General features: G+C 40.3%; 3 protein-coding genes, 2 long non-coding RNA genes and 1 pseudogene across 16 annotated transcripts; 2 read left to right on the forward strand and 4 right to left on the reverse strand.

Annotated features, from left to right (window-relative positions):
* Positions 1-16,294: 16,294 nt before the first annotated feature.
* LOC115655245 lies at positions 16,295-36,788 on the reverse strand (annotated as a pseudogene).
* On the forward strand, positions 29,967-858,366 carry CACNA2D3 (calcium voltage-gated channel auxiliary subunit alpha2delta 3). 7 transcript variants are annotated; one of them, XM_030569375.1, is made up of 41 exons: positions 29,967-29,994; positions 43,934-44,015; positions 47,452-47,527; positions 73,812-73,859; positions 162,529-162,610; positions 310,007-310,123; positions 373,246-373,305; positions 431,038-431,200; positions 458,865-458,996; positions 462,737-462,797; positions 462,883-463,033; positions 475,666-475,740; positions 502,918-503,007; positions 516,940-517,053; positions 609,855-609,933; positions 619,835-619,968; positions 654,045-654,062; positions 672,019-672,090; positions 672,917-672,997; positions 679,511-679,585; positions 697,315-697,398; positions 704,764-704,835; positions 705,086-705,147; positions 706,539-706,606; positions 708,737-708,782; positions 708,939-709,036; positions 710,298-710,391; positions 712,970-713,065; positions 716,891-717,012; positions 717,386-717,466; positions 788,695-788,756; positions 790,153-790,197; positions 798,560-798,622; positions 803,935-804,005; positions 822,314-822,416; positions 826,810-826,862; positions 828,509-828,564; positions 833,713-833,824; positions 856,320-856,432; positions 857,005-857,087; positions 857,987-858,366. In XM_030569375.1, the coding sequence occupies exons 4-41, from the start codon at positions 73,837-73,839 to the stop codon at positions 858,077-858,079; spliced, it is 3,204 nt and encodes a 1,067-aa protein (XP_030425235.1). In that variant the 5' UTR covers positions 29,967-29,994; positions 43,934-44,015; positions 47,452-47,527; positions 73,812-73,836; the 3' UTR covers positions 858,080-858,366. The 7 variants fall into 7 exon arrangements, 6 of the variants coding, with proteins under 6 accessions (XP_030425235.1, XP_030425233.1, XP_030425234.1 ...); XM_030569373.1 differs by lacking the exons at positions 29,967-29,994; positions 43,934-44,015; positions 47,452-47,527; positions 73,812-73,859 and adding an exon at positions 159,139-161,894 and having other exon boundaries at positions 822,341-822,416; XM_030569374.1 differs by lacking the exons at positions 29,967-29,994; positions 43,934-44,015; positions 47,452-47,527; positions 73,812-73,859; positions 654,045-654,062 and adding an exon at positions 159,139-161,894 and having other exon boundaries at positions 822,341-822,416.
* LOC115654705 lies at positions 280,233-283,736 on the reverse strand. Of its 2 annotated transcripts, none has more exons than XR_004001244.1 (3): positions 283,724-283,736; positions 280,367-280,371; positions 280,233-280,321 (listed from the first exon to the last, which is right to left on the reverse strand). It is a non-coding gene; the product is annotated as an uncharacterized LOC115654705 (long non-coding RNA). The 2 variants fall into 2 exon arrangements; XR_004001245.1 differs by having other exon boundaries at positions 283,720-283,733.
* On the reverse strand, positions 743,098-753,459 carry LRTM1 (leucine rich repeats and transmembrane domains 1). Its single transcript, XM_030569379.1, has 3 exons — positions 752,859-753,459; positions 750,809-751,405; positions 743,098-743,664 (listed from the first exon to the last, which is right to left on the reverse strand). Exons 1-3 carry the CDS (start codon positions 752,863-752,865, stop codon positions 743,231-743,233), a joined length of 1,038 nt encoding a protein of 345 aa, XP_030425239.1. The 5' UTR covers positions 752,866-753,459; the 3' UTR covers positions 743,098-743,230.
* A 34,861-nt stretch (positions 858,367-893,227) lies between the features above and the next one.
* Positions 893,228-965,950, forward strand: LOC115655400. 5 transcript variants are annotated; one of them, XR_004001380.1, is made up of 9 exons: positions 893,228-893,395; positions 906,272-906,422; positions 912,849-912,986; positions 943,172-943,245; positions 950,877-950,930; positions 955,861-956,603; positions 958,030-958,090; positions 962,399-963,335; positions 964,578-965,950. It is a non-coding gene; the product is annotated as an uncharacterized LOC115655400 (long non-coding RNA). The 5 variants fall into 5 exon arrangements; XR_004001376.1 differs by having other exon boundaries at positions 962,399-965,950; XR_004001378.1 differs by having other exon boundaries at positions 956,447-956,603; positions 962,399-965,950.
* A 130,230-nt stretch (positions 965,951-1,096,180) lies between these two features.
* On the reverse strand, positions 1,096,181-1,111,810 carry WNT5A (Wnt family member 5A). The gene is made up of 5 exons (XM_030570792.1): positions 1,110,874-1,111,810; positions 1,105,255-1,105,388; positions 1,103,929-1,104,194; positions 1,098,521-1,098,813; positions 1,096,181-1,096,868 (listed from the first exon to the last, which is right to left on the reverse strand). The coding sequence occupies exons 1-5, from the start codon at positions 1,110,877-1,110,879 to the stop codon at positions 1,096,410-1,096,412; spliced, it is 1,158 nt and encodes a 385-aa protein (XP_030426652.1). The 5' UTR covers positions 1,110,880-1,111,810; the 3' UTR covers positions 1,096,181-1,096,409.
* Between the last annotated feature and the right edge of the window lie 17,107 nt (positions 1,111,811-1,128,917).

Genomic DNA, 1,128,917 nt, shown 5'->3' on the forward strand with positions numbered 1-1,128,917 from the left:
GGGAGAGATGCAAACAGAAAGCTCAGATAGTAAAGAAAAGCTTTTTAGGTAGGGAGATCAGGAAAATACCTTACCCAAACAGAGAAGAGAGTAGGAAAAACTCTGGAGGTAGGGAACCCTGGGAGAGATCCTGGTTAAGCAGGGACCCTGATGAAAACAACACAAGCTGGGTAGGAAGTGGCCCAGGGACAATTACAGCCTAAAGGAACAGAATTATCTGTTTGGCATGGGGCCCTGGGTTAGAATGCAGGGTAGATGGTGGAACTACTCCTAACTCCAAGGAAGGAGCATACAAGTTCACCCTAAAAATTAGTGCCCCTAACAAGGGGGTTGTGGGCTGAATTGATAACTCTCTGAGGAGGAGTCCCTGAGAGGGGCAAAGGATTTTTGTTTAAGTACATTTTTGGGACTTTCAGTTTAGACAGTTGTGATCCCAGAAGGAGTGGATTTAAGATAGTGACTCTGTTGGTGGGCTAAGTCACTGGAAGAAGAAGAGTGACCATGGGTAGTGAGATAAGTGCTTTGCCAGGCTGGACATGAGTGGGCACCTAGTGGTGAGTGGACTTGGTTACAGAAACTATGTTCTTACTTGAATTTTCTCCCAATGGTAAACTTGTGGGGGAAGGGAGTGTAACTGTGTAAAATTAGGCACTTGAGTTTGTTTTTATTTAAATTTTTTTTTGTGGATAAAGACCTTATTTTACAAGCTGATTCTACAACCAGTGTTACTTCTACCAAAGAAACTCTATGCCTTGAATGTTACTACCTACTGCAACCACTGTGCATTTAGTTTTCCAGTTAACATGTACCTTTGTTTTCCCTTTTTTTTAAAAAAAAAAACGGATTTTTAACCAATTACCTCATCCTGCAAACTCTTAAGCATATGCTGCTTCACTTGCAAGCTTGAAAAAAGTTATAGTAATGTTTATTTAAAGATTATAGTCTGTAATGTTTAAAGGCACTTGTAATAGAATGCAGTACTGGATAATAAATCGTTGTAATTAAAAATGAAAGTATTTATATATTAGTGACATCTTTTAATATCTCATTAATGCATAGAGTAAATGTGAATTGAGCTCTGGTGTGCAAAGGAAACAAAACAAAAGCTTCTTGAAGATTTGGCTGTCTTTTTTATACTTATAGTTTCAGCATAAAGGCATTTTGGATATATTTGATTTAAAAAAAACACTTGTTTAAACAGGAATAAAACCAGCGCATAACTGTGCATGAGTATGTTAACATTCAGTACTGACCTCAAAAGGACTCCTCATTTTCTCAGAGTTAGGCCATGTTTAGCAAAATACTTAATCACATGCATGCAGTAGAGTATGAAATTGTATGTAATACAGGGCATCACATATCTCACATGCCTGTGACATGTAGTATGGGTGTGCCATAATATGCAAGTGTATCTATGACAGTTTTAGAGAGAGTGACAAGATGGGTGAGGTAATATCTTCTATTGGATCAACTTTTGTTGGTGGAAGACACAAATACCTATGTTCTCTGTGCCTTTGTTATCCTCAGATGTGAGATTAGCTGAAATCACAACTGCCTATAGAAAGCAGTGCCAGTATTCAATGCCATTGCTGTATACTATTAGAATCATGTTTAACCTGTCGGCCAGGTGGAGTTGGCAGCAACCAGGGCTGGGTTTAAGATCTAGGGGTTTCTCTTAACAATACAAAACATACCTGGCTTGAGCCTCCACCTAGTAATTTGGGACAATTTAACACCACTTCTGGGTAAGAGACATTTTCCCCATTCACAAGTACTAAGTCATCTTGTATTTGAGAGAACTTTCAATAAAAGGGAGCCAACCATTAATTTGGGAAAACACCATAATCACCTTCAAAAGCATGCAACTATAAGCAAATCCAACCCACAGTGTGCTGGGCAGTGTCTTTTGCCTCAGTTTCTCACATTTCTCAGAGAGTCTGAATGTCCATTTAACACATCACTTCACCCACAATTGGCTGTCTCTGGTTAGCAAAAACCCAGAGTTCAGAGGTTTGTTTGCAAGGGTTCACTATGATGGGTTTTCTCCCCCAGGATGAGGTCTGGGAGCTGTGGAAATGGCTGTGCTCCTGTAACCACCCAGCTGGACTGGCCCTGCCCACACTGCTTGGCTGATGATTTAGCCTCTCCAGGCCTTGTTCCCACTCAACACAACAGCAGGTGGCATGCCACCCCCAAATTGAGCTACTGGAGTGCTGTACCTAAAGCATTCCAGGATATACAGCCAGTTTCCCAGCTCCCTGCATTGCACCCTTGCTGGAGTATAAACCCAGAATTTTACTGCCTTACACTGGGCAGGGATCTGTAGAAGGGAAGCTCATTAATTAGGTTCACCTTCCCTTCAATGTGGGAAGGATATGTAACAAGCCAGTGCTAACCGAGCTCAGATTTTTTTCCCCAGACACTTCACTCAAAAGGCATGCTGGTTTAAATAAAGCAAAAAACAAGTTTATTAACTAAAGATAAAGTGATTAACAAATCAAAGCAGATTACCTAGCAAATAAACAAAATGCAAACTAAACCTAATGTACTAGATTGGATATGAATTAGCAGTTTTTCACCTTAACTGATTAAACAAGCAGTCCACCAAGTTTCCATACACAGACTAGAAATCCCTTTAGCCTGGGACTAGCACTTTTCCCCAGTTTAGTCTTTGTTTCTAGGAGTTCTCTTGTGTGGGGAATGAGGCCTGAGGAGTCACACCCCACATTATACAGCTGTATCAGATGGCAGGAACCCTTTCCTCCAAACTTCATTCCCAGCCCAGTTTATCAAAAAATACAGGTACCAAAATGGAGTTCAGTATCATATGATCTAGTCCCATGCTCTTGCTGAGTCATAGCAGCTGTTACTTACAGGTTGGCTGAAACATTTACAGGAAAGCTAAGGTCTTGCATAGGCCCTTGTCTTTGATGGACCATTGGCATTGTTTAGTTTCTTCATTGTTATACCTGAAAGGCTAGCTGTGGGTGTTTTCTAGAATAAGCATATTTGGACTACAGATACATAGTCAATATTCATACCTTCAGATACAAAAATGATACATGTGTACAATAGGATTATATTCAGCAAATCATAACTTTTCCATACACACCTGACAAGACATACCCATACCCCATGAGGAATATGGGGTGCAGTGTCACATTCACTTCCTACACCAGAGAGAGGTGTATATCAAGCAATGCCTTTGCAACTGGCTGCTTTTCTCTGCTGCTGGTGGTCAGTTGTTGCCACTGTTGGATGCTCACTGCCTCATCTGCAATCCCTGGTTCTGAGGTTTCACTACTTAGAAATTCAGAAGTCTTTAGATTTCAGTTCCTAGTGACTTCACTGGATAGCAGGGGACTTCACTGCCAGTACCGCTTCTGCATTCTTTCACTCTGTTTCTAGACCAGGTCTAAGGCATAGCCCTTAGACATACTTATCAGTGATGTCAGCTCTAGTAATCACTGTACAGAAACAATGACTCTCAACTGAGTCTAATAAGCTCTGTCTTTTAAATACTGGAGAGGGGAAGGTCAAAGGGCATCTAGGACTCTTTAGGCAGAGTCCATGCTACCGCAAGGAAACGCCTGTCCTCATCCACTCATCTCCACTGGAATTTGGCATCCTTACTCCTTGCTTAGCAAGGTTCATTTTAGGGTGACAGCCTGTGACTGGGTGCCTGGATGGGCTACACTGAGGAATGTTAAACTCGGAGCAGGCTGCATGGAATAGGGCAGACAATCCCCGAAACTGGTGGCTTAATCTATAATTAGATTCACCAAGCCAGTAACAGAACCTCTTCTGTACCACACTGGCCACCAAGAAGCCAAATACAGTCCCCTTTAAGTATTCCAGCACTTGACTTGTTTCCAGACAGCCAAATCTAATATAGCGAGGGGTTACTGAAAACCTGATTCACCATATGTGACTGAACACTGATCCCTGAGTCAATAGGAGTTTCAGATCTTAGCCAATAATCACACTGCTGCCAATCCTTTAGTAAATAAAAGTGAAGGTTTTAATAATAAAAGGAAAACTGTTGCAAAAGGTTGAGAGATCAATATACATAAAAGGTGTAAGTCTTTAGATCTTGGCAAGGGATCATACCCTGATAGAGATGATGTCGCCACTTGTTATTAAAGTCCATGACAGAAGCTGGCTCCTACCACTTGAAAAGAGCCCTTAAGAAGCATGCAGCTCCCAAACCAAGATGCATACATTTGCAGTAACTGCCAAAGATCATGACTAGATTGGACTAGTCAGTCACATGAGACATTGCAAACCATCTACATCATAGGCTGCAATTCCTTCCATCTCTCGCAGATGGAAAGATGCCAACACCATTAGCTCAGGTATGAAACTGTCATGAGGAAGCTGATTTGTGAAAGTCTTTCTGGAATGAATTTAAAAGGTTATAGTCTAATAGGTAGGTCAGGTGTAGAGTCTGTTTTAGCTCTTCCATCAGAATTCCAAGGTGATCCAGAGTGAACCTGGAGACCTCAGTCTTATGGTTTAGACCTTCCCTGTTGAAGTTTAAGTAGACCTGAGATGTCAGGATCAGGACGGGGGCTTTCCTTTATAGTTCTCTAGCAAGCTAAGTCTCTTGACACAGCAGGACCTCACCCATGGAAGAATATTCAGTGCAGATTGTTCTTTGAAGCTAAGCTTGTATTTCCCATGCATACACAGGTAAACTAGTTGCATTCACTCACATAAGGTAATTAGCCATTCAAATTATCAAGACAGTTCACAGGTGGTTTACTATATGGAATTACAAGTTTTGAGAAGAGATTAGGACAACATTATTACACCACAAATCCCATCTAAATGATGATACAGTAGAAACTCAGTATGAACACTAGAGTTAGAAACTGACGGGTCAGCCACACTGGAACCAGAAGTATACAATCAGGTAGCTGCAGAGACCAAAAAAGAAGCAAATACAGTACTGTGTTCAATGTAAACTACTTAAAAAAAAAGTTTTGATGAGATAAGGAAATGGTTTGTGCTTGTTTCTTTTAAATTAAGATGGTTAAAGTAGCATTTTCCTTCTGCCTAGTAAAGTTTCAAAGTTGTATTAAGTCAATGTTAAGTTGTGAGCTTTTGAAAGAACAGTAATGTTTTGTTCAGAGTTACAAACAACCTTCTTCCCTGAGGTGTTCATAACTGAGGTTCTACTGTGTTCCTCTTTGATCTCCAAGTCAATAGAATACAGTAATGAAGCATTATAAGACAAGAACAGGATTTGTGATCTATAAGCTAATTAGATCACATTAGATTTCTAATAGGATGCAGATAAGCATAGACATATTTATCAATTATATTCTCTAATGATACAGGGAAACAGGTTAAAGATCATAGTCTACTTAACATGGCTTTGATAACTATCTACAAAGAATGGCCTTGTTTATCGTTGCAATACCCTTTGATATGTCCTTAAAGGGTTGCTTGCAGGTCGCCTAGCTTGCTGATTGTTTAATCTTTGCTGGTTCAGCATTATACCCTCTCAGTCAGGGCAGACTAAGTACAATTCTGCTGCCCTTCACTCATACAATAAGGATTACATTTCATTACCCCTGCACTCAGTATTAGTGATTTGTAACCAACACCAGACATGTGATCACTTTGGCAAAGCAGCTCCATCTGCTGTGCACCTAGGCAGTGTATGGGTGTTTGTGCAAACAGTTGCTTCCTGAAGTCTTTCCCCCCCATCTCATCACTAGATGTCAGGGAAGAGCTCATTCAGATCTTGCTTACACATGCAATTCCTCCCTCATTTTCCCCACCCCCTTGCAGGCCATACTCACCATGGCTAGTGCAGTGACTGGCACCGTGCACAAGCTATCCCAAGCTGAAGTAAGAATGTTGAGCTTAAAACTTTAGGGAAGTAAGGGGAGTGAGGTCAGCATCTTAAGTGTCACTTTCTGTAGTGCTTATGCTGACAATGGTACCTCTGTTTTATCATCCACTGCTGTCACTGTGTCTTCAGGGTCTTTCCCCCCCAGAACACTTGAGCCAGATGAGGAGGAGAAAGAATAAGGCTTGGGATGACATGATCCTGCATGCCAGTGCTCCATTGGACAATGAGCACCCAGCCTGGAGGATGAATAAGTAGAGGAGAGAGTCCCCAGGATGTAATGGGGCTTCTCAAGCAGCAAACACAGATGCTGCGGACTTTGGTGGACCTGACAGATTTGACAGCCCTTGGCTTACCTACCTCTGCAGCCCACTGTGCCCTGTGCGAACCCAAAATCCTATGCAGAGCTGAAGTCCCGAGTCCTGTACCCCAAGTGGGGCTGAATCCCAGAGCCCTCATCCCTGATTCTATATTTGAAAACATAGAACACTCCAAAACTATTTAAATGGTATTTTAATTGTTTAACAATGCGATTAAAACTACAATTAATCGCGACCAATTTTTGTTAATCTCTCTCAACAGCCCTAATTCCTACATGTACAGCCATTGCTTCATAGTTCCCACCCAGCCACAAGAGAGCTGGATCAGATAAAGCACACTCCAACAACACATGCGACTCTGGCTCACTATTAAAATGGTCTTTCAAAGTCTCTGTCAGCTGAATAGCTCACATGGAGTTCTTCTAATAGCCCTTGTATCTGGCTGTTCAAATTCAGCGGACAGCTGCTCCATCTCTGCCATCTACCTCCGTGGAAACTATTTCCCCTTTGCTTTACTTACATTATGCAGACCACAGCAGATGGCTGCAACCGTGGAGATATTTTTCTCATTGAGATCCAGTCTTTTGAAAGGCAACTGGCATTGTTTACTCAAATGACCAAAAGCCCATTCAGCTACCATTCTGCAGCTGCTGAGCAGACAGTTGAATCATTCCTTGGTGCCATCAAGGTGGTAGGTATATGGCTTCCTGAGCAAGGGATAGGCTGGGTCCTCCAGGATCACGATAGGTATTTCAACATTCTCAATGGTAATCTGCTTGTTGGGAAAGGAGGTCCCAGCTTGTAGCATTCTGATCAGTCCTGTGTTCCTAAAGATGTAACCATCATGCACTTCTCTGAACAGCCCACACTGATATCTGTGAAGTGTCCTCTGGTGCTTCACAATGCTTGTATAATCATAGAAAAGTAGCTCTGTCTGTTGAGGTACTCAGTGGCAACATGGTCTGAGCCAAAACAGGGATGTGTGTGGTGGATCTATTGCTCCACCACAATTCGGGAACCTCATTGCTGCAAATCTGTCCATCATGTCCTGCACAGTGCCTGGAATCAAAGCGTGGTGTAGTAGGAAGCGACTAATGGCCTTACACACATGCATGACAATGGCCCTTTTGGTGGATCTCCCAACTCCAAATTGATTCCCAACTGATTGGTAGGAATCTGGCACTGCAAATTCCCAGAGTGAGATTGTCACTCTCTTCTCCACTGTCAGTGCTTCTCTCATTTCTGTGTCCATGTGTTGGAGGGCTAGGGTGATCTCAATGCACAATCCAGGAATGTGGCCTTGTGCATCAGAAAGTTCTGTAGCCACCTGCTCATCATCCCAAACCTATATTACAATGTGATCCCTCCCATCAATCAGTGCTTGTTTCTCAGGGCCAGAAGTGACACTCCATCTGCAACTGCTTTGAGAGTGACACCAACAGCTTTGAGTTGGTTATGTTCCACAGCAGTCTGTTCTCCAAGGAATCATCATGTTCCCTACTCATTCAGTGGTTCTTGTAGCTTTGCAAATACTCCTGAATATAATGCTCATGAAAATAGTGAAGATCCGTCAGAGATTGATGAACAGCATGGAGGGCTGTGCAGGTTTGCAGGATTTTGGGGGGAAGGGAAACAGCCCAAATTATGGAACAGACTGTTACAAACTGGGAAATTGACCCCCATGCTCCCAGTCACCCAGTGTGACTCTTTTCAGCCCCTTGTGCAGTGCCAAAACTTTCCTAAAGACAGTGTGCTGGCTGGTGGTGAGTTGCACAGTGGGAAACCTATCCATGGTGCACTGCACTCTGCATTGATAGAAGCACTCCTAGTGAGTACACGCACTGCTGACACAAGGAACCAAGTATGCATGGGCACAAGTAAAATACTACCTGCAGTGGCTGTATGCTGACTATCTTCAGTCAGCATAAGCTTGTAGTGTAGATATGGCCTGAGTACCTTTCCTGGTCCCAGACCAGAAGAAGACTTCTGTGTAAGCTCAAACCTTGTCTCTTCTACCAACAGAGGTTAGTCCAATAAAAGGTATAACCTCGTCTGCCTTGTCTCTCTCATAACCTGGGCCTAACATGGCTACAACATTGCAGACAGTTTTATATGTGAACATGAGCCCATTGTAACACACATTTCAAAAAGAAACAAAGCATTAATAATCACTGAGAGCAACAGTGAGAGACGCTTTAAGCACATTTATGAAGTGAAATATTTTACTGTCCTTGTAAATATCAGATGCTCTTCCAACAAACCAGAAAACCCAGAGTAGGAAAACAAAATATTTGCAACACAAGAGACAACAGGATGCTCACAACTGTAGGCAACTCATTTTAAAAAGTATTCAATGTCAAATTTTGATTAAGTATATATAATTAGTAGTCAGGATTGTCAATAGCTGGATTAAGTGATGAGAAAGTTTGGTGAGGTAGGAAATTTGGATAGGAAGTGGTTTCTGATACTTACTGCACCTCTTGTTTCTGTTTTCCCCAGCACCCTATCTCTCTGCCTTGTGTAGCAGCTCCCACCCTCCCTCACAAAGGAAAGCAGTCACTGGGGAGATGCCATTGGCAGAGCACTCCCAGTATGTGTTGTGTCACCAAGCTGATGTCATTCCCATGACTCCCAACCCTATGGATTTTTCAGTCTGTTTCCTCAATGAGGAATATGCAAAGATCCAAAGCTGGAGGGCACCTGGTGTAGTGACATGATACAACAGTGGGAAGAAGTTTTGAAAGTAGGCACATGAGGAATGATTTGGCCAGGCAGTCATCTTGCCTGGAGGTAGATAAGGCCTGAAGTGGCTCAGGTAGCATTTTGAAATTCATTAGCTGTGCTGTGGTCATCTTGGCTGCGGGCTAACGGGAGATCTGTGATGCCAGTGAGAGCTGTGCAGGCAATAGATCAGTTCTGTGGTAACTTAGAGAAGGCCCTAGAGACTGAGGCTTTTCCTGGTGGCTTTGTGATTTTTATATCTATATAAAAATAACGTAAAGTCCCAAGCCATCGTGAGACTTTTCCTTCTTACTCTGTCTTACAAATCCTTGTACAGAATGAATCATTCAGTTCCATATCAAATCATCACTTGGACATCAGCATGTGGCAATCATGTCTAGGTGGTGAACTGATTTACTGTAACTTTAGCGTCTTTAAAAGTTACTAAGTAACTAAACACAACTTTTTCTGAGATTTTACACACATCATAAAATGGACCTTCTACAAAGGTTTAGTAAGGACAGACCGTAACATTACACATGGTAATGCTGCACTGCTATTGGGGCCTTACTATAAGCTATCATACGTAAATTGAAACTACACAGCTTTCCAATCAAATATAATTCTCCAATATGGTCTACACTGGAGCTGCTTTGCCATGTCTTGAACAGGAACTGAAAGCCATTGTAGATATTTAAACATCAGACACATCTCCTTTTCACAGAGCTATGGATTTGTCCCATATAGAAGAGATGTCATTTCAGTCCCGTGACTCTCATGCCAACATACTCAGTTGAGTCTGGGTCTTGAATGCACTCAAAGGAAAAATTGTTAGAATAAGTGTCAATATATGCCTCTTACGTACACACATTTTATATGTAGCATTTGGAGAAGGCCTTCTAAATCCCTGTGAAAATAATCAAAATGACAGAGGTTGGAATTTTTGTTAGCTCAACTTAATTAACTTTTTTTTTTAAAGTCAGTCTCAGTTTTGTTCAGTAAGTCCCACGGCTGATTCTCTGTAGCCCAGTACAGGAATATTCTCACATGCACTGTATAGTATAGGGATATTGGAGAAGATAGGAGTCTTTTGACTAAAAACAATTTTGTTAAGACAACAGCTCTGGTCATTGCCTAGTATTAGGATGAAAGTGCTTTTTGCTCTGTTTTATTTTCTCATTTTTTTCTGAGTGGCAGAGAGGCCCTGTGTCAAAATCTGTCACTGATTCTTATGTCTTTAAGACCATTTGTTAATGTGTAGACTGCGGCCTAAATGCAGGATGGCAGACGGAATAGGGACTCTGATACTGCTAATAATTCAGTAGTGTAATACCGATTTAATATGCAATATAACCTGGGAAGGGAGGTGCAGAGGGACTGTATCTTCTGCTTATAGGGGATAGACTTCTATATCTAATGTCTATATTGACATAGTAGCTTTAAGTTTGTTTTTTTATTTCTGTTGGTATGAAAAATTTCTTGTAAGAAATGAAATATCCTTCTGGAAAGAAAGGGTTAGATTTGCAAAAGGAATTGGGTGTTGTAATGCTGAGCATCTCAATGCCTAACCTAGGCATTAGAAGATCACAGAAACAGCACTGTAATTCACAAAGCTTGAGTTAGGTCCCTGGGCTCCCTGTACAATGAATGGGGGGAGAGAGGTGCCAGTGATATAACCCAGGATACAATCTGAACTGTTGAACAGCTGTGTTCCCTCAATTCTTCAACTTGGGGTGCCTTTTACACTGCTTCACTGCGAGAGCAACCGTGTCTGGTCTGCTTCCGCACAGCCTCCAGCATGTAAATCACCCCAGCTATACTGTATGAATGCTATAGCTGACCACCCACGCACCCATGAATTATCTTACAGAGCAACACCGGCAAATTCCCAGTCCCAGAGTAATGTGCGTCTTGTATTGTCTAGGAAGGTACAGGGCAGTACAAGCTCATAGAAAGTCCGCCATTTCATTAACAGGAAATTATGTGCACAGATCTTGTTATCCCAAATGAAGTTCCCAAACACATTAGATAAAACAGTAGAACAAGTTAATTAACTACAGAAAGATTTGACGTGATTACAAGTAATGAGGCATAAAAGTCATAATTGATTACAAAGAAATAAAAGGTAGAATGTAAACTAATATCTAACTTAACAAGCTAAGTGAACTTAAACAAAATGTCTGTCTCACCACATGATTTGCAGTCTTAGTAGTTGGATGCCTTTCAGCCAGGACCTCTCCCACAGTCCAATACTTCTTCCTTGTCCTGCAGGCATTGTGGATGTTGTGGACAGAGAGAAAGGAAGGAGGGATGATTTGTATCCTCTGTTCTCGCTGCTTATGGTTATTTTCCTCTTTGAAAATCATCTCCAGCTGAGGTTCAGGAGACAGAAAGTCTATTTGCACGAGAATCTCCAACTATTCCTTTGCCAAGATGTAAATTTCTTGCTCACACCCTTCTTCCTGCCAAAAAATGGCCACTTAATTAGATGATAGTCCTGGCTGAGATGTTGGCTTGCCTTTTGTCTCTGGGGGACTGGTTTGAAGCTTTTCCCCCAGACTTGGAATATGCTTTATACAGTAGAATTTTATAACTTTACATAGGAGGTTGCCACACATTTTACCAGGATAATCATCAGCAAATTATAGGTTTTAAATGATACTTCAGAAGGTACACTTTGTACAAAATATATCATGGTCTTTTAAAAGTGGTGAACGTGGGGATAGGGAGTGTGTCACTGCCTTAAACTGCAATTCATAAAAGCCAGCATGCAAGCTGGGGAGCTACCAAACTAGCCAACCCTCTCTTGGAAATAGGTCTCTATGTCCAGGCTGCAGGGATCTCTGAAAGTGGTTCACAGCTGGGAGTTCATCTCTTGGGGCTTGGCTACACTGGAGAGTTGCATCGCTGGTGGTGGGTTTACAGCACTGCAACTTAGTAACTGTCCACACCTGCAAGGCTGCAGCGCTGGCTGTACATCTCGTCTGCTTGGGGTGTAACGATTGCAGCGCTGATGATGCAGTGCTGCTCATCAAGTGTGGCCACCAAAAGCGCTGTTATTGGCCTCCAGGGTATTAGGAGGTATCCCAGAATGCCTGCTCACAACAAACCGGAAGAATGGCTGAACTCCGAGCTCCCCCAGACTGCTTATTTAAAAAACAAACACAGCTCCTGTTTGCTGAGCGAGCGGAGGCAGGCAGGGAAATTGCTTTGGAATGTTCACAGCTGTTTGCTTGAAGAGAGAAACGGCACGCTCACACGGCAGAGGGGGAGGGGGAAGTCCGTGTTGAGCAGCTGCTTATGTGGTCTAAAGGCTATTTAGGAGTGCATAATTTGCATTTAGTGAATAAGAGAGGGGTGGAGGAAGAGGTCAAAATTTTTAAAATGATTCAAGGTAGGTGCTGTGTATCTTCCAGTCCTTAGAACTTGCAAGGCAGGGAGCTGAGAACAGTGTCAGCTCCAAAAATCCACTCTCTCTGTCTCCCCCACGCTCCCTGTCACACTCCACCCCACCCCCCTGTTTTGAAAAGCACGTTGCAGCCACTTGAACGCTGGGATAGCTGCCCACAATGCACCACTCCCAACAGCGCTGCAAATGCTGCAAATGTGGCCACCGTGCAGCGCTGGTAGCTGTCAGTGTGGCCACACTGCCATGCTTTCCCTACACAACTGTATGAAGACAGCTGTAACTCCCAGCGCTGTACAACTGTAAGTGTAGCCATACCCTTGAAGTCAGGCAACTTAAGTGCTTCAGGCATTTCTTATGAGAATGAATAGGAGTCCTGCCTCCCTATACACAAAATGGCTGGGGGAGGAAGTGCCACTTGACTTAGTTTTTTATCTCAATGGTTGGAGCATTCACATAGGATATTGGAGATCTGGGTTCAATTCGCCCCATCTCCCCTTTTTTTTCTGCCAGAGGGGAAGAAAAGAGTTGAACAGGGAGGTCTCCTGTGTCTCAGGAGAGTGCTTAAACCCTGGCCAATGAGAGACTCTGATTTGGGGCTTCCTCAGTGTCTCCCACTTGAAACTAGGGTGACCCAGATGTCCCGATTTGTTGGGTCTTTTTCTTAATAGGCTCCTATTGCCCCTCACCCCTCCAACCACTGTCCCAATTTTTCACACTTGCTGTCTGGTCACCCTACTTGAAACTGTTCCACTGTGTATAAATACTTCAGTTCACCTGCTCCTGTGACTGTACCTTGGATCTCCCACCTCCCAGATGAGTGCCCGTACACCCAGGCCACACAGTCATTCTCTTTCTCTCCCTGGCCCAGTGACTCTAACTATTTATACATAGTGGAGAAGCTTCAAGAGGACAGATTGAGGGAACCCCACATGCGATTACATAGCTCAGTGGTTAGAGCAGTCTTGAGAGAAGTGAGTGCCCTGTTCAAATCCTTTCTCCCCTGCAGGCACAAGGGGAATTGAAGCTGAGTCTCCCACATTCCAGGTGAGTTCTCTAACCACTAAGCTAAAAGTTATAAGGTAAGTGGCCTCCTCATCTATCCAGATTTTGAATGGGACCTAATCTGGTAGATGGCCTCTGAGCATAGCAACTAGATCAAGCCCTGCACACAAGATAGGCATTTGCCTGCCTATTTTCCCCCAGCTTGTGAATCACTCGGGGACATAGACAGGAGTAAGCATCCTGATGGTTAGAGTGAGGCAGCAATGTATATGTCCAACAGAAGAAACTTTGCTATGGAACTCTTACTCTGAAAAATTAGGTGCTGAGTGAGTTTAGGACCCTATAGGGTTGGGTGGGAGCTTTGTGAATCAGTGGAGTCTAGAGTTAGGACTTAGGTGCCTCAACCCAAACTTAGGTACCTAAGTACCTTTGTGAATCCACCCTAAATGATTTTTTGGGGGCTTGTATATTTTTATAAGGATAATGGACTTCTACCTTTAGCAGGGGAAATTCCTCATAAATTATGCATTCCAAATAATTCCAGTATAAGATATTTTTTGTAACTCCTATGTGCAGTGTAAAATAGTTTATGGTGTTTAAACTGAATTTTGTCTCTATCCAGTGTAATAATTAGAAATAGCATAGTCTCTAGTGAGACAATATCTGAAGAAAGTAGACAGGTGTCCAAGCTTCAGAAAGTTAAAAATTATACTTATGGTACTTTGATCAGCCACCAGGTGGCAGCGTAAGTATGGAAAAAATACAATATGCTACAGCAGGGGTCGCAACCTTTCAGAAGTGTTGTGCCGAGTCTTCATTTATTCACTCTAATTTAAGGTTTCACGTGCCAGTAATACATTTTAATGTTTTTAGAAGGTCTCTTTTCTATAAGGTCTATAATATATAACTAAACTATTGTTGTATGTAAAGTAAATAAGGTTTTTTAAATGTTTAAGAAGCTTCATTTAAAGTTAAATTAAAATGCAGAGCCCCCCGGACCGATGGCCAGGACCTGGGCAGTCAGAGTGCCACTGAAAATCAGCTCACGTGCCGCAGGTTGCCTACACCTGTGCTACAGTCTATTTACCCTGCAAACTTATTATCAACAGGACAACCTTAGTTTTTTTGATGGATTGTTTATGAAAATCCTTTGACTTTACTGTGTCGCTTGTATTTTCTGGTATCTTTGTCTTGTTGTGCAATTAAAAAAAAATTCTTAAACTTACAAGGCTTGGTGAATCTGAAACAAAAAATAGTATTAGGAAGCTGGATAGGCCATAATGTACTCATACAAATACTTGGGTGACTGCTATTTGTTGGAGAAGAAACTGTGGCATAACTAGCATACTTTGCATATGAACTGAGGGTGTAGACAGGGAGCAATAGCTGCTGGCTCTAGAAATGCTTTCTCAGTTGACATCTTGTACACTGGGATATTTGCCGCTCAAAAATTCCAAACTGCTCCCCAAATAGTTAGCTGCCAATTTATGGAAAAACTTGTGGTTTAACTTTGTCATTGGTGCAGCTGGTGATCCTGCAATACGGGAAAGGACTGGAGGGGGGAGAGTCCAACCAGAATATAGGCTGTCACAACCTATATTGACAAAAAAACAAGAGGCAACATTTGAAATAAGTGGTCTCCAATGTTAACATATGCATGTGAATAGCTGTGCTTTATAATATTTTATTTGATGCTAAAAATTACTTAACTTTTTAAGAAAAGCCAACATTTATAGAAATTAAAAGGAATAGTTAGACATCCGTAGGAATTGTAACTATAAAGAACAGTTGAAGGATGTGATGTGGATGTTTCTCTTGTGCCCCAAATGCACTGCCAACAAATCAGAACTGTGCCCCAGCTGTAGATGATAATGTGATTGGAAAGGATTTAATGATACTTCAACTATGGATTTAGTCTAATATGCACATTTTCATATTGCTTAGGTTCTGGCAATTAAATATAGTGATAATTAAGCAGGTATCAGTACCTAAAGACTGTAAAAATGTAAACATACCAAAGGAGAATAGGTGGCAAAATGACTGAAGTGCTCTCACCAGTTGAAATACTAATCATTAGCTAAATGGATCTGTCTTTTAAAAGATTGGCAAAGTCTCTCCCTCTTGGAATGAATGTGTTCATTATGGGCCTTATTGGGAAGATTGTGTATGCAGCTATCTATTAAAGGGCCACAAAGCCTTTTGTGTGGGACAGGCTTTCCTCTATAGGAGATAAGCTGGTTGTGTGTAATTGGAGGGAGAGGGGACAAAGAACCATCTACTCCATACTGAGGAGCTGTAGAACTGCTTGGTGGGGGAAACAGGGTAGCTTCTATAAGTCCTGAGTAGGGGCCAGCTGAGTAAATCTGAATCTGGTGCATGAGAGGAACAGCTGGAAGCAGGGGTATTGCAACAGCATGCTACATTTTGTTATTTACCTTTGTTTTGCTGTCTGAATTGAGTGCAGTGCAAAACATAGTCAATGAAAGGACTTAAGTTGACTTCAGTGGGCTTTAGGTCAGTGTGAACAGTGCATTCTGGGATAGCTGGGACAGGTATATAAGGCCGTAGTAGAGCAGGAGGTTTTGTTTCTAGTAGGAGACAGATCTGGGAATGCCTGGTCTGAGGTATGTATGGAAGAATAAAATTTAAGGGTTGCTTTAAATTGCAACAGTATCTTCTATTTCATTTTGACTAAGTTTATTCTTATTTTTGTTGTTAAATCTGGCTGCAGTTTGATTGCTGTCTTGTATGCTTCCATAAATGGTTTAATGCAGATGCTTGTGAGCCTCACCCTGCCCAATGTGGAACTGTCTCTTCAGTTGTGATGTCCTGGAGGTTCATGAAGCCTCTGCAGGTTGGGTGAAATGTCATTCCTCTGTCACGTAGAAAAATATATTTTATAATTTAAGTTTAGTCTTTCAATATAACAAACACTCCACTAAGGAACAATAGCAAATTCTTCTTAAATCTCTATCCCCAATACTACATAAATAATTCAAAACTCAGCTGTTTCCTTATTAAAATGTAGCTAACTCGGTTCTAGACAGTGCTAGGTTTTCTCAAGTACCTAGGGATAGCTATAACAGGATTAATGTAAACTTGAGGATTAGCCATTGCTGCCATTGCAAAGGCTGCAAGAGGAAGCCAGCAGTGCAAAAAAGCCATAATCATTACTAGGACCATCTGTGACATCTGGGCTTCAGCTTTAGTTGTTGAACATCCTTTAGCTACTCCTAGCTTAGCAACCTAGTTCAAAAATAGCGTACAGGATATCTGTTAAAAATCAATGCATCAGGTCAATTGCATTTCACTTTTGGTGAGCAAAATAGTAATGAGACAACTGGATCATTCTGATGAGTTTATTAAAAACTCATGAATAAGTTGGTACAGTCTCTGGAAAAGTCATTATTTTAATCAAATTAGTTAATGTAGCTGAGACACAACTGTTGCATTTGACTTATGCTTTTTGAAGGGCATACTTCTGATCATAATCAACATTGTTATGTAAGAATTTGAAATCGTCATGCCATTTGCATGATAATCTGTAACATTCATAAATGGGCAGGGGGAAAAATGTAATTTGTATGTGCAGTTGTAATTGTATGCATAGATGGCATATCTGTGCATGCGAACTGTACACACACACTTTTACACAAGAAATTTCATGCATGTATTCATGGGGGGTGGGGAGGGAGAGATCTGGTTTTAGATGTGTGGATATAGCTACCAGTTATAAGCACTTCACAAACAAATAAATGCAATAGATGACTCCCAGGGAAGTCACTTAACTTTTCTGGTGGGATTTGCAAAAGCTTTCGCCAGGGCCGGCTCTAGGTTTTTTGCTACTCCAAGCCAAAAAAAAAAGATGTCTGGAATGCCGCCCCTGAAATTGTGCTGCCCCAGGCACGTGGTTGGTTTGCTGGTGCCTAGAGCCGGCCCTGGCTTTCGCCTAGCTGTGTTCTTGCTGAAATTCATGGATGTTTTTATCATTGATTTCAGTGGGAAATTGGTTTATTTCCACACCAGGCTTTTGATAATCTCACTCTCTGTTATCCCCAAATTTTTGCATGGAGACTTGCTTTTCTTAGTTTGCTATGTAACTATAAAGTACTGAAATCAGTCAATGGCAGTAGTAGGAATGAGAACTAAAGGCTAGAGCCTCAAAAGGATGTAGGTGTCTAACTGCCACTTTAGGTGCATAATTCATCCTGGATGAATAACCTCACCACCAGGCTATTGAGCAAATCTCACTCTGGCCTAATGGTTATTCAATGAAGAAGCACTATGATGAGGCGAGAATAGCAAATAGTCATTATGAGTGACTGAGGCGCCACTATGAATGACACTCTACCCTAGTGGTTAGGGTACTCACTTATGAACTTGAGTCTTCCACATTACGTCCCTGCTCCAGTGACTATTTAATTTACAAAAGATGGAATAGCTTCATCAGCAGAAATTGAGAGAGATCTACACCAGACTATCTCATAGCCCTGTAGTTTCAGCATGCTTCTGAGAAATGGGAGGTCTGTATTTAAATTCATTCCCTACGTCTCACATGAATACCCTAACCACTGAGATAAAAGTTAGAGGGAAGGCTACATCTCTTTGTAGCGAGGGGGCCCTGCTCTCCCGCGCTCCTGAGGAGAACAGGCCAGAAATGGTGCAGCCATGGGCAGAGCCCCCGCCACCTGTCCCGGACCCCCCGGAAGTCAAGGGGTGGGACAGGAAGTCCAAGGACACCGCTGCCTGTCCCCGCCCCCCGGAAGTCAAGGGGCAGGACAGGAAGTACAAAAGCCCGGCCCCAGCGCTCAGTTAGGAGGAGGCTGCCAGAGAAGGCAGATGCTAGGGCCCAAGCTCCCGCTGGGCCCGGCCTACCCCATGCCCGGTACCCAGAGGGGTACTGGCCTGACCTCCCCTGGGGCCAGTACTCAGAGAAGCCGACTGAGCGGTCCGACGCTCAGCCTGTGGAGGAGCTGCCTGGACCTCCCGACGCCTGGTACCCTGAGGAGTAGATTGGACCACATGACGCCCAATACCCCGAGGAGTGGACCGGACCTCCCGACCCCCGATACCCCGACGAGTAGATGGGACCTCCTGACACCGGACACCCTGAGGAACCCATGGTCTGGGACCCCCCAGACGACGCTGGCAGAGGGCAGGTACCCAGTGAGGGGGAGGTTGGAAGTGGCCCGGGGGCAGCCGACCCCAATCAGGCTGCAGGCTCGCCTGAGCCAATGGCAGTGTGTTTTGGTCAGGATTCCCCACTGACCATCGGCAGCGTTAACCGCTGCTAGGGCCCCGGGCTGGAACACAGTGGAGTGGGAGGGCCTGCGTTCCCCCTGCCACCTCTTCAAAGGTGGCAGACTCCCCCTCCCCTGACCTGTGGAGGCTATATGCTGGTCCCCTGTGCTCAGCCCTGCTGATGAGGCCTGAGCCTAGACTGTGTGTGTTGCCCCGCCCTGCCCAAGGGCCTGGGCGTACTTATCTACTGCCACCTTGTCGCCCAGCCCCTTCTGAAAGGCCTGAGCATAGGCTGTGTGTTTTGCCCCGCCCTGCATCAGGGCCTGGGCCACTTGCTAACTGTTGTGGGTTCACTACGTCCCGCAGCAAGGGACGGGCCCCGAGTCGACGACGCGCGGTGGGCCGGTGTGGCTCCCCTCTGCCCACAAGGAGAGTTGAGCCCCGGCACTGCTCTACTACACTCTTTCACCCCCTGACACTTTGTGAATCTAGGCCTTTAAAATGAATAAAAAATCCACTTGGGCCAAATGAAAACACTTTCTATTTTATTTTTTAATGCAATTTTTGAGTTGTTTGATTCAAAATGAGTAGTTCACAGGCATTTTTGTGAAAGGCAAGAGACTAAACAAAACCATCAGTTATCCACCCTGCTCTCACTGTGAGCAGCAGCATGAGAATAAAAGCAAATAGCAATACTGTTAATTTCTTCCTCAAATTCAGGTGGGTCAGAAGGGGCAGAATGCAACAGGGATAACGGGAGCCTTGTCTCTGCCCCATAGGGTAGGTTTGCTACATGCTATGTGTGCTGCTGTTCCAGGTACAGACCTGGCATCATTAACACTATCCCTGGAGCACTGGGGTTACTGGGAAGGTGATTCTGACTATCTTTGTCTGTTACAGATGCAGCCCCAAAACACTCTGCCTACTTCTTTCTCAGGGCAGATTATTATCTCATGATTTAACTGCAGGTTTGTATGCTTCAATGCAAACAGTTCAGGCCCCAAAAGTTTGGGGGATGTAAAATCTTGCCAGAAGGTGATTTGGCGTAATATTTTTAGGAAAAAAATATGCACCAGTTTTTCCCAGCTATAATTAAGTCTCTAGGTGCTCAGATACCAAGGTGGTGAGCATGCTATAGAAATACTTGCATAAAAATAGATCCATTATACTAAATCAAAACTTGTGAATTAAAAATACAGGACCAAATTCTCAGCTGGCATAAATCAGCATAACTCCACTGAACTTAATGAAACAATACTAGTTTAGAGCTGCTGAGAATCTAGCTTTTTTTCCTCTTTTGAGACATTAAACTGTTTTAAAGCTAACTTTTAGGAATCCAGTATGTTAAGAAAAATGGAATGTTGTTACGCAGCATAGAGTCCACACTATATATCCACGGGAAATCAAGATACTTTTCCTTCTGCTTTGGAATTCCAATTAAAAGATCATGTAGGAAACATGAACTGGGTCACTGTTGTACCAGTCTGCAACCTAGGAGGACTTAATACTTTCTAGCTTTAAAGTGGCGGTGTAGTTCAAACATCTGGGACATCACCAGTCCTACTAAGAGCCACCTTTGTGGAGAAAGCAAGTGTTCCCTTGGGCTTGGACACTGCTTTTACATCATCCACAGCTATCACTGCAATGCACAAAGTTGTAATATCTGCAACAGTATTTCTGTCACAGAATCACATTTTCATAGTTTAAAAAACCCCAAATAATAAAAATCCTCAAACAAGTTAATGAAATAAAAATTTCAACTTCTAAACCAGAACATAGAACCATCTATTATACTGTTTTGTACAGTATCTTCTTAAATACAGTAAGCAACCTGCAAATAGTTACCTTTCTCCATTCTAGCTTTCTGCGAACATCCTACCCTCATGCAGGGTTTGGGTGTCTGCCAAACTGTTTCTGAGAAGCAACTTTCACAAAGATATGTATATAGTGATGCAGGCTCCAATAAAGAATACTTTTCCTTACTCAGTAGACGGACTGTTTTAATATCTTATTGTCCTGAGAGCATTAATTCTCTTCTACTCACAGAAAGAGATTTTTTTTGCTAACTACTACATCTCATCTAACATACTAGAAGTTGTTGATTACTGATTACTCTCGCCCCTTGCTCCACCGATATGGCCACCAGGTGCCCGTTATCTACCGGGTAATGAGCGTTGGGGTAGGGCGGAGGTTCGATCACTGGATGCCCTGGGGGGGGTGTCAAGTGCCCACAGGTAGCGACGGAGAGCACGCAAGCAATCACTCTTAGTGTTTAAGAGAATAAGGGTTTATTAAATGAATCACAGATAAGGATAAGGGATAACACGATTGGTTACAGCTGGGGCTTACAATACACTACCAAAGCAAATAATACAAATACTGCAATTACAAATAAAAGCTGGCCCTGGTATTTTTCCAAGTCCCAATAGTTATTTAGGTCGTTCCAGGGGTTAGTAGAAGTGATATTGGTGCTATTAGTAATCATAAATGCAGCAACTAATTTCCCTAAATAAATTGTGAGGCTCAACTGATCCCCCTTGCTTTCAAGAGTTCCTGGTCAACGGGTTTCCCCTAGCAGGAATCTTGGGGCGGCTGGAATCAGTCTTTGCCTCTTATCTATCAGTACAGAATACTTAACAGCTAATTATACTTACACATACAAACCACAACAGTTTCATTACGGCCGGCAAGCGCTTAGGCTTCAGGAAACGCGTGAGCCGAGAGAGTCCTCAGGGTGATCAGGCCTGGATACGGTTTCGACAGGAATTCGGGGTCTCTCCGCCCGTCCCCGGGAGGGGACCGGCAATATATAGTAAATTTGTCGTCATAGTTTGTGATAAGCCAATTGGGGGGTCGCGAGTGGCAAATGCCCATACAAGGGAGGCAGACGGGCCCCAACATCTCTACCCAGGAAGCAACCGTCGCGAGGGGAACTGTGTCCCTCCAGGCTGGCTGACCACAAGGCTGCTTTTCCTGTTGCAAGTTCTGCTTTCTGAGCAGCTACGTGACCAGTGGCAGTTCTGAGGGCTGGGGGAAAAATCCGTTGGGGGGTGGAGGCCGGAGCACCCGTAGTCTGGCCCTGGGGCCCCACTTGGGGGTCTAACAGAAGTGAAATTCAACCTTGTGCAAAGAACAAGGCCTATACATCACATTAATCCTGTCTGAACTGTCAAAATAAAGTAAGTGGTACACAGACCTTTTTCTGGCTCTCTGCATAGAGCTGAATTTAACCCTAAAACTACATAAGGACTTGGCTTTCAATCCCAGCTCTACCCCCAAGTCTCTGTGGCCTTGGGGCATGTCACTTAATTCTGTCTTTATTCCCCGATCTGTAAAATGGGCATAGTAATTGAATAATGCTTACCTATTTGCCTCACAGAAGTTCTGAGAAAAAACATTAATTAGCTTTTTATAAATATTAACTATACTCCTCTTCTGGAGGTCTCTAGTTCTTATATAAAGTGGAGAGTCATGGGAAAGCAAACTCCAAATCCTACAGATCTCTGGTATCAGTCTGTAGCATCAAGGGTCCAAGGCTTTGTGCTGGTAGCATGGATCTCTACGTTGTATTGCCGTTGGCTTCCATTGTGCTCTGTTTTCATTTGGGGGTGGGGTGGAACCACACAGCAGGGACACTGAGGTATTTCAAAATGAGTTTTCCATAGCACAGAATATGTTGATCATAAGTTGGCAAGAGCAAATGGGACAAACACCCAGTTTTGCCAACAAACGGGATGTCTAGGACAGCACTTAAAAAGGGGACTGTCCCAGCCAAAACAGGACATATGATCACCCTAGGAAGGTGCAATTTTGGGGTTCCTTGCCTAAAGCTTTATTCCTGTAACACTTAAAAGGAAAAGATCTTCCTTTTTGCTGAGCTCTTGGAAATAACAAATCTGTCAGATTTTCAGAAGTGCCTAATTTCAGAGGTTAGGTACAATCCAAGTTTGTACATGTAAATCCAATCATTAGATTAGGGGATATACGTGTAGGCTCTTCATGTATTAATGAAAGCACACAGTTCAGGGATACCAATCTATTGAATCTTTTCTGAAAATCTGTCTTAAGGTCAGACTCAGTACCCACTTCTTACTACTGATTATCCACAAAAACGGAAGGTATTTTTCCCCCCGGGTAGAATTCTTAAGTACTTCAATTCCCTTCTCTCAAATAAGTTAATGCTGAACACATTGAGTAAACTGCTTTGTTTCAATAGATTTTGACTTATCTTCTGAGAGACTCACGTTCAGTTCTGCATTCTGTAAGGTGATTAATTCCATTTTATCCTCCAGTGAGGATATAGACTTCGGTACAACCAGCATTGTTGTAGATTACTGGATTCCATGAATATAATACTTCAAGGACCTCAAATCCTCTTGTCTTGAAGATGTAGTAAAAGTTGAGAGGTTTTGAAGGCTTGTGTTTTGCTTAAGTCACTTATCTTAGTCAGACCATGTAGATTCCAAGATCAGACATTTAAAGGGAATTAACGTGCAGATAGGCACCTTGGCACTTTTGAAGCTTGCACTAATGTCATTGAAATCAAAGGGAGTTGCTGCTGCTGTTGAAGTCCAATCCTGCTTCCTGTAAGACAAAACAACACTAACTCCCACGAAAGTGGGAGGAAAAAGGACAGCAAAGAGAGAAAATGTAGCTTGTCTCCAGTGTTGATTCTCACTTGCAACCTCACTGATTTAAAAAAAGAAAAAACCAACCACAGGCCCAGCACACAGTCTCATCAGCCACTCTGAGACTTGGCAAACTCATACCAGCATTAGGCTATTTAGGACGTCGTTTTTAGCTGTCTCCCTCATCAAATGAGAAGCAGAGTGAAGAGAACCCAGAGGGGTGGTGTTTTGGATTTAGCTGACTTGGTAAAAGTGATTATGTCATCTGTCTCCCTCTTTCTGGCCTGATCAGGACACTTCTCCCTACTCCCCCCCAAGGATCAGACAAGAGGTCTAGGGATGAAGGAGATGGTGGGGGTTTGCTCCAGTTTCCAATTTTTTTTTCTCATAACCTCTTCCCACTGGGACCCCAAAAGGGGAGTAATGGGCAGAATAGTCCCTCTCCTTGTTATTTTGTCAACCACTCACGCCTAATAAGACAGATACATTTTGGTTCACTGATTTTTTTTTCCTCTCAGTTCTTGTTTACCACAGATGATCTTAACACTGTCTTAGAATTAATTGGCTAGATAGGTCTTTTAGTTTGGAATAATTCAATCTTTCTCCCTTTTTATACCTTTCCTCGTCAGCATTTGTTGTTATAAATTACTGTGACGTTTTATGAATTTACGCTCACTTCTTACAATTGAGCTTACAATTAAGTCAAATTGGTAGGCCCAGTTATTAATGGCTGTGTTAGAAAAGTAGAGTGGTTGGTTTAATGTGTGAATATTTCTTGTTAACCTGAATATAATATGGAAAATATAGACTGTACATTTGCCAAGGTTCTAAGGTTAAATATGTTCTTGGATAAATTTCTTACCACTTTGGAAAATTATCAGGAGAGAATAGATGAAATGTGAATTTGAAGAAGAAAAAAGCAGCAGAAGTTGCTATGTTTCTCATAAATACAATATTATAGAACCTTTTCTCTTAACAGGATTATTCTTGCATCAGGCATAAGACAGCTAACATTATTCAAAGCTATGTGAACAGCTACATGCTGGTTTGCTGCTTTCACTTTGAGACGCAACACAGTGTGGAGGGCCAGATCCAACTCCGATTGAAATCCATGTGTGTCTTTCCATTGACTTCAATAGATGTTGGATCAGGCCCAAAGAGAGCAATTAAGCGACAGAACATGAGTATCTTAGAGAAATCCATCTTTGATTCAGACCATATGTTGCAATAATAAAAATCAGATACAGGTGTCTAAAGTTTGCTGCTACAATCCAGAGGTTTTTAAAATTTTAACAAGGTTGCCTTACTGGGCATCTGGCCTCCCTCTTCTTAAATGTAAAAAATAAAATATGACAATGACACTCTCCTATTTGAAGAGCAATGCTGTCAACTATATGGTCACACAGACTTCCAAAATACACTTCACAAGGACTGTCAATAGCATCTTGCTCTGGAATGTTCTAATGTGATTTATGAGCTAATAGGTAAGTATTGCATTCGGGGTCAGCCTTACTACTTACAGTTTCCAAACTGTCAAAGATGATAGAGCCTAGGTCAGTTCTCTTTTGCAGTCAGTGAAGAAAAGATTGAATCTAGTGGAGAGTTTCATCCCATTTTTAAAAGGGAAGAGTGAAACTGGCAAACAGTTACCCTGCTTGGTGCTAATTATTTAAGTGGGGTGGAGGAGAGATGACTTGACCTGGTGTACTGCTAAATCTAGGCAGGAGCACATGGCCTGAAGCATTCCTGGATCATACCCATTTGATAGGCGAAGAGACTAAAACTTGCCTACTGGAGTTACACTAAGTATCAATGGCAGAGTCAGAAATGGACCCAGTTTCCAGCTTCACTACTCTAACTGTTAAACATGCTAATGTAGATTTATTTTGATAAAAATACAAGATTTAGAAATAGTTTGTATTCTAAAGTGTGAACATACATAAAGTTACTGTGATATGGAAAAGTTAACCCACATAAATGCAAAACTGAATTTAGGACCAAATGCCAGATATAAGCAATAGCTCTGCTTTTCATTATATGCAACAAATTCACTTGGATATGTAGTACTTGCCCTCCCCCCCCAAAATGCCACTGCAAAGCCTTCAATGAAAAAACAGCTCTACCCAGGTTAAAATACTCAACATCATTTGTTTCTACAGCCAAATCTACTCCAAGATCAACTATAGCTGAATTTACTAGGGAATAGTTGTTGACTGTCAACTATAGACAACTTTGTTAGCTAACAATAACTGTTGTATATGGGATCATTGGTAGGGTGCAACATATTGCTATAACTGCCAACATGGTGTAGCCAATGCTGGACTACTCCAGCATGTTTTCCTCTCAAGTAATACTCTGCAGAAATGCTTATGTGCCAATGATTTGTTTGTTAGAAGCATGAACTAAAGAGAGACCAGGAAGATCTGTTTCTCTTGAATCTTTCACTTAATGTTATATTTCTGCCTATCTTTTGCTAATGTTTTTCCTCTTGATGGCTTTGAATCACCTCTTCTCACTTAATATTTCCACAGGAACAAGAAGTGATATTACAGAGATTATACAACATTTAAAGTAAATCCTTTAGATCTGGATTTCTCTGATCACAATGCCCCTTTCTCATTAATTTTCTAATTAAGCTAACATTGAACTCCTCAGTTGTTATCAGTTGGATATGTTCATGCAACTGAAGCTACTTCTTTTAAAATAAAAATAAAATATCTGCCTTGCACAGAAAGTTGTACTTTTCCTACAGCTGCACAGCATATAATTCATATTATGGGTAACCTGGGTAACTAAATGCTTTTGGCAAAAGCAGTTTCCTTAATAAGACTAATCAATTACATTTTCGTTTCTGCCACATAGTCAGAGATGGAGAGCATATCTTTCCACCTGGATTCCTCATGTCATCTGAAAAGCCAGAATGAAAAGAGACAGGATGGGATTACACACCTCTGTTTCCTCCCATAAACCCTTCTTGTCTCTGCAGATGGTACCTGGGACAATGTAACTCTCTAAATAAGCTCAATCATTACTACTGTCAGAACAGAAACTTAACATTACAATGTAGTTTTGTCTTAGACAGCGACTTGGTAATAATGAGATTGTCGGCCTCCAGAGTTACTGTCTAACTGATTCCATATCAAATGTGCTTCCATTTGTAAATGTGTATTTAAAAAAAAAAAAAGAGTCTTGCTGGCCCTAGTAGCACTCCCTGTGCTCTACAGCCAAGCTGGGTTCTTCCCCTGACAATATACCATCACTAGAGCTGGGAAAACTTGTTTCAGTGAAACATGCAGATTCAATGATACCAAAACATTTTGCAAAATGTTCATGTCAATTTTGCCAAATTACTTTTTTTAAATCTAAACAAATAAAATTGAAACCTTTTGTTTCAATGGTCTTCAAACAATGTTTTGAATTCTGATGGGAGAGGGTTCAAAAATTCTTCTGCTACTTTGAAAACAATCAAACATTTTAAAAATGCTTGAAATCTAACCAAAATATTTTGTTTTGGGGTCAAACAAAATGTTTTTTGTTAATTCAAAACATTTTTTAAAAAATAAATATTTGGTTTAGCTGAAAATTTTGTTTGCTTGGAACAATTTTTTTTCTTAATTCTTGGAACAGCAAGACAACATATCAGTTTGTCTGCACAACTCTAATCATCACTGGGAAATAGAGGTTCTGCAAATTAGCCCTTAGTTACACCTCTGCAAGCTCACTGCCTTCAGACTTGTCAGTGACATCTGTGTAAAACTACTTAAACTGTGTATACACATTGTCAGAAATAAAATGAGTGAGAAAGAGAGAAATAGTACAGGGTGAAACAAGAGGAAGGAGAAAAGCGAGGAATGAACTGTTTTTTTTTCTCTGCAAATGGTTATTTACGTCTAATAGGCTTAGGCTACCTCTGTCCTGCTAATGCTGTAGTTAGCTTGAAGGTATCATGTTTATGCTAAATCATTTTATTCTGGGTCACCAGAGGTCAACAAACTTTTTTTTGTTTGTTTTGTTTTTGTTTTGAGATAAAAAGGTCTGGGCATATGGACTCTCAGTTGATAGAACTGTAGCTGTAAGAGTAAGCAACTGCAAACAAAGAGTAACTATTAATGGAATGATGTCCGATTGGAAGGAGGTCTCAAGTGGGATTTCACAGGGATCTGTTCTGGGTCTGGTGGTGGTTATCATCTTTATTAATGACCTGGATCAAATCTGCAGATGACACAAAGCTGGGGGGGTTTCTAGCACTTTGGAGGACAGAGCTAAAATTCAGAGGGATCTTGATAAATTGGAGGCCAGGGATATAGACAACAAAGACAAATGTAAGGTGCTACACTTAGTGAAGAAAAAACAAATGCACAAATACAAAATTGTGGATAACTGGCTTGACAGCAGCACTGCTGAGAAGGACCTGGGAGTAGTGGTGGATCACAACCTCAACATCAGTCAGCAATGAGATGCTGTTGCAAAAAAAAAAAAACAGTGTAATTTTAGGTTGTATTAACCAAGACATGCAAGTCACAGGAGGTGATAGTACTGCTCTACTCAGCGCTGGTTAGGCCTCAGATGGAGTAATGTCTCCAATTTTGGTCACCGATGTAGAGAAACCGGAAAGGGTCCAGAGGCGAGCAACAAAAGATGATCAAAAGGGATGGAATGCAAGCCATATGAGCAAAGGCTGAAGGAACTGCATATGTTTAGTTTGGAAAAGAGGAGGTTAAGGGTTCAAACGATAGCATAGCAGATTTAGATTGAAATTTCAGGGAAAACTTCCTAACTGTAAGAACAGTAGGACAATGGAACAGACTGCCTAGGGGGGTTGTGGAAGCTCCTTCGATGGATGTTTACAAAAGGATGCTGGATAGCCATCTGTCTTGGATGGTTTAGATAAAACAAATTCTGCATCTTGGCAGGGGGTTAGACTAGCTAATCTTTGCGGTTCCTTCTAACCCTATGACTCTAAGCAGTGGTCAATGTATGCCATTTTCTCTGGCAGGGAGGAAAATGTAGTCAGATAATGCACCTGTTTGGACTAAGAACATAGCTAAGAGTATTGCACTTCACTGATATTCTTAGTCCAAACTGACTGCAGGCCCATATGCCCACAGACATTTATCCCCATGGCCTGTCTAAATTAAAAATCACATGCTCACTAATGAAACAGATAATGTAATTAACATTACAACATACTTCTGAGAATAAAGATGATATTCAATTCAAACCTTCCTAATCAATTTAGGTTTCCCCGGAAGACAGACCTGTGAATCTTTTACTTTCATTTACCAGTTTAGCAGTAGATGCAGCAGCATATACTAATATGAAAAGGTAAAATGTCTGAATGTGAGCAAAATTTCTCATACTACACAATTTATATTCTAAAATGACTTAAAATAACCTGTATTTATATTTTAAAGGTTTTATGAGAGTCCAGTTTTCCTGTGTCCAGTTAAAGGTACTCACCCTCCAACAGCCAACAGGGATGTCTATGCTGCAGGAGGAGGTATGATTGCCGCATAGTATATTTGCAGTAGCTTTAATCTAGTTAGCATGGATATAAATAGTAAGACAAATGTGATTACACCAGCATCAGTGCAAGCTGTAGAAGCCACTGGGGGTCCTAAGAACATACCTGTGTTATTAGCCCATGCTGAAACCCATGCCTTCGCTGCTATTTTTAACCATGCTATCTAGATTAATGCTATGCCAGCCCCTGCTGCAATCAGACCTCCACAGCATAGCCATACCCCAAGACACACAAAGAAGGCTTTGCAGGCTGGGCTTCACATCCAAGGTCACAAGACTGAGCTGGATCCTAAGGCAGGGACTTGGTTTTCTTTTTCTGCTTATGCAGTCTCTTGAGCAAGAGTTTGCTGTCAGCAACTATTCTCTGCTGAGTCATTCCATCAGTTTACAAAGACAATTCAAAATATAGAAACGAATTACTGCAAACATTTATAACAGAATACTTATGTAATCTCCTAGATTTTGTGAGAGGGGTGTGTGTGTGTGTGTGTGTGTGTGTGTGTGTGTGTGTGTGTGTGTGTGTGTGTGTGTGTGTGTGTATATATATTTAGCCCTGCAAAATGATTATCTGCAAGCAGCATGAGTTCCACAAGGTCAGGGCATGCCTAGAGATCGGGGAACCCTGTAATACTTCTAAACTAGGCACTGACTGAAACTCATGAGCTCTGGTGAGACCCTGACAGAAGACCACACAGGGGGAATGTCAGCTAGATTTTCTTTGAGAATTTGTGAGTGCAAGAATTAAAATTGAATTTATAATGAAAGATAGTTATAACCTAAACTATTGAAACTGTCTCTAAATAATTTGAGTTTTAATGTTGTGTTGCATGATGTTAAAGCACCCTCGGGAACTTTCAATGCACACCAGCAGGGACTACACAGACCAGTTAACCCACAACACATTAGTGCACCCTAGAAATCACACCCCAGTAGTGCATTACCCTGTCATGTAGACTAGGGTTGCCAGGTGTCCACTTTTTGACTGGAATGCCCAGTTGAAATGGGACCCTTCTGACCGGGTTGTTAAAAGTCTGGTCGGTGGCACAGCACAGCTAAGGAAACAGTAGTATGCCCCCCCTCCGGCTCCTACCCATAGGGACAGCTAGGGGGCTCTGCATTCTTTCTCTGCCCCAACCACCAGCTCTGCAGCTCGCACTGGCCAGAAAGTGCAGCCAATGGGAGCTGTGGGGGTGGTGCCTGTGGATGGGGCAGCACACAGCGCCACCTGGCCACTCCTCCATGTAGGAGCTGGAGGGGGGAACATGCCACTGCTTGTGGGAGCTGCCTGAGGTAAGCACTGCCCGGAGTCTGCACTCCTGACCCCCTCCCTTAGTGCAGTCCCTTGCCCCAGTCCTGATCCCCCTCCTGCCTTCCAAACCCCTCAGTCCCAGCCTGAAGCACCCTGCTACAAATTCCTCATCCCCAGAGTCTGCACCTCCAGCCAGAGCCCTCACCCACTCTCACACCGCAACCCCCTGAGCCAGTCTGGTGAAAATGAGTGAGTGAGGGTGGGGAGAGCAAGCAACAGAGGGAGTGGGGGATGGAGTGAGCAAGGGACAGGTCCTCAGAGGAGGGGCAGGGGGTGGGGCCAGGGTGTTAGGGTTGCCAATTTTCTACTTGGGAAAAACCCAATGTAGACAAGCCCTCAAATGCGGTTTCTTGTGTGTGCCTTCAAGATGGATTTAATAGATTTTTGGATTGCAGTCTGAGCTATACTTGTGACATTTATTTCCTATTGTATGTGTTAGAGGACATTTCAGTTTGTCATGACCTTCAGTTACTATACAACAGATTGTAAAGTTCAGTCCTTCAGCTCTTTGTTTGACCCAATATCCATAAACTTCAAGAAACTGTTGCCTGTACTGAGGTGAAATCTCTGTGTAGAAGTAGTTCTTGTTTGAATGGCATTGCTTTTCTAGTTTAAAAATAAACTGTTGGGCATTTTCAGTTAGCAGGATACAGAACTGGAAAATGTTTAAGATTTGAGACCATGAATGTAATGGCTCTGCCTTTCAATTTAGCTGAAAACAAATCAGTGTAAGTGGCAATATTCAGGGGTTAAAGTTCCTTTTTAATAAGCTTATCAGATCCCTGGTTTACTCAGTAATATCCTACAAATATCTCAACAGTTTCCTAATCTCAGAACTTTCAAAAATGCTTTCTTTTATGTGTTCCAATTAGTAGGTGCTCAACTTTAGACATCATGGGCTGAACATTCATGACACCTGCTGAAGTTAACGAGAACTGCATGTGCTTAGCATCTGACTATGAGGCCCAAAACACCTTAAGTTGGGCACCCAAAACCAAGTGGCACTGAATATCAGTTACCACTTTTGAAAACTCTGGTCAAAGTGTGTAAGTCTCCTTGAGCAATCTGTTAGTTTAGATTCAGATAATCATACAGCAGCTGGCTTTTCTCGGAGGCATTTCTAAACAGGGTGAGGAAATCTGCTTTCATGTTCAATGAGGACCTGGAAGTACCCCACAGATCCTCTAATTCTGTGCAGGCCTTGCTGAATTTTTGTGTGTGATGAAAATGATCCTGCTGTGCTACTCTCTCCTTTGAACCCTCAAAATTCTTCTTATGAAGAGACATCAGAGAAAGTGATTCTGTCTGCATCCACAATTGCACAGGCAGATCACTTCCCTTGCTACTCTCCTTCCTGTTCCATTGACCTACACCTTGTGTGCTCAGTGAATCTCTGATCAGCAAGTAGAACTTAAAGGACAGTCTGATAAACTTGAATAGTTAACATAATACACCTACAATTTTAATAGATGCATTGCCTGCATTTTAATAGATGCATATCCATACTTAAAAATCATTTTGGTTAAGACTGTCATGAGATTTTTAAAGTTAGTGCTGACAGTCCTGGTCCACGTACTTGGTAGTTGGCCCAGCTATTTTTTTTTAAGTCAGTGATATCCTGCTAATACAGGCAACTAGCTATCTGGCCAACAATTTCTTTCCTGCTCTTGCTGGGTCAGCTGTTACTCTGGGCTCTCCTGGTAAGTGAGAATCTAGAGTGGAGCAAAACCAGGGGAAACACATCAGACCCCTTACCCTACAGGCAGTACATCCAGCACTTTGTTCATATCTTCCTGACAATATCAAGAATTAGCATCAATATTATCACCCACATAGCTGCCAAATCTTATGCAATTTAGTGCACACATCCCCACGCTACAAGCTATTTTATGAGGACAAAGTCTCTCAAGACATTATTTTCTATACGAAATACATGTCTGTTACACAAGAAACAGACACCCAACCGATCTATCTTAATGCTGCCCTGAGGGGGAATGATGGTGACCCACTGATCCCAGGTCCTTGAGAATACAGAATTCCTATTCTCTACTCCAGGGAGACAGGAAGAGGGAGAAAACTCAGATTCGAATGAAGGGAAACCGGGCCTACCGTCTTTCTCTAAAGATGCGAAAGTGGGGGGAAACAAGCATACTGGATGCCGTCTGTTTTATGAGAGTATCCGTTCACTTTTGTCTTCATCCCAAAGAGGCTGTTGCAGGTATAGTGGGAATCTTTTGGGCTTGGTGATGTTGTGTGGAGGGAGAAGATCGTGAGGCTTCAGAGTATGGTGGTCTCCATAGGTTTGACTAAGTATTTTGCTGCTGCATAGCTATCCAACCACAAACCATATAAGTCTTCAATAATCAAACTGAAAAATATTAAAACTCACCAGAGCAAAAACAGAGCCCTTCTGTGGAGAGAAAACGCAAGGCCCCAGACCCCAGCTCTTGTGGAAAACTGTCTAGGAAAATATTGACATCTTAGCAACTTGCAAAGGACAAAAAACATGTTGGTAATGGAATATCTTTAGGTTCTAGTTTCCAAGAGATTATTATGAAGAGATCAATAAGAAAAAGAGGTCTGTAACTTCTGACTAATTCCTTGACCATGTCTTGTTACTCATGCTTTGTTCAACTGAGTGATACTTGTAACACAGGTTTCAGTGATAGCCTGTATCAGCGGAAAAAAACCAAAAAACTAGGAATCCTTGTGGCACGTTAGAGACTAACACATTAATTTGGGCATAAGCTTTTATGGGCTTGGGGAATGTTTTGTTAAACGCTAACACTTTGGGACAGCAGTCAGCTTGGTTGAAGACATCCACTATAATATTACTAAGGTCACTGCGGCATGACAAAGGGTTTGTGGGAGTCTCCTGGCTGATGTTCTAATGCTAACTCATTACTGATGCATTTGTTTCACTCATTGAACAAACACTAACAACCTCATCAACACCACCGTGCATCAAATAAATTGTTCTCTGCCTCAGAGTTTTTAAAAATACTTTAATTAATACTCAGCCTCTGTAATACTTCATTTTTCTTGGTGTAAAAATGACCATTGCATCCATGAAGTGTGACACTAATAAGCCAAAATCTGAACTTTACAGAGTGAAGTGACTTGTGCTTCAGTTCCTGTTTCTATGCATTGCTTTTTGTCAGCTTCTTAAACAGAAGGAATTGTTGCCAGCTATATTCCGATTAATGTGAAAGTAATTTATATCCAGAATAGGGCAGTCATAAGGTTTGAAATTAATAAAAACCAAAGTAACGCATACTCTGAAAAGTGACTTATAGTGTACCAAAATACCCATCATTACGTAGGGTTCCATGTTTGCATGTCAATTAATTCCTCTCAGTGGGTTCTCTCCATAGTGAATGTAAAGCTCTTCTTATTGCCAACATACCTACAGTCTGAAAGTCAAAATGCATAGTTTCACGTATTTTCTGATTTGTGTGCGATCATCCAAAATCAAAATTCTGTGGCTGATATTGTGAGAGTGCTCTACACAGTAGATCATTTGCCAGGATAGGGTGCTCACACATGCGGTGTTGTACATCAATTTTTGTAGGACCAGTACAAGGCGGCGTGCATTGTGACATGCTTTATGTCAGCTCTTAACAGGGCGTGCAAAGTAAAATAATTTTTGCAATCTTTAATTCTTTGTGATGGACTGTAGGCACCTAGATACTTCAGCAGTGGTTGTGGGCAACACTGCACTCCTTGCTGTGATACAAATATAGTGGAAACCTGTGGAAAAATAGAGCTGCTTCAGGGCTTCATGGACAAACTATAAGTAGCTTCAAGAGTGGGTAATGAAAGCAGGATGATCAGAGTGGCCATACTGAATATCACAATGAGTAAGGATTGCTTCCTAATTTGCCATCAGTTAGAGTTAGTGAGGGTGGGGGAGGAAGAGGACTATTTTGTGCCTAAAATAAGTGAAGTATATTTTCAATATATCTGATCAAACTGAAGATGTAGACCAATAGGCCACTAGCATCAGCCAGATAGCCTCTTTATGCAAATTTTGCTCACTTACAAACAAACTCGGTAGAGAATTGTATCATTTCAGGCACCAAAGATGATAAACCCAGTGCTGTATCTTCAATAAATCCCTAGCTAATACAACACATGAAACATCTGTGCAACAATGGAGTAAACTAGGTAAGGACCCAAGTATATTAGGAAATCAAGTATATCTTCTGATGGCTGATAGGGATCTATTTCTCAATAATCAGAATACTTTTTATGCAACAGCAGCAGCCTCTGTCACTGAATGTTGCAAAATTTGGTTTGATCTGCATGGAAATCCAGCAACTGTGATTACATATAATAGACCTCAGTTTGCCTGTTTGGGAATTTTGCACAGTTGACATCAGCAGAATTTGCATGTGTCATTCTCTCAGCACCACAGTTAGCCTATTGGCAGAAACAGTTTATCAAGATTGTCAAAATAAGAACAGCCATGCTGGGTCAGACCAAAGCTCTATCTAGCCTAGTATCCTGTCTTCTGAGAGTGGAGTCAAGAAATTGTTAACAAGGCATACCAGGATAATTAGATCAATGTACAATAAAGTTGGACTAGAGAACTACACCAACAGAAGGCTTGGGCAGCAGCCCTGTATGGTGCTGCATGTCCTGTCACACACAGACTCTACTCTCATCAACAAATTTTTGAAGCCAGAAGTAGTAGCAAAGATGTCAGAACAAATCAAACAGCAGTGACAGCAAGCCAAATACCACTAGGATAGAGGTAGTAAAGAAGTTCCTGAACTCAGATAGAACAGCCAGTAAATGTACAACAAGCGCCTAATGACAGACAAGACAGCAAGAACATATATGCCATGTAGCACCAAAATTGTACATGATGGTAGTACAAGGACAGCTGTACTGCTGTAAAGGTGGTTTCTTAAGACCAAAGGAACCAAAGAACAGTGATGCTGAAGGGAGAACCCAAATTAGTCACATCACAGAACTTCAGGTACAGGTGAAACAAATTTCAGTGGATGCAGGGTCAGGCCTCTTATTCTTGGTTTTATCAAGTTAAATACATTCCAAAAACCGTTTCATGTGAAAAACCTGTTTGAACCAGAGACCAGCTACATTTCAGCCTAGGGCAAAAATTTTTTATGGTTTGGTTATACATTCCTGTTAGAGGCGTTTTAATGGAAATGCTGACAGACCTTTTAACTGTGGAAACACAAATATAGCATTTAATAAACCTTGATTAAAGAGAGAGTTACCTACAAAGTCTCCTTTGCCATGGAACATACATTTGACACTAGAAATGAGTTTGCTGTGGCCACAAATATACTACCAACAATTGAAAATTTGCTCCTCAGATTGAATCAAATATAAATACATATATAAGTTAATGCTTTTTGCCCCCCCTCTAGGTAAGAATAAACTTCTGTAAAAATTCAAGTAACCATAGGTTCAAATTCCTTGCCAAGAAAGTCAAAATAATCCCAAATGTTGATCAAAATAAAGCCAGATGCATTCAAATTTTGTGAATGACTCACTGGCAAGGACACTGAATGAAGGCATTCATTTTAAACGTGTTCTGTCAAAGCAATCCTATCCTCCTACTACAAGTAAATGTGTTCTGAAGGAAGCTATAGTATACCTCAACTAATATGTCAACCTTTTTATCTTTTTCAATAGCAGATAGTTTGTATTTTTACTTACAAAGTAGCATTGTCTACCCACAATTCTGCATATTGCTAAGGAAAATTCTACTGTCCACAGCAGAATTCAGAAAGGCTTATTGAAGTCTAAATTTCCTCTTAGAATGCAAAGGGTGAAAAAAGAGATGTGCTGATAACTTTTAATCTTAAAACAAAAAAATCAGAATGGGTGGTTTCCACTTTCAGAAGTGTTGCTGGAAATACCATGTAGAAATCCATAGTAATATTTAGAACGTTCATTTAAACATGAATATGGTGGAATGCATGGTCTGAAATGCTTTCTGATAACTGGATGAATGACTATAGCTCTATCTTTTGCTTGCATCGGGCTTATTGGCCTTCAGTGACCATATCTGTCTTGCTGCAGGGCCGCCCAGAGGATTCAGGAGGCCTGGCGTCTTCGGCAGTGGGGAGGCCCTTGCTTCGGTGGTAATTCAGCGGTGGGGGGGGTCCTTCCGCTCCAGGACCCGCTGCCGAAGTGCCCAAAGACCTGCGGCGGGGGCCCCCTGCTGCTGAATTACCGCCGAAAACCCAGTTCTTCGGCGGCGGGTCCTGGGACCGAAGGAGACCCCTGCTGCGGGACTTCAGGGCACTTTGGCGGCAGGTCCCGGTGTGGAAGGACCTCCCCGCTGCTGAATTACCACCAAAGACCTGGAGCGGAAGAAGCTCCGGGAGCCCGGGCCCCGCGAGGGTTTTCCAGGGCCCCCAAAGTGAGTGAAAGACCCCGCTCCAGGGGCCCTGAAAAACTCTTGTGGGGGCCCCTGTGGGGTTTGGGGCCTGGGGCAAATTGCCACACTTCTCCCCCTCCCCCAGACACCCTGTCTTGCTGAGTTCCCTCTCACAGGCTTTGAGGAGTGCACCTAGCATCTGAGTAATGGTTTGGATCACACAGGTAGAAAAGTCCTATGAACTTCTAAATACTGTTGAGCAGATGTATTCAGGGAAGTGCTTTTAGTAATAAGGGGAGGGATAAAATTAATGCCTTACATTTGAAAACTTTTGAGGAAGAATGACTCAGATTCTCAGTTCTGGCCAAGCTCTACTCTGACTTACCTGCCATCAGACCCAATAAGTTTTTTGGCCATACCCCTCTTGTCATATCTACCCAATCTACTGTGGAGTAGAGTTGCTATAAGCTGGACCTTGATCTCTGCCCAAAAGTGAATATTCATTTTCCAAAAAACTTAAATTCCTGGTTTTGAGTTGGGGAAAAATATACTTATCGCAATGTAAACAAAATAAACGTAAAAAGTTGCAGCCATTTTTTCTCCCCAAATGATCTCCCAAAAATAATGGCTGAAATATAGCTGACATTTGGTATGGGCAAAAGGCTATGGTCCCAGTTGAGTAAAGCACTTAAACAAATGCCTAACTTTACACATGTAAATAATTCTATCCCTATTGAAAGCATTTATGTCTTGATTCAGGAAAGTATCCCTGTTCAGGAAGGACTCTTAAACACACGCCTAACCTGAATCAGGTGCTTAAGTCCATTGACTGAGCTGAACAGTAGTGGTTAAGCTTAGTTATCTGTCATGTTGTCAGAAAAGTTTAGTTGAGCCTGTGTGTGGACAGGACTGAGCTAGACTTAAGTTAAACAAAATGAGCTGTATCTAAATAGGGTAGAGAGATTTTTTTTTTAATAATTTTGCTATTTATTATTTTTAGTGCTGGTTATAACATGGTGTGGCTGCATGCACAGAAATTAGACTAAACCCATTTGTGATTGATCAGCAATCACATTTAAACTTCTTACACAATTCTTTTTATAGTGCAGAGAAGACCAAAATTAGTTGAAGAACTTTTTGCTGAAATTTAAACCAACTGCTGGAGTCTTCGTACAGAGACCAAGCATACAATGTTTCAAGCTAAAGGTGAAAACCTGAGTGAAAACAGCATATAATAAATGAGAGATGTTTTGTAACTTTAACTATAGTGTGCTGCCATTTGCCCATTGTTTTAAACTTGAATGTTCAGATTTTGAGCAAGTCTTTAAAGTTGTAATAAAAAAGTCCCCATGAAAAAATTAATTTTGGCCAAACTACTGTCTTGAAAAATATAAAGCATTGAGAAATTTTATAGAAGTCAGTTTTGTGGCTTGTGACATCAGGATTTCCATAAATCCCCCTTGAAAGGATTAGTTTCCATTTTCAGCCTACAAAAATGTGAAATAATAGGGGTTTTAAAAAATATTTCTCTGTTTACCCTCTGCAGCCTAAATTCCAAGCTATGAACACAAATCTTTCTTTCCTCTTAGTTTCTGTCTGCTAGCTAAAATGAATTCCATGATGTGACACTGTCAGCTAGTTTTGCACTTTCATGTATTTGCTCAAAAGGCAGCACACTTTTTGATGTTGTTCTACTTCTGTCTCATCAAAGGTTTTGTAGCAGCTGCATTTCATGGTTCTCTGCAAAACCACCTGCAAAACATCCATCGTCTGAAAGTGATATTCTTAAGAGTGTCTCGCAGACACTGATTTGCAGGTTGGTGAATGCTGCTAAATTGAAAACAGTCTTATTTGAAAGGAAATGGATGCCGTCAATCCTTTAAGAATATCAAAAGCTACAGTACAAACAGCTCACAAAATATAATGGGTGTCTAGAGAACCAGCTGTAAAGCTGCAGTGCTAGTGTAATCTGCTGAATTTTAGTCATGCACAATAAGATTTTGCATATTTCCTGTAAAATGATTTTATTCTGAATGCCTATTTCAGTGTTTTACTGTATATGTGATTACCTGCACTGACTGAAGGAGAGAGGACCAGTTTTTCATGGGATATTGATAAAATACTCCTCTTAAATCCTTTGTTCTGTCAGGCCACCAATGAGAAAAATGGATACATTAGGATTTAAATCTGTCTGGCTTTTTCAGACTTACACAAATTAAAATTTATACACCTGAAACCTTTTGGTGCTTTTAAGTAGAGCTCAGCAAATTCAGGAAGCCCTATATTTTTTAAAGATTGCTCCCTTATAGAATGTATTTGAGTGTATTGGACTAGGTCCCTCAGCTGATGTAAATCAGTATTTGAAATCAATGCATCTATGCCAATTCATAGAGACCTGTGAAATTCCTATTTATAACTTCATTTCATTTTTCAGGAATTTCTTGTTTTGTTTTATGGATTTCCTCTCCATAGATTGGTTCCTGCCCTTGGAAGGTGGGTGGAGTTGCAGAGAGAGAGTCTCCCCTGCACTTGCCCCATGTCAGCGAGTCCTGTCCAGTTCCCTGCTCCAGGGATTGTGATCTGACACAATGAGCAGCATTGTGACCCTGGTTTGCCAAGGCCACCCTTCTGTGTCATGATGATGGGGGTGCGGAGGGGCTGCCAGGGCCAAATTTGAGTGAATGGTCCTGCATCTCCATGTGACAAGTCACAAACCCTGAACTAGGAAGCCAGATTTAGTCCTGCAGGACAGGAGCAGGTGTTCCTGTGGAGTGAGTGAGGTTTTATTTTATTTTTATTTTATGTTTTAATCTTAATAATAATGATGTGTGTTCTATTGTATGGTATTTTGTATTTACGAAAATGTGAGGCTGTACTAAGTGACTTTAGTGGAGCAGCGCTGAGTTACACCAGCTCAGGTTCTAGCCCTACTCCTCCTCACTGTCGTGTGCATGACCCATCCATGAAAGGTTACTTGAGAAATGGTACAATAGGTGGCATTAACTAATCTATTGTATCCTTGTGATGGCGCCCAGCACAAAACAGAACACCTATGCACCTCTTCAGTCCCTCTGCACAAAGATTAATTTTACTCCCATTTGGCATTACCTATGAAATAATGTGTTAAACTTGAGCAACCACAGGGCAGTCTGTGTATTTTTATTTAGTTTAATGGCACCCATTGTTAGAAGATTTTGAATGGTGCCAGGCCATTGCCAGAGGCTGGGATCACACACTGTATTTAGCTAGATGAGTCCTCTTGACAGTTTGCTGGAGATCATTTGAGATGGAGTTTGGTTCCTCTCCTACAGGTAATGCAGTTCAGTTAATCTCTTATTAACTATTATTAAGCTTCTAACTTGCTTCTGGATTCCAAACATACAACTATGATCTTCTGCCAGGAAGTGATCCGTTGTCAGATCTTAGTACCAGCATCTTAAGAAGTCTGCTGAAAACAACAATTCGGAGGTATTTCTGTTAGCAATTTACTATTTTAAAAAATGGATCATGAAATACTTTCAATTTTGCAAATTTTCAGGGCTATCGAAGAAACCTAACTGTTGAATGATGTCTCTCACTGTATTAAATAGTGGTAAAAATCTTGTAAAGAGCTAATAGTATTTACAGTATTTTAGACCTCCCTTAATGAGTCCTCTGACGTTTCACCTTTGTATGGTTGAGGAAGCAAAAGAGAACTATGGAAATATCTCAAGTTTAGAAGCAGTCCTATTTCTGATTCTCTCTTGGAGACTGAATTGAAATGATCAGGCCAAGGAAATAAAGCATGTGTAGCTGGTTAGTTCACTTGTCCCTCCCTTACCATAGACAGCACGTTTTGTTTTTAGGTCAACCATTTTAACTTCTCACTGAATGGACCTCCCAAAATGGGAACAATTTGATAGTCGACCCTTCAGTTGTTTAAAGTAGTAGTTGTGTGAATGGAGTTGCACAGATAATGATTCCAACCTGCTTTTCAAACATCTCCACAAGATCAGATGGTGACAATGAACTGTTTGTCTGGAACTTTCCTTCAGGGCTGCCCGGGGGGGCGGGAGGGGCGGCAAGTGGGGCAATTTGCCCCAGGCCCCGTAGGAGCCCCCATGAGAGTTTTTCGGGGCCCCTGGAGCGGGGTCCTTCACTCGCTCTGGAAAACTCCCACGAGGCCCGGGCCCCCGGAGCTTATTCCACTCCGAGTCTTCAGCGGTGGGGAGGTCTTTCCATCCCGGAGCGGAAGGACCCTCCCGCAGCCGAAGACCCCAGGCCCCCTGAATCTTCTGGGCGGCCCTGCTTTCCTTTTGTGCTTAGGCACTCACTTTTTTTTTGAGCTGTAGGATGACATTTTACTTAAGTGTACAGAGAGGGTCTTCCTTAAATAGCAAGTATTGCAATAGTCAGGAAAATAGTTAAGTAAAATGTAGTTTCAAGTTCATATGTTAATCTTCCTTATGTTCCCTAAAAAGTTACTAGGTTAATTAGGTCACTAGCAGCCCGACCTAGGCTCACGACAACGGAAAAAGTAAACTAATATGAGCCTACGAGTTGGTTAGGTAACACTTACCATATGTGACAGAAGCACAGAACCAATAACTGCATTTTCAACCTGGCCCACTATAAAGGGTAGAATCTGCAAGAATTTCCATTGCTATTGCTGGGTATAGGGATTTTCAGATTATGCACAAGTATCTTTAAGAATTAAAAAAAAGCCCTATGTATTCAAGAAGGGGGGCAGAGGAACTGCAAATGGAAACGAGGAGGTTTAGAAAACCACTGTGAAGACCAAGGCGTTTACTGTGGTAAAAAAATGTTACTGTCAAAATGTCTTTTTGACCAAAACTAACTTTCTGGCAGGAAATGTTGATTTTAGTTGAAATGCGTCACTTTTCACCAAAACTTGAAAAATTTCACTTTGCCAAGGGGGAAAACACTATTCCCCTCCATCCTTTTTCTAGTGATTTGGTAAAAAAGTTAAGCAGACAGTTTTTTCCCAGTGAAACAAAATAACACTTTTTATGGAAAACCTCGAATTAATTTAGTTGTTTTTTGAGAGAAATACTTTTTCAGCCAGCAACTTGTACATGCCCATCGATCATTTCCAAAGGCACTCACTTTACCTCACTTACCTTGTCTCTCTCTCAAATTAAATCTTTTATTGGACCAACTTAATTTTGTGATTAAGACCATGAATTTATTCTAATAATTACATATTGTCATAAACAGATAAGTAAGAGTTAATAGAACAAAAGTGCTTCATATCTCTTTTGCCTGGAAAGGGTTAACAAGAACAGTGAGCCTGGCTGTCACCTGACCAGAGGACCAATCAGAGGACAGGATACTTTCAAATCTTGAGGGAGGGAAGTTTTTGTGTGTGCTGTTAGATTTTGGTTGTTGTTCACTCTAGGGGCTCAGAGGGACCAGATATGCAACCAGGTTTCTCCCCAATCTCCCTGATACAGGTTCTTATAAGTTCAGAATAGTAAGTACTAGGTAGATAAAACGAGTTAGGCTTATGGTTGTTTTCTTTATTTTCAAATGTGTATATGGCTGGGAGGAGTTCAAATGTGTATTTGGCTGGAAGGAGTTCAAATTTATATTTTGCTGAAAGGATTTTAATTTGTACTTGAATACTTAGGCTGGGAGGGTATTCCCAGTGTCTATAGTTGAAAGACCCTGTACCTATTCCATTTTAAATTTACAAAGATAATTTTTACTGTTTTTCTCTCTTTAGTTAAAAGTTTCTTGTTTAAGAACCTGACTGGTTTTTTTTTAATTCTGGTGTGAGATCCCAGGGGACGGGGTCTGGATTCACCAGGGAATTGGTGGGGAGAAAGGAGGGAAGGGGGAGAGAAAGGTTACTTTCTCTCTGTGTTAGGATTACTATGTCTTTCAGGGAGAATCTGGGAGGGAAGAGAGAAGGGGGGGAAGGGGGGAAGGTGCATTTTCCTCTCTGTTTTAAGATTCAGGGAGTTTGAATCACAGTGATCTTCCAGGGTTACCCCGGGAGGGGAAGCCTGGGAGAGGCAACGGTGAGGGAAAGAGTTTACTTTCCTTGTGTTAAGATCCAGAGGGTCTGGGTCTTGGGGGTCCCCGGGCAAGGTTTTGGGGGGACCAGAGTGTACCAGGCACTGAATTCCTGGTTGGTGGCAGCGCTACAGGTTCTAAGCTGGTAATTGAGCTTAGAGGAATTCATGCTGGTACCCCATCTGTTGGACGCTAAGGTTTAGAGTGGGGAATTATACCATGACACACGTTACAAGTAGCCATTATCTACCACCTTCTGGGGTATCAGTGTCTTTTAATATTTACTAAGTAACAGATTATCACTTCTGATCTGGCTCTTTTGTATTGTTCAAGTGGTGCAAAGGAGCCAGATTCACAGGCCATCAGAGAATTCCCCTCATGGTGGGGAGGCAGAACAGGTTCCTACCCTGGACACTTCTTCTGCCCTCACATGAGGGGTAAGGCACAGCTCTGCCCCACTGATTTTCAGCTGGTATATGTTCCTATATGTCTATGCGGTACCACGCCAAGGCTAGGGTTGGTGGGGTCATAACCAGCTCCCTCATGGTGTACCTTCCCTGGGCTGAGCAGACCTCAGAAGCAGGAGAGCGTGTAGCACAGGAAAACTTGGGTTGTAATTCTCACCTCATTTTTTGTGAATAGCAATTGTTCATTTAGAAACAAATGCTTGTAATTGTGTAAAGTCTCTTTGTGGAGACATGCAGATTTAAACATGTTTCTTACCGTGGTTTGTGTGTGTGTTTTTTTTGGGGGGGAGGTTGTATTTTATTTGTGCATCTGTACAAATATTTTCATTCAGGATGCCATCATTCGCTGGATATATTTATGTCATTAACAACTGCCATGAAAGATGTTTGGAAAGAAACTCTGATTTAAATTTTTTTTTTTAAATTTTAAAATAAATATGCCTTCTCTCTCCTCATCCCTTTTTAAACCAAGCCTATGACTTTTGTACCTGTTCAATACTTTTTCTCTTAAAATGCCCCTCCCTCTAGTCCCTCAGGTTATAGTATACACATTTTTCTAGTTAAATCATTTTTCTCTACAATACTGTAGATATTAAAGAAAGCAGGATAAAAGCAGAACTGACAATCTAATTCAAAATGCTGCCTTTATCTCAAAATGTAGAACTGTTAAGAGATGTGAAGATTAAAAATACCAGAAGGTAGAATCATATGTCAAGTTTAAATGTTATTCAGTTGAATATGGTCTTTTGTCTATTTTTAGAGTAATAAAACATGAGAAAGGTAGTGTGGTAAAGAAATTGCTTTGGAGAGGTTTAAATAGCAAGTCTTTAACCAGGGACTCCAGCTTTTTTTAAAGCATTAGTTGTAAAGATTGTCAAACAAGACTTTCTCAATCCCACAACCAGTAACTAGGGAGAAATTAAATTCAGTGGTGCTCTACGCTGGCTGAGATAAGGAGCAATGGCAACACTAATGAAGATTTATATAATTCCTCTTACTAAAAGTTTGAGCTATCTTACGTTACCTTGAGTAAATTAGTTCCCAGCTTTTGTTCTACTTTATTTTTTTTTCCACTAGGTGTCTCCACACTACATAGCACAGGAAAGAAGATTTTTTTCAGAAAATGCATGTGGAAGCATATTGAATGAGGAGGGAATGTGTGCGTATATTACACTTCTGAATGCTATTTAGTACTAAATTATACATAATGCACTCATCTAATAAAACCTGGCTTAAAGATCTGAGATCTTAGGAAACTTGATTGAGTTATCTCTATCCATTTTCTAGTTGGATTGTGGTGAGCTTAGAATTATTTACATCAAGTCCAGGATGATATATTTATCTTTGAGGCATTCCTACTCCTGTGTTGTGTCAAAGCAGAAGTAGACACACTATGGAGTGACAAATTTGAAAAGTCCCACTGTCTTTTCCCCCTCAGTACCTCAACTACAGAGCCCTGATCCAGAGATCCTATAACTTTGCTCAATCAATATTCCTAGAAGAAAATGTCATTTTCATCTTAGCATATTTATCATTCTTCCCATAGAGCACCCAGTATGTGCTTTAAACATCTACTGACAGACACAAGAGACAGCAGTCAATGCACAATTGGTGATGCCATTAGGGCTCCGTGGGAAACTTCAATGACTGGATCACAAAACATTGTTTTCTCTACATGCCATGAATAGGCATGTGAGAGCATAATTGTTAGTTCTTAGTATAATCTGCACCTGTGCCCTTTATATGAGAGACGCTGTAGTGTCTAACTGCTGTATAGATATATCCATATTGAGCTATGACCTACTGGGCATAACATTTAGCACAAACATCATGTCTGCTTCCTTGTTGTTCCACTGCTGTGCCTTTCCAGTTCAATTTTTAAAGGTGATGGACACCACACTGTGCATATCTACCTGCAGATGACAAACCTCCCTCTTTTAATTCTTTATATTTTAAATTATGCCTAACATTTGGAACAGCTGAAATGGCTCAGTATTTAAAAATGTTTAAAACAGATGGGCTTCACTCAGTGTGTAGTCTCCCTGCAAACTCTCTCACATCTCATTATCATTGCTTCAGATGTACCTTTATATCATTTTTTTATTAATCTGTCTCACACACTTTTGTGCAGGACATGAGCAGAAACAAATGGACAGCTGAATGAATTAACAAGAAAACAAAAACCTGCCATTCAGACAGTCACTCAGTTAGGATTTCTGGCAATATATGTATATATTTGCATTCGCAATACAAATACTGTCCTAGGCATACACACCCTCTTCTCCCAACCCCCGAATTCATTTGGGTTTCTTCTGAAGCAGAGTTTTTGAAAGTCAGCCATAGTTTGAAGAAACATAGCCGTGAATACATGGGCAGCACAAAATTTAGCACTTTTGAAGTATTTTCCCATATTAGAAGCACTATTTTTAAAAATAAATTTAGTTATTTATATAACACCTCTTGCTCAAGAACCTTTGGTGACATGATTTTTGTAAGACTTATAAGACAGAGTTGTTACAAATTTCATTCTCATTTTAAAGATGGGTAAATGAGTCACAAAGCAATGAAATGATTTGCTCACAGTGAATCAGGGGAAGAACCAGAAATAGATAACAGGAATCCAGACTAAATGCTAAATGCTTATCCGCACTAGCTCCCAGCTGAAGTTTTGACATTTAATATAATGAAATCGGAGAGAGAAGTTTGGATTTATTCATTTCCAAAACTTATTCTGATAAGTTAGAAAACATCAATAATATATGGACCCCCTCCTGTAGTTAGAGAATCTTCATAATCTGTCCTTTTGTTTCAATTCAAATATTAGACTAATTTACTGAATATGAATATCAGTATAAAGACGGAGTTCTTAGATGTGCTTTTAAATTATACATCATTTAACAAACATAAGTAAACATTCCATTTAAAAAATGGACAACCAGTTTTGCGAGGGGATGATTTTTTTTTCATCACTGATCATGTTTTTGGGTCAGTATAAAACACAGAATACAATGTCTCTGGCCTTGAGGGGCTCACAGTCTAAGAGACTGATTTGGACAACACACAAGGAACTTTGTGATCATAAAATGTATCATGTTGTTGTTGTAAGAGAGGGTTTTATATTTTTTCCTCCATATACTATTGAATAAAGTTTCTGATAGCATACCAACATTGTATTCAGAAAGTATTCTCTTGACTTTTGGAATATAATGTTCATGGAACTTTGTAGCTCAGCTGTCATAGAAACCAATCCTGAATCAGTGAGAGAAATTTCCCTTTCCTTACTTGCTTCTGTAGCTTCATGTACTTCTGAGTACTGCAGAAGGAGAGGAGATTTTTTTCACTTTAATGTTCTGCATCTCTAATGCCAAACATCTAAAAGGTGGCTAACAAAAATGATTACAAGACTGAAATGATATTCACATCAGAAGACAAGCTCTCAGAAATACGCGTGACTTTATCTAAGGCCAGATCTACACTACAGACTTGTATCAGTATAACCACATTGTTCAGAGGTGTGAAAAATCCACCCCACTGAGCAACATAGTTATACCAATGGAACCCCCGGGGTAGACAGCACTATTTCAATGGGAGAGCTACTCCCGTCGACATAGGTACTACCTCTTACAGAGATGGATTAACTGCACCAATAGAAGAAGCTCTTCTGTCAACATAGTGGCATCTTCACTCAGGTGCTATAGCAGCTCTGTAGGTGAAGACAAGCCCCAAATTTTGCTTTCATCTCAAGACAAATATATAATCTGGGTTTGAATTCCACCACCATGACTCTGTTGAGCTTCATGAATTCACTTGTTTATATTGTCTTCCTTGGTCTTTGCTTATACCTAGGATCCTGTACCTAGCAAAAGTATTTATGTAGCATGTAAAGAACATAAGCAGATGTTACCGAACACATTAAGTCAAATTGACTTTAATCTTCTCTCCTTTAAAACTGAGCCAAATGATTTTTTTAAAATGTAAACAAGCACTTGCCACAAAAAAGGTGTGGAATCAAGGGTTGGTGTGATCCTTGAGTGGTGCAAACTGGCTTAACTCCATGCACTGGCTCTGGCCCAGACTCTGGTAGTCAAGAGGGCAGGTGGGCCATGAGAAGGCATTAGTCATTCAAAGTAGGTTCCAAAATTTGAAAAGCTTCAGAAATCTAGAATGTGTTAAAAGTATGTTATAAAGCAAACTTCTGCAACTTGATTTCACTGAATGCATCATTGACATTGACACAACTTTCTGAAATAACTGCAGCTGATGTAGAGCCTAAACTTATTTCTAATGAGGCCACATATAAAAAAATCATAAAGTACTGTAAAATACGTGTACTGCAAGTAGCTAGGCTTGTTCAAAATATTAGCTTGCAAAAAGGGCTTTGGATTTTATTACTATTTGAGTGGCTTTTCCCCTAGATGTGTTTAATGTACAGTACTTCCAAATTCTTGCTGTTCCAATAGTGGTCTTGTTGTAAGAAATTGTGGTAGCAGATAGCGTGGTTTGTTTGTTTTTTTAATGTGTTGATTTCTGAAAGCAGAGCAAATTTGGCTGCCAGTTTTTACTTATCTCCATTTGTTTCTTCCTCAATGTTTCAGCTTCATCAGCTTGCAGTATAAATTGTTGAGGAAGGTTGGATTGCAACAGCAGCAAGTTCCTGTACAATCGCTGCAGGTTAGTCAGCATTTTTATTCATGGATGTCATTGCATAGCAGTAAAAGTGCTACACTATTCATAATGTCCTACATATTGAATAATTGCACAAAATTTACATGGAAGGTATACACTGTAACTTCTTCTAAAAAGAAGACTTTTTGATACCTCTTTATATATTGCTTAATACTTGGAAAAAGCCTACATGCCCATTTTATCTTAGGAACTTCTATTGTCAACTCAATAGCAAAATGGGTTCTACCCCTGCCTTTGAATGTAGCTGCTAGTAGATGTAGGTGAGAGTGCTCTATTAACTTCTTTCATTGTGGGAACATTATTTTGTAGTTGGCTTTTGGTTGGCTGGTTTTTTGCATTGGACTCTGAAAGTGATCAGACTGAAGCGCATTCTGATTTTTTCCAGTAGGGTGTTCAGAGCATTGGGACCATCACTGAAAATACCTTGGCCCTCACCTACACTGTAGTCTGTCTGCACCATGCCGTCAGTGAAAAGTGACTCTAAAACCAGTCTAATTGGCCACAGGAGAATCACTCCAGCATTGACAGGTCCTCTGGAGGTACAGATCCTCTGAAGGGCTATAACCATTATAGAGGTTTTACACATGGGTTATCCCTGGCTACAGGTGGTACTGCTGGCAGTCCTCATGGTGATCTGATTTATGCTGGGAGACCAGCCAAGTGCACAGTCTGTCCACAGACCTGCCAAATTTCACACGCTAGGTAGGAATATTCAGAGTATGCACATACAATACACTAATTGGTTCAGGGCCTATGAAGACTGTTGTATGTGCACTTACGTAGTGGGAGGTGGAGGGAGGAAGAGGAGGTACTGAGACTTGGTGGGGTGGATGGGACAGCCAGCTCCAGGCTGAAAAGGGAGGTCTTGGAAATTCCTGCTGGATCCTGGGCCCTGTGGTGACTGCTCTATCTCTTCATGTGTGTAAAAGTTCAAATTGGGGCAGACCCCCCACAATATTTCCATTGCAGTGGCGCTAGACCTGGCTGCCACTCCAGTTCCACTGTCCCTGGCACTTATACTGTGCACAATATCTTCATAGATTCCAAGGCCAGAAGGGACCATTGTGATCATCTAGTCCAGGCTCTATAACATAGGCCATAGGACTTCCCTAAATTCCTTTTAAATTAAATTTAAGAGTTCAATATTGATTTAAAAATTACCAGTAATAAAGAATCCAGTGCAACCTTGGGTAAGTTTTTCCAATAGTGAATTACCCTTACTGCTATAAATTTATGCCTTTATACATTGTTTTCAGTCAACATGTTAGGAAAAAATATATTTATTGGCATGTTCTTGTTCCTCTACTTAATTTTGTATAGCTCTTCACCAATCAAATTGAACAGTTTTCACTGACCTAAAAATTGCCAAGTATTAACTTCAGTCATCTGTTTTTTTGAAGTAAAATACACCCTAATATGGACTGTTCCTCATTCCACTAGAAAGGATTGAGAGGGGATGGAGAACAACAGATATAAAGTAAAGATTTTGGCATGAAATTGGTAGGAGAGTTATAAAATTTAAGTTATGGGAAATGTTTGATAAATTATTCATTTTTAAATAACATCATAAACTTGAACACAGCTGAGAGTTACTGGGCTTTATAGCATACCATGGGTTTTACACTTACTGAGGAATAAATATCCTTTCAAACTCTTAGGCTTGATTCATTCACTGCTCCAATGAGGGGAAGACAGATTCAACTAAAGCAAAAAAAAAAAAAAAGTGGCAGTCAGTGCAATGAATATTGTGTAGGAATAGGAGGTTTTGTTTACAGCCTTTTAAACTTAAAAGATCTTATTTTTCAAAATTATTTTCGCTGATGGTTTAGGGCAGGAGTTCTCAACCTTTTTCTTTTGAGGCCCACCAACATGCTATAAAAACTCCACTGCCCACTTGTACCACAACTGCATAACCAGTAGATTAAAAGCCAGGACTGGCACTAAGGGGTAGCAAGCGGGGCAATTGCCTGGGGGCCCCACGAAGCTAAGTTGCTTGGACTTCGGCTTCAGATAGTGGCGGGATTTGGAGGCTCGAGTTACAGCGTCAGCCCTGGGCAGTGGGGTCAGGCTTTGACTTCAGCCACGGGCCGCAGAGCTCAGGCTTCAGCTTTCTGCCCTGGGCCCCAGCGAGTCTTAACGCCAGCTCTCCTCTCTGGTTTATTTTGGCAGACCGCTGAAACCTGCTCACGGCCTCCCATGGGGCTCCAGACCACTGATTTAGGATGTGTGTGTGTGTGTGTGTGTGTGTGTGTGTGTGTGTGTATATGTATATTAGACTGCTAACATTGCTTTTTATTGATAATTCAGTACCTTATTGCCCCTCTTTATGAGAAGAAAATGTTTGCTTTTCTAATTTACTTTGCCTCCAATCCTATCAATAACTAATTCTTTCACAATTTGTTAAATGTACATTGTATGCTATACTTTATTTATTTTGCAATATTACGTGTTAATAGTGTACAATGTTAGTACAGAAGTAATGCTGTATGGATGTGTAAGAATTATTCTATGTATCTGAAAAACAAACACACATTGATTTGGACTGGAGTGTTTATTAGTGTCTACTTAGATGTTAATCTTAGTGATACCACAATTTATAATATGAAGAGCAGGATGTGTGCTGTCATCTAGTTGTAAGATGTGTTCAAAATCTGGGATCAAATGTGTCCGTAAGAAGTAGGTTATACCAACGGACAGCAAACAAACCAGCTTTTTCAAACTATACCTTCGGAGAATGTGGCAGGGAAAGTGGGGGGATATGACAGAGAGTATCTCCTGGGAAAAGTATAAAGATACACGTTCTCTAAATACACCACTTTATCCTTTTTACTGTACAACCTATCTCTGCTGACCCACAATTATAACAAAAAATATATAGACAACTTATTGTAATAGAATTTCAAATAGTATCAAAAGATCTACAGGTTTATTGTCAAAACTTTATAAAGCCTTAAGGAGATCCAATTTTACAAAAGAAAGAAGGCTACATGGAAAAAAAAGATGTTGGGTGTGTTTTAGGGTTGGAACAATAGATGAAATAGCAGAAAAGAATGGATTGCTAGTTCTGCTGCTGTGTGCCAAATTAATAGAAAATTTAATAAGTAAAATGGAGATAGAGCTTGTCGCTACTTAGCTGTTCAGACTCTAGCCCAGGGTAAATACCTGTTTACTAGACTATCATATAAGAAGTGAGTTGGTGGTTTCAGCCCTTCTCTTAGGAGGCAGGTGTCCAAACTGTCTACATTGCCAAGTCCCCTTCAGAATGGGCACAGTGACTGGGTCACCTTAGCAGAGACACTAGGGACTAATTCGGCATGGAGATTGAATTACCCTACGATAGACACATCTAGATGAGGACTAAGGCATGCTGGCAAAGTAATGTGGAAGCTTGCACTGTGGCATATCTGTGTATTGTACTGGTTTTGTGATGGAAAAGAACTTTATCCTTGCCATGAACTGCAACTGTGTTGCTTTGATTTGCATATTTTATTTTGAGTTTTCCTTTAAAAACAATCCGTTGTAAGTAGTTGTACAAAGTAGTTGTAAATCTCATAGACAAAGTAGTATGGTCTGTGTACAGGTCTGTCTTATCTTACGCTGGGGTTATGTTCCGCAGCCAGCACCTAAAGCGAAAAAAGCATATAGTCAAAATTACATTGAGTGTAATGGTGGTCGGAATCACCCGCACTACAGAAACAGTATTTAAATTATTTTTCTCTTTTTTGTTTGTTTTTTTCTTGTTTTTGCCGACCGCGTAAAGCTGAAATCGTGCACGTTAAATGCGCCTAAGATGCGACAGACCTGTATATGCAAAGGTACTAGCCCAAATGGAAGTGCATGGAAATAGGTAAAAAGTCAGTCCACCTGACCTACATTTGCTAACCCTACAGAGAAATCAACATTTATTTATTAAAAATAATATAGGAGATGATGATTTCAACAATAGTGGCTAGACCAGATGGAAGGATAGAGAGGCCCAGTGCTAAATGGGTTGAGGGAGGAAGGTAAGGTTTTGCTAATTAAATATTTATTTCCAGGCTCACAAAGCAGTATGATGCAATAATTTGCTTTGTCATTTTAAGACATCGGTCAAGAACTTTTGTTTCTGGATCATCATCACAGCTTTATGTCCTAGGTGTGTGGTCGTTAAAATTTTGTTCTGAGTGATGCACTTTTTGGGAGGGGATGGGGGGGAAGAGGAGGGAAGCTTTTATTGCATGTATGGCAGCACAACCCTGTGCAGAATACCTTTGCATTACTTTGTATTTGCCACCATGTTTATTGCAAACCAGGTTTCTACTTACTCTTGCATTTATGCCTTCGTGTGTATTTTTAAATAGAGGCCTTTCAGTTCTCTTGTTACTTGTTAACAGTGAGAGATGGGTTTATCCTGCAAATATCAACTGACCATCCTTTGCAAAAGATCTGCTTCTGACCCTGTTAGACTGCAAATAATTTCGTCTCTAATTAGTCTATCTGTTGAAATTCACGTGACTTAGCTTTAATACATAATGATCAGTGGCCTTACCCGGCAACTAATTTAAGTTATTTTCTTGGGAGAAAAAAATTCTCAAGTGACAATATAGTATGGTTTGCAGCATCATTGCATTTTTTAAAATGAATCTAGCAGTTTGCAGTTCTCTTCACCCTCCTTCTAGAATGTATTCTTGAGTGCCTTTGAGCCTGCCACATGTAGCCTTGTGGAGGACTTCACCATCGGGCTTTTCTTCCTCCAGTAAAACTGAAAGGACCTTAATTTCACAGCTAAATATAGTTGACTATATTCACTTCTGATGGGTTGGCAATTCCATTGATGGCTGTGGAGTTGTACTCTACTGAACCAGCAGTGAATATTTCCCAATATGTTTGACTTTATTACTTGAAAACTTTGACATTAATTTAAAACCAGCAAGGATCAGATTTCTATACCTAGCCTGAATAGTTAAAATATCCCTCCATTTAAACAGACCAAGGGGCCCAATTTCAAGCTTTTCTCCACAACCCAGAGGGCTAGAAATGGAGGCTATGACCACTGTAAACTCTTGCGTGTAGCCGCTCTAAGCTGAAGGTAGAGAGCTCTCCTTTTGGCTTAACTACTCCAGACCCAATGAGTGGCGGGAGAAGCTCTCCTGCTGACATACTGCTGTCCACACAGGCGCTTAAGTGGGCATAAGTTATCTCACTCGGGTGGCTAATTCACACCCCTGTGTGACATAGCCTTACTCTTTTTTCTTTTAAAAATGAAAGCTGAGATCTCATGTAACTCATGTCTCCAAGAAGGTGGGGCTTAAACCCTTTCCCTCACCCCCAAAACCTAAGTATAACATGATTTTATGATGAACCTTGAGAAACGGCAACACTGAAGAGTCTCAAGACCCTTGTAGTTATGGGGATAGGAGGAGTCCTGGGAAATCTGAAACCCTAATTGGAGTCCCTCTCAGACTGGGTATGTCTACATTGCAGTCAGACACACATAGCTGGCCCGTGCCAGCTGACTCAGGCTAAGGATCTGTTTAATTGTGGTGTAGATTTTCGGGCTCCAGCTGCAGCCTGAGCTAAGGGACCTTCCCACCTTGTAGGGTCCCAGAGCCCAGCCTGAGCTTGAACATCTACACTGCAATTAAATAGCCCTTAGCCCCAGCCCCATGAGCCTGAGTCAGCTGCCATGGACCAACTGCGGGTGTCAAACAGCAGTGTAGACATACCCTACATTATTTATCTATTTGTACATACTTGCGAGCATTAGAAAAATAGCATTAATTATTTGACTGAGAAGTTTGGCTAGATAGAAACTTTAACAGTGTTCATAGCATGTTTACATAGTTTTTTATTTTGCTGCAAGTTTACATGGAAAAGATTTTTCTTCTGTGTGTTTAAAACTAATATATTTACATTTTGTGGTACAGGTAGCTGTGAAACTGAGATGCCTTTAATAAGGTAAAGTTTGCTCCCCCAGTGCAGTCAGCATGCCCTGTAAAGTGACCAGGGCCTGTCCTCACTGTTTCCTTTAGATTGCTAGATGCCACTGGGAGTGCAGCAAGGAAGCAGCCTCTGGCAGGCCCTTGAACAAGAGAGGAGGAGAGGGTCCTTGCTCATTCTCCCACCCCTCATCCAACGTGTGTGTAAGGGACATGCTCTCTGGCCTTGTAAATGGTGCTGTTTGTGTCTGGAAACACAACATTTGTGGCTAGAGGTGTAAAAAAATATGCTTAAAAATATGCTTAAATAATATACTCAAAATACTTTTCAGAGGAGCAGCCGTATTAGTCTGTATCTGCAAAAAGAACAGGAGTACTTCTGGCACCTTAGAGACTTACAAATTTGTTTGAGCATAAGCTTTTGTGGACTATGCCCCACTTCATCAGATGCACAGACTGGAACATACAGCAAGAAGATATTTATACATACAGAGAACATGAAAAGGTGGAAGTAGACATGCCAACTGTAAGAGGCCAATCAATTGAGATGAACTATCATCAGCAGGAGGAAAAAAAACTTTTGAAGTGATAATCAAGATGACCCATAGAAGGTGTGAGGATAAATTTGTAAGCCTCTAAGGTGCCACAAGTACTCCTGTTGTTTTTTCCAAAATACTTTGTTTCTGTCTGTGGAAAATATAGTGTATTCTGCCACTTTACTTCAGTTTCATCACACTGCCAAACACAATCAGTGTTACAGATGTAATTCTGGCTATATCCAGGTCACAATGTACATGTCTGAGTCTGCCCTGTTCTGATGGTCGAATCCAGCAAAAAATCATATCGGTTTATCTACTGGACATATATAGACCACTGTAGCAATGGTAAACTAGTACTATGCAAGGGGGGAAAAATACAGCAGCAAACAATCCCCTGTTAAAACACAGCTTCTGAACAGCTTGGCCAACATTTGTCCTCTAATCTCAAATGCTAATTATGACTTTTTAAATTGCAAAAGTACTATAGCCCAGCAGCACAGTCTAATGTGACTTGAAAAATTTGCATTGCAACATTTCACATTAGGGGTTGCATATCTGCATGGCATATGAAATGAAAGGCATGTCACACATTGGCATATCAGTACATTTTCATGAAAATCAGTGAATTGTCATGCCAGCTAGACCAGGGGTTCTCAAACTTCATTGCACTGTGACCCCCTTCGGACAACAAAGTTACTACATGACCACAGGAGGAGGGCCCAAACCCTGCTGTCCCGGGGTGCGGGGAGAGGAGGCCAAAGCCCAAGTCCCACTGCCCCGGTTGGGGGTGGAGCTCGGGCTTCAGCTTCAGCCCTGGGTCTCAACCCTGGTGACCCCATTAAAATGGGGTTGCAGCCCACTTTGCGGTCTCGACCCACAGTTTGAGAACCCCTGATTGTAGCATAGCAGAGCCTAGGTGGCATGCCACAACTGAAAGTCCTGCATGTGAAAAGCCCTGTACTTCACTGAGGAACATGCCAGATGCCAGGAAACACTGCAGTCCCTTCTCATATTTTGTATAAGCAGTTTCCATGCTGTTGTGCTCTGTTAAATGAGATATTTTGAAACAGTTAGGCAAAATGATGATTGCCCCTATTATTTTTATGCTTCCTGGCTAAAAACCAAAAAAACTCTACATTTGCGAATCATTATAATCTAACCATTGCTTTCAGGACCATACATTTTCCAAGGAATGTCAGAAATCCACATGATGTCCCGAGTGCCAGATTTTGTATTTGGATCTCTGATTTAGATGGATAATGGGCAAAAGTTCATGAGGTGTGAAACTGCATATAGATAGCTCCTCACTGGTTATGCACATGAGGAATGTAAATGATTCCTTCCAAGGTCAGTTCAAATTATGTTCTCTAAATATGCTCTCAGATGTCACTATGTTTAGTGACTAAGCATTTTCTTAATCTTAATTTACTGCAAAATCATGCCCACTTTTGAAGAACCTTCATTAAAATGCAGGGGATGTGAAGATTCATGCTACTTGAAAGATAGTATAATATTAGATTAATTTGAAAATGACTACTAGCTATCATGATAGTCTTAATCTCCTGCACATTTAGGAGTTATGTAGTAGGTATTTAAGGATATAATTAAGGATATAATTTGGCTCTAAAACTACTTACAATAAAGTCATAGATGTCTAAGGTATATACCAATGTAGATTTTTTTTTCAGTTCTCATAAATTTACCAGCCCAGGTATTAATTTTTCTCACCTTCCTATTAATATAACAAATATAATGAAAAAAGTATATTTTATTCACCTGTCAAAAAAAATTACTTGCCCTGGATGAATTGGCAAGTTGAATTTTGCAAGGCTGCACTAAAGAAACTGGAATAATTTTATTGTCAGTCTTTAAAACTCTGAATAGTAGATGCCTGTAGATATTGCAAACACCACAAATAGCTAAGTTTAAGCTTAAACTCAAAATCTTACTGAAAATATTAGATCAAATTGATCTGGATGAAAACCTTGGCACCCAGATCAGAACTGCCTGAAGGAACATAAAGTGGACTTGTGATGAGATACAATATCTCAAGATCGAGAGAGTGTATCCATTGGAGTGTTGCTGAATAGGTGAGCCTCTTTATTTTTTAGGCTATATGATCACTAAATATATTATATTTCTTCTATAATTTACTGGTTCAAATCTAGTTCAGTCTGGTAGTTACTAAAAATTATTCTCACATTTTTCAGTGGTGTGGCCTGTGTGACAGAAGTCTCAGTTCAATGCCCAGTGGACAGATGTTCACATCAGAATACCAACTTCCACACATGAGTATTAGACCCTTACTGGTGATCGCTATAGACAGGACAAGGATTAAAAAGGGATGAAAGAAACATGACTTCCCTCTTGCGCCTAGCATGCTCTTTCCTGAATAAGGATTAGACACTGTGCCAGGGCAGTGTGGGGAAGCTTTATGTATGTAACCTATCTGGGTATATATTTCACTATATTTGAATGCTACCAGAATTTTTTAAACATACAGTTAGTTTGTAGGCTATGTTCTTTTCTTTGCCTGGTGGTAGGTTGAGAAAGTGGATGTGGGTTTTTGATGTTTAGGAATCTTTCAGCTATCTTTGTGAAGTTTTAGTGTTAAGAATGGGTCTTAAATTGTGATCTGGAGGTTGGAAATCCATTGTTAAAGTAACAGCTTGCAGATGAGTTCCATAGTTGAGCCTACTGCTGAAAATCCCCTGCTCATACATATTTCACCTTTGGCACTGTCAAATCTGGAGTGCCCAAGCAGTGCACTATTGTCAGGTCACAGCCCCAGAGAGGCAGGCTCTTGGATAATTGAAACTCATCCTGTTTAGGGACTTGAAGATGAAGGTTAAGAATAAGAATTTGGATTGGTCCAGCATTACACCAGTAACCAGTGTAATGCATAGAATTGAAAAATGAGGTATTTTCTATGCCTCATGTTGTCTCAATGATGAGCGGCTGCATGTCGTGCCATCTGGAATTTCTTCAAGGCCATCACTTCCATTCCTAGGTAGAGCACATTACACTAAGTTGAGCATGAAGGTGGTGAACATTGTCTGACCTTGTATTAGTCAGATATGCATCTGCTAGCCTGTGCCTGCTTCTGAGTTTGTACAGTCCCCAGCATAAAAGGATGATGATGATGAATGCAACCTCTTGGCACTACCATATGATAAATATTTTATAATAAAGGGGTGCAGCTTTTTGGCTATCCAAACAGGGCAGAAGATATTTCTGGCTGCCTATGCCATCTGGGTGTCCAGGAGGGGATACAGAAGGACCTCCAACCCCAGATTGCATACATTATTGATTATTAGAGGACAAATTCCTTCAATTGATGAGCTATGATTTTTCACAGCGCTTCAAAATACTCTCCTCCAGAATCCCCACCAAAGACCTTACCTTCTTTGTCCTTGCCTAATTTTATCAGTTCTGGGACTAAACAGAGGACTAGATTAATAAGTGTTATTGATCTGGCTTATTTCATGAGCACTAAACTCACTCAATGAAAACCTAAAACTCCTATATACTCATCCTGAATTTTCAGAAGCGCCTAAGTCCTATTTTCAAAAGCCACTTATACACTTAAGTCAATGAGACTTAGACTCTTAAATCAATTAGCTGCTTTAGAAAATTTTACCTTTAATCTTTTTTTCACTCTCCTCTCTATAAATGGGGATGTAATGCTATTTACCTACTTCAAAAGTGTTGTGAAGCTAAATTCAAAATTGTTTGTAAAGTATGTTATAGACATTTGGTAAATAGACCTAAATAAATATTTAGGTGATAATGGACTGGAAAACTAATGTTTGCAGTTCTAGACAGTGGCAAAAAACAAACTCCAAAACCCACTTGCAGAATCAGTTATGAAACTCTGGACAAGGGGCTGATAGAAAAGAACCTAAAGCATTGTTGAGAATCCTCCCTGCCTGCAGACAGCAAAATCAGATCCACCCTGGCTTAGCTGTGAAAAATCTCAGGTAGGGGTGACATGCCCCAGCTGCTGTAGCTAATGAGGGTGAGCCCAAGTACAAAAAGGGACAAACAGGAAGGAAGACTGCAATAGAGCTTGGGATTTAAGGAAAAAACATTCTGCCATGTCTCAAAGCAACTTAGTGCCTGCCGGAGTATAGGGAAGGAATATGTTTATTAACTCTGCTTTTTGTTGATTTTAATTTAAGCACCACTGTCCAGGTCAAGGACTGACTCAGGCCATTTGAACTAGGATTTTGCCCACAGTGGTAACCTTGGCCATTGAGACAACTATACAGTATACTGAACGTGAAAAGAAAGCATATGGTTCAGGTTATCTTATTTGTAAAATCACTGTATATTTTGTACAAATCTTATATGATGACAGTCAGAACTTTATCTTTTACCAGCTACTGAATCTGTTGAAAGTGGTGTTGTATAATGAGCATCATATGCACATATCCATTGTTTGTGGTAGCTTGTATTTATTTTATGCAACTACTTGGCTGTTTCTTGTAACTACAAGTCCACAATTTGATTAGTTTAAAGAGCCAATAAACACATTCAAAAGACTGACATGCATGGAATACTCCATAAATATTCCAAATACTAAGGAATCAAGATAACTAATTCATTCTACATACATGTGGTAATTTGAAAGCAATACTAGTCTTGTGGCTAATTGCAGGTTTACATATACTTTAATATAAATCACTCAGTTGTGTCTGAAGTATTAATAGATTAGGCACTAATATACACATTCACAGTGACTAGTTTAAGCATTTCTAAAGCACTGATCCCTGTAGTATTGATGTTTATGCTACTTAGAACCTTGGTCTGCATTCTGCTCTCAGATAATCTTGTTGATTTCAGTGTGGTGCTATATATGTAACTGAGAGCAGAATATGGACTCATAACTGGAAGCAGCACTTTGTTTTTCTGAGAATGTTTTGACTTTCCAGGCATAACATACAATATTTTTGACCATGTGGTTTGAAATATAAATACATATATCCTGAAACTTGATGCACAGGGGCATGTAACTTTATGGAGGGTTCTACTGAGGCATAAGAACAAAATGAAATGATTGGAGTATAGCTAGCAATGCAGGGAGAGATTATTCCTGCTTACAATAGGCATTTTTAATAAAATCTCCCCTTAATTTAAAGTCTGCAAATCACTCTACGAGACTCGGAAATACTGGTTTCCAATAAAGGTGAAAACATCTAATACTAGAATTACTCATTAAAACTCTCTATTCAATATGTGCTGTTGGTAAACAACAAACTAGAGAGTATTCATTGCAAATGAAATATCTACTCATTATTCCTCTGAATATAGAAACCATGAATCTATAAAGTATAACTGATTGAAAAAACAGTATCTTCAAATTATTGTATAAAACTAGAAAAAGCATATCAAATTTACTAGATTCATCTTGCATTTTGTTCAGGAAATAATTTCTGGCATTATAGAATAAGGTGTTTATGCTCTGTGTGGTACAATCATTTATAATGTATTCTCTGTATTAAATTTATAAACTATTAGAATTTTCTTAAAAGAGATTGTATAGTTATTCAGCCTCCTCTGACTATCTGAATAATACTTCAGTTATATTTCCTGTTATCCATATATAAACTTTTTCTGTTTGCCTTTTCAACCCTCTCAAATTATACAAGAGGAAGCATCGCATGGCTAATGGAGAACAGCTCAAAAGATTAGGAACAAAGCATTTTTGTAGAACTAACATGAACTTCAGATATGTGAGTGCAGAGACTGCTGCTTAGCCACAAATAGGTTCTGTCAGTTTCAGCTTTTATCTTGGATATTATGAAGGAATCTGGATTTATATAATGAGACTGTTTATGAGCTATCTCATAATTTTAGAAATTTTTGGAGCTGAATAATATACTCTGCTTTATTTTCAAACTGCACTACTTACACATATTTTACGTAATGAAATATTTTTGCTACATATGAAGCTTTATTTGTATTCATTTTCCTATATGTCAGTTTGTGTTTTCAGTAGAATTTGAAAAGAGGAATAAGACACAATCACGATGAAACTCTGAGCATCATTATATCATGCAAAGTATCAGGCAACTGCAGCTTCCCTTAATATCTTCTAAAGTCCCTTCTAATTGGACACACATGAAGGGATGAGCATTGCACAGCACTAAATTCTAAGTAATTGCAAATAACTCAAGATTAACCCAGACTTGAAAATAAAATAAAACCTCATTTGGATTGCACGGTGGAACTAGCTGGAGTTACAAGTCACCTTTAAAACATGTTTGAAATTCAGAAGTACATATATTTTTCTTTACCAGTTACACAAGTCTTAAAGAATGAAAAGTGAGCAAAATCAGCTGGATGACCATGAAGACTTCTGAAATGTAAAATGTGTGTAATAAAACAATATAATTTGTAAGGGCTTTGCTTAAATACGTTTTTCCTTCTGCCCTCTTCCAAAAAAAAAAAAAAGTTTAATGCAGCAGATCAGCTCCATCAGAAGAGCTGTGATTTAACACCTCTAAGGCAGTTGTCTATTTCAGTTAAATTCTTGCAAAGTAAGGGCCAGCTTTTACTCATGCCCCTCCCTTTCCTGGTGAGCTTATGTCCGATATCCTCTTTTTTTTTCTTCTTCTTCCTACTCTAACAACTTTCCTTTATCTCTCCAAGGAGAGTGGCCTGTGCAGAATTTTGTGCATGCTGGATCACTTAGGTAACTTTCTAGAAAGTGGGAAGGAGGAATATTTTTCAAGCCCCATCCCATTCACCACCACCCTGATATTGGAAACCATTCTGTTAACATGATCTTATTTTGGAGAAGGCCTCTCCTTAAAGCTTGTCATTCATGTTACTAATCCTTGCCTGAGAAATAGAACTACTGGTCCTCCTCCTTCTCTTGCCTAAACTTAAAACTCAGACTTTCTTCCTTTAGATGCCAGTAGAAAATTGATAGAAACCACACAAATAACTTGTCCGTGTTGGTCTAAAAAAATTTCAGAGGCATTTAGAAAAAAAATTAACCTCTTTCCCTTCTTGACTTGCTTTATGTATTTCACACCAGAGAACATTTTAAATGGAAAGTCACAACCTCTGAAAATAGGGAGATTTTATAGTGGAAGTACTGACATGAACTTTAATTATTGCATTGCTGAGATGATGGTATAATTACAGTATTCTCAAACTATTTACTTAAATTGTACAGATTTCTACATTCCTATATGAAGAAGAGAGCCATTTCCTGACATGTTGGTGAACTATTTTTGTCAGACTTGTGTTTTTTAAAAAAAAAAATCTAATTCCTGGTCTACACCTAAAATTTAGGTCAACCTAGCTACTTTACTCAGGGCTGTGAAAAATTTCTTCCATCAACCTACCTCGCCTACTGTCTTTTGGGGGTAGATTTACAACCATGACAGAAAACCCCCTTTTGTCACTGTAGCAAGTGTCTGTACTAATGCAGCATAGCTGCAGCTGTGCTGCTGTAGCACTTGCAGTGTAGACGCTCCCTATGTAAGTCTGTAAAGAGAGGCAACTTTTCATGTGTGTTTTTTCTTTCATTAATCTGCTTCATATAACAGGAGCTCTTCAGAATGGAGTACTTTTAAAGTATCAGGAGTAAATTAAGCTGACAACTCAGGTATTATATAATACACTTAACATAAGTAATAAAGAAACTAAATGTCTAAATTATACAGATCTTTATCAAAAGAGTAAATGAATCTCCAAAACTTCTGAGTTGCTCTCATAATCCATTCAAGACCTGAGGCAGAAAAGAGAGAGTGCACTCCCTGGAGGTGGCATGAAGGACAAACTGAGGATGGGAGCATGGAAAAACTTCAGTTGTTCTCCAGTTTCACTGTATTTTAAAAATAACAAAGTTAAGTCTTTAGCTGTTACAGTTGAAGAGAGAACCTTGAACATGCGACCATGACTAGGGTAACCAGTGCAGTGATGTCTGCTTGAGTCTGTCAAGAGCGTGAAACAATAGCTCTGAGAGATGAACTGTCCCATTTATTTAAAAAAGTGCTAAGATGCCAGTGATTTTTAATACAATACTTAATATCCATATGGTTATCTATTTAACTGGTTGTAATATGTCCCTTCCTTTCCTCTCTGCATAGATCTTAATCAAAGGAGCAATCTATTCTGAATGATGAGTCATTTTGTGCAGGCCTTTAACAACACACTGCAAAGTTGAAAAGGGATTCAATTGTCTCATTTTCCTGAGAGGAGGCCTCTGCTCTCAAAAGTTGCAGAAACACTGCTCAAATGTGATGCATCCTCTCATTTGCTAGTACCACTCAGTGTGTTCCCTGTTTTTCTGTTAGTTTGTTTTTATTTTTAAAGAAGTTCAGATTCTGTTTTCACAAAGGGGGGGGGTAACCAGGTTTTTTACTTGGTATGAGCAAGTTATCCAATCTTGATGTAATGTTAGTAATAATTTTCTCTGTAATTGAGAAGATTGGAATGTGCAGTACAGCGAGGCATTGGAGTGGGAATAGAAAATTTGCATATTTCAGACCCTAATCCATACTTCAATTCTGTGTTCTTTCAAGTTTACTAAAACCCCAGTTAGTGTCATGTGCTTTCTTACTTGGGGTGGTTTTTTTGGTTGTCCTGCTGTGCAGCCTGCACCCCTGCCACATAAATTGTTCATTCCAATGGCTCTTCTTCATGACTGTAGTTTTGTACTAGTTCTTTTTTCCCCCAAGTATGCAGTAGCAGCATGCACTTTCTCTCTATAGATACTACTAAGTACTACTGAGGTAGTTACAATTTGGGTAACCCACTATTTAAAGGATGAGTATTGTACAGCATCAGATCCTCAAAATATAGTTTTCTTCAACTGACAACAAAATGCATAAATAGCTGGCAAAACCAGCAGAGTATTACTAGTACTACCGCACTAGTTTCAAGTTTGATCAAGTCCTGATGTTTGTAGTAAAATGTTTATACTCATGAATATTCATATTGTTTGCTCTGATTTTTATTTTAGGATTGTATTAGTCTAATAGTCCACTGAGGAATCTATGCTATGCAAATATATTTTGATCATGTCAGTATTCTACTATGCTGAGACATTTATATTTGAAATATGGTGTCTTACTTGCAAGTTTTTGGCTGATGAGGGAAATGGAATTGCCTATCTTCAGAAAGACTCAGCATATAGTCTTTATTGCCTGCTTTGCTTCCATCTGCTGCTGTTGTATACGAGGATAGCAGATTTTTTTTATCTGTGGATTTATAGGTGTTCTCATAACTACCAGAAGTTGCATACTCTAAAAGAGATAAAGAAGTGCTTAGAACGTGTACATGGTTAATTCCAAAAGGGAAGTCATTGTCCTGCTATCTATAGAACACATTCATCATGGCTCTATGTGAGAATTTTATGTATTTGTAGAATATTTAAAATACATGCAACATTGAGGTTTAAACTTAAGCTAGTTTTTTTTAAGTGCTAAAAATATCTGTTGGGTTTCAGTAAATATCTGGGCCAAGACTTTCAAAGGTGGATGCATAAAGTCAAACTTCCAAATCCCATGTTTAAGTACCTAAATATAAGTGGCCTGACTTTCAGAAGTTCTGAACACCCATAAATCATACTGAAACAATGGGTCCTGCAGGTGTTCAGCACATTTGAAAACCAGGCTTCTTATATTTAGGTGCCTAATAGGGATGTAGAAGTTTGACTTTAGGCACCCAGGCTTGGAAAATCTTGGTCCTTGTCCTTAAGTCCAACAACATATGCCAGCATCCCTTCCCCTCAATATGGGCATACCCGCAGCCATATCTTTTATAGAACTGCAGACCCAGACTGATTTTTTTTCTTAAAAAGACATTCAGAAGGAACAGCTGCTTAATTGTATGTACCTGTTTGCTGAATATTTAGGGGGCACACAAAGTTAAACTGAGCAAAGTTACATAAAGGATATGTCAACTTGAGGTAACACTGAACATTGTAGTTCATTTTCGACAGCAAACATTTATGTGATGGAGGCTTTAACTGTGGAAAAACATAAGGTAAATTTTTCAGAAGTGCTTAATGACTTAGAAGCCTAAGTCTCATTAACTTTAACTATTGTTATTAGAATGTCTAAAGTGTTTGTCATTGTGGTGGCTCAGTGGTTTAGTTACAGAAATAAACTAACATTAAGTACTAGCTTGAGGATAGACCTTGACAGATTTGGAAGTGAATGCTGGAATAGAACTTTGGGAGTTTAGTGAGTGTTCTATGAATAAGCATTTTTAAAAATGACAATTGCAGTGGTAATTTTGGCCCTCAACTTTAATGGATTTGTCACCCATGAATTTATCTAATTCTTATTTTTGTAACCAGTTATACTTTTGGCCTTCACAGCATCCCCAGCAACAAGTTCCACAGGTTGGCTGTGCCTTATGAGAAAAAGTACTTCCTTATATTTGTTTGTTTTTTAAATCTGCTGCCTATTAATTTCATTGAGTGACCCCTAGTTCTTGTGTTATGGGAAGGGGTAAATTAACACTTCCTTATTCACTTTCTCCACACCAGTCATGATTTTATAGACCTCTATCCTATCTCCCCTTAGTCGTCTCTTTTCCAAGTTAATTAGATCTAATCTTTTTAATCTCTCTTGATGTGGAAGCTGTTCCATACCTCTAATCACTTTTGTTGCACTTTGTACGTTTTCCAATTCTAATATCTTTTTTATTTTTTGAGGTGGAGCTACCAGAACTGCACATGGTATTCGAGAAGTTTTGTGTACTATGGATTTATATGGTGACATTATATTTTCTGTTTTACTGTCTATCCCTTTCCTAATGGTTCCTATGATTATTAACTTTTTTGACTGCTGCTTCACATTGAGCAGACGTTTTCAGAGAGCTATCCACGATGACTCCAAGAAGTCTCCTTGAGTGATAAGAACTAATTTAAACCATATCATTTTGTATGTATAGCTGGGGTTATGTTTTCCGCTGTGCCTTACTTTGCACTTATGAACACTGAATTTTTATCTGTCATTTTTATTGCCCAGCCACCCAGTTTAGTGAGATCTCTTTGCAACTCTTCACAGTCCTCTTTGGACTTTGCGGCTGTGAGGAATTTTGTATCATCTGCAATTTTGCCTCCTCACTGTTTGCCCTTTTTATCAAATCATTTGCGAATGAATTGAGCAGCAGAGGTCCCAGTACAAATCCTTGGGGTGCCCTTGCTTTTTACGTCTTTCTGTTGTGAAAACTGACCATTTATTTCCACCCTTTGTTTTCTATCTTTTAATCAGCTGTTGAGGAGGACTTTCCCTCTTATCCTATGACTGCTTATCAGCCATAATTATTTCCTTAACTAGTGAGTTTCAGTACCACTATTTAAGGAGGTTCTTTTAACCGGGCGCATGACGTTGAGGGCCACATTGTGAACTTCCTACTTCCACTGGTGAACAGTTATTTGCATAAGTAGTCCTGTTATCTTCACTCTCTTCGCTATTCATGTGAGTATTTGCATACCAGGGCAAGAAAGGGATTCACAATCTGGTCCTCAGCAGGCATTTCTTAATCAAAGTACATGATTCTACAGTGATACTCATCTCCTGGGCATATACAGGAGACTCAATTAGAAGTAGAAACAGAATGAATTCTTGCTGGAAGGAAACCTCTCTTCACTTTCATATGTCAAACTATTTTTGGAGGCCCTGTGAAGATAGAGGTGTAAATTAATGAATCTTTTGAAAGGTGTACCCAAGAAAGGAATATTTTCCTGTGTGCATCTCTGAAATGCTTTAATATTCTATTAATCCATCATACTTCAGAAGTATGCAGCCATTTATTGTTTGTAATTATAAAATACAGCACAGGCAGTGAAATCTTGCCAAGTGGCATAGAGAACTTGTTAGCAAATGGAGGTCCTTCACATAAATAACATATGTAGATGAATGTATTATGAAAATTAATTGTATGTGAGGCAGTTTCCTTTTGCTGGGTACTTATTTCTTTCTGTAAACCTACAGTATATGGTAAAGTTTCTTTTGCTTTTTCACTAGCTATTTTATTATTCTAATAATCTTTGTGGGTTTTTTTTATTGGAGATATTTTTTCTTAAAATGTTGCAGTGCCTTAAAATATTCCAAGTTTTGTAAGGGGAGTTCACTTGTTCTGATGCCTCCTGATCTAACGGGTTGAAAAACTGTAGATGCAGCATTGTACAGATTTAAAGAAAGAATGGCCAGCTGCATGGAGAAAAGTGTCTGGGAGAGGGAAGAAGAGTCAGTGGCAATTTTGCTTTACTGTTGTTGAGGCTAATTTTAAAGTTGTGGCAAAAATTATCCTTTCTGGATAAGCCCAGAATACAAATCAGGAAAAAAAGTCAAAAGATTGTTTGTTTGAAAAATAATTGGGAAACCAAGTATATAAGGTCTCAAATTCCTGATATATTCACAATATTGAAATTACTCTAATACAGTATTAACACTGATGGACTTGTCAAAAGTCAGTTATGCAAGACCAATTTCATTGCCTCTTTTGACACAGTTCCTGGCCTAGTAGACTGGGGGGGGGGGTACCCCAGGACTCTTTGCTGCTTTAGTAGATGTGATATATCTTGATTTTAGTAAAGCTTTTGACCAGGGGTGGGCAAACTATCTGGCCAGTGGGATTGCCACTCCACGGGGCTAAGGCAGGCTCCCTGACTGCCCTGGCCCCATGCCGCTCCCAGAAATGGCCAGCAGCATGTCCCTGCGGTCCCTGTCGGGGGAGCTCCATGCGTTGCCCTTGCCTGCAGACACCGCTCCCTGCTGCTCCCATTGGCTGGGAATGGGGAACCGTGAGCCTACCTTAGTCCCACTGCACGCTGCTGCCACCCCAGAGCCGCTCAAGGTAAGCGGAGCCTACACTTCCAACCTCATGCCCTGAGCCCCCTCCTGCACCTCAACCCTCTGCCTTGAGCCCCCTCGTAAACCCCGCACCCCTCCTGGGCCCCACCGCTTGCCCTGTGCCCCTTCCTGAACACTGCACCCCCTCCCATGCTCCCTCCTGCACTCCAATCCCTTGCTCCCAGCCCTACATTCATGGCTTTGCGTGCAATTTCCTCACCCAGATGTGGACCTTGGGCCAAAAAGTTAGTCCACCTCTGCTTTTGACAGTGTCCCACATGACATTTTCCTAGGATAGATAAACTAGACAAATGTGGTCTAGATGAAATTACTATAAAATGGGTGCACAACTGGTTGAAAAATCATAATCAAAGAGTAGTTAGCAATTGTTTGCTGTGAAACTGGGAGGGCATATTTAACGGGGTCTCGCAGTGGTCAGATTTGGGTCTGGTGCTAGTCAATATTTTCATTAATTACTTGGATAATGGAGTGGACAGTATACTTATAAAATTTGTGGATGACACCTAGCTGGGTGGGATAAAGAAAATCACTTGGGCAGAGAGAATTAGTTCTAGGTACCACACTTTAGGAAAGATGTGGACTAATGTGAGAGAGTCCAGAGGAGAGCAACAAAAGTAATAAAAGAGTTAGAAAACATGATCTACGAGGAAAGATTTAAAAAGAATAGAGCATGTTTAGTCTTGAGAAAGACTTGGCAGGGGAGAAACTGATAAGTCTTCAAATATGTTATGGGCTGTTACAAAGAGGACACACAGCAATTGTCCTCCGAGGTTCCCCTGGAGGTAGCACAAGAAGTAATGGCCTTAATCTGCAGCAAGGGACATTTTAGAATTTTTTTCCTAATATCTAACTTAACAATAAAGGTAGTTTAAAGTCTGAAATAGGCTTCCAAAAGAGGTTGTTAGAGATGGTCTAGGTTTATTGGTTCTACCTCAGCACAGAGGGCTGGACTTGATGATGACCTCTCAGGGTCCCTTTCAGCCCTACATTTCTATGATTCTGTGATATTTTGTAGTATCAACTCCTGGAATCTGCAAATCACTGTTGGAAATGTTCATTCTGAAGTGTGAATCCCAACATCCTCCACCACATTCTGCTTCTCCTCTCTTGTCACTCATACATAGATAAGGAAAATTGGGAGAATGTCAAACACCTCCATCTGTCCCAGTAACCCCATCCTTTCTCATCTTATGACCTCCCTCACTTTCATTCACACCTAGAACTGACCAGGAGAACAATAATTCTATTTTGCAACACTTTCAAAACTTGTTTTCATTTTGCACTGGAATGAAAACAAAACTTTCTGAACATTTTTGCAAAAATGGAATTGTGTGACAATATCTGTGATTTCATATTGAAACCTTAAATATTTGATTTGGGAAGGTGGGTAGATAAGTAAGTAGTTTGGTGCTTAAAGCCTGGCCTGAGATATGGAGGCACACGTTGAAGTATATTTCTATCAAGTCTTAATCTGTTATCTTTTTGGCTTTGAGTTGACCCTCTTTTGACTCACTTCCAGGTAAATGCTGCTGCTTCTTCAACACCACCTCCAGTATCGAACACTTACTGTCTGCCCATGCTGCCAAAACTCTTGTCCAATCCGTGATCATTTTATGCTTTGACTACTGTGATCTCCTCTTCTCTGGCCTTGATGCCTGCATGCCCACTCTGCTCAAAGCCATTCAAATGCTGCTGCTAGAATAAATATTCTGGCTTGACACACTGTTATGCACAAACATTTTGGATCATATCTTCAGTGGGTGTAAATGGGTGTAGCTCCATTGACTTTACTGACTTACACCAGCTTTTTGTCCTTTGTCCTTGCTTTCAAAGTTCTTCCAAAAGCTAGTCCAGTCTACCTGTGTTGTGAGCAAGACACGAGAAGTCATTCTTCCACTCTACGCTGCACTGGTTAGGCCTCAGCTGGAGTATTGTGTCCAGTTCTGGGCACCACATTTCAAGAAAGATGTGGAGAAATTGGAGAGGTCTAGAGAACATGACCTATGAAGGAAGGCTGAAAGAATTGGGTTTGTTTAGTTTGGAAAAGAGAAGACTGAGAGGGGACATGATAGCAGTTTTCAGGTATCTAAGAGGGTGTCATAAGGAGGAGGGAGAAAACTTGTTCATTTTAGCCTCTACGGATAGGACAAGAAACAATGGGCTTAAACTGCAGCAAGGAAGGTTTAGGTTGGACATTAGGAAAAAGTTCCTAACTGTCAGGGTGGTTAAACATTGAAAGAAATTGCCTAGAGAGGTTGTGGAATCTCCATCTCTGGAGATATTTAAGAGTAGGTTAGATAAATGTCTATCAGGGATGGTCTAGACAGAATTTGGCCCTGCCATGAGGGCAGGAGACTGGACTCGATGACCTCTCGAGGTCCCTTCCAGTCCTGGAATCTATGAATCTATTAATCTAATGTTATCACATGGTTGGCTCTCACCTCCACACTGTCAATGATGCCAGGCTGATTGTCTGATTCTCTGCTTCACAGACAAGCATTCTCTCATGATCCCCTTTGAGTGAGGAGAATTCCTAGTCAAAATCCATAAAGCCACCAACCTGTCCTCATTCCAGTCCCTCTTCAAAACTCACATCTCCCATAGTGTCAACAGTGAATTACAGCCTGATAATAGGTAGGCAGGTGGAGAATTATGATTACTGCACCTGTTTTGTCTTGTCTTCTAGACTGCAAGTTTTTTGTGACAGGGACTGTCATTTTTTATGTCTTCACAGTGTCCAGCACAATGGGGCCCAAGCTTGTTGAGGCATCGAGGCACTACTGCAAAATAAACGTTTAAGTAATTGTGAAAATTCCTTCATGATGGAGTTGCATCAAAATTAATCCTATTCAAAGACTCCCTCATCCACAGTGAAAACTGCAGAGTAATACATTTATAGTTCAATGCTCTATGGTTTCCCTCCATGGGAAATTAAAATATTAAAGTAGAGTAATGTTTTATAGGTTTAATTCTCTGGAAATTATCACTGCTAATATTTTAGCAATGCTTGCTTTGATAAATCTTGCATATGAATATTTAACATTAGACATACCTTTGGGAAGATATTTAATGTGAGTAAACTGGCATATAGAAAAAATTACATGACATCTCAGGGACTGGACAGCTCAAAATAGATGTCTGAAGCCTTTCATGTCTATATTGTTGCTTCAAATTCACTTTATCAATACAGGTTCATAGTAGCTGCTGCTTATTCTTCAGTACAAGAACAAAGAGCAGCAGGGAGCTGCTGGAGCCTTTCCCTGCTTCCAGAGTCTTTCACTGAAGCAGGGAAAGGGTCCGGCAGCAGAGAGAGAGCCAGATACTACACTGCTAAAAATAGCAGTGTAGACAGGGGAGGCACTGCTTGGGCCCACAGAGCATCATGTAGGGTATGTACCCGAAGGGTTCAGGCATGTCTCACATCTATACCCATGCTAGGGGAGCGTGCAGAGTATGTATCCTACATGCCGCTATAAGGAATGAGCAGTTAGGGCCCACAAAACACCATGTAGGGTATGTAACCGAATGGTTCAGGCTTGTCTCACATCTAGACACATGCTAGGGGAGCATGCAGGGTATATATCCCACAAGCCGCCATAAGGAATGAGCAGTTAGGGTGACTAGATGTCCTGACTTTATAGGGACAGTCCTGATTTTTGGGCCTTCTTCCTATATAGGGTCCTCTTACCCCCCGCCCTCGTCCTGATTTTTCACACTTGCTGTCTGGTCACCCTATGTGCAGTGCAAACATACCTTTAGTGTGTGTGTGTGTGTACTGCAGTAGCAGCAGTGTGTGCTGTTAGAAATGGCTGAATTCCTTCTACATATTCCAAGCTGTTTTGCCTGGGTCTCTTGGCATAGACTTGTGTCTTGCTGCCTAGCAATGTCTTCGATAGTATGGATTTCCATTCTCAACTTTTTTTTTTTTGCCTTATCTTTTTGCAAAGATTCATCTGCTACCCCTCTGTCCTTATACAGTGCAGCTGCCACACCGCAACCATTCCTTCCATTCCTCAGGGTGCATTGGTGGGGATGATAGAACTCTCTCTTTAAAAAGCTCCACCATATGGCTCCTTGACTGAAATTTTGGGGATTGTGCTCCACTTTGTACCCAGGAGGATATTTGGGTATCTGAACTTTTAGACACTTATCCGTGCAGACCTGAACTTCCCAAGCCCTTTGAGGTTTACATTTCATTAATTAGAAATGTTTTCTTTATATTTAGTCTAAGTATACTATATCATTCTTTACAGCCCAGATAACATAGACAATTGACATTTCATAGTAAGATCTAACTGCCATTTCACATAACGGTACCCCTATGTGATGGGGCATGCAGGCCCCACACTGGCAGAGAGGGCATTAACAAGGGCCTGTGGATGCAATTGGCCCCACCCTGATACACCTGCAGTTGTTGTTAGAAGTGGAGGGAGGAAGAGGCCTTAAAAGGAAGAGACCCAGCTCAGTTAGGGCTTGACCAGAAAGGAGGACAGAGTTCTTTGTCTTTCTTGAGAGGGAAGTCTGATTCCTGCCAAGAGCCTGAGACACTTTGCTACCTGGACAAGCTTCCTGGTGGATGGGGTGACTGGAACCAGAAAGACTAACAAAAGGCAGTGGCTGTACAGAAAGAAACCCTGAGCAGAAGGGTGGGGTTCTGCTGATGAACCTTTTTGGTTTTGAGTTAACTGGTTCCCTTTTATTATGGACCCTAATACCTTGGAGGGGTGGGACTCAAGTGTGCCATAGCTGAAGAGCTAAAGCATCATGGCACTGCACTTGTGAGGGGTTGCACCTGACCATCGGGGACCTGCAGCTGGGTGAGTTGTGTCCTAATGCAACACAAAAGGATGCCTAAGCAATCTGGTTACATACTGTCACTCTGCCTTAGGCTATGAAGGGTGAAAAATGGGTAAATAACAATTCTGTGCATAGACTTTGGTGCAGTATAAAGTGTCTGGGTTATAAAATGTGAATACTGAATGCAGAGGATCAAATTTAACTGAGTATCTGTGAGAGATGATGCAGAGTGTGATACCAATAGATAGGGTTGCCTGATACTTTCTCAGTAGCTTGTAACTTTAGCAAACTTGAAAGATTCAGGCATGAAATTTTCTATGCTGATTGTTTGCCTCAGGCTAATGTTTTGTTGGGTGGGGTGGGAGAGTTTTTCAGCTGAAATAGCTCAGTTGTTTCTGAGAATAAGGTGAGAAAAATGTTTTATCCATGTTAAGAAATCTTACAACTGTTGTGCTGAAAAACTTTAGTGCTGTCTTGCTTTGGAGCAGGGGCTTGAAATTTGGTAGGAAGGTAGCTTTTGTATCAGGGATTTGCTTTAGCTGTTTCTGTGGTGTATGTTGTTTGTTTGTTTGTTTGTTTTTAAAGGTCTAAATCTGGCCAAGTTATAAGCCTCTGAAAAATCGCAGTTCACACATGCTCAGTAGAGACTTGATAGAGTCTGGCAGCTAAATTCTCAGAAGAATCCCTCTGCCTTGAGCATGCTCCATCCTCGAGGTGCGCGAACAGCAGAGGCTTTCCTGCAATTGGCTGCTCCCAGCTCCAGGTGGCTGCTGAGTCAACAAGTATGGGAACGGAAAATAGGGAGACTGTCTTACGGTCTCAGTGCTGCTGCTGGCATCTAGTCAGCAGGTGTGAGGAAGACTGTTGACTTGAATGCAGAGGGAACAAGAACTGGACCTCGGGGGTAGCAGCAGAGGGAGTAGATTGGGACAAAATGCCTGCAGATGAAGGGATGACTGGGAATGAGAGCTGAGAGGAGAGATAAGGGGGAAATACTGGGAGTTGAGCGGTGGGAGAGAGACTGGCTGGGGAAGGGGATTAGGAGCTGCAGGTAGGAAAACAGGGTTGAATGGGAAGGCAAGACAGGACTAGGACAGGGACAGGCTGGAGGGGGCTGGAAGCAGTGCCAGGTTTGGAGGGAATAGGGTGGTAGCACAGCACTGGGGATTCCCTAAGTTGTGCCACTTGATATAACAACTCCTGTCGTGCTTTGCTAGTTTGCAGAACTGCTACAAATCACAGTTATATGATTTTTTTCTAGTTCTAGAGCACAGTTTTTTCACATGGCACTTCCCCCCCCCCCCACTCTCAGAAGCAGCTGGACCATTTATTTTGCTGAAACTGTGTGGCGGGAGGGGAGAGGGGGGCATTGGCTCGAGCCAGGCACCTGGTATGTGAAACTTCAGCCTGAGCTACAAAATTTTGGCAAAGTTATAAGCAACTGAAAACAGGGTCTGATAATGGGGAATGTCAGGCATCCTTAAGTACAGGCTTCAATATATTTTTCCAAGTCAGGGAAACAGCTTGCATTGCTCCAATCATTCCTCTTGTCTACAGAGCTAACCCAGATTATCTGACATCACAGCAAGGGTACTCATGCACTCCTCTTCCAGCTTGTATATCCCCGTTCTGCTCCCTGACTGACATCTCTCCTGTGGGAAGATGTATTTTAAAAATTGAGTGGCCCATTTGGGGGTCTTCCTTTTTCAAACTCATCTTCCAGAATAGGAAAGGAAAGAACAGAAGGTGAGAGAAGGCAAATGCTGGAATAGGGTTTGCTGTGCTTTCTGTCAGAACTGTACTCACTCAGGTTGGAAAAGAAAGTAAAGGGAGGAAGAGATGTTCTTTGGGGTGGAGGGCATTTCAAACTCTTCTATTCACAACCCCATATATGATAATACCTTTTAGGGAGTACAGACTGTTTTGAGATCACTTCCTATCAAGTTCAAATGCTTTTACTTCACCCCCGTGAAGAGGCCATAATGAGAAGACCAAAAGTTAGGAAAAATCTGATGTACTGACCTTTTTTTTTCCCCCTTCAATAGCAGCCTTCTGCTTCCCCTATCCATTAAAGAAAAACATTATAGGAAATAACTATGGTGAATAATAACATGGAAAGGTAGAAAGCTGATTTTAGCAGTAATGTACTTTCTGCTTCCCTTTGCAGGTAATATCTGTGCAGTTCAGACAAGATGGAAAAAAAATTAATAAAAATGTAAGTGCTGGATATGAGTCTGAAGCAAAATGTGTGATTAAAAATATATTGATTGGCAACATGGAAAGACATTAATGGATGTTTTAAGCCTATCGGACACTGGTGGGATTTATGTACTATAACTCAGAGATTTGGGAAAAATCAGACTGACTTAACTTTTATCATTTGAAACAAATAACATTTTGAATGTGATCAAAGAGAAAAACAGACGTCAGGGTAGCCACTGGTTGTATACACTGTCTGCAAGGGATTAAAAATACTTTCTCCAAAATGCGTCTCAAATATGAGCAATGAAGTGTGTTGAATATAGAATCAGAAATTAAGCAGATGAACCCATAGTTTCATATTCTACATTTTTATAAAGATTTGTAATCACTCTGCTGAGCTTGTGCTGTAGATCTTAATTAAGCTACATCTTGTAAAGACTAATATAAGGGTTGATGCAAAATTAGTTATGGGGGCACCACATCTGACTAAACATTACAATTAAATGATCTTTTGACTGGAAACCGATTCTGTTTAAATATGCTTATGTTCTGGTAATGAAGACTAGATGCACTTTCCCCTCACTGTTTTGGAAGGGTCTGGGTCTTGAGTTGATTGACTGCACTGGGAATAGAAAGATAACTATAACAACAAACCACATAGGAAAAATTATTGAGATTCTTAAAAGCAATCCTATTGGCTGATAGTTTTTCCTAATTACACTGTTTTTGACCAGGGTTTACAGTTACAGCTGCAATCTCTGTATAATATGCCCTATGTGCTGCTAGTGTTTTTCAAAGGACTCTAAACAAGGAAAAGAAATGACTATCCCGGTAGTCAGCACTACACTGGATGTGAAGGCATCTGATGTCTATGTATTGGTAGTGTTTCAGTTTCCAGATGGTACACACTGAATAAATCTGATTGTGAATTAAGCAAAGAGCTCAACATGAAACTCTGCATTCTAATCTGAAAGTATGATATAAATGCCACGTGATCCAAAATTGTCTGAAACAGGAATGAGTTGTCGTTTTAAAACATTATTGCCATCGCAACATATCTGATTAGAATATTTGATGTAAACAGTTAATTAACTTCATTTGTCATATGGATAAATGAACTTTTAATTAGGTATCTGTAGAGTAGTACAAGAGGTTGCTATAGTAACCAAATATTTTTTCCTGAATTATAGAATGAATAAATGCATATGTCCATAGAAATATGGATCAAAGGTAAATGTGAGTTTGATCTTCACTTCCAAGCCGCAGTTTGACACAGTTCAGAATGAACAGAAGCCTGTCTAGTAAGGAGATCCATAATTAGGATAGCAGGAGTCACTGCCCAGAATGAAGACACTTTAGATGAGAGATGGGGACCAGAATTGGAATTGTTGGAAATCTTACAGGTCAAGCTTGATGTGCATTGGCAAGGCTACCTGGCAGAAATTTGCACACTTTTTGCTTATGCTAGGACAGATTTAGGCAGCAGTACAGGTATCTTGTGTGTCCTTTATTAAGGTGCTGCTAGGACCAGTTGGGCCTGTCTTTGCAAGGCAAAGCAGCCTTGAGGATTTCCTACACTATGCCACTTCTGTAATAGCCCTTATGGAGCTTTGCAGGGGCACAGAATTGCTTGAAATCGCAAATATGATTTTTCTTGAGAGTTCCACCTCATTGTCTCAAAGGAGCAACTCCAGAAATATCATGGTATTATATAGATACCAGACTAAAACTAAGTTAAGAGTAGGGTGACCAGATGTCTCAATTTTTATAGGGACAGTCCCGATTTTGGGGGCTTTTTCTTATATAGGCACCTATTACCCCCCCACCCTGTCCCTATTTATTTATTTATTTATTTATTCAGTTGGTATCTGGTCACCCTAGTTAAGAGAATGTTAAGGTTGCATACTTACCGAGGATCCACAGGTAGAAAATGATCAACGTAAGCATTAGCATCTGTTTTCTTCATAGGAGTAGTAAGTCAGTTTCTCAGAACTCCTCCTAAGAACAGAGCTTGTGATGACAAAACTGCTAAAAATAGATGTAAACTCAACAAATACGTTAGATCTTTCCAGTAGGTTTGCTCTCATAATACTGATTTACAGGACAGTTAGCCAAATCCTGCTTGCCTTATTGGATTAAAAACATTATGCTTTGCTATCTAAGAGATAAGTAGTAGTAGTAGTAGTATCTCCAAAAGAAATGCTCCATTGTAGTCAAGGAAAGCAAGATTTGACTGGAAGTGTAAGTTCATATCAGAGTCAAAGTTCTGACTTTTTTTGAAAGCTGAACTAACACACTATAAACGTTAATCTAAACATTTTGCAATGCTGATACAAAATGCGTTCTCAGGCCTTGCTTCTGAAGTTGAAGTCAGTGGGACTCACATGAGTGCAATGGTCTGCAGTAGTTTAGATATCTGTCATTTGATGTTGAAGACCCATAGTGACACATTAATGTAAATATCAGTTACTTCATGAATGTGACTGTAATCAAATACAAGATAATTCTGGGCTTTAGTTCTCACTTTTGAGAGTCTAGTAAAGTAAATTGTTAGATCTCCATTCTGTTTCTTTGTTACAAAACAAGTTACTTTTTTGAAGTCCCAGTAAACACGAATAGTTGTAGGATGTCCGGAACTGTTTGTCTGATGGACTTCAAATTGTTGAGACTTTACTTTGGACACAGCACTAAGCTATCAATGTTAAGGTCAGTATGTTTTTCTTTCTTCAGGGAGGGTGGTTAGTATCAGTTGGTAAGTGAAACTTGGTTCCAACTTTGTAGAAATACACTGTGGGATGGTTGTAGTCTAAGGCCATCAAGTTTGGTGAAATGTGTGCAGCTTTAGTTACTAGTTAAAAATTTTTTGTACATGAGATCATAACAGATTACATAATTACATTTAGGAACACTTTTAAACTGTGGTTTTTTTTTCAAATTCTACAAAAGAGAAGTTTTTGAAGATAAGCCTGTTTGTCTAACCAGTCAGGCAAAAAAATGTGTCTTGTTTTTTAAATGGGATTATTATTTGACTAAGGAACATGGGCGTGAGCATGGTATTTGAAACTCATTTGCTATTTTCTCCTGTCCTCTAATGGTTTTGCAAAGGGCATGTTGACTTCAGTCTTTCTTTTATTTTTTGATTTTTTTTCAGTCCAGAGAGGAAACACTCACCTATTTGCAGTGAAATAGAACAAGGTCAATTTAAATAAGGAAATCAGTCTTTTAACAGTCAAACGAGAGGCTCTGGGTGTTGGCAGGACTTCAGATACCTTTTTCAGGGAAGGTTCAATAACTCCATAAGCCTAAATTTAGAAGTATGTACTACTTTGAGAAATTAGCAGCAAAGAAACTAGGCAGTCTTGCTGAGTGCTCTAACAAAACTATAGTACAGTGCTTTCTCAAGGTCAAATGTCTTCTTTTATTGCTGCCTAACTTGAAATACTTCTAAAATCCTGTTCATGGAAGCTGTGTGCAATCACTTCAGTCCTACAGGGACCATCCTGCAGTGAAATTGAGAAAGATAAATCAGTGGGCAAAAACCTCAAAGAATATCTATAGATCCTTATAATGGCTTTTTAAATCTGGTTCAGCTAATAATTATCAGGACTAGATAAGACAGGAACTTGAAAATTGCAAACATTTATTGACAAGCGGGGTTTTTTAATAGCCCCACTTGCTACCAGTTTTCTGATAACTTCAAAAGGCCTTCTGCCGTGGGATGTGCTGATGCAGCACTCACTGACTTCAGTGGTGGTAGTTTATGCATTTAAATACAGAACTTAGACAAATGGCTGGCATCCACATTCAGTCTTTAGATCAGGTCCATGTCTTTCTTTTGTGTTTGTACGACATCTAGTAAATTGGGAATTGGATCTTGATTGGGCCTCTGGGTTCTACTGTAATACAAAAATTAAATAGTTAACATAATTTTTTACTTCTTGCATAGTATTTTTCTCCCAAGGACCTGAAAGTACTTAATAATTAAACTAAATAACGCTCATGGCAGTTCTAGGAGGTAGGTTGTTATATCCACTTTACAGATATGTAAAGATAGGCATGAAGGTCTCAGGAGCCTGAGTTTTCAGAAGGAATCACCTGTTTTCCCCATTGATTTCATTTGAGGTTATAAGTGCTCAGCAAAATCAGGCTGCATGTGAAAATAACTCAAAAATGTGTTCTCCCCTGCATCTGCTGAACACTTACCTTCCCCTACTTGTGAATTGCTCTGGGGCTCGGGTGGGAGATGGGCACCAGATGCCTAGAACGAGGCTGCAGCATGCATGCCTGAGAGGCAAAAACTTAGTCACTGAATGAATTTAGGTGCATGGCTCGCCCCCTAAGTGAGTTGCCTAAGGATCCAAACCCCAATCACTTTACTCACTTGAGTAATCCCATTTTAATCAGACATAATAAGGCAGACAGGATTTGACTCAGTCAGTGACACAGCTGGAAACAGAACCTAGCATCCCCAGCCCTCAAGACCCAGGTCAAACCACTAATCATCGCTTTCTCCCAATACTTGTTAAGATCAGAATTCTTTTAAAGCATTGGATTTAAATTGCAATTCCTGATATTGCAGGTTGCCTGTGTTTAATAAGCAGACCAGACTAATTGCTGTTCAATCAGATTTTTTTCCTTGCTAGCATGCTAGGTTGCAGAAAGATACTGTGTAGTCTCTTCTTCTTGCCTTCAGGAATTCAGCAAAAATGGATATACATATTCACATACACGGTATCAACTGCCTTTTCCAATATATACTAAGGGTGTTTTGGAGAAAATATACAAATGATTGTGTTGTGAGTAGAGTAGATATGGGTTCAGTAGTGTTAAACCACCGTGCGCGCGCGCACACACACACACACACATAATTCATTCTTGCTCTTACAAACTTACCATTTTCTACAACCATATGGATAGTTTTCTAAGCCCAGCTGACACATCATAATAAACAATAATAATGCTTTGCACTTTTGTAGCAGCTTCCTTTTAAGGATATCAAAATATTTCACAAACATCAATTAATTTAACCTCATGGCACTCTGTGATGAAGACATACACAGAAGCCAAAGATGGAAAACGCTAACCCAAAATGAAAAGCTTGTACAAATTTGGAAAATACCAACACCTTATTCAGAAAAAGGCTGAAACAGAACTAAAATAACATAAATTAAACAACCCCTGGAAGCTTCTAAACTGGAAAAGGCATCACTGGTAGATTTCTGGCCTCTTCCCCACACACACTAATTTGTTCAAAAGTGATGTGAGAGAGACAAGGTAGGTATCTTCTATGGGACCAACTTCTGTTGGTAGAAGGTATAAGCTATTGAGCTTTTGAAGGTAAAGCTTGAATCTTCCACCAACAGAAGTTGGTCCCATAAAAGATATTCCCTCACCTACCTTGTCTCTCTCATATCCAGAGCTATAACAACACTGCAAATAAAGTGATATTTGCTTTTTTGTAAACTATATTAGCAATTATTACATAAGTCACACAAAAAGAAAAACAAAGGTGTGCTGAGCTTTGTAGGGAAGAAGGGTCATGTTGACTAAGGTCCAGCTTTCTCCCATTCAAGTCAGTGGTAAAACTCCTATTAACCCAAATGGGAGAAAAATCAAACCCTAATTATCTGTCCTCTCTGAACAGGCTGTTAGGGCGTTCTTCCATGAAGAGGAATATAGCTGACATTAGTTGGAGGGAATTATTATGTCCTTAGGAGCAATTGAAGCCAATTGGAATTGAAGGTCCTATAAGAGGAGTGCAGACTCTTAAGATTGATCTATTGTAGGACTTAAACCTGGGGGTAAATGGCAGTCTTAATTGTGAGAAAATCCAGGATATGCGAGTATCTTTATTTCAACTTTGGGTGAGAATGCCCCATTGATTTTTCTCTTTACAGGAATGATATCTGCATGAAGTCCTTTTGCTTTAGCATTGTGGACTCCAGATCCTAGTTTTCTTAGGACCTTGGATCACATGATCTGTCAGAGGTCAGTAATGGAATATAAAACTACTCCCCTTCATATAACTTGAGAAAAGAGGACTATACACAAAAACATTTAGTTTGCACTTTAGTTACAGGTATCGGGCCAAGTTCAACTCTAATGTAGACCCAGTGACTTGAGTGGAGTTGGCCACTTTGAAGAATGGGTTCCTCTTCTGTGCGTGTGTTTGTTAATCAAAGGGAGAATAATGGGTTGAATAATGACTTCAGGTATCATGATCACTTTCTAGTGTCTGAACGTCCTAAAAGAAATGCTAGAGCCTGTGTACCCAAAAAGAAACCGCCTGTCACACACTTCTCCACATGGAGCCACCTAGGTTCCTTTGTCCATGGCACCATCTGCTGCTACTAGAATGAACTGCCCTGTGACCACTCACACTTAGGTACAGGGCAGTAGTCCTTTGAATAGCCAAATCAACAAGGAATTTGCTAGTATCTCTTTAAGAGTAGTATCTAAGGCTTGAGCCCCAAGTCCACTGGAAATGACTGCATTTCTGTTGATATCAGTTAACTTTGGATCAGACCTCTTAAGAATAACTGACTATTTCAGGAAAAAGAACAACCTGAAAAAAAAAAACAAATAAAAAAGCCCCCTAACCCCTCACACTCACAAAATTAAATTAGGACAAGGGTCTTGAATTTTCAATTATAAAAATGTATTTAAAGTGCACTACATTTCTTGTATGCATATTGTGACAGGTTGCCCCTCTTAGGATGCCACCTGATGTGCTGAGATACCACTGAGCCTATCTATTATGCCAGCCTGGGTACCCTGTCTTCCTGAGCCAAGCAATTCTATTAAGCCGCCTCCAGCACACACACAGGCAGGGCCACACCAAACTGCAGAATGAAACAGACACTGAGATCAGTTCTGTGAGGGCTCAGCTTAAAGGACTTACCCCCAGCACTCAGGTGTCCACCTCCCTTGGAGTGCAGACCCAAAAATATATTATGAAATCTGCCTCCTTCCTCAATGTGGAGGAAGGTATGCACAACTTCTTTCCCCCCTGCAATTGTGAATTGTACAACCAGGGTTATATTATAAACAAAAAATACATTTATTAACTACAAAAGGTGAATTTTAAGTGAATATAAGAGGTAACAGACAGAGCAAAGAAGATTACTGAGCAAATAAAATGAAATAGGCAAGCTAAGCTCAATATACTTAAACATACTACAAAATGTAAATTCTCACCCTAAATATTGTCACAGGTAGATTACAAAAAGTCTTTAAAGGCAGCTGCACTGGCCTGCCGCTGGAGATTTCCAGTATTTCCGCACACAGACTGGATACCCTCCCAGCCTGGAATCAACCCTTCTCCTCTCAGTTCAGTTCTTGCCCCCAGGTGTTTTTCAGTGTCTCTCTGCCTCCCTACCCAGAGGAGAACCACAATGATGTCACTTCCCCACCTTGTATAGCTCTTGTGTATGGCTGGAACCCTTTGTCTCCTGGTGGAAGAACACTGGCATTCCAAGGCGTGGGTCCAGTACCAGGTGACTCAGACCCATGTCTCTGCAGGGCTTTGGCAGCCATTGCTTGTAGACTGTCTGGAGCATCCACAGGAAGACGAAGCTCTTTTACAGTCCATTGTCTCTGCTAATGGTCTATTAGTCCTGTCTGGCTTTTCCATTGTTGTACCTGAAGGGCTGGTTGGGGTGACACCCAAAGTAACATATTTGAAATACAGATGCATAGCTAATATTCCTAACTTCAGATAGCAAAATGATATAGGCATACAAATTGGATAATCACATTCAGTAAAATCATAACCTTTCCAATGATATCTTACATGAGCCATCTTGCATAAAGTATGTTAAATCATCCATATCATAAGCATAGTTTCATAAAGAATATGGCGTGAAAAATACACATTTATATGTGTGTGTGTAATATATTTGTGAAACATACGTGAAATGTGGTATTTCTTATATACATAAAGAAATGTAATAAAAATGGCAACATTAGGCACACAGCAAGATGGCAACTGGGAGAAGCGACATAGCATTCAAATGGACATTAGATTCAGTCTCATCTCCTCAGTCACTGCCCAGTTGCTCAGTCAAAAGCAGTCTTCAAAACAAATCTTCTGTTTCACAGCTGTTGAGTTCAGAGGATGTCTTTTTACCATGGTCAGTTTTCAGAGTAGAACTACATTGTAAGCATTTGAGTACATAAAGCTTTGTACAGAAGGAGCTTTGGGTCTGATTCAAATTCAAGTTGACTTCAGTAGACTTTGAATCAAGCCTTTACTGCACTGAAATCAGAACTTCAGAAAATATCCCACCTTTGGCCAAGAGACTTCTGGTTAACTGAGGTTTCTCTGTAGTTACTTCCATGTTTTGGATATAGCACTTTGCTTGCTTACATAATGAGTTCTTTTTATTAAAAAAATGTTTAATTTAGTGCTGGTGAAAATACTGTAAAGCCCACAGAGCACAATCAATGACAATACAAGTTTCCCACAAACTGTGTCATGATTTATGCCACAGCTTAAAGGGACCACTTTGCTATGTGGTCTCTTTGCTGAGGATGCCTACAAGGTTCCTAATGAGTATCAAATGTAGTGGAAGTCTTTATGGTGTGGACACTTACCTCGAGGACTTGGACTGAGTTGCTGCATAGGCTACCGAAAAACCACCAGATGGGGAAAACATTGAGTCACTGCTAATCTGGGTTTGGTTTGAACCACAGTCCTATTACTAATCCTCTTAACTGTTTGGACCAACTTCATGGAATTTTTTTTGGTATATTTTATGTGGTATCTGAAGATAGAAATAACTAAAGTAGCCTTTAATTCCAACTGCCTAACCATGTCATTAATTCTTCAAACTAGTTGTTTTAGACTTTTTCCTCTGTATTTTACCAACATATAAACTGTAAAAGAATAAAATATATTTTAAAGTGGGTTCTAGCATAATTAGCATAATTAAATTAGCCATAGCAAGTGCTGGCAAAAATGTCATTTCATTTTTATTTGGAGGTGGGGGGAATCTTAGGATAAAGTAACTCTGAGTATAATAACTGTATAATAATGAGTTACTAATAACGTCTGATGTTTCAAGCCTTGTTTTAATGATTCTAGAAGCTGTGCATGGGAGATTGAATTTTGTTTTCAGTGGGGGTCAAGGCAATAGCTGTGAATAGAGGCTTGCTTTGTCTGTCTTTCCTGCAAGGCTTATGTCTTGCTAGATCTAAAACAAAAAATTCGAGTTACCCTTTACATTTCTTTCATATCAAAACCTCAGAATATGATCAAAAGTTTCTGCTATAACGAAAACATTTTCTATTACACTAAGAAAAGATTATTTTAATGCAGTAGTAATAAGAATCGAATCACAAAGACTTTAGGCCAAAAGTTAGGCACTTTATCAGATGTCTAAATACAGATTTAAGTGGCCTCACTTGCTGATTTTTGTTGAGCATCGAAACTTTTTATTTCAGTTAATGGTAGATGAGAGCACTCAGCACCTCTGAAATTCAAGTGTTTAAATATGGAATTCAATACCCAAACTCAGGTACCCTATCTAGAAAATTTTAGCCTAAAGACCTTCTATTTACGTCTGTTACTTATTAGTTTATAAGACACCGATCCATACATTTTTTAAGCACCCTGGAGACAATTTAAAAATGCACCCTACTTTCCGCAGTACTGTTTATGATAACCCACCATGAGTCAGCTTAACTCAGATTAATAATGTTTATTACATCAGTGCCTAGGGACCAGCCACGATAAGTGCCCCATTGTGCTAGGCACTGTACAAAGACAGTAATAGTCAGTCTGTATCCTGAAGAGCTTTCAGTTTAGATACACAAGACAGATACAAGATAGAGGAAAAGGATGTAACATACAAGCAAAAGTGAACACCATGATGGCAGCAAACATATTAGTTTGACGTTTTTTGGCGGGCGGGGGGAGATTAACTGAATTGCCTAAATGGAAAGTGAAGGCACATTGATGGAAGGGGGTGGGAGGACAGGCAGGGCAGAAAGGAGGAGGGTAGGAGAGGCTGAAAATTTGGTACACCAGTGTGGTATGAGGCTGAAATGGAGAGGCTTAGGTAGGAGGTGGGAGTGGGTCAGAGCAAAGAGCCAATCAACAGAGCGGGGAGAATGTCCAGGCAAAACCACAGAAAATGCTCTGACATCAGTATTCCAAGGATTCTGGTAAGCCATGTCTGCAGCTCTTACCACCAGCTTGAATTCTGGCTGACTACTCCATGCAGTTTTTTCTCAAGGCCACATGACAGCAGGGAGTCCTAATGGTACCAAAGGTCAGGGTCGTAGTGCTGCTAAAGGTCAGGTCTCATCTATAAAGTTGAGAGAGCTTGTAGGTGGGGGAGGGTAAGGAGTGACCTTGGCTGAGACCTGTTTTACCCCCTTCTTCCCCAGAGGAGCAGGCCCTGCCTAAATCATCAGATCCCTCTCCCACTCAAACAATCTCCACCCTTTTTCAAAATGCCTGTTGGGGAAAAATAGCTTTGCAATATTCCCTGAAGCATATCAGACTGAGGGTGGGGGGGAGGAGGAGCAAATTCCAAAATTGGGACACTTTCACAGATAAAAGCCTGCCAGCAGCTTTGTCTTCCTTATGTCAACAGAGCTTGCATACCTCCACTGATCTTAACGCTGGTAGTATGGTGCTATGAAAGAGGCAGTGTCTCAGGTATTTGGATTGTAAGCCATTTAGGTCTTTACAGGTCAAAACAAAAACTTTAACTTCAGTCAAAAATCCCCAGGCAGGTAGTGCAGATCCTGAAGTACTGATTTAGTGTGCTAGTGGCAAGATACTCTAAACCAGTGGTTCTCAAACTTTTGTACTGGTCACCCCTTTCACAGAGCAAGCCTCTGAGTGCATTCCCCCTCCCCTTAAATTAAAAACATTTTTTAAATGTATTTAACACCATTATCAATGCTAGAGGCAAAGTGGGGTTCAAGGTGGAGACTGGCAGATCGTGACCCCCCATGTAAGAACCTTGTGACCCCCTGAGGGGTCCCAACCCTCAGTTTGAGAATCCCTGCTCTAAACAGACTATCATATTCTACACTAGCTACAGTTTCTGGGTGGTTTTAAAGTGAATAGACTGAGTACCATCTTTATAAATTTAAAGGGGCCATGAAATGGGTATGCCTGTACAGTATGCAGTATGAAGGCAAGAATTATCTCCATTTTATAAATGGGAAACAGAAGTTGTGACTTGCATACCCAGTACAGTACTACTATTACCTAGTACATTGGTAAAGGCAGGTGAACCAGGAGGCCTGGCTTCTAAAACCTACCAAGTATTTGTGAAGTGAGACATACTGTAAGTGCAAAGTATTACAGTGTGAATCCGTGGCAGGAGTTGTAACAGAATAGGTTTGCTCCTGATTTGTAGCCTTATGTTGACATCTGCATGCTTTCCTCCTGGTCCCTCTAAAATAGACATCAAGATAGCAGAAAATATTTTGTGCAAAAATTAATCAAAAGCTTTTGCAAATGTGAAAAACACTGCTAAAATGCTTGTCTCCAAACTCAAACAGGGAACTGTTAATGGAAAAACCTTCTGAATTAATATTTAACCCAACTGTAATCAGGTTTTTGGCAATGGGAAAGCAACAGTTGCCCAAAACATAATGCATTTGCACAGTTATTGTCTTCTTTTAAATAAGAGTGAATGGTTTCAAATTTTGTACCTTGAAGAAACTTCAAAACTTTGGTACAATAGATATTAAACACTAACTTTCTATTTGCTAAACTAAAACGTCTATTTTAGGAACATTGCTGGGATTCTTGGATGCAGGAGGCAGTCAGGGAAAGATTTGTAAGAAAAAGAAAGCAGAGGAACCTCTCAAAAGAAATTATATAAAAATCCCCCTCACTTCCTTGTTCTCTGTTTCCATTCTGTTTACTCCACTTTTTGTCCTTTCCTTTCCCTTATCTCTTTTGAAATTCATTTTTGAAAATTTTTCATAGTTTAATTAATTTTCATCTTGTTTTTAGTAGTGTTTTTTTTAAAAGATAGTTTAATATTCTTTGGGTTTATCATTGCTCACAGAACAAGGGCAGGCACGTTCCTGAGAACTTGGTTTTGCTTCATATACCATTTTAAAAAAAACAAACAACCTCTTATAAAAACAACAAATATCCATGTTGTAATTTCTTCTGGATACCCATCCATCCACTGTATGTGGGTTTTTTTCCTTTGTTTGGTTTGTTTCAAATTCTGTCCAGGATAAAGTCTCCAATAACAATCAGTAATCTGACATGTGACATAAGCTACGATTATGACACTTTTTGGGTCAAGTCCTGATTGCCTTTAGTGTAAAGGACAGCGCATAACCTCTTTTCACATGTCCCTTCTGTAATTCCTTTGGGTCCCAAGAGGAATATTGCATTTTCTTCTTCTATGCCAAATGATATCAGGAGATAATGGGTTTTTTTTAATTAGATTTCAATATTCTGGTTTTGGAGATACTAGCAGAAATATAACTATTGTGCTGCAAACCTTGTATTTTATGCCTCTTTTTCAGGTATTAAAACTCTTGGAATATCCTTTCACGCTTGGCAGTTTTCAGTAAAAAGGATTGTTAATCAATGCTATTTGGAGTGGGCTACTGCTGTATCAAACACCTTGTCTAATAGAAGCAGCCTTCTCTGTTTACTATCTAGTACCAGAACAATATGCAGTGTAGACATGTTTTTTCATGAAGCTATGTGCAAAATGAGATGCATTTTGGCTCTGCCATTATCTCGCACAGCAGAAATCCCTCAGGTCCCTGTAGTCCATTCATTAGATTTAAGACTACTCATCACCCAACACTGTGCAGTCAGTGCACACAATGGCAATGCACATTAGGATAACATGTGATTTGTATTATTCCTTATTTTTAAAAAGTACAACAGTGTTTTACAGTAAAGGTTCCAAACTCTGCAGTATGGCTATTCCATGATGTACTCCTTGGAACATTTGTTGTGATTTTTAAAAACAAATAAAAGGAACGTGTAAAGTATTTTGATACTTCTCTCCAAATTGGACCAAACAGGAATTTTTTTTTTGTTTTAGTAAGTTTAAAATGTTGCATGATGCCTCTGCATGTCATGGTTTCATCCAGATCCAGCCAGGAAGGTGTTTTCTTGGCATTGCTAACTTGGAGAGAAACTGGAGGACTAGAATACTTGCAAGAATCATAGAAGATTAGGGTTGGAAGAGACCTCTGGAGGTCGTCTAGTCCAACCCCCTGCTCAAAGCAGAACGAATCCAAACTAAATCATCCCAGCCAGGACTTTGTCAACTGGGCCATAAAAACCTCTAAGGATGGAGATTCCACCAGCTCCCTAGGTAACCCATTCTAGTGCTTCACCACCCTCCTAGTGAAAAAGTTTTTCCTAATATCCAATCTAGATCTCCCCCACTGCAACTTGAGACAATTATTCCTTGTTCTGTCATTTGCCACCACTGAGAACAACCTACCTCCATCCTCTTTGGAACCCCACTTTGGGTAGTTGAAGGCTGCTATCAAATCCCCCCTCACTCTTCTCTTCTGCAGACTAAATAAGCCCAGTTCTCTCAGCCTCTCTGCGTAAGTAATGTGCCCCATCCCCATAATCATTTTTGTTGCCCTCTACTGGACTCTCTCCAATTTATCCACATCCCTTCTGTAGTGGAGAAACCAAAACTGGACACAGTACTCCAGATGTGGCCTCACCAGTACCGAAGAGACAGGATTAATCACTTCCCTCGATCTGCTAGCAATGCTCCTTCTTTTGCAGCCCAATATGCCGTTAGCCTTCTTGGCAACAAGGGCACACTGCTGACTCCTGTCCAGCTTTTCATCCACTGTAATCCCCAGGTCATTTTCTGCTGCACTGCCATTTAGCCAGTCAGTCCCCAGCCTATAGCAGTACATGGGATTCTTCTGTCCTAAGTGCAGGACTCTGCACTTGTCCTTCTTGAACCTCATCAGATTTCTTTTGGCCCAATCCTCCAATTTGTCTAGGTCACTCTGGATCCTATCCCTACCCTCCAGCATATCTACTTCTCCCCTCAGCTTAGTGTCATCCGCGAAATTGCTGAGGGTGTAATCCATCCCATCATCCAGATCATTAATAAAGATATTGAACAAAACCAACCCCTGGGGCACTCCACTTGATACTGGCTGCCAACTAGACATCAAACCGTTGATCACTACCCATTGACCCGGGCCTGCCCTCTCCACTGGGTCCCGACCCAGGGCTCTCCTAGTGGCAGGGTTCCCCTTGCCCTTGGCTCGGCAGGGATCCACCCATAACATGCCAAGTGTCAGTGCTGCTTTAACGCGGCTTGTCCCTAAAGTTTCCCTGGATCACTTCCTATCCTCAATGCCATATTCTCCACTCTGGGGGAGGGAGGTCCTCTGGTCTGTTCCCCTCTGTCAGGTCCTCCATCTGGGATTCAGGGTGCGTGCCAGATAGACTGACTCCTGGAGCGTTGTCTGTCCCTCCTTGGGAGCTGGCTGTGTGCTTCCTTCTCCTCCGGTGGTCAGCCCAGACTGAGCAGTTTTGCAGGCTTTTATACCTAGTCTCCAGGTGGAGCATGCCCAGCAGGGCTTCTGGGGTGGGGCTTCCTCTGCCAGGAAGGAAGGGCTAACTCCTGATGTGCCAGTGTGGGCCCCTGTGCCCCATCACACCACCTTATCGTCCAGTCATCCAATCCATACTTTTTTAACTTGCTGGCAAGAATACTGTCAGAGAATGTATCAAAAACTTTGCTAAAGTCAAGATATATCACGTCCACCGCTTTTCCCCATATCCCAGAGCCAGTTATCTCGTCATAGAAGGCAATCAGGTTGGTCAGGCATGACTTGCCCTTGGTGAATCTATGCAGATGTTTCCTGATCACCTTCCTCTCCTTCAAGTGCAACAAAACGGATTCCTTGACGACCTGTTCCTTGATTTTTCCAAGGATTGAGGTGAGGCAGACCAGTCCGTAGTTCCCCAGATTCTTCTTCTTCCTTCTTTTTTTTAAAGATGGGCACTATATTTGCCTTTTTCCAATCGTCCAGGACTTCCCCGATCACCATGAGTTTTCAGAGATAATGGCCAATGGCTCTGCAATCACATCAATCAAGTCCCTCAGCACCCTCGGATGCATTCGATCCAGACCCATGGACTGGTGCATGTCTAACTTTTCTAAATAGTTCTTAATCTGTTCTTTCACCACTGAGGGCTGCTCACCTCCTCGCTATACTGTGCTGCCTAGTGCAGCAGTCTGGGAGCTGAACTTGTCTGTGAAGACTGAGGCAAAAAAAGCATTGAATACTTCAGTTTTTTCCACATCATCTGTCACTAGTTTGCCTCCCCCATTCAGTAAGGGTCCCACACTTTCCCTGACCACCTTCTTGTTGCAAACATACCTGTAGAAACCCTTCTTGTTATCCTTCACATCCCTAGCTAGCTGCAATTCCAGTTATGCTTTGGCCTTCCTGATTACACCCCTGCATACTCAAGCAATATTTTTATACTCTTCCCTAGCCATCTGTCCAAGTTTCCCCTTCTTTTGAGCTTCCTTTTTCTGTTTAAGATCACCAAAGATTTCTCTGTTAAGCCAAGCTGGTTGCCTGCCATATTTGTTATTCTTTCTGCACATTGAGATGGTTTGTTCCTGCGCCCTCAATAAGGCTTCTTTAAAATACAGCCAGCTCTCCTGGACTCCTTTCCTCCTCATATTAGCCTCCCAGGGGATCCTGCCCATCAGTTCCCCGAGGGAGTCAAAGTCTGCTTTTCTGAAGTCCAGGGTCTGTAATCTGCTGCTCTCCCTTCTTCCTTTTGTCAGGATCCTGAACTGGACCATCTCATGGTCACTGCTGCCCAGGTTGCCACCCACTTCTACTTCCCCAGCCAATTCTTCCCTGTTTGTGAGCAGTAGGTCAAGAGGTGCACAGCCTCTAGTTGGTTCCTCCAGCACTTGCACCAGGAAGTTGTCCTCAATGCTTTCCAAAAACATCCTGGATTGTCTGTGCATTGCTATATTGCTCTCCCAGCAGATGTCAGGATGATTGAAGTCCCCCAGGAGAACCAGGGCCTGTGATCTGGAAACTTCTGTTAGTTGTCTGAAGAAAGTCTCATCTATCTCATCCTCCTGATCTGGTGATCTATAGCAGAGGCCCACCATGACATCATCCTTATTGATCTCGCCTCTAAACTTAACCCAAAGACTCTCAACAGGTTTTTCTCCAGTTTCATACTGGAGCTCTGAGCAGTCATACTACTCTCTTACAAACAGTGCAACTCCTCCACCTTTTCTCCCCAACCTGTCCTTCCTGAACAGTTTATACGCATCCATGACAGTGCTCCAGTCATGTGAGTTAGCTCACCAAGTTTCTGTTATTCCAATCACATCATAGTTCTTTGACTGAGCCAGGACTTCTAATTCTTCCTGCTTGTTTCCCAGGCTTCTTGCATTTGTGTATAGGCACATAAGATGACCAGCTGATTGCCCTACTTTCTCAATATGAATCAAGAGGCCTTCCCTGTTGCACCATCCTCCTTGTGTTTTCTCCCAATATCACACTTCCCCACTTACCTCTGGGCTTAGTTCAGAAGTCTTTGCTTTCTCCTGAAATTGCAAATCTGATTTTTTTCCCCCTTTTGTTTGTGCAGCAGCATCTCACCTTATCAAAAGTCAAGCAAAGGGAATATTGTTCACTAGGAACTGTGTAGTTTCCAGGAGCTGCTTACAATGATAATACTTTGCATGTGAAAATGGAAGGTTATAAATAAAATATTCAGCCTTCACTATGGGGGTGCTACTTGCACCTCTTACAATAGAGAAATAATTATTTCTCTAATTCACTCTGGTCTATAATCTCTGAATACTCTACAAGGGCCAACCATCACCTGTCTTTACGCATAGCACGATTTACCCTCAGAGATGTCCCTTGAGATGTAGCAATTATTGTCTATATCATGTGCTACAATACTCTGAAAGGTATTTTTTTATTCTGCCAAATGGACCATACTTGATCACCAGTAAGATATTTTGAAATCTTTTGACTATTATCAAAGAAGTCTGTGAAGAGAGAGCATAATTTAAAGTATGTTCTTGTTCATTCTGGACAAGTCCAGACCACAGCCCAGCTCTGCATTTCAGTAGAGGTGGATCAGAATTAATTTATGACCCAATCCCATTTTTCTTTCTACACGTATGGCATCTTAATAGGGCATATTAACTTTTTGTTATTTTAATACCCAAAAATCTTTGAAGAAAAAATAGGATCAGCTTGAGGTTGGAATTCAAATAACACTTCTGAACTTTCAGAGGGTCATTGATGACTAATTTTTATTAGATTATCACAAAAAGGAGCCTTCACAACTTCATGTGGTAGCTGCCTCTGGTACCAGCAATGTGTAGGAAGCCTACAGCCATGTTTGCATTCTCCATTTCTTATGTAGTCTTGAGAAAATTAATGTGCAGGCCAGCTCTTTTCAGTATACCTTCTGTTCATTAGTTGTGACACCGATTGCTACGTAAGTCTAAACATAACAGTTTCTGGTCTCTCAAATGACTCTTGCATGAATGTAAAGTTGCTTTTGGGAGCCAGTTTTCTACCAGTCAAGTGACACTTCATTCCTCTTATGTTTGAAAAGAAGTTCTCTGTAGCTTGTCTTGTTATGGTTGAGGGCCTTGTATTTCTTTTTCTTTTAGCAAAGGGAAGAATGAGTGTTCCTTTTTTGTATGATTGTTTTATACCCTCTCATTTTTGTTTCTCTTCTGCAATCTGATGCATAACTCAATCTTCCTATAATAAGCACCCCCTTGTACTGATAAAATGGTAATATATCCTTAGGCATACGCTGTTTACTTTCATAATGGGTTTGAATCACACTTCTTCCTGTTTTCTTTTGTTGCACCATACATGTTGAACATACTAATCCCTTAATGATACAGACCTCCTTTGTAAAGCACTTTGAGATCTACTGATGAAAAGTGCTGTCTGATATCTAGGTATTATTATCAATGCTATTTTGTGGCTCCTCTGTTACTGCATTTGTTTTTATTTGCTGTAATTGATAAACACTCATAACTTTAAATTGACTTTGACTATTTAATCTGTCTTCGTTTTTACCTAATTAAAGTTTTAAACCATTTTTCTATAAAATTACATAATTAACCTTACAACTTGCATGAATGCTGCATGGGATAATCAGGGTGCTATATGTGACTAATGGGGCCTTGGATTATGGATATCATTAAAACTCCGTGAAGCTCAGTAAGATTCTAATCTTAGTATCACATTAAGAATTTTTGAATATATTTTAGTCTCTCTAAGGTTTTTTAAACTATAATTATGTTGCATTATCACAATTACAAGTACTTGGTTTAAGAAGTAGAACTAATTGGTAGTCGGGTAACAGTTTATTTAGAGCTTTGTCTTGAGTTAACTCTTCCATGCTGGGCATTAATGGTGCTTGCACATCTGATCCAAAATGATAAATATTACTGAGTATTCAGCCTCCAAAATACTGATGAATATTCATCAACTATCTACCAGGACATAGGTATAGTTATTAATGTTCTTCTAAAATTATTCTGCCAATCAAAATGGGTACAATGGTTCAGAATTAACTTGCTAGCAATATCAAAACATTAAAAGATTCAGAAATCTGGATAAGCACAGAAGTTTGGATACAAATCAATTTGAAAATTTTACAAGAGCTGGACAACTTTTTAAATTTCATATAGCTCCTTGTTGAATCTGGCTGAAATTATCAATACAACAGACTCTCTTGTATTTTTGTATTTAATGATTTTGCTTCTAGTTTTGGCTCAGATCAAGAAGCAAATTTATAGAAGAAACAAAAGTGAAGTAAATACTTTTTGAAACATAGAGGTTTTCCAGTTTTGTTTTGGTTCAGCTGGAAATTCAGGTTGGCTTATCTTACCTGTCTGGAGCATTTATGAATGTGGATTTGCTCTCTTGTTAAAGGGAAAAAAATGGGAAATAAACTTACATCAACTGCCTGGGAGTGGACAGTGGCTAACTGGGTATAACTTTTAAGCAGACTACAGTAACAACAGCAGAAGGCTTTGAGCAAAGGAACATGCTTTGAGCAGGAGGCTGGACTAGGTGACCTCCTGAGGTCTCCTCCAACCCTAATCTTCTATGATTCTATGCTCTGAAACATTAACATTCCTCAGCTTCAGAAGTCATTTAATTAGGGAACTAATACAACTACAGCATCAAGATTATCCACTGGGGTGATACCAATACCCTGGACATATACATGGAAAACTTTTGCTGCAGTCAGGTTTCTAGGGGAAGGGAGGACATGGATCCTGATCCCTGTAGTACACTTCCCAAAATACAGTGATCCCAAACTAATTATTAAAATGCACATTCCTGTTCAGGTGGTTTGGCTGGTGAGTGCCTCACTGACTCTCATCTCCTTTTAATTTCTATCCTTCTGTTTTCATGCTTTTCTTCTGCAGCTGTCAAAACTGTTTAGTTTTCATTTTAACTTTTAGTATTAATTTATTTCATTGCTAAGAAAGGGGATAAAAGGATCTAAGATTAAAAATCAGGTTCATGAGTCTGTTGAAAAGCCCACACAAATGAGTATGCCTGTGCAAAATATTTCCAAGAAATAGAAATTCCCTTTTAATTAAGGATTGGTTTGAAGAAGCTGTTCAGTATTGTATTAGTGAACATAAACTGTATTTAGAGAGTGAAAGTCCAGACTTTTTGATCTACTTTGTTTCCCCCTTCTTCAGCATTGCAATATTTTCAACCATGTAGCGAGGCGCCCTGGCTCCCAGCTGCACCACTGCAGCTGCCAACGTGGGCGGAGCCACCACCGCCCATTCCCGCCCCCCGGAAGTCAAGGGGCAGGACAGGAAGTATAAAAGCCCAGCCCCGGCGCTCACTTGGAGGCCGGTCGCCGAAGAGAACAGACGCGGGTGACCGAGCTCCCGCCTGGCCCGAGCTTCCCCGCGCCCGGTATCCTGAGGAGCTGCCTGAGCTTCCCTGTGCCCAGTATACTGAGGAATCCATGGTCTGGGACCCACTGGAAGACGCCGGCAAGAGACAGGTACCCAGAGAGGGGGAGGTCGGAAGTGGCCCAGGGGTAACCGACCCTGGTTTGGCTCCCGGAGAGCCAGTGTGGTCAGTGTGTTGCGGCCGGGATCCCCACTGACAGAAGCGAGTCTTGGCTGCTTCTAGGGCCCCGGGCTGGAACGCAGTGGAGTGGGAGGGCCTGCGTCCCCCCTGCTACCCTTCCAAGGGTGGCAGACTCCCCCTCTCGCTGGCCTGAGGAGGCCTTTCTACAGGGCTTATAGACTATTTGTTTGCTCAACCCCTGCTGAAGGGTCTGAGCTCTGAACTGTTTATTGCCTCGCCCTGACCCAGGGCCTGGGCTTATAGACTATTTGCTCAACCCCTGCTGAAGGATCTGAACCCTGACCTATTTGCCGTCGGCAGCGAGGTGCCCTGACTCCCAGCTGCACCTGAGAGGGCCGAGCCCCAGCGCCAGATGTCTACAAACCATAAAAAGAAAATGGATCTGTCTTTCCATTTCGTAGCCTCATGGATATTACAGATGGAAAAGACCTGTTCCAATATTTACTTTGTCTCTGGTAATCCAGACTGGTTCCTTTTAATCAGATATTCGCCAAAGCTTTGTTCAGTCCACTTGCAAATGGACTCAAAGGGAGGTCTACTTCCTTTCTGGGTGATTAATCTTCCATTTATTACATCTCACATTGAGGAAATATTTACTGATGATTACCCTAATTTTTCTTTTGATTAATTTCATCTCATTAATGCTATTTATGCTTGTGTCATGATCAAAGGACCTGGAGTCAGAAGGTCCATGTTCCCTGCAAGATCTGTTACAGAGGAGATACAATTCTCAATGGGCAGCAGGTTTAAAATTAATGGGCAGCAGGTTTAAAATAAATAAAAGGAAGTTCTTCTTCACACAGCGCACAGTCCACTTGTGGAACTCCTTGCCTGAGGAGGTTGTGAAGGCTAGGACCATAACATCATTTAAAAGAGAACTGGATAAATTCATGGAGATTAAGTCCGTTAATGGATATTACCAGAATGGGTAAGGAAGGGTATCCTTAGCCTCTGTTGGTCAGAGAGTGGAGATGGATGGCCAGAGAGAAATCACTTGGTTGTTGCCCATTGGGTTCACTCCCTCTGGGGCACCTGGCATCAGTCACTGTCAGAAGACCGGATACTGGGCTAGATGGACCTTTGGTCTGACCCAATATGGCCATTTTTATGCTCTAACGAGAAATGTGAAGAATTGAGCTGGAAGCAACTCAGCCACATGGACAGAGTGGCCCATAAGGTTTATTAATGTTCTACTTGTTCAACTTAACCTGCGTTCAGCTTCACTCCTTGCTAAGGAAACGTGGCAGTATCTGAGCTGTAAATTCTCTGAAGTGTAATAGCTGGCAGACAGAACTATGGAATTTGGTCTGAAGTCCCTTGGAGTTCTGGATTTTGCAGACACAAAACTAGCCCAGTGATGGACTGGTGGAAGGAGGAGTTTGCGCTGTTAAAAAAGCAAATGCGATTTTGGGATGCATCAGGCGGGGTATTTCCTGCAAGGATAAGGAGGTGTTAGTACCGTTATATAAGGCGTTGGTGAGACCCCATCTGGAATACTGTGTGCAGTTCTGGTGTCCCATGTTCAAGAAAGATGAATTCACACTGGAACAGGTTCAGAGACGGGCTACAAGGTGATCCGAGGAATGGAAAAACTGCCTTATGAAAGGAGACTCAAAGAGCTTGGCTTGTTTAGCCTGGCCAAAATAAGGCTGCGGGGGGATATGCTTGCTCTATATAAATATATCAGGGGGGTTAACGTTAGGGAGGGAGAGGAATTATTTAAGTTTAGTACTAATGTAGGCACGAGGACGAATGGGTATAAATTGGATATTAGGAAGTTTAGACTTGAAATTAGATGAAGGTTTCTAACCATTAGGGGAGTGAAGTTCTGGAACAGCCTTCCGAGGGAAGTAGTAGGGGCAAAAGACTATTCTGGCTTTAAGACAAAGCTTGATAAGTATATGGAGGGGATGTTATGATAGGATCGTTAATTTGGGCAACTGATCTTGGATTACCACCAGATAGGTCTGCTCAATGGTCTACGGGGAGATGTTGGATGGGATGGGAACTGAGTTACTGCAGAGAATTCCTTCTTGGGTGCTGGCTGGTGAGTCTTGCCCACATGCTCAGGGTTTAGCTGATCGCCATATTTGGGGTCGGGAAGGAATTTTCCTCCAGGGCGGATTGGCAGGGGCCCTGGAGGTTTTTCGCCTTCCCCTGCAGCATGGGGCATGGGTCGCTTGCTGGTGGATTCTCTGCAGCTTGAGGTCTTCAAACCAATTTTGAGGATTTCAATAACTCGGTCCTGGGTTAGGGGTTGTTATAAAATTGGATGGGTGGGGTTCTGTGGCCTGCCTTGTGCAGGAGGTCAGACTAGATGATCATATTGGTCCCTTCTGACCTATGAGTCTATGAGCACGTAATGGAGAAGTGCCCCACGTTGGGATATCATTGCAAAGAATGTGGCAAGTTGAATCATTTTAGTAGTGCATACAAGAGTAGAAGCTGCTCTCAGGAAAATTCAATCAAACTTTTACAAGAGGAGGATGGCATGTCAGACAGCAGTGATGACATCCTGACACTCTCCTTGAGTCTGAGAGCATATCAAGTTCAGGCCCAGTTGGGACAGGAAAGCAACCAGGAACAATACCAACCTCTGTGCATGCAACAATAGTATTAGGGAAATACCATGTGTTTTGAGCTGGATTGCAGGGCCTCCTACAGTGTGATTCCTCAGGTTGAATTGGACTTGAACACACCTATTATAAAAAGCAGCTGCAATCTAATAATATACAATGAGACCATAATGCAGCCTGTAAGGAAATGTGACCTCATAGTAACTAATCCAGAAAAGAACAGATATACTAATCAGGGGTGAAATTAACATTGCTCTTACTGGTATGGAGGCTGACTCCACTCTGCCTCTTATAAGGGGCGGGACCTCGGGTGGAAAGGGCGGGGCCAGGAGTCAGTGTTCCCCAGCCCATCCACACTGCCTGGTCTGCGCCACCTGGAGCTCCAGTGGTGATTTAAAGGACCCTGGACTCCGGCCACTACTGCCCCAGTCCTGTTAAAACTCCGGCCCCGGGGAAGCTGCTCCGTTTGTCCCCCTCCCCTGTCAGTGACCCGGGATCAGGGGGAAGGGCAAAAGGGCCAACGATATTAAAGCACTGACGTGGCAGTGCTTTAAAGTCAGCGGTACGGGCTGGTACCAGTGGCCACTTTTTACCAGTACGCCATACCGCCTTACTTTCACCCCTGGCACTAATTGAAGTTTGGGGTCATACAAGCCAAGGAGCTGGTCAGGGTGCCAGATCAGAATTTTATAGCTGCAATGCAAGAAGCTAAAGGAGGAGCCCCAGGAACAAGAGAGACAATTTTAATAGCATATGGGGATGTTTTCAAAAGCAATGGTTCCTCAAAAGAAAGCTGTGACTGGAAGTAGACCTCACAGTGGAACCTATGTGCTTATCACCAAGGAAAATTCCAGTGGCATTATGTAATCCAATATACAAGGAGCTCAGAGCAGGGGTATAAATAGCACATGAAGAGGCTCCTACAACTTGGGTGAGTAGCACAGCAGTGGCAAAGAGGCCATCAGACAAATTGCATATCTGCATAGACTCAAAACCTCTGAACCAGACATTGAGAGGATGCCACTATCCACTGCTCACAATTGTGACATCCTGCCAGAACTCTTCAAAGCCAGAATCTTTGCAGTCTGTGATGTGAGGAATGGGTGATGTGAGGAATCCCCACTGCTTCCATCCCCTGTGGGCGGCAGAAGGAACATTGGCAGCTCCTAACCGCTGTGGGTGGCCGGGGAGAGTCACACAGCTTGGCGCCGCCAGCGGATGGGGACCCTGGAACCCCAAGCCCCCTGAAGCTGCCCAGGCTACCCATTTTGTCATGGGTATTTCTCCATCTTTTCTCCCGTACATTACACTGGAGTATCAGAGGCTTTCCTAGCTGGTAGTACTTCAGGACAAGGGCATCCATTAGGATCTGTTTCAGCATGTCAAACACTCACTGTTAGGGACCTGTCCAGTCACACTCCACATCCTGCCTTAGGAGCTGTCAAGGTTTTTTCCCCCACTTTGAACTTCAGAGTACAAATGTGGGGGATCTGTATGGATCCTTCTAAGCTTAATTACTAGCTTAGATCTGGTAACACTGCCACCACCCAGAAATTTCAGTGTCTGGGGCACTCCCTGTCCCCCCAAAACTTTTCCCTCCCTGGGGTGCCTTGAGGGACTTCACCAATTCCCTGGGGAACACAGATCCAAACCCCTTGGATCTTAAAACAAGGAGAAATCAATCAGGTTCTTAAAAAGAAAGCTTTTAATTAAAGAAAGAAAGGTAAAAATTATCTCTGTAAAATCAGAATGGAGAATGCTTTACAGGGTACTCAGATTCATATAGCCCAGAGGAAACCCCCTCTAGCCTTAGGTTCAAAGTTACAGCAAACAGAGGTAAAATCCTTCCAGCAAAAAGAAACATTTACAAGTTGAGAAAAACAAACATAAGACTAACACGCCTTGCCTGGCTAAATTACTTACAAGTTTGAAATATGAGAGACTGATTCAGAAAGATTTGGAGAGCCTGGATTGATATTCCGTCCCTCTCAGTCCCGAGAGCGGACAACGAAAAAAAACAAAAAGCACAAACAAAGACTTCCCTCCACCAAGATTTGAAAGTATCTTGTCCCCCTGTTGGTCCTCTGGTCAGGTGTCAGCCAGGTTTACTGAGCTTCTTAACCCTTTATAGGTAAAAGAGACATTAACCCTTAACTATCTATCTGTTTATGACAGGAGCTGATATAGGGGTTCTGCGATTGAAGCAAGGCATGGACAGAACTTGGACTGAAAATTTATTATTACTATGAAGTGTTGAGTCCCTTTTATATCTCCAGGAGATAGCATATCTCTGACTGCCTTGATCTTATTGAGGTCTGCTTTCAGGCCCTCTGCTGCAAACAGATGTCCAGCATATATCACCTCATTCTGTGGAATCACAGTTTTCCTGGGATGAGTTTTATGTTCTTCTTCCTGCAATGCTGTAGAAAAACTTGTGGTTTTCTGTTATGGTTTCCATTCAGCTTATGTTTCATTCCTTCCTTCACCTACAGTGAGGATACCTGGCATTATTTGTACCCTAGGCAGTCCTTCCAGCATTTGCCATTCATTTGATCACCACCAGCAGAATGAGACTCTTACCACATAAGCTGCCTATCGGACTACAAGAAAAGATGGAAGCAGACTTATTTACCTTAATGGCAAAGCAGTACTTGATTACAGTGGACGACTCTTCAAATTTCTGGGAGACCAGTGCCCTGCCTGATGCAAGAAGCAAGTCAGTGATTGGCAAACCAAAGGCCCACTTTGCCAGATTTGGCATTCCAAACACTGTTTACAGACCAATGCACCCCAGTTTGCCTTGGAAGAATTAAAGGAATTGGCTCACAAATGGGATATTGTCCTCCAGATCCACAGAGTAATGGTAAGAGGAATCAGCTGCGAAAACAACTAAGAAGCTGTTGCACAAGGCTATTTCTTGTCGTTCACACCCCTTGTTAGCATATTTGGCACAAAGAAGTACTGCATCACAGGAGTGCCAAAATAGTCCAGTGCAGGCACTGATGGGTTGGGGAGAACCAAAACCCTCATATCACTGAGAGGAAGATCTGTTTCAGCCAGAAGGATGGAGATACCACTGAGAGAAGATGGCCAACAATTAGTGAAAGCGGTCATTCGAGTACAGAAGGCCAACCAAGAACCTACTAGCAAGCTGACTTTTCAAATGATACCTCACAAGGCATGCCTTATGCAAAGATTATTACAGTAATGTGTGAATACAGGGGGGCGTGCCACTCCAAAAGAGTCTGGTGGTCAATTGTTCTCCATATCCACAAAAGGTAGGACAAGAAATAATTGACTTGGTTTGCCACAAGTGAGACTCAAATTAAATATTAGGAAGTTTTTTTTCCTAATTATGTAGACCATACCAGTGCTTAACTATCTTTATGAGGAGGTTGTGAAATCCCCATAATTGAAGGTTTTTAAGAACAGGTTGGATGAACACCTGACAGGGTATTTTAGGTATTTTTAATCCTGCCTCAGTGTGGGAGGATGTGCTAGACAATCTTTTGAGGTCCCTTCCAGCCCTATATTTCTATGATTCCATTCATGTTTATTCAAAAACACTTGGTTGATTGCAGATGTCTAAAAATGTCTGACGTGGTCACATCTTTTGTAGAGCATAACTATTTATTTCTGGAGTTAGACTTTACTGTATATTTCAGACTCCCAGATGCTTTTTTGACAAACTCCCTGAAACATTTATCAGGTTCTCTTTTCTAAGGACTAACACCAGTGCCCATGATTCTGGAAATGCTAGTATACCCCAGGTGTTACTGAAATGGCAATTATGAAACAGTGACATGCTTTGGGGCTTGAATAGCTGCCTGTTTGAAGAAATATAATGAACCATGTTCTTACGGAAAGAATTTCCTATTTAAAAAAAATTAAGGAACTCTGAATAGTGTGTTCTAACTTTTCAGACATTACCCAATATTTTTTTCAAACACTACAGTAATGGTACCATTTCCTGGGCTTTTTCCTACAGCATTTAATGTAATGGAGAAGGATAATGCTTTTCCAGGTGCAAAAACTACCTGCTTGCTTTATTCCATCACTTCCCATTTTCTGCTGCCTATAACGCATCCCTAAATCTTTTAAGTGATTGTTTCTGGCTGTTCATTAAGCACAGCTAAAAGAGATTTTTTTTTTTCAAAAGAGCCAGGAAAATAAAAGGGGGCAAAAAGGAAAGTGTTAGGCCATAATGTTTCTGGAAAAAGAAGGCAGATGAAAATAGGTTACAAAATGTCTTTTTTTTTTTAAATTGACGTGCCTGCAGATTAAGCTGTGACTGTGAATTATATGGAAAGCCGTGTTTTAGTCTGGCAAACTACATTATAAAATCATCTGGTTATCACAATCATAGTCATTTGGTTTTGTTTTTCCACACAGTAATTAATGTCCTGGAGAATTTAGACATCATTAGTTTTCCATTTATTTACACTGCATCCATATGTCTCTCTAAAAGAAGTTGTTCCTTTGCCAAATTATTGATGGCTTCAGAAGCTTTAAAAGGCTTCTAAAAGAATTTTGAGCCACAATATACCAGTTTTGTTTTCTTAAATATATGCACAGGGAAACATTTTTAACAGGAGTGGTTCAAAAAAAAAACAACACCCTGAGATTACATAAAGTGTGAATTCAAAACATTCTGAACAAACTTGATGTGCTCAAGTTCTAGCAAATATGTTATCTCTAAGACTGAGGGCTTGGCTACACTGGAGAGTTGCAGCGCTGTAAACCCACCACCGGCGCTGCAACTTACTCACTGTCCACACTTGCAGAGCATATACAGCGCTGCATCTCCCTGGCTGCAGCGCTGGCTGTACATCTGCTCTGCAGCGCTGGTGATGCAGCTCTGCTCCGCAAGTGTGGCCACCAAAAGCGCTGTAATTGGCCTCCAGGGTATTAGGAGGAATCCCAGAATGCCTGTTCAGCCACTCTGCTCATCAGTTCACACTCTACTGCCCTGCCCTCAGGTGATCCGCCCTTTAAATGCCCCAGGAATTTTAAAAATCCCCTTCCTGTTTGCTCAGCCACGTGTGGAGTGCAATCAATCAGTGAATCTTTCCAGGTGACCATGCCTCCATGCGCCAAACGAGCCCCAGCGTGGAGCAATGGCAAGTTGCTGGACCTCATCAGTGCTTTTGGTGAAGAAGTTGTGCAGTCACAGCTGCACTCCAGCCGTAGGAATTACGATACCTATGGGCAGATCTCAAGGGCCGTGCTGGAAAGGGGCCATGACTGGGACACGGTGCAGTGCAGGGCAGGGTTAAAGTAAAGGAGCTGCAGAGTGCCTATTGCAAAGCCCACGAGGGAAACCGCCGCTCAGGTGCTGCCCCCACGACCTGCCATTTTTACAAGTAGCTGGATGCGATACTGGGGGGTGACCCCACTGCCAATCTGACGACCACAATGGACAGTTCAGAGCGGGGAGAGGAAGGAGAGGTGGGGGGGGGGAGGAAACCGAGAGTGAGGGTACTGAGGTGGGGGGAGACACCCAGAGTCCCAGGAGGCATGCAGCCAGGAGCTCTTCTCAAGCCAGGAGGAAGGTAGCCAGTCGCAGCAGCTGGAACTTGTTGGTGAAGAAGAAGCAGAGGAGCGTGTTCCCGATAAGCAGCTTTTATTTTCAGGAAGGAAATGTTTTGGGAAAGGAGGGGGGAGTTGGGGCTGCATGCATGCATGCCTAGATGTGGAATAGCCCATTGATGTGGTCTATCACATCGCGGTAAACTCTTCAAAAGTTTCTGCCAGAGCTTAGGCAATGCGCTTGCGTAAGTTTATAGGGAGAGCCACTGTGGTCCTTGTCCCAGTCAGGCTAACACGTCCGCGCCACTGTGCCGCGAGGGGTGGGGGGACCATTGCTGCACACAGGCAAGCTGCATAGGGGCCAGGGCAGAATCCACATTGCTGTAGAAGACCCTCCCTTGCTTCCCAGGTAACCAGCAGCAGTGAGATATCTTCCAGGATTAACTCCTGTGGAAAATGTAGGGATAGTGTTCAGTCTAGGTCCCCCTGCAGCTCTTTGCTTTCCCCAATGCACAGAAACCCCAGTACAGCCCTGAACCAATCAGTCCTGCACTCATTCCCCTTACTCACCGTGTCTTCGCTGCTGTTGGTTCTCTGTGCTCTGTTTGGTATATGGAAAGTGTGCTACAGTGAGACTGTAAACTCCTTCACTGTGATTATACACAATGCTGCCTCTCTGTTAAATGTTTCAATTTTTGTCGGACTCTGAATCTAAGGCCTTGTCTTCACTCCTCGGACTCCTCACTGTCACTTTGGAGCTGAAGGAATAGCTCAACTGCCAAACGTGATGTGCTGGCAACACTCATCAGCAAAGTCCTCAGCAGCTCGGGCTCCATTTGCCACAGAAATCGCGCTGCACAGAGACTCACAATGGTGCCAAATGTGGACAGAGAAACAGTGACTGCTGGGATATGAAGCGATGCACCACGGGGCGTTGGGACAGGAAGCGGAATGACCCACACTCTTCCATCCCCTTCCCACAACCCACGGCACCAAAATGGGACGAGGTGCTCTGTGGGATAGCTGCCCACAATGCACCACTCCCAACAGCGCTGCAAATGCTGCAAATGTGGCCACACTGCAGCGCTGGTAGCTGTCAATGTGGCCACACTGCAGCGCTTTCCCTACACAGCTGTAACTCCCAGCGCTGCACATCTGCAAGTGTAGCCAAGGCCTGACTGAAGGTAGGAATGGGGAAAAGCATTTGAAAAGTAGATGTGCCAGCTGGCTACCCAAATGCTGTTGAATTGAGACTGTTGAGTTGCTGGACCAATATAAAGAGCGAAGATGTAGGATGCAAGCTGATATTAGTACAGCTGAGAGCCAGCAATAGTGGCTGTGCTGCAGAGAGTCAAGTGGAGAAGCAGCTTGATTTACTATGATTGGAGTTACGGGCCAGAAAGTGAATACTAAGTGTTTTCAGCCAGCTGAAGCATTTTGGTCACAAAAAAAGGATGTGGTGTAACCCCCTGAATTGACTCCTTCACCCAGAGGCACCCAGGAGAAGACTTACTTTCTTAGAACTACTTCAGTGAAAACAAGTCTCATGTATTTGATAAGAGTTCAGACAATCTTAGTCATTAAGGCAGAACAATATGGTTTGAATTAAAAATCAAGGTACGTCTCCAAATGCATGTTGGAATTCTTAGAAGGAAAATAGTAGAGTGTAAGAATAATTTTAAAATAAAAAAGATGGCTTTCATAAATTCTGCGAGGCTCAGCTATTCATAGCAATGCAGTGTGGATATTTCCCTTATACGGCGGTGTTACTTTACCCATGTCCCACGGACAAGAGCAGAAGGAGATGCAATTAATTGACCTGCCTAGAGTTTTGCAAAGTTTCTTGTCATTGGTTAATGTTAGAAAATACGCCAAATCTCCATGTGCTCCATGAGTGCACAGCTAAAGGAAGAAAGCTCTTCAAAAATTGTTTACCATATGAGATTAAATAAGGAGACTGAAACTAGAGGCTAGAGATGCTAAAGAACCAGTATAAGAACCGAGTATTGAAATGATGGCAATGCAAATAAGCTATCCAACTTTGCAGATGTTCCTGAATTGGAAGGAACAACAAATACTGAGCAGTGCAGATAGACACAGGGGAATTTTTAGTTCATAAGTACCATGTGTGAAGTGGACTGCTCATTTGGCACAAACACAATAGCAGCTGTTGAAAATGTCTGTTGTACTATGGCATCATCACAATTTACCCATAGTTTTTCTACTTGACATATGAAACTGTGATTTGCATTAACAAATTATAACCATAATTTACATAATTACTAGGTATTACAATACACAACCCCCAGATTAATGCAATACCCATACATTATTTTAGTTTTGCTGATATTACCCTGCAGTAGTACTGCTTGAACTCTTACAGTAGAACAGTGAAACTCTTATTGTGGTTTTGGAAGGGACACTGTTCTCCTCAGGCTGAATTGCAATGTTTTAATTTGGGAGGGGAGGATAATTCTTCATATTTTTGTGAACAGCAAATACATAGGCAAAGAATTGTAGAAGAAATATCATCTGTTACGTTTTCTAATTTGCATCTCTACCCTTTTCAGCTCCTTGAAGTATCATTCAGCTTTCTGAATCTCCCACTCCTTAAAATGACAGAATGGCCAGTTAAAAGTAGAATGTTGCTGAAACATCCTGTATCAAGCTTATGAGAGATTGCTGCTGCTACGAATAAAGTTGGATCATTTGAGGCCTTTGCTTTTTTTTGCCAGTAACTTATAGGATAAATGGATTTAAACATTGCCACTATTTATTTCCCAGTTATGTCATTGCAAATTTTGGTGCCACTATAGCTGCAGTGCAATGTAGTTGTAATGCTGAGATGACAAAATAATTTGGGTCAAATTCTCCTTTCAGTTATAATGGTCGGACTAAGGTAATGGAACAAATTTTCACCCTTTGAGTTGAATGTTAGGGCAGCTCTTTTATGATTCAATTTCTTGACAAGATTGCATAGAAATTGCTGTACTTAATCAGAACAGAGTTCTAACTAATTCAGTACCTTACCTGTGACAATGCCTGAACACCAGATCTTTCAGAGGAACATGCAAGGAACTTTATGGACAATCATGTAATAACATCTCCCTATGAAATGTGTTTTCCTATCACGGACAATTAGCAGCTGGCTTATGACTTGAGGCATGAGGATTTTATCCCCTTATCCTATGTAATTGTCCAGGTTCCTATTATTTATGTATGTCTAATTATAGTGACATTAAACATATGTAGATTTCCTTGACAGATAAAGAGCATAATTTAGGTTCCTTAAGTGTGCCTGGAAGAAGAAATATTTAAACCTTTTTAAAATAGTTTTATGTACAGTAATGCTTCCACAAAGTTTTAAAGCAATAGCCAATATATCCATTTAGCCCAAGCCAAGGGCATTTCTACTTGGAAGACTTGGATAGCCTCTGTTTTCACTGAAATAAGGTGTTCAGTTTCCTACAAATATGGTGGATCCTTAGGATTCTAAAATGTAAGATTAAAAGGACATACTTGTTTATCTAATCTTTCCCCTGCCAATGGAAAAATGTTCCCAAAGCACCTTGTGTAAATCCACTTGAGTTATTCAAATTATGGAAATTTTACCACTTCCTTTAGGGACCTATTCCGCAGTCCCTTCTCTGCCCTTTACAGCAATTATTCTGATAATCAACCTAAATTTTCCTTTGCTTAATTTCTTCCCATTGTTCCTAGTAATACCCACTGGAACACCTTTTGCCCCGTTTAATATTTACACTCTTCAAATATCTGTAAGTGGCTCATATTTCCCCTTAGTCGTCATTTGGCAATTCTGAGTACGTTCACTACTTTTGATCTTGCCTCATAAATCAGTCCCTCCAATTCCTTTAATCACTTTCCTCAGCCTCTGAATTTCTTCCAGTTTTCTCATTTATTTCTGATACTGAGGTACCCTGAACTGAATCCTGTAAACTATGTGCAGAGTAACTGGTGCTGTCTTGCAAGGGATTATCTCCTCCCTGCCCCATTGTGTGATTGTTCTGCCTGTGCGGTTTAATCACCATATTGCACTGCAAACTCTTACCTAATTTGTGCTCTACCATCAACTCCTAGATCTCTTTCAAAATTACTATTTTTAAAATTCTTCACTTTCAGGGCCGGCTCTAGCAATTTTGCCATCCCAAGCATGGCGGCATGCCGCGGGGGGGCTCTGCCACTCGCCGGTCCCGCGGCTCCGGTGGACCTCCCGCAGGCGTGCCTGCGGATGCTTCACCGGAGCCGCGGGACCAGCGGACTCTCTGCAGGGACACCTGCGGGAGGTCCACCGGAGCCGCCTCCCGCCCTCCCGACAACCGACAGAGCGCCCCCCGCGGTGTGCCGCCCCAAGCACGCGCTGGCGCTCTGTGGCCTGGAGCCGGCCCTGTTCACTTCTATTAAATAATTGCACTTTTTAGATGTTGTTCCTCAGCTGAAGTATCTTGTGTTTTCCCAAGTTATCACTTTGTCTTGCCCATATTTATTTCTGACTTTTCTAGGTTCCTTTGTATTTCCATGTCCTCGCTGGTGTATCCAATTCACTGTCCTGTGCAATTTTAGAGTATGGTTTTATTCTGAAAAGTGCTTATACAAAAATGGTACCTTCTTACTCTTCAGATCAACCTCTGTAAATATCCTGTCACTTGTTAAGTTAAGTAATTGCCCTTTCAAATTTAGACAGTAACCATGAAAGCCATCAACCTGGTCTGACAATATAAACATAGAAATTACCATATTGGGTCAGACAAGTGGTCAGTGCAGAGGAAAGTGCAAGACTACAGTATTTGATTATGGGAAACAAATAATTTTTAGTGGAAGTTATTCCAAACTCCTCATTCATTAGCAGTTTATGCAGCGAAGCATAAAGATACTAGTTCTTTGTTTTCGGTTGTAATCCTTATTTTTGTAACTCTGGATGTTCTCCCGAGCTACATAAATGTCCAAGACACTCTTACCTTACCTTTAAGGCATCTAAATTCACTGCTTCACCTCAGAGATGAGACTGTACAACTAATCACTGTGTCTTATCCATACATTGCTTCTCTTTACCCAAGGGACAGATGACCATGATTTTGAAAAATTAAACTTAATCTATCCATTGTGTTGGAGACATCCAGGGTGAAATCCTGCAAAATTGCCATTGGCTTTACTGGGGCCAGATTTCACCCCCAGCTTTTTACTGAACACACGGGGCTATGGAGATACAGCAGATAAATTTGGCTCATTGTATATACAGAAAGTGAAGAATGAAGAATTGGATGCCTGCCTGGATTTTTTGTGGTAACTGTTTCCAATTTTCCTACTCCCCTTCCTTTATCTGTCTGAAAATAAACTCTGCAAACTAGAAAAGAAGACTTCTCCAGGATGCAATGCGACTGAACTCTGAATTTGGTTTTCTTTCCTGTACAACAAGAGGATTATACTAATGGGGATTTTGGTTAGTGCCCTCTTCTTAATTTGAACACCAAATTGACTGCACAATGGGATCCTGGTCCACATTGTTAGGTGCTACTCTAATACAAACAATACATAATAAACCATGATGCACAGCCTTATAAATCTGGCAGCTAGAACAATATGGAAACATTTGTTTGAATTTTCTCAGTTTTTCATTCTTAAATAGATTAGAAATTAAAGATTTTTTTTTGCTGCAAATAAAGCAAAAGTTTCATATGTGACTTGAAGTGTTTATAAAAATCACTACTTTCATCGTATCGTTTTTGTGTTATCCTTTGTCCAATACTGAAATATTACATAAAAGAAATCTGCACTGAAAAAGGCATAGTAACAGTACAGTCATGACTCACTTAGCTTTTCCAAATAGTATGGCTTGTTAGTGATTATTGAGCTTCCCCGTGCCTACTGCTTTAGCTAGTGCCTGCTTTCTTTGCATTACCAGAGGTCGGAGGGAGGTGGAGGAAGAATTTGGGGTAGGTGTAGTGGGGATGTTTTATTGCCCAATAATGCACTGTGTGTTTTCTTATTCGAACCATTTTATACATTTATTCACCCCTTTTAGACACTATTTTGAATTCCCAGTAGAGACAAGAACCATAGTAACAAGCATTTAGCTTCACAGTGCTTCTGAGGTTATCATTAATGGAGTTATTTTGATCTATTTCTTTTCATGACAGCCTTAAGAAGTAACCACAAATGCCTTTTCAAAGTTTCCTGATTTTTCTACTTGAACTCTTGTTGTAGTTTTCCTATATTTTTGATGAGTAGATGTTGCCTTTTGAGTTTCTAAACGTATCCTGGGCACATTAAAACATATTCAGTGCAGTTTTTCAAGTGGGGGTGGGGAAAGTGAAGCTCATAAGCAAGCCTCAAGAGCATTGCTTTCTGAGTCATATACCTGGTGTGGGATTAGAATTATGGAATCTTTGAATGTCAATCTGTATTTAGACTCTTTGTTAAGAAGAGGAGGAAAAATCACATCAAAGGGCTCCTTGCCTGATTGAGCTGCGGGAGGGGGGAGAGATGACTTAATACTTTGTTTTATTTGCTAGAAGGATCAACATGAAAAGGGGGGAAATACATGTGGGTTTGTAGAGTAACATCATAGTTGCAGTGAGTATCATTAAAATGTGTATTGGCACCAATAAGCTATATCACAATATACAACCACTGAACAAGATTTACTCATATTCCACAAAACCTTCAGTGAAGATGTTAATAAATTAATAATGTTATTTATTTAACACTTATACCAGGTAAATAACTGCTTCCCTATTTAACTTTATTTTGCAAAGAACAAAGGCTATGTCTACTATACCACAATTTAGAGTTCGGTGAAGTATTTTTTAACTCTACAAACAAAGAAATGTTCAGATGTATGTCCTACTAAAAATCTGAATTTTTTCAGGGAAGCATTGCTGGGTCTGCACAGCTTTTCCGAAGTTTTCATGATGAATATTTAAAATTCTTACTGCTATTGGTTATCTACATAACTGTCATGGCAGTGTTTCTACTCTCTAGCTGGATGATTTGGGTCACTGTGGGTTAGATAGATTATTGAATTGCTTATTTGAGTGTACAATTTGCAATTGATCTTTCAGAATTCAAATTGTTGGTTTATGACCATTCAGAATTTCCTTTCAGGTAATACTTTACCATATGAGCTTCAATTTTGTCTCTGAGCATTCATATTACTAAAGATTTTCCGCTTGAATATTTCTCCACGCTAACAGAAAAGGTGGAACACCAGTGGGAGCAAGTGCATTTAAAAATCCAAATTAGTAATTATGGAAAATTTATTTCCAGTGTTCATGCAGCTCTAGTTACATTTTAACTGTATTTTCTTTATTGTAAACCTGTAGTAAATAATTTAGCTAGCTGCACCACTACTCTGCAAGTATGTCTAATCCAGAAACAGCTGCTGACTAGCAAATTTGATTTCTGAATTTAATTGGTTCCATTGTGTGACCAAATAAAATCATGGTCATGGGAACTGTCCTGTTGGGTGCAGACCAGTGATCCATCTGGTCTACCTCCTGGCCAGTGTCAGCTGCTTCAGAGGACAGTGCTTAAAAAAAATCCCATAGTAGTCTCTTGCGGACTAATCTGCATATCCAGAAGTGTTCTTCCTAGAGCATGTAATGATGGGGTAAGAAATTACTGCTTCCCTATTCCTAGGATACTCTCCTTGAGAGTTTGGAGTGAAATCTGTCTCACCAGACCTAAGCTTTTCCCTGCTTATTGCATTCACCATTGAAGGAGGAGTGGGGCTTTGTTTCTAAGATGAAATAATGGAATTTGTAAGGTATACACTTTTCCACTTACAATAAATACTTCCTTTTGTCATGGTGCAGGCTATTTTTAAATGCTTGCCATTGCATAATCAGTAAAATTCAGATGAAAGATAACATATGAGATCAAGAGCCAGATCATTAAGAGGACCTTAGAGGAAGGTTGTATTAACATTTAGCTGTGATTCACTGTAATTGATGTTTTACTTTTCATTGGAATTCAGTCCACACATTGTGCAGCTGATTAATATAAGGATCTTTGTACACAATTCAACAGCTAACTCATTTTATTGAAATCAATTGTATATTTATGTACTCAAAAGCCACTGATCATTGGGACATAGATGTCACTTAGAGTTTAATATGTAACATAATTTGTTTGAATGTATATTGCTGCCATTTAAAACTCTGCTTCAGGTGCACAGTGGTATTAGTGAAGGCAATTTGTATGATTTTGGAAGCAAAATTGATTTTAGTGCATCTTACTGTTCTTATGTAACGTGTTGCTATGGTGGATTGGATAGTGCTATATCTATTCAGTGGAAGATACTGACTGGTGTCTTTCTCGTGAACAAACTCACAGTGATTTCTCATTGACTAACTCGTTGATGAGTTAGGTGCCTAATCTTCCCACTAGGTGCCAATCTTTAGGCACCTAAATACATTTGAAAATGTGTCCCAAGAAAGCTAGATAAACTGAAGGCATCATCCCATTTGCCCAGACTAATGTGAATGCAGGTCATATTGCATAACACTGCTTGATCATGCAGTTCATTTTCTGGGGCTGTTGCGAGGACTTCACAGGGTTTATAGCATGTTACAGCTTTAAGTTGCCTCTTTTTTTTTTCCATCATCACAATTATCAAAAATTTGGTTTCAGCATGAGCAGCCATTCTCTTTCACATTTATTAATCGCCTACCAAAAGTAACTCTCCCATTGCCTATTACTTATGTTGTTCAAAACTTGTGACCTTTCGGACCACCTAAAACTTGCTCCTCATTGGCCTTGATCATTTCACTGTGTGTTACCCACCTGAAGCATCTGCAATACATTTCCCTGATTGAACACCCAATCTTTGTGCTTCGGACCATGACAAGAGTTGGTGCCATAGGGCTTGTCTTCACTACTGGGGTAAGTCAACCTAAGTTACACTACTCTAGCTATGTGAATAATGTAGCTGGAATCAACATAGCTAAGGTCGACTTACCCTGGTGTTTTCACTGTGCTGCGTTGATGGGAGACACTTTCCGGTCGACTTACCTTACTCTTCTCAGAGAGGTGGAGTACCAGGGTTGACCAGAGAGTGCTCTGCTGTTGATTTAGCAGGTCTTTGCTAGACCTGCTAAATCAACCCCTGCTGCATCGATTGTAGCAGCATCGATCTCCCCATAGTGAAGACAAGGCCTTAGATTCAGAGGTCTCTTTACCCTGCAGTACTCCTGTGACGGGTTCAGTCAGAGCAACCCCCTTGGGACTGTCACCTGATATGGTGAAACTACCTCCAAGCCCAATTTCTTCGCTAGTTTGGGGCTTCAGAACCCTGTCTTGTTGAGCCAGACACACTAGCCTACTGCAACACAGACCCAGGGTCTGAGCCATGGCCCCAAAGCTGCAGACTTAACTGAAAACAGCTCAACAAGTACTCCTCTCTTCAGCACCCAGACACCCAGCTCCCAATGGGATTCAAACCCCAAATAAATCCATTTTACTCTGTATAAAGCTTACACAGGGTAAACTCATAAATTCTCCCTCCTCTATAAGACTTGCTCCCCCAGGTATTAATCACTTACTTTGGGTTAATTAAGAAACAAGTGATTTTAAGTATAAAAAGTAGGATTTAAGTGGTTTCAAGTAATAAGACAGAAAAAAGTAAGTTACCAAGCCAAAAAAAAAAAACACGCAAGTCTAAGCCTAATACATTAAGAAACTGCATATAGGTAAATCTCACCCTTAGAGATGTTCCAATAAGCTTCTTTCATAGACTAGACTTCTTCCTAGCCTGGGCCCAATCCTTTCCACTGGTACAGTCCTTGTTAGTTCCAGCTCAGGTGGTAACTAGGGGATTTATCATGACTGGCCTCCTTTGTTCTGTTCCACCCCCTTGTATAGCTTTGGCACAAGGCCGGAATCCTTGTCTCTCTCTGGGTTCCCACCCCTCCTCCTAAATGGAAATGCACCAGGTTAAAGATGGATTCCAATATCATGTGACATGTCCTGTGGACCAACCCCCTCCATTCTTCCAGGACTGGCCCGCACATATGCAGTGGAGGTTTGCTGATAAACAGAGCCATCTACAGTCAATTGTCCTAGTCAATGGCAGCCATCAAGATTTCGAGCCACCATTAATAGCTCACATTTTGCATAATTACAATAGGACTTCCGAGTTATACTTCGTATTTCTAGTTTTAGATACAAGAATGATACATACATACAAATAGGATGAACACACTTAATAGATTATAAGCTTTGTAATAATACCTTACAAAAGACCTTTTGCATAAAGCATATTCCAGTTACATTATATTCACACTCTTAGCATATTTCCATAAACAGGTGGAGTGCAATGTCACTACTCCTCTGTGAGGTTACCTGTGTGCATTTCTCTTCAGAGATGGAAGATTGGGGTGAAAAATCTTTCTATATATACAGCAGATCTTAATAATACAAGTTTTATTTGAAATCAGAGAGAGAGAAAGTTTAAACAAAAATAAAAAATAATTTCGCTAGATCTAAATTTTACACTTGCTGCAAGCTAACTGTAGACAGGCTATTTTAGACAGATTAGCTTTCTGACTCTGTGGGTCCTTGTTCCAGAGAGCGCATGATTGATTGTCTGACTCTCAACCACCCCGCAGCACTTTCCCTCCTGTGGATTTGTCTTCACTTCAATATTAACTTGTTATAAGTTGAGTGATGTCCTTAACTCAAGGGTTTGTGTATGTGGATAAGATTAACTTGAGTGTGGTGGTGTTTTTAACTTAAGTTGAGTGGCCCATTAGAGGTGATAGGCTAAAACTCAAGTTTGCACAACTCATCAGCTGCTAATGTGATCATGTTGGACTGTGGACTCGAGCAAGCTGTGTTTAAGTGCCAGCAGTCCTCCAATGCCTTCTCACAATTACCTCTGCCTGGAAAGAACAGACAAGTTCTCCTATAATTAACAGAGAAAGAATTCATTGAGCAGCTCAGTTTATTGTAGATCAAAGAACCATGGGATATGCCCCCAGAACACTTATTGCCACACGAGTGAGTGCAGTACCAGACCAGTGTGGCTAGAGCAGCTCAAGTGTTGTTTCACTGTGTGGCTGCACTAACTCAAGAGGAATAATTAGAGAATAGAAAACTTGAGTTACTTCTGCAGTGAAGATATCCCTGTGTTGAGTGTTCCCCTCTGTCACATACTGAAGAGCATCATCTTTGGCCTGGTCTACATCTAAAACTTAAGTGAACCTAGCTATGTTGTTCAGAGGTGTGAAAAAGTCACACCCCTGAGAGATGTACTTAAGTTGCCCTAAGCCCAAATGTATGCACCTCTAGGGCAACAGAAGACTCTACTGCCGACCTAGCTATCACCTCTCAAGGGGGTGGATTTACTGTTGTGACAGGAAAAACCCTTTCTGTTGCTGTAGCAAGGGTCTACACTAATGTGCTACAAAGGCATAGTACAGTTCCACATCTGTGCTGCTTTAGTGCTTGTAGCATAGACATACTCTTTGTCTCTGCCTCTGTCCCTCTTTAAAAAGAATGCTCCTTCCAAATAGCATCAGGTAAGAATCTATTAGCCCACAAAAACTTTGTGAATGTTATGTAGTTCTTTCCTGAAATAACATCTACCCCCTCAGAGCCCCTCTTAACATGTTGCATCTTAATGGCCGCACACGTCTATATTGCTGATTCCATCATATGGTCTGGGTAGATTTTGTTAGTTAATATGTCTAACTCCTTGTGATGGAGTAGACTAGGCTCAGAGGCCCCCTGCTGGAGACCCCAGGTCCTATCACATCTTGTCCCAGACAGGAGCAAAAGAGAAGTCCTCCAAGTGGCCTACAGTGACTTTGGGGAAGCAGCCATCAGGACTCAGTAGACTCACATAAAAGGAGCTGCAGGGCCAGACTCAGTCAGTCTGTTGCCTGGAGCCAGAGGAGTGAGAACTATGTTCCTGGCTGGCTGAAGGAGGAGCAGGACCACAGACAGATCAGTTGCTGGCAGGGACTGGGGGAGGAAGCGAGACCTCCTGGCTGGCTGCTGTTGCTGAGTAAGGACTGAGCCCAAGGAGGGCTGCAGGAAGACAGCCTCTCCAGGGAAGAAGCTCTATGTGTGCAACCCTATACCAGGGCTGGGACTATTTAAAGACTGAGGCTGGGGAGGGGTACAGAGATACCAATGAAGGGGTACTGGGACAGGCCCTTGGTGGACTGTAGACTGCAGATGGGGTCTGTTCTGTTTCACATACAGACTGTGTGAGAGACTCATCCAGAGGGCTGAGTCAGTGAAAACCCACCTGACAAACCACCAACAAGGGTCACCACAAAGAGAGAGAGTGTAGGTACTGTGACAAAGTTCCTTCTCTACCTTGGTGGGTGCTGCACTTATTTGGCAGGTTTGCTCACCTCAGTGATCTTCCCCACAGTCTGGGTCAACTTTTCCTGTGTCTGATCAGGAGTTGGGAGGTCTGGAAGGAACCCGGGCCCACTCTCTATTCCAGGTTCCAGACCAGGGCCCTGTGGATTGCAGCTGTCTATACTGCCTCCTGTAACAGCTGCATGATAGCTACAACTCCCTGGGCTACTTCCCCATGGCCTCCTCCAAACACTTTCTTTATCCTCACCACAGGACCTTCCTCCTGGTGTCTGATAACACTTGTACTCCTTAGTCCTCCAGCAGTTCACCCTCACCCTCACCCTCACCCTCACCTCCTTGTACCTCTTGCTCCCAGCTCCTCACACACACTTCCTCTCCCTGACTGGAATGAGCTCCTTTTTAAACCCAGGTGCCCTGATTAGCCTGCCTTGATTGGCTGCAGGTGTTCTAATCAGCCTGTCTGCCTTAACTGGTTCTAGCACGTTCCTGGTTATTCTAGTGCAGCTCCTGCTCTGGTCACTCAGGGACCAGAAAACTACTCATCCAGTGACCAGTATATTTGTCCTTTACTAGACTCCTGTATCCCACTGGCCTGGGTTTGTCAGAGTACATGCACCTGACCAGGGGATGCTCATGAGAGGTGGGTGTCATCCGTTATACTCCTTTACTTTGGTTTGTAGGCAGCAGGAAAATAGGCTCTGGAATGAGGGTTAGAAAGATATCTGACTCATACATCCAAAACTTGATCTGAAGAAATGGTTACATCTTTGGGGTTTGTCACAAAAGGCAACCATGTCCTTTAAGTCATTTTAGTTAATTTATTACCCTTGTATCTATTGAAATAATCTTTAAAGACAAAATTCTCTTGAATTGCATCAAATATTTTGTTGGAGGAAAAAGGGTCAGTTTTAGGTTGTAGCTCAGATTCTGTTAGTCTGATCCTGTTTCTTCTTTATGTAAAGAGATAGGGGAATTGAGTTTGGCTGGTGCAGTTCAGTTTCTAGAAGGCTACAGGCACAGCACAAAGCCCATTTTCACTATCCTTGCAAATTAGCTGGCTCTGGAAACTGTTTAGCTAAATTGCTCTGATTTTCCTCTGTACAGTTCATGGGAAGCAAATCTTTCATGAAAGCCTGGGTTGCCCATCATCACTTTCAGCTTGTCAAACTATTTACAACAGTGGAGGAAGGTTAGATTTTGTTCAGGTCAGCTAAGCCTAGAGAGAAGGGAAAAAGAGACCTATGTCAGAGGTAGGCACAAAAAAGTGTCAGCTTGAAATTGACACAGTAGGTGGCAAGAATAGAAGAGACCTTATATTACCACCTCCAGGTTTTGCTTGGCGCACAGCCATGGTAATATTTGCCTGGTTCCTTCTCCATATCTGCCTTGGTCAGAATATCTTTCAGGACTGGAAGAGTCCAAATGTGTGATGGTAAATATGATGAGTGTGATCATAATGTGGTGTGTGCATGCAGCTGCTCACAGCTCTCTATTAAGCTAAGTAATTTGCCAAGTGCACTCCCCAAAAAGAAATGTCTTAAGGGATAGCAACCTTGTCCAATCAGAGCACCTTCTAATACTCCATATATGGATGCTCCCTCTCATCTCAAAATTAATATGGTTTGTGTATATATAACAATTCTATAAATCACTGAAGGCTCAAAAATCCCTAATATACAATTTCTTTACTCCAAAACAAACTTAGTTCATGATATTTCTTTGAATTCATTCTAATCTCTTTCCTTCTGCCTTTTGCTCACATTGGACTGTTTAAGACTTCAGTCAAGGGAAGAGTAAAATGCAATAGAGTTATAGCCTCATATCATGGCCATACAATGGTTCTCTGATGTTTTTGAAGGAGTACACTTAAATAATGACACAGACTTATTGCTGGTTTGAAATAGGTGTCGCAACTTCAATACCAGGACAGTGAAACTAAATGCTTCAGCAGAAAGCCCAGGCAGCTCTAAAAAGGAGACCATTCATCATTTGCTTCTATCAAGTTATCTTCCTGCCACTGATGCACCTTTTGGTAAAATCCACCAGGATAATCTCTAACCAGGAGGGATTAGGTTGATTCCTGGAGAGGACTTATGCCCCCTAACTGATAGGGATGCCTTTTTGCACTAGTTCTTCCAGGACCGCTATCCCCAAACCTGAAACTTGCAGTTTATTAAAACAAGGAGTGGATGGGAGTGTGAAACCCACACACATAGGAAATAATCACCTGAGCATAAAAGGCATATGTTAAATTGCACACCTGTGCTGAGTCGGAGCGAGCTATAACTACCAACATCTGAAACAAAAATAGAGTAAATTAACACATGCAGATAAAAACATGACAACATAGTTTATATTTACACTGTCGCCAGCTTAGGCCTCTAAATGGCCATTAGTGAGGTGTCTTTTTTTGTTTCTTTTAAATTCTTTGGCTGAGACAGGAAGAGGAAAAATCCCCAATCAAGCTAGACTTACAAATTAAGTAGCTGTTGGGGGATAATGCTTCTGGGGGGCTGCCATTAACCATCTGCTACCATCTTGTAGCATTCATTATCAGTTGTTCAATTGTTTTCCACTTATTTTTGGTAGCTCTCCAGCTATTATACTGTCACCCTTTTTATTTTGCTTTAAAAAAATAGTAGAAATAAAGTTGACCTGATGTAAATGTTGTATTTTAATTAATGAAATTGAAGCAATAGCCACTTACTAGAGGAACAAAGCTATGGTGAAAACAGTAAAAATGCCTTAAAAATTAGCCAATTCCAAGTTTTAAAATGTGCTATTAATCCTTCAAAAATATTTCATCTACTTTGTAAGTAGAATTGTTATCAAGATAAATACTTTTTATTTTTCATATTTATTTTATTTATATATGACAACAGGGATCTGAAATAATTATGTGTATAGGTTTTGTTTAAAAGTGGAATATGAGAATGGAAATAGTCCTTAATTTGTGTCAGACTATAGTTCTCAATTGCAGTGCTACGATATACCATTAGTAATACCTCATGCCGTGATAATGAAACACTGGGCTCCCAAAAGAGGCTGGTGGACTAAAGAAGTGAATGCTTGCGCCTCGCAGGAATCTGCAGGCTGGAAAGTGTAACAATTTTATATATTGGGGCTTTAGAAAGGGAAATTGGTCTTAATCAGCATAATATTTTATGCTAGCACAAAAGCAGCAGTATGTAATTATATGATCTGATGAGGTATACGCACTATGGATTTTTGCACATCTCCATTATGTTGTCTATCACCAGCTTATAATAGCCTTACTTTATGCCACTTGCTAGATTTTTTCCCATGTCTGTAAAATTTTCAACAAAAGCAGAGTCTGTTTTTTGTTGGAGGGGGAGAGGTAAGAGGAGTGGGGTAGGTGCTTTGTGTTTTACTAGCAAATATTCTAATAGTACATTGACAATAGAAGAAATTGAAGGGTCACTGTATTGGTTGACGGGGCAAGGATTAGTGTTATTGAGAGGGTATCCACGTTTTCATACTCTAATAAAGTGAGAATTTTGAGTTAGGACAAGAACTCTTTTCCATTGTTTTTTTTTTTAAATAGGTTTGCTATGTACAATATTAAACACAGATATGGTAATTTTGAGGATGATAGCTTTGCATGCAAAGAAAATCACTCTTGGTCACACGATGAAGGTCCATGTTGTGGGCTCACCTTTAAACATTAGACTTAGAACTCGATCATTCAGAGAGCCCCTGGGGAGTAAGTATAAATAAAACATGTCCTTTTCACACAGGGCAAAGCTATAATTTGCCAAGTACATTGTAATTATTTCTTGTTAATTATCTCTGTGCAGTGGTTTGCGCACCAAAGGTAGACCACTTTACATTCACAATTGTAGAAAAAAATAAGACTAATCTGTTAGCTGATACTAATTTCAAAGTTGAGATGTTGACAGGTGCTAACCTGCTGCCCTTTTTTGATTCATAAAAATGGCACCTAGAGGTGGACTGACAATTACATTACACAAAGTTCTGTGGTGCCAGGTCTAAAAAAGCCCCATTTGAACTACTTAGAAAGCACTTTGTTTCAATATTTAAAAAAAGATCCTCTATTAAAAGTCGTGCAGTTTCTCATTGCTTTTCACTTTTTTTAGTTCTATTTCCTGTGGGTTTCTGTGTTTTATGCAGACTTGAATGGTATGCAATAGGTGCTGTGTAACAGTTAAGCTGCATCTGAATTGTGTGAACTTAATACAGTGGAGGTAATTTAGCCCTGGTGTATCCATGAAGTCAATGAATTTATGCTTTCTTGCACCAACACTGCATTTGGAACAGAAATGAAGCTTTCCTATAAATACGTTAGGAAGGTGATGAGAATGGTTAGTCTGTGGGGGGGGGGGGGGGGCGGAGGATTATGGGATATTGTGTATGTCATAGACACAGGTCCTTTTTTGAGCAGAGTACCTTTTGACTGGTGCTTGCCAGTGTTTTGGAGGGGGCAGTTTCTACTCTGTAGTTTTTAATAGAATCCACAGGACTTGTTTCCCCCTCTTTATGGCTTAGAAAAGAGGTTAAACCTTTTCTTCATGATTTTTTTTAATAAAAAAGGTACCACTTTTGGAACAGGCAAAGTGTGTATGGAGAACTACAGTGACAAGCTCCTGATTTTATTTTATTTAAAAGAAATCCCCTCTGTTTGGGGGAAATGGTGTATTCTTTGGGTGTTTTCTGCACGCCTCATATGAAATCATAATACCCCATTAGTTTGAAAATCCAGAGGGAAAGTTTTTTGTATCAGTAGTTACAATAGGTGAATAAATTAAACCAGGGTGGGGTGAGGGACAGCTCACAAACAATAATAGAGAATTTAGAGAGACGCTCAAAAGTGTTTTAAAAAATGTGAGACAGCTCTGAAAAGCGTAGCTCAGTTTAGCAGAAGAAAGACAAATCTGTAGAATCAATACATCAGGAATAATGAACTGGGGTAAAAGTGAAGCAGCTAGATTGCAGATTAAATGATGAAGAATTTAAGCAGTGTGCAGGAAAGGAACAAAGGAATTTCAGGCTAAAAGAACAATTTGGGGATCAAAGGGTAAAATAACCTAGTTCTGCAAAAGTGGTGACTATAGAGGCAGTCAGAAAGGATCATCAGAACAAAGAGGTAAGAATAGTATGCACTGTATTAGGTGGAGTATGTAAAGAAATGAATGGGAGGGAAAGGACTGAGTGAAAAGACAGAGATAAACAAAAAATAATACAGAAAACTAGGGGCTTAGAACAGTAAATTTGTCCTTGTTTACCATTGCTATTCTGGCTCTTATAAGCTTCCTAGAAATCTCATGCAGATGGAGCTCCAGTTTTAGGCATTGTTCATCCATGCATACAGGGCTCACCATTTTTATTTGTGGTAAATGCACCTTGCTACCTTTGTCTTGCCACCATGTTCCGATATACCCAGTGTCAGCTTTTCCCCATTTGTAGTCATTTTGAAATGGTCACCGATAGTAAAGTATTTTAAAATTTCTTATGAAAAAAATTACCAAAGGACCTAATCCTGCAATGTGTTGAGAGCATCCTGCTAGTTTACTAACCGAATTAATGCCACACTGTTAGACCAGCCTAACAGGACTTTTTCCATTGATATTCAGCATGGATCTGAGAGAGCCTGGGCTGCGAGGTCTAATTTAGATTGTATCTTCCTTGAGGAGAGGAGCTATCGGTGGTGTTTTTCTGTAAAGTTCCATACATGCTTTTGGTGTTGTATAATCCATAATAAGGAGGCAAGGAAAGGGTGGCAGTTTACCACGGGGTGGGAGGGCAGAAATCCAAACAGATGAATATTTTAAAAGCATGAATGGACAAAACTGAGTTTAACAGTAATAGTAAATATTGGGCAGGGTTTGCTAGAAGCAAAACTCGAAAACTCTTTTTTTTTTTTCACTGTAAACCAGGTGCTGTCCTCACAAAAGACGACACAGTACCTGTCATGAAAATGTCAGTCTGAGAAGACAAGCAGCAAATGGGGTGGGAGGGATAAAACAGGCAACAGTGGGGGGAGGGAGAGGAGAGAAAATATACTAAGCATTTTTTTTAAGTAAAATATCTGTGTTTAGAATGGCGGATAGGAATACATTCCCATGGCCAGTTTATCCTCGATTTATATTGGTTGACTTAGTGGACTTCTTTCTTGTAGGCATGACAGAAGAAATAGGTCTTGATGAAGGGGTTGAAGGAGGAGAGAGTAGTGATTTTACTGATTGCAGGTGGGGGATGCCAAGCATGGATGAAGACACAGAAACAATTATACAAGAAGAAGGCTAATAGGAGGTGAAGGCGGGAGGAGGGCGGGAAGGGTGATGAGGTTGAAAAAATCACTGTAAATCAGAGGAGGAAGAACCTAGTAGCTTTGTTTTTGTTGCATGCACTGGTACTATGTTCTTGCAGGTTTCCCCAGGAGTGAATGTTTCTTCAATTTAAAGCTTAGAGACAGGAAAACTTTAATTTAATATTTTCTCTTAATCTGCCCCATTGTTGCAGTTATTCACTGAAACAGTAAGTGTAAACACTACCTTTGTGTAAATCTGGTGCTCTTTCTTTCCACCCTCCCAGGCCCCTCTTCCTGGTTTGGCTGTTCTCTGGTTGAAGGTAGTAGGTTGTTTTTTTAGGTTAATTTCATTCTAGAATTCCCTTGATTGCCAGGCTAGAAGCATACTACATACTTGCCACCAATTTAAGTAATAGGTTTTTGTCAAAATGAAGGTTTTTCAGCCTGCTCCTCAGAGAGACACATTTGATTCACCACCCCAGGCATACGATCATTACTAGTATTACTGTTTTCCACTTTACAATTTAATTAACAGAGAGTCACCAAGCTTTTTTTAACTAGCCTAGCGCTTCAGCTTGGAAGAAACATGCTAAATATGCTCTCCCAATGCCACCTGCTGATGCTGAGACTACATATCCACCTGTAATTTCATTTTATGTGAGGTTTACATGCAATCATGTGTCCACTCAGAAAGAATAACTTTTCATGTGCCCTCTCTTCTTCATGTGGTGGGCAGTAGTGACTATGTGGCAGAAGTGTTAAAGTATACAATATGACCCTTATGGAAAAGATTTATGGAATTTAATAGCTATGAAACCAACTAGGTTCTATAGAATTTACTCTTTAACAGAATTTAATAGAGAATGATATTGTTTGTAAACATTTCTTGAATCATTCTGTAGAAGTCAAAAGCTGGGATGTAATTCTTCATTAAATTACATGGGAATTTTCTATAAGGGACATTTCTGTATCAGTTATCTTCTTCATAGAGGTACGGGACACTAACATTATCCGGACAGCTTGCGAAGATCTGAGTATTGTTATTTACTGATCAATTTAAATTGCCTTTATGTAAATATGTAGTAATAGGGGCAGATAGGTGAATGAAGGCATCAGCACAATGATTGTTGGCATTCTTCCAGGGCTGTCTTTACAGTTTGTTAATCTCCTCAGAATAATGTAACTGAGGTGACTGAACTGGCATTTCTGGAAGCTCTTCCTCCTCAAATCTGTCTGTCCATTATGATTAAATACAGCAAAGTCACTGAGTAATGGGATGGGGCACAGTGTTCTTGCAGTGAGGCTCATGGGGAGAGGTGAGATGAGGCCCAGGCAGTAACTGACCATACTAGTTGGGAGCAGAAGTTGCTAAATATATACCATTTTGCTGGCTTTGTTCTCCACATTGTAATAAATAAGACAGACATTGTGATGTCTAGTGGATGGGTTCGTTGCCAAGAATGTCAGTGTTCTGATCCTGGCTCTATATGCTGTACGTTTTTTAGGACAAGTCACCTAATTTCTGTGTCTGTGCCCACATCTGTAAAATGGGGATAATACTCGCATCAAAGGATGTTTTGTGGGTTTTAATTATATACATGACTTTCTTGAAAAAGTAAACTGCCTGAAGGGCAAAGTACTATTTTTATTTTACTAGGTGACTATCCCATTGTTTGAAGGTAATAATACCTTTACTTTTCAATAGTGCTTACATCCAAGGTTTATTAATATATTCTAAAATACTGGGTAAAAATTATCAGTGTGTGGAGTATGTGGAAGTAGTACAAAAAGAGAATAGGAAGTTTTACAAAAGCTATTACAATGACAACTTGTACTTTCCTTTCTGATGTGACATGACATTAATGTATATGTGCTGTGTTGTACAATTTTGCAGTAACCAGTAACTGAAAGATGTTATTCATGGTGTTGAAGACAGTAATGGCAATGAGGATCCATTATCCTTCATTTTTATGGGGGTGGCTTTATATTTTCTCATGTGAATGTGGAAGCTGTTAAATGGATTATGTGAGACTTTCATTTTGCTTTAAGATATATTAATGTTGTAAGTGGTTTTTTACTAAATAGAAGCAAGATATTTTGTTTGGATACAATGCATGGTGTCGCTCTCTTTGTTTCACATGTTGGCTGAGAGTTTAGAGCTCATCTCTACTTAGTCTTCACCCCACAGAATCACACCACTGCTGCCAGGATAGCCTGGTGCTTGGCTGAGATGAAAACAGTGGTTGAAGTTCAGCCTGACAGAGCTCATGCTGGTGTGAAGAGGAAAGCACTTTGAAGAGTTTTAACTGATTGTTCTTCTTCGAGTGATTGCTCATATCCATTCCAGTTAGGTGTACGCGCCGCGCGTGCACATTCGTCGGAAAACTTTTACCCTAGCAACTCAGTGGGCTGGCAGGTCGCCCCCTAGAGTGGCGCCACCATGGCGCTCCATATATACTCCTGCCGGCCCACCCGCTCCTCAGTTCCTTCTTACCGCCCGTGTCGGTCGTTGGAACAGTGGAGCGCGGCTTAGCTGACCTCCACTTCCCTAGCTACTCGTTTTCTCGTATATAATTATGCAGTTATAACACTTTTATATATATATTTGTATGGTTATACGTGTTTCTTTGCTAACATGGTTAGTCTAGTTAGCGGGGTTCAGGAAGTAGCCCCTTCCATGAGCCCAGTGCCGGAGCCATGCATGGCTCACCGGGTTTTAAAAGGGGCCCGGCTTGCCAGAAGCCGCGGCCGAAGAGAGATCTACATGACTCCTGTTTGAAGTCACACTTGACAGATAAGTGCCCCATTTGCAAGGCTTTTAAGCCGAGAACAAAAAGGTGCGGGACTTTCACTTACCCCTCCACCTTGGGCGCCGAGCGATGTTCAAGCGGCGGGCAGAAGCGCCTCCTCGGCACCGGACCCCGCCGGTACCACCAAGGCCTTTCGGCACCGACCGTCGCCGGCACCGATGTCGACTCGGCACCGCTCCCTTCTTCCGAGGTCGAGAGAGTCTACGATTCCTGCTGGTGCCTGGCGGCTCCCCGGCACGCGCCGTGGTTGAGCCCCCTGCTCCCGCTACTTCCGTGCCACCTGCATCGCAGCCAGAGAGCTCGCCTAAGTTGTGTTATCCGGCACCGTCACCTGCAGAGGCACCGATGACTTCGGCTCCGTCGATTCCAGTCCCCCAGGACCATGGAATCCGGTGCCTGGCAGCTCCCCGGCTTGCGCCGTGGTAGAGCTTACTGCTCCTGCTGCTTCTGTGCCAGCTGCACCACAGCTAGACAGCTCGTCTAAGATGGCTCGCCCGGCACCGACGACGTCGGCACCGTCGATCCCGGTCCCACGAGGGCCGTAGAATCCGGTGCCTGACGGCTCCCCGGCACGCGCCGTGGTTGAGCGTATTGCTCCTGCTGCTTCCGTGCCAGCGGCACCGCAGCCAGAGAGCTCGTCTAAGTCGGATCGCCCGGCGCCGACACCTGCTACGGCACCGATGACGTCGTCACCGTCGATCCCGGTCCCACAAGGGCCGTAGAATCCGGTGCCTGACGGCTCCCCGGCACGCGCCGTGGTTGAGCGTATTGCTCCTGCTGCTTCCGTGCCAGCGGCACCGCAGCCAGAGAGCTCATCTAAGTCGGATCGCCCGGCGCCGACACCTGCTACGGCACCGATGACGTCGTCACCGTCGATCCCGGTCCCACAGGGCCGTAGAATCCGGTGCCTGACGGCTCCCCGGCACGCGCCGTGGTTGAGCGTATTGCTCCTGCTGCTTCCGTGCCAGCGGCACCGCAGCCAGAGGGCTCGTCTAAGTCGGATCGCCCGGCACCGGCACCTGCTGCGGCACCAATGACGTCGGCTCCGTCGATTCCGGTCCCACAAGGGCCGTAGAATCCGGTGCCTGACGGCTCCCCGGCGCGCGCCGTGGTTGAGCTACTGCTCCTGCTGCTTCCGTGCCAACGGCACCGCAGCCAGAGAGCTCGTCTACGTCGGATCGCCCGGCACCGACACCTGTTGCGGCACCGATGACGTCGGCACCGTCGATCCCCGGTCCCGCAAGGGCCGTAGGATCCGGTGCCTGGCGGCTCCCCGGCACGCGCCGTGGTCGAGCTAAGGCTCCGGCTGCTTCCGTGCCAACGGCACCGCAGCCAGAGGGCTAGTCTAAGTCGGAGCGCCCGGCACCGACACCTGCTGCGGCACCGATGACGTCGGCACCGTCGATCCCGGTCCCGCAAGGGCCATAGAATCCGGTGCCTGACGGCTCCCCGGCACGCGCCGTGGTTGAGCTCCTGCTCCGGCTGCTTCCATGCCAATGGCACCGCAGCCAGAGGGCTAGTCTATGTCGGATTGCCCGGCACCGAAGCCTCTGAGGCACCGACAACATCGGCACCGTCGATTCCAGTCCCTCAAGGGCTATCGAATCCGGTGCCCGACGGCTCCCCGGCACGCGCCGTGGTTGAGCGTATTGCTCCCGCTGCTTCAGTGCTGACGGCACCGCAGCCAGACAGCTTATCTAACTCGATTCGCCCAGCACCGGCACCTACCGAAGCTCTGATGACCTCGGTACCGTGGATCCCGGTCCCACGAGGGCCGTCGAATCCGGTGCCTGACAGCTCCCCAGTACGCACTGTGGTTGAGCCTGCTGTTCCCTTCACGCCGGAGATGTTACCAACGGCGAGGGCTCTCAGTGCCATGACAGAGTCAGTGCTGCCTGACCCGGGCACCGCCGGTACGGGTAATACAGTCTCTTCAGGGGACTGTCCCCTGTCAGTACAGCAGAGCGGCACCGTTCATGATCACGGTCCCGCAGACACTCCAAGTCCTGTCGGCACGCCGGACACCACTGGCAGTCCCGGTGCTGTTTTCCTCGGTACTGGTCACACTCGCTGCACCGGTCGGTATCCCGTTCGCCGACCCGCTATCGGCACCGTTCCGACATCTGGCACCGGGGCAGGTACCTTGACTCCTGTAGCTCTTCTCCGAGCCTCGAGATCTCGGTCGACCTCCCGACACCGTTCTGGTTGCGGGTCTGGATCTCGTTCCAGGTACCGATACGCCTCCTGATGCCGGTCCCCGGTGCCGAGTTGGGCAAGGTCCGAGTGAGTCAGAGACTCGGCCCGTGCCTTCTTTTAGTACCTCCATGGCCGTCCGGACACGCATCCGTGTCATCCCATATGCGCAGATTTTATGCTCAGGACCACGATCCTGATATGATGGCCAGCGGGCGCCAGCCCCGAAGCAGAAAGAGCCTTGGCGAATGCAAGGTGTACTCTGCAGGGGCCCTGCAGCTCTGGGTAGCAAAGCAACAAGCCTTGCTTAGCTGCGATAATTATAGCACCTGGGTGAAGGAGTTTCTCCCTCAAAACTCCCACCTGGAGTTCGCTGCCGTCTTGGAGGACGGGGGAAAGAATTTACCCTTTGTTGGTAAAGGCATCTTCGCGGCAGAGACAGCCCCAGACTGCGAAGCCTGCTGGACAATAGGGTCCTAATGCGTCTCAGCATGTATACGCCAGCGACCAAACGCAGGCCTTTATGGCCCCAGCCGCCATACTCTGTGCCTAGCCAGAGGCAGAACTCTGGAAAACGGCAAGGCCAAGGTGGTCGCAGACAAACGTCAGGCCCCCTAAAAAGCCAAAGTCAAGGTCCCTCGCAATTACCACTGGGACCAAAGACGGACCTTCCAAGGTTCGCCGGAGGGCGGTGTACCAGTCGCAGGACGGGATCCCGATCCCGCTTTCTCCTGGCATGGCCCCAGTTACTTTTAGATCGCTGGGTCCTGCGCACGATGGAGCATAGGTACCACCTTTAAATTGCTCCAGCCCTGTCCCCCTTCAGCGGACGAAAGGGGCAAAGGGTTTTACTCCCGTTATGCCCTAGTCCCCAACTCGAACACAGGTCTCAGACCTCCCTGGTCCTGCATGGACTCAACCGGTTTGGGATAAGGTTGAAGTTCTGCATGGTATCCCTGGGAACCATTGTTCCATCCTTGCCTCCTGGGGGCTACTATGCCGCCCTGGATATGAAGGACGCGTACTTTCGCAATGCCATCGTCCCCCCGCACGGGAGATGCCTCCGCTTTATAGCCAGCGGTGAATACTCCCGGTTTACGGCCATAGTCGCCGCCTACCGTCGCTGATGTCGGATATGCGTTTTTCCGTATTTGGACGATTCGCTTATCCGAGGAGACTCTGAGACACAAACCACTCAGCCCGTGGGCATCGTCACGGTCTTATTCACAGGTCAAGGCCTGCTGTTTATTATAGAGCAATCCACTCTGGTTCCCACGCAGAGGTTGGGCGTCCTAGGGGCTATCTTGGTCTCCTACCTAGCCGGAGCCTGCTTATCACAACTGCGGTTTTAGGCGATGGCAACAATCATCTGAGGTCTGAAGGCTTTCCCAACGACCTCAGCTCGTTCTTGTCTCAGTCTCCTGGGTCCATGGTTGCCCGCAAGTTTGTAACCAAACACGCCAAGCTCCGCCTCCGTCCTTTCCAAGTCCGGCCCACCTCGGTGTACCGCTTGGACAGGGAGCCAATGGTCATGGTAGTCACCGTTCCCTCGAACGCCTTAGGCTCCCTAGAGTGGTGGCTAACTCCCTCCTTGGTGTGGACAGGGATGCGGTTTCATCCGCCCCAGCCCTCACTGCCCCTGACGGCGGACGCATCATCTCTCTGCTCGAGTGCTCATGGTCACCTCCGAGCTTAAGGCCTTCGGTCTTCTAGGGAGCTGGCATTCCTCATTAATGCCCCAAAAATGAGAGTAGTCCGCCTGGCATGCCAGGGGTTCCAGCGGCAGCTGCGAGGCCGTTGTATCTCGGTGTTTACAGCCAACACAATGGCCAGGTGCTTCATAAGTATTCAGGGGGGACATAGTCCTCCCCCCTTTTTGTCAGGAGGCCATCCATTTCCGGGTCTTTTGCATGGCCCACTCGATGGAGCTGGCGACGTCCTTTCTCCCAGGCGTTCGGAACGTCTTAACTCTTTGACTCAGCAGGTCTTTCCTGTCTTACGAGTGATCACTCTGCCCCATGTGAGGCGTCCCGCTTTCCGGAAGTGGAGATGGTTCCTCACACAGACCTGTTCGCTCACCGCGAGAGCAGGAAATGCCAGGTGTTCTGCTCCTTCCAAGGTCTCTCCTCGGAATCGATCTTGGACGCATTCCTGATGCCGTGGAGCGGCCAACTGCATTATGCCTTCCCACTGTTCCCACTGGTTCGTTAGGTCCTGCTCAAACTCCGCAGGGGCAGAGCGCGCATCATCATGATCACTCCAGAGTGGTCCAGGCAGCACTGACATACCACGTTGCTCGGCCTGTCAGCCCAGACCTCATCACTCAGGGCAATGACAGGCTTCGTCACTCGGACCTGCAGCCTCTTCGCCTCACGGTGGCTCCTGCGTACCTGAGTCGGGGTGACAGGCAGCCTTCCACCTGGTCAACGTACCGGGCCAGGTGGAAGCGTTTCCTTTACAGCTGCAGTACGCTCGATCTTGCTCCTGCTGAGGTCTCGATCCCCTCTATTTGGCCTGCCTCTGGCCTTCAGCGGCAGGATCTGGCGGTATCATCGAGGAGGATACTCTCAGCAGCCATCCCTACCTTCCAGCAGGCTAAGATGGACGTTCAGTGTCCCACGCTCTATGGGTTCGAGGTCCCTCAAGGGCTTGGAGCGCTTGTACCCTCGGGTGCGCCGCCCAGCCCCGCCCTGGGACCTCAACCTAGTCTTGGCCAGACGGGTCTCTGAGATCAGAACTCTTACGAAGGTTCCACAAAGACAAGGTGCAGTTATGACCGCACCCGGCTTTCCTCCCTAAGGTGTTTTGGCCTTTCATGTTACCCACAGCTCAACGCAATGGGCATAACCGTTGCACTCCTTGGACATCTGTGGAGTGCTCGCATTATATTGTGCTGACAGAATCATTTCCTAAGGTGCCCCAGCTCTGCCCCGGTAGCGGGCCAAAGGGAGGGCTTGCTTGTTTTCCTCTCAGAGGATATCATCTTGGGTGATGGCGGACATCCCCACTTGTTATGATTTGGCTCATATTTCCCCAAGCCACATCACCGTGCATTCTACCAGGGCTCAGGCTTCATCTGCCGCCTTGCTGACTCGTGTTTCTACCCACGAGATCTGTCGCGAAGCTCCATTGGTCCTCGGTCCTTACCTTTGCTTCGCAGTATGCCCTGGTTCAGCAGTCAAGAGAGGCTGTAGCCTCTGGCTCAGCAGTTTTATTCTGCCACATTTCACTCCGACCCCACCGCCTTTGTAAGGCTTGGGATTCACCTAACTGGAATGGATATGAGCAATCACTCGAAGAAGAAAAGACGGTTACTCACCTTTGTAACTGTTGTTCTTCGAGATGTGTTGCTCATATCCATTCCGCACCCGCCCTCCTTCCCCACTGTCGGAGTAGCCGGCAAGAAGGAACTGAGGAGCGGGTGGGCCGGCAGGAGTATATATGGAGCGCCATGGTGGCGCCACTCTAGGGGGCGACCTGCCAGCCCACTGAGTTGCTAGGGTAAAAGTTTTCCGACGAATGTGCACGCGCGGCGCGTACACCTAACTGGAATGGATATGAGCAACACATCTCGAAGAACAACAGTTACAAAGGTGAGTAACCGTCTTTTCAGTATTTGCACAATTAAACTAGTCAAAAAGAACTTAATTTGACTGCTCCTGAATTCCCCAGTGTTCACATAGCATTAGTCACGGGTGCTACTATTTCCAGGTGATTAGGAGCCTTCGTCTCATCCTGATGGACAGTGGCCTGGCCTCAGTTATACCGAACCTTTTGTCTCTTCCCATCTGGATTGTAGCAATGCAATATTCCTGATACTAATGCAGAATGCTGCAGCATGTCTTCTCATTAACAAGGGTTACCGTGGGTGTGTCAAACTTGTCCTTCACTTGCTACACTGGTTTTCCATAGAATACTGAGGCAAGTTCAAAGTCTGGGTCCATATCTTCAAAGTGCTCAATTGCCTGGACCCAGCATATCTAAAAGAGTGGCTAAAGCTGCAGGATGAAAACTAACTCTGCTCCTCAGGGTCAATGTAACTTTCTGTCATAAGGGTAAAGCACATGTGTTCAGGAGGCAGAGCTTTCTGGGGGACAGACTGAGGCTATGGAACAAATGCCCTCAGGAACTAAGGACCATCACAAATCTAACCATCTTACACTATAAATGCACGGTCCATTTCTTCAGCCTTGCCATCCCTAACATACACACATAGCAACATGTACATTTAATAAAAAAACCCAAACCAAAGACTACATTGCATACCCAGTTTTCTCTCTGAGAAGAGGATGAGAGAGAGAGAGAATGAACCACAGATCTAATTTATTAAGTAATAGAGCCAACTGGAAAGTGCACAGATACGACAGTGATAAGTGTGATACAAGACCATGAAGAGAATAAAATAGGATTCTGCAGTGGTTTTAAAACACATCATCAGTTTTATGATAAGACAAACTCACAGCTAACCCCTAAAGAGTGCTAATGGTCTAAATGAGATTGTGCTCCAATGTGTGTGTTTGGGGTAAGGAATTTGATGGCTATTCCATTTCCACAATCATTCTTACTTTCCTCTGATTTTGAGCACGGAAATTAGCTATATTTCCAATTTTTTTTGAAGATGCCTCTGTTTCTATTAGTGTTAATTTCAAACACATAAAATATATCTGAAAAGTCTTATAAAACAATACAAACCACCTAGACAAGTACCAAGCTGCTGTGCATATGTGTTCATTTGTAAAGGATGAAGATGAATGTGACTTGTCCTAGCAGGCTTTGAAAATACTCATTCTAACCCTTGTACGCAAACAGGTGAAGTATTTTTGCAGTTGCAAGGTACAGTTGTGTTGCACAGACATGTTCTTTGAACTTCACAGTAAATGAACAGAAAATATGCATACAGAAGTTTAGGGTTTTTACTCATAATGCTAATATGTAAAAAGCTGTTCTAGGTGGTAAATCTTGAAGAACTATTCTTCTATCGAACTGTATATAAACTTTATACTTACATCCATGTTTGCATGCAAACCCCCGCTCCCTAAGAGGAGCATTTCCTTCTAATTACCACTTGTGAGCAGGAGGGTATTAGTTTTACGTGTGTACTAGTCCCAACTTTCAGATGTGGAGACCTCAATACGATGCCAAAATTCCAATAGGGATTTCATGAGTACAATCGGATGCACACACCCAATCCACATCAAGGTACATTTTACTTGCCCAAGTGTCAATTTACATACCAAAATATTGATTATTATGTCCTAGTTGCTTATTACACTATTCACTTTGGTAGCAACATTGAATACATTAAAGTCTAGTAACCAGATTATCCTCAGGGATTTTATGGTGGTTTATACCTGTCTGAAGGTGCCACAACCCCTCAGTTCAGCTCTTAGGTGATCAGCAAAGCCCCCAAGTTTGTGGAAATAGCTAGAAAAGTAGCTTGGCTGGAGGATTGTGATGGGGCAGAACAGATCTGCAGGCCCCCTGCTGGAGGCCTCGGGGCCCTGCCTCAACTCATCCCAGAAAAGAGCAGACAGAAGTCCTCCAGGCAGCCTAGAGGGGCTGTAAGGGGGCAGCCAATCAAAGGAGCTCTTGAAGCAGCCAATCAAGGGTCAGAAGGGCCATATAAAAAGAAGCAATAGAGGCAGAACAGTCAGTTGCTCCCTGGAGCTGGAAGAGGGAGAACTAGGTGCCTGGTTGGCTGGAAGAGCAGCAGGACTGTGGGCAGCTCACCTCTGGACTCAGTCTTGCCTGCAAAGGCTGCTGAAGAGCCATGTGCCTGGCTGGCTGGAAGAGCAGCAGGACCATGGACAGGTCAGTGTAGGCAGGCTGAGCCCAGAACCTAGTCAGACCGTGTGAGGGTACTGTGATGGGCCCCGCTGGTCTGGTTGAAGACTGAGCCTAGGCAAGGGCTGCTGAAGGGACACCAACCAAGGGTGAAATGGGCCTCTGTTGGGCTGTTAAAAAAGATAGTGCCTCCACAGAGGAAGCCTTGGTGCTATGACCCCATACTAGGGCTGTGAGCAAAAACTAGAGACTGTATGCCCTGGAAGGAGGGACAGTACAGGAGACTCAGCCAGAGGACTGAGTTGCTGCAGACCTGCCAAAAGAGAGAGATCAGTTGCGGGGGTGGAGGGGGTGTGCTTGCGAGAAGCAAGTGCCACACCATTGTAAGAACTGAAAGAAAAGGTGCACACCTAACCAGAAAGGGGTTGCCTGTGAGAAGTAGGTGCCACCCCATTCAAAACTGAACAACTGCAGGTGCATATCAGCCAGAGAGGGGCGCTCACAAAAGTCAGGTGCCGATGCCATTACAAGGATCTGACAAGCTTCTCTGGAACCAGCTTTAAATTAAAGTTCTTCTCCATGTCTCCTGGGGGACAGTGGTAGTATCACCACTGCCTGCCCGCACTTGACATGAATCCATTGTGGGGCCCAGGCCGAAATGGAGTCAGCTCTTGTGAATCTGCTCTTAAAGATACTTATAAAATGAGACCCTGAATCCCACTTAGTTTGAATTTTGGAGCATTCTGAGCAGAAGCTGTATTTTATGATGACAATCAAGACTCTGGAGTAGTGTGCTTACAAATGTATACTTTCTGTGGCCAGTTTCTGTAGGAATGGTCTGTCTTTTCCATATGAACCATACAGGGATGGTGTGATGAAGTGAGGGGACATGAACATGAGCTCAGGCAGGCTAGCTACTAAAATAACTATTAATACTCTAGCAGTAAAAACAATGAAGAGAAAACAGCACACTGCCAATCCAGTGATTTTTTTTCTTTTACTGTAAAAGGAAAAAAATCAACTTTAAAAGGGTGCATGCATTCAGCAAATGGTGATATTGAAAGAGTCTCAGGTCACCACACTCTATTCTCTTCATAAGAGAAGATGGATCCAGCATAAACCTTAGCAGACAGTAGTTAAATTCTTGCCTTATGTAGCTGGATGCCCTTGCATCAGTTGGTATAGTTGGAAAGGAAAGGAAAGCCATGTGAAACCTGGGCTGCTGCAATCCAGCAGCCAGCCTAAATAAAATATCTGTGATGGGAATGATAATGAGCTTAATTGTAATTGGCAGCAAGCATCTGGTTCACCAATGGTAGGGTGAGTTTAAACTAGCAGAGAAAAGGAGCAAGAAGTAGGAGCTGGGACTAGATGACAGGGATGGATCACTCAATAAATTGCCCATTTCTGCTAATTTCTTCTGAAGCATCTGGCACTGTTGGCAGACAGGATACTGGGCTATACTGACCATTGGTCTGACCCAGTATAGCCGTTCTTATGTAGTTTTTAACAAAGGGCTGGAGGCTCCTCTCCATTCCTCTGTCTGTGCCCCCATTTCTCCTGGTTCCTGGAAACCCTCCCCAATCCATTCTAAGACTGGGTAACATAGGTTGGAATAGATAAGGTGGCACTAAGCTATTTGATGATCAGTCCTATCTAAGTTCCTACTCAGGTAAAGGCCTGGGTAACTCAAGCTCTGGTGGTACAGTAAGGGGAGCAAGATCCAAAGCTGCTTTGTCTGAGAAAAGCCTTGCCTTTTGATTTGGGGACTATCATACCTGAGTTGAAAAAGGCCTTGTCTACTTCAGAAATGTCTGAAGATTGAAAGTCTGGCCTTATTCTTTTTCTGGTTTGGAAATAGACAAAAATGTGCTGTCCTAGGTGCTTGTAATAAAACATTCCACAGTGACCAGCCAATAAATTCCCTGTAAAGGGAATTTTTAACCTAAAGCACATCCATAAACAGTACAGTAAGTCCAGAGAGTGTTACACTAAACTGTGCAGTTGTGCATGAAGCCACTGTGAGCTCACAAGCATTGTGTGGTCACTTGGAGTGCTGTGATTTAGCAGCTTCCATTTTTGTTTTCCATTCACTAACTGAATGGGGAGGACCGTGAACTGAAGAAATGTCCTCTACTTACCCTCCTAGTAAACACCATCTGCACTGGTAAAAGAGGTTAAGGAAGGACCTATCATTCTGCCCATTTTAGAAGAGAAAGTGAGCCAAAGTCTGCTGACTTCCATCCTGTGCAATGCCAGTGACACAGCGGGGATTACATGCAGTGTAGATTATGGAAGAATTTGGCCTACTTTGTGTACACCACACACACCGGTGGGCCTGATACTCTACTGCTTTGCTCTTTTCTGTGGTGATTTTCTTCTGAGCAAAGTGGGTATCAAAACACTTGTATGGGTGTGAGGAGGAGATTCTGATTTGATGGGGTCTTACACCTATGCAGAGTGAATGCAGATGATGACATAAGGTAGGAAGCAGCAGAGAATTAGGCTCTGTGTATCTGGTACTAGCACCAACTCTGCTGCATCTCTGCATACCTGACAGACCTATCCGAAAAAGCAGCCTCTGATCTTGGTATCTGAAAATGTTCTGCCTTCCACTTCCCCCTGGTCTGTTACACCTACTTGTCTCAAGTAACCAGCAACTTACTCTTCGCTATTAAGATTAAAGGTAGAGTAACCCAACCAGGGCATCTGTCTCACTTCTCAATATTTAATTGCAAAACTTCACTGGCATTTTCATTGATCTCCCTTAAATGCTGAGCTTCACACTCAGTTCTTCAATTCACTGAATCCACATCTTCTGCCCATCAGTTAGTCCCAACAGCCTGTATTGGAACACTAAAAAGCCCCACATTGCATTTCTTTATTCCAATCTGGTTTTTCTCACCTTTCACTGGTGCTGTCATACCAACAAATCTGCAGATGGACAAAAATAACACTCATTTCCATTTGCACCATTAAAGAAGAAAACATTCGTGTGTCTAGCTCCTCTTAGTGGATGTCTGGCCACACATTATCTGTCTGCCCTTGGGTGCTGTGGCTCAGCCTGGCCCTAAAGCACACTTATTTTTTCAGTGCATGAATCCTACCCTGTTTCCAGCAGTGGTGTTTTCTTTCTGTTCTGCAATATGCTATTGCATCTGCTTTTTTTTCATCTTTCCTGTCCTGAATGCATATTTTACCAAATTTTATGGTTAAAGCCCAGAACTTAGAAGTTGGACTCTGGGTTCAAGTCCTGCCTTGGCACAAAATCCTGTGTCAAATCACCCTCTCAGTGCCTCAATTTTGTTATGTGTAAAATGGGGATGATGAGGCACATTTCACAGGGATGTTGTGAGGCTTGTTATATTGTGCATGAAGTGCTTTGAGATCTTACAAAGAAAGCACAAAGTATCAATCCGTAACAGTAAAATATAGTATATGGGCCATCCTTGTTACTACTGCTATGAAATCAGCAACTGTATGACTTAACATTTCAGAGGGAAAAACAACGGAAATTATTTCATTCAATGCTGATATGTGTTACGTGTATTAAAATGCAGTAAACTAACACTTATTTAGGGGCAAGTAATTATTTATCTATAAGCTAATTTGAAAGTTGGATTTGGATGTGGTTGCATTTTCTTTTCCTGAAGGTTCAAGTGCATTAGGCCAATGGTTCTCAACCAGGGGTGTATGTACGCTTTGGGGTATGCAGAGGTCTGCCAGGGGGTACATCAACTCATTTAAATATTTGCCTCATTTTACAATAGGCTACATAAAATGCACTAGCGAAGTCAGTATAAACTAAAATTTAATACAAACGGGACTTGTTTATACTGCTCTATATACTATACACTTAAATATAAGTACAATATTTAAATTTCATTTTATTTATTTGATATGATAAAAATGAGAAAGTAAGCCATTTTTCAGTAATAGTGTGCTGTGACACTTGTATTTTTATGTCCGATTTTGTAAGAAAGTAGTTTTTAGTGAGGTGAAACCTGGGGGGTACGGAAGACAAATCAGACCCCTGAGAAGTGGTACAGGAGTCTAAAAAGGTTGAAAGCTACTGCATTAAGTGTTTAAATAAGTTTTCCCATGTTCAGATCTCTCAAACCTACAGACAAAGTCTAGCTTGATACTGATTTGCCAGTATTAGAAGTGGGACTAGTGGCCATACTGGAAAATGTGTGGAGGGTCTCTAGGTAGTTTAACAGAGAAGACATGATCATAGCGAGAAGACAAAAAAGTTTTTTAAAAAATGAAAGAAATTTTCCCAGAGAAAAAGAATGGTCATGTTGTGAAAACACACAACTGGGGTAAGGACATCTGTCCTTGACTTCTTGTGTGACCTTCAGTAAGTCACATATTCATTCAGCACCCAAGTAGATTCATTGGTAATTTGGGCATTATTCTTAACTATCACATACGGATGTTGTTATGCTAATTAAATAAAAGGTTTTAGAAGTGTTGAGATTCTCAAATGAAGGGAACTGAAATGGTGCAAAACATATGTAACTGCAGAGTAGGGCAGGTGGAGTAATACTTTAAAATGCAGTTTCTGCCCTTGCTAAGTGCCAGGGTGGATTGCAGTTGTATCCAGGAACCTATTTCTGCAGAAGGGCCTCTACTTTGTGGCAGTGATGACAAATCTTAAGAGCACAGGTCCAGCAAAAACAGTTGGGACTATGTTGAAGTATATTACAGGGTGGAAAAATGGTTGACTTAAAAAGGAGAAGGCGACTGCAGCAATGGCATTGCAGTACAAAGACAATACAGCTGCTGTGAAGATGTGTGCATGCAGCCACAGCAGCATCTGGTTCCAGAGGTAGATTGTGCCTGGGTACTTTAAGACTTAAAAACACTGACTGAGCATGGCAGGTTGAGGAGAGAAGGGGTTGTTCTGAAGAAGCAAGAGAAGGCTGTGGAGAGAGAGAGAGAGTTCATGTGTCTGCAGAGTTGCTACACCACACACATACAGTCAGAGTAATGTTGTCATTTTAAAAGAATGAAAAATAATAGATATAATGATGTTAAATAGCACACTTAGTTTCCAGTAAATGATGGAATTAAGAAAATGTTAGGAGGGGGTCCACATCTGACCCCCTGATCTCAGCACTCCTGAGCTTTGCAGCTCAGTCCCATCTCTAAACTGCACTGGCTATTTCATTTTTCCTGAGGGCGGGGGTGGGGAGTGTTCCTCTGGCTGGATCAAAATGCTCTGCTAAACACAGCCATATTGTGAGACGCCAAGTGAAATGGCTTCTGCTGAGCATCCAGTCCCTGTCTGTGTTGCTGAGTTTACCCCTCCCCCAAGTCAGGGACGCTGGAGAAATCTCATCTCATCTGCCCCATGTAGCCTTCCCAATGAACTCTGCTTGAACTCTGCATGCACTAGCAGTGATCCCAAATAGAGCAAAAATGTGCATATCCAGCTTTGCAGACACAAACAAAAATCTGAGCAAACTGACCTCTGTTTGTGAACTAGCAGTAAACTTGCAGGCTGATTTTTGGGTGTTCTTTGAAGTTTGAGTTGAGCATTGGCGCTATCCTAATAAAAGGTTAACACAGCTTTACTAAAACTGTACATTTTGACCTGAATAAGATGAGCAGATTTTTTCAGCTGTCAAGTTTTCATTAAAATTTAAAATACATATGCAGGTTTGTGCTGTCAGCAAGAACATAAATGTTTCCCCAAGTGGGATTCAAACTCAGGACCCGGTGATCTGAGATGGCAGCCCACTACCATCTAGCACTGGGATCCTTCTTACATAACACAATGCCTATGATAGTTAAAAGTACTGCTGAAATGGAAGGACATTTATGGTGCATGTGTGATGAAGTGGGAACTTTCTATAATACTTTTATGATGCCTAAGCATGCCTCAGTTGCCCTCTGCACATGACATTGCTTACAAGTGGGTGCCCAAGGGTTAACACTGCTCCTGGAACAGCGCAGGAGACAGACAGCAGGGTGTTGCATGCCTTCTGATGGGGAATGAATAGGATCTTTAAAGAACTGGCTGATGCTGGCCCAAATCTACAGGTGACCCAGCAAGACAGAGATGCCTCAATGGCCTAAATATTAAGACCTGACAGCAGGAACTCCCACCAGGCAGGACTTGTGAACCAAGCTGAAGAACAAGGTGTCAGGTGACTAAAAAAGGGGTTCCTTTTTAGAAGGACTCAGGGGCCTGGAGGAGGGGTGGAGAAGGGGGAAAGAGCAAGAGATGGAGTCCATCATAGTTTGGTTGGCCCATCAGGGCTCTGGTTTGGGCAGGATAGCCTATAGTGTAACTTGTTTTAACTTAAGGACTCGAAGATTCTGTAGCCTGGTGACTAATAAATGGTTACTTTATTTTACAAAATGTGCCTATGTCACTGTGACTACTCACTCAGAGCATTGCACCCTGAAGGGGCACAGTATAAACCTCCCGTAGGGGCAGAGATGAACTGCCAAAATCTTAACAACTGGTTCCCTATAAAAAGTTCTGATTTAAGGGATGTGCAACAGTATGTATTTTTTGTACCAGTAGGGTTACCATATGTCCGTCATTTGCTGGACATACTGAAAAATTCCTCCTGGACAGCTATTTAAGAACCAAAAAGCCTGACATGTCTGGGAAAATACGGATGTATGTTAACCCCACCTAAAGTTCTTTTTAAAAAAGATGGGCCTGAACTAGAAATGAGCTCTGTTTCACATGTGTGGGTCCCTGCCACTCTCTGGGGGTGTGCTAGGGTGACCAGATGTCCCTATTTTATAGGGACAGTCCTGATTTTTGGGTCTTTTTCTTATATAGGTCCTATTACCCGCCACACCCTGTCCCGATTTTTCACACTTGCTGTCTGATCACCCTAGGGTGTGCACATGTATAGGTCCCGGCTGCTCCCTGCCCCCCTCATTGAAGCAGTGTGCAGGGTTACTACCCTGGGAACTGCAGGGCACCAGTGGACGTGGGGTCGGCTGCAGACAGGGATGTGGGGCAGGGCTAGATGGAGGCAGAGGGTGCAGGGCTGGCTTGGGCAGGGCAAGGGGGTGCAGAGCTGGCTGGAGACGGGGCAGGGGCTGAATGGAGGTAGGGGCTGGCTGCAGGCAGGTCGGGGGGATGGAGACAGGGTGTGTGGGGCTGGCTGGCTTTAGTCAGGGTATGTGTGGCAGGGGTTGGCTGGAGACGGGCTGGCTGCAGGCAGGGCAGCAGGTGCAGCAGGGGCTGGGTGCGGGGCTGGCTGGAGATGGGGGCTGGCTGCGGGCAGGATGGCGGGTATTCGTGAGGAGAGTGGCTTGGAGCAGCCTGAGCAGCAGGACACAGCCCAGGCCTAGCCGAGCAGCTGCCGACCCACCAGGCAGCAGTGGGAGCCCCGGGGCTAGGGGAGCAGCAGCACCAACTGGGCCCATGCCCAAGGCCAGGAGGTGGCCCACATGGCTCCTGCAGCGCCAGAGTCCATCAAAGCCACAGCACCCCCGTACAGGGAAGCGGGTTAACAACGGGTTCTAAAACTGCTTCAAAATTTAACTGGTTCATGTGAACCGGCTCCAGCTCACCACTGCGTAGAGGTTTGGCTTGGCTGGACTGGGTTCACTGCAGGGAGCCACGGACATAGACGGGAAATGCTGATGCAAATGACTTGGGGGCCAGAGGCTGCCTCTGTGGAACTAGGTGGGTCTTTGGGGCCCAGCACACTAAAGGGATCCCTCCCAGGAGACTGATGACAGGCTGGAGCATAGACTGGACCCTGTGACTCCATGACAGCACACATCATGTGTCCAACATACAGTGATCATTGTCATTGCATTTTTAATAATCAAAGGTCTCCCTGCCCACAACAAATCTCTCCCTAACATCTTGCTGCACGTTGGCAGTTCTGGCAGAATTGTAGGTTCTGCAGCTGCTTTTCTTTAATGAACTGGAAATGTCATTATATGGGGACAGGTTTAGTGCTAACATGTGATTGATTGGGTTATTTCACTAGGTGACTTACTGTGTGTGTATTAGTGCAGACCAGATAGGTTTCACTATACAACAATAGTCTTATTCTTCACTAGGTAAATCTCATATGAGTAATTGCAATTTATTATATGCTGCGGTATGTTAATACCTCAGTATGAGGATTTCACTTAGTGTTAATACACTTTGCAGAATATAGTTTTCTCCTAAGTAGCACATTATTTTTAATCTATGCAAAAGAGGATATTTCTGGAAGTGGGCTTTGGAATCTGGAATGTAGAACTTTTTGTTGTAGCTAAGATTATTTGTTATGCTCTTCCCTGGACTAGGGAGAACATTCCCAAATTTTCAAGAGCTTTGTCACTTAATATTTGCGGGGGAAATCCCCTCTTCAATAGCTCCTCCTATTTTACTCACGCAGCTCAGCGCTGCAGTAAAAAAACTTATGAGTCATTGAAAGGAATTGGTGCACACAGAAATGCTGATTCAATAGTGGTGATACACCAAAGGATGAAATGCTGAAGTATTTGATATGACAGATATTGTATTTAAAAAAATACCAGAAAGAGAGAGGAGAATCAAAATAAGGCAAAAATATAATCTAGACAGAAGGAATCAAGCTAAAAGGAAACAGGGGAAAGTTGAGGAGATGAGATGGACAAGGGGAAAATAACAAAAGACCTTAGGCACAGCAACTATAGTAATACCAGAGAATGTCTGTCTGAAACCTAGGAGGCCTCCTATTATATCTTCAAGTCTAGGGACTCTAATTCAGTTTTTGTTGTACTCTGCTACCCCTGTGTATTTTATAAATTCTTAGCACCCTTACAGAGATCTAAAGTAGTAACTACAACAATAGAAGTGCACTGAGATGTGTCAAATATTTCAAGATGGTCCTATGTGGATAGAAAATTCTTAACATGGAAACACCGGAGAATCAGAAAAGATATTACTGCTAAAGCCTAGATTTTTTTTTTTGGACTGGCACTATGTTTTTAAATATAAACTTCTCATATGTAATTATTGCTTTTTGAATTCTCCATGCCAAAAATTAAAAAAAAAATTGCATATCCTAGAGTTGTCTCATCAGACTGCAGTCTTTTCATAAAGTGTTTACACTGTTATCCTGGTTAAATCACACTCTCTCACTGGGCACTAAAAAAATGCATGAGAATGGGTTTTCATTACTCCTGGCTTTTTCTGCTGTACAGATATAGGGTAGTGTCTTTGTTCCTTATGTTATCTGATAATGCCAAGTTGCACAAAAAAATGCTGAAATCATGTTTGTGAGTCCAGTGAAAAGGAAGGTTACTTGACATCTGCAAAGTCAGATTTTCTGTGGGGTTATCATGAATTCTACTTAATGCGAATGCAAAGAGGTTTATTTTTCTATCTTTTTTTTTTCTTTTTCAAACTGAGTGTAAAATATTGTCATGTAAAGAAAGGAAGCCTTTGTGTTTACTGCTAAAGCTAAGTTCATGAAACAGCATGTTGGAGAAAAGGAAAGCTGTAATGAGAACAATATTGAGAACAAAGTTAAAAAAAGGATTCAAGTCTATTAATGAATGAGAGGAAAAGCCAAATAACACAGCTGCTTTATGTAATGGCCGGCCTGTCTTCAAACAACTCGGCTGTGAAACGATGCAAGCCTTGAGATTATTACCCTTCCCCGATGGCAATTCGTATTCTAGAAGAGTGAGAGTTTGCTACTGTATCTCAGACTCGGGGGGGGGGAGGGCATTGTGGGTGATTGTGAACTATGACAGTGTGCTAAATGTTCCTTTTAAATATAAGTTTAGTCACTATGGCATTTTTAAAAAATCCCTGTGCACTTCATCAACCATTTTTTAAAATGTAAAATACCAGTTACCTTGGTAATACAAGTGAGGTGAGATGGCCAGAAAGATAAGTGTTGTCTTCAAATACTGTAGTTCCCTGATCTTGTTTCTTGATGCACCGACTGCTGCTCTGAGAATTGCTGCTGAGAAGGGTTTGCTGGTGTGGAATGCTGCTATTCCTTGACATAGTGTTCTGTTAGTGGACAGAGCTCGGCATAATATGAAAGATATGTGCAGTTTACAGACACAAGTGGATTGTATTGACTATATCCATTAGTAGTTATATGCTGGATATATGTTGACTTCATCCACTACTGGTTTAAATGCTGTCTCACTTATTACATTGTTAATGGCTTTTTGTTCCCCATGCTATTGGAACACAAAAGTAATTTTTCTTTGAGCTAGGACAGTTCAGTGATGCCCTATGCCAAAATACCCAAATACACATTTCATAAGATGGACATTGTATTTTAGCTATCAAGTGCTAGCTTGTCCCTGACCTGTACAGTTATACAAAAGAGGCAGCAGAAGGGCCAAGGATGTATACAGTCCATGAAGTCCAATCCTTTGCTGAGCTTTGTACTGATCCCTCGTCAGGACTGTGGCTAGATGACATGACCTAGCCCTAATTAGTTAAACATTATATTAATGTATTAGCCCTACGTATTGTTGTTGTTACCAAGTTAACAGGGAGCACCTCAATTATAATTATTTGTATTGAAATGTGGTTTTCATCCTATGCTTTGATTGGCAACTATAAACCCCTCTGCTCTGATTGGCTGTTGCCCTCAGAACTCCTGACCTATATGCCCACAATACACATGACCCTCTCAACTTTTGAATTCTTACCCACATCCTTACCCCATTTAACCGCAATTCTATTCAATGTTTAGTCCTCTGCCCCTCTTCACCCGTGGAGGAACATTTATTTCCACATCTTCCCAGTAAGTACAGTTCTTTTGGAAAAAAATGAAGTTGAATTTAGTGTCTAGAGTAGGTATTGTTAGGAGGAGAGAGGGTCAGAAGTTAAGGTTTTCCATGTTTGTGGGGTAGGTATTTGACTGTGGTATTATGAGTGTTATAATGCAGGGATTTGTTTAATCTCTGCTGTTGAGAAATAATAGTACATTGATTATGCATAAGAGCCCCTAAACCAATCCGAGTGGAGGTATCTGTATACCTGAGCATTAACTATAGTTAGAGATCAGTAGCTGTAAAGACTCCCTGCATGTTGACTAGGTGTGACAGTTGTGGATAAAGTGAGGCAGAGATATGAGATGACTTGCCAAGACCACATAACAAGTGGGGCAGAGATGAAAATAGAAACAGAGTGGACTGGTACCCAGTCCTCTCCTCTAGCAAATGTAGCTCCTCCCCTGAGGTGTGGCTTATGCTGGTTCCTCCCTTTACTCTGAGATGTTTGGTGTCACCATGTCACAGGCCAGCTGGCTCTTAAAGAGAGTCAGGCTCAGTCTTCCCTGTGACCAAGCAGTTAATCCTCCACTGATCATGAGCTGGACTCAGTTACAATTAATGACCCCAGCTGTGGAAAGGTATGGAAAACCTACATAGAGAGGGAGGAGAACTTAGTGATGTGGGGAGCATGGGCAGTCTCTAGGGAGAGCCTGAAGAAGGAAGGCTGGAGAGAACCAGAGGGAGAAGGTCAGGCTTCTGTGGGAAACATTGAGATAGGATATGTAAGAAGCATGATGGTCCATGGGAAATGCTCCAGAGTCCCTGGGATGGAGAGGCAGTGGGGAGCCCTGCTACAAAGAAGAGTATCCCAGGGGAAGGCCTTGAGAAGCAGTGCTCAGCTGATGGAGAAAAAAGAAACTTTGCAATCTCCGGAAGCAGGGATGAAGAGCAGTGAACTTCACTGTTGCCCACTAGGGGCAGAAGCACCATTTGTTTAGATGATTTGTTTGGCTAGTTATTTGGATTTTCATTACCCAGGAAGGGGACTGAACTGAAAGATGACCTGGCTTGGGGGATAGGCTATGGATGACCAACTGAGATGAGCCATAACAGGGCCAAAGACATAGTCTACGTGGGGTGCTAGAAATGACCCCCCTGCAGAACCATGCTCTGACAGTAGAGGGCACTACAATGGTGAGTGCAGCTTGCTCACACACCAGTATTTGGAGCAGCTTCTCCTTTCTCCTCACGTGAGTTGGGGCCTGGATTCTTGGTGCTTGGTATTTCCACTTAAAGTGACTCTTCGCTGTGTCCCATACACAGAAATGCTATCTCTTGAGAAATCAATGATACTGCTGCAAGCTGAAAAGGACCGTAGAACCCAATACGCAGGGCAATAAAGTAAATAAACCCTAGCCAAGTAATGATGCACCAAAAATTATTGCGTAATAGAGGAGGGATCTTTATTGGGAACAGGAAAATAGGATCTGAGGAAGGAGGGGTTGAGGTTAACTAATAAGTAACTAACATTTAAAAATAAACCAGTTCCCCGCTTCCAAACACTCAAACTTTTCCAGTACCAGCTGCCTCCTTGCAGCTTCTTGAGGTGGATGGCATGGCTGATACTGTGTTTCCTAAGATGGAGTGTTGCATTTCTGTGGGGTTGGCTGGCAATGAATAGGAGTCTGGAGACCTGGGTGCTAGTTTTGTTCTACTATGCGGTCTTGGGCATATCAGTTCATCTCTATACCTCTTTACTCTCCTACCTCTAGTCTGTCCTGCCTGTTTAGATTATAAATTATTTGGGGGCAGGGACTGCTTCTCATCATGTGTCTGTAAGGGACTATCCCAATGGGATACAAATCTCGGTTGGAGCCTCTAGACACTCCTGTAATACAAATAATAATTGTCAATGCTTGTTTAAATAAATAATTGTGTTGATTGCACCGTTGCACACCTCAATAAATATGTTTTTAAAATTGGTTTACATTTTACCCAGTAGCACCAGACCCCCCCCAGTCATGGACCAGGATCCCATTGTGCTAGGTGCTGTACAAACACAGACCAAAAAGACAGTCCCTGCCCCCAAAGAGCTAACAATAACTATTAATGTTTGTTAACCTGGAATTCAGTTTACTTTAATTATTACTGTGACTTCTTTGATTGTCTTGGCCTAAAATACTGGCAGCTAGGGTGACCAGATGTCCCGATTTTATAGAGACTGTCCTGATTTTTGGGTCTTTTTTCTTCTATTGGTTCCTATTACCCTCCCACCCCCTGTCCCGATTTTTCACACCTGCTGTCTGGTCACCCTACTGGCGGCTGAAGCTATATTTGTAGGTAAATACTAGTCTAGTACTTCACTAATGTTCTGCAGTTTGTTTGTAGAGGGACTGCTTTCTGAGGGGTCACACTGTGCATCATGTTTTATGTTTAATATTGGATTTCTTTTATGCTGAAAAGTCCTGTAAGTGTAGTGGTGGTGATGAAGTAATTCTTGACAACCATTCTCATCCATTTCACTGTATGACCTTTTAAATCCTCTTGATGGACTTTTTTAAAACAGTAATTTAGTTTGGTTAACAATACAGATGCATCTCCAAGTATTCATAGATTAAGACCAGAAGGGACCATCAGATCATCTATTCTGAATTCCTCATCAGATTTTACCCACGCACCCTATATTAAGCCCAATACCTTGTTTTACTAAAGTATATCTTCAAGAAAGGCATCCATTCTTGACATTACCTTTTCTATCCTTTTATATTCATGGTACTGTGTATAAAACAAGCATACCAAACAAACATACATCCCACACACAGCTCTCTGTGGCATCTAATATTCAAACACCTATATGCATCTTCATAGATCATGATTTTCCTTGCTTTTTTTATTAGTAGGCTTTCTTTTTGTAAATCTAAAATGTTTACTAAAGGAATAAAACAGCCAAATTACTAGTTACTAAGTTAATAAGAATATCAGTCTACTTAAGCAAATGAATTCCTGTAAAGTTGACTTATCTAACAGAAGTAGGGATGTTCTATTAAGTTTCTCATAGAAATTACTGTGACACTGGCAGACCAGGTGCCAGCTCTTGCCAAGGTTCTAGGCCTCAGCTGAGCACTGTATGTTAGGCCAGCTCATCTGTATGTTAGTATTGTTCGAGATAGGTGTTGGACTTGTGAGAATGTGTTTAGACTAAATAAAATGCTTGTAAGTTGCAGCATGCATTAATCTTTCTTGTAACGTCTATATCCCAGAGCATAAACTGATATGTAAGTTTTGAGGGTTTTTTTATAACTGTAAAAATGCCTGCTCTGAACTTTTGAGCCCAGGCAGGAGGAGTGGCTCCCCCAAGGAGGACTATCAAAACTAAATAGGCCATTGTGGAACATCATGATACAAAGACTTTGTCTGTATGGAGGCAATTAGCAATGTGCAAAAGGGCTTGTCCAATCAGTTTGAATTCTGGAAGGAGGAAATAAAAATAGCTGACGAGAAAATTTTTCCTTTCCTTGTTGTTTGGACTGTCTCAGGGCTGGAGTTAGGCAATGAAAGCAAAGATCCCCAGCGTCGACCTAGGTTAGCCCTAAAAGATGTTCAGTGCTGAAAGAGTACAACTCTGTCACCTTTTGGAACCATAGACTAACTCGTGTGTGTGTACATATATATTTATTTAACCTGTAAATAACTCTAATTCTTTTCTCGTAGTTAATAAATCCTTAGTTAGTTTACTGTAGGATTGTCTACAAGCACTGTCTTTGGTGTGAGACTGAGGTACAGATTGACCTGGGAAATGTGATTGGTCTCTTGGAACTGGAAGCAACCTGAATCTTGGTGATCTTTGGTGTCTCACAACTAACTTCCTTGGGTGTCAAGAAAGACTACAATGCTCCTAGGGTCTGTCTGTGACTCCATGGTAGGACTGTTATAGCGCTTCAGGAGTTCTCATTTGTTACTGGGTTGGTGAAATCTAAACAGTCTGCTCTTCTTTTTGACAGTCTGTCCTGAGGCTGGCACCCATGGTTGTGAACCATTCAGTATCCGTGACGATACCATCTACCTTCTGTGTCAGATTACTGCCACAAATTTGTTAACATGAAGTTTTAATGAGGGCACTAGCTTTTTGAAATCATCGTACTCCAAAGTGATACTTAATTTTTAACCATTTTTCTTATTTAAACTAGAAGTAACGCTGTGTTGAGCTGGCAATTTAAAGGATCAGTTTTTAGACCTTAAATTTCTTGAAAGAAAGCAGGTAGCTTCCTAGAGTTCTGATTAGGAGGAGAATTTAAAACAGTGTAACTAGAATGAGAGTCCTTAGAATGGCAGCAACTTGGATAGAAATAAACCCAAAGGGATTAGTGTTGAGCTGATGAGCAGATCAATGGCTGGTGTTAATGTGTACTCTGCTTGGTGACCTTGCAGCTTTGCCACTGGAGTACTACTAGTGAGTATCACATATGGGCGTCTTCGCAGTCAATATAAGAGAGGCCATTGTAAACCTGTGATGTTTCCCATTCTGGAATCTGACTGGTTTCCAGAATAAAGAAACAAGAATAAAATGTGTTTTTAGGTGAGTGCATGTGTCATCTGAACTCAGTTGCTTCTCTTGCAGCAGCTGTTTCGCAAACCAGTTTAAAAAGGATACACAGCTTTCATCCAGATAACTTTTCCCAGTATTCTCCCGGCTTCTGTGGGTAGGATATGGTGAGGATAGGACACTTCCTCCAGACAGTTCTCTTGTCTAGGTGCATATTTCCAGCCTTGTGGAGGGCTTATAGAGTCTGTCAATGGGAATGTGATATTGCTGGGCTGCTGAACCTTCTTCCATGTGACCCTACTAGGAATCTCCTATTTGTCATCCCTTCCCATGTATATAAGACTGTAGCAATGTTTTCTTAATTGTCCAAAGCAGGGATTAGCAAGCATCCTGGGGTTTTAATTTTCATTTTTATTATGATCCATTTTCTATTGTCTTAACTATGCAGTGCAATTCTAGTCTAGTACCTTTCATATTTAAAGAAAAATAAGTAACTGAGGGTGGTGTTCATGGAGAGTGGGATTGCAGAGATGTGACTGAGGGTAGCATCTGACTTGCAGCATATTAAAATATTAGTGATGCATGTACAAGCCAAAACAAACTCAACTTGACTCTGATTCCAGGCTGAGTTTACAGGGTTGGGACTAGGCCTCGTCTACATGCAACCTGAGCCCAGATTTAACTAAATTGGTTTAGAAACCAGTTTAGTTAAATCAGTGCAAACTCCTTTTGTGAAGATTCTTTCTAATTAACTGTGCTCTATCTTGATTCAGCCTGTCAGTATTTGACTTAAGGGGTTGCACTGTTTTAACTAAACTGGTTTCTAATTTAGTAAAATTGATGCAACTTTTGTGTGTAATCAAACCCTTTGGAAAAAAAATCTTATTTGTAAAGTAAGGGAGAAGGTGAGTGAGGTAATATCTTTTATTGGACCAGTTGCTGTTGGTGGGAGGCACAAGCTTTTGAGCTTCACAGAGCTCTGCAGAAGATTATTTGTAAATCAAAAAAGTTTGATGCGCCAATATTGTATTTTTCTAACCCCAAACATTCCAAAATCATGAGTCAGACCTCAAAAAAATTATGAACTTGGCTTAAAAATCATAAGCAAAGCCCTGCAAATCCACAGATATCCACTTTATATCATCAGACATCCACATATGTGGATATCTGTGGACCATTTTTGCGGCTTACAGATGGATGCGGATCCAAATTTTATATGTAAAGCCCTGCACATCTGGATATCTGATTTATATCTGTGTATTAGTTTTGCAGATTGGATGCAGATATAAATTTTATATTGGCACAGGGCTCTAATCATAAGCTTAAAAAGTACACTTTGGGTTCGGGTGGTGGTAGTGTTTTTATTTGACATCTTGTTTTTGAGCCTGAGGCATAGTCACTTCACATTTTTGAGCCTTTCTCCACAATCACGAGGGCTAGAAACTTTCACTTAAAAATGAAAACTGAGATCCTCTTGCAATCTCTTGATTCCAGTAGCTGGCGCTTCAAGAAACATACTAAATATTGTGAAACTCATTATAAAATCACAAGAGTGAGCAACGCTGAGAATAGAGACAAAGTATATATGGAACCCTGAAATACCATTCTTACAAAGCCTTTTCCCAGAGAAGAACAGCTATTAGAATAGAGCAAAAACTGAGTTATTGCTAAGGGAGAAGAGATGTTTTCTGCTGAGATCTGAAAGTACTGTACATGGAGTGCTGGTGAAGTAGAGGACAGGTGTTCCCTGTGATGGAATGTAAAACAGAAGGCTTTCAGGTGAACGGTGGTGAGATTATGGGCACTGATAAAGAATTAGGCCAGTGCTAGATGAGGAGAAGGGAGGTGTGAGGATATTTGGAGTCTCTAGGTTTGAAATGGGCTGGAGTGTCTCTATAAACAAGGAGGGCAATTTGGAACTGGATCCTGAAATGAAAGGAAGGCAATAGGATTGTTTGTGGAGTCTTGATGCAACTGTGCTTTGCGTGAGAAGATGGGGAGCAGCATTCTACCCATACTGGACTCTGATGACCTGTGGCTCAGAGAGGGAGGGAGTTAGAGGCACAGATGAAGGATTCATTAAAAAGATGGATTTTCCAATACACCTCTACCTTGATATAACACTGTCCTTGGGAGCCAAAAAATCGTACTGCGTTATAGGTGAAACAACATTATATTGAACTTGCTTTCATTTGCCGAAGCGTGCAGCCTCACCACCCCAGAGCGCTGCTTTACCATATTATATCTGAATTCTTGTTATGTCTGGGTAGAGGTGTACTTAAAACCTAATTTTGGAGATTATCAGATTGTTTCTTTATGCTTAGAATTCGGAGATGTGTGGTATCTGTTTTAACTGTTAGCAAATATTAACGTTTAATGCCTTGTAGTAAAAAGTTGAGTTAGTGACAAATTAAACAAAATGTTTAGGGACTGATGGTGACAGATTTTTAGACATGGAAGAAGCCGTTGGAAGAATAAAAGTCAGTGTTATGATTATGGACAACAGGGAAAGTGGGAAATCTGATTGAAGCAGGTTTGGGTTGTGTTTCAGCAAGAACATTCTTGCCCAAGAAGACCCACTTCTGTCTTTGATGCATTTTCTTTTAAACTTTATTGTGCAACATTGACAGGATGCCCCTTTGAGCTCTTTGTACTGTCATATGAACAAGTTCCAAACTGCTAATTGGGAATACCTTTAGAACTTAATTTTCTCCATTTCTATGGAGGGTGATCTCAATGTATCCTACTGGTCTGAGGCCTGAGAATTTTAGTTTTTAATGTGAATGTAAGACTTGACTTGACTTGTAATGCATGTGGTATTTTTTTAACAGAGCTTCTATCATAACCTAGTCCCAGATTTGGACCTTAGCGTCCAAAATATGGGGGTTAGCATGAAAACCTCCAAGCTTAGTTATCAGCTTGGACCTGGTAAAGCTGCCACCACCCAAAAAATTAGAGTGTTTTGGGGCACTCTGGTCCCCCCAAACCTTCCCTGGGGACCCCAAGACCCAAATCCCTTGAGTCTCACAACAAAGGGAAATAAACCTTTTCCCTTCCCCCCTCCAGATGTTTCTGGAAAGACACACAGAAGCAAGCTCCGTGAATCTAAACAGAGGGATTCCACCCTCCCCGTTTCCAGCCTTGGAAAACAGAAGTACCGAGAGCTAATCTCTCTTTCCCCCTCACCCAGAGGGAATGCAAAGTCAGGCTAGTAAATCTAACACACACAGATTTCCCCCTGACTTCTTCCTCCCACCAATTCCCTGGTGAGCACAGACTCAATTCCCTGGAGTTCCCCACTAAAGAAAAACTCCAACAGGTCTTAAAAAGAAAGAAAAATACATAAAAATGGTCTCTCTGTATCAAGGTGACAAATACAGGGTCAATTGCTTAAAAGAAATATGAATAAACAGCCTTATTCAAAAAGAATACAATTCAAAACACTCCAGCAACTATACCCAGGTAAATACAAAAGAAAACAATAGAAACCTTACTGCCTTACTATATTGGTACTTACAACTTGGAAACAGAAGATTAGAAAGCAGGAAACAGAAATCCTCTCATAGCCGAGAGAGAGAGACAGACAGAAGACCAAGAACAAAGGACTCTCACACAAACTTCCCTCCACCCAGATCTGAAAAAGTCTGGTTTCCTGATTGGTCCTCTGGTCAGGTGTTTCAGGTACTTCTTTCCAGGTGTAAGAGACATTAACCCTTAGCTATCTGTTTATGACAGCTTCATATTGATTTATGAAGTCATACCACCTTACATGAGTCATAACACCAGCATTTCATGTCTTATTCTAAAATACAATCATTTGGCTCACATACCATATTGTACCTACCTTCCAAACGTAAAGTATTAGCACCCTGTTTTTGGACTGATTGGAGATGGAATGAAAGTGTTTCCTGGGATTCTTGATGAAACAGGCATTATGATGGGTGTTTCCTGTACGATTCAGATGGTGACAGGGGGTGGTAACCTGAAAATGCTTCATCCCTGGTTCTTTTTTATATTTACCATCGATCACCACTGTAGGTTGCCTGTAACTAGACTTAACACAGATGACATTCATAATACCCTGGTGGTTTCAGAACCCTAGTAAGATGACTATTAGGGCCTGAATTTGTTAGCCTGCTTATTTAAAATGGAGAGATCCATTAAAAAGTAATGGGCATAGTGGTCTGACAGATGTTTCCTGCAACTTTAGTGTCACTGGGGTGGTTAATAGTGTATAACTTAGAAGTGAATGCTTTGACAAATATTTTACATAAGCATAAATACCCTTCAATGGTATTTTTCTTTTTTTTTAATGTTTCTTTAAGCAAGCTTTATTTTCACACTCAGAATCTTGTATGCCAATCCCCAATAAGCAAACCATGAGGGTTTTACAATTCCATGTCATGCAAGCTGCCATTTATTGTGCAGGTTGTAGGGAACCGGATGTATGGAATAATGGTATTATATGCAACAATCAGAATACTAAACTCCTTGTTGTGACTGTTTTTTCTAGTAGTTCCATTGTCAAGTTGCCCAATAATTTTGAGCAAATAAATCTTCAGCCAAGATTATTACTCTAGGGCCTCGCCATGTGAGATGCTGAATCCATCACTACCTCTGACCCAAAGAATGTTCTGTCTGAGGGGGTAAAAGATCAGTTCCTGCCTTTTAGGCAATAGGTTTCTTTACTGAACCAGAACAAGTGGTGATCTAAGACTGCAAACTTTGCACAAACAACCCCTGATGATGGGCTGGTAGGAAAGGAAATTTGCTGGTTTGCATGAGGCAAAATAATAATCTTGCTTGAGAAAGATTTTTAAATAAAGTTTTTATTTATAATAGCCTTTCAAGACGTGCAATCAATTTGTCAACCCACCTATATTCAAGATAGAAGCCAAGTAAATTCTATAGGCTGGATTTGCAAGATTCCATAATGTATCTAGTATTTCCTAACATTATTAGAAATCGTGTATGGACCTGTTTGCCATCCTTTGACTGACTAGTTTCACAGGCAAATGATGGCTTATGACTGAACATCACACAATTGTTTCCAGTAGTGATACTGTAATGGTTTTGGGTATTACTATGTGATACTGTAGTTTTTCATTAGGTTGACATTGGACACCACTATGACCAAATACTTGAGACAATCTAATATCCTGAATTTAAAACACTGGCTTTGGTTTTTTTTCTCAAGCTATAATAATTTAGTAGAAAACATTACTCTTCTTTGCTTGTTTCTTTATATCCATCTTTTCCTTATGTAATTCTGAGATAATTTCTCTGTGGCTTTTAGGATCAGTCACTGTTCATGATTAGGGCTGCTGGTTTGTCACAGTGTAGAAAAAGCCCCAGAATTGTGATTTCTTGGTTTTATCCACAACTTCTGTTTGCTGTGACATCCTCCAGGAAGGCTCTAGGTAGGATGCCCCGCCAGACTAGTGCAGAGGAAAGGCCTGGAGTGGGGGTTGGAGAGCAAGCCTGCCCCACACGCCACAGCTTGGCTTCTGTGTCCTGCGAGCTGGGCCTGGCTCCTTGCTCTGGGCATTGTGACCTGGTGCACAGGACTGCAGTGCCACTCACTCAAATCTGCCCTGGTGGTCCTCCCGTCAAGAGAGCACTGTCAGTTCCAAACCTGAGTGCTGCTGCGACCCCATACTCTAGTTCACAATGTCTGGAGAGGCAACCCAGGCTTAGCCCTGCAGGACACAGGAGCTACTGCTGCCTATGGCCAGGGAGAGTGTGGGGCCAGGCTTGCTGTCTGCCCCTCCCTTCCCCCAGCCTTCCATGCTGGGCCAGGATTAGGGTTGTGGTGCTATGGCAGATGGATGGTGCCCTCACTTGCAGTCAATGGGCTTTTTTGATTGTTGTCAATGAGGCTTCCCCGCACTGAGGTTGCTTAGTACCATTTTTTGCCTATGACTCAGTTCAGATTTGTAGTTGACCACAACCCCCATCGCTGATTTACCATGTGTCATAAACAGATAGCTAAGGGTTAACGTCTCTTTCACCTGGAAAAAAGTATCTGAAGCACCTGACCAGAGGACCAATCAGGAAACAGGATTTTTTCAACTCTGGGTGGAGGGAAGTTTGTGTGTGAGTCCTTTGTTCTTGGGTCTTCTGCCTGTATGCTCTCTCGGCTATGAGAAGTGATTTCTGTTTCCTGCTTTCTAATCTTCTGTTTCCAAGTTGTGAGTACAATATAGTAAGACAGTAAGGTTTCCATTGTTTTTCTTTTTGTATTTACATGTCTATAGGTGCTGAAGTGCTTTGAATTGTATTCTTTTTGAATAAGGCTGTTTATTCATATTTCTTTTAAGCAAATGACCCTGTATGTGTCATCTTAATACAGAGAGACCATTTTTATGTATTTTTCTTTCTTTTTATATAAAGCTTTCTTTTTAAGACCTGTTGGAGTTTTTCTTTAGTGGGGAACTCCAGGGAATTGAGTCTGTACTCACCAGGGAATTGGTGGGAGGAAGAAGTCAGGGGGAAATCTGTGTGTGTTAGATTTACTAGCCTGACTTTGCATTCCCTCTGGGTGAGGGTGGAAGAGAGATTAGCTCTTGGTAATTTTGTTCTCCAGGACTGGGAACGGGGAGGGTGGAGTCCCTCTGTTCAGATTCACGGAGCTTGCTTCTGTGTCTCTCTCCAGGCACACCTGGAGGGGGGAAGGGAAAAGGTTCATTTCCCTTTGTTGTGAGACTCAAGGGAGTTGGGTCTTGGGGTCCCCAGGGAAGGTTTGGGGGGACCAGAGTGCCCCAAAACACTCTAATTTTTTGGGTGGTGGCAGCTTTACCAGGTCCAAGCTGGTAACTAAGCTTGGAGGTTTTTCATGCTAAACCCCATATTTTGGACGCTAAGGTCCAAATCTGGGACTAGGTTTATGACACCATGTGCTTGGTATCACAAATATTTTGTTGTAATGCATCCCCAAATCTGAAATAATTCAAATAATCTTTTAAACTCATATCTTGGAGAACAGTCATTCAAAGGGAGCTAAATTAGAGGAGTTTGCATCATTCAGATTAGGGTGGCCAGACAGCAAATGTGAAAAATCAGGACAGGGGATGGGGGGTAATAGGAGTCTATATAAGAAAAAGACCCAAAAATTGGGACTGTCCCTATAAAATTGGGACATCTGGTCACCCTAATTCAGATTCATCATCTGAAACAAATTATGCAAGGTTAGTGATTTAGTTTTTGTAATCTAAAGATAAATCTTAGATTAATCACTTAAACGCTTTATCACTTTTGCTCTTTATTTTTTATCATCAGTATCTCATTGTAGCTTTTTTATTTGTTGTCACAATATTCTGTCCATTGTGTTATATTTCTCAGTTATGATTTCTCATTTTAGTCACTAGCTTCTGTGTTCAAATATTTTGAACGCAATGAAAACATGACCGTGTATGACGTAACAGTAGCCTTAGGTGTAAAAGATAATTCATTTGCTGCTGGAAGAGTTCATTTTCCAGCCTGACACTCAAAAGAAACAAAAATCAGTCTTTTCAATAGCAATAGTTGAAAATTTAAAATAAATTAAGCCTTTGTGAAATGGAACTAACAGACCAGAGTGGACTGCTTAAATTGGATTTGGTTAGCTATAAACATCATTATCTTAAAGCATTCTAGCCTGCCCATGCAGCATGAGCTCTCATAGGCTGGGATGTGATAATGCTCTGTTCTTTTACATTTTAACTCCATGCAGTGATGCTAAAGCCAGCTGAACACAGTCTTTGTGCAAGCTAAATTAACTATGCATTCCTTGTGGTTTTAAGGCACACCGTGAGGTTTATTTTGGGTTGAAATATGCCAAAGATAATGTGTAGTCAAAATATTGATCTGACAATATATTTTGAGGGGTTTGTGCTTTTCTATACAGCTTTTTTTATTTTAATGCCATTGTTCTCCAGCAATAGTTATAAGTGTAGCTTGTATTCTATCATATGAATACTCTTGTGAATTAAAATTTTAATATCTTATCTATAGTGATTCACAAACAATAAATTATATATGGAAAAGTAACATTACCTAGCTTTAGACATAACATGGTGCATTTTTATAATTGAATTCTCTATAATATGCTATAAATTCTATTTTTTTTTTAAAGTCTGAAAGGCACTAACTCACGCACATTATGTGGTATTGTATTCACTAAATCCTATGAGTAGCGTTACTTGACCTCAGTCTTTGTCCTAAGTGGGTTGGGATCAGTCAATAATTAGCATTCCCGTACCAATAAAACACTTAGTCTCATACACTAGGGACCTTCATAAAATTCCAACAATACATGTGCATATGTTAGGTCTGCCACCGAAGAGTCTAATAAGTGGACATATACACACATGCACTTAGACATCCAGTTCACTTGAAACAAATAAAAGCTGTGTTCTTATGCCAGATAAAACCAAGCCAAAGATGTTTAAAGCATTATTTTATCAATCCTTTTACCATTGGTGTGTTTCCAAATAATAATACTAAGCATTTACATTGTGCCTTTCATGTGAGGGTCTTAAAGTGCTTTGCAAGGCTTACATATGATCATTATCGTATCCCTCTCATTCACTTCTTTCCGTTTTACACGTGTAAACGTGAAAGAAGAGAGAATGGAGAAATGAAAGTCACATGCAAGTTAAAGGCAAGAAAGATCTTTCAACACAGTGCACCAAATTATGTTTTATTGTATACAGCAACCATATCCCCTCATGTTCTTCTGCTTCTCCCTTCTTTCCTCCCATTTCTTATTTGAGGGGTTGCTTCGGGGCTAGATATATTTCAGAGAAAAAAAATCATGGTATCATTTATTTTATAAAATGAAAGGATCATTACACAAAACACACCTATTTCAGAATTACAATCTCTGTGCCTTCAGCTTTCCAGAAGTATGCCACAAAGTGTGACTGTTAGCAGCTGTGCAATCCAACTAGGACATCTTTCTATTGCTTTGCAGTATATGCATCTTCTAACTCTATGAAATATAGGCAAATAAAATGAACTCTTGTGGTTTTTTGTTTGTTTTTTTTTAAATTTCACATAGCTGTAGCTTGCATTTTTTTGCAAAGGTTCCTTTGGCCACTTTTTAGCTTTTTGCATTTATTTTCTTATCTGGGTAGGACTCACTGAGAGGATGTGTCAAAAAATACAATAAACATTTGTATTAATTACTTCACTTCTTCCTACTCCCCACCCGTTCCATGTTTCCTTAGTGCCTCTCTGAATTGCTTTCTTTAAGTTCAAAACCGAGTCTTTCATCAAAGATCTTAAAGAATGTTGCAAAGCTGAGAATGACCCTTTTCTTTTCTCCCCACCTCACTCTTTTACACGTGCAAATATATTTGAAAGGAGAGAGGGAAGGGCATTGGAATTGCTCCAATGGTTCCTTACTCCACCTGTTTACCAAAATGGACCTTTAGTCTCCATTTTCTGTTCTGGGCTACTATCATCTCTCCCACCACCCTTCTCCCTTGAACTATCTTTGATTTCTTGCTCACCATGTAAACTTCCTCAGTTCCTTCCTCAAAATGCTGTTCTTTTGTGAAGGCTTCTAACGTTCATCTCCTCTCTGAACCTTGGAACAGCTATCTGGACTATCATATACACCTCTACCTCGATATAACGCCGTCCTTGGGAGCCAAAACAGGTTACCACGTTATAAGTGAAACCGTGTTATATTGAACTTGCTTTGAGCCACCGGAGTGCGCCCCCCCCCCCCACGGAGCACTGCTTTACTGCGTTATATCTAAATTCATGTTGTATCGGATGGTGTTATATCGAGGTAGTGGTGTACTTTAGTTTTCAATCTCTGAGAGGTGGGGTAGGAACTCTTTCACGTGTTTGTAAAGCACTGTGTTCTCTTTTGCTTGATCATCTATGAATGAGAAAAAGATGAGATGACTTTACATCCTTGGAAAAGGAGGGGGGAAAACCCAAGTTATTAGACAATGTTAAGGTTACCAGATAGCAACTGTGGGAAAAAATGAGACGGGAGGTGTGTGTGTGTATATAATAGGTGCATATATAAGAAAAGTCCCAAAAAATGGACTATCCCTTTAAAAATGGGACATCCGGTCACCCTAGACAACGTTTAGCTCAGCGTGGGGAATCATACTCCTTGAGACTACCATTTAGTGAGAGCAGAGTGGCTTCAAGGATCCATTGAGATAGGGTCTTAATTCTTATAGGCAACAATGTACTAGTATTTGCTTCTGAGACTCCAAGGTAGTTACAGAATACAAATATGATACAAGTTTTGTCACCTTGCATCACTGCTTAACATTTTTGTCTGTATGCATATTTTCTAGAGGCATATAGCACTTCTGAAGGCTTTTCTCAGATTCAGCAGTGATAAAGGCATGAGTGAGACATTTTGGGGTTCACCCAGGCCAGTAAGAGGTTCGGTCACTATCTACCAGGGTGTCTTGTGACTGTACAGCTATGACCCCAACAGCATGTCACAAGCATCACCCTGAGTTTGCCCAACCTGGTTTCTCCTTGCAGGATGACCTTAAAACACTTCTTGCCCCGAATTCACCTCAAAATCATGCTACTTGCAGGGATCAGTCCCTCTCACGAGACTCTCACAGAGGAAGTGTTAGGTTCACTGCCTTTGCAGAGACAGGTTTCAGAGTAGCAGCCGTGTTAGTCTGTATCCGCAAAAAGAACAGAAGTACTTGTGGCACCTTAGAGACCACCTTAGACAAGTACTCCTGTTCTTTTTGCAGAGACAGTAAAACACCGTAACCTGTTTGCTTTTTAGAAGCACACACTTTACTGAACTTACACAGCAGTGAATATTTATAGTAAAAGTAAAACAAGTTTATTAACAAAAGAACATGGATTAAGTGATACCGAGTGGAAAGGATAAAGGTAGAAATGGCTAAAGCAAATAAAAGTGAAAACATATCTCAAAGACTAAAACTTAATCTGCAACATACTGTCTTTTTGTTCAAGATGGTTTCTCTCACCTACGGTCTCATTTTCAGCTTTCACTGAGCAGCCTGGCCAGGACCCATCACAGAGATCAACTCATTTGGTTCCTTTGTCTCCTAAGGTGAAGGATAAAGATGGAGTCTCTTTCTGTTCCTTATTATCCCCCAAGGGATGTCTGTTTTACAAGTCAAGAAGGCCTCCTGGGGATTCAATCTCCTGTGTGTCATGGGGAGCAGGGGTCCTGTTAAATCATTCTCTCTCTCTCCCTGGTATATATTCAGGATAACCCCTGCCGGTTTAGCTCGATGGCTGTGTTGACCACTAAAATGTAAAGTGAGGTAAACCCACATTCCTTTGTCTGGGGCGGATCTCTTTATCACCTTTACCTAGACTAGATTGTCTAATCTTAAACATGTCCTAGTAACATCATACAGAGGGAATTCAAAACTTCACATATGTTAACACATGCATTTTAGAATAATATTAACGAGCATGTTATTAGCTTTCATATGGTACCTCACAAAGCATATTTTGTACAAATACTATTCCAGTAGTATGTGTAGTGTGTGAATACAGGGGTGCCTCGGGTCACTGTGAGTAAATCAGTATAACTACAGAATGATTTCAGAAGTTAAAAGTTGATAACTATGCATCTTTTTAAATTTCAGGTGACATCATCCCCTGTCTCACTCCAGATTATCACTAGGTTATGCTAAATTGTGAACCACAACGTAATGTCATCCATTTATGGATATTTCCACCTCAGGATTTTTTTAAATGACTTGGTTAACATAAAACTGGAATAAGATTCTTCATTTCCATTTACCACCTACAGCTTTCATTTTACCTACAACAATCAATGTAAATAATTTAAAAACAAATCAACACCCCACAATACCTTTCAGTAGACAACTTATCTTCCCTCTTCTCCCCGCCCTCCATGATCATTATGAGCCCTCAATTTAGAAAAAAGTATTTCTGCTTTGTGACACTTCCATTGCCATTATAACTTCCACATCATGGTATTATAATGTTGAAGCTGGATGTGTTGATTGCAGTGATCTCCATGCCTTGAATAGGAGGAGTAATCAGGCTAGGATACTACATCCGCATGTCCGTTTGTGTAATATGTATTTACAGTGGCTTATGATAACGATGCGTGTGTTACACCATGATTCCAACACAGAATAATATGAGTTTACAGTAGATTTAGTGCATGGCAAAAAAGTTCCAAAAAGCTTCATGAACATTCTAGAGTACATAAGTGAATAAGATATTGAAAATATTTTACAGTGTAGTAATGGAACATGGACATCTGGTGACAAAAACAAACTGGCCATTGCGATATTGTTTAATAAGTCTTTATTGTGTGTGGGGAGGGGGCAAAGTAAGTTTTTCCTGTATTATGACAGTACAAATATTTAGTTATGCACCCCATAAACACTATTAATTGTGAATAAGACCTTGTATAAAATATATAAGAAATGTTAAATGAAAATACATTGAGTTAAGACTTAAGTAATTCAGTGATATTGTAAGCCTCTATCATATTAGCTGGTGGTGATTTTTTTCATGTATATTTTATGTTGCAATTTTAGAAAAATCTGTCTAACATCCTGCAAATACATTATATACTTGTTTTGAAGGCTACAGCTGTTTTGAAGAACCAAGCCAGATAATATTTAAACCACATTTGTAAACAGTGTACTTTATATTGGACTGAGCTACAAAAAAACAGTTTTCACATAAAAATGTTTATATTCTAGGAGTTAAAGCCTTACAAACTACTTTGCTGACATAAAATTTAAAATTTGCATAACAAACATGTACAGGGGAAGCATCTGTGCAGGTCTACAGTCTGATATTGTACTGAAAAGGTCTTATTATTTATAGGACATGTTCAAAAGGGTGTATAATTTATTATACATGGTTAGTCATCCATATATGGTTTTTACATTTTGCCTGTAGGTAGGCTGAGCACCTGGTGATATGACAGTATATTTAAACCATTTCTTACCAAATGTTCATTGGCTCACAGAGATTTTAACATTTGCAGACTATGCGGATCGTCAATGCACAGTCATATGGGTAGCCCAAACCCATAACATAAAAACTTGCATTTCCCCTCCAACCAAGGTAAGACTAAAGATGAAGATGTGGGTAATCTACTTCACATGGGGGAATGAGCAGTGGGTAACAAATGCTAAATGCCAAGCTCTTCCAATAACTGTACAAATTTGCCTTAGAACCTTTTATCTTTTTTTTTCCTCTTAAATCTTCAGTTTTTCCTGAGATTTGGTTATCTTGTTAATCAGCAGTTACATTTCAGCCAGGACACACGTTCTAGGGCAACCAGGTAGTGGAAGCAGCAAAGAATCCTGTGGCACCTTATAGACTATCCAGACTAAAACGGCTACCCCTCTGATACCAGATAGTGGAAGGGGATGGTAATATTTACAGCAAGCTGTTCAGCACACTTATAAAAGTTAATGTGAAAGCAAAGTACCGGTACTGTGTACCAAACCTCAAGGGAGGGAAGGCTAACCAAGGGAAGTACACCGTGTACAAAGGAATATGGTCTAATTAGAACTAGAATTCTCGATACTGTGCTCTAGTGTCTCAATAGCTGAGCTCTCGAGCACAGTGTGAGGATGACTCAGCCCATGCTCAGATCATCTTTAATGCCTGCTATGCTTATTTACGTTAAAGTTCACATGCTATTTTAAGTCTTCAGTGTTTGGAGGTAGAGGGTTACAAGCAAAGCGGGCGGGGGGTGGAGGGAGAGATAGAAGAGGAACCAGGGGAGGGGAGGTTAAAACACACCAAAACACCTGGATCAATCCTTCCTGCTCCCCAGCTGCTCTCTCTGGAATAGCTTGTGCTCCTCTGCCCACTTCACTAAGGGGATTCCTCCACAAGCACCAATTAATAATTCATTCATAGGCTCCAGTCCCTTACCCTGCATTGATTTACTTATGCTGCATTTCCTTTCATTCATAAGCCTTTCCCCGTCCTGATCTCTCGGAGAGCGATTCGCTGCAGCGCTCAGCCTGGGAAGACGCTGCAAACGTGCCTTCGTGCCCAAGGACATGCAACATATGGCTCAGTTCAGTGTGCGAAGCTGACCTAAGCCCGGGGCCTGGGAATCCGCCGCTCCTGCGTCTCAGCATGTCCCTTCGCCACGGATCCGCTCTGTCGTCTTTTCATCCCGTCCTCTTCCCCCTCGCGGCGACTCTGCGGCCGGGATGCTTCGCTGGTTGCGGCGCGAGGGGCTGAGCTCCAGCCATCCTTCTCCTCTGTAGGGCTGGGTGACAGATGCTTGTCCTGCAGCAGTGCACGGTCTGAATTGGTTAGGGCTCCGGGGGGGGGGGTGCACGCTGCCCCCCTCCCGCTCCTGCCAGCCCTGCTGAGCTCCTAGGGCAATGTGCACTGCTCCCTTCAGCTTCCACTCGGGAAGGGCTGAGTCGCACTCTGAGCTCCTCCAGACTTTGCCTGGCACTTGGCCCCTGGTCCCTCTCCTCCGGCGCCTGCTTTGCGCTCTCCGGCTCTCCCACTAAAAAGGCTGCTCCACTGAACCAGTGCATTGGCTGACTTGATCTGGGATGAAGGCTGGAGCTTACCGGCGAGGGAAAGGAGACCTGCAGGCAGCTTTCCATCTGTAAAGTGAGCAGTAATTGCAGGGAGGCAGCCTCCCCGCTTGGAATCAATAGAGGCTGCTTGCTCACTGCTAAGGGCACTTTGGAGCAGCAGCAGGGCACGGAAGTAACTCCAGCACACTGCTGACTGCGGAGTTGTAAAGAACTACATGCAAAGTGGCTGCAGCAGTGCTGGAAAACGCTTCGCTGTTACCAAGGACACAATAGTTTTTTCAAGTCATTAGAGCTTTTTTCTCTGGTCCTCTCCTTCCATTATCCAGAGAGGGCCATTCCTGGGAGAGATGAGATTGGAGCTGTGATTTTTTTTTTTTTCCTCCCCAGCGCTGCTTTGGAGGGGGTTGGGGGCGAGAGGCTTTAAGCAAGCAGCTCTGCTGCTGAGATCAGCTCTGCTCGAATTTCCCCAAGTCGTCTCAGCCTCTGAGAGAAATCATGATTTTAAACCTACTCCGGGCTTTTTGGGGGGTCTTTTTTATTTTCTGGACAGCTTTTAACACAGCCCTAGTGGATGTGGTCGGACCGGAGCAGCAGATCCCCTTGTCGGTGTAAGTGTTTTAATGTTTTCGCTCTCATGCTCCAGGGGTGAAAACTTGGAACCCCGGTGCCCAAGTTTTGTTTTTGTTGTTGTTCGTTGCAGATGTTTGACTGTTCAGAGCATTTTATTCCCTTGCCGGTTCTGTTTGCAGTCCAGTACCAATGATGCTTGGATTTTATTTTAGGAGTGGATGGTAAACTGGTATAGAAACTAAAGTTAAAAGCCTTTCTGTGTTGGAGGTGATGCATTTACTCACTCTACATGCTGATTTCTCAGCTTCCAGTGCTATCCCGCTATTTCATCTTCCTTCTTGCAGCCAGTTAGCATGTTAGAGATTATGCCAAAAAAATCTGTGTCTTTACAAATTAGTTTATCTATTTTTAAGTGCAGTTTAAGCCGCTTGAAATCCAAAGCCTTACCTTGGTGTATGATGTGAACTATATGTATCTTGGGGCTTGCACTTGTGAATAGCTCCTCTGTTCTTTTCATCTGATGTTATTTCCTAACTGTGCTTTTTAAGGCAACATTGCTTAGATTCTTCAGAGTGCAGTTGAGGCTGTAGTTCTGTGTGTGTGTGTGTGTTGCCTACTGTAACATGTGTATTACATTTCTTCCTCTCTTTTCTTCCCCCCTGATCCCCACAGTGTAAAGCTCTGGGCCTCTGCTTTTGGTGGGGAGATCAAATCCATCGCAGCTAAATACTCGGGTTCCCAGCTTCTGCAAAAGGTAAGAATCTCTCCAGTTGTAATAAGCAATGGTTTTAAGCACAGAAAATGGAGGCAGATTTAGTTTTCTAAACCGACGGGAGAGCAGCACATCCTTTGGTCAGAGGGCTTTTTTTGTTCTGCATACAGTTCCTAGGCCCTGCTGTCTCCTTGCAGTGCACTGGCTGGAGTCTTCCAGTTTATCTGGTGATTTCAGTTCCAGACAAAACTATTTACTTGTGAAGTGCACAGTGAAGCCTAGAACATAGCTATTTTGTCTTCTTGTTACTGTGTGATGATGTAGTTGTTTCATCATGGAAACAGCTGCTTCTCTGTGAAAAATGCTAACTTCATTCAGGGAGTAGAATTAGTGCATATTTTATCATTCTTTGCATCCTGTGTTGTAAGCATGCAGTCCGCTGCATTAGGGAAAAAAGACTACCATTGTTTATCATCTCTGCTGTTTTTGCAATCTCATTATTTCCCAATCATCTCTACCCAGTGCTGGGATGTATTACATCATTACAGATAAGAGGAATGAATGTGGTTATCTTCGTGCTCAGCTGCACAGCTGGGTAATAACCTAGTGAAGTAATGCAAAAACTTGAGACATTGGTTTATGTCTACATAATTCTGAAGAGTAATGAGAACACAATTGATTATAAGACTTTATATTAAAAGTTGCACAGTTAAATTAGAATAGATGCATCTTCTGATAAAAGTTCCATATTGAGAACTTGTTTTTATAGTGGTTAATTAATTAAAAATTGAGAGAGAGGTTAGAAGACTTCAGTATTGCCGTTGTGCAGCATTTAATATATGATCCTCTAAGCATGATATTGAAATCCAATAATTTCCAGTATATGAATGCCAATGATTCAGTTTATCAGGAAACTTTTTTTTTTTCCAAACAGGACTTTAGTCCAAAGTAACAAGTTTTGGAGACATGTGACATGTATTTTGAAAGTATTTATATCCTTTGGAAGTTATGCAACAGACAGTATGTCTTACATTGGCAGTTCAAAAAGTTTATGTTAAAAATTTAAAATTGCAGCAATATCTTACTGATTATTGAGGATACACAAGAGTACTTACTGTATAAGGAATTGATGCTTTCAATATTGTGGTTCCCAGTATTGCAAAAATTGAGCTTCATGAACTTAAAAATATATAGCTCTTAAGAACAAAAGTATTTGGCATCTTAGTGCTTGTCAAGGCCATTACATTGTCTGAATGTAGCATTTTTGGATATACAGTTATTTTAATCTAACCTTTTGAGACACTCTCTGCATTCATTGTAGTCCTACTTCATATTTTATACTTACTTTAAACACTTCTTTGTATAGTTTGTGCCATTATGCTTCCTGCATAAACAGTTTTGTAATCAGAAAACACGTTACCGTTTTGAACTGCTGACCAGTATCTAATCAAAACATATATTTTATGCTTTGGAAATTATCTAATATTGTTCAAATATGTTAATTTTTAATTGAGCATTGCCAGATATGTCATTTTAGTCAATATGGTCTTATTTAACTTTGTCCACTACTGTAAACCTTTGCGCGCACACACAACATGATTTTAAAAGTTTGTCTACTGAAGGTAAACTGTCCTATGTTCAAAATTCAGAACAGTTTTGATTCTCAAAGCTGTTAAGACCATAGTCAGTATATATCCTTAATCATTCTTCTCTTCTTCACTTAGATACTGATATGACCACGTCTGTAATAATGTATTTTCCTTTGTTTTTCTCCCCTAAAGTAGTAAGATTTTTTTTCTGTTGGTTGTTATGCTGTAGGTGACTGGAAGTTATCTCAATGCTCATTTTACCTTTGCATCAGAATCCTTTCTAATTCACCAGCAAATCTGTTTCTTTTTGTTTTACAGCTTGACCATTGTGGGTTTATTCCTTGATATTTGTTTTTAATTTCTTGCCTTTTTGCCTTTATTCTGCTATTTCATAATATGATAGATATTTAGGGCTGTATTGCAGACAGTAGGATTTTATTTCCCACCAGCATCTTGATGGCCATAATTGCGTTTTTAATTTTATTTTAAATTCCAGTTGGGACCTGTTCTCTAAAACTTTGCATTTCTCCACATTGATGGTAGTGGATGAGCCTGGATGGTATAATGCTTTTACAAATATTCTTCTGTAAAGTTTTATACTTCAGCTTTCTTAAGTTTATTTGTGCAAATGAACACACATCAAGCTTGAAGATTTAAAAGTATAAATGCAAATAATTTTCAGCGCACGTAAGTCAGTGGTGGAATAAATCACAACATTTGACTAAGTGTTAAATACATCAGCATCCCAAACATGAACATTTTTTCCTGTGTCCAACAATTTAAGGATCCATTTAGAATTTATTCTGACAGAATTGGATTTCTAGAGTTAGTCCATTTTAAAATAATGTTGTGAGTTTACTTTAATTGTTGTTTATCATATTATCTCTGAATGAAACAATACTTTCTGATTAGGAATATAAAATATTAGCAGATGGAGTTATAAAACATTTGTAAAGGCAGTATATGTGATTGGTATAAATTTCTAAGTTGCAAAGTATTCTGAAGTCTTTCTAAATGAAAATTTAATATGAACAGTTATTCAGTTCATTTTGTCTTACTGTGGAATAAGCAAAGTTATTTCACAGGAATACATTTGAAATTGAGAGTATATTTAGACATAGTGCTTCTTGACTATTTTTTATATATTGAGGATCATATGACAACTTGCTAAATTAAATTTTAATATGAAAGTTAAATAGGTTAATCTCTAAGGCCAAACTTCACAAAGATATTACAATTAATAGTAATTATTCTAAAGTATTGTTACTTTAAGCATTACTGTTTTGAATATTTGGTAGCAACTTGCGTTGTTCATCATTCTGAGGCAATCTCTATGTAAATATACATTTGTGCTTACAGCTGTATAACTAAGTTGAAATATCTGTAGACAGAGCATTTCAGCATTCTGTTATATTACTACTTCTGTAGTCTGGCTATATTGTTATGCCCTTATAAAAATATGGGGCATATGATGGTGGTGATGATTTCCTCCAGATTCTTCTCTAGATGATATTCAGACTGTTCATATATGTTTAACTTGCAGAATTCAAGACTAGCTGCTTTTTAAACCAATTAACCTTTTATGAATATAATTGATTTTTATATTGCATTATTTATCTTTAAAGGAAATGAACATATTGGGTACTCAGAACATACAACAGAGAAAACAAAAACATCTAAGCAACAATATTGTTCTAACTTAGAGAGGTTTTACATTTTATCATTTAGTTTTGGTATAATAAAATAAAGTGCCTGCATGCTGCTGTAGAGACACGTATACTCTTCAACTAGTTAGCAGATACTGCTGGTTCCTAGGATTCGGTTCAGATTAATTAACTGTCCTGTGTGATATGTGCTATTGTTTCCCTTATACTTTCAGAAAGCCTTAGCTTCACTTTTCATCGTGACATGCTTTTAAGAGCCATATCTCTATAATATTGTGATTATGGCTAATTAGAACTGCAACAGATATGCTAGCATAGTCTGCTGGAATAGCCAGAATTTTTACATGCAGGATTCAAATCAGGATTTAAATGCAGTGGAGATGCTTATTTAACCTGCTGTAATAAGAATTCTGGAAGAGCTTTGTGTGGAAACTCTGCTGTTCGCATTCTAAAGTTCATAGTAATAAAGGTTTCCAATTTAATACTGTTGCAGCAGAATGGTGGTAATGAAACACAGGTGATGCACCTTCCTTTAATGTTAAAAATAATTGGGGTTTATGCAGTAAAGCTCTTCAAGCTCCTGTAGAGTGGCTGGTTCTTTAGCCTGGTTTACGCTTTCTCAGGTTTCTATTGGGGAGTCATTTTTTCATACACAGCGCACTGACATTCCTTTCTTGAGGCCAGAATTGGCAATATTCCATTTAATCAGTTGATATAGGGGCAATATAAAAACAGCCATTTATTTATCAACACATGCTGTTTAGGTTTCTTGCTAAATGCGAGTTTATCCAAAGCTTTGTTTTTCTTATGGAAGGTCTTAAATTGAACCTTCACTGTTACTTAACTGCCTATTATCTTAAATTCTAACACCGTGTATTGTATGACTATGTCAACTGCTTACTTCTAGTACTTCTGTATAACGGAGCCTCCCAAATGATTGCATTTTCTCAAAGCATTTTTCCAGTCAACGTAACATTCTCATTTTTAAAGTTTTAAAATTGCATTTTATTTTCCTGAATAGATTTGGTGCTGTATCTTCTTAACTTCTTACAACTGTGGAAATATCAGTACAACCTTATTATAACAGGGTGATTTAGATCAATTAGTATTCAGCTGGTGCATCTGACTCATGCAGTACATCTATCTTTAGTTTTAAAACACATAATGGTGGAAAAAATTCACTTTATATTGATTCACAGAAATTTAGTCCAATTATCTTGACATTTATTGCATTTCTTACCCCCCTCATGCGGCCCACCTTTTTAAAATCTTGATTTATTATTATTTTAAATTCGAGGTAATATGAATACTATTGTCTATATTGGGATAAGGGTCAGTAATATTTTGATAGTGCAAATTAAAGCAAAGGCATAAATGATTGTCTTGTTGGACATTAGCTTTAAATGTTATGCCAGTTTTGATTATTAATTTTGATCTTGCAAAGAAGCAATATTGAGTCCTCTTAGTAAGAACTGAATAATATAAAAAATGTTAGGAGTAAATATGCTTGTGATTTAAAAAAAAGGTAAATGTTATTAATCATATAGTACCAACATCACATTAAGTAAATTATAATTATATAGCTTCAAGTTTGTGCTCAGCAAAACATCTGGGTGTCTCATATAACTAAATAAAAATTGTCATTACAAAATGATAGATGCATGCAAGGATATAAAAAACAATTTAATCTTAGATTTTTGGTTGAGTTATTTTAAGAAATTGCTCTTTTTTTTGTTTTTTTTGGTATGCATCACTTGATATTCCATCTCCTTTTAATCTGTGCATTTATTTGAGCCACATACCCCAGAAAGCTACTCTCCACACCAAACTGATTACCAAGCATTTAATGAGCTTGGATATTACACAGAGACATAAAAGTGAATTTCCTTGGAAGGATGCTTTTTGTTTCCCTTTCCTCAAGAAAAAAACGAAACACAGAGATGCTTATGTGGTACCAATATGCAGTCTACTGCACAGAAGAAGCTGTAGCACACCGTAAAATTTTTTGGAAAAGGTCCTTATTTAATATCAGTTATGGATCTAGCTGGAATATATGGATATACTCTCTCAGTTTCCATAGCTCGATGTTTTCTCAGTCAGAGGATTCTCTCTTCCCTTTTGGGGGTGAAAACCTGATTCCATTGAAGTAAATGGCAAAACTATCGTTACCTTCAGCAGAGCCTCAATTACACCCTTAGTGTCTCGCCTCCCTAACCGACAGCACTGGAATGTGAACCATAGTTTAATGATCTACCATATAGTCTATTTTTGCCTGAGTCTCAATAGTGATTTTTAACATCTTTTTTTTTAACTAAAAGAAAATTGTCATTTCAAGCCATACTGCAATTTGCTACTTATTCACATCAGTGCTACCCACATTTGTATAGGTTTTGCAAGCACAGAATGATCCCATTCCTTTTATTATTGAAGGTGAAAGTGTTCTGCTGTTGATATACTGGTGAAAATATGAGATGGTTTCACTAAGTTTATAGTATATGCATTTTACTTTGAATGGTGTCTTTTAATATGGAAATTTTTGAGTGGACAATCCAACTGGAAAACATTAGCTCTTGAAAGGAAATGAATGCTAATTTCCCCACTTAATGCATTTATGGTTGGTTGTTTTCACATCCTGTATTGGAAAATGCTAACATTTCAAGGTTAAAAGAGCCAGTCTCCACGCAAATTACTTTAACAGTGACGACAGGTAGAGCCATGAACAGATGCCACATTGTAATAGTGATTCACTTTTAAGCAACTGCTAATCAATATTCTACACTTGCAAATGTCATTACCATTCTATAGGGTATGACACTTCAGAATAATAAATGGTTAACATATTGTAGAACACAGACATTATGTGCTGATAGGAAGAACTATACTCTAGGTTGCTATAGAAATTCACCAAAAGGCCTGCATAAAATGTTATGATTGCTACTACATGCACTTACAAGGCCCCATCACCACAGTAGCTGTGAGCACTTTACGTAGTTTAGATTTTATATATAATATTTTTACAAAATAGTGGCTATTTTCTGTGACCCACTTTGGCACCTAGCCACCTACTCTGGAAATACCAAGTACAGTGAATTTCAGTCTAAATGCCAAGTCTGTAGTTGGTAGAAAGCCTGAGCAAAAAGATGCATCTTACTTTGTTCTAAGAGCACCGGGGACCCAGATCGATTTTCCAGAAGGAATGGACTTAGACAAGAGCCCCTCTGCAAACAGCCAGCCCCCAGATCTCAGTGACCCATCTTCAGTGCATTGCTTCTAAGTGCAAGTGTCATGACACTGCATGAGGAAAGAGATACTTATTTAGGATAGCCGGGGCCTACATCTAGACGACATAGGATTGTATTGGTAGCAATTAGCATCTCAGATTTGCAGCCAGTTCAGTGAATTGACAGCCAGTGCAGGCTCTGGCTCTATAGAACACAAATGTGGTATGATCTCCTAAATCTATCCTGCATAAGAGGCAGGTAACTGCATGCTGTACTAGGTGGAGCTCCTGCCTGGCTTTCAGTGGTAGCGCCAGAGAGAGCACAGTGTGGGAAGTCTACGCTTGACGTGACCAAAGGAATTGGTAATCATGGCATGGTCCACATCTGAGAGGAAAATTATGTAATCTCTTAGCTGGCCAAAAGGAAACTACTATAAAGTTGTTCATAAGAGATTCCCTCTTCCCCTTTTTTAATCATACTGTTTCTATTTGGGAATGCAGGAGCACAGATGAGCTTACAGTATGGTCACATGACTGAAAATGACTGTGACCCAAGAACCTCTTAATGCCTTCTGGCAAGGGAGTGCAGAGGGGTTACAGGAAGCATCTGAGTCTGGTGTACACATTCTAGTTCACCAAAGAGTGTCATGTGAGGTCTCCCCCGCAGGGCTGGCCCACAACATTTTGGCACCTGAGGTGGGGAGCTCAAATAACGCCCCCATACCCCCTCGCTTGGGCCAAAACTTTGAAAGGTCTCAGTTTTGCCTTCTTCCTGTTCTACTTCTCTCATGGTATTGCTCTTCTACCTACCCCTATAAAGGAGAACTAACACCTTAAAATGCTTTGTACAAAACATTTAAGTAACTTTCAAACACCTGAACAGCAAACGTAACTTTTCTTGTCTGCATAGTAAACACTGGCGTTTTTATCTGTTTGAATAATCAAAGTGGTGCTTTCCGTGCCTTCTTGGTTGCAAAGATTTGAACTGCTTCCTGAAGGTCTACAGTCTGGGCCAGCTCATGCTTTATTGAGATGGTTGCAAGGCTGACCAGCCTCTCCTCTGTCATTGTGGAGCGTAGATGTGTTTTTATTAGCTTCAGCTTGGAGAAGCTGCCTTCTCCATTGGCAACTGTTGCAGGAAGTGTTAGAAATATGCACAGAGCAACAAAAGCATTTGGAAAGAGGGTGGTCATCTTATTTGTGCACATATATTCCAGAACAGCCTTTGGCGTTGATCCTGCTGAAATGCATCTTGAAAGGGCTTTCAGTTCATCGCCTAAATCACTCGGATCAATATCGTGCATGTCCTCATGTGTCAACACTGTGTAGTGCCCTGCATTGCTGGTGTAGGTCTTCTTCGGGTATAGTGAGGAGTTTTGGAATATCATACAACATCCCAAATATATTGCTGTGTTCCTTGAGCTGCATGAAAAGTTCTTCAACTGACTGTGTTTCACAATCTATTACCTGGTTAAAGAATTCAACTTTGAATTGTTGTTTGGGGTCTCTTATGGGATTATCCTGTGCCTCCTGATCAAAATGTCGTCTTTGGTGACTCTTTTGTATTCTTGAAGGGTGGGAAAATAGCTTCAGTGTGAAGTTCCTCTGACAACTTCTGTACACTCTTCAGAACGTCTTGAAATCCCTCATCTGACCAGTAAGACTGTAGGTATGACTTTGTTTTTCCAGTTGTTCCATTGCTCCAGATATATCAAGGTCAGCACCTTGGAGTCACTTGCTTACAACATTTATTTCAAACAGTATGTCATGCCACAACACTAGGCCATACAGAAATTTGAAGTTATGTATGTTTCTGGTGATTCCATTCCCCTCTGCCATTATTCTCCCACAAACAGTTCCTGTCATAGCATTATCCTCCATAATGGCAACTATGGTATTATCTATCTTCCCAATTTGGTGTTTGAAAGGCTTTATCGCCTCCACTCGACTTTCCCATCGTGGCACTCAGTGGTTTCAGTGGCAGACAGGGTGTTCCCAGATGTTGCTTCAAAATTTGCCATCGATGAGTTGATGCAGAGAAAAATACACAGGCCATGGCTACATTGGCACTTTACAGCGCTGCAACTTTCGCACTCAGGGGTGTGAAAAAACACCCCCCTGAGCGCTGCAAGATACAGCGCTGTAAAGCCTCAGTGTAATCAGTGCTGCAACGCTGGGAGCGCGGCTCCCAGTGCTGCAAGCTACACCCGTAAGGGATGTGGTTTACGTGCAGCACTGGGAGAGCTCTCTCCCAGCGCTGCCGCTCCGACTACACTCACACTTCGCTTTGAAATTTCAAGTGTAGCCATACCCGTAGCCTCACTAGAAGCTGATGCTGCATCACTGACCACCAAGCTCAATGAATGAGAACTGCATGGGACAAAAAAAGCTTGAGGGTTTAACTCCTAGATCCGTGTCTGCACTCCTCTGTTCTTTCCTCTCATGTTGGCACCATTATCGTAGCCCTGACCTCTCATGTCAGCTTTTGTAATTCCCGTATCTTCCAGCTTTTTAAGAAGCACATTTGTCATACCAGCTTCTGTAGTATCATCAATGTCAGTAAATTCTAGAAAATGCTCTCTGACAGTCACCATTGCGGGGACGTTTTCACTAGGTTCTGTTGTTGTTACAAAACACACCATTAAAGTCATTTGTTCCATATGGCTGATGTCAGGTGTGCAGTCCAGAATAACAGAGTAATATCTCGCTGACTTCAGATCTGCCACAATCTTCTGTTTGACTTTTGCCAGTAACTGTATGATCTCATTTTGAATTTTTTCCAAGGTAGTGGTGTGTGTACATTTCTTGGGTGGTGACTCTTCTTAGATGCTCCTGGAGTACAGCATCAAACTCAGCCATCAGCTCCACAATTTGAAGGACGTTTCCATTGTTTGGCATATACAGCTGATCTGAAGTGCCATGCAGTGCTAGGTTTCGGTAACAAGCATTCTCACAATGGCAATGAGCCTTTTCAGAACATTTTGTCAGTAAAGAGACTCTGATGCAATCTTCTCTTGATGTTGATCATCGCTGATGGCCTTTAACCTTAGTCTCATCTCAAGCTCTTTACACTTATAGAATGCTCTCTGGTGATTTGCTGCCTTCTCATGGCATGCCAGATTTCTAGCCAGATTTTTCCAGTCCTTTGTTCCCGTAGAACCCAATGTGGCTGGAATGTTAGACTGGAAGAGTTTGCAACAGAAAACAGTAGGCAGCATTCTGGGTTTTTGGGTACATGAGCCATGGCCCCTCCACTTTGTCACCATTGGGGATTTCATGCCAGTAATGTCTTGGATAGAAACTTATATTTTCATTGTCTTTGGGGAACATGAAGTTTTTTCACTTGCTGTGGCCCATGCAGTACAAGAAAGTCCCTTAGGCTACTGCTCAAGTGGTTCCACAGTCTTGGATCATTTAGACTTAAGGAGCTAAACTTGGCATCAGCTATTTCTTGTGCCTCCACCACACTCTTCTCTGATCTACACTTCTTCAGGTATGTGCATGGTTACATCCATTTGAGATGGAGATATGGATGCTGCATTAGCTTCCAGGTTACCTGCACTCTGACTAACTGGAAGACAGGCATCTCTTCACCACTCACATCCTCACTGGGGCCGGAAGGCTCACCGTGAACATTTGTGTCTGTCTCTCAGGAGAGCGCCTTCCTGCTTAGATAGAAAAGCTTCCTTTGCTTGCTTTCTTTTTCTGACTGTTGCCCCAGAGGGGGGTTTTCTTCTTTCACTCATGACTGGTGTTCTGTGCCAGCTATAGTGGCTCTCAACACTCAATTGAAGGGGACAAATAAGCAGGCTGGTAGCAGGGCCTGAGTGAGGGAAAATATCAGCGTCTTAAGGGCCTAACTGGCTCCTACTACTTCAGTTGACTACCTGTTCTCCTCAAGTGGGTTCAGGGAAGCAGCAGGAAACAGGAAGCTCCCTGAGAAGCTGATGTTAATCAGTTCAGGCTCCTGGGGGTGATAGAGACATACATAAGAGGCTCCTCCTCTCTCTCCCTGCAGCTCCTGCTGCTTTCTGTTATTCCCTCTCACCTTTTCTCCTGCCTGCCTGTTATGTCTCTTGTGCCCTCCTTCCTCCAGCAGAGCACTCCACCATCTCTGTGCATCTAGAGCAGGGAGAATATATATGCACCAACAGTAGACACAGTCCCTTCACACAGTCTGGCACCTGAGGCAGATGCCTCAGTTCGCCTCCTGGTAAGGCCAGTCCTGCCCCCTTGCCCCCTCTGCCCAAGCCAGTTTTACAGTGGCCATCAGCGTCACCGTGAAATGCATGTACAGATCTTGTGTAAGGAGTTGTGTATGTACACTGAAAAGGTTTTTAAAATCTGTCTGGGGGTGTTGGTCATCAGCAAAGATGAAAAACTGGTTTTCTGTCAGACAACGGGTCTTTATCCATCTATCTGTTTATATGTAAATTGAGTATTGTCTAGTTCACAGTGGGACTCCTGTCATCAGTCTGAATTGAAATGCAACTGAAGGATTGTAAACATTTCAGGAAGAAGCTAATAGGAAGAGAACAGCAGCTGGGGGAGAGAAACTTATCTTGAGGTGGGCTTCAGAGGGTTTACTTTACTATATTTTGGGGGCAGAGAAGATACCTGAGCATCCCTGACCTAGGAAGTAAATGGACAGTGGATTTCACAAAAGTGGGATCTCAACCTGGCTTGAAAATGCTGGAAGAAAGAAGTGTTTTTAGACAGGAATTTTACCTCTTAGTGAAGCTGCTTATCTAGCCAACATGTTATGATTTTTTTTATATGTACCCATTTGTTTCCAATATTTTTACTCACTATCACTTGATAGTAAACTTAGTCTTGTTTTCACCATAAATATATCTAAGAGTTGTGCTGGTAGCAAAGTGATGGTCCTGAGTTGAATCTTACAAGTTGGTGCATACTGTTCCTTTGGAAACAGCAGGCATGGTAATTCTGTGAGCATTCAGTGAGTGTAAGGGGCTGGACAGTGCAAGGAATGCTCTGAGTATTCAAGGGTTAGTGTATGCCTATTGTATTCTCTGTACAGGTAACAAGGCCTACAATGGCCTGGAAGGTAGTGCTTGTGCTGCCAGAGGCTTGTGGCTTCAAGGAGCTGATCCACAGCTGGCACAGACAAGACTGTTGTATGCTAAGGGCAGGTGGTAATGAAGTGCCTGACAATCCTGGTACCCCTGGGGAGTGTCGCAACCACCCTTTGTGTGTATATTAGCAGAGGCCTTTAGTCAAGAAGGTAGTAGTCATAGTTTTAGGGCTGCTTGTACTGCTGTCACCCTCTTTGGTCTCTGAGCGCACCCTGAACCTCCTGCCGCAGGTCAGGACCCCCTCCTGCACCCAAACTCCCTCCTAGAGCCCACACCCTGCACTCCCTCCTGCACCCCAATCCTCTACCCCAGCCCTGAGCCCCCTCCTGCACTCCAAACCCCTCATTTCTGGCCCCAGCCTGGAGCCTGCACCCCCAGGTGTAGCCCTTGCCCCTCCTGCATCCCTACCCAAGCCCACTGAAAGTGAGTGAGTGTGGGGGAGAGCAAGTGATGGGGGAGGGGTGGGGAGAGGGGCCTTAGTTGGGGCAGGGGGCAGGACAATGGTGTTTGGTTTTGTGCAATTAGAAAGTTGGCAGCCCTATTTATAGGGTTCTGGTGTGTCTCTACTTTCCTTGCTTTAGTCGTGCCTCATCACCTACGCTCCTCTTTTATATCTGTGCTAGCTGGGCATGCAGCGTCTGTGCCGAATCTGGCCTGTTTAATATTTCTGTCGGCCTACCAGGCTCTTTGGCTGCCCTCTTGTGATCTCTAAAAGTCTCGCGGCACAGCGGGATGCTCAGGCAGGCTGCCTGCCTGTCATGGCCCCATGCCGCTCCTGGAAGTGGCCAGCTGCTGCTGGCATGTCTTTGCGCATCCCTGGAGGGGTGGGGGGGAGGTGGTTCCATGCACTGCCCCCTGTACTGGTCAATGGGAGTTATGGGGACAGTGCTTGTGCTTGCAGGCGAGGGCAGCGCATGGAGACCCCTCCCCAAAGGCATGCAGAGACATGCCAGGAACAGCTGGCTGCAGCTGCTTCTGGGAGAGCGTTGGGCCACAGCATGCAGGCTGCCTGCCTGAGCCCAGCTGCGCCGCCAGCTGGTAGCTGCCTACAGTAAGAGCCTCCCGGCCATAGCCTGCACTTTGCACCCCTCTCACACCCCAGCCCCCTGGCCCAGGTCAGAACCTCATCCTGCACCCAAACACCCAGAGCCCACACCCCTCACCCTCTCCTGCACCCCAACACTCTGTACCAGCCCTAGAGCCCTCTCCTGCACCAAACTCCCTCCCAAACCCCACACCTCCTCCATTAATATAGTAGAAATGTGTGGCCGTGGTGACTTACTAAATTCATGGAGTGGTCCCCCTTTGAAAAGTATTGCCCACCCCTGCTCTGCATGCTGCTGCAAGTGTAGACCTACTCCGAAGTCCCACTATCTCATGTTGGTAACTTAGGCAGCTCTAGCTTCTCCAGGCATCTCAAGCAGGTTCCCGTTTCCCCCTTAGTTCTCCCTCCAGCTGAAAGAGTGCTCTTTTTAAACCCTATCAGGGATTTTTATTCTCTGGTATTTGGTGGCTCCAGGCTGTTTCTAGTCAAACCAGTTTTGTAGCTGGCAAGAATCATCAAACCGAATCGCCTGCATTGTCCCTTACCATCTCATAAGTGATTGCTGATAGTTGACTCTCTTGAACCATTCTTCTTCTTCTTCCCATGTTAAATTGAACCAATATATTCATACAGTGAACGCTATCCCAATAATCAGACCAACGCATAGTATTGTTGAAAATTGAGATGTCCTAGAGGCACTTAGAAAGAGAGTGAGTAGTCATCACCTTATTCTTTGGACGAGATTAATGACCACTCTGTGATGCATCTTACTTCAGTAAAAGGCATAAGGATAGGCTATTCCTGTGTCTCACAGAAGAGCACACAACACTGTTACTAATCTAATGAGCTAGCCTGGGCATATGATTTTGAAAAAGTCGGTGTGGATAATTCCATCTTTCTACATGTGATGGCCCTACTGCACTCTGAACCATATTATCTGCTCTTTGTGTTTTATCTCAGAGGTGAACATGCTTATACATATGGTTGTAAAAGATGTTTTTCCTTTTGAATAAATTCTTAGTAGTTTCCTTTTGGTAGAAGTTTTCTTAAAACCACTCATGAAAAGGGTTTCCCTTTATGGAGCTCTGGGAAGGTGAGCTTGGCAGACTCCTCTGAAGCGCATGTATGTAGAGGAGTCAACACCATATTAGTACTATTCTTCTGGAATGTCTAAGAAACTCCTACTCTTATTGTTTGTCAGATTATCCCGATGAATATGAAAACTGATTAGAATCTAAGTCATAATCAGGAATTGTGTGTGCTTTCAGTTAGGGTGGACTTGACTTAAATCACTAGTCAGGAAGACTATATTTAATCCTGGATTTCTACATAAAAGTGCATTCTTGTTGCTTGCTATAACCTTAATACATATTCTTCACAATTCAGTGATAGATGTAGGTTTCATTTTTAGAAACACTATACATTTTTAAACAGTGATTTATTTTCAAAACTTTTCAGATTAGTTTTGTAGCTATATCAGAAAATGAATGATTGGTTATTTCATTTACCAAAGGTAATTGAAGCAGATAGTTTACCTCCCAATGACTTCATAAATATCTCCAGTTCAACAGGTTAATCATTAATATTTTTCGGAGGATTTTCTTGCCATGCTGTATTAGGAGGAGAACATCACCAGACAGATATTTAAATTGTTTTATTTAACTAAAACAGCAATGTTACGTATTCTGGATTTTTTTCTTCAACAGCAAACACACAATATTTGAACAAAACAAGCATATGAATTTTTGAATTCAGTTAAACATTAAAGTTTTTTAAAATCAGGTTTGTTTTTGTGAAAATTAACTAAAATAGTTAAATGAAATGTTTAAAAAAACAAAAATTAAATCGACTATGTCAACCGGGTCAACATGAGAAACTGAAAATATTGGCTTCTGCAGCTAACTCAGTTGTTTTCACCTTTATGAACAAACAGGAAAATGATCTGGAAAAGAAAAATGAGCTTTCTTGCTTTTTCAGGTCCCAAACGTTTTCTGAATTTGGAATGAATTAATCCAAAGGAAGAAAATATTCTTTTTACTCTGGCAGAGGAAGTGACTGCTGTTAAAAGTGAGATTATCAGGTCAACAGTCTCTGAATCCCAGTGCTTAAATTCACTGGTGTGACTTTCTTTAAAACATCATCAGCAAACATATAATTCTTGAATGGTTCTTATTCCCAAACTGGGTCTCTTCTGCGACCTGCTGCCATTATTGGTTTTTCCTTCTAGTGAGAGAATAGTACGGTAGATCTTAAATCAATGAAGGCTACACTCAGAAAGACCTCAAGACTTCTGGCATATGCTGCTCAAAGAGTTTCACTTTGGTTTCTACTGCCTGTCCCTCCCTTCTCATATTTATCTCCAGACTTCTTCTCCTTGTCCAGATCTATTTGGCCCCCAACCATCTTCTATTTATTGAACTTTTCAAAACTTTGCACTTTTAGAGAGAGGAAAGGGATTGATTCTGTGTACACACATTTGCAGAGGGACAATAGGGTTGAGGTCTCTTATTTCTCACCTCTATATTTTTTTATCATAAACATTTTTACTGTTAACAAGTATGCTATCTCTGGAGACACAAATTCAGAGTTTGAGAACTGCAAAACTAAGCGTCTCTGATGGTATCTTCTAGACTGAGCACTGAGTCCCATTGGGTAAATAGAAAGATTAACCTAAATCTATACAGAAGCCCCTGGAACCTCATAATATTGGGTTCCTAATCCATGAACTATTGGAACTCATTTACAAAACTTTTCTTATACATTACATGAATATATTGTTTTATACTATAGAATTAGAAATTATAATCCCTACTCCCTGATGAGATATCTTCTAGCTATAATGTATCTTAATTAAAACTATCTTTAGCTAGGTTTTTTTCCTCCAAAAGCATATTATAAAAAATACCTGATTTATTTAAAAAAAAAAGATTGATTTTTATCCACCCTGCTTTCATTACTAACACATAGGCAACCTTGTTCTGAAAAAGTTGCGTCTCGTGCCTAACTCCACTGATTCACTTTCATAACAAAACTCTGACTGAACCTTTTTTAAGATTTACAAACCTTTAGATGGTTATTTTTTTACTTCTGTTTTATAGCTGGAATTAGAACTGGAATTTCTGAAAAGTTACAAGAAAGCTTTTCTGGTGATATTTCTGTTACGTTGCAAGGATGACCATACGTAGTTTCTCATTATATTTTAGACAGATCCAATTTGATTACACTTAGGAAAAGCATCCAAAATAAATCTGAAATTCCAGTTTCTCAGCATTTTTCTACTCAACATCTTAACCTTTTGGCAAAATTTTTGAAGTCAGCTTTTTGTGGCATTTGTACCTCTAAATATAGAAAACTTGATGGTCTTTACTAATTTTGTTTTGTCCTTTAACTTGTATTAAGCTCTGTGAACAGACATTTAATTTTTGAATACATTTGTCAAAGTATTAGCCAAATTGTAAATAAATTAAAAAGAAAACACACAGATGCTGATTCAATTGCACATTAATATATTCTGCAGTCATGTTGAGGCACAAAGGAAAATGAGAACTCTTTCTTCTGCCATTCTGCTGCTTTTCCCTTGATAGGTTCAGTCCTTGTTTACCTTGCTACCTTTGTGTGTGCCTGCTGTCTTTAATCATTTTTTAACAGTTTGGGTTAGCTTTCTGATGCTCACTGCCCCATGCATGTTGTCTTGTTTTGTTAGAGCGGTGCTGTAAACCCATTTTCCCATCAGGTCCACTGCTTTTTTGAATGGTAACCGAGATAGTTTCAGTAGATTACTTTAGAAATCATTATGGGGTTGTAAAGATGGTGGTGAAAACCTCATGTTTTTACAATTTCAGAATGATTGTACAGATTTCTGGAATACGGAGCACGCCCTACCTTTCCATCACCGATACTGTACTATATCAGGCATTTAATTGGTTCCAGGGCGGGTGTGACAGGGCTCCTACTATATTTCCTGTAACTCGGTCGAGGCGATCTTCAGCCTACCCCTCAGGACTGCAGCTCACTCTGAGTCCTATCACCCCTGTGAAGGGGGATGGACGTCGCAGAAGAGCGGGGACCTCGCAGGAGCCTAAAGCCTATCAGCAAAATCCCAGGTATTTTACCTCTTGTCAAGGTTTTTTCCCCCACTTTGAACTTTAGGGTACAAAAAGTGGGGACCTGCATGAACACTTTTAAGCTTAATTACTAGCTTAAATCTGGTATGCTGCCACCAGCCAGAATTGAGTGTCTGGCACACTTTCTGTTCCCCTAAAACCTTCCCTGATGAACCCAGACCCAAACCCCTTGGCTCTTAAAACAAGGAGAAATTAACCATCCCCCCCTTCTCCCCCCAGACTTTCCCTTCCCTGGGTTGCCTTGAGAGGCTTCACACTGATCCAAACTCCTTGGATCTTAAAACAAGGAGGAATTAACCATCCCCTCTCCTTTCCCTCCACCAGTCCCTGGTGAGTTCAGACGCAATCCCTTGGATTTTAAAACAAGGAAAAATCAATCAGGTTCTTAAAAAGAGAGCTTTTAATTAAAGAAAGAAAAAAAGTAAAAGTTATCTCTGTAAAATCAGGATGGAAAATGCTTTACAGGGTACTCAGATTCATATAGACCAGAGGGACCCCCCACCCCCAGTCTTAAATTCAAAGTTACAGCAGAGGTAAAAATCCTTCCAGCAAAAAGACACATTTGCAAGTTGAGAAAACAAACATAAGACTAATCCGCCTTGCCTGGTTACTACTTACAATTTTGAAACATGAAAAACTGATTCAGAAAGATTTGGAGAAACTGGAATGATGTCCCGTCCCTCTCAGTCCCAAGAGCGAACAACGAACAAAACAAAATGCACAAACAAAGACTTCCCTCCACCAAGATTTGAAAGTATCTTGTCCCCCTATTGTTCCTCTGGTCAGGTGTCAGCCGGGTTTACTGAGCCTCTTAACCCTTTACAGGTAAAAGAGACATTAACCCTTAACCATCTGTTTATGACACTTCTAACTGTTCATTTTATCCTTTTAATCACACTGGCCACTGGCCACATGGTGGATTTGTTTATTAGTTGCAACAAGTTACCTCTGTTAGTGGTACAAAGTGCATTTGTATTTAACCCACTGTGGCTTGAAGGTGCTATGAGGAAGGGGAAGAATTCCCTTGTCCTCTGCCAGTTGGCCCATGGGAGAGAGAAGTTCCTTCCTGTCCTTCAAATGGCTGATCAGCTAGACACGCAACATCTGTCAGGCTGGATTCCTGTTCCTAGTTCAGAGTGGGCAGGGTGGGGCTGCTGGGATGAAGTGGAAAGAGGCTCCATGTGGCCTCTGTTCTGGGTGAAATCCTGGGAGCTAGGGAATACTGGCCAATCATTCCCTCTCCCACTAAACTGGCCAAGGGGTTCACCATTACTTACTTTGATATTAATTTCAACTTATTTTATGCTGTTGCCAGTTTTCGATATGCAAAGGCTTTCTGCATCAACAATATATAATTCCACTATAAAAGTTGTAACTCAGCTGGAGGTTGGGGCATTTGGCACCTATTGAGGAGTGAGTTGCGGTGCGATAAACGTAAGCTGGATGTGTCTACTAAGGTGTTAAGAAGTAAAACAAAATGTTGACACCTACGTTATCTTTAGGTTTCAGAGTAAACAACCAATTGAGGTGAATGAGGAAGTTAATACCTCTCAGAACTATTATTTCAGGCAGTCTATAGACTCCAGACAAAAACAATGCATCTGTTTATATGTGACTGACATTTTCAATGTTGTTTTACAACTCTGAATGCTAACAGTCCAAAATTTTCAAAGTTGGTACCCACAATCCATATTTAGGTACCTGAGTAAGTGGTCTGAGTTTCAGAATAGCTGACCTCTTCGGACAGTCACACTTATATGAATTAAGGAGCCTAACTTTAAGCACCTTAGGACATTTTGGGCTATGATTTTTCTTCAATCATTCTTTAATGAAAGTTTAGATGCTGGAGCACAATTCTGTGGTGAAATGTGGAATGAACAGGGGTGGGGTGCGGATTCCTAGACAACTTCTGTAGGGTTGCAATCATTTTATTATTTTTACCAGTTTTTGTATAAAATATACTTAGGAAGTGAAATCCTCTTGAGGATTAATGTGTATTTTTCTGTCCTGTTTTTGTACAGAGGATTCAGGGAGATGCCATAACTCACCTATACTTGTATTTTAAAATTGTACTGTAATTCGTAAAGCTCGATGGAAGTTTGAAATGTGGAGTGAGTACTCAGGCTCTTTGTTACAGTGACGTCTATATAACATATCTCTTGTATTGTGCTTTGCTGAAGCAGAGGCTGGAAATATTGTAAAAGGCACAATATGGGTAGGAGGTAATAAATCTGTTGGATGCAGATAGTCCATGACTGCAAGTCATAACATAAAGTTTGTCTTATCCTTCTCCTAGTTTCCATTATCAGTGGAAATGTCTATTAATGTAATACGATAGCATCATGTACAAACAGTGATCCTAGATTTTGCACAGCTGTCGTAAAATGATAGTCATTTGGGTTCAAGGATGGTACAGCTGAAGTTTGACTATTCTTGCTTTAGATCGATGGTGCCTGGTAGCTATAAAAGATCTAATCTGTTGCAAACGTGAGCAGAGTGATCCACTACAAGCCAGGCTTTCATTCACATAGAATGTAGACTTTCTCTTTAAGAAAACTAGTCACTAATTAAACCATATTAAGTGGCTTGACATGCAGTCTAGCAGTGTATTCAATGACCCAATATGAGGCAGTAGGGGAGGACATTCACACTGTAAGATCCTGACTAAAGTTTGAGAATATCTTTGAATGCCACTGTAAAAGGTACTTTCAGGTAGCAGACTGGAGATGTAATTAGCATATAGTTCTATTCCTCTGCTTTAGGAGAGCAGACTGGATGTTTTGTCTTCCTTGTAGCAGTATATGTAAACCTAGGTAGAAGCTCATTGCCAGTTTGTCTAGACACTTTAAACTGACCAGAGCATGGAACAGCAGAGTGAGAGAGCCAACCCACAAATCATAACTGTACAGCACTGAAGTTACTTAAACATTGCAGTTAACAAAGAAAATAAAATATATACTTAGGGTGAAATGAATGGAAAACAATAGGGGCATAGAAAAGACAGATGAACTGCAAGGCAGAGAAAGGACCCCCACATTCCCAAGACACAAATTGAAAGGTGTTTTGTAGTACAGGAAACCAACATGCTGCTCTTGAGACTTGATAACTCCTGCTGAGAAAACCATTTCTTTAGGGGAAAATCTGTATTGAAGCAACAAGTATGGGAGGCTTTGTTTGACTGAAAGCCTGTACTGTAAATAAGGAATTACTATTTTGGGGAAGCAAGTCTGTATCAGTGCAGGAAACAGTGAAAAGTAATATGGCAACTAGAATGATGGCATAATATAAACTAGGGTGTGAGAGAGATGGCTTGATCCCTGAGAAAGTATTAGGAGAAATGAAGAGAGAGTGGTGCTGAACCAATGAAATCCAGACGACCAGAAGAAAGAGCAGTTGTGTTGGCAGTGGATATGGAAACCTAGAGATTGCCAAATCCTAGAGCAGAGGCTGTCTACTGACCACACAGTAAACTTCCAACCCAAGTTGGAGATTAAAACACTGTTGCAACTTGTAACACCAAAGCCTATAAGACACCAAAAAAGCCTTGCTGACTTCAGAGGTCTAAGTTTACTTTTATCTAGATGGATGCAGTTCCCAGGGAAATCAATGCCTTGTTTTTTGCAAAAGCATACATACAGCTTAAAAGACTAAATAGCAAGGAATGTTTTTTTCTGTTTATATGCAACTGTTTCTTATAGTTTTGCACAAGGTACTGAAATATTTGGGAGGTAAACTGGTGAGTGATAGGGCCTCAGAGGGAAAGAGTATCTGATGAATGTAGTCTTTTTGTCAACTGAAAATGATTTCTGAACAAATGTAGATTTTTAATGTATTTATGTATTTGTCCATATAAAATAATTTGTGAGAAAACTTTAGCCTAGGGAATGTTCACAAAAAGTTAAATTCAGCTAATAATTTATTTGTTGTTCATTATTTATTAGTGGTATGATGGTCACCTGAGATGCATTCTATTGTTTCTCTTTCTGTTCCTTGATTGGGATGTCTAAAGTAGGAGAATACCAAATAATTACCCCCAAACACTTGTTTTTGAGGTGAATACAGCTATTTCCCAAACATTCATGCAAAAAAAAATTGTATGAATGCTCATGAACATATAATGAAAGGGGCACAAAGTGTACAACTTTTTGGAACCTGAACAAAGCGTTGCAAATGCCATTTTGCAACATCCGCCTAACTTGAGTAATTCACTGTCACCTAAAAATCAGTGCTGTTTCCTTTAATTCACCCATATGCTTTCTGAATCATTAGTTTATTACACATGGTATTAGGTTTGAAAGTTGTTATACATTTTGGTGTGTTCTTTAAAATGGCTTTTTTTTTAAAAGAGGTAGTCTTCTAATTTATATGCCGGATGTAAATGAAATTGTAGTCTCTCCTGACATCTAAAATTTAAAGGCTAAGATGGGTTTGTCAGGAAGTCCTTTATTCTTTAAAACTCCAGTGAACAAGCCTGGGGATTAGCTGCAACCATAATTTATGCTGTATTCCTGGCCAATCTACAAAATTAACTAGAGGTTATGCTGTGTCAGTAGTTGGATAGGAAAATTCCAAGGAATATGTAGTTAGTTAATGAATACACATTACTACTTCAAGAGATTCTCTTCTCTGAGTTGGTATTCAAATGATTCAGAATGGTGATGGGGTAACTGTCTCGGTGAAGAGAGGGTCATCCTTTGGATAAGGTGTAAAACTGAGGTTTCTGACCACTTAGCAAAGATTTCTTTATAGTCCTTTTTCATAAGAATAGATGTGTTAACCACAGTGTCCTGAAACATTTCCAGATCACTTAGCTACATTTATTGTATCTGAATTTCCTCTGCAGTTTTTATAGGATGCAGTATTAGTCTTGACTTCCCACACTCTTCATTGTTGTGTTGTGTGTTGAGAAACAGCTACTGCATTATTCTCCAAAATTGGAATGTGTGTCCATGGAAGGTGCAGATATAGCTATTTGTAGGAGCCAGCAATGCAATGTCATACAGGCAAAACTCCCACAGTGCTAGCGAGTGTCGTGGAAGTTTAGCCTGAGCAAAAAATGCAGCAGTAGGCCCTAAAAGACCAGGCCTGCACATACATACACATGTGAGTAGCCTAAGTGAGTTCCATGTAACTGCTTCTCTGTGTAAAATTACTTATGTTTAACAATTTGATTGGCATATATATATAGTTTTCAGTTTGTGTATGTATATATGTGTATATATATATGTATGTGTATGTATATATGTATATATATATGTATGTGTATATATATATGTATATATATGTATGTGTATATATATATATATATAAAAAAATAAAATCAGTTTTTAAACACTGAAAACTCTAGGAACTCCATTGTACATTAATAAGCTAATGCAGCACCCTCCAATAGCTTCCAATAAAACACATCTCAACAATACCCTTTAGAACTGAAAAATTACCACTCCACATGCAAAGCCTCAGCTCTTACCTGATGCTTCCTTCCTCAAAAGCATAGGTAATAAGATAAGCCTTGTAGTGTGCCAGAAGGCCAGCAAAGCAAGGCTATTTTGGATTGGACTAAGAACTGGTTTTATCGCTGATGGTCCCTCCCAGAGTACTGTTTCACAGTCTGGCAAGACATTTAAAATTGTGGGAAGACTATGGATCACAACTGGGCTTGTATGGTACACGACACAGGCTCTCCCTCAGTTAGGCAGATCCCAAGCTATTTAGGAATTTACAGATAGGCTTGAAAAGATAAATTTTATGTTAGTAAATGTGTGTCCAGTGAACCCAAATATTCCCATTGATGATCGAAGTTTACTGATAGGCAACATAAAAAATGCTGCTTGAGAACTTACAAGAGTTCGATTTAAGGATATTTACTTTGAATATTTTCATGTCATGTTGACAGCTTGTGCTTTAACAGTTATACATTTTTAACTGTTTTGAATCTTAATGTCTGCTGTCATTAAATAAATGTCTGACAGCATCCATTTTCTGACTCACCCATAATTTCCCACAGTTGTGAAAATGTCAATAGATAAAAATAGAAGAAAATGCTTAGCAAGAAACATTAATATCTGTTGGAATTATTAAATTAAAAATCAAGTTCTGCCACATCAATTTACACATCAAATGCAACACCTTACACTTGCGCAGTAAGTAGTAGCCCAAGATCCCAGAAATTTAAAGTTTTTTTGGATAGTTTTAATTTTAGTGCATTCTACTAATGCAGTCTTGAGGGGACAAAGGCATGGTACATGCTTGTGAGGGCTGCATCTAAATGAAATCCAGCAGCAGCTGGGATCCAATAGAACCCTTAGATTATGTACCCAAATAACAAATGGCAGGCAAACCATACAGTAGATTTGGGATTACAAGTACTATAGGCCAGATGATGAAGCCCTTATTCCCACTGGTGAGCTGCTCCCCCAGTGCAAGAATGGACTTCACAATACGTCACTATCTAAATGCAGGGTATTATTAATGTGCTGTTTCAAATAATACACATTCTGAAAAGGTTATGATCTACTTGCATTCTTTTAAAATGTATATTATACGCAAATGATGTCTTGTTTTTCCCCGTTAGAATTCCATACCATTATTATTCTTTCTTGTGTCTGAGATGTAAACAAGTAAGAATAATAAAAGCATGGAATTCTAATGGGGAAAACCAAGACATTATTTATATTATGCAAATATATAATTTTAAGTATTTATTTGATTGAGCGGTGGGTCAAGTTCTTAATGAACCAGTGTCCACATCACAAAACACATCATTGTAACTGGCAGTTACTGGCTTCCCATTTGGTGAGAGTCTTGCCATAGAAGCCAAGAATTGAATAGGTCCCAAATCTGAACAATGTGTCTTCAGTCTCCAAAAGGTTAGAAATTTGAATTAAAGTTTTGACAAAAGTGGGAAAATTCAGAATTATTACCACCACCACTTCATCCTTATTAAGGACAAATTAGTTAACTCAACATTTGAAGTCTCATGATTACAGAAGAAATTGGGCCAGATGCTGATCTCAGTTAAGCTGGAGTAAATCTGCAACACTTCAGATTTAATAATTTATCGGAAGTACTGAGACATTTTTGGTCAAATATCTACGTTTTTTTCAGTCACAAGTATTTACTGATATAAACTGTTAAATGCAGATTTTTAAAGTTTTGTTTACCAATTTGAATATTATAAAAATAGCTGATTGTAGGAGTCAAGATTAGTTCTACATCACCAGCCGAAGGGTAAGGCCATGACTGTTAACATTAACAATAGGATGTAAAAGGAAGTGGAAATATTATTCTACAGGAAAGTAAGAGATTGCTGAAATGATAGCAGGTATTTTACATTCAAATAAAAATTGCTTGCAGATACATTAAGGATATGTGAATAGATCTGCTGCTGTGTGCAGTATGACTTCCATGCCTGTTTATAGATGTTAAATCAGTATGTATTCAACACCCTGGTAATTATATAAATTACAAAAAGAATGGAGATATATATATGTACTTTAATGTACGCAATAAACATACACAGTAATGAGACTTATCTTTAGTGAGGGCTCACTTCTTTAGAAAAATTGGTGGCGTGTTAGAGGATGCAGCATTCCTTAAGATGGAAAAATGATCAAATGCTATTGCTTATATACCAAAAGTAATTATAAATTTATTTGCATGCTGCACATTAAATCAAAATGTAATTTATTTTACAAGTACAAATGCATTCACTATGGATGATTTGACTCTTTCTTTTTAGATCAGTGAGAAATCATCAGAATTGGAAGACAAGTTTTTGTTCTATTTAATCACTTTCCTCACTTAGTGATTTCGACATGTCTGCCTAATTTCTTCTGCTCCCTCACCTCCAAAGGAGCTGGCAATCTTTACTTCATTTGTGATATGATGAGCTAAGCCTGACCTACACTTATGTTCTAGATCAACCTAGCTACCTCTCTTGGACGTAAAAAACAAATCACACCTCAGAGTGCCATAGTTAAGCTGACCTACTCCTTGGCGTAGACATGGCTACGTCGATGGAAGAATTTTTCAGTCGATGTAGCTACTGCTCATCAGGGAGGTGGATTACCTATGTTAATGAGAAAACCCTTTCCATTGATTTAGGAAGTCTACACTATGGCACTACAACAGCGTAGCTATGGTGTTGCAACTGTGTCACTGTAGCGCTCAAAGTGTACACAGCCTCAATCTTGAAAAGCTACTGAGAGGCAAAGTTATAGTGCTCCAGTTTGCCACTCTCGTAATTTTTCCAAAGTTGGAGACATTTTGACAAATTCAGGAAATATGGGGGGGGAGGGGGGGGGAAAGAGAAGTGTATGTGAGAGGTTGGGTGCGGATGGGAGAAAACCACACACATTCTAATCCCACCCCTGCAGAATCATTGTTCTGTTGATTTCAGCAACCAAAAAAAAAATAATCAAAATCAAATTCAAACTTTGTCTTCACCATTGAGGTGCTTCACCAAGTATCTGCTCTTTTGTCTTACCACATTTCTGTCAATGATGCCAGCTTTGATCGCTCACTTGTCTACTTCTCCATCAAACATGTTTCTGCTTTTTTGCTGAATGGAATCCTCACCCTAAACCAACCTGTAAGGCTATAACCCTGTACTTAAAGTTCCTTCTTAAGACCCACTTCTCTGTGAGACCTCCAGTACCTTGCTAGTTAATAGTGACTCAAAAGTTAGCCAGCAAGAATTAATGAATTCATCATATGTAGTCTATGTAATTATGTATGCTTATTGATTTACCTACATCCTCCCTTTCCTCTGTTTTACACCTACTTGCTAAGTCTAGTCCATTCCGTTTTTATGAAACTTCTTACTCTTTAGTAATTGTCCATGTACTGTACATCACTGAATCAGCTCATTCTCATACTTTGATCTTTACTAATCATGACTATTATAAGAACACAATGTGCTGCTACATATAGGCCTATGTACCAAGACGTGCAATCTCATCATTCCACCTTCAAATTACTCTACTTCTTTCAGGAGCAAGCTCAAAATATTATAAGAACATAAAAACGGCCATACCGGATCAGACCAAAGGTCCATCTAGCCCAGTATCCTGTCTACCGACAGTGGCCAGTGCCAGGTGCCCCAGAGGGAGTGAACCTAACAGGCAATGATCAAGTGATCTCTCTCCTGCCATCCATCTCCATCCTCTGACAAACAGAGGCTAGGGACAGCATTCCTTACACATCCTGGCTAATAGCCATTAAAGGACTTAACCTCCATGAATTTATCTAGTTCTCTTTTAAACTCTATTATAATCCTAGCCTTCACAACCTCCTTAGGCAAGGAGTTCCACAGGTTGACTGTGTGCTGTGTGAAGAGGAACTTCCTTGTATTTGTTTTAAACCTGCTGTCATTAAATGTTCCTGATTTATGTTTAAAATTCTTGATGGCCTTGACCCCCAGCCTTCATGGATCTTGTCTTGCTTTACTTCTCTTCCTGATCTCTCTGCTTATTTATGTATCAATCCTGCTAACAAACCCATGCTTGACTTTAAGCCTATTTACAGAAGTAGAACTACTCATAGAAATAAAATTAAACACAAGTGTTTGCAGGATTGAGATTGATGATTGCCTTTTTTCTGTTCCTTCCCATAATCACACTATTTTTTAAAAAGCTTTCTCCTTTTCAGCTCCATCTAGAGTTCTGTGACATTTGGGGTTGAGTGAAACCTTGTTGAAGCTGATGAGTGCAACAGCTGCCTTTCATTCATGATAAATAAATAAAGGTAACGAAGCTCCTTTATGAAATAAATAATAGGAGTTACTGTCCACAACACAGGCTATATGCAAGGCAGTCAGGTATCTGAGCTATGAGCACAAAGAGTTTTTACTGAGGCAAAATGGAAAATCTAGGAGGCTGTGTATTATTTAATGGAGCAGGGTGTGAGTGCAACAGTGAAGCAGACAGAAAAGGCCCCACCAGAGAAGATGGCGAAGCATTTGTATGATCTTGAGGAAAAAGCTGAAAGCTTTCGAGTAGAGTATTGGCTGGAAAAATCCCTAGAATTTTGAGCAAAGAAACTGGCTCCTTATGTTTGATTCCTGCTGTGTTCAGGGAATCAGGACTTTCTGTATCAAAGAAATACCCACTCCACTAACAATTTCTCCTCTGAAAGGAAGCAATTTTCAAGACCCTGAATTTTGGATAACCACTTGGGTCAAAAAGGGTATCAACACCCATTATATACCTCCATGTCTCAGCTTCCGCTCCATCTTTAACATCACATTTTAAAACCTCTTTAACCCTGTGACAAGGTGGGAAAGCCAGGAATGGGTTAAGGACTCCTTGCCTGTATCATGAGTCAGCAGGGCTTTAATGGAAGGCCAATGTCCCTTTTCGGGGGGTAGAGAAAAGGCAAAGGAAGAAGCCTCTGGGCCCCTACAGCGTGTTTTGCTCTCGGAAATAGATTTTTTTTGTTTTTATTTGAATTAATACTTTGTGCCGTGAGGGTATGGCCTGAATTTTTCCTGGGCTGCTTAGTGCGCCTATTAGTGTACAAACCCTTGCCTATGTCTCTTAGAGTTTGTCTGCGCTAGGAAGAAAAAAATAAAAACAACCGGTGGCAGCAAGTCTGCTGGGTCAGCTGAATTAGGCTTTTACTATAGGACTAAAAATAGCATTGTAGATGTTTCCACTTGGGCTGGAGCCCTGGTTCTGAAGCCTCTTGGGAGGGGAGGGTCTCAGAACGGAGGCACCAGCCTGAGCGGGAAGGTCTACGCTGCTATCTTTAGCCCTGTAGCTCAAACCTGAGTCAATTGACCCAGGCTCCAAGACTCTGCCATATTGTTGGTTTTTCTTCAGTGTGGACATATCCTTAAATTCTCTCACCCTGTTACTGGCCTTTTGACTAAATGCTGTAATGTATTCATTGTGCAATGTCCTTGCACCACAATTTTGTGGCAATTTATACTATATAGTATTCATTGCCCTGTATAAGGTAATGGTATAAAATGTTTTGTGATATTGTTTGTTTATAGTACCATCTTAATAGGATGAATTAACCAAAATGATGAATGAACTCACCTTATTGTATCTCTGAGAACGTGCACTTTATCACTGTGGTAAGTTAAGGGACCTGGCTGTGTATAAACATATAAATTTGGTTTGAGATTGTGAATTTTGTATATATCTATATACAACTCTGTTTTGTTTTGTAAGCACCATTTTGATTATAAGAATATTCTGTGCCTTCATCTTGGCTCTGTAGACTCCATATTGATTTGGAACACCTAGGAAGTGTCAAGAGAACTTCTTGCTCCTGGCAGAAGGTTAACCAGTTGAGTGTTCTTATACCTTGATCGTCATTCATTCAAATGGAAGCACTCTTGGACGAAGAACTGGCTTCTGTCCAGGGCAAAACAGGACTTCTGGTGGGTGGTAACCAAGCAACAGAGCACCAGCCAGAGGGATAAGGGGTTGAGGCAGACCAGGGAATCACCTAACAAAGGGGACCGAAAGTCTGTAAAAGTAAGGTTCTCTCAATGGCCATTCTAGAGAAGAAAAGACCAGAAACAACAAGGCAAAACTTACAGGAGAATAAGGGGGCTGGGAGGAAAGATCCCAAACTGCATCAGTTTGCTTCAACTGCCACATGACCCTGAAAGCTTAAAGTATAAACCAGAGTGTCCCCAAGGATGGAGCTCTGGGAAGGGTATGTTTAAGCTACTGGGTGTGTTGACGTGCAGAGTGGTTGGGCCGCAGGGTTCCGCTTTCAGAAGGGGTATCAGATAGTGTCTATGCCTAGAAAGTATGCCAGAGAGGCAGGAGACAGAGATGGTGGCTGGAGCCAACCTAGTGACTAAGTGGAGCTTAAAAGCATGTAAGCTCAGCATGTGGGTCCAAGCATATCAGGCTGGTTAGAGTCCAGCTGGGTGAGGTTGACCTGGGCTGTGACAATCACTAATACAGGTTCCTGATAAGTGATTACTTTGGCTGTGTTTTTACTTTACCACGATAGCCAACAGACTCTCACTGCAGTTGGATTTTTCTAATACTTTAATTTTAGAAGATGTCAGTAGTACACATTTTTGTGGCTTATTTATTTTTGTAAATTGCATAGCCATATTTATTAAAGATTAGATAGCAGAAACCCAGGGAGTTGTTCACACTATTTTTTTTCTGTGTATTCCTTGTATAAATTAAACAAATGCTGCAGCGCTCCAGTGAAAACATTATTTAAGAGGTTGTAATGCAGGCATTGCCCATCTGGGCATGAAGAGTTTCTCTGCTGCTATTCTCATCTTTCTAGAACTTGGGAAAGAAAGAGCTGCTCTGCTGTGCTATACAAATATTTATTTATGATACTTTGTTATGGAACTTAACAGCAAACTAAATTCAAACAGTAGCTGAAGTTGGATGTCAGGACTCACTGTAACAGTTACCTGTAACATATTTGTTTCTTAAAAGCGATTTAAATTTCTATAATAAGGAAAAGCTTTGTCTGGCAGGCGACAGAGCTTTCTCAGGGACCAGCCCAAAACTGTGGAATGAACTTATGCAGGAACTACTGACCATCACAAAGCTCACCACCTTCTGCTGTAATTGCAAGAGGTGTATCTTTGATTTTGCTTTGCACACACTTCTGCCCCGGGGGAGAAGATGAGAAGGCAAACGTGTGACAGATGGGTAGTCACATTGCTTAATGCACTTGCATACTACAGTGATGAATGTGGTATAAGAACTTATATAGAACAGCCTTGGAAAACAACTCCGTACTTAAAAATGACTTTAAAATAAGAAAATTTCACATTTAAACAGCAAATAAAATAATAGATTAGAACAAGAGGATTTAATGGATCTTCTGTAGTCTAGTCTGTGGTTTGGTCCTTAACTCTAGTGTCACAATTTTTTGATCTCTCTTTAAACTTCTTGAAGAAAAGCACCATTTCACATTAAATTTTGCAGGTGTAACTCCCTTTCCAAACTCAGAAAAGTGATATCCCACATTTTGCAACTTGTTCTTGTCAACTCAGGCCATTTTTCAGTCATAATATGAAAACTTTTGGTTTGTCTTGGATACTAAACCTCAGTCAGAACTTAAACACAGTAACGTTTTTAGTTGCCTCCAGTTTTAGTTACCTAAATAAAAATTTAAATGTATTAAGTTTTGATGCAAATCAGCCAACATATGGAAATTTCACAAAAAGCAAAAATTCTGGGTCATGAAATGGCACAGAATAAACTGCAAGTATTTTTCATTAGATGTATTTTTCCATCAGCTGTGAAAACATTTAGACTACATGAATAAATACATAAATAAAATTCCAAATATTATTGTTGCAAAGCTGTCATTCGAAATATAAACTAACTGCCAAGGCCCTGATCCTACAATTGGATCTTGTTGCAGGATTGGAGTTCAGATTTGTGAATTTGTCTTGGTGATTTTTCCTGATCATGGGTCATTTAGCTTTGCTTTCTCTAAAGAGTCCCATTAGGGACAGCATAGAGTGGGTGAACCAAGGCCTAGGACCTAGGTCTGAGCTGCTTCTTCCATCTCCTATCAAGATTTCTATCCTAATATGGGCTTAAAAACTAAAGAGAGATGAAAAATAGTAGAATATGTGACTTTTATGATCACAATGATACATGGATTTTCCTATTGATTAGAAAAGAGTAAGTATTTTGAAGTTTACAGTGTTCTAGCATGCCTGTAATTGAATATGTAGAAGATGGTAGAAGCACATAATACCCAGCAAAGGCTTTATGCCTTCATCTTCCTTCAAGACAGGAAAGGTATGTTGGTTGAATTCTTCGCATTTGCACAAGGCCTGTCCAGTCATATATAAACTTTTATATAAACTTAAAGTTAAAACCTGGCTAAGTGAACCATATTAAATCATCGAAAATTGCAAATGCTTCCTGGGGGAGCATTTCTCCTGAGCATGCATTGGAGTGGTTCCTTTGTTGTTTTTATTTTTATCAGTTACTAGAGCGTTGCTTGCAGTAGAAGCTAGGTGCTTAAAATAGAACACCGCAAAGCCATTATTATGACATCAAATAGCATCTAGGAGCACTTAGTTGTCATGTATAAGAATGTAATACTCATATTAGTATTACATATTACCATATTAGTATTGGTAAACCATTTAGAAAGTCATACTAAAATTCAAAAATGAAAACAAAAGCTGACCCAAGCAAATATCTTTCATTGGGCCATGGAACTAGTGAGTCTTGGGCTGTGGCAGACCTCAAGGGAAGCAATTTCTGAAGGAGGCAACAACTATGAATATAAAGTGAAGAGTTGTTAAATTTCAGTGATTGCATTATAGCTAGATGTCAGGACAGACAGCATCATGGATATCAACGTCGCTGTCTTCACAACCTACTTGGACAGTTTCAGAAGAGTCTTATTGTACCTCTCACCACCCTGTGGTTACCAAATCTAAGTTTAGGTAAATGCTATAAGGTAAAAAAGAGGCTTGGGGTTTTTTGTTTTTCAGTTAGACTTGTATACCAATTACTGACTTAATTCTGACTCTCTCATTGGACAATTTGCTGTAGTTTCCCTATTGTTATATCCAAACTCCAGGTGAACATTTTTGTAATGTTTTTGAAATGTTTGGGTATTCTTTTTCTTCTAGTTTCTGTCTGGAATGCTGTGGTATAGGCCAATCTTATAATATTTATGCCATGGATTGGGACTGCAGTGTGATGAGTCTCATGGAAATGTCACGAGAAAAGACTCTCCCCACCTAATTCATGGTTTGGATTGTTTGTTTGAATCAAATCAGATCAATACAAATCTTTGGCCACATCTAAACTTAACCCAAAGTCCGCAACTTTTGAGATTCATCCATCACTAGATGATGTTCTATGACACCCTGGAAGCTGACTTGTTACAGTGGTCTGAAAATGTGTAAAAAGATACAATGTAATGTTTGATTTTTAACCTCCTGAAGTATACGGGTTCAGTTCTCAAGTCTATATATAATAGCCACCTTTCCAGTAGTAGATACGAAATATTCCAGTCGCAGCAGGCCTGTGCCTCAAGATCTGCTTCCAGTGTCAGAATATTGTAAACAAAAATGACTACAAAATGAAGAAAAAGACTAGCCAAAAAAACTGACCAAACCAAACCCTTTCAGACCTTTCTGCAGCTCAGCACTTTTCAGAGGAGTGAAAACCAGGACACATGTAAATTTCAAATTCAGAGGAATTAAAGAGGTATCAATAGTTCATGAAAATATGCTGTAAAATATTCTAGTGATCAGTTGAGCAAAGGAAAAAGAATGCTAGTAGCTTGAACTTTCCTTTGATATCGTCCCCAGTCAAATGCTTGTCAATATCAACATATATATGCATACCCAAATGAAAAAAATGTATCTTGCTTGACCAGCTTTCATTGTATATTTGAAATTATGGTCTGTGGAACAAATTCCAAATATAGAAAAGTTCTTTCTCTTCCTGTACATGTCTGTCTATAAATGTCTGTTTTATGCATGTGTCTGGCTGTGTCTGTGTGCTTTGCTTCTTCCAGAAGAAAACATGTTTATACTGCTGATTACTGCATGTATCCTATTTAGCTAATACTACAAGGTAGATTGTTGAAGTGCCAGAGTCTGAGAGCATAGGGCCCGATTGGGAACCCCTTACTTGAATGGACATCATCAAGACTAATTGCCTGGGCAACTGCTCATCGGTGTAAGAGGTTCTCAATCAGGCCTATAGTGAATTTGTAACTGTGAAGATTTCCTTTTGCCAATGTCTTTATAACAAAGCCCATGCACTGTGGAGTCAAAACTTGCCTTCTTCAAGGGCTTTAATTTGTTAACGAAGACATTAACAATAATGCGACTTAAAGTTCAGCTCAAGTTATCTCTCTGGGATCGGCTGCTGCTAAGGCTCCTATTTCTAGATTGCACAACCCATGTGCCAGATTCTTTCTCATGCCCACCTATATGGGAGTAAGTGGTAGAGATGGTTACAAAATGGTGTTTTTTGTTTTTTTACAAACTGACCAATATTTCAGCCAGTTCTCCTACAACAAGCCACCTCTCTTGGTGAATCAGCAGAACCCACTTAACCTTTCCTGAGCAGGAGGAAAACCTGCTAAATGGGTGGGAATTTAAAACAAACACTGCCAGCCTGCTACATGACCTCTTCCTTACTAGAGCCAGGCACAGAGCATTCCCCCTAGTTTCCTTTCTCCTGTACAATCCCTTTTAAGATTCAAATCTCAATGAGCCCTGTATTTGGCTGAACACATGTTCCCAGGCTTTTATTACTGTAATGAGCAGGGCAACACATGGGCTGTCCGTGGAGGTGCATCACTCTCTGGGCTCGTCATGACATCAGTCTTTCTTCTTAATGAATGGCAGAGATTGTGTCATCATCAAGCTGTAGTGACACCCTCCCTCACACCCCAAACTGCTGAATGTACTTTTTCTGTGTTATCTCCATCTAGCCAAGGAAGTCAGGTTTGATGGCTTTATGGTAAGTAGAAGAGTATGATGGGAAGCTTTTTTGTCTCGTCATAAAAAGAATTAAATGGACAGCCCAGGAGAAGTCTTCCAACTGAAGAACAGTGGTTTACTGGTTGAAGGTAACCTCTGGATCGTCATCCAGTCCTGTTCTAGACTGAGAAGCACTGTGCAGAGATGAAAACTCTTCCCCTTCCTGTGCTTTGGCTTTATTAACAAAGGAATAGAAAAATAAGATAAAATTCAATACAAACTTTGACTTGAGCTTGGCTGCTCAATCCACCCCCTAGATTCTCTCTACAGCACCACTTCTACCCGTCTTATGTCAACATAGGGTATGGAGTAACCTGCCTCAGTGAGTCTGCGGAAGCCTCTTAACTTTTTTCCAGCAAAGCCTTTCTTTTTTTCTTCCCACGCCCTTAGGTGAATTGGGTGTCCACCTGTTTCTGCCATTTATTTCAGTCTTGTGCTGGTCTGTTCTGAGTGTCATGTTGATGGATTTGGCTTCTTTCTCTATTTTGTGTAATATTTATTCTCTTTTTTTCTCATTCTATGTGGTGTCCATATTATTTCTTGTCATGGAAGTGTGTTGGTAGTCCTTTAAACATGTCCTAAATATGTTCATTATCATCGTTCTACCATATTTGATGCTTTAGATTGATTTTGATCTATTTTGAATTTCTGATGTTGCAAGCAACTCTTTGCAATGGCCTCTGAAGATCTTCTACAGGCATTTACTTTGGAATGAATTGATCTTCTTACCAATTTATTCTGTAGATTTCCATGACTCTCCTCCATAAAGGAGGACAGACACGAGGTGGGTGTTAAAAATTCATATTTTTATGTCAGCGCTAATCATGCTACTTTTCCAAATCTTTTCTAGTTTGACAGTTATTTGCTGCTTTTGATACTTGTTGTTTGACATTTTGCATGGTGTCATCATTATTGCACATCTCATTTCTTAGATAAAATAACTTACTTCATCTAGTGTTTCTTCATTAACGCTGGTTACTTTCTGGACATTGATATCCATATATTTTGACTTCCTCTTGTTAATGAACAAACCAGCTTGTTTTGCTGTTTCTGCCAAAAGCTAGGCTTTTTCTTCCTATTATGTGATGCATTGAATTAAGCAGGACAATGACATCAGCAAAAATGAGGTAATCAGTTGTACTTTTGTAATTTGTCTATAAAATTCGTTGGTTGCCTTCTGTGGTTACTTTCCTCATGGCATAGTCAGTGCCCAGTGTCCCCACTATTGTTTACATCATACATCTTTGTCTTACTCTTGTTGTCACTACCGACCAACCCAGCAGGGTTCACACTTGTTAACAGGGTGGGTGTTTCAGGAAAATACTACCAGTCCATTATAATAATAATGTCTCAGAAAAAAAACCTCATTGGATCCATAGTAGACTTCTATTAGCTTGACACATTTCCTATTCTGTCTTCATCATTATTTAAGCTCCTTCATAGAAGTTACGAGAAGTCCAAGCTTAACATTAATTAATACACTGTAATCTGTGTAAAACTACATTGCTCTTTAATTTTTGTGAATTTTATTTTGAATAAGATTTATTCTAGTTTTTTTTTCTTCTGTGCTTCACAAGACTAAGGGATTTCTATAGTATTTTGTAGTTTATGGTCTGGCTGTGTGATGGGATTTTATTCTTGCATTTACCATTTTTTGTCACATGATGGCAGCATGAGTAAGACGCTAAGAAAGAACCTGGCATCTTTGTTGACATGTTCTAAAGATTTTTGCAGTGATAGCTTGTTGTGCTTTCTGATGAGGGATCAGACAGACTTTTATATACTGAAGGCTGTGATTTTTATGTTTCCAAGACACTTACATTGCTTATGGAATGGTGAAAGTCGTGATGGAAACAAGTGGAAAAACCTCCTCCTTTCAACTGAAAGATTGAGTTCTCGTCCATTCTGGATTTGTAGGCAGTGTAAGTCCAGTTTTCATATGCTGATCTTTTATTTCCCAGATTTGAATAGTCACACAGGTGTTCATTTTGAGCATAGACTCATAGACTTTAAAAGTCAGAAAGGACCATTATGATCATCTAGTCTGACCTCCTGCACAATGCAGGCCACAGAATCTCACCCACCCACTCCTGTAACAAACCCCTAACCTATGTCTGAGTTACTGAAGTCCTCAAATTGTGGTTTGAAGACCTCAAGCTGCAGAGAATCCTCCAACAAGTGACCTGTGCCCAATGCTTCAGAGGAAGGCGAAAAACCTCCAGTTTTTGGAGGAAAACAGTTTTTGGAGGAAAATTCCTTCCTGATCCCAAATATGGCGATCAGTTAAACCCTGAGCATGCAGTCCATTAAAGGCAGAAGGAATTAATCTCGTTTTCTCCTCACCAGATGTTCCCATTTAGAACTTTAAAGTGTCAGGCACACTGGTGTTGCACTGGCAATGAACCCCACATTTCAGTAGAAGGGCACTCAGTGCCTGAATCCAACATTAGAAGCCTTAAAGGGATCCTGACTTTACACAGGGATGACACACCCTTTTTAAGAGCTAGAGAAGCTGAAGAGGCGGAGACTGCTCCCAACTGAAAGTGTTTAAGTTTATAATGTTTAACTGTTAGTAAGATCTTTGGCCTAGGAAGCCAGCAACAGCCAGGTTTCAATGCTGCCTTACAAAACAGTGTTTATAGTTAGTCACATTTTTTGCATTTAGGGTGGATTGCAAATAAGGTTGTGTGTCTTTCACAAAATTTATAGAAAAGCCTGGATCTCAACATCCCTGAATATTCGGAAAGCTTAGGTCCAGATTAGAACCTACCTCTCAGATTGGAATGTGAGCTTGTTGTCTGGGTCATATATTGCAGACTTTACTAAGGGAGAATTTTCAGAAAGATCAGGGTCAGAACTGTAGGATTGGTCCCTCTGTAAGGAACTTGTAGCTTACTAAGGGCAGATGCAGTGACTGCACCTGTGAAATGCCCTTGTTGGGGGGGAAAAACAACCACCATTTATTGTCAGTAAATGGCACCTGACTGGAAAAAGCACTGTTTGCTGGCATAAATTGCTTGTTTGCAGATGTAAATACATGTTTTGGTTGGTGCAAAGGTAGTAGATTTATTTTGCTGGAAGATGAGACCCATCTGTTACTCTCACCTTTGAAAACATAAAATACAAAAAGGCTAGGGAATAAGATCAGGAAGTAGATGACTCAGAAGCCTTTTCCATCTCATCAGCTATTACTCTCAGTAATGTTAAGGCAGTTATTGACTAGAGATACTGTTCCCTTTTAAGCTTAACAGCCATCCTTCCATCTGAACTATATTCTCTTCTGTGGCAACATTCTACCTACCTGATACTTTTAGAAACTACTGCTGAAATCTTCTGCAGCAGGAAAGCATTTTTATGCAAAAGACTGCTGGGGAAATTGGTGCTTATGAATCTCCTGTTAGCAGCAAACTCCACACTTCTCCTGGATCAGGGATTCTTCCAAGATACCATTCCAATGTTAGGGAAGGTGTGAAGGAAATAATTTTCTTTATCTCCTCACTTCTGAGAAAAATCAGTACAGCCTGCAGGGAATTTAACTTCTCCTTCCTTCCTCCCTGCCCCACAAAGCTCTTCAAAAGAAGAGTCCAGATATCCAATGAATGGAAAAGAAGTTATCTATCTGCTCCTAGCAGGAATCTCACCATTAGGTCTTTCAAGTGAAAAAAAAGGAAGAAAACAGGCTTATGTTTTCTTTCCGGAGTCAGAGACATCTTTGAGAGAGTGGCTGTTCCCTATTACCTCTTTACAAGCAACTGCTGCTATAAAGAAGGTCATTAAAGAGAAGGTTTGGGTAACATACTCTGCCATAAAAAATAAACCACACAGCCACTGATGTCTTCGATCAGTTTCATGCCTCTGACCTATTTAACTTTTGGAGATTTTTCTGGGCCCTTCTAGAAGCACCAGCGTTCTTCTATTTTTCTCTCCAACCCTGCAGCAAACCCAACCTCATGCTGAAGAGTAAGCTGGAGAAGTCACTGAAGAGCAATAGGACACTGTTCTTGTCACCATTAAGGATCTGAGCATACTTCCTCTGCTGTGCTTCCAGCTGCCAGTAATTTTTAGAGGATTTAACTACATTTACATTTACAGACTCTATTACTTTGCCCATTTTATTCTTTGAGTGGTTCATGTCCTTCTGTTCATTTTCTGTGTATTGAATGTTATTTCAGCTCTAATTAGTTTGATGTTCTGGGTTGTAGTATATTTGTATTCACAAAAAACATGGGAACAATTTCATCTATTGATGCTCTACAATATGTCTATTGGATGTACAAGTAGCATTTGAATATATCTGCCAACCATTGTTAGGCCTCTTCAAATGATGAGGTGGCCATCTTATTCTGTAAGCCTTTAGACAGCATGAAAATGAAGCTAAGAACTTCAGAGACCTGTTCTTTACACTAGCAGCAACCAGAATAAAAAATCGTTATTACAGCTTTGAACATTTGATGCCAGGAAGCATAGGCTCTGACTCCTGGGTGCTCCAGGACTGGAGCACCCATGGGAAAAAAATGGTGCTCAGCACCCACCAGCAGCCCCTCTGATCAGCTTTTCTCCCTCCCCCCAGTGCCTCCTGCCTGCTGGCAGGCCCCATCGATCAGCTCGTCCCCTTCCCTCCCAGTGCCTCCCGCCTGCTGTGGATCAGCTGTTCAGCAGTGTGCAAGAGGCGCTGTGTGGGAAGGAGGAGGAGTGAGGGCAGGCAGGCTCGGGGGAGGGGATGGAGCAGGGGCAGTAAGAGGCAATTTAGAAAGACGGCGCCTCAGCCAGGAAGCCTCTACATTGTAAGAGCAGCAGATAATAAAAATGTGTGCACCTACAGTTTTCAGTAGCATTAATTCTGGATTAAAAGATTGGAAACTACAGTTTGCCAGATGGTACTGGGAAACTCATTCCATCTCCAGTGACAGTGCAGTGGGGGAAAGCAGAGAGACATACTACGTGATTGAGAGTGGTGTAAAAATGCCATTAAGCACTTATTTCATGGACTGGATTTAGGTGACCGTATCTCTCCTCCAACAGCAGCTGGCAGGGCTATTGGAAAGGTGCTACAGGGGAAACAAGGAGCTAGTGGTAATGGTTGGGCTAGTATTATATACCAATTAATAACATTGTTTAAAGACTCCAAAATACTTGAAATCACAATTAGTTTTTATATTTAAAAATGTCCTTTTTATACCAATAAGATTGTTCAGAAATAAGGAAGTGATTTAGCAGTGGGGGAGGGAGTCCCACCAGCTCAGCCTAACCTGTTGTACTCCTCTGCTAGGCCAGAGCAGCGTGGTAGCTGAGTTTAAGTGCCTTGATGATGTTTTTATCACTCTTTGCTTGCGTTCTACTGCAAGAATGGAGCTCCCTTTTGGCCTGATTCTCTTTTCACTTATTGCTTCTCTTGCATTTATGTAGTTTCTTATAGTTGTTGAGCAGGTGACTGATATATTGAGAGTATGGTCTGCTTTTCAAAGATGTCACCAAGTTCCACTTAAAAAAAAAAATAGACTGTCAGAAGTGAAGAGACTTCAACATTGGCTTATGATATTGATAGAAATAGCAAAAATGCCTTAAAATTCATAAAAGGGGACAACATTACCAGAAATGCAATGTTTAGAGTACAATATCATTTGCTGGCATGTTTAATCTGGCACTATTTAAAGGAAATAAATACATGGGAAATTCTGTAATGCAGAGCTCTTGAAATGATTGTCAGTAAGGATTTAGGACCAATAAGATCCATTTGAATATTACAGAAATCTTTTTTACTTTATAAAATGGAGCCAAAAGGAATTAGCATATAAATACAAAATAGGAGAGGTAGACTTTGTATGAAACAAAGTGGATAAGTACTGAATCTTGTCACACAGCTTTTGATACAGGTGAAAAGTCAAACTGCTCTTGTCTAACTTTTATTTATATATATTGCATTTCACTATTCAGATAGCTGATGGCTGTGAAACTTGTTGCTCGAGTTGGTTAGTTTTTCAGTTACAGCGGGTGTTCAGTCATATCACAGCTTTGATGAAAACAGCAGTGTTCTACTTGAAAACAAACAAACAACCTTCGTCTTTCAGCCACCTGCTACTGGCAATTTCTGTTACGTACACACAGAGACATTGTAAAGTTTGTTGGGTAGAACATGTAATTTTAAAAGTAACAACACAATTCCAAAGAAAATTACCAGCTTAAAACTGGGAGTGCAGCATTTTCATGTTGATGGATGTGGTGAATACTGTCCCTTTTCTTGTCTTCTCTATAATTTTGTGGCATCTGAGGAAAGTGTTGTTGCAGCCTTAGTGTATACAGACTGCAGTGCTTGGATTCTAGGTTAGCAATGTAATTCTCTGGCTGGAGCACACCAGATCTGAATTATCTGGTGTGACTTGGCTTGCTGCTTCTATGGTCTTTTACTTACCTCTGCTATCATGTGCTTTGTGTGTCCTTGCAAAGTCAGCTCTCAGATTACACATGCCAGAGGGTACTTCATTTTCATCTTTTTTTGTGAGAAACTTGCTCCTGGCTTATTTGAAATCCTATTATATTAATTCTTCTCACAAGCATAATGAAAAATGCACTGACAGTAAGAGGGTTCTTGGTGAACCTGAGTAAAAATATGTCTCGGCAATACATCAACAGGCAAGGCGGGGCCTGATCCTCTGCCACGAAGCCCTCAGGCTGTGGGACTTTTGTATAGCCCACGATATCTGCCTACAGGCCTTCCATCTACCTGGTGCCCGGAACTCGCGGGCGGATCACTTGAGCAGGGACTTCTCCTCTGAGCACAAGTGGTCTCTCCACCCAGAGGTGGTGCGCAGACTTTTCTAAGTGTGGGGAACTCCCCAGGTGGACCTGTTTGCGACTCGGCAGAACCATCGCTATCTCCGGTTCTGCTCTGAGAGGACGGCGGGGCTGGGACAGGGCGCTATCTCCGATGCCTTCCTCCTATCCTGGTCAGGCCAGTTTCTCTATGCCTTTCCCCCGGTCCTGCTGATCAGCAAGGTCCTGGAAAAGATAAAGATGGACAAGGCCCGGGTCCTTCTGATTGCCCTGACATGGCCAAGGCAGCATTGGTATGGTACCCTCACAGGCCTGGCAGTTGCCCCGCCATGGCCATTGCCATCCAGCTAGGACCTACTCTCCCAGGGCCAGAACTGCCTCCTCCACCCCAACCTAGTGGCACCCCACCTCACGGCGTGGCTGCTCAATGGTTAGGCCAGGAGGAAAGCACATGCTCAGAAGGGGTTCAGCGTGTCCTCTTCAAAAGCAGGCAACCCTCCATGTGCCAAGCCTACTTGGCAAAGTTGTCTCGGTTTTCCAGATGGGCGGACGAGCGGGGCATTTCCCAGTGGTCGCCCCAATCCAGTTGATTCTGGACTACCTTCTGCACCTTAGAGCCCAGGGTCTGGTGCCCTTGTCAGTGTACCATATCGGCGTGTATGGTGTACTATATCGGCCTTCTGTTCTCTGGTGCAGGGCCACGTGGTATTCTCCTATGCTATGACTGGCCGATTCCTTAGGAGTTGGATTGTCTCTTCCTGTATGTTAGGCCCCCAGTCTCGCAGTGGGACCTAAACCTAGTTTTGGCCCATCTCACGGGGCCCTCGTTTGAGTCGCTAGCTACATGCTCCTGGTCACACCTCTCATGGAAGGTGGCCTTCCTGGTTGCAATCATGTTTGCTAGGCGGGTCTCAGAACTCAAGGCCCTGACCTCCAACCCCCTGTATATGGTGCTTCATAAGGATAAGGTCCAGCTCTGCCCACACCCTTTGTTCCTCCTGAAGGTGGTCTTCGCCTGTCACGTGGGTCAGGACATTTTTCTGCTGGTCCTCTCCCCCTAAGCCCCATGCATCCAGTGAGGAGTGCCACCTCCACACACTGGATATGAGACTTTAAGATGCCACCAGACTCCTTGTTGGTTTTTGTGGATACAGTCTAATTGGCCTACCCCTCTGATTTTTGATCAAAGACTGTTTTCACTGAAAACAATGTAAACTCTCTGAGAGAAAGAGAGAGAGACACTTTCTGCTGTTGTGCCAAAAAGTATGCATATAGAAAAATATTAGAGGTTCAAAATCAGTCAAAATGGGTAAAATTTCCATATAAAATTCTATTGAGAATGAGATGTTGAATTTTACTATTCTAATTGTAAGCAAATGTGGAAATTATTATCACAAGGTATTACTGATGTTTAGTGATGTGCCTGTATTCTCAAATAGGGGTTGATGGAAGAAAATAGTTCTATATTTCATTTTTTTTTTTGGTGTAATATCTGTTTTAAGATAGTCGTTACTATCTGGCGTTTTTGTTTTGGTCTTCTGTATAATACTGGATTTTGGATCAATGTATTAAACTTTAACTTACCATAACATAAACAATACTGGAAGAAGATAGGGATTTATATGTAGCAGAAGATAGTGTCCAACACAAAGCAGATGAATGCAGACACTAGGTCTAACACTCATGACAGATATTTTGGACTTTTGTTTATAAAATGAGTTAGTGTATTTGAATGTTAATGTTCACCTACAATTTTAAAAAATAAAATCCTACTATAAGAGAGAATTCCTGCCTGAGATTATCTTCTTGTAATCACAGAAATGGCTAACAAATTCTGTTAATCTTTCCCATGATATGAAAAACCATTTTAATAAATTTAGAAATGGAGAATCAGAATTCAATTGATTCAGCTGAAAAACCAAAATATCATTTTTTGATATATATTTGTTTAAATGAATGGAAAATTATCGCTTAGCAACATCAAAAAGAAAGATCATCAATGTTTTCATCCATGCAAATTCTATTTTCTGTATTTTTTTTTTACATCTAGTCTGCATGTACAGCTAACTTCCTAAAATCAAATAACAGCATACCTGTGCAATCTTTGTTTCATGTGACTAGGGTGCTGATATTGTTTTGGGATTTCCAGAAAAGATTAGTAGCTATTTTTAATTATTTTCTTTAATACTAAGAAGGTAAGTTCCTTTCTAGACCTCACTATGCACCAGCCAGCAGAACGGGTTGGATGTGCAAGGGGTACTATGCTGCCCCTTTAAGGGCTGTACCAATTTATTTTCCCTCTCTCCACCCACAAAGCACAGTAGGGGGGCACTGGAGGCATTGTGCCTCAGAGCAGTGCTCTGCAAAGTGGGATGCGCAAGAGGATCCTTTGGGGTGCCCGGTAGTGGGAGTGCCGCTTCAGCAGTTTGGGCGGCCTTTTTATTTATTTGTTTGCTTTGGCAGTTGGGGCAGCAAAAATGGTAGAGCCAGCCCTGCAGGGGTGTTGGGGGTCGGCCGGCATGCTCAATTTTTTTACTGATAGGGGTATGCCATCAAAAAGGTTTGGAGACTACTGCTTTTAGAGATTCAGTGCTGCTTGTTATTGCCCGTAGGTGAATGTGCCTTCACCAGAATCCCATACTCGGGCTGTGCTTTAAGACATAATTTGTAGCACAACCTGCATGAAGAGGGAAACTTTTTGCTCCTAGAGATTTTCTCTCCAGGTGCAGTTTGAGACACACATGTAGGGCATTGTTGGACTGACAAGTACCACATTTGCCAACTGCTAGATACATGGGTTGCTATGCAGAAGGAAATGCAAATTCTATGAATAAATACATGCAGTTCTGAACATCTTTTATTTCATACTGTCACTATATTTCAAAGGGCAAGTGCAAGGTTGAAAACGTCACTTCTTTGTTCGGTGTATGCCTGGTGGTCTTGAAGACCTTTGCCAGGATTCTTTTATTATGTTCATTCATCCATGCGTCCTGCTAAAGATGACAGTACTAAATTATAGTACCCCACACTGAAAACCATTAATCTTGAGCAAGTAACTTATTACAGGTTATTAGCTGTTCACCTTGAAACCTGTGAATGGAAACCAAAATTATCCTAATGTCCAGCACTGTATATTAATCAGGAAAAAAGCAGTTGCTAAATTCAGAAAGTGTCATATTTTTTCAGTTGTTTTAGATGTTACTTGTTTGGTAACCCAGTTCAACAGTATACTGGTATTTTGTAGAAGTGATTTTGAGGAAAGATGTTCTTGCTTTCTCTTTATCCATTCCTGTTATCCTCCAGTGCTCCAATTCACACTATTTATTGGGGTAGCGGGGGGATTTGTCAGCTTCATTGCAATACTGTGTATTGAAATCTGGAGTCTGAGAAGCTTACTGAATTTCTCAGACTATTTTATGGAAAAAGATAGTCGTCTGTGCATTGCTTTAGGATGTCTACAAGAAGAATTCAACATTATTTTTGATCTGCAAAAATATTAAATACTGTTATCTGCAGTTGGATAAATAAATTGGGTTGATGATGTACATCAACATGCTTCTGTTAATCCAAGGCATTAGGAGGGTGTTCTTGATGAACATGGACATTTATTAGTAGATGGAGCTCACCACAGGGGAACTGGCTTTCAAACAGGGCCTAATGCATCTTTCCACTGGAATAACTGCATAAGAGAGTAACAACTGTGCATCTGCAGTTTGGATTCTGATTCTTCCATTGGGTAAGGGAGGCAGGATTTGCTTCTAGGCTTGGGGGTCACTGAAGGTAACAGGCTTCCCCCTACAGCCTTTGCACCACTGCTGTCCCCCTTCCTTGATTCCTTGCTCTGGCAGAGTAATCATCTGTGAGGCAGAGGAACTGAAAAACAGGTCTACTTGGCTCTGGTGTAACAGCAGCCACTGAAGTTTGTGTGTGCTGACTCCTGCCATATGACAAGTATATAACCTTTTGTAACAATGACCTAAATTATGTCATGGGGGTCAGGAAATAAAGATACTTAAAATATTACTAAACAGTTGTTAAATGTTCACGTTATTGAACACTTGTATAAGAGGCTCATGTGGTTGGATGTATAAAGGCAGAGGAGGGTCTTTGTTAAATCTTCTGCTGGAGATTAGGATATCTCTTGCACATTCCCTGCTCTGCAACAGTCTGGGTCACTTTGGGCAAGCCATGTGAGACTGAATTTTCAAAAGAGCTCAGGGCTGGAGTTTCAGGTCCATGGCTGGAGTAGATTTTCAAAGTTTTATGCTCTTGTTTTGGAACATAACAAAAGACTAGATTTTTCAATAGTGCTCAGCGCCCAAGGTAGTGAGTTTTTTTGAAAAGCTGGCCTCTTTAACCTTCTGAATGGGAGCAGAACTCTTGAAAATCTTGCCTTTCATCTCTGTGTGCTTTGATTTCTGCATCTGTAAAACTGGGGTATTTATCTATGGGATGTTGTGGAAAACACTTTTAGAGTCTTGCGTGGAAGATGTTATAGAAGTGCCAAGTATTGTTATCCTTATACACACTGTATCTTAGAATCAGAAAGGGATTCAGTTTAAAAATAGTCGGTCAGAGCCAGTTGCTGCTACTGAGACAGCAACATAAAGCTTCTGTTAATCCATTGTGGTTTTCACAATTGGAAAATAGGTTTTTGACTTGCTTTTAGCTGTTAGAGCCAGAGGCAGTCTTATTAGTTTGTTTTTTTTAGAGATCTGGTGGAATAAAGAACACAACTTTCTTTCATGTTATAAAATGTATATGCTCGTTTTGTATTTAGGAGTTCTCATAAGTATCTGTGATCACTATCACCCCACCTAACCTCAACCTGTGCAATGGGGACCCTCCCTCATTTCCCTAAAGCAAAAGTTCTCATTTTGGAGGTCGCAAACTATCCTGCCCTTTCACATTGCTAAATAGGAGGCAGGTTCTGGTTAGATCTGGTGAAGATGGGATGGGTGTCCTGGGGTTTTCCTGATATGGAAACGCTTAAGAGCCACTGCCCTAAATCAATGAGCTAGGTAATTCAGAAATTTGACCCACTGTGTTCTGGCATGAGATTACTGCTACTGGTAATTCTTAATTTTTATAGAACCACACTTGCCTACAATCTATATCTCAGAGATCACTTTTACTTTGCTATCTGGCCACTAGAAAGCAGGTAGGACTGTGGCATTACAATGAATGTTGCTTTAAGGAATATCTTCTCATACTCTCATCTGTAGGGCAATGTATGCTATTGTGTGTGTTTGTGTTCCAGCATCTGGGGTATTCTAAAGAAAAAACACACACATCTTGCAGAATTTCTATAGAAAACAGGTGTAGAGAAGAATTGCTGCATGCTTCTGCTGAGTATATAATAGGTTAGTACCTGCTGAATATGAAGATTTCATTTTCTAATCTGTTGCTAGAACAGTTCTAGACTAATTGCATTTAAAACATTTTCTTGAAAATTCAGCCCAGTTTTAGAGATTGAGAAAATAATGAAGATAAGTCCAGTGTCCAATGACCTGCTTGTATGGGCAGATTTATATTTCATCAGTGCCGTCATTTATTTTACCTTGTGGTTTAACCATATCACAGTATTTTAAGACATTTATACAGGACGTGTCTAGATCATTTACTTCCATAATGCAGGATAAATTGAGTATTTTATTTTAAATCTTTGTTTCTCCATTATTGGTTTATTTCTAAGTATCATTTCTGAGCTTTGTAAATGATTTGAAAGACTAAATTTGAGGAGTTGAGAGATAAATATTGTAAATATAAAGTGTTTTTTAAATAAGTAACAGTTGGAATATACTTAGGATTTTTGAGGTTCAGTGTTCAAAACCAATATATCCTGTATAAAACTCAGAGCTTAAATATTCTCACATGAACCAAATATCAGTTTTTGATATTTTTTTTTCTACTGCCTGCTGAACATCACAGCAGCTGCATTTGACATTAACCTCAAAAGTGACTTGTCTCTATCTTTCTGTAGCTTTAGTGATATTTGGTTATATTTTTCCAGATTTTCTGGCTTTTACAGTTGAGAAAATGCTCTTTTAAAACAAGTTCTCTTTAGTATTTGGATTTATTAAACTTCTGTCTGATTTTTGCTTCGCTGGTGCTTCCAGTAAGGATGCCCCAGATGAGTTGTACTGTACAGAAAAATGATCCCTGGCTCATGATGTAATGTTTCTTCAGTTTTTGAAAGTATTATATAATAAGCAATATATAATATGTATGTCTGTGAGAAATGAATATTTCTCTTTCTGAGAGGTGTAGCTCTTATGATTTGGAAATGACTTTTTCAGGGCCAGTACTTCTGTCTCTGTGTGATTTGAAGAGCAACACAGTGATAAAAAAAAAAACTGGACAGAGAGAGTGATTCTACATTGGGAAAACCTGAACCTGCAATTCTTTTGTAGTGGAAGCTGTAGTATAGAAAAGGCAGAAGAGTTTTAAATGTCAGGAAAGTACCTGTGTCCTGTCTGCATTACAGCGTTCACCTTTGCTGTCTTCGTTGGAATTTTATGGGTCTGAATTTTCAATGCACTCTCCCAGAGAGCATAAAATCAAGGAAAGTATCATCTCTACAGCATATCGGCCCCTAGCACAGTAATGAAGCCTGGCTGGGAGTCAGAAGTGAGGTTGCCCAGAGCAGGATCCAACAGAGGAGCAGCTATTACATATGATGTGTTCTCTTGTTATCTCATTGAAAACACTGATGCTAAATCCATCAGAAATAAATGTTTCTCATCTTATCATTAACTGCTTCTTTGCACTCCACTGTCCACAGGGGGTGACATAGGATGCAGGCATGGTAGGACCAACAGAATGGCTCCTGAGCAAGCCACGAGTCTAGGGATAGATAAAGAAGGAAGGGGAGGTGCTCAGGAATTAGCCATGGAATGAGGATGGACTCCCTATGCAGATGCCCCTAGATCTGCTGGATTGGTTTCCTGCAGGAATCCAGGTTTCTCTGAGCTCCTTTGCCTATATAGGGTTTGCAGACAGAGCCCCAGCCCTCTGCCTCTCTCCACATACCCACAAACTTTCCCCTTTTGGGAGAATACAGTGGTAACTTTGAGTTAAAACTCAGAATTCTTGGTGTTTCTTCTCTTCTGGCATTTCTGCAGGGGGGTTAGAGTCTGATTCATAAATATCAGGGGATCATCATCTGTCACCTTAAGGAATTAGGAATGGCATAAATAGAATTCTTTCTCAGGTGAATGTCTATGTCTGGTCATTCTTGCCCACCAGCTTAGGGTCTAATTGATTGCCATGTTTGGTGTCAGGAAGAAATTTTCCCCCAGGTCAGGTTGGCAGAGACCCTGGAGTTTTTGCACCTTCCTCTGCCATGTGGGACACAGGTCACTTGCTGTGAATTAGAGTAAATGGTGAGTTCTCTGTAACTTGATGTCTTTTAAATCAAGATTTGAGGACTTCAGTAACTCAGCCAGAGTATATGGGGCCTGCTACAGGAACGGGTAGTTGAGGTTCTGTGGCCTGTGATGTGCTCGAGGTCGTATTTGATGATCTCTTCTGTCCTGAATGTCTATGAGAACATACGTTTCCTGGATAAGAAAAATATTTTGTACGTCAATTTCCATTGATCAGGAAGGCTGGCAACTTAAGGGCCATATATTACAAGAAGGACACGTATTTGTTTAGATGAGTGCTTGGATTCTCTTTGTCGGCCACCAGATGTGGACTTTTGCCCAATAGTTATGCTTTTAGTCTGTGCAGCTGTGCTCTGTCTTAGAAACTGTTCTGATCTTTGCACATTTTAACTTGGAATCTAAATAAAACCTGAAGGAAACATTTTCCTCCTCATGTACAGCCATCAATGTATAAATCCCAGTGAAGACTCTGCATGGGTGCTGCTGCTTTTGCAAATAAGCAGAATGTTAGGAAGAGACTATGTTGGGACTCTATCCAAAAAAACCAGAGCACCTGCAATGTGTTGTCCACGGTGTTTATTAGGAAAGTTAGAAATGAAAAGGGCACTTTGTCTTTTGGAAAACATAGATAAAAATGTTAAGACAATATGAGATATAAAAGTCATTAGAGGGTCACGGTTTGACAACATTTTCCAGGGTTATCTTCTATTTTAGGAAAACATGCAGCTTTAAATAGCTGCCATTCCTTTACTTTTTAAACAGGGGCACTGGAACAATTTGGGGGTGCTGAGAGCAATTGAATCAAACTTTAGACCCTGTATATGATGTAAACCATTTCAAGCCAGGGGGTGCAGCAGCACCCCTAGTCCAAGCACCTGTGTTTTTAAATCAACCTGCCAATGAAATGTTTCCCCTTCTTTGTCCCATAAATGTGGAGTTTCCGTTCCCTGAAAAGAACTGCGGGTTAAGGCATATATTGAACAATTTTTAATTTTGCACCAGTATAAGTTTCTGTTGACTTACGGAGGTTTGCTGTTGGTGAAGGGAGATTCTCAGTTTCCCAGTGGCCCAGAACTCTTAGTCCCTGAAAGGTCCAAAATATCTGACTTCAAAGTGAACACACTTTTGAATTTAAAAGTGATATTTCAGTTCATTTTTAGAGGGTTTAAAATGTATTAGTTGTATTTTTTCTGTCCTCCTGACCCCCACACTTGTGGGACTCATAGTAACTAAGGAGCCTGGCTTTACAGGCAGATATGCAAAAATAGTCCCAATGAAAATTTAAAAACTCTTTAATACATCCCCAAAATAGTAATGTTTTTAATGTATAGAATAGGGTAGCCTGATATAAATTTTTTATCAGTATGAGTTTGGAATGACCTGCATAACTGACTCATGCATCCTCTTTTTAGCCATGTGACAAGCCAAAACTTCTGTAAATATTTACCCATAAGGCTGCTTATATGATTTGTAAAGTATTAGGCATGTGTTTAACTTTTAATCATGTGAGTAAAGTTAAGTGTGTGCCCAAGTATTGTCAGAATGGAGGTCTTAGATATTATACATTAAAAATATCTTTCAGGGCCCTAGAATTCCTATTTTATGTTTCCATCCATTTTTTGGTGTGTGTGGAGTATGTGCTTATGGGGGATTGTGTATATTTGGGAATGTCTGCACTTTATTTTTTGAGGCAATAAAATATGTTTTTATTAAGTTGTATGTGTGCACTGAGATGTGTGGTGATGGTACTTTCTATAAATCTCAATGAGGTATAAATTCATATATTATCTGTATTGATTTCTGATTGTTTTTGAAAATAACAGCAATAAGCAGCATTTTGGTACGTAATTTCTCTGTTTTATGTTTAAAACAAACAGAAGAGTGAGGCATATTAGTGTGGATTCCATTGTGCAAGCAACCAAACGCTCAGATGCTTATTAATGTTCAGGACTGGGCTCTGCATACATACAGAAAAAGTGAAAATCGGTATAAGTGGAGGCAGGAGGGTTCTACTATTAGGGCCAGGTCCTCATCTGGAGTATATTGTCATACAAGTGGCCTTGTCTACACTTATAGCAGAGCGTAGGGCACGTGTAACTACACACTGCAGTGAGAAGCAGGCCACCTCCACACTGCGACATGTAGCTGCAACTGGCAGTGAAAGGCTGTGGTTGGGGGAGGCAGTAGAGAAAGGGTCTTGCAGCTGGGAAGTGCCAGCGCTTTTCGCTGCAAAAGGCTCTGGCAGCAGAACACTACACCGCAGTCTAGTGAGGGAGGCACTGTAGAGAGCGGTGTAGGGTATATACCCGAAGTGTCTGGCATGTCTGTATTCTACTTGCCTAAGCAGTGTCTCATCGTCTATGCTGCTATTTGTACAGGTGGTAGCTGGGCATGGAGTGTCTACTCTACACGCCACCATAAATGGCAACATAGCCAACGAATAACTTCAAATAGATGTATCAATATAGTGCTCTTCTGTTGATAGCAAGTGGTGGCCTCAGCTGAGTACCTTTTAAGTTTGCTTGATTACCGCCTCCCCTCTTTGGTATATGAGTGAAAAGTACACTCAGCAAATGTCCATTTGACCTTTGTCATGTGATTTCACTAGCTTGTTGGTACATGGGTGAAGTGTGGTCATACCCAATGATCTGATGTTTTCAAACTATCTGATTTATTCTGAGATTGGAAATACGACACATATTCCAATGATTTGTTTATCTGCATACACTTCAAAGCTCAAAGTACCATTTTATGTGCATAAAATATACTGCTTCTGGGGGGAGATAAATTATTATTTAATGCAGTTCTGATGAATTTAGACTTTGATAATATCCTTCTAGATGAATAGGTCTTTGTGTTTATCAAGAGTGAAAAGTTCAGTAGTTTATAGGAGTCTTGCATTTTGTTGCTGTTTGAATAAATTATTTAGAGGTAAGGAAGGTTTTTTGGGTTTTGAGTATGCAGAATTACAGTTTCTAAGTGCTTCTGTGTACTAACGTATCAAAAGCAGGCATCTGGAAATATAAATGAATGGTTAGTTAATGCTCAGAAGCATGCAAGCATTTGTCTATTCAACTCTTTTCAGTAGCCAGGAGTCAAGCAGGAAGAAAAAATGTATTTCATATTTTGTTTAGCTAAGATGATAATTAATACTTTACAATAAATAGCCATCCTATTCAAAGAATATAGTTGAGAGACGGGGGAGAGAGAGAAAAATTATCACACATCACTTTGTACTGAACTCTCCAGATCATGCCCCAGACTTGTCAGGAAAAGTAAGGATTAATTTGCAGGATTCCCGTTACCCTAGTGGGGTCCTTTATGTTACATTTGGATGCAGAAGATCTTTCTGTCACCCTTTTGCTCTCTTCACAAATGCCCTAAGCTAAGGTTTGCCCTCTCAGATCCATTGCCTGTCTCTTTTTCAGAGTGATAAATTTACTAGTGACGGCATTCCCGTGGCCATTATGAATTTGTATCGCTTAGCAATACACTTAACAATGTTTACCTTGCATTTTGCAATTTTCATTTGGTGGTTTATTTAAAGTAATACCTGTACTTTCACAATTTTTCCAATCTATGGTATATGCATTTACTCTGATTTGAGTCCTGCATTCTCATAATAGAATTACATTATAGAATGCAGAACATAGTTCTTACCCTTACCCTTACCTTTCAGTGCAGAACCCAAGGAAATTAAACTGAAGCTATTGGTAATACAGAGGAATATTTAAAAAATATTATGATATAAAATTTGAAATCATAAGTCAAAATACAGTATATTAGAATTTATTGTCATTTGTCAGTGTTCTATGATATGCCAATGAAATGGTAGGTTGGGAATGGGAGGATGCTTTCCAGGCGGATAGATACAGTGCATATGCATACACATTTCCATAAGTGAGCTATGATTCAATGCCAAGTTGTTATGGCAACTGAAATAGGCTCAGACATCTGAGGGATAGTGTGCTTGTAATAATTAGAGATCACGGTTGAGCAAACTTCAGTGGAAACAATCTTTTGTAAAGTACAGGTAATTTAGTCCGATGTGGCATAGTGTTTTAGAAATCTTATTTCCGCATGCCAAAGATGTTTGAAGATGGAAGAAGCCTGAGAGGTTCGTCTTATGTAGAGCTTGTTCCTTCCTAACTGTTACCTTATACTTAAGTTTTTTTCCCCTCCAAATATTAGTCTGTTTTTAAATTCTATTTACACTAATTTCTCCTATCGCTGCTCAGAGTGTCGTTTTTCATATACTGACAGAGCTTTCAGGGTCTAGCTAAAAATAATGGAGCTTCACCAAAGCAAACATCTATGAAGAGATTTTTATTAAACACACTCTTAGAACATACCAAATTTGCGATTTTTTTTTTTAAGGATTGTAAATTGCTTTCAGGTGGGGCAGCAGATCCTAACTATTTCTTAGGGGTGCTATGAGCTCATCTTTGTGACAACTTCTTTATAGAGTTCCAAAATAAAATAAAAATGGATATTAAGCTGATTTAAAAAACTGACTTTAAATAAATAGTGAAAGAAATACTGTGTAGAACTGGTGAACTAGCCTCCATTTTCTCCTCAAAACTCCAACAAAACTGAACTTTCTGTTCAAGAAGTTTGGTTAATTTTTCTGTTCTGACTTCATTTTTTTTCTATTATATCTTCACTTTCTGATTTAAGTTTCAAGAAAACGAAGGGAATATACATATGCTAGAATATTTCCAATATAGTCTAAAGTAGGACATACCAATCTGTTCTTACAAAACTTTCCACTTATTTCATGATGTCTGTAACCTTTAGTTGAAGGTAAATGCTTCAACTTTTGCTCAGAACCCTAGAACCTGGACTGTAGTAAAATCTAGGAGTCAGAATACGCATACTAGGCTGTTTATGCACACAGGTATTCTTTACCCCACTATCTCTCACTGTCCTTCCTCCTCCTCCTCCTCCTCCTGTTCTGATCATGGGTTATGTTCTTCTCTTTTATGCTGTTATATTTCTTTGCCCTTGTCTACACCACAAGTGAGAATTCATTCAATTGCTGGCTACTAGTATTTAAAACAAAACAAAAACCTACTGCCACCAAAAAATTTTTTCTGAGTTAATGTTTTCAAACCCTTATTGCCTTTGCACATATCCTACATATTTCCGCATGGAAATAGAAAAAGGAACTAATCGCTGACTTGGAATCAGGTGCCGGGATTTGCTTTACATCAGTTCCACAAATTAGTGAATATAAGAGATTAAATTTTTCAAATGTTAGCCTAAAAAAGTCACCTGACTTTATTTCTGTCATCTTTAGGGGAATTCTGGCAAGTTCATTCTGTTACATCATAACTGATGCAAAAAGGAGAACTTGCTGTCTCAGTCTCCTTGTCCATTCCCACCCCCCACCATGCTTCTGTTACTTATTATCTATGTCAAACTGCATGGAGAGAGTCCCTGGATTAATCTAATGAAAAAAAATGCAACGTGCATCATCACATCTTATATTTAAAACATGATGGTTTAATTTTCATTTTCGTAAGATGTTCTTTAATGCAAAAGTTATTTGAGTTGCATGTCTCCTGCATTGCGTAGTAGGTTATACTGACACACACATTCTGGTGTGCATTGTATAGGACTAGCGCACACCTGATTTTGAGGGATGACTTACTTTTATGCTGCTTCTTTCTTGTTGACGTTTATACAGTGTAAATGGAAAAGGAAATAAAAAGGGAATTGAACTTTCACTACAAATTACACTGGATTATTTATTTCTAATAGTTATGTTCTCAAGTAATTTTCCACAGATTTGTGGATTACTTTTACATTATTTGAATTAGGTTTGCATTTCACAATAAAACAATTTGCTAGAGTCTACCTATTTGGAAAGGTGGAGGAAAAATAATTTATTAACAGAGAAATCCATTTACACATGACTCAAACTTACAAAACTGGAAATGCAGGTTAGGACTGAAACTCCTGGTGTCTGAAGAATGGGTGCTGTCATCCACTATGTGTACTGAAGTATTGTATGTGGACACAATGTGTTGAGTTCTGAATGAAGTATAATTTACTTTCCATGAGGTCCTTGCTCATTATTTATCATTTTGAGTTCTTTTGTTTTGTTTATAAACAAAGAAAACTTCATATAAATGTGTGAGTTGACATGATGAGGCTTTGAAGTGCTTGCTCATTTGTTACACTGCATCCTTCATATACCAGTGGTGGCACTTGGGTTGAAACTATCCTCTTCCATTCCCCTCTGTCATTTGCTGCTATTTCCTTCTGCTCTAAGGTGTTGAGATTGACTGAGTGACTGACTGACTGTTGTGCCCTACTTGAGAAGGGTACTTCTTAAGGTTTCTCTTGGGCACTCTCGTTTCCTAACACCACGTGGTTTCCACTTGCTTCATGTTGGAGTCTTGTGGTGGCATCAGGTGTACGTGTTCTAAATTTATTGGCACTTCCTTTCAATTCTGGTTGAAACAAACTGCTAGTTGATTTCTCTGATCTCTTCAATGGTGAATGAAGCCTTTCAAATCAATCCCCAGAATCTTTCATAGACACTTATTTTTGAAGGGTCTAGTTTTCTGTAGATCTCCAGCAGTCGCAGTTGTATAGCTGTATTCTCAGTGCTGTATAGCTTTGATTTTCGCATGTTGAGTTTTTAGTAAATGCCGTGGGTGCCTTTCATATCCTTGATGTGTTTGGACTGTTAGTCTAATTTACAGTATGTTTTGTAAATATGGTTCTATACAATGTTTAAAAGGTTATTTACCTAATTAGACTTGAGTTGCTTCTTCAGATTTTTCACCTGACCTGCAACTAGAATGGCAAAGCTGGGCACTGTTGTAATAATAATTTAAAAAACTCTAATCGACACAGTTTTCCACATTTTTTTCTTTATTAATTGTGAACAGAACTAAATCGACATGAAACTGGGCAGAACAACTGACATTTATAATACTTACACCATACTTATTATGTGAGAGACTCTAACTGTAGTATCATTAATCAAGCAGTCTGGTACAACATGAAAGTCCTATTTTTTTACATAAAGAGGAACTTTGTAAAGAAATGGAACCCCTGTGATGAATAGACCTTGGACACCAATTATTCTGATGCTATTAATCATTATATCCATATTTAACAGGGACTGGGGGACCGTAAAGTTAAATAAACTTCTGTGGAAAGAAATGTACACACTTTATTCACTTCCACACACACTTCACAAAGTTGTTTACAAATCCCATAGGTTTTTATAAAAACAAATTGTTAAAAAGACTGCAATCAATGAGCCTTGCAAAGTTAATTTAAGCGGAAACGTTTATAACAGATTATTGTAATCTGCTTGATAGTATTGATTTTGATTCAGTCCTAGCACTGAATTCCCAAATATATCCTATAGCAGAGAATAAAGGACTTCAACTGCTGGAAGAGGGCCTCATCCTCCCTGATTGAACTAACCTCGTTATCTCTAGCCTGCTTCTTGCTTGCGTGTATATATATATATATACCTGCCCCTGGAAATTTCCACTACATGCATCCGATGAAGCGGGTATTCACCCACGAAAGCTCATGCTCCAATACGTTTGTTAGTCTGTAAGGTGCCACAGGACTCTCTTGCTGCTTTTCCAGACTATAAGACGCACATTCCTCTTCCTACATTCTTTGAAACTTTCCTGTCTTTTCTGGTTTGTGTTAGATGAAGGAAAAGAGTATAGGTGAGAGATGGGATACGTGTTAGCTGAGAAATTATCTATCTACACAAACCTTGGGCATATACATAGTGATGATTTTGTCACTAATATCCTTTTGTTGTTAAAACTCAATAAATATTCTATTTTTGAAAAGTTTTTAGTATATGGTATATACCAAGCAGATTTCCCCTTTGTAAAATTGTCTCCTGTTTTAGTGTGGGATATTTAGGATACATTTAATAGAGATTTGCAAACAATTCTATTTTTCTGGTTTGGAAGTTAGTGTTGTTGGTTGTGTCGGGGATCTCTCTTATCCCAGACAGCTCAGGTTTCGTTGTCCGACCGCAAAGAGACAGGCAATGACCAGCAAGAATCCCACTATCAAATTCTTGATTGCAGCATGCCATACAACAGAGAACTGCCCATCTCACTCCATACAGAACCAGCCCCCTTCATAAATTCAAACTGTTTTTTATTAGCTGTTCCGTCGCTTCATCACTGTACCTTCCCAGCATTTGTTCCCAGCATACAAAACAAAGAACAACTGTTACTTCTTGATAACTTCATGCTTAGTACAAAAAAGAATACATGTTACTTTAAAAAGTGTCTGTAAGCATTTTTCTTTCCCAGCCTCTACAAGTATTCTTTTATCTAGCAAGGTCACACAGATGTCTGAGCTGGCCTGTCTACCCCAGCCAGTAAATTAACCAGTAGGCCTTGCTGTGTAATTGCTAAGCTGAACTGGGGTGCTAAGCAGAACTAGGCCAGAACCACACTCAATTGCAATTGCCTACCTTAATTAGATATTTATTGAAAACTTGCATGCAGTAGATCTGTGTTGGTACAATTTTTATTCTTGTGTTCATGCTTTTTAAAATAATGCCTATAATTTTCAGTTTGAAATTACATATGTCTGAACAGTTTAAAAATGTTACATGTATATTCGTCTCAAATGATCCCAGAATACTTTACAGATAGCACCACTGCAATGCAGTCACTCTTATAGAAAGAAGGTGGCAGCTAACCTAAACATAATAATAGAATCACAGAACTGTAGGGCTGGAAGGGACCTCAAGATGTTATTTAGCCCCTCCCCCCATGCTGAGGCAGAGCCAAGTATACCTAGACCATCCCAGATATATATTTGTCTAACCTGTTCTTAAAAGCCTCTAGTGACGGGCTTTTCACAACTTCCCTTTTACCTATTCTAGTACTTAAGTCTTCTTATATTTAAAAAGTTTTTCCTACCATCTAACCTGAAACTTCCTTGCTGCAAACTAAGTCAATTACTACTTGTCCTACCCTCAGTGGAGAAAAATAGAGCAGCATCCTCTTTACAACAACCTATTACATAATTGAAGACTATCATGTCCTCTCTCATTCATCTTTTCCCAAGACTAGATATATCATTTTTTTTAAACTTTTCCTCATAGATCAGGTTTTCTAAATCTTTGATAACTTTTTTGTGGATCTTCTCTGGACTCCTCTCCAGTTTGTCCAAACCTTTTTTTTTAAAGTATTGTTCCCAAAACGGGAAGCAGTACTCCAGCTGAGGCCTCACCAGTGCCAAGAAGAGTGGAATAATTACCTCCCTTGTCGTACATACACCCCAGAATATTAGCTTTTTTTACAAGTGGATCGCATTGTTGACTCTCTCGTTCAATTTGTGATCCACTATAATCCCCAGATCTCATCCTGCAGTAGTGCTGCCTAGCCAGCTATTCCTCATTTTGTATTTGTGCATTTGATTTTTCCTTCCTAAGTATAATACTTTGTACTTGTCTTTATTGAATTTCATCTTGTCGATTTCAGACCAGTTCTCCAGTTTGTCAAGGTCATTTTGAATTCTGATCTTGTCCTGAAAAGTGCTTGCAACCCCTTCCAGCTTAGTGTTATCCACAGATTTTATAATCATATTCTCTACTCCAGTTATAATGAAAATGCTGAATAGTACTGGATCCAGGATGGACCCCTGTGGGACACCATTAGATATATCTTCCCAGTCTGACAGCAAACTGTTGATAAGCTGTCTTTGAGTGCAGTTCTTCAACCAGTTGTGCACCCCTTTCATAATAACTTCATCTAGATCACATTGCACAAGTTTGCTTATGAGAATGTCATGTAGGACAGTGTCAAAAGCTTTACTAAAATTAAGATTAATGCCCACTGCTTCCCAATATTCAGTAGGCAAGTAAGCTTGCCAAAGAAGGAAATTAGGTTGGTTGGGCATAATATTATCTTGACAAATGTTGGCTATTACTTATCACCTTGCCTGTTATCCTCTAGGTACTTACAAATTGATTATTTAATAATTTGTTCCAGTTTCTTTCCAGGTATCTGAATTAGGCTAAATAGTGTATATTTCCCAGGTCCTCTTGTTCCACTTTTAAATATACGTACACTGTTTGCTCTTCTCCTGTCCTCTGGGACCTCACCCACCTTCCATGAGTTCTCAAAGATAATTGCTAATCGTTCCAAAATTGCTTCAGTTAAGCACCTTCCTTAAGTACCCTTGGGTGAATTTTGAATATTTGAATACATCTAACTTACCTAAATATTTTAACCTGCTCTTTCCTTTTTCCAGCTTGTGTTCCTTTCCCCTTGTTAATATTAATCGTCTTAAGCACCCAATCACGGTTCTCTTTTTTAGAGAAGACAGCAGCAAAATCGGTACAAAAATAACTCCACCTTCTTGATGTCCTATGTTATTAGTTCTTTCCTTCCTAAGTAATGGACCAATGCTTGCCTTCATTTTCTCCGCTCCTAATGTATTTATAAAACCTCTTACAGCATTTTATATCCTTTGTTAGGTGTAACTCGCTTTGTACCTTAGCCTTTCTGATTTGATCCCTATGTGTCTGTTGTTCTTGTGTACTCATCCTTAGCAATTTGCCTCTGTTTCCACTTTTTGTAAGACTCCTTTTTTTGCTTTTCAGGTAATTAAAGAGCTCCTGATGCAGCCATTTTGATGTCTTACTATTCTGCCTTTCTTTCCATTGTTTTGGGATAGTTTGCTGTTGTGTCTTTAATATTGTCACTTTCAGAAACTACCAGCTCTCCTGAACTTTTTTCCTTTAGTTTTTCTTCCCATCAGACCTTACCTACTAGTCCCGAGTTTACTAAAGTCTGTATTTTTAGAGTCCCATTGTCCTTATTCTGCTGCTCTCACTCCTTCCTTTCCTTAAAAATCGTGATGCCTATTTGTTCATGATTACTTTCAAACATCTGATTTTTCCACCTTCAAATTCGCAACTAATTCACCCTGTTACTCAGAATCAAATCTAAAACAGGTGCATCCCTGGGAACATCCTTCACTTTTTGAAAGCAGAAGTAGTCCATAACACATGCCAAAAACCTGCTGATCATTTTGTGTTTTGCAGTATTGGTTGCCCAACAGATATCTGGGTAAGTTAAAGTCCCCCAGTACTGGTATTTGTTCTAGAAATGCCTCATCCACTACCTCCTCAGGGTTTAGTACCCTAACATGATATTTCCCCTGTTTACTCCCCTTTTGTCTTCACCCAGAAACTCTCAATTAGTGTGCCTCTCGCTTCCTGGACCTCAGAACAAGTGTATATATTCTTGATGTATAATACAACACCACCTCCCTTTTCCCCACTGCCTGCCCTTCCTGAGCAAGATATACCCCTCTATAGTGTGACAGACCCAGGCCAGTGGGGTACAGGAGTCTGGTAGAGGGCAAATATACTGGATGAATAGTTTGCTGTTCCCTGAGTGATCAGAGCAGGGGCTGTACTAGAGTAATCAGGAACCTGCTAGAACCAATTAAGGCAGACAGGCTGATTAGAACACCTGCAGCCAATCAAGGCAGGCTAATCAGGGCACCTGGGTTTAAAAAGGAGCTCACTCCAGTCAGGGAGGGGGGATCCAGAGGAGAGGGAGTGCATATGAGGAGCTGGGAGCAAGGAGCTGAGAGTGAGAGGGTGTGCTGCTGGAGGACTAAGGAGTACAAGCATTATCAGACACCAGGAGGAAGGTCTTGTGGTGAGGATAAAGGAGGTGTTTGGAGGAGGCCATGGGGAAGTAGCCCAGGGAGTTGTAGCTATCATGCAGCTGTTACAGGAGGTACTATAAACAGCTGCAATCCACAGGGCCCTGGGCTGGAACCCGGAGTAGAGGACGGGCCTGGGTTCCCCCCAAACCTCCTAACTCCTGATCAGACACAGGAAGAGTTGATCCAGACTGTGGGGAAGATCACTGAGGTGAGCAAATCTGCCAATAAGCGCAGGACCCACCAAGGTAGAGGAGGAACTTTGTCACAATAGCAATATTCTAGTAATGAGATTTATCCCATCACGTCTCTGTCCATTCTTCCTGTTTTATCCACCATACTCCTTGCATTTGTGTATAGATATCTAATATGTTAAGGTGATTCTCCCAGAGTCTTCCCTTTTGTTACTCCTATGAATCTTTTAATTTTCCATTCGCCACCGCCACCTTCCAACTCGCTGCTTTCATCTGTTATATTTTTCCAATGGGTTTTTGTCACCTGCACTTTTTGAACCTTGTTTAAAGCCCTCCTCACTAGGTTGGTGAGTCAGTGTCTCAAGATGTTCTTCCCGGTAGTCCTCCTTCATGGAACGGTATCCCATGATCGAGGAAGCCAGAGCCTTCCCCGTTGACACCATCTGCACAGCAATGGCATCAGCTCCAGGATGCCTCTGTCCCTGAGCAGTCCCTTATTCTCAACTGGGAGGATGGATGAGAAAACCACTTGCACCCCTGGCCACATGCTCCCAGGGTTCTGTGGCTACTATTGATCTTTCAGAGTCCTACCTGGCAGTATCATTAGTGCCCACACGGATAAACAACATTGGATAATGGTCAGAGGTCCTGATGAACTTTGGCAGCCTTTCAGTCATGTCTCAGATATGGGCTCTAGGCAGGCAGCACACCTCCTGGAATGTCAGCTCAGGTTGGCAGATGGATGCCTCTATCCCCCTGAGAAAGGTGTCCCCAACTACACCATACTTTGTCTCCTGACGATGGGGTGGAGGATGGCTATGAACCTCCCAGCGTTGGGAGCAGATGGCTCCTCTTCCCCAGCAATGGGTTCTGCTCCTCTCCTCTTGTTGCCAGTACTGCATACCTGTTCTTGGCCTCGAAGCTTGTGGAATTGGATGGGGGAGGTGGAGAACTGCCTGCTGTTTTGAGGTGGTCAGCAGCAAGTCTCTTCCTTGCATAGTAGCCAGTTCTCCTTCCACCTCTGGTGCTGCTTAGTCTTTTTTAGTTAGCAGCACAATCTGCAGTACATTAGGAATGGAAAGAGAACTTTGGCTAATGGACACCAGGGCAACTCCATTTCTCTCAGAAAGTGCCATGGCTGCAACACCATGGGATACAACATGGAATCCTTACAGGCTGTCAGTTTGGAAGTAGGTCTGTACAAAACATTTTTAGATCTTGTACCCACTTGAAATAAGATTTACTTGAGGCTCTCATGTGACCATAAATTCAACGTCCAAAATAATTCATTAACTTGTGTTAGCCCAGTGCCACCCCGACCCACACAAACCAAATCTAAACAGTAAAAAAAATGGGGAAATTTAAGTTCACTTCTGTTAATCTAATCCATCTCAGATTTCTTTTTATTATAATAGTGTATGTATTTGATTCAGCATAGGCCTGTATTGCAACTCCCTTTAGCTTTGCTAATTAGCTCTTCTATGTTCTTGCAGAGAGAGGACTCTGTTCTGGGTCTGAAACTCCAAGGTTTAATTATACTCCGATTAACAGTGAACTATAGTCAGATATCTCTTATTTATCCTCTGCTCAGTGCTTTTGCTGGTGCTTTACAAATTATCACTTAAATCTTCAGGAGTTCTCAGGAGTTATTTTCCTTTCTTGTGCTGCAGTAAGCAAATGTTACCATCTGAATGTTAGTCTGCAGAGAAGAAACCAATCGCAAGAGGCTGCTTTCCAACCAATCATCCACAGAACATTCAGCTACTGCTGAGCAAACCCCAGTCAAAATTAATTGCTAAAATTATATAATTACAGCTGCTCTGACTGAGACTAGACCACAGCATCTGTTCCAGCCTCAATTGCCTCTATTCCTGCTTTGAAAAGAAAATAATTTAAAATAACCCATCTTCAGCACTAGTACCTAAGAGCAGTGATTCTTATCCAGGTATATGTAGGGTCAACAAGCCCACAAATAGTATTACCAGCCCCAAGCATTTAAAAATCATGAGTCAGGCTCTCCAATATGATATTGGATTAAAAATCATGAGATTTAATACATAATTAAATTTGGGATTCTCTCTTTGCTATCTGTTTTGAGTCTGTAGGGTTAACATTTTTCAAAGTTTACTCTGCAACCACGAAGGCTAGATATTTAGGTATGTATGTATTTTTGAAATGAAAGCTGAAATTTTCTTGTAATAAGATGACTCCCAGGACTGGGCCTTTAAAAAAAACTTCAAATATTGCAAGACTTGCAGTAAAACGATGAGAGCTGGCAGCACTGCTCTCCTCTGGTGACTCCAGTGATTTCAGGCATAGCAGCTACTAAACCTAATTTATTGTCCAACAACACTTCATAAAACTCAGATACAGCAAACTCATAAACACTCTGCTGATTGGGAAAAGTTAAATGTTCCAAACTACAAGGTATCTGATCTATATATATTTCACAAGCTTTTCTTTCCTAAGTTTCATTTTCTATAATTGTTCTTTTTCTAGCATGTTCTAGTAATTCTGTCTAAAGCTCTAGTTACCCAACTTGCTACTGTAACAGTACCACTGCATATGAATGAATCTTGAATCTTTGTAGCTCTTGGATTCACAAACTTAATAAAAACATGCAATAATTCCCAAAGCCTGAATTAAGTACTGCCTTCCCCTAAAAAAGCCAGAAAGAATGCAGGAGGTTCTCACTGAGTGCAAAATATCAACTTGGACTCAGCATGTGATGTATAATTTCATTTACTGCTCTGTGCTGTTGAAGAAACTCTTTGTTATATTTTCTTTTAAATTTATAATATGTTGACAATATTTATAGCCCTTCCCTCCCTTTGCATTGTGTGGAACAAAGATAAAATTAGATTTCAGAATAAGTGCAATCAAACAAAATCTCATTTAATACAGTTAGACTTCTCCACAGTGTCAGTCTTCAGAGTTGTTGAATGCCAATGTTATACCACATGAATAAGGTATTTTTACTGATTTAATCATAAATGGACTTTTTTTCAGCAGTTTTGCAAATGAGTGAAAATATGTTGCAGATATTACTTCTGATGATTTTTATGCACTCATAATTTTTTATAAAATGAAGCTAAATCTTAACAAATTTTCTTGCTTATGGTATCTTTTAAGAAGACTGTGCTTACTCAGCTGTTTAACTTCTATCTCTACAGTAAGTTGTACCACATCACATTAATTACAGCTAAGACCAGTCTCCTAACTTACATATTGTTAGCCTTTTTCAATTAAAAAAAGCCAGAAAAATACTAAATACTTTTAATATTTTTTTTTGTATATAAAAAAAAAAAAAGAAGCACTCCCTGTTCTCAAGTGAACAAAGTGTTATCTGGTCTGCCCCTCTCTTTGCACAGATGTTCAGGAGCAAGAAATGCACTAGGTTGCTTTAATCTGATGTCTCAAGATACTGCCTCAGGTTTTCAGTGGGTCACTCTAATTCTTGCTGTAAAATTTGTGGGAACATGCATTTGTATGCATAGAACCCCATAAGATGCATGGTGGCTAAGAGACAAATAAGACTCTGTTCTTGTGCAGAAAAGCTTTGAAACTAAGGGTGCAAAGCAGCAAATGCTTTCTGACTATAACACTTATTATCATCAGTTGACTTGAATTTTTGTAATCTTCGTGTTTGCATTACCAGACAAGCAATCACTTGTTTCTTTTTCTTACCTCATTTAAATGGCCCCTCAGCCAGAACCCTGTGAGCCTGAGTCAGCGGGCATGGACCAGTCCTGGCTGTCTAACTGCAGTGTAGACATAGCCTTAGTGACTATATTATCAGTACTCTGCAGATCAGGTCCTAAAACGTAACTTGGCATGTAATGATAAGAGACATTAGGGCCAAGGGAAGAAAGGTTGGAAATGCAAGTGTCAAAACTGTTCCAAAGGTGTGTGTGTATATGTGTGTTTGTGTAACATGGTTTCTTCGAGGGGAAGTCTTGTTCATATTTACAAAACATTGCTTTTATAGCCCTCTATAAATTTGGACCATTAAGCTGGAATATATTTACCCACCTTTTAGCAGCAACTATTTACAGTAAAGTATTCAAATTACTCCTGGAAGATTTGGAGAGAATTTTTTAACAGATGCTGAAGATAGTTTTAAAGCAAGTGAAGACAGCTAGGGGAATGGGCTGGGGGTTCTGTGCAGGGAGGAAATAAGGGAATTAGACATGCTGTTGCTGGAGGAGTTGACTTGGGAGAAGGAAGCTGTGGGATCACTGGAGTAGCCCATAGATATGTTAAAAATTTTGTTTGTCCTGTGAATATGTCTGGTTGTGGCTTTGTGTGGATTTGAGATGTGTGCCGCTTGCTGAGGGAAGCTAGACCGCTGTGAATTATGCTGAAAGGAATGTGTGGTGTATGTATGAGGCTCAAAGGCAACCAAATGGGTTAGTTGGAGAGTAATGGGGATGAAATGTAATAACTGAAGCTGTGTGGTTTTGTCCATATGTATTGTATGTAATAGGACACACAGAAATTTTTCATATCTTACAGAATTTTAAGATAATTTTTGAAGTAATTTCTCTTCATATTGCCTGGTTACTATAGTTGTATCCCTGGTTTTTAAAATAATGGATCTTTCTCTTTTTGAACGTACATTTTGGCTGTATTTGGATCTATAGTTACTGTTAACTCCTTGTCATTTTTTAAATATACAATTATTAAATAAACACAAAGATTAAGATGTACAGAGCAGAAAAGAAAAATTTATAAACTGGTTCTTGGCTTTTCTTTCTTTTTTTTATTGTATGAGAAACTGGATTCAGTGGTGTTTCTGCTTCAGAGTTGCTTTTTCCTGCAGGATCAGAATTTCCTCCTGAAATTATAAGTGATAGAATTCAATTTAAATTTTTGAAGAAAAAAAGTACTTAACAAATAAATGAAATGTAATGTAGGGATACATGGTCCCTGTATGATATGAGGAAGTTATTACTGTATATGTATTTAGACTGTGTCAATGTCCTAGTGCCTGGACCAGGATCAAGGTCCCACAGTTGTGGGAGCTTTGCAGTCCAAGGCCTTAATCTTGCAATTATCTCCAACTAAGTGCAGGAGTCCACCCATGTGGAGATCATTTCAAGATCAGGCCCCGGATTGAGACAGAATGCCACAAGTGAATGTGACAAACAGGCAACAGGTGGGTTAATGCAGATTCTGTTACTGGGCGTAGGTTAGCTATCGCATAACTTGATGGTTCCAAATCTTCTGAAGCTTTTTTTAATTGCTCTGAAGATTGTAATACTGTCTAAATCCTGTATACTTCTGTATGCACACTCAAGTGTTTGAACCTTATATGGCACATTGAAGTTGCATGAACCTTATATGACCAGGTATACTACCATCTGGGCTGTGTGTTTCTTGAAAGCTTTTGCCACCCTTTCTTACTGTCTGACTTAAGTTTTTCTGCCAGGCCCGTCCTTCATATATTCTGTTATATGATAACCACGTGTACAGTTTCATCACTTCCTCTTTTTAAAGCTTGCATTTGCCATTTTGCCCGTTCTGTTCCTCTGCAGAGTTGTATGGCTTTCTTTGCAGCTGGACACCAAATCTTTGCATAACAAAGACTCGACACAGTCAGACTGCTTTAATATGCATTGGGAAGCTAACCAGTTGCTGAGCCATCTGAGGATTCCGGGGGCTGGAGGGCATGTCACAAAGTTAGCCTAAAACTGTTGCGTAATCATCAGACATCAGGCCATATGAGAGATGAGAGTTAATAACAGGCTGTTTGCTGCCTTGGGTTTTACTGGCTGAAGACCACAGGGATGGAATGTCTGTTAGTGGAGTCCCCTCTAACCATCTTCATGGCTTGCTCAGATGCAACAGTTAATGGTCACAATTTGGATATTTATTACTAACTCTGGATTACTTCCATATTATCATCAGTCTCTACGGTGTGAAGTTTTTGTGGAGAAGTTTAACACTTGCTGTGCTGCTTTGCTTCGGGGAGGGGGGACAAAGCAAATCATTAATGAAGAATGCTACTGCTGTCTCCCACAGTAGGAACAGAGCAGGCAGGCGGGGGTGGATATGTTTGTGTGACAGAGGCTCTCTGTGCTGTGCAGAGCCAGGGAGGGAAGCAGGGGCTGAAGTTGGGGTTTCCCCCTTCCCCTGCCCCTGCCTCAGGACTGGACAGCATGCCGACACACTCATTCTCCCCCCCGACACACCCTTTCTGACTCCCCCCTCCCCACATCATACACACGCTCCCTATCACATACACTCCCTCCACACTTCAGTTGAAAAGCTTCTGGCAATCTATGATGTCCATGGAGCTTTTGGATTGAGAAACCTGCATCATGTGATGCTGTACCTGCCCCATGAGGCATTGCAAACCCTTCCCAAAGCACCCTGCGGCCACTTGCATAGTGGGATAGCTACCAGAATGCACTGCTGTCTTTGTCGTTGCAAGAGCTACTAGTATGGATGTGCTCCAGCAACACAAGGAACTAGTGTGGACATGCAACAGGGGTTTTAATTAAAATGCTTTAATAAAGTGGTATAACTTTTGGTGCAAAAACTTGCCAGTGTATATTTTGCTGTACTGGTCTTCTACTGTAAAATGGGTTTGACAGGACTTAGAACAGTGTTTTCTATAAGTATTTCACTGTAGCATAAATATATTCTAAACAATTCCTTCATAGGTAGGTTAAATTGAAGTTGATGCTGTAGCCATTCTCTACATAGAACTTCAACAAAAACAAGCTCTGGGTGATGTTACTTACCTATGAATAGTATATAGGACATACAGTTAACTTTAAACTAATGGTGACCTTAACTAATGCTGAATTAATGTACTGGCCAAGAAATGTTTCCCACAGTTGTGAGTGAATTTAACTCAGGTTTGGTCAATATGAAGCACAACTTATATTTTTTGGATATATGTGGAATCCAAAACTCATGGATGGCCAGCAGGAAGCCTTCTCCTATCCATTCTTTTGGGGGCCTCAAGGAGTTGAAGCTAGGAGGGTCTTACTGAGCTGCTATCTGGGTCATTGTTGCTCCTATCTTTTTAATGAGTAGCAGGGTCAAGCAGCCCTCCTCTGGCCCTGGTTTTACCAGCCCTTTACTGTTCTGGGGCTGAATTGCCTTAAAACACTCTGGAAACATTGTTCTCTCATGACCCTTCAAGAATCTCACAGGAGGTATAAAACCATGTATTTTTCATAATTTTTTTTAGTTTTGTTTAGGCATTTTCTTACAGCCCCTAATACAGATGCTAGAAATATCGACACAGATCTCCAAAAATATAAGAAAATATGCTTTTAAAAATTTAAACTTCTGTCCATTGGAATTTTAAACTATCCTCAATTATTTACTGAAGGGAAATATTGGGAGAGAAACAAATGTTCATATTAAATTGTCCTGAGGTGAAATTGTGTTTATTGAACTACAGCTCCCAAAATACCTTGCACATTCATGAATTGTTAATCACAAGCTGGCTACAGATAATTTTTTAGGAGATCTTGGGGAAAGTGATATAGATGTTGCCATGTAGGTGACAGGGCTCGACAAAAGGAACATGTGAACATAGAATATAGATGGATTTGATAATTGAATTAGTTTAACTACTAGTTAGAATTAAACCTCTTCTGAATGAAGAATGTATTGTAAGCCTGGGAGGCAATTGTACAGATCTATGCCTAATACATGCAGGCATGTCTAGTGTTACATTAGCCATAAAGAATAGAGAAGGAATCTAAACAAGCTAAAACAAGTATATTGTAAAAAATAATGTAAATAAAATTCTATTGAACCTGGTACAATTGCATCCTTCAGTCTACTCCATGGTATAGTGAACATAATTCTCTCTGGAGCGCTCAAGGACAGCTTTTCATAATTTGTGTGAATTTCTATTAGACCATTTAAATCAAGTAATGTAAAGTGAAATTATACAGGAAACCATGCTCTTGGTTTGACATAGTTAATTAAGTCCCAAGCAGACAGCGAAGAGCTACAAAAGGATCTCACAAAACTGGGTGACTGGGCAACAAAATGGCAGATGAAATTCAATGTTGATAAATGCAAAGTAATGCACATTGGAAACCAGAATCCCAATTATACGTATAAAATGATGGAATCTAAATTAGTTCTTACAACTCAAGAAAGAGATCTTAGAGTCATTGTGGATAGTTCTCTGAAAACATGAGCAGCAGCAGTCAAAGAACATTGCGAATCCTTAAGAAAGGGATAGTTAATAATATTGCCTCTATATAAATCCATGATACGCCCACATCTTGAATACTACGTGCATATGTGATTGCCCCTTCTCAAAAAATATATGTTGGAATTGCAAAAGGTTCAGAAACGGGCAACAGAAATTATTAGAGGTATGGAATGGCTTCCATATGAGGAAAAATTAATAAGACTGGGACTTTTCAGCTTGGAAAAGAGATGACTAAGGGGGGGATATGATAGGTTTCTATAAAATCATGACTGGTATGGGGAAAGTAAATAAGGAAGTGTTATTTACTCCTCCTCATAACCCAAGAGCTAGGGATCACCAAATGAAATTAATAAGCAGTAGGTTTAAAACAAACAAATGAAAGTATTTTTTCACATAACCCATGGTCAACTTCTGGAACTTCTTGCCAGAGGATGTTATGAAGGCCAAGACTATAACAGGGTTCAAAAAAGAACTAGATAAATTCATGGAGGATAGGACCATCAATGGCTATTAGCTAGGATGGGCAGGGATTGTGTCCTTAGCCTAGGTTTGCCAGAACCTGGGAACGGGCAACAGGTGATGGATCATTTGATGATTACATGTTCTGTTCATTCCCTCTGGGCATCTGTCACTGTTGGAAGATGCTGGACTAGATGGTCCTTTGGTCTGACCCAGTATGGCTGTTTTTATGTAAAATGTTACATATTATATTTGTTTCAGAAAATATTAACCAAGTGTTATGCAAGTACACACACATTTATAGCATTAAAATGCATTTTCACCACTAAAATTCATATATAAAGATAAAGTAAATGGACTTCTAGAGGGCTCTGCTTAAGCTATTTTGATTATCAATCTGAAAGATTAGATACGGTATCAAAAGCATTTTTGATAACTGTGAGGTTAGCTTTTCTTAGTAAGGTAATCCTTTTTCTCACACACAGAACAAATTTTCTGTTCTGGGATCTTACTAATGAGTCAGACGAGAGGATCCCTCTGGTATGAGAAGACTTATCTGCAGTAAGTTTGAACAGTCTATTGTTGGAAAATCTGTAAATTATAACGACACTAGGCAAGCTCCACGCTTAAAAAAATTAAAACACCTTCTCTTTGGCTGTGTTACAATAGCATTTTTTGGCAATAACAGTGGGAGCACTAGTGTAGATGGATTTATATGAAACAGTGATTGTAAAACCATCTGAGCCTGGGCTAGGCTAGCACTTCCACTGTTGCTACAATCAGTGAAGCTGCACTGGTCGTACTGCCATGGTGGGTGATTTCTTGAAAAATGCTAGTAAAGACAAGTCTTTTGAAATGTTAATTTTCACTTATGCAAATTCACCTGTCAGTGGCACATTGAATGTGGAAGACCCAACTCTTTTCATAGAGTGGTTCCTATGGTTTCGGAGGTATGCTTTGTCGGTTTGCAAGTTATGAATATTTATGCTATTCAAAATCCTCATCTGTGTTGCACTTTATATAATTTTTACTTAATTTCACATTAAAAGATGTCATTTCCATCCATGGCCTAGGTAATGTCTTCACTGGCAATCATTTTATGCATGCACAGAAGAGCTGTCCTGATTTACAAAACCATAAACACAGATGGGTTCTGGATGCTCTTTAGTAGTTACTGTAGAAAATAGCGTGCAGTATATGCCTAATACATTATTTACTGACAATAAATACCAGGCATGCTTATGGTAAATGAGACCTTTAGAATTATTTATGAGAACCAGTGCTAAATGTTTTTTTTTCTTTGCGTTAATATAAAAGCTATTGTACAATTGTTGGTAAACATTTTTTTTTTAAATCAAGATATATAAAATAAATTGTCTGGCTAAGTGGATCTGTTATTCACTTAAAACATCTAGTCTTCAGAATGCACTTCTGCATGTTTTTACTTTCAGTCTTTTGAAGTCATTGTAGTAGTATTTTGTCAAGTAGCAGTCCCTGTGATTGTCTTGCCATCAGGTGAACTGTGTGTGTGTAAAGGGGACAGGAACAGACTTACTTTTTATTTTTATTTTTTTTACAGTGTACGTTTTTTTTCTGATATTTTTCTCTGTGGCAATGCTACAAAAGGTGGAGAAGGATGCTGTAGCCAGGTGCTTAACTTGTGGCCTAAGATATATGGTGTCTAACATTTTTATGAAGTGAGAAGTCCTTTCAACTTGCATTAAGTAATTAGAAGATGAAGGGAAACTCAGTATGGTGCAAGTAATTAGAAGATGAAGGGAAACTCAGTATGGTGCAGGATTGGACCTGAAGTGAACGTATCCAATTCCTATTCACTAGTCACTTCACTAGTTTTCTGTTACTATGTTTCTTCTTCCTTCCTCTCTTTTAATGGCTTTCATTTTGTGTGTGTTCCTGTTTGTATTTTGAGACTAGTGAGTTCTAAGGTGCCTCCATTGCAAAACATGAAATGAACAGAATCTGTTAGAGGATAAACTGACTTTTTCAATAACGAGCATGCTGACCATTTGGACTTAGAAACACTTGGCATTTTTTTTATCATTTTAACACAATTATTTTTAAAATTGTGAGTGTGGTTAATGTGCTACTTTGTGATAAAAATATTTAATGTTTTCATTGCCTTTTTTTACTGAAAACAGAGCCATTTACGTAATAAAACTAAAAGCATTTTAAAAATCTGATTCTGTATTCATCTTCATGTTTTCTTTGTTTCCATTTGAGTCAGGCTGGACAGTGAAACTAGACTGGGCTGTTTGTAGTCAGTTGGATCTAACTTTTAGAATCTGGTGTGAATCCTTGCAATGTCTACTTCAATATTTGCTTAAAATATATGCTGTTTGAGGAAAATCCATTTAAGTAAGCCTGTTTGCTAGAATATTCATGTAAAGCTTATACAAGAGTTGTGAACATAGTTAAAGTAACCTATTCAAAAAGTTATGCACAAATATTTATGGAATCTTGTAGTGTGTGTCCAGTTTTAATATGCAATTAGCACTTTTGGATGAACACTCTCATTACATGCTTTTGCTCTTTATATCAAGAATCCATTTTGTTTAAAAAAAAAAAAGTTTAGTTAGTAAATTCTCAGCATATTGTATTACTGCCGCAGATCCTTAAGATTTAATTTCTCTTATTAAACTAAGCACAAAGACAGCTTTCTTTTGCACTGGATTTTTCTGAATGCCTGCTTTTTCTTTCAAAGTACTTGGTGTTCTCTTGTTCTCTCTCTCTCTCTCTCTCTGCTTCCCTCGTGCCCCCCCCCCCCCCGACAACAGCAAGGTGTAAAGTAATGCCTGGTCTACACTACGAGTTTATGTTGAATTTAGCAGCATTAAATCTAATTAATCCTGCACCTGTCCACACAATGAAGCCCTTTACTTCAATACAAAGGGTCCTTAAAATCAATTTCTGTACTCCCTGACAAGGGGAGTAGTGCTGAAATCGACATTGCCATTTCAAATTAGGGTTAGTGTGGCTGGAATTCAACACTATTGACCTCTGGGAGCTATCCCACAGTACACCATTGTTACTACTCTGGACAGCAATCTGAACTCGGATGCACTGGCCAGGTAGACAGGAAAAGTTTTTTGCGAACTTTTGAATTTTATTTCCTGTTTGGCCAGCGTGGAGCACTGATCAGCACAGGTGACCATGCAGTCCCAGAATCAAAAAAGAGCTCCCACATGGACTGTACGGGAAATACTGAATCTGATCTCTGTATGGGGAGATGAATCTGTTCTATCAGAACTCCGTTCCAATAGACTAAATGCCAAAAAATTTGAAAAAATCTCCAAGACTCTGGACAGAGGCCACAACAGGGACTCAACACAGTGCTGCCTGAAACTTAAGGAGCTGAGACAAGCATACCAGAAAGCCAAAGAATCAAATGGATGCTCACGGAGGGAGGGGCGACTGACGACTGTAGCTATCCCACAGTTCCCGCACTCTCCGAAAACCATTTGAATTCTTGGCTGAGCTCCCAAAACCTGAAGGGTCAAAAACACTGTCGTGGGTGGTTCAGGGTATATGTCGTCAGCCCTCACCCTACCTGTGAAAGCAGAAAAAAAATCATTTCTCGCCTTTTTTCAGTGTCATCGTATGTCTACTGGATGCTGCTGGCAGACGTGCTACAGCGCTACACAGCAGCATCCCCTTGCCTTATCTTGCGGACGGCAGACGATACAGTATGACTGGTATCCGTGATTGTCACCCTGTGGGTGCTCCTGGCTGGCTTTGGTGAGGTCGAGTGGGGGCACCTGGGTAAAAATGGGAATGACTTCAGGTCATTCTTTTCTTTAAGGTTTGTCTAATGGAGATTCAGTCCTGTCTGGAATATCATGCCAGCTGGAGGCTTCTGCCTCAGGCTGCTCTCCCAGTTAGCAGCACTGCGCAGTTGCGCTTACCCCTTGCTACCAGGGCTCACAATCAGATACCCAGACCTCTACGTTTTGCTGCAAATAAAAAAATTAAGCTGCCGTTTAGAATTGTCCCCCAACATACATATCCTGGGACATTTTGTATGTTACCAGTGTCAACCAAAGGCCCACACACAAATGGAGATTCAGTCCTGCCCGTGCTTCTATCTTAGTGCTTATCACAGATTCCTGTTTTCAGCTATTGGCTGAGCAAGTGCAGAATGGTGGTTCACTCTACTTCACTGTAAGACAACCGTCCTCCCCTCCCCCCTTTGATCTCCACTTGCAGAGGAAATAAAGGCAGTGCTGTTTCTTATTCATGCATTCTTTATTACTTTGTCACACAAATGGGGGGATAACTGCCACGGTAGCCCAGGAGGGGTGGGGGAAGAGGGAAGCAATGGGTGAGGTTGTTGCAGGGGTACCCCCTAGAATGGCATGCAGCTCATCATTTCTGTGGGATGTCTGGGGCTGACCCAGAACGGCCGTTTGCCTCTCTGGTTCTTCAGTAGGCTTGCCTGATATTCTAGGTAGGACTGTCTCTCCATTAGACAAAGCTTAAAGAAGAAAATGACCTGGGGAGTCATTCCCATTTTTGTCCATGCGCCCCCGACCGACCTCACCGAGGCCGGCCAGGAGCACCCATGACAGCAGCAGATGGTACAGTATGACTGGAAACCATCTTTGCTAACTTGCAAAGGCAAGAGGATGTGTAGCACTGCAGTACCGCGTCTGTCAGCAGCAACCAGTAGACATACGGTGACCGTGAAAAAAGGCTGAATGGGCTCCATGGTTGCTGTGCTAGGGCTTCTGCCCAGGCAATCCAGGGAAAAGAATGCAAAATGATTGTCTGCTGTTTCTTTAATGGAGGGAGGATTGACTGATGACATTTACCCATAACCACCCATGACAAATTTTTGGCCTCATCAGGCATTGAGATCTCAATTCTAATTGGCGGGGGAGACTGCAGGAACTATGGGATAGCTACCCACAGTGCAATGCTCTGGAAGTCGACGCTAGCCTCGGTACATGGACGCACACCGCCAAATTAATGTGCTTACTGTGGTTGCGTGCACTCGACTTTATACAATCTGTTTCCAAAAATCAGTATCTGGAAAATAGGAATAATCCCGTAGTGTAGACATACCCTAAGAGTTAAAAAATATTCTTGCACATACTTGCAATTTTGAAGTGTTTTCACACATGCTAATGAGCCGATATACATTTTTTTTCAGGGGTTGAGGCTTTTACAGTCCTGTGATATGCACAGAATTTACAGAGGAGTATTTGCATATGTTGGGTTTGGAAAGATTAAAGAATAGTGCCTCTTCGCTGTTTTATCAGGGAACAATTTCCCTTCACAATGTAGTGGATACACAAAGGGAGAGGTCTTAATTTTGGGACAAATCTTAACTATATAATTACTTCTGAAGGGCTTCTGTAAATGATCTTCGTGTTTTGAAATTCATTCTAGTAAGGTAGTCAAGAGTTACATTTTGATCATTTGCATCTGTATTTACGAACAAAATGGCTAATGAGGATAAAAATATACCTCTTTCCATCCTTGAAATTGAAACTAAAAAATGTAGTGATCCTTCCAATATGGGAATGAAACACCTTTGTCTCCATGACACTGTAGTTGCCCAGTTTCTTCGTGTGCACTTGTTCAAACGGCACTCTTCTGTTACTCCAAATCTGATGCAAGAAGAGCTGTTATATTTCCCTGTCAGCAGTTTCTTAGTTGATTTTATACTCTGGCACTAGGTGAAATGGAAAAGAGTGGACATTGACTCATCCATGTGTATTCACATCACTTGGCTAGTCAGATTTGTTCACACTATGTCATCTTTCCATAAACTAGAAATTGGAAGCACTTGAACTTCAGCAGTTACCAAAGAGATCGGTTATGAAACCTGAACACATCTAAAATGGAGATGCCCGCTAGCTGCTCCTAGAAAGCATTTTTCATTGAGTGAGCTAAAAATGAATTCTCCCATTGTCATGTTTTCACTACTCTGTTGAAAAACATTGCATTTCACTACTTTATTTGCAGTCACATGAAATTGGCAGTCTGTGGTGGTAGATATATTGAAATTTTAATCTCAAATAGAATAGGCTCATAGACTCATAGGTCAGAAGGGACCAATATGATCATCTAGTCTGACCTCCTGCACAAGGCAGGCCACAGAACCCCACCCATCCAATTTTATAACAACCCCTAACCCAGGACCGAGTTATTGAAATCCTCAAAATTGGTTTGAAGACCTCAAGCTGCAGAGAATCCACCAGAATGGTGCAGTATCATTCATTTATGCCATTTGTTCAGCTGCTTGAGTATGAAGAGTTTGTGTGAAACTTTAGTTTCTACTTTGTATTAATGCAACTATTTGTAGGCTGATTATTGAGCATTCAGCTGAGAAGGACTGTTGGTGGGGTTTTTGTTTTTTTGGGGATTTATTAACGACCTCTACCACTGGCTAATTTTTATAATCATGTGCAGTGCTGTTCGCATAGTTCCCTAAGCAAAGCACAGATGCATTGAGCAGCTCTGCCCGCATGATTCTAAAAAGATGCTACCTGTATATGCATTTCAACTGCTGCTTCTGAAATAGACTTAGTAAAATGTTTTATATTCTGACAACTGTGTAAAAATGACATTGATGCTTCCTGTGTTTCACGACTTCCACGTCAAATGTGCTCAATTTAAAATAAAAGATTATTTTTCTCACTTGCCAGCCTTTCCTGGAGTCTGAGGTCAGGCTGGGCCCTTTCTGGTTCATGCGTCATTACCACTAATGAAGACTCTTCAGCTGCAATTTCATTAACAGTTCTGTTAATGATACATGAATCTGCGTGGAATCCAAATGTTTCTTCCATAACTAACTGAAAATAAAAAGCAGTCATCACTTTCTTTTGTAAATGAATGATCAAATATGACTCTGAATGTACTGAGGGTTAGGTTAGAAGCAGTTATGTAGATGTGGTAAATTTTGTGACAACCACATTTTATGGGGATAGTCCAACTACTTACACTTCTTTATACTATTGGCATGCTGTCTGGAAAACATTTAAAAAAAAAACAAACCAAGAAATTGCTGTGTTTGGATCCTGGGGTTCAAAACCCTAAATCTACTAAAGGCATAGGTAACTACAAGTCTCTTTAGATTTTCTTGTAAACTGTCAAATCACAGTAAATGTTCATCGTCTGCAGATCCTGTGACAGACTGCAGCTTTCTGATAGATAATTAGGATAATAATTTATCCAGAAAAAAACATTACAATATTAAAAATGTACCTTAGCTGGAAAATTGTTTGAATTAACTGATGAAGTAATGGACCCAAAAGGCATGGTGGTTTAAAAAACAACCACCTAGTAGTGAGTCAATTACTGTAGCTTTTGTAAACTAAACAGCCACCAATATCTCTGGTTCTAGACAAACAGTAATTTATCCTGCATGCTTAATTTGCACTTCAACAGCAGCATAGTGACAAAGGACAAAAAGCAAAATGAATGTGCCATTTGTTTGAGATCCTCAGGACAAATGACAGTTGCTGCAGAGGGAAAAGTCTACGTGCAGTGTGGTATTTCTGCTGTTGATAAAAACAAAGTTAATCATTGGTTGGTTTGTCTGCATCCTTGTTTTTCCACTTTGAATAGGAGCTGCATCCTGAAAGATACTAAGTATCTCTTGCACAATGCTGAGCACTTTCAACTCCTGTTTAATTGGGAGTTAAAGGCACACAACACAATATAGGATTGGCCCCTAATAAAGAGAGCATGCAGTATTAGTGGATTGAGCTAGGAATATTAATATCTTTATGAAAAATACCATACATTAGTGACATGCCTATTCATGTAACATTTACATTGATATTTGCTAGCATGGGTTAAAGCTTTTCTTCACCACTACATCAATAATGCAGTTAAAATTCAGTAATTTTATCCTTGGTAGCAGTTTACTGTGCTTTAATGGATGTGTTGATAAGAGTCTGTCTGGAGAAGATAACATACTATTTCCTGTTCTGTTCCCATGGCCATAATCACATATGTGCTTGTTTACTTGCATTGCTTAAGGAATCTTTGCTGAATTAAGGAGATGACTGTGGCATGCTTCTAAAACTAAGAAGCATATTTTGTCTGTGTGCTGAATTTAGGGATTTGGCTATTTAACTAGCAGTCATATTCTTTGTAACTCTACAAATGCAGAAAATGACACTAAATTGTTAGTATTCCCCAATGAAGGAAGAGGAAAGGCCTAATAACATTAGAACAGAAATAATAAGACTGTATTTATTTACTTTTGAAAACTTCCGCAGGGTCCCTTTAGGGTTATCCATGTTTACGTTTACATTTACTAGAAGTCAGTGTAAAATTAAGGTTATGGGAGAAATTGCATTATTTCTCCATTGAATAATTTTAGACCCTTCCGAGCAACTTGGTTTGATCCATTTTGTAGGAGGCAGGTGTAGTTCTCACAATGGTCATCATATTACCTGACATCTTTCAGTCCCCTTCCTAGCTGCTGTTGTGACGGGCACTCTATCTATATAATAAAATTCCACTCATTGTAGGCTTCAGTGTGACACACAGTCTGTAAAGTCACTGTGAAGCAATGGAAGCTACAAACATGGTTGGCAAGCACTTTTTGTTCAGAATACTGTCTCCTCTTCTGATGAATACGAGTTTCCTGGAAGACAGGCTTAACTTCTAAGTTTTCCACCGTTTCAGCAGTGATGGCATCCTCAAATCTGTTGTCTCTGTAAGCCGCAATGAAATCAAGGCAGATTCTTTTCAAAGTAGTAGCAGTCATGATGTCTATCGACTGGGTTTGTAATGCCTTGCTTATGTTTACTTGAAACAAGATATCATGCCAAACCACAACTGAGACCAGAAATTTGAAGTCAGTGAGATGGTTTGCCAGGACTTGCGCCTTGTGTTGAATTCTCCCCTTGGCTTTATTCAGTTGTGCCAGTTCTTTCAGGGTGATGTAAACCTCAGTCACTTGGAACCTCATTGGCCTTATGCTGTCAATGCAGCTCTCTCAGTGAGTGTCACTTAGTGGCTTCATGGTGAGATTTGTTACATTGTCTGTGAGGATTTTCCACCTCATAGTTAATCCTGAAAACAGGACATATACCCTTTACAGTACTCCGAAGAGAGCTACTGAATCAAAAGAAGATGATGCTGCATCTGACGCAACCAGGTTAAGGGAATGGAAGCCACAAGGCATGAAGAAAGCTCTTGGATTCAGCATAAGGATTCTTGCCTGACACCACTATTTTTTCCCTACATGTTCATGCCATTGTCATAGCCTTGATTGCAGCAGTCCTGAAGCTTTATTTTATTCTCTTTCAAAATGTTCATTAACAGTTCCGTTAGGCCTTTTCCAGTAGAGTCATTCACGGACTGGAAACAGATAATGTTCCTTTACTTAGATGCCATCCTCCTCATCAACAAATCTTACTATAAATGACATCTTTTCACCATGACTAATGTCGGGAGTGCAGTCCATTATTGCATAGTACGCATCAAGCCGCATCAATATGTTATCAAGCATCTTCCTTGCCATAAGGTCAGTCAAATCATTTTGAATTGTTTTGCTGCAGTAATGGTCTATAGCTTCTTTATGAACTAATCGATGTAGGTGCTTATGCATGACATCATCGTATTTCCCAAGGAGTTCTACCAAACTGTTATATTCTGTGTACAACTTATCCGACGAGACCCAGAAAGCCAAATTATTCTTTGCAAGGAAGAGGATAATTGAGATCAACGCTTGATCATGTTCCTCCAATGTTGGGTTTCTACATTAATAATACACAGATTTTCTGCATCTATGCATTTATTCAGTTTAAACCTGGACTCAATCTCCATCCATTTGGAGTAGGCCGTAAAATGACCAGGTGACTCTTAATTTTGCTTCAGAGCATCAGCTAAGGGATGTCAGTAATTGTACCTGGAAAGCGCAAGCAACAATTTGCTATTGTCAAATATTTTGCAACAAAAACAGAACACTTTGTCAGTTGATTTTTGAGAAAACTAGTCAGTGCTGATTCAGTTTTTCACCATTCTCAAGCACTCTTTTGCAGTGTTACTTTGAGAAATGTCACTTCTGCTCATTTATTGGAAACATATCTTTGATTTTGCCAGGCCCATTCAAAATTGTGCGATCAGTATCGGCAGAGTTTAGGATCGTCGGCCATAAAGCAAGATCTAATGCATTAATTTGTGGTATGCAATTTTTTTTTTACTGCTGTTTGTCATCATGCAAGACTGATTCTTGTTTATCGTTTCTCTCCTTTTCATGTAAACCAGGTTTTTCTTTGTCATTACTCTTTTTCATGCGAGCCACATTCTTCTTTATCATCGCTCTCCTTTATAACTGGGCAATTCTCCATCACTTTCCTCACATTTCCATTCTTTATGTTGATTTAAATCTGCAAAAGTGTATGTTCCATAGTCTTAGAAAGTCATCAAAATCACGTGTTAAGCGTGGCAAAAGATGTTTTTTATATTGTTGCATAGTTAGGGGTTCAATAGATATCTCTGGCACCTCATTAAATATGTCCTTTATTAGTCATTATTACACTCTTCAAATCTTAAAACATATGTACAGTTTCACAATTACATAATAAAACAAGGTTCACAATATTGCACCTGGGCTTTCACATCACTTCGTTCTTATCTCACTGACTGACTGGCGACACCGTGCACCGTAGATACCCACAAGGTCATGGTTGACAACATTCTAGGAGGTTCAAGGAAAATGTAATTCTCAAAAAGTCTGGAAGGTTCCATGAGAATCTACAAAGACTCCAGAGCAGTGTAGGAGGATAGTGAAAATAGAGTCTGGAATACCTGAAACATTTTACTTCTGACATTCTATTAACTTTTTTATCGCTAACAACAAAAACAGCATCCTAAGCCCGGTGCCCCCCAATCCCAGCATGCCCAGCAGTCATCTGGGTCACCCCTAAATCCAGCATTTTAAATATAGACCTGCCGTCAGTCACATGTGTAGCCTCTTTGAATTAGTGGATTAATCTCATTAGTTCTGTGATTGGTTGTGATTGTGGTTGGTTCTGTGATTTGGAAACAAATGGCCTGCTCCTGCTTTCATTGAAGTTAGTAGTAGAAAACTGTCTTGATCTAAAAGGGGAGATGAATTAGCTGTTTATGTATGTGTATGCATTCAAATCCCATTGACTTTAGAGGGTAAGATTTGGTCCTAAATGTTGACTCATAGTTTTGGAAAACTCAAAATAACCTATGAATCAACAATTATAAATTAGTGCTACTGAGTCATCTGGTGGTATTCATATCATTCTTATAAGTACTGTATTTTCCACATCCATCTTACTTAGTGTTGCTGAGGCAACAATTTGTTTTAATGCAATGGTCTGGCAACATGTAATCATGACTTAACTCTCTGCTTTGTGCATTGTAAAAGTCATCTTGCCTCTGTCCCATGCAGATGATCAATTTCAGAGCCACAGAATTAGCACTAGAACGGCAAGCATTTATTTCCAAAGCTCGCTCAATGCTGACATTGGGTCAGATGTTGCTCCTACTGTATTCAATGAGGACAGTCTTTGATTTCAATAGTTCAAATATGAGTTTTTATAATGAAAGTGAGGAAGTCAGTGTTTTGTCTAAGAAGTGACCCTTGAAGTGTAACAGTCCAGGAAAATTAAAAAAATATATACTTTTCCATTTTCTAATGTACATGCTATTCAGTGAGTTCTTGTTTTTCATCAAAATAGTATTACAATGGCTAGTGAGTTGGACAGTCTATAATTAATTTTGATAATTGTGTTAGAGTAATTCCAATATTTTACATTGTTTGAAATCTGTTTATTTAACATGCAGTTGAGATTCAACCATTTTTATTTAAAATAAAGGATGTGGGGCTAGACTTTCAAAATTAAATGCTGCCCTTTGGAATAATGTCAACAATTGAACTTAATTTAGTAAGCAAAAGGGATTTAGGATGAAACATAATAGATTTCTTCTTTATCCAACAGACCTGCAACACTGTAGTTGCCTCGTTTAAAATACCTTTATCTTTTGTGATGCATCTGAGCAAATATGTAGGGAATGAAAGAATGCTGAATAAGATGCACTAGTTCTATGCATTGGATAGGAATAACTGCCAGAGATACCTGTCAACCACACCCACCCACTAGAGGGCAGGAGGAAGATGAGGGAGGAAAACTTCTTAAATCCTAGATTATGAGTACGTCTACGCTACCTGCTGGATCAGCAGGTAGTGATTGATCTATCTGGGATCGATTTTATTGTGTAGTGTAGACATGATAAATCAATCCCTGATGGCTCTGCCATCGACTCCTGTACTCCACCACGGCACGAGGCAGAAGCAGAGTTGACAGGGGAATGGTGGTAGTTGACCCCGCACTGTGAGAACGTGAGGTAAGTCAAACTAAGATACGTCGAGTCCAGCTATGCTATTCTCGTAGCTGAAGTTGAGTATTTTAGGTCGATCCTTAAGTTCAAGCACGGTTGACTGACTGAAAAAGAGTAGCCCAGCACCCCAGGCTGACAATCAGCAAACAGATTCCAATAGACAACAAGAGGGAGTGAGTTCCACAGCTGAGGAAACTTCATGAGAAGGATCTGTGTCCAGTTCTGAAGAGTTCACATCTTGGGAACTTTCATCAGGAACACTTCAGCTGATTCCAACCACTGTAATTACGTTGCATGTGGTGCGCTTTGTATCCTTTTCTTTAGATGCTGACCCTTTGTCCTTACTCTCTAACTGGAATGGACAACACTAAATGGTGGCTTTGTACCATGCAACTGTACTCTTATATTCATAGCTGTCTTTATTATTTCAGTGCGACAGATCCTGCAGAATTATGCAGGCACAGAGTGGGTGTTACTCTTAGAATGATAGAATAGTATGCATTTACAATGTATATGCTTGTTAAAAAAAATTACTGTAATTGAAGGCAGGATAAAACCACACTGTAATCAAAACCTTCATCCCCAGTTATTATAATCCCAGTTTTTTTGTAGGAACAGTCTGATGTGTAGCAGAGTAGCACACTGATGGAAACACTGAAACAACCACAAGAGAGGCCTTTTATTTTCAATCAAATCAATTAGTACAACCTACTTCCTGAAAAAAAAACAACCCCTCAAATAGTGAAAGTAGTTATAATTTGAATTTGAAGGAGCAAACTGTCATAGAGGCAAAGATATGAATATGGCCATTTCAGTGTTTAAATCTACTAAAACCCTATTATATACTACTGTTTTTGCCTGCATATTGCGTCCATGGTTCCAAAAAGAACCAAAGAACCCTGCTAAATTTCACATAGACAATGGATTCCAGCTGCCCTGAGAAAAATATTTGAGAATTTCTAAAATGTTAAAGAACTGATGAGTTTGGCACTTACTTTGTTTTACAGAAAGAATGAACCAGAAGAGTTAGAGGAAAAAAATATTTTTAAGGCAGATTGCATGCTGAGAAGTTTCTGTCTTTCCAAGAATGCTGGGATGGTTACATACTTTTTGCTACATTTAGGCAATTGAAAAGGGTTAGAATTTAATCCGAAATACTATTCCCCCCCTAAATTTATCTCCTTTGGAAAGAAGACTGAATGGGTTGCTGTTTGCTTATTGTAAAGCTGCCACATGGATTCATACATGACAGATCAAAACCCAGTAATTTAAAAATCCAACCTGGCCCATGTCACATGAAATAATGGTCTTCCCTTAGCACAATACTGTGTACATTTGAAATGATCATTTTTGAAGACAGTCAGTCCTGTGGTTGGTGATCTGGTTCTGGTAAAGATTAGTTTTATAGACGTTTAAATAATTTCGTAGCCATGGCATTCCAGGAGGACTTTAAAACCTCTTCCCGTCTGACTGCGTGAAAGCAGTTGCAAATGTTTAGCCTCATTAAGCTTGTTTTTCTTAGAATACAGGAAACACAATAAAAGTGTTAGATACACGTGTGAGAGATTAACCTGGCATCACATTGCCTCAATATAATTCCCCTCTGAAATAAAGGGAGGAGTTCTGGTTTAGGAATGTGTATTTAAATAATTTTACTTGTAAACATTTGTAATAAGGTGTGTTAATTAGAATTCCTGTGTGGAATAATTTATTTGTAAACTGCTTCATAGAAGGACTCATGATAAATTAAATGATGTAACTTGCCATCCTTTTTAAATCATAAATTGAATCAGTTGCTAGAGTCCTGTAAAACATAATAGATGATGACGACGAGGACCCATAATGAGTTGGACAGTCTGTTTTAGTGTTGTACATACATCTATATTACCAATAATTAATAAAATTTGTTCAATATTTATTCACATGGAAAGCATAAATGTTGGAAAGGAATTATGAAGGTCTGGAAGGAATTAAGAATCAGTTAATTGTAGTTCACTAGAAAACCCAATGTGAATCTGAAGCTGTATAAATTGACTATTTTCAGAAAAGAGAACGAATTGTCAAACCAACCCTGAGAGACCGACCCACTAACATGCAAACAAACTTCACACCTTGGTCAGCATATGCAAAGAGGGCTCTGCTAATTTCCTATATTCTATAGGGCTGACACCTATATAGGATCAAAGGAACTTTTATATTATTGGAGGGAGGGGAGAATAGTTAGTTTCAGGGAAAATAAGGGATTTCATTAAACAAGATATAGGGTAAAATTTTCAGAAGACCTTACTTCCCCCTCCCCCACTGCTTTAATTGCATTGTTTTGAAATGATAGAGTTGAAATACTACAACATTCTAGTGTGGCTGTAGTTACATTGCTTATATTAGATATATTACAGGACTAAGCTATACTGGTATAAGGCACCATTATAACTGTATAACTGCATCCATGCTAGGGGCTTGTCTATATGGGCAATTTACAGCTCTGCAACTTTCTCACTCAGGGGTGTGAAAAAACATCCCCCTGAGCACAGCAAGTTTCAGTGCTGTAAAGCGCTAGTGTAGCCAGTGCACCAGCGCTGGAAGCAATGCCCCTCGTTGAGGTGTTTTTTTTAGAGTGCCACATTAAAGCGTTGCCGATGTAGACTAGCCCAAGTAGTTGCACCACTTTAACTATATCAGTAAAAAGAACCAATAAAATCACAACCCTAAAAAATAGTTTAAATCAGCTCAAAATTACTTATTTAGGCTCTGAAGTTCCATAGAAAGTAAATTATACTTTGGTGCCTAAATCACTTACATGCTTTAAAAATGGGAATTAGATTCGTAAATCATTTAGGCACTCCTAAAATATCCATATTGTACAATGACTCTTATTACTGGGAAAGGGAAATAACCAGAAGTGGGTTATTGATTGAAAGGTTGACTTCTGAGGAGACAATGTGTAGACAGACCTAGAATTACGCAACTGCAGTAGTGAACTAGATACTTGTAGTTCTCTACAGAATTGTTTAGTAAACCTTCCAGGTTAGTTTAAGAAATACTAAGATTATTCCTTGTATTATTGCCCAAAATAAAGTAAAAGGCCAGATCCTCTTCCACACAGGCAAGCCTTCAGGGACAGGCAGAAACTTTGATCGATGAACACAAAGACAGAGGCTCTAAAATTTAATTCACACTGGTCTCTGCATACAGTGCCAAAACAGACTGCTGCTGGAGATGTAGGTCTCCTGGAGCCACAATGGCTCACGTGCTTTGGGACTGTCTCAGGATACAATCCTTTTGGCTAGAGGAGGATTAATATGATGATGGATACCTCCTTAAAATTTTTTTTCCAGAATAGTTTTGGGATATAGCCCATCATCTTGGAAACTCTCCCTCTCACGGAAAGCTTTGATTCTCTAGAGCGGCACTTGTAGCCAAATGACTCATGTTGTTTAGTTGGAAGAGCAGATGGCTCCAGGGATAGAAGCTTGCCTCAGTGACTTGGCAACTAAAGAGCAGGTAACGTTTGGGAGAAGAGGGTCAGTGGACAAATCTGAAAAGATTTGGTCTAGCGTTTTAGAAACCTTTTATTAATTACTAGTGGATGGAAACGAAGCTGTTGCACTCCTTTCCCTGGCCTGTCGCCCCTTCCTCCTCTCCTTTCCCATCCCCTTACTTTTTTGTTGCTTTGTCTTTTTTTTTTTCCTCGTCTCCCCTTATTTTGTGGGGGAGAAACAGAACTAAATAAAATGATGGAGTGTTACTTGTCTGGTTTATCTTACCAAATGTGAAGGTTTTGATCTAATTAGGAAAGTCTGTGTGCAGACTTAGACCTAGGTCTATGTTTGTTGTACTGTAGATTTATTTAAGATAATTTTGTTCTTAATATGTCCTGGCATAATTCACTGTGGTCCATTCTCAGACATAGGATCTAATTTTGACTCTGTGGTCTTGGGCAAGTCATTTCGCCTATTTATGCCTCTCCTTCCCTGGCTGTTAAAAGGGGATAATGAAACTTAATTGCTTTGATATTTATGAATGAAAATTGTTTTCTGAGAGCAAAATAAGAAGTGGTATTTATAGTTAAAGAAAGTAAAGGGGTTAAGGCCATTAGTTTACTACTGAGAAACATGAGGAGGTGTTAAAGATGTTTGTTAGATAAAGGTTGAGGCAGTAGATAAAGGGCGAACCGGCATTCCCTGCTTTGATACAAAAGTTCTTGACGAAGTGATTCCACAGCATGAATTTCGCCAGTATCACTGAAAAAACTTTAGACTGTTAGTATAAAATGTCAAGTGACTCTCTGAGATGGACTCATTTGATTGTGTGCTTAGATCAAGAAGGTATTTTTCTAATCTGTGGGCTAATATTTTGGTGGACAGAAATTGCAATACATATTAAAGAGGGAGATACAGAATGAAGGAGGAGACAAGCCACAGTTTGAAAGATATATTTTAATTTTTGAGTATCACAAAATTGAATCTTGATGGAGACTATCAGGAAGAGGCCACTTGGAGAGAGGATATTCAAAATTAGTATTTGGCTAAGCTATTTAAATGGAACAGAAAGTCAATCTACACCTCAGACTACACTAAAGACAGTAATCTAACATATTATATATGCTTTCTAATGTTTGTTGGGCATTTGATTTACATCTAAGAATTAGAAAAATGAAAGTTTATAAAATGGTGTTTTTTCTTCTCAAATACTATCCAACGAACCCTAGTTTTCAAAGCAATACACAGAATGATGATGATATGAAGAGGTTGTAGGTATGTGTATTTTTTTTCCCTTAAAGAATATCTTAGGTCGCTGTGTTTTGTGCTTGTTCCCCTTGTCATACAAGAAGTGATTCAATATGTATAATGTAAAAGTTTGCTGAATAATGTATCTGAATAGTATTCAACCACAATAGCTTGTTGACTGTTTTGGATTTAAAGTATTATTTGACTAACATTGCTACCGTATTATATTATATAGCGAAAGTAGAGGTATTTAATATACCAAACAGTAAAAACATAAGAAGGAACAAAAAGTCATTTGAATTATAATGAAGTGGTGAATAATTCACAGTACATTAGTTTTTAGCCATGGGATCATATAATGAGTATTTTACAAGGCTAAAAGTTAATGTTGTGAGCAACTCCTCAAGTGCTTTGTGATTTGCATATTCTTTCTCCATATTAACTGTCTTGGAGTTTGACCCTGAGTACCCAAGTATCTCTCTTTTAAGAGGGGACTTTTGCCTTGGTCACTATCGTGAGACTTTTTCTTTCACTTATTTTCTGTGCAGTTGTACCCCTTTCAGTTTGTAATTTTGGTGATCAGCTGCATACTTCTAGTCCTGTGCAGAACTGTGTAGAAAGCATCCATATTTGTTTAAGAAGTGGAATTATTTTCTGTGCTAATTCCCATTATAAAATAAGGCCAGATTCTCATCTATATAAGGGCAGCTTTTTGTGGTTCAACCAGTGCAAAGGTATCAGAAGTCAGATTTGGGGCTTACAAGTGAATTTGCACAAGGCATAGGGCCAAGATAGAGGCTGCTGATAGCTGCACAATTAGATCAGCCCTCAAGCTGCACAGTGACCACAGGACTGTAGTGGAACAAAGCCACCTTTAAGTCACCTTTGCATGATCTTGAGTTTTGCCAAGCACCGCATGTCTGGAGCCAAGGACTGAGCCTCTGAAGTCTAGTAATGGGAACAGTTAGCAACATACAGGTTGATTCTTTGCATACATAATTCCCAAAGACACACAATTCCCATAGGAGTTATATGGAATAGTTAGGATCAGGGCCATAAGAAATATTTATTATGCAAAACAAATAAACAAGGATGAGGCTTCCTGGAGCAATTTAATAGGGACTGCATATTTCCATTTGTTGGGGGTTAGGGTCTGTCTTCCTGAGGATTTTTAATGCCCTAGGGTGCTATTTATAGGGCTGTAAAAATATCGTGATGTTGGTATGGCCTCATAACCGACTCCCTGAGACACTGTAGCAACATGAAAACATTAATATAAGTACAGATTACATGTAAAAATCCCATTACAAGCACATTTAGATTGCAAAATCAGGCACTCGAAAGTTAGGAAATGCTTGATTTACAGTAGCCAGTGCAATGCTAATTGGGTCTCCTTGTATGCCCATCCTGTGTACTGAAGGATGCAGGGATCCTGTGGCAAAACTAGTATGTGTTTATATAGTTAAAGACCATATCATATGACATACGTATAAAGGCCAAAATAAACGTGCAACTGTCAGTGTGGCTCTTCCTGGCATTTGAATGCTTGACTTCGCAACCTAAATAATGGTCTTTAATGTAGTTACTTGTATCTTATTTCTTAGTTATGGTTAAAGGAAAAAAGTAAACACAAATTCTATCATAGAAAATTATGTATATGCCTAACGATCAGTGGGGTTTTAACCCTGCCCCTTCAGCACAGACTGCTAGCACTTGAGCTACAGAGCTAACATTAGCTGCTAGCAAGAGAAGGGACTTATCCTGGAGCAGGGGTATGGACTGCTTGGTCCAGGTCATGGTACGGGGTAGTTGGAGAGGGGAAAGGAGAATAGGGAGGAAGCATCTGGCCAGCCGTCTCCCCTCCCCACTGTGGAGTTGGGGGAGCTCCCACCCCATATGGTACCCCCAAGGAGGGGTGGGCTGCTGATGTCATTTGCTGGGTCTGAGGAATGGTTGGGTGGGGGAGGCAGTACGTTTCTTTCCTCCCCCCAGTGCTGAAAGTTGAGAATATTCTGTTCCATGTGCTGCCCACAGTGGCGGGTGAGGAATCGGTTGCTGTGGCCAGGTGCTTGAACTGGTGCTTTATTGGGTGAATGGAGCCCACCCAGGTTTGTTCTGTGCTCTCCTTTCTGAAGATTCCTGTCTCATGTGGTGTCCCCAAAAGGGGACGTAGGCCACTGACATCATGGACTGGGTCCAGCAAGAAGAACTGAGGCTGGCTGTCTTCCTGCTTCTGACCCTGCTCCAGCTGTGCTGGCAGCTCCCAGCTGTTCCCAGCCCAATGTGTGGTGCGGTGGTGTTAATGTCAGCTCAGCTTTAGGATTTTCATGTTATTGTTTTGTCAGGCTGCCAAAATGTTTCTGACAAATGCAAGTGAGAGGAGGGAAATTGTTTAAAAGAAGAAAAAAAATTCACTGTATGTATCTAAACAAAAGCTGAACAGAATTTCATGGGACAAAGAAAAAGCACTTTTATAGTCTGAGGGCACCCCCCTGCCAAACATCAAAGGCCTATTTCAAACAACAGAGGTGTGAGAGGTTCTCGGAGAAAAAGGTCAGAATCTTTTACAAGGGAAGGTGTTAGGCAGTCTACATATAGGGATTGCTACCTGCTCCTATGATAGAAACACCACTACTAGAAACAAAAATTTAAAAGCAGCAACTGTTAGGATCAAAAGTTAGTAATTTTGACCAATGTCCAATGCTGTTAAGATGATTATTTAATATTTGTGTATTGTGGTATCCCCTAGAGTTGCCAATCAGAGATTAGCACCCCATTATGCAAGGCACTGTACACACATACAACAGAAAGACAAATGCTGTCCCAAAAAGCTTGCAATCTAAGTATACGATGAGAGAAAACATCTGGATACCACAAAGAGGCATGGGAGCACTAGATAGCAATGAAACTATTATGATTAGCGTAATAAGCAGTGGTCACAGCACACCAGCTCCTGAGCTAATATGAAGCAAAGTTTGGAGTGGATTAGGTATTCATGAGTTTAGCATCTTGGATTTGCTGTCCTACGGCTTACAAGTCAATTTATTACATTTTTAGCTGGATAAATTAGAATTTGTTGGCTGAAGTGACATTGAATGTATCTTGGAAACTCACTAGAGAAGACTGAGTTTAGGTTGGTGAGAATAAACCAAATTGCTTTTACATTCATTCATTTTAAAATAGTGGAATTCTGTGCACTAGTAGATTTAATCTGCTAGTGTTTTCTGGGGGGTTGTTTTGGGGGGGGGGTTGGATGGTAAGGAGAATGGTTTAGAATAGAACTAGAGTAACTTATTATTGAAATGTGGACTTAAATGTAATGAAACCGCCTATTCAAAAATAGGTTCTACATATTGAAGGGAGGCCAGAAAATTAATTTATTGTTAATGAGCTTGGCTTTTGCTAAGTGGCTAGAGTGATTCTTGCAAATGCCTGTTGAGTAAATACATGGTTGGTCAAATCTCACACCCCTGGTTTAAGTAAAACTCGCATTTGCCTGAATCAGGAGTGCTTGTGCCCAAACTGATTTAACCCCCAATGTGCAGACATCCATATACAAGCTCTTGCAAAAACTTTATGAAAAGTGTAATTCAAATATTGATTATAGGTATATGAAGGTATATAATTCTGTCTCACTATGGACTACTGTTTGGTTGTAAACTCCTTGCATTATGGACTCTGATATCCCCTGTTTGCAGAACAGCAAGCATAGTAGCTAAACTTTAAAACAGTGGTCCCCAAACCTTTTCTGTCTTGCCCACCCCCAGTAATGAAATCTGCCTTTACCCTGCCCGTGGGGCCGCGGTTTGGGGGACCACTGCTCTAAAACAATAGCAGTGATGGTTAGTGAGTATATTGAGTATATCCAGATGATTTTAAATGCAGAAGTTGATAGTTTGCTAAGAACCTACAGGCCAAAATATTTTACATGGCTTCATTGGGCCTGCTTGCATTAGAAAGTGTTTGCAGCAGACAGCCCATAGCGTGTAAACTTGTTGGGGCAGGGTTTGTGTGATCTTCTATTTCCACAAATAGCCATCCATCTAATACATTCCTTTTTAGAATTGTGACAAAGTTCCTCCTCTACCTTGGTGGTTCCTGCACTTATTGGCAGATTTGCACACCTCAGTGATCTTCCCCTCTGGTGGAACCCACCGTCTGGGTCAACTCCTCCTGCGTCTGATCAGGAGTTGGGAGGTTTGAGGGGAACCTGGGCCCGCCCTCTACTCCGGGTTCCAGCCCAGGACCTGTGGATTGCAGCTGTCTATAGTGCCTCCTGTAACAGCTGCATTACAGCTACAACTCCCTAGGCTACTTCCCCATGGCCTCTTCCAAACACCTTCTTTATCCTCACCACAGGACCTTCCTCCTGGTGTCTGATAACGCTTGTATTCCTTAGTCCTCCAGCAGCACACCCTCTCACTCTCAGCTCCTTACGCCTCTTGCTCCGCACGTACACACACCACAAACTGAAGTGGGCTTGTTTTTAAACCCAGGTGCCCTGATTAGCCTGCCTTGATTGACTGCAGGTGATCTAATCAGCCTGTCTGCCTTAATTGGTTCTAGCAGGTTCCTGATTACTCTAGTGCAGTCCCTGCTCTGGTCACTCAGGAAACAGAAAACTACTCATCCAGTGACCAGTATATTTGCCCTCTACCAGACTCCTGGTCTGGGTCTGTCACAGGATTTATACATAATAATTATTCTTGCCTTTGTTTTATCTATGATACACAGATGAAAAAGGTTATTACAATCAGTTTTTTTCACCATCTGATAAAATTTAGCTTAACTCAAGCTGCAGCAACCTCAAGTTATCCTTTGAATGTGTGTGTGAATGATAGCTCCCTAACATGAAGTACACCTCTACCTCGATAGAACGCTGTCCTCAGGAGCCAAAAAAATCTTAGTGTTATAGGTGAAATCGCGTTATATCAAACTTGCTTTGATCTGCCGGAGCGCCCCCCTGGAGCGCTGCTTTACCGTGTTATGTCTGAATTCGTGTTATATCGGGCCGTGTTATATGGGGTAGAGGTCTCTGTGCTGGAATTTCATACTGAAAGAAGTGTCAAAAGTAATATCAAAATATTTGTTATATTTTTTTAAAAAGTGAATCTGCTAACAACATAGGTAGTATTTATAATTTCACATTTAATTTTAAACAATCTAAATGTTGATATACATATTGTTTATTTTATGCCCTGATTTAGCGTCTTTTTGTGTTAACAAATTAAATATGAACATTTTTATTTTTATTTGTTTATAATTGCTCAAAATGAACATACTTATGAATTGTTCACCAACTATGCACTGAGACTGTCTTTGACGATTTGTATTTACCATCATATTAGGACTGAGCATCAGTCAGCTTTATTCTCATCCAAGGCCTGAATTCAGGAAAGCACTTAGGCATGTGGTTAACTCTAAGCACATTCTTTACTGAATAGGAGTGCGTTCCTTAATGAGGTCCAAGTTCTTATACGAGCCAGGTTCTCAGAAAGGCAACACACACCCTTGCCTGGTACTCATAAAAAGGTGAGCTAGAGTTGGCTGTCATTCACACCCATCTTCCCCAATAGCCTTGCATGCACCTAAAACTGCTGATCAATAGAATGTGCTTAAGTCCACCCCTACTCAGGACTGCACTTTAAGCACTTTAAGTTGTCCTGAATCAGGGATGTGTTCCTGAATTTGGGCTTCAGAACCAAATGGAGCCTCTGTCACCTGCTAAGGCCTAGAAATGAAGCTGAGAGTGACTAAGTTGATCAGAGGACTCCTGTGAACATCAGTTTTCCCACAATTATCTTCCCCCAAAAAGTGAAAAGTGGTTCTGGTTAATTTTCCATAATTTCATAAATGGTATCTTCATAAAGAGAGATTTTACCCCTGGATGTAAGGAAGTCCAGGGCAATGTGCTAGTGAAGTAAGAATTTTGCTACTGCCACTCTCAGATCTAAAATGTGGTGCATACCGATGGGTTGGAAGAATAAAGAAAAAGAGGTTTATTTTGCCTTAGTTTTATGTAGGTATGCAGTGCCGTTGTAGCCATGTCAGTCCCTGGATATTAGAGTCAAGGGTGGGTGAGATAATATCTTTTAATATCAAGCTCCAGTATGGTAGACTTACATGAATGCAGCTGCAGCCCAGATATATGCATATATGTAAATATATCCACATGCATGCAGGGTGGGGCTGTTGAAAATGTCTAACCTTACCACCAGCATCTTTTTTTAAATGCAGAAAACCTGCTATCATAATTGAGATGTCCATTGGAGAACACTGTCTTTGTATTTTATGTCATTTGTACTTACTATGGTATATCTTGGTTTTAATGATAGCTACACTGAAATATCCCAGTTGCCTTTCATGTTAGAATTTGTTGGTATTTGGATAACATGTGAGTAGTTCTAATATTAAGGTGTTCATCTTTTTTTCCTAAGCTGGCCTCCTGAAAATATCCATTTTTCCATTCTGAGTTTTTCTCGTTTCTGGTCTGCCGTAGTGTAAGACATTTGAAACAAGAGCAGGAAAAATATTCTTACACGTTTGACAGTTTGATAGCCTGCTGTGCTAAATCTTTAACCTTTTATCACTCCTCACCCCCACAAGTGCTACTAGTCCGTGCCCAGCTTACAGTACAGTAATTTGCTCTGCTTATTTGCAGAAGAGTGCAATCAGGTCTCCCTGAGTGTTGGCAGTTGCAGTGCCAGCAGGTTTCTCACCCCTCAGTATTACTTATTGTAGGCCTCAGTAGGAACGTGTCAAGTTTAACTCTTGCTGTTATGCTGTAAGGATGTAGCAGTTTTTTTACACTCAGAAATGTGTTGTCCGTGTGGAGCACCAGAGAATCATATACTTCTAGTGATTTGTAGTCTTACAATATTGTATAGATTTCTTCTGTAGGTCATATGTTGTCCATTGGTCAACATTACATCCAAATTGGCATGTGGCATAAATGGACATGACTCTGTTTGCTTTAGTATAATTGCCCCCTATTTAAATAACATTGAATTAGATCAATTATGAATTAGATCAACTATGAGAGGAGAAAAAACAGAAAAATATGGTCTGAATGTGACAATACAGGGTTATTTGCAGTGTTGTTGTAGCCATGTTTATTCCAAGATATGAGAGAGACCAGATGGACCAACTTCTATTGGTGGAAAGTACAAGCACTTTACAGAGCTCTTCAGGTCTGGAGAAAGAAACTCAATGTGTCTTGGCTAAATACAAGACACATCTCTACTGCTATGATGATCAATACTCCCATAAGACACCTTTCAAAATTTCTGGGTCCCACATGTACCTATCACAATTGTGGTGCATCTTATCCAGTGCATCAAATGTCCCAACAACTATGTGGGTGAAACCAATCAGTGCACTCTTGAATGAACTCTCACAGAAAAAGACAACGATAACCCTATATCCTCTGTGAGCAAACGTGTTTTGCAAAGTGATCACTCCATATTTGATTTCTCCATTCTCGTCCTCACAGGAAACCTGTACAACACGTTCAAAAGACAAGCACGGGAGCTTAAATTCACCATGGTTTCAACAGAAACAGTACAACAACTTGTAATACACCCTACTGCCTGCTAACCCTTAATTGCCCACTTCACTTTAAGTGATCTCCCACAATATGTTAACCCCTTATGCTTAACAATATGTCCTAAGATGTATTTAACTTAGACACTCTGGTTTCTTTCCCCAGACCTGAAGATGAGGCTCTGTGAAACTCAAAAGCTTTTACTTTCCATCAACCGAAGTTGGTCCAAGATATTACCCCACCTCTCTTGTCTCTCCTATACAGGGTTAGACAAGAACCCTCTGATGTTCAGCAATGTTTTTATTTCCTTTTTGGTGACATAGAATCATAGAAATGTAAGACTAAAAGGAACCTAAGTAAGTTATCTAGTCCAGTCCCCTGCACTGAAGAAGGACTAAGTATTATCTAGACCATCCGTGGAGGGTGATTGTCATGCTGTTCTTAAAAACCTCCAGTGACATAGATTCCCTATGTAATTTGTTCCAATGCTTAAACATCCTTATAGTTAGGAAGTTTTTCCTAATGTCTAACCTAAAATCTCTTTTGCTGCAACTTAAACCTATTACTTCTTGTCCTAGTCTCTGTGGATAAAAAGAACAATTTATCCTCATCCTCTTTATAACAATCTTTTACATACTTGAAAATTATCGAGTCCCTCATTAGTCTTCTCTTCCCCAGACTAAACCCATCCAGTTTTTTCAATCTTTCCTCATAGGTCGTGTATTCTAGACCTCTAAATTTTCCTTACTGGTCAATAGCCATATTGCAGAGCTGCTACCAAACTCCAGTCCTGGGAAGGGGATGCCACTTGACCTCCTCTTGTCTTTTCATCTGTCAGTCAAGCAGAGAGACCTCTGCATACAGAGTAGAGAGCTTAGGGGAGATGCAACAGAGCCCCATAGATGGCAGTGAGAGTGTAGCCTCAGAATGCACCTCCAGTGAAGGGATGGATCAGGGGTTGGTGGCCACAAAGCAATTATATTTTTGCTCCTGAAGTGGAAGATGGGTGGGGGAATTTGATGATCAAGATTTGACTATTGCACCAAGGCCTGGAGCAGACAGTCTGTGGAGCTGTGGCCACTCTCGCCCACCCATCTCTGCTAAGCAGCGAGTCAGAGATTGGAAATGAAGTGGATGTTTTTGTGCTATTCCTATCACATCAAGAACATGCTGTACCTATTGACTTTTGTCAAATCACCTCCTGAGAGAATTAATTGAAGCTGCAGATGCAAATTGTGAAGTTTGTGTTGTATGAATAGGCAAATAGGCAGAGATATCTGTGAGCAACTATTTGTTTGCAAAATCATGATTTCTTTGTGCATAGCTAGAGTATGCATATAGCTTGCATGTAGTTTGTAAACCTCAGACCCTCCCAAAGTATTTGTTGCAAAATTTAATAAAGTGAAACATAGTGACATTGAGATCTGTTAACATTCATTAGGTACAAGGAATTCTTTGTATTTGGAATAGACAGAAATTAACAAAAAAGTGGTTGCTGGAGGAGCTCATTTGGCTTAATTCAGTGGATTCAAATGTTTGTCTCTGAAGAGTGACTCCCTCTGCCACTTTTATTTGTTAACGGCCATGAGCTGATGCCACAGTAAAAGCTCATGGTAATTAATATAAAAAAAGGCTTCAACTTGGTTAAAAACCTATAGTTCATCCACCTAAAATCTCCCCAGGATTTTAGTAGAAAATAAATGTGACTTCCTAGATATTAGTTTTTTAAAACAGTTTTTAAAAAATACATTTTATTACATTTTCTTTTCAAATGGTATAGTATGGAAGCAACACAGGGTAAATTTCTCAGGCTTGCCAGGCAAACAGCATTTCTTATGTTTCATATTGAAATAAAGTAAATATTCATCAAGCATCCTTACCCCCTCCTTCAAATACCTCCCTCCAAAATGCACTTTTCCTGCCAATTACTCTCCATTTTTGCTTTTTATTGTTCAGCATCCACACCGTGCTATGTACTTGAAAGACAGGAATTCAAATGTCCCCTTCCAGAGAGTTTATAAATGTAATAAGCAACATACAAGTGAGGGATAGGGAATGGCGTATTTGTTAAGTTCTGATGTTTCCTGGGGTACCCAAGATTGTGAGGCATCTCACCACCTCCAGCCCCTTAGTATGAGGAAGCCTTGTCTGTGCTGGCTGTGGATCAGCTGCCTGAAGCCACCATCCTCTGGCAACACAAGCACTACCTTCTAGGCCTCCACAGGCATTGCTTTCTCTGTCCAGGTTAACCACAGGCACACACCAACCTCTGAGTGTTCCCTGTAGTGTACCGCCCCTTATCTAGTGAATGTTCAGAGAATTACTATGTCACTATTCCCAAAGTAACAGTATACTGCCGCATATTACCAGCCCCAGCAGCCCGAAGTCCTGGCGTCAGGCCGGCCCACCCTGGCCTGGGCCATGGAAGAGCGGAAACTGGAAGCAGGCGGGAAGGGGTCTGGCAATGGAGTGTGGCCAGGGTCACACCGGACAGTTTGGGGAGGCAGTTCTGCTAAGAGTATAGTGTAAAAATCATGCAAAGCGGGAGTTTGGCAATTTGCCGAAGGCTATGGTTAAATTATATTGATAATGTACTATATTAACCAAAAGCTTCCCCAGGATGTCTTTGTCCATCTGTGAAGGGGTTTACCAGACCCTATGGTCTTACTACACCCTGCTCCAGAAAAAGGCAGTAGAGTGGGGTCCTCCAAGCGACCTAGAGAAGCTGCAGGGGAGACAGCCAGGGCCCAGCAGGCTTGTATAAAAAGAACTGCAGGGCCAAAGTGAGTTCAGTTCCTTGCTGGAGCTGGAGCCTGGCTGCTGAGGGAGCTACAGGACCTTGGACAGAGCAATGCTGGCAGAGGCTGGGGAAGCGAGAAGGAGCTCCTGCCTTGGTGCTGGGACTCAGCCAGGACGGGACCATAAGGTAAGGATGAAGAATGTGCTGGGGCCACAGGGAAGTGACCCAGGGAATCGTAGAAGTGGCATAGTGTAGCTAACGGTAACTGGTGGACAGCTGTCATCTATGGGGTCCGTGGGCGGGCCCGGGTCCCACCCGTTGGCCATTGGGAAGTGACTGGGACTTAGATATACCCCAGAAGGGGAACTGAACTCTCTTTTAATGGCCCAGCAGGAGAGCAGGGGGCAGAAAGGCCTAGAGAGGGTAAGAACGTTGCCTCCTGGAGGACGGCTCGATACTATGGTCAAGACCATTTAAAGACTCCCAGACTAATTAATGATATGAGCCCAAGGAGGGCTACAGAAGCTGAAAGGCCAGGCACATACACTCTACCAAGGGGAGCTCTTGAGAGTGTGCCTTCCCTCTATACCATCTTTCACTTTTATATCGGTGGATGGTAAGTGCACGTGCGGGATTACATTAACTGTATGTGTAGACTTTCAAGAATAACAGAAAGTACCTGATTAAAAAACCTAAATGTGTTCTAAAATCATTCTTGGGAGCAATCAGTAAGTATTAAAATGGTCCCCTTCTTTGAAGACTTTTGCCTTCAGAGGCTCCCAAACAAATACTCTTTTTAAATTTTTCTTGGTGAATCTGATGCTAAAATTGTTTCCGATAGTTAAGTTTAACTTTTATAGGGTTTTTGTAGTTTTGTCATAAGTACATTTTCATCGAAAGTGTCCTGCTGGATTGTATGTCCTTTTTCATTCTTGCAAGTTTTTTTCCCATTTCTGTAATGTTTTCTGCAGATTCTAAATGCCTATCACATATAACCAGGCTTAGGAGAATTCAATTAAAAAAAATTTAAATGGATAATATCAACTTTTTTTGAATGCATTTAATTTTTTTCACATTTCCACAAAATTAGGGGTTTTAAGCACTTTTATTTTAGCTATATAAATTTCACAGTTGCAGAAAGTTATAGGGGGAGGATCAGACAATTATTTAATGACAGTAGGTGCTGCGATTCAGCAAGTTAAAGTTTTATAACTGTTAATGTACAAAAGTAAGTATCCTTAAATGAAACTCTAAGTTCTCAAGAAGCATTTTTCTTACTTTGTCTATCTGTAATTTTTGATTATGATCAATGAAAAACTATCTCTTCATCAGTTTTTTTGTATAGAGTGAAATTGACATTTACTGACAAAAATCTAATCTTTCCAGCCTTCTCCTAGCTGCCTGTTTCATAAATATTGTTTAGTGACATATTTTTGATGCTATTTTGTCATAGGATTTTGACTGTTTCTTCACAGTAATACATTTTGTCACTAAAATAAGTCATTGTCGTTTAGTATTGTCACTAAAATAAAATCTGATAGTGACCATTAAAAAGTCAATATTTATCAACAGTTGCTACTGAGCAGTATCTGAAATACCACTATTTATTGCCTAATTTAAATACTTGTTAGTTACAATGATGTTGACAGTGATCTCTCTCGCTTATATACATGGTATTTCTAGCTTTTTAACATATAGTGGTTGCCATACTCTTCTAATAGGTAAAATTAGCAAATAACAGTGGCATCTCAGTTACTACTATTTGGTATGTGTTGGCAGATATTAACTTCCTAATGGTGACTACTTTATATCATAGGATGGGAAATACACCTCTACCCTGATATGACTCGCCGCATTATAGATGAGACCGTGTTATATCGAACTTGCTTTGGCCCCCCCCCCATTTCTTGGGGCTGGGGCCGGGGCGAGGGAAGTGGAGCGGGCTGCTCTTGCTAATCCCCTGCTAATCCCCCGGGCCACTCAGGGACTGTGGGCCCCCAAAATTGCCCCCCCTTAGCTCCTGCTTCCTAGACCCTGGTGGGGAGGAGCCCCTGACTGCCACCGAGACCATCTGCCCCTTATCCAACTCCTCAGCCCTGGCCCAGCTCGGCACCCTTAACACGCTGCCCAGAGCAGCATGTCAGAGCTTTATTGCATTGTATGCGAACCCATGTTATATTGGGTCGCGTTATATTGGGGTAGAGGTTTACAATACCTCTGAGAGAGTGAGGGTATCGTTAGTAACGTAGGTTTAACTGGTACATAGAATCGTAGAACTGGAAGGGATGGGACATAACAGTTTTATCTATGTGGCTCTAATTGAGTAGTGTAAATATCCAAGAAAAATTTTACATTACAATTTATACTGGTAGCATAATTTCTGATCCAAAGCTGATTAGAAGTCCAGTGGAAAGACTCCTGTTGTCTTCCATGGGCTTTAGAACATGTCCTCTATTAGCTAATTCAAACTCGCCATTTCCACCAGTGGTAGAACAGATGGGAGCTGTCATTTAAGACAGAATTCATAGTAGTTACTTTGTTCGCTTTGCAAAATTTCTTTTGTTTGACCTTAATCTTCCAATACAGCTGCAAAATCTTGAACATGGATAATTGAGGAAGTTTTTAAAATTTCATCAGTCCCAAAATACACCTTTCTGGGGGCAAGTAAATAGAGGAACAGCTAGTTTTATTAAAACAGACCACACAGAAACCAGAATTCACCTATGCAATTTACAGTGGATACCTTTTTAAATTTAACATTTTTGATCTATTTAACTATCAAGGCATACATGCCTCACTCATCAACAAAGTATCAAAGATTAAGTATCTTTGTGGTATTTCTTATTTCTTCTACTTATTCTTGGGAATGCTGCAAATGTTGAATTAAACTTCTCTGTTTATCTAAGGCAAAACTGGCACATTTTAAGGTCAACCACTGAACAGGGTTCTGGGAAATCTATTATAAAGAGAACATTTAATGCTCCAGTAAACATCAAATTAATTACATCGATGGTACATGAATACCAAAAGAAAGTGAGCATAATTAATGCTACTTCAGCAAATACCAAAGGAAATATTGATGATTGTGCTAATGTATTATGCAAAAGTTTCTTTATGTAAAACAATATAATAGCATCTCTCACTTGAGCTTGTGTAGTTTAATTTGTACTTTAATATAAATATACACTTAAATTGCTGATAAAAAACATATCAGATGTGTGTTTTCCAAGTAAAATATGAAAACATGGTCTGAATTAGTTGTAGTTCAATATTATAATTTAGGTCAGAAGAAAGGTAGAGCTCAGGAAGACACCATGAAGATGTCTTCTAGAGTTTACAATGAAGCATCAAGAGCTGGAGCTGTCTCATCATGATCAGTAATCTGGTGAATGACAATTACATGAAAATGTCACATTAGTGACATTATGCTTTCTCTTGTTTACAGTCTCAACCTTAATGCATTCCACCCTGCCTGTCACAGAATACCGTAAGAGCAGCCACGGTAAAATGAGCTGTCTACTCCCAGAATGCATTTTCTCACCCAGAAACAATGTAATAAGAAATATAATTAGATTTCTCTGATTTTAGTTGAGCATAATAATAAAATTATGTAAGGAGTTTTTCACATTTTTTGCAGATGTTAGCACTTTAGAAATTTGCATTGGAATCTTACTTCAGCCACTAAGACTGACTTTCAAGCAACAATAAGCAGGGTATAGTTAACTACTGAAGCAGAAATCTAGAGTCAATGAGTAATTAAGAGCTTTCCAGAATATTAGCTGTTTCAGTTTCTGCAGTGATGGAATAGTTCATTAGACATTCCTGTTTCTGGCAACTCCTGAGAATTGATTCTGATACGAAACAGCCAGCTATTTTGATCAATACTGTAATTACTCTTATTGATGGATTGTTTTACAATGATAGTCATCACAGCAATATGTCTGCTCAGGAGGTATCAAGAATGTCCACTGCGTGCAGTAATGCACCACAAATATCTGATTCAAATCAACACATTATTGAGGCTGGAATGACAAGCGTGAAATTAATTGTTCCACTTCATGTAAGACCTGCATTCTCCTTTTGAGAGAGTAATTTGTTGCTGTGTAGCTTGAGAACAGTACAGCCTCAGTGCTGTGTTAGGTGTGTGGTTTAGGGATTTGTTTTAGGGGTTTTTTTGTCTTTGTCTTATTCTTCACCACCAACTATTCTTTCTTTCTCCTAGGAATCAAAAAGATTTTTTTTTTTGTTTTTAGATGATTCAGAAAGATTCCATACTTTTTTCTTCTTGGGGAATGGCACGGAGGGAAATGTCTGTCTCAACAGGAAAAAATTATGATGCCAAGCAAATAAAAAGTTTAAAAATTCCAGATGGATTAAAAAATATTGGGCAAAATACTGAGGCAAGAAAATCCAAAATTCTAATATATACACACACAACAGCAGGGTACCCACTGTCTGGAAGCAGAAGTGTAGTCCCAGCATCACTTGTAGTATAGAAATGTGTGTTTCATGGATGTTTATACTAAAACTTGTAATCTGTAAATTGCTTGGTACTGAAAGCAACTTTATGACTTATTCCAGTTAAAATATTTTTTTTCAGGAGCATAGATATTGGCATCTCAGACTGCACCATTGGCCTGTTGATTGTTGGAAGCGAGGTCATGTCATGAATTGATATTGTAGTGATAACTATTGTAGGTTGCACAAAATCACATTATTCCCTCACTTCTTTCTTTTGTGTTTTTAGGTCAAACTCCCTTTCATACTTCAGATCCAGTCAAATAATACGGAGGTTGTTCCAAATACTAAGCAGGCTATATTTGAATTCAAAGGATTTAAACTTACCAGTTCTTTTATGTAATCATCTGCCGAATGTCTACTTTATCAGAGCCTCTAGCTATAAAGTGGGCGGACTACTTAGATTTATTTATAGAGTCTTTAGTAGTATGCTTAAAGCACCATTGTGAAAATAAAAATGGTGCTGTCAAGGTCTTTCCCACTTTGAACTTTAGCGTCCAGAAAGTGAGGACCTGCATGTACCCCTCTAAACTTAATTCCTAGCTTAGATCTGATAACGCTGCCACCAACAAAAGTATAGTGTTTGGTACACTTTCTGTACCCCAAAAATCTTCCCTGGGGAACCCAAGACCCAAATCCCTTGGGTCTTAAAACAAAGAGAAATAAACCATTTCCCCTCCTTCCTTTCTCCCCACCTAGCCCTGGTGAGTTTACTGTGATTCAAACTCCTTGAATCTTAAAACAGAGAGGAATTCATCTTCCACGCTCCTCCTTTCCCCCACCAATCTCTGGTGAGTTCAGACCCAATCCCCTTGGGTCTTACACAAGGAAAAAATCAATTAGGTTCTTAAAAAGAAAAGCTTTTAATTAAAGAAAGAAAAAGTAAAAATTATCTCGGGAAAATCAAGATGGAAAATGTTTATAGAGTCTCAGCTTTACATAGACCAGAGGGACTCCCTCCCCACCTAGCCTAAGTATAAGTTACAGCAAACAGAGGTAAAATATCCTTCCAGCAAAATACACATTTGCAAATAAAGAAAACAAACAAAAAGACTATTCTGCCTTCTAGCTATTACTTACTATTTTGAACATGAGAGACTGTTTCAGAAAGATTGGAGAAAACTGGTTGCACGTCTGGCTCCTCTTAATCCCAAGAGAACAAAGAACAACCCAAAAAGCACAAACAAAGGCCTTGTCTACACTACAAAGTTGCAGCGCTGGTGAGGGGGTTACAGCGCTGCAACTTAGGATGTGTACACACCTGCAGGGCATTACCAGCGCTGCAACTCCCTGTTTGCAGCGCTGGCCGTACACCCGGTCGTGCCTCGGGTGTAGAGGATCCAGCGCTGGATCACCAGCGCTGGTCATCAGGTGTAGACACTCACCAGCGTTTTTGTTGACCTCCGTGGAATAAGCAGGTATCCCAGCATACCTGAGGAAGCCTCTCTGGTAATTAAGCAAACTCCACTGCCCTCCAAGCAGGTCTCCTTCCCCGCGGTGTGCTCTGGCGTTCCCCGACCCCCCCTCCAAGCAGGTCTCCTTCCCTGCGGTGTGCTCTGGCGTTCCCCGACCCCCCCTCCAAGCAGGTCTCCTTCCCCGTGGTTTGCTCTGGCGTTCCCCGACCCCCCCTCCAAGCAGGTCTCCTTCCCCGCGGTTTGCTCTGGCGTTCTCCGACCCCCCCTCCAAGCAGGTATCCAGCCCCGCGGTGTGCTCTGGCGTTCCCCGACCCCCCCTCCAAGCAGGTATCCAGCCCCGTGGTGTGCTCTGGCGTTCCCCGACCCCCCCTCCAAGCAGGTCTCCTTCCCCGCAGTGTGCAACAGCGCTGCAGCGTGGCCACATCTAACACCACTTACAGCGCTGGTTGCTGTAAGTGTGGCCACTCTGCAGCGCTGGCCCTATACAGTTGTACTAATACAGCTGTAACAACCTGCGCTGCAAAATTGTAGATGTAGACATATCCAAAGACTTCCCTCCACCAAGATTTGAAAGTATCTTGTCCCCCGATTTGGTCCTTTGGTCAGGTGTCAGCCAGGTTCACTGAGCTTGTTAACCCTTTACAGGTAAAAGAGACATTAACCCTTAACTATCTGTTTATGACAGGTGCCTTTCTATTTTTGTTCCTGCTGCCTTCAGGAAACCTCAAGGCAGAAACTTCAATAGCCTGCGAAGTTTTTATAAATGATACACTCCACGTTTTTTTTTTTTTAAAGAAGATGGTGTCACAAAAATAACCAGGTATGAGTGACCTTGTGTGAACGTTGCAAGAACCAATTTGAAGCATCAGACTAACTCAAAACAAACAAATTGCCATAGCAGATGAGACTAGTAGTCCAGTATCCTGGCTCTGATGCTGGCCAATACCAGGTGCTAAAATCACCATACTGGTCAAAAACTATGGAAAACCCTTACTATAAAGAGAGCTTCTTCCTACTAAGTTGGTAGGCCTATGCTCTTGACGCATGAAGGTTTATCTCCCTTCTAATTTTTAAAAATCCTATCTAAAGTAACTCTGTTCTCATCATATTTTCAAATACTGCTGAGCCCTTGGCCTCAATGAGTTCCATAGTTTAGAGATGTGTTTAAAATATTTGTAAATCAAAATGTTTTTCTGTTTCCAAGAATTTTATTCCTTTTATTGCACCGACAGAGTATGAATGGGGCGCCTGATTTGCTTTCTGTCATATGTATACGTAACAGACACACATATAGTACAATAATTAATTGTACACGCCTTTCATGTACTCTCCAAGCTAAGCAGTCCTAATTTTTTCAGTCTTTCCTCATACTGACGTCTTCAGAGGTCTCGGAATTTTTTTAAAAACCAATCTCTGAACCTCCTCTACTTCCACATTATCCTGTTTGAAATAAGGTGACTATAACTGAGTAGAATATTCTAAGTGAAGGCATCCCATTAATTTAATAATGAAAATATTGTAATGTTAAAAAATTAGAAATGTTAGGAAAAAAATTCTCTCATTTCTTCTACAGCCTAGCAGTATACTTTTTTGACATAATATTGAGGAGAACTTTCAGTGAGCTGCTCAGTGACTTCCCGGTCTTTTTTTCCAGCATGGGTACATTAAAGTCTCAGTCTATCAGCTCACCCCTCCCATGCCACCAAGTCAATGCCTCCGTCCACACAGAGCCAGCTAAGGCATTGGAGCCTTAATTTAGTGCCCAACAATATGCACAAGTAGTTGACATTACAGTATGCATTACTTTGTCAAGATTGAATTGCATCTGCCATTGTGTTGCCCATTGACCTATGTTATGTCCCTCTGCAGTTCTCTGTCCTTGCTAGTCCCGATTAACACAAATTATTGTGATCTGCAGGTACACATAACTTTTTAGAACTCACTTTCCAATATCTGTAATACTTTGTCCTGGCTTTACTAGAAGAATAGGTACAAGATACCAAAAAGGAGGTTGTTGGAGGCAGGAGCTGTCTTTTGTATTTTGTTTTTGTACTGTGTTTGAACAACTTTTGGCAAAACGGATCTTGATCCATTACTGGGGCTTCCAGGCTTTACTGCAGTAGAAATAATATATTTTGTTTTTTCCCTGTTATTTTTCTGTCTGATAAGAAAAACCAAAACCGTTCTCATGAGATTTGCAGACTCAAGATGTTTGGCTAAGATTTTGGATAAATGGCTAAATTTTGGTTGCTTAGCTACATCTCAGATTTTTGAAATTCACTTATGTTTTAATAACTGACCACAGCTTAAACACCTTGTGATAGTGGCAATCATGCTCTGTTTCTCCTTTTTTACAGCCTTATATAACTAAAGCAGACGACAGCTAGACAGTGCCTTTTAACCTTGCATTCAGAGAGGTGGGAAGTGTCTAAGATTTGTTTCCTACTATTTGCATAACATATCCATATTAAGTTGGACTTTCCAGTGATTGTTCAGTGCTTTTTTTCTGTGTATCAAGGATTGATGCAAGAAAAATGATCTAACAAAGTGACTGGAAAAGCTGATACTTATAACTGACAATACCTCCATTAGTACTGAAAAGACTTTCTGCCCAGCTGAGAAAGTGTTTGCAAAATATTGACTGAACACTTGCCTAATACCCTAGATGATACCCTTGGTAGTTTATAATAAATCATGTGTGAAAAAGATGAACTGGAGTGAAAGTGCATTGATGCGGTATGTATCATTGTAAAATGTATTGAATGTAAGGCGAGATTTTTCTCTAGCCTTCGCTGGGTGCAGCTGCAATGACTAGTCTAAACTGGTTAGCTTTGTGATGAATTTACTGAAAGACATTTTGGGCCAAATATCAAGTTCACAGTGGTTGTTATGGCTGCAATTGAGAGCAGAATTTCGGCCTTTTTGTTTCAAGAAAATTCCACCTTCTTTGCTGCCACAGCTCTCAGCCTTTGCAGTGGTAAGCAAAGCTATTGAAATATATCTCATTTGCATGGGTCCCATGGCACTAACAGTAATCTGTTCACAACAATAATAATCACTCAACAGAAGAGCTTTTTAAAGTGATTTTATGATGAGCATAATAAGCATACATCATAAAAGTGATGTGTAAGAAACATGCATAATTAAAATTCCATTTAATTAAAACAAATTATTTCACTTTATTTTTGGAACTGCACTGAATTTTTTTTTAAGACAAGAATTTTTCAAGTAACAGGAGCTATTCAGATCAAACACATTCTTCCAACCACTATTAAAATTCCTTATGCAAAGGCTTTAAATTGTTGAGCATGTCAGCAGATTGTGGGAATAATGCAAAAATTGGAAGTATTTAAGACTGGATGAAATAGTTTTTTTAAATGAGTGCTCTCATCCAGAAATATGAAGGAGATTGTGTTGTGTGAAATAATTGAAATAACCCCCCAAACCCATGTGTAACTTGCTTACTTAAAACTCAACCTATGTTAATTGAAAGTTTTTGCTGAGTCGGTTTATTGTTCTGACATGATAACGTGACAAGGCTGACTGACCTTTCTTTTGAGGTATGTTGGAAACTCGAAATGTAATACAAATGTGAATCAAAACCAAGCAAAGTAGTTCCACAAACATCTGTAAAATAAAACCCTGCAGAGTTTTGTAAAATTCAAGGGACATTCAGTTATGGCCTCTACCCCATCTCCAGGGGTCCCGGTGGATAATTGTTTGAATGAAACCTTTTGAGTTTCACCCATCATTTAAACGTGTGTGAAGTGAATGAGTAGCCCATATAACAAAAGCCACCATCATGATGGCCGCTAATTGCCATCTTTGTTATTGGCATACTCAGGCGAGAGAGAGAGAGGCCACAGTTTCAGTGTCCATGGAAATGCAACTAGCTACTAACCCCTACTTTTATTAAAACATGCATGGATACCCTCCATGTTCTGTACTTGTTTCTATAAATAAACAGGACTTCAGTGTGTAAGCCTCTTAGCCTGGCATCTGACACAACACTAAATGTGCTTATAGTTATTTTTCAGTCAAAATCTACAGCATGTTTGCAGTTGCTGAATATTGCTTATGTCTGTCAGTGTTAAAAGCATGGTATTAATTAAACTGAAGAGTTTTCATGTAATTTCTAACATCAATTTTAACAGAAGTGGAGTGAAGCTTACTATTAAACTTGCCAATATTTTACAACACTGAATGCTGTTCCTGGGAGCCAGGGATTTTGACTGCCATAATGAGGTGACTCAGAGGAAGGTATTAAATAGTATTAAGAAATAGTAAAATTTTGTTTTTTTGTGTAAAAATAGAGATGTTTATCATACAAATTCATATATTCCTCCCACCCCTGTTATTGTATGTAATAATTTGCTGTTATTTTTCCTGGGGGAAAGGGAAGCTCCTGTTTTTCTCCGTTATTTCATGCCTGCCTATGACCAGTTCCTTCTCATGGTACATTGCAATGAATTCAGTATGACTCATTACCTGATATTTATTTTGAATTCATCAGTGGACAACAGACACAAACAAGTTTTTTTTTCCGTATAGATCATACCAAAGGTAACAGAAAATGATCAAACTGTCTTTTGCTCAGGTAATATACTGTACCACTATTTGCTGACTATCCTAAATATAGCAGATTTTCTATTGATCTGTCTACATCTTTATTACCATAATCTTATCCACTTTGTTGCTGTTACAGTATATGATCTGTGATCACACAGGTTTTATTTATCTGCTACATCAGAAGTAGTGCACCCTCGGTCATTTACAGTTCTAAGATTGTTTCTACATTTTATTTATTTATTTATTTATTTAAAAAAAAATGTAAAGCTTGCTTTATGGAATTCTAAGGAGTGGAAATTCAAAGGTTTGCTTATTTGATAAATGTTTTACAACTCCGGCATCTCACAGTAAGGAAAATCACAAAGTACATGGGTTTTTTTTTCTTTAGAAATCATTGCAGCCCGGTTTAAAGGGCAGAATAAAAGGAATGTTGAACTTATGCTACATATGTTGTCGTTGCACTGCAGATACAGATTATGGGCACTTATGTAGCCAGCTTTATCACAGGCAAAATTTTTCTAAGTGGAGAACAAATACCCACTCCTTTAATTTTAGTGAAACCCTTTCCGTTTCTAAATAGCTAAAATAAAGTGTTAGCTTATGGAAGGAAATTCTCGTTACTTGAAATTCCTTGGAAATGGTGTGGTTCGTGGACTTCCTATTGACTGGGAACTGTTGAGTAAACATTTTTCAAAACAAAATGTTTTTATTTTTTTCAACCCAGGGACTCTAGCAGTGGCCATTTTCAGTTCAGTTTTATATGCATCAGTGTCAGTTAGGGTGGCAGGAGAATACAGGACTGGTGCACAGACAAACCAAATGAAAAGGAATGAATATTCCTTCCCCAACCCCCCCCGGACTAGGATGGACGGTTGGAGTGAGTGTGGGAAAGGGGAGATAGAAGGCGCTCTCCACTCCATGTTAGAAATAGGAGGCTCTTGAATATTTTGCAGTGATGGCAGGGCAGCCCAGTATGGGCTGATTCTGGAGAACAATAAGGAGACCTAAGGTAGTGTCTATCTTCAGCAATGTCTTTCTGCTCTTCCCCAGCCATGATCATGTGATCTTCCACCAGGCTGCTGCTGGTCTCCTGCCGCAGGATGCATTCCTGGAGAAGCAATGATCTATTTATGTGGATAAATAATAGCCTCTCCACATTCTCTGAGCCTGTTAGAGACTCTATTACCAGCTGTTTACACTAAAAAAGTGGTCTGAGTAGATGCTTGATGGGTAGGAGAGGAGGGGGACAGCCAGTTGTTGCAGTGCTTGGCCACACATCCCTCTTCAGCTGCTAGTAATGAAGAAGATCTGAGTTAGTGGACACTTACATGGATATGTCCAGAATCCCTTGCAACCTTCTCTCTGTTGCTGCTGCTCTCTTCCTTGAGGGGTGAAGAGGAGATGTGAACGAGTCCTTCAGGCTATCCCTAAAAGGAATTATTGCTCTCTCCCTGAGTGCATATGGCGATACTCCCTTCCTGCTGTAGAATCTACCTTCAGTTGCCTTATCTCTGTTTATTTTTCAAATGGAGCAGGCTTGCCTCATTCCCATGAAACACTTAGACTTTGAAACACTATTTTCCAACTGAAAAGTGTTCTCTTGGAAAGCTATTGACCAGTTCTAATTGTGAGACTTGAATGCAAGGAAAGCTGATTTTATCTGGAGTCCTTTTTTACTGGTGGACCTTGAGGAAAAGAGTGAAAGTTTGATCACTGACTGACTGTGGTTGAACTTCGATGGACTATGTAAAGATCTTATATTGATACCCTAAATTAAGTCTCTCTGAATCTCTGTCAAGGATCCAATTAATTATGTGTTGTATCTCCCCACTTCCTAGCTAGAACAATAACTAGGGGGCATATGGAGATCTATTTTATGCCTCCCTGCAGCAGTTTCTCCCTGCAGCGGCTTCTCCAGCTATCATCCAGAGATCTGCGTATAATAGGCATTTGAATTCATTGAGTGCCTCTGTAGTTACTCTGGTTCATACCTACAGCTATCTGCCTTGATGCTGCATTGCTTCTTCTTATCTACAGTATTTCTTCACTGTTGCAATATAGTCTCTTGGCAGCAACTAGTCCCTGCCAATAACAGTTGGTATCTAGGAGAGGTAGGTGCCTTCTAATTTGGAGTACATAGTTGGAGGGTATAATTCCATTATAAATTTCAGGTTATGGTTCAAACATGTGCAGGAATGGTGAGCATACCTATGTATTGCTCCAGTTCTTGTTTTTGAATATGCCACTTTAGGAGTATTTGTACCCTAAAAAGGTGGTGATCTGGGTTAGTGTTCTCACAGTATCTAGGGGAGTGGTACCAAAATTTACGACAGTTATTCCATTTAAGGAATTATCTGCTAATTTACTAGACAAACGGGGTAAATATATAGACCAGGAGTTGTTTTTAGACCTGGGCTTCTCTGTGCTCTTATCTTCCCTATAACAAAATCTAAAGTAAAAGAGCTCACCTGTCCAACTCAGTCTTTTTTAGATTACCAATAATACTTCAAAAAAACTCTAAAGTATTCCAGTTCATTAAAAAAATCCTAATTAGCTCACATTTGCCTTCTGCAACAATTTGGCCACATAGCTATTGTACTACATTATCCAAAAGCCATCCAAATTCACAGTACCCTCCTGGATATTGGATGCTCAAGCTTTTGAAGGTGTCTCCAATGTAGAGAGTTCCAAATGCAAGTAGTAACTTTCCATTTAACTGGACATCATAATTGCAGAAACCTACAATTCACAAACAAGATAAGGTACCTTTAAACAATAAATGGATCATTATATTATACATCAGTCCTCTGTGAATGACATTAATTTTATGATCACATTTATTTATTCTCCCTAAGGAAAAATAATGAATGCTCATGCCTCCTAAGCTCAAACACACCTCTTAAAGATCCAAAGTTATTTAAACATCCTTTTCGCACAATGAACCCCCTGTCCCATATATCCTCCTATGTTCCAAGATTATTTCAGGGCCTACCAAAAAGCAAAAGCCTGCTAATTAACAAAGTTAATTCATTCATATTTGCACAGCACACATACTGACAAAGATCTGCATTTTGTGTCACATGCATTTCCTACCCCTTACCTAGGAAATCCTAGGCTCCTGGGAGGACAGTGGGAGTTATGCCATTAACTTCAATGGATCCCGGACTACACCCAGTATTTTTAAAGTAACTAACTCTGACCATTGAACTAATAAGGGTTATCTTGAGCAGGTGTAAGTTATAATAGCTCTGTTGACTTGGGTGGAGTTATGGCAACTTACACCAGCTGATGATCTGCCCTGTAATAACTAACTGATTAGAGGCTTCCATGCCTCACAGTAAGTAGGTTGTGCCCTTATTTATCCCAAAACATCTATTTATTGTTGGCAATATGTCTTTGGCGGCTGCATTTTGTACCCAGTTCTGCTCTCGGTTACATGGGTGCAGCTCGTGAGAGTACTAGCTAGTACAGCAACTACTAGTTTAGAATTTTTGCATAGCAAATTTCATACCATATACAGTGTGCCTTTCTATAAAACAATTCTGCCTTTTATTACATATCTGGATACATCTCTCATGAGCTGCAGCAACCACTGAATAGAAGGTGCCATTTTTACTGTCACTTTTGTGACCATACCCACTCTTAAAAAGTGTTTTTTCCCAACATGGATATCTTACATGAATGTATGTTCTCTAACAAAGGACTTGGTGTAGCTATGAAAGCAAAAATGTATCTAATACGGTGGCCTGTCCCTTTAAAGTTTGAGCACTCTCCCTCATCCCCATGAAAAGCCTCACTTCTGATTTGGTTTCAGTTTTGCTGTCAAAAGAACAATAAAATCTTCACAGCAGACAGCTGTGTTTCTAGCTCCTTCTCTGCTGGGTCCCAATATAATACCTAATGCTGCCTTTAAAAATGCTAATTTGTCTCCTGTCAGACATTGCAGGAAATCGCTGTATGGGTCACACCTACATCTTCAAGCAACATATTTGAAGCTACATGAATGTCTTGTGTAACTGCTTTTTTCAGATGTTGCAATTTGATTTGAATTTTCTTAGCCACTTCTCGACTTAGCTCCTTTTTTGTGCTTTTTAATATTGTAATTTTTCCTTAAATATGCTTTAAGCCAGGGAACATAGAAAATCTGAATGCTACAAAAGCAGGTGTTTTAATGGGTGATTGTATGGTGATTAAATAGACGCTATTAATTAGACAAATTATATCATTCACTCTAGTTAAAGATCTGAGGCCAAATTCTACCCTCATTTATGCATTTGAATCACAGCCTCACCATGTAATTGGCCCACAGGACCACCAGGAAATCTCCTGGAATATCCACAAAATGGTCATTGTCAGTTGAAAGTTGCCTATCTCTTTAAATTTATTTAGCCTAGAGACAGGATTTTTTTCAAGGCTTTTTCTTTCTTTCTTTCTTTCTTTCTTTCTTTCTTTCTTTCTTTCTTTCTTTCTTTCTTTCTTTCTTTCTTTCGTCAGTTCTTTTGCCTTTTTTCCTCAGAGTTTTGGAATAGACTGTTAGCCCCCTAACTTTAAAGAGCAGGCATGCTGGAGTGCATCCTAATACACAAAACAGTGACACTACTATAAAAGCAGTTAGCCACCAGCCCAGTGGTCTCCAACCTTTTTACGCACAAGATGGTTTTTTTAATTGAAGTGCAACCCAGGATCTGCCTCATCCCTTCCATGAGGGCCCCGCCCCCCTCTCTCCATTCCCCATCCCTCCGTCACTCACTTTCCCTGGGCTGGGGCAGGGAATTTAGGTGCAGGAGGAGTGCGGGCTCTGGGTTGGGGCCGAGGGGTTTGGATTGTGGAAGGGAGTTTGGGTGCAGGAGGGGGCTCCAGGCTGGAGCAGAGTGTTGGGATTTAGGAGGGGGTATGGGGTGCTGGCTCTGGGAGGTGGCTCAGAGCTGGGGCGGGGCTTGGGGTGCAGCAGGAGGTACAGGGTGTTGGCTCTGGGAGGGGTTAGGAGGTTGGGGTGTGGGCTCCCACCAGGTGACACTTACCTTGGGCAGCTCCCAGTTGGTGGTGCAGCAGGGATAAGGCAGGCTCCCTGTTCATTCCAAGCCCATGCCGATCCCAGAAGCAGCCTGCACGCCCCTGGTGGGGCAGAGGTCTCCGTGCACTGCCCCTTCCTGCAAGCACTGCCTGCTACAGTTCCCCGTTCCTAGCCAGTGGGAGCTGAGGAGGTGGTTCCTGCATGCAGGGCAGTGCACGGCGACCCTTGCCCTCCCCCTCTGCAGGGGCCGCAGGCCAGGGGCATGCGGTGCGCTTCCGGGAGCGGTGCGGGGCCAGCACAGGCAGAGAGCCTGCCTTAGCCCCACTGTGCCGCTGGACTTTTAGCACCCAGAGATTGCAATTGACTATCAGTGGCTTCAGGATTGACCAGTTGTTCGCGATCTGCCAGTTGGTGACCACTGCACTAGTCTGAAGACATTTGAGAGCGGACAGAGAGAGATTTCTGTGAGCGAATGAGTGATGCAGCTTGTAGCAGGCTCCCCCTAGTATCTTGTCCTAGTGAGAAGATGAGTCCATTGAGCTGGGAAAGTTGCTGATGCAGCCACAGGTGCAAGAAACTGTTCTTTAAAAAAAAAAAAAAAAAAAAAAAAAGGTAGGGGGGAAGCCAAGTCAGCTGCAAACAGAGTTAAGTGTGATGAAAGGCTGTGTAAGTTATGTGCTTGTGGAATCTATCTCTCATCTCTCACAAGGCTCTTTCTAACAAAGTTTGGCACTAAATTCCATTGACTTTGGTGTGGTGCATATGTATAACTGAAGGAAGATTTTGGTCCATTAGTCTTTATCTGAGAACTAAAAAGGTTTAATGAGCTTTTGATTTAGGCATATTAATGATCTCTGAGCTAAAATAATGGCAGAAGAAGTCTCAGCATAGCAACAGACACTTCAGGTTGCTTTTTATAATATTTAAAAATAACCATTTTGGATCATTTTTAGCTAAATGAACAAAACCTCCCTCCCCCAACCGCTTTGTCCTTTTGTAGTAGAAAATGTAGAGTCCTAATCCATGTTCTGGACAATTACATTTGGAAATATGAGAAACATAAAAATACCATGTAGAAATGAGCTTGGTTATTTTGTTTTGAAAAGTGGTCACCATTCATGTGCAATAACGTTGATTCCAACAAAAAAATTTCCTAGTGTATATTTATGGAGTGAGCATGAGAGCCAAATTGGCATGGTAAAATGTAATGGCTTCTCTCGGTCTATTGATGATGATTCACATGTCAAATATAGAGTAAACAATTGGCAACTGTGAATCATGCGGCTAGAATTACATTGGGGGGTGTCCATATCCTCTAAGAGTTAGTGGGAGAGTGACCCTGAAAAAAATCTAGCTCTGTAGTCCTCACTCAGGCAAAACTCCCTGTGGTAACAACAGGAGATTTGCCTGAATGAGGATTGCAGGATGAAGCCCTGAACTGGAACATCTTGTTCACTAGTGATTTCTGTGATGGGGATTCAGTATGCTAAAAGGAAAAATAACACTTCCAAAAAGGTAGGTTTAATATTGTCTTATGAATCAGCAATGTATAGCAGCAGTATCAGAAACACTGCATCATTCAGTTGAGTTCAGAACCGCTTAGGGCTGGTAATTAGGTGCAAGCTGCATATTTTAAAACATCTTGTGTTCAATATTTGCAGTAAATGAAAATTTGAAATATTGTTAATGCACAAGAAATCAGTTCAATCTCTCAGTAAAGTATTAGAATACAGTGTTACTGTAGCAAGACAGTGCACATCTGAATATTTTCAATCTTCACTTTAGCCAAAGGAATGCTGAGAAGAGGTCTAAAACACTGTTATGAACTTTCCATAATTTTATGTAAAGCTGTTACATGCTGTTTTGTGAATTCTTGATTTTTATCATCCAAATTATATTTACCATCCAAATTATATTTACAGTATTTTGAAATATTTATTTCATGCTACCTACACATGCTCAGCAGTTTAAAAGACCATTCCTGAGTTTTTATTTATGTGAAAAATCTTTACCTATGTAGGAGTCCCAGTGATGTCAGTATGACAACTCAGGTGGGGAAAGGGTTACAGGATTGGGCTCTGTGTTGTTACACTCTGTTTTTGTTTGCGTGTGGAACAATGTGAAAGTGATTTATTGTACACATATATACCAGATTATACCAGTCTCGTAAAACATCTACTCAACCATGCACCTCCGATAAGTAATTTTTTTCTGGCTGATTATTTAATCTTTTTTATTATTAGCATCACAACAAAGGGTGAGATTTTGTGCCTGGGCTGGTAAATTTTTGTGACACCTTTTCAAGGCAACTGAATGCAACATGTTAATACTTACTGTATACTTTTAATAATACAACACACACTGCTGTACTTTACTTTGACATTTTGGTTAATATAGGAGATTCTTTACCCACCTGCTAATATTTATGGCATATGTGCAGCTTGTTTATGTATCTATCCTGGGTTTAGTTTAGTTTTTTGACTTCCAAAAAAATTGATAAAGTCAGGTGTATGTTTCTAGGAGATCTTTTAGGAGTGCATAGAGTTTGTTTAGACTTCTTTCCATATTATTTTTGGATTGGAAGAATCTGGCACACAAGAAAATTGCTTTTGCAGTTAGATTTTGTTATGTCCCATTAGGATGGATTCCACACTTGGCTCTTGAAGGAAAACTGATGCTGGCACATAAAGGTCCATGGCTAATGCGTATGTGAGTACGTGCTATGTACAGATGAAATGCAGGCAACCATAATACATAGACTAAATAGAGGCAATGGTGAATTACAGACGCATAATTTCACCATTGACATAAACCTCAAGAATGAAATTTGTGATGTGCTGTCACCAGGAATCTGGAAGTAGAATTACAGTTCCACAATTCCAAATTGTGTGATTTTTTTTTTCTAAATGTTGTTAAACATGTGGATCTCATCTCCTTTTTCACATCAAACTAGCCCATTCCTTTCCTCCATCTTCATTCCCTTTTCTTTTCCAGATGTCTCTTTCCGTATACTAGTAATCCCTTTTGTTTCCAGTGTTCAAACTATTGCGGGAGAAACTCAAGATCAGAGAAACTGCTGTAACTGAGGCTTCTTAATAGTGTGTTTTTGAAAATCAAGAGTGTGATGTGTCACCAATCAGTGCACTGACATAATTAATGAGCTTGATGTCACTTACAAATTAGGAGGCTTTTTAAGGCATGGCTTGCTTCATTCAGTGGAATCCAGGTAAAGAGATGAGGGAGTCTTGTCTGACCCTCATTGTAAGTATTAATTGAACATTTGAAGGTTTTGTGGTTTTATATTACAGTGTAATAAAGTAAAAGTTTGAAAATACTGTAGTGTTAACTGTCCATCCTTTGGAGTTCTGTGCCTGTCTTATTGGGGCATTGACTTAGTTGTCTAAAACTAATACTGCTTCATTTGAAGACATTCCGTTTTTTGATTCTTGAGTTTCATTGATCAAAATGGCATTAAGATGCATAGGATTTTTTTTCTGAAGTGGTCCCAAAGATATATTATGATAGTGAAATAGCTTTGACTGAGTTTTAAGATAGGTAGTTACTATATATTTGGGAAGTGGATAGCTATTTTTTACAACAGCGTAATAGATTGTGTACACACATTTCGTGGTAGATGAGCACAAAAAGGATTGTTTAATTTGTCTAACTATATCAAGGTCAGGGTGGATATAAATCAATGATATATTTTTAAAAAAATTAAAAAATCTGATTTTTTGATAAAATGCTTTTTGAGGGAAAACCTATCTAAAGAGAGTTTTAATTAAGATATATTATAGCTCATAGATACCTCATCATGGAATAGAGATTATAAATTCTAATTCTATAGTATGAGACAATATATTCGTGTAATGTTTAAGAAAAGTTTTGTAAATTAGTTGCAATAGTGCATGGATTAGAGACCCAGTTTTATACCGGTTAATCTTTCTATTTACCCAGTGGGATTCAGTGCTCAGTCTAGAAGGTACCATCAGAGATATTTAGTTTTGCGGTTCTCAAACTGTGTATTTGTGTCTCCAGAGGTAACATGCTTGTTAACAGCAAAAAAGTTTTAAAATAAATAATATCTAGAGGTGAGAAATAACAGACCTCAACCCTATTGTCCCTCTGCGAATGTGTGTACACAGAGTCAATCCCTTACCTCTCTCTAAAAGTGCAAAGTTTCAAAAAGTTCAATTAACAGAAGATTGTTGGGGGTGGAATAGATCTGGACAAAGAGAAGAAGTCTGGAGATAAATGTGAGAAGTGAGGGACCTATGCTTGTTTTGTTAAAATATTATATGTTTGCTGTGGAAGAAAAAAATCCAGGCTACTTAACGTTGTTGTTTTAGTTAACTAAAACAATTTAAATGTCTGTCTGGTGATATTCTCCTAATACAACATGGCAAGAAAATCCTCTAAATGTTAATGATTAACCTGTTGAATTGGAAATAGTTCACCTCCCAGTGACCTTCATAAATATCTGCTTCAGTTACCTTTGGTAAAGGAAATAACCAAACAATCATTTATTTTCTGATATAGCTGTAAAACTAATCTGAAAAGTTTTGAAAAATAAATCACTGTTTAAAAATGTATAGTGTGTACTTCCTACATCTTTCTCTGAGTTATGAAGAATATGTATTAAGGCTATAACAACAAACAAGAATGCACTTTTATGTAGAAAACCATGATTAAATCGAGTCTTCCTGACGAGTGTTTTAAATCAAATCCACCCTGAACGAGGTATCCTGAAATCACTGTCATCCTATTTTCTCTGCTGCTACAAATCTTCATTGTGTGCTGCATTTGCAAACTATGAACATTATCTTTTATTCTATACATGTGACATTTTACTTGGAATTCTTTCTAGTTTCAAGGAAAAAGTTGAGCCTGAAAGGACACAGTATTTTTAAATAAAGAAATATAAATATTTCCGTCACGTTTTCAGTTTTTAAATGAGGCTTACACCATTTGCTCGCCAAATTGTTGAACACCTGAAATGTTAGCCAGTGTTCTTTCTACATGTAGAATATATGTGATGTACATATTGCAGAGGGAGAAGTAGTTAGATTTGCTATTAGGTTGGATTTGCTATTATGATTTACTGTTTGTATTACAGTACTGCCTATAGTCCCTAACTGAAATTGGGGTCCTATTGTACGAGGTACTTCACAGACACATAAGACATAGTAAAAGGTGGTCACTTTCCAAAGATCTTGCAGTCTAAGGCCCTAGTTCTGCAGCTGATAGCATGTGGACAGACTGCTGTGACACACAGAACCCCACTGAAGCAGTTGCAGAGTTAATAGGGAAGAAGGAACAAGGGGGAGGAGAGGGGGCTGAGACTGACTGCCCCTCAACATCCCTTAGGTGTTTGTGTGATACATCAATTGACTTGAAAGGGTATTTGAAGGTGGCATCACCAATGACCCGTTGCCCTCCAGCTCCGCTCTGCTGAAAACTGGCTCTGCTAATGCTCTGAAATCATAGGGCTTTGCACAGTTATTGTTGTCTGTCTGTGTAGCTGCAGAGTAGGAGTCTACATAGGCAAAACAGTAGAAGGTTAGGAGGAAGTAGTAGTCTCAATTTATAGATGGGGAAGATGAGGCGATGGGAGATTATCTGACTTGTCTGAGGTCAGACACTAGAAGTATATGGCAAAGCTGGGAATAGAGCTGAAATATCCTGAGTCCGAGTCCAGTGTCTTAACACCATTTTTCTTCTCCAAAATGCAGCTTTTATTTTAAACCTCAGTGTTGGTTATGCTAACTTTCCTAACTAAAAATATTTTAAGAATGAATTTTTTCATGTTTGTTCTCAGCTTAGAGGTGTCTTAAATGGCTTCTGTAAACTTATTGCCAAATGTGAATTCTGCAGAACTCAACACACAATGTAACTTGTAAGTATCCTGAAAGTTGATGGAGAAACCATTTGCATTAAACTTGGTTTGTTTTGTAGATCTCATTGCAGAGACTTTAGTCCAGGGGTGGACAAACTACAGCCCGTGGGCTGGATCCAGCCCCTGAGAGCTTTGGCTCCAGCCTGTGGGATTGCCCCCCCCCATGATGCCACGAGCCCGGTGCCGCTCTCAAAAGTAACCCCCGGGTGGGGGGGTCAAAGGGCTCCACCTTCGTTGCCCTTGCCTCCAGGCACCGCCTTCCGTAGCTCCCATTGGCCAGGAATGGGGAACCGCGGCTAACTGGAGCTTCGGGAGAGGTACTTGGTTGGAGGTGCAGCAAGGGCAGCATACCCAGAGCTCTCTGCCTTCCCATCCCCAGGGGCCACAACACTTCCTGGAGCGGCCCTGGCCCCGGTGTGCACCGCTGCCATCCCAGAGCCGCTTCAGATAAGTGGTGCCGGGCCGGAGCTCGAACTCCTCCTGCGCTCCCCCCCCCCAACTCCCTGCCCTAAACGCCCTGCCTGCACCTTTCACCCCTTCTGCACCCCAGCCCCCTCCCACAATCTGCACCCTTGCCCTGAGCCCTCTCCTGCACCCTGGACCCCTCCTGCACCCCAGCCCCCTCCCACAATCTGCACCCTTGCCCTGAGCCCTCTCATATACCCTGCACCCCTCCTCTGCCCCAATCCCTTGCCCTGAGCCCCATCCTGCGCACCGCACCCCCTCCCACATTCTGAACTCCTTGCCTCACACCAACTCCCTGCCCGAGCCCTGCATACAATTTTCCCACCCAGATGTGGCCGTTGGCCCAAAAAGTTTGCCCACCCTTGCTTTTGTCTCACATAGAGACTTAAAAATCAAGCCTAATACATATGTGTTAGCTATGCAGTAACAGCATATCCTGGAGCAGAATGGTGATTTGTCACTTTCCATACAACTGGTGAAATGATACCTGAAATAATATGCAAAAAGAACAGGAGTCCTTGTGGCACCTTAGAGACTAACACATTTATTTGAGCATAAACTTTTGTGGGCTACAGCGCACTTCATTGGATGCAGAGACTGAAGTTTATGCTCAAATAAATGTGTTAGTCTCTAAGGTGCCACAAGGACTCCTGTTCTTTTTGCGAATACAGACTAACAGGGCTGCTACTCTGAAACCTGAAATATGATGTTCATTTCTAGGCACTTTAATACTAGAATGTGTAGGCAAACTGGAGACAAAGAGGAACACAGTAATGAGGGGTCTGGAAGTATTAATTTATATATTTAAAAAAAAAGATTGAGAAGAAATAAAGTATTTTCTAACACACGCGCACACACACGATAAGCAACAACTGGGAATACATGATGAGTATTTACAAATATATGAAGGCTGCAAACACAAAGGAAAGAAAATTAATGATTGGACAAGATGGCATATACCCAGATGCAATAGGAAAAACCTAAGTTAAAATATCAGGGACTAAGAGTGAGAGCTGCTATACTGTGGAATAATCTCCTAAAGGGGGAGAGAGAAGTCCCATTACTTGAGGTACACAAAATTAATTTTGAAAAGCAGTAAAGAAGATTCTGTTGGAGACAACTTTGTTGCTCTAGATGTCCTAATACAAATTATATTTGGAAAAATTCCTGAGATTTAATAAGAAAATGGAAGCTGTATGATCTTGTGTTTCATGTAGGATGATTGGAGTCAAGATCTGGACTGTTACTGTACCACTGATTCACTATGTGGGTGTGATCAAATAACTTAACTTCCTGTCTGTTTCAGTTTTCCTATCTGTAAAACGGGTCACTGTTTCTAGTGTAAGGTGTTTTGAGGTTATTAGAATTAATGTGCTATGTGCAAAGTATTCATATGTATACATTTTAATCCCCTCTCCACAAAAAAATCTGACTTCATTCACTAAAATATTTCAGGGAAGCTAGATTGGAAGGAGCAGCATCAAAAGAATGGGAATGCCGTTTCCCAAAGAGGTTCAAATTGAGGTGGAAATATGTTAATGTTACTCTTCACACATTCCTTTTGTCCAAAGATCTCTAAGCATGATTTGATTTAATCTTCAAAACAGTCCTATGAGATGAAGAGTTATTGTATCCATTGTTATGAGTGCAGAAAGGAGGGTATAGACAAGTTAAATGAATTCAGTCACACAGTAAGTCTGTGGCTGGGAAGAGAACTTACATCTTCTGGTCTTCCTAGTCAAATTTCCCTCTTTTGGCACTTTCTCATTATACTTCCGAAAGGAGAAGAACCACAGAAGGAAAAACGTCTTAAAATAGAGGAACCTGAACTTCTGAAGAAGAATACCAACATTGTGTATGTGTATTATACAGAAGAGCTTTGAATGGAAAACAGCTTTGATACTGTTATAAAAATACTTGAACCAAAGAGTTGTCTTAAATGAATTCACTGACAACTTCAAAACCTCATGTCCCCTCTGCCCAAATGTGATATCCTGCAATATGTTAATATTATGTAGAAAGTTAGACTGGGGAGAGGATTCTAAAGAAAGCCAAAGACGACCAAAATTTGTCTGCTTGTTAAGGTTTTTCTCAGGGCAGGATTATAGCTGCAATGTGCTAATTAAAGGAATAAAAAGATGGGGATTACAGAAGATATAACAGTAAAATATCCAGGAGCAGTCACATATGGACATTAGATTTCTGTAAATTGTACTGTTTGGTTTGGCACATCTCTTCTTGTCATCCTGCAGTAATAAGAGGCTTTCCTGAGGGCAACACTTGAGCATGCCACATGCTGTCCCTGTGGTTTTCCTTTTACAGGAAGTGATCTTACCCATTGGATCACCTGAGCCGGACAGGAAGGAGAAAGTAGCCTATCCCTGGGCTCCTTCGTGGGATGTTAATGGAGCTCTAAAATGATAGAGCATAGGTGACATCTTTAGTCGCTAATTATGTAATAAACAGTTTATTTCTGAAAGGTGACTAATTTCAAATGTATACAGGGTGTGTAGACTCAGTCTTTTTTTGGCAGAAGATTATAACTGGTGAGATCATCAGCCCAGATATCAGAAGAATTGAACGATTCCAAAATTGATAACTAGTGAACACATACTTAATGGAATACTTTAGTATGCTGTAGAAAAGTTACCTTACTACAGCAATTTTAAATATTGAGGACCAGAATCTGAAAACAGAACCCTGACCTTCTGCACTGTCCTTAATTTTTTTGCACCTGTATTCTTTTTTGGTACTAATTCAGTAACAAACTATAAGCATGTTGGCATGTTATAGTGGCATGTACTCTTCAATATCATATAGGTGGATGCAAGCACCAGCTGTCAGTTGAAACAGTCCAGTGAAAGTGGGTTTATTCAATTATCCGAACATGGGTAACGTCAGGTATGAACAGCGCTTTTGTTGTAACACTACCACTACTAACACTATCACTAGAAGCTCCTTTCTACAAGAAAAATGTAAATATGATGCAGTGTGATTAGGATACCTTCATGTTTATCCCATAAGGATTTTTAAATGCAGTATTGACAGCGAGCTGCAGTGCTGGCAGGAATCGAATTAGCATTCTTTAATGTACATTGTTATTGCAAAGTGATTTAATTGGCTGCTATAAATGATCTCTCGTAAATATATAATTTTACGTTTCTGACTTGCAAGGAACTAATGGTGAGATTGGCAGCATCTTCGGACTTGGGCTCTTCAAATCTTCAGTTGTAACAGCAAAATATGAGCCAAGTGCTGATTGCTGATTTAGAATAATTTAAAATGCTTTAAAAAAAACAAAACCAACCCCCAAAACAAACCCCTATAAATGTTCCAGATTGAATTGAGGCTCCTCAGTGCAGGCCTGTGGACAGTATTCCACAAATGTTACATGGCAACTTTAGTACCTTTTAAGTTGGTGGTTTTCAACCTTTTTTCATTTACGGACCTCTAAAAAAATTTTTGAATGGCGGTGTTGGATGCCTTTGGAAATATTAGGTAGTCTGCAGACCCACAGATTTCCATTGTATGCAAAGGGGGAGTAAGAGACTGTGATGCATCCTATTTTTCGCCTGCTTGGACTACCTGGGTAGCAATGCAAGGAGAGACACAGTCTCCGAACAACTGCTGCATACCTTTTTCTGTGCATATGTATGCAGGCTCCAGTCCCCCAACATGCCAGTACTCCTGTTCTTTTTATGGCTACACGCTAACATGGCTGCTACTCTGAAATCTGCAAGGTCTGTTCCCAGTGTCACATACCTAAGATGTATGCTACACCAGGAACAGACCTTGCAGATTTCAGAGCAGTAGCCATAAAAAGAACAGGAGTACTTGTGGCACCTTAGAGACTAACAAATTTATTTGGGCATAAGCTTTCGTGGGCTACACCTCACTTCATTGAATGCATGCAGTGGAAAATACAGTAGGAAAGTGTGTGTGTGTGTGTGTGTGTGTGTGTGTGTGTATATACACACACACACACACACACACACACACACACACAGAACATGAAACAATGAGTGTTACCATACACATTCTAACGAGAGTGATCTGTTAAGACCTTAAGTTGAGACAAACAGTTGAATGTGCCAATGGAAATTATCTTCAATATGGAATAAAATCTGAAATTTAAAAATAGTACTGAATCAAAAAATCCCACCATAGTACGCTTCGTATATAATAAAAAATATACACTGTTTTAGAATCAGCAATTCCAACACAAACATTAAAGGATTAACTCATTTAAATGTTCGAATAGTCTTATAATAGAGAATACAATGATAGCATAAATAGATTTTCAGTTTGGGGTGGAAAATGTATTTAGAGCAAGCTACACATGAAAGATTTGTGAATTGTTTTTTCATTTTGCTGTTTTTTTTTTTTTTTAAAAAAAGGATGCTCCTCTTTGGAAGCCTTGAAGATATCTTGTATCTTTCAGTATTGGCTATTATGCATTCAGGCACCTCAGGAACAAAGAAATGACAGAGTAATAGATGGCCTGGGTTTAAGTAAGTAGGTGATGGTACAGATGAGGCCTGATAAGCTTAACACTTCATCTCTGTGCTGCCACTGTGGGTTGCAAGGAGATTAGAACTGTCTTACTGTGAGGAGGGCAAACTCCACAAATTCACTCATACATGGCAGTTCTGTAATGAGGTGATACTTCATTCCTTAAACTACTGAACTAGAACTGCACAAACAGATGTATGCCTCTGGCAGTCCTGTGTGTGCTGCACATACTCTGCAGTGCCTCCAAATGCAAACAGAATATCTGGTTGCCACAATTACATTTTATTGAGGTACACGGTTCTCGCAGATCTGCCTTAATAAGAAACAGATTATATTTTGTGGAATGAAAGCAAGCTTCCAAATGAAGCCCAGGATGTTTACATTGCAAGTGGGAATTTGGAAGAACTTACAGATACTAATTTTCCTTCGGGTTAAAATGACCAGTCTAGTATTGGCACTGATTGTGTCTCGCCATTGTCTTGTGCACTGTTTACAGTCACACTGACTGATTGACAAAAGCCCCACATAATAAAGATTTGACTCCAGATTTCAAATCTTTAATGCAGCCTCTGGAGAAGCACTGAAGCTCAAGCTCAGTCTCCAAGTCGTTAAATTTGTTGAGCTTGATGGCGTTAGGGTTGGCAACATTAAAGCACATATTTGTCAGAAGTAACAGCAGAGGCCCTCATTCACAGAGTACTTAACTTACATGCTTGGTTATGTAAGTTCCTATGTTGTTTACCACAGTGGGGCTACTCACAAGCTTAAGTGTCTTCCTGATTTGAGGCCTGGAGTTCAGTTCAGCTAAAACTGCTTTGTGTTCAGCAGAGAGGAGTTAAGGATAGATTGATCGGCAGTAAACAGTGCCTTGGTGTGGGTTTTTTGTTCTATGTTCAGAGCTGATTAGCAAAATGGAGGTAGATATCTCAAAAGTGTCTTCATATAAATGTTTCTGAACAAAGAAAAATAGTCACTTGTTTGCTATACATTATATGGGGAAAATGCACATATTAAAATATAATTTATAGAGCTACTCACTGAATATCATTATTGCAATGATATACTATTAATTGTAGCAACTTCAATTCTTAAGCTTGCTGTTTGCAGAAATTAATCTTGAAGAGTTCAAAAACAGTGAATATTAACAGATTCTGTTCTTAAAAAGTAATGGCTTTCTCTCTTGGAACCAGAAAATCATCTGGCATGTAGATAACCTGTCATTTTGCCTAGTTGCTTGTACATACAGGTTCCAGCCCTGCAAGGTACTGAGCACCTTCTAGGAGATCTCAGGGCCATCAACTCATTAATTTCAGAAGGAAACGGGGGTGCCTTAATCCAATCCACTATAATTAAGCCTAAATCTTTCTACTCAGTATTATAAAATGTTTCATTAACTGCTGTATATTTAAAAAATCAACACAGGAATATCATTTTTATTATGCAACATCGAAATATATACAGCAAATGTATGATAATATTTATCTATGTCTCCCTATACTCAGTTTTAAAACAGGGATAGTTGTGTTGCAAAAGTGTGCTGCAGAAATTTTACTAACTGGGTGAAGATGAAACAGAGTATTTTCTAAAAGCAAGAAAAATTCCAAATGGTTATAATTCAAATATTGCTGAGAATCTTTTGTTTCCATTTAGGTAGCTCATGGCACACATTTCTGCTCTGAGTACATGTGGTGTTTTGTGTATGTGTGTGTGCAATCTTGATGATATTTTTTTTAAAGTGCCATAAACAAACCAAGAAGTGTACTATAACTACTTATCCAAATATATTCTCTTTCTAATTAAAGATCTTTTAGGTGATTAAACCATTCTTTCTCTAGATTCTTCTGGTATAAGGAGAAAAAAAGGAAATTAATTACTGTTAGCCTGAAAGAGAGCAAACTGCTCTCTTTAGGACTTTATAGTATTGATTTGACTATTATTAGTGGGTTCTCTTCTCTCTTTATGCAGACTGATTCATCTTTAATTCATAGTTACATTATCATTAGTAGTGGTTTATTGACTAAGCAAAACAAAGCTGTTTTGGGTACTTTACAGTGCTAAGGCTCCATAATTTTTTTTTGAGAAATACACCGCTGTATAACTTCTCTTCATGTTTGTGAGTGCTACAGACTGAAATGAAATGGAATAGTTTGTTTCTGTACTGTACGCTGGCATTCTAGCATGTTACTATGTTTTGCCGTTTATTTTTTGGTGAGGTGAAGTCTGGTGATCCTGGTGTAATCAGTTCTTGAGTTTCAAAAATAATTCCTAGGTCTGTGGGAACAAAACAAAAGCTGTTTAAGGGCCTTCATATTTGTATAAATAAGCTATACCGAAGTGTGTCTCTAAATGTGTTAGAGATAAATAATGTGGCTTACATTGTAGAACATAAAGCCAAATTTGATTTACATTTAATTTAAAAGAAAAGTCCTGGATAAAGGTTGTTTCAGTTAACAAAAGCCTTCCCAGCGTGGGCTGTACAGTACTCAGCTGCTGAAATGTTTGAAGTGTAACCACATACCTACAAACAAACACAAAGGCAATTATGCCCCAGTCCTGCAGTCAAATAATTTATTTATTGGGCCCTTTTGTTGAGAGAAAAGCGAGGAAGAACTGGTGCTACAAAAATGGGCAGAACCAGGGGATCTGTCTCCTAGTCTGCAGTTGACACATTTGCAAGTCCCTGTGGCATGAGTGGAGAGCTATATGCACTCAGCAAGGAGAGATTAATCTCCTTGGACTGTTGTTTCCCATTAACAGATTTAGTTGCATGTGTTGTAAGTCTGAGAAACAAGGTTGGGAAGAAGATTTTTCCCAACTGCTAAGTTTTTGCCAAACAATGTGTTCACTGTTTATGTTGATGGATTGTAATACCCGCTGATAATATAGTGTGTATGTGTTGTGGTACAAAGGCCATCATGCTGTAGATTATTCATCAGATTTCCCCAGAAAACTAGCAAGAGCTACAACTTGAATAACGAGCTCTGGCTGTTTTCTTTGTGCATAGGTCATTTCCTTAATGAGGTTTCAAGCTTCATCTCCTTCATTTTTAACTAAAAGGGAGAGAGAGAAAAAATAGTGTTGACGGGGAAAAATGTGTTGAGACTCAACAATGGGCAAATACCACGCTAACAAAAAGACCATATAGCTAAGTGGTCCAAACAGAAATCTTTAATTGGATGTGTGATCTAACATTAACTAGTATCTCGCTCTTTAAAGGCATTTATTAAATATTGGCTTGACTATAGCATTGCCAGTTGGGTGACCTGGTTTCTGTTCTTGACATGGCTAGCAGTTTGTGACTTTGGACACAAACTTTTATCCGGGGTGGGGGGAGGAGAAGGGCGCAATTATGTAGCAGTACAGAAAGGTGGGCAATACTATATCCTTAAGAAGTAAGCAGTGAAATAAGACTAACCGAAGAGTGAGTGAGTGAAGGTCTGCACTATGTAGAGAGTGAAAATTCAGAAGAATATTATTCAAGCAGACAAATGTAAGTTATAGTAAATACTACAGTTGTGAACATGATATGAATTGATAGGCACTGCTTCTGATGGATAGTTACAGTTAACTATTATAAACTTGTGACTTTGACCCCTACCTTAATAAGAAGTTTTCGATGAGTGAATATTTGCCTTTGGAATGCTTCTGATTATAAATATATGTAGTGTTATAGTTAATGGCAATCTTTATCCACAAAGAATACTCCTGAGTCTGTCTGGCCTTGCCCCCCCTACCCCCAGTGCCCCAGTTTCTTTATATTACTCAGTTTATTTTATTATTGGTTCTGACAGAGTTTTGAAATGTAGGAAGGTAGTTTTGGCTGCTCCAATTAGGTGGTAATGAAAATAGGTATTGTGTGATAATACTATACTGAAATACTGAGTCTCAGTACAATAGGCAGATGTAAAACAGAACAGTTTGGCAGAGAGCTGGAACAATAGTGAGGCAGACATAATGATAAGAAGGAGGGTAATGCGATAGACATAACAAAGAAAAGCTGATTGAAAGAATTAGTCTGTGGATGTACCCCATGACCTTACAGCCCACAGCAAGTTATCACTTCTGGTCTTCATTGTTTCCCATTGACATAATGGTGTCTAGTTAGAGTAGGCAGATGTGATTTGGCATGGAAAATAAAACACTGCAGTACCTCACTCCAGCTGAGGAATTAATGAAAAAATAACTGTTCAGTTTCCTACTTATGACTCTCCTATGCAAAGGGAAAAACAGCATTCCAGGGAGGGGAAGAGCAAGCCATCTTGCAGACTTCTGTGGGGATTAAGTTGGACCTGCTACTCCTTGAAAATGATGGAAGCTCCTAACATACATCCTGTCCTTTGGAAATACCATTTACTAATGATGTTGCTGAACAAAATACCCTTACATACCCTTCTGCAGTTCTCCAAGAGCACCCCCTTTCAAGTGAGATCTTGCAATCCAACCACTCTGCCTAGGGCTCTGCAGTACATCCCCCTTGGCTGCCAGTGCTGTTCCCTAGCAAGTCCAGCTGGGCTTGGACCTGGACAGAATTCTTTTTCAGGGGGTTGTGACTGGTTGTAATATGCAGTGGCACAGAAGCAGTATCTCCAAAACCAGATACAATTTATTGCTCAGATGGGCAGAGGTTTATGACCTTTTCTTAAACATACTAGGGAAATATAACCTAGGTGGAGCTACTGTTGAATGGGCGCATAACTGGTTGGAAAACTGTTCCCAGAGAATAATTATCAATAGTTCATGGTCAAGCTGGATGGGCATATCAAGGGATTGGTTCTGGTCCAGTTCTGTTCTATATCTTCTCCAATGATCTAGATAATGGCATAAAGCAGGGATCGGCAACCTTTCAGAAGTAGTGTGCCGAATCTTCATTTATTCACTCTAATTTAAGGTTTCGCATGCCAGTAATACATGTTAACATTTTTAGAAGGTCTCTTTCTATAATATATAACTAAACTACTGTTGTGTGTAAAGTAAATAAGGCTTTTAAAATGTTTAAGAAGCTTCATTTAAAATTAAATTAAAATGCAGAGCCCCCCCAGACCAGTGGCCAGGAGTGAGTGCCACTGAAAATCAGCTCGTGTGCCGCCTTCGGAACCCGTGCGATAGGTTGCCTACCGTTGGCATAGAGAATACACTTACAAAGTTGGGGATGATACCTACCTGAGGGGAGAGGGTTGTAAGTGCTTTGGAGGATAGGATTAAAATTCAAAATGATCTGGAGAAATGGTCTGAAGTACATAGGATGAAATCTATTAAGGACAAATGTAAAGTACTCCACTTGGAAAGGAACAATGAATTGCACACGTGCAAAATGAGAAGTGACTGCCTAGGAAGGAGTACTGCAGAAAGGGATCTGGGGGTCATAGAGGATCACCAGCTACATTATGAGCCAACTTGTAACACTGTTGGAAAAAAAAAAAAAAGCAAACATCATTCTGGGCTGCATTGGTAGGAGTGTTGTAAGCAAGTCATGAGAAGTAATTCTTCTGCTCTACTCTGTGCTGATCAGACCTCAACTGGATACCCTTTATGGGTACCACATTTCAGGAAAGATGTGAACAAATTGGAGAAAGTCCAGAGAAGAGCCAGAAAAATGAACTTAATTTCTGCCTCTCAGGGAGGTGGATTACCTACTTCAACGGGAGACCCCTTGCTGTTGACTCAGGTAGTGTCTACACTAAAGCAGTACAACAGTGCAGTGGGCACATGTGTTCACGTCCCGCTGGGATCGGATCCTGAAGTACAACCATTCTCTCACTGGATCTCTGCATTACAATCTCCCTGGCTGTCCATGGTGTTCCCTAGCAAGTCCATCAGTAGTGATTTAAATGTAGACAAGCCCTAGGTCTCTGTCAGCTTCCAGCTGAGCTGACCACTTTCCCCTTCCCTTTCTGTCAGGGGCACCACTTTAACTCCTCAGTATCCTTGGATCTCAGCCCTTGGGCTGGTCTACACTGCGAGGAGGATCCATCAAAGTTATGCAGCTTCAGCTACATGAATAACATAACTAAAGTCGACGTACTTAGATCTATTTACTGCGGTGTCTTCACTGCTGTGTGTCAACAGGAGATGCTTTCCTTTCAAGTCCCTTCATGCTTTTCATTGAGGTGGAGTACCGGAGTCCACGCTAGAGCAATCCGTGGTTGATTTATCACATCTATACCAGACACGATAAATCAGCGCCTGCTGGATCGATTGCTGCCCATCGATTTGGCCAGTAGTGTAGGCCAGTCCCTAGCCTTGGGAAGAGAAAAACATCCTAATTGGTGGTGCCAGCCAAATAGCTTCATCTCCCAATTGGTGGCCTAGCCATTGTTATCTTCAAAGGAGTTAAGTGTCATGGTTTACCCTTCCTGTGTTCCTTACAGAAACCTTTGATTTAACTCCGTGCATTCTGTCAGGTAGCACTATAAAATTGAGCAGAGAAATCAAATTGTACCTAATATTCCTAAGAAATAATACAGACATTTCCTCAGTTTGTCACAGTCCTACTCATACATTTTGTTCAATAAGTACTTTGTGTGAAATACTGTAGTAAGTTTGCAAGAATAATAGCTATTTCTTCATAGAAGGAACAGTTTCTAAGGTAGTGCAAGCTCGGTGTTTGATCGTGCTAAATGGCAATTTAAAATTATTTTTTAAATGTAAGCAGAGCAAAATTGATATTGGCATGTATTTAAATATGTTTTTAAAAATCTTTTCCTAACAGTTTTGGGTAATTAACCTTTACAGAGCCACTGCCAGCATCTTGTAAACATCTGATACGCCAAGCAGCTGTCGATTTGTTATATTGTTTCCTTGCTTTCACCTCTGTTTTTTTTTAAATATAATTGAATTTATTATTGGTAGAAGGTGCCAGGCTGACAACTTCAGAAAGCAAAGTGCTCTATTTATCTGCAGTGCAGGGACTTCATTGTCAGTTGCAGTGTAAGTTTCCTCCTATATTCTTGTCATTGTGTTTCAACTCTGACCTGGAGTGACCGTGTTAAGTGGTGTGAAGGGTATCCTTTGGGAGTGATCCTTTGCTTCCCTTCTTTGACTGCCAAGCTGCTTATGGTAGTTTTGTGATATGATCCCCTGGGAGTGAAATGAGCCTCTTCCCCACTTTTTTCTTATAGAACTATGGGGTCAACCATACTTTTGAAGTGGTACAGTCCTTTATGTATTTTGCAATGCATTTGTAAATATCCATGATCTTTTATCAAACTGAAGCAAGATTCTGCATACCTTCCAGAATAAATATCCGTTCCCAAGAATAATCCCATGGTTTGTATCTCAGCAAGGAAGGATGGATAAATCCAAATTTGAAATTTCTGGGCCACGCTATTGTGAGGTCTGAATGGACAAAAACCTTCATAAGACTTTTTCATACATGATTTACACCAAATTTGTTTATATTGGTATCTTGGAAGCAGCTGCCCTGATTCATCTCAAAATTTGAATGGGGAAAAAAATCTGGTCCTAAACCACACTTGCCAAATTTGAGGTGGAAAAGACTTTATGAAGAAGTTAAAGGACTGTATGTCCAAACCAGAACTGAAATGAAACTCTTCACAGCCTTAGAGAGAGGTAGCTGTCTCCTTATGTTGAAAATTTGCAGCAACAGATAAATATAAAGTCTGAATGCCAAGGAAAAAGAGGAGTAATAAAAGTGATGCTATTGAATGTGAGAAAAGTAAATTAACAAATCATTGAGCTGGACATAAGGTTTAGAAACACAAGATTTATTTAGAAGATAGATACTGGCATTGAAATTTGTGTTTTGTTAAAGCAGTCCAGTTGTGGAGTATGATGCTCTAATGGGCTATGTACAACACAGAGCGTTTGTGGTAATTTATAAAAAACAAGCAGAATGCACTTCATATTTCAGTCTCTGAACACTGTTAGTCTCAGATGCTGCCCTTTTTCAGTATTCATTGGTCAAATAGGGTATACATTTTTACATTCATAAATTAAAGTGTTAAAACAGTAGGATTGATCTGAAATTGAGAATGAAAAGATAAAAGTTTTATAGCCAATGTTCCTTTAAAAAGTTACTCCTATTAGATTTAGGTATGTACTAGAAGGTTTACCTAATTCTTTCTTTATACTCTGATTATGAAGTGATTCTTCATTTAATAGAATGATGTTGCTTTTCTTTTTTGTCCACATGGTTGAAAACTGTGTCTTGTGTCTTCACTACTGACTTTATTCTGAAAAAGTAGAATAACTATGCCATCAAATTTAAACTCTGGCTCTGGTTTCCAAAAGGGTCTCAGCTGAGTTTCTTGGTTTTTCTTTGTCCACATTTTTGCTTTTGCGGGTAATTACAGCAACAATTTTGTGAGTAATACTGAGCTTTAAATAGACTTGATCAGGTTATTAGGTCTAAGTACTATAAAATGTATCTGAAGATGTTTGTTTGCACAATGATGTGCAAGCCCAAACTCTGAGGCCATCTCTGGAAACCAGAAGTCCATGATTACATTAAAATGACTGACTAATTCAGTTTGGCTTACAGCCTGAGGAGCAATCATTTACCAAATACCAAAACCTGGCAATACATTAAGAGTGTGTGCATTATTCACTTGTTGGGAGATCTGTGAGAATGTGAAAAAAACCCAGCTTTGTGAACTAGCTTTCTTTTTCTGCAGAAAGGATCTTAGATTCTAATGGCAACAAACATATTGTTGTTGGTAAGGTATCATGTTTAAGAAAATTATCACCTCACATTTCTTGCCCCCTCTTAGCAACAGGATACATACCACCCTACTTAAGAACTGAATCTAACATTTGCCATATCCATTTGGACAGATCTAGTCTTGTATACTGCCTCTCTGTCGGCTATCACTGATGCTTCTGAGAAAGGGGAATGTACTCCTAATGCCACATACAAAGTTTTAGATGGTCCTTTCAGACATGGAGTGATCATCAGACATCCCAAAGCATAATTACCCTTATCTTAGCTTGTAGATTAATTGAGTTATTTTAAAACACAGTTCCTCTTTAGTTGTCCATATGCAGAAGCCCATCTCAATCTTATTCTTCAATCAATCAGAAAGAAGTAAAAACTGAAGTGAGATCATAAGCTTAGAGGGCCTTGTTTAGTATCTGATTGTCGCTCTTTGCATATCTAGTCAAAATACAGTATAACACCTGACAAATCATCTAGCAGGCTGACAGTTAGGAGTGGATTGGCTTCCTTCCCTCCCTCTTCACTAGTGAAACTTCCATTGTTCAATGATCAGTTTCCTACTATTTCCAGTTGGGAGCAAAGGGCCTTACTCCTACTGTGTAGTTCCTCACATTAAATCAGTTGTAAAGAGAAGTACTGTGGAAACCTAAGTTTTAGAACAGAGCAATTGGACTACTGAACTACTCATTCCAGGGTGCCTAAATGAAATCAAGACACCAGTTAAAAAAATGGAGACCAGGTGAAGGATTCTAATGGAAACTATTAAAATTTTGCTAGGACTTGTCTTCCTCCTGCAGAACCCATGAATTCCTGCCCTTTTTGAGACAGAATGGGATGCTTGTAAGCGCCACAGACACAGGCTGAGAATGAGGTTAGATGGTATTCTGCCAGAGCACTTTTCTCCTATGAGTCTGAAATTGTAAACTCTGAGCAGGCAAGTGGATTTGTTGAGAGTTGTAGTATAACCAAACTCTGTTAAGCGCTAAAACCCTAGCAACCAACTGGGGATTGGGGGAGAGGGGTGGAAAGCAAGGGAGGCTACCAGCAAAATGTAATGATAAGTAGCAGCCCAGATTGCTAGCTCCTTTGTGGAAAGAGGAATCAAAATATACTGCCCCTCCTTTTTTATTTATTTATTTTCGGGGGGGGGCAGCCTTATTTAGTAGCTGAAATATAGAAATAATGTAAAAAGGAGGACAAGTTTCTGAGGCCTGTGAACACCTCGCATAATTCCTATTTGATTGTGTGGTGACTCAGGTATTCACAATATGGACCCTGGCTTCCCCCTTACTGTAGATGGGAAGTAATCAGTGCCACCTGGGGCAGGTTACACCCCTTTCCACACTAACTCAGCTGCTCTGGTTCTAGGTCTGAATAAAGATTGTCCCTATTCTGAAACTCTTGATATGGCAGCCTGTGCAGAGGGCTAAAGGGAGGCACCTCCTGTGAACAGGGACTATAGGTCACAGCTGTGTGCTGAGAGAAGTACCATGTGCTCTGGTACTACAGTGATGAGTGCAGTATTATTACCTATACAGAACAGAGTACCAAAATGTTAGCTTTTTGTTTCAGTCCCTTGATTGAAATTGTGAGTAAAGATAATGCTTTATTGACTTAGTTTCGTAGCACTTAGATCATAGAAAATGAGAAGACTCGGTCAGATAAAAATATCTTTGAAGAGTTTAAATGCATTGGGGATACAATGCACAAAAAGACAGAGACTGTAAAATACTTAAATTATATGCAAATATTTTAGAAGAAGAAGAACTATTTTGCCTCAGTCCACTCAGAAAGGTGTAGCTTCCAGGGATATCTGGTCTTTGCCTGCAGAGTGCCAGGTAAAGCTATGCATAATTAATAATATAATGAACAACAAATACATCACTGTTCTGCATTCTAAAGGCAGATGCCTCTTCTGAGACAACTAAATGAGTAGGCTAGGAAGTAACTGTGGTATCTCAGATACCCGTATCTAGTAACAGTTGAACATGAAAAGCTAGCATAGAGAGTCCTGATGTCATTTGATAAAACAAATAAAATAACTCCTCTGAGGATAGGAAACAAGTGTACTATCAAACTGGTCCGTATTGGTGGATTTCACCAACACCAGGAAACCCAGCAAAGGCTAATAGGAATGTGTAAGGTGCTATAACACGAGTGCTCAGTTATGAAGGAGGTTTTAATGTCAAGGAATGAGGAACATACATGTTTAGAACAAAAAAATTGTGACTCATTTTTCTTTGTGGATTTGGTTAAAGTTAGTAATGTTACGTGTGGTCTAGTAGATAGGACACTGGACTGGGAGCCAGGGGACCTGGGTTCTCTTTCCAATTCTGCCATGACTTGTTGTGTGACATTGGGCAGGTCACTGTGTCTGTCTATGTCTCATTTTCACCATCTGTAAATGGAGATCATGATAGTTAATTTCCTTTGTAAACTGCTTTAAGATATGTGCTGGAAAACCAGGATCACCATAAAACTGAGAAAATGTTAAATGTCTTGCTAAGAACAGTTTCACAAATTAAGTTTGTCATGGAAATTGACAGTCTATTTTTGCTGTCTCTTTCACAGCAGAGCCTTCTGACAAGGACTCAGCACAATGAAAATGTACTGAAGCCAACTTATATGCACACTTAATGCTGGACAGCCACTTCTCTTTCACTTCAAATTTCCTTTTACTCAAAGGATGTATATTTAAACAACTGTAGTAGTTATAGTTCATCTAGAAGCCAGGTTGTATTTTTAAAGTTCCTCTACTGGGAATGGATGTACCATCTCTCAAGTGCAATAAAATTGATGTGTTGGCCTCTAGCATGATAGAACTATGTGTAATTTCTAGAGACATAAACTCTGTATCAGTTAGAACAGGTTTTTTTTGTTTTAAAACAATATCATGTTTGGTAAATGTTATAATAGTTTTGCCACAGAAAGAGAGATTTAGTACTACTGATATTTCACTCAAAATAGTATCTTATTCTGCGTATAGTACCCTGGATTTCAGTGGGACTACTTTTACTACAGTCTATTCAGTGTGAATAAAGGTAACACAGTCTGTCTGGCCCATTGTAATTAACGGATCATTTCTCAAGCTATTCTCATGTTTAACCCCATCCCACCCTCAAAGCATTGAATAGTAAAATTGAACAGTAAAATTGTTGTACAGTCATCATAAATCAAATTTATTTTAAATTTTAGTGTGATGGAACCAAGTAATAGCGTGGAAAAAATCCTTTAAATATGAGAAGTGTAAAAAAATCAATGAAAGTTATGTGTGTAGAATAGGTACTGAATCATTCCCATGATCATAAGTGAAATGAGTCAGCAGGAAAAGAGATCAAATGTTTCCTAGTCTATGAAACTTATAGTATGTTCTCATCATAGTGTTTTCTGGATTCTGGAGGATCTTAGCTAGGTAACTTGAACCTAAAGGTAGCCCTTTCTGATCATTTCTGTGGCTAGGGGTTAAAAATTCATTGAGAGCCTGCTCTCCATTTTCTAACACTAACATAGCTTTTGGCTCTGTAACTAAAGAAACCACATTAACAGCTGCAAATTGTGTTAGCTTTAAGCTCATTACAATCTAGCAGACTCATTCATTGATTACATTCGATTGTCAGGGCATTTCGAATATAGAATTAAAAAGACTTCAGATAAGCCAATTAACTTGTGTGGCACTTCAAACCAGTATCTCTGCACCAGAGGGCGGGGGGTGTCACTGACCATGCTTCCATGGCAGATTATCTGAACTGAGTTTAAAGAATTCAGACAAAAATATACTCTGTAGTTCAGCCTGTTTAGAGAGTGATTCACTACTGGAGATTGTAAGGCACCAATATCTTGACTTCTAGTGACAAAAGCCCTGTTTAATTATACATATGAGTGTTTGGGTCAGATTCAGCTGTGAGGCCTGGTTGGAGTCTTACTTTGCTGTACGTTACATTATTTAGTGCTTTATCCTACCTCATTAAAGGGTATTACTGATTATTTTTATTGGGGTACTGCTGCAAAGGCAGAGTCATTTATAAGTAGCATTTTGCCATTTACTGCATGGAGTGGTGAAGTTTTGTGAAATTTAGAACTAATTCTATACTCTAATATATAATGGGGAAAGAACATGTATGCCTATTTTAAATTAGCATCAAGTACTGCCCTAAATGCCAGAGGTGTGATGGGAACGTGATGACGACGACGACGACTTGACTTACAGCAGAATCTTGCCAGAAACCATCCATACTAGGATGAAATTGTTCTTAAGAACCATCCTAAACACATTTGGCCAAACTTCATTCCATGTATAACTTCACTTAAGTCAATGAAGTTACATTAACTATTGAGTTTTGTATTTCAGTATTTCCCATAGGTTCAAATTTTGTGGGTCTACCATGGTTTTCATTATTCCTAAAATCTATTAGATGCTTATGCCCTGAAGTCTATCCATTTATGTTGATTATTAATTTTAACTGTCTATCTTTCATGTTAGCATACTGTCAATTTCTACATGTATTAAATTGTCGTAGGAAAAAATGGAAAACACCTAGGCCATGGGAAAAATCTCATAAAGATGTTTCTACAGTGTGTGAGGAAAAGTATTCCCTCTTCTCAAATGTTCAGCTATAGTTCTGACATTCTGAGTTCATGAAATTCCTGACTGGTCATGTTGTCCTTTTGCTGAGTAATTTTGCAGTCCAATAGTATGTAACAAGTATTGACTAGATCTACGAAGCTGGCCAGGCTATGCCATCTGTCCTAGCATGGGTTTCTGATTATATCAGTTGCATAAGAGAACATAAGATGAACCAGTGTTGTAATCAGTATCACTTTTGTTATTACTCCCTGTGGCTTCTCTGCTGCAATTCCAGGTATTGCATGCAATATGAATTTGTATGTATGCAATGAAATGGAAAACAGAACTTTAATCTGAGATCCACACCTAGTTCAGGGCAAGTGCAGGCTTGTCCCTCCTCAAGACTGCTAAAATTTTGTCACCCCCTCTTCATGAGTCTCTGCATCTGCCTTTCGTTCCTTGTCTCTAGAAACACCATGAGTCACAAACTGTGTCAGCAAATGTATAATTTAGGTGATGACTGTCTAATTCCTCTTCACAGTAAACGTGCTGTTGCTGTTTTTTGAGTACTTGTGACCTAATCTGAGGCTCTGACACATTCTTCTCTAATCATTGCTAATCCCAATTAGATTTGATAAATTAATGATGTAGGGTGAAATACTGCCTCCATTGAAGTCAATGGCAAAACTCTATAGGGCCAGGATTTCAACTAAGATTTTTAGCAGAAACTTTCAGAGACATGCAGATAAAAGTAATTTAGTAGATGACGGTTGCAGCTCCTACCCATGCTTGATGCTGGCTATTGAATTGCTGCCTCCTAGGGGAGAGACCTCTTCTGCTCATACTGATCCTCTGACCTTCATATTTAAATCAGTTCCCTTATAGTAATAACAGAGAATTCCAAACAGTACAACTAAATCCTAGGGGAGTGTAGGTCTCTGGTAGGTCAAAAATGCACCAACAGCAGATTGCAGGCCTGTGTGTGGTACAGTATAACAGAACTCTAATCTCTGAGGGGTGGAGATGCGTTCCCTTGCAAAACTGAAATTTAAATATTATGAGGCTTAGAAATCTCAGCCTATAAATCAGTTCTCGGGTGGTAACAACTGACAAAATAAAGATAATTAGAGAATTACCCTGTGGGCCTCTGGCAGAAACATGCATGTTTGAGAACAAGAGAGAGAAGGTCTTAAATTTTCATTTTAAATCAGCAGCAGTGTGAGGAAAAATATCAGATAATAATGCTGTTCCTACTAATTGGAGGTATTTTAAGAATATTAAAGATTAGGAGGCCAACTCCTGCAGTCTGATAGACAGAGGACAGGGAAGAGAATGTTTGAGGGTTTTAATTATATTTTAAAAGAATTCACAGGGAACCCAAGAGCACACAATAATGCATGCTCTTACCCGGGGAAACTGAGTAGCACATTAATGCTCCTGAATACATGGGGAGCTAGAGGAAATACAATGTGGCTTCAGCCATGGTAATAGCGCTACCCCTGTTAACCTACCCAGTCTGAATCTTGAACTACATCATGAAAAGCTTCCTCAAATTTTCACTATTCCAATTGTGGATTTTCAGGATGAATTACATGCCAACCCTAAGAAGCTTTAACTATGTTGAAAATACATAATATTGTCTTGATAGTCCGTAGACTTCAAAAACCGTATACAGAGCAATATATACATTAAAAAGTTTTTCCTAATATCCAATATACTCTTCTTGTAGCTTAGAAGTAGGTGAATTTTAAATGTACAGGAGTGATGGAGGATTTTCTGCATGGTATGTCATTTATTTGAGGTATAGTCAACCTTTCTGCTAACAATGAGTTCCTGCTCTGGTGAGTTATCATAATCAGAATTGATGTTGTAATGCATCTGGTACTAGATCAAAAAGTCTGACCGGTTCCCTCTTTTGAAAACGTCTTCATTCACATGGAATTTGGAGATCAGTGAAGTCATGCTATCCTTCTCCCTTCTTTCACAATATTTGAGGCTGGTATTAATAACTTGGTTTTGCCTTTCATTAATTTATGCCTGAATTTCTGTAATTTCATGTTAAACTTGCAAAAGTGCAGCAGTTCAGATTTGAATATTTCAAAGATTTGTTAGTTTTTTATAAAGTGTACGGGCTAAAATATGCATGCTTGCTGCTTATGACTAGGGATGTGTGAATAATTGATTTTTTTTTGTTTGATGTCCAAACCAAAAACTTAAAAAAAAAAAAAATTTCAGATTGATTCAAAATGAAAACTTGTCAGTTTGTTTCAGCAAAACAAAATAAAGAAAAAAATGTTTTGGGTCAAGCAGAACATTTTAATCAACCTGGAACAAAGTGTTTCATTTTTGAGGATTTTTTTACCTTTAATTTTTTAAATAAAATTGAAGTAAAATTTTGAAATAAAAATAGTTTAGAATCAAGTAAAAATTTCTCATTTTTGGAAATATGAGAACAAAATATTTTTACTTGTGTGGAAGGTGGGTTTTTTGTTTTTCCCCAGCCACAATAATTTGGTGAACTCAACATGAATTTGCTAAATATTTCAGTCGACCCTAATCTGATTTTTTTGGTGAAACATGTTTTGTCCAAAAAATATTGCCCAGCTCTGCTATCAATCACTGTGTAGCTCTACAAAACTGTTAAGTACAACTAGCATCCAAACTAAATGGGAGTATGCAGTGTAAGGGAACAGAATAGTATCCTGTTAAATGGCTTGTGAGAACACCATGAGTGCCACAAGAGAGAAGTTTTAAAAGCTGTCAGAAATCAGTCAGAGCAGAAGTATGCATGTAGCTAGCCCTTAAGAGATTTGTGCATATTTTGTAAAATGGTTTTTGTGACCAACTGCATGCTGCTATCCTAATACGTGTGTGCATACATTTTATTGTCTTTCACTCTTCACATAACAAAAACAAAGTGAAGAAACCACATGGGACAGTTGGGCTACAAATAACCATTTTACAGAATATGCATACACCTGCAAGATCTAGCTACATGCATACTTCTGTGCTGACTGGTTTCTGGCAGCTTTTGAAACTTAGCTCTTGTGGTGCTTACTGTGTTCTCACAAACCATTTAAAGGGATATCAGTGTTCCAAGACACTGCATTCTCGCGTTTAGTGTGGATGGTAGTTGTACTTAGCAGCTTTTTAGGGTATACAAGACTGTGGTAACTGATGGAGGAGGACTCGCCATAAAGGACATCACAGGCAGAGAGCTTAAGAGTGAAATAATTTAAATATCTGGGATCAGTGGTTTGCTGATGATGGTGCCCCCCCTTTTCCCTGAGTGATGCCTGTCGTCATGTTAAAGCTGATTTGAGTAAATGAAGGAGCTGATCCCAATTCTCTCTGATGAAAAGATAATGTATAAAACTGTAATTTGTTCTTAATATACAGAACAGAGATTTGGCCAGCCTCGAGAAAGGAAATCTGTATGCTCTCCACCATGGAAATGAGATGTCAAATGGTTGGATGCTCCATGATAGGAAATGAAATGAGATTGTCAGGGGCCCAATGCGGGTTGTTCTAGCAGAAGACAAGTTGAGGGAGGCTAGACTACAGTAGATATCTGAAAGCTATATCAGTAAGATGGTTCCTGTAATGATTGTGGATGGAAGATGACCATGGGAGAGACCAAAGTCTTGGTACCTGGACTGCATATGAATAGACCCCAGAGAGACCAATCTGCATGACAGCCTGGAATATGGTCATGAGTTTTGGAAGAAGCCAGATAACAATCATCAATCCCGAATAGGGAAGTGGCAAAAAGAAGAAGAGTTCTGTAGAGTATTAAATGGAGCCTTTAGATCAAATTAATTTAGTGCCCATAATATGTATTTAGCCAAGCTAAGACGTGTGTACGTCTTTAAAAATATGTTTGGTGAATATTTAATTTATTTGCCTATTTAAGTAAAGTTGCTAAAGAGCAATTAGCTTTCTTTCAGTGAGAGATGATCAAGATGAATGTGTGCATGCACAACAGCCTCTGTTCCCTATTGAAAAAATAGCCTACCTTTGACTAATACATAGCTTCTTTCCAGAGGTGTCCTGCTTTGAAAAGGTATTTTCCTGTTGCCGTGCCCACTCATGCTTCCTATTATTTATTGACACTCCACTACCAATAATTTGGATTGCACAGACCACTTCGAACTTCAGCTTTGTGTAGGTTGATTTCTGGTACATTATTTCTAGATGTTCAGCTATGCAAGGTTTAAAAAATGACCCAAATATATGAAGAACATTAAAAGTTCTGACAGTGAAATAGTGTTTTTCTTTTCCTTGTGCTTGTGTGAAATGATCTGGTAAAATAGAAGCTGCAGAAATAATGCATTTTTGTGTCTGTTTTCTCAAATGATAAATGCTCTTGACTCTGTGGAGGATTTCATACTAAATGATGATTTCACTAACAGAATCAGAGTTTCAAATATTTCTTGTAATGTAGCAAATCAAAAGTTGCTTGGACTATTTGTACTCAATCTTCTTGAGAGCTAGAAATCCACTTATCAGAGGAAGTGTTCAGCTGTGACCTTAACCTTTCATGAAATGTGCTACTCCCCAGCATTTACTTACTGTTAAGTTATTGAGACTGTTTTCTTTCTTTAGCAATGTAAATGTGTCATTGCAGGCTTTAGAAATAATACTGGTCAGAGCATTTCAATGTCTTGTGAACTGAAATAAAGCATAAAATATTGGAAAACCTATTTATTTAAAATATTATGTACAGTGCCACCAAATATATTCACAGCTGAACAAGGTGTTGCTTTGAGAAACCATCCAGAGTTGTAACACTGAGATTTTACCAAAAAAAAAAAAAAGACATAAGCCCCGTTTCCTGTCCCTAACCCTTGTAATCACGGTGATTTGCTTAGTTGCAGTTTTGGTGGGACAGCTGCTGTTTTTCTCAAGATTGCATCAGAGTGGAAGAAATAATCATATTTTATATGAAATTCATTTGAAATTAAATAAATCAGCAACAATACAGAAGCTCACAGCTGCAAAGTTCCTGTTAAGACAATGATGGAAGTCTGTGGTTCAGACTGTCTCTAGTACAATGGTGGGCAACCTGCAGCCCATCAGGGTAATCCGCTGGCAGGCTGCGAGACAGTTTGTTTACGTTGACCATCCACAGGCACAGCTGCCCGCAGCTCCCAGTGGCCAGGGTTCGCCATTCCCGGCCAACGGGAGCTGTGGGAAGCAGCGGCCAGTATGTCCCTGCAGCAGGTTGCCCACCATTGCTCTAGTGGAAGGAGGAAAATCTATTTATAACTGTGGCTGTCACTTAAGTTTTATTGTTCTCCACATATTTTTAACAGTTCAAACCTTCTGTATTAATATTTACCATAAAGCCAACTTGCTTCTAGATCCAATCTACATTTCCCTGTCTCATGCATAGTGAGCATTGTAGAAAAATTGTGTAGAGGTGCACAAATTAAATCGGACTTCTTCCCATTAAACACAGTTACTAGGGTGCCAGGATACTAAAAACAGCTGGTGTTCTTTCCAACCACAAAATGTCTCCATTTCTGGAATCTGCTGCCTTTGGCAGCAAAAATAATATAAGAAGTACTTTTAAGGCTATGAAGCTGCTGATGCAAAATACATATTAAATAAACTCCTTAGCTGCCAAGATCCTGCAGATATGTATATACTCCTAGTTTGATGCAAATATTCACAGAGGCTTCCAACAGTCTGCTAGACATGTCATCATAGAAGATGTGTGGTCTTTTCAATGAGAGCTTAAATAATGTCCTCAATTTTCTCCAACTCTTTCTGTATGTTTAAATATATTCATGTGTAAAGGGGTTTTATGGGTCGCAATATCCCTAAGGGTAGCTGACCATCTACAGGAGACATTACCTTGTATCCCTCTGCTTTGATCTCAGTGCATTTCAGTGGTCTGGGTTCTTAGTTAACAACTGGTGGTGCCTCCACCTGACTATTTAAGGTAGTCGGGAACCCCTCTGTACCTCCCTATGTGGTTTCAACCTGTCCCAGTACTTACCCTGTGACTTACTTGATATGTTGTACATATATACTTCTGAACCAACAAACAATGTACACTTTATTTACAAAGGGAAATGTAGAGGACTCATATAAGGGGAAGGAGAAGATGGATTTGGAGTGGGTACACCAGTAACATGATATAACCCCCCAAGTAACAAAACTCCCACGGTGAATTTCCCTGAATTCATGAATCTAGTTTATTTCACATTAGTGGACTCCCTAATATGGAGGAATCCACATACCTTGAGGCATTGCAGGCCTGAAGATGCTTGTGTGTGGTGAGGTGATGAAGATATCAATTCGTCCAGGGGGCTAACGTCTGTATAGCAGCAATAGGCATTACAGTGGGAAAAAGCCTCCATGGTATAGCGGTCTCCTCGGTGTTTCCAAGATCAGTTGTCCTCTCCCAGAGTAGTTTGCCAACCCCCTTTCAGGGCAAATAGGCAACAACATTGCAAGGGGAGACAACCAGGGGAGTACCAGTGTTCCCTCAGGCAGGTGGAGGCAGTCAGGGAGCACCTGCACTCCCCTGAGGCAGAACTGTCCTCCTCTTATCCCCCCTCCTATTGGCTTAGTCAGCCTTCTATCCCCCAAGGTTTGCCCCATCACCGTTGGTGAAGTGAGCACACTGCAGTCTTCCCTGTATCTCATTTACTCGCAGCAAACTTGGCTCCCTTTTTCATCAGATCCATTAACCTGGGTTACAAATCTTAATTAAGACAAGTGAAAGTACAGTAATGCCTCACTTAGTCGTCCTGGTTAATGTTTCCTTGTTGCATGTTCCCTAATTGATCAGCAATATTTGTTTAAAGTTGTACAATGCTCCCTTCTAACGTCGTTTGGCAGTTGCCTGCTTTGTCCACTGTTTGCAGGAAGAGCAGCCCCTTGCAGCTAGCTGGTGGGGGCTTGTAACCAGGGTGGACCGGCAGCCACCCATCAGCTCCTCACTCCCCTAAGTTCCCTGTGCTGCAGCCGCCTAGCAGGCAATCAATTGCTGGCAGTTCCGCTGTCCCTCCCACCACGGCCATGTGCTGCTCCTGCCCTCTGCCTTGGAGCTGCTCCCAGAGACTCCTGCTTGCTGTGCAGTGGAGGAAGGGCAGGGGCTAATGTCAGGGTGTCTCCCTCCCCCCCTGCTCCTGCACCTCGCTCACCCCTTCTCCATATAGAGCAGGGAGGGGACACAGAGAGAGACACAGAGAGCTTGGGGCAGCAGCTGCTGTCTCAACTTCCTGATCCACTTAAAAAGACAATGTACTTAAGAGTGGGTCAGCTTACTTAAAGGGGCAGTGTGCATCTCTCTCCCACACACAAGGTGTGTGTCTGTCTCTGTCTTCTATGCTGTCTCCCCTCTCTCGTGTTTGTGCTGCCTTGTGTTAGAGGTTACATTAATAATGTGTTAACCCTTGAGGGCTCAGCTGAGTTCTAGTTCATTATTTAGCAGCAAGGCATTCCCTGGGAAATATCCTACCCTCTTCCACCCTCTAACTGCACCACCTCAGCCAAGCTTCACAATCATCATAGCTGTGAACAGTATTAAATTGTTTGTTTAAAGCCTATACTGTGTGTATATCTATATAATATATAGTTTTTTGTCTGGTGAAAAAAATTTCCCTGGAACCTAATCCCCGCTATTTACATTAATTCTTATGAGGAAATTGGATTCGCTTAACATCGTTTTGCTTAAAGTCACATTTTTCAGGAACATAACTACAACATTAAGCGAGGAGTTACTGTAACATGTATAAACAGACATTATTGTAAAATTGTAGACTTATGTTGCACATTAGATTGCATTTTCTCCATGTAAAGCAGAAGAGAGCCTAAATCATCCACTTTTATTTTAATAGTCTGTAAATCTGTCTTTCTAAAAAGCACTAATCACTCAAAATAGAGATTTTTTTTTTAGAAATAGTTTCTCACAACAGACTGATAGAAAATATCGTATAATACCAGAGGTGACAAGAAAAAATTGTCTTAGAGCTGCATCAGTCAGTTTCCACAAACAATAATTTTCTGGGTTTCTTCACTTGATCTCACCGTGTTATGACCTGAAAACAATCTCTTCAAGCAATTTATGTAAGAAAACTTTTGAGAAACTCAAAGGCCAATTGTTAAAAAAACAACAACACTTTTTTATCAGAATCGGATATGTTAAACACTGATCATGCAGACTGAAATAAGCATTTTAGGGAATTGCCTCTCTACATGCTGACCTATTGATATAATAAGCACAGCAGTTCTTCAAGGCAGTCTTTTTAGACCTGGACTTATCAAAAAAATATCACAGAGGAAAGCAGGCAGCTTTTAATGGAATCAGATTTTTCAGCATACTACTTTTTGGCACAAGTGATATATTTTATAATATTGTGTCACTGCCTACTGTGGTCTCTGTTCTTTCGCTTGCTCCGATCAGTGAAAATGAAGTAGTTGTTGTGCATGGATAACAAGCTACTTTATGCTCATTTGATCAAAGGGGGTAGAAGAACACAAAATTGAGATTAGATAATTATTATGTAAAATGGCATAAATACCCTTGGGGGATAGTAGCCTAAATTCTGCTTGTTCTATTAACATGGCAGATTAAAAACAAAACCAAAAAAACCAACAAAATTCAGGTTGGTTTAAATGAACATTTTTCAAAACTAGTTAGAGTTTAATTAATAGATTCCTTTTGAAAAGTCTATTAGAACACAATTGCACAATGGTAAGTCTTTAGTATGTACTGCTGAAATGGCAATGTTATAGAAAATCAGAAATTCATAGTGCACCTAGAAGTTAACAGAGAAATCTTATATTTCCCCCGATCTTCATGAAATTAATTCCATGGGCATGTTTTAGTTACAAAACTTTGTTAGACAGTAATTGATGTCATTGGTTCAAATATTTAGTTGAGTCCAGGAGAGTACTACAGCTGCTTCTTTACTGATCCTGTTCATGAAAGTTTCTCGCATGGGTATTGATCAAAAAGATTATATAGTTCACAAAAGGTCCCATCTAAATAGGTTATTACAGACATGTAGTCAGGCTTAAGTGAGTATAGACCATTGTTTCTGAAAATTTTAGTATGGCAAAAGAGAACTCTTCTTGATATGCTTCCTAAGCTTGTGCTTACTGTCCATCACTGGAATTTACTCTCAGTCTTGAAGATCTACCTGAATTCAAGTATTATCAACTTTTTTTCATTGTTGTACTTTCTCTGGAGTCTCAATATGGTGTTTAAAACACTTGTGGCATTCAGTCTTCCCTCGAACTAACTGTGCTAACACCAGTGGAGTTGAACTGGTGTTACCAATGGTGGGAAACCTAAAAACCCCTTTCTTAGTGTAGATAGGTCTTCAGAGAGTGATGAAAAGGTTGCCTTGGGGCACAAAACAATCATAGTATATATTGTATTGTCCCCCAGCTTGCTTTTCTTTCAGACATTCATTAGTCTTTTTGCAAGAATGTTGACATTAGAAATGGAAAATGATTTTTATATGATTGCAAACAAAAATAAATGCTACCAAAAAATCTGCAGATATTGGTTTGAATGTTTACTTTAATTCATTTCAGCTGCGTTTACTTCCTTTTCACGTTTCTTTAGTATGAGCACTTGTGCAGTTCACCTTTCCTAGCATGAATGGTCAGAGAAAATGATATTTTGGGCTCATAAACTCAAATGTCTCAGAAACCGAATTCCAAGAAACCTGATTATAAAGTGTTATGCTAATTGTTTTCATTCCCTAAGTCAGTCAATTTCATGTCATTGTTATGTGACTAGTGAAACTGTTTAAAAATCTTCTATTTGGGATTTTGAATTTTGACCAAATTATAGAATAAGAGAAAAATCGCCAAAAATAAAATTAATAAATTGAATAAAATAAATAGGATTATGTTGAATAAATTCAATACAACTTTGTTTTGTTTGCAGCATTCCATAAGCAGAAAAAGGCAAACACTTGTCAAATATTTTTGTAACAAATTAACTGTTTACTCACCTTTTAGTCTAAAACAAGATCAAACTTATTTGCAACTGGGACAAGTTACAATCTATACATTGTGACAAAGAGTCCTGTGGCACCTTATAGACTAACAGACGTATTGGAGCATAAGCTTTCGTGAGTGAATACCCACTTCATCAGATGCATGTGGTGGAAATTTCCAGAGGCAAGTATAAATAGACTGATTCTTGCCTGCATAGTTACACCTGCCTCTGGAAATTTCTGTAGTCTATTAGTCTATAGTCTGTTAGTCTATAAGGTGCCACAGGACTCTTCGTCGTCATTATTTGTTTTAGTTTCTCTCTTCCATTAGGTTACTATGGAAATATTTAGAATTCTGTAGCATACAGTAGCTCAGTATTTCTCTGCCAGCCTGATCCAGATAAAAGAGGGCTTCTCTGGTGCTGCCCAGGGTATAAATACCTGCCATGCTCTTGGTCAGGAGGCAGGGTAGTGCTCCCTGCCCTCCCCCCCAGCTCTTTCCTGCTCCCTGTAAACTTTCCCGCTGTATTATGACTGTAGGGTGGAATCCTTAAAAGGGCAACAACTTTTTGCTTCCTGCCAGCTGGACAAGGAGGCCATGTTGAGCTGTGGTGAGTGCATTGTCTTTAAGAAGATACTCTATCTTAGACAATTTCGTCATCTTATGATGCAGTAACTGGGGAGTACAATACTGAAAATATGCAAACATCTGGTTATGTCCTTGATTCAGCAAAGCACTTAAGCATATATTTAAGTCAGTGGGACTTAAGCACTCACTTAAGAGCTTTTCTGAATCAGGGCTGCAAGAAGCATGTGCCATGTCTATTGTACATTTTATAGCTTGGTGGTCAAAATTGAAAATATCAAATTTGAGCTGCAATGCTTAGCTTTTAGTCACATAATAGCACTTCTATTTCCTGAACCAGGGAGCATAACTCTTACAGTGAGATTTCCTGGAAGAAGTTGCTTACTGTGAGTGGGCATGTGAATGTTAAATAGGACTATTCATATGAGTAAAGTTGTGCACATGCTTAAGTGTTTGCCGGATCAGAGTATTAATTTGCTAATTTTGAAACGTCTTAACTTTTACTGGCAGTGTCTGAGCTTAAGAATGGTGCATGGAGCATGTAGAGATTTAAAAAACACTAATTTGTAGTGGAACATAACCACAAGCCAAATGGTATTGCCTTTCTTCACTTTGAATGCGAGCTCCTCAGATCAGCGATTTTGGTTCATATTTGTCCCTATAATATGATCTAGCATTAAAAAAATAATATTCAACAGTAAGTGTTCATATATTTCTCATGTATAAACACATTTCTCATTAGTGTTTATTTTTTAAAGTGTCCCACCATGATGCTCGCATGTCTTTGATAAGTAGTTGTGTATCTTATTACTGTAACTCCTATGCATCCTCCTAGTATCTTAAATGAACTTTGATGCTAAATGCCTCAGAGCAGGAACCTCACATGACTTATCTGTTTGTGGAGGCACCTAATAATAATAATTAATAATAATAATAATAATAATAAATAATTAATGATATGCTTACTTCTGTTCCTGATGAAGCTATGGAATTGGAATAAATAATTCTCTAGAATAATTAAATATAATTAATAATATGAAAAGGATGTATCATGATATTAAATTTGATGGGTTCATCCCTAATTACATACTATCGTATTCCTCTTGCCATAATAGGATTTTTGCCAATTACTTCATTCATAGCCAGCAAGAGTAAACCTTTAGAGAGAGGGAGTCAGATTACAAAACTATAGCCTGATTATGAAAACCTTTATGGCTGAGTGTATTGACTATAATGGAATTATTCGTGGTGGGAGGGGAATACGCTACCATCTTCAGGACTGATGCCAAAGAAAATACAGTTGTTTTATTATTATTGTAAACACCAATACAGAAATAAAATTCAAAATGTTGACATCAGAAAAGAATAAAAGGAAGCCGGAAGTGAATGGCTGACATGCTTTTGGGATGTATTTGTCTCTCCATACGTGTCTAATTCTTATTCATGCTACCAAGAGTTTCTTGTGCATACACATGCACTGAAGAGAGAAGAGACCAAAAAGTAGGATTTGTCCTCATTTGTTGCTGTTTAGGGGTAGCTGTATGCATGTATATACAGTTAAGCACATGCTTACATGGTTTTCTGAATCAGGGCCTAAGAAGAGTTAGATTATTCAAGTTCTGTTTAATTTTAGTTGAAGGAGGCTAGCTTTGGGGACCTAAAACTTGAGGGGACTAGGGACATATCACTAGTTTAAAATAAGGTCTTTTTGTTTATACCATTTGCTGTTATGTATGTTTGAGCAGTTTTGGTTCCTTTCCTCACAGTGGAAAGGATGAATACATTTCATTCTATTTGTACCATTGGCATTCTGGATCTAACACATCCATCTCAGTAAAGTGTTTTTGCATTAACTAGCCCTCCAGTATCCAACTGAATACCAAGGAAATGTACAAAAGCCAGAAAAAATGGAGCGTGCATTGAGTTACAAGTTGTCAGAATTCAAGTAACTTCCTTTTACAATTCTACTTTCTTGCAGAAATACAAAGAATACGAGAAGGATGTTTCAATAGAAGAAATTGATGGCCTTCAGCTTGTGAAAAAGCTAGCAAAAAGTATGGAAGAAATGTTTCATAAAAAGTCTGAAGCTGTACGGGTAAGTAGCAGATCATTTTGCTTTAATATTTTGTGCAGTTGTACAAAATGTGCCAGTAACTTAGAATGTTGTATCCATGGTAATTGAAGGTGATGGTGTAAAAAGTATCCAAAGACTTTGGAAATCTTTTTAAGGTCCAGCTCTCAGAAGTAGATGAATGTTGATTATACCATCAGTTAGATAAATTTGGCAGTGCATTTACCTATGATAATCATGGAAAAGCTTTGCATATGTGGCAAGCTTTGAAGTACCAGTTTATTACAAATATTCTTAGTGTCGTATTTGCTGATAAAATAATGGCATACCTATACCTGTATATTAACAAAACCAAACCAAAGCAGAATTAATTGGCAGTATCCTGTAGAACAATAAAAATAATATTTGAAGGGATCTGCCTAGTTTAATCTCTCTTGATTGAACAATCTGATTCTCCTCCCCCACATCTGTGGTAAATGTGTAACAAAGGCTGGCAAATGTGTCTACTGTACATAATTTTCTGCTTATCTCATATTGCTGAAACTCCTTTCCACTGCAATGTTTATAAAGAGTGGAGTGGCAATTTGTGTTTTCATAGTCATATAGGCTGATTTTAGTGAAAAAAATAAATGTTTTTACCACTTTTGGTTCCGGTTAGCTTTGCACAATCCACACAGCTGAGAGTGAACTGTATTCTGTTTCTTCTTGGGTATCATCAACAATTGTTAACTTCCATTCATATATACATGTGCAAAATGCCAGCCACTTGCATACGTGGGTAGAGGAAATTGTTGGGTCCGGCGGTGAAAGGAAGTCAGTCCCAGAGCCAAGGGACAGAGACCCTCAGCAAGGGACAAAAGGTAGCTCCTCCTCTGGGAGTCTTTGGCATTCATTGGCTGGCTGGAGGAGAGGGATGCCGATTGGCCAGCATTTCCCAGCTCCCAGGATTTAGCCCAGTGCACGGGCCATGCGGAACCTCTTTTGGCTCTGCTCCAGCAGGGTTACTCACCAGCTTGCAGCAGCAATCTTCGTCCTCCTCAGGATGTAAAAGAAGATGGGTGAAAGTGAATAGACAGGTCACCAAGATATTCCTGGACATAGGGGGTTCAGTGGTACAGCACAGGAGCATCTGTTACAATTGGCCAGAAGTTTTCCAAGTTGATTGTGTACATTTGTTAAATGGAGGTGCTGACATGGGGTACACTCAGCGGTTCTCAAACTGTGGGTCAGGACCCCATTTTAATGGGGTTACCAGGGCTAACGTGAGACTTCCTGGGGCTCAGAGCTGAAGCTGAAGCCTGGGGGCAGCCGGGCTCAAGTACTGCCTTCCCGCCTGAGGTCATGTAGTAATTTTTATTGGCAGAAGGGGGTCATGGTGCAATGAAGTTTGAGAACGGTTATGAGGGTCTGTATTGGGCAGGAATAGATACGGGAGGTGTGCGGTGTGGGGTGACAAAGATAGTCACTGGTGCCCCGTGTGGCTAGTTTCCTGTGCAGTTAAGGGAGGTAAAAGACTTGGAATTTTGGTGATGGGCCTTGGGCTCAGGTGATAGGGTGAAACTTTGTGGCCCTCTCAGGCTGAGGTCCTTACCCTGCTGCACCCTCTGTCTCCTTCAGGGACAGAGGGTGCTAGGACTCAGAGAGAGCTGAGTCATGCAGGTAAGCTGAGGAGACACTACCCCACAGTACGGGTAAGGTGCCCCGCACTGGAACCAATTAAATGGCTAGTATAGGAGAGTATCGGTGGTGGGTGGGTAGCTCCCCTCCCTTGTGATAACATTTAATAAAAGTTGTGATCTGCCACTAAATTCTATGCATTTTGTCTTCATTTTGCTGCTGTGTCCACATCAATGCACTGAAGGTCCTGCGATTCCAGAAGTGTCACTGAAAGCAGCACTTGAAGACACTGGGGTTTCACTGGTCTGGCTGAAGGCAAAATTTGACCTGTAGAACTGTTTTTCTTGTGCATGATCAGATAAAGTAAATAATTCTTCAAGACGTCCAGATTCAAGGTTGAGTTTTCTGGGTTGACTGTAAAATAAAATGCCTTTTAACCTATAAACTGAGCACACTTGACAGAGAGGCTCTGAGAGATAATATACATGATACCCCACAATGCTATTTTTACTGCCCCTTTTTAGAGCAGAACCTGCACTTGAACATCTTCTGCAGGGAGTTGCACAATATTGACTGTGAAGGGATCAGTTTCCTTATTTCCTAGCAGAAAGAGTACTGCTTTGAGATCAGGAAATGTGGGAAAAAAGCGTCAAGAGAGCGCCACTAAAGCACTTCAGTGCAGCACTGACATTTGTAGCTAACAATGAGTCACAAACTACAGGTAATGAAAGACAATGTCTATTTACAGGAATGGGGAATCAGTAGGAAAGAGCAGTTGATGTCTCAGTCACAGTGCTGCAGTGCATGATCTCTAATTTGAATTTGCGTGATGTTTAGAAATGTGTTGGCTCCTTTTTATAGACATGGTCTTGATATCTAAGAAATAATGTTTTATATGGACCATAATGCATTGCTCTGAGTAACGGTCCACCAGAATTCTATGAAATGAAAGCATGAATACAATATGGTGAGAAGAGGCTTTGGTGCAATAAAAAGTGTCTAGAACCCAGAGTTCCCAATACACATATGTCTTGCTTCCTTAATCTTTAAGAAAAAAAAATTTGCACTTCCAAATTTGGTTTTGGTTGTTATTGAAAATCTGCCTAGTTCTGATTGCAAGATAATAGCTTTACCGAAACAGTTACATAACATGTAGCCACCTTGGATATTTTGAGGTGACAGTTAGAAGGATGAATAAGATGCTTATTCCTGCTGAGGCTTAGTGAATGCTATGTTTTTGAAGTTATAATAATACATTTATAATGTGAAGGATGGCGGTTTGCCAGTTACGCTTCTTGAAAAGCTCTGAAATCCTGTGGTACAATGCTAGTTCTACACAACTTATATCTTGTGCAGCAAATCTACAGTTAGCTCATCTTCTGTATGCTTCCACTTGAGACAAAAAGCATGCTGCATTTAACTGACCCTGGAATAATGTTTTTTTAATGTAAATATTGCAGGATTCTGATTTTTTTTTTAGATCAGGGGTAGGCAACCTATGGCATGTGTGCCAAAGGCGGCACTCGAGCTGATTTTCGGTGGCACTCATGCTGCCCGGGTCTTGGCCATCGGTCCGGGGGACTCTGCATTTTAAGTTAATTTTAAATGAAGCTTCTTAAACATTTAAAAAACCTTATTTACTTTATATACAACAATAGTTTAGTTATATATGATAGACTTATAGAAAGAGACCTTCTAAAACCAGTAACATATATTATTGGCATGCGAAACCTTAAGTTAGAGTAAATAAATGAAGACTTGGCACACCACCTCTGAAAGGTTGCCAACCCCTGATTTAGATTAATAAGAAACTGGTACAAGAAGAACCTATGCCAAAGATCAATGCTCATTCCAAAACCTAAATTTCAAAATTGCAGCCAAAATGTTAACTTCTAGAGCTCAGACACTCATAAGCCAGTAAACCCCAATATAATGGAAACACTGCAGAATTCCCCCATCCAACATAATTGGGGCATCCATTAACAGGGTTCAAAATCCAAATATTCATACAATGTTTCTGCTCTAATGGTACCACATTTTGATACAGTCCTAATTACTAATTGAATTAACTGCAAGTAGTCATCTCTGCCAAAAATCTACATTTTGATTTGAAATAGTATTTCATGTGACTGGCACATAATAATTATTTCAAACAGCATATTTTTGGCATTCAGCAGAAACAGTGATCGGAGGAAGTCATCATTCAGAAATTCCAAGGAATGTAGACTGTTTAATCTGTGTGAAATAGGTCCTGATAAAACTTGAAAATACAGAAATAGAGTAATGTAAAGTCCTTCAGATTTTTTTTAAATGCATCAACTTGTTCTCAGCTACTAATCAATGTTGAACATTTTTCCTCCTTTTATATTCTGGCTTGATTTTATCTTTCTTTCTCATCACTTTTCATAGTGATTAGTTGATTCAGTGTGATTTTTATCATACTCATCCACTACTTGAATTACTCTTCAGTATGCAATTATCCTATCACAGAAAAGTCCTGTTTTCATGCTGTCAGATGTGTAAAGTAAATGGGATACCAAAAGTTCTAAACCTTTTGTTATCTATTTGGTGAGGTACGTTTTTATAGGTAACTTCCTTTATTATGCTGAAAATTTACAAATAATTCTAGATCTAGTTAACATTAATGTATGGTTGCTGTAGTTAAGGATGTTCTCATTAACTAATATATCCCGGATGATTAATGCAATAGTTGGTAGTTGGGTTAAGATTTAGTAATTTTGTTGTAAAAATTGTTGTGCAGTGCTTAAGTTGAAGTGAAACTAAGTGGAACTGAGACAATACTGCTCATTTTTAATTCTCTTTATAATTAGGGTGACCAGGTAGCAAGTGTAAAAAAAAAAAAAAGGATGGGGGTGGGGGCTAGTAGGTTCCTATACAGGAAAAAGCCCCCAAAATCAAGACTCTCTCTATAAAATTAGGACATCTGGTCACCCTATTTATAATAGTGAAGAACACATTCTAGTGCAGTGGTTCTCAGCCTTTCCAGACTGCTGTATCCCGTTCAGGAGTCTGATTTCTCTTGCGTACCCCTACGTTTCACTTCACTTACCAGCTACTTGCTTACAAAATCAGACATCAAAATACAAAAGTACAAAATACAAAAGAGCACACTATTACTGAAAAATGGCTTCCTTTCTCTTTTTTACCATATAATTATAAAATAAATCCATTGGAATATAAATATTGTACTTACAGTTCAGTGTATAGTATATAAAGCAGTATAAACAAATCCTTGTCTGTGTGAAATTTTAGTTTGTATTGTAAAAAATAAGCACAGGGGTTGGGGGAGGAGGGGTAATAGGTTCCTATATAAGGAAAAGCCCCCAAAATCAGTACTGACCTCAGTAGTGTTTTATCTATAGCCTATTGTAAAACTAGGCAAATATCTAGGTGAGTTGACATACCCCCTAGAAGACCTCTGCATATCGCTAGGGGCATGGGAACCCCTTGTTGAGAACCACTGTTCTAGTGTACCTCAAAGTCATCTACAAGCAGGCTGGGAAAAATCTTACTGCCTATACAAATGGGACAAATATATTGGGCAATTCAATAAAGGTTTAATTTTCCAGTTAAGCCAATGTAGGTTGTGTAGTAACTTCTAGAGTCTTGCAAATTTTACTCCTGGGGGAATTCTGTGCCAAAAAAGTAAAAATTATGCGCACAATATTTTAAAATTATGCATATTATATTTGTCAAAATAACATAATCACACCAGTTTCAATTATTTTGGTAATTCATTTCAAAATACCTATAAGCAACTATGTCTGTAACAATACAGACACAAAAATATTCCTCTAGGAGTAGAGACTTAAAGAAACCCTTACGACAGGCCAGTTCCTGTTTCTATGCCCTCTCCCCTCCCAAGAGCTCATCAGGACAACCGTACACCCACACCCCCTACTCATCCTGAGCCCAGCAGTGGGGTGCCCCCACACCCCAGACACTTGCACCCTGTACCCTTCACAGCACAGGGATCCAGATGGAGAAAAAAGCCTGATTCTGGGTCCAAGACTTGTATGGAGTTTCCTGCACGCTGCCTCCTTCCTTCTGGGCATGCCGGGAACTGCAGCTGTTGGGAACCCTCCAGCTCCCTCCTCTTCCCCAGGGCAGTGTCTTCTATTTGCAAGCTAGGCTCTGCAGGGCTGCCCGGGGGCAGGGGGGGGGATGGGGCAATTTGCCCCAGGCCCTGCAGGGGCCCCCACGAGAATATAGTATTCTACAGTATTACAACTTTTTTTTATGGAAGGGACCCCCGAAATTGCTTTGCCCCAGGGCCACCCAGAGGATTCAGGGCTTTGCTTGGTTCAGTGCCCCCTAATGGTAGCCAGCAGCTATGTAGTCCATTTCTATGGCGAGGTGGTGGTGGGAGATAATTCTGCACATAACATTAATTTCTGCACAAATTCTGCATTGTCCAGTGGCACAGAATTCCCCCAGGAGTAAAATTTAGCAGTAGCTGCAGCTGCAGGACACAGTTTAATTCAATTGTAAGAGCGGGAATATGGGTAGCAAGCTATAAACTGGCAGCAATGCAAAGGGAAACATCAAGTGCCTCAGCTGCAGCCCCTTTGATGGTCAAACTCAGAGCAACTGACCATGTCTAACAAGCCCACTTCCTCCCAGGAGTCCCACTCTTGCAATCTTAGGTTTCCTTTAGGTGATCTTGTATTGATTTATCAAGTTACGGTAAAATTGCAGCTATTGGCTAAATTTAATGTTTGTCAGAAGTCCCCAAACTGTGGAGTGTGCCCCTGTAGGGGGTCATGGAGGAACATTTGGAGGGGTGTGTCTGGGGTCTGGGCAAGCCTGCACGGGGTGGGAAGGGAGCGCCACCTAGCTGCCGGCCCCGTAGCTGAGGCTCTGTCCCTGGTCCCGCCCCCAGCTGTGGCCCCAGACGTAGCCTCCTCCTGGAGCTGTGACTAGCACATTCCTGCGACCCATGCTGATTTCTGCAGCTCCCATTGGCCAGGAACGGCAAACTGCAGCCACTGGGAGCTGCGGGCGGCCAGGCCTGCGGGCAGTCAGTGTAAACAAACTGTCTTGCAGTCTGCCAGCGAATTACCCTGATGGGCCGCAGGTTGCCCACCACTATTATGGGTAGTAGAAAATAAACAAACAAACCAAAGAGGATACAGAGAGTTTGTGAAGGGTAGTAAAGTCAGCTTTATTATTAGGGAACCTTTCATCAGCTTTTACTAAAACTTGGGATACATCATTAAATAGCTTTTTAGTATTAAAGTTCCACTGTAAGTAAACAGAATCCTATCAAAATGATTCTTGCTTTACATTTATAAGATTAGAAATCAAATATTGAGGAATGTTTTGCTTTAAAATAAATATCCTTGACTAGGAGAAAATGTGTTAAATAAAACAATTTTTATTAAGTTTTTTTCCTTATATAGCTACGTGGTGTTCATTGCAGAACTAATTCCCATTATAGTTGTACTGTGAAAAGTAATTGCTGTTGTACAGTAATTCAATTTTTGTGCATTCACGCACCAGTAAACCAATGGGGTTTATCTAGAGAAACCTGGGACTTTAAAGCTTTCTATCACAAAATTTCACATGCATAGACACATTTTCCAAGGAGCAAAATATCAACATTTGCATTTAATAAACATTTACAATAGAGTATGGATTTTTCCACAGATGATTTTTACATCAATCTTTGAAACTGCTAAGAGATACTATTAGGATTATTTTGTTTTTGTATGCACATAGCATATGAGGGGGGTATATGTGTGTGTGTATGTGAATATGAATATAGTGTACAAATATTGTCTAGCTCCAAGGAAAATAACAGTAAAATAGTGCCCAGGTTATAACTGGTTATTGGAAACAGGGATTCGAATATCTTGGTGATGAATGTAGAATGAACATGGATGGATGAACAGACAGACAGACTGTGGTAAATAGCCCAAAGCTTATAGTTCATAACTGAAGAAACTATTTTTACCCATAGGCTATATTTTACAGTGTTTGCCCTGAGCCAATTTGTTTGATAAAGCTCCGGAAATAATTCACATTGAATAATTTATTCAGTGAATGTAGCTTTTATTTACAAATTGTCCCCAAGCAGCTTACAATTTTCTTGAATGTATCTAGTATTTTGAATAATTTTTGGTCTGTAAATTTTGGCAAGCACTTTGAGAGTATTCAGTATTCTAAATTCAAATGTGTTTAATTTTGATTGAACACATAAGATGTGGTTTCTTTTCCCTGATTGGACGAGGGTAGCTTTTGATCAGGCCCCTATGTACATGCTTGAATTTACAATTTTCCTTTTGCTATCTCTGTCAATTTGCATTCTATGAATATTTTCTATTGTTCACTTAAAGTTTGTTGTTTCTAAATAATGCCACTGAACTTGTTCACTAGAATATTCACAGAAAGCAGACTGAGATAAAGCTCAACAAATCCAAAGAAAATTCCATTTTTGATGTATTCATTGAGTGTTTTTTGCGAGATTAACTTGGCTCTATTAATTTATTGGGTTGCACTTTAGAGGTTGTCTTCCTCACTAGCTTCATCCTCAGCAGCAATAGTTTTCAGAACCCACCCCTCATTGATTGTTGGAGATGGAGGCTTGTGAAGGATGTGTGGCAGTAGGGTTGTGGGCAAGAAAGGTGGCACCTCCCCAGTTGTCCTAGTATCTGTCTCTCTCTCTCTCTCTCTCTCTCTCTCTCTCTCTCTCTCTCTCTCTCTCTCTCTCTCTGGGCCTATTGGAGTTGAAGAGAGAGAAGAGGACACGATCCTACCCTGAGGTGGAAGTGGATGGGTACCACCACTCATGGGAGGAGATGGAGAGCCTGTGCTACCCAGTTAAAGGTTAGAGATGAGAGCAGATGGGAGTCTGTCGTGAAACAGATTTGGGGAGTGTGGTGAGGAAGCTGTAAGGAAGAGAGTATATTTTGGAGATCCTGCAAAATTGTAGGGGAGATGGAAAAAATGAAAAGGAAGACTAGCATGGTGATAGAGGGACAGAATATGTGAGAATAGTAGGAGAGAAAAGCATGTGATAAACGAAAAAGAAAAAAAGGAAAACTGCTTAAAAAATAAAATAAAACCTGCACCATACAACTTTGTTAGTGAATTTAACTTAGTTCATTTAGATGGTATTTTATTATTTCCATGACAGATGTTATATATCTCTTTAAGTTTGACTGAAAGATGTTTGGTCTTAAAATAACTGTCAATTTACTTTTGGTTTTGTAGATACATGACTGGAATTATTTGCGTTTGTCTACATTTTTATTTGTAATTCTACTTGGTGTTTTTCATTTGTTTTGTTTTTGTCCTTTTCTTTCTCTGGGCAATTTAGGTCGCTCTTCAGAGTGGGTGTTGTATGACTGTGATTTTGAAGTATGATCAGGTTCTGTCCCTTGCTGCTACATGAACTTATTATGGACACCTAATTGAGTGCCAGTTCAGTTTCCCGAGTCTAGCAGTGAGTTTTTGATCACATATATCCCATTGAGGAGTGCTGTATCAATCCTCTTAAGTGCTACAACAGCATTCAAATTGGCTAGGCTTGGTGATTTGCCTTGAATTCTACACTCCCTGAATGCTGCTAAATCATCTCTGCCTGGGATTACTTTTGTCCCCTGGCTCTCAATGGTTGTTTTTAAATGAGCAAATCAAATGTCTTTGAAATGCACCAGATTGCCCAAAAGAACATGTTTAAAAATAATATACAAGAGCTTTAACCTCCTCTCTGCAAATGGGTCTGTTTTCTACACTGTTGGTATAGATGCTCTTCATTTTGAAATAACAATGCTGGCCATTGTGTGTGATGGATTTTTCCAGGTCTAATCAGGGTCGCCACCTTTTTTTATCGTGATGCTACTCTGAAAAGTGGCTGTGTAAAAATGTCTGCTGTTTCTTAAAGATGTTAGGATCAAATTTGCTCAGTAAGTAAATGGAAAAGTTGATTTATGTAACTTCCAGCCCTTCAGGGCTCTGAAAGTCAAACTGAGTTCTTTCCTGCTGATGCACAGACTATTAATAGAAAAGGATCTATGGGTAAGGCTAAGATTTTGTCCTGGATATTTTTCGTGAAAGTTGGGGACAGGTCACGGGCAATAATGAAAAATTCACGGAAGCCTGTGACCTGTCCCTGACTTTTACTAAAAATATCCATGACAGAATGGGGAGCCTGGGCAGCTGCGCCTGGGCTGAGAGCTCCAGGTGCCTCCTCTGCTGGCAGCTCTGAGCTGCGGGGCTCCCCCTGCCTCCCGCAAGGGCCCAGAGCTGCGGGGATTCCCCCTGCTGCCAGCAGCTGCCAGGAGCTCTGATGTCTCCCCTGCTGCCCGGGGTGGCTGGCAGTGGCAGAAGATCTCCCCTGTTTCCCGGAGTGGCAGGGGGTCCTGTCACCTGGGCCAGCGGGGTACCCCACAGCTCCCTGTCAGTGCTGGCTGAAGTCACAGAGGTTTTTGGAAGTTATGGATTCCGTGACCTATGTGACTAAATCGCAGCCTTATGTATGAGTAAATTGCACAGATGTATTTGAAGGCAGAATTTACTCCCCTTACTTATGCCTGTGAATCCCCATTGTCTTTGGCAGGCTTGCACAAGGGTAGCCAAGGATAGAATTTACTACCCTTTAAATCTTGTTAACAATTTTGTTGATGTGATACCAACTCCTTTCTCCAGAAGTCTTGGCTTTATGTGGCGAGGAGGACCAAAAAGTAATAAAAATATTGTTAGTTGCTGAAGCGGATATGACTGAATATGTAAGGAGTAGATCTGTTGAGTAAGAAGGTGCCATTTCAACATAGTTTTCTTACCAAAACCAAATTTAAGGCTTTAGCATTAGGGTGGTTGTGTTTTTTGGGGTACACTATGCATTCATAATCTTGGGAAGCAGTTAAAAAGCTTGATTTTTTTTATACATACTTCATATTATCATATTGAATATGTATTTCACTTACATGGGTAGGAGCATTTGGAGGTGGAAGTGACTCTACCAGTCACACCTCTTATATGTAGGATGGGACAGCTAGCCAGCAGTCTACCTCCTAGAAATACTGAAGGGGAGTGTGATGTAACGACACCAGTCCTTTCTCCTAGGTAACAAGGCAGTGTGTGGGGGAGGGTCTGGTTTATCCCAAGAGCCAGTCAACCCTCTCTAGTGCAGACAGAGTTATATATAAAATAACCAATTTAATGTTGCACCCAGTTAATTTTTTATCAGATGAGTGTGTATACATTATATGCATTTGAGTCCATTTCAGCTGGGACCTCTTAAAACCACTGTGTATAATCTACAAAGTGGGAAATCTTCCAAAAGCCTCTGAAACTAAATTATTTTGTACAAATGAGATCTTTTAAAATTCGTATTGTGGGGGAAGTGAGGAGGATTAAGCTCATGTCCAAAATGAAAAGTCACTTTTAATCACGTTTTCCATACCCAGTGTGTATTTTATTACACCCTATTTTTTATTCTGTTTAAAGTGATTTCCTGTCTCTTTGGTCAAGGCTGGATTGGAAACAGCATCCTTCAGAAGAAAAGCAAATGATCATTCATGCTTCATATCTGTCTAAAATTACAATACAAAAAGAATGCCCTGAACCTGAAAATTAATTACACCTTACCAAACTCACCATGTCCATGTATATAATAAACACATGATCAATGCATTAATTATATGCCCTGGCTCAGGTAATTTGCACTTCCAGAATTAGAACAGGGAAACGTGAACATCAGCATGCATTATATAAGATAGTGTTGCATTTGGATCATTAGCAAAGATAAAATGGTACAATGCAATGTGCTATTTTGATCTAATTTTTAAAATATTTAAGACAGTATTTTTAATAATCAGACTAGATGAATAAATAATGCTATTAAATTAATACAACTGCTGGAGGAAAGAATCGTAAATGGGTTGGAGGTGGAAGGAAATTATGGTGTATCAACCTAATGTCACTATAGATAGTTCCAAATGACAGAATAAATACATAATGAATAAAAGAGAGATGACTATAATTGTATTAATTAATGCCAACAAATTAAAGGTTTTCAGCAATATTTTTGTATGCACATTTAGTATTTTAAGTCTGATTGTTCCTAATTGGTTTGATATTGGATTTTTATTTGCAGTTTGCCCAATCTCCCATACAGAAGTGACAAATCTCTGTTCTGAAAAGAGTTTAGACCTTTATTTACATTTGGCAGATTAGGACATATTGGGAAAATGAAAAGGTGGTTAGTAATTTACTGATGCTTTATGGTGCATTCAGCAGTGTACTACACAACCCTTGATAACCATATCTTAAACAGCATTTAAAAACACAGCAAATATTTTTCTTGTTTACAGCCACTGGGCTGCTTAATGCTTTTGCCAAATATGGAAAAATAAAAGCGTTGTTCATATAAAGTGCCAGACAGTGCCTTCAGTTGCAATTGTTTCTTAATTTACTTGGGACACATTTTTCTTTGATGTTTGGATTTGCAGTTCATTTAGCTCCCCACAAATTACATGCTTGTGTGGACAGACATTTGTTACACATAAGAAGTGAACTCAGAGATGGAAAGGAATCAGTTGAAAAGGGATACTTTCACCTCTCGAACTACTGTTGTAATTATAACATCCACAACAATAGAAATAAGGGGCTTTATAAGTTACTACAGTTCCAAGAAAATAATAGTTGGCATGTCAGTGCAGTCATCTCTTAACGATTCACAAATGTTAACAAATTTATTGTGATACCCTAGAGAGAAGTTTTGTCTGCCAACCCAAAATATTTGCAAATCATGAGGCAGGACCGCAAAAATCAAGAGAATTCTAAAAAATAATAAATTTGAGTTTCTCTTTATTTGACCTCATTCTGAGCCTTTAGGGTGCAAGTGGTTCATGTTTTCAAGTTTTTCTCTGTAAATTTCAGGGCCAGAAACATACCTTTTTAAAAGAAATTTAAAGGAGATTTTCACATAATCACCTAATTCTAGAATCTGAGGCTTGAAGAAAAATATCAGATATTGCAAGAGTCATGACAGAATCATGAGAGTTAGCAACACTAATGACCTGTCCTGTCTCAGAAGCTAATAGTCATGTTGGAAACTGTCTGTGTCCGTCTGAAAGAGAGAATCCCTGTTCCCTAGCATTCTGTATCTGCTCCCATTTACATTACTCGCTCTCTAGAGGAGATAGGTTTGTCTGAACCTTTGCTTGGCCACCCTGAAACCTCACTCTGGGCCAGATTTGTGTCATTTAGTCACTGACACACAGTGAGGCTGCTGCCAGTTACCATTATACAGGGATGTGGTGGTGCCGCCTGCTCCATGTGTGTGCTTTGAGAGTGGAATGCGTAGGTACAGCCGAGGAGTTGCTTCCTCCATTCACCCACTGGAATGGATGTGAACTACCTGGAGCACAGGTGTGCTGCTATTCTGCCTAGCCTTTGCTGAAGGAGCATGGGCGTGGGAATTGGTTTCTTGCACCCTTCCCCTTTGTTCTTTCTGTACATCAAGGGCTGTCCGTCTCTTTGCATATACAGCCTGAGCCTCATCTGTTAATCCTTACTCATATGAGAGATGCCTACTCATACTAGTAGCACTATTAAAGTTGAGGAACTTTGTATGATTACACCTTCCTGAGTGACAGCTGGGTAACCTTAAGAGTATTGTTAGATCTTTGTTTAACTCAAGTGTCTCAGGGAACCCAATTATCATGGATAACAAAAGGCTGTTCTCTGGACAGGTAATATAAATAGTCAATCTGTCCTATCACTCTCAGACTCAGTGAATTTCAATTGTTTGATTTTTCATAAGATAGAAAAATAATACAAACTGCAGGAAGGTCGTTCACATGCATCATAGTCATTTATCCATAATAGTTAAGAATTCATTCATCCTAAGCACTTTGAATCAGTAGAACTTTGCAAAATAACCTTTCCCCCTTTCCCTGTGATCTTACTCTTTGAAATTCCAAAGCACTAACCTGTAATAGTGAAAATCTAATAAGTATGTATTTTTCAGTGTTGGTAACTGGATATTATTTCCTATTGACAGTGTTAGGAAATTTGGGGTATGTACTTGTCTGGATTTTCTGAGTTATGTACATAATCCCTTATATTCAATATCAAGATAGCAGTATATTCTAAACTAAACATTTTCATTGCTGCAAGTGTGTTATTCTCATTAATGCTAATGGAAGCTGCTTGAACACAGAGTGTATAGCCACCTAAAACATAAACACCTGAGTAACAGCCAGTATTTTGATTGTCCCAAATTAACAAAAAAGAAAAAGTCTAACCGTTGTTAAGGAAGTCTTTGAATTTCTCTAGCATGTTCAAATATAGAAAAAAATTCACATAAGTAGGAGGGAAGAAAAAGCAGAGACTTGGAAGAGGAAAACTAAAAGCGTTTGCAGTTAGAAATGATTATTAGGATTCATCTCCAATACTATAAAAGATGTGAAAAATGCTTAAAGCTGCTGCATTAAAATATATAACACTTATCTCCACAAACAGGCAGAGGGAAAATCAAACTAACCACCTTACAAAATAAGTCATTTATCAAACTTCACTGCAGAAATGGGTAACATTAAGCCTTCATCATCAACATAAAAAAGCTCTGCACGCAGCAGGAGGGAAAACAATAAAGGAGTGACTTTTAAGAAGAATTAACAAGAAGAAATTAGCCCCATGTATCCTGCTTTTTTATCACAGTTTAGGGTATTAGCATATTTTGATATTTCCCATTAGCATAAGTAATGATTTTAACAAAGATTCTCATGTTGCCTCGCTGGTGTTCATTTGTGTGATTTATACTAACTACTTGAAATGTTAGCATTTTTAAAGCTAATATTTAATCCCAGATTTATTATCCACAAAAAGCTTTTGCACAGCTTTCTCCTGAACATTTTTCCAGTTTAGACTTTTATATCCTCCTTTAAGTACACATTGTTTAAATCTACATTTGGAATTAATTAGTTATTCCTGATCTTTATAAATATTGGCACTTAAATCAAATGTCAGCAGCATTTCCTGTATATCAAAGATGGATGAAATGGGGGATTGTTTTTGCAAAATCTCAACAGTTGGGTTTTGGTTTAGGAAAAACAAACCAGGATTGACTTGGATGCTGATCCCGTTTTATCTGCAGTAGTTTGTGCAGTTTGAATAAATGGTTTCAGTGTTTAAAGTTACTCTTACGTTAATACAGAGATGCATGGAAATGGATTTGTTTCACAATGCCTTGAGAACTGGGGTTTTGTTTGCTGGACAAAAATCAGGAACAGTTTGGCTCCAGGACTACTAAATTTTAGTCTGAACCCCCAGAGTTCAAAGCGGTGAAAGACACCAGAGAAATGGCTGTAGATTTGGCTTTGTTCAATTTTAAATTCCGTGGTCATGGTCATTTCTTCTTTGCATATTTAAATACATCATTTGTATAGACACACAGTAAATTGCGTGTGTTGTCTAATACTGGTTTTGGAATAACAGAACATTTGAAATTTGACACACTATATTTCACATGTATATCTCTTCTCCGTGGCTATGGGGAGTTAGGTTTGGCTAGGGCCGGGGTAGGCAACCTATGGCACGTGTGCCGAATGTGGCACGCGAGCTGATTTTCAGTGGCACTCACTCTGCCCGGGTCCTGGCCACTGGTCCGGGGGGCTCTGCATTTTAATTTAATTTTAAATGAAGCTTCTTAAACATTTTGAAAACCTTATTTACTTTATATACATCAATAGTTTAGTTATATATTATAGACTTATAGAAAGAGACCTTCTAAAAATGTTAAAATGTATGACTGGCACGTGAAACCTTAAATTAGAGTGAATAAATGACGACTCGGCACACCACTTCTGAAAGGTTGCCGACTCCTGGGCTAGGGAGTGGTCATAGGGAGACTCTGGTGGTGGTTTTTTTAAATTAAGTTTTAATGAGTTAGTGTTGATCTGTGTTGCTTATGGGGTAAGGTTATCTATAGGTTATCGTTGGAGACTGTGCATTCTGGATTGTGCATGTATAAAAGTGTATCAAGGGTACCCAAAGTTTGGGATGGGTGCTCCTTGGTTTGCTGTAGTATAAATCAGTATAATAATTGACATTCTAGGGTAAGATCTCAGTAGTGTGGCTCATCTGGAAACAAAGGGTCAGGTGACAAATGTTTAATTATAAAACAATTACTAATGACTACAATGAACTAGAAATAGACACAAGCTGCAAAATAGTTTGAGGGTGGTTAAAGCCAGAATTTAGATCAGGCCCAGGTCAGTTAATACTGGGCCAGTTATTTGTTCTTATATAGTAGCACTTTGGGGCACTTTTGCGTGAAAGGTACTACAATTGTAATTCATCATTAATTGTGTTGTAGACTTTCACTCCCTATGTGCACTCAAGCTACTAGCATGTGATATGTTGGGTCAGTTGTACTGCCCTATACTGCCAGTGTGGCATGACTATAAAAGGTCTGACAACTCACAGAAGGGAAGATAATCCGTTTATTGTCTTCACACCCATCCTTCTTTGCTGTTTCACTGCAGTTCCACTACATGAGAAGATATATGCATAATCCCGAATAATTTCAACAATGGCTTTGTTCAACAGCTCTTTGTTCTGTCATAATGTCCCCAGCAGTACTCTATATGCACTCTGAATATATACAGTGGTAATCAATCATTACAGTTTCTTAAATTTTCAGTAATAAGATGCAGCTATATACTAACAAGCCATTCTTGCATTTTTATATACCTATTAATTCTAAACAATTTAATTTTCCCTCCAAACAGAAGTCTGTAGATGGTTATGTTTCTCTAATAATATATAATGTTTATATTTGGGAGTATCTGTCTAATATATTTAGAAATAAACCCACTATAAGATGTCTTAAAATGTTTTTCCCCCCCTTTCTCCCAAATACAGCAAATTTGTTAAGATTAGGAGGTCAGATGGACTCTAGTAGTGTTTTTCATGTGCTCTGCCTAGCTAATCTTTCAAGGCAGCCTCACATAGGAGTTGATGCAGCTCTCCCCAGTGACATTGGGTTTGAGATACACATGATTTTGAGTAAATCATAAGTGCGGGATTATGAAGACTAGCCTAGTGCCACATGAAACAGTCTTCTGGGTGACTAAAGCAGATTGAAGTGAAGGTGAACTGCTCCCTCATCCTAGAGAAATAGAAAAAGGGAAATCTTTTCAAACATTTGTCCCTGCTTCATTTTATCCTTTTTGTATTAACTCTTTCTTGTAGCAGAAAAATTCCCATTTTAAAACTTCTTTTAAGACTTCTAAAAAATATATTTAACAGCCATTAAAAGATGTTACTGCAATAAAATAGTCCAGGTTGTATGCTGTAATGAGACATTGACATATTGAGATTGCTCATCTTATGGTGTCCTGTCCGGCAAATACATAGAAGGTTCACAGTTTTTATACGTGTGTACCTAATTTATGGTGTTCTGTTTTCTCTTTGGTAGTTTATTGGGATTTTTTAGATGCCTGCCTACCAGTTTAAGGCAATTGCTAAATTAGGCACCCACATACAGAACTGGCTGCCATAATGCTACATACACAATTTAATTTGAGTCCTAATGCTGACTATTAAGACACCTCTTTGCTATTAATGCAACCCACTGGTCAGTGCGAGTCACATTTTTGCTGATCCGTGGAGGTGGTAAGTCACTTACAGCCCCCAACTACAGAGAGCATTTAAAAGCAGGAGTCTTTATAGCTTGAGCTCCGGAAGTAGAAACATGAGTCTCTCTACAGCGTGAGCTAGAGAGCTAACCTCAGTAGTTGAGGGCTGTAACAGACTCACATTCTTTGTGGATCGGGCACAAACTGGGACCCATAACACTTACTTCCGCTCGACCGAGGAAGGCTCTTCCCAAGCATATGAGGCCATGGTAGTTTGAATCCCAGACAAGCCTCAGCTTTTGAGGGAACCTCCCTATTGGCCAACACCAGAGACTGAACCAGGGTTCTCTGGAGATAAAAGCATGAGTCTCTGCAGCTTGAGGTAAAGAATCAGGCTTCTCATAGCTGGAGACTGTAACAGACCCTCACCCTCTCTGGATCAGGCACAGAGTGGGATGTGACACGCACGAGTAATGGGTTACCCTGAAGGAAACTTCCAGTGAGACATTGTTTCCTCAGTTGTCAACTCTGTTATATCAAGCTGCATACAGAATATTTTCATAAGCATGTCCATGTGGTGGCTTAATCTCTTAGTTAATATAATATCCTGTCTGCCATCCCCAATGAAGTTTATTTTATTTTTTTATGATGCTGTGTCATTGGTGGATACTGAGTTGGGCCAGCATGTGGATTATTTGGTGCAAGATGATTAAGGTCTGTTAAGGCTTAATAAACAAAAAGAAAAAAAAGATGAATATCTTTATATAACATCCTCTGAAGCAGAAACTGGGAATGTCAACATTCTGGACTACCCAGAAGTCTTTCCCCAAAGCTGTGCTGCCTCCTAGAAGGTGCATTCTGAAATGAGTCAGACTGTGTGATCCAGATTGTACGATTCCACCACGTAGCAGGCCAGAGGTTCGTAAAGAGGAATTTTTAAAAGGTTTTACAGCTCATAAATTTCATTAATAGAAATGACCATGTCAACAATGTCATATTAAATTGTAACTTCGGGTGGAGAAGAAAAATGGTTTACCGGCCTAACAAATTTAAACCAAAGCCCTTTTCCTTTGATTGCCCTACTCCCTGCTGCATCCTTAGGGGGGAAACTTTAGAACTTATTAACTTGGTTGCATTTTTGTAGGAAGCTCTAGGAAGTGTTTGGTGCAACCAAGAGCCTGAATATTTATTTGCCTGTGTTACATTGGGAACAGATTATAGATCATGGCTATAACATGGGTTCTTAACTGTGGGGATTGTGAATAGGTCCAGGGGAGTCTTTGTATGATGGGTGAGGGGATACCCAATTTTTTCCTATTGTAATATTAGGATTACAGTATGGAAAAAGGCTGAGAAGCTCTGCTCTATAGAGAGCATTTTGGTGAATTTTATTTGAGTAATGCATTGCATGTGAAACGTATGCTTGGAATTTGTTTGCATATGTAGAACTATTGCAGAGTTTTAGTAAAATGATAATTTTACCAGCTGTTAAAAAAAAATCTAGATGCTTGTATTTTAAATAGCTTGGGAGCATGTAGATTGGATATGCACAAGGAGAGTGTAACTCACTTTTAAACTGATGCGATTCTTTTACTTTAAGATTTTATTCATTAGCTACTTTTAGTCTGTAGCACTGTTTTTTACAGCAAACCAGTGAAATGAATTGGCTTATTTAAAGTAGCATCCTGCTGTCAGTAGCACAAAACATGATTATATAACGTCAACTGAAGTGCATATTTTAAAAATAAATTACATTGAAGAGAGCAAACAGCTAAATCACAGAGAACATTTTATAGCTCATTTTACTGTCCATATGAATAGATAAAGCTACATATTCTTCCACGGGCATTAAGATATATTCTCTTGAATCAAACACATTTTCTGTGCTTTAAGTAGGTACAGCATATCTCGTATGATCCCTTTTAGCAATGCTATGTAAGTACTCCCTGAGGACAAATAGTACCAGTAAATCGCAATCAAAATGGTACTGGTGGGAAGAAGTAAACAGTTTCATACCTGTACTATAAATTGTAGATTTAGGGATAATTCTGTGCTTTATTGTGAAGGTTGAATTACAGCAATCACTGGAGTACAAAGCGCTTCAGTAAGGTTATATTATTCCTTCTGTTGCTGGGGAGGTCGTTTCAGAGGGATAAAATACCACAAGAAGAACAAAAAAGAAAATGAACTGCTGTATACCTGTGCATGTGTATTTACTTCTTCAGTCCAAGCTTCTTTTGAAACACAATCAGCACTACAGAGTCATACAAAACTTGCACTTAAAAGAAATTTCATACTCTTTTACTTCATTCTTCCAACATTTGGCTTCTTTATATTCACAACGGGCTAACCGGCTTTCAGTTAGAAGATAATGCCAAGTTGTGATTAATGGCAAGACTATCGACTTGCTAATGTCCCTCCAGCTAAAGTTTTCTAATATCCTAGAGATATAACTTGTAAAACATTTAATTTATCAGACTTTGTGTCTGATAATCTAATCCTTTACAGTTAACTGATGTTTGTTTGGCCTACTGTTGTAATAGTGAGAATTCACATGTTGAGATCAAATAGTTACCCTTCTGAATCCATGAACATATATGTGGCTTTTCAGATGCTGTTGAGTCTCTGTTCTCTAAATTGGAAATATTTTGATGTCAAGGAAAACCAAAACCTCACAATAAAGGTTGCACAAGCATGTGAAAAGAAATAAGAGTGAGGGGGAAAAAACTCCACAGGACTACTGAAACCACAATGAGCACAACCCAGCAGTGTAGAAAGGCTCCCATTCCTAGCCATTGCAGAGCCAGTACGAAGGGCCTTATAGCTATTGTTTATTTTCTGTGACTTCACAGAAGAATGGGAATTACTTAACAGGAGATGCAGCTTTAATTTCCTGCTTATTATGTAAAATGATCTGCCACAATGTTTTGTGCTGTTTCTCCTCCTCGACTCCAACCACTTTTTCTGTGACCCAAATGCTGCCAGATATTTGTTTGCGGGAGAAACGTGGCCTTAAGAGACTTATCTAGTCACTTTATCCCCCTGTAGTATCCCATAGTGACTTTCTCCCCAGTTTTACAGTCCTCCCTGCTATACAGTGAGGATCAGGAATTTGTGGACAATAGTGTCTTTTAAATTATTTTCAGATAGCACACTCAGTAGAGTAGAATTAAGTCTTTAATCGTCTGTGGTAGCTTGTTTTGGTAATGATTAATATTTTGAAAGGAAACTGAATTTTGTTATGGAATTCACATTTTTTTCCTGTGTTTTGTGGAGAGGTTCTAGTTTAGTGCTTTGTAAATGTGCTAGCAAATAAATGATTCTACCGTATATGCAGTTCTGGTCTCTCATGTTTAAGTAAGATGAATTTAAACTGGAACAGGTGCAGAGAAGGGCTACTAGGATGATCCAAAGAATGAAAAAACCTACCTTATAAGAGGAGACTCAAAGACTTTGGCATGTTTAGTTTAAGCAAAACAAGGCTGATGGGAGATATGATTTCTTTCTATAAATACATCAGAGGGATAAATATCAGAGAGGGAGAGGAGTTATTTAAGTTAGCACCAATGTGGACACAAGAACAAATGGATATAAACTGGCCATCAACAACTTTAGGCTTGAATTTAGACAAAGGTTTCTAAACATTAGAAGAGTGAAGCTCTGAAAGAGTCTTTCAAGGGGAGAAGTGGCGGTAAAAAACCTAATTGGCTTCAAGACTTAGCTTGATAAATTCATGGAGGGAATAGTATGATGAGACTGCCTACAATGGCATGTACACTTCTTGTAGCAAATATCTCCAATGGCCGGTGACAGGATAGTGGGCTAGGTGGACTTCGGCCTGACCCAGTATGGCTGTTATTATCGGACACTAGATGGAGAGGGCTCTTAAGTTCTACAGAGAATTCTTTCCCAGGTGCCTGGCTGGTGGGTCTTGCCTACATGCTCAGGCTCTAACTGATTGCCATATTTGGGGTTGGATCATATTGGCAGAGACCCTGTGAGGTCTTTTGCCTTCCTCTGCAACATGGGGCCTGGATCATTTGCAGGTTTAAACTAGAGTAAATGATGGATTCTCTGTGACTTGAAGTCTTTAAATCATGATTTCAGGACTTTTGTAACCCAGCCAGAGGTTATGGATCTATTTCAGGAATGGCTGGGTGAGATTGTGTCTGTGCAGGAGGTCAGGCTAGGTGATCATGATGGTCTCTTCTGGCCTTCAAGTCTGAGTCATTAATGTTGAATGTATCCTGCTTGCTTTACATTTATAGATGTTTAGTGGCCTTTACTACTTTGTTTTTTTTAAACACTAGAGAAATATTATTACATTGCTACACTTATTTTTTTTAAGATTGGTTAAGATGAATATAAGATATTGTATTTTTATGATACAGTTACATGTAGTTCACACTTAATGCCTTCCTCATAGCAGGTATCAATTAACAGAAAAATTCTCTCATCAACCCCTAACCTTTACACTGGCTCTAGCAAAACAAAAACACACTTCCAAAAAATTTAAAGATTTGGGGCCCAATTTTGCCTCCCTTACATTGACTAATACTTTACTACAAGCATAGTCCCATTGGTTTAAATGGGACTATTTGTGCAGCGTGTTGTTGATCACCCTGACTGAGGGTGACACCACTGAGTCCTTTGTCAACTAACTTTAGCCCTGGTCTACATCTCAAATTCAGGTTGACCAAGCTGGGCCACTCAGGGGTGCGAAAAATTCACATTGCTGACAGACATTGTTAAGCTGACTTAAGTCACAGTGGAGACACCACTAGATGGATGGAAGAATTCTGTCAACCTACCTACTGCCTCTCGAGGAGGTGGGTTTACTACAGTGACAGCTGCTGTAGCAAGTGTCTACATTACATTGGAGTAGCTACAGTTGTGCTTCTGTAATGCTTGTAATAGAGACGTGCCCTTAGATTGAGAGTTTGATCATGTCTTTTGATACCTAAGAATGCACTGCAGTGTATTGTAAAAAATGAGTTACTCTGCTTGAGAATGTACGTGCAATAGCACACTTTGCAAGTTACGTGGCAGCACACAGCCACACAGCATTGCCAAGCCCATGAACTTTGAATTCCTTCTCCCCTTTGTGTGTACGTATCCTGGAGTCTTTTCCCCTTCCCCTCTTTTCACTTCCTCCTCAGGCCTGCTCACAATGATACCATAGAGCTGAAACTGGAATCATTCTCCTATCTGGCATTGAATTTCCAGCTCTCCCCTCCATGCTTAGAAAGAGAAGAGGTCCTATGCTCATTTGAGCAAACCCAAAGCTCTATAAAGAAGAAGCTCTGAGGCTGATAGATGAGTAAAGCAAAGCTCTTCAGAGTGAAAGAGTTTTGTGTCAGTTATGATCATCATGAAAGAAGACACTATGCCCCTCAGTCTAGGCATGCGAGGAAAGAAGGTGCAAGATCTGTATGGGGTACAAAATGGTTGTACAGGACAATATTCCCATCCAGGAACATATACACATATGTTTGTCTTCCTTAGTTACACAGAAGCATCTTTAGCCCATGAGTAGGAGGTGGGATACTTACAAAGGTGGAGAACAGGCTAAACATAGTACTAATACATAGTACTAATACATAGTACTAATACTACTTTGAACTTGTATGGAGTCTTCCATACAAAGAATTCAAAACATTTTACAGACATTGATTAATTAAGCCTCATAATACTGCTGTGCAATAGGTAGATATTATTATCCCCATTTTACAGTTGGGAAATTTAACACACAGAGAATTTGACCAGGCCAAGATCACAAAGGAAGACTGTCATGCCTAGTATAAAATTAAGGTAAACTGATTTATAGTTCTTTGCTTTAATCACAAGACGATCCTTACCTAAATTGTATTTCTGTTGCTAACACTGGCTAGGGAGATTTAGGTGGCCTTTTAGATGAGATACTTGCTCCATAAGCAAGAATTGTTCAGATATTATTTCTTGAGAAACCTCCTCTAATATTTAGCAGTGATGAAGAAATGCACAAAATGGCAGCAGTCATCCCATCATAGAGTAGTCTGATAATGGAAATGAATTTCTGCAGACAGCCCAACCTACATAGCACCCTCCATAGAGCATCATGAGTGATAGAGTCAGAGGCCTTGGTTAGGTTGATGAATGCCATGAACAGTTCCTGGTGTTGCTCTCTATACTTCTCCTGAATCTGTTGTGCCACGAAGATCATGTTGGTTGTGCCTCGGGATGGCCTGAAGCCACACTGTGATTTGGGGAGGAGTTCCTCGGCAAGGGGGAGGAGGTGGTTGAGTAGGATCCGGGCAAGAATCTTCCCTGCAATGCAAATGAGAGGAATACCTCTGTAATTCCCACACAAAGATTTGTCCCCTTTCTTGAATATTGAAATGACTCAGAGACCAAACCATTCGCACTAGTGTCAAGCAGGGCTGTGTCATTGCTCCAACACTCTTCTCCATTTACTTGCCATGATCCTGATTCTCATTCGCGACCACCTTCCTGACGGAATCAAGAGTGAGTATCGTATGGATGGCCAACTCCTTGATCTTCAGTGTCTCCAAACAAAATCTAAGATCATGAGAATTGGCATCACTGACCTTCAGTATGCAGATGACTGTGTCATTCTTGCACATACAGAAGCCGATCTGCAAAGCACCTTAAATCTTTTTGCAGATGCCTATCACAGCCTGGGTCTGTCTCTCAACATTGGGAAAACCAAGGTACTCTACCAGCCCTCATCTTCACAAACTACTCTTCATACTCCACAAATCACCATCAGTGGAGAACCCCTGGAAAATGTGGACCATTTTCCTTACCTTGGCAGCCACATCTCTCAAACAGCCGACATTGACACAGAAATTGAATACAGGATCCGCTGTGCCAGCACATCTTTTGGAAGACTACTCAAATGAGTCTTCAAATACAGAGATCTACAAATAGTTACCAAGATCTTAGTTTACAAGGCAGTTGTCATTCCCACCATTCTATATGGATGTGAGACCTGGGTAACCTACAGATGATATCTCAAGTGGATGAAGTGGTTCCAGCAGTGCTGCCTCAGGAGGATTCTCAGGCTCAGCTGCGAAGATCAACACATTAACATCAGCATTCTCTCTGCAGCCAACATCAGCAGTATAGACACACAGGTCATGAAATACCAACTCTGCTGGGTTGGCCACTGTTTACATATGCCTGACACTTGCCTCCCAAAGCAAATACTCTTCTCTCAGTTAAGTCAGGGAAGAAGGGGTCACAGAGGGCAGCAGAAGCATTTCAAAGACATACTGAAGGTACCTCTCTTAAAAAGGGAGGCATCAACCCCGCAAACTGGGAGGACTCAGAGCAGAACAGAACACAGTGATGCCACACCATACACCAATCCACAGCTCACTTTGAGGAGAACAGACGTGCTCATGAGACAGAAGTGACAAAGTAGGAAAGAAAGGGCACAACACTCTAACCAACAACTGTCTCTTCCAAGATTACACCTGACACTTCTGTGGGAAAATCTGCAGGGCAAGAATTGGGCTTCTCAGTCACTTAAAAACTCACCAATGAACCACCTTGGCAGACATCATCCTGGCTTTGAGGGATAGCCGAAGATGATGAAGAAATGGCTAATCTGTATTTAAAACTGTTTAAAAATCTTTCATAATAGTTTACAATTTTAGTATCTCATTTTCCATATAGCCTTCCATTGTGTTTGGAACTCTTGTTGCTATGACAACAGATGAGTGTAGAAGATCCATTTTCTCCTAATTTATCCTTAGCTGTAAGAATTTTTTAAAGATTTTATTTAAAAGCTACTTTATTTTTTATTCACATGTTGATGAGAAGTATCTCAGAAGCAAATCACCTATTTATAAATACTTTTCAATCCTTATTATACTCCCGTGAAAGTCACTCCTAGCTCTAGTCTGTTGTCATTTGTTTACCTTGGAATCTCTGACCATTGTGTTTATCATGCTGGAGTTATATTGTTGTTCCATCCACTTTTGGAGCCTTCCTCTTAAATAATGGCTAATAAGTGACGCATCAGAAAAAGGTAAAGTCTTTCCCATCACAAATGTATTAAGACACTTCTGTATTATGGATAGCATGTAGAGGGCTGAGAAATGGGGAAGTTCTTACCTGGACCCAATGAGAGATCAGTTTATGGCCTGAAGCTTGATATTTAATCACTTTTTTTTTATTGCAACTTGGATGTTCTTTCAGATATGACTTGCCATCACTGCAAGTTACTAATGCAATCAGCATTGCCAATAAAAGCAAGAAAATCTACTGTTAAGGGTGAATTATAGGCATAGCTGCACACATTAAGTAGTCTTCCTGCAGATGTGACTCTTTAAAACATTGTCTTCTGTTTTTTTAAAAAAAAAATCCCACTCACTTACTGGAGGACAGGAAAAATGTAAAGGCCTGGGTCTACTTCACTAGATTACCTCTCTTGTAATGTTTAAGTGATGTGAGGTCTCTTCTTTCCTTGACGCATATACATAATTCCCACTAAGGATAGCAGGATTTATACAGGAGCAGCTAGTGGAGAACAAGTTTTGTGTGAATTTCCGTGTGCCTTTAACACCCCACTACATAAAAAAGGGACTACACAAGATGTCAGTTATAGGCCCACCTGAACCTCTGTACCTTCCCTAGTGTCTGATTGGACCCCTCTTACTTTACATTCACGTCTATCTTACCTAAAGGCTGTTTGGGGCACCATCAAAATGTACTAAAGACCAATGTCTTAAAATTGAGACACCTCCTCAAAATACAACGCAGGAAAATTTCTTTTTTTTAGTGATTCACAAATGAAACTGGACTTTGAATGAAAAAGGCCTTTGAAAGCCAATATTTAAAGACAATAAAGAAATGTTAACAGCCCCAAACAGATTAAGGGGATATGATGATATACACATACTAAATATGATGTTCAAATATAAATGATGAATTGCTAACTGGTAAGATTGAGCTTTGCTGTATTGTAATGGTTTATAATTATGGATACTGAATGAGTACAGATAAGGTAACACTTGGGCCAAGGCTTTGCTGGCATAAGTGTGGTTTTGCCAATTCTTCTTTTACATTGAATGCTGACAGTAGGGTGACCAGACAGCAAGCGTGAAAAATAGGGACAGTGGGTGACAGGGTAATAGGAGCCTATGTAAGAAAAAGACCCAAAAATTGGGACTATCCCTATAAAATCAGGACATCTGGGTCACTCTAGCTGACAGAACAAAGGTAACACGTATGGGAAGTTTTGAGATTAAAACAAAGCTGTACAGCAAGAAGACTTTTACTTGGAAGACCAGAGAACAGGGTGACATAAAATACATGACACAAAAGCTTCATGGAGCAAAAAAAAAAACAAGAAGAGGGGTGGGAGGAGATAAATTGAGTTTTATGTAACCCATACATAATGCATGCGCAAGCTTCAAAGGGTTGCTGTGCGAAAAGTTGATTGGAGAAAAATTACAGGTGAACACAAATCAGAGAAACAGCTGACCAGAAATAGAAGGAATTGGAGGGAAGGACAGAGCAAAGGCCCCCTCTATCTATTCTCTGTTGTTATGGTCTGGCATAAATATTTGTTCAAACACTTTAAGTGACAATAATTCTATCTGAAATTGTATAAATAAAGGTGGCAATTGATTACACTCAGTTTTCTAATGTAACCTCCAGCAAGGTGTACCATCCCTGATGGCAAACTGGCTAGGCCTAACTTCTTCAAACACTCCAGCAGGTGCCTGTGTCTCAGCCTGCTTCCTTTGAACAAATCGTCTTTTCTCCTCAGAATGTTCTTTTTAAAGTGTCACAGGTTCTTGTGATCTCACGTGTATGAAGTCTTTTTGCTTTCCTGGCATTGTCTCTCAATAAACTTCTCCATAAACAATTGAGGGTTATCTTAAGCCATTCTCTTTCCTTCCTGCTTATTTTTCATTATAGACCCTTTTAAATTAAACCACTTTATTTATACAGTAAACATCCCATTAATCAGCTCAGCTCACCGTATGCATCAGTTATCACTAAGCCATTCCAGTTCCTTCACACAAGCATTTATAAATGTAATATTACTACTGAAAAGCAATTTTATAGTCTGTAAACCAGAGTTTGACGGAAGCCAACAAGTAGTCTAATTTAAAATAGCCTAGATATTTTTTTCTGGTCATCAAAATGCAGATGATCTGGTACATAATACATTTAATATAGAAGATAGTTTGATTCCTTAAGTAGGAGCTTATTTTTATATAGATCAAAGTATTCCTCTCATTAGATTCATTTCAGATGTGTTTCTGTACAAGAACATATCAACTATCTCATTCTTTGTTACTCTTTGAGTATATGTAACCTGTTTTTAGCAGTCTTCTCTGATGCTCTGTTCTGCTTTGAAGAGATACTTGATTGTCAGAAATATACCTCGTTGTTCCATTTCTCTTCCAATAAACATGCTGCAGTTTACAAAACCTCTTGCTGTTTATTTGGAATGTGATAAACAGGTCTTGTATTTTGTTTAGCCAGCGATAGTAGCTCTACACCAAGGGATTGGTCACTAATACAAGTAGTATTTCTACCAGAGGAATTGCATTGTAGTTCTGTAATGGAAATGTTGACTTGGAACTCTGAAGTTGTTTTTGTTTTCTGAATGCCAGAACAATCTGGTTTTAGTTTGTTACAAAACCAAAGTGTTGGATGTAGGTCTGATTTTTTTATTGGATCCCTAGGAAGTTAGGAAATTTGTGGGTGGTGGGGTGGGGGTGTTTTTGCTTTAACTCTGTGCTTTGAGCATTAGCATTTTCATCAGGAAAATGTGTCCTGTTCTCTGGCAGAGAGGTAGCTTCTTCACTGAATTTTGATGCAAAAAATTCATTCTCTCTGTTGTAGCAATGCCATCTGTCACTCTTTCTTCTCACATCCCTTAATGGTCTAGTTGACTCCTTGCCAGACTGCTGGCTTCTTATCTTTTTAAAGAACTTCTTGCTGTTTTCTCTCTATTTTATTGCACTCCTTTAACTTTGGACTGTCTAGCTTTTTTTTTTATCCTTCTTCCATGATCTCTTGAATCGCCTCCTATAAACTATTCTTTTTCTTATTAGGTTTAAGTCTCTACTTCATCCACATGGCTATTTTTTTCTCTGACATTTCACCTTCCACTAACTCACTCCTTATGATTTCCCTCACTTTGTCACACATTTTTATCAAAATGTTTTGTTTTCTCTTGTCCAGGCTTAGGTATTTTTTGCATTTCCACCCTGTCAGGCCATTTTCTTTGTCGTCCAAAACTTAATGAAACTATGAAGACTGCTTTCCTGATTTCTAATTTCTATTTTGTTGTTAGATTAGAATACATCATCTCTTTCTTCAGCCATATAGATCGACTGAGAGAAGACCTGCTTCTATCATTTCAAGATGTCTGCATATCTTTGAAGAACTGAAAATGAGTGCAGCATGAGAGAATGCTTCTGTAAGAAACAGGATAATGTAGAAGACAGCATCAATACAGAGGCATCTATCTCTTCAATAGTAAATGCAGTAGTGCGGTAGTTATCATCTAAGCAGAAATGAGAAGTACAGAGTAGCTCAATTCACTGTCTATGAGAAATGAAATAATGTTATGGTACTATTAAAGTACTTTAATAATTTAACCCTTGTGCCGCCTCAGATGGCTGAAAAGTATCCTTATCAATTCATTGGACTGTGCAACAAGGAATAATTTGAGTATGCCCAGCTTTGATGGATATTTCCCAGTTCTAGACTAGATTTTTAAAGTTTTCATTTAGTTAATGACAAGCTCTGAAAATCAGGGTTTATAATACAAGTGCTAGCCTACTTTTACTGCTAATCCTTTGAGTGCCATAAATAAAAACAAGTATTAAAGAATAGAAGAGGCAAAATTCTGTGTGATGCTGTCACACACTCACCTCTTGATACTGCTGGCTGCTGGATGAAGCATAGGGGAGGAGGCTATTTTAAAGGTAGTGAAGAGACAGAACATCATTTCTATTTTAAATAATGTAATGCAATATACTGGATGTAATATATACCAATGTATTAAAATGGTTCATGTGTAAAAATGTAATCTGAGTATTCTGTTAGTTCCCAGTCTGAGGGCATGCACTATGTTGTAGTAGTATTCTATCAGTGTGCAGTTCAGTTATTATTATAAAAATCCATAGGAGGGATGTTTTATACAATGCTGGAAATTTAAAATCTTGCCTGTTCTACAGAAGGTTGCCTTCTCTGCATGGTGAAATCTATTGAGTAAAATTGAGTCCCTGTATAAAAAGACCCTCCTTAGCTGCAGGGCACGTGGAATTTTAAGGCCTCAGGTCTGTACAACGTGAACATCAGGACTGCATTCTCATGCTGTCAAAATGACGGGGTCAAGTTACAACACTCCGTATTTTCCATTCTAAAAATAACTAGAACTAGAAATCAGCAGTGCAGGCATCTGGACTAGATGACCTCTGAAGGTCTCTTCTAGCCCTTCGTGTCTGAATCTATGACGCGTAATGTGGTCCTAAAGGTTCGTTCTACAGTGGAAAGGTTTGGAGTCACATAACATACTAGATTTCTCCTCATACAATGAAGAGCTAAGATGATTATATTTGCTATAAAATATTTTTTCTTTGCTCCTATAACAGAACCTTTTATATTGTAGTTTACAAATAAGACACTGTGCAGCATTCCAGTATCTGAGCCTTAATATAGCAGTGTTCTCATAAAGTTGATACTTTACGAATACTGTAGTTTCAGTGCATTTCTAATTGGAGACATTGGGTCCCAATCCTGCAAGTGGGTCTACGGATCCCACTCAGTGTAATCTGTGGTCAGATGTTATTCTCATGCCTTATTTCTAGGTATACTGTGCAGAAAATTCTAGTGCACAAAGATAAAAATAAACTTTGCACTAATTTTAAACATCGGGTTTAAGTAGTGAATGAATTTTAATAGTGCTCTAGTAAAACTCTTGCAGGGCCATTATAAAATTGGGTAAATTCACAGGCATTGATTGATTGAGACACTGCTAATTTAAATCATGAGCAAATCTTTATTGCAGTATAGAATAAAATCACAGACACTTAAATCTGTGTTTTCCTTATAATGTAATAGGAATATTACAAGAATGTTGGCTTCTGCTGAATCCTCTCTCTGTAGAATCGATATCTCTCGTGTAGAAAAGTCTGATACAGTATATGAAACACCATTTGAATCAGTGTCAGCACCTCAGAAAAATTATCTATTTTTTCTAATTTTATGAAGTTTTTATAATCTCATAAAATGTTACGACATTCTTCATGAAAAAGGAAATTAATACCATACTAAAGCGAAAACATCTCCTCGGATTGTATAAAGACAAGACCACCTGTAGGGCTGAGAGTAATTTAATATCAATGCTCAGTTAATCCTTGATATTTGAGCTGAGACTGCTAGCATTTGGGCTAAGTAATACTGATTGTGATGTGGTCTTCTGTCCATTAGGAAATAAATTAAGAGCAGCAACTTATTTAACATAAGACACCAACCAACCTGCATATGATAACATCTTGTCACTTCTGGGCTGGACAGAATTTAAGTCAGTGGTCCAGAAGGAAAAGACTTGGCAATCTATTACCAGTCCTTGTGTCATTCAGTAACTTCCTGTTTTGGAAGTAATGTAGACTGAGATCTGGATGATCTGCCAGGAAACTTAGGAGGCAATTCTTGGGAACTTTCTACACCAAATATCTTGCAAGATCACTGATGCTAAGAACTATTCTAAGTCAAGCAATTTACTTAGGCACTTAAATATGGATGTAAGAGCCTGGTTTAGGCATCAATTTTGAAAATGTTGCCTGTAATGAATGAAATGGTTATTGGGTACATTTACCACTGTCCTCTACTGGAGAGAATCAGTAACTGTGCCCCATTCTTTAACACAAAGAAAATTATTTTTTTGTTTGAGTAGGGCTTGTGTTTGAAAGATGGATCTGTTGCTGGGAAATTGAGTAGTCATGGTGTGCAGTACTGCGATAGCTGTAAAGGTCCTAGATGGCCATCTGTTTGTTATGATAATATTTGCAATAGGCATGCAACATTAATGGCTTACCAAGAGTATAGTATAGCTGATCTCAGTGTCACATCTTTCTGAGCTGACTTTCTGATAGCAGTTAAAGTTGTCAAAGAATAATATAAGGATCTGAATGGTAGTGGGAAGGTTTCCACAAGATGAAAGTGGAGAAAACATGAACATGATTTAAGCTCATCTTGACCACGTGTGACTGCTCATTGAATGGGACAGTGGCCAGTCAAAAAGTTGTTATAGAATAATAGCCACATAATTTATCACAATGGTGACCTCTGCCTACTGCCATCATGTCTGTTTTAGCTGGGTCCAGGTGCCAGTCAGGTTTCATGCATTCCTTCAGTAATGAGCTCAAAGCAGATAGGTGAGAGGCTGAATAGCTGGCGCCAAAAGCAGTTTTCTCAAAGGTCTCACAAGCATAATAAATAACTTAGGAACATAGGGAAAGTATGGAACCTTGGTGGTGATAGCAGGACAAGAGCTTGGGAATAGACTCAGATTGATCTCTCACTATTTTTTGTTCTGTCTTCCAGTTATAATACATACAATTTAAATGATTCTGTATATTGCTCCAGTGTCCTCAGCCGCATTAAGAACACTTGAGGATTCACAGCTTCAAAAGCAGAAGGTCATTAATTGCTCTTACCCATACAGTTTCGGTACCATTCCTCAGCCTAAAGCTACATTTGAAATCATGCAAGTCTCCCTTCCATCCATCTATCTACCTACCCATACCCCATTTAAATTGAAAGAAAAGAAACCGTGTTGAAAGAACATTAAGGTTGCAAAGTCAAGCCCTCAAAATTTAAGAAACTTACACCTTTAATTTACCCCCTTGTGGATATGTATTTTTTCATGAGGAACCATACTGATTCCCCATGAGGGTCATAAGCAGGATTTGGACCTTTAGATGCACAGCACAGACAATTTGCCACTTGATCTAATGAAGTAAATGGTAGCCGTAGTAGACTGTTACCTACTCTGTGGATGAGTCACCACACAGTTTCCCCAGTGGGTTTCATAGAAACTTGCTGACAGCAGAGGAATGTAGAGACTGAGGACTCCTGATTCAGTTCCAGGTTCTGTAGGGAAGTATACTCTAGTGGTTATCGACATTTACCTCATGCTGCTAGGCTGTCACTGTCCCCATCCAATACTCAACCCTCATCCCAGATCCTACACCCTTTCCTCTTTGTTTCCATGCAACCCTCCATCTCCATTCTGGCTTCTGCTTTCCCTCTGCTCCTACCCAACACCCCCAGTCCTTGTCCCCTTTCCTTTCTGCTCTTCTCTAACTGCCCCTCTCCCTCTGCTCTCAGCCAGCCTCCCCACTCCTCCCACTGGTCCCATTCCCTCTCTGCTCCCTCAACCCCATTTCTCATTTCTGTTTATTCTATTGTGACTGCTTCCTCCTTCTCCATTGTCTCTCTGTATGTGCATCAGTGAGAGCACAGAAAAAAGTCTTCCTGCTGTCTGTTCAATGCTGCAATGCCCTCTGGCAGCTGGGAAGAACAATTCCAGGGAAAATCCTGCTTAGCTTCTACAGCTGCAGTCTCCAGGGATGGTGCATGCAAAGTGCGGTTGACTTGTAGAAGCTGTGAAGAGATGGAGTGTGCTCATTATTGATGGAATCTTCAGAGACTCTGCCAAACTGCAACAAGTCTCTACTGAGTACATTGTAAATTGAGGGGTGTGTGTGTGTGTGTGTGGTTTAGATTTGTGATTTGATCAAACGTGGGTGGATTTTAATGGGTATGGAAAAAGGCACTTTCCTGACATGAGCCAACCCCTTTTCCAGTAAAATTTCAAATTCCTAAGCATGGAGACACTAAATATTTCTCAGCAAAACTGTTGTAAGAATTTAAGATGGGACAAACATATTTTTATCTAACCTCATTCTGAGAAATGGCCGAACCACTTTAGCTGAAACTTTCCAAAAAGTTGAGCCTGAGGCCAGCCCAAATGGTTAAAGTTTAGTTACGTGATAAGCAACTGAAAACGGGGTCTTATAATTGGAAGTGACACACAACTTCTGCACATGCTCTCAAGTAGCATAAGAGTCCTGAGCTTTTACTGTGATGTATTTGGATTATGAAACAGAAGCAACCACAAAGATCTTAGATGTTAAAAGTCTTTCCCATTTGTTACAAAGTGGAAGTAAAAGAATATTACTGTGAACATTAATCCATAGAACAATTTCACTGTAAACACTTTTTCAATTTTTCACTAAAAATTGAACTCCAGTTTGTATTGAACCTGTATGAAACATCACTAAATGAAATATTCATTGTATCTGCATTCACTGTCAGTCGGTTGCAAAGCTCTGGTGGAAAAATAGTCTTTAAATATCTAATAAACACAGAAAACTATTAATCTGTCAGCATCACTAGCTATGGTCTGTGAATTTTTGCTCTAACTTACATATATTTTGTTTAATTTCAACTTTCTTCAGAAGAGGCCTGTCAACTTCCCTGCAACCTCCCACGTAGCCATGGCTTCTGTTGAAAATATCCAACCTCCCCTTTGCACTAGTTAATTATTTCTGATGTTATTTATTTATGCATAGCCTGGAATAGAAGATTTGTGCAAGAATTTCATCCTATTCTCTAGGTGTCATTGGATTAGCTAAACATATTTCATTCTTTTTGTGTGGCATGGTTTATGAATTAAATTATTCAAATCATTGTAATATGTTGTTTTGGTCCAGAAATTACACAATAGCAATAAAATAACTGAGATCCTGAATCATTCTTTATACTAGACTAAAATAAATGTAGAAAAAACCTTGAATCAAGCACCGTTGGTTTGTATTTGTAAAATTGTTTAAAGTTTTTTATTCTCTTCATTCACCTTTTATAGACCTTAGGATCTCTTTTTGAGCATTTAACATAGTATCAAATATCTGATTAAAAGCTGTTAAGTCACCGCTCTTTACCTTTCATGTTATTGATAACTTTAAGAACTTTGAGCCAAAGTTATTGCTCAGGTCAGTACAAAGACACTGCTGATACTGTATTTCATACTTAATGAATCTTTATGGGCATCAAGGTCTAACCTTGGCACTGCTCAGTGAATCATAACTTGGCAGTTTCTGAGTGCGTGCACTACTGTTCTAGCAAAAGCCAATGGAAATAAAGTTGGGTGGTTACGGGCATGGTCAATTATATAAAACGGTGTTTGGGAGTTTCTGGTGAAGAAAAAATATCCACACTCTATCAAGGCAGACAATACTTGCCCCAAATTGTGTTAAATGGGGCTCTCTCTATTGTGAATTTTCATGCAATTCTGAGTCTTCCTGACGTAAGTATATAATTCTATCTATCCTTTCATCTAAGGATCTCCAACCATTTTAAACCTTAATGTGAAAAGCAATATGTTCATTTTATAGATGGGTAAACTGCGGTGAAGTAATTTGTCCATGATCATGCAGTGCCAGGTCCTAAGATCTCACCTTTGACGTTTCCATGCATAGCCCAACAGCTCCCTATCCCTTTTGCTGGGCTCCTGTAGCCAGGAAGGTCACTCTACAGATCTCTTGTGTCTTAATGGAGTTCCAGGTATCCATTCTCCCTTCCCCCTCTGTTCTAAACGGGTTATTTTGGGGGAATTTACATCTGTTTAATTGTAAATCAACAGAAGGGATCACAAAGTCCATTGGACTTCCCCAACACTGAGTAGAGACTGCTATAAAGATCAATTGGGAAGAAGAGCCTGGGAGGTGGGGAAATCCATGCCTGAAATGCATCTGAAACCAGTGATGGTCTAGAGAGGGTTCAGGATGGTTCTCTGGAGCCCCTTGTTAAAATTCTGCCCTCAACTTTACAGGTAAACTGGGATGATTTCCTTGTCTCTGACAGAGCTCATTCCATTAAACACTGTTAAATCGTACATGGAGGTGATGACTGCTGTCTTCATAGCTCATAAAAATATTTCTGAAAAGAAATTCATTTTTTGCCTTTTGAATGGACAAAATTACATTGAATATCGGGTATTACATAAATTACCAGAAAAGACTACCAACACACACACACACACACACACACACACACACACACACACACACACACACACACACACACACACACACGGCACAAATTAACATTGTGTTATCAACAAATTCTGTACGGATTTCAGAAACAAAGACTAAATATTTCCAGCAAGTGCAGCTTAACTGAAGTTTGTCTTCCATGTGGTGCTGCCTCCTTCCTTGGCTAGGGCTATGAAACATTAATTTTGTTTGAACGGGTAAATTGATAGGTTCCTTGCCCCTCATTCTGGGAAGCACACGTACCTGGAATGTGAGGTTTGTTAAAATATCTCTCCTGATGTCTGAACCTCAGTGAGTTTCTTGTTCATAGCAAAACCTGTTCCCCCTTTTGCAGTTTTTGTTACAAAATTACCAAATTGTTTGTCTTGTGACAATATGATGTTCAACACTGTTCCACTGTTTCCTTGTACTCCCTCCCTTCTCCCCCAGCCCATCCCCCAATCTGTATGTATCCATCTATTGTCTTGCATCTTATACTTAGAGTATGGCTACACTTGAAACTTCAAAGCGCTGCCGCGGGAGTGCTGCCATGGCAGCACTTTGAAGTGTGAGTGTGGTCGCAGCGCCAGCACTGGGAGAGAGCTCTCCCAGCGCTGCGCGTACTCCACCTCCTCATGGGATTAGCTTGCAGCGCTGTTTACACTGGCGCTTTACAACGCTATATCTTGCAGCGCTCAGGGGGGTGTCTTTTTCACACCCCTGAGCAAGAAGATAGCAGTGCTGTAAAGTGCCAGTGTAGCCAAGACCTTAGATTGTAAACTCTTTGGCGCAGGGACCATCTTTGTATTCGTGTTTCTACTGCGCCTTGCACAGTGGGGTCCTAGCTCATGACCAGGACCTCTAGATGCTACAATTATACAAATAATAAATAATACAATAGTGATATTCTAATGAAATAGGTGCATTCCTTCCCTATTATTAACGTTTCATAATCAATGCGAGTAAGTTGGTTTGCTCTGAGAGAAGAAAAAGGGTTCTGGCTCTTATACAATCCCAACTTTTTAGTACAATACTGTTTTCATTTTCAAGCACCTCTGCACTTCCTGATTCCAGCAGAGAGCAAAAGTGGCAAAATCCTATAGAAGAGAGATGAGATATTCTTTCATTACACAATGACCCAAGTGGAACCAAAAAGTATCGGAAATCTCATCAGATTTTCCCTTCATGAAATTTTCAACTTGGGTTTGCAGACCTGAGAGTTTGAGTTTTTTGGATGAGGTTCAGTTTACCTTCTGCATGTTGGGTTGAGATTTCCCCATCACTAGTAAAATGCAGATAGGTTTATATAACAGAATATGTAATCCACAACACGTAAATTGTAGGAGACAGTTATCATTTTATGAATTAAATTTACCATAATCACAAACAATAATATCAAATCAGTCACTTTCTTATCATTCATCAACACTCTTCTCTGCTAGAAAGGTCAGCATTCAGAGTTCCAAATATTTCATCCATGCCAGGGCACAAGTGACAAGATATAAATACTATTTGTCCTGCAATATCTGGCTCCTTTGCACTGCAGGTTTCATAAGCAATTCTGTTGATGACTTTGGAGTTACCTTTGGGTCTGTCATAAGTATGTGCCTGACTGAACTCTGTTGTTTTCCTGAACACAATTTCCTCTTTGCTAATTGTTGATTCTGGCAAGCTTATACACTTTAAGGGATGGTCTGCAGGTAGAGTTAGGTTTCTATGTAGATTTCTTAGAGCATATGTGGGTGTACAGTATGGGATAAATGTACAAAGTTATAAGCAAACAAAAATACACGCATCAGCTGTATACTAAAAAAAACTACAGCTATATGTATAAACTGCCATTAACAGGAAAAAATCAGATAGCTGCACAGTGAATCCAGGTAGCTCAGTTGGTAGAAGATCAGACTTTTAATGTACTGGTTCTATGTTCAAGACAATGCAGAAAAAGCAAAAGTATTCAATAAATATTTCTGTTCTGAATTTGGGAAAAAAAATGTAATTTCGTCTGTCGTATCACTTTCCATTTCACTAGTGTTGTAGGATGTTAAGCACAACTACTAACATTAGGCATATTTAAATCAGCAGATCTAGTTATCTTTCATCCAAGAGTTTTAAAAGAGCTGGCAGAAGAGCTTGCTGGTCTGTGAATGTTGATTTTCAATAAGTCTTGGAACATTGGGAAAGTTCTAGAAGACCCGAAGAAAGCTAATCTTGTACCAATATTTACTTAGAAAGGGTAAATGGGATACCTTGGTAATTATAGGCCTTTTGGTTTCACATTGATCCCAGCCAAGATAATGGAGTGGCTGATATGGGTCTTGATTAATACAGAATTAAAGGAGGTTAATTCTGCATCACTGACAACTTTTAAATTGAGTCTGGACTTTTTTTTAAATATATGCTCTAGGAATTATTTTTGGGAAGTTTGATGGTCTGTGTTGTACAGGAGATAAGACTAGATGATGATAGCGGTCCCTTCTGGCCTTGGAATCTGAGTCTATTAATCTGATTGGGTGAAGTCTTTTTCTGTTGGCTGTTCAGGTGAACTGTGAGCAGTGAATCATTTCTGTTTTGTGTGCGTGCTTTCCCTCCATGGAGGCAGTGTGGTCTGGTGGATGAGGCACCAGTCTCAGAAGCAGGAAAGTTGTGTGTGTTCCCAGCTCTAGTGCTGCCTTGCTATGTGACCTTGAACATCACAATACGGTGATTTGGTGGTAATGTGGAAAGGTTCCTGCTTGTTGCGTAAATGGTCATAGGTTCAAATACGGCTGATTCTCTTGCATAAGTTGTAGAATTCTCTCAAACAGAAGTTATAGGCTTGGTGCAAAAATTACCGAGTGAGGTTCTATGGCCTGTTTTATACAGGAGGTCAGATTAAATTATCATAATGGTCCCATCTGGCTTTAAAATCAGTGACTTGCCTACTTGTAGATGCAACAACCTGCTTTTCATGAAAAATGTTGTTTAATTCCACAAATACTGGATGGTGTGCCTGTCCGTGGTGTGGCTTGCCTGTTGAAAGGGATTTTGAGAATTTTAGTCTCTATATAAGTTACATACCTAAAGTCTGTGTTAAAAAAAATTGTAGTAGAATTGCAAAGTTAAGCACTCAAAAGTTAGGAAGTAGAAGAAATTATTCAGGCAGGCCTGGATCGATAAGGGTTGAAAAGGAACAGAATTATTAATACCATCTTTTAGAAAAGTTGAGTCTATAACTCATGGTTCACAGCCAAGTGCACTAGGGTTTTTGGGAGTTTTTTGATTGGAGAAAAGAGCAAGTGAAGGACATCTTTCTTGTGTCCATCTGGATGTTTAGGTCTGTGTGGCATTTGAAGTGAGAATCTGGAGAGTTTGCTTAGGGTGGATGAACTACTGAAGATTTTAGCAGCAAGTCTCTGGCAAGCTCTCCTGAGAATAACACAGAGTAGAGAGAGCAATTTTTTTGACAGTTGAAGAATTTGGCTAAATCTGAAAGGATTTTCAGGGAGATGGCAAAAGGCACCTCCTTGATCCCAGTTCTATTGCTTTCCTTCTAAATTTCATGCTCCAAACAAATGATGAATTAAAAATCTTCAGAACATGTCTGAAAACAATTTAAATACTTGAGATGGTGAAGTTGTGGTTCCCCAAGATCTTGGTAACTAGAGAGATACCTTAGTCAAATACCCCAAATCCTGAAGATCTTTGAATTTCAGGGAACATCAGTAACTAAACTATGGGTATGTTTTTCTTTGCAGGGTAGAGCCAGGAAGCTGAGTCTCAGAGCCCAGGCCCAATTGACTTGGACTCTCTGGGCTTGGGCTCTAGGGCTAAAAATAGTAGTATAGACATATGGCCTTAGGCTGAAGTCTGGCCTCTGAAACCCAGCTAGATGGGAGGGTTTCAGTGCCCAGGCTCCAGCTCAAGCCCACATCTCTTCAGTGCCATTTTCAGCCCCACAGCCAAGACTGAGTCAATGTACGTGGGCTCTCAGATTCGGTGCCATGGTGTTTTCTTTGCAGTGTAGACATACCCATGGATCTGTAATTTGCAAATTACAACAAAGAGCTGAACCTGAACTCTACCCAAATTTGAAGTATTTAATATTCAGGTCTGTTTCTGAAATGAGTAATTAATAATTGTAAGTAAACTATTTAACTCTCCATCAAAATATTTTGGTAGTTTATTCAAGGATCACCAATTCTTGAATATAATTTCTTGTCATCTGTCGTTCACAAATAATGCATTTTTCTGTTTTAATATGTCCAGTGGTTCAGTAAGGTTAAGAAATATACATTGCAAATGTAAGGCTCTTCTGTGTTTATAATTCTTAAACAAGCTCTCTCTAAAATATTTACATAGTTATATGAAGATACAAAGTATGCGCAATCAAATAAAACACTTCCTAATTGTAAATATGGCAGAATGCCAATGTATTGTAGTGTTTGGCATTACAATTTAAAGAGGAAAGTTAGTTGGAAGTGAAACTAATATTAGTTCCCTCCCTATTGGGCAATAATTTCAGTTTATAAATGGTCATAGCAGATTTTACATGTATTTTTTTCTACCTAAGTGAACTGAGGAGTGTAAAGGATTTCTATAATGATTTCAAGCCAGGTTAGGGTTATAAAGGTTAAACATAGCATCAGAAAAACCTATATACTAATTTGCAAATTTTAATTTTGGTACATGAACAAGATTTGAATGTTAACAACTAATCAAAAGCATTTAATATTACAGTTTAAGGTTAGCAAAGACATTTTTGTATACATCATTAGCAGTGTAATTGCTGGAAGCAATTAATTATCTTACGGAGCCAAAATACTTTTTATATCCATTCAATTGTTCTTTTTATTGTTCTTGAACATAAAACACAATACTATTCATTCTGGAAAAGCAGCAGCTCTACGTGTACTTTAGCTCATCTACATGTATAAAAATAAGACATTGAAGTTTATTTTCTGCCACTGAGTATCATTTTGTGAAGCAGAAAAGGTTGCTTTTTGGCTGTATATTCAGTGAAAGTGACTGTACTACCAAGGTTACTAAAGAACACAGCATTTCTTCTTTGAAATGTTATCAGTCATTGTCATGGTGGTTTATCATTAGCACAGACTTTGATGGGTTTCCTTTGCATCATAATGAAATGGTGAACATAAGGCAAGGTAGTGAGGGAGGCTAAATAGACCAGTACTGTAGTGTATAATACATATGCTTGCTCACTCCTATGGGAATATTTATTTTTTGCTGTCTTTTTTCTATGTCTAAACTGTAAAACTCTGGCTCTGACCAGTGTGTTCCATGTGAGCACAAGGATCCTGCAGGAAACTAAATGCAGGATTTGGGCCCTTTGTTGCTGTTGGTAGGGGATGGGACTCAAGAAAATCAGGAGGAAAGTTGTGTGTGAAGCAAACATGGAGATGATTGATAATTAGAACCGAGGCTGCAGATAGTTTTGTGCTCCATTGGAAATTCTCTTTCTTTAGTTATGTTTCATGGCTAACTACTTCAGCTACACGTTAAAAAGAAGGGCAAAGTTTATTTATTACAAACAGAAGAATTAACTTAAGCAGTTTTGAAGATTATCCTTGAGATATGATCTGTTGGGATCTGGTTCCAGATACTTTGCAATATTAGCATTGGGGGTCAGGTGTTTTGGTTCCATCACAACCATAAAAGGGCCTCTGGGATTTGTAGTTCCAGCAGTGTTAGCTCCAGGGATTGGACTGTGGGGATGGGGCTGGGTCAGCTACTACTTTGCAGAAGATGCCCATTGGATTTGAAAGAACAGCAACATAAACTGGCAATCTCTTTCAGTTAGGCAATGAAGTGGAGGGAATCCTGAAATTTTAAAATGATCATTTTTCTGGAGTTTGGATCTTGAAGTAAAACTTTGGAGATCGATCTAGACCTGTCAGTAGGGATCTGAGCATATTCAGGGGCATTCCTGTTTGGTCTCTATTCTTCTCGTTGTTTTTCTTACGAGCGTTGCCATAAGATGTTGCATCATCTCTCTTAAGACCGATAAAGATGTAGTAAGGGACAAGTGAGTGGAAAATAACCTTCTTGACTTAAGGATCTACTTGCTAGTCAACCACTAAAATGATTACATACCTAAAGAGATACTAATGGGTATGTAGTTGGAGTTATGATTGTGCTAATATGCTATGACTTTGTGCCAGTAAATGTTGTAATTTGATACTGTACATACAGCATGGCTATGAAGAGTTAGTTATGGGCCTGTGGCCTCTTCTCCATCCACCATATCTCATTACGTAGTACAGCATGATTGAGTTCAGTGCCACTTTTGGATCAAAATGTTACAATGCACTTGAGACCTTCAGAAAGAGCGGAGTTCGTACGCCATGTTGTTTCATCACTGCTATTTTTGAGAGATTCAGCACCATCATTGAGATGATAAGCTCTTTAGCTGGAGCAGCTGAAATAATACGGTTGAACTGGCAATGATGGAGACAGTGCTATCGGCAGACAAAATGTTGCTGAATGTGGCATTAGTAGTCCATGGGCTCCAGTGTGTTCCTCTGGAAACCCTTAGTGTTTAGACTTTCTGTTTGGAAGCTACTATCTCTGTGGTTTGAAAACAGATTGTGCTGAAACTTGGTCTGCAGGTTCTCATCTTGCTGGGGATATTTTTTCTGTGCAAAAATAATTCAACTGCATTAGTCTGCAATTATTGAACTGGCAAAAATAAGGGGGTTTATCTTGGTTTCACAGGATTTTTGCCAAGTTGCAGAGAGAAACTGGCTTAAATTAAAAAAAATGTAGACAGTTGTAAGATGATTAAACTCTTTTGGTAGGTTAATAAAGATATAAAGCACCCAGTATACTTCACTTTGAATAACAGTCACTGTATCTGATCAATGGGTGCATTGCTAAATTTTTTGGGTTTTTTTAATCATGCTGCTTAGCTATTTCTACAGTGGGCGGAATTTCCTTTGAAGTGAATGACATACAAGTTTGCTTTGTTTTAATGGAATTTGAACTAGCACAAATGTCTTAGCAGTACAGTACATTTTTCTACATTTACATCTCATACTTTTTAAGAGAGAAAGAAGTTTTACAGCTCCTGGTGCAATAGTGTTGGACACAAAAGTAATGTAAAACATGAAATAATAATACCTAGCTCTGAAATAGTGCTTTTCATCAGTAGATCTCAAAGTGCTCTAACAAATGAGTTAAATATCATTATCTCAATTTTTACAGATGGGAGCGAAGAGAAGTAAAATATTACAGGTTTAATAGCTTATCCAACATTACTATCTTTGAAAGGTACTCTTTCAGTACATTTAATTGAGAAGATCTTCAGTGTATATTTTAATGGAAATACTACTTTCAAAAATAATCTAAACACCAGTTGAAAAAAAAAGATGAAAATAACTTTAAGGATCTGAAAAAACTGCAAAAAACATAAGGCAATTCAGTGTTCAGGCTCCCAACAATACCTTTTCTTCTTCTCCATATGTCTAAGCATTATACCTAAGAGTTGCAAGTAATATTTCCTTCACCTGGTTCACAATAGAAAGAAGGGAAGCCTCTTTTCGTGGAGAAAACAGCAGGACAGGATATAAAGGCCTGATTGGCCAATCATCGCGTTCAAGAAAGTGTACCTGGGTAGTGCAATGACATACCCATCATTCCCAGAAGGGACATGGCTCGTGGGCAGCAAATGCTAGTGTAGTATGTACTATACCTCTGTTCAGAACAAGAAGCAATATGATGTGACAACAGGGTAGATTGGTTTAAATCAGAGCAATTTAAATCTCTAATTTTAATTATAATTTAAATCAGCAAGCTGGAAATCTTGTTTTAAATAATCAGTTTTAGTCATGCTTTGTATTTGTACATTTTAGTTGTTTTCCTAAATAAAAGTTCATTCTCATTCGTTGGTAACTGTTAAAACATGTTGATTTACAACTAAAGGTAGCCTTTACACCAAATGTGGTGTTTGGTTTTTTTACTAACTAGGATATGCAATATTTATAAACATTTATTTAAGCAATTATGTAGCTTAACTTAAATTGCTTCTTAATTTGTACATTTTTATTATGGTAGAAAATGGTGAATGATACATTTATTATTTTCTAGATGCTAATTAATTTCTTGTGATTTGTGTCAAGGTCTGTTGGGATAAAAATTTAAGTTAAATTAAAAATGCAGAAAAATAGTATTTTAAAATGACATTTTTATTAAACAAAGCTATCTTAAAAGTGCTTGATACATAACTGACATAGTACACTAAGGAAGTATTAACTCTAGTTAGTGAATTGGACTGATTTTCTGGTTACCATATCCTTCAGGATCTTAGAATTGGTAGATATTGTTCTCAGAGCTAGATTTTATTCATAGATGGGAAGAAAAAAATAAGCTTTCCTGCTGTTTCAAATCCCAGTAGATTTAAAAAAAAAAAATTGAACGAACTAGTCATTGGACGGAACCAATTGAATACATTTGAAATGAAGAAAAGGGTCTCTCTGCATTAGCAGGTGAGGCTATTGCTGTCAGTCAAAAGTTGGCTTCATACTTTACCAAACTGTAGTTCCAGGTGCTTAGCCAGTGACCTCAGTGGATTGACTTTCTTTAAAATCTGGCAACAAACATGTATTGCTTATTATTATTTTAAAAATTATTTTAAGTGATTTTAATGGATTACAGTAAGATTATGCCTTAACATAGGTTGTCATAATTTCACATTTAATTTTAAATAGGTTTATTTAAAAAAAATAAACTTGTATTTAATTCAAATTAAAACAAATCTGATTGTTTTACTTTTATTAAATAATTGATTTTCATCCACTCTGTGTGGCAGCCTGCCCTGAGCCATCCTGCCCTACATACACAGGATGAGTTCTGTGGCAGATGGTAGCTGGCAGTGCCGGCTCTACCACCCCTCATTTTCCTTCATAGTTGCACAGGTGAAAGCAGGGTAATGCCACTGAAGTTCAGTAAGGCCAATGAAATTATACATAGAATGAAATTGGTCCTTTGATTTTAACATAAAATATGGTCATAATTATTATCTAGATGCTCATTATCAGTGATGGAATTCCATTAATATCTTTGGTAGTTTTACAAAAATTAAGGATGTAAAATATGTAAAACATATACAAATATTTACTTATGCTGATATAGCATAATTCATCTGAATTTCAAAGAAGTAATTTTAATCAAAACGTATCAAATATAATTATTCATTTTCACTTTTTTGTGAACGAAGTGGGTTGTTTTCTCTTATAACATGACGGTAACCAACGTATTCCTTATAAGTTAGCATGTTAAAATGGATATTTTAATTTGAACTTTGAGATTAGAATTATGATTAGAATGTTTAGAAGTTCTATGACTATAGGGCAAAAATAATTTACGGTTCCACTTCAGTAGGAGTGACTAAAGAACCTTGTTTCTAGGTAACATCATTCAGTGGACAGGGTAGGCATAGATCTGGGAATCAGGATACTTGGGTTCTATTCCCAGGACTGACACCAGTTTGAATATCATGTTGGGCAAACCTCTCAACCTTCTTGACCCTCAGTTTTCCCATCTGTGAAATGAAGAGGCTGAGACTTGGCAATCTATGTAAAGTGCATAGAGATCTGCAGATGAAAAGAGGTGTGTGGGTGTGTTTGTATACACAGATATGAAATGCCGTCATTAAATTGCTTGTGCTACCTTAATGTGGCCCCCTTGTGCATAGCCATTATGATACAGTCTTTATATATGTAAGCACATACTATTTTTTCCATGGGAGAGACAGACTCTCTGTTCTCAGTTCTGGTGCCTGGACCTGGCATGGCCTGCAACGGCCTAGAGTTGTGATTGTAGAGAAAGTCCTGCTTAGCCTCAGGCAGTAGCATGAATCTTAAGGAAGTTTAGCTGCTGAAATTTAAATAGTGTGTAGTGAGCATATGTGAACTAATTTTTCAAAGGCTGTAACTTGGCCATATTCGGCAGATGTTCATTTGCTTTCAGCCATCCTCGACACAAAACCACCCCTACCCAATTTCAAGTTCTGTCTCCAAAGCATGGGGGCACCAAACCTCTTGAGATAAAAGTTCAGCAGAATTTTTTGATGTGGGCAAAACAAAATATTTTTCCTTAGCCTTGTTCTTGGAAAAGGCTGATGGATCTTGGCTGAAATTTTCCAGAACAATTCAGCCTGAGTCAGATACCTGGCATGTAAAAAATCAGCCCAAATTGGTAAAGTTTGGCAAAGTTGTAAGCTGAAAGCAAGGTCCTATAATGAAGTGTCAGGCAACTTTTGTATTAAGCAGAACTACCAGCCCCATCTATGATACAGCTAAAAATAGAAGCACTTTAAAAATCAGTAAAGCTACATTAACCCATTTTTGTGAAGAATATTTTTCTAGTAATAGATGTTTGCTCTCTACTTTTAAGTAACCCGTTCTTCAACCGTACCTAAGGCATGCATAAAGACTAAACTTTCCAATCCCTTGTTCTTATGCATATTTTTCATCTTTAAACAAATCTAATTTCTTGGGCAATGTTCACTATAGTGTACCACCACAGTCTAGTCATACATATGCAGTCAAATCAGGTGTTGTATTTTCAAATCTAAGCCGTCAAGCCTTGCATAGTATGTATATTATCATTTCACCTAACTTGCCTCTGCATTAGACTTATGTCTTTAGTTGAGTATTATGCCCCTACATTGAGAAGGTTGCCTAAGTATATCTACCACTGCAATCAAAAGGTGCCAGTGTTTCCTCTGCAAATTATTTGCTATGTAGTATTAAGCAAGTTGTTCTTCTTTGTGATATATTTTTTCTATCTATACTAGATCTTAAAAAGTAATTATTAAATAGACATAATAAAAATGTACATTTTAAACCTTTAAGAATTATGTGGCCATAGCGATATTTAACTTTGATAGTACAATACTAAACAACACAAGGCTTGGAAAAGGTATCAGTGATGTGGAAGGAACACTTCACAAGTAGACTGCTAATGGGCAAGAACTACTTATGTGTCAAATTCAGTCGGCACTCCCACTTTGACTATTCATGATTTTTTGGCGCTGTTGTTAGGATCTATGCTTATAAAAGTAGTAGATTGAAAAGTTAATGAAATGAGCCCAATGAAAATAATAGAAATAGTCCAGGAATAAAGAAATGGTAATTAGCTCCCCAGTCCAAACATAAAGGTAAGTTGTGCTTTGTCATGACTTACCTCTCCCAACAACTAGTGCAAAAATATATTTGAGGGTAATTAGTCTAAAACTCCATGTCTTTGCTAAATGTCTACAACAATTCAGATTGTAAATTTTTTTATTTTGAAATTTATAATTTCCTACGAAGAAATTCACATTGAAATTTCACATTGAAAGGAATTATGAAGACTCTGATTTTGCAAACATTTACTTTATTACAGAATAAACTAGAAAATATCTGTATTTAAATAAAAATAAAATACTGACATGAAATGACTCATATAAATTAAGTCTAACACTTGCCCTTGTGAGGGGAAAAATGTGGGATGAGGGAAAGAGTAATACAGTACTGCAAGTTCTGAACACGTGACCAAACCAATGCCTCATCTAACTCCACTGAAATCATTTTAAATCAGTCACTGAAGTTACAGAAGGTGTTAATCTAAAATTAATTTTAAAAGGCTTAATGTTTAAATTTCCAGGATTGTTAATTGGAATCTTTGTGTTCCTTCCTTTAAATATTTTTTTATTTTGTTGCTCTTAAATTAATAAACATTATATAAATATGCATTTAAGTGATCAGCACCTGCAATTTTGTGTGTGTGTATTTAAAATTACATAGTAATACTTGACTGAATGAATACACATTTTGTTATGCCTGTTTCCATTAATTGTATTGGTACCCACACTACTTCATGTAATACACTGTCATATAGGTCCTTTGGAGCCATTTGGGAATTATATATCTAGATGTATTATTCTCAATGTGTTGTCCCTGTTTAGGAGACAGTCTTCTTATCTCTTATCCCAAACCCTTTGATGCTTTGTGCTCTGACATAGTGAAAAACATAACTACTCCCTGTGTCCATAGGTGGTCAGCTTGTGACAAGAAATTAGTGAACTGAGTGTGCATGAGAATAGTGGTGACTTCGATACCTAGAGAAGGGCTGCACAAGCTGGCTGATAATACAACTGCCATTCACTACTTTAAAAGACAAATAGTAGATGTCAGAGTTCCTTCCTCACTCTGAACTCTGGGATACAGATGTGGGGACCCTCATGAAAGACCCCCAAGCTTATTTCACCAGCTTAGATTAAAAACTTTTCCAAGGCACAAATTCCACCTTGTCCTTGAACAGTATGCTGCCACCACCACATGATTTAGACAAAGAATCAGGGAAGGACCACTTGGAGTCCTGTTCCCAAAATATTTCCCCAAGCCCTACACACCCTTTCCTAGGGAAGGCTTGAGAATAATATCCTCACCAATTGGTACAGGTGAGAACAAACCCAAACCCTTGGATCTTAAGAACAATCAAAAATCAGTCAGGTTCTTAAAAGAAGAATTTATTTAAAGATAAAAGAATCATCTCTGTAAATTCAGGATGGAAGATAACTTTACAGGCCGAGGAGACGGTTGAGCAGGAGGACCCCATGGTGGACATCCTGAGGCCAGAAGGTCCATCCAGAATAGCGCTTCTACTTATTAAGACCATATAGTTGAACTATAAGACTATATGGCAGACCCCGGCCTCCAGCGCTCCAACAGCCAAAGTTGTGGAACACAAGTACTTCGCCCCGTCAAAGGGATATGACTTCTTGTTTTGCCACCCAAGCCCATATTCCCTGGTAGTCTCAGCAGTAAACAAGAAAGAGTGCCTCCTAAGTAAGGATCCTCTAATTTTGGAATAGGTCTTTGTCTTTTTGTAACCTACACAGATCCTGGTTCTATCCTCACAATATTCTGACTAGAACAGGAAGACGTCACTTTTCATAGAAATTCTCACCTAGGGCCTAATCCAATGGAATCTTTCCATTGATTTCAGTGGGCTTTGGATCAAGCCCCTCATTACTGACAAATGCTGTATCATATTTATGTACTGCTGACCAAAGGGAAATGGGAACTCCTAGGTTCTAATACAGATTTTGATACTACTCACTGTATGGACTTGGGCAAGTCATTTTACCACTGTGGCATACTCTCTCCATTTGTAAAATGGAGATAATTGTTTGTCTTCCTCACAGGGCTTCAGTGAGGATTAGCTAAGTAATGTTTAAAGGTGTATCATTTTACAATGGCAAGTGATAGGTGATAAAGGTTTTTACTATGCTAAACCCTATTCATAATGCTTTCTGGTATACTACTGTTCCCTGAGGACTTTGCAGTACAAATATTTTAGGATCAGTGTCTTTTGTTGTTTTTTCTACCGGAAAAAATGTTACATTGTTCATCTCAAAAATCTCTGAAACTAGTGGTCATTGGTCTTTCCATTGCTTTATTGTGGTTTTTATTGTCATGAAAGATATAATTAATGAGGGTTGTTTTCTATGTACTATATTTTGTACCATCTATAGATAACAGCTAATTGGTGAGAACTTACTGTGAACTATTCAAAAGTGCTATCTAAAACTATTCTTTTCTCTTAATTTGGTGATTATTTTCCCAGGAGCCATGACGACTGCTTAATTAGTATTGAATGTATTTAGGTTTTTAGTTATCTTAGAATCCAAATGCAATAAAAATAATCACTGCATTCCTGCAGCAGAAATAAGAGTCAGTAGAAAAATGTTTATTTAACTTATTTTTATTTCAATATTATTTAAGTTTTTCATGACATTTGTCGTAAATCACTTTGTAATTCAGCTAGTTAATCTGAAATGGGTTGAAGCTGCTAAAGGAGCATAAAAGATTCTAATTAAAAGCCAAGTCAAATAAATAAGTCTTTAAGAGAGAGCTAAATTACCCAGCAGATTTACACATTCTAGTAGCCAGTGGATAAGAAATTTCACGATCTAGTGACATGACACAAAAACAGTCATCTAAACTGGAAACAAACAAAACAACAATTGGCTATTGCTTTCAGTGGCTTTGATTGTGATTTACACAGGATAAAATCTAACTCAGGGACTGCATGGTTGCATTCAGTAATTTGTATGAGCACACCAACCTATCAGAAAATTTTACACATTCTCAAACCTATGTCAGGTAGTGTTTTATCGCTGACACCTGATTCAGATGGTAGAGTATATAAAACTGTGATGCAAATGAGGGCAGCATAATACAATGGGCTTCAGCTCTTCACCAGAGCAATGAGGATCATGCAAAAAACTATGAACAGTATAGAACTGGAAGCAAAGGCTTAGCTATACCTTTTCTCTCTCCTTCTCATCTCTTCATTTGAGAGGGTTCTCTCAACTATGCAGTTAGGTGGCAGCTCGTAGGGGAACACAGAAGGGTATAGAGCAGTGGCTATTTAGCAGGCTCTCTCATTCTTCCTGGTCTGCCACAGCCAACCACAGGGCTGGGGATCTGGGGACCTTTTGAAAGAGGATGTGCAGCCCATCTCTCAGGAACCACACAGTTTCTAATATATGGAGATCCAATTTCAGCATGCCTCCTGAGGAACTCATTCCCACAATGTGGAGGCAGTCAACAGTACAGGGTTGACTTCCGTCGCTGATCCATGGAGATGCACCTTCTTTCTCCAAAGAGTCCAAGAGTTTTCAGATTTTTTTTTAGGCCACACTCCTTGCTCCAATGTAAAAGCTGAAGTCCCTTTGTGACTTCACACTGCTGAAGAGGAGACTAATGACCTTGTCTGGGTCTGTTCAACACCAACGATGTGCACCTAGAAGGCTTTTTCTGCCTAGGGTAGGAGAGTTTAAAAGGGAAAAACCTGCTGCAAGAAGGGGCAGTGAACAGGAAGAGGGCAGGGCTGCTTCAGACAGCCTCGCTGAGAGGGAGACAGCAACCAATCTTCCTTCTCCCTAAGATGCATGATCCAGCCTCAGAGCAGCACACCCTTCTAGAAGGGGATGGAGGTAGACCCCATTTATTCTAAGGCTAAAGGGATGACCCAGAAAGCCTGCTTGAGTTCCTACTCACCTTTACTTCTATTTACTTTCCCAGGGACTTCCCTCTCCAGTAAGGGAGGAAAGAGGGCAGAGGACTTTTCTTTTGTTTGTTTGCTCCAAGAACCCCCTTTGGGTGTCTACCGGGGTGGTGGAGTGTAATTTGGAAAAGACCTGACGTGGGTTCTTGAGGGGAACCTCCCTCCCCCTTCTCTTCAGTAGATAGAGTGAAGCTTCCAGTGGACTTTTCTAGGCGACCACATTAGGTATAATCACGTCTGAGAAGGTAGCCATCCCAAACTCAAGCTAATAAAACCTTTGTAAGATTTCACTATATATGGTAAGCTATGTATTTTATAGATTGTTTCAAATGTATTCTTTAAAAGTTTAGGCTGATATTTTGAAAGCTGCCTAGGTAATTTGGATGCCTAATTCCTATTCATTTTGATGGGAATTGGGCGTTCAAATCCCATAAGCATCTTTGAAAATCTCTGGCATGTTTGCCACTATTTTTTTGTATCCCTTCACCTGTAAAGTGAAGCTGTCTTAGTGCCAAGAGTCCTAATGCTCAAATAGAAATAGAGCAAAATATAACCTTTAATAATCTGTAAAAATGGTTCAGAGTAAACTTTTTGTAAATCAAGGTGTCACGATTTTAAAGCCAGACTGCAGTACCAAGTCTAGAGCTAAAAACAAATGACCCCTGGTACCAGAAAAGAGCAATTCCTACCTGTCCTCAGGATAAAGCTCTAATTTGTATTTGACCCTAAACTTGTCACTGGTTCAGGGCTGAATATTGTATATCCTACACATCAAACTGTTGTAATTTTGTGGAGACATTCCACAAATTCTAGGAAGAGCCAAAGAGCTTTGTAGAAGTTGTTGTTTTTCATGTTGTTGGCTCATTTGAAGCATCTCCCAAATTTAGAATATTAAAAATAATCTAGCAGACAGAGATTAGTGGGCAGAGTGCAGATGAGGCAACTAAAGATGAATGAAATAAGGAGTTAATTACATAGTTCCTTAATTTATCATATGGATATCACCACCATATATAAGGAAACTATTTCATATGTGAAATAAACTATTGAAAAAACAATTTAGAGCAGCATTTCTCAACCTATTTAGCATTGCAGGCCACATATGCAGCTCTCTCTGTTATGTGGGTCACATCCATACACTATATATACACTACCTGTATGTCACATGGGCTGCAGCTTTGTGCTGATTGGTCCGCAAGTTGAAAACAACTAATTTAGAGAGATTCCAAAGATGTGGTCACTATAAAAACAGCCATATCAGAAAAGGGCTAGCTAATCAGGTTAATTTAGTCTCACCTTTCTAGTGTAAAGCTAATCTGTTTTGATTGATTGAGCACTAGAACAGCAGACCAATTTAGCCCCAAAAATGCCTTGTCCTAATTGGAGGTGAATGAGGTAATCTTGATTAATTTAACCTTTTCACCTACTAGCCTGTTTCTATTACAACTGTTTTTATACACTACTAGATATTTAGTGTAAACATGATCTTGTCAAAGCAAACAGGAGTTTTGCCATTAACTTCAGTCAGGCCAGGTTTCACCTATCATATCTATGACTAAAACAGTCTCTTTCCTTTTGATCACATATTATTATGTATTTTAGAAATGTGTAAAGAATGAAATAATATAAAATCACAAAAACAGTAGGAGAAATATTAATAAATGGATCGCTATAATTATAAGTAACTCACTATCTTTGCAATATAAAACATTTATCTTTTATCAGCTTATTGTCTCTCTTGGGAACCTGCAATTGTTAAATTAGCTACATAATGACTCCGATATTATTCCTTGAATACAGTTAGCAACATATTAAGAATCAGGAGGATAATTAATAAGAGAAATTTGAATTTGCTATAAAGTTCAAGAAGTGTGTTCCCCAGATCATAGCAAGATCTCTAGGCATGCAAAGTTTGTATTTTTGATAACAAAAGTAACAGCTGAAAATATGGTGATCTGTTAGATATTAAGAAAACATAAATTACGAGAATTTCTTCATAAAAAATCCTCACTGGATTTGAAGTCATTAACTACAAACTAAAATCGACACTTTGTCCGCTCTGATATGCAGTCTGTTTGCGTCTATGGGAATTCTCAGATGTTAAATTACTTACTGGATAACCTGATACTGTTCCCAGGAAGTAATAGAAAATATTGAGCATTATGAAGAACATTCTGCACAATCCATGGGTGCAGAGATACCCACATCATTGAGAACTAGAGTGGTTCTGCTGGTGGGAAAAGTCAATATTTGGGGAAGCTGCCGGGGGGGGGGGGGTGCCATCTCTTGCATGCCACAGAGCATAGCTCTGCAGGGGCTCCTGAAATGCTGTCACATTGGGAAGGCTGTGGTACACCAGAAAAGGACGGAAGGCAGGTTTGGTGGTTGTGTATGGATATGGGCACAAGAGTTGCCTGAGAATTGCAGGAGAAGTTGAGTCAGTGCCTAGGAACTATGATGATGAACACTACAGAAAATCCTTAAAATGATAGTGACTTTGCAGCCTTAGGAGGAGACTTCTTCCTTAGGGACAACTATAGTTCGGAACCTGATGGTTCCGGTTTTATGCTGATGACCAAGGTTTGGTCCAGTATAAAAACAAGGCTTTGGACTTTGGAAGGGTCTCATAAAAAGTTACCGGTATAAGTTTTGCACAAGCATTATTGCCCCCTGGTGGTGTTAATGCTAAATTTGCAATACCACTTACTATGTTTCTTTCTGGTGCATTGCAGACAGCCCTTGTATAAAATCAACTTGAAAGAAAGAAAATATGCCAGATAGTGAGTGAATAAACCTTTTATTCATGCATCGTAATCACTTTGGATTCTATTATTTAGGCCTTTCTACAGGTTGAATTCAAGGTCTTAGTAATAAAAGAGAGCATCATCTTAGACAACAAGATAACACCTAAAGGCATTTGCATTATACTGTCAAGACACTGAAATGCCCTTTCAAAGATTCCAAACCTAAACCAGAAAACGTTGTGTAAATCTATTTAATTAAGTGGATTTCTCAGTCTTTACATCTAAATGGTGCCTAATTACTGGGACACTTGTTTAATTAGCAAAGAATCCTGTGGCACCTTATAGACTAACAGACGTTTTGGAGCATGAGCTTTCATGGGTGAATACCCACTTCCTCAGATGCATGACATGCATCTGAGGAAGTGGGTATTCACCCACGAAAGCTCATGCTCCAAAACGTCTGTTAGTCTATAAGGTGCCACAGGATTCTTTGCTGCTTTTACAGATCTAGACTAACACGGCTACCCTCTGATACTTGTTTAATTAGGTTAATTTTCACAGAGCAATTTTTTATTCCAATGTTACTTAGTGAAGTTAAATAGAATATGTTTTAAAATTGGGTATATAGAGCAAATGTATTTATTTAGTGATTGCTAGGTCTTATTGGTTGGCATGCAGGGGGATCACAATTGCAACTGTAGGTTAATAGTATATAGTATTCCAGGTCTATTTTCTTAGAGGTTAGTTTACATGGGGACATGTAAATATGATTAGAGGTGCACTGTAAGTCATTGTGAATATGGAGTTAAATTGTTCTGGTTATGTGCAGCACAGAAGCAACACTCAAGTGGTGAATTGCAAATGGAATATGAGGGTTTGGTCCTCAGCTCTGTTATGTCTCTTTAGGCTGCTTGATGGTTCAAAAGGGAAGTGAAGGTGTCTGCACTGGCTTCTCCACCCTTGGGGTAATCCCTGGGTGGTTCAGAGCTGGTATAATAATTATCTGCCGCCTACCTCTCAGCTCCCCGTATACGACGTTTTACTATGGAAGGGATCATGGTTGGAACACTGCTGCATTCTGATGAAGCAGCCCTCCTGTAAGTTATCCCTGCAATTAAAATGGCCCCTGACTAGCCCCAGAACAGGGAGCCAAACGGTAGCATAGAAGCACATGTAATGCAGTACCCGCTCTTGCTCTATGCTCAATGTAGCTTGGCTGGACCTCATTTGACCCACTGGGTTATGGATGTTTTGCACAGCACTGAGCACACAAATACTCAGTAAGAGACCAATCTGTTGTCTTCCCTTCCTCCTGCTCTCTTTCACCCCATGTTGGTCTCCAGGCACAATACACTCAGTGGGTATCGACTGAGTTAGGTCAAGAACACATCTAATAACACCATGATTATCGTAATTACTGTTATACAATGTATAACTCATTACAATTAATATTAACACAATCTTTTTATATTTCCTACTTGTTTGTTCATCCTTTAGAAGTTTGAGTTCTTTATCCTTTTTTGTAATTGTCTGCTCTGCAACCAACCTACATCTGAAAAGCTGTCAATCATGAATCAATACAAGATAAGTTAATCAAAATAACTCAATTTTCTAGGCGTTTTACCATTAGAGGATCATGCGGTCACCTTTTCATCAACTAGTGTTACTGGGTACCATCTGCCTAACAAACACTTTTTGGAAGCACTGAAGTACTAATTTTTGGTACCAATCGTAAGGAAATCAGTTGTGCTATTGTTTGTCATGAATAGTACTACTGATGGCTCTCAGAGACTCTCATACTTTAAAGTCAGGAGGGGCCATCATGATCCTTTACTCTGACCTCCTGCACATTCCAGCCTACAGAATCTCCAAGTTACTAAAGTCCTCAAATCATGATTTAAAGACTTCAAGTTACAGAGAATCCGCCATTTACACTAGTTTAAACCTGCGAGTGACCAGTGCCCCATGCTGCAGAGGACTGTGAACCCCTCACCTCCTCAGGGTCTCTGCCAATCTGATCTGAAGGGAAATTCCTTCCCAACCCTAAATATAGTGATCCATTAGAGCCTGAGCACGTGGGCAAGACCCACCAGCCAGACACCTGGGAAAGAATTCTCTGTAGTAACTCTGAACCCTTCCCTAAATCAGCCAGAGATTATGGGTGTATTACAGGAATGGGTGGGTGAGGTTCTGTGGCCTGCAATGTTCATGAGGTCAGATTACCTAAAATCTGAAATTCTTCTAGTGTCCCGTCACCATCCATTGGAGACATTTGCTGCTAGCATTCACAGAACAGCTACATGCCATTGTAGATAGTCTCATCAAGCTCAGTCTTGAAACCAGTTAGGTTTTTTTTGCCCCCACGCCTTCCCTTGAAGGCTGTTCCAGAACTTCACTATATGGTTAGAAATCTTCAGTGCTTAATTTGTGCCAGGGCTTCCCAGGATCCTACACATGCCTATCACAAATGTGGTCTACCTCATCCAGTGCACTAAATACCCCAGTACAACTATGTGGATGAAAACAGACAATCACTACTTTCTCGAATGAACTCACACAGCATGCTTTTTGTCTCTTGTAATTTTCCTGTCACCTGTGGGTGAACACTTTTCACAATGCGATGACTCTGTATCTGACCTATCAGTCTTCATCCCTAAAGGAAGCCTGCACAACACTTTCAAAAGGCAAGCCTGGAAGCTTAAAATTTGTAACTTTGCTAGACACTAAAAACATGGTCTTAATAAAGATACTGAATTTATGGCTAATTACAACAATCTGTAAACCACAGGGGCAGCAATGCCTTCCCAAAAGTGGGGAATCCAAGGGGCCCTGCCTCCTCCATGTCCCTACCACTGGCCAAGACGGAAGCCAGAGTGGGACTGGGGAGCCCGGGCCCCTCCACCTCCGCAGAGTCAGGGCAGAGAGTCTCCTCTGGCTTGTGTCCTTGCCCCTGGTCTGCTGTCCAGGGCACGTGGAGGGTCCATGGTTCCCCACAGCTGTCTGGGCAGCTATTACCCTGACTTGGCTCTGGCCAGGGAGGAGGGCCTCAGAGGGCCGCAGCTGCCTGAGAAGCTGTGGGGAGCTGTAGACCTTCCTTCCATCTGTCTGAGGCAGGAGGCACAGAGGATGGGGATACAAGCCAGGGGCTTGGCCGGGGGGTGGGGCATCAGGGGGAAGAGGAGGGACACGGGGAGGGGCCCATGGTGAAAAGTGGATGGGCCAGGCCTGTCCACTTTCAAAAAGTGAGAGGGTCATGGCCCCTTGGCCCTTGTTTTGGTGCCCCTTGTAACTCACTAACCTGCCCCCCTTTTTGTGTTATGACTAGAGGAATGTTAACAGACAACTTCACTTTAAGTGGTTGCTTACAATATGTGCTAACTGCTTATGCTAAACTATCTGTTCAACCTTGTGTTTAGCTGTGAGACTGAGGCTATGGCTACATTACCACTTATGTTGCTTGGGTGGGGTGTGTGTGTGAAAAAACATACCCCTGAGCGACATACGTTTTGCCATCGTAAATGATAGTGTGCACTGTGCTATGCTGGCAGGAGAGCTTCTCCTGCTGATATAGTTACCACTAATTATTGGGGGCGGTTTAATTATGTTGACAGGAGAGCCCTACATAAGAGGGGCAGCTGCTTGGTAAAGCTGCCGCTGTAAGGTCTCTAGTGTAGACGTAGCCTGAGTGCCTTTCCCAGACCTGAGAAAGAGCTCTGTGTGTCTCGAAAGCTTGTCTCTCTCACCAACAGAAGTTGGTCCAATTAAGATCCATCTTGTCTCTCTAATATCCTGGGACTGACATAGATATAACACTGCATACAAACTTCCTGTGGCTACCAGTGTGGGAGGGAGCTTTTTTTGATAAACCATGGAAAGTTAGTTGGTTCAAAACTGCTACTGGCTATTATATTGCAGTTGTGGGGGACTTGAAGTGAAAGGAGAAATAGGAATTTGCATGCAGAGAATTTTTAATGCTTAAATATTTTGAAAAATTAGGAAGTTAGTACAGACAAACTTAGCTGTGAAACAGTTAACAGTGCTATATGTACAATTTTTCTGACTACAGCCTTCCAGCATCACCCATCACACTTTCTACACACCACCACATCAATGTAGTATACCAAAGTGGATACAACTAATAACGTAGAGAAAAGTTAGTGTGGTTGATAGGCTGAAGTGAAGGTTGAGAAATAGTCTGATGTGTTTGGAAAGAATAATTTGGTAAAAGGGGGTGGTGGAAGACTGGCATCCTTTGGTGGGATAGGGCAGAATTTTAAGGTTGTGGTGTATGAGAATTGTGAAAGTAGTAAGGTGTGTGCCTCTGAGTGGAGGAGTAGAAGGTATTGCTATTAGATGACTTAATTTTTCATTTCCTTGCTTCTGTGGTCTTGTGTTATATGTGTAGCAATCTTAGCTGTTTCATGACAAAATTTTGTGTTTAATTAGCTATATTGTTAGATCAGCAATTATGGAATACACTTGGTATTACTTTGATGATCCCATTGGAGTCTTTTTTGTTTTGTTTGTTTCCTTTAAAATGTATAGCAGTTTAATTAGTAGAAAAAGATATTTATAGCAACATTTCTGGCATTGTGTTCCACAGTTAATTTGTTTCCTTTCTATTCTTCTTAATGAATAAAATATAAATGTGTTCCTTTAGGACTTGATTAGAAAGACATATAGTTTCACTTAGCATTTAGAGGTAGAGGTTGGTGACCCAGTGTAGTTAAGGAACTCAGAAAGCCTCTCAAACTAGTCTCTATGTTTAAAGGTTTTTTAAATCTATTTTGTGAACTCACTTCATTGTAGTTAAATCTGTTTCCCTCCCCTCCCCCCGCCCCCCACAAAGGCATGTCAGTTTAAAATAAACAGAATCCTTTTTCTAACCTATGGGAAGCCTGATTGAGGAGAGTGAGTGAAGAAGCCTCCCCCCTCCCCCGCAAAAGGTATTTTGGCACAAGTGGGCATTCTGTATTTATACTGTGTTAATGTTTTCATTAGATTTGTTCTCTTCCCCTTTCTCTGTGTCTCCATTAATTTTTTTATGCTAGCCAGTCTGCTCCATTTGTCGCCCAATTTTCAATTTACTCTTTATCCTACTTCTGCTATCCTATTTCTGACATTCAGGTCCCTCTAACAAATCCATTGTTGGGACCTTACCATCCATCCCCACTTGTAAGAGGGTTAAAGTGGGCTACAAGAATGGGGGGTTGGCTTCCTGCCATACCAATCATAGGAGTCCCCAACCCCCCGCGTTCATTCCTTTAATGAAAATCTCTTTTTAAGTCCTTTTCCAAGCTATTTATCTGGTCACTGTATACCTTTCCTATGGAGTACCTGCACTGGACATCTGTCCTACACTTAAATAATGAGTTTTGACATATGGCCCGCTGTCCATCATGCCATGCGTGAAAAGAGCCCTTCCTGAAACCCACTGTGGAGAAGGCGAGAAAAACCTGAACTGCATCCAAGCCAATGTGATGTAAGGGAAAACTTCCTTCCCAGCCCCACTAAAAATGGGACAGCTAGCGTAATGCCCCCAGCAGGTGTTGACCAAACCTGGTATTTCCCCACCTAAAAGGGATGGAGGGTGGGTCCTGCTTCAGCCTTGGTCTCTGTAAAAAGGAAGGCTTTAGACGCTGACCTGCCCCTTTTTAAACCCTGCATTCCCAAAGGGATGTCAGTGACCAAGCTGACCCCTTTTTGCAGCAGTTTTCATCTTCCCCCCCACCAGCAGCCATAAAGCACTGTTCCCTTCACTTGGCCAGCCAGCCAAACACTGCCCCCACTGCTTAAAGGTGCAGGATGGTCAATCTGATCATGTCACATCTGAAGCACTTGAGCTTTAACTAAATAAAAATAAATCTGCCTCAGTAAATTGCTTAAATTCAGAAATAGCTATTTAATATAATTGCTTTGTTCAAGGACCACACATAGCAAAATGTTTATATCAGTGGATTCTACCAGATTATGGAATAAAAGGTACAGGTTTAATACATCATGGCTGTGGTGGCAGCTTCCTAGGAATTGGGAGGGGGGGTGGAATTGAGGTGCGCTCTCTCTCTCTCTCTCTCTCTCTCTCTCTCTGTATGTGCTTGTGAAAAATATGTAGTGTAGTTGTAGCCATGTCGGTCCCAGGATACTTGAAAGACCTTACCCACTATGTCCTCTAGTGGTAAATAGTCTATAGTTCTAATACTGTTCAGAAAACCAACACTAGAATTGCATTTTAGTGACCATGTTAGTCTTTGAGGCTGGTAGTTGCCAGGACTCCTGGATTCTTATCCCAGCTCTATCAGTGCTGTACTGTGGGATATTAGACAAATAACTTTGTAACTTTGTGTATGTAACTGTTGGAGTGTTGTGAGGATTAATTAATTAAGTGACTTCTTAAATTGAAGGGTACTATAAGAAGTGCAAATTGTTATTTATCCATGGATTATGTATGGCCTTCAGTCTGTGTGCACCTGTTTTCATTTATATGTGTACACACATACAAGATTAAATATGCAGTTAAAGTATATGTCCATAAATATTTTACTTCCAAGTTTGTAATTCACTCAGTGATAGATAACTAAAGATTTCCTTCAGAATAGCGAAGCATTAGTAAGCATTTATTGGCTAAAGCAATAAATTTAGAGCATATTTACTCTAATGAAAATATATTGGTGTTTGTACTAAGCATGTCATTAGTAATTATCATCTAATGGTTAATAATCACTCTGGGTGCTCAGAAATCATTCTGAGGTAAAGTATTTTGTCATGAAAATATTTTAAAATGGGGCTTTATCATAAAAATGTTGTAGTGTTACATATGGTTTTTATAGTTTTGTCTCAGGTGCTTTAAGAAATCATTTCCTTAATGCTTCATTCCTTTGGAGACTTTTCTGGAAAATGATTCATTCGTATATAATTTGTTCATTATGATTTAATGTGCATAGATCTAGTACTATGTCATTGTGTGGTCTTACCTCATTACTAGTTTACCTTTTCTACATCTCTCACCAGATTTCCTGGTCTCCTCTATGCTAGTACTGAGAAATATTACAATAAATATATTGTGGAGTATTATGTTGAAAATGCAGTGTATGTTTGTATTTATTACCTTCTTTGTGCGAAGCTTTGATTGTCTTGTTACCTCAGTGGGATGGTGCTGGTGGTGTGTGCAATGCCTCCCCAACCATGTGAGAGGAGACCCTTTGTTTGTGGGAACTTAAGGAGGTGGAGTGCCAATATTTTTAGACAGAGTAATCAAAAATATATATATTTAAAAGTAGGAGGTACCAACCAATTAGTGCCTTTTATTTTGGTGCCTCCCCCGTTAGAAGGTTGTCTCTGCTATTACCACAGAAGCATGAGCTAGGTAATTTCTCATTGACAGAGAAATCTTGCCTTCAGTTTATTTCACTGAAGGGAAAAATGCAATTTAGGAACATTGGGGTGTGTCTCTCTCTCTCTCTCTAAATAAAAACCTATGAATTACAGTTTTATAGCCACTAGGTAATGTGTTTCAAGGATTGGATTCCTCATGATATACTAGAATAATTTCTGAATTAGTAAATGCGTCAGTATGGAAAGAAAAAAAAAAGTTTGATGTCTGCCCTTTGCCCCAAAATTCACTTGTATGAAGGAGTCTGTTTGACCCTTCTTCTGCTCCATTGCCTGCATTTTTAATTAAAAATACCCATCATAGTCATGGTCTTCTGTACTGTACACTCAAAGGGAAGCTTCCAAACAAGCATTTTCATAGTCCAATTCTGGTTTTTAAAAAAGAGGGTGAGGGTACATACTTAGTTGAATGTATTGAGTTAAGCCTTTTATTTGCTCATAATATTTTTCTTAATTGATTAAAAAAAAAGGCCAAATAATTTAAACTGAATTTTAGCACATTGCTAACGTGAAAGAGCAGATTGAGAGCAATAATTAATTTTTAAAACATGCCACAGTTGATGTGAGGTTTACCCTTCCAAATACATATTTATTTTGTGGTATTTTTATTATAAATATGAATGATTTGTAGTCAAATTTATTTGTAGACTGAAATAGCTCCCATGAATTTCAAGATCGGTTTTTAATAGCACTATAATAGGTATCATTCTTCATATAGTATAAAAGCATCTCAGCTAACTAAATGTATAGTAGAACCTCAGAGTTACAGACAGCAGAGTTATGAACTAACCCAGTCATCCACACACCTAATGTAGAACCGGAATTATGGAGTCAGGATGCAGCAGAGATAGAAAATAAATAAATAAATTTAACTTTAAAAAAGCAAATATAGTATAGTACTATGTTAAATTTAAACTACTAAAAAAAGAGAAAGTTTAAAAGAAAGATTTGATAAGGTAAGGAAACCATTTTTGTGCTTGTTTCATTTAAATTAAGCTGGTTAAATGCAGCATTTTTCTTCTGCATAGTACAGTTTCAAAGTTGTATTAAGTCAATGCTCTGCTGTAAACTTTTGAAAGAACAACCAAAATGTTTTGTTCAGAGTTAAAAATACCTCCGGAATGGAGGTTGTTTGTAACTCTGAGGTTCTGCTGTAGCCAAGTTTGTTACATTTGGAGTAATTATATATAATTAGTTATTTCAGTCTAAGTATTTCGACTGTGTTTCTGTCTGTGAAGGTAGATGGCTTTGCATTCAAAGATCCACTGTGGTTCAGGAATACTTGTATTTCATATGACACAGCTTTCTTAGGGGCTACCTTATTTTCAAAACCATGCATGGAAATTTAGCTTCATGACTCCTATTAATGTTAGTAAGAGCTATGCAGCTAACTAATCTATTTTGAGTTTTTCTATAGCACGTACCATGAAAGCATGAAAGTGCTGATACTGGATGCGTTCAAAGAAAGCAAAAACATACACACCTGTATACCCTCCATGAAGGGGGTAATGGAATCCTTCCGAGATCTTGATTGTGATCAATTTATTCCCTGTAGCTTGATGTTTAATTACCTTTCTTGTTGCTTATATGACAAATGTTATTGTTGATCATGAACTTATCCAGCTCTTTATCTGGCAGGATTTGAAATAATAATTAAAAAAAGCAGGCACTTGTCTGGATAACAAGAATATTATTCAAACTTACAATAATACAAAAAAACAAAATAAAGTTTTGGAAGGAATATCATGTCTTTTTGTGGAGTAAAATATCTGGATTGAACCCATATTATGTGTTGCATTTTTTGAGTAAGAATAAAGAAACAGTGGCTACATTTAGTAAAAGTTTCTCTATTATTGAGGCATTACTTGCAAAGAAGCCCAAAATGGAATTTTTAATGTTGTCATTAAAAGAAAAACATTTTACATTTTTTCTCCTTTTAATTATGGTGGCATTTGAGAAGATACTATATACTGGGAGTATGGATTGAAATTAATTGTTCTAACAGGAAATCTTGTGATTATGCCCCAATTACAGTACAACACCTAATATGTGCTACGTAAATAAAAATCGTCTCTAGTTTTTTAATCCCTTATATTTTAACTGTTCTCCAGAATCCCATTTTAATTTCAGTTGTTTATAATCAAGGATTACTACTGCATCCCTGCGGGGAAGTGGGGAGGGAACCTTTCAATTTAACATGTAGGACCATGTAGGACCAATTTTACATGTAGGACCATTTGAAAAGAGCTCAGCTCTTCTGCATTGAAATAAGCAGCCATATTTTCAAAACAGTTGAGCACATAGGATGTTGAGTCCTCTTAAAAATCTTTCAGTAAGTGTCATAATGGGAGCTGCTGAATGCTAAATACTTGTGAAAATCTGGCCCTTACTTGCACTTTAATGACAGATGAGCTTATCTGAAAATCAGGCTTGAATTGCTGGTGCTGAGCACTTGAAATATCTGGTCTTAAACTCTTTTAAGAATCTGACTCAGTTGCTTTTTATGTCAGTGAAGCACCATAGTACATGGTGACAATGAGTTATCCAACTCACTAATAATTGTTTTTTAATCATTCTGGAAGAACCATTGGGATTTAAAGATATCAGTTCATGCCAACAGTGTACTTATTGTTTTCTCCTTTTTTCAGCGTCTTGTTGAAGCTGCAGAGGATGCTCACTTGAAACATGAATTTGATGCTGATTTACAGGTAATTAGAAATTGGACTTTAAAAAAAACATTTATCAGAACATATAGAGGCTTATAGAATAGCTTTGTGTTATTACTCCAAGGACTGCTGTGGAAAGCCAAGTATGTGACTAATAGAGGGATGCTTATTACAGAAAATGAAATTAAGGGAGATTGGCTCAGTATTTTGACAAGTTATGCACTCAGTGTTTGCATGTTGGGAGACCTAGAAGGTGGATTTTATTTTTTTAGAGATTTCATTTAAATTCTCTCCATGACTATTTAGGTCAAGATTTTTTAACACAGTAATTAGCAGCATGTAGCATAGCTGCAGTATACTGGGAAGAAATTGCTCTTTGGAGAGTTGAATTTGCAAATGGGGTGGAAACCCAGAGTGATGGGATTAGAGTGACATTGGTCTGTGCAAATGGTTTGTGTTTGGACCCACGGCTAGTGCAGACAAGGCTTTTATACACAGAGGTTTAGTGCTGCACCATCATTTTATCAAAATGGTGCCTTTTTCTGTGTACTGGTGTCGGAATACAAGGGAAAGGAGAAAATGAGAACAGCTGGGAAACAAGATAAAAAAAATTGAAAAAGCTTTAATAAGACAAAGCATATAAGAATACAAATTCATCAGACAATAAAATAATAAAAGCTAACTTAATTAAATATATATGTATTGTACGTCGATATTTAAATTAATAAATATCTTCCTGGTTGTAAGGAATTTCTATTCCTTGGTCCACTGAATGCCTTGTTAGGCAAAGGTATTATTTAGTGTGGCTCTCGCCATGTAGATTGTCTTCTAAAATTTTCTATGAATTCCATCAAGAATCTACAAAAAGAACAGGAGTACTTGTGGCACCTTAGAGACTAACAAATTTATTTGAGCATAAGCCTTTCGCTTATGCTCAAATAAATTTTAGTCTCTAAGGTGCCACAAGTACTCCTGTTCTTTTTGTGGATACAGACTAACCTGGCTGCTACTCTGAAACCCATCAAGAATCTGTCTATCTTAAGGCTGAGCGGTAAACAGTAAGGAAAATAGGTTTAAGGAAAAGGGAGGAAGAGTACACTTTTCTCCATGCTTAGAATCTGTCTCAGTAGGTTTTGTTTTCAGAACTTGCCATGGTTACTTTATAGTCATAACAAAGTACCTTTTCATAATAAAATTCTGGTGTGGAATAATTGATTCCCTGTGAAAATAAATCTGTTATAGGAAGAAAATACCAAGAGTGACTTCTTCAGAGTTCAGGATAAGGAACCTTTGAAATTAACATAAAATGTTGAGTTAGAAGTAGTGATTCTTCATAATATTTTAGTGTTATATCTATCTGGATTCAAATGGCTCTGACCTTTCTGCACCCCAGCCTTTGGAAGGCCTACTGCATTTCATTTTCTGAACTTCACACCTGGAAGAAATTGAATCTGTTGTCTAAATAAATCAGGAGCACATTTATGGAAGACTGTTTTAAATATATACAGTAAATGCCTCTTCACTGAGGATGGTTCTCACTTTGACAAAGTCCTTCATTTGTTGAGGCTTTGAAGATCTAAACACTTTTAGGAAGCCAGTTAAAAGCCATTTGTGTCAGCAGCATTAGCAGGACAATCAAATCTCTGTGTAGTGCTCCTGTTTATTACTGCCATGGTCCATTAAAGCTAATCAATTGTTAATCTTGGTTTTGGTGACCCCTCTGCAACCCTGAAATCTCTGGGAAATTGTTGTTGTTTATCAAAATCTCATACCACCATCTGCTCAATATAAAAATAACGACCAGAATGATTTGGCAGTGTTCATTCAAGTTGAAGGGGATTGAAATCTTGCTGCAGTTTTGCTGCGGAAGAGGAATTTGCAAAGCTTCTTATGCCTTGCCCTAAGTGTGAGAGAGAGTGTGAAAAGTTTAAATTTGTGGTATGCTACACAACACGAATCTAAGCTTTTTGTCTGATCCCCACTGCTCTTGAAAATGCAAAAGCAGATAAAGAAACTGTTTTTGTACTTTTTATTCATCCAGAATTGTTGTCTGCGATTTGATGAGTATGGACAATCTTCTATCACTATATATCAATGATGTAAAGGAAAAATAAAATTATATTAATATTTTTATTGTCTGTGGGAAAATACCAAGTTAAGAAAATCACAGCTGGAAGAGTTCATCTTTTATGTCTCTGGAATTCTCTTTGGTAATGCTGAAATTCTATCCTTCTGTTGGGTCAAATTCAGTTCCTTACGGGTTTTATTCTTAACAGCTTTATTGGTATTATCCTTAGTGATCTTATAAGAATTCTGATCAATATACTATAGTGCATTATAATGATCTAAGCATTCAGATGTTTACCTCTGACACTGAATCTGTCAGAAGTTAACAACAGAAACATCTTCAGTAAGAGACATAAATAAAACTGTCCATTATTTGAAAGAAATAAATCAAACTGGGTGATATGATTGTCTAACTCACCAGCATCAAATAATGCATGTTTGATTAATGGCAGAGCTCTGCTTCAGGCATATCTGAATTTAAAGCTTTAACTGCTGCATTTGGCCTTGAGAAGTTCTTTGTTTCTACAGGAATGCGAACCAAGAGCTGTAGTTGTAGCAAGTTGGGGTAGATGAACTACTAAACATCTGGATTTCAAGTTCTAAGCCAAAACAATACTTTTCCCACTAGTGTATAGGATTTCAAAGTTATGCTTATAGTATGGTGTCAAGGAGTGTTTGTCAAGTTTGCTTACGTTTGAAGAAATAGTTCACATATTTCACACAACAGGAATATTTATGTAAATAAAATTAATCCACATTCTTACTGTTAAGTGTAGTTGCTTTATGACAATACTTCTGTGACTTATAAGCTTGCTCATCATCTCTGGATGACTTGTAAAGTAGGGGTAAGTATTTTTATTTATTGAACTCTGACAGTGTGCTTGCCTCTGTATAAAACAACTTGAGCTTACAACTTAAAATGGCAGAGAAAGCAATATAGAGAGAACCTCCCTGTGGCAATACAGAGGAGTCTATCCTAGGATGCTGAGGCATTTTTAAGTAGTTACCTACAGGAGACATAGTACTTCTAAAGAGAGAGGGGAAGAAGAGAGGATAGTAGTTCACTCATCATAAGGAGATAATCTGTTGCAAAGAAATTGTAAATAACCATATAACAAAATCATTCCTCTTGATAGAAATCCAACATTCTAATGACTGAATTGCTTAGTACTCATGCTTGGAGTATAAATTTCTTAAAATGCGGAACTCCTGGAAAGAATGATTGAAGCACCATTCTGGATTCTGCTGGTTCAAGCCTTAGCACAGGGCCCTGAGCTGGGGAACGTCTGTCCAACTGGGGTCCCTCAACAGAGAGTGGGGAAGGCCTGGCTGGGACTCATTTTCCCTAGGAGTCCATATTTTTCTACTCAGCCTACTTAGCACAGATCCTCCCACCATTCTGCCCCATAATAATCTCTCCAAACCTTTGGAAAATGGTCAGTTTGTATAAGTTAAAACCACCTAAAATTGCCTTCTAAAATCTAACTTATGGCTCTATGTAATTACTACTGCAGTTGCATACAAATAATGGGCCACTCCAACGATTTAGTGATGTGATTAGCGGGTGCTTATCCAAACCACTCACTCAGCTGACAAACCTGTCTGCATCACAGTATTATATTGCAGCCACCATTTTAGTATGTGAGCACTTTCTCATGAGATTTATAGTACACTCTGATTTTCTTTGTATCTGAACAATGTGAGCTCAAAAACTTCTCTTTCACCAACAGAGGTTACTCCGATAAAAGATATTACCTCACCCACCTTGTCTGTCTCTTATTCAGTAGCTGTCAGATATGTAATATCCTGTATTTTTAATGAACTTTTAAATACTTGTTGTGCACTCCTACATTCTATGCTCAGAAAAAAAATCGGGCGATAGGCTGAAGCTTTTCTAAGGCCTTGGCTACACTGGCTCTTTACAGCGCTGCAACTTTCTCACTCAGGGGTGTGAAAAAACACCCCCAAGATACAGCGCTGTAAAGCGCCTGTGTAAACAGTGCCGCAGCTCTGGGAGCGTGGCTCCCAGCACTGCAAGCTAAACCTCATGAGGATGTGGAGTATGTGCAGCGCTGGGAGAGCTCTCTCCCAGTGCTGGTGCTGCGACCACACTTGCGCTTCAAAGCGCTGCCACGGCAGCGCTTTGAAGTTTCAAGTGTAGCCATACCCTAAGTCAGCGTTAGGTGGTTAGGGTACTTTTTACATTGTGACAAATTCTTAACCCTTGAAAGTTTGCAATCTGTGATACATCCTTAGGCAAGAGGAATGGTGTTGGTACTCCTGTTTGCTTTCACTGGGAATTGGGTGCTTAACTGCCCTATGCATCTTTGGAAAGCTCTATCCATCATATGGGCACATATTTGAGGGTTTTCCAATTGTATAAATAAGTGAGCTACTTAAAATATTTCTCATATTTACACATTCTGCCACCATGTGAACAACCATATAAGATGGAACTTCCACAGATGCTGTACAGAGGTATGGCTGGAAATCAAAAATGGCAGGAGGTGATTGGGAGAATAGGAGGAACTTGGCTCAGTGTGCAATTTCTTCCTGTTTTGCAATATGGGGTCCTAGTATTGCTGCCACTGAAGTTGATGGACATTTTGCTATTGACTCCAGTGGAAGCTGCTGGGTCTTAGCATTTTTGAAAATCAAGCCACTAAATGCAGGGCATGAGTGTGGATTTAGGAGCTTTACTTGAGACTCCCTTCTGAAAATCTTAACCTAAATGTATGTCTGGCAGAGATAAAAATAATTGGTTTGGACCCCAAAAAAGAGTAGGAATTGTAGCAATAAAAGCAACTGAAGTAAAGTTTCTCAGTGGAACTGAAATTGATCTTCCTCTTCCTCCTCCTCCTCCTCCAATTCCCTATCCCATTTGGGAGTTTCCAGTACTTACGAAAAGTGTCTGTTGCATAGCACTGGAATGGCGATACGAACTTCTCCACAAACTGCCCTGCCAGTGAGCCTCCACTCTGACTGGAGGGACCATGTGTAAGAGGTGAGCGGATAGTTTATGCTTTGTCTGCACTACCAAGTTTTGTCGACAAAACTTATGTCAACACCCAAAAGTCGGCAAAACAAAAGTTGCCAAAGGGTGTTCACACTTGCTCCCTCTGTCGACAGATCATATCCACATTATGAGCACCTTCATCAACAGTGTGAGCAATGCACTGTGGGTATATATCCCACAGAGCAATGTTGTGGGAAGGCGGAGCTGATCCCTGTGCATCTTGGGAGGATTCCCTCCGAGTTCTCCCACAGCCTCCTCAGCTTCTAGGAGTGGCATCATGAATATCTCTGTGAGTTCTCTGTGCTGAGGAATATCAAAGCAGCGCAGCAGTCTCTCCTCCCTGTGACAGCAGTCTGCCTGCCGCTGTGTTCCTAGTGCAGGGCAGAACAGCAGCATTCCAATGATTTGCTCTTTGCTCCCCAAATGGAGCAATACACTCGGCTGTCAGATACTTCCCGCAGCTTTCAAAGGGGAGGGACACATGCCTACAGGGCAGCAGAGATCAAAACACTGAGCAGAGTGATCAGGGCAGGCATTGTGTGATACTAATGGAAGCCAGTTCTGTCGACAAAACAAACAGCAGTGTGTACACTGGCTCTTGGTCTACGATAAAGGGAGGGGAAAAGAAAAAAGTCTTCCTGGTGGAAGTTTTTTGTCGCTGAAACCGGGCGTTTTTCCCAACAAAAGTTGCATTGCAGTGTGTACGCTCTCATTGTTTTGTCGCTAAAACTTGGTAGTGTAGACAAAGCCTAAGTCTCGGGGAGCCATTCAGTCCTCCATCTCTCTGCTGAGGCTGCCAACAGGTAATCAATTTGTGATGTGGATGCTTGTCCATGAGAACCTGGACTGATACCACCGAATGCATTTCCCATAGCTCCCTGGCATTGGTTTTTTTTGTTTGTTTTTTTTTAAATAGGCAAAATGGAATTTTCTACTATTTAACCCACATTAGAGAAGAAAATTAATGTTCATGTTTGGTTAACTGATGTCTGTGTATGTTTTTAAAAAAATTAGTAACTAATTTATTATTAGAACTTCTGTGCTACACTAGTGTCCAGTGACTACAGCTGAGATCAGGACCTGTTGGGCCCTACCTTGTAGTACTGTACAAATAGAGACAATTCCTACCCCAAAGAGCTTACAGCCTAAATAGGCAAAAGGGATAGTGCATTCAAGCAGAGTGAACAAAGTGATGATTTTCAAGAATCATGTTAATTCCACAATTTAAAAATAAGTGGGGTTTTGTTAAGAGGGGATCAGTAAAGATAAAAGAAGGATAAGATGCAGGGAGGCTGGGGCTGGGGAGGAGAGGAAGGAATGGAGTAGGGAGGACATACAAGTGAGGCCTGGTCTGCACCTAAAATTTAGATCAGGCTCGCTGTGTCACTCAGGGATGTGAAAAGTTCACACTCCTGAGAGATGTAGTTAAGTTGACCTAAGCCTGATATAGACACTGCTAGGTAAATGGAAGAATTCTTCTGTCAACTGAGTTAGAGTCTTGAGGGTGTAGATTAACTACAGTGATGGCAAAACCCATTCTGTTGCTTAGCTGGTGTCTAAACTATGGCGCTGCAGTACCATAGCTGTGCTCAGGGCCGGTGCAACTATTTAGACGACCTAGGCAATCGCCTAGGGCGCTAGGATTTGGGGGTGCCATTTTCTTTGGCAGCGACCACGGTGACCGGATCTTCGGCTGCCCTGGTCACCGCTGGCATTTAGGCAGAGGGAGCTGGGCAGGGGAGCGCAGGGAGGGCCATCTGCAGCAAGTAAGGGGGGGGGCGGCATGCAGGGGAACTCCCCGCCCCAGCTCACCCCTGCCCCACCTCCTCCCCGAGCACGCCGTGGCTGCTTTACTTCTCCTGCCTCCCAGGCTTGGGGCGCCAATCAGCTTAGGCACTGCAAGCCTGGGAGGCGGGAGAAGTGAAGCAGTGACGGCGTGCTTGGGGTGCTCATGCTCGTGCGCAGAGCAGGGGTGAGCTGGGGCAGAGGGGGTGCCTCAGGGAGGAGGATGGGGGATGGGGAGCTGACGTGGGGAGATGCCTCAGGGCGGAGGGTGGGGAGCTGCCGCGGGTGGGGGGAGCGCCTCAGGGCGGGGGCGCAGGGGGAGGGAGGGTGCAAGGTGGATGTTTCGCCTAGGGCTGCTAGGTGGATGCACCGGCCCTGGCTGTGCTGTTGTAATGTCTGTATTGTAGACAAGCCCTGGGAGTGAAATGATTGTGTGGGAGTGGCCAGAAGGGATTTTGAGTAAACTGCCTTTCAGACTGATGATGTTACCAGTGTCCAAAGGTTCTGCATGTCCCTGCAGCATCTGCTTCTGCAGGCTTGATTCTCTGGCTGTCTGTACCCTGGAGTTTTTCTTTCCTGAGCCTGAATTGCTGAGGGAAGAGATGGTACTGCATAGCCCATGATAACAATTTAATAATGATATTTTTATTGATGCATTTATGTTGCAATTTTTAGGTATTTAATTAACATTTAATGTAATAGACTGTAGAAACTTAGATAAGTTACTGGAAAATATTGAATGAAAGATAATTGGGGATAGCTACAGTACACCATCTTGTTAAATACTTATTCAAACTATGTGCATTATTTTAATATTAGTGTACTTGGGAAAGTCTATTCACATATTCATTATCTCTGTAATTCTGAAATGATGCACTTAGTGACTAGATTTTATAATCCATTAGTGTTAATATTTTATTAGATGTCAGTAATAAACCCACAACATTAAAGTCTGATCTTGAGAAGTCCTGATCATCACAATTCACACAGGTGCTGCAAATGCTAACCATCTTGCAGGATAAAGCATTTAAATACCTTCCTGAAAAAGTGGTTCTAAAAAGAGCAAAGCGGGTTCCAGTGTTTATTGTATCTCATTGATTCCTTATCAAATGTGCTTATTCTAAAAATCAAAAAGATATTTTTCTAAATGCCAGTCATCCAAATCCAATGCAAGTGAAAAGATTCTGCAGGCCAAATTTCTATCAGCTACATCTATATGGCACTGTTAACCTCCAGTGGGGTTCACTTGTGTTCAGATTATACCTTCAGTTATATAGTGTGGCTGCAGAAGTATTACCATAGTCTGCAGAATTTTTATTATTGATAGATGATTGCAGGAAAAAAATCCAGGATGGGCTAGCAGGGCTTATCTAAATAGTGAGCAAAATTGATAAGGAATCAGTGAGACACAATAAATGTAGACCCCACAATGTCACTTTTTTAAAAAGCCACCTGCACTATAAGGATGGTTATGATAGAGGAGAAGTGACAAAGCCTGCATTTCTATTTCCATGTGCATACGGCACACCCGCTGTGCTATCTTAAATGATCACAATGTTAAGCAAACTATTATTGTTTTAATTTTTTTCTGTTAAACTGTTTCAGAAACCCGCCTTACTTGTAACAAAAGATGGAATTTTGCAGCCCTTAATTTAGTAAAATTCCTGTTGACTTCAAGCGCAGGGTTTCTTTGTTTGACTCACAATTGCTTTTATAATAGAGGTGCAGCAAACTGACATCCGGACTTAAGCTCTAAAGAACAAATCTTTCAATCATGTAGCTTATTCACTGTTTCCTCTTTGCTTCTTGGGGCTGTAAGGAGGAATGAGAAAAAATAAATGGCCGTTGAGCTATCAAGGAAGCAGTGAATTTCAAACTGCTACTAGTTGAGAATTCTCCAGAGTTGCTTAACATATAAATAACCTTCAGAGTGAGATCCCTACATCACATTCACAGTGCATGCCTGAGAGGGCTTATGTACAGAGAGTGCATGCAGAGAGATGGGACCATGGAACAATTTTGGATGCTTTTCCAAGATTTTATATCTGATTTTATGTCTGCAGCAGCTGACTACAAAAAGAGATTTGTATGGGGGCAAGCATAAATAAAGCACAATTAGTTATTTCTTAAGAAAAATTACTTTGTTCTCCATTGTCTTTTCAGCTGCTATATTTTTTTAAAGCAAGCTTGATCATCAGTCAGACTTCCCTCTCCTCTCCTCTTTTAAATTTGTATTCCCTTGAGTTTCTAACAACACTCAATTTCAGGAATACAAACAAACAACTTTAATCCAAAGCATCATACCAGAGTGATTTTATTTATATTAACATTCATATTAATCATTTCCCTTTCACAAAATGTGAGTTTAACTTTATAGAGAGAGAGAGAGACAGCAATGCAGATATTTCAACTCATTGTCTGACAGCCAGGGATGCAGTGCAGTATTTTTCAGAAACGCAGCAACAGATTCTCTGCCATTATGTTCTTTGTTCTTGACTTCCATGCAGTTTTGCTCTTTATGAGGGAGACATCCAGGGAGCAGTACTTTCTGCACTTTGGGTTCAAGTCCTGTCCCATCAACACGGGGCAACAACAACAATGTTCTGCCAGAAATAGTTTGCTTCTTTTTTGAAAAAGGGTAGGATGAACTCATGGCTTGCATGTGTAATATATTCTGTATCTTCTGCCACCTCTGGGGCTAGATATACCCTCTCCACAATAGGCCATGTCTTCTTGGAACTATAGAATTCTTACAGGATCCCCTCCTAGTGCTTCCATGAGCACCAGTGGGCAGTTTCTGGTGCCTGCAGAGAATCAGGTCCAGGAAACAGCATCCACCCTGCTTCTTGCATTGCATATCCTCCTTCCTTTAACACATAGTGCAGTATCTAATTATGGGGGCGGGGCAAGAGGTTGAACTCGATAACTATGATAGATACCACAAATGATGGTTTGGTGTTCAATAATTCTCTAACTTATCATTGATACATAATAGCAAATCTGTTCAGTTCTCTTTCGATTTTTGTTCCTGTCAACTGTATCTTATAATGAGCTTGTGTGTTTCATTATAAATCCGGTTTTACCTACATCTAATGCAAATATAGTGCTATTGCCTGGTGATATTTGCTGTAAATTATTTGCAGAAATGCTGAATCATGGGATTGTTTATAGAATTATACAATACAGCAATTAATTCAGTCACCCTAAAATGCTTCCTCCTCCTTTTACTATGTCCCTCATTGTGAGTGCTGGCCACACCTCTTAAGGACCCATCTTTTGTATTTTTCTCTTGGAGGGTTGCAGTGGGAAGTTCTGTATTATTGCCAACCCTAAACATTAAAATGTCATGAGTCAGTCCCCAAAAAATCATGAGATTTAAAATAAAATATTATATATTTGCCTTCTGGCATTTGAATCTGTAGGGTGCATTCAGGTCATATTTTCATGCTGTTTCTCCACAGCCATGAGGATGAGAAATTTACTTTTTAAACACACACATGCTGAGATTCTCATATGTTCACATTACTCCAGCAGATAGTGCTATTAGTACAATGGCAATTGTTATTAGACTCTTGATAAAATCGTGAGAGTTGGCAACATTGAATCCTCTTTTGAAACAGATGCCTTGAGAAACTATATAATTTAATACAGGTCAGATGAAAACTTATGTATATGAACCAGCTGGCATTATTGAGATACCAAGATAATGCTGTACATAACAGGACTGCTGCTTACTGTGAGCACCTCCTCCTGGCTGCAGGTCTCTTTGCAGGCATCCTGTCCCTGTTAGCCCTGTTTTGCAGGCTTCTTAAGAGCTCAGAGCTTTTCTCTGGTTAACAGACTAGTCCCAGGCAGGGGGACTAATACCAGTACCAGTTTAAAACAACCCAAATTCCGAAAGTAAAGTCCATTCCAACAACACAAAGAAAAAGTCCATACTTAGCTATGACGTTTTCTCTCACCCCAGGGCTCTTCTTCTATCTCAGTCTGATCTCCCAGCCAGTCCTCCCAGCTGTCCCTTGCTGGGACTCTGATGTCCAGTCCCAAATACAGTCAGGATTTCCAGCCCTTCCCAGGAGCCTTCAGCTCACTGGGCTTAACTTGAAAGTTCCCACTTGTCATGGTATTGTCTCCATACGGCATCCACCAGCTTGGCTGGAGCTACCTGGGTTCTCCCCCTTCTGCTCTCCATAGGGAATTGTCTAATTCCCCTCAGGTGGACCTCATTCCACAATCATGGTTGGTTTAGCCCCAGGCTCTGGAGCCCATGGGGCAAGCCACCCTGTTCCACTGTACAAGAAGGAACTACTTAAATCTAGTTGAAAGGACCATTTTTCATCAACAATACTAAAATAGGTACCATGAACAAGTTTGCTTTAAGAAGATAATCTCAGTGCTTTTGACATGCATCCCCCATATAATATGACCAATGCTAAAGTGAGGTTGAAATGTCTCCTACAGGATAGAGAGTTACAGTAATAATTCATATGATCTTAGATTGCAGACTTCAAAACTCACAAAATTTCCTTTATTCAAAATGGTCAGTTACTTCCAACAGTGCAGAATATCCTCAGCCAAGATGGTCACCATTCCTTACAATCTCTGCATATGGAAATGTGTGTCCCTAGTAGAGTTGCCAGGTGTCCAGTTTTCAACCAGAACACCCAGTTGAAAAGAGGGCTTGGTGCCTCTGGTCAGCGCTGCTGACCGGGCTATTAACAGTCCAGTCGGCGGCACAGCGGGGCTAAGGCAGGCTCTCTGTGGCTCCTGGAAGCAGTGGCATGCCCCACTCTGGCTCCTATGTGTAGGGGCAGCAGGGGGCTCTGTGCACTGCCCCACCCCAAGCGCCAGCTTTGCAGCTCCCATTGGCTGGGAACCGTGGCCAATGGGAGCTGCGGGACCCCCAGCTGGAGCTCTCACCGCCTTCCCCGCACCCCAACCGCCTGCCCCAGTCCTGATCCCCCTCCCACGCTCCAAACCCCCAATCCCAGCCTGGAGCACCCTTCTACACCCCAAACCCCTCAGCCCCACCCCAGTGCCTACACCTACCTGCATCTCAACCCCCTACCCCAGTCTGGAGCCCCCTCCTGCACTCCAAACCACTCATTCCATGCCCCACCCTCAAGTCTGCACCCCAACCCCTGAAGTTAGACTGGTGAAAATGACCGAGTGAGGGTGGGGAGTGGGGGCGGGGCCTCAGAAAAGAGGGTGAGGTAGGAGGCAGAGCAAGGGTGTTCAGTTCTGTGCAAATATAAAGTTGGCAATCCTAGTCCCTAGTAAAAAATAACCATGACCTCACATGCTTTTCAATGAGACTGAAGCCCGACTGCCTTCTGGGGAGATGGCCATCTCCTGGATTTTGTGGTTAATGAGCTGGGCAGGGAAATGTGAGAAGCAGGAGACAGCCTGCAGAATAGCAGCAGGGAGACAAAAAGATGAGGGTACAGAAGAATATCAGTTGGGTGAAGGGAGCTATTGTGGATAGGCCACAATAGGTAAAGATTCAGAGGAATGAGGGTGCAGGAAGAAGGCTGAAGAATCAGCAGAAAGAAAGTAGCTAAAGAATTTGTAAAGGCACAGACGTTGTTTTCCAAGGGCATTGACACGTCTCTGAAAGTTCCTCAATAAAGCTTTGTTTTTGCTGAACATTCCGTGTGGCTAAAATTGATAAACCATTTTGAGCTGCTTTGTGTTGCACAAGGACTTATAAGTAAGAGGTGAGCACCAAATAAATTCCCTCATCTTCGTCACTGGAGATGAGCAAACAACAAACTGATGACATGAGGTTTGATTCCAAATCAGAAGACTGTATATGAAACGAAACAGTGAACAAAACTCCCTGACATACGTTTAATTAGGAAACCCCAGAGAGATTAACAATGGACAACCTAAAAATACAAGCTTAAAAGAAATGTGATTTAAAAAAAACAACCAAAAAAGCACCACACCTAAAAAGAAAAATAGAGTCTTAGCAACTTTGAGAGAAAAAAATGGGTTTAGGAAACAAAGAAGAAACTGTGGGTGGAAGATGTGATAAAGCACTGCAGCATTCCTGGGAAACGTACTACCCGTGAAAATGTCATATATGTCAGAAAAAGTAATTGTGCTGATTTTCAAAGCAAGTAGAGGTGAAACACATTGAAAAAGAACTAGAGAAGATGTCACGATAGACGTGATTACAAGACAACCAATTTGTGATCATAGCAGTGCTATGATTGACAATATTAAAGAACCAGAGAGAGAAAGGAGAGAATGATCCTTGGTGAAATGGCCACACAAGATGCTGTTATAAAGCTACTGATGTCAAATCATGGGAATATTGAAAATGGAAAACAATACTCGGGGAAAGAGAGATCCACAGCTCAGGAAAAGCAGAACACCCTGGCTGTGGAAAGCCCTTTCTAACTATATTTGGCTTTTTGTCTTCAGTAAACCCTCATCTGTCCTTCAGTAATTTGATCCCACCCCAGAGAGTCATGTGTCCTTTGCCTGGCCAACGACAGCAGCTCTACACAGAATATTGTGTGCTTTCACGTTCGGAGCCAGAATTACAGATCAGACACTTTCAGACATGCCCTTTTATCCCCCTCAGGATCAAGCTGAATGTTTCCATGAAACTATTCTCCTTGGCTTCAGTGTTGTCAAAGGAAAATCATAGGCATATTGGACAATATGAGGTGGTAGTGGTGTACTGAGACTGTTGCTTTCTGATTTGTTAAGGCTTCTATAAAGAAGATATACAACGTGTTCTATCATCAAAGTCAGATCTCCTCTACTATGTGCCTGCCTGCTCCACATGCTGTCTCAGCTGCCTGTCAGATATATTTAAAACTGATCTATTTAAAATATCTCTTTAGTTTATATTTTTGAATTCTGATACATGTTGAGAGGACTATACATCCAGATGCTTAAGGGGTAGGCAGTGTAAGAGTTACTTACAAGGCTCATTGGTGCTCAGCTTCATTCCGGCAAAATAAAAATAAAAATCCTTAATTAGACCCTGCAAAATTCAGTGCCCTATTGGTCTCACTTTTCTGTAGTCACTGCATATAATGTTGTTCTCTGTTTGCCTCCGAGGAGTAATATAACTTAGTGGAGCAGTTCATTCATGGGTGGTGTCTATCTTTTGGGAGAGTGATATCTTTTGCATGATATACACACTATTACCTTCAAACTCTTCCTGCTTGCTATATGCGAAAGAGTTCATAAGCAGGAATATTTGTGCAGCCTGGTACCGATTGTGCTGAGCTTGCAGTTTCCTGCTCTTCAGAGAAAATTAAACTTTATTGGCTCACACCTACCTGAAAAGCAAAGCATTTCAGAATACTATCCTAGGAATTTATGATTATCAAGCAGATAGCCTGTTACAAGCAATGACATTTGATACTACAGCCCAGGCATGTCTTGCTCTCCTCACCCCCCCCCCCACACCTTTCTTCTATTATTTTTAGGTTTAATAAACTGTGAATAGGAGACATAAATGACCGGCCATCTGTGCTTCTCCTCTTGGGCCCTTTTTGGAGTTGCTTCATGATAAAATTAAATACAGGACCGTTTTCCACTCTGATAATTAGAGCATGTCTACATGTAAGTGCTGAAGTGGCAAAGCTGTACCAATTCAGCTGAGCTGCTGCAGTGCATCTGGTAAAGATGCTCAATGCCGACAGGAGAGAGCTCTTGTGTCAGCATAAAAAAACCATCTCTGCAAATGGCAGAAGCTACACTGGCGGAGAAGCTCTCCCACCAACATAGGACTGTGCTCTCAAGCGCTTATGCTGGTATAACTTAGCTCTCTGGGAGGGTGGTTTATTTACATCGATGCGCAACATAAGTTATGCCGACATAAGCTGTAGTGTAGCTCTAGCCTTAGAAACAGACAAAATATCAAAAAGTTAATGTGCGCTGAGTAGGGAGAAAGTTACCTTGCATTATTCCTTTTTCTGGGAGAGCAATTTCTTTGCTACACAACTATAATTTTCAAGGTAAAATAATGTTGTACATAAAGATTTAATGAATGTATGTAAGGGAGGAAACTTAGAAGTCACCAAGTAATTCATTGCTTTGGTAATTCCCATCTCTGAATGGTGGGATGTAAAAGTGAGTATGTTTTAGAAGATCATAGATGAAAAATTTTGAAAGTATTGCACATACTAATTATTTTTTCTTGCCATAATTTATAGGAAGATAATGGATAAGCAACCAGCTATATCCATCCTTTCACATTTTTGTGCATTGTTTTTTGTTGTATTTGAGTCTCACATAATTGCTTAACACACAATTAAAACACTATGCTCATTATTTCAAATTTAAGATACAGCTTGCTTTAGACTTGTGCTTTGTTTCTAATTGTATTGTCTGCATGTTGAGCTTCATTGCCTTGGGACAGAACGAGCCCGTTTTTGTACTGAAGTTAATTAAACCTGGTGATGATCATTGTTTGAAAATTTTCTGGGATGAAGGAGATTATTTTGCCTCACCCTGTATTTTCACACTTCGTTTCATCAGTCATGTGCTGGGACAGTTAATAAAATTAAGGATTTGACTGAATTCAGTGGCTTGGGTTTTTTATTATATATTTTTTAAATCTGTGAACATATTTGCATACTTCATGGACAGCTGAAACCTTCTGCTCGTGGAATATATATTGGAGACTTTTAACCGTTCAGATGTTGCTAACATTATTCAGAATCCATAAAAATGAACTGTGATCTTAACTTAGTAGTGGATGCTAATATAAAACTGTAAAAGGCCATGATAATGCATAAGGTGCACAATTAAGGACTGTCAGGTTCCTTCTGTGTTTAAAATGAAATGTTCAAGGTATAATAATTCTACAGCGAACTTGCAGAAATGTTAGACTTGAAATATTCAACCTTCTAGGCTAATGTGTACAATCTAGCAAGGTGTGGAATGAGTCACAGTATGAAAGAAATTAAGTATGCATATTTATGGGCAGATGTACTTTAATAATAATGCATTTTTAAAGTAACAGGCTGATATTTTGGATTTGCCAATCCTTCCAAGAATTAAATAATTTTGCTTACCACTTTGCACTGGAACTCTAAGTATTTAGAGCTTAATTCTGCAAATCTTTACTGCTCGTCTCGTAGTATTTACTGATGTGAGTGGCCCTATTAGGAGCAATTCCCTGTTAAAAAACATTTCTAGGATCAGGCCCATAGAAGTTGCAGCAAAATGCCACATGTAATTGATTTACATGATGGGCTCTCAAGTATACTTGAAAGAATGTGCTCACTGCTGCTGTATGTGTGGGGTCCCTGTATGGCTGGCCTGTTTTTTGTTTTTTTTTTTTAAAAGGGCTGGAGGGGGGAGAACTATAAAGGATTCTTCTTCAACTGGTAGCAGAGGGGGAGGAAGGGGAAAGTTTACCTGGTCGAAATGGGGAAGATCAAGAAGCGCCAGGACCAGGTCAGGAGGTAAAACGGATTGGAAAAGGATTTAAAGGAAAGCATCCCTTAAGTGACCTGAAGGAGGGCTTGGAGCTCCTAAGTCTGGTTCAGCAAGGAGCCAACCCCTTCCTTTTCTAGCCTCCTTAACCATACAAAGGGAAAGTCTCGGGGTCTCAGTAACAGGATGGCTGGGACCTGGTTCGGAAGCAGAAGAGCTGATGGCATCCTTCCCAAGAATGTGGAAATTATTATGGAAATGATGATGACCTGCACTGTACAATTAATTGCTGGGAACTCCCTGATAATGTAAGTAAATAAAGTTGTGCTCTAATTAAACCATATCTGTTGCCAGACAAATTCATAGTGGTCAGTTGCCTCATCAACTCATATCTGTGAAATATTAATAACAAAAAATGGAAACAGAATTACAATAGAATTAATTTGATTTAATGTTTAAATTGAAAACTGAAATATAAAATATATAAGACTAACTGTGGCTACAGTTCTACAAAATGTTCAACTCAGACATTAAAAAAATATAGAAAATCTGTCTTAATTTGAACTCAGGCTGCATGTCAGATCAGTGGTGTGTTTGCATATGTCTCCAAACTCTGCATATCAGCAAATATGAGAGGCTGCTGTTGGCTAATCATTCTTGGCAACTTATGTGGTATTTTCCAACATGGCCACTCTCCACTTCAATTCTGGCGAACAGTATCCTAACCCAAGAGCCATGTCTTTCTATATATTCTTGCAGTGTCTAGCACAATAGGGTCTAATCCTGCTTTTGCTCTGTGATCAGTGCTTACTTTGTACCAGGGCTGAGCTCTGACCTCTCTAGGCTTGGCAGTTCATAGCCCAGGCACCTCTGGGCTTGCCGTGATCAGTTATAAATGTAAAAAAAATTGCTTGAGCCCTGGCACCTCTTTCATTACAAATTAAGTACTGTCTGTGGCCCTAATCCTGCGAAATCCTGTAAACACATGGAAATCCCATTGTGTGCAGTGATATTGATTGATGATTGAGGTCGCGATTGTCAAAAGCACAAAGGGGAGTTAGACTTTCAATAACTCCCTTTTGTGCCTTTGAAAATCTCTCCCCTGAGATTGTATTGTTTAATTAGTTGAAAATGCTCTTGTAAAAGTTCTTAGTAGTACAATGATTAATTTTCTTCTCTACAGACCCTAGTTTCCAGATCTTTAACCTAAGTCTAATTATGTTGCTGATAGGAAAAGATGGGGAGTGAGAGGGAGAGAAAAGGCAAAATAGTAGAACTTCACTCAGGGCCTGATTCTGAGAGGTGTTGAACTTCTGCCTCTCCCACCAATTTTAACTTTCAGGATCAGGACTTAATTAACACTGAAGACTAGGAGACTTATTGCACATTTACTTTAGAAAGTAAAGGAGTGCACATAATAATAAAGTGATCCAAGGGTCCTGTATCACAAAATATTTCTCATTACACACGGTTACAAATCAATGGATGTCAGAATTTGGCCATTTTATAAGCACAGTTTAGCTTGATTATAATAAATCCTCATGGTTTGGTAGTAAATGTGATGAAGTATATTTTGTATGCAGTGTTGTAGCCTTGTTGGTCCCAGAATAGTAGAGAAACAAGGTGGGTGAGGTAATATCTTTTATTGGACTAGTTTCTGTTGGTGAGCTCTTTTTTCAGATCTGGGAAACTAACTGGAAGTGTCACTGCTAAATACAAGATTTGAACAGATTCATGGAGTGGAAAATACAGTAGGTATAAATACACAACCTGTTGTATTTTCCACTCCATGCATCTGATGAAGTGGGTTATAGCCCAAATACATTTGTTAGTCTCTAAGGTGCCACAAGGACTCCTTGTTGTTTTTGTGTTACAGACTAACACAGCTACCCCTCTGACACCTGCTTAAATCTTGTATTTCAGAGGCCCTTTGAATTAGTTTCCCAGACCTGAAGAAGAGCTCTGTGTAAACTCGAAAGCATGTGTCTCTTACCAACGGAATCTGGTCCACTGAAGTATATTTTGTTAAAATAACAAAATACGTCAGTATTGGTGATATGTGACCTCTCTACAGCACTGGTGATACCATCAATATTTGAGTGGGAATTATTAGGTTTGTGAAGTCGTGAAATGATAATTAGAGAGGTTCTGCTGAATGAAGACAATGAGCAATAGGCAGTGGGAGATAGATAACTTTTTAAACAAAGGCATCAGGCAGGTTTCACTCCTGGATGGTTGTACAGGTTTTACACATGATTATCTTTTTCTCTAATCCAAATTAATACTATTAGTAGCAGGAGTAGCAGCATGAGATGCACAATGTGCAACCTCTGTAGCTTTTAGGAAACTTCCATACATCCGTATGTATTCCTAATCTTTGTAAGGTCTAAGGATGATTTTTTTCTCCCAAAAAACAATTTTTCTTGACCTCTTCCTTTGTTTGTTTGTTTTTGTGATGGAAGAAGAAAATGTGGAAGAAAGTAGTTTGTTGCTAGATGGAGTGATACATCCAATGGATGGATTTTTTTCTCATTTGCCTTGGTGTAAATGAGGAGTAAATTCCATGCAGTCGGTGGAGATACACTAATATAAATCTGGTGTAGGTGAGAATCAGGAAGAGAGAGTGTAGATGATAGATCATTTTCTTCTGTCTCGTTTTTGTATCTTCTCTCCTGGCAAGACTAAAGCTGGTTTTGTCTATTGACTGATTAATGAGTCCTTCAGTGATTAATTCTTTTGTAGGCAAAGGGGGTGTTTCTTATGGTCCCATTGGCTTTTATATGCAACTACATGCTTGCCTAAACCCTGTCTATGAATCACTGCATTTCCAGATAAGCCTTGACATTTCCTTGTGAATTCTGCAGGCATTACACTACAGCTTGTGTGTAAATGAACTACAGCAGGACCACATAAAATTATACAGTACTTTGTGAACTGGGCTTATAATGTCATAAACAATGACATCATTGAGTACACACACACACACACACTAATGATTATGGCAAATACGATCTTGGATGCTGTCTGGAAAATGCATATTCCAGGCCCAGATTTAGTACGAACTTTCATATTCTATATGTGGAATATAAAAACAAAGTTTTTGTCTATTTTGACTTCTAGGTTAATAAAATGAGGTCAGGAAATCTGTTAAAGTTTGTCTCATAAAAATGTTCTTAACCCAAGCACCTTGTTTAAAAATAGTTTCCTTTTGTTATCTTCATGTTTAAATAGACTTGAGTTTCCCGATGGTTCTTTCTCTGAAGGAAAGCATTAACAGATTTCTGTAATTGATTATAGTTTAATGATACATAATGGCAAGTTCTGTTTTCCATTACTGTTACCTTAGATGCTGAGCTGCAACTCTGCCTTGATACTATAATGTGTATTGATGTACTGATGTGTATTGATTAAGTAACATTTTACCAACAGAACTGGCTTGTGTTAACTAAAGGCATGTCTCCGTGACTTTAATAATTCATACTGTATCTTTACACACAGAACCTTCGACAGTTACAGCTAGGAATGAACTGTCTGGGTTTTTTTGTTGTTGTAGCATTTTAAACATTCCACATTAATTGCATTGTTCTTTCTAACCATGGTCTTTCAGCTAACTGCCTACAAGAAAAGTAACAGTGGTTTGGCAGCTGATGTGCTGAGACCACTGCTTATCACGGTGACCAATATTGTCTGATTGTTTCCTTGCGCTCCCCATCTATCTGTCTGTATTCACCTGTTGTCTCTTCTTTTATACTTACTGACTTGATCATTTTGATAAGTCCTGTGCAGCAAGCTGGGATGTAAATCTACTGCACTAACTGATGCTGTGCACCAAATATTCCCTACTGAGCTCTGATGTTCTGTGGTTTGAACCAGCAAGCCCTTTGCTGCAGAGACCATTTTCTTTGCTCTCTGTTTGTGTAGCACCCAGCACAATGGTGTCCTGGACTGTGACTGGGGATCCTAGGCACTACCATAGACAAATAAATAAATAAATACCATTCAGTTAAACTACCCCGTTCAAAAAAAATCTTGAAAGTGATCTATCGCAGCTCAGCAAGTACATTTGAAAATGTACTAAACATAAGTTAATTTGAATATATAAGAATTTGAAGTTTGGTGGCTTATGTCTGGTAGGCCCAAATGAAAAATACTGCAGTCTTAGTTTTCTTAATTTTGTAGATGAATTTGAAAGACAATGCAGCTGTTTTTTTTCTGAATAGTCCTAGGACAAATACATGAAATATAAAAGGACAATACAATAACATAAAAGTGATGACCTATGGGGTAGCCATGTTAGTCTGGATCTGTAAAAGCAGCAAAGAGTCCTGTGGCACCTTATAGACTAACAGACGTATTGGAGCATGAACTTTCGTGGGTGAATACCCATACATCCGAAGAAGTGGGTATTCACCCACAAAAGCTTATGCTCCAATACGTCTGTTAGTCTATAAGGTGCCACAGGACTCTGACCTATATTTAGAGTCCTGTATTTTGACTTGGGCTTCAAAATATTCTGGTTGCAGTTTTTCTTTATTAAGAATCAGATTAACTTTAAATCATACAAATATGACAAGTAACAATAAATATATGAATTGTATAAATTGCATAATCATTTAGTAGGATTACTAAAAGTATCTGACCTCTGGTGACTGAGAAAAGAGTAAATTACAGACTACTATGTACACAACTTTCCTCTAGTTGCCTTTTACTTTCCTGCAGCAACTTTCTGCACCTTATCTGTTTATGAGGATCTTTGTCTTCTTGTAACTCCATGCTCCTACTTGACCAATCAATTCAAAAGGTGCAAGGAGAACTTTCCAAGCTGAGGAGTGGAAGTCAGGAATTCACACTATATCAAGCTCACTAGAGGCAAATGGATCAGCTTTTAGCATGTAATATGGGACTATGTGTGGTTACATAGGATGCATAGGCCTAAAATTGGCAGTCTGCAATCTCAGAGTGCAGAGGTATATGGAAGACCTGTTTACATCTACACTGGATTCATTCAGTATCTGTTTAAAATTAGGTTATGTTAAAAATAGAAATATTGTGGCTTTTTTGGTGCCAGTTGAGGCAGCTTCTTAAAACACACAACAGGTACACAAAACAGAACTAGTTTATATGAAGTAAATACTGTAAAATAGAAAATTATAATGAAATGAAATCATTGTAAAATGATTAATGTTATGAGACTGACATATGCCAACTTGTAGGGCCAGCTCCTGTTTCCACTGAAACTAATGGGAATTTTGCCTTTAATGTCAATGGGAGCAGGATTGGAATCCAAACTGGTTACGGGGACTAGCATTTGAAGTTTGCAGGAGTGAAGTGGTGTCCAAGAATTTGCAATAATTTAAATTTCCATTTGTCTGGAATAATGAAAAATCCATACTTCCTAAGGGTTCAAACATCTCAGCAAATAGAACTTCACAAACGTACATTACTGCTATGCCAAAATTTGTAAATATATGTTGCCTATAATTGATGGGAGTTTTAAAATTTTAAACAATGTCTTTGTTTATATCCACATTAATATTAAACATTTCATCTCTGCTTTTCAATATTTGAATATTAGTGTGATAATTTTGCCGGAGACATTAATTACAATTCACAGCTTCCTGTCACGCTGTTATTAACTGCTGATATAAATAACAGTGCTTTCAACATTCACTGACTATCAATGTCATCATAGTCAGAAATATTAGCACCAATTAATATGTAGCTTATGATTATAGATATTTATGTGCAGTGACTATAATAGAAATGATGTTACTATCATGGGGAAGAGCAGCCTCAAATGAAAATGTGAATTGTAAACACAAAGTGAAATTATGTGATTTAATAACCTTGAGTGGCTTTTTAGTATGAATGCACTATCATCATCCAAATTGTACTTGGAAAATATATAATATTTTTAAAAATAAAGATGTCCATGTGTTGTCCCCTGATTTGAAGAGAGAACATCTCACTTGGTGATGTATATTTTGCATCAGAGATTAGAAACTGGTCCTCTGAGTTTGCATATACAAAAGAAGTCAAAGTAAACTCTAGTTTGTATTCCTATATTGGTGTTAAAATAATTTCCTCCTGTACTTAGTCATATGTACACAATCATGGGTTTTTCTGGCGACATAATGTCATTTATGTATATCTAAAATGCAACTTGCACCAATTACTAATCAGTTCCCCCTATCTCCAAAATCTATGTGAGTGCACAGCCTTGCTGCACTCTCCCTACAACATACAGAAAAGTGTTGTGCCGCTGGATCTGAGGCATTCTGCAGGAAATACAGGCTATCTCCGTTCCAATAGATTATCTCCCATTTTGAGGAATTTGCAAAATTCACAAGGAGGAAACACCTTTTCAGTTGTTTGCACGGTAAGAAACCTAAACAACCTAAATGGTAAGAAACTCACAAAAGATCTCCAGTGATTTTGAAAAGTGTCATGAAACATAATATACATGATGGATGAAATAGCAATGGGCACAGTCAGATAATTATTACTTTAACTCAATACTCTTTATCCTTTAGCTATTCTCTTTCAGTAGTAAGTCAGTGGAAACAAAACTGTTTGTGTAGAAGGTAGATTTATATTGAACTAATATACGTGTTAAAGATTTTCCCAGACAGCATGTGCAATCTTTTCTTGCCAAATTTTTCTAAACAAGTTAACAGTTTTCCCATCTATTCACATCTAAGCGAATACACTAATAAAGCATAGATAAACAGAGACTAAAATATCACCTCTTTATTTACTCCTTAGAAAGTTTACCTTTTCTTCAGCTTTTGCTAGTAAGGCAGTTGCCAGATACCCAATTATAATCCAGGTGATTGTAATGAAATACTGTAGAAAAACAGGTCTGGAACATATCCCAGCTGTTCAATGGGAAAAAGTACTGTAACATTACTAGCCACTAGATGCCACTCTTGTTTCACACCAATACAACTGTCGGAGTATTTATGATTGTTTAAAAAAAAATGCAAAAAACTAAAAATAAAAAAAATCTTTTAAGATTTCACTCTGAGGGATATGATTATATAGGATTATTATTATTTGCATTTAAGTTACAATACTCCCAGTTCTTTAAGATATTTCTTCAATCCCCAATAATTATTTTCCCCCTACTTTGTTTTTATAAATATTTTAAAACTAATCCAAGGTAAGGTTTTGTTGCAGTGCTTAAGCATAGCTACATCACATTTCTCATTTTTATCTTTGGATGGAACTTGCATAACTTTAATTTTCCGATTAATTTCATATGCATTTATATTGCAACAATCTCTGGTAGTTGCTGTCTTTTGTGTATTTATAAGAAGACACTATGGGAAATTCATAAGAACTTTTCTATTTCCTTTAAAATTAGTGGTTTCCTATATGCTCATGTTTTACCAGTAGTAAGCATTATGTTTCCATTCTAATCTCCTATTTTCAGATGCTTTATAATATCGGAAAGCTTATATTTTTCAGGCTGATGTTTTCAAGGCTAGGTCTCTGATAAAGGGCCAATTTGTTTTTTGAGTTTGTGCAAAAATAGTTGAGGCATTTAAGATAAAGTAGAGAGTTTAAAAAATTCCCCTTATAAAAAATAATTGGAATGTTGAGATTTTGTTAATAGTTCTAGTGTGGCTATGAATGGGTAAAGTAGATTAAATGTGGTATGGAAATAGACCTTTATGTGTGTTGGTGAAAACTGCCTTAATTTGACCAAATTTTAAGCCTTTGAATACAGCACATTGAATATGAAGGCCGAGATTCTTCGACCTGCCCTGATTCTTCCTGTATGCTGTTCTGGCATATAGGGGCTGTAAAGATACCACAGTTGGCCAGAGGAGAATTCCTCTGGCACAGGTGCAGTGTAGGGATACTGCAAGTGACCCTACCTTGTCCCTCAGGAGGCTGCTGTGAATTAGAGTATGCTCTAAGCTTCTCTACTTTTATACTATGGGCTGCACTGGCCCTTAACCAACCCAGAATCCAGGCAGCACAAAGATAGTTTAAAGTTACCTTCAATATTCCTACGCTACCCAGGTGCTGTGTCTTCTGGTCTGTACCTGCCAGGGACATGGCGCTGAACTGGACCTGAGCAGTACCTTTTGTGTTTCTTTTTTTTATCTTGAAAACCAAAAAAGGCCTGCTGCATCTTCCACTGAAGTGCCAATGGGAGTCTCTCCATAGACTTCAGTGGAAATAGAATTAGGCCTCAAGTGCATAGCTAAAGTGTCAGGGTTCCTCACATTCCCTAACTTAGCCCTTGTACATCGTCTGAGGTAAAAACTGTGCAGCTACTACAATTTGTAGGAGAAGCTCTCACCTATGGATATCATAAGGTGTGTGGGACAAAGTGTTCAATAGTGAGTAACAAAGTATTTTGACATTGTGGAATTTCCTTTTAAATTTTTCTTCAGAAAAGCTCCCCAGGAAATGAAAGCAAAACCAGCCTAACAAGAAGACAAAAACCAAAACCCATCCTATTGTTAAGATGAATAATTTAGGCACTCACAAATCCGGACATGCCAATGATAAGTCGAAGTCGGAGTCCCTTTTGTTTAGCAATTATGATTCAGTCATACATGACCATGTAATGTTTCCCATATAATATACATTTTTAGTACAATCTTAAATGCATGTGAACTATCTTCTTCTAATATTATGAGTTATTCATTGTATGCCAATCAGAGTCCATTAAATAATGTATATGGAAAAGGACACAATAAACCATTCTTACACAACCAACTACAGGCAAAGTATAGCAACCTTGAGTAATGATGAAAAAGTACAGACATAGCTGAATACAGGAGGCCCATATATGTTTGCTTAATATTAAGATGCCTCCTCTCTTAAATTGCCCAAAGTGCTGCTTGTTGAAAAGAAAATGTACAGGATGTCTCTGCTCACAAAACCCCAGATCCTGTAACTGGGTCCTCAGAGGCAGTTCCCTGCATCCCTACAGGGCCACATTGAAGTCAGTAGGGCTTCACACAGGGAAATGCGACTGAAGGTTAAAAATGTGTCAGTAAAGATGATAATGGATTATTATGAAAAGAATGAAAAATATTTTAAGATGCTTCATGTGTTTATCTAAGGTTGCAGAAAAAAGTGAATTATGTTCTATTACATAAGGAATAGTGATTATGTCATTAAAGAACACAACATAATATAGACAAAGTTGAGGATGCACATGGATCCTTAACTTTATCATTCTCCTACTTGCGACTAATTGTGCAACCTTAAAAGTTTTCTTGTCATTTTTTTTAATGGAGCAGTCATGGTATAATTTCCCACTCTGAACCTTAGCGTCCAAAGACAGGGTACCAGCATGAATTCCTCTAAGCTCAATTACCAGCTTAGTAGTTGTAGCGCTGCCACCAACCAGGAATACCACTGCCTGGTACACTCTGGTCCCCCCACAACCTTGCCCGGGGACCCCCAAGACCCAGACCCTCTGGATCTTAACACAAGGAAAGTAAACCCTTTCCCTCACTGTTGCCTCTCCCAGGCTTCCCCTCCCTGGGTTACCCTGGAAGATTACTGTGATTCAAACTCCTTGAATCATAACACAGAAAGGAAAATTCACCTTCCCCCCCCTTCTCTCTCCCCCTCCCAGACTTTCCTGAGAGAGAAAGTAATCCTGGCACAGAGAGAAATTAACCTCTCTCTTTCCCTTCCCTCCTTTCTCCCCACCAATTCCCTGGTGGATCCAGACTCCGTCCCCAAGGGTCTCACCAGAATAAAAAAAAAATCAGGTTCTTAAACAAGAAAAACTTTTAATTAAAGAAAGAAAAAAACAGTAAAATTTTTTTTGTAAATTTAAGATGGAATATTTTACAGGGTCTTTCAGCTATAGACTCTGGGAATACCCTCCCAGCCTAAGTATACAAGTACAAATTAAAATCCTTTCAGCCAAATACACATTTGAACTCCTTCCAGCCAAATACACATTTGCAAATAAAGAAAACAACGATAAGCCTAACTCGCTTTATCTACCTAGTACTCACTATTCTGAACTTATAAGAGCCTGTATCGGAGAGATTGGAGAGAAACCTCATTGCACGTCTGGTCCCTCTGAGCCCCCAGAATGAACAACCACCAAAATCTAACAGCACACACAAACTTCCCTCCCTCAAGATTTGAAAGTATCCTGTCCCCTGATTGGTCCTTTGGTCAGGTGGCTGCCTGGCTCACTGATCTTGTTAACCCTTTACAGGCAAAAGAGATATGAAGTACTTCTGTTCCATTAACTCTTAACTATCTGTTTATGACAGGAGCGGTCTGTCTCATTTAAGTTTCTGTACCGAACACTGAATGTATTATACATGTAGAGAAGAGTACAGTCAATGACTCAGCACTCGTCGTTTAGTGACCTGAGTCTGTCTGCAGTTCTACAACTATGCAGCTGTTTCTGATCATTAGCAAATATGACCGCTCTATTTGTGTACATTGCCAGTGCCCCTCTCCCCCACATAAAAAAAAATCTGGCAGATGGTATCTGTTTCCACCCCTAATTAACTAGTTTCCACCTCAAAGTATTGTTAATTCAGAATTTTCTCAAATTTGAAAGGGGGACATAATAAAGGGATTAAACTGTACTCAAATAAGACATATAAAACTAATTTGATGAAAATGTACAGTAAATGTAGTCTTGTATATAACTGTACACTTTTTTTTACCAAATGGAAAGGGAAATACAGCCCCTGTGCTTTCTCTCTGCATAAATGTTAGGCTTTGTTAATAAAAAGCAGGGCCGCCCAGAAGATTCAGGGGCCCTGGGGCCTTCTCCGGCACTTCGGCGGTGGGTCCTGGGGTGGAAGAACCCGCCGCCACCAAACTGCCACTGAAGACCCTGAGTGGAAGAAGCTCCTGGGGCCTGGGCTCTGCGAGAGTTTTCTGGGGCCCCCAGAGCAAGTGAAGGACCCTGCTCCAGGGGCCCCAAAAAACTCTCGTGGGGGCCCTGTGGGGCCCGGGGCAAATTGCCCCATTCCCCCCTCCCACCCTGGGCGGCCCTGATGAAAAGAGGTGTTTGTTCTGCCATCAGTAAATATGTGTAACTCACAAAGGCTAATGACAGTCAGGTAAACATGGATTAGAAAATGCAACCCAAAATGAAGAAGGGCTATATTTTAATTTCAGAGGCTTTCTGCCTTTTAATAGAATCAGGTTTAATTTGCTTTTGCTTGAAAAGAACAACCATAACATAGTACATATTAAGAGATCATATTCTTTCCAGTTAACACACATTCTCTAGTCACTGGAGAATAAGTGACCATTTTTACATGAAACCAAATACATTTGTATTTACAATTAGTTTGGTAGAGTGTGTACAGTTGGAATAATGTAACTTTAAAAAAATAGCTAATTTTGGCATCACAATTTGCCATTTCAGAAATTATAATGTGCGTATCCAGCTCTTTTCCTCTAAAGCGTGGACACTTAAAAAAGGTCTTTTTTTGTGTGTCATTTTAGGAAATCTATTAGTACTATGACCGTAAAAGGAAACAGCACCTTCCATTTGATGATCTCAAAGCAATTTATAAACATTAATAAAAAAGAGCATTATCACACCCCTTATAACTGTTGAGGAAAATTTTCAAAAGCGCTTACCGGTGTATCCCATTTTCAAAAGAGACTTAAACGTTTAGGAGCTTACGGGCAGGTTTACGCTTAAACACTGCAACTGCACTGCTGTAGTGCTTCAGTGAAGATGCTGCCTATGCCAATGCAAGGGCTTCTCCATCAGCATAGTTAATCCGTCTCTGCAAGAAGTGATAACTGTGTTGACAAGAGAAGCCTTCCCATCGACATAATGCTGCCTACACAGAGGGTTAGGTCCGTATGTAAGTTTATAGTGTAGATCTCGCCTTGATCTCATCATAAGTCAATGGGACTTAGGGCCATAAGTGCCTTAGGACTTGCTTACATGGGGAAGCTAGTGTGCAGTAAGCTAGGGGGTGTATTTAAAGTGCACTAGCTATACAGCATTAAATTCCTCATGTGGACAGTCTTACTCTGCACTCTGAGGGTCATCTGTTTATCTTAGTTCACTTCCAAAGTGGACTAAACTAATATGCACAAAGACATTGTTAGTTCATGGTAAGAGTGCCCACATGGGGAATTAGTGCAGAGTAGTCAGTGTGCACCAGTTACTGCAAGATTTTTCCCTGTGTAGACAAGTCCTAAGCCATTTTTGAAAACAGGACTGATACTCCTAAGCCATTTCTGAAAATTTTACCAGTTATCTTACTCCCCAGGTTGTGCATGTAATTTCTCGCATAGGCAGGAATAGAACCTAGCTTTTTCAGTTCCAAATCCCATGCTTTTACCAAAATATCATTAATCCACTTGTCTCCTTTTACTAAGATTTAACACAATAAAATGCATATGTAATATAACCAGGGCCGGCTCTAGCAATTTCGCCACCCCAAGCACGGCGGCACGCCACGGGGGGCGCTCTGCCGCTCGCCGGTCCCGCGGCTCCTGTGAACCTTCTGAAGGCTTCCTTGTGGGGGGTACGGTGGTCCCGCGGCTCAGGTAGACCTCCCACAGGCATGCCTGCGGATGCTCCACCGGAGCCGCGGGACCAGCGGACCTCCCCGCAGGCACGCCTGCCTGTGATCCACTGGAGCCGCCTGCTGCCCTCCCGGCAGAGTGCCCCCCCGCGGCGTGCCGCCCCAAGCATGCGCTTGACATGCTGTGGCCTGGAGCTGGCTCTGAATATAACTCATACATACAGTGAATATTTGCATTATTCAAGCTTATTGTGTTGAAGTAAGCACTATTAAAAGCATGTTCTTGCCAAAGCTTGCAAAACTTTTTTTTTTAAAAGATTTCTGAAACCACATTAAACTTTGCTTGGTTTAGGTATCATTAAAAGCTTAAAACTCAGTGAAATTCCATGGTAATCTTTCCTAAGGTTTAGAAACTTTTAAAGCAAATCTAAGCTCAGTTGCACTAATGTAGGGATCGATGTATTTGTTCATGTAAAGCTTTGGAAAAACATGTAGTTTCACATGTTTTCAACATGAAACCAGGTGAACTGTGGAACTTTTATATTTATTCCAACACAATACTCAAAGCAAAACTTGGGTGGTAAACCAGTGTGGATCAAAACCAAAACGTGGTTTTCCTAAACCCATGTGGACCAAAACTGCAGGGTTCCCCACATCTCCAGTGATGAGTTTTGTGCTTTTTTATAACATTTCTTGCTTAATTGACAAACACAGACAAATAAGAACGATAAAATAACCTTATGAGAGAGAAATAAGAAAGTTGAGTGAAGGAGGCAAGATGCAAGGAACCATGGAGAATATCAGGGGTGACCTAGACAACCCAATAACCATGTTGCTAAATGATATGACTAAAATAAAGGATGATCAAAATATGGATGTTACATAGTGTGACAGTGAAAAATGGAACATGTGTTACTTCAGCCAGAGGGGGAGAAAGCCAGCTCCCGTAATTGTGCTCTGGCTTTATGTTCAAATTTTTGGAGAGACAGATATGCATATGCTTGATTACAGTCTAGGTAGAGAGAGGGGAAGGAAATCCACATTGCTCTATTTCAGTGTTTTCTGTGTTTTCCCACAGTATGCATTAATCACATTTAATACTAATTATATATTGCTACATACCAAATTCCAGTACAAACTGTGGAAAAATGTTAAGACATTTCCAAGCCTGGAGCAAGTTTGACAATGAGTCTGTATATGTGAATTTGTAATTGTCTGCCATTCGTCATATTCAAATCCAATTGTTCTCAGAAGATTTACTCATGTCCTTTGATGGTGGCTTACACTTCCAGGAAAGTAGCTAAGCAGAAACTATGTCTTAGAAATGTTGATGCGTAATATAAGTAAAATGAATGCAGGCCCATTGTTTAAGTGATCCACAGCCATTTCATGTTCATGTTTTCAAGATGGTGTGGACGCTGGTCAGTTAACCTCTGTGACTCATGACACTGCCGGGAGTTATCCGCTTAGTGGAAAATGTAAGAATTTACACAGTGACTTCTGTCCTTATAACAGTGGTGTGGATTCTTCAGTGCAATAACTAGTACAGTTCTCTAAATTTCTTTTACAATATTCTGAAGATATCTTAACTGTCATTATTAAATGACCATAATAGCCAGGACATCTCCCTGGTCTTTAGTATATTGACTGCCGAATTAATCATCAGAGGAATCTGCTGTGTTGATCAGGTTGCCTATCACCTTGGGATCAAATGGATGGATTTGTACAGATGTTGAGAGGCAGCCATGTAATTGTTTGGTTGCTGCTAAAACAAGGGCTATCTGCTGATCTTATCGGTAAGATGAATATTTTGACAGATGATTCAGAGGAAGCATGCTACTTGCAGTCTCATACAAGGCAGTGCATGAGGATTTCTTCTGAAATGCAGTTCGTTAGAAAGCCATTTTATTTAAAATCATGAGATACGGACTGTCTTTCTAAGTATTTGTACAGTCCCTTGCACAATGGAACACTGATGTTGATTGAGTGCTCCAGGTGCTACTATAACACTAATTAAATAATTGTCTGTTTTATATCTGCATATATCTTTACTTTGCTGTACACTATACTACTGTCCACTACTACTGTACTACACTGTAATATTGTCAAATGTTACAGCATGATGGAATTTGTCACCTTTTTCAATTCAGTGCAGCACTATTTCCATGGAAGCTCCTCTCCAGAAAAGGTCTGTTTTCTCTTCCCCCTGAGAACTGTCCTCCAAGCATGAGCTGTTCAGGGCTAGAATCAATATGGAGCAATGCTGGTGTTATGGTGTTGTGTAGTGATATAAGTGCTGTCAAGCTGAGGTCAGAGAGGATCGAAGTTTGCTAAAAGCCAAACTTTGAATTTAGCTACTCCCATTTTGCAGTGATTTTGATGTATTGCAGTATCTGATACATGCCATTGTTGAAAATAGGAGCCTGGACTACACTAGATGGACCATTTGCTTTATTCTATATGGCAGCTGTTATATTCTTATGAAAGATACTGTTAATATGTTCTTAGGACTGTTGGAACCACAAACGGAAGAAAACGTAACATTTTGTGTGTGTACATGGTACATACCTGATTACTTTTGGGTATTGTGGCCTGTAGCAAAGTAAAAGCAGCCAGGAAGGGGTTAAAGGTTGCCTTCCTGTCACATCATCCTGTAGGCAATTTAAGGGAAGGGTTTGGCCTCTGGAGTCCGCTACACTGGAACAAAAGACCCACTCTATGTTCGTGGCTGGCCCTGTTCAGTGGGATTCGGGCTCTCGGGGATCAGGTTGCTGTGTAGAAGTTCAGGTTCAGGCTGCAGCAGTTTTACAGTCTGAGTCCCATGAGCCCAAGTCAGCTGATTTGGGCTGGCTGGGAGTGTTTATCTGCTGTGTAGACACACTCTCTAGGGGCAGAGAGAGGCAAGGGGGAAGCCTCTGGGGAATGCAGCTTAGTGAATGTGATTTTTGCATCACAGCATAGCAGACAGCAAAGAATTGGTCAGGTAAAATAGGTATTTCCACATATTCTGTTGCCCACAAGTCACATTCTTAACCTCTCATTTTTTAAAATACAAATTGTTTGGCTGGAAATTTTGCTTTGAAAAGTGGTATTTTTGAGAAGGGCTTTATCTTGGAAGCTCTGGAGTGTCTATTTATAGCAGCTGGAATAGCACTCTCTCTCTTATCTTGGTTGAACTTGTTGGACAGAACACATTGTTGATTGGCAATATACGATATAGGAGTTGGACGATTAGAAAATTTGGTGGGAAAAGTAGGTGTGGCAGTGTGAGAGTCTGTTGTCCCTGTATCTGGTTCATGAATTCAACAAGGATGAGCTGGCTTGTACTGTGGAGCTGCCACTGCCTACATTATATGGTTTGGATTTTCCTTTCCTTCTGTTACAAACTGCTTACAAACTTGCCACTACTGTTTGTCACGTGTGTGCTGTGCGTTGTCAAATTGTTATATCTACAGCTCGGTGCAATAATCTGTAACAAAACTCTCAAACCTAATGAGAAAGTTAATGTACACTGTATGCGGTGTTCCCCAGCTTATTCTGATACAGTAAAAGTAACCAAAGATGAATTAGAGGGCCTGCTGTTGTTGCCCATGGTGCTGTTGCTTCTGTTAGTCCTCCCTCTTCTGTGCAAAAATTAAATAACCCTTACCAGCATAAAGAAAGTTGATACCCTTGAACAGTATAAAGCAGCCATTGTCTCCTTCTGCTGTTCGTTTAAGCAAAACAATGAAAGATCAAAACTATTGTGAAATCAAAATATTTTCAGCAAGTTTTCCTCATGGCAGTGTTACTTGTGCCTTCCTAATTTAAGCCACAAGAAAGCTACCATCTTTTTTGAAGTTGAGCAAAAAACTTGCTTGGGATTCAGAGGTGAAGGTTGAGAGTGATAGATTCATAGATTCTAGGGTCAGAAGGGACCAATGTGATCATCTAGTCCGACCTCCTGCACAAAGCAGGTCACAGAACCCTACCCATCCACTTCTATAACAAACCCCTAACCTATGCCTGAGTTATTGAAGTCTTCAAACTGTGGTTTGAAGACCTCAAGCTGCAGAGAATCCACCAGCAAGTGACCCATGCCCCACGCTGCAGGGGAAGGTGAAAAACCTTGAGGGCCTCTGCCAATCTGCCCTGGAGGAAAATTCCCTCCCGACTCCAAATATGGCGATCAGCTAAACCCTGAGCATGTGGGCAAGACTCACCAACCAGCACTCAGAAAAGATGGGATGTTGGATGGGATGGGATCTGAGTTACTGCAGAGACTGGAAACTGGAAAGAGAAAAAATCTGGAAGTGTGTATGGAACCTGCAATGAAATCTTTTACATACTAAAGTTGGCTTTCTTTCTTTCTTGGACGAATCACCTGAGTATGTGTGGTTGCACAAAACCAGAGAAGATCAAGTTACTTGTGCCTTCCTAATTTAAGCCACAAGAAAGCTACCATCTTTTTGAAGTTGAGCAAAAAACTTGCTTGGGATTCAGAGGTGAAGGTTGAGAGTGATAGATTCATAGATTCTAGGGTCAGAAGGGACCAATGTGATCATCTAGTCCGACCTCCTGCACAAAGCAGGTCACAGAACCCTACCCATCCACTTCTATAACAAACCCCTAACCTATGCCTGAGTTATTGAAGTCTTCAAACTGTGGTTTGAAGACCTCAAGCTGCAGAGAATCCACCAGCAAGTGACCCATGCCCCACGCTGCAGGGGAAGGTGAAAAACCTTGAGGGCCTCTGCCAATCTGCCCTGGAGGAAAATTCCCTCCCGACTCCAAATATGGCGATCAGCTAAACCCTGAGCATGTGGGCAAGACTCACCAACCAGCACTCAGAAAAGATGGGATGTTGGATGGGATGGGATCTGAGTTACTGCAGAGACTGGAAACTGGAAAGAGAAAAAATCTGGAAGTGTGTATGGAACCTGCAATGAAATCTTTTACATACTAAAGTTGGCTTTCTTTCTTTCTTGGACGAATCACCTGAGTATGTGTGGTTGCACAAAACCAGAGAAGATCAAGTTACTTGTGCCTTCCTAATTTAAGCCACAAGAAAGCTACCATCTTTTTTGAAGTTGAGCAAAAAACTTGCTTGGGATTCAGAGGTGAAGGTTGAGAGTGATAGATTCATAGATTCTAGGGTCAGAAGGGACCAATGTGATCATCTAGTCCGACCTCCTGCACAAAGCAGGTCACAGAACCCTACCCATCCACTTCTATAACAAACCCCTAACCTATGCCTGAGTTATTGAAGTCTTCAAACTGTGGTTTGAAGACCTCAAGCTGCAGAGAATCCACCAGCAAGTGACCCATGCCCCACGCTGCAGGGGAAGGTGAAAAACCTTGAGGGCCTCTGCCAATCTGCCCTGGAGGAAAATTCCCTCCCGACTCCAAATATGGCGATCAGCTAAACCCTGAGCATGTGGGCAAGACTCACCAACCAGCACTCAGAAAAGATGGGATGTTGGATGGGATGGGATCTGAGTTACTGCAGAGACTGGAAACTGGAAAGAGAAAAAATCTGGAAGTGTGTATGGAACCTGCAATGAAATCTTTTACATACTAAAGTTGGCTTTCTTTCTTTCTTGGACGAATCACCTGAGTATGTGTGGTTGCACAAAACCAGAGAAGATCAAGTTACTTGTGCCTTCCTAATTTAAGCCACAAGAAAGCTACCATCTTTTTTGAAGTTGAGCAAAAAACTTGCTTGGGATTCAGAGGTGAAGGTTGAGAGTGATAGATTCATAGATTCTAGGGTCAGAAGGGACCAATGTGATCATCTAGTCCGACCTCCTGCACAAAGCAGGTCACAGAACCCTACCCATCCACTTCTATAACAAACCCCTAACCTATGTCTGAGTTACTGAAGTTTTCAGATTGTGGTTTGAAGACTGCAGAGAATCCTCCAGCAAGTGACCCGTGCCCTACGCTGCAGAGGAAGGCAAAAAACCTCCAGGGCCTCTGCCAATTTGCCCTGGAGGAAAATTCCTTCCCAACCTCTGATGTGGAGATTAGTTAAACCCTGAGCATGTGGACAAGACTCACCATCCAGCACCCAGGAAAGAATTCTCTGTAGTTACTCAGATCCCAACCCATCTAACATCCCATCACCAACCACTGGGCATACTTATCTGGCGATAATCAAAGATCAGTTGCCAAAATTAGGCTCTCCCATGATACCATCACTTCCATAAACTTATCAAGCTTAATCTTAAAGCCAGATATGTCTTTTGCCCCCACTACTCCCCTTGGAAGGCTGTTCCAGAACTTCACTCCTCTAATGGTTAGAAACCTTTGTCTAATTTCAAGTCTAAACTTCCTAGTGTCCAGTTTATACCCATTCGTTCTTGTATCTATATTGGTACTAAGCTTAAATAATTCCACTCCCTCCCTAATATTAATCCCTCTGTTATATTTATAAAGAGCAAGCATATCCCCCCTCAGCCTTCTTTTGGCTAGACTAAACAAGCCAAGCTCTTTGAGTCTCCTTTCATATGACAGGTTTTCCATTCCTCAGATCATCCTAGTAGCCCGTCTCTGAACCTGTTCCAGTTTGAATTCATCCTTCTTAAACATGGGAGACCAGAACTGCACACAGTATTCCAGGTGGGGTCTCACCAGCGCCTTATATAACGATACTAACACCTTCTTATCTTTGCTGGAAATACCTCGCCTGATGCATCCTAAAACCGCATTAGCTTTTTTCACGGCCATATCACATTGGCGGCTCATAGTCATCCTGGGATCTACCAATACCCCAAGGTCCTTCTCCTCCTCTGTTGCTTCCAACTGATGCATCCCCAATCTATATCTAAAGTTCTTATTTTTAATCCCTAAGTGCATGACCTTGCACTTTTCACTATTAAATTTCATCCTATTACTATTACTCCAGTTTACAAGGTCGTCCAGATCTTCCTGTATGATATCCCGGTCCTTCTCCATGTTAGCAATACCTCCCAGCTTTGTGTCATCCACGAACTTTAGTAGCACATTCCCGCTTTTTGTGCCAAGGTCAGTAATAAAAAGGTTAAATAAGATTGGTCCCAGAACCGATCCTTGAGGAACTCCACTAGTAACCACCTTCCAACCTGACAGTTCACCCTTCAGTACGACCCGTTGTAGTCTCCCCTTTAACCAGGTCCTTATCCACCTTTCAATTCTCATACTGATCCCCATCTTTTCCAATTTGACTAATAATTCCGCATGTGGAACCATGTCAAATGCCTTACTGAAATAGAGGTAAATTAGGTCTACCGCATTTCCTTTGTCTAAATAATCTGTCACCTTCTCAAAGAAGGAGATCAGGTTGGTTTGGCATGATCTACCTTTAGTAAAACCATGTTGTACTTTGTCCCAATTACCATTGACCTCAATGTCCTTAACTACTTTCTCCTTCAAAATTTTTTCCAAGACCTTACATACTACAGATGTCAAACTAACAGGCCTATAGTTACTCGGATCACTCTTTCTCCCTTTCTTAAAGATAGGAACTACGTTAGCAATTCTCCGTCGTACGGTACAACCCCTGAGTTTACCAATTCATTAAAAATTCTCGCTAATGGGCTTACAATTTCATGTGCCAGTTGCTTTAATATTCTCGGATGAAGATTGTCCGGGCCCTCCGATTTTGTCCCATTAAGCTGTTCAAGTATGCCTTCTACCTCAGATGTGGTAATATCCACCTCCATATCCTCATTCCCGTTTGTCATCCTTCCATTACCCCTAAGCTCCCCATTAGCCTTATTAAAGACTGAGGCAAAGTACTTATTTAGATATTGGGCCATGCCTAGGTTATCCTTAACCTCCTTTCCATCCTCAGTGTGTAGCGGTCCCATTTTTTCTTTCTTTTTCTTCTTATTTATATGGCTATAGAACCTTTTACTATTGGTTTTACTATTCCCTTTGCAAGGTTCAACTCTACTTGGCTTTTAGCCTTTCTCACTTTATCCCTACATGTTCTGATCTCACTAAGATAGCTTTCCTTGCTAATCCCACCCTTCTTCCACTCCTTGTAGGCTTTCTGCTTTTTCTTAATCACCTCTCTGAGATGCTTGCTCATCCAGCTTGGTCTGCAACTCCTGCCTATGTTTTTTTCCCTCTTTCTTGGGATGCAGGCTTCTGATAGTTTCTGCAGCTGCGACTGAAAGTAATTCCAGGCCTCTTCCGCATTTAGATCCGCAAGTTCTTCCATCCAATCCACTTCCCTAACTAATTTCCTTAATTCTTTAAAGTTAGACCTTTTGAAATCAAAAACCCTAGTCCCAGATCTATTTTTGTTTATCCTTCCATCTAGTTTGAACTGAATTAGCTCATGATCATTCGAACTAAGGTTGTCCCCTACAACCATTTGGTCACTGCTCACCAAAACCAAATCTAAAATGGCATCCCCTCTTGTCGGTTCTTAAACTACCTGGTGAAGGAATCCATCAGCTATCACATCCAGAAAAATCTGATCCCTACTATTCTTGCTAGCACTTGTACTCCAGTCTATATCTGGGAAGTTAAAGTCTCCCATGATCACACATTTCCCATTACTGTTTACTTCCTTAAAAACATTAAAAAGGTCTCTATCCATATCCAAATCAGATCCCGGCGGTCTGTAGCACATCCCAAGCACTATCTCAGGGGAGGCTCTAGTAGCTTTCTTTCCCAGTGTGATTTTTGCCCAGACAGTCTCTGTCTTGTCCATTCCATCACTTCTTATTTCTTTACAGTTAACCTCCTCATTGATGTGTAATGCTACTCCACCACCTTTGCCTTTATTTCTATCTTTCCTAAACAGCACATAGCCTTCAATACCTGTACTCCAGTCATGACTACTATTCCACCACGTTTCTGTTATCCCTATAATATCTGGTTTCACTTCCTGCACCAGTAGCTCTAGTTCCTCCATTTTGTTCCCTAGGCTCCTCGCATTAGTGTACAGACATCTTAATTTTTGCCGTTTGGATTCACTCACATTCTGTACCCTGTTAGGCATGGGCATTCTACCACCAACATCACCTGTTAGTCTGTTATCTACACTACCCTTCCTCCTTATGCCAATTCTTCTGTCCATGGCTGTATCCCCTCTTACTTTGTTTACTTCCCTCTCAAGGTTAAATTCTGGCGTGGAGATCTCCCGAACATCTCCCAACCATTTCCCCCAATCTCCCAACCATCTCCCATGATAGCAGTCATATTTTAGCCTTGTGAACCTAGTAGTTGTGGTTAATAGCAGTGCCTCAAGCCCAAGCTCTGAGTCTATGGGGAGGTTAATATAAAGTACAATTTATCTTATTTTATCTTGCTCTGTCAATTTCTGCTGCTGGCTACCTGGTGCCAGATCTGTTCAGTACACTGGGGATCCATCCATATCAGTTTCTTACATTAGGCTTGGGAAGATGATCCATTAGAAATAATCAGGGAGAGAGATTGTATTTCTATTGTCTCTTCTTCTTATCCGCCAGCAGGGCAGATGAATATCAAATGCAAGCTGTGATGGGATATATGTACACTGCAGCTGAATAGGCAGAGAAAGAGTTAACCATAGAAGGAAAGAGGTGGAGAACTGACTTTTGAGAATTAGCCTGAGTAGGTACTGAGGAGGGGCACAGCCCTCCATTTGGGGCTTGCAGATACGGAGTCAGAAAGATAAGGCGATCTTGGGCTGCTGGACTTGTCTCGAGTCTAGGGAAGAACCAGATGTAGAAAGGTGGGGTCCAGAAACATGGGACTCCTCCAGGAAAAGAGCTGGTGAACGAATCTCATTGATGCCTATGTACAGCAGTAGCAAGGTGGCTTTATTCTGCAAGTCAGAAACTTTTTACCTTTTGTTTTGATTTGGCTGATGAAGAAAGCTTCATCTTATAGAATTACTATGAAACTTGACTAGGAAACTGCCCCACTATCCAGCTTTGTGTGGATGCTTTGAACTGGAGATGCAGGAAACTTTGTTGGTTGTGTTAGTCTGGAAGGGACAGCACCTCTGTTTTCTTCTTTTAAAACATCTCTAATACATAGGGCCTTACCAAATTCAGGGCCATGAAAAATGTGTCACGGACTGTGGAATCTGGTCTCTCCCTGTGAAATCTGGTCTTTTGTGTGCTTTTACCCTATGTTATACAGATTTCATTGGGGAGACTAGTGTTTCTCAAATAGGGGGTCCTTACCCAAAAGGAAGTTGAAGGGGGTCGCAAAGTTATTTAAGGGGGGTTGTGGTGTTGCCACCTTTACTTCTGCAACTGCCTTCAGAGCAGGATGGCCAGAAAGTGGCAGTTGTTGTCTGGGTGCCCAGTTCTGAAGGCAGCGCTCTGCCAGCAGCAGCGTGTGCAGAAGTAAGAGTGGCAATACCATACCATGCCACCCCTACTTCTGTGATGCTGTCTTCAGAGCTGGGCAGTCGGAGAGTGGTGGCTGCTGACTGAAGACCCAGCTTTGCAGGCAGCAGTGTAAAAGTAAGGGAAGCAGTACCGCAACCCCTTATGATAACCTTGTAAGGTCCCCTCCCCTCCAACTCCTGTTTGGTCAGGACCACTACAATTACAGCACCATGAAATTTCAGGTTTAAATAGATGAAATCATGACATTTACAATTTTAAAAACCTATGACCATGAAATTGACCAAAATGGACAGTGAATTTGGTAGGGCCCTACTAATAAAGAAAAGGAAAATGTTTTGCACTTTGGCTGCTGCATATTTTATAAAAGCCCAGGAACTATTATATGCCACTGCAGCAGGGTAGCCAGGAAGTTACTGGGCTTGACAAAGTCATACCGCCTAGCCATGCATTCACACTACCAATCGTGTTTGGGCTAAAATATTGGATTCAGAACATCCAGTTAAACTTATTGCCTCCTCCCACTCTGTAAATTGCAGGGCCTCTCTGTAGCAGCTGTTAACTCCTCAACTGTGCTATCTCATTCAGTTCAATGGGTTTACACTAGTGTAACTGAGAATCAAGTTTGTCCTATTGAGTATGCTTCATTTCTGTATTCAGTGCTCATCACTAATTGAATCCAAGATGCTGACAAATATGCATATCAATTTACAAAGCAGTTAGAGTGCAGAATATATATAAATGAAGACATTTTTATGATCAGAAAATAATCTTGCATAAATAATAAACCTTCAGGTAGTAAGTTTTTCTAAATTATAGAGATTATGGAGGTGCCGCTTCATTGCTCCCAATAAACTTTACTGAAAACAAATTCTGGGAAATTTCAGCATCAGAATGTAACATACAGTTATGCTTGAGCCCACATTCGTACAGTAAGTACCGGAATGTTGAGATATGAACATGATTCCTAATATATTTCTACTGTAAATGGATGTGTGTTATATTAGGATTTGAATGATATCCACTGGCATAATCTCTTCTTTATCTTTGAATATACTTTTTGTTACAAAAGTTCAAAAGGAAAAAGTCTGGTTTAAGTCTCTGTGTTTGTTTAAACAACAAATCATTAAACTGTAAAGATGTTTATTTGTTTCAGGGCTTCTTCATGCTATGAGGGATATGATGATGTTAAGGTCTTCTTATGGCCTAATCACTCCATATATTATTATGGTGCAATTGCTAATGACAAGTGGTTGCTTAATAAAGTGCTTTCATGGCACCTTATTTAGGAGGGAGGACTTGCTTCCATCTTTCTTCTGGAAGTCTAGGATAGTGTAACCATATCTAGTGGAATTTTGCCCTTGGAATCTATATACAGTAAGTCGTCTGTGTAGCAAACTTGTGTCTGGGAAGTCTGAATTAATGACCACTGGGCCAGCCTCATAGACTGTTCATTATTTTAAGTACTCTGTCCTGTCGGATAAGCTCTGCATTCAAAGAACACGTTGTTTCAGTGGTTAAATGGCTTACTGGGGTTTGCAGATGCGTTGTGTTTTCTAGATAGAGTACTTGTACAATTAACTTATGATAGAGCCAATGGTATTGTATGCCATTATCATCACACATTTGCATTAAAGTAATCACAGTAGTGAGATACATTAAATATATTAATTACCCATTAAAAGATCCATTTAAAAACAGTCAAATAAGATTATTTTCTTTTTTTAATGTATCTGTACTAGCTACGGTAACAAATTCCACAGCAATAATTCAAAACTCCATTGGGTGGGTTTTTTTGCTCCAGGCGTATGTTTTATTAGTGGTCTTTTTTCTGCAGTTAGTATGTAAAGATAATTCAGAATCTTCTTGTATATGTATTGGCATATTTACGTAATGTCCTTTCATTTAGTTGTTTTAGAGTAATGAAATCATGAGGAGTGAGTAGTGTGTCCCAATAAGTTTAGAGAGTATGATGAACCAGAGCATATAGTAACAGGTGAGAAAAGTACTATGCATAAGTCTTCAAAATGTCATTGTCACTATCCCTGCTCTAGTAATTTGAGGAGCAGGATCATTGATACACATCTGGTAGAAATAAGGAGCTCTTTGTGTTTTACCAGATGAACACTTCCAGCTGATTTGTGACTGGATGATACTGCATTCCCTCTCTTGTTTTATTGTTTTCAATGCATTCTTTGCCAGAGACCGGGAGGGAAACGTGAAATGGAAAATTGTTTGGAGTGTTTAACTAGGGAACTGCAAAATATTTTTTCAATCTGTTTAAATGTCAGAGAGCCCCAGAGCATCAATGTGTGTGATCTTTCTTGTTGAGATGTCTGGGAAGAAAAAGTAAGGACATCATGTACCATATGAATTTGGGCTGCCATTTGCCTTTTTCAGCTTCCTGGATTTCTTACAGGCATCCTTATTGTTTCCCTTGCAAATAGTGAAGGTGAATGTAGGTTAATTTGAACAAGTGGAATTATATTAAACTCTGTGGACTGCTCTGTCCATATGGCTAAATTGCTTCCAGCCCAGTCGCAACCATTTCCCTGTGTCCTAAGAATAACAGTCCCTCCAGGGAACATGAGCCTTCTGACTCCAGTTCCACTGATCATGATACCTCTTCGCTAAATTATAAACATTTAATATAAACATTAAAAGCAAATAATTGATGTCCAGACATCCAACTAACTTCCTGTGACCAGAGATTGATAACTTATAGCTGAGGTGAAGTCTCATCTTTATCACAGACTCAGCTGGTTACATGGTCTTTCAGATGGTTTGGTATCGTCAACAACTACACCAGAAGTGACCTATCTGAGTCGTCTTGTCTCCTGTCTGAGTCTAACACGCTATCTCTCTGTGAAGTCTCCTCCCTCCCTGTAGGGTTGGCTTCCAGATGGTTATCTGTGTCTGTGTTCTGCTCTCTGTTGGGTTCTCTAGGGGAGTTGTGTGTGCTGGCTCTTTGTTGTGTTTTCTGTTCTTTCTGGGCCACTTGTCCCTCTTGTGTAGTCATCTTGTATGATCTTGGTGCCACTGCACCCCTTATGACTCCTGTAGTCCACTCTTTTTGGTGTCTCTCTTTCTGGATCCTCATAGTAGTGGCTGTCTCCAGGGCTCATAGGTTCTTGACTAACCTGTGTCTGCATTCTCTGATTGTTGTCCATGTGCTCTCGGCATTATCTACATCCTTCTGGCTGCAACAGGTCTGATCTCATTAGCATCAGGGTTTTGGTCCTTTGCCCCATCAGTGCCTGCACTGGACTGCTTTGGTCCCCTCTGGTTATGGGGTATTCCTGTGCACCACAAATGCTAACGAGGAGTCTGAACCAGAAGAAATAGCTTTGTTTACCAGTCTTTTAGCTGTTTTCACAGCTGATTCCACCTTACCATTACTCTTGGGGGTATGCTGGGGAGGAGGTGTAATGATCAAACTCCCATTTTTTGTGCAAATTCCTTTAATTCTTCCAAGGCAAATGGGCATGCTGCTAAAATGGTTCATCTTCCCATGTTCCTTGCAATGCTGTCCTGGTGTGGGTCACTTCTCCATTACCTGTTCATGCTGTCTCCCACTGTATATACATCTTACTCATGGGTACGGAACCTTGTCACCTGCTTGCCTTTGCTCTTGTCTCACTGCATGTATTTCTGCAGGTGTTGTGCCTCCTAGGCAAATCCTTTCTCTTGAGACTGCTTCTGCACATCCCATGTCAAAGCATCTGGCTAATGTGAGATTGCCTTCCGGAAGGAGCCACTTCGGCAGGTGATGGTCCCAAAGTGCCGCACGCTATCCTGTCCTGAACTAGCGAGACTGTCAAGTCTTCAAAATTGCATATAACAGTCACTATGCATAGGGTAATAACCTAGGGGTCTGTCCCCTCCTTTCCAGACTGGTTGTTAGTGAAAAATCTGTCTCGCTCCGCAGATTTGTTTTGCTTTGTGGAGGATTGGTCCCCAGGGCTCCTAGGACTGTTGTGAGGCAAGAGGCAGTGGTGAGAATCTTTCTGTCTTGTTCCCCAATAAGGTAAAGTAACAGTTTTATTTTCCTGCTGTCATCGTCATCCTCCTACGTGGTCAGGACTGTGTACAGCTTGAACTCCTCCTTCCACCTGGTACATTGCTGGGCTAGGTTTGAGTCTGCAATATTCGGGACTCCGAGCGGCGTCAGACCAAGCTCTATGGCTCAGTTTGCCAGCTGCTGCGCTTCAAAAAATTCACAACTCAGATGTTACCACCATGTTTCATTAGCAAAGAGCCAGCCAAATGCAGGTTAAGTTGAACCGGTGAAACTTCATTAAACTCCATGGCATGGTCTGTCCATGTGGCAGAGTTGCTTCCAGCCTAACTCTCCATGGTCTGTGTTCCACTGGTGTACCAACAGTAACAGTCCCTCCAGGGAACATGGGCACTCTGATTCCAGTTCTGCTGATCATGATATACTTATGAAATTCTGCTTCTGAGAACGTCTGGTTCTTCAGACTCATGCTGCTCAAACAACAACACCTTTTAGCTGCGCACACCACACTTCCTACCTGTGCACTCTTAAATAGCATATAAACATAATGAGAAACATGCTGGATAGTGGTGTTGACAATTAATAAATCTACAAATTATTCAGTCAGACAGATTTGTTTTCAAACTAGAACTTTATGCCTTTGATTATCTAGATGAGCAGACCACCTTTTCTGAAAGCGTTGCTCAATTTTAATTCAGGACAGGTGAAAATGCCACACAAATCCCTTCTGGAATATGAATAATGCTGATCTGGTCTGAAAACCTCCATTATGGCTTCAGTTGTATTGATAAAGTCTTAAACCCAGCTATGGTCTGACCATAATTCACAAACTAAGATTAAAGTCATAATGAATGTTACCACTGAATAATCAAACCAGTGAATTGTTCGGTAAGTAGTTCAGATTCTTATCTAGCAGGAATGGCTAGTTTAAATTCCACATAATAGGAGGGATAACAGAACAGTGTGTGGACTATTTTTACATTTTATTCTGACAAATTATTTTATAAAAGCTACCCTTGTGTTGCTGCTGCTGTTTTTGTTGTTGTTGACCTGACTACTTGTTGCATAAAATAGTTCAGGCTTGGAGACATAAAGGTAATACCCATTTTTATATGGTATGATGTTAGGCATTAGTGTTCACTTATTTTAATGTAAGACTATCATTTACTTGTTTAAATCAGTGATTATTTATGCTTTATAAATATATAGGCATATTACAACAACTACACTTTAAACCTATAAAATCTATACTAGCCTAGCTCAGCCAAATGTATACAGGGATTTATGGGCAGCTCTGATCAATTGTCTTGTGCAGCTGCATGCACATTTCCATTTGGTGGGGTTCAGATTTGTTGTTCAAGACACAAAAGGTCACCAGGGTGCTAGTCTATAAAACTGACATTTATTAAAGTTAATTTTCTACATTTCTGTATTTTAACAATAAAGTCAACTTAATTTAGGATAAGCATGATGCAAGAAAGAATCAACGATGATATACTCACGATTCTAAAATCCCCAGTGAGATATAATTAAAAAAGGAGAATGCATGCAGTGTTTTGAATAACTCTTCAAACCTGTAAATCATCCTGATAATTAAAATGTCTTGGTAAGATTCTGGATTTGTATCTGAGGATGGAATATTTGCGAATTGCCTGGTATGTTTGCATGTATCTAAAAGTTGAAAAATCCTGTGCTAGGTTTAATATTTTTGTTTTGTGGAAACCATTATTTGAATCCAGATCTTTTTAAAATTATTATTGCTTTATTTTGTTATACAATCTTGAAACAATTTTTAAATGAATAAAGTTTTTATGAATAAAATAGATGCAGTTTTTTCTTTTCTGCAGAACTCTATGGCTCCAGAGACATGTTTCTTTTATTAAATTAACTCATCAACATGGTCTTGTTATTCCAACTTCAGACTTAGTTGACCAGATTGCTATATTACACGAGAGAGTCATAAATCTTTTGAAGGGGATTTGTATATGTTCATTTGCTTCAATGTCTCATCTCTCATTTTATTTCCAAATAAACTCAATAACGTTGCATGCTCTCTCTCTTTATTTATTTATATTTTGGGTGTGGTTAATAATATTAATTTAACATGCTGTTTAAAAACAAAGAAACAAACAACCCCAATCTCTGAAAAACAAAACATTGCAACTCATGTTGTTCTTTGAGTGCCATGAAAAATACTGGCTTGTTCTCCTTGTTGTTCAGTATATAATGACTTATTTGGAAAGAAGAACTAGTACAATGTTTAATTGTTTGTTCAGAGTTGCAGTTTGTATCTAGAGTGTTGCATATGGCTCACCATAGGCATATAGTTGTTTTCTGGAGATTAGGAATTAGAGCCCCAGTTCTTTAATACATAATGCATAGGTGGTCTGTTGTGCCAATGCATAGCCATTTGAAATCTTTGGGTATATCTGCACTGCAGTGTAAACCAGGATTTGAATTTAGGCTCAAGCCTGACCCACCTTTTGTCTACACACATATCACGCTAACCAAGGACTTGGACCCAGGGTGCCATGGGGATGGAGGGTCCAAGCCTGAGTCAAGCAGGGACCCAGGGTTCAAGTACTATTGCTTTTCAGTGTAGATACATGCAGCCTCTCATGCTCTGGGAATCTGCCATAATCCCTCGAGCTGACTGACTTTGTCCTCTGGACTGTCAAGTTTGGTGGACAGCCTTGTTTTCCCACACTGCACCATGAACAAAGGGCTAGAGTGGCCATGTTTTGGGAGAGCGGCAGGGAGTCTGGGATATGGGTGGTTGGACTCGGCCTGTATAATGCAATGTAGATGCTGGAGTTCCAGGGTAGGACCCAGGGTTCAACAATTCCTAACCTGGGATTACAAATGAGTATAGATGGTCAAGCCCTAGGTTAACAAACCCAGGGTCTGTTAACTTGAGTTCTGCTGATCCTGGGCTTGCTTTGCAGTGTAGACACACACATTGTGGCTCTGCATGGGTGCATCAGTCCATCTTTGCCTTATACTTTGAACAATCAGGGTCCAAGTTGCTTTCCACTAGAGAGAGAGAGGAAAGCCAAATGGTAGAGCTGGTTGGAAAATATTACCATTCCGAATCCATTTCAACCTGCATGGAAGCTGGAGGGAAGAGCATGAATTGCAAAAGGGAGGAGTTTGGAGGATGCACTAAGAAGTTAGTCTAATATTGCTGCTTATAAATTTTCCTGGGATTGCATTAGGGCTGCCTGTGTGAGCCAACTGGAATTGAACTGACCATTGCTCTGATAGCACAGATGCAAATATGGCAGTTGAATGGCTGGCAGTCATGGATGGCAGGTACGATAGGCTGGGGGAGGCTGTTCCTCCACGAACAGCCAGCTGTGGCCCAGGTTGTGCTCCACCCTCAGACCCCCTGCTTGTGCTCTATGGCTACAGCCTGGCTCCAGAGGTTGGGGCCGCACCACCTGCCCTCCTGGCATTCTGGGTCTGGGAGGGCTGTGGCTCCTCGCCTTCCTTACCGGTGCTCTGGGGCTAGCCTGGGGATGGGGGCCAGCAGCTGCAGTGGGAAGCTGTGAGCTCCATTGGGGGGGCTTTGGGTGGAAGGGGCAGGGCAGGAGGCTAGCTCCCCCCTCCAGTGGTTCATGCGCTGCCCATGCTGGCAATCGTCTTCTGCAGTGCATGTTCCACGCTGTGAGTCTTACTAGACTGACCACTACCATTGCATTTCAGGTATCAAGTTCTGGGCGATAACACTGAGGTGTCTATTCTTGTTAAATAAATCTGTCTCTGTTAGAGCAGCTTATTTACAGAGTTGCTCCAACTGCAGCTTAGCATTTGTAGCCATCTAAACAAAAACTGACTTTCTGGTGCCTTTTTCAAGATCTTCCCTTCTGTAGACCCATGTTCCTTCCTCCAGCTTCCATGCAAGTTGCTAGTTTCCTAAGGAAACATTTCACATTCCTATGGAAAATGTACATGTTTTTGGAAAACTGAAAACTCTTTTTTTTATTTTCAGCAAGTTTTCATGGAAGTGTCATTAAATGAAATAGGGACTCTTGAACTTCTTCCTATTCATGAATAGCGCTGATTGGGAATTTTTTTTTCTTCAGGAAATGTTGTTTTTGTTTAAATTGAAGCATTTTGAAAAAAGCCTCTTTCAATAAAAATTCCCATAAAAAGCCTTTTGAAACAAAAAAAAGTTTTGAAAAAAAGTCAGAATATTTTGAAAATGTTTCAGATTTTAATTTTTGTAATGTTTGTATTTTTACACTGTTTCATGACACTTGAGTAGTATCAGTGCAATATATGCACTAATAGCGATGTCATTATATCACACATAATAGTTAAAATATTCTATTAATTGTATTTTATGTTTAAAACCACTAAGGGCAGCTGGTAATTAGTTCTGATTGAACCATTTTATCTTCTTGTCTAGATTAGTATCACCTGTTTGTGGTGGTGGTTCAATTCAACATGTTTCAGCTATTACGTAATAATACGACACATATCTATTATGCACAATTACAACTGACATGTTATGAAATAGTGTAAAAATAATATAAAAATGTAATTCTAAATAATTTTCTTTCCAAATTTTGAAATTCATCTGAAACTGAATTGTTTTGGAAATTCCACTTCATGGAAGATTTCAGAAATATCTGTTCTGTGTCTGAATGAAATGAAATTTCAAAATGTCAAAAAATTTTCCACAAACTAGAAATTCAGGTTTTGACTGGCTCTATTCATGAATCACTGATCACAGCAAGTCTGTCCCACTAGGCAGGATTCAGTTCAGCTGTGCTTTGTACTGTCACCTACTGTCGTGGTGCCACATCCTAAAGCTCTTGTCTTAATCTAGTTTGTGTTTATTCACATGAACTTCAATAGCTGCTTCAGTTTTGTACACCTAAATTTTGGATATAATGTGAGCATACAGATTTTTAGCTATAGCTAGATATGAGTTACACTGTGACAAACTAATATTATCTTACAGTGTCTGCTTACTTTATATGTATGGCTTTTATTCAAAAAGTCTTGTCTCATTCAAATGCTGAGATGGATGAGGCAGGGACAAGTAGTGACAATATGCCACAGGGCACCTTGATATTAAATCCTGTGTTATCTGCCTTTTATAACCTTAAGCCCCTGTACTGCTATTTTCTATGTACAGGCGAATACCTGTGCAGTGCCACATTGACTTAATTTGAAAAATTTTCAATGTACCCACTTCAAAATCTTTTTATTGTTTAGCAGATGTCTAAACCATAGCTTCTTTGTACCCTATCTTGCAGGTTAGTATCTGTTATCCAAGGAAAAGATGAAGAGCCATTTAAGAAATAATATTGCATTGATTTTTCTGCAGCTCTGCTTTTCCCCCATCTCTGTAGAAGCTGCTGATGCGGACTGCTTCCTCGGTTTCTAAGATGAAATTGACAGCAGATTCAAGGGAGGAAAAACATGCTTATACTTGTGGCTGGTAGTGTAAGTTGAGATGGAGTAGTGCTACATAGTGAGTTTGGTGCATCTTCAGAGAGGGTCATTCCCGGTGCAGATCCCATTGATTTTGGATTTGTGCAAGGTGGTGTCCCAAATCCTGTGATTCACAGCCCATCCAACCCAGGAGTCAATGAAAGTCAATAGATCGCATGGGTCTCCTTTTGTGGAAGGTTAGGCTAAATGGATAACATTTTCAAAAACAACTAAGCGACTTAGGACCTTAAGTCCCATTCATTTTTCAAGGCTTGTCTACACCACAGAATCTTTGCCAGCATAGCTATCCCGGCAGAGCCCCCTAGTTGGAGGCTCATTGTAAGTTGACAGTCATTCTTCTGGCAACATAGCTACACCACTTCCCTGAATGACATTAGCTAAGCTGATGAAGCCCTCTTCTGTCACCATAGTTGTGTCTATTCCAGGGGTTTTTCTAGCATATGTCTGCTAGAGGGTGTGATTATTTTTGGTATTGTAGACTAAGACTTAGGCTCCTAAGTCACTTAGATGCTTTTTGAAAAGTTTACCCATAATTAATATTAAAACAGGAACAGGAAAATGCTGAGACTTCTCAGAGCGCATGAGTAAGAGTGTATTAATGGGCACGCTTTAAATGGTACTTGATGCAGCTTTTACACATGATAAGCAGAGATTTGGGCCCCAGTCTTGCAAAGTCGTAAGCATATTCATAACCTTATGCACCGGGAGTAGCCCTATTGACTTCAGTGGGAGTACTCACAGTGCATAGAGTTAAGCACACACAAAATTTTTGCAGGATTCAGGCCCTAGATGTTGACATTGTTGCTCCTTTTTCGTGCGGTTTATTGTGAATGAACATACTTGCAAAGTCTTTTTTAAAATTTTTTTTTATTAAATCAGCTACAAAAATTCAGATTTTTAAAAATGAAGAGTGACTGTTCAGTGCATATGTGTGGAACTCATGTCTGTCTGGACATTTCATGTTCTATGCATGTAGTTTAAAAAAAAGAAGAGATGTTGGGATTAGTCTCAGGAGAATGTCTTTTCAGTGATGTGGGTGCAGAATAAAGCTGTGTAGAATGTGGTATTTTTTCAGGGGGTTATGAATTCCTTTTTCTTCAGTTCACTTCGAGTGTTTGCATCTCTTTGTACTGGGGTCATTTTGCTTTGACATTTGGGTTCAAATGAAAACTCATTGAATTTCACTTGATTTTTAAGCCAAATCCATGAAAACTCTGCATTTCACGTGGTTTCCATCAAGTAATAATTGGCCTAAGTTTGCTCCGAACTGCATCTAGATATTCTTGAAACTTGGCACAAGTTCTCAGACCCTGTGAATTTTGTGTAATAAACATTGTGCACGTCTTCTGATCTACTCCATACTAATAGGATATTCATTTTAATGTGACAGTGAAATATGGTACAGTGGTTCTTTTCTTACGCTGTGAAAATAATATCCATAGTCTCTTGAGGAAAAATGTGGTTCAATATGGAGTCAGAGAATCTGGGTTCTGCCTTAGACTTGCTTTACAACATTGTGTCTTTGTTTGTCTTATCTGTAAAATGAAGAACACTGTTTTCTATTTCACGGGGGTAATATGAAACTTATATCAATAGCGTTTGCAGAATGCTTTAAGATCCTCAAATGGAAGGTGCTATAGAAGCACTAAGTGTAAATATTTGTTTTCTTGCTTTTGCAGAAGTGTTCTTTTTACATGAAAAGTTATAGGCTTGTGGCAGATTAGCCGAAACATTTGGTTTAAATAAAGGCCAGTTAAGTTGTCATGTTTATTAAAAAGAAAAAAAAAAACCTCTTCTGTTAACGTTTCTGTACTGCATTTAGTGTAGGCAGTAAGAGTGACATTTTGTAGAGCACCTAAGTCCCATTTTCAGAAGAGACTTAGGCATTTAGGAGCTTATGACTGATACCCTATGTCCCATTGACTGTCTATGTCTACTCTGCAATTAAACCCCCGCAGCTGGCCCCTGCAGCTGGCTTGCAGGTCTTGGGCTAAGGGGCTGTTTAATTGCAATGTAGACATTTGGGTTCAGGCTGGAGCCCACGCTTTAGGACATGAATCAGTTAATCCTTACAACACCTCTGAGAGCTAAGCAAATTTCCTTGCTATAATTGATATTGTACTAGAATAAATCATTATTTATTTATCCTATTGAAATAGATTTATAATGAGGCAATTACACCAGCAAGCAATGGGTAATCTAGAAAAGAGAAGTGTAATTTCGTGTCTGACTGTAAGGCAGACCATATCAAATACTGTTGCAAGGATCCTGGTAACATCGTTATGCTGGCTTAGAGTTGAGAGAAAATCAGATTGAGAGTGACATTTCAGTCCTCAATAGCATCAATTTGTAGGGATAGTTCCTTGAGATGAAGCCTATATCTCAAAAAACTAATGAAACTTGCAGTGGACAGAACTACAGTAGAGCTTCTAAAAGCTCTCAGACAACAAACGGAAGGGGTAAAGGCTGCATATTCCAGGAAAAGAGATCTAATCTATCTCAATTTTAACAGCTCTTAAAATTCAAAATAGTTTTGTTGGATTAGGCGATCAACTTCTGTGACTTCCCAAACTTGTTTTCTCACTGTGTGGCTAAGTACTTGAGTGCAAGACTTCTAATAATGTGGTTAAGAACCTGACAGTAATAACTACTCAATACTGAACAGCTATTAGAAGTCTTCTTAGAGCCTTTGAGACTTGTATTCTCTCAGACATCTGTCCCTTTGCCATCACAGGAATACATAAGAGGATAACGTTAATAGTGTAGTCTGTAAAGGGACAGTTTCCAGCGGACTGTAAGAGAGAGTTCCAAACAATTCATTCACTCATAAGGGGCGGAGAAACATCTCTGAGCTCTCTAAGATTGCTGGTCAACTTCAATAACTTTGGTGCCTTGGGTTCTGGAGAAGTTCACCCAGATTTTCTTTTTTTTCCTGAACTCAGCCATGGCAACAGATTTTTGTGGAGTTTTTTGCCTTTTTTTTTTCTTCCCCTTCTCTTAATTGATCTGCTGGTGACTGGAGAGAATAAGCATAAAGAACAATAAAAAAAAATTCTGCTTTTCTTTCACTGCTTCTTTATTCTCTCTCTGATGGTCTGGTTGAGGCTTAACATGAATAACATTCTGATACTTTTCACTTCTTTAGCATCTCTTAGAGGCCTCCAGCAAGGGTTATTGTGACCTTGGAAGAAATGTTTTTATATTTTTAGTGTAATTGTTGTATATTATGTTAAGAATGCTAACAACTCCTTAGATGATGACATAAATTCTTTTTTTGGATTCATCTTATCTATATTGACCATTTTGTGATTCTCATAAGGCATGAACAGTATAGATTTATGTGGCTAGCCACTGTACATTATATATATATATATATATATACACACACACACACACAATCAGTTTACAGTAAGTATTCCTCATAAATAGTCTTTGAGATTAGGTGGTTAATTACTCAACTTTTTAGCATTTGGATTTTTGGAGATATCTTGAATACATACATTCTTTTAACAAGCTTCCAGCAAATGTGGGAGAAAAAATGTGCAGGCAGTTTAGTCTCGAGGATCAAAGTCTAAATGTATTGTAAAGCTATGAAAATGTTGTATTTTTCTATGTGTCCCTTACTTCTCTTGTTGCATTGGCCTTGTTAGCACTACAAAAGTAATCAACTGTTGAGAATAGACCACTTCCACCTTAATTGAATTGGCCTCGTTAGCACTGATCCCCTACTTGGTAAGGAAAGTCCCATCTTTTCATATATATACTGCTTACTGTATTTTTCATTCCATGCATCTGATGAAGTGAGATTTAGCCCACAAAAGCTTATGCCCAAATAAATGTGTTGGTCTCTAAAGTGTACAAGGACTCCTCGTTCTTTTTCCTGATACAGACTAACACGGCTACCACTCTGAAATCTGCTTAGAGGGTATCCTTCAGGAATAATGCATACTTCATTTCAAGCATATTGATAAAACTTTTTAATATGCCCAATATTATAGTGTCTCTGCAGTTGTGCAACAGCTACATGGTAATGAAAATGATGGTAATAATTACATACTTGCAATACTAATACATCTGTCTCCTGTAACTAACTGAAATCACTACTGTAATTTTTCCCCTACATGTGGTATATTTAGGTTTTCACAGTCCTGATAACCCATGTTTGTCTTTTTCCTGTACTTACTCGGAAAACCACTTGATGTACCTTCAAAAGACCCATCCCATTAATTTAACAAGAAACAAGTTATTCTTTCATTCATATTGTTCTGCAATAATGTGATTTCACAATTTTATTTTAAAGCAGCCAGCCGAATTGTGTTTATTATTGCAACTTAAAGAGGAGTACTTGGAATGTAAGTGAAAACTGGGTCAAAATGATTTAATACAATATTTTTCATTTTTAAATAAAAAGGAAATATTTATATTTCAAAAAATATTGTTTTCAAAAATATTTATCTAATACTTTTATGCTAAACCACTTAAAGCTTCACAAGATTTCTGTTTAGTCTGGAAAAAAAAATGTAAGCAGTCAAAAGAACGGTATTCATCTCAAAATAATTGCATTCATTTGCAGTAGTTCTTGTAGAGAGCTAATACTACTGCAGTCCACTTAGAGCACTTTTTTATAGCCTAACTCACTCGCTAGCGTCTGGATTCAGCAAGGTTCCTACTGAAGTTGATGGAACTACTCCTATGCTTAAATAGGGCACATGTCTAAGTACCTTGCTAAATTGAGGCTTGTAGCCCAAAAGTTTCCCCATGGTCTTGGGTCAGTCCTTCTTTCTGGCGGGGAAAAAAAATCCTTTTCTGGTGGCTTTAACATCCCACAAGCCTTGCATTTTTCCCAGGATGTTTTTCTACTATACCCTTTGCAAGAATCCGGTCTCCTGGCAGTTTATGGTTGGTCATGGTAGCTGTCCAGAGAGATCTTCAACACACATCAGCTACTGTGGCAGAAATTTGTCACAAACATTTGTATTTAAACAGGCTTTAAAATAAAGCAAATTACAGTTGAAGCTTTCCTGTCAGAATGAGTGTCTGTATATTGAATTAACCTGCAATCAGTTTTTAGTGGCTCGCCATCCCACCCATCCAAACATAACAGGTTCCTTTTTACCACTGTTATGCCCATTGTGTACAGGCCCAGCCTAAAGATTTTGGGACTGTTAGTGACATAATTCTTTGAAATGCACCCCAGACTCCGTGGCCCTTCTTCACTCTTGTTGAAGTAAAGTAGTTCAGCTTCTTGTTCCTCTGATTGCTCTACTAATCAGTTTGAATTGGCTCATGGCTTGGAAGATTTTCTTAACAAGGAAAATATTTGAAAAAAAAAAAAAGGAAGGAAGGAAGGATGAAATGAAAGTAGAGATTTTTCTTTAAATATCTAGTTCTCCCAAGCTGCTGTGGATTTTCCGGTGCTAAGTGTTTGCTCATTATAGAATGAGTGGGCATCAAAAATGATTGTTAGAGTTTTCAGAAACCTGCCTATTACAAAGATGGTGGCGATGTATAATAGTGAATGTGTAAAATACAATTTGTTTACACAAGAGCAGACACAAATGCACAAGAATATTCTTGTACAGGTCTTAAGTAATATCTCTGTAACAAATGATGTGAATGGATTTCCTTGTAATGATTTTGCTTTGGTCTCTCACTCACTGTGCATGTCTCTTTATGCACAAGGTTAGAATAATCTCGCTGTTTGGTCATATCACAATCAGTCTCACAGTACTCCTAACCCAAATAATCATTTTGCTGTTTACCAGGCTAATATGTTTTTGGCATGTCATATTGTGCACTGTGGGAGCTCACCTTGTTAAGGTTACATCAGAGGTTGACAAGATTAAACTGAAGTCATTTTCTCTTAGAGCTTAGCAGCTAGAGTGTCTGTATTGTCAGCAAATAAGAGTTTATTCCCTTTCCCTAGGGCATTATCTCAAATGTAGTGTCAGAGTGCCAGATGGGTTTACTTTACTATTTTTAATCCAATTTTTATTTTTAATTTTCATCCTACCACCTTTCAGCTGTCACATGCAATATTTTCCTGGGAAGCAGTAGCAAATGTGCACAGAAGAAACCACTATACATTACTGCCTAGATGCCAATCTCTTCCTAACCTCAATGCTAACCATTTCAGCTGCAGAGGTTACCTGCTGTTTGTTCTCTGTGGCATGATTTTTAAGAAACAAATTATTTTTGCTCATTCAACATGACACACAAAAGTTTAGGGAGACTTTAATAAAATCTAATGTTTTTTTGTTATTAGTTACAGACTTTAATGCCTTTAGAATAATTGATGGATGAACATACGTTTCAATTTGTAAACTATACAAGTAAAACCATAATCGGATTATTCCACAAGCATCTCCACAATTGTAAAACATGAACCATAGACTCAGGCCTAAAAAGTCAATTAATCAACCAAACAAAAACCATTTAATTGCAAAAGTAGTAGTGTATTTTATTTCAAGTCTAACAAATGTTAATACCCAATTAGCCTGGAAATGTAACATTTACAATCGTAAATTACTTTTCCTTTCAACAGAACATAGTGAAGGAGGATGTGTACTGATTAATCCATTTGGGAAAGGAATAACCACATTGATGAAGGAAAGCAAAGTATGCCAGCAGTGTGCTTTTGTTCGTAACTCGCATGGTTTTCTTGGGCAAATTGCAATCCGACCAATTTTTTCACATACCGTGTTGACCATTTCCATACCATGTATATGTTTGTTTCAAGAACTTAGTATATAAACAGGATAAACCAAATTCTGCTGTTAGTTTTATCAATGAAGTCAATGGAATTGCACTATAATTAGCAAGAGCAGAAATTCAGGGAAGGAAAGCATGGCACCTTTCTCTTAAAAGTTGTAATATTTAAATATATTGTGGTTGAATTTTGATTTACATGTTTAAGAAAATCTGTTTAAAAAAGCAGAAAAGTTCCATTATCAATGATGGTGAAATTCAAGGCACTCACAGCTTGCCATCATATGATTAGTTGCTTTAAAATTTAGTAATGTAAAGAGTACTAATGTGCCCCCTGGTCTCCTGCAGCCTCAGTGGTGGAAAGGTGCTGAGAGTGGGCCAGCAAAGGAAAGAGAACTGTCAGTGACTTAAGGAGTGCTCCTCCCTTTTTACTCACTTCCTTTTTTTCACACTCTGCCTCCTTGTGGGCCTGAGGTGCGGGCTCTTTGACACATTGGCACAACACGAGCCTGTTGACTCCCACTCCCTAAGGAGCTTTTATAAGCCCTCCCCCTTGTCCAGGATGGTGTTCTGCACCCTGCGGAATAGCTGCCCCCTCGGGATTAGAGTAGGGGACCAAGTTTTGCGCCCTGCTGTTTGGCATCATGCTAGTCACCTTTTCCAGGCTGGGAAGGAATTTTTCCTCACCACTGGATTGGCCTGGGTGGAGTGTGTGTTTCCGCTTTCCTCTCAGTAGCCCAGGTGGACAGTGGGTAAGATAGGTTGTAAAATTCATGATGTTGGAACTTGGCAGGTAATTGTTCAACAGGGGTCTGGTTCCCTAGTAAACTGGAGTCTGAGGTGGACTTATGGGGAGGCATCCCCTAAAGAGGCTGAGGAGAGATGGATTGGGGATCCCAGTGTCTGGTACAGTGGGGAGAAAAAACCCATTCTTCAGCTCCCTTAATCCTCATACAAGAGGTGGGTGCTGGGGACCCAGCAACAGGTTGTGAGTGGGGAGAGCCAATGGCAGCCCTCTCAGATAGGTGGAAAGGATTAAGAAAAGACTGATGACCTGCACGATATGATTTAATGCTGGGTAGTTCCCAGATGAGAGAAAGTTGTGGCCTAATTAAATTGCATTTCTTGCACTCTATCTTTCTTCCTGCATAGCCAGGACAGTAACAGCTGAGAGAGTGACTGTGCTCTATAGGACTCTGCCTCAGACATGTTGATTGTAAGTTGATGAATGTTTCAGTGGAGGTACATGAACTACAAGGTATTAGTTGTTTGCATTAGCTCAGTAAAACTAGTTGCACGTAAAATTGGAAAATGACACCTTTCAAAGCATTTAAAGCTTTCAGGTACCCATTGTGTATCATTTATCTGTTTCTATGCTCAGTAGCTATATTTTGCCCTAATAAAGAAAAAAATCCTATAATTAATTAATTTCCACAGGATTAAGTATCTAGTCTTTACGTGTCCTATTATTATTTATGATGATGTACTTAGTTATAAGAGTAACTGGGATTCAACTTCATGGGCTTTGTCATGGCTTTGATCTTTTACGGTTAGTAAACATTTGAAAAACTTATTTTGTTTTCAAAGGTTGAAAGATTAAAAAGGGATTATGTACTGCTGCTTGTTGCTTCCAGAGTTTGTTAGAATCCCTGTTTTTCAGCTAGGTCTCTCTCTCTCCCCCTTTTTTTCTCTCTCATGTACATGCCCACACTCTCATGCACACCCCAATCAATACTTTTATCTAAATTGCTTTTGCTTATCTTGCTACGCTCTTTCCAGAAGAAGACAAATACCATTTAGGAGTCTTTACACATACAGATGATGATTTTTCTCCAGAAAAAAGTCAAATCTAGATTTAAATTACTGTCAAAGTTGAAGTTGGATTATATGAAACCTTTTGTAATATGTATTTGTGATGTTCAGCATGAAAAAGATAACTCCTTTTCTTTAAGAGTGAATCCAGTGCCAGTGAATCCAAATTATGGTTTAAGTGATATAAAAACCTAGGAGAAAAATGCTTTAAAATTCTTCTATCATCAGTTTTAGACAATTCCTTTTGACATGCTTTGTGAAATCAGAATACTTTCAGCTCATCAAGCATAGCAGTCTCAAAATAATGGAAAATATTTAGCTAAGAAGAGAGACTTTTGCCAGTACATAATTGTACAACAAATGGTTTGGATTGAGAAAACTTTGTGTTAAAATAGTGCTTCTATTGTGTACAGTGGGGTTGGACTGCCGTTACCATTTAACTTTAAGAGGGACGTGCAATCACAGGTTTCAAATTGTTTTCAGAAAGAAGTGCACATGTATTAGTTTCTTAAAATTAATCTTTTAGCTCATAAAAATGTGTAGCTTTTTATATCATGTTCTTCTGCTTTAGACAATAAGCATATGCTAATAAATATTACATAGGTGGATGAATGGATTAAAATGTAAGAAAATTGTTCAGTGGGTGGAATAACTGAATGTGAATTTCTGTTGCAGTATGAATACTTCAATGCTGTTCTCATAAATGAACGAGATGAAGAAGGAAACTTTTTAGAACTGGGGAAGGAGTTCATTCTAGTGCCAAATGACCACTTCAATAATTTGCCTGTGAACATCAGTCTGAGTGATGTCCAAGTACCAACCAATATGTACAACAAAGGTTAGCTAATATCTTCTTTCTCTCAGCATTCCATGAGTTAGAGATGTGAGGCAACATGTTGTTAATGAATGACTATATTTTATAAACTAATTCTGTATTTTTTTATGGTTAGTTTCTCTCAATCTTCAGATGAGGTTATCTTCAGAGTTGTAACTCTTATAGCATTATTTCTTTTTGTCTATGGCAACATGTATGGTGACCTAAAATAGTCAACACATTGCATATGTATTTTGCAGCACATATTGTATCAGAGGAAAACTTATTTAGCGCAAATTGCTTTCCATAGTTTCCAGATCGGTTGAACAGGCCTTAAACTGTCATTCATTAGTTAGACTTTCTATTTGCCATGAGCCTAAATGCACCTTTTAACATGACAGAGAGTAAAACCATCAAGCAGGTAGGAAAACTCTCAGCTGTTTATAGCTACAGCTGCTGCTGTCTCTTAGGTGACATGTACAGCAAGTTAATGTTAATAAGTTATCACACTTAATACTGAGTGGTATTCTTGACATGTGGTGCATAATGTATATATGCCTAACAAATGCCTGATCTAACAAACCCAAAGTGGTTTGAGCCTGAATATAGGGAGTACAAACTGAACTCACAGCAGCTCGTTTTCATTTTCCCTTTGGAATTTCTCATTGTACAGTGATCAGAATTCAGTCTCTGTCTGCTTATTGCAATTATAGAGCAACTATCAATTTAATTCTTTGGGCCATTCCAATGATGAAATGTATTAAGTTATAGCATACAAGTTTACAAACTGTGGTCTTCGGAGCTGTTGTCAGTGATCCAGGGAGAGCTGCCTGGTTACGTGATGCTGGCTTCTCATTTAAACTGTGTTAAAAGACAGCTAAAAATGCATTCAGTACTTTCCAAATGCTACAATTCCATGTCAGCAATTGCGGTAATTGATGCAGGGATGTTGTGTAATCGCAAATGAAAAGGGAGATAGTCCAAACAATTTGGACTGAGAGGAGAAGTGATTCATGAGGCAGCCTTTCTTCTAAGATTTGATTCACACTACAGAGAAGTCTGAGAACTCAGAAATTGTAGAGAAATGTTTAAATTTGGGATCACAAAATAACAAAGCTTTACAGAGAATATTTAAAGGTTTGTGAGATGATTGAAGTGAAATATTGTAAAGAGATTTAGAAAAAGCTTTGAAAACTATCAAATGATTTCTGTTGCACTTTTAAAAAATGCTAATATTTTTCTAATTGTGCCTATTTCTAAATGAGCTCATTTCAGACTTTCTATATTCATATTGAATCCTCATGAAACAAAAATTAGAAAGGAAATATTATTGTGATGGTTGAAAAGGGATTTAGAAATGCTAAATTAGTCATATTTGTAGGGAGAAGTTAAGTGGCTGAGCAATTGAGGTGATGGGGATTTTGTTGGAATGTGAAGACCTTCTTCCTATTCTATATTATACAGTATTGTTCTGTACAGAACTACTTTTCATACCGTAATGAACTACACATTCAAGTCTAAGTCAACTGGGCTGTCAAATCATGTTTTGGACACTCATACAGGATCTGCCTATAGAGATATATGAGGGAACTCCATGATGATGATTCCTGTCTCCACTTTGCCTAATTGAAACCAGCCAAAATAATCACTGTGTGCTGCTGCAGAAACATTATTTTTATTTTTCTATTTTTTTCCAACTGCTGAAATCTGAATTATTGCTGATATTTTCCTAAAACAGACACACAGACCCAGCTTGGATGTTCACGTTGACATTCCCTCAGCAAAGAGAGGTGATCCATAAAGTTAGGCTTTTTGGCACACCATACTCATGTTTATCCATTACAATAGTATGGTGCTTGATAGCTTAATCAAACCATTGGCTTAAGGCATAGGCACTGGATAGTTAGGGATTGCCAGAAAAGCACATACGTAACAGAGAAGGTCCTTTGGTCGGCTGTGTCGTATGTCTCATTTTGTTGGATTTGTAGGGGATTGGCAAAACCACACAGTATTGCCAACTAGAGTGTTTGAAATCATGAGTCAAGCCCCAATAATAATGAGATTGACTTAAAAACCATAAGACTTTTAAAAGTAATAAAATTTGGGGACGTTTTAGAATATTTGCCCTCTGTTGTTTGTGCTTAAAGGGTATTTCTGCACTACAGTAGAGCTCAGGCTAAGTGGCTGTTTAATTGTGGTGTGGACGTTGGGGCTTGTTGCAGTCTGAACTCTGGGACGCTCTCACCTCACAGGGCCCTAGAGCCTGAGCTCCATCCTGAGCCTGAGTGTCTACACCACAATTAAACAGTCCCTTAGCCCAAGCCCTGGAAATCTGAGTCAGCTGGCCTGGGCCAGCCCAGATGTCTAACTGCAGTATAGACGTACTCTTAGAATTCACATTTTCAAGCTTTTGTCTCAACCATGAGGGCTAGAAATTTACTTGGGGTGGAAAACAATAAGTTTTCATTTAATTCCATAAATCCCAGAGCTGGGACTTAAAGCAGGACAGCAAATAGTAGGAGATTTGTGATAAAACCAGAAGAGTTTCCAACACTGAATGCCACAGATATTTGTACAGACTGTGAATTCCTAGATACCATCAGAGATATTGGACAGTGCTCCCATCAGTGTCTGGTTGGGTGGGCACAAGTGGTAGAAAGCCGATAAGCACAGCAGAATTTGTCACTGATTCAGATATTACAGACTGCTTATGTATAGCAGTCTAAATTTATTCAGCACTTCACAGACCATAGGTAAGACACTACATTCCTGAGGAGCTCACCATCTAAAATCTAATATGCAAAATGGTTAAGGAACAACAACCAACCAGCTTTAAAAAAAACAGACAACCCAGCCCAACCTGGAAATATATACAAGTTTATATACCAGCGGTTTGACTGAGTGAATAGCACCATACTGTAAATGCACATTTAAACATGCACTGGGGGAATCACTAAATAATAGAATTTGTGCTCAACTATATTCTCTTAAATTTTGTATTGGTTTGAGGGTTAGTGTGCCATTAGTTATTAGTGTGCCATTACCAAGTGTGATCTTGGATGGTAGCTGTCTCTCTTCGCTGTGTCTCCTGTGTATTAGTCTATACCAAATAGAGTACATTAATTAAGAAGATATGAATCTTCACCGTTGTAATGTAAAGCTATTGATCTTTAGAATGTGAAACCAGTACAAGGATGGGGCTGTGGTGAACAGACAGATGTTTCTGAATTCCTATAATGAATATAACTGAAGGAGTTCTGAAGCAAAGTGGGATGTTAGTGTGCTTATTTGTATGTTAAAACACGCAACACTCTTCCAGCACTCAGCTGTTTCACCGAGAGACTCGGGTTCTGTTTTTGAGAGCAGAGTTAAATGTTTGGGCATGCTTGCTGGTGTACTGAGGTTATTTAAAATGCAAAAGGTCAAGGAAATGGTGCTGGGAAGTATCTGTTTACAATAATGTTTTGTTTTTCAAGCAATTTAAAAAGAGTAGAAGTTCAACTGTCATTCTACATGAATTGATAGACGTTTTCGTAAGACTCAAGGTGCCATTTTAAACAATGAATAAATGATGTAAAACCAGTATGAGATCAGAATCATCCCTTGGGTATTTTAGAAACACTAATAGTCAAATACTTAAGTGTGTCGGAGCAGTGCTAAGCACACCTTGGGAAATGGTGCATAGGTGGCTTTTTTACACTTTTCCTCCCTCAATCTCTCCTTCCCCCCCACTCTTGAAGACTTCCTGGAACCAAACTGTCAGAGCAGCTTCAGGGTTACTTTAACTTGTACGAGCTGATAGTGACGCCTATGAAGCGGCTCTCCTGGCCAGGATTGTTGGAGTGCATTGTGCCATGGCTCTGCATCCTTCCCAGTACACCTGCTTTCCCAGTTGGTGGGAAGCAGGTAGCTAACTGGGAAATCCTTAGCTGATACTTAATTACTGCTTCAAGGCCCATTTGTGCTACTGTAGTGGTACAAAACTAATTTACCAGAGGCCAAATATCTGGACCAATCTCTGTAACATCTCTCAGAAACCAGTTTCAGCAGCAGGAGTCTGATGTCCAATTGGGGGAGACAGCAGGCAATAGTTTGAGTCCCAAGGTTGTCATTTAAGATATTATGGGCCTGATCATGTTTTCATACCACGTATACACTTGTGTGACTTGTTGAGTTACATGGAATTGTTTGCCGGGCCGGTGCAACCATTTAGGCAACCTAGGCGGTCGCCTAGGGTGCTAGGATTTGGGGGGCGCCATTTTCTTCGGCAGTGACCACGGCGGCTGGATCTTCGGCCGCCCCGGTCACCGCCGGCATTTAGGCGGAGGGAGCTGGGGCAGGGGATCGCGGGGAGGGTCGCCTGCAGCAAGCAAGGGGGGGGCACGCAGGGGAACTCCCCGCCCCAGCTCACCGCTGCCCCACCTCCTCCCCGAGCACGCTGTGGCTGCTTCACTTCTCCCGCCTCCCAGGCTTGCGGTGCCTATGCTGATTGGCACCACAAGCCTGGGAGGTGGGAGAAGTGAAGCAGCGATGGCGTGCTCGGGGTGGAGGTGGGGCAGAGGTGAACCGGGGGGGGTTGCCTCAGGGTGGAGGATGGGGAGTGGGGAGCTGCCGCAAGGGGGGCACCTCAGGGCGGAGGGGAGGACCTGCCAGGGGTGGGGGCGCCTCAGGGTGGGAGCGCGGGGAGGGAGCAAGGTGGAAGTTTTGCCTAGGGTGCGAAACATCCTTGCACCGGTCCTGATGGTTTGGCTTTCCAGCGGGGCAAATGAGAGTGAACTCATAACTACATTTGAACAGACTGATAGTGAACAGAGATAATAAAGTGCTTTTATGTGAAATAAAATAACAAGCCCAAAAGGTTTGAGATCAGTGAAGCATTTAGAATACAATCTGGCTTTACTAAATCTCTGCTTTAAGTAAATATGTTCAGTATAAACACTGACTTCACTATAAAAATTCACTTTATGGAATTCACTGTAATTTTTAGCCATGGTCTGAACAGGGAAGCAAATAATCACAAAGACATTCTTAAAGCACAAACAGTTTGTTGCATAAAAATTAAATACACTGTGTAATGAGGTTGGCTTTTCCATCTGGTCATGTGTCTGCCACCTCAGTTTCTCCAACCACTTTCCTGAAGAATGCACAAAGACTTGCATGTTTCCAGGATACCACCTTCTTTGGGTCTAGTTTATTAACAACAGATTAGTGTCAACTCAGCTAGAAATATTTCCCATAGATTTTACAATTCCTTCCCAAACCACAGTACTGATGTCTGAACTTTGGTAAAGCTTCTCCCAACTGAGGCTTCTGTTCCTGCTCCCTGTAATGTCTCCCTCCAAGCTTTCTGATTAATTGGTGAGGAATGCCTCTGCTAGGTCCTGGCCCTGACCCGGATTTTCTCTGCTTTATTTGAAAGGGCTCCCTCTTAAGGGAAGTGCTGTCTCCAGATGGCTATCATGTAAAACTTGGTCACCAGACCCAGCTGCCAGCCAAAGCTGTGAAGCAGGATTCATGGATCCATGTATGTTCTTCTAGACTCCTAACACACTGTTTACTCCTGGGGGAATTCTGTGTCAGTGCACTAGTGCAGAATTAATGTCCTCCACAAATTCCACCCCTTACCCCCACAGAATAATTGATTCTGAGGGGGAGTTGAAGGGAAGCCACAGGAGGGGCACACTGCAGTTGCACCTTTCATCCCCCAGGTGCTGATGTGGCACCAGAAGAGAGGGCAACATACTTGCTAAAGTTACATACTTAGTGTATGTCTATACTACGAAATTAGGTTGATTTTATAGAAGTCGATCTTTAGAAATCGATTTTATACAGTTGTGTATGTCCCCACTGCATTAAGTCTGCGGAGTGCGTCCTCAGTACCATGGCTAGCTTCAACTCATGGAGCAGTGCACTATGGGCAGCTATCCCACAGTTCTCGCAGTCTTTGCTGCCCATTGGAATTCTGGGTTAAGCTCCCAATGCCTGATGGGGCAAAAACATTATCGCAGGTAGTTTTGGGTACATGTCGTCAGTCTCCCCTCCCTTCGTGAAAGCAACTGCAGATAATCATTTCACACCTTTTTTCCTGGGTTACGCATGCAGACCCCATAGCACGGCAAGCATGGAGCCTGCTCAGCTCACTGCTGCCGTTGTGAGCATTGTAAACACCTCACGCATTACACTGCAGTATGTGCAGAACCTGGCTAAGAGATGGCAGCACGAGGACGATTGTGAGGAGGACATGGACACAGATGTTCCTGAAAGGACGGGCTATGGCAGTTGGGACATCATGGCGGCAGTGGGGCTGGTTGATACAGTGGAACGCTGATTCTGGGCCCGGCAAACAAGCACAGACTGGTGGGACCCGATAATGTTGCAGATATGGGATGATTCTCTGTGGCAGAAAAGCTTCTAATGCCTTCATAACATGTGGGAATGGTTTCAAACTGCAGTGCCCTCCTTTCCCATAGCAAGCAATGCTGGCTGGGTTTGCCATTTAAAAGGAGGGGCTGTGGTTTTTGGGTGGATGTGTAGCGCACACCTCCTCCCATCCCACCCCATGGCTATTTTCTGGGATGAGCCCTTTTAGCCAAGCACAAACAGCCCAGCATGACCATGGTCCTTTTACTGTTCCCTTACAAAAATTCTCCTATTTCAACCAAGTGATCATGAATGATATCACTCTCCTGAGGCTAACACAGAAAGATATAGACCAAATGTTGCTTGAATGCGACCAAAATCCAGGACCATTCACTGCCATGCTTTGTGCTGCAATGATTCCAAACTACTTGCTACTGGCTTGGCATGTCCTGCCGTGGAGGATGAAATAAGACAGCTCTCCCCAGAAACCTTCTGCAAAGGCTTTCAGAGTACCTCCAGGAGAGCTTCATGGAGATGTCCTGGAGGATTCCCACTCCATCCCCAGACACGTTAACAGACTTTTCCAGTAGCTGTACTGGCTGTGAATGTATCCCAAGTCTTCATGGCAAATCAAACATTAAACACTATTGCTTTTAAACCCTGTACTGTAGTTACAAATGTGCACTCACCAGAGGTGCCTTGTCTGCCTTCAGTGTTGGCAATCTCACCTTGGAGGGTATTGGCTCCAGGGTGACGAAAAGGTCCTGGCTGCCGGGGAGAATAGATTTATGGCTTGCCTGCTACACGTTCTCCTCCTCCTCTTCCTCATCCACAAACTGCTCCTTTCTTTTGCGTGAGACTCCCCCTCCACAGACAGTGGTGGGATGGTGGTAGGGTACCTCCCCTCAGAATGCCATGTAGCTGATCATAGAAGCGGCATGTATGCGTCTCTGAGCCAGAGCAACCGTTTGCCTCTTCTGTCTTTTGGTGGGCTGCCTGAGCTCCTTAACTTTCACACTGCACTGCTGTGTGTCCCTGTTATAGCCTCTGTCCACCATGCCCTGTGCAATTTTGACATATATATTAGCATTTCTTTTTGATTGGAGTTCTACCTGCACAGATTCTTCTCCCTATATAGGAATCAGATCCAGTGTCTCCTGTTCGGTCCACACTGGAGCTCGTTTGTGATTCTGTGGGGACTGCATGGTCACCTGTGCTGCTGAGCTCGCCATGCTGATCAAACAGGAAACGAAATTCAAAATTTTCTGGGGCTTTTCCTGTGTACCTGGCTAGTGCGTCGGAGTTGAAAGTGCTGTCGAGAGCATTCTGGGATAGCTCCCGGAGGCCAGTAACGTCAAATTGTGTCTGCACTATCCCAAATTCGACCCAGCAAGGTCAATTTTATTACTATTCCCCTTGCTGGGGAGGAGTACAGAAATCGATTTTAAGAACCCTTTAAGTTGACGGAACTGGGTTGGTTGTGTAGATGCATTCATTATAAAATTGACCTAATGCAGCTAAATTCGACCTAACCTTGTAGTGTAGACCAGAGCTTAGTTACAAGAACTTTGATGAAATAACTAAATAGCCACTACAAATGAAAAGCGTATTTTTTCTTGGCAACAGAAAGCAAGTAGGCTTAACTAAGTTGATTTAAGTTAATGGAAGATTTTCTTTTGTACTCATTTCCAGTTCACTATATGCAATCTTGTCTCACTCACTGAGTTTTATAATGCAGAAATATTTCCTAGAGGATAAACTTTCATTCAGTTAGCACAGGTGGCAATGGAATTAAATGTGCTTTATAGTGCCACAAAACTTAGTTATCCATTGAGCTGTTTTGTTCTGTGTTAAATATACTTACAGTAAGAAATTGGGGTGGAGGGGAGTCCAAAGCTACTTAGTATCAGATAAAATACAGATTTCAAAAATCTGACTCTCTGTTTGCTGTTTGCCTATTTGTTTTTAAATATGTTTCTATTCACATTTTGGAACATATCTTTCTACAGCAAGTGTCCGAGTGAAAACACTTTTATGCAATAATACTTTGAAGCACAGTATTATGAATCTATAGTCATCACTCCCCAGTTAGTTTCAGCCATGATTCCATTATATCCCTTGACACAATTTTTCAGATAATGTACATGCAGCCCATTACTTAGTGTGTGCTCAATTCATAGAGGAGGTAAGTCTAAGGCCTCTATTCAGCCAAGCACATCAGTTTAACTTTAAGCAAATATTTGGTCCCATTGACATTAAAGTTCTTCTTTGAGTGATAGCTCATGTCTATTCCACAATAGGTGTGAGTGCTCGCAATGTGCACCGGTGCTGGAAGTTTTTCCCTTAGCAGTACCCATAGGAGAATGCTCCCAGTGACCCCTGGAGTGGTGCCACCCTCAGTTCCTTCTTGCCGCCAGTGAAGGTGCTTCGGAACTGCTCTGCTCCAGCATGTCTGCAGCTCTCCTCCAGAACTCTTGTTTGTTCAGTGTAGTAGTACGTGTAGTTAAAGTAGTGTGATTAGTTTTAGTTTAGTTTAATGCGCCCAGGCCAGGGCATGCCCTGTGCCCCAGGTTTTAAGTTGTGAGACACTTGTAGGTGACCGATACCAGTGAGTGATCTGCCCGCGGACTGTTTACGCTGTTTGGGTGAAACCCGTCTCGGCGATCACTGCAAGATTTGCAAGTCGTTGACGCCTTGGACCGAGAGAGAGAGAGAGACATTTGGCTCCGGGCCATCCTGATGGAGTCGGTGTTGACCCTGACTCTGGCATGCCGCTCCGAGTCGGCACCGGGTACTGCGGTGTCAGTGTGCAGAGACCTCCTTTTGCCATCTACCAGTCGGCATAGCTCCCTGTCGATGGGGCATGCCAAGAAGGCTAAGAAGAGGCCTCCTCTGCCATGACACTGGAGCAAAACCGGGGGAGAGGCTATATCCATATTGGGTAGTCCTCAGTCCCCACTGGCTTCTAGGCCTCTGACTCAGGTCGAGCAGAGTAGCCTGGCCCATTCAGAGCAGGCTTCCCCAGATATCCGGATACCCTGCATGCCAGAGGCCCTGCAAGCGGCCTGGGATGTTTTGTCCATGCCGGTACCAGGGGCACCACCAATGCTGGCTCCACGGTCCAGAGGCAAGTCCCCCTGGCTCAGTACCGGTCACAGTTGAGGGAATGTTCCTGACGCCATTCACTGCTCAGCAACCATCCCGTGCAAAGTCCACGCAGGTTGCTGTCGACCCCCACCAGGTTGTCTGGCTGGGTTCTGACTGACAGACTCCAGGCACTGCTCCACCTTGAGGAGCGAACACCTTCGAGACGGAGGCAGACACTGCCGAAAGTCCTTGTCTCTGAGGGGCTATTGTAGCCAGTTGTGACACGAACGTCAATGCCGTTCCCGTTCATCATCTTGCTCCAGGACCCCGCCACAGCACTACTCCCGCAGCCCTGGGCATTGATCGCCGTCACCTCGCCATCGCAGATCCCCCCACCGGAGCCAGTCATGGAGCAGCTGCTACTAGCAGTACCGTTCCTCCACATCAGGATCACGGTCTCGTGGTTGGCTCTCCTCCTGGTGCTGCCTCTCCTCTGGGTGCAGGGACAGCAGCAGGTCGTACGCCAGCCCGGCCTCCCTTCGTAGTTGTTGATCGATGGGACAGGCCAGCAGTAGCACCGGGCTCCGTGGCCAGCACAGTGGAACTAGTGGGCCCCATGGCCCCCGCTGCAGCCCCCGGTGAGGGCTTGCTCCGTGGCCGGAGCCTTGGAATGGCCATCGACCTCCCTCTTCCAGCCTCCAAGGAAGGAGTCAATGGGACATGAATTTTTGGTGCCAGGCCCAAAGAGTGACCAAGTGGTGGATCTTCCGGTGCCAGTAGACACACCAATTATCGTGTCCGCCTCCTCACCCTCCCCTGATGAGGCAATTACGGCCCCTCCTCCTTCCAGCCCGCAGGAGGACTCTAAAGCCCACCAAGAGCTATTGAAAAGGGTGACATCAAGCCTCAACCTTCAAGCAGAGGAGGTGGAGGAGCCCTTGGACTCCCTAGTCAACGTCCTATCCGCCTCGGTACCAGGCAGGGTGGTCCTGCCACTCCATGAAGGGGTGGCAAAAATTTCAAATCCGTTGTGGTAAACCCTGGACTCCTTGCCCTCCATCTCAAAGAGAGTGGAATGCAAGTACTTTGTGGCCGCCAAGGGGCATAAATACCTATACACCCACCCTGCCCCTAACTGGTAGTCGAGTCAGTCAACCACAGGGAGTAGCAGGGCCAGCCAGCCCCTACTCTGAAAAATAAAGACTCAAGGAGGCTGGATTTATTTAGGAGGAAAATTTATTCGTCTTCGAGTTTCCAGTTATAGGTGGTGAACCATCAGGCTCTCCTGGCTTGGTATGAGTTCAATCTGTGGAGTTCTCTGCCCAAATTCAAGGACTGCCTCCAGGAGCGTGACGGGAAGGAGTTCAAAGCTCTAGTGGAGGAGGGTACAGTGACTGCCAGGGCAACCCTTCAGGCAGCATTGGATGCAGCGGATACGGCTGCATAGTCCATGGCCTCCATGGTGTCTAAGAGGAGGGTATCGTGGCCCTTGCTGTCTGGGCTGTCCAGTGAGGTGCAGAACTCCTTGCAGGACCTCCCGTTTGACGGCAAGGCTCTGTTTGCGGAACAGATGGACATAACACTGTATGGCCTGAAAGACTCCCACACTGTGCTTACGACTCTTGGCCTCTATGTTCCGGCTCCAGCTAGACCTAAGTTTAAGCCTCAGCAGGCTCCCATCCAGGTCACCCACTCTAAATACAAGGCCCTTTATAAAAAGTCATGGGACTATAAGAAATTTCTGGAGAGGCAGTCCCGGTCTGCCCCCCAGCCTGGGTCCTACGAGGGCAAACAGGTGGAGAAACGGCAGTGTTGATGGGATGCCCGGGGTGACCTACCAGTTACATCAGGGATCCACCTGCAATAAAGCTTCCCTTCTCCAACCAGTTGTGTGCTTTTCTCCTGGAGTGGTCGCAGCTGACCTCAGATCATTGGTTCCCAACACCATCTCCCAGGGTTACATCCTCCAATTTACCTCTACCCCACCCATCCACCCTCCACCTCTGTCCCTCCTGGGAGACCCCTCTCATGAGGCCCTGTTCAAGCAGGAGGTGGGGGTGGCTCCTTGGCTTAGGAGCAGTGGAAATGATGTCAACGGAGTTCAAATGCAAGGGGTATTACTCCCGCTATTTCCTTATCCCGAAGGCAAAAGGGGGGCTCAGGCCCATCCTGGACCTGTGAGGCCTGAACCAGTATATGGTAAAGCTCAAGTTCTGCATGGTGTCTCTGGCTTCCATCATCCCCTGCCTGGATCCCGGAGACTGGTACACTGCCCTCGATCTGCAGGACATGTACTTCCACATCCATATATTCGAGGGGCACAGTTGGGCAGGAACACCACCAATTTATGGTCCTCCCGTTTGGCCTGTCCACTGCTTCCAGGGTATTCACAAAGTGCTTGTCTGTGGTGATGACCTACCTCAGACATCATGGGGTCCAGATCTTCTCCTATCTGGACCACAGGCTGGTCAAGGGCAGCTCCCAGTTGCAGGTGCGGGATCACGTAGCGCTCCTCCTGTCCACTTGTGCCACTCTGGGCCTGTTGGTGAATGACACCAAATCCACGTTAGTCTCGGTACAGCACGTATAGTTTATCGGGGCAGTCCTGGATGCCATGTTGGCCAGGGCCTCCTCCCACCAGATAGGTTTGAAACCCTGAAAAGGCTCATCGACACAGTCACAAGGTTTCCATTGATGACAGCCAGAGCATGTCTCCAGCTCCTGGGTCACATGTCGGCGTGCACATATGTGGGCACCACGTCAGACTCAGGATGAGGCTCTTCCACTTTTGGTTGGTCTCAGTGTTCTCCCAAGCCAGAGACAGGATGGACAAGGTCCTCACTGTGTCTGAGCCGGTGATTGCTTCCCTACAGTGGTGGTCCTCTCCGGGGAATATGCTCCGCAGGGTCCCGTTCAGGTGTAAGCCCCCATCGGTGGAGCTGATGTCTGATGCTTCGGACCTGGGGTGGGGAGCCCATGTGGGGGACGTTCAGACCCAAGGTCTGTGGTCTGCACAGGACCTTGCCCTGTATATAAATGTCAAGAAACTCAGGGCAGTCTGGTTGGCGTGCATGGCCTTCCACTCACACCTGGAGGGCAGAGTGGTCAGGGTTCTCACGGACAATATGGCCTCGATGTTTTACATCAACAGGCAAGGCAGAGCCCACTCCTTCGCCATCTGCCAGGCAGCTCTCAGGCTGTTGGACTTCTGTATAGCCCATGACATTTGCCTTCAGGCCTACCACCTACCAGGCACCCAGAACTCGCAGGAGGATTGACTGAAACGAGACTTCTCCTCTCAGCATGAGTGGTCTCTACACCCAGAGGTGGTGCGCAGACTTTTCCAAGAGTGGGGAACTCCCCAAGTGGACCTGTTTGTGACTCGCCAGAACCGCTGGTAACCCCGGTTCTGCTTCGAGGGGCAGGGGAGGGTTTGTAATGGTCACTATCTCCAATGCCTTCCTCCTGTCCTGGTCAGGTCAGTTTCTCTATGCCTTCTCCCTGATCCTGCTGATCGGTAAGGTACTGGAAAAGATAAAGACTGACAGGGTCCTCCTGATTGTCCCGGTGTGGCCTAGGCAACATTGGCATAGGACCCTTACGAGCCTGGCGGTTGCCCCTCCGTGGCCGTTCCCACCCCACCTGGACCTGCTCTCCCAGGACCAGGGCTGCCTCCTTCATCGCAACCTAGTGGGACTCCACCTCATGGCATGGCTGCTCAATAGTTAGGCCGGGAGGAGAGGACATGCTCGGGCGGGGTTCAGCATGTCCTCATGGAAAGTAGGCGACCCTCCACGCGTCGAGTCTACTTGGCAAAGTGGTTTCAATTTTCCCAATGGGCAGCTGAGCAGGGCATTTCCCCTGTGACTGCCTTGATCTAGCTCATTTTAGACTATCTCCTTCACCTTAGAGCTCAAGGAAGGAAGGACCTGTATTGATCTAGCTATTGCCCAGATATGTTACGTTAATAAAGTTGCTGAATAGTTAAAACCACATTCTGGTTTCTTGTCTTTCTTCCAGTGGCATCCGGGACAATTCATAACACTGATCAAAAGAGGGGAAAAAATCTGGTTTGGTCTGATTAACCATCCAGCATTTAGTGAATCCAGGGAATTGGTCCACTGCCTTGAGGAGGATGCACAATGACGCCATACTGTAGCAATTTAGTGCAGTCCTAATTTTTCTTTAAATAAATCCCTCTTTGATGTAGAGGCTGGTTTGAGCTTTTACAGGGTGTAGGAAGCGATTTTTATCTGTGCTTTCCATAAGTACAGAGTATTTTTCTATGATGGATAGTACAGTCCATGAATACTTCTAAGCGTTTCTGTCAACAGGAGATATGCTTTATGTCGACTCAACTGACAAACATAAGGCAAACAATATGTTGCTGAGAGTCTGAAGCTGGCTGTCAGTTTTTTAACAACTATGTGGCTCATATGTTTAATAGTGTGGAGAAAAAGATTCAGAAGTCCTGATTAATTACAGCTAATCAAACTCTAGCCAATCAAACTGTACCAGCTAATACGGTGGTATTCTGCTGAGACTAGTTACATACCATTGACTGGAAACTTATTTAAATAGCAACAATCTTTCTGTTGTAAGTTTGACTCAATTACAGTAACAAATTCCTATAAACAATATATTTATATAAAAGCATTTGTGAAAATGATTTTTAAAAATCCATTTGCCAGGCTTGAATCTAAACAAGTTACAGGAACAAGTACATTTAAAATGTTCTTCTGTATTTTCTGATGTAGTAATTTAATGTGTTAAAAGTATACTATCAGGTGACTTAAACCACTTTGTATCTTTTGAACATTTTTATGACAGTCAATTTTACGTTCCCTTTCTTCAGTATTCTTTTCCTGGGCTGTGTGTTATCTAATGTTTCCTATCTTCACTCATGATCAACCACATCATTTAACACCATGAAAAAAGCGAAAATGGTGAGGATGCAATATGGCCTGGAGCAATTCGTAACTTGATCATTTTAGTAACAAAAATATCAAACAAGCTCTGCTTTGCTCTCCATATGCATGCAGTCTTTCCATTAGGATCAGTGGGACTTATTTTTATGCACTACATAAGATTACAGAAATAGAACACGGAAAGTTGTGACATTGTGAACATTGAATGGTGCCATATGTGAAGTGAACTGATAATCATAACATCTACATCACAAATTTGGAAAGGGTATGTTACTGTGCAATGCATGAGATTAACTAATGGACCAGAATACAATGCTGAGGAATTGCTATATATAATTTCAGCCCCTCAAAGCCTTAACTAACTTGGTTTCTGTTTGTTACAGGACATGCACATTTCTATTAGACCCATGATTTACCTGTTTGCTTCTTTCAGCACCAGAAATTTGGGAAGTGTGGACTGGAAACTTGGACTGTACAGAATCAGATTTAGGTTTCCCCTTGAACTCTTTATAGCTTAGGAAGAGAACATCACCAGGGCCGGCGCTTCCATTTAGGCGACCTAGGCGATTGCCTAGGGAGCCAGGATTTGGGAGGGCAGCATTTTGCCGCCCTTGGCGGCAATTCGGCGGCAGGGGGTCCTTCCGTGCTCTGGGTCATCATCGGCAATTCTGCGGCAGGTCCTTCACTCACTCTGGGACCCGCCGCCAAAGTGCCCCAAAGACCGGGAGCGTGGAAGGACCCCTCCACCGCAGAATTGCCCCCAATGACCAGGAGCGCGGAAGGACCCCGCCTAGGGCGCCAAAAACCCTGGTGCCGCTCCTGAACATCACCTATGTCAAATGGCATTACCTTAGCATGATGTTCAATGGCATGCTAAAAGATGCATTTATTCACTACAAATTGATAAATGCAGGCCGTAATCAAAAGTTCTGCTTGTGTAGGAAAAAAAAATCATCTGAGTGTAATAGAGCCTTCTCAAAAAGATATTGAAATGTGATGAACCACAACCATTTTTTTGATTAAGTAGGTTTTTTCAATTTGCCACTTAAAAGAAGCTATGAATATCATTCAGTCATACTTCCGTATCAACTCCTTCCAAGTGGCTGTCAAACAAAAATTATCTATTTTCTAAAATATTAGAACCAAAAAAATTCATTCTCCAAGTGATGCAGAAAGATTATAATCTACAACTGGCAGATATGTAAAAATCCCTTCCTGCAAGGTGTGAAATTGAGAAATAATATCTTGCCTGCCATTATAGTATGCAATTTTGTTAACTTCTATGCTTGATAATCTTTCTTGAACATACTGTTGGAAATATGACATGCTGGGAATTATTAAAAATAGATATGGCCAAGCACCACCTTGATGACGACTGGATTTAGATGTTGAAACCCCTCCTCCTAAATTCAGTCTTTAGATTGTAAACTCTTTTAGACAGGGTCTGTGCCTTCTTTCTGTTGGGGCAATGCCTCACACACTTTGGGTGCTACCAGGAACGAAGTTATAGTAATACCTGAATTATACAAGTGATGCAGACAGCTGAAGCAGAGTACAAAAAATGGAAATACTGAACTTTATTCATTGATAGAAATACAAATTACAGATTTTATAAGTATAAAGGGAATAATCTGTAAACTTCCTCCACTTTTCTTGCAAAATACCTGATACTTAAGGTTGCATCAACATATAGCTCAGTGGGAATTGTAAAACATAATTACTATCTCATGAATAGAACATCAGTTTGATGATTTAACTAAAATGTATTCCATATCAGAGCCCTTCTCCCGGTAGCAACTGGCACACTGATATTGTTCTTCTTCCTATCTCTCTGAAAATTATAAAGTCTCAGTCATCATCCCTCACGTAGATGTAGGTAAATTGGAATCTCCATTGGCCCGTCATCAGTAAACTGTTGCTTGGCACATTCATGAGGGGTTGGGCATTCTGGCCTTCATCTAGTTACGCACACATGTGTTTGAAATCATCTCAAGTAACCAGAATGAACAAGAAAGCAAAAGCACACCCTAATACCTCTGTACCCTGATGTTCCTTTGTTTCTGTAGGGCATATACCAAAAGCGGGAAGGGCATGATAGACTAAGGGAGATACTGGTCGAGAACTTTTATGCAGCTTGGATGGGGAAGGCTAGGATAGTTATCCTTGCTCTTCTGGATTTCTTTTCTGTTTGGTTTTTGGCTCCCTAGTTAGTTCTTATATTGGTATTGTTTTCAAAGTCCAGAATATTCAAAGCGTCTTGTTCATCAGAGGTTCTAGTGTCCGCCCTGCCAGCCCTATCTTATGGGTTTTTTCTTTGGATCTTTGCCAGTGTCTTTCTTGATTACTGCAGCCAGCCAAATAGACCCTTCTGTCCAGTTTGCATATCTCTCCCAAATCCAAGCACAGGTCGAAACAGGAAGTACTGATTGGTTTGTTCACACTTTCAAATAAAAACTTTCTTATTAAAGGCAGGTAACTTGGTTTTATCAGAAGTGCTGGTAGCTCTTCAGTCTGGTTCAAGAGAACTGTGTTCTCTGTAGCACTGCTATTTCCAATCACTTTTACCCTGCTTTCAAGCCTAATTTCCTGCAACGCAGGTCCATTGTGTCATGTAATGGTCTCCTTTTCCACAGTTTCCCACCATTCTGGCTTTACTAACTGCAGTCTCTGCTCAGATAAAGACATGTGTGATTGCTGGTGGTGGAGTTCCCATGTTAAAGCACTTCCATCGTTCATCCCTTGAAAAGACCTTCCTTTATACCTACAGATTTAATCAAGATTGCAGAGAGTTTCCTATCAACCCACAGTTCTTTCTTTTAATTCTGACTGGCTGTAGTACAAAGATGCACAGAATTCTCTGTTGGTTGCATCTGGCTTTGCTCAAATCTTGTGTGTCAGATCCTATTCCCAGTCTTTCATAAGATCACTGCTTTGTTCTTGCAAATGACATTAACTTCCCGGTTGTTTGTTCTCTGAAGCAATGTCTACAGGACTTTGGAAATGTTGGCATCCTCACTCAAGATGTGTATTGTGCTTGATCTTTCCTATCTGTCTCTATCTAATCTGTACATTTTTAATATATCCATGTCACCACAGCAACTAGATGTCAAAGATGAGCTAAGTAGTCACATGATTTTTTTTTCTGTAAAAGCCCCTACTCTTTAACACTTCTTGATTCAGCTGCTCTTGTTTAGTTACTTAGGGCTGGAGTCTGAACTTTGGCACAGCCATGAGGAAAGGATGGTGTGATAGATACATTCACTACTTCGGGCATATCACCTAGGAAGACATCTTAATGGTAATTCTTCCCATACTTTCTCCTTGCTCCCAGGTGTTGGGAGAGGGGCAGTTACTCACCACTGGCCTATACCATCAGTGGATTACCACCAACCTGCCTTGCTTCTTTAACTACTCTGTTCACTTAGTAGCTATTCTGGAACCAATGCTCCACCTGCTCTCTGAAGGGAGCAAGTGGCCACATTGCCCTGCTTCCTCCTTTGCACCTGGACCTATTATCTGGGTAGCCCACATAACTGTGTAAAAGGGGCTGTTGCATCCTAAGTCTCCTGTCCAGACACACATTCTGAGTAAGACTCTAGCTCTTAATGTATTTTTTTTAAATCTCTCCATGGGCAGTGTTTCTGGGTTTGTAATACTAGACCAAATGTTGCTCTCCATTACTCTCATGCAACCCTACCGTCTTCAATGAAAGTTACACTAGTATAACTGATGGCAGAATTTGCACTCTTTGGTCTATCATTCAGTTCTGAAACTGCTCATTTTACATGTTAGGTACATTCTACAGGAGAAAACAAAGAAACAAAAATTGAGTAAGACAAATACCTGAGGAATAAATTGAATAAAGTGAAAATTGTAAATGATCATTAGACAAGATTAAGAGTAGATGTTAAAATAAAGTAAAGTCATGAGTCAATCTCTTTGAGTTGGGGAGAAGCAAGCTCAATGGGCTCACAGAATTATCACTTCTAAATAGTAATAACACTTGTGCAAGCCATCTGCAACTTTCTTGATTGCAGCATCAACAAAAATTAATATGGTGGTGTATACAGAAAATGGATTGTAGTTTAAATCCTGTTGGCCCTACTCATTTGAGTAGTTCCATTTGCTTCAGTCTGAATAAGCAAACTAGATTTGGCCTATTATTGATTTTAAATAAGAGGAGAAACAAATCAACCCCCCATGCCACCCACCGTAGAAGCAAACATACAATGGATGAATCAAAAACAAACTCATGGCTATATAATTATATAAAAACTTTTGACTGGATTGAAAAAAAGATTTTTTTCTAGGCGCCATTTTCCCCTCTGAACTGTATATTTAGAAATTACTCTAAATCTCCACACTTAGGTGTTAAGTAATATAATATCTCTGTGTTTCTGACACTCATCAGGATTGGATATGTCCAGACATTTGTTCAAATGGTTGTAGGACAAATGTAACAGTTGTAGCTTTTGTTTACAGGGAAGCGGAAAAGATCAACAGTCACAGAAAGATGCATATACACTTAGTCTAAGATGCATTTTCTTAATTTTTTTCTATTATTTTAGAATACAGTAATTGTTTGCCTCTCCATCTTGCTACATAACACAGACCTCACTTTGATTTTTTTGCATCTGTATGGTGTGAAAGAACAACCTAGACAGGAGGGTGAGGCAGAGAGAGAAAACAGCTCTTTTGGTCTAGTATTAATATACTTGGCTAGAACATAAAACATTTAGGAATACTGTTTGCCTGAAAGCCTACAAAGGCATTTTTACACTGTCTGCACTTCGTTTTTCTGTGTTTCTTTATTATGGTGTTTATTTGCCATATTTCAAAAGGAGCAATTAATGTTTTAGAATCCATAATTCTGAATTCATAATGTATTCATCCCAAGATGCACTTGTCCATTTGTATTATGGTTCCATACGTTTTATTAGTCATTGTAGAGCTTTTTAAGCAGCTGAACACTTTTTCATATCTGAAAACCTTGTTCTAACCGCATTTCACTCAGGCAGAACCTCCGTTGAAGGCAGTGGGAGCTTTGCCTAGGTAAGAAGTGCTGAATAGGGCCTTTAAAGAAGCACCATATCTGGCAGGTTGTGGGACAAGTGAATTGTGGAGGTAAAATAGTGATTTGTCACAGTCTACAGTTTGAGGACAGACAACATTGTGTCTGTCTGATCTGTGTCTCACCCAGATTCACACAGCCACACTCATGTTGATATATTCTTGTGTGTATTGGTAGAGGCTTGGTATTTGACTGTAGCCCTATATGATCCTAATATGTTTTAGCAAAAGGCAAAAAAAGTCTCTCTCGCTCTCTTGTTTTTTTTTTTAAGGCTCCAACTTACCCTACAGTATACGCATAGTCCCCGTTCATAATACACATGATGTTTTCCTATTGAATAACTTAACAATAATGATCAGGCACTTACTTTACAGTGGGCTTGTTTTTTATCTTAATGTGGTTACTTCTGCTTGCTTTTAAAACACTTACAGAAAAGATTTGTACACAGGTTTATCCTTGAGCAGTTTCTGTGAGCTTAGCTTTGGTTTCCAAGGCTGCACCTTATCCTTGTTATATATCACTTGGACAGCAGCTGAGCTATAACTCTCTTTTGGTATGGTGTACGTTAAATATTTTATGGCATGGTTGATTTCATTTAGTAGCATTGACATTTCCTTTCTTTTGCTATCATTTGCAGTATGTTCTACTGGCTTCCTGTATTGTCTTTCAAGCACCTTTTCCTCCCAGGCCACCAGCATAGTTTTAGATTTCCTGGTCGATGATAGATGCAGTTCCATCCAGTTTGCTTGGAAACATGTTCAAGCATTTCCTGTGTGTCAGAATGGACTCTTCATATTCTTTTAGTTTCTGAGTCTGGATTTGCTTCTGTGATGAACTTGCTGCATTTATGCTGGGCTCCTATTTTTTAGTTTGTTGGTTATTGTGAGTTGTGAGTTGTACTTTTCCTTTCCTTTCCCATCTGGAGAGCTGCATTAGTCGTTGTCTTCTGCATTGTTCTTCCCTTTGCCTCAATCAGACCTTGGCCTTCTAGAGCTCTGTGGTGATGCATTTTCTTAGAACCATGTACTGCACCTGTCTTTCAGTACTGCTATCCTTCTGTTAGTATTCCTGCAATAATATAAACATCTGTTCTATATTTCTCAGAAAATATGAAACTGGCCTGTTTCCTGACATTGTCTTACCTTATGATGTGATCCTACTACATCTCACAAGCTAAACAGGGTTAAAAGAGGTCAGCAGTTGGATTGGAGACCGCCAGGGTACCCCCAAGTGTTGCAGAAAGTATTCTTTATAATTCATTAGGCGGCAGGCTTTTCTCAGACAGTGCCCCAGCATGGTGTATGGGAGAACTTTACAGCTGGGAATGGTGTCTTTTGAATGAGAAATAAAACTGAGATCCAGTCCACCTTGGTAATTTAAAAATTTCATGAACTTTTCATAAAAATGAGCACACTATGGCTGTATTCCAACTTGGGTAATTCATTTGTAAATGTCTAAATACCTCCTCTACTTTTAAATAGATATGGTATTCACCACTTCCTGTCTTACACTGTTGTCTGTTACCACGCACCCCAGAGATAAGCTGCACCCCTGTATAGAGTGGGGTGATATCCTTTATCTATCTTGCAGAGATGTTGAGACTTCATATACGTTCGTAAAGCACTTTGAGATCCTCAGAGGAGAGGTGCATTGTCTGTGCACACAATTACATAAAAATGTATTAATTTATCATATTTCAGTTTAGAGTAGTTCAAGATTTTCTGTGTTCAAGAGCAAATTCTATTTTAATGTCATTACAGGCTCTCAGGCTCCTGTGACACTGGGTGTTACTTAACTACATCACAGGGGCATTGTGAAGGATTTATTAGGTTTTTCTTTTGGACAGTGCTCTGAAGACACAAAGCACTATTTTAAGTGCTGGCTAGAATAATCGTTATACTGGTGATCTGTGTGCCAGTGATGTGATTGATTTGTTATTTTTAAAACATCATCAGACTAAATATGTTGTCAGTGTCAGCCTGGCTTAGCTGGTAGTTCTGTCACCCTTTGAGCTACAAGTATGTTGGATTTTAAGTCTCGTACCAGAACTTGGTCTTATACGCAGTACTGACATCTATGGCTATAAACCAGAGATCTACCGCTTCTAACGGGCACGTTCATGACTTTGCCAGCTAGCACACCTTACTCATAAAGTAGGAGCACCCAGGCATTCATTGGTATTTGGACGAGCTTCTCTCTGTGGGAGTGCCACCCAAACTACAACTGAGATCCATTCGAAATCTCATGGCACATCTTCTAATGGTACATATATGTCAGGCCTGTTGTGCTAGACAAATTCCAATTCTGGTAACTACATTCTGCCTAAACAGTATTTTCCACTGCCTGTCCTGTTGTGTATTGCTGCCATGTGGTGTTTGCATCCCCCAAAGAAGCTACATTTCAATATTGGGTAACTAGATTCTTTTGAATATTTGGGGGACGAAAAGCTGAATGTAAACAAAAAATTATTAGCATGATGCTATAAGGCAAACTCAAAAACAATAAATGTAAATATCTTCTGCCAGAATACTTTAAACATAAATCTTATTTTTGTTTTGCAAAGACATGTCGTGGTAATAACCTCTAAAATAAAATTAAAACATTCTTTTATTCTCCCATCTCCTACTCTGGCTGGCTTGCAGATATGGATGATTTTGTTCTATTGCCATTTGTGTAGCTGCTATCAGTTTTTTTATTGATATTTGATATAAAAACAGCCCTCCGGCACAGGTACATTGACAGGAATCTGAAATATAATTACCAAGGAACAGTACAAATGCATGTAGCAATTAAGTAGGTGTCACAGATATTATTGACCCTAAGAAGTAGGGCTGAAGGCTCAGCAAAGACAAGCAAGATGTGCCGGCTGAAAGAATGCACCAAAATGGAATTCACAGAATGAAGAGGAAGACTGGCACTAGAAGAAACCTTTTATTCACCTAGTTCACAAGCAATTCACATGCACAGGGAAATAGGTAAGATAGTTCTATGATAAGGGGCTAAGATTTACATTTTAAATAGTGCATTTTGCATTTTTAGTTATTTCAGCAAGCTTCGAAATAAAATATTTGCTACTGATGGTGAAGTGCAATGACTCTGAAGGAAATACAATATTGTTGTTCCCACTATGTTTTGGGCCATCTGTCTCATTACTGAGAGCAAGTATTAATCAAGATAATTGTTGTATTACCTATTGTATTCAATAGGTGATGAGATCTTTAAATTCTGCCAGAACAGCTTCTAGAGACATACAAAAAGCCCTCTCCCTGTAACGTCTGCCCTGAAGGACAGCACCTCTAACACTGCAGAGCAATGTACGGTACCAGTACTGCAGCGCATCCTGCCTTGAGGGTGGCATGTAGCCATGCCATCAGAAGTACTGTAAGGTCATTATGTCCACAGCACAACTCCCGGAGCTCTCAGCACATGAAGGGAACATGCCTGCAGCTCTGATCTTTTGCCCCTTCTCTTCCTGGCCTCTTAGCAGTTTCTAGCACTTCAGGAGTACTGTGCTCAGTGGAATGTAGAGACTTAATTGAGGGGCATAATGCAGGTAAGTTTTCTGCACCTCACTTTTCCTTGCCCATCATTGAAAGGGCTGGAGAGAGAGTCTGGCCTAATATGTTTCCAAATAAGAGTGGCTGATGTATAAAGAGTCACCTTCAGGTCACTCTCAGAGTGTCACTAACAGTACAGTCAGCATAATGAAAGTGCAACATGCAGGAAGGCAGTAAATCCTCTCTTGACAATCTCGCATTCATTTTAAAGGAGCTGATTGTCTTTTAATGGGTATAGTAGATTTTTAATTGTTGCTTCTTACTTAAAACACCCTGCTTAATGCACCTCTCCATTTCTGATTAGTTTCAGGGTCACTGGATTAATGCTTTTAAGTGATCAGTCTTTGGATGTGTTGTGATTATTGATATTAATGTCATGCAGAAAATATGCTAAAACAGGCATGTGTGGGTAAAATTTTCCCTATTGTATCAGAATTTCCTGGTTTGTGGCAATACACGCACCCACACTCACTCATTGAAACAATTACTTCTTGTTAGCTCATCCTTAAGTAATCTATAGTTACAAGCATGGGCATTTCAATATGTCTTAATTCATAGACATCACTTTCCCTTGGTACTTGCTATCTGCAGTATTGTTTATTTTAAAATAATTTTTCAAATACTTACTCTCACGGTTTCATATTATAACACTGAAACATTGCAGCCTGGGCCAGTAAAGTTGTCTGGTGGCAAGAAAATGGCCTCCCATATGTCGAACTTGAGCTCAGATAGACTCCAAATGAAGCTGTGTTGAGTTTTATTCTGCTGGAATGAGTGGTGGTGTGATGTGGAGCCTTAGGGATAGGGTGGAGACAAGCAATAAGATTTTGGGGTCTCTGAGGAATGCAGGATAGAAGAAATCTAGTGAATCATTGAAATTGTATGATGTCATGTTTCTGGCATGAAATCCTGGTTGTAAATTGTGAGGAAGCCCCCAAATGCCTTTAAAATTAAAAGTCATAAAGCAGTGATGTCCAGCCTCAGATTGGTTATTAGTTCTTGCTGTTGAAGGAAGGACCATGAAGGAGCTCAGGTGCCAAGTTGAGAGCATGTGCTTTGCATGCCCTCTGAAGAGGAGATCTCCTTTAACATGCTCCTAGAAAAGGAAATAAACCCTAAAGAACTGAAACTAAATTTTGTGTTTCAAGTGAGATTTGAACTCCTGACCACCTTAGCTATGCTACTGCTGCAATGAGTCACTGAAACAGCTGTGCTGTTTAATAGTAATCTGGCTCCTCCAACAGAACTAGCATGGTTTCAATGGGACTAGAATCGCAATATTCAAGATAGTGTTGGTCTATGTGGTGGGGTGAGAACATGGCTGAAATTTTAACGTGTCACTTTTGTCATCTAATCACTAAATGCTGTATTAGGACTGAACACAAGGTTTACTTTCTTGTTAGATTAGGATCGTTATTTCTCCAAATTGATGTCCTATTTTTGTAGGGTAGGCAAGAATGATCCTGAGTTTCAGGCCATGGTGTTTCAGGGAAACTTATTGGAGTAACTGTAAACCAGTGAACATTTGAGGTTTTCAGCTGTACAGAATAATGACCTCTAGGCAACACCAACATTGTATAGTGACATGGGTTTACTTTCATATAGTAGATTTGTTGGAGAGAACTCAAATTTGTGTTTGGTATGTCTCTAGTTTGACAGGTTTTGATATTATATATAATATAATATTTCATTTTCTAGGACTAAATTTAACTCCACTAGACATGTTTTTAAAACAAAATCTGCTGTGTTGAGCTTGCTTTTTCAACAGTCCTTCTATGTAAACCTAAATATTTAGATGAATGCAGAGTTCAAAGATGTGTAGCTGAGACATTTCCCTTTTTCTCCTGGTGTTTTTCTTTGATGAATGTAAGGATAGAAAACAATTCTCCTTTTTTCCACTCCATTAAAATTCACATTCTAAGCAATCTTCTGAAATCAATGCAGAGTGCCATTATTTTACAAGTCTCTGGAAGCATTGTATGAAACACTTGAACAAGTGGATAGTTGTATGTGCCCTTTTTTTTTTTTTAATTATAGCTCTGATATAAGTTAGCTTTATTTTTCTAGTGGAAGTGTTATTTAAAATACTTGAACAAGTTGTGTGTGTGTGTTCGTGCCTTTAAAAACAATACTACAACTAAGATTTTAAGTTAGCTTTGTTTTTTCTTTTTGGAACCATTGCTTTTAGGTGCAGGTTGTATTAGGAATATAGAGCGTCTTTCTTTATCATGTCTCATTTCACAACCACATGTGATATCTAGCTCAAAAATTTTGGCTTCCAAATATATTAATTCAATTTTGCTTTGTCACTTTTATGACAACCACTTTACAGCATACAAAAAGTACTAGGGTGTCTTAGGATTTTAAGTGTCACTGGTTGAATATACTATGCTGTATCAAAAGAAAAAACAAACATAATAGAAAAAAAATCTTCTCACATGGATTGTTTTAGTTTGCTTTCATGCACTAGTCTGTTTATGGGAATAAAAAAATAGGTCAGTCAGTGTTGGAAAATCCAAGCTCCATGTTTTTTCACATAGTAGTTAGTGCTCTGCTCTGTTTGCTATGCATTTGTTTGTTTATCACAATATGCTTACGTACTCCAACAGGAAATGGAAGGCACTTCACTTTCTAATGTGCATGCTGAATAATCTATATTATTATAAAGTAAAACATACATGAGACTCTATTGTACTAAAAAAGTACTACTATGCAGAGGGTCTCACTCTGAAGATTTTAGCGAAGATAGGAGTGTTGGTATATAAGAGTACACATCATAGGTAACAACGTGGTGAAATAGAATCTGTCTTTTGACATGAATATTATGTATGTTATCTGCACAAATAAACTTTTAACATACACTTAAAGTGATCATACTAAATACAAAAACATTCATGCAGAATACATAAATAATATTATCATGAAAAATCCTGACCCTTAAAAGTGTGTAAATTACGAGTTAAAGTAATTAATAATCTGTTACTTTTACAGTACATTCATTCAGTAATCGTGATGTGACCTTTCCTGTTATGTATTCTAATTAACACATCTCACCTATAACGTATGTCTTGGAACTCTTACACAGATCAGTGATGTATATATTGAATCTTCTACACCTATGTATACGTTTCCACTCGGTAAAATACATAAATAGCGTTGAAAGTGTTTGTCAGTATGCCTGTAACTGCTTCAAAGCAACTTCATTAAGAAATGGAGTGTTAGAGAAAGACAAAATAATCCCATCTTGACTTCCTGCCACTTTATCCAATATTTGTGTTGTCATGTTGTATTAATATATGATGACATTGCATCATCATGACTCATCACCATTGTCCATTTATGCAGTATTATATTATAGTACAACATAACATCATCACACCCATCTTTCCACACTTTGCTAGCTGTTGGGAGGGTAGTTTGATTGGGAAGTTCATTTGCTGCTCACCCTTCTCTCTTGGCTACTGAAGGAAGTTTTCTCTCTCTTTGGAGTAGGTGTGTGTCATGGTATATTTCCCCAATCTGAACCTTAGAGTCCAAAAGTTGGGGTACCAGCATGAATTCCCCTAAGCTTAATTACCAGCTTAGATCTGATAGCTACCACCAATCAGGACTTGGAGTGCCTGATACACTCTGGTCCCCCCCAAAACCTTCCCTGGGGACCCCCAAGACCCACATCCCCTGGATCTTAACACAAGGAAAGTAAACTCTTTCCCTCACCAGTGCCTCTCCTAGGCTTTCCCTCTCTGGGTTACCCTGGAAGATCACTGTAATTCAAACCCCTTCTCTCTCCTTCTCAGGCTTTCCTTCCCTGGGCTATCCTGGAGAGATAGTCAGATTCAAGCTCCGTGAATCTAAAACAAAGGGATTCCACCCTTCTCCTTCTCTGTTAAGTACAGACTCAATTCCCTTGAGACTCAACAAGGGGAGAAAATCAAACAGGTCTTAAAAACCAAAACTTTTAATAAAAAGAAAGGAAAAAAAAAAGTAAAAGTTGTCTCTGTAATTTAGATGGTAAAAGTTACAGGATCTTTCAGCTTATAGACACGAGAGAGAAGCCCCCCCCCCCCAGCAAAATACAATTTAAAATACTTCCAGCAAACTACACATTTGAAAATACAGAAAAAAATCAAAAGACTATAACCGCCTTTCTACTGAATACTCACTATTCTGAATATATAAGAGACTGTAGCAGGAAGATCGGCAAGAAACCTGGTTGCACGTCTAGTCCCTTTCAGGACTCAGAGAGAACAAAGCAAAACCCAAAAACCACAAACAAAGGCTTCCCTCCACCGAGATTTGAAAGTATCTTGTTTCCTGATTGGTCCTCTGGTCAGGTGTTTTTGGTTCCCTGTTTGTTAACCCTTTACAGGTAAAAGAGACATTAACCCTTAACTATCTGTTTATGACAGTGTGTTTTGTGGGTCATCTCCTGAATGTTGGGAATGAAGGCTGGAGAAAATAGTTTCCAGAGGCCCGTACACACCAAGTTAATAGGTGGTGAGACCCAGAAAGTCCTGGAGAAATACTCACTGAAACTGTGGACTTCATAGGAGCCACATATAGAGAGAGCACTTGACTGATGAACTACAACTTGCAGACCAATGGTTTTAGATACTGAATCAGCCAAAGATGATATGGTGCGAGGGATTGTATCAACTGAGTGTCACTCTTCTTTATTTTTTCAGATCCAGCTATCGTAAATGGAGTCTTTTGGTCAGAATCCTTAAACAAGGTGTTTGTCGATAACTTTGACCGTGACCCTTCTCTCATATGGCAGTACTTTGGAAGTGCAAAGGGATTTTTTAGACAGTATCCAGGTATGCATATTAATTAAAATAAAATGAACAGGTGATATTGCTGCAGGTTTCCTTGAAAAAATTAGTGTTGCAGGTCCTGAATTTTGCAAGCACCCACAGATTCCATTAACTTAATTTAGAGTTCTTAGAGCAGTTTTTAAAAAAGCAAGGGCTATTAATATTTATCCCCTTTCCCCCCAATTAATATTTGTAATTGTGAAAAAATTGGGAATTGTCCAACAGCAAATATATTGCCACTTGCTTTTGCACATTTGCCCAATTCAGGTGTGACAGATATTGCAAATGCATGCAGTATCTTTGTGGGAACATATTGTATTAAGTGTATGTATCACTCTGGGGCAGGGATTGAATGTATGATTGTGTTCTGTTCTATGGGGGATGATTATCACAGGCAGGGCCAGCTTTAGGCTGATTCCTCAGGAATTGGGCCCTGCGCCTAAGAGGGCCCCGTGCCGTAGGCACCTTTTTAATTTTTAAATTTTTTTTACATACCTGGCAGCAGTCCGGGTATTCAGCGGCACTTCGGCGGCGGGAGGTCCTTTACTCACTCCGGGTCTTCGGCAGCATTTCGACGGCGGGGGGTCCGGAGCAAGTGAAGGATCCCTCACCTCCGAAGTGCCACCAAAGACCCGGACCACCACCGGGTATTCAAATCGGGCCCCGCAGTTCCTAAAGCCAGCCCTGAACACAGGGGGTGGCTTTTAAGCGTACTGGCTTTCTGAGGATATCACAGTGTAAGGCAGGGAGATGTGCAGCCTTAAAACCCTGGGAAGGAGAGAGAGAGAAGTTGTTCTCTGCCCAAGAAAGATGGCATTTGGGAGCCAGGAACCTTAAGTGGGTGACTTCAGGGGAGCACTGAGGGTGAATGTAGGTGTTATTATCCTGAAACTGAAACACCATCTTTTTGTACATTTACCCAATTTAGTGCATTTTGCTTAGTGTTTGCAAACTTCTTGTATTATGACAACCAGGAAATTGCTACAACTGAATGTAAATTACAAAAGAAATTGAGCCAGTACTTGCAGTTTTGCCATTTCAAAACTTCAAACTTATTTGCAAGGCCTACATTTTCTCACTGTCCATCTTGTGCATGTAGAAATTCAGAGCGAGTTGGCATAATTTCAAGCTGAGATATCACTGGTTCCAGCAAATGCTGTACATGCATACATGCTAGCACACACATGTAGTAAGTGGGGAAAAAGGTTTGGAGAATTATAGGTATACTCATGTTTCTTGGTGAGAACAGATAAGACCCAGGGGGCATTTTTCTGCATAGTGCTATATCATATGAGATATTATTTAATTCTGCTGGATTTGAATTTTTAATAAAAAATGAAGTTTTAATTTTGCTTGGGAATTATGAAAATGTGACTTCAGGCAGAAATGATGCCAACATTGCAACTGTAGAAATAGAACTCAGATAGCTATCAATATAATGTAAAAAGCCTAATTTTGGAGTAGTAGAGCTGTTTCATATTGTGGTAAGTAAAAGTAATTACTACACATCTTTATTTCTGTGCAAAATCAAATAAAATTAGCATTTTCCTTGCTAATAATTTCCTCATTCATATGACTTAAAGCAGAGGTGGGCTAACTACGGCCCGCAGGCCACATTCAGCTTCCTCTGAGCTCCTGGCTAGCCCCCGACCCCTCTCCCTGCAGCCTCAGCTTGCTCTGCTGCCGGCACAATGCTCTGGGCAGTGCAGCTGCAGAGCCTGGCCTGACCCGGTGCTCTGTGCTGCGCAGTGGCATGTCTGGCTCCCGCTGGGCAGCGCAGCTGTAGCGCCACCAGCCACCGGTGCTCTAGGCAGCTCAGGAAGGGGTCAGGGAGTGGAGAGGAGGGTTGGATAGAGGGCAGGGAAATTCGGGGGGTGGTCAGGGCACGGGGCAGGAAACGGTTGAATGGGGGCAGGGGTCCCAGAGGAGGCAGTAAGGAAGGGGGGGCTGGATGGGGTTGTGGGGAGCAGTCAGTGATGGGGGTTTCTAGCGGTCAGGGGACAGGGAGAAGGGGGGCTGGATGGACGGGCAGGAAGGAGGGTGGGTTGGATGGGGCAGCAGAGGGCTGTCAGGGGTGGGGGTTCCTGGGCAGTCAGGGCACATGGAGAAGGGGGGGCAATGGGGTGGGGATCCCAGGGGGGCTGTCATGGAGTGGGGGGGTTGGATGGGGCAGGAGTCCCAGGGGAGCGTCAGGGGGCAACAAGCGGGGGGAGGGGCATAGGGGGCAGGGGCTAGGCCACGCCTGGCTTTGTGGGGAGGCACATCCTTCTCTAAGTGGCCGTCCATACAATTTCTGAAACCTGATGTGCCCCTCAGGCCAAAAAGTTTTCCTGCCCCTGACTTAAAGGGAGCCTCTCCCTGGTGCTGTGAGACTCATCTCTCCCTGGGGTGAGATAAACGTGGGACATAAAGCAGAAAACCAGAAATCATGTCAAGTTCTACATATCAGATGACATGGTTTCAAACACCTTCTCTGTAGGTTAATAGAGATGAGAATTTCCTTTGCTGTAAGGCATGAAAAACGTTTCTATAAGTTTCAAGGCATTAAAAAAATGCTTAGGGACGCACAGGATGTTTCTGTGTCTCTGGCTCTCTCTCTGCTTGAAAAAATTACATGAGGCACAAAAAGATAAGTAATTTCTTAACCTGAAATAGTGTGAGAAGATAAGAAGAGAATTCACCCTCCAGATCATTCTGATAGTACTCTGCTTGATGCAATATTTTCTCTTCATTCATTCCTTTTTTTATTTTGCACTTCCTTGGCATCTTCTGTCTGATGCCATCTGATTATCTCAAAGAATTGTTTTACGCATACATTTGTTGCATTAAACTCCAACGGAAGGAATACAGGCTCTTACATAAGACTCTGCTCTTACATAGAACCATATCCTGCTCCCATTAATTTCAATGACAAAGCTCCCTAGTTCAAGATCAGGCCACTAGTTAAACTGCTCTTTTCGTTGATTGGTTAGAGGCTGTTTTCTGGAGCCTAAAGTCTTCAATGTTTGTATATATGTATGTGGTTGGCTGATGACTGACATCTCTCTCTATAGGTTTTAGTTTATAGTTCAGGCCTTAAGATCCTTGACATTTCAATAGTGGAAATTCTAGCATTGTTATTTTAAGAGGATCCTTTATTGTGCTACAGATTGAATGCAAGTCCAGAAATATCTCAATTTAAAAACGGGGTAGGGGGGGACTGGCCTGTTGATGTTCTTTATTTGAATGCTGGTATTATATTTCCTCTGACCCACGGGTCAGAAACATTACCTCATCATAGTCACGTGGTCTGTCACAAAATGTCTGAAACACAACCTGTGTGTGATGCCATCAAGCATGACAGTCCCTGGCAAGTTCAGTCATGGTAGAAAGAGTAGTGGGGAAATGGACTTGATTAGCATCATCATACTCTTGCCAACTACCATGGCTAAGCATAGTGAGGCTCTAGACACATTCTTTACTGTGATGAACAGAATAGTGGTGAAGCAGCCTTCACCCTGCAGTGGGCTGAAAGCAGCTAAGAAAGATGATTATATTTCCCATGGTCCTATTTTGTTAAAGTATTTTTCCAGCGTTAGCTACCGCAGTGACCAGCAACTGCTATAGTTCCTTGTATGTGATATTTAAGCATGTCTGCTCAATCAATAAAATATTAGAATCCTTTAAATTCTACTTTCACCAGTAGCAAAGACACGTATTATGAACATTCTGATATATTGTAATCTAATTTTTTTTTTAAACAGGAATTAAATGGGAACCAGATGAGAATGGAGTTATTGCATTTGACTGCAGAAATCGAAAATGGTAGGTAACAGTCAACCACCAATGTGTTTTTAAGAAATATTAAAAAAATATATAAGATCAGTCTGCATTTTGCTTCTTGGTCTAGGTACATACAGGCAGCTACTTCTCCAAAAGATGTGGTCATTTTAGTTGATGTCAGCGGCAGCATGAAAGGACTCCGTCTGACAATTGCTAAGCAAACGGTATCATCTATTTTGGATACCCTTGGAGATGATGACTTTTTCAACATAATTGCTGTGAGTTTCTCAGTATTTTTCTTCCCTTTCTTTTTCTAATTAATTGTTTTGTGTTGTATTCTTTGTCATATTCTACATCGTGGCATGTACATGAATAAACTGAATTTAGAGGACAGGTATTGAGGACTTGTGTAATGGCATGCTATTTCACTGAACCTCAGTAATTGGACACGCTTTGGATTTCTCCCAAAGCAACTTTATTCCTTGCTTTCACTTAACATACTGAAAATTCTCTGGACATATTCCCTCTTTGATCCCAACATATGACTCTGCCATCTGAAACAGAAAGTAGTTTTCTGCATGTCATTCTGGGAGTTGCAATAATTACTGCCATAATAACCTAATGTTATTGCCTGAGTTGCAGCCAGCACAACTCTAGTGTGTGACTTTATGCAGCTTTTTAATGCAATCTGTTTGTTCAGCTTTCCACCCCACCCTATCGATGCTTTCTTCTCTGTTTTCTATAGTGGAGTGAAAGCTAAGGAATGCTTTGCACATAAAAATAAGTTGCAATAGACTTGTACTGTCAGAGCCCCTTAGTTAAGACTGCAACATACTCGCATCAAGTTTGCAAAGATACGGTCTAAGTTTTCAGTCTGAGAGATGACGGGTGGTGTTAGCCCCCAAGCCAATTGAGTTCCAGAACTGCATAAGCAGAAAAGTCATGAAGCAAGTAAAACAACATGCAGAACCCACTGCACTGTGTCATTTTGATCTGTGTATTATTATTGTGGGTCTCATTTCACTTTTATTCCTAATAGCCATTCCTTTTCTGTACTGTAAACGCAACAACAAAATAATGGCAAATATAGCAATTCATGTTACTCACCACCAACATTCTGTAATGGTCTGCAAAATTATATGTGAAAATTGGTATGTGACACTTATCCCCAAGTTACAATAGTATATGTACGTGAGGACATACATTTACTATATACCCTATTTAAATTCTAGATCAGTTTCTGATATGATCTTTTGATATGACATTGTTTTGCAAGGAATAGAATGAGGTGCATTATCAGCATTACTAAAGATGATACATTAAATCATTAACAGCTGTCATTATTTCTATGTGATGTGGCAGTTAATTTTCCACGGCACAGTAACTTTTTTAATTACAAGGTAAGAGCCTAATTATGCAACCCTTAAACACAAAGGTACTACTCACGTGAGTAAGAGTGTCAGGAACAGGCGCTAAAAGTTGGCTGCCTTTTTGACTTATGGATTGTGGCTGCTCTTGTTTTATAGATTATACATGTTCCTTTGCTGATAGCTTTAAAAATGCTTTGTTAGTATCATAATATATCGAACCTAGGATTTTCTTGAAACTGTTTAATTCAATATATGGTCAAGAGGTTATTCAGGTACAAGCAAGTGCACTTTATGTAGTACAAAATGTTGCAGATCTTTTGTATGTAAAATGACTAAATAGGCCCTAAATAGCCAAACACTTACTATATTTTAACAGATAACAGGAAGTTAGTTCAGAATATCTTTCCGTTTAATCTTTAATTACTCATTACATAATTAACAGAAACTCGCAGACGAGGAAGGCATAATTACATTCTGTACCAAGAAAGGTTTATTGTTCAACAAAACTGTGATCAACTTAACTAATCTAAATAATGTTTTAAGTGGCAAAAATGTATCAACTAAAGAATTAAGATATTTAAAGAGTCATATTTAGTTGGTAATCATGATGCTTATCAGTAGTTGTGTTAGGTATTGTAAATGAATCAGGAAGAAAATTAAATGCTTTTCATGAAAATAATTTTCTTAATGGAGTAAGCCAATAGACCGATCTATCTAGAAAAATGTATAAAAACTAGTGACTTTGCAATAAAGCTATGATAGAACACTTTACTTCTGTACAATAACCATACAGCTGCAAGTTGCTTAACTTATTATAGCAACTATATACTTACTCTTTTATAATTCTAAAGTTACTGCATGCTTGGTTTATTACAGGAACTCCAAAGAGATTTAGAGATTGTATTATTATTGTAACTATAGAGTTACTAAATGCTTCATTTAAGAGAGTGTCAAACACTTTAAAAACCATTTTTATTTTAATTTGTAGGCATTTTATATGATTTGAGCATAATATTTTTATATTACATTCTATACGATAGCCTCTTAGACAAACAGGGAGTTAGATATCAAACTGCTTTGGTTTGTGCCTGCAGATTTTGGATCCACATTTATTTGTAGACACAAAACTGAATCCACTGATGATGATTTGTGTTCATGCTCAAGAGCTCTTGCCTTGGACCGCGACCCCTTGTACTAGGCACTGTACAAACACAGAACCAAACGAGCCTACAGTCTGTATAGAACAGGAAACAGCAGGTGGTACAGACAGACACATGGGGGAGTTCAAGGAAACAAGGAGAGAATATTAGTCAACATGATTGGCAGTGGCATCTCCACACACCAGTTGCTTAACTGTGTTTTCAAGTTTTTTGTAGGCATCACAGAAAAGGAGAATTTTAAGGAGGGTTGTGAAGCAGGATAATAAGGTAGTTTTGCAGATGCTTATTGGGAGCTCCTCCCAAGCATGAGGGGCAGCATGGGAGAAAACACAGGTGCTTGCTTGAAAACGGAGGCTGGCATGTGAAAATTGTATGTGATACTTATCCCCCGAGTTACCATAGTATACATATATGAGGACATACATTTGCTGGTGTACATACAGGGCTGATTGGACATAAGAGTCAACATCTCAGTAGTGAAAGAGAGATGATATGTTGGGGGGATAGGCTGTGAAGATCCTAGAAAGTGAAGAGAAATAGCTTATATTTGATGCAACTAAGAAAGGGGGAACCAGTAGAGGATGCAAAGAGAGGGATGACATCGTCAGTGTGATGGGCTAGGGAAATGATCTTTGTAACAGTATTTTAAATGGACATGAGTAGGGTAAGATTACAGTGTCAAGTCCAGAGAAAAGGATGTTGCAGTAATTGAGACGAGAGATGATGAGAGCCTGGATGAAATTTTTAACTGTATGGATGGATAGGAGAGGCCATATCTTAAAGATGTTGTTCAGAAGGAATCGGCAAGATTTATAGACAGCTTGAATGTGGGCACCTAGAGAGACAAATCCAAGTTGAAGATGATGCCTGGACAATGATCCTGAGCAACTAGTGTCTGTAGTGATCCTAAAAGGAGGTAGTGGGCAGATCTTTTGGCAGAACCATGTTGTACTTGACCTGATAGCTAGACTTCCACTAGGACAGTGACTCCCAAATTTTTTTCTGGTGAACTCTTTCACATAGCAAACCTCTGAGTGTGGCCCCCCCCCTTATAAGTTAAAATAGTTTTTTATATATTTAACACCATTATAAATGCTGGAGGCAAAGCGGGGTTTGGGGTGGAAGTTGACAGCTTGCGACCCCCCCATGTAATAACCTTGTGACCCTAGTTGAAAACCCTGGCACTAGGACATATCAGAGTGAGAGGCTGAGATTTTAGTTTGGGCAGAAGGAAATAGGTCTGCAGCAGAGTGGTAGATCTGTGAGTCACCAGCACAGAGATGGTAGTTGAATTCATGAATAAGATTACTCAGATGTAAGGTGTAGCAGGACAAGAGAATGGGGGACAGGCAGAAGGGAGGTTGGGGCAGTTTCTGGAGAGGCAAGTGGGCTCAAGGGTGTTTTGGGGATTTTTTTTAAGATGGGAGGGACTAGTGTGCGCTTGTAATACGAATATAAAGAGCTAGAGGAGAGTGAGAGTTTGAGGAGAAAAGTGAAAAGATGAGAATAGACACAAGGGTAATCAAGAGATGGGATGGGGTAATTGGAGCAAATGGAGAGGTTAGAGAGGGGAGCATTTGAGAAACATCTGTGTCTGTGATCGGAGAAGGAGGAGAGAGTTGCAGGAGGAAAAGGAAGAAGAGAAGAAGAGGCAGTGGGAAGGGGAAGGTCATGTGTTTATCAACTTTTTCTTGGAAGAAATCAGCAAGAATCTGTGTTGAGAGAGAAGTGGAGACAGGAGGAGGGGAAGGTTTGAGAACTGCATCAAATGTGACAAAAAGTTGTCTGGGATTAAGGGTATGGAATTCAATTAAGTTGGAGAAGTAGAATTGCTTAGTTAGGAAGATGGCAGAACTGGAAGGGAAGAGAATGAATTCATAGTAGAGGAAGTCAGCCTGGCCATAGGATTTCTACCAATAACACTGCAGCATAAGAGCAGGAAGTGAAGAGGCACATGTTGGGGGCAAGCCAGGAGTCAGGATTGGCAGGATGGATCTTGCAATGGGAGAGGGCCAAAAGAATCAAGCAGAGGAGAGGAAACCATGGAGAGGGTCAGCAACCATATCAGTGAAAGAAAGTAAGATAAGGCAGGAAGGAGAGGGCTTGGAGCAGATGAAGGGCTAAAGCCTGACTGAAAACGAGTTATGGTCACTATACATAAACATCATTAAAAATTCAGTTAATTGAAGTATGCATAAGATGGGATAGTAAAAAATATTTTAATAGACAGGGTATATATATATATATGATATATATGGCCTGTTTAATCCTTTACTAAATTATTTTCTAAATATATCTGTGTATATAGAACACAAAAGAGTGCAATGCAGGTCTTTCCAGAAAATAAACATAAAAAGATAATGTTAAAAATTGTTTTTGCTTTCATGGGTAGGTTATTGCAAAACCTATCCAAAATTGATGGACTAGATGATTGAATTACAAAAGTATTGTTGAAAAATGGGAGTGATTTTGTGCAGTCTAAGTTAAAATTTAAGGTCAGATCATCAGTGCATGAACAGAGATGTCTGCAACAACAAGAGAACAGACATATTTTTTCCATTTGCTTTGAAGTATAACTCTAAGTCATGCATTAAATTAACAATATTATCATAAAAACCAGAGTGCTAATTCTGTCCAATGCTGAAATTTGAAAAATGCTTTTCAGAATCATAACCCATACATGAAATGAACAAAATACTAACTGGGATGAGATTGTTAAATCAATTTAAATGCCTCAGCCAAATGATTTGTAGCAAAGTTGATTAGAGGAGATCATTGTTGGTGAGTTCAAGGCACAGCAATAAGACCCCCAGTTTTTAATGTGCAGAATTTCCATTGTAACCATATCAACAGAATTTGTTGTGGTCGTTCAGAATTGCATCATTTGAAGCCTTACTCATTCAGAATGATGAAGAGTGAAATTCGCTTCAGCCTGATTGAATAAATCAGGCTTTGTGCCACTGAAATGTAGACGGTTGGATTTCACCTCCTTAACCAAACCTGAGCCAACATCTAGGGTTGTAATATGTTTGTTCCTGCTTTTGGGCTGGTACTGTTGCTACAGATTCTGTGCTACTTGTACAGAGTGGTGAGATAGAGGAATCATATAAATAAAAAATTGCAGCTCCCCTGATTTGAGCCTATGGTAATGCCCCATGTCAGGCTGTCCAGGGATCTTTGTGCAGCCCTAATCTGGGTGTAAATAGAATGGAAGGCCTCATCTTGGCTCTGTACAGCAGAGGTGAATTTCATTGTCTCTCTGTGTGGATTTTGTTTTAGATCTCTTAAGAGAGGAATTTGGAAACTGATTGAATGGAAGCTGCTAACTTACCTTTGCTGGACGCTCACCTCAAGCCATATTTTCAAACATTAATATTATGTGATCATACAGTATAACTGTGCATACAGATTATAACAGACACATGTTTCTAGCCTCACTTTCCACAAAAAAGAGCAGCTGTTGCAGGAGGATATACCAGGTTACATATCTCTCTCTCTGGGTAAATGTTTCTGGCTAGAGTCAATTGGTGATCAGCTGCTCACCCATTTTACTTTGCTCCAGCAATGTCAAAAATTTAATTTGGGTTTGAACAATTTTTTTCATTGTAAATTGCCAGGGAGAAAAGATCATATTGAGATTTTAAAGAAGAAGTTGGGAAAGGATGGTGCAGGGCAAACTGTCTCTATTATATTTAGGGTCCTGCCAAATTCATGGCCATGAAAAATGCATCCCAGACTGTGAAATCTGGTCTTTTGGGAGTTGCAGGGTGTTCACAAGGTTATTTTAGGGGGGTTGTGATATTGCCACCCTTACTTCTGTGCTGCTTTCAGAGCTGGGCAGCAGAAGAGCGGCAGCAGTTGGCTGGGCCCCCAGCTCTCAAGGCAGTACCCTGCCAGCAGCAGTGTAGAAGTAGGGATGGCAATACCATACCTTGCCACCCTTACTTTTGCACTGCTGCTGGCAGCAGCTCTGCCTTTAGAGCTGGGCTCCCAGCCAGCAACTGCTGTTCTCCAGCTGCCCAGCTCTGAAGGCAGCGCTGCTGCCAGAAGCAGCACAGAAATAAGGGTAGCAATATCGCACCCCCCCCCGCTGCAATAACCTTGTGATCCCCCCCAATTCCTTTTTGGACCCCTACAATTACAATACCCTGAAATTTCAGATTTAAATAGCTGAAATCATGAAATTTATTATTTTAAAAATCCTATGACCATGAAATTGACCAAAATGGACTGTGAATTTGGTAGGGCCCAAATTATATCAGATGCCCATTTTAGGTGTGGTAGAGACAAGGAACACTAGGGACAGAAGAGAATATATTGAAAACAATTGAAACTCAAGACTACTCAGATGTTTCACCACAGAAGTTCCTCTTTTTACTTTAGACAGTTAATGTTGTGGTAGGGTATGTGAAAGTTAAGAGACACCTTTACATTGAATGAGGGAAATATGGATTTTCTATGTCCTTGCTCAGTTAAACATGAAGTTGTGCATTTCATCAGGCAAGGCTGGTAAAGCAGACTGTCAAGGTTCTTTCCCCACTCTGAACTTTAGGGTACAGATGTGGGGACCTGCATGGACACTGCTAAGATTAATTGCCAGCTTAGATCTGGTATCGCTGCCACCATCCCCCAAGCACTACTTTTTTCCCTGGGTAGTTTTGGGGGACTTCACCAATTCCCTGGTGAAGACAGATCCAAACCCCTTGGATCTTAAAACAAGGAGAAATTAACCATCCCCCCTTCTTCCCCCCCCCAATCCCTGGTGAGTCCAGATCCAATCCCCTTGGATCTAAAAACAAGGAAAAATCAATCAGGTATTAAGAAAAAGGCTTTTAATTAGAGAAAAGAAAGGTAAAAGAAAACCCTTTGGGGGAGAGTAGCATACCAGCTACTCTCACAGACAACAGATTCAAAACACAGAGGAGGTTCCCCTGGGCACAAATTTAGTTACACAAAAAAATACCCCAATACCCAATTTGATTCTACCTCTAACTGCATAAGACAGTTTACAAAGAAATAAACATAAACCTATTTATTCCTTTCTAAAACTTACTACTCTGATAAGAGGCTGGTTCCTTGATCTTTTTCACTCCGGCTGAAACTGAAACTCTAAACAAAGGAAAAACTTCCCTCCTTCCTTTTGAAACATCTTGTTCCCCCATTGGTTCCTCTGGTCAGGTGTTAGCTAGGCTAGGTGAACTTTTTAACCCTTTACAGATAAAAGAGGCATTAACCCTTAACCATCTGTTTATGACACAGACAATCGTAAGTCAGTTGGTACAGGATCATTAATGTTATTGAGTGGTTTGATGAATACCAAACTGTAGGTAACTATTTTTTTCTTGGTACTTGGTTCAAGGGTTTGTATGGCTCCTAATAATGGGAATTCGTGGCTTTTGGCACCTTTTGTAACTACCCTTCTTTCTTACATGGGGTTTTTGTAGATGTGGTTTGGCTTATGCCCCAGTAACATGCAGTCTTGTCTTTATTTACACCCACTATACATATTTTATAAAACTGATTCTCATTCAGTAATACACAGTCCTATGATAGGCTTTCCCTTCTGAGTCCGTTTGCCAGTCCCCTAGGTGAACCCCTTTCAAGTAGCAAGCCCATGCCCCCACTTTTTTTTTGTCTGGGTCTCTGGATTGCATGTCCCTGATAGCCTGCTGTGATACCTAGCAAGACCAGGGAGTTTGGTACCTGTCAGAGTTTCCCTTTGTGAGTGTAAGTAGAGAGGCAAGTTCTTCAAAAACAAAGTGATTTATTTGGAAAAAAGTACACAGTGCTTAAAGAAAGGGATTTAAAATGCCAGAAACCTGCATGCATGTTGTCAATGCCAAGAGTGGGTAAGACCTGAGTAGACCTGAATTGGGCCTGGTGCCCCTCTGTTCTCCCTGAGCACCAAGTTGCAGCTTGCTTATTGCTCACCCTGACTCCCAGTCTGTCTCTTTGTTTGCCTGAAGCCATTGACAGCTCTCCCCCCACCCAAGGTCTCAATAGGGTAGATCTTTTAACAGATTGATGTCTTTTGATCTCCAGATTGTTTGCCTTGGCAAGCATCCTGTCACTAGTGTTGGGTCTCAGGAGTCCCATTTCATAGCTGTAAACCTGGTTATTCTGTTTGAAGGGAAGCTCCTTATCTAGGCTATTGTTTTACCTTTTCTACCTGGTTCCTTTAACAATCCCTTTTTATCTAATGATGGATTCAGGCAGGGTAATATTACAGGTCCTCAATTTTGGACCAAGAGGGAGAGAGCAAGTTCCAGAGTCCTCAGACCCTCCCTCTATCTGATATTGAGGAGAATTCAACTCATGCACCTTTGCTGACTGTAATAATGGAAATAGGGCACAAAGGGAGAGGCAGGTTCTAAGCTGCCATTTAGGGCTCTATGTGTCCTAACCGATACCTGAAACTCCACCTGCAGTCCAATAGGCAACCAGAGTAGATCCATGAGCCCTAGTGTCATGTACTCCAATGAATAAGGAAGCAGCTGTACACTGCACCATTTTCAGTCTCTAAATGGTTTTAAGATGTTCCCCACATCTAATCTAATTGCAACAGTCTAATCTTGAGGTTATGAAGGCCTGGGTAACATTAACAAGTCCCACATCCAAAAGAAATGGTTACAACTTCCTAGCTCAGTAGTAGAAAGACAATTTGGTTACTGTAGTGCCAGGTTTACAATGGTGCCAGTGGCATCATGGAGCCCAGCCCATGCTCAGAAGGGGCCCCAGCCTGCTCTGCTTGCACTGTGCCCTGAGACCCTGCCAATCCACTTGCTCTTCTTGGCCTGCCCACTGGCCAGCCATGGGATCCTCTCTATCTCCTGACCCCACCTGCCAGCTTCTCTCTGCCCCCTGGCTAGATCCCAGTGCACCTCCGGCTCCAGGTAGTCTCTGCTTCCCACCACCTGTGGGGCCCCACCTGCCTCCCCGGAGCAGACTGGTGCAGAAGCCTGGCCAGTGTTGGCCAGTTGAAGGTGGAGGAGGAGTGTCATAAACAGATAGCTAAGGGTTAACGTCTCTTTCACCTGGAAAGAAGTAATCTGAACCACCTGACCAGAGGACCAATCAGGAAACAGGATTTTTTTCAACTCTGGGTGGAGGGAATTGTGTGTCTGAGTTCTTTGTCTTCTGCCTGTATGCTCTCTCGGATGAGAAGTTTTTCTATTTCCTGCTTTCTAATCTTCTGTTTCCCAGTTGTGAGTACCAAAGATCAGATAAGGGATTTATATGTTCTTTTTTATTTACATGTCTATAATTGCTGAAGTGCTTTGAATTGTATTCTTTTTGAATAAGGCTGTTTATTCATATTTCTTTTAAGCAATTGACCCTGTATTTGTCACCTTAATACAGAGAGACCATTTGTATGTATTTTTCTTTCTTTTTCTATAAAGCTTTCTTTTAAGACCTGTTGGAGTTTTCTTTAGTGGGGAACTTCAGGGAATTGGGTCTGCAGCTCACCAGGGAATTGGTGGGAGGAAGAAATCAGGGGGAGGTCTGTGTGTGTTAGATTTACTAGTCTGACTTTGCATTCCCTCTGGGTGAAGAGGAAAGTGCTTTTGTTTCCAGGACTGGAACTACAGAGGGTGGACTCCCTCTGCTTAGATTCACGGAGGTTGCTTCTGTGTATCTCTCCAGGAGCACCTGGAGGGGGGAAGGGAAAAGATTTCTTTCCCTTTGTTGTGAGACTCAAGGGTTTGGGTCTTGGGGTCCCCAGGGAAGGTTTTCGGGGGGACCAGAGTGCCCCAAAACACTCTAATTTTTTGGGTGGTGGCAGCAGTACCAGGTCCAAGCTGGTAACTAAGCTTGGAGGTTTTCATGCTAACCCCCATATTTTGGACGCTAAGGTCCAAATCTGGGACTAGGTTATGACAGGGAGAGAGTGGGGGACTTGGCTAGGCCCCTCCAGGAAAGGGGGCCCTGAGGGAGCCTGGCTGGGGCAGTCCCTGGCCTGGTGATTGCACCATGCCCGAGGGGCCTGAGCAATTCCCCATTCCAGGACCAGCCCTGGCGGCTCAGCCTGGCAGACAGTCGCCTTCCAGCAGGGCCAGTGAACCCGGAGTAGAGGGCGGGCCCAGGTTTCCTCCTTCCCCCCAAACTCCCTATCTGACACAGGAGGAGTTGACCTGGTCTGTGAGACACACCAGAGGGTAAGGTCTAATTTGGAAAGGGATTTGGCCTGTCTCTGACCCACTAGGTGGGACAACAGAGACGGCGGAGATTGTTTTCCCTTTCCCCCATGCTGGCCAGTGATGAGGTTATCTGAGTGAATGTCAGGTTTGTGCCACTAACAAAAGTGGCCAAACTGAGGACTGCCATGAACCTCTGAGGCAAGCAAATCTTCCAGAAAGCGCAGGATCCACCAAGGCAGAGGAGGAACTTTGTCACAGTGTGCATAGGAAACCTCAGAATGGATTGATACTGACTGCATTACAATAATTAGGGATGTATGCACACTAGCTGCAGAACGGGGAATCGCTGACCAGCTAGCACATGCCATTGATACAATAATCCAATTACTCTGTTACTCAGTTTGAATGCAGATTATAGCCACTGCAGTCAGTGAGTGTAGTTACTTGAGAGTTATACTAGTGTATAACTGACAACAGAATTTGGCACAATGCCTCCAGAATAGTTTGGCTCTGATCAAATTAAATACCCTGCCCCATGCACTAACGGTCATGTAATTAATTAATCAGAGAGCACTGCAGTCAATGTCCACATGAATGATGATGACTGATGTCCAAGAAGGAGAAGGCTGTAGGGGTCTAGGGTGAGACAGAATATGAGAAAAGGGAGCAGTGTGAAGCTGAAGAGAATGTAGAATAAATCCAGAGTCCCAGCCAGACATGGACAATGCAGACTTGTAATGTGGGAAGAACCTTGTTTTAGCAGCACTTTTGCAATGAATCATTGTAAGACTCTCTTTATTCTCTTTGAGATGGAGAGAGGCGAAGTGAGTACTTACATTAATCATATGAAATGTTTTCTCTGAATACTTTTGGCTGAACTCGCTGTCCTCTTTCATTGGCTGTCATGGTTATTCTACTGATTCACGTGATACCTGTTGAGGGGTGAAACCAAGCAGAACTGGAGCATGAAGTCTTCCCCCTCCATATTTTGGCTTCTGACACCTCTGCAGAAGAACAAACAGAAAAGGAAGAATAGGGGTAACGTTCATGCTGTGAGACTAATACCCAGTTTTTAAAAGGTATTTTGGCATTCTCTGCTCAGGGTTGCAAGGCCTAAGGCTCAGATCAGTGGTGGTTAGGACCCTAAATACTTTTGAGGCTTTCAACTTAAATGAATTAGACAGCTAAGTCCAGTTTTCAAAAGCTGAGGCACATACATCTCCCTGGTCGTCAATAGGACTTACTATCCTCAATGCTTAGTTCACTTTTGAAAATGGGACTTAGGCCACATTTACACTACAAAATTAAGTGGACCTAATTTACATTGGCATACAGCCACCACAGTAATTACATCACTTGTGCATGTTTCTGCTTTGCTCCTTGTATCGGCAGTACATGTCCTCCAGGAGCACTTGTGCAGATTGTCACTGTGTTGACCTAACTACATCGACCTTGACGCTATGCCACACATAGAGGTGGAGTTCTTAAGTCGGCATAGGGGGGCAGTTACGTCAGTTGGAGCGAAATTTAAGTGTTGACACTTCCATAGTTAGGTTGACATAAGCTCCTTATGTCAACCTAGCTCTGTAGTGCAGACTAGACCGTAGCCATCTAAGTCACATAGACCTTGCAGTAGTGAGTGGAGCAACACCTAATACCTTTTAAAACTCTGGGCCCAAGTGATTGAAGCTAGTTTTACAAAGACTGCCAATCTCTGATCACTTTCAAACATTTCCAGAATGGTTTCAGATTCATAGAGCTTTGGCTCAGTTCCTACAATACCATCCCCCCAAAATGTGTCATATCTTGACTCAAATATTTGTCAGTGTTTGCTCAAAATGAAGCAGAGGATTGGGAATTAAGGCTGGAACTGTATCAGCATTGAATTCTTAATACTATCCAGATTCCAACCTGGGAGGTTTTTCTGTCAGCCAGTCTTCCTAAGACTCAGAACATTTGTATCTTTTGCTATAGTGTGGTTTATTTAATTATGTACAGTACTCACTAAACCTACCTGTATTCTGGCATTCAATCAAGTAGGTTCTCCCTTTTTTAAAATTCCAGCCTTTGAAATACTAAGAATGATATGAAGAAAAAAAAATCCCATGCCCGCTTTTTTAAAATGAATTGAATTCTATTGTTTTACTTTATATGCATTTTTACTGTAGCTCTAAATCATTAAAATAAATTGCATCTTTTAAAGTCTTTAATTAAATTTTCCATCTTCCCACTCCCCCCACAGTATAATGAAGAACTTCACTATGTAGAACCGTGTTTGAATGGAACATTAGTACAAGCAGACAGAGCCAACAAAGAGGTAAGGAATGAGAGTAACAAAGCAAAAAGGATGTGATGCATATCACTGTATTATAATGATATTTTTAAAAATAACCAGATCCCATTATTAGAACTTATTACATTAATTGTTCTTGTCCCATTTAAAAATAGTCTGTTATGTGACTCCGCAGGTAAGAAAAAAATGTTCACTTGGTTACTTTGAGCAAATAAGCTTATTGGAATAATATATAAATAATTTCAATAGAAACTGCAAGCTATTAATAAAGTTTAGTCACTTTTTTTTTCAAATCACACCATACTGGTTTAAATTGCTTTAAATTATAACTGTCCCACTGTTCTCAAAATTTACATAGAATCAGATACCATATTTATACGCAAAGAGGAATGTTAAAACAAAAATCTTTAAACAAATGAAAGCAACGGTAGTTTCTCTATGTAACACTGAAGTTTCAGCCTTATGTGCCAGACTGTCAAAAATTATAATAATGGTGTTCTTCTAGAAAGTTCTCAAAACACTGTGCAAATTTCAAACATAATCCTTCAGTCATTTCTCAGGGAACATTTATTTTGACTTCAGTAAGAGTTTTATTTGAATAAAGACTGTGGGATCAGACACTGTATAGGATATTTTGCCTACCATCTTAATGTGTCCATCCCACACCAGCAAAGGTACACAATAATTCTTGGTAAGTGAAGGTAAAAAGAATTATGCCAATTGAAATTGTGCGGTTTTTTGTAGACAGGATGGTCAAAAGGAGCAAAACAATGGAAAATGGCCTGCAGCTAGTATGATGAAAAATCAAGCTAAATAATGGAAAGAGTGGAGGGTGGGGCAGATTCCAAACAGTGAAATCAGTCAGGCAATGGAACAGTCGATCTCAGAAGTGTTCATGTCTGTATCAATTTGTGTAAAATATACTATCCACAAGCAATAAAATTATTGCCTAAAACTTGTTTTTTGTGAGCTAGGCTGTGACTTTTTTGTTTTTCATTAAGGCCATTTTGACATCCACAGAAATTCAGCTGTGACTTCATTGATCATAATTTTTAAAGAAATAAAAGTTTTAACATTCTAGCCAAATATTTTCAAACTTTCTTCTAGATGGAGTAATAAGTGAAGGATTTAAAAGTGACATTAAACCTGTTAAATTCAAGGAATTAAAGCTTTGCTAAAGAAACTCTCAGAACTGCTATATTTAGACACCCATTCATAACAGAGAAGATGCAACAAGTACAATTAACCCGTTAAATGAGTGTCCAAAAAGTTTGCATAAATGATTTTAAGGGATTTGATTTTCAGAAAGTACTGAGCAGCCACCCTCTGAAAAATCAGATCCCTTTAAGGTATCTGAGGTTGGACATCCACTAATCACTTCTGAAAATCTTGGCCTATACCTTTTGGATTTTTGTTCCAAGTTGCTCTCAAGATACAATGTGACTTATTCATAGTAATATTTCAGGCCAGTTTGTTTCCAATCATTACCCTCATGTTTGCCCCAGATATTCCTTGTCCCTTTGAAATCAGAAAATGGGGAGAAAATGTGAGAACTGCCAAAAGACAAGAAGAGCTGAACCTTGCAAAAGGAAATTAAAACCAATAGTAAAAGATTCTTTAGTCATATAAGTTAAAAGAAAACAAAAGAAGAAGAGGGACCACTAACTAGTTAGGACAAGGGTGGGCAAACTATGGCCTAGAGGTCGCATCTGGCCCGTGGGACTGTCCTGCCAGGCCCCCGAGCTCCTGGCCCAGGAGGCTAGCCCCTGGCCCCTCCCCTGCTATCCCCTCTCCCCAACAGCCTCAGCTCACTCGGTCTGCCGCTGGCGCAATGCTCTGGGCGGCGGGGCTGTGAACTCTTGGGGCAATGCAGCTACAGAGCCCAGCCTGATCCGATGCTCTGTGCTGTGTGGTGGTGGCGGCGGCAGCGTGGCCTGGCTCCAGCCAGGCGACGCGGCTGTAGCGCCACCAGTGCTCCAGGCAGCTCAGTAAGGGGGCAGGAAGCATGAGGGGTTGGATAGAGGGCAGGGGAGTTTGGGGTGGTGGTCAGGGGGCGGGGATGTGGATGGTGGTCGGGGGGAGCAGGGGTTGAATGGGGGCAGTCAGGAAGTCGGGGGAGGGAGGTTGGATGAGGCGGCAGGGGTTCCAAGGGCAGTCAGAGGACAGGGAGAAGGGGTGGTTGGATAGGGCAGGGGTCCCGGGGGAGCCATCAGGAATGAGAGGAGGGGTTGGATGGGGCAGCGGGGGTCGAGGGGACAGGGAGTGGGGTTTGTAGATGGCGCAGGGATCCCAGAGGGACTGTCAGAGAATAGGGGTGGATGTGGATATTGGGCAGGAGTCCCGGGGGGCGCAGCTAGGAGGTGGGGCTGGGACACAACCCCCTCCCCTAAGCAGCCCTCCATACAATATAGGAAACCTGATGCGGCCCTCAGGCCAAAAAGTTTGCTTGCCCCTGAGTTAGGATGTGGTGGAGGTTAAAGATAATCTAGGTATAGGCCAACACCTAAATGAATACTTTGCCTCAGTTTTTAAAAAGAGTAATAAGGAGCTTGGGGATAGTGGCTGGGTGGCTAATGAGAATGAGGCTATGGAAGTAGAAATTACCAAATTTCAGGTGGAAGCCAAACTCAGATAGTTTAATGGGACCAGCTCAGGGGGTCTGGATACTCTCCATCCAATAATATTAAAGGGATTTGCACATGAAATTGCAAGCCTAATAGCAAGGATTTTTAATGAATTCATAAAGTTGAGGGTCACACCCTATGACTGGAGAATTGCAAAACTAGTACCTTTTATTCAAGAAAGGAAGAAAAGTGATTCAGGAAATGACAAGCCTGTTGTTTTGACCTCAATTGTATGCAAGGAGTTAGAACAAACTTGGAAAGAGTGAGTAGTTAAGGGACATAGAGGTAAAGGATAATTGGGAATAAAATACAACATGGTTTTACGAAAGGTAAATCATACCAGACCAAATTGATCTCTTATAGAAGATAACTGATTTTCTAGACAAAGGAAATGCAGCAGATCTAATCTATGTGGATTTCAGTAAAGCATTTGATACAGTTCCACATGGGAAATTACTGGTTAAATTGGAGAAGATGGGAATTAATATGAGAATTGAAAAGTGGGTAGAGAACTGTTTAAAGGGGAAACTATAACAGGTCACGCTAAAAGGTGAACTGTCAGACTGGACAGAGGTACTGGTGATGTTCCTCAAGGATTGATCTTGAGATAAACCTTATTTAACTTTTTCATTAATGATCTTGGCACAAAAAGTGAGACTATGTTAGTAAAATTTGTGGATGGCACACAGAAGGTATCACACAAGAAGATTTAGATAACATTGAAAACTGAAGTAATAGAAATGGGATGAAATTTAATAATGCAAAGTCATCCTTTTAAGAACTAACAAGATTTTTTTCTATAAACTGGGGATATGCTAGTTGGAAGCAATAAAGGAGAAAAAAGATCTGGGTGTATTGGACAGTCACAGGATGACTATAAACTGCCAATGTGATGCAGCCATGAAAAAGACTAATGCAATCCTAGGGTACATCAGGTGAGGTATTTCCAGTAGAGACAGGAAGTATTATTACCATTATGCAAGATGCTGGTGAGACCTCATCAGGAATACTGTGTGCAGTTATGGTCTCCCATGTTTAAGAAAGATAAAATTCAAACTGGAACAGGTGCAGAGAGGGGCTATCAGGATGATCAGAGGAATGGAGAACATACCTTACAAGAGGAGACTTAAGGAGCTTGGCTTGTTTAGCCTAACAAAATGAAGGCTGAGGGGAGATATGATAGCTCTCTGTAAATAAATCAGAGGGATAAACACCAGGGAATGACAGGAGTTCATAGAATCATAGAAGAGGGTTGGAAGAAACCTCAGGAGGTCATCTAGTCCAACCCCCTGCTCAAAGCAGGAACAACCCCAACTAAATCATCCCAGACAGGGCTTTGTCTTTAAGTTCTATGTTAGGGACTGATGTTGGCAGAAGAACAAATGGATATAAACTGGCCATCAATAAGTCTAGGATTAAAATTAGACAAAGGTTTCTATCCATCAGAGAAGTGAAGTTTTGGAACAGCCTTCCAAGGGAAATAGTGGGGCAAAAACTCTAACTTGTTTAAGACTCAGCTTGATACGTTTATGGAGGGGATAGTATGATGAGATTGCCTACAATGGCATATGACCCATCCATGACTGCTATTAGCAAATATCTCCAGTGGCCAGAAATGGGACATTAGAGAGGGAGGTATCTGACAGGTGTGTCTCACCCACATGCTCTAACTGATCACCATATTTGGCATCAGGAAGGAATTTTTCCCCGTTTGGAATGACAGAAACCTTGGTTGGTTTTGCCTTCCTCTGCAGCATTGGGCATGGATCACTTGTTGGCTTGAGCTCAAGTAAATAGTGAATTCTCTGTAACCTAAAGTCTTTAAATCAAGACAGGACTTCAGTAACTCAACCAGAGTTTATGGGTCCATTACAGGAGTAGATCTGTGGCCTGTGATGTGCAGGTCAGCCTAGATGACCATGATGGTCTCTTCTGGCCTTAAAGTCTAAGAGTCCCTGTATAAGGGGAAAACGGTGGCAATCTCAAATAACAGCATGCATCGACTACTGACCTAATTACAACAACTGCATTTAGTTTATTGGGAAATACATATTGAGTATCTCATTTGTACTGTATGTTTTAGATATTTTAAAGCTATTTTGTGTGTATTTTGGTACCTGTAGCTTTTGCAATGCAGTGGAAGGAGGCACTTCCTGGAAGGAATACAATTGTTTCTTCAGAAATATGGTGGAGTATCAAGTACAGTGCATGTGTATGTAGGATATGCACCAAATTGAAACAAAATTATCTATCCAACAGATAATGGCAAAAAAAAAATTGCCATTCAGTCTGCATCACCTATTCTGCTGTCTTGTTACAGTCACTGACCATGGTTGTTTAAAAGTGCAAATAGTTGCACAGAAATGGCTGGTTGGGAAGATATATCAGGAAATTGGGCATGACTGCGTGGTGGGTTTGTCCTAATATTTTTCTATCCCTTCTTTGTCATGTAACCTAACTATGCAGTGGATCATATCACCAGTGAAAGTGCAGAAAAATTGCCTGCTTTGTGACACTAGTTAATGTGTATTACATTACACATAATGGGTAAAATTTTCAAAAGTACTTCAAAAATCACTTACAAGCCTAAATGTCATTCAAAAAGCCTCAAAAGCTCTTTGAAACCCAAGTTCCTACATCCCAAGCAATTAGGTGCTTTTGAAAATTTTACCCAATATTTAAATATATGTGGTTCATCCCACCTGGTTTTGTATTTTGTAGTCTGTTCTATGCATGTAATTTCACTGTGCTCATTTTGATATTAGATTTGTTTAGAGCAATAATATATTCAACAAAAATTCTAATGTACTCAATTACTGTTAGATTAATGGGCTAAATTAATCAGATAATTAATTTGCGCAAAACATTTGGCCATTTCAGCTTGTGATTTGTTCATGAAGTGATCCCGATTTCTGCTAATGTATTTGCTATTTAAAAGTTATTGCAAATAGTTTGAATGAACAATTTTTAGTCTCAGTTATTCAGAAACTGTTTACTTATTTGATTGGTATGGGATTGATTGTGAAATGTTCACAAATACTATTTTTTCAACATTCAGTCAGCTCCAGTGTGCAGTGAGGAGATGCAAAGAATTCTTTTTGCTATCATCTGAGGCCTGGTCTACACTACGCGTTTAAACCGATTTTAGCAGCGTTAAACCGATTTCACAGCGCACCCGTCCACACTACGAGGCCCTTTATATCGATATAAAGGGCTCTTTAAATTGGTTTCTTTACTCCTTCCAACGAGAGGAGTAGCGCTGAAATCAGTATTACCATATTGGATTAGGGTTAGTGTGGCCGCAAATTGACGGTATTGGCCTCTGGGTGGTATCCCTCAGTGCACCACTGTGACCGCTCTGGATAGCAATCTGAACTCGGATGCACTGGTCAGGTAAACAGGAAAAGCCCCGCAAACTTTTGAATTACATTTCCTGTTTGCCCAGCGTCGAGCTCTGTTCAGCACGGGTGGCGATGCAGTCCCAAATCCAAAAAGAGCTCCAGCATGGACCGTACAGGAGATATTGGATCTGATCGCTGTATGGGGAGACAAATCTGTTCTGTCAGAGCTCCGTTACAGAAGATGAAATGCCAAAGCGTTTGAAAAAAAATCTCCAGGCTACACAGTGCTGAGTGACAAGCGTAACGGAAAGCCAAAGAATCAAATGGATGCTCATGGAGGGAGGGAGGGAGGGGTGTACTGAGGACTCCAGCTATCCAACAGTCCCCAGCAGTCTCTGAAAAGTATTTGCATTCTTGGCTGAGCTCCCAGTGCCTGTAGGTTCAAACACATTGTCCGGCGTGGTTCAGGGTATAGCTCGTCAATTTACTCCCTCCCCCCACCACGTGAAAGAAAAGGGAAAGAAATCGTTTCTTGACTTTTTTCAATGTCACCCTATATCTACTGAATGTTGGTGGTAGACGTGATGTTGCAGCAGTGAAGAGCAGTATCCGCTCTTCTTCCCTCCCCGGTGGCAGATGGTACAATATGACTGCTATCCGTCGTCACCATCAGCCCGTGAGTGCTGCTGGCTGGCCTCAGGTGAGGCTGGCCAGGGGCACCTGGGTAAAAATACACATCTGAAGAAGTGGGTATTCACCCACGAAAGCTCATGCTCCAAAACGTCTGTTAGTCTATAAGGTGCCACAGGATTCTTTGCTGCTTTTACAGATCCAGACTAACACGGCTACCCCTCTGATACTGGGTAAAAATAGGAATGATTCCTGGTCATTCCCAGTAGATGGTACAGAACGGCTGGTAACCGTTCTCATCATAGCAACTGTGTAAAGAAAAGATTCTGTCCTGCCTGGACTATCATAGCAGCAGGATGCTGGGCTCCTCTCCCCCGCACCGCTTAATGTCCTGCCTGGACTATCATAGCACCGGGAGGCTGCCTCCCCCTCATTTTATCTCACTAACAAGTTACTGTTTCTTATTCCTGCATTTTTTATAACTTCATGACACAAATGGGGGGGGGACACTGCCATGGTAGCCCAGGAAGGTTGGGGGAGGAAGGAAGCAATGGGTGGGGTTGTTGCAGGGGCACCCCCCGTGAATGGCATGCAGCTCATCATTTCTGCGGGATCTGACACAGAGCAGCTGTGCTCTCTGGTACACTGGTTCTCTAGTACACTTGCCCCATATTCTAGGCAGGACTGACTCTATTTTTAGAAACCATAAAGGAGGAATTGACTTGGGGAGTCATTCCCATTTTTGCCTTTGTGCCCCCGGCCGACCTCATCCAGGGGCACCCATGACAGCAGCAGACGGTACAGAATGACAGATAACCGTCTCTGCTATCATGTGAAAGCAAGGGAATGCTGCTGTGTAGCGCTGCAGTATCGCTTCTGTCAGCGGCATCAGGTAGACATACGGTGACAGTAAAAAAAAAAAAGCTGAACAGGCTCCATGGTTGCCGTGCTATGGCGTCTGCCAGGGCAATCCATTGCCAGGGAAAAAGGGCGCGAAATGATTGTCTGCCATTGTTTTCCCGGAGGAAGGAATGACTGACGACATTTACCCAGAACTACCCGCAACAATGATTTTTGCCCCATCAGGCACTGGGATCTCAACCCAGATTTCCAAGGGGCGAGAGAGACTGCAGGAACTATGGGATAGCTACGGAATAGCTACCCACAGTGAAACGCTCCAGAAATCGATGCTAGCCTTGGACCATGGACGCACACTGCCGAATTAATGTGCTTAGTGTGACCGCGTGCACTCAACTTTATACAATCTGTTTTACAAAACCAGTTTATGTAAAATCGGACTAATCCCGTGGTGTAGACGTACCCTGAGATAACTTGCAGAAAGAGGAGAAATTTTCAAGAAAGGAAGAAAAAAGCAATTTATCAGCCAGATGTCCCTCTATAATTAGCAAATACGGAGGAAAAAAGCTGTACATCAAAATTGTCTAATATCTGACATATCTAAACTAGCAGCTAATAAATTAGGTTAGAAAAGTGCATAAACAGTGTTTGTTTGAATCAAAATTCCTTTGATTTTCAAATGGCTGTTTGGTTTGACCATGATCACAACTTTATTTACTTGCATTGGAAAAGCTAGTCTCTCCTAAATTCAAACAAAATTTTATTTTTCATTGGAAGCAAATAATCAAATTGTAGCTTATTTTACTACAAAGCCTCCTCTAGCTTTCTTAGCAATTACAACTGTCACTTCCCTATCTGGCAAACTGCCTTTTTAATAGTTGCCTTGAACCAGTAGTTTACAAGCCTTATTTCCCCTTTAAAATCAAACTCTGCCTTGTAGCAGCTCTGCTACATTTGAAAGACTCTGAAAGTAGCTACTAAGCCTACTTTGATTTAGCTAAAAAGGTCAACTGTTGCTTGTCTTTCTGGCAGATAGAATTGCCTTTTAAGTACCTGATTGCAGCTGAGAAGCCCAACTGTCCCTACCACACACCTTGGAGGAGAGCACTGACAACACTTTTCAATCTGAGGTTCAGCCCCAGGCATGTTCAACAGAGCAAGCTCATCCTCTTCCCTTCTCCCACAGTGTTACTTGCCTGGCTCACATCCCTTAGGCCCAACCTCACCCCTTTTACTGGCAGCACAGTTTTGTGGAGAAGAGGTGTGAGTTTATGCATGAGCACGTTTGAGTTTTCGTGTGAGAGCGTGTGGATATTAAACTCATGCATGCTAGCATTTAAAAGTGGTAATGATAGTTCCGCCTTTGCTGAAAATTTAACTGATATTGCATTTAGGAAAGAATTTTAAGAAACTACCATGACAACTACCTCTGCAGCTTTCACTGCTACGTATTCCAAAGTTTTGTGGATCCTGAGATCAAAAAGTAGGGCCATTGGCAAAGTGATTCAACTTCAAACAGGACTGTCCAAACAAAAGAAGTTACGTGATTACAATGTAAAATGTTAAATCATAATGTAGGTATGCATGGTCCTTTACAGGAAAATACAAACACATTCACTGCATCTAGGAATATATTCCAGTATATCTGAGGCCAGGATTTCCCCCATAGTCCTAAGAGAATTAGGGGTCCAGTTCCCATTGAAAGTCAGTGTTAGGTGGGTGCTTGACGTCCTAAGCAACCTTTGAAAGTCTCAGCCTGAATGAATATGTTTTGTCCTGAAGTTTCAGCAATTATTCAAAAATAGCTAAAGTAGTAGGTAAGGTACCTATGTTTTAAGGATACTGTGTTAGTTCCTGACTAGCTTTTAAATGTGTGTGTAATGATGTTTTTAGATATTTCTTCTCTATGGACCTGACCCAAAATATATTGAAGTCAACAAGAGTCTTTCCATTGATTTCAGTGGGCTTTGGATCAGGCCCTATTTCTTGTGTGGATATATTCAAAGTGTGCAGCATTGGGCCTTACAACTAAGTCAGACAATTCACAAAGTGTTTGTAGTGGTGCATCTCATAGGCACATGAATTGAATATATCATGCTGAATTAGATAGCTGTCACGGCTCATTGGCTCTTTGTCTTCATCTAGTATAAGCATGTAAGCAGCATTATTGACAAGGACATTTCTGTGTCTGAAAGTGTTTAGGCAGATACCCTGTTTAATGTGTTAGAAGTACTTAACTTAAAAATAATGCAGTGACATTCAGTTCTTAGTTCCTATGAAGAATGAAAAGTGATTGACAATGCGCGGGCATATTGAAAGTGCTGCCATGTATTATGCCCTATGTATCTGAGCCTTATTCTTTAGTCTGGGTTTTCTGGAAGGTAAATAATAAATAAGGAGAATGTGGCTTTAGCTGGCAAAAGATTGTATAGTTACTCTCCCCAAACCTTGAACTTCTTCTTTAGCTTACAGGATAAACAAGCCAAAATTGACTCTGGATGTGATTTCAAAATGGGATTCAGCCAAATATAAATTATGTTGCAGTATATTCCAGAGAGTAAAATATTAAATCATACTTCGCTATTTTGAATAGTAAAATACTGCTCATAATAGTTGAACATCATCTGGGTGGCATAAAAACATTTTGATCAATTAAATTGAATCTGACATTAAGTAATATAGGGATGTGTTGTATTCTGCATTTTGATCAGTTGCAGAATGATGGGAAGTGCAATAGTAGGATTAATTCCAGACATTACATCTGCGCAGTACTTCTGAATCTTCAGTTCTTGGTATAGGACGTCCACAGCTTTCATATGGCTTATTACATACAACCGCAATGAAATGATCATTTGAGAAATTCAGTCACAATTCACAAGTAAGGATCTTCAGTATCAACAGCAGCAATTACGTCTGTTCTCTCCATTTCACATAGTAAGCCATGCCATTCTGTTATTCTACAGTTCACAATGGAAAACGTATTTTTGGAGAAACACTATTCATACTGCTTCCCAGAGGAATAAAAAGCACATGTGGATGAATTGCTTATAGATACTGGAAAGGTTTGATTTGAATAATGAAATATAAGCTCACTCAAAATAGTCATAGCTTATTCATTTTGCCTTAGGATACTATGTAAAGACCTATATTAGTCACTTAGAAATATATTTTCAGAATAAATGTCTTCTGTTTCATCAGTCCAGGCGACTACTTACAGACTTCCTTGGCAGAGTTTTATTACTGAGCAGAGTTCTACAATCCAGAGGGTGTTGTAACCCACTGAAGCATACTGTTGTTGTTGCTTTTAAATTAACTTTAGACGTAGAGGACTATGGAGACAGTGGAATATGGGAAACTGCTCTTCTTTCCTGCTGTGAACAAAAGCCAGGGGTAGTTGGAATGAGGTTGGTGATGGGGAATGGTCACTCCAAAGGGGTGGAGGGGCTGAAAACAACATCAGGGAAGTGCGCTGTGCTGATAAACAGATTCACATTTTAATAGTCTTTAACTCTACAGGAAGTCAAACATACTGCAGTTGAGTGAGAGATTAATTTGGCCCATTATCTAAAAATTTCAGTATCAGATTCTTATTTTTTCTTTCTGGCTTTTAAAACTACCCCTTTTCCCTGGCGAGTTCTTTCACTGTTTCAGCTTTCATTCATCAAAAGGAACCATACAACCGTACTCCTCCATTACATTGGAACCTTCTTTCAACACCAGGAGAAGAATAGCTGTTGTCCTTATTGTATCTGCCTTTAAAATACTGTACCAGCTTTTCCGCCCCACCTAAATACAAACCCCTTTTGCTGAAACTGTTAAATACATGTAGTTAGAAAAATAATATTGAAGACATAGCCAAAGCAGCAAAAAACCCTCTGAACCAGAATATGTTCATACCACAGTTGCCAACTTTCACATGGTAAATAAGCACCCCAACTTTCACAATAAGCCAAAAATGAAGCAATTCCCATTTTAAAACAAGCCAATCCTTAGGAACCCCAATACTCTATGTGACTAGATCCCCCTGGCATGCAGTCTGGGACTGTGGTGGGCCCGCTGTGTACCCCTGACTCTCTGCCGCCCTTGTCCCTGCTTGCCAGGAGTCAATCAAAAAAAAGAAGCTACAAGCCAAAAACTAGCCAGCAAGCAGCTCACAAGCCTATTAAGCCAAAAAGAAGCCCAATTTCTGTGTTTTTTTCCACGGATTCGGCATGTCAGGTTCATACTGACACACACAGGCCTATGCGTTTTTATTAAGTATGCTATTCCAATATATTTGTACTAAAAGATTGTATACTATCCTGTCTATTAAAAATGAGAGAACTAGTAGGAAAGTTTGTGATAATTGAAGAAACGTTCAGTTTTGCCATTCAGTTTTTCACAAACTTTGCTCTGTTTTGCAATGGATCACATTATAGCCATGAAAGCTCTGTGGACACTGCAATGGATTTTATAAGCTTGCAAGACAAAGTAGCAGCAGACACATCTTTGTGATATTAACTCTCTCTCCAGGGTGTCTGTATTCTCAGATCATTACTTAGTTAGAAATTATTAGGTTTAATTGCAAGCAATTTCTTATGAAGCAATTGCTTTTAAAGTTACAAAAGATTTTTCAAAATTCTAGGTTTTTTTTCTAGATATCATGTCAAATACTATCATTCATCAAGTTTCTTCCAACTTTAGCCTTTCTTTCACTTTGCACTAATAATTATGTCATCTTTGACAACTGCAGCTATTCTGTCATCTTGTATGAATTCAGAGCCGAATGCACTTTGTTTATCAGAGTGTATATCATTAGACCAAAACAAGTGACAGTCTCCATAGCAGGCCACATTTTGTTTATGAGAATGCTTGTACAATTAATCTGCAGGCTATTCAGTGGCCTGATTACTTACTACAGCACCAAGTGCTAATTAATAAGTGTGTTATGAAATAATGTAGCATTAAACCTTTGAGTAATTTGTCATTGCTTGTTTTAACTACATTTGGCAAAAGCCATAAGTTTAATCTCTCAAAAGTAATTAAAATCAACAAGCACGCTACAAAGATAGGAATATAGACTGCTATTTTCTTGTGGTATCAAAACAGCAGTCTTGGACATGTTAGAAAAAAGATGTCAGCAAAGGAAAAGATTTAAAGCCATCTCATAAAGCTCTTGTCAATAAATATTAGTCATTTATCTTCCCCACTACATTAAATACATTTAATGTTAAAACCTAGGGTTTTTTTTAATTACACAAATTTTAAGTCACATTAGCTTCTACATTTTCAAACTAGTGTATGGTTTTTTATGCTAGCATAGAAAATACAGTACAGTGGTTGCTGTCATAAAGACAATATTTAACTATCATTACCCATAGTTCTGTTCTTTTCCTTTGTATTCACATTCTTATACTGCACCAATCATCCTGGCATCTGAGATACTAGTTATGTCCAAGTCTAGATTTTGAGGGAAAGTGTGGTATGCTGGATACCACTGTGTGAAAAATATTTTAATAACGATTACTAGAGAGAGTACAGAATTAATACTGAAAACAACATAGAGTATATAGTGCAACTATATATAGTGTACATTTATAAACAGAGAAAGCAGCATTATGGTATTAATAGTAATTACACTAATAAAATATTTTTCAGTTAGCATGTCATTATAGTTATTTCATATATGCATACAAATGATAGTATATTGTAGGTGAACTTATATATGAACATATAAATAAGTTCACCTACAATATACTATCATTTGTATGCATATATGAAATAACTATAATAACCATAGATATCACCATGGTATCTGAATGCCGATATTGAAAATAACTCATAAACTGTCTTTTTATTAAGTAATTTTTTTTATTCTTGCTGACTGCACCTTGCTAATTTAATGTGACTATATCACACATGGCAGAAATAAGCAAACTTAGCAGAAGTGGAAAGAAAAAGCTTTCGTTGGATTTTTACAATAGTGGAGAAAAAGAGCTATTTCAATAATTTAATCCTGAATGGTTTTCATAGGATCAATAACCCAAACTACATCTGTCTTCAAAGTATTTGTTGTATTTTGCTCCCTGTACTGAATGTTCAAATGGAGTTTTTCTACTGGAGAGAAGTCAGTTAAGTAAAGTTACTGAATGTTCATTCTCTTGCTGAAAGCTTTCTTTTACTCTCAGAACATTAGAATGAATATGCCTATAAGAGGAACATGCCAATCATATTTATAGTATGCTTTGTTCATAGTTAGCATAAAGGGGAAAACACTGGTTCCGTGGACAGCCTCAGCACATGAAGGAAAAAATGTTCAGGGATTGGAGTGAAGGATTTACTTCTTGGCCACCATTGCTACTACAGTATTAGGGCTGCTGTAACCCATGCAGCTAGTGTGCTGTCCCTCTGTGGGGGATGTGTGTGTGTGAATGATCTGTGAAATCACAAAATCACATATGCACTGGCCATTTTCCTCTTTGTGGTGGTTTGCAAGGAATCTCCACAGCACTGCGTGCCATGGTGCCCAAGAGATCTTAATGTCCTACACAAGCTTTCAGTGCCCTGCTCCTCATGGCAGAAGTGGCCCAGTTCTAAGGTGTGCAGGACCCTTCACTCCTGCAGATAGTGGCAGGGTTTAGTCCAAAGTACTTAAGTGAACCACCCTTCTCTCGCACTTGAATTTCTGCCTTTTGATTTACATTATGCTTTTTCTCTCAAATGGCACAAGAGATTCTGGTCCTTTGACCTCCAAGATTCCAAGGCCTGATGATTTATATAAGTGTTAGTAACATTGTTACAGATAAGCGTGAGTTAATGACTACTTTTCAGCTCAAAAATGAAACATCTAATTAAATGTATAAGAGTCAGAATTAAAGCTGATGGACCTGCTTGTGGGTATATATTTGTGGGTTTGGCCCTGAATTTCTTCTGTTCAATTTGGTGCTTGGTCTTGCTCCTGTTTAAGGCACTGTCAAGTTTTTATGGACTTAAAGGGGAGTAGGACCACAAACCTCATATAAATTGCCAGATTAAAAAAAAAATCTTAACCTGCTGTTAAGATTGAGTATATATACACCAGTGATATAGGGTACACATTTTTAGTGAGGTTGTAGTTATCCCTAAAACAAGTATTACAAGCCAGGGGAATTCAGAGTTAGAGTTACAAGCGTTATCAGACACCAGGAGGAAGGTCCTGTGGTGGGGATAAAGAGGAGGCCAAAGTCTGAGTTCTGTTCAATCCTACCTCTCCCCTGATTATTGTCATGGTGGTTCCTGATTCCCAGGTGCATTCATGGTTAGGGAGAGCAGTCAGAACGAAGGGGGAAAACGGGCTGAGTTATCTTTCAACCCCACTGACTTCTCATCTCATTTACTTTGTTCTTAAATTCAAAGTTGTATTTGATTTATTAGTAATTAATTTATTAGTAATGTTTTCAGCATGATAACTGACATAGACTATGACAGAGACATAAATCATGCCTTAAAATTCTCTTTATAAGTCATAGTCTTTGGGTATGTCTACACAGCAGATCTGTGAACAGGCTTGAATCCAGCTACTGAGAGTAGCAGGAGCAGAAAAACAGCAAAGTGCAGGTTTCAGAGCTGTCTAGCAAGCTGAGTACTTAATCAAGGTCTGTTCTGGTAGTACCTGCACTGCGCTGCCTTCCCTGCTATAAATACCTGCCCTCACTGGAGTCAAGAGTTGGCTAGGGTAAATTACCTTTATACACACCTCATAGTAAACTAGGCAGTTTCCTGTTGAGCAACATTCCTCCGTAAATGTTTTCTGCATATACTAAAGTGATGGGGGACATACATTTACTCAGTGTTTTGTATGTCCAGTGAGTTGTAGTCTTGATTTTTAAATTGTCTTAAACTATTAGCTAAATATTATTGAAAGTTGTTAAAGAATTTTTATTGTCAGGGAGTGAGCGGACAGAAGTGGGCAATGAGCAGAGATTCAACCTTCACGTTCCCAGTATTCTAACCAGGACTTTCCCTCTGAATAAAGTGTGGAACCAGCAAAATCACAGTGTGTTCCTGGCCTGCTACAGGGGTAGAAAAGGAATATAGTCCAGACCTGGCTGTAAAAATCTGACTAAATGAAAGAAATACCTCTAACGTTAAATCCCAAGGAAGAAACCTTGGTATGGCATATTTAGAAATTATATGGATTTTAATGAAATATTTTTGCAGAAATTAATTTGCACACAGCTATATGTCTGGCTGTTTTGACCTAACTGCACCTTTGATTTCTGACTGTGTACTGTACAGCTGATGAAAGCACTGTTGCTTTGAAAAACATGTTTGAATCAAATCAGAAATTTTATGAACTTACTTACTATTTCAGATAGGACAGTGAAATGTAAAATATGTGAAATGTTGTTTATGCACATGCCAGGTACTGTATTAAGGCACAGAGTAGGCATCTCAATCCAAGATGATCTACCAAAGTCTGACTGCACTAGTGTTGTAACCAGATGGGTCCCAGAATACTAAAGAGGCAATTTTTTTTTATTGGACCAGCATCTGTTGATAAGCTTTTGAGTTTACACGGAGCTCTTCTTCAGGTCTGGGAAAGATATTCAGTGTGTCACAGCTAAATGCAAGGGTGGAACAGGTAAAGAGTTAATTCATGTTGCAAGAGACCATTCAAAGTGAAGTGTCAGTTAACAGTTGTAGGACAAAGAGGTACAGTGGATTGCAGATTGTTGTAATGAGCCATAAACCCAGTGTCTTTATTAAATCCTTTATTTTTGATGTCTAGCAGAGTGTGACAAAGTTCCTCCTCTACCTTGGTGGGTCCTGAGCTTATTGGCAGATTTGCTCACCTCAGTGATCTTCCCTACACTCTGGGTCGTCAACTCCTGTGTCTGATCAGGAGTTGGGAGGTTTGGGGGGAACCTGGGTTCCAGCCCAGGGCCCTGTGGATTGCAGCTGTCTATAGTGCCTCCTGTAACAGCTGCATAATAGCTACAACTCCCTGGGCTACTTCCCCCTGGCCTCCTCTTTATCCTCACCACAGGACCTTCCTCCTGGTATCTGATAACGCTTGTACTCCTTAGTCCTCCAGCAGCACACCCTCTCACTCTCAGCTCCTTGTGCCTCTTGGTCCCAGCTCCTCACACGCACTTCCTCTCCTCTGGCTCCCACCCCCGCCTGACTGGAGTGAGCTCCTTTTTAAACCCAGGTGCCTTGATTAGCCTGCCTTGATTGGCTGCAGGTGATCTAATCAGCCTGTCTGCCTTAACTGGTTCTAGCAGGTTCCTGATTACTTTAGTGCAGCCCCTGCTCTGGTCACTCAGGACAGAAAACTACTCATCCAGTGACCAGTATATTTGCCCTCTACCAGACTCCTGTACCCCACTGGCCTGGGTCTGTCACACAGAATTATGGACTTAAGTTTCCAGGCTTGTCTTTTGAAGGTTTCATATGAGGATGAGGACTGAGCGATCAGATCTGGAGTTGATCGCTTTGTGAAAAGTGTTTGCCCATGGGTGATAAGATGTTTTTGTTTTTTTCTCAACTTTCTGTGTGAGTTCATTCAAGAGCATAGTGATTGTTTCATTGCACCCACATAGTTTATTGTTGGGGCCAGAGCCGTAACAAGGAACTTTTGTGCCTGAGGTAAGGGCCGGCTCCAGGCTCTTCTGCAGCAATTCGGCGGTGGGTCTCCGAGTCCCTCTTGGAGGGAAGAACCTGCTGCCGAATTGCTGCCGCCGCTTCATTCATTCTTCTGCGGCAATTCGGCGGTGTGTTCTTCCCTCCGAGAGGGGCTCGGGGACCCGCCGCCGAAGAATGAATGAATGAGGTGGCAGCAATTCGGCAGCAGGTCCTTCCCTCCGAGAGGAACTCAAGGACCTGCCGCCAAATTGCTGCCGAAGAAGTGGCGGCGGTAGAGCTCACGCTGATCGCAGTAGAGCTGCGCCCCTCTGCTTTGCGTATCTGAGGCTAGTGCCTCACTCGCCTCGCCCTTGTTATGGCACTGGTTGAGGCACTTAGTGCGCTGTGTGAGATACACCACATGTGAAAGGCATGAGTAGGAGCCAGGGATCTTGAAAAGTTTGTTGTCTAGTATTCCTGCTTTGATTTTTAAGTACGTTGAGGGTTCACAGTGTATGATTTAGTTTTGGAATGTTCACAACTTAGGCGTGATACAGCAAAAACTGAGATGATGTAACAAAATGTAATAGCTAGCTAGCTTAACCTACATTTCTAAATTCTGTCCTTTAGTCATATTGAAAGTGTTTCCCTTAAACCTCTTGTGCTGAGCTGTATTCATTTTCAGAAGTTAAGTACAGATATTAAGAGAGAGGTATAATCATTGGATTCAGAATGTATACTTTCCATAATGTGCAAAATTGGATTTATGTATAATTTATCACCAGGGTCAAACCTGTAATTGTTGCTACAGGTGACGTAAAAACAGGTTGAAATGAGTCTTTGTACCTAAATGCGGTGTAATAATATCAAATATATTTAAAATTTGCATAGTACCAAGATAATTTATAATTTGGCTTTGGCATTAAACAGCTGCTCCCTTCAAATATATCAATTTGCCGTATACAAATGAAAAAGAAGTGGGAAATAGTTCAGACACTATTCTGTCACCATCTGCACTTTCTCCACAAAATTACAAACATGTGGGATTGCATATTTTAATACCTGTTTTCTTGGGCCAAGAGGTTTTTTCTTCTTTGAGAAATTCCATATTGCAATTTACCTACCCCACAGGAATGAGATGACAATCTGATTTAATGTAACTCCAGATTTAAAGTTACAATATCACAATATACATTCTTCCTTTATAGGCACTATATATGGATTGAAGAGATTTCCCTATAAATGTTTCCAGATGATATGAAATTTATAGAGCATCTGATAGATGCATAGATAGGAGCAAAATGCCAGCTAGTGTAGTTGCACAAACTCCACTGCAAAACTCAGCTGTGATCCACTATTTTCACCTGTGGATTCAGTGGGCAAGGCAGTGTCCACTGATTCATATGTTCTGATATGAAACAATGGTCTTGTGAACCAGCACAAAAAACCTTTAAGGTTTGGGTACCCTTACTCATGCTGAGTAGTAACTTACTTTTTATGTAGTCCCATTGAAATCAATGTAAATAAAGGTATCACAGTCTAGCCCATAGTAAATGATAGAATAAAAAGGGTCCTGTTCTTCCCTGTTGCATGTAACCTCAAATAAAGGGAATCAAACATATGACCGATAGTGAGAGCTGATTGGAATTTTTTAACAAAATGTTTTTTATAAGCCCAGAAAAAAACAACCGTTTTAAAATAGAGTTTCTAGATGTGTTTGTGTATCTGGTATTTTGCCCAGTGCTTGAGATGAAACTATCAGTGAGCTATGGGTCAAAATGGTCTCAATCTGTTGAATTTTATCCAAGGTAGTTCATGGCACTCAAAATCTTTGGGGGACCCAAACTGAGAATGGTATTTAAGAAAATGTACATATTTACACTGCATGTGCCAATACAGAAAAGTGGCTAAAGGGTTACCGTTCCTCCCATTTTATATGCTTTACACGTGACTCTTGTAGAGGCTCTGAAATCTGAACAGTTAATCAAATTGCTTTGAAATTTAGTGTGGTTGGTGATGATGCTGGGTAGCATTAGTGATGCAAGTTTGGAGTTATTTGCCTTTAGGTACAGGGGACCCCAAACCAGTTTTCTCCAGTTGCCTTGTATTGTTAAACTAATAAGTACTAATGACTGGATGAATCACTGGTCTGTCGATTTCTGTGAATTCACCCTTCAATTAATGTATCTGGATAAATTACCATAATCTCCACCCAAGACAAAAGAAGTTTAGGACAAAGTGGTTTGAGGTTGTTACAATTTGTGAGTTACGGGTGGCCATTTTTTGGGGTGTGGGGGAATGTAATCAAATCTTGGGGGGGGGAGAATAGATGGGGAGGTGCTTCCTGAGAGGGGAAGGGCACTAGGGGGTGGAGGAGTGGGGGAATAGGGTTGTGGGGGACTGAGGCTGCAGTGAGGAGAGGGAGGTTATGGAAGGGGGATGAATGGGGGTGGATAGTAGGGGAGGTGAGAGAGGTTGGGGGATTAGGTGAAGAGACATGGCACACACATACACCCAGTTCTGCCAATGCACCCAACCTGCCTGCATTCCACAGCTCTGCCAGGGCACTCCAGTACCCTATCCCCTCCACCCTGCAGCCTCAGCTCTGCCATGAACCCCAACACCTGTGCACTCCACAGCTCTGCCAGAATATTCCATCCTCACTATGCCCCTAGGTTTGTCAGTGAACCCCAACCTTCTACCCTGCAGCTTTAGCCCTGCCAGTGCACCCCAACCTCCTACTCCCTCACTTTGCCAGTGCATCCCAACCCCTGTGCACCCCAAATCTTTGGTGGTGCACCCCAATCTCTGTGCACTCCACAACTCTGCCAGTGCATTCCAGCCACCTTGCACTCTAACCTTTCTGTACCCATAGTTCTGCCATTACACTCCAATGTTGTCTCCCAGCCTCCTGCACCCCAGCTCTGCCAATTCAACCTAAATTCCTTGCACCCCAACCCCCTGCAGCCCCAGGTGTGTCAGTACACCCCAACCCTGTAATACTTCCCAACCCTGCTAGTGCACCACAACTACCCTATACCCCAGCCTTCCTGCACGACAGCATTATTCCCTTGTAACATAGTTATCCTTTGCTCCAGACACTGGGTGTGATTTGGGTTATTTGGTGGTGGTGATGGGGGGAATTAAGGAAAATAGAAATGTTTGTATACCAAGGAGTGAAGACTTCAAGGGCATTCCCTGCTTGTGGTGGGGAGCCCTAGGTATGGTAGTGTGGAGGGCCCAGGTTGGACGGGGGACATGTTGAATGGGTCTGGGGCATGGCTAGGGAGATGTACAAAAGCAGAGCTGGTGGGAGGCGGCTGATGTGTGTGTGTGTGTGGGGGGGGGGATTCTGGCTCACTATAGTAATTGCTGGACATACACACACCTGCCTAAGTAACTCCTAACTCCTACCAACAACATACCTTTTCCTGTTTAAAAAAAAAACACCCAACTATCTAGGGAATTCAATGACAAAAAGACTAAATTAATGCAGAGTTAAGGTTTTTGGTGGCATGTCTTCTCCTTGCAGAGCATTGAGCTTAGGAAAACTCATGGCCGAAAACCAGGAAATGCACCGTTACAGTTGCCTATGCAAACTGAACCCTGCCATCTTTCAGCAGTGCACCAATAAGCGCCCCAACAGACATACCTTTACTCTGTCCTCCCTACAGCTGTTAAAATGTACAAGCTCTTCGCCTCCTTTTAGGACCCACTTCACTCTCACCCACAGGTGTCCATCTAATGCTATTAAAGGACAAAACAGATCAAAAAGTGCTTGATCAGCAAATATTCGAGAAAGGTGATAAATAAAAATATTTAATTTAATTATTTTAAATGATTAAAACATAGTAAATCAAAATTGAAAGGGTGAGAAGAAAAGTGACAGAAAGCTGACTTGATAGCTCATTATCCAAGAGATCCTTACCCTGCAACCCCTAGACAACAAAATCTAAGTAGACTCTTTCAACCAAATATAGGCTGGGGTATGTAGAATCAGTGATTGAGCTCCCAGTGGGCTAGAAAAAAATGGTTTATAAATCAGATTCACACAGAAACTTTTTCAGTAACTTCCCAAAGGAGAGACTCAAAATTCAGGCATGAGAAATAATCTGAAAAGGCTTCCCATGCTCTGCCCAATTGGATCCTCCTGTTTAATCTGTTGCTGACTCATTCAGCAATAGTGATTATTAGTTTTCTGTAGGACATGTGTACTGGGGCTCTAATGTAGGATATTGAGACAATTGGAAAAGCTTTCTGTAAGTAACCCCCATCCACCTACTGGGATAATCCAAACCTGTTATTGGGGTACCATAATTTTAATCAGAAATGTGACTTTTCCTGCATCAGCATAGGGGAGCCCCCTTTCTTTATTGTATTATCCTTCTGAAAACAATAGTTGCAGTGTGCCCTATACTGCCCATTATTCTTTAGACACATGCTTTGTACTTAGACATGAGACAAGAACATTTCCTCTGACTTTAAGATGAGCAAATTATTTTCTTGATTTCTTTCTGACATGGAGGCTGGTATGAAGCCAAGAGATTCACTGGCCACAGCTTGATTAACCTGTATAAAATCTTGTTTGCCAACTGTATATCATTGCTGGGTCTGCTGGTTGGAATTTTTTCATCAAATAAGATTTTTGACATCCAAGAGTATTTTTTTTTAAACAGTCTGATCTGTGCAGAGGTCCAGGAAGGCCTCTGTACCACTGAAGCCCTCCTTGAGTGATGCACAGTTCTTATCCTTCCCCTCTGTCCAGTGCTGAATTTCACTATTAAATTTTTCTGAAATTCCTTTTTTCACCCTCAATTTTTCCAACGAGCTCTAAATTGAGACATGGATAGATCCTCAGCTGAATGCATCCACATCCACTTATTGTAATGAAGTAACAACTTCCCTTGTATATATTATTCACCTATAATTTTGTAATCAGACATCAAGGCCTGATTGTCATAATTGTGTGACTAATTTGCATTCAGAATTACCAAGGTTATGCATGCAAATTAGGTATCTGAGTCTGCTAGTAGACATTGCACATAGTGGTAATTGCACATGGAAATTAGGTTTATAATTACACACAAATGTTTGTGTACGCAGTTGTACATCTGCACAGATATCCCATTCAATGTCTAATGCTCTCATATTACTGTGCAAGAGCTTCAATCCTATGATGATAGGTACTAAAAAACATCCTGAGGTAGATGGACTGATAGGTGAGAGAGAAATTTTCACTGGTTTCTAATGCTACTTACTATCAAAAGAACGTCATACGTAAAAATAAGAAGATGCAAAGGCCTTTTTTTAATGCAAGGGAACCCAAGATTCTATTTTGGATTCTCTCTGACTTTGAATAAGTCATTTAAAGGGAGACTATAAACTTGCAATCACGCTTCTAATTTAAAAATGTGGTGTTTGCTGATATTATAAAATATTTTTGCAACCTTTTTTGAGAAGCTGTAACATCTTGTAATTTACAGCAACTCTCTGAAATTTGGAAGAGAGCCCGTTTTCAGTCCACAGATGTCTCCTCCCCTCCCATCCCCAATCACACCCCTCCTTAGACCCAGCACATGCCCCCAGCAGCCAGTTTTTCACTTTGAGGGCCGTGTATGAGCAAGAAGTGCCTCACGTCTGGTGTGGGGAGGGAGAGAGAGAGCCTGGATTGGTCCTCCCTGATTTCTCTCTCCTGCACGTACCATATGGCACCAGTGGCCCGTTTGTCCTCAACAGTAGTGGCCTATTTCTGCTGACACCTAATGGAGTTTAGTCCTGTAGCTCAAGTGGTAGACATCTATACTGTAGACTAGGAAATTACATTAAAAAATTATGGTAACTTTCTTTTATGGTAAAAGAAAATGATTTAGGTTACAAAGTCAAGCAATTGCAAGTTAGGGAATGCTAGATTTACAGTTGCCAGTGCAACCTTAATTCTACTCCCTTGTGCACATGCATTATAATAAAGCCTAGTTTCATGGTCATATACTGTTTTTTCAAGTTGGTGTCTTTAAACACACGGACCCTCAACTGTAAAATCAGTTTAGTGTCATACTTATGTGACTTTCAGGCAGCTGTCAAGCTTGCTTTTTTGGAATGCACTGAAATTGGTTGAAAAATATGATGTAGGTACAAAGTATTGTTTACATGTGCAGCACTCCTGCTGGTGTGTGTATGTGTATATATATATTTATATATATACACACTTCCTGATGTGGCTACTGATTGGTGTTTATATAATGTACAAAAACCCAAGCAGAGGTATGCTAAGTTGAAATGCTGGCATTCTCACATCCAAAATTAGATGCTTTTTTGAAAATGTAATGCCTGTAGTATTCCTTTACTAATGAAAGGAGTTGCAAAACCATGACTTACAATATGCTTTGGTCTAGCGAATAGCTACAGATGACTGGAAATCTGAAAAAGGAGAAACTGAATGTCTGGAGCTTTGTTTTTTTCCCCTTAAAAACAATAATCATCATGGGCTAGATTCACTGAACAATACCTTATGCCATCAGTAATCCCACTGAAGTCATTTGGACTGCTAATGGAATATAGAATCACTCATTGTCATTATGGGTATTGGAATCTGGCTTTTTATAAAATACAATAGGCACAATAATACATCTTGATTGTTTTAAAACAAACCCACCCTCAACTACACTTAGACTAACAACTTGAGAAATCTATTATTTGTTCCACCTTTGAAAAGACTTTTAACTTCCTTTAGCATAACTCCAGTTAGTGCAGTTTATCCATGAAACCCAGCATGGTAAAGATGTGCACTGCGCATTAAAGAAACAATCATTTAAATGTTATTGACTAAATTTTCTAGTGGGTGGATAAACATAGTGTTGAAGTGCTGTTGACATTCTCAAACAACAAAGAACAGATTGAAAACCAATGAAAGAGAATACAAAGCATAGTTTTTAAAAAAAAAAACACCCTTAATTAATTCAGTCCTTTTGCAGAATCACCTACTAGCATCTGCTCACTATGAGGCCGGAGGCAGAAAACATGGATTCATTAAAATTCATAGTGCATGAAATCCATTGTCAACATTTTACCGTTTTGTATAGCAAACAAATGTCAACATTATATTCTTACATATTTCAACAACATATTTTTCAGCACATCTATATCTAACTATGAGGAGAGAAAATATTTATTCATTTGATAGATCTATAAATTGATTTCTAGATTAAAAATTACTCACAATTACCAGTAAATTGTTTCTTTATACTGTATGTTCATATGTAATAGTGTACATACATTGTCAAAAAGTTTTCACAGTATCCATGAAATAATCTGAAACGTTCTGAGCTTTTGTAAACTATTGTGAAGTCTTCTTTTATAGCGAAGTTCTTCATTAGTTTAATTGTGTTTGTGGAACAGTAATCTGCTTCCAAGGGCAAAAATTCAGTTGGGATAGTTAATTGCTTATTTTAATACAGTTGATTTATTAAAAGATAAAAGGTCAGAACCTTGACCCTCCTGTAGAAAGTTGGTATTGCCAGTTTCCAGGAGATTCCACCAGTCCGGGGCATAAGAAGCAGCTATGACAGCTGTGCCCTACCTCATCACCACCTCTGCCAGGTCTGTGAGAGAGAGGGCGTGGCTGCTACAGCTAGTTGAAATTTTCTAGTCAAAATAATTGTTTTGACAAAAGATGGATTTATCATCAAAGCAAAAATATTCACAGAAGATGTTAATTTAGGTTTAATTTTTCCATTTTTCAAGGCAATCCAAAAAGCAAATTTTTTTTGTAGTAATCCTTTTCATGACATTAAACTGGATGTGATTTCCATTGAATCTAATTGGAATCTTGACTTCACTGGGCTTTGGATCAGGGCCATAGACAGTACCCAGGAGGGTATTCTGAATTATTCTAGGAACAAAGGATCAGCCCCAGAATTGAGGGACCACTATCTTTGTGTTCCAACCTATCCCAGTACACTCAATACACACAGGTTGTGGTTGAAAAGCTGGCAATGTAGTTTGCTGTCAACAGAAGCTTAAATTTCCAAGGATTTTAAAATTTGTATTTGGTTACAGTATAAAAAAGTTCAATGCATTTATTGAATATTTGAGTCTTTTATTCACATCATTTTATTATTACTTTAAAAATTTCAGTGCAATACAGATGTATTAAACAATGGCACTTTAACTCTTTATTTTAGAAACAGAATTACTTCTTTGTTTCGTTTGGCTTTGTATAGGAAGTGTTTTGAAAACGTTCAATTACAAATATTGCTTGGCCATATAGAAATGTAGGTGTTCCCCTACTGGATCAGATATCCATTTATTTAGTTCTTGCTCTAGTTAATCTAGTTCTTTATCTAGTTTTTTTTCTAATTGTAGAAATGCCATAAAACCAAATGTACTGTAAAGGTTTTTCCGAATAAATGGCTTCCTTCTCTAGTCTTCTTCCACTCCCGAACTCTTGATTTTCTTGGTTCAAATTATTAATTTATATCTATGTATCTAGTAGGAAAGAATTGCATTAAAATTGTCATCATTATTACTATACACATATTTATTGGTGTTAGTTTAAATTATCTGGTTCTGGAGGCAAAAGCACCATTCCACTATCTAGGCCATACTGGGTTTTATGCTGTCACTGCTTATTTAGAGAAACAAGGATTTGCCTTTTGGCTATTCAAAATATTGAGCTGTGTGAACCACATTTAGAAGGTCACTATGAACATTAAACTACACTAATTGTTTTGGAAAAATTCTGGTGGCAAAAACATATGCCTCAAAATTGCCTGGAGCTGAGATATAAATTTTTTACCTCTAATTTACTAGAGTTTAACAAAATAGAAAGTATTCTGGCTTCCAATAAACTATAATATACTTATATTTTACAAAAAAAATTTGCATTATAGAGAATTGTTTGAGAGTGACTTGTACTAGGTGATACTACATACAACTTCTTTTTATAGCAACGTGGTTCATGACACTATGTTTGTCAGTTTGAATGTCAATCTTTCTGTTATAAGCCTAGAAGATTTAATTTCCTGATATGAAAACATTGTTTTTAGAGTGAATTAGTTGTTTGGTTATAAAAATCAGATCATTCCATGTCTGGTAATTTACAGTCTCTCAAAAATTGCCAACCATTTTTGATGCCCAGTATGTCTGGAACATATTCTGACCTTATTATTATACACTTGTGGTGGTGTTCTACTATTGCCAAATGTAATATTCATGAAAGGGGACAGAATTTTGACAGTTCCAGAAAGTGATTGATTTATGTACTTTTATGTTTTAAATTCTGGAGACTTTCTTTTAAAACAAATGAAATGGAAAGAGAGCTAAAATTCTCCTTCTTGGAGCCCAGAATCTGGCTCCGTTAACGTGCGGCCTTTGTGAGCTCGCACAAGCCACCTTCAACTCATAAGCATCCTTTCCTAATTCTCCTTTCCCTCTGTTATTCTCTGTTACGTGCTAATTTCAATCTGTGCCAGGTTTGGTGGACTGAAAATAGCTTGAGAACTGGACAATTTTCCTGCTTCTTTTATAACATAGCTTTTTTTTGAAATCCTATCCAGACATCAACTTACACAAATCAGATTAATAACACAAGTTTCTAACTTGTGCATTAATCTTGGACTTCTAATTTCTCTTGTGTCATAACACTCCTGTTTGTATTTGACTAACAGATCTGAGAATATCAAATAAAAAAACACGTCTATCCTCCGTCACAGATATATCCAATCCACTATACCCTTTACTCCCTTCTTAAAATTATTGCTAATATTTGTTCTTATTGAGCATAGACAGATCCTATTAGATTTTTTTTCTTGCTTTCTTTATTTTTGTTGGAACATCTACTGGGAATATGTTGAAGCTCCCTCTGCCTAAACAGGCTGGGAATTGGGTGTTATAAATTGTTGAGAACTGTCTCAGTGTTGACAGCTGGCTGTCCAGCAATTCAGGATTGTGATTTAAATATGTATGAGAAAAACAATTGAATAGATAAGTAACAAAATTGTTCCCTTTATCCCAGATTTACTTTAATCTTTATTTTATCATTAATGTTATATAGGTATATTAAAATAGCCATACATCATCAGTCAATGACCTCTATAAAATATATTAACATGTATATTGAATTTGTTAGAATATTGCCTTTACAAGCTGTTTTTTTCATGTTTCAGCACTTCAGGGAACACCTCAACAAACTTTTTGCAAAAGGAATTGGAATGCTGGATATAGCTTTAAATGAAGCTTTCAACATTCTCAGTGATGTAAGTTTGCACCTTTCTTTAAGCATTTGCATTGATGCTCCCCCTCTCAAGTTAATTGCTGAAAATAAACTTTCATTTTGTCATCTGGTACCACTGAGAACAGCCTAGATCCATTCTCTTTGGAACCCCCTTTCAGGTAGTTGAAAGCAGCTATCAAATCCCCTCTCATTCTTCTCTTCTGCAGACTAAACAATCCCAGTTCCCTCAGCCTCTCCTCATAAGTCCTGTGCTCCAGCCCCCTAATCATTTTTGTTGCCCTCTGCTGGACTCTTTCCAATTTTTCCACATCCTTCTTGGACACAGTACTCCAGAGGAGGCCTCACCAATGTCGAATAGAGAGGAATGATCATGTCCTGCGATCTGCTGGCAATGCCCCTACTTATGCAGCCCAAAATGCCGTTAGCCTTCTTGGCAACAAGGGCACACTGTCGACTCATATTCAGCTTCTCGTCCACTGTAACCCCTAGGTCCTTTTCTGCTGAACTGCTTCCTAGCCATTCGGTCCCTAGTCTGTAAGAGAATGGGATTCTTCCATCCTAAGTGCAGGACTCTGCACTTGTCCTTGTTGGACCTCATCAGATTTTTTTTGGCCCAATCCTCTAATTTGTCTAGGTCTCTCTGTATCCTATCCCTACCCTCCAGCGTATCTACCATTCCTCCCAGTTTAGTGTCATCTGCAAATTTGCTCAGAGTGCAGTCCATGCCATCCTCCAGATCATTAATGAATTAATGTCATTGTATTATTCTCTATATTTGACAAACATTTTAGGAACATACACAGTTATAAATGAGCAAATGATTGTCACTGCTTTTACTTTTAGCACAAAGATTACTAGACAGCTAGACAGTTTTAGACAGCTATGTACAAAAGTAACTATCTGAAGAGTTTTTATAACTTAACGTTTCTGTCTTCCCATATTCATAGAAAGAGAAATGCAAAATTCTCTTGATTTCTGTCTAGACATAGACCGTTTGGAAACAGTTCAGAGGTATAATAATATTTCTCTTATTTATCGGCCAAAACATGAGGTCAGCTTTTGATTTCTGATAACATTCCTGTGAATAATGTCTATGTACAGGAACACAGTCATTTCAGTCTGAACATCATAATGGAGACAACCCAGTACAGCTCAATTAGTTTTCCTTTACCACCACTGCCATAAAAAATCATGTTGCGTTCTTTGAAAGAATATCTCTTACAGAATAGAAAGGAATATTTTTATTAAAATCAGGCCCATTATCTTTGCCGGAGATGTTTCCCACACAAGGTAAATATCAGAATGAGTGATTATTGTGTTGTGCTTTCATGTAGTATAGTTCACAAAGATCTTTTCTTAGTAATTTCTGGCAAATCTGAAATACATTATCATGCGTTATTTTTCCAACAGAGAACAACTCTACGCTTATTTTGATTCTATTGACTGTCTGCTTCTCTGACAATTTCTTTTAGAAAGAACAAGCAAATAAAAAGAAAGGCGGAGGGGAAATGAGTGAGAATGAAAGACAAAGGGTGTCTGCTGAATGTTTATTTTTAATTGCACCAATTATAACCTTGACAGTTATTTTAGGTTTAAAGCCATTGGTTGCAACTTTTATTGAAATAAACATAGATTTAAGGCTTGTGTATGGGGAACCCTATAATCATGATTACCCCATAGTGCAAGTGCAAATGCCAGGCCAAGACATGGGATTGCAACTTCCTTCAGTGCAACAGTCAGGCCAAAGCTACTCCTAGGGGAATGGGCTCATCTCTTTCTGCAACTAATTATAAGCAATTACCTCTTTCATCAAGATGCCCATATGGATGAGCACTTGAAAAATTGTAAATTACCGTATCACAAAACTATAGTACAGCCTATCAAGGAAGGCATGAGTACCCAATGCAATTACGCAAGGCAAAACCATTGTAACCTGAACTCGACAGGGGTAAAGGAAAGGTGACTATGTGCCACCTTTTATTGTCTGAAGTCCTGGGGCTGGCAGGGAGCTGATTGTTAGGGAAGGCTGCTCTAAGGTAAAATACCAGCATCCAAGGATCACTGGGACCTAGTACCACAGCCCAGTTATCCTTTTACCCAGGAACAACTCTAATGCCTAGAGCTAGTTTCTTAACAACAAGGTTATTTCAAAATGATACTACATGAAACCCCACTCTGAAACTTCTCCTAGAAGCTAGTCTATTCCTAGTGAGTCTTTCGCAAGGAACCATCTGTCCCAGCCTGAGTTCTTTTTGTCTGAGGTCTACTCCCACCTTCCTTCTATCTGGGTGATGTTAATTAGATAAGTGATTTAGTAAAAGCCACTTAACATTTTCCCTACATGAGCAACACTTGCTAAGAAAGCAAATGTGAATACTCATGGATATGAATTCAAAATTCAGTTTGTGCGAATATTTTCAAATTTGTCAGAAAATATGCCTTACAGTGAATGATTTTAAGAAGTTTAATTCAGTAGATTATGGAAAGAGCCTGTAAGAAATGAGTTGATCATGATTTATAAATACTTCATAGGGAGCAGTAGAGGGCCCTTTAATCTATTAGACAAAAGTATATCCAATGGTGGAAAGCTGAAGCAAATATATTCCACTGCCCGCATGTCCATCTAATCAGTATGGGACTAATTCTCTGATACAGAACATGCCAGACATGGCTATAGGAGAAGCTACATGAAGTAATGAGCAACTCCAGCCTGTTTGTAGAGTTTATTAAAAACCCCAATGTGGACACAGAATTTAATATCAGAAACCTGGTGTGCCACAGTAAATATCAGCTATCCTATGCAAAAACTCATCCTAGATTAGCCCTCCAAATCCATAAACATTGGAAAAAATATTGATGCCAGTGATCAAGAAAACCTGAGCTCCTAGGTGTTTGTATTCAAATGTGTAATTTGATAATTGCTTAGATAATACGGCACTGAGTGCAGTATAAAGCCTACTTAAAAACCTACTTACGTAAATAGATAGCAGAGAGAATTAAGTGAAATCCTGTCCCACTGAGCTATAACCATGATGAGTGAGAATCATTGAGAAGGTAGTGATGGAACATACTACATGTACTTTCAGACCTTACCAGCATAGAGTACTGTTTTCCTCCATTTATAGTATAAAAATACAGGTAATAGCTTCATATATTTTTACTTTACAAATGTATAACATGATTTAGTTGGGGTTGGTCCTGCTTTGAGCAGGTTGAACTAGATGACCTCCTGAGGTCTCTTCCAACCCTAATCTTCTATGATTCTATGAACATAGAAGTATGTCTTCTGTATACATATACACGCATATACTCTCTTACAAGTGTGCTTTTAAACAGCTTTGTCCAGAAGAATGCTACTTAATCTCCCTTAGAAGGGGACTTTAAACTATTTTCTACTTCATCTACAGTATGTGATCTTTAAGCGGTAGAAATTTGTTCTTGTACATTACAGGTTAGTTGGGGTGTCTCACTCATAGAAAAGCTATTTATCACACAAATCAACTATTGAGATTCTGGCTGGGTTTTTAGGATGGTTCAGAGGTTACAGTAATTAAACTCAGCTCATTTTGTCTCGCAATTACCTACATTTCAGTTTCAGTATTTGCTTAGTTTGTTAATGCTAATGTCTTTAAAGTTGAAGTTGTTGATACTAATGTATTTGAAAAGCACATTTAAATCCACTCCCAAGTTTTTTCCAACCATTGATTTATGCAGTATTCATTAGTTGCTGCAAGAATACCAATGTGCTTGGTACAGTAGTTAGCAGCACCTACAATATCACGTGACAACTGCAATTATCTCTTTTGGTGATGAATGCAATCTTTGCAGTGATTACCTTTTTTAAAAAAAATCATAGCCAATTAAATAAGATTCTGTGACATTTCAAAGACTTAATCACAACCAAAGGCTCTAAATGTCAGGATGCATTGAAATTTTCACTGCTAACTGATGAATCACTGAGTTAATTGTAGTTCATCATAAGGCTCTTGTCATTGTTATTATTATGGAAAACACTTTCATCACTCTTGCTATTCAATAAAAATAAAGTTCTAGACAAATATGAGGAGCTATTACTCATCAAAGCATTTGAATTTAATCACATTCTTCAAAATATTCAAACAGTAGAGTACCATGTAGAATAATGTGGACATAGACAAAGAATAGTAATGTTTTAAAATAAATATATGAAGACATCCCACCTCCATCATTCACCATTCTTTAGATATTCTAACATACTTTGCCCCTTTTTTCCGTAATTTAACTAGGATAATTTAAAAAGAGTAGTCCGTGTGAAGAATCCTCCTTTTGGTAAAGTAATTTTCTGGATATGGGAAAATGTTAGATCTAAGGACATCATAATGAAAGGAATGCCACCTTTCTTACTCATAGACTGGATGGGTTTGGAAAAGTAGCACAAGTCAGAGACTTAAAATTGCAATTACAGAAGGTCTGAACCACAAGATGAACCACAGTAATTTTGGAAGAACTATGATTTAATTTCAGTGCCTCAGGGATCTTGGTCACGATCCAAAACCTGCTGAAGTAAATAGAAAGATTTCCAAACAGAGACATTCCATTTTCTCAGTGTCTCCGGCTCTATTACTTCATCAATAGATCTACTTACAAACAAGTCATCTGTAAACATCTGATGGGAAAAGAAATTGCATCACTAAAACACAAGTAGGCTAACCTCAAGATTAGACAAAGCCTTCAGAAGCTTTCTGCTGGAAACCCAATGTATCCTTTCTTTGAGTGTAGAGGAAAGGATATTGGAGATTCATTTGGGGAAAATGCAATTTAAGAAAGATAATTATATCTGTGTTGGAACAAATTGATAAACAGCAATAAGTCATCAGGACCATATGGTATTCACCGAAGAGTTCTGAAGGAACTCAAATGTGAAATTGCAGAACTACTAACTGTAGTCTGTAACCTATCATTTAAATCAGCTTCTGTACCAGATGACTGGAGGATAGGTAATGTGACGCCATTTTTTAAAAAGGGCTCCAGAGTTGATCCCGGTAATTATAGGCCTAACTTCAGTACCAGGCAAACTGGTTGAAACTGTAATAAAAAACAATATTGTCAGACATATAGCAGAGCATAATTTGTTGAAGAGTTAACATGGTTTTAGTAAAGGGGAAATCATGCCTTACCAGTCTACTAGAATTCTTTGAGGGGGTCAAGAAGCATGTGGACCGACGGGATCCAGTGGATCTAGTGTACTTAGTTTTTCAGAAAGCCTTTGATGAGGTCCCACCAAAGGCTCTTATGCAAAGTAAGCTGTCATGGGATAAGAGGTAAGGTCCTCTCATGAATTGGTAACTGGTTACAAGATAGGAAACAAAGGGTAAGTATAAATGGTCAGTTCTCAGAATGGAGGGAAGTAAATAGTGGTGTCCTCCAGGGGTCTGTTCTGGGACCTGTCCTATTCAACATATTCATAAATGATCTGGAAAAAATGAAGATGGAGCACAGCAGGCTGCTGAAGGACAAAGGGCGAGGAAGAAGAGGCGAGCAGCTAGTCCTGCAGAAAGAGGGGAGGAGTCGATGGAGGCGACACCAAGTGTGAGCCCTAGGAGGACTGTAAGGGCGAATACAAATTGTAAGGAATTGCGACCACCTGCTGTGGGGGATAGACCGCAGAATCGCACTGTCGCCAGGAAAAGGCAAGTTTACGTGATTGGAGACTCTTTACTGAGAAGAGTGGATAGGCCTGTAACTAGACCTGATCGGGAGAACAGAATGGTGTGCTGTCTGCCAGGGGCTAAGATACAGGATGTGGACCTGAGGCTGAATACGATCTTAGCGGGAGCGGGAAAGAATCCATTGATTATCCTTCATGTGGGAACGAATGATACGGCTAGTTACTCGCTGGACTGTATCAAGGAGGACTATGCCAGACTGGGGAAGAGGCTCAAAGACATCGAGGCTCAGGTGATCTTCAGTGGGATTCTGCCGGTTCCTAGAGCGGGGCGACGAAGGAGTGACAAGATTATGGCGATCAACAGATGGCTTAGGGAGTGGTGTTATAAGGAGGGCTTTGGGATGTACGGTCACTGGGAAGCGTTTACGGATAGACGACTGTTCGCTCAGGATGGACTTCATCTAAGCAAGGAGGGAAATAGAATTCTAGGATGGAGGCTCGCCGACCTCATCAAGAGAGCTTTAAACTAGGAAGTTGGGGGAGATGGTTGGGAGATGTTCGGGAGATCTCCACGCCGGAATGTAACCTGGAGAGGAAAGTGAACAAAGTGAGAGGGGATACTCTTGTGGTCCCAAGATTTGATCCAAGGAGGAATAGTGGAGAAACCAGAGTAGCGGGTGATGCTGGTGGTAAAAGGTCTCTGCACGACGGGGGAAAGAATGTCACTGATGCCAAACGCCAAAAATTAAAAGGCCTGTACACTAATGCGAGGAGTCTAGGTAACAAGATGGAGGAACTGGAGTTACTAGTGCAGGAAGTGAAACCGGATATTATAGGGATAACTGAAACCTGGTGGAATAGTACTCATGACTGGAGCACGGGTATTGAAGGCTATGTGCTGTTTAGGAAAGACAGAAAGAAAGGCAAAGGTGGTGGAGTAGCCTTGTACATCAAGGATGACATTAACTGTAGCGAAATAAGAAGCGATGGAATGGATAAGACAGAGTCTGTCTGGGCGAAAATCACATTGGGTAAAAAAGCAACTAGAGCTTCCCCTGAGATAGTGCTTGGCGTGTGCTACAGACCGCCGGGATCTGATTGGGATATGGATAGAGACCTCTTTAATGTCTTTAATGAAGTAAACACAAAGGGGAAATGTGTGATTATGGGGGACTTCAACTTCCCGGATATAGACTGGAGGACGAGTACTTGCAAGAATAATAGGGGTCAGATTTTTCTGGATGTGATAGCGGATGGATTTCTTCATCAAGTAGTTGAAGTACCTACGAGAGGAGATGCCATTTTAGATTTGGTGTTGGTGAGCAGTGAGGACCTCATAGAAGAAATGGTGGTAGGGGACAACCTTGGTTCGAGTGATCATGAGCTGATTCAGTTCAAACTAGATGGAAGGATAAACAAATGTAGATCTGGGATTAGGGTTTTTGACTTCTCGAGGGCTAATTTTAAAGAGTTAAGGAAATTAGTTAGGGAAGTGGATTGGACGGAGGAATTAGTGGATTTGAATGCGGATGAGGCCTGGAATTACTTTAAGTCTCAGCTGCGGAGACTGTCGGAAGCCTGCATCCCGAGAAAGGGGAAAAAAACCATGGGCAGGAGTCGTAGGCCAAACTGGATGAGCAAACAACTCAGAGAGGGGATTAGACAAAAGCAGACAGCTTACAGGGAGTGGAAGAAAGGCAGGATCAGTAAGGAAAGCTACCTTGGTGAGGTCAGAACATGTAGGGATAAAGTGAGGAAGGCTAAAAGCCGCATTGAACTGGACCTTGCAAAGGGAATCAAAACCAATAGTAAAAGGTTCTACAGCCACATAAATAAGAAGAAAACAAAGAAAGAAGAAGTGGGGCCGCTATACACTGAGGATGGAATGGAGATCAAGGATAACCTAGGCATGGCCCAACATCTAAACAAGTACTTTGCTTCAGTTTTTAATAAGACTAGTGAGGAATCTAGCGATGATGGAGGGATGATAAACGGGAATGTGGATATGGAAGTGGATATTACCGCAACTGAGGTAGAGGCCGTACGTGAACAGCTCGATGGGACGAAGTCGGAGGGCCCGGACAATCTCCATCCGAGGATATTAAAGGAACTGGCGCGTGAAATTGCGAGCCCGTTAGCGAAAATTTTTAAGCAATCGGTAAACTCGGGGGTTGTGCCGTATGATTGGAGGATTGCTAATGTAGTTCCTATTTTTAAGAAAGGGAATAAAAGTGATCCGGGTAATTATAGGCCTGTTAGCTTGACGTCTGTAGTATGCAAGGTCTTGGAAAAAATTTTAAGGGAAAAAGTAGTCAAGGACATAGAGGTCAATGGTAATTGGGACGAATTGCAACACGGATTTACTAAAGGTAGATCGTGCCAAACCAATCTGATCTCCTTCTTTGAGAAGGTGACGGATTACTTAGATAAAGGAAATGCGGTAGATATAATTTACCTAGATTTCAGTAAGGCGTTCGACATGGTTCCGCACGGGGAACTGTTAGTCAAATTGGAAAAGATGGGAATGAATATGAAAGTTGTAAGTTGGATAAGGAACTGGTTAAAGGGGAGACTCCAGAGGGTCGTATTGAAAGGTGAATTGTCAGGCTGGAAGGAGGTCACTAGTGGAGTCCCTCAAGGATCGGTTTTGGGACCGATCTTATTTAATCTTTTTATTACTGACCTTGGCACAAAGAGCGGGAATGTGCTAATAAAGTTTGCGGATGACACGAAGCTGGGGGGTATTGCTAACACGGAGAAGGACAGGGATACTATTCAGGAAGATCTGAACCACCTTGTAAACTGGAGTAATAGAAACAGGATGAAATACAATAGTAAAAAGTGCAAGGTTATGCATTTAGGAACTAATAATAAGAATTTTGGATATACGTTGGGGGCGCATCAGTTGGAAGCGACGGAGGAGGAGAAGGACCTTGGGGTGCTGGTTGATAGCAGGATGACTATGAGTCGCCAATGTGATACGGCTGTTAAAAAAGCAAATGCGATTTTGGGATGCATCAGGCGGGGTATTTCCTGCAAGGATAAGGAGGTGTTAGTACCGTTATACAAGGCGTTGGTGAGACCCCATCTGGAATACTGTGTGCAGTTCTGGTGTCCCATGTTCAAGAAGGATGAATTCAAACTGGAACAGGTTCAGAGACGGGCTACAAGGATGATCCGAGGAATGGAAAAACTGCCTTATGAAAGGAGACTCAAAGAGCTTGGCTTGTTTAGCCTGGCCAATAGAAGGCTGCGGGGGGATATGCTTGCTCTATATAAATATATCAGGGGGGTTAACGTTAGGGAGGGAGAGGAATTATTTAAGTTTAGTACTAATGTAGGCACGAGGACGAATGGGTATAAACTGGATATTAGGAAGTTTAGACTTGAAATTAGACGAAGGTTTCTAACCATTAGGGGAGTGAAGTTCTGGAACAGTCTTCCGAGGGAAGTAGTCAGGGCAAAAGACTTTCCTGGCTTTAAGACAAAGCTTGATAAGTATATGGAGGGGATGTTATGATAGGATTGTTAATTTGGGCAATTGATCTTGGATTACCACCAGATAGGTCTGCTCAATGATCTGCGGGGAGATGTTGGATGGCATGGGAACTGAGTTACTGCAGAGAATTCCTTCTTGGGTGCTGGCTGGTGAGTCTTGCCCACATGCTCAGGGTTTAGCTGATCGCCATATTTGGGGTCGGGAAGGAATTTTCCTCCAGGGCGGATTGGCAGGGGCCCTGGAGGTTTTTCGCCTTCCCCTGCAGCGTGGGGCACGGGTCGCTTGCTGGTGGTTTCTTTGCAGTTTGAGGTCTTCAAACCAGTTTTGAAGATTTCAATAACTCGATCCTGAGATAGGGGTTGTTATAAAATTGGATGGGTGGGGTTCTGTGGCCTGCCTTGTGCAGGAGGTCAGACTAGATGATCAGATTGGTCCCTTCTGACCTATGAGTCTATGAGTCTATAAAAAGGGGTAAACAGTGAGGTGGCAAAATATACTGATGATACAAAATTACTAAAGATCGTTAAGACCCAGGCAGACTGCAAAAAGCTACAAAAGGATCTCTCAAAACTGGATGACTGGGCAGCAAAATGGCAGATGAAATTTAATGTTGATAAATGCGAAGTAATGCACGTTGGAAATCATAATCCCAACTATACACATAAAATGATGGGGTCTTAATTAGCTGTTACCACTCAAGAAAGAGATCTTGGAGTCATTGTGGATAGTTCTCTGAAAACATCCACTCAATGTGCAGCAGCAGTCAAAAAAGTGAACGGAATGCTGGGAACAATTAAGAAAGAGATAGATAATAGGACAGAAAATATGTTGCCTCTATATAAATCCATGGTATGCCCACATCTTGAATACTGTGTGCAAATGTGGTTGCCCCATCTCAAAATATGTATATAAATTGGAATTGGAAAAGTTTCAGCAAAGGGCAACAAAAATGATTAGAGGTATGGAATGGCTTCCGTATGAGGAATGATTAATGAGACTGGGACTTTTCAGTTTGGAAAAGAGATGGCTAAGGGGAGATATGATTGAGGTCTATAAAATCATGACTGGTGTAGAGAAAGTAGATAAGGAAGTGTTGTTTACTACTTCTCATAACACAAAAACTAGGGGTCACCAAATGAAATTAATAGGCAGCAGGTTTAAAACAAGCAAAAGAAAGTATTTCTTCACACACTGCACCGTCAACCTGTGGAACTCCTTGCCAGAGGATGTTGTGAAGGCCAAGACCATAACAGGGTTCAAAAAAAAACAAGATAAATTCATGGAGGATAGGTCCATCAATGGCTATTAGCCAGGATGGGCAGAAATGGTGTCCCTAGCCTCTGTTTGCCAGAAGCTGTGAATGAGCGACAGGGATGGATGACTTAATGATTACCTGTTCTGTTCATTCCCTCTGGGGCACCTGGCACTGGCCACTGCCACAAGACAGGATACTGGACTAGATGGACCTTTGGTCTGACCCAGTAGGGTCATTCTTATGTTCTTATATTCAGAATCACTTTTGAATATTGACTGAAGTGTCTGTGAGACCAGTTCATTCAGAGATTGTGTAGTGTGTTTGATACTAACTCTGTGTCATGCTAGAGCAGACGGCAAGAATGACTGCTTCTTTATCCTGTGCTGGGAATTTGTATGTATTTTGGGTGACTGTACAATTCTGAATATCTAACATCATGAAGCTTTAGTAGTGGGTGACACTCAAGACTGCCTTCCAGTAATTGTGTCTCCAGATCTCACCGATGGACTGCTATCATGATATATGTGTTCCCTTGTTGAAGTGAAGAATGTTTTTGAAGATCAGCAAATTTATTTATTGTTGTTTGTTATCCCTCAGTATTAGATCGTCAGGATGTTTGAGTTTTTAAACAAATAGCCTTCACAGCGTGCGTGATCTTTAAGCATAAAAAGGAGAAAGCTATTGTCTAAAATGTACCCCCTGAGTCACTAGTAAATCCTGACCATGAAGCGACTCCATAGGTTTGTGTAGTCAGGAGTTCTTTTGAACTCTCTGTAGAATTTCTGCATTTTAAATGTTCCAATGCTCTCGTTCTCCTTTGGCTTTCCTTAAAATTCTCACAGTGCCTACTAACATTGTCTTCTGGAGGTCACTGTCCATAATGTCTTGTGCTCCCAGCATGTTCTTGAGCGGCTCATTCACACCCTTAGGGATCATGCTAAGTGCTCCAATAATCATTGGATTTGTCTATGTTCTAATTTTCCATAATCATTCCACTTTATGGCAGAGTTCTTCATACTTCCCTATCCTTTATGGTTTTTTTGCTGCTACTATCTCAATATCAATTAACATGATCTTGTCTGTCGTCTTTTCTGTAACAACTATGTCCAGCCTGTTTGCCTGCAGCATTCAGTCTGTGAAACTTGGCAGTTCCCATAAAATCTTAGCCTCTTCATTCTCTCGAGCACTTGCAAATCAGTGGTTATAATTCCACAGGGTTCATTTAAATGAGAACTTGCCACAGAGGCTCCAGTGCAGACACTTGGCAACCTCGTTGTGTCTGTTCATATATTCTCTCCCAGCCAGGCTCCTGCAGAGGCTCAGCACATGCTCCACCATCTCTTCCTTTTTGGAACACATTCTGCAGTTTGGGGAGGAGTTCTGTTGGTCAATTTTGTTTCAGTCGTAATTAAACCTGGATGACTGCTCTTGTGCTCTCATAGTGAGGCTTTCTGATTCTCTTTAGAGATATCCTTCTATAAGCCATGAATTTGTTAATCCTCTATCACTAAGGGGTACGATCCTTCACCACCACTATCCCTTCATTGGTTTCTATATAAATCTTTTGACTCTTTCTTTCGCGATTTGCTTTCTCTTTTCTTCTGTGCTTTCTGGGCTGGGATGCACACTTGGCCATTGCTTGTTATTGCAACCAGATGATCTATTACTCCATCACGTAGTTGGATGTACATCCTGTCCATGTCTTGTCCTCTTCAGCCTGAGGTGGTCTTTGTGCCTTTTGTGTGAACTGTTCAGCTTTTTGTTCAGGAAGCAGCATCCATTTCATGCTAATACTATCCAGAATTGCCATAAGAACTTTCCACGTAGTTGGTAAACTTGTGATTAGGATCACGGTGGCCTCCTTCCTTTTTTTAAATTTAATTTTATTTATTTTTTTTAATATATGGATGATTCTCCCTGTCATCCTCTTGGACTCCATTCTCAAACATTTATTAAGTGTTCAAGGAAATAATCATGGAGAGTTGTTAGGCATTTCAGGCAGACTCCATGCACCCTATCTGAATTAGAACCATGATTTTTCATTCCTCTCAGTACCTCATCTATTTCTGTTGTTGACATTCCTATGTATTCCTCTGTTGTGTGGCTTTTAAATTTTTCTCTCACTTTTTTAATACAACAAATCAGACAGCAGATTGTATGTCCTCAGACCAGATTTCCTTCCATGAGCACTAATATTCTTCCACATTATTTATTGGCTCTCTGTTTTTTCCTATTCTGCTTTTAATGTCGATCTGATTAAAAGCAGCAAAGAATCCACTTCGTCAGATGCATGATTAAAGAATCTCTTAGGTTATCTTGTGAAGAGTCTGTTCTCTTGATACTGACAGCTTTGTGCTGAATATATTCCACACCTATGACTCAGTGATCGGTTTGTATTTGCATTATTCCTTCACAACTCTCACATCTTTCATTCAGCTCATATTTCATCTCCAGGGCCATTCACTTCTGTTTTCTTGTCAAATTATATATTAAAATTCATTCAGTAGGCTGATATCCTGAAGTAAAAGCTTAATCTTTTGGTTTAACCTTTTTTTTCATGCGGGTTCTTGAATATAGGGAGTTTTCCAGTGGTTCAAATCCTCAACTGGGCCTTGATGTGAAACTGTTGAGCTGCTACTGTTGCTGTAGCATAAATTATATCATTCAACTAATTAACATGTTTTGGTCTTACAGCTTCCTTGAGAGCTTCATCCAGTGCTTGTACTATATCCTACAGTCTTTGCTGGTCTTCGTACTTGGTAGCATTGGCCAGTGCTCAATGTCTTCTATATGTTCAATCAACAAATCATTCCTATTTCCAGTACTTTCTTCAGATGTTGTTTCACTCATAATTGTCCTCTATATTTCTTCCATTTGTGGCTGATGTTTATCCCGTATCATTGCATCTACCAATATATTTGCATGTGGTTCATCACCACTAATTTCCCTTTTTGGGCTTTCAGTTTCTATTTGCATAAATGGAATAAAGGAAAGGAATATTCCGTTTCCTCCTTGGAATAAAGCTTTTGGTTGTCCGGCAAGTCTGTGCATGGTCATTTCTTTCTCCATATTGTTGTTGTTTCTCTCCTTCCAGTGTTGAAGCTTTCATTTCCTCCAGCCTCTCTCTTCCGGTTTTGCAAAATTCAGGATCAGATCACTTCTTGATTTGCACTGAGTCCATTTCACCTTTTTGTTGACACTGATCTCCCATTTTCTTGGTTGTGGGCTCTCCCCCAAGTGTGTACTGGATTCACACTCAAGATATGAGTTCTATTACGGGCTCAGGCACTAATTTCCTGTGTGACCTTGGGGAAATGACTTAATTTATCTGAGTTTGTGCTACTGTTTATACCAGTCTGGATACACAATAATAAATGGTACCTCTTTTATTATACAAACACCAAAGTATAGTACAATAGATGAATACATATATAATAAAAGATTGCAAAAATTATGTGAAGATTTCTTTAACCTACTTCACTGGGCTCAGTAGAGCTTCTGTATAGGATCTACTCATTAAATCTGTTACTTAAATGACTGTATCCTTTCACAGTTCAATCACACAGGACAAGGGAGTATTTGCAGTCAAGCCATAATGCTGATCACTGATGGTGCTGTCGACACATATGATACAATATTTGCAAAGTATAATTGGCCAGACAGGAAGGTAAGTACAGTACAGACACTGTTTGATGGAAAACCTGAATGTTCTTTATCCATGATAAATGTATATCTAATGAAAAGTTTCCTGAACGTCTTTGTAATAATTTACTTAGATAGATGGGATGTTTCTCTAATGACAAAAAAGATACTTATATGATATTGTCTAGGGATGGAGGTGGCCTTTCACTGTATTAATGACCTTCTCAGGATAAAAATATAGTAAGAAAATCATTACTTGTAGGATATGTTTTTAGGATTATATAATGTTTCCTCAAAGAAAAATAATTAAAAATGGAAATGGTATCGTCATTTTCTCCTGAAATGTTCATAAAGAATGCAGTGATGGCATGCTGCTTTTAGGAGCCAGAGACGATTGTATTGTGTGTTGTGGATCATGTTAGGCAAAGGACAAACTATATGGGTAAAATAGGAGACATGTCGCTTAATTATATTTTTGTGTATGGCAGAGTGGGGAGCAGAATTAGCAATTGACAGTAGATGTAGTTAAAATTTCTGTTTTGCTTTATACACCTTGATGAGAAAATTTGGCCAAACAAACATAACTAGCCTGTCAATTAATATGCTCTTGGTACTGGGCCCTCTTGCAGTTCCTAGCTGAAAAAGACACTTGTACCCATTGCATTCCAATGTTAAGTGGTTTTCTTTTCTCTTGCCGTTTGTTTTTGAGCCTTGCTGTCTGAAAGAACGACCATGTTTTAAGAAGGATTTAGTATGTCAATTTCACTGTTATGTTATGTACCATGTGTTGTGTGAGCACAGTCACATATTAGCTCTGAATACTGTTGATTAATATGAAATGAAACCTGGGGTTTCAGCGATGTATGGAATAGTACCTAACATAGCTGAATACGCTTTGACATGTGATTTTTAGTCACGTTTCTTTTGCTAATTAAATTTCATTTATTTTCTATACTAATTTTCCTTTTTACATGAACTAAACCTCATTTATTAACAGTTGGGGAGTGAGAGAAAATGGAAGATTAAGAGGCTGTCTTATTCTTTCTATTCTGTGCATAGTCTTGGAAATGTTATGCTGATTACTGTCATTTCATGTAGGGAAAAATGACACACATCTTTTCCATTTCCCACTGGTTAAGAGCTTTTGATTCAGAGAATTTCCATTAGTGACTAAAAGCATCTGAAGTCCTATTCCCCTTTTCAGAAACCTTGCTCACCCCTTTTGTAACTTCCCCTCCCCCCCCCGAGAAAAAAGTTCATCTTTTGTGGCTTTTGTGCCTTTGCAAGTACCCTTTGAGAGGCATAACATCTGTTCAAGAATGCAGATGTGAGATTTCATTTGCATATTGTAGGGAGAGCAATAATCTTCTTGAGAAGAGGAGCTAGTCCTTTCTCAGTGTAAATAATGGAAAAGATAATATTTGTTAATTGCTTGGGACTAATTTTTGGCCTAGTCACCTTGCTGCTTCATATGGCAATGTCCTTACCTGTGACTAGACTAAAGGAATGTACTATGTTAAAGAAATCTCCTTGGATGTCAACATTTGCATGTGTACTCCTCATAATTGGATGGGTGGTGTCTCAATTGCCAATTAAGTTGAAATGTACCAGAAATGTTTTATATATCTAACAGCATGCTTCAAGAAACACCTTCATGCTACGTCTAGGAGAAATTATTTGCACTTCAGACGTGGACGTAGTTGACCTTCGATTTTGTGTTTGCCTAATTTTCTGAGGTGCATGTTGATCAGGCTAATTGTTTAATGTATTGTGTCTAGTTATATAAGAACAAGTTTTTTTTTCCATCTGACCTCTGTTTTTATTGTTAAAGCATGGAAAAGAATTAATAGTGAATAACTTATTAAATGGCAAGACTTTCAACTATTTTTCTGTTCACAAATTAACCACAAGCAAATGATGATTTTTCTTGAATGTATCTGTCAGTTGAAATTATCCAAATAATTCTGGGACCAATACAATATTTGTACAGTAACTTGTTTGCCAGAAGTTTGAGTATTAAAAGTGTTAGCTGTTTTTTATTAGATTTATCGTAGGGTATGTTTTATTCCCTAACTGGCTCACTGTTACTCTTAGAATTGGGCTTCTGTGGCAAATAATCTTGCTTATGAATTTTAAATTCACTTTCCACGTATTCTCTCTAACATTTGTTAAAAAATCTGTTTCCATAAACATTCCAGACAGCAAACTTGTACAAATGCCTGTATTTAAACTTGTATCAAAATGCTTCTCTTTAAAATATGTAAACAAATATTTGTAGCTTCCCCAATATTCACCCAGCTGTAGTAGTGTTTTGATATAAAGTAGCAGACTATAACTTGGATACGATTATGCTGAGTTAATAATTTTAAACAAAATATTTATTTTTCAGTTGTTGTTTCTTCAAATTACAAAGTATTTGTAAGAAGAAAGCAAAATCCTCCATTTTATTCCTTATTCAGAATTATTCAGAGCTGTCGGTGTACAGTTTTCAACCTGTATTAATGGCCTGTGACGAGTTAGTTGTGAGTACTTGATCTATGAACTTCAAAATTCATGCTGTAGTGTCTAGTTAATTAAATTATGTAGTGGTGTTTCTCTTCCCTGATTCGATGATTTATGAGACTAACCAACATAGCCCCGCTTGCAAATATTACAATTATATATATAGTTTAAAATTTGCTTTCAATGAATAGTTGAGCATTTAAATTAAATTTGCTTTTTTGTAAGTATCAACCCTAATAAAATTTAGCTGCTTGAGCAAATACAGAAGGTGAGGCAAATGGCTGACACTAAGTTATCTTTTGAATCTGAATTAGCATTTGTTGCATTTTCCCCTGAGTCTTCTCATCTCCAGCTTGGATATAATAGATTGACTATGCAAAATGAAAATAGCTCTAAAACTTTAAAAAGCCATGTCAGATGCTTAGAAATAATAAGGAAATACACTTTGTAAAATGGCACTATTAGATCTTGTGGCAAAAAGCTTTTCCTCCCAGAACTATGAACCATATTATCCAGTGCATCTCGTCTTTCTTCCTGTGTTTTCTCATAGCTTTTAGTTATATCTAGCAAATTCTAGTCTATAAAGGAAATCTCAGGGCTCTGTTAGAAGCATAGGTTCTCCGCTGAGGCTCTGTTTTCTTAAAACATGGGGTTAGGCTAAATCTTGCTCTCCATTGAACTGTTTCTTGAGAATTGGGAAAAGGCATCAGGAACCGCTTTCTCGCCTATATAAGCAATATGGGAGGATCTCTCCATAACAGTCAAGGAGGCTGGTTAACCTTGCAAACCCTTGCGCTACATTCCCAAACAGGAGGAGTATATCTGGGCCACTGATAACTAGCACAGATGCTTCATGTCAGGATGCACTTCACAAATGTGCTTTAGGGAACTTTCTTCTCCCTAATCTGCCACAAGGCCCAGCCTGAGTAGAAGTCCTTTAGCAGAGAACACACTGCTCCAGGGCAATATCCTTTTCCTTAATATTAGATGGGTTACATTTTCAGAAGTGTTGTATGTTAACTGGAGCTGGTTGGAAATTTTCCAACAAAATTTTTGAAGGAAAAATATTCCAGTTTGTTGAAAGCGAAACGTGCAGAAATATCCCCTTTGGCAAAAATTCATTTCAAAGGGAAAATTGGAATAAAAACAATGTCAAAACATTCCATTTCAAGCATTTTGAAACTGAACATTCTGATTTTCCATTTTTCAATTCAATTTTTCAAACTTTTTATTATAAAATATAATATATAAAAAAGTTGAGATCAGCTTTGAACATTTCAGTTTATCAAAGCAAAACATTTAGAGTGACTAAAACTGCAATTTTGTAAAATTTGGTTTGGTGAGAAATTTTAAAAATGTTTTGATTTTCTATATTCCTGCATAGAAGAAATTTTGAAATTGTCAAATTCTCTCCAAACTAAAACAATCCAGTTTTCAGTGTTTGCTTAGGTTTTTCATATATATAACTTAGTACATGTTGCTTAAAATTGTGCCCCAGTATGTTCAGTCATTGAGATGAAAACCTTGTCTGTGCTGCTATACAAGATTGCTGAAACCATCTTGATATTTGTAAGGTGTATGTTGAGACGGAGCTGTAATTTTTCTCCCTCTCTTTCTTTTTGTTCTACTTTCTAGCCCACCTTCTCATCTTTCCTAGCATTTATGTCTTATTTGTCAATTAGATACTGTGGTAGAAAGTGATGGGCCCAACGAAAATGCTTATGGCTCTAATTCAGAACGGGCCTTACGCATGTGTCTACCTTAATTACCTTGTTGAAAAACGATTTTTTTTCCATACACCAATAATGTTAAATGATGATAATATGCCATATCTAGTGACAGCTGCTACATTTTGTCACACATAGAGAGGGGAAAATTCAATAAACATAACTGATAAACTTATTTGTAGGATCCTTTGCCATTTTTTCTTGTCAATAAAAATCTTTTTTTTTTAAATGATGAGACTAAAAACCCATTTTTGTCATACACATTTTCACTTTTACTCCTTTATTTTCAAACTATACATCATCTTGCTTTAGGCAAAAGGTAATTTTTCTTAGATCTGTATAATCATTGATAAGAGCACTGTATTAATAATCATCAAAGAAATATTCCATTCGGTAATTGGTTGAAAATCTGCTTCTTACTGATAATACTTTAAGTAAAGGTAAATAAATTCTATTGGATTAATATTCAGAATGTTTGACTGTTTCCAACTAATCCATGAAAGCTGCTGGCATGAAATCAATATTGTTCATTTGGGGAGGCCAGACTAGTTTTGTGCATCATCTGAAGAATTATTACCTTGGAAAGGCTATTCTAAATGAGCTTTTGGACTGCTACTGCTTGTGAGAATTATTTTTTTCCTTTTTTGTTTTATGCAAAATCTACAATGCCCAAAAAACAAAAATAAAAAAACCCAACCCACCCAAACATATTTAGATACATTCTCATCCTTAATATGTATATCTGGTAGATGCTATTTAAATAACACGCCATGTTTTGTTTGAATGACTCTGGCACTGGAGTTGTTAATGTCTTTATTTATTTCCCTTTTTAATAGTTCTAAATAGAATCTTAACACTTTAAAAACCTGGAACTTGTGTAATAGCATAGCACGTACAACTGTAAGTTTCAACCAGAGACTCTATGAATTATTTCTTTTAGGCTACATGCCAAGCACTGAGACACAAACCAGTGGTTTTAAAATGTCCTGTGAGCTGGCAGGACCTGTTAGTGTTGTCTGATGTAAGTAGGAGGTTGGATATGTCTGCATTATATTAGCACTTTGCCAGTCCTCACCTCAGACTGCTGGGATTTCTTACCAAGGTGCTGTGCCTGTATCTTGTTCAGGGGCTCAATCTTTATTATTTGCCTCTTCTGGAAGAATGCAGATGTTTCTGCCCACAACCTCTTAATGCTTTAGTAGTAGAAGCCTGATATTTCAGCCATCTCCACTGCCTCCTGGCTGCTGCAAAGGGGAGGCATTTTTTGGACATTGTAGATTTTGTGAATAGTACCAATGGCAGTCTCTTCTGATGTTGAGAGCTGAGCTGTCCGAAATTGACTGGAAGTCACAAGTTTTGCTAGTGACTAGTGTTCTGAGCAGCAATTGTGGAACTGAGCAGAGTCCTGTTTGTTCCCAAGCCTCGGTAAATTAAAACTCTGAACAAAGTGCTAAGGGTATATCTACACTGCAATTTGGTATCTGTGGCTGGCCCTGCCTCATGGGGCTTGGGCTGAGGGGCTGTTCAGGGGCAATGTAGATGTTTGGGCTTGACCCAGAGCCCAAACATTTACACCACAGTTGGGCAGCTCCTTGGCTGAAGCCCTGTGAGCTTGAGTTAGCTGACCTGGGCCAGCTCCAGGTCTCTAATTACGCGTTATAGATACATCTACACTGCAGACACCATTTTAATAGTGCAAAGTAAAAAACTAAACAGCTATCAGCAGACTCAGGAAGATAGCACTAAAATGGACTATGTTGGGAAAGATATTTTTTGCTAACCCAAGGGTCCCAAATTTTTTAAATTCCAAGACCAAAAAACTACTTAATGCTGAGAGTACATAATAGTAATGTAAGGGTGGAAAAAGGTCACAGGGGTGTTATAACTATCCTATAACCAAGCATTACAAACCAAGGAAGTTCAGTTACGTTTGAGATCCAAACATCTTGAGGTACAGAAATGTGCAGTAAAGGCACTCTAACAACCTAGGGCTGTGCAATAATCCTGCAGTTATGGTGTCCAGGAAGCTGATGTTGGTGTGGGAGTGCTGTAGAGCACTGGCTTTCAAACTGTGGGTCATGACCCAGGACTGGGTTGTGGAACGTAAGGCACTGGGTCAGACCAAAGGTCCATCCAGCCCAGTATCCTGTCTGCTGACAGTGGCCAGTGCCAGGTGCCCCAGAGGGAGTGAACCTAACAGGTAATGATCAAGTGATCACTCTCCTGCCATCCATCTCCACCCTCTGGCGGGCGGGGACTGGGGACACCGTTCCTTACCCATCATGGCTGGCGGCCATTGGTGGACTTAGCCTCCGTGGGTTTACCTGGTTCTCTTTTGAGCCCTGTTATAATCCTAATCTTCAAGTTCCTCAGACAAGGAGTTCCACAGGTTGATTGTGCGCTGTGTGAAGAACTTCCTTTTATTTGTTTTAAACCTGCACTGCTGATTGGGCTGTTAGCTAGGCAGCACTGCTGCTTGGCTTTTTAAGGCAGGCTAGTCCCTACCTATTCTGACACTGCATTGTGCCCTGGAAGTGGTCAGCAGCAGGTCTGTCTCCTAGACAGGGCAGGCCGTGGGACTGTGTGCGCTGCCTCTACCCCGAGCACCGGCTTTGCACTCCCATTGGCTGGGAACAAGTGCAGTGATGTCTGCAGATGGCCCCTGGAGCCTCAGAGCTTTGCTAAACAGTAGTGAAGTGACCTTCCAAAATCTTGATACAGAGCCCAACATCTATTCCGTTAAAAGGGTTGGTCAAAGAGTGGCTTTCTGAGGTTATAAGTGGCTATCACTTCAATCTCTACCTGAAAGTTTGGAGCCTGTACTAAAGACGTTACTGTGCCAGGACGTTGACAGAACCATGACCATTTCCTCCCTTTTAAATGCTGAAATTGAGGAGAGTACAACTGGCTCTGAGGGACTGAATTATTTAAAATTCCAAAGATTTAGAGGCATGCTAAAACATAAATTTCTCCAACTGGTTGCATGTTCAGATTTCCGACTTGTGCATATTAAGGCTGGATCTATACGAGCAGGATGGATTAAATGTAATTACTGCCTGCATGTAGATAGCTCAGTGGTTTGAGCATTGGCTTGTTAAACCCAGGGCTGTGAGTTCAATCCTTAAGGGGGGCCGTTTAGGGATATGAGGCAAAAATCTGTCTGGGGATTGGTCCTGCTTTGAGCAGGGGGTTGGACTTAGATGACCTTCTGAGGTCCCTTCCAACCCTAGTATTCTATGATTCTAACTTCCCCCTATAAATGAGTTTAGATTGTTATGTAGTTTTCTCATATTCATACAAACTACTTCCACTGTTCTCAGGTTCAACCACTTCATTACAACAGATCTTAACAGCACACAGCCAAAAAAAACCAACCAACCAACCAAAAAAACCCAAAGTGTATCAAGCTCCACTAATTATTTAATATATTCATACAAAAGAACAGCTTTCCAACATGCGACCAACATTATCCTTAACAAGTGCCTTCTCACTGTAAGCAGCGCCTGAATGATCCTGTTCCAAAGACAGGGCTGGCTCCAGCGTTTTTGCCGCCCCAAGCGGCCAAAAAAAAAAAAAAAGGGAGGGAGGGACTAAGGGACCCGCCACCGAATTGCCGCCAAAGAGCCGGACGTGCCACCCCCTAGCATGGTCCGCCCCAAGCAACAGCTTGCTGCGCTTGTGCCTGGAGCTGGCCCTGTTGAAAGAACATCCTGTGTGATTCCCAAGGATAACTTCTGCATGCCAGCTGAAGCAGTAAGTGAATTAGATACATGCTTTTGTTATCTGTCATTGCTCCCACTACTATATTAAAATGTACGGTAGGAAATTTTATGTCAATAATTGATCAGCTGTGTACACTAGTACAACTTAAAATGTATGAAAAGAAAATAATTGTATGGAAAACTGTTTTTAAAGAAAACAAGAACAAAATTCTTCAGGTTTGTCTCAGTAAGCCACTGATGACAATAGTTCTCTGTCCATAAGTAATATGATCCCAGTGCCTTTCTTTCGGCAAGAATTCAAAGCAGCTTTCCTTGAGATGAAACGTAGCAACTAGTTAATCTTGTTAAAGTGCCATGGCATTTCCAATGACCATGTATGGTCAATTCATCCCTCCTCTGAAAGTCAGAACTTCTTGCAGCATCATGCCCTCTAATACCATGCTGGGTAATGATTGAATAATAATAACTCAGAGCAAAGAGGACTACCAGCGTAATGAATATTATACTGAGGAGATTTTGAAATGATAGAAGTTAACAAGAAGGTAACAAGTAAGTTCCTACATAGGGGTGGAAAACATTGTAGAAGGCCAAGTTATCTAAATGTTTAATCTCACTTCCCCACATGTCCCCCTTCCTGTCTGTCCATGTATCTGTCTGTATCTAGGTACTTACATAGCCTTCCTCATCATTGTATCTGAGCATCTCAAAAAAAGTGGTGTTGGATTTTTTGGGTGTTTTTTATACCAGTATTCATTTCAATTTGTGTTCTCTGGCACCCTCTCCAAGAAAGCATTTAAACACATGCTTAAAGTCCCACTGAAATAAATGCTTTCCTGAATCAGAGCCTGTGTTAGGTTTGGATATCATCTTCTTGGCTCGCTGTTTGCCCGGTTACTTATTTTCCACATATATTGGGGCAGCACTCGCAAGAAGCCAGAAGGATCAAATAATTTTTATATTCTGGACCATCTCTGTTTCAAAGCCTTCATTTGGTGATGTTTTGGCACATTCAGTCTCTGGAAAGGGAAAGGGAAAGGGAAAGGGAAAGGGAAGCATTAAATTCACCGAACTGCAGCACTCCCATAGGCCTGTAATCTAATCTCTAACCCAGGAAAAGCTTCATGCTTATAATTGAGTGTACAGTTTTAAAGCATTACACACTATGGTAGATGTGTTAATTCCATTGTTTCTTTATTTTTGTATACGTGTTCTCAATTTCTTAAAACTTCCTCCAGTAAAGTTCAAGGACCATAGCCCACCCTGGCTGGTGCAACGAGGGAGTACCAAAACTCTGCCTAGTGTGTCCTCTCCTACAGGAATCCTGCTGGCCAGGTTAGGATTCTTCCTATCAGGTTTGAGATGGGTGGAAGGAGAGAAAAATGGAAATACTATGAAGCATGTTTGCTGTTCTTCAGAAATGTGTAAGATCTGCTGCTGGCCTACACTTGTAGCTAAGAGTAGCATTCATGGCAATAGCTTGTGGTCTAGGCACTCCTGTTGTTCTGTAGACCACTGTCTGTTGGAATGTAGTTCATGGGTTGGCACATTGGCTGTCTGTCTTGCTCCTATTGTTCTTGAGTGTTCTGTGAAAATTCTGCTTTGCTGTTTGTTTGGAAGGGAAATATTTTCTCTATACTCTTTCCTTCCTTGTGAACCATTGCAACTCTGGCTTTGGAAGACAGGCTTTATCTGTGTCAGCAACCACTTAAACAATACAGAAGTCAGGAAATAGTGTAATGGAATCTTTACTCCTAGTTCCAAAGGACTGTCCATGATGCTGAAACTCTTATCAGCAATTACTGCTTGAAGTACTGTCTGGACAGACTTGGTGAAAAAAACAAATCAAGTAAATATTTAATTATCATCTCATTTTTACTTTGAAACTATCAGCATTTATGTACCAACTTTTGCAGCTGCTTCATGTGGCAAGCAACATTTCTACAACTTTGTAGATTAACAAGCAACTCAAAGATTAATTACCCTGAAACTTTCTGGGTTTTAGATTTCACGGTAATACCCGACATTAGCAGACGGAAGTAACCAGATAATTAGTCCTTAATTACATGGCACTTAAAAGTACATGTTGTATGTTATAGGATCAATAGTTATAGGGCAGTTACTGATATGAGGCGTTATGCTTTGTTAAATAAAATGATTTGTCAATGCTATTAATAAAGCTTTTTCCTTTAACATAAGAGCATAAGAATGGCCATACTGGGTCAGACGAATGGTTAATTTAGCCCAGTATCCTGTCCTCCGACAGTGGCTGGTGCCAGATGCTTCAGAGGGAATGAACAGAACATGGCAGTTACCAAGCAATCCATCCCCAGCTTCTGGCCTTAAGTTAACAGTTTAAAACATCAGCTCTATCAAGTGAATAAATATATAATATCTGCTTTTAATAATGCTGTGTTTTGTTTTACTAAAAAAAAATGCAGTAAGCAATACAGCTGGCCAAAAAGCTTTTGCATGTTAAATGCTGTGCATGATATGAATAGCTGTGTACTTTTAAACTTTTAATTCCATAGAATACCTTTGGGGCTCTTTCATAAATAACGGAGGCGCATGCTCTTCTCTCACCCACCTTTTCACAAGGCGAAATGAAAGCTTTAAACCTAGGTTCTTTTTTGTCTGTAAACAAGCTTAAGGGCAAAAGTGAAATAAAGTGGGCACTCTGACAACAGGCCATGGGGAAATGGAGAGCTGCATCCTGACATAATAGTGTTGACAGTTTATCTATTTCTTCAGCTCTGTCATCTGCAGGGATATAAAACATTTTGTAGGATTTTAACTGAGTCTCCTTAATTTCAGAACATGCTGATGTTGCAAACATGGAACATTAGTACAGCAAATTGAATGTCCCGACTATGCTATTGCCTGGGTGTTATTAAATTGATTTTCTTTTTCTAAAAAAGCTGAAGTACTTCAAAGGCAATTGTTATTACTATTGTGCGCACTGTGTATTTTATTATTAGTTATCTCAAGAAGAAAAGGATAGATTCCACCACATATTGTAGGTCTTTCTAAGCTACAACATAACTTAGGTTGATTATCTGTCTTTGGAGGCCCCTCTGCAGTAGAATAAAAGATTGGTGCTAAGGCCAAACAAAAGCTCTTTGTGATTCTGGAGTAAAGGAAAGTTACTGATCATAGAAATGTGAGAGTCCTTGATTTTTGGGTTTCTTTCCATCACCCCTTACAACTTTTGAAATATTGCTTACAAGCCACATTCAAGAAGTACGTGTATATATGTGAGAGCTTTCACCCTATTTGTTCCCTACCTACTCAAAAAAGTGGAAGGTGGCTACCTTTCCCAGTATTATTGCTATTATTTGTATTGCCATATCAACTAGAAACTTTTGTCATGGACCAAGATCCACCTGTACTAGGTCCTGAGCAGGCATAGAACAAAAAGGAAGATTATAAACTCTTTGGGGCAGGGACTAAGTATAAGACAGTAGATGGCTAAAGACAGTGGAGTACAAGGAAGCAGTGAGACAGTATTGGGCATCAGGATAGGCAGTGGTCTCAATACACAGTTTTTTGTTTCAGTTACAAATAACACAGACATGTCTGAAAGTCAGCCATTCACAGCTGTATTCCCTAATTCAGAATTCCTAGATGCTAAAGATTTCTATTAGGCCACCCTGATCTTAATTTGCTACAAATAACTCCTCTTGTCACTTAACAGCAAAAAAAAAAAAAAAAAAAAAAAAAGAGAGAGAGGGAGATTTTGTTAAAATAAGGGTAATCAAATCTCATCCTTTTATGATGTAAATAGATTGGCACAGGAAGGACTACTTTCCCTCATGGAAAGAATTATGCATTTGGCCGCAATCACGTATTGGCTGACGCGATGCTTCCTGAATGCTTCACAGATTTTAGTGTGTTATAATCATTTATACCAATTAAAGTTTATACTCAACGTGCCTTTATCCTGTTTAAATGTTTGTCAACCAATCAGGAAGCAGAAACAATATTATGTTTCTTAGGGGACCAATCCAACTTTGCTAATAATTAATGAACAATCAAAGCAAACAGACTTGTGGTTTGAAATTTATTTGTCCTAACTATTTGGCACTGCTTATTAGTAACAAACAAATATGAAGAAAATCAGGATAAATTTTCTAATAAAAATGGCTCCATTTATTGTATAGTACCCAGCACTGGCCTGTGGGCAGTCATGCCTAGCAGTTGGAGCAGGAATCCAAAACTAAGGCTGAGCTAGGAGTCAGAGCAAAGGGTCAGAACTGAAATCAGAGGTCACTCTCGAGTCAGAACCTGTAATCAGAGCTGAGAGTCAGAATCGGGGTATCTGCAGTCAGGGAAGGATGGGACAGGGCTGGAAGAAGGTGAGGATCCAGGTGAAAAAGAAGCAGCAGCTTCCTGGAACGCCTTCCTGCGTAAATAGTGTGCCTGGACCAACTGGAGGTCATGGAGGTGCTCCCAATCTGGTCGTCTGTGGACAGCACTTCCTGTGGCGTCTAGTCTGCCAGCATTTACAGGACATTGATCATGGCAGCCAGGTGGCAGTGTGGGAGTGTCAGTCACCCAGAGCCCTGCAGGCCAGGTTCTGCTTCACTGGATCCTTACACCAGCAATTCCTCTTAAGGATGAGTGGTTCAGGAAATGTACCCATTTCATTTTGGAAAATGCACCCAGGCTATTTCTTATTTTAAAAATAGTGGTTTTGTGATGAATTATGTCATCCATTTATGGAAATAGTGAGATCATTTATTTACTGTAATCCTTCAACAGCATGATAAAATTGTTTTTTAGTCAGTGTGGTTAAAGCTGAACACTGCTGCAATTTGCTGAAAACCAGGGCATAGTTCACAGTCTCAGTTTATTTTTAATTACTTTTGCTTATAGTGTATGTATCTTCTGACTTAAAACAAGACAAGCATGAGAGAGAGATCTGAGGCACAGTCAGAACTGATATATTGTACAATAGTAACTTTAAAAGCTCTGTGCAGTATCATGAAGAGAGCACACCATGCATACTGTTAATCGTTCACTACAAAAAAAATGAAACTAGAAATTCATATTAGCCATGCTTAGTCAACTAGGTCTTGCTGTATAAAGATGACAGTATTTAAAACAGTATTTCAGTGTATTAGGTACGAAGTGAAAGCAGTAGAACGGTTTGATGTTAGTTTAAGCATCTTCATAAATCACCTATTTTAAAATTGGACTGCTAAAAACTTTGAAATTGGCTGACTTTATATGGGGCTAGACTGTCACTTCACGGTCTGTCCTGGTCAAAGGGCAGCCTCAGTGTTCCCTTGGATGGGTAGGAAGCAAACTGCAGTGGCACTAACTAGTTTCTTGCATGTTCTTCTGATGGATACTGGACTAGTTTGACTATTGATGTGGCACAGCAATTCTCATGTCCCACAAGTGACTCGAAAGTAATTAGTCAAAATATAGACAGCCTGAAAGAAATGATTGTCCTTTTCCTGTTTTCTGTAAAGTCAGTCTAGATGGTGGAGTATAATTTGGATAGTTCTGCAGTCCTTTCTCATGCAGTTGGAACTTTTGCATAAGTGAGGATTGCAGTATTTGACACACGTGTGTTTATATATAGTACTGGCGGAATTAATATGAAAAGTCTAAGCACATTGCTTTCAAAGGCTTTTGTTTAGTTAGTTAAATTGAATTTTGAAGTTGGCAGTGTGTCGTCTTAAATACTAAATCAAGAGAAGTATGATGTGAGACATAAGAATTGCTATGCCACATCAGACCAGTGGGAAAAAGTTACAAGAAGAGAAAATTCAGGGTTTGGTATAGTATATCTAAGATTCTGTCATCATCTCATTTTGTATGCATTGCATGGTATTTCTTGTTTATCTTGTTTATAGCTGGCAAATACAGCTGGTGGAAAGTATAAGAGTCAAGTGAAGTTTATTTTTTACCCAGATTATTACTATTATCCTGTGCAGACCCTGACTATGTAGTAAACTCCACTGTCATACATTGAGGAGTCATCATTTGTGTACACAGGATCACACTGTACAGTACACTCCTTAAGGTCTCAATTCTGGAAAGCACTTAAACATGTGAGAAATCCCAGCCCTGTTAAACAAAGTATTAAAGCACAGGCTAATTCCCACTGAAGTCATACATATAAAGTCAATCGGACTCAAGCATGCACTGGAGTGCTTTACTGAATTGAGGACTGAGTGCTTATTATCTTAAGAGACCTCTCTTTGAAACTCTGCTGTAGGAGCCTCTTAAATGTGTATAAAATAGATGCTTATACATTGCCTTTGTATTCTATGTTTTATATAATTTGCACTTTTGTTTATTTCACTTTACTGGCAGAGAAATTACCATTATGTCCTATAAACTGACATGAGAGCCAGTTACCTTTACTCTCAGTCTTTTGGAAAATTTGATCATCTCTGTTGACTTAACTTTTGTGTCCCAGTCTTGACAGGAAAAATCTGCTGAAAAACTGATAAAACCTGCAGTTCTCTCTAAGCGTTCCAAATGCAAGAGTGGTTATTGCCATCATCATATAATCCTCTCTGCTATCCTTACCTTAATCATTCTATAAAAAGAAAACAGACATGAAGAGATTTATATGTCTGAGTAAATATGTTGTGTTTCTGTGGGATAACACTTGTGCATAGACTTCTGTTAGATTCTAAACTGAACATTAGAGGTTTCCCCTTAGGACCTGTTGAAGCCTCTTCCTGGATTGTAACATACAATTTGAGTTCATTTTATTGTTGGATGCTCCACAATGTAGAGTCTTTCTTCCATTGTCTTTCTTCCTTAGGGATTCATATCTTGAAAAAAACACACAAGAATCATGAATCACTCGGGACTCCTTGGAGAGTGTATTGTACTGCATTGTAATTGTACAGTGTACCCCCCACGGGCTGCTGTTCAACATGCCATTGTAAAAATAGAAGCAACCATAAATACACAAATTATAATACAAACTTCAGAATATTTTATACTGAGGTTTAGTAAAGTAGGTCAAGTCCACAACAGAACTAACAATAGGAAACTTAGAAATGCATTCCAAGTGTCAGACCTTTACTTTTTCCATGTTATTTTGTTAGTTATATAAACTAAATAATTCTTTCTTTTTTGAAAATTAGCTCTCAAGACTATGGCATTTTGTAGTAAAACTAATTTTATATGTAGTGTCCAAGACCTTACCTTATCTTAGACCGGGGGTGGCAACCTTTCAGAAGTGGTGTGCCGAGTCTTCATTTATTCACTCTAATTTAAGGTTTCGCATGCCAATAATAAATTTTAAAATTTTTAGAAGGTCTCTTTCTATAAGTCTTTAATATATAACTAAACTATTGTTGTGTGTAAAGTAAATAAGGTTTTTTAAATGTTTAAGAAGTTTCATTTAAAATTAAATGCAGAGGCCCCCAGACCGGTGGCCAGGACCCAGGCAGTGTGAGTGCCACTGAAAATCAGCTCACGTGCCACCTTCAGCATGCATGCCATAGGTTGCCTACCTCTGTCTTAGACCATAACAATGATCAAGAAGGTGTCACAAGGTAAAACACCTAGATCAAATTGCATTCCAGAAGAGAACTATAAAAGCCACCCACACTTCAAGGCACATCACATGGCTCTTCTGCGTTATCTGGCAGCAAGAGTCAGTGCCACAAGATGTCAAGGATACCAACATTGCCAGCTCTGTAAGCGTAAGAGTAATAGGGCAAATTGTCGTAGTCCCCACAGCATTTTCCTACTCTCTGTTACTGGGAAAGTTCTTGCATGGGTCACATGGAATAGGCTTAACACCTATTTTGTTGAAACCATCCTCCTAGAAACTGTGTGGATTTCAGTCCAGAAAGGGCCCAGTAGACATGACCTTCACAGCCTACCAGCTTTAAGGAAAGTGCTGGAAGCAAAACCACAGTCCTTATAGAGGATCATAGGACTGGAGGGGACCTCAGGACATCTTCTAGTCCAGTCTTCTGCACTCAAGGCAAGGCTAAGTATTATGTAGACCATCCCTGACAGGTGACTGCCTAACTTGCTCTTAAAAATCTCCAATGACGGAGATTCCACAACCTCCCTAGGCAATTTATTCTAGTTAGGAAGTTTTTCATAATGTCCAACCTAAACTGGTCTTGCTGCATTTTAAGCTCATTGCTTCTTGCCCTATCCTCAGAGGTTAACAAGAACAATGTTTCTCCCTCCTCCTTGTAACAACCTTTTATGTACTTGAAAACTTTTATCATGTTCCCCCCTTAAATCTTCTCTTTTCCAGACTACACAAACCCAGTTTTTTCAGTCTTCCCTCCTCATAGGTCATGTTTTCTAGACCTTTAATCATTTTTGTTGCTCTTCTCTGGACTCTCTCTAGTTTGTCCACATCTTTCCTGAAATGAGCCACCCCAAACTGGACACATTACTCCAGTTGAGGCCTAACCAGCATGGAGTAGACTGGGAGAATTACTTCTTGTGATTTGCTTGCAACACTCTTGCTAATACATCCCAGAATGATGTTTGCTTTTTTTACAACAGTGTTATTTAGTTTGTGAATCTGCTATGACCCCCAGATCCCTTTCTGCAATACTCCTTCCTAGGCAGTCATTTCCCATTTTGTACAAGTGTTCAAAGTGTGCAACTGATTGTGCCTTCCTAAGTGAAGTACTTTACATTTGTCCTTATTGAATTTTATCTTATTTACTTCAGACCATACCTCCAGTTTCTCCAGATCATTTTGAATTTTAATCCTATCCTCCACAACACTTGCTACCTCTTTCAACTTGGTATCGTCCCCAAACCTTTTCAGTGTATTCACTATGTCATTATCTAGATCACTGATGAAGATATTAAACAGAACTGGTCCCAGAACTGATCCCTGCGGGACCCCACTCGATATGCCCTTCCAGCTTTACTGTGGACTGCTGATAACTACTCTCTCCGAATGGTTTTCCAACCAGTTATGCATCCACCTTATAGTAATTCAATCTAGGTTGTATTTCCCTAGGTTTGTTTATGAGAAGATCATACGAGACAGTACTAAAGGTCATGTGAGACACTTACTAACGTCAAGATATACCACAAGATTTTAGTGAGCTTTAATCATAAGGGAAGTTTTGAAGAGCCTAAGCTTTTAAGATTATTTAAGACAAACTATGTTCCGACACAGGATGCTAAATTTCTGAAAAGGACCTATTTAAATTTATTTTAACTCATAAATTACATAATGGATATATTTGTAAACTCACGAAAAATCATTCTGTATTCCAAGAGAGTATACTGTAATTTTGGGGAAGATTTGCTAAATTCTTCATCCTTAACAGAGTGGTTTAAGGGCAGAAATCAAAAGAGCCTTAATGATGGAATTGCAAGCAGCTGTTCCGTGATGCTGATTATTATTAGACATTTATTTTGCATTAGCACATAGAGCTTCCTCCCTTTTCCCCCAAACCATAGTAATAATACTTTCCTTTTAATTAACCATTTATAGTTCAGGGGATAGAAGCACTTTAGAAGTCATGAGTTCCTGTGCTTAATATTGTAGACTTTGCTTCTTCCCTGAAGTAATGAGAAGTAAACTACAATGAGAAAAAAAGAATAGGCACAGCTGTTAATCTTTCTTTATTCCGGAGGATAATTTGAGGGTTAACCTCTGTCATTCTTTTCCATCTGATTGCTTAATAGAAATTCCAAGAATTTAAAAGAAAATCTGAGCAAAAACCTTGTGGGGGAGTGCAGGGAGAGAAAGAAGTAAGCAAGGGGGATCACCAGATTTTTCTGCTGCACAAAAGTAAGGCTGAAATGAAGCTGCTTCAAGTGCTGCCTAGGTAATTCTATGTATACTTGCTTTTCATATCTGCACAGACTTGGAAGAAAACATTTCCAAGCCATTGACTAATATTGCCATTTTTAATGTGGTTTTCAACAAACTGATTATAAAATTAGTGACTGCAGCTGCCTCCCCTTACAGTATGCTTTCTGCTCACAGAGATGTGAAACACCAATCAAATAATTGATGATATGTTAGACACAACATGTTGCTTCAGTTTGCCAGTTTTGACCTGCTCAGCTTCCACTGATCAAGCGTTAACCACAAATAAGGACCTGACCATCCTAGAAGTGACTACATTGCAGTTAACAGGCTGCAAGAACACAGTTCAGCTCTCTTTGCTGCCGTTTAAAAAAAAGAACCAGAGAAATTCTCAGATAATATATCTGCTGTATTAGCCTCATCCGCAGAGATGAAATTAACAGGACACAGAATAAAAACAACTTAATGCATTTATTATTAACATTCTTGCTGTGAAAAATCAGTGGCTGATTTTCTTCTTCAAATAGGAATGTTGTCTGTATCCTGCTTGCTGTAATGTCTGTGATAGAGATGGGTGAATACTGTAAACATTTCCCGTTAGCAATTGCTCAAATGTTGAAATGATTCTGCTTTGGTCAAGCTTACACCAAATATTCATGTAATCAAGTTGTATTGGTACAAAAATTCATGGAAGGCAAATTTCATCATTATACATACAAGTACAGCCTAGGTTGAATAGTCTTTCTATTTATTCCATTTCTTCTTCCATCTTGGAGAGGCTATTTAAATGGGGTGCCAAGGCAGCTATCAGTTTGTGGAAGCCCTGTCAGCATGGCTCTACAGCAGTCTTACTACTCGGGAATTTCAATAGAGCACACAACAGGACACATCTGATGCATGGATAGCTTCTCATTGCTTCCCTCCATAGAATATGGGGCTGACCTCATTACTTGACCTGTGATGTTGGGACAAAATCCCCTCTTCCCAGAAAAGAATAATCTGGGACTCCACACCGAAAACCACAAGGCAGTTTCTTTCGCCATTTTGCCACTGTCCTGTGTGTTTTTCTGCAGAAGAGGGCAATAGGGCCCTTGTATCTCACCTTCCATCTAAGACTTTCAAGCACTCGAGAAATATCAATAAATACCGAGCGCTGAAGGCCAGATTCTGGCATGGTTATGAATGCTGAGTGGTACTTTGTTTCTCCAATAGTCCTAATAAGACTTCTCAGCAAGAATAAGGGTGGTAGAACTGGGGCTAATAAATGGTACTAATAGAAGTTTAGCATGATTCATTGTTATTATAATTACTGATATGATTGCTATTATAACTGTTTTTTTAATTATTCTTTTAGGCAACCAAAAATAAATTTATGTGATGCATTCAGATGTGTATATATAAAGAGCATGTGAAAACTGTAGCTACAGAGATCTTAGCAGCACGTTTGATAATACTTAGTTTTTGACTAAAAAGATACTGGCTGGCTAGATGCATTTTAACATATGGTACTCCATTTTGCAGCTAGTTGCTTTCATTAGACTGACCTAAATACTCCCTAAAAAGTAGACAAAGTGGAGATGAGCCAAACATTTGAGATTGCCTTTGTGAAATGACATCTTAGTGTAACTTTAACCAGAAAACGTGCTTGGCTCTATATTTATGGGGGTTAAGGCTGACCGCTAATAACTCACTAGATCAGTATGATCAGTGTTTGTGTTTTATATGGATGTCCCAGGCTTATGCACTGTTCTCTTGAAAGATGGGGTCAAGATGAATTCTCAGATCAGCTGTTTCTTCTGTTTGACTTAATAATAGAGAATCATAAACATAATTAACTTGTGTAGTTTTAGTTTTGCCCTCGTGGCTGTGGAGAAGAGCTTGAGAACATGAACTATAAACACACAAAAATGAGAAGACAAATAAAAATAACTCAAATGTATTATTTGTTTAACAAAAATCTTGGTTATGCAGGTGTGGAGGGGCCTGGGGTTGGCAATGCTGCCCTGCTGCAACTGCCACTTCAGTGACGGGAGAGGAGGCAAATGGAGCACCCTGTCCTGGTGTGTTTAGGACTCTGGAATATCTTTATACAGCCCTGCCCCACCCTCCTGTCTTGTGTAAAGGCTGGGTAGGATTGGTAAAGGAACTGATCCCTCTCAATTTCTGTGGGTGTAAGGTTCCCCAAAGCATGTGGTGAGGGGTGGAATCAAGGGTTCTGAACTGGCTTTCCATGCAATGGGTAGTAGGCTATATCCTATGAAGGAGTGTGACAGTATGCATGCTGCCCCTCTGCACCCAAAGGCTTTGAAAAGCCATGTGTCGTCTTACAGCAGAATGCCCACCAGTGTAGACTCTCGGGCACCATGACTCCAATGGCCCCTAGTGCACTGCACAATCTATCAGGTGAAAACCAGAACTGGTGCTGTTCAGACTTAGTTCTGCCTCATGAAGGAAAAATGATTTATCAAGTTTATTTTCAGCTCTAGAAAAGTGAACTGTTCCTTTTTATTTGTAGGGCAAATTGGTAATTTTCTCCATGGCTACATTAAACTATGTTGACTCTGCACTGCATGTCTAGAAAATATATATTTTCATATTTTTGTATCAGTGCATGACATTTTAAAAACAAATTTTCTCTTGTTTTCTTTTATCAGCCACTGAAAGTGCATGTGAAGTCATACAGAGAAGGAAAAGTAGTAACTACTTAAGTATTCTAAGTTATTAACAATTTTCTTTCTTCCCATATCTATTTAAGGCCACTTGTTACAAGAAAATATGGAATCTTTAGCAATAAACTATGTGAAATGCATAAAATAAGCAATGCAGAGATATGTGGTAAACAGTCTAGATAATTCTTCATAATTCAATAAGCCACAGATGAAATAACACCTGGCTTAGCTATATTTAAGTTCACGACATTTTAAATGAGAGAATGTTTAATAGGAATAAGGGAATAGTAACGTAAAGCAAGCCATGTATGTATATGAAAAACACTCCTAATGAACTATTTTTTCCCACCAGCATATGGGGCTAGATTTACCAAAAAGAAAATGGCTCAACAAAACACAAATGTCTTTGAGCTACTTTTTTTTTTCTCCTCCAGAGTGATTTATTAATCAGCTGTTGAGTGGCAAAAGACCCTGGCCTTCGTTCCCACATTAATATTTAATCAAGTGCTAACAGCGCTACAATATCTACAAGACCCAGAACTGCCTATAGGAGCTCTGCCAGTACAAATTGTTCCTGCTCTCTGAGGGACAGAGAATTATTAAATTAAAGGTGTAGGCAAGTTACAATGCCATCATAAGCAGATATCCTCACGCTTTTAATTTGCTTAAGTGAGCTTACTGCTATTTGGAGAGATTTAGTTTTCAGATGTAAAAAAGTTTGTTGCTAGCTCAGCCTGTTATGTGAATGTTCAGATTGAGATGCATTGTTTCCTTTAAAAATGTTACATGAAAAAAATTAGCTCAACTTTTTAAATGTATAGGTGTTTCTTTTAAAGTCTTCCAAAACAAAATTTAGAATCTGCCCTTCTGTAAGAGAAAAATGACTTTGCTTAGTATCAGTCTGTAATATGAACAAGCGCCTCTAACAATTTCAGAAAAAGTATAAGACTGCAACAGCACCTGAGCAGTAATTTATTTAAACAAGATTTCAGTAAGGAGTTTTTGTAAACTGTCTCTTTGTAGATGTGCAAGTTATCTTTCCCAGTGCATTAAGATGAGCATTTAAGTTTACACTTTCTAGGATGTGTTAGTGTTATGCACACAAGCATTGAATTTGGGTTGTTCCTTTTGAAAGACTCTGTCACAGTGGGTGAGATTTGGCTCTGCTTAGTCAGGAACTTGGTTTCTATTTTCAACTGTACCTGAAGTGACCTTGTACGAGCTCCTCTTTATCTTATCTGCGAAATTAGCGAATGATAGTTACCCCTCAAAGTACAAAACTTTGTATGATAATAAGGATTGTGAATATTAACTGGAATATTAACAGAAGTCAGTTGAAGAGATTGGACTGGAACTCATCATGGAGCTTGCAGTGTAGTACATCATTCACTAGCCTACAGAGGATTGTTAGGGGAGATGCTCGCTTTCCATTTTGCTTCCCTAGAATTGTGCAATGGCTGGAGCTTTTTGCATCTGCAGCAGAGGGCCAAAATGATGATAAAATTCACAAAAGTATCAGTGCTATACAGAGCCAAATTTTGTTTAATTTAGATTGGTATATATTCAGAGTAACTATTCAGTGGATTTACTCTAGATTTAACATTGATGATCCTTCTTAACAACTCAAATGCAAAATGTGTAAGTCAATTGTGCATGCCCTGCCTGCAGCTACAATCTTTTTTTTTTTTAAACTGTGTGGCCAAAGCCACAGAAGAATATATGGGACTAACTTTCCTCTGGCTAGCTCTCCTGTGTGCCAACAAGGTACATAATTTTCTATATTTTGCTTTAACAGGTAAATTAAACACACATTTTACCTGATGCAATGGTATAAGGCACTGCAGAATTTTTAGCCCTCTATTTTTCATCATGCTATATATTTATTCCAGTACATAGGTGTGACAAATGTTGGGGTGCTCTTTGGTTATTCATATTGTATCTGGATCTGTCACTGGTGTAGCATACATGGGGGTGGATATTTCACCCCAGGGGTCTGTCCAGGTAGCAGCACCTACTCACCTAAAGAAGGAAAGGTCCTTTCTAATAGTTAACAGTTTGCACTTAAGGGTCGTTAAGAGACAAAGGCAGAATGCATAGCCTCGAGGTACATCTACACAGCATTAAACACCTGTGGCTGGCCAGGGTCAGAAGACTCAGGGTATGGCTACACTTGAAACTTCAAAGCGCTGCCGCAACAGCGTTTTGAAGTGTGAGTGTGGTCGCAGCGCCAGCGCTGGGAGAGAGCTCTCCCAGTGCTGCATGTAGACCACATCCCTTACGGGTGTAGCTTGCAGCGCTGGGAGCCGCGCTCCCAGCACTGCGGCACTGATTACACTGAGGCTTTACAGCGCTGTATCTTGCAGCGCTCAGGGGGGTGTTTTTTCACAACCCTGGGCGCGAAAGTTGCAGCGCTGTAAAGCGCCAGTGTAGCCAAGCCCTCAGGCTTGCGGAGTTTGGGCTGTATGACTGTAAAATTGCAGTGTAGATGTTCTGGCTCAGGCTGGATCCTGAGCTCTGCGACTCCACAAGGGAGGAGGATCCCAGAGTCTGGGCTCCTGCCAGAGTGCAAACATCTACACTGCAATTCTTAGCCCTACAGCCCTAGTCCCACAATCCTGAGTCAGCTGACCCAGTGTAGCCAGGACCCTGACACAAGTCTTTCATTCCAGTGGAGATGTAGCCTTAGTGGCTCAGGATAGCTCCTGTGCAGAGCACCCAAACCAGTTGAAACAGGTGGGAATCAGACTGAGGCCTTGTCTGCACTTTAAATTTGTACTGGAATAACTATTTTGGTTTGGGAGATTTTTGTACTGAAACATTTATGGTAGTACACGCCCTAGTGGGGACACAGTTATAATGGTATAAAGATGTCTTTACATCAGTATAACTTATTCACCTTCCTGTACGAGAATAAGCTATAATTTTATAAGCAATCTTATACTGGAATAACTGCTAATATGCTTGAGGCATTATACAATTAAAGTGGTATAATTTTTATATATATAGACTAACCCTGAGGATATGTCTATGCGGGTGCTGGGAGCGAGCCTCCTAGCTCAGGTGAACACATTTGTTAAAAATAGATGTGTGGATATTTCTGAACCAACAGAGGCTCATGCTAGCCACCCCAACTCAAGCCCACCCTACCCCGGGTTCAAGCTCGGGTGACTAGCCTGATCTTTCACCAGTGCAGCAATGTCCACAGAGTGCACTAACATAAGCAGTGCTGATGCAAGTCTGTCTGCCTGGGCTGGGAGGCTCACCCCCCAGCTTCAGTACAGATACACCCTCAGAGACCAAAGACGCACTGGATAGGAGAATGTAAGTACAAAAAGCCGTAGAGTGATCTGAAATCCTGTAACAGTGTAGCATAACAAGGAGTGTTAGACAAAGCCTCAGATTTATTTTCCCAGTTTTTTCCTTTTGAGTTACAACCTTGAAAAAACTTAAATGCCATTTTAAAGAATGTTACTATTTTAAGAGTAAAGAATTTACATACAGGAGTTTCGTTGCATCTGTCTGTCTCTCTCTGTAATGTGCAGTTCAGATGAAAATTACATTCAACACTTTAAATAAATGGCCATTGACCACTTTGTCTCTTGATACTTGATACATTTTACGCTTTTTTCCCAGGAGAACTACTACTGCAATACATGCTGATGGTACGATTTTTCTACGACCGCACTGGCACAAGCTGTTAATAAATTAGGCCCATAGCCTCTTGATGGCAGTGTATTTCCTTCTTGAGTTCATGGGCCTTACAAAACATTTATGTCTCATTACATCCAGTGCAGCAGTTTATGCCCTAATAAATCAGAGGGGGTTTGCAGAGATGGTCTTGACAGTAATGAATCTTTCTGTTGGCATTTCCACTTCACGGAAACGAATAATGAAGCAAAACTGCCCCATCTGGCCACTCAGTAAGAGTCAAATCGCAGTGGGATGCTGTTTTCGCAAGCGTGACAAAGGTCATTGTGTATAGCAGGAGTGAGCAATAGTAGGTTGGGCTGTGAGTGACAGTGTAGAATGAAGCCATTTATGAGCTTTTATTGTTATAATTACATTTATTAGCTGTGCTGCCAAGGCCTCTGTCCCCTCAGGGTTTTGTGCTCTTGCATCCAAAGCTCCCTTATCTGATTTCTGTAGGTTATTTTAAGACCTATTGGCTAGTTACTTTGCAGAAGTTGATTTAAGCGGCTCAATCAAATATTAAGACAATATCATTAGGACTCTTTTCCCACCTATTTTTATATTTGGTTATTTGGCATAAGGAGGGATTTTGAGTGAATTTGTCTGAGTTATTTTAAAAGATGAAAAGCTGGCAGAAGAAGCTTCATCCTAGTTATAGATGAATGAGCTAAATAGGCTCATTCTGGTGTGGAAGCACTTTAGGAACATATGGTGGAAATACAGGATATATCAGACTAGATTGGGCCAACGGTCTATCAAGCCTGATATCTGGCCTCTGGCAGTATGTGAACACTTCCTGGAGCCTGACTGTGTTGTCATATTGTTCATTTGTTGATGCAGTCCATCAAATCCTTTTACCAGTGATCAGATATTCCTGAGGTCTCTAGCTCATCTCTTCTCAGTCCACCTTGTAGGTCTTCCCTGCTGCACGTTCAAGATCCTTCTTCCACAGCAGCCCCACTCTAAAGCCTATTTCTTTCCCTTTTTGTTCCAGATTTTATATTGCTGGTTGGTGTTGTAGGCTGAGGCTGGCTTCAGCCATAATAGGACCATTTACTATTGCTGTACTGGTTTAGTGTGGGGTTTGTCCACCTCAGTGGCTTATGCCTAATGCTGAAGACAAGGGTGCAAAAACAGACAAAGGTTAGGGGGAAATGCTCCCTCCCTTCAGTGTTCGGTTGATGCCTTAAAGTAAGATGCTTGAATATCATGTCATGTTTTGGGGTGCATTTCAGACCAATGAGAGGTTGGGGCACTGTGTAAACATGAGTGCCTTAAAATGCTCCGCTGCGATAGCTCCCTGTCTGGATGCTCCCAACCAGCATACAAGCATGTATTGGGTTTCTGTGAGTTGTGCAGCCCTGGTTCAGCAACTCTGACTCCAGTCCCCTGGTTACAACACCACAGCCATCCTCAGGTCTCCAAATGACCCCAGCATACTCCCAGCCCCAAATTTCCCTGGTACTATCTGCCCTGAAGTGTCCAGTCCTCTTCTGGAACAATCCCAGGAGTAATGAGATCTGTTGCTCCTTTAAAGAGACATAGGCACAGCAGCGTTAATAATCACTTCAAGACAAACACAGTACTGCGCTGATTTAGAATTAAACACGTTTATTAACAGTAAGAGAGAGGATTTCAGTGAGTTCAAGTACTAGAGATAAAAACAAAATAGTTACAAGCAAATAAAAGTAAAATGCACTTCCTAGTATTTAAGACTTTATTTAACAAGCTACAGCCTTGGTTCAAGATAGATTTCTTATCAACCTTTTTCTTTCCAGTACAAGATGCTGGTTTCCCTTGTCTTCTGGGTGAAAGATCTTTGCTTAAGCAGGTTACTCACCTATGTTAGGTTCCCAGAAACTTCAGCCCTCTCAGGTGAAGGACCCGTCTTTTTCAGCTTGCCAGAGTTCTGGCCCCATGTGTCTGTCTAGTGATAGATGCCAAGATGGCTTCTTCTTTCTTCCCAAACTCACTGTTTTGTTCCCCAATTCAGTATGACCTCAAGTTGTTCTTCCCCTTCTGTGGATTTCCCACCCTCTTGCTGATTTTCATGTAAATGCGGCTTCCATTGTTTTTTGGTCACACCTGTCTTAATTTCATTGGAGAGTCATAGATAACTGCCTTTCCTCCTGTCTGGGAGGGAACCTGTTTATGAACTCCCTCTGACCTGCCTGGTTTAAACCCCTTTTAATCATAGGTTTTAAAGCATAAGATCATTAATAATTGTGGCAGAGCTCTCATCCCGTGGGTTCCGCGCTTCTAGGCAGTTTATGGTAGCCTCAGTGGCTCACTGTGACCCTCCATATAGCCCTGGTATGCTTCTTGGAAGGCTGCGGGCCTACCCAGGGTGCTTTGCTCACACACTGTGAGTTATAGGCTTTAATGAAGGTAAAGTGACACACCCGCAATGGGGACTCCTGGTGTTGCTGTCACGGAGGTGAGGAGCCCAGCGCACCGAAGCTCGGCCTGGTATGGAGTCCAAGGGCAGGACCGGGACCACGCAGCTATATATGCAGGACACAAAAACAACTCATACATAGGCAAATGGGGACTTTCCACAGGCTGTATTCACCCCTTGGCCGAGGGCCATGCAAACTGGTCCTAACCAGTTAGGAGCAGGTTATAACTGGCGTGCCGTGTCCTACAGTGTCTGGCCGCTGAGAAAGCGGAAATACCCTAGTTAGGCCGTAACAAAGTCTTCCGCGGTTCCCTACAGCCCTTCTCTCTCTAGGGCCAGGGTTACAGTCTACTGAGCCCTTTTCATCATAAGCCAGCAAGGAGGTTGGTGAGAGAACTCCTACAGTCTCTGTTGTCCCTAGGGGCTTATTTCACAACAGTTTAGCCTCCTGTTTTGACAGGGGCCTGTCTTCCCTTCCCAGGATGTGTTTCTGTAGTGGTGGGTTGGGGGAACCCGGGCCCACCCTCTACTCTGGGTTCCAGCCCAGGGGACCCTAATGGCAGCAGCTGTTGGCAGCCAACCTTTCACTGCCAGAGTTGCTACATTTCCCTGGGCCACTTCCCCACAGCTCTTCTGCTTCTCCCTTCTTCATCCTTACCTTAGCGCTTCCTTACCGATGGTTTGAGGGTGTCTTCATTAACCAGCCCTTCAGCCACACTTCCTCTCCCCAGCCTGACTGAAGTGAGCCCTTTTATAGTATCAAATGGGCCTTAATTAGAGTCAGGTGTTGACATTACCTTAATGGACTCACCTGACTCTTTGAGGTTAATTGGAGTCAGGTGTTCTCATTAGTCTGGAGCAGCCCCTGCTCTGGTCAGTCAGGGAACAGAAAACTGCTAGTGGCCAGTATATCTGCCTTCTACTACTTTATTGTACCCAACTGGCCTGGGTCTATCACAGTATCCATAATTCCTCATATAGTGTCAATGCATACATTTTACAATGAAATTAATAACTAGTATGTCATTCACTTTTTTAAAAGACTTCATACACTTTTATAATACAGTAGTACTGTATGTAATCAGTTGATTCAATTACTTATCATTAGAGGTTCAGACCACCTGTCTTTATAGTTAAGAGGCTATTTCCCCCATTCACTATGTGGCTGGCTTTGTTTACCGTTTATGTAAATGTGCCTTCATTGTCTTTGCCAGATGACCAGGCTGGTCAGACAAACAAATACATATTCCTTTGTCCAAGGCACACTGTGCTTGTCTTTGCTTGCCAAACACATTTTAAGAACATAATTCTAGCACATATTTATAACTCGCTATATACACCCCATACATATTATATCATGCAAGCATATTAATGATCAGTGAGTTATTAGTTTTCCAATGATATCTTACATGCCAACTTTTCGATACAGGTTATATAAGCAGTGTGTTAGGGAGTATGTCAGGCCTGACACAGAGCAATGAACTGCAGATGGGCCTCTGAGTCACACCTTATCCTAGCACTTATCCTTGCAAGGAGTATCTCACCTGTGGTGTATAGATTCAGTGCTGTTACTATTTCTTATTTTAATTTATTTTTATTTCATCTATTTCACCTACATTATCCACTTTTCTTTCATTTTCAGAAGTATTGCCTTCCCCGATAAATGGAATGATAAGGGTTGACTTCGTAACATTCAAAAACACTGACCAACTAACATTCCTAATTATGCCCCTTTATGCCCCTGCTGGGAGTAATATCAAAGCAGTCCCTCTTTCTTTTTTTGCCTGCTCACATTTAAAAGATGACCATACTGACCATTTCTGTCTTGTCCCATCACTAATCCTGCAATGTTCAAATGGTTTTGTAAATATACCTCAACAAGAAAGTTAAAAAAAAAAGTTTTAGAGGTGAAAGATAACAAGTTAGTGTTACATTTCTCAAATGTGACGAGCCGTAGGTCACATCTACCTCTATCTACAGTACTGCCTTGTATTTACATAGTTCCTTTAATCCGGAAGAATTCCTGTGTGTTTTACAGTCTGCATATCCAGGGATCACTCCTCCATCTGAGCAATGCAGGTATTCATTTGGAGCCAACAAAACTACACAACAGTTTTTCGGAGGGGAAGTGTGAAGGTCATTTCTCCAGTTGCAACTTTACAAGGAGAATTTCAGACAGAGAGAGTGTAGTTTCCAGACAGGGAGAGTGCAGTTCCCAGACAGGGAGAGTGTCGGAATCTGGTTAAAACATGGACACATTAACATTCTTGTGAAAAGTTGATCTTTAATGCCCATACTTGGGCAGGGTCTCAGTTTTGTTTTGATTTTGAGCTTTTGTATTTTAACATTAACATACATGAACTTTCCGAGGGCAAGAACAACAAATATCTGGTACTTTGTTACCTTTAAAAGACTCATTCCTGTTAGGTCACGCTCTTGTCATTATCTGTGTATTTATTGTGTTCAAATTCCAAATGGAATCAGACATTATAAAATCTATTGGATCCTGATTTAAGGTTGTTCTTATTTTTCCATTGAAAGGATTTCCCATACTTAATTTCTTCCCTCCACTAATAGTGGGGAATCTGTCCTTTTCAAAAACAGGAGCTATTGCACATCCGGCAAGTAACAGTAATAGTCTTGTCAATGGGTCCCAGTTTTATTTCTCATAAAAATCAGGAGGAATTCATGAGCTAGTGAAGAGGAAATAAAATGCTCTCTAGTAACTAACTTCCCTGAGTGAAGTAGTCAAAAATAGCATGTAAAGTTTTAATTTTATAGATTTTCAAGAGTCCAGAAAACAGTATCTTGGAAACTCATTGATTCATACAGAACTGGTGCTACTGTAATGCAGTACTGAACTGTAGGCACCATACAACTCTGGCACAGGTGCCATAATTCACCTCATAAACTGATATTTAATATAGTGACTAGGGAAATGGAAATATAAAGTAATCACTCGTTACTAGAATTGGGTGGCATAGTTATTACAGAAATTTATTTGTCAAATTTTCCCTGGCTTTGAGGTAGTAAAGTGTGCACAAAATTGAAAGAATTTTATGAAATTTAATGTTTGCAAAATACCTTGTGAAATATTTCTCTCTATTTGGGTTTTTGTAAAATGTTTGAAAGCTGTTTTCACGCATAATCCATGCTTGTGAATTTTGGTGGAAAAAGGTAGTGGTCAGGATGGGTTTAACTTAACCCATCTTTAATCTTAGAAAGTCCTGAATGTTATCAGTACTCCCAAAAGCAAAGTGGTGTCCTTGATTAAGGACAGTTCTGTTTTGTACTGGCACTTTTGCTACTGACAGACCTCAGTAATATTTTATGCTTATATAGAACTCTACAAACATTTTAAAAATATATAATTAAGGTATAATTATCTCCAGTAGTGAATATGCCTGTCTCCATTTAACAGATGAGGCAGCTGAGGTTCAGGAAAGTTAGGTCACACAACGTAGAAAAGTTAGTGTCAGATTTTGGATTAGAAACCAGCTTTTTGAGTCCTTATCCTGTATGTCCAATATGTAAGGATACTACACACACAATTAAATAGTGCTATGCTGCAAGCACATTCACAAACCTCACTGAACAGCCTAGGCTTCCTAGGGAGGTTGTGAAATTCCCATCACTGATGGATTTTTTTTTAAAACAACAGATTATACACGCACCTGTCAGGGATGACCAGGTACACCAGGAGGGTGGAATAGATGACATGTCAAGGTCCTGTCCAGCCTTACATTTCTGTGATTCTGTGGGGGGTGTGCTAGCCATCTTCCATTCAGGCTAAATGTGGGGTCATTCCCCATTATTTAGTGGTACTTAAAACAGTACAAGCCACTGCCCAAATTGCAGACTAGCATGGCAAGGCTGGAGCATGAGTTGAGCCATGCAGTCTGAGAGGTTTTTCCTGTAGACTGAATGCAAATGTAGCTTGGGTGTGCGTGTGTGTGTGTGAGAGAGAGAGCATATCAATCAGAAACTTGTGCTATTTTAAACTCCTTATGCTTACTTTCAGGGATTAGAACCGTTTTGCTCCTGCTTTCATTTCAGCTATGGTTGCTCAATGTGCTCCTGTTTGGAGCGTGCACTCTGCCAATTTCATCTCTGTCCATGCACCCTTTATTTCCTTCTCCCATGCAATTTACTATATCTGGAATGTCTGATCTTGTTCACCACAGAAACCCTCTTTTTCTTTAAATCCTTCCTCAAAACCTACTGTTTCCCAAAGTCTCTCAATGGTCCTCCCATCTTCAGAGCAAAAATATTCAATAATTATTACACATTTTTAATGAAAAATAACAAATTTCTACAATTAGAAAATTCATGAAAATTCTTAATTTATCTCTGGTGTGAAAGCTGTATTAGTTTCCAAGAAGTGATTGTTGGATTTGCCCTGAATGAAATTCACAAACCCTGAACTTTTTTATGTTGTTGACGGAGAGAGAGTGGGGGGTGGGGGAAGACCGTCTTTTTCACATGTTGACAACTGACAAGATGAAACATTATAATTTTTAACTCTTGTACAACATATTTTTATTTTAGGCTTTTATTCTGTCTTTCTTATGGCTGGATTAAATACAAACCTTCTCTGACTTTGGTACCAGACTATATAAAATTAAAAGAAAACAACTATCAGACTTTGTGTGTCCTAGCAGTGGTTCATGATATAACAATAGCCAAGAAAGAAAGCAGTTTAAGATGATGCTCACTGTATAATCTAGATTTCATATGCCAAGCATCATCATAAACTACTGACTTGCCTGGCCATCATGTTATATCATGAGATCAGTACACAAGAACATAAGAATGGCCCTACTGAGTCAGAATAAAGGTCTGTCTAGCCCAGTATCTTGTCTTCTGATAGTGGCCAGTGCCAGGTGCCCCAGAGGGAATGAACAGAACAGGTAATCATCAAACGATCCATCCTCAGTCGTTCATTCCCAACTTCTGGCAAAGAGAGGCTAGGGACACCATTCCTGCTCATCCTGGCTAATGGCTATTGATGGACCTACCCTCCATGAATTTATCTAGTTGTTTTTTGAACCCCATTATGGTCTTGGCCTTCACAACATCCTCTGGCAAGGAGTTCCACAGATTGACGGTGCATTGTGTGAAGAAATACTTCCTTTTGCTTGTGTTAAACCTGCTGCCTATTAATTTCATTTGGTGTGACCCCTAGTTCTTGTGTTTATGAGTAGTAGTGAAGAACACTTCCTTACCTTTTTCTACACCAGTCATGATTTTATAGACTTCAATCATATCTTCCCTGAGCCATCTCTTTTCTAAGATGAAAAGTCTCAGTCTTATTAATCCCTCCTCATACGGAAGCCTTTCCATACTCCTAACCATTTTTGTTGCCCTTTGCTGAAATTTTTCCAATTCCAATGTCTTTTTTGAGATGGGGCAACCACATCTTCACACAGTATTCAAGATGTGGGAGTACCATGGATTTATATAGAGGCAACATAATATTGTCTGTTCAATTATCTATCCCTTTCTTATTTATTCCCAGCATTCTGTTTGCTTTTTTGACACAGTAATGCAGTGTTGTCCTCTGTGAAATAATTTCATTTCTGTCATAGAGAAAAATTATCAGTATGGAATGGTTTGTGAACTGTAGAGTATCTCTGTGAAGTCAATTAGCTTTCCTTTGGTTGTTATCAATTCAAAGCAAAGTGTAAAAGAGAGGAAGGAAAAACAACAACCTTACCACTTGCTGTGAGCTATTTGTTCTCCAGCTTTGACCAAAATGTTGCCCTTTATTTACTGCAGTCCTGAGAGTTATGTTTCTGTGGGAGCAGATATCTGTGCTCATTTACTCTGAAAAATGATGTTGGTGCCGTAACCAAATACATTTCCTCATCAACAGCATGTTGTTAATTACAGCTGTTAAATGTCCACTTCCAAAAAGATACTTTTAATCAAAGCAATCTTCCCTTTTATCCTCTTCCATCACACATATATATCCTATAATATAGGCATGGGTTAGTTGTTCTGAACCTTCTTTTGAAAATCACTGTCCCTGAGAAAATAAAAAACTAAACTTTTTTTAGATTTCCAGGTACTGTCTTAAAGTGACTAATTCCAGCATAGAGGCTGTTCTTGCAGCATTAGAAACTTGTTGGAAGAGCCTGTTTTTTGCCCAGCTTAGCAGCTTCAGGAGAATCTGATTGTTTAGATAAACTTTTTATTGTCATTTGGTTGCTTCATTTGAACTCAGTATTCACACTATTTGATGTTCACCCACCACTACTCAAAAAGTAAGTTTGCATGTTTACAAGATCTATTGTTACATTACTAATGAATTTCAGCCATTGTTACATTACTAATTAATTTCAGCCATATCACTAAAGAATGGAGATACAGAATATTATCTACTGTGGAATTAGATCTTGCATCATGGAGACTAGAAATTGAGTCATGTGAGGAGAATAAGTGAAAATATATAGAAAAAAGGTAGACTAACTAGACATTGGGACAAATGAGTTTACAGAGTAATTAATACAAAGCAACACCTGATGTCCATAATGGAGACTAAGCAAGAGAGTCTTAAAGAAAAGTGTAGAGAACAAAATTGTGGTGATAAATCCCATGATTATCCCTTAATCTTAATTACTAGCAACAACAGAAACATTTGCAGCTGTAGACTCTCAGACATCCAGTGGTTCTACTGGGTACAACAATATGATAACCCATGTCAGCAAATTATTGTTTATACGTATTAACTCCATCGTCTGCTTAGACATTGCTTGTTATGTCTCTGCCTGGTGTGTGTTTGTGTGTGTGCATATTGTGCCCATTTCTGTAGAAATATCAGGAGTAAACAGTGAGGTGGCAAAGCTTTCTGATACTTTTTGGTTTAAAGTGATGTTTAAGGAAAGAGGGATGCTATTTTCCCTTCTGAATGTCAGCAAACAGAAAAATGAGGGTGGCTCTGCACATGAGATGGTGTGGTAAAGATGGAGAAACTGGCTTCAGTATAAAAGCTTGGCTCAACCCCAAGTATTTTAATCCTGTTTTTACTGTCTGTCTATGCTGATTACATCTTTTTATTATTTTTAGATTCTTGAATGAATTAAATGTATGACAAAAATATGGTTTGGCAACCAAGAATAAAGGAAATTGAAGCCATGTCACCATATGGTGCTGTTAACAGGGTAGAGGTTCTTACAAGCGAAGTGATATAGACCATGGCCCTGATGTTGCTCCCACTTGAGTCAATCGCGAGACTCCCCTTCCTGCCAGTGTGACTTGAACCATGCATGTCTTCTTCCTTTTTCCATTTACAAATTCATATCAGTTAGAATACTGAAGTTTAAAAAGAGAAGGAAAGCAGATTTCTGAAACAAAATGAATCAGGTATGAAAAAAGAATAGCAGTTGTGGAACATGTTAGATTTCTTTTAGAGTATAATATTTAGTACAGAGTGCTTTTTAGGTGTAATTTGTGCTTTTTAGCTTAGATGCAGCACATTGTATTTTTAAGTATGGCAGACAATAATTTTGAAAGTGGTATTTATCAACAGGTAGGGTTAATGCACTCCAAGTTTACTTAAGAACGTTTCACATTCAGCTGTTGGATTGGGCTGTTGTACACTATATTTCTGAAAAACAAAATAGAATCCGCAAGGGATTCTGTCTAGAAATATAAGTCTGATGCCTTCTCTTCCAGCAATGGATACCTATGCAGTCTTACCTGGAAAAAAGAAAGCGTAACATATTTTAAAAGCTCTGGAGAAGCCAGTCTCCCATTCTGTTTAGTAACATAACAGTCTTGTTCCACTTAATTGTAGTAAGTATAGAGAATATATTATTTTAAAGTTACTTTTTGGGAACTATAGCTGGAATCTAGGGTATTTCTTTTTGTTGGCTGCTGTTATATAATTAGTGTGGCTTCAGGTTAGTAATGAAATTGTGTTCTGCTGAAACGTTACACTGATACATCTAAATATGGTTTGCTCTTGTGAGATACGGCTTCTTGCATAGTAACAGCCAGTAGTAGGTTGTCCAGAGACTTAAGCACCATAAGTTTTATTTTTGCAAGATTTATAAAGTTCTGATCTTGCTAATTTAAATTTCATCCTAATGTCAGCTCTAGAGCTAGAGTTAGCATGATCAACGCAGATCAGAGGGGAGTCATTCCCAAAATGCTAGGATTACACATTCCCTGACACACAACTCTGACAGAAACTCAATACCTTCTTTGGTAGGCTGTCTAGATTTCTCACCTGTGCAGTTCAGTTTTTAATCAAAATCAAAAACCTTTTAAAATCAGCACTCAGAAGACCTGAACCCTGTCTTGTCAAGGTTAGAAGAAATTGTCTCAGATACCTTAAAATCTACATTAGCCATATATGGCTAAGACTTTCTCTTCTAAGTCTTCTGTGAAGCACTTTGTGTTACTGTAATAACAATATGCAGCACAAAGGGACCTTTTCTATTCAATAAAGTGTGTTTTGTAGGGAACATGTGAAAAACCTTAATAGGCTCACAAAATTGAGAGTATCGGCAATAGCAATGTACTGTTCTTAATATTTCTCTTGATTGTTGCATGTCTGCCAGTGGCAATGAACACGCTGAATACACTAATCAGCACTGGCTTCTCTGAATGACTTTCTGCAGAGTTCTCAACTCCCATGGGGTTGCAAGCTGGTGCTTGGGGTTCACCACCAATATGCCACACTCATATTTCTAACTTGGGGGTGGGGTGTTAGGGTTAAAGGTGCAGGACTCCCAACTGGTCTCAGGATAAAAACAATGGAGTCCCAGTGTGGAAAAAGTTGAGAACCACTATGCTAGAGCTCCTTCACAGAATTTGGGTAAAATACTAAAACACAGTAATTTAAGGTCCAATCCTTGTGCATTTAAAGCTCTCACTAAAGTTAAGTGATTGTGTTCTGTACAGCACAAAGTACAATATTGATACTCAAATAATGGATAAAGAATGGGCCTTTGCGGATAAATCCTGTCGCTACTGCCATGGCAGTGGAACTAGTGCAGCTGCATTGCTCAGAGATGCCAGTTTTTTGGGGAGGGACATAACGACAGAGTGTGCTCCTTACAATGCATGGAGTACAGTTCTACAGTGGTTCCCTGGGTGCATTTCAGCATGAATGAGTCAGGGTGCTATACAGACCCTCCCCACCTCACTTGAGTAGGAGACATATGAGGGCTAAAACTGCTTCCTTAAAGATGCTGTACCAGACAAGGCGCAATTCTACCACCATTGTAGGACCTAGTGGCAGGATTCCTTCCCCCTGTTTCCTTGAATCTCCCTGACACCCTCCTTGGACACTAGGGTTGGATGCTGGACTTTGTTCATATTGTTTTTTTCTTTAAAAAAATAAATAAATATGCTTTTAGAAAACTGGTCACATGCAAAAAACTCTCCTTTATAAATATTACCTTCAGTCAGTCACCCTGAGCAAAGAGCATCCTGTTCATTCGTCATATAATTTTTGCCCATTTAGAACTGTAAAAAGATCCATTTACCTCGAAAAGCAGAGGGCTTAGATGTGCTCAGTTTTGACTAAATGTCATTTTGGAGGATATAACTTTGTGCACGGTTAGGATGTGGCCCTTTGACAGTCAGCCAAAGTGTAGCATTTCACAAATATCAGCATCTCTGAAAGGACGAAGCATAAAAATATGATCCCCAAGGATTACTAAAGTGGTTAAAAGTGCTGAATGAAAGTCTTACTGTTAGATGTGAGGTCATAATTCTAAACATATGCATGTTAGCACGTGTTTCAGAAAATGAGCAAATATATTCTCAATTTGGCATAGAGTATTAAAACTTTAATTTCTTTCATTTGTGGTCCATTCATGAACCGTTTTACCACAAATTATGCACCTGCATGGGACGAATCCTGCTTAATTGTTTCTTCCCCCTGCGTGCCCTGTAAAATTACTATTTGAAATGAAAACTGGTCTGAACACTGAATAGATTTAATAAATTTATTAAAAATATTTTACAACACTCACAGAACAATAGAAGAAAAAAGCATATTAAAAGATTGAAAAGTTGCACCTTTTAGACTAATTGAGATCACTCACAATGCAATTCCACCCCTGTTAACCCTCTGAATGCTGAAGGGTTTGAATCTAAGCCTATGTCTGTGCTGTGCCACAGTGTGGACTAGAAGGGGTGTGAACTACAGACAGGACTTTCAAATCCGTCTATGTTAATACCAAGTAAATGCCATTTAGTTCACACAAGCAGCATTGACACAGGGCAGATAGTGTTCAACATTTTCGTGCACTCTGCAGTTCATACCCCTCTAGTCTCCACTGCAGCATAAGGTAGACAAGCACTAAGAAATGTCATCACTGTAGATATGACCCACGTTCTTACCCTGGTTTGAGCCCAAACCCTTCCTATCATCCATTTGCACACATCTTTTACCCAAGTTTGGAGGTGTTTTACCTGGCTTGCTTGGTGAGGGTATAGGCTAGATCAGTGGTTCTCAAACTTTTTTTTTCACAGACCACTTGAAAATTGCTGAGGGTCTCGGCAGATCACTTGATCTTTCCAAATGTTATTTGTACCATTAGCTGACTATTGTAAAGTGCTTTGGATAAAAGTACTCTATAAAAACAACTTAATAATTTACATTTTTTTGTTCTACAAAAAAGAGCACACAACTTATATTTTATTATCAGTAAACTTACCTTTCTAATGTGATGGATGTGCCCTTTCTCTCCCGCTGAAGCAGCCCCTGAGCTGGGGCTGGAAAGGAGGGGGGTCTCTCCCTCTCTCCCACTGTGGCAGCCACCAAGCTGGGGCTGGGAAGGAGGACGGTCTCTCCCTGGCAGCCGCAGCTCTGGAGCTGGGGAAAGTCACCTCTTTGTCTCGCTGCCGCAGCCCTGCACGTCCCAAATTCCCCCCCCCTTCTTACCCCACTGCCCCCTCCCACCTACTCTTTAGTCCCCCTCAAAGCCACCACCTCACATTACATGTGCGTCTTCTCCAGGGTCCAGGCACCTAATTAGTGGCTTCATTAATTAGGTGGGTGGCTCTTCATTCTCTTGTGTGCAGCTGTCCAGGTGCGCACCTTAGAGGGAACTGTCCACAGACCACCTTAATGGAGCTTGTGGACCCTCAGTGGTTATGGACCACAGTTTGAGAACCTCTGGGGTAAAGCTTCAGCTTTGCTTTCACTTAGGCTGGAACCCACTCACTTTGCAGTGAGGACCTGAGTGCTGATAGTCCTCTGATGCCTTTCCACAGTTCCTTCTGAAGGTCAGACAAATTGTGCCACAATTGACTGGGAGATAACCACAGAGCTTCTCAGCACAAAGAACCATGTGATATGTCCCTGGACCACATGGGTGAATGCAGACCCAGTGAGGACACAGTAATGTGGGTAGGGCTTTGCCATGGAGATGTTCACACCTGGGGTAGGCTAAGTTAGGGTGTGCAGACCCATGTGCCAATCACCAGGGCTAACTCTGCAGTGAAGATATATGCTAAAAGGTATGCTTAACATAACATAGAACCACTCTATATACCAATTTATATGGATCTTACGAACCAAATTTTGCACGCAGCAACTATTGAAGTTAGTTGCTTACACCATGAGAAAAAGAGCACAGAAATATGCTCATGCTGGTTCTTATTTTAAACAAATTCAGATATAAACTGTTGGGTGTAAAAAGGTGTTTTTAATTTTTAAAAATGTGATGGAAATATTGATTAACAATACCGCCATCACAGCTTTCAGGAATGTACTTAAAATGGTTGGTAATTCAAATACCAGTCCACTTGTCTTCACAGGATCATGGTTTCCGTATGCAATTAGGAGCAAAGACACAAATTAACAAAAAAAAAATCAGAGGTGCCTTTTAAATAGACAGTATTGAGCGTGTGGGCTGTGAATATAATCTGGGTACAGTAATTTATCATTTACATCATGGGGAAGTTTGTGTGTACATAGTTGAACACTGACCAGCACCCTTTGCATTTTAAAATAAGTTTTTCTTCTTCTTTGTGATCTCCTTTGTACTATGGTAAACTTCCTGTTACAGTTCTCAAACAACCAGTAGTTTAAATGTACCATACTTAGTAACTGGCAAGAAAATTGGTGGCAAATGAGAAGATAATTTTATTAATGCTGAAACTAAAGTGGTGTTAAATTGAAATACAATTGAAATTGAAGTCCTTGGTTAAAGGACTTATCCTTCTATCTTGCAAAAGCTCTGTTCCCTTGTGCCTGTCTAGTGATGGATGGCAGAGATGGCTTCTATCCTTGCTTATGTCTTCCAAAGTTCAATATACTTGTTTCAAGAGGCAGGATGACCTCATGCTGTTTCACCCTTCCTGTGGTCTTCCCATCCCCCTGCTGATTTCTGGGTAAATGGAGTTTCCATTGTTTTTGGTCACATCTTGCTTAATTTCATGGGAGATAGGTCTTGTCTGGGGAAAAGTCTTTTTCTCCCTTTGGTCACAAACTGGAGAGTCTAATTTTAATGAGTGTGCATAATTCTTTATGTAGTTTTAATACATACAGCTCACAATGATACTAATCACCTGTGTGTGACAGGCTTTCGTAAAAGACCTCACTCTCTATATTTTTATAAGACAGTAATATTGTATACAATCGGCTACTTCAGTTCCTTATCATATGCGGTTCAGCCCATGTCTTTATAGATCAGTAAACCTTTGCTGTGCATTCTTTGAAAAGAAAACCCAGACCAAGCTTCGCTCTCCTGCTGGGGCACAGATGCCATGCAGTCTCCCTCTCCATGGGTTCGCTTGATGGCCCTGTTTACTGCTTATATGTAAATAGTTAAAGCCATATTCTTTTGTCTAAAGCAAACTGTGCTTATGCATTACTTGCCAGACATATTTAAGAATATAATTGGAGAACAAAATCATAACTTGTACACATGCTGTGCATACGTCATTCAGGAATATTATTGATCAGTGAGTTACTAGTTTTCCAGTGATATCTTACATGCCACATTTTAGAAACAGATTATGGCAACCATGTGTTAGGTGCAGTGAGTATATCAGGCCTGATAAGAGCTGCTGACACGGAGTAGTGAACCACCAATGAGCCTCTGTCACATAGCTCCTCTAAAACTGTTTAAAACTAATCTTTTGCTTCTGTGCCTGCTAGCAAGGTGCAAACACCATCTTTCATCTCTCTCTTGTTCAGTTCATGCTATATGATGAGAACCTAGACAATCACGGGGATTTATGCAAGCAGATTTAGACAGCCTTTATATATTTGCTGGGACTGTGAAATATAAATTGAATTTGGAGCTTTGGCTCCAAAAATAAAATATTTTTTTGACTGATTAGGTGTTAGTGATCGGGCATAGATAGGTTGTGTCTATTATACATGTGTTTGTTTTTATAATTTTTCCCTGTTTTATTACATAATTTCTTCAATTTTTGTTTTATGTATTTTGTCATGGTAGGTTGGGGAAAGGGTGGTTTTTGTTTGACTTTGAAGCATTTTAATGCAAGGGAAATGTTAAAAGGCAACAATGAAAAGAGTCTTTAAATATGTGCAAGATCAAATGTGTCCGTTAGTAATTTAATTTATACAGAACAGAGAACAGAGTATTGCAAACAGAGCTCCATGCTGCAGCCCATTTTTGCTTCTCTGGTGGTAGAAATGAGTTGCAAAGGAGGTGAAAACAAGACTCTGCAGAATCATTCTGTCTCAGAGCGGTTTCCCTGCTTAGCACAAAGCCAAAGTTTATGTAGTTGCTGTATGCCAATCCATCCTTGCAGCTCCCAATGTAGAAAATGTGTTGGGGATGAGATGGGGAAGGGGTGGCTGAAGGTGTAGCTGGAGTTCTAGTGTGCTCCAGTTTAACATCCTAAAAAGGGCTGTTACAATGCAGTGTATCCTAGAACAGCTCTAAGTTGTGCAGTGGTTTGAGGAGCCCCTGTATGGGCCGGAATTTGGAAGTTTACATTTAGCTTAAAGCTCAGGAAAGCAGCACTGCAGGATCTGGCCCAGAACAGCTCAGTTTATTGCACTGGATGCATCATGTGTGATTATCTTCCTTGTGGGCAGGTAGCATATGTGTGCATTAGGAGCAATCAGCTCCTGGCTATCAGAGATGGACTAAAGGCTCTTGAGATCAGAGGGGCTGAATTGGAGGAACTATGGGAGGCAGACGATCAAGATGGTAAAACAGCACTCAAGGAAGACAAGGCTGTAGCGGAGAAGCTAAATGAATCTTTCATGGCTGAGGCTGTGAGGGAAATTTCCACACCTAAGACATTCTTTTTAGGTGAAAAATTTGAGGAAGTGTCCCAGATTGAGGTGATAGAGGAGGTTTTGGAACAAATTGATAAATTAAGCAATAAGAAGTCACCAGGCCAGATGATATTCACCCAAGAGTTCTGAAGGAGCTCAGATGTGCAATTGAAGAAGTACTCTGTGGTATGTAACCTATTGCATAAATTGGCCTCTGTACCAGATGAGTGGATAGTTAATGTAATGCCAGTTTTTAAAAGGCTCCTGAGGTGATCCTGGCAATTATAGGCCACTAAGCCAAACTTCAGTATTAGGCAAATTGTTTGAAACTATGGTAAAGAACAGATTACACACAGGTAAATATGGTTTGTTGGAGAAGATTCAACATGCCTTTTGTAAAGGGAAATCACGCCTCATTAGAATTCTTTGAGAGGATCAACAAACCTGTGGACAAGCGTGATCAAGAGGCTATAATATACTTGGATTTTCAGAAAGCCTTTGACAAGGTCTCTCACCAAATGCTGTTTAACAAACTAAGTAGTTGCGGGGTAAGAGGGAAGGTCCTCTATGGATCAGTAACTGCTTAAAAGACAGGAAACAAAGGGTAGGAATAAATGGTCAGTTTTCAGAAAGGAGAGAGGTAAGTAGTGGTGTCTCTACTGACCAGTCCTATTCAACATATTCATAAATGGTCTGGAAAAAGGAGTAAACAGTGAGGTGGCAAAGTTTGATATGGCGCAAAATTACTCAAGATAGGCAAGTCCAAAGCAGACTGTGAAGAGCTACGAAGGGGTCTCATAAAACTGGGTGACTGGGCAAGAAAATGGCCGATGAAATTCAATGTTGATAAATGCAAAGTAGTGCACATTGGAAAGCATAACCCCAACTATCCATACAAAAATGATGGGGTCTAAATTAGCTGTTACCCTTCAAGAAAGCGATCTTGGAATCATTGTGACTACTGCTCTACAAAATATCTGCTCAATTTGCAGCGCCTGTCAAAAAGGCTAAGCGAATGTTTGGAGCCATTAGGAAAAGGATAGATAATAACACAGAAATGTCATAATGCCACTATATAAATCCATGGCACACCCACACCTTGAAACTGCATGCAGCTCTGATTGCTCCATCTCTTAAAAATGATCTATTAGAATTGGAAGAAATACAGAGAAGGGCAACAAAAATTACAGAGGTCTATAAAAGGATATGAATGGTGTGGAGAAAGTGAATAAGAAACTATTATTTACACCTTTACATAATTCAAGAACCTGGGGTCACCCAATGACACTAATAGGCAGCAAGTTTAAAAGAACTATAAGGAAGTACTTCTTCACACAACATATAGTCATCTTGTGGAACTCATTGCCAAAGGATGTTGTGAACTTCTGACTGCCAGAAGCTGGGACTGGATGACCAGGGCTGGATCACTCAATAAATTACCCTGTTCTGTTCATTCTTGCTGAATCATCTAGCACTGGGTACTGTTGAAGAAGAGCATACTAGGCTAGAAGGATCATTGGCCTGATGCAGTATGGCCATTCTTATATTCTTATGAATTCTTCTCAGTCATTGAAAACTCCAAGTATATGCCAAGATATCAAGAACATTAGGAGAACAATATGCACCATTGATTGTGTTCTAGATGGACTTCCACCATCTCGTGTCTACCCACTATTTTTTGTCCTCTGTGTTAAGTGCAATAGTTGTAGCACTCTGGATAGCCTGCTGTTTTAACTTACAGGCTAAAGCTTGATCCAAGACCCTTTAAAATATTCTAAATTCTGACTTTACCCTGCTTTCAGTAAAAATTGAGTGCTTCACTGCCAGTTTAATGATACATGTATGAGATACATGTAAACAGTCTCTATTTGTCTACTTATCTAATGCGTGTATATATGGGAGGAGGTTGCACTTGATTAAATTCCCTAACTAGTACAGTAATCCTAGTAAAAGATCTGGAAAAAAGAATGAAATAGATGTCTTAAATAGATTTCTGATGTGTACTGTAGCATTTAGCTAAACTACCTTTCTTGGCCAAAGGAGGCTATCACGGGACAAAGAGAGGAGGCTGTAAATATATTCCCATAAGAAATCTTAGGAAAAATAATTACAGTAATCTCTAGCTCAGAAGACATTTTCAGTTAACATTAAGATGGGAATGTACTAAATTATAGTCTGGGCTCCCCTCCATTTCACAGCCAGCTCCAAACTGACTCTAGCCGTCTCACTCAGCCTCCCCCTGGCGCCTCCCCCACCCTTTGTCCAGTTTCCCAGGCAGAGGGTGTCACCTGGCCTCCAATCCCCTTCCTGGGTTCTCATGTTACATGCTCTGGTATCCTCCCTCAAGGAAAGTCTCCCATCCTCCAATGCAGATAGTCCCAGCAGAACTCCCCCGCAACCTTCCAAGATCAGTACTCCCCACCCAGTATTCAAAGAACACATTAAGAACATTCCCAGTTCATCACACAAGGCTCTGTTGAGTTCTTTGTATTTTTCCAAGACCCAAACTAATTTTTTATAATAGGTTTTGTTAGGCTTTGGTTTACAGATCTTGACAGTGATGACTGAACAATGTATGCTAAAGTGAGAAATTCAATTAAACAAAAAACAAACTGCTATAAAAATCAAAAGAACATGTTGAGTTATAAATTAATTTGTTCTCCTTTCTCTTGGTCTTTGAATGGATAATGGTTCACCTGAGACAAAAACTCAAGCACTGTTGGAGCCAAGGCAATTCCTGAACATAAGAATGGGTCTATCTAGCCCAGTATCCTGTCTACCAACAGTGGCCAATGCCAAGTGCCCTAGAGGGAGTGAACCTAACAGGTAATGATCAAGTGATCTCTCTCCTGCCATCCATCTCCACCGTCTGACAAACAGAGTCTAGGAACACCATTCCTTACCCATCCTGGCTAATAGCCATTAATGGACTTAACCTCCATGAATTTATGCAGTTCTCTTTTAAACCCTATTATAGGCCTAGCCTTCACAACTTCTCAGGCAAGGAGTTCCACAAGTTGACTGTGTGCTGTGTGAGGAACTTCCTTTCATTTGTTTTAAACCTGCTGCCCATTAATTTCATTTGGTGGCCTCTAGGTCTTGTATTATGGGAATAAGTAAATAACTTTTCCGTATCTACTTTCTCCACATCACTCATGATTTTATATACCATATAATATTCCCCCTTAGTCTCCCCTTTTCCAAGCTGAAAAGTCCTAGCCTCTTTTATCTCTCCTTAATGGGACCCGTTCCAAACCCCTCATCATTTTAGTTGCCCTTCTCTGAACCTTTTCTAGCACCAGTATGTATTTTTTGAGATGAGGAGACCACATCTGTACGCAGTATTCAAGATGCAGGCGTACCATCGATTTATATAAGGACAATAATATATTCTCCGTCTTATTCTCTATCCACTTTTTAATGATTCCTAACATCCTGTTTGCTTTTTTGACCACCTCTGCACACTGCCTGGATGTATTCAGAAAACTATCCACAATGACTCCAAGATCTTTTTCCTGATTTGTCGTAGCTAAATTAGCCCCCATCATATTGTATGTATAGTTGGTGTTATTTTTTACAATGTGCACTACTTTGTATTTATCCACATTAAATTTCTTTTGCCATTTTGTTGCCCAATCACTTAGTTTCGTGAGAAGTTTCTGAAGTTCTTCACAGTCTGCTTTGGTCTTAACTATCTTGAGCAGTTCAATATCATCTGCAAATTTTGCCACCTCACTTTTTACCCCTTTCTCCAGATCATTTATGAATAAATTGAATAGGATTGGTTCTAGGACTGACCCTTGGGGAACACCACTAGTTACCCCTCTCCATTCTGAGAATTTACCATTATTCCTACTCTTTGTTCCCTGTCTTTTAACTAGTTCTCAATCCATGAAAGGACCTTCACTTTTATCCCATGACAATTTAATTTACGTAAGAGCCTTTGGTGAGGGACCTTGTCAAAGGCTTTCTGGAAATCTAAGTACACTATGTCCACTGGATCCCCCTAGTCCACATGTTTGTTGACCCCTTCAAAGAACTCTAATCGATTAGTAAGACACGATTTCCCTTTACAGAAATCATGTTGACTTTTGCCCAAGAATTTGTTCTTCTATGTGTCTGACAATTTTATTATTTACTATTGTTTCTCATCTGATCTGGCCCTTACATTATCCTCTTCCATCCTCTGCTCCTGACTATAACCTGGAGAATCTCTATCAATAGACTCTCCTCTAAGAAAAGTGTCTGTCCAATCCATGTGCTCCTCTGCAGCAGTCGGCTTTCCCCCATCTCCTAGTTGAGAAACTGCTCGGATTTCAGTCACAGCTCCTTCAGGTAGTTGTCTTTATTTGACATAGCCTTTATTCCAGTCTACCACATTGGAATGGGAAGATAGGTATTGAAAAATTATTTGGATATATTATTAGGAAATAAGTGCACTAAATTAAGCATGCCTGACATGTCAGTACTGGCACAGAGGTGTGAGAGATGGGAAGAGGAAAATAGAAAACTCGAAGAAGAGAGGAGAAATAGGAGCTAGCGAGACGGAAGAGAAAGGAAAGAACTGATGATACAAGACAAAAAGAGAAGTGAAGGCAGGTGAAAGAAATTTTGGGAGCAAAGAGTAAAATGAAAGATGTGAATGAAGAAGATTGTAGGAATTAAAATAAATTAATAAAGAGTCAGCTGCACATATCTGTTGCTTTTTTTTCCTATTAATTGAGAATAAGGCTAGATTGTGGCCTGGAAGACCCTCTGGTACCACTGTGTTTCCCAGCTTTTTTTTAATAAGGGATGTAGCCTAGCGATGTAGCATAAAGTAGGTCTCCCAATCCTGATATCCTTCAAATAGATATACAGCAGTTTTTGGAGTGATTACTGAGGATTACTATATTTTTACGAGGGCCTTGTAGGTAAAAGTGTGGACATGAGGAAGAAAATAAAAGAAACAAGAGGGCAAGAAAACGTGTGGGGGTAGCTTTATCATAATATGAGCATATTGCGATTGTAATTAGGATTGCTCTGATACAGTAAGTCTGTGTGCTTGAAAGGTGCTCTTAAAAGTGATGAATTAAACATTTTTTTTTATGTAGAAAAATGTAATGTGAACCTGTTAAATTTTTTCTACCTTTTGTAAATTCGTTTACTGAATACTAAAATTAGGCAAAAAGTTTTCCACATAAGGTAAACGGATTTTAACAATAACTCCAGAAATGAAATTGTGGAAAGAAGAATTTGTGTCTGTGTGAATCACAGTCTGAGTTCCACTCCCAGTTCTTCCAGGGACTTTGGACAACTGATGTAAGTGGTCTGATCTTGTCCCCTTTGAAGTCATTGTAAAAATGGCATGCTCAGGTTTTGTGCTTGTCTTTCAAGAATATCCACCTCAAATTTGTTAATTATATGAGTTAATATTTTCTTCTGTCAACCTGAGATGGGATGTCCATTCCACACAAGCCCTGAGTGGGTAAATGTGGGCCAGAAATGGCCAATTAACCTTGTATGTTGCACCTCTTGATAAGACCTAATGGAAGATGAAGTGCAGAAGGGGGAAGACCTGGGCTTGGATGACAAAGCCAGGAAGTGACAGCAGGAAGGAGTCTCAGAGCCAGTGCAACCATTTAGGCAAACTAGGCAGCCGCCTAGGGCATCTAGTGGTGGGGGCGCCTAAAAGCCCGCTTAGGCGAGGAGGTGGAGTGGAGATGAGCTAGGGTGGAGGGAAGGAGGAGTGCAGGGAGGGCCACCCGCAGTAACGGGGGAGCGCACAGGGGAACCGCTCCCCACCCCAGATCACCTCCACTCTGCCTCCTCCACTGAGCACACAGCCCCTGCTCTAAGTCTCCTCCAATCAGTGCTGCAAACCTGGGAGGGGAGGAGAATTAGAGTGGCGCCGGCGTGCTCAGCAGAGGAGGTGGAGCCGAAGTGAGCTGGGCTGGGCTCCCCAGGCAGGGTTAGCTGCCGCGGGACGGGGCTCCGCAGGCAGGGTTAGCTGCCACAGTCGTGGGGGGGGGGAGAGTCTCCCCAAGCAGGGTTAGCTGCTACGGTAGGGGGGGTCTCCCCAGGCGAGGTTAGCTGCCATGGAGCTTTTTTTTTTGCGTTTCGGCAGTTTGGGCGGGAGTCCGAGCGGCTTCTTTCTTTCTTTCTTTCTTTCTTTCTTTCTTTCTTTCTTTCTTTCTTTCTTTCTTTCTTTTTTTTTGCTTTGGCAAAAATGGTAGAGCCAGCATAGCAGGGAGTGCATGCACAAAAAGTTTTTACTGATGGGGTGCACGATCGAAAAAGTTTGGAGACCACTGGGCTAGAGACAAGGAGGAGGTCAGGAGGAAAGTAAACCCTGTTGTCCTGTCCTGGATTAGAGATTCTTACAAGAGGCCTAAAGGGGTAGAGTACCCACAAGGAGGTACTCCTGTGGTGAGTGGACCCCTTTACACACGTCTGCACACGTTCCTTGTAATTTCAGTCCAGCAGTGTTCTTTCTCATTTATGCTTCTTCTCCAGTACTATATTCTGCAACTGGAATTTAGGGTCTTGTCTAACTCCCATTGAAATCAATGGAAATAATGTCATTGACTTCAATGGGAGTTGGATTAGACTCATAGTCAAAAGTTCTGTTGATGATGCATAAACCAGACTAGCATACAGCTCATGCTCCCATAGCTGTGCAGTACTAATAGGAGAAAAAGTAATAAAAACTGAGACAAAACAAAGGGAGAAGGTTTGCTGAGGAAGAAGCTATCATATTTGCTTAGCCATTTTTCTGACTGCAGACTCCACCAGCATAAAGCTGGGTGGAGGTGGCTACACCTACCCACCTCAGTGGAACCCCCCTCCCAGCAACGGGGATGTGTTGGGGGGTAGGGAAGGGCATGTCAGAAGAGGACAGGGTGTTGTGAAGAGTGTATGGTAGAGCAAGGCTCCTCTGTATCTCATTCTTAGGTAGTGTGGGACTTCATGTCAGCATTATCAGTTAAAGCTGCCCCCACCCCCAGCAGCTTTAACATATACTAAGCCAGCAGCTGAGAATCACTGCTGCACCTAAGCTTCATTCATACATGGTGGAGAATCAAGCCCTTAATGTCTGTTTCCTGATCTGTAAAATGGAGATACTATTTACTTATCTCAAGGGACTCATTAGAGGATTAATTGGTTACTATTTGTGAAGCACTTTGAACATGTAAAGCATTACGTAACTACTTAAGGATGTATTCTCTGCTGTAGTGAAGTTGCTTTGCATCACGCTGCCAGCAGAATCTGTCCCTATAGCTGGCTTAATTTGCCTAGGAAAATTATCTTAGTGTCCTCTGGTGTCATCAAGCTGGAATAGCGGCTCTCCTTCCTTTCTGATGTAACAGAGAAAAGGGGGTCTAGTGAGGGTAGAGGGGTTGTGAACAGGACAATCTGTGTCATACCCATCCTTGGCTGCAGTTTTAGACACTTGTATCCTTTGCAATTGGTCTAAGTTATGGCATCCCTTAGACCACTTCTGACTTGGCACTGAGGGACCAGTCCTGCCCGGAGATGCAGCAACAATTAAAGCCAGCTTTGCGCACACACTCTGACCTGCATTCTGTGAAGATCAGCTGTACCTCAAGATCTGACCTTCTATATCTTCATATGTTAACTTAAAATGAGATTTTAAAAGCCAGTAAAAATAGACAATTTGGCAGATTTGAACCGTTTAACAACATTTGAAAAACATTTTCACCATTTTTGTGGGGTGTTTGGGTAAAATTTCACAAAATTTTCCAATCCTATAGCAAAATTTTTACAAAGCAAATAGCGAAGGCTTGCCAAATGCAACTTTAACTGATGAATAACAGCCATGGAACGTATCGCTTAAAGGCACAGTATGCAGGGCCTTGCACCCCCGCCCCCCAATGGCAGCTAACTCAGCCCCCCACCTGTGGAGCCCCCCCCCCGCAGCAGCTACCCCCCAACCATGGCAGCTAATCCCTCTCCACCCCATCCCCCCACAGCAGCTAACCCTGCCTGGGGAGACCTCCCCCTCCCCTGCCACGGCAGCTAACCCTGCCTGGGGAGACTTCCCCAATGGAAGCTAACCCTGCCTGGGTTTTCCCCCATCCAGCTCACCTCGGCTCCGCCTCCTCCACTGAGCACACTGGCGCCGGTCTAATTCTCCTCCCCGCCCAGGCATGTGGCGCCGATTGAAGGAGACTTAGAGCAGGGGCTGTGTGCTCAATGGAGGAGGCAGAGTGGAGGTGATCTGGGGCAGGGAGCTGTTACCCTGTGCGTCTCCCCCTCGTTATTGCGGGCAGCCCACCCCCCCCCACACACCCAGCTCACCTCCGCTCCACCTCCTCGCCTGAGGGGACTTTTAGGCGCCCCCAATCACTAGGCACCCTAGGCGGCTGCCTAGTTTGCCTGAATGGTTGCATCGGCCCTGCCAGAATGTCAGCACAAGAAGTGCCTGTGGGCCATTGACTTGAATACCTCTTTTGATACAATTTGTTTGGTGTTTAAATAGGAACTCTTTCTGCTCTTTTTTGTAGGTGACCTTACTCTTTTTGCCTAGTTCAACTCTCATTTCAAGAGTAGGAACAGCACAGACGTTACTCATTTTTCATGCATTCCAAAGAGGGGAGAGATTTGTGGCCAGTTGCTTCTCAGCATATATGAACTATCTTCAATGCATTCAAATCACCCTTTTTAATGGATAACAAAAATACTGCTGGAGGGGGGAAAGCAAGAAGGAAAGATATTTTAAGTTTTTTAAAGTTGTAGCAGCTGATTCTGTTGCAGAGCCAGAAAGCTTTATATTTTCATTCAGTATGCTTGTTAGCTAGTAGAAAAGAGTAGATTTGGAGTTAAATTGTTGTTCTCTCACTCATTCCTATTCCACAGGTCATGTTGTTGAATTTGTTAATTAAACAACAATTTTACTTAATAGGAAGTATTATAGTATATTCTAATATATCATACTTGTACTGTATTGTGCCATCTGTTTTGGCATTATCATATTCCAGGGATAGGCAACCTATGGCATGGGTGCTGAAGGCAGCTCATGAGCTGGTTTTCAGTGGCACTTGCTTTCCTAGGTCCTGGCCACTGGTCTGGGGGGCTTTATATTTTAATTTTAATTTTAAAGAATCTTCTTAAACATTTTAAAAACCTGATTTACTTTACATACAACAATTGTTTAGTTATGTATTATAGACCTTATAGAAAGAGACCTTCTAAAAACATTAAAATGTATTACTGGCACGCAAAACTTTCAATTACGGTGAATAAGTGAAGACTCTGCACAGCACTTCTGAAAGATTGCTGATCCTTGTCATATTCCATTTGATGACCTTGTTTAGAAGCAATTACAATATACAATCTATCATGGTATATTTGACCTCTCATTAACTCTAAATGGGAGATGATCTTCTGGTTGATTCCAGTCTGACAGGAGATAACGATAAATATAAATATAAGCTAAATGTTTCTTTGGTATCTGAAGCTCAACAGATGCTGCAGTGCAGGGAATACCTAAATTATTTGGGATAGCTCATTCAAGCTATATTCTCTGAGGGGAGAGGTTACGTTTTGACATACAGTTTTTTTTGTTGCAAGGATGAGTCACAATTCCATTTTCCTTTGAAGATTTTTAAGGGAACTGGCTGTAAGACAAAAGAAAATAGAATGCAGAACAAAATGTCTGGTTTCATAAATTTTTCATTCACTTTGTCGGTAGGTCAGTGTGCTATCCACATTGCTTCCCAGGATGTATCATAGTAGTACAGTCTGTTTGAAATCATGTATGAGATAATGCGAAAATATATAATTTAAAAGTATATAACACAAAGGAAGATCGGTTCAGAACGCAGTACAGTTATGTGCATAAATGTATTACTTGTATGTGACTTGGCATTTCTATGCACAATATATGGCCTCAGTCCTACTATTGACTAAGGGTGGATCACTGAACCCTTGAGGATCCTTGTTGACTTTGGGGCTCTGTGCTTCTGATGTGCTCTGTCCATCTGAGAGTTCTAGGATTGGAGTCTAAATCTTTTTGTACTCTTATGGATTTGCACACACATACTCACTGATCTTGTGACTTACTGAACACTCCCTGCTAGATGTTGTCAGTACTCCCAACTCCCATTGACTTCAATGTGTAACTCCAATTAGAAGTTATAAAATTTGGATTCAGAGGGCCGAACAAAGCAGTCATTACTAACTCAAACATGTTTGTAGTGCAATAGATTAGAAGAATGAAATTAACATGTGTTTATTATAAATCTGTTTCCTACATTAGGAAACTGGAAGCCACTGTATTTCTGATGAAACCCTTTACTAGAGTCTCCAGAGATGACAAAAACAACAGTCTCTCTTTTTTTAACCTTGATTTCTAATAGGCTTGTATTTTTCACCTGTGCAAACAATTTTCTAGAAACATCACTTTTGGCAACTACAGTAATTGCATCTTTGAAATGGCTACAATAGTAACACCAATGCAAATGTAGGAAGAAAAGATTACTGGAGCAAATTCAAAGGGTGGGCATTCAGATTGTAGTTTTGAATTGAGCAGAGAGAGATTTTTTTCTGAACAAAAGGTATTTAGAGGAACTAGATAATATTTAAAACTGCATCTTTTCCACCTTAAATATAGTGTGACAGCTGCATTTAAAATGCTAAGCTATACGCATGTTTCTTGAGCATTTATTAACTTGTACAACAGCTAAAGCTTCCTCTAAGAAAAATGATAGATGCTGGCTGAGATAACATTGTTCATTGCTTGTTGGGACCACACAGCTGATATATTACTTGTTCAAAATAAAGCAGTGAACCTTTATAATCCTTACTCTTTGGGACCAATTCTGCAAACTTTGACTCCCATGGGAATTTCTCATGAATGTTTCACTCACATGAAGTAGTCCAGTGACTTGAAATCACTGGGCTATTCACGTAAGGACTGTTCTTTGAGTGCTTGTTCATGTCCATTCCACATTAGGTGTACGCGCACTGCGTGCATGAGCATCAGAAACTTTTCCCTTAGCAGTACCCATCGGGCCGACGGGGCCCCTGCCTGAGCAGCACCACTGCACCATGCATATATACCCTGCCCGACCACCTCCAATTCCTTCTTACCATCCATGGCAATGTTGGAACAACCTCTTGCTCTCCTACGAGAAGCAATCCCTTAGCTTTAGAGTACTTAGCTGCTATCAGTTCGTTAGCATTCTGTTGTTGTGGACACTTAGTAGATTAGGTGCTTGGAGGCTTCCAGCACCCTCTCCGGGCCACGGGGCATGCTGCAGACCCATGAGTTTAAGGCTTGTGCCATGTGCCGCAAGCCCATGCCCAGTTAGTGACTCCCACGACTCCTGTCTACGTTGCTTGGGGGAAGCACACCAAACAGAGAGGTGTAAGATTTGCAAGCCTAGAACAAAGAAAGAGAGGACTTTCGCTTGGAGCAGTTGTAGATGGAGGCAATACTGTAGCCATTGGGTCTGGAGCGCCTGATGCCGGCTCCAGCCTCCTCAGTGTGGAGTGTCCTGGAGTAATCAAGAGACCCGGTGCCGAATAAGCACCGCAAGCCGTCGACCCTAGAGAAAAGTAGGCCCTGGCACCACTCATCCTCCCCGGTGCGGCCCAAGGCCAAACCAAAAGAAGGGCGCAGGTGTTCCCCACAAAGGAGACTGGCACCATCTAAAGGCCTGGGCACCAGAAAGAGCGAGATGGACATTGTGCCGCCACTGATGGCACCAGCGCCACAAGTCCCACTGAATCCAGCCCTAAGTGAACTGGTTAAGTTAATAGTTAAAAGGTTACTTGCCTGCTTATGTTAGAATAAAATGCTGTCTGTCTGTCTCAATTATCAAGTCAGTTATTGGCTTTCCAGGCTCAGAACAATATCTTGAAAGGATATTCCACTTGATTGAAGTGAACAGCTGCAGTAGCCTGATAATAGTAGGGAAATTAGTGACTTCCTAAATGGCATTTGTAAGCACCATGGTGGCTCTGTTGAAGAGTAGATGGTCTCTGAGGAATATATTTATAGTAAGTAGTACAATTTAATAGTATAGCAGCGTGATGCTTTGAGTCTTGGCCATATGTCCTTGCTTTATACAGAATTCTTAGATGATTGTTTCAATTCCTGGTACAAGTTTACTTTCTAGTCCTGTACTTGATTTTTCTTTTTTGTTTGTTATGTTAATCTAGTGTTCAGAGTTACCTTGTGAAACTTAAAAACATAAGAATGGCCATGTTGGGTCAGACCAATGGTCCATCTGGCCCAGTATCCTGTCTGTGACGGTGGCCTGTGCCAAGTGCTTCAGAGGGAATGAACCAAACAGGGTAATTTTGAGTGATCTGTCATCTTCTGTCCAGTCTCAGCTTCTGGCATTTGAAGGTTTAAGGACACCTGGAGCATGGAACTGTGTCCCTGACCATCTTGGCAAATAGCCATTGATGGGCCTATCCTCCATGCATTTATCTATTTCTTTTATTTTAACCCAATTATGTTCTTTAAAATGTGTTCTTGTGTCTAGGTCACTGTAGCTAGGCTCTGTGTTGGATGTGTTATGTGAAATGTGTTGATGATCAGATCAGTTCCCAGTGGACGGGTACCTACACCATAGACAATTCCCTCATGATAAGCAATAATAAGTACCTTTGTTAGCCTGCTCAGGCCTGGCCTATACCACAAAATTAGGTCAACATTAGTCTCTTTGTATCAACCTGTTTGTTCATGTGTCTACACTGAAATTAGTCACTGGCTGAAATAAGTGCCATGTTACAGAAACACAGTAAAACCATCTGCCCAAATGGCATGGAGCCATGGTCAACCTACTGGGGTTGACACAATGCAAATATAGACACTAAGTGATAGTATCAACAGTAACAGTCGTCCAGCAGCTCTCCCAAAATGCCCTATTCCTTTTAACAGTGACCACTCTGGTCACAATTGTGAATTCCACTGCCTATGGGTCAGGGAAACCAGATTCTACTCTATCCTCCTCTGCATGTTTTTGACATGCCTTTTCCTGAATACCTAGCTTGGCGAGCATGCCTAGCAGCTCTCCCATATTGGGTACAACTGCCCAACCCATCATGCCAGCACCCCACATTAGACATGTTGCTGCCTGTAGTAGACAAGAGACAATGGATCTTATGGGCCTGTGGGGAGAAGATGATGTGTAAGCACAACTACAAACCAGCAGTAGAAACATGGATATCTACAAAAAGAGTGTGTGAAGGATGCAGGCAAAGGTGTAAGATGGGGATCAGCAGCAGTGTTGCGTGAAAGTAAAGAAACTGTGCCAGACATACCACAGGGTCAGGGAGCTCAACAGTTGATCTGGAAGTGAGCCACAGATCTGCTTTTACAACAAACTGCATATCATACTTGATGGAGACGCCATCAGCGCCCTGCAGACCATTGTGGATATCTCAGAGGAGCCTGAGACAGAGACCCCTGCCATGAACAGTGTGAAGTGGGGACACATGCTACGAGCCAGGACCTATCCAAGCCTCCAGCATAGTCTAGCCGGTCCCTCTAGCAGAGTACAGATGAGCCTGACGAAGGGAAAGGCACCTTGGGTAAGTGTGTGCGTGCATTTTTCCCTTTTGTTTATGTACATAGGGATGTCCTTGTGTCATCCTGAGAGATCTCAATTAAACTTTCATGGAAATACTCTGCAGTCCTCTCCCAAGGTTTCTAGGAATGGCTGCCTTACTCCTTCCTAAATGGCAGAACACTTTCCCATATCACTCTGCGATGAGTTTGGCTGGCACCATTGTAATAAACAGCCCAGGCAACTTTGGGATGCCAGGAGTAGCCATGCTGTCTGTGCCATTGTTACCCTCAGCAGTGAGATATCCACTGAAACTGCCACAGGCTGTTGAAAACAGAGCCAGTATTCTATGCCATTGCCTTAGACTCATACCCATGGAATCGGGACAGATTTTATAGTTTTATGCAACCAAAATTCCTTTCTCCCCCTGCCCCCAGCAGGCCATACTCACCGTGGCTGGGGCTGGAGATCAGTGCTGTTCAGAGGCTTTCCAAAGTGGAAATGTCAATAAGTATGTCTTTTTAAAAGTTTTTATGGGAGCAAGGGGAAGGGAGTTTTGAAACGTATCTTTTCCTTTCTGTTGCGACTGTAAATCCAATGATACATCCGTCTATCAGCAACTGCTGCTGTTGTGGCTGTGAGGGATGCCACTCCATGCCCACAGACTGCTTGATCCTGAGGAGAAAGACAAGGACTTTGGAGGACGCATTCAGTGAGATTCCACAAGCCAGTGCTGCATTGGACTGTGAACAAAGGGTCTGGAGGGTCAGCATGGCAGATGGCATGGAGAAGGAAAGAGTGGACGGGAGAAAGGTGCAGAAAAGTGAAAGGGAAATGCACCAGAACAAAATGGGTCTTCTCAGGCAGAAAACACAAATGCTTCAGAGCTTGGTTGACCTACAGGTTCAAAAATCCCAGACTCTCCACCCTTTGAGGTTCTTGGAGAATTCTAGGCTAACAGATCCCTAAACCCTCTCTCCCAACATTCCAGGGGGCATCACGGGCTGCATCCTTACCTCTTACCCCTACCACTCTGTGCCACGGGACAGCAAGGAAAAATACAGTTTCACATTCACTGACATTCACTGACCTGTGAGAATGACGGTTGGTGTATATGTAGCCACAGTGGACTACATTTGTACACTGACGTGGACAGAAATGTTTGCTGCCTTTCCAATTTCAAAGTTTCATTTGGCTAATATAAGTTTAAAGTGCTTTGTCTGTGTTTTGCACATTGTTTTGGGCACATTTGTTTTGTTTTGCACATTGATTTTCTGTACTGTTTTTGCCACTCAGTAAATTTCTATTGATGGAGAATACAATTATCTTTATTAGTTCACAGCACATTGCAGAATACATAGCTGACTCCAAGCATACAGTACTTGTAAATGTATAATAAGCACCACATAGATTCAGAAAATCCCACAGCGCACTATGGTACTAACCCATTGTGCATTGCTCTTTGCGTTGGCACAAGTACTCCTGGTGAGTACACGGAATGCTGACAAAGGAAGCCAAGTATGCGGGGCCCCAAGACAGGTTTTGTGCAATTAGAAAGTTGGCAACTCTACTTCAGCCTCTCACTACTAAAAAGGGACTCCCTAGTTGGGAAAACGGAGTGGAAATTTGCATCACTGCTAGACATGATTTATCTTTTGTCTTGAGACTTGCAAACCGAGTGCCTTTCGCAAGCCCTAAATGAATAAATATATATTTTACATAAAATAAGCTTCTGAACCATTCCCAGAATACAGAGCCTGCAATCATATGAATCATGGGCAGTGAGGCATTCTATCTGCTCTTAATCTCCCCTCTTGTCTGGTAGGTAGAAGAGGCACAGCACTTTCCCAAGCAGGAAACAGGGAGCACTACTCAACACTTTTCTTATGTCCTGAGATAATGGGGTACACTCTTCCCCACATCTCCTAGACTCATAGACTCATAGACTTTAGGGTCAGAAGGGACCAATATGATTATCTAGTCTGACCTCCTGCACAAAGCAGGCCACAGAACCCTACGCATCCACTTCTATAACAAACCCCTAACCTATGCCTGAGTTATTGAAGTCTTCAAATTGTGGTCTGAAGACCTCAAGCTGCAGAGAATCCACCAGCAAGTGACCCATGCCCCACGCTGCAGAGGAAGGCGAAAAACCTCCAGGGCCTCTGCCAATCTGCCCCGGAGGAAAATTCCTTCTCAACCCCAAATATGGCGATCAGCTAAACCCTGAGCATGTGGGCAAGACTCACCAGCCAGCACTCAGGAAAGAATTCTCTGCAGTAACTCAGATCCATTCCCATCTAACATCCCATCACAGACCACTGGACATACTTACATGCTGATAATCAAAGATCAATTGCCAAAATTAAGCTATCCCATCATACCATCCCTTCCATAAACTTATCAAGCTTAGTCTTAAAGCCAGATATGTCTTTTGCCCCCACTACTCCCTTTGGAAGCCTGTTCCAGAACTTCACTCCTCTAATGGTTAGAAACCTTCGTCTAATTTCAAGTCCAAACTTCCTAGTGTCCAGTTGATACCCATTTGTTCTTGTCTCTACATTGGTACTAATCTTAAATAATTCCTCTCCCTCCCTAATATTAAACCCTCTGATATATTTATAAAGAGCAAGCATATCTCCCGTCAACCTTCTTTTGGTTAGGCTAAACAAGCCAAGCTCTTTGAGTCTCCTTTCATAAGACAGGTTTTCCATTCCTCGGATCATCCTAGTAGCCCATCTCTGAACCTGTTCCAGTTTGAATTCATCCTTCTTAAACATGGGAGACCAGAACTGCACACAGTATTCCAGATGAGGTCTCACCAGTACCTTATATAACGGTACTAACACCTCCTTATCTTTGCTGGAAATACCTTGCCTTATGCATCCTAAAACTGCATTAGCTTTTTTAACGGCCAGATCACATTGGCGGCTCATAGTCATCCTGTGATCAACCAATACTTCAAGGGCCTTCTCCTCCTCTGTTGCTTCCAACTGATGCGTCCCCAATTTATAACTAAAATGCTTATTATTAATCCCTAAATGCATGACTTTGCATTTTTCACTATTAAATTTCATCCTATTACTATTACTCCAGTTTACAAGGTCATCCAGATCTTCCTGTATGCTATCCTGGTCCTTCTCTGTGTTAGCAATATCTCCCAGCTTTGTGTCATCCGCAAACTTTATTAGCACATTCCCGCTTTTTGTGCCAAGGTCAGTAATAAAAAGGTTAAATAAGATTGGTCCCAAAACTGATCCTTGAGGAACTCCACTAGTAACCTCCTTCCAGCCTGACAGTTCACCCTTCAGTACAACCCGTTGGAGTCTCCCCTTTAACCAGTTCCTTATCCACCTTTCAATTTTCATATTGATCCCCATCTTTTCCAATTTAACTAATAATTCCCCATGTGGAACTGTGTCAAATACCTTACTGAAATCGAGGTAAATTACTGCATTTCCATTGTCTAAATAATCTGTCACCTTCTCAAAGAAGGAGATCAGGTTGGTTTGGCGCGATCTACCTTTAGTAAAACTATGTTGTAATTTGTCCCAACTACCATTGACCTCAATGTCCTTAACTACTTTTCTCCTTCAAAATTTTTTCCAAGACCTTTCATACTACAGATGTCAAACTAGCAGGCCTATAGTTACTCAAATCACTTTTTTTCCCTTTCTTAAAGATAGGAACTATGTTAGCAATTCTCCAGTCGTACGGTACAACCCCTGAGTTTACCGATTCATTAAAAATTCTTGCTAATGGGCTTGCAATTTCGTGTGCCAGTTCCTTTAATATTCTTGGATGAATATTATCTGGGCCCTCCAATTTTGTCCCATTAAGCTGTTCGTTTGGCTTCTACCTCAGAAGTGGTAATATCTACCTCCCTAGTCTCATTCCCATTTGTCATCCTTCCATTATCCCTAAGCTCCTCATTAGCCTTATTAAAGACTGAGGCAAAGTATTTATATAGATATTGGGCCATGCCTAGGTTATCCTTAACCTTCATTCCATCCTCAGTGTTTAGCGGTCCCACTTCTTCTTTCTTTGTTTTCTTCTTATTTATATGGCTATAGAACTTTTTTACTATTGCTTTTAATTCCCTTTGCAAGGTCCAACTCTACATGGCTTTTAGCCTTTCTCACTTTATCCCTACATGTTCTGACCTCACTAAGGTAGCTTTCCTTGCTAATCCCACCCTTCTTCCACTCCTTGTAGGTTTTCTGCTTTTTCTTAATCCCCTTCTCTGAGATGCTTGCTCATCCAGCTTGGTCTACAACTCCTGCCTATGGTTTTTTTCCCCTTTCTTGGGATGCAGGCTTCTGATAGTTTCTGCAGCTTCGACTTAAAGTAATTTCCAGGCCTCCTCCACGTTTAGATCCACAAGTTTTTCAGTCCAATCCACCTCCCTAACTAATTTCCTTAATTCTTTAAAGTTAGCCCTTGAGAAGTCAAAAACCCTACTCCCAGATCTATTTTTGTTTATCCTTCCATCTAGTTTGAACTGAATTAGCTCATGATCACTCGAACCAAGGTTGTCCCCTACAACCATTTCTTCTGTGAGGTCCTCACTACTCACCAAAACCAAATCTAAAATGGCATCCCCTCTTGTTGGTTCTTCAACTACTTGGTGAAGAAATCCATCAGCTATCGCATCCAGAAAAATCTGAGCCCTATTATTTTTACTAGCACTTGTCCTCCAGTCTATATCTGGGAAGTTAAAGTCTCCCATGATCACACAATTCCCATTAGTGTTTACTTCATTAAAAACATTAAAGAGGTCTCTATCCATATCCAAATCAGATCTCGGCGGTCTGTAGCACACCCCAAGCACTATCTCAGGGGAGGCTCTAGTAGCTTTCTTGTTACTTGGAGAGCTCTACTTCCCCTCCTGACTTTGGGATGACTCCTGACTTCAGATGGAAGGTGCCAGTAGAAGTGCAAATCATTATTAGAATGAGGTGTTTTTTCCATATTTATTACTGTAAAAGGCTCAGTGCCTCTCTTGTTTACACAGGTGTAATCCCTAATGGGCCATAGAACTTTAAGCAGTAATTGCTATGAGTTTTCAAGAATTATTTTATATTCTGCACATTTTGATATTTTTGCAGTCAATATTAGAGTTCACGTCAGAGTAAGTACTTCCCACTACTAAAATTTGCATCTAAATACTAGGGAGGCCCAAACGCAGTCTTCCCTTCTGCAGCCTGATGACACTTTTTCAGTTCTCCCCTCTAACTAATTTATAGTCCATCACCACACAGCACCACAGTTCAATTTGAGTTGGTACCAGTGAGCTGTGAAAACTCTAGCAGGCAAGAATCAAGTGAAGACAGTCATGTATTTGATGTTCAATGAAGGAACATCTTTTAACGATGTCTAGCTATTACTCACAGCTCCCCAGTCAACATGTTGCATTTCATGAGCAGCCCTGAGCACTCCAACTGTCATGATATTGATTGGGTAGTTTTCACCAGCTACTGTAAACCCTATAATGTTGTTCCATATCTGTTTTCTGCTTCTGTTTTTTTGATCATGCTATAGAAAGCTGCAAACAGTCCAGACTGGGATTTTATGGTCTGCTGCCCTGTTGTATAATTTTTTTTCCAGTTGAGAGAACCTTTGTAAATGGCAGTAATCTAAGAAATACAAATACCCCGTATGAAAATGAAGCCATAGTAATAAGTGAGAATAGATGGGGGTCAGTGCACTCATTTGATAACTAATGGGCTAACACAGACTGCTGAATAGAGCAGACAAAGCAAATTTCCCAAACCAAATGTAGGAAATTCAGTCACTTTTCAGTTACTGCACTTCACTTCTGCACCCCGTTGGCACTTTGGAGGAGGAGGAAGGCAGGGGGAAGTTTCCTGCTGTAGTTCTTGGTAGTCATTGATGGGCAGTTTTGTCCTTCTAGAGCTTTATTTAGCAACTCCTGTAAGTTGTTAGTTAAGCTAAATAGTCTTTTTTTTAAAAAGTTGCTTTTTCCAGTTGACCCCTAAAGTAAGTTATTTGTTTTCTTGCTGTCAAAGAGTTTCAGTTGCAGATTTGTTACAATGAAAAACACCTTAAGCAGTAAACTTTCTTAAAATAATGTCTTTGTACCTTGATACAAAATGAATTTGCTGATTTTTAATCCCGACATCATGTACATATTTTCTATGTAACAAGTAACAATTAATCACTTTGTTATATAAGACAAGACAATGGGAAACTACAGTTTAAAGGCAAGCCAGCTTTTAGAGTTGGAAATAGCACTCATACTTCATGCTGTTGGGTGCTATCTACGTAATAATCTCACCAGTTAGTGGGAAGTTGCTTCCTTTTCTGCTTGAGCAGACAAAATTTGAAACTTGTTACTGAGAACTTTCATAGATATTTTTGGCTTTTATACAAGAATAAGGGACACTTAGAATCTTCTACAGTGGGCAACATTAAAAACTCAACATTCATTACCCCAAGTAGCTGTGGTACTGGTGGTATCTTAGAAGATATTGTGTTACCTGAAACAATGCAGATTGACAGTTGCTGAGATATTATGGTACCAACTCTAAATTCATTTAATTACCAAGGACTTTTCAGGGAGTACTGCAATTACTATTAATTAATTTCTCAAATTAATCATCAACCACCATGATTCATATATATAATACAAAAAAATCAAGTAGTTATAATCTTCATCCTTGCTTCTCTCCCCTCCCTCCCCGTGTTTGGTATCACTCATTGTGCTATGCCTAAACATAGCCACTGATCTTGCAAAGACTTATACATGCACCTAACTTTATGAACTGTGAATAGGTTTTCTGGAAAGTACTGTCTGATGAGAAACTTTGGATCACAGTGGGCCCAGTAAAGCTGAGCATGTGCTCAAGTTTTTGTAGTAATGAGGTCTTAGGTTATAAACTCACTGATTAAGACCATGAGTTACTGTCTATAAAATGAGAAGCACTATTTGGAAGCCATATAAGTATTAATAATAAGTAAACTTGTATAGTTGTCACTTAGAGTGAGTACCATCTTCTGAAAAGAGTGACAAGTCCATGCAGATTGTTGGAGTTTGTACTGTGGCCTCTGCAAAAGCTACTGTGTATGTTATCTTTTTAAATAAAATTCCTTCACTACCCTTCAAGTTTCCATAAACGCAGTTGTGACTGAATGCACCTTTGTATTCACACCCTAAACACCATTGTAATAATCTTTGTACAAAACATGCCTTGTGAGGTATCACTTGTAAACTAATAACGTGATGGCCGATAATATCATGGTAAAATTTGTGTAGCACCATTATGTGCAAAGTTATGAGTTCCCTTGAATTATGTTGGTGGCACATGTTCAAACCCACATAGCCCTGATAAGGCAGGAGTGGTCAAGTAGGTCATATAGAAAGAAATATGTTTTTACCTCAATTTACATATAAATTGTAAACTGGGGCATCATATAGCGAGGGCGGGGGGGAAGACAGGAGACCAAAAAAAATCTGCATTTCACCAAACACGGGTAAGAAGAAACAGCATGCATCCTCTTTCACCCCCAGACACTGTGTCACATTCTTTACTGTTTGAATGAACTTTAACTAGGAGTAATCCTCAGGAAAATGCATTTCAAAGGGTAACTGAACTATAAAATTGAGGGACAAAAGCACCCAAAGTTACCTCTCCCTGTCCATCTCTTTTCCATCTAAGATGATAAAAGAAACAACCTGTGGTTTTCAGGAGCAGATCCTGACCTGAAACACGGTCAGCCCTGTTGCTGGAAGCATGTGGTAAGAACTTCACCTTGAATCAAGTCCAGTTTAAGTTTACAAAGCACCTTATCTTTATTTCTCTTACAGCCATTTCTGACTTCCATGCCCTATGCTTGTATTCACTCTAACCAACCTATCTCTTTATAGTTAAATAAACTCATTTTATTCTTGAATTAAAATGAATCCACTCTTCTGAATTGTTTGGGTAACCTCGTTTAAGGTAGCAGGCTGTTGTGTATGTTGATCCCCTTAGAGGGGCAATGAACCTAATATACCTGGACTGTCTAGGAGAAGGCAATGCAAAACACATGTTTTTAGGGGAAAATCTGGGACTGGGAGTATGTTGGGGTCACCCTGCAAATAGTAACCAAGGCTGCTGGAAGCCAGAGTATGGCTGGTGTTTGCCAAGAGGCTGCTGGAATCAGTGTTGCTGGACCAAGGGCTGTGGCTATACACACATGCTCAGGGTATGACCTGCACATTGTTGGGCTGTTTGTGAGGAGCCCATGTTTGGAATTACAGCAACAAAGCATTGTGAGACACCCAGGATTGCACGGCAAAGGTGACACAGCCCTTTACTGGTCTGGATTGCACCTGGAATGTCATATATGTAAGGATCCAAAATGTCGTACTGGGCACTATTTCTAAAGCTATCTACAGCACATATGTGCTCTGCATCTGTAGACTATGATCGAAAAATTACCATAAATGTAAATGAAAGTAAGATTTTGAGTGATCTTTTGTTTTTGTGATTAAATCCATTCTCTTTTCACATGGAATGTGTTTGCATTTGCTCCGCTTCCATCCTTAAATCTCACACTGCTTATTGCAGTGCAAACTGTGGAGTATAGATGTCTCCATTGATGACCATCATGTGCATTTTACTCCTGAAATCTGTTTTAGGCTTAAAATACTGTATACATTTTTTTAAAAAATGACTAAGATCATGGTACAAAAAGGGAATTATTAGAATTTAATTCCTGCCTTGTTTAAGGGCCAAGAGTCAGGGGGCTGCTTAGGTCCCCTGAAGTTTTGCATATCTTGGCTCTTTTAAACAGAGGAATAAATAAATCCACCACATTTCCATTTTTCAGAGTCATGTCTCGATAAGTCCATTCTATTTAACTGATGTGTAATCTGCTTGGATAAGAAATATCTGGAGGATCTGTCCTGTTATAAATTTAATGATATATTCTTTCTGATACAGAGTAACCAATGTTTTCAATCTATGTGCCAATAAAACATGGACATTTCAATTCAAAGATAACTTTAAGGTTTAGATTAGTGGCCGCTTGGATTTGGGGTTTCTACAGCAACTAAAGACAAAAATGACAGAAAAATAGCAAAAATAAACCTGACATCGAATGGATGAAACTGAACAAAAACCCTTTCATTGGAGCATTTGGGATGATTGCCAATATGGACTTTGGGATGTTTATAATAGGTATGTGTTGACTGAGGAGAGGAGCATGAAAGTTAGAGTTTTAGCACTGTTATACCTCCAACCTATGCCAAGGTATGCAAAAAGGTGGGGAGTGCTATTTGGACAGGGGACAGATCAATTAAATCTTTTAGAGCAGGCTGCTTTTAAATGCACATATATAAATTAAGACATCACTTAATCTCCTTGTTTGCAGGAGGTTCTGGAATTTTATTCGCTCACTGAGTTCTTGGTGGGTGGGTGCAAACTTTTACAACTTTCATAGGCCTCAGCAATTTGTTTATTTTCTGCAGTGGAGGTTTTGATATGGCTCTTGAAAATTTGTTCTTCTTTCCTAACTACAAAATAGGTGTGCATGGGGAGACATGAGGTGGCTTTTCTTTCAGTTTCAGGTCAAACTCAGTTTAATTCTTCTTCACTCAAACCCATTTTGAATCTTTTCAGTGAAAATAAATAAGAGATTGTGGTGGAATTTCACAGGTGGACTTTAATCTTAAGTAGAAAACACAGATATACATTTAGCATTCTAAACCCAGATCCCTAAAGAAAACCTAAACATCAAAAAGTAGCTGTAACCGTTAAAAGAAAAAGACAATTGACCTCAATAGAACAAAAGACCTAGCAGAGCTTCTGTTCTTTTCACTGTCCTTCCTAGCCTTGACAAAAAGTATTCCCCTGTCTCAGGGTATTTCAGTTGTTGTAGCTCAAGTCCCATATGCAAACCTGAAGTAAAAATTCAGTTTCCATTTTGTGTGTGAAATATATACATGTTTCTATGTTAAAAGTCAAAGCACTGCTGCTTACTGTGGTTTGGACCTTTACTGTAGCATGTAAACTGATTATTTTTAACAAGGGGAGATACAGTGCTCTAGATGGGAGATGGTTGTCTGGAATAGTAGTCAGGTTTTTATACACTCCAGTCTAGAAGATTTAAAATAAAATTGGACATAGAAAAAATGCATGTGAAAAAATAGTTGGTTGTTTTTCTTTAGATGGCCAGCAGTGTTTGTTTCTTGACAGTTCTGATTTGTGTTGTGTTTCTGGAGTCCAGAATATCCTTTTAGAATTATAATATCTGTTTTAAATTATATTTTTAAAAGAGCTTGGTGGTACAGAATTCAATGTGTTCCTGAATATTTTTCTGTGCTGTTTCCCATTGAGAATTAGGCATATTATACTGTAGTAATTTTTCCCATTTAGGGCTTCATCTTGCAATGTGCAAATGTTGCCAAGTGCACTCTGATCTAATACAGCCAAACAGTTAAGCATATGGATAGACCTATTGACTGTTTGCTGAGTGATGAATGCTGACATAGAGGGGTACAATCACCAGAGGGGATGCTGAAAGAGTGATCAGCAAGGTAAGAAGAGAACCAGGAAAGCACAAAGTCGTGGAAGCCTAGGAGTGCAGAGAAAGTGTAGGTGAAGAGAATGGACAGATCAAGAAGAATAGAAACAGAAAAGTGCATCTTCATTGGTCGTCGGTGACTCTGGTGATATGTCTTGTTGAGTGTGCAGAGGTAAGATTGAATGGGATAAGAAAGAGAATAGGTGTAGATACCCTGCTCCTAGATTTTGGAGATTAAAAAGATGAAATCTGTGGAAAGGAGGATAGGTCGACAGATGTTTTTCATGATACAAAGCAAGTGTATTAAAATAGGAGACAATGGGTTAAATTCTGCTTTGTTCCGCAGCTGAAAATCTAGAATAACTTCTCTGACTTCAATTTTGCCCAGTAACACGTGAACTGGCAATGGCAGAAAGTTGCCATATGGAGATAAACGTTTGAATGAGTAAATCTTTACATTAACTGGTTAATAAAGCAAAAGGACATGGCAGGAAATGAGTTATTCTGTATTAATTCACACTTATGACAGTTGCTTAGTACAAAGCAAAAGACAGAGTGCTGTCACAATCTAGGCATAAATTATTATATAGTAATTCAGGCCTTCAAGTGCTTTTTTCCCCTCTGTTGTTGTCATTTAGAAAAATTGCTTCAAATATAATTACAACTTTACATTGTTGCTTGCAGAATCATTTTAAAGTGACATTTATTTTGATATAACTAATTATTATTTTGGATGAATTTAGGGTGCATGAAAGTGGAGGGATAATAGGTTTGAGCTAAGCATAATGTCAGCAGGTGCTCTACAAACTTCCTTACACTTTGATCTCAGCTGATGCATCTTCATTCTTATAGCAACATCCTGCTCTTTATAGCTATGGTATTTTCTTGAGGAGAGATGGGTAAACCGTGTTGGTCTTTCATGACTATTACTTATTTTACAGTTATGTATTTGAGCCCTATTGTGCTTGGCATTATAAAAACACATAGTAAGAGAAGTTGTTGTACCAATTATATTAGACCAATAAAAATCAGCAGGATCTTATTAAAGGGGACAAGGCAAAGATGCCACATTTATTATTATAACAATTTATGACTAATAACTAATATCTTAATTCTTATACACACACATTATACCTATTACCTATACACACACACACACACTCTCTCACATTATAATACCTAATACCTATACACACACACACACACACACACACACACACACACACACACACACCAGGTGTTCTGCAGCTGCTGCATAGTTACCAGTCCTGAAGATAGCTTAAGTTAATGGCTTGATTTTGCAGCTTGGGTTCGTAGCTTGTGGCAGCTAACTGGCCAGGAAAGCTGGGCACAAGGCTGAGCTGGATCTCTGTTGGGCAGGCACTGATGTCCTTCCATGTTGGCAGCAGAATGTTACCCAGAGTTTCTCATCTCACCCTTCTTTTTTATAGGCTTTTAGTTTGGATTCAAAGTCTATAGGTCTTGCTGTGTCACGCTGCCTCTGGGTTTAGCTTGATCACCCATTAATTGCAGGCGTGACTTTCAGCCTTGAACCTGGCTTTGATCTTCCTTCTGTTGTTCTGTTGTCCTTTTCTTTTTAGGGTGGATGCTTCTTACTTTGTTTAGAGCTGTTGTCTAGGTCTTCAGCCGTTGGTATTTGAACTTTATCTCATCAGGACAGGCTGGTGCTGGAGGTTGATTCTGTCATCCGTACATACCTCATTCACACATCTAAACTAAACTAATAAGATTACAGCAGGGTTTGCAAAAATGAAGGTTGGAGGAAGCTTTTACAAAATGGAGTGAGTGTTTTAAAATGGGGTTTAAATTACAATATGGAACAGAAGTTACAGTGTAGGCAAGTGTAGTGAATGGTGAACAGAAGTTACATTAATAAAATGAACAATTAAGAACAATTTCATTTATCAGTTCTACAAAGTCATCCACCCCCAAAGGGTTCATTCAAATATACAAGTCAGACTAACGATGGGAAGGTAAAAAAAGCACGCACTGGTGAATTGACTTTGCAGAGATCACATCACAGGTCAGTGTCAGAGTGAGGAATAGATTTCAGGTCTCCTGAGTCCCAGTCCAATTCCTTATTCACAGGACCATACTGCTGGTGTTGTGGATGAGTATCCTCTAGCAATTATAATGAGGCCACAAATGCTCAGTTTCATTGGTAACTGAAATTAGGATTTGAACACATGTCTCCAGAGGCATACTAATGAATTTACCCACTTTATATGCTACTTACTGTTCTTCCTATTAACTCAATATTAACTTTATTATTGATTATTCTTATACAAATAATATAACAGTTGTCTATCCAAGGCTGGAAGCCATAATTATTGAATTGACCTAGGCTGTAGGCTCATATCAGCTGGATTTCAGTAATCCAATTGTGAGGTGACAAAGGCATGGATCGTGGTAGCGGGTTTACATCTGAGAGAAGGGTCTCAATCTTCTAACCAGGCATAGATGGTAAAAATAATTCCTGGACGCTGATGCTACATGATCATCCAACAACAGTTGAGGATCCAGTGCAATGTCCAGACTTTGAACACATGTAGCAAATGGTAGGAACACACTAAAACAAAACGGGAGATATCAGCCTCACCATATCATCTGCTTGTTTCCCTGAGTCTACCAGCATCACCTCAGTTTTGGCCTGGACTGGGCTTCAGCCAGTCAGCTCTCATCCCTGCCCCAGACTCCTGCAAACACTAGCCTAGATGATCAATAATACTGGCTGGATCAGGAGAGTTAGGGAGAGAGCACAAAGTGTTATCAACATAATGAAAACATTGTTGTATCTTCTCTCAAACCTTCCCAGCAACCCCATATGCACATTAGACATAAGGGAAGAGAAGGTGGATCCCTGCAGAACTCCATATGATAGTGTCCATGTGTAATGTACTAAATTTTTCCAGACACTCAGGAAAATACAGTCACTTTCATGAGCAGCTTGCAGTCAAAGGAATGCCTTGAATTGCATTTTAATTTCCTATTTGTTTGCTGACTTTGAGTGCTTCTGTAGAATAATATCCTCTGAAACAAATTATCACTGAGAAATCTTTATTGAAGGGACATGTGCCATTATGGTGAATTATACCATCCAAAAAACCTGTCACAACTTAAAAAATATTTTAAAAGATACCTGAAAAGTTGAGAAGAAGTGCCATAGGAGAAGGCATTCAAAGGAAAGACTAATAAATAGGACATATTCCAAGAACAGGACAAGAGGAAAGTTGCAAGTTAGTTTGTAGATTAGACTAGGCATTGATAGAATGAGGAAGTTAAGGTTCCTGTCTGCTCTCAGGGCCACCCGGGGGAGGGGCAAAGTGAGGCAATTTGCCCTTGGCCCCACAGGGACCCCCATGAGAATTTTTTGGGGCCCCTAGAGCGGGGTCCTTCTCTTGCTCTGGGGGTCCTGGAAAACTCTCGCGGGGCCTGGGCCCCCGGAGCTTCTTCTGCTCTGGGTCTTCGGCTGCGGGGGGTCCTTGCACTCCGGGACTTGGTCTTCGGTGGCAATTCAGTGGCAGAGGGGCCCCACCACAGGTCTTCATGGCACTTCGGCAGCGGGTCCCAGAGCGGAAGGACCTCCTGCAGCCGAATTGCCACCAAAGTGGGGCCCCCTGCTGCCGAAGATCCCAGGCCCCCTGAATCCTCTGAGTGGCCTTGTGTGCTCTAAACTGTAGCTCTTCCGATGTTGAGTTCTTCTATCCAATGATGGGGATATCAGAAGTGAAGGTGAAAACAGTGTCAAAGAAAAGATTATTTCATTTTTTTTCTTGCAAATGATTCAGAAGGGAATTCCTTAAAATTAAAGCTATGTGTATTTCATTTATCATGTTTCTGCATATTGCACCTTATTCTATATAAACAGATGAAACATATTGTCTTATTGATGTGATAATTTTCAAGCTACCTACTTTAGCACAATATTTCACTTACGGTAAATCAATAAAACTTTTCCTGAAATTTACAGCATAGGGTTTTGGGGAAATTAGCAAAGGTTCAGGCCACTTCTTAGTTCTCCTGATCCTAATTATAACACCAATATGTGTTCTGCCTCAAAAGATCAAATATTTTGCAAAGGAAAAAGCTAAATAATAAAAATGTTCTTCCCCTCCAGTGTCTCTCCCCAACTCAGCAACTCTTTCCACTTCCCATATATGCTACTTACTGGCAAAAGAGGCTATAACTGATTTTATTCCCTTAAGTGGGAAAGTGTTGACTGTCTCACGTGCATTTGAAATCCACCAGGGTCTGCTGCAAACAGATAGATAGGCAGCTTCAACAGATGGCAAGCTTTTTTTCTCTACTCCCTGGCATCAGCTGGAGTCTGCTGCAATGAAAACAAGAACTTGCAGCTTTTCTTGCCCTCTGCTGGTCATTTACTCTTTCTCCTAATGCCCCCTTCTGCTTCTTCCTCCATCCTGACTTATTGGTTTGTAGGGAGAGGGATGATTGGTCCTTGGGACCTGACTGTACCCTACCTCAGTGGCAGCTGCTAGGATAGCCAGGCCCCCTTTGACTGAATGGCCCCTTCCTCTATCTCCCCTATATAGGGCTGCCAACTTGGTACTATTTAAAAAACGGATCCTCCAGCATGAGTGCCAGAACTTCCCCCGCTCTGCCTCTTCCCCCAAGGCCTTGCTCCTGCCCCTTCTCTTCCTCTGAATCCCCGCCCCATACACTTTTCTTCTCCCCGGCCCTCCATCACTCACTGCTTTTCCCCTCCCAGCCCCTGCTGCCAGGGGCAGGAGGGACTTGCCTGCGGAGTTGGGGCTGGGCTCTGCAGCAACCCAATAAAGGTAGGAAGTGGCCTCGTCTGAATAGGGGGTGGAGCGGGTGATGACTCGGCACCTTCTCGTCTCCCTCGACTTGTTGTAACTGGACTTTGGGTGTCCAGTCAATCTAACTGGACATGGTCAGGTCCCCTTTTCGACTGGATTTTCTGGTTGAAAATTGGGCACCTGGCCACCTTACCCCTATCTTATTTAAAGGCTTAGTAATTTCTCTATCTTAATATCTTATATATTGGACCTCCCTTTTAACTTTTTTCTTGAGACCTATATTTATGCTGGCCTCTTGTCACTTTTAAAACAAAAATCCACTTTCCTTCTCTGTTTCTAACACGTAAGTATAGAGAAATACTGTATGTTCATGTTCTCTGTTGCCTTCCCTCACTCTCATTTCAGTAATTATTCATAAGTTTCCTTAGATGAAAAGCTTCAGTGATATCAGTCTTATGTTTTGTCTAATACTTAATATCATTTTTATTTGTCCTATTATAAATGGGTCTGGTTGTTTTTGCCTGTGCTAATTGATGTAACATGCTTGCCTATAGCACAATCCGTATTTCATTTCATGACAGTTTGAGCTTCCAAAATAAAATTGTCACTGCAGTTTGTTTGCTTTTTGTTCATACTCTGATTCACTGAAAACTCCTCTCTTCATTGCATTGCCCTAGGTTGCTCATCTCAGCTCTCAGAAATGTCATTTTCTTCCCTTTTTTGTATTAAACTGCCTTTTCCACATCTCTTTAATTGTCCCTTACCTAGTGTTATCATATTTCAAGTTTCCCAGATAGAGGGGGAGCTGGAGTGGGAGGGGGCATTATAGCCACTGTTCTCAAACCACGCACCTCTGAAGGCAGGGTTGCCGCCAGCAGCAGCACTGAAGTAAGTGCGGCAGTACCGTCCCAGGTCACCCTTACTTCTGTGCTGCTGCTGGCAGCAGCACTGTCTTCAGCGCTGGGTGCCTGGCCAGAACCTCAGAAGTAAGGGTGGCAATACCAAATCAGGGACATTTGTTCATATTTCAAAAATCTGCCCAGATGGAGGTGGGAGGACCAACAAACAGGTCATCTCCAGGAAAACCTGGATGTATGGTAACCGTATCTCTAGCCTTCCGTTCTTCAGTTGTTCTATTTCTGATTTTCTCTCCTTTCTCACCCCATTACCTCTCATCTTGTCTTCTTTTATTGCTTTTACTTTTTTACACTTCTGCTGTCTTCCCTTCCCCGCCCATTGCTTTTTTTCTGCTTTTTTGTGTCATCTTCAACTTCCTTACTTTCTATTAGATTTGTTCTGCTCTCTTTGCCACATTTCTATTTTGCTCTCTTTGACAGCATGGCAGTGTTTATAAAGCTAATATTTTATGTAACACCAGATAATTGTTTTGGGGAATTGATTTGCATGGCAAAGGCAAGTATCTCACCAAAAATATACTAGTTTAGAGTCTCTGGAGGCAAGTAGATTGTGTAGGTATTTTGGTTATGGCTCATCTGTAATGATCAATTAAAATTCATTTTATTAAGGAAATCATGCAAGAGATGCCATGTCTGTAGTTTTGAGCCTCAGATATTCAGATATTGAACCTCTTTTTCATTCAGGTAGCATCTCCTTTATCATTAGCTTCATGTCATCCTATAATGTAAAGAAATGTTTGTCATGTTTTGCATGTGGATTAAATATTTTGTAAGAAATGGTAATAATATATTACTTCTCTGAGTGTTGATAAAGAGGAGGTCAGTGTTCTGCCATACCCCAGGCAGCTAGGCCAGCAGTAACTGAATCTTTATACTGGGTATATACTGTTTCTTATCTTTCCTGGAACATAGACATGAATTCAGTCTGACTTTTACTTTATTAGTCGGCTCATGAAATCTTATCATTGACAGACTTACTACTGGTACTGTACAATGTGTATCATTATGGAATGAGGGGACAGTGGCTTTCTGAAAATATTTTCTCTGTATAGTTTCTGTCATTCTGGTTGTGAATCTACAAAGAACTCCATTTTATTTGTGCTTGGGCCCTGTGGGTAGAAATGAGCACCAGACATCTGTGATAAAACTCTTGAAGTGGCAGGAGTTTTTAGATGTTAAGAACAATGCTACCTATTAAAATGTCCTAGAGCTCTGATTCATTGACATTATTTTAAACCTTGTAACTGGTGTACTCATGCGGGCAGGAAAAAATCAGAAAAGATGCTTTTGAATAGACTGAATTCTCTCAGAAACTGTGCCATAAGGAAGAATGTGTACGGTGATGTTGTCTGTCAGAAACATTTCAAAGATATTGGAGTTGCTCTGTGGCAAAACTCCCTCAGCAAAAATACATTACTTTTTCTTTCAACTTTTGAGTTCTGCATTTTCATCACTTTTCTTTTCCGTTACACTTTTTTAATCATTATCAAATGTAAGGGTGTTGATGCTCAAATGTCCTCATTTTGTTTTCCAGCTTTTGTTCTTCCCATCTTTTTCTAAAAAGAGGAGGAAGTTCTTTGTTTAGGCTACATTTTTTAAGACTGATGAGTGTTTATAGAATACTCATCTGTTTCCTCTATGCATGATACATTCAGTGATGTCACTACATACTTCTATATAGTTTAGACAATCCAAAACTACATTGCAAATGAAGGGGAGAGCAAACAGAACATGTTTTGATAATTAACCATAGAACATGGGTTATATCTTGTAATTCCCATAAAGTTTATTATAATTCTGATCTTAGACAATGAACCTTGCCAGACTTCTCTCTCGTGTTTAGTGGCGGGAGTTATTTTGCTTACAGTTTCTGCAAGTATCAGCTTTGGAAGAGATAGCCAAAAGTGTTCTTTCCACGTAGCTGAATCACTGATGTTGCTGTTTAATAAATCTTAGAATACTGGGAAGATTCAAGAGGACTAATAAAATACTAATATCATACCGATATTTAAACAGGATAAATGGGATTGAACAGGTAATGATAGGCCAGATAGCCTGGCATTAACTATGTGCAAGATCATCAAATGGTTGGTTCAGGATGCAGACAGTAAAAAGTTAAAGAATGATAGCATAAGTAATGCTAGCCAACATGGTTTAATGGACAACTGGTCTTGTCAAGCAAACTTGGTATTGTTTTTTTGAGATTATAATCTTAGTTGATAAAGGTGTCTCTGGCATAATATACGTAGACTTGTGTAAGGTATTTGATTTAGGACTGCATGACATTCTGATTAAATTTGCACTATAAAAAATATCAATGTTGCTCATGTTAAAGAGATTTAAAAAGTGGCAAACTGATAGACCTCAAAACCTAATTGTTAATGGTGATGTTTCTAGTGCATTTTCACCAGGATCCACTGGCTGTTCAATACTTTTATTTGGAATAAAATACTAAATAACTGTTGGTAAAGTTTGCAGATGATACAAAGATAGGTGGTAGGGTAAATGATGATGCCAGGCCAGCTATACAGCACAATTTGGATTGCTTGGTAATGAAAGGAATGTAGGTCACACAGGATAAGGCATTGTGTTTTGGAAAGCAGTGACTCTGAAAAGTTCTTAGGAGTCATGGTAGCTAACCAAGTGATCATGAATTCCCAGTGTGACCCTGGGCTAAAGAGGTCAACATGATCCTAGGATGTATACATGGGGGGATATCAAGGAGAAGGTGGTATTACCTCTTTGTTACTGTTACTGTGGAATTACGGTTGCCTAATGCTGCCTTGTGTTCTTTTGAGATGTGGCGTGTGGCTGAACTCAAACCTTTGATAGCCCAGGGACTATGGAGATAAGGACAGACAAACATAACTTCTAAAAAACAGAAAATACAGAGTTACAATAATGTATCCCACACCACATGAGGGAAATTCCTGAGTGCATCTTGCCACACTCAGCTGCCAGCTCTGCCCTTCTCCTGGCAATTCAAGTCCCCCAATAGGGTTGAAGGGGATGTGAAGGGGAGGGCATGTGGTAGCTGAGGAGCAGGAATTAGAAGTGCATCTCCCAACTGGAGACAGCAAAGGGAAGGGTAAACCTAATCTCTACCCAACATCTGGACCTAGTGTAAAAAGAAGAGGCTCTGCATTTCCTTCTGCAGCATATGAGGCTTGCAGAGATGTGAAGTGGTTTATTCATTTCCAGAGGATGTTTTCAACAGCCAGAGACAACAGCACTAGGAGATGTGAACTGTCCCATACATCTCAGTGAGGGTTCTCCCCAACGCCATCATTTTGGGTGGGATTCACAAAGGTATTTAGACACCAATGGGATTTAGGCACCTAAATGCCTTTGTGAATCCCACCGTTCGTGTCTTTAGCTTACACTGAGCATGTCCATTCTCAGGTTCTGACACTGGCCCTATCTGTCATGACTAGTGCTGCATGGAATGAGTTCAGTGAGCCTCTCTCAGAACAGAACCAATACATCTTGGCCCGGACTCTTGTGCCATCCTCTCTGGTGTTACATTGTGGCAGAAAGTCCCTCCCGTAGCATCCCAGGCCACATCCTGGGCACAGTGCTGCCTGCCAAACTGTCCCAAGGTGGGACATGGACAGATGGGTGGATGACATTGGGGGTACAATTGTGGAATGTTGAACTTTCTCAAAATTGCCTATACAACTCAAAGTTTCAGAAGGAGAACTGAGCACTGAGAACTGTTTACGAAGAGTGGTGATGAAGCCTTTGCAGAGCAGTAACTTTAGCAATACAGGTTATTTATATTTGTTCTTGGTACTGTTGAGTTAGCAGTGCTAAGTGGCAATCCAGTGATAGAAGTTTTATGAGGATAGTCATTTTTTCCCTCTCTCCATGAAAAATAGATATGGGAGTCTGAAAATTAAGTTTCTCTTGAGGAAGGGGCATATCTGGGGAACCCCTGGACCCAAAGACCCTAACTTAATATCACAAAGTCCTTCCCCAGCTCCTGAGGTGGCAAATGACATTTTGAAGGCATTCTGACTGTTCTGGAGGTTACTGCAGAACAATTCTATTTCACAGCAACTTGAGGTTTTGAAGTTTTATTTTTATTCTGTATTGGAACAGGGAATGTGGACTGGTAGCTATGGCATCGCCTAGGGGTGTGGAAGACCTAAGTTCAAATCCCTCCTCTGAGTGATTTAGAGTTTTTCATTCAAGATCACTGAATCAGGCAGAACAGGGCTTTGAACCTGGATAAATACAGAATTGTATCAGTGTTCTAAAACCCACACAGAGAGAAAGAACTGGTCAGAACACGTTCAGTGAAATGAAAAGATATGTCTAACTCAACCAAGAAGTTATTGACTTGATGTTATGCAAGAGGCCAGACTAGGTAATCATAATAGTCCTTCTGGCCTTAAATTTATGAATGAATTTGAGTCAGTGTGTCATGAAGAGTTTTGGAGAAGAGAGTTAGTATCTCAGGTAATACGGGCTTTTACAGATAGTAACTAGTACCTTCAATTTCGTGAACGTGAAGCAGCAGCTAGTATAGGTTAAGGAAGCACACGTGTAATATGCTGTGTAGTTCACCTACCTCTTCAAAAGTTTGTATAACTCCAGGAGGACTTCTGCTTCCTGGAAGATAACACTTAACAATGGCACCATACGTTCAGAGAGCTGGGCAGAAAGCTTACTAGCTGCTTCTCCATATTATCTTTTCAGGTACCTGAATTTTGACAAACAACTTTCTCCTTTGAAATGTGAATTGAAATACAGTACTGTGATTTCTCTAAATATCTCACTTCTGCAAAAGAAAATTTCGAGGTTAGGCTTAGACAAGTGACCTTTTTGACACTTTGAATAAATTAGTCAAACTTTCACATCCAGACTGTAATCTTCTGTGACCTGACCTAATGAAAGAGTTAAACAAAGTATTAAACACTATTTTGCTGTCTTTAGGCATTTTTCTGTATTCATGGACTCAGTTATTTTAACGTAAATAGGCATCTCAACAGCTGTCTCCCCGTAAGCATGTTTTATTTAGCAGCTGGGTTATACACGTCACTTGGCAGCCATGTATTTTCAATTTTTCCCTGTGCCAAGGGGGCAGCTGGAATAATTTGAGCGCTCATTCATTTGGGAGAAATATGAGCTGAGTAAGTCAGACAACGTGAGTCTTCTATATGGTGTTGTACAAGGATAAGTGGATCAGGATAGAAGCAATTTGCCCTGTCCCAAAGGGGCCTTAAGTTTTTAATAAGCTGGTTATGAAAATTCTATTTCTTTGCAGTTTGATGACTCTAATTAGAGCCTGTAATTTCTCTCATATAACCAGAGTGGGTGAAAGTTAACATTAGGCCTCCAGAGTCTTTTCACATTCATTTACAGACAGAAATCAGGTAACAGTTTGTAGCTAATTAGAACAGTGTATTAAATATTTAGTCTGTCTTAATTTAACTGTGAGAACACATGGGTGTTGTAGGACTACAGAAAATGATAAAGGAGACTTGCATTTAATTTTTAATCAAAGATAAACTTAAAGACAGTATAATAATTTTAGTGCTGACTGGTGTAGCCTGACAGTCTAAGCAGCAATTGCCTCTAGTTGGCTGAAATGTCAAGATAAAGAAAGATGATGCCTATTTAATTTCATCACTGTAATGCTTTCAGGGTTCAAACAATTCATGGTGTGTATATATACTGCATGTAAAGAACTGAATGAGCGTCAGCATAATAGTTTTTATTTCTGTATATTGTGAAGCATTAATGATATTTAAAATCACATTTATTCTTCCATCCACCACTACAGTAATTTCCTAGAGATTTTATTAAACAGAAGTGGGGCTTCTTGGTTGAGCAGATTTTGATTACCCACAGTTAGGCATGTCTAACAGTAAGTAGACGTTTCTAGCAGGCTTTGTCACATAGTGGCTCCATTCCAATTAGCGATGTCCATTCCAATCAGTGAAGAATCTGTGTTTGCCAGCTTATACTTTGGCTGAATCTAATGCTTGACCTTGGCAATCTACTCTGCCAAGTGTGCTAAAGACAAGGCTACTGCTGGCCAAGCCAGTAAGAGACATGCTAGGTTTCCAGCTGGAAATTACTCTTGCATCCATCAGACACCAACATAGTGTGAATTATTCTCTAGCAAATACCAATTAACATGATATTATATTCTCTTTGTTGTCACTGTTAATGAATTTTTATTCATAATACAGTACAAACATTTTTTAAAAGTTGTATTAAAATGCATAGGGACATTTTAGTGTTTCTTGAAGATATAATTTTCCTTTTCCCACAAAAAGGATTTCAATTTTATTCTGTTCTTACAATTCTCTTAATATTTTACCCTTGATGACCACACCTGTCTCGCCATGCTTGTCATGTCACCATAGAGCCTTTTTGTGGTTGTTTTTTCTTTTGTAGGGCCTCCTCCTGCCCCCAGTTAAGTCACTGGCACAACTTATGGGGTATGTCTACATTGCACCTGGGAGCAAGCCCTCCACCCCTTATAGACAGGCTTGCACTTGCGGGGCTCAAACTAGTGCACTAAAAATAGCAGTATGGATATTGCAGCATCAGCAGAAGCTTGAGCTAAACACCTGAGCTCAGACCGAGGGGATCAGGTGGGTGTCAGGTTGGATGACTAGCCTGAACCTCCACTGGTGCTGCAGTGTCCACATTGCTATTTTTAATGCACTAGCTTGAGCTCAGCTAGCATGAGTCTGACTACACTGGTTGGGAGGCTTGGTCCCAGCTTCAATGTAGAAATACTGGTGTAGATTTCAATGGCCCATAAATCATTAGACATAGATGTTCACTTACTTAGATTTCGGCACATGTAGAATGTGTTGTAGATGCAGAGCCTCCCTTTCCCAGTCACATTTTCACCAGCTTGTCTGGCGTACGTTTATGGTTCTTTAGCAATACTTTTGACTTGGAGAGGAGGTGCCTATGGTTTAAATCTAGCTTTCTGGTTTTACTCCAGTGATATTGCCCCTTCTCTACATGCCTCCCCTTCCCATCCTCCAGTGAGGTCTATACACTATTTATATAATTATATAAATGATATCTTTTAAACTTACATTATTACATTATAAATGTGCTACACAAATAAAGAAGCAGAGAGACTCGGGGATAACTCACTTGACAAGTGTGGAAACACAGGAGGACCTTACAAGTAGTGTCCTTTGCAGTTGTCCTTTTGCAGTTTGGTGACCCACCCACCCCTCAACCCCTCCACTACTGACAAGAGAAGCGAATGTTTTGAGGGCTACTGAATGTTATGAAGTTTTAGCTAGAATTCTGGGGTATTTTTCAAAGCTCTGAGGGGATTTGGAGGTCTGATTCAAAAATATTTCAAATGGGGATCCCTTTGCTTTTTCAAAACCTCAACCTTTATCTACATATATGCCAATGACATTCCATTTCATGCTGGAGTCTCATTGGTTATTTGCTTGGCCAACATTTCCCCCACGTTCAGCGAGCAGCTACAGTTTTATCCTATAAACTCTTGTCCTGCCTTCATCCCACCTGTCCCCATCTGAGCCGAAATGGTCCCAACAGAACCAGAGCCTCTTGCTCCCATGGCAGCAAGGCCCTAAAGCAGGAAGACTAGTAGTAGTAAAGTACTTTAAAATGGAAAAGAAATAAGTGGTGATAAAGACAAGGACTAACTAAACAAAGAGGAGCAAATGGGGAGGAAGATTAGTGGAGAATGATAGTCAAATAGTAAAAAGCAGCATTCACCTCAAGATGGCTCAGACTTTTACAGTCTCTGGGCTTAGTCAGTCCTCAGACTTCTGAGCCATGACACTGTGCCTTTAATCTCAAATTTCCTCTGCAGCATTATTTGGATGCTAGAAACTCCCTTGCAGATTGCTAGAGAATCAGTGATAAAATGTCCAAATATCACCTTATTTTGTTACATTGGTTTCCCAGTTGACAATTTTTACAAAATGGTTTATGACTGCAATAATCTCCTCAAAATCAGCTATTATGGGAGATAATAACTGGTTGTCAGAGCATTAACCACCCTTGACTTCACTTTGGGCTATTACATAACAAAAGAATGAACTGGTGGTAAGGCTGCCAGGTGTATTAAATTATATGATGAAGTATATAGAGATTCTGTGATGGGGATTAGAGTCTAAAAAAAGACTAAGCAGAGATTGCCAAACTCATTATCTGACAGGACTGTATACTGGACAAAATCCCATGGGGTGAAAGGCCAGTGTTTTATCCATTATGTCATCCCCTTAATCTGTGTCTGGACCACGCACAGTGAAATGTACTGTGAATGTGTTACCATTGTTCTGTATTACATCCTGTAACTATGGAGTATCGGGTAAATGGGGAAGTTGATAGCATTGGGTTAGTCAGAATTTATCCTGATCTGTTCTCATGAATTAATGCAAAACCATTAGTCATTATACAAGAAAATTAAGTTGTGTTGTAGCAGGGTTTGTAAGAGTCTGCTGCTGTTACAACAGCTTCAGATAGATTGACTGTTTTTATGTCATTGTTTCTGCTCTAATCTTCTATCCTCCCTCTCCCCCCTCCAAGTGATTTGTAATATAATTCAGACATACTAATTTGCTTAGGCGGATACTTTGCACATAAGGAACAAAATCTAAAGTAAGCATATGCTTACATTTCAGGAAATCTGTTGACTCTTTTTAAGTGATAGGAATGATAATAATTAGAGCTGGTTGAATTATTCATGGTTACAGGGCTGGCTCTAACATTTTTGCCGCCCTAAGCAAAAAAAGAAGAGTGCCGCTCCGCTGTAGCACCCCTCCCCTGAGCGTCGCGTCGTGCTGCCCAAGTCGTCCTCCGAGCGTCGCGCTGCCCAGGTCCCTGCCCCCCCGAGTGTCGCATCGCGCCGTCCAAGTCCCTGCTCCCCCAAGTGTTGCATTGCGCCGCCCAAGTCCCCCCCCCCCAGCGCTGCCTGGCCAAATAAAAAAAAAAACAACCCCGAGCGCCTCCCCACCTCAAGGTGCTGCCCCAGGCATGTGCTTGGTTGGCTGGTGTCTGGAGCCAGCCCTGCATGGTTAATACTATTAGTTGGAAATGTAGTTCCTTTTCTTGTTTGCAGATCATTTGTGAGCTAGTCCTGATATTTGTTAGGTAGAAGGTTTCACCAAATAGTGTTTTACGAAAAAAAATCACTCTGTTCATAAACTTTCACTTCAGCTCTCTGCTGTTTGCTATGCATTATTTGTACTGTTGACTGGTCAGATAAGTCACACTCTATTGTTTCCACTCCCTAGTTAGGTGAATGAAAATTGTTTAAACTGAGAATAATGAATGACAAAAACAGTAATTAATTATTTGCTCTCTATCCTTATACAAACCTTCTGAAGAACAATCATTACCAAAGGAGGCTCCCGTGGCTCAAGGGGTAGAGATCTACTGTTTTGGAGATGAAGGACAAAGTTCTAGTCTTGATTTATTAAATAAATCAAGCATACTTCTTAATTGTCTATTCACAGTTAATGATAACAGATTTAGGATCTAATATCTCACTTCCCATCTGGATTGGAAACAGGAGCTTTATATCACTGAAGAGAGGCGTTTCCTAGCTTTCTAGTGGGCAATACACCACTTGTTTCTAGTTCCAGTAAATTGTAAGATATTAGACTTTAAAATTGTGACATTGTCTACAGAAAACCTATTTTACATATTTGTGGCAGTTTTAAAAATGTATAATTTTCTTCATCTGTAAACTATAAAGTTGGATTCATTGTGCTATGGCTGATTTTGTAAGTAGAAGGATACCAAAACTAGAATCAATAAAAAATATAAAACTCTGGAAAATATTTCCAAGATAGTTCTTCTGTAGAAATATATGTTGTATATATTGCGTGATAGTGTGGTATAAAGGTTTTATTGGCACTTGATCTATAGATCTATCTAAAATATTTATAGCACATTTAATCCACTGGTCTCAAAGTAATTTATAAAGGTGGGAGAAACATTATAGCTTTGGCTGGAAGTAAAAGCTTTGTGAAGGTTCCAAATTGGTTTCTGTTATAATCTCTGGTTTTCAGATAATCATAAGTTTGTGAAAAGTGGTCTCTTTGGGATGAAGCTTTCCAGGCTTGGTCTTAGCCCAAAGGTTTCATATTCGGAAAATTTGTTGGAAATTTCATTCAGCCAGTTTTTTTTTCAGTTTGGCAATACTAAACCTAACAGTTGAACTGTTAAGGTAAGAAATAGTCCGGAACTGCAAAATTATAGTTTCAACGGTAATGTCATGTTATGCCATGTTTTTAGCCATGTTTTTCATTTGGTATGGTCTGTGCTATAGGCTTAGTGATACAAATGAAAATTGACATAAAACTACTCAGTGAACAAAAAAGGAATAGAAAATACTGCATGTTGCTGTAGAAATCTTTTGTTCTCTTTTCTTGAACTGTTCAACCTGAATGTTGTGGTGATAAAGTTATCTTTAATCATTGCACATATTTAAACAACAATTAGGTCTCTGTATGCCTTCAAAGTGGTCACTCTAACAGGTCCCTGCACCACCATGAGGGACAAGGATTCAGGGTGCACAGTGGGAGAAAGCAAGCCACATCGAGTATTAGCATGCCAGGGATGTCTTTCTCCCTGCCAAGCCAGACAAAGCCACCAAATCACTGAGACAACTACAGGCATTTATTGGTTTGGGTTATTTTGTTATCTGATATATCTTTCTATACTGTAAAATATCATGGCAGTGTGGGGTGCTTTGGCAGTGGGAAATTATTTATCATAAATATTGGTTACTGTGTAGTTTTTTGAAAATGTTGACACCTCTGAACTCAGTTTTATGATTTTTTTGGTTAACTTTTACCCATTTCTGTGAAGTGCACCGTTCACTGGAGTTTTCTGAACACTGCCCTCAATTATCTTAATGATTTGGCCCAAACTCTTCCTCATGGAACAGCACATCAGGGTGTATGGTCTCTAGTACACAAGGGTTTGAGTCCAGCATCAGTTTTCCCTCTCCTTGCACGTGTTTTCTGGGGAAGTGCTATACAAAGACCTTCTGGGGAGAAAAAGGGGAATGGGAAAACAGAGCTGTAGGAAAACAGAGCTCAATACCTGGACCCTGAAACTGGATGATCTGCAGACTGAGCCAGTTTTCCTACTGTTATTGCTTATAGTATTATTTTCTGATTAATCAAAACTATTGACTGCTGTTGGCTTGTGTCTGTTGAGCCATCCCATCAGTTTCTGCTGTAAAAGTATTTTCTGGCTACAGGATGTAATTGCAGGAATCAGAAAATGAGGCACTATGTAAACACAAGCCTTTAAAAGAGGAACATCTGAAAGCAGAGGGCAGAAAAAAAATGATAAAGCAGCAGGAGGCTAGAGTGTAGAAACAATTTCCTCATACCTAAATGTAGAAGAGTTAATGACGAAGATAAAAGCTGCTTTATAATAAACTCTTTCAATATTTCCACTTTAAATAGGAACTAGAGGGAATGGAACACATATAGTAAATTGATAAATCAGCAGAGACAGAAATGGTTTCTAAGAAGAAAACAACTTTATAGCATAAAAATATTAGCAAAATAGTAGCATAAGAAGGTGTTAACCTTGACAAGCATAACTAGTAAGAATGGAAGTGCAGTGGTGGGCGAACCGCAGCCACTGGGAGCTGCCGGGGGCCATGCCTGTGGACGGTCAACATCAGCAAAATGTCTCGTGGTCCGCAATCAGATTATCCTGATGTGCCTCATGCAGCCCGTGGGGTGCCAGTTGCCCACCACAGAAGTAGAGCGTGATACAGTTTTTCAAGCCTAGAGCTATCCCTTAATAAATGTAGTTTTACTTTTATTTCAGTTGATATCATATAGTTTTTCTCTTGGCTATTTGGCTCTCGTCAGGCTTTTTAGGGAAGAGGAGCTATGTCCCTTCAAGGAAAAGTCAGGAGATATTGCGAATGGAAAATGTTACTGATTTTCAGGGTGCACATGGCGATTTTGTTGTTGGCATATTCTATTTCTTTCCTTTCCCCCTTATGCTTTGTCATTATTCCTTTTCCCTTCCAAATCCTCCCATATGCTCTGTCTCTCATGTTCAGAAAGGGTGAACGGACACTAATTTTTGGCTTGCAAGGTATTTGTGAATGGATCTCTTCAGGTTGTGCTGGCAGGGGCTGGCAGTGGACCATCTCCTTTAGGCAGATTATTAATCACTTACCTCTAATTTTTCATCGGAGATGAATACACAGACTAATTTTTTTGTATACAGAATTCTGTGAATGTAATGAGTGTTTTATAAAACACAATGACCAAGTATGCTTTAAGCATTGTAGGGGAAGGAGTATCAACGGAAAAAAATGGTATTACTTCTCAATGTCTGTGTTTACCTTTAAGATTGGCACTCATGTTATGCTATGCAGGTTAGAATCTACTGGGTAATACCAGTGGTGTGATTTGCTTAGATTCACAATCCGAAATGTCAGTTCACAAATATTAGTATTTCCAAAGAGGCTTGAAGAAAAAGCAACCCCCATCCATGACTCCGACTTCATGAAATTCAGACATTTATAGAAATTCCTTTATGAAATGTAGATTTCAGCAATATAAGTTAATTCTAGATGACCCGGGTGTAGTTGAAAAAGAGCCTGCTAGTAACTTGAATATTTTTTTGTCCCTCTAATATTCTCTTAGCTGTTGATCCAATGAATATTGAAGCATCTTGAGCAATTCAACATAGAGGCAACTGTCATTTCTTGGCAAGTCAGAGAGGAAATGCTATTCTGCTGGAGATGTCCATGAAATAGCTTGCAGCTGCAAGAAAAGGTCTTCACTTCACTGTCAGCTGCAAGCAGAAGTTCTCTTTCCCCTCTGGCAGCTTTAAGTATCTGAAAATATTATTTTACCAGCTGTTCAGCATTAAGAAGAGCCTTCAGGGTTGCAGAATGATGAGCCTTGCAGAGTTACTTGTGGGACTAGCCTTTCATCAGCTCCCCTGACTAACAGTTGCAATTACCCTAGATCATCTCGTCTTGCTTAGGATACAGAGGAGAAAGTCCCCATTCTTCATCCATGGCTCTCCCACTAGTATTCTGAGTGAAGTATTAAAGGTGAATACAGTTGAGTGGTTGCAGGTTGCACACCACATGCCCAATGGGTCTTTTCCATCTTTCAATTTCCGTAATATTCACCAGCATTGGATAAACCCATTAACTGGATATTTCACCAATAGTGATTACACATTAGTGAAAGACACTGGGGAGCCCAATGCAGACAATATGTTGTGCAATCAAAATTATGATCTGTTTTAAGGCAAACTGCAAGAAGTGCATGTAGCAATCAAAAGGAAAGGAGACAGAAGAATGGGGAGTAAAGGAAAGAGGTTTTAAAAATAGAGTGAATTAAATATCCATTCTCTACTGGCCATCTAATTAACTATTCCTTGGTCACCTGGGTGCAAGATTTATATTCAGTTTTGTGTGGACTACTTAACTTGGTAATTTAACACACAAGCACCAGTTTCTTTGTCCGGGCACACTGATCAGGGTTACCAGCATAAATACATCATGGCAATAGTATGTGTTTTGTGTTTTATCTCACAAGCCCACTACCAGAGGCTACTGTTCTGGAACACAATTATCAATCTCAGTCATAATAAAAAAGCAAAATATCAAAAGAGAATCTGGCCTATATAAAATCATAAATATCAAGGTTGGAAGGGACCTCAGGAGATCATCTAGTCCAACCCCGTGCTCAAAGCAGAGCAAATCCCCAGACAGTTTTTTTTTAAACCTCACATCCCTCAGTGGCCCCCTCAAGGATTGAACTCACAACCCTGGGTTTAGCAGGCCAATGCTCAAACCACTGTTGGAATTAGTAATTCCAATTCTTAGTAGGCACTTGATCACATCACAGTTTGGATTCGTCAGAACTTCTGTTAGCAATCTCATCAGATAGGATGGTAGTTGAATGGAGAGTGTTTGCCCCCTTCATCTACGTAAGAACTGACACATAATAGCGTGGCAGTATTAGGAAGTTTCTACAGTTGCTATAGATAGATAAGGGACATTAATCTCCAGTGCTGCTATCAGGCATCCAGCATCTAAAAACACTTAAAAAAGAAAGTTAGCCACAAGCTCTATTATAGATACTACCCTTCAGGCTCTGTAACATTAATTTAGAGCTCTCTCTCCCAACATCTGTTACCACTGTAGCACTGCATAACAGATATCGTAGTTTAGGGCATGCCTATAGGAGTTGCAGACAGTGCAGAAATAGCGAATGTAATCCCGAAAGCGAAATATTTGGCTTTTTGAACAATATTTGCTTTGCAGTCAGTGATTCTGACATGTCTAAAATGTTCAAAGTTGCAAACAGCAGTTATAACAATTGAAAACTAATTTCTGCCTGTGACTATTTCCTCTCCCCACAGAGGACAATCTATGTGAGGCCTAAGTCTGAAAATTAAAAATGTTTAATTTTTGGCTTCTCTCCCAAGCATATTAGTCCCATATCTATTTAGTACCAGACAATGTAATACTACTACATATGTGGAGCAGATTAGGAGCAGACACCTTATTCAATCAGTCACTTTTCAGAGTAGATCTACTGTTCAGTTATTTCACAAAAGACTGTAGAGAAGATATGGTGGTCACCATTACAAGTCTGTATTTTCCAGCATTTACTTTACAGTGGTATCTGAGATATCAAAATTTACTCCTGTACTTAACATCTAATTCATATAGGGTCAAATTTTCAAAAGTGCCTAAGTCCCATTTTCAGAACAGATTTAGGTGTATAGAAATGTGTATCTCACTGAAAGTCAATGGGACTAAGGCTGCTATGGGCCTCAGGGCTTCACCAAATCTGAAAGTTAAACTGCTTTAACTATACTTATGTAGTTAACACAATACACACACCCTTGTGTGTGCCATCATATAGGTATAAAGTTGCTTTATATGGGTAGAGCTACTCCTGAATGGGAATGAGAATATGCTATGTCAGTTTAAGGCACCTTTATACTGGTTTAACTGTGTCCACAGTAGGGGCTGTATTGTACATGTAGACGTATTAACTATTATTAAAATATCATCAATAGCCCAATCAGAGTATTTACACCAGTATAAGAACTGTGGGAAGACCAGGCCTTATTTCCTTTTTGAAAATGGGACTGTAACGGGGTTGGGACTCATCACCTGGAATCTCCTGCTGGTGACTCCGAGAATTAGCTCTGTCTGGCAGAGCGCCCTTCCTGGTGGTGTCCTGTCCGTCTTTCTGCCCTCAGTTGCTGTCTCTGGACCCGCATTGCTCCCTGCTCAGCGGCGTCCTCTTTGAGGCCCCTGCCCTCCAGCAGTGCCCCTTAGACATCTGCATCCCCTTCCGGGGATCGGTGCTCAGCAGTCCTACATCCCAGCCACCATATCCAATTGCCCTCTGAGTCCAATCCCTCTTGTCAGGGATCTGGCATAGTATAATGGCTGCTCCCTATGGGCAATGGCTGGGTGTACTGCAAGGGATGAAGCTGGGGGGGTGGCCGGGGAGACCCAGGCCCGCCCTCTACTCTGGGTCCCGGCTCAGGGACCCTCTGGCGGCAGCCTCGCTGTCCTCCTTCTCTCCCCTCCGCTGTCTGTTTCCCTGGGCCGCTTCCCCTACGGCCCCTTGCACCCGCTAGGCCCTTCTACTCAGGGCCAGCAGCCTGGCAGGCATCAGGCTGAAGCTCCACTCCACTCCCCTAAGCCTGCCAAGCACTGCGCTGTCCTGGGTGCTGGTCTCCTGCTCAGGAGGCAGACCTTCCTCCCTGAAGGTCTGGGACAGATTGACTTCTCCCTTCCTGGGCACCCTTTATATATGGCTGAGCGTGACCCTGATTTGCTCCCTCCAATCTGGGCCCTGATTGGCTCCCCCTAAGCCCTTTTCTGATTGACTCCCTGTCTGCGCAGGCACTCTGGCCTGCCACAGCCCACACTCACGGAGTGGGGCAGTCTGCCCCACTACAGGGACTTAGGCTCTTAAGTCACTTAGACATTTTGGAAAGTTTTAGCCCTAATCTATTTATACCTCACTCATGACCATAGTATCTGAAAGCAGAAAACAACTGTGGCAAGGCACTGACTTTTGTAAAGCTGTTATTGCGTTGAATAGTTAGTCATCAATGATAACTTCCCACTTCAACTTCATAGTAAATAAAATTTACACCACTGGGTTAGTGAACTGATCAGACAAACTTTTAGAAGTGACAGATAAGAATTGTTTATCCTTCTAGCTGAATTCTAAAGCTTGTCCTCAAAATCAAGGAGGAATATAGGTATCCATATATAAATCTAATTCGACATCTTTAAAACCAATGTAAAATAGTTTCGCTTGTAGTGAAGTTCATCTTCTTTTCTCGTCATATTCTTACTTTCTCTTAACTATGCTGAGCAGTAACCCATCGATACTGAATATGGAGCAGTGCAGTAACAGATATTTTTGATTTTTATAAGAAGTAGGTAGAAATTATATTTTCTTTTGCTTTTATATTTCATGGCTAAGGTTAATAAACATATTTGATATACTGTTATAATCCATAGCCCTAAGGGAGAAATAATCTAGCCATTAAGTTAAGGAAAGTAGGCATTGTTTAAGTGAGCTCTGATCAGTCATTGTCAAGGCTGTAACTCTGTGGTCTTGTTTGTTTGTCTCAAGGTAGATGTCAAACAATTAGCACTGCCTATGCTGATGCTTAAAATATTGTCTAGAAATATTGCTTAGATCACATAAAATGTGTGTATAAAACACTCTCAAAAAATCATTAACATCCTTGCAGCACCAGCATAATGGCAGTCCATTTCTCATGATGATCTATGATACCCATTTGTTGAAATTTTATTACTTTTAGCTTTAATGCAGTTTGGTTGCTGTTCTAGCATCTTACCATATTTGTCTCTTTCTTTTTTAGATAAGGCTGGACTTTTTTATTAGGAACACAGTTGTAGTTTGATTATTTGTAGATTAAAGGAGACTATTAAACATAAATCTCTCAGATGGATTCAGTCTCCACATAGACTATAAGGCAGCACTGTTTTCAGGAAGATAAACAGAGACAGTGATTTATGTTGCATTTTTGGGGTATACTTCTGATTGTGTTGTTTCTCTTGTGATTAGAGATTAAAGGTTGTGTTTACTAATATTTTAGCTAGCCATTAACAAAGCATGGAAATACAAAATTACACTTAATGGTATTTTCTTTACAGATTAAGAACATATTTAATTACATCAAATTAATTCAATGCACTAAAATCATATAACAAAATTACAAAAAGGTAAATTATTACGTTTTCTGTGTTTGATTTTTAGAACAACTGGGAACAGATTTGGAACAAATTTTGCAATTGGGTGTAGGCCGTAGGTGACTCCCATTCAGTTAAATGGGAGCAACCTAAATACCTCAAGCAAAATTTGGACCTTAAAAAGTAGTTAAACTGACAAAAAGGATTGGATTTAAAGAAAAGAGAAAGAACTTCCAAAAACTTCAGTAATCTGAAGTGAAAATCACACTGTATGTGAATCTTTACCTACAATGGTGGTATTCTACAAATCATTTTTGACTCACTGCAAATGAGCAGGAATAGCTAATTGAAAAATGGAAGAAATATTATTGTTGAGTATTTGTTTAAATTGTTAATTTATTAAATTAGAGGATTTTGAAAGTTCTTTACATCTGGATATTCCTTTGATATCCGTTTGTTTCCCCTAGTTTAAGTAGTACTGCTGCTAGGATTATTGATCCTGCAATTGGGGCTTCTACATGTGCTTTGGGTAATCATAAATATAATCCATATAAAGGTATTTTAATCATAAAGGCAGTTAATAGTGTGAATCACCATGTTTTATAGGTTCATGAGTTTATTATGGTGAGTTGGTTAAGTTGTATCGTGCAAATGGATAAGGTAAGCCTTTGTTTTTTCTTGCTTTTTTAAGCCATGATTCTAACATGGTATCTGTGGGAAAGTTTGTTGGATAGTGATTCTTCAATTAAGTTGTCTTGCCTTCTACTGATGAAAGCAGGATTTGGTTTTGTATTGAACTGAAACTCTTAATTATGTAATATGCAGCTCATAATTTTCTCTATTTTCACAAATAATATGGGGGCTATATCTGTTACTACTGAACATGTTATGTTCCTGTATTTAATTAAAATATCTTCCTTGCTGCTAGTCTGCAAGACATAGAAACAATTAAGGCTGTTAGAAAAGGAGACAAGTTTTGAATCTGTCATCAAACTAAGCTACTCTGGCTTTTCCTCAATCCTTGTTAAACAGTTATTCTGCTGGTCTAGAGAGGGCCAAAGAGATCCAAAGTGTCTCTCTTTCTAGTGTCAGGTATTTGTTTGGTCATGTTTTGAGCAACTTTGGTTTGAATAACTTTTGAGAGATGTTATTTTGTTAGAGTTCAAGGCTTCTACTCTTGAATCTTTTAATTTAAGGGCACGTGTAAGTGTATATGTCTCCCTGTCTATCCATCCACCCACCTACCCAGGAGAATATAATATTATAGAACAGCATCACTACTACAGACTCTCATTGACTGATCTCCTCAGAGGGCAGAATATCATTGCTAGGTGTTTGAAGAAGCACCTGATTTTTAGAAACGATCTATTCCTTAAATATGTCTCCCATGATGCTCATTTAAATGAGATTAGCATATTCAGTATCTGCACTGAAAAATTGGCATTTATTTGGATTCTAAAACTGTGACTAAAATCTATGCACATGTTGGGTTCAAGAATAATTCTTTTTGCCAGTCTTGAAAGAATTTTATTACATTTCCTCATGATAAAAATCTGAAAACACTGAACGTCTGCGTTTCTACAGGAAACAGATAACCTGTGTATTAAATTGGTTAGGAAACAGCAAAATATGACAAAGAAACACCTACCATATTCTTTAACTATAAAGGTCTGTTTCATCCTCTCACTATTTTTAGTATTGAAGATCCTTTGAGCCTAGCAGGACTTTCTAACTTTTCGCAAAAAACAAATAGATGTATTAATTTCTTATCTTCCCACATAAATATGTCACTATGTTCTCTATTCAAACATGTACTTCCCTCCTCTCTCTCTGCATAAACTGTCTGATGCATCTAACCTCTTGGAATTTATGGCCTAACTGACTCAAATTTAACTTCCTCTAAAAATACTGTCCACAACAAAAAGCCCCAGGAAAAAGATCTGCTAATTGTTGTCTTTACCTGTTACTTTTCAACCTTAAACATTTTTTAAAGTTGAGATGTGATGTTCTAAGGTACTGAATTCTATAGGAAAATAAAACAGAAAAATGTACCCAAGTCTATGAAAGTCCCTTCAGAGATTTAAGTATCAAATTTGAAATCTGATTATCTTACTTTACTTTGAAGCTTCTTTCGTCTCAAAGATACCTTAAAAACACATCTTGAGAAAATACTTTTATTTTCAAAGTGTATGTGTTTGTCTGGCTTTGCTGGGTTACATCAGGCTACTGCAGTAGGATCACAGAAGTTAGAGATAAAAGAGATATCTATCAATGAAATCAAGTCCACTGGCCTGAAGGAGCAGAATATAGTTCTTCAATAGAAGTCACATCAGGAATGAAACTGACACTGCATTTGATCTTAGTCAAAAAGCGAAGAAGCAGTAATAGTGCCAAAAAAAAGAGAGCAATATTACTTCCTAATGGCATGCCGTGTACTTTAATGTTGCGTGTTGGACAAACCTGACGTGTGTGAGGCTTTGATAAGAAAAGAAAGCAGCATTCTTTAAACAGCTAAGAGGAGACTGGAAGTCATTGTGAGATGATGCATGATTTTTTTTACTTTTGGAAGACTGGGTTCAAAATACAAGAGTTTTTGATCTCACCTTAATTTCCTTTGTTCACATCACAAAACAATCATGCAATTTGATACTGCTGGTTTCTGTTTAAGGAAAAAATGGAATAGCAGGAGATACTGTAGGTCAGAATGGAAATACTGTAGCAAAAATGATAGGAGATCATGCTTTCGATGTTATTTCCATGAGCACAAAATTCAATCTGAAATGTTTGGGAGCATAATAAACAACAGCTGAAGTGGAACTAAAAAGGAAAAAGCTTATCAGCAAAAGAAGTATTCATAAATTTAAATATTTGTGATAGCTAATTAACTGTGTGATAAGATGGTTTTACTGATTTCTATGGGAAAACTCCTGTTGACTATAAAGGTGTAGGACCAGGGCTTCAATGTCCATTGTATATTCACCTCTGTGGGAGTGCCCATAATGTAGCTCTGCTAAAGAGGTGATTGAAGTATTTGATTTGGAATTATTCTGTAGTATATATCCACTAGAAGGAATGGGTTTTTTGACACAAAGATTTTGAATATCTCCTCCACGCTACTGTATTAACAGTTTTATTGAGTGAGATCCACTTAGTTTATTCCATTTTTTTAAAAGAACCATTTGCAATCAGAAAATGCTGATGTGTACTTTTCAAAAAATGCGTTTAAAGAAACAACAACAACCCCTCATCCCTTGCAATATGTTTTACCTGATAATGATGACTTGAAATCTGTGGTGGTGTTTTCAGGTGATGGAAATCAGCATTTAGTATTGTTTTATGTTTCCAATTAAAAGGTATATTTAATACTAATAAAAAGTATTCTATGACATTGTATTCTTACTCTACATTTATAATCTCTTAAAAATTGGTTTAAGCCTGATTTTGATGGCTTGATAAGAGCTATGGCAAGCTGTTTGCAAGTGAGAGACTAACTGAAGAAGCTCCTGTAGAGTCTCTGTCAAGAAAAAGTACCAGGTGTTCTAATGTTCTCTTTTCTGTTTGGCTTTTTTTATGGTCCTAAGGGAAAAAATACTCTAGTCATTAAGTTAAGGAAAGAAGGCATTGTTTGTGAGCTCTGATCAATCGTTTTCAGGGCTGTAACTCTATGGTCTGGAAGTGGGCACATTTTCTGCTTCCCTGAAGATATTCTGTAAGTCTAGTGTGGAGCCAGGCCTGTCTTGCTGGCATCCCAAAGACAGAAGATGAGGATGAGGGTTACTGAAGAAACCAGGAGATTGATATAAGCATCCTGTGCTAATGTTGGGGGAGAAAGTAGCAGTTCCTGTCTCTGGAAGGCACAAAGAAAATGATAGTGGATGGGAGAGAGAACTGATTCCTTTTAAGGGTTGGATTTGTGGAGATTAAGGGTCCCTGGCCAGCCTTTGTCAGTTTGGGGGTTTTATCAAAAATGCAAACAGATGAGTTTCAGGAAGTTTCACCTGTTTTGGTGTTTTAATACAAAAGTTTTGTCCCTCGCTAATAATAATATACCTAACTTACTAGGGCATTGTCAGACCTCATTAACATATGAAATACACTTGTATTATATTTGCAGTTTGAAAGCCATTAGAGAAGTACAAAGAATTACAAAATAAAATGCATCAGATGATAGAAGTGAGAGTGAGTAAAATTGAGGGGAATATATTGTTTCCAAATGGGAAGTCGTTGGACTCAGGAGAGCTTTGGTGCAGTTTTACTACATGACTGTATTGAAATCAGATAACCCCTCTGTCAGTTCCCCATCTGTAAAATAATGTTTCACGCTTTACTGGAGTACTGTGAGGATAAATTCATTAATGTTTGTGAGGCACTCAGCTAGTAAGATAATGGAAATAATTTAAGTATCTATATTAAATAAATAATAATTTAGAGAGAAGAATTTGAGTGAATGTGTTTGAAGAGAGGGAATCATTTCACTGGGTTGGTTTTATTTTATTTTACATTTAAATGGCAGCTGTTTGAAGCTGCACAAAAATTGAAACGTTAGTAGTGTCAGTGAAATGGATAAGTGGGCAGAGTTTAGGAAGGCGGTCAAAGTAATTTGTCACATGGTTCTGCAATTTACCACCTGGATATCATCAGTGTCGCGTGTATATCTACCACTGTGTATATACATTGTTTTTGAAAGACAGAGAGGATTTGCCAGCAGGTTGTTTCAAGTTCCCACATCTATAGCAATGATGTATTTAATTATTAAAATACAACCCCAAGACCAGAGCAGCCTTCTAAATTCACAACTGCACAACAGACATCTCAAACATGTGACTTCATATTATGTACCAAGAGTTTTAACTTGTTTTCTTTTATCTTTACTTATGGCTTTGGTTAAGTGCCAGATATTAAAAACATCTACAGTGATAAGCCACTTTGTTAAACAGAACAAAGAAACGCACTATGTCATAAATATCTTACTGGCATAGATTTTTAAACTAGCAATCCTTTAAACCTTTGTAATATTTTTCTACACATGTGAACTGCACATATAAAATGGCTAAACTGCAAATGCTTTAAGCATGGAACTGTAGTATTAAGTGAGTTAATCTCTTGTATTGTACTTCTAGGTTCGCATGTTTACCTATCTGATCGGAAGAGAAGCTGCTTTTGCTGACAACCTCAAATGGATGGCCTGTGCTAACAAAGGTTGGTTTACCTTCTGTAACTGGAAATCTTATATTCAAAGAATCACGCTAAGCTTTGTACAAATTTTCAGTCTTGTCACAAGAGTTATCTCATTGCCAACTATTTAAGGTGAACCGTTTGGAGGGGATTGGTTGTTTCTTCAGGCAGATAGGCTTGATTATGAAAAAATATCTAGAATATGCAGACTTAAAAATATACCCAGTTTGATATACATTGATGGTTAATTAAAATGCACCTAAAATATTCCACAGATGTGATTTTCAATTTCTGCTTTGTTCACAATGGGTTAGCTTCAGTTGAAAAGCTTCTTCACTATTACTATTATTTTATTGGTATTGGACTAGTACATAGGACTCCAACTGAGATTAGGGCTGCAGTGTGCTAGGCACTGTACAAACCCTATAATAAGCCACATCCCTCCCCTGAAGAACTCACAATCTAAATAGGAAAATGAGATTTGTATCTTGTGAGGAGAAATACATGAGGGTATGAGGTGTTCATGTGCTTATAGTAATGGTGATCGTAATAGTACATATGAGAGATGGACACTATATATAATAGAGAGACAAGGTGTACACAGCTCTGAGTAAGGTCGAAAGCTTGTCACTTTCACCAACAGAAGTTGATCCAATAAAAGATATTACCTCACCCACCTCATGTCTGTAGTAACCTGGGATTAACATGGCTACAACACTGCGTACTATAAATAATAATAATTTAGAAATCACTGATTAAGTCAATTTTCTTTTATCTGTATTCTTGGAAAAAACATATCTGTCATTTTGTTTTTTCTTTGTGCCTCATCACATTATGATGACTCACATCAGGCACTATGCACATAGACATTATTGCTTTAACCGCTGTTGTGTCCATCTGATTGGAATTACTCAGTTTGAAGTCTTGTCTTAATCAGCTAATGTTACACCATAATTTAGTTCTAGTCATTGTATCGGAATCCTTTGAAGCATCTTTTTGAAGACAATTTAATCAACCAAATGCTTTAGCTTTGTAGACAGTACAGTACTATAGCTGCATAAAGATCTAAGCACAGCAACTTAGAAATTATGGCCAGGCAATAGGAGCTGCTTGACTAGTTCATCTGGTACGTGTCAGTCTCATTCCCGATGAAGGGAAAGTGCACCTCTTTGTTCTTCGCCATCACTAGCAGCAAACACAGTAGACTTCCTCGTCACTTTGCTTTTGTATACTCTGATGGAAGAATATTGTAGGTTTGCCTTTTTCTAAATGAGAGAGGGTCAAATCTGGTTCTCTGTTAGAACCTGGATAAAATCTACTGAAGCTAATGAAACTACTCCAGACTTACACCTGTGTAAATGAGAGCAGAATCTGGCCCATAGGTGTAATCTAAAAGATTAATTTTAATTATCATTGCCTCAATAGTCTTTTGCCTCAGATTGCATCAGTTATATGACTTGCTCCCTAACATTAAGGTCTCCCATCTCTGATCTGTAATTAATTTCATATAATCTAGGTTCTGACAGTGTAGGAAGCAGCACAACCACCTTCAGCTCAAGTTACATGAGATTCAGAACTTTCCCTTAGATTTTTTAGCTCTGGTTCAGCCAAGTTCTTTAGTGAAAAGACATATTACAGCTAAGGGAGAAGAGAGACCCAGTAAAGGCGATCTGCAGATTGGTTGAATGACTGCATTGCAGTTTACTTCTTGCATGGATGGGCCAAAGCGTGTTGTTGTTACCGAGGTCAATGGCCCTAAAATCAATTTTCCTTGCAGTGATTTTTCCCATGGAAGCACAGCATAGATGAAGGCTGTTTGCAAGGTTTCCAGCTGACTGCATTGTGGACAGCAAAATCCTTTCTTTCGAAAAGGATCACTAGGGAAATTCATACCACCTTGCAAAAGTTCTTTAACTTCTGGAATCTAATGGTGAAACCATGAGACACCTGCCCCTCCCCCCCCCATCCCCCACACACATTTCTCTGCTACATTTTGTGCATAAGTAGGGCATGTCTTGAGGGAGTATGGGCTTAATGAGGCTAAGCAGCAAACCATTTTAAATACATTAAAAGAATCAAGACCTCAAAGCCCCAATAGAATGGTTTATGAAATTTACAATTATTTTCCCCATTATTCTGTAAGCAAGTGCACATGAAGTTAAAAAAAAATGGAGCTTTACCAGGATCTTGAAGTGAACAAAGGTATAAAGTTTCCCAATACTCAACTTGCCAAGTTTTAAAGTATGCAGCCACTGCATTTCCCTCAACAGTCACATTCAGCAGAAAGTCAGCCAGCTGTAAAAATAAAGATAGGCCTTAAAGTTTTGGTTACTTACAAAACAGAGGGCATGAAACAAATATTTATATGACAAAAGTATATCAGTTAATCATTTGACAGCCCCTCTTTTGAATGTTTGTTATTAATTATGCACCAACAGTATGGTTGGCCTTTTACAAAACACAGAGGAGGACAAAAGAGAGGATTCATCTCTGCCCCAGCACAGAGCCTGGTGAATGGACAAAGAAAGAGAGGCTTGTGCCTTCCTTATTTTGGGGTTGATGGGAGCCTGGCAGTCCTGAGGGTTTGCCCAACTTGTGCCTCAATGAGAACAGCTCCATGGCCTGTTTTATTATTAGGAAATAGCAGAGGTGTAGGAAGCACTAGCTACAACCCATACATAAGCAGCAGCATCCCAACATGTCCAGCACTGTGGGCTCTTGCAGCAAGTGGCATAGAGATGGTTACGCATGTTGTTCACCTTGTTGGGAAGCCCCTTCTGCTGGGGAGCATTACAGCTTCAATGCAGTGAAGAATACCCTCCTTAGTCCCTACCCAAGGAGATTAGGTTCTAATCCTGTATTCCTTACAAGAACACTGCACCCATTTTGTTCCATGACCTGAAGGTGGGACACATTTCTTGTCAAGTACACAGTGCACTGTTGAAAATAGTTTGTCATTTTGAGCTGTTTGGGGTCTAATGCTACTGGTGGTCATTTGGCTGAAAATCACTATTATCTTATGATAATAGCAGTATGGAAAGGAAGTCTAATTTCAGAGGATAATCATTTACCCAAATTATATTTAATATTTAACCAAATAATGTTATGAAACATCATGTTCAGGCTTATGAAATGGCATATAGTTCCTGGAAGGACTTTTATTTCCTAAAAAAATAGTAGTTATGTGTGTCAATGAATCTTAGATAATATAACTTACGTACCAAGAAGCCAGGGGTGTAAGAATGTGTAAGTTAAAGCAAACGTTTATCTGGTATAACTTGCATAGGCTTAGCAGCTGTGTCAAGGACTTCAGTGCGTAACTCTTTATTTCCTGATTAAACCTCAAAGTCTAAAGAAGGAGGAGCTGAAATCCCCTGGATAACAGTTTCATATAATGGATGAGTGTGTGATTCAAATGAGGATTGGCTTTTGTGACATATGGTAGTATTACACACACAAATAATCAAACAGTCCAAATACTTGGTGAAAGTGCAATATAGCAACGTTGTCTCCCCTTGGTCTTAACTCTCTAGTGTAATAACTCACAAGAGAGAAAATGCAAAAATAAATATTTAAACAAGTGTGCAAAAATTTTGGAGAGTTCCATCACTCAGGCTGTGGCAACTCGTTACACTTTATATAGTGGAAGCTAAAGTTCAGGGAAAACTACTATGTCTAGGAAGAAAGTAAATAAATCAATGCTACCTGGAAAGAATGAGCCAAAAGTTCATAATAGTTCATTATAATTCTAGTATTAATTATAATTCCATGGAAATTATAAACTGATTGCAGGCTTTTAACATGAGCCACAAAGTCTAAAAACACATTGAAAGGGAGACTACACATTCAAAAGCCGACAGTGCAAACTCAAACCCAGCTTTGAGAAGACCACCACAAAAGAAAATAAAGAGAATGTATATGGTTACAGCTATGACTCCGGTCCTCAGTTACTTCCTATTATCAATCAAAAATTAATTTCTTAATAAAAAGTCTTACAAAAAGATATTTTTTAAAAGGTCAATAATTTTAATAGGCTGGGCCTAGCTGATTAAATGCATTTGGTTAAGCCCCGTAACACACTTTTCATCTCATTTTCCACCCCATATCCATCTACAACACTGGCTTATGTCATGAAAAATTATTTTGATTATACAGTTTTGTTCAGATCCTTTGGACTATGATGCTCTATTCCAACAAGAAATGAAGCACTTCACATGTGTTATGATGCCTAGATACCACGGTGATGGGAATCTTAGAAATGTCAAATGTGTGTGTATGCCTCTTTGTGTATCTTTAAGAGTGAGTACTGTTTATTGGTATAGGATATGGACAAGCATAATCTCCTTGACTGGATATCTCTATTGCTATAAAAGGGATTTTGGCAATACCAAAACATATTCCTTGGTTATCTGCAAAATAAAGTTAGTAGGAAAATGTTTGTCATTAACTATTTTGGCCCATATCTTGTTGTATGCATAAATTTAAAATGAAAAAAGCTGGTGCAAAATACCACATGGTTCCCTGTTGATTGTTATTGTTGGATTAGTGTGGGTCATGTCTGTTGTTCCCTCCTTCACCGACCTCCAGGAGTTAGTATCTTCTCTTTCTGTATAAAAAAGAAAGAGCGGGAAAAGTCCATTTTATCTGAAACATAGTGACATAAAAACCTTGCGTGAGGCACACAAGCTTATGCTGACTTTCTATGGAGGCAAGCTTTATCCCAAAGGTAGCATCAGGACTTGTGACTGAGGGATGCTCTAGTCATAGAAATTCAGAAACTTGTTAAATGAATATTTGAAGTAGTAATTTTAATAGAAATTTAACATTCAAGATATCCTGTAATTCTGACTTGAAAATATGTGGAAAAGAAAAACAATGTTGGATAAGAAACTCTCCATGGTCCTAGGCACATATACACATAAAGGTTTTCTACGATGCAGTAGAATCTCAGAGTTACAAACTGACCGGTGAACCACACACCTCATTTGGAACCAGAAGTATGGAATCAAGCAGCAGCAGAGACCAAAAAAAAAAAAAAGCAAATACAATACAGTACCATGTTAATCGTAAACTACTAAAAAAATAAAGAGTAAGCAGCATTTTTCTTCTGCATAGAAACTCTGAGGTGTTTGTAATTCTGAGATTCTACTCTAGTCAGTAATCTGCTTCTAGTTTTATTAATTGTTCAAGGATCTAATGTATAATGGCCTCTTAAAATCTGTGGAGGCAGAGCTGGTCATGTGTTGCTTGTAGCGTGGTGCTTAGCACAACTGAGGCCCGATCCCTGATTGGGTCCTTAGGAACTATCTAGAAATATTACATAATAGTAATAATCTCATATAAAATATACACTATGTAAAACAAAGCATTAAGAAACATACAAGGAAGTTGCATAACATAATACATTATATATTTTGGAATAATAACTCAAGGTCATGTGGAAATACCTAAAATAAAAGCATGACTGAACCGTGCTCTTTAAGGATTATTCAGGAAAACAATTACAAAATTTAAAAAGGGGTATATATGTGGGGGGAAATACTCCTTATTTTAAGTCCCCTACCCAGAGGCCTTAGAAATAGCAGCACATTTTAAAAAGGGTTTGTATGCTCCTTAGCATAATTTAGTTTTGCTTTTGGTGGATTTTTCCTCAGCTGCAACTGACACACTGTCTTAAAAGAAGGAAATGGAGATAAAAAGTTAGTTAATTTATTTGTGGATCTGTCTCACCTGCCTAAACTTCCATAAATAGCTAGTTATTTTGAGTGCCCAACCAGAGATACCTTAAACATGCTGAGCATCTCCCTTTTTAAGATGTCTCAAGGGGAACACCCAAAAATTGAGGTATTTCAAAATCACCTTTGAAACTTTAGGCTATCACTTGTAAAATAAAAATACTTACCCACAACTGTACTGTCTTATAAACCAAAATGCTTTGGGTTTATTTATTTATTGAGTTCTACACATAAATTGTTTATATAGATTAGTTAGATTTTAAGTATGTAGTGACCTTTACGCAATATAAAGGTCTAGATAATGAAATGTGTGTTAATGATGACAGGAAGAGAAAGCCCACATTTTTTCCTGCAGAGATTCTGCAACCACAAAAATGGAGAGGTCAGCATATCAGAAAGGCTAATATACATATTAGCTTTTCCCAAAAGTAATCTCAATCAATAGCTCATGAAATAACAGTACACTCTTCTTTCTTTCCACCATTTATACAGAATGTAGTTTTCCCAAGAACAGATTTCCCAATTAAGATTGAATCAGTTGTTAAGCTGCTAGGCTTCAAAAGCTCCAAGAAACCCAGACCAAAAACAAATAATCTTCTTTAAAGTTAAATTTAAGGCAGAGAGTATGTTTCAGTAAGTTAATATCCTTATAGAACATTTTAATTAGTAAATACAATTTAAAACAAACCCAACTCCCCAAACCATAAAATGCCAGGAAATGCAGTTAAAATTAAATTACAAGAGCTAAAATATTTGAAAGAATGAGAATTCACTGATACGATGACCAAATTTATCAGAGCTTTGCACTCAGAAAAATGTAAGTGTCCCATCTGTCCCTGCTGGTTGAGTATTGAAAATATGCACCAAAGAATTTTTTTAATTTATTTCATATCCACATATTGCTGATATGTAGAATAAGCTGCATCATTATACACCTTTGCTCTGTTCATGTAAGTGCTATAATTTCGTGGTCTGGAGAGAGGAGGAATTATATGGAAACATGCCATATTTTTATCAAATGACACATGGATTATTGGCTGGCACATTGAATAATAAGGCCCTATCCTGCGAGACGCTGAGTGCCCTCAGCATCTCGAAGGTTTGGTCCCTTAAAGAGGAGTGAGTTATGATTGGCTACAATGTTTGTCTAGTCAAGAATTTGTTGTTTTGTACTGTTTTGTCTTCTTGCTGACTCTCTCTAACCATAAAGATGAGTGGAGTTGGCCTTTCAGTGTGGGCTAGATCAGTGTTTCTCAACCTTTTTCATACTAGGGACCATCTTGCTGCCTTCCTAAACTGTGTCAAGGAGATCTCCAGAACCGGCACCAGTCCACAAATCAGTCATTGAGAAACACTGGGCTAGATCATGCTAATAGCACTAAGCTGATAGTAAAGGGTGGTGCAGAGATACAGCGCCTCACAGAGGAGCAGTGGGTGAAATCTGCCTAAAAGAATCATCATCTCTCTTGGAGCTCCCTGTTTGGGGTGGGAGAAGGGAAGCACATTCGGCCACCTTCCCCCACTTAAGAGGGCAATGTATTCTTCCCATGCTTAGCAAATGGTGGAGTATCAAGCTCGGCTGTACCTGCTTCCAAATTCCTTTCTGATGCGTAGGTTTTATGGGGGAGCAGCCTCTGCATCTCTCCTTAGTGCAAGTTCTGCAATTCTGGCAGGCTGTCTAAGGGCAAGGCACAGTCTAGGACTTTACATTGAAGAGTGAGGTATTCTGTGGTCACCAATAAGGTGAAATGCCTTATTATGGATGGCTGAAGTAGTCTGAGTTACTGATTTTTCTTAGCACAAATATCTATGGCACTCTCTACCATGGTATCTGACAGGTTAACAACCTTTAATGTAGTCATCCTCACAACACACCTGTGAGGTACTATTATCCCATTACATCTATGGGAACTGACACAATCTTTCACTCCTGTGGACTATTTAATATCTACAGGAGGGAGCCTCACATGCATTATATTTATAATGGCCAGAGAGTTATAAAATGCAACCAACAATGAAAGAGAAGTGTATCAAAAAACTTGTCATAAATAATTTGATATATTAATGATAGAAATGTAGAAAAACCTTAAAAGGTGTGGAATACTGTAATTCCAAGGATCTGAAAATGCTTTTTAAATGTTACTTAGTTTAGCTTCAGAACAACCCTGTGAGGCAGACAGCATAAATGAAACCCATGTTAAAGATGAAGAAACTGTAAGTGTCATATCTGCAATCACACAGGAAGCAGAGATGTTGTAAGTCCCTGACCCCTATTATGACCGCGACAACACTACACATATCCAAAAATCTTTAGGTTTGGTAATTGACTAGACATCTCAGACTTTATACTTCTGATGCTGGATGGAATTAGAAAATATTAAAGGTCACAAAAATGAGGAAGGAAAAAAAGGTAGTCAAGCTTTCTGAGAAGTCAAAAGTTCCCCTTGGAACTTCGATGGAAGATTTCAGTCTGTTATTGTATCCAGTTTGGTTTGTCCCTCTCTAATAAATACAGCTCAACAGTTGTTGTTTCCAGCTGCCTATTACCATTTGAAGTCTGGTTCTCCAACCCTTCAAAGATCAGGCGTTGTGGTAATGCCTCTTTCCTGTCCATTAGGCATCAGTCCTCCTGTAGCAGAGAAGAGGGTTGGTGATGAATGGAGATCCAAACACAGCAGTGTAGATGAGGGTAAATTTGGGTAAACACATGCAGTAGTCTGGGCAAGACTGTGGCCTTGGAGTTGCTCCAGGGCTTTGTCATATTTGGATTAAATGGGATTGGCAGGGCAAGGACGTGCCAGGATACTTTGCATTTGAACATTGAAAGGGAATAAAGCTGGTGACAACGTAGGTGGCTGTGGCCTTCCCCATTTCACTGCTGCCAGGATACTTCCTTTAGGAGGAGTCCTGTTTCAAGCTTTATGATTCAAAGTTATGATTATTTACCCAAGTTATTCTGATTCTATTCTCATTGGTCCCTATCATTTGCAAAGAATGTATTATGGAATCAGGAGTTTATTCACATTCCATGCCACACAGGATTGAGAGTGTACACAGATCTGGAGTGGAGTACCACTACTATTTTTTCCCCATTTTGACCCCACTTCAATTCTGTAAACTAACACCTGAAAGTAGGGGTATGTCTACACTATGAAATTAGGTCGATTTTATAGAAGTCGATTTTTTAGAAATTGATTTTATACAGTTGATTGTGTGTGTCCTCATTAAGTCGGTGGAGTGCGTCCACAGTACCGAGGCTAGCATCAACTTTTGGAGCGTTGCACTGTGGGTAGCTATCCCACAGTTCCTGCAGTCTCCGCCACCCATTAGAATTCTGGGTTGAGCTCCCAATGCCTGATGGGGCAAAAACATTGTCATAGGTGGTTCTGGGTACATGCTGTCAGGCCTCCCTTGCTCCGTAAAAGCAATGCAAAAAATTGTTTCTCGCCTTTTTTCCTGGGTTACCCATGCAGATGACATACCATGGCAAGCATGAGGCCCGCTCAGCTCACCGTCACCGTACATCTCCTGGGTGCTGCTGAGAGACATGGTACTACATTGCTACACAGCAGCAGCAGCAGCTCCTTGCCTTTGCAAGTTAGCAAAGACTATCCCAAATTTGACCCAGCAGGGTCGATTTCAGCGCTAATCCTCTTGTCAGGGAGGAGTACAAAATTGATTTTAAGAGCCCCTTAAGTCGACAAAAATGGCTTTGTTGTGTGGATGGGTGCAGGGTTAAATCGATCTAACGCTGCTAAATTCAACCTAAACTCGTAGTGTAGACCAGGGCTAGATAAGTTTTGCATGGTTTGGTATAATGTTATAAAGAGTGAAGACCGTTCTAATTTTTATTAAGTATTTACTATGAAAAAAAAATCCATTAACTTCTACTTTACCATGAAACTGCAAAACTGTCTTGGAACCAAACACTTAGGATAAGATGTGCAATGGTGTATAACAGTCTCAAGAACTGAGCCCTTCAAGGCTGACACACTGTTTCACAGACTTCTGCTTTCACAAATTAATACTGGACAAGGCTGCTTCTCATCAAAGATGGTCCTTCTGCATGTATCCTTTGGAGATAATTAAACAGAAAACACAGCAGACATAACATGCATCATATTTATTGTTGGAATCTTCCTTAATTCCTTCTGTCAGCCTCGTAACTTGGAATCTGTGTGTTTTCACAGGGTTTTTTACTCAGATCTCTACATTAGCTGACGTACAGGAGAACGTCATGGAATACCTCCATGTTCTTAGCCGACCAAAGGTTATTGATCAAGAGCATGATGTGGTATGGACTGAAGCATATATCGACAGCACTGTAAGTCTGCATGAGAAAGCATTTAAAACACATGCTCACAAAAGAAGATGAGGAGTTAGATTTAAACCTGCTATTGTGGTTAACAGTACTAGTTGTTCATCTTTCCATCCTTTGACTGTCAGTAGGTGGGGGTTAAGTTTTACAAAGTTTAAGTTAACTAATTCCACTTACAGCAATTAGTAGGTGTTTATACATTTAAATACTGTAGGAATGCATAGGTCAGTCCCAAAAAGTAACAGTCACTGTTGCCTTTATGATCAGCAAATGTGCAGTTTGGTTGTCAGACATGACCAGTAACATAAAGATTAGTAACTTGGAGTAATCATCATTTTCCAAATGCCTTTAAATGAATGTAAATTGAACTACAAACTACATTAAATGAGACTTCTACAATAGTCATTAATATATTTTATTCTGCAGAGGTAGGCCAATGATTAGGTGACTACTAAGATGTTTTCAGTTGAAGAATATTGAAAATGTTGTACATGTTACATATTAAAATAGGACAAATCCTTTTTGTTCTGGTTGGTAGATGGCTTGGTTACCTTACTGACATATAATTTCCAGGTTCAGCACCTGAAAAACATTAGATTTAATGCAGATTTTCTTTTTTTGAAATGACTGTTAACTTGCTAAAACATATGATCAGTAAATTGTGTCTGACTCAGATAAAGATTTATTTTGTTTTGTTTCAGTAGCTTGCTTAACGTTTTCTTCTTTCTTTTCCTCATTTACCTAATTGAGAGTAACATATTGTAGAAGCATATCACAAGAGTTGCAGCAAATGTTCTTAATTTAGTGTGAAATGGTTACAAATATTGGTTCTAATGAGTAGAAATCACAGATTAGCAGCTGCAAAGCTGTTCATTTATTTTAACTGTTTTTCAACCCTCATGAGAACTGGGCAAACTGAGAAAACTCTATCCGGTGAGCTCAACCTTCCCTCCCTAGTTCACCCCCCCTTTTTTTTTAAGGGAGTGGTGGGGGAAGCTTTAAACTTTGCCAGGCTTTTGAGCCTCGTCAAGTTTAAAGTAAAATCATCATAAAAATATCCCAGAAAAAATAATTGAAATGCTGTTTTATTTCAGTTTTAGGTTGTCTTCCTCTTTTTATCTGAATTGTGGTCTTGGATAGAATAATATAAAACAAATATGAACATCTATGGTTACCAAAGAGAAACAAAATAGCCTCACTTGGAAATGTTGTTTTGGATGTAATCAACTTATTTCCTGTTTCCTGTTTTACCAATAAATAGCACTTAAGGGCATGATTAATCTGCACTCCTCCTTTTCTTCACTGAAATACTAGGGTGAGAAGGGTAAAAATTACATAGAGCCTCAAAGTTCCCTGCTGCAAGACATTTTCTGAAATGGGGAGAGGTCTGGTAGAATCTAAAGTGTTTTGTTTTCATTCTCATACATGTTTCTCTCTCTCTCCCCCACCCACTCTGCCCCTACCCCGGCTCCTATGTTTAAGTCAGTGGTCCCCAATCTTTTCGTCTGACGGGCGCCAGACGAAGGACCGTGGCGGCGGTGGAGCACCCGCTGAAATGCCGCCAAATTTCTGCGGCATTTTGGCAGCGATGCCTCTCGATGACGTCACTTGCTCCTGACAAGTGACGTCATCGAGAGGCGTTGCCACCGAAACGCTGCAGAAATTCAACGGCATTTCAGCGGATGCTCCACCGCCAGCCAGGGCATGGGAGCATTTAGATGCTCCCTCGGGCGCCATGGCATCTGTGGGCACTGCGTTGGGGACCCCTACTTTAAGTAGTCAATGTAAGTTATGTCTTAGAGGTCAGTTCTCTTCTTTATCCTCCTTCTTTTTAACCTGGATAAAGAGTGTTTTATTGCAACCCAAACAAGCCAGCAGTTGCCGCTTTCCATCCACCCAGCTGTGAAGGCAGTGCCGAAGTAAGGGTGGCAATAATATGGCCTGCCCTACAATAGGCTTGCAACCTCCTTTTGGGTCAGGACCCCTGGTTTGACAAATGCTGTATACTTTTCTATACATTTACCCTATAGTATCGTATAGGGTAAAAGTACACAAAAGACCAGATTTCATGGAGAAACCAGATTTAATGGCTGCAATGCAATTTTCACGGCCGCAAATTTGGTAGATTCCTATTTAGAACAGTTAAAACACAAATTGTCAACTTCATATGTCAAAATTCAAAGTAAATAGCCTTAAGTCAAATGCTAATATGTTCGCAAGCAGCATTTTTCTTTCTTTGGCTGTGTATAAATTTAGATTATTGATGGAAATGTTTTTTCATCGGTTTGTGTGTGTATTGAGAAATAGACCTTTATTGACACTTACAGATAAACATTTAATCCTTCCAAGTCCACTTACATTGTTTATAATGTAACTAAATGCAACAGGAGGGAGTAAATGCAATACCTACTTGAGAACAGTAGAGTGAGTTTTTAGAGAAGCAGTTTGGAGGAGAAATCAGGAAAAATAAAACCAGTTGAGCTGTTACATTCTTGAATAAAGAAACTATCTTAATCCAAATGAATGATGATTTATTTCAATCAAAATAAAACACTTTAAAGCTCTGCTTTCTGTGCTCTCCTCCCACCCCAGACTCTGATTAATTTGATTAGTAGTTATTTATATTTTGGTAAGGCCTGAGGGCCCCATTGTGCCTGGTACTATGGGATAAATCCCTTTCTTTCCCAAATCATCAGTGAGACTATATAGAAAGAGGATAAATTGAAAGAACCATAAATCAAGTCCTGGGAAAATAGTGCAGAAGGAGCCTGGTAAAGGACATTCCCATTCTCAGAACTAGATCTGTGTGAAAGTCCCAGGGCCAGGTCCTCAACTTTGCTATGGGTGCATCAACTTTCATGGGAGATGTGAGTGCTCAGCACTTCTGAAAACAGAGCCATTTACAGGTGACTCTCTGCGTGTATGTGCCTAATTTTAGGCAACCAGCTGTAATGTTATACCTGAGTAGGGATTGATAACAAGTATGGAACTACTTGAGGGTGGCGGTTCATTTTGTGTGATATTGTGAATGAGTGGTTTTCAAAGGAGGATATGGACTTCCTAAGGGGCTTGTAGAATCCCTATCATTGGAGGTTTTTAAGAACAGGATAGACAAACACTTTTCAAGGATGGGTCTAGGTACACTTAATCTTGCCTCAGTGTGGGGCAAGGGGATTGACCAGATGGCCCTTGAGGGCCTTTCCAGATGTACATTTTTATGACTCTATGTCCAGCTACAACTTGTCAATGCAAGTGAACATGGGTTTGTGGATTTAAAGAGGGTGAAATTTGGCCAATCGAGGCCATTGTCAGTTTTCATGATGAAAATTTTCTCTCTCATATAAATATGCCAGAGTGCAAAGTTTTGCTCGAAATTTCCCCTACTGTAAAAGCTATGGTTCAGATAATTGCTTCATACAGCTCAAATCAGAATAGAAGTCGCTTCCCCATGGTAAACTTATGAATAAGGCTCTGTTTTAGCCACAGGTATTTTTAGTAAAAGTCATGGACAGGTCAAGGGCTCTAAACAAAAATTCACGGCCCGTGACCTGTCCATTACTTTTATTATATACCCCTGACTAAAACATGGGGAGGGGATGTCCTGGGGGTGCTGCGGGTGCTTGCTGGGGGATAGCCGGCCCAGGGGCACCACAGGTGCTTGCAGCAGAGGTGCTGGGGCAGGGGTGGGTGGGGCTAGAGAAGGTTCCCTACCTGGCTCCTGGGAAGCAGCGACCTCCAGCTCCCCAAGCCCCAGTTCTGCAGGTCCCATTGGCTGGGAACCACAGCCAGTGGGAGCTGCAGGGGCAGTGCAAGGCAGGTGGAGGCAGCACATGGAGCTAGGAGCTGAGCCCCCCAGGTAAGCTCCACCCTGCACCCTAACTCCCATCCCTGAGCCCCCCCACATCCAAATTCCTGCTGTTGGGGGGGAGGGGTGAGCTGCTCAGGCAACCCCTGGATCAGGTGCATTGGCAGCTGCAGAGATCACATAAAGTCAGGGGGGAGGGATAACTAGTGGCTTGAGCATTGGTCTGCTAAACCTAGGGTTGTGACTTCAGTCCTTGAGGGGGGCCATTTAGGGATCTGGGGCAAAATCAGTACATGGTCCTGCTAGTGAAGGCAGGGGGCTGGACTCAATGACTTTTCAGAGTCCCTTCCAGTTCTATGAGATAGGTATATCTCCATATATTATATTATAAGTCACAGAATCCATGACTTTCATGACATCCGTGACAAACACACATCCTTACTGATGACCCACTGACACTGTTGTCAACAATGGTTGTTGCTCGAATCTCTCTGCTATGGAAAGGGCTCCCTGTACCAGAGATTCCACCTGGATGTAGTATGAGGCCTCTAGAGAAAATGTTTGAAAATATGTACATAGATGTCCCACCTTCTTTCTGTTTGGACAGTGACTTGCGAGAAGTGGGCTAGTCAGGCAGAGATTTGTAACACAACAGCAGTGACGTAACACTATATATACACCATAGTACTTTTCCTCTGTGTAACTGAAGAGGACTTTTTATTTTCATACACGTTTACAATTTGCCTCACTGTTAATCACTTAATGGGCCATTTCAGGCATGTGATAAGGGGCAAATGACTAGTAATGTGAAGAGTTGTTTTATTAGAGTTCTAGCACAGTTGATTGACAATTCTAGCCATCAGGTCGGTGTAGCAAAGGAACATTGCTTTGAACAATACATATCAGATCTTGAAATGGAGGGTGGGAAAGTGGAGTAGCAATATTCACCCGAGCTTTGCTCACAAACTAGGCTCCATCTACAGATTAATGTTCATGAATTCTAGATACCAAAATGAGATGCCACTCACAGGAGCTTATGCAGCTGTTCATGATATGATTCTCTCTCTTCTTTCATCACTAGAAAAGTTAACAGTGTTGACATTTAGAATAACTACAGGGTTAAGACCACACTGAGATGAATGGGGCTCACTCAGACATTACTGCATTGACTGCAGTCAGTTCACATTCTCATGGCTTTTGTATCCATAAAGGCGAAGACTTTTTTTAATGACATTGTAGAGTCTGAAGCAAAAGATGGCAGCCTTCAGAAAAAAAGTACTGACTTGAGTCAACACCAGCAGGCTTAATTTGACCCCTGTATGGGTCTCTAAATCCTTCTACAGTGTTACCTTCTTTCACATCCTTTCTGCCCCTTCCCAGTGGCACACAGAACTATAATGCAGCAGTTCTCAAACTGTGGGTTGGGACCCCAAAGTGGATCACACCCCCATTTTAATAGTTTGCCAGGGCTGACGTAGACTTGCTGGGGCCCAACCGAAGTCTGAGGGTTTCAGCCCTGCATGCTGGGACTCAGGCTACAGGCCCCCCCACCTGGGGTCGTGTAGTAATTTTTATGGTCAGAAAGGGACCATGGTGCAATGAAGTTTGAGAACCCCTGCTAATGTATAGTTCAAAATAATCACTGGCATAAAATTCATTTATGATTATTTTCAGGTAAATGCTTTTTCATTGTGTTTGCACTGCTGGCAGGCTCATATGATGCCATTCGGGCAGCCTGATTCAGCACCTCATTCCCTCCCATGAGTGGCAGGATTAAGTGGGGGACTCAATTTAGCTGTAGCCTAGGATTGAATATAACTAAGAACAAAAGCTTGTGAAACCAACATTTCTGAAGAGTCTTCCCTGAATTGTTTAACTAACATGCTTTAATTCATAATCAGTTGATTTGTGCTAGACTTTTACTGAAAATTCATCTAGTCAAACCCTCAGAACTATTTTTCTGGCTCTCTGCAGAATCCAGCAGGTGTTATAATCTGTTCACATTTTCAGGATTACCTCTGCAACCAGCAGGCTAGAAACACTATTTTTGGTTTGTTTTTTTTTTAAAAAAGAAGCTGAATTTCTGGAGTACAATTCTAAGGCAAAGGATTAATTCTGTGGCAATTCCACAGCCCCAGAATTGCAAAATACATGAGTCTCTGTGTATTACACACATGGATACAGCATAAGTTACATTAGGTCTAAAGCTTTTATTTTCTCTTTTCTTTCCAAGAATTTAAGTTGAGGTTTTATAAACTACATACCATTCAATTTCCTTTGCACGCATTGCATGTAGGAGCTTTTATGAAGGAATAAAAATTAAATCTTACCCTATTTCAACTAGACTCTATTCCCAGAGATATCATCAAATACCTTTTCTGGCATGAGTTAGTTGTACCATTATCATAAGTGGATGTAATTAGCATTTTTATCATGGTAAAAGGTCGCCCAGGGCCTGTAGTTTGAAAGCAGATTATGTATTTCAGTACTGCATCCAACTAAAATGTTTCATAGCGAGTGTGGAAAGATCTTATGTCATCACAGCAAGTAAATATTAGAAATAACTATATTAGTGAATGTCAATAAATACCATTTATAAACATCTGTGAAAAGAGAATTTATACACAACCCATGAATGATTACATTTGATTTCATGACCATTTTTTTTGGTCCCACACTTTTTGCGTTGGCCCCTGCTGTCGTTGTGTTGTACTTCCTTTTACAGTTATATCTTCCTTACACTGCCATATCTTTTTCCTGCCCCTAGTGATCCTGTGATTGAGACTAATGGTCAACGAACCTGTGCATGGTTGATTTTAGAGGATGGCATCAGACCAGCCCCTGCAAGTTTTCTTGGAGATTAATATCCTGTATAATCCAATCTTCCAGATAACAATCCTGTAGGTACTCCCACGCCCCATCTTCTCCCAGGCCCCTGGGACAACTCTTACTAACTTTGTTATCCTAAGGGGAGGGTCTCTATTACCTGTTCTCTATCTTCTGAACCCTTTCAGCCTTTAGGGTGCACCAGATAGCCACTTCCCCATTGTGAACAATGGGCCTTGCTGCTCCAGGACAAATTATCTTGGGAGTGGCAAATGCTTCCTGTTTTCACCCCTTAATTAGAGTGGAAGGGCAAGAGAAACACATCCTCTCCTGTTTCCAGGTCAGTGCCCCTTAGAATCAAGCAATTCATTGCCCTTCACAGGAAAGTGCTGTTATCCCAGAGTATGCCTCAGAAATTCCCATGAGAGTTGCACCTGCTCACTCTAAATTTTGTAGATTGAATTTGGTCCTGGATCCTAATTTTAATGAGAGCTTTTGGATTTATTCAGTGGGATTTGAATCCTTGGAGACTCTTCTGCCATCTCTGATAAATAGCCAGGGTTCACCCACTTGATATCAGGGTGAGCAAATTCCTCATGCATGGATCTCAGCCTTTCCATTAGGTGGATGGGTGCTCAGGCACCTCCACAGCATCTTTGGATCTTCCACTCCACAGCTCTGCAGAGTTTTCTCTGCAACTCAGGTGTCTGTGAGGAGATAGGATGGTGTTAGGAGAATGTCTATCGGCTACCCTCCAGCATGGATTAATTTACCTGGAAAAGAGAATACAGCCCTAGCCTGTATCAGTTTTTCATTTTATCCCTGCCAAATACAGCACACCTAGGAAGGGTCCCTGGTAGTGCCGTTCCGTTGAAGTAACACTACCAGGAGCCACAGCCTATTTGGAGCTACAGGCCTTCTTCTCAGATGACCAAGGCCTCCTGCAGTTCATCTGGGCGCTCACAGGTTTGGGGAAGTGTCCTGTGACTTTTACAGTGGTAAGACAACACACACACAAAAACAAAGAGGTGTGTGTGTACCTGCCTTCCTCCCCCAATGAGATGATGTGGGGGCACCTCTCAGGGAATCATAATGGAGATTCTCATGCAAAAAACCTGCCCCAGAGTTTTTGAGAACTGTCTGGCCCAGAATTTTCAATCACCATAATTAAACATTCCAGTTTTCCACTCAGCTGTTCTAATCCGTTAGCTTTACTGCTGTATCAAGAGTAAACAAATTACCGCTAATGACATTAATTGTGTTAAATCCAATAAGATCCTGTGTATCAATTGACAAAATATAATGAATGCTCAAGATTGTAAATGTATAAACCTCTCAAATGAATAGAATTCATGCACACTCCTTATCTTTTAAGTGCAGCTCAAAATATCTTTAATAGAATGTATTCCTTTTTGTAAGCTAACACACAACTTGAATTACTTATGCTTGGCAGTTGGGTGCTAATCAGTGCAAGGAATGCTGTGCCACTTAAATGAGAGCTTAGAGCACCCCAGATCATACAGAACAGGTACAAGAGCAGCATGGCCCATAAACAGACAAATTGAGAACCCTGAAAAGAAAACAGGGGCATGTCAGAGAAAATAACTAATGGGAATATGACCATTTACAATAATTTGCTGGTGTGCACAACATATACAATTTCTAAGGCATGTAAACAAATATATTATGGATAAATTGTACCTGTCTATGTACACACACATACATAACCTTTTAGTTCTTGAAGTAAACCACTTTAAATAAATTACGTTTGCTTTTGCCCCAGTACTGGTACTTATGCCATTAGGGGAATTTTCAGTTATTGCATTAGCCACAGAGTCTTACTGCACAGATCTAATTGCTGGTTGTCAGAGTTACTAGAAAAAAGTCGTAAGGAGATGGCAATATTTATTTTATGGGTTAACACTTTTCATGTGCATCACTGTATGTACAGTATGTGCACAATAAAATGCCACAGATCAAAAAGATGGTCCAAACATCAAACCAAAACAAAACTCTGCACTTAAAGAGGAGCATGAAAGTTCCTGCTGGGGATGTGGAACATGGAATGCCATCTGTATTATATGGCACTGAGAAAACTGATTATGGTTGAACCTCTATTTCATAGCAGATGGGTTCATTAAATTTAATAGCCTCCAGAGCCTCAGAAACAGTGTTAAAAACATGTGGAACATGCTGTGACACTTTACTTCTCGCCCCATAGTCATTATAACTCTGGCACAGACTATAAATATGACTGTACTTTATTTCCATTGAAACATATTACTATTATAATTATTTTTGCTAGTGTACAGTTACTTAAAAAGTGGAGAATGCAAATCCTATTTGACAGCATGATAGACAGTGGCCTCAGCATACTAGCAGCCTAATATGTCACTTTTTTTGTAGGCATCGTGACAAAAAAGAGTCTTAAGGTGGGATGTGGAGAAGGATAATGAGGTAGTTTTGCATACTTTTCTGGGGAGTTCCTCCCAGATGTGAGGAGCATCATGGGAGAAAAAGCACAAAGGTGCTTATTCAGATCTTTCAAATGCTGGCATTCCCTTGTACTGTGTTCCCACAGTAACATTGCTTGCCCAGGACTTGAGAATGATGGAGCCCATCCTTGTAGGATTAGCATGTTATTGTGAAAGTATTTTGGCTGTCCCAGCATTGCTTAGCTGCATTATCATTTCCCACTGGCACTACTGAAATTTCAAAGTGGATTCATTCACAAAACATGCTGTGATTAAATTTAGTATGTAGGAAATTCAGTCAGTTTCAAATCTTAGATGAACAGATTCTCTATTACTAGCGCTGTAGATCTAAAGAAAATGATCTTTAAAACCACTATATTAGGACTGTAAAAGCAGCAAAGAATCCCGTGGCACCTTATAGATTAACAGACGTTTTGGAGCATGAGCTTTCGTGGGTGAACCCCCACTTCGTCAGATGCATGTCATATATATATATTAGGACTTTATCATGAGTTTCCAGGGTTTTCTCTTATTTTACAGAGTTTTCTGGCCTGTGATATCGTTACTTTATATAGGGAATTATTGTTACTCCCTGTATGAGGCTATGATAGGTTATATCTTTAAAATAATTCAGTGAAGCGCAAATGTCTGAAACTGTTCACCTGCTGGATTTTCTCCCACCAATTACTCTATGTAAATTGCAGAGAGTGGTTCTCACATTGATTTTGATTTACTAGTATATCCATGCCAAAAGGGTGCCAGTATTGCTCCCAGACACCTGCATGCTAGAGATACAGCAATTTGGGACCTTTTCCAGCTGCAGCCTGCCAATGATGTGTAGTGCTTTTAGGTGAGGGGACATTCCATTTTGAGTTTCACACAGAATTGCTGTTGTCATTTTACAGAATTGAAAATCAAAAGGTGAAAGATCACTAAGCAGAGGGAGAACTTGTTTCTAGTTTCCCCCCCCCCCCCCGATTATGTTGGATCAAATACTCTGGAAAAACTTGTCCTTACCCAAAGAAAACTACTATTTAAATGCCTTTTCAACTAATATCTGTTTGAAACTAATAAGATCACAGGCAGATGTTCTGAATGAAGCTGAGTTGATTATAAGGAAATTGTAGTTACTCTGTCATATAACATTTTTCATATTTCATTTTTTCATAAAGGATTATTTATGGTAAAATAATAGTGCAGGAAGGCAATGGATTTAATGTAATATACAAATTCCATCTTTTGATCATATTATGTCTCATTTTGTGACATTTCAAAAGAAAGTATATTTTATCTTCACTGCCCTTTATCTGGACAACTTGAATAAAAGACTGGAATAAAAAATAAAGACATTAAATTATCAGGGTCATTTGAGTTTTGCTGCAGTGGCAGAATGAAATACAGAAAACACAGAGAGAGAAAATAGAAGGAAAGACAATTTTTTGGGGTAGGTGTTGAGGCTGGCTGAGTTAGTTATTGTTAGGTACTTAAATAGTTATTTATGCATAAATATAAATGTGATTTTTTTTTGAGGTTCTGAGCAACAGTAGCTGCAGTTGACTTTAATGAGCGCTGCAAGAGCTCAGCATCACTGGAAAACAGGCCATTTATAAGTAGGCTTGGTAGAATTCAATTTTTACATTTTTTATAATTTTGACAGCTAAAATCAATGTTTATTTTTGAGCAGGGGACTGGACTCGATGACCTCTCGAGGTCCCTTCCAGTCCTAGACTCTATGAGTCTAGAGTCTCTGAGTCTATTTTTAGCAATTTAAATTGTCACTGTTGTGTGAAATTGTGTGTCAGGGGAAGAATCAGACAATAATTTTGTAACCACAGCACTATAACGTATTTTATACACATTAAAATGGGATTCTATTAAGTTCTCAAGCATCATTTTTCTTACTTTGCCTATCTGTAAATTTCTGTTACTATCGATCAAAATATTTTTTTCTGTTGCAGGTGTGTGTGTGTGTATGGAAAGCTGATGTTTACTTACATTTACTGATAAAAAAATTAATCCTTCCAAGCCTATTTATAAGAACCCTAAGTATGGGCTTAAGTCCCTATTTCTAACCATCCAACTTTGAAATGAACTGTTATCAACTCCTAGACAAGTAATCCCGAAGGCATTTATCGAGCTATTTGATGGAGCGGAGTCTGTTTAATTGATGTCATGAATGAATGGTATGTTTTAAATTAGAAATGTGATTGTAGGTTGTTTAATAATAAATTTTAAAATAAATAGCCTTCATGTAGTGACACAAAGATTTTACAGGGATAAACACATTCAAAATACTGTAATAATAATAATAGCAAGGCAGCACACCTAATCCTTAGCCCTGTGAACTGTCCTTTGTCTTGCTGCTCTGTTGCAGTCACAATTTTTACTAAAATCTTTAGTTTTCTACAGTGCTAGATTTATTCACACAAGAATTAACAATATAGAACTACTTAGATCTAATATCTCTCTGCATTTCTCCATGAAAATACTGTATGATTGCATTTGTTGGGTCTTACTCCTGATTTCCACCAGTACAGAATATCTCCATTTAAATCATTGGAGTTGCACTGATGTAAAACCAGAGTGAAATTAGAATCCAGTCCCTCATATTTTAAATCTTAGTTTTCAGCTTTGAATTCTACGGCTGTTGATAAACACTGCAATTTTAATGTTCTGTTTCTGGGTTAAAGCCTTCACCTGAACTCAAGAGAGTAAGTATTACAGTTAGCAGTAACTTGTCTTAATGTGACCCCTCTTCCTATGTTATAGTTCAGTTCGAGTCCCTGGCTTCAAGTGAAAACAGATGTACACTGACATTTAAAAAAATTACGAAATCATTGAGCCTTGTTTAACCTATTTGTCATTAGCTGATGTAACTGATACATATGATGACTGTACTTCTCCATTATGGTCTGGGTACTTCTAAGGATAGCCATTAGTACGAGCTACTAGTTGCAACTCTGCGATGGCCTAAGCACTTCACAGTGTTTTTCTTGTGAGATATCAAGGTGAAAGAGGGAAGTTTCTAAGATAATTTTTTTTTTTTTAACATCTGGATAACACCATAAGGGAAGCAGCAGCAGATGAAGAAAATGTTCAGGCCTCAGGCCAAGACGGTTTCTATCATGTATTAGAGAACTGGAGAGCAGAAGCATTTCACTAAACTGTAATAAACCTAGCATTTCAAATTAATTTAGGTCATGCTTTCTAAAAAGCATGAAAATTAACATTCTTTCAGTATAGCTAAAGGTTGTAAATGCTGTCAATCAGATCAGAAGGTTTCTTACTGTTAGTTAGCTTCGATTGAGTAGCCTCAAGTTGTGCAAAGTAAAAACAAAGTGCTTCTTCCAAAATAAAAAATGTAATGAGAAATATAGCTCTTTCCGCAAAGTGAATGGATTTTTATACAGCCTGCTAGATTTAGCTTGCAATGTGAAGCGTCCGTAAAATGCTTCATGGCCTTTTTGATAAACGTATACCTATAAAATTTAGGTGTAAAACTAGACTGGTGAGATGCATTAGCTACATACTTATTATGGGTGATAGGCACTCTCTATTCCTCACAACAAAAACTAATGAACAATAAGAAGCATTGATGGCACCATGTTATCAGCTGATGTTGCTGCCAGTAAGCTGTGTCACAACCTCACTTTTCCCAAATTACTTAAAAAAAATGAGGGGAAGAAGAGGGAAAAAGAGAGAAAACCTAATGTTAAATCAGAGGTTTGCTGAACCAGAGAGATTTCAGGACAGTATAAGCTGGAGCGTCTTTAAGATTCATATTTTGAATCTGTGTATTTTACAATACTTTTTTTTTTAAGTAATGCTTGTAACATGTATTGACTTAATTCTACCTTCCGCTGCTGAGCATCACATTAGTTGTTAAAATCAGGTGCTGTGCTTATGCACGCAGGCCTGAAGCACACCAGTGCAGCTGCTGATTCCCCATCTCACCTAATGGCCACCACGGTATTAGAAAGCTCAGTCACATCACCAGTTTATTTCCAATATATGCTTTTGATGTATTATTGATGACATTCTCAAATGCCTGCACAAATGAACAAGATTTGTGCGGAGAGGTTTTGCTAGGGGTGGCTCTTTCCTGGCACCTTTACATCTGCATCCCAATCCATGACTCTGTGACTAAAGGAGCCATAGAATTTGTGTGCACATGGATTGCTCCTTCCCTACCTACAGATATCCCCTCACCTCTGCTCAGTTCCTTATAACAGAATCAAGGTGGTTCTTTTATGTGTTTGCCCTTTCGTGGCCACAATGGGATAGGAGGGACAAGATGTCTGCCTATCTTAGATGAGATAAAAGAAGAACTTGAGATTCAGTAAAGTCCAATTTATATATTACTGTGGTTTAAAAGGTCAATTCTTATCAGTTGTACAGCTGTCCCAGTGCTTTTTGTTTTATTTTGATAGGGTAGGTTGCCTACATCGGAGGAAATGTCAGATCAAAATAGCAAGGAAAGCTCCCTAGAACTATTTATAGTCATCTTTTAATTAATAGTTGTGCCCAAACTGCCTTTACTGTCTGCTCTTAGTGCTGTTATTGGTAGTTCATTAAAATATATGTTAATTAGTTTTTTATAATAAAATTCTGCCAATAGTTATTTTGTTACCTCAATCCCCATTATTTTAATATTTGTTATCAGCTCAAATAGCCTTATGAGGATATAATAGCTACTTCATTCTCTCTCTTATATATTGTGCCATTCAGAGCAGTTCTGAGCTAGTGGCTTGCTGGTCTAACATTCAAGGTACTTTAAAGTGGCAAAATATAATATCCAGAAAGAGCCTCTCACTCAGTAATAACAAACAGAAGGAAAAAACAAACAAAACACAATGCAGTGTCACAAAAGAGGTGGAAAATCTCCAACCAAGTCTGCAGTTTGGTGTATAGAGTACATATGAGGAATGGCTTGATTTTAATAGTATAAATATGACCAATACATTCTCTCTATATTTAAGAAACAGAATGTTCACATGAAGTCAATACATGCTTTGGCCTTTCTTTTCTCTCTTTTTGGGATATGAAGTACCCCATGGTACTTTCTTTAAGAATATGACTTTGCCCTGATGTTCTTGACCAAAATTTCCCCTCCACTGTGCTGCTCTGTGCCTCGATTTCCCCATCTGTAAAATGGGAATAATGACACTGACCATCTTAGTTAAGGACTTCGAGATTTGTTGTTGAATAGTGCTGTTTAAGAGCTAGGTATTGTTATTATTCAGGGTAGATTAAGGGACATTTTTAACCCACTATGCTTACAATTTTTTGTAGCCATGGGGCATCACTGTGACACCTACTATAGGCAGTGTCCTATCTCTTTTGTGCATAAAACTGTCCTTGATAACAATGTACTTTGTGTTTGGATTAAAAATGAACAAGAAGTGCCTATCAAGTACTCTATGCATCTCTTACAAATGATTAAAAAACACAATAAGTCCTTGTAATCTATGTGAAAAGAAAAACAAGTGGCAACCCCACTTAACCAAATAACATACAGCACAAATATGTAAAGGAATTTGTGACAAAAGAAGCCATAGGTTAAAAGAAAAAAACCCTCAATTAAACCAAATTACTTAATTTTTCTGTATTTCCCGATATCTTTGATGTCCAGCACTGTAGCATCTGGGAATCTCACAAAAATTAAAAACAATAAATTCTAAACACTTCCCTCAGTGGTAGCAGAGATTAAAAATTATACTTATCAGGGGATCTATGGCTATATTCTGCTCTGTCTCATGATAGAAAAACATTTGACTTAAGGGCCAGTAGTATTTATATGATCCATTGTCTCGCTAAGACCAAAACTGAGTATCTTATAATGGAAAACTGGAAATCATTCCTAACTATGGACATGTCACAGGATTCCAGACTTTGCAATCATATCATTCTCATGTGTCTCTGTTTTTTTGCTCCTGCTCCCAACTTATGCAGACAATATCTTATTAACTTCTAGAAATATAAATCAATGTATCCCAAAGCTGGAATAAAAATTTTCAAATAATGTATTATAATTAATCTCTAACCCAAGCAGGTTGTGGAATATTAGCTGCTTAAATTCTGATCAGCTTTGAAGGGGCTGTTACCAGGATGAATTGCTGGGCTTGAAACACTTTGATGGACCAATATGATAGTTTTAGGGTCAGTACTAGTTCTGAACCAGTGGTCAAAGAGGGAGACATTTCAACCCCTAAGCAGATAAATTAGAAAAACCTACCATGAAACTACTAACTGCCAGAGTAATTTCCTAATTGGAACACCAAGAATCAGGCAAATGCCTAAGTGGTAAAGTAGGAATACTAAACCTGAACTAAGAAAAGGCAAACATCACTGATGGTGATTTTCTGCTGGGAGTGCCCTGTCCTCCATCCTCATAAATGTAACCCTAGACCTCCGCTTTAGTGACATGGTAGCAGGAGATGCAATCTCTAAAGCAGGTAGTTCCTAGACACTTTGTTACTTTGTTATACAGACAATTTGCAACACCTTGAACTGTGACCTGAAGGGAAATGGAAGTCCTTGAAGGGCAAGTAGTTCAGATACAAAGCATGCTCCCAAAAGTCTATCCAACCAATAAGCATACTGCTATCTCATTCTATACAAGCTAAGTCTTTGAATGATCTCCATAGATAGCCCCAATAAAGCAAACCTTGAAGAAAGCCTTATTTATTACTTCATAAAACAGCATGAAGCTGTTACCATTCTCTGACTGTAACACAATAATGTACTGTAATATACTTTATTCATGTTCGTCCTTTTTTGATGTAGTTTATAGTTGAAATGCAATTACACTAATTGTCTCCATAACATGAAAGCTACCAGCATCAAAACTTAGAACCTCTTTTTCAACATCCCATCTTGGTAACACCCCTAAAAATTTGAACATGCTTTTCTTAATTATTCTGTCTTTGATTGTCACTCTAGATTGCTAGCCACAGTGCTGCTGACTCTCCTTTTAAGTATTTTGAACAGTATTGCTATAATGTTTATATAGTTTCAAATTCCTCTTTTCAAATTCATCTGTGGTGCTGAGTTCCAGTGCAAAACCCTCTGAAACACACACGCCATAGAGAACCTACATAAGGGGTCCACTGGTTGGGCCATAATACAGAAGTGTCTGTTCACCCTCTATACTGCTGAAAGAGACTTCTTGCTGAAGGCCAGAGTGTGGCTACAGATCCACGTTTACACAGATCCAATATCCTCAGTAGTTTACCCAACAAGTGTAGAGGAGCTAAAAAGGGGATTCAAGTCAAGACGTTAGGGTATCAGCATGGGGAATCTACAAAGACAATTGATGCATTGGCCTTGAGGTATGTGGGACTGGATTTCACCCTCACACTCCACCCACACAGAACCCAAATACCTTCAGTATGTATGTGGAGTAAATGTCACCATTGAAATATTGACTATTATTAGAGTTTGTTACAGCTGTTTTTTTTAAAAAGGTTCTAGTTCTAGCTCCTCCTTTTAAGGGAGGCTAGGAAGGATGTTTTCCCTCATCGCCAGACCAGCATAGGTGGAGTGTTTTTTTTCACCATCCTCCCAGGAGGTGGGAAAAGGGGTTAGGCTATACGTCACAACTCGTTATGTAAGTGTGGGGTGGATGACTAGTGCAGGTACTCCACAGGGAAGGCATCCAGTGACTGGATAAATGGCTTGGTAAAGGATTTTAAAAGAAGGTCTTTGTTAAAGAAATGGAAGGGGGGGTTGGGGCTCCTATGAATAGTACAGCAGGGTACCAACCCCCCTTTCTTATAGCCCACCTTAACCCCACTATGACTGAGGGGTGGATGGTAAGGATCTAGCAATGGGTTGGCTTGGGGACATGATGGAAAATGAAGAGGGACCGGCAGCAGCCCCCGGGTATTTATTGAATTAACATGGAGTTGCCTGTACTGTACATTTTTATGTGACAGCTAGTTCCAGACATCTAATAATAAAGTTATGGCCTGATTAAACCATATAAAGTGTCCCCTGTTCTTCTTTTGGTATATCTGGACAATGTTTCTCCTCCAGGAATATCTTTACATGACACCACCATGTAATTATACCACATGAACAGATGAGGGTTTTTTTTTTAAATCTTATTTAGTAGTAGCATATCAGTTATGAATTTCCTACTAATTACTATTTTCTACATAAAGATAACAATAAAATATATAAAAGTAAAAATTCAGTCCATGAATGTAGCTTCCGTTTGTAAGACAGGGAAGAGCCTAATAGAACAGGGAGTATAGGTGAGTAGTGATAATTATAGAGTCTTGAGGAAAGAAGACTCGGATAGGGTGGGGGTAGGAAACCTGATAAGTCTTCAGATGTGTTAAGGGCTCTTATAAAGAGGACGTTGATGAATTGTTCTCATCCACATTCATGTCTTTTTTGTTGTTTCTTTTGCTTTTTTTGGTGCTAGCTAGTAAGTCTGTTCTGTGAAAAGTGATTTTTTGTATGTTTGTTAACACTGCTTTGCGTCCCCTTCCAATCACCTCCCAGGAGGTTGTGGCTGCATGAAAAGCCCCTGGTGGCCACAGTGGCTGCATTTGAGAAACACCAATCCCTGACAGGTGTTTGTCTAGGAATACTTGGTCTTTCCTCATCTCAGGCGACTGCACTTAAATGACCTTGTGAGGTCCCTTCCAGGCCTACATTTTTATGATTCTATATAAAGTAGTGGACTATCGCATTAATAACGAATAGCTACTGTGGCAGTTTTCATTTAACTGGTGAAAATCCAAAGTTGCTCAAATGTCTTGTTTTACACTGATGCAGAGGAGTACAGAATTTTGCTCATACTGTGTGGAATTATTCTCATCAAATGAATCTGCTCATTTCTTTCCATATTTAGCCTTGTGGCTTATTTGTAAAATTAACATAAGTCTTGTTAAAAAGGAAAATTAATTATTGATAACTGTAGTTTTTAACCAAACTCTGCATTTAAAGTAATCACTCTGGGTAATTTAAATAAAATCTTTTGTGTAAACAGTTTGCACTCATTAGAAAGAGAAAACTGTTGGTTTATGTAATTAAATTGATGTTACTGCTATTTTAGTTCCAGTTCAAGACAGAGGGCAGATAAGATACAGACAGATGTAACTTAATTAACCAGTTTAAAATTTATCAATATTTTGCTTTTTTAGGAATGATTCTGTTATTTAAAAATAAAACCCTGAATATTCCTTTATTCCCTAATTAGTATACGTAAAATTTAGACTTTATTTAATACATTTACATTATAAAACATTTATGTACTCCAGAGTAGTGCAAGATTTTCAAATGGGCAAGCCATGCTTATTACAGATAAATTTGTGGTAAAATATGTTGTCTTCTTTTCTTTATTTCAAAATATTACTTTGGTACCTTTGTTCCTTTTGTTTTTCTTTTGTCTCTTTTTACTAGAGCTTTTCTTCTTTTAATTCTCACATATCTTGAGAGAATTATTTTTAAAGATAGAAATTTGAATGTTGGCTTTCATATTTATTTTATGACTCTGTTCACCATAGCAACCTTTATGTTTCCTTCTGACAGGAACATTTTGCATGCAGTTCTAAAAATCGGTTCTCAGTCTAATGCATTCTTGACTGAGATACATTGGTTACTGCAGAATATGTAGTAGCCCAGTAAAACAATTATATGAACAAAAGAAGATTTAGTATTTATCCCTGCAAAAACCATGTGCAAATTTCTTCTGAGGTGAGGCATATCATCACCCTCGTAATACTTGCATTGAAATCTTAGCATCAGGTGACTGGATTTATTGCCTCCTCTATGCACATAACTCTCCATAATATCAATAGGAGTTACATGGGTCTAGGGAGAGGAGAATAAACTTCTATGTTGTAAAAGTAAGTTGTCAAGAGAAGCTTGAAGCAACTGAATAAGTGGAATCCTAAGTAGGAAGACTAAAGAGAATCTTTAAAAAATCTGTGCTAAATCCTGACAGTGAGTTTGACATTTCTTTCTTTGTGTACCCAAACTCTCATGGACTTAAGTGGGAGCCATGGCATGTATATTCAAGCAATGTAGAAATATCCCCATAGTTTGGACATCGGAAGAAGTAAACCCATATTTTGTACATATGGAAAATCAAAGCCATTTTTCAAGTATTAGATTTTATTGTATTTTTTGCCCCCATAATCAGTTTACACTGCATTGTACATATCCTGTGGTAAATATTGATGCCGCTAGTGTACACTGGAGTATCTCTGCAAAATCGAACCCCTATAATCTCAGGACGGATGGGTTTTAACTTTACTTGCAGAAAAAAGGGTAGTGGCTGCTTTAAGCCCCTCCCCCCCCCGGTGGGAGGGAGTGGCCAGTTGGGGATTGGAAGGCATCACTTGAACTGGTGGGAAGTCTGGTGGAACTTAGGTAAGCCATTGGCCCCTGTGCACCTGAGAGAGGGTATATAACCCTATTTCTCCAGCTTGAGCCCCCTCTCCCACCCAGATTAGCAGCTCCCATCTTCCGGCAGCTGGGACTACCGTTTTTGGTCTACTGTGGGCATTGAACTAGTTGTCTTTTTTAGGACTTGAAAGGAATTTTACCCTCGCCACCAGATTGGCTAGGATGTGATAGGATTTTTCGCCTTCCCCATAGCAGCTCAGAGACCCTTTGGAATAGGTCAAGAAATAAGGTTCAAGATATCACAGTTTAGCAAGTGGCATGTGTCCTTTGCAGATACTAATTCAGTGGGGCATCTGCTTCCCTGAAAAAACTGGAATTGGAAGTTGACTATGGGGAAGGTATCCCTAAAGAAGCTGGGGAGGGTATGGGGGCTCCTAACATCTGATAGTGTGGAGAAAACAATGGGGAGTGGGGTCCCAGCAACAGGCTAGGGACCAGCTGTGAAGGGGTTCAGGGCTGATGGCTGCCCTTCCCCAGGTGGAAACTATTAAGGAAGGAATCATGACCTGCACTGTATGAGTTATTGCCAGATTGTTCCCATATGAGTTAATAAATTTGCAGCCTAATTAAACCACATCCCTTGCATTTTGCCTTTCCATGTGTCCGGGACAGTGTCCCTGCAATTTCCAGCAGTAACCCATTAGCTTAAACACTGACATTGTTCAGGATACTGTACCCCAGTGAATCCATAGTTCACCTCCTCTAAGAGATACTAGGGTCGGACTTCCATACCATCTTGTTTTCTTTTCCAGAAAGGCCTTTCAATTTTTTAAATTCAGGTGATACAATAAGGAATATACTTTTTGGACTGTATTACGTAAATGAATGCTACAATCAGAATGACACATGGCAAACTTTTGATAAGTCCATCATTGTGAGAGGTTAACAAGAGATTGTTTAGATTGTGTTGGTAATCATTGTGAGTCAGCCCTAAAACAGATGTGAAAACTTGGAGCGATTTAGAATTTTCTTTGACCAAAAGGACAGAATATAGTGAAACATGACAAAATAATCAGTATAACATGCTTAAAACAGGACCTTTGAAACATTAGCTGGCAGTTGCTTGTTGTATGGCTTATTCTCCACAGCCCCAATTCAGAAAAGCATCCCTATTCAGGACAGCACTTAACATTATTGACTTAAATAGGACTTAAGCACATGCTTAGTTTGTGTTTAAATACTTTCGGGAACCAGGACCCTCAAAGGGAATAGAACAACTTAGCCAATGGGTGTGATTTATGCTTTTCTGCTGGTGTCACTAAATCAATTGATTACCTTGCATGCCACCATATTTCATGTTACTGCTAGAAATTCTGCTTCCCAAAGCAAAATTTCTGACACAAGGGTCCAGTGTCAAATGCTACTAGTCCACATTTTGTAACTTTTACAGCATAAGCTAGTCATAATGTAGTCAAACTGCATCCACAACCCCAGCTGTTTATGAATTTTCCAGAGAGAAACACATTCTTATATGCTAACCATTTGGTAACAAATGGTTTGCCTAGGCTCCAATTCAGCAAATCATTTGAACACACGAAACACACAAGTCCCTCAAGTCAGTAAGACTTTAAGCACAGTTCTAAAGTTATGTATGTGCTTAAATGCTTGGCTGCATAGGGTTGGACTTCCGAAGTGAAGGTCTTACAATGCAGAAACCAAGGTGTTTATTATTGAATAATTTTACTTAAAGGTACAGTAGAACCTCAGAGTTATGAACACTTCAGGACTGGAGGTTGTTCATAACTTTGAAATGTTCATAACGTTGAACAAAACGTTATGGTTGTTTTTTAAAAAGTTTAAAACTGAACATTGACGTAATACAGCTTTGAAACTTTACCATGCAGAAGAAAAATGCTGCTTTCCTCCTCTCCTTTTTATTTTTTTTAATAGTTAACACTTAACACACTACTGTACTGTATTTGCTGGGTTTTTCACCCACTCCATTGCTGCCTGATTGTGTACTTCCGGTTCCAAATGAAGTATGTGATCGACTGGTCTGTTTCTAACTCTGAGTTCTACTGCAGTATGACAGCGCTTGCAACACTGATAATGTAACATTAACAGTGAATATAAAATAATGATATTTTCCTGTCTCTCTAGTGACAGAAATCAGATTTTTGGGGGTCTCCAGATAATTGTGAGCATAATTTGGATAAATTTAGTGTTCCTCCTTCTGCATGGTTCCTGCAGATGGAAGCCTGATTTTGGATTCCAGAGGTCTGATATCCAAAAGGATATGTGTTGTTTTAGTAGCTTTTCCTTTCATATGTCTTGACTTCTTGGTTTATTGTAAAGGAAAGTAAATTGAATATTATTATTAATTATTTGTATTACTGTAGCACCTAGTAGCCAAAGTCATGGACCAGAACCCCATTGTGCTAGGTGCTGTGCAACCACAGAACAAAATATAGGATGTAGAATGTAACTGTGACGTCTAGAATGTATTCTAATAACTAGTGAGTTGATCAAATAAGCCTTTTTATCTCTAGGATTTGGAACCAGTATTAAATCATTTGTAACATCATAGCATGAGGAAGTTGCGCAAGTCCAAGCAATAGATCTTTTCCAGAATCAAGTTATATGTTTGAATTTGCTATGGGTGCCCAGTTTATTCATTATTTTACAGAGAAATTGAATGCAAGAGTGCCAGCTGTGGAAAATATATCAGAATTAAAATTGTCCTGACTGGGTAAACCACTACGGGAATTTGCTGTGGAAGATATCACTCGTAGAAATCCCTTTGACAGAAGTTTCCATTTAACAATAGAATGTTGTTCACAAGGAAATCAAGTTAACATTGAAAATGGCTAAAGAACAATGTATGAACCCCTAGAATAATTATTTCTTAAATGATGCCAATAAAATAAAAAGTTTTGAAACCTAAGTGCTGTCTAAGGAAAAGAAGAATGAAGGACAGATTGAAAAGGAAGCCTGTAAGGACACTGTCAAATAATTCTTTATCATAGGCCTGCAGGCCTACAGCTCTAGAAGAGCTGCTGAAAAAGCACTTAAGAGTTAATGTTGTAGGTTAATGCTGCAATCAAGGATCAAGTCCTGTGAATTCACATGCCTAAGGAACAGTGGTAATAGGATGCAACTTCAGCGTAACCCTAATTTCCCAAGATTAGCCACATCCAGCTGTTCTCTGCACTATAAGATAAAAAGATTGCCAACATTTAGATAAGGAAGGAATGTGGCCAATACCTGGTGCCTGCTTCACCACTTGGAAAGAAGTTACACCTTTAACTCTAACAGGCACACAATATATTTGAGATGACTTTATTCTTGATTTCTCTTGTGTACAAGTGTGATTGGTTCATTCAATTGACATTTCAGATCAAGCCCATTGGTACTACAACTAAAAAATATGAAATCTAGAGTTTTAATGAAATGACTTCTCCTGGAAGATACTGCAGGTGCTGAACAATGCTACTGATTAGATAGAAATTGCATCCTGAGATTTTCCTTCACTTGCCATGGGATGCTCCCAAAGCAGTAATAAGGAGCAGAGTTATCAGTAACACTGATGAATAAACAATTAGCAAATCAATAACTTCAGACTCAGCTGGAAAAAATATAGAATTGTGTCTTGGGTCATAACACTATGGGAAACATTCTGAGAATTGAAAAATAAATTTAATTATAATGAACAATTCAGAGTATGCAATTAGAACACATTAAGTTTTTATTAGGAGAAAGTCAACACATCTGATAAAGCATTAGCCTGGCTATTAAAAAGGGGGAAAAATCTGAGAACTGAAACCTCTTCAGGGATCGATGTCCATATTACCAAAGAAATGCAGTCTGAATTTTCTGAGCCTTTATCAAAAACATAGCAGTCTGAACAAAAATAGTATGTCTCACAAATAGTCTCTTTGATTTTATCTATTTTGTCCACTCAAGAAACTTAAAATAAAATAATCATATACATGAATGTAGGATAGACAATCAAAACACTGACTTCAGGTAAAGTGGTAGGCGTGGATGGATTCTGTATCAAATCCTGTGAAAACTTTTCAGAAAAACTGACACCTGTGTTGCCTTAGGTGTATAATCATATTTTGATTGCTAATTCTCCCTACTTGATGAATCATTGTAATCCCAAACGAGGGAAGGCCAGTTGATGATTGTAAAAACTGCAGACCAATCTCCATCTTTAATGCTGATGTAAAAATCCTGGCTCAGATCATTGCAGCCTAACTGGATATGGTCATGGGTGAACTGATTCACAGAAATCAGGCCAGATTTGTGAATAGCCATCATGGTTTGGACAATATAGAAAGTTGTTGAATTTACTTCCATCTGTCTGGTTGTATCCTCAACAACATTTAATAATCTCTCTCAGTCATGAGAAGGTCTTTCAGGAAGTAAAGTGGGACTTTAATTAGGATGCAGTGGATTATGACCACTTACCTTGGATTCATATCTTCAACTCAGAAGACGAACAAAAATCATGGATGCCTTTAAATTCAGCCTCCTTTTGGGACTGCTGACATGTTGAATCAGGTTAGTTCTCTACTCAGAATATTAAAATTGGAGAAGTGGAACACAAAGTTGCTTTATATGCAGAATATAGCCTGCTATTCTTTTCCAAACCAGCCCAGTGTGTTCCATATGTACTGTGGGTAATTATGGCACATGGAAAAATGTCTATGTAACAAATCAATATGCCAAAATAATTAACAACGGGTTTTGGAGCAGACCCTCAGAAAATAGAGAAAACAATTGCCATCTGCCCTTTGTCTGTAGTTACAGACATTTTTAGATACCAAGAGATTCAGCTGTCTTCCACTAGTATTTCTGTTTCCTGTAAATTATCTCTGTAAATTAACAACTGCCTCATGCACTAGAAAGATCTTGTTATTAGCTTGCTGAAGAGAATGAATGTGATCAAGATTGTTATTCTCCCCAATATTATCTGTCTTGCAACTATTCTCCTTAGTCGCCTATCAAGCAATTTCACAGTTTCCTTGAGAAGCTTGATCTTTTTGTTACCTACTTTTATTTGAGAAGATGGGAACCCGAGGGTAAAGTGGTCTATCCTGTTGGCCTTAAAGATATGGACAGACTAGCACTCCCTAATTTTAAAGTGTGTTATTAGGCCTCCCTACTACATTAAAAAAAAAATACTGTCATAGTCCACCAAGCCAGGATCATTGGATCCAAATGGAAAGCAATCTTCTAAATGCATAGCATTTATAATGTGAACCACTGAATATCATCACCCTTAACCCAGATCAGTTTAGTTGACCATCCTTTTGCAGGTCTGGCCTTTAGACTCTGGAAAAGAATGAGAGGGAAAAAGCCACTATCTTGGAATCCATCTCACCTTTCAACTCCTATAGATGATATATTCAGGGAAATAAAGACTATACACTCATTTGATTATTGGACTCATCAGTCTGGGCTTATGGAAGTTGCTTCATGTTTTTCAAACTACTGTTTATTAAAAACATGACAAAAATACATTTTTGCACCTCGTATCATCTAAGGACAACTTACAAACATTGCCTAATCATTTATAGAAATGCAGGTCAGGCATCGAATTGAAATATATTTCCAGGTAAAATGCAATAAATATCAGTTAGGCAGTTATTCTTCTGAGTGGTCACCTTTGTCACTCATGGCTATACCCTAAAATTATCTCCTTTTGGGGGATGTAATTTATATCTGATACTCGAATTATCAAAGTTCAGCCTACCTTTAGATCCGGCCACTTACTTATAGGTGGTGATTATGCTATTGCCCATAAGTGAAAAAAGTGCCCACAATTGGGGAGGGGGGGAATCTAACTCCTACAGTTTTTGATTGAGTCCAATGACTGAGGAAAGTGGTGGTGCTGGAAAAATATTTCACAGTTAAATAGTACAGAACTGTTTTAAAGATACTAGGCCATATTCTCCATTGCCTTGGTTTTTGTGAAGATATTTACACTTTGAAGAGTGGTGAGTGAATGAAGGTATATGATTTGCTGTAGTTTTATACTCCCCTTACACAATCTTTGGTTACTGTGATGCTTGACCCCTCTTTCTTTGTTCAAGAACTGCGGAAGGCAGTTATTTACACCAAAATCAAACCTAATTTATGTTATGAGATTTAAAATTGGGGTTGTGGCCAATTTAGTATTCCCTTTGTGCCTTTTAATATGTAAGTTTACAACTTTGCCATTTATGGAAATTGGACCATAAATAGGTTATAATAGGATATACTTCATTTATTTACTGATGGGAATAAGTGTTTCTAGTTTCATATTGGAAGAAATATAAGACTTGTGGAGTGTTTTTTGTTTTAGTGGTTTGTAAGTTAATTAATGCTAATATGATTTAAAAGGCAGTGAGAGCAACTAGCAAAGAAAAAGCATACAGAATATCCTGATAGATATTGTTCTGTGAAGGGAAAACTCCACTGGGCTCTTTAATGCACAGAGTCATGTCTGTGATAGTCATTATTCATTAATTCCAAGGTCAGAAGAGATCACTGTAATCGTCCAGTCTGATCTCCTATGAAACACACGCCATAGAACTTCCCCCAAAATAATTTCTGAGCTGTATCGTTTAGAAAAACATCCAATCTTGATTTTAAAATGGCCAGTGACAGAGAATGCACCACAACCTTTGGTAAATTGTTTCAATAGTTAATTACTCCCACTGTTAAAAATTATGTCTTATGTACCCCAGGAAGGTTGTGAAGTGACAGTTTTTTTCTATTCAGCTGGACTCTCCTGTTAAACAACAGCCTGAGACAAAGCAAGAACAGTTAAATTTTCTCCATACTTTTTTTCCTTTTCTCTCAGGTATTTGTTTATCTTATCTTTTATAAAATTAAGTCCTGCGACACTGTGGTCCTACTGCATCATGGACATATATAAACGAATATATACTATTCAGTAGGATCCTGAAAGTTTAACCTCTTGCAAAAAAGGAACTTGTTGAAAAATGTTTTACAATTTATTTTCTTTGTAGTATCCATTGTTTTCAATACTTTGTAAAATGATTTAGAAGATCAACCATTTCTCTTCAGAATTTTTTTTAATCATACTTTGATTTTTTTTCTTTTTTTCTTTCATGTAGTTTGATGGATTTTGGCTTTAGCGTGATTGTTTTGTACACTAGCACAATCAGTGATGCTCACTGAATATAAGAAATAGAAGGCAAACCCCCATAAGTCTGGGCAGCAGTTAGGCAGCTTTGAAAATTCTTAATTACTGGTTATCTGTAGCTGCAGAGCCAGCGAAGGGAATACAAACCAATGTTTTGTATTGGTTTCAACTAATCAGGGGCTATTGGTTTTTTTTACGATTTTTCTCTTGTCACAAAGTATTGGAAAATTAAACAAATGTATGTTACAATCTACAGGGCATTTCTTAATAATTTTAAAGCAAATACAAATTTTGGCTTATAATATTTTAATGTATCTGTTGGCTGTAATTAAATGTAGAAAAATGGTTTAAGCTAGTAACATGCAACAAATTTTTGTGGAAAATTCTTAGCCAATGAAGCCAATAATCTAAACATCAATAGATGTATGCAAAGAGGAGGAATAATAATATTAATCTTTCATACCCAAGCTAGATAAAGGTAATACATTAAAAAAAAAGCCAATCATTGGTGTATTATAAAGACTGTTAATATGAAAACCAAGAGTAAAGTAGATGATTTCCCAAACTAATTCACAGTTAGGTAGTAGGCTAATGAGTATGCTGGCTTTGCCAACATCAAAGTATTTTGTAAGGTTTTAAATAATAGGATTGCTGTCAGGATTAAACTAAGAAGTTTTTTTTTTTAAGTTAACTATTACTAGTAAGGTCTTTATCACAAGAGTAGTTTCCCCCCCCCCCACAGGAGTAGTCAATGGAAATATTCCTGTGATGAAAATTACTTGTGCATGTGGTTGCCCGGCAGGACCTTGAAATAATTAATTCTAAAAGAATCTTAAAAATCTAATTATCTTTTCATCACCCATGCTCTTAGTTCAATCTCTGCTGATCTTGCATTATCAAAGTCAATGGGAGCATAACTACTCCCTCTGCACTTCACTCATCATTGACAATGAAAATAGATTAGTCAATTTCACCTTTTTGCAGTCTCTGGTCAATCAAGTATATCAACTTCACAGTCAATAAGATGTATGAGTTTGCATGCAATAATGATATAATGTTTGAGTTGCAACTATTGTAAAGGAATATTCATATCAAAATTAAAAAAAGCTGTTTGAAACTTTTTAAAAAATTACATGAAAATATGATTAGGGGATTTTAATGCCTTTCACCTGTAACACTTACATGTTTTGCCTAAATTCATGTTTTGCTTTTAAATATTCAAAGCTTCCCCTATTTACTGTGGTTAAATGTCTATGTGAAAGCATTTCCATTATTCTGGGAAATGTAAAACTAAAATTCACCACTATCTGTTGTAATGCAGAAAGACTAGGTAGGTGAGATAATATCTTTTTATTGTTGGTGTAGGAGACAAGCTTTTGAGGTCTGGAGAAAATAACCAGAGTGTCTGAACTAAATACAAGGTGGGATAGATTGTTACACATAAGGCAAGGGTTCTCAAACAGAGGGTTTGGACCCCTCAGGGGGTCGCAAGGTTATTACATATGGGGGGAGGTCACAAGCTGTCATCTTCCACCTCAAACCCTGCTTTGCCTCCTGCATTTATAATGGTGTTAAATATATTTTAAAGTGTTTTTAATTTATAAGGGGCGGGCACACTCAGAGGCTTGCTGTGTGAAAGGGGTCACCAGTTCAAAAGTTTGAGAACCACTGGCACAAGGGTTTCACACATACTGTGGGAGACCACCTACAATGAAGTGGGCAATTAAGGGTTCGCACACAGTTAGGTGTATTGCAAATGGCTATAATGAGATGAAATCAATGTCTGTTAAATCCATGGGTATTTTATTGTCCAGCAGAGTTATGAATTTAAGTTCCCAGCCTTGTCTTTTGAAGGAGTTATGCAAATTTCCTTTGAGAATGAGGACTGAGCAGAAAATAGGTGGTGATGAGTTGCGATTGCTGCTCCTGATTGGCTAAAATTTTGCACTTCCTATTATGTTTGACTTTTTTTTACTTCACTACTCAACCCGGCCTTACTGTTTGTCTCATATACCTGTCTTGTATTTTAGACTGTAAGCTCCTTGAAGCAGCGACTTTCATTTAGTATATGCTTATACAGAACCCAGCACAATAGGGCTCTGTTTTGGTTGGGTTTGTAAGCACTACTGCAGTACAGGTGTTCAGTACGACTAATAATACAAATTAAATTTGAGAATAAGTAGACAAAACATGTTATGGCTCCAAAGGCATTTTGTTCTCCTGCACGTCATTAATTGCTCTGTATTGTAAACTTTATATTATAAATTCAGTACTTCAGGAATTTGAAAGAAAATATTAAAAACAGAGTACCACATTCTGCTCTCCTGTGGAAATACCCATTCGGGTCCCAGGAAACTTCACGAGGTGAACCTTTCAGAATTTGTTCCAATCACTATTACCTCTATTGAGTCTTCTTCACAGCCAGCCAATGGCAGCATGACTTGTGAGGCAGCTACTCTGCCAAGCAAGACACAGGAAGGCTTTTCATTTAGCACTAAGGGTATGTTTGTGCTGCAACTGAACACCTGCAGCTGGGCCATGTCAGCTGACTCGGGCTCACGGGGCTGTTTAATTGCAGTCTAGACTTTCAGGCTCGGGCTGGATCCTGGGCTTTGAGACCCTGCAAGAAGGGATGGTCCCAGAGCCTGGCCTTCACCACAAGCCTGAATGTCTGCACCATAATTAGAAAGCCCTGTCGCCCGAACCCTGTGCACCTGTGTCAGGTGATATGGACCAGCTGCAGGTGTTTAATTGCAGTGTAAACATACACAGAGAGGCTAGTCTTCCTTACAGAAGTTACGAGGAATTGTGATCAGCCTTCGCTGGCTTCCACAGATATGGACTCCAAGTACTTTCTTTAAAGAGCATCATTAACACTTGCACAAAAAATCTGCAGAGTTCAGAAGAAAGCATGCTGCAGAATGAAGATGCTGCCTACTCCTTCTCTTCTGCCCTTCAGAATCCCAACCCAATGAAGTTGGGGGGGGAGCGGGGCGGAGGGGCTTCTAAAAGGTATATTTTGTTAATGTATTAATTTGCCTGAAAGGTATAAGGCATGACAAGTTTTGAAACTGTATTGTGATTATTTTTATATGTTGAATGTAGTAAGAGAACAATATTAATAAGTCCTTAAAAATTATTCTTGAGTGTCGCCTGAAAAAAGGCTGACACTGAAAACAAATAAAAATAGAGACTGCTTTTAAGATAGGGTCTGGGAGAAAACAATTTACGGTAGATGCAAGTAGAATAGAAACTGCTACAATATGCGTTTGAGAGTAAGGAAAAGATCATGTAGTTTATTGAAACACTGCTTTTTTGGCAGTGTGTGAGCAAACCACAGGAATCAGAAGTACCCAGCAGGTTTTACACAGAGGCATGCAGTTGTTAGAGTCTGTAATAACAGGTCCGATCAGTGGACTAGTACGGTTACTGTTAGGGAAAGTATTTGTTTCCTATGGCTTTCTAGACAGAATAATGTCAGGCAAAGAGACTTAGTGTATTGGAAAGGAATTTGTAACAATTATTAAACTGAATAATGTGAATTGTTCTCACAGAGCATCTTGTAACAGCCAAGCTTCAAACCAGCATCAGAATGAAGATTTATCTGGATTTCACAAAGGCTGATTTTTCAAGGAAAAGGCCCTGGTCCTGAATTTAGTGACTCTGGCTGAAAAGTAACAAAGTCCAGCAAAGTCTGATGGAAAATAACCCTCATTTGATGACTCTGATATATTCTTAATCCAAATTTTGATGTCTAATCCTTCAGAGGATAAACAAAGCAAACAGATATTCCTCCATTTACAGGAAGACTGTAACAGGGAATTGATAAACCACCCTGAGCATCTGAATTACATATATAGGGCCTGACTCTGCATACCTTAACTCGTGAGAATAATCCCAGTGAAGTAAATAGGACTGTTTGTATGAGTAATGGTTTACAAGGTCTAGTCCACAATTTTATATGGTGATTGCTACTAGAAAATTCCTCATCTCTTTTCCATGTAAATGTAACTCTCTAAATAAATGTCTCGTATGGCAAAAGGCTTGACCAAACAGGCAAAACCCATATATGGTAGAATAGGATCATTTAGGTGTTAATTCCAGTTCTGAAATCAGTTAATCAAAAACCTCTTTAAATACTGTAAAGAAAATGATTAAATTGTATCTGTTTCATTTAAGTAAAGCAAACTGGATCTGACACAGTTGAACTTCCTAGGTGCTTGGAATCCAGGTCTAAGTTTTTTGTTGTTTTTTTTTTACTTAAGCCCATCTCTGCTGAACATTAGTTAGTTAGTGGGCATAATGCTGATTTTTCTTATTTAGTTTTCATCTAATCCAGAAGTCAGGATTTCTGAAATGATAATGTTGTTGGTGACTAGTCAACATTCTCCAGTGATATGATGTCATTCCTTCAAATACTGTTTTGGAGGGAAGTATGTACAAGGCAGATGATTATGAAAATATCTAAGATGGCAATGTCCAATGATTCAGACAAACCTTAGAGCTTCGAAGGTCTGTGTTTTAGGGGTACAACTCTCTGTTTAGTGCATCTATCATTATAGTTTGACTAGTCTGAGTCACTGGTAGAAATGATGCTCTTTATTAGTATGATAGTTACCAAGAAAGAGCAGATGCAAAGCAAAGGCAGCACCAGAAATAGAAATTTAGATGTTCATGTTTCAATATCCTCCTTTTGTCTGTAAAAAGAGACAATTTGTGAAAAAAGAAGCATTTCTACCCATGAGTCAAATGATTAATCAAATGAGAGAATAATAAGTAGATGCCTGTTCAGAAAGGCCCAAGGCAGTTCTAACTTGCATTCTGGCTGTTTAAGCAGGATTTAATTATGGAAATTTATTTTACAATTAATCAAACATCTGTGATACCTATAGCAAGTTGTACATAACATTCTATATAAGCTGTTACTCAAATACAAACATTTTCTTAGAGAAGTACACATACATCCTCTAATTTGATCATCTTTTGCATTGTGTTAAAGATTTCATACCTGTATCCATTACTCTTTTCTTAGATTGGTGTTGTTTTGTCTTTTGAATTAATTTATAAAAATAGAGGTGGTTGCCTTTATAATACAAGGTGTGGAGTAGGAGTCACGTGACAGATCTCTTTAGTGCCAGCATGTGCGCTGGAGGCACAGGATACAGGTGAGGAATGAGCAGCAGGCAAAATTCTGGATGGGAGCTCTTTTGTCATCTGTTATAATTCTGCAGCACTGGTAGGGGTTGTCATAAACAGATAGCTAAGGGTTAATGTCTCTTTCACCTATAAAGGGTTAACAAACAGTGACCTGCAAACACCTGACCAGAGGACCAATCAGAAGACAAAATACTTTCAAATCTCGTGGAAGGAAGCCTTTGTTTGTGGGTTGTGGGTTTTGGGTTTGGCTTTGTTCTCTCTGGGTCCTGGACGGGACTAGAGGTGCAACCAGGTTTCTGCCAATCTCCCTGCTACAGTCTCTTATCTATTCAGAATTGTAAGTAAGAAAAGGCGGTCATAGTCTTTTAATTTGTTTTTTTTTTCTATTTGTATATGTGTACTTGCTGGAAGTAGCTTAAATTGTGTTTCTGCTGGAGAAAGTTTCTTTCTGTTGTTTATAGTTAAAAGACCCTGTAACTTTTTGCCATCTAAAGTGCAGAGATAAACCTTTTACTTTTTTCTTCCTTTTTTATTAAAAGTTTTGCTTTTAAGACCTGTTTGATTTTTTTTTCTGCTAGTTAAGGTTCAAGGGACTTGGTGAGGAGAAGGGAAGGATAAATTTTCTCTTTGTGTTAGATTCACGCAGCTTGAATCTGTATGGCCTCTGGGTGAGGGGGAAGGTAACACTCCTCTCGGTGTGGTGATTCAAGAAGTTGAATCAGGCGATCTCCTAGTGTTCCCAGGGTGGGAAGGAGCTGGGAGGAAGAAGGGAGGGGGAAGGGAATGGTTTATTTCCCTTTGTTGTGAGACTCAAGGAATTTGGGTCTTGGGACCCCCAGGGAAGGTTTTTGGGGGAGATCAGAGTCTATCAGGCACTCTAAGTCCTGATTGATGGCAGCCTATCAGATCTAAGCTAGTAATTAAGCTTAGGGGAATTCATGCTAGTACCCATATTTTGGACGCTAAGGTCCAGAATTGGGAATTATACTTGACAGGGGTCTGTTAACTCAGTATAGATTCTGAAGTCTTTTTGTGCTTTGGTCTTTGTTCACCTGCATGTTTCTGTGCTCACCTGATATCTATAAAAGCAGCAATTCCTACTGGAAGTAGAAATGTTTCTGAGAAGGTGGATTCAGCATGGGGTTGGATTTACTATCAATGATGAGAATTTCTGTTTAGCGTTTGAAAAAGATGAAAGGATTGAAAAGGAAGTTAGTGTAGTGTTTTGTACCCCTTTATGATCTACGTTCCTGACTCCTGTGCACCACCAGCAGGGTGGTTTATTTTCTGGAGCTACAACAAAACCCAGTGGCTGATCTTTAATGAACAAGGTACATAATATGTAATGGAGTTTACAGACTGCTCCTCATACCGTATACATGAATTATTGCTCACCGCATATACGATGGGATATTTGGGGTAAATGATCATCAACGCACACCTTGTCTTCGCCATTTTGCCTGATATTTGTTTCTGTTGGTATGAGGCTTTTACTGATGGTACTCAGTTTATACACAACTTCCACAATGAAATCATTAAATGTCCACAAAGAGAATTTCTACCTAATCTAGAACCCTTTACATTCCATTTTAAACATGGCCTCAATTTACAAGGAAACAGCATTGTGATATAGATACACATATACACACATGCACGCAGTATATTTGTGTCTCTATGCATGCATACATATATAGACATACTATATAGTCATGTATAGATCCATACACACACACATTTTTATAAGCACATGGTATGTTTATCATTTTACAGTAATTTCGTATTACTTATCTGTTTTTTCTCTTTACATATATCGTGGATATTGAAATTCTCAGCTTAAGTGTGATTAGCCCATCTTATTTTGTGTTCATCATACTAAGTGAACAATAAAGAGCAGGTTCAGTCCTTTATAAAACTAGAAAGATTGAATTTAAAACTTCAGCTTTCCTCATGATGAATTATATTTGTGTACAGGAAGATGGAACTTCACAATTCAAGTGTGATACCATATCTATTGGGAAAATGGTCCTTGTCCTAGCACTGTGGTATTTTAACAAATTGCATGGTGCTTGTGATACCTAACAGAGAAGCTGTCAAATCATATTAAACCTTCTGTTAATGTAGCCCCATGTTTGTACAAAAAGTGGAATTAATTGGCATTGTAAATTTAATTTCTATAGTTGCTTCCCGTTGTTCTTTGTTTTCTTTTTATTACTTTTCTGATTTTATTAATAAACTAGCCGTCACATTTCAAACTAATTCAACATATAATGATTGCTTGTTCTGTTTTGTTGTTTTCCAGCTCCCTCAGGCTCAAAAGGTAAACTACTTTCAATCAAATCTTAATCATTCAAAGAAATCACCAGCGCTTCATGTTTCCACAGTGTTGTGAATATGGTACAGTGGCAATCAGTGAAATGGTTCACCATGTCAATGCTCCACTGAAATGGAGCAGCAAGTAACACAGCTGACATCAAAGCTGTACATTGTGAGCAGCTCAACCACCTGCTGAGAGCTGCAATTCAAATACAGTGTAACAGCTAATTGAACAAAATGGACAAGCAGTGACCTGCTACTTGAGCACAACAGGGGAGCCATTTTGTCAGCAATTGGAAAATAACAGGCAAACATCAAATTGACATGATTAGCCCAAGTGAACCGTCCATGGGCCCTTGCGTTCTCTGCTGGAAGGGCAATGGAACCCATGACCTTTCACTGGTCCCCATTGTATTGTCTATCAAAAAGCCTCTTGATACATCTAACATAATTTGTCCAAGTAGATTTCGTACAGCGTGCTCTTGTTCTTGTACAGCTTCCGCACTGATATGGTATGATACCAGAGTCACGATTGCATGTCAAGATATCATGATGATTGTGACAAAAACATATCGCTTGTTGCCTGTTGCATCATTCTTGTATAGTTCACAAATATAATCAAAACTTCAAGAAAATATAATAATCACCAAATTTAGGGTATTATTTGTAGTTTAGGTGCAATATTATAAGATCAAAGAGTTTAACAGACTTACCTTGAATTGAAGTTCATAACACACTTTCAGAATGAAAAGTTATACATAAGTACTAAGTATTATTATAACTAATAAATCTTGGATGAAGATGTGAATTCAGTTCTAAATGAGAGATACAGAACAAATGCTCTTTTTAATTAAAAGTCTGTTCAGAATGAATGGACACCCAGAAGCCTGCAAATCTGTAAAAGATTGCTTAATGTGTTTGAATTTATTTCTATATGATAGCATATAAATTTGAGAGATCCTTATTCAGGGATTTCAAAAAATCACATTTCCAGCCCCACAGATAACATGCTGTCATGTGACAGTGGGTTACATTCGCAGTGTGTTTTTATTCTCTGACAGTGATGGCAGAATACACAGTGGGCACCGAGCGTGACACATGGTAAAAAATAGGTGGTTTAAAGAATACTTTGTTTTTAGTTTCCTGGGAAAGTGGTAGGAATCAGACTGTCTAACTTCAGCTACAGTACAGCCTTTTTGTTTCCACCCATTTGTCGAAGAGTGTCCGTGAAATGTTTCTCTAACAATCTGAACACAGAAGAAAGATCGGGTTATAAGAGGCTGGTTCATAAATACATATCCCCTTCCAGCTTTTAAAAATGTTTGGCAGATTGTGTCATGTGATTTTGGGTCATGTGTCCTGATGTGCTACAATGTTGAAGAATCAAATAATGTTCCACCAGAAATTACTATTGTTCTAGGTCAGTAAAAACTACACCCAGCTTACATACAAGACCTCAAAAGCCATTTTTCAGTGTGTTACCCATAAAACAGATTATTGCAGAATTAAAGCCATATGCATTTTTTGCTAGACTGTGCCCTACTTTCAGGGAAAGGGGGAGGGGGAAGAGGACAGTTACAAATAATCCATGAGGGCTTTTGATTTTTCACCTACCAAGAATATGGTATTTTTAAAATATAGCTTGGTTAACTTTAGAAAGATTATAGGCTTTACTGTGAGATATACTTGTTCCTCATTCTGTACTGGCTGTATAACTTGTGGCAGTCCTTGCCAGTTCCCTAATATGCTCACAATGAGGCTTCATATTTCTGATTTATTTGGTAATATCATACCAGTCTTGCCCCCACTATCATGCTTCTTTCCTCAGTTCCCAAATTCACTTGACTCCAATCTCTCAGCTGCTCTCTTGCACTTCACAGCACTCTGAGTCAAAACAGTGACCTTTATCTACAAAGTGTGTCTTTCATGCTGCTCCTCCCAAGCCTAACTCCTGCCAGTTCTTCCACTGGCTGAACCTCAGCAGATGTCTGGTATCATATCAGAATTCCTCTGGTACCCTCATTCTAATTTACCATGCTGCAAATGAAAGCCTAATGAGTCAGTTGAGGGGTGCAATCTGGATTTATGGTCAGCCTAAAGCTGCAAGATTAGGTTTTTATGACTGACCAGTAGCTTGCTGCAGCTCTGTATCAAGCAATGCAAAGTTGTTTGTTGGCTAAAGTAAGTCATGATGTGAAATTTCAGATGTAAATAAGGCTTTGTGGGTAACTAATTCGGGTGCTTTTTTCCCATTACATGCAACACAAGAAAATGTTTAATATTCAGAATTTTTTTTTAGCAAATCAAGTAATGGTGAGCACATTCCTTATCAAGGGAGGCTTTGCTGTTTACAGGGTGAAGGGGAGCAGTACAGGACTGCTGCACATCTTTATGAATAACTTAGTCCCTAGTGCATGTGTTCTCCCAAATGATGACTGAACTTGTACATGGCTTTTGTTGGAATCTGTGTATACTCTGTGAATGTTTTCTCTCTAAACATTGCAAACAGTCACTTCTCTCTGAACATGCTCACTTTAATCTTTTGATGATCTAAAATAAAAATGTACCATCCAAGTTTACCTTTAGCATTTTACACTCATTGTAAGTCTCTTGTCAACTTTATAAAATCTTTTGGGTCTTTTTGCGTGTAACAACTTTTGGAGACAGTAAGTGTGTAGTCATTGTTCTATAGCCATTAACTACCCACTTTGAAACTTGTTATATTTTAGTTTGTCTGTGGGAATGAAATACAAATCAAAATCTAGTGTGTAAATTACTGTGCTATGCACTGTGGAACTAATTATTGTGAATTCAAAACTGGACTGGAGGTGACATGAAGTGGGTGCAGTTTAAATCAGCTATTTACTGTACTGTAGTATTTGTCTTTACTAAGATTTTTGTGATTTTCCCTGAAATGGGAATGGAAAATACCATAAATACAGTAATAAACTTAACTGTTGTAGGTAATAAAGGTTCTGTTTTTAATATTGGCCAACGAAAAAAGAGAAAGAGGTGTGGCTAGAATCATCCATCAGAGAACACATCGAAGAATGCAAATAACAATAGTTTAAAATAAATCTATAATGTAATCATTTTGACAAAATTCAAATGTTTTCAGTTATGAATTTCAAAAAATTCTTGGGCAAATGTTTGTATGGAAGGGAAATGACATTTTCCTCAAATCCATGGTTAAAGTGAACCACAGCTTCCAAACAGTTTTGAACAGCAATTGATTCACTTGGGCTTCATAGCATAGCAAAAGCTATTCCTCTTTAATAGACCAACAGGGTGTTTTGTTTCCTGTTAGAAATAGCTTTACTTGCTTTCTTGAACAGAAACAGCAGGGTTCGAGATCTGTTGTCCTATTCTTGCTGTGGTATTTTGTTCTACTTAACTTGTATGAAGAGGCAGAAGTGTATGAATTAGACACAAAAATGGAGGTAGATAGTTATAAGAACATGTAAAAGTTTTTAAAAAATCATCTAGGGTTTTTTAATCTATTTTCACATAAAAAGAATTGTCTCCTTCAAATATTTTTTTTTAAATGTCTGATGATGTTTGTTTCCCAAAGTTCCTGACAGCTTTCTTTTTTCTTTTTGTGTTATCCTTTAACTTGTGTAAGTAGAGTTTTGCCCTCTTTTATCTTGGTGCTATCATGTTTCAGCAATTTTGGAGCATCATTTATCATTCCTCGCCTCATTTACTTTATACTTTGAAGTGTTGAAGCTGTCACTGGGAATAGAAAATTGAAAATTTGCAATGGTGCTATTTTCACTGAAATGAATGACTAATAATTTTAGCATTTTTATTAAAATTATAAAAGTGAAATTGAATCAAATTAAATACAAAAGAATCATTCAGTACATATTTACATTGGATCCTGGTTTATTGTTAATTTGGTTTTCCCTTTTTCTTATTCTGCATGGGGGCTAATTGTTTTCACCTTTATAATCTCAGATATACATATAGGAGGCACCATAGTGGCTCTGTAGTAAGTCTACATTGAGATTTGTACTTAAAACAAGAATAAATTGTTGAATTTAGTCTTCAACTTTACCACACATTCTTCAGGGGGTGATTGATTTTCAATAATATTTTTGTGGTCAGTGATTTAGTAACTTTGACTGAGTAAAGATTTAAAAATTAGCCATTTTTTACATTCTCTCCATAGCTCCTGTCACTAAAGAACTACGATCTCTGCAGACTTCACACACACAGATTTCCCTAACATCCCAGTTCACAATTTAAATGTAAACACAAAAGAGTGATTACCGTTTTCCATAATAGTCTATATAATACAACAAAAAAGCCAGTGGCACCGTCACGATTCACTAGCTACCTCTGTTCTCTGATGCTCCCAGCCTGTATCAGTGTCTCTGTGCAGCATGTACAAGCAAGATAATCAAGGAGGCAGACTGAGCCATAAGAGGATATGGAAGTGCGGGATATACGGAGCTGCACATGGAGGGGAAGGTTAGGTGAAAGTAGGGCAGTTCTGGAGCTAGGGGTGGAGGGAAGCTGAGTGCTTCTGCACCAAGGCATCAGCCTTTAAATGTCTCCTATGGAGTTGCTGCCAGGTATGCCTGGGAACTGAGGCAGTAACACTTTGGGGAGTCCTTCCAGCATGGATAGTGGTGAGAGAGTTTACTGAGCTCCTATGCCATTCTAGTTCCACCTCACTCAAGGCCCTCCAGCACACCTCCATGATACTCCTAGTCATGTTCCCATGCTTCCCTCACATGGCTTCTCAGCCATAGGGGATACATCAGAGCAGAGCTTCTCTTTCTTCCTCTCTAGGATCCCCTAACTCAAGCTACCCATCTTCCCACATATACACGTCAAATTCCCATATGCTGCTCCCCACACTTCCCCACTCACTCCCATACCCCATATAGCCCCTGCAGAAGCCTGCTTCCCACTATGCAGAAGCCTTCTTCCCACTATGCTATCCCCAGCCTTCCATTCCAGTTCTACCTTTGATATATATCGCATTCATACCCAGTTTCACAGCCTTAATTCCAGCTTCATACTTCCCCCTCTAGAAATAAGATACTATAGAATTTTGGTATACATGTGCTTGTAGATAATTTCATTTAACCTTGTTGAAGTCAGAATTCAAGTTGTGTGTTTCATTGGGATTGTGAGGAATTGAATGGAGACGTGGTTTCTTATATGTTGGGATTGAAAAGAATGTTATTGTAGAGCACATGAGTTTAAGAGTGTGTTTTGGTGGTAATTCATGTGGGTCCACGTTGGTGTGAAGATGAATCTTGATTTCCTGAATTTTTAGTTGTTGTGTGGAAAGGGAATACACTTGAGCAGCCATTCACACAACTGTTAATTTAACCAAGTTTTTCCTTGTATGGGATACATATCAATGCACGCATATTGTTCATCTTCAGTGTAAGGCCCTTCATTGGAAGGCTATGCCAACTGGTACAAAAATACTACAATAGACTTCTTGCACAGTAAGAGTGCACTTCAATTGTAAGCAGATATTCTTCTCAAACCCATTAAATCCTGTGCTCCTAGAAGTAGTCTTTTATAATAACGAGGCAAGTTGCCTGATAATGATCTTAAGCATCTCTTTAATGATAGTAATTGTTGCGAGAAATCGTTATTTTTGCCCTGTTATAAAAAGCTCTATAAAGTGGAAAATGAAACCTGGATAGGAGCAGCATAGTATCAGTTAACGTCTAAACTATATTATCTTTTGCTTTGGACTTTATGGATGTATTCTGTAAGTCATTTTAATAGAGAACAGATATTTTGTTATTACAAGTCTAATAATTCATGTGCATGAGTGCAAGTAAAAAGTCCCTCAAAAATTAAAACTTTTGAGAAAAGTGGGAGGAAAATATTCTGAAAATACTGATGTAACTTATGGTTTCCTCAAAAACAAGCTATAAATTCTGAAAAATACTAAACGAACAATACAGCTTTAAGATCTGATTTCTCCCCGCCCCCTTCTGAGGTCTAATTATACTTTGTTTTTTTTAAAAAACAACAGGATTACCCCTTCAAAGTTCCTTTTCATTTAAATTATTTGTATATTGTTTACTTCATATTCTTTTAATCATTAATAATAATTAGGAAATGTACATGTCTTGTGAAATAGAAAAATACCCCTTCAGAATAGCAGTTAAAATGAAACAGTACTATGTATTCCTTTTGAAAATCAAAGGAACATATGAAAAAAATCTTAACTTAATTGTTATTGTCCTTAACTTAATTGTTCTCACATCCCAAAAGACAGGCACACACCCTCCCCCTCCATTTCTAAGGGCAGATTTATTATAACTGTTACACATACCATATTCTCATTAATGTGTTATCAGCAACAACTACAAACAGTGGTAGTTTTAGGTCAGATTTTGGGGCAAGACAGTGCATCCCTCCTTGGCTATACATACGTAACGAAAGTGCACTGCTTCAGGTCCAGGGATCATTCCTGAACTCTTGCTACTGTATTGGAGACTCCTGATGGAAATGGGGCTAGGGAAGCTGTGACATTTTGGAGTCCATCCAGACCAGTAAAGAGTTCCACCATCAACTGCCCTACAACTTTGGGAGGCCTTTGTGCTGCGTAGCTATGGTTCAACTCTGACATTAGCCTCCCCACAAGCATAAGGTCTCACCTTGGTTCTCACCAGCCTATTTGCACTTTGCAGGGTGACACCAATAGCCATTCCAAGTTCGTAATTACCAGACACTCAGACCATTCCTTTCTGGTTTGTCACCCCCAAAGTTGTGAAACCAGCCCTCCAGTTATCAGCTCACTTGGGGCTTGGCTGCACTTGTGAGTTAGAGCGCATTAGAGCGCCCTAACTCGTGACCCGTCCACACTGGCAAGGCACTTAAGAGTGCTCTGACTCCGTGGCTAGAGCTCTCCTGATAATCCACCCTGGTGAGAAGCATAACACTTGGTGTATCTCAGGTGAAATGCCTAGGCGTCACCATGAACGAGGTGTTGCATTACTGCACTCTGATCGGCCTATGGAAACATCCCATAATCCCCTTAAGTCAAGTGGCCACTTTTGTCATTGTTTTGTCATTGTTGCTGCAGGAGTGCGGATATCAAAGCAAACCATTACTGTGGAATGCTGTGTTAGAGAGAGAGGCGAGGGGGGGAGGTCCTGCGGCTTACAAGACAGCATGCTGTCATGCTCTCAGCCCCACAAAAACCCTCTCTTTCTCCCCCCACATACGCACAACACACTCCCTGTCACACTCCACCCCACCCCCATTTGAAAAGCATGTTGCAGCCACTTGCATGCTGTGATAGCTACCACAATCAGGGCCGGCTCCAGGCACCAGCATTCCAAGCTGGTGTTTGGGGCGGCAATATTCAATGGGCGGCAGTCCCTGTTGTTTTGCCCCCAGCAGTGTGCCGAACTGCCGCCGCAGAAGGTGGGGGCAGTCCGTGTGCCCTTATGTCAGCAGGCGCGTTTCCGCAGTGGCTGCAATTCGGCAGCAGCTTCTATATTTAGCTGTCCGCGGCGGTTTCAGCTAAACATAGAAGCTGCCACCGAATTGCCGCCGCTGCAGAAACGCGCCTGCCACCCTAAAGGCACACGGGCTGCCCCCGCCGCCTGCAGTGGCAATTCGGTGCACTGCTTGGGGCGGCGAAAACTGTAGAGCCAGCCCTGACCACAATGCATTCCTCTCTGTGACCACTGCAAGTGCTGCAAATGTGGCCACACCAGTGCGCTTGCAGCTGTCAGTGTGGACAGACTGCAGCGCTTTTCCTACTGTGCTCTAGGAAGGCTGGTTTAACTCAAAGCGCTCTACATTGGCAAGTGTAGCCATGCCCTTAGGGCTGTTGGTTTCACCCTACAAAGCGTAACTAGGCTGGTGAGAGGATGAGGCCTTATGCTTGTGGGCAGGCTATTGATATCAGGGATTTGAACCATAGCTCCACAGCACAAAGGCCCTCTGAAGTTACAGGACAGGCAGTGACGGAATTCTTCCTGATCTGGGTGGACCTCAAAACATCACAGAGGCAAAGGAGAAAAAGAATGTGTCACTTAAAACTATAAATCTAGTATATCTAAAGGTATTATTTCCAAGTCATAATACTTTTGCTATAGTTACATAGAACAGGTTCAGCGATTTATCTGAGAGAATAAGCCAGTGAAATTCTCCTCTAAACTGTGTGTCTTGGTTCTAAGCATTCAATGACTTCCAAGCCAAGAAATGCATTTTTCATCCCTCCTCTTTTTAATTTTTGGGGCTTGTATTATTATTTGCCAAGTATATTATGATACACTACTTAATTAGGGCCACAGCTTCAAGGCCCTTGTATAGCTTTCCCTCCAAAATGCCACCATAAATATCTAGATTAGAATCGCCTTCTAGGAGAAGCCAACTATCACTGGTTCTGCTTCACCCATAACCTTCAAGGAGATTATTTTTATGTAGAAGTGATAAAAATAATTTAAAAAAAAACACAGGATCCACATAAAAAACAAAGATACGTTTTTCTGCAGTGGCCTTTTTTAATTATTCTACTTTCTAACCATCATCCAAATTATGGGACCAAAATATGCCTGAGATAGTTGGTCTATTGTAAAACCATGTGCTTTAGGATTAGGTATAGAAAACCAGAGTGAAATAAATAACAACCAATGCTAAACTTCACCTAGAATTTTAAATGAACTGAACGCAAGCCCTGAAGTATATATTTTCTTACTATACCCCTGTAATTCTTAGTTTCAATCAGAAACTGAAACACCGTGAGTTAAGCTAGGAGTATGGTACAATATACCTCCCCCAGCCAAAACCAAGAAATATTGGATGTCTAGTGAAATTTCCAGAGCCAGACATGAGAGAGTTTAAGATAAGCATCTGAATGTGTGGACAGAAGAGGTCCTCCTAGTCTTTGCAGTTTGCCCATCACTACTTAAAGCAGAATCTAGATCTGTTCTCCCAATCAACTATTTCCATGATATGTGGACCATCTTTGTGTAGATGTATGCACATTTCCCTTTTATTTAATGTCTTACTGAATCAAAATCCCAAACAACTCTTCCTACACAGGATTTAAATGAAGGATGATCCTTTTATCTTCTCAAGTATTATCAAATGACCACACACCAGAATACCTCACAATTTCTAAGTTAATTGGCCAGTTTAACAGAGGGGTGGGATTCTTCTCTTGACCTGCTCTTTTAGCAAGTATTAGAACACTCCTTAAAGTTGCAGAAATTTGGCTGACTCATTGTGGCAGGTGTTGACTTGTTCATTTTCCCTGTGATTTAAGTGAGATGGAAGTGGCCTGCTGGGAGCAGAGAAATAATGGAGTAAAGGAAGATCCTGGATGGAAACTAGGCTTGAGGAAGAAACTGAAACTGAGATTTGTTGTTGCTTTTGAGTTACTAATAAAGTCAAACCCCAGGAAGAATTTTGTTACTAACCCTGGGCCTGGGTGCTTTGTTGAGGTTGGAGTAGGAACTCAGCCCATTCACATGTAATACCAAAACAGGAAAACTGAAGAAGTCCCGGAATAGCTGGCAGAACAGGAGTGGCAGCAGCAGCAAGGTCAGACTCCAGCCCTACCACATGGGTCAAAAAAGATGTTCACTCACAAATATAGGGGAAGTCCTCTTATTGTGCTGTTCATGTAGAAAACTGGAATGCAGGAGGAAAACCTTTGTTCCTGTGTACATTCGAACTGTTGAGAGAGATGTAGTGTGCCAGAGGTTAGGAGCTCCTAAACACACAGCAGCTGTACTGTGGATGTGCTGCTAGAAGGGAAAATGGTATCCAGCCTATTGGATTGCTGTATATTAATATGGGAGAGCTTAGTCAGAACCCGACCGCTGTTATACCAATTATATTAGACCAGTAAAAACCAGCAGGATCTTATTAAAGGGAACAAGACAAAGATGCCACATTTATTATGATAATAATTTGATTTATGCTTAATTCTTATACACACTCATTATACCTAATACCCCCCCCACACACACACACATATCCATCAGATGTTCTGCACCTGCTGCATGGTTACCAGTCCTGAAGATAGCTTAAGTTCATAGCTTGATTTTGTAGCTTGGGTTCGTAGCTTGTGGCAGCTAACTGACCAGGAAAGCCAGGCACAAGGACAAGCTGGATCTCTGTTGGGCAGGCATTGATGTCCTTCCATGTTGGCAGCAGAATGTTACCCAGAGTCTCTCATCTCACCCTTCTTTTTTATAGGCTTTTAGTTTGGATTCAAAGTCTATAGATCTTGCTGTGTCACGCTGCCTCTGGGTTTAGATTGATCACCCATCAATTGCAGGCGTGACTTTCAGCCTTGGACCTGGCTTTGATCTTCGTTCTGTTGTTCTGTTGTTCTTTTCTTTTTAGGGTGGATGCTTCTTACTTTGTTTAGGGCTGTTGTCTAGGTCTTCAGCCATTGGTATTTGAACTTTATCTCATCAGGACAGGCTGGGGCTGGAGGTTGATTCCATCATTCATACATACCTCATTCACACATCTAAACTAAACTAATAAGATTACAGCAGGGTTTGCAAAAATGAAAGTTGGAGGAAGCTTTTACAAAATGGAGTGAGTGTTTTAAAATGGGGTTTGAATTACAATATGGAACAGAAGTTACAGTATAAGCAAGTGTAGTGAACAGAAGTTACATTAATAAAGTGAACAATTGAAAACAATTTCATTTATCAGTTCTACACTGCAGCTACTGAGGGCCAAACCCATTCAGGTCAGTTGTCTATGGGGACTCACACATATCCATTGACTCATGTCTTCATGTGAGGGAGCAGCCAGGCCCACTCTAATAGGGTATGTGCTTTTAACCCTGCCTAGTAGGACAGAGAAGATTCTTGAGGTCTTTGGGACAGTTAGCACAGGGAGGAAGCATAGGCTGAATATTTGTTGTTTTTCATTTACCTATAAAATTGAACCTGCAGGAAAGGGTTTGGTTTGGAGACTATCTTAGGACCTGTGCTCTGAGAACAGGGATGGGGACGAATCTGTTCCCACTCGTCTCTCTTCCTTTAAAATAAAATCCTATGGAATATTCGGAATACCTTCATCTTTCTGTCCATTAATTTCTCTGTTAAGTAAGTGTGCTTGCATAAATCCATAGAGAGTTTTCTAAATTATTACCGGAGACACCAATTAGGGTGCAGATGTTGCAATACGTAATCAAAATAAATATGCCAAAGAGCTGTTTGATTTCTTTTAGTACTGCCTGAAGCTCATAGCAGTGGATCAAAAGGAGACTGCAAACTTTGGATCAGTCCGGGAAATACTGTCCAACATTTTTCTTCTTATTACATTCCATGGTTACTGAACAAAACAGTCCCATGTTCCGGCATATAAAGCAGCTTCTCAAATAAAAGTTCTTAATGGAGGTCTTAGCATAATAAAAATCAGTGTTTTCTTTCAAACACTTGCACGTGACTGATGCCTACATGTTGGGCTGCCCTATGGAGTCAGCTCTGTGTGTTTACAAATAACATGTTGAAGTTTGCTGTTTTTTAATCATATTTTATAAATACTAATGGAGAAACTACTGGTTATTTCAGCAGTGAGGGTGTTGTTTAGTTACACTATTTTGGTTTTTAGCATAAAGACTAGGATCTTAAATATTCATAGTCTTAAAAAAATATTCTTGGTACTTTACTAGGAACCTTTCTCTCAGCATCCATTTGCTGTTCTTTCCCTTTGAAATTCCTCATGTTCTTCAGGAAAGGAGGTTTTGTTTTTTTTCTTAAATTCAGGAACTCCTTGTTATTCTGTGGACTTCAGGCTGCAGGTGAGGAAATATTTTACAGGGAAAAAGGAGTTTTAAAGGGCAGAAGTCCTTTTTAGAGCCATATTTCGTATAAGCAGAGACTGATCCTGGACCAAGTAAGATGCAGATGGCCTACTGCACCTGTGTGGAGCTTGGCTTAATTCATACTCCAAATGGGTGCAAGAGTCTGTCAACGAGCTACACATGGCAGGATACGGGGATCAGATTATGTAAATATGTCTTGTCCTCTTTCAAGGAAATCATTTGATCCCTATGGTACCTCAAGGAGGGCCAGAGCAGAGAATGTGTTCCTTTCCTTATTTTTCTATAAATTGTTAGTAGTATTCTTCCATTTGACCTGTCACATCAGGAAAGCAATGTCTACTTAGGGATCTCCTAAATCAAAATGGTCCAGTAATTATTGTCCACTTGGCTAATAATGAATTGAGTCCAGTATTACCTAAAGTCTCTGACAGTGCCTTAAAAATAACTCTTGAATTTACAGCTTTTGTATACATCAGTTTCTGTCTATTTTCTTCTCTCCAGAATCAAGTAGGTTAGAAATAGGGGTGGAGTTCACATCCATTTCTGGAGCCAGTGAATAAATTCTTTGTTAATGGAAGAAAGTTACGAAAAGCTTATCAGCTCTACCTAGAACACAGTTCTGTTGTAACTGCTGCACAGCTGCCCTCACTATCTGCTAGAGTTGATCAAATATTATTCAGTGGATAGTTTGTCAACTAAATTTTACCACTATTCGTTAAAACAAAAAAGTATGCTGGAATTTTCAAAACGACCTATGGTAGTTAGGGGTCCAATCCCCAGTTAAGATCAATGGGATTTGAATACCAAATATACCTTTCAAGTATCTTTGAAAGTTTCAGCTACCCCCTGGGAACAGCTGCAAAATTTGACATTTTTTTTACATTATGGAACCAGCTTTACAGATTTACATGAATGACTCTGAAATTTGATTTCTTGACCCCATTTCTCCTCATTTTACTAACTCAGTTGTGGGGCTCTCAGCATCTTGCATCCCACTGATTTGCCTAACCTTGTAACTGTTCAAAAGCATTTGAGTTGTGCTTGTTTTGTTGCTTAATTTTATAGCAAAAAAATTGTACTCTATAATGTTTTTGAAAACACATCAAAGCACATACCTTTTTCTCAGCTCCGTATCCTCAAGTGTTTGAGCTTGCCAGTAGAATTTGTGTTTTAATCACTTCCAACTATGTTTCCTTTCTTATATATTTTTTTTATTTGTAATATACCTGGTTGAAGGAAATCAAAATGTAGTAATTCATATGCTGCCAAATAATAAGAGTCAGAACTTCAGTGTCACTCTGAGCCTATGTATGTTAATTTACATAGTGCTCCTGGTAAAAAATAAGCATAACACAGGGGTTTTCAAACTGTGGGGTGCATCTCCCTAAAGGGCATGGAGGAATGTTCAGGGGGTGAGCGGCAATGCTAGGTGGCTCGTGCCAGTTACATGTGGCAGGGCCCAGGCTGTCCCCCACAGGGGTGGGAAGGGAGCACCACCTCCACCCTCTGATTCACCTCACCGGGTCACCCAGCCTGTGGGTCAGTGTCAACATCCTCCAGGGCAGCATCGATTTCCACTCCTGGCAGCCTCAGAGCCTATAGCTGGCTCCACCCTCAGAGACCATCGCATGAGCCTTCCCCCACCCTGACAACCTGAGGGGGGAGGGGCAGGTATTGGCCCTACCCTTGTGGTTCAGCCTGACTGCCAGGTAGAAGCAGCCCACTGCTAAGAAAGCTTTGGCTGTGCCATTGGTAAGTGTCTGTATTCAAAACGCACAGGTGTAGGTAATATAATTAAAGTTGTGTTAAGGTCTCTGTTAGGTTTGTGAGTATGCTATCAAGCATACTTTTGCATGCATCTATTTTTGTCTGGGTTGTGCGGGGGGGGGGGAGAAGGAGGCTGAGGGGGGTGCAACCAAAAATTATAACTCAAAGGGAGGGCTTAGTTCAAAAAGTTTGCAAATCACTGGCATGGTGACTAATCAGGGAAACTAGGATTAAGAAGCAGATTGAAGCATGGTCCTGAATATCCAGACTCCAAAGTCTGAAAAGGCCTAATTCAGCATTGAAAAATGAGTAAAGCGGTTCAACTAATAGAGGAAGTTCAGGACAGTGAAGGGCCTATTTGGAGATGTGAACCAGGAGAAAAAGCCAGGTGTTGAAGGAAGAAAGAGTTTTTATACCTGATAATTTGGGTTGAGATTTTGTTTTTGGTGGGCCTAGGCCCTGTTTTCTCTTCTTTGTAAATAAAGTTTGGTCAGTGAGCAACATTTTGCATTAGCTTTTTAAAGGCCATGCACGCAATGAAGGAAAATGTGGGCTTGCATTTGTGCAGATGTACTTGTCATATCCTGTAAACATGCAGACCTTATTGATTCTAAGCTCAGTAGTCCCAAACCAAATAGGATTTATTATATACATATTTAAACATTGAATTATCGTAATTTATAACATATAGACAATTATAATAGTACAAAATACAATAATGGCCAGTATGTATTACTATTGGACACTACTGGCAATAGAAAATGAGTAGGCAAAATTGACAGTTAAACTGAGGTCAGACTATTCATATAGTAGCAGGTTAACATCATGCCATTGGATGTCAGAGAGACGAGGTGGGTGAAGTAATATCTTTTATTGGATCAACTTCTGTTGGTGAGAGAGAGAAGCTTTCAAGCTACACAGAGCTCTTCTTCAGGTCATCCAACCCCCTTGTTTCGCTTATATCCTAGCATCGACATGGCTATAACAACACATTAACACTGCATATTTGGATTTCAGTCATTCCCAGGGATGCTCAGTTGTAAACAACTGAAAATTACATTAGTAGATGAATGCCATTCAAGATAATTGTCTATAACTGAAATAATTTTTCCTCCTTTATATTTGTGACTAGCTGCTATTTATAGTCTGCATAGAAACATATTTTATCATGTTTTATGGTGAAAAAAGATGTCTGCCCATGTTTCAATTTGTTTCGCACATGACACATTTTAGGAATTGAAATTTCTTCAGAAATCTAAAACAAAGTACAGATGTGTGGTTTTGTAATGGAAGTCTAAATGCTTTATTTATGTATTTATTAACAACATACATAGCTTGTTTCTGAGCATAGGAAGTGCTGATGGAATTGGAAGTTGTCCAGTTTTGTCTATATTATTGGAAAATGGATTTTCAAAATTTGAGCATCTGTGTAGCTATTAGCAATCATACTGTAGTCTGAGTTTTTAAATAAATAGCATCATTTCAGTGAGGATGTAATTATATATTGGTTTAAGAGTTGTTGATATCTAAATTCTTAGATCTGTGATAAAGGAAGACATTTTAAATATGAATTTCTAATTAAGTATTTGCTGCTACTTATAGTACAAGATAAAGAATCCTTGCCTGTTCTGTAGATATCAGTGATGTATGTTGGATCCAGTTATGATAAATGTAAGGTGAAGTTTAGTTTCATTATTGGTAAAAGAATACATCATTTTTATTTCTTAACAAGTTTGTTCAGACAATTAATGTTTTTCAGCAACTATGATACACTACTATTAATTTTATTATGAAAAGGGATTAAAAGACTTAACGTCCATGCAAAATTCCTAGACCATGGCTTCCTTTGTAATTTATTTACCTGTTCCAGTGTTAATTGTGTCACAATGTGTGCTGATGGAAACACCCAGTGACTATCATTCTACTATTTCAAAGTATTTCCACCAAAACATCATTGCCCAGGGAATCACCCAAGAAAAACTCCTCATAGCCTAATGAATTTTCTGACACAAATATTCAACTTTAATACAGAAATAATATGTAGTATAAAATAAATAATAAAGGGTGAAGCATGTAGTTATTACAGGACGGAGTGATTGTAGTCGATCTCCCAAAATGTCAGCCACCTTTGATGCAATCATTTCCTGACCCAGCAATCATGGAAGTGGCCAGCAGTCCATTTGAAACCATCCACCCACCCAGACCTTAGCATAAGCTCAAGCGTCTAACCTCATAAAGAAGATTAGAGCCACCACTGGGCAACCCCCAGCAGTCTCTACCAATGGATATCGCTAATACAGGATATTTGGTTGTCCCTATGCTCCCTTAGTATATGCTTGGTGTTAAGGACCCCTTTCCCCAAAGCTTTCAACCAAACTCTGGTCTGATTTCTCTCCCACCCCATTTTACAGAGGGCAAAACACCACCAGATAGATATCAGTTTGGCATCCAAGCAAACAAATTATTCTCAGCTATCCCTTAAGTCTGAACTGGATGTTCACAGTAAAAATATCCTAATGGATGCCTGACAAATACACACTGTCAGAGCTGAGTAACCCTGGGCAATCATCTAAAATCTCCGAGATGTCATCCCATAATTAGCGGAATGCTTTTTCATGTCATGATTTACATTTGTTCTGGCCTTGTCTAATGTGACACCAAGGAGGCTGTCCTCCATACCTACCATTTCAGCATGCTGGACCATATTACTCTGGCTAAGGAGAATAATTTCTTATACTGGTACAATCACGCTTGACTCTAGCTAGCAGCCCAGACCCCAAGCTCCCCCTTCTCTACTTAGATCATTTCTGTCCAATAGGACAAGGATCACACTAGGTGCTAGTAAGCGTTTCTAAAAAAAAAACAAAGCATGAGGTGATCCCATCTCCATGTTCCTGTGTGTTTCCTGTCTGGGGTGAACCTTCTCAGTCCTGAAACCCATTTGTATTCCTGTTGAGTGGCCGGCAGCTTGGGAGAATGAAAGCCATGCAACAAACTGGGAACTAAAAGAAATAAAATATCAGAGATCTCAGTAGCCAAATTTATTAGCTCCTAATGTGTCTCTTAAAATGACCTGGTCACCAATGACTGTAACCTCTACTTTTGGAAAATCTGAACAGGCAATAGCCATGGCTGCTCCTATAGGAAAAGGATTGTTCTCAAAACAGGCTGGGTGTGAAAACTAAAAGATGCCAGGTTTCTCAAAAGTATGGCCCTGAACTGAAATTTAGTTAAAGAGGATGTGTCCCAATACAGTAACAGCAACATGGGGATTGGATGGAGGTTTTGTGTATAGTCCACACAACTGCAACTGGCCCTGCAGCTTCCCCAGGTGTTCTCAGGATGATCAGCTCCCCTGCTCCCTCCTTTTGGAAAAATATATGCACAACTAAGTCTACCTGAGCCCCATTGTCAAACCATCAGTCCTTATTGTACCTGGATGGTTGGTGCCCTTGTCAGCTGGGATAACCTCACTTAATTTAAATGTCCCCCCACCCCCGCCAAAAAAAAAACTGCAGGGAAAATGCTGCTTTAATTAGTAACTCGCACTTCCTTTCCTATGATGATGATCAAGTCCCTCAAGATCTTCTGGGTGACAGAGAGGTGCCTGTCCACCCTGTGGAATCACAGCCAAGTATACCCCTCCATCATTTGTCTTGTAACAAAGATGCAGATGGGAAATTTGCCATTTGTGAAAAAAAAATAGAAAGAAGGTGCAAAGGCACAATTTCCTAAGCAATCCCACTCTTCTTTGGTCAGTGGTGATAAATTGTTCCACATATTCCTCCTGACTGGGCCAAAGATCAGGAGGTCTTGTCTCCCACTAAATTGAAGAAACATGTTAAAACCTGAGGTACAGAACCAACCGGTGCTTGATGCCACTGATTAGTCCAACAAACTTAAACCTACTGGTTACTAAGTCACCAAAGGTGTCCTGGAATCCTGACTGGCTGTCATTCCACTGCCTCTGTCCTAGCTGATGAGAATTCTGAGACTGAACCTGAGACAAATTGTCTGAACCCATGATCTCAGCTTGAGTCAATCATGGCAGAGCTGCCAATGGGAAAGAGGTAGAACAGAGCTCCACCTGCTTAGCTGGTGCACATACTTATCCCACAGTCCTCATTTCAGCCCCCTGATATCTCTTTTCAGAGACGCCAGCAAAGATACCCTGGCCAGGTAACCCCTTGACTAGCAAAGCTGATGTGGTGTGGGCAGGGGTGGGAGGGAGGAGATGGGTTGGGGCTGGGCTGGACTGAAATTTTAAAGTTGCAAAAGCCATTTAGATGAAATGCATGATCTCATTTAAAAAGAAGGAAACTTAGTTGGATGCTTCTATAGTTATGATTTAATAATGGACTGAAGTAGCTTATAGGTAATATCTTTTTCTTTTCAAATATAGCTTGCTGATGATCAGGGATTGGTTTTGATGACCACTGTTGCCATGCCAGTATTTAGTAAGCAAAATGAGACTGTAAGTACTCAAACTGTGTTTCTACCATGTCTGCAATGAAGTTTAATAACTTGCAGAACTTTTTGATTATTATTTATTTTGCCTTTTGCGTCTACTGTTAGAATAAAATTAAACAGATGATACATATATTTATGCACAAATAATTATAGTGTAGAAACTATAGTTCTCAAAATAGTTAATGGTGTTATGTCTAAGAGAAAACACCTAGATGATGAATTTGATGCAGTGGTATTAGACCCATGTGTCTTCTTACTTCTACATTAGCTTTGTTACAGCAAGTAATCTATATACATTTTCTCCTCAGACAAACTTCTTATCTCAGATAGGTCCAGCACATTAACAATATTCATATAGGTGGTTTGAATAGCTGTATTTTACAGACCTGTCATTTTAACATCCTGCTATATTATTAAAGAGAATTACATATACTTCTCCCATAGTGTTTAATTTTTCTCTCTTGGATATCAGATAGCAGTGCAAATTGGAAAAGAAGAAAAGTCATATGTTTATCTGTAGCATTTCATCTTAAAACTGCTTCATAAGTAGAAGAGTTTAATTGAGGGAGACCTTCCTTATTTGCTGAAAGTTTGCACACTTCCTTGATTTCATTTTCAGGCCAAGGAAAGGAGGTCAACTGCTGATGGAGTGTGTGGCCAGCCACATTAGCTGCAACCTCACCTTATCTTTTTAAGTAGTTGGCAGATTAGGTTACGGTCTGTACTCCTTAGTACAATTTTTACAATGTGAAAATAATTATTGATGGCATGCGTTGTTTCAACAGTGATTGTTTATTCTTTTGAGTGGCCTACATTTTCTTTTCAAACAGAGATCCAAAGGAATTCTTCTGGGAGTAGTTGGCACAGATGTTCCAGTTAAAGAACTTCTGAAGGCCATTCCAAAATATAAGGTAATTTACATATGAGTATTGTGGCAGAGTTCTGACCTTGTCCCTGTGGGTCCCGCGCTTCTAGGTGGTTTATGCTAGCCTCAGTGGCTCACTGCAACCCTCCATGTAGAACCTTCTCTCTCTAGAACCAGGGTTACAGTCTACTGAGCCCTTTTCATCATAAGCCAGCAAGGAGGTTGGTGAGAGAACTCCCACAGTTTCTGTTGTCCCTAGGGGCTTATTTCACAACAGTTTAGCCTCCTGTCCTGACAGGGCCTGACTTCCCCTCCCAGGAGGTATTTCTGTAGTGGCAGGTTGGGGAGAACCTGGGCCCGCCCTCTACTTTGGGTTCCGGCCTAGGGACCCTAATGGCAGCAGTTGTTGGCAGCCAACCTTTCACTGCCAGAGTTGCTACATTTCCCTGGGCCACTTCCCCACACCTCTCCTGCTTCTCCCTTCTTCACCCTTACCGTAGGGCTCCCTTACCGATGGTTTGAGGATGTCTTCATTAACCAGCCCTTCAGCTGCACTTCCTCTCCCCAGCCTGACTGGAGTGATCCCTTTTATAGTATCAAAAGGGCCTTAATTAGAGTCAGGTGTTCACATTACCTTAATGGACTCACCTGACTCTTTGCAGGTTAATTGGAGTCACGTGTTCTCATTAGTCTGGAGCAGCCTCTGCTCTGGTCAGTCAGGGAACAGAAAACTGCTAATCCAGTGTCCATTGTGTCTGCCTTCGACTACTTTGTTGTACCCAACTGCCCTGGGTTATCGCAGTATGTATTCAGTATATTTAGAGTATAGGGCTAAATTAACAATAATATTTTAGATTTATTTATTGCAAGATATATAGCACCCAATTTACATATCCAAATTCATGACAGAATCAGAAATGGGACCCCAGGGGAAAAATGCTGTACACACTTCTACTTGGGTTAATCCTTAGTAACTCCACTGACTGACTGATGTTACCATAGAAGTCTTAATTCTCTTGCGCTAATGACTAAATCTCACAGCTCCACCAATCAAGTCAAATTTCTATTAGTCAGTGCGGGGGCACAACATTCTAGATTTTGTACACTTTTATAGTCCCCTCTATCAATAAGTGTTCATAAATAAGTGAAGTCAATAAAATAATTGTCAGAATTCCATGCTACAAAATATCACATACATATATTAACCAGAAAATAACTTTGGAGGCTTGCATATCCTTGTATGAAAGCCAGACAAAGATGTACTCAGTCCATCCTTAACTTTCCTTTCAGAATTCCTGCCTGCCTAGATCTTCTCGATCTGAAATCTCCTATGTCCTTGAATTAAAGCAAATGCCGTCTTTTATAGACTTGTTTGACACTGTCCAACACAGTTAACTGTTGTCTTTTGTGCTGCCAAAAAATTGATATGATCTGCATTACCTCTTAATATTTATTTTCAAAAATATTATACCTTATTTTTGTTACCTTTTTTTTAGCTAATGTGAGATACAAAGGGAATGTGTTTTTTTTTCTTAGTGCATATATTCCCTTATATTTAGTTTTCCAAATTTATAGATGACACTTATAAAACTCTTTAAAAAGAGCTATAAATAAAATAGAGTACGCAAAATAAACTTGGCAATCATGAATCATTTGTAGCTTGGTAAAATAGGTTAGTGATGAATGTAAAGGTGGTACTACTTTTCATTTAGGTTTGATCCAGTATATTATTATTTCACTAGTCCTCCACTTCTGAAGTGCTAGATTATAATCCTGTTTAGGTAACAAGTGAACATTAATGTGATGGTTTCAACATAATCACTAATGGAAGTTTCTTTGCAGTACAAATAGGCAAATACTGTAATGCCATATGCCTCTATTTGAGATAGGCCCACTATTTGAATAGCAGAGGTGCTGCAGGTAACACTTAAATTGTACTGAGTTTATTCAGAACATACTTCCTTATCTCAGTCATGCTATCTGGGTCTTAGTTACTAGATCATCTAAATCATCCAGTTTTCTAGTGGAACAGCGGGCATTATTGAGATTCTAGGAAGTCTCAAAACCAGAGAACCTCAGTTTCCAAGTTCTACTGTTAATTTCATTATAACTGAATACAATAGCAATTACTGAATGTTCATGAATGATTTGCTAATGATACAGTAAGATGACAACAGACAGTTGTAGGAGCTTAAGAAATAATGAGGCCCAGTCTACACTTGACAGACATAGCTTTACCGATCTAACCCCCAGTATGGACAATGCTAGGTCAGTGTAAGAAATTCTAGTTACCACCTCTCGGGGAGGTAGATTACCTACACTGATGGGAGCAGCCCTCCTACCAGCATAGGTAGTGTCTACACTAAAGTGCTACAGTGAAACAGCTGAAGTGCTGTAGCTGTGCCACTGTAGTGTGTTAGGTGTAAACATACCCGGAGACAATATTGGTCAGCATTATAGGTGGTGGTCTCCCCACATTCCAGCAGCCTAACTGTTTTGTAGGCATCATAAGAAAGAAGAGTTTGAAGGAGAGTTTTGAAGAAGGGTAACAAGGTTGCTTTGCAGATGTTTATGAGGACCTCGTCCCAAGCATAAAGAGCAGCATGGGAGAAAGCACAAAAGTGCTTGTTTAACATTAACAAAAATGGGCAATGGAGGCTTACATCATGAATGGATCAGAAGCAGGAGATGACATCTCAATAGTGAATGAGAGCTGATAGGTTGGGTGGGGATAGGTCCTGAAGGACCTTTAAAGAGAAGACAAGTAGCTTATGTCTGATGCAATAGGGAAGGGGAAGCTCAAGCTAGTGGATGAATACAAAGAGAGGGGTCACTTACAGGGTTAAAATAATTAGCTAGGAAAATTGTCTTTGCAGCAGCATTCTACATGGATATGAGTGGGACAAGATTATATTTGCCAAGGCTCAGGAGAAGGATGTTGCAATAATAGAGACACAAAATGATGAGAGCCTGGATGAGAGTTTTAGCTATATGGCTGAATACGAAAGACTGTATCTTAGAGATGTTATGCAGAAAGAATCTGAAAGAGTTTGACATAGCCTGAATATGAGGACCTAGAGAAGTCTGAGTTGATGATGATGCCCAGGTTACAAGCCTAAGTGACAGGCAGTATTAGGAGGAACAGACAGCAAATGTGAAAAATCGGGACAGGGTGGGGGGGTAATAGCCTATATAAGAAAAAGACCCCAAAATCGGGACTGTCCCTGTAATATCGGGAAATCTGGTCACATTAGCAGGATGGTGGTGTTGTCTAGAGTGATCAAGAAAGGAGGCATGGGACAGTTTCTTGGTTTTGGTTTCTGTTGTTTGTTTTGGGGTGCTCAGGAGCAAGAGATTAAAAACTCTGTTTTATCTATGTTGACCGTATTATATAGTGAAGGCTCAGTCTGATTCTATGAAATAATATATGTCTCTCTTTCTGAGAAATAGATTTTGATTTCAAGGAGGTATTTTACGCTACACTGTGTAACACAAAAGAAGGTAATTGTAACAGGCACTTTATTATTATGCAGTTTAATTATGGAGGCAAAAAAAGTTTGAATTATAACATCCATTTTTAACACACTATAAGCATTTGTCAATTGTATAATATGAAGTATCTTTATTTTGATGGAAGAACATGGTCAGTATATGGGATGTACTCCTATAGATGCAATATATGGAATGCTTTATTTATTCAGTGACATTCATCTAGGGACATGATACTATTGCTTGGATACTATGGAACTCTGCTACCTTGGAATTCTGTTAGCTTGGATGAGATGGGCTTTGGGCAGTGAAAGATGAACAGTAACAATGAGCTGTTACCAGCAGTCCTTCCTCGGCAAAACTTGCATTGATTTCAGTGGGAGTTTGTCCTTAGGGTGACCAGCTGCCCCAATAAAATCGAGACTGTCCTGATATTTAACCCTTTGTCCCACGTCCTGATCAATATACGATCGGGATGCCATTTGTCCCGATATTTAGGTAAGGAGGTGAGCGGGAGGGAGGCGCTGACCCCGTGGGTGCTCCGGGGCTAGAGCATGCACGGGGAAAAATTGCAGCCAAGCTCCCCTCTCCTCCTCTCAGCGCGCCATGTCCCCGCTTCTTCCCCCCCATAGCGCTTCCTGCCACCTAACAGCTGTTTGGCAGCACTTAGCACGTTCCAGGAGGGAGGGGGTAGGAGCATGTATGTGGTGCGCTCAGGGGAGGAGGCTGAGAAGAGGCAGGTCAGGGGCGGGGACTTGGGGGAAGGAGGTGGAATGGGGGTGGAGTGAAGGCATGCAGGGGTGGGAAGAGGTGAGGGGTGGGCAAGCACCCACCCAGCAGAGCGGAAGTCAGCGCTGTAGAGGTGAGTGGCAGGCAGGTGGGTGAACAGGCAATCGAGCGGTGGGTGGGGGACTGAGGAGGGATGCAGTAAGCCAGCGGCAGGCTGGGGGGGATGAAGAAGGAAAGATGCAGTGTGAGGGCGAGTGAGGAGAGGATGGGACATGGGGCAAAGCCTGGGAGGAGCGGTGGTGGACTGTGAGCGGGGCTGATGGCACCCAAATATGTCCTGATATTTTAGTATGGTGATCTGGACACCCTATTTGTCCTGAATGAAGAAAGTGGGATTTGACTCCTTAATATTTAATTCTTACGTGTCACTTTGCAGTGGTCATATAAAGTTTCTTCCCTTTTGAAATAATCTATCAGTATGAGACAGAGTTCCAATATTTCTAATGGGGAATGCTGCTGGAAGCAGCAATGTCTCTGAAAATGGAAGAAACATTTTAATTGCAAACATTGTACATCTTCAGGCATGGCACAAACCATGATGAAGTGCCACACTTGAAGGCACAGAGCACTTCAAATAGATAAATATTGTTTCTAGGATGTATCCCACCCACATTTATTTCATTATCTGACTTCAATTGTTTCAATTTTTACTGCAATTATCACCATATAGGCAATTATAGGCAATTATATGTGAGATCTGATATTTAGCCAGATTCAAGTTCACATGTCATAATATCATTGGTAAAATATGTCCAAAATTGTTTTCTTTTCACTTTGTGAAGAGATGTGAAAAGCCTACCACCTTCTATTACCCTTATTGCAACTGCTAATTCATGAAGCAACCTTCTCTATGGCAGACAGAATTGAATATATATCTGATAATTCTGAGCGAAGTACAATATAAATCTCAATCAGATAGGAGCTCTTGCTGATCTAGCTATAATGCCACCCTGAGTTTTATCTTTCCAGTAAATTACAGAAATCTTCAGACTTGCTGTTCTAGTTATCGCTGTGAGAAATGGCTCTGACTATTGACTGTTAACATTTCTATCCAGATCATTTTGTACTAGGACCCATTTCAACAGAGCATTTAAGTATGTGCTATAGTTCATCCCTGTTTGGTAAAGTTTTAATCATGTACCTGAATTTAAGCATATATGTCAGTGCATTGCCAAAGATGGATCATTTGCTGAATCAGGGCTTTAATAGGAGATAGTGATTTTTATAAAAAGTAGTTTAATAACAACAAGAAATTTAAGCTGACTGACAAACCAGGGTACTACTAGCTTGGAAAGGATTGCAGTGTACTTAAGTATTTGAACACAATGACATTCTTTATTATGTAACACATGGGATAATTTTACAGATAAATGTTACATCGCAGTGTCTCAAAACTGAAATAATTCAGTGGAAAAGATAGTGATTGATATCTAAATCTATATACAAATCTTTATGATGGTAACATTGAGTTATGTACAGCACCTACAGAAAGATACTGTATCAGTGCCAAGTTTACGCTAAGGGATGTTTTAATGACCATATCAGTGATTTGAAAGTGTGTTTATTGTAGTCAGTGGGTACAGCCAACTGTGTAACAGGAATATTATCAAAAGGTAGGATTGTTATTTAAATAAGATCAGTGCTAATTTTGATTACGTGTATTTATGGGCCTAATGAAACATTTCATTGCTCTCAAATGAGTCCCCAAAATGCCATTCAATCCAGAAATATAAATTACATGAACTTCTGCATTAGAATTAATCCTTGTTCTGTGTATATAGAAGTAAACTTGAAATAATTTGGTAATGAAATATCCTCAACACTGTTGTATGTAAATATCACTGATAATAGGTCACCTCTTGTTCAGCCTACTCATGGGAGCAGTCCCATTGATATCAGTGGTTCCACTGATCTAATGCAGCCACTTGCACAAGTAAGGAAGCAGAACCAATATCCCTTCATTTTAGCACATAGTGTTTCACATCACACCTGTTATGTTTTTCTTTTATAAATAATGTTTTAAAAAGTTCACATCAAGTATGTAGGAATAAGTAGCCGAGATAGCAAAATGTATTTGTGACATTTTAAAATTGTGCTATTTACCAAGTTCACAGAATGTCAAGGATTGGTGCTTTGCATTCTTTTTAATGAAATATTGTGTTGAGATAAGGGTTATGAATGCCACGTGTAAGCTGTAAATGACTAAATGTTTGGCTGCTTGCTTGTTTCAGAATTCACTCAAGACCAAGCTAATTAATACTCCTTTCTCGTTTATTCTTAGTTAGGTATTCATGGATATGCTTTTGCAATTACAAACAATGGATACATTTTGACACATCCAGAACTCAGACCATTGGTAAGAAAGCTATTTGTTCACTTATTTTATGCATTTATAGTTATTATATTTACTTAATGTGTGAAGAATATAATATTGGTAATGAAGATCAAAATATAATACCTCATGCCTGTGAGAAATGCCACTTTTGAACATAGGGTTGAGTGTAAATGCTTAGTATATTTTACAACATAATAAAAACAAATGTTAACACAAATAATTCCATGGTACATAAATATACAAGTTAGTCTCTAAAAGATATAGACCTCTGTTATATAGAATGCCAAACCCCCAAAATTGCTATAATTATGTGCATTTTACACTGAAATTGAATGCTCTATTACTGTGTAATAACCCCTATTTGTCATTTTAAAGTGGATTCCAATTTAAAATATGTACAGAATTTTCCAAAAAAGAACATTTTATAGTCAAATAGGAACACAAGGGATTTTTAGTAAAATAGCAACAAAGTTCACCTTTATTTCCTTTGTCATCTTGTTTGCATTAATCAAAATAAGTAAAATAGACGTGCCCATTATGCAAATATTTATTGACATAATACCCTGGAGAATAGCTTTGTTCTTGATTGCATCATTGTTTAGGAACAGTGCATACAAGTGTTCAGTCACCATCAACCCTTAGTAAAGCACTGGTGTTAATGAATTCACTCTAGTAGACATGTGGGTGCCATATGTATTTCTCTAGCAGGCACTTAGGGTAATATCTGATTTCAACAATATTTTAGTAGAAAACAGCAATATTAATTGGATGGCTAATTTCATATATAAATAAATTAGAATTATTGAAAAGTATGATTTGTGAAGTCATTAGCATATCCTGCATTGTCAGTCAGCACAAACATTTTGTCTGTCTAACATTTGGATTACGAATTACACACTCAATTAACATTTGTATTTGAGTTGATTGTTTCCTTATTTATTATTTGACTGGAGGAAAGCAAATGAAAAGATCAGCTCTGGAACTTACATGGGTGAATGGAATAGCTTTTTTCTCAGCAGCTGTTGGATAGAAGTGGAGAACTAAGCAAGGAGCAAGATGCACGTTATAGTATCTTTAAAGGCACCCTAACAGAAATTTGCTCATTACATTTTTTTTTTATACAGTAAGGAGGATTTCTCTTTCTGTTAAAAGTACCTTGTACTTCCATCTGTTGTTCAAATTTGTAGTGTATCTGTGGCAAGATAGTGCGTGTGTGTACCATATATGTAAACACAGGGATTGCTATAGTGGGTCAGTACCATGGTCTATCTAGTCCAGTATCTTGTCTTCAACAATTTGCAGCACTAGATGATCCAAAAGAAGGTGCAAGAAACCCCACAGTGGGCAGAAGTCTGGTAACCTGCCCCACCCTCACCCCCAGGAATGTCTCATCTTAATCCTTAGTAGATCTAGAGATTGTCTTCAATTGTGAAGTATAAGATTTTATATCTTTCCAAGATTTTGTTGATATTAACTATTATAACTGAATATTCTTCCTATTCATATAACTGTCTAATCCTTTTTTAATCTTACTAGCCTAAATGGTGTCCAGCAGCGATGAGTTCCACAGTTTAATTACACTTTGTGTTGGAAGAAAACCTTTTCTTGTGTGATAAAAACCTTTTATCAGTTTTTAATTTGCCACCTTTTAAATTTAATTGAATACCCTTTTTCCCTCACGAGAGAGAACTGAGCTCCTGATCAACCTTCTCCATACCATTCATTATTTTATATACTTTGATCATATCTTCTCACGTTTGACTCCTTGCTAAATGAAACAATCCTAATCTTTTCAATCTCTCTTCATACAAGAGTTTTTCTATCCTCCTACTCATTCTTGTTTCCCTTCCCTGAACCTCCTCTGATTCTGCAATATTTGTTTTGGAGATGCAATGGCAAGTATTTCAGATGAGGCTGCCTCATTGATTTACATAATGGCGTTATCATTTTTTCAGTGTTATTCCTCATCCTTGTCTTTACCCATTTTTACATCTTGTTTGCTTTTTTTGACTGCGGTTGCACACTGAGCAGAATCTTTATTGAGCTGTTCGCAGGGTTGACCAGGTCCCTTTTCTGAGTTGATATAGTTAATTTAGAACCTTGTAAGTAGAGCCCTGAAAATCTGCAGGTATCTGTGGCTATCTGTGGATGCGGATTTCCATAGACCATTTTTGTGGCTCTCAACGCAGATGCAGATACAAATTTTGTATCTGCATGGGGCTCTGCAGCACACACACACCTGAAAGGAGCAGCTGTTACCCAGCCTGCTGGGCATTCTGGGAGTTGTAGTCCCCAGCTTGCTCTGAGGAAGGAGGTAAACTATAACTCCCAAAAGGGAATGAACCAAGCACAGTTTTGAAGGTGGGGTTGTTCTTTAAATGAGCAGGCAGCAATAACTGCATGTGTTAGAGCCTCCGTAACTGCGTAGAGGTGTCCCATCACAGGAAGAGCAGGACTGCATAGAAGGACTCAGAATTGTAGCCTCCTGCCTGGAGCGAGAAAGGACATATGGCAGGGTCAGAGCGGGTGGCAGGGCAGGAAGTCTCTGGGGGGAAGTGGAGCCAGGGGGCAGTTGGGGACTTGACACATCTCTGCATCACTGCTGCACAGTGTCCTGTGGAGCTATTTAGAACCCTGCAAATCTGCAGATATCCACGAATATCCACATCCGCGGATGCATCTATCTGCAGACAGTTTTTGTGGCTCGGCTGCGGATACACCTTTATGTATTCGCACAGGGCTCTACTTGTAAGATACATATACAATTTCATTTTTCTCCTCCAGCATGCATTATCTTACACTTACCAACATTTAAATGTCATCTGCCATTGTGCTCTCCATTTACCTAGCTTAATAAGATCTTCCTGAAGTACTTTAGTCTTCTATGCACTTGACTAACCCAAATAACTTTGTCTCATCTGCAGATGTTGCTACCTCCGTGCTCACCCAATTTCCAGATTGCTAATAAATATATAAAACAGCATCAAACATAGTCTGGACCCATGAGGTTGCCTGCTGTTCACCAAGATGAAAACTCTTTATTCCTATTTTTTGTTCCCTGACTCTTAGCCAGTTTTTGATCCATGACAAAATTTCGCTTCAATGTTTGTTTTTTGGTTTCAATCTTGTTTTTAAAAATCTTGAAGGGTTTGAGCATGAATGTGAACTCTGCCTGGGAGGCAACTTTAACATGTGCAACTAACACTTAATTGGTTTCATTGGCCTTGGCTGCATTAAAGGGCTCGTAGCTTGATGTACGTGAATTGGTCTTTAACCATTTTCTTCCGTGTATTTTCGATAAACAGAGGTTCTTCTGTATTGTTCCTGTATGTCTTCCTTTTCCACCTGTTTTTAGTTAACAAACCATATTAACTGAGGAAGTTGCAAGGACACGTTTGAATTTAGCCAGGAATGCTAGTACAGTGATAAAGCACAGATCTTGTTCCTTGTTATTGGAGTTGAACTGATAGAATTTCACATACACATTTAACAATGAACCAAAGAATTCTGTTCTATCCTATAATAAGAGGTTTGCATACTTTACTTCTGTGGTCCAGCCCTCTCTCTCTAGAAATCAGCCAAATAATAGTGGTTAGGTTGGATGACAGTCAGGGTAGTTGATATTTTTTTTAAATTCAAACAACTTGCAACCATCAAGTTCTGCACATAGCTGACCTATATAACCGCATGATCATCTTATCATTGTCTGTGTCCTCCCTCCACCCATTTCCTCCCTTTGTTCATTACCCTTGTTGAATATTTGTCTCGAATAACACCATAAGCTATTTGAGGCGGTGATTGCATTTTTCTGTGTGTATGTATAGCACTTAATATAATAGGGCAATGAACCTCACTGGGGTCTTTGGGCAATGCTGCAATATAGATTAGTAATAATGATGATGATCTCCTGTCTAACACGTGTAGACTGAGGGTGAAATCTTGGCCCTACTGAAGTAAAGGGCAGAACTCCCAGGATTTCACTCAGCTACTTCTATAATGTGAAACAGCTATGCACATACTGTGATGTCAACTGTACCACACATTCCATGGCACTCTGGCAGATTTTTCATTTTTGGACTAGAGAACATTACAACAGACAAGCTGTGGGTTAATAAATGTTTTTAGCATTATCTCCTCTCCCCACTCACCACCTCCACTACCCACTCTCTAGTGTACGTATCTCATTGCAAAGAGGGAGTGGATGGGGTCAAAGCCATGAATCTACTGATCTGGGATAAGACAGCTCTCTTGGTGTCATCACGTCCTCCCACCCTCAGCTTAACTCTGCACTGAAGATGATGCGAGAGGAGGGAGTGTGAGAGCAGTGACCTACTTCCTACCTGTCCTTGGTTCCCATCTTTCTTAGGGCCTCTCTACATGGTGGGATAATGTGCAGTAGAGGGTGTGGTTTCTAAAGCACACTGATGTGCTAAGCATTAATTGGTCCATGTGCATAGTAAAGTTTCCTAGTGCTCTTTAACGTAGTACCACACTATAGTAAAGTGCAACAGGGAACCTTTAATACAAACTAGCAAGTCTGTATGGACCAAACAATGCGCAGCATATTAGTGCGCTTTAGAAGTCGCACCTCCGTAGTCTGCATTACCCTGCTCTGTAGACAAGCCCTAAGTGTCACCATATTAGTCCACATCTTCTCTGGAGCCTTGCAACAGAAGGTAAAGGTGTCAGTGGAAGTACTTATGGTGAAAGAGGCAAGGGAGGAGGAATTACTAGGCAGAAATTTAAAAAAACAAAACAAAACCCCAAAACCCTATGTGGAGATACATGGATGGAATGAGTGGAAGAGAGAGAGACTAGAAAGGGGAAAATAAAAGAGAAAGTAAAAGGAGAAAAAAACTCTTAGGTTAAATACTTTTATTAAATGAATTTAAATTTCTTTATTTTCTACATGTGTAGATTTGGAGGAAAGAAAATAAGAAGGCACTAACTAACTATTTAAGCATTTCTGTTACATTTGTGTTACTAATTGTTTGCTGTTGGTACAGTGCTGAAATAATTGGTATTCTGTTCTTATCCACTTTTTAGAGGTCAGGGGGAGGCAGGGGTGTTCCTTTTTTGGAACTTATCACAGTCAGTATTTCCCTTTTCTTTGTGTATTGAGGTGAATATTTTGTTGAAGGTGTGATTCATTTTCTTGGATATGGCATCGGCTCTTTTAATTGAAAAGATGTTCTAAAAATGGAGGGAGGTGAGGTGAGATTTTCTGTTTGATAGGGTTCAGCACCCTCTCTAGATAACCATCACTTCATCCTTGGTTCTTAAATAAACTTCTGAAGATCATTTTTTTTTCTCATGGAATGCACCTTGTGGCCTGTATTTTCACACAATACATTTGTATATTTTAAAGCCCCCCTACAAGAGTTTTAAAACATGTACACCCACAAACCACCTTCTCATCCTCCTTCTGCAAAGTACTGACTTCAAACACTGTATTATAAATTATGTATTATCCATTCTTTATGCAGTAGATTTTTAAGGAACAAATTGTAATGAAATCCAACAAGAGAGCCTAACGTAAATTAGTCTGGCAAATGGTGTTACCCACCTTTTTGTGTTAAGTTGTGGCAGTATTTTTTAATGGGAGAAATGAATACATTACCATCAACACCCCTCTCACCGCTGTACGTCCTGGGTGTATTTATCTCATTACCTATACAATCTTCCTTCTTTATAAAATCAAAATGTTGGGAAGCGTGCCCAAAAGCTGTCAGCTGGAGTGAGCTCAATACAGTACGTTCAGTCTATCTTCCTTTCAGTTTTTGGAAGAATCTTTTTTAAAATCGGCATAATCTAATCACTGCATATTGACAAGCTTTCATTGACTGCAGTGGGGCTTTTGTTTATGCAATGATGGCTGGACTGGGCCATTATGGATGTAATTCTTTTTATAAGAAAATTACAATTATTGTGGGCCAAATCCAGGTCCCATTAAAGCCGATGAGGAAACTCCCTTTAACTTCATGGCAATCAAGATTCGGACATGCATGCAGGATTGGAATTAAATAGTTAACGGAAGCTATTAGCTAAAACTTCTGCAAAATTTGGGGTTACCTCCAATCATACGTTGTACCAGCTGGATTCAAACTGGTTTAGATTATCATTAGTTTTGTCTGAGATGATGTAATGCTACTATACTCATAGACTCCTGAGTGGCTAACTCCAATGAGCCATAGCTGTTGAATTCTGGAGTGACATGGGAAAGAGAGGCATACTGTTTCTTGAGTAACTCCCTTTGCGGGTGCTGAAAAGATAGGCAGGCTAGTAACAGCTGGGTGCGGGAAGGAGGAGGAGGTTTGTAATATGTAAGGATTTTATCTTATTTAATCAGTATCTTTTGCCATTCAGCTTGGAGCCTTGCTAGCTACAATACTAGCTAGCTACATGGTTGGTCAAGTTGGGTTTATATTTTGCAAACTGTTTTTTATTGTTTGTGGTGGTGGTGATTTTCTCTTTATTTTCTCCCATTTGTTGAATAAACTTTACTTTCATTTAAGATAAGTGGAATTTTTTGTGTAGACTGTTAGTGGGAACAATCATTGCTGGGCACCCTGCAGGGAAAGAAACTGATTTCTGACCTCTAGTGCTGCAAGGATGTTTTTACAGACCATTGTGGTCATGCAGGGGAGGTCAGTGGACTATTCCAGGAGGACTGTGCCTGTGTTTAGTTACATTTTTCCACCAAAAGGTTAATAAGAGTTGAATAGTCCAGTTGTAGCTCTGAGAAACAGTTTTTCATTTTTTTCCCCTTCGTATCCCACGTCTCTTGAGGCCATCTCTTACTTTTCATTCTCTTCCTGTGATAAATATTTTTTCTTTTTGGCTACATTTGTTGTCATTAGCTCTGTCACACTAAACCAGGTCTTTCATAGCCAGTGCACCCACGCTAGGAATACCAGGAGACATTGCCTTAGAAGAGGACAGTATAGTATAGGAACAATGTAATTAGTAATAGATTTTCTAATCTTCTGCTCTGTGTAGTTCTTATTGAGAATGTGCCTGTGTGTAGTGTTAAAATTCAACATCTTGTTGCTAGTTTTCTATCCATTTTCTATCCATTTCATAATCATTTGTTTTCTGAACACTGAGTCAGAAAAATGCACTTTCCAGTTCCCCTGTGGTTATAAACCAGTGATGAACTGAGGAAGAATTGCCATTAGGTGGCACCCTACCACTGCCAAGTTCAGTACTTTTGCAGTGTGGGCCTCATGGGCACTGGGAATAGGCAGTACCAATTCTTTCCTTATTCGAAACAGATATGAATGCAACTTTGAATCACACCTGTTTTTAGTATGTTACATTTATGTAAAAAAGAGAAAGCTAAAACTGATATTTAATGTGTTTCTCTTGACTTAAAAATAGAGTATTAGAATGCAGAAACAAGTATCTACTGGATTTTTTTTATAAGGCATAGGAAAAAAAATTATATGTTTCCTTTTTCTGATATATTTGAGAGCGGCTTTTGTACTGTAGTATGGAAAAAATAAATAGTGAGTACTTCTATGCTGAGAAAAAAATGTCCCTGTTAAAAAAAAAAAAAACTACCAAAATGGTCCAACACACTAGAGCTTACAGTAGTGAGACTTCAGTGTTTTAAATTATTCTTGTAGAATACTGTATATATTTGTAAGGACTTGATACATTTTGCAAAGAAAAGCAAATAACATTCAGAATCAAACTAAGGGGAAACCACTTTTGCAGACTGGAAGTTGAGTCACAGTTTTAGGAAAATCAAAATACTACTGCACTCGGCATGAAATTTTGTTGTGTACTGTATATGGGTTTGATGCAAACACAGCAGAATACAGTATAGTAATATATCGAGAGTAGCTTCTTTGTCCTCCTGAAATTTACTTCTTTCACACCTCTTTCTGCCACTAATCTCTGTTCTGAGCTGAAAAGGACAACATGTTAAAAAACAAACAAACAAACAAACAAATCCATAAAAGACAACCATATGAAACTAAACAAATTGTATCATCTGCTTTCCTTAGCAAATAATATCCTTTTCTTGGCTTTGTTCCATTCCCATTCTTCATTCTTGTTCTCATAATGGTCTAGTGTCATTATTCTTTGATATAAATTTCAAGTTTTTCAGGGCTGGGAGAGAGTCTACTATTATTATTTGTTATTTATATTTCAGTAGTGCTAGGCACTGTACAGACACGTAGTAAAAAGATGGCCCCTGCCCTATGTGTGTGTAAAGCTCATACACACTGTGATATTTGATCTATACATTCATATGTAATATACAAGGTGATATTCATAGACAATTGGAAGCTTCATTGGGCGAAATAATCTCTTCCCCTCCCAGAACTGCTGTACAGTTTTACGAACATTGTATAGCTTCACTTCACTTGTGGGTGCAACAGCCCCTTATCTACTGGGGTCGAGGGGGGAGAGGAGAGAGAGAGAGACCCCCAAGGGTAAAGTGTTTGGGAGTCTTCTGGATGAAAGTTCCACATATGTGTAAGGCATTACTAGTTATTGATGGGGATAACTCTCCAAATCTGATATAGACCAATTTAAATCAGGAGTAACTTCATTGACTTTATTGGAGTTTTACTTGTGTAAATGAGACGAGAAGTAGATCTTATCTGTTTTGTTAGTTTGTTTTTTATTTGGGCATCTCTATAAGATCACTGCTGTCTGTCATTTCCATTACAAATCCTTATTTTTTCTAATTAGTGCAGAATTTTACTTTGCATAACAAAATTATTTTACTTCTGTTTAGTCATTAACAATTTCATATTTGTATAAACCTAGGAATCATTGATTTAACAGTAAATACATTTGATTTTGCTCCTTTTATTTAGGTTTTTTAAGACAGTGTTAATTGACTTACCATAGTCCTTACGGATTCTTGAAATATGCACACCCGAGGAAAGATTTCTATCCCATTTACACTGATGCCTTTATATTGTTATTTTTATTGATATTCTATGAGCACCTCCATTGTGCTATACACTGTCAACACACAGGAAGACATAGTACTTATCCTGAAGAGTTTAGTGTATGAAGACAATTGACGTACTAAGAGCTGGAGAGAGGATTACAATCGAATTATATACATTTTTTATAAAAATTATAAATATACACCTCAACTATACCTGATTATCCCTCAGCCTAGCCATTACTAGTTAGCCAGTTTTTATAGAGTCACAGGTGAAATGGTTCTTGAAGAGAAGATGGAGGGGTTACAGAGAAATTCAGGAAGGTCATTTAATTTGTAATGGATACCATTACCCTGGGCTTATACCTGTGTAACTGTCTTATCTGTCTATTTTAGGGATTTGTACTGCTGCCCATCACCACAATATCTGAGCACCTTCCATGGAAATTTGATCACTAATCGTGAAGTCCCTAGTGGACTGCATAGAATCTCTGGCTCTTTTCCCTTGTAACTGACATCAGAATCTGGGCTGTTGTTCACAAAAGGAATGAATTGTGCTTTATGGGATGGAATACACTAACAAAATTTCATTTGGGGGAGGAGAGCCTCTTAATTTCTCTGTTTTTCACAGATGACTACATACAGTATTGAATTGAGAAGCATAATATTCTGCCTTTTAATTTTTGCTAAATTTGAGATTATGAATGTGTCATGGCTCATAGATAAATCCTATATAATCCATAATGATTTAGAATTTAAATAGTGCTGTACCAGAGTTTCAGTTTCTTACTCGGTTTTGACTAAGGATTTTATAACATGTCTAAGTTTAAATCAAACTGTTTTATTCTCAAGGGGGAACTGAAACTCACTCTTAGCTTTAGCTCAGGAATGCTAGCAATGATGGTATTTGGAATGGCTATACATAAATAATGTTTTCTATCATTGCAATATGTAGTCTAATTGATAAATTGCTTTCCTCACAATGATGCACATCTTTATGTAATTTATTTTAAAGATTGGTCCTAATAGGGGAAGGTATATTTAGGAAACAAAGGCTATACATGCACTATAAACCCCTCACCTAAATATGTTGGCAGTTTGGCTACCAGAGTAAGTCAATGAGTTGAAATTAAAACATTAAATGCCATGATATATTGTATCTAGCTAAAAGACCTGTGTATTTAAAGATTGCTAAACTAGTATTAAGTCTTTCAGAGCTGTAAATTCTGGGAAAATTTGTTTCTCCAAATATAGAAAACAGAGAAATCCAAGTCTCAGAGGAAATATTAATGCCCCACTTAAGCAGTGTTAGCCTTTCATAAGCAGCAAATCTCATTCCTCTCTGGGGAGTCCCTCCTGGAACGTAAGATAACCTACACTTACCCTTGCTTTATTCAGAGTCCGTAAAACTCTACTGCTGCAGCTGACAGCAGAATATTTAAATGATATGAACAGTGTAAATGCCTCGTGTTCATTTAAATAACTGAAAAATTCAATCACTTGAATGCCAATGATTATTCCTATTGGAGTTTACATTTTTAAAAAGATGGCATCTGAATCCCCATGAGAGCATTAAATTGCTATCTAATTAGCAGTTCTAAATTACATATATTTAAAAGATAATTAAAGGTTTGCAGGCTGTTCGAATAACTGGTTGTACATATAAATGAATCACTGGAAATTTGTTAGTAATATGCAAAGGATTCTTTTATTCTTTGCTTTCAGCTTTGAAGTTAGGTAAAACGAAGCTTGTGGGTTTAAGTCTGGTAGTGTTAAGATAAAGGCAGATGTTTTTAATTATTTCAACTGAAACCCAAAATAATTATAAGCAGCTGTCAATTTTATATAATCCCAAATAAGGTCCTGAGAATACAAATAAAATTGTAAACCTAGGGGTTTTTTTCAGTGAAATGAATCAAATACATGTCACTTTAATAATCAACTCTGATCCAGCTGATATGATCTAAAACAATGTACTGTTCACCCAGTCTCGGTAGGCATGTGACATAAAGCTGTGTTCTGTTTCTTTGGTTCCACTTTCCCCTGTACTATTTTCGTATTTTCCATGTCATCAGTTTAGACATTTTCTGTACTATTTGTAAAACACACACATATATATGTCTTTGAGTTGGCAGAATCCTTGAACATAGGTATGGCATAAAAATGATTTTTCTTGCATTACTTAGACAGAGGAATCTTACTGTATAGGACACATCTATTTGCCCTTACTATTTTCTTGCTTGAAAAATGAAAGTTGTACATTTCCTGCTCTTCTCTCCCCCGCCCCATTCTCTCCACACACATGCACCATTTTAAGTAACATGGCTACCCTTGTCAGCTTTTGCAATATGGCTGGAAATGTTACAGTATGGCAGTTTCTCACTGCCAGCTGGCATGAATGATCAGTCAGAAATAACTGGTCTTCATTGCCAACCATAACCTAAGAACTTCTGGATTAACATCTTAAATAATAGACTTTATGTGTGTGTCTTTCTTTTGAAAGGGAAGTTCTTTTTCGTTTGTCAGAAAATAAAGAAGTCACATTCTTTTAATCTTAATCCTAGGAGTTTCCTTTTCAAGCACCTTTTATGACTGAACATCTCCAAGTGCTCTACAAATCCAGGTCCAGCAGAGCTCAATAAAAGATATTTCAAAGTCACAAAATAAATGCAGGACACAAGGCACAAGTACTGCAAGAGACAAATCAGGATCATATAGCTAGGAGAAAATGCAAATGAAATAAATGGCTTAAAAGCCAGATAGCAGAGATTTAAATGGAGAAGGGATGCAGCGTCACACTCACATCCCTAGGTGTAGTGTTTCAGGGCTGTGAAGTGCATATTAACAGAATGCTCAGTGTGACCAGATGTCCCGATTTTATAGGGTGACCAGATGTCCCGATTTTATAGGGACAGTTCTGATATATGGGGCTTTTTCTTATATAGGCTCCCATTACCCCCCGCCTTCTGTCCCGATTTTTCGCACTTGCTCTCCGGTTACCCTAGCTCAGTCCTCTTGCATGATTTAATGTAAATGGGTGGAACAGGAAGGTATTTTTTCCAGACTTAAGGGTATGAAATCCCTCTTCAAACAATCCCTTCTACCTTCTTCTCATTGTTAATAATCCTCATACTCACCTTTTCCGAAACTGTTTTCTCTGGGCTTGTCTTGTGTTTGTCCTGTCTTATGTAGACTGTAGGCACTTCAGGGTAGAAGAATTATCTCATCTGTGACCCAAATGCTGAGAGCCCTACATTGTGGCTTTTCCCTCAGCCTATACTTGGAAGAACTACCATTGAAGTTTGCCATTAGATGGAGAGAAGAGGGACTCAAGGGGTCTCCACTTACTTTTATGGCACAATGCAAGAGCCTGCCACAGTGCCTCCATTTGGGGAAGTGAAGGAACTAGTCTCCCATTGCAGGAGCATATCACTCAAAGGGATCAAGGAGGAGAGAGGCTGTGTGCCACGACCATGTGCACAAGCCCACAGAGCAGGCAGGCCACATTTGAGGGAGTAGTGGCTGGAACAGTCTGTGCTGTTTTAAAGGTTGGTGCCTCCTGGGCAAGCTCTCTGCACACCAAGCAATAACTCCCTACTTGGGTCAGTGACTGAGTAAAGTCCTCAGCTCCTAGCCCTCTGTTTGTTAAGCATCATGGAAAATTTCAGTGCTATATGAGTTCCCAGTACAACAGTGAGGGTCTTTCCATTGAGTGTAATAGGAATTGCATAAGACCATAAATTATTTTTAATGGTTATGTCCAGAACCTTAGAGAACTGACAACAATAACCCAGCTCTCCAGAGAACTACTACAGTATGTCTGTAATGTCAGAGATTCCTAGTAACTTAAAAACCCGTATGGAAAAGTCTTACATAAGATAGAAAATAATTTTTTTTAAAAAAAAAAGCTTATACAATAGTTTAGAATGATATATGATGGCTCAATATAACTGCATATTTATATGTCTATAAAATCTCATTGTTTGGTAACTTCTATAGGATCCCAGGTCATTAAAGCATTTATACACATACTTAAGCATATTTATTCTTCAAATATTCATCAAACCATTTAGGCACAAGCTTAACTTTAAGTTCAGACTAAAGTCCCATTGAGTTCAATGGGACTTAAATATATGCCTAGTGTTAAGCATGTGCCTAAATGCTTTGGAGAACAAAGATGGACTTTTGAATCAGATCATTGATGCTTAGCGTAGTTCCCATAAATCCCTATCAAATTTCTATAGAAATATAATGATTTCATATTAAATTCTATAGTGTTTGTCCATAAGGGTGTGAACACAACAGACCTATGATACATTTTTAAATTTGAAATTTTCTTTCTTTTCCTGATTGTTTACCTTTCATGCCTGAATACTTTGGCCAGCGAGAAATTATTTCTGCCACTCTAGTCTTTGGAATTAGGTCACAAAATATATTATTTGCTACAGTACTTTTCCATTGGGGATTCAGGCAACAGTTCCCTGCAATATACTGGCACATCACAGGGTACTGTTTCAGTAGTTTACTCTCCTCCACTACTAGCCATTATCCTGATGAAGCATGTATCTACTAAGTTCCCATCATCTTAGACCAGAAATTTTCAGTTGTTAAGACACCACTCCCTCCCTCTTAAATCAGATTGCTACACTGGCTTTATAATCACATGGCAAGTCATGTTAAATGCAGATGTTTCCTAACCCATAGGGGAACTTCTCAGGAAAAAAAAATCAAAGCATAGAGCTTAATAAGGGCACATATAAATAGTTTTATACTTGGCAGCAAAAAAAGTGACTTACAAATCTTCAAGCAGAACACCTCTAACATTGTTCATGAATCATCAAGTATTAAAACAGTTTGGCCAAACCTCAAATAAAAGACACTGATTAAGATAAAGGTCATTATAGTTACCAAAGGAAGTGGTTACCTATTTTATTCAAAAATATGAGCTCTTGTGAGAGAGGTTTTTAATTTAAAAGGTGATTAAGAAGTCCAGTGTACTATTCAAAATGGTTTTTTAAAAAATTGCAGCATATATCCTTCATTTTGCAGGTGTTAATTCATTAAATAACATCACCACACGTTTTTGTGGTTGCCGAAAACTGGATTAACAGTGCCCAGTTTAAATCTAGCTCTTTCTTGCATGCTCTGAAATGAAGCTAATTTGGTAGAATTCCTAGTTTCCATCTTTTCTAGTATGTATTTTACTAATTTGTTTCAGTGTATTACAGTATGAATAACCTTGCAAATGGGTTTGGCTCCAGACTTCAATGGGTATTTTATATTTTAATAGAGAGTGCCAGACACAAAAGTAAAGACAGGTTACATTTAGTAGAAAAAGAAAATATATGGATGAATTACATTTTGTAAAGAGATATTTAAAGAGGTGAATTGACCCCAAGCCTTGCTTCAGTATGTAAAAACTACTCTTAGGGAGATGTTAAATACTAAAAGTAGAAGGGAACTAGAACAGAGTAGATAGTTTGTGAAGTTCTAAATATATCGAAGAGTAGTATTATTAACTACTCTATAATCTATCTATCCATCTTGCTGTATTAGGCCCCAATCCTGCAAATACTTACACAGATATGTAACCTTGCTCATACGATAGTGTCTTTGCAACTAGTCAAATATGCAAAGTTATATACTTGCACAAGTGTTTGTTGGATTGAGCACTTCAGGTCATATGCTGGCCCTATGGAAGTCAATAAAAGTTTGTGTTTTGTCTAGCACAGTAATTATAGTAGTATCTAAGGGTTTACAATATCTGCATGGCAAGGAGAAATGTGTGAGTAACTTGGTTTTTTGGTGGCCATATCAAAGAGTATATAAAAGCAATTCATTTCAGTTTGACCTAACACAAAACTTTTTTAATTTTTTCGTGAACTGAAAATGGTGAAAAAAATCCATTTTGAGTCAGATTAAATATTTTATTATCATTTATTCATTTCATTTTCAAGTTTTTACCTTTTTTAATATTTTAATACAATTGAAGTAAAATTCAAAAGTCATTTTGAATCCAAAAGTAAAAATGTTCCCTGTTCAAATTTCAGAATTCTAGGGTTCTTTTTGCAACTGAAAGAATTCAGTGAATTCTACAAAAATCAGCAAAATGCTTTAGTGGACCTAAATCTTCATTTTTTTATTGAAAAAAAATTAGTCAAAAAAATTCCGCCCAGCTCTTATCTTGCGTTCCCTGCTGCTGAGGGAGGTTTCTGCTCTTCTTCCTTGCATGGCTATAGGAAACTTTGTTTGAGATATACACTTTTGTTTCTACTTGTAAGTTTTGAATTTTTGAACACTTGTCTTCTGGTTGTTAACAAATCCCACTGTGGTTTGGTTCACTGTATAGCTCATACTTTGGATATGTGTGATCTCTGGACTCTTTTTCCATCTCTCTTTGATTGCATGTTACTTAAATGAAACATATGAAAACCATAGGGTTAATATGAAAAAGAAAACCTCCATTAACAATATAATATAGTTGGGTTGCCTTATATTTGACAGTGCAGTTCTGTCTTCAGACACATGAGCACATGTCTTCAGTAACAGTTCTCACATGTGTGTGAGAACAGAATATACCCCAGAAAGTCTTAAATGTATGTAAGGGCTTTTCTACAGCAGGCTTTAGTCCACATCAGAGGGTGTGAATTTTAATCTGCCTTACAGTGTTATGCATTAACTGACCCATGTGGACTCTGCTGGTGCACCCTAAAAGTTCCGTAGTTCTCCTTACCGTAGTACTGTTGGAAAGAGGACTATATTAAACACACACTAGGGAACTTTTATTGTGCACCAGCAGCGTCCATACAGGCCAGTTAGCACATGACACATTTGTGCTGACTAAAATTTACACCCGTCTGGTGCAGACTAAGGCATGGGGCAGACAAGTTCTAAATAAAGATATAACGATATATTGACAGTCGTTCAGAAGTCATTCCATGTTTGGTAAACCCAAATTATCCCACCTCATGTCTAACTATGTAGTATTTGGCAGCATTCAGTATCTAAAAGTCTGTCTGCACACAATTTTTTGTCCGAATTTAACTAAATTCGTTGAAAAAAATGATAATGATTTGAGTAAAGTTGTGCAACCTCATAATGTGGACACAGTTATAGCAGTATAAAGATATTTTTATATCATTATAGCGTGTTTTGAAATACCTTTATATTGGTATAACTGCATCCGCACTAGAGGATTGCAAACTGAGTGTAAAACTGTGCAAAAACTAAGCCCTCACCTTGTGAAGTGACCTTAGACTAAAGCTTTCCACAGAGGACCTGGCAAGTGTTTGTCTTACTCAAAAAGAGTAATGAGAACTGATTCAGGAAGTAATCAGATGTGGCCTCTCAAAAGTACTGCCCATGGGAATGACTGGAGGAGCCAAATCACTGTGAGCAGAAGTAAGAAGGCAGAGCAGCATTGTGATCTACTACTGCGCAGTGTTTACAACTCCACCCCTCCCCCAACATCTCAGTTGTAAATACAGTCTGACAACTGATCCCCTGAAAGAAATATGCAGTGTCCCCAGAAGGAATTACTTCTCTGACATCTCTATTTTTTAAATGATTCTGAGACTACAAAAAAGACCATGAGTTCAATATCCAGTTCCTTTAATTTAGAATAAAATGCATAAGACTAGAAGTTTGTTTTAATCTTGAAGAAGGAAGTCATTTCCCCTGAAGGTTAGGCTTAGTGCAAGTTCAAGTGTGTGTTCACCACAAAAGATGACTGAAAGTTCCTGCCTCTGCAGTCTGTGTGGTGGAGGGGCTATCATTCCAAGCCTGCAAAGTTACAGACTTGATTCCAGAACTGCCCAAGACCTCCATGTTTCTCTGACCACTCTTGGTAGAAAGATTTGTGTTTTTTTCCTTTTAGCCATTATAAAAAGTAAAAGGCCTCGAAAACGAGTCTTCAACATTTTAAAGCACATAAACATTGTCAGCAAAATGTACGTGTGTTCAAATATGTTCCCATCAATTCACTTATAACCATATGGATTAATTTATCCACTTAGAGAGCTGAGAATCACACACCCTCTTGCTCCATACCTCAAGATGTTTGTTCTTAAACTAGTGAGGTCGCAGATTTCTGATGTTCAGCAGAGGGCAGAATTTCCTATATTATAAACACCCCATTTGTCATTAAAGATGTTTACTTAAAATGTGAGATTTACAGAATAACAATGGCTGTGGTGATAAAAACTATAACTTGCCATTATTAGTATATTAATTTCTTTTTCCTATTAAATCATAGATAAAATGTAATATCAGCAAATATTAACACCAAGCTTCCCGAGACTCACAGCTTATCTTGTTTAAAGGGAAATGTGTAAACATTTTGTTGATAAGATTGTAGGAAATATAACTTCCTGCCTGATTGAAAGCTAGTTTGGGACACTTAGTATAAACTTTGAGATCAGGGCTTCTTAAGTTTCCATATGGTTAGTAATGTGTGGAAGGTATCATTGCCGAGTTGATTATAAAATGTGGCAAAGAGAATAAACTAATATTAGGAGTATTACTTTCCCCACCTTTCTAACAGGGGTCTGACATTAGAGTCATATGCAGAAAGGAGAATTCTGCCTGAAGGAAAGATTTGCATTGCAGCATAGGAGTCCTGTGTATAAGCATATAATATGCAGGTTTTTCAGTTCACAGAAAATGTTTGAGCATCATTGTGCTTCACTTTATATTAATTAAACCACATACTGAAAGTGTACATTGCATCTAACCAGTATCCATCCAGCAACTCTTAAAATCATCTGACACTGGATCTTTGTGCAAGTAAAACATAACATGCCTAATGTTTTAATTTTTAAAATGTTATTTTGAATGCTAGTATGAAGAAGGAAAAAAGCGAAGAAAACCTAACTACAGCAGTGTTGATCTTTCTGAGGTTGAGTGGGAAGACAGAGATGATGTGGTAAGTGATTTGTTGTATCCCACTACTGTACTCGGTAACTGTTCAAGTAGTCAGCAAAGAGGTCACCTAACTGCTCCAGAGACAGTAGTCCCTTTTTACCTAATTAAGAATTTTATTTACTGTCCTATTTTGTATTGATTCTTTCTTTATTTCATGTATACATGTTTCTGTCTCTCTGTGTGTGTATCATCTGTAAAGTTCATCACCTAATTTTCATATTCCATGCATCCCATTGTGATGGTCACCAGGGATCAGTACCTCTGTTCAGGTCTGGCTCACCTATGAGATCAAACTGAGAAATCTGGACCAGATTTTGACTGCTCTGCCTCTCTGGAGGAGCTCTCTTGGCTCATGCTGACCGTAGAAATAAAAAGAACAAACTAAACTAAATTAAAAAACAAACAAAAACAGATGCTGGGGTCTGTTTAGATCACAGAAGCTAGAATGGAGCCCCTATCAATGATTTACACCTAACACCTCATTTCAGGTTTGAAGAACATCATACAAATCAATGTCTTCTATCCTCACCAGTGCCATGCACAAGATCCCTCCACCTATTACCCATATTTCTCTATCCACTCTGTAGTTTACCCTCTGTCCCATTCCTGGTTACCTTGCAGGCATAGTATTTTTTGCAGTACTGTATCAAAAGCTTTCCTTATGTGTGTGTCCATGGCTTAACCTTTGCCTGGTCCTTCTGTTACTTCCTCAATAAATCTGATTTGTTAGGCATGATTCATTTTGTGTGAATCCATGCTGACTGTCCTTGATTAAATCGTAACTTTCCAGGTGCTCTCCTTTCTGTCCCTGTTCCTTAGTTTTTCCCATAACTTCACCACTGCCAGAGTCATGCCTGCATGTCTGTGTTTTCATAGATCTTTCCTAGATTCCTTCTCAAATATCAGTAGCTTCTCTTGAGTCCCTCATACTACTTCTGTTTCAGAGAGGTTTTGAATGCACACACTGAAGGTTCCCATATTTACTTTGTCATGTCCTTCTGAAATCTGGGGTGATTCACATACATCTTCCCCAGGAGTTTTGTCAGACTTCCCATGTACTAATTTCTCGATCCCTTTTCCGACATAAGTCTATATTTTCTTTTCTCAGTTGCAAAATATATATCAGTTTCTGCCACTGCCCATTCCCTCCTTTTGTGAATAATGAAACATTTGTTTTTTAGCAATATCTTTCTTTCCTGTTGATAGATTGTCCTCATTGTCTCTCAGGAGGCCATACTGTCTCCATATTTGAGTTTTTGTGCTGACTTTACATGAAACCTTTCTTATTTTTTATGTCACCTAGTGCATTTTTCTTTGCCTTCAGTGTGTAAAATTTCCTCTTCATGTTTTCATATTCTCTAAATGTCCTTCTGTAATCTCTGAAATCCTTCATGTTTTCTACATTGTCTTTTTCTTATCCTTGATTACATATCACTCTACCTAATTTATCTATGATTAACTGATGTTTTTAAAAATATATTCCCAATGTACAGGTTTTATTAGTAGATTGAACATGCTTCCTTTTAGGCATTCATGACTCTCTCTTGTTTTTCCTATTTACCTTCTTTTATCCTGTTTTGATTCCACCCAGTATTTCCTGTATAATTCTATAATTTCTTCTAGTTGGTTTATACAGTTTTATTTCCTCATTTGCGCTTTCACTTTAGTTGCAATAAATTCCACACAACTCTAATTAGTGGTTTCAGGTTTTTTTGTTGAACACAAACTGATTTTGGTTCAAAAAGGTTTCAATCGATGGAGCTCTGCTTGGATTCGCGTTTTGTCTGAATATACAACAAAGCCACCAAAGCTCTTGATAAAATTGGCAGATGTACATCTCTGTGCACTGCCTGTGGATTCAATTTTGGGCAGTTCTGCAAGACCCAGAAGACTTACCATGTGACCAACAGTCACCAAAGTTTCCTTACGAAACCAAACCAAAGTCTGTTTTGTGTCTATCCAGAGACAGCAAAGAGTTTTATTTCAATTTTTGATGAAAGGTCCATGAGGCCCAAAAAAGGTTTGGACTAAACTCTGTTAGTTTTAGTTTCTAATGTTCAAATCTTGAAACAAGCAAAGTTTCCCATGGTTTCAGGTTTCAAAAAAAACCTAGTAGTTTTCTAATAGACTAAATTGAGCAAAAAGCTTGTGGACTGGGTCCAGGTCGGCTCCCAACATGTAAAAGTGAAAACTAGATAAAAATCAAGAAGATTTAGTTTTGAGGGATACAGAATATGTGACCGGAAATATATGGGCTTAGTACTGTAGCTTTGGACCACTAGTAACCACAGTCTTGGATACTCGCACACAATATATACACATCATAGTAACTCCCTTACAGGGGTCAAATCTAGCAGGTTCCAGAATCATTACAATTCATTATCACATACTTAAGTAAACAAATCCTCCTTCAAAAGTAATCTCATCAGTAGATACTTTTTTTTGTACAACAGTGGCCTACAAATCTACTAGTAGATCATTAGTCACCAAATATTTTTTGGAAAAGACATGATGTTAAATGTTGTGGGAAAAGGTAGTAAAACACCAAATGCTGGCCTAATGCTTTGGCAGTGCCACCTGCAACTGGAAATGTTCTTGCAGATGTCTAAATATGAGAAAACACAAAGTGAAAATAATATTTTATAGAGATTTTTGTAACCAAGCTCAGCACTGCTACAATTTTTATTGTGTAATGGGAGAGGAGTGTGTGTGCGTTTAATATAACTATACATACCACATATATAAGAGCTTCAGATACACAGAGGGACAGAAACATCAAGAATAGGGATGGAGGAGGAGCAGTTCAAAATAAGGAAATGCATGATGAAGGGTAAGGTTAGAACCATTCTTAGCAACACAACTAGAGATAAATAGAATTTTAAGGTTTGGAGTGGATTTTCCTGATCAAAGTAATGACCAGTCTAGTGTTGCCAACTTTCTAATTGCATAAAAATGAACACCCTGCCCCTTTTCCGAGGCCCCGCCCCCACTCGCTCCATCCCTCCTCTCTCCGTCGCGCACACTCCCCTACCATCACTCACTTTCAGGCTCCGGCTGAGGGTGCAGGCTCTGGGGTGAGGCCAGAAATGAGAGGTTCAGGGTGTGGAAGAGGTTTCCATGTTGGGGCAGGGGGTTGGGTTGTGGGTGTGGGGTGAGAACTCTGGCTGGGGGTGCAGGCCCTGGGGTGGGGCTAAAGATGAGGGGTTTAGGGTGAAGAAGGGGGCCCTGGGCTGGGGAATGGAGTTGAGATACAGGGCGGGAGGTGAGGCCCCCGGCTGGGGGAACAGGCTCTGGAGTGGGGCCAGGGTTGAGGGGTTTGAGATGCAGGAGAGGGCTCCGGGCTGGGGCAGGGGGTTGGGATGTTGGGGAATGCAGGGTCCTGGTGGTGCTTACCACAGCTTCCAGGAAGTGGCCGCCAGGTCCCTGCAGCCCCTAGGGGCATAGGAGGCCAGGGAGACTCCATGTGCCACCTGGGCGCCACCCCCACAGCTTCTATTGGTCATGGTTTCTGGCCAATGGGAGCTGTGGAGCCAACCCTCAGGGTGGGGTCAGTGCACGGAGCCTCCCTGGCTGCCCATGCATCTAGGGGCTGCAGGAACCTGGAAGCTGCTTCCAAGAGCCGCATGGAGCCAGGGCAGGCAGGGAGTGTGCCTTAGCCCTGGGCCTGCACTGTGCTGCCGACCGGACTTATAACGGTCGAGTTGGCAGTGCCGACCAGAGCAGCCAGGGTCCCTTTTTGACTGAGTGTTTCAGTCAAAAACCAGAAACTTGGCAACCTTAGTCTAAACTCTCTCTTTATTTAACGCTTCTAAGGTCTAAGGAATATCCAGAAAGTTTAGAAATGTGGTGTTGTTTAGTGTTGTTTTTTAAGGAGATTATTTTTGTCACCATCCCCTGGGAGAAAATGTAGCCCCTTCTTGGTATAGTAAGGGTCAGTGAGGCTGCTGGCAGGGGTGGCTCTAGGTATTTTGCTGCCCCAAGCATGGCAGGCAGGCTGCCTTCGGTGGCTTGCCTGCGGGAGGTCCCTGGTCCCGCGGATTCGGCAGCACGCCTGCGGGAGGTCCCCTAAGCCGCGGGACCAGCGGACACTCCGCAGGCATGCTGCCAAATGCAACCTGCCTGCTGCCCTTGTGGCGACCGGCAGAGTGCCCCCCGTGGCTTGCCGCCCCAAGCACGCGCTTGGCGTGGTGGTGCCTGGAGCCGTCCCTGGCTGCTGGATGTTTCATGGGGAATTAGAGCTTTGCAATACAGTTTGCTTACTTGAAGGCAGCATGCTGCTCAGCTGCTGAGAAGGCCTGGGTTTGATGCTCGTTTCTCCCTGTGCCAGACCAAATAGGCGTTGTTTGCTCAAGTTCAAGAAACAATAAAGAATTAGCTTAATCATACAGCTGCTTGTAATCATGTAACATATTACTGGCATATTTTACCCCCACAAAACACTTCTGTTGAAGTTGTGTAAGAGAATTTTTCACTATTTACCACATTGACTTAATGATTTCACAGTTTTCCAAGCACATTAAATGATCTCATACTTTAGCGTTGAGATTGTGTTGGCTGACAGAAATAATAATACCTAGGTCTTATATAGCCTTTTTTTTTTAGTAGATCTCAGAGTTTCACAATATTTAATGTATTTATCTTCCCCAAGCCCCTGTGACATAGGGTTTTTAGATGGGGGAACTGAGACATGGAGAAGTTAAGTGACTTGCTAGTTTCACACAAGATGTGTGTGGTAGAGCAGGTATTTGAACCTTGGTCTCCTAAGTCCTAGGCTAGCACTCTAACCGCTGGACTGTCCTTCATCTCTCAGTAGGTCACGAAAACACATAATAAAGGGCATACTTTGTAATACAAAAATGTATACAGTAGACATAAATTAGGAGCTATCCTGTGGCCTAGTGAGGAGAAGGTAGCAAAGCTGAATTTAGAATTTTGGTAGCCACGAGCAAACAGATTCAGTGGAGGTATGTTTTTCATTAATTCATTTCCCAAGTTACAGGATCTTGAGCTTACTGCCACACTATTAGGAATAGAAATCCTTGCAGTATTTTTTTTTTAATGAAGTTACTTCTTAAAATTCTTTTATTATAATTTGTAGTTGGGCAAAGTGTGTGTGTGTGTCTGTGTATGTTTATATTTTTTGAAAAAAGTTTGAATGATGTTTTGAGTGTCTATCGCCATCTGAGGCAGTACTTGCTTTATATACTCAGAGCAGAGATGACACTGCAGAAGAGTTGAGAAACCAGATTATAAATGCAAGAAATGTACTTTCAGAAAGCAAATAAATAAAGTCAAGTAAAATGCTAAATGTCATATGCAGACTTGATCATAAATGCTACTAGAGTTTTTGAGGCCCTGTTAGTAAATCCATGACTTGCCTGAGGTTTGTGGGAGGAATGGATCCTAGATAACTGCAGGCACCAAAAGGGGGGGGGGGGGAATGAAAAACATGTTAAAGATAAATGGAACAGTTCTTTAAATGTTAGAAAGTAGATTGTTAATTAAGACCAGCTCTCCAAGTCCAAAACCACAAAAGCTAAAATGGGAAAATATTTCCAGAATTGCCTATTATGTATTGTTAAAAAAAATTGACAGTAAAATATGTGCTTTATTTTATGCATGCCTCCAGCTAAAAATTATTCTTTTACACTCACTAACAGGAAAGTAAGACAGTTAACTCAAATCTAGACAGCCTAGAATTTCATTTAAAGAGCGCAAGCATTGCAGTTTTTGATAGGTCAGCCATATTCAACTTCTTTTCATGGAAATATAAACAGATATTTCACTGACAAGCATTGGCAGGCCCTGCTCATTCTAACTCACCAGAAAAGCCTGCATAGCACCTTGATAGGGTCACATTTGCAAATTTTCATTGAAATCTGTCCTCATTGACTGATCTGTCATATGTGGCATGTGGTATTAGAGAAGGAAAGTGATGGACGTTGCTATAACACTAAGTACAGCATTGTTTCCAAATATTGTAAATAGCAATGATTTAAGAGAGAATGAAATGCTCATTTCATAACACACTTCTGCATTTATTTATTTATTTTATTGTCCTTTATAGAACATACTTTAGTGTAAGAACTGGTTTGCCAGATAAAATATTATACTATATCTGAAAATATGGTAGCTCATCTGCAGAGTGAGCATGAATGAATAAGTAATTAGTGAGAATCTGTAATGAGAATTATCTTTATGAAGTATTTAAAACAAATATTGTTATTGCTTGCTAGACAAATATCCACAAACAGAACAAATTTTAATTTAAAATATATCATAAAGATACCTTCCCTAAGTTCTCTCTGCCTGTGCCATTAATTAAAAATACAGCAGAATAAGAAAGTATCAGGAGCTTCTAATCCTAAACCGGTAAATAAACAAATACCACTTCACCTTGAATCATCCCTTAGAATATGTGCCAACTATTTATGCTAAATTATCTGTTCAACCTTGTATTTAGGTGTAACACTGTTGAGTATCTTTCCCAGACCTGAAGAAGAGCTCTGTGTAGCTTGAAAGCTTGTCTCTCACCAACAGAAATTGGTCCAATAAATTATATTACCTCACCCAACTTGTCTCTAATATCCTGGGATTGACGCAGCTAAAACAACACTGCGTACAAATACAGAAAACACACCCAGGCAATACTCACATTACTCTCAAATAGCAGCTCTTATCATATTTCTCCCTTTCCCAAAAACCTGGCTAGATAGCTCTAAAATATTGAACTTAGTGGCCTATTTCAAATAAACAGACAGGGGTAGTAAGTTACAAAGCTAAGGGCTCCTCACAAAGAATGTCTTGCCATTTATTCCTCTCTCACACTGAGGGAGCTCCAGGTCAAGCACCTTGAAACAGTAGATTTGGTGCTTCAGGAAGGCATTCTTTGGCCATTTAGGACTTTACAGGTAAAAATCAATACTTTAAACTCCACACAGAATCTGTGAGGCAGCCAGTGCAGATCACAGAACACTGCTGTTGTGTGTTCCTGGTGAGACATTGCTTACCTAGTGGACTGTCCCATTCTGTACCAGTTTCAGTTTCTGGTTTGATTTAAGGTGTAGCCCAGTGTAGAGCACCAAGTGGAAGTTGAAAGAAAAATGAAATAACTGTAGTTATTACTTTGCCATTGTATGGTTTGTTGACATAGCTGAATCACAGATTATTTCCCTCCTGCCTTATCATAACACCTCTAACAGACACAGTTATTGGAAGTGCAGCAGTAATTTCTGAAAAATTGTGTTCTAACCATATGAACACAAAGAACTGCTGTGACCAAACGAAAATATTTGGGAACTTTGGGATGTGAAAATTACTAAATACACACATGAAGGAAATGACAAAAATGTTTTTCTCATTTCAGCTTCGAAATGCAATGGTGAATCGGAAAACAGGGAAATTTTCTATGGAGGTGAAGAAGACAGTGGACAAAGGGGTACAATGTATAAAATGTTCTTCCTGCTAAATGTAAACTAAATAGATGTTTAAATGATCCTTGAAGATTATTTGGAATAGATATGTTTCACTAAGATTATTTTTCTCTTGCCTTTGATAATCCTGAGCTACTCATGTACCTTTTATGTCATTATTAACCTTATCACCAACTAACCATTTACTCTTTTACAAATTTCTCGTAGCAAACTAATCTTGTTTTCTTTTCTCTGACTTTCTTGTTCTGAATCTAGAAACGGGTATTGGTGATGACAAATGACTACTATTATACAGACATCAGGGGTACTCCTTTCAGGTAGAGCTGACCATAAGAAATGGACATTTCATCAGACTCATTGTACTTGCATTTGTACAAAGCTTGTGAGTTTGTTAAAAGAGCATCAGCAGGAGTTCACAATAAAATATTCTTGGACAATGCTGAAAATAGCAAAGAAAAGAGGCTTTCCAGCATTCCTTTCACCTTTTCCAGGGATGGAAAGTTTGTGCAAGCTCACATAGGCAAACTCACTGTGTTTGTCATGGCTTACATTTCATTAAAAAAATATTCAGTTGAGGTTTACATTGAACAAGAGGTTTTTGCAAGTACTCAGAGAGCTATAAATACTATAATCCATTTAACTAACTACATATTGAGCCCCATTTTGATTTTTTTTCCACAACAAAAATGCAATATAAATGGAGGTAGTATTTCACTTCCAATTTGAGGTTTTTACATTTTGTTTCCCTGAACTATCTTCAGTGTATTTGTCCAACTAAAACTGAATAAGTCAGCCATATTATTTTGGCACGGGTTTTAACAAAAATGGCAAGAAATCGCTAACTGAATGCCCAAAATTGATTTAGAAATAATCTGTTAATAGAAGTATATTTATGGTAGCCTATGTTCAAAGAAGGAAGCTGATAATTGCAGAACTCTGCTGAAATATTCCTGTGAGCCTGGCCACCCTCTTAGCACATATGACTGTCAGAAAGTATCCTGCACTGCAGCTGCATGAGTTCACTAGAAAGTGGGAGGCACTTTTAGGGTCGCCTCCCATGCACCTCATCACTCCTGAGCAACCCAGTGATAGATTTCCTTAAAAACAAACAAACCAATTCCTTAATTTTTGAAATACTTTAAGTGGAGGTAAATAAAGGCAGTGAAAAAAATATATAAACAGGCAAAAAAATGTGAGCAGCAGAAAAATTACATTAAGAATTTCTTCCTGATACCGGTATCATGTTCTGTTATTTCTTTCCTTTCACCATTTCCATTGGCTACCACACTTGGTAAAATTTCTCAATAGCTGAGTCTGATTTGTAAAGAGTTGTCATCTCCATTGTAAGCCTGTGTGGGCAAGTTCAGAATTTGGATGAGGAATGAGCATGCTGGGTGAATAGTTGTGTGCTTAGAGTGGTTCTTTGTTAGTTTGCCAGAGAGTAAATGGTTTGCTGCACCTCTAAGCACACACAAATACAACCAATTGTTGCTGGCGTATCAAACCCCACATGAACTCCATATTCTGTGATTCTATGGCATTCAAAGTAGCTAGATGAACAATAAATATAATAGTGGGGTTTTGGAAACAAACTGTTTTTTAAAATGTGCATAGTACATGAACTGGAATTGTTAGCAAGGCAAAATAGCTCTGTCTCTGCTGTTATTTGTGCCACAGATTTCAAGGTCTGCTTTATTTCTCTGCACAGTTTAGGTGTGGCTCTCTCTAGAGGACATGGCAAATATTTCTTCAGAGGGAACGTAACTATAGAAGAAGGTAAGATACCATCCACCGTCTCGTGATGCTTACACAATAATTTTATTATTGATCTTTAGTGGGCCTAAAGCTTGTGCATCTCTCACATGATTTCTCTGCAGATTCCCTAGCAGGATTAGACCATTTCTGATATTCTTGACATCTAAACATTTTAATATGACATGTAATCAGAATGTGCTTATGAATCTTCTTTTCTGGAAGCCTCGCATGCTGAAGAATCACTCAAAGGCTTGTATTTGCTGTTAATAATCCTTATAGAAGAAACTTCATGCTAATTTCTGAATCAGTATATTGGATACATTTAAAGTAGTATTTTGCTATGCCCAGACTGCAGTGTAGTAAGCCTTATTGCCACCAAATTTAGAATAAGTCTATGTTAATCAACTTAGTACTAGGTGTAGAGCTGAGTGCTTTTGATTTTGATATATTGTTTGCTTTTTATTAGCAAAACTAAAAGAAAAAAAACACTTTCTTCTTTCTGGACCTTTAATTTTTGGTAAATTCATTAGAGAATTAAAATGGTGATCAAAGAGCTTTCCTAGAAGGAGAGGTTGGGTGAGAAGAGGCAGCTGTGGGGGGATGAGGTCTGTGGACTTCCACCTATATGGAATACAGTGTGAGAGGATCTTAGGGAAGGGAAATCAGGAAAATGAAAGGTCAGCAATAATGGAGGAACTTGGTAGGCAGGAGGATCCCCGGGAGCAGGTAGGTGGCTACCAACATATAATGACTGTAACTGTATGCTGGCCATTCACAGTGGAGGAGTCTTGTGCTGGGAGAGTGAGAAGAGAAGTTGTAGTGGTAGCTCCAAATAATCAGCATTGTGTGGAAAAAAAAGGTTAAAAAAGGAGTGCTTGCTGCTTATCCTTAAGGCTTGAGGAAAAACACTGAGAAGATCTGGGTTCAATTCTCAGCTCTCCCCACAGACTTTTTCTGAGACCTGCAGACAAGTCAGTTCATGTTTGTTGATCTTAGTTCCCTACCTCACAGAGTTGTTGTGAAGGTAAGTACATCAATGTTTGTGAGGGACTCAGATACCATATAAGTACCTAGAAAGAAAGGTAGCATGTTCTTTCGTTCTTTCTTTCTTTCTTGTAGTGTGAGCTCTTCAGGCAGTGACTGTTCCTACTTCTCTTTCTAGAAAAATGTCTGATGCTACCATCAACATAATACACAGTAATAATAAAGTATTGCCTGAATGTAGAAAACTTGGACCTTAAGTTGGACCTGCAGAGCATATGTGCTCACATGTAATTGCATTCATAAACCCCACATTTAAGCCCATGATTACTTATGTACTTACATCTTCATAGGTAAAACTCAGAGTCCACATTATGAAAATTTAGCCCATTTGGTTTTATTCCATGGGAATGACATGCCTACATTTACTGATATGAGATTAAGAGTTTTCAAATTCCCAGAGTTCAAATTTATGGTTCTATATAACTAATAATACAGTACTGATTTACAGGCATCTCCATGAATTGTTAATACAATAGACCCCTTCTAGACTGTTCTGAACAGGGGCGGCTCTAGGTATTTTGCCGCCCCAAGCACGGCAGGCAGGCTGCCTTCGGCGGCTTGCCTGCGGGAGATCCCCAGTCCCGTGGATTCGGCGGCACACCTGCTTGGCGTGCTGGTTCCTGGAGCCACCCCTGATTCTGTAAACTCCTGTTTATGTTCATGAGATCATGGCATCCTTTTGTTTAAAAAAAAACTATCATTTCTGAAAAAAAAGGTCTTCCTTGCAACTCTAGATTATGATGGCACATAAAGGGCGTTTATTAAAATAACAAGAGCATGGGAATTCAAAGTTATCTGGTATTTTACCTTAATACAGCTCTTTCTGCTCAGATCTTCTTCGGATCACCAGACATATCATATAAGCTTAAATATCTGTGCACAAACAAATGATTGTATTCCTGGCATTTCATCCTTAACACTCATTTACTTGGCTCTTGCCACTTTGTCAGACCCTGAAGTGTATGTGAACATATTTTTCTGTGATTTATTATGCTGTGGTAATAATACTCCTTCCAAGAAGGAAGAGTGTATGCTCTGAAGTGTATATAAATACCCATCTATTACCTAGACTGCTTCCTATATAACATATTATTATTCCTGTTTCAGGTTTACATGATTTAGAGCACCCTGATGTATCTTTGGCAGATGAATGGTGAGTCTTAAACAAAGCATGAAATTGGTGCCTGTTACCCTTCTTTGTTTAATATTGTTTGTGCTTACTGTGCCCAGCTCCTCACATTCAAAGACAAAGAGAGATCATGCTTATAAATATTTACATTGTAGTATTTTGGCAACATTATGTTCTCAGGTCATATTGCAACACTGACGTACATCCTGAACACCATCAAATGGCTCAGCTAGAAGCTATTAAACTCTTCCTCACAGGAAAAGAGCCATTGCTTCAATGTGAGTATGTTAAATATTTTTATACTAATAAGTTTTATAAACATTCCTTTATCTAAACAATGATTGTATTTAAACCTTACATAATAAAATGCTAATTAGTTGAATTGCTAATTTGGTTGGACAGGTAAGTGACATCATCTTGCAAATTCCATATTTACTTGAGAGCATAAGACAATCTATTGGTGTAGTACTTACATGTACTGATACCGAGATATTTACCATATATAGTATTGACAAACCAAACACTGGATTTCCAGTTCACAGTAGGCGGCCATGCTATCTTGTGTCATGGTTTCCTCAGATCTTATTAATTAAGGATGGTGGGGCTGAGACAGTACTTGGATAAGACTTCTAGAGAAAACACCATATGCTTCAGGAAGTGATGATGGTGAACTTTGAGGGAAGTGGCACTTTTCCTGAACAGTTAGAAGAGCACCAGTACTCCAGTTCTGTAGAAGAGCCAGGTTGTCCTTTAGATGAAATGTAAACCTGAGACCTGGAACTCTCATGATCATTGATCAACACACACAGTAAAATGACACAGAGATGGATTTAAGTAGCAGGCGGCAACTTTATTAATTTAATATTGGGGAAGGATTCTCTCTGGCCTGCTCCCTTTGTTCCTGGCATTTAAATGGTCCAATGAAAAGTTACAGGACTCCTGCCATAAAACTCATAACTCCCTCTCGTGGGCAAGGGGGACAGAGGGTACCAACTGAGGACCTTGGTCTGCAAAGATTCAGGTCTCCCCTTTTTCCATAGGCCCACGGTCGACCAACAAAATCCCAGGAGTTTTTCTTCTGGGAGCTGATCCTTTTGGTTGATTTGGGTGTGTCATTTTAATATACCTGATAGCTTGTTCTACAAGAGAGTGAGCATTAATATGGGATCTTGCATAATACCAGCATGAGAAATTGCATTGTTTTACCTAAACTCTCAAGTCACTTCAAATGGATAAGGTATTCCTCGCTTCCTAATCTAACATTGCTGCTGGTGTCATTGTAAAGGCTGCCAGTTTCACAGAAGCAAAAAGCATGAGGGCAAATTTTGGTGATGGTTGACGTGAAGTAATTTACACCTTTACGTATTTAGCTTGTAATTCTGTGAAGAGCCCGTATGCTTAAAGTAGATGAAATATACGTTGAATATAAATAATTAATACTATTTCTGTGCAGTTCACCTAATAAAATATTTTGATTTGACTCTCTTTTTCACCACACATATCATCTATTTTTGCTATTGATTTAATACATTTTCATAGGTGATAAAGAATTGATACAAGAAGTTCTGTTTGATGCAGTGGTGAGTGCACCGATAGAAGCTTATTGGACAAGTCTAGCACTAAATAAGTCAGAGTAAGTAAATAAATACATATGCACATTTTAGCATAATAAAAAAGTATACACTGACACGTAGTGAAATATGATTATGAAATATGATAGAAAAATACACCTTAGCAATTTAAGAACCTTTTACCCAGATACTGTGTAGATGGGTACATTATACATACCTATGTAGTTGGGCTAATCAGGTGACGAAAAATTGTGGGAGATTATTTGTTCATCTTCAAAAGAAAATTTTGAATCAACTTTGTGAGTTCATTTTCTTCAAGCATTTGAGAGCTTGAACTTCACTAAAGTGAATGAAAAGCAAATGTAAAACATTTAAGCTTAAATATTCATTTAAGGCCAATTTGCAACAGATTAGGCACTTTTAAAATTTGCAGTTTGTGCCATTTTGGCTAGTTTTTGAGGTTATACAATCTTTAACAATACAGAGTAACATATGAAACTAGCAAACAATGTAGGAATTGAAAATACAACACTGTATTTGGAATTATTCTCTAAGAAATGAATGAAACGTTTCTAAAAATGAATGTGAATTTGTAATTTGTTTGAGACCAGGTTATGTACATAAAACAGTGAAATTAATAACATAAATTATTCATTGCACATTCACTCCAACTTTCTAGACATAAGTCTTAGATATGAAAGCATATAGATCTTAACATTTTACAAAACCAGATTGGAACTAAATGCTCTACTGTAAAGTACATTAGCTATTCCTTTATTTGAGCTTTTACACTACATATGATACACTAAAACTATAGTAGTATGCAGAGAAATGTGATATATATTGGGAAAATAGGTAATTTGATTAGCAAAGCCTATGTGAGCTATCATTGTAGAAGGGGAATTCTGGAGACTATCCAGATGAGATTTGATCAAGTTTGTACAATTTTCTGTGTTATATGAAAAGGCCTGTTATTGTAAAGCCACATATAATACAGTGAGGTAATTAGTTGAGGTTGGTTTATAATTACTAGGATTGTGATTTTTCCATCTCCATTTTTAGGAAACTGAGTGAAAAAGAGAAAATACCATGGAAATACAAGTTTTGTTCTGTTTAAGTCAAATGTTAAAAAAAAAAAGATCAAAAGTTAGTTTAAAAATACACAACAAAAATCCAGCCTGAAAAAGTGTTTTAATTATTCTACCTATAAAATTAATTGTGCTTATATTGTGCACTGAACTGATAACAAACTGGGTGTTAGCCAGTCTGCTCTTAAGAGATAAGAAATTATTTCCTATGTCTGCCCTTGTGTTAATATACCCTAAGCTTTGAGGGTGAAATTCGCACAGCAGAATAAGGTCTTTTGAATCCTCCAACACACTGGAACTACAGCTATTCCGCTTCATACGTGGAAGGCAACTTCAGAGGGTGTGTACAGGGAGAATTTTATACCCCTTTTATATCCCCTCTGCCATTACAGACATAGTTCATTGTGGAGGAATAGGGGGTTGGAGGCTGGCAGTGGGAGGGCCAAAGGTATAATTGGTTTTGTGATAATGTGAATCTAGGGGCTCCAAATCCTCAGAGATGATCATAGAACTGGAAGGGACTGTGAGAGGTCATCTAGTCCAGTCCCCTGTGCTCATGTCAGGACCAAGTATTATCTAGACCATCCCTGATAAGTGTTTGTTTTACCTGTTCATAAAAATCTCCAATGATTCCACAATCTCCCTAGGCAGTTTCTACCAGTGCTAACCATTCTGACAGCTAGGAAGTTTTTCTTAATGTTCAACCTAAACCACCCTTGCTGCAGTGTAAGCCCATTGCTTCTTGTCCTAACCTCAGAGGTTAAGGAGAATAATTTTTCTGCCTCCTCCTTGTAACAGCCTCTTATATACTTGAAAACTGGGATCCCACTGGATATGCCCTTCCAGCTTGACTGTGAGCCACTGATAAATATTCTCTGGGAATAGTTTTTCAACCAGTTATGCACCCACCTTATAGTAGCTCCATTGGATTGTATTTCTAGTTTGTTTATGAAAAGATCATGTGAGACGGTATCGAAAGCCTTACTAAAGTCAAGATATACCACATCTACTGTTTCCCCACATCCACAAGGCTTGTTACCCTGTCAAAGCTATTACATTGGTTTGACATGATTTGTTCTTGGCAAATCCATGCTGATTGTTACTTATCACTTTATTATCTTCTAGGTGTTTGCAAATTAATTGCTTAATTATTTGCTCCATTATCTTTCCGGAAACTGAAGTTAAGCTGACTGGTCTGTAACTCCCTTGGTCGTCCCTATGTCCCTTTTTTATACTTGGGCACTATATTTGAGGTAGTGGGTGAGCAGGGTTTGTAGTCCCTATCCCAGCCTAGGACCAGGTTGAGTGACCCTTTCTTCCCCCAGTCTTCATGTAATTCCACCGCACAAATCCACCTTGATGAAACAGATTTCTTGCAGCAGCCAAAAAGCTTCTCAAACTATGCGTGTGATTGTTTTATCTCAACAAAAATGAACATGTCTTTCAATAAATTTAAAAATAAGAGGAATGAGATCAAAAATGCTATTTCACTAGCTCTATCTATTTACTGTTTAGAAATATTTATCTTTGCTTGTGTGCTGCTTTATTTCAGAAATTCTGACAAGGGAGTGGAAGTTGCCTTTCTTGGAACCCGGACAGGGCTATCTCGTATCAACCTGTTTGTGGGACCAGAGCAACTTACTAATCGGTAAGTCACACGACTGTGCTGAAGGAGCAGGTGGGAAGGCAAAGACATTTTTTAGGAGATATGCTCTTTTTTTCCCCCTCAAAGTTTCACACTGGCAAAGCTAAATTCATAGAATAAACAAGAACAATTCTTGTAGTCTTTAGATTTTTCTGTAACTTTTGGAACTAGTTGGTGATATTTTTCACCTGCGTATCAGCTATAATAGGGGCCTTTTTTTAGTCCATATATTTGCTTTTTTCTACCTTCCTGGAGTTAGACTCATATCCTGATTATTCAGTGCAAAACTAAGATGATACTGGAGCTGCAGAAGATGGGGGACATTATGCAATTTTTTCTTAAGCCCATCCCAAAATAAATGTCTTTAGGTGTTTCCAGCAGTTATTCATCCCAGTTGTGGAATTCCCTCAACTGAAGGTCTGTAACACTTAGTATGCTGATATTGCTAAATCAAAACTTTAATTTTACTTATTCTGTCATGCCTTTGGCTCACAAAATGGTAGATATGCATTATGTCATTTGTAACGTGCAAGGATACTTCAGTTTGAAGGGTTATATATAGGTTGAGCACTGTCTCATATCTCAGTCTACCATGAGCTACTTGGACAGAGGATTGCTATGGCTTCAAAGTATAATCGATGCCATTTAAGTATTTTATAGTATTAAATTTGAAAGAGAAAAAAAGCCATACAAAAATATGTTTTAAAATGTAATCACAATGCTCATTTTAAAGTTCCTTAATACTGAATATTGCACAGCGTAGAAAGGAAAATAATTTTCCACCAGTTATATTAAGCTTAGGTAATATAGACAATAGGATTATGTTGAATATTATGGGAAATGGTTTATCTTTATATATTGGACTTTTTTCTAAACAATTTAGTGTCAGTGTGATTGTTTTATACTTTGAGTAAGGGCAAAACTTAGAAAGTATGAGTAATAAGAATATTTGGGATTGTTGTTTGGTGTTGTTTAGAGATTAGTGCAGAGGTGTCAGAGTCAGGAAATGTTCATTCCATGCCCATCTTTGCATTGGCTTGCTCCATGATTTTAGGAAAGATACTTACACCCTGTGTGCATCAGTTTTCCATCTGTTTAAAATGAGGAAATATAATATGCTCTGACTGGGATTCTCCAATGAAAGCTGCCATAAAAGAGTCCAACACCTATTAAAGTAAATGAGAGTCCTTCCATTTACTAGTGTAGGTTGGATCAGGTCCCAAGGCCCAAATTCATAAAGGGACTTAGTGTTGCAATACTGAGGTTGCAGCCCCTAACTTTTAGTTGCCTAGTCACCTAGTGGAATCCACAGAACCTAGGTTAGGCACCCAGGCTTCCTGTATAATGAATGGGGAGTGTTAGGCACCTAACAATGGGAAATATCAAAGCTGGCACAGTAGGCGGGGAGCTGCCTTAAATATCCAATATCACATGCCAAGAATAGGGGTATGTACTAAGCCATGCACCTCTCAAGGAGTTAGGTGCTACATCTGGGCTGGAGGAAGGTGCCTATCTCTGCTTGGGATCCATAGCCATAAACCCTTTTCCAGAGTCAGGCGCCTAAGCTGTTTCTTGCAAGAATGGTGGCAGCATACCCAAACCTTTCACAAAATGGCCTGGTGAAGGAAGAGGTGAAGAGGAAAAGCAGCATCCTCTCATATAATATTTAGAGTGCCCTATGTTCAAATTCCTGCTCATTATCAGGGGTCTTCCATGTCCTGGGTGAATTCCCTACCAACTGGGCTAGTGCTTATAAAGGAGTTCTCTTTCCATCCATGTGTTTTGTGTGTAGTTAGGCGTGCTCTGAGCATACCTACTGGATTGGGCTCTTGAGGCAAGCGAAGTGGGACAATGTCTAGTTTCATCTGGTTTGAGGATCTTTGCTCGATCTTGGACATAAGATAGGCACTGGCCAGGACTGAGGCAACAGTGCACATGCCCAGAGGTGGAAATGTCCCTCAAGGAGCTAAACTGTGGAAATTTACGTCCCAAGGGATTTTAAGTATCTCCAGGGCTAGGCAGCAGCTTCGTAGGTATTTTGAGTACCTCAGCATCACCTAAATGTTGGTCTTGGGCCGCTAAAGGAGAAGTTGGCACCTAAGTCCTTGTGGAGATCTGAGCATAAGTGCAAAGGTGTTATAGCAACATATTAGTACTGTATGCACCATATACCTATGAGAGAGAGATAAAAATTCAGACAGTAACTTGAGAGGTTAGCTGTTCACAATAGATTAATTCCCACAGTTAGCATGAGACAGAAGTTGGTGTTTTAGGGCTTGGATATCATAAAGTAAAACCAGACAGAATTATCTATTAAAAGTCAATTTTCTGCTATCTACTCACATATTTCTATTCTAATCCTGTACAATAATCACAATGACAAAAAAAAAAAATAACACAAACCCTCAAACCATTACTTTTATTTGCTTAGAGTCCAGTCCTGTTCCCTCTGAAGTCCATGGCAAAACTCCTATTGACTTCAGCAGCAGCAGGAAAACGCCCTTAATTTTTACCTATTTGAACATGTCATATTATTAGCAAATCATGTGACAGTATAATTGTTTTTTATGCTCCATCCAGCATCTGCAGTCAATATGTCAATCCTTTTAAGAGAGCCAATAATATTAAATATAATTCTGGGAAAATCAACATTAGAGCAATGTTCAGCATTGTGTAGGAAGAGATACTTGTCTTCTCTTATAGTTAAATATTCCTCACCATTAAACTGCAAAGACAACAGTGGAAATGAATTAAAAAGCTGAATCATTGGTGTGTGAAAAGGTTTTAAGAAAGAAGATACTCGTTTTGACCTCCCTAATACATCTTTACCCAGGATTTGTCTTTAAGGATCTATTTCTATGGAATTACAATATGCAAGTGCAAATATGTGTGGAACATATTGATTTCAGTGCCAGAAAATGTTATGCAGCAATTTTTGGAAGTATGTGTTTCTTAAAATGAAGCTCTCTGAAATAAACGTCCTCTAGTTAGTGTAGCTTATTGCAAGAGGCTCTGTGTATTGCAAATGTCAGGTAAACACGTATGTGTTTTGTGCAAGGTAATCCAGTACTTATACTTATGATAACTAAGGATTTCTGCATGGTATTAATCTGAATACACAATATTGTTGTTGGGTGAAAGATTTATGAGCTGGAATCAGTGGCCTTGCAGCTTGTGCTGCTGTTGTCCTCATCCAGCACACTGGATGCAATGAGCATGGAGAAGATAGTTGCATTTTTAACTCATATGACCCCTCCCTACTACCACAGGCATCTTTCCCTGACATCCTTTTTTGGGGAAGAATATAGCCAAGTTCATTGTTCACCCCTCCCACTATTTCTTCTTGGGAAGAACAGTTATTAATCATGTTGGCCTAACTCAAGACTTGAACTTGGATTGCTTGAAACAGTTGCCCTCACTTGTTACAACCTCTCTTCCACCACACACAGCTAGTTTAAAAAGTAAAACATTATTTGAAGAAGTTGCTAGAAAGAAAGACATCTTTTTTAGTTTCTACAGTAATACAATTTTCCACAGTACTACTTGACTTTGGTTGAGTTTTTTACCCCTTTTCCCACCCTTCTCAGCTTGTACATAGCAGGGTTTCTATGAAATTTGTTGTCTGAGAAGATACTGCAAGTATATCAAGAAATATTCAGTGATATATTAAACTCTTTTACTGCACAAATGATATAGAAAAGAACCCAAAAGAGGAGTCCATTTTCTTTCCCAAAGACTAAGATGCTGTTTTGTTTTGACTTTCAAGCTTGAAATGTTTTTGTGATATACAAAAAGCAGCAAATATTTTCTTCTTTCTTCTATTTCAAGAGACTTCCTGACAGCTGAAGACAAAGAGAATATTTTTAATGCTGATCATTTTCCACTCTGGTACAGAAGAGCCGCTGAGCAGATACCAGGCAGCTTTGTCTATTCAATCCCATTTAGTACAGGTCTGTAATTTTATCACATTTAAATACTGAAGCATGCATAACATTGGAAAGGTTTCACATACGTTGTTGTATTCAGAAGAGGGTATTGAACTGAGTTTCATCTTCTGAAATCTGCACTGACATTTTCACCAAGTTCACAAATCCTGTAATCAGGCATTGTGGAGAAACTTGAAGTGTCACTCCTTGTGCTGTACCTGTTTTGTGGATAAATAGAGACTGTAATTGAATGTCAGATCAGCACTTTCCTGAACATTAAATTCATATGAATATTTGATAATTTTTTCAAACTAAAAATCTACAGCTGAACTTGCTTACACTGCAGTATGTTTGGATTTTAATAGCTTTTTTTTTTTTTTTTTTTTACACTTTGTAGAAACAGCAAACAAAAGCAATGTGGTGACAGCTAGTACTGCCGTTCAACTTTTAGATGACAGAAAATCTCCAGTGGTTGCAGGTAAAATTGTTTGTTTATTCCTATATGAAAGCAGTGTGTGAATTCCTTACTTTTTCAGACTGTTCTGACTTAGTGGACATTTCATTCAGAAAGAACAACTGGAAAGAAAATATCTCAAGTGCAACTGAATGCCCTAAAGCCTAGGTCTTTACAGGCCTCCTCTCCCTAAGAGCTTGAGTCTGTGTCCGTTGGGCACCCAAGTCCCCACTGTAAACTGCTGGGTTGGCATAGCAGTAATAACACAGCAGTAATCAGCAAAGATTTTTCAGTACATATAGGAGCAAATCTTCACAATTATAAACCAGAAGGAGTTTTCTTAAGCAAAACAAATGTAACAAAAATCTCTCAAGTATGATAGGATTGACCACATTCTTCAGAATTTGGAAAACACTCGCAATACTGCGAGACTTAAGGAACTCAATCTATTCAGTTTCTCAAAGAGAAGGTTAAGGAGTGACTTGATCACTATCTAGAAGTACCTACATGAGGAGCAGAAATTTGGTAATAGAGGACTCTTCAGTCTACCAAACAAAGGCCTAACAAGATCAAATGGCTGAATGCTGAAGTCAGACCAATTCAGACTAGAAATAAGGCACCAATTTTTAACAGTGAGGGTAATTAACTACTGGAAAAACTTACCAAGGGTTGTCATGGATTGGCCCATTCCTGGAAATTTTAAAATCAAGTGTGCATGTTTTTCTTTTGAAAGATAAGCTTTAGTTCAACCACAGCTATTGGAAGTGAAGCAGGAATTAATTCAGGTACTATGGCTGAAGTTATGCTGGAGGTCAGAATAGGTGACAATCATAATGGTTCCTTTGGTCTTTAAAATCTGTGAATATAGGTGAGGAACTCTGCCTCCCCACTAGCATTCTCCCACCCCTACAGGCCCTTACCTATTATTTTCAGTTGTCTCATATTTGGTTTGAGTTCAAATTAATTCAAAAATTGGTTCTTTTGGAAATTTTTCTCCAGTATCTGAAAATTTTCAGAAGTCTTTTAGTAACAGATGTCTGGTATATTGGAATAACAGAGACTTGGTGGGATAACTCACATAACTGGAGTACTGTCATGGATAGATATAAACTGTTCAGGAAGGACAGGCAGGGCAGAAAAGGTGGGGGAGTTGCATTGTATGTAAGAGAGCAGTGTGACTGGCAGAGCTCCGGTATGAAACTGCAGAAAAACCTGAGAGTCTCTGGATTAAGTTTAGAAGTGTGAGCAACAAGGGTGATGTCATGGTGGGAGTCTGCTATAGACCACCAGACCAGGGGGATGAGGTGGACGAGGCTTTCTTCTGCCAACCAGCAGAAGTTACTAGATCGCAGGCCCTGGTTCTCATGGGAGACTTTAATCACCCTGATATCTGCTGGGAGAGCAATACAGCTGTGCACAGACAATCCAGGAAGTTTTTGGAAAGTGTAAGGGACAATTTCCTGGTCCAAGTGCTGGAGGAACCAGCTAGAGGCAGAGCTCTTCTTGACCTGCTGCTCACAAACAGAGAAGAGTTAGTAGGGGAAGCAAAAAGTGGATGGAAACCTGGGAGGCAGTGACCATGAGATGGTCGAGTTCAGGATACTGACACAAGGAAGAAAAGAGAGCAGCAGAACAGACCCTGGACTTCAGAAAAGCAGACTTTGACTCCCTCAGGGAGCTGCTGGGCAGGATCCCCTGGGAAAATAACATGAGGGAGAAAGGAGTCTAGGAGAGCTGGCTGTATTTTAAAGAATTCTTATTGAGGTTGCAGGAAAAAAACATCCCGATGTGTAGGAAGAATAGTAAATATGTCAGGCGACCAGCTTGGCTTAACAGTGTAATCCTTGCTAATATTAAACACAAAAAAGAAGCTTACAAGAAGTGGAAGCTTGGACAAATGACCAGGGAGGAGTATAAAAATATTGCTCAGGCATGCAGGACTGAAATACGGAAGGCCAAATCACACTTAGAGTTACAGCTAGTAAGAGATGTTAAGAGTAACAAGAAGGGTTTATTCAGGTTTGTTAGCAACAAGAAGAAAGTCAAGGACAGTGTGGGCCCCTTACTAAATGAGGGAGAGAACCTAGTGACAGAGGTTATGGAAAAAGCTAATGTACTCAATGCTTTTTTTGCCTCTGTCTTCACAAACACGGTCAGCTCCCAGACTGCTGCACTGGGCAGCACAGTATGGGGAGAAGGTGACCAGCCCTCTGTGGAGAAAGAAGTGGTTCGGACTATTTAGAAAAACTGAACAAGCACAAGTCCATGGGGCCGGATGCGCTGCATCCAAGGGTGCTAAAGGAGTTGGCAGATGTGATTGCAGAGCCATTGGCCATTATCTTTGAAAACTCATGGCAAACGGGAGAGGTCCAGGGTGACTGGAAAAAGGCTAATGTAGTGCCCATCTTCAAAAAAGGGAAGAAGGCGGATCCGGGGAACTACAGGCCAGTCAGCCTCACCTCAGTCCCTGGAAAAATCATGGAGCAGGTCCTCAAGGAATCAATTCTGAAGCACTTATAGGAGAGGAAAGTGATTAGGAACAGTCAGCATGGATTCACCAAGAGCAAGTCATGCCTGACTAACCTAATTGCCTTCTATGAGGAGATAACTGGCTCTGTGGATGAGGGGAAAGCAGTGGATGTTTTATTTCTTGACTTTAGCCAAGCTTTTGACACGGTCTCCCATAGTATTCTTGCCAGCAAGTTAAAGAAGTATGATCTGGATGTTTGGACTATAAGGTGGATAGAAAGCTGGCTAGATCGTCAGGCTCAACGGGTAGTGATCAACAGCTCCAAGTCTAGTTGTCAGCCGGTTTCAAGTGGAGTGACCCAAGGATCGGTCCTGGGGCCGGTTTTGTTCAATATCTTCAATAATGATCTGGAGGATGGCGTGGACTGCACTCTCAGCAAGTTTGCAGATGACACTAAACTTGGAGGAGTAGTAGATACGCTGGAGGGTAGGGATAGGATACTGAGGGACCTAGACAAATTAGAGGAATGGGCCAAAAGAAATCTGATGAGGTTCAACAAGGACAAGTGCAGAGTCCTGCACTTAGGTAGGAAGAATCCCATGCACTGTTACAGACTAGGAACCGAATGGCTAGAAAGCAGTTCTGCAGAAAAGGACCCAGGGGTTACAGTGAGCGAGAAGCTGGATATGACTTAACAGTGTGCCCTTGTTGCCAAGAAGGCTAATGGCATTTTGGGCTGTATAAGTAGAGGCAGTGCCAGCAGATCGAGGGACGTGATCATTCCCCTCTATTCGACATTGGTGAGGCCTCATCTGGAGTACTGTGTCCAGTTTCGGGCCTCACACTACAAGAAGGATGTGGAAAAATTGGAAAAAGTCCTGCGGAGGGCAACAAAAATGATTAGGGGGCTGGAGCACATGACTTACGAGGAGAGGCTGAGGGAACTGGGATTGTTTAATCTGCAGAAGAGAAGGATGAGGGGGGATTTGATAGCTGCTTTCAACTACCTGAAAGGGGGTTCCAAAGAGGATGGATCTAGACTGTTTTCAGTGGTACCCAATGACAGAACAAGGAGTAATGGTCTCAAGTTGCAGTGGGGGAGGTTTAGATTGGATATTAGGAAAAACTTTTTTACTAGGAGAGTGTTGAAGCACTGCAATGGGTTACCTAGGGAAGTGGTGGAATCTCCTTCCTTAGAGGTTTTTAAGGTCAGGCTTGAGAAAGCCCTGGCTGGGATGATTTAGTTGGGAATTGGTCCTGCTTTGAGCAGGGGGTTGGACTAGATGACCTCCTGAGGCCCCTTCCAACTCTGATATTCTATGATTCTGTTACAATATCAGAGGGGTAGCCATGTTAGTCTGGATCTGTAAAAAGCGACAAAAGAGTCCTATGGCACCTTATAGACTAACAGATGTATTGGAGCATAAGCTTTCGTGGGTGAATACCCACTTCGTCAGACGCTGTATGTTACAGTTCACACATTCAATATAGTTAAACCTCATTGCCTGCCACCTTCAAATCCACAGCTCAAGAAATTAGGTTGTAAGTAAGCAAAGTTATCAACAATTGTTTTTTCTTGTCTTTACCGTTCTAGTAATAATTTTCCTTTTCTCAAATGGGCACTGCTTCCCATCATTTACAAAAGATCCGATACTACCCAATGGGATGGATACTACTAATACACTCAATAAAGGTGACCACTATTTTACTAACTGAGGAGGTGTTCCTTGTAAAGATGGCTACCATTTCCAATAACTGAGAGCACAGGCTGCCTCCTAGAACCTGACCCCCATTTCAGTAGAGCACTTCTGCGGCTATATTTCTCAACCTTCAAATCTGCCAGTGTGGGACAGCAAAGTGTGTGGAAAATGGATGGAAATTAGAACACCTGTACTTGTTGCATGTTGCAACATTATTACCAGCTTCAATGGTTTTCCACTATAAATCCTGTTTTAACAATATTTTCACACTATCAATTAAATACACCAATTTCTTTAAAAAAAATAAAAGAAAACAGGAATTCTAAATCTGCTATGTGGGTCATTAGCAGCATTTGAATCCAGCTCTTTCATATCCCAAGTCCAAGCCTTTATCAGAAGTAACTTCTGCTTTTGTGTGGAGCAGCCTCTAAAGGGGAAAGCAACATTCATTTTGCCAGTGAGCAGCACAGCACTAGAGTGGTGAGAATCAGGACTACAAGATTTTATTCCCATCTTTGGAAGCGGAGTGTGGTCTAGTGGTTACAACCAATGTGTACCCAAGCACATAGATTTGGCAGGTTCTTTCTGAGAGTGGTGTGGCTGAGTTGAGAGGTTGGAGTTGTCATATTAAGGATCTAGGCTCTGTTCCCAGCTCTGCTAGAAGTGACTTACGCATATTTTTGATTAACTCCTTTGTAAAATGAAGTGGCTGGTATTGGACTGCTTTCTGAGGAAGAGATATAAGTCATTAAGTGCATGAAGTGCACACAAATATAAACATCAATGTTTTAAGAGCTGAGATTTTAATTTTTGATGGGGATCTCTTCCTCCTTTGTCTCCCCATCAACTGGGAGTCTGATTCAACTGATTCGCCGTATATTTGAAAACTATGCTACTTATGTCAAAGTGAGGCAACCTCGGCAAGATGGTCACCTTTTGGTTCTTGTTTCCAATGGAACTGAAGAAATACATTGCTCCAGGGAAGAGGGCTGCTGTCTATGCTGTGAACCTCATCTCAGTCAAAGAGCAGCATCTGGGGTTCCCAGGTGAGGGAACTTTTGAGATCCAGTGTTAGGATGCTTTCTGTCCTCTGCTTTATTCTCTGCAGCTTTCATGGAGGCTCCTCCACCCTGAGGAATTGTGGTTGGTCTGGTGAAGCAGGTGTGGCCATACACAAGCCGACCTCACCACAGGAATGCAGGAACCATTGAGCTGGAGAGGGTAGAAATAAAACTAATTTCCCTCCACTTCACTCACTCACACACACACACATAATTATCCCACCCTGTCCCTCTCTACCCGTTTGCCTCTTTTTCCTATTCCACTGGAGGGAAAGTTGGGGAGCATCCCTACCTGCCCCTAACCACCCTATATTTATCATATTAAGGTAAGTCAGAAAATTCCATAAACAAACAAAAAAGTAGTTTAAATGAGATTGTCTGGTTAAATGAGTCTTATCCCCAGCACACAATCCCGGAATAGTAAGGATAGGCCAAATAATGGGACACCTATCAACTATTCTCTAAAGCTTAGCATATCCCCACTGATAAAAACAGATTCCACAGGGTCACAGGAAAAGTGTCCTTCTGCCCCCAGTTGATGAGAAGATACACAATTCATTGATCTCCCTCACAGCATAAAAGAAAATCTTAATTATAATCTCATCATTCTCTTATAAAAAATATGAGAACAATTAACTTGTGCAAAAATGTCAACCTGGATAATGGCTAATGTTTCTGTAGATATAATTAAGGTTTTTCGTTGTACTATGGGGGATATTGATGTGTTATGTATAATGTTTCCTTTATTAGTTGGAGACAAAATAAAGTTCCTTATGAAAGTACGAAGTCTGTCCATCAGTGCAAATGTGCTGGGTGGGCTTTAGGGCAGGGGCAGGCAAACTTTTTGGCCTAAGGGCCGCATCGGGTTTCAGAGGGTAGCTGGAATTTTGTTTCTCTCCCCTGGTTAGATTTAATTGAGGTTCCCCTTTAATATTCATATTCTAATATATTTTGTTTATAAAAAAGACTTACTATTTTAGGGTATTCTGCAAATAAAAATGTTCTGGTGTAGATTTATTTTCAGTCAATACCTCTATGGCGAAGACAGTGATTTTACCCCAAAGGAGTGTCTCAATTGCCAGTGTGCTGTAATCCATTGATTTCATGGGAATCAGGAATATTTAATCCATAAAATAGAAAGTGTGGTGTTGGCAGAATTTAGATTTTAGATATAAATTATTTTGAAAATATTACCGTAAATGACTTAGGAGCCGAAGTCCCATTTTCAAAAGTGACTTAGAACCTGACGTAGGACCAGATTTTTAAAGGTATTTAGGCATTGCTCTGCTCAACGCAGCAACACCAAGCTGATTTAGGAGTCAAAGTCTCACTGAAAGTCAATGGGACTTAGGAACCTAAGTCACTTTTGAAAGCGAAACAAAATGAAAACAGTCAGGTAGGAGTTGCAACACTGTGGTAGCACTGCCTAAATGCCTTTACAAATCTGGACTTTGGGCACGTAGGCGTTTAAGTCTCACAGGTACTTTTGAACATATTACTTATAATCCTTTGTCTCGTTGAAAAGGGATTAAAGATGGTTCAGTGTGACGTATCCCCAAAGCAAATCCTAAAGTGCAAGGAATGTCATGTTATAGGACACCTGTTAATTATGCCCTAAAGCAGAGGTGGGCAAACTGCAGCCCGCGGGACCGTTCTGCCCAGCCCCTGAGCTTCTGGCCTGGGAGGCTAGTTCCCAGCCCCTCCCCTGCTGTTGTCCCGCCCCCACAGCCTCAGTTCACTGCGCCCTGGGTGCAATGCTCTGGGCAGCAGGGCTGTGAGCTCCTGGGGTAGCGTAGCTGCAGAGCCCGGCCCGATCTGGTGCTCTGTGCTGCGCGGTGCGTGGCTGGCTCCAGCCAGCCACCGGTGCTCCAGGCATTGTGATAAGCAAGCAGGGAGCGGGGGAGGGGGATTAGATAGAGGGCAGGGATGTTTGGGGGGTGGTCAGGGGCTGGAGGTGTAGATAGGGCTGGGAGCGGAGCTTCTGGGGGCGGTCAGGGAGCAGGGGTGATGGATGGAGCAGGGGTCCCGGAGGGACCATCAGGAATGAGAGGAGGGATTGGATGGGGCAGCGGGGGGTGGTCGGGGTGGGGGTTCCAGGGACAGTCAGGGGACAAGGAGAAGGGGGGGGATGGGGCAGGGGTTCTGGGGGGGCAGTCAGGAAGGAGAGGGGTTGGTTTGATGGGGCAGTTAGGGGCGGGAGTTCCAGGGATTGTCAGGGGACAGAGAGCAGGCGGGGTGGATGGGATAGGTGTCCAGGGGGGGCATCGGGGGCAAGAAGCGGGGGGGGGCAGATCGGGGATGGGGGCCAGGCCATACCTGGCTGTTTGGCTAGGCGCAGTCTCCCCTAACTGGCCCTCCATACAATTCTTCTTCGAGTGATTGCTCATATCCATTCCAGTTAGGTGTACGCGCCGCGCGTGCACATTCGTCGGAAAACTTTTACCCTAGCAACTCAGTGGGCCGGCAGGTCGCCCCCTAGAGTGGCGCCACCATGGCGCTCCATATATACTCCTGCCGGCCCACCCGCTCCTCAGTTCCTTCTTACCGCCCGTGTCGGTCGTTGGAACAGTGGAGCGCGGCTTAGCTGACCTCCACTTCCCTAGCTACTCGTTTTCTCGTATATAATTATGCAGTTATAACACTTTTATATATATATTTGTATGGTTAGTTTAGTTAGCGGGGTTCAGGAAGTAGCCCCTTCCATGAGCCCAGTGCCGGAGCCATGCATGGCTCACTGGGTTTTAAAAAGGGGCCCGGCTTGCCAGAAGCCGCGGCCGAAGAGAGATCTACATGACTCCTGTTGAAGTGCCTCAGGGAATCACACTTGACAGATAAGTGCCCCATTTGCAAGGCTTTTAAGCCGAGAACAAAAAGGTGCGGGACTTTCACTTGCCCCTCCACCTTGGGCGCGGAGCGATGTTCAAGCGGCGGGCAGAAGCGCCTCCTCGGCACCGGACCCCGCCGGTACCACCAAGGCCTTTCGGCACCGACCGTCGCCGGCACCGATGTCGACTCGGCACCGCTCCCTTCTTCCGAGGTCGAGAGAGTCTACGATTCCTGCTGGTGCCTGGCGGCTCCCCGGCACGCGCCGTGGTTGAGCCCCCTGCTCCCGCTGCTTCCGTGCCACCTGCATCGCAGCCAGAGAGCTCGCCTCAGTTGCGTTATCCGGCACCGTCACCTGCAGAGGCACCGATGACTTCGGCTCCGTCGATTCCAGTCCCCCAGGACCAGGGAATCCGCTGCCTGGCAGCTCCCCGGCTCGCGCCGTGGTAGAGCTTACTGCTCCTGCTGCTTCTGTGCCAGCTGCACCACAGCTAGACAGCTCGTCTAAGATGGCTCGCCCGGCACCGACGACGTCGGCGCCGTCGATCCCGGTCCCACGAGGGCCGTAGAATCCGGTGCCTGACGGCTCCCCGGCACGCGCCGTGGTTGAGCGTATTGCTCCTGCTGCTTCCGTGCCAGCGGCACCGCAGCCAGAGAGCTCGTCTACTCGGATCGCCCGGCGCTGACACCTGCTACGACACCGATGACGTCGTCACCGTCGATCCCGGTCCCATAAGGGCCGTAGAATCCGGTGCCTGACGGCTCCCCGGCACGCGCCGTGGTTGAGCGTATTGCTCCTGCTGCTTCCGTGCCAGCGGCACCGCAGCCAGAGAGCTCGTCTAGTCGGATCGCCCGGCGCTGACACCTGCTACGGCACCGATGACGTCGTCACCGTCGATCCCGGTCCCACAAGGGCCGTAGAATCCGGTGCCTGACGGCTCCCCGGCACGCGCCGTGGTTGAGCGTATTGCTCCTGCTGCTTCCGTGCCAGCGGCACCGCAGCCAGAGGGCTCGTCTACGTCGGATCGCCCGGCACCGACACCTGCTGCGGCACCGATGGCGTCGGCACCGTCGATCCCGGTCCCACACGGGCCGTAGAATCCGGTGCCTGATGGCTCCCCGGCACGCGCCGTGGTTGAGCGTATTGCTCCTGCTGCTTCCGTGCCAGCGGCACCGCAGCCAGAGGGCTCGTCTACGTCGGATCGCCCGGCACCGACACCTGCTGCGGCACCGATGGCGTCGGCACCGTCGATCCCGGTCCCACACGGGCCGTAGAATCCGGTGCCTGACGGCTCCCCGGCACGCGCCGTGGTTGAGCGTATTGCTCCTGCTGCTTCCGTGCCAACGGCACCGCAGCCAGAGAGCTCGTCTACGTCGGATCGCCCGGCACCGACACCTGCTGCGGCACCGATGACGTCGGCACCGTCGATCCCGGTCCCGCAAGGGCCGTAGTATCCGGTGCCTGACGGCTCCCCGGCACGCGCCGTGGTCGAGCTAATGCTCCGGCTGCTTCCGTGCCAACGGCACCGCGGTCAGAGAGCTAGTCTAAGTCGGATCGCCCGGCACCGACACCTGCTGCGGCACCGATGACGTCGGCACCGTCGATCCCGGTCCCGCAAGGGCCGTAGAATCCGGTGCCTGACGGCTCCCAGGCACGCGCCGTGGTTGAGCTCCTGTTCCGGCTGCTTCTATCGGCACCGTCGATTCCAGTCCCACAAGGGCTATCGAATCCGGTGCCCGACGGCTCCCCGGCACGCGCCGTGGTTGAGCGTATTACTCCCGCTGCTTCAGTGCTGACGGCACCGCAGCCAGACAGCTTATCTAACTCGGTTCGCCCGGCACCGGCACCTACCGAAGCTCTGATGACCTCGGTACCGTGGATCCCGGCCCCACGAGGGCCGTCGAATCCGGTGCCTGACAGCTCCCCAGTACGCACTGTGGTTGAGCCTGCTGTTCCCTGCACGCCGGAGATGTTACCAACGGCGAGGGCTCTCAGTGCCATGACAGAGTCAGTGCTGCCTGACCCGGGCACCGCCGGTACGGGTAATACAGTCTCTTCAAGGGACTGTCCCCTGTCAGTACAGCAGAGCGGCACCGTCCATGATCACGGTCCCGCAGACACTCCAAGTCCTGTCGGCACGCCGGACACCACTGGCAGTCCCGGTACTGTTTTCCTCGGTACTGGTCACACTCGCTGCACCGGTCGGTATCCCGTTCGCCGACCCGCTATCGGCACCGTTCCGACATCTGGCACCGGGGCAGGTACCTTGACTCCTGTAGCTCTTCTCCGAGCCTCGAGATCTCGGTCGACCTCCCGACACCGTTCTGGTTGCGGGTCTGGATCTCGTTCCAGGTACCGATACGCCTCCCGATGCCGGTCCCCGGTGCCGAGTTGGGCAAGGTCCGAGTGAGTCAGAGACTTGGCCCGTGCCTTCTTTTACTACCTCCATGGCCATCCGGACACGCATCCGTGTCATCCCATATGCGCAGATTTTATGCTCAGGACCACGATCCTGATATCATGGCCAGCGGGCGCCAGCCCCGAAGCAGAAAGAGCCTTGGCGAATGCAAGGTGTACTCTGCAGGGGCCCTGCGCCTCTGGGTAGCAAAGCAACAAGCCTTGCTTAGCTGCGATAATTATAGCACCTGGGTGGAGGAGTTTCTCCCTCGAACCTCCCACCTAGAGTTCGCTGCCGTCTTGGAGGACGGGGGAAAGAATTTACCCTTTGTTGGTAAAGGCATCTTCGCGGCAGAGACAGCCCCAGACTGCGAAGCCTGCTGGACAATAGAGTCCTAATGCGTCTCAGCGTGTATACGCTTGCGACCAAACGCAGGCCTTTATGGCCCCAGCCGCCATACTCTGTGCCTAGCCAGAGGCAGAACTCTGGAAAACGGCAAGGCCAAGGTGGTCGCAGACAAACGTCAGGCCCCCTAAAAAGCCAGAGTCGAGGTCCCTCGCAATTACCACTGGGACCAAAGACGGACCTTCCAAGGTTCGTCGGAGGGCGGTGTACCAGTCGCAGGACGGGATCCTGATCCCGCTTTCTCCTGGCATGGCCCCAGTTACTTTTAGATCGCTGGGTCCTGCGCACGATGGAGCATAGGTACCACCTTTAAATTGCTCCAGCCCTGTCCCCCTTCAGCGGACGAAAGGGGCTAGGGGTTTTACTCCCGTTATGCCCTAGTTCCCCACTCGAACACAGGTCTCAGACCTCCCTGGTCCTGCATGGACTCAACCGGTTTGGGATAAGGTTGAAGTTCTGCATGGTATCCCTGGGAACCATTATTCCATCCTTGCCTCCTGGGGGCTACTATGCCGCCCTGGATAGGAAGGACGCGTACTTTCGCAATGCCATCTTCCCTCCGCACGGGAGATGCCTCCGCTTTATAGCCAGCGGTGAATACTCCCGGTTTACGGCCATAGTCGCCGCCTACCGTAGCTATGTCGGATATGCGTTTTTCCGTATTGGGACGATTCGCTTATCCGAGGAGACTCTGACACACAACCCACTCAGCCGTGGGCATCGTCACGGTCTTATTCACAGATCAAGGCCTGATGATTACTATAGAGCAATCCACTCTGGTTCCCACGCAGAGGTTGGGCTTCCTAGGGGCTATCTTGGTCTCCTACCTAGCCGGAGCCTGCTTATCGCAACTGCGGTTTTAGGCGATGGCATCAATCATCTGAGGTCTGAAGGCTTTCCCAACGACCTCAGCTCGTTCTTGTCTCAGTCTCCTGGGTCCATGGTTGCCCGCAAGTTTGTAACCAAACACGCCAAGCTCCGCCTCCGTCCTCTCCAAGTCCGGCCCACCTCGGCGTACCGCTTGGACAGGGAGCCAATGGTCATGGTAGTCACCGTTCCCTCGAACGCCTTAGGCTCCCTAGAGTGGTGGCTAACCCCCTCCTTGGTGTGGACAGGATGCGGTTTCATCCGCCCCAGCCCTCACTGCCCCTGACGGCGGACGCATCATCTCTCTGCTCGAGTGCTCATGGTCACCTCTGAGCTTAAGGCCTTCGGTCTTCTAGGGAGCTGGCATTCCTCATTAATGCCCCAAAAATCAGAGTAGTCCGCCTGGCATGCCAGGGGTTCCAGCGGCAGCTGCGAGGCCGTTGTATCTCGGTGTTTACAGCCAACACAATGGCCAGGTGCTTCATAAGCATTCAGGGGGGACATAGTCCTCCCCCCTTTTTTGTCAGGAGGCCATCCATTTCCGGGTCTTTTGCATGGCCCGCTCGATGGAGCTGGCGACGTCCTTTCTCCCAGGCGTTCGGAACGTCTTATCTCTTTGACTCAGCAGGTCTTTCCTGTCTTACGAGTCATCACTCTGCCCCATGTGAGGCGTCCCGCTTTCCGGAAGTGGAAATGGTTCCTCACACAGACCTGTTCGCTCACCGCGAGTGCAGGAAATGCCAGGTGTTCTGCTCCTTCCAAGGTCTCTCCTCGGAATCGATCTTGGACGCATTCCTGATACCGTGGAACGGCCAACTGCATTATGCCTTCCCGCTGTTCCCACTGGTTCGTTACGTCCTGCTCAAATTCCGCAGGGGCGGAGCGTGCGTCATCATGATCACTCCAGAGTGGTCCAGGCAGCACTGACATACCACGTTGCTCGGCCTGTCAGCCCAGACCTCATCACTCAGGGCAATGACAGGCTTCGTCACTCGGACCTGCAGCCTCTTCGCCTCACGGTGGCTCCTGCGTACCTGAGTTGGGGTGACAGGCAGCCTTCCACCTGGTCAACGTACCGAGCCAGGTGGAAGCGTTTCCTTTACAGCTGCAGTACGCTCGATCTTGCTCCTGCTGAGGTCTCGATCCCCTCTATTTGGCCTGCCTCTGGCCTTCAGCGGCAGGATCTGGCGGTATCATCGCTGAGGATACTCTCAGCAGCCGTCCCTACCTTCCAGCAGGCTAAGATGGACGTTCAGTGTCCCACGCTCTATGGGTTCGAGGTCCCTCAAGGGCTTGGAGCGCTTGCACCCTCGGGTGCGCCGCCCAGCCCCGCCCTGGGGCCTCAACCTAGTCTTGGCCAGACGGGTCTCTGAGATCAGAGCTCTTACGAAGGTTCCACAAAGACAAGGTGCAGTTGTGACCGCACCCGGCTTTCCTCCCTAAGGTGTTTTGGCCTTTCATGTTACCCACAGCTCAACGCAATGGGCATAACCGTTGCACTCCTTGGACATCTGTGGAGTGCTCGCATTATGTTGTGCTGACAGAATCATTTCCTAAGGTGCCCCAGCTCTGCCCCGGTAGCGGGCCAAAGGGAGGGCTTGCTTGTTTTCCTCTCAGAGGATCTCATCTTGGGTGATGGCGGACATCCCCACTTGTTCTGATTTGGCTCATTTTTCCCCAAGCCACATCACCGTGCATTCTACCAGGGCTCAGGCTTCATCTGCCGCCTTGCTGGCTCGTGTTTCTACCCACGAGACCTGTCGCGAAGCTCCATTGGTCCTCGGTCCTTACCTTTGCTTCGCAGTATGCCCTGGTTCAGCAGTCAAGAGAGGCTGTAGCCTCTGGCTCGGCAGTTTTATTCTGCCACATTTCACTCCGACCCCACCGCCTTTGTAAGGCTTGGGATTCACCTAACTGGAATGGATATGAGCAATCACTCGAAGAAGAAAAGACGGTTACTCACCTTTGTAACTGTTGTTCTTCGAGATGTGTTGCTCATATCCATTCCGCACCCGCCCTCCTTCCCCACTGTCGGAGTAGCCGGCAAGAAGGAACTGAGGAGCGGGTGGGCCGGCAGGAGTATATATGGAGCGCCATGGTGGCGCCACTCTAGGGGGCGACCTGCCGGCCCACTGAGTTGCTAGGGTAAAAGTTTTCCGACGAATGTGCACGCGCGGCGCGTACACCTAACTGGAATGGATATGAGCAACACATCTCGAAGAACAACAGTTACAAAGGTGAGTAACCGTCTTTTTCTGAAGCCCAATGCAGCCCTTAGGCCAAAAATTTTGCCCACCCCTGCTCTATCCAATCTCCTCTGTTCTCTTTGTATTTCTTTCTCTTTTTGTTTTCATCTTTTGTAGAAGGCCCCTTATCTATGCTAACTTATCTCATTCCATGCTAACAGAAATGCTTATTCCAAATGGAGGAAGCATAATCCAATAATAACATCAGGAGATCTTCAAAATCAATGAGTTTGTAGCATTAGAATGGTTGGCAACACTGCCACATAGAATTTGACTACTGCTGCTGCTTTACCATCTGTCCCTCCTCTGTCAGTCCAAAGTGAGAATATATTTACTTGACTGGAGAAAATGCCTAGATGCTTTTTAAATTCCTGCTACTCCAACTAACAAACTATGACTTTATCAACTTAAATGGATGCAAAGTTGAGTTAGGGGTGTAGGTATGTGTATTTATAAATATACAGGTATATTTATTGTGTTTGTGTACGCTCTGAAAGCTTAATTTATTTGCAGCAGAGATGTGGATCATAAGCCTGAAAAATGTGTGTATGGTGTGTAGTTAAAATGCAGTTATGTTCAGAAGAGAAATGTCTTAGTGTTCCACATTATGTTCCCTCAGTGATTTCTATATCAAATTTATATTTAAAAAGCATATTTTTAAATTGCTAGTGCTGCAAGGTCAACCTATGGGTTTTTTTATTATTTTTATTCTAGCAGGATCGGGGTAATTTGGATGGAAATTTTGATTTTTGATGGCAACACAGCTGATTGGGAATGACTCAGTTTAGGACTTCTGCAGCTTGTGTGAATGGTAGCAACAATGTGATTTTATGGTGAATTAACACAAATTTGACTATTGTACTCTTTTATTATTCTCTGGTGTGGTTCAGTTTCAAAGTGATTTGCAGCAGATTCTATGTGTTGGCCCTTTGACAGAGGTTGTATTTTTTGACATTTCGAAATGGAAAGTGGTGATAATGCAGTAACGGTTGGCCCATACCAGTTGCTCATAAGGAGAAAGAAGGCCCAGTCCCAGTCCCAGTTCTTGCTCTCCCTAAATACAAGGAAAAAGATCTAGTATCATTATGGGTGACCAACTTATCAAAGGGAGTCAAAATGGGGGAGGTGGTGGTGGGGGGATGAAGAAAGGGCCATCAGAGCTGAAACATTGCAGAGCATGCTCCTTTTCAAGGGTGTTTGGCACAGCTCCCACTCCACTGACCATCTCCCTAGGGACACTGAAGGAATTCTGATTTGCTCTCTTCATTCACCTCCCACCCCTGTATACAGGTTGTGGTCCAAATGCAATAGTATAGACTAGTCTTTACATTATACAGCACCTTTCATTCTGAATGGTCCCCAAACACTTCATAACTGGTACGCAAAACTGCACCACTGAAATCTTGCCATATTTGGGATGGAGCACAGATACACCTCACACTGCACAACATTGATAGGGGGAGAATTTTGGTCAAGAACATTAAGATAAATTTCTGACTTACAAAAGTAATCGAGGGATCTTTAGTATCACCACAGACAAGACAGTGCCTTGGATTTTAAAGCATCAGCCAAAAGACCCATAAGCAAGCAGTAAACTGCATGGTGCTCAGTGTGTCTGTCTCAGAAAGATGAAGAACTGAGCAGAGCTGGCCAGAATCTTGAGGCATGTCAAACCCAAGGCTTAGTCTATTTTCCAACCTTTTAGGCTTCTGGAATACAAGTAGAGAAATGTTCTTATTTTCCCTTTACTGTGTGAGATCAGGTACATTCTAAAATCTCTCGACTAATTTACGAACCTATCTAGTCCTATTTGCTTTGTAGAGAGGAGTATGAGAATCAACATAAACAAAGTGACTGTTAAATATGTCTGCAGTCTGATGTTGCAGGATGCAAAAGCAACATGATACCTTGCTAATATGAGACATTTTAAATATTAGGAATGATTGTTGAGTATCTCTGTATTGCATTTTAATAAATACTGATGCTGTCATTTGAACAAGAGCTTTCTAAGTGAGTTTAAATAGTAAATATATAAAAAAGATGCTGCTGCTTTGAAAATCTAGTCTGAATGTCATTACCATGTTCATTTCAGAATGCAAAGGTTACAGTAGAAGATAGTTTATATTTATTAGATTAACTGACTTTTAAGTACAACAGGATTTCCCCCGCCTCCTCTGCCCATGTCAGTAACTGAAGGCTCCTTGTCTGTTCCAATAAAAGTAGAAATCACTAGTGCCACCTATTGGTGAAAATGTGGAATTGCATAAATCTTGTTAATTTGCATACCACTAGAGTGCAGTGAGGTCAGGAAGGAGGGTTTAATGGGACAAATAGCTAGTCACTTTGTTCTGTTGTTTAATTTGATTATTTCCTGTTGAGATATAATTTTTAAATAGAAACTCTTTTGCTATTGGACATTTATATTTGAATGTCAACATTAATCACCGTATCACATGCAAAGCACTAGGTGGACACTGCGTGCAGACAAAACTTCCTGCAATCCCTACATTACTGTTTTAAGTCAGAGTAACGTGTTCACAAACACATTTTAAAAGCATCAGAGTCAGGTAAGAATTTTAGTCTCTGAATACAAACAAGCCCTGATTAAGGTATGTCCAATTAACTGAAAGTCCAACTTAACTAAAGGTGGGTTATGTTCCCCCAACCTGTGTGGGCCCAGTTCCATAACAGAGCTGAATAAAAGAACCTTTTGGTCTGAAGATTTCTCCTAGCCCAGTGTAATCAGGAGAGGAGACGGAAACTCTACCCTCCAAAACCTACCCTTCAAGCAGGGTATGCACCTCCTTATCAGCAAATAGTGGTTAGTGGGGAGAGACATCCAAGGATCTCCAGGTATGTCCAATAATGCCCCCTTTCTGCTGGAGGTACATCGAGAGTGCTGAAGCAATTGCTGCACGTGCCCAGCGCCAAGGTTGGGAACAAACCAAGATTAAGGAGCTTCACTACTACAAGTCTCTTGGTTGAGGATTTTGTTTTCCCTTTACATAGCAAGCCAAACTGTTTCCTTAAGAACATGGCCTTGAGACAGCCAGTTTTTATCTTCTTTTGGTGTACAGTAGAAGTCAGAGTTACGAATACCTCGTTAATGGCGGTTGTTCATCACTCTGAACAAATCGTTATGGTTCTTTCAAAAGTTTACAACTGAACATTGACTTAATACAGCTTTGAAGTGTTACTATGCAGAAGAAATGCTGCTTTCCCTTTATTTTTTTAGTAGTTTATGTTTAACACAGTACTGAACTGTATTTGCTTTTTTTGTGTGTCCCTCTGCTGCTGCCTGATTGTGTACTTCCAGTTCCAAATTAGGTGTGTGATTGACTGGTCAGTTCATAACTCTGATTGTTCATAACTCTTGAGGTTTTACTGTATATGTAAAAGAGAAGACTTGTGTATCTTGTCCTAAGGGACAGATTCTGCCACTCATGGACATATTAATTAGTAGTTTACTTCTCAAATACAACTTTTCAAAACAATAACAATAGTCAGGCATCAAGTTACTGCTCAGATTCAGTGAGGATGACAGAATCTGGCCCAAATCTTTGGATGCTGCAATGATTTTCCCATTACAAAGAAGCAAAAGTTAAAAAGAGAAGGGTAGATACTTCTTACCTGGTGCTACGCTGATTAATTTCTTTATACAGTATATTATCTTTCTATAGGCATGTGGTATTTAAAGTTCTACGGAATCTGTCATTCAAGTATCACATAATAACAAGCCACATTTAGCAGGTGTATTTAATTCCGTAGTAGTTGATGTCAGAGCACAAGGACACAATGAGTATTGGGTTGCTCACTATTCTTTGCCATGGAAATAAAAATAGACTAAAGTTTTGCAAAGCTGGAAACATTATTCTGTAGTGTCAGTGTTGCAGTGCACAAGGAAAAGTCATATTGACTTGTGACAACTATTTTTTAATATATCCTTTTTATACTTATCCATTGATATATAGTGGTAATGATAGAAATAAATTCTTAGGTGAAAGATTTCATGTAAATGAACGTTTTGTAATGGCTTACTAGAATAAAGCAAATCCATTAATACAATTTATTTATATTAAAACTATTGATTGTTTTAAAGTATTTTCAGGACTACTTTGAATATATGTTTGCTTGTTTACAATATAAAGTTGAAAAGAATCAAGCCATTTTATAAATTAAAAGTAGGAGAATGAAACTAATTTTCTGGTAAAGGTAGCCTAGCAACAGCTCTTTTCTCTGACAATTTCATTGCATATTCCCTGTCTCACAACAGCACTATATTATGCAAACATATAATATGATTTTCGCACCTTTAAATAAATCATTCCATATAAAAACTGAACAAGGGCATTTTCCCTTTCAAATATTTAACTTTTCAACGAGGATCTTTTAATAACTTAGATTAGAGAAAATGCAATTAATAAATAAATAAAGTAAAAGAGGCTACTGTTTAAAAATCCCAACAGATCAGCTCATAAACATGCTCCATCATTTTATTGCCAAACCTTTGTTAGCCACTACTTTTTCTCTACGGTCTCCTAATCAGTCACCTTCAGAATTATACTTTCAGTGCTAAATCACTGCTTCCTATATTTTATGCTAACCTGGTGCTTTGTGGTGGTAGTCACCCAGAGGTAGGCAAGTCTACTTGAAATCATGGACAGGTCATGTTTTTGTTTGATTCTTTCATAGACCTCCCAGCCTCACCTCACCCCTTTGCTCACTTTCTATTTTCACATGCTCATCATTTATACAATGTCATTACAATGGTTCAAAATTAAAGAAAGTCAGTTAAAGGATATAAAATCCCTTAGATAATTTGAATAACCCCACCTAGTAGATGTTGATCTTTTAGCCAGATCCCCTCTGTCATAAACAACTAAGAAGGAGATGGCAGCAGCTGTATTTGAAGCTTAAGTTTCAAGCCTGGTGCACACCATGATTTTGGGACACTTTAAAGGGGCCTGATTTTAGTGAACATTGACTCTCTAAAAACCATGCCCCTTTCAGGTGTCACAAGTTGGACACTCAAAAATGGAGGCATTCGAAATTGAGAGTCACCTTTGAAAGTGACAGTCTTTATGGTGCTGGTCACGTGTATTCAAACTTCTATGTTCAGGTCTTTGTGAATAAATCAGCACATAAAGACTTATACATGGAAATCAAACTCTGATTACATGTCAGCTGTCCAAGACTATCTAAGACTCTTGGTTAACCAGGCTTCAGGTAAGTAAGGTTTGACTGTATTGCGATATGGGAATATTCCAGGTTACCTGTTAGTATTTAGCTACCCATTGTTAGGTTTATGAAAAATTCTCTTCTTCAGTCAGTTATCGCAGGACTCAGTTAGACTCAGGACTCAGTTAGACTCAGTCAATGACATTTTAATGCCTTGGGTTCAGATTTTTAAAAGTATGTGGCATATGCATGTGCCTGTAAGCATATGTTTTGGGAATTTTGCAAATGAAAAGTCTCAGCACAAACTTTTACAGATATGAGCCTTGTAAATTAAACCATTAACTTCAAAGGTTAACACTCTGTAAGTACCAGTTACCTTTAGGAATGAACTATATTGTAAATGCCTCACACATAGTCAAGTATTTCCTCCATTCTATTGCACTTTGGAATATTAAATTAAAGTATTAGATAGGATAAAGCGTCTATTAATTGTTCATAAAATATTGTGTACTCTTCAGATTACCCACTGTTTTACCTGCCACTACTTTGAATGTGACTACAGCCGTGCTTAAAAGGAATAACCCCACCTATAAAAAGTTCTCTCTTAGTAGTAGTGTTTAAGGGAAAACAAACATGCCATTGCAATGAAATACCATTCAAAGGTTCTAAGTTTCTAAAATATATGCTTTTCTCATAGTCAAGACAGCAATTTACTTAATCTTTATTCCAGTTTGTAAGCCTCTGAACATATAATCAGTAGTACTGCTTAGGAAATCCCTTGCACTGTCCCTGCATGCTTTAGTGGAAAACACAGTTAGTTTATATTTTCCCAAAGGGTCTAATACATTTTTCATATTCTCTTCATATTCATAAATCTAATATTGAAATGCATATTAATAGCTTCAGTAAAAAGCAGAATGTACATTCAGTGTTCAAGGCATTTGCATGCATACACTCTCAGTTCACTTCATCATTTAGAAATGATGCCTTTATCTGATAGCACAGTTCTTGAGGAGTATATTTATCTGTTAATGTAATCATAATTTCAGAATGTAAGTGCCATGGTTGCATAATCCATCTATTTAATTCTATAGCACTCATCACCTAGAATCCAAGTGCTGCACAGGTAAAGTAGATCTGTATGATGATATGTATAGTGAACTTCAAAGAGGATTTTGCTTCTCACTCTTGGCCAGTTGTGTTAGGCTGTTCATTTTGAAAAGTGTGGCTGACATGGGAAAGTTTAGCAGATGTGTGGATCTAGTAGTGTGCTCTAGTAGCAGATTCTAGAGGTTTTTTGCGAAAGGATGTTGCTGCCAACCAAATAATTCCTTGATTACATTACATGGCAGAGAATCTGGACTGGTTTTATGAAATTAAGATAATGCTGCCTTGGTTTGAATTTTAAGCAATTTGTTGTTTGTTTCCCTGCAGTTATGAGGATAATAAATAAATTCATCATAAATTAAATACTGTGGATTAGCTAGTTTATCCCCTTCCTTGAAAAACCTTTTACTTCCAAAAATGCACAGGATTTGCAGATTCTCATTCCCTCCTTGAAGCGAGAATGGCAGTCTTGATTAAGAAACTCAGCTTGCAATATCACAAAGGCAAGAAGTCCATGGAAAACTCAGGCCCCAAATCTGTCAATCCCTCTCTAATCATGCAGAGTTGACCACAGGCTCAACCCCTGTTGGTAACATGCTGTAGTTATGTACTTTGCTCTCACTGAATCATCTGTCCCTTTCTCCTTGATGGGTCAATGTACAGTTGCCAATTTTGGTTGGTTGTATTCCTGGAGATTTCATCACATGACATAATCTTTAAAGATTAATCTTCAATTCCCGGAGACTCCAGGTCAATCCTGGATGGTTGGCAAACCTAGGTCAATGCCACATCTAGGTGATTATTGTTGCTGGCTGCCTTACCAGGGGAACATGCAGTCATATTTCAGGTAACACACAACCAGAAAATAACAAGAATCTTGTGTGAATGTTATTAATATGACCTTTCCAGCCCTGTTTTGCAGATCACAAAGATTCAAATAAGCATACTTTTTCAATGCTGAACTAAAGGGAGCCTCTGCGCTTTTGTCATCTGGCCAGCAGCAAATAGGAAGTTATTATTATTCAAACAATGGTGTCTTATTTTCTTAATGTTGCGAATGAAAGATACACTATGTATAATGTAGTTAAGCTGCCTACTTTGAAAAAACAAGGAGGGGCGTCCTCTCTCTGATTGGAAGTGGGATCACTTGGGGTTAATGAAGTTTAAAGTTTTATTATCGTTCTGACAGTTTTGGATGGAAAGACAGCACTCAGTACTCGTGTTTCTCTCCATCTGTTTAACCATTAATGGGCTTTTTCTGTAGAGAACAAAGTGAAATCTGTGTGGTTTTATCTCCTATTCTAAATTGGGAACAAATTTGCAAGTAGGACCACTTTCTTCATCTCCATTTTCCATGTATTGATTCTGAAAACTAAGTGACAAGGTGACCCCTATTTGAAAGATAAGAATAGTACAATCCATTTCTTTTAGCTGTCTTTCCAAATGGCAGACAGTGAACAAGCTATCCTGATGTTTTTAGGAATAAAGGGGCTCTTCCAGAGTTTACGGGGGAAACACTGTGTTTATAGAAATACTCTATATTGCATTGTTGAAACTATTTGTCATTATTTCAGCAGCAGATGTCCATATCTTTACAAATTAAGGCCATTTCTGTAGGGAATCCCTGGATTCAGCAGTATACAATGAGCAGCTAAAAATAATCTATAAGGCGTTTGAAAATTATCCCTTATGAACTGCAGTGGTTGTGAAAGATAATTTGTGGTTCTCACAGAATACTCAGCAAATTGTGTCTTTCATCTGAATTTTATTTTTACAGATAAACATTACATTTTTCATATTGCAAAATTGTAAGTTTGCATTTGTTAATTTAAATGATTGGCTCTGTATTTTTCTCTGTTGAGAGTCTGTTGAGATTTAAAACCGTTAATAAACATTATCATCTTAAATGGCTGTTTGTGGCAATAGTGGGCTGAATTTATAAATGTATTCAATTTTATCAAAGCATAATGTGATGTTTCTGCATTTTTTTAACATACAGCATATTAGAATGTGCATGACACATTTAGTATGGGTTGGCCTACTCCAGTCATACAAAGAAATGCATTAATGGAAGTAAGAAATATCTTGCTTTATGGCAGTATTTCACGTGGAATTAAGGCCTGAAAATGCCAAAAGCAGCTTAAAGATAACCTAGAAAAAATTTTAAAATCATTTTTGTGTCTTTTTTTGTTTCTTTAGGAAGAGAGTCTAAAAGGTTTTGGTAGGTTGGTTTGGGTTTTTTTAAGGAGTGAGCAGAGGGTATTTGTACTTGAAGTGCCATAGCTGAGTCCCAGGTTACTGGGAGCAGTGTCATTGAAATCCTGACTCCACTGAAGTCAGTTGGAGCTTTAGCATTTTTCACATTTGCATCTGCGGTCTAATTGCATGGGTGTGCTGGGCTCTAAATTTGGGTTGTGTGTATATGTCCACCAGCTCCATTGTAATTCCCACAGGTAAAAGGCCTTTGAATTTGGTTTGGCACTGAGGCTTTTGATTTAGTGCACAGATGGTAAAATTCCATCCAATACCCTTGCGTCACTACCCTAGTTAAAAAAAAATTCCTTTTTTTGGAGGGGAAGGGGTTACAAAATGCTAATTCTGAAAATAAAATTCAGGCTAGAAAATTTAGACATATATATTATAATACTATATTTAAATGGTGCAGTGAACTTCCTAGCCAAATATTTTATTTGAAAAAATGTTTCTGCAGTTTAAGAATATCCTTTCCCTTCTGGTTCTCTGGTGTTGAGGATTTTGTGGCTGCAACATCCTCTTACAGCAAACTTTTTGTTTCTGGATCCCTCTTCTAGGATTGATCCTACAGGGAGTCTAATCAGACAGAAGAGAAAGAATAACAATATACAAACACACAATTGTATTGGCAAAAACAGTGAGTCCTTGTGGCACCTTAGAGACTAACACATTTTTTTGGACATAAGCTTTCGTGGGCTAAACCCCACTTCATCAGATGCATGGAGTGGAAAATACAGTAGGCAGGTATAAATACACAGCACATGAAAAGATGGGAGTTGCCTTACCAAGTGAGGGGTCAGTGCTAACAAGCCAATTCAATTAAGGTGGAAGTGGGCTATTCTCAACAGTTGACAAGGAGTGAATTCCAGGGCAGGAAAAACCACTTTTGTAGTGCTAATGAGGCCAGTGTAATCATGATGGCCCACAGTATTTCAACAATTTCCACCCCACCATCAACCTCAGCGTGGACCAGTCCACACAAGAGATCCACTTCCTGGACACTACAGTGCAAAAAAGCGATGGTCACATAAACACCACCCTATACCAAAAACCTAATGACCGCTATACTTACCTACATGCCTCTAGCTTTTATCCAGACTACATCACACGATCCATTGTCTACAGCCAAACTCTTAAGATACAACCGCATTTGCCTCAATCCCTCAGATAGAGACAAACACCTACAGGATCTCTATCAAGCATTCTTAAAACTACAGTACCCACATGGTGAAGTGAAGAAACAGATTGATAGAGCCAGAAGGGTATCCAGAAGTCCCTACTATAGGACAGGCCCAACAAAGAAAGTAACAGAATGCCACTAACCGTCACCTACAGCCCCCAACTAAAACCTCTCCAGTGCATCATCAAGAATCTACAACCTATCACTGGGAGACAAGCCAGTCCTCCTTTATGGACAGCCCCCCAACCTGAAGCAAATACTCACCAGCAACTACACACCACACAACAAAAACGCTAACCCAGGAACCAATCCCTGCAACAAACTCTGTTGCCAACTCTGTCCACATAGCTATTCAAGGGACACCATCATAGGACCTAACCACATCAGCTACACCATCAGGGGCTCGTTCACCTGCATGTCTGCTAATGTGATATATGCCATCATTTGCCAGCAATGCCCCTCTGCCATGTACATTGGCCAAACCAGTCAGACTCTATGCAAAAGAATAAATGGACACAAATCAGACATAAAGAAGTATAACATTAAAAAATCAGTAGGAGAACACTTCAATCTACCTGGACACTCAATAACAGACTTAAAAGTGGCAATTCTTCAACAACAAAACTTCAGAAATAGACTCCAGTGAGAAACTGCGGAACTGGAATTAATTTGCAAACTGAACACCATCAAATTAGGCCTGAATAAAGACTGGGAGTGGATGGGTCACTACAAAATCTAATTTCCCTCTGCTGATACTTACACCTTCTTGTCAACTGCTTGAAATGGGCCACCTTGATTACATTGGCCTCATTAGCACTACAAAGGTGATTTTTCCTCCCTTGGTATTCACCCCTTATTGTCAACTGTTGAGAATAGCCCACTTCCACCTTAATTGAATTGGCTCATTAGCACTGATCTCCAACTTGGTAAGGCAACTCCAATCTTTTCATTTGCTGTGTATTTATACCTGCCTACTATGTTTTCCACTCCATGCATCTGATGAAGTGGGTTTTAGCCCATGAAAGCTTACGCCCCAAAAAATTTGTTAGTCTCTAAGGTGCCACAAGGACTCCTTGTTGTTTTTGCTGATGCAGACTAACACAGCTACCACTCTGAAACCTGACAATTGTATTGGTTTCAGTACCAAATCCATTATTTTATTCCTCTTATGAGAGTTGCCAAATGGAAGTTTTATGAATTAAGACCATCAGAAGTGTCTGTGGTGGTTGTGTATTACTTCCTTAACAAAGGACTAAGTGTTTATATGTTTATATTTTATTTTTTGCTTCTGTCAGTACCCTTTCTCAAATCCTCATATCAGAATGCCACGGTAGTCTCATGTTAACTATTCCTCCTTCACTTCCATCTTGCCCACTCCTCTTTACTGTTCCCCAAGTAAGAAAAGAAAGATATTTCTGTCTCTGGATGTGGCCTAGAAGTGAACTGCTATAGCTAATTATGGATTTTCCATCTCATAAACTACATCATGGATGCAATATTAAAATGGTTTATCTAGTAGAGCAGGTCGAATAGTGGAAAAAATGTGCTTGCAAAAAATTTATTTTGAAAAAATTGTTGGGTCAGTTATTTCCGGTAAATAATTTGGCCAGTTCTACTACTATCTAGTATGACCTGTACTTTGAGGTTACTATTCTGCCATATATTCCTTAGGTACATACTAGGCAAGCTTTACCAAGCCACTTAAAATTGCTTTGCATTTTCCATTCCAGAAATCTCACTTGTGATGGCTTGTGACTGTCTGTAATTGCCATGTATTGTACTAATGTTACACATCGACTAGTTCATGGAGAATTGAATATTTTAAAGTGGTTACATGAAGATTTAATTAATCTTAAACTCACATCTTCATGTAATACTTCAGAAGGTATGCATGCGCAAAACATAAATAATATATTTATTTCCTCTATTTAATCTCTCAACATAAATTGCTTCTCAGGAATGAATGTCTATTTTACAGAAACTGTTTTAATGTGAAAAATCAAAATACAGGAGTAACAAGTAAATCAATCCTAGTTGACACTAAGCTTCTGATTGAAACGAGAAGTCTTACTTGAGTGAAACCAAAGACCAAAAGTAACTTAAGCCAAGGAACTATCAAATGGCTCTTTTTCTTCAGGACTCCCCTGTGCTGTTACTGGGGCCAAGTGTTCTCTGTGGTATTTAGCAGTAATTGCAGCATAGGCGCAACCATACACAGCAGCTGCCAACATCATTAGACACACGATTCCACAGACAACTCCAGTTATTACTACAGTGGCGATTGCATGACGCAAACTAACTGGCCTTGGCTTCGGTTTAGGTTCACAGTCTGAATGGCTACTTTCTCCATTTTCATTGTGATGAGTATGCTTCAGAGAACTTCTGTGCTCAGAGCTATGGTGATGAATATTAGCCAGATGAACATGAGCCACTGTGGGAGGGCATGTCCCGTACATCTCATAAGGAACTTTGAGGAGGTCCTTTCCCTTCCGATTTTCTGGTGTTGAGCATATAATGCCATCACTTATTCCTCCTGAAAAGAACATATTAAAATCTTGAGCTCTTTGGCTTTCTGAATTTTCTGTATGTAAAAACTAAATGAAGCCCAATGGAATTTATAAACTGCTTCATTTTTCTACTTTTAAAGAATTTACAGCCATATATTATTTTGTGTATATTTCCAATTAGTTAAACACTAGGATTATAACACTTTTATATACTCAAATAAGCAATTACTTGTAACCAGTAATAAATTAGGAGTAAATTTACCTGTACTTTATCAATGTTTATAGTAAAATAAAACAACCTCAACCACCCCCCCTCCACCGTGCACACACATCCAGTAATATAAAAATAGGCAGGTATAAAGCCATAAATGAAAAAAGAGATATTGTTACTAGGTACATTCTTACCACTACTTTTTTAATAAACATAAATGGAAACAATATGTCTTCTGTAAACATTTCCTGTTAGCATTCACAGTAGGGATGGTTCTGGCACTATGTGCTAACATTTGCCATGAAGCAAATTGTGAAAATAAAATACTCTATATGCCCTGATTTTTTCTGCATAGTTTATACAAGCATGATACCATTCACATTACATGCCAAAACCAATATTTTCCATACAAAAGTTAGAAAAATAAAGCAGTTGAAATTTCTAATTTCAAACTTGTCCTTACAGCACATCCTGTGTATTTTATTATAGATGCATAGATTTTAAGACCAGAAGGGATCATTCTGATCATCTAGTCTGACCTGCACATCACAGGCCATACAACCTCAACCATCCACTCCTGTAATAGATCCATAACTTCTGGCTGAGTTACTGAAGTCCTCAAATCATGATTTAAAGATTCCAAGTTACAGAGAATCCACCATCTACACTAGTTAAACCTGCAAGTGACACATGCCCCATGCAGCCTTTAGGGCTTGTTCCTGCTCTCTGCTGAATGGGTGAATTTGGTGTGGGGGGAATGGAGTAAGGAGCCTTTTCACTCCTGCTCAAGCAGTGGGGCAGGATCAGTCCCTAGTGCATTAGAGCATATATGTATCAGAGTTCAGCTCCCTTACCATCCCATGTATCATGGCCCCATAGCCACTGGTTAGGGCTAGAACCATAGTATATTTTCATGTTTGCGTAATTCAAAAGTAACTGAATCAAGTCAGTTCAAATTTCCTCTCCCATTGTGGCCAGACATGGAAATTTTAATCTTAAAAAGAAATTGTTTTAGAAGGTGGTGAGTTAAGATGCGCCCAAACCAAATTCCTAAGGCCACCTTCCCCACAAATACTGGTCATGTTCCAAGATGAATCAGAGCCTAGCAGCTGAATCCCTGATCTGTAACAGGTCAAACCAAAAGCCTGGATCCAAAGACTTCCAAACATGGACATTTTCAGTGTAGATATGGCTGAAGATCCAAATTCTGCAGCTCTGATCTTTCCATGGTTATGAGTGACTGAAAGGGTATGTTGGAATGGAAAACTAGAATTCTACCTTGACTAAAACATTCTCTATAATTAAGTATATGCAACAAGAATCAATTGCTTGAGTTGCCTTCAGTTCAAGAAATATTTTATTCTTCTTCAAGTGATGGTCCCATCTGTATTCCACTGGGAGTTATGTGCAAGCGCCTGGAGCTTTTCAAAGTAGTTATGTCCATCGGTCCATGCATGCACACTTGCACTGCCTCATGATTTCACCCAAGATGATAAAGGGGGGGCAGACCGACCACATCTTTAGTACCTTCTCACCACTGTGTGGTCCAAATCAGAGCTTCTGCTGTCCTCTTGTCCTTAGTGATGCATTTTCCAAACTTTTTAGGAAAAAAACTGTTTTTATTTTCATATTTAGGATTCTTCAGTTTTTTGTAGTGATTTTATTCTTTTTAGAAGTTTTGTAGATTTAAGAGCTGGAGATGTCACTTCAGTGGTTAACTGCCAAACAATCCCCAACTCACTCTACCCCCTACAGCATCTAGGTCTCTGTACCATATTTAGTCAAGATTTTTGCTGTTTCTGTAGTAATTTTCTTGTTTCTAAAACTTTGGTATGATTAAGGACTTGGGATGGTGCTTCTGCATTTTCTGCCAAACTATCCCCCTGTCCAGTAACCGGTACTAGGTATTGGATTATGCCAAAGAGGCCAGGATTCAAAGTTGGTGCTTTCTGCCCTTGCTTGTTTTCCCTCAGTGATGAGTACAGCCTGTACTGTTTGGGGGAAGCCCACACCGTGTCCAGATGCAGTATCTGCCTCTCCTTCCCTGCTCATTCATGGAAAGGCATAGTCTTCAATCTTAAAAAGCACCTCATGTGAGTCAATATGGGGCTGCAGTCAGATCCTGGTCAGGAACCCCCACCCATACATTGGTCTGAACAATCCAAGAGTGTGTCTTCTACCATCGACCGTCAGTTCAGAACCTAGTCGTGAGTCATGGGAACATGCACATAAGCATGACAGTATGTCTTTCTCCAGGTCTAAGAAAGATGCTGTGCTGTCCACAACTTCCGGCCACGGAGCAGCACCACGTTCCAAGGCCCACAAGAGCAACTGAAAGTTGCTCACCAGACCCACTAGTTCCAGACCCACATACACCTCCTGCATCGGCATCATTGGTCGAGAGATGGATCCCTTTACTGGCCCCAGTTCTATCCATACACTGGGAGCTGTTGATTCAAAGAGACTTGAAAATCCTCCTGGACCTCATCAACTGTCCTGGAAAGGATGAGGTCTCCATGTGTTCCAGAACTCTTGCCTACTAAGAGAGCCCCATCCACTGTCTTGAATCTGCCACCTTCTGGCTGAATTCCTACAATACATCCTGTTCCATTGGCACCACCATTTGCACAGGACTCTGGTTCTCTGAGTTTGATGATCCAGATGTTACTCATGGTCGGCTGACCGTTCTGAAGACATACCTATCAGAAGGTCCCAATGGCATCATGGCAATAATCTATCTTAGCTCAGCCCCGGAGCCACTGATCCTCGATCCCTTGGGCACTACTGCTGCAACAGCAGGATCAACCAGGTTGGTCATATTGGAGCACATCATTCCAGTTCTACCATCTGTGAGCCTCCACAGAAATGCCCAAAGGCCCACAGATCCCATCCACATGTTTTGACAATGAAATCATCTGCACAACACACCCAATCTTTGCTGAGCGATATTTCTGAGTGCAACTAGAGAGCCATCAACCACTTTGCACCCCAATGGTCTGACCAGCCATCCCTTTTGGGTGCCATTTCAAACTTTCTGCCAGCATGGAGAGCGATAACAGCAGACAAAGTGGGTCCTGGGTGTCATTCGACATGGCTATACCATGAGTTGGTGACTCTGCCTCTTCCACATCCCCTGTGCTGATCCCATGCCAGGGATCACACAACAGTATTCTTACCCTAGAGATGGACTCCCTTCTGCAGAGAGGCACAGTGGAGCCTTTCAAGTATACAGACTGTTTTCTAGTACACAAGAAGGGGAGATTAGACCAGTCTTGGATCTCAGATGCCTCAACTGTTCCATTCGCTAGCCAAAGTTCTTCATGGTCACTGAACCAACTACACTTTTCCTCCCTTACCACTCTTGTCATGTGTCCTTCAGAAACTGCAGTTGGAAAGGGCGATGGTCATCCCGATTGCTCCATTCTGGGCTTGTCAGTTCTGGTTTCCTCTTCTTCTCCACCCTCTCCCACTCCTGAAATTTCTGGGAGTGCTCACAGAACATAGCAACAGAATCTGGCACCCCAGTCCATGGACGCTTCACCGGACAGCTTGGTTTTTGGGTGGATGTCTCCGCTAGCACAGGAGTGTTCGTTGGCAGTATGAGATGTCCTCTCCAATGGCAGAAAGAACTCTATGAGACAATCCTACCAAGCCAAAAGGGTGCGTTTCACTTCTTGGGCCCAACAGACAGGTCTTTCCTCTTTCCTCTGAGGCTCTGGGCATCCCAATGCTCTTAGATCAGTGGTTCTCCCGCTTATTCCGGTTCCCTTCTTTATGTCTGTAGGCATTTACCACCCCCTCCTCCCCTCCAAATATATATACCCTTCAGCTCTCTTTGGCCCTTCAGCATTAGCTGTCCATCTCAGAGAGCCAGCAGGCATTTCCCTCTGCTTCTCCCAGCCTTCAGCTCTCTCTGATCATAGCTGTTAGGCCAGGGGAAACTTGTAGGTGACCTCCTGAGTGCCTTCATACCTTCTGCTTTCACCAGCAGACCTCACTGCTCAATGAGGGAATTTTCACTGCTCTGCTGTTAGGGGCATCCCCTCCTCTGAGTGCTCTTTATTCTCAGAACTCTTTCTTCGTTTCTAAATTCTATCAGTGTTCTGGACTCTCAGTTCTGAACTCTCATTTATAACTCCCTGCAGCCAGCCCCATGCACCTTGTTACATCAAGCTAGGATGCACTTGACTGGAACACAAGCGTTGAGCCCAGTTTCATTTAAGGGGCCAACTACGCTGTTACAGGAACATAAGTCATTTTCGTTAGTATAAGTTACAGAAGAATAATACTAGAGAAATATTAGAGTACAGAATATCTAGACTTCTTCCAACACTGGCTGTTAAAATGGGTTTGTGTGTTGCATTTCACTTCGTTTTTTGCAATTTGGACAAATTTGTGTAAAGCAAAGGTGAGACAAGAAAAAAAATCACTGAATTGCCAAACAATGGCTGTGTTTCTGAGATAAACTAAAGAAGCTGTGCTGCTGTCATAGTAATTAAGATAATCTGATATGCTTATCTTGGATCATTACCTTCTGCTGCATACAGAATTCATAACCCCTGCTAAAATTTGTTCTGGGGAATAGGTTCAGGAAAATTTAACAAAAGCCTGGAGGCTGAAAGAAATAACTTAATATTTTAAAGGTCTAGAAAGTAGTATGATTTTAACCTCAGGAGAGAGAGCCCTTAGGAGACTAATTTTTATCAGTTAAATTACAGACCCACTCTTTCAACTCAGCCCATTAACTATTTTGATAAATTGCACATATCACTGGCTTAAAAGCTTGTTTAATTTTATTTATCATTTTCTATAACTAATACCTCTTCCACCTGTTACCTAGCCAAATATTAGGCATCATGTATTGATGGAACTTAATTAAATGTACATGTTTTAACATAGATCCAGTGGACCAGATCCTTATCTGTGCCAGTGCTGCTTCTAGAACAGATGACTCTGGAGATGCTATTACACCATCATTCCAACTTCTCACTCCTAGAATGCCTGGGCACGATGCCTCCAGCACAATTTAGAACAGCCTCAAGTCCACTTTAAGTTGTGCCCAGCTGGAATGGTTTAACTTGTGCTAGAGATTCCCCTTATGCTAACCATTTCCTTCAGGTAGACAATAAATGCTGACTTCCATGCATGCGCTGGGCATGCTAAGGAACTGGCCCAATGATCTGGCCACAGGATAAAAAGAGAGATACTGTAAAAATAAATATGTCTCTTCTCATGGCAGTAATTCCTGAAATAAAAATAAAATGTTGAGGTATGTGTGCAATTTAGTGATTACTTGTGGTATACTCTATTTGTCAGCGGGTGACTGGATAGTAGCAAGAATTTTGTGGTGAAACATTTGGAGACTTGACTATTGGTTACCAATTCACTAATTGGACATATAAATTGTCCACTTCTATAAATTTCATGTTAACAAGGAAGTGTGCATATGAACTTTAAACATTTCTAGTAACCAACATGTGAGGTTTTTAAGGCTATTCTTGCAAGGTTTAAAGTTATTCTTGCACAAACTCACTTAAACGTTAATTAGAAGGAGAAATAAGGAATGGAAATTAGTTGATTAGTTCCATAGTAAGTCTTCTGTTTGTTGAATGATTAAAGCAACTCTATTTAGGCACAACAAAGGACAATCTGTCATGGGTTATTTCCTTTCATTCTCATCTCTTCAGCCTTCCACCCTTCTGTGCACAAACCAAATCTCATCTTCAAGATTCCTGCCCATGTAACTATGAGTGAAGGCCATCAATGGATACTGAATAGCAACAGTGTTACAGAGGGCAAACAGAAGACACAGAGCGTCTTCACATGAGCTGTTGCATTGTACCATGTCAATATTATGACCTACATACAGATAGGAAACCAAGGAAATATTTGTATCACATTCATGCATCAACATTTATTTTAGAGGAAATAAGATTGTCTTGTTCTTTTGATTTCTCAAAAATCTGAGTAGCTCCCACAGCAATCAGGGCCAGATCTTCCTTTAATGTTTAATACCTTTCACTGCCTACACTGCATATAAAACAGATACATTTAAAACAAAAACCAAACATTTTAGAATTATAAATGATTTTTTTCTTTTATCTAAATCATCTTGGATTCTAAAGCTGCTCAGAACAAAGCATTGCAATGCCATTCAAAAGCAGAGCGAGACAACTTCTGACTTGCAAAAAACAGAGTTAAGTCTTATTCTCTTTTTATGTAGAATAACTAATGGATTTATAAATGGAAGAGATTAAACGCAGGTGGAGATATGGCCAAACAACTTTGTGCTGCTTTTAAACTACATAGAAAGTTCATTTTTTCTTTACCACGGCATTGTGTATTTCTGTATTATAAGTTTTAGCCCAGTGGTCAGGGCATTCAGCTGAAGTGGGGCAGACCCAGGCTCAAGTCCCTACTAGAATGAATAATAATTTGTACAAAAGGAAGCAGCTTCACCAGGAGACACTCAGAGAGACCTCTCCAGACTAGCCAATAGCCTGGTAGGCACTAACCTCGGAGGGTTCAAATCCCTGTTCCAAAGTGGGGATTCAGACCTGGTCTCCCACATCCTAGGTGAGTGTCCTAAGTACTGAGCAAAAAGTTATAAGGTGGGCGCTGGCATCACAAGCATTACCTCTACTTCTTCTTTCTTTTTTTTTAATTGAGCCTAATTAAAAAGTCTGGAAACAAAATGCTTTGGGTCAAACTACGTTTCCTTTGATTCACCGATATTTATTTAAAATTTTGGATTCAGTTTAATCCAAATTGAGTTTATGTTCTTGAACTTCCAGCAGTCTTAAAAATCAGTTATTTGCCGAACTCTAGTCCAGAGCAGAGAAAGAGAGTTAAATATGTGCTTAAGTGCATTCTGGTATCAAAGCCATGGTAGCTCAGACAGGTCGAGTATATGTTAAGCCATTTTCTTTGCATTTTATCTAATAGAGAAAATTACTTACCTCTGTATAAAAAGCTCTCTAGCCACAGTTTAAGGCCAATGACATGACAAGTGCATTGCCATGGATTATTCTTGAAAAGAACAACTTTCAGATTTGGGAGGGATTCCAGCAGAATTCTGTCCAGTCTTTGAAGCTTGTTATACTTAACAGACAATAAAGTTATATTCCCTGTATTATTTCCTAGAGTTTCAGGCAAATTTAATATACTGTTGGAGGACAAATCCAGTTCTTTTAATTGAGGGAGGGAACTGAAAGTCTTGTTTTCTAGGTAATGAATCAAGTTCTTGGTTAGGTTTAGAACCTGTAGGTATCGTAGTCCTTGGAAAGCACCCGATGACAAATTTGAAACAGAATTATTAGACAAGTCTAAAATTTTGAGCAAAGGGATTTCACTGAATGCATTTTCATTGATTCTCCAAATATGGTTATTCTGCAACTGTAATATTAGAGTTTCAGGTGGTACGTGGGAGGGAATTTCAACAAGTCCTTGATTCCTGCAGTCCACTGTCTTTGAAGTTTGATGACATAGGCACTTTTCGGGGCATCCACATACCATATGCATTAGTACAATGATACTTGAAACCAAAAGCAAGTCACCTGCACAAGAAGTAAAAGAAGTGATAATGTTGTGAAACTAATTTATAATCAGTGTGTTTTGGTAATACAAACATTGGTAGAATAGAGAAAAGATGTACATTTTGGTAATGGACAATAATGCACATTTGTTTCACAGTTTGGTACATCAGAATAGTATGAATCAGCCCTAGATAAAATTTTGGAAACCTCATATAATGTAGACTAAAGACAATTTTTCTCCAGTTTCAAACTGAGCTACTTTCCATGGCTTTATCCTAAATGCAGATAACTTTTAGCAAGCTTAGCCATCAGCCCCTTGCAATAAAAATATGATGGATTTCTAGCTGCTGCGTACCCATAGGAATGAAACACTTCCATATAGTTCCCAAGGATATTAAATTGTAATGTTTATCTTTCTATGGTGATAGTGATTCTGAGCCACTGTATGTTAAAGTTGCAAGCACAGTCCCTGTTTACTTACTGTTTTGATTGCATGTTGCACCTTAAAGAATTAAGCTTGTGTTCTTTTAGAGAAAACAATAATCTTCAAAGGCTTCACTACAGAGAATTCAACAACAGTTTCCAGTGAGCCACATTTTTTTAAGGTCTGTTCTTTAAAATATGCACCCATATTTATGCTTATTAATTGAAATTCCCTTATCTGAATGCCAGCTGTACTTTCTAAAGATTTGAACATCTAGCCACTAAGCAAACATTTGTCAAGTACAGTTGTTAAAATGATAAATGAGGTCACAGGAGTACTCAATGATATTAAATATTTAAAATTATTATCTACTCCCATGGATCCAGTTGGCTTTGACTGAAATAATAATATCTTGTACCTGTCATATGTGGTTAACGCTATTCCTTTAAAAACATCATGCTGCCTAAAGTTATGTTTATATGCATTCAATGGAATAATAAAGATATATTGGGGAGTCTTGGCTGCTGATCCCATATGAATTATTTTGGCTCCAGAGAATCAGAGCAATAGGAGGATAAATCCCTTTTAACATTGTATTTGTGATGCATCGAATCATTAATATTAACTATTATTTCAAAGTAGAAGAGCTTCTAGTCAATTACTATTTAAAAGCCTTAGAAAATAAAGGGTACAGTGCATTAATGAGTAACAGGGAACACTATCTTAAAAGAACAACAGAATGAGATTTCAGTATTCAACGTATTAAATCTGTAAATGAAAGGTTTGGATTTTTGTGACTAAATTTACCTGGCAAACACTTATTTATTAACATTCTAAATGAAATTGTATTTGGAAATGTTGCTACAATGCCTGAATTCTGTGTTCAAGAAACGTATTCTGTAGCATTATGCCGTTCTGCAACTGTTAGCTTCAGAAACAAGAAAAACAACTTAAACAATAACTTCCACTGTAAAGTTAAAAATAGACACTGGTTGGCAAAGACAATATTTCTTTACAAAGCACTTCACTGAAAAGGAAATTATAGCTCACCTTTCATGGTGGTTCTCTCGTTGTCCTGCTTGCAGAAGGTCTAAAAAGTAAATTATAGTTCACCTTTCATATTGGTTCTCTCGTTGTCCTGCTTGCAGAAGGTTTAGTCCAAGTTTAGTTAGAACAATAATTTACACTATATTACAACTTGAAGTGTATGTCAGGACTATGAACTAATCCAGTTTCCTTTATACCTTCATTTTAGGAAACTGTAGTTTACAAAGGAGCTTTAACTATTTGTTCTAGTAACTCCATCGGCTTTGATTGTTGTTGCATTCATTTTTTCCCCTCAATAACACTTTTTTTTTTTTACAGTCCACCTATTACTCTCAGAGTTTTTCTGTGCCTTTCTTATTCAGTCAGCTGGCCCTGCAAAGAATGTCTGTCAACTCAAACTGGACAGCTGTAGTATACAAATCATGACCTAATAGCCTACCCTTTTCTATTATTTAATCTGCTTCAGATCCAAGGCACGAAAATAAGGCTTCTTTTTTAAAATCCAATGTAGTTTCTGAATTCTGTGGGATTATTAGCGATGCTGTATCAATTCCTCAAGATCCAATGACTCTGAACATGGATTCTAGTTTTCCTGGTTTGTGATTTGGAGGCAATGGAGTGTGTAATAATACTAGGAATAGGCCAGCATGTTGATGACATGGTTTTGACAGTGCAGTTGTTTGCTCTTCTGGGGCTTATTCTTCTGACATCCATAGGGATTAGCTGTGCTGACAGGATTTTGTTGCATGGGAACACAGTACTGGTGAGAATGGCAAACATATTTGTATGGATACTAAAAATATTGGACTGCTTTTTTCGCAAATGCGTTGACACTTTAAGTGACATTTGATTGAAAACTCATATTTCGCATGGTAATATATTGACTTATTTCACTGTTAACTTCTTTAGAAATAAAATAACACTTCACACTGTAGCATTTACAATAGTAAAAGGGCTAATGGTGTATGACTGCCATGGAATTAAAGCTGTGATAAGGTGTTCAAAGGAATGTGAAATCTGGTATAATTAGCTCCTTTAAGGTCACATGCTCACTTTTATACATCTGTTAGCTTTGTCATAAAGAGGGGCCTTGAAACTGCACCATCTGAAAATGTCAAATCTCTCCAAATGCTGACCATACAACGTAACATTGTTAGGACCAAATTCTGCCTTTGGATGCACATGAACAGCCTGCAGTGAACTCAGCTACTAGTTTTGTTTGTAATACTATGGGATGATGCAGAAAGTGCTTCAGCTTAATTTTTGATATGTAAATTAATTAGCTTGAGCTTTCAGTAGATCAAGAGCCAAATTCTGCCTGTGCATTATTTATACAATAATTTATAAACTAATTTCTAAAGTTCTGTCTTCTCTAGTTAATCTTATATAAATATAAATAAGATTGCCCCCGTGAAGGAAGCACAGCAGTCCACTCCCTACTTCTCCTACAGAGCCTTTAATACTAAGGATGTACTCCAGTTGGAGTTAGGGTACTCCACTCTCCCAGTAGGAAAACACTTGATCAAAGAGGTGGGTCTTGCAATATGTTGTGAATGTGGCAAAGTTTGGACTCAGTCTTGACTGTTTCAGAGGCTGGATCTGCAACCCAGACTCTTCACCAGGAAAGCTTTGGCCAAAGCCCCTTATAGATGCATGTGGGGCTCTTTCAGTTGAAATGCCCCAAATGAATGCTGCCCTGAGAAAGGGAGAGAGAGAGAGAATGAGAGCACACAATGGTCACAGATATGGACAGGGTTCAGCCCAATTTAGGGCTTTGTGGCAGAGGAACGGGACATTGAATTGGATAGGATCCTGTAATAGACTGCAAAGCACTTGTGTAGTATATTCTCTTCAGTCTTTCTTCTTTAGAAGGTGGACCACTATAGACTATATTAGCTGTAATTTCTAGGTAGCATTCATGGGCATTAAACTGGTCTTACCTGGAGTTGACAAAAGCAGGAATTCATAAGACCGACTCTTCTTACAGCAGAAAATGAAAACGTTTCCTGGTCATGTGGATGCTGAAAAGGCTGCTTTGGCCTCTCCTGCTGTTGGACAAGTCTCTGCTCCTGGATGTCGTAACAGTTCATACATACACAGACCTGCCAACGATTCCAGTGGGCGTTGCCTAGGCATATGCAAGGGTAGAATTTGGCCCTGAGTTTGGAGAGGAGAGTTGGTATTGAAGATTCATTTCAAAAGTGGAGCTTTTATGCTTTCCCCCATCCCGCCCCAAATTATGGCACATTAGAAATGTGGTAACTAAATAGAAATTGTTCAACGAAGGTGAGGAAAAAATTGGAAAAATGAGAACTGTATAATACTTTGTTACTATCTGGATGTACTTTGTTGAACTGTATCTGACACCAGTCAAAAGAATCAAAGGAAAGTAGAACAGTGACTGACAACGTAGAGCAACTGACACTGTAAAGTAATCATAACTTTTTGTCCAGAGAATGGTACAGTTCCTGCTATAGAGGACAGACTATAGTTTCTTACACCCTTGATGAATGAAAGACTAACAACACAGTGAAAAAGAATCCTATGAACGTGAGTCACATAGCACCACAGTAGCACTTAAATGCTTTGACTTTCCAAACATGTTGAGTTTAAAGGACAGCAGTAGCAGCCTTTATATTAATACCAAACTATATAAAAGGTTAAAACAAAGGCTTCCAAACCTTAGTGCTCTAAGGTATTGCTATCTATCCCTCCCCCTGCAAATGCATGCACAAATGGAAGTAAATATTGGTTTAATAGTGACTAATTTTAATTAGGATTGACCTAGATGTAAATGGGGCTCCTACAAGCCACTGTAACACTTTCAGCAGCCCTGCAAGCGACAAGTATTCCACATCTCTGAGAATTATGTTTTACTGTTTGAAGCTACAGCAGTTGGGATGGCCCTTGCCTTAAGTGTTGTATCACTGCATTTCCTGCAACGGAGGCCATTCTCCATCCTTGACATATGCCATCTCTTGCATCAATGTTGACTGACATTAGGGCCCCCTCTAGCAACTCCTGACCTTGTTACAGGATACAGTCATTCTTCATGTTATTGTTTCCTGCTATGGCTCTGTTTTTTCTCAATTTAAAAATTCTCCATGGATTTTAATGAAGTTTCCCTAGGCTGATGAATTCAATGGTGGGTGTGTGTGTGTGTGGGCTTGCTATCCAGGTGTATTTCCTGTGCTCTTGTGTGAACTAACTTTGTGTGAACTAACAGAAGCTGTAAAGAATGCCTTTCAACTGCCTATCTTAGTCTGGGTAATCCTTTGCAGCTACAATTGTGTTATTTTTAGCACTCAGTAAATTGAAAAGATGTTCACAGGACAAGGTCATTGAAAGTTAAGCACTGTGAGGTTCATTTCCAGCAATAACACAGGACTTGTTTTATGTTCTCTGCATTGTGATATAAGAAGTTATTTCTTTTTTTAGTTGAATCTTCATGCCCCGTTCAACTTTGGAAACCTATGATTAAATGTTAATTTACCTTTCATGTGTGTGTATGTGTTTTCTTCCGTATATAGAAATCAGTGAAGATATGTATTTGTAAACAGAGTTTTTCCCACCCTATAATACATGGCTTACTCTTGTTTGTTAGTAGTAACTAACTCCTTTTGTTGTGAGAGAAAAGTCTGATGTGGTGAAAATTATAAGACTGACACAAGTAGAAATTTGCCAGAAACAGAGTAACCATGAAATCTGCTCTACTTCTCGGCACTTGAACATTAAGATTTCTTTCTCTTTTTTGATGTGGTGCAGCAACTGTTGTTGTGACCACTAAAGCTAACTTGTGTCTTGCTGTACCAGAACATAACATGATGTTTCCCATCACAAATGTAAAGACAACCCAATAAACTAACACCTTCTATTCCTGCTGCCCCTTAGTGGGGGGCACCTCACTGGCCAATGATTAGGAGATAGTTTGTCACAGTTTTACCCAGAAGCGGTTGATTTCTTCATATTCAGAAGGAGGAGTGTGCATGAGAGTGGTTCTATTTACAGAGAAACACCCTGGATTTAAAGAGAATCTAGCGGTAGGGAAATAATGTGAAGATAAACAAACAAATGTTTCAAATACTTTAAACCAGTGGTTCTTAATCTGGGGTGCACACACCTCCTGGGGGTGCAAGATGCCCTTTCTGGGGGTGCAAGACATGCCAGATTTTTTTAGAAGGTAAATCATCGAAAACACAAATTAAGCACAGGCACATAAGTACAACTCCTTTGTTTCATCAAACCTATGTATTTATTAACATTATACATTTTTAACGATTACTGTAATATACAAACAAAAATATATTTTGGTTGAAGGGGTGCGAGAACATATTTTTTAAGTTTAAGGGGTGTGAGAACATATTTTGATTTTTGATAAGGGATGCAAGAACATATTTTGAAAACCAAAGGGGTGCAGGCTGCAGTAAAGATGAAGAACCACTGCTTTAAAGCTACAGCATTCTATTTCTAATACATTTTATATCAAGTACAGAAAGGCATTATTACATATGAAATTTGCTCATAAACTGAATTACACAGTACTTTCTGGTGATTTCATTCTTGTACTTTCCTTCTGTTTTTGACATGGAATTGGCTAAAATAGCAAGAGTTGCTTAACCTAGAAATTGTGTGAACATTAGATTTCCATTTTGCTAATGGATGATTTTAAACTAGTTAAACAAATAATGTTTGAGGGAACTGGGATTGTTTAGTCTGCAGAAGAGAAGAAGGAGGGGGGATTTGATAGCTGCTTTCAACTATCTGAAATGGGGGTTCCAAAGAGGATGGATCTAGACAGTTCTCAGTGGTACCTGATGACAGAACAAGGAGTAATGGTCTCAAGTTGCAGTGAGGGAGGTTTAGGTTGGATATTAGGAAAAACTTTTTCACTCAGAGAGTGGGGAAGCAGTGGAATGGGTTACCTAGGGAGGTGGCAGAATCTCCTTCCTTAGAGGTTTTTAAGGTCAGGCTTGAGAAAACCCTGGCTGGGATGATTTAGTTGGGAATTGGTCCTTCTTTGAGCAGGGGGTTGAACTAAATGACCTCCTGAGATCCCTTCCAACCCTGATATTCTATGATTCTATGATAATCTTGTCTTGGAAATCTCTGGTGCAATTCAAAGCAATACAGTCTCTTCATATTGGACTGGTGAACAAAATGCATGAATAATATTGAAACAGCCCGCCCATCACCTCTTGCAAAATAAGCATGATATTGCTTTAGAAAACATAGTATTGTATCATGAGAGACTATCCCAGTCTTTCCTGTCTATGGGCCACATTCTGATACAAGAGGGTGAGAGGGTACAAGAAGCTCTTTTAGTTTCTGGGTCTGATGACAGTCCTGGTGCTCAAGGAGTACAAGGACTCCACAAAACTTGTTCCCCGAGTGGAGCTAGGTTCCACAAAGAGGGCAAGAAGTAGGGGAAGGACCTACCATTCACACCTACCGCTTTCCCACCTACCCGCCAGAAGAGATGGCCAAGCATCTGTGAGACACTCTATTGTGACCCAGGAACCTTTTGATACCAACATAAAGAAGGCACGGTGGTGGATAGAGTTTTTCAGGGAAACCCTGGGTCAGTTATATGAATAATAATTCACTAAAAAATGCCATGTAAGGTCTCTGCTGAAAGCTAGTAACACACTAGTTCTCATAACCATTACAAAACGTATGTACAAATATATAAGGAATTATTTACCTACACTGGACATTATGTTCTTAACATCTGTGAGTTAAAGCAGCTCACCAGGAGTTGACAAATGCGTTCCTTTTGGACAGGCAAGGGATGCTTATCTATCTGCCTATTTATATGCAAATTGAGCATTGCATACTTAACAATGTATACCATTCTGCATAGTAAGTCCCCAACTCATCAAGATAAAGTAATTAACAAGAGGTCGCAAAATCCCCAGAAAGGAATACAAAGTAGGAGGGTGTCCTGTTTATGAATAAAGGTCAAAGGACTGTTTTGATATATCTGGGGTTGCAAAGTAATACCTGTGAAATAAACTGGTAGTGGGTTTCCTTCGTAATGGGACAATGACAGCCACGCCTGGCTGTAAGACGCTGGAAGGATTTTGGATTAGCTTTTGCTCTCGTGACATAATAATGTGCTGTTAGTTAAGTTTAGGCTCTAGAGTGCATGTTAGGATTTTATTTTATATGTAACCCTTTGTTTCCGGTATTTGATTGCTATCATTTGAATCTCTGTTCTTAAATAAACCTATACTTGCTTTCTCTGTGAGCTAATCTAAGTGCTGTGTGTTAAGTGGAAGTGCAACTGGTAAGTTGTGGGGCACTGTTCATTCGGGAACAGAGAATCTGGAATTCTGTGAGTGTCCAGTGGATCAGGGGCTGGGCATTCCAGGGAAATGCTTGGCGGACTTGAGGGTTGGAGTGTGCCTATAGCTAATCTGCAGAGGACAGCAGAGTCCAATGGGCTGAGAGGGAAGTGCTTGTGCTGCCTGTGGCTGGTGGTGTCAGGAAGCTGACCCTTGGGCACAGACAAGGCTTCCTCATGCTAAGAGCAGCTGGTAGTGACATGCCCCACAACCATGGGTTCCCATCACAACTCTGCCTGAGGCACAGTTTACTCATAAACTGCTAACCACGTGTACTTCCCAAGGTCCTTTGTGTGTGTCTGCCCAGGCTGGCTTGAGAGGTGGAAGCTCCTGATTGACTGGACTAGGGGAAGAGGAGAGTGGTACCAGCTAGGGATTGAGAATGTCAAACCTTGCCAGTGCCCCTGCTTGGTTACTGCATAGCTTAAGGGAGACAATGTAAGATGCTGTTTAAGAGGCGACTCTTAGCTCCTTCTGATGGCAGTTACAATTTGTTTGGCTTTAGCCCTTCAAGGGAGTGAAACAAAAGCTTTTTAATCAGATGCTGGAGAGCAAATCCGGGGATGGAAGTTATGGTCTTTCCACTTGGAAAACTGATTTTGGGAGCTAGATCAGCATTTTGGTCTTGCTTTTTGCCTTATTTTGTCTTCCTTTGGTTCTTGTTCATACAACCCGTAATTAACCCATGTAACTCATTGCTAAAAAGATATAATTGAGGCCAGGAGCTTAGTAGGATTCAGATAAGATTTGGAAATGTATATGGCTAATGAGAGCATCCATTGGATAGGATAAAAAATGTTTAAAAGGGATATAAATCCTCCCACTTCAGGCCATTGACTAACCACTAATTACATGAATTATAGAGAAACTTCCCCTATGAGCGATTTTATTCCATAATTACCATTTTTGCAGGGTTTTTTTTCACCTTCCATTGATGCATCTGGGAGAAGCCAGTGTCTGAGACAGGAGCAGCCATTTGCCTATTGGGTCACTTGTTTGCCCTGGAAGTTTTCAGTTTTCTTTTTCAGCTAGATGAGGTGAAGATATGAATCCAGTAGGAGACTTGGTTTGTATTTTGTTTGTGTGTAACAACTTTGGCTGAGAGCCTTTTGCGAGGTTGGTTTGTGATAGCCTCTTTCCCCAAAACTCCAGCAGAGGTTTGGAGTAAGCAGGGTCTGAGACATGTAGGTGAGGGGTGGGCTTGCAGAACAGGCTTTTATGGACTGGCTCAGATGCAAGCACACACCCCCTACAGTGAACTCAGTCTTTTGATAGAAGGTTTGGTTTAGGGGATGCAAGGCCTTTGGAGTCAAGAATGACCACAGGGAATAGCGATGCTGGGTTACCTTACACTTAATTACAAGTTAGATAAAGTTACAGCCAGAGGACTTTAAATCAAATTTCATGTGTCTGCATACTTATTGGTGCTGTTACAAGTAGCAGTGGTAAAATAGGTTTCAATTTTCAATCAATTCCCAACTTATAATAATAAGCTGTTGTGTGTGCTGTACATCTTTGCAGATATAGATAAAATGTATGTCAGATAAGTATGATTAAAGTTAATTAGTGAGTTCATGTTGCTGCTACAGTAAATAGAAACAGATGTTACTTGACATAAAAGTAATAGAAACAAAAGGATAAAGAAAATGGGAATTGGAAAAGCATGTCTGAGATAAAGTATAGGATTTACATGTTGTTTTATTTAGATATTTTAGACCATTTTTGTCCCAGCTTGAGAAGTATAAATTGGGATCAATTTCATTATCATGCTTGATTATTTACTCCTGTTACACCAAAGAACAAGTTCTTTTGTCAGCTTTTCTTGTTGTATTTTGTTCGTTTTTTGTAGCAGCATTTAATTAGAAATTTCATTTTTCAGTCACGGGTGACTATGAAGGTACTTCTAAGATAAATTTAGGGACAGAGTATTTTCTAATACCATAGAAATGTAATTTTCTGTGAGTTTTATATGTTTATTTTAATACGTAATCTGTTATCAAAATAGGAAGAGGTTTTGCTGAAGATGGTTTCTTTAGTGGTATTTAAAAGACACTCAGTGTATAATGAGATAGTAAAATAAAATACATGATACTTGTCTCTCTAGCTGCAGATCTCTAATTCTACTACAAAATAGCATTTATCACTTCATTAGTTCCTCTACCATTTTTGTGGCAAAGTGTTTGCATGAACAATTTAGTTACATTGGTAGATGAATGTTTGAAACTACAGGTTCCATGGATTCATAATAGGGATTTCTCTCATTAACTTAATACCTGTGTAAATAAAACAGTTGCATGAACAACAGTGTGTGTGGACTTCAGTGGGATTGCATTGGGCATAATGCTAGAATTAATCTCAATGAAATTCAGATATAAAATTGTTAGCTTTTTAACTGCTATATTTCTGGTTTTAGGAAATTTCCATTAAAATCAATGGGAATCTTCCCACTGACTTAGGCAAGGTTCTAAGCATTCTGGCCCTGATCCAGCAGAGCACTTGAGCATTTGTTTGATCATATGCTTAAATACTCGGTTGGATCAGGGACAAATTGCTCAGTAGTACAGATGTTCAAAAGTCAGAATTCACGTTCTACAAGAAATTCTGAAAAACAACCCACTGTACTTCATATAAAAAAGTAGAAATTTTGACATTTCCTACAGAAGGGAAAATCCTTCCCAAATTCCTTTTGAAATAATCAAAACATTTTATTTTAAAAAATTTGAAACAAAATTGAGCATGGGAGCTCCATCTCCATGGCTCTGAGGGCTTCTAGGCTCCTGGCTCCTTGTCAGCGCAAGTGGACTGACAAGGAGAAAGCAGCTGTGGATCTTGGGAACCTGTGTTCCCAGCTCTGCTGCAGGGAGTTCAAAAGCCCTGACATGAGCCATGGTTCTCAGGGCTTCCAGGATCCCTGTTACGGGGCCAGGAAGTGAGGCTTCCAGGCTCCAAGAAGTCCTGGGATCTCCAGCCCTGGAGCAGACTGCCTGGTGAGACTGTTCAGAGCTGAGGACATTAGAAGTCCTAGAGTCCCTAGCACCTCACCAGGCAAGCTGGCAGGAAACCATTGGAAATCTGCCTGTGTTTCATTAAAAGTCCATCATAACTGAAACGTTTCAGCAAAACGATTTGGTTTTGACAAAACACCATATTCCAGGGGGGAAATGCTGTTTAGTCCAACCAGCTCTACTCAGTAGCTTGCAGGATCAGACCCCAGTATGCTCTTTAGATCAGGCTTTCTATCTGTTTTTCTGTAAGGAATTATATTTTGAATCAGTAATTCTAAAAGATATTAAAGGTGTACAACAGCACAGTAAACTACACTGTGGCATATATTAGATAATGCAAGACAGTAATCTCTTCAGTGTTGTTTTATATGCTTTATGCTGCAGTCATCACCAGGAAGCATATGTCAGTATGAGAGCTGGATAGAAACTTGAACATCACTGTTGATTAGTGATTGTACCATTTCACAAATGGATTAGGGATATTGCAAATACTTTCTTTCCATATGATTCCAGTGAACAAGAATGAGATTGATATGTGCTTGTTGCTGTTGTTATCTATTTCAATAGCAGATTTGTTTTACAAAGAGGTTCATGGCATGTTGCTGTCCCTGTGTCTCTGTTCTTCTCCCTCTGAAATTCTTTGTGTTTTACCTTAGAATCATGAAAACTCATTTCAGGGTCATTTTCATCCAAACTGCCTTTCACCTTCGGATTCACTACCAAGTCCTCCCTGTTGGTCAGAATCAAGTCTAAAATAGCCACCCCCCTGGTTACTTACGCTATTTTTTAAAACAAAAAGTTGTTCCCAATAAATTCCAAGAACTTATTGGAAATGTTGTGTTTTGCCATATTATTTTCCCAACAGATGTCTGGGTAGTTAAGTTCCCCTATTACCATCAAGTCTTGGGTTTCAGATATTTCTGTTGTTTGTTCTAGAGAGGCATCATCTACCTCCTCTTCCTGATTTGGTGATCTATAGTAGTATACCCTACAGTGACATCACCTCTGTTTCTTACCCCTTTATCTTTACCCAGAGACTTTCAACTGGTCGGCCCCCTCACCTCCTTCTGGACCTCAGAACAAGTGTATATCTTCCTGACATGTAATGCAACCCCTCCTTCCTTTTTTATCCTGCCTGTCCTTCCTGAAAAAGCTATACCCTTCCATCTCAATAATCTAGTCATGAGACTTATCCCTCCAAGTCTCTGTGGTGCCGATGAAGTCATAGTTTAACTTATGTATTAATACTTCCAGCGTTCTGTTTATTCCCCATACCCTTTGCCTTTGTGTCAAGACCTCTAAGTTGTTGAGCACTTTCCTCCATTTATTTCCTTATTGTTGCTCCTGTGACCCTACTGTAATTTTTCATGTCCTCCCCAACATCTAGCCCTCTGTTTAAAGTCACTTTGTTTATGCTTACCTGTGGGCTTTTCTCACCTGCACTCTTTGAATATAGCTAGTCCTTTGAACCATACCTGTACTAGCTCCGAACGAGCTAGCGTGCTGAAAATAGGATAGCTGCAGTGGTATTTTAAAAATGAGGTAGCAGCAGGCACTGAGAGCATTATATTACTACGGCATTTTAGGAATCTCTTAATGGCAAGCAGATTTTCAAGCACTCGCCATGTCTATAAAATTATTTTTCTCCCACAGAAAGATTTTATATGAAGCTGGAGAGAAAAGCAAAGGTATATGGGTGATGTCCTCCACCTTTTACCACATGTGCCGCAGTTGTTGTGTTGTCAGAAATGGTAAATGCTTGGGAAACACAGTTGATGTTGCTGCTAAGTATCTCCAAAATAGGCCACTAAGAGGTCTTACAAATAATAGTGTGGATAGTTATAATAATAATAAGAGACTAGACAGTTACAGTCCTTTAACAGGTATAGCAATTTAATTTAACCAGACTGTAGAAGGAGTAGGGGTGGGGGAACTAAGTGTTGAATCAGAATTGCAGTGACCCTGGGAGGAAAATTAATGGAAAAGGTAGATAACTGTGTTTCTGTAGGGTGGGCCGATTGGGACAGCAATGGAGGAACGAACACATTGGCTGAGGTGCTGGGTCAGAGAGATGGGACGGGGAGGAAATCAATTTAAAAAAATGTATTTTGTATATGTATTCTGTGTTATCTATCTGTTACTCTTTGTCTTGTGTAATTAGACGGTGAGATTGTCAGAGTAAGGAACTATCCCTTTCTATGTATTTGTACAATGTCCGGAATCACAATTTATATACCATGTCACCCGCTAGCTGTATCTTACATCTAAGTCTCATCAAGTGATGGGTGAAATGTTTTCTGTGACTGCAAAAAGAAAAGAGAAATAAGAGCATAATAACTTCTGGGAATACATTGCAGTGTTCAATTTAAATGAAGATAATGTTTCCTAACTGTCATGATACTGAGATGCTCTTAGTAGTTTGTTCTTTCAGAAGTTGTCCGCAAGCTTTTACTGTAGGTTCTATTATACTGTCTCTGCAGATGCTGTTAGTGTGTTTGAAGGATGAACTTTCTGGTTCAGGCAGATGCATTAGTTGAGAGGATGCAAACTTATGACAGCACATTGAGTGCCTGTAGGCGAGATAAAGAAAAAATCTACATAAACTAGGTTATTTTCCTCTTGCTTTCCCCCTGAAATTGAAGAGACACATCCGTATTGATCACATCTTCTTTCTTCAGTGTTTATACCTGACTTCTTCTTCATTGGCAGTGATTGATAGTAACACATAGAATAAACTGACATATTTTACCTGTATCAGGTAGCAGTTGAGTGCCCCCTTTGTATTTTATCACTTCGGTTTTAACGCTAGTTAATTTTGGGCATGACCTCAAAGGCTCCTGACATTGTAGGGCCTCTTCTAGCCACATATCTATAGCACTCTTGGCCAACATTTTATTTGCTTGATTTGCTTTTACTCCCTCCTGCAGTATGTACTTTTCAAATGTAATGAAAGGTCTGACCTGTGTGACTCATATTCTCTCCAAGACCTTTTCATCGCATTCACTTTCCAAAATGTTGGTCCATGGCTCAGTGTTCATCTTTTCCCATCTTATAGTTTCATCAGAATTAGAAAAGGTATTTTCTAAGGACCATATTACAGGCTTCCATGATGCTGAAAGTATGGGATGAAAGGAAGCTACTGCTTTTAGAGTTGGAGAAGTTATGCAATATGTGCAAATTATTTAGGTTTGGATGGATTTATTGGTAAATGTCGGCATGTTGATGTCACCATACACACACAAACCAGCAATATTTCCATTGATAATAAATGAAGTTTACAACTAGGCAAAGTAAGAAAACTGCTGCTTGAGAACTTAACAGAGTTTGATTTCAGGCTATTGACTGCACCACAACTAAGTGGGGCAGATTTTGTCTGGGGTTTACCCAAATAAGGGCACCTCTGCTTTGTGGGGGGCTCGGGGGGCCGAAGGAGGTCAGAAACTACTGTAAAAAGGGTGCTCGGTGGTCAGCTTTGCAGCAGTGACTCACCCCCCAGCCCCCCCAGGAATATGCATAAAGGTTCCTGGGTGGGGCAAGTCTCTTTGCTCCATGCAATGAGGAAGCCAGCACCCACCCTCCCTCTCCTAGTGGATGCGAATGGCAGGCTGGGCTGGACCTGCTGTGGGCTTTACGCTAGTCACCTCTTTTAAAGGGGGGCTGGGAAGGAATTTTTCCCACACCACCACAATTGACTTTGGTGGAGTGTGGGTTTTTTGCCTTCCCCACAGCGGGTGTGTGGATGGCCCTTTTCTGGTGAGAAGAAAAGGTGGTAGGCCATATGTCGCACCTTATTTTGTTCGGTTGGGCTGATGTTCAGTGCAGGTACTCCACAGGGATGGCAGCCAGTGACCAGATAAATGGCCTGGTAAAGGATTTAAAAGGAGGTACTGGATAATGGAACAGAATAGGCGAGGGGGCTGGGGACTCCTATGATTGGTACGGCTGGGAGCCAACCCTTGCTACTCTCCCCTTCCCCCCCCCATTCTCATAGCCCTCCTTAACCCGCATACGAGGGTAGTGGATGGTAAGGTCCAAGCCATGGATCGGCTGAGGGACCTGGATGGAAAAAAAGTGGGGCTGGTGAAAGCCCCAGAGAATTGATTTGAATAAGCATGGATTTGCCTGCACTATACACCTCATCTGCCAGGTAGTCCCAGACATCTAGATATTTAAGTTGCAGCCTGATTAAAACCCATAACAAGTCTCCTGTTCTTCTTGTGGTGTACCCAGTCAGTAACCTTGTTTGTTTTGACATGATATTGACAATTCGTGTTTAACGGCTATAAAGCTTCAACTTTCTGAACCAGAACAACTGCTGTCATTAAATAATGTCATTACTGCCCTCCATAATTTCCTGCAACTGTGAAAATTTAAATAGGTAAAAATAGAAAAAAATGCTTAAAAACAAACATCAATATTGTCCATCAGAATGTTTTTTAAATCGAATTTCACCAAGCCTAAGCTGCTTGCACTAATGAGTTCCATGCCTCTATTTGTAGCATCAATAAGAAGTTAAACAGGTTTTCATTAGTTACTACTTGAGTTCAGAAGTTTCCTTTCTTTAAACCCCTGAGTAAGAAGGAAAAGCAGAGAGCTGCTTCTCTTTCATTGGTATCCTAGTAGCTGCTGATACTGTGATAGACTGTAGGCAGTTTAATTTATATTAATATTTGGTTCAACTTAAAAGAGCATGAGTGTGCTGCACAGGCAGGAAAGGAAATGGAAAAGAAAGAGCTGCCCTAAGATGTGCCTTAGAACATTCAGACTTTCACGTAGCACTGCTCTCTCAACCTAGGAACTAAGAGAGAACCACTTTGGGAGAGCAGTCCTACAGTCTTTCTTTACTTGAGCCCTCATTAACTCTTCTCCAAGACAGTTATTGCTGCTAGATAGACTCCAAAGTGTGTCAGGTAAACAGAGTTAATTTCTGTAGTGTAATGTTACATTCTGTCATTTAGCTGAAAACAGTTGTTCTGCACAACTTTTCAGGCACATGACTGAAGTACAGGTTTAGAAACTAAAAACAAAATCTGTGTATTTACAGTATATGGCCCTAATCACTGTAGTGCCTGAGCATGGCTACTTAGAAGTGCTTTTCAACCTTAAATACACTCAGTGAAGATAATGGGCCTGATTCTGCTTCCAGTGAAATAATTAGGCAAGCTCCCGTTGAATTCAGCAGAAGCAGAGTAAAGTGTACAGTTTGCCTTCTTTAACTACATTTGTATATTTTTTCATTGCAAATGTGTGGCCCCTCTGATTTGCTGAAAACTATATTAAGAAATGCTGAGCAAAACAGAGCAGGCAAAGATTTCAAACACTGGGTCTTGAGTAAGAATTGTGACTCTTAGTGAGAATGCCTCTGCCCATCTTAGAGGTGCAGGATTGCTTGAGTTGCCAACTTCCCACGCGCACAAAACTGAACACCCCTGCCCTGCCCCTTCTCCAAAGCCCCGCCCCTTCTCTGAAGCCCCACTGCCCACTCACTCCATCCTTGCTCCTTCTGTCGCTCATTTTCACCATGATGGGATAGGGGGTTAGGGGGAGTGAGGGATCCGGCTGGGGGTGTGGGCTCTGGGATGTGGCCATGGATGAGGGATTTGGGGTGCAGGAGGGGCTTCAGTCTGGGACTGAGGGGGTTGGAAGGAGGGAGGGGATCAGGGCTGGGGCAGGGGGTTGGGATCCAAGCAGGGGCCATAAGGTTTCCGCTGGGGGTGTGGGCTCTGGGGTGGGGCTGGGGAATGATGGGTTTGGGGAGCAGGAGGGGCTCCAGGCTGGGGATGAAGGGTTTGGAGAGTGGGAGGGGGCTCTGGGTTGAGGTACAGGAGTGTGTGAGGTCTCAAGCTGGGAGTGCAGACTCGGGTGGGGCTGGGGATGAGGAGTTTGAGGTGCAGGAAGGTGCTCTGGACTGGGAGCAATGGGTTCGGAGGGAGGGCGGGGGATCAGGGCTGGGGCAGGAGGTTGGGATGCAAAAGGAATTCTGGGGTGCAGGCTTCAGTTGGCACTTACCTCAAGCCGCTCCCGGAAGCAGTGGTATGTATCCCCCTCCAGCTCCTACACAGAGGTGCAGCCAGGCGGCTCTGTGTGCTGCCCTATCTGCAGGCACCACCCCACAGCTCCCATTGGCCGTAGTATCCAGACAATGGGAGCTTCAGGGCCGGCACTTGGTGTAGGGGCAGCGTGCAGAGCCAGAGGGGATACATGCCACTGCTTCTGAGAGCCATGGGGAGATCAGGCAGGGAGTCTGCCTTAGCCCCACTGCGCCACCAACTAGACTTCTAACAGCCCAGTAACTGGAGCCACCAGGCTCCCTTTCGACCAGGCAGACACCTGGCTGTCTTATGGATTGGGCCAATAGGGGGATGACCACCCCTGAGTTCCTGGTTGGAGGAAGGCTCTGCCTTCTGACACCAAGGCTCCTTTTTCACCTACTGCAAACACGTGTATTAATCATGTTTAAGCAGGGGCAGGGTGTAGCAATGTCCCAGCATCCCCAGGGCACCCACTGTCCACTTGAAGAGTAGAGGAGACTGATTGGCTCCCTCCCCCACAAAATCCTCTGTGTTTAAACATTCCTGGGCATGCAGCAATCACTCTTGCTTCTGAAAGCTGCCATGCCCTACAGATGATGCAACTGTCAGACCTCAGTGTCTGGGCTTGTTGCAGGTGTCCAGTTCACCTTTTGGGGTCAGGAAGGAATTTTGCCCTCGGGGTTAACATTGAGAAGGTGTCCAGTGGTTTTTTTCTCTTTCATCAGAGGGGCAGGTGGATATTGTTAGCCTGTTCAGTAAGGAAAATCTTCTCAGACTGAACTACATCGAGTATGCCAAGCCCAAGCATTAAAAATCATGAATCAGACCCCGGGAATCATGTTTGGCTTAAAAATTGTGATTTTATAAAATGGTGATTATATATATATATATGCTTCTGTGTTTTGAGCCTTTAGGGTTCACATGAAAGCTAGGAACTTACATTCTCCCCCCCCACACACACACACCCCATTTAAATGAAAGCTGAGATTTTCATGAAATAACATGATTCCAGAAAATGAGGCTTTAAAACACCCACCAATTATCACAGTGCTCATGATAAAATCTCAGACAGGAGAAGAGAGAAATTGGTGTGATTCAGCAGTGGTTTGAATCATGAATTCAGTACTGGGGTTTGGCTAATAGACCTAACTCTCATTCCTTAGTTGTATAGCTTGAGGCCACTGAACACCAGGCTAGACCTAGTGCCTTGGAGTTTGTGGGGGAGTGATCAACCTCATAGCCCTTTAATATTAAAGTTAATAAAAATTGCAGCATGCTGCAACATTCACTTATCTTTCTCCATTCTCCAGTGTGTCCTGATCAATCAGACCGTGCAGCTGACCCTAGATATAAGTTATTTGTTGGGGCAGTAGTTTTTGTAATGTTTGGGGCATTTTCCTGTATTTTTGTTGTTTGACTCTGTTCTGTAATTTGATTATCACACTCAGTTTTCTTTATTTTGAATATTGACTGAAAGCCATTTTTCCTGCTAATTTAAATGTAAAAATATTTTCTTTCCAAAGAGGATCAATGAGAAAATACTGGTTTGTGAAATATTAGAGTACATGGGGTCATCCAAACATATCCTGTGTTTTATCACTATTCTCAATAGAGGACTTCTGAAAAATAGGAAGTGTGGATAGAGACTGTCTTTAAACAAATGCAGCCTGCTTCTCTGAAGTACAGTATACTTTAGTGAATTAAAACACAGCTTACTCCACTCAAATTACTGCCATAGAACTAATGTTGTTAAACTATTCCTTGCTGATTTTTTTAATTAAGCTTCCACAAAGCTTCCATGTTCTTTTGGGCATTTTTTTTATGCTGATGGGGAACATCTACTAGAGTCAGTAAAATCCTCATCTTGTGATTTTTTTAAAGTTCAGTATTTTTAAAAATTCTTGATATATAGATTACTTCTCTTAGTTGTAGACTGTATAAGTTAAAAGTTGATGGATGTGTGCTTTGTTGAAATTCTTATTTTATAAACAGTATTTATGTATTTTAAAAGAAAATTATCTCAGTATTTTCTGAAGACTTGCTTCTGTTGAAGTCTGCAGAGACAGTCCAGGCTATGTCTTGCCTTTTATAGGCTCGCTCCTGCCATATTTTTCTCAGATGGGTAGTGCTTGCTTATGCAAGTTATAAGATTGACTGGAGGTTGAATAAGTGTTCCAAGATTGGGTCCTAATGTACTTTGTAACAACATATTGTTCATAATGCTTGCATTTTTTGCATTCATAGACCTCAGAGCCCTTTGCAAAGCAAGTGAAATAGTTTCCCCATTAGTGAAATAGGGATAATGATGAGGCAGAGAGACTTGCTCAAAGTGACATAGGGGAAGAGCCAGGAATGAAGACCATGTCTCCTGATGCCCAGTCCACTGTTTTAGCCTCAGACCACCCTAGCTTCATAAGCATGTGTTCTCTGATAGGAATTTCTCAGAAATCCAGATGCTGTGGGAAGCTTTTCTTACATCTGAAGACTAGAAAACAGGACTAATTTTGTCATTTAATAAAGGATTAAATTTTATGGATTTAAGAACAGTTAACACATTTTCAGTTTGATAAGAAATGGCAGTGCTGATGTTTCCTGTTCTTCAGTGATTAAAATGACTCAAACTCTGGACTGCGGAAGGTTTTCCACAAAGAAGAACTTCTGTAAATGTTTCTCCTGGTAATGCAATTAGGAAATATTGGCCTCAGTTAATGTAACTGAAACAAAACATGTTGTCCTCATCAAACTAGTTCAACTTGTTAAACAGGCATAGCCTTGTCTACAAAGTTAAAAAACAGGGGGATATAGTGTTCCCATGGAAACTCTGTTAAAATACTGATTTGTGGATATGATCATAATCAGTACCATAATCTAATATAAGTGAATTAAATGAAAAAGAATCTCAGCTATGAAGTCAGCACCCTATAAGCATATCCTTACATATGCAGAAATTATGTCTTCGAAGCAGAACTCCTTATAGACACCATTTTCTAACTCCTTTGTTGGCTCAAGCAAAGAGTTTTGTATGTAATCCTCCTATTTTTCCATCTACTCTCATTTTACCATTTTTTATTATAAAAATGATTTAAGACCAGAATAAAATTAAATCCCTAAAAATGTTTTACCCAAGTTAATACTTTATTTTATTTCCTTTGTTTTTAGTGAAACAGAAGAAAACTAGTGTTCAGTGGTTTACAGCTTAGTTTCTATTCATTTTTTCTGGCGCTAAGAAGTTCCATTTAATAGGGAGAAAGAAAAACCATACTTATCTCATAGATGTGATGTGAGGGTTAGTTAATATTGGTAAAGCACTCTTACATCTACATCTGAAAGATAACAAGAAATGCAGTGTTCTCCTTATTCATTATTATGATTAATTAAAGATTCTGAATGGAAATGTTAATAAACTGAACATTTTAGAAAATAATTCAAAATTTTGGGGGAAATGGGGACATTTCTCAAAAGCACCTAAGTAATTGAAGTGCCTAAATCCCATTTTCCAAGTATTTAGGCACTTAGGGCCAATTTTTTCAAAATATTTAGGGTGCCTAAAAAACAGATAAGCACCTAGTGGAAAAGCACTTAGGCCCAGATTTTCAAGGAGAATTAGGTGCATAAGTGCCTGAATCTCTTCGAAAATGAGATTTAGGCTCCTAACTCAGTTAAGCATTGAAACACTAAGTGCAGCAATGCCTAAATATGTTTAAAAATCTGGGTCTTAATCACCTAAATTTCATCAGTTTCAGGATGGGTTAGGCACCTATGTGCTTTTGAAAATCTCACTAAGAATCTATCATCTTTAGGGACCTAACTACCTTTTTAAAAATCTGGCCCTTAGAAACCTAACTCTCATTAAAAGCCAATAGTATTTAGGCCTCTAAGTGCCTACCTAATTTTTTAAAATGGGAATTAAGCTCCTAAATCACTGAGGCATTTTTTGAAAATGTTACTGTAATGGGACACTCACTTCTTGAGCACCTTCAAGCAGCGGGTCGTGCCCTTTCTTGCCCCTTTTGTCCCCGATAGGCTGCCAATTGATCTTGTTGGGTCTTCAGTGGTTTGGCCCTCCAGCCATGTCACAAAGTCCAAATAAACATCTTCTGGGGTATTAGAGAGTCTAATAAATCAACAATCTATCTTCCCTCACTTGCCCCAGCTGCCACATGCTTCTCAATTCACTTAGTTGCTGCTTCTTTCCTTGGCCTCTTCCTATCTGACCCCTTTAGGTTCACCCTTATCTCAGGAGTAAGGTTTGTTCTTTATATCCTAGGAGAGGGAATTTAGACACCAGTCTAGCAAAGCACTTAAGTACATGCCTGTCTTGAAGCATATGAATAGTTCCATTGACTTTCCTGGGACAACTAATATGCTCAAAATTAGGCATATGCTTAAGTGCATAGTGCTTACCTACCTCACAAGGGGTAGTGAGAATTAATTAGTTAACGTTTATACAGCACTTTGAACTGGTTAAACCATTATATATGTTAAATATCAATACTATTATTTTTACTGTTTTTAGTCTGTAATCTATTTTTTAAAAAGTTGTAATATTTTTATTATTTAGATAAAGTAATATACAAATCATAAAACAAAATTATGCCTTAATGCATAAGGACCTAAAAGGCTACCAGAAGACAGACAGAACAACATTTGAGTAAAACTGGTTGAAATTTTTAGATGCAATTTTTTTGTTGACAAATGTAGATGGGGTTGACTGAAATGTTTTGCAAATTCCAGTCATAAACCCCTGCAAAATTCAGGAAAAAAAATCAAAATGTTTCATTCTGATATTTTCAAAATGAATTTTGTTTGTTCAAATCAACTTTTCAAGTCAAAATTTACTTCAATTTCATTTAAAAAAAATTTAAAAGGGTTAAAAGTTGAAAATTAAATGAAAAATTTGTTTTGGTTCAAACTGAAGGTTTTGTTTGACCCCAGTTTTTACTTTTTTGGTTTGGTGAAAAATTAGTACAATTTTTGTTTTAGGTTGCCCCAAAACAAAATCCATTTTTTCCTGTTCAGCCAATGAACTGAAAAAATCAGTTGTTTCTGCTCAGCTCTACATTTGAATAGCATTCCAACTGGAAGATGAAATAATGCAAGATAGCAAAATCAAATGAAGGCTGTCTCTCCATCCCAAGCACCCTATCTGCAAGGTGCTCAGTACCTGTCCAGATTGGTTTCCTAATTCACACATTTGGCTTTTTTGATATAAGAGAGGGGACTCAAGGGTTAAATTCTTCTCGTAACTATATGTGTAAGTCCCAGTGAAATCAATAAGGATTGCATGAGCATCCAGATACAGCATTTGGCCCCAAGTTTAATTTTGCCTTTCCTGATTAGATTTCAAAAGGCTAATGGAAGAGTGTTCTCATGCAATGAGACTGAACAACTTAAAATATGGAAATGGATGTATAATTAATATGAATCAATCTTCTGAAATACATTTTGATAAGTTCTCACCAGGCATGCCTGTAATTGCTATATTGAGAAAGAGTAAACACACAAACTACTGATCTTTTTTGAAAGAATTCCCGTTTTTTCTTTTAAGTAGATAAAATGAGAGGGAGGATAATGACAAGGAGAAAGTCCTGCATTTCAGTACAGAAGAATCCAGTATTTGTTTAATGACTTCTTGTTTCAACATGGCTTAAACCTACAATTCAGGGTACTTCAGAATAGTTGGCTCTTAGCCAAGGTAGTAAGTACCTTATGCTTACATTGAACAAACATGTTACTCTGTTCTCTTCCATGTACAGACTAAAGAAAACTGCATTTTCTGTGCAAATAGGAAACAAAGGAGTGGATAACAGGCAGTTAAAGCTGCTTTTAGAGCAAATGCCATTTATGGAGATTACCGATTACTGTCCATGTTTTTTGAATTTTTTCTCTCCTACTAAAATTAGTTGAGGTACAAAAATTAAGGTACAGATTTTTTTTAAAGAAGTGTATGCACACTTTTGCTTGCTCCAGAATTGCATACACAGAATGGCTGAAGTGACCATGCACGTCAGAGTTGCGTGCACACAAAGGTACGAGTACCCACAAAATCCCCAAGGGATACACCAGCTCTTTTGTGCATACACACTTCTAAAAAGAGTTCCTAAATCTGTAGATTACCACAATGTGCTTAAACTAATTCATATTGTCCAAAAAAAACCCCAAAAAACCCCAAAAAACCCCACCAAAACCAGAAAAGACCAAGTTATATTTGGTCCTTACTGAAAATAATTATTTTAGTTCAAAAATATTTAGCAGAGAGGTACGTACTACTGAAAAGTTAGCAAGTTATGCTCATGTAATCAGATACTTTTCATGTAGAAAATACAATAAAATAGAACTTGACTTTATATAATATCACTTATAGTCATGGTAACCTGAAGCAATTTATAGTGTAGTGCAGGGGTAGGCAACCTATGGCACGGGTGCCGAAGACGGCACTCAAGCTGATTATCAGTGGCACTCACACTGCCTGGGTCCTGGCCACAAGTCCGGGGGCCTCTGCATTTTAATTTAATTTTAAATGAAGCTTCTTAAACATTTTAAAAACCTTATTTACTTTACATACAACAATAGTTTGATTATGTATTATAGACTTCAAAAGAGACCTTCTAAAAACATTAAAATGTATTACTGGCATACGAAACCTTAAATCAGAGTGAATAAATGAAGACTCAGCACACCACTTCTGAAAGGTTGCCGACCCCTGGTGTAGTGGTATAGCACAGGGAATATGTAGAGGAACATGGCAACTATTATCTGTTCAGTAATAGATCAGACACATACTTTTGAATGTTGGTTTTCAAGTGATGATGAATAAAGGAATTTTGACCTGGACACAGAGATTTTCTCTAGTGTTCATCTTAGGCCTGTCGGACCAATAGGGTCTCATGCTTCCAAGGACCTGGCACTAGATGCATACACCCATCATACTAGATGGAGTATTGTTACCAGTCTGTGGTACAGTGTAACTGAAACCACCAGGATGCAGCAGAAATTGAATTCCTTATCTGTTCCCACTCTTTCCCTGCTTAGAACCCTGCTTTTCTCCCCCATCTCCTTGCTTCCCAATCTATGGATGTACAAACAAACTGATGAGAGGGATGAGGTCATTGAAACACAGGGAAGTTGCAGGTAGGAATGAAGGAGGCAGCCAGGTTGTGTTCCATGGGTAAGGAGAAGCGGGGAAGAGGGGAGGGACCTAGTCGCGCATGGGAAAAATTGGATGTAAACCCAAAAGTTTATTCCATGTAGGGTTCCACAAAACCAAGCACAGACCTATAAGGAATCTGTAACTGTTAGTCACCAGGAAGAGAGAGATCTTTTCTTCAGTAGCATCTAAAGAATGCCATCCCTAACAGTGCAGGACCTGCCCAGCACTTCACTGTTGTGTCAGGATTGGGCATGAGCCACAGTTCTAGCATTAAAACTTGAACGAGGGAATGGATCAACCTATTTGGAAATTGGAGTCAGAGAAGCTGCACTCATTTCTGTAATCAGTCTTTCTTGAGATTATGGAATCTGTACATCAGTGGTTTTGAACCCAGTTGGTGACCAGGACTGGAACTAGAGGAAGGGAACTGTTGCAAGAAGGATTGTTCTTGCTGCATTTCAGTTGAAGCTAACTGTGGAAGAGTCTCATGGAAGGGTGGAGTCACAGACTTAAAGGGTTCAGATAAGGATCACAATTTGTGGCTGTTTATTGGAACTCTGAGCCTCTTGAGGTTCACTAATTAGAAACTTGAAACCACGACCCTTTGGCCCAGAGGTGAAAGGAATACCAACTAAGCCACACTAACAACTAGTAAGATTAAAACCTTAATTGTAACAAGTAGAGTAAATGGAATTTTTTTTTAAGTACATGACATTTCATGACGCCTCCCTTAAGATTTATAAATGTATTATTCTTTTGTTCCAGTCATGGCATGAGGCTGAATATTGCCAAAAAGTGATTGAGCAAACGCTATAAAACTATAAAATGGTTAGAGAGTTATTAAAATAAAATTTTCTTTATTTTAGTCATAGTACAGTCAGGTTTCCATCTTTACATATTTCCTCTGTCATCAGAGTTAAGAAATATCCTTCAGAACAGGTACCTTCTAGGGAGGTGTGCTGGAGGGAGGGCTCCTAAAAGCTCATAGGAATTCCATGTAAAAATTCTGCCACCAGAACAGTTTTCCTGCCTCAGATGGAGTTTGCCCCCTCTCTGGATACCTGTATATCATTCCTGAAACTCATAAAAATACTACCACGGGACACCTTTTTGAAAATGAAATGAATGAAATTACATTAGGTGTCAAGTGTTTTCTAAAAATCTACTGGAGTATTCTACAGACACCAGACACATTTTCATCCCATCCTGTGTCCCACCTTCAAATTACACAGGAAAAAATGCTGCATTGCACTATTGATGCACTCATTATATTTTTCAGGAACAAGCTGTGTATCTTTCCAGTGAAGTAAGTTTGCCGAGAGGTTACCTCCCTCCTTGGTTATGAGAGAGCTTTTTTTATGTTGAAATGGGAAAACAACAAATGGATTTTCGAGTGCCTCCCCTGAGTTTCACCCCTCATACACAAGGCTTATCACAGGGTAAAGGAGAACATTTTTTGTGGGAGCCTTTTGTTAAAATATTGGCAGCATATCAACTGCAACCTTGTAAAGTTTGACATATAGTCTGACTGTCAAAATGGTAATTTACAGATACCTGTTTTCTTCCAAGCATCTCACTAAAGCCTGCTTGAAATACTATGTATTTTCAGTCAGGAGCATCTATGTATTTTTCATGTATTCACTCAATTTATTTTCTTTTCATGTTTCTTCCTGCTGCTGCTTCATTAGTCCTCCAGAAGGAAGATGTGTGTCAAGGAGTCAGAGGGTCTGGTTAGTGGTGGTTTTCACAGACTGAGCTCCACAATTCAGCTTGTCAAGGCTTGGCTGCAAACCAAGGCCTTTCAGCTTTCCCTGGTGGTTTGAGTTTCAATGAACTTAAGCCTCCAAGGATCATCATTCTGTTCCCCTTTCTGTACTGCCTCCCATCAAGTGCCTATGCTCGTCTTTCTTTCTCCTTTCCTTTGGCCTCCAGGAGATGCCAGTTGGCACAGCCTTCCTTCTATCTTTGGAGTCCCCCAGCCAGAACAACTGACCCCACCCCTAATTGCAAAAATCTTCTAGGAGGAGGGGCTGCAGCTTCAAGGTTCACTGAGAGAATTGTACGGAACTTCAGCTTTCCACTGTCGCCACTCACGAGCATTAACTCATTTATACCTGGCATCTCCCTAGCTCCCACAAGGGAGCTGTTTTGTGACATCTTGGTCTTTAGCAAACTATGCGTGAGCACTCTACCAAGCAGTCGGGGCATCATTAATTATATTTGCAACCTTCGATATGTGTGCAATGTTGCCAAAAGTTTGTGTCTAAAACAGTTTAATTAAGGTATCGGTAATAGTGGAACAATTTTTAATACTGTTGAGAACCCAAAAACATTTTAACCAGAAACTATTTCAATATGTGTGTATGCATCTGCATGTAATTGAATATTTACAAAAATATTTTTATTTTAAGTTTGTTTACAGGTTAACATTAGGTTATTTTATGGACAAAATAAGAACTGATAGCGACTCCATTGTTCAGGTTGAGGCAGGAGGTGTGAGTGTGTGTGTGCGCATACAGATACAATATTGATTTGATATTCAGATATGTTCTAGACATAGATATAAATATAGATATGGGAGTATATACTTTCCTCTTATAAAAGAAATACATTTGGGGACCTACACCAGGTTGATAGTGTCCCTTCAGTTATGAATCAGTGTCGTTTAACATTATCTCATTTTATCAAGAAAGAAGCTACAAACAAACAAGCAGACATTACACTTTTTAACTGAGAGAAGCAAATAGGAATAAACATGAAACAACTTGGAATCAATGGCACTATCCTGTATAGTCTAGGTAGCTTCCTGGCTTGGTTTGGATCTGGCATACTTCAACATGGTGAAGCAATATTTTATAATATTCCTTAAACTCTGAACATGGCAAAGGACCAATTGATTATATATATTAGTTTAACTCTAGGAGAGTTTCATTATAATGTGCAGATGCAGCTAATACATTAGGTGCTTTTTGCAGACAAAGAGCTACTTCCCCTTCTTCGCCTGCTGCTTTCATTATTAACTTGTCCTGTGTAATTGTGACCTCTCCAATGGAATAATGTCAGTGCTGACATTTGTAATTAAAACGCTCCATTTAAAAAAATCTTCATGTTGGAGAAGCCATCAGAAAATGTATTGAAAATCTGCACTGAATACAGAAAATTGCACATTTTGGAAGACATTGTTTACCGATACCGCCGACACTCTGTCAAAATTCATAAATGATAATTTTTTATTCTTACAGGGAAAGGTATTGCATTGTGCTCTAAGAAAGGTGCATACAAGTACTTCAGACAGGAAAGGAATAAATAGTTTGGTACAATCATTGGTTATTTTTCTTTTTTTATCATTCAGTAATTATAAATGTAACAATTAATAGTATATCAGTGCTAACTCACAATTTTTAATACTTCCTTAGGTGATGAAAGAAGAATGGGTAAGGAATGGTGTCCCTAGGCTCTGTTTGTCAGAGGGTGGAGATGGATGGCAGGATACTGGGCTGGATGGACCTTTGGTCTGACTCAGTATTGCCATTCTTATGTTCTTAATTACTTTATCTCAGGAGATAGCTACAGTAGAGGACACTAGAACATGCTTATGTTACATAATGCCATGACTGAAATATGTATTTGTTGTTTAAAAGTTATTGGAATTAAGAGACTTTTGGGTGTATGATCCTCTTTAAGTCCTCATTACAGGATATGTCAAATACATGTTTTGGGGTGAATTTAGCACTGGCGAAAAGTGTTAGACTTTCAGCTCTGGAGATGGAAGTACTCCTTTAATCTACAATGCAGACACACTGTAGGCAGTTACAGAACACGCTACTTCACAATATACCTCAGAAATCATCTCTGGTGTGAGGAGGTTGTCCAGTTTCTATGGCTATTTGGTCCTTGGCTAATCTGAAAACCCAGGGTACTTAAGAGAACAGCTTTGAACCTAATCTGAGATAGTTCATGTTGTAGCCTGTGAAATGAGGTGCTATTTCCTTGTTTGCAGAGACAGTAGCATAATTACAGTATTCTGGAATAGTTCACATTTACACACTACTGATTTAGGAAGATTATAATGGAGAGAATTGTAGTAGTCAAGACAGAAATGGTAAAATCATAGCTAAGGGCCATCAGAAACTAGGGCTTAGTAAGAATGATGGGCAGGCTGATAGGAAAAGGAAAGGAGGGTGGCAAACTAAGTTCAGGTTAAGATATGACTCCAACATTTCTGACTTTGGAGTAGCATTAAATTTAACTTAAAGTAATTGTTAGCAGAGGAAGAAAGATGAGGGCCTGAACATCAATATAAAACTACCCTAAAAATCTGTAAATCTTCTAAATTCCAGATTTGGCCAGGGGTGCTGGAACCATTTTTATAATGGGAGTGCAAGAGTCATTGACCCAAACCGTATATAATGGAAACCACTTTAAGGTGGGGGTGCGTGAGCACCCCCAGCACCCTAGTTCCAGTACCTATGGATTAGACAACTAAACTACTCCTCAGTCTGTCATAAAGGTTATTTGTTAAATAAAAAGAATCTGGCATGAAAAGATCACTCATCATGGGCTGTATTGTATTCTCTGTGGAAAGAGGGGAGACAGGTACTAGATATTCCACAGCATTCACTTTCTAATGGTATCTTCAGAGGAGGAGAGTCGGGAGTAGAGCAGGAGACATGGGCCTCCACATTTGTTGAACCCAGGCTGCTGTGTGGAACTCTGCTTCCATCTCTGCTGGTCCCAGAGCCTCCATGTGAGTGGCTGGCTCTTCCAGGATGTTTTGTGGACAGTCTCTGACCGTTCCATTGGATGCTGTCCCTCACAGCTTCACAGTAGATCTGTAGAGGATGCTGTGTGGGAGTCAGTGCAGCTTTAACTTCAAAGTACCATTCACTCCCATTTGGATAGCCCAGAGAGTGAAGATGATTTTTGGCCTTGCCACTTTTGACCCACGCTCCCCCTCAAAAAACCTACAGGACCCCAGCCTGGCTTGTAGAAAGTGTTACAATGCTGCCACTTTCCCCCTCTCATAGAACTGCCCAGTCTGGCTGCCCTCGCTTGTTTTACAGGAGGAAGCAGGCCCTGTATTTTCAGTGTGGGAATTCCTGTAATTTCAGCATGCACCAGTGGACAAAGAAGAGGTTATTTGTTGATGAAAGGGTTACAGAGCTACAACATTTTCCTTATCTGGCTAAAAATTTGCTTTTTGTGTTTGCTGACCATGTTTTCAAACATAGGTTTTACCCATATAGTGTGAGAAATGCTGGTCCATTGTGAGGGGTTATTTGTTTTCTCTCTGTCTTTCTAGATACATATGTCCCTCATCACTGTAATATTTGAACACCTCCCCATCAATAATATATTTTATCCTCAGAGCACCCCTGTGAATAGGGAAGTTGTATCCCCAGATGGGAAATGGAGGCACAAGGCAGATGAATTGACTTGTCCATAGTTACACAGGAAGTCTGTGGCTGAACCAGGAATTGATCCAAGTCTTGAAGTGTCAGTACAGTGTCTTATCAACCAAACCATTCTGTAATGTATCTATTTTATAAGATTATTAGCCGTCTCAATTTTTCACACTTGCTGTCTGGCCACCGTATATGTATGTTTCGAAACTTAAAAGCAGCGTGGAGTTCCAATATAATTGAAAAAGGAAAGGAACCAAAGGGCTACAAAGGTGATATTATAAACCATCCACCCTCTCCTTTCAGTAGAATTATTCCCTCAGTGATGCCTTTAACCCATCTATTATTTAAATATAATGTACCTGTACTGACAAATATACACATGCAAGTGAATCCATTCGCAAATGAAGTGAAGCAAAATTTTTCATGATTGCATTGCAAATGGTCAGTAACTAAGTATTTGGACTGAGCAGCCTAAATGAGTCCTGAATGATTAATCACGTTTAATATTTTGCATTTTGATCCTTTAAACAAGCACATTAGCCCTTATGTTCTCATATTTGTGCTTTAAAATGACAGACTAGATTATGATGCACAGTTGAAAAGGCAGAATAGCAACTGCCTTCTTGAAACTGAATTTTAAACTGTAGGTACCTACCATCTGTTATTTCATAGCCTGTGCACTGGGGAATATGGACAGCTTTGTCAAAAGAAAAAAAGGCTTTCCATGGAGTTAATATTGCCTTTTCTCCTTAGCTGCTTTCAAAGGCTATTTGTTAGTCTTGCTAGTAAGTTGACTGAAAATTATTGTTTCATATGGTATCAAATGTTTGGATTATATAAATTCAGCACCGTATTGCTGTGCTGAAACTCAGACTTCATATTTGTGGGACACTGGAGGATGACCTCATCACTCACAAGTGGTAATGAGAGTAACTCACTTCAGGTGAAAAATTTTCCATGTAACTTCCTGGGTCTGATTTGCTGAGTCCTCCACCTTGTGCAGCGTAAGTGTAAAATGCTTCTAGACAAGAGTGGTAGTAAATAAGTACACAAGATACAGAGCAATGATTAATTGGGCCCCCTATTCTCCTGTAATGTGCTGCACAATATCGATTTGTGCAAACTAGCGATGTAGATTTGCTCGACTGGCATAAATTACAGTAAACTATACCACTGCAAGCCCTGTTTTACACCAGTGCAGCACAACTACACTAGGGATTTGCCTGGTCCAGTACAAATATTCACAATATGGACATGCCTTGAGTTTCAAACTATCCCTTCACTTTTAACTTCACTTGTTATTGTAACTCATGATGCCATTAATCTCTTTTAATGCTGTACTCTGTCAAATGAATCACATAGAGAAGTATTCAGCCTTCAACATCTGGAGAGTCACTTCATCACTGAACAGAGCCATCCGGGCATGACCTGTAATACCAGCATTTGTGTCGGGACACAGCGCCATCGCATTAACACAATACTGTAGCAGGACGGCATCATGTAATGCCATCAATGTGGCACTTATATCTCTGCATTCTTCTCTGTTCTAGCCTATGTGGTGTTTTGGGGCCACAAAACAATGTTCAGTTGGGCAGGGCTGCCCAGAGGATTCAGGGGACCTGGGGTCTTCGGCGAATTGCCGCCGAAGACCCAGCACATCAGCGGCAGGTCCTGGGGCGGAAGGACCCCCCACTGCAGGTCTTCAGGGCACTTCGGCGGCGGATCCCAGAGCGGAAGGAGCCCCCTACTGCCGAATTGCTGCTGACGACCCAGCACTTCAGCAGCGGGTCCCAGAGCGGAGAACCCCACGCTGCTGAATTGCTGCCGAAGATTTGGAGCAGAAGAACCTCCGGAGGCCTGAGCCCTGCGAGAGTTTTCTGGGGCCCCCAGAGCAAGTGAAGGACTCCGCTCCAGGGGCTGCGAAAAACTCTCAGGGCCCCTGCGGGGCCTGGGGCAAATTGCCCCAGTTGCCCCCCCCCCCCCGAGCGACCCTGCAGTTGGGCTCCTAAGAATTCATAGCCAAAGCCACCTTTGCTTAGTGGCTAACAGATTATGTTCTTTACTTTTCTCAAGTAGCGTATAATTCACATAGGTTGGACAGGAGTGTAATGAACCCCACAGGGAGTGCTACCCAATGTGGCTTCTTTAGCACCAGCTATCTTTTAATTGTGCACTTAGTACAGAAGGAAAAGCAGGACTCAATCTCATCTCTCCTATTATTCAGCTGTTTCAGTGCTACAGCCACAGCTGACACCATGGTGTACCCTCAGTAGCATTTCATTTGAGAACATTGATCTGACCTGAGGAACAGTTGCTACTCCCCTAGTACAGGTTTTCTCAATTTGTTTGAAGAGATTGTTATGAGAGGAAACTCACAGCAGTGGATTAGTTTTTACCTTGTCTTGATTTTACCCTTTTCTCATATTTTGAAGACTAAGGCTCAACTTTGTTATCGATAAGCAGACAATAATAGTGTGAGGGGGACTGCACCGTGAGATACATGGGCTGAAGGACCACGGTCAGTGCCCAGCTCTACATCTCCTAAATGTTAAGTCTCCTAGCTTTCTGAAGACCTAACCAGCAGTTAGTATCTAGATACAGAGCAGCTGGCTGAGGCTGAATCCTGGCAAGATGGTAGAGATATTAGCAGAAGAGGTTATTTCCTTTTTAATATGCCGTTTTATAATATGCCCCACTATTGAAGGCTTCTGCCCGTAGATTGTTCAATAAGCCCTTTTGGACTCCTCAGTGCCCAAATAGTCATGATAGCAGAACGTGTCAACTTCATCTGTGTCTGACCAGAAGATTGTCTCTCCATGTATTGGACACACACATAGCTAAAGTGATTCATACATTCTTGATCTCCAGACTTGATCATTGCAATTCATTATATCTGGAGAGGAAACCAGATGCCCTGAAAATTCTCCCAATGATTAAAAAGTAGGGCAGCCTGTCTGCCTTGCAACGCAGGTCACTGTGAACACATCACCCTAGAGTTGTATACTGGAAAGACTAGTTCAAGGTTTCTCCCCTGACATTCAAAGCCCTCCATGGGACAGTCCATGGCTGCTTAAGAGATTTATTTTGATACGATCTTCCACAGTATTCTTACTGGCAAGTTAAAGAAGTATGGGCTGGATGAATGGACTATAAGGTGGATAGAAAGCTGGCTAGATCATCGGGCTCAACAGGTAGTGATCAATGGCTCCATGTCTAGTTGGCAGCTGGTATCAAGCAGAGTGTCCCAAGGGTCAGTCCTGGGGCCGGATTTGTTCAATATCTTCATTAATGATTTGGAGGATGGTGTGGACTGCACCCTCAGCAAGTTTGCAGAGGACACTAAACTTGGAGGAGTGGTAGATACACTGGAAGGTAGGGATAGGATACAAAGGGACCTAGACAAATTAGAGGAATGGGCCAAAAGAAATCTGATGAGGTTCAACAAGGACAAGTGCAGTGTCCTGCACTTAGGACGGAAGAATCCCATGCACTTCTACAGACTAGGGACTAGGCAGCAGTTCTGCAGAAAAGGACCTAAGGGTTACGGTGGATGGGAAGCTGGATATGAGTCTACAATATGCCCTTGTTGTCAAGAAGGCTAACGGCATTTTGGGCTGTGTAAGTAGGAGCATTTCCAGCAGATTGAGGGATGTGATCATTCCCCTCTATTCGACATTGGTGAGGCCTCATCTGGAGTACTGTGTTCAGCATTGGGCCCCACACTACAAGAAGGATGTGGAAAAATTGGAAAAAGTCAAGCGGAGGGCAACAAAAATGATTAGGAGGCTGAAGCACATGACTTACAAGGAGAGGCTGAGGGAACTGGGATTGTTTAGTCTGCAGAAGAGAAGAATGAGGGGAGATTTGATAGCTGCTTTCAACTACCTGAAATGGGGTTCCAAAAAGGATGGATCTATACTGTTCTCAGTAGTAGCAGATGACAGAACAAAGAGTAATGGTCTCAAGTTGCAGTGGGGTAGGTTTAGGTTGGCTATTAGGAAAAACGTTTTCACTAGGAGGGTGGTGAAGCACTGGAATGGGTTACCTAGGGAGGCGGTAGAATCTCCTTCCTTGGAAGTTTTTAAGGTCAGGCTTGACAAAGCCCTGGCTGGGATGATTTAGTTGGTCCTGCTTTGAGCAGGGAGTTGGACTAGATGACCTCCTGAGGTCCCTTCCAACCCTAATATTCTGTGATTCTATGATTCTTCTCCCTCCATGACTATGACCTCCCTTTAATGCTACTTTGCACTGGAACAATGAAACTGCCAACCATTAGGGGGAGTGTGGAAGAGAGAGCTTTCATAGGAGCTATGGAACTCACTCTCACAAGATAAAAGGATGACCATGGACCTTGCCCCTTTCAGAGCTGAGGTCTCAGTCCAGCAAAAGAGCGGCCATTGAATTCAGCAGAACAATTCACATGCTTAAAGTTAAGCATATGATTAAGTGCGTTCCTGGATCAGAGCCTAAATACAAGAAAGTCATTTCTTCAACTTATCTGATATCAACGTTCTAAAACATCAGAAAATGATCATAAAAATATATTGGGGCATTTATACCTAGTACCTAGAAAAGCGACATTTATTTAAAAGAAATTTTGATTCTTGTAAACCATTTTAATGTAATTGTAATAAACATGTAAGGGCAATTCATAATATACCACAATAATGTTCCCCTGTGATAACATTTTACAAACGCCCAAGTTCCATAGTAAACCTTTGTAGACAAGTGTTAAATACACAACCTATATCCTTGCTTAAATCAACCATGAATTTATACTGAACATATCCTAATGCCTGGTATAAATTACTTACCACATGAGAGAGAATTTGAAACTGTAATGAGATAATTATGAATAGCTCATCTGTAAAACATTTCATGTGCACATTTTAATGAACTGCACAGTGTAATTTTGGAGTGTAAAGACAGTTGAAATCCTAGGACTAATTTCTGCAAAACTTAGAGCGTGTTCTCTTTATGAAGATGAGAGAAGGCAGGCAGCTGCAGTTTTGTTTTTGTTGGTGTCAGCTCTGTGAATTTCAATGTATTCTTGGACAGAGTAGAAGGGGGAGAAAGCAGACAGAAATGCTGGGCCTGCTCTCACTCATGTAAAACTCCCATGATTTTCAGTGGGAGTTTCACTTGTGTGAAGACTGCAGGGTTGGGCTTTAGTAACTCTGTCGGTGTTCTTCTATGCTTTTTTAAACACTGTTCAGATCATTTAGCTATTTGGCTTTTAGTAGGGCTGCAACATTCATCTCTAAGGTACAGTATTATTTAAGAAAGTAAAATGAAATGTCACATATTTTAGTCTGCGCTAGTTGAGGTCGTAGGATGTCCAAAGTGGCAAAGTTTTAAATATCACGCCTAACAGATTACATACTTCCCTTGTGAAGTATTCCCCCAAGGAAAGCTTTGTAATCCTTCTTGTTTTTAAATAAGAAAGTGCTACATGATATATTTCTATGGTGAAAGACAAGAAGAGAAAACACAGCTCCCATTAACACTTTATGGTGAAAGCAGCAATAGGAGTTTTCTTTGAAGAGAGTATATCCTAATATGACATTTTAATCCTATCCTTTTTTATTGTTTATATGCTGGTTTGTGCAACGTCATTAGGAAGTCTACATACTGTTTTATATGCTTTTTGAGTGAATAACTCCTTAGCATTCATTTTTCCTGACATGCAGTGCTTTGAACAGTCACCTGTATGTAAAGTATAATAAATGGCAATTACGAATGTTTCCTACATTTCAGATTATAATTATTTGACTGAACTCATGTTCAGAAGAATTAACAATGCTTGTGAATGGAATAATAATTTTAAATTCAACCCCTGAGGTAATACTAAAACATTTTTGCAGGCTTCGTATGAGGAAATATATTTTCCCTGTGTTTTTCAAGAGCACTGAGACAAGCACAGGATTTTTTTTTCTGGTCAGATTATTTTATTCCCTAAGAACAATCAAATATACTTGAAAAAGATTTTGGAACCAATACATTTTTCTGGGCTATACACAGATCTTTAACCTTCCAGAACTTCATAATGAAATATTTGAGCCCCAAGCTACTTTACATTTAAATCTGCATTCTTTTAAGAAAGGCAGCATTGTTATCTAATGGTTAGAGCAAGCATCTTGGACTCAGGAGATCTATGCTCTATCCTGAATTCTGCCACTGACTGTGTGAATTCTCTCATTCATCTTACTTGTCTCATTTTTCCCATCAGTAAAATGAGGATATTCTTAACCACTTTTGTGAAGTGCTTTGAGATCCTTTGATGAAAGGTGCTCTTTAATAACTGTTAAATAGGCTATTAAATTTATTACTAAATATAAAGGACTCAGGGCCAGATTTTCAAAGGTATTTAGACATCTAAAGACACAGTTTTGTGCCTAATGGGACTTGTAAGGATGTTGATCTCCCTGAGAGCGCCACTGAGTATCGCATGTGAAGCACGGCAGGGATAGAACTTTTTCTACACTAATACAGTATGAAAATGTTTCTCTGTTGTTAATTTTACATCCCATTGTAGCAGTATATTTTGAGTTTCATATCATACATTTTTATATTTGGTAATACAGTATGAAATGTGCTCATGATTTTATCTTCAGCGAATTTGTGAAAACAAATACCAATTGTCAGTCTGAATAAGATGATATGGAAGAATGGAAATATGATTAAAAGCAGTCCATAACATAGGTCTTAGAGAAAAAAATGAATGAATGAAGTTTCCTTAGAGTTTCCAAAACAATTTGGAGATATTTTTTTTTTTCAATAATGAATGATAGTGATGTTACTGGAATCCCTGTCTGGTCACCAAGGCTCCAAGAACTGAAGCTTCTATGGAGGACCTGCAGGAAGATCTGTCCAGGGAAATTTTACATTGGATTTGAGGCTGCAGCATGCCCAGTGAGGTGCCAGTTCATTCTTGCATTGGCCCTTGTGCATCGGCCAGACTAGCATAAAGGAGCCATAGGGAAGACACCACCAGTACAAAGGGGTGCACAAGCATGGTGCAGGAGCAGACGCAGAAGCAGAAGGGGCCAGATCTCAGGGCAGATCAGCCTCTCTGCAATGGCCAACAGGAGCAATTGAAGTATTCATGCAATGTAAGGCATCCCTAAATCCTTCTGTCCTGTAATTTCTGCCATTTTCTTCAAAATTGTAACTTTTAACAAAAGAAGATATTAATAATATCTTTCCAAAAGCATATAAGCTTTTCATTATAATGTTTTAGTAAACCATTTTTAAGTTGTTTATAACTTGTTACCATTGGTAACGTCATCAGGAGTCTTGAAACCCTTGAGCTAACAATATTTTAAATTAGACACACTCATTTTACCTCATTTCTTTTACTCCACTTTAGGCTTACTTTCAGAAAATTGACCGAAATATCTGTAGGTCAAATATCTATAGGTGACCTTTCTGCCACCTTTCGCTCACTTTGGACAACTTAAGACTTCAGCCCACAGCAGGGTTCTCCTGTAGTGTAGAATTCCACAGCAGTTAAATTTTACTTATCCTCCTGGTCTGTCAGTAGTGAATAGGTATTTTTTTTCCCAGCATGCAACAGAATTGGATTATTGAGATATGGGATCAATCTAGAAAAAAAGAATTGCCATAGCTTTGGTGCTTGCTTTTCAGTTTCTTTATTTTAACTGTAAAGGGCATACAATTTTAATAACTCCTGATTTGAGTTCCTACTATGTTGTGTCCTCAGTATCTTGATTTCTTAAGGAAAAGATAAATCTGGTTTAATATGTGACCATATGGATCTCTTAAATTTAACCACTGGGGTATTTTTTTCCAAGTAGGTTTAACCAACATTTTCCCTATGAATCATTTGAAATAACCATGTAAAATATTTTAATAACTTGTTTTTATTTATAATTCGTACCAGCTGTAGGTATCCAGATGAAACTTGAATTTTTCCAGCGGAAGTTTTGGACTGCCAGTAGACAGGTATGTTCCAATTAGACATTACTTATGCAGATGAGACCATAGCAACTCTCTTACTGTACAGGTGATGATGTTCTGGATCTATTTAGCCAAACAGTTCTAGATTTCCTATGAATGTTTGTAAGCTATTCTAATGTACTTTTCAATTCATTGTGACACAAAAGGGTGATCATGAGGCTAAACAAATGGGACTGATTCAGCACTCATTGTCATGAATGGAGAGGCTCCCCAGATTCAGCCTCCCAAGTATAACTTACAAATCCATGAACAATTACCCTGAGGGTACATTAAATTAAAAAATACAACAGCAATGACGTGAAAAATAGGAATGACCTGGTCAGTATTCAAGTATCTTTTGGGTTGATCAGTGCATTTTGATAACAGTAAGAATAAATATATTTAATACAAACCTGATTTCACTCAAAATTTTTGTATATGGTTTCAAATGACCTTCCCACCTCCCCCTGCAGTTGCTTCCAATGCATTGCTATTACTGTGCTGTCCCATCATGCCCATGCAGGGAATTAAGGCAGGGGTAGGGCATGTAACCGTGGGTTACAGTTCAGTGTTGGGAGCAGTTTCAATGGGACTGCTACTCTCATTCAACTGCAGGTGGGCTAGGAATGGATGGAGCTTTGAGTCCACTGTCCCTGAAACATACCAGCTAGCACAGTTGGTGCTCGGGGAGAAGTAAGCTGTGTCAAGTAAAGGGATGGCACAGATTAAGTCCTTCCCAGAGGAAAGGGGAAACCAAGGATCAGATATTGTGACTGAGTCACAATTTTGTTCCTGGTCTCTCTTGGGTGGCACAGTTATGCCCCTTTTTCAGGGCTTATGGTATATCTGCTCTCTAGCTTCAAGTGACCTGAAGTAATGATCTAGTGACTAACCGTATTCAGTGGATCATTTTTGTCTAGTTTGTTTTTAATAAATAATAAACTGTGTATAAAATGTGTATTTATTTAACAAAATAATCTCTTCCAGCTTTAAAAGGATCAAGAGATTACATGACCAATTTGAGAATATATTGAGATTGTACTATTTCTGAGAATAATCATCTCTGAAGTATTCTGTGAAATATGGGCTCAGTTTTACAATCCTGACTCACACAATACTCCTACTGAAGTCCCAGTGGAGTCTTGCCTATGTAGGGCCCTGTATCATTATAGAGGAGGCAACAAAGACTGGAATAAGCGAATGAAATTGGCACAGCATGAATTAACCCCCTTGATGCAGGACTAAATTAATGTAATATAGTCCTACTTTTGTGGTCTTTTCTAGATTATCTACTGTTCTTGATTAAATTTGTACTTATTTTTAAAATGTCAGTTCAGACAACCACCAGAATAAAAACTAAAAAAATGATGTAAAATATATATCCTATTGGTGTCCCCTGCAGTGTCCATCTCTTGATGGAAGATGTTCTATAAGCTGTGATGATGAAGTAAGTATTTTATAGAATTTTTCTCATTTTATGTCTCTATTTAGTTTTTAGTATGGCAACTTCATCTGAGGTAAGGCAGTGCACTTTCTGAAGTCAGTTTGGAAATAGTAAGAAGCTGTTCAGGGATTCCATACCCCTGTACTGTTCATCTTAAAACACAGACATGTCCCTGATACATATCATAGAATAGGAAGTTAACGTGGCTTTCATTAAAGGAACATTTTTACATAATAAATAACTACTCCTTGTTAGCTGAAGATTACCCATTTGATATTATTTCCAGTTGTAATATGTAAAAATATTCATTGGAAAGATTCATTAAGCACAAAGCTACACTGGACTGTTTGTCTGTTAGCATAGTCCAAGAAACTTTGTCTATGTTTTGTATATCACCAATCTTAGCCATAGTGCTTGTCCCAGGTTGGCTGGCCCCTTTAAAGGGGAGCAGGGCAAATGAACCTGTGACGGGTCTGCTGACCCCAATTAGGTTTAAAATTGGACACCTGGGGCTGGAGAGAGAAAATTGGGGAGGGGAGTGCTAAAGCGTGGGAAGAAGCAACAAGAAGCCCCCCGGGAGGGGAGGCAGTGAGAACCTGCTAGGGAAAGAGGAAGTCCAAAAAGAAGCCTTTGAGTGGAGGTGCTCAGTGAACAGAACATAGAAGATACATCTCCATCCTTCCTGCAGGAAATGTGGGGGAGGGGGAATCCTTGGGAGCTGTAGCTCAGCGTGGGCTGAGTTTTTGTTACCTTTTGACTAAGTTTAAAAAACAAAATTTCTGGAAAGAGACTCTGCATGTGGCAAGGGGTCATTTGTGAGCTGGGGAGAAGGTCAGTTTATTACAGGACTGTATAAATAAACAGCAACAATAGTTAAAGTAAGTTTTACACAACATTTCCTGCGGTATAAAATTAAGTTGGGGCTTCACCAAGAACAGTCAATTCAAACTTCCCCCGACCCCCAAGAATAGTGTAAGTTATCCAAAAAGGGCCATCAGGTGTCTTTGAACAGTGTTTTGAAACATATGCAAGTATTAAGATGGACATTCAATTCAGGCTTGTGAAAAAAAAAATTCATTTTTACTAGACTTTTTATTAAATTAACTTGCAAACAGTTTACTACGTCTGACAATTCTGGCAAGCCCATTTCTGGGATTCTACCCAGCATTCCCAACATAGTTTGACATTCAGAATATTTTGAGCAGATGTTTTATTGAAAAAACAGCTAAGACCTAGGTATAGTTATACCACTTTTTAAACGTGTGGTGGTTCCACAGGGGATCGAAAACACAGAAAACATTCTGGAAACAGAATTTAAAATCCCAACATTGTAAGAATGGAGCATGGCAATTCTTCAACATATCAAATTAGTAACTCATTACAGCAAACTACAATGCATTTCTAAATAATAGAGCTGACTGGAAAACGACAATTCAATTTCATGGCAGCTGTCTTGGTTTCTGCATTTATTTTTGTTCTGCACTGGATTGAAACCAAAACCTTTGGAATGTTTTTGAAAAGAAAAATGGAATTGTGTTGAAAAATCCATTTTTAGATCAAAACCTGAGCTTTTCAGTGCAAGAGGGTGCGTGCCTTGGTGGATAGGACACTGACTTAGGATGTGGGAGTCCCAGCATCAAGTGTCTGATTCAGAATATAGGGTTTTTTATCCCACTCTGAAGCAGGCAGAGTAGGGATGAACCTGGGTCTCCCACATTCCAGGGCAGTGCCCTAACCACCAGGCTGCAGAGTGTAACAGAGAGTCTCTCCCATCCTCCACCTTTACACCTGACAACTTCATTGGAGTCAATACGTCTCTGCAAAACATTTTAATGTTGACTAGACAACAGAATTTGATGAGATTTCATTTTGTTGAAAATGTTCCAACTAGCTCCATTAAATAGCAAATTCACTAGAAGACAGAGGCTTAAGAGACAGCACTAAAGAAAAATAAGTATTAGTAGTCAGCCAAATCTCTGAAGTTAATCTATGTTTCCTTCCCATTCAATAGCTGCTAATACAAGCAGTCTGTACTATTACTCTGACAGTCAACTGTGGAAAGGCCAGTGATTATCCTGTGCCCTGGCAATGTGGATGGCCTCTAATGTGCCTTTTCTGTCCCTCTCTTTAGAGACCTACATCTCCTTCCTTTGAAGCTGCATCCTCTTTTTTTATTTTTTAACCTTTCTTCTTTTCAACTACCAGTTTAAAAATACACCCCTCCTCCCCAGTATCCTTGATTTCCTTCCAGCCATTTCCATCCTCTTTCGTACCTCCATTTCCATGCTGCCATTTGCATTTCAGTCCATTTTAATTAGGGCATGGTGAGTTCACAGCCTCTTCCCCTAAAATGTGATCAAAACATAAGCTCTGTAGAATTGTTAATTTCACGTTCCCCAGTCTTGCTCCACTAAAGTTAGTTTTGTGCCTGCTTGCTGTGGACTTAATGGACAAGCTTTACCTTGGAGCCCCTCCAACAGCCTTTAAATACTCGTATAAATGGGTTCCCAGTTATATCCAACCAGCTTGCTGAGCTGAGTATAACCTCAGGCAATCTGGATAGGGTTAGAGTACTATGTGGAATCTCCTTACCGTTTAGCTCAAGCCGTCAGCCAGGGGGAAATCCAGACTGGGTGGAGGTGATTCCCTTCCTTGTGGCTGAACTAGTGACTGAATAGTAATGGTACATATTTTCTTATATAAAGCAGCTATGATGACATGTAACCTTTTTGTCAAACCAAGTCTTTTAATATATCACAAAATATGCCATCAGTTGCTATACTGGAGAAAGGAAACAGATTTGTAAAAAAAAAAACAACAAAAAACAAAAAAAACCAACCAAACATTTCCCTTCTTACATCCTGTCGCATGTCAAAAGTCACAAACTGTCTCAATGCCCCTTACAGTGCTGCTCTCAATGGCAGGCAGACATCTGGTAAAGAGTTTTTACTTATTGGTGAGCAGGAGCTAAAACCCAGCTAATAGGGGAGATGTTTTATGGCAAACCAGTTGCACAGTGGGCGTAAGCTGAACAAATTGGTGAGTTTTGAACCTTGCTTTTAATGGCACTGAATAGTGATGACATGCCGCTCATGCAATTAAACAGAAATGTCAATTTTTTTTTGAGGATGGGGGGAGGGACATTGAATTTGTTATCTGTTATTTTCATGAGTGTGTTGGCATGGGATGTGTTTTAATTCATATTACGTTCCATTATTGTTAATATAATTGTACACTGCAGCTGTGCAAAATACTCAGACCTTGAACCCACTCCAAAGTAATCTAGTTTTAGGTGCAAGGTCAGATGCATTCTCAGACTTCAGCCTGCATTCTTGCCAAATTTATTCTGGACGTCACACTTACTCCCCATTTACATGCCCAAGGACTGTCTGCATATGGGATTTTACCCTTGAAGTCTGAAGTTCATTGAACTTGAGCCTTCAAGCAAACCCGAAGTATATGGTTCACACCTGGTTATTGTTGTGAATCAAACCCTACAGGGTTCACGTGAGCCTACTGTGTCCGAATAATATTATCTCCTGAACTAATCTCATGCTTAAGAATTTCATATTTATGCTCCGGACAAGTAAATGTCTCCAACTGTCCTTTGCCAATGCTTTTTTTAAATTTACATAATCTTCCTTGGATTTCTTGCTATATGGAGAAGTCTATTTTTATTTATGGCAAGTAAAAGATGAGTGAATGCACTCCTGCATGTGCTGCATTATCCCCCATGAAGTATTTAGATGAGCCCAGGAAATAAACAAAATCCCAGATACAAACCCTCTCACCACACAGATCCATTTCCCAATTTGTGGCTTGTGCCTCTCTCTAGAGGTGTTATTAGCACACAGGAAGAATGGGCTAGTGGTTAGGGCATTAGCCTGAACCTCAGGAGACCTGGGTCTAATTTCCTGTTCCTCCACAGACTCTGTGTGACCTTGCACAAGTCACTTAGGTCCAGACACACAAAGGTGCTTAGGCACATAAATCCCACTTGATACACACATTTGGGGGATTGGTAAATAATGAAGAGGACAGGTCACTGATACAGAGTGATTTGGATCTCTTGATAAGCTGGGTGCAAGCAAACAATATGCATTTTAATACAACTAAATGTAAATGCATACATCTAGGAACAAAGAATGTAGGCCATATTTACCGGATGGGGAAGTCTATCCTGGGAACCAAAGACACTTAAAAGATGTGGGGGTCTTGGTGGATAAGCAGCTGAACACCTAATCTGAGTGAGTACTCCACTAAAGCAATCCTGGGATGCATATACAAGGAAACCTTGAGTATTAGCAGAGAGTTATTTTATATTTATATTGTGGGCACTGGTGCAACCTAGGCTGGAATCTGGTGCCCAGTCCTGATGCCCACAATACAAGAAGGATGCTAAGTCAACGAGGGTTCATAGAAGAGCCATGAGAATGATTAGAGGATTAGAGAACATTTCTTACAAGGATAGACTCAGGGAGCTTAATCTATTTAACAAAGGGAAGATTAAGGATGATTTTATTAGAGTCTATAAGTATCTACATGAAGAACAAATATTTAATAATAGGCTCTTCATTCTAGCAGAGAAAAGTATAACACAATCCAATAGCTGGAAATTGAAGTGAGACAAATTCAGATTGGAAATAAGACGTACATTTTTAATGGTGAGAATAATTAATCCTTGGAAAAATTTACCAAGGGTTGTAGTGGATTTTCCATCACTGACAATTTTTAAATCAAGATTGGATATTTTTCTAATAGATTTGTTCTAGGAATTATTTCGGGGAAGCGCTATGGCCTGTGTTATACAGGAGGTCCGACTAGATCACAGTGGTCCCTTCTTGCCTGGGAATCTATGAATTAGGCCACTCATCACCTTCTAAAACCTGAGCAACGCTAACAAGTGGCTATGGCTATGAGAAACACAATATGGCTTCTCATTCTGGAATCCAGGCATTTTGTTCCCATCTGCAGGTTGTTTGACTGAGAAAGAACAGCGAATGAAGCCAAACTTTGTCTTGTTCAGTGTGACTGTTTTTATTTATTTCTGCGCTTTGGACAACCACTCTCTATGCAACTGTTTGTGTGGCTGCTAAAAAACTACAGTTGATCCGGCCACTCCATTGAAATGGGTGAATGGCATTTGAGCTGGATAAAGCGGCAAAATGAGGACACACGTGGATGGATTTTAAGCAGAAGACCACAACTTTTATTAAGTTAAACACAAGGGAGGAGAGCTACCTACCCATCACCAATTACTCCCCTATACTAAGTATTTAAGTGGTTCCAGTGTAGGGGATTACAGGGCTCCTATCATATAACCCATAACTCAGGGTAGACTCTCCTCAACCTACCCCAAGAATCAGCTCGCTGTGAGTCCTTCCACCTCCTGTGAGGAGGAAAAGGATACAGAAGGGTGGAGATTCATCCTGCAAGGGCCGCAAGGTCTCACTCTATCACATGAGCCTAGGACCCATCAGCAAAATCCCAGGTCTTCTACGTCTGAGAACTGTTCATGTTATCATTTTAACCATATTGGAAACCAGCCACAGGGGACATTAGCGACTAGCTTGGTCATACCTCTCCCCAGTGACAGTGCCTGGTATCACAGCTCCTGTCCATCCCATTCCCTCATATTCCATAGCCATAAGTCAGTGCCTCCATATGTGAAAGGTACATCGTCATCCCTGAAAAATTAAGGCCTATTGTAATAAATGACCCTATGCTGTACCACCAACCCCCTTGTCTTCACAGATATCCTGGTGACCTCCCAATTCACTTTCTTTCTAGCCTTGTCCACTTTGGGTGGTTTTGGAGCACCTTACCAACCTGCCTCACAAGCACTAGTGATCATATTAACCCAACCTCCAGCTATGATTGCCTAATCAAGCCAACAACCCTCTGCATTCTATCCCTTAAATCAATTCCCGTGCAGCTCCTGAGATCATTCTCCTCAAGGAGAATAACCAAAACACAAAGCAGGGCCATGTTGTTTGTCAATGACTCGATGCCTCTGCAGGCTTCTTTTGCTGAAACACTGGATGCATATGGTTTCAGCCCTGAAACCCAGCTGGAACCTATCTGCTGTCCTGGCTGCTTTTGGGTGAGTCCATTGCTTTGTAGATTGTCTGCTAGTCCAAATATTGGGTATATTTCGGATACCCACTATCTTCCTGCATTCTGACTGCTTCAACTGCTGCACCAGTGAGTAACACTGCTGCAGTAGAGCCACAAGAGGCCCGACATGGCTGGTGTTCCAGGTTAAATCCCTGGAGCTGGGAGATGTAGGCCAATCAGCAGCTCTGCACCCTAACTGGCCATTGGATGGCAAAGATTTCAAGCAGGGGAAGAGCTAACCAATGTCCTTCATCAAGTGTCTCATTCTCTTGCTGTGGGGCTGTCCCTCTTCACCAGCAGCCAAATCAACTTCCCCCACCCCCAGAGGTGCGTGGGTGACATGTTGATACACCCCTGTATGCATCAGGGCTGAATGTGCATTCTCTGTGCTGCTACCCTCCCTTGATGGATGCACCAGCAGAGAGTAGCTTTAGGGTAGATTTTTTTAAAGTGTTCCATGTTGGCCTAATTTAACTTCCAGTCTCATCCTTTTACTCACACTTGCAACCATCCACGAGTTGCAGTAACTTAACAACTCCCGACCTCCCAAACAGGCCATCAGCTAGACCCGCAGCATCTGCCAGGCTAGATTCCCATCCTAGTTGTGGGTGAATAGGATGGGGCTTCTGAAACAGAGCTGCAAAAGGCTCCACATGAGCTCCAGTTCCAGCATCAAAGCAACACCCTGTATCTGTGTTGTGGATGAGCAAAACTGATTGGAGTAATAAGTTCACCAAAGCTTTGCCCATTTGTTAGAAACAAACTGGAAACAGAAATTTCTGCAAAGTTGAGTTTTGGGGATAGGGGTTCACTGCCAGTATTTGACCAGAGTCCGAAGTATCAACATTCAACCTGAAAGTCTGCATAATATTGTCTCAGTATTTCCAGCCTGGACCAGAAGAGTAAATACTAGAAATCTTTTCATATTTCCAGTCCAATCCAGAAGGCTAAAGCGATTTAGGTATGTGTCTAAGCATTTGCTTATCTGAACTGGACCTCCAAACATAGTGAGTGAGCATGTATTATTACTTAGTGAACTTTATCTTCCGGATTGTCAAAGGCAAGGGCTGCTTCTTCTATAGTAATTTAACAACTCTCAACCAAGGTATGAATCAATAGTCACAGCATACATGTTGTGAAGAAGGCTATGGGCCTGATCATGTAGTTCTTACCCAGGCAAAACTCCCACTGAAGATAGGACTGCCGGATCAGGCTCTGTATTTAGCTGCTTTCAATTACCAAATTTTAGGACCATTTTCTTGTGTTGCTGTTGTGCAACACAGGATCCCTTTTATTACTGGCTGCATTTGGCCTGTGTGTGGTAGGAAAAGAAGACTTTGGATTAAAAGCTAATCCATGAAATTTACTATATTGGGAGCGATCCTGAATTTTTTAATGTAAATTTCACAAAGTGTATGGAACAATAACATTTTGCTGAGTTAGGCCTAGAGTAAAGATATGTTACAAATATAGTGTTGAAGTAGGTATCTGAAGTAATAATAAAGAGAAACTAACTTATACCAAGGTTTGAACTATACCTTGTATTTAAATTCTGCAGAACAGTAATTAAAATTTAGCCTCTAGCAGATCATTCTCTGAGGTTAAAGTTGTGTGGGGGAAGCACTGATTTGAGTTTACCTTACTTTATGCAATTTGTAAGTATGACCTACCTAAAGCTAACATTCCTACCCCTGATTCCAGGTCCCAATTAAAAACACAGTTTGAAAGCCCTTAGGAGACCTATGGGGCCTCTTTTACAGAAGCCTTTACCCCCTCTCATTCTATGAACAAATTAAAAAATATTACCTGGTCCCCTGCTGGTCCTCCAAGTTGACACTTTGTTTTCATTAATACATCATTAGGGTAATGACATTGTGCTGATGTTGTTCTCTAAATAGAGCATAAGCCATGAGGAACACCAGGGCTGTATGCCTTTGCATTCTTTGTTACAGGGAAATATTTTTAAAAATGTATTATTAAAATGTTGATTTTAAAAAAAATATTTTCAGTTCTGTTCGATAAGCTCTTGGTGTTGGGCATTTATGCATGAAGTATTCACTTAAGATACTTAATCATTGCTCTCAACTGCAACGTTGATTCACTTATAATTTATTTGAGCATTTACAATTACATAAGGCCCAAATGTTTATCTGTTTAGAGGACACGTGGGATTGAAATACATTACTTAATGAAATTAGTGAAATGCTTTAAAAACAAGACTTGAAATTGTGGCTTTATTATTTTGTAGGCAATTAACTGCTACCTCATAGATAACAATGGATTTATTTTAGTAGCTGAAGACTACAGACAGGTAAGTGGCATTAACCAGTCCCATATCACATGTTAGAAAAGATTTAGTTTTTGATTTTGTTTATTAAACATGGTCTTCAGTGTTGAAGCATTAAGACAATGATCCACATTTAAGGAATAAGTAGCGTGAGATTAAAAAGATCCCTCCCTCAAAGAATGTAACTTGCCTCTCAGAGGGCCTCAAAGAATTTCTAGCTCACAGTGGGGTGGGTCTGCTCTAAACTCATAAAGTTCAAATTGTAGAACTCTCTGCTGCAGAGGTGTCTGTTCCCCTTGAATAATTTTTACCTCGAGGAAGATGGTTCCACATGGAGTTTTTACCTCGTTTAGGAGGGTCTTACTCTCAAACTTGTAATAGTGAAATCCTACACTGTAAATCTGTTTGTTCCTAAGTTTCTGTGTTCTAAACCAGATTACTATCATTTAAGGTACAAGATTTAAACTTGGCATTCAGCACCACAATAAAGAGGACTAGGGTAAAATCAGGATCACTCCAGAGATTATTCAAAACATTAGATTGTTGTGACCATGGACAGCTGATTGGAAAATGGAAGACCAATGGCCTAACTCCGTAGCCCTTACTCAGCAAACACTCCCCGTCAACTTTTGCAGGATTTTTGCATGAGCAGCAGCAGCATCAGGCCCCACATGGAACAGGAATGTCCAGTACAGGCTCTCTTTTGGGTTGAACTCTGTGGAGTTGTGATCTGAAATTCCCATATTTCTGGCTGGATGTCAGCTGAATTAAGTTTGGTGAAGTAGGTTTACTGGAATGTAGAGCCTTAAATTCCTTTCAGAGACATCTTCCCTCCCACTGACCCTTCCTCCCACAAAAAAGAATCATACTTGGGCTGACCAGACTGGTCACTTTCACCACTGCAATTCAATAGTGGGCAGCGGTGAAACTGACAAGAATCATGTTAATTCAGTCAGCAGCTTCGCTTCCAGCACCCTTGGCACCATAGCAACTTTTTTATGCTGACTGCCTCAGAGTCGGAGACCCCAGGGCTTCCACACTCCTGTGCCAGCAGGCTCTCCAAGCTGTGTGAAGCCAGCTGGCATAGCAGTCTGGAAGCCCTGGAGCCCCCAGCTCTGAAGCACTCCATATGGTGGGGCTGCCAAAGAGCTGGGATCCTGGAAGCCCTGGGGTCCCAACTCTGAGGCAATCAGTCAGGGGGGCTGCCAAGGAGCCAAGCAGATGAGATGGTAGGAAATTAGCAAGGTTTCCTTGCGAAACCTGCCTGACAGGCAAATTTTGAAACCTTCCTATGTTATATTAGATTCATCAAAATCAACAAGTTTCTGTAAAATTTTTCACTTGTGACAGATCAATGTTTTCCGGTGGAAAAATGTTTGGTTGAAAACCTTCCAATCAGCTCTATTTCAAAGCCTATTCTGACTGCATCACAAGCAGGCACTCTCATAGCAGTATCATGGGCACAGAGGCAGAAATTGACTTTGACCCTCCCCCACAAAGGAAGCAAGGCAGATATTTAGTGCTGGGAATGGGTGTAATGGGCACGACAATTAGGGTCCACACTTTTGTTACTCTACCAGATGCTGGAAGGGCTGGAATGGGATTGAATAGAGGCAGCCAGTGAGTGTGGTCCAGGGCTGCTGGCACATTTGCAGTGTCCTCAGAAGAACTGCATTAGGGGAGCAAGGAGAGGTATTTCTGCTGTGGTAGGTTGAGTGGCACTGCTCAGCTGTTCATTCTCAGGACAATAGTAGAAATTCTCTCCTACCTGGCAGCAAAGAGATTCACCCACAGCAGGATCTAGGGGCAGACCCTGAGCTAGTAGTTCCTGCACATGAACTGAAAGAGTAAGAAAATGATGCCATGGGGTGGACTCAACCCACAAGAACAGACTCGTACTGCACAGGAGCTGGGATTAACAGCAATTGAGAGGGGCAACCAGGCCTCCAAACTCAGAAGTGAGTAGAGGACTCTCCTTCTGGGTGCCTTCTGATGCATGTACACACACACCCCTTCACAACCTCTACACACAAGTAATGTCATAGACATTCAGCTTCCTGGACTTTCTTTCCTCTGCAGATGGGCTGATTACTCTGACCTCTCCCAGCCCCTCTCCCTCACAGTCCTCCTGCTACCAGCAGACCTTCCCTGTCCAGCCTCTCCTTACCCACTTGCTCCTATTGACCCATCCTCTCCTCCCTAATCCCATCCTGGCCCCCACAATAAACACAAACAGAAACACAAAACAAAGAACCTTCCAGTAACCTGACATTTGCCAGCCTGATCCTTTGCATGTGTGTCATAATCCTTCCTCCCACCTCCTGGTATGTCTTGTTTATTTAACTATTACGCTCTTCAGGGTGCGGTCCATGTCTGCCCATGTGTTTGTACAGCAGCCAGCAAATGGGGCCCATGTCCTACCTAGTGCTCAGAGGAGCTACCACCACTGTCACCACCAAAAAAACCCAAAACCATGTCTCTTGTAGAGGAAAGGAGAACAGTGGGTGAGAACAACATGGTGCTGCTGCAAGGACGTGGAGCAGGTGAATGGGTAGGAAGTCTGTTACAGCAGCACCACAGGTAAGCGAAGCCAGTAAAAAAAAAACAACAACACAGAAACACAAAGACCGCATCATTGGCAAGAGCCATGGACCCCCGGCCCTCAGCTGCCACTTCGCACACCTGTGTTGTACCCACTCCCCAGCAGTTGATGGGATGAGAGATTTACTGGCCCCTGTTTCTATCATGCCTAGCACTAGCAATAAGTAGGGTCCTACCAAATTCACGGCCATGAACAACGCATCACGGACTGTGAAATCTGGTCTCCACCCATGAAATCTGGTATTTTGTTTGCTTTTACCCTATACTATACAGATTTCACAGGAGAGATCAGTATTTCTCAAATTGGAGATCCTGACCCAAAAGGGAATTGCCGGGGGGCCATAAAGTTATTTTAGGGGTCTCACGGTATTTCCACCCTTACTCCTGCATTTCCTTCAGAGCTGGGTAGCCAGAGAGTGGTGGCTGTTGGCTGGGTACCCAGTTCTGAAGGCAGTGTCCCGCCAGAAGCAGCGCAGAAGTAAGAGTGGCAATACCATACCTTGCCACCCTTACTTCTGCACTGATACCTTCAGAGCTGATTAGCTGGAGAGTGGTGGCTGCTGACTGAGGGCCCAGCTCTGCAGGCAGCAGCATAGAGGTAGGGATGGCAATACCAGACCCTGCCGTCCTTCCTTCCTTGCTGCTGCTGGTGGCGGCTCTGCCTGCAGAGCTGGGCAGCTGGAGATTGTCGGCTGCTGGCTGGTAGCCCAGCTCTGAAGGCAGCACCGCCACCAGCAGCAGTGCAGAAGTAAGGGTAGCAGTTCTGCAACCCCCCTACAATAAACTTGCAAACACCTGCCCCAAACTCCTTTTTGGTCAGGATCCCTACAATTACAGCACTGTGAAATTTAAGATTTAAATAGCTGAAATCACAAACTTTACTATTTTAAAAATCCTATGACCATGAAACTGATCAAAATGGACCGTGAATATGGTAGGGCCCTAGCAATAAGACTCTGTCTTCCCATAATCCTTTGCTGCGCACCACACAAAGCTGTCTCCTTTGTGCATGAGGAGGAGGGGCACTATCAGTTACTCTAATATCTGGGATTCTCCTTCTCTGCTGATATTTGGAGGACTCCTGCTTCAGAAGTAACTAGAGCAACTCTAAGCAGGGCTGGCTCCAGGCACCAGCTCAGGAAGCAAGTGCTTGGGGCGGCCAGTGGATGGGATGGCATGTCTGGGTCTTCGGCGGCGAGTCCCTTGATCCCTCTCGGAGGGAAGGACTGCCACTGAATTGCCACCGAAGAATCAAGCGGCGCAGTAGAGCTGCCGACAAAGTGCCGCCAATCACGGCTTTTTTTTTTTCCTTCACTGTTTGGGGCGGCAAAAAAGCTGGAGCCAGCCCTGGCTCTAAGAGCCATGCCTCACACCTGGGCAATACATTTCTTTACTTGATCTAAACTAAGCCATTCAAATGTTTTAAAAAAAACACAAACTGTGTAAAGGTTACTGATTTCTGAGGAGAAGCTAATGTTTAAAAATGTAAAAAGAGTATTCTGAGTGAGCTGTCCTTTAAATGCCTGAATGCAACTGACTCATGACTTGGCAAATCAGATTTGCTGCTTTCTAATGTTATACCAGCCTTTCCTGGTCTGGGCTAGTTTGATGCTGTCTGATTTCCTGTCTTGCAATTAGGATAATTCTTCTTTATCATCAATCACCTAGTGCTATTGAAACTGGTGCATTTAATCACATAAAATAAAAATGTTCTCCTTGCCCCTAGCAGGCTTTACACACTCATGTGTTTTGAAAAATGTCACAGGTTTCCCCTCAGTGAAAAAGGCAATACTTGCTCTTTAGACAGAGAAATGCCTCTTGGCTAGGTCTGTAACTTTTCTGTCTGCAAACTCCCAGGTGTATAGTTGAGGTCAAGTAAGTTACTTGTAATGAAAACTAGGGTCTAGTTATTCATGCCCTTTCCTCCCCTGTCCCCTAAATTCTGGTATTTTCCCCCTTTAAACAGTGCAAAGACCATGTCCAACTCTTCTGTGAACTGAGGTCCTGAAATAAAAACACCATCCCTACACTGGAAAAAGACACTGGCTTGCACATGCATGATTCTTTACAGCTCCATTTGCACAGCTGTCAAGACCAGGCCTAATGGATAATGGGGTCTCTTCCAGATTGTATATCAAATTCATAACAGGAATGTTTGTTTTCTCATCAGAGATTTGTCTTCGTTATTCCACATCTTTTCATTTACTGAACAAAGGCAAAATGGATCGTTCATTGAGATGAGTGGTTTTAAGCAGGAAATGACTCTGAATGGGGTGAAAATTTATAGCATTGGTGAAATGTAATGTTCCAGCTCAATAAACAGGTCATGCAGGAATTATAAACAATGCTTTTTTATGACCATTTAGGAAATCCTTTCAAAACCAGTTTATATCTTTATGGAGTAGCATTTTAATCACAAGGGTTTGTGATCAGATTAGTTGCATTTTCTTTACAAGCTTGAGATTTGGGTGGTTTTTATTTCTGACATTAGATGTTATATAATGTACCTCAATCCATTGTATAAACTCTCCTGCTCAGGGGGTTACCTTGTAATCCCCATAACTTGTCATGACTGTTAAGTCCTTTTCAATTTTTATGTAGCAGTAGCCCTGAAAATCTATCTATGTAACTGTCAAAGCCACTATTGTCAGATCTTAGGATATGCCAGTTTAAATTGTATCCACTCTTTTTTTGCATTTATCCCACTTCTGGTCATTTATGTTCTTCCTCCTCAGACTGGGAACTTTTTTGGTGAGATCGAGGGGGCTGTGATGAACAAATTGCTAACAATGGGCTCCTTTAAAAGGTAAGAATTTTACAACTCTCTCTCCCTTAAAAAAGGTTTGTATAAATAAAATAAAATAAAACCACGTTCAAATAAAACAAGCTCAAAGTTGACTGAGTGGCTGGATTCTGCTTGTGCTCATGTTCCAGGTGATCTTTGTAATTTGATGCCAGATGCATGGACTGTTACAAGTCTTGGAGACTTGGCTTACAGTTAGTTTCCTGTTACCACAGTATAGCTTATTGGAGTATGGTTCTGAAGTAAGAATCTGAGTCCAATCCTGTTCCCATTGACTTCAGTGGGAGCAGAATTGGGCCCTATATACTGCAGTGTAGCTTAAACAGATTTTTAAAGCAAGTCACAGAGGAAATAGAATACAATTTAACCTATAGAAATCTGGAGAGTCTCCTATTTAGAAAAGACAAGCCAGAAAAGACAAAAGTGTCCCAGAGATAAAGGGGAAGGAGTTGCTTCTCAATGATTTATTTTCACTCACATTTGCTATCTCAGCCTTGCAAAATTATCTTGAAAATTGGCCAGGCCAGGCAAAAAATCTACATACTGGGCCTTACCAACATCATAATGAAAAACAAATGATTATTTTATGTGCCCATCAAAATAAATTACTCACTTCAGGGAAGTGGGCATGTAGAATTTTGCAAGAATATGTTAACCTTGTCTCCCAACTCAGTACTAGATTCTGCCTGGTTTTTACACAGCTTGAAATAGCCTCCCTCCATCCCTTCACCATTGTATGCCACATATACCAGCTGGGAAGAACTGTAGTCCTTGGATTTAGGACTACTCCCTAATTATTCCCCTGTGGAAAACTAGTATAAAGGAAGCAAAACGGGATGAAGCCATAGACAGAACCAAGCCTATGTTCCCAATCCCTACCAGCCAGTGAAGCTGGCCAGCTGCACAGAGGGAGGGAGAAGAGTATGCTGCACCTCTTAAAGAGGTGTGGTAGTTTGTGGTTCCCTTGTGCAACAGGAAGCTCATTCTCTTTGGGTATGTCTACACTGCAGTTGAGAGGTGTAATTGCAGCATGCGTTGACATACCCCAGCTAGCTTTGATCTAGGTAAGTCAAAGTTAGCTCAAGTAACAATAGCGCTGAAGCTGAGCAGCAGGGGTGGTGGCTACTCAAGTATGTATCCAGGATTCTGGGCAGGTGAAGCAAGCCCACCCACCACCCATCCCGCTGTCAGTGCTGTGGTTCTCAAGCTAGCCTTGATTTTAAAGCTAGCTCGGGTATGTCTATACTTGCTGCAGTCACACATCCTGATTGTAGCATGGTCATATCCGTAGAGATTGTATGCTTCCTGTGTGCTTGTTGGGCTGGACAGTGGTGCATCACACACAGTAAAGAGCTCTCCCAAAATGAGAAGATCTATCACTCAGTGAATAGTCTGAAATCCTAGTTTTCTGATGGTGGCAACCTTCATTCTGCTGGCAAAGGAATTATTTGTTTACTGTTACATTTTCAATAATTATTATGGAATGAAGTGAACTAATTCCTATTTACTAAATGGGTTCTGCGATGGTAGGACAAGAAGCAAGCCATCTTATTTAATCCAAGTTAAAAATTGATGTTAAATGCAAAGGATAATGCTTCGCCTCCATACCTTTGCTTTTCTCCTACCCAGCAGAATATTGGCATTTTAAATAGGTGTTCAACCAGAACTTCAGTGATGCTGAGCTCCATGATTGACATAAATGAAGTGAAGAATCCATCTAGTGTGCAGCTATAGCCAACTTGGAATGGCTAATTGGCTCATGTTTAGCTAGAGGCACCTAGAAAGAATGAAGTCAACATCAAATCCAGTGACTGAGAGTGACTGAGCTGCATGCTGAAAGCAAAATTTAAACACAGTGAGTGGATTATTTAAACAGAATAAGCTGGCTGTTGCCCGTGAATTTAAAAAATGGGTTAGAATCAAACTGGTATAATTACACTAAGTGAGCCACCTGCTCTTTCTGTGGTACAGCAGATAGCACTGTGCAGCAGAAAGTAAACTCACTTTCCTCTGGGGTACACAAGGCTTTTAAAAAGAATCCTCCCACCAATATGGAGTGAGAACTTTTCTTGGGTTTGTAATGAACATTAATCAGACGTGTTCCTTGTTTAAAGGTTATTGTTTTCTTTTTGCTTTACCTTAATGTATTGCTTTATTTTTATTTCAAATCAGAGAGAAAAAGCATGTAAGGGCTTGGAGGGGAACTCTGCATTCTGGGCACTGATGCCGTGTGAGCGCAGCAGAGCAGTTGCCATAAATATTATGTACATCATATTTCCTATTATTATGGTTATTGTGGAGATCAGATTAGAGAGCAGGCTCTAATCTGCCTCTATATTCTTTGGAGTTTTTCTCTGATGATTTCCAGAGCCATCCTCTATTCCACTTTGCTGCCTATATGTTGTCTACTTTCCAGCAGATGTGTGTGCTATAAAAACTGTTATCTGAGCTGTTTGTGCTCCTCAGTGGCTTAGCTGGCAAAGTGCAGGCTTCCATTATGCCTGGACCCGCACCATAAAACATAAAAGGCAGTTATTGACACCCCCTAGGAAATGGGAGTTCTAAAGTTCCTCTTGAACCTGCCTGTCCTGAGTGGCAGTACAAAGAGATTCCACCACATCACAGATTCATGCTAATTATCACACAAACTAAGGGCCCAATCCTACAAAGGGATGGGATGATCTCTTGTGATATGCTGAGTTCCCTCAACTTCCATTGGATAACAGAGCACTCAGTACTTCTCACGATCAGGCTGGAAGCATTGGGCAAAAGGAGGTTATTTCCCTAAGTCCACATTTGTTTTCATCATGTACCTGGGTATTCACAAAATCCATACGTTGGCTGTCTGTATTTTAATGTGAAACTTCGAGTGGAACCAAAAAGTCTTTTTCTTAGACTGAGTAGTGCACTTCCGTTGATCTTCTTACATTGAACTTTATGTTCAGGAAAATATATACTCTATTTTTTAGCAAATTACCTCCATAATCACATGGCCTGTTGACTGTTAAGTCCATAGTTATCAAATCATTGTCTACTGTACATTCTGTATAATGCACACAATTCAATATTAAAGTGTCATTTAAACGCATTACCAATTAAATTAAGATGTACATGTGGAAGGAACTGAATTGATATAATCTGAAAATCTGCAGCTTTTATAGGTACTGAAACTATCTTAACATGAAAAACTTCTTCTCAATTAAAAAGATTTTCTACAAGACACAATATACTTTAGCTTTTTGAAAGAGTCACACCATACTGTTCATGGAAATAGTGTGAAGTGCTATTTGTTTGCTGAAAGAAAAGTGTACAGTGTGGAAAAGCCTACAAATAAGAGATCCATGAATGAATATGTATCTAAAAGGGATGAACTGAGTAAAAATGGAAGAGAAAGCCTCAGGTCTAGTCTGACAAAAAGTCCCCCCAAAGTTCTTCACTAAGATCTAAAAATGAGGACGTTTTAAAGGCAAATATGACACAGTATCCTCTCCTCTTGACAGTTCTGTTTCCATCAGGCAGTCTCCTGGCCTCTGCAGAAGGACCTCTACCTCGGTATTTAATCATGTTGTCAGAACATAAGACCAAACTGGTGGACACCTGGATTCCAGCTTTCCCAGATGCTAAGGCTCACTCTAACAATTTCTTGTTGCTCTGAGGGCTCCTCTTGCTGCTCGCCTTCCCCTGCTTCTTTCATTTATCTTTCTTTATGTGCTTCCTAGTGAATAATGCATGCTCTTGGTGCTCTTAAAGTATGGTACATTCCAAACCTCTTACCGTTTTCTCTCTCTCTCTCTCTCTTTTGCGCACACACACACACACACACACACACACACACACACACACACACACACACACACACACACACACACACACACACACACACACACACACACACACAAAAAATCTTTTGATTAGCTTATAAATTAAGTTTAGTGGAAGTTCTCCAAACCTTAGAAATGTTTTGCTTCCTGGTTATAATCCTAACTATCCTATGAAATTCTGAAAGCTTTGAAAAGATACATGCAAAACAGGAAAGCATTTTTGAATCCAATTACTGGAAGAAGAATAACGTAGTGGGTTACCCCACTCCCTTTCAGACATAACAGATTTCTAAAGAAGCATGTTCACCTGTGCACCATGGGGCATTTTAACATGTACGCTCCTTGACTGTGACATTAACTTTTAATTAAACGTGCTGGGAATATTTTAAAAGATAAATGTTATATTTGCAAGTCTGGTTTTCTCTAATTTAGTGCTTAGCTTCCTACTGGATAGACTGATTGATTTATTTGTTGGTATTCGAAACCATTGAAAAATGCAGTGACTTTTTATCAGCAATTTTTTTTATGAATGTAAGTATGCACTTTGGAGGAGACTAGTACTGTGAGTGAAGGGGCAGTGAAGAAGAGGTTTAATGTAGCTGTTTTCACCTGTACAAAATGTGAACATTATTTTGCTAGTCCAGAGGAAAATAGTCCTTATTTTTGATGTATTTAGTTGCTGCAGTCCCCAGGGCCTGTTTCTGCTCACACTGAAGAAGTCAATGAAAATCTCCCATTGACTTTGAGCAGGATCAGACCCGACATATACCCCAAAAGTATGTAATAAAATATGACAAATTAATACAGTCAGGTGCACAGTTGTGGGAGAGGAGGGTTGTTGCTGGTTTTGGTGGGGTTTTTTGGTTAACAAAAATGCCCTGCACAATAGGCCTCATTCCTAATCTGTGCACAATCTCTAGGCATTAAAGATAGTTTGGTCTCCACATCTTACCTAATAACATTGCCAGAAAGAGGAGCCGTGTTCTGACTGTTTGAATTGCCCAGCTGTATTTCTTGACATGTACTCTTGTCACTTTTTCATGGCTCTGTGGTATGCTCTCAGCCCATCTGATATCTAAGATTCACTGGGTTATCACTGAGTTTGGACATGGTTTAGACTTTAGATCTGCGTGAATTTTACTACCACTTTCATATAGTATATTAATATATATGGGAATATCTTTACCCAACTGTAAGGCCCCAAACATGTGTGCTGTGTAAAAGAGTCCTTGTTCTGCATACTCAAACTAAACGTCGAGTTGTAGCCTTTATAAATGTTATGCTTTGCAGTAGCTTGGCAATTGGAAGCAGTTAAAAACTAGTTCAGCTCTTCTCCTAAGTACAGCCAAAGACGTGCTGACAAGTTATTTTTGTCAAAGGCATAATTTATTTTTATTTTTTTAACTGAATTTAGTAGTGATGAAAGGTGCTGGATTGACAGCCCTGGAGACTATAATAATCTGTTTGTCTGTCCTTACACTGTTCAGCCAGTGACCTACAGGGCCACCTCTAGGCCTGAGAGGCTAGTTCACTCTCCATGCTCATTAAATCTTGCCCTTCTGCTGAGAATTCAAGCAAGGATGCCAATTGTGTTTGAGGAGGTGAACATCTGTCCATTGGAACTGGACTGAGACCCACCAATGCATTTCACAGAGGCCACTGAGTACCCTTCATATAATAGCTATTCTGTCAGGGCCACCCGGGGGTGGGGCAAGTGGGGCAATTTGCCGCAGGGCACCACAAGAGTTTTCAGGGGACACAAGAGTTTTCAGCGCACCTTCGACGGCAGGTCCTTCAGTGCTGCCGAACACACCCAGAGCGAATGAAGGACCCGCTGCCAAAGGCCTGGAGCTGCTTCTGCTCCGGGTCTTCGGTGGCAATTCGGCAGCGAGGGCTCCTTCTGCTCTGGGTCTTTGGCAGCAGGTCCTTCACTCTGGGACCCGCCGCCAAAGTGCCCCGAAGACCCCAGGCCTCCTGAATCCTCTGGGCTGCCCTGTATTCAGTCACTGTCTACCTGGGTGGGATTTCAACTCTCAGCCTAGAGGTTAAATTCCATGTCCCCTACTGGTCACCTGAATCATCCAGTCACCTAATGGTAATAATTTTACAACATTTATTTGCAATGTACTGTGCATGTTTCATCACATAGCTGAAAAATAGTTCGTTGTAAAGTACCATAGTGTTGTCCGCTGACCCTTGGGAATCTGAGTATGCAGTACCTGCATTCATTATGGGATCATGATTAGGTGATATTAAAAGGAGTGTTAGAGGCGAATCTAACAGTTGCTCACAGGCACATCCATTAAGCTAAGATGACTCAGGGTCAGAATTTTTTAGTTTGCTAAATTTTGGAAGAAGATTGTGTTAATTACTCACTTTGGCACAGGGCTACTCTCATTGACAATTTCCTTGCTTTCCTTTGTGGGCATTTTCTCCTTTCTTAAGAGAATTGGGGCTTGCACAAGTTACAAGACAGAACCATATTAAGCTTGTTATTCATATAAATTACATATATGCCATAATATCTTGAATTGGTAAGAAAATTAGTATCTTTTATTCAGTTGCATATCTTTGCTAGTATATTTGTAAATAAGATTCTTCTTCAAGTGATTGCTCATGTGTATTACGTAGTAGGTGTGCGTGCTCGCCATGTGCACCGGTGCCAGAAGCATTTTCCCTTAGTGGTATCCGTACTGCAGGAGCACTGCGGTGACCCCTGGAGTGGTGCCTGTATATCCCACTATAAGGGGAGCCATGGGCTCCCCCCACCCTCAGTTCCTTCTTGCCACCAGTGAAGGTCGTCGGAACTTTGTGCTCCAGCTCTGCTGCAGCCTTTTCTTCTCGACCTTAGTGGCACCGTTCATGGATCATTTCTCCAGTCGTCCAGGATTCAAGTCATGCGACTCCTGTCGCTGCTTGGTGCCTAAGAGTGACCCGCACGCTGAGTGTCTCCGCTGCCTGGGTGAGACTCACATCAGCAACCATTGTAAGATCTGCAGGTCGTTCAAGCCAAGGACTAAGAAGGAGAAAGACATTAGACTTCAAGCTCTCCTGATGGAGTCAGTGCTGGCCCCAACGCCAGCACACCAGTCAGACTCGGCACCGGCCACCGCCTCGTCGGTGCATAGCAAGGCCCCTTCGACCAGTCGGCACCACTCTCCCTCCAAAAAGCAAGAGAAGGGCCCTCCCTCACAGCGGCTCCATGACAAGGAAAATGCTGATCCTGCGTTGGGTTGCCCTCGGACCCCCTGGGCTCAAGACCTCCGACTTATGTGGAGTAGAGCAGCCTGGCACTGTCGGCCCGTGCATCCCCACCAGTATGGCTGGCATCGATGCTGGAGGTGAAGCAGGCTGCAAAGGACATTATGAGCCCTCCAGTCCCGAGCACACAGACGGACATGGGCCGCAGGTCTCATGGCAAGCCTCCATTGGGTGCCCACCAGACCTCCCCTGCCAGTCACAGTTCCCATTCTGAGGATCACTCCTCGCACCGCTCGGCACACAGTGGCCGCTCATCTTGCAGCTCCCGCCCACCCTCAACGCCAGCCAGATCATCCGGGTCGCCGTCGGGACGGGAGTCACAAGGACCCCTGACACCTCCTGCCAGTGAGCATAGGTACCAAGAGAGGCACCGGGAACACTCCCCTGTGCAGCGTGGGTACTGCAGCAACTCTTGACGGGATAGACATCATTGTTCCCATTCCAGCTCCCGATCAACTAGACATCATGCTTGAGACTCCCCCTGGGGTGCCTCAGCACTGGGACACCGGACCTCGTGTCGCCATCACGGGTACCAAAGTAGTTCTTCAGGCGAGTACTATTCCTCGACATCGAGGCCCAGGTCCCGAGGGAGATGGCATCACAGGCACCATTTCTACCGCTCCCGGGGCACCGAGCATTCGTCAGCAACCTTGGCCTTGGTACCCAGCCACCCATCCTCGGTTCATGCTGTTCAGCCAGGACAGATAGTGCCACTGGGCTCTCAGCTGGGTCAATGGCAAGGGGCCCTGTGGCAGAGACAGGGGCTCGTTCGGTCGCCAGAGCATCTTAGGCTTCATCAGCCTTGTCTGGCTGCTTACAGGACAAGTCGGCGGGTCATGAGTCGGTGGACCCGCGCCGGGACTCTGATCTGGGGCTCGACACCCCGACACCGACCAAGGCTCTTGGCTCTGTGCAGGCCCTCTCCCCGGCACCGGATGACACCATATCGGTGCCTCCACCATCAGTCCCACAGGAGGACTTCAAAATACACCAAGACCTGCTAAAGCGGGTGCAGCTGCAGGCCAAGGAGATGGAGGGTCCATCCAATTCCCTCTTCAACATTCTGTCTCCCTTGGCACTTGGCCTCGTGGCTCTGCCCCTGCACCAGGGTATTGCCAACATCTCCAACATCCTGTGGCGAACCCCTGCTTCCTTGGCCCTATCTCCAAGAAGGTGGAGAGGAAATACCTTGTGCTGACCAAGGACCACGAATACCTCTATTCCCACCCGGCACCCAACTTGCTCATGGTGGAATTGGTAAACCACAGGGAGCGACAGGGCCAGCCTGCACCCACATCCAAAAATAAGGATGCCAGACGGCTGGACTCCTTTGAGAGAAAGCTTTGTTCCTCTGTGAGTTTCCAGCTTAGGGTAGCCAACTACCAGGCCTTACTGAGCAGGTATGACTTTAACCTTTGGGAGTCTCTGCCTAAGTTCAAGCCCCTCCTCCTGGATCAGGATAGGAAGGACTTCAAGTCGCTGGTGGAAGAGGGGACAGCGGCAGCTAAAGTGGCCTTGCAAGTGGCATCGGATGCAGCTGACACTGCGGCCCATTCGATGGCTTCCGCGATTTCCATGTGTAGGGCGTCATGGTTCCTGTTGTTGGAAAGGCGCTCTTTGCAGACCAGATGGACTTCAGGCTGCATGAGATGAAAGATTCCCACACTACCTTGCAGACCTTGGGCCTCTACGTCCCTCTGGCTAAGGACAAGGCCAAATCGATTCCAGCGGCTCAACCTGCAAGGAGCAGATACGAGCCCCCGTATAAAAGGCCCAGAGACCAGAAACGCCAGTCTCAGTGGCAGTCCCACTCTGCCCCGCAGCCTGGGCCCTCCAAGGGCAAGAGGCAGGGAAAGAGGCAGTTTTGATTATTTGCAGGGGGGCACTGGGCCCGTTGCTAGGGAGACCCCCTATTTAATAAAGCTTGTGTTCTGCACCGATTGTCTGCCTTCCGCAGGGCGTGGTCCCACATAACATCGGATCAGTGGGTCCTCAGTACCATTTTCAAGGGCTACATGTTGCAGTTCACCTTGCCCCCACCAAATCACCTGCCCTCCATGGTGACCACGGGGGACCCAAAGCATGTACGCCTCCTGTGGCAGGAGGTGGACTGGCTACTGCACCTGGGGGCAGTGGAAAGGGTACCCATAGAATTCCAGGGCAAAGGGTTCTACTCCCGGTACTTCTTGATCCCGAAGGCCAAAAGCGGCGGCTTCAGGGCCATCCTGGACCTGCAGGACCTAAACCGGTTTCTAGTCCGTTCCAAGTTCCGCATGGTGTTCCTGGCCTCTGTTATCCCCTCCTTGGACCCCCGGGGACTGGTACGCGGCCGTGGACCTTCAGAACGCATATTTTCACATCTATATATTTGAGGGGCACAGGCACTTCCTCCACTACCAGTTTGTAGTCCCCTCGTTTGGCTTATCCACGGCACCCAGGGTCTTTACGAAATGTATGGCTGTGATAACGGCCTATCTTAGGCAGGAGGGTGTACAGATCTTTCTTAATGTGAACAACTGTCTCCTCAAGAGGGAATCCCACTCTGAGGTAAAGACCCATGTGGAGCTGCTCCTATTGACATGCTCTGGTCTCGGCCTAGTGGCGAATGAGACCAAATCACCATTAGTTCCCATTCAGTGCATAGAGTTCATTGGGGCCCTGCTGGACTCCACGAGGACCACAGCCTCTCTCCCTTGTACAAGTTCAAGACCGTAAGGGATCTTACGCCTCAGTCACGGCTTTCTCAGTAACCATGGCGAGAGCGTGCCTTCGAATTCTGGGGCACATGACGGCATGTACGTACGTGGTCCGAATGTGGCCCCTCCAGATCTGGCTATCGTCCCAATTCTCTCAAGCTTGGGACAGCCTAGACAAGGTGCTCCCAATTCCATCCCTGATACTAGCTTCCCTTCAATGGTGGCCTTGCCCAAGCAATATGCTGCAAGGAGTTCCCGTTCGGGATGCCAGCCCGTCCATAGACCTGGTGTCTGGTGCTTCGGACCTCGGCTGGGGAGCCCACACAGGGAACGTGCAGACCCCAGACATGTCCCTTCACATAAATGTCAAAGAGCTCAGGGCAGTGAGATTGGCGTGTGGGGCTTTCTACATGCAACTCTGCAGCAGGCTGGTCAGAGTCCTCACAGACAACACCGCCACCATGTACTACATCAATTGGCAAGGCAGGATGCACTCCCTAGCCCTCTGCCAGGAAGCCCTGAACCTATGGGAGTTCTGTATAGCCCACGATATCTCCCCGAGGGTGGCCCACCTCCAGGCATCCGCAATATGCAAGCAGACCGCCTCATCAGGGTCTTCTTCCCCCAGTATGAGTGGTCACTCCACTCAGAGGTCACTCACTGGCTCTTCTGAGATTGGAGAGTTCCCATATCAACCTGTTCGCAGCCCACCAGAACCAGTGTTGCCCCCGGTTCTGCTCTAGCGTTGCCCCCGGTTTTGCTCCAGTGCGTTCCTCCTACGGTGGTCGGGCCAGCTCCTTTATGCCTTCCACCCTCATTGCCCTTCAGAAGATGACACCATGAGAGTGATTCTCATAGCCCCGACGTGGGCCCATCAACACTGGTACAGGCCCCTCCTATGCCTCTTGACGACCCCCCTGAGGGCGCTGCTGCTCCGTCCGGACCTCCTCTCCCAGGATGAGGGCTGCCTCCTCCATCCCAATCTGGCCAGGCTCCACTTGACAGCATGGCTGCTCTGTGGCTAAATGAGGAGGAGAACAAGTGTTCGGAGCAGGTAAAGTGAATCCTCCTGGAAAGGAGGAAGCCGTCCACGTGTCAGATGTACCTGGTGAAATGGTAAGGTTCGCCAGGTGGGCGAGTGAGTGGGGGGTCTCCCCCTCAATCACACCTCTGCATCTTATTCTGGACTACCTCTTATCATTTAGGGCCCAGGGACTAGCACCCGCCTGAGTCAGGGTGCACCTGGCATCCATATCGGCCTTCCACCCGCCGGTGCAAGGGCATTTGGTCTTCTCCCACTTGATGACCTTCCATTTCCTGAAGGGCCTTGACCGTTCGTTCCCATATGCTAGACCCCCCCATGCCACAAGGGGACCTAAACCTGGTCTTGTCCCGACTCACTCCACCTCCTTTTGAACCCCTGGCCATGTGTTCCTGATCTCACCTCTCATGGAAGGTGGCCTTCCTTGTAACAATCATGTCGGCCAGGCGTGTCTCGGAGCTTAGGGCCTTAACCTTGGAACCCCCCTATGCCTTCTTCCACATGGATAAAGTCCAGCTCTGCCCACACCCGATGTTCCTCCCGAAGGTGGTCTCTGCCTTCCATATGGAACAGAGCATGTTTCTTCCCATGCTCTGTCCTAAACCCCATTCCTCTAACGAGGAACACTGCCTCCACACGCTCGATGTGCGCAGGGTGCTGGCTTTTTATCTGGATCGGAACAAATGGTTCCAGAAATCCTCGCAACTCTTTATTGCTTTGGCCAAGCGGGCAAGGGGGCAACCTATCTCCACCCAGCGGCTTTCCTGCTGGATCACTTCGTGCATACGCACATGCTATGATCGGGCAGGGGTGCCCCCACCACTGATCGTTAGGGCACTACGAGGGCTCAGGCTTCATCAGCAGCCTATGTAGCCCATGTCCCTATCCAGGACATTTGTAGGGCGGCCACTTGGGCCTGAATTCACGTATATACTTCGCATTACGCGATCGTCTCCCAGTCTAGGGATGATGCCGGGTTCGGCAGGGCAGTATTTCATCCCGAACTATCGTGAACTCTTACCCACCTCCAGCAGGTATTGCTTGGAATCACTTACTGTGGAATACACAAGAGCAACCACTCGAAGAAGAAAGTAGTTATTTGTTCCGTAACTGGCGTTCTTCGAGATGGGTTGCTCATGTCTATTCCACACCTCACCCGCCTTCCCCTCTGTCGGAGTTGTCTGGCAAGAAGGAATCAAGGGTGGGGGGAGCCCATGGCTCCCCGTATAGCGTGATATACAGGCGCCACTCCAGGGGTTGCTGCAGTGCTCCCTCCAGCATGGATACTGCTAAGGGAAAAACTTCCAGCACCGGTTCATGTGGCGAGCACGCACACCTACTGTGGAATAGACATGAGCAACACATCTCGAAGAACGCCAGTTACAGAACAGGTAACTGTCCTATGTTTGACATTGATAAGTAGAAAGTAAAACACTTGTTGAAGATCTAGCTGAAAGTAATACCTAAGTTAGTATAACCTGTGCTGCTGGTTGAGATGGGGTGTATAAACCCTGCACTAGGACTCAAGGGGTTAAAGGATAGATCTGGGCCCAGACAACCTCACCCAGCCGCACCTGCAGAGCATGCTCCAGATGGAGCTTAAAAGGAAACCACATCACTCAGAAAGGGGCAGACAAGGCAGGGAGAAAGATATGCCCTGGGAGCTCCTAAGAAGGGATTCTGCAGCGGTTCTTCTAGGAAAAGATGAGCCATTCTGGTGGCCCTAGACAGACTAAAGGTGCAGTTGTTACCTTTTCTTCAGCACCTGTTGTTATAGATGGAAAAGCATGGACTATGGAATGGGGGGTAGGAAGTGGCCCAGATAGGGTAATTGTAAGGCATTCTTGGATGTCTGGCCCTTGCTAACCCTCTCAGGGACCTGGGTAGAGCCTGGGCTCCCCTACCAACCACCCTTTACACTAAGGAGGAATTCCCCGCCTAACCACTGGGTGATGCTTCTATCAAGTGGCAACCATCCCAACTTGGTGGAGAATGTGAGCATTCACCCTGGGTCTGCTGTAAGACCTTGAAAAGAAGAACTGGAAGGGAAGAAAAAGAGGGAAGAGAGAGAGAGAAGAAAAATGCACTTTGACAGATTTTTGAAGTGGCTGATGGACAGCCAGCAGCAACAGCAGCAGAACCAGGTGTTCCAACGTATGACTGCCCAACTACAGCAATAACAGCATATCCAGGAGCAGGCAACACAACAGCAGGAACAGCAACAAAGTCTGCTTCAGCATGTGATGCCATTGTACAACCCCCAGGGGCAAATGCAAACATGGCGGCTGGTACCTTGATTCCTACCACAATTACGAACGTCCCTGTCAGACTCAGAAAAACAGGGCCAGAAGATTACTCCAAAGCTTTCTTGGTCACTTTCAAGAGAGTCATCACAGCAACTTGATGGCTATCCGAATACAGGGCCGTTTTGCAGGCACTATATCTTACTGGACTTGCTCAAGCTGTGTATTGGAACTTTGATGCCACAGAAGCCCAAGACTATGCTAAGGTCAAGGTGGACATCTTGGACACTTCCGTATCATGGCAGAAACCCCTCAGTAGTGCTTCTGTTGGGAAGAATGTCCTTTGGGGACCCAGTCATGAGCAGTGACCAGCCTTATGGAACACTCTTGGCAGTGGCTCCAGCCCAACAGACAGACAGGCGGACATGTGGCCAAACAAGTGATGCTGGAACAATTTATGCAGGTTCTCCCAACTGCAGGGGTGAGAGTGGGTGCTACAACATCGGCCTGAGACAATGGCTGAGGCAATCAGGCTGGCAGAAAATTACTTAGCAGCTGCAGGCTTGACAGTGGGGCCACTCAAGACCAAAGATGCTCACCCCAGCTGACCTTCCGGACTTCTGAGGGGGCAGCTCATTGGGGAACTGCACCCCCAGCCAGTCCATGGCTACAAGAAAGCCCTGGAAGAAAGGGTGAGAGGAGAGTCCGGTCCCGAAGAAATACCTGCCACAAGAGTCCCACCTCCCCTATGCAGTCGGGTGGGAAAAAAAACCCTCAACTTAGACTTACTTTTTTGTTCTAGCAACAGGTCATTTCTGCTTTGACTGCTTCTTCATGGATTGCTTCTCTGGGCAGGCATGGATGGCAGACACCTGGGCTAGAAAAGCGGCCTGGCCAAGAATCTAGTCTCCATGTGGATCATCGGGGTAGAGGTGACAGCCCTAATAGAGTTGGGGTGCAGCCAAACACTGATCTGAAGACAACTAGCAGGACCCAGATATAACCTGGGAGAAACCTTCTACCTCTAGTGCATGTGCAGCAATGTAGGCCTATATCCCACAAGGGAGGTACAGCTCACTGTAGGAAGCTGCATGCGAAAAATACCATCAATAATGGTCCCCACTCTGGCCTTCCTGGTGATTTTGGGTTAGATGTTTAATTTTCTTGAACCAGATTTTTACTCAACTGCCAGTACACTGTAAAGTGCAACACTTGAATTTACTGTATCAGGAAACTGACTATAAAAGAGTTTCACCAAAATGGATATGTCCCCCAAGTTTATCTAAAACATAGGTGCACCGTTAGCTGTTGAAACTTTGTTTTCCATTACTTAAAGTTTCATATATAGTCCATATCTGTCGTATATCAGATTTTGAAAGCAACTGTTCTGTGGACTTCAATGGCGATGATAAAGTATGGAAATGTGGGCAGTTAACAATACAGTGATGTCATAAAGACTCAGGCATGTTCTCTCTGGCAAGAATAATCTACTAATGCTAAGAATTCATCAGGCTTGGGTTGGGCATAACTAGATGGATTTAAATTTAGATCAGAGGGAAAGCAGGCAATTATCATGTTCTTTAATTATAAGCAGCTGAACATGACACAGGTAGCCACAAACTTTTCAAACAGCAACTCAATCACTTCAGAATGGCTAGTAATCTAGAAGTCTTTCTTTTTGCAACATTTAGTTAAACCTGTCTAAATATTGAGGAAAAAATATTTTATAACATCTTAGAATGACATTAGCATTAAAATAATGCTGTAGAAATGAACTCTTTACACAGAAGCACTACAGAATCTAGGATCACTATTTTGGCTATTCATACTACCGTAAAAGCAGCAAAGAATCCTGTGGCGCCTTATAAACTAACAGATGTTTTGGAGCATGAGCTTTCATGGGTGAATACCCACTTCGCTCATGCTCCAAAACGTCTGTTAGTCTATAAGGCGCCACAGGATTCTTTGCTGCTTTTACAGATCCAGACTAACACGGCTACCCCTCTGATACATGCTACAGTAGTGTTTGCAAGTAATAGCACTAGACATCTTTTATCATTTTGATGTACAGGAAATCTTAGAGCTGTAACACATTTTCAAGAATAACAGAAAGCTGGCATTTGAATTTGTGAATGCTGTAGAACCCATTTGTATTGAACTTTAATATCTGTTAATAGTGACATTGAATGAAAGTCCTGAATTGTTTCAACATGTTGTAGTGTTCAAATTTTAGCTTCATTATGGGCATCATCCTGTGGCCATTCACGGTTACTGCAGTCTTCCCATTGGCTTCCACTGGTGAAGAATTAGACCTTAGGAGGATGTCGACAGTCAACTTTTTCTAATTTGATCTGCGCATCCTTTGTTGTTGATGTTGTTTGAATTGTCTTTGGAAAGATGCAGGTTTTCAGAAGCTGACCCTTTGAAAAGCAACATAACACTTATTTTACTCAGTATGGTAGGATTTAATAGCCATTGTTAAATAGCACATGTTGTAACAACATCAGTACTTCCTTCACAAAAGCAGGATTTATTCCAGGCCTTTATTGGGAAAACTGTCTGTAATGCAGCTTTCCTTAAGATTCAGGTTTTTTTCCACCTGGCTACATTGTCTCTGTTCTGAAAACGACTTTCCTATACTTTCCGCCTGTAACCGGAATCTTCTCTCCGGAAACACTTTAATATATTTAGAAAAGTCTATAAACACATTGCAATGTCATACACACATGGGTTTGTGTCGCTCCAGCCCAGCAATAGCAATTATGCTATATGCTCACCTTAATTTTAAGGCTTTCTGTTATAACTCTCTCTGTGTGCCTTAAAGCTAAGGCTTACTTCTTGCCTTTTGCAAAGTAAAATTCTATTTAACTACACATTTTAACATAGGTGTTATAGACAATAAGAGCAATCTTAGATTTTTCCAAAACAATACAATCCTCAAGAATCAGCCTATATAACCAGGTTTATTCAGTTAAATTTTGTATTTAAAATTACTTGTTTGAATTCATATTGCAACATTTTATTAACCTTTATCATTGTATGTTTAGTAAAGAAATTACACACAAAATTTCACTTATACAAGCATATTATTTACAAGAGTTAATATTGTAAAAAAAAAAATTTAAAGACATCTTCCAATATTTAACACTGGAGTCTAAATGATAATTATAACAGATGTTCTAAGTGGTACATAGTAATATAATTTCATTAAAACTTCTGTGCAGGATAAAGCAATCTGCAGATTAACAAACCTCTTATAGTAGATGAAGCTGACATTAGATTATTTGATTGCACTTTTCAAATACCACCTTTTGCAGTAGTCTTATTGATTATATTAAACAGACCATGAAAGGAGTGAAAACTGAACTCTACTTTACTCTAAGAACAGACAATGGGGCATGGGAGAGTGGGGGCATTTCAGAGAAGTCGACCTCTTTGGCAATTCTGCTTAGAACAATTAAAGCCTGGAAACTGCTCTTCTTTGTGTGTTTAACACATGTTGACAACAGTGATTCCATGCATGGATAAGAGCAGTGCATGGTTAAGATACAGAGGAGTGAAACACAGGAGCCAAGACTGGAGATGGAGAGGCTTGGAAAGTGTAACCATGGTTAGCAGGGAGGAGGGGGAAAGCTAGAAGTGGTGTATTTCTGCATGCCATAAGGGCAGCACAACTTACACCATGTACTGCTCTGTTTGTCTTGGCAGATCTGTGTGCGCGGATCTGGCTGTGGGCGTGATTCTGCCAAATATGGTCAGTGTTTAACCTACACCCATGTATAGATCTCTAGTTATGCGTTTTGTCTACCATTTGCCTCTTTCTGCCAGGCCAATACAGCTCTGGCTTCCTCACCATTTTTTTTACTGGACATAAGATATAGTAAGTGACACATACCAAATGTTTAGCTGAAACTGCAGGATCCAAACCACTTAGTTAAAATTTATCTAAGCCAGAAAGAAATGTACTATGTAACTAATATATAATATTTGAATGATTTCTCAGAACCTTTTAGTGACAGTTCCAGTCACAAATTTAGATTAGCAAAACTATATATAGTTATCTAACAATATGGACTACAACATTTTGCACTTTGGATTGCCAGCCTTTCATGTATATGGTATAGAATGCCTCTGAGTGATGTTAAAAGTATGTCATTAGCTGGCTCTTTGGCTTTGACATGCCACTGTGGCATCCTTTCCATGGCCTACCCCTAGAGTGTGATGTGCTTTTCATTTCACTTAGAGGCATGCAAAATGTTACAGAACACTGCAGTCCCCTTTCATGCTTTTATAAGCCATTCACATCCACTTGTGTTCTCTCATACTTCTGATGGTGAAACCATTAAATGAATGTTTAATTTACATTAGTAACTTTTGTTAATTCATACTTGTAATGACTTACTAAATGAAGATTAAAATCAATATTTCATCTGTCACAGATGTTAACAACAATGTGGATGAGTGCAATTGATTCATTGTTCTAAGGACACATTCTTACAGAAATTGTCACAATTCCATGTGTTTCTTAAGTGCTGGATTTTACAGAAGATCTCTTAGTTATGTCAAAGATGGGCAAAATCACAAGCAGGCAGAGAGTTCCCTATTTACTATGCATCTGAGGAGGTTCCTATAAGTTGTTTATTACAGCAAGCACTATGCATATTGAATATTTTGCATTCATAAAAAGTAGCACCGTTACACTCACGCTGGTTGGACTGTCGAATACACTGAACTTCAACCTCCAACTTCTTGGGAAGCCACAATCTTTGGAGGAGATAATTGGTAGATGGGGGTCTCTGGATGGGTGGAGATGTCTTACTTCACTTTTGAGGATACAGAGAGTGCTTTGGCACAAGTAGCCCCTCAAATGCATAGGTTGTTTCACTTTCTGGGGCTAAATGTGCAGATTTCAGTCCAGAATCAAAATCTAATTGTTTAAGCATCCTGTTGAATGTGTAGTCTCCTTTTCCTTGCATTGTTTATCCCACCATCTGTTATACTGTATGTGTCCCCCGTCTCAATTTCTCTTCTCCCAACTATGCCGTCGTTTTGTCCCACAGCCTGATAAATCCTTACAAAGTTTTATAGTGTTTCTTGCCTTTATGCTCCTTTGTCTGGAATGTATTTTAATGACTCCCCCCATCCCCTTCCTCCCCTTTCCCTCTTTTAAATTTTATTTTGCTGCCTACTTTGTGGGCAGACCCTGTTGTATTTCACCATTTTATTCTAGCGTGTTTTCTTCTTCTAGTCAAGCAGTTTTCTGTTCTTCTCTTAGAATTACACTATATGACTACCAGGCCATGTGTAGAACAAACAAAGAGAGTAGCGACAGTGCCCATAGCTTACTGGACGTAAGTATAGTTAACATTATGAGCACCCTTCCATAAAATCACCAGAAAATTGTTGCACATATATATATATATATATATATATATATACACACATATGATGTAATATTTTGATTGTAGTTATTGCAAGCCTATTATTGCTATTTGGAACTATTAAAGCTATTACATTTATTGTACCATCCCATCCCATATGCACAATGGTTCTATATCAGTAAATCCACTGTGTTAAGGATTTATGGGTCCAAACTCTTGTACGGTAGCTTTTTCCACTAGCACTACTAATGCTAAGGGTCTGTCAGCATGTTATTTGTCCCATTATGAACACCTACTCTCATAACTCCCTAAATTAACTATAAACATTTGCGTTAGGCAAAGATCTGGAATTTTTAAATATATAATTTGTTAAAAAAAAGATGATTTGGGAGGTTTTAATTATAGGGTGGTTGGTTTTGTTAAAGCCTTCAAGTTAATGTTTTCTGCACCTTGTTTTGCACTTCTGCAGTACACTGAACAACAGATTTTTCTAAAGTGGAATTTCACTGACCACTTCATCCTTGTTCCTGTAACTAGCTCTGCATACAGACTCCTGTGCCTTCTCAGAACCTGAGTGAAGTCAAATGTATTCCACCTGAGCAGACTCCTGGTCATTAAAGGATCAGAGCTGCAGTTAAGAATTTAGGGTGTTCTATATAGAAAATATTCATAGTTTTTTTTTAAAGCCAGAATGGACCATTAGATTGGATGTATACAGTTGAATATCTCATTAGTATTACAAAATGAATTGCTTTTTAACCATTTGTTAGTATTTAGCATGAAAATTGCATATATAAAGGCTGCCATAAAATAATTCCAAAACTGAAGGGCCCTATTCACTGATACCATAGACTCTAGAAAAAGTTATTACACAGATTTTTTTTGAATGTACCTGAGTACAGATATACAAGCTAAAGCTAATAGTTCTGTCAGCATAATTACTTAAACAGCTAGGTAAATGTTTAAATATTAGGGTGATGTCCAAATATCTGTGTATAACTTTTATGCTCTGTTGAATAATCATAAGCATTTTACCACATTTTCATTTATGTATTTGTATGAGCCCACATATTTTTAAATACCTGAAAATATGGAATTGCTGTACACATCAGCCTACAACATTTCCAAGCAAAGATCTGACCTTAGAGACATTTACTGTCATATTGGGACTATATAGTACTATGTAAAGCAGTAAGTGTTTTCAGGATCAAATTGTAAGTTGTCAGCTAAATGATATGGAATGTTCTGAATCAGATTTGCATGAGGGATATAAAATGTCTGTAAAGTAACAGCAATGGGAAAAGATCAAAAAGGTTTTTTGGAGGGAGGCAGAGGGTCAGTTCAGTCTGGATCAGCATCCCAGAATGGGGAGCTGTACTATCCTAACCTCTTTGGTATGCAAAAATTATATCTCAAAAGTAGGCATTTTTGCAAGAGATAGTCATTACTCCCTATTTCTGGTCACACTGGGAATATGGAAGAAAACCTTTCCTGGAAAATTGTGGCATATGCTGAGACATGTGGTGAACATTTTCTATCAAAGATAACCATTTTTATTTTTTTTTGGACTCTCAAAAGAGGTTTACATCTATTTCACTCTGAAGGATGGGCAAAGCTTCACTCGGAGTTTATTTTATCTCTGCTGGTTCACCCATCTCTAATTATCATGATTGTAATGAAAGTATAAAGAAAATGTAGTCTGAGAAGTTAGGGCCAGATTTTAAAAAGCAGTTCATTTGTGTCTTGGCCCACAGCTTTGCACAGGCAAATCCCCTGTTAGGCACCTTACAGTACAATTTGCACATACACATACTGTTCATGTTCACGTATGTGATATATTCCCACCTCATGTGTACATGTGTACAATTGCAGGCACAAGTAAGACTGGTCTTAAGGCCCTGTTGAAAGTTTAGGACTGTGTACGCCTTTTCATATTTTAAATAGCGCAGAAGTGGAACACAGCCATCACAGTATGCACAAGTCTTAAAGAGACAGTGTTCCACCATATCATCCGCTCAGGATGAGTGACTGTGCAAAGCTGGAGATGGGGCACAGTCAGGATTTGTAGAATACGCCTGTAGACCATGGGATTAAAATAATAGAGGTTAGAAATGGACAAGAGACCTATAGATCATCCAGTCCATCTCTTTGTCAGTATAGGATTGTTCTGTACAGTACAGTTAGTTTTGAAAGTCCCAGGTGATGGGATTTTTGGCCCTTCCCTTATCGGACCATTCCACAGCCAAATAGGTCTCATAATAAAGATATTTAGCCTGAGTTTTCCTTATCTTAAATTCACTCATTACAAATTATACCTCCATGAGCCAAACTAATAAACCAGTGTTAACAAGGGACCTGTGCAAGGATAAGGGCCACCCAGGTGGATCCCTTCGCGAGATCATGACGTTAAATGTTTCCTCTCCCTCTTTGGTGTTAGGACATGTCAAATATATATGTACCAGTCAGTACAACTGATTTTAAAAAGTGTCAGAATGAGTTTTCCATCAGAAAATGCAGTTTAGTCAAAATTAAACATTTTATGGGAAAGTGTCAATTGCCATGACATTTTCACCAGGAAAACATCTAAATGAATAACTTCACCTTTCTTGTTTCATTTTGATGGCATGGCAAAATTTCAATAGCCTCAAAATATTTCAATTCAGAACTTTTGCAACATTGTATTGATAAGTTTGGAACATTTTAATTAATTTTTTTATATTAGGTTAAAATATTGTTTTTATTTTTATATTGTTTTGACATTATTAACATGAAGTGATTCAACATTATGGAAAAAAAATTCAGAATAAAGGATTTTCAGATTTTTTTTGTGTGTGAAACTATGGAATTTTCCAATTTTGCATTAAAACAATTTCTGAACTGTCTGAATTTCCCACTGAATGGAAATTTCATTTTCTGACCAGCTCCTCTTTGGTCATCACTTAGCTCTTTAGTTCATTATTTTTTTCTATAAATAAGTCCTTCATAGGTCAAGATTATGTTGGTCTCAGGTTATATTTAAAGTCCTTGCTAGTTCTGCACCGCTTCAGCATCCCATTCTTGCAGTGATGTCACATACACTGTACTGCAGTTGGCTGTGGGTTGACCAGCCATGTGCCAAAACCCGCTCTGTAGTCTCTGAAAGCTTCAGTTGGGAAGTTACTGCTGCTCAAAGCTGCAATAATTCATGTAAATTGTATCTTAAATTCCCTTTCCCTAAGAGAGGAAATGCTGTATATAGCATCCTCTGGGTGATGAGGGTTGTTCTGTTTTTCTCTGCACAGCATATACTTAGGGGAGAACATGACCCTGAGCTCTTAAAAAATGGCATTGTTCAGTTAAACATCCTCCTCACCTGCCAGAAATCAGAAATAAAACAGTTTAAGCTGACATTCCATTCCTTTTCCATTGCGCCTAGGTATTCCAGATGTTACTGCAATAGGGACCTTAGTAAGGTGCTGATTCAGCAAGGTTCTTAAGCATATGCATGACTTCAAGCATCTGAGTAGTTCCATTATAGTCAGTGGGACTATGCATATGCTTAAAGTTATGCCTTGATGCTTTGTCATCTAAAAGAAGAACTCAAAACAGCTTACAGAGCTGAAAGATCTATGCACAAATATGTGAGAGGATGGACTTCAGGATTTCATATTTCAGGAAACTAACTATTCTGCATGGGTTACCCAAAATGAATATTCCTATTGATATTTTATGTAAAATATTTAAATGTATAAAACACGATAAAAACCAAAATGACATTTTACTTCAATTTAAAATAATTTAATTATGAGTTTAATTAATTCCCCACAAAACAGGAAACATTCATAAATATTTTAACACTCTGAGTATTCCCTGGTGCTGGGCTTTCAGAAAGGCACAGATGACTTCACACAGAAAAAGTAAATTCAAGCTGTGTCAGTTTTCCTATCCCAATTACAATGAAGGGCAGCAAGGTGAGGAATAGAGATTTACATTGCAGAGAGGCAACTCTGTGAATTACAATTTGAAAACGCATAAGTGATCTATCAGTACTACTCCCTCCATATTAGCCTAGGAAATAGTAGCCCCTAGAGGTAAAATATTTAAGTATCATTTGCAGAACTTCCTTGTTTCTCAATGATAACTCCTACATTGGATCACGTTTGTTTTACTTGTAAAGCACATTTCATGATTGTGTAGTTTGAATGTTTTAAAATGTTGCCATTGAGATACAGTATCTTACTTTTTAAGCTCCTAGTTAAAGCTCTGCTACTTTTTGACATGATACCCATATGTTTCAAATACTATTGTCTTTATATAAAGCCTTCAGTTAAGGTACAAATACTGTATGTTTTACCTTTTTATTAAATGAGTTGCTTCTCTTCAGCCTTATAATGCCTTCTTTGCTGCAGTAAAATGGATAATGACTGAACTTGTCGTGTAAGTAAATTTTGTCAAGAATTTAAATAATATTTATACTTTTTTGTCCTACATACTGAATTATTTTTAAAAAAGTGTTATTAATTCACTAACATTTTTCTTTATTAGTAAATCTCTGGTGTAAAAGTCTTAGAAAATATATATTATAGGAATGTATAATTGCAACTTTTAATAAGTTATTCATGGTTGTCACTTACATCCTTATGTCTTTGCTTAGCAGTCTAGCAGCTTGCAATACGGAAACCAAATTTATTATTGTGGTTACTGTTAAATTTAACATGAATGTCTGGCTGTTTTTAGTGCTGCTTGGGTGGGCTGTAGTCAATAGAAGAAACTGTCTTAGTGATTCATTGTGTTATTTCATGATTTCATAAAGTATTCTATACGTTGGACCCTTTAAAACTTATGCCAGATCAAGGTGTGCTTGTCACATGTTATTTAATTGTTGACTTTATCTAATCCCCACATTGTTTTAAATGAACATAGATGATGCATTAGTGGGCATGGACTTTTGAAAGAAATTGGAACTATTGCCTAAAAATGCACATGGAAGAATCACACAAAAGGAAGGAGAGCTTTAAAAAAAATCTATTTTGTGTTATTATGGAAACAAATTACTTAGAATATTCTAAGATATGTGTTTTATTATTGTACTTTTCAGACAGCTCAATTGCAGGCTTAAATGTAATCTCTCCATAAATAGGAAGCAATCTTTTCTCGTAACTATTTTGTTTTAAATGAAAAGTATTATGAGCTTTTGAAAAGATAGTTTGAAGTATGACCTTGGAAACTGTAATTAGTTGTCTGTTAACAGTCTGCAGAATTGAAATAGGTCTCTTAAAGTAAATATCAGAAAAAAATCATATTGCAAATGAGATTTTTTGCTGGTTGTAACAACATCAAAAATTTCAAGAAACCCACTTCTCCTATTCTGAATTTGAAAATTTGTAGTCTCTTGTCATTAAGGTTAACTTTGCATGTTGGTTTCACATTGATTAGATTTATAATAAAAGCTTGATACATTTCAGTTGACTTTTTTAATAGTAAACCTACAGTATATTTTCATGGACTAATGTATTGTCTCGAGAGATAGATAGACCAAAAAACAAAACAAAACTAGTTAGCCACTGGTTAATGAAGTCCGTTCTCCGACTGGAAGTAAAATAATACTTTATTATTTAGGATCCTGGAATAAGCATAAGAAAGTATTTTATTTGTATTTCTGTATCATGGCCAGGAAAGTTCTAACCATATGGCTTTTTACTAGAGAATCAAAATATTCTGTATGATGAAGAATAACTATAAATAATGGTCAACTGTAAAATTGCTGTGGGCTGCCATGCACTGGGAATTTTAATGAGCTTTCTCATGTAATAGCTCTTGATTATAAAATGATGTAGTTACAATATCTTGATAGTGTTAATTTCAGAATAACTTTTCACTGGCAAGATAAAGCCTAGTGAAAATATAACAATAGCAAAAGATAACTCAGGAGTTATGCCAGCAGCTTGAACATCAGTTTCTTGTTTGCTTTTATTTGAAATGAGGTGAATGGTATAACCGTACTGACAGTTTAAAGATAGACCACAGAGCTAATATTTTGAAAATGTTCTATGTAATATGAGACATTTTGATCATTTCTTTAGGTTCTTGGTGGAATTTAATTTGTGCAGTTGGTGGCACTCAGATTTAACAGCAAAAGGTAAGTGTAAATTGTGCTTATGCTCCTAATGAAAAACATTCTAGATTTAGTGGCACTTTTAATATTAAAATATACATTGTGTTTTATTTACTGTATTAATATTGTTAATGGTAAATTTTTGTCTGTCATCAATATTATATTTTATTTCAGCCTTTATTCTGATAGTTTAGGACTCAGTTATTTTACATATATCTGAGTGTGTGCTTGTGTGTATTTTTAATACTGCAGTGAAATTACAATGTATTAGCATAAAAGCAGAATTTAAAATGCATGTGACATATAAATAATATTAAGGATGATTTTGTGAAGGTGTTTTTTAACAAAAAACAGAAGACAATAAAAGAAGATGAATTTTTTTCTGTTCCAATATTTTTTCTTTTCTAAATTAAAAACAAAAAAAACTTCCTGCTTAAAGCATCAACATTAGTCTCATTCTGTTTATAGCACATATTGTATAGAACTGATCAAAAAAATTCTGATGGAATTTATTTTCTATTTTAAAAATGCTGTTTCGTCAAAATCAAAACATGCTGTGAGAATATGTCAATTTAATAATTTCAGTTAGGAAAAAAACTTGAAAAAAAATTTTATATGGTCTAAATATTCCATTTTGACCTTGTCAGAACAGGGCGCTTTGATTTTTTGTTGTTTCAAAATGACTTTATTTTAAAATTTGTTTTATTTTATAGTCTAACAACACTTTTATTATCTATTATAATTTATAACAAAGTTGAAACTGGAACAAAATGTTTAGATTTTATGGAATCAGTTTTTTTTTTAAAGTCAACATTTTTGTTTCATGGAAACTTGCCATTTCTTTTGTTCTGATTTTGAATGAAACAAATTTCAGAAGGCCAGAATTTTCTGCAGAATGAAAATTCCAAGTTTTGATCAGCTCGTGTGTGTGTGTATATATATTTTTATATATATATAAAAATCCTTTTTGATACTTTGGAATTGCTATATGACAATTAGAAAGAATAGTATTATTAAACTGTTTATTACAGTAGGTAGCTTAAAAAATTGTCATTTGCCACTATAACAATTAAAACATTCTCCATTTCAAGGCCCAGATCCTGAGTTACTGATAGCACAGTTTAGGAGCAAGGGGTGCACATGTAACCTTTCATTCATCTTTGATCCTGGATGGATTCTGTTGCCTCCTCCTTCACATACCCAGTAGTTCAGTTCAGGCACTCTCCTAGGACGGGGGAAGACATGGGCTCAGTTCCCTTCTCTGGAGCAGGGATTGAGACCTGAGTCTCCCACATCCCAGGTGAATGCGCTAACCACCAGACTATAGTATACTCTGTGGTGGATCTCTCTCAATCTCATCTATTGAAGCTGTTCCACTTTGTATAAATAATTAAATGGTCATTAGCACAGGAACTTGATCTTGGATCGCCATCATCCTAGCTGGTGGCCTAATTACCAGACTGTAGAGCTTTGTTCTCTCTGGCCCAATGACTAATCATGTATTTTATAAGAAATTGAACAGCTTCAGCATGTGACACTGGAGACCCAGAATACCCTAAAGCTTGGTGGTAAGGGTGCCATCCTGGAAACGGGGGAGAGTTCAAGTACTAACTCTGGAGCAGGAATTCAAACCTGGGTCTCAAACATCCCAAGTGAGTGCCCTAACCATTGGTGTTAAGGGGACCACTGTCCCCTGCTCTGGTTTTGTGAATCTAGCTCTTTGCTTTTATTTTAAAAAAGGCTTAAAATGCTCAGAAACCAAATGTTTCTTTTGTCCCAAAACAAAATGTGCGTCTGTTTTTTTTCTTGATTTTCCAAAAAGTCTGAATTTCATTTTGGTTCAGGTTGAACTGATTTTTTTCCCATTTTTCTGGAACTTCCAGAAAACCAAAAGATCAATTATTTGCCCACCTCTAGTCCTGATGCAGCCCATCCAAATGGCGCAGGCATCACATTTGAAGAGATGACTTTATAATTAGTACCTCTCTTTAAGTGTCTATGTAAGTAAATGCCTGCTTTGGTTTGTAGGTATGTTCTAGCTACCAAACACCACTAATAATACTAACTTGCAATTTTCTTTTTTCCCCTAAAACCAAAAATTTACCATTACTTTAGTGAATAAATACAGTGTGAATGAGGGACATCCATTCATGTTTTAGCTAAAAATGTTGCGTGTAATTATACACTTCACCTGCTCCATTTCCTTCATAAATAGGAGTATAGAAAGTACCCACTCATCCTGCTCATTGAAAAGCTATCATTTTTATCTAATTAGCTTACCTAATTAGAATTTGGTGATCTGGCAGTCATTTGGAAATTGGCTTGCATTACCCAAGATAAATGAAAGAAAAAGTATTCCAAAAAGCAAATGTTGAGGTATGTTCTTACAGATGCCACAGCATTAGTACTATTGAGAGTTACAGTGATCATGAATGTACCTCACTACATTCAAACCAAAGAACTCACGCAGTAGCAACAAATTCCTTTGCCTTTCTTAACAATGCCTCATAGATCTGAGGGTAAAATTCCTTGCTGCCCAAAATATGTCAAATATATTGTGTGCATTATTATTGACACCAAATCTGCTCCAATCACCTGCCAACTCATCAATGTCATAGTAGGAAAAATATTTCTGCCTGCAGCATGGAGCCCCATATCCTCTCTGACACTTGTGAATTAGAGACGGGAGAGAGCTTCCTAAACCTTCGGCCCCTCAATCAAGGAACCAGAGAAATCTGAAACTTTCCAATCCCTGGCAGCCTCTTCGTAACTTAGGTCTGTTGATACATGAGGGAATAGGGCTCCAGAATCATAGGTGGGGATCACACCAACCACTCTCGAGCAGCAGATATTCACCACCCCAAATGGAGAGAACAGGAGAGAAAGGGGGGATGGTGCAGATCCTTGCCAGTTAACCTCATCTAGGTGGCCAGACCCAATAAAGTGGTCCCTGACAGAGGCAGGACCCTATAATGTCAGGTGAATCCCTCACTCCTCTAGTTTTCACGCCTTTGATTATAAAGATTTTTTCCATTATAAATTCCTGACTGGTGTAAACTGAATTTAATTTTCAAACCTACTTAATTATTTAAATGTAAATCTTACTCATGAAGCATGATGCACAGATTTCTATGGATCAGCTATTTCCCACTCTGTAGAACAGTGTCAGATTAGTTCCCCAGGTGCAAGACACAGAGGCCTGGTCTACATTCCAAAATTAAGTTGACGTGAGTTAGGTTGACGTACAGTCCCGCAATCATTATTGCAGTTTCTCATGTCCACATTAGTTCCTTCTGTCAGCAGAATGTGTCCTCACTTGGAGCGCTTCCACCGACTGAAGTGGCACACTGACAGCCAGAGACTCCCCATCCCAGAGTTGACAGCTGGAGACCCCCTCACCTCCACCCCGGTGCCGGGAGCCCCAGTGCCAGGGTTGGCAGCCCGGACTGTGGCCACCTCCTGCTAAGGAATTGGGGGAGGGGAGTAGAGCCTGAGCCTTACCTTCTCCCAGTGAGGGATTTCCTCTTCCCCTCCCGACTTAATGTCTTGCCAGGAGTCAACCAGCCTTGGGCTCTCTTCCTCTTCGCCCCCAAAAAGATCCCTCATCAACAGATGATGTAACACAAACACTTCATCGCCTGAACTACAGCCACTTAAGTGCTGCGCCTCTCCTGGAGGTGGGGTTATTAGATTGATGTACTGGGCAACTTACATGGCTGGGAGCACCATTGTAGTGTAGACTCATACATAGTTAGGTCGACGTAAGCTCATAGGTGCTGGAACTGGGGAGAGAGGGGTACACCCCCAGGCTTGAAGTTGTTTCCATTGTACACAAGGTTTACAGTTTGATTTAATAGCTCTCTGCACCCCCACTATAAAAATTCTTCCAGCACCCCTGCATAAACTGCCTTACAATCAACCTAACTCTGTAGTGTAGACCAGGCAAGAGGTCAAGTTTTCAAAAGCACCAGCATGACTTAGGAGCCTAAATACCATTTTCAAAAGTGCCTGTATAAAAAAGGATGAGACATATCATATTAATCTCCCCTTTTTCTGTCTTCTCATCTCCCTCCAACAATACCCTGCCTAAGTTTGATGCACAAAATTTGTTGTTTTTTTTTGGCATGTAAAAAGTAATATAGTTCAGAGAGATATATCCTACTGTCTCTCTTTGACTTACAAACCCAACTTTACAATAATTCCCTGACTGATCTGCAGTAGGCTTACCATTGGCTCTAAAATAATCTTGAGTGGAGAAACTCTGGAGTCCATGAGCCTGTTCAGTGTAATCTATCTTTGCATAATTGATAGCCAGTTTTCCCACATAGCAATTAGTTGAAGATCTGTCTAGAGGTTGTGTTTGCACATATAAGGAGTAAAATATGATCCAGTGAATAAGTCACTAGAGTGGTGGATAAGGAGACCTGCATTCCATTCTCAGCTCTGTCACTGGCCTGTGGTTTGACTATGTGCAAATCACATCACTGCTGTAAAATGGGAATAGTGATACTTGCCCTCTCTTGTAAAGCACTTTGAGGGACCTATGGATGAAAAGTGTTATGGAAAGTTAAGTATTATTATGTTATGGAAAGAAAAAGCCAGAGATAGAAGATACTCAAAAACTGAGCATCACTTCTTGATGAGATTTTTTTATTTTGTTTTGTTTTTTGTTTGGCCCCTATGTCCTTTCTTTGTGAGTTCCAAGAGAATGCAAAATCTCCAGGGTTGCCTGCCACAGAAATGATATGTTGATGTCAACTGAATGTACAGTGCCTTAATTAGGGGTACTCCAGCAAATACATTTAAATACAATTATCAAGGAGAATTAGAAAGCAGATGTGTACACTTGAAAAGCAGCAGCTATTTTCACTTGAGTCTATCCATAGTGTGAAAACAAAATCTTGTCCATAAATGAAAACTAGCTTAGTTAAGGGTAAATCACAAATAACTATGATACAGTTTATGTCTTACAAAATTACATCCCCCAGCTAAAAGGGTTTTGTTAATTAAAAAGAAAGCACTTTGCACTGCCTAGAAAATATCACAGGGTGGCAGAAGCTGAGTATCATTTCCATTCACTGTAAGCTGTTTGGTACAGTGGCTCACATTGTTGAGCGTTTTTGTGTGCTTGTTCTTCCCAAGTAACATTAAGATATTTTTGTATGCCTATAGCACAGAGATTGAAACAAACCCTAGAGCCCTGTGATACTGAATATCCAGCTTTTGTTTCTGAACGCACTATAAAGGAGACCACAGGAAACATTGCTTGTGATGACTGTTTCAAGTAAGCCCTTTCAATTTTTTATACAACGGTTTGTGACAAACCAGATAAACTGAGATGTTTAAGTTTATGTTGAAGGATATGCAGTTCTAGCTTTTACATTATGTCTTGTCCATCAATGACTGGATGCCATTTCTCTTGGTAGTATAGGAGTCATGTAACGGTTTAATGTTCTGAAATTAAAGCAAGGGATATTATATTGCACCAGAAAATGCTGGGTAGCTCCAGGCTTCTAGTGACTGAAGAAGTTCTTTGCAATGGTATAAGTTTTAGGTCAATGACTGGAGACCAGACTTGTGCAATATCCTAAAAAGGGGAGAATTATTTACTGATTTATATACAAATGAAAGGTCAAGGCAGTTAGTTGTCCTATAAGCAAAATAACAACTTAGGAATTCCACTGGCTTTTGGGTGTTCTAGTGACTCTCCAACACTCTCCCCATATTGGCGTTGTTAAGCTGAAAAGTATGGGAGAGGAGTAAAGATACTTTCCCAAGCTCTACTGCTGGGAAGCTGAGCTGACAATGGACAAGTCTGACACACATTAGACATCCCTTGGTCGCTTGTACTATTTCTATAGTAGACTAGACCTTCCAAGGGTTAAAAGAAGAACTTAAAAGAAAATTAATTCATCCCAACTTCCCCCCAAAAAACGAATATTGTTGCTCATTGCATTTAGTGTCTCTCTAAATCAATGTAACTATAATAAGAAATGTCGCTTAACAGTATATCGTAATTAGAATGTTGCTCAGTTACTGAATATAAATATGGTTTATGCAAATGTTTATATCAATTCTGTATACTTAGTGATGGTTTCTGTTTTTTAATTTAGCTTTCCCTATGCTAAGAGATTGTTGTCACAAAACACAGTAATATTTGCAATAGTATCCTTTCTATCACAGAAATGCCAAGCACTAGAGCATTCAAAATTCCTACCTTCTTTGATTTATTTGGTTCAGACAGAAATTGTTATAGCTTTCTTCCTCCATCCTAAGCCAATATGCAGTTAGTAACTAAGGGTGAAATCCTGGCCCAATCAAAGTCAATGGGTGTTTTGTAGGATTTCACTCTAAACTTTCATTTCAGCCCATTTCAACACACGTGCTTTGTAATAACCTGAACATCTTTAAAAAAAAAAAGTGAGTGAATCCCTGGGGTATAATTTATAAAGGGATCATTTGAAGACACTTTAGTTGCAGTGAACAAATTTCTGAATCTGAAAAATGTATCTTTCTTACTGTAAAGAGTGAAGCACACACAGCCATGTGGCCAATGTTGTGTTGGAGCTAGCAAGTGAAATGTCAAAAGTGTTTGGTTCACATACTTATTGTGGAGCGTCACCCAGACAGTATGCCAGAGGCATCCACCCTTTGACATATTTAGAGACAAATTAATAAGATGTAAGAGATATTTTTAATTTTTATAAAGTACAAAAGATTGCAACATCACTCAACTTTACTGCAAAGGTGGAAATTGCAAGTCTCAGAACTTAATATTCTATATTGATCTGAGCACAGACCACTTGAATCAAGACATATGATCTCATGCTGGAACCTGTGGGCTACACCTTTGTATTAAGGATGAGAACTGCTGCGAACCATATCGCAGAACTTGGGGGCGAGGAGTGCAGTTTGGTCACCCCCATAGCTTTTTGAAGACTTAAGACGTTCTGAAAATGAATATTCACTTCTAGTTCATTTCTGGTTATCATTTAGTTATAAGGAAACTATTGCAGTCACGTCAGAGCAACTCTTTTTATAAGGCTTTTGGTGACAGAAATAGTCTTTCTTTATAAACTAATCCTGCAGAACACTTTCATTGTAACAATCGGTCCTTTGCATGAAAAGTACAAACTCAAGAAAATCAAGCCATTATGTTTCCACATAGCAAACACTACTTATTGTTCTATTGCTATATTTTGCTTGATGTCAATAATGTAGAATTAAAACAGTATTGCTTTATCATTATTGCTCAGAGGATTAGAGAGAGCATGCATAACAAATTATTTGATCACGTATGTTATGTTTAACGTTGCAAAAAGGCTTGATTCCATTAGAAAGAGATTAATTTAACAGGACCAGATTTTCAGGCTGTGTAGGTAATTTCAGGGCAAAGGAAATAACTTTCAAAAAATAACATAATTCTGCAAAACTTGGACAGCAGTGAGTTGGAAACTGAGTTTAGTGAAAATTATAGTATTTTAAAAATAATGTGCTAAGATGATTTTCATAGAAAAACATTATATGTTCCACAGTGGAACAAAAAACAAAACAAAACAAAAAACCACCACAACCAAATCTATGTTAGTTACCAACTGTTCTCAAGGCACCCATTATTTTTCTCCACAAGCGAGGGCAAAACAGAGAGAAATAATCCTGAAGAACTGTTAGTGTCTCATGAGAACACTCTTCATTATGCAGTTTACCCACTGACTGTCATTAAAAATCTACAAAGTGCATCTAAGATTGTACTCTGCACTGGTTACCAAACGTTTTGCTATAACTCAAGCAGCTTTCCCACAGAAGAGCTAAGGAATTTGACCCAGAGTCTTTTGTGGGCCTACATTTTATGACCCATTTTTCAGTTTCATGGCTTCAGTAAAGTAAATATTTTTTCAAGGAAGCATATTGCTCAATATTTTTAATTTAAGAGTGGTGTCTCATTTGCTCCAACTAAGGGTCCAATATTACAGGGTGCTGCGTGCCCTCAACTTCCACTTCCTTCCGTGGGACTTGAGGGTGTTCAGTGCTTCACCTGATGGAAAGCTAAGGATTTCGATACAGCTCCCACAGAGTCAGTAGGAGTCTTTCCATTGATTCTAATGTGAGATGGATCAGGCCGTAATTGACTATATTTATTTTACACATTGAGAGAGTATACATATAGAGCGGGGTGGCTACTGGAAAAAGGTATTTGCAAATATTCAGTTGAATAAACATCACAAATCTGCTTCCTTGGTATTCCCAACTCCTTTGTTTAATTTTCACATGCATTCGTATGAACAATTTTTGCTTTCAAGAACATTAAGGGAAAGTGAAAATGTTGTGGATATTTACGCAAGTATTCAATATGGCAATATTACAACTATTCCACTGCAAGAAGGTTTGCACCACAAATGATTCATTCAAGCCTTTCTCCGGTTTTATAGAAGTTTTGGTCAACCAGTTAATGAAATGAAGCAATATTATTTGACCTACAAAAACAGTCACTCAGCACAAATATCAATTGTGAATAGAGCATACACAAAGCAAGAATCCTACGTGATATAACTTCCTCTCAACTCTTATTGATTCACAAGGGACCTACCTCAGGACCTTGCATGATTGAGTCCAATTTAAAGGCTGTAATTTGTTTGCATAAAACTTTCAAATAAATTTGATTAGGTACATGAATTAAAATCAAAGTGCTGGTGAATAAATCACAACGTTTATAAAGGACTGCATCAAATATATAAATTGTTCACTCATAAATAACTCAGCTAACTATGGGCTTCTTTGAAAGTCCATTTAAGTCAATGGAAAGATGCCTATTGACTTCCATAGGATTTGGATCAGGCGCTGAATGTGTGCATATGTATATAATACAATCTTGTGTGTGTAAACTTGCTATAAAGAAAGAAATAGTTCTTCAGGACAATTTGCAGTGTTTAAAATGTTTTTAAAATATAGGTTTTATTAAGAAAGTAGGAGCCTAAAAGAAAACAAGAATTAACATAAGAATGTCATTAGGGTCAGGGTTTGGCTGCCTCAACCAATAATTTTTTGTCATTCAATATCCCACTGATTATTAAATTAATCTGTTATTGTAACAGCAGTCAAAAACAAGTCAGACCATATTTTTGGGCATTTGAGATTGTCAACAAGAGTACAAAACTGAATGGTTTGGTTTTTTTACATGAAACATTTCATATTTTCCAGTAAGCTAGTTTGTTCTTGTACACACACACGTACACACACAGTGTTGTGTTTTAAACTCAAATGACCGACTGTTAAATGTTCCACTGAATAAGAAGCAGCTGTAGTATTGGAAATAGTCAGTTGCTTAAAAGAGATAATGATTTATCAGTGGTAAGCAGCATTCTTCCCTCTGAGTCAGTACTGCACAGTTCCCAAAGACCTCAGTGTGGTTTTTAAGGGACACTATGTTGTTTGGAGGTGAAGTCTTTTAGATTAGACATTAAACTTAGATCCAGGGCTTACTAAATAATTCACAGCCCTATTCACAAATAGAGAGTGTTACCCCAATCACTTAACCAAATTCTAATGCAGGTAATTCTGTCCACCTAAATTCTACATCAGTTTCAGTTGACTACAATATTGTTTTCTGGCTTCTGCTATGTTCTTTACCTACCTCAGATGGGGATTGTGAGGCTTAATTAATGTTTATAAAGGGCTTTGAACTACTTGGATAAAAGGTCTCTTAGAAGTGCAAAGTGTTTATTATTATAACTTAGTGAGGAAGATAACATTTTTGGTGCCAGAATTTGATAAACATGCCAGTATCAAACCTTTGCAGTATATCCCTGCTGATAAAATGTTCCTTTCTAATCTAATTATTTTTTCTCAGTTGTAAGCATTTTGTATTAAAATTCTGCTAATGTTGTTAGCTTCACTTCGAGATATGAATTGTTATAAATTCAGGGACTTATGACAGGGAGAGATCGCCTATTCTAGTATGTTTAGCAAATACTTCCTCTGCTTTTTACCTAGGTAGTAGATTTATGCCTTGCATTTTCAAAATTGCATGCATGCAGTTACTGTTAGTGAGTAGACAAATGGAACTATTTGAACGCATAGCTACCATATTTACACGTGCAATTGTGGTAAATTGTGCGTGCAAATTAGGCAACAGTCACATGCATGCTAATTTGAAGAACAAGACCTTTTCCTACTTTGTTCAGATACAGTAATGACACATTGGACTTGGCTACAAGTCAAGGGCCTGGGCCTGCTCCTATTGACTTGAAAGCAGAACTCCAATCAGTTTTCATTTGCAGCAGGATTGGGTTCAAGAGACTAACTGCATGATGGAAAAATCCTGAGGAAATAGTCTCATCTCCATTTGGATTTCTTGTGCATAGTGTTAAGGTACAAAATAAAGAGAAATGTAAATAGAAAAAAAGCTATTTTTAGGGCTGTCAAGAGATTAAAAAATAATCACAATTAAAAAAATTAATCATGATTAATCACGCTGTTAAGCAATAATAGAATACAATTTATTTGAATATTTTTGGATGCTTTCTACATTTTCAAATATATTGATTTCAATTACAACACAGAATACAAAGTGTACAGTGCTCACTTTATATGTATTTTGATTACAAATATTTGCACTGTAAAATGATAAAGAAATAGTATTTTTCAATTCCTCTCATTCAAGTACTCTAATGCAATCTCTTTATCATGAAAGTTGAACTTACAAATGTAGAATTATGTACAAAAAGACTGCATTCAAAAATAAAACAATGTAGAACTTTAGAGCCTACAAGTCCACTCAGTCCTACTTCTTGTTCAGCCAGTCATGCAGACAAACCAGTTTGTTTACATTTGCAGGAGATAATTCTGCCCATTTCTTGTTTACAATATCACCTGAAAATGAGAACAAATGTTTGCATGGCATTATTGTAGCCCATGTTGCAAGAGATTTATGTGCCAGATGCGCTAAATATTCATATGTCCCTTCTTCTTCAACCACCATTCCAGAAGACATACGTCCATACTGATGACAGAGTCTGCTGATAACAATCCAAAGCAGTGCAGACCAACGCATGTTCACTTTCATCATCTGAGTCAGATTGCACCAGTAGAAGGTTGATTTTCTTTTTTGACAGTTTGGGTTCTGTAGTTTCCGCATCGGAGTGTTGCTCTTTTAAGACTTTTGAAAGCATGTTCCATACCTCATACCTCTCAGATTATGGAAGGCACTTCAGATTCTTAAACCTTAGGTTGAGTGTTATAGCTATCTTTAGAAATCTCACATTGGTACCTTCTTTGCATTTTGTCAAATTTGCATGGAAAGTGTTCTTAAAATGAATAACATGTGCTGGGTCATCATCTGAGATTGCTTTAATATGAAATACATGGCAGGATGCAGGTAAAACAGAGCAGAAGACATACTATTCTCCCCCAAGGAGTCCAGTCAAAATATAATTAACGCATTATTTTTTAATGAGCATCATCAGCATGGAAGCATGTCCTCTGGAATGGAAGCCGAAGCATGAAGGGGCATACTAATGTTTAGCATATCTAACACATAAATACTTTGCAATGCCAGCTACAAAAATGCCATGTGAACACCTGTTCTCATTTTCAGGTGACATTGTAAATAAGAAGCCAGCAGCATTATCTCCCCTAAATGTAAACAAACTTGTTTGTCTTAGCGATTGGTTGAATAAGAAGTAGGACTGAGTGGACTTGTAGGCTCAAAAGTTTTACATTGTTTTGTTTTTGAGTGCATTTATGTAACAAAAAAAATCTACATTTGTAAGTTGCGCTTTCACGGTAAAGAGATTGCATTACAGTACTTGAATGAGGTGAACTGAAAAGTACTATTTCTTTTATCATTTTGACAATGCAAATATTTGTAATAAAAATCATAGTATAAAGTGAGCTCTGTAAACTTTGTATTCTGTGTAGTAATTTAAATCAATATATTTGAAAATATAGAAAAACATCCAAAAATAGTTGTTAAATTTCAATTGGTATTCTATTGTTTAACAGTGCGTGAGTTAACAGCGAATGAATTGCTTCAACAGGGAAGCCCTACTATTTTTTTCTATTTTTCACCATGAAACCAGGTAAACGTGCCTGTTCTATCCCAGTTCAGGAAAGCAGTTAAGCAGTTAAGCCCTGGAGGTTTTTCGCCTTCCCCTGCAGCGTGGGGCACGGGTCGCTTGCTGGTGGTTTCTCTGCAGCTTGAGGTCTTCAAACCAATTTTGAGGATTTCAATAACTCGGTCCTGGGATAGGGGTTGTTATAAAATTGGATGGGTGGGGTTCTGTGGCCTGCCTTGTGCAGGAGGTCAGACTAGATGATCAGATTGGTCCCTTCTGACCTATGAGTCTATGAGTCTATGTGTTTGACTTCAGTAGCACACTAGGGAAGCACAATAGCACCATCTTGAATAGGGGTGTGTTCTTGAATTAAATTTGCTTTTTGATTATGAAGATGAAACTTCCCTTTTTAAGCCATATACTGCATGCACAATTACTGCTAACATTGATAGGAGTTACTGTGTTGAATAAGAACTATATTGTATGTATGGCCCACCTAAAATGTGAATACGTTAAACCCTGTCTGAGCCCCTGGTGTACACGAATATGTTCCATGTCATAAGGGAAGAAATAAACAGCTATCCAACTTGCAAATCACCAGGGAGCCAACCAAGGCAAGTTATTGTTGTTGCTGTTTTTAAGGGATAGTGTTTTTTGCTGCTTTTTACAAGTAGAAAACAGGTAGAAGACATTGGAATTCTAGTTAATTTGGGGATCACACAGCCCTTTGTGCAGCTGTTTAATAGCAAATTTAAGATTTGTCCATGGAATGTGCGTATTCAGCAGTGATCAGATAAGTAACACAACTTAGATTCAGACTGTACTTGGCATGAGTAGTACAATTTATAAACATTAAAAATGTAATGGTATTTTAAAACCACTCAATTTTGAGATCTAACACAATTTTTGCTAAAACACTTCTGCATTTGTTGTTTGGCAGAGGCTTACTAAACTGCTGTACTTAATCTTGCTTCAAATGTGTAAATAAATATGCAGTTCAATTTTCCAAGGAATAAATAATAATTTGCCTTTTCAGATGGAGTTAGTTTACTTCCAAACAAATCAGCTTGCCACATAAAACAAGCAAAACACCAAGGCCCAATTTCTTCCCTGTTGAAGCAATTCATTCATATATCAGGATCTCCCCATGGATTCCAGGAGTGGGTTGGGCGGTAAAATACAATCGCCCCTTCAGAAGTAGTTTTGGTTTTTATTCATTTTACCGTATTCATCTTAAAGGCCCATGGGCAAAAGCAACTATTCCTTATAGTTGATATTATGTAGCTGCTTTTTCAGCAGCCGAGCCAAGTATACTCTAGCAGGGGGGTAATATCTGATGGACAAGTGAATGGGTTTGACCTCTGTACAAGCTGAGCAGCAGATGTGCCATACCCACATTTCTCAATGGTGGTGGTGGAAATGATCAAAAATGGGCTGATCACCTTTAACTCGCATTGCCTTAAATGAGCATTGACTTGGCAGGATGAGCTCATTGTGGAGATCCAGGGGCAAGATTTCATTTACATTAGACCCCTTGACACTGACTTGGCCGTCAGAGCAGTGTAAAGTGGCCTTAGTGTAAATGAGAATCTGACCTGAGGTCCTTTAAAAAGGGGGTTCGATGGATTGCTTATGAGTTTGGGTGTAGTTCTTTTTTGTTTGTTTCTTTTTTAACTTGCAAACTGAAGTAATAATATATAAATTAGAACAATACTAATACTGAGTTATGGGATGAAAAATGTATTTTCTTATCCAAGTAGCAATTCTGTTTGTAAGATGGAACTAATGCCTCTTAAAATTACATTGTACTTTATAATTGTTAAGGTTTTTTGATTAGTTGCCTTTTTTTTGTAATTTCATTAAATATTTATTTTTATAAACAGTAGGTACAGGATAAAATCTGTAATATCTCAGTAATATCTTTAAAAATTGCTAATGGTGAAAATATGACTATTTTCTTATCTGTATATTAGTGAATCACAGGATTTTATCCAGTGAGCCATAAACAAAGGGCTACCGAAAAAAAACTCTCTCCAGTAGGAAAGATCTGTGTTTCAGACCCTAACGAAGAGTTAGGAATGCTGTCCTCTGGCACAATGATTTCCAGAATCAAATCTGCCTGATCTTACAGTCATTGCTCATACAGAACCCTCATAGATGTCAGGGGATGTTTTGTAGGTAGAGCAACTGTAGGATAATAAGAAGGTTCTTACGTAGGCTTATCCGAAAAAAAATTTTTTTTTTACAACTTTCATGGATAATGTTAGTTTATTTTTAAAGATTTTTAAAATGTTTATCCATTTAAATGTTTAGAGTTGTGGGAATGACTATGGGGGAGTCAGACAGTAAATATTAAATTATTCTAGACTTCAAGATTCAAAAAGTTAAAGCTTTATAATTGTTAAAACACAGTTGTCAACATCTCCTATGAAAATATACAAAGTAAATATCCCTAAATCAAACTAGTTCTCAAGCACCATTTTTCTTTCTTAGCCTATCTGTAAATTTTGATTATGTCAATGGAAATTTTTTTTGTTGGTTTTTGTTGTGTTTGTGTGGTGAAATCGATGTTTACTGACACTAACCAATAAAAATATAATATTTCCAATATCATTATTAAGGCAGCCAAAAATGAAACTTCTAGCTGATTCCTACACAATTTATTTCTGATTCTCTCCTTAAAAAATGGATCAAATTATCCAATCTAAACTGCGAAGACTGTTTATGCCAAGGCTTTGTATTTACTGTACATTCCTCTACTGAGTATTAGCTAAGCTTCCTCCAATTGTAAAGTGAGATAACTTCCTCTTCTTTCCAAACACAGGTGGAACTTAAAGTTAATGCATAGGTAATTTTATCTTTACCTTTTGATAACATTATATTTTGAATGGCTAGTGCAGGAAATAAAGTAATTTGCTATGTTTGAAAAGAAAATAGTACTATGAAATAAGAAGGCAGCACATATATAAATTAGCAGACAGGTGTCTACGTGCCAGTTATTAGCCTCACAATCCTTTGGACAGTTTCCAACCTGTATTTTTAAAAACAAATGAAAGATTCCAACATAAAACATTTTGGAACTTTTTTATTTGTCCGTGGAATTCAGTATCATAGTAGCTGCTTATTTACAACATATTACCTTAAAGATAATATTTGATTTTCATTATATTTTTGTATTCTTTTCTTAGTTCACATTTGTATCCTTGATCACATCCTGCCAAGACATCTCTTTGTCACATGTTCAGATAATATATCTGAGACTCCTATTGAGCTGTCAAAGCCATACAAATCTATGTTTGTTAACTGTGCTTCTCCTTCCATTTGCTTAGCTTGGAAAGCCAGTGAATTAAAGGAGCCCTGTGGATCAGAGAGAAACTGCTTGAAACACTGTATACTTAATGTCTAAATAAAATGTCTGACCATGACAATCTAATTCAAAGTGCATTTTGAGAACTTAAGAAGGAAATTGCTTTCTTAATGCACTATTTCTTTTTGTGACTGGGAAATTTTTCTTATTAGCATGTGTCTAAACCCTTCTTATGCATTGTCAGGGTTACCAACTTGCAGCATAGAAGGTGTCGTACATCTGGTCTTATATTACAGTACAGATATGTGAAAGACATTTTAATGAAAATACCTCAGCAATAATAATAATTGAACAAACACCTTTTAATTCTGTAGTTTAGAACATATGGGCTGACTCTTCACGTATAAAAAGGACTCTAGTTGTAGGTTCCTTACATGCTTAAAAACTAAGCACATTGCTCAATAACTTTTCGGTAACAAAGCCGTAGTGTGTCTCTCTTTAATGCTGAAGTAGATTTATCTGTTGTGTCTGAAGTACTGATTACCTGTTCAGTTATATGCAGGAATAATGTGTACTCACATATCCAAGAGAAGTCAAAGGGTACATGGTTAGGAGTTTAAATGGGTTGGATGTATACAGCCAGGGAGGTATACATAGGGACACTAGAGACATAGAGGATCTGCAGTTGTGAACAGGTTTCACATTTTGTTGTATGGGTGACAAGCTCCCCCTCCCGCCCCAATCCCACCACATCCAATGAAACATTTACTCCTGGGAGAGTTCTGCACCACGGCACAATGCAGAATTTGCATAGAATTAATGTTCTGCACAGAATTTCATTTTCCAGGCAGAATTGGTGCTGCAGAGCTGTTAGCCAGCACTAGGGGCTGCTGGATCCGGGAGGGTCCAACTCTCCAGCTCACAAATACAGGACACTGCCAGGGGGAGAGGAAGAGGGAGCTGGAGAGTTCTGGGCAGCTGCAGTTCCCAGCACGTTCTGAAGAAACGAGGCATCATGCAGGAAACTCCATACAGACCCAGGACCCAGCATCAGTCTCTTTCTCCCTCTGGATCCCTGGGTTCGAGGTGGGAGGGTGAAGCAGGAGGATGGGGGTGTATGTGTCTGAGACCAGTGGGATAAAGTTTTCCCCTAAGATATGCCCAGGTGGCATGTGTGACACATGCAGACTGAGGCACCCAACAAAAGCATAACAGCGAAACAGGAACTATATTGTCATAGGGGTTTCTTTAACTCTCTACTCTTGGGAAAAAGTTTTTTGTGGTCTGTATTGTTACAGACATACTTGCTGACAGGTATTTTGAAATAAATTACCAAACTAATTGAAACTGGTATGATTATATTGAATTATTTTGACAAATAATATATGCAGAATGATGCAGAATTTTAAATATTGTGCCCAGAATTTTTAGGTGCAGAATCCCCCCAGGAGTAAACATTTAGGTACAGATAGATCTCTCTGAGCAGAACTTTGTGAGAGTAGGGAGGTCTCACATTAGTAAGGATTTACATGATTCAGACTGTTCTTCAGTGTCTTTCCATTTAGTATGATAACAGAGAATGGGAGAGCCTGCAGAAGTAAGCAAAGAATGAGGAAATCGCCATAGGGTTCTCCTTGCAGATGTTTGTGTCCGACTGTTCCACTAGCACTATGAGGATGATTTTTAAATGACAGGCCTTTTCAAATGTTGCATGAATGTCATAATATTTTCAGTTGATTAGCGATATATATCAAAGCTTGTTTGGATTAAGAACATAGATTAAATCTAGAAAATGTCCCAGTGATCTTTTAAAGTCACCTATTGTTATGAACAATCCTTAGAGTTATGAAGAGATTTATTTCAGTTAATAATAAATCATTGCACTGAATTAGTGCAGTCTGATTTATTTAATGCAAATGTGACCTATACATCTGCGTTTTCATCATTTCTGCATAATAAAGGATATGAGTTTTATAATCAGTTAGTAGCCTGTAACTAAGGAAAACAAGATCATCCTTAAACTTCACATTTGTGCAGGTGTCATGGTATAAACCCCCTCTCTGAACCTCAGCATCCAAAAGATGGGGTACCAGCATGAATTCCTTTAAGCTCAATTACCAGTTCAGTACTTGTAGTGCTGCCACCAACCAGGAATTCCAGTGCCTGGTACACTCTGGTCCCCTGCAAAAACCTTGCCCGGGGACCCCCAAAACCCAGTCCCCATGGATCTTAACACAAGGAAAGTAAACCCTTTCCCTCATCGTTGCCTCTCCCAGGCTTCCCCTCCCTGGGTTGCCCTGGAAGATCACTGTGATTCAAACTCCTTGAAACTTAAAACAGAGAGGAAAATCCACCTTCCCCCCTTCTTCTCTCTCCCCCTCCCAGACTCTCCCTGAGAGAGAAAGTAATCCTAACACAGAGAGAAAATTAACCTTTCTCTCCCCCTTCCCCCCTTTCTCCCCACCAATTCCCTGGTGAATCCAGACTCAGTCCCCTGGGGTCTCACCAGAATAAAAAACAATCAGGTTCTTAAACAAGAAAAGCTTTTAATTAAAGAAAGAAAAACAGTAAAAATTATCTTTGTAAATTTAAAATGGAATATGTTACAGAGTCTTTCAGCTATAGACACTGGGAATACCCTCCTAGCCTAAGTATACAAGTACGAATTAGAATCCTTTCAGCCAAATACATATTTGAACTCCTTCCAGCCAAATACACATTTGCAAATAAAGAGAACAAACATAAGCCTAACTTGCCTTATCACCTAGTACTTACTATTCTGGACATATAAGAGCCTGTATCGGAGAGATTGGAGAGAAACCTGGTTGCACGTCTGGTCCCTCTGAGCCCCCAGAGTGAACAACAACCAAAATCTAACAGCACACACACAAACTTCCCTCCTTCAAGATTTGAAAGTAGCCTGTCCCCTGATTGGTCCTCTGGTCCGATGACAGCCAGGCTCACTGATTTTGTTAACCCTTTACAGGCAAAAGAGATATGAAGTACTTCTGTTCTATTAACTCTTACTTATCTGTTTATGACAGCAGGGCAAATCATTTTGTAAACTAAAAGAAACTATAGGTTTGTCTGGATACAATATGATATACAATATTCTTGATAATCTCAGGCATGTGATCTTTATATTTATCCATTATGGCCCTGTGTAGACATTGCCTGCTGAAACAGAGCCAAAAGAGGCTCCACATGGCCCCTGTTCCAGGTTAAATTCCCTGGAGCTGAGGGATGCTGGCCCTTTTCCCCCAACTGACTAATGGATGCCAAAGATTTCAAGGGTGGAAGAGCCACCTGTTGTCCCTCAGTGAGTGTCACCCTCCCTCATTGCTGGTGCTGTCCTCTTTCACTGCCGGCCCCATCTGATTCCCCCACATGTTGAAATGGATGGGTAACATTTCTCAGTGATATCTGTTTCATTCATTTAAGGGCACAATCCTGCAATCTGGTCTGAATGCATGAATGCTTATACCCATGCAGAGCCCTGTTGAAGCCAGTGGGGCTCTGCATTGTAGCAGGAGTTCACCTGCCTGGTTCACACTGCAGGATCAGGCCTCAGAACTGTCATTTTGTGTCAAAGAACCACAGGTTTTTTTCATCTAGTTTAAAAGTTCAAGCACTCCAAAATGATGTTGTTGGCATATGTATTGTATTTTACATATGGTATTAAAAATATTCGATTCTCTATTTCATATTTTATTAAAAAATCCTAAACAACCTAATTTATGCTTGCAATATAGATATTTCATTCATTTAAAAATGGATAAGTGAGAGAAATGTGGGTTGGAATGATAGCCGGCAGCCTGGAAAATACATGATGTGATGTGGAAACCAGAACAACGGATATCTACAGTTCAGTTGAATGGGTATAGTTTGTTCCAGACCATTAAAGTATGCAACTGTCAGTTATGTTGTGAGTAACAGCTATTTGAGTGTAGATTGTACAACATTTTCCATTTACTGTATTCTGATGTATGTGTGTGGGTTTGGGTTTTTTTTTTTTTTTTTACTTAAAAATAGGAAAGATCAAAACCTGACAGATATGAAATGAAATCCCAAAGTAATGACTAAAAATCTTACACCCTGGGTGCTTGGAGTTAGCAATGTAAGTCCATATTTAAGTACCTGGAAAAAGTAGCCTGATTTTTCAGAGGTGCTAAAGAATCAAAACAGTCAGTGAAGCCAATGAGAGCTACTGATGCTCAGCAACTCTGAAATTCAGGCCACTTTTTAAGGTGACCTAATAAGCATTTCAGTTGCTAATATCAAGTTTAAATATTTTTTCAATGTGGATCCACTTACCCCCTTTACTCTTTACACATGATATTGTTCCTTGTGATAGCATAGCTACTCCATCCAGCAGAGCTTGTATACAAAAATAGTATCCATACTGATTGCTAGGAGAATGGTACCTTATGTGGATGCATGTGTGTTGGGAGGCCTACACCCGCACAGCACAGTCACAACTTGGATCTAGGTGTATGCAGCAGCATTGGAACAATTTATACAGTGGGGATGCTGAAAGCCATTTAACCAAACGGTAAACCCTGTACACGATGGAAACCACTTCAAGCCAGGGGATGTGGCAGCACCCCAAGTTTCAACACCCTTGGGTCTATACCCCTCCATCATCATTGTAGCACTGAGCACTAGTGTCAAACAGTTCCTACAATGATTATAGATAGAGATACAATGAAAAACAGACTTCTAGAAATTAGTTTTTTCTTAAATCAGACTTAATGTCCAGGAACATGAGATTAAATACAAATCTGTGCAGGCATTTTAAATATTTATGGAATTCAAAGCCCATATAGCCCATGTGTTCATTGCTACCACATACTCTACTGTACAGCATCTGTTATCATTAGCACAGAGTCATATAATGAAATCCACTTTTAAAAAGTTCTAGAAGGTAACAGTTGCTTGTAAAATGCCCCTAAAAAGCTATTGTGATCTGAAAAGCAATGCATTAAACAGCAATATTCCTGTGTTGCACAAGAAGGGTATTCACATCACTTATGGGCAGTAGGTATACAGAATTTTATTTAAATGAGTCTAATTGATTCCAAAGCTAGTTATTTGCTCAGGTGCCCCCAGAATGACACAGAAAAATATCTTCCACTCCATGAGTGTCCTCAGAGACCCATATTCATCACTCAGCTAGGTTCTTTAAACACTTTGTAGCCTCCATACATACCTCCTAAAGGTGGGAGGGAGAGGGGGTTTGGGAGCAGCAGGACAGCTGCTCTATATTTGTATGTTCCTTCTTCTAAGAGAGCTATGTAAAATACAGGGATTTTTTTTTAAAACTGTTCGGTATTGTATTACTTCTCCTATATGATTTATGGACCTCATTGATGAAGAGGGGTCATATAGCACTGGTACTGTCCACCAGCAAATGGCAGCATGACTGTAAGCCATCAGAAGCCTGAAAAGAATGAGGAGAGAAAATATTTATGTGCAGTTGACCAGGAATCCATGGGGTATGAGACCGGAGATTCCTGTGAATTCCTGGGCCCGTGTGGTCTACTCTGACCCTGTCCTCTGTTCATACCAATGTCTGGCCCATTTTCAATCCCATACAAAGTATGCTGCGTTGGACATGTAGTTTCCTTAATTACCTAGATTTGTTTGTAGGTATGTGTTCCTCCCCAGTGGCTTTTTAAATAGTATGAGAAATTGAGGCCTATGAGTTTAGTATGCATCATACATTAAATGTTATAAAGGAACAACTGACATGGATTGTCTTGCCGGCATGTAAATACAAACTGTTTAATAATAATATTGATTTCCCCTTAGCAGGAGATGTTTTACTTAAACAGTAGAAAGTAAATAACGTAAAGGTTCAATTAGCCTAGCTGGACTGAACACACTTCTCTTTCATATTTGATTTCTAATGAACTCAAGAATATCTTTTGTGGTCCACATATTTTGGGAAAGGAAAGCTGAAGCCTGCTAGTAGTATTGAATCACTTTTTTTTTTAAAAGCCCACATTAATCATGAGCCATATTTCGGACCCTTGTGACTTCAGTAAGTTATCACAAGGCAATGATAAGCAGTGAGCAGCAGCAGAAAAGGGGACCCCTTGACTAGCGCACACTGCATGTTTTCCATTCCCAAGGAACTAGCCCTTAATTGTTACTTTGCAAAACACAGCAGCCTCATATCTAAGGTTGCAGCAAAAAAAAAAAAGGGGGGGGGATTTGCCTTGTTACACATGTGCCCATTTTCCTGAGTGGAATGCTCATGGATGTAACAGGCATTTTTTTTCCACATTAAGCTCTTTGGGACAGGACGTGAGCATTATTTTATATTTAGTAAAGCACCTTTTGACTTTTATGCTGATTCCAAGTAGACACCATCTCTACAATTTGCAAATTTTCTTCAGCAGTGAGTACATTTCCATTTAGAAACTATGTCCATAGATTAAGATTGTACATAGACATTTAGTAGTGGTAGACAACATGATTAAAAATATATCTATGCCCAAAAGTAAGAAATTCAGATTTAAATTTTAGCATCTCACTTGAAAGTCTTGAAATTCAACCATGAATAGACCCAATGTAGTAGTTCAGATGTCTGCCACAGCTCCATAGTAACACACACACCATACTGAAACTTCAAAGAATGAAGTAAAATTACTAACTTATTAAAGGTGTGTCTTATTATGATGCCCCTCAAAGCAGGAATTTATAAAATATTATTAAAGATGCAAAACTGTTTGAAATAGATTATTTTTAGTCTCCTTCCACTCTTGAAAATGGGTTCATTTTCATGGAAATTTTTACCAAAATATATACATTTTGTAAGCAAAAATTACCTATTTCCAAGCAAAATGTGGGGCCCCATTTTTTTTTAGCAAAGAACGCTCTTTTTTTGTTGCCAAAATAGCTTAAAAGAAGAGACTCAGAGTGTGAAAAAAATAAGTGCTTGATTCTGTGAATCAAAATAGTGAATTTCATGCCATTCTGCATTTAAGCCCTATTTCCACTTTGGCTAGAGCAAGAAAATAGTTTAGATTTTCTTTTCTCTTGCTCCTCCCCCATTTCCTTTTCAAGTGCTTAATGTCGTCTTTCCCCACCTTTCCTTGTAAAAGCAGAGTGAAGATACACTTCCTGTACAAGGCTGTATTGAGCCTCTGGATCTGTAAATAAACCAAACCAGTTCCACAGTGGATGAAAGATGGGTAGAATGATTAATAAGGTTCTTATTGACTCAATGTGGCTTTGGTATAACAAGAACCACGGGAGTTTATGATGTTTTATGTATGGAGAAGTGTGCAAGGCTCTCTGTGTGCTAACACTATCAAAACTAATATTCGTTTATCATGGATGGCAATTGAGGACGATGATACTGTTGTAAAGCAAAAGTCTCCAACTAAAAGATTTACATTACTTAACTTGAAAAGAGCCTTTACTCTTTAAACATGAAACATTCACCATAAATATTAAACATAGATAATCTTTTTGATTGTTAAACCAGTAAAAAAATTTCAATAAAATCTTTAATCCATCACTGATATTTGGCTCCCATGTTGCTGGTGACACAAATGACAGCCTAGCCCAGCAGGTGACTCAGAAATACTCTTTGAAATCTAGACTTTGGAGACTCTTTGAGGAGCCCACTTGAAAGCTGGCACCATTTTTGTTACTTTGTCAGCAACTTTCTGTATTTTCCTCCTCAGTCCATTGAAGATATTTTTGTTGGAGTTTTTTCTCCCTAACAACTAGAGCTTGGCATACACTGCAAAACATTTTGGTTGACTATTTCAGTTTTTAAATGACTTTACTCTGAGTTCATGCACCTTTTTGTGTTCTCTGGTCAAGCTATTGAGAGTCACTGGCACGAATATTCATTCAAAGTGAACAGGAGTACTTGTGACACCTTAGAGACTAACACATTTATTTGAGCATAAGCTACAGCCCATGAAAGCTTATGCTCAAATAAATTTGTTCGTCTCTAAGGTGCCACAAGTACTCCTGTTCTTTTTGCGGATACAGACTAACACGGCTGCTACTCTGAAACAATTAATTCAAAGTGAATTTCAAAGTCATATGAGCATATAACCATGGAAACTGACTTTTAAACTTAGATGCAAGTATTAATTCTGGGAGTGCCTGCATGCTTATTCAGTCTGAGGGTGGAAATGATACCATGTGACTTGCTAATCAGTGCAGCTTGAATAGTGAATACCTGCAGAAAATTTGTTTGAGGTCAATCTTGTGGGGTTAAAAGTCCCCAAGAATCCATGAAATGGTTTTGAATAGCATCAACTGAAAGAAAATGTAATCTGTTGGTGAATGTTCCACATATAGAAAAGCAGGCTAAATTGATCAAACAAAAGTATTATTCCCAAATTACTCATTCAGCTTTACTCAACCCATGTTCCTCACCTGGATCTGAGGACCACATCCTAATCCTTTGTTTATGGCTGGTGAAGACACACATTCAGCACTGCAGCTTCATTTCAGGATTAGGTTTGAGAATTGTGGGGGAGAAAACTTATGCTTGAAGCACATACACAAAAACAAGTAAATTAAAGTTTATCCCACTAAATTGAAAACTTCCATCTTTATTTTCTACAAGTCTATACTGGATGAATTTACTGCATGTGATAGACAACATGCATTAGAGTTTCCTCAAGGAAAAAAATATCTTGGTATCTTCAGGAGTGCATGTGTAAGCATTGCATTAGCTGTTTTTATTGTAGGAGACTTGAATTCAAGTATACCCCATTAGAAAAAAGCATTCAGATTCAGGATATTGAAGTAATTGGGACGTAAGCACATATTTAAATTTCAGTTCACATGTGCTTCAATACTATTCTGAACAGGAATGGATTTAAGGATGTGTTCAAGGGCTTTCCTGAATCAGGGCCATACTGAAGAAGCAAAGCTTAATTTGAATGCACCCTTAGAGTGGTGCAAATAGTCCAGCTGTGCCATCTTGCAAGGTTCTTGTCACTCACCAGTTGCTGTGGAACAGACTTGTTGGCCCGTGAGGTGCAGCATGGGTTTACCCCCTTTGGAGGATAGATACATCTTCAGAGTTAGGTGCCACAGTGCCAAGCACCTTAAAAACACCTAAGATAGACAGACATGCATCCTATTTATACTATGGAATTATCCCATCATTCACTGTTGAGAGCTGGTGCTGGACTTAGAAGGGAACCAGATCAATATGTTGTCAGTGGGAGCAGTGTGACAGACTAACCTAATACTGGATACCTTGTAAATATATATTATATATTAATAAATAATGTTTCAGATTAACCTAATACTGGGTACCTTGTAAATATATTGCGTACAGTTTCTTTCAGTTCAGACATATACATGAATACACCAAATTACCAGGGCCAACAGTATTCCTTAGTAAAGCTCATCCACAAAAATGTTTTGAGTTTTCAAAACATTTTCCCATTCTACATTGAGACAAAATCAGGACTTGTCAAATTTTTTGAGGGGCAGGGAGAGGAGGGCAGGGGGATTGGAAGACAGACAGACAGACAGACAGACACATATATACACCCACCAGAATAGCCAATAGCCTGAGGGTTAGGGATGGGAGAGTGAGGTTCAAGTCCCTACTCTGCCTGATTCAAAGCAGGGACTTGAATCTGGTTCTCCCAGGTGGATTCCCTAACCAGCTGGCTATTAGCAGTTCTGGCCTGGCTCTCTGGTTTTGACCAGAAAATTCCATCCTGGACCCAAGAAACCTTTCTCAACAAAAGTTTAGACAAAACTGGAATGTTCCCGTGAAACATTTCAGTTTCATCAACCTGGCGTTTTCCAACAAAAAATTCCCAACCAGCTTCATTCTTAAGGGTCTTTCATTCCTGACAGTCTTTACAGCTTCTGACTTTCTAGAGAAGCAACTCATGTAGAAATCTACTCAGCATGTTGGATGCCAGCTGTAGGCTCACTTTTGCCTTAACGCTCTTCCTGGTTTGTTTCCACTAGGTGAAATTACAGGAAAAATTCAGGAATTTTTTTAAAAGAAGCAATATTCTCTACTGCACAGTCATTATAACACCCCAGAGGAGGAAGAAATAAATGGCAAATATGTCCACCTTTCATGAAATGTCAACTGTAAGCTCCAACTGCCCTGGACATAATGCATGTTTTCCCATAGGTCTAAGAGTCCCTGGGAGGGCTTCAAAATGGGGACAATCCACAAAAGGAGGAAGACTCAAGTAGGACAAAAGAGTGGCAACCCCAGTCCCCAAAATAGTTATTCAAATGAACAGTAATGATACCAACACTTTTGAGTATCTGCTTTCAGATTTTTTTCAGAGCTGATTTTACAGATATAATAAATATAAATGTTGCTTCCAGAAAGCATAGGACTGGGTTGTTACAGTTCCTGGGATGGATAAACTGAAATTGCATTTTCCCTCCTTTGGGATTGGATTTATTTATAACTTTCTGAGCTATTCATGCATATAAAATGTTGCTGTTATTTTCTGTGAAAGAATTTTCCTCCTTTCCTTTTATTGGCCCCATTTCTTTTACACACAAAGCCACAGATGCTCCATTACAATGACGTCAGCCTTGCTACATGCTCCAGCTGTTTAGGTGCATTTATAAAGTTCAGCCCTGTACATTATGCCATAAATGTATATTTCATGTATAAACATAAAGCTAACATATTGCAGATCTCTCTACGTGTAACTTTAATGGAGGTTCAGTGAGTTTTAAAAATATTGAAAAGTGTTTAATCTTTCCGTTGGCAATATTTTTATAGCAGGTTTTCCAATTATTCTTTTTTCAAGTTAGGTTCAAAGATTCCCCTGCCCTCCCCCCTTGTATTTCATCTTCTGTGATTTTTGGAAAAGCAGGGAGGTTTTTTTAGTAAGACAATATGTATTTTAAATAGAGACGTCTGAGTGAAAATATGTTTCTGTCCACATCTACTCATGTCCAAGCCCTCATTACCTTCATGCGCACTCACCAGTTCACCATGCCAAAAAACCTCATTTCTGGATGTGCCAGCTTTCAAAGATGTTACATGTCACAAGATGTTGTTACATTGACTTGATGTATAAATACTGACATGGGTAAATTAAATCTGGGTCCAAATTATGAGAGTCTTGTCTTGTGTCCAGGATTTCAGAATGGGGGGGTGAATTGTGCCCACTAGACACAGTCTTGAGTAGGGTCATTATGATGCAGCCCTACCCCTATTGCCTCAGATTGTCTTGAAGTGTGCAGTTTGTTCCATCCTGTAAACCACAGGCTCTGGCTCCTCCTCTCCCTCTGTGGAGGAGCATGAAGGGTCAAATCTAATTCCCACTGAAATCATTAGACTCCTTTTGGCTTCAGTGGGAGTTGACTCATGCTGAGAAGGAGCATTCACTGCACTCCCTTGAGTGTAGTGTTTCTTATATTTATTAGCAGTGTTGCTTTGTTTTTATGTCTAAATTTCATGTTCATCTTGTTGTCATAATTTGACTGAGGTGCTGCATATACAGTAAGTTTTCTAGTTGATTACCAAATACACCTCCTTACTCATAAATATTTGAGGCATAATCTTGGTTCCACTGGCTTGGCAATATAATGACTCTCAGCAGGACAAGATGTCTGCTAACTGGGATCCTGTTCCTTAATTCATGCTGTTTAATACAAGATCAGTGGTGAATAAAACCACCCATAATTTGATGACCATGCAGTGCCTGACTTTGAGTGTATATTGGCAGACTTTGCTTAGCACAGTAATTATGCAGGATCCTGGGCAGTTAGTATCGACTTGATGGACCCTAATAGTAAATATATAAGCCGTGATTCAACGTGGAGCAAAAATTCAAGAACATAAAATAAATTCACAAATTGTATTGAAATACGCGTGACCCTAGGGGTAGGTGATGGACACGAGCACAAATCCAATTGCTGTGCTCTGAGGCCATCCCTACTGATCCATTTTGTACCAGCCTATTCAGTACTGAGGCAGAGCTCCCTATGTAAGGGCAGTGCTTAATTTGTAATGAAAGACATGCTCGGGCTCAAGCAATTAAGTGCCGGGACTCAAACAATTTTTTTACATTCATTAACTCATGCACCAGAAGTGTCGGGGCTATGAACTGCCAAGCCTAGGGAAGTCCTGGCACAAATTAAGCTTTGTGTAGGGGACCTTCTATGCAGCTGCTCCCCTTAGTGTATGTACCTTAGAAGGGCACCACAGAGTTTACAAAGTGAGAAGAGCCTTGTGCAGGCCTCTCTGTATGTGAAAGACTTTCACTAACAGTTATATTTATTGATCGGCACATGTGTCTAGTTTCTTCTTATTATTTATTTATTAAGTATTGTTTTACTGACATATTAAAACACTCTTAGCAAAAGCCTGTTGCTAAGAAACATGGTCATGTACAATAGAAAATGTTACCATTAAATACTGACTCTTAAATTTACAGGTCCTTTGTCATCCAGCAAATCCCAAGCAGCAATCTCTTCATGGTGGTAGTAGATAATGAATGCAACTGTGAGTCTATCTTGCCAATTACCATGGAACCCATAGAAATAAGGTATATCCTTTATTTTGAAGATTGTAAGAGGGAGACTCAAAGTGCAAATAATGAATGTTACCCTGTGTGATTTAGGAGCCTAACAGACAGATCCTCCACTGTTGTAAATTGTCATGGCCCCATTGAAATCAAGGCAGCTGACGATCTGCTCCTTAATCTCATTTTCCAAAGTAACTTATGCATTTAAGAGCCTAAGTCCCATTGAAAATAGATTCTGTAACTAAGTAAATTGACAGCTTAATTTGTAGTCTAAACATCATTTTGTTTTATTGCCATACCGGAGTTTGGGGTTTATTTCTTCTCATAAATAGGAATTCACCAAAAGGAATCTGCAGTATATTTTTATTGCTGAGTGATAGACCTTTCAAAGGCCCATTTGGTCATATGAAGTGCCGATGGGAACAAGATTGGGAAGAACAGCAACAGAATTATGTCCCACTTCTTTTATTGATTGGTTGGATTTTGGGGGAATGGGAGGAGGAAGGGATGGATGGATGAACTTCATTTCAAATCCATTCAAACTTTGAATATTTAGATACAGTGATCATAAGATCTCTCCTTAACTACTGTGAACATAATGAATCCCTTAAATGTGAACGTTTAAAATCTCAGAAGATTAGAAGACGTCCAGAATCTTGTCATGGATTTCATCCTGAAGTAAGTTTTTATACTGCTTTTTTTCCCTCTTTGGTAAATATTTTTTCTAGAGTAGATACAGATGCTCCCTGACTTACGCAAGCATTCCGTTCCAGAACGCCTGGTGTAAGTCAAATTTTGCCTAAGTCGGGAACATATACCTGACAATTACGTGCAATAATAATAACAATAATAATAAAAGCGTATGGAACTTTTTCCGTAAGTACAGATTTGCGTAAGCTGGGTTTGCGTAACCCAGGGAGCATCTGTATAAGAAAACTCTCTTCTAGTGTGAAAATCAACTAAATGTTTTGGACATTCTGAACATAGTAGTAAAGGGAAGTTGCTGCATGATTGCAAGCAATGCAGAAATCATCTAGTGAGCTTGTACTCTATTTCACGATTAAGTGCTATTTTCGCACATCACGGCACAACATGTAAGAGGCAGAGGCATGATCTGAGCGCAGAATTGGTAGTCAGGAACTTCTGAGATCTTATTCTGGGTTTAACACTGATTCCTTCCATGTGTTCCTTTCTGAAACCAAGCTAATTGGCCATGGGATAGGATTTGGTTTCTGCATGAGTAAATAATGTCAGCATTTCCATTGTCATACTGGTAATTTTGTGATACGTTGATTTGTTTAGCTGGGACTCCGACACAATGCTTTTAAGATGTAACGCTCTACACAAGTGCTACATGCTTTATGAGCTTAAATATCCACAGAGGCAGAGAGAGGAAGTGACATGCCCAAGGTTACCCAGAGCCAAGAATAGCCTCCTGATCATCTTTATTTGTTTGTGCTTTGATTACACAAATTTTGTTTGATTGAATCTGCATCTATTATGTGCTTTAATAAATATCATGCATCACTTTGAATCTTAATATTTTTGTCTTAATTCTTCTTTGTTCCTTTCTTTAGGAGAATGCAAGAGAATGTGGGGGTGTTCTAGGCCTTAGTGCTAAACCAACTCTTGTTCTTCTTGCACTGCTTTTGGCAATTTTCTCAAGGTGACGTTGACTGATGTGTTCACTTGGCATGCTAAATACATGGAAAAACTGTGAACTGAGAAATGGTGCAACATAGATGACAAGAAATATAGTCAAAACATCAGCATTTTATTGTTTTAAACTGTTGATGAGATAAACTTAAAGATATGTTGAAAAAAGTTTCTTTTTACTTTGCAAGTCATGCAAATGTGAATTTGCCATATGATAGTCATAATTCATCAAAAAAGGACTTTAATAGATATACACAGGTATCCATTACTTTCTGCTTTGTCCCATTGAAACCAATTTAAAACTGTGTACTTTTTAAATAAAGTATATTAAAATCATAATTTCATTGTGTATCTTCTTAAATATAGCAACTAAACATTTTTCCTGAACTAATAATTGAAACATAATAAAAAAGGTAAGGGGAGATTTCACATATGTAGGCTTTGTTAAACTATTTCTGAGATAATGGGAAGCTGGAGGATAACACATACCTAATTTTTTATAATAAAGGCTGAGTGACTTATATTAATAACCAAGTCAATGGAACGTAAGCAAGTCCTTCAAGTTGTGCAGGTGCTTCAGTTATTTTGCTGAACTGGGACACAGATAATGTTCTCTGATGATTTACAGTAAAACTGGAGCTTTTTTAACACAGCTGTAAAGAAAATCCTACAATATTTAGAGTATGAGCCAAAGCCCACTGAAATCTTTCTATTAACGTCCACAGGTTTTGAATCTGGTTCTTTAGTAATATGTATCACAAGTGGCAGAATTCAATAGTTAACACTTTTAAAAAGATATGGAGGTGTCTCACATTTACAAATGTAATTGACATAAAAGAGGAGATGATGATGATGATAATATGTTAGCACTTACATTCTGCTCCTCAGCTTCAAAATGCTTTTTTACATTTATTAACTTTGAAATAGTTAGGTCAAGTTCCCTATGGTGAAATGGACAGACAGAGAAGTTGTGACATGCCCAAATCACACAGTGAGTCAGGGGCACAGCGAGTCAGGATTCCTTTGTTCTAGTGCCCTGTTTATTCCTCAGTCAGGATCACACTACCTCACACCTATAACTGGAAATCAGATTGAGGAAAAAAAAAGTTACCCAAGACTTAGATATCTTTGCATGCCTTACTTAGAAACATGCAGGGCTGGATTTCCAATTAGGTACAGTAGGCACAGACTAGGGTGGCGTTACCCCTCTAAAACTGCACAACACGAAGGTCAGCTATAGGCAGGTAGAGGTGTGTGTGTGTGTGTGTACTGAAGATGCTGTGCCTAAGGTGTAAATCCGGCCCTGGAAACATCGTGTAACTATTCAGATTGATTCTTCATTCAGGAGCTGGATCCAAGAGTAAATGCTGCCTAATATGATGAGACCACAGTCAACATGTTAAAAATTTGTATCATTTAGTAGCAGAGGGAGGCTGATAGTAAGTACAGTTTAAAAAAAATTTTTAGAGCTTTTTCTAGACAAAAAGAGATGCTCATAAATCCCTGAAGTATTGGCACCTTGCCCCTTTCAATTTACTAGTAATGTTTTTATAACTGTAATTATAATGGCTGAGGAGCTTGATCTTGGAAAGACAAGAACAGGAATCCAAAGCATGATTGGTCTTTGGAGCGTTCTGTATAAATGCAAGGAATCCTATCAAGGAAATAACGTCATTAAAACTTGACCAGTAAAAATATACTATATTAGCTTTATGATTAAATACTATGGTTCTAAATCTGGTGAGAGTTTTCCCACTAGGAAGTAAAAGAAAGTCATCTTCCCTTTGAACAAATATTGAATGTAATGTCTGTCTCTCATGACAAGAACAGAGAGGCTAGACAAGGGTTGTCTCTCAAATGATGCAACCAAGCCAATGGCTCAAAAAACAAAACTTTTACTTGGTTATAGTTAGTTATCATTAATGTGCTAAGAACTAAAATGAAATTTGGAGTATGGGTGTGAAAAAATCCCCAGTTCAGACAGTTTTCCTGTAAGTGGAAACGGAGGCGAGAATCTTTCTAATTAATTATTTTGAATGTAATCCTAGCTGATGCTAGAAATGGCTATTGCAGTTACAAAGAAAAGATCTTAAGAAATGAACTATATGAGCAAATTGATTTCCTGCTGAACCACGGTGAGCACTCCTAATAATAATTCATTGTTAATTACAGAAAGTAGCAGACTAGTTTCATATTCAGGAAAGCACTGAAGGAGTAAGAAAGATTAAAATACGGGCTGTTAAATGAATATTGCTCAGAAGAACGAGACAGCTCATTTTATTTCTCTATTGAGTTAGTCAAAATTATGAAGATCTAATTCATTAATGTGTATCAAACCAATTACTATGCAGAACAGCATAATCCAAAGAAAAGAACTGCTGCGTGTAATGTGATGTTTCATCCAAGATGCCTGCTAGTGAAGATATTTTTGAAGTGTTGGGTAAGTTCCTTTAGAACTTAGTTGTTTTCTGGTGTGAGGTTTATCTAATTCTACTATCTACTGGTTTGGCAGTGCACTTTCTCATTCCTGTCTTCCGACTTAAGGTTCCCTAACCAATTATATTCCTTATATTCAACTGAAATTTAGATTTATAAAATGCTCTATAGGAACTTCTTCACTATTCTAGGCATCATTCATGGGAGCATGGCACAGCTGAGAGGCAGATTGGTAATTTACTGTGTGGTCCTTAACTGCATGAATCCATTGGCCCTAAAACCCTAAGTAGACATTGGGAGATGCTAAACAAGAGCTGAACTGCAACCCAATAACATTTTGCAGGTGACAAAGAATGGAAGTAATTCCATCTTCCCACCAGTCCTCTGTTACTGCCCCCCACATCAGCCTTGTGAAAGACTAAATTTAACCTATGCTGAAAAAAAGGGTCAATCCTTCAGCAGTGCCAGTCTCAGCATACCCTATTGCTGTCAATGGGAGGAACACTAGAAAATATTATGCCATCTTCTAAAAGACACTGTGATATTATGATGGTGGGTGCTGTATGAACAACTGGATGGATGGATGGATAAAATTCAGTGGATAAACATTGGTCTTCATGCAATGTAGAAAATCATACAAAACCTGATCCAACCCCCACTTAAGTGAATAGAAAGAAATATGAGTACTTGTGGCACCTTAAAGACTAACAAATTTATTTGAGCATAAGCTTTCGTGGGCTACAGCCCACTTCATCGGATGCATACAGTAGAAAATACAGTATGAAGATAGATTGATAGATAGATATATACACACGCATACACACAGAGAACATGAAACAATGGGTATGTACATTAATATATACAGATGCAAACCAAGAAACAGTATATATATTTAACAAACAAGAAACTCAGATATAAAACTACATTTTTTATCATACTGAATCCTAAAGCTAGATCCAAATATAATCATGATAATATCACTAGATGTTTCTACACAGTAATAGGCATAGCTGCAGGATTCTGCTGCTGCTATTTTTCTTGGTAATGGCATTGATTTCAGACTTGTTAACCTCAGCTGCCTATTTTTCCTTTAATCTTGATACAGAGAAAACGACTTTGGATGCACCATTTTCTAATAACTTGTGTGGGAAAATAGTCTGCTTGTAGTTGTCACTGCTGCAAACACTCCTTTAAAACTTTATAAGCCATAGCCCGAGGGGGATTCTGCAGCTGTGCCATCTCCTCTTGTTGTTTCTGTGACACTGAGACAACCCAACCCACTGCCAGGGCCAATTCTGCTATATATATGTTAGGCAAAACAGGTGGTTGCCTAGGGCAGGAAAATATTAAAGGCTGCAATGATTGTTTCATTGTGTAAGTGGCTACAAGGGACATTTCTGTATTCGGGTTGGTAGTGAAATCACTAGAACAAGGCACTGGCCTTTTGAGCCCTTTGGTTTCAGAAGACAAGGTGGAAGCTTGTGTTAGAGGACTTGGGCGGAAGCAGTTCTAGTTGTTTCCTTTTCTCTCTTAAGTCCTTTAGGGTCTCCCTTGGCCATTTATACTTTGCCCTTTTCTGTCCCTTAGAAATGGGAACCATGGGAATTGCATGAGCCTTGGCTCCATTGTCCGCTCATTCTTCCTTAAGACACATCCAAAACAACTATTTTGAAAGCTTCCCCCAAAAAATAATATTACAAAGAACCCCCACCCAACTCTCTGAAAATATTAGGTGGTTGACCTTAATATTTCCTGCTTAATTACGTGGTTTCCTAAACCTTCCTCCCAAGACACCTGTTTGAGCACCACCTTTGTCCTAGTTTTTACCAACGGGTCTGACTGTTCCTGGCCATGCTGGTAAAATTCAGGTCACAAATTGGGAATTATTCTTTGACCTTTAGCTGCTCATTCTTTGCTGTGCTTATACTTGTTATTTTGGGGCAGTAACATTAACTTATTCTAGTGGAAATGAATATTTTCCTTAGGTGAAAATTAATTGAACTTTCACCTGTGGAAGGTGCTGGGATTTTCTAATACCCACAAAACTGCTGACAAGTCAAATATTCGTACAGCTGTAATAGCAAAGTTACAACTAGGCACCCTCATGAAATGGATCACTCTTTAGTGGTTCACAATTCAGGTGGTATAGTTCAGATAAATACCCGAAAATTCATATACCTTTCTGAGCTATATCTAAATTGTCCACAAAGGCTCTCTCTCCCCAACAAGCCTAACTCCCTGTATTTTTTATGAGTGAGACCCTGAGAGCCTGTCTCTTCCCAAATCAAGTCTGCTCGGAGGAATCTATAAAGGGCATTTGTGACAATCAAGCAAGGGACCTGAACTCCAAGCAGAAGGGAGAAAACTTTATCTGGGGATACATTTCAGAAGAATCCGATTTCAACAGTTTACTGGACTACAAAAGGAAGGGGTGACAAATGGGACAGTACCTTCTGATTCTGTAAACATTGGACCTCTTGCTTGGAGGGCTGGAGATACTGGTGGCTTGTAAGTGAGGCCTGGTCTACATTATGCGTTTAAACCGATTTTAGCAGCGTTAAACTGATTTAACGCTGTCCCCGTCCACACAATGAGGCCCTTTATATCAATATAAAGGACTCTTTAAACCGGTTTTTGTACTCCTCCCCAACAAGAGGAGTAGCGCTAAAATCGGTATTACCATATCGGATTTGGGTTAGTGTGGCCGCAAATCGATGGTATTGGCCTCCAGGTGGTATCCCACAGTGCACCATTGTGACCGCTCTGGACAGCAATGCGAACTCGGATGCACTGGCCAGGTAAACAGGAAGAGCCCCGCGAACTTTTGAATTGCATTTCCTGTTTGCCCAGCATGGAGCTCTGATCAGCACAGGTGGCGATGCAGTCCCAAATCCAAAAAGAGCTCCAGCATGGACCGTACGGGAGATACTGGATCTGATCGCTGTATGGGGAGACAAATCTGTTCTATCAGAGCTCCATTACAGAGAAGAAACGCCAAAGCATTTGAAAAAAATCTCCAGGCCATGATACAGAGTCCACAGCACAGTGCCTCGTGACAAGCATAACAGAAAGCCAAAGAATCAAATGGATGCTCATGGAGGGAGGGACGGAGGGAAGGAGGGGGTACTGAGGACTCCAGTTATCCCACAGTGCACAGCAGTCTCTGAAAAGTATTTGCATTCTTGGCTGAGCTCCCAATGCCTGTAGGTTCAAACACATTGTCTGGCATGGTTCAGGGAATAGCTCGTCAATGTACCCCCTCGCCCACCCCGTGAATGAAAAGGGAAAAAAATCATTTCTTGACTTTTTTCAATGTCACCCTATGTCTACTGCATGCTGCTGGTAGACGCAATGCTGCGGCAGTGAAGAGCAGTATCCGCTGCCCTCCCCTCCCCGCCCCTCCCCGGTGGCAGACGGTACAATATGACTGCTATCTGTCATCATCATCAGCCCGTGAGTGCTCCTGGCTGGCCTCAGGTGAGGTTGGCTGGGGGCGCCTGGGTAAAAATAGGAATGATTCCCAGTAGATGGTACAGAACGGCTGGTAACCATCCTCATCATAGCAACTGGGGGCTGAGCTCCATCAGCCCCCCCCCTTTCATGTGTAAAGAAAAGATTCTGTACTGCCTGGACTATCATAGCAGTGGGATGCTGGGCTCCTCTCCCCCACACCAATTAATGTCCTGGCTGGACTATCATAGCAGCTGGAGGCTGCCTCCCCTTCATTTTATCTCAGTAACAAGTCAGTGTTTCTTATTCCTGCATTCTTTATTACTTCATCACACAAATGGCTGGGACACTGCCAAGGTAGCCCAGGAAGGTTTGGGGAGGAAAGAAGCAACGGGTGGGGTTGTTGCAGGGATACTCCCTAGAATGGCATGCAGCTCATCATTTCTGCAGGATCTGACATGGAGCAGCTGTGCTCTCTGGTTCTCTGATACACTGGTTCTCTAGTACACTTGCCCCATATTCTAGGCAGGACTGACTCTATTTTCAGATACCATAAAGGAGGGATTGACTCGGGGGTCATTCCCATTTTTGTCTTTGCGCCCCCGGCCAACCTCATCCAGGGGCACCCATGACAGCAGCAGACGGTACAGAATGACAGATAACCGTCATCTCATTGCCAATTTACAATGGTGCAGCAGATGGTACAGAACAACTGATAACCATCTCTGCTGTCATGTAAAGGCAAATGAATGCTGCTGTGTAGCGCTGCAGTATCGCCTCTGTCAGCGGCATGCAGTAGACACATGGTGAAAGTAAAAAAAGCTGAACGGGCTCCATGGTTGCTGTGCTATGACGTCTGCCAGGGCAATCCAGGGAAAAAGGGCATGAAATGATTGTCTGCCGTTGCTTTCCCAGAGGAAGGAATGACTGACGACATTTACCCAGAACCACCCGCAACAATGATTTTTGCCACATCAGGCACTGGGATCTCAACCCAGAATTCCAAGGGGCGGGGGAGACTGCGGGAACTATGGGATAGCTATGGAATAGCTACCCACAGTGCAACGCTCCAGAAATTGACGCTAGCCTTGGACCATGGACGCACACCACCGAATTAATGTGCTTAGTGTGGCCGTGTGCACTCGACTTTATACAATCTGTTTTAAAAAGCCAGTTTATGTAAAATCGGAATAATCCCATAGTGTAGACATACCCTGAGAAACCATGTTAGGCAAAGACATAACTTGCTAGAATTAAGTTTTAGGCAATAGAAAGTGTGCTATTTTTGTAATCCTTTATGATTGCTTTTATTCTTGCTTGGTATCCCTTAAATCTGTGTTTTTTATTAATACACTTATTCTTAGTTTTTCTATAAACCATCTCAGTGCTGTGCATTGAGGTAATGCATGTGTCCTCAGTGAGCTAACAGGCTGGTGTGTATTCTGGCTCTTTGGGGACAGCGGTCTTAATAATTTCTATGAGTGACTAGTGAAATTTCTGGACACTGCAGAGCGATATCTCTGAGGTACTCGGAACTGGTTACCTGCAAGGGTGAGGTCAAGCCTGGCAGAGTCTTGAGGAGTTTGCCGGTGAAGCGGACAGACTGGTGTGCCATGGAGTTTGCTCACAGTCTAAGTCCAGCAAAGCTCTATCTTATTAGGGCAGAGAGGTAACATAGTGGTTTTCAGTGTTGGGTTCCCAGAAGAGAGCCTCACAGCAGTGTTACTCCTGAGAACAAGACGTGTAAAGCATCAGTTGATGGAACTAACTGACAGCCTTCATAGATAAATACATGCGATGTGAGTTTAGAATAAATTTGAGCTGTTGTTTGGCTGTTACCAAAAGTGGCACAATTTTATTTGGAATTTATGACTGGGATTTTTTAAAGCACTCACTGGCCTAGCTTCCATTTAATGTAACGATTGACTTTAAAGGACAAGTCGATTTAGGTCAATAAGCACTTTGAAAATTTCCCATTAATGGTTTCAGTTCAAGAACTCTAGAGATCCATGTTAAGGAAAATAACTGGTAGCTATATTACAGCTCAAGAAACAGTTACTGTTGGCAGTATTTTTCAGAAACATTAACAGTAAAAATTAGACCCTAAACAGTAGTAGTTAGATTCGAAAGGATTAATCAGATTATCAGCTTTAAGGATTTGTAAGTGTTTTCTACAATATTAGTGCTGCTTGAAACTAAAGTGAAGGGGAAAATGGCATTATATTGTGGTGATACCCTAAAGTTCTTTCCTTGAGATGCATGCTAAATGTTTAGCTACTGAGGTTTCATGTACTGTTTTTAATTTAAGAAAGACGTTATTCAGTAAGCAGGTTAACATAATTGTTTAAGAAGTTGGTAGCTGAATTTTGAAAATGTTGAGACTTGGTCTACACTTGCAAGTTATATCAGCATAGGTACATGGGTTGGGGTGTGAAAAAAACCACACCCCAACAGTCCTAGATATGCTGCCATAATCCCGTGTAGATGCCAGTATGTCAGCTGAAGAGTGCATCCATCGACATAACTCATATCTTTGGTAGAGTTGATATCCCTTCACAGATAGAAAAACTCCTTTATTTTGGTGTAAGAGGTGTCTACACTATTGAGCTATCTGGCATGGTTATACAGGCCCATCTCCATAGTATGGGCACAGGCCAGGTCGACACCAAAAAGTTAGATCTAGCCAGCTATATCTCTCAAGGGTGTGAAAAAGCCACACTCCTGAGTGATGTAGTTAAGCTGACCTAACCCTAGTATAGACAGTACTAGGTCAGTGGAAGAATTCTTCCATCAACCTAGCTCCTGCCTCTTGGGACAGTGGATTAACTACAGTGATGAAAGAACCCTTCTTGTCACAAATATTAAATTTACTAGGAAGATAAACAATACAAAGGTGACTGTATTGACTGTGCTATTGCTTAACATATTTAATTAAAGACTCAATTTTTTTGCTTTAAATGACAGTGACTCAGAATTTCTGGTCTGTCACATGAGAGTGCCGCAGAATTCAGGGCCCGTGATACGGAGGTTAAATCCAGTTAGCTTATAAGCCTTGGTTATCTGTTACTGAATTCTTTATCAAAGGGATATAAGGAGTTGACAGCTAGCATGGCTCCTTAAGATCAAACTCAAAAGCGGAATCTTTCCTTCCAGATGTGGTCTTGAACTGCACTTACGTATGCTAAAAGCAGCCATTTAAGAAGAGTTACACTTGACAATTTTGAGTCAGATTGAACCTTAGCACTAGGAGTTCAAGTGGCTAATGTGGGGTTTGTTTGACTATGTTTGGATTTAGTTGCGGCTTTAAAATAATGGATATATCACTTAAATGAGAAAAGGAAGGTCAGGTTTCAGTGAACAGCAAGAAATGTTCTGAATTCAGCTATTTAAACCTCTTGTAGAGAGAGTTAACTGGTTAATAGAAAATAACTATTGAAATAGTTGAAGTAATGAAGACTGTTTTTGGCAAATATGCAGATGGCTCTTCTCTTTAGTGGTATATTGGCAATGGTCAGATTAGGTTTTACTGGAAAATAAAAATAAAAACCCATGGTTTTTTTCATTTGCACAGTATGTCACAAGAAAAAATGGTAAAATAAAGTGATTTTACTATTTATAAGAAGACAGCTGGAGTTCTGGATCTTCTAACACTACCTCTGAGACATGAATCTGATCATTACTACAGTTAGGATAGGACCCCCAAGTTCCTGTCAATATTTTATTATCGGTTGTAGTTAATGAAGCTGTTTTAGGTGCATCTGTCTCCATGTCTGCAGATGTGAGTGAAATAAAAAACATAAGACCCTGCTTACACTGTTTCCAAGCATCAACTTAGACAGAGGCACAATTAATTTGTAATTTTATCATCTATACCAGACTTTAAAAAGCAGTGCACAAAGACTACTGATAACGACCCTAATGGAGACTTGTGAGTTCCCGTGGTAGGATCTTTGTGGTTTTCAGAAAGATGTTTTATGTTAAAAGATTCCTCTTTCTTCTGGAATCTTTAAAAGTCTGAATCCAGAATTTTGCAAGAACACCCAGGAAATCTACCCTCTGGCAAAGGTGTTAAGAAAGAAATATGCTGAGTTAAGCATAAAACCTGAAGCTAATGTAATACAGTTTAACTGTACAGGAATATAGATACCTTAAGGCCTATTCAGATTAATATCTTTTAGGTCCATTAGTAGTGCTACAGCTAGAGATCTCTTTACCAAGATAAAATTCTGTGAGATACAGAAAGGTTCAAGATCATTAGTTTCCACTGATAAAACCTCTGGCAAGAAAAACCTCAGGAACTTATAAAAGTGTTTGTTTTATAGGAACTTAGAAAGCCATTGCTCAAGACCATTTTTTAACCATTAAAACCTTCTGACAAACGGCAATCATTATGTCTTTGCATCTGTCTATCTTGAAAGGTTTTTTTTGTTTGTTTGTTTGTTTACAAAAGGAAAGTATTTAGGAGCCTTACATTTCACATATTTAGCAATAGTCATTTAAGGACTACTTAATAGTAAAGAATGATCTTAAACAGCCTCACCAAGTATGTAAATGAGCTACAATTTCTAATGCACCAAAGACTGTCTCATAGTTTCAGCTCTGCATTTGGGACCCTCTAGCGATACTGTTTCAGATTAGGACAAGCATGAATTGCTTAACTGTGTTTCACTTGAGAGAGGAAGGTTTTATCTTCATGGCAGAAAAGTTGAAATTTGTCTGCCATTCCTCTCCAAATATAGCAATCCTCTCTTTGTTAGGATCTGACAGATTTAAGATTAGTATAGACAGGATACCCTAAGGAAAGATTAAGTGCTGTATGAGGAAAAGGAAAAGCACCCTCTCTCCAACTGACTTTAAATGTTATTCGCAGGAAGTGGATAACTTTGTAACACAGCAGGATTGGAAAGGGAGGAACATGGCCTCTTGAAAGGGAAGAATGACACCACATTTTTCTTTTCCTTCTGTGGTAACAGTCAGTAGAAGTATCTGTGTCATATTCTTGGAACTATCCCCTCACCAGAGGTCTTTGATGTCGACCTCCCTGGAAAAACTCCCATGCCCATGCAGAGGAAATTAAAAGGCATACAATCCCATTTTTCCAGGTGATAGAAAGAGAGAGAGAAAAAGATATTTTTGTCTGAATATCATTTTCATGATTTCTGTATAAAAACAACTTTCAAGATAAGGGATACAAATAAATATTACATATGCACTATGGTAGACTCACCTAGATGAAGAGAGAACTGGGAACACAGTTTAATTTACAACAAGGAACACATCTTGTGGGAGGAATCCATTACTATCCTAGAATGGGTTCATTAGTATAGACATACATGCAACCAGCTGGGGAGTTGGGCAGGAGGGGAGTTGATAAAAAGGTACATTAAAAAAAGAATAAGAAAGAAAGGAAAGGAAAAAGTGACATGAGACTAACAAAAATGAGTAAACTGGCTGAATTAGGATTGTTGCCTGTCCACCAGAGGAGCTCAACTGACAGAATTCCTCGGTGTTATCCTCTGCGGAAACAGAGGTACAGAGAAGTTAAGATGTCAGTCCTCTGAAGTACTGAGTACCCTCAACTCCCATTCAAATCAAGGCGAGTTGAGGGCATTCAAGATTTTGCAGAGTAGCTCTCTAAATAGATTGCCCAAAGCTGCTAAATGGGTCTATGGCAGAAATTGCAACACAATGACCTAGTCCAGGAGTGGCACCACGGTTTTTGGTGCCCTAGGCAGGGTCCTTCCATGCTCCCGGTTGTTGGTGGCAATTCTATGGTGGGGGGGGGTCCTTCTGTGCTCCCGGTCTTCGGGGCACTTCGGCGACAGGTCCTGGAGCAAATGAAGGACCCGCTGCAGAATTGCCAACGACGACCCAGAGCGTGGAAGGATCCCCTGCCGCCGTATTGCCACCGAGGGCGGCAAAAGGACGCCCTCCCAAATCCTGGTGCCTTGGGCGACCGCCTAGGTTGCCTAAATGGAAGCGCCGGCCCTGACCTAGTCACCCCATCAGTTGTGCAGAGGCAAATCACAATGAAGTTAATGAAAGTTGTGTACACAACTGATGTGATGATCTGGCCATGTGAATTGTTACCTCCAAGTCCTCTGCTCTGCCTGCTGAGCTATTCTGACATGCTGTATGGCAAACTGACTATGACAATCTGTGCATAAGATATATATAAGGCAAAGATGGGAAAAGGATCTCTTGTCTGTCACAAATACAAGCCAGATCCATTTCCCATAGAAGTCAAGGGGAATCTTTTCATGAATTGAGTGTGCTTCAGTTTGGGCTGTATAAGATGAAGTCTGTGTCCTTTGTCTAGGATAATAGTTATTTTGAAAAAAGATGAGGAGTACTTAGAGACTACACATTTATTTGAGCATAAGCTTTCGTGGAACTAAAGGCCACTTCATCAGATGCGTACAGTGGAAAATTACAGTAGGAAGCATTCTTACAACTACAATATCCACCTGCTGAAGTGAAGAAACAGATTGACAGAGCCAGAAGAGTACTCAGAAGTCACCTACTACAGGACAGACCCAACAAAGTAAAGAATGCTACTAGCCGTCACCTTCAGCCCCCAACTAAAACCTCTCCAGCGCATCATCAAGGATCTATAGTCTATCCTGAAGGATGATCCCTCACTCTCGCAGATCTTGGGAGACAGACCAGTCCTTGCTTACAGACAGCCCCCCAGCCTGAAGCAAATACTCACCAGCAACCACACAACAAAAAACACTAGCCAGGAACCTATCCTTGAAACAAAGCCCACTGCCAACTCTGTCCACATATCTATTCAAGGGACACCATCATAGGACCTAATCGCATCAGCCACACTATCAGAGGCTCATTCACCTGCACATCTACCAATGTGATATATGCCATCATGTGCCAGCAATGCCTCTTTGCCATGTACATTGGCAAAACCAAACAGTCTCTATGCAAAAGAATAAATGGACACAAATCAGAAATCAAGAATTGTAACATTCGTAAAAAACCATTCGAAGAACACTTCAGCCTCCCTGGTCACTCAATTATAGACCTAAAAGTTGCAATTATTCAACAAAAAACTTCAAAAACAGACTCCAGCGAGAAACTGCAGAACTGGAATTAATTTGCAAATTGGACACCATTAAATTAGGCTTGAATAAAGACTGGGAGTGGATGAGTCGTTACACAAATTAAAAACTATTTCGCCATGCTAATTTTCCTCCTACTGTTATTCACACCTTCTTTTCAACTGTTTGAAATGGGCCATCTTGATTATCACTACAAAAGTTTTTTTTTTCTCCTGCTGATAATAGCCCACCTTAACTGATTAATCTCATTAGAGTTGGTATGGCAGCCCCCATTTTTTCATGTTCTCTGTATATATGTGTGTGTGTGTGTGTGTATATCTATCTATCTATCTATCATATTTTCCACTGCATGCATCTGATGAAGTGGGCTTTAGCCCACAAAAGCTTATGCTCAGATAAATTTATTAGTCTCTAAGGTGCCACAAGTACTCCTTATTCTTTTTGCTGATACAGACTAACATGGCTACCACTCTGAAACCAGTTATTTTTTAAATCAACTTTATGATAAAAGGCTGGTTGGAGTCCTGAAGTTTTAACATGTTGCATGTGGGCCATGCACACCAGACTCTGCATTTTTTTGCCATGACTCCTGAAAAGCGACGTCTCGAAAGTTGCCTTGTAAGCCTTGAAGTACTAGCTGAAAAATTTGCTTCATAGACAAAGGGAACTTTAAAATGCATTAAAAGCCTCAGTCGCAATATATTGTCCAATCTTCTTGGCATGTTTATCTCTGAGACGGGGAAACATGATCATTTCTATTGCCTACATTTTATTTTGTTAGAAATTTGCATCTCACACAAAAGACTAAACAGGTGCTCCTTGAGTCAATTCCTTTGAAATACCAATAGACCTGTTCTTATCTTTTCTTTAAAAAAAATTTTTGAAAGATTAAAGTATCTTCATGGGTATAAACCGTTTCTGTTTCTGATAGTATTCAGACATTGAGGAAAATACAAGCACAACACTAAAGAGGAGAAAGAGAGCAAGAAAATGGATGAAAAGATGACATATTCTTTTGTTCTATTGCTCAGAGACTTCCATGGCCTACATCTGTTTCTCCTCCACAGTTTTATCAAAATGACTCTTTTCTGATACAGCTTATAGGACTCCATATCCTTTTAAATTCCTCCATTTTGCTTTCTAGCTCTTTTTCCATAAATTTTCAGAACCTAACTAGCATCACGGTCTAAGATGATAATGGCCTCAGTGAACCTTTTCATTGTCTTAACATTAGCTACCATTAGACCTAAAAAGATCAGTTTCACAGGTCTAGGGGTGTAATTTTTAATTCAGAAAAATTGAATTTTAGGGTTTTGGGGTTTGTCATTTAGCCATTCTGTTCATGATAAGCGGAATGTCATCCTTGAACGTCCTTACTTTCTGGTTCTGACTACAGCCTCTTGACCCTAGTCTAGATATATGCACTTTGGTTTAATAATTTATGGAATATTATGGGCCATGTATATTACAAACTGGCCTCTCCAGTGGCAATATAACTCTTTCACAATCTCCTGGTCCAGTCTTCAACTGAGAATGTAAATCCTAATCTCCTTTCCATCCCATATGAATTTTAAATATAGGGCAGTTTTCCATACCTTTTAGGACAGATTTTCCCACACTTTGTTACATCTATCCTTCCTAAATAAATAGTTAGGCCTCCTCTAAAATGTTTAAAGAATGGTTTGGTGGGGGAGAGGAGTTAGCAAAGATCCATCTTTAGGGGAGACATTTTTTCAGTTATGTTTATTTTTAACTTAGATTTTCAAAGGAGTCGGGGCACCCAAAATGCCATTGACATACAAAATAATTTGGGCCTCTAATACCCTTAGGCTCCTTTGAAAATTCCAGCCTTTGTTCCCATGTATTTTAATTAGATAGTCTAATTATTATACTGTTTGATACTGCAATTGATTGTGTCCCACCCAAAGTACCTTGGCATGAACACTATAAACAGTTTACTTTTCATGGTGCAGTTTAGAATTATGGTTTTAAATCCACTGAGAGGGATAGCTTCATGATTTATCTTATCCTTGGGGTTCAGAACCGAAAGAGACCATCTGCTAAGTAACTGTATTTAGTCTCTAGTAGGGCCTTGTTTTGCAAAGATTTGAACCAAACTGAAGCGTTCTTTTTTTCTCCTGTTTCCTCTGGCTTTGGTGTAGCCTGCCTTGAAAAGGATCAATTTTCTCATAACATTTAGAAGGAAGGTATGAGCCTGATCCTGCATTCCATTGAAATGCAGGGATGGGCCCTTAGTATTTTCAAGGTTGTATGTAGTTTAGAGCTATGTTTTACTTAGAAACATCTCTTGAAAATCTGCTGCTTTTTAAAATTTGAATACATTGAGTCAATCTCCTCCATATGCTAACTGCATGGAGTTCAGTGATTTTAGCCCATTAACTATAACAATAGTGCTAGAAATATTATTTTTGCATCCCTGAATGCTGCTTATTTTTTTTCTTTCTTGCAACTCTGCAAATCTAATAAAATTACCATTATCACAAAGGTCTGAGAATCTGATTCTTCTTCTTTTTTTATCCAGTTGTCCCAAGATAATATTTGACTTTTTATCTTTACTAAGGAATTTTCCCATATGTCTGCTCCAAAAAATGTCCTTGGATGTTCCTCTGTGGACTTCATTCTGTGTTTTGTAGGAGTGAATTATGATTGGATTAGAAAGGCGTAAATCTTTCTGAGTTTTCAGGAGATAAGGTCCTGGATTTCCACTGTTAGCAATATGTCATTCTATCTTCACCCATACTCTAGGTTCTCTATCCTCATTCCATGTGGAACTGGTTTGTGCCTTGTGGAACACCATTTGCTTTAACTCTGAGTTCTTAAATTGTAACAATCAAAGTCAAGTGAAAGGGTGAAAATATCGGCAAAAGGTTTTGAACACAACTGTTGAATCCTTTCAAACCAACCAACTGCAATGTTGACTAAACAAAGCTTGGGAAATCTTTCTGTATAGATCTCACCTATCAGATGAGTTTTACTTGGTCTGAAGGAATAAAGAGAAACATCAATAACTACAGCTGAGTAAATAATTCACAGCAAATCACAGATTAATTTCATGTTTTTCATTTTGCAAATTGTGACCAGCTTACAATGTTCTTGTTTGTATTTGTTATTCAATAAGTATTAGTTTTCACTCTTAGTTTACTTATATTTACAGATGACAGTTCTTCAATAATCACTTAAAAATCAGTTACTATAAACATTCCTGACAGTAAATGTATTGAGTATAATATCTAGGGGGGAGGAGGAGGATGTAGAGAAGAATACAAAAGGGACTGTCTAATGTCCCTGCCTGCAGGTATATGGGATCTTGGGGAGCAATTACCACACAGGTGGGGTGCAAAATAAACTTTATTAAGAAAATGCAAAAACAGGGAAAATTTAATAGTGAGGGGTATGGGGTTTGTTAAGGTAGGCAATTGGGGAGGGAGTTCTTTTAGTATAGTATAGGGGGTTTCAATAGTGGGGTACAATACAGTGGGGTACAATACAGTTGGTAACCAACTAACACTGAAGTATAAATGTAACAGGTAGCTAACAATTTCTAGGTAAAGGGTGTGTCACAGCAGCATATAACCAACTAACAGTTATGGGTAAAATGTGTTAAATAACCAACAACTCTAGGTAAAAATGTGTCACAGTGGTGTAAATATAAAATGTGAGGTGTGTGAGAGAGAAAAAGGGTAACCAATGGGGTTTTATGCTAGACTTCAGTAATACAATTGAGGTTTGGCAGCAGTAGGAGCGGGGTGAACACGTGGGGGAAGGGATTAAAAGAGAGAGAGAGAGAGAGAGAGAGAAAGGCAGTGGTAGAGGAATGAGGTTAGGGGATGGGGGAAGAGGAGCACGTGGTGGAGCAGAAACCAAAAATAGAGGCGCTACAGAGGGAGATTTAAACTCAGGGAGACACAGAGCAGACAGGCTGCAAGTTTAAACAGCAGAGAGACTGCAATGAGTGACTGGGGAGCTCGGGGGGGGGGGGGGGTTGGGGCAGTGGGAAGACAAATTCAAATAGTAAAAACCTTATCTATCCCCTAACTTAATCAAACTTATATAAAATGACAAGCAGCTACAGAATACAACCAGGCAATGATTTTCTAAACTTATCTTAACCAACAATTAGGCAACACAACAAATATCACAGAAACTTACAAGCTCTACAATCTTAACAAACTATGACTTATTAAATTAAAAAAAAAACAAGACCTATGGTGCACCTTATGCTATGGGGAGGTTACAGAGGGCAGAGTGGTATGTATCCAGGACCCAGCTCCCAAGGAAGCCAAGGGATGATGGCTACAGCGGTGGATACAGCTGAAAGCAGAGAGCCCCAAGGCAAAGCCCACAGGAGCAGAGCTTAGCAGTGGCAAAGAGCCCTGTAGTTTAAGAGAGGTTTTAAGACACAGACCAAGGTTTAGCTTGAGTCTGTGTGCTGGGGAAACAGAGCCAGCAGCTAAAATAATAAAATAAAAGTATAGAAAGTTTTACAGAGGGATTCTTACCAGTCCCCAAGGCAGCAGCAAAGGCAGAAGCAGCAGCAACATCAGAAGAGGCAAGGAGGGTTCGGTACAGTCTCAATAATCAGGAGATCTCTCAGGTAGCAATTTGTTCTTCATGGGGGGGGTTTCAAAAACGGGGGTACGCTCAAAAATAAAACGAGAGCGGAGAAAGGACCCCCCAGAACCCCTGGCTGATCAGACCAGGCAGCAATGCAAGAACCTTTCTGAGGTGTGTTTCAAAAATGTCTGGTTTTAAAGGCAAACTTGGGCAGTTTCCCACCAGTAATCCTGATAGGCTCCCTCTGTCACAGGGGAGGGGGCACAGGGGAAAAACTGAAGGTAAGCCCAGAGACATGCCTGGACATAGTCCTGTGCAATAGGTGACTCAAGAGCACATGAGACTATGACTCATGCCCAGGATCTTAAAACCACAATAGGCCTTGCAGCTCTGGACATTGCCTACCCTACACCAAGCCCAGGTTCAACGAGGTGATAACAGGACTAACCCTTTGAAAAGGGCAGTGGTCCCACTTAGCATGCAGCACAAGTGGCCATCCCTTTGAGAAGGGGAATGGCTCTTGTTAAACAACTTAAGGGGCCCTCCCTTTGAGAAGGGCAGTGACCCTGGTAAACAACTTAACAGCCAGGGAAGGGCGGCCACAGGAGAACAGAAAACAAAATGGAGTCTGGGGAAACAAAATGGAATAGGGGAATAGCTGTAACGGACATCTAATAAATTAATTTAAAAATTCAGATGAATATTCACTAAATATTTTTAATATTCAACCAACTGTAAATAAGGCCCAACTTGTATGTAGCTCTGTCATGAGTTCCAAAAATTTAACTGTTTGAGTCTGTCTTCCAGCATAATCTTCTTTTCTATATAGTGCCTTTTATACAGTCATCTACATAAAAATCCCCCTAAAGCAACAAAACCAAAAATCATTTGAATTAGGATAGCCACAAGACAAAAACATCTAAAACCTTGCTTTAAAAATATATGTACTATCTGTCAATTGGAGCAAACAAGGAAGAGATTTTTCTATCCCAAGATCACAGCACTCAAGGGATCGTATCAGCGTGCATACAAAGAGAATGTGCTATTTCATTAACTTCTATAAAAATGAAAGAAACATCAACATCAGTGGTGAAGTTACTCAGATCATTTTTAACTTCCTAAAATAACTAGCTTGTCACACCTCCTTGGCTTATATAAACAGCTCTTGGTCCTAAATAAGCTTGGTTTGGTCAGTTATGAGATGAAGACCTCCGTGAAAATATAGATGCTTCAAGAAACATTGCAGTTGAATGAGTAAATAGAACACTCCTCTTTGAGTCTCTATTACAAATAGAGAAATAATGTCCCAACTATGATCCTTGTAAATGTTATCATTTTGATAAGTAGTAACATTGAGTTATTGATCCCATGTGGTCATTGGGTGATGGCACTTGTCACAAGCATAAGGGCCATTGTCAGCTTTGGTGTCTTGAAGCTAAATTCCTGCCCAGAAAGTTAGTTGCTGCTGGCATACCTAGATTTCCCATGTAATTTCAAGCAGATAATTTTTTCGTCACTCCCTGTCCTTTGCTGAGTATTCCCACAGAGTTGTGTGGGACAATTGCTCCTTCTTCTCCCTAAGGACTCCGTTGTGTAGAATGCTACAGAGATTACCTTTGGTCTCCTGTTCAACATGTAGACAAGACTGCTAGGAAAGCTTGTCTACAGGGGGAAATCACCCAGAATAGCCATAATTGTATAATTATATCATCTTAGCTATGCAAGTATAACTCCCCATGAGGAGACACTTATCCCAGAACGAGAGTGCCTTTTTCTGCTTTAGGCCATTGCTACACTACAGTGGCACTGCTGCAACACCATGGTGTAGATGCTTTCTACATTGACAGAAGGGGTTTTTCCATCAGTGTAGGTAATCCACCTCCCTGAGTGGCGGTAGCTAGGTTGACAGAAAAATTCTTCCATGGTCCTAGCTGTGTCTACACTGGGGAGTTGTCAGCTTAAATACAATGCCCGGGAGTGTGAATTTTTCAACTCCTGGAGCGACTAGGTCAACTAAATTTTAAATGCAAACCTGGATTTAGTTTATACTGTTTTCAAAGTGACATAGGTTAAACCAGAAAAAATAAAAGCACTCATAAGCGTGTCCACATGACGAGTTATACTGACACTTATAAAACTATGCTAGTAAATTTCCTCACATAGACTGCCCTTAGTTTGGAGGTATGGACTGCCAGGTTTTCAGTATGCTGGTGTCATGCCCTCTAAATCACCATTTATCAGCCAGTGCTGTTTCATGCCTATCCCAGAGTCTGGGGGAGTTTAAGGTATGGATGAGAGCTTGCTCGCAGAAACTCCATCTAGTTATGACTAAAACAGCAGTAGTAGGTTGAGGGAAACACCTAAACAGGGCCAGTGCAACCATTTAGGCGATCTAGGTGGTCACCTAAGGAGCTAGGATTTGGGGGGCAGCATTTTCTTCAGCAGCGACTGTGGCGGACGGATCTTCAGCTGCCCCAGTCGCCGCCGGCATTTAGGCAGAGGGAGTTGGGGCAAGGGGGCACAGGGCAGGCAGCCTGCAGCAAGTAAGGGAGGGCAGCATGCAGGGGAACATCCCGCCCCAGCTCACCCCTGCCCCACCTCCTCCCTGAGCACGCCGTGGCTGCTTCACTTCTCCCACCTCCCAGGCGTGCGGCGCCAATCAGCTTAGGCGCTGCAAGCCGGGGAGGTGGGAGAAGTGAAGCGGCGACGACGTGCTCGGGGAGGAGGCGGGGCAGGGGGGTGCTGCAGAGTGGAGGGTGGAGAGCTGCCGCGGGGGGGGCGCCTCAGGGCAGAGGATGGGGGAGGGTGCAAGGTGGAAGTTTCGCGTAGGGTACGAAACATCTTTGCATCGGCCCTGCACCTAAAGATATGGCAAGGTTGATCTCTCTATCTTTGACTAAGAGTGTTTGCTCCCCATTTGTTACTTGTGTGCACAATCTGGGGTTTGTGTTGTATTGGCTCCCCAGATGCTTGTGGATGTTTCTGTATCAGCTATGTCCTGGAATCCTTTTACATCATCTGTGCCTGGAGACTGACGCTTTCTTTCAGATGCAGATCATGACCCTTTGTTACTTTGAGGCCAGACTGCTGCATTACACTCATCATTGGGTTACATCTGAAATCAATCCAGAAATTTAAAGTGGTGCAAGATGCTGCAGCCTGTTTAGTAAGTAACCCCAGTGTTGGTTTTGACCTGTATAGCCCTAAAACAATTTCGGCCTTCCAATTTTAAAGACTGTCTCTTCTGCACCATAATGTCACAGTTACACTCAAAAGGGTGCTCAAGGTGGATCCCCCTTTATTTAAAAGAGAGGAAGTTCAAGCTCCTCCATCCATGGTCCAAAATAGCCTTGATATGCTGATCTTCAGGACATGTTGCTAGGCACATCTGGTACCAGGCCTGCTGCTGATAATGGGGTTTGATGGGGGTTGGAGCTTCATGGGGTTGGGTGTTTTGTGCTTGAAGTTCTGAAAAGTGTTTGTTTTGTTACCAGGAACTTACTGTTTAAATTTGCATTTTTTGTTTGTTTGTAATTGGTGCTGTTGGATAGGTGCCCATTTTAGATGACTAGATGAGCTCTCAAAGTCCCTTCCAGTCCTATGATCCTATGATTATTGTAGACATTTACATAAACAGATAAATAAACTGTTGTATACTGTTGGAGGCAGTGGCATAATTTTATTTCAGAAGCGATTGTATTCCCCAGTTGTATGTGAAATAGTCTAATAAAGTGTATACAGAGACTGCAATGCACTTGTGGGTCTGGCTGTTATGAGTAAAGGTTGTTATACTTTTTGAATTTTGAAAAAGTGTTTCATTATCACAACCAATCAACATTCAGGAATAAGTATTGTATGTGGAAAAGATGCTAGATGACATGTATATTTGTAAATCTCCACTTCTGCCTTTCTAATGTTAGTCTTCGGCACCTAAACAGTAGCGAAAAGAATAGTAACACCAACAAAACAAAGAGATGATTAATGGAGCTTTGCAATTCCCAGAAAAAACACCTGAAAGTAATGAACCTTCAAATCATTAAACACATTCAAAAGAGAAAGTCTTGTCATCAAATCTCAGCTGGCAGATTCAATAATTAATAAATTGGATGAATCAGATTAGAACAGTAATTAATAAAGCTTGCTGACATTATATGGATCTGATAAATCTAGGCTAGATCTTTAGCTGCTCTGCTTCAACTCAAAGAAGTGACAAACAGAGATCAGTCTTGTTGAATACAGAGATGGATGCTACTGTTTTAAATTCTCCCCCTTCTCTCTCCCTCTCTCTCTCTCTCTTTTTAACCTGAAAACCTCTATGACTTCTAGCTGATGACCACTTTTGAGAATGATTTCATTTATTTCACTACCGTTGCAACTATGCATAATCAGACTATTTTCATTAGTGGAAGCAATGCTGCTAATTAAGGCATTTTATTCTAAAGCACCATTGTCAGTTACTTCAAATTTTGTCACACTTCTGTCTTTCTTTATGGGTATCTATGGCCTAATCCCTGCAGTCCTTACATCGGCAAAACTCAAACTCCCATTGAAGATAACAGGAATTTTGCCTGAGTAAGGTCATAGCACATTCACTGCTATAGTTTGTAAAGTGTTCCAGGTTCCTTTGGGAAGAAAGGCGCTATATAAATTTCAATTATATATTTAGAGCAGTTTAAAATATGCCTGCTCAAGCTTTTGACACGTCATTGAGACAAAACTTTTTGACCAAAATTGAGGCATATGTGAAAGCAATAGCAAGTCGCTTTAATTAAGCTATCCCCAGGCCCTTGAGCCTGGAGAGCTTTGAGAGGAAATGTGGATTGCCATGCGTTTTTTTCCCAAGCTCTTGCAGCTCTAGTAATATGGTTTGAAGTGAAAGCAAAATACAGAAGCTTAGTTAATTTATGCCCACTTCCTTAGCTCTGTTTAGTACATTAACTGATTCCTGAATTTATTTGGTGATTCTGATGACTCGCCAATGGACTGTAATACACTGGATAGTTGAACTTTTTATTCCCTGTTTAATTCTGAAAAACAGTTACAGGACATTACGGAGGAGTTATTGTAGCCTTTTTTAAATGTCAGGGCTTATTCAATGTGTTGGCATTTTTGCAATTATCTTTGGGCCTTTCTTCTAAAAACTAGTTATTTGTGCATGCTGTAAATTTAAAAAATGACAAAATGAAGTTTGACGGAAGTGGAGTGCTTGGAACACAAACAATATTGCCATGACAATTAACAGCCTGGTAGAGGTGGTAGTTAGAGCTGGTCAAAATTGTTGTGCAGAAAGTATTAATTACAACTTTAGTTTAATCCATATGCAGCCCAGTGTCTCCCACAATTCTGCTGTGCCTGTGGCTGTTTTCCTCTCTGCAGCTTCCAGAGATTGTTCAGAGCTTGCAGCACTGCTCCTGTTGGCCATGCCCCTTCTCCCTCCTTCCCTCCACGGCAGCATACAGTGGTGGCTTACTTTGCTCCTATCCATTTTCTTTTAACTTTATTGTGTTGGCCATTTTTCAGGTAGTTTGAGCATTTTGTTTTGCTTCAAGCATCCTGGCTTCCTCCTTGTCCAGAGTGTGAGCATACTGTGGTAATAGCCACCCAAAACCGCTACTGCAGCACCTCCCCTCTGGACTCCTCTGCCCCTTCTCAAGCATGGCAGAGCAACTGCACCAGCACAGGGCAAAATCCAAAAGGTGCTCTACACATGAGGCAGCTGTCTCAGGCTCGGCAGAAGATGAATTATGATCAGCCTGCTCCCAAACAGATCATCTTAAATCTGCTAGGGCAGGAGGACGTTGAGTCAGACGGGTGTATTGGGTCTCCTACCCACCCAAAGAGCTACAACTCCACCAAAGGGAAACCTGACCAGGAGAGAGAGAACAGAACAAACAGAGGCTGGAAGGACAAGGAGGACTTCATCCAGCCTGCTCAAGGAGTAAGTCGTGGAGTAAAACAGGACTGCAAAGATAAGATACTAGTCCTCCTGCAAGTCTTGAACTGAGTCCTAGATTCCGTGCGGAAAGATGTCAGGATCAAAAATGGCCCCCCTTCCCTCCCAATCCAGATCAGAGCACCTCAGTAAGGAGAACCTATCCCTGCACCTGGGGTGAGTGTGACTTCAGTGAGGAAGACTGAGAGCGAGAACTCTGTAGCGTTCTTTAGACTTTGCGTAAAGCAAGCCACAAGAGATGCTTTCTCAGTGGCCTCGCCCACAAAGTGTGCCAAAAAGTTTAAAAAGCCCAGAAGGAACAAATAGGAAAAATGCAAAAAGAAAATCCAGAAGGCACTTGTGCTCTGACTCAGCCTCCTCCTCCTCTGCTGAGGAAGGACAGCTCTTGGACTCAGGCTGAGCAGGATGCTGGAAAAATGTACCAAAACAATTTCCCTCTAAGAAGTTTGAGGTCATATGCAAAAAGGTTGTGTCCATGATTCAGATCTAACCTGAGCAGGCTCCTGAGGACAAGCTTCAGCATAAATACCTCCCCTCAAAATCCTGTCTGGAGGCTGCGATTCCCCTTCAATACTCCTTTGAGGACTTGATTAGAGAGAAGTGGAAAATTCCACATATTAATAGACATGACCTTAGATTTTATCTTGTGCAAGAGTGAAAAAATTCTATTACTGAGGTTCCAAATTTGGATGCTGCAGTAGCATCCTTAGCTGGATATTGTCATTCTGTCTGAATAGAGGAGGCCATCCTTACAATGAACTTTGAGGCATCCTTTGCTATTCTCAGAGCATCTCTCACAGCTACATGCTTTATGAGTACTTCCATATCCCGAGCAGAAGACCTCAGGGCTCTGAAGGATAGGATCACACAGACTTCAGCTCCATTCTCAACAAAATTTCCCTGGCAACAGCATTTGTGGCAGATGCTTCAATGGGTGCATTGAGGTTTTCATCTCAAGCCATGACTCAACAGAGGTGGTCCTGCAGCCCTCAAGAGCCCATTCTCACAATGAGCAGATATATCCCTGCCCAGAACTAAGTCTAGGAGGCAGAATTTACCACTTCTCAGAAGAATGGTTTATATTGACCACACACCACCAGTGGGCAAGATACCAAATCTGGGATACTTCCTTGAGCTACTAGCTCCACTCCATCCCTTCTTTATCCAGTCCCCCCTCTCCAACAATCCCACCAACACAAACTTATCCAGAACAAAATCTCCCATCTCCTGACATAGGAGCTATAGAAAGAGTTCCCTCAGAAGAAAAGTTCTCAGGATTCCACTCCATCTTCTTCGTTCGTAGAAGCACACACATGGAGTCAGAGCCATGCTAGTTCTCAAAAGGCTCAACATGTGGATGAAGGAAAAAAATCTGGATAGAGGTCCTAGTTTCTATGGTGCTCTCTTTGTGTTAAGTGAGTCTCCAACCTCATTGGACCAGGTTGATGCATATCTCCACATCCCCATCTGTCCATTCCACTTCAAACGCCTGAGATTTCCTTATGGCACTACCAATGGCAAACCCTCCCATTCAGTCTCTCTTTGGTGTCTTTGTGAAGAAGCTGGTGGTGGTCATAGCCAGAATCAGGTTACAGGGGATTCACCTATATCTCCTTCTAGATGAGGTTCTAAGCAGAGCTCCAACCCAGCCTGTGACACTCAATGACACAATGCAAACTCTGGACCTCCTGGAAGCCCCTGGCTTTGTGATAAATATCAAGAAAAGTTCCTTAATCTCATCTACAAAGCTACCCCACCTGGGAGTGGACATAGATATCTTGGTGGTGAAGATTTACCCATCACTCAACAGGTCCAGAAGATCCAGGATTTCATCTCCATCTTGTGCAAATGCACCAAATCAACCCATAGCTCAGCACCTTTAGTTACTTGGCCTCCAGATGTCATATGTAGGAGTCATCCCATGGGCAAGATCCCACATCAGGGGTCTCCAGGCTTTCCTTCTCAAAGTACAGGATCACAGAAAATGTGAAAGATCAGGTGATGATCCTGAGTCAGGTACTTGTTTCTCTAGCATGGTGGAGAGTCCCTGGGAATGTCCACAACAGCCTTCCCATATACCTTCCAGACCCTGAGTTCTCACAGCTGAACAGTCGGTTGGGGAACACACCTGGGATCGAGAAGAGTATGGGGTACCTGGAGCCTCAAGGAGAGAAAACATATCATCAGTTTCCTGGTACCATCAAGCTGGATCTCAGGGGATCACAGAGCTATCTACAGGGCAATCACGGCCTGGTCTAGTTGGACAATACAACAACAGTTGCTTACATACACAAACAAGGAGGAACGAGGAGCATAGCTCTACATGCAGAAGCAATGGAGTTAATGACCCTCCCTTTCCTAAAGATGGTACACATAAAATAGGAGCTGACTCAGAAAGAAGACTGGTTCAGAAGATGCACTGTTAACAACCTGGAATGGTGTCTGAACCAGGAAGTCTTCAATCTGATCCCAAAGATGTAAAGTATCCCATCACTCAATCTGTTTGCAAGATGCAAAAATACCAAATGGGTGAAATAGTTCACCAGAGAAGTGGATTTCAAGTCTGTGAGAACAGATGTCCTATTGTACAGGTGGCTGCAAGATCTGCTATGTGTTCCCACCTTTCCCTCTCATGGGGAAAGTAATCCAAAAGATAAAATGGGAACAAGCAAAGGTGATTGTGATTACTCCATACTGGTCAAGGAGCTGAAACTGGAATCACCATTACAGCTGCCACACAGACCAGACATTCTTTCCCAAGGCCCTTATCTCCATGTGTTTAACAGCCTGGTTATTGAAAGAGGAGTAGTAAGAGCACTATGTCTCTCATTTGAAGTGACTAGGAGAGTCTTCACAATAAAAGCCTATCCCTCCATCTGGGCCAAGTTCAGCCTTTAGTGCCAGGAACACAATTCTAGTTCAAGAGGTCATGGAAGTCTAGTTATCCTGGACTTCCCTCAAGAAGGTGTGGATAAGGGTCTTCAGCCCAGCACATAACACATGATGTATCTGCCATTAGTAGCGTTCTATTTGAAGGATGCTTGGGCTCTTTGGCACAAAATCCCCAAGTAGCCAATTTCTCAGAGCAGTCAGATTGGCAGCCAGACCAGTCTTCCCTAAAATGGGACCTACTACTGGTGCTGAAGCCCTTAACCACTCATCTGACTTCTATGTCTGCATTTTATCTCTCCATCAAAACCTGTTTTCTGGTCACCATCATGTTTACTATGCAAATTTTAAAGCTGGCAGCTTTCTCTATGCAGGAACCTTACTGTGTGTTCTGTGATGATAAGGTGGTACTAAGAATTCTGGGGTAGTTTCTCGCCAAGGTGAATTCTCCTTTTCATACCTTCCAGGAGATTTTCCTTCCTTCCTTTCTCCTCATAACCCCAGCACCCACCGAGAAACTGTAGAACTCAACCCTCACCAGGGGAAACAATGGTTTTCTGACCAGCTCTACTGGTAATAAGAGATTGGTGTGTTTGAACAAAGTGATGTAAGTCACATATGCTACAGAATTAAAAACAGAAAAATACAAAAGAATGACAGGTTGTCCCAGCAAATTTACTGAGCTAGATGCTTGTTATTTCACTAATTCAAAATAATCAGCCACCAGCATAAAGCCATCCCTTAGCACGGCAGGATCCTCATTAGTTTCCAAAAGTCAGTGTGGTTCAGGCCCTAATCCAACAAACACTAAAGAATATGGTTAACTTTGAGAGTAAATAGTCCTATTAATGTCAGTGAAACTACTAATATGCTAAAAGTTAAGCATTATATAAACTCATTGTTAGATCAGGGCCTAGCTTCTCAAGGGAGTTTGTTCCCTATAATCACAGTGCTTTACAAAGCAAGTATTACAGGAATTATATACACAGGGTGTTCTAGAGCTGTGCTCAGTGATGAATATATTATTTGTTATGAAATGTGTGTTCATTTTGGGTTTTTTTGTTCCAAAACGTGGATTTGAATTCAAATAAACATGAGTATGAGCCAAGCGAGAGACCCTCCTCCTACATTAAAGCTATTAAAAGCCTGATCATCCTCAATTAAAAAATAAACAAAAGGGCATGACATAATAACTGGCCTGAGCCAGTAACAAGCATTTACTTATGTAGTTTTATTTATTTTTTCACATGTTTAATTGAACACTATCTAGGCAGACCCACAATAAATTACATTAATACATCAGCTTTAAACATCTGCTCACCCCATGTTAACCAGTGTAAACAAACTAAGTCCCCCATCAAATGAAGAAGCCCTAGGACCTCTCTCCCTTAAATAATCCTCTCACCAAATGTCTGGGGAAATGCATGAGCCATACAGAAAAATTGGCCTCTGTTGGATCAAGTAGAGGATCAAATTCCAGAGTTGAGGACTCTCTGTTAAAAGCATGCTGTCTCCTCCCACAAGACAAACACATTATAAGGTCTGCTGCATCATGTATCCCAGCTGATTTCAAATGACAGGTTAAAACAAAAAGGCACACCAGCAGCCTGAACGCACACAGGACCCAACTATGAAGATAAAATGCCAACACCTGATGAACTGCACCTGTAAGTGAATCTGCAATAAAAGCTATGGCAGCATCATTGCAGTTTGGGTAAAAACCTCCTGTGCTTGAATTATGGCGTCCACAATAGAGGCTGAGAATGGTTGCTCAGTTTTCATTTTTATTTTTTATGCAGGATCTGGAGGCTATAGTTAGAACACCGTGTAGTAGATTAATAATATACAAAAGGGGTGGTGTAAATGCTATTTGCTATAGCAGAGTGTTTCAGCCTTTCTTATACCAGGGACTGGCTTGTTGCCTTCCTCAGCTGTGTCAGGGAGATCTCAAGGTCTGGCGCCAGTTCACAGACTGGTCATTGAGAAACACTGTGCTAGAGGACTAGAACTAATTAAAGAATATGCCTTTGTGTCACAGGAATGAGACAGACATCGATGTAAAATAGTAAAAGCCTATAGGCAGCAGCAATGAAGACATTTTGTTCAATGAAGAAATACACAAAGGCAGAAGTTCATCATAGTTCCCATGCCCTATACAACACTTAAGCTCTGTGTTAAGAGCCAAATTCTGGTCAACTATGAATCAATGGCAAAGAAACCAATAAAAAGGATTATGAGATAAATGCTTAGATGGTTCATAAGGCCACCATGGGCCCTTGACAACTGAGTGAATTTCAACCAAAATGACTATTAAAATGGAGGACCTGGAAGAAAAAGAAGGAAGAATGAATAAAGCTAGAAGGCTGGATGAGGCATTAAAGTGTTTCAAACTTTAAACCATAAAAACCTAACATGACCTAGATTGCTCTTTGGGACACAGGACTATATCATGACAGTATGGTAGAGAAACGAGTGTCATGAGCAGCTAAAAACTTTAGATAGAAAATTCTAGCCCATCTTGGATGAGGGAGAGGATATAATGCCAGCCCTCCCTTGTCTTAATAGGGGCATATTCAGGGCCGGTGCAAGGATGTTTTGCGCCCTAGGCGAAACTTCCACCTTGTGCCCCTCCCCGTGCCCCCGCCCTGAGGTGCCCACTTTGCGGCAGCTCCCCACCCCCACCCGCCGCCCTGAAGCATCCCCCACCCCACCCCAGCTCACCCCTGCTCCGTGCATGAGCACCCCGAGCACCTCGTGGCTGCTTCACTTCTCCTGCCTCCCATGCTTGCGGTGCCGAAGCTGATTGGCACTGCAAGCCTGGGACACGGGAGGAGTGAAGCAGCCACAGCGTGCTCGGGCAAGAGGCGGGACAGGGGTGAGCTGGGGCGGGGAGTTCCCCTGCATGCCGCCCCCCCGTTACTTGCTGCAGGCGGCCCTCCCCGCACTCCCCTGCCCCAGGTCCCTCTGCCTAAATGCCAGCGGCGACCGGGGCGGCTGAAGATCCGGCCGCCATGGTCACTGCTGAAGAAAATGGCGCCCCCAAATCCCAGTCGCCTAAATGGTTGCACCAGCCCTGGGCATATTTGATCATATCATGGGGAACAGACAACTTTTGGAGTCCTGGGAAGAGCTGGGGAAGGGCAGGCTCAGCTGCGCTGGAGCTTTCCCACCCCCATTCCTGGGTGGAGAAAAGGGCAGGGGAGAAGGGAGAAGTTGCTCCCTCTCTTCTTGCTGCCATTGGCTAAGCTGAGGTGGGAACGGAGAGCGGATTGGTGTTGCTGGGTATAAAGTGCATGCAGCACCCATCCTGCTGCTGTTGCTACCCTGTTCTGTAATCTTCTATAATCCCCCAAAAGAGGGAGAGCTAAAATTGAGGAAGCTAACAAAAAGAAATGTAAACATTAAATAAATTGTTGTGATGGACTCCCTGCCATTGTTAATAATTTGTGAGCACATAGGACGATAAGCAAACACATCATTGGAAGCACCAGGGTTGCGTGCTTTCTAAAGAATAATGTGTAAAAACACTTATTGTAGCAATTGCTGCATAGTAATGGCTGATTTAAACCATGAAAACAGACAGCCTTTTTTTCTGGATGTGTTGTAATGGATAAATCTCAAGTGATTAATGAGTTACTGGTGAACATGTATAGACCCAACTGATTACTCTGTATGGCTTTCATTCGCTGTCTGAACACAGCTATTCAGTTGGAAAAGCCTCAGAATGTAGACCTTTGAAAAGCTTAAACACATAAAAATGTTACACTTTTTTGTGCCTGCAGTAAACATGCAGTAAAGCAAGACATCTACCACATGTTTAAACCACATACAGATGGAGATACACACGCATATACAGTGAGAAATAAAAGAAAGTGAAAATAGTGTTCTGAAGCTATTCACTGATATTCTGTTGCATCTTTTTAAAAGGATTGTGCTAGAAAGAGAGAGTGAGAGAAAGAAAGTGCTCACTCAATATTAACAAAAACAATGTAAGTAAATCAGATTTTCAGACATCACTCTGGTCACAGAAAACACAAATATTGTACAAGAATTAATGGGAGAACTAGACCATGAAAGCCAAGAAATAGGGTCTGAAAATAAGCTTGATTAAGAAGATAATGCTCAAGACATACAAAGGAAGACTGATTAGCATAGATGGAAACAAGCAGAAGAATAAATCTAACATAGACAGCTGCTCAGATCAGATTGGAGCATATTTAAAAGATGAAAGACAACATGAGGAGCAATTTCTCATTTAGACTGCAGAGGAAGGCCTCCAACTGATGTGTTCCTTCTAAGTGGCTTCTGGCCAAGACACAAAGCTCCATCCACAAGAAAATGTGGTAGTTGGTTTGCTTTTATCCTGAGAATCTTTAGAAACACTATGACAGAAATTCCATTATGAGAAAGGAACTCAAACAGATGAATAAAACAAACTACATCAACAATTATGTTTAAAGGCAGAAAGGCTAAGTAAAATTTAAAAGGATAAATATGAGAATATGACAGGTAGTTCATGTATATGTCAGGTACAAATCTATTCTACCTCTCAGTGATTTTGGAGGGAAAGGCTTTATGTTGATTTTTAAGGGCAAAAAAACTCCTCAACTGGTATACACTGGCGTAGCACATTGAAGTCAGCTATACCAATTCACTATTATTGATATTAAATATTTATATTTTGGTAGTGCCCAAAGGTTCCTGATGTAATTGGGGTCCCATTGTATGGAGCACAGTACAAACACAGGAAAGAGAGAAATTCGCCCTGAAAGGCATACAGTCTAAAGACACAATAAACCATCAAACAAATCAAGTATCAGAGGGGTAGCCATGTTAGTCTGGATCTGTAAAAGCAGCAAAGAGGCTTGTGGCACCTTATAGACTAACAGACGTATTGGAGCATGAGCTTTCGTGGGTGAATACCCACTTCATCGGATGTATGACGGATGCATCAAACGAATATGGTGAAGAATTCTTACAGCTTTGTTAGTTACATGTATTGCAGGATTTGTTTTTGTTTTTTTAATTGGGTGAAGAGGCAGTAGGAAAGAAGTGAGTAAAAAGAATGTGAAGGGGGATAATGGCAGCTTGCACCTGTGACTTACATAAGATGAGGACTGGCCCCTTTTTTTGTGTCCCCAGAAGAGTACCTGAAGAGGTGTTAGAAGGTCTCATTTGGCGAACTCTCAAATGTGATTCCTATAAGCACTGGTTTCTGGTTACCCCAGTTCCTGGACTGAATTTAAAATACCATGGCCTCAACAAGTCTAAGAGCACTAGGGTTACCAGACAGCAGGTGTGAAAAATTGTGATGGGGTGAGGGGTAATAGGAGCCTATATAAGAAAAAGACCCCAAAATTGGGACTGTCCCTATAAAATCAGGACATTTGGTCACCCTAAAGAGCACTCAGTGTCTGGGTATTTTGTGTCAGGCACAGGCAGTCATGGGCTGATGCTATTTTTGTGCTGACTCCTCTCTAATCACGCAACATATTTTAAAATAAAAAATAATAATAAACTACAGTGCCAGGAGAGAAAAATCAACAGAGTATCGAAGGGAATATGAAAAGAAATGAAAATTCAAAATATATCTGGAAGAGAAATATAACGGACCAAAAAAAATCCAACCCCCAAATAAAACCTTTTGATATAGGCGAGTTCTGAAACCTTGGCAACATCTTTGCCTGTCTCCTTGTTTTGCTTTATGTTCATTTTGTATGTTCAAAGTTAGAAAATACAAGGAAGTCTGTTCTCTTGACACATTCAGCTCAGTTTCCAGGCCTAGTCAGGTCTGAACATAATATCAGCTCAAATGGTTGGATACTGTTAGGAAATTTAGAATGGAGAAAGTTTTCCATTCAAGAATAAGACAGCTTTCTGGAGATCACATATACTAGTTTCCAGTAAAAAAAAACAACAGCATTTACCCAAAGTCCCCACGTTGTTGTATCTGCAATATCAAATAACTCCTGTATCTAAAATATTTCTGTGAAGTAGCTGTTCATTAATATTGACTTTTTATAGGGACCACTGTACAGGGTCTTGATTTAGCTCACATGGAAGAAACTAGCCAGTCCCCCCCCCCCCCCCCCCCCGCCACCAGTTAAATTCGACAGTGCAGGATCCAACCTTAAAAAGCATAACGTTTTTATTTAAAGACATGGGAAAAAAATGTTGTGCAGTCCCTCATAAGCAATAAAGATCCCAATCCAAAACGTGTTAACACCAGTGAAAAGACTCCTATTGATTTCAGTGTACTTTGGATGAGACCCAAAATTGTGACAAATAAACATAATCTACTTATTGCCCTCTCTTTCCTCAAATATAAATTCTGTTTTTTTTTTGTTTTGCTATTTTTTAATATCTAAAAATGCACAGGGGAAAATGTAGAACAAAAGTAATTTTTATTTTAATAGTACCTTAGAACTTCTAGAAACTCCAAGCTTCTGACTGGATCATATACTGTATTATCCAACAGTGCCATATAAAGATTCCCGTTGCCCCTTGTGATGAATGGGTTACTGTAAACAGATAACTGAGAGGTTAGTATTAAAGCTTCAAAATGTAAAGTGCTTATTACAGTATTATTCTTTTAGTTAGGCATATTGATAGAATTTCTGAAGTCAAAACTTTATATAAAATATATGTGGGGATATTACCTGCCAGGGTTCTTTCCAAATTAATACAGTATCTATTTTTGAAATGGGGCTTATTATTATTAATATACATTTCTATTTCAGAAGCATGGTTGGGTTACATTAAAAACATGTAAAAGGGAAAAAATTGTGTGGCTTCATGAGCTGTGTAGGAGGTCCATATTAAATCAACATGAAAGCTTTTAAATTTTTATACATGTTGACATTTTGTAAGCTTTTACAGCTAATAGATCAAATTGTTCTACATGACAAAAATCAGAATCTAAAGCATGTAATGATACTGCAGTTTTAAAACAATGGAGAAATTCTTCTCCAGACTCAGCAGATTTACAAATGCTGGCTGGAGCAGATTAACGTAAATGATTATGTCTCTTTTTAGATTCTTTGAATGCCCAAAGCTGCCATTGATTTCAGTGAGTGTTTTGGTGCTCAAGGAAAGCCTGCTCCAGTCACGCATTTAACTATGCACTTAATTGTGATCATGTGATGACTCATATTGATTTCCATGGGATTACTGACATGCTGAAAGTTAATTATGTTCTTCAGAGCTTTGCTGGATCAGAGCTGGAATGCTTGAGTGATTCCCTGCATGTGTAACTTACTGTATCATAAACTACTATACTACAAGTCATTCTATGCATTTGAAAAGCATATGATTTTCTATCACAGATAACCAGTTCTTCTTTTAAGCTCTCTGGCATGTCAGTGAAAGGCTTGAAAGCTCTTTGGTATGTGTTTGTGTAGCACCTTGGTCTTTTACTTCTGCTCCTAGGTGGTATGGTAACACAAATAATAATAATAATAGATTTTAAAATGTATTAGACTTGAATCTTTATGTGGAACTAGCCTTTTAAGCAAGCTTCAAGAAACTGCTTGCAGTAATTGCAAGAAAATGTTATATTTACATATTATATTGTGAATTAAATAGTAATACTTTGATACCACAAACAATGCATTCTAATTCTATGGTTTGTTCTCATAACTTGCACTTACTTTTAAAAAAGCACTTTAGGAGTAAATTCGTACTCCATAACAATCCAAACAAATTGAGAAAGAGTTCCATAGGTGAGTTGAGTAAACTAATCTATTCAATTTCCTAACTGTTAATAATATATGTATTGTAGAAATCATCAATCTTTTTTGTTTCAAAGTACTTATTATAATTTCTAATGTATAGATATCTTGTCCAGTTAAAATATTTTCAACTTGGCTTTGAATATTTATTGAAATCCAACCTACTGTTAAATACAGGCTAAAATATCCTAGCAAAAGTCTAACAGAAATATACAATCAAATAAGTAAAAGCAAAGTCCAGTTAAAAGTCCAATAACATAATTTACTGAAAACTGCACAGTAACAATATAGAGTGTTTTCCTGAAATTCAACGAAGGCTTCTCATATGATGTCGTCACGGAAAACGATCTAGTTTATCTTCAGAACTTTTCAGTATGCTCCATCGCAGAACAAGATGGAACAAACCCCTTTGATGCAAGCTCTCTGTCTTTTAAATCATTGTTGATATTTCTATAGTCCTGTTTCCTCTAAGGTACTGTACAGCTGCCATCATTTTTCTATCATGGTAGAGTTTCCCAGAATTTAAGTAAACTTGCAGCCGTTTTAAAGATGCTTATTTAAAAATAATAATATTCTGTCATATTGACTCATTTTAGGTCCATATAGTAATGGGCAAACATCACAAAGTTCAGAGGTCTAGTTTGGATTCTAATCTAAATGTTATTTGCTGATTTATGAACGTATTCATATCAAATCTTGAATCCATTTGAACAGGCTGTAATGGCTGTTGCTTTCATGAACCTCAGATTATGATCATGAAGTTCACAAACATATGCTTCCAGGAGGTCTCATAGTGAATGAATTCAGGGGCAGCATCACTATTGTGAAGGTTCAGGATTAGCTAATCTCTATTAGTAGCTAGGGCGCCTGTAGCAACTGTGTATTTTGAACTATGGCCCATACATGCTAACACAGTGTTGCTAAGGAACTCATAATAAGTCCTAGCACAGTGTTACTAGGGAACCCTTCATAAAGTCTAGCACAGTGTAGCTATGGTTACAGAACATCTCTGCTCTCCTCCCAGGTCTTTACCTAAATAGCTGCAGCAGGGAATGGGAATGCTTCTGTGCCCTCATTTCCCAACTGAGTTTCTATTTGTGCTCTGCTTTCTCCCATCTCCACCCCCTTTATGAATTGAGGGGGAGAAATCCAGACCATACAGCCTGGTAAAAAGCCTTTTAGAAGGAAAAATGGCTGCCTGGTATCTTGAAGATTTCAAAGGTAAGGCAGAGCAAAAAGCTCAGCTGCTTAAAGTTAAGCATATGCTTAAGTGCTTTGTTGAATAAGTGCATAATTTATATAAAGAGAGAGATGTATAGTATACTAAATGTTTATTTTCCTTGTGTTCTCTTCCAGGTTCAAATTTATTTTAGATTATAAAGGATCTAATGAATGGAGCTATGCTCTCACTCTATCTAAACAGATTTTTTAAAATCTGACAAGTATTGGGGAAAATATTCAACACTGTGGGATTATCATCCTGGTCTAGGTAATATTCTGATGTGTATAATGCATTAATATCTTGTTATGCAAAATTACTCTGAGGCACTATCTGGGCCCTAATAAAATAACAACAGTGAAGTCAAAAAGAAATAGAATCTATAAAATAGCAACTGCATATGATACCAATTATATGACAGCCAAAAATAATACTTTTTGGCATGCTGTCCTCAAACTATGTACTCTTACTGCTGCTTAGAAATAGGCCATTTTCTATGTACACTTAGAAATATTTCTATATAAGAACTATTAGGAAAATATTTTGGAAATACAGTGTTTGAGCATGTGGAATGAGTTACCTCCCACAATTATGTGAACTACTGTATTACAGAACTACATTAGCTTCCCTGTAGCTAATGAACCATGTCATTAATTACAGTCATTAAAAATAAAAATTACTCCAAGGCAAGCCAAATATTTACAATAAATAAAAGGGTCAAGAACGACAAAGTAGCCATTTGATTCTAAACCAATTGTGCTTAATTTTTACCCTCATTCTTCTCAAATTTAATTTGAAGCAGATTAACTTGATTTTATATGTCAAATCTGACAGCTATATATGTGCCCCCAATGAAAATTCTCTCAAAGGCTATGTCGCTCAAAGACTTCCAACAAAAGTTTGAAGTACTTTAAAGGAGTGTTTATTACACTCCTGGCTTGCTCTCACTCTGTGATCTTATTGGATATAGCTAAGGAATTAAGTTTTGAAATATTTCCCTTTGACTCATTGAAAAAATGACCTTAAACTATAAATGAAGCATTTTTAAATTGGTGAATAGTAGCCACAGTTGCCCAATATGTGAAGAGGCTCACCACCCCAAAAGAGCTGAGTCTGCCTGAAATACAGTAATTTGCCAGAGCTCTGGGACCTGCAAAGGAACCATGGCTGCTACATAAACCTTGAAGATGATGGAGTGTCTGATCCCTGCAGTTCCCAGGTGCTCTGCACACCATGGCAGAAGGGAAAAATATCTGTTAGTCCAGTCCATCTGACCTTACTCTCTTTGTCAAGGCTGGAACTGAGAGGGGAGGGATAGCTCAGTGGTTTGAAAATTGGCTTGCTTAAACACAGGGGGTTGTGAGTTCAATCCTTGAGAGGATGATCTAGGGCAAAAATCTGCCTGGGGTTTAGTCCTACTTTGAGCAGGGCGTTGGACTAGATAACCTCCTGAGGTCCATTCCAAGCTTGATATTTTTTTTTTTAAAAAGACAGAACTATCCCTGTAGTTATTGTGCAAGAAGTGCCATCGTGTCCCCCTGACTTCAGTGGGTGTTGTAAGCAGTGCACTCAGCACTTTGCACGATTAAGCCCCTATTAATGTGTTAAGCTCTGGCATATCAAACTCCCAGAACATCAGAAAATGCTGAAGAAGTCCATCATTGTTAAGTTTGATTAGATTTGTTGGGATGGATGGTATCCGAGAAATGCCTGTAAGTGCATTAGACAAAGACTGAATGGATTCTGAATGAAGTCTTCCTTTCCCCCCAACATTAATGGCTGCTGCTGTTGAAGAGCCACAGCATCTGTTATTTCCACAGGAAAGTAAGCCTGCTTTATAGAGCAAATTTCCACTTCCTTTTGTTATGTTTCACACAGGGGTGAAGGAAACTTAAAGGACTTACCAGTATGCCAGAGTCCTGAGCAGGGCCATGGCCTCAACCAGAAGAGGCGTGGCCTCAACTGGAAGAGGTGGGGCATTTCAAGATTTATAGGCCCTGGGGCTCTGGCTGTGGCTAGGAGCCCCAGGACCTTTAAATCACCCTGGATCTACCAGCTGCAGAGGCTGCTGGGAGCTCAGGAGAGAATTAAAGGACCTGAGGCAGCAGGGCTCAGGTGGTGATTTAAAGGGCCCAGTGCTCCTGTCACCGCAAGGATCCCCGGGCCCTTTAAATCGCCACCAGAGCCCAGCTGCCGGAGTCCCGGGGCTCTGGCAGCGATTTAAAGGGCTTGGGGCTCCCTGCAGGGGCCGGAGCCCCAGGCCCTTTAAATCACCGCCGTAGAAGCTGGTCTGGTCCGGCACTGGACTGTATCAGCTTACTTTCACCTCTGGTTTCACAGCATAAACATGAGAAGTTAGGTAAAAACAAAATACTGTTGCTGGAAGGTTGCAACATAACACTGTTATTTCCTAAAATTCAGAATGGTAACACACAAGAACCCAGAGACAGAGAGAGAATGGAGGCTGCTCCATAAAGCAGGAAAGTAAAATTCATCCTACCTTACCCTAGCTCAGTGGTTCTCAAACTTTTGTACTGGTGACCCCTTTCACATAGCAAGCCTCTGAGTGCAAGCCTCTCCCCCCATATAAATTAAAAGCACTTTTTAATATATTTAACACCATTATAAATGCTGGAGGCAAGCCTCTCCCCCCATATAAATTAAAAGCACTTTTTAATATATTTAACACCATTATAAATGCTGGAGGCGATTTAAAGGGCCCGGGGATCCTTGGAGTGGAGGCTGACAGCTCGTGACCCCCAATGTAATAACCTCACGACCCCCTGAGGGGTCCCGACCTCTAGTTTGAGAACCCCTGCTCTAGTTTGAGAACAGCTGCCTGCTGACTATCTGCTGCTAGGCCTAGGTCACACGCTTCCCTACAGAAGTCCCTGCAAGCAGGAGCAGGAAAAAACCTTGAGCATTTAAAGTGGCAGCTTGCAATTTCAGTACACCACACTTCCTCAGTACAGGTGTAATGATGCTCCAGACTTCTCACTCAGTATGTTTTGGCTCTGTGTCACAGGAGGACAAGTGAGAATAATGGTCTCCATTTGAATATAAAATTACTCTTTTTCTTCTAGACAATTGAGGAAAATTCTCCCATACCAAGCTTGCTGTGGATCTGGGTAGTTAAGAAATAGATGAACATTCTGTACTCCATGCTGAATGTGCCACTGTTCATTCACTCTTCAGCTCTGTTATTTGACTGTTTATACAGAAAGTGGGTTCAATAGAAAAGTCCACATCATAGTTAAGAGGCATGTGTTTTTTCCTTACTCCACCCATGGTATAACCCTTTTCATGCTACTGGGCTTATTACTGAAGAACAGGCTATGTGACACACTCTGTGTATGTTTCAGATGAGAACAAGTTACTTGATTATTGTTTAAGGTAGCTGGCAGATTGCTTATTTCAACAGAGAGAGACTTTGCATTGACATCAACATGCTCTAGATCAGGCCCTTCGGAGCGTTACATTAGGCACTCAGGTTTGAATATACTGACCTTTATGTTTATCTGTTTTTAAGTAATTATTTTTAAACAGTAGAATGGTGTGAAAAAATCTCATTCCTGGTAACATTTGTGTTAAAAATATTGTTTGTGAAATATTTGGCATGTTCATGTGCCATGTTTAGGTGTTGTTGTTTTTTTTCAATTTACATCAATTGAAGATCAAGCCCAAGAAATTTGAGATTTAGTGTCTCTTGACTCATCATGATGGATTGTCTTAATCATATGTTACATCACCTATGATTATTTAATAATTTATATATATAGCACAATTTGGCACTCCATCTTCCCTCTTTTTTCCTCTGGAAACCACATTGCTACCTCTCCAAAAGCCAGACATAAAGTAAGACAGATATGCTGAACATATGGATACCAAGCAAGTCGTTTCCCCAATGAAAATAACCACATAAAAGCTCCTCAAACTTCCTCCTCTACAAATGTAACTTTTTAGTGGTTGGGATGATGGAGATAATAGAAGCAGATAAGCATCCCATCTAAATTTATTGCAGGCGATAAAAGCAGTCAAAATGATAAAATATTGCTGCTATCAAGAAAATATCTTGGCCAGGGATCCAAATTATTTTCATTTAGTTTCTATTATATTAATGTCCATTTTACCGAAGTAAAAAGAAAAAGAAGAGGACTCAGTGAAAGGCAATGGCTTAAGTCGGCTTTGCTGGAATGTGGGAAAGTTGCTAAAATCCATGTAAGAATCTACAACTGCTTTCAAAACATCTCATGGAGAAGAGGAGGCTGTGTTTAATTAAATGGAAGTATCATCCACAAATAAAAGTATGTGTAGTTTGAAAAAATTACAAATCTTTCATTCATTAATCTTGGGATTGATTACATGGTGACTTTAAAGTGACAACTTTTACACCTTTACTAAGCATTAGTGGTGAAATCCTGGCTCCACTGAAATCAATGACAAAATACCCTTTGACTTCACCATAGATCTCTGTCTTCTCTCCTTCTTACTTGATAACTGTACTGTGAAATAACTGGCAATTTTTTTCTGCATAAATCCAGATCAGAATTCCAATTTTCTACTCAGATCTCAAGATTATTGTTCTATTTTCTGACACATTTGGTTTGGTTTTATTGTTGGTTTTTGTTTGTTTGTTTTTTGAAGAGTTTGAAATTATTATCCATACCATGTTCTAGAGCCATATTGTCCATCCAATTCTATTGATGGAGAGAATAAAAATCCAATAGATCCGGAAGGTTATCAGGGCCAGTAACTGAAAGGGAGAAGTGCAGCCTCTGGGGCATTGGTAACCACTTTCACATGACCTAAAGAAAAAACTTTCTTTGGGCTCCACAGGTATCACATTCCACAGTTTTGGGAGATGTGGGCTGGGAAAGGATGTGGAGGAGGGGTCCATTGTGGTGTTCCCACCACCAACTACATGATATTTCAGTTGATATATTAATCGTTATACTTTGAGGATTGATCCCATTTTATTAAATTTGTACTGACACCTGATCCTACAAGCAACTAACTGCCTTAATTCTTTTGATTCACCAAAACATTTAAGCACATGCTTAATTTTTAAGGAAGTGCTTAAGTCCATGTTGACTTCTATGGGATTTAAGCATGTATTTAAAGTTAAGCATCTGCTTTGCTGAATAGGGAAAGACTTAACATGTACTAAAATGCTTTGCTGAATTGAGGCCTAAATTCTCCTTGAACTCAGTCCTGTGAGGTGAGATGTTCATTGGACTTTTTAACCCAGAGGTACATTTGGGGAACTCATTACCTCAAAGCAGGCCCTCTGCACAGTGCAGGATAAGATTGCTAATGTGTGGGGGAGAGGGATTTATGGTGCAAGTTAAGAGGCTCATAATACCCTCCTGATAGAAGATGAATATGGGAATGTATGCCTCTGAACATAAATGTTAATCTAGAAAAGTGCATGAGATTAATGAAAACTCCAATGAAGAGAAGGAAAATGTAGATCAGAAAATAATAGCTATATATTAAACTCTCACTTTTCATCATTTAATTCAAATGTATCTGCCAGTTGTATCATGTCAACTGCATAAATTAAAGATCATCCAGTGTTACACCCTCCAACCCATCTAATATTCTTAATGTCCAATATAAGAACATGATGAAAAGCAATGGTGATTGCATGCCCCCCCTTCTCTTACATCAGACTTGAACCAGTTGTTTAATTTCCCACCAATTCATACAGCATTGAACGAGTCTTTGTACATAGCTTTTATAATCGCAATTATCTTATCGTAATGCTTCCCTTAAAAACAAATCAAATGCCTTTTGAAGTCAATGAAAACACCAAACGTCTTTAATTCCCTTTCTTGCTTTTTTCCATCAGCTGTCGGAGGGTGAATATCTGGTCAATGCAGCTTCAGCCTGTTCTAAAGCCACACTATTCCTCGACTTCTGCTTCCTCTAAAACCAGCCTTTATTTTTTAACAATTACTTTCATCAAGATTTTTTCCTGGTACTGACAGTAATGTTTACATCTAGTTATTCAGATCAGTAGGATCTCCTCTTTTTCAAGACCTGGTGCAACTATTGCAATTAGCCAGTCATCTGGTACCTCCTCTTCCTCTCAGACCTTCTTGCATATTTTTTCCCAGTGCTTTGATAACATTTGTCCCACCATCTTTTTACAGCTTAGCTGTTATATTGTCTATTCCTTCAGCTTTTCCATTTTTTAACTGCTTCACTGCATTTTTCATTTCTTCTTCTGGTGGTGGTACAGTGCTGATATCCATTCTGCCTTGCAAACTTCCCTATTCATTTAGCATGTCTAGAATACTTGCATCCGGATCAACCAAAGGGTCCAGCAGTACAGCACTTTGTCAAAATGCTCTTTCCATACTTCCAGCACCTCTTTGGTATTTGTTGTAAGTTCACTTGCATTGTTGACTTGATAGTGTTTCCATATAACTTATCTTTTTGTATATTGTTTTAGTATTTTGTTTTCTTGATGCCACCTCTAGTTGTTGAGCCTCCCCTTTTCAAAACTTTTGCTTGTCCAGTCTTTGTGATTTCTTTGCTGTTTTGCACAGTGCGTTTACTACTTCAGTTTTCACAGCATTCTTAACTTGTTTACACTTTTCCTGTGTATGTTCTTGTTTTGTTGTTGGTTCAGATTTTCCTTCTTTGCTTACATCTTCCAATAACTCCCCACTGTGTTTTGTATCACTTCCTTGAATATTTTACATCCAGTCTGTAAGTGAGATTTCTTCATCATCACAAATTAATGGCCTGAAATGCCCTACAAGTCCCACTTTGTAAGCCTGCTTCACAAAGCTATCCTTTAGTTTATCAAACTCGAAATTTGGTTTTTATTGCACCCATCTTTTATTTGGACTTTAACTTAATATTAATCTTCCCAATTAGTAGTTCATGATCACTGCCACAGCTGGCACTTTTAATAACTCATATCCAACAGTGACTGTCACTGATAATAATGTGGCCAGTCTGGTTTTTGGTTTGACCATCTGGTGAATTCCACATAATTTTGAATCTCATCTTCTGATTTGAGTGGGAAAAATAAGTTTTTACAAGTTCTGTTATCACAGGTGAGCCAACACAACCATGGGAGGATGAGGTAGATTATTCTGTGGCATATTTATTAATTAAATTCTGATCCCAGAAGCTTTTTTTTTAAACTGGTAATGACAAGAGACCTATAAAAGCCACAGCTTGACTTTCAGATCAAGAGGGAGTTTGCACAGATAGCAGTTAGGATAAATATTTTATAACTTGTTGACTGATCATATTTGTTCTGGAAGATATTGAGAGAGAATAAACAGAACCCCACATTGCCATTTTTTAGAGAATCACTTTTCAGAGAACAGTATTACCACACTTTATTTGAGATTACGTCAAGAATCTATTTGTGATACTTCCATGAAATTCAAGATGGTGGGAACTAGCAAAACCTACCAAACGTTGCCAGAAGGATTGTATATTGCTTCTTTACTGTTTCAATATGCCAGTTGTTTTTGCAGCTATGTGCAAACCCAGATCTGCCATGTGACTTCATGATGGGAGCTAAAGATGTGTGTCAAATGACAAAACCATGATACTCGCTAAGACTAAGGATTTAAATAACAAGCAATGGTTGAGGAAATTAGGGTTGTTCTCACTAGGAAAGAGGAGACTTTGTGGTGATCTAATTGATGTTTTTCAGCATATGAAGACGACTGATAAAATTGATCTAGACAAACTTTTCCCACTGGCAAAAACACAAAAACAAAATGACATAATGCATGGACTAGGAAATTAGGAGCAGATAGGAATTTAACACAAAACTACTGTATTCCACCCAAAGGGAAATACACATATTGAAAAGATTACAAGGAAGGACCAGGCGAGCCGGCAAAATCAATGTATTCAAGAGATAGTTAAAGAAACTGCACAGAGAGATGATTGAAGGGCATGGGGAGAAAACAGTACCCTGAAAATGAGGGAAAAGGCAAAGTGTTCCTTTGGTTTTCATGCACCTACAAATTCTTAGGCTTTTGAAAAAACATAGACTGAGAAACATGGAAGCAGAAAATTGAGTACTGAGATATTCCAACTGGTTGGTTGAACTCTGAGATACCAACACTGAAATACATTTGTAACTATTTTCAGATGACAGGATTTCCTCCAACTTCCTCTGAAATTTAAATAGAAAACCATTAAGGTGATGCAAATCCTTTTAAAAGCAGTCTGGTTAAAATTCTGACCCTGTTTAAGTCAAAAGCAAAACTTTGGAGACACTAAGGATATGTCTACACTGCAATTACAAATCCAATTACAATTACAAATGGTGGGTTGGGACCCATTTTCATGGGTCACCAGGGCTGATTTAGACTTTCTGGGGCTCAGAGCCAAAGCCAAAGCCTGAAACCCACCACCCGGGGCCCAAGCCCCACCATCCAGAGCCAAAGCTCCAAGGGCATCAGCCCCAGATGACAAGGCTCAGGTTACAGGCTCCCTGCCTGGGGCTGAAGCTCTCAGGCTTCAGTTTTGGCCCTGGGGCACTGAAACTCAGGCTTCAGTTTTGGTCATCCCACGCAGCACGGTGTGGCTCGGTTGAGCTCGGTCCCTCCTCCTTGGGTCGTGTTGTAATATTTGTTGTCAGAAGGAGTTTGTGGTGCAATGAAGTTTGAAAACCCTGACCTAAGTTATACCTGTTGACTTCAGTTGCCTTTGGATCATGCCCTTCCCTCATGTCTCCTTATTCAGGACATATATGTATGACCCAATCAGCAGTATCCATAGGCATGAGAAAATACTGTCCCATAATAGAGACATTTGACTTGAGATCAAGGATGAGAAGTATTACATTTTGTTTGTCCCCCAAACGCTTTCTTCAGGGAAATGAAGTATTTGCTTACACCCCTAATTTTCCCTTTAGGGATGGACCAAATTGTCAGTCACTACACCTATCTTTTAGTAGGCATTTAAACTGTTGGGACTACAGTTTTCTCATCATTGCCAGTGTAACCCTTCTGCCCCTCTGAGTTGGCAGCAACAAGGGCCGGGTTCAGTATCCAGGGGTTCCGTTTCAGTAACACAGTGCATAACCGGCTCGAGCCCCCACCCAGTGACCTGGGACACTCACATACCACACGCCCCTGGGCGCCTCTAGGAGGCAATACTTCCCCTCTCGCAAGCACGGAGTCTGAGTGTAGCAAAATCTTTTTAATAAAGGAAGGAATTAATGCGGCATCCCATTGGAGAAACACCACAAACAGGGTTATAACACAAACCATAAACAAAAACCCACCTCCAAGTACTTTTGGCACTGTCCTTTTTCCCCTTAGGGTTTTAAGTCCAATCACCCCAAAGTCCAACAACCCAAAAGTCTCTGGTCAATGCCACCCCAGAGTTCGAGAGTTCATCTGTAGAGGTCCCTCCCCCCAGCCTGGGTAGAAAGGGGCACCTTACGTGGTCCTGGGCGAACTGCCCTGCCTCTCCGTGGGTTCTGCTTCCGCCTTCTCCACGAACTGCTCCGCTTTACCAGCTGCTGTACGCTGCTCCTCCAGCCGTCCTCAGAAACTGCTCCGCTCCACCAGCTGCTCTGCTCCATGAGCTGCTCCAGTTCTCTCTGCAAACTGCTCGGCTCCGCTCGCTCTGTGGGCCGCTCCACCTGTCCCACAGCTACTCCGCTCTGTCAGCCACTCTGCTGCCACCAGCTGTCCCATGATCCGCTCCAGCCATCCCCACAAACTGCTCCACTCCACCAGCAGCTCTGTTCCACAGTATAGCTTTGGGCTCCCCACTAGTTAGCACCATACTCAGTGCTCTCAGCTCAGTGATTTTAGCTTTTAGTGATTTTCAGCTCTTAGTGATTCCAGCTCATAGTAGGGGAGCCCCAGTGCTAGTGCACCATTAGCCCAAAATGACTTCAGCTCAGTAACCTGTATTTAAAGTTTTGAGGGAATAAAAAAATCAACTCTGACATTCCACAGTGGAGAGAGGAGGGGGTGCAACTGGTGCTTCTGGCTCCACAAGGAGACTGCACTGCCAGGCACAAATACCTGTCCCCACCCTCTCTCAATTCTCTGGGTTTTGGAACCCATGTCCCATGTCTAGCCAGTACCACCCAACTGAGGGTGAGCAATTTGTCACCAAGCAATCCCACAGCTTGGGAGTCTGGGATAGGGTGGGCGTACCTATGCAAATACACTCTCTGAACTTCTTTCCACCAGATGTCAGTGTAGAGCTTATCCTGACTCTGCTTACACCAGAAAGGCTGCTTTGAGAAGGTAATAGCTGGGAATAAGGTCTTGCTGTGTCATCTGAACACTACTGTCTTATCTTTATTTTTTAGGAAGCAACCAACTGGGAACGGAAGCAAAATTAATATTATTGGCCTCTGAATTTAAATTGTGATTGTGATAGAGGATCTATTTTTCCATTTTAGTTTTTTTCTAGCTTTTCTTTTTTACTAAACTTGTTATAAACTAAGGACTAGATTTAGAAAAGTATTTAGATGCCTACAGATGCAGAGAGGCACCTATTAGGATTTACAGAAGCAGCTAAATCCCATTGACTCCAATGACACTTGTTTAAAGTTAGGTGCAGGCTTCAGTGTTTTGCTGGATCAGAACTTAGGGCTCAGATCCACAAAGGCACTTAGGGGCCTAATGCCCAGACTTAGGTACCTAAGTCCTGTTTGTAGGCACCACTGTGACCCACAAAACTGCAGCTTGGCTGCCACCTAAATTTATAGATTCCTAAACTCACTTGGCACCTAAGTTTTTGCAGTAAAAAACTGCACTGGCCTATAGCATCAGTCCCACTCTTTCTCTAGCCCAATCAATATTTAATTATTCAATTATTTAATTTAAGTGGAATACCTTCAATAGGAGTGATTGAAGGAGAATATTCTGTAGTCCAGTGGTTAGGACATTCCTGTTCTAATCTCTTTTCTTCTCATCAAGCATCTTAAATACAGGGTTTAAGATTACAGGGTATTGGCCCTCTCACTCTTTCCCATGTCTTTTCCTCTCATTCACCTTAACTGTCACTGAATGAGAAACACACACAAATTTTTATAAACCAAAATACTGTCTTTTGAAAAAAGACTTCTCTGTGAATGACTGAAAACCTTATATAGATGTTAGTGAGCTTAAAATGGTCCTCTGATAGATAATGTACTGAACGCTAACATAAGGATAATTGACCTTTGGAACAGATTACCCATGGATGTGGCAAATTCTCCATCACTTTACATCAAAGTTGGATATCTTTCTAAAAGATATGCTCTAATTCCATCCCAAGATGTTGGGCTAGTTGCAGGAACCACTGAATGAAATATGTGGCCTATGTTATGCAAGAGGACAGACTAAATTACCATAATGGTCCCTTCTGGTCTTAAAATTTATGAAGTTATACTATTTTTTGGCAGTGGAAAAAGATACCCTGGACAATATGAATAAAATATAGAGGCTGATGCAGCTTTTCCTTTAAAGAAACAACAAAAAAATGTATTTGGAATATTCAAGCTGATCAAGAAAAAACTTTCTGTGCCTCTTGAAAAGCATATTTTGCATCTATTGTTCCAACACAAACCCATCACACATGTGGAAGTGTCAGCCTGTAGGCTGTTGAGTACTATGAATATTTCCAACACATTCCAACTCATTAAAGGCTCAGGAGGCACTGTGGTGGCACAGCAGACAATTAAAGTGGGCTATCAGGATTTAAGATAGATTTGTAACAAGTGTAAAGAAATTTTAGCAATTAATTATTTTCCCCTTATTCAAATCCCAATTTAATATCATGGTGATTTTTGCTTGGAGTATGATCAGCTGTTGTTTGTTTATGGTATATTGCATTTTTATAGCAATGTGGTCTAGGGTTTAGTTTACCATATTCTCATTAGCTTTAGGACTTTTTTCTGCAACTGCTACAAAAGAGTATCATCCTATTTTCACTATAACCAGTAGGACTTTTGCCATTGCCTTTAATGGGAGCAGGATTGAACCGTTGGCTTTCATTTCCTTCTCTTTGTATATTTTTTTGATCAAAAGATGTTTTTGTTATCTAATCTGAAGTGCACTTCCCCATCCATTAGCTGAGGTATTTTAAAGATCTGAGGTTTTAGTTTTTGTTTTTTTTTAAATCTGACCATGTTATTCCTCATTATTTACTGCTCTTTGAGATTGAGTATTATTTGAAAGCTTGGAAATCTTGCTTTCAGTACCAACATCCAAGTAGTTTCTATAAATAAAAAAGCTGGAGTCACTTAAAATAGTTTCAAAGACTCCCCCACATGATGTTAAATTCAATGGTCTGTAGTTTTCTGGTATTAATCTATGATTTTATTTTAAATAGTAGTATTATGTTGCCACTTTTTTTAGTCTTCTGGATCACTCCCGAGATGCATAAGGTTATACAAATAAATGATAAATCTTGAGAATGCTAAAGTTTCTCTAATTTCTGCTTACTTTCATTAGCTCTTTGGAATATATTGTCTTGTTTTCAGACCTTATCAACTTTAAAAACTTTTAACCCTTAAGTAGCTAATATCACTGTTTCCTGAATATATCTTAATTCTTAAGAAAGGGCAGATTGTTCACAACTATATATTGTTTCAAGGAGTATAGATAGAAATAACTCTTGAAGGTAGGAGTTGCATCTTAACAGAATAAATTATAATAGCAATCTGCTCTTGGCAGGGAAATTAGCATATAGTCAAACTCGATAAACTGATAGCAACATACACATGTTGGGTGGCAGTTTGCTATCACACTCAGTCCTGAATGGAGCAGCCAAGGTGAATACTGGATTCATGTAATATAAGATAATACAGATATTGCAGGACTGCTTATGCATCAACTTCGTTTCCTTGAATGACAATCTTGGCTGTCTTTTTTCTGTCATAGTGGTTTCCTTGGATTAACAGAAATATTCTGAACTCTACAAAGAAAACCAAATCCTTTTCTGGGAACAGAATTCTTCGACATCCCATCTCTGCTCATCAGGGCACTTCCATTCCATCTGATGATGAACAATATATGCCACCCAACAGTACAGGTACTTAGGAATAGATGACATCATTGTCAGAAGCAATGATATCCTTGCTATAAATATTGCCTTATAGATACAGTGCCCATTGGTACCTAATCCCATAGACCCTTACTTACTCAAAGAGTCCTTCCTCATGTGAGAAATCCCATCAAAGCCAGTGCTACAGCTCATGTGAATACAGCTCATGTGAATAAGGATTAGTTTCATGAGTGTTCACAGAACTGAGTCTTTGGTAAGATACAATAACATTGTAGTCCCTTGGTGTTTGGTGTACCTCCAGACACTGTACAATGAGGTTTTGAGGGGTACCCACAAGCAGTTAGGCAGATTTTCCAGATGAAAGTTGAGCCTAAATATGTAATTCCTCTCAATCCACAATTTTCAATCTATCCTTTGAAATAATGATACTTTCCTCTAAATTGTTGTCATACAGAGACACACATCTCAGAACCAGCAATGATATTTCCATTAGACACAGAACCAGCTCGGATGCCAGAATAGAATCTGAAACAGCTCCTTCTCATTCCTGCTTGTTCATCACTCTGCATAAAAGGCATGAGCTCTTAGTATCCCCAGAATCACTTACTTTGCTGCATGCATTCCACAATCCTAGTCACTATCAGGTGAAAATGAAATTTTTCTTTTTTTTCCCTTTATTTTCTTCTTTGTCTGAAATATTTCCAATTCTGACATCTCCTGCTCTTGTTTTACAATTACTCATCTGGCTTTAGTCCATCTTTAGATCTCTCTTCTTTGTTAGTCTTCTGCCTCTATCCTTTTTTCTTTGGACAATTCTAGATCCATCCATCATATTCTTACCCTCTTTTTAATGAAGGTAATGCAGCAATTCATTGTCTAATCAATGTGGTATCAATTGTTTTGATCACAGTACATTTTTAGTTAAAATGCATATTTTAGTAGAGCTTGGTGAACAATGCACGAAAATATTCTTGAATAGCCATTGGGATAAAATCCAATTCATTTGAGTATTTGCAACCCTTTCATTTACTTTCTGCAAGCATTCAGACAAGTGAATTTTTTGTATGCAGTTATATTTATGGAAAGAGTAAAAGTTGTGAGTATGTACTTGCATGACTATTTATGTTAGAAGTCTTTATGTGGCCATCCTGGAAAACCATTGTGGGTTTGGGATAGTCCATCAAGGATAGGAATAATAGCTTGTGACTTAAGTGACCAATTAGAGCATTTCAAATAGTGAATTTGAAGTATATGTCATGACAAATTGTTTTTCAGCAATCCCTAGGCTGAAATATGTTCACAGTGCGCCACTGGTGAATAATTTCAAATAATGGGCACATTTCAAAAATCTTAGTATGATCACAGATAATTGGCTAACAAAAAGGGACTAACTTCATCAAGTAAATTGTTTGCTGAGTGTAATTTGCCACATTCTGTTTTTAATGGTCTGCAAGTTTCTGATACCGTGTATAATTCATTTGTACAGAAGGAATTTGCATTCACTTCTCTTCCACTTCTCTTTATGTCTGTCTCCAAGGAAGGATCATCTGTTTGTATTGTTGGTTTAGTACTTTTCTTGTCATGCTTCTATTCTCCCACTGAGAATGTCTTTCTCCTAGTAAAGAGCTTCAAATAAGCAGAACACTTAACAAAACACATAGTTGAGCAAATCAGATGTCTACCTAGGAATTTTGTTAACTTAAATGTATACAAGTATGTATGAGAAAGTAAATATATTTATAGCAGAGTGTTCTCCCTTCTCTGGCCAACCCCAGATTATACAACTTAAGAAATATTGTTCTTAATATGGTAATTAAAAAGAAATGCTATTTTTGAATAATGTTAAAGTTAAGCCATCAAACCACAGAAGCCAGGGCATTCAAACAACTCACATAGCTCATACCACTATGACTTCTTTTTTTCACAGTAGCAAGAGTTATGGGTGGTGTGTCAGGAGCTCTGTGGCTTTTGTTGGTTTGTGTAGTAATTTTAACATGACTGTAATTTTTAATACCCTTTTATTTGGAGGATTCATCATCATATTTTTATTTGAAATTTGACAGTATTGACTGAAATCCAAATATTGTAACAAAACAAAGGATCTGGTACTGCTATGTAACAATGTAATATGCCAATATGTCTTTTATTCATTAACTTTATATGGGACTTGTACAAACACTTATATATATATATATAATCTGCTTTGCCCAATCCTCTTTATGGAGCCTAAATAAAGTCTACTTGGAATCTCAGCCCTTATGCTTGGGGGGAATGAACAGGCTCTTATCAAGTTGTTCTCCCACTAGAAGCATCTTTTTGGGAAGGAGGTTGGGGTTGGCAGAGGGTAGGCAGAGCCATCATTCATAAGTTCAATCAATTCGTTTTGAATGACTTTGCTACAGTAATGGTCCACAGCTTCTTTATGAACTACTCCATGTAGGTGATCATGCATGACATCATCATATTTCTCAAAGAGCTATACCTCACTGAGGAAATTACCATTATGTTGAGTGAACAACTTATCTGATGAGCCCTGGAAAGCCAAATTATTCTTTGTAAGGAAGAAGGTTATTGAGATCAGATGGTCGAGCACGTTCCTCCAGTGCTGGGTTTCTGCATTAATAATGTGCTGGTTTTCTGCGTCTGTGCATTTATTCAGCTTGAGCCTGGACTCCATCTCCATCCATTTGGAGTAGGCCCTAAAATAGCCAGATGGCTTTTCAGGTTGCTTCAGAGCATCAGCTAAGTTATGCCAGTAATTGTACCCAGAAAGTGCAAACAAAGATTTGGCATTCTTGTCAAATATTTTGCAAAAAAACAGAACATTTTGTCAGTTGATTTCAAGTAAACTAGCTAATGCCAATTCAGTTTCTCACCATTCTCAAGCACTCTTTAGCAGTGTGACTTTGAGAAGTGTCACTTCTGATCATTTATTGGAAATGTCATATCCTTGATTTTGCCCAGCCTGTTCTAAAACGTTCACTCCATATCAGCAGAGTTTAGGATTGCTGGCCATAAAGCAGGATTTGATGTGTCAGTTTGTGATGTGCAATTTTTCTCACTGATGTTTCTGTCATGAAAAGCTGATTCTTCTTTATTGTTTCTCCATTTTTCATGTAAACCAGATTTTTCTGTGTAATTACTCTCCTTTTTCATGTGACCCACATTTTTCTTGATCAACACTCTCCTTTATGCCACCAGGAAAATTGAATGATTCTCCATCACTTTCCTCACATTTCCATTCCTCATCTTCAGCTAATTCAGCTAGTTCCTTAATAATAGGACTTCAATAATTTACGCTTCACTCCTCAATGTCTTCTGTTCTGGGACGATCGCTTCTGCCTAAAGTCTGGTTTAGTTTGTTCTGTTTCAGATTTTTCCATCAAATTTGCCCCTTTCTGCAAACTAGATTGCAATTGAGCTTTTCACTTTCTATACTGAGCCCCTGAAGTTTTTGGGAGACAGTATTTGGGAGAGTGAAATTCTATGTTCTGCAGTCTTAGAAAGTCATCAAACATTACGTGTTAAACATGGCAAAAGAAGTAACAGTATTTATTTTATATTGTTGCATAGGTAGGGGTTCGATAGGTATCTCTAGCATCTCATTAAATATGTCCTTTACTAGTTGCTACTTACACTCTTCAAGTCTTAAAACACAGGTACACTTTCATAATTACACAGTAAAACAAGGTTCACAATATCGCAGCTGGGCTCTCACTTCACTTCATTCCTATATCTCACTGACTGACTAGCGATGCCCCACCCTCTATATACTCATGAGGGTAGGGCGACAACATTCTAGAAGGTTCAAGGAAAATGTAGTGCTCAGAAAGTCTGTAAGGTTCTACAAGATTCTACAAAGGTCCGGAACATTCTAGGAGGTTAGTGAAAAATGAATCTACATATGGAATACCTGAAACATTTTACTTCAAACATTCTATTTTCCCTTTTGTTGCTAACAACAAAAACAGCACTCTGAGCCTGGTGCCCCCCAGTCCCAGCACTCCAGTCAGTCGCCTGGGTCGCCTGTCCCTAAATCTGGCCCAGAGCAGAAGCAACAGTACACATACTGTGTGGAGCAGTTGCAAAGGTATCCTTTTGTGGACTACAATTCCCAAGAGCCCTCCAGATTACCTTTTGTGGAAGAGTCTCCATTTCATCTTGAGACACATCATGTGTTCTCCATTCCTGATATTTAGATTTGCTGAGTGGCTGGCAACAACATTCTTCCAAATCAACACTGGAAGGAGAGCAGCTTAATCACCTGACAACAGCTAAGAGAGAGGCTATAATTCTCTAATTTGGAACTAGGTGCCAAAGTATTTTCTCAAGCTGTGTAAATAATTCTTACTTCTACAGGAGATTAGAGGAGCTGCTGGAAGTTCCAGAAGAACCAAGAAAAGAAAGAGAAATGGTGTGTTTGATTCTGTGTATTCTTCCTCTCAGTCCATTGTTAAACTGTCCACTAAGGCACTAGATTTAAAATATATATAAAATTTATTTATTTATTTATTTTTTAAGTGTTGCAGAATATGCTGGACACTTTAAGAATGGGTGGTGCTAACCCAGCCATTACTGAAGCACAGCTCTGTTAGGAGATGGAATGCTGGGAGAGGTAGTCTGGAGGGCTCCTGGGAATTGTAGTCCCAAGGATCAGATGACTTGTACCATCCAAGCATTATAAGAAGCTGTTTGAGCTGTTCAACATCCAACAGTTTATACTGGTAGCCTTACAAAACTAGGGTCCAGTCTTGCAATTTGGCACACATGGGCAAATATCCATTGACTTTGTGGGGGCTTTGTGTGGTCTTAGGAGTCCACCTGCATGGAGTCCATTTTCTTAGCTTCTAATATTCTTAAATTGTGGATCAAAACAAGAAATTGAGTTATTATGATAGCGAATTACAGTAGAATATGATAGGAAAATTCATGTTGGAAATTACACCATTGACATATTAGGTACATAAAAAATACAATGAATGCCAGTTTGACAGTGAAAGTCATTCTGTTCCTAGCCTTATCTTTGAATATGTGCATGTACAGTACTTTGTAATCATTAGTTTACTCAAACATGTATGAAAGAAAAAGTTTATCCTAGAAAACAATATACAGGGGCAGCTCTAGGCACTGGGGTGGCAAGCCGCGGGGGGCAGCGTGCCAGTCACTGTGAGGGCGGCAGTGAGGCAGCCTTCGGCGGTGTTTCTGTGGGAGGTCCTCTGGTCCCGCGGCTTTGGCGTACCCGCCACCAAATTACTTCCGAAGCCACGGCAGATCACCCACAGAACTGCCAGCGAATCCGCGTGACTGGCGGACCTCCCACAGAAAAGCTGCCGAAGGCTGCCTGACTGCTGTGCTTGGGGCGGCAAAAAACATGGAACTGCCCTTGACAATATAGGCCCAATTATGCCCTCACTTACATCAGTTTTACGTTGGCATAACTCCATTAATTTCAGTGGAGTGTAAATAAGAGTCAAATTAAGCGCTCTGACTTACAATGGTGATACTGCAATGTTTGAATCTATATACTACTGTAAGTTTTATTTTTGGGTTTACATGACTTTAGGAAAATAAAGCATTATGTAGGTTGCAATGTCCTGGAGATGGTATATTTTCTCTTGCCATCATAATGGTCATGGCTCATTTGAAGCCCCAAGTTGTGTACCAAAGAATAAGTGAGGAAATCACAAGACACAGTTTCACCACTGGTGAGATCATCTCTAGGGAGATTGGATAATTGTAGAGGTACAGTGCTGTTCACTCTCTGTCTGACTTCACATTAAGTCTGATTTGCTTGCTTTGGCTTTCTTGACTGTTAAATTTATACTGGCAGTGTCACTTTGACTTAGTGAGACATCTATTTCCTGAATCTGCTCCTTGCTGTCCTACTTTGAGAGTGATATTGCATTGTTTCTTCTTCCTATGTGTTTGCATATAGCGTTGTGCCCAGGTACGTTACAATCTTTCCATTGTTCACTATTTTATTATTAAGGTAGCAAATAGTTATGCGGCCAGCATCTGTTTCAAGCTGAGTGTTTTGCCTGAGTGAGGGCAGCAAGTTTTTTCTATTTTTTTAAATTGCTATCAGATGCATGTTATTTTTGAAATGGGTCATTCAGATCTCAACCCTACCTTTACTTCCCCATTGAAAGTCCACTGACATTAGACACTTTAGTCTTCTATTGCCATAGAGAAATCTCATATTTTAACTCTGTAGCACTTCTCTAGTTTTATATGTTCTCTGGTGTCCACTTTTCTAGTTTTATATGTCCTCCAGTGTCCAGAATGTCTTCCAGTGTCCAGAATTTGTTTTAGCTTAGCTATTTGTCATTTTTAGCAGGACTGGCACATTTTATCCCCTTTGCTTCCTCTGTCTCATATTTTCATTGCTTAGGTATAAGGAGTCAGGTCACCCGTTACACAGAAATAACCTGAGGGAGAGGTTTGTCTCCACAGGGCCCAGAATGATAATGATTCAGAGGCTGATGAGCCCCACCCCTTCCCAATAGAAACGAGATACATCCATGGATCTGGAGGTCAAGATGCCTCCGAGGCTGTAGGGGATTGAATAACATTGAGTAATTTCTGCCACAGGTAGTACTTGTCATTGTTTAATGTTATTGTTAGCTAAAAAAAAAAGGTACTTTAAATGCATTACAATACTTGCAGACTATAACTGGTAATCCCAGATGATAATATTTTGGCAGAAGTAGCAGCTTCTCCCTTATGCCTTTGGAAACATATTTTTGTTGAATTACTTTCCTAAAACTTAAATGAACTTTTAAAAACATTAGTGTGGTCTTTCCATACCCCAAATGGAAAATTATATATTTTCACTCTGTGTGACTTTTATATCAGATCAGCAGGAAACAACAAAATTAAAAGGAAAAGAAACAGAATTTTCATGAGAGAGTACAGTAGGTGTCTTCCTATGTAGCATGCTACATCAACTCTGCCTTACAAAATATTAAGTGACCCTGATGACAAGTAAGCCTCAGAAATGGGAAGGTGCAGTTCACAGGTAATAAAGTCACAACAGTTGCATATGCCACAATGTGTTTGCTTTCAGTTTTGGTCCAAGGTTTAAACAGTTTGTATTTTGTTCCTGTTGGTTGGTTCATATGGCATAAATACTCATATTGCAGCTAGTACATACATGTTAGAAGTAGCTCCCAGGGCTGAAGATCTTGAAAACATTGAAAGGCAAAATTTACAAATATATAATCTGTTTAATTTGTGGATCAAATTATTAATCCAGTATTTGATTTCATAACAAACCTGCAAACACAATGCCCAATTTTTGGGATATGAGCATTTGTACAACTGTTTCTGTGCATCCATAGCTCTGCAATTGAACTTGCAAATTACAGAAAATAAGAATTAATTAAATCTAAATGTTCTGCGAGTAGCACAGGACTAATATGCTTGGTGACTCCAATAACATTATTTGAATTTTATGTAATCTTTTTTCTCAATGAAGTATACAACAGTGGTCTTCTAGATGATATTTTCTATTGATATATCTTATTAGAGAATGGATAATGTTTATATTGTGCCTTAGGGTTTTAAGGTGTAAATTTTAGTAGTTTCACCCATAATCTTATATATACTGGGGGATAGAAAGGAGTGTTTTAAGTTGTTCAGCACTAAGCAATTTTCTCCAAAATTACTCAAATTTTATAACTAGAGAAATAAGAAATGGTAGTGGCCAAATCCTAGTCATTGTCTCTTAATGCCAAATCTGGGATGTGGCTCCCACTATTTTAGTAGTAGCTCTTTCATTTCATGAACATGCAATCTGCTTAATGAATATGCAGCAGAGTTGTAAATTGTTTTTGACATTGTGAGGAAAATTCTCAGACATCTTTAAAGACAGAATTTTAACTTTTTCTTCTATTCAGCTCATTTTCTGAAATATCCCATTAGTTCCATGAACAGCTGTTGAGATTCTGTTTCAAATGAGTCAAAGAACATGTATTTCCTATATAAACATCTTTCCACTCTTAATATAGTCTTTTTTAAAATTAAAAGACTCTTAAAGAGAGAGACTTTAAATTTAAATGGTCATTAAGGAAAGTATTGTCTTTTCTTTTTACCAATACTTGGAGAGGTTCTTCTTGTTTTCCTAAGTTTGGTAAGGAATTGCGTAAGCATTGTCAGATAACTAATTATTTTCCCAAATAATAAAACTATTTTATACTGATAGCATCTTTCTTACCTTAGTAAACTTTTATAGCATCAAGTGATCCTGCTATATTTGTACATAAAACATCTTCCTATTACACAACAGTGGTATCAGGAAGTTTTTATATGAAGGCTTGCATTTAAATTCAAAATATTTGCAAATATAGATCTTGACAGAAGCGTATGCCACCTTAAACATCTGAGAAACAACAAAGGTTTTCACCTTTAAGTGGAAATGCTAGTTGGAAGTCTTCTGTAAAACATTTTTCAACCATAAATGTTCTCCTTAGAGTTTAAAGAATGAAGACTTTAGATTGTTTCCAAAAGAAATAAATAAGGATATTTCTAGAGTTCTTTCTGTGTGTTTTAAAACAGTGTTTTTCTTTTTGTGAAGACGAGGGGTACTTGAAACTAGGGCCCACTTTTATGACTTTGTAGAACTGATAGAACAACCCTAAGCATCACCCCTTTTTGATCCTGGATAGAGCGCACCCTTACACAACCAGGTCTCTTTATCAAACATAAATATCCCAACAAGTATGTTGCCTGTGATAAAGATCATACCTATACTAGAACTTGTCACAGCTTTGAATTTGTATTTCATGGGAAATATTAACATTTCAAAATTTGTTTTTATTCCAAATTGGAATTAAAACAAATATTTTCAAATTTTCCAACAAAATAAAAGTTGCAAAAAATCAATAATTTTGAAATTTTTCAGTTTGGAAAAATTCAAAAATTTCATTTAGAAATTTATTTTATTTTCTGATTTTTTAAATTATTTTAACATTATTTTTGTGAAGTTGGTAGTTGTACTACTTACAATGACATGCCATTATGCACTACTATGAGTGACATATTTAATAATAGTCCAAATAGTCTATTTTAAAATTGATTTTATTTTTTACAATCATTAAAGGCAGCTTCTACTTTGCACAGATTGAAACATATTATTTTCTAGATCAAAGTGTCTCTTGCTTGTCTGGTAAGGAAATAGTTCGACACTTTTGGTATGTCCACACCATGAGGAAAAACTCATGGCACCGAGTCTCAGGCTTGCAGGGTTCAGGCTGCGGAGCTAAAAATAGCAATTGGGACTCTGGCTCCAGCTTGAGCTCGAATGTCTGCACTGCAGTTTTATAGCCCTCGGTCTCAGCCCCATAAGCCCAAATCAACTGACCCGGGCCAGCTGCCACCATGCCACAGGTCTTTTATTCATAGAATCACAGAAGATTAGGTTGGAAGATATCTCAGGAAGTCATCTGATCCAATCCTTGCTCAAAGCAGGGCCAACTAAATCATCCCTGCCAGGGTTTTGTCAAGCCAGGCCTTAAAAACCTCTAAGGATGGAGATTCCACCACCTCCTCCTAATATCCAACCTAGACATCTCCCACTGCAACTAGAGACCATTGCTCCTTGTTCTGTCATCTGCCACCACTGAGAACAGCCTAACCCCATCCTCTTTGGAACCACCATTTGGGTTGTTGAAAGCTGTTATCAAATCCCCCCTCGCTCTTCTCTTCTGCAAACTAAATAAGCCCACTTCCCTCAGCTTCTCCTCATATGTCATGTGCCCCAGCCCCATAATATTTTTTGCTGCCCTCCACTGAACTCTCTCCAATTTGTCCACATCCTTTCTGTAGTGGGGGGGGGGGCAAAAATGGATGCAGTACTCCAGATGTGGCCTCACCAGTGCAGTGTAAATATACCCTTTCACACTTTTAATAACAAAATAAGATAAGCAATCAATGTAATAGTTACAGGAGCAGCTGTTCATAGTACTCTTGCATTAGCCTGGAATAATTTTTCTAAGATATTTTGTTAGAAGCTACTTGACTTGATTTAAAGAATTTTAAGCTTATTTTTGCCTTTTCGTTAAAATATTTATTAATATAAATAGACTTCCCCACATGACAGTAGCCACTGATGTCATGTGACAGGGGTATTAATCTTTTTTTAACCATGTCAGCTTACTGGGGCCAGAAGACATAGACTAGTGTCTTATTAAACTTCTGGGTGTCAGTTTTATTACACAACACAATTTCAGTCTTCTGAAGAACTCAGTAAGAAAAGGGTATATAACCCAGTACGGAGACACGTTGTTACATAGCTAGGAGCTGTGTAGAGCTGACTACCAGATATTTTCTCAAAGCAGCATCCCTCTTCATCCTACGTGCATTATTGCTACTCTGTAAAATTTTGACGTCAAAGAAAGAGACTCAAGGTTCCATTGCATACTTTGTAAAGGTGATCTCTGGGCATGGCTTGTACAATAATTCAGTAGTTTCCTGTATATAATTTTGCTGTCTCCTACCCATAGTACGATCTGAACAAAGCTGACTTTGTTTTGAGTTGCTGATTGCTCATAAATACTTCGACAGCTATAATGAAAATATTAGTTCCAATAGGCTATAATGTTGCCTGTTGTTTACAAATGCTATATTCCCTTCCCAGTGTGTTTGTGCATATTTCCCATCAGCAGTAATAATGGGGGTTACATAGGCAGTTCTAATCTCTGCAATATGGAGTGGTATCACATCATTTGATGAAGCCCCACGATGCCATTTCATCTGCACAATAACACGGCTATGCCATTAGTTTATAAATGTACAGAGATATACTCATTGCTTTTAGTAATCCAAACAGAAACCCTAAACCAGATTAACGTTACTCTCCTGTAAATGTGGGGTTCCTATAACGTTTAAGCTGTGGGCAGGTTATTGCCTTCAGCATACTCAGATCTGAGAGAGAGAGTGGCACATAGGGGCCTTATTGCAGCTGCAGCCACCCTTACCATGGAACAATCATGCACAGGTGGGAACTAGATGACATATCAGGAGCCTTTTCACTGGTAGCTGATTTTATCCTGTAAAATACAAATATCCCCTGTTTAAATGCACAGCAAATAACTTTGGGGTTTAGCTGAATTTCCTGATCCAAGTGGGACTCCACCATTGATTTTAAAGGGTCCGGAGATTTTGTGACCTTTAGTTGAACTTTTGTTCATTTTATGGTTAGGGACGATTTACTTGCAGACTTATCTGTTAACCTCAGACTTATCTGTTTTAGATGCAAATTTGTTTGGCTTTTTTCAAGTACTTGACTATACACACCATGACATGAATGTTTTCCCTATTTTAGTGTGATAATCAATTTTGCCCATGACAATAATGGCATTTCCCTGGTCTGCTTTATAATCTGAATGCTTTTAAAGTTAAGAATTTAATTTCACTTTGGGAGCAAGTGGATTTTGTGGTAAATATAATTAAAACTCTAGAACATTTAGTTCTAACAGCCTTTTGTGGAGCCACGGGTATGTATTTGGTAAATATAGCCACGCTATTGCTGCTATAGTCTTTTCTTTACATAGGAAATAAGATTGTTTCATAACAAAATTGCCCATTTTAACTTGTGCCTATTGTTTCATAAAACACCTCTTTTGAAGAAGATCCGTTAGTCACTTATTATTCCTAACATTATGATAACTCATCTCCATTTTATGATTGCCACTGTCACAGGTCAGCCTCTGGAACTTATTTTAGGTGTGTCTCTTTGCAATTAATAAAGTGTATTGACTTGCAGTAGTAAAGTTTTGTTTTGTTTAAAATGCTGAAGCAGCATGTCATGTTTTAAATTGCACCGGCTTTTTAAAAAATATGCTAATATAGTGCTCATTCTCAAAGTTCAAAAGAGCATTTTGAAGTGTAATAAAGTCTTACTGGTCTTAAGATACATTACTAACTTTAAAACCACTAACCGTCCCTGAGAGCAATGAGTTTAACATTGCAAAATGTGTGGAAAGTTGACAAAGTCTTTTGATATCTTATAGCAGAATATTTCAGCTAATAGTTCTTTATTTGAAAGTACCTTTTCATACCAATGGTTGCAAGTGCATTGCTCCATCTCTGTAAGTCTGATATCCATGAAAAGACAACCAAGATCTGTTTCTTATTGTGCATTAAAGAGGATTCTCTGGGAATTGTTGAATAACTCCACAGTATGGTCTAAATCAGTTTTATGGATGACAAGGGAGATGTCATCTCTGTTGCATCTGTACATAGTATAATCTTCTTGAATGACTTTGGTATACTGCAATTTACCTTTTTTTTTTCAGATAGGAAGCACAGCTTTAAAAAGCCCTGTAAATTGGCAAACACCAGGATTTTCAATCCTGAGTTTGGAAATCAATGTAATGAGTCTGATTAAAGAAAAGAACCACCGCCTTCTTCTTCAAAAGAGTAACAAGGTTCAGTCTTTTAATGCCGAATATGCTTTATTATTTAAACTCTTCAGGTCTCGTTCTCAGAGTGAATAATATTCAAAGCTGCTACACATTGGTTTGTCCTCCAGTAAAGGTCAGAACCGCTGTCCAGGCAGTGGAGACAAACTTTTATTATATTTTGGTGTTTAGATTTACTTCATTCAGTGTTTATCTCTTTTGTACTTGTAACTAGAAATGGGCAAACCCTTTCAGATCAAGATCCAAACTCCCTCTCACTCTGAGAGAGGCCAACATGAGAGTCTTAGTTGGCTATAGTCTGCAAAACAAAAACAATAAAAATCAGAGCTAATCCTGCAGTCTTTACACTGGTGGACTATGTAAGGACTAAAGAAGTTGGCCTTTCAACTTGGCAGCTGATGCCCTTATCTTGAGATTGAGTATCTAATGGTGCATCCCTACACATGTAGTCAGTTGCAGGATTGGAGCCACAGTTGTTATCCATGGGATGCACCAGACAAGAAAACTAGTCACAAGCCCGGTATTCACAAGCCATGGTTTAGGACAACCGGGTATGCCTTTGCAGAGTGCTATGGAGCACACCTGTGACGGTTCTTTGGTTGATCAGGTGATTCTGCCTCTAGCTGAGAAAAGATATTGGAAGTCCACAATGAATACTTTTGTCTGTTTGTGCTTGAGGCACTGTGTAAAACACATTACTACAGCAGGTAGTACAGGAGGCCTAGCTGAGAAAGGAGGAGGTCATTGCTCCATAGAACAGAGTACAATAACTTTCAGCCTTTACTGGTTCACTGTAAACATTCTCCTTCTTTAAAAAAATAAGTCGAGCAGTCAAGCAGAGAAATAAAGGGAGAAAGAGAAGAAAAAAAAAGAAGAGTCTTATATATATATTGCTGTTACAGCTGGATATCATCACAGACAACCAGAGATCAGATCAGCTGCGTAACATTTTGACAGACATTTTTAAATACCGAAGGGACAATCATATGACAAACAATGGCAAGAAGTGATTGACCATGACTGAAGAAACTTCCTTCACCAGTTCATTAAGTAATGGCAGTCAACTGTCACTGCTATATCATTAACCGGTGGCATGCAGTCAATCCAACTTTTTTTTTAAATCTGAAAATGTTTGGAATAGTTATTAAGAGGATACTGTAGTGGAGCCCCTCCCTCATATTTGTGATCTAAACCCAAAGAGACTGTCTCTGGTATATCCCATTTACACAAGAACAGAGTGTCCCTTCTGAAAATGAAGTCACTACATGACACCTGGGGGTGGGGGTTGGAGCCCAAGTCCAGCCATCCTGGGTCGGGGGAAAGGAGGCCATAGCCCAAGTTCTGCTGCCCCTGGTGTGGGGAGAAGGGGCTGCAGCCTGAGCCCCACTACCCCAGGTGAGGGTGGAGCTCGGGCTTCAGCTTCAGCCCTGGGTCCCAGCAAGTCAAATGCTGGTCCTGGCGACCCTATTAAAATGGGGTTGTGACCCAGTTTGAGAACTGCTGCACTAGAGATAGTTTTGGCCAAATACTACCCCAACAGTAAGATTTAATAGTCATCTTTTTACCACAACAGTCCTACCACCAAACACATGTCATCAAATTTATCCTTGGTTGAATTTGTTCCCTGATATAACAGAAACAATGACAGTGAAATTCAGGTCTAAAGGATAGTCCTATGTTTATGCAACAGACTGGGACTCAAATGATCTGCATTCATATCCCAGCTCTTCTGCAGACTTCCTATATGGCCTGGGGCAAGTTACTTAATCTCTCTGTGTATCAGTTCCTTATCTGTAAACTCCATCCTGTCATGCAGGAGGATTTCTTCCTTTGTAGAGTTAATAGCATTGAATATCACTGAGTTTCTGTACAAAGGCATTTCCTTGTGGGAGGGGAGCTGGAATTGCAAGTGTCTAAGAAGACTGGCATATCAATTTGACAAAAGGTTGTGTTTGTGGAGCTTCATCTAAGTCCTTTTCTTCCAATCCTTTATATTTCTTTTCTAAAGCATTGTCAGAGTAACAACCTCAATGTGGCAGGGAAAGTTTCTTCTCGTGTTGTCTACCTGATATAGGCCTGCCAAATCTCATTACAGAAGGTGTGACTGGAGCAAATATCTGATCCCATATGAGGAATCAGTATGTGTGTCTCGTTCTCTTTGTTTGGTGGGATGCAGAGAATGTCAGGTTTTCTACTTAGAACTGGTCTGTGCCATACTGAGAGACTAGAGAAACGACCGAGGAGTCTTTCTCCAAAAAACAGGGCTACAATTAGCTACCAGTTTGTAGAACCGTGGAGGTTAGAGATGGGAGAGAATTACTTTTAAAGTGTATGTAACAGTCTGAGCAATAATAAAGCAGAAACAAAATGGCCAACAAGTTGGACCCAAGATCATATTGAAGATGACAGGTCAACACAAAAATAATTCGTTCCAAATTCTCCCCCCTGCATAAATCAGTAAAGCCCTCCATACCATCAGCACCTTCAGTTTCAGCAGCAGCACTATGGAAACCCTTTCAGATTTATCTGCCTGGTTGCCTGCTTTGTGACTTCTTTCTACACAGTGCAGCCATGCAAAGAAGTTAAAATGTAACAACCTTCCAACCACTTGATCCAAACTGGGATAAGCTAACAGCAGTGGCCCCAGTCGGAACTTGTTACATTGGTATTACTGAAGATTTGTAATGATTATATTGAGATCCATATTTCTCCAAAATCCAGTGTGTTCACATCTAGGAAATTGGGTCAGTTCATTATAGATGTAATTGGTCATCCATGAAGTACAGAACTGAATCTGACCTTCCCTGAAGTTTGAGATGTTCAGATGCAAGGTTTTGATCTGAGCTCATCTCTAATTGCTGCTGCATCTGACAAGTAATTAGTAAAAAATAATTGTAGAGTCCCACTGAAATGAGCAAAATTGATCAGTGGGGTAAGAGGATGCTCTTTTCCTGCAGCTGTTTCCACTGTTTGCTATGTGCCTGGTTCCTCAATCTCCCTCAGAAAGAAAATGTAACTTGCACAAGCTAAAAGACTATTAGTATTAGTTAACTAAAAAGAAGACAGAATGATCAAGTTAAGATGATCTTAACCACAGAGTTAAGATAACTCTGTGGTTAAGATGTCATCAAAAATACTTGATGCATTTGGTGACAGCCAGTTCTTAGTTGCCTATCATATATGTCTGTATAAACAGCGCGTCTCTGTACTTACATATATATAGATACACTGGTATATGGTGGTATATATTTTATGTTTGTATAAACACACTCCTAACACTGTACTTCTCCCAACCAGCTCTCTATAAATCTCAACCTCCAGAGATACCTTGTAATGACTTAAACATTATACCAAAAGAGGGATTCCAAGGGGACATGATCAGGATATAATAATGGGCCAATGTCAAAAAAAATTTATGATTATTATTCATATGACTCAACCATATGCTCCAGCTACTGCTGTAATCTTGCTAGTCTTGGTCTGACATCTGCAGTGATAATGAGTAAAATTGCATTACACCACACACACACAAAAAATCAAGATACTTAAAAAATAACTAGAGGGCTGCCAGGAGAAACATTGACCTCCTCTCTGAGGTCAAGAGATGGTTTTAAAAAATGCTGGATGCTCCTGACAAAGCTGAAGCAATCTGTGGGTCTGGCAACCAGCTGTTCTAACGTTATAAGGGAAGAAATGGCATATAATAGAGTTGCTAAACCATATGTATTTATCACCGCAGTTAAATATCAAGCATGATCATATCACATTGATTCAAAAAAAAATCAAAGCTACCTGTTTTGTTTAGTAAGTTAGGAAAAGTAGTATATATGTTGAATAATGCAGAGTAAGATTGTCAGCTGGGGTAAACTCTGTGAATGTGTCTGAAATAATTCAAGATGCTTCTTAGTTGTTGATATTGTGTATTGCATAGTCAAAAAACACTTACTCATATGCTTTTAATTATCTAATGTTATATGAAAGCACAGAAGTTTCCAAAAGCCAGAGAGAAAAGCAGCAGTTTCACCATTTTATTTCTCAGCAGTTCTGAAGCTGCTCTCTCTGTTCATGAGTAGCGTTCAGCTCTTCTGCATAGTTTTGGCTACATAGTAGACGTAGATGCAAGTTAGAACATAGGTTGCAATAACATATCAACATTCAGGGTTTACAGGCACCTCTAGCCAATTAAAACATAAAAGACACATGACTCCTGCTGGTCAGATATTGAGAATTAATTAACCTGTAGTTATTGGACTAAAAATAGTTTGGTACAAGACACATCTCTAATAGTATGGATTTCCCTGTTTTGTTTTCTTCTTTTTAACTCCACTAAAATTCCATTATCAATTACAGCACAAGAAACTGAGTTATAGGAGGAGAAGAGAACTTTTTGAATGCTTGCTAAGGAAGAGAAGGGAGTTGAGGAAACCTCACTGATAGCAGGTTTCCTAATCTTTTAGTGTGTTTAGTGGAAGGGCAATGGAGAGAAAGCAAAGAGAGGTGGATGTATAACAGGGATAAAGACACAGTCACAAACTACCAGAGTTGCCACAAAATCAAAGCCAAACACAGCAGTGAAGGACAAATATTTTGGGCAGTGTCAGTCAGTCAACTAATGTGTTTATCAGCGTATCAGTGAGGAAATCCCCCTAAGCTCCATGGGAGGTTTTGCTTTGATCCTAACCGCACCTGCCAGTCTGCTGACACTCTCAGCTGTAGGATTTACAGTCAGAAGACAGGAGACAGCGGTTCACCTGGGACTGTAACATGTCACTCTAAAGGCAAATATCTACTGCATTAATTCAAAAAGCAGGGTGGGCAACTGGCAGCAGGTGGGTGGTCATGAGGCGGTGAGCAAGAAGCAAGGGGCAGAACAGAGGAGCGAATCAGACTTGTGTTGAGTGGGAAGTGAAGCTGTTCTGCCTGCCAGATGGAACTGTACATAAAATTGCTCTGATGTACCCACTTCACCAATTATTAGTAGCAGTAAAAGTTCTCCAGCCCTCTCTCTGTAACCACCCCAGTGAAGAATTTGGTATTAATTTTGTATGTTCTCAGCTTTACTCACACTAAATTCAAACTCTTCTTGCCCTCTACAGTCCTTTAGCCAGCAGAAATGCTCAACATCTGCAGCAAAGCCTGCACTTTTGGTGGTTTTCACAATCTCGAGCCATGGTAGAGTCTGAGATGTTGTTTTAAGCACCTGGCAGCCTCCATCTATCTTCTTTATTTTAATTATTTCTAGTCTATAGGGTGAGCTAATCAAATAGGCTCATGTCTGTTGTCAGGGTATTTTCTTTGCTTTAATCTATTCTCATTTCTATATAATTCTTTTTTTTCCTCTGGAGCTATCAAAGTATTTTATTTAACAAGCCCATCAACTAAAACAAAGTCTGCATTCTTGAATGCTAAGTCACACATAAACTTTAAAGATGCTGTTTGTTCAACGTTGACAGAAGCAGTCGTCTGTCCTAATTTACCTTCTTCGTATGTTTTTATTAGTGCTGTGAGAGCATGCAAAAACCCACTGGGGAGACAAGCTCACTAGATTGGGTTGTGTTTTTTTAAAAGCTCTGTCATCAGTCCAAGTTCAGAAGACTGAGATACTGTCTCTTGTACTGGAAAGGTAATGCAAATTATTTCTTGTGACACTTCTTGTACCTGGACAGCTATCCCTGAGGACACACCATACACATGTAGCCACAGCAACATGGGCAAGGTGGTATTTAAGGAACCGCCTTTGGGAAGTTTTGTTCTTCCCTCAGCTCAGCTTTTCCTGCTTACTCACAGCAAGAAGATTAAGGGGGTTTGAACCCAGGGAAACTTAGGCTCTGATATCCTTTATTTTAGCACATGTAGGCATACAGACAGAGAACAGAGAACCATGAGCTGCAGCAGTATGTGCTGCTTCCCCATTACTCACTGATGTGGGTCAACTTTGGCCTGCAGAAATCACTTCGAAAACAGAGATGTTAGTTAAGTCTCAATGATCATTCAGTCCTTGCTTCTCTGCTGAGACAGCCAAGTAGTTTGCAAACTAGTACCAACTATAGGGTCACTATTGGGTGCGCCATACCTGGGAGGCTTCATGCAGTCTTGCTATCACAGGTCCCTGGCTCACATTAGATCAGTCTCAGTGCTTGTATTGGTAGAAAACAGCCCTCAACTGCTGGAGTGCATTACATTCCAGCCCTGCCCACAGGTGCCAGGAGGGGCTGGATATGCCAGACCCTTCTGACATGGAAGGGGGATACTGAGCTACTGCTTTAAGGCAGCCCTTACATTTCCTTTTTGCCACTAGTGGGTTTAGGATCTGGACTTAAATGACTAATACATATTCCAAAGCATTTAGATTGATATTATTTTAAAAGCAAAAACATAAAACAGCCCCTACCCATAATGAGTTCAGGTAAGTATTTGTAAATGTAGAACTCGCTGTTAAAATCATGTAACCTGAACATGTGGCTTCCCATAAATCTGTAGACTGTCACACATTCTGTGCATTTTTGTTTTCTTCTTTTTTTAACCACACTGAATGCTGGCGGCTGAGTCTGTCCTGAGACTGAGCCCCAGCATAGCTCCAGGACTAAACGCATTCTCGCACATGATGTTCTAATCACTGATACTTTGTGATCTATTTCACTTACTGCTGCCTTGTTCTGTGTGTCTGTTCTCTATTTAGAAAGTTAGCTATGGAAAGGAGTTTGATTATTTTGCAGGATGTCATTTGCTCGCGCCTTCCACATACTGTTTTCTCGCTTTTACCTGAAAGAGAAAATATCAAACATTGCAGACTCCCAGATGGACTGTCTGGAATTTAGCCTTTAAAAAAAAGCTCCGTCCTAGCAGCAGACCAGATTCCAGCAGTAATTTCTTGAAATGTGAGCACAAGGATATGGAGAAAACATTTTGGGGTGAGTGTGCATGGGGTGGGCTGGAAAAGAGAGCAAGGGGTTGTTTTATTTGCTTATATCTGTTGTCATTTTCACTTTAAAAGTGATCATGGCAGCAATTGCCAATAGCGTCAAGCAGACACTTTCTACTACAGTTTTGTTGACATCTTAAATGTGTGCGTAAACTTTTTAAACAACACTTAACATAGTGCTAGGTATTTGAGAGGACAACCAGAAAGACAAAGTCCATGAACTGAGCAACTTACACTCTTGTTTTAGATGTGACATGTCAGCTGGGGTTAAGAAGGAGAGCAGGGGATGAGTGAGAAAGGACAAGGCATACATCAATAATACTCAGCTGAGACATGAGCACTTCTGTATGGTTCACTCAAAGTTTGTATTTGTTTTTAATTAATAATAATAATGACTGCTGTACTTGTTATGGCTATCCTGGAAACAGCGCATCTACTGGAGAAATTTGAATGAGGAGTGGTTCAGCGCTTTGCAGAACAGAATTAGGAAGGAATTCATATATAATGGGCCGCATGGTCGGAGACACAGAGACAGTTGTAGGATATTTGGGTTGGCATTTGTTGTATAGCGAGCTGGAGTAACAACAGTTGCTGGAATCGGTGGAGAGTGACTTCTGCTGGGTGACAGGAGTAGGACTTTTTGTAACCTCGACCCATGTCATGTGATGGTGGCCAGGAAATAAAACAACACTCTCTTTCTAGCACGCCTATGAGTCACACAGCAGCATTGGTGCAATTATTAGTCTAGATCAGCACCGCAGTATGCTGAATTATGTAGGCTCTTGAAGATAAAGACATGGCATTTAAACTCAGTGTGGTGGAGAATGGATGGCAGTGCAGAAATTCAAAGAGGGCGTGTAGGATTGCCAACTTTCTAATCACACAAAACCGAACACTCCTGCCTCGCCCCTTCTCTGAGACCCTGCCTCTGCCCTGCCCCTTCCCTGAGGCGCCACCCCCCACTCGCTCCATTCCCTCTCTCTCCGTTGCTCGCTTTCCCCCACCCTCACTCACTTTCACTGGGTTGAGGCAGGAGGTTGGAGAGTGTGTGGGGGGCTCTGGGGTGAGGCCAGGTCTGAGGAGTTTGGGGTACAGGAGAAGGCTCCAGGCTGGGGCAGGGGTTGGGGTGCAGGGGGGCCCTTTTCAACCGGGCGTTCCAGCCAAAAACTGGATGCCTGGCAACCCTAAAGGTATGCCATGGATCAAGTAATTGATGAGGAAGATCATTTTATTAGCTGTATTTTGGCTGGTGCAGTTTATACTCACACTTAAGGAAAATGAGTCAAATTGTCTTCTCCCTTACACTGGAACATGGTTTACTGTAGGGCTATCCTAGGTTAATGGAGAGGAAAACTTGGCCTAACTAATCCAGCTATTTTTAAAAGATACTATTGTATACTTTGCCATTCAGAGAAAAATATCTAATGAATAATTTAGTCCAGACTGTCTCAGGAGGAAAAAAGAAATGCAACAGCATAGACAACATATTCTTATTCTGTACCCATTTGTCATCTTTCTTGGTATCAATACTCTTAGCTGACTGTGGAATTGGAAATGGGTCTTAATCAATGTACAAATAAATACTTAGTGCAAATGCTGGGCAGGCTATTAGTAAACAATTTCCTCTTTGTTTCTTCACCTTAGACAGCTTGGGCCAGATTCAGGGAGATACTGAACACCTTCTGCTCTCTCTGCACTGGAAATGAAGGCACTGACATTTGCTCTGAATATAGTCTCTTGAAAGGATCATGTGGAACTATCCATGTGTTTGCTGTGAGGTGTAGCTAGGTGGGTTCTTGCCACAGATGACTGAAAAAAGGAAAGTGGAGGAGGAGGGAGAGCATAACGACTTCCTTCCACCTCCAGTTCAATCACTGTGCATAACTGTAAATATGACCATTTAAAATGTCCTGGAGCCAAATCCTCAGCTAGTGTAAACCAGAATAGCTCTATTGAAATCAATGGTGCTACACTGATTAACACTAGCAGAGGAGCTAGCTCCTTGACTTTTGCCAAAGCCTGTTTGAAAGAACATGTTATGATATGCTGTATAAAAAGTTTTATCCTCTTGATGTGAGCCATTTGCAAATTACTTTGTTCATGCAGGTACCTGTGTAGAAATGCTTTAATTTTGCCAAAGGTGATGAAAAAGTCCCATCTAAATATAAATAAATAAATAAACCCACTCACTGTGGAGAGGATCAGTTGGCAGATTGTAGCCTGTATCTGCTCCTGACAGCACTGCTAATACTATAAAAATCTATAACCCAGTCATGTGGTATCTAAAACCAAACCAAAAGAAATTTCCTTCCCAATAGTCACAGTGTGAGAATAATCACTGCCACCTTTGTATCACAGGGATTTCGATCTTTCAACAGACTTTTCTATCATCCTTGCAGTAGTGGTTTGTGTAACAAACTAGGTCCCATAAGTGAAAACATAAGTAGAGTAAGTGACCTTCGTAAATACTGGTATAAAATAACAAATCAAGCATTGCATCAACCCAATAGCCGTGTGTGCACAGAGGGAGGCAGGCAAATAAATTAAACCAATGTTGATATCTGCTGTATTCCCCAGTATGCTCCTTGATATGGTCCTTCTGACGTTTTGGCATTGATATACACCGCCGTCTTAAAAATTAGAACAGAACAAGGAGTTATACAAAGAAGTACTTGAATTATAATTTAGGCTCTATTTATTAGGAATATTTTTCAATGAAACACACTGATGAAATAATATTCATGCAACCCAGTAATACATGTATATTCACTATAGAAGAAAATCAGAACTGGAAAAGGGTGGTTGCTGGTATTAGCACAGTCATATGCAATGTCAAGATTTGGAGACAGACTCTGCTCATTGTTGTAACAGTGTAAACATGGAGTAATGACGCTTACTTTGGTAGAGTTGCTCCTTATTTACTCCTATGGAACTGAAAACGCAGTTTCTCCATTTAAGTACCAATAAAATGTTCATAGCCGTACCTGGCTTTAACTGCTAGTGGTTCTAGTCAACTGCAATAAGAAACTTACATGTGGTTCTGAAAGTAAATTTGGCCCATTTAGATTGTTTTACCTTGAAAGATATTTCATTGTTCAATACATTGGCATATTTTGTTAGAATATCTTTTAAATGTTATTCCCATAACAATGGGACTGAACAAACTGAATTCGATGGAGTTACACTGGGGAAGAAATTTGGCCCAGTGAACTTAGAACATAGTATTTATATAATTTGTATATGTTATTTACAATACTTCACAGTAATAGGATGATTATCTTCAGATCTTACACCTTCACCTGAGTTAAAAATTGAGTGCTAGATTACTGAGAGTTAAAAATGTCTAGTGGGCGGAGGTCCTGATGTACACACAAAATGTGTGTGCAATTTGTGTTTTCAGCAACCTCAGTCACATGTGAAAATGGGTATATAGATGTCTGCGTATCCAATTACATGCAGAAGCACAGTGGCACAAGCATTTTTGGTCTCTGTATGTAGCTATATTACAGTCTTATACTTCCTTCCATCGTTGGTAGTGACTAAAGTTAGAAAAAACACTCCAGTTACTGCCTACACATGACACAAGTTTAAATTGGAGAGAGAGATCTGGGATTGGTCAGACAATTCAAAGGTTTTCAGTGTTTATTTTATTTGTGATTTCAAACATACCTACCCTATTATCATATCTAAAGAAATATTTTAATAGATGCCTTTTTCCTAGAAGAATCTGTAGCCCAAATATAAGAAAATACTCCTTTGTATTTTTTGTATTGAAGACTATCTACAGCCAGTCATTTACAAAATTTTGCATTGACATAGATCTTGGTGTGAACTGGAGAACACGTGTTTCCACTTTATTAACCTTTGAGTTTATTTTTTATTAATATATCTTCGTTATTCTCAATATGTTTCTGTTGTTTTCCAGGAAAAATAAGAGTGCCCTCTGGTGGTCAATTTAACACCTGTACATTCTCATATTTCTTACAACACGAAAAGTGGGTAATATGTTAATGGGTTTTCCTTACAGTTCCAATTTGATGAGCAAAAATACTCGTATGGTTTTATCTTTATTTTGTAGAATCACGTCCTCTCTCAGCATCAGGTGGATCATTATATTTTCATCACAGTCTCTTTTATTCAAAATTATTTTTGTTATTGTCATTAATGAAAAATGTTCAAACGGATCCATGTGAGTAGTGCTTATCCTTGTGAGAAGGCACAGTGGCCCTGATTCTTATTTATACAAAATTCCTTTCACACTGGCAGAAAATTACATTTAATCCATTTTAGGGCCCCTTTATGTGAGTGTATTACTAGCATTATTGTACTTACACTACTTATTAGTAAACTGTAGTACAATAGCAAACTCTAATCAGACCTATTGACTTCAGTAGTAGTATTCAGTGAGTAAGGACTACACATGTGAGGGACAGTTACAGGACTGGGACCCATAACATAACATAAGGAATTAAACTTGTGCCATGAGCTTCTCATCAGGGTAGGTTACATATATAAGAGGGTTCAGTACTCAGACTTGTGTGAACTCACATTGCATATTACTGGGATAGCTGTTTTTGCTACTATAGCTAAGATTACAGTAGAGTTTCCATCCTAACCCCTGATTACTCTCTCTCACACACACATTTGCAAAACATACAGTTTGGGGAATAAGATTTTTACATGAGGCCTCTGCCACAAGGCAATTTTTAAAAATGTTCAGCAAAATCAATGCAGCCAATTTTGAGTTATGAGAGGATGAAAATAAGGTTATTCCTATTGTTGAAAAAACTTCTGACCACCATTTATTTCAGCAAACAACAAAACCAGACTGATTCCCACAATTCTAGAGTCTCTCCACAAATCTCATCTCTAATCATGCTGAGCTTCTCAATTCTTCCCTTTCAGCCTGCAATGTTTTTTTCTCACCAATTGCTAGAAGCTGGGAATGGGCGACAGAGGATGGATCACTTGATGATTACCTGTTCTGTTCACTCCATCTGGGGCACCTGGCATTGGCCACTGTCGGAAGATAAGATACTGGCTAAATGGACATTTGGTCTGACCCAGTATGGCCATTCTTATGTTAATTCTCATCAGATTTCTCAGGGACTCTTTCTTTCTCCTATACTGTAATTTTTCTCCTCCCACAACATTTCCTCATTGTTTCTCTCTCTGCATCCCCCACACTCATTTCCACCCAGATTGTCTCTTCTCTCTTTCCCCAAATCCCCTCTGTGCCCCTCACTCTCCCCAAGTATATCTTCTTTCTGCAAAAGCATTATTTTTTCTCTCTCAGTCTTAATAATAATAATAATAATAAATAGTCCCCTTTGTATCATTTCTTCCTCAAAATCCCTTTACCACCCAGAAATTCCTGCCTTTTCCCATCTTTCCCCAAACCTTTCCACTGTTCCTGCTCCTCTTCAGAGAGAGAGGAATGACCAGCAGGTGCCCATTCTTCCTGCCTTCTCCCCAGAGAGAAGAGCCAGCAAGTGCAATGTCATCAGATTGGCAGAGACTGGAAGACCCAGTGGTGAAATTCACTCTTTTGCAGAGGACTCGGGTAAGGCCCCAATGTTGAGGGTCTAAGGGGTGTTTAATCTCAGGCAAAGAGAGAGATTAGCCAGGCAATGGAACATTAATTGGGGACCCTGTGGCCTGCTGCTTAAAACCCAGCTGCCTGGTTTCCATTACTAGTCAAGTGGGAGGAGTGTTTGACAACCTAGGGGATGAACTCCTGGGGAGAGCACTGCTTGGAAACGCCTGCACTGATTTTCATTCTCTTTAGTTTGTGTACTGTTTTAGTTAGACAAAGAGCACAAACCTCCTGAGTCCAGTTCAGTGGAGCTAACCAGAGTGTAGGCTGGAGTATGATTTGGCCCCACTACAGTATGATGCCATTTCACATTATATTAATTATGCTTTTCTGTACATCAGTTCTGCAGGAAACAGTACATCTGATGTTTTAAACTAATCTTGTTGCATTACGCTTTTCAATACAACACTTTGCATTGTTTGTTAGTTTGGTTTATCTTTACTGTCGACTACCAAGAAGTTACAAGTGCCACATCTTTTCAAGAAACAAACACAACAGACAACAATCATTATACAAAAAACTGAAGCAAACCACATTTTCTGTTAAGATTCATAATAGCATGGAGTTAAAAAAGAGAAAATAGGTGCTTTGGAGCATAACATTATAAAATGCTAATGTCAGTGACACAGTGGTGGACTGAGTAAATATAGAAAGGATTTATTATAAAGTTCTTTAGTGTTGTTGGCACTAACAGCAAATTGCTGGGCAACATCATATCACCAAAATCCAGGAAACAGCACAAACATTGAACCACGGTATTTTCAATGACAATAATGAGAGAAGCTTTGGTATTGGTTGGCATCACCACAAAAGGCATATGTTGGCACGTTCAAGAATGTAAATGATAGATCTGCTGCTTGAAGTTTATAATTATTTAATCAAACCCAGACTGCAGAACCTGGAGGGATAGTGTGTAGCCTTAAAAGAGAGAGAGAGAGAGAAAGGAAAAGAAAATAAATCCATATTTTGCAAATGATGGCATATACCAGTCCCCGGTGTATGCCTAGCCACACACTTGTGATTGCTACAGTTTTTGTGGGTGATCTTTACTGCCTGCTACATCGTTGTATGTGTAAGAGTTCCTGCAGAAAACAAATTACCGACAATCTCTTTTATGTGCTGATGGAAGTCAGATCAGCTATTTCCATTTCCTTTCAAAGAAGAAAATAAATGTAAGATCAGGTCAGGAAACCACTCATCTGATGAACTATTTCTACACTACATGCACATGCACACACATGCTCACAAATGATTTTCATCTCACATTTCATATTTGGCTGATTATTACGGAATGTTTTAGAACTCATTTACTTTTCACATGCTAAAAATATGATAATGAACATGCCGTTTACAGAAATAAATCTCTCAACACTCTATGTTCTGGCTTGTAACAGACTGAATAGCAGAAGTCGGGTATGTTTGCAGCCTGGGCTTTGCTCACCGACTCAACTTTCCATTTAGTCCAAGCCTGATGGAATAAGAAAAAAGTCTTTCAAAAGCAGTAATTGTGTGTTTCTGAGGGTGAGGGGAAGAACAAATTACTAAATTAAATTAGCATTACATTTCATTCCTAGCCCCTAGCAAATTCAGGGATTTACACAAGGTACTTTCTTAAATTTTGATGTTAATTTAAATGTTAAAATTCTGCATAAAAGCCCGGAGAAACCATGAATAGTTAGGTGATGTCATAATAAAAATTTATACTGAAGGAGGAAATGCTCTAAGTTGAGATAGTAGCACATTATAACATTTAAAAATGAGAGAAATGCATTATTTTAATATATTTTAGAGGATTTAATGTTATTAATTCTTTTACTGTGACTTATGCCTTGTGACTTAAGAAATATTTGCATAATACTTTTTTCTATAATAGCCCTGGTCTCTTTTTCTCTCTCTCTCTCTCTCATAAATATTTGCTGTAGGGTATTCTGGGACATACAGGTGAAATCAGTGGAAATTTTGCTATTGACTGTATTGTGGCCAAAAATTCATCAAGAACTTCTAAACAAGGTGAGTGACATAATATCTTTTATTGGATCAACTTCTGATGGTGAAAAAGAAAAGTTTTTGCAGGACACAGACTTGAGGAAGAACTCTCTGTAGCTTGTCTCCTTCACCAACAGAAGTTGGTCCAATAAAAGATATCTCTCTAATATCCTGTGACCAACATGGCTATAACAAACCAGCAAATTAGGAATGCTGAGCTTTATTCTGCTTGTGACCCCAACAGAACAGACTTCTCTAGTGACTGCCTCTCATCCCAGTATCCTTTGTATTTCTATCTGAGAATACTAGCTATTTTTTCAGCCCCAAAGACTGCATAGTATCATGAGAAATCCATGATACATGGGTACTCCTCTGCACCCACATAAAGTCACATTGACATCTATGGCAATGAATAGCAAGACTAGGGTCTAATTGTATTTAATTGTCTTTAGTTCATTAAGCTATGGCACAGTGAATAAAATAAAATCATGCAATGTGGCTGCAACATTCAGGGTACATACATGGGATAATTTCATATTTTAAAAAACCCAAAGTATAATTTAGACATATTGTGCAGTTCATGAACTTCAAGTTTCTAATATATTTTGAATTATTAATATTTCACATTGCAAACTACAGCAGTCAAAATAGGACAAAATATTTCTGGACCTTAAGATATATACCTTACTGTATATGCAAGATTAAACATAGTTATTTAAATAGAACTATTTCTGTTTAATAATTCAAGACTGGAAGTTTACAATAAAATATCTGTTATATTTGATTTTCTTTAAATGATATGGAAAAAAACCCATAAAACATGGACAGTATTACAAAAGGTCAAACAAATCTATAAATGTGCAAAATTATTGTATGTATGTTTAGAAGTTGGACTAATTTATATTTATTCAACAATTGCATTAACATTTGAAATATACATGCTACACACACGTTTGTGAAATAATATGCAATATATTTAGGCTTGGCAAAATTAGATTTTTATTTTTTATAATTTTGAAGGATAATATCAATGTTTACTTTTAGTACTTTTTAATTTTTATTGATTTCTGTTTTCATAGTTGAGGGAAATTATAGGGGGCGGTCAGACAATAATAAATGATAGACTTTGAGATTAAAAAAACTAAAGCTTTATGACCATTAAAATACAAATTGTCAACATCAGATGTCAAAACATACAATGTAAATATTCTTAAATCAAACTCTACTAAATTCTCAAGCAGCATTTTTCTGACTTTATCCAGCCAAATTTTGATTGTTATCAATAGAAATATTTTTTGGTTTGTGTGAGTATGGTGAAATCAGTGTTTACTGAAATTTACCAAGAAAAATCTAATCCTTTCAAGTGTAAATATATTCAGTAGAACTAATTACTAAAGCAATTTATATTTGGAAGGCTATCTTTACAAGCAGAGGGATAGAATATTTTTACAAATGAGAGTTTAGATCTCAAAGATAATTTCATATATATAATCTGTGTATGGAAACGACAAATATTGGCAGAATAAAAGCAACTGATGAGCTGCATTATAAAAAATATGTTGATTGCAAAATAAAGAGCACAATGCTAAAGTTACAGGTATTTTTAAACACCTTTAAAATAATTGTGAAGCTAAAAGTTGAGCACATTTTATAATTTCTACCGAAAAGCTTTCTGCTTTTGTGTAAATCCAGATAATGTGCATTCACATTAATACAATAATGAAAGCTAATGCTGACCTTTCCCTCTTAACTCTATTTTCTTGTTTCTTTTCCTGACATGCAACATGAACTTTACACTTGAATTTCCTGGCTTTTGTCAGTTTTTCAGCACTCAAACTTCTTACATGATTTACATTTTTTTCATGTAATGTTTTTTCTTAATCAGAATAACAATCTTCTTTTTACTTCTACTTTTAAAATCTAATGTAATGGTAATGTTTTATATAAGATTTATGAATAAAGAAAGATGTGGGTTTGTTTTACAGGTTTAAAGCAAATTTCTTTTTCTTTCTTTCTTTCTTTCTTTCTTTCTTTCTTTCTTTCTTTCTTTCTTTCTTTCTTTCTTTCTTTCTTTCTTTCTTTCTTTCTAATGAATTAAAAACAGTCCCATTTGTAAAGGCTAACTCATTGACTCATCAGTAATGAACAGAGTTGGGAAGGGAAGATCCATAAATTCTAATTTTAGTCAGATGAGATACATAACCATTGTTAATTTTTTTTCTGCCAGTGTTGCATGGAGTCTCATTTCCTGCTAAAGTGTTTCTTATAGTCTCCAGTGAATTCATTAGCTGCTTGCCTTTCTTAAGGACCTAATTTTCACTTGAGGCTAACCCATTTTCCTAGTACTGTATATTGATCACACACAAATTATAGGTCTGTAGGAGATCTTCCATTGATTTCAATGTGCACTGAATCAGGGCCTGAACTGGTGTATGTCAGCTCAGCTCATGAAGCTACACCAATTTACACCAGCTGAGGATCTGGCTCAGATTATTTTATATGTGCTCTTTTGAGAGCTGGCTCATTGTCAAAGCATGTTAATATTGCAGTGCTAGGTATATTTCAAATATATATTGAAAACTGTAATAGATTCGTTCACAACAATTAAATAAGGGCCAAATTCTGCCCTCAGATATGGAGTGTAAACTCCAGTTGATTTTCCTGGGAGTCATATATGATTATTAGAGGATAGAATATAACTAATAATAAAAATATATTTGAAGGGATGCCCCAAGGTTGTCAAACCAATATTTTTCCACCCTAAATATTTTTTCTCCATATCCCTTAAATTCTATTAATTTTCTTTCCTCCCTTAACTGTCAAATAAAGGTCCCAATCCTTCGGCCCCTCCTGAATCTTACCTGCATGCTGCAATACATTTTAAACTACAATTGCACACCCAGTGTAATCTTATAAAAACAAATTCACGGTTTCCACAATGAGATGCACCCAGATAGTAGAAATCTTCTGTCAGTCCAGTATTGCCTGATCACAAGAACTTGGAAAAGAAACCCAGCAAGAGAAAAGGTGACATAGGTACTGGATGTGATTATGCATGTGCATTTATGCCTGAGTTCCAAAATACATTTGTTATGTCAACTACATATATACTGACCAGCAACTATGTCCAGTTTTGTGCTTTGCATGATATGTGGGTGTGGGTGTGAATATCATACTATCAAATCCGTTTACACACATACTTCTTACCTGACTTGTCTCACAAAAATTAATATATTGGAATTGCTACCTAGGAATCAGAAAGGCCACACATTTTCCTCCTATTTTACCAAGGCAGCTGAATGCAATTGCAGCCTGCATTTTGGAAATGAGGAAAATGTAAGTTACATGCACAGATACTGCATATGCCTAAATCATCTGTGGATGGGGAATCCTATTTGTAGCCATGTATTCTTGGTCTTATTCAGCACCTGGAAAGTTCGCATTCATTAGATGCTGCATAATCTGCCATTTCATCACATTCTCAGGTAAGTCAAAGAAGTAAAGAGCTAGCTGCCATACAACAGCTAATAGTTTCCACTTTGGACAGTGTACAGGCTGTAATTGCTGAAGGTGAATCTGTTGCTTCAGCTTGTGTTGCTACAACTACAGTTAGCGCCTCTGTATATCTGTCTTCTGCTACTTAGGAAACCTAAATTCATTCCTTGAAGAGTTATAGTTGGCTGAGGAGTTCATGCACGAGGACCGAAAAAAATTGCCAATACATTTGTGCTACTAGATTCCATTTGTATCTATGAATATAGAATTCTATATGTAATATAGAATGTATGATCATAGAATGTATTATCATATATCTTAGTATCTAATTTACATAATATACCTTTCCCAGGTTGCACTTGTGTTAAACAGTTAAAAACACATACATCTCTTTCACCTGATGTCAGCAATGCTATAGAATGCTCCCTTTCGTCCCCACAGCCCTCCCACAGAAACCTGAACCCATCACACACTGGGACTGATCCACTAACTACTGAAGTTAATTGGAATCCTTTCTGTTGACTTCATTAAGCACTGGCCTGGGCCCATACAACTAAATCACACCAAAAATAATCAAGGCAGTATTAAAAAGACAATATGAGCACCAGTTAGAAGTCGAAAAAAGACAGCTTGGTGGAAATCTAAACGTTTGGTGGGAATGCGATTTCAATTTAAACTTTTAATGGGAAATTTTTAAAAAATCATTTTGATAAGGTAAAAATATTTCATTCTCAGCTTATCATTTTGAATCGCTTCATTTTGACTCCTATTAAATATTGATTTTGAGGTACTATATTTAAAGAGGAAATATTTAAATTGAAGGATTGAATAAGGAAATGCACATTTCACCACTCTGTGCCTCAGTTTCCCCAACTGTAAAATGGGGAGTAAGGACACTGACCTCCTTTGAAAGTGCTTTGAGACCTACTGACAAACTATGCACAAACAAACATCTATGACCAGCTCCTCAGCTGAACTGTGCCAGTAGCAAAAAGTTGCCCTCGAGCTGGCTTAGCTGGCTACTTGCAGATTCTCCTTGCCTAGGGAAATTTTAGATGGTATAGAGCCAGCAAAGTGGCTCCTATACCACTTGTTCCATACACGCCCTAGCACAGTTACTGAGCTCAGGAAAAGGGGCTTTGTCAAGAAATCCCTAAAAAGCTGCAGGAACAGCTTTTGGTTGCTGCTGGCAGCTAGCATAGTTTAGAGGAGCAGTGCCAGGAGACATGGGTGGGGCGCAGAAGGCAATTTTGCACTGCCTCTCTGAACTTGGCCATACCTCAAGGTCTGGGCCCTCATTTAGTTTTTAGTCTCTGATCTTTGCTTCCACTGAAGTCTATGGCAAAACTCCCTTTGACTTCACTGATGCAGTATCAAGTCTATATAGAAGAACTAAGTAGTAGTAGAAGTTGATGGAGTGCTGCATGAGTATAAGGGCCTGTCCATGTGATTTTCTTTACATGAAGGGGGCTTAAGTTATGTAACCATATGAACTGTTCTTCACTGCCCTTGTCATCCCTTATAAAGTTTGTTAGATCGTGTTTCATAACAGATTGTAAGCTCTTTGGGGATTGTAAGCCATGTCTCCCTATGTGTCTGGGTAGCACCTTGTACAATGGGTCTGCTACCCTGACTTGGTCCCTTTGCAGCTAACAGGCTGCAAATATCAATAATAGCTCCATATCAACCTTGGCACTGCTTTGTATTGGACAAGTGGACTGTTACGCTAACATGGAAAATTCATCCCAGGCAGAATATTGTTCAGGCTTATAAAATGCTAAATTGATATAGGAATAATACACTGTATAGACTACATGACATACACTAATCCTTCTGTATTAAATTAATTTAATACTCAATTAAGCTAATATGATACTGTGCTAATCCAGTGGAGTGACTGCCTTCTGATATGCATATGAATTACTACTAATATCCAGTTAGACCAATGGAATGCACTGGCAGATACTACATTGAATGAGCCTGGTTTTGCTGAACATTTGTCATTTATATATATTATCCTATCCTGGGTTCTCGCAGCAAATACTGTATTTTTGTTATATTCTGCAAAGTGAAGTCTTCATACTATCGTCTTTAGTTAGGTGAATGAAATGTGCCTTCACATTTTCAGATTTGAAACTAAGCACATATTATATTTGTGTTCACATGACTCAGCACCTCCAACAGGTATAGCCGCACTCTGCTCAGTCAGTGAGCAGTCTATATGGTTGAGTTTGCATCCTATGCCCAGTCCAGATGTTCTCCCCAGATAATATCCCAGGTGTAGAGCGTAGTAAGTAAGATCAGGATCGTAGTCTAGGATTTGAATCAAAACAACTCTTCAATCTCCACAATTATAGAGGTGCCTTTGATGATAAAAGCACATGCATCTTGAAGCACAAAGACACTAGTTGTCATAAGCATATCCTTATGATTCTCTCCCTTACATATGTTACACTTTTGAATGCTCCAAAATGCACAAGTATCAGAGGGGTAGCCATGTTAGTCTGGATCTATAAAAGCAGCAGAGCATCCTGTGGCACCTTATAGACTAACAGACGTATTGGAGCATGAGCTTTTGTGGGTGAATACCCACTTCATTGGATAAGACCTTCCTATACAATATGAGAATCTGAAGATTATTGAATGATCTAAATGACATGCTTAGAAAATACTGGAGATTCTGAAGATATTGGAGAGTGTGTTGTCCCAGCTGAAAGTGCTGCTCATTATCATGCAAGAGGAAAGGGTTTGGGAACCTCCAGATGAATCTTCTCATTGTAGTGTACAGCCCTGAAAGAAACACGTTGCCTCTGAGCACAGTGGGTGGGAGGTAGAGTGGTCTGGCAAAATTGCCATGAAAATTGATAAGCTCCTGTTCAAATTCTACTCACACACTGTTTACCTGGATGATGGAAAAGCTAATGAAATTTTACTCACTGGTCAAATAAATAATTCTGTCTATGAATTAGTGGGCAAGGTGGCTTTTACTGAGATGTTGAAAATTGCATTGTGGGTAGTCATAAAAGGATTAATCCTGCAATATCTGCATTCATGTGAGAAAGGAAGGCAGGATTACGCCCTAACGTTGTGCCCTGTCAGGTTTCTGTTCTTTCCGTTCATGGTGTGGTTGTTGATAGAAAAGGGTCAAAAGGTGACCCTGAATAATGTAGACACTATAGCTTTGCTCTCATGTTAGAGACAAGGCAGGCCACTGTGTAGTTCCATTCTTTATTCAGCCTTCTGGGCAGAGACAGTCCCTGCAGTTCTCCATGGCTCTTTAGATCTTAGGCTAACTAATAACGCCTGAGATGTGCAGTGTCCCCACATGGGGTTTCTCCCAGGCTACACTTTTGCACATATGCTCACATACATTCCCTATGCCTGCACCGAGGTTCCACGTATGCTGTGCTGAGCATAACACTGTGTACACATGATACCCATATATACACTGCCACAGTTATGTGACATTAGCACTACCATTTCGGTGGGGGTATCCCAGGGTTCTGTGCATCACAGGGAGATGCTCTAGGAACAGCTTTGCTGTATGTCATTGGCACTCTCCCCGCCTTCACACATTTTCTGATGGCAATTCCTTCTCATGTCCCTCCCACCAAACTGGATGGCTGACATGGAGCAATGGGATGATGATGTGGTTCTGCTGCGGCTGCTTATTGGGGGACAGTGGAGCAGGTGATTTGTGAAATGCTAGCAGAATTTGGGCAGAATCTTCTTACACATCAAAGATGGCTGAATGGCAGTTCATTCAGTTCCCATGGCACAGATAGAGTGAATGCTGGTATTGCCATGGTATGCCTGTGGGTGGACCATTGCTTCTGGTGCAGGAGAACCAGCACAGTTTGGTGGGATCACATCATTTTGGAAACCTGAATGACCAGCAGTGGCTTCAGAACATTGGAATGCGGAAACAAACCTTAATGGAGCTGTGAGTGGAATTTGCACCAAACCTCAGCACCTGAACTTAATTCGGGGAACCCATACTGGTGCAGAAGCATGTGGTTACTGCTTGGTGGCAGCTGGCAACCCCAGAAAGCTGTAGGTCCATTGCAAACCTCTTCGTGGTTGGAAAGTCCACCATTGGAATTGTGCAGGTTTGTGAGGCAATTATTCTGATTTACCCATGGGTTGTTGACATAAGAAAAGTTCCAGAAATAATAGCTGGATTTCAGAGGATGGGGTTTCCAAAGTGTGCAGAAGCCACTGATGGCACCCATCTCCCAGTACTTTGCCCACTAAAAAGAGCGAGTATGCGAATGAAAAGGTCACTTTTCACTTGTTCTGCAATGCTTAGTGGGCCACAGAGGCAGATTTAAATGTTGGAAACACTGGAAAGGTTCATGATGACAGGGTGCTTAGGAGATCGAGATTGTACATGAAGGGCAAAAAGGGACTTTATTCCCCAGAAACTATATGGTTCTGGATGGTGTGTCTGTGCCAACTGTTATTTTGGGGGATACTTCATACCTTTTTCTAACTTGGTCCATGAAAACATACCCGAACATTAATGACCTTGGGAAAAGGGAGTTCAGTTACAAACTCAGCAGCTGCACAATGGTTGTGGAATGCAAACTTGGTAGGCTGAAATCTTGTTGAATGCCAGTGAGATCAACACTATTCATATAATCATCATTTGCTGCACATTTCAAAACGTTTGTGAGAGTAAAGGGGGGGAGTCCTTCTGTCCTGAGTGGGAACAGGACAAGTCTGCAAACTCTGTAGAGGCAGCCAGATCACATGTACACTGTCCCAGCCCAGCAGGCAAGGAGACTGAAGGATGCCATATGTGCACACATCTTGGCACAACAGGGAGACAAAGGATGACATCTGCTTCTGCTGAGGGACACTTTCACACCCTATGCAGCTGCTAGAAATGCAAATAAGGGAACATTGACACATACTTGTGGGGCTATGGAGCTTTGTGAAGATTCCCTCCCTTCCCCCCCCCAGCCAAAGGTCATTAGATGTTTGTTCCTGTGACAATGTAGACAAAACAGACAATTATAATATGGCACTTCCACTGGTTTAATACCTCTGGGTTGGCTCTGTGCTTTGGGGGGTGCGGCCGAGCTATAATGTGGTTGGAACTGGTGAAGGTTTGGGAAGGGGAAGGAGAGGCTGTTTAATCATTGGGCAGTGGCAGATGCTGTCTTTGCCTGTACTGTTACTTGAAATGTGTGTCGTATTTCTGCATGTCAACCAAACCATAAAGACATTTCTCTACCCATTTTCTATGTTGTGGATTCTGCTGCATTTAGAACAGCAGTGATTTCTGTAAGCACGTGTCACTAACTGCACTTTACGCATCCCACCAGTGTGTCCTTGGGACTGCAGTTTTTTTAACCTGGGAGGGCAGGGCTTGTGGCTGTGGGACAGACAGAAAAGTAGTAGCATTATGATGGCGCCAGATAGTTATACCATACCGATTCTGGTGCTTTGAATCCTGAATCTGAAAACACCTTATATTTGTCATACGTAGAAAGGAGGGTCCATACATAAGTCAAAGGAAGTCTAATATTTATTAGCAGTATTATATGGAACATGCAATTTAAATATGTTTAAAAATAAATGTAGAACCACAATGCATGAGACTGAATCTGTGAACAACAGCCCAATGTAAATGTCTCTGCACCCATCGCCTTGTCCTCCCCTGACAAAGGGAAAATGATGGGGGGAAATTGTTCATAGGGGCAAATGGGAGAGTCTTGTATGGGGGTTTGGGGAGCAGGCACTTGGTAGGCTTTAGGTACTTCTGCAGACTCATCATTCCCCTCCTGGATGCTCAGGGGAGTCTCCCTGCAAGGGGTTTCAGATGCTGCTGTAGGGTATGGTCCTGCAGGCTCCTCCAGGTCACTTGGGGTGGTTGGGTTCTCCACCTTAGCAGCACCCTGGGCAGCAGCTGGAGGGAGAGGTGGCAGTTCATGGAGAGGTGCAGCGGCCACAGAGGCAGGCAGACCCCAGAATTGTTCAGCTACCAGTTCTATCAGCCTCTCCATTCGGGAATGCTTCTGTTCCCAATGGTCTGCCCCCTGCTTCATGAACCACTTCAGCAGTGTCTCTTCCTGCTGAAGAGTCCTATGCTTCCATGCCCTTAGGAATTAAAACTTTTCCCGATTTCTCCTGTCCATGCCAACGAGCAGCTTCTCCACAGCCCTCCTCTGTCTGCTGTCTCTGAGGTATTTCTCCTGGTGAATAGTTTCCATCTCAAGAGTCAAAGGTCCAGCCCACTGAAACAGAAGGGTAGCATTAATTTTTCCCTGTTGAAGAAGCTGATAAATCCCCCCACATAACATGACTTTGCCGTAGAAGGCCACAATTTTGATACTTTTCATCATTCCAGGAATGCAACTGCTAGACTATCCTTGGTTCAGACAACTGTTGTGGCCCATGAGGAAGGAGCAGAAGCTAATAATGGTAAGAAAAATGTACTGATGTTTTAATAAATGTAAAATGTTCATCGCGTCTAGGACTAGGATGCAGTGGCAGTTTCCTCCAGCGGCTATGTTACCATATTGCAATGTCTTCTTTAAAGCCTTGTCAACTTTTGGAGAACATAGCAGTTTTCAAAAAAGCAGAATGGAAAGAAGTGACATTCCAGTCATGTGGAGGAGATCTAGGAATCTATGCCAGAGACAGGTTTCTGCTAATGGTTACCCCTCTACATATTGTTGAATGTTGGGGTTTGGTCAGCTATGAAGGTGGACCAAGCTGGAGTTTCTGCTACACCAGAAATGTATTGAAATGTGCTTACAGGTGTCATAAACAGATAGTTAAGGTTAATGTCTCTTTCACCTGAAAAAAAGTAACTTGAAACACCTGACCAGAGGACCAATCAGGAAACCAGACTTTTTCAGGTCTGGGTGGAGGGAAGTTTGTGTCTGAGTTCTTTGTCTTGTGCCTATCTCCCTCTCGGCTACGGGAAGGATTTCTCTATTTCCTGCTTTCTAATCTTCTGTTTCCAAGTTGTAAGTACAAATATAGTAAGGCAGTAAGGTTTCTATTGTTTTTCTTTTGTATTTACATGGGTATAGTTGCTGGAGTGTTTTGAATTGTATTCTTTTTGAATAAGGCTGTTTATTAATATATCTTTTAAGCAATTGACCCTGTATCTGTCACCTTAATACAGAGAGACCATTTTTATGTATTTTTCTTTCTTTTTATATAAAGCTCTCTTTTTAAGACCTGTTGGAGTTTTTCTTTAGTGGGGAACTCCAGGGAATTGAGTCTGTGCTCACCAGGGAATTGGTGGGAGGAAGAAGTCAGGGGGAAATCTGTGTGTGTTAGATTTACTAGCCTGACTTTGCATTCCCTCTGGGTGAGGGGGGAAGAAAGATTAGCTCTCGGTACTTCTGTTTTCCAAGGCTGGAAACAGGGAGGGTGGAATCCCTCTGTTTAGATTCACGGAGCTTGCTTCTGTGTATTTCTCCAGGAACACCTGGAGGGGGGAAGGGAAAAGGTTTATTTCCCTTTGTTGTGAGACTCAAGGGATTTGGGTCTTGGGGTCCCCAGGGAAGGTTTGGGGGGACCAGAGTGCCCCAAAACACTCTAATTTTTTGGGTGGTGGCAGCTTTACCAGGTCCAAGCTGGTAACTAAGCTTGGAGGTTTTCATGCTAACCCCCATATTTTGGACGCTAAGGTCCAAATCTGGGACTAGGTTATGAGTGGCAGCGTTTGTGGGAAAGATAGAAGCCAGTAGGAATATTATATTTTTCTTTTCTCTGCTAGGGGCTTTTAAGCAGAGACAGTTTAATTTTAAAAGAAACCAGAGATAATTTTTTTTTCTCTGCTCTCTCTTGCAGTTTCTGGCTTGCATATTAAGTAAGATACCATTAAGCTGTGACAAAAGGGTCTTTTGTGACAATAGCACTCCCATTGAGAGTCATTACCAGCACTATACACATGCAAATAAAGTGGTTTTTCTGGTTTACTTTACATTGAAAAGATTAGCTAGAGGAAGAAAGGGAAAAAGGCACTGTTGCTAGGCAGACCCCAGGAGACAACAGAGAACCTGCAGTTCAGACAACAAACACCAGAGGGCACCCCAACACAAGAAAACAGGAACCATGACTTCCAAGGAAAAAAGGGAGGCAGAAAAACAATTCAAAGAAGCTGAACACAGGCGACAACTGGAAATAAAACAAAAAGAGATGGAACTAAGAGAAAGAGAAAGAGAGGCAGCCTACAAAAGGAAACAAGAAGAAGAAGATGCAGCCCACAAAAGACAGATAGAACTCCAGAGGGAGGCACACCGCCAGACCCTGGAATTAGAAAAGGCTAAGCAACAGGCTCCAGCCAATCCTAACAACCCTTCGCCAATTATGGTTCCACAGCACAGGAAATTTCCCACCTACAAGGCAGGTGATGACACCGAGGCCTTCTTGGAAAATTTTGAAAGAGCCTGTCTTGGGTACCGCATCTCTAAAAACCAGTACATGGTAGAATTGAGGCCATAGCTCAGTGAACCTTTAGCAGAGGTGGCAGCTGAAATGCCTAAGAAAAACATGAACGACTATAAACTTTCAAACCAAGGCCAGATACAGAATGGGGATAACCTCGGATCATGCCTGTCGGCGTTTCAGAACCCAAAAGTGGAAACCAGATGTGTCATTTCCCAAACACACCTACTACGTTGGGAAAAATTATGAGGCCTGGATATCAGGACACAATGTTAAATCCTTGGAAGAACTGCACCTCCTCATACAAATGAAGCAGTTTTTGGATGGTGTTCCTAAGGACATAACACGGTACATACAAGATGGAAAACCCAAAAATCTCTCTGAGGCGGGGAAAATTGGAGCCAGATGGATGGAAGTGGCAGAAAGCAAAAAAGCTACTGTCAAGGGGAACAAATACCCCAGGGGGCACACCGACCATAAACCCTACAACCGAGGACAGCCAAAGACCCCATATACTACCCAAGTAAAGCCACAGACACACTATTCTTCCACCTCACCAGTCTCCAGTAACTCACCTCGACCCAGTGACCCATCAGGTGGAAGATGCTTTAAGTGTAATGAACTGGGACATATCAAGGCCAACTGTCCAAAGAACGCCATCCGAGTGCAATTCATTACACCACCATCACCCAAAAGATCCCCAGGCCCAGATGCCTCTCAAATACCCTTGGAGCGAAGGGAAAATTTGAGAGTGGGCGGAAAGAAGGTTACTGCGTGGAAAGACACGGGGGCACAAGTGTCAGCTATCCACCAATCCTTCGTAGACCCCAAATTCATCAACCCAAAGGCCCAAGTGACAATTTACCCCTTCATGTCACAAGCTGTAGACTTGCCTACAGCTAAACTGCCTGTCCAGTACAAAGGCTGGTCAGAAATGTGGACTTTTGCAGTCTATGACAACTATCCCATCCCCATGCTACTGGGGGAAGACTTGGCCAACCAGGTGAAGCGGGCCAAGAAAGTGGGAATGGTTACACGTAGCCAAACCAGGCAAGCTTCCAGACCCATTCCTGTTCCTGAGCCGTCCACAGACGCCCCGTCTGTGTTACCAGAGACCCAGACAGAAGTAGTGGACCCGGATTCCATACCAACCACTAAAACAGCCACAGCGCCTCCAGTCCCAGGCCCGGAACTGGAACAGCAACCAGCACCAGCAATTGCAACCACATCTTCAAACTCAACGCCAGTGTGCGCCAGCGAGCCAAAACTGGCAAAAGCAACAGACATCCATACCCAAAAGGCTCAGCCAGAGCCTAAAATACCCTCAGGTGCACCAGCAAAGAGCGATTCACCAGCAACAAAAACAACCCCATCAGCTATAGCGCTTCCAAAGGGACCAAGCCCAAGTCCACAGTCTAAGGAAAAACTGGTAACCCCAGTCTCAGGAGCTTCTAACAAAGTAGCTGATGCACTCTCCCGTAAAAGTTTTCCAAAATCCAGTAGTTAAAAAGTGTTCTTAAAATGTAAAAGTCTGTTAGTTATATACTTAGTGGTATATGTAAAGGTGCATGTGTTGTATTAATCTGTTTATTTTAAAGTTCTAGGAGGAAATCGCCGCCAGTGAGCTTCAGCACTGTCTGCAATTTGGGGGGCGTGTCATAAACAGATAGCTAAGGGTTAATGTCTCTTTCACCTGAAAAAAAGTAACTTGAAACACCTGACCAGAGGACCAATCAGGAAACCAGACTTTTTCAGGTCTGGGTGGAGGGAAGTTTGTGTCTGAGTTCTTTGTCTTGTGCCTATCTCCCTCTCGGCTACGGGAAGGATTTCTCTATTTCCTGCTTTCTAATCTTCTGTTTCCAAGTTGTAAGTACAAATATAGTAAGGCAGTAAGGTTTCTATTGTTTTTCTTTTGTATTTACATGGGTATAGTTGCTGGAGTGTTTTGAATTGTATTCTTTTTGAATAAGGCTGTTCATATTTCTTTTAAGCAATTGACCCTGTATTTGTCACCTTAATACAGAGAGACCATTTTTATGTATTTTTCTTTCTTTTTATATAAAGCTCTCTTTTTAAGACCTGTTGGAGTTTTTCTTTAGTGGGGAACTCCAGGGAATTGAGTCTGTGCTCACCAGGGAATTGGTGGGAGGAAGAAGTCAGGGGGAAATCTGTGTGTGTTAGATTTACTAGCCTGACTTTGCATTCCCTCTGGGTGAGGGGGGGAAGAAAGATTAGCTCTCGGTACTTATGTTTTCCAAGGCTGGAAATGGGGAGGGCGGAATCCCTCTGTTTAGATTCACAGCTTGCTTCTGTGCATCTCTACAGGAACACCTGGAGGGGGGAAGGGAAAAGGTTTATTTCCCTTTGTTGTGAGACTCAAGGGATTTGGGTCTTGGGGTCCCCAGGGAAGGTTGGGGGGGACCAGAGTGCCCCAAAACACTCTAATTTTTTGGGTGGTGGCAGCTTTACCAGGTCCAAGCTGGTAACTAAGCTTGGAGGTTTTCATGCTAACCCCCATATTTTGGACGCTAAGGTCCAAATCTGGAACTAGGTTATGATAACAGGCATGGGAGGTAATTCGACTGGAAATTGACTGTATTCTCAGCTAGCATATGGGGTGTGCAAAGGGAGATGGAAGCTATGTAATCTGTTTGTAAGGGGATGGTAAGATTGGGGGCGGCGTGAAGCACTGAAACAAGGGACAAAAGACAGCTGAAGTTAGCTATAAATTTTCCACAACTGTCCCATCCCAAACTGGGACCTTTCTAAACCTGCACCCTCCTGTCCTCTGGTCCATGCAGCCCTGGCACCATCACAGCGTTCATGCTGATTGAGAAATGCACAGACACCGGAGCACAGTGATTGTTCCTTAATAATGTTTTATAGCTTCTGCCAAATGCATCATAGTAGTTCATCAGAAATCAATAAAATTGTTGATTTATAGCCATATCTTGCTTGGGGACCATTTATAGTATTGAAGTTGAGCGGGAGCTGGGCTTAAAATCAGGAATGTAGCATCTGAGCAAGAGAGGACATTGGCAGGGAGGGTGGAGGTCCATTGTAACTTACCAGCCTTGGATTTTGGTTCCTGACAAAGCTCTCAGTCCTCCTTGGGTTTGGCAGGGAGGCTCCGCTGGGGAGGAGTGCAGAATCACATACTTTTTGTCCTCCAGTAATGCCAAAGCATCTCATGCTATCCCTGTTGCCACAGCACCCTGGCCCTCATTGGCATCCTGTTGGACAATGAGCCGAATGGGGTTGAGGGGCTTGTGAACCACTTCAGGCTCTGCACTGGGAACCCTTAACATCACCCTGCTATTTAGACTTACACAAATTTGATGAGAGCTAGTGTGAGTAGGTGTACAGGAGCAGGGGAATCGTACCAGTAGCTCATAGTGTAGATATAGCCAGAGGGGCCTGATACAAAAAGGGTGTGTGTGTGAGAGAGAAACTATGTTAATTACAGCAACCCTCACTGAAAAGAGGCAAATGAGTTAGCCTACTCTTTAGTTTCTGATTATTATTCAGGTAATACCAGAAGATGTTTTTCTGTAACAATAAGACTTGACAGTGCACACAGTGCTGAATTTCCATTAGCACTTGTTACTGTTTTCACAGAAAAATGATGGATGGTGCCATTACTGGTACAGCTTTATGAAAGAAAAATGAAGCCTGTGCTTTTTAATTTTTGTAGTTATGGCAATTACACCAATTATTTTCAAATTATAGTTTGCACAGGCCCTACAGCACAGCTGAACAACCGAGAACAATCATTCTTCAATTTTCTCTGATATCTGCATGCACAGCATCCAAACTCTGGGCCTTTTACTGCCCCTCCCATGAGTTTGTGGAAAGGTCCTCTGAGTTTAGTACTTACAGAAACAGTACAGGGTCATTTTCACAAGACTTAACTATTGTACATGCAGAAGGGCCTTACACCTTAATTTATATCACACAGGCAAGTTTGGATCAAGCCCTATAATAATAATGGCACATTCATTGCCATCTAAATTCTATAGCTAGATAAATAATCTATAATTTGCATGACTGTATGTCCCTGTATAGCACTGCTCTAATTTGGCTATATGTATTTCTAATATTTGTACCAGGGAGTCTGTAGCTAGCAGAGCGAGTGAAGGAAGCGAATCAAGGTCAGGTGGTCTGTTGCCCCTCAGTTAGAACAGTGAAGTACATAACCTCCATACTCCTAAGTATGTACCACACAGAGGTTCATAATTATGTGTAAAATCCTGCTCCATTGTAATAGAGAAGCTCACAAGTATAAAACAGCTCTGTTTCTCTTAGTGGACCCTCACCCTTAACATCCAGGATAATTCAATGCACCTAATTAGACATATAAAAAAACAGATGATATGTATTGAAATGGATATTCAAAGATTTAGGATTTCTACTAGCAGTACCTCTCATGTTTACAATGGCAGTAGTCATATCATTTTTTTATTACTATGTAAATTGCTAGTCATATAACTTAACATCCTTCATGTTTGCTTCTGATCTGTTGTGAGACCAGCAAAATGTACTGGTGTGATTTAGCTTGATACAAAGTTTTACCCACAGTATATTATATGAAACACAATCATTCTTACCAACACATTTATTTTCTGAGGAAAAGAGATTCCCCTATCTTGTTTCTTGTAACCAACCAGTTATCCTCTTCCTTACAACCCCCCCTTTTCATATCTTCCTGTTGACAGCATGATTTATTTTTTCTGGTAAAGTAACAGCATGCTGATCAAAGGTTTATAGAGCCTTGCCTCTCCCTGAATCCACAAACAAAGGAGTAACAAAGACGAGATCTAAAAGTTCGCAAACCATTATCAAAGCAACAGAACTGGCAAACATCAAACGATCCTAAACAAGTAAAGAGATGAGAGCATCTGTGCTGTGATCCATGTACACAAAATCCGTTGGGCTGTGGGAATGAGTTGTGCAGTATGAGGTACAATGCAGTATGATTCAGATCTTATTTTATAAAAATTTTAAGGAAGCAATCTAAATATTTTGCATCAAATCCCAAAAAATATTACATTTGTAATAGAGCTGAGCCTGTCATAAACACCAGACTGAACACCCTCTGATTCTAAGGAAAACCTGAGCTGCATCAAAACATTGCAGCTTAAGCCTGTATCTAGTAATACACAGTCTTTCCCCTTGAAGGCAAACTTCAAAATGTGTCTGGTTTTGTTTTGTTTGTTGTTGTTGTTGTTGTTGTTTGTTGCAAATCTGTGATGAAATTCTGGCCCTATTGAAATCAGTGGGAGTTTTGCCATTGACTTCACTCGGGCCAGGGTTTCACTCCTGGTACACTAAGGCTTGCAATGGTTCTGGAAATGTTTGGAGTTCAGGTGGAAACAATGAAAATCAATGACATTGTTCTGAGCCAGGCAAAAGATGACCACTATAGGATGAGTTTTGTTTTGAGTTTTTGGGAACTAAAAAAGTCACAAACACCTTAATGCAGCCAAGTTGTGCAATAGGCTGTGAGATGCAATGAAAAATGCATAGATTTTTGAGGCCAGAAGCGACCATTAGTTCATCTAGTCTATCCTGTATAACACATAGGTCATAGAACTCTACCCAGTTATCCATATACTGAGTCCAATAACTTGTGTCTGCTTATCTTCTAGAAAGGCAGCCAGCCTTGATCTGATGACATCCAGAGATGGTGAATCCTCCACTTGGTAATTTGTTCTAATGGTTAATCACCCTTGCTGCTAAAAATGTGTGCCTTATTTCTACTTTGAATTTGTCTGGCTTTAACTTCCAGCCATTACTTTTGGTGATGCCTTTCTCTGCTAAGTTAAAGAGCCTTTTAATACCTGGTATTTTCTCCCCACAAGGATAATTGTGCACTGTCATCAATTACTGTTTTTGCTAAGTCTCTTACTATAAGGCATTTTTCTCCAGCCCTCAACTAATTTTTATGGCTCTTTTCTGCACCCTCTCCAATTTTTCAATGTTCTTTTAAAAAATGTGGACAGAAGAACTTCTGTGCCTCCAGTGGTGGAAGCACAGAAGGAAGGGCCCCAGTGCAGGTTTTTATTGTAGGCCCCCTCCCTCAAATTTAAATGTGTGTAACATTTATTTATACACATCAAACATGCCCATTCAACTGTTCTGTCACACACAGGATAGAAACTCCAAAATCTAGCCCCTTCTCTGAATCCCACATTCAGCCCTGCTCCCCCTCAGTGCCCCTGGGAAGGAGTTGCCACTGTAGCCTGGAGTGCACAGATCGCAATACCACTGAAATTTGGCCCAGCTGCCCTTCCATCTGGCTCTACAGAGGTAGAAGCTGGGTCAAATTTCAGTGGTGTTGCAACCCTAGGCATCAAATGCCTGAACACCACTCTGGCCTGGATTTCAGGTGCTGGAGGGATGCTACGTACTATTCTGGCAACAGTACTTTCTTGCCCTCTAAATTGTGTGTACCCCTGTGCAGATGTACCAGCTGTTCCTCCACCTGTGGAATTGTACACAGTATTTTAGTATCAGTGTCACACAATGCCATATACAGAAGTAAAGTCACCTCCCTACTTCTACGCACTACTTTTTTGTTGATACAGCCAAGGAGCGCATTGGCCTTTTTAGCCACAGCATCACATTGGGAGACCATGTTAATCGTCCACTATGACCCCTAAATCCTTTTCATAATCACTGATTTTCAGGATACAGTTCCTCCATTCTGTAGCTATGGGCTTCTTCTTGTTGTGTTGTTGTTTTTATTTTTTTTTAGAGGTATGCCCTTTTGTTTGTATTAAAATTTCATTTGAATGGGCCCAGCTTACCAAGCAATCCAGATCACTCTGTATGATGGCCCTGTCCTCATCACTTCACCAATCTTTATGTCATCCACAAATTTTATCAGTGGTGATTTTGCACTTACTTCATGGATAAAAATACTGAATCGCATCAGGCCCCCACCAGTCCCCGTGGAATCCTACTAGAAAGCTCCTCATTCAGTGATGATTCCGCACTGATGGCTAGTTTTGAGATCTGTCAGGCTGCTCCTGTGATCTCTTCCCCACTGTCTCCCATGGACGCTCCTTCCAAGATACAGGCTGGTCCTACCTGCAGGCTTTCCCGAACGGAACTCTGTGGTTCACCCCACTTGAAACTGGATCCCCAGGCTACAACCATGGGCACAGTTTGGGGAGCGCGCGCGTGCAGGGGCAGGGGAGTGCTGCCTTCCCAAACAGAGGCGAGATATTGGGGGGGAGGTTACGCGGGGTCATATGCGACTCGCCCTCGCCTGATTTCTGAGCGCACCCAGCTGCCCTGCTGCAGGCCTTGCTCTGCTCAGCCCACCTGGGGGTGGCGGGGGTGGGGGGGGCGCTTTCCTTCCCATGCTGCACCTCCCAAGCACATTTCGGCTCGCGGGGAGTGGAGGGGGTTGGGACGGAGCAGCTGTTCTCCGGCGCTCTGGGGCGCTGCCTGAGCAGCTGGATACCGCCTCCTGGGTCTTAGTGCTCACCGGTTTCCCGAAGAACGGTGCGTGGTGGTGTGGGGGGAAGAGACGCGGGGAAGGGGAGGTGGGTGCGGCAGGGGAAGGAGAAAGGGATGGGGCAGGAGACAGTGGGGAGGGGACGAGGAAGAAGAGAAGGGGATCTGGGAATGGGCGGGGGAAGCAGGAGCCCGGCATCTGTCATTCCCTCGGCAGCAGCAGCAGCACCAGCACCAGAGCAGTGATATCGCCGCAGTGCCCCCACCCCCTCAGCAGCTGCTGCGGTTCTCCTGTAGCCCAGGTATCACTCCAGACACGGGGAGAGAGCCAGTGAGCCAAGGAACTGGCTTCAGTGTCTGTGCGCATGTATCACGGTCAAACTACGCCTATGGCTACAACACTCCCTATTCCCATTGTCTTGCCATGGCTGCAGTGCGTGCGGTGCCTTGTACCCCCTGGCAGTTCTGCATGAGCGCACTCCTCAGGTGACAAGTTTTGCTACTTTCACCTCTGTCCATGTGGAGCCCTGCAGCTCTACCACACTCAGACTGACCCTACATGGCAACCTCCCTCTCTCTCACTGTATTACCATGAGCGGCCCAAATGTAGTTGAGACCTGCAAGCCATTCCACTCTGGGTGCCTGTGACCGTTAATTGATTAAAGTGACTCAGAACAGCTCCTTCCAAACAGACATATCATTCACTCACCCAAAAGTATACCACAGTTGGGGGGGAAGGTTAAATCACAAAGAGGCCTGCATGCCTGGGGCTTGCTGCTGCTCATAGTCTCTCTCAAAGCTGCCAAGCCCCTGCCTTAGTTTGAGGGCCCTGCCACAGGCTCTGCCCCTATCAGTGTCTCCTCAAGAAGCTGCTGTCTATTTACTCTTCTTTCCCTGTAGGCCTGGCTTTTTACAGCTTAGTGTTCTTTTGAGCCTAGTCCCTGGCCTTGGAAATATAGGCCTCCTGCAACAGGCAGGTAGGGAATTCCTGACTAGCTCACCAATTGTTTCTCTTAAGGACCCTTGGTATTGTCTCTGGAGCTATCTTTCCTCTATCATTATTTCATTTCCTGCTTGCTCCTTCCTAACAGTCGTCTTTGATGTATTTCCATGCAGTCAGCCAGAATAATATCAAGTAAGTAAACTGAGGCACGTTTAATCATACAAAATAGTTCTCCACATGACATAACATGGATAGGGCTAATATTTTTAATCAGAATGTTGTGTAGTCCTAAGTCAAACTTACACAAAGTCTAAGTATTTTACATCTATGTGGTTACCTTTATCAACCAAAATGAAATCAGGTTTGTTTGACAGGATGTATTTTTCAGAAATCCATGTTGACTGGCATCAATTATATTCTCATTCTTTAATTCTTTATTAATTGAATCCTATAACAGTTTTTCCATTATTTTGCTTGGTATTGATGTCAGGCTAACTGACCTACAGTTACCTGGATTCTCCAGCTCGTCTGTTTTGAATAACGTCACAATATTGGGACATTTCCAGTTTTCTGGAATTTCCCCAGTATTCCAAGATTAAAAATAACATCAGGAGGCCAGAGATCTCCTCAGCCAACTCTTTTAGGATTCCTGGGTACAAGTTATTCAGACTCACTGATTTTAAAATGTTCAACCCTAGTAGATGCTGTTTAACGTCCTCCTTAGTCACTAATGGATTGGAATATAGTTAATTATCCACATGTGACATTTGTACATCTTCCTGCTTCTTTCCAAATATAGAACACAAGTATTTATTGACAGTTCTGCCTTTTCTGCATCATTAAGAAATTTACCATATCCTTCTAGTGACAGAGCTATACCATTGTTAGAGAGTTGTTTGTTCCTGATATTTGTTAAAAAAAAAAAAAAGAACTCCAAAACCTTCTTATTGTCTTTAATGGTGCTAGTCATGGCTTTTCCCCTTATTTCTTTCACTTTCTTTATCACTCTTCCATTTTTCATAACTTCTATTTTATATCAATTGCTGTCTGATTCCCCTTTCTTTTATTTCATGCACCAGTATCCTAAAGAAATGTCTGTGCTCAAAAAGAAAACTTATTGCAAATATCATTCAAATTTAAACACATGAACAAATGTTGCAATTTACACTGAATCCATTTCACTTTAGAGGTCTTTTGACATACTGAATCACTTAATCTGTGCTCCAACAATTTATTATTTCACCTGATGCCCTAATGCAATTTCTTCCATATATTACTTTTTGCTAGTCTCTGTTTTTCTGTTTAATTAATAGTGTGGGATTTTTAGTGAATCCTTTAAATTCATTTTGAATGCCTCAAAATTCTTCTTCTTTCAATGTTCAAGAAAGTGTAGTTATGCCATTTTGATCAGCACATATTGTCATAGCACATTGCAGATTAATAACATCTTCTTGACATACTGAAGCCATCTTTCCCATTTGACTGGCTAGTGTGGTGCAGATTTATACCCAGCTCACCATACACTTAGCGTCTCCATGGGGTGAAAGCCTTAATCTAGAATAACTCCACTGATTTCAATACAATTACACCAGTGTAAATAAGACCAGACTCTTGCTCTCTTGTCTTTTTCTTTCTCCCATTATTTCATTTATCTTTAATCCTACATTTTGTTTTAGCCTATGTCCTTTTGTTTTCATCTGTCACTTCCTGTATCATATTCAAGTCTATTTCAATTTATCCTCTGTTCTCCTCCTCCTCCCCCATCCAATACAAATATGTAGACTTGTTTAAAATGAGGTAAACTGGTATTTCTCCTGGATTACACAGGAATACACCTGTGGGGAGCACAGCACTGCTTCACCATGTCTTTTAATTCCCAAACAATATTAATGGTATAGATTAATGGAGAGAAAGGGACAATTATAACTGATCCTAAATTTAGAATTATGGGCCTGGATCCAAAGCCCACAGAAGACAATGAGCATCTTTCCATTGACTTCAGTGGGCTTTGGATCAGGCCCAAGATTACTTTGGTAATTTACACTGCTTTATTTTGGAGCTATACTAAGAACCAGGGAAAACTGCCTTGAAAACTAAGCCCACATTTATTTTGAAAAGGAAAGCTTGACAACTTTTGCTAGGCTCTGGAGCTTAATTAAAGTAGTGGAAAATTTCAAAGTGACAAGTAACTAAAGGCCTATTTTTATTCCTTTTCTTTTTTTCAGTTCTTGTGAGCGGAAGAGCACATGCATGTGGATCAGGTGGAATGAAAGAAAAAGACTGTCTAACATGTTCTCAGAGCTTGTTCATTCATCCAGACACCCACCCAAACTTCCTTCAAAAAACAGAAAAATGACTCCTCTTGACCCCCTTTTATATTCTCCTATAGATGTTTCTCATGAATTAAGCTGTGTGGGATATCTCCAAGTTCCTATCTGTTTGCACTGGGATCACAGAGCTCTCACTTGTGATTTTAAAAATATGTTTTGTGCTGAACATTTCTGAAAATGAAAATAAACTTTTCCCCCAAACTTTAATTGATACTGATCCTAATACCAATCTAGCTCGTGATCTCTCTACAACATTAGATAAATTGAAGAATTTTGTGTTGAAGAATTTTTGTCTCTGATCTGCAGTGCAGATTTCAGGCCTAAGCCACCTGCCATTTGCCACTGTCAGAAGACAGGACACTGGGCTAGATGGACCTTTGTTCTGAGCCAATATGACTGTTTTTATGTAATCCTGTTCCTCTGAAAATCAATGAGAGGAAGATTGGGCTCCTCAAATGCATATTTTATACTTATTCCATAGGTTGAACTCCCATGGCTATCAGTGGAAGTGCTGGACAGAGAACAAATGAAGAATATGCTATGGATATCTGCAGTAGAGCTCAGATAAGATGCTTTTAAAAGCCTATGATGTTTATATGTCTGCATGTATACATATTCAAGCCTACCTGGAACCCTAGGTATGTACTTGAGCTGCTAGCTTCTGGTCCTGCTTGAGCTGCCATAGCTTCAGTGTTATTGTTATTCAAACTAGCTAGATCAAAGCTCTCTCAGATATGTCTACATGTGCTTCAGTCACACCTCTGATTGAAGTGTAGACATTTCCAGAGAGGCACATGATATATATATATTAGCCTGTGATGAGTTGCTCTCCTCACAGCTGGATGACACAGCCTCCTGGCTATTCTGGAAAGTAGCTAGGTCAGGCCAATGCTCTCTTTATCTGCAGCCCCACTCTCGCTCCAGAAGCTGCTGCAGCCTCTTCATGACTCAGCCCTCCGGGGTAGGGGTTAGGTGGGATGGGGAGTCTTTTGTCCCAAACAGGCTCAAGCAGTCTTCCTATGCACTGCCCCACTGGTGCCACTTCCCTAGTAGCCAGTGAGCTTGTTTTAATAAATGCTTTCAGCCCTCAGCCTAACAGGTTAATTGGCCCAGTCTGGCCTCCATTAACTCATTCTGGGTGAATGTGGGGTGGACACCCCATCACAAAGCCATATTTTTTTAAGTTTGCAAAGGGAACATGTACTACACCTCCCTGCACCAACTAAGTCAACTATCCAGGGACGGAATTCCACCCTTTCACTCTCCCCACCCTCTGAGACGTCTTCTATGAGGAGTTATCACATCTGGGCAGCCCCTACTACCCCGTCCCACTCAGTGCTATACTCAGAGTTCACTGGTATAAGGTGGGGTATAGTTGCTTTATGCCACTGCAACTTGGTTTCATGTTAGACTTTCTGCTCATGCTGGAGTAAATCTGAATCAATATGTTTATGACTATGCCAAGTGTTTATGAATATGCAGAGTGTTATTGGAATTTCGTGTTGAATATTTACCGTACACTACATAAAACTGACCTCCATGCTACAAAATGACTGGATGGCAATAGTATTCACATATGTTCAGGTTTCTTTCCTAGGACTGATTGGAAAATTCAAGCTCTTCATTGTTTAGACTCTCTATCTAACTCTTTTTAGATAACAAGTACAAAACCACTGTCTAATCCAAGTAGGAAAACAACAGAGCAAATTGAGAATGCTATTGTTCTCTTTTTGCAGTTTATAATGTACTGTAAGATGCAGGTTTCTAACAGTCCCTTAGGGTAAGTCACAAACAAAAATTATCACATCATCAACTTAATTGCCTCTTCCCAGAATCCCTAGTGTGTCTATTTAAAGTTTTATTTAACAATGGACTGTATCAAAGGAATATCACCCTTAAATGATTACATCCATTCCAAATCCAGTGGAAAAGAAGAGTGGGCTGAGGCTTTTCAGGCAGCAGCCAGACCTTGGAAAGTTTAATTGTGGACTGTCATAGCTAAAACTGCATTTTTGTTTCATCAGTCATGGGTGGCATGGAGTCCATGATTTTCTTGTTTTTCAGCTATATAGCCATGATTTTTGGCATGTGGGGACTTTTTCCTGATGGGTGGATGGACGCTGTGGTAAGTGTTCAGTTGATTTCACCAGGAATCTCAAGTACTGCCAAGTTAAACCCCAGACTGCATGGCTGGTTTATAAAGAGCTCCAGGAGCTCGGCAACAACAATACATTGATGCAAGGACCCAACCAGCGAACTCTGGGGATCACGAGGTTTCTTCCTCCCTCAAGGTAACATTCTGTAAGAATGGAGTTTGGTTGGGGTCATAATAAGGAGAAAAAAATAGGGGAACTATTTTCATGCACCACTTTCCATACTCACTCCTCTTTGGGCACTTCTCCCTTTGCCTTTTCATGATGTCTTCCGCTGCTCTCTCCTGGAGCTTGCTATCCCACTCCCTTTGAAGCTCATCGGTGCTTTCTTTTGCTGTCCGTTGGAGGCTGCTTGCCTCTTTTTCCTGTTTTCTGTGGAAGTAGCATCATCTCATTCCCTGTCATCTCCTTCCCCTTCAGCTGGCATGAATGAAATTTGGGTTAGGTGGCAGAAAGAAGATGGCATGCTAGACCTTTACTTTTGCAGATTAGGGAACCAATTGGTTGACTATGCAGAAGACCCCAAGTATGTGTCAACCAGACCTGGAAATTCTCACTGAAATCAATGAGAGCTACATACGTGTATCTGAGAGCAGAACTCAGCCTTTAAGAATTAAAAATCTTGTTTTCAAACGTCATACAGTTGAGAGAAGAGAAAAGCAGAGCATATGTTTATAAGCAAAATAATTTGTAAACAGTGGGCCAGATTATCAGCTTTTTGTCCAGCTGTTTTGCCATTCTCAAGCAACAAGAAGCAGCCCTTTAACTCCCCTAATAGCTTTGGGGTCTCCTGGCATAGGGCATTCCCCAGGGTACCATAGCTTTGCCACTTGCTTTCCCTAGGTTAGGATGTGGCTGGAGTGTGCAGTGTTCCAGAAATCTCCTGTCACAAGAACAGTCCATAGGGACTAAAAAGTGCAGAAAATCCTACAATTAGCATGATGCAAGAGTGAGTGCTTAAACTGGGCTGTGTACATTAAGATCACGCAGCAAGTTGTAGATCTCTGGATCTCTCCAGAAGGATTCTCAACTTGAAATAGCTGGAAGTGTCTTTGTGGTGTTCAAGTTTTCTGTATTTAGTGAACATTAAGGTTCTGATAGCTCAGCAGGAAATTATCAGTTTTTCAAGTTTCCAGATTTCTAGATTACCCTCTGCCAGTCTTAGATTCAAGACATCAAAGACCTGACTGCATGAGTGTATACCTTAAATTACCCAGTACAAAAATACAGTTATGTTAGATATGTCTTATTGATTCTACCTGAACAAAACAGTGGAGCAAATCACTGTTATCTATCCTGTTATCAACCGCAGAGCTCAGGAGCAAAGCTGCTTAAAAATGTGGCTATTTTGCACAATTGAGCACCTTTTCAGTAGGACAGGTGAACTCCTCCAGATAAAACAAAAACCAGTGACCTGAAACACCATTCATAACTTGGAATGAACACTAATAGCAGGGTTTTGAAGTTCTTTTTTTTTCCATGTTTTTTTAATTTTCATGGCAGTCTCTTCTTTCTAGGTTCTCAGAGAAACCATACTTGCAGTGTTTCTGACCTGGTGGTAGCAGAATGTATCTTTACACATCATATTCCTGAATCATGCCATATTTCTAGCTCAGTTTTTCCACTTCTGAGAGTTTAGGTGTGAAATCTAGGGTTACCTGGACTGATCCTCTGAAAAAATTGACATTTTTAACACCTGGGCATATATGCCCTAGCTTTATCTCAGCAGATGAGAAGGGTTAGAACTTCTGGGGTGGGTTAAATTCTTGTAGCAGAAAAATGAGTTGATACAGACTAAAGCTGTTCTTTACTAGCCTTTTTTTATATATAATATGCGTATAGTTTCTACCAATGCTGTAGCTGAAAGAGCAAAAATAAAAGCAAAGCTTACATATATACAGCACAAGATTTCAAAAACTCATCAAAGCAGCTCTGGTCAAAATGTTAGTCAGGCCATTTGCACACATAAGCTGTTCCCAAAAGCTAAGCAAAACTTGTGTGCCTTAATTCCACTCCAAACAGATTCAAATCTCTTGGTAACAAAATGTGTATGTGGCTGTCCTTCAAAGAAAAGAAAAGAAAAAAAAAGGAAAAGAAAACCCACAGCCCACTGTGTCCAGCTCCAGATAGGTACCAACATGTCTAGGGATTGTCTGGATTAGTACATTAAACTATTTTAAGATGACATATTTGCAGGAAGTTCAGCTTTTGAAATGTGATTCCCTCTTTAAAAGCCTTAAGCATTGATGGGTAAATTAAGCCAAGGAATAAGCAGGTGAAAATCCTGTTGCCTTCAATGAGATTTGCACCGATTTATGACACAAATTAAATCCAATCCATGTGATAACCCCCATGGAAACCTTTCAGGAAGTCTCCCTTGAGGTATTCATTTCAATAAAGATACTGATTTAATATCTTTATCGCTTTTCAAGTAAAGTTAGCATGAATTTTCAGTTTGCAAATATTTTGAGGCAAAAATATGCATGAAATCAAACTATTTTTACCCCTTTTTTGACCCAAGTGGTTAGCTAACTTTCAGGGTTGTGTGGGTTGTTTCAGTTAGGAGGAGAAATTAGTGATGGAGTCAAGTATTTCTTTGCTACAATCTTGTTTGTTACAGAGAATATACATAATGTCCTGTTTCCCTGAACACAAGAGTCAAGCAACAAGAGACACTTCCTTTGCTCACAGTTCCAAGTCCCATTCAAGCCAGCACATAGCCCAAGAACTGTCTATCTCTCTCACCTTTTTCTCAGGGTGGCCCTACCAATGCTCTGTGACTGTGTCTGGTTCTTCCTTGCTGCCCTCTCTTTCCGCTTCATTGGTCTTCTGCTGCTTCTTTCATAGACAAACACACCTCCAACCAAACAATAGCAGTGAAACCTCTCTGCCAAGATGTGCCTGTGTTTTGGGTGGAGGATCCTATTGTTTCAGCCACCTACATCTATAAAAAGCTTAATTGTTTCTTACATGGATCCCAAAAGGAGGGTCACTGCTACACTCACCAGTTTCAACAAGGTTTAATCCAATCCATAACACGCAGTATTTTTGTACACACGCAAACAGCCAGAGTAAAACAGGGCCCAAAATTCACTGATTTACACAAAATCTGGCTTTTTAAAAAAAAAGAAACAAAAAGAGCTGGCATTTTCTGTGACTTTTATGTCCATCAGGAAGGACTATTCCTATTTTTAGCAGAACACTGTGCCAACAGATGGTTGGACATGAGGAACTTATTCTTGGATCATGATGGAGGAAAACAGCCCCTCTTTCCTCCAAGTATTAACTAATACGACACATATATGTATAATAATCATCAGAAATCTGACATTTATACAACATCTTTCATTCTGGAGAATCTTAAAATATTGTACAAACTACACATACATTTTGGGATTTTAAAAGCAACATGAAGGAAGTTATCCTCATATCTTCCACATTTGAAAACTTTGATTTAAATTCACAAGTAGTTTACAATAAACATGTAACACCACTGAGCAGAGGGCAAATGGCACAGCCTATAGCTTAAGAGTGAGACGAGGCAATTTTTTGCCTGGAAGACCATAGTAACACGCTTAATCTTATGAAATATGCCATTGGGTTTTCAGTCCTCTTGGAGACAGACTTGATCTTGGTTTTTTAAGGTCCTATCTATGGCATCTTTGTTCATTCCCATTTGGCTGCAGCATAACATTACCACTATACGGCATAAAATATGCCTCCAGTACTGTCCCATGAACTTGGCACATCACTTTCAAGCAGGGCCGGCGCTACCATTTATGCAGCCTAGGCAATCGCCTAGGGCGCCAGAATAAATGGTGGGCGCCGTTTTGCCGGAGGGGGCAGCAGGCAGCTCCGGTGGAGCTGCCGCAGTAGTGCCTGCGGACGGTTGGCTGCTCACGCGGCTCTGGTGGACCGCCCACATCACTGCGGCAGCTCCATTGGAGCCGCGGGACCAGCGTGCGGGGTGGCGAAATTGCTGTCCGCCTAGGGCGCTCAAACCCATAGCGCCGGTCCTGCTTTCAAGCACTGATGCTTCCAAAAAATGCCCCTCTCTTCCACAGCGGTGTCATGCGGTGAAGCCAAAGGGATTGGGACCAAACAAATAAGTGTTGTAATCACTGAAATAAATGTGTATTATTTAGTAACCTTAATTAAAATCCTGGCAGATTCTGGAGCCCAGACTTCCTGCTTTGTGTTGCTAATCACAAAGCCTGCTTTTTATGTGGCGTCACATTATTAATGCATTCTCTGCTGACTGACTTTTCCTTTATTTCCAGGCGTTAGTTCATGACTACCTATTTTCTCACTCTTCAGAAATGTCTATAGTTTATCATGCTTCAGCTTTATGACTCTTGGCATGAGCCCCTAGAGGCAAATAGGCAACTGCTGCTCTCATGCTACCATGAACGTGCCCGATTCTTCTCCCAGTCACAAAATTCTGAGATTAGCCACTGACAGTTAAATTCATGCATAGTTGGTTAATATGATGTGGTATGTGAAACAATCCAATCCTGGTCACAAATTCCTGGCATTTTTATGTTATGTTTCCATCCTTATTTTGAAATTGTGAAATACGTTTGTTACCATGAGTTAGAGTATTTCTCCAAGTACTAACAAAAAAAATAATTAAAAACTGAAATTGTTTCCTTGTACTGTCTGTGCCTCTGTATCCACTTCTCTTGTCTTAGTCTTAGATTGTAAGTTTTTGGGTCAGAAACCATGTTTTTGTTCTGTATTTGTACAGTTCCTAGCACAATAGGGTCCTGGCCCATGACTGGGGATCTTAGGCATTACCACAATACAAGTAAATTTATAATTATAGTAATAAAAATAATGATAATGCAGTAATTTGAGCTGATCTATCCTAAAGAAACACAAATCAGTGAAAAAATAATGATGGTGATAGTTTTACAATACATACTAGTTTTTCTTTTAATGAATTCATTGCTTGCGAGAGGTAGATCATCAGACTCAGATACTACAGTCCATTTATGAATAACAAAAGTTCAGCGTGAGCAGCAGTACTGCAGGCTTTCTCACAGTATCTCACCGATCTGTTTCAACCCAGCTATGAAGGGAGGAAACGAGAAAGTAGCTTATTCTGGCCCATTCCATCCTTGGATTTCAGTTTTGATGGCAATACTTAGTCACCAGGAACCCTCACCGAGACACCAAGCCATTTCAAATCATAAGCTACTGAAGAACTGTCATAAGGTAATGACTTTCCCTCACTAACAACTCACCTGGCTTCAGTCCAATGAACTAGAATGAAAGGCTCTGAGATTTATCAGCACCAAGCTCTTGAGCCATTTGTGGGAGCAGCTATTGTTATGTAAGGATGTGGGGGAAGTGGCAGAGACCAAAGGCCATCTTCCATTTGGAACGGCAGGGCTTTTAATTCTAGGGCGGGAGATAGAATGGTGGCAGGTAGCAGCTTACAGCAGGATCTCTTTTCTGGGTTATATAGTGCCTGAATTAAAATAACTGTTAAATAAAAGCTCTCTATGCCTTAATAAGAACACTGCCACATCATTCAGTGCCCTGCTCCACAATATGTCTCAGATTTATTGCCATAAAAGCACAGGGCAAATCTAGATACTGTGTGAGCCACATGAAGACCCTGTCCGATACACATAGTGACCCTGTGCCTCCTATCTGACACCCAGCCTCCTGTGGTTCTCTCCTGACTCCATATCAGCATGGCTCCAGTAAAACCATGCTGACATTGCTTCCACCAGTCTCTGTAATCCCCCTTTAAAGAAGGCTGTGCAGGCAGAGGTGGTGCATGAAAAAGTTAAGGTTGCCTCAGGTTTTATTTACTTCTCCAAGGCTTGAAAAGGAGTGGGATGTTGTGCATCCCCCTTAGCTCTGCCCCAGCCCTCCTTCTATTCCTGTCCTGTACAGTCCCCACTCCCTCCATTTTACACTTTGAATTTCTTGACTGTTTTCTGGATAACTTTATAACTTTAAACCTGCAATAAGAGGGCTTTTTTTTCATTTAATTTCCTTAGGATTTAAAAAAAGAAAAAGAAGAGAAAAGGAACTAATATATATATTTAATATGACACATATGTCAATGATAACTGAAGGGCCACTAATTAAGAGTTTCATATTACTTCATATGAAGCACCTTTCATATGACCTTACCACTTAATGTACAGTCATGCCATGTTATTAGAGGGAATGAGGCTGTGCTAAATAACCTTGGGAGTTACAGGTATGAGGCACTTCAGAGTTTAATACTTTGTTTATTATTTCCCATAATTATGTCACTGAATTACTGAGATTGTTGTATAAACATTATTTAACATTCAGATTACTTAAAAAGTCTAAATGAAGCTTTGAAATAAATTCAGATTGATTCCTAGGGAATTGCTGAATAAGAGAACCAAACCTAGAAAACAAAACCTGCAAAGTTGTTCAGCAAATTGTTTACCTTAGTTTGTAACTTTTCAGGAAATGGATTCTTAGAAAACCCTGTTTCAACCTTACAACCAGAAAAGTATTTCAGGGACTGCCAGGGAGGACCCCTTCTGTCACTTCTGGCACCTGCTTATGCTTCCAGGTAGGCTATCACAGGCCAGTTTCATTCATCTTTCTCAGACATGGACAGTGGTTGGAGGCTCCAGGCTCAGTGATAATAAAGGAGGGTTGGGCAAAAGTAACCTCAGTTCTACTCCACCTAGAAATTTCTCCCTCACAGCCATCAATCATAAAAGAGTTGATTACATTTACCACCTTAGAGAGGTTGACATGCCTGCCATAAGCTTTTGTGAGGATTTCAGATTTAGTGTCTCCTGAGGGATTCCATTTACATTGTTCAGGTACCATAATATGTTGTGTGGGTTTGGTGCAGCAGAGCACAATCATGTTTTAACCTTTACCCATTTGATAAATAGGATCATAGCTTTTAGGCTGAGGATGAAATGCTCTGGTAGTAAAGGTTAAAACAGTCTCCTCACTGATTGTGGGGGCAAGTGGGTGATTGGCAGCCATCATTTTCCCAAGGTTGGGAATTAAGGTATATAATATTGTTAATAAATTGTAAACACACTATCTGGAGTAAACATGGGATGTGTCAGCAGATATAGGCAGTCTATATGTGTGGAGTTTTGTGATCCAAGAACAGTAGCTAGTCATAAACAAGCCTTGTTAGAAGCTACAGTATCCTTAGTTTATAGGTTAGAGGACAGCTTAGGGACATCATGCCCCCGCTAAGTGATGAATGTGTTCTGAAAGGACTGAGGCCAGCAATGGGAAAAGGACTGTCCTTGCCTCTCTCCTTTCATCAGCTGCCAGCTCACTTAGCCTGTGGGTCTAGTTTGTTTTTGTTTGTCTAGTAATCAAGCTGTGGCCTCTTTAATCATCAGAACATAACTATTCTTTTCTTGTTCACATGTGGCTATGACCCGCAGCTCCATCACAATTCCCTTCTACTGCATGTAACATGACCGTAACATAGCCTCATAAAACATGCTCCAACAGCAGCTTGATAGCCTCAGTTCAGACTCCCATGTTGTATATACTCAAACCACCACATTTCTCAGTACAATTTGCCACTAGAGAGTAGCTCTCTAAAATGCAAAGCTTTAGGCTAGAGAGGCAATTGATTCTTGATTCTTATTTACTTATTGAGTATGAACATAATTAGACTTTCATCTCAAAAAATATTATCATTAGCTGGTGCGAGTTTTGTTTGACGGGCCTGATAATCAATCATCAGATTTCACCACTTGTTTTGTGGCATTGTATTTCATCACTTGGTACAGTATGTAACATTATAAAGCATAAGTTTGTTAACTGAGTATTTATTTGAATGGGTTTCACTATAAATAAAGGTTCTCTGTATACTTTTTTTAAATAAAAAAGTTTATTTTTACACCAACTATTTGCTTTCCTGTGCTAAATCTGTGTCAAGGAGAAATCCAGGACTGAAGGAGCATGAAAACCGATTTGTTTCTCACCTAGAATGGGTGATCCTTTCAGGTCAGGTAGGAGTCTTTTGGTGGGGTACTGGTTCAACAGAACTTGTATTTTTTTCCAGCACTGTAAGTCACTTATCCTTTGAGAAAGAAAAAGAAGGCTGGTATAGATTAGGAATGGTAATGTAAAGCTTCTACCCACTGCATAAAATTCTTTCAAATTAATACAAGCATTAAATTGTCAATGCTTTTTCCATACACTGCAGATATTAAACAGGACATGCCCGCTAGGGTTGGTATAAAGTTTTGTCAACATTTTTGGCATACAAGGTCTCAGTCTCAGGTCAATATTTTCTTACCAAATTTTGTTGTTTCAATTGCCTTTTTTACACTCAGATATAGTAACTCAAACATTTTTAAAAAAATGAAATTTGGCAGACCATTAGTCCATAATGTGGTCTAATGCCTTTGGGTATTTTTTTGAATGTAAATCACCAAGATATTTAAGTTTTGAGGTTTAAAAACTGTGCACACACTTTATCAACTTCTTTAAAAATATTTAGTATGCATATTTACTGCACATGTATCTTATAGAGAGTGAAGATTAAACTGCAGATTACTTGCTAAAATATGCAAACTTTTATCCATGAATAAACAGTCTCATGCACTCCTATTGAATGTTTTTTATTGTTACAAAAGTTGTATTAAAATTACAATAAAAGCAAAGGAAAGTAAGACATGAAAAAGCAACGTTTAAGTAACAGTAATGACTTAAGTTGGCCACACAAAATAAAGAAGTTCATTTATTCTCCTGGGATCTGATCCAAAGCCCACCAAGGTCAGTGAGAGTTGTTTCATTGATTTCAATGTGCTTTGGATCAGCCCACTGCTCCATTGCTAACTTACCCTATTGTGCTGATCTATTGCACCATGTATAGATAGCATAGTAGCACATTCATCTCAGGCAACTGCAGAATGTATTTTATACTTTGGGGCAAGTTACAGGTGGCACAGAAGCTTTAATTCTGAATTTCTTTGCTTCTGTAAGTTTGAGTCAAACAGTTTCATATTTGTGTTTAACAGTCCATATTCTTCATTTATTAAATAATAGGGGCTTCTACTGAAGGACACAATTAAACCCCTGTACAGTATTTAAGGGAATTATTACAGACTTTAACAAATATACTTAATACAATGTACATAGGCTAGGGAAATCTAACAGATATTACCTCATTTGAAAGTAATTTTTAACAATTAGCTTAGAATAGTATTTTGTAATTTTTGTTAGACTTACACAAACTACACTTTTCTTGTAATCAATTAAAAGTGGCAGTGTAGCATACAGCACTCATTAGGAAGTGATTCCTGAAGTTCATGTACAATTTGTTCCTTATAGTGATTTGTGGGAGCTTATAGACTCTTACTGAGATGCTGGCAACATCCACCAAACATCTCAGACACATTGTCTTTCTGAAGCTGAACTTTTTGAAAGGTGGTTAAACATGTTGTCTGCTTTAGTTTCCTGTCTATCTTCATCATAACCCAGCACCTGTTTCCAATAAATTATACACAGTGCTGTATCAGCAACACCTTGGCAACAGCTGCCACCCCTAAAAGCAGAATGCCCTTGAGGACAATACACCTGTGAACACATACAGTGTTTATTTAGCTGAAAGCCAAAACTTTAAGTTACATAAAGCAATTATCTAAAGCCTAATGTATGCCATTATTAACACAAAATAACCTTGTTCTTAAAAACCAATAAAAATCTATTTAAAGGATTTTTCCAAATCCCAGTGAAACCTGTACTAGCACTGCTGATCTGCTATTAGCCTCGGACTTAAAAGTCTAATGGTGGGAGGTTGTGTGTGTAGAGTTACAAAGTAATATTCATGGCATAGATTTGGATTTCATTTTACAGAGCGACATGGGAGACACAGCCAAGTATTTCTGGAGACATTGTTGAACACTCATTATTTTAGTTCTGTATCAAAAAGTAGCATTTTGTTGTTGAAGAATATAAGTATCATGTTAAAATAGAGTCTGATGTTTCCATTTGCATTAGGCAGTAAAAGCTATTATAGCAAGAAAAAGCTTTCATTGCTAATATAACTAATCTTTCACCTCTAACAGCATTTTCCTTTGATGTAACAGAGAGCCTCCTCTTAACAGCAGTAAGTGGTGTTTGGCTGCTTGTAGGAGATCACAGGATAATGCAACTGAAAAGCACTGCAATTAAAGTAAAACAAAAATATGAAATAAGCTCTCGAGATATGGTAGAACAAGGAGAAACATGAGGAATGCTGTAATTTATTTTAAATAAACTATAATACTATATACTTTCAGCCAAATATGCCTGGTATTTATAATACTTTGTACTTAATGTCTCCAAAGTTAACATTAAATATCAAAAGTTATATATATTCTGTATTAAAATGTTGTAAAACATTAACATTATTTTGCTCGCAGTGTACAATGCTTTAATCCCTAGCTGATGCTTCCTGATGCTATTTACCAGATAAGCCCATATGCTCTTAGGTGACAATGTGTGTTAACACTTCTGTTTGGCCAGAACCAAAAGTTGGAAGGACTTGCTAATGAGCATTGCTGCTTCAAAATTTCGGAAGTATCACTCTTATCTACCCTCATCATATAGAGCAAAAAACAAGTGGAAAATATACATACAATATCGATGCCAATGTATAATTATTCTCATATTGATAATTTTAGAACTAGATTCAGTGGGCTTTGTTATGCTTTATGAATTGGAGTACAAAATTCGGAGAGAATCACATTAGTGTGGTCTCACAATGCATGCCTTATCTTTCAAGAACGAGTCCCAGAGTCACTAATAAATGTAATATTTTATTTAATATTTTATCAGCTAGTTGTAACTTTATTATCCACTGCATTTTTTTCAGTTGACACTTTTTAAACTGCACACCAAATGATGCCAATGATTGATTCAGTTGCTGAAACTCCAAATGTCTGTACTTGTCAGACTGATTGTTCATGGTAATAACATGGAAATCTACGTTTTTGCCAGCTTCCCTTAAGTAGAATGATTAGGGAAATATATTTTATTCTTTTAATGAGCCTAAGATTATGATAATTTGATGTTTTCCATATACAGACACGCTTCCTTCTTTGATTTCAGTCCTTGATTAGGAACCTCTCATATGATAGAATGAAAATGCTAAAAGCACCTATCTAAGATTCCACACAAGAAGGAAATTCAGCTTTGGCTGCAGAATAAAAACTATTTATTTTCCCCTGGATTGTTCAGCTTTTTTTAAAGGTCAACAAATTGAGAAACATACTTTCCTAATGGGAATGCTTTGTGTGGGAAATAAATCACAAGCACAAGTTTGTGTAGATATGGTTTCTAGTTTTTAGATAAACGGGTTCAGACTGCTGAAAATTTCTCAAAAGCATTAAAAAATATATTGGTTTCCCTGAATATTTCCCATTGGTAATCACAGAGTGCCAAGTTGAGATTCTGAGTGATTAATGAAATGAGACCTACATTTGTGGTTGTTCGATATTTACTGTGATAATGAGTTCATTTATTAATTTCTTTCCTGTTTATTTTCCCATGTAATATTAAACCAGGATGTTATGTTGTCAAATATGAAACCTGCAAAAGAAAAATTGTTGCTATACTGGCAACTCTCGCTTTCTGAATTCTACAATCAGAAAGAAATTCTGGAGTATCGGTATAACATGCACTGAAATCAGGTTAGTGCTGGAACAAATAATGAGACATATGTACCAAAATAAGGGGACATGCCTCTCTGCTTCTAAGGGTCTGACCCTATACGCCTTATGCAGGCTAAACTCCCATTAACTTCAGTGCAGAATTCACAAGAGTTTTGCCTGCCTTGAGACTGCAGACTGGAAGTGGAATCAGACTTGCATATAAGAGAGTGCAAACTAAAATGATGACTCAAAGAGAACCAGAAGGACAAACTATGCAGGAGCATGTTAACTTTGCAGCAGACTCCAGGCTACAATACAGTTTCCTGTCTATGGATTAGATCCCATTGCTGAAACACCTGAAGCTTAATATATGCACCAGGCAAATACAGACCTTGCTCCAAGCCTCCAGTCACATTACATCCACAGAAACAAATTTCACAAGATACCCATGTGTTGCATCAGCAAACCACGTACAAGAAAATACAGCTTCAAAATGTGATTTGAAAGAACAACAATAAAAACAAACCAAAACCTGTATTTCAGACTAATTACAAACTATGATAAATAGTTGTCTCTGTGTATCAGTCTTCCTTCTGCAAGGTCATTTCACCTCAGCCAAAATAAGGTGAGGAAAGATCCATTAGTAAGAAGGTTTCCTTTATTTAATCAATCCTTTTTTATGTGATTCTTTTTTATCATAATGTACAGAATAAAATGCTGAGGGTTTCTTTCTTTCAACTGTCCCAATTGGTAAAGGCTAACTCATTGACTCATCAGTAATGATCAGAGATGGGAAGGGAAGATCCTTAAATTCACTAATAAAGGGAAGCAACATGAAAGCTCATGGTATGTAAGACTAATCTTGTTTTTGTAGGATTTGGTTTAAACACATTTTAAACTGACATTTCATTGTTTAAAAATGAACACCTGCACATTACTAGTTGTGGTAAGGAAGTTTATTAGCAAAGGAATGTCTGAAAGCTTACTGGAAATCCCATATAAATGCAGTAATGTTTTCTGTTAAGATCCCCTTGTGGTACGAAACACTATCACACTGTCCAGCTCTTGAGACAAAAAAGATAGATGATGTAACGACCGGCAGAAAAGATGCAGGTAAAGAGATTCACAGATCTTATTGACTGCATCTGTAAATATTGTTTTAAAATGGGAAAATGAATGACTCTTAGCCATTTTGGCCGTGATTTTGTCACCCTACTAACCTAGAATGATACCTTACTTCAGCCTAGTGAGATCAGTGGGACCCCTTTCAGAATAAAGTACTTCTCAACAAGAGTAAAGGTGGCAGAATCAGGGCCTTTATGATCATCTGACAATCTCACATTTATAAAGCCAAATTCTCTTCTCTGACCCCAGTGCAGTTCCATTTAAATTGTGATATATAGATAATACAGTGATTAGTACCATCTAGATATACAGACACATGGACAAAGATGTAACGGAGAAGTAAAGTATCAGAGAGGTAGTCGTGTTAGTCTGGATCTCACTGGAGAAGTAAGTTTCCCCATACTATTTTATTTGGAATGTGGACTATTAGCCCTCTTTTTCTAATGGACTATAAAAATGTACTTCAAAATTTGTAATAGGTATCTTTAAGAATGGATAATTTGTCATTTATTTAAGACAAATAAAAATAGGAGACTATAGCCCTGCTATCTATGAAAAGATCAGTTTTGCTAAATAACTCTTGCCATATATTGGGTGATGAACATGCTCTTCCTCTTGCTGTAATATTTATCTCTAGAACTTTATTTTGGCCATAGGGTGTCACTTCTTCCTTCTACTACAATCTCTGGCCTAAATCATTATTAAAGATTGAATGGCTATAGTCAATAATTCCATTATTTACTCTTAAAGAACTATAGCATATGACTTAATCAATACAAATAATATGCACTTTGCCTGAGTAACTACCATGTTTCTCCTAATGAAGTTTTTTTTACTATTTGATTGGCTGAGATTGAATACATTTCCATGTACTGAAGTGTGACTTTGTGATTTTCATTAAAATCTCATTTAATTTTTAATTAGTAGAAGGGGGTCAGTCCTTCATCTCTCAAATTATCTACCAGGTATGTACATAATTTTTAATATATGTTTTAATATGTATTTCCTGAGTTGGCACATAGCTCCAATAAGCAAATCTAAAATTTGAATTACTTCCAGGGTTCAGCTAAGACACTTTGAAGATGAACTGTTTCTTTCTTGTATGATTCTTTCTCTCAGTTTTGTATGGATTTAGATAGAAATCAGAAAGATTATCCTGCAGTCACTGAACATACTGAGATTCCATGGTACCTTACAAAAAGAGACCTAATGCTAATATACTAAGCGTACATTGCTGTGTATTCTGATAATAATCTTTTCTTATACACACATAATAAATGAGAGATTATAATCACATCTTGGGCAGGCTACAGCAATGTACTACATGGTCTTCCAACTCCTTGTGGGAGTAACTACAATATTACTCATTCTAAAAATACCAGGTGTTTTATTTCTTACTTTTATTTGAATAGTCATCTTTAAAGAAGACAGGATTTCACATTAATTCTAGATATGTACAGACAGCATACTACTATTCATCTGAAATTGTGGTAACTCTCAACAAGCCTCTATCTGCAGGGTATTTCTGTTGCTTAAATGCTTTGAAGGAGATGTTCATCATGATGCCAAGTCAAAGGTACAGAGTCAAACTTGTGAAATCTCTAGATTCCATTAAATTTCAATTAATCAATCAGTTCTTTGATCAAATAAAATGAAAACCAACCTGAACCTTCACCAAAAAATTCCAAATAATTTTTCTAAGGTTCAAAAAAGTTCAATTAAATTTATTTTATGTTTATCTCCTTGCTCTACACTTAAGTTCAGTTAAGAACTATCACAAGAAGCTTTTTTGTGGTTTGATCAGAATAGGAGTTACCAAAAATTTCTTAAGTGCTATTCAGGTCTTATGAGATTTTCAAGTAACTGTAGAATGAAGAATTTTGAAGAAACTTTATTAAGCCATCCACAATTAGGGTTGCTTATCTGAACCAAACCAAAGCTTTGAGGTAAAGTCTTCCCTAACAAGTATTCCTGTTACTAAATCTAGAATAATTTTCATTTCCAGGAGATGTTTATCAAAGTATGGGCAGATCTGGTCAGATTAGCTGCTGACTTCCAGTCTCACAAACTCCAGAGCTTTCCTAAGTTCAAAGGCATGGGATGCATTGTGGAGTGCCTTGTTGCTGGGGTTGGAATGCACAGGAGAAGGAAGAGATGGTGGACATGGGAAGCAGATAGGATGTGGAAAAGAGGAAAGGAGATAATTTTTGATGTGCCCATCATGGTAGCATCCAGTCACCATATACAGAAGTTCAAAACATTAGTTGAATCCAAAAGGGGCTCATTCCGTATCTCCTAAGCAGTTTTGACATTTTGGTTTTCTTGTTCTGTCACAAAGAAAGATACTTCTAGACTTTTTGATATAGGGAAAAGCAGAGAAACACACCTTGGATTGTACTCTGAAGGTTCTAAAACTTGGCTGATCCTGATTTCCATTGGGAAGGATTTCTACATCAAAGGGTGTGCAATTGAGACTACCTAGCTCCACAAAAGTTTTAAGCGTGGCCTCCACGAACTGCTGCTGCCCTCTTGGTCACTGCTGTTACGGCAGCTTGTTAAGTGAGACACAATATCTAATATAGCTATTTTCTAGCTAAGACTTGGAACGTGTGTTGAAAGTAAACACTTCCTGCTGAATTGTTCTACCCCTACAACTTTTTCTCTGCCACCTGGTATTCTTCTCCCTCTAGGTATACTCCTCAGTTGTCTGATCCTCCTCACTCTCTCATTCCTAGACATTCCTCTCCAAATGGCAGGTCTGGTACCCATTGTCAGATTCTGACTCCTCTCATTCCAGAAGCTTCAATCTCATGTCCCTGAAGGTAATTCTGTCCCTGGGGAGGCAGCCAGGTCGTCAGCATCTTCTTCACAATGAATGGGGTGGATGCCTGTGGAAATGAGGTGCTGGAAATGAGGAGGAAGAGTCAGCAGCAATTATTTGTCAACTCTATGGCCCACCAGTCCCCATTTTGAGAACTACGGCCTGGAGACACTTTGGCCAGTGTCAAGACTACAAGAGACAGTATCAGGGGGTAATAAGCTTTACCATGGAGGAGCTATGGTAACAGTTCAAAAACCAAAAGTTGTACAGGAGCCTTGAGATGTATTAGCCAAGTCAAATGCTGATAAGATGGCTGGTCAGCTGTGGTGGTACAATTGTTGCCTCTCACATGGTGCAAATGCAAAAATAACACACAATGTGTCTGCATGAGAAGAATCCTATTTGTATGGTGAATAAGTGAAGATCAAAGTGCAGAAAATCTATCACCTGGCTCTCATCCACATTCAGGATGTTAATATAAGTAAAATAACACTAGGAGCTTTGACTATCATGAACAAAAACCTAAAGATTACCTATCAATTTATAGTGTGTGTGTGGAGACTGAAGAGGCTGTCAGCTATCTTCACTGTTGCCTATGATGTAATTGTTTTCAGTGGTCAGAAAAATATGAAACAGAACCATTACATTTTAAAATCTGGCTTGATGTCTCCAACATAGCCTAATACATGATATTGCCCTTTACTGGAACTGTGTACACACTGAAAGAGAGTGATGGAACAAAGGAGTGGGCTTTATGCCATTGCATTAGATAAAAGGGACATTGGTGGATATTTGCCATGGAAACACTTGACTTTTAAGCACTTGAGCTAATGTCTGTGAACTCATGGGAATGGAACTAGGGAACTCAAGAAACCTCAAGTAAGTCATTCCTATTATATATACAATGTAATCTGAAACAATCTGTCAATGAACAGTTGCTAACGGTGTTGGTGGAAGAAGCAAAGATTTTCAGAGATCCACACTAGGATAGTTGTGTGCGTTTTTCTTCAATATCTGCTCTTTGATATTAACAAGATGGATAGTCTGGAGTTTGCAATTACTCCAAATAAACCAACGGCCAAATTGTGCGCTGTTGTTAGTAGTAAGAAAACTTTACTTCCTGCATCTTCAGGATAACACAGGGAACACTTTAGAAATAACCAGATACCAAGTTCTTGCATCAGGTGAGTTTTTAGCTAAGTTCATCATTGCATGATGATCAAGCCATGCCGTATATAATTATGGACCAGATGGTTAACTCATTAAATATGATTTTTTTAAACTAAAAATATGAGAAGTCTTATTTAGTTTCTTTCACATTAGCATGCTACCATTTATCTTTTACATTTCTCTTGCAAAAATTGTCGTCTAAACTAATCAGTGTGCCTCTACAGAGGAAACTGTTTCAAATCCTTCCTTAGCCTAGAGCAGCTAACTTTGTTTTTATCAGTCATCTGCAGAGACGTCACATTAAACAATTTATGCATTTTTAGCTAGATTCCTAAAGGGGATTTTTTCCAGTACTTAATAGAAACCACCACACCATTTGAATCATCACGCACAACTAACATATTGGCTTTAACAAGCCCAAGACAGAACAAGTGTGAGTCAGACATCTAGAGTTATTCTCACTGAGAGACACTGGAGAGGAATTCAGAGTTATTATACAATTAGCCATCATATATAAATACATGATTTATGAAATACCTGAGTTACTGTATATATTAGTATAGTGAAGTAGTGTGATGATGAAGAAAGGGACAGAAAATTTAAAGTAATCTCTGAATGCATTCCTTTAGAAGGTAGTATTCCAGATACCAGTGTAATAGCAGCCAACAGTGCTCTTCCCATGCTACAAAGAGTTAGTTGGTGCAAGTCTTCTTCTCTGCCTCTCCTGGCACTTGGAACAACTTTTCTGTATCTCCCTGCCTAACTGACCTGCTGCCTTGCTTCAAATCTTATCTAAAACCATATTTTCTTCCTTGCCTATGCCTCTTAATTTCCATTATTTTCTGTAGCAAGTTAAAGAACATTAAAGTTGCAAATAAGCTTCTATTATTGCCAGATTTTTGCCCCTGATACTGCACTAAAATTGAGACACAGTCAGAACAGCTTCTCCAAAATCATCTCTCCAGAGATCCCCTTTCACTGTCATTCCCAGCTACAGATATCCCAAGCAGGAGAGGAAGCTTTCTTTCTATCTGAGCTACGAACTTCAGAAGGTGAGAAGCTGGAAGGAAGAAACTGCTCTCCAAAAGCTCAAGAACATAGAGAAAAATAGAGGAGAAGGTTCTAATCCCACTCCCCCAGTATCAGCTAGCCTAAACACCCTCTGTCCCAAATCCCCTCTATCAACCCCAGCCTGATCCACTAAAATCTTCCCATATGCAAAAACTACATGCATCAAAATCTTAGCACTTTAAGTACTCTTTATCTCTGAAAAGTGACTTCATCTGGATTCCATATCCACTGTCTTCTCTATCAAGTGTTATGATTTTGTTTTATATAAACCATTTGCTTCAAGTATGCTTTCTTACGATCAGCTGAATCTCTGTTCTTTGATCATAAACTTAAACTTGTTTTCACTATAAATATATCTAAGTGCTGTGTGATAACCAGAGTAGTGATCCTGAGTTGAATCCAGTAAGCTGGCCTTTGCGAGTAGAGAATCTGAGCATTCTGGGGGTGTTTAGTGGAGGGGCTCTCCACAGAGATGCTCAGAGGACGTGGGGGCTAGTGTGTGCCTATTGCTAACCTATCCAGAGTGCAAGGCATGAAGAGGCCTGAAAGATAGTGTTTGTGTTGCCAGAGGCTGGTGGATTCAGGGAACTGATCCATAGCAGGCACAAACAAGACTTCCTCATAGTAAGGGCAGGTGGTAGCAAGATGCCTCACAACTCTGTGTGTTCCTGGGAACCATCACAGAAATGCTAATGAGAGAGGTATGTCCTAAGCCTAAGCCTTGTCCCTGTCACAGAATTTGGCACATAAGTCCAGGCTGCAGGGAGGTGCCTACCTCTGCTTGTGATCCACAGCCGGGAATGCCCATTTCTGGAATCAAGCAGCTTAGATACCTAACTTATTTCTGATGGAAATAAGGGAGGCAGGTTAACTCCACACACAATGGCTGTGTGGGAGGAAGGCTTTGTTATAACCTTCAGCACACTCATTAGGGAGAGCATGATTCAATTACTCCCCTCCGTCTGGTCAGAGGGGATTTGAATGGGGTTCCACACCACTGAGGTGAGTGTACTAACTATGGAGTGTGGGTGTCTCAATCTCTTGAAGTTATTTCAGGTTAATTAAATTGTTACTGGGCCAGTGAAAGAATCTATAGCCCAGTGGTTAAGGCACTCAGCTGAGAGGTGGGAACCCTCTTTTTAAATCCCTTTTTCTCATCAGGCAGAGGAAGAAAATAAACCCAGGTCTCTCTCATCACACGTAAATAATCTAACCACTGCATTATAAGGGAGGTTTCCATCTCCTGGCCATTTTGTGAGGAGCTAGGTGGCCTCTGAGCCCAGCTACCTGATCCAGCCCCACAACCAAGATATAGGGGCTCCTCTCTGTCTATCTTCCCTCAGGAGATTGCACCAGGGCTTAGGCATGAGGTAGGTGTCTGGACACCTAGAGAGAGGCAGTAGTGTGAATGATCAAAGGCAGAAACTTTTACTGCAAAAACTTAGGTACTGAATAAGTTTAGGTGCCTACAGCATTAGGCAGCAGCCAAGTGTGAGTTTGTGGATTATAGTGGTACCTAAAACTGTGAGACATGCTACATCTACACTGAGCTAGTGGTCTGATTCCCAGCTTGCATACACATACTCACACTAGCTTGATGAGAGACAGCGTGAATATGAGTAGTAATGTGGCTGTGATACCATGAGCAGCAATGGCAAAGTATGTACCCAAGGGGTTCAGGTGAGTTGTACTTGGTATGGCTAAGCCATTCTTCCACTGCTGCTCTGCGTGCTCTGGCAGCTACACTAACTACAATTTATGCTAGCATGAGCATGCACATGTGAGCTGGGAATCACAACCCCCTAGCTCATAGTGTAAATGTAACCTGAGGTGCCTAACTCTGGCTTTTAGGCACCAAAGTCCCTTTGTTGTTCTGGGTCTAAAAGTAAAGCTGAGGCAAGTTCTTTCCATCTGATGCATCATCACCAATAACAGAGGCTCTGAAGGCCAAATGAGGAACATTTGTGCATTACTCTCACTGTTTTCAGACTATGCCAACTGTGCATAATCTATGAGTTTTCACACATGTAATTGAAGGCCTGGTGGAGGCTGACAGGAGGCACTGAATTGTCACCCTATGTATGGGGAGAGCACTGACCATCAGGGAAAGGAAAAAAAATCATGAACGTCTAAATTATGGGATTATTCACATGCTTAATGTTGGGCTTGAGTATCTGGCTAAACTGGGAATTGGGATCTGTATGATACCTTTGTATAGTGTATGTGGATTGCAGTCTGCATACATTGCTGCATTCAAAAACTCACAGATGTGTGCACAATTTGGCATGAGCAATCAGGCTCTCATGCATCATTTACCTGTTTTGAATGCAAAAGGGTCTCTGTCTCGGCCTCCAAGCTGTGGTGGCAGCTGTGATAATACAAGAAGTGGTAGCAGCAGCAAAAGGGGGAAGCCTGTTGGTCACTGCAGGAGAGCCAAGTTCCCTTTGTGTCTGTGGTGGTGTTCTCTGCCCTCCCATAACTTGCCTGGAGCACTGCTGATGGACAATCCCTGGAGGACTCCTCTGCTGAAGCTTCTCCTACTCCTGAGCTTGTGTCCTTTGCTCCTGGGGCATGCCACAGGCTGCAGTGACTGTACAACTCTCTACCATTGCTCCAAGTGCCCTGTGTAGACATGCTGGCACATAAGTTTCCTCCAGCAACTTAACATAGTCCTCTTTGAAAGGGTACTCTCTGTCAATGCAAACTAGATACCTTTTAGAGTGTGCCAGCACTGTTTACGTGGAACATTTAGAGTATAACACATTTAGAGCGCTCTCCAGTCCGTGCCTGGTGCAATGAATCCACTGCCATAACCACAGCGCACACCTGAGTCAGACCTTGTAAATCATTACTGGGCGGGTGCTACATAGGTGGTGGAGAAGAGGTTTGGTGTGTTCACATCAGACTTGTGAGTGACATACACACCAGACTTGTGAGTGACATACAAACATCAGTTAATATCACCCCCTCAGACACACACACACACACACAGCTCAAGGCACAGGTGAAACCTGTATCCCTTTCATTGTGATGTATTTCTTTGCTCTCCATGTCTAATGTTTCTCTTTTGTTTCCTTTCTATTATTTTCCCCCACTTTTCACTCCTGAACTGATTTAAATGTGGGTTTTCTTTTAAAAACACACATACAAATACAAACGTAACCCCCACGCAAGCTTGCCCTCCCACTAGGTTTTTCTAAGCTCTCACAGCTCTAGTAAAAATACTATATATGTGGGTATTGCAAACCAACATTATTTTTGCTGTAAAAACACCATGTGCATGTTCTTACACATGAGTCCCCTGTACAAGATCTTTCACACATACAAAAACAGCTGACATTTCATCACTTTCATGCAGAGAAAAATAAAAGAATAGTGTAACAGAGCTGTTGCATGGTTCACCAACCCAGCTATCTACTTCTCTGGTTACACTTGCTGCTTCCACCACCATCAGTGCTGCTGCTTCTGCTGCTGCTGCTATTACTTGCAAAACTCGTTGTGTTATATATCGTCTGCTTCAATGGATGTTACTGCAGAGTTTTTAATTATTCCTTACAGCAGTGTGCCTTGTCAGCTGTCACAAACTCCTTGCAAAATAAGAAGAAACCCAGTTTCCTAGACCATTTTCCTGCTGAATAAAGGGCAAATACAAACCTAATGTGTAACTTGCAAGAATGTGAAAACATTTAAGCAGTGTTCTGAAATAGAACAGAGCCTATGTTCAAAAGCCCTTGGATGAAACAGGCAACACATGAAGTGCAACATGACTGGGGGGCACCTATCAGCAGAAGTGAAATAGAAGATGAGAAAGCAGAACAAGAAGCTGAGCAACGAAAAAAAATGTAATCTGCAGTAACTGGAGATTTGTGTTATAGTCCTTATAGCACATAGAGCGACTCTATATAATATACATCCCATAGAGTACAAGTGCTCAGTGTCTCTTCAGTCTAGCAAGGACAAATTCCTCTTTGGCCAGCCATTAACGGAAAAAAGGAAAATTAAGCAGCAGGGAGACAAATGAGAGCAGGAGGGCTTTGTATAGGGTTAGGGGTAATCTGTCCATTTAAAGTTTAGGAATTCTGTTTGATATTGGGGAGTCTCTACGTGTATCACTGTCAGACTACAACCTCCATTTTGATTGGAAGGCTGGTCTTTCCCTTCCAGCTGTTTTTTTTACTTCCATATCTTGGACTAACATTCCAAAGTGGTGGCACAGAGCTAACAATGGAGGGGTACTAGATTTGATGATCATCCATTTAAACATAGCACCCTTGCACAAAGACATGGCCACCACCCAGGGAAAATCAGGTTTGCAAGTCTAACCTCTAGGGGGCATGGCAATTAAGCAATGGATCACATGGTTTGTGACCTATCATCACCTGATGAGGCTGATCAGGTGGTCACCTGACAAAGGCATTTGGAGGTTACAAAAGTAGAGCCTCTCAGCAGCCATTTTAGAGGCAAGGGTGGCATGCATTGCAGCAGTGAGTGAATGGCAGCTCTGTGATTTGAAGGAGAGGGTGGGGAGAGACAGATCCTGGATTCTTGAAAGGACTCTGACCTATGACCAAAGAATGCTCAGGTGTATAAAAGAAACTGAAGTAGGGGAAAGTATATAGGTATTTTATTGTTTGTTTAGATTTCTATATTTTTTGTGCTAGCTGAAGTAAAGATTAATTGGGTTTTGGAACTCTTCAAAGCCCATGTATCTGTTTGCCTTCATCCATCATGTGTCAATGAAGAGGTGAACTGAAAACCCACTGTGCCCACAAGGTTGGAGCTCTGGGAAAGTGTGTGCTTAAGCTGCTGTGGAATCTGGGATGTCAGTGCTGGTCCATGATGGCTTGGGATGTTGGACAATCTGATCCCATTTCCATGAAGGGATAACAGAATCTGTGCCAGCGAGGGGGAGGGGGAAGAGTGCTGCAGCATGCTCTGTCCAACAGAAACTTAAAAGCACATGAGCCCAGTGTGTGAGGTCCAAACAGAGCAACTGATAAGTGTCCAGCCAGGGGGAACTTTAGCAGGGCTGTGTGTCACCATACATATGCATACACGTGTATATATCAAGTAATTTTACTGCCAGTGCAATGTAATCTGATGCAAAATGTTTAATATATTAAAAGGTTACATTAGGAAAAGAGCAGCTCAGTAATAGATAGAGGTGTTAGGTGTGCGAAAAAGTCCAGTTAGATTACCTGTTTAAATGGTCAAATTAAACAAGACCGAATTAGTTAATTTTCACACCTTTAAACCCTATCTAGCCCAGGGAAGTTTTCTAACCCTCCCCTCCCCATTGCTAACAGCAGTTTTGCTTTACCCAATGTTAACAGCACTGGCAATCTATTATGATTGTAGGACTAGCTGCACTTTTGGCACCTTTCTGGTCCCTCTGGTTGCACTCTGTTACAGGGCAGCTTGCCCCTTTAAGGGCTGGAGTGGAGTTGGCGGTGGGGAGTGAGCGGCCTGCTCTATTCTGGAGAGGAGCCTGGCAGACAGGTGCTGGGAATCATCTGACACAGCTAGACAGCATCAGGTGTTTGAGGTGGCTGATTCCCACGTAGGTAGTATAAATGAAGGCATCTGGGACCAGGAGAGGGCTGGGAGTACCCGCTTCTGTGTCTGCAGCAGAAGACTGTGAGTAGACCTTGTGGTTCCTCCTGGAGTGGGGAACGTCCAACTATTGAGTGGCTGGAGGCTAAAGGCCCCCATAATCTAGGCTGAGAACAGGACCATTACTTTGTTACTGTTCCAGATTTCCTTGTCTCTTGTTGAAGAATAAACCAGGCCCTGAGGTAAGAGCTACAAACTGAGCTAAGCATGGCAAATTGTTTTTTTGGGGCCTTGTTTACACTTACCGGGGGATTGACATGTGGCAATTGGTGCATTGGCGGTTGATTTAGTGGGTCTACTGAAGACCCATTAAATCAACCACAGATTGCTTTCCTGTTGACTCTTGTACTCCACCTGAATGAGCAGCACAAGGGGAGTCAATGGGAGAGCGTCTCCTGTCGACATCGTGTAGTGTGGACCCCACGGTAAGTAGCTCCAAGTACGTCGACTTCAGCTACGTTATTTATGAGGCTAGTGATTGGTTCTATCCGCCTATACATTTCCTTTAGTGTTTGGCCTTGTGCCCTTACCAATACTGAAGTGGAGTTTTGAAGTTCTTTCCTACATGCTGTGAGCATCCTCCATCTACAATACTTTCAATAGTAGAGGAATTTTAAGAGATGAATTTATTTTCTGTAAGAAAACAATGTTTCAGATGGATTAAGTTTCAGGAACTAGTAAGAAACATCTGAGGCCAGAGTCTGGAGGGTGATGTGCTGCTTTGCACTCATCTCCAAGGTAAATCTGGTCCAGGGAAGACCATTCCAGTGCAAGAGTGACCCTATGGAAATAGGGTTTCCAGGAGTCTGTTTTTTACCAGAATGCCTAGTCGAAAAGGGACCCCAGTCTGGTTGGCGACGCAATGAGACTAAGGCAGGCTCCCTGCCTGCCCTGGCTCCGCACGGCTCCTGGAAGTGGCCAGTACATCTCTGCAGCTGCTAGGTGCAGGGGCGGTCACAGGGACTTTGCGCGCTGTCTCTGCCCTGAGTGCTGGCTCTGTAGCTTCCACTGGCCAGGAACTGCAGCCAGTGGGAGCTGTGGCATGGTATCTGCAGGCACGGGCAGCACGCAGAGCCCCCTAGCCCCTCCACCTAGGAGCCGAACATACTAGCTGCTTCTGGGAGCCACCTGAGGTAAGTGCAGCCCGGGAGGAGCCCGAACCCTTCACAACCTCCCACACCCCAACCCCCTGCTCCAATCCTGATCCCCCTTCTGCACACCAAACCCCTTGGCCCGAGCCCAGAGCCTCCTCCTGAACCTCATCTCTGGCCCCACCCCAGAGCCCACACCCTCAGCCAGAGCCTTCACCCCTTCCTGCACCCCAGCTCCCTCCCTACCCTATATGGAAACACAGAACAACATGGGTTGTTAAGTCATCCCTGTTGCCAGCATAGTAGGGGAAGTGTTGCTGGAGGAAAGGCGATGTGCCTGGAATATCCTTTGCTGCACTGTCCCTGGTGGTATTTTTGGCCCCTGTGGCCCTTGTAGCCTGGCATAAGTTAGAGCAGCCCTCAGGCTTTAAGGCACTGTTTCCCGTGCACATCTGACCTGTGCTCTGTACTCTTTGACCAAACCCAAGTGCTTAGCCAGGGATGGTCAACCTGTGACTCTGGAGCCACAGGTGGCTCTTCAGAAGTTAATATGCGGCTCCTTGTATAAGCACTGACTCCGGGGCCAGAACTACAGGCACCAACTTTCCAATGTGCCGAAGGGTGCTCAACCCCTGGCTCTGTCACAGGCCCTGCCCCCTCCCCTAAGCCTGCAGTGCCCTCGTTCCTACCCCGCTCCCCCTCAGAGCCTCCTGCGTGCCACAAAACAGCTGATCGGGAGGTGTGGAGAGGGAGGTGGAGGTGGTGATCCATGAGATTGCTGGTGGGCAGGAGGCACTGGGAGCAGGGGTGGGGAGCTTATGGGGGGTTGCTGACATATTACTGTGGCTCTTTGGCAATGTATATTGGTAAATTCTGGCTCCTTCTCAGGCTCTGGCCACCCCTGGCTTAGCCCATGGGCTTAATATGTGCAGTGGCTATACTCTAGATAATTTACACGTTATCTATTTCCTGCTGTTGACCTATTTTAATGACTGAGAGCCAAACTCTGAGCTTGGAAGCCTGTAGTAAATCTGAAGAAACATTTTCTGTTCAATGCAGTTTTTCAGGATTTATACTAGTGAAAATGAAGTGAGAGTTCGGTCTTGTGTGTGCTGAAACAATGTTCATTACTATCTCTGAAACATGCATTATATGTTCTTCCTATTCCAATAGCTAGTGCCTAACAGCATGGTCCCTACCTTTATTGATATCTGTGCATTTATAGATTTAGCCCTGGAGAACTCTATTTACAGACCCAACTGCTCAAAACTGGCTATTTAAACTTATGAAATTACATATTTGTGCATGCTCACATCTATTCACACATGCTAAAGCAGGATTTGGACACACAGTTGAGCTGACTCTTCTGAAAAAGTCATGTTGAAGCTGTAGCATTTAAAAAACTTGGATCTGCACCCTGTGCCAATTGACTGAAGTAGTAACACTGTAAATTGCAAAAAGGTGTTCAGAATTGCTGAGTTCCTATCATCATGAGTAATGTATTATTTGTGCTACATTTCTGACTTATGCTGTCATGTCTGGCTGTTACTATGGAACTGACCATAAAAGGGTATGATTTCCTAATGTCATTATATAACTCCAAATACTATTTGTATTTTTTCTTCAAAAACACTTGAATAGTCAGTATACCTCTGTGCAGGTAACCTGTCTGGCATCATACATTCTGAATAATAGGTTTAATTTACAGGAATAATTCAATCGTAATACAGCCCGGCAGAAAAAAAGTTCTTTCCTATTGAGATAAAAAAGCAGCTCCATTAGCTCAAGCCAAGAGTGACTTCTTTTTTTCTTTTTTTTTTTTACTGTTACCCACAATTGCTTTGACCAAGATTTTTCTGAACATCTATGCATCTGAAAAAGAGTAAAATGTCTGAAGAGAACTATTAACATGCATGCTTTAGCTTAACATCTTTTTCATGTTTGGCTCTGGGGGGAGGTTTTACCATATTTTGATATAAACATCTGTTTTATGTTTTTCTAAATGTGATCTTATTATGAACATTAACCCCTGAATTTTCAGTGTGTTGCACAGGGTTTTAGCCATTTATGAAGTCAGGTTTGTCAAAGACAGGTCCAGCACTGCTACAGAAGCAGTCAGCTCAGCCTTCTGGAAACATCTAGTCCACACTAGACCAGCTCAAAGGTTTAGGGCTGGTCTATACTGAAAAGGTACATTGGCATAGCTATGTCTCTCAGGGGTGTGAAAAATCCACACCCAGTGAAGACAGCGCTAGGTTGATGAATGAATTCTTCTGTGGACCTAGCTATTGCCTCTCAGTGAGGTGGGTTACCTACAGCAATGAGAGAACCCCTCCCACTGCTGTAATAAGTATCTATACTGAAGCTCTACAGTGGCCTAGCTGCAGCGTGACAGTAGTGTTTTAAGTCACTACCATGCAACTGTCATCTCGTCTCCTTTGCTTAAGCATTGCAGTACCAGTAACTTGATACCTATTGTCCCATTATTGTGCATCCTGATGGTAGTCATGGTGTTTGAATCCCATCTGTTCTTTCTAGAAATGTGTTTAGTTACTAATAATCTTGTTTAGCAATGTTAAAAACACTGCAGAGTACAAGCATGAATTTACTGTCCTCAGTGAGGCCAAATTCCTATTGACTTCAATTACTATTTTGCCTCATTAAAGAACTTCAAGATCTGCCCTAATATTTTTCAGCTTCCATGATGAAAGCAATTTTGTGTCCTGTTAACGGACAGTATATGAGCTATAGGCAATGACAGGTGGAAAATCTCCACAAGTTGGGAAATTCACTTAAGTTCAGACAAGCACCCAAAATGTCAGATACTTTTCTGAAGTATCCATACTCTCTCAGCCAACAGAACTGGGTTTTCTAGTATTTTCTGCTTCCGGCTGGGACAGGAATATTAAAAGAATGACGCCTCATGTGAGAATTTGGCACTTCTCTTTCACAGTTTAAGGGGAAAGACAAAAGCACCATTTTTTTTTGCAAATTAAGAAAGAAGTGATCTGAAATGTTTTGAACTGCCAAATTGTTTGATTCATGGACCACATGAAATTCTGAGTCAAATACTATTTAGCTATTGAGAAATATGTGATTTGGGGGTAATTGTCTTGCCCTCCAACTTTTGGATATGATGAGTATTTTGATGTTCCTAAATCCATCCTTTACATGAGAGGAAACCGTTGCTTCCCTCACCACTGTGATAAACATTTGCATTGAGAAGCACTTAAAAAATTCCAGCAGTTCTGCCTTTCAAGGATGTTGTCCCCCGCAAAAGATGCCTAAATTCCATGGGTGATGAGTAGCTGGCCTTTCATTACCTGTGCATAGTTGACAAATGCAGCATGTATTCCATTGTATTTCTGAGGCTGTCAGTGACATCCAGTGGCCAACTAGATTAAACCTAGATATAATCCATATGCTTTATTTCCATCCCATTGGTGCTTATTTTAATCAATTAAACTTATAGCGTTAATTGTGCGATTGAGTTTTTTAGTCTAATCCTTGTTCAGGACTTCAATGAGAATTTTACCTTAGTAAGGATTGCTGCTTTTGGCTGTCTCACTACTGCCTCTCCTTTAAAATGTTCAAAGTCAAAACATTTTCGGGAGGCAGAATTATGCCATTTCTATTCTATCATTTTTTTATTACAAGAGCATGGCAAAATTGAAAATATGCCCTTTTGCCTCTTTTGCTGTGAAGCTTTAACTAGAGTTGTCAGCCTGAGTTCAAGTAGACATGAATATATTGCACAGTCTAAAAAAATCTCAACATTATCCTATTTCTTGGTGTTTTATTCAGACAATTTTATTTGTATTGAATGAATAATTTTGAAAATAGTTAATTTGTTTACAAACTGCTAACATATAAACATCTAACAGAAAAAGCAAGTAGAATATATAAGCATGTGCTATAAATGGCAATTTTGGTGAAAGAATAAACGAGAATGGGTGGAACATCCTGCCTTTGTACCAGCTGATAAGTATGACACATACATGACCATGGAATTGTTATGACATCATGGACCATCTTCTTGTTTTGTGGGTGAACAGTGCCTACTACAAAGGGATCCTATCTTTGATTGGGACCTCCAAGTGCTACCACAATACAGATAAATATAATAATAATTCTATTTTGTAGTATGTCTTGTCTTATGACTTCTCATAATCTTAGCTGATAGATGGTGCAGGTGTCGTGAAAATTTACTAAGGATTATATCCCTAGTTTTCAAAAATCAAACAACACACACTTCCATCTAAGGAATAAATACAGTACACTTAAAAAAACGGCAATTCATGCCAGCCGCTACTATTGTCATATTTGTGATTTATTTTTTCCCATTATCCTTTTTCCATAGCTGGCACAAACTAAAGAAAAACTTACATAGGGCTGCTCTTGAAAAATAGTTGTGGTCCTCAGAAATGAGAACAAAAAATAATAAACTCCAGAACTTGAATTTAGAATAACGTGTTTCATCAACAGGATATATACCATAAGCATGAAATAGCAACAAATGTGGATTAAATGTCTGTTCTTTGTTAGGCAAACAGATAATGAATTACAGTGTTTTAATGATAATAGCATATAAGGTCACATTCTGCTATCAGTTATATCAGTGTAAAAACTGGAACAACGCCAGTTAAGTTAATAAAGTTATTCCATATTTACATTAGTGTAACTGAGAGCAGAAACTGAGTCAGTTTGTATGTATCATACTTTGTTTCTTTAAATACATAAATAGTATGAGGTTTTTATTGCTTAGAAGCATCCCTTTGTTTGAAAGGCCAAAACCAAAATCCTGGTTTCATGATGTTACATATTTTGAGTTCACTAACTATCCCTTAAACTCCAAGATAATGCACGTTTACTAAATAGTCTTGATTCTTGCCAAGGACAGGCTGGCTCACAGAGATGCTAGACTGCAAGAGCAAGCCACAGCAGATATGCCATCTCCTCACTGCTGAGAGACACCCTTCATCATCTCTTAGTGCAAATAGATACACATGTTCAGCCCCACCAGCTCCTTAGTAGCCAGGCAGTCATCTTAAATGGTGGTCCTATGTGCTGGTGGGTGCAAGGGAGTGGTGCTGGGATTCAGAGACTGCTTTTTTTTTCCCCACTGAGCTCTTATCTTAGTGGTCCTGGGTAGCACTGGTGCATTCTGAGTGGAAGGTGTCTTTGAATGTCATAATTCAAATTCAAACCTTGATATTTTGCATCTTTTCAATGTAAGAATAGCTGTTTCCCCAAATTTCACAGCAAAAAAATGTGAAAGTTGCAAAATTATTCTCAATGAAAGTGAGAAAACAGCGTGTGCAACATTTCTCTAGTAAGTCCCCTTACAAGACAGCTATCCATTTAGGTACTGATGACCACACACGCTAGGTATTATTGACAATTAGCACAAAAAAAATGTATTCTAACGGATGGAATATTACCATTTTGCTATGTTGTGCTGTTTCCTGTTTATTATTTATAGGTATTTTTATGGCACTCATCACTGTAGTTTGACTACCTATTTTCTATGGTACAGACAACTAAAGTCCAGTGTTGAAAACACCGAGAAATAAAGATAACAGCATAGTTATCTTATTATAGTGCAAGTATTCCTAGGACACTTACAAGAGAATTGGCCTAAGTGAGCCAAACATCGCATTTTAATTGGATCTTTGAACCTTCAAGCTTTTAAAATCACCATGGGGTCCATTTTCAAAACATTGTATGGGGCTTCAGACATATGACTCCCATTGCTTTTAATGACTGTCTTAGCTAAAATCCCACCCAAAGCTTTGACAGTATATGTCAGTGATTTTGAGTGTGAGCTTGTATTTCAAGGAGTCCATGGGAAGAAGTACCAGATGGCATGTCATAAATTAAGAAGCACAGTTACTGGCAGATAAAAGATCTGTTCTTTGTAAATAAAGGATCTACAAGAGGGAACCAAGATTTTGAAATATGCACAATTTGAGTTTGCATCATGGAAGCAGAAAAGCCAGATGCAGCACAAGCTCTGAGTCACGGCTTGTCTATGTATAGAGTTAATCCAGATTAAGAGTTTCTCTATAGAATTATTAGGGAATAGCTGTTGTGCTTTAAATTCATACCTTACGTTAATCAGAATTAGCTTTCAAGTACAGGCAAGCCCTCAGGTGTTGAAAGTGTAGTATTCTGAGCTGCACTGTGGGATTTTCAGTGTGCTGTAGCAGATCTACAGGAGATGTTACTGGAGGACAAACTACTGTGCTGAAGATTCACGCCTTAGCTTATTGCTCAGTAACTTGCTGTGTAGACAAGCCCTTAAGCTGCCACTTGCCCATCCACAGCTGAAGAGCACTGAGAGAGAATTCTCCCACATGGAAAATGGGACAAACATTTAAAATATGGCTCCTTCCTTTTACCTCCAAAATCCCTAGGAGACGTCTGCCTCGGGCTCCCCATTTTACCCTGAAGCCAATCAAGGAGCGAAGAGATCTATTTTCAGATCCTTAGAGTGAGTGGGGAGGGGTTCAAGACCTAGGATTTTGGGGCCAAAGATTTCATCTCATCCCTAGCAATGCTACCACTGAAACATGGTATTCCTGGGGCTGACTGCCATTTCCACAGCTGTAACAGAATTCTTGGGAGAATTATCAATCCTTGGGGGCTTATTTGGAAATACCATTTTATAAAATGGTCTCCCACTAGATATGTAGAAGTACTTGGGGTTTTTGTACCCCAGAAGTAGCTAAACCTTAAGCTCTCTAGCTCACAGACTCGGGACGCAGCAGCCTGTCACCACGGAGTCTTCCTAAACCTTGGTCTGTATTAAAGCCACTTTAGAATGTATTGTTGACTACACTGTAGCCCCACAAAATGAAATCCAGCTCAGTTTATATAACCTTCCTTATGTAGAAAGGTGATGACTGGAATCTAAATGTATTGCACACTGAGAGGTGTAAAAGTTGAAATACCCCTTATATACCTGAACCTGTGGATTGCAAACTAGTGATGTACTTTTGGCATGTTGTCTGTCCTGCAACATTTGGCACAGGTATTTTGAATGTCATTTACATTGCCAAAGCTCAGACCAAAAAGAATATACGAAGTGAGAATGTTTTGACCTTTAAAAGAGTCCCAACACATGTTTATAATCCCCTAGATAGTTTACCAGTTTTACTAATGTTGAACTTTCCTCATCAGTCCTAAGAGATTTATTTTAGCCTACATGTTGCCCTAATTTTCATCCTATATGATACCATAGATTTCAGTGGAGTGGGCCATCATTGCTGTGTTTGGCCCATTTGCTTTTTAGATATAGATAATGGCTTGGTTCTATGCAGTATTATGGCTCTCTAAGTAAAAATATCAAAATAGATAACATGCATGAGAACCTAGTGAAATTAATATTTTAGAGGCACAGAACTTTTCAAAATTATATTTATCTACTCATATGGTGTGCACCTGCAATAAATGGCTAGTACATTTGGCTGCAGCATGAGACTATAAAGATATAGTTTCACTTGTGCTTTTCCACATGTGAGTTTCTTTGATTTTATCCTCCCAAACGCACTCTTTAAACAATTGCAGCATAGGCATAGAAATGCTCCACCCAGTTATATGTAAACTCTTATGTGTGCAGGAACAAAATGACAATGACAGGTTGTGCCCCTACATAGAAAAGATGGTGTATTGGAGAAAACCCCTAGATCCTGTGCAACGGGGGCAGGGTTTCTCCCCATCTCTTCCCTGCAGACGAGACCAGAATCCAACTCACAAATTCTGCTCAGACCCTAGATCCTTACGGATCTCAGAGATCTGCTGGACCAGCTCGTGTCCTTGTGAAACTCTATGGCTACCCTAGAGACTCCCTTTAAGGATTTTTCTTAACATCAAAGGAATTCCTTAATAAAGTCAATTATCCTCATTAGTCTGATGGGGACAGGGATGCATAATCTGCACGCCCACCAAATCCTTCCCTAATCCATCAAATCCCAACACCCTTTCTACCCAGAGATTCCATGGCACCCAGATGTCCTCTATGGGGTTCAGAAGAAGGGGAACACTCCTAGAGGTGGCTATGCCATTCCATTTCAGAAGGGTGGTGGTGATCTATGTTCAAAGCATCCAGTCTGTGAGCAGATCCTTAGGAAATGACCTTGCCCACATTTTGCAGGCAACTTATTATGTTATTAACTATACTTTGCTTTTATATAGAATATTTTCTCTGAAGAGTTCAGATAAATTGTCTTACAACCATCTTCCCCTCCCCCCAGTGAAGTAGGTACTATCATCACCATTGTTTCTGATGGGTAGGTGGAAGCATACGTATGTGTTAAGTGCCTTTCTCAAAGCAAGAGAGTGGTTAAGAGTGAATTGATCAGAGGAATCCTGGCTCCCCACCCCATGCACTAGAAAATACTTCCTTTCGGAGGAAGTTAGGGCTCTGACAACATTAGAAACCACTAAATATTTGTTTTTATTGTTCATGTTATCCTCTTTAGCCCTCATTTGATTTAGGCGAATGTATAATCATTCCCTAATTTTTATTCTAGTTGGTATAGTCAAGGGAAAGGTCATAGAGAGAGCAGGATGGCTTCTTCAGGTTTAAAATTATATAGTGCTTGGATTATCCACAAATACAGAGTTTGTTTTTAAAAGTCATATGGTACATATAGCAATAACCCAGATTTAGGTGAATAAATTTAAGAATACAGTTTAGATATTAGCATCCAAGTATTTGGGTACATCACTCATGAAAAGTTATACAGAGTTGGTTGTGGAAAGCAAATATAGCAATGAGTGAAGATTGTCCCTCAGTAATGGAGAATTAGGGTAGGTTGTCCATTTAGAAAATACAATCCATAAGAAAAGTATTTGTTACTTTCCTGACTGCACTTTTCATTGACACTCCAGTTCATCCCTCCTGGTATTGCCAATGTGTGGTGATGTATTCTGTGTAGATGTCCCTCGACCACATGATGGTATCCAACACTGTGAGTTGCTGCATCAGCTGAGAGTAGCGTTGACTGAGTCCGCATTCCTGCAGCACTCGTTATTGGGGTCCTATGTGCCCAAGGCTCTGATGATCAGTGCGTGTCTGGACCTGGTAACCTCTAGCTCTCAAGGTGCCTGCCAGGGGGCATATTTCTCTACCTTTCGTGCTCGGGCATTGTGGAAGGCTAGAGGTCCTGTTCTCGAAAGGCACTGTGATGTCGACCATGACGATCTTCTTCTGGTCCTCGTTGGTGATGACAATGTCCAGTCGCAGTTGGCTGGCCGTTCCGGGGATGGTGGAGTTCAGGGCAGGCGGTGGGATGGCTCTGACCAGGCGATCGTGTATGGCATTATGTCACAGCTATCAGGCTGTAAATCAGTCCAATTCTGTTATGGCGTTTCAACATAGTAACAAGTAACCTTATTAGGTGGGCAATTTATATTAAGTATAGGATCACAAACAAGAAAATAGTAATTATGCTATACTAATATGAACAGGATGAATTGTCTAGGGTCTTAAGGCTCCTAGTATGCCCGTGCTCACTCAGGTGATCCTCCACAGAAGAGTATTGGTCCAATCACTGCTGCTTTCTGCATTCACTAGGAAAAACCTGAATTTTGTTCAGCTTTAAACTCTCCTTTTGAGGTTTATAGTCAATATTTTCTTAACTTACAGAATAATCTCCAAAGAGTATTTAAAAGACTTTCCTTGTCTTAAATATTTTCCTTCAATTCCCCTTTCTAATGCCTCATTTGCCTCTCGCAGCTGCTTATTCTTGGTGTCAGATCATTGGGCATCCTTCAATACAAAGCTCAGTGATCGCAAACACATAGTACAGTCAGCGTTCTATTAGTAATAATAATCCCCGTGGACAGCAGTCTTTCAGTAAGCACACTTGCCTCTTCTGACAATCCATCTCTTGCTCTAACATCTTATTTCTGCTTGTCCCTGAAAGGTCCACGTCTCTAGTAGCTTCTGATCTCACAAACCAGATTTTCTATTGTCCTTCTCTTGTCTGTGTCTGTCATCTCCCTAATAACATAGTGGAAAGGTAACTGTAAACTAGGCCACAGCAAGAAGAAATAAGTACTTAAGGAATAAGCAGAGCGATTACAGTTGCCTCAAATTATTCTGAAACTGCAAATTTGTCTCATCTATACTATGGATACCTGGAAGTAAAAACAAGGATAGCTCACAAAAAATACTCTCTAATGGTGTTGCATCGTTATTGTTGTTATTTTGTATTACAAAAGTGTCTAGAGACAGGGTACCATTCATATATATAAAACGCGGGCTAATAATCTATGGCGAGTCCTCATTTCTAGATTTTCTTTGGACATTGTACCAAAATTGCCTACACAGATCAGATTGCTAGAATACCTTGTTCAGTTAGGGTACTGCTCCCATTAAACTCTGTGTTTAAAATTGTCATTGACTTCAGCCGTAGGAGGCCAAGCCTTTAAAGAGGTCCAGAAGCTCAAAGGAGGGACAACAGAACAGAGTTGATATAAGAAATAAAGCAGCAGGCTGGTCTCATTTCTCTAGTTTACATGACCACCCCTTCCACACTTTGCTCCATTTCAGACCTTCATTGTGCTTCTACAGAACTTTTCCTGAACTCTGTCAGCCAAGTCTATCTATCCTAAGTATTTCTATGGCCCTGACAGTATTTGAGCAGCTCAAAAATCTTCAATGTATTTATCCTCACACCACCTGTGTGAGAAGTGCTATTATCCCTATTTAACAGATGGGGAACTGAGGCACAGAGATGCTAAATGACTTCCTCAGGGTTACATGAGAAGTCTGTGGCAGAGTTGGGAATTGAATACTTGTGGAAAAAGCAACTTTTAAGCATGACTCTTTGATTTTTTGCCCAAAGCAAATTTTGAATTATATACTTTTTTGTAATTTGAAATTGATGCTATGCTGATTAGTTACATAAGTCATCCAATCAGGGACCAGAAACAATGCCATGTCTCCTATGTAACTAACAAAAAGTTTTGAAGTTTGACTATTGAATAGTTGCAATCAATTGATTTGTGAACTATTCAAATGGCAAAAACCCTTTTGAAGATGTTAGCAAATACTTATGAACAAATACACTGGCAGACTTCAAGATCTTTACAGAAAAAGTAGTAATTATTCAGGGTAGATTATAAGCTCGGCTTTATTTTCAAACTGAGGCCATGTTCCTGCAAAGAGAGTTCTTACACCCATGCTGTCCCCTTTGCAGGATCAATGCCATGATAATATTTTGATATAGTACTACTACACAGTAGAAATAGATATATTTCTTGGTTTTGCTATAATCTTACTATAATTATCTAGAATAGCTCTACTAGAGAAGATGGCTAACAATGTTTTAGTTTTAGAAAAATCTTATGGACTTCTTGAGAAATATAAATGATTACAAAATAAAAATATTGGTTGTTGTTTTCTCATCTAAAGATGACAGTTATGATTGTCATCTTTAGATGAGGTCTGTTGTACTTTTGACTTCTCCTAAATTGTGTTTTCTTGTATATCACTTCTAGCTGATTTTTTCAATAAGTTGTCTAGTGGCTGCCTGCCAACCTGAAAATCCCTGTAAATGTGAAGCTAGCCTCAGCGGGTCTTTTTGGAAGCACGAACGCTTTTGGTTTCAGTAACAGACAAGGCAGAGTCCAAAAAGCATTTCGTGATATTTATTTATACAGCATGAATGAGCAAAACATTCCATATAGTGATGATGGGGCCCTAACTCTCAAATTGCAGCTTAGAAAATTCAGGGTTTTTTTGCACAATGAAGCCTGATTCTTGCAGGGTTGAAGAGAAGGAACTGAGATTTGTTGAAATGTTAAAAGTTACAGCTGAAGGGTCAAATTTTACCTGAGTTACACTAGTACTAATCTGGAATGATGCCATTGATTGTACACTTAAAATCACTCCACTGAACTCAACATAAATGACAGTAGAATTTGGATCTATGCAACTTGATTCTGTTTCTTTTTAAACTCTGCGGGACCTGCCAAGCTTAGGCCCTGATACTACACACTCTTACGCAGGTAGGGCTCAGTTCTGCAACTTCCTGAGCATTCAAGCTCCAGTGTAGCACAGTGCAAGCACACACTTAATTTTAAGCAGGTGAGCAGTCCCAATGACTTTTCTGGACCTGATCACAGTTGAGGCTGACATTTGACTTCAATGGGTTACTCAGATGCTTAAAGTTAAGCCCATGCCCAAGTGCTTTCCTGGATCCGGGCTGGAGTGCTCACCAGGATTAAGATCACAGAATGTGATCAACAGGAGTTTTGCTATTGACTCAAGCAGGATCAGAAAGAAGTAGGCTCATGAGCAATCCTTCAATGGGATAACTTGCATGAGAAAGGCTTACTTGTGTGAGGAAGGGTTTCTGGGTCAGACCACGGGCCGTAATATTCTTGCCTTTCCATGAAACGAAGCAACTGCATAAAAGGCACTTGAACAGTAAACCTTTACATCGCACAGTAGAAGCTAGAAAAGCGGTAGTAGATCTAGTCTATCTCTCTCTGCCAATTCAAGAAAAACAATGGTCACTGCTGCCACCCTTTGCAGAGAAACCACGGTGGATTCCTAGTGAATTTCTTTAACTCATTCAGCTACAGTACAATTGCAACAGTAACCAACAGACTACAAGCAATGAATTACAGTTCATTTAAATTACATCTTAAAATACTAATATAATCAAATGTAGAATTCAGAAATTCTAAAAAAAATCCTGAAATCAAAAGAATGATTTTTATCCGACAACACACAGCACCTGCATGATATTCACAATTAAGAAAGGCTGGTTGGAATTATGCAGCTATAAAATTGGACGGCCATTAGGGTATAAACAGGACTGCTACTTTCAAAAAGAAGTGGTGGGAGGTCTCCCAAGTAGCCATTTATTTGCAGTGCAAAACTGTAAAATACAGGGGTAATTTGTATTGTGCTTAGATCAGCTACAGACAAATTAAAGGGAAGAATAAATAATAGTAATTATATGATGATGTGTGTCAATTAAAACAGGAAAGGCTTAGGTATGTATTTTAGAACTACCAAATTGCTTTTAGAGATTTGTGTTAGGAAACAGAAGACTCCTGGATTGAAATATAGTAATGGGAATTTATTTGGTTACTTATTACATGTCTAAAGTGCTCATCACTGTAGTATTCTTTGTTATATTTCACAAAGGAAAAAATTCCCCAAAGGTTTGCTCGTTTAAAAAAATACAATGGACTAGATCTTTGGCTAGTACAGATTGGCATAGCTTCATTGAAGTCAATTAAAATTTGGTCCAAAATTTTTATTTCTGAGCAAAATATGAGAATTTTTAAAAACAGGCATTGTGCAGTAGTAAATATGTTTGATTTGTGTTGCAATAGTGCCTAGAGCTTCCTAGCACAGATTGTGCAAGGAACTGCACAAATACACGGACACTCCTGTCCCAAAGATTATAAATAGTTGACAAATAGAAAACAAAAGGCAGGAAGGGAAACCAGAGGCACTAAGAAGTGAAGAAACAGATTTTTAAAGGTATTTAGGTGTCTAACTCACATTGATTTCCCACTGAAATCATTGGGAGTTAGGCACTTAAATATCTGGGCTGAAATGATCTGTGGTTACCCAGGTCAATGGCAGAGCCAGGAATGGAGCCCAGGTCTCCCAAATCCCATATAGTGCCCTGTTCCCCTGGGCACAAGTCTTTAGCATTAAGTAAATATACCATATTAGTCTGTTCAAAAAGAATAACATCAACTGGAAGGTACCAGCATCAGCTACAGGAGTCTCACAAATAGCTCTTTGTGCATGCAGAATTATTTTTTCTTTCAGGTAATGTATTAGTACATGTTGAACAGGAAATGCTATAATGCACTATGCAAAAGCAGGAGTCTTTCAAATAAATTACTTTTATCTGTATAATAGAAATCTGGATAACAAAGCAATCAGAGGTAAGGTTCAATAATGGTTAGCAAGGGAAAAAAATGACAATAACGGATGTAACTGCAACATGATTTTCTGTTACGTTCTTTCTTGCTATAACATTCATTTGTTTGGTAGGAGATCGGAAGCCTATGAAACTAGGAGAAATAGGGTTAAGCTCTGCTGATTGGAGAGGTAAGTGCACTAATGCTTATCATGCTATGAGTTATGTAGACTGAAATGAGCTAATAAAAGCATTTGTCAGTAACTTAGGCCCTGAAGAACAATGAAGTCAGGAAACAGAGGATACCAATCAAGGTAACTCCACAATTAAATGATTCAGATTTGCTGCAGTGTACACCCAGGGGTGATTCCCAAGGTGAGAATTTTAAACTAACCAACCAAGAGAGCTGGCAAAAGGTCACTTAACTGAAATATCTCCCAGAGACAGGAGGAGAGCTGTCAAGCTTTTGGGTCATCATCAAAATCAGAATTTAAAACATTAGAAACCCAGGCACCATGAATTGTGTGCACTGTATTTATTACAAGACTATGCATGGTACACATAGCTCCTAGTGAAATGCCAGTTATGCTCTGAATGAAACTACTGGACCTAACTTCCTGGGCCAAAGTTAATGGGAACTGCAATGATGAACAAACCAAACAAATGTATGAGGATAGTTGGGAATTCAATAGGCACATGATAGCACATGATGTTAGAACTCCATATGCACTTCAGGTTAAAGTGTGGCTGCAGGGATTGAATGACAAGGAAAAGCTAAACTAAGGCAAAACTTTTAGTCATAAGAAAATAAGTTATGGATGGAAAGTTGTGTCCAAATGTGGATTGAGATTTATTTTATAAACTTAAGGGTAAAAAAGGAACAGTAGGTATTAAAAATGATGTGTATCAGTATATAGATGAAAAGTAGTTTTGTCAAATATATACAGATGGGTCCAAAAAGGGGGGAGAGAGAGAGAGAAAAAAAGGAAGAGTAGGGACAGCATATTATATACCAAAATTGGGAATTAATACAGCTAAACGAATATCTTATGATGTAGCTGTCATGACAGCTGAACTAGTAACAGTAATGCTAGCATTAAACTGGATCTGGGATGTACACTCAGCAGCAGCAGCTGTCATTTTTTTATTTAATCTCAGGCCTCATGGCAATAAAAAAAGGGTATCTCAGTATGTAGAAGTGATTTAACTGAAGAAATTGTATTTCTAATAAAAGAGTAAGTACACATGGGGATAGATCTACCATTAATTTAGATCCCAGTGCATATTAGGACAATAGGGAACAACATGGCAAACAAAGCAATTAAAAATGATGTAAGAAATGAGTTGACCTAGAAATACCCTTGAGTAAACAGAAATTTATAAGCTTAGTACAGAAAAATGTAAAAGAGGAATGGCAAAAAATTTGGATTAATGAAAAAGATGATGATTTTTTTTAAATTGTGCCATAGATTAGGGATTTAATCTAGGGCACATAGTTCATGGCCTGGATCAGACTAATGACATGCTTTTGTTCTAACTCACCATTGTGACTTAAACAAAAATCTTTTTTGAATAAATAGACGCAAAGATATACTATATGCACTCTGTAAGGTGGAAAAAACAATTGATTGACTTTTATGGGTATGTAAGGTCTGTGATAAAAAACAGGAGAAGCTTTCTGAGGAATTCAGATGGATTCAAGTAAAAAGAAATACATCATGTTATTTAGTAAAAACATCAGGGAATGGAGTATTATTAAAAAGGTAACATTACCTGAAAGAGACAGGGCAGAGCGAGAGGATATAAAATACTAAGAATCAAGGAATTATAGCTGGTGGCATCTATTCAGTCAAGACTACTTCCCCATAAAAAAGGAAGAAGGAAGGAATAGCTAAAGTAGATAGCCTGCATTGTTTGACCTATTTCCTCCTCTTCTCCCAGTTTCCAGATATTCTGGAGAGAAAGAGAGAGGTGCTGATATGAACTCCAGAATGGACTGGAAGTTTTAATAAGACTCTCTTTACCTGAGCTTTCTAACTACTTTTTCTACCTGCATTACTAAAAATTAGTTTTCAGGGATGTTTTTTTCTTTTGTATAATCCTTTCTGAATGGAGTATTTCAAAAGAATTCCCACTCCCTCCACTTGAAAGCCTGTTAACAAATCATGTTCATATGCAGGGACGTCCTTAGGATTTATGGTGCCCTAGGCGGGATTATTAAACTGGTGCCCCTGTGCCTGACTTGCTCTGAGCAACACAAACATAAGCTTACAGTATTGGAAAACTTGCCACATGCATGTTATTAAAACCAGTTTAACTTAATTAAGCACACTGTAATGCTGATGAACTAGCACTAAAGAAATAGCACTATAGAAAAAATTCTGATTTGACAGAATGATGCAAATAATATAATTTTTTTAATTTGCCACCATTTTATTGGAAATTTATATGAAGAGGTATTGAAACAAGGATTTGTTTTTAATTAAAAGCAATCTTTCTGGCTTTTTTGGCTGCAAAATCAGTAATAATGTCATCGTATGACAAAGACAATGTGATGTCTTGTTTGAGTGCAAGAATAGCAAGACCAGTCAAGCATTTCTGACTCATTGTAGAGCGGAGATAGTTTTTAATGAGCTTTAGTTTTGAGAAACTCTGTTCTCCTGATGCTAGTGTTACAGAAATTGTCAGTAGAATATGAGTGGCAATGTACACATTAGGATATATATATCAACAAGTTTGCTGGTATGAATAAACTGTACAATGTCCATCATCGATTTTGCATGTGGCAACACTGATGACAGTGTACTCAATTCTTCATACAGTTCAAGTCCATTTAAATCAAAACTATCACTGTGCTTCAGGAGGCTCTCCAGGTTCTTGCACTTTGTCATTCTGCTCTTGTTTTCCTATTTCGTTGAATTTAGTCCCACTCAGCCTGTTGAGTGAATGGAACCCCAGGCCCACAGTGGGTTGAGTGGCTCAGCCGGGGTCTCAGCCACCGGCCTGCTTAGCCTGGTGCCAGCCTAGGGTTCCTTGGGGGTCCCCAGGCCGGCTGCAGGTGCTGAGTGGGGCCGGCAGCTGGGACCTCGACTGGCAACAGGGCAGCAGCCAGAACCCCAGAGCATCAAAAATCAGCTGGCATGCCACCTTCGGCATGTGTGCGGTAGGTTGTTGACCCCTGCTCTATACCAGTGGTTCCCAAACGGGGGTTCGCGAACCCCTGGGTGTTTGCAGAATATTACAGGGGATTCGCCAGAAAAATTTCACTAATGGCGGCCAGAGGACCCCGGGCATTGGAGACAGCAGGTGGGACCCGGTTGCAGGGTAGACACCCTGAGCCCCAGGGAGAGCGGGGCTGGGCAGTTTGGGCTGGCAGCCCGAGTTCTGGAGGTCAGCATGGGAGCCGGCAGCCCAAATCCCAGCGCTCCTTGCAGGGCTGGTAGCCCAAGCCCCGGGGAGAGTGGGACCGGGCAGTTGGGGCTGGCAGCCCAAGTCCTGGCGGTCAGCAAGGGAGCCGGCAGCCTGTGCTCTGTGTGGGGCTGGCAGCCCGAGTAACAGGAAGAGTGGGGCTGGGCAGTTGTGGCTGGCAGACTGAGCCCTGCCCCCATCAGTGGGGGAGCTGGCAGCCTGAACCCCAGGAAGAGCGGGGCGGGCAGTTGGGGCATCCATTACACTGAGGAAATTTAAACTTAAATCCCTGAAAATATTCATTTTTAGGAGGGAGTTCATGACATTTCACAATTTAGTGAAAGGGGTTTGCTGGCTGTTAAAGTTTGGGAACCACTGCTCCATACACTAGTAAGGAGATGAGCATATTACAGTTGTTGGAGGGCTCTATTTAGCAGTAACAGGGCTATAGGAAAGTCAGTCAACATTTTTTGTTTCTCTGATGAAAACTGGCCCACTCCCTTCCCCATACCAAACTTGTCACAAATAATTGTCAACAACTTAATTTTCTGTTTTTGGCTAAGATATTGATTTTTTTTAAAAAAAATTGAAATTGAATTCAGGATTGTTAGCAAGCATTTTTGGCAAAAAAATTGTTAAATGACAATCTAAATGGCAACACAGTACTGCTTTCATGCTCGGCTCACCCCCCAGCCTGCTGGTCCAACAGCTGCAGTAGAGGAGGAGATAGGTGGAAAACTGTAGGACCCCAAAATCCATCTCTTGGGGTGCAGAGTGGCAATAGCAGCAGCAAAACCTCAGGTCCGATCACATGCCAATGGGCACCACTGCCAGCCCAACGGACCATGGTGAAGTTAGCATAGCATCTGATCTCAGGGACGGGGCACCCATGGAGCCACAGCAGCTCATCCTGCCCTGTGCAGCTTCACCTGGGGGAGAGATGCGCTCCCCAGCTAGGGTGACCAGATCCAGATATCCTGATTTTATAGGGCCAGTCTTATATAGGCACCAGGAGTCTATATAAGAAAAAGACCCCAAAATTGGGACTGTCCCTATAAAAGTGGGACATCTGCTCACCCTACCCCAACCCGCTGTCCTGATTTTTTGCACATGCTATCTGGCTATCCCCAGCCCAGTCCTGTGTGACCATTCCAATCCTGGTTGCTTGCCAAGGAAGTGAGTTACTTTCACTTTCATTCCTCAGTAGGCAGCCAGGGAAGGGAGGGGGGAGAGAGGAGTGCTCCGTGGGGGGAGGGAGAAAGGTGGGGTGCTCCGTGGGGCAACGGGGAGAAGAACAGATGTTATGGAGGACAACAAAGGATACTGCCAGAGCTGTGGCATGGAGTCACACTCTGTCATAAACAGATAGCTAAGGGTTAATGTCTCTTTCACCTGAAAAAAAAGTAACCTGAAGCACCTGACCAGAGGACCAATCAGGAAACAGGATTTTTTCAACTCTGGGTGGAGGCAGATTTGTGTCTGAGTTTTTTGTCTTCTGTCTGCCTGAATCTCTCTCAGCTATGAGAAGAATTTTTCAATTTCCTGCTTTCTAATCTTCTGTTTCCAAGTTGTAAGTACAAAGTTGGTTTTTTGTTTTGTATTTACATGTCTATAGTTGCTGGAGTGCTTTGAATTGTATTCTTTTTGAATAAGGCTGTTTATTCAATATTCTTTTAAGCAATTGACCCTGTATTTGTCACCTTAATACAGAGAGACCATTTTTATGTATTTTTCTTTCTTTTTATATAAAGCTTTCTTTTTAAGACTTGTTGGAGTTTTTCTTTACTGGGGAACTCCAGGGAATTGAGTCTGTACTCACCAGGGAATTGGTGGGAGGAAGAAGTCAGGGGGAAACCTGTGTGTGTTAGATGTACTAGCCTGACTTTGCATTCCCTCTGGGTGAGGGGGGAAGAGAGATTGACTCTCGGTAATTCTGTTCTCCAGGCTGGGAACGGGGAGGGTGGAATCCCTCTGTTTAGATTCACGGAGGTTGCTTCTGTGTATCTCTCCAGGAACACCTGGAGGAGGGAAGGGAAAAGGTTTATTTCCCTTTGTTGTGAGACTCAAGGGATTTGGGTCTGGGGGTCCCCAGGGAAGGTTTTTGGGGGGACCAGAGTGCCCCAAAACACTCTAATTTTTTGGGTGGTGGCAGCAGTACCAGGTCCACGCTGGTAACTAAGCTTGGAGGTTTTCATGCTAACCCCCATATTTTGGACGCTAAAGTCCAAATCTGGGAATAGGTTATTGACACACTCACAGGTCAGTTCCTTCCCCACCCCTTCCCAGAGACCCCAGCAGCCAATTTTCTCCCTCAGACTGTGCTGCATTCGTCTCTCTAGGACTGAACAGCCCTGCTCTTACATGCTCCACTACTTCCCGTCTCTCTGGGCTCCTGGCAGAGCGGTGCCCCCAGACCTAGTGGTGCCCTAGGCGGCTGCCTATTCTGCCTATGGCTAAGGACAGCCCTGTTCACATGTTAGTACTTGTTAACTGAGACAGTAAGGAAAGAGTTGAATCACAGTCCCACTGCTTTAAAGGACCCCTGGTTTTAAGCTTAAAAGAAGACAGTCTTAAATCAGTAAGGTACAGCCTTGGAAGTCCAGTAAAGGCTGGAAGTCCAGTAAAGACATTTACCTCTATCATATAAGTGTTCATTGAATGGAGATGAGATTGAAGCATCTGAGAGAGAAGTCTGTTGATGTGATTCTATACAGGAACTAAGATGGCCCAAACTACCATTGTATTGGAGCACCTCATAAACACCTACTGAATTTTGCCTCATAACTCTCCAGTGAGATAAGGATTTATTATCCCTACTTAACACATGGAAAAGGAGAAACACGGGGAGATTTCATACCTTAAGGTCCAGATCCTGAAAGATATTTAATCAATGGGAGATAGGTGCCTAAATACCTTTTGAGGATTTGGGCCTAAGTCACATAGGAACTCCCTGGCAGAGCCACAACTTAGGCCTATATTTCATTAGTCGTTGTTCGTCCTTTAACCAAGACAATCCTACTTCCCCTAATTTTAGAGGAGGTTGATTCTCTTTGGTTTTGCACCTTGTGTAGTCAGTTACACCTGTGCATAGTGAATGCAAAATGGTGGTTAAATGCTACCAAATGACAATTCTTCACTCACATTGGTGATAGTTCTACCCACTGTGCAAAGACATAAATGACTACACAGACCCTGTGATTCTAATAAAACAGATATTAATTGTGGTTTCTTTGGCATGCTGTAATAAAGGCAATTTAGAGAACTAATTATTACAGCCTTTTTATTGAATATATAAAATTTAATAGCAATAGAGCTGCAATGGAAAGCAAAGCATGATTTTAATTACCTTGCTAATTTTCTGGTGGCATGTGAAATAATGATTAGGCCCATATAATTATTCATTTTACACATCAAACTATGTTAATAACAAAGTTAATAAAGCACTTTAAAGATGAAATGTACATTATAAATGTTAAGTATTAATTTGGAACAGAAAGCCATTAAAAGTGAGTGATACATGATTCTGAGCCTTAGGTTGCTCAAAAGTAATATCCAGATCCACAGACACTGCCTTGGACTGAATCCTCAATCAAGACATGGACCTAGAAAATGCAGGAATTAACCCCCATCCTCATCTGGTGGAAATAAAAAATAGAGGTGTTTAGACAATTGGGGGATTTGTGAATATTTTTGCCAAAACTATGGCCCTCCTTTAACTGAAAAACTTTGAAATTCACAATCTTTTAAGTTTAAAAAAGTGATAATTTTGTGAAAAAATTGTCCATTTTTCACTGAAAATTCTTGAATTTGACTTTTTTCAACCAGCTCTAATACAAACACTTCCTGCTGAAAGGCAAGAAGAAACCATCACAGTGGTCTATTCCTGAAAACTCTTGCACCATGCCAAATTCCTGAACTTTATTAACTGAAAACTCTACTCAGCCAAGAAGCTGGGAAGTGGCAGAATTACATAGCCACTGCAAGCCCTCCTGGACTCTGCTTTAGTCACTGAAGCACTCACTAGCACCTCCACAGGTTGCTTTTGTTCTCACATAACTGAAGTCAGAAGAGGCAGGAAATATAACTTCATACATATAGACTCAGATATAAAGAATTTCTACAAACCTATGCCATTGTCAAAAAGGAAGCAGAGTTCTTACAAGGCACATTCCCTCTGAGCCAGGTAGTGGTGCTAGCAGTGTTAGCTAAGCTTTTCTGTTCTGATGCTTGTAGCCAAATTATGGCTGTCTTCTGTACAGATGGGATGAATGGGAAATTGGTCTTCCATAGCACCCCGCTGCAATGGCACTTAGCTATTCCTTTTAGGTTGTCTGTCTAAGAACTGACCTACCCTCCCTCCCCCAACTCCCAATCTATGAGAGAGCTGACAGGATCATAGCACAAGGTGCCGTGGCGGCAGGCCAGATTGAAAAAGATACAGTATCCGCTCATTTACGGGAGACAGTCCTATTTGGCCATTAGAAAGATTTAACATTCCATTAGAAGAACACCTCACACTAACAAGGTTTTTATTTAAAAAAAGGAAAACTCAGTCTGGTTTCATTCATCATTCCCTCAACTATTGACTGCCGTATTTCATCTGAGAATGTCCATTATAACTGATCTTGGCTTATTTAGTAGCAAAGCAGTTTGATATACAATTCTTCATGAAACAAATTCTGCCCTATGTTCATGGACAAACCTCACTGAACTTGGGGCAGAATCTCACCATATATATATATATAAATTGTTCTGGATTGTAATAGTTAATAAGTGCTATTTCTGAATAGCAAAGCTCTATTTTTGAAGGGAAAAAATAGTATGCCTCTATTTTTGGCAAGAAAATCACTCTCAACCCTGAGGGTAGATTGAGTGTGTAAAAAGAACAAACCGTTATGAACTGAATAATTAACTAAGAAAACTCTTCTCCTGTTTACAAATAGAAAAGGTTCATTTGTGTATGCTGTGTAAAGCTCACAATAAAGTCTTTTGTGTCATAAGCATAGAAAGAATCTTTTATAGAGGCAGGAGATTAGGATGATCAGCAGGAATCCCTGCCACCAGAAATTCAAATCTGAATGGGCAAGTTCATGGGAAGTTGGGATTTTAGAGGGATTGTTCTGATGATGCCAAAACACAACAGTAACACGTCTTCCATGGGACCATCCAAAAGCCAAACCCCAGTGGTGTCTCCCAGTGAATATATTCTGCAGGAGGAGGAGGCAGGGAATTAGTTATACTTTCCCATCACACTCCTCAGCAGAAAACAGCCATAAGGGTGCTATTGGATGCCCTGAGCTCTAGGAGGATTCAAGTGTTTCTGGAAGTGCCCAGCACTCCACAGTGGATTTGTCTGGGTGGGGTGTGACTAAGGTGCAAGCCCCTATATGCAGACTCACCTCTTCGCACCTGCTAGTTCTTAGAGAGGTCAGTGCTGGTAGTAGAACTTGAAAAAGGGATTAGAAAAGGTCACTGATAAGCATTGATAACATCCCCCAACCCTCCACAATGCCATTTTCCTGTTCAGCTGCTGAGGCTTTTAATCACATGCCTACTGAATACGAAAGTTAAATTTCTTGGTCAAAACTGCCACATAGGGCACACAAAAGCTTACAGCTACTGTCATGCTGAGGCTGCAATCAGAGTCACATAGGGAAGAAATGTGTGTGTGCAGGCCTGCCAACAGCAATTCTGGGTTCCAGGGCAGAACAGTCGATGGGCCCCCTAGAAAGGGGTACAGTCTGCTTGACATTTATGTGATGCTGCTGGCTGCGCTGCTGGTGCCCAGCGAGCTGCTGCCGGTTGCGCTGCTGGGCATGCTTTTCCGTCATGGCCAGGGCTTCCACATGCCCACCCGGCTGCCTTTGCCACCGACGGTACCACCCTGCGCACCAAAATGTGAATACAATGTAAATTGGCAGCATCAATTTAACCTGGCTCATCTCCCTCTTTCGATCTGCAACAGGGAGATACTAATACTTAATCACCTCCCATTTGAGGCAGCTCAGTAATCTTTAATATTTGTACACTGTTTGCAAATGTAAAGTGCTATATAAATGCTAAGCAGTGGCTGGCAGTGGCCTCATTGGCTGGCTGCGCACTAAGCAGGAAGAGGCTGCCATGCTCTGGCTGTTCACAACCCTGGGTCCCATGGGTGGCTTGCAAAGCCATGAGGTTTGGGGTTTTGAAGCAGCAGTATAACATTACTGGCCTTTGCTCTAATCTGCGGTGGGGTTGTTCCAGAGCTGCCTGCAAGGCCTGGGACTGGGGGACTAGGCAGTGCAATGGGGTCTTCTCTTGGTTTGGGGGACAAACCCCTCATGAACTCCCCATCCCCAGTTGATTGCCTGGATTCACAGCGATTCACAAGCAGATAACCCCGAGCAATCCAGTTCTCATTTCAAAGCGCCTCTTCAAAGGGGCAGCCAGCTCCTCACTGCTCCCCAAGGAAGTGGAAATTGACACAGTCTTAACACCTCTGAAAACTGCCTGAACTGTTTTGTTTGACGCTATTTAAATGCAGGGGGGAGGATGTTAATGCAAACAGGGCCTAGCCAGGCATAAGGAGAGACCCCTCTGCGAGATCAGCACCGGGCACTGTCGTGAGATCATGGGCCAGGCCTCCAAGGTGGAGTGTTGGGGAAGGCTGGCTTTGTGCACAGCCAAGAAGCCTCCCTCCCCTCCTAGGGTGACCAGTGTGAAAAATTGGGACAGTGGGTGGGGGGTAGTAGGAGCCCATATAAAAAAAAAGCCCCAAATATCGGGACTGTCTCTATAAAATTGGGACATCTGGTCACCCTATCCCCTCCCCATGTTCCCAACCCCCTGATCCGCCAGGAAAGGGCATTGTCTGTGAGTCAGTCCCCAGGCTCTGTGCCCCAAGTCCCACACCCTGTCAGGCACTGCAGGGCGACACTAGGCACAGGCACTGCTCCTTCCTCTGTTCTTGCTGACTAACGAAAGCTACAGGGCACGTGCCTTGGAGTCCTGTGGCCTGCTCTGGCAATTTAAAAAGACCCGAGGATCCAGGCCGCCACCACTTCTGTGGTAGTGGCGGCCGGAATCCCGGGCCCTTTGAAATTGACTAGGCCCCATGGCAATTGCTCCCTTTGCCCTCCCCCACCCCGTTGGTTGGTCTGTGTGTGTGTGATGTAGGGTCATATTGTGTTTTTTTTCTTTTTAATGTACATGCGGCTGTGTTTCTATTAGAGAAAGAAAGGTCAAAGACATACACTTCAAAAATGTTGTCTTTAGTAGGCCATTCCATTTTTATCTCCTTTGCCAATATGCTTGCTAATTATTTACCCTAGAAATGGCCAAAGTGAAACTCAAGGCCATTCTCAGCTTCATTACAAAGTTGCAGCTTAGAGAGGTACCAACATGCAGTGCTCTGCTCTGTTTGATATAGAGTATACCATACTCATTGTCATAGCACCTAAACGCCTTCCACTAGCACATTAAGCGAAGTGACTAACATCTGTCATGTTTGTTCTCTCATCCTCTCCCCAAAGTGTTTTGTTTGGTTGGGGGGAGTGTGTATGTGTTTGTGTACACGTGGCTACAGGTTTGCGTGTGTGTTTGTGTACCACGCAGCTACAGGTTTGTGTTAAAGAAGACAAGGTCAAAGAAATGTGCCTTGCTTGGAGCAGAAGTCGGTGAGGCTTGTAATGGTGATTAATTTCGGCGGAAGTTTCTTGAGCTGGCCCCTGAAAAAGCTCTGTCTGTTGGACTGATGAGCTTTACCCTTGTGGTAGAAAGTTCCACTGTGCCAGCAGAGCAAAGTTGTTGACCACGGTCTTCATCCCAGAGCTTTAAGGGATCTTTTAGATAGCCTGGGCCCAGCCGTTTGAGAGCCATGATGATAAGGACTGAGACCTGGAACCTGATTTGATATTCTGTGGGAAGCGAGTGTAGGGAGCAGAGGACAGCTGTGATGTGTTTGTGGTAGCCCATGTTGCTGAGGAGACCTGCAACCACATTCTATACTAATTGACATTCCATCTTGAATCCAGGGCCTGATTAATGCAGGGGCTTTAGGGGCTGCAGCCCAGGACCCCGGCTAAGTGGGGACCCAGCGCAGCAGGGCTCAGGCAGACTGCCTGCATGCTGTGGCCCCACGCTGATACTGGAAGTGGCCGGCTGCTGGTACGTCTCTGCAGCCCCTGACGGGAGGCCTTCACACACTGCCCCCAGCACCATCCCTGCAGCTCCCATTGGCCAGTTCCCATCCAGTGGGAGCTGTGGGAATGGCACATGCAGGTGTGGGAAGCGCACGGAGACATGCTGTCCCCTTCCTCCCAGGGGCATGCCAGCAGCCGGCCGCTTCCGTGGCACCACAGCATGCAGGCAGCCTGCCTGAGTCCTGCTGCACTGCCGACTGGGAGCCACCTGTGGTAAATGCCTTTTGGGCGGAGCCTGTACCTCACACTCCCTCCTGCACCCCAACCTCCTGCCCCAGGTCAGAATCCCCTCCTGCACCGAAACTCCCTCTCAGACCCCGCACCTCCTCCTGCACAGGGGTGGCTCCAGGCACCAGCACGCCAAGCGCGTGCTTGGGGCGCCAAGCCATGAGGGAAGCTCTGCCAGTCACCACAAGGGCGGCAGGCAGGTTGCCTTCGGCGGCATGCCTGTGGATGGTCCGCTGGTCCCACGGTTTTGGCGGACCTCCCACAGGCGTGCTGCCGAATCTGCGGGACCGGGGGCCTCCCACAGGCAAGCTGCCGAAGGCAGCCTGCCTGCCGTGTTTGGGGCGGCAAAATACCTAGAGCTGCCCCTGCTCCTGCACCCCAATCCCCTGCACCAAAATCCCTCCTAGAGCCCACACCCCTCACCCTCTCCTGTACCCCAACACCAGAGCCCCGTCCTGCACCCAAACTCTCTCCCAGAAAGAAACTAATATAACAGCTGTTCTAAGGTAAGAAGTAGGCTATTTGGAATTAACTTAACTATATTCTACATGTTTTAAGACTGAAATGTAACCACAGAATAGCTTTGTTAATTCAAAGGCAAGTTTAGTATAGCATTAATAGCCTCGATGCCATAAGTGTGATCATTTTGTTTTAAATTAGGAAAAAGACTTGTATACAGCGGCCCCACAAAATCTAATAGTCCCAGGCCCACAGGAGAATTAATCTGGCCCTGCTTAAACCTAGTGGAAGATCACATTATATGTCTGGGACTGGTAGGCCAAGATTTTAAAAAATGACTAGAGATGGGCCTCAGCATTTGAGTGCCCTGTTGAAGCCTTAAAAAGAGACTGATTTAGGTAGCTGCAGTCTGTTCCACTTCATGCAAAATGTGATCCTACACAAAGTGTGAGCACCCTTGTTTTCATTCACTGGGTAACCTTACGTAAAATGATCTACTAGAGGTGAAAGACTTCTTACTTTTTTAAGTTTTAAACCACACAGCTCTTCTGCCAAGAATATTTTTAATACCATATGAGCTGACTTTCAAATAGATTCTGATCTTTGTTTGGAAACCATCTGGCTGAAGAAGAATAGCCAACTGTTTCATCTCTTCTTCCCCTCAAACTATGTTTTGAGATCAACATCCCTTTTTGAAAAATGTGATTGAGGACTTAAAAATTCAGTGTGTGTATGCTATAAATAACAGTGTGCACACTATCATCTTGTAGCAGTAAACTACATACTTTTCTCCCTACAGATGGTGCTGTAATTATAACTTAGCTCTCTGACTCTAACTCAAGGTGTGGTAAAGATCTATTAAGTTTGTACACATGCTAGTCCACACTTTTTCACAATTTCAAATTTAACCATCATTTTTGTTTTCTTTAATGGTCATGTTGAAAATCTCCTTTTTGCAACAGTTTGTTTTTTTGCATAAACACCTGGATTCAGAGTTTCCTAAAGGAGTCATCTGAAAATAGGTGCTTTCTGCCAAGATGTCACGAAGATTTATGTGCTTATATTTGTGGATTAATGGAAGACAGGTGGGAGAACATTCAAGCATGAGGAGGAATGATAGAAAGCTTATATGTAAAAAAGGTTACTTGTTATAATGATTACTACTGGTTTAGCTAAAACGAACACAGGTCTTGTAAAAAGGAAGGTGTACCATGCTTGAAAAGCAATACTTCAACAGTCAAATAATTATCTAGAAAACCTTGTTTCCTTTACAACAAAATAGAGGCATTCTGGAATTGAAAACACATACTGCATTGCATTTAGCCACAGCTCTAAATGCAGTTTGCACGCCTTGTGACACATCTGAACAGATGGTTTAAAGAAGAGTGGACTACCAATGTTTCAAATCTCGGTCGATATGATACAAATGGAGTAGTACTCCAGTTTGGCTTAGTTATATTGGATGAAATAATTTCTCTCAACCCATACTCTGCTTGGTATATAGAGGAAACGACTCCCCATATCTCTGTAGTCTCCACTTCTGTGGGGATGAGAGAGAGGCCCCACTGCTCCTGCAACACCTCTCTCCCATCCTAGGAAGGGTGGTCCATGGGTCTGGAATACATACTGGGGTTGTGGGCCACAGAGCTCAAGCCAAAAGGTAATGCAGTCTAGGCTATACTTTTAGTTATATGTTTATTTTGTACATATAGCCCACAAAGGTCGTGGAAGCAGCCACAGCCAGGACTACCCCTGGGAGTGAGCTGGAAACCAGAGCTGGGTGACCTAGCCTCCCATGATTCCCTTGTGATCAGGAAAGAGGTGTCACCGCCCTTCCTTCCCCTTCAAAATTAGGGTTCCTTGCCGAGATTTCCTTTTGTGGAGCTTTCCACAAGGGGAGATGTTATAGCCCATGAATATAGGAATTATAGCAGTGATTTTAAAATCATGATTTTCAATGAGAGAGGAGAATCAGACCCAATGAGTCTACTCTTTTATGGAGTCAATTATACAGTACATACGTTACTGCTCACTTTTTAATGTGACTCCTGTTTTATACACCAACCAATCTAAAATTTATCATCACATGATGGGCTGCTCCCTTGTGGCCTGAAGGAACAAGTGCTGTAGTCATCTGCCTACCTATATTGGAATTAAGTGGCGGCTGGGTGGATTTTGCATTAAAAATACGACTATGTACATTCTCTTACCAAAGAAACACTCAAATTGAATTTCATGCTGAAGAAAACTGCAATATAACTCAGTAGTCAGCCAGGTCAGCTGTATTATTACTCTGTAAAACATGACCAAATCCACCATTGGCCTCTGCAGTTAAGATACTTTATAAATCAAGCTGGATGCTATATTCCTTTTAGATTAAAATTAAAGTTCAAGTTGTTCAAATCTATGTACCAAAGGTTTTCTGTGTACTATTGTTACTTTTAAAATGGGGTACAATTAACATTAAAATATTCCCAGCTTTTAAATCACTACAGATGATTCCATCAGCACAAATGAAATCTGAAGCATATTGACAACTTCTGTTTCTTTTCCTCTGTAGGAAATTACTGTAGTTTTAGGCATGCTAGTGTTCCACAGAAGTGTACTGTTATGGAAAAAATAACTGCTAAATTGTCTAACTATGTAGCTGGGAATGGTAATAAGAGTTAAAGGAAATCTGCAGAGAAAGTACTCTGTAATTCCCAAACTTTTTCTGTAAGTTTGTTTATTAGAAAGACTAGAGAAAAAAACACTTTTTAAAATTGGGTTTGCAAGGTGTTAATGGTTTGATTAGATAAATATTTGCTTCCAAAGGTCAGATGCCAGAAGAAATTTTAACATGGTTAAGGAGTGATACAAAATTCTTCCATCCAAGAAAAACATGTTGTTCTCCGCACAAATGAAACTATCAAGTATTGTATCCTAATGTTACTTTGGTGTATTATTGTATTTCATTTTCTAGACTTCAGGACAGCTCTGTATTATTGTGCTATATTAATCTCTATACATAAATTTATTTTTAAAATGTTTAGAAGGAAATTGCCAAACTATGTTTCATAATTTGAATGTTTAACTCAGTATTGTTTGTAATAATTCCATGTAAGTTTGAAGCTGAAATCTGTTTCCTCCCTGAATTTATTTTGCTTGCACTACAAATGCATATTGGTTTACTAGAGTAGGGCATTCTCATGAATTCAGAGCTGCTGGAAAAGATTTTCTTACCAGTACTGAATTAAATTAGTTACACTGCCTAACAACTGCTGGATCAGGCCCTAAATACAAAAATCAATATACCTTTTGCAAACAAGTGGGACCGAAAAGCAGATTGAAATTTAGCATCTACCAGCCTTAGCAACATCCGTTTGAATTGTAGCTCTATGCAACTTAAGAAACAGCATTTAGCTGAGTAGTTTAGACACTTGCCAAGGTCAATTTGACAGTCCAAAGACAAATGTTTCCCATTATTTGAGTTATTTTATATATAGGGCTTGATTCTTTCACCCTTGATTCTGCCGAATAGTATTTTAGTGCATGAGTAATACTATGGACTTCTGTGTGGAGCAAAGTACTACTCAACAACATAAAGGTTTGACCCATTATTATTATTTTTTGAGATTTTTGGAAGATATTGATGAATATTTTTAAAATTATTTTGATTAATTTTACCCAGCCGGGTACTATTGATACCTCTAAGACTTGATTATCCTATAAATTATACAGTATATTTCTTGTCAAGGGGCTACCAGTTTAACACAACCTGTGAAAATGTTTAAATTAAGTTAGACTAACATGTTATAGATGCATTGTTTGTAAAAGGTTTGTAAGCTAGTCACATTCAAAGCATTCCTCCTTCTCAGCAGGATATTATATTCTATAATCTGTTTACACATTGGGGTCAAATTCTGCCCTCCATTTGCATCTGCACAATTTCACTGAAATAAATGGGAAAGGCAGATGAAAAGGCAGGCAAAATTTAACCCTACATCCTTTTTACTTTTTTCCCACAAATGAGAAAACTTCACATAGCGTTGTTGTTCTCTGGAAAAACTATTAATTAAAGATCAAATGAATCACTAACACAACTTCATTGATTTAACAATTGCATTACACCAGGGATGAAGCTAACCCCACTGCATTTTGTTGGTCTCCTTTTATAAGCCACATTATGTCACTCAGTTTGCATGTAAATGTATAACTACTATTATTTAATTACTTTGTTTTTGTAACACAAACTACCAGATTCAAGTTGCGTGTAACCAGCAAATTTGGCCGAATCAACATTGTGCACTCCAATCCAAATATTTTTTGCTTTGTTTCGGCACACATAATTGCATGTGATTTATAGTTGTGTACGGAATTTTATGATAAAACCTCATTAATCACAAATTCATCAATGCAGCAAAAATATAGCTAAGGCAAACATGGTGTAACATTACAAACATAAGACATGTTTTAGAATGGAAAGAGGCCAGGATCCCCATCTTCATCTATCCCTTAACATTTCATAAATGACTAAGTCATCATATCAGTGGTTTTCACATGGAAATATAAACACCACTGGAATTCCATACACTATAAATGACTATGACTCTAGTACATAGAATTACCAAGAGTACTGTGATTCCTGAGTGCTGTATTCAATATCAATTCAAGACAGAAAACCAACCCAGGCAGTTGTGTTAGCATGGTCTAATGGATAGGGCATTAGATTGGGATTCAGGAGACCTCAGTTCTGCACTCCTGACCTGCTGTATAACTTTACAGGCAAGTTACTTCTTGTTGCCTTTGTTTCCCCTTCCACTCCTTTTCTGTTTTGAAGTTTTTCAAGGTCTTAGTGGCAGGGACTGTCTCCTGTCCTCGCACAATGGGGCCCTGATCATAATTGGGGCCTCTGTGAATGACTGTAACAGAAATTAAAATAAATAATATAAGATGTGAGCCAAATTCTGCCTCCTTCACATAATTTTAAATCAGAAGTCAGTGGATTTACTCTAGATTCTAGATTTTTAAATCTAATGGGGCATCTCATGCTATTGATTTTAATCAAATTCTATTACAAATTGATGGCACAATGGGCTCAAAGAACCACATCTATATTATTGTTTTTAATGGCTTGCAGTTAAGAATCAGACAAGCTATTTTGAAGGACCAATTATATACTGTGTGCACGTTGTATGCTGAGAATAGTTTGCTGGTTTGACAAGTGATAAAAGACTGAAAAATCATGCAGTACACATCCAAATCCTTACCCTGGCACACCTCACATTGGCTTCAACAGGGATTTTGTCTGTGTAAAGACTGAAGGATTTGGCCCATTTTGAACAAGCTAGTGGTTAACATCAACGCAGGTCAGTCCGTCTAATTTAGGTACTTACATGTTTCCCATCACCACAGTATTTTAGGACTGTAGACATACTTGCGCTAGCCCTCATCAAGCTAGCATGCTAAAACTAGAGCGGACCACAGTTGTGTGAGTGGTGGGATGGGCTAGCTGCCCTAAATACATGCTGAGAGCCTCTGATGGGTATGTACTTGGGGCTGCTAGCCCCTCCCACAGTTACCATCATCCTCCCTTCTTTCCAATGCTTTGTTACATGCACTTCTTATGTCTTGTCTTTAATATTCCAAATCTGCTTTTGGCAAGGAGTGACTCTTACTATGTGTTTGTAAATAGCCTAGCACAATAGGGTCCCAATCCTGATTTGGCCTCTAGGCACCATTATAATACAAATAAAAGAAATGAACTTATTGAGAATAAGTTTTCTGCAGTCATTCAATTACAACTACCTCAAGCTTTGGAACAAATTTGGGAACAGACACATTTTTTATGGGATCTGGATACCAAATTTCCATGTCCAAACCCTTCTGCCCTTTCTTTTTAAGGGTATATTGCTTCTGCAGCCATGCTACATCCTAATTAAGCATTTTTTAAAGAAACTCTTGAAGGTTTCTCTAGTACTCTGCTCTATTTGTATCAGTGTTAATATTGATCTATAGAGCAGATTAGAGAATTTAAACCTGAGAATATGGCTGGGGTGTGGGCTACACAGTATGTTAGCCTTCCATACTTAAAATGGACTCTTGATATGGGTGTTCACTGTAAGAAATTGGAATCTGCCTTCTTACGCAACTTGTAGAGCTGCTTGAGTCAGATCTTGTAAACTTCATCCCTCCTTCCAGTTTAACAAATAAATCTTGTGGTTGTGAAACTGGATATTGATCCAGTTTCCATCTGGAGTTTTGTGGTGACTACAGTCCTCACAAATCCTCATTCTACCATCAGATTTAGGAACAACACGCAATCAGGGTAACTCATTCTCTAATTCAACAGGTGAAGTTCTTCTGAGTGTCTTTTTTTGGATTCTTGCACAGTGTAAGGCACATGATCAACCTTAAATAATTTTGGCTTGGTATTTTTAATCAAGTATAATTTTTCTGGTATGTCTTATACTAAACCTATGCAGGAATCAAAAACTGATTCATATTTTCCATTTCACCACTAGTTCTTTCATGTGGTGTAGAGTACGCCAAATCAGCTTTGCCATTTTTAACCCAGTTTCTACCAATTAGTGAAGCAACCTTTCCTTCCTTCTTTAACAAATAATTAAACTTTAAACAAACACATTAGTATTTTGTACTGACTCAGAACATCCCAGTAACCATATTTCCATTTGACTATATTTTTGCATAATTTTTTACAGGTACAATATGCTTCCATTCCTCTGAATTTAACATTAGGAAATTTGTTAGTATTTTAATTTCAGAGTTACAGATGCTGGACCAGATGCTCAGCTACTGTGAGTTGATATTGCCGATTTATATTAGTTGAGGATATATCTCACTGTATCAGTTTCTATCCTCATATTTACATCATTTACATTGACCTAATAAGGAACATTCGAGTCCTTTTAGTCATGCACCACAAACATCTGAGTATGATCACAAGTCATCTAGTAATAAGCAGGTAAGTTTTTGTGACAGGTTGCTCCCAATTTACATAGCTGTTAAGTATTTTCAGGCTGACAGGTGACAATTACTTCTTTTCATTGAATTTCTCTCTCTGCTATTGTGCATAAGAACAGGCTTTTCATTCAGCTTATTGACAGAACATTGCTCTGAATGATGTGATGTTACCAAGTAAGAGAAACTCAACTTCTTCCGGCTTCCTGGGTCTAGTGACTCCTCAGACCAGAAGAAAACAGGACTAGGGGTTTCCTTCCTTTACATGATGTGTAGGCGGAGGTAATCTTATTGAACTGGCAGGTTGTGCTCACTGCAGCATCCAGGTGGTGACTCCTTGTCTGGTTTGCTGAAGGAAAAGGGATTCTCACTCCCCTTTAAAGGGAGCACTCCCCCTTACAATAGGTGGTAGAGGAAGAAGGAGGGAAGTTTACAGGAATGGAGCAAGGAAGGAGATACGAGCAGGAAGCAGCTGGAACACGTCAGGGGAAGGCACTGCCCTTTGACCTGACTGGAAAAGTATGTGTGGGTATTTATGGCCTGTGCAGTCCCAGAAAAGCCCTCTTTTATGAGGAGTGTGTGGGCAGCACCCACTCTCCAAAAGGGCTAGGTTTCCTCATGACCCGCGCTGGGCATTATACTAGTCATTCTTTTCTATGGGGGCTGTGAAGAGATTTTTTTATTTTACTGACAGATTGGCTGAAGTGTGTTGTTTTTTTTTCTTTCCCCACTGCAGGTCTAAGGGCCCAGTAAGGTAGAGTAGGCCGGTTAGGTTATAATATTGAAACTTAGTATGTAAAACTTGTGGCAGATGTCCAGAGAAGGTAGTCAGTATGGATAAAATAGATTGGAAAAGGATTTTAATGAAAGCATCCCTTAAAGATGTGGAAGAAAGGAGGGAGGGGCTCCTGTGTCTCATACCGTGGGGAGTGACCTTCTCTTTTTTCTAGCCCCCTTTTAATGGAGCTGAGGAAGGGAGGTTCAGGGCTTCTACATCTAGTACAATGGGGAGCCCATCTCCCTCCTTTTATAGCCCCCTTTCACTTGTCACAAGAAGTGGGGGCAGGGTGGCTGGGGATTGTGTGGAAATGATGACCTGCACTATACAATTTATTGCTGAGAACTCCCAGATATTTTAGGCTACTAAAGTTGTGGCCTAATTAAACCACATTCATTGCAACCTGTCTGTTTTTTCAGTGTGGCTGGACAAGTTCCTGTTTGTAGACACAAACATCAGTGCAATATCCACTGCTCCTTCCAGGTTGGGTTCTTCACTTAGTCGCATTTCTTTATAACTGGATGTCTGACTCCAAACACAAAGTGGTGCCTGAGGGCTTTTCACAGATGTTTCATGGCTGGGAAATATCCAGCTCTTCCGTTTCTTCAGTGAAACTTATCTCTCTTAGGTAGGAAGCTTTTATGGAGAACATAGTGCTGAGCACTTCAATCAAGTTCTCAAAGTCTGTCTCAAGTGGTTCTTGATGAAAACAAAACTCTCAGGGCTGAAACTGTTTCTCTTTCAAACATAATTAGATTAAAATATGGATCTTTTCTTCAGTGCCTGTGGCATTAAAAAACTGCATTTTAGTACAACCTGCATCTAGGAATTTATGATCGTGATGATCATTGACATCCCTGCTCTTTGAGAGCATCTTCTTTGCTCACAAAAACATCCACACTCTCTGATCAGCTTATATATTAATTTTTGACCACTTTCAGAGCCTTTGGCATTTATATCACAATGATAAAAGTTCAGAATGAGTTGAGAGAGACTAAACCTCTGCTTTCTCCCACTTCCACTGGCTTTTGGCTCTTAACAGTGGGATGTCTATTCCTCATTAATATCAGAACAAGCTTTCAGTGTGAAAGGTTCCTTTCCTAATTCCTTCAGACTTTCTGTGAGCAAGGATGAAACTGGCTTTTGAAATATATAAGGATGTTATAGTTGATTCTTCTCAGGGGTCTGTCATATGATATTAGCAGTTATCTAGTCATATTAGTGTCAAAATGTGCTGGCAATACATTTAACTTTACTAGTACCATATGAGTGTCTATTCATGTTAATGTACAACCTGTGACTCAAATGGCTGAAAATGAGTAGGGTGTAATGGAAAAAACTGCTAATGATTTTAGATTTTCATTGTTGCAATTATGTTAGTAAAGGAATAATATCCTTCACCATGTAACAACTTGTATGCATGCTATGTGGTGGTGTGGTCATGTGTGCATTTTTAAAACATACCTGCACCTCTTTTGTGTCCCCATTCTTTTATAATTCAGATATTCTCGTCCCTCTCCCGAAATCCCTCTAGATCCATTCAAATCCCTCTCTCCATCTGATTTGTGGGCCAAGTTTTCATTGCAGCTCAGAAGTAAAACATGTCTGCTTACTCTACCTAATAACATTACATTTTTCATTTGTATTCACTTAAGCCTATTTTATTAATAGAGCCATATATGTTTAGTCATTGTAGGGGATTACTAGTAGATATTCCAATAAATAATTGTTCATTTTAAGGTTAAAGCAAGCAGAAATTTGCTTCCAAAGCTTTTTCATCAGGTATCAACTTATTGTTGATACCTTTTAATTACATAAGGCATTCTTCTAGAGATTTATCCTTAAATCTCTTGATAATCCCAGCAAAATGTTGATGTCAAATAATGGACCACTCCCTCTACAATACAATAATATACCCCTGTCAAGGAAACTATCTAAATTATTCCAATCCCTTTTTGTTTGGGTTACATGCCTTTCTCCAAAGATGGAAAAGGCAAAATTCAACTAAAGCACTTTGCTCTGCAATTTCATCTTATAAATATCTTATTCGGACTCACAGCTGAACATATTTTATTTCAAGGGGATAAAATTACCTACAAAAGCTCAAAATGGGGCACTTACAAAAAGATCTGAGATCTGTAGTGATTTAAAATTAATCAAAATATAATGTACATAAAGGTTTTTTTAATGTAAATTTAGACATAGGCAATTATCAATATTCTAGAGCTGCTCTGTGAAATTAAAAAGAAAAGAGAAGAAACTTGGGTGTGAACATTCAGTTGATCTGGGCATTAGGCAAAGTGCCATCTATTAAAGACCCCCGGAGGTTTTGTCCACATTTTTCTGATTGAATACTATTCTCATAGTCAGTCAGAATGCAGTACAAGTTGCCAGAAACCATTCATCAGACCCTTGCAGAAAAGCCTGTCAGCTAAGGCTGTAGGCCTAGAGCCAGGCTGTCAAGTTTTGGGCTCGCAGCCAGTCTGTCATGGTCTGAGGCTGGTAGCCAAGCAGTAACTTTGATGTTTAAGGGGTTAGCCAACTGGTATGTGAGGGTGGCCTATCAGCTCAGAACTAATATACCACACTCAAAGGTCATGAGTTCTGAAACTAATCTGGCTGTTATAGTATCTCTAATAAAAATGGAGGTAGATATTTTATATTGTAAAAAATGTTCAAATTATTTCAGTATTTGTTTTGATTAAAATTTCCATTACACATGCTTTTCATTATGCAACTCAATTAGTATATAAAAGATTTTCTGTTTTAAAATGTTCAAATGAGCATAATTGTTCAACTTAGAAAGATTACAATGCTTTTATTTAATTAACACTGCAATAAATACTTCATTCTGTAATGAACCCCATCCTTTTAGGCCATTAACCATTCAATAAATGTACAGTATGGAAGGTTCTTTATGGGGAAGAAGATAAATAAAGCTATTTAAATCAATGTGCAACAGCTATGATGGTAAGCAGCAAATTATAGCTTTTTGCTTCTCATCCACTAGAGTTGTACCTCGATTACAAACATATGGGACTGCAATAAACACTAAACATTTCAATTGCAGTTTTGAACATAAGCTACACTACGCTTTTTCAAATTCTGCAAAACAGAAATGCACTCTGAAGTGATGGCATCTTACAAACAAAAGAAGAAATTAACAAACACCTATATAGAGAGAAAGCGAGTGCTTCTTTGGTTATACAAATAGTTGTCAGAATTTTCAGACTTAGAGCTAGATCTTTTATTTCTAAACAGTCGGGGGGGGTGGAGGGCGGGGGAAAACTAATAAAACTCTATACTATTAAATAATTTACAACAGTAATAGGGCCGGAAAAAAATCCCTTCACAATACTGAAGCATGGAGCATCCACATCAGAACAATCTACTGTATGTAGTACTGAAATGATACTTTGAACCTGCTACTGTAAATGGACCTCTATACAACATTAGGAATACTATACATACTAATTCTCTTCAGTCCCTCTGCTCAAATTACATTAGCTATTGGTATGCTCTCCTCTTGAGTAATGTAATGCATGCATTTAAGTATGTAAGTCAGAGGTAAAAATTGAACTATGCAAGATTTTAAATACTGCTGAGATTCAAATGTAAAGCAAAAGCATGTAGTCCTGGCAGTTCAGTGGGAGATTTGACTGAATAAAGAGGGAAGGCCCTAACAGACAATGTGTTAAATGCCTTCTAATTCCATTCGAGTCAATGGAACCTGAGGGCTATCAGCACTTTGTAGGAGATTCTCAGCACTTTAAATTATCCAGCCTTGGCTAGACTCCAGGATTTGATCCTAAATTTGTAAGGCATAAAGGCACTAATAAGATTTAAGAGTCATTTAAGGGAAATTCCACTCTGTTGTATTTTGTGTCATTGCACTGTCATATACAACAACGTAAAATGTGAGGACAAAACTATTGGAGCTTAAAAATGGAGGCTCAGCCAAAAACCTCATTGACCTGAAGCTTGCCAAAAATGGCAGCATAACCACTAACTAAATCTAATTTGTGAACTTCACAGAAAAAAGGCCTCTTTGTCAAATTGTGATATTGTTTAGGAATATGGATACATCCAAGTTTTGGGGGGACAAAAGATTTTATTGTTTGATTAGCCAAACCATTCTTTTTGCTAATCCAGGTTCAACAATCTGGAGCCTTAAATTTAAAAAAAAACCAACAAAAATCAAACAAAAATAACCCCATTACTGTTCTTTTAAAACACATTTTAAGTTTTTGAAAACTACTGGCTAGCAATCTTCTATGGCTCCCACTGAAGTCCCTTACTATGCTGCACTCTTAAATTATTAGAAAGTTAAATTAAGCCACACAAACATGTATTATATATTTAGATAGTCCTTGTTATAAGGAATCACCTAACAAACCTCTTGAGAAATGTTACACAACACTGTATTTCTCCACTAGTATTTGTTTCCAACCTGAAAAGAAGCTATTTACCTTATATAGAAATAAAATAAAATATTTCGTAGAATTTTATGCCATCTTGAATCATTTGAAAACTGCTAAGTAAAGAAAAATCAATAATTAAATGTTAGAAAAGCTAAGACTACAGTTTAAAAACCGAAAGTATTGCAGCAACTTCTTTCATTGTAAAGTGGTTTTAAGACCTTTTATCTACAGCTGAAAACAAGTAAACATTTAAAATTAATTTTCTCAGGAAGTTTAGCCACCTGTTTTTATATATTTTGTGGAAAAGGGAAAAAAACTATATTCCTGTTATGCAAAAATAAATTGTATAGTTTGCAGATATTTTATTAAAAGAGTAACTTTTTAAATTCAGCAGTGAGATTTCACACAAGGAGTCTCTTCTTCTTCTTCGCTGCTTTTAAATAATGATATGCCTGTTTTTAAACTTCATTGGTTTACAGTGAAAAAGGAGCAGAATACTTTGACATTTTACAGTCTTGCCAATGGAAGTGTTAAAATCAGGTAAAAGCTCAGTATGCTACTTCTGGTCTGTTGCCTCACATAATTTTATTAGCTCATAGCACTTAAAACATAATGGATTAGACTGTGGATTCCGTAGACATTTAGGACCGAAGTAGTATCACACTCTTTTGATAGTCCCCTGTATATCAATGAAGCTTGTCTCACAGTAAGATGCTTAGGTCTGGGCAACTAACCTAAGTCCCACTTTTTTGGCTCCACAAAACTCCTGCTGAGGAGCCTAAACTCTGTCTGGCCCAATGATTATTTAAGTATTTACCCAGAGTGGAACAGTCTTTTAGGGATAACGGGTAAGAGAGCACATGCCTGACTCTGTAGTCCAGTGATTAGTGTGCTGACCTGGGACACGCAGGGTCCAGTCCTCTGGTCCAATCACTGTTTCATTATTTATCCAATGACTGTTGTTCTAGCCACCGAAGATGGGTAAAACAACGAGGCGTATTTGTGGCACGTTAGAGACTAACAAATTTATTGGGGCATAAACTTTCGTGGGCTAATACCCACTTCGTCAGATACATGGAGTGGAAAATACAGTAGGAAGATATATATACACACAGTACATGAAAAAATGGGTGTTGCCTTACCAAGTTGGGGGTCAGTTCTAATGCGACAATTCAATTAAAGTGGATTGAATTGTCTCTTTAGAACTGACCCCCCACTTGGTAAGGCAACAGCCCTCTTTTCATGTACTGTGTATATATATCTTCCTACTGTATTTTCCACTCCATGCATCTGATGAAGTGGGTTTTAGCCCACAAAAGCTTATTCCCAGATAAATTTGTTAGGGCATGTCTATACTACCCGCTGGATCAGTGAGCTGTGATCGGTCCAGCGGGGGCTGATTTATCGCGTCTAGTCTAGATGTAAAAAATTGACCCCCGAGTGCTCTCCCATCGACTCCTGTACTCCAGCGCCACGAGAGGTGCAGGCAGAGTTGACGGGGGAGCGGCAGCAGTCAACTCACTGTAGTGAAAACACCACAGTAAGTAGATCTAAGTATGTTGACGTCAGCTACGTTATTCAGGTAGCTGAAGTTGCGTAACTTTGATCGATTCCCCCCTGCCCCCCAGTGTAGACCAGGTCTAAGTCTCTAAGGTGCCACAAGTACTCCTCATTGTTTTTGCTGATACAGACTAACATGGCTACCACTCTGAAAACTGTCACCATGACGACAGGTAGCGAAGCATTCTTCTGCTTGCATGTGTGGGATCGTCTTGATGCTCTCCCCCTCCTTATCACCATCACTGTTGCTGTCCGGTTCTGCTGTTTCTCATACCAATGCAATTATCTCATGATCACCAAGAAAAGGGGGTCCGTTCTCATATTTATCTGTGTTTAGATGTTCCTCTTGTTCTTCTGTGGTGATATCCAAAAACTGTTGCTCTTCAGAAAAAAAATTAGTTGATTCATTTCCATTTGATCATTGTTTTCTGAATTATCTCATTCAGTGTTATCAATATGTGGCTAAAGTGCATTCCACCAGCATCTCAAAGACTCAGATCCAGTCTCACTCCAGGACTCGGCACACAGGTAGACAGCATCTTTTGATCATTAGCTCTTTATGAAACATCTGTGTAAGAATCAAATTGCATTGATCCCAGTAATAATCACCGGAAGAGGTTTCGCTTGTATCGATGTTTCATGTTTTCCAGAACACCTCGGTCCTTTGGCTGAATGAGATTTATACTGGATGCTTCCATCTTCTGTCAATAGGTTTTAATGGCAGGGTGAGATGAAGCATTATCCATCAGCAGCACAGCTCAGACAGGAGACAATTTTGACATAGTCTTTCATAAGTGGAACAAAGTGTTTCAAAAGCCATTTGCAGAAAATATCTCTATCCTTCCAAGCATGGCACTGGCTGAAGTAATGGATGGATGGAGCTGACATAGTGATTGCAAAGCAGCAAAGTTTTGCACTTTTGTAAATGAACACCAATGGGAGACAGAAATCCCTACTTGCATTAGCGGTAGCCATCCATGTGACCCGATCTTCACTGAACTTGAAATTCTTTACCTGTTTTTCTGAACTGTCTGCCAGAGTCTTATTTGGAAACGTGCCAGTACAGGCCTGTCTCATCATAGTTAAACATTTGGCCCTGGGTAAGTTCGTGCTGTTCAGTAAATGAAAGTGTTTTTAAATTCACCAGTGGCATTCAAGTAATCTGTCAGAGACTCTCCTTGCACCGCCAAGTGCCATAGTCTATGCTGACTTTTGAACTGACAGAGCCACCCTGTGCTTGCTTTTGAATGGTTCTTACCTTTGTCTGGGTACATTCCTCGGTAGAGTAACTTTGCCTTTTCTGTAACCCTCACACCCTTTATAGGAGTGCCTTTTGATCACTGTTGTACAAACCGAAGATGCACTGCCTTATCAAAATCAGCAGCTTTGCATACAATACACCTGCTTTTACTGCTCTGCTGTCTTTGGCTTCTTTTGCAAATTGCTTTATTTTTTCCTGGCTTTTCCAAATATCAGTGAAGGTCGATTTCCAAATACCATATTCTACTGCTATGTTGCTGAGGCTAAAACCATTGTTGAGGTTTTTAAAATATTTCTAGCTTTGTGTCAATTGAAAGTGTAACACATTTGCCCTTCCCACTGCTTGCCATTTTGCTTAGTTAGGCAGTATTGGCTTTTTTTTTTTTTGGTCTCTATTGCTGCTGCCTGATTGTGTATTTTCAGTTCCAAATAAGGTGTGCAGTTGACCGGTCAGTTCTTAACTCTGGTGATCGTATCTCCAGGGTTCGACTGTACTACTAAAGAGGAAGTTGAGCTAGTAGCAGCCAATTTAAATAAGACTTTTTTTCGATGAGTGGCTGGAGGTTTTCTTGCCAGGTTTCTCATCTGGCCAAGATAATTCATTAAGGGCCAGATTCTGCTACTCTTAGTACAAATAAGGTACTACTGAACATAAGGGCATCAAAATCTGACAATATGGGGCATGAAATACCTATCTTTTCTCCGTCTGAATAAAGAGTGTGGCATATAATTTGCCTGGTTCATTGGAAAAAGTTAGGATGGTCTTTGAGTATTATATTGACCAGGCCAGAGTGCCTGCACCCAGTTTAGCTGAATGAACAGACAGTGGAAGATAAAAGCATCTCACCCTGCCTCCACATGAAGTGTTAATGAAGTGACAGCTAGACGAGAAATAGTTTACTTTTAATTATTTAATTATCTTGAATGTAATATCAAATGGAGAGAGGGAAACAAGATAATGGTCACAACATATCTAGAGTGGAAAAAATATAAAGAAAGAATCAATTCTTATCTTAGATCAGAATCTGGCCCCAACTCTTAATCATTATAATCTACTACTTAGTGTGCAGTTAAGTAGCTCCCAATCTCTGGGGGATAACTGTGTCATATCACCAGACTATATGTACGTCTACACTACAGGATTATTCCGATTTTACATAAACCAGTTTTGTAAAACAGATTGTATAAAGTCGAGTGTACGCGGCCACACAAAGCACAATAATTCAGCGGTGTGCATCCATGTACCGAGGCTAGCATCGATTTCTGGAGTGTTGCACTGTGGGTAGCTATCCCGTAGTTCCCACAGTCTTCCCCGCCCATTGGAATTCTGGGTTGAGATTCCAGTGCATGATGGTGCAAAAACAGTGTCGCGGGTGATTCTGGATAAATGTCGTCACTCATTCCTTCCTCCGTGAAAGCAACGGCAGACGATCATTTCGCGCCCTTTTTCCCTGGATTGCCCTGGCAGACGCCATAGCATGGCAACCATGGAGCCCGTTTTGCCTTTTGTCACTGTCACCGTATGTGTACTGGATGCTGCTGACAGAGGTGGTACTGCAGTGCTATACAGCAGCATTAACTTGCCTTTGCAAGGTAGCAGAGATGGTTACTGTCTGCCGTGCCATTGTAAATTGGTGCTGAGATGACGGTTATCAGTCGTTCTGTACCATCTGCTGCTGTCATGGGTGCTTCTGACTGGCCTTCGCTGAGGTCGGCCGGGGGCGCAAAGACAAAAATGGGAATGACTCCCCAGGTCATTCCCTCCTTTATGTTTTATCTAAAAATAGAGTCAGTCCTGCCTAGAATATGGGGCAAGTGTACTAGAGAACCAGTGTACCAGAGAGCACAGCCGCTCCGTGTCAGATCCCGCAGAAATGATGAGCTGCATGCCATTCTAGGGGGTGCCCCTGCAACAACCCCACCCGTTGCTTCCCTCCTTTCCCAACCCTCCTGGGCTACCATTGCAGTGTCCCCCCCATTTGTGTGATGAAGTAATAAGGAATGCAGGAATAAGAAACACTGACTTTAGTGAGATAAAATGAGGGGGAGGCAGCCTCCAGCTGCTATGATAGTCCAGGCAGGACATTAAACGGTGGGGGGGAGAGGAGCCCAGCCTCCCGCTGCTATGATAGTCCAGGCAGTACAGAATCTTTTCTTTAGACATGAAAGAGCGAGGGGGCTGATGGAGCTCAGCCCCCAGTTGCTATGATGAAGACGGTTACAAGCCATTCTGTACCATCTGCCGGGAGTGACCAGGAGTCATTCCTATTTTTACCCAGGCGCCCCTGGCTGACCTCACTGAGGCCAGCCAAGGGCACTCACAGGATGATGAGGCTGGCTATCAGTCATTTTGCACTGTACCGTCTGCCACCGGGGAGGGGAGGGGAAAGGATGCTGCTGTTCAGTGCCACAGCACCGCGTCTACCAGCAGCATGCAGTAAACATACGGTGACATTGAAAAAAGTTAAGAAACAATTTTTTCCCCTTTTCTTTCATGGGGGGGTGGGTAAATTGACAAGATATATCCTGAACCACTCCGGACAATGTGTTTGACCCTACAGGCATTGGGAGCTCAGCCAAGAATGCAAATGCTTTTCGGAGACTGCGGGGACTGTGGGATAGCTGGAGTCCTCAGTACCCCCTCCCTCCCTCCCTCCATGAGTGTCCATTTGATTCTTTGGCTTTCCGTTATGCTTGTCACACAGTACTGTGTTGAGTCCCTGCTGTGGCCTCTGTCTATCATAACCTGGAGATTTTTTCAAAAGCTTTGTCATTTTGTCTTCTGTAACGGAGCTCTGATAGAACAGATTTGTCTCCCTATATAGCGATCAGATCCAATATCTCCCATACGGTCCATGCTGGAGCTCGTTTTGGATTTGAGACTGCATTGCCACTCGTGCTGATCGGAGCTCCATGCTGGGCAAACAGGAAATGAAATTCAACAGTTCGCGGGGCTTTTCCTGTCTACCTGTCCAGTGTATCCGAGTTCAGATTGCTTTCCAGAGCAGTCAAAATGGTGCACTGTGGGATACCGCCCAGAGGCCAATAGCGTCGATTAGCGGCCACACTAACCCTAATCCGACATAGCAATACCGATTCTCATTGGGGAGGAGTACAGAAACCGGTTTAAAGAGCCCTTTATATCGATATAAAGGGCCTCGTTGTGTGGACGGGTGCAGGGTTAAATCGTTTTAACGCTGCTAAATTCCGTTTAAACACGTAGTGTAGACCAGGCCTAAATGTACCTCTTCATGACCACTACTTCCCATGCAGTTGTGCAGTGAAGGTTTGGCTGATTCTAACCCCACTTCTGCAGCTGGAGCTGCCACTACTGGTATAGTTAACGTGAAGAAATAAGAGTACAGTTGGAATGGAGTAATTTAATAACTGAGAAATAATGAGCATAAATTGAATTGGACACGAAATTGCTCAAGATTGAGCTACTTGAACAACAACAATGAAACAGAAACTAAATTGTATAGACAAAAGTGGAAATGAAACAACAAAAACTGGGACTCAGGACTAATGTCAGAGGCTGCCATGAGCATTACTATGAAAAAAAAGTAACAGAAAGAGTGAAGGAGAAAATGATTACTTTGATTTAATCTTTCAATAAATCCTTTAAAGATTAAAAAAAATAGACCAAGTTATGCATCCTTTCTTCTAGCACTGGTGAAAAAATTTCTATCAAAAGTGTTTTTCAACAGATTTTTTTTTTGACAAAATGATTCTTTTCTTGAAAAGTGTTTGCTTTTCATTTTAAAAAAATCTAAAAACTGGAAAGTCCTCTTTCTCTGGCTAAAACCAAAAACATTTGCTTTGGCAGTACCACCACAGTGCCTTGTAGTGGTAGTTCAGCCTCATCTCCCCCTTCTCTTTTTGGGCCAGGGTCATGTTCAGACTACAACACCCATGATGCTTCAGTGCTATGGGACCCATGATGCCCCACAGCTTCTCAACAAGAGAGGAGATTGTGATCATAGGATAGTATGGCCTGAGAGCACAACTCATAGTGGAGAATGGGATCATGAGAAACCTGATTTACAACTCCCAGGAAGCACTGCAGTGACATTTCTGAAATTTTTTTTCAGGTTTTAAACCCCCCAAATATTTTGGTTTTCAATTGAAAGTTTTCATATTTAGATTTTTTCCCCAACAAGTAGAATTTCTTATTTTTTCCCATTTTTGCCAGATGTCTCTGCATATAAAAAAATTCCAGCCAGTTCTACTCACCACATATGGAACTCCCACTGAAATTCATGTTTTATTTCCCTGAGAATGTTGTGGTTGCAGAATCAGGCCCCTTACATGGAACAGAAGCCAGATTAACTGATAAGTATTGGAATGTTTCATAAGACTAACATTGGACTTGCCAGCAGGTGTGCCTGAAGATTGAGAAAATGTTTGGATTCAAAAAGTATTCACACACTTTCCAACAAACCTCTTCACCGTCTTGCATTTCAGAACTCTATTTGTCTTTATTCCACACAAGCCTGTATAATCTTTAGGGCTTCTGGTTTTAGGGGTTGATTAATTTCATTTTTGAGGATTTTGAGTTTTATGTAGATGTCCAATAATCGGGTTTTGTATCTATTTTAATGAGCAATGTATACATTAAGTAAGCTCTTTGTAATGTTCCCTAGTGCACTTTAACATAGTACTGTTTCAAACAGTTCAAACTATATTAAAATGCACTGGGGAACTCTTAGCACACATCAGTAGGGTCTACAGGGCCCAATTAATGCTCAGCACATTGGTGCACTTTAAAATCACACACACACTATACTCCACATTACTACTCTGTGTAGACATGTCCTTGGATATAAGTAACCATTTACAGTGTTTGAGATAAACACCGATTTCATACAACGGGGTTTTGTTTTTTTGTATCCCAGTATTTTATTGGTGTTTCTCAGTTAAAACTGAAAACCAGAAGCTCTATTAATCTTGTATATCAGAAACACTGAATTATGAAATTGAGGTTACAGAAAATGAACCTTTTGATAAAGAATCCCACATCACTAAGCTTCCTGAAAGGTTATCCGGTCTGTGTCATTCAATTTGGCATTTGCTCCATGTTGTATCCCATATTTAGACTTCAATTTGTTCATATGTAGCTTTATTGGTGTGGCTAAAGATAGCAGGTTTTGTGTGTGTGTGTGTGTGTGTGTGTGTGTGTGTGTGTGTGTGTGTGTGTGTGTAAAAAGAACTGGAAACTCAAACTGACTGTACAATGAGTGTAGCAACAAATAATGTATTTATTTTCATGGATTCACAATGCCAATGTAATTTATGAGCAGTTGAGTGAAATGGAGCCATAAGTGAGTTCAAATAGGTGGTCATCCCAACTGAGTAAAAATAAGCAGGCTTCCCCCAAATTTAACCACTGGAGATGTCTGTTGTGTTGAACTGTATATGTTAACTGTGCCGAAAGGGATGGATCTACTTAATGTTCTTCAAGGTTTCTAAGGTTTGGAGGCATTGGTAAGCAATAGTGATGCAAGAATTTGGGTGGCTGACTGTCTTGTATTGATCCAGGAGTTGTGTTCTCTCTGCAGCACATGACAGTAACATGTTAGGATGCCACAAGTATGTGAGTACCACTTGTGCAACCTTCAGCCTTTGTGGGAAAATAAAAGCTTTTGTTATTTGAGTTTGACTCATGACCAGATGGTATGAATAAATGTATACAATGCCAGTGTTGCTCAGCTGATTGATTCTGTCTTACCATCAGAGGTAGAAAGTGCTTAAATAACTGATTCAGCATGTAAAAAAAAATTTCTCCTTTCCTGTTGCAATGGTTTTATTTACAAGCAATGCCATTCTGTCGTCCAGCATCTTGGTTTGAGGTATGCCTGAAGTATGCAAATATTTCTCAACTTCATAGTGGAGTTCATATGGTAGTTCATCTCCAGACATGCCATGCACTTTTAATTCCTAGTAGTGCTCAACACACAATTGTCACTGTTTTTGCCTGTACTCTTCTTTTACTAGCTACAGTTCATGCAATATGAAACTATGTACCACATCTACATTAAATCAATGGTGCAACACCAGGCTGGCCTTATTAAGACAGAATTTTTGCACAAAATTCCTTAAGCTCTTTGGGACAGAAACCATCTTGATCTCTGACTGGGGCTTCTAGGTGCTAACACAGTACAAACAAGAAGCCAAAACATACTGGATCTGTTCCAAATTTCTTGTCTCTTCTTTTTCTATTCTGTGGGATCCAAGGTTGTGGATGCAGCAGTCAGGACTTCCATGTGTATAGACACTGCCGCCTCACTAGCCTTGTCTGTCGGTGCATTAAATCCCCCAACTTCCAAACCCCATTCCGCTGCCCTCCCCCTGCCCCAACATGATTGATCAATGAAGCTTAACCTCATTCCATCTAGTGTCTGAGCTCTGTTAAAGATGTGCAACAATTCTGAAATTTTGTTTTACAGAATTTTAGCTGAAAATTTATGTAAGTCATTTCATACATCATCATCATACCCCTCTACCCTCAAGTTTTGCTTTATGTGAATTTTTGAGAGAATGGCTGTTTGTGCTTTGAAATCACATGGGAAAAGTGGTCTACATGGTTTTGATGCAAAAATTAACACATTTGCAGTTTTTTCAGATGCACTATCTTAGCACTATTTTGTACAGACATAATCATTTTGTTCATCCAAGTTGAGGACTATTTTAACTTCCCTTCTCCATCTGAGATGCATTCTGTCACTTTGGGTGCTATGAGACCTCATAATCTTTAAAGGGATTCCAAATCTATCTATAAACCGTCTGCAGCGCTTATCAGTTATACTCCTGCAAAGAACGCCTCACTTTTCTTAACATGCCACCTCAAGGCCTCTAGCAAATCTTCTTTTGTCTTGTGGTCTCTATGAATGTGAGGGATGCTCCAGGCTCTACAAAGCTATTACTACAAAAAAAGAAAACCCTGGGACAAATTCTACTGAAACCAATGGTGTTACTCTGTATTTACATTATTGTAACTGAGAGCAAAATTTGGCCCCTGGACTTTATAGCAAATGCACTGAACTCCCAGGTTCAAAGCTAACCTTGTCTCTTTTTTGTTTTCTCCTATGAGACCTTTTTAAGCTTTTCTCCTCAATCTTTACATCGGTTCTGTGTATTCTTAAAAAACTCCCCTCCCCCCCACACACCTGTTTTAAGAATACAAAATGCATTTTAAGTAAAAAGTATTCATCCACTGTAAGTAAAGAGGAACAGATATAAAAGTATGTCACTGAAGTGGTACTGAGCCCATGTCCTACCCTATATGCTCTGTAACTAAAGCTTAATGTTCAGACTAGACTAGTGGATCTCAATTGCACGTATGCTTTGGATAATGGTTGTGCTGGAAAGCACTTATAAAATTAAAATCTATACCTGGTTATTGGGCTATTTAACTATGTTAGCTCAGTGTTATGCATTTGCCTCTGCCATAATCCCCCAGGGCTCTCTGTGCTCTCTGCTTCTGCCTGCACCATACATAACAATTGTGATTAGTACAGTGAAGATTTGACTTGACTACCTCCTGTTCCATTTTCCATGTTCTAACTCACCATTCAGCTTGGGAGGCTTCGATCATAGTCTTCCAGATCATACAAAACTAATTTGGAGCAGACCAAGCTCCATTGTGCTTTACAGGCATGCCCATTTGAATGAGACTCTGGCAGATCAACAAAGTTGGAAGACTAAAAGTTTGTCAGAAAGGTAAGGATGGAGGGAAGTTGTGATAATGAGTAAGGCAGTTGCCAGTGATAGGCTCTTGGTCTGCAGTCAGATATTATTTAAAATATTTCAGCTTTCTGATCTAGTTTTTCCACATGCACATTGCAGATTCTCCAATAGCAGAGCCATAAACTTAATTATAAGCACTGGCTAGTGCAGCCAAGGATTTAGTCTGTAAAGTAGACTGAAAGGTCTGCATCAAAGCATGCTATCACATTTTTAACAATACTTTTGAAAATTAGATTTTTGGCCCTGTTTAAGTCCCCTTTACACTGCTCGAGCAACCCAGAGTGTGCCCAATGTGCCTTAATCCCACCACCACCCTTTTGATGCACAGGGCATTCCTGGGTGGGGAGGAGGCATGCTGGAGGCAGGAGGCAACAGACCCAGAGCATACTGCATTCCATCAATCCTGGGCAAGTCAGATAGTTTCTAGGAGACCATGCCAGCAGGAATAAGTTAAGAGTAACACTGTTGCTGGTCTAAGTTGTTTTTTGGGATAGTTTGACCTCCTATCTGGCTCCAGCATCAGGGGAGGAGTAAAAGTGGCTTACGGCCACCTTTTCTTCCTTTTCCTCAGCTGCACTAAGCATGAGTTTGGTGCGACTGAGGCCAGCCCAATGAATTTTCAGCACACAGTGATTTAGCAGAGGAATTTCTACCATTGTGGTACAGTGACAGAAGTCCCACTATTCAATGACCCTCAGAATTACTTTTCCTTCAGCTTGATGTCATATAAAACACCTACTGTAGGAAAACTAGCTGATGCAAGTCTTGCTTAAAGTTTTGCTCTACACTCTCTAACATCCTTCTTAGTGTCTGCTTGTTCAGTTACTGCAACTTTCCATTTCTAAACCTATCACACTGTAAGTAATCACAGAATCATAGAACTGTAAGACTGGAAGGGACATCAATAGGTAGTCCAGTTCCATGCATTCATGGCAGGACTAAATAATAATTAGACCATTCCTGACAAGTGTTTGTCTAACCTGGTCTTAAAAACCTCCAGTGATGGAGATTCTAGAGCCTTCCTAGGCAATTTGTTCCAGTGCTTAATGACCCTGACAGTTAGAAAGCTTTTCTTAATGTCCAACCTAACCACCTCTGCTACCATTTAAGCTTATTGCTTCTTGTCCTACTCTCAGAGGTTAATGAGAACAATTTTCACCCTCTTCCATGTAACCACCTTTTATGCACTTATGCATAAGACTGTTATCATGTCTCCCCAAATTAAACAAACCTCACTTTTTCAATATTTCCCCATAGGCAATGTTGTCTAGACCTTTAATAATTTTTGTTGCTCCCCTCTGGACTTTCTCCAGTTTGTCTACATCTTTCCTGAAATGTGGTCCCCCAAACTGGACACAATTCTCCAGCTGAGGCCTTATCAGCGTGGAGTAGAGAGGAAGAATTACTTCTCGTATCTTGCTTTCAACACTCCTGCTAATACAGCCCAGAATGATGTTTGCTTTTTTTGCAACAGTATTACATTGTTGACTTATATTTGACTTGTGATCCGCTATGACTCCAGATGTGATCTCTTTCTTCAGTACTCCTTCCTATTTCCGATAGTCATTTCCCATTTTGTATGGAGCAACTGACTGTTCCTTCCTAAGTGGAATACTTTGCATTTGTCCTTATTGAATTCAATCCTATTTACATCAGACTATTTCTCCAGTTTGTCTAAATCATTTTGAATTTTAATCCTATCCTCCAAAGCATTTGCAACTCCTCCCAACTTGGTATCATCCACAAACTTGATAAGTATATTCTCTATGCCATTATCTAAATCACTGATGAAGATATTGAACAGTAGCTGACCCAGGACTTCTCTCTGTGGGACCCCATTTGATATGCCCTTCCAGCGTCACTGTGAACCACTGAAAAATACTCTCTGGGAATGGTTTTCTACCAGTTGTGCTCCCACCTTATATTGCCCCATCTAGGCTGTATTTCCCTAGTTTGTTTATAGGGTGGTCATGTGAGACAGTACCAAAAGCCTTACTAAAGTCAAAATATAGCACATCTACTGCTTCCCCCCATCCACAAAGCTTGTTACCCTGTCAAAGAAAACTATTAGGTTGATTTGACTTGATTTGTTCTTGACAAATCCATGTTGACTGTTACTTACCATCTTTTAGGTGTTTGCAAGTAGATTCCTTGATTATTTGCTCCATTATCTTGCTGGGTACTAAAATTAAGCTGACTGGTCTATAATTCCTGGGTTGTCCTTATTCCCCTTTTTATAGATTGCCATTATATTTCCCTTTTCCAGTCCTCTGGAATCTCTCCCATCTTTCATGAGTTTTCGATGATAATTATGAATGGCCCAGATATCTCCTCAGTCAGCTCCTTGAGTATTCTAGGATGTATTTCATCATGCCCTGCTGACTTGAAGACATCTAACTTGTCTAAGTAATTTTTAACTTGTTCTTTCTCTATTTTAATCTTAGATCCTATCTCATTTTCACTGGCATTCACTATGGTAGACATCTGATTGCTACTAACCTTTTTGGTGAAAACTGAAACAAAAAATGCATTTAGGACTTCTGCCATTTCCACATTTTCTGTTTATTGTCTTACTCCATCACTGAGTAATGTGCCTGTCCTGTCCTTGGTGTTCCTCTTGCTTCTAATGTATCATTTCCAATGAATGACATTAAAATGGTCTATGCACAGCAAGTGAGAGTGGAATTTTCTAAAGCAGGGATGGGCAATTTTTTGGCATGAGGAACACATCTGTGAATAGAAATTGTATGGCAGGCCATGAATGCTCACAAAATTGGGGTTGGGTGCGGGAAGGGGTAGGAGCTTTGATTGTGAATGTGGGCTCCAGGGTTGGGCCAGGAATGAAGAGTTCAGAGTGTGGAAGGGGGCGGCTGGGGCGGGGGAGTAGGATGTGGGGGGGTTAGGGCCCTACCTGGGGGTGCGGGCTCTGGGGTGGGACATTGGGTGTTTGGGGTGTAGGATGGTGCTCTGGGCTTTGGAGGGGTTTGGAGGATGGGAGAGGGATCAGGGTTGGGGCCCAGGAGGAGAGGCTCAGGGATGCAGGCTCCAGGCGGTGCTTATCTCAAGTGGTTCCCAGAAACAGTGGCATGTCCTTCTCTGGCTCCTACATGGAGGTGCGGCCAGGCGGCTCTGCATGCTTCCCCATCAGCAGGCACCACTCTTGCAACTCCCATTGGCTGCAGTTCCTGGCCATTAGGAGCTGCACGGGTGGTGCTTGGGGCAGGGACAGCATGCAGAGCGGAGCTCCCTGGCTGCCCCTACACTTAGGAGTCGGAATGGGACCATGCTGCTGCTTCAGGGAGCCACGTGGAGTGGCCCTCGACCCTGCTTCCCACCTGGCGCGCCGGAGCGGGGCCATGCCATTGCTTTCAGGAGTTGCATGGAGCGTCCCCTAATCCTGCTCCCTGGCTGGAGCAGAACAAGCCGCAGACCCCGCTTCCCAGTGGGAGCTCAAGGGCTGGATTAAAATGGCTGGCGGGCCACATCTGGCCCACAGGCCATAGTTTGCCTACCCCTGGTCTAAAGGTTTCATGACAATGCTATGTCTATTATACATTCTGTCAAAACTACATTAAAATTATATGCACAAAATAATAGTTAAAAAGTCTGTAGCCTTAACTATGGTAATTTTATCAACATTTCCAATCAGAAATATTTGCATGAGTGTGAAGAGCTTTTGTGACTGGTATTGACTTCATTGTGAATTGCAGGTTCTTAACACCTCTCAGGATCAACCCTGTGTATCTTGTCTTGTATTTTGCACCTCCAGGCTGTACAAACACACATGATTGCTCCAGCCTCATATCTAAAAGATTGTAGTTTGTGTAGCACTCAGATGATACAGCAGGAAGCACCAAAGTAATTCCTTGTATGTACGACAGGTTCTCCTCTGGGTTCACTGCTTATTGCAGCAGCTTATTGCCTGTGCAAACATTCAACTTCTGCTTCCTCAGAAAAACTTGCTTGTTGAATATCATTTATATGTAATGAGTTTATATCCCAGAAATGGATTTGGCATATTTCACTGTTAACTCACTTGCATATGTTTTCATCTTCTCGACAGGGGCGGCTCTAGACATTTTGCTGCCCCAAGCAGGGCGGCATGCCATGGGGGGCACTCTGCCGGTCGCTGGTCCTGCGGCTCTGGTGGACCTCCCGCAGGCATGCCTGTGGAGGGTCCGCTGGTCCGGTAGCTCCACCGAAGCCGCAGGACCAGAGGAACCCTCCGCAGGAAGGCTGCCAAAGGCGGCCTGCCTTCCGCCTTCCCGGCGACCGGCAGAGCACCCCGCGCAGCATGCCGCCCCAAGCACGCGCTTGGCGTGCTGGGATCTGGAGCCACTCCTGCTTCTCGAGCACTTCATATAGCTTATATAACTAAATGTAATGTTCTTGTTCTCTCTGAACTTACTGTGCATTTTGCTTCTTTAAAAAGTCTGATTAGTGTTGCAAGCACATAGGTCTAGGTATGACTGTTAATACTTTTCCTTATTACTTTTTACTAAGCTTCCAATTACAGTCAAGGAACAACATGCAGTTCTTCCTGCAGCTGATGTAACACTGGTACATTGGAAAGCTAGCTAAACAATGGCTTGGTGTTAAAGGCACTGCCTTTTGTTTCAAAGGTTGAGAGTTTTATTCTCATTCAAATTGCTGTTAACTTTTTTCATCAGTATTTTATAGATTAATGTTTACCACTTTTCTAAAGGATAAAGATTTCTCTTTAAGATATTTCATGTGTTAAAAAAGTCAGGGTTTAAACCAGTCACTCATCGAAAGGGACAGATCCATAGGGGATGTAAATTGGTATAGATACACTCCAATTTCTAGATCAATAGAACTACATTGATTTACACCACTTTAGGATCTGTTTCAAAATATTTCTAAGACAGACACTTTGTTTGTATGGCTGACTGGTTTTATTTAGTCTTTTCTGTTCAGATGAGAAATGTTTTGGACTAGATATGTGATTAATCCAGTGGAAATTTACTCTTGTAACTCATGACTTGTTTTTCAGCAGCTTGATTTAGATTAAGGGAGTGGAGAGATTGTGTTTACTGATGGAGGAGGAAAAAAACTTAACAGCAGTCATAAACTCCACACTTTGACATTGCTGATGCACAGGAATGCCTGCATACCATCCTGTCAGCATTGCACCATGTTTTCATACTTCTCATCTCTCACAGTTTACCTGAGAGATTCAAGATTCCTCCAATTCCCAATGTGCCTAACTCTTGTAATCTGAGACAAAAATCAGCCAGTCCTTATTAATTTCAATGGACAGTTTTAGCCTCCCCAATTTGTAGCTTTAGGATGCAAAAGATCATTTTTCACTGTTTGGATCTGAGGAACGTACACTTTGTAACTAAATATTATCATCTAATTAGAAAGATGTGTTTCTGGCTTAAAATCTATGACATGCAAGAAACAGATCAGCCTTCCTCTGTCTTGTTCCCCAAACTAGATTCCTTTATGCTTCTGTGGCTCCCTCCTCTTTACAGGAAGACAGCAAGGGAAGGGGTGGTATGGCATTTAAAAGGAATTTAGTACATTTACAGTAACTCCTCACTTAACTTGTAGTTATGTTCCTGAAAAATGCGACTTGAAGCAAAATGAAGTTAAGCAAATCCAATTTCCCCATAAGAATTAATGTAAATGTGGGGGTTAGGTTCCAGGGAATTTTTTTTCACCAGACAAAAAGACTACATATATATTCTCTCTCTCTCTCTCTCACACACACACACACACACACACACACACACACACACACACACACACACACACACACACACACACACACACACACACACACGTTTTAAATAATTTAATATTGGTACACAGTGATGATGATTGTGAAGCTTGGTTGAGGTGGAGGAGTCAGAGGGTGGGATATTTCCCAGGGAATTCCTTACTGCTAAATAAACTAGCAATTGACTGAGCCCTCCACGGTTAACTCTCACAACACTCTACAAGGCAGCAGGAAGGGAGGGAGGGCAGACAGAGACACACACCCTATGTGTGAGAGAAAAAATTGTATTTCCCCTTTAAGTAGCTGACCCTAGGTTTAAGTACACTGCCTTAATTAAATCAGCTTGCTGAGACCTGAGACCCACTGCTAGAAGCTCCCGCCGTGTGTCCCCCAGCGCAGTGGAAGATGGAGTAAGTGGGGTGCAGGAGCAGGAGGGGAAGGGGAGACACCCTGACATTATCCCCCATCTTCTCCCTTCCTCCCATATAGCAAGCAGGAGTCTCTGGGAGCAGCTCCAAGGCAGAGGGCAGGAGCAGCACATGGCAGCAGGGGAGAGATAGCTGCTGCACAGGGAACTTAGGAGAGTGGGGACCTGATAGGGGGGCTGCTGGTCCATCCTAGTTCGAACCACCCACGAGCTAGATGCAACAGGCTGCTCTTCCTGCAAGCAGTGGGCAAAACAGGCAGCTGCCAAAGGACGTTAGAAGGGAGCATTTCACAACTTTAAACGAGCCTGTTCCCTAATTGATCTGTAACTTAACATCGAAACAGCAGTAAGTGGGATGACTTTAAGTGAGGCTTTCCAGTATTAGGGTATCAGCCTAGACCACCTGGTGTTCCCTTTCCTCTCTAGGTCATACACACTGCCAAGTTGGGAAGGCAGTCTGCTTTTGATTCACACCCAGACCAAGATCAGCAGCCTCCCCTTCCTCCTGCAAACTAGCTCCAGTTCTCCTCTGTTTGACTCCCTTATATGTCCACTCTATCTGTGGCTGTTTGCTTCAAGGGCATACAGAGTTCTCAATCTGCCGAGCTCATAATGTGAACAGACATCTAATAATCCTACCTCCAAGCCTCCTAGATAAATCAATGAACAATTTTCCTAAATAAATCATAATTACAACCCTCTCTCATGTCATATCAGAAAGTAACTCAACATTTTTTAATCAATTATGCCTGTGTTTACTTATTAAAAATACATTGCATAAGCCACTTCTTTTTCATTGTAGCCGACAATTACAGTGCCGTAATATTGATACTGCAAACCATTATGAAATATTTTGAGGACCTCTGCCTTATAGTGTGGAACACATGTTAATATATTGTGTCACGGACACCTCACCTTCCATTAGTGACTGTGTGGACCACCTCATATCTCATTGCATAGTATCCCTAGCACAGCAATTGCTAACAAGAGAAAGTGTGTGATACATTTTTAACTGTCTTTTAATGAGATGTAGCAGGTGGAAATAAGGAGAAGAGAGGTAGCCGCTCACCACAGACCGCAGTCCAAGAACTGCTGTCATGAGGGATTAGCTCTACAATGTTGAATTAGGTTCCCAGCATTCAATACTCTTGGCTCCACACATTAAAAAATCATGAGTCATACTCCCAAAATCATATGATTGGTTTAAAAGTAATGAGATTTAAAAGTAATCCTTTTTTTTTCAATTGCCTGCTGGTTATGAGCCTTTAGGGTTCACATTCTAAAGCTTTTCTCTGCAATCATGAGGGCTAGAAACTTACTTTAAAAAAAAAAACCACAGACATCTCCAGTAATCACATGCCTATGGAACTGAGGCTTTTAGAAAATACCAAATATTGCAAGAGGTGAGATTAAATTGTGATAGTGGGGAATGCTGCTAATAGCCAAGGACCTCATCCAGTAGAAAGAGATCTTGCTCAGCTGCTGACACCACAAATGCTAGTGGCCGCCCTGGTTATGCAGGCTAGTGTACAGGAAACTGTGTCAGCACCCTGACAAGGTGGTGAGGTGAATGAGGTATGCCATCTGATACTTGCTGGGGAACAATTTTAAAGGGCTCCCACAGGCAAAGATGCCTCCCTGACCAAGGGTGTTGGGGCCCATCAGCAAAGTAAGAGAGATTCCGTCATGCTGAAGGACTCCCACCAAAAATTTGTATGGAAAAGATAGAGCCCTCCACCAATACCTGCTTCTCTTGAGAGATTTTGGGTGAGAGACCCCTGACAACATGGTTTTATATATAGAGTGGCTTGTCCTGAATAGGAAATGTGGTCCTCTACAAGATAAGCTGCCATGTACCTATCTCATAGACCTAAAAAGTCATTGAGTCCAGCCCCCTGCCTTCACTAGCAGGACCAAGTACTGTTTTTGCCCCAGATTCCCTAAGTGGCCCTCTCAAAGATTGAACTCACAATGCTGGATTTAGCAGGCCACTGTGCAAACCATTGAGCTAGCCCTCTCCCCATACCTATTTAACTGAGGGCCTTCATTAGCTCAAGTGGTAAAGCAAACAGCGATGATGTTTATCTCATTTACAACCATGAAGTGCTGTACTTCCACAGACCCTCCTAGGTCATACAAGTCTTTATCTCTCTCCTATTCATGGAGTGATGCCAGGGAGTTATTACAATTTGACTGAATGGCACATCTCCAAAAGGGGAAGAAGGATTGGCCCCGTATAAGGAGTAGCGGAGCATGGGGTGGAAGAAGGAGCATTTACTAACCCTGAGCTCCTCTAGAATTCTCTTGCACCCAGGATTATTTAGAGCTTACTCTACAGTAATGTGACCAGAAGCTGTAATAGGTTGGTCAGCTGGGGAGCCAGAACCAGAACCTTTCACAGCTTGTTTGGCTCAGAAAACTGCAGCTTCACTGTGCTGGATGGAAACTGTAGATATTAAATATTTTTGTAATAAGACCAAATTTCTAACATCTAATTTAGTTCTCTAGTACTTTAAGTTGAAATCACATGCTGTTTTCCAGGCAGCATTTAATGAAGACTGATTTGGTAAAGAAACTATTTATTTGCTTAAAAGTTTTACATCCGCTAGCTCCCTAAAGTATCAAATGGAATTGAATGTTAGGTTTATAATTAATGTGGGGTTTTGTTTTGTTTAAATTTTTGACATAAAAGAACATTTCCATAAATCATGTCTATGATTGAAAAAATATGGTCAGAACAGATTCTACTGCTTCATTTTGCATCTGTTTCACACATATAAATGTGTCAGGTTTATGTAAATCACACTGATAACAATGAAAAATAAGGGAAGAAAATGGTAAAAAAGAGCCTATGTTGTATCAGTAACACAACTTTTATAATACTACTCCATGAGACCAATCTCATTACTTTTCTTGCCAGATTTAGTTACTTTTTAATAACTTAACTTTAACAGAATTAAGTTCTTGTTCCAACTCTGGAAAAAAACTGGCAAAAGCAATGTGTTTTTGGATTTTTGTAATGACAGTTTCAAAGGTAATGACCCCAAATGGTCTCATCCCAAAGCTTAATTCTATATCCACTTGCCAAATGAGGTCAGATTAATAGCTTTGATTTCATGGGCCAGATTCTCAACTGACATAAACTGGCATAGCTCTATTGATGTTAGTGGAGCTACATGGATTTACACCAGCTCAAGAACTTGCCCAGGTTCCTACCAAGCAGCAGCAGCAAAGGAAAAAGGCTTGCCAACACAACCACTTATCACATGCAATGTCTTGCGCTTTATATTATTCCAGCAAAATAACATGGCTTCTGAATAAATAATTCTGCCAACAATCTGTTACTAATAAAAAAGAAAACTAATAAATTTCTATCTGATATTTGTAATTAAAATATACTTTTTGACTCTACTTGACTTCTTTTACCACAGGACAGCAATTTGGCATGAGCTACTGAAGGGAAGAAGAATACACAGCAAAAATAAATGAAGCATTTAGCCTATCAACATTTTGGTGGGAAAATCATATGTAGTAAATTATTCAAACTGTGGTAATGCTGTTTGTTACTTTCGTTTTTTTCTTAGTCGTTTGTTTTTTTTAAAAAAAGGACAAAGAATGGCCACTCCTTTTTAAAGAAAAACTTGTAAACAATTTTTTAAAATTTTTTCTCATGAGCCAGTTTCATTTATTCTGGAATCTAGCATGTTTACTTAGGAGTTAAATATTTACCTATTGTTCCCTGTGTCTAGAAACATTACTCAGGTCTTATTTGATACTACATATTGTAGCAGCAGGATGGGTACCCTGGACGTTTTTTGTGTGTGAAACCTGTTTATGGCTTAACTTCACTGTGTGTCATGCAAACAGTGCTTTTATTTTTATGAGATTTCATTTACGTATTAATGACAGAAAATAACATTCTAAGTTAATGAGGTAGCAAATAAAACTATAACTTCCAAACTTATCAAAGTTGTAGCATGCCTCTAAGCATTTAAGTTTAAGGGAGGTGCTGACTACTCTTACATATAGCTTCTTACATCCTCCTCTTACTAGTTATTTTCTTCTGCTACACTGCTTGGCTTGACCTCTTCATTGTGCCAATTACATCAGCTTAAACCCACTTCCTGACGTGACAGCCCTTTGGACACTTTCTTGCAAACTCTAGCAGGTACAGGGCTTATTACCATATACAGTCCAACTGAATAGAGTCAGAACAACAAGCACTCCACCCGTGAGTTATGTGTATACAGGGTTGTATCCTTCCACATCACACTGCAGCTGTCCTGTAGTGACCAATTCAGTTCACTGGTGGAGGAGTATTGGACAGCAGATTCTGCTCCCTCTTTCTAGCTGAGAATGGTGAAAAGCAGAGTGAGGGTGATAAACGGTTTTAAACCTATTGTTCTTTTATCATTTGGGTATTTTTGTTTCTTGATCATTCATTTATGTATTGCCCTATCGTTGACTGGAATTTGTCAAAGTTTACACAAATAGTCCTGATCCCTGCCTCAAAGAATTTGCAACCTAAAGGCCACATTGAGGCTAGCCATTTTGTGGGTAAACTCGAAGGTGTTCCCACTTGCCCTGTACAGTCCATGTAAGAATCAACCAAAATTGCAGCCCCTGAATTCAGTGATGTATATGGACTGTTCCCTCCCTGACTCTCTGAGGCTGCAATCCACCCCAAAGCAGGCTTGGTTAGGGTAGGGCCATGGCCCCCCCCCAGCGTCACCCCAGAAAATGAGACGGGCCCAGAAGATGTGTGCTATGCCATCCTCCCCTTGTGTGCCAGGGAGCTCCCTGAGCCTCTCCTCCTACAGCAGTGATATAGCTCTGCCCCACTCCTTACCCTGGGCAATGTGCAGTCTGCACAATCCAGGCTGAAATCCAGCACACACAACATAAAACCAGGCAAAGGAAAGGGTTTTTAAAAAAAACCAATACAAATGAAACAGTATAAACTTGAGGGCAGAGCTGACAAATAACTAGACTTGTGACAGCTGGTCTAGCGATGCGACATGCAGATTTCATGTGAGTGGAGACCAGACATATGACCGGAGAGCCCCAGGTGCAGAATTCTTACTCCAAACTCTCATAGCTTAACAAAGCAATGCTGCTTTCTTGCCCTCGGTTTTGCAAGGAAAACTTGCCACCAGCTAATGGGTGGATTTGAAGTGACATAGGAAGTAACTTGGCAACTTTGAATAAGGAATCAAGCAGCAGACCACATTTTGGTGTCACTTATTACAAAATGTTGACCACTGGCTGGAGAAATGAGTTTAGATGTACTGCTCACATGCCCCGCTCTTGAATACTTTACCGATGTACATACAACACTTCATTGAATGAATAACGGTTGAAGGATTGGGCCATAGCTTACATAATGAATTTTAAAATGAAATATTTCTGCTGTTGCTTTTATATTCCAACCTCATGCATGAGCCAGCTTACATCATTGCCAAATTAAGGCTCTGGCTTAAAAATGCCAAGCAAAAAATCTTCTTTCACTCCGCTATCTCAAAATGTTCATGATATATTACTCACAAACTAAAAATTATACTTTTGCCAAAAATTCTTTATTAGGGAGAGGCCTGCTTAGACTGCTTACTTTCCAAATGTTTCTGCAAATTACAAATTCTCCTTAACTGTGAAAGCATGCCCAGCACACCCTCCTAATACCTGTATTGTGTCATGGCACCATGCAAGACTGGAATCTGATATGAAAGGATTCATTGTGCTGCCAAAAGCCCAGCCGTAGGACTGTGTGGCCCATATCATCAGTACATGGGGGCAAAAGAACTACCATTAGTTCCTTAGGCAAAACATATACAGGCAATGCCCTCAAGTGCCTCCTGGATTCTCAAACTTGGAGTGACTTCCGTGTCATTGTTTTGTCAGTGTAGGTGTGCATCACTGTACATCTTACCGCCCATTAACAAATGTATTCTCAGAACAGCCCTGGAAAGTGTAATGAGCCCCCTCCATTAGATGACACTAAGGCATAAAAAAGTTAAATGTCTTGCGGAAGGTCACACAGGAAGTCAGGCGCCAAGGCAGAAAGAGACCTCAGCTATCCTGATGCCCAGTCTACTTCTCTAATCACAAGCACATCCTTCATCTTTTCTCTCTGAAAATGACCAACAGGGAAACTAGTGCAACAGTTCTGGGAACTAAAGATGGGCCCATCCCAAAGTTTCATTCTGGAGGTTTTGATGCCAAGTTTGGCGCTATCAGGAAGTCAGGATTTTGGTTTGGTCTGTTATGGAAATGGCCAGCCATGACAGTTCAGACCCAGAGTGAAAACTTGCCCTTCCAGAATGGGTTTCTGGTTTGAGTACAATGCCTCTGAAAACCTGCTGAATGAGAAAAGTGAGTTATAACATTGTTCAAGCCAGAGTAATCATTAACAACTAAAACAACAGCAACTGCTTTGCATTTCTATAGCACCTTTAAACAGGTGATGTCAAAACACTTTCCAAACCTAAAAGACTTTAGACTAACACAACTCCTATAAACTAGGTAAGTATTAACCCATTTCACATTGTACTTTTAAAAGTACATGGCAAGAACATGGGCGGGCAAGCAAGAGGCAACCACTGAACTGGGACACATTATTGACATATCTTTTCCCCCAAGGCAAACTAGAAAATCCCTGAGGATTACAGATAAACTCAGATGTGTGACCAAACAGATTTTTGGGCTCATGTGCAATGGAAAAAAAAAGTGCACTGGCTGTGAACACAATTTGGCTGTCATTGTCTAACCAAGGGTTAGCTCAGCCCTGGCTTCAAAGAAACCTTAAAAGGGAGACTGAGGGGCTCGGTCAAGTGTTTACAACTTTTCATCCTCTGAGAAGGGTTTTTGTTTGCTTTTTTAAGGGCAATGGGGACAGTGGCAGAAATCACTGAACCCCACAGATACTATGATATTTCAGGAAGGAAATCCTCATCATGGCCGTTCTACACAAGGAACTTTACCAGCATAACTATAGTGGTATAATTCTACTGCTACTGTTGCACCAGTATAACTCCTCATGAGGCTATTCTTTTCCAGACTGTGGGCTGGTCCACACTACGGGGGGGAAATTGATCTTAGATACGCAACTTCAGCTACGTGAATAACGTAGCTGAAGTCGAATATCTAAGATCGGATTACTCACCCGTCCACACCACGCGGGATCGATGTTCGCGGCTCTCCCTGTCGATTCCGGAACTCCGTTGGGGTTGATGGAGTTCCGGAATCGATATAAGCGCGCTCGGGGATTGATATATCGTGTCTAGATTCGACACGATATATCGATCCTCGAGCAATCGATTTTAACCCGCCGATACGGCGGGTAGTCTGGACGTGGCCTAAGTGTCTTTTTTTGCTTTGAAACCAGATTAAGCTAAACAAAACACCACCACCACCAAAAGGTACTCTGCTACCACATTAAGAATATCCACATGGGACGTTATACCGATGTAACTATACCAGTATAATTGTTCTGGTACAGGTCCATGTGTAGCCAAGCTCCCAGTAGCATGCATTTAGAGGAAACTATCTGGAAATCTCTCTCTTTCTACTATTGCTTTCCTACTACCTGCTTCCCACTAGCATCACAATCCCTTCTCAGGCCAGGTCTCCACTTAAAACTCTTGCTAGTAGAGTAATGCTGGTTAGAAGTGTGATCTTTTTATACCAACAAAAGCCCCAATGTACATGCATTTGTACCGCCAACAAACTAGCAATTACTCCCTTTTGGAATTTCCCATAAAATGAATGTGAACAGCTCTGCCTATAATACCATGCGACATCAGTATAAAAAAAAAATCATTCAAAATGTTGCAGAGAATCAACATTCCATGCCAGCATTATTATGTGTCTTTGCTGGGTTCTTTTTTTTTTTTAAATTAGAGGGTCCTAACAAAAAAAAAAGGCTCTGTGCATCAGAAAAATGCTGAAAATGTGCCATTTGCTAAAATTGGCAAATTAAAACATGTTATTTCTTTAGCTGGGGCTCAAAGCAGCTGTTCGGCTTAGCTTCCACCAGGGTGTCACAATAGGGATAAGGAAGGCGGCCATCCAGCAATGCAGTTTCTTGTATATAAATTTAGGCTTTTTTCTTTCTTTCTTTTGCACAAAAATCTTGGTCCACATCATAAAAATAATATAAGTAGCTATTCATCTAGGGACTAAGAAATGGCAGCATTGAAGCTAATCAAAATAAAGTCACTTCGGAAGATATTTTTTGAGGCAATCTGTTCTGGCCATTAACAGTATTTGAATCCCTTTTATCATATTTAAGCAATTTATATTGCTCCACTATAAGTATAAATAATGTCCCCCAACTGTTTTTCAATGCAACTCAGTCTTTCCCCATTTCAGGTTTGTGAAATGTGTGCGTGTGTTATTTTATTTTTACTCATAAAAATCACTTTTATCCTCATCAGGCTTATTAATGACACTTCTGAGGAAAGTGATGTGCTTGACATTTCCTTCACACCACAGGAGTCTTCAGTCACTTTGCAACTGATCGTACAACATTAAAGGTAAGATTACAATTTACTAAGCACTAAGGTACAGACCCGCTAATTCTTGCCAAAGTCTGTCAGAGTTAGTTGTTCATTTCCCAAATGGTTAAGTGATTTCCCCTTGGAACTGATCAGCACAGTCTCCTACTGTAAGTACTCTTCTATTAAAAATACAGACTGGCTCTGCCATTAACGTTTTGCTATCTTACCTGCTAGTGATAAAAGGCTGAAATTACCCAGTTCCCCTGTTGGCTGCTCTAGCAAAAGGGGTTTCTATATCACTTCTGTGGGAAGAAGGGACATTAGATAGAATATGCCATAAGCTTATTAGGTAATTTGTCATTCTCATTCACCCTTTTTTCATCATCATCCTTTACCAATGACCACATACCAGTGTACTTTTTTTCTTTTAATTCCAGAAAAAATGATTTCCGTGTCTGTCTAAAAAGTTTTAGAAAAACCATTCTAATGTATTTTTTACACTGTACACTCATGCTCCCCACAGGCAAGAATCTGACACCTTTAATTACACTTGCATAGTATCTTACTCCAGCAGTAGGTCCATTCCAATCGATAGGATTACACACAGAGTAAGGTACAATGTGAGTAAGTGGTCAGCATTTGCCGCTAAATGATTTGGCATAATTATTTTACCATACATTGCATTATTTGTCATTATTGTCTCTTCCAGAGTGTTGTCTAATATGTCTGAGACAAAGTCATTGATTCATGTTCCCTCTTGCCAACATCCTGGCCACATCTCCTAGAAAGACCTTAGTCTAAATTGCACATGCGCTCTGGAAATGGGGGGAAAAAAGGCTTCTTGTGCTTCTTGTACACAGTCTTTAAAAGGAGAATCTTCTTTATTATACATTATATAGTTCATTTTTCACAGGTTAGTAGATTTAGGCGGGTTTGTGTTACCCTTAAAGAAAGTGCTGACAAGTTACCAGAAGTGCAAACAGCTAGGTTGCACAAGAGGAAAATAGGGAAAGCGGTGCTAATGACTGGTTGTTAGAAGACTGCTGATATCTCTTAAAATAAGAAGTTCCTGGTGAAGTTTAAACCTGTTTATCTCCTCAGTCAATCTTTATTTACCTAAGAATGCAAGGAATGTTACAAATGAGACAACCAGTTGGGTTATTCACCTTCACCCTCATCTCTCGCACTTTTATAAATGTATTAATTTACTCATTTCAAATTGTTAAAGCCACTACAAGTATGTCGACATGGCAGTAAAAGACCTTCAGCAAGCCCATCTCAGCTGACGTGGGCTTGCAGGGCTGTAAAACTGCAACATAGATATTGAGGATCAGGCTGCCTCAGCTCTGGGACCCTGCAAGGGGGAACGGTTCCAGAGCCCACACTCCAGCCTGCGCCTGGACAACTACACTGCAGTATTACAATCCTGCAGCTGAAGCCCCTACATGCCCAAGTCAGCTGACATGGGCCAGCCACAGGTGTTTTACTGCAGTGTAGATGTACCCTAAATATCCTGACTCAGGACCTTTTCCTCTGAGGTGCTGAGTCACTGGGAGAAGAAAGTAATCAGCACCCTACCAAAGGCACTCAGCATCCTGCAGGATCAGGTCAAAACTCAAATACTTTGTTGTCAGTATTAGTATCCTGGCAATGCCTAAGAGTTGCAGTCATGGACCAGGACCCTGTTGTGCTAGGTACTGTACAAACCTGAAACAAAAAGATGATCCTTGCCCCAGGACCTGGGCGTATGAGACAGAGGGTACAATTTGCCTGTTCATGTGTTTATTTATTACAGATGTATTGGATTTTATCACTTGAAGTAGCTTACATTTCTTGACCTGCAAAATCTATAGCCAAAAAGTTCAAATGTTGATATTGAATCCTACGTCAGGTTAGCCTTATAGGTAAGCTCTGTAAGAAATAAATAAATTAACCTTTAAGACAGTTCTAAAATAGTGGAACTCTATCCAAATCTACTGTATGTGGAAAACAAATGAAATGTTTTCTAGGTCCCAGGGTTAGTATTCAGTAGGATTTGTAGGATTCAGGCAAACAAGAGAAAAATAGAAACCCAAAGCCTTAAAATTATAGTAGCTTTATACCTGAATTACCTAATTTAATGATGTGTATTCACACTGTTTCTCAATTCAACATGTTATTAATACAAGATAAAGGCATATCCATTCTTCAACTCTATTCTACTTCCTTTTAAAACTATGCAAGCTTTATGTGTTCCTGCATGAAAATTACCCACGCACAGTGCCTATAATGAGCATGAGAAGAAAAAATCATACACACATTTTTTTTAAAATTCTCATTGGCTTAAAAGTAATCTCTTGATATTTTTTGGTGAAGGGAGGAGGAAGAGGCAGGGAAAATTCACAGTTTTATAATTCTTAGAGTTGTATGAGTAGCATATAAACAATGTTTAATCCAATCTAACCCTAAAAAACAGCAGTAGTTGTTTTATGCCCCCTGAATCCAGCCATACCAATATTAGTGTAATTAAAAAGGAAGTGGTCAACTTTCAGACTGAAAATGTTCTTCTGCTGTCTGCATCTGGGGCCTAAATTGGAATTTTCTCACCATATGGATTCCTCATTTAAAAAAATAAAAAAACCTGAAGCATTGTAACAAATCTTACAGATTTTATTGGAATAAGTAACAGAGCTCCCCCAAATGGTTTTCTATAGCTACAGCAGTAGACAATATAGTTATACACTGTCCCTCCGACTTTTTGTTAATAAAGTTACATCAAGACTATCTCTATCTGAGTGCACACAAGTGCCTCTGTGCATATAACTGCACACATACACACCTCACAAAAGCTACAACCCAAGAAACCCTAAAAGTTGACCTCATAGCCTTTTGGGAAAAGTCCTATAGAATTTAATGGGAGCAGTAACCAATGATGAGGCATAAAAAAAAAATTTCTAAAAACCTAGATAATTTAAAAGTCACTTCTTTACTTTCCATGGGACCATCTACTTTTTGAACCACCTTATAAAACTCTATTCAAGTAATACAATTCTGTATTAAATTCTGCAGAATGATTTTTTTAAAAGAGTAAACAAAATTTATTGTTCTGTATTAAAATCTACAGAACTTTTCCAAAAGAAGAATGAAGGACTTGGTGCAGCCTATCTTGAATAGCTAAAGGATTTGTCAGCAAAAAAAAAAAAAAGTTTTTATAAGTGAAATAAACAAACAATAAAAGAAAGAGACCACATTAGCCTCTTGACAGGGTTTTATATGACTTTTTTCTGCTTGTGGGTACTGCTTAGTTATTCCCTGTAGAAAGAGAGATTGGGGCTGGTTGCATGATGCATTTTAAGGTTTTAAAGTATAAATTTCAGGGTCAATCTGGTTTGGGCTTGCTTAATTGTTTTCTCAACCTCGTATCTTACCAAGGGAAAGGCTGCTGCTCTCCTGGGGATATTTCTAGCACTGCCATTGTTGAGATGTGTGATGAAGTGAATACAAGATGCACAGAGAGATGACAAAGAAAAAGTAAAACAATGTTAAAGGCTTGGCGATGTAGAACAATAGTTCACTTGCCTCTCCTCTAGAAATTGGCCAAAGACAGAACTGTTTCACAGAACCTCTCCCTGTCCCACCCCTGATCTGTGGGAGTTCAGATGAAATGGGACCCAGATCCAAACCACTCCTGGTTTTGGTTTGGAAAAATAAAACTATGATCAAGTAGTTTTTTACAAAACCAAAACCATCTCAATTTTGCCCACCACAGCTCTTGATTCTATAGATCTATGCTCAAATAGGCTTAGGTCACAAATGAAAATGTGTTTAGTGGTCTCATCCTGGTCCACATTTGTACACATCACAAAACCACCATAGAGCCTGGTACATTTTAGCAAAACTGACAGCCTCTCATCTCAGTGAAAGTGCAGTAATGAAATGGAAGGGGTACTACCAGTCAAAGTTGAGGTACATTGACAGGGCTCTGTGAAAAAGTCAGTGCTGTTAGTCCATCTCTAATATAAGTACAAAATTTACTCATATGTTTTAAAATTGAACAGGAATACTCATACATAATGCTGAAAGAAGAATGAAGCAAGGAACATCTTTCCAGCAAAAATTAAAAAGGGAAAAAGGAAAAAAATCATCAAGGCGAACCTTAACTTTGCACTGTGTATTTAACTTTATGTGTATTTTTGTATGTTATAAAAAATATGAGCACACAGCATGTTGGTTTAAGGGGAAAAAAAGAAAAAAAGAAACAGAGCTACTGAGAAAAGTAAAACACACCCTTGGTGAAGTATCCTAGTCTTTCTCCCCAGAGAGAGAAAGCATTCTAAGGTAGTCAGACAAAGAGGAAAGAGAGGATTCATTATTATTGTTGTTGCTGAATTATATTCTGCATATAAAATATGAGGACAGGCAGAGGTCATTGATTTGAACTGTCTGATGCACTTAATTACTAGTACACCCGGTAAATAATTCAGTCTAGCTCTCTCTGCAGTACCTGACCATAAAAGTTTGCCAGTTATCTGGTCTTTATTAAGAACGTTATATATATATGAAGGAGCTGGATTAAGACCAGATTTTTTAAGAACGTTATATATATGAAGGAGCTGGATTAAGACCAGATTTTTTACCATGCCAACTATCTATCTATGTATACACATACACTATTTTTTACTATATATATAGTTGGTATTGTAAAAAAAATCTGGTCTTAATCCAGATCCTTCTTTCTAAGTAGCATCTTGGTCACACAGCTCAAAAAAACAGTTAATATGGGTTCCATTCGTTAGCTCTTGCTCTGCAGGTGTAAGGGCTGAGTCTCTTTTAGGTCACTGTATGTTGCAGTAGTGGGTGGCACTAACATTGGCTTATTTGAGCCTAAGTAACCATCTTATTTTAGCAAGAAAACTGCCTATTTGTGGTTTTCAAATTATGGAATGAGCTTAATTAAACTGTAAAGCATTAAACAACAGTAGGCAAGATGATATCCCTGTGGGCAAGGAGAATAAATCAAGTGCTTTGCAGAAAATAAACAAACTGGTGGTAAAAATAAATCAGCAGTTTCCAGTCCCACCCATTGCATTGCCAGTTGAGATAACAAGGTGAGTTTGTCTTTATAAAGAAAAAGAAGAACAAAAAAATTCCAAGAGGAAGTGAACACATGTAAATGTCTTCTGAAAAAAGCACTCTTACTCAAGTCTACAGAAGAAACAGGTAGCCCTACCCATGCTAAAAGTTACACACAAGGAACAGTCAAAATGCTTTCTGGAGATGAACATAAGGAAGCTAAACTATGAATGATTTTAACTTTCCAAAGTTGAGGGAATTTTGAAATGTTACAGACAGGGAACGTTACAGTGTTTCCTCCCCGCCCCCCCCCAATTTATTATTCTACGAATTTTACAGGATTGGAGAAGTTTTGAGAAGTTTCTGAATAGAAAATGGGAAAAGAAAAAGAAAGAGGCAAAAGCAGAGAACAAAACCAAACCAAATATCATGCATGCTGTTGCAAAACAGTAAAAATAGGGTGGGGGAACAGGAGGGGCACACACAACTACAGTGTTTTAAAGAAATATTCCTTTTTCAAACTTTGAATAAAAAATTTCACTTTGAATTGAAACAAATATTTCCTGTATAAATTGAAGGACTATGCTTAAAGTCATTATGATACAAGAGACAAAGCATAAAAAGTGAAAGCCCTTGCTCTTTAGGCAAAACTTGGAACAACCAAGAAATGTGTTTCAGTAGATCTCAGAGAACAACCAGGAATGTGAGGACTAAGACAATCAAAGATTAAATAGGCCACGACTATGTAACACCTTGCAAACAAGGAGTGCAATTTCAAAACCAGTATGGTATTTGACTGGCAGCCAATGCAACTTTTTCAAAATAAATTAAATGTGCTCCTGTTGTCTCCTTTTCATAAGAAACCTGGCAGCCACATTCTGTTCTAGCTGGAGTTTATGTAAAGTCCCTGTTTCCCTGAACATAGTGGAAATCCAGTCTATGCTATGAGTATTTTCACTGTTCTTCTTCTGAAGTATTCTTGCATCCTCAGATACCACCCTGTGATTTTTTTTTTATCAGTCTACTGTAATGAAGACGATTTAATAGGAAGAGCCAGTTAAATCAAACGGATGAAATATTAGAAACTAATTTATTTATCATTACATGCCTGTATGACTATAAGATAAATTTTGCATTTGGCATTAGTGTTGTTGAAAAATATTTATTATAAAATATTTTATTTGTGGCCACTTCTGCTTTAGGAAAGGAATTTTGATGTGCCTTTACTATAAGAAAGAAAAAATTCATTTTCATGTGAGTGACTGAACTAGTAGCAAGTCAAGGAGAATCAGGAAGGTATCATAAAATTAGGAAAAATTCAATCTTTAAAAAGGGGGAAAATAGCAATCTTTGCAATTATGGCACATTAATTCTAATTTTAGTCCCTAATAAATAATGGAACAAATATCAAGAGAGAAAAATTAAGGTAACTAGAGGATAATGGAACATGCACTAAACAATAGGGGCCAGATCTTGAGCTGGTGTAAATCAGCCTCGCTCCATAGCAATGCTCATTTACACAATCTGAGGATCTGGTCTGACATTTATCAAAAACAAATTATACCAGGTTAATCTGATTATTTTAAAAGCAATTTATGAACTCAGGACCAAATTCTTATTCTTAGTTACTTGGATGTAACTCAGGAGAGTTTCCACTGCAGTTCATGGAGTTACTCCAGATTTATATCAATGTAAATGAGCAGAGAATTTTGCTCTAGTCGATGGAAAGAATGCAGTGGATGGAATGTGTTGAGACATAGAAACATATTGTACAGTGTCATGCAGTCTCACTTGAAAAAGTAATTCAGTTTCGTGTGTGCATTTATACATGGATGGGAAACTGACTGAGGACCATGACATAAGAGCAGTCTCCACAGCGTTGGGAAAAGGAATCCAGTGGAGTGCCAGACGGATCAGTGTTGGCCTCAGTTTTATTTGAGATCTGTATTAGTCATCTTAAAGGGCAGGGAACACCATACAAATTAAATGTGCAGATTATATTAATTTAGGAGGCATTGCAAACCCAAGTAAGGACAAAGAATACAAAAAGACTTGAAGAGGTTAAAAATGTGGACAGGAAATAAGAAATGGGATGCAATATAAAAATGATTGCTTATAGATCAGGAATATGTGTATACTATATATAGTATATTATACACCTAACTTGGCAGTCTTGTAGTAGACCATACAACTGTCTCCCAAGGTAAGTGAAAGACCTGACGCTTACTTCATTTAAAACTAGACAAGGCAGAGCCCTCTAGAAAATGTTGAAGGGGACAGCCCTGCTTACATAATTGGTCTTTTCCATCTCTAATTTATATAGGCCATATTTTGCCACTGGTTTTTAAGCAGAGTTCCCGTTTAATTTCACGTAATTCTACTTAAAAACTGATGGCGTGATAAGGCTGAATTATTCTAGTTTATTTAATTTGTAAAAAATCTTACGCTGTGTATTGAGTTTTACATTTTACATGTCATTGTCTTTATTATGTGCTCTCCGTACAAATAATTGCTCTTTATCATTCAGATCACTATGTCTAAAGATAGCTGTAAGTTAATTAGAAATTGTTCAGTGGTTAGCCAGTGCAGGCTTTGATCACTATTTGCTTTTAGAGTTTGTACCTGTGCCCATCCTGCATTCCCAAGATGTTTTCATTTACTGTCAGGAAAGCAGACAGAATTAGATCATGTCACAGGAGAGACGTGCTGAAAGCATGAGTAAAAGCAATGATTAAACTGTTATAGTTTATCCCAGAAGTTTAAAACTCAAAGTATTTTGTCAAGATAATAGTGAAATAGGTATGACCTTTCCAAAAGGCTCATGACTAAAACTGCAATGTGATAGCCAAATACCCAGCACTTATTGCTTACCTTCATAGCTCCTTGTTAGTTCACTTTGCTGGAATATGGTAGCTATCATGTTGGGGAAACCCGACTCACACACAGTACTACTACTTCTTCAGCTATCCCTCAGTTCAAGGATGATGTCTGCCAAGGTGGTTCACTGATGGGTTTTTAAGTGGCTGAGGAGCCCAATTTGTGCCCTGCAGATTTTCCCACAGAAGTGACAAGTGTAATCTTGGAGAAGACACAGTCATTGGCTGGAATGTTGTGCCCTTTCTTTCCTCCTTTGTCGCTTCTCTGTCTCATGAGCACGTCTGTTCTCCTCAGAATGAGCTGTGGCTTGGTGTATGGGAAGTGCCACTGTGTTCTGTTCTGCACCAAGTCCTCCCAGTTTGTTGGGTTGAGGCCTCCCTTTTTAAGGTGTACTTTCAGAATATCTTTGAAGCACAGAATGTCTTCCGCTGCCCTTCGAGAATCCTTCTTCCCTGACTTAACTGAGAGAAGAGTACTTGCTCCAGGAGACATGTGTCAGGCATATGTACACGGTGGCCAGCCCAGTGGAGTTGGTGATTCATGACCTGTGCTTCTATACTGCTGCTGTTGACTGCAGAGAGAATGCTGATGTTAGTGTGTTGGTCTTCCCAGGTGATACGTGGTCAGATGACACAGTATAGCTTCCTTATTCTTTAGTATTTTAGATCTTCCTTCCAAAGCCTCGTCATGCCTTAAAGTTGAAAGGCAGATTCAAAGTCAAACTAGTACTGGGCTCTAGTTTTGATCCAGAAACCATGAGAAGGTTCTTGCCATGTGCAGGTGTGGACAAGGAGACTGTTTATGTACTAAGGATTAAGCTCTTGGAGATACTACTGTATTCAGTATCACAGCCCTGGTCTAGCTTCCCTGGACTTTCACCAGGCTGCGAAGTTTGGGTCCCACACTGATCACTTTAAAACTTTCCTGAGTCTGAGCAGGGTGCAGGCATTGCCTCTGGCTCTGGGTTTCTAGGCATACTCTCAGTTGCAGAGTCTCTTACTAACATCCCCTTCTGAGGGCTGACCCCCACCCCCAAGGTCCAGCTACCTAGGCCCTATGACTATTGATGGCTCCCCACAGACTCCCCAGTTGCTTAAGCACAGGCTTTCCCAGAGCTCCAACTTTATGGACATTCTGGTTTACAACCTGCTTCTTCAGGGACATGTGATAATTGAAGTAAACAGACACAGGCTTTGCAGAGGACTTCTAAAACAATTACTCTTTACTTTAGATAATATATGAGATTTACAGATCTAGTTGTAACTTTAGTACCCTCGTAGCCAAGATGGAGTCTGCTCTGCAGGCAGCTCTGGCCAAGAGAAAGCATGCGCAGGAATGAAGCAGGAAAAATACCTTCCACCCCAGGGGCACCTGTTCCAACCCCCCTGCCCCCTCTCCCCAGAGTGAACACATACACCCACAGGAAAGCTACAATGGATATAAGAAAGGGAAATATTTATTTACAGAGGGATGAGAGGAGAAAACCAACAAGGGGAAATATAGGGGGAGCGGTAAAACAGGGTTATGTTCAAACCAAAACCCCACAGGCCCAGTGGTAGCACAGTCTGAAAGGGCAGACACCGAGCAATGTGTCTGCACACAGAGTTCAGGAGTCCTGAGCAAAGTTCCAGTCCAGTGGTGAGTCCTGGGTGCTCCTGGTCGTCTTCGGCGCCAGTGAACTTCCCCCAACAAACCCCTCTGGTGCCCTCTTCTGCCACTCTCTGCAAAGCCACACAGAGCGACCACCTCCCCACTTGACTATCTAGCAGCCTTCCTCCTTATTTCCAATGCAAAGTCACAAGCCCCAGTACTCACAGCCCCATGCAGCTCTGGGCAGCCGTGATACTGGGTCCAGCTCCAGCCTGTCCTCGGGCAATTCCTCTCTGGCACAGTGCTTCTCCTGGCTCCCGTCCTGGGGTGTCCCCCTGGGGTGTCCACCATGTCCTTCCCAGGCTTCAGGCAGGTTCTCTGCTTCTTCACTTTTGTGAGGGCCTGCGTGCTGCAGCCCTTTTTCTCTCTGGAGTTCCAGAGCCACAACCTGGAGTTTCCCTCCTTTCTCTCACTGCTTCCCCTCCGCCCTTAGGAAAAAGATTTAAATGGGTCATGCTCTCTAAACCCCAAAGGGGTTACATAGGTAAAAAACAAAATGCCTATATATCATTCCCTGCCCCAGTTTACTCACAACAGTTAAGTGTTTCTGAGATTTGGTCAGTGTCCTCTAGGATTTTCAGGATCCCCCTCCTGCCACTCGTGGTGTCTACTCCAACTGATGGAGCCTCTCTCTGATGTCAACAATCAGTTTCCTTCAGCTTTGGCTGGTTCCACTAAGAGTCCCCTCTCTTGCCAAAAGCCTGCCCCTTTGTTCCTCTCCTGCCCCAAGTTTACTTTGAGTTTTTAAATGCTAGTCCTAACACTTGTGTTCTTCATTCCGCTTTGGGGATGTTCCGCTGCTCCAACACCCCTCTCCCTGCAGACCGCCTTCAATAACCAATGTCTTCCAGCTTCTTAGCCTGCCCATAGTCCTGCCAGAGTAGGGTCATTAGAATGCTAACAACTTCTTTTGTTTGTTCTGTTGCTTTTTCTAGACAGGATGTATTATACATGAGAGAGTCCTTGACAGTCCACATCTACTTTACTACACATTAAGGGCTGAAGTTATACTTAGGGTTCATAAAATCAATCACAATTCAAAAGATGTGCTAGGCAGAATCCCAAAATTGTCACACAGGTATATGACGTGGGCTAGTAGACTGTTTATGTGGTACTGTCTTAAGCTCTTGGGGATATTCCTGTGTTCAATATCAAAGTAACTGAGGAAGATACCAGGACTATCTCAATACCTTGATGCATTTTATACTTAATTGGGTGGCTATCTTGCCACTAAATCTGCTAAATAAAAGTATCTCAAAAGGCTCAACCGTCTCAGTATATGGAACCTACCTCTGATTCCTTCACTATAAGTCTAAGTGTCTTTGACCTCAAGCAGAACATATTGATCCTATTTAATTCTGCAGAACATCTATTTCCAAGAATTTTCCTCATTATAAGCTCTGCACTACAAAGGGCAGCCTTGCTGACTGCACAGCACTTATAAATACCTGTCTCTCTCCAGTGACGACTAGTGTCATGGTATAATCCTCCACTCTGAACCTTAGCGTCCAAAAGATGGGGTACCAGCATGAATTCCTCTAAGCTCAATTACCAGTTCAGTACTTGTAGTGCTGCCACCAACCAGGAATTCCAGTGCCTGGTACACTCTGGTCCCCCCAAAACCTTGCCCAGGGACCCCCAAGACCCAGTCCCTCTGGATCTTAACAAGGAAAGTAAACCCTTTCCCTCACCGTTGCCTCTCCCAGGCTTCCCCTCCCTGGGTTACCCTGGAAGATCACTGTGATTGAAACTCCTTGAATCTCAAAACAGAGAGGAAAATTCACCTTCCCCTCTCCTTCTCTCTCCCCCTCCCAGACTCTCTCTAAGAGAGAAAGTAATCCTAACACAGAGAGAAATTAACCTTTCTCTCCCCCTTCCTTCCTTTCTCCCCACCAATTCCCTGGTGAATCCAGACCCCATCCCCTGGGATCTCACACCAGAATAGAAAAAACCAATCAGGTTCTTAAACAAGAAAAGCTTTTAATTAAAGAAAGAAAAACAGTAAAAATTATCTTTGTAAATTTAAGATGGAATATGTTACAGGGTCTTTCAGGTATAGACACTGGGAATACCCTCCCAGCCTAAGTATACAAGTACAAATTAAAATCCTTTCAGCAAAATACCAATTTGAACTCCTTCCAGCCAAATACACATTTGCAAATAAAGAAAACAAACATAAGCCTAACTCGCCTTATCTACCTAGTACTTACAATTCTGAGCACATAAGAGCCTGTATCAGGGAGATTGGAGAGAAACCTGGTTGCACGTCTGGTCCCTCTGAGCCCCCAGAGTGAACAACAACAAAAATCTAACAGCACACACAAAGACTTTCCTCCCTCAAGATTTGAAAGTATCCTGTCCCCTGATTGGTTCTCTGGTCAGGTGACAGCCAGGCTCACTGAACTTGTTAACCCTTTACAGGCAAAAGAGACATGAAGTACTCCTGTTCTATTAACCCTTAACTATCTGTTTATGACAACTAGCTACTTCAATAGCACCATGTTAAGGTGGGCACTTGGAAATGGAAACCTCAGTAACTACTAGGGGCTCAGGTAAAGTTGAAATTAAAATGCTCCCCAGCAATGGGTGATCAAATTTTGTTGCACCCAGAGCTTTTCTGGCAACATGCCGAGGACCACACCCAATAGTTGAAGTAGGCCTGGTGTACAGCTCTGCCTACTATTGAAAATGAGTAGTTAATGTTTCTTCCTCATGTGCCCTCAGGAAGTACAGAATTTGTGATGTGTGTTACAATGCAAACATCATGAAAAAACTTACATTTTGTGCTCCATCTCCTTTTGAGATTTAGTTAGACCTCTTCGTGACGCTAATTAGCAGGACTGTCCTGACATCATTTTCACCTCTCCAAACTCCTGCAGCCTTTTGGGAGTGAGTGAACTGTCCACTATTTTGGCTACTGGGGGGAAGGGACATTTTCTTCTTCATACTGTAGAGGAGGAAATATGGAAACTAGGAGAACATGTAGAGTGTCAATCAACACTGAATTTGTGTGGTGAACAATGGTGCATTTAGCCTCTTAGATGTTCTGATTGCACACAATATGCACTGTATCACAGATATTAGGCCACTACTGCTCCTCAGTACAGTTTACTTGAAGGGAATGTTTAGGTATAACTTCCAACAGGTTTTTTGCGTTTGTTTTATAGATACATCAAAGATCTATTGTAGCTCATTGTCTCTGAAGATGGTAGCTAGTGGTTCTGCGTATTTCACTCTCTGTGTATTGTGTGCTCCCCTAGAGTGGTGGTTTCACATAAAAGGGTAATAGTCAACTGTAAATGCTAGTTGCTGCTTTAACTCAAGTGGTCAAGGCTTATGCTTTTAGTGATGAAGATCCTAGGTTCAGTTCTTCCTGCTAGCCCATAGTGGAGAGATTGTTAAGTTTGCAGACACAGTTCTGTGATCTCATTTCTGTGTTGCTCTTTTGGAATTTTCTTTTGATTGCTAGAGCTGGCACTTGAGAAAAGGGTAAGTAAGCCTTCTGTTTCCATCCATGTCTAAAAATAAACTTCCAGCACCACCCAAGCAGTACAGCAGACTACACTGGGAACTGCATCCACTATTGTAAGTCCTTGTGTGGGAGACTGGTATATTAGATTTGAAACAAGTCATGTTGCAGAGCAGGATTTGATACATGAAAGACTAGACTTCTCACAGACTGTCTCTGCTATTGAAAATAAAGTAGAGTCTTTTTCTAAGAGATTAGTAGGTGATGAAAATAGGTTTGCTGGTCTACAAACTAGCTGTGCAGGGTATGTTGGCATGTTTAATACATTGCTCAAGGAAAATAACGTGTTACAATACAAGATGGGCAAAGTAGATATAAAGCCAGAAATTGGAAATCTAAGAAGAGCTGGTGCGCCTGAGAAAACTGAAACTGGGAAACTTGATGGGTTTTTTTGCACAATGGCTTAAGGATTTGCAGTGCTGCAAGGAGGAGGATTGGGCACCAATTACTTTGATCTCTGCCAGAAGACTACCGTGGAAAAAGGCTACAGGACTCTTCACGCCTGTGGCACAATAGAATGTTCTACAATAAGCGTAAAACGCATCTGCAGGAGACAGCATTTTCTCAGGGACCAGACAAAGCCTGTGGAATGAATTCCCCTCAAGAACCAAGGGCAACCACAAACCACATTCCTCTCCTAGGCAAGGTGCATTTTTTTTTACCTTGACTTTTCTAATAAATATATAGCAAATCATTTTGCCAGATGTTGGCAGCAAAAAGGACCAAGTTCATTTACCTAGAGGTTCCTTCTGAAAACTTAAACAATGCTGTCTCAATGCCCCAACCAGAAACTTGGGGAAACTAAATTATCTCCCTTGGGCATCGTATAGAGGCAATACTGCCCGACTCACAAGCACTGACTCCAGGGGTTTAAAACAAAGAGAGCTTTGTGGGACATAGAATAAATTTGGGAAAGCCAGCAAGTAATACATCAGCAATATCAGGTAAGATGCCCACCCTCCAGAGTGTATGGCACCCAGCACAAAGCAGAACCCTCTCACCCATCTCTAGTCTTTCCAGGCTGTTTTACCCAATCATGGCAGACTGAAGTGATGGTCACAAGCACATTCAGGCAGTTCACTGGCCTGTTAGTTTTCCAACAGGTTTAGTAAAGTTTCATCACTCCCAAACTTCAAACTTAGCTGAACTTTTACCAACACGTGTAGAGCTGTCACATACCAGAAAAGCAGACAGGGCCTGGCGCCTTCAGCCATTTCCCAGTGCTCACCAACAGATGCCGGCAGAGCGTTCCCTCTCTGTGGAATTTCTGTCCAACTGTAGTTCTCAAGCTGCTCTGAGCTGCTTTTTACTCTGTTCACCTACAGGTGTCAACAGCGAGCTCCCTACTCTTTCGGGCTTCAGGCCACACGGTTTACATATGTATAATATACATAAACTACCAAAAGAAAACATTCCACTGCACACATTTTTCCCCCAGGGACAGTATGAGAAAGCAAACAGAATGTGACAGACATTAGTCATGTCACTTAATGCACCACTGAAAGGCATTCAGATATTACCGTAGTAAGTGTGACATAAAGAACCTATACAGACTAGAACAGAAAAATGCAGCCATCCTCACCCTGACAACTCTGCACATCCCTATTTATCCACTCTTATATATTACCTCGAATTGCTCTACCAATGATACCACTTGTTTGTGCTCTTCAGCTCAAATTTATTGTTGCTGTCTTCCATGCTGTTCTACACGACTGAAACACCCTCCCTGAACCAGACCATAAAGCCATTCACACTATTTGCTTCCCAGTCCTTCCTTAAGATCCTCTTCTTTCATACCACCTATGAGACATTACCAGCTCATAACAACTAGGTTAATGGCCAGTAGGGATTGCCAAAATCTATTTCCTGGCTGAGCAAAGCATGGTCTTATGTGCAACTTGATGGCATTTCTCTGTTTGTCCATAATGAAATATCTTTTAGATGCCACATCTGATGAATTCCAAGGAATATTCCAGCATCAAGGGACAGTGATTTTTGTTGTGAACATAGCACAATGGGTATCTGAGCTTGACTGGCGCTACTGTAATATAAATAGACAATACCTGCAGGTTGTTGAATCCAGAAACACAACTTTGGCACATGTCTTAATTACTCTGCATTAACTCTGCAAATTCAGCTGTTTTAGAAGATTTTGAGTTGCATGCAAAGGCAACAGATTCCTTCAGCCTGCCTGGTTCTGCCAGTCTTTCACTTCTGTACGCTAGCATAGGGGAAGATAAACAATTTCCTTCATGACAAAGTAAAGATCATACAAGCTGTTTGGTCCAGAACCAGTCAAAGCTAGTCTGTTTCATTTTCTCTCCTGATGGTGATATTATAGTGTAGGTATAAGATGTACAAGATAAGGACTAAGGCACCATTTTGCAAGCATCTATGCATGTGAGTCACTTTTCCCTTGTGCATAGTCTGTAATGACTGGCATACGTGTATAGTTATCATGCATATCAGTGAGGGCAGGCTGGGGCCTAAGATGGGTGAATCTCATAGAGTCAGAAGTTTTGTTCACTTTGTGAATTATTTTCCAAAGTTCACAAGACAAATACTCTGACCTTGCAAGCCTTTGCCTGCCATTCAAACACGTCTTTTTTGTTTAAGGCTGATTAATATATTTTTAATGTTTTTTCTATCTTAAGGGAAGCCTGTGGTATATATTAGAGGCAGTAGAAACATCACCCCGCGCCACCTCACCCAAGCTGAGCTGGTACAAGTGGGTGGCCTGTATATGATTGTTTTAATTGTTTTTTTTCCTTAGCACTTTGCTCTCTCTCCCCACTGTTTTCCTACAGCGTCTCTTTGTATTTATCTCTCTGTCCTCTTTTGGCTTTATTTTTCACCTTATGCTTTCACTGGAATATTTTCTCACACCTCATCTTTGCTCCTCTTATTCCCCGCAGTAAGTCCTAAGTAGAATTCGAACCAAATGACCTTTGAGTATGAGTCAAAGTTTCAAAATCATGATGTTCAAGCAAGTCTGAACTTGGCCAACAAGGCCCTAAATTTGAAGACACTGAAACACATGCTTAACTTTGCTCCCGTGAGTAGTACCGTTGAAATCAATAGGACTATATGCAGCAGTAAAGTTATGCACATGCATAAGTGTTTGCAGGATTAGGGATTTGGTTTCTCCTCTCCCTAGTAGAAACACTTCTCAAAATGACAGACTGAACAAAAGGGGATGGCTGCAAGTGGATGTGGTCTGGAAAAAACAGAGGAAATGTCAACCAGCAAAAAATCCAATATGAAAACAATATGTTTATCTGAATGCATAGTACTCAGTAAACATGCTTAGGCTATGAAGGTATCAGGTGTAGTAGGAATGGTCAAATTATCACGAGGTCGAGGTCAGAGGTCAAGGCCAAAAAAACCCCTCCTTTTCCATGGACACATGGCACAACCTTTAACTTCTAGTAAAAGAATAAAAAAAAATAGTATTCCAGGAGGCATTGACATGCATTCATTCATTCATTCATTCATACCATCACCATTTCCAAATTATAGCTAAGACATGGGAATAATTAATTGTATTTTACTTTACATTCTCTGCCTTTGCGGCTCTGAAATGCACTAATACAGAAAGAGAGCCTTCAAGTACTGTACCCCTGTTTAATGCTCATCTGACAGTGTAGAGCTTTTGTTTTCAATAAACGTTTATTTTAGTAAATGTTCTGCTAGCCAAAAAGGAGGGGCCAAGTTTCAAGGCTGGATCATTTAAAAAGAAGCACACTACCTCAATTGGTAGAGGAAAGGCAGATTACCCCCTACCAGCACATTTTAGAGCAGCTCAGTGGGGGGAAAGAGTCAAAGGAAGGATGTAGTGAATTTCCAGATGGGAAAGTAAAAGGAAAAAATACATGTCATCAGAAGAATACATTCTAAATGAATCCAAAATCCAATATGGAGATATGTGTGAAGTAGTCTACAGAGAAAAAGAGATTTTGTATTATCCTTGTAAATATATACAGTAGTATAGAAATATGATTGAGGTATGCACTCCGTATTATTTATTTCCATATATAAAAATTCTCTTTTATGCATCTATATTACCTATTTCTATATCTCTGTTATATGCTTTGAAAAGGATACAAGCACATATAAACAGAATATGAAACATGTTGCTACATCTGAATTATATATATATATATTAATACATACAAACATTTTTCTTCTGTTTGATATTAAAAACCGCTTCAGAAACAAAAATGGATGCTTGGGTCACATTTGACAAACATTACAATTTATATTAATATCCAAGTGCCTTTGATGGCTCTGTTTAAAATATTTTTGCATGTAGGTTACTTTTTTAAAATGCATTCAGGCATAAATAGTTCACAATAAAATGCAAATGAGATTAACAGAATGAGAGGGAAAAGAATCAAGAAATGTTGACTGACACATAAAATGTAGGCGTTGTTAATGTTATACTCATTACCTTAGCAAATATTTTACAGGAAGTGTAGTAAATCTACCACAGACGTGATAAAAATTAAAACCTCTTTTAAGGTATGACTATCTATTTAAAATAACCAAAAAGCATGTGCAACATGGCACCATAATCTCTCTAATAGCTGATGAAACAATAGTTAACATTAAACTACAGTGTTTTGTTAAGATTATACAAATAAAATCTTTGTTAATCTAGAGGAAACATGCAAAATCAACATTTTCTCTTCCTGTCTAAGGTATATAATACAATTCAATTAGTTTTTTTAAAATGGAGGTCCATTCACTGTAGCGCCATGTCATCTACCACATTAGCACACAAAACCAATTGCAGCAGAAGATATGAGAGAATGTAAGGTCTGGATTTCCCTTAGACATCAGCTTGAATTTAGAACAAAGTTCTTAATATTCAAAGTATCTGCCCAAGAATTAAGATCACATTAAGTGGAATCCTGGCCCACTGAAGTCAATGGCAAAACTCCTATTGACCTCAATAAGGGCAAGCTTTCACCCATTGTATTTTTTTAAGCTTGGATTCTCTTTGCATGTAATATGATGAAATACTGATATTAGGAATACACATCGGTCATTCTGTTATGTGACATATAACTCCTATGTACAGTATCAGAGGGGTAGCCGTGTTAGTCTAGATCTGTAAACGTGGCAAAGAGTTCTGTGGCACCTTATAGACTAACAAACGTATTGGAGCATTAGCTTTCGTGGGTGAATACCCACTTCGTCAGATGCAGGTAGTGGAAATTTTCAGAGGCAGGTATATATATGCAAGCAAGAATCAGGCTAGAGATAATGAGGTTATTTCAATCAGGGAGGATGAGGCCCTCTTCTAGCAGTTGAGGTGTGAAAACCAAGGGAGGAGAAACTGCTTTTGTAGTTGGCAAGCCATTCACAGTCTTTGTTTAATCCTGAGCTGATGGTGTCAAATTTGCAGATAAACTGAAGCTCAGCAGTTTCTCTTTAAAGTCTGGTCCTGACGTTTTTTTGCTGCAGGATGGCTACCTTTAAATCTGCTATTGTGTCTCCAGGGAGACTGAAGTGTTCTCCTACAGGTTTTTGTATATTTCCATTCCTAATATCTGATTTGTGTCCATTTATCCTTTTCTGTAGGTACTGTCCAGTTTGGCTGATGTACATAGCAGAGAGGCACTGCTGGTATATGATGGTGTATATTACATTGGTGGACGTGCAGGTGAATGAACCGGTGATGGTGTGGTTGATCTGGTTAGGTGCTGTGATGGTGTCACTAGTGTAGATATGTGGAAAGAGTTGGCATCAAGGTTTGTGGCATGGATTGGTTCCTAAGTTAGAGTTACTATGGTGCGGTGTGTAGTTGCTGGTGAGAATATGCTTCAGATTGGCTGGTTGTCTGTGGGCGAGTACTGGTCTACCTTCCAAGGCCTGTGAAAGTGAAGGATCATTGTCCAGGATGGGTTGTAGATCACTTATGGTAAGTTGGAGAGGTTTTAGCTGAGGACTGTAGGTGATGGCCAGTGGAGTTCTGTTGGTTTCTTTCTTGGGCTTGTCTTGCAGTAGGAGGCTTCTGGGTACACATCTAGCTCTGCTGAAACTGCACCATCTACTACACTAACACAGGAACAAATCAACATACCCTTAGAGCCTCGACCGGGGTTATTCTAACTACTACCCAAGATCCACAAACCCGGAAATCCTGGATGCCCTATCATCTCTGGCATTGGCACTCTCACTGAAGGACTGTCTGGATATATGGACTCTCTACTCAGACCCTGCGCCACCAGCGCTTCCAGCTATCTCCGTGAGCTCATGCTCCAATACGTTTGTTAGTCTATGAGGTGCCACAGAACTCTTTGCCGCCCCTATGTGCGGATAAATGTACACCCCACAACTGGCTGACAAATTTATAATATCTATATGCATGTTAAATCAGTACTTACAGAATTTAGCTTGACAGTGTGTGATACAATCTGGTATATTTAAATGAATGTTTAAAAATATGAATGAAAACTAAAACAACAAGGAGTCCTGTGGTATCTTAAAGACTAACATTTATTTGAGCATAAGCTTTCATAGTAAAAAAACCTCATTTCTTTTACCCACGAAAGCTTATGCCCAAATAAATCTGTTAGTCTTTAAGATGCCACCGGACTCCTTGTTGTTTTTGTGGATACAGACTAACATGGCTACCCCCAATGAATGAAAACTAAGGCATTAGCATGATAATATATTGTATATCAAACTATTCCAACGAGTCAGTTGGAAATATCCTACACACCTTTTTGCAGTTATAATATACTATTTTACCATGCTATCAAATACTCTAGCCAGTGCTTTTAAGACAGCTAATGAAAAAAATGTTTAGACTAGTGACAAACATCAAAAAGCACATGAAGAACCCAACTGAATCTCTTGTCCATGTCTTTCTGAGAACTAGTTACAACCTGCATATTACACACTAGTCATAAATGTGGCAAACACAGAGTATAAGAAAATAGGTGACAATGGTAAGGCTTATGGGAAATATAGCCTTAAGCTCTGATCCTGCAGACACTTACACATGTATTTAACTGTATTACCATGAGCAGTCCTATTTAAATCATTGGTCTACTCACAGCAATAAGTGTTAGCAGAATTGAGGCCTTTATGTGCTCATAGGAACTCCTTTCATATTGGAATGCTATCCTTGTCTTCCCTATCCTCACCTGTGTGAGCGCTAAGAGTAGGGTTACCAGATAGCAACTGTGAAAAAACGGGATGGGGGTAATAGGTGCCTAATAAGAAAATGTCTGAAAAAACAGGTCTGTCCCTTTAAAAATGGGACATCAGGTCTCCCTAGCTAAGAATAACAGGAAAGGCTTCCTCAGGAACAAGGCCAGTCAGTAGATGGGACTGAGCAAATTGGCCTCTGCAACTGCCATATAAGAGATGTTACCTCAGATCTTTTGTCTGAAGTTTTGACTTTTTAAAAAAAAAAAAGCCGCTCATTCTCGCTCAGCAAAAAGTATGAAAATATTCAGAAAAGAACCAATGCATGTGTGTTAAACAATATATCTATATAGAATATTAAGTATACTAACACATAACAATATATGTATATGTGTTAGTATAAAAATTTGATTGGCAAAAACTAACTTTGCTATTCATGAGTAATCTTGGCATGCCAAATTTATGCCAAGAAAACTTATTTACTACCACACACCAGCATGTTTTATCTCAGATACTGTAAAATGTTCTTGTGTACGTGTTTTAATAAATAATTGCAGTAAGTACATAAACATTACAGCCTAAGATAATTTTCCTGAGGATAGAATATAGAATTTGGTTTATTACATTTGTTTCCCATACATTATACCTGTTCCTATAACTGAATTACATTATGTCTGAAAGCACTGTATTTAAATGAGAACCTTAACTTCTGAGACAAATGCTGAACCTATTTACGCCCCTAATTCCAATAGTTTTGCACAGATGCAACCAAGAGAAAATTTGCCCCCAAGCAGTTCAGAAAAACACTGGATCAAATTTTACCTTCATGTAAATATGCAGTTCCCATTGAAGTTAATGGTAGGTACAGTTTCTAAGGATAAAATTTGACAAATAAAAAGAGCTGGAAACCTGTTTGGAATCTATTTAGGGAATTGAAGGGTCTTAAATAAAACTATATTTTGACAAATGAGTTCCAGCCAAATGAGTTCTCTTCCTGAGAAGCAGAAGATGCATGGGGTGGTCATGTTCAGCCCTAAACACAACAAGTGTTAGAATTTGTATGTCAGGTATTTTTCTAAACCTCAACAGCATCTCAGCTTCATCCTCAGCCCAGCATAGGGGAATGCTCTGTTTATGTAGGGCTGCCATAGCTGCTCCTCTCCAATCCCCCACCACTTGCCACATCCTAATATACAAGGCATTCCAAAAGGAAAGGGGGCATAGCTGGAGCTTCTCTATGCCTCAATAATTCCAGGCTGCTGGAATGGCCCCTCAGGTCAATGGGTGTAATTTAGAGCAGCCATAAGGCTGCTCTGGGTTATGCTGGATGTCCAGCCAGGCCACAGCTGGCCCCAGGATCAGGCAAACACAAAGGTGGCTTGGAGCCACCTTTGCCCCATTCCAACAGCATCAAACATATCTTGGCTGGTCTGCTCCTTAGGATTTAGCCTCATGATTGTAAATGCTGCCATGAGTCGTACAACCTACATCTGCTAGTAAAACTGATATGATTCTTTTACATATACTCTTCAGGATTGCACTAAATTTCTTATAGTCCAAAAAAACCACATCAGTTATAAAAATGAATTTAATCCACACTATAAAAAAACATCAAAACACCCAGGTGAACACACAAGTTTGCCATATAGAGCACTCTGAGGACTCCTAACTAGCATGATAGATAGAAATGTCTATAAAATGTGGACAGCTGGTAATAATATCACAGCATCGATGTCAAGGTCTCTGCTTATTGTGCATTAAACTCCCCCCATTTCAATTTAAAGATGTTTAAACAAATCAGCATAAACTGAGAGCAAACAGCATTTCAGCTATTTACCTATTCACCCTTGGGTAAGAAAAACAATTAAAAGTACTTTCAAAAATAAGATTTTAATGTTTGTTCATATAAGAAATACAGAGTACCAGTATTTATTAAACAGTCCTTTAATTTTAAGATTATATTTTAGAATGTGCCTTCATATGTCTCTATAAAATATTTCTTTATAAACTGAGTTACAGGAAGAAATGGCGGGCCTGATTTTCAGAGGCCTTGAGAAAGCACAGCTCCCATTAACTTCAGCTGAATGGCTCAACACCTCTGAAAATCACGCCCTGGCAAAATAGAAAAGACAAGTGTGCAAGATGACTGCGGTTATATGCCAAACTATGGCCTAAGATACATATGTACAACTCCTGTTGTCTTTGTTGGCCTGATTTTCAGACGTGCTGGGCTCTCTCAGCTCCCTTGACTAAAGTTGGCCTCATGAGTGCTCAGTATTTCTGGCAGTCAGGGCCCAGGTGTGACTAACCAGCATGTTGTCCTAATTTTGTACCTGATTTGAGACTGAATGTCTAAACCGCTTTTTGTAAAAATTATGGCTCACATAAAGCTAAACACTGGGTCAAGGGAATTATAGCCTTCCTCTTGCCTTTCCAGGTGCAAGGCAACTACCATTTCAGCAGAAAAATGAACACCTTTCACAAAATTCTCAGGGTTTATCTCAAGCCCAGGATGACAGCTACCAAAATATAAATAGTCAAAGTAACCATCAGCTGCTTCTCTATTAGGCGCTTCAAAAAGCAGCATTTCAGTGCAAAAGCCTCCATCCATTTAATTGAGGGTGTGTTTTTAACATAAAAGTAGTAGACCAGCTTCTGAGCTGTATTAGAGAGGCTTTGTGCTGCTCCCTGAATTCAAAACAGCCCTAAAGTTGGTTTAATTAGCCACAGGAGAAGAGCCATCCAATGCAGGGGTATCCTTGGATTCCAAAGCACTACAATAGCAGCTCCTATGCCATCTGGCAGCTGGTGAAGGGGTGTAGCCATAGAAAAGGGAGCATGACCCTTCCCAGTCTACACCTGATACCTGAGAGTCATAGCCCCTTGGGGCCACTGGCACATGATGCAGGTTTGACCAGTTTGTTCTATCCCATGTCAGGAGGCTGGATCAATTCAGCGCAGGCCTTGGACTGGGGCTTGCAAAAGGCATATTTGCAACCTTCTCTTCAGCTCTCTTTAAAGCTTCTGGACTGCAGCTGAGTATCTGGTGCAGGATGCCTGCAAAAATTACGACCTGTAGTTGATCATTGGCTCCACTATTAGTAAATTTAAGACTGTTGAACCAATAAGATGAGCTGTCTGCATACTCCTCTAGCTCATGTATGTGTCTGTTAATGGGTCCTTCATCTTTTACATACAACATGCCTTGTGGCATTCGGGGATTTTACACCAAACAAAAGCTCATTTGGCAGCCAATAATCTCAATAATTTCTATAGTGAAAATTAACAAGATGTGAATTTCTGTTTGTGACCGATGGCCCTATCAATCAAAACTTACAGTTTTAGAAACATAGGAACTGCCATACTGGATTATCCCAATGGTGCATTTATTCTAATATCTTATCTCTGGTAGTAGTCTGTAGCAGATGCCTCAGAGGATGGTACAATAAATGCTGCAACTGGCAGTTATGGAATAACCTGCCTATAGAGAAAGATTCTTCTGAATCCCCCATCAGTAAGAGGTTGACTTATGCCCACAAGCATCAATGTTTTACAGCTGTTCCAAACTTTTGATTTTATTTATGCTTAATATTGTAACCCCAGATATAATTTTGTATGATCTGTACATTGTCTGAATACATTGTACTCAAGGTCCCAACCAGTTCTTCACAGCTAGGTGTTGGGAAGTAAGTATATGAAATCAAATAAATTAATGACTCCATAGGTGAGTGTCAATAAAGGGATGCCCAGGCAGTAGCCTAAATGACTTCTGCTAACTAAGGAATTGGAGAGAGAGAGGGAAAGTCAGCCAAACCTGATTTCAAACTGATTGACATATCTGAGTGGGCCATTAGAGCAAAAAAACCACCCTGACGTTCTGATTAAGTTGAGAGCTGTTTCCCGGAATAGCAACGGACACACAAGTATACACAAGGCTGAGTATGTGAGCTGAACTAATTACAAAAAGACAATTTTAGAAAACTAGCACAGAAAGCCTATATGATGAGCTAGTCTTTGAGCAGTGAGCCAACCCCACATACATAGTATCCTCAAGGTCAGCATGAGAAGCAGTTAATTGTTGAAATTTGATAGAACTTCTTTAACATACGATGCTTCATCCCAGCTGCTCCCAACGCCTAGAGTTTTGTTTGTTTTTAAACACTGCTACAGAACAGTGGGATGGAAAGGGCTGATACTGTGAAAAACATTGGCCTTTGAAGTCTTGGTTCAAACAAAAGGTATGCAGCCATCTGCTAAAATAAAGTGACCATTGTTTAAAACAGCAGGCCTGATTCTACATAGCCTTGCACTTGTGTAGTTAGACACATCTTGCCAAGTCGGTCTAAAACTATTGCCCAATCAGCACTATCCACTCACTTGCTCACACTGGTGTTAGCATGTAACTATTCAGCACAAGTGTAAGTGATGACATAAGGAACAAGGAAGTGGAGAATCAGGGCGGATACTATTTCCTAGACATGGTCACTGAGGTCCCTGGCCTTTTTTCTCTCTTATTTTTGTTTCTAATTTTTAATTGGATGGCTCACTCCTATCTCACCCATCTACAGACACGTCAAGACCAATTTCCTCTCGGGGAAGGTGGGCGACATTTTCCTGAGACCAGTTTTCTGCCTGTCTATTAAAGAACTTGCTGGAATCCTGACAATCCCAAATCATGCAATTAGCTTGACGCTAGGAAAGTCTCCTCTCAGGAAAGCTGTCCCAGTTACCACAGGAATATAGACAAAAAAATCGCAGACAGCTCAAAGATAAAAATCCTTTCTAATGGTGTAGTTTTAGAAGGGAGATATAACCAACAGCCACAACATAGCATGTGATTTGAATATCATCTGACCAGAAACATGTGATGCGAGATAATATTCAGAAAGACTCAACACTTTCAGACATCTCTGGCTTGGAAAACAAACACAAACCTCCCTACCCCTGCAATGCTATAAAAATGCTTCAGAGTGTGTTGGGATGTATTCCTATCTTTTCCCATGCTCAGGACGAAGGCTAAATAATCCTCAAATTCCTCATACCAGAGCGAGAGGTTCAATACAGTTTGAAAAAATATTTTATGACATCTTAAAATATTCCCTTTTATCTTTTCTTCTCCCTCTATAGCATTTGTAGCTTATAAGCGGATTTTAAAAAACCCTTGGGTGCCACTTTCGGAGTCAAGAGGATGCATATGGTGTGCACATTTCCCACTGAGTGATGACTTCCATGAGAAGTAATACGTGTGGGTGGCAAGTATTATATTTGAATGCAAAAGTCAAATAAGGGCATGAATTTGCATCAAAAAGAAACAAATTTGATGGGAGAAATTTATTCACCGCCTTCAAAAGAAAAGCTTGTTATTGTCCCAAGGCTGCACAAAATGGCAACATGACAAATCTTTCTCCAACAAAATCTGCATGAAACTTTGTCATAGGATTTTGTCATTATTTTTCATGATCCAGTGTATTGTTAGATGGCAAACATGGAATTGGTTGTATTTTGCCATGTGAACTAAGAACAGACATATTCTCATGCTTAGTTCTAATTAATTCAAAATTAGGGCTCATGCACATCTTTCTCCATCAGCAGAAACATCTTTAGATACAGGTGGTGTAAGTACCTACCCAGATTAAATTTTATGAGGTCTCTGCTTGCACATTCGGTTTCTTCCCTATAACTGTTTTACCATCGCCCATGCCACAATCCAAACATTCTATTGTTAAATTACCACACTTATTTCAGTTCTCATTTTTAAATATGATATACCCCTTTTAAAATGGAATGAAAGTTAAATTGAACAAAAGCATTTTCTTTTCAGCACATAATTGGCATAGTGATGCTATGGCTTTAATTACCTATAGCAGTGGTGTTGAGTTACATTTTCTGGAAGGCCAGATAAGGCAAATCTTGGGAAGCCAAAGCGCTCTTCAGGTGTTTGCTCTCATATGAGCCGCTGAGATCGAAAACACCCTATAGTCACACCCTACGTATTGTAATAATCTTTGTGCACAATATGCCTTGTGAGGTATAATTTAAAAATGAGTGACATGCTATCATTAATATTCTTGTGTAATGTATGTACAACATGTATATTAAGAATTCTGAACATAAACTGCAATTAGGACTAAAATGTGTTTAACCAGGCAAGTCGGAAAGGGGCTAAACCTGTTTCTCAAAGACAAAGGACAAACTGATGGGTCTAGTCAGGTGTCATCAAGGTTGATTGGCAATCACCTGTCATGTGGCTATTCTTTAACAAAGAAGCAGGGGCAGGAACAATCAATCAATTTTTATTTTAGCAAACACCATCATGAAACCTCTTTCACCATGAGACTCCATGGTTCTGTCCTCACAATAGGAATGAACTTTATCAAGGGGTAACCCTGAGGAAAATGAATTTCAAAGGGTGACTGGACTATAAAAAGACTCTAAAACACTCCAAAGCCAGCTCTCTCTCATCTAAGAAGACAAAAGAACCAGCCTTTTAATTTTGTGTGGAGCTCCTGACCTGAGAATTTGGTCAGCCCTGTTGCTGAGACCATGTGGTAAGGATTTTACCATGTTAAGTTTTCCCTATTAGAAAGTGTGTTATCTTTATTTCTCTTGTAACCATTTCTCACTTTAATACCTTATATTTGCATTCACTTAAAACCTCTCTCTTTGTTGTTAAATAAACTTGTTTTATTTTTTAATCTGAACCAATTCAGTGCTGGGTTTAAACTAAATTGTTCTGTAGCTCCAGTTAAAGTAGCAAACTGTTGAATATTGACCCTTTACAGGGCAATGGACCTTTAATATCTGAACTGTTCAGAAGAGGGCTGGACAATGCACAACACATTTTCTGGGAAAATTTGAGACTGGGGGTGTGTGTTGAGGGTAACCCTGCAAGTAGTTAACAAGGTAACTGGAAGCCAGAGTTTGACTGTAGTGTTGCTGATGGGCTGCTGGGGTCAAAGTTGCTGGACAAGGACTGCAATTATACAAAGACACTCAGGGTGTGACTTGCATTCTGTTAGACTGTTTGTGAGAAGCCTTAGTTGAAACTACAACAGCAAAGCACTATGAGGCACCCCAGGTTGCAGGGCAGGTGATAACACAGCCCATCACTGGGACGGATTGCACCCCATAATGTGAGAGCCTGCCACGGGATAGAGGTCGCTAGCTTTCAAGAGCGGTATGCCAGATTGTATTTGTTAATCTCAAATGACAAGGTAAAGCATGCGGATAGAAACTAGTTCAACAAAATTGTGCAAACACATAATTGTACAAATACACTGTAATGCTGTTAAAACACCATGCTATCAAGTCTATAAAAACTACACTATGAACTTAAAATTTGAAGTTACACACACAAGAAATGAACGGACATCTACTTTTCCTTTCTTGTGGCCTGATATTTTGACATTCACTTGCACTGCCCAGCCTCCTCCATCAGATCTGCCTCTAATCCCTCCCGATCTGCCCAGTTCCCCAGTTCTACCCGCTAGTCCTCTCATCTACCCCACCCACTCAGCTCCCAGCCCACCATCCGCTGCGGTGGACTCCTCTCTGCTCCTTCTTCACCCCTCGCCTCCTTCCCAGGCTGGGTGTTAGAGGCAGGAAGGGGGAGGAGTCATCCCTGCTCACAGGAGGGATGGGAAGAAAGAGGTAGTGAAGCCACCCTGAGATCTAAGCCCCCCTGCAAGACTAGACTAGACTCAAAGGGAGAGAGAGCCCTGCTGCTTCCTGAGCAGTTCTGATTGGCTGTTGCTTCCCATGAGGCATGAACAAACAGCTGATGGCCCTCCTGCTATCTCTGGCCAAGTAGTTGAAGAATAATGCTGTACATTATGTCTGTTTTAGGGGGGGCTCAGAACCAAGACCCTAGGCTGTAGCTAATCCAGAACCAAGACCCTAGGCTGTAGCTAATCCAGCCCCAGGACTCCTGATGATTCTGGGATGCCATGTTAGACAGCAGGCTCTTGAAGCTGGCCAGCCATCATTCATTAGTGCATTATATTACCATGCTGGGGTGCACAGAGCAGGCACTTACCTCAGCTTGTTTTAATTTTATTTTCGTTTTTTTTGGCCTAGGCCATGAGTACCCCGATCATCAGCACTGGAGAAGTAGTTACATTATTTTGTAATATAATGAGGACCATCAGTGTTCTCAGCAGTGCACAGTACACTGATGAAATTTCTCCCTTTCTTTAAGGAGTTTAGGGCCCAACCATGGAGAAAAATGTACTGGTTTGGGGCGATCATGTTATAACATGGTAATTTCCCAAATATATTATAATATGGTTTGCTCCTGTCTGTGTACACCATGTTACTGAATAATGTTACAGCCCTGTTCTTTAAAGTAAGTGTTGACAGACCCTTCACCGGACTGACAGCACAGTAAACAGTATAAGAGGTGACCACCAGAGAGTGGGAGGTCCAGTCTCAGACTGGAACAGATCTTTTTATAAAATGTTAATTTAGTTAGTGACTTAATAATGAAAACTTCCATGAAAGAAATGTGTTTTAAGAAAGGATTTGAACACAGAGAAGGTGGTTGCCTGTTGCACAGGGAGTGACATGGTCGCATGCCCAAAAACATAAATGAGAGAAGGATACAAAGTTAAGTAGGCTTGGGAGGCAAGAAAAGAGCAAGAAGTTGTGTAGAAAAAAATGAAACGTGCAGAGTGGAAACCATACACTGCACTATCCAGGGATCAAATCCCACTAGTATCTTATGTGATTAAGAAAATTGTTTTTCCCCATCAGATCTAAGACATATAACATAGGAGAAAAATGGTTTTTCACTTGGCCTATCATCAAAAGTATTCTCGGAAGTCAAAGAAGTCCCTACATTCCTGCACTAAACTGAGAATTTTGTGTAGAGGGAAAAATTACATTTTCTCCTAATTGGCTATTTCTACAGATTAAAATTAGAGTAGGTGGGAAGAGATTTATATAGATGCCAGATCTTCCCATTCCATCTTACCTTGGAATTGAGCCAGGACACTACCCTTATGAAAAATACCATGGGATCCTTTAGTGGTCTCATTCAAAAGATGCTACCTCATGAAGTTCAGCTCTGTGCTGAAATATTCATTGAGTATTGACTCAGGGAAATCACCTACCTACTCGATCACACCTGAATGTTCTCTGGTAGTCTTCCAAGCAAGTATTGAATAGGCCCAACCTCACTTAGCTTATAAGAACTGATAGATTCTGACTCAGTGGGGGATGGTTGCAGACTTGAAAGACACACTGCTTAAAAGGCTGTCTCACGTTTCAGTTGACCATGTGTTTTCTCTTAGTAGCCTGAGAGTTCAAATACTCTGTATAACAAAAGTCAGATTGAAAAGGTATTGTGCATAAAATAATTCTTATCCGGGTTGGAACAAACTTATTTCCTTTTTCAAAACAGTATAAAAATTGGTTGTGTGGTATTAATTCTAATTTGTACCTATAATGGAGCTACTTTGTATTAAAATGTTGGCACTATTGTGTACTATTAATGCAATAAAGCTTGTAAAACATGTAGTCTTGGTTTAAAAAAAATATGATCTGCAACAGCACTTATTTTATAATGAACAATACCATTAAACTTTGGAAATAAGTTTTTTGAATCATCAAGCAAAATTTGAAAATATAAGATATTAAAAAGGAAACCACTGAAAAGGTGGCTCCCACTTAAAATTAAATCCCAGCAAATCAGCAATTTGTACAATACATTCTAACTATAATACATTGCTATAGTAAACTGATGTGAAATGAAAGTCAACATGACCGTGAGTGAATGTTAATAATTTCCCAGTGCCAAATGTTCAAAAATCATGAGTTGGGCCCCCAAAAATCACGAGATAGGGCTTAAAATAATAAGATAAAAATGAGAGGTTCTTTTTATTTGCCTCTCTTACAGCATTTAAGGTTCATGTGTTCAAGCTTTTCTCCATAGTCATGAGGGCTAGAAACTTACTTTCATTTTAAATGAAAGCTGAACTTCTCAGCCAGTAATCTGACTCCAGGAGCTGGTGATCTAAGAACAACAAATATCAGGAGGCTTACTATAAAACACTAAAGCTAGCATATTGGAGCATATTAATCTGTTTTGTAACTATTGAATTAAGCAGGGGGACAAAGTGAGTAAGATAATATATGTGATCTGACCAACTTCTGTTGATGAAAAGGACAAGCTTTCGAGCTTGGGTCTTCAACACAGCAACAACAAAATGCAAACAAAGGCAATTTCAGTGGAGTTAGTTAATGGACCAAAGTCATCTGTAGTGTATCTGTCAACTTCTTTTTTAATTTACTATTTTAGTAGTGTTAAGAGCTGCTCAGACAGAAAGTCATTAGCAGTGCAACAACAACTTTATTGAACCAACATATTTATGAACAATACTTATTACACCAGTTGATGAAAAGCTTTCCATATACTAACTTTTTATATATACATACATATACAGAAATACTTCTTTTAATACAGAATTCTAGATGTAACTATTTATGCCAGGTCTGAATTTAGCCCACAAACTTGTTTTCCAATCCTTATGCTATTTATATATAACTGTCTTCTGAGAAAGAACACGCTATTTCTACGCCTGATCTTGCATTCTTTACATATACCTCATTCCTGTTGAAGTCAGTGCTATTATCTCTGTTTAAGAACTGCAGGATCAGGCTCAACGGACAACTAAAAATAGCACCAATACCAAACTCAAGAGAAAGGTCCATCTCTTAGTAAACAAATGTGTGAGCCATCCCATCAGAGCCATCCCAAATCACATAGCTCCATTGACTTTGCTACAACAGTTTCAAGTCACTGAGTATATGATCTACAAGGCTCAATATAAATACTACCAGTAGAGACACATCATGTATTTGAGCCAGCAGCAGTCAGAAAAAAAATCACCTCTTGCCATAATGTCTTCACTGCGGAGTTCACTTAGTTTCTTTCTTGGGTGTTACTGCTAAACATCCTCCCATCCACACACAAAACCCTCTCACCCAAGTTTCATGATGCTTCACGTCCAGGCTAGCTGACAGATGGGTAGAGGCTAGAGTTCACATGCTACTTTCACTTGAGCTGGTAATCTGCCCACTTTGTAGTGAGGACATAGGGTAAACTAGTTCAGTGCTGGTAGTCCTCCAGTGGCTAAATGTTCTCCCATAATCGTGGGGGAGGGACATAAAGCAGCAGCTTACTGCAGTACAAAGAACTATGGGATATTCCCTTAGATATCCTACCAAGACACAGTTAACATACAGTGAGGACATACCTTTAGAATAGTATACTCCTTGGGGGAGTGCCTGATACAAGAGACAAAGTGTGGACTATTCCTGACTGCATTTTTCTCTCTCCTACAGTAAATTTCCTTTCATGTAAGTAATAAAAGTGGCCATGAGATTGATTTTCCCTTATTAAAGTAGAAAGGTCTTTCTACTATATGTATGATGAACTTGGTATCTAAGTATAACATTATGTATACCTTCCAAACCACAAGGAATAGGCTTTAGAGGTCACCAGATTATCAAGCTTTTCTCCCTTACAGGAAATCTGCCGGACTCATGTTTTAATTCTGATTTCTAAATTTCTTTAGAAAATTATGTATTCAGAGTTGCTATAATTAAACAAACATAGGTATTTCGTAATACCTTAAATTAAGTAAAATGAATACCTTAAATCTCATAACCAACCACTGTACGTTTCATTGCTAACTGTATAAACATTAAATTGATTACAGTGGCCTTGTGTCTGTTGGCACAGAGCCAGGGTACTGGGAATCAGGACTCATTCTAATCTTGTTTCTGTCACTGACTCATTGTATGCAGATGGGCAAGACATTTAGGGTGAATCCTGGCCCCAATGAAGTCTGATTGATTTCAATATGGCCAGGTAATCTTTCTGCATATTTTATCCATCTATAAAATATGCATGATGATCTACCTACTAATTGCTTTGTGAAGCCTGTTCAATGTTTGCAAAGCAGGTTGAGCTCCTCAGATGAATAACATTATAGAACTGCAAAATATAATCAAGATCGACAGTAGTTGCATACTCTAAATCTCACAACTTTTCATAACATGGGCAAAACTCTTCTGTTAGCAGCATTTCTATCCACCACTCTTATACCCTGAGCCTGCAAACATTTACATATATGCTTAACTTAACAAATATGAATAGTCTCATTAAACTCATGAGGCTATTTATGTGGTTAAGTGTGTGTAGGATTGAGGCCTAAATTATTACTGTTTGAAAATCTATAGAGAAGGTGCCAGCAACGTCCCTCAGTCTCCTTTAATACTCTTTTATTGGCATTGCAGAACTCAGAGCAAAATATTTTATATTAGAAAATTGTGCTCCTAAACAAGACAGTAGCATCAAGATATCTAAGGCATTAAATATTTGTACCAGAGCATTCAAGACATAACCAAATGGTACAAGGGAAACCTCTATAAGACATAAAACCAATTCAGCGTATTCCATTATTTTGCTCATTCATAAGAATCTCCAGTAGGACATTGTGAAAGCCCTACACTTCAGCGAAAAGCCAATGGAGTTAGCTAATACATGCAGTCAATGGTCTATTAGCAGCTTTGCTTCCCAAGTCCTGCTGCGACTGAAGAGGGTATCAAGGCAACAATAATGATAAAGTAAAATCATACACAATCACTGAAAATGACATATTTCTTTCTTCTTGCAGATCTATCCAATGTTATGTTTAGCATAGGGACAGTTTAGAATTCTCATAAGACCAAAAAAACCACACACAAACAACATTTGAACAGTGGTTATATTGCACTTGAGTAACCCAATAATCATGCTTCAAGGGAGAAAAATGATTTCCTGTCAGAACTGCAGACTGAAACTGCCAAGCCAGTCTCTCCAAAACTGCAAGCATATTGCCATTCACACATTAGCGTTGTGATGAAGAGAGAATCACAACTCACTAACCCAGCACATAAGCCATGGCCAGGACATCACTAAAAGAGGGCGGGAAAGCAAATGGGACTAGTAGGGGAGGTGGATTGAATTCTAGTAAGCACTTGGGTTTCAAAAACTGAATATATAGAAGGCTGTGGTGTAGATGGAAATATAACTACGCTGTGGTTTACACTTTAACATTTCTTGTAGAACACTGGCAGTGTTTCATGTTATTCCTCAGGCCATTTATTAACAACTTACCAGATATTGCTCTCCAACGTCACCAGTTCTGACGCTGTACGTTAGTGGAAATATCATGTGCAATGGTATGTCAGCATTAGAAGGTCATCTGTCCACTAATGGGCATGTGTTTGGAGGAAAAAGATCAGGCAGAAAGTGCGTGAATCTCCTGTGGCTAACTGCACGCCCCTCCACAGCCTGCCTCCCCAATTACAGGCTGTTCACTTTATTAAAGTTTGCCCCCTTTTAAAGATCACCACCTTTTAAAATTAAATAAAATCAAAGGTAAGTTTGTTTGACAGGTAAAATTTTTCCAAGCTCACTGAAATGCATTTTCCCATCCATAGCAGGGACCATGCTCCCAGACATGGGGGAGTTACACAACTTTGCCTTTTTAGAAAACCAACAATAGGAGGAGACAAAAAATAAAGCCCACACAATTGCATTTCCTGCTTGTGCTGACTTTAACCTTCTTGGCCTATTCTCATCCCCTTTTGTTATAGTTCCACTTGTTGAGCCTGAGGGCTTGGCTACACTGGAGAGTTGCAGCACTGGTGGTGGCTTTACAGAGCTGCAACTCACTCACCGTCCACACTTGCAAGGCTCATACAGCGCTGTATCTCCCTGGCTACAGCACTGGCGGTACTCCACCTCTGCCTGGGGAATAACGACTGCAGCACTGGTGATGCAGCGCTGCTCTGCCAGTGTGGCCACCAAAAGCGCTGTTATTGGCCTCCAGAGGTATTTGGAGGTATCCCAGAATGCCTGTTCAGCCACTCTGCTCATCAGTTCGAACTCTACTGCCCTGAACTCAGGTGACCTGCCCTTTAAATGCCCCAGGAATTTTAAAAATCCCCTTCCTGTTTGCTCAGCCAGGTGTGGAGTGCAATCAGTGAACCTTTCCAGGTGACCATGCCTCCACGCGCCAAACGAGCCCAAGCATGGAGTAATGGCGAATTGCTGGACCTCATCAGTGTTTGAGGGGAGGAAGCTGTGCAGCCCCAGCTGCGCTCCAGCCGTAGGAATTACGATACCTTTGGGCAGATATCAAGGGCCATGCTGGGAAGGGCCCATGACCGGGATACGCTGCAGTGAAGGGTTAAAGTGAAGGAGCTGCGGAGTGCCTATTGCAAAGCCTGCGAGGGAAACTGCCACTCTGGCGCTGCTCCCACAACCTGTCGTTTTTACAAAGAGCTGGATGCGATACTTGGGGGTGATCCCACCGCCAATCCGAGGACCACGATGGACACTTCAGAGCGGGGGTAGGGGAAGGAGGAGGAGGAAACCGAGAGTGCGGGTACTGGGGTGGGGGGAAACACCCCGGAGTCCCTGGAGGCATGCAGCCAGGAGCTCTTCTCAAGCCAGGAGGAAGGTAGCCAGTCACAGCAGCCAGTACTTGGTGGAGGACAAACAGAGGAGCGGGTTCCTGGTAAGCGGCTTTTATTTTCACGATGGAAATTTTTCCGGAGAGGAGGGAGGGTTCTGCATGCATGCATGCCTAGATGTGGAATAGCGAGGGGTGGGGGGACCATTGCTGCGCACAGACAACCTGCATAGGGGCCAGGGCGGAATCCGCATTGCTGTAGAAGACCCTCCCGCTCTTCCCAGGTGACCCGCAGCAGTGAGATATCTTTCAGGATCAACTCCTGTGGAAAATGTTGGGAGAGTGTTCAGTGTAGGTGCCCCCTGCAGCTGTTTGCTTTCCCCAACGCACAGAAACCCCGAGGACTGTACAGCCCTGAAGCAATCAGTCACCCTTACTCACCATTTCGGGGCTCCTGTGGGTTATGTGCGCTCTCTTTGGTATGGGAAAATTATGTTATTGTGAAGAATGTTACTCCTTCACTGTGTGGGAATAATTGTCTGAGATATAAACAATGCTGCCTCTGTTAAGTGTTGCCTTTTTTGCCTGTCCACATGCAACCTTGAGTTCTTGGCTGCCCGTGTTATCAACAGCTCAAAGACTCCAAAACCTCCGGAAGAAGCCGCAAAAAAGCAAAGACCTGCTGCCAGCAGTTATGGATCACTCTGCCACAGAGAATCAAAAAGTGCAGGACTGGAGGGAAAGGGAAAGCGGGATCCACCAGAAAAATGCAGTGGCCAGGAAGAAAAGCACAAAGCAGCTGATGAGCATCCTGGCGCGCCAAGCGGACTCGATCCAGGCTCTCGTAGCCATGCAGGCAGAGCACTACCGCGCCGCGCCCCCCCGTCCCAAAGCTATTTCCCTTGTGCCCCAATGTCAGCTCCAAACCCCCTTCCCCAGCATCCAGGTTCTTACCACCACCAGCTGCCTCGAACACCTGTACATTCACCAACAAGCCCTGAGAACTACGATCCTTACCCTCTTCGTTCAACCCCCATCACCATACAGTATAGGCATCCTGAAGTACAGCAGTCATTGCACAGCACTCCAGACAGGACATATTCAAACCTGTGACTGTACAGTTTCCCACCCCACCCCTATACCCTTTTAGGTTCCCAAAATGTTGTGTGTCTGTCAATAAAGTTATTTTCTTTTCAATAAATGAGTTATTGGCTTTGAAAACAGTCTTTATTATTGCAGAAAGTCAAAGATACCTTAGCCCAGGAAAGAAACAGGCACTGCAAATCAGCTTAAGAAAAACAGATTCCTACTAACATTGTAACCACTGCACTTCACTCCCGTGCAAGGCACCAAACATTACTGTTGGTTTTCAGCCTCAAATTCCTCCCTCAAGGCATCCCTAATCTTTGAAGCCCTGTGCTGGGCCTCTCTAGTAGCCCTGCTCTCTGGTTGTGCAAATTCAGCCTCCAGGCGTTGAACCTCGGAGGTCCATGCCTGACTGAATCGTTCACCCTTCCCTTCACAAATATTATGGAGGGTACAGCACACGGATATAACCGCAGGGATGCTGCTTTCCCCCAAGTCTAGCTTCCCATACAGAGATCGCCAGCGCCCCTTTAAACGGCCAAAAGCACACTCCACAGTCATTCGGCACCGGCTCAGCCTGTAGTTGAACTGGTCCTTGCTCCTGTCAAGCTTCCCTGTATACGGTTTCATGAGCCAAGGCATTAACGGGTAAGCGGGGTCTCCAAGGATCACAATTGGCATTTCAACGTCCCCTACTGTGATCTTCCGGTCTGGGAAAAAAGCCCCTGTCTGCAGCTTCCTGAACAGGCCAGTGTTCCAAAAGATGCGTGCATCATGCACCTTTTCAGGCCAGCCTGTGTTAATGTCAATGAAATGCCCACGGTGATCCACAAGCACCTGGAGAACCATAGAGAAATACCCCTTCCAATTAGCATAATCGGATGCTAGGTGGGGTGGTGCCAGAATAGGAATATGCGTCCCATCTTTTGCCCCTCCACAGTTAGGGAAACCCATTTGTGCAAAGCCATCCACAAAGTCCTGCACGTTCCCCAGAGTCACGGTTTTTCTTAGCAGGATGCGATTAATGGCCCTGCAAACTTGCATCAACACAATTCCAACGTTTGACTTTCCCACTCCAAACTGGTTCCCAGCCGATTGGTAGCTGTCTGGAGTTGCCAGCTTCCAGATTGCAATAGCCACCTGCTTCTCCACCGTCAGGGCAGCTCTCAATCTCGTATCCTTGAGCCGCAGGGTAGGGGCGAGCTCAGCACACAGTCCCATGAAAGTGGCTTTTCTCATCCGAAAGTTCTGCAGCCACTGCTTGTCATCCCAGACTTCCATGACGATATGATTCCACCACTCAGTGCTTGTTTCCCAAGCCCAAAAGTGGCGTTCCACAGTGCTGAGCATTTCCATGAATGCCAGAAGCACTTTAGTGTCATACGCGTCAGGTGACTCGCTATCATCCTCAGACTCCTCATCACTTTGTATCTTAAGGAATAGCTCAACTGCCAAAAGTGATCTGCTGGCGAGATTCGTCAGCATACTCATCAGCAGTTCGGGCTCCATTTCCCACAGAAATCGCGCTGCACAGAAACCACTGAGAGAGTCAAGATGGCACCAAATGTGGACGGAAAAACAGGGATTGCTGGGATGTGAAGCAATGCATCACAGGGTGTTGGAACAGGAAGCAGAATGACCTGCACCCTCCGCCTCCTTCCCACAACCCACGGCACCAAAATGGGATGAGGTGCTCTGTGGGATAGCTGCCCATAATGCAGCACTCCCAACACCGCTGCAAATGCTGCAAACGTGGCCACACTGCAGTGCTGGTAGATGTCAGTGTGGCCACACTCCAGCGCTTTCCCTACACAGCTGTATGAAGACAGTTTTAACTCCCAGCGCTGCACACCTGCAAGTGTAGCCAACCCCTGAGGCAAGATCACTACCCAGAAATGGGTGACTGGTTTGTCACATTATCTCATGCATATCTGAGATTCCCAAAATGGAATAACGGCAATAAATGTGTCCATTCTTTTCACATTCAAGGTCATAGCAGGATACAGCATTATCATTAATATCTTATCCAATGTATTATTTCAACACCCCGAGTGAGAAAAGGGCTGCAAATAGACCTATCTATCTCTATAAGCAACATGTACTATGTAATGAAAACCAAATCTAAAGTAGATTGAATTATTTCATATGGTCCTAGAAGCCCAAGATTTATCAAGAAATCAGACCCACAGTAGGAGCTGAAGCTAATTGTGAATTCTGACATAACTTCCCTAATAATGATTAATGACCCAGGGGGAGAAATGTGGCTACATGAGTAAATGCCAGTGTAAACCAACACTAAGACATAAAGCTATTTTAAATATTTTCCTTTCTAATTAAATATTTCATTCTACTGTATAAAACCCAATATAAAAATGGACCGGATCTATTGTCTAGCATGAAAACAGCAGGCAAGCAAGTTAGTTAAAAGCAGTTAATTTGAATGCCACAAGTAAAGAAACAGCAGTTTCTTCCCTTTTTAAGCCAGATATAGAAATAAAGGGCTTCACTCTCTTCTCACACCAGTGTAACTTGTGACTAACACACTGAAGCCAAGGGAGACACACTGAGTGTAAACAAGAGGCAGAATTATAGCTCCCAGTTTTGCACCTGGAATTCACTGTGGGTGAAAGTAACGCTGGGCCAGCACCTGACATATGCACCACATAAGTCTGATTAATGAGCACTGCATGAGCTAGAAAAGAGAAATCTGTATAGATGAAGATAGTTAATAAGTAAGGTTACAATTATGTCACGGAGATCACAGAAGACATTTTCTGCCCTGGGACTGGAGCTCCCAGACAGCGCAACGCTCCCCTCCCCCACAACCTCCCTCTGCAGCTCCCAGCCCCCATCAGCAGTGGCAGGGGGCTGGCACACTCTGCAGCTGTCCAGCTGCTGCGGGGGACTCCCTGCAACTATGCTGCCGTGGCAGATGGACTCCCCGCAGCAGCCCAGCTATGGCCAGCAGCTGGGGGACCCTGCAGCTTGCAGCTGCCTTAGGGTCGAGGAGACCCTGCAACAGCCCAGCCCCAAGGGCAGGGGGACTCCAGAGCTCCTGCACATCCCAGTGGTGGGGGACCCAGGAACCCCAGCAGCAGTAGGTGCTGAACCCAGCTACCCATTTTGTCAGGGATATTTTTGGCAAAAGTCGGACAGGTCACAGGCTTCCGTGATTTTTGTTTGTTTCCTGTGACCAGGGCTACTGAGACCGGGTTTGGACCCCAGTGAAAAAAAAATTTTCAGGCGCCCCAGCAAGGGCAGACTGGCTAAACAGGGCTAACGAAGCCAGGGAAGCCGGGCCTCGGGCCTCCTTCTGACTGAGCCCCAGTAATTTGTACCGGCCTCCCCGTCCCTCGTTGGCCCTGCCTGTGACCTGTCCCTGACTTTTACTATAAATATCCATGACAAAAATTAGCCTTATTAATAAGTAATGTGCCAGTAGATGGCACAGATACATATTCAGCATCGTTCATAGGTTTTCTAGACCTACTTAAAGTGGTTCTTGTGCACTCCACATGGCTTCCAGCATGCAGCTCTTTATATCATTGGTACATAGACCCTGGCCTGCAGCCCAGAGACGCATTGCACAATCTAGGTGCAAAAAATTGGGTTAATTGTTAACACGTAGCAGTCTAGCTATCTACTTCCCAGGTGTAAATGAGAGAGTTCGTTTCCAAATGTTCATTTCTACCCAGAGCCAACTGTGGGTGCAAAATTAGAGGCTGGTTTTGTCAGCGAGGTCTCATGCTGTTTATTACTCCTCAAAGTGGGATGATGTTTGATATTCAAATTACATTCCCAGTTCATTAACTGTGGGATGCTATTGGGTGGTGAACATATGACAACACTGCAGGAAAGGGAGCCCCCAAATCAATGGTGGAAAGGCAACTATTCCATTGGCAGGGGAGGGTGGGAACTCCAATCTCTGCCCCACACAATAGGGACCCCATTCTGGTTCCCATTTATCCCTCTCTCCTTCCCCAGGGACTGAGAGTATCCCTCAGTCAAGGCATCTGCCCCCGTCTTACCACACAGCTCATGAGCTGGTGCTGCCAGTAGAGTTCTTGGTTAACTCTCCTGCACACTGATATACGGGAGCAGATTCCCCATGCATGACAACTCCAGTTGGAGGGGTATTTGGCTGGCTGGCCAAATGAAGGGAATAGTGCTTTATGGCTTGGGTGGGGAAAGAAAACTGCTGCAAAAGGGTCAGCATGGTCACTGACTCATCCCCTGGGAATGCAGGGTTTAAAAGGGGCAGCTCTGCACCTGAAGCCTCCCTTTTACATGGAGCAGGCTGAGGCTCCCTTACCACCATATTGGCTTGGGTCCAATTGGGTTTTTTCCACCTTCCCCACAGAGGGTTTCCGGAAGGGCTCTGTTCATGCATGGCATGATGGGCGGTAGGCCATATGTCACAACTCATTATGTAAGTGTTTGGAGGATGTCCACTGCAGGTACTTCATAGGAAAGGTATTCAGTGACCAGATAAATGACTTGGAAAAGGACTTAAAATGAGGTATTTGTTAAAGGAATGAATGAGAGGCAGTTGGAGACTCCTATGATTGGTACGGCAGGGAGCCAACGCCCCATTCTTATTGTCCACATTAATCCTCCTACGAGCGGGCTGGATGGTACAGTTCTGGCAATGGATTTGCTGGAGAGCTGATAAAAGCCCCATGGGTAATTACGGAATAAACCTGGGGTTACCTGCATTGTACACTTTTATCTGCCAAGTAGTCCCGGACATCTAATAATAAAGTTGTGGCCTGATTAAACCCATATCAAATGTCTCCTGTCCCTCTTTCACAATAGCCAGACAAACCTTCACAACAGAGACTCTAGGGATAGGGGTAGAGCGAGGGCTCCCATTACAGAGATGAAAATTTAAAAAAACTAAATGAAAATGATCATTCTGAAGCTTTTCACAAGGAAATCTCACGGTAGGGCAACAAAAACCCAATAGTTCTCCCTCCATTCTGATTACCAGCAGGGATGGGGCGGGGAGGCACTTATAATGTTTTAAAACATTTGCAGAGTTTGAGAAAAACGGTTTCTGTTTAATTGTAGCTGGTTTAGAACTGCCTTAGGCCTGGAGAAACACATTTTTGAACTGCTCTTAAAGAACAGCTTGAGCTTTGAAGTTTGGGTGTGGCTTTTCTTTCTTTTTTTTCCCCCTAAGATTAAATGTTAAATTAATAAACATCAATAATGACAAATCTGCATGAGGTCTGCACACATTTTTAACAGCTTATTAGCTAAAAACTTATTAGCATTGACAAAATCTATAATTTTGTTTCTTATTCTAACATTGTGCTAGATTCTGCATTTCAAATCCTGTGAATTAGTTTGCATGATGTTTTTTGTGGTAATGAAGCATGCTTGAGCAACATTGCATGTTTTCAGCTGTCCCCTGAAACTTCATGAAAATAAGATTGATGTGTGATAAGGTTATTGCAGGGTTATCTAATGAATCTTTACAAATGTCAGCCTCATATGTTAGTACCAGAACAATATATTCACCTTTACTTTCCTCATTACATATTTGGAAGCAATAATGTGTCTTGTTCTGCTGATTGATTAAGTCAATTCTTCAGTAAAAATGTAACTGAACTGTGAATGATCATTAGCTGTTGATAAAAAAAAAATTATAGTGCCTTGGAGCATCCTCGGAATTTTTGCCCATTCTTTCCAACTGAGGAGTTTTAACATTTTAGTAATCCACAGTTGCTATCAGTGGGTTGGACCTGATTCACCTTTCATTAGATGGCTGAAATGAAATTACTATTGGTTTACACCAGATTAAAGTGGAAAAAATAGGTCCACTGTTCCAGAAGCTACAAAAGTTTAACATGATCCATCCTAATTGTACTGGAACATTCCTACAGTAAAATGGAATCTGAGGTAGGATTTTTGATTATTTTATCCTTGTATAATCGTATTTTGGAATCACTCACTCAAATTTGGCCCAGCTATTCCCTCCATGAAGGGGGCCATGTCATAAACAGATGGTTAAGGGTTAATGTTTCTTTTACCTGTAAAGGGTTAAGAAGCTCAATAAACCTGGCTGACACCTGACCAGAGGACCAATAGGGGGACAAGATACTTTCAAATCTTGGTGAGGGAAGTCTTTGTTTGTGTTTTTTGTTTGGTTCGTTGTTCGCTCTCGGGACTGAGAGGGACGGGACATCATTCCTGGTTCTCCAAATCTTTCTGAATCAGTCTTTCATGTTTCAAAATTGTAAGTAGTAGCCAGGCAAGGCAGATTAGTCTTATGTTTGTTTTCTCAACTGGTAAATGTGTCTTTTTGCTGGAAGGATTTTTACCTCTGTTTGCTGTAACTTTGAATTTAAGGCTGGGGAGGGGGTCCCTCTAGTCTATATGAATCCGAGTACCCTGTAAAACATTTTCCATCCTGATTTTACAGAGATAACTTTTACTTTTTTTCTTTCTTTAATTAAAAGCTTTCTTTTTAAGAACCTGATTGATTTTTCCTAGTTTTAAAATCCAAGGGATTGAGTCTGAACTCACCAGGGATTGGTGGGGGGAAAGAAGAGGGGATGGTTAATTCCTCCTTGTTTTAAGATCCAAGGAGTTTGGATTGGTGTGAAGCCTCTCAAGGCAACCCAGGGAGGGGAAAGTCTTGGGGGAAAAGGAGGTGGATGGTTAATTTCTTCTTGTTTTAAGACCCAAGGGGTTTGGGTCTGGGTCCCCCAGGGAAGGTTTTGGGGGAACAGAAAGTGTGCCAGACCTAAGCTGGTAATTAAGCTTAGAAGTGTTCATGCAGGTCTCCAGTTCTTGTACTCTAAAGTTCAAGGTGGGGGAAAAAACCTTGATAGGCCAGGTCAAACCAGAGCAGTGCTGTGACCCCAAGGGCCAAGTTACAATGCTTAGAGTGAGGAGCTGAACCCAGCTAGCCCCTTTGGACTGGAACCACTGTTATGGGGTCAATGCAGGGTGGACTCGGTCTGCAACTTCTCCACTCTCTCCCTCTGCACAGCTCCCAACCCTGGAGGAGCAGGACCCACCCCAAGTTAGCCACTGCAAACATTGGGAGGTAGAAAATAGCAGCTTCAGCGTGCCAAATCCTGAAGATCTCATTCAGTTCCTACAGAAGCAAAACTCTGATTGAAATCCATTCAAGTTCTTCTGCCTACATAAAGATTAAGTAGGAAATGAGGGCCACATTCTGCTTTCACTTTATCATTGGCTTCAGTGGAGTTACTTTGGATTTACCTTGATGTAACAGAGAACTCAATCTTGGCTCTAGACTGCATGATTTGACCCAGAAGTAGAATAATTTGCATAGGAGGAGAGGGGCATGCCAAGGTGACACTGCTGGATCAAAACATGAGTCTATCACAGCATGGATCATGCTCTCTAACTTCCAGGCCCCACTGCGCCATTCCAAAGCTCCTGCCTCACAAGGAGCCCCCCAAAATGGCCTGGTTACAGGAGCCAAAGAAAGAGTGAAAAAACCTTTCACTTGACACTCTTCATGCCATACACAGTGTTACTGGCTGCTATCCAGGCCAGAATTTTGCATGGAGTTTTTGTTGTAGACTGTCATTGAGACGGCCTCTTACATGTACCAGAGAGCTCAGGGCAAAGACTAAGACACCTTTTATGATGCAAATCAAGATTAATAAAGAATTATCTTCACCCCATTTTTAAGTGTCAACATAGCATCATGAAGACTGAGGTTTGTAGGAATTCATAAGTAACCATCTTTCTGCAAAATGCATATAACCATCCATGAACCACTCAAAGCCTTTCATCATTAGCATTTGTCTAGTCTTACGTATATAAATTAGGCAGCTCTGCAGATTATTAGGAATATATTGTCTTTGACAGAAGTAACAAGTTGTCTGTTTGAGAGCTACAGGAACACTAATTCTTAAGAAAAGTATATTTGTCTGCCACATCTTGCATTGTTTATCTTCTTCATAGTGGCTTTTATCAGGCCTGTTTTTTGGTTATGGTTATACTTTCAGTTCATTAACTTCTCAGACTTGATTTACTTTCAGACTCTTTACTCATCGGTGTACGGTGTAAGAATATGAAAAGTAGTAATGAGGGAATTATTCTTTCCCTCTAAAAAGCAGAACTGCAGCATTATATGTCTTCTCTGTTTTCCATGAATTTATAGGCAATTTTGACTGAGACAGTTCCTTGCTTGGCATACTAAGTCACTATATTTGCCTAACATAATTTGGACTCTACTTACCCCTGTTTTTATTCACTAGTTCTTATCTTCTCAAATCAGGGTCATCTCTCACTTGCTCAGTTTTATAGCCTGTAGCTTGGACAGTAAATTACAGTACTACTGAATTCTCCCTCCTTACTCCTGAGTAATGGTCAATTCAAATTTGCTCAAGCATTACTCTTTACTTTTGCAAGGCTGCCAATTTACAAAGTAAAGAGACATTGGAGGATTCCTAAAAAATGTTTGCTTACCAAGCAGGATCTCTGCTGAGATCAGTAGTTATTGAAAGCAAACCCCACCTTACTTGGGAAAAGAAACTGTGAGAATATGCCATTCTCTTTAGGAATAAGAAAGGAAAAACTTACCAGGAGGTAGGAGTGCTTACCAGCTGGAAGAGAAGGAGACACAGGAAGTGGCAACCAATAGCAAATAGCACTTTTGAGGAGCAGCTGCTTGGCTCTGCCAACTTTAAAGGGATAGTCCACAAGAGTGTGCCGGGTGGAAAAGTTCTATAGGAGGGGAACCCTGCACAGAAGAGAATCATTAGGCACCAGGGAGACAAGACGACAGGCTACTTTTGCACTGTGCATACCACAACTATATCACAGGAACAGTCGCCAGTCATCCACACTATTCCTCTCTCATGAAAAGACTGTGAAAAGTTATTCTAAATAAAAGAAGCCCTTTTGGAATGGGATGCATCTTGTCTGAAACAGTTGAGCCGTGCTTTAAACTTTATGCTTCAGTTTGCATATTTTCAAGTCCCTGAATGTGGATCTGGACTGAATCAGCAATGGGTCAAACTGGTTGAGAAAATGTTTGAGTAACTCTGTCTACAGGAGCCTTCAGGGGTTCTCGATCAGCTGAATATTTTGACTACTGCCGTTCAATCACTACTCAAGAAAGCAGAACTGCTGGGAAAGCAACACTGATTGTAAATGATCCAGCGCTCATTATCTCAGGTCCCAAGTTTTGGCAACAGCATTACCAGAAGCAACTTCACAACATCACACCACCCCACTTAGTCAAGCCTAGCCAACATCACTCAAAACCAAAGTTCGGAGTTTTTAGAAGGGAAACATTGCCTAGATAACCTAACCTATTTTTTTCTCAATAATAAAGAATCTGAACTTGCATATGACAAATTACTATTTTAAAAGTGAGAGGCAGCATATAATCTTGCCAGACTTCCCCCTATGATAGGCAGGATCAGACATAACTAAGTAGGTGGTTTATGGTGAGGGAGAAATGTCACTATGAAAATACAACCATTCTGTATTATTGCTTCTCTGCTGCAGCCAAAGACTTTTTATAATTTAGTTACCTGTATGTGGTTTTTACACACTCTCTCTCTCTCTCTCGAGCAATATGGAAAGCCTCCTGCTCCCAACAGAGTTAGGATCATGCAGTGCTACTGAAGTTAACAGCATGGGTCTCACTGACCAAAATGTTTGGCTCAACAGCTATACAAACTATCAGCGTAGTATCAACAAATGCACACAACCCTCATGTAACAGAAACGTGGATTATGCAAAATAAGTTAGAATTACAGGTTGTAGTCACAATTTTTTTAAACTACATCTACTAAGTCACATGCTACCCTCGAGTATGGCTCTATCTTATATTTTCATTTATTAGATTTTTCTTTTTTGTTTTTAAATGCTATTTCAAGAGAATTAATGGAAGAGATTACAGAATGCTGGGACCGACCGCAGAGCTTGCTCAACAAAGTAAGTCAAAGTTTGCAGCTTTCAAAGGAGTTCATACATAAGTCATATGTCACTGCTGATACATAAGCCTTCCACTTTTTTCCCTGTGCCCAGAGATTATTCGAATTTGCACACACAATATTTTGTTTTAATACAAATAGTACATGACAATGAACAAAAACAGAGATTTAATTTTGTAGCTGGATCCAGTTGTCATTGTTTTGTTTTACTAAATAATCACAATCTAGAAGTCTTTTGTTATTTTTTAATATTACTAAAGTTTCCAGTCTAGTTTTAAATTCAGAGTGAAATTAATTTGGACAGTTGATAGAAGAGTTGAGAAAAAGAAAGATTTTATTAAATGGTGAAACATTAGGATGTCTCTAAATTTGTTCAGAACTTTTGTTTTAATGCCAGCCTATGTAACTTTTCCTATAGAAACAGCTTTGGGGTTTTTTGGGGTGTGTGTGTGTGTTTTCTCTTTAAAAAACAGACTATTTTTGTTTGTTTCACCGTTTCAGACAAAAATGATAATTGAGAAATAATATGACCTGCCCCCAATAAAAAGTTTTGTTTTATAGCGCACTCTTGCAATATTTTAGGCACTCTCTCTTAAGGACTCTGATCTAAAGTCCATTGAAGTCACTGGAAAGACTCTACATGCTTTGTACCAAACCCTTGTGTTGCATGTGTATGACATCATAGAACTGAAAGCTTCTCTATAGAGATGGAAACCTTTTTGATCACCATTTCCATACACTGCCAGCCTCTGTTCCAGTTCTCTCCTCTGAGTTTTCTCTCTGTTCCTGGTACTTCTTGATAAAACCAATGGCTTGAATAATGTTTGGCAAAAGCAGATTGAAAATTGGTACTGGCAATATCACAATAAGAAAAAAGGTGTGCAAAGGTTTCTAAAACTATAGGGGTCCATCTAAAAGATAACAACACTTTAAAGAATTGAAACTTAAAGCAATCTCCCTTGTGTCAGAGGCCATGACTATTTTGAACGTGGCTGTTCGGTGCTGCCAATCAATTTTTTTTGATAATTTTCCTGCTATTGGGAAGAGCTTGAACATAATCCAGTCCAAAAAATGCTGACTTTTCTAAATAGGGCCTGTGTTTTTGCAATAAAGAACACTGGTCAATATACAACTAAAGAAAAACTGAACCAGATGTGAGTAATAGGACCACAGAACTTTGCATTTGCCCAGAATCGCTATTTTAAAACACACAGATGTTGGTCTACTGTTTTTGTGGGATAATACATTCTTGGCAGCCAAGAAGGGCTTTCAGTATGTTAGGAGGTTATCCTGGAACAAAAAAAAGAAAAAAAGAAGGGGTGCTAATTTATCAAGCTCTCTGCTGTGGCAAAGATTTCAGAGGCACATTCAGGAAATCAGTTCAGAGGATGCTCAGGACAGCTTTGTTTTTACTTTTGTTTTCCTTTGCTAGTTTACTTCCTTGCTTGTAAAATGTCATTCTGCTCTTTTAAAAAAAGGACACTTGTTATGTTTATACATACTCCAAATTTCAGGACAAGAAGTCTGGGCAGAACCGTTGATTTTTAACTGAAACTATAGAAAATTGTCTTTTTAGATTAAAAATGTAGTCAGACCAAAAAAAATCCAGCTACAAGTCCCCAGGTCCTACAAACTCTTATTCTTGCATAAAGCCTTGATTCACACCAGCAGCTCAGTTGAAGCCAGTAGGGCTTCTCAGGTAAGAGCTATTAACAGGATTAAAAGGTTTACAGGATCAGGCCCCCATGACTCCAAAACTGCTAAAAACAAAACAAACCGCTAAAACAGTGAAAGCTACATGCATAATTGTTCATAATTCAATTCTTTGGCCACTTGTCAGCTGGGCTCCTAACCATCTACAGAATATTTTGTGGTGCACACAGTCATAAGGTTTTTTTCCCCAAAAGAGTTGTTACATCGGTAAGCGTTCTTAATATAGAAATAAAATTTCAAGCTGTACTTTGTGTGTTTGGCATAGGGTCGCTTCCTTGTTTTACCACATAATAAATTTTTTTAAAGTCAACCTTTTCATTGTTTTAACAAATCCTCCTCTGAAAAATCATTAAAACCACTTCCCAACATACAAAGTTTTATTTTTATAGTCTATCTTCCATTATGGCGTAAAGCCTTTCAAAAAATTTTTTTAAACCAGTGAAATATACAAATCACGCAAGACAGAAATATGTACATTAAATGTACAGAACAAACAGAGGAAATGACATAGAAGATTTACATAATATCTGAATGACAAGTAAAATATTTTACATTAAATAGTATTTTAAAAGCTAGAATCGTTACACTCAGCTCTGCTCACAGACAGGAGTCACTAAAAAAGGAACAAGATGTGATTCAGCAAATAAAAAATGACTATGGTTTTTGTATAATAAAAACCAAAAGTGACATATTCAATGAAGTAGTGCCTTTCTTAAGTTTAAGATACTTTGTTTGCAAACATCTGGAAGAGAGGGGTAAATATGTTCTTAATAAATTAAGAGCAATAAGCATCATTTTAAAAGCTGATAAATGATCAAGATGAACTTAATGCAACGCCTTATAGGCTCGTGAGAAGTTAAGGCTTTAGTATGACTAAGCTAAAGTGAAGGATTTTACTTGTTTGGTATTGAATGCCAATTTGTTTAATTTATGGGATGGGAATGATCTGGGGTGAGGTTTCTGAACTAATGACAAATGCTAACTGTGTTCTTGTAAATACGCTGTCTTGGGGGAAACACAAGAAGTTGCTATAGTAGGTACTGATTCTCATCTCAAAAAAATTAAAAAAACCTTAAAACAAATGAAGGGCCAAATACAGTTTGTGCTAGGGAATTTTAAGGTTTCTGTTTCCATGATAATCAATAATGCCCTTGCAGGAAAGTGGAAGAGAGAAGCAGTCTCCAACCCAGTGTGAATTCAAGTGCATGGTATCTGTTCTAACTGTAGCTCAAGAAGCCCCCTTAGGTTAAGAAAAGGCTTACTTCTTTGTGATTAAAGTATTCTTAAAACCTTTGTGTTATGACACCAAGAATGCTAGAATCAATATCAAAAAATCCTAAAAGTGATTTGTAAAAGGAAATGGGGGAATAATATGCTCCTAACTGATGAACTGCCTCTGTAACTTTAGCAGTTTTATAAAAAATCACTGGCTGTATTGAAATATATATGTACAAAAAGCTCTGAAATATCAGACACCAGCAGACCACAGTTTTCCCGTATATATGTAACTGCTCAAGTATAGTCTGAACAGTTTTAGTGTATACCTGCAATATATTATCTAAAGCACGTGTATGAAGACATCAGATGATAAATTTGGCATTGCTGAAATATTTCATTGGACTAAAATAGCCACTCAACATCATTAAGACATGAAACTATTGTCTCCTCAAGTCAAAGCTTTCCCAACATCCACAATAAACCAACCATCTCAAGAATGATTGATGGTTAATTATTAATTTCCTTGGATAAGAGGGGTTATTTACTAAGCTGTGTTTTGAAAGTTGGCCAGCTATCACACCTTTTTTTTTTTTTTTTTTAAAAAGGGTATTTCAAATTTGGGGAATTCTGTTTCCTAAAGGGCTTTCCAGAGAGTGGGACACTGAAACAGCTGCAGCGGTGCAATTTCTATTGGGTCAGACCAGAGCACACTGTTCTGTGAGATTCAGAGGTCCCTTGCTCCTGATATTCTTTATCAGTAAGGCATTGCTCGCTAAGATGGAATACTCACACTTCATACATAATTAGATGAAGAGCTGATAAGGTGTACATCAAAGCAGGATGTGACCTTAGTGTCAACCAAAGCAGATTTTTTCTTGGTCTTGCTAGCTACTGGACCCAAGACTTTAGGTCCTAAATAGCACAGCTGAACCCTTTAGAAGTCTTAAGCGCTCGTACCCTTTAATTATCTCACATTTAAATTAGCACCTTGCAGTCATGCGATTGACATCATAGTAGCTTTGTCCTGAGCCTTCCTGTGGATATACCAGCCCTCCTTGTACAGACCCCTGGATGCATTGATCAGCTTTGTATGCATCTGTCAGTCTACTTTTGGTCACTGAAGCTAAAATCATGCACAGGTTTGTGGGTTAGTGTGTTCATAAGGATCATTCTCAGATCCCAAGCACCTAAGAATTCTTTGCTGGCTGCACATGTACTATGACTCATGGGACTAAGTTAGGATATGCTGGATTTCCCTTCAAACTACACTATTTTTTTTAAAAAGTCTCTTTTTTTGGGTAAAATAAATATTTTCTTAGGTTCTCCCCCATTATTGCCAAAATAAACCACACACAGTCCTAGGATGGGTGCAGAAAAGGTTCCAGTCACTTCTTTTTGTAACCTTTATTAAAAAAAAAAAGAAAAAAAATCATTGGACTCTATAAATAAAGTAGAGATTGTCCTGGGGGTAGCACCCTTGCCGCCAGGTGGGAGAAGCTCCTCCCACCTCATCACCCCCTATTTGCACACAAACTGGTCCACGATCTCTGTGCACTTCTTGCATTTCACATAGCAGCACCAATGGAACTTGCAGTGGCAGCGCTCTGTCTGCACTGTCTTGAACTGGTCATAGCCCCGGCCACAGCACATGAGTTCACAGCCATCCATGCCCTCTGAGGTCTTATTGCAGAGGCGGCCCTGAGTGCCCAGGGAGCCGGTGCTCTCATTGCGCACGCAATAGTCGGGGCTAGGGTCAATGTAGACCAGGTCAAGGATGGTGGGCGTGTTGAAGCGGCTGTTCACTTGCACCAGCTTGCCCCGGCTGTTGAGTTTCATGGCAGCAGCGCTATCGTATTTCTCTTTCAGGGCATCGCCCACTTTGCGGAAATCGGCCAGCTGCAGCCAACAGGTCTTCAAGCTGCAGGAGCCAGACACTCCATGGCACTTACAGGCCACATCAGCCAAGTTATACACAGTCTAAGGGAGAGAAAAGAGAAGGAGGGAAAACAAAAGTGTCAATGTGGTTGTTACATAGCTTGAGCGCACCCCTCCCCACTCCCTTAACATCCCCACCACCCCTACACACACAGGAAGAGAGCCCCTAACATACCCCTACTTTCCCTACACCACCCACACCAAAGAGAGTGAGCTCTCAACCCCCCTCTCACACACCATGCACACCCCCTAAGTATGCGCACAAGTCCTCAGTAGAATCATTCACGATGCATTCAATTTTAGGAATTTGCCTATTGCAGGGGAAAGGATTTTGCTGGTTCATTGAGAAATTTCAACCAGCCCTTTATTTTATTTTTACTCTCTCAACTTATCTCAGTTTGAGGCTTGTACTAGAGAAAGAGTTAAGATTTCTTCTGTTACAGGCTATGCGGCAGCTGATTGTCTGCTCTTGGCTCAGCAGTATCCTCTCATCCAAAATACTGCTGTGTAAGAGAGATTGCATCCAGAAGAAACCCCCAAACACCTTTGGGTGGGGGACTGACCTACGCAGCAATATCCATTTTATAAAGCTTTGGCAGCAAGATCTCAGTCATTTACCTTGTGTAAATAGAAATAAGAGTCAAGTGTTGACACTGCCCCAAAAATCCTGGGGTCTGACACATTAGGTGGATACTGTATGCAACTTCCACCCAACATTTAAAAAGAGTTTCGATGCTGCCAAATGGCACTGCAAAGAGGAGGCTGGGAAGGGGGAAAAAAACTGCTGGAGTATCTGTAGACAACTGTGAAATTTATTTTTCTTCTTTCTAGTAGTAAACTGACCTTTCTGTTGCTTTCAGATACCCTCCTCTCACATTTAAATAATATTAATGTTCAATTATCTTTCATCCATCCCCACCTTCAAACACAAGAGTAAAGTCTCCAGCAGACTATTTCTGGCACCACAGGCTCTAGGAAAATAACGACTTTGGCTCTTTGAGTTCACAGTATTGTTAAAAAAAAAAAGAAAGTTTACCCCTATTCATTTAAGGCATTTTCAAGATAAAAGCCATAAAAAACACATTTCACCACAGAGGAGGGTGTTTTCTAATCATAAGGTTTTCACATCCTCAAAAGGGGTGGGGAAAATTATGTTAACCCTGCAAGAATATTCAGCTCTGGGGAGCTTGCTGCTTCTCTTCTCCCTCCAAAGCAAACTGATTGGTTGGAAATGTAACCAATAAAACTCTATTCTGCAGAAAAGTCACAGTGAACTGTAGGGCTGTAACTAGCAGAACATGGAGGAAGACAAAATATGCTGCTCTCTCACTGATCCTATGAGGTAGGGAAAGGAAAACCCAATGGCAGTAGTGTTGTCACTCAGGAATACTCATATACACACACTCTCTCTCCCCCTCCCCATACTTAAACCCAACTTCACACGCTTTCCCCCTGCATTTGAAGAAGGCCAAATATTAAAGGTTTTGATTTCTGAGCTCACCAGCAGATTTCATTGGGGACTAATAAGAAAGGCAAAGGAAATATTTCCTTGAAAAACCAACACGTGCATGAGCTAAGGACCTTCAGAGAAAGTTATCCATGCCACCGTTCTTTATCTCTCTCTCATTAATTAGGTGCGTCCCTTCCCAGGCAGGCTACTTTGGGGAAGGGGAAGGAGCCGCTCAGCCACTTACTCGTCTTCCAGCCTCGTTGTTATGCAGGTTCATCAAAATCCTAGCACTCTCGTAAGAGCCTTTCTGATAAATTCTCTCACGCTCCCGAGCATCCACAAACTCCTTGGCGAAGCGGTAGCCATATTCGATGTTATCCCCACAGCCACCCCACAGCCAGTCCCGGGGTAAATCTTTGGGCCTGGCTGCCCTGCTGCAGCCACAGGAGGAGAGCTCCCCCTCTCGGCAGGCACGACTCATTGCATTAACCACCCCGGCAGCACTGACTGCGTAAGTAAAGGCAGTCTCCCTACTGCCTGCAAGGAAAGAGAAAGCAAATGTTAAAGGCAAGTCTGCACATGTTCCATGACATTCAGTACAGGGCATGGGGAAATGCTATATATGAAATTCATGAGGTTTTGAAGTGTGCTTTAGCCTAAGAGGTCTCCATGGAAACATTTTTATTCCTCACCCTCCCCCGCAAAAGCAAACAAATCAATGACAGAAATTGGAGGTTCAGTTATGAAGAGCAGGCGATGGATTCTCCTCTCACACTGGTTTTCACCAGGGAACACTGTGGCGCAACAATGAGAGGAGAATCAGGCCCTAGGAGTATGTTTAGCAATGGGTTACAACAACAATTGTGTCCAGGGTTTAGAGAGCCTGGCTGCTTCCCATCTTCTCTTTTCAAAGATGATAAATACAACTTTTAGAAGTCTGCTCCTTAAATTACTACTTCTTGAACATGATTTATCTACTTCACTCATTTATTCCAATTTATTTAAAGTTACAGCATTTCACAAAGCCTGCTGGTGTCAAAGAAAGAGCACATCAGAATGATACTTATCAATACGCTGCCCTGCACATAAACTGGCCGGCAACTTTGAAGAGGGTTATTTAAAAATAAAGATATAATACCCCACTGCCCACTAGTATCTAATAACCCAACCAATAGCAAGATTTCATACAGCAAAAGAAGCCACTGCCAATCATTTCTATAAGTTGCAGGGAAAAGCGAGCCTGGGCCAGGAATGTATTAAATGTTTTAGCCAACGACTGATTCCCTTACATTCAAGGTTTTCCACCTTTCATTTTAAGATAATGAAGTTTCTTTCAAGGTGATGACAGAAATAGCTCTTTGTTCGTATGTGCTTGTCACAGGATATCCTCACTGGAAGATAAATTCATTAACAGCTTCCTCAACAAGACATCACCCTGATCCATTTTTACCTAGAACCCAGCTACACCCATCTCCTTTCTCAGGAATGGCAAGAGTTCTATTTTACAACAAATGTCTTTCATGAAAACAATGCTAACATTATAGACCCTTCTGGAAGTTTGCATTTCTTCTTATCAAGAAGTAGGGCCAAAACCGCTACTTTTCAACATAACGGGCTCAGCGAAGTCCTTCTCCAGGGAAGACTACCAAAATGACTGTTGGATCAGGCTAAAACATAATTTGACGTTGAAAATCAGAGAGAGTTAGTTATTAGTTTAACTGTTAGCTTTCCTCAGGGGGAAGGATAGCTCTGTGGTTTGAGCATTGGCCTTGCTAACCCCAGGGTTGTGAGTTCAATCCTTGAGGGGGCCACTTAGGGGAGCTGGAGGAAAAATTAGTACTTGGTCCTGCTAGTGAAGGCAGAGGGCTGGACTTGATAACCTTTCAAGGTCCCTTCCAATTCTAGGAGATAGGTATATCTCCAATTATTTATTATTCCTTCTATTTTTTAGTCCAAAACCAGAGTTGGTCTAGGTAAACCTCAATTTTACCAAGCTTGCAGGAGGAATATTTTTGTAAAAAATCAGGGTTTTGTCAGATACAATTTTTGGAAAACAGTTCTTTGAGGCAGGGACTGTTTGTACAGGGCCTGCTACCACAGCTCACTTCTCATTTAGGCCTGTTGGCACCACTTTATATTATGAACAGTGCTCACAGTTAATCTGTATTTAACATAGATCTAACACTATGTTCAGAGCAGCTCTATTAATGTAACAACTGCTGCCTTTTCAAATAATTTATGTTCTTTAAATGAAAAGAATCAGAGGTCATATACTGGGGAAGACCATTTCTAAATCCAGTAGAATCACAACTACCCTTCCCCTCAGTGCTAGGGTCCATTCCAGCAGATACTCACTCATGAGACTACTTGCAAGAGTTATGGGTTACTCCTGAGTATAAAGGTTCACAAAAGTAGTCTAAGTGGTCATAATAATGTTGGTGCTATATGTTTCTGATTTTGCATTTACCATAAATTAACTGGAGGAACTGCTTGAACAGATTTTAAAGCTAAATTCTGGATTGTACTGTAATGAATGTTTTGGATTTATTCTGCAGTCCTTATTCAAGTTAATGGGATGTTTGCCTAGGTAAGGAATGCATAATTTTTCCTTTGTCTATAATCTTTTTTTGAAAAATATATGGTTAGCTCAGGTTTACACATATTAATTATCTTGTGTACGCCATAAAGTTTTAAAACTCAGGTTTTTTATCTAAGGTCTTGGTGCATTTTTAAGGAATCCTTAAGGAAGAAAGGATGTGATGGAAGGGTGTGAAAAGGGGAACATGAGTGAGAGAAAAAACTGTCCCTAAAAGAACAAGTTGCATATATTCAACTCCATTTTGTAGTTAAAGCAAAATTTGGCTAATCCACTGAAACTGATCTCAGGGCAGGCAGTTTTAGATTGCACAACCACTATTAACCCAACACATCACCCTATGTCTCATTGACTTTGGCAACATTATAGGAGTCACATTTCCACATGGATAAATTGCTCTGGAATAGTTTTTCCAGAATATTTACACACAAACATGCTTTCCTCCAGCATCCAACATGTCTGTCTTTTTCCACACTTCTTCAACATCCATCTCCATTGTGGCCATTGCAAGAAAACACACCATCTAAACATATTTGAGTTCCTCTATGTCCTTCATATGTAACATAAAAATAGGGCATTGTTCCATATACATATTACTGGTTAGAGAAGTGCCACAGAAAAATAAATTTAAAAAGAAACAAAATCTAAATCTGGGCATAAGATACAAAACACTCTGTTTGTCGTGTATTTCAAGAGCATTCAAAACTATCAGCAGATGTGATTAGACTGGACCTCACTCCCATGAAGTTGTTGAGAAGATCCATTTAGTTTATTTTATGTTAATATTCTTTTCTTATGTTTTAAATGCAGTCCAAATATGCCTTAGTTCTAGGCCTACTAATAAACTAAAGGACAGCACAATATATTGCATATAGCAGGATTTTAATAGTCTAATTAAGAAATGATCAACAGAGAGGAAGCTATGGTAACAGAATAAAAGCCCTGTAAATTTAATGTTCAGTAAACTATATATTCAGTTTCTGTACTCAATGCTTGGTTTATTGGTACAACTTTAGATAACTTTGCCTGATAAATCTTGGAAGAAAAAATATAAATGGACATAGTGTAATAAATACCACAGATAAACTATCAGGTCAGTGCTTTTCTAAAAAGATTCTTCAATGCAGAATTACTTATGTTTAAGTCATTAACATAAATGACAAAATCCTACAAAAATATGCAGACTCAGGATCCAGTTATGATCATCTCACACTGGGGAGAATAAGGAGCAACTCTACTGACAATCAAATTATTATACCAATGGAACACTGGTTTAAGTATAATCAGCCTCAGACTACAGACTTTTTTCTCCTATTCAAGAGGAACAACAGCCTGCCATGTACTTCACATCAAAATGTAAAATAATATAACTATAAAACAACAATACTTTTCTTGTTCTTAATACACTTTTTAGGATCTTTAAGTGTTGGATATACTCACTTGTAACTGCAGTTACTAAAAGTGGCTTAATTACATGATAAATTGCTACATAGACATTAATTAATACAGTCATATAATAGTGAAGAGGGCAAAGTTTTTCAACTTGTAATAAACCCCTGGGACCAGATGTGACACACTCTTGAAGGTGTTAACCTTTCATACTGGAAACACTGGCAACACAGATATGGGCCCGATCTTGCCATTTTAATTCATACCAGTGAATCAGCTGAACGTAATTGAGTAATAACAGTTGAAGTTTGGGGCCAGAAATTTAAACATTTCTTTACGGGTTTTAGTTGTAACCTCAAGAAGATTAAAACTGAAAAGTCTCAAGGTGTTACATTTGTTTTTCATGCTTATCTTGCTTTTTTGGATCTTGCTCAGCTTGAACAATGAGAAATGAGTTTAGTTTTTAGGTTCTCCATGCAAAAAAAGACCAGGGAATATCTATTTGTTTAAAAGACACTGTTCCTCAGATATTTTTAGACTCTGGCACTTTTCTATTCATTGCAGGTTTTATAAAAGCTTTATTTTTACAAAAAGTTAAGTTTAGGGCCAATCAAAATTGACAGTATTCCTTCAAGCTATGCGAGGGCTAAGCAATTTACAAATAAAGTTGTTTTAATGTAATTTAAACCATTCTTTTTGAAAAGGGATAGGAAAGCATTGGAAAAGGATTTAAATTTAGTTCTCAAATTAAAAAGCTACTGTGCACAAGCTATGAGCTACAGCAATGCTGAGATTAAGTGCCAGTACAAATGCTGTATAAAACACAGAAGATGATAGAAAGTACATTCCTCTGGCTAAGGATTCAGTAGATAGACTGGAAAATTCAGAGGAACATTCCGTCTTTGGGTTTGATCCTGTACCATTGAAGTCAATGAGAATTTTACAATAAACTTCAATGGGAACAGAATTGGGCCCCTAAATTATAAAGAATTATTTGTACTATGTGGTTTGCATGGAACAATTGAATTTTGAAGATGGATTTAACAGGAAAGAGGTTGGGACCCCAGCACACTGGGATAGTCAGATTCCTTTGCAGCATCCTTTCCTAATAGCTATGTTATTATATGCAACATAAATTACAAGTGCACTTTGTCCTGATAAAACTGATTTTGTATGGATTATAGAGCTGTTTTCTGTTATAAAGCCAACTTTCTTTAAACCATAGAAGGATTTTGCCACACCTGGCAGTAAATGAGAAGGCATTGTTTATAAACACTATGGAGAATGTCAGTTAACTGCTACATAAAATTAATTTATTACACAGCATGAGCAATTTTGGAACCCAGATATTTTTGCCACACACTACTACTTTTTAGTTAGTTTTAAGCATACCATTATTTTCTTTCAGATTTTTACCTTAAAGTTAATGAGTATTTTAGTGTCACTTTTTCTTTCCTACTGTATTCTTGTATTCAGATTTTTTTTTGCCACCACTTTTTTTGAGGGGTGGGAGCAAGCGGAAAATCAACTCTGATTAAAATTGGGTTTTTTGGTCAGCTATAATTACAAAGATTAAGAACTTGGCAACAGTGTCTAATACAGACCATTAAGTGAATATCACACACATTCTTAGGCAACAGTTTGATCAGAAAGTTTTTGCTTCCTACCTATCTGCATGACTCTGCCAAAAACAGAGTTGTTGTCCACAGTGCTGCAATTCCATCTTCTGTGTCTGAACTGATACTGGCATTCCTTAATGCCTGTCTTTGCCCCCTCTCCAATATACTGCATGTGGTCTTGATACAAGTGGCAGAGTTTCTTCTGTCCTTGGGAAAGTCCTGCTAGTTGACTACATAGTGGCTGTGCTCCTATTATATATACCTCTGACATCTGAACAGGGTTCATAGGATTCATATGATTCATACCTAAAGACCTGCATAAAGAAAGAATTAGATTAACGTTGGGAGGACAAATACAATATTAGAGTATAAATCTACCCACTCCTGTTCTTGTGACCAAGCGGAAAACTTTTGAACAACAGTGAAAATCATCCAACTCTTGTTTAAAGACTGTACAGAAGACAGCTGGCCACATGTACAGAATGATGGCAGCAGGCTTTAATGACGGTCTTTGCCAACACTTCAATGTACCTGAATGCCAGGATTCAAATTTCATCCCATCCCTACAAATTTCTGTGGGCATGGTAAAGTTACAAGAAGTCCCAAGCAACTGCCTGGTCGCAGAAGTGCATAAAATAATAACCAAATAACTCCCAAGCATACCAAACAATTTAGAATTTTCAACCTCAACTTTCAGTCTACACAATTAGTAGAAAATAAGGAAATCCTTAAGTACCAACAGCTTGACGCTGTTACAGACAACTACTAGTTCCTTCTAACTGATAGAAAAGATACAGAGGCACGTACAGACACTAAACAAAATTAATCACGTTTTCCTAATTCTTAAAAGAGGTCCATATGTGCTTTCACATGATTAAAATAGGGCTGCTAGTCAGAAAGTGTTCAACTGAGAGAATGGAGGTTTTGCTTTAAAAAAAAAATCTCCAAATAATAGAAACATTAAAAAAAATCCAGATATTAACTAGAGTTTCCCCCCCAGCAGCCACAAGAAATATAAACTCAGTTCCTGGGTCTATTTAGAAAGTTGTTTAAATAAAAATAAATAAATAAATAAAAATCTCTGTGTTGAATTTTTTGTACATGGTATTCAGTGCTTTCCCTTACAGTTGTTATTTCAGACCCTGTAGAATGAGATTTTAAGTGACCCATTCAGAAATTTAATTTTGCTACTTTAATGGTGGTGAAAATAAATTTCCTTTGGATTTACAGTTATCCCAGAAGAGTATTCCTAAAGATATCCTGTTCATACAGCACTTTCCCGAGGAAGAGATAAGCTATATATACCACATAAAAACCAAACAAAAATTAAAATATATTCTTTTAAATAAAGTCAGTATATTTTAAGATGCTTACCACCAGGAGCTGGCTTCTATTACAACTTGGGCAAAAGAGGAGAAAATGGCCAGAACCACTATGAGGTACTTGGAAGCCATTGCACTGCCAACTGTCCCCAAAGCACCTCCTTGGACTAATATTCCAATAGATTTCTGGAGGAGAAATAAAAGGAACAGATTGTTTATTGTTTCTCAGATCATTTTCAAGCATGCAAGTTTAAACAAGGGAGATATCTTGGGTCCTTTTTAAGTTGACTCTTGACTGACTGCTCTTCTCTCAAGTGAGCTTTTGGTGGCAAAATACAGGCAGTTTCTAGTCCAAATTAGTCCACCCACGCAACCTGACAAGGAAATTTTATTCACTGCGATTCTGCTTGTAGGGCTGCCCAGCGACTACAGACATGTCTCAGTGCCGTTGAATCAAAGATCAGTGCCAAACCCAATCTCTTAGAAAAATCCCTTATTCTCCGTTGCACACTTTAACAGAAGCAAAAAATGTACTCCACCTTCATTCTTCTAGGAGCAGTCTACAGAGTGCCCGGACAGGGAGAAGCACCAAGTGGAGCAGACACATCAAGGAAAAAGTGAAGATGATGCATCAAGTTGCGGGGGTGTTTTGGGAATGGGGAGGGCAGGGAGGTTCAGCTGTTACAAACAATGGATGTTCCCCGGTCCCCAACCCCCCCCCCACAAATGACACCTTTATGGGCCATTCTGGGAGCTGCTTCCAGATGAGAACCATCGAGGCAGATCCTGTCCGAGAAAGTATGCGCAAAGCTCATTCCGTTGTCAGGCGACGCGCGTTTCTCCTTCCCAGCTCAAAATGCCTCTCTAATCCGAAGGGGGGATTCCGATTCTCCTCATTTGGGAGACAGACATTTGGGCTCTCCAGGGATCCCCAATCTGACGGCGGACGGAGGTGGGGCGGGGAGCTAAGAAAGCCACCAAGGCAGCAGGGGATAAGATGCCGGTGTGTGGGGCTCTCCCAGTTGATTTCACCATCGAGGGGCAAAGGATCGCCATCACTAAAAGTAGGACGCATGGGAGCTGGAGGTCGGGTAGGGTTTGTATCGTCTGCCTGGAGACGCAGCGCCCGTGGGTAAGGATTGTCTCCGGCTTCCCCGCGCACCCCAGCCCAGCTTTGCCAGCGTGCCGGGACTGGGGAGGGGAGTGACCACACGGTGCTGGGAGTCGATTCTAAACAGCCCCCTGCGGGAAGAGCCGGCAGATCAGTCCCCGGCGCAGAGGGAGCGCGGAGCTGGGACACAGGTTCGCCCGGCAGCGGCCCGGGGAGGGGAAGGGGCACGGAGCGCGCTCGGAGCGACTGACCGGGCGCCCCGAAGCCCAGCTCCGGCCGGCTCTCAGGAAAGGAGCCAGCGATCCACTCCGGGGGGAGAGGCCGCTAACTAGGCTCAGGGGAGCCCCTGTCCATCAGCGCTGACACTAAGGGCCCGAGCTCCCGGGGGAGTTGGGCGCTGAGCTCCGCGGCCAGTGGAACCTGGGAACGGTTTGGTTCAGTGACGGGTGGGTTAGCTGGGGCCCGGGGTGAGGCTGGGACTGCCCGGCACCTGAAGTGCCAGGGGGCTGGCGGGGGCACGCAGCCCGGGAAGGAGCCTTCCCGTCCCCCGGGGCACCCACTGAGGCCCTTCTCCCTGGGGTGCGGCGGAGTGGCGCGCCAGAGGCTCCCTCGGGGCGCGGGTTGCAGGACATTGCGCGCACTTGGAGCCCGTCCTGTTCCCGGTCCAGGCTAAGAGAAGAAAGCGGGCCGCTTTCCGGAGCTCCGCGCACTCCGATTTCCGATTGGAATCGCCGGCAGAGGCCCTGCTCCGGATGGGTATTATTAGCCCGGGGTCTAATTGCTATTAAACACTCCCAGCTGCCTAATGGGGTGGGGGTTAAGGTTTTCAGAAGGAGCTGAAGTGGGAAGGAAGGGGCGAGCGCGAGCCTCATGCCCACAGATTAAGGGAATTTCTTTGTTACAGGAAAACCTTCAACGATTCCCAACAGTATGAAGGGAAGGAGAATCCGGATTGTCAGGCACAGTCACGCACGGAGTTCAGAATTCCCTCGACTGCTGCCTGTTCAGCATGACAGGGGAAAGCAAGGACTCCCCTGATGGCTTTAAACACGTTGTGCCGAAGGGTTTCCATTGGATTTATCCAGTTTTTCCTACCTCGCCTGAATAGGCTGAAATAATCCTGCGTTACAAAAGGGCATTGCTCTGAAATCCATAAATCCAGCCCTGTAGTTTTGTTTTGTGTTTAAATAAACTCCCCTTCCATGAGCGCAGCCAACTCTCTGCCTTTACAAGGTTTCAGGGGAGAGCGGCCAATGCGCGCAGCAGAAAAGCCAATGGTAAACGGAAATGTACAAGCAGAAATTGGAGTGAGTTATTACATCCCAAGGTCTCTGCCCGCGCATAAAATATCGATGCCAATTAATAAGTTAAACACTTCCAGTAAATAGGTTACTCGATCAGGCTTTAGTTCGTAACGCAGGACTTGTAAGGAGAGTAATTTAATTTTTTTTAAAAAGGCAGTTCAACACTTGGGGGCTCCCTATTCATTCTCGAAACGTTAGTAGTGAATTAAAGGTGCTCTTAATTCTTCCTGAATTTTTTTTGTTGGGGGAAGGGAGTTGGGGAGGCGTTCGGAGAGAAAGAAGAACTATCATAGCAACACACAGGAAATTGATAACATGAAAGCTGCCCGGACACACACAGCATTCAAGGGCACAGAAAACTGGGATTAGCGTACAGCCGCCTGCGTGTGATGAGCTTTGTTACAGCCACACTCTCCTTGTCACTTGGGATGCGGGGCTGTAGCACTTGGGACTTTAGATCCGCTTGCTCTTTCTTACTAGGTGTAAACGGTTCCTCCTCCACCCAACTTCGCGTTTCACACCAGGCAAGTCACCCAGTGCGCTGAATACTGAGCACTAAAGTTTTAAAAATATGACAAAGAAAATATGGAAATTTAGAACTCGGATTGGCCCTCTCCTAAATTACAAGAATTAAATCTGGGGAAATTAATGTGTGTATAAGCAACAGTTTGCGGAGGGCGCCGTAATGATTACAGTCAAACGTACATTTTAGCAGCAGCTTAGAAAATCGTAAAGAGATTTATGCACCATAAACTAACTTCCAAAATTGGCAGTAGCCTCAGACACCCGAAATAGGGGTTTGGACCAATTTGGATATTTCGGTGCCCAGAAAGGGATACAAACTGAAACCTAATTCATTGATCGGCTCCTACTGACAGCAGCTAATTAGACATTGCTCCAACTCAGTTACTAGTCACTTGTCTTCGCAAGCATCTGTAGCGCAGATGTGAAACGAGCGGGTGTGTATGTCATTTCGGGGTAGAAATGAACTTTGTGGGGACAATGCGGCGATTATAAGAGGATTCAGCCCGTGGGCAGCAGTACACCCAGGCAACCTAAGCTGATTTCGGTTCCTAGGCGCCCTGCCAGTGACACCCTCCCGAGCGTTTCTGCAGTGGGGAGATTAAGTGTCACAACTGCAAATCACTGAAAAGCCAACTGGTCCATGGAATCAAGACCCCAGGCGCTCCATAGCCAGCAAAAGCAGCCAGTCCTCCGGCGTATAACGGGCCAGGCTCGCATGGGGGAGTGCGCACCTCTAGGAGAACCACTGTGAGCACAGCCAGGCCTTAGAGGGGAGCTCAAAAAGAAGTTGCAATCAAAATCCCGCAGAGCCAGAAAAATCCCAAGGAGAAAACATCTGGGGCAAGGTCAAGAAGGGAGTAGCAGCTCCCCCCTCCTGTAACAGTTCTCACTCCGAAGTGTCTCACGCACGATGGCCCTAGTGCAACCAGCGCTGGCTCGTAGGTGTGGTTTTTAAGGCATAAAAAAGGGAAGGTGTAAAAAGAAGATGAGGACGCTGGAAACATTTTCTTCTGGCTCAAAACCCTCCGGCCTGTACTCCGACTGCGCGGCTAGGGAGTCTTTACATGGGGGTTATTACACTTTGCTGGTCGGACACTAGGTCATTCACACACAGCCCGGAACGTTGTCGGAAGAGTGGAGCCAGGCGGGTTTCGTTAGGTGGAGTGGAACGAAGCGGGCCTCGCCTGGACCGGGAGGCGCCCGTTCGGGGAGTCATACAGCCCTTCTCCCGACAGGGGGCAGCCTCAGCCGTCAGAACCCCCGCCAAGGCTGACGCCTGGTTCGGTGAGCGGCTCCATCGCCAACCTTTTTTTAATTTTAACCATTTACTGGGACTCCAGTCTGAGTGGTCAGCCCGAGAAAGAGAGAAGAGACACCTGCGATCGGTGAAGTTACGGTCAGTCTCCGCTGCTGCAGCCACTTCAGGATCACGCAGCTAACAAGTTGCCATCAACAAACTCCTGGAAGTACCAGCTATCGGCCCCAAAGTCTTACACACCAGCTGAACTTTGTAAGGCGCTTTTTTGGGGCGGGTGGCGGGAGGGAGAGAAGGGGTTATGGTCTTCGGTAAGATGAAAATGGACTCTTACAGATTCAGCACAGCCCTGGAATCGCCTGTGATCCTGTTTTTACACAGGGTGTCTGGAAAGCCTGTTCAGGCATCTGGTTTTATGGTAGCTTTTATGTGAGCACTGCCTTTGGTAAGTAGGCACCCAGAGAGCCATTCGGCGCTGGTGGGTTGTAAAATGCAGAAACGATTGCTGTATACTGGTTTGCTCTGTGGTTTCAAAGCAAACGATTTACAAAAGCGATGCCACCCCTTTTCCCTCCAGTGGTTTTCAATAAGATGGGGTCCGTGTATTGTAGCGTTCAAGTTTACAGAAAAAGCCACTTACTCTGACTCAGACACCAATGTATACGGTTAATTCGTGGAGAAAGGGGAGACGGTTTTTTCCTAGATTTTTTTTTAAAGTACACTCCCGTACTTTACATTCACAGAGTTGAATGAACTTAGAAAAGATTCGTTTCTCAGAGAAACTGAACTTTCCGTGACCCTCTGAGTGTAACTAATTTAGCATGCAATTGACAATTAAAAACAAACAAACTAACAGACTTTCCAACATGGAGTCCTTAGAGCATCAACGGGGCACCGAAAAACCTCGTTTCTCCTTTGCAGAGCCCAGCAGCAGAATCCTTTACAGATGCCAAGTGACAATCTCCAAAAAATTAGAATAAAATTAAAAGGGGGAAGGGGGGAAAAAGCCAGGTTCTAAACTGGCCTTGAGCCAGAGTTCCTTAAAGGTACAGGCCTCCATTACCGCCTGCTCACTCCTCCATGGCTATTCTCCCCAGAAATGAAGTTCGGAAAGATGTCTTTAAAACTTCGGCTACTAGAGGCTACAAAAAGACGCACAGCGTTGGAGAGCTGAATTAAAACACGCGTCTTAAAGATTCTTCACTTACTTTAAAGTAAACTGGTTCACGAGAGGCGGGGGGCAATTTGGCCGTAAAAAGTGGGGTATTTCAGCCCCACATCTCCAGCAGGACTAGATGAGTGAAAACGCTTAGAGTTTGGGAAGTGTGTGTGTGTGGGGGGAAGAGACAGAGGGTCGCCAAGGCTGTCTGTGTGGGGGGAGAACCCCACACATCTCACTACTGAAATACATGTAAATTCACCACCCCCTGGACTCACACAAGCGAGCTCAGCCCCTCATCCCAGCCTAGGACTCACCTCCATTGCAGGGGGAATCGCCGAGCGAGAGCAGCCAAGTAATCCAAGGGGGGCCGGGGGAGAAAGGGCAAGGAGGCGGCGAGAGTAAATCCGGGCTCGCAGGAGCTATGCGGTATCCTCCAAAGCAGCGGGCGGCGGCGGCTGCCAGGGGCCAGGAAGGGAGCGAGCCCGGCGAGGGGGAGCGCTGGGGCCCGGCGAGCTGACACCAGGCAGACGCAGACCTCTGTCCGGCGCGGGCGCTCCCAGCGCGGAGCAGGGCACCAGGGCAGGCTCCTTTCCAAGGTCCATCAGCAATCGCAGGAATTAGGGCTTTCCAGCGAAACACGCGCGCGCGCGGCGCCCCGTGGGCGTGATCGTGCGGAAACACTTGGGAAACAAATACAATCTTCGGGAGCGGCTGCAGCGAAAGCGCCCTGGGCTACGATCCTTTTCCACCAGCCCAGCCCAGGTGGTGCAGCCGCCGCCGGAGCGGGGCTCGCCGCTCCCTCCCCAGCAGCCCCGCGAGGAGCTCGCTTCCTAGCTCGCTCTCGGCCCCCGCCGAAGCTCCGTGCGGGAGAGGGGCGTGAATGGAAGCGCAGGAATCCCCTCCGCTCCCCTAGAGGCTGGGCGCCGCGCAGCTGGGTGTCCGGGGCTGCAGAGCCATCCGCGGGCTGCGTCCTTCCATTTTAAAGCGAGGGGGGAAGCCGGACTTGCCTCTTCGGCGCAACTGGGGAGGGGGATGCCCGGCTAGAGGCGACGGCTTTTCCTGCAGCCCAGACGGGGACTCGGGCAAGAGGAGCTGCGGGAAGGAGGCGGGGGAAGGTCCCGGGCTCAGGGGCTGTAACTCTCCCAATCCATTGCCGGGCAAAGCCCCTCAACGCCGGGTACAAGCTACACAGGCGGGACCCGGAGCTGCGGCAAAGCGTTTCCTTCCTGCGCCTCTCGGCTGGGTCCCCGCGCCCTGGAGACAGCCCGCTCCCCCCCTCCCCTAGGTCTCTATCGCTCGCGGCTCTCCCCGTCGCCCTGCAGCTGAACAGTGCACGGAAAAGTTATACGGCCAACGGCGGCCGAAAAACTTTAGGAGGTGCGCATGCGCCTTGCGCCGACCTATGGCAAAGCAGACCGGGTTTTAAAGCTGTACCACAGACAGGAGCCCAACGCAAACCTCTGCAATACAGAGATGGTCCACAGGACCGTCCCCACCCACCGCTCTTCAAACTCAGTCCGTCAGTTGCATCCTTCGTAGCAAGGAGACGCATTCCTATAGATTACTTGCTGCCTGCTTTAGCTAGAGCCTCATTCATCAATGCTGCAAGCTACGCGGAAATGCCAATTAGACCAGCTTCCCCTAGGCTCGCTCGGAGAGGACCAGTCGTGTGATTAAAACCTGTCTACATGCCCACTCCGTAAAAGGAAATCCACCATCAGTGAGACGTGATTATATGCGATAGTATGGACACAAATATGCGAGTCATACACTGGGAAGTACAACTTTATATATAATTCACCATGTGTACATTATCTCCATACATAAATACAGACACTATGTATCGTGCGAGAAAGCTTTGCGCGTGCGTACAAATATATATAATTCGTTTTTGTTGATGATTTTCTCATTTGACAAATGATTTATTGCACGCCCAAGGTTGTAGATGTGCTTCCACGTACTCTTGACAAATGCTGGGTTCCTAAGCAGGCTTGATTGTGTGATTTCCCCTCTTCTTCAGTGTTTATTTCCGCTTTAAATTTGGCAGGTTGTTGTCAAAACAGTTTAAGTTAAATCACGCAGGACCTAATGAAAGCCAAAGTCGAGAAAGGTTTCCTGAAACCTTTGTACTTCACAATGGTTTCTTCACTCCAATCCTCAGCCAAAGGTTTTATTGACTTTCTCGCATCTCACATGCAAGTGATGAAGTAGCAACATTCCCTGAGCCATTTCATAATTCCGTATTATTTCCCTTTTATTCCTCTATAACTGCAGGTCCACTGGGGTGTGGGGGCGGGGGAAAGTCCCATTATGAAAGCAGCGCTGGGAAATCCAAACAGCGCTGAGAAAGCAGCCTCAATATCAATAAATGCATTCACTCTTTCAAAGTCATTCCAGTGCAAATAAAATCCCTCCGGGAGTCCAACAGGGGAAACACAACACATCTCAGTTGGTCTGATTCCACTACTGCACTACACACTCTTCCAGGGACAGACTCTCTCTCTCTCTCACACGCACACACACACATACACAAAATACCGCCCCCCAGTACGTGTGTATGCACATACATACAGAGGTAAGTACAACTTTTCTTTGCGCGCGCGCACACATACACACAGGTAAGTACAACTGTCCTTTGCTCTTTGACCACAGAAATTTCAGAAATTTCTTAGCACAGTTGAACAGCCTAAACAATGCAAACCACTCTCAGTAAGACCAAAAAGTAGTGACTCTTCTGGGGGTAACTGTTGAACATCGCTTTTTTATTATTCCTTTTCTTCTCAGTTATTAACCATTTCTGTAAACAACCCTTCCGTTTGTCCAATCATTTCAAAACCTTTATGGCTGGTGTTGAATTGTTTCTGTTGACAGCAGACGTTCTGCAGGAAAAGTCGTTTGTAAAACCCGTTTATTTCATACTTACTTTGGAAGATAGTGGCAAGGGAGAAGGGAAGATTTGTTTCGTAAACTTGCTGAATCTCCCTGTTCAACTTTTAGAACCCAATACGAGATTGCAAGTACTAGGGGCTGCAGGATGCTGCGAGACGCATGTGTAATATACATAAGAACTGTACCAAGGCTCATTCTCAGAGAGGAAAGTTTATGGAGAGGCCTTATTTGCACTGGCCCCTGATTGAATGATCAAACGGACACTGTGTAAAACAGGACTGTAAAAAAGCACAGATCCTTTATTCTGATAGATTTGGGTTTAAGGGACAATAAAGTACTTCAGATTACTGCTAACCACCTTGAATCTTATCTAAGCACCTGAAGCAGAGAGCGGTCTGTTATCAACACAATTTATTGTTCTTCTTGTTCCTGTTATTTGGCAAACCTCGCCTAGGTTTTAGGTAGATCTTCAAAACCTTCAGTGGATGTGTAATCAGCTATTTGCAAGGATAGTCCGTGATAATCAATATCTAACAGAAAAGTGAGGAGTTCAAAGAATGTATCTATTCTCATCAGGCACAAGAGAACAGTCACTCCTCGCGTTTATCCACAGCAAAGGACTAAACCTCCACAAATGAAGTAGAAGAGCCAAGTCCCCCACTGGGGATATGCGCCTAAGTGGGCACAGTACACAATATGTTGGCCCCCGGCTTCCAACGCAATGAAACAGCAGCTTAAAAAAATAATTAAACTTTTGTTGAGGCATTTTGATCTCTCTTTCAAACACAAACACACACACACCACTACAGGCATAGTACCTGTGTAACATGTTAATACGTTGATTTTATACTATTGAGTGAAAATATTTCACATTTATTTTGTGGTAAACAAATCACTCCTCACAACTTGAGATTTGGTTCCTTCACCAGAAACTGTGATATGGAATTTATCATTTACATGGATCACCAAACTTCCAGTTCCAGGCGGGGGAGAAAATAAGGGGGTTTGGTTCGTTCCTTTTAGGAAGACCGACCTTAGGTTTATGCCTAGTAAATAATATTTTATTGCCTTTGGTTTACTGTGGCATTTCTATTATCCCCTCCAGGAGTCTGCAAACTGCTTGGGTTAAAGGTCATTTCTCAAATCACTAGAATTAGTGAAGAATAGCAGAAAACTGTAAAAGGGGGAGGGGATGCGCAAACAAGCAGGATCGCCCGAAATAAACTCATAAAGAGCCCCGAGCCCTCCCGTTTGCATTGCAGAGTGATATTTATCATCGTGTAATTGAATAATGTTAACCGACAGAGGAAAACGCCTAGCGCAGGACCATCAATAGAGCAAGACAAGCATGCGGCCGTATTAGCAAGTTTGGCAATAATCAAAGCAAACACTGAATCAGTTTCCTTGCTGGGATTCTTGGGGGGGAAGAGGCCAAAATCATATTTCTGAGCAGGGAATTTATAAGTCTCAGGCAAGTTTTCAAGCCATGGGGCACAGGAGTGGAAATCAGAGGCAGCAAGCCAACCATCCTGCAAGTCTTTAAGAATTTTAATTTCTTCTCGCTATTTAAAACAGCTGAGGGAGGCAAAGGGAGGGGAGAGAGAAGTATCAACAACATTATAGCCTCTCACGCTTCCCAAGCTTTTGTTTTCCAGTTTTAACGGCAACAGAGATCTTAAGTTACAAGAGTCTTCATTCCTGTATGTGTGTCTTCCTGCTAATGATTAAAGCGTTTTCATCAGAAAAAAATGCTAATTATAATTTCTATTAAGAGAAAAACTATGGCTAAATATCCCAAATAGGCGAGCCCGGACACAACAGTTACTGACTGCTTTTCTTCAGTGCTCTAGTTCTTCTTAGTGTTACTATAGAGCCTGTAATATGATTAAATATTTTTAACATGGAAAACGCATTATTTCTTATCTTACAGCTACACTTACATACTTAACTGAGCAGTGTAATTCATGTTAGCAGAATACTGGATACATTTGTGTGTTCATTTCAACATGAAACTCCATATGATTTATATTCTGACACCTTGGCCAGTGGCCATACACCAAAAGCAAGATCCATTCAGAGGTTGATAGAGATATCTCTCCTTCATCTACAAACTGTTTGGGGGGAACAGGCAGGTGTTTTCTAGAAGAGAAGGCAAGATTTTCTAAATTGCACACACTTGAATATATGTTATTAATGCATATTGAATATTATTTTAACTTGTGTGTATGTGTAATCACACAGGCCTCATCCTGCAAATGCCTGCATATGCGCTTAACTTTTATAGTCTCAGAAGTATATGTGTTTGCAGGATCAGGGCCATAACTGGTTGTGGGAACGGCCATGTAATAAAAAAGCATTTATCATGTTACTTTGATCTCTTCACCTACATTCTTAGGGAGGCAGAGTAGCCTGGTAGATAGGTCACTGAATTGCAATTCAGGAGAAGGGCTGGGTTCTAATCCCAGCTTTGCCACTGACCTTGGGCAAGTCAATTTCCCACTCTCTGCCTCAGTTTCCTCATCTGCAAAATGGGGGTAATGATACTGCCCTCCTTTGAAAAGCACTAGGAGATCTAGTGATGAAAGGTGTGATAAAATAGCTTCACCTGCACTCTGCTCACTAATTCATCTGCCCCAGGGACTACTACTAACATTTCAAACTCCTACGCACTTTCAAATAGCTGCAATTAAAAAAAAAAGCAAACAAACAAAACTTGTCCAATAATATTTCCTTCCCATACCCCTTATGTGGAATTTCTCTCCTCTACCAATCATCCATCTCTACCTCACCTCCTAATAAAACTGCAAACTTGCCCTGAGGTAGAGAGGTTAGACTATGTTGCCTACTCTCATGATTTTATCTCAAGTTTTGCAATAATTGGAGTTTGTCCTAAAGTCCCAGCTGCATGAAAGTTCAGCTTTCATTTAAAAAAAAGTAACTTTCTAGTCCTCACAATTACAGAGTGAACTTGGAAAAGGAAAAGCAAATGCATCCTAAAAATTCGGAAACTAGAAGGCAAAGGAAGAGAATCCAACAGATAAGACAATGTAATATATTTTAAGTCAATCTCCTGATTTTTAAGCCAATCTCATGATTTTTTTTTCGGTCAGGAAGGAGGCTTGATTCATGATTGGCATGATTCATCTAGGATTGGCAATACTGGATACAGAAGGGGAAATATTGAGTCCTGGTTTAGAGACACATTTATATCTTATTTATATTTATTATTGTAATAAGGTCACACAACTACTCAGTTTTGGTATGTGCACATATTAATGGACCTGTTAAATGTATAACAATTTAAAATTTTTGTGTGTGCGTGTTGAATTATCTCATTTCTTTAATTGAGTCCCTCTGAGCTGTATAGACAGAATGCACAGGATCTGGTCCTCAGAGGTGGAGATGAACAGCTGAACTGCAATGAGTGCTGGTCAATGAAAAGGTGTTCAGAAGTGGCTTAAAGCTCAATTTTTATTCCACAGGGGAAGGACACAACCCAGAATAGGGAAGGGATAAATTAAAGAATATTTAGATAACTTAGATGTTTTCCAGTCTGCAGGGTCTGATGAAATTCATCCTGGGATACTTAAGGAACTAGCTGAAGCAATCTTGCAATCATTAGTAATTATCTTCGTGAACTCTTGGAGGATGAGAGGTCACAGGCAACTGGAAAAGGGAAAACGTAGTATTTATCTCTAAAAAGAGGTACAAAGACGACCTGGGGAATTCTACTCAGACCAGTCAGCCTAACTTCAATACCGGGAAAGATACTGGAACACATTATTAAGCAATCAGTTGGTAAGCACTTGGAGGATACTAGGGTTATCAGGAATAACCAGTATGGATTTGCCAAGAACAAATCATGCCAAACCAACCTATTTTCCTTCTTTGACAGGGTTACTGGCCTAGTGGATGAGGGGAAGCAGTCGACGTGATATAGCTTGATTTTAGTAATGCTTTTGATACAATCCCACATGACAGTCTCATAAGTGAACTAGGGAAATGTGGTCTAGATAGAATTACTATAAAGGGAGAGATGCATAACTGGCTGAAAGACCACACCCAAATAATAATTATCAATAGTTTGCTGTCAAACTGGGTCCCACAGGGGTCAGTCTTGGGTCCAGTACTACTAAATATTTTTATTAATGATTTGGATAATGGAGTAGAGAGTATGCTTATAAAATATGCAGGTGACACCAAGCTATGAGGGATCGCAAGCAGCTGGGGAACAGGATTAGAATTCAAAACAACCTTCACAAATAGGAGAATTTGTCTGAATTCAACAAAATGAAATTCAGTGATGACAAGTACAAAGCACAGTACTATACTTAGAAAGGAAAAATCAAATGCACAAATACAAAATGGGGAATAACTGTCTAGGTGGTAGTACTGCTGAAAAGAATCTGGAGGTTATAATGGATCACAAATGGAACATGAGCCAACAATGTGATGCGTTTATGAAAAAGCCTACTGTGTCTTATGTAAGAACTGGGAGATGACTGTCCCACTCTACTCTGCACTGGTGTGGCTTCAGCTGGAGTATTGTGTCCAGTTCTGGATACCACACTGTAGGAAAGATGTGGACAAACTGGAGAGAAGCTAGAGGAGAGCAACAAAAATGGTAAAAGGTTTAGAAACACTGACCTATGAGAAAGACTAAAAAACTGGTCACGTTTAGTCTTGAGAAAAGAACCACTGAGAGGGGACTCTGATAAGTGTCTTCCATTATGCTAAGAATTGTTATAAAGAGGATGGTGATTAATTGTTCTTTATTTCTACTGAAGGTAATGCAAGAAGGAATGGGCTTAATTTGCAGCAAGTGAGATTTAGGTTAAATATTAGGAAAAAGTTTTTTACTATAAGAATAGTTAAGCTCTGGAACAGGTTTCCAAGACAGGTTGTGGAATCCCTGTCATTGGCAGTTTTTAAGAACAGATTAGACAAATACCATTCAGGATAGATAGGAATATTTGAGCCTGCCTCAGTGCAGGGGCTAGACTAGATGATCTCTTAAAGTCCCTTCCAACAATATATTTCTCTGATTCTCTGACTCTGTTGCAGGTGTCTGTAGGGTTGCTCTCCCTAGGCTTCATCAGAGCAACCTGAAGGTTTCTCTAACTTGTGCTAGGGGACAAAAATGCATCTGAGGATTGGCAGGGTGTGATGCTGTGGGAGCCCCTGTGCTACTTGTATACCATTGGAGGATCAACCTTACATTGGCGGTGGGGGTGGGGAATCTCTCTGGTCTGGGTAAAGAGGCATTAAGGCCAAATTACACTGTCTGGCATTATAAACTGGCTGCCTCAACTCAGAGATTCTGACCCATAGTTTGGAAGTGTGATATTAGATTGCAAGCTATCATTTTGTTCTGTGTTTGTATCCACTGAGCACAATGGGGTCCTGCTTATTGGCTGTGCAATACATATGCAATACAATAATTATAATAATAGTTGTAGTAGTAGTGTGAAAAATATTTTTGCTTCCAGGGCTGCTCTGTGATAAGATCTGCTTCTCAGTGCTGTTTAGACACAACAGGAGGTTACTGCTAATCTATGAAAAATATTTATCATATGGTATTTCACATCATGCTATCTGATTGGCTGGCCAAAGGGTGCAGCAGAAGCCCATTGGCTTCCACACACCTGAGAGGAGGGCATATAAGCCCTTTCCTCGTAGATGTGCACACAAACTATATCAAACTATTAAAGGAAGCAAATTCTGACTGCACTATAGATATAACTTTATTTGATACCCCCCTTCGTGTCCCAGTTAAGAAAGGTGTTAAACAAAGAAACTCGATTTCACCGGAACCCTTTGCAGCCTGCCTTGAAATGGTAATGAGGTGGATGAATTGGAAGGGTGGACTCAACATCAATGGAGAGCAGTGAAAGAATCTTAGATTCATGGATGATATTGTGTTGACTGTCGAAAAAACTATCGAACTACAGAAAACGCTGTGAGAACTCAACACAAAAAGCAGCCAAGTCAGACTTAAAATTAACCGCTCCAAAATGAAATTTATGTGGTCTGATACATTGCCAAAAGACCAAATAACAGTCAAAGGAGAATAAATAGAAGAAGTCAAGCAATATGTCTATTTGGGCGAAGAAATTAACATGCACCATGGTCAGGAAGGTGAACTCTCGCGAATAAAGCAAGCAGGTTGATGCACATTCAATTCTATCAAGGATGTTCTCCAAGGGAAAAATCAACAAGGCAACATGCGTCAGCCTCTTGCAGTACTGCCAACGTTGTACTGCAGCGAAACATGGGCACTGACAAAGACTGAGGAGCAGCAACTGTCTGTCACGGAGAGAGCAATGGAAAGAAGAATTCTGGGAATTTCAATCTGCAACTGACTCCCCAATGAAGTGATCAGACAGTAGAGTGGAGTGCAGGACATCATTGTTGAAAGCAGGCATAGTAAAATGCAATGGGCTGGGCATATAGTGAGGCTCACTGACAATTGATGGACTGCAGCTGTCCCTGAGTGGTACCCACAGGAACTGAAATGACCACTCGGCCGACCTCAAAGAGATGGGAAGATTTTATTGTGAAAGGCATGGCCGCACATGGACAAGGAAGGCCAGAATATGAGAGAAATGGAAGATGTGTTGTGGATCGGCACACTCTATAGGAGGGCTGAAGGACCAATCGATCAAGGTGTCCAAGTTACTGGAGGAGTTTAGTTAACAAAGTTGCAGTCTAGTTAAAGCATATGCTTTGCATGTTGTGTGTCTTCTTGCATGTCTGGGACAATTCCAAGTCATTGTGAACACCATTGTCAGGTTGAAAATTTATCTTGATACTTCCAGATGGGGCTTGGTAACAAACTATGTGAGGGCTATTGGGGTAAGACAACTGTCCATTCAGCCACTCTGGTGTTTACTATATATCAAAGTCCAGTTCCTGTGTGCATGAGGGAGGAAAACCATCACACTGGATTCTGGTGTGTAGCTATTGTAATCTCAGATCCATTAAGGTTAGACCTCCATTCTCCACTATACTCCAAACCAATCCAGCTCATTCATGAAGTAGCTTCTTTCTGTAGCAGCGACAGGCACTCACCTCTACCCAATGTGTGCCTTCAGATTATTGTTGTAACCACCCAAGCACAGACCACTGGTATTGATGATCTTTACAACCTTTCTTCCAGCTGAGTATTCTTCTGTAGCAATGCTTAGTTCAAAATCTACTAGCCACAGTGTAGCCACTGTCAGCAAAACAGCCCAGCAAAGTAACAGCTACAGTCACAAACACTCACCTGTCAGATAATAATTGCCCTGTTGTAGTTAATTATAACTGTCTTTATTGTGGGTTGCCAATTTAGCAACACTCATTAACTTAACCAGCTCTCCCTCTAGCTAGTTTTTGTAATCCTCACACAGCACTTCCTCTCTGAACTCCAAGGGGTCATATGGTAGCATGTTCAGATTACATTATGATTGCCAATAATACCTATGGGGTGAAATCTTAGCCTTGATAGAGTCAGTAGCAAAACTCTCCTGGACTTAAATAGGGCCAGGGTTTCACCCATAATGAACATCAGTTTTTTCTGATGGGCTATATTTATAAATGAATTAAGATACTGCTGAATGCCAGCACCTAATGTGATATCTAGTTTTGAAGGCAACTGTTGCTTTCTTGAGTTGACCTGAGGACAAAGAGAGATAGGAGGAAAATAGGGAAAGGTGAATAGCAAAGGTTGGTTATCTATTATCTCACAATCCTGTTACTCTACAAAAACTTCACAATCCCATCTGTAAATAGTAAGATGTTCACAGGGCAGCAGAAGAGGGAGAAGGGGAGAAAGAGGAGGAATAATAAAGAGAGGGAGAACAGAAGAGTAGGTGGAGAAGGAGTTCTGTCTCTATCAACCTGTCTATTTTTCCCATGTACAGAGAGTCTATACAATAGTGTGATGCAAAGGTTTCACTGACACAAGTTTGGGATGGTTGTATTACTCATAAGCGGCCAAGGCATGAGTGAGTTCTTCAGGCACTCCCAAAGGAATGCCGGTAGAGCCTTTATCCCATACTACACAGTCAAGTCAAAAGGAAATTACCACCAAGAGTTAAAATATTTTATTTGCCTATTCTTTGTATCTGTCCTCTTGCTTAGATAGGTGCCTTGACTACTGTAAGTCCCACTGTACAGGTCACAATGGATGAAAAAAAAGATTAGAATACATTAAAAAATCTCTACAAATTACTTAACATACATAAAATTACTTTACATAAAATTGTAATCAACTTCATGTCTGACACTTCAGTACCTTCCGCTGCTGTGAGTGCCACTGGACAGCTGGGTCTCTCCCCTTTGAAATACTAGACCTTAAACTTGTCTTTGATGCAGGACTGAATATTGTCAGTCTTGCATCTGATACCAGAGTATTTTGGGGGAGAGGGGAAAAATTCCACATTTAAAATATAATTTGAACATTGACTTGTGTATTATTTTGTCATGACCTTGTGAGTGTGTAATCATTGTTGGAACTCTGTGGGGGATGGGGATAGTGATGTTGACTTCACAAATTAGGGTGCACAGAGCTGAATATGGCCCATGATCTCTGTAAATGATCATATATTTTGGCTTTTGGATAAGAAATCACCTATCCATAAATGAATCATCTAAAAGATGCTGTCCAATCTAAGATTGCTTAAGCTTTACTCAGTTGAATTAATGAAACATGTAATAATCTATCACTTTCACATATTGTACTACTTTTAAAAATATATTTACATTTAAAATTCTTTCCTGCATTTGTCTGGATGGGATTTTTAAAACCAATCCAAACAGAAATCAGATTTTTCAAAATATTTTAAAAAAAAAAATCAAACTTCCTATAAATGTGGTATTCATTTTAACTAAATCTCCTGTATTTAATCATAAATGTTAACATTGTCTTTGTCATGTAATAGCACCATTGTACTATGAATCTGAACTGAAAAAAAGCATATGTTCCTTGCATCTTATTTCTTGTGGTGTAAATAGGATATGCATAATATCAAATCTCTCTTTTCAACCATCATCTTTTTTGTAACATATGGGTTACGTAAGAGGCTTTCAAATGCTTTGGTTATGCAGAGAGAAAGAAAGTTACCAAAACATAAAGATCAGATTTTTAAAATGGAGAGACGTCCTAGTCTACACACGGTTGAACTGCATAAAAGCACTTGGCTATCATACATCAAGACATCATGCATGATTGGTTTCATCTGTTTTACCCAAATCGAATAATTATTTACCTTATATTTCAGGCAACATCTTTGCCTTTAAATAAACTATGTTCTTATCAGAATAGGATAAAATGTCAAGATCTGATAGGTTATTATAAAAATGCCTTTTTAGTACAGTATATTTAGGCTTGGCAGAATTTGATTTTTTTTTTATCATTTTGACACATCATAGATACTTATTTTAAGCATTTTTTTATTTTTATAGCTTAACATTTTCACAGTTGCACAGAATTATGGGGTATTCAGACAACTATTTAATGACGATAGAAGCTGAGATTCAAAATGTTAATATTTTATAATTAAGGCTGCTTGTCTGTCATGGAGGTCATGGAAAGTCTCGGATTCCATGACTTTCTGTGACCACCGTGACATCTGTAGCTGGTGCGGCTGGCTCAGGGGCTGCCTGAGCTGGGCAGCCCCTGGGCCAGCAACAGCAGCAGTTTGGCAGTTTGGGTGTGGGAGGGGGTTGGCGTCTGGGGTTCAGGGCGGTGCTAACCGGGGTGGGGGGGGTAGGGGAGAGCTCACTGGCTCCCACTGGCATGTCCCTGCAGCTCCTAGGCAGAGGGGCTCACAAATGCTTCCCCTGTAGACCCCTTAGGGTGACCAGATGTCCTGATTTTATAGGGACAGTCCCAATACTCAGGGTTTTTTCTTATATAGCTGCCTGTTACCCCCCCACTCCATCCCAATTTTTCACACTTGCTATCTGGTTGCCTTTGGTCCCATTGGCTGCGGTTCCTGGCCAATGGGAGCTGCAGAACCAGTGCTTGTGGCAGGCGCAGCACGCAGAGCCCCCCGGCCGCCCCTCCCCCTAGGAGTTTCAGGGACATGCCAGTCAGAGCTAGGTAGAGAGCCTGCCAGCTCCAGCAACCCTCCCCCACCAGCACCAGTGGGGGTCCTGGGCTGCACACCGCCACTTCCTCCCCCCACTGGCAGCGGGGGTTCCAAGCCACACACTGCCACCTGCCTCGTCCAAGGTCACCTCTGCCCAGCACCCATGGCCCTTGTGGCCCAAATTTTATTTAGAGGAAGATGATAAAAGTCATGGACTGATCACAGGCCATCATTAAAATATAAATCATCATCACATATAGAATAAACAAAGTAAATATCCTTAAATTGAACTCTAATAAGTTTTCAAACAGCGTTTTTCTAACTTTGCCTATCTGTAAATTTCAGTTATCATTGGAAATATTGTTTCATCAGTTTGTATGTGTGTACAATGAAATCTAATATTTATTAACATTTACTGATAAAAATTTAATCCTTCTAGGCCCAGGAATACTTTTACACAATTTCTCCTTAGTAATATGAGTTTAATAAATATGCAAGGCCAAATGTGTCACAATTAGTATTTTTAAAAAGTATTTTAAAAGAGAGCTGAGGGGGAAAAGTAATCTTCATACTTAAATGATTAGAAAATGGAGCCCTTTGAAGAATTGGTACTTCAGAATCACCTCTTTTCAAATTCCATGATACACTTGGTAGCTGGAACCCTAATAATTAGGACCTAATGATTCTGTTAGGAACATCGAACAGGGTTCCATATTAGGGCCCAGTCCTTCAAGGTACTAAGCATCCTCAATTCCCATTGCATTCAGTGGAAGTAGTGTGTTCACTAACTACTTCACAGGATAGGGCTTCTAGATCTGTTTTGAAAGGTGTGTTTAATTACAAAATCAGTCTTAATTTAGGTACCTCCTGGAGCCCACTGTCATATGCTGCAATAGACAGCTCCTCTGAGGAGCAATACAGAGAAGCCTAAAGGAGCAAAAGATCTTCATGGTTCTTCTGGAGAAAGCTTGTAAGGAACAGATATGGCATCTTCATGTGAGGGAATTTTAAGTGAGAATTGGAAAATGGATAGAAAGTTATGAAAGGATGAAAAATGTCATTCCTTTATGCCCAAGTGGCTACAGTGTAAACCACCATGCTGACTGGTACCATGGCTTCTGTAATGCAATAGATTTTAAACTGGATCCTTCTATGTGGGGCACATGGTCTGAACAAATGGAGACAAGGATTATCATGAAAGTTATCAGTATCATCGTGGGCACTCTTGTAATCCTACACAAGTTACAGTGAGGTTTTAGGCTCCAATCCTGCAAACCTGTATATATGTGAGTAATTTTACCCATACAAGTAGTCCAATTGGGCCCTCAGTATGTAGCCAAAAAAATATGCTTTTTAAGGGCCAAATTCTCAGACCTATACTCATTTGAGAAGCACCTTGATTTTATGAATCGGGCCATTGCTTTCAGTAGGATTACGCATGGAGTTAAGATGCCACTCTCAGCAACTCAGAATCTGTCCCTAAAATTAATATAATTTATTTGAAGGGCACAGACCAGAATAACACCTCTTACAACCAACTGAACTGTAAACTAAATAATTTTAGCATACTAAACTGTTTCAGAACAGGATAACATATATGTTAGAACTAGTTAAAAATTTTCAACAGAACAGTTTTCTGTCAGAAAATGTTTTCAAATCAACATGTTTCATGGGAACATGTTGATTTGACCAAATTTTTGACAGAAATTTCAGACCAATTTGAAATCAAAATAGAGTATCAACTTTCTTGTTTGTGTTGACTTTCTTGTTTTGTTCTGATTGTTTTGTTTCAACTTTTATTTTATTTAACTTTCCCCAATATTACAATACTATAATATTTAAAATTTTAAATTATATTATAATATTTTGACATTATTAACACAATATTTAATAAAGTTGCTTTGATGTTTCTGATTTGAAATATTTCAAAATTTCTGCTTTTCCTATGAGTTTGTGATGGAAAAAAAATCTGAAATATTGGACTTTTCTATTGAACAGAAATTCCATTTTCAGACCAGCTCTTTAACTATATTTTAGTTCCAGATGGAGGAAAGACAATAAAGAATCTCAATTAACTCCACCAGGAATCAGTGTTACCTATCTTTGAAGAATGATCAAGAATTCCTGTTCAATATTCAAGACCTTAGAAGAAACTTTCACTGAAGCCCTGTTTGTCACTTTGTTTTTCTAAGCAAAAACACATTTTTTATCATCGTGAGAGCTGCTCAGGTCTTTTCCTGTATTTTTCAAGCCCCAATGTTTTATTAACCAAACTTCTTGCTTTAGACTTGAGCTCATGTTCTCTGAGGAAGTACAAGTGATAATTATGTAAGTCTTTCCTTCCCTGTCATAGGCAACATTCTCCGGGGAGATTTACAACCTTTACCTTTCAGATATGGGGACTACTTGTTTAACTAGAGTAAAAATAATTCTGACATTGTAAATACTATCAGAATTGGAACAGCTCCTCCAGGAACTAGTCATTTGGAAGGACCTGGGACTTTATTCTTGTATTGTGGGGGTTTATTTTGTTTGCTTGTTTTTTGTATAACACATTGGTTCTACAGTGATTCCTGTGACAGGAATTAATTGGATGTTGTTTAGTTACAGAAGCCAGACACTTTATACGTGATTTGTTTGACGTAACTGCATTAGTAAGAATCAAACTAACTTTCAGTCAGACCTAAGAAATACTGTACAATAACCCTGCACTAATTCTTATAATTTGGAGAGATTTTAATAGGAGATTATATTCTTTCACAGAAATGGAGTACTGATCTCCAAAAATGCAATCAGCAAACCTATAAACAGACATTCTGTAAATTAACTTCCATATGAAGTCCTAATGTGGTGGTTTCATTTTCTAACCAAAGAGTTCAACATTTGGGATACTCAGTCTGTCTCAATTCCATATGGGCCAAATTCTGACTAATGTGGGGGAAATCGTATTGCCCCTACCCCTATTCCTCTAAACATATATGAGCCAAACGCACTAGCAGGGCCTGAAGACAGAGGGAGTCTTTCTATTGACAACAGTGTGCTCTGGATTAGGCCCCTAATGCGTACGATTAACAACAGTCCTGTACACAGCTCCTGGCTTCACATATTCTATTTGAGCCAAGAGTAGGCCTAAAATATGGGAGCAGGATGTGGGGGTGTGCGCAGAGGCTATGCAAAAGGCTTGGTTCAGACAGGTATTGTTTATACAGGTATAATACTTCTAATAACCAGGTGCCTTGTGCCATGCATCAACTTTGTCACTTTTCAGTGGGGTCATAATAAGGACCTTTTTTCATACCAGATACAGATTTGTTCAGTGCTTTTATGGCCTATGGTTTTGCTTGCACCTAGACAGAAATTTAGCCACCTGTGTTAAAAATACACAAATTCCCCTTATAAAAATTTAATTAAATGTAAACTCCATAAATAAACTACATATGGGGAGCCAAATCTTCAGACGTCAGCACCTAAGTTAGAGCTAGTGATTCTTCCTTCATGTGCTTGCACCATCAATTTGGTGTCTGAAATGGAAAAACACCTAAGTTCCCATAGCAAGTATTTCAGTGGACGAGTGCAGAATTGAACTCAGAGTATTCTTCTACAATCTCAATCTTTTACTGTGTGTACATGTGTGTGTGTGTGCGTATATGTGCACATGTGGATTAATCCATTTAAGTAGCATCATTTATAAAAAATAAGAGTTATTAAAAAAGACAAACTAGCAAACATATGTCCCCTGTAAAGTAGGTGATGACAGTATGATGTGCAATAGTTTTATTGCCATATATTTGGCAAGACTTGGATAACTATATTTAGCCAAAATATATATAAATAAAAATCTGCTAGTACTCCACACTATCACATATTCTCTATGTATGTGTATACATATACACTATATCATATGTATATTTCCTCTCATCATATATAGAGCAAACAAACCCTTACTTGAATTCTGGTTAATCACAGTTCAGCAGTAATGTCCCTCAGGTTGTACAGCCTTTTTAAAACTGGACAGGTAATCGTGAACTGTCATCTAGCATCACTTCATTGCTTTCTGGGGCCATCTAGTTTCTCTTCACTGCCTTCCACAGCTCTCTTAGCTGGCTGGTCCACCTGGAGTTTGCTGGCTGCTCTTCGCTGAGCTCTGGGATGGTTGACCCAGAGCAGTTTACAGCTGCCAGAACATCTGGAGTCCACTGGCTTCTCTTGGTTAGGGACCTAGAGCACACAATCTTTTTACAGCTGTGCAGCTGGCTTCCCCCTTCATCTGAAACTGTGTTTATCCAAACTCAGACTTTGCCAGAGACCTTCAGATACATGGGTTATACTGTGCATGTATGTATGCTCTTCTGTATTGCAAAACCTAGTGTACATTTCAATCATTATATACACTGACTTTATGCTGCATTTATAGATGTCACTAACTCTCCCTCATACGAGTAACAATCTTGTGCTGCAGTAGCTAATGTAGGCCAACGAGGAAAGGCAAAGAGAGTATAAAAACAAACAAAAACAACAAGTCCTGATTCTACAATTGGATCCATGTGGGTGGACATCTGTCTCTGTGGAGCTTCATTGTAGCATCAGGGCCTATTTGGAATAAACAAAATACATGGTGGTGTGGCAGGCTACATCTAGTGGAGGGAGGGGTTTGCCCATTGTTTGAGAAGCCCTGCAAAACTCACTCATTGCTCTGCTGCATGTGTAAAATGAGGTCACTCCAAGCTCCTCACAGTAAAATGCAGACAATACCCTAGATCATCAAACATCCTTTCTTATCTCTGGTCCGCGTTCTGCCCTGAGATGCGTGCAGGGCCCCCGCTAATTTCAATGGGAGCGGCACATGTGCTTTAGAGGGCAGAACTGGCTTTATTTACAGAGTGTGGGAAAGCAGCAGTATAATCTCATGGATCAGCAATTAAAGTTTTACTTTTTTGGAGTAGAGAGGTGGACCCCAAAATCTGAAACTAACGGAAACAAATTCATGTAATTACAAAGCCTCATGTTTCATACCTCCTGAGAGGTCTTAATGCCAGCCAGGATGCACTTTACATAGCCCACCAGGTTTCTTTCAGGGCCAAATCCTGCTCTCAGAGCATAGCACAAGCAACCAGATATGAACTGGAATTTCTACAGTCGATCAATTGGCTTCCCCCAGGCTACAGAGTAGCATTGAGCCCCTCTGTACTATTACTCATCCTCAGAGCTGCAGCACTTCTCTGTCTTTGAGCCACTGGGCAGAAACACAGATCTGTCACCTCTTTCTGCACAGACAAGCCATAAATCACCTGATTCTGCTGTGTCCAAGATGGGAAAGAGGAAGGACCTGCCCCTAAAAGCGAGTAGTGATCTACTATGAAAGCAGGATTAAGAATGAACATTTATATGTTGCT

The sequence above is a fragment of the Gopherus evgoodei genome, chromosome 7, assembly GCF_007399415.2.
Source record: "Gopherus evgoodei ecotype Sinaloan lineage chromosome 7, rGopEvg1_v1.p, whole genome shotgun sequence".
Lineage (NCBI taxonomy): Eukaryota > Metazoa > Chordata > Testudines > Testudinidae > Gopherus > Gopherus evgoodei.

Bases quoted from the DNA above. Each gene is read 5' to 3' on its own strand.
- CACNA2D3 (XM_030569373.1), top strand. From the start codon at position 161,782: ATGATTTTAAACCTACTCCGGGCTTTTTGGGGGGTCTTTTTTATTTTC. The intron at 462,798-462,882 runs GTAGGTAACAGT...TTCTTGGTCTAG, and splicing joins GACTGCAGAAATCGAAAATG to GTACATACAGGCAGCTACTT. The intron at 856,433-857,004 runs ATATCCTTTATT...ACTACTGTGAAC, and splicing joins GGAACCCATAGAAATAAGGT to ATAATGAATCCCTTAAATGT.
- LRTM1 (XM_030569379.1), bottom strand. The intron at 743,665-750,808 runs GTAAGTAATTTT...TGTTCTTTTCAG, and splicing joins AGAGAGCTTTTTATACAGAG to GAGGAATAAGTGATGGCATT.
- WNT5A (XM_030570792.1), bottom strand. The intron at 1,098,814-1,103,928 runs GTAGGAAGCAAA...CTTTCCTTGCAG, and splicing joins TGGCAGAGTCATGCAGATAG to GCAGTAGGGAGACTGCCTTT. The intron at 1,096,869-1,098,520 runs GTAAGTGGCTGA...TCTCTCCCTTAG, and splicing joins ACAACGAGGCTGGAAGACGA to ACTGTGTATAACTTGGCTGA.